Below are 1,111,248 nucleotides of genomic sequence, written 5' to 3' on the forward strand. Positions count from 1 at the left end.
GGGCAGAAACTCAAGGCAGGAGGCAGATGGAGGAATGCTGCTTACTGGCTTGCTCCCTATGACTTATTCAATCTGCTTCCTTATACACCCCAGGACCAACTGCCCAGGGTTAGTACCACTCACTATAGTCTAGGCCCTCCTACATCAATAGCTAATTAAGAAAATGCCCTACTTCCAATCTTATGGAGTTATTTTTTTCAGTTATGGTTCCCTATTCTCAGATAAATCTATCTTGTATCTAATTGACAAAAAACCATAAACAGACAAACAAGCAAGCAAGCAAACAAACAAAAAACATCCAAAACAAAACCCAAATATAACCAGGGCACCATCTCATAGTTGAGTGAACTTACTGGCAAACTGTAGATTCTAAGTGACTCTCCCTTGTCATTTGACCATCAAGTGGCTAAGCCAAACCCTACCCCAACTCCTTTTACTCCTTGGTCTGTGGTTTTTCACTCTGGATTTCTTGATCATGTTTTCTCAGCAGATCTGGAGTGGAAAGCCATGAGAACTTTGCAGGCCTCTTCTCTCATCTGCTGGGTATCAGTTCTCACTACGACACAAAGGAACAGTGTCTGAACACATCTGTCATTGTTACCTGGCCTTTGGACACCAGTTGATTTGATATTCACCTCAGAGTCCCTTCTTCAGGGCTGTGCACATGTGCTTTTGTAGACTTCCAGACTCTCCCAACAGGCTGTCCAGCTGTTGGGTATCCTGAGTGTTACTGGGTAGTGCCTTCCTTGGTCTTCCAGGGAAGTGAATGGAAGCAGGCTATTGCACAGGGCAAATAAAAGCAGCTACCACCAGGGGGCATTCTAACCCTTACATGGTTTGCACCTGGAGGACAAATGACCCCCATCTCCTTCTCTATAGAGGAAGGTGATTTTGCTGAGATTTATGGTTCTCCTTTGGCTCAGACACTGCTTTTCGAGGATAAATCTCTGTGGTTTCTACATGCTATGGAATCCTTATGCGCTCTGCTGGCATATTGCAGTTGAAAAAAAAATGAGCCTCTTGAAGGCATTCCCCCCTTGTATCTTACAGTGATGGATGACTATGGCGGAAGCTGTCTTTTCCCAGAGCACAAATGTATTCAGTTGTTCTCTTTCGAACCCACCATTCAATTGATTCCGACACTAAAATATAATAAGTGGTGTCAGGGAAAGGTTGGTGGGTGGCTTGGAATTGCAAGTCAAATCCTTTGCCTTCTGGCCTTAGTTGAGTTTAGTTAACTGCAGTGTTAAGGTGCCAATCAGTAGCTCATTCAAGTGGAAGGGGAACCAGGGTTTGGGAGTGGGGAGTGAAAGATCATATTATGTAATGGAAATTACTCTTATCTCTAGCTGCCCAAATGGAACAGGCTTGAAATTCCTCTGATCAAGATTGTGATGTTGGATAATACAAGGTGATTTGCGCCTCACAGAAGGGAAAGCCCAGTTTGGGCCCAGTGTGCTTGTAGTTTGTCCAATGGTTTTCATATGCTGCTTGGGCAATGTCCTTTGTAATAAATCCTAGTGTAGAGGCAGGGTATGGATGGTGACAACTGGCCAGTGGTATATCTTAGTTCTATCCAAGACAGAAGGCCAGGCTACCAGGCAGTGCTCCATCACTGATGTGGGTTGACATATGTGTTTGGTGTTCTAGTAACGAGACAGAAACTGGTTCTAACAGGGCATCTTCACCATGTAGATTCTACCATCTTCTTTCTGGGCTGTAGCATTCTTGTCTGAAAGGCAGGATCTAGGCTGATGGAGTCAGCTTGCAGACAGCTGTTTTAGGTCCCAGGACAATTCTTAGCACATTGGTTAATAAACACTCCATCCTGGGCTCATTTGGGTATAGGTTCCTGGACACAGTGGGAAATGATCTGTGCTACAGCAGTCTGGATTTCTGAAGAGTAAGGTATTTACAAATTACATCTTAGCCCATACTAATAAAAAAAAACAAAATCATCCTTTATAGCTACCTCTCTTCCTGCCAACACCATCCTCGGGAGTGATCCTTCTGCATCCTTGCATGACATTATCTAGCACAGAAACTGATGTATTCTAACACATACTAATATACGCTTGCTTTTTGAACAAAACGGTCCATATACTATTGATCATGATCTTGTGTTTTTTGGTTGTCAGCCTAGCTTTTAATGGCTGAAGCTATCCCTCCAGCCTGGATGATGGTGTTTTATTAATTGAACAACACTGTAGCATGGGTGTCTGCTGACAGACCAGACTGTTCTCTGTCTCATTTTGATGGTTTGCATAGAGTTTCACAGCATAACAGTGTTTGGCTTATCAGTGAGTTTTGGGGAGACCTCTAGTGTTTCACCATTACTTAAAAACCTGGTCTTCTGGTGGAGGCCTTCTGATGGATCCCTGAACCATATCAAGTTGCTGAAGAGAATGGTATGTGCTTTTAATTATTTGTGGGCTTATAAAAATATCCCCAGTTAATTCAGTAGGTAGACTTTGAAGAGGAATATGTGTTAATGCTGGGAAAAGTGACCATGAATGCTGGGATTGGCCATGGAAGACTGGTACTGGTCACCAGGGGAGACAGTGCAGCTGTCCTTGAAGATATACATTACAGAGAAATGTTTCACATCTGGAGACTCTTCATCTTGGTCCTCTAATGAGAAACATTGCTATAGCATCTTTGGTTCATCTCCTGTGCTGACAGAACTTATTTTCTAGGCAAGTAAGCAGCCCTTACCCTGCATTAGAGAAGTCATTTTCTCTAGGGGAAGAGTGTCTTTTTCACCTTCTTCCTTGATGCTGTTTCTTAGGGGAACACTCTCTTTCTCTCTCTCTTTCCCTCCCTCCCCTCTCTCTCACACAGTACACTCACCATCATACTTGTTGTCTACATTTTATTTTCATAAATTTTTTGCTCCCACTTTCTGCAATCAGTGACCTGTATTGTTTCTTCTCCCAGTAAACAGTCACCATCAATTGACCCATCTCCTACTACTAAAAGTAAGCCCAAGATATCCCACTTCTGTGTACTCGTGAGTGTAATAGCTACTGGTGCCAGACCACATTTCAAAAGACCAAAAACTAAAATCCAACTGCACTGTTTTGTTTGGTTTGGTTTTTGTCAACTTTACTCAAGCTGGAGTCATCTGGGAAGAGGGAAACTCAACTGAGAAAAATCTCTCCACCAGACTGGCCTACAGGAAAGTCTGGAGGTACATTTTCCTGATTGATAATTAATGTGGGAGGGCTCAATCCCTGCAGAAAGTGTCACTCTTGGGACGGCAGTCCTAGAAGGAATAAGAAAATCAGAGAAGTGTGAGCCTGAGGAGCAAGCAGTAAAGCAACAATCCTTCATGGCCTCTGCTTCAGTTCCTGTTTCTAGGTTCCTGACCTGTCTGAGCTTCTGCCTTGACTTCCCTCAGTGATGGATCATGGTCAGTATGTATAAGCCAAATAAACCCTTTGTTTCCCAAGTTACTTTTGGTCTTGATCCTTATCACAGCAATGGAAAGTAAACAAGGATACGGGTCAGCATACTGAACAATTGCATGGCATAACCATCAGCTGTGGAGACAAGGTGTCCAAAGCTGAGGGTGATATCCATAGCACCTTTTACTTAGGTCCCTTTTAATACTCCAGAGCATCTTATTTCTAAATCATGTTGTCTATAAGAAGTCCCAAGTAGTGGATTGTGTAAATGGATTAACCTTGATTAGTAGAATCTTACTTTGAGATGCTCAACCCATAGACAAATGCATTCAAGCCAGATATTCTTAATGGGACCTGTTTCCATGGATAAGATGGCATAAAGTCCCTCTGTTCTAATTCCAGAGCTTTCCTTAAAACAAATCAGGCAGACTGGTGGAAACAATATCATCCAGGCAGAGTACTGTTAGTAAGAATTATAAAAAGTATGTTTTAAATCCCCAGAAGCTCACACTGACTTTAGTGATGTCCTGCACAGATCTGTGATCTTTTGGTGTGTTTTTAAAGAAATGATTGTTGTTCCTTTAAGGGACTTCACAGAGCCCTAGATCAAGGTGGTCCTGCATTCATAAAGACCAATCGGGGTTCCTTGTTGAAGAAGGAGTGCATTGAGCATAAAAGAGCAGCTATGGGGAAGCTAGTTCCATGCCTGTGAGTCTTCATTTCAAGATGTTAACCACTGTGCTAATTTCTTTGCTGTTCTGATCTGTTGTCAAGAACACTGGGAACACTTCAGACATGGGCATTTTTGATGAACTTTTCATACCTATATGCCCTTCCTTTAATATGACATTATAACCAACCATCCCATGTAGACGTACTTTTCATTTGGGAAAGTGTTAATAACAGGAGCCACAGTGGGAAAGAAATCTAAAGGCTGGTGATTGGGAACCTAAAGCCTTGGGCATCCCAACAGTCAGTCAGTTCAGGACAGGGAAAGATCGGCAGATAAATCCCTCTGGGTTCCTGATCAGAATGCATCCATTAATGTCATGCATTTGTGGTCATTTGCTGGCACTGTGAGCTCTGAAGAAATTCAAAGAAATTATCAGCAAAGCTCAGCTAAAAGGTTTGCTAAATTCAATATATCTTGAAGAGATTTCTCTACAATTATGACTTGCGCAGCTGGTTTAATGTCTATGGTAATGGCTGACTGGACATGCTTGAGAGGTCTTTCTGGTTCTAAGTATGAGATATTTCTACTTTTGACCTCTGACTTTATAGATACAACCTCTTCCAAAGCCCCCCAGCTCCACTGGCTTGTAATGTGTTTTAGAGTTGCCAAGTCTTGTTCTCTCTCAGACCTGTTCAAATATCCCAAGTCACTGAGAGGATGGTGGATTCAAAGAGAAAGCAGATTGAAGCCTTTCAAATCACTAAACTCAGTCCAGTTCTGTCCAGAAGCACTGACAGAGGTCATGTGTGTAGATGAAACTAATAGATGGCTATGACACTAGCATGTCAAGGCCTGTATGCAGCCAAGGAGATGCTACAGACAAATGGAGTGCAGGAAGGACTGGTGCCATGGAATTCCTCTTCCTCTTAGGTTATTTTGCTTTATAAACTGATCATAAGTGTGGAATGTTCCTGAGTCATGGATGGCTTCAAAGGCTGCACCCCATTATTCAAAAGTTGGTGGCATTCCCCATGGGTCCCTTCTAACAGGTGTGGGGCTTGTTCAGTATGTAGCCTTGGGTGTTTCCTGGCTGCCCCGGACCTAAGGATGCTGCTCTGTGGAGAAGCAGCTCAGGAAGTATGTATTTGAAGCTTATGCATATTAAAGTTTGGTGTGTGTGTGTGTGCTAATGGAGGTTGCCTATGTATGTCTGGATGCTCATGCATGTGTGTGCCCATGCATAAGGGTGTCAGAAGACAGCCTTCAGTGTGGTCCCTCAGATACCATTCAGATAGACAGTTTTGAGACAGGATCTTTTACTGAACCTGAAACTCACAGTTTCTTTAGCTAACATGGCTGGCCAGTGAGTTTCAGAGACCCCCCTGCCTCCACCTCCCCAGCACTGGGGTTACAGGTGTGCATTGCCAGCATACTCTGCTTTTTACATGGTTACTTACTGGGCCTTAGAGTCACACCCTCAAGTTTACAGAGCAAGCACTTTACTTACTGAGCTGTCTTGGCCCAGTGGACACTCCAGCTTCTCAAGTCCTGTAATCCTGTGTATGGTGCGAATGATAAAGGAAGCAGGAGGAGTTCATGGCATTGGGAACTTCCAGTCTGTTTGAGACCCTGTGCCACTGACTGCTAAATGACTTGAGTCTCAAATCCTTTAAACGGTTTAACACGTGTCTTCCCTTCTAGCAAATGTCTCCTTTTGGCTTCACCTCCAGCAAGATTAAATGAGTTATTTAATCTACTTCAAATTCAATTTTGTTCTTCTCATTAAAGAAAGTAATGGTATAAAGAGTTGAATCTTAATTCTTACCTTCATTTAGCACAAAGACAAGGACAAGAGGGTCACTTGGTAAAGCTGAGCCTTTTGCTACAGTGCAGATCATCTAAATGCCCCCCCCATGTTTCCCAAGCTTTCAGTGACACTGAGACCTATGTGGGAAGAGAGATAAAATCTGAAGCTAAGTGAGATGACAGTTATCTTAGCTACTTTTCCACTGCTTTGATGAAACACTATAATCAAGAGCAAATTGGGGAAGAAAGGGTTTATTTGGCTTACACTTCTTCCTCACTGTTCATGGTTGAAGGGAGTCAGGACAAGAACTCAAACCAGAAAGGATCCTGAAGGTAGGAGCTGATGCAGAGTCCATGGAGGGATGCAGCTTAGCCTGCTTTCTTGTAGAACATAGGACCACCAGCCCAGGGGTGGCACCACCCACCCACAGTAGGCTGTGTCAATAACTAATTAGGAAAATGTCCTACAGGCCTGCCTACAGCCAGATATTACAGAAGCATTTTATCACCTGAGGTTCTATTCTTTCAGGTGACTATAGTTTGTATCAAGTTGACATAAAACCAACCAGCACAATCGTCTAAATGGAAGCATAAGATTCTTCAGAACTGTGTCTTAAGCCAGCATGTTTGCCTCTCTATGCTTGAAGTTATTGGGCTATTGGAGGATGAAATCTGTGGAGTTAGTGGCTGGAGAGCTGGCTCAGACTTGAATAGCACTTATGCTTGTGCAAGGACCTGGATTCCATTACCAGCACACACAAGAAAGGCTTACAACCATCAGTAACTTGTTACCTCTTTGGGATCCACTGCCCTCTTCTGACCTCTTCAGGCAGTAGGCATGTGCTCAGTGCACATATATGCAAGCAAGACACTCATACACATAAATGAAAATAATCTTTAGAAAACATCAGTAAGGGTAGAAGAGAGATGCGAGAAGAGAAAGCAAGAGAGGAATAACCCCCCCCAGGTGTGCCCAGAGGCTTGTCTCCTAGGTGATCCCAGCTCCTGTCAAGTTGACAGCCATCATTGTGGTCTTGTACCATAAATTGGGATTCAACATGACAGTCACTTTGTCAGTGCTAAGTGTAAGCAGGGAGCTTGGTGGGAGCCCACTGGTGGGAGGGCACCTCAGCCACACACAGGCTCTGTACTGGGTGCTGGTTGCCTTCTGGGTATAGCAAGGCCTATTCAGAAGCACTGCTGTCCTCAAAGGGAGTGCTTGCTTTCGTCTGAAGCCCATTCTACCTCCTACTTCCATCTTACCATACAGTTGCTAGAATTACAGATGTGCACTCCCTTATCTGATTCTGCATGGCTTCTGGGCATTTGTAGAGTGCACTGGTGCTCATAATTATTAGTCTTTGAGAACTGATGACAAGCTCCTTCTGCAGGGTCTTCACTCTGTTTGTCACTGGTTTCTTCAACATTGAGCTGCTTGGACAAATGGGAACCCCTTGCCCAGGGTGAAAATGAATGAACTTTCATGGAATCCCACCCTATCATCCAGCTTTTACACATTCACTCAACCACCAAATAACCTGTAGAGATTTTAGGGTCATAAACAGACTCCTATGCTTTCACTTGATAGACTCTCTTATGTGTTCTTTACCCCCAAAGAATATAAAACACCTGAATTTTGGCCATGTATATGGTAAATCCTCCAGTCAGGTAGGGAATATTCCCACAACAGATGTGGGAACTTGCAAGCCAAATATCAGAAGCAGAGGAGATAATGGTTGGGTGAGTTCACTTGGAAACATAAATATGATTCACTTGTTAGTAAAAGGTTGTTCAATGGGAGTTGTGTGAAAACGCACATAATTGGTAATTACAACAAGCTTAAAAGACACAATTATTTTAATAACATATCCATACCCCAGACTCTTATTTAACAAATAAACAGAAGTCATAATTGCTCTTACCAGAATTTGTCATAACAGTTTCATAATGTACACAATTAACCTTTGTGACAGCCTATGAGGAGAGGATTATATTATTTTACAGGGGAGAAAACCTGTAGTAGAGAGGGCATGTGCCTTGTTTTAAGTCATTTGGCTGGTTGAGTGGGGGAAGCAACCTTACTGCATGAGTCCTAAGACCTTTCTTATAGTGTCCATAATTGTTTTCTAGAAAGATCATTGAACATCATAGAGAAGAATTTTTTTAAGTATGTGTGACAGTGGTGGAAATGTGTGCTTACTCCTTGTACACATGAGTGTCACAGAACATTCTGAAATGCTGATTCTTGTCTGTCTGAGTATGGCAGGCTATAATCTGTCAGCTTATGGGGATTTTTGTCTCTGATTCCCCTCTCGCTGAAGGAGTGCTGGCATTCATGGAGACATGCTATCATGCCTGGCTTTACATGAGTTCTGGGGTCTGAATTTAAGGCTTCCCATTTCCATAACAAGTGTTTGTCCACTGAACCATCTCCCTAGACCTAAATTCTTTATTTTTTACAAGTGACTGTGGCTCAAACAATTGTCTTTGGTAAGTTTTAAGATATGGTAACATATATCATTTTATCTCATGTTGCATCCTTGGTTTTTATACCAGTATCTATTGTTCAAAGATTGAGAAAACCCAATGAGAATCCAGGTCAGATGAAAGGCCTATATACTTTTTTGTTTTTAAAGTTTATCTGCCAACATCACTATCTAATTGGGAAAAAGCCCATCATGAAGTGTGCCTAGTCTTACTTTTTTCTTTCTTATAATGAGTTGTCACGATTCCTTAAAATAGAAGATAAATGTTCCCTAATTGAATGTGTGGATAATGGAGTGTGTAATAAGGGACCATCAGGGACTCAGGACATGAATAAGCAGTTTGATTCCCCAAGAAGAGAAGCATCACTGTCTACAGCTCCCTTTGTCCACAGCACATACTACAGACTTACTTAGCTGCTAAGAGAGGTGTTTTTGAGTTAACCACTTCTTTATCAGTGGCTATCATAAAAACACCTGACACAAGCAACTTCAGGGTGCATCATGATAGGAAGTCATGGCAACAGAAGCTTGAACCAGTTGCTCACATCATGTCAACATGTCAAGAAGCAAAGAGTGAGGAATGCATGCTGCCACCCAGCTTCCTTCCTATAGAGTCCAGGATCCCGGCCTAGGGAATGGTGCTGTCCACTTTCAGGAATGCTCTTTAGACCTCATTAACATGGTGAAGACAATCCCTACAGAAATACCCAGGGTCTAAGTAACCTTTCCAGGTGTGCCTGCAGGCTTGTCTCCTAGACCATTCCAGACCCTGTCAAGTTGACAGTCAACACTAACCACCCCAATGGTATTGTACTCTAAATTGAGATTCAGTATGATGGCCACTTTGTTGGTACTAAGTGCACGAAAGGAGTCTGGTGAGAGAGAGCACACTGGTGGAAGGGTAGCAGAGCCACACACACAGGCTTTTCATTGAGTACTGGTTTACTTCTAGGCACAGCAGGGTTTACTCTCTAAACATTGCTCTCCTCGAAGGCAGTGCCTTGCTTCCCTTTCCAAGCCTGTATCTCTTCATTGGTGCTTTGAGTGATTTCTGCTTTGGGAGACAGAGGGGCCTAGTGAGTCTGGTCCATTTCAGGGACTTCCTGAAACTAGTATGAATTGTTTACTTATTGACTTCTTCTTCCCTGTAGGATGGAATGTTACACAGACTCATGCATACACACACACACACACACATACACACACACACACACACAGGCACACACACACACGGGCACACACACGGGCACGTGCATGCACAAACACCCTGTTGTTTCTCTTTCCTTTTACCAATATGGAAGGCTTTAACCTCAGGGAAAATTGCTACATAACAGTCCCACATGGCAGTACTCGCTTGTTCTTTCTGACCTCAGGCTTGATCTAGCTGACACTTGAATTCAACCGCTCCATGGCATCTCCAAAGTCCTAGGATTTAGGAGGAAGTTTCTAGACACCAACGTCTGTCCAGGTGACTATAGCTGTCTCTCATCATGGAGCTCTCAAGCTTGTGTGTTTTCAGTTTTAGCTTTTGCATATTGGAAATATAAGAAGCCTAAAGGGTTGCACGTTGGCACTGAGGAAGATTAGGAAATTAAATTGTGGAAATGCATAAGGTGGTGTGAATGAGAGATGCTCCCATAGGCTCATGTGTTTGAACACTTGGTCCCCTGTTGGTGGTTCTGTTTGGGAACCTTACAGAGCCTTTAGGACATGAAGACTTACTAGAGGAATCATGTCACGGAGGGCAGGACTTGAGAGTTTAAAGTGTGGTCCCACTTCCAGTTCACCCTCTCTGTTTCCTAGTATGCAGAAAATGTCAACAGCTTTGGCCAGCTGCTGCCACTGAGACTCCCCTGCCATCATGGATTCAGGTACTGTAAGACAAAACGGGCTTTCTTCTTTTAATTGTGTCTAGTCATGGCATTTCATCACAGCAACAGAAAGGGGACTAATGCCACATTCTATACTCTGTGCAATATATATTATATACATTATTTTATGATGTTTAAGTTTCCTGTTTAAGGCTTAGCTTTTTTTGTGTGTAGTTACAAATACAGACCTATCTATTTAGCTCTTTCTTTTATGTGATACATTTCACTGTATTAAATAATCACTGGAAAATCTATATAAGGCATAGAATGACATATTATATGTATATATGAACTTGTTCAACAAACACATATTGAATATCTTAAACAGGCCAGGTACTGTTCCTAATGCAGGAGAAGAAGTACACTCAACAAAGTTTTTGTTTTCATGGAGTTGGCATTCTGGAAAGGAAACACAAATTGTAAATAGAGAGATGCTAAGTATATAGTTTGTCAGGCAGACGGCAGTGATGGAAAGTGGAAGAGAGCATGTAGGGATTGCTACTATATACAGTATGAGCCAGATGGATGTCTCTAGTGAGGCTGTGTTTCAGACATCAGGAATCAAAGAGGTAAGAGGAAAACTCAGGACCACTGATCCCAGGAAGAGGAGTGGTATGCCAGCAGATGACAACAACAGGCTCTCTAGAGTTTATTTGCAAAACTCTTTGATTCCTATGATGTAAACGTGACTACCATGGCTCATTTCTAGCTGCCTCTCCCCATTATCAAATGCATAGCAGGGGAGAGAGATGCTTGCTATTTCTGTGGGACAGATGGATTTGGAGCATACCATTGATAGACTCAGAAATGTATTTGTTTATTTATTTATTTTTTTGAGACAGCATTTCTTTGTGTAGCCCTTGCTGTCCCTGAACTAGTTCTGTATTTCAGGCTGGCCTGGAACTCACAGAGATCTGCCTATCTTTGTCTCCTGAGTGCTGAGATTAAAGGCGTGCGCCACCACCACCCAGTCAGAAGGTGTATTCTATGTGTGGCCCAGGGACAGGCAGAAGGACCACATGGCTGGGGTAGGCTGAGCAAGGAGGAAAATAGCAACTGAATTTTTAACAGGCAGCCTGGGGCTAAGTGAAATAAGGCAGCTTCAAAAGGCCAAAGATGGTGTGGTTCTCCTTGTGTAGGCAGTGAGATTCCTAGAGAGGTGAGACGGTGTTCGCTTGATGCTGAGGAGGTGGGGGAAGGGAGAGACGTGTCATGAGTACAGAGTTTACAGTTTCTTTTCCACTATACTTCTGAGAATAAGATTTTTTTTTGTGTGTGTACACTTTCCAGTGTGTGTGTGTGTGTGTGTGTGTGTGTGTGTGTGTGTGTGTGTGTGTATCTGTCTGTCTCTATGTAGATCAGAGGATACCTTCTGTGGGTTTGTTCTCCTCTTTCATGTATGTTCCAGGGATTGAACTCAAGTCATGCCAGGCTTGGCAGCAAATGTCCCCTAAGCCATCTTTCCAGCCCAAGTTTCAGGAATAAAAGATGAAAAACCACTCTTGAGATCTGTTTTTCAGCAATGTGACTATCCTTGATACTACTGAACTGTGCACTTAAAATTAAGACAGTAGATTTTGTATAATGCATTAAAAATATAATAGTTCAAGTTCAAAGCAAGAGCAGCCCAGGGCCAGAACAAGTAGGTCTTAGGGGCCAGTGTAAGAATCTGATTTTTTCCTTTGTGTTTGAGATAGGAAGGGCCTTGCTATAATTTACATTTTGAATTGATAAGAAGAGACTATAACATATCAATTTATTTTCCCTTCCCATAATGCGATGCCAAAGGCTGGAAACTTTATAAAGTAAAAGCTTATTTAACTTACAGTTCTGGGGCTCCATGAGCATGACGCTAGCTAGCATCACCTCTATGTGGATGACTTAGGGCAGGAGTGTGTGATCACACAGCAGATAGGAAGCTGGATTGAGACAGTGTGTGTATAGGAGGAATCAGTGGGGTTCCATGGGAACTGCATTAATCCTTCTAAAGTGACATCCCTAATGACAGTAGGGCCACTCACTAAGCCCTTCTTAAAACTCACTACCTCTCAACATAGTCAAATGAGGACCAGGCTCATGATACATGAGCCCTCAATGAGTCACTCAAACCATATCAAGAGGGCAGGAGGAGGGGCAGGGGATGGCTACTATAATAACCCAGGAGAGAAATATGGGTAGCTTGACCCCAAGTTTCCATAATTGAGATGCTGACTTGTGTGTGGGTTGTGCATGAAGGTACGGCAGGAAATCTAAAGAGACTCAACTGACTGGGCATGGGGTAAGAAAGAAAGGGAGGAGACTGATGATTCCATAGTTTTTGGCCCAGTAACGGAAATGATAACGTTGCCATTTAACAGGGCTATGAACGTATGGGAGGAACAAATTCCGGGAGAACAGCTATTCAGGTTTGGGGGTGGCATGTCTCAGATGTCTCTCAGGCATGCAGGTAGAGCAGGGGAATAAAGTTTTTGGCAGGTGTCTCATCCAGAGCTCTAAAGGCGGTGTCATCAGCTTGGACTGGGTATTACATATTTATATACAGGGCCCAGCGTTCTTATGCTGCTAACACTTAACGAAACTTTGAAACCAAATTGAATGCTTTACTAAATACAAATAGAATTACAATAGCAATACAGTTCAAATCACAACGGTATTGTGAAGGATGATGGTGTTTTGTGAAACGAAACACTGATGTTAGGTTTCCCAGGAGAAAGGTGTGTTTTCACATTTTTCATTTGCCTTTTATTTTTCTAGTTCATCTTTCAGAGTTGTTTTCCTTTGAGCCCAGTGGACCTTCTTTTCCCTTGCCCCACCCCATCTCTACTCCTTCCAGACTGGAAATCACAGCACATTTGAAGGTTGCTATACACAGAAACAATAGACCATTGTAGACTGTTCATGAGTGTCTACCTGACCATCTGCTTCTGGACTTTGCTTCTTAGCTATTCTCCATACTGTTACCATGTTATTCTTCTTAGAGCACAGCTGGGATTACATCATTGCTATACTTCAGTTTAAAGGCATCCAGCTGGCTCAATTTCAACTACACAATGTCAAATGTCTTAGCTGTCATCCACAGAGTCACCATCTGTCATTCTGTGAGCTGTGAATATGACATGTCCCATATAGGGCCTGTTCATGTTTCAGAACCGTGGATTCCCCACCACAGACCGCAGCCCTCACCTAAGAGTCCAGTTGTCCTGCTGTTATTTCAGCTCTGAGGAATCCCCTCAGGTGTGTGTCCTGTAGTCTCCATTCTTGTTTCTCCATTGCACATCTGTAGACGCTGAGGTCTCCCAATGGTTCCAGTTGTATACTCTGGAATTTTCTCTGAGTTCTCCATGGCTTTAATCCCAGGCCAAAGTTGTAGGAGCAATTTTACTCTTTTTATCTTAGTCCTTATGAATCTTGTGCACAAATTGCATATAGCAGTTTCTTTGTCAGTGCGGGGCATTCACGTCTCTGGTGGGAGCTGGGTTTGGTGCTCTTATACATTATGTAATTAACTGTAAACTGAGGTCTGAAGTGGATGTTTCCAAAAATTCTTTCGTTAAGTTAAGGAGATCCTAGCCCAAGGTCAAGTATTAGGCGAGAGGAGAAAGCTGGCATGGAACATGAGTGGACAGTTCCTTTCTAGAAAGCTCTGCTGAGGCAGGCAAGCATAGAAATTGCTTAGCAACCAGATACTCTACTTGGCTTGGTCTCTGTAATACTCCTTTTAAAACAGTTCATCTTGAAGCCTGGTCCTTCCATCCAGCTGCACATGTACCCTGTTCCAAACAATGTGGTTGTCACTGACAACTCTTTTGAGTCATTCATTCATTGATTCATTCATTCATTTGTGAAAGTTGAGTCGTATTAAGGACATTTGAGTTGGGAAAGAGTGATGCTTCATGGAAGCTGTAACTCACTTTAGAAATAACAAAAGGCATGTGACTTCTAACAAGAGAGTCAACTCCCTGCCACACTTTTCTGGCAGGGCAGATTGTGGTGGGATGGGGGCTCTCAAAAACAAAACAGAACAAAGTAAAACAACCCCCCCAAAACAAAAAGGACATGGAGACCAGAGAGCTGCTTCTAGGATGCTCATAGCTCATCTCACCACCTGTATCCCTGCACACTTGCATACATCACTGCTCCAACCCACACAGTCCATAGAACAGGAAGCTATTCAGAAGCAATTTCTTTGCCTCTTGATAGAGCATCTTCATTCTGAAAGAATCAATAGCCTGAAAATGAATTTTAAAAGGACTTCTTTGCAAGTCAGTGTTGTTTGGAAGAAGTGGGAGGGAATCTCGTATCTAACCCAGAGATAAATACATACAGTCTGAGGCTCTCATGGTATTTCACCCTCCTAGACTACAAGTTATCAAACACTTAAATATTTAAAGCCTCAAATTAACTTCAAGATAACAGTAAAATGCACCAATATCCTTTACCCTGATAAGAAGTGCAATGAATGGCTTTAAATTAATGCCAGTGCACATGCTCAGAATCTATTAAGGAAACACAGCAATTTGTATGCCTGGCTAAGCATAGCCCAGCTCATTTTGTAGTCATGGAGGGTTGGAACTGTTAAACAATGCCGAAGAGGAAGCAGCAGTGTGGCTTCTAAACAGCAACAGGAGCAGGCCGGCCACAGCCTGGGTCTGCCCAGCGCAGCTGCACTGGGACCAGCTGCCTTTACAATCCTCTCGAGTGACTAATCCCTAACATTGGCATTCTGTTTGTGCTTCCCCAGTGTGACCACACTAGATCTCATCTTGTTCTCATCCCCCTTGCTGGGGAGTAGGCAGGGGGTGGATGAGCATTTGTCCTATTACAAGTCAGGAAACTGAGGCATACAAAGGTTAAGCAGCTTACCCATGCTTATGAGCTATTTACCAGCCTGTCATATCAGCCCCCTGTGGATTTTTGGAGATCTACTTGACATCGCCTTTTAAAAGTAAAATATGCATAACTGTGACTATGCGGCTGCAGTTCTTGGTATCCACCTATACACTGTGGCATGGAGTTCTTCCAGGAAGTAGGAGGAAAGAGTGTAAGTGTCAAGCTGCAGACTAATAGTTACAGTGTTTATATAATAACAGACAAAACGCATATTTCCATATGCAGAGACAGGTTCTGGTCAGTGGCTCAGCAAGATGATACAGCAGCAGTCAGCAACAATAGCTTCTCAGAAGGAAAACGAGGAGTTTATTGCTTAGCACAGTCGTGTGCTGGGCATTCTTGGTTCTTGGCTGATTGAGATCTGAAGCATCAGATAGGAAAGGCTCAGAGCAGCTGTGTTTTCTACACTTTTCCCCCATGTTTCAAAAGTGACCTTGAAAGAAGTCCATATCTGGGTTTGGGCATCTCCAGAGCATTTTATGAAACATGTGAAATCACTCCCAGCAGGACCCCAGACAGTGCTGAAGGCATCCGGAATTCCACCTCCAGCACTGTCAGGGAGAAATGCTCTACACTGGCTTCATCACCTACCACATGTGCAGGGCATATTTCTGCACCCCTGAGGCTTACAGATTAAAAGTGGCCAGGTGATGTCATTCTTGATTGTCCAGAAGGCTTGTCAAAGTGTATAAAAGACTTCATGAAGAGTCTGATACCGTGCCAAGAACCTAGCTTTCCCTCTCCCTTTCTTGAGCTCCCGGGAAGGCTCTGGCTGCACTGCGCAGTGGGAAGAGGCCTTTGACTCTGCATGAGAAATAAGAGTGCAGATGTGTCCCAGATGTAAGCTGGCTCATGGGATACAGGACATCTGAAAGCTTTGTGAACTGGCTGGACCACATTCTCTCAGCTTCACAGTCTGTCTAGAACACAGGCTACTTTTGCACAGTTCCCTGGAAAAATGGCTGTACTCCATCAGACTGAAGAATTGTCTTGGCAATGATAAAAACAGAGATCATTTGCCAAATGGTCACGTGAGTGACTGGTCTGGAAGTGCCCAGCATCTAACAACCCTGTGTTTGGTACTGGTCTTGCTGGATTTGAAGGTCAGCTTTCCTACTTAATAGAAGCCACAATCTTCTGTAGAGGTTTTAGATCTGAAACTCACAGGTTTAGAATCTCAGTTTTTAAGGTTAATGGAACATCTAAAACTTTTTATTTTTTAGACAGCATTTAATGTCTCTCAGGATGTTCTTAAAATTCCCCGTGTAGTCAAGAATGACCTTGCTTCTACTTCCCGAGTGCTGCGATTACAGGTGTGTGCTATACTGTTTATGTGATACTGAAAAAGGAACACAGAGTTGTGTATCCCAGGCAAACATTCTACTAACTGAGTTATAACCTCAGATTAGATTATATGTATATATATAATAAGATAATCATAATAGTATATATACATATGTATATATATAATAAGATAATATTTAAGATAGTATCTTGCTACGTAATCCAGGCTGGTCTCAAACTCATTGTGCTCTAGGCTCAGCCTCCTGAACTCTGTGATCACTGACTTGCACTATCATGCCCAGCTCACTTGGAGCACTTCTGACAGAGTTCTTTTGTGTGTGTCTGGAGGGAATTTGTGGTCCCACCCTGCTCACTCACACTGAGCACCTGCTCTGAGTGCAGAAGGCTGGTCTACACATCCTTGCTAATAATTTTTAATCTCTCCATTTTTATCCCCTCTTCATGATCTTTCTAGTTTAGATAAATCCTGGAATCCACACAAAGTTTTTTTCTCTATCACACAAAGCAGTGCTGCCAGTGATGGAGTTGGATGTCTCTTCTTCATGCCCTGGTGAACATTCTTTTCCTGATGGGAATTCTATTGAATCACTCAGCACCTTAAAAGCATAGCCATATTTATGTCTGTATTGTTCCTTAGAGTTTCCTGGGAGGATTTTCAGTGTCAACGGGAATGTCCAGGGTCCCCAGCCTCTGAGACTGGAGATGGGTTTTCTTTCATTTCTGAACTAGCCACCTTGCTAGCGTGCAGTTGACTGCAGAGTACTCCTGAGGCAAGGGCAGAGGTGACTAAGGTCTCTGCAGACGTGGAGGCCTTCACATATAGGAAAGCCTGGGCTTTGGATCATGATGTTTAGAGACCTGACAACACAGGAGGAGTGGTGACAGGTGTCTCAGAGAACAGGGGGCGTCCTTCAAACCTCCTCCCTCATGGCCCACCTTCCTTCTGCTGAGTGACAAGGGAAGGAAGCTTTGTTGGGTGGGGAAAATGGATTTTTCCATGCAGTTGGGACTGAGGTCCACCCCTGAACCTGTTGGGAATGTTTCAGATGCAAATTGGAACATGCACTTAGCTGGTTGTAAGGTTTCTTCCATGTCTGTCTCTCTGGTTTTTAGCAGTGTTACTGTGGTTGCTTTTGCTTTGCTTTTTCTCCCTATGTGAGCCTTCCATCAGTCATGGAAACACCACACCATCTTTTCTTAAATTTTTGCTCTGTCCCATTCCTTTTCTCCTCTCCTTATAGACTATGGATTTTTTCAACAGGTATTAGACACCTTGACTATGTCCCACATATTTAATCCCTTCTTCCTTTTGGAGATTTAATTTAGGAACCTGAGCCTGATGCTTTTATGTCCTGTAAGCAATTCTTAGTCCCTATTGTACATGCTCCTGTTTTGAAAGTATTTTTCCTTTTGTCTTTTATTTCTATGCCTCAGTTTGAATGTTTCCTATTGAATATAATCAGTACATATTGGAGTCATATTCCATGTGTTAAACTTGCTGGTAACTCCAGGTAATGGGCTCCTAATTCAAACATTATCTTTTCTATTGGTGAACATCCATTTAGTTAATATTTTTATAGATTATGAGCTATGTTAAAATCATCTTTATTATCATATCTATTATCTATCTTTTCCTAGCACCATAAACTTGTTGAAAATAGCTTTTTAGATGTAAAGTCTGTCAGATAACATGTGGATCCTGTGGGCACATTGGTTTTGTGGTCTCTCTTTCTTGGATTTGGGTCACATGGTTCCTTCTTTCCTCTGGTGAAAACAGAGGAGTGGCAGATGTTCTGTCACAGCTCAGGTCAGTGTTGAGGTGTTAGCTGGTTAGTAAATGGCTTTAGTAAAGAGTGATTAACCTTGGACCCTCCAGGATGCTTTGATGCTTTGTTCTCTTGCTGCCTCCAAAAATATTTTATTTTTATTTTTTTAATTGCACATATGTGTCTGTGTATGGGTTTGGATATGTGAATGCAGTACCTATGGAGGCCAGAAGAGGGTATTAGATTCCATAGAGCTAGAGTTAAAAGGTGGTTGTGAGTCACCCAATGTAGGTGCCGGGAACCGAACCTAGCTTCTCTGTAAGAGCAAGAAGCTCTCTTAAACGCTGAGCTGTCCCTCCAGCTCCTCATTTTGTATTACATAGAGATAAAGGGTTGTTTCTGCCATATACTTAATTGAAATTGCAAATTTTAAATTCTTATATCATGAGTCCATGCTTTCCAGAAGTTTCCATTGATATTTACATTAGCATTCTATGTAGTCCTAGAACTCAATTAATATCAAGAAACAATAGGTCTGTGTTTTTGAGGACTCCCAAGTGTCTGAACTCTACTGCTTTTGTTGGGTTGCAGTGGCCCCTACACAGCCTCCTGCTGCGCCTTACATGGGCCCTTCACTCCCCTTTCCAAACCCAGATTCATACAGGTGCTGTCAGAGGCTTGAGAATAGGCCATGTGGATCTCCAAGTACCCGAAGCTATAACTGATGGAGATCCATAGTTGCCAGCCTCTGAAACCTGTCATGCCCTTGTTCTGAGGTCACTTCCTACAGGGACTGCCCAGTGAGGGAGGATCTCAAGACTGTAAGACATACATACCCAGGACTCCCCTCCCTGCTAACTGCAGCTAAGGGCTCCCTGATGGCTTAGGCTGAACTTTCTTCTACACGAAGGTGAGCTTCTGCCAGGCATCTTGGTGTGATGAGTGTCCCCTCCCTAGCTCCTTCCTTCACAGGCATCTTGGTGTGATGAGTGTCCCCTCCCTCGCTCCTTCCTTCACAGGCATCGAGATGTGATGAGTGTCCACTTCTCAGCTCCTTCCTTATGTTCCTTTACATGAGGTCACTGCAAGAAGGATGCCATCTTTTCTGCTTATTGGTTGTTTCTACATTTGAATCATCTGGGTATCTATCCCAGGTAAAACAGCTGGTTGACCACCAGTGACCTCAGCCTATTTGGAAGCATGTGTCTCAATATTTTGAATGGCTAATCTGTTTGCCTCCCCAATATTTCTCTCAAGTTTTCTAACCTTGTTTTCAAGCTAGGATTAATAATGCTAGTTTACCCAAAAGACCAAGAAATGAGAGTCAAATTTCCCCTTTGATTTCAAACTTGAGGTAAGATAAATAAGTCAATTTTCTTCTTCCCTTCTTGAAAAAAAAAAGCAAAAACCCCACTCAGGGCATTCCTCTGTGCAGTTCAGAGGAAGAATCCCAGAGACAGATACTCAGTTAGGTTGGGAAACTAACTTGTTTTGAGACAGGGTCTCATTGTATAGCCCAGGGCGGCTTTGAATGCATGATCTTCCTGCCTCCTAAGTACTGGCATATAGATGCATATACTATGACCTATTGAAGGTTGAGTCAGTTTCTCTCTCAAAGGGGCTTCCTCTCACAAGGTGCCAGTGAGTGATTGTTCACAAGACAGTCCCTACATTGTAACTAAGTGTGTTTGTGGTCTTAAGGGAAGCCACAAGTCTTCAAAGAGACCTGCCAACCCTGCTGGAGAGCATCGCAGGTTGCAAGAGCCTTTGAGTTAGGCCTCCTAGCTGAGACCTCTCTCATCTATATATAGGACTGGGCAGAGCAGAGATTAAGGCTACATTGATGTGCTTCGCTGCAGGAGTGGGGAGCAACTCAGATGGCTTTTGCCTTGAGGTTGGGCCTCAGTTACTTAATGTTCCGAGGTGTTAGATAAAGAATCTTATCTCTCAATTCTTCCCCTAATTAATTATGGCACTGAGGCTGTTTCATTATTCTCAGTTTAAGTCTTCAGAGCCACAGCAACCTTGTCTTTTACAAGAATAATGTTGTTGCCCTTTGCAGAGAACACCTCTGGGTGTGTGCAGGGAGGCGGGGGTAGGGGGGAACACAAAAGTGGGACCCGACTTGCCAGAAAGGCCGAAGTTGCATGTGCCCTGGAAGTTCTATTAATGCCTCAAGGCCATTGGAGCTGAATGCCTAGAAGCCGCTGATGGTAACACTTGCCTTGAGCAGCAAGGGCTCCCAAAGCTGGGTGGTGCTACAGCTTGAAGGAGCTGGGTGTGACCCAGGAAGCATGAGACATTGGGGCCCTGGGAACTCCCCACCCTATTTTAGCATCAATGTCCTTTATTTTACTTGGACCCTCTAGAATTCCATCTTGATTGGGGACAGACATCCCAGGATGCACAGGGCCTGAGGCCTGTGCAGAAGAGGAACATTTTCTGGAGAAATGACAGCCCAGGACTAGGCACTGAGGACTGCTGAAAGTAGGCTGTGAGTTTGTTGTGTCAATTTTCCTGGGGAGATCTGGAAGAATGTCAACTCACCCTAGATAGAGCACTGACAGCCGACCAAAGGAACGATTCCACTTAAGTCCAGTTTAGTGAACCAGTGAGTTAATAAAGGTAACATCTGGGGGTCTGTGGGGTTTCTTATAGAAGCATGGGTGACTCAACTACAGCTTTAACTTCCCAAAGCCCATCTAGCATGGATGAGGACCCCAAAAAGCTGCATCCTGGAGCTGTCTGCACAACTTTCAGGTAGCTGACCAGCCTCCTCTCCCCAGCAATTGCTACTGCTTAGATAATGTTGGGGGTGGGGGTCTAGTGGATCTTGTCTCTTTCTGAGTTGCCTGGGAAGCTGAGCGAGCTTCTCTCCTCCTGCCAGCAGGCATGTTTTAGTTCAGAGAAAAACAGCAATGGGGGACTGGAGATGATAGAAGCAAAGATGTCAAGGCACTTAGGGTTTACTTACTCTCTGATGCTGAGGGTCACCTTTTGGACAGTGGAGTCAAAGGGCTAGGTCTTTGTCACCTTTCCCTCTCACGCCCACTTCCCCACTTAAGCCTATACATGGAGCACATAGGACCTGGCTCACTCTCTGTGTTCCACTGCTCAAGACCCACAGACTTCTAAGAAGTCTTAACATGTTTGAATCCCAGTGTCCGCACTGACAAAGCAGCATGGCCCCAGGATCTGAGTCCCTGTGTCATCATTCCTTCAGAGGGCTCCCGAGCCCATTTCTGCTCAATTTCCTCAGACGCAAAGGGCTGGGGTAGGAGGAGGAGATGGTGGCCCAACTGAGGGTCAGACATGATTGGAATGTTCTGGCTTCTGCCATGCTTCCTGGACATTTTTGTCTGAAGCTTTCACAGCACTTGCTCTGATGTCCTTTGAGCCAAGGTTGGCAGACACAGGACAACGGTGAGTTAGAACCTGTAGACATAAACGGAGTAAGCACCATTTGGAGCTGACTCCTCAACTTGCTTGGCGTCACACTGCATCGCCAGATCTCCTGGAAGACATGGGAGCTGGAGCAGCCCTGGCCTCTCTCTGTACCTGGAGAGAGAGGACCTGAGCTCCTGATGACAGGGTGCAAGCCTTGCATAGCTGGAGGTGAAGGCTGTGCAGCATCAGAACACAGCTTCTCTTCCCACACCCTTCTCCACACCTCATCCCTGCATCTCAGTCCCCGCCTGGTCAACTCCACCCTCTTCTTCCTTCCTTTCCAGATGGATGCCACTTACTGTCTTGACATCTTCCTTGCTGACACCCTTGTTGTGTTCAAATTATAAGCCTAGTTTCTAGCGGCCCGAAGGAGTCTGACCTTCCCTTCCGATGTCTTTAATCACATGAGTTTCATGGCCAATCTGCCTTGTTTCTCTCTTTAATTCTAACCTCTGGCTGGCAATATTCTGTCTATTTATTTATTTATTTATTTATTTATTTATTACTTACTTATTTTATGTGCATGATGTTTATATGTGTGGGCATGCACCTGCCACAGTATACATATGGAAGCCAGAGAACAACCTCGTGCAGTTACTTCTCTCTCTCCACCTGTTCATGGATTCCAGAATTGAATTCAGGTTGACAGGCCTGCACAGGCTTTAGCCACTGACAACTCTTGTCAGCCCTGGATTCAGTTTTTAATTTATTAGGTGTTGCTTAAATTCCTTCCCTGGGAGAGATGTAAACCATTTCTACCCCTTCTTCTTAGGTCCCAATAGCAAACCAGATATGAGTCCACCAAAGTTCACTCTGAGCAGCAGTGTGTTTATTAGGCTTAATTACAGAGCATGGGAGAGGGGCTATGGCAGGCCCATAGGTGATCATCAGGCAGCCGCACTGGATAGTTGGCACCTAGCAGGGTTGATGGCTGCCATATGGCTGTATAAATCCAGCTCCTTCCCTCATCCTTCCCCACCTATATCCTCTGGCCCCTCCAACAAGACCATAAGAAATTACAGTAGGACTATATGCTACTGGTTGGAAGGAGTGGCTAGCTACTCAGGCGAAGGTCCCATGAACCTCCTGTCCCCTCTTTCTGTGAGGGAAGGTATAGTCAACAGACCGAGCTGTGATGATCTTTTGCAGGCCCAGAAGAATGCCTAAAGATGGTGACAGGTTGGCCTGAAGGATAATCCTGTACAATGTGTGGTAAAATGCATGTAACATAAAACCTGCCACTTTAAATGTGGTTAACAATTCTGTGAGATTTACTATGTTCTGATGCTGCACAGCCTTCACCTCTAGCTGTGCAAGGCTTGCACCCTGTCATCAGGAGCTCAGGTCCTCTCTCTCCAGTCCCAAGCACCCACTGCTGTACATTGTATCTCTATGCACTTGTCTTGGGAATCTCAGATATGGGGAATCATTGGCATCTTGTTTCTTATACGTCACATATTATCAAGGTCTGTCATGTTGTAGTCAGTCTTGGCACTACCTTCATTAAAAGGCCAGATACAATACTATCACGGGACAAATCATGTCTCATGCCTGTATATGTTGACAAACTTCCGGAAGTTTCCACCATTAGGCTTTTGTGAATAGGGCTGCTATGAGCATTCATGGTTGGGTTTTTGTTCGGGTGCTGTTTTCAATTCTTTTAGGTAGAAGCCTAGCAGTGGATTTGCTGGGTTAGAGAGTTTGGTTTATTGGGGAGCTGCCATGCTGCTTTCCCCAGCAGCTGTATGTAGCAGGTTTTCTCTGGGCTGCCAACCGGCTCCCAAATCATGACATGGAGATTTATTAGTTATGAAAGCCTGGCCTTATCTTATGCGTGTCCCACTAGTTCTTATAGCTTAATTTAACCGTTTCTCTTCATCAACATTTTGCCTCGGGACTTTCTGCCTTTCTTTCATTCTGTGTGTCCTACTCCATGTCCATCTGTCTGGCCCTAGGCATCTCCCTTTCTTCCTCCCCCATTCTCTCCCCTCTCTCCAGTCTAGATTTCTCCTACTTATTCTCTCTGCCCACCAGCCTTGCCTATCCCTCTACTGCCTACCTATTGGCTGTTCAGCTTTTAATTAGACCAATCAGGGGCCTTAGGCAAGCAGGTGGAACAACAACACGTCTTAACATAATTAAACAAATGCAGCATAAACGAATGTAGTACATTGTTACCTAGTTAAAGTAATATCCCACAGCATAAACAAATGCAACACATCTTTACATTGTTAAAGTAATATTCCACAACAGCTGCATCTTGTCACATCCACAAGCAGTGTTGGAAGATCCCAATCTGTCCATCCTCACCAACACTTTGTTGCTTCTTTTCTTTCTTTCTTTTTTTTAAACATCATTGCCATTGCAGTGATACCCATGGGCAGATGGGATGCAGTTCACAGCTTAGTCTCAGGAAGTGTCTGGCAAGGGGTAGAGCCCAGAAAGGAAACTACGGTTTCAGTCACTTGCCACAGGAAAAGTAACCTCTTGCCCCGTCAGGCTTGCTGAGCTTCCATGGGTAATTCTAAGAAGGGTCAATGTGTTACCCCTGTTGTGACAAAACACATGACAGCTGGCGATATGGCTCACAGGTAGAGGTACTTGTCTCCAAGTCTGTTGACCTGAATCAAATCTCTGGAACATACACAGCAAACGGAGAGAATTGAGTCCCACAGCTTTTCCGCTGACATGCAAACTCACACCGTAGCACGCCCCTAAAAACTAACAAGTGCAGAAAACAGGAATATTTAAAATATTTGGCAGGAAACTGTAGGGAAGGAAGGATTTATTTTGCTCCTATTTTCAATCCACATGGCTGACTCTGCCTCCATCATGGCTGACTCTGTTGTTTCTGGACCCATGGTAATGCGGAACATCACAGTGGTAGTACCATATGTCAGTCTATTATCCTCATGGTGGGCAGGAAATAAAGAAATGGAAGATAAACCAGGGTCGGGGCAAGATGTAGCTCAAGGACATAGCCCAGTGACCTACTTCCTCCAACTAGTTCTTACATACTATTTTTTACTGCATCCCAATAACATGACTGTATGATGAATCCATCAAGAGATCAATTCAGTCATTATGTCAGAGCCCCCAGGATCTGATCTTTCCCAGAGCTTACTAGATGACAAACATTCTCCCAATACATCAGTAGGCATGAGATATTGCACATTGGAAACACAGTAGTCACCCTCTCCATCTTCTGTCATGGGGCTGCTGGAGCATACTGTCATGCCAGTGAGTGGCGTTGGTCTTACAGGGGTCTAGATCCTTAGTATCTCTTACATCTTGTGGCCACCTGTTCCACGTGGAATCTTTTAGAGTTGTGCTTGTTTGCTTTTTAAATAGAGGTTCACATAGCTAAGTGCTGGGATTGCAGACACACACCACTACACCTGGCTCCACATAGAATCTAGACCTCGGGGCAATCCTTCTGGCCTCAACTGTGCCCACACACTAGGGCACAGTCACATCCAGGCCACAGATTCCTGCTTTTTATTTCCGTTCTCCTTTCCTGCTGTGACTTCCCACTCACCGTAGCTCCTGTATCCTGGGTTTCTTTTATTCCTTCAAATGCTGTGTTCAAGAGGCAGCTCACTCCCTTCAAGGGCTGCTTTCATGTTAGATCATCTGAAAGTAGTTTAGATATTGTAGTTGTTACAGAAGCCTAGGGCACAGTGTAGCACTTTGGGTGTTTTCCTTATCCTTCTTTGGGAGGCAGCCCTTATTGGAAAACCTCTTGGTAAATATTGTCATGTTCCTGTACCTGTAGCTAGGCTGAAGTCACGAGTCCCATGTCACATTGGTTCAGGTGGTTGTTTGGAAGCAATGCAAGCCAACATCAGTTAATATAAAACAGGAATTCAAATTCACCTGGAAGGTGCAGAGTAGGTCACAGATGGATGGAAAGCTGAAGGGTGAGACTTTATATGAGTTATATATCAAAGTGGTAGCCTATAATATAGTGGTTCTCAACCTGTGGGTAATGATCCCTTCGGGGGTTGGACAACTCTTTCACAGGAGTCACCTAAGATCATCAGAAAACACAGATATTTACATGACGATTCATAGCAGTAGCAAAATTGCAGTTACGAAAATAATTTTATGGTTGGGGGTCACCACAAAACGAGGAACTATATTAAAGGGTCACAGCATTAAAAAGGTTAAGAACTACTTCTGTAATAGATACCACTTTGAGGTAGACCATGGCAGGTGGCTAGGCAGAAGAATTCAGTTTATAATCACACCATCACTGTGTCCATTGTCTGAGGGCAAAGTCCTCAAGGCTGAAGGTAGTTTGAATAGGAGAGCAGACAAATGTGCTGCCTACACACTCTAGGCAGATTGGGAATTCCTTAGCAGGGTGTTTTCTGCAGAAGTGCTAGACAGAACCCACAAGGAGGAGGGTCTTTGTGATGGAAGTTTCTTCCTTCAAGTAGAGTTCTCAGAGAAAGATGTGCCTGTGTTAAAGACTCAAGAGAAACTGACTTATTAGAAGTTTGTGGTTGTATAGAGTTGGAATGGCACAGATCCAGAGTCAAAGTTATCTTGGGCTTTCTGTGGTCCCCTTGACAGACATTCATTGCTAACCTCTGTGCCAGAACTGACATCCTTGTGACTATCAGGTAAGGCCCTATGGAGTGTATTAATTTAGCAGATCAGGAGCTTCCAACCCACCCCAGAGCTAAGAATGTTATCAGACAGCCTCTGTCTGTAACCTGCCTACATGCTGTTCCCACCAATGTGCTGGAAAAGCACCTTGAGTGTTGGTTTTCTTTTGTTCTGTATCTGTAAAAGCAACATGAAACTATTCCATATAGAACATGGTATTTGGCTTGGCTTGAATCTGTGTTCCTGGGCCATGCTTATTCCAGTTTGATTCAAGAGTAAACCGTAACTTATTCCCTTTGATATGAGCACTGTTTGGGGTGACACCTTGCACCTTGCACCAACATCTCATGGAGAAGTTCAAGTGCAAGTGTCTCACCTACTCCATGGACTAAAAAATCTCTAGGGTGGAAGAAGGGCTGGAGAGATGGCTCAGTAGTTAAGAGCACTTGCTGCTCTTGCAGAGGACCTGAGTTTGTGCAGGCATACATCTATGCACATATATTTATGTAAACAAATAATATTAAAAAAACCTTTGAGGCTGGAGAAATGCCTCAGGGATTAAGATGTTGGTGTCGAGACATAGGTTTGGTTCCCAGGACCCACACAACCATCTGTAACTTCAGTTCCAGGAATCTGATGGGTTTTTCTAGCCTCCATTGATACCAGGTATGTATGTGGTACACAGACATTATAGGCAGGCAAAACAGGCTCTGAGTCTGGATTTCAGCACATTGTTCTCTGTGATTGTGAGCATGGGCCTGGCCCTGGTGTGTGCTTTGAGCATCTCAGGTTTAAGATCAATGCTCTCCCAACCCTCTTGCACCCTGAGTATGGCAATTGAGAAGCAAACTCTACCAGAAGCCAGTGTGTGTGTGTGTGTGTGTGTGTGTGTGTGTGTGTGTGTGTGTGTGTGTGTGTGTGTGTATAACAGAGAAGATACTATGGCCCTGAAAACATTTTCTCCATTAGGCAAAGCTGAAACTCATGTTATTTGGAGAACTTAAAGTGGGAACTTTTCTCACCAAATGATAATATAGTGTGTTTGCTGTGTGAGTATCCTTTGCATTGTACCTAAGCGTTCAGAAATGGTGACACTCTCTCTACACTTCTCTGGATGTTATAAGTCAGGAAAGAGAGGCACAGAGACAGACTGGAACTTGCCCTTGGGCACACAGCTGGTGGTTACTGAGCTGTTAGGAAGTCCAGTTCACATGGCTGCACAAGTAGCCTCTTGATCTCATGCTGCCTCTGATTTGTTGATGTGTGATTTTTACAGCTGGTAGAAGACCTGCCAGCAGGGATCATGTGACAGTGTCCTGGTAATCTGGCTCCTTCTGTTCTATCAGGTCAGTGTGGCTCAGGCATTTACTGAAAGCCAGATGCTGGTAGTGAGGACACTGCCACTGCCTCCATGTGCTGGTTCTGGGGAGGGCTACAGAAGAGATAAGCTACAATGCTGGTACTCCTCAGCTTGGTGTGGTCATCTCCTTGTATTCAGGCCTTGTGACTCACACTGGACCCTGGGAATTGATGGCAACCAATGTGCATTGGCCTGGTGTGCACCTTCTCATAGGGATTTCTCTTTTGTACCATGCCCAGAGCACTTGCCCCACTCACTTATTTGGGTTTTATATACAGCCTTGCTTTAGTCTTTCCAGGAGTCCTTCACAAAACACATACCATGTGGCTTAAGCAATGGAAATTGGTGCCTTGTAGCTTCAAGGTTCCAATAGCAAGGGTAAAAACCCCAGCTCTGGGAGCTGCAGTAGGTTCTGGCTTGGCCACCTGACTCAACCCACTAATTAGAGACAAGTTATGGCTGAAGGAAAAGAGATCTAAGTAATAGTTTGGGAAGATGATCAAATGAATGGTTCTAACAATCCCCAAGTCTGTCTTTTGGATGCTGACATGAGCTCTAGACTCTAGGTTTAAGAGAAGAATGGGGTCAAGAACCAGGAAATTCATAGACTCAAGCAGCCCTGTCCAGGTGTACATTGCTTTACTGATGTCCCCATTTTGGTTCTGCTATCATCGCATGAGGGGAGGGGGTCAGTCTGGTTTCTTTGACAAGACAGTGTAGCCTCAGCATGGTAGAGAATCATTGTCAGTTGAGGAGTAGAGTGTCCTGAATCTATGAGACTTGATACCTTCTAGACTCCAAGGTAACTGCAGGTTTGAAACAATAGCTCTGAGCCTTCAGCCTTTTGGAGGGTTGAGATGGGTTAGGTCAGTGCTACCCTTTGTAGATGGACACTGTTGTATTATTATCACACCTACGCAGAATCTAGCAGAAGTCTGACCAAATTAAAGGAAACAGACTCAGTGTAAAGAAAGAAGCCAGGTCCTCTGTTTGCTCTGGTCTTGTGGGCCCAGCTGAGGAGCAATGCTTCTAGCAAAGGTAGCTTCTACTGCCTGTTACAGTGGGTTTTATGCAGCAGTTTCTATTTGTTTGGAGGTGGCTGCCATATTGCCAAATGCCCGTAGGGATGGCTCTCTGGTGTCTGTTCTTTTTCTCTCTGTTTCTCTGTCTCTCTGTGTCTCTGTCTCTGTCTCTGTCTCTGTCTCTCTCTCTCTCTCCTCTATCTCCCTGTCTCTTTTAAGACAGGGTTTCTATCTGTAACAGTCCTGACTGTCCTGGAACTAATTTTGTACACCAAGCTGGCCTTGAATTCACTGAGATCCTCCCGCCGCTGCCTGCCAAATGTTGGGACTAATGGTGTACGTCACCACCACCTAACCTGGTGTCTGTTCTTATAAGAGCACTAATGCCATCATGGGGGCTGCCCTGGTGACTTCATCCTACCCAATTATGACCTCCCAAAGGTTCTGTCTCTAAATACCATCATATTGGAGATTAGGATTTAACATAGGCACTTGGGTATGGGACAGACCACAGGAATGGTCCTTTGCAGCTAAATCTGATGCTGGCTCCTCTGCCATGGCCAGATTTGGAAGACTGTAGTTTTTATTTGATGCTCTAAGATTAGCTCTCTAAACTACAGTGCTGTGTGTTTTGACTGTGGGTCAAGTCCACAGCCTGGCTAATGTGCTGGTGGAATGAACTCAAAATTGTATGCAATTTGGGAGTTCCTAGCAAGAGGGAATCCAGATCCATTTTTGGAGAAAACCGAAAGGCAAATTTCTCTTAGCATCTTGTTTAGCCCTTGGGCATTCATATTACACATTTTATCTTATTGAGACATCACTCAGAAAACAGTCCATTAGCAATCCCAGGCCATCGCTGGCCCCCTGTGTGTGATTTGTTTTCTGTTTGTATTGAACATGAAAGTTTTAGTAATTTTGGATGTATGTTGTAAGTTTTTAGTTTTTCCCCTGATCTCTAAAATCAAAACTAGTACATAGCACTATTTACAAATGTTCTACCACTGAGCTATACCCTCTTGTCTTAGCCTCTGATGTGTAACTGGGCATTCTAGCTTTGTTTCTGTTGCTGAGATAAAACCATCCTGACAAAAGCAAATTAAAAGAGAAAAGGTGTATTTGGCTCATAATTCCAGGTTACATTTCATTGTTGCAGGGAAACTGAGGCATCAGAAGCTCAAAGTATTTGACCATAGTTAAGCAGAAAGCAATGGATCAATGAATGCACACTAATGCTCAGTTCACTTTCTCCACTCCAACCCCTAAGCTGGCAGGTCTTCCCACTTCAGCTAACATAACCAATAGAATCCCCCACAGAACTAGTCTAGACAGTCCCTCACTGAGACTTCCTTCCTCCAGACTGTGTCAAGTTGATAACTAAAACTAACCATCACACTGGGTACACTGGGGTTAGCCATGACTACTTTAGTCAGGAGCACATAGCTCTCTGCACTGTATCTTGATTCAGAAACTTCCATTTCCTAATGTCATTGTGATATTAATGTTGGCAAATAATAGTCATCATTTTTCAAACAAACAAAAAAAAGCCATTTGTCGACTCTACTTCTAGTCTGATTGCACCTGGTGTTACTTTTCTCCTATCCAGAAAAGGAAAGAGTAATGACTGTGTGAGGGGTGTTCTCAGTCACCAGAGCTCTCCATATTGTGGAATGAGTTGAGGAAATGCTTATTGCCTCAGGATTCTCGTGGTTCAACTTGAAGTTTAAAATAATGGCAGCTGTGCAGGTGAGTGTGATACCGGTAGATTTCCTGATGCCCTGGCCCACTCTCTGCCTGTATGAGCACCTTATCTAATGGCGGTACTCAAAACTAGGAATCTGGTGTTGGCCTAGGGTTGTTAATGAAGCTATAAACTTTGCTGGATATCCATAGATTTTCCATTAATGTCCCTTTTGGTTGTAGGATTGAATCCAGGACCCCCATAACATATAGCTCCCAAGGTATTGCTCAGCAGTTTAAGGAATGCCCTCAGTTTCCCTTGTGTTCCTTAACATTGTTGCTTAGAGAATATGGCCAATGGTATTGTTGGATGTTTACTCATGAGTAGACTGGAGATAGGGATTTAATGGAAGAATATTATAGTGACTCTGTACCCTTCTTCATGTCATATGATGGTCATGTGATAACACCCTGACTCATTACAGTTGATGTCAGCCTTGGTGCTCAGGGACAGGGGATTTTTCTTAATACTGTGAATATTTTTTCCTCTCTATACACACAGCTTCTTGAGAAATCTCATTTAGAGAGGTGCATTGATTGTTTATAAAACTGAGGCACAGGGGCTGGGGAAATGGCTCAACTGGGAAATTGCTTGTCATCAAGCACAAAGACCTGAGTTTGATCCCTGGAAACCCACATAAAAAAGATAGAAAGTGGGGAGAGATGGCCCATGCTTGCAATAACAACATTAGGGAGATAGAAACAGACAGATTCCTGAGACTTGCTGGGCAGATGACCTAGCCTACTTGCTGAATTTCAGACCAATGAGAGAGAATGACAAATTACACCCAGGTTGTTTTCTGGCTTCCACAAAAATGTACACACACACACACACACACACACACACACACACTCACACCACACCACACCACACCACACCACACCACACCACACCACACCACACCACACCACACCAGAGAGACTCACTTCACTCTGTCAGTTCTTCTTGCCAATCAGGGAGAAACCAGCCCCATAGATTGTCAGTAGTTAGCTGCATTGGAAGCCTGGGTCTGCCTCACGGTCATGGTCATGGATCTTGAGTATGGACTCAGCAACACTGTGAAACTCTCAGAAATGCAAATTGACAGGTTCTACCCCACTATAGCTTAGACCATGAACAGCTGGGAAAGGCAGTCTCAATTATTACCAGCCTTCCAAAACCTCCAGGGGTTTCTGAGGAAGCTCTTGGGAACCACTCATTGTCCTGGTGGTGCTTTGTGCAATTAGTGGGAGTGTGGCCCAGCACTGAGAGTTCTCCGCCTCTTCAGTGATTTTCTGTGTAGTTACTGAGAATTTGTGCTCCTTAGCCACAGGCAGCTTGGTGAACTTGCAGTTGAAGCAGAACGGCCTTCTGCAGGCCATCTTCATCTGAATAATGGTGTCTTCTATTGTTTATGGCAGATTTTTCTTCATCTCTCTAATCTGTATCATAAGAGAGTGGAAATGTAATTTCCCAGTTAACTTGTATTTAACATGAAAAATGCCTAGCTCCAGTCAGAACAAAGGGAAGGCATCCTTCCAGGGCTAACAGTCTCTGTTTAGTGGAGTAACAGCCTTCCCCCTCAATTTGTTTTCCCTAAATTGATTATCTTCAGGGTGTCTTTCTCCTACATAGCGTTACTTCCACAGATCTGGCCTGGTAGGTAAAGTGAGGCAGTCCTCTGGATTTAGGCCACTTTGTTCCTAATGTGAGTGTATGTATAGGTTGACCTGGTTCAGGACCCCTCTCCCTAATCCTTCTTTCTCTTCCTCCTTTTCTGAGTCAGTGTCTCTTTGTTGCCCAAGCTGATCTGAAAGCCTGGACTCCAGTACTTCTCCCTTCTCACCATACACCTCCTAAGTATACTGGCTAGATCTGGAATTCTAAAAGGTATGGTGATGTCCAGTGGGGAGCAAGTGTTACTTTGTGTTTTCAGTTTCTGGGAGCATATGCAGGCCTTGTTAGGTAGCTAGACAACTCTCAGCAGGTTTAAAGGGCACTGGGATGGCCCCTCCCTCATGTGATGAGCAGCCTGTAAGACCCGGAATTGGAACTTCTCAAGAATGGGCTCTGGGTCTCATCTTTGGCCTTGAGTGGAGACACGACATTTGCCTAAAATTCATATGAATACCATAGAGCTGGAGGCGTTCTGGATAAGAACAAAAGCATACCATCACCTGACCCATCCAAGTGGGCCTGCCAATCACCTGGGCAGGAAAATACCCCTAGGAAGGCCATTTGTTCTAGAGATTTTACCAAATAAGACAACACCTACCTAATCATGTACGCTGGCACAATAGTCCCTTTGACTATTGTTCATTCTCACTCCCTGAGTATTTCCTACACTGTGATCTCTCTGTTCACTGTCCACTCCTACCCCTTGAGTGTGTTTTCCTCTGCATTAGGCCCTTTGAGTATTGTCCACTCTCATCTCTCAAGAGTATGCCCTACACAGTGGTCACTCTGCCAACCCCTACTCCTAGGGCTTGTTTTCCTCTGCTATGAGCTCTTTGGCCGTTACTTGTTGTCACCCTTGAGGGCTGCCTGTTACTCTGTGATAAAGTCTGCCTTTCCTTCTACATTATGTTCTGTGTATCTGTCTGAAATCATTTGAGGGAACTCATAAAGCCTAGAGAAGTGAGGGCACATGAGTGAGGCCCTGGTAACACCCTCTGCCTTAGCTCTGATGTCTCTGAGGGCAGAGTCATCTTGGACATTTTTTTTTTGTAGCAAGATTTAACCTGGGCATTGTAGGATGTTAGGCTTCCTCCATGGCCTCTGTTACCAGGTGACAGTTGTGATAGTAATAGTCATTGTTAAGTGTCCCTGGATGATAGAGACAGCAAAGTCATCTCCAGGCCTATATACCACCGGCGTCAGGTGACATGCATCACAGCTTTGTCAGCGAATCCTTAGCTGTCCTGGGAGGATCAGGGTCTTCAAGAGCCAGCTACCACCCAGACCCAGAACCAGGGCTATGAGGTGGCTCACCCCAACATCCACCTCATCTGTGAACTGTTGGAGCATGTGAAGGGGACGAGCCTACAGATCCAAAACAGCAGCATCTCCATAACACAAGACAACACAATATCCAAGAGGAGCCCCAGTAAGAGCCCATTGTGAGTGTTGTAACAGACACCAATGACTTGGGGCAATGAACATTTCCAAGTAAAAATTAATGGACTAAAGGGGACACTGTGTGACTCAATGGGCTACACTACAGTTTCCACAATATTATCCTTTTTTGTTTTTTCTTTTAAATTTGGTTATGTTTGGGGGGGTTGTAATGGCACCAGGAAGCTGTGAGGGGATGGGGAGTTGTCGAATCAGAATGCATGATGTGAATTACACACACACACACACACACACACACACACACAATCAATGGAAGCTTTAAAAAAATTCTGGGTTGGCTCTGGGGCCTCCCCATTCCTCCTCAATGTGGCCTATGGGCCAGTTTCCACCTCTACACCTACAGAATATTCCCCTTGGGACTTCCTGGAGGTCCTGAGAGTAGGGGTAGTTGGTTATCTTACAGATATAGTGGTGAGAGTGAAGCATACCTTGGGTCCCAAGATGGCCTAACATCACCCCTAAAGGGACAGCAGCTCTGCTTTTCTGATTGTCTCTCTGTAACCCTCCTAACCCTGGTTCTGTCCTGTAGCAGCCCTGGGTCATGTTTTCCAAGCCTGCTCTTATTGAGCACTTGGCAATCCTGCCTGTTTGCTGTGTTATCTGGTCTCAGTGACTTCTTATTGATGGTTTCAGGGCTACCACCCCCTGCTGACTATATACTGTGCTTTACTGAGACACTAGTGCTAAAACTGTGGTGATAGTTTGTTTATGATCTAATAAAGTTTGCCTGAAGATCAGAGTGCAAAGCTATTAGCAACAGCCATAGAGGCCAGGCATTGGTGGTGCACACCTTTAATCCCAGCACTCAGGAGACAGAGGCAGATAGATCTCTGTGAGTTCCAGGCTACTCTGGCTACATGAGAGTGAATCCGTCTAAAAGAGAAACAGAGCTCACACCTTTGATCCCAGCACTTAGATTGACACACCTTTAATCCCAGCACTAGGGAGGTGGAGATAGGAGTGATCTAGCTGGGTAGATAGAGGACTATAAGGCAGGAGGAGACAGGAATTTAGGAATCTGAGGCAGTCTAGGCAGTCTGGGGTTTGGTGGATACAGATTGCAGTCTGAGGATTCCTGGAGACAGGATTGGCCATTTTTGTTTGAGTTAGAGGTAAGAGCAATTACTAGCTGCTTTTTTTCCCTGGTCTTCAGCTTTAACCCCAATATCTGTCTCTGGGTTTTTCTTATCCATGCTACATAGTGCACCTCTGGAGAGAGTGGCTGCCAGCTGGTAGACAAGGCCCAGGAGTGATCTTGGACCCTCTTGTTTGAACGTTTCTCCTTAAGGCAGTACTGGGGCTTTGATCTCCAAATGTGGGAAGGGGATAATAACATACTAGGAGCAGGAGCCTACGGGAGTCACTTTGTGATCAGTGTGGTACCTAGAAAGCTGTTCTTCCTAAAGAGCATGGACTCCTCACTTGAGACCCCAAGATCACCAAATACAGGATGGAAGATACCCTTACCTTAGTTTCGTGTTCTCCCTTTCTTGTGTCACCCACTCACCTCCTCATAGGCACATTAATCTCAAGGAATGTCCTTCTACCCCGCCCGGCTCACCACCCTCCCTTCAAATCTGAACACACAGAGCTAAGCCATTGACCTAAGCCAGCAGGCATCTTGGATTCTAACAACAGCAGAACCTAGTAGGACAGACTTCCTACCCCACCAACCCTAAGATGGCAGCTATCCATCAAGTCAAGGTTGTATCCTGAAACATCTCCCGGGAGCCAGGCTTGCCCCCTGAAACAAAGACAGCAAGAAGGACTTCCTTGGATCACCTTGGGATATGATGGGCAGAGCTAGACTGCTTACTTACAAACACCTCTTGTCCTGTCTACCCCGACCTCATCTTCATTTAAGTCTGAAGCTCATGACAGCACCTTGAGTATGGACTTGGGGGTCACTGAACCTCTTTATCGGTTCTTCCCAGCATGGCCACATCAGCTAAGCCTCTTCTGTCTGCCTTTCTGAACCACCAAGCCCCTTCCTTTCATTGGTATGTTGGTGACAGGTAGTTTAGAGGCTTCTGGAGTCCAGGCTTTGATTTTTCTTTCTAAACTCTCCAATAACATGCGCACATATCCTCATTTCTGTAGTATTAAAGTCATGGAAACGGGCTGCGAGCAAGCAGTTTTTCATGCCTGCTTATCTTATTCTGACATGTGTTTCCCACACGCATCCTGAGGCCTACATTTTGCCCCCTTTATATAAATATCCGCATGGCTTCTTTGAAGAGGGTTTCCTTTTACTCGGCTTAGCAGGTTAATAGAATCAAATCTTCAAGGCTCGCACTACCCTGCAGGCCTATCCTGCTTCCATTTAAGTCTTTACCTTGCAGGCTACTTTGATTCTATTAGTCAACCTGCTGCCGGCCTCTACCAGTGAATTCAGTGTAGAGAGCAGGTGTCCATCTTTGGCCTGCTGATAGGATTTCATTGAAGCCTTTGAGAGACGATCACAGTTTTTCTTCTGGAGATTTCACACCTGGAAAGAAAAAAGAACCTTGTCAGTGGGCATTCCTAGTCATGACACAGGCCAGGATGTTTCTAGCCCTTCATCCTCAGAGGTGCAATGCACACTGATGGCAGGTTCTGCTTTCTCAACAGGATTTTCTCCTAGAAGACAAATGAACCCATTATAGCCCCTTTATAGTCCAGGCTTTCTGTCTGAAGCCCAGAGCCTGGCAGCCCCATGAGACCAAGTATTTTTGAAGATATTCAGGCAGGTGTCTCTAAGAAACTGACCATGGAGACTTTTAGGGTAACTGGCTGAGGCTACACTGAAGAGCAGCCCTAGCCTGGTAAATAGAGAGTGATACAAAGGAGAGGACTCTTCCACTATCCATCTACATTCTCCCTCTCAAGAAGATTGTGATTATGAGTCTGGATTTCCAAAATACCCTGGCTTTTGGGTTTAGGTTTGGCTTCTTGTTTTATCTAAATGTAGTTGAGAACCTAGGCTGAAGGCAAGTGAACAACAGGGTTTGTAGAGCTTACTTCTACTCCAGGGGGAAACCAAGGTAAGGGAGAGTGTAAAGGGAAGCCTTCCCTCCAGCCTGGTTCCAGAGCCACATCAGTCCCAAATAAACACACAGGAGGATATATTAATTATGAAGCTGTTGGCCTTGCTTGTTTCTTACTGGCTAGCTCTGACTTAAGTATTTATCCCATAATTGCTAATCTAAGTATTTCTCTTACCGGAGAGGTTTCCGGGCTTCCTACCCCATGGCGTTACATCTTGACTCTCTGTGTTTCTCCTATCCAGAGTCCTCCTGGACTCTTAGTCCCACCTATTTTGCTTTCCTATTGGCCAACAGTGCTTTATTGACATATACATAGGACTTCCCCAACAGGAGAGGCTTCCCACCTGCCCGTCACAACTCATAATGGGGACATATGGACATTTTCTGGTGGTCAATTCTGACTGGTAGATATTTTCCTCATGGGGAAATAATTAATGGTAATGAGCCTGCATCCAGGGTCAGTAGGACCCATGTTGTGACTGTCCTACAAGGGCTCTCTGGGTCCTCAAAAGGCATGTGGGGTATGTGGAGTATGGAGGTTAGCACACAGAAACATCTAGAGAATTAAACAAGCAAGATGTGTAGAGATCAGGGCTTGTAAAGTCCCAGGGCTTAAGTAGGAACGAGTTTGTGCTGAGTTTGGGGCTCCAGCAAGGCTTTGTTTAGGAAAAGAGCCTTCTTGACTTTGCAAGGGTGGCTTGTGGACAATGCTAAAGTCTCCAAATGCTATAGAGCTCTTGAATTCCCCAATTATATAAGAACAGGAAACTCTGTCTCTATCAGCTCACGTTCCTATCATGTGAGAGGAATCTACAGGCAGAAGCCATAGAGGGAAGAAAATATTGGCTTATTGGACAGATCATTTCTTTACATGATTAGCTGATTGGCACCTACCTGGTCTGTATCCTATTGTGTTAGGCTGACGACCACTGAACACACACAGAGCCTTAGTTTCTACTATAGCCAAAGCCTGCTCTTAGTTGGATTTTGTTCTCCTCTCTGGGTGCTGGGTTCTGGACCTCTAAGGTCACCTGCTATTATGCTTCTGTAAACACCATCTTCCTGATGGGGAACAGTGTGTTGGAAAGCTGCAATGAAAAGTGCCCAGGTGGCCCATGCAGCCAATTTTCTTAGAGAAGCTGTCAGGGCACAGACTTGCTTCTCACATGTAAAGGTTCCTCTATGCCCAGAATCAATTAGCACAGGTTGGATGGATGGATTAGGAGCTATCCCCACCCTTATGAAGGAATTGTCCAAGAGCCTCCTGGACACTGACCATGGCCATTATTCAGATGGTAGGACCAGCCCCCAATGGTCCACTGAGTACTTGACTATTAGATAGTATGGTGGCTACAAGCACTTAACCAGTGGCCCGTGAAGCTCTGTGTTTCTTGGAGTTTTAAGAGCCTGAAGATAATGTGTTTGGTTTGATTAGGCTTTAAATGCTAACTATATGACTGTACCAGCTATTTAACAAAGTATTGCTCAGTACCTCTCATAGGAATTCATGAACCAGATACGTTATAAAGGTCTGTGTACATAGTTCTTGGCACCTCCTTGATATGTATACATTTAGCTTGGCTAAGCTTTCATCAGGCCCCTCTGAGCCTTCTCTTTGACCTGGCTTCGTCTTGGCTGTTCTCTTGTCTATGACTTGCCCAGTCTTAGCAAGAATCTCCCTGCCCTTGATATCTGATCAAGCTCTTTATCTCTCAGCTTTGAAGTCTGAGTCCTTGGCCTTTGACAAGAATCTTGTTGGGCCCATTTAGTAAGATGTGCTGACCCTTGATGTTTGCGTTAGTAATTTTCACTACCTCCTTACCTTGCCTCTTGACCATAAATCCCCCTTGACCTTGTTTGGTTTGAAGTTGCACTCGCTTGCTCTCTCCCCTGTTAACAATGCAGTTCAATCTATTGCCACAGTCTTACAGAAGGTCCCCTTTGATGGTTTTATCATGTGCTTGAATCCCCTTTCCTTTAATAAGCTACTTTTCAAGGAGGATAAGACAATATTGCCCCCTTTTTACTTGAATGAAGCCAAGAATCCCATTGCTCAGCAGATTATAACACTGTGACTAGAACCTAGAGCCTGGTTTCTGATTGGTTGGCTCTCTGCTGACTGTACACACTGTACCTTCCACCCACATCTCTTCAAGCCAGAAGCCTTAGTGTCCTTCTTTGCTCAAGGTGACAGGAGAACCCACCACAGATGGGTGGTAGTGGAGAAAGAGCAGCGAGGATTAACCTTTGCTGTCAGCTTGACTCATCTTAGAATTACCTAGGGAATGTACTGCTCAGTCTGCTTATTGTAGGTGTTCCCTAGGAGGGAACACCCATCCCTAACCTGAGCAGCACTGTCCAGCAGATTCAGATCTTGGGACTGACTTAAAAAGAAAAAGAAGGAGCCGGGCGGTGGTGGCGCATGCCTTTAATCCCAGCACTCGGGAGGCAGAGGCAGGCGGATCTTTGTGCGTTCGAGGCCAGGCTGGACCGATAGCCTCCGAAACAATACAGAGAAACCCTGTCTCGTAAAAACCAAAAAAAAAAAAAAAGAGAGAGAAAAAGAAGGAAGCCGGATGGTCAGCAGCTTTCATCTCTCCCTGCTTTCTAACTGAAGACACAGTGTGACTAGCTGCCTCAAATTTCCAGTCACACCTTCACCATTGCAGAGGATGGACTGTATCCTTGAACCGTGAGTTAAAATAGACCCTCAAGTTGTTTCTTATCATGTATTTGGTCTTAGGGTGAGAAAATTAACTAATCCAGGGAGCAGTTGTTTGGTGGTGGGGAGGAAGGGAGAAGAGCAACTCATTGGCTTTTGGTCCCCTGGGAGCATCCTTGAGCAGCAGGGAAAGAGGTGGTTTTTCTCCCATTTCTGTAACTACTAGGGGTCTGCACCTACAACCAACCTGCACTTAGGAGAAGTAGGAAGGGCATCTCCAGAAGGTTGTGTGGCCTTGAGTATTTGTTTAGTTTCTGTATGCTTCAGTTTTCTCTTCTGTGCAGTGCAGGAGGCAGCCAGCTGTAAGGTTAATATTTAAAAGCACATTGGAAACTGGGTTGGGAGAGACAAGGGAGAGAGCCCTATCCCTGGCAGAGTGGAAATCAGAGATTTATCTGCTCTGTTCATGGTCCTTTCTTGTCTATTCATCCATATGAGCTCACAATGGGCTTTCAACAAATCTACCTCAAACTGTGGAGTGATGGCTACAACTGGCCATTCGGGACACAAGGCCAGGAACCAGGAGCTAGACCCCAGCAGGGAGCTTGGTTCTTAAAGTTGTTCCTCTGCTTAGCATCATCCATGCAGCCCGTGACACAGTGGTGGAAGAAGTTTGAATAACCATGGTGCAAACGGGGATGGCAAAAGCAGGAGGTAAATGAGGCAGGACATGCCTCTGAATTTGGTGTTCAACTGACTTTCTTGCCAGTACCTTGGCCACAGACTCTCAGGACACTCACAAGCAAATCCATTTTCATTTGCTTACTCATCACAAGCTTGGTCCCTCATTGTTGCCAGAAGTTATGAGTCCCTGTCACTCTGCCTTCTGATTGTGGGCACACATATCCCATTAGAATATAGTATATTCCTAGAGAGAGCGGCATTGCCTCTATCTTTAGACCCTTGGTGATTATTATGGGAGTTAATGAACAGCTGTTGATGAATGTGCTATTAAATTTCCTGGATAAAAACCCTGGTCAGGGAAAGCTGGAACATAGCTGAAATTCCAGCCTTTCTGGCAATGAAGGGTGTGTCATGGTGTGAGAGAAGGAGACTGTATGCTTGTTCTGCCCCTACCTGATGTGTGTGTGTGTGTGTGTGCTGGTACATGTGTACACATGTACACGTGTATGTGGAAACCAAGGGTGTCCTTTCTCTGGAACCATCTACCTTGTTTATTTGAGACAGGTTCTCTCACTGACCTGGACTCACAGAAGAGACTCTGTTGGCTGGCTCTTGAGCCCCAGGATTTGTTTGTTCTCTCTCTGCTCAGCACTGGTATTTCAAGCATGCACCACCAAGTCTAGACTTTTTACCTGTGTGCTGGTGTTAGAGCTTGGTCCTCATGCTTGTAAAGCAAACACTTTATCCACTGAGCCATCATCCTCCAGCCCAGAAGCCTAAGGTCTTTGAAACTTGTTTTCTATACATACTTTAGAATCTGCCTGAGAGCTCAAGGAACTACATTCTTAGTTTATTTATCTATCGTGTGTGTGTGTGTGTGTGTGTGTGTGTGTGTGTGTGTGTGTGTGTGTGTGCATGCTTATTGGTGTGTGGGTGTCACAGAGTACATATGAAGGTTGGAGGACAACTTGCAGGAGGTGATTCTCTCCTACAACATGGGTCCTGGACATAAAATTCAGATCATAAGGCTTGGCATCAGGTGCCTTTAATTACTAAACCATCTTGCTGGCCCAGGGATAATTTTTTGTCATTCTTTGAATGGATCTTCTTATCTATAACACATGACCTTGAATGCAGATACTTACTCCATCCTGAATTTGGAGGGATGGTTCAGGGTAGGACATGAGTCCACCTACTACTGGCTGTCCTTGAGCCTAGTTCACTCGAGTAGAATGAGGAACATCTGGGGGTTGGAGTGTGGATACCCTCTTCATGCTGCCTGGTGACCACTGTTACACACTAGTGTCACCCACCTCATTTGAACCCCAGGCTGAGCTTCCAGGTATTCTCTGAGCAATAACGGAGGGTCATCTTAAAACATTTCTTAAAATTATTTTAATGAAAAATAATGCATATTCATTATAGTAAGGAAGGGCAGTAAGAGCAGGTTGGCTTAGTGATTCCATGCCAATGGCCCATCAGGAACATGCATGAATAAATATGTTCTCATAATGAGGCTTTCCTAGTAGACGTGCAATTTTTATTAATGTAAGCATTTTAGTCCTTGCCTGTTTATATGATAATAATGTGTATGTGTGTGCATAGTGTTGCATATGGAGTCTGATGTTCTCACGTGTGCAGTGCATGTGTGTGTGTGTGTGTGTGTGTGTGTCTGTGGATGCACATATATGTGGAGGCCAAAGGTTGATGTCAGGAATCTTTCTTGATTTCTCTGTACTTCATATGTTGAGGCAGGAGATCTTTCTTTTGAACTCAGAGCTTGCTGCCTCACCTACTCTGGCCTACCCTAGGTATACTCTGTCTTTGCCACCAGAGTACTAAATGAGCTGCCAAGTCAACCCAGAAGTTACACGGGTCCTGGGAATCTGAACTCAGCTCTTCATGTCTGCAGGGCAAGCAGTTGACTTGGGGAACTATCTCCCACTGTACTTTTATCTTTTAAACAATACTGCATCAGCCTTTCTCAGCTCTGTCTTGCTCATGCTGTGGCAAATCTTTAGCTGGGGATGGCGAGGTCTGTTCTGAGTACTTTTAGATCATCTTTGTCCCCTTGAAAATCTTCTACTTGCAGCCTTCTAATCAGCATCAGTTCCAAGCCACTTGATTTCAGAATGCTCACTTATTGTTATATGCTAATTCCAGAGGACTGTTGGCATCTGAGTGATTTCAAATTCGTCTGTGGATCTTTAGACAGTCTCTGATTGCATCCATGGGCGTTATGAATGTCCCTTTTCTCTAGCCCTCTTGACATGCTCTATTCTAATATTTAGTGTATCCTTTGATGGTTGGAAACTCAGGAGGCATGATTTGCTTTTAATAACCTCCACTTTCTGATAATCTCCTGTAAGTGTTCTGGGTGGCAGAGGTTGGCTCTACCTCCCCGGCTTTATGAAGAGAGAGCACCTCTGTTGAACTGAACAAGCCTGGAAGATCCTCCACGGTCGCTCACATCGTCTTGTGTTTTTTGGTTTCCCCTCCTTCCTTGAGCCTTGTACTTTTATCTCACTGTACTTAAAGTGTCTATTAACAGCTGTGCATTCTTCACCTCTCTTGCATTTTGGTCCTCAGTGTTTCACAAGTACAGTGGGATTTGTGTAAAGGAAAGTGGGGCATTTATAGAGCTCATACCTTGCACCCTCCTCACACTTCTGGGATATTTACGTTTCAACTTTTATCTGGCTTTCTAGGATCTACACATTATTCCAACTTTACTGATAAAAGCCCCGGGGGAGGTCATCTTAACTCCTCATTGTGTCCTTGGATGCCTTAAGATAATGGGTTCCCCTCTGCCATAGTTTGGCTATAAAATTTCCTCCACAGGCTCATTTCTTTGAATTTTTTGACCCCAGCTGATGGTAATACTTTGGGACATTGTGAAAATTTAGTAGGAGGGACCTGGCTTGATAGAGTGGGTCACTGAGGGATAAGCTTTAAGATTATGTAGCCTGGCCCCACTCTTTCTACTGTCTCTCTGCTTTGTGATTCAAAAAGATTGGAAGTATCTCAGCAACACACTGCAGCCACCATGGAACAACCATCTGCCTTGCCTTGCCTGCCATCTCGGATTTATGTACATTTAGTATTTGCAACCAAGATGATCTTGAAAAATTTGGTCATATGGTCTTTCAGTATAAAGTTCTTTTCAACTTGCAAATTCTGTTAGTTTTAAAGCAAAGCGTAGAGTGTACTAAGCCTTAGAGATTCCCACCATGAGACTCAGGTGTCTTCTTAGAATATAGCTGGCTATGTGTGCCTGAGGCCTTCTCCAGAGGTCATCATGAATAGCTGGTAACTGAGGAAAGAGCAGAGGAGGCAGAGGTAAGGCTGGCAGCCTGGTAAAGGCTTCTGATGTTGAGAAAGATGGGGAAATGCCAGGCTGATGGATGCTTGTGTTGCATCATCTGAAGCATCTTCTGATGCCCCATAGCCAGGGCAACTGCCTGACTGTTTGGGGTAGGTGTCTCATTGTGCATGTCACATAGGATACATTGTTAAGAGTAAAGCATGGGTGAGTACCAGCGAGCCTGAATAAGATGTTCTGGCTGCCTTTGCTGCTTAGATGTTCCCTGTCCGCTCTGCAACCTAGCTTCTCACCATTCCAGTGTCTACAGTTCTGTGCAGTGACAGGACTCAGTTGTCATCTGTGTCTTGACTAATTGACTAATTGACTCTGGTGTCTGTCCCTCATTACAAAGCTTCTCTGAGAGAATTTAACTACACTTTAATCAAACCTCCATACTTTATCTAATTATCTGTGGTGTTCTGCCTCCAGACAACTTAAGGGCCACTCCTACGGTCAACTACCCTCAACTTGCTTAGGAAAACAGTGATAAAAAGCCAGGTATGTTGGTTCATGCCTAAATTACTATCACTTTAGAGACTGAGACAAATGGATTGCCATGAGTTTTAGGCTAGCCTGGACTATGTATGAGGGCAGCCTGTGCTACATAGCAAATTCCAGGCCAGTCTGGCCTACATAGCAAATTCTGGGATAGTCTGGACTACAGACTGAGACCATGTATGAAAAACCAAAATGAAGAAAGTAAAACATCAAACAAAAGAAAAACAATGCAAACAAAACTGGGTGCTACCTTTGTACATAAATAACATTTCCATAAGAATTCATTCTTTATCACAGAAAAAAACTTACTTTCAGTTTACTTTTTTATTTTTATTTTTTTGTTTTTTGAGACAGGGTTTCTCTGTGGCTTTGGAGGCTGTCCTGGAACTCGATCTTGTAGACCAGGCTGGTCTCAAACTCACAGAGATCTGCCTGCCTCTGCCTCCCGAGTGCTGGGACTAAAGGTGTACGCCACCAACACCTGGCTTCAGTTTATTTTTTTAAGCAATAAAAAACCTACATATTTCAAGGATGACCTGAACTACAATATCCTTGACTTAGAGGGAGATTCCTGGGAGGGTTTCTGCTGTGTTTGCTGAGGTGACCTTCAACTTCACCATTAAGCTTGTCTTGTCTACAAGCTTACAAGGCTGTCAGGCAGACCTGCCTTCTGCAAACAATAGCTGTTTCTTAGAAGTTGCTGTGTTGTTCTCATTCAGCATGTGTGGATGTTCATGTAACCCTTGAAAGAAATGAGGTGAAGGAGCAACAGTGAGATAAAGGATGCCAGGATGTACACACTGGAGAAAAAAAAAAACTGCTGCTCTTATCTGGGTTACTTGTTACTTGATTGATAGAACAACCACAGGGCAAGGCAAGAGGAAATAAAACTAGAGTGTGAGCCTATTCATTGGATTAAAGAGCACAGCCTGGGAAGCACTCCATAGACACAACGGGCTGGGATACAAGACATAAACATGTCCTTATGTCTACCAAGAGGGAGACAGGCAGGACATGAAGGTGATGTGGCAACCATGGGAAATGTAGTGAGAGTAACAGATGTTTGACCTTGTCGTGCTGGTTTCTTTCCTTTGCCCTAAGTAAATATACAGCATCGTCTTATCTTTTTCTGCTCCGTCTGTCTCTTGTTAGACCTGGGTAGATAGAAATGGTCTTGAAACTGGAAATATGGTTAACGACTGCATATAAAGTGTGTTTTATGTGAATTTCATGACAACCACAAAGTCACAGCTTAGAACTGAAGGGCCTGGGTCAGCATACTGAAATACCTGATGATCTGAATTTGATCCACACATTGGATGGAGTTGCCTCTGATCTCTGCACATGCACGATAGCATGAACATGCACACTTACACACAAACACACCCTTATACCACAAGATGAATAAAGAAAATGTTTAAAGAAAGGAATTGAGGTCCATCACTCAATCCCCCAAAGAACTTCACGAGAGAGTAAAGGAGCAAAGCATTTACAAAAATAACTAGAAAGCAACCACTGAATTAATCTTTATCAGTAGTTACATGGGATATAAGTAGACTCAGTTTTCTTATAAAAAGACAGGGGGTGAATTAATGGATTAAATAAAACCAGACCCAACTATGTGATACCTACAAGAGACTCATTTCCACTTAAGACAAATACAGACTGACTGTATCAGGTGGAAAAAGATACTCTGGAGAAAAATGGAAATTAAGAGGTCAAAGGTAGCTATGATGATTAATCTGGACTGTCAACCTATCCTGACTTAGAGTCATCTAGGAGGCGAGCATGTCTGTGAGGATGTCTGCAGAAAGGTTTAGCTGAAGAAAGGAGATCATCTCTGTTGGCGACCAACAATATGTGTTCTCCACTTAAGCAAGCAAAGGCTTCAGACTCCTTTGTGTCTCTGGGAACAGGCTGCTCACCTGACCTGGTCCTATATCCCCCAGTTCATCTCAGCGTTCCAGCACAAGGTTGTTTTCTTCACTTAAAAACAGGGCTGGCTAGCCAATTTGAATTTAACTGCAAGGTGAGGAACAGACAGACCTGTGGCTGAGGCAGCCCTGCATCAGGGAAACAGAAGCCAGGGCAGAGAAAGCACCGCTGAAAACAGAGAAAGGGATGCTTTGTGAGCCCTGGGCAGGGAGGAGAAATTGAATCCGAGGCCCACTTCCCTGTGGTCACCAGGCTGGCAGGGAACACACCACTGGAGGGACAACTGAGAGTAAGGAGCTGCAGGGCGGGGAACCTGGAAGAAGGGGTCCACATGGTGTGATGGCCTTGCCCCAAGCTCTTGTGACTGCACACAGCAAGGGGGAAAGGGACAGATTCATCCAGGTGACCTTACCTTACTGATGCTCAGCAGTCATGCAGTGCACTGTAGGTTTCCTAGTGGGTATGAGGTCACCTCGAACACAGCAGAGAAATGGAATCTCTTAGGAAGACTGGAGTGCTCTGTCACACTTTATTCCATCAGTTAATCAGAAGCCTGTTGTCTCACAAGGGAGAATCCTTGCGATGGTTTGAGTACAGACTGTTCCTGCAAATGCTCATGTATTGACAATTTGATCCCCAATTCAAGGAGTGTTGGGGAAGCGACACCCCCAAAGTGCTGGGGAAGTTCAAGGATGAACTCGACTGCTTGCCAGTGTTGAGACAGTGGCAGTACATAATGAGGAGTTGGAATTGGGCTCAGCCGAGTTCTTCAGAGCCCAGCAGCATCAGTTAACCTGAGAAGCATATTTTGGCAATGTAGGAGGTAGGGGATCAGGGGCCTAAATCCAGTGATCCAAGCAAGCAAGGAGAGCCACGGATGGTCACTCAAGCACTGCTAGCATGCCATCCACAAACTCCTCCAGCAAGGTTTTGAACTATACCTCAAACCTATGCTCTGGGAGCCATCAAACTCCATGTTCCAACAGCCCTGCACAAAGCTAATCAAGACCTGCACAGAACAGGTGGGAAACTGGCTTGAAGAGATTGACTGGTGCTATAATGGCCTTCACATACACGCCCAAGGGCTGCTGCAGAGAATAGATGCTGTAAATACCATTCATTTCCCGACATTACTGAGACTGTCTAACCCATGATTCCTTTGTTTAGGGGAACACCCCACTCCGTACCTGTAATCCTTGATACCCTATTAGAAGGCATTTTGCATCATGCTTGACAATGCAAACAATGGCTGGAAGGTATGGAAGGGTAATGTAGAGGAAGGAGGGGGAGGATCTAATTTGGAAACTGCCATCACGGAGTGATACTGTGCTCTGCTATCTTGGTGCAAGTCAGAGACTGTACAAAACTAAGCCATGAATATGTCTGCTAGGGCAAGAACTAACATTCAGAAAATCCAGGTCAGAGAAGGGAGTTGGCAGAGAAGGTCACTTTGAGAAGATGGCCTTTGGGCTGAGTCTGAGTGTGAAGGAGCCAGCCAGAGTGTGGACAGAGAAGCAAGTGTCCAGGTGGAGAGTGACAGGCAAATCCCAGTTGCAAGGGAGCCTTCATTGAATTATTTGAATAAATCCTCCCCCTTCCATCCCTTGCTATGAGGAGGGGCCTTGCCATGTTATTCTTGCTTAGTGACCAATCAGTTTGGTTTGCTTATAGTCAGCATACAAATTGGTTTGTTTTTATCGGTGTTGTTTCTGACGCAGGGTCTCTTTATGTAGCTCTGACTGTCCTACCACTCACTCTGTAGACCAGAATGGCCTTGAACTCACAGTGTTCTGCCTGCCTCTGCCTCCAGAGCTGGGATTAAAGGAGTGCCCCACTATGTCTGGCTACAAATAGATTTTATAATAGAATTTTCAAAACATCTTGTTTGCTTCTCTTCACCCCAGCTCTCCCCCCTGTTCCCTTATGTCTTCATATCACATGTTATATTCCCCCTCCCTTGATACCTTTTCACTCCTCTGTGGTCCTCTCTCCAGTTTCACAACATTATCCACACTCATACTCTTGCACACCCACAATTATATACATGTGTAAAACTTAGAAGCTAGGATCCACATGAAAGAGATGGGTGGCATTTGCTCTCATGAGTCTGAATCACTCACTTAGTATAAGGATTTTCAGATCTGTCTTCTTTCATGCAATTTTAAAAATTTCAATCAGTCTTTATTGCTGAATAAAATTCTATTGTGTATATATGCCATATTTTCATTAACCATTCATCTTCCACAGACTTTTAGGTCGATTCTGTTTCCTTATTATCCTCAATAAAACAGAAACAATCATAATATACAAGTATTTTGTGGTTGGATAGAATCTTTGGAGCATATATTCAAGAATGGTGAATACTGATCACATGATAGTCCTATTTTTAGTTTTTTTGAGAAACCTCCACAGTGACTGAACCAGCTTGCATTCCTGTCAGCAGTGAATAAGGGATCTACTTTCCACAAATATCCATCATTTGTTGTTGTTATTATTATCATTTTAATAATAGCTATCCAGACATTTAATGATAGAATCCAGATACATAGGTGGTATCCCTAGGCAGTCTTGATTGACATTTCCCTGGTAGAAAAGGATGTGGAATCCTTTTAAAGATATTGATCATTTTTGTTTCTTCTTTTAAGAAAGGTCTGTTAAGTATTTTTTGCTTCTTTTGTTTCAGCATGTAGCTATTGTTGCTGTGAGTTCATGGGAGAATTTGGAAGTCAAAATTCTGTTTGTATCAATTGTTAATGTTGGTACATGAGGATGACCCATTGAGCCATATGTGTCCCCCTCCCCATCATATTGAAAAAGAAAAAACCTTCAGGTTATCACCTTGGCATTAAAAAGTGGGTCTTTTGAGTGCTCAGGAGGTCCCTCACAACCATGATAAGACTTGCTGGTAGGGGGTGTGGGACAGCTGAGAGGTAGGGGCATACAGAAAGTCATTTTTATCCCTAACAGAAATCAGAAGACAGCACACGTGCTGGTCAAAAAACTAGGCTTTATCTATCAGGTGCCCACAGTCCCGCACTTCGGGTCAGCTGTTCCCATCTGTCACATGACATGAAGAAAGTATAGGAAGCTGGCAGCGGCTGTGAGCCAGGAAAAGTTTATTTAAGAAGATGGGGCAGCTAAGCTTAGTATTGCCCCTGGGTATTTTGCTGTTAAATATTGCGTTTCAAAAATCTGTTTATATCAACTCATTAAAAAATTAATTTGCCAGCATAAGAAAACATGTCTGAGAGAGGTGGGGGATGTATTTGTGTGGTGTTAATTGGAAAAAGTGCCATGTTCACTCTCGGGCCATAGCAATAGGTCCCTGTCCTTTGCTCTTCTCACCAGTCCTGTAACCAAAGAGCTTCCTTGTGTGAGTTGGTGGAAGAAGGCACAGCCATCCTTCGTGGGGAGGAAGGTGGCAGTCAACTAAGTTTTCTTGTTGAGTTAACTTGCTCTAGGATATAAACAGGAAATTGGGTTTAATACTTCCGGAAAATGTCAGTTGTAACACTCCTCCCTCCTGCTTGTTGAGATCTTACTCTCTAAAATCAAATGCAATTTCTAAAATCATGACTTTTCTTTTTCAAGATCCATTAGAGATGTTGGAGGGAAAATAGGAAAACACTGTGCATTGTCATCAAACAACTCGGCCCTCCCCGTGGATCTGAAGGAGAGAAATATGATTTTTCCCCTAACTGCGGGTTGCTTTGGTTTTCAGCAACATTAGAAGTGGCTTTGAATATTTAATCAGAGCAGTTGGCACAGCATTGAACACCCAGTGGGTGCTAAATAAATAATTCTCGATTGTTTGCAGAAGTGGGGGCAAATGAATGATGTAGATGAATGTGCCAATATTGTTCCTATTCTTGTTGTAATACCCCTCCCCACAACCCCTGTGTTTACCACTTCCCAAACATCAAATTATCATGATTTCCAAACACTCCAAAAGAAGTAGGGGAAAGTTTCTGTTCACAATGGGGAAAATGGTGTATAAAACCATCAACTCGTCTTGTTGCTGACTTTTCCTGGGAAGACATAAACAGATGTTTATTTACCCCACATGATGACAGAACAAAGAAATGACTCCACCCAAATCTAGCTTGGAATCAGTGAGTTTATTTGGGTTACCTACAGTAGCATATTACTTACAGGAATATGGGTCACTCAAAAGCAGCCCCAATATGAAAAGCCCACCTGGTATACTTGGTGGCTGCATGCCGGGAGCTTCCTGCACATCTTTACAGGCAGCTCCTCCGGAGAGTCTCCTTCCCTTGTCAAGAAGTTGCTTACTGGGGACCAGACTGTGAGTCTTGTGACAACTGAGCTTGTGGAGGCTTGACAAGCCCCAGGAACACCCCACGAGGGAGTGTTTGAACTAGGAGGAAATACCAATACAACATCTCTCATTTCCTACTGTTGTAATTTAAAAAGAGCAACCCTTGAGAGGAATATGTCATGCAACAGAGCTTGGGTGAAGGGGATTATTGGGAGAAAGTGAATGGGGACGGGGGGGGGGGAGGAGAAAGGGGAAACCAGTCTCTGGATACAGGAATAGCAGAAGAGAGGTGGGGGGAGAGAGGAGAGACAGAAAGACAGGCAGAGAAGCAGGCTGTGGTGGGGTGGGGGGATGGGTGGTGGGCAGGGCCCTTTTAAAAGGGAAAGCAGTGAATGTGCACAGGTGGTGCTCTTAGTGGTTGCAGATAAGGGTGTATCTTGTCAGAAGCCCAAGGACAGGCCAATATGGATGCCTGACTACGAACATCTACATCTACTGAACAAATGCCTTAGTCTCTCTTCCCATTTCTGTGATGAAATATGCTGACAAAAGGGTTTATTCTGAGTCATATCTCAAGAGTGTAATCCTTCAGGGTGGCAAGAGTCAAGTGGTAGGGTCTTGAAGTAGCTTGGTCACATCAAATTCACACCACAGAGGGAAGCCGAGATCAACACATGCTGCTGCTCAGCTCCCTTTCTCCACCTGTACCTTTTAAAATCCCAGCTAGGGAATGGTGCCACCCAGAGTGGACAAGTCTTTCCACCATCTCAAGGAACACAATCAAGATAATCCCCACAGGCATGCCCAGAGGCCAGTCTCCTAGCTGGTTCTAGTTTCTGTTAAGTGTACAATTAATACTAACCATCCCAAACTTGCACCTGATGACTACTTCTCCCCTTTTCACCACATCGGCACAATCATTTAACACAGCCTAAATATGTAGCAACTAATGGAAGTATCAAATAAACTCCAATTTCCTTCCTCTTATGTTAAAAAGCCCAGGTGGGTTTTCTTTGTTGTTGTTGTTTTGTTTGTTTTTAATGGACACAGAACTCTCAATCCTTCTCTTTTGTTGTAGCATCCATCAAGCAGGAACTAACAGAAGGGTACATGGGTTTGCCAGGGCCCTGTGTGTCTCTCACACATTTGTTTTTGTTAAAGGATGCTCCTCTGTCAGCCCTTGTACCAGGAGAAAAACTTCAGTTCCCACCTGATGAGTGAAGCACTCGTAGATAAAGTGTCACTCCCCTGCAAAAAAGAGACTTGGTTATGCATTCAGAACTCCATAGTCATCTGTTTTTATTGTTGCTTAATGCCTTTTAGATCAGCATAAGCCTTGCAAGAAATCAACACTGGAGCTGCATAATTAGAACGCCTTTCATGGACATAAACGGTAATCCCACTGGAGAGCAGATTAAGAATTCACAAGCATGAATTTCTGGCACCAGGTACCCACAGTTCCCTTTCTTTTTGAATAATTCATTATTTAAAAACTTCGATGCATGTTCTATGCAACCCCATATATCACATCCAGGGTCTTGGAGAGTAAGAGCCTCATTCCCCATCTGTCCCAACTGTAAACCTATTGGAGGCTCATTGCTGTGGCCAGGTGTCATGGAATAGCAATGACCACCAATGTCAGTTTCAGTTAGTCACTTTAGGGGCCAATTTAGGGAGTTTCAAAAGGACCTTCTACAGGATATTAGCAAAGCACAGGTCTAACTTTCATAAGGAAAAGAAGAGGAGGGGCTGGGAAGATGGTTCAGTGGGTACAGTACTTGGCATAGAAGCTTGGGGACCCGAATTCAAATTCCCAGAACCCATGTAAAGCTGTGTGGTAGTGCACATCTATAATCCCAGCATAGTTAGGAGAAGGCTCCCTTTCCTGTAGAGACCCTGCCTTTGGTAGGTGGAGCTGCTCTCTGCTGATGTCTGTCTGCAATGGTCTTAACTGGTATACTCTGAAGTCTAAGGCTGTCAGAACAGCCAGGGAGCTGCTGACAAAGGGAACTGATGTTGGAGCAGAGGAGCCTCGTCCAAATTCATGTGCCTCTTAGGACATCCCCACAAACTCATCTCCCAACATCAGTGGTTGCTCCAACCCTTGACTTCTCATCCACCTTCCCTGTTTCTGGCCTTCCATCCTGACTCCATTCACTGAGAAGTTGGAGCTGACAACCTCAAGACTCCTTCCTGTTCAGCCCTCTTGACCAAGATTCTTAAGACCTTTTATTTGGCCACGCTGTAATTGTGTCCTGTGACCTGCCACTGCTGCACTCAGTAGAGGGGGTGGAGTCACCCACAGGCCAGGTGAACTCATGAGCCCTGGTGCTGTCTGTGGGAGCAGGTTTCCACAACAACCAGGAAACTCTAGGTAAACTTCCCCTGGCTAGTTTTGGAACTTCTGGACAGTTAGTTCTGGTAGCTTCTACCAGCCCTTCAGTATGTTGTGGTACTGGAAGAGAAGTTTTGATTATTCTCAGACCTGCAGAACCTTCTGGGCAGGAACTCAAGGTACCAGAAGCAGACTTTGAGGAGACACATGGTTAGACCTTCAGAGCCCAAACCAGGGATGCAGATTCCCTCTGTTATTGAGGTCTTTGATAAATTTAAATTATGTTATTACTGATTTTTTCCCTTGGCTGTGTTTATTCCAGTGCTTCTAAAATCCAGGATAGCATTCTATGCCTCTCTGGAGAGTTTCCAGTATGAATAAAGCCTGCCACCACTTGGGTTTTATGCTTTTATTGATGTCTTTAGGAAAACCAGAGTCACAACTGAAATACAGTAGACACCATTTTTGTGACCTTGGGCTGGTATTTAGTCTGTGTGTACTGTATTCACACTCAGATGCAAACAATGGAAGAAATGATCTCATCTTTCCCATCTTCTCCCAAGCTTCAATTCTCAGCTTCAACATTTAATCTCTTGCCCCCAGTAACAGGAGTCTAAAACCCCATCCTGTGGGACTGGAGAGTTAGCTCAGCAATTAAGAGTATTGGCTGCTCTTCCAAAGGAACTGGGTTCAAATCCCAGCACACAAACACATGCAACTCAACACTATTTGCAACTCCAAGATCTGACACTCTCACAGAGACATACTTGGAGGCAAAACACAAATGCATATAAAAGTAAATAAATCAAAAAATAAAGGAAGAACTGGACTTGAAAACATGAAATAAAATCCCATCATCCAGGTCCTAGCCACTGAATATAATTTGCAGAGGCCCTGTACACAGCAGGAAGAAGCAAGATGTTAGCTGACACTGACTTCTGCTTCTGGGAAAGTTACCAAGGCCTTCCTTAAGCCTTCCCTGGTTTGCATTATGGGGTGAGTTAAAGTTTTCACAAGGTCATCCTTGTAGAAAGCCAGACAGAAGTCCCCAGCAAGAAGAGTTCTGTGTCTTGCCATCTGCTTTGTCTCGCATGTGCCCTTGACTAACGGCTCCCAAGACCAGATGAATAGAAATGGCACCAACACAGGAAATGAAAATAGCGAGGCACAATCCTTGGGTCTGTATTCTAAGCAGCCTGACATTCAGAATCTAATAACTTTTTGCATAAAGTGAACCTTCATAAGCATGCTACTATTAGGTTCTGCTGTGGAGAGAGAACTGTGCAAAATAATTTGATCAGAAACTGTAACTGTCTCCTAAGGGTCATGTGCACCATGGTTTTGGCGCATTCACCAACTCTGGCACAGGCAGCTCTTTTCTCAGCGTGTGGCTCACCTGATCCTTATAACCTGGGGAGGGGCAGGTGGGGAGGGCAGTTCTATCCCAGCGCTCTTCCTGGGGGAAACTGAGGCTCAGGATGTGAGAAGACTTCCATGGTTGACTCTGGATGGGAGCCCCTGCCTGAGTCACTGTCCTTCCAGGTACAGTGTCTCTCCACTCCCACCTCAGCTGTCACTTCTGGGAGCCTCTTTTTCCCTGAATGTGCTCTTATCTTTTGCAGGGCTGAGGCTACTCTTTGTGCCAGTAGGCAGTCTGTACTTGTTCCTTTCAGGCCTTTGGCAAGTAAAAGCAGACATTCTAAAAGAGCAGCAATTATCCCTCCTGGTTCCTTTGTTGGGAGCTCTGTAAATAATTTATTTGGATTTGAGGGTCTAGAGAGAGGGAAACACATACCGAACCTCTTGGCAACCAGGTGAATTCATTCTGGAACTTAAAGGCAAGCAGAAAACAAGTGAGACAGAAACGTGTCTCTTTGAAATCAGAGAAGACAGCTGGACCTCAGAGCCCGGGCGGGAGGCTGGAGTTGGCCAGGCTGCAGCAGAGGAAGTTTTCTCGTGGCATTTAAAGGTCACCCAAGGGGTTTCCACAACTCTATCGTGAGCCCCCATAGCAAGGATTTTTGGATCTGTGAAGTTGGAAAACACAGGCCTGCACTGGAGCTGGTCCCAAACCCCTCCTGCTGCACTCAATACCTGCATCAAACAAAGAAAATTGTGTTTGCCAGGCAGGCTCGCTGAAGTCACAAGATTCCCAGTATCACGCAGTGCTCCGGAATGCCTGTGAAACCTCCCGAGGAGGGGAAGATCGTCAACCCCACCTTTCAGATAACTGCCTTTAGTAGCAGCCTGAAAAACCATGTGATGGTCATGGACTTGGTGAAGAGAGACTGGCTTCCTTCCCAGAGACGAGCCCAAGTTTGTTTCATCCACATGTGTCCCCGCCTGAAGGTGGCTGAGCAGCAAGGCAGCAGAGACGAGGTACAGCTGGGGCTCGGCAGAGTGGGAGGGCAGGCGCATACCAAGCTCGGAGGTACCAATGGAGGTCTATGTGGGAGACCCACTGGCCATGTGTCTTCTCTGGTCTTGCAAAAACATTGATTTGTTTGTGTCTTAGAAAATACTTTTTAAAAATCTCTAAGTTTATTTCAGTTTTTGCAGTATGTTGGAGGGAATAACATACTGGACGAATGTAATTGATACACAATTGACAACAAAAACCTGCTCAAAGATTCCCGAGGTGGGTAGCTGGCATCCATCCCTGGGAACCGCAATGCGTCCTGTGGTTCCAGTGCTGCTAGTCCTGTGAGTCTGCATTTATCTGTCTCTAGGAAGAAATGCCTAGTTGTCTGCTTCTGTGTTTAGAGGGAGCGTATTCATGACTCATCTTGCTCGAGTCGAGATAGCAAGATTCCAGATTGGTCTTTTATTTTTTAAGCACGGGCTTTAGCTTTCAAGCCCAGACAACTTTTTGGAAACGGGGAGGACTTTGGTGATTGAAAATGTCAGCCTGAGATAAACACATCACCCTGAAAGATATCTGTATCCTACCCTGGGTACCAGCCATAAGCACTTATCTTTTCAGAAAGTAAGCACACATGGAATCTGATCAGCTTTTCATTGTACATGGAATAAATTATGAATGACACTGTAACTGACTCCCAGATAGCTCACTTACTCATCTCTTTGGATGACTGTAACATGCTCGTTGCTAATGCTTTATGGAAAGGTGAGTGTCTGAATATTGATTCTGTATTTGGAAAGATCATTCTGGAGTTCCGGTAAATACTCAAGACCTTTAGTTACCCACACTTGGCTGTAGGGAAGCCAGCCTTACTGGGAGGAACAGGTTTTGCAGGGTTCAAGGCTAGCCTTCTTCCAGTTCCAGCCCTGGGAGAGTGAATTTCCATGCTCACAACAAATAAGTAAAGGCCACAGGAAACAAATGGTGTTAATTAAATTCAGTAGTAGTCCTTATTCATTAATTCATTGCCCAATCAGCCAGAGCAAAAGGTGTACAATTAGAATATAATTGAAAGAAACCAGAGATGTTATTATTCACAAGTAATTAATTGGATGGGAACAGAATTTTATCATTGTATAATTTCCATTGCGGCTCTTTTCCAGTCCCTTAGAGAGGGGAAAACTTGTTGAATTATCTCATCACACATTTTACAATAGCGCTCATGGCTCTGTTTTAAACCCTTCCTAGTGAATACCCTCTCTTGCATTCCATTTTTCATAAATAAGACTTCCTCATTCCTTCCTTATTGTAGGCACACTGAAAGTAATATGGAAAAGGTGTTTTGTAGGAATTTGTGGGGAAACTTCAAATATGCCGATTGCTACAACTACATGTTTCTGTGGCTGAACTGTCTACTGTCTTTAACAGCCAACAGCTTAGCCACATGTGTTAAATGAACCCTGGCCACTCCCCAGATAACAGTCCAACCATTTGGAAGGTTTTCACTAAATATATATATCCATATGTGAGACATGGTACATACAGGGTCTGCTTTCTGGGCTCAAGGGAAGGCCTAATTGGAAAACAAGGAATAGGATCCAGGCCTCCTGACCTTCTGAACTTTAAGCTGTGTTTAAGTTTAGAGCTGATTGAAATGGTTGGAGGTGATGGAGGTGTACACAGAAGGCCCACAAGCCAGGCATCTGTCTGCTGCCTGGGATTGCAGTTTATTCTGTGTATGATCTATTTTTTTCTTATCAGAGTTCATATATTTACTTTCTGAAGAGATAGCCATTTACTGCTGGTACCATTTACCGAATACAGATATCTTTTAGGGATCCTGTGTTTATCTCAGGTTGACATTTTTCGTCTCCAAAGTTCAGTAGTAAACATTTCAGAATTTAAAATAGTCCAAAGCCATTGAGCTATTACAGTTATCCTCACTGGGGCATGTCAGTACTGTTTAGATAGAAGGAAGTAGGGAGAAACAAACCTTGGTGCTCCATATCCCAAGCTGAACATACCCAAGAGACCAATTAACAGCCCAGCCTGCCACTGGACTCAGCCTGGTGACTTCTCCCCCTACATCAGCTCAAAGGCTTCCTGTTAAGCCAGGTTTTGACTGTGAAGAGACTGATGGAGTAGAAAATGAGCAAGGTTGCTGGGATGAACTCTCAGCAATCCACAGGGGTTCTAGATTAAAGAAACAGGTTCATTTTTCAATAAAAATAAGTTTGGAGTTTTCTTGATGTCAAGCTCCTGGGAGAAACCATGAGTCTGCTGACCAAACAATGAGTCTGTAGATGCAGAGTTCTCTTCTTAGTCCTGAGCTGTATTAATGCTTAGAGAAATTGCTGTTCACTTGGGGCAACAGTAATTGGTTAACTCCAGCCCAGGCATGGTCCAAGTTTTCTAGTCCCTTCCTTAAACTGCCTTCAATTTGAACCATGAGAAGAACCTGTGTTGAGAGCTTGCCAGGTCAGGAAACAGAGGAAAGTGAGAATGTTGTAGATCCTGGTGCCTGATGTTTGCAGAGCCTGGATCCCTCTTTACCCCAAATGTACCCCAAACTAATAGGAACATTATGTGCTAAGGAGATTGCTCTCTGAGTAAGTGTTCTATAAGGTTCAGAAGTTAGCCAAGTCATATCTGGACATGGAGGTTCCTGTCTGAAAACTGCTTGCTGTTCACGTTGTGAGCATGCCTTCCTGAGAAGCCCCATGAATAAGGCTCTGATGGCTTCACCAAGCATGGGAAGGGAAGTCATAGAGTTGTATGATGGATATTCATCTCCCAGGGTGAGTGTGTTTAAACATCTCTGTTTCACAGGGTATAGAGAACGACCTTCAATAGCCATACGCTTGGTTTTGAATGAGTTGTTAAGTATACAACAAGTCCAAGTAAAAGAGTGTATAATGATTAGCAGATAGAGAAATAGATATGTAGGTGGCAAAACACCACCAAACTGGGCACTCAGAGCATCCTACTGAAACGGGGAATCCCCTTAAAGCAATCACCTGATGTTCCCTGTAGAGACTGTACTGGGTGAAGCAGAATGACCCATCCAGTGATGCTTCTGAGGAAAAGAACAAATAACAACAGAAAAGTGACATCACCAAATCAAGGTTTATAAACGCCCAGCAGAAACCGCCTAGGGAAGTCCTGATAAGGCCAGCTGCTGGAGTTCCCAGCAGAGCGGGTCCCAAGCAGATCAGGCTGACCCTCAGGTGAGGCTTCCAAGTCAAAGCAAGTGGAGCAGATTAGATAATGTTATAGAATCAAGTGCTCACAACATCCAAAAGAAACTGGCCCGGGAGGCTGAGACAGTCAGCCGGGGGGGGGGGTGGTTCTCCATTGAGCATTCTCTTCATGTTTGGGCACCCAGCTCCTTCCTACATATACTTTAACATCACAAGACAAGCACCAGTAACCCCTGTTGGATATAGTTCATCTTTTCACTCTTCTCAAGGGCACAGTTTTGCTCATGGGCTGTTTTGTACTTCCTAGCACAGATTTGGAGGTGGGTGACTCACCCCCAGACAGAGGGCCTCAGAGGAGTCTTTGAGACAAACATGCTTTGGTCTAAAATGGGCTTGGGAATGCACACTCTGAGCCAGCCCTGGTGATCTCAAACAAAACATGACAATTTGCCATTGTAATATGCATGACAACCTCACAAAAGTTTTTTGAGACCTGTCTGATAATAGGTCCATGCTCTAGCCAAGTCAAGGCTTGGCTATCTGTCTTCTGACAGGTGACAGTCTTAAGCATTCTTTTTAGGAAATGAGCTAGGGGAAGCTGTTATATGTGGAAAAGACTATTTACCCAAGCATTATTATTATTATTATTACTTTACTACTACTACTACTACTACTACTACTACTACTACTACTACTACTACTATTTAGTGGGGAGATTTTTACCAGCAACACTTGGTTCTGGCCACCTAGAAGAATCATAGTGATGTTTGAAAGTTCCTCTATATGTGTGACCACTGTGACTCAGTGGGCCCAGAGCAATATCAAAGCATCAACACCAAACAGCAAGCAAACTAAAACAATTTCTAGGTGGTTCCTTACATCTCCCATTTCTCTCTGTGAGTCATGAATCTATCTTCTCAAATACATGAGGCAAACACTAATGGGGGTTCAAGGCTATTGTTGGTGGCATTTACCGTTCTTTCTGTTACTTCCCCATCTACTTCTACTGATCGATTTGTCTCCTGGTTATGAGTTGTGTTTTCTTTCTTCACATACTAGGCAGTTTTGCAGTTGGATATTAGCTATTGTGACTTTTGCATTGTTGGATGCTTGAGTTTGTTCTATTTCTGTAAACAGTGCTGCCTGGGTCTGGTGGTAGGTTAAGCTGTTTGCCACCAGCTTGGTCCTGATAGGGTTTACCTGTGAGATCTGTGAAAATTCTAGAGGAGGTTCTGATGTAGAAAAATGGTTGTCAAATACCATGACTTTGCTCCATGGTAATGGCTGGATGTTTTGGTGATGGAAGCTTGGAGGAGGATGCCACTGATTCTATTGGATAGGGGGTCATAGATGCTGCTAGCTTCTCTATGTGTAAACATGTGTGTACATGTTTGTGTGCACCTGTGTGTGAATATGTATGGAATCCAGAAGTCAACTTTGGATGATGCCATTCACCTTGCTTTTTCTGAGACAGAGTCTTTCCATCACCTTTACCTGAAAAACCACTGTCTTGGTTAGGCAGGAAAACTCCAGGAAGTTACCTCTCTTAGCATCTTGAATTCTGAGACAATGAGAGCATATCACCACCCCAACTTTTTTAAATATATATTTTCTAGGGATCAAACTTTGGTTCTCATAGCATGCACTTTCCTGACTGAGTTATTTCCCCGAGCCCAAATGGTGTTAACTTTCTCCAATACACAGCACAGCTCCCTTCCCTCTAACAGAGAATGATCCAGCCTAAAATGCCCACAGCATTGAGGGGGAGAAGTACATATCTAGGGCATACTTAGTCCCACTGTTAAGACACAGACTTTCTGAGGAATCTCTCTGGCTTCTCTGGTGTGATGAGACCTTCCTGAAGGTGGGAATGTGAATTCTTTCCACATGTTTAAGGTCTTGCCATTCCCTGGCCTGCCCCTTTCTGGAATTTCTTTCTTCTTGCTATCAGATAGTTTTCTCTCAAAAAGTTGCAAGTCAGAAACCTTGAGGGGTCCCTTGTGATCAGTTGATGCTAGTTTTTATTATAGTTCCTACTCTTCATGAATGTCAACACCAGCCACCTGAGTCCTGCATATGTCTCCTGTGCTCAGTGAGAACTCAGACGCTGCTGCATCTCCTCTCCCAGGGTCACAGTCTGGAAGTCACCGTGTGTAGGGATAATTGTGGGGTTCTCTCTCATTTTGCCTCTACTGGGAATTACAGGCCAGCATTGATGGCTTACAATGAGAAAAAACTATTGTTTCACAGTGTTTATTGTTTTATTATACTCTTTTTGTGGACCAAAAGTAAATGCCTGCCCATGTGGTTTTGGTGTTGTGCCAAGGAAGTTTGCTGCTGCTGCTGCTGGTGGTGGTGTGTGTGTGTTCATGCCAGTATATACATGGAAATGAGTGTATACATATGTGTTCGGGTACTTGTAAAGGCCACAGGTGAGGCATCATTCCTCTGTAGCTTTTTATTTGTTTTTGGACACATCTTATTGGTTTGGAGGTTACCAAATAGGCTAAGGTGGCTGTCCAGTGAGCCCCAGGTACCCACTTGTTTCTATCTTGGGAATTATAATCACATATTATCACACCTGGCTTTTTTAAAATGTGGGTTCTGGAGATCTAACTCAGGGTCCCATGCTTGCAAGACAAATACTCCACCAACTCAACCATCTCCCCAGCCCCTCTACTATGGACTTTGATGAAGGCTTTCAAGTGACTGGCCGTATCTTGAGGTCTTGAGTACATTCAATTCTGAAGTGCTCAGGTTTCATGATGACTTGACTCATGGAAGGATGAGGTCACAAAGACCAAATAGGAGGAAAAGCAAATAATTTCTTCTCTTGGTTATCAGAAGATACCTTGCTGTATTACCCAGTATCTAGCCGAGTTGACAAATCTGAGCCAGACTAAAGTCTTCTGAATCTTGATTTTCTTCCTCGGTCCTGGTCTCAAAGCAATGTTTTTGCTGGAATAGCATGCTGGTGACTCCTGTTGTAGTGTAGGCCCAAGCACTCCATGATGAGCAGACTGAGATGAGGCAAGTAGACTCAAGACCATCATTGAATTTCCTCTTCAATCCAGAGATTTCCCCGCCTTCACTATCCATGGGCTGTTGAATTTGTATGTGTGTGCTGGGAATTCAACCTAGAACCACCGAGCTGCACATGTAGTCCCAGAAGTCTGTGCTTTGAACATGAAACCATGACCCGAAGTTCTAGACCCATCCTTTGGATCCATAGGACCCAGTGGAAAGCAACAAAGACATTGATATAAACCGCCACTGGGAGAGCTGGTGTGTGAAGGGTGAGGCAGGGGGAGGGGTACCAGAGAGGAGAATGGCCAGGCTAGAGTCACTGCCTGTGAGGAGCTCAGTGGAGGCAGAGTTGGAACAAAGGAGACTGGTGTGGCTGACCCCTGAAAAGCCTCATTCATCCTAGACACAGCTGTGTGAGACATATGAGCCCCATTTTTTTTCCAAAGAGAAAATTCTGAGAGGCTTAGAGAGATGATGCAAGCGTCACAGCTAGTGTGGCTAGGACTCTGGCCTCATGATGTTCCACTCTGAGGTTTGTGATTGTCATGTGGTGCTCAGGAGAAGAGAGGACACAAAGTTCCCTTCCTGACAGTACCTGCTGGAGAGTGGATCAAGGAACCATCACAGACACAGGGAAAACCAGTCTTGAATATTGTCAGGGTCAGATGGTAGAGGGCTAAGTCAGGGTGTTCCCTGAGCCATGGCCTCCTGCTCAAGTCATGGTTCTTTGTCACCTCCTTCTTGCCTGGAACTTCCCTCTATTTTTGCTGCCCCAATTTCTCCTCATGCTAGAGTAGAGGAAATTAAGAGGAAAAACTTAGGCTTGCTTGTAAAATATCTACCAAACAGCCAAAATCATTATATAGTTTTAATATAGGTTTTTAGAGGTTTGTTTTCCAAGCAGATGATAATATTCAAAAGCTATAATGTGTATGATGTGTGTAAAGAAAGCCAAAATCTGTCATATGCTGATTCTACTGTAAGGGTTCATCTACAATTCTAGACAGTGCTCACAGGTTTAGCATAGAGATCGGCAAACTTTTTCTTATAGTGAATGTTGTAGTTTTGTGGCAGGCTAGATTTGATTTGTGAATTAAACCCATACTTTATGTGCCATGTAAAATGATCTTTATAACTTCCGTGCTTTTTGAAAAATATATAACATTTTCTGTTAAAATATAAATACCAGGGTTGGCAAAATGGCTAGGCATAAAAAGGCCCTTGATGGCAACCTGACTGCCTGAATTTGATTCCTGGAGCCCACATGATGGAAGGAGAGAACTGACTCCTGTAAGTTGCTCTCTGACTTTCACATGTCTGCTGTGGCATGTTCATACCACACCCATACAATAAAAACATAAACAGAGATAATAAAATTGAATAACCAATACTAATAACTCATATATGCACATATCTTCTCGTAGTTGGGCAGTGAATCACAACACTATAATTACAATAATGGGAAAACTGGACAAGTTCAATATGGAGGCAGACAGCTTAAATTCCATGTGGAACACTGTAAGATTCCAAGTGCTTAATAATATTGATTTTTGGCTTCTGAGGCTTTATTCTCTACATGATAAAGATGTCTTTTGCAAACACTAATGAGGGAGGCTGGAGAGATGGCTCAGCAGTTGAGAGTGTTTGCTGCTCTTGCAGAGAATGTGGGTTCAGTTTCCAGCACCCACAAGGCAGCTCACAACCACCAGTAACTCCAATTCCAGGGGTCTGATGACCTCTTCTGGCCTGCTTGGGAACTGCACAATCTGACGCACACACATGTCATACATGTAGGCAAACATCCTGACACATCAAATAAAAGTAAAGAAACCTTATTTAAAAAGGAAAACACTAATGGGGAAGCCATACATTCTAAAGTCTGTCCCTATTAAACAAACACAAAAGTACAGAATTCTTGCAACACAAAACATGAACTTGTGTCTGCTTCTTTGGAATGAATACATTTATATATGACTTTCTTTTATGACAGAAATAAAATATGTATCCAGAACCCCCTATGAGAGAGTAACCATGCTAGGTGCTGTGAACACAGTCCTAAAATCTGGTTCCTTTGCCTGCTCATCCTCTGGTGAGGCAGCAAGTAAATGGCGACACAGAACTGTGAGCACAGAGGATCCAACAAGGCAGTTCAGAAATAGAGGCATTTGGCCATGTTCCTCTTGTAAGCCTGGGAGGATTTGGAGGCTCAGTAGGAAGCTGAGGTATAGGCTAAAGCTGAGTTAGAGGAAGATATTTCTGGCAAAAAGCCTAATAATTCTAACTAGTTATTCAGGTCAGGGGAACATAAACAGGGCCCAGCAGTCTCTCTCAGTTAAGACTGAATTATAGATAGAATTTGAGGTCACAGTTCCTGAGAGGAGACCTACAACACAGACATAACTCTTCAAAATAGTTGCTTCAGGTCTCCTTGATTCTGGCAGAAGAAAACCTATCTGTGCTTTGTTGAGATGTAAGTGGCTGGCCTGGAGAGGGCAGCTCATGAGCTCTTGTCCACTTAGGTCTCCAACCACCTGGAATGTAGAGACCTTGTTGAATTTGGAAGCAATCTAATAAGGTTACCAAAAGGTCATGACTTTGAAGTGTGTCTAAAGTAGTTTCTAGACTCAAGTCTCAGACCCATTTCACTACAATTTAAAGACATGCGGAAAGAACCAAGCTATTTCTTGAGTAGTTTAGCTGGCTAGCAAAACAAAGTTCAATGTTACTTACATGAATACAAAAACATCAACAATGGATGATGTAAAATTTATAATCTCTAGCACCCAGTTAAAAATTACTAGACAATCAAAGAATCTAAAAGACTGAATCATGAGCAAGATAAATGCCAGTTAATAGAACTGTTCATTGAAATGATAGAATCAGCAAGCATGGACTCTTACAAAGGCTATTGTCAATATTGTAAGTGTATTGTTTTATCTTTTAATTTCTTGGGCTTAAAGGGAGCCACCATCACTATGGGAGAGACAAATGGATAACATATAGAAAGAGCAATACAGAATGTTTGGGGAAGAAAAAAAAGAGGAAATCAACTAGAAACGTTACTGGATGTAATCAAGTACAGACTTGATACTACAGAAGGCAGAATCATTGAGTTTCCCAAACACAGGATGAGAGCGGAAAAGTAGAGGGACCAAGAGAAAGAATGAGAGGGAGGGTCTATACATAGGAGACAAAGTAGAGTTTCAGTGACCAGTCTGATGATTAGGAGAGTCTCAGAAGGGGTGAAGAATGACTGAAGAGAAGGATGCACAGAGGAGAAAATGGCTTCAAAATTCACAGTTAATGAAATGTATAAAGACTTGACTTTATTCCCCAAATGGCAGTGCACAGGATGACAGCCAGGGTGTCCCAATCCAGGGAAACTTGGTTATTTTCTTACAGCCTCCCTGCATTGATGACTGAAGCATCCAGCTTTCTTTGTTAAGGCCAGGATTACACCAGCACAATGTATCACTGCAGACTGCTTCAAGCCAGGATTGGCTCTTGGAGACAGGAAACACACCCTGGAAAGTGCCATCTGTATTTGTTTTGTATTGCTGTGTAGCAGATGGTCCTGTCTAAGAGTTGTGCACACTATAGTGTGGGTTAGATGGCTCCTCTGCATAGAGAAGCCCCCCACCCCCAGTCTGAATTAGTGTCAGCCTCTCACCAAATGCTTAGGGAATTTAGTTCCGTGTTGCAGGACCAAAGTCTCTATTTTCTTGAGAGTAACAGATAAATATCAACTACCAGAAGCCACCTGTATGTCCTTGCTATGTGGCTCTAGCCAGAGAGAACTCTAATTTGTTCTTTAAAAATTGTTTATATTTACTTATGTGAGGCTGAGTGTGTGCCACATGCATGCAGGAGCCCTCAGAGGCCAGAAGAGGGCATCAGATCCCTAGAACCAGATAAAGGCTGCTGGGAGCCACCATGCTGCTGCTAGGAACCGAACCTGGGTCATTGGCAAGAGAGCTATCTCTTGTCCCTTGTTTGCCTTTTCAAGGTCATCTGGAAATTTGTCTGCATTGGATCTCTCTTGACATATTTATACATTTCACTTGTTAGGTCAGGCTTACCTGACATATTCTCCATTTTGATTGATTCAATGACAACAGATTTGTAATCTTAGCCGTAGGGGTGGGAGCCTGCTCTTTCCACAGCTGCTGCTCATACTCGAGGAAGGGTGACTATGCATGGCATACACACCAAGGGTGTGTCTAAGTGACGTCTGAGATGTCTGCTTTCTGACTAATTTTCAATTATTTGTACAAGTGGAGAAAAGAAAATATAAGAGACTTTGGGAAGGGCCATATGGGTTGGAGTCTATTTGAGAGTAGCATGGGGAAAGGTGTTTATGTGTTGCTCTATGGAACCATGGACTTACTTCTGACACCGAGTCAGCCTTGAGTAGATACTTTAGGATTTTGCCATAAATAAATGATGAACAAAAGCTCATTAAATGCATCTTGGGTGCAAACTGGAAACCAGGAAAAGTGACAGTTATTGCATAAATGGTGTCTTCTCTGACTCAATGCTTACAGTTGACTGCCTTGCACACTCGGGCTTTTGAGTGATTAGCAGCCAAACAGAAGGATGATGGACAGCTGAGTACCAGCTCCCATTTGCCCAAGTGAAGCTACAAAGTAGAAGTCATCTATTTGGATAGCCTTTTTGTTAATAAGAATCTGAAATAGTGAAATTATCTCAGTTCTAATTCACATCCTCTCTCTGTCTCAAAAAGACAACTGGATATCTTCAGCAAAACCCCAATTTGGAAATGGCAGTATGTCTGAGAAGAAATAGAGCTGAAGGCAAATGGGGGAAAATTGTTTTTCCAAGTGGATAGAAAACTGCTTACCACTCTGTATGGAAGGCAAGAAGTCACTTTGTGTTAAAGCAGCCTATGGCCTAGAGCACGGGACTAGATCCACATGGGACTCACCTGCACAGAGGCCCCAAATGTCTCCAATTCAGCCATGCATTTGCAGGAAGTTTATGAGAACTGTGATTTTAGCTTATCATTCCGCTGATTCATTCTAGGTGCTGCTGGCTTCTCTGCACTCTGCTTTGCCCACTGACTTCTTTGCACTCTGCTCCGTCCACTGTCCTGCACTGCTCTCTAGTCCCTGAGTGAAGCAGCCTGTTGAGTGGCAATGGGCCAGGTCAGGCATGCAGAAGGATTGCATCTTGGCTGAAGTGTATGCAGAGGGTTCCATGAGTTTAGGTGAGAGACATGTTCCCTGGGATGAACAAGTTTTGTTGGCTTTCTTGTGCATACCACACTCTGCACTAGGAATTCTGGGATACAGATAGGAAAGCTCCCCTAAGAAGTCTCAGAACATTGGCCACTTGTATTGGGCTAAGTAATTTGTGGGCACTATTGCAAAATGAAAACATGAGTATTCTTGTTTGAAAACAGGGAGAACTGTCAAGAAAGGTCTTTAAATAGATTTCACACTTAAATTTTTTTAATGAATGGTCTCTGTAAAGACAAATTACAACTGTACATTACTGGGGTGTATTTGACTGCCTATCTTTAGAATGCCCAATGCTGTCTTTAGCAAAAATTGAGTTACAACATTAACTCTTGAGTGGAATCAGCAGCACAATGACAATTATGTCACAGTTCACCGATGGGCATGTGCGCTTCATTCTTACAAGAATAACAGGTCTGCTGCAAGAACCAACTCAGCTGATTTATTCCCATCCATGAAGGCGGTCACTTTGCACCAATATTCACTGCCTCTAGCTTGCTTGGAAGTAGACAAGGACTGCAGAGTGGCTTGGGTTTTCCAAGCATTGCTTCCTTCTCCACCATCATTTCAGTATGTGTGGTTGTCAACCCAGGGAAGTGACATAAGTGTGTTGGTCAGAATCACTGCCTAGGGTAAGCAATGGAGAAACCAGAATTGTTAAGCATGCAGGCCTGCTTCCTTCAAGGAAGGAGAAATGACACCAGACATCTGGAATGTTGGAGTGAAAGTAGCCAAAGAACATGGTGATCGTTTGCTGTTCTATTAGGAGCCAGTCTCCACCTGAATTTCCCCCAAGTCCTGAGAATTGTTTATGCCCTAACCCTGGGCTTTGTCTTTCAGTGACTAGAACTCATCCTTGTGAAAATGACCATGTACTCTGTGTCCTCCATCAATAGAATCTATCCTTATGCTTTTATGCTTATTGCCAATCTTTCCTCCCTAGGCCCTAACACAGTCAATAGAACCAATAAGGCATATCTTTTTTTTCTTTCTTTTTCCTTTTGGTTTTTGAGACAGGATTTCTCTGTGTAATAGCCTTGGATGTCCTAGAACTTACTCTGTAGACAAAGCTTATTCTTACAATAAAAGTCTCAGGTACTTGCTGTAGCTGGTATTTTGCAAGGGAATTTGACACAGCCATCCCTGAGGCTTTGTTGTGAGAATTGCCACATGGAGACTTTACCCCCAAAGTTTGACTGTGTTTCAATGTTAAGAAAATTAAATCATGGGATAAGACTCACCAGAAGTTTTGATCCAGTCTGACTGACAAACAGGTGCAGGTATCCAAACACATGAGCCTATGGGGGACATTTCTTATTCAAAGCAAACAATGCTGTTGGCTGAATGATATCATGGTGATGTTTAATCTTTAAAAACGATTGCAACATGAACTGTGGAACTGGTTTAGTTGGCAGACCACTTGTTTGACTGTAGCTAGGGGACCTGAGTTCAGATCTCCAGTACCCATACAAAACCTCAAACCCCAGTGCTGTGGTGAGACTAGCCAAATTGGTGAGCTCCAGGCTCAGGGAGAGAGCCTACCTTAAAACATACTATGGAAGATGATCAAGGAAGGCACTTAAAGTTGACCCCTGGCCTCCATAGGCATATGTACACATGTACACCCACACACATGTACATTGGTACACAAATGAAAAAGTACACACACTTGCACTGGTTGCAGTGGTGAATTTTATACTCTACCAGAAGTCATTTGAGATGGCAGCATTAAGCCAAGTGTGGCACTTCTGTGCACAGATGCTTGGGTAAACACACAGGTCCCACACTCACAGTGCTGGTCTTGCACTCACGTGTGCTTAAGGAACATGAACTCTAGGCACACATCTTAGTCCTCACTTGTAGATTTTTCCAGTGGGTGGTCCGATACCCAAGGGCAACCTACTGACCCGGTTTACTTCTTATTAAACATGCTGGTTGAATCAAACTCTAAGCTAAATCGGAGCTTATTCAGGATATGATTTTTTTTATAAAGCTCATCCTTATTAAAAATAAAATTTGCATACATCAATATTCATGGATTTTAAAAAGCGCATAGTTCATTTTGTTTAAATAGATGCAGACAGCGGTGTAACCCGTACCAAATCCTGATCTGAGACATTTCCACTGACTTGAAGGTTCCTCCTGCCCTGTGCTCTCAGAGCTCCTCCCCCACCCCACCATATGATTGGCAACCTCCCACTTGATCTCTAGAAATGACCACAGCAGAAACCCTGTAGTCTATAGCTTTGTACCATAAGTGTTACTTTTGCGTTTGTATGTGCACATACAAGTATTTCTGTATAAGCAGAGATTGTATTTTTATTACATTTACATGTACGTATGAATGTGCATACCTGCCCATATATGTCACAGCACACATGTGAAGGTAAGTGGGAAAATTTTAGGAATCAGTTCTCTCTACCATGTGAGTTCTGGAGCTTGAACTTAGGTCCGCAGGCTTGGAGACAAGCACCTTCAGCTGCTGAGCCATCTAGCCAGCCCCTCTACCTTACTTTTTGAGATACAGTCTCTCTCTGAACCTAGAACTCCTTCATTCCCCCAGACTGGCTCAATAACAACTTCCAAGATCCCCCTGTACCCACTACCTCAGCCCTGGGATTACAAAGGCCCTGCTGCTGCACTCAGCTTTTGATGTGAGTCCTGGGAATCCAAAATCAGGTCCTTGTACTTGTGTGGCAAATACTTTACCCTCTCTTTACTCTCCAGACCCAAGTATGTTCATTTTATCACCACCATGACCAAATGCCCGACAGGAACAATGCAAGAGAGGAAAGGTTTGTTTAGCTAAGGGTTCAGACTTCTCAGTTGATCATGAAGAGGGCGTGGCAGATCAGAGACTTGCATCAGGACATCCAGAAAGAAGAGTAGAGTGGTGATCAGCAGGCAAGGGCACGATACAGCCCTCAAGGACACAGCCCCTGTGACCTACTTCCTCAAATCAGCCCCCCAACCACCTGAAAATCTATTCCCAGCTTGAGTCCAACAATGGATGAAACTGTTCAGTAGGTCAGAGCCCTCATGATTTAATCATCTCTGGAAATGCTCTCATAGACACACCCACAAGTGTGCTTTACAATCTCCCAGGAGTCTCTCCATCTACTCAAGTTGACAGTCAAGATTAACCATCACTCCAAGTTTCCAGGGCAACTTCTCATCATCATAATCAAATCAGTCATTCTCTCCTGAGACAGCAGAAGGCTGGATGCTTGGACCCTGATATAGGCAAGTTTGTCTTCTAGCCTAGCAAAGTTTAATGTTGAATTTGCCCACGGACTCTTGCTTTCTCCATCATCAGTTGCTTCAAAGAGCTTACCATTTTGTTGTGGGGCTCCTTTGACAGTTGCTGCACATATAAAATATTTATCACAATGCCTTCAAGTAATGCTTCTGTGGGGTTGCAATATGGTCACATGTTGAAGGGGCTCAAGATAGAGTTTGGTGCACAGTAGGAACTCAAGAATACTTCACTGTTGACCACACTAATGCTGACAGTTTTACAAACAACAATATTAAGAATGATACTTCCTTGCTGTGAAGATGAGGTTATGGTAGACCCTTTCTTCTAGGGTTGCCATGGGAACCACATAATACCTCAGAAGCATTTAGCACTGCTCTGTTCATGGTAAGCCCTCAAGAGCACAGCTGTGATCATTTTCTTGTGATAAAGCCATTAAGGACCAAATAGTGCTCTCCTCCAACAAGTAGAAGGTGTAAGTGCCTCTCCCCTTAATTCTCAAAAAGTGTGAAAGTCAGGCATAAAAAAGGCTCTCTTTAGATTTCTTTCTATAAATTTGTTTTTTACACATACAAAACAAAAAACAAATAAACACCACCCAAGAAGCTATAAGCTTAAAATGTCAATCTCTTCCCCTTGGGTCAGAGAAGGAGTTCCATGCAAGCAGGTCAGTGAAGGGCTTGGAATTGCCCCGATCTTGTTCAGTGGTTTTGATTTTTGTCTTTGAAACAGAAAACAGCTGAGTCACCCAAGACTGCTGCAGAGGGCTATTGAAATCTCAGAACTTTTGGGGTGTTCCAAAGCCAGAACAACTTTGTGTTCTTGAATCTCAAGTAGTTCACACTGGCAGGGGGTGGGGGGGTAGTCACTGAGGAAGCAGAAGGTGTCACTAAATGATTACAGGAAGAAAAGTTTCCTCTTGGTACAAGAAACAGAGTCAGACCCTAGAGTTGTCATCTCATGGGAAATAAGGAGAAAAGGAGAAAAATAAAAGCAAACATGACAGAACATGCTGGAAGGAATGCATAAGGAATCAGGGGACATCTCCTGAAACACAGAGCAGTTTAACTAAATTTGACCTTGTAACAGGGTCATCAGTGTGCCCGCACTTTGGAATGACTCTGCCCACCATGCCTAGTGCTCACATAGGAATTTCCCATCAATGGCTCTGTTCTTGGCTGCTATCATTTCTACCTGCAGACAAAGGGGATCTGATGCTCTGGTGGAGAGATGAAGAATGGGGTACTCTCTGCAGGTCACTTCTCATTAAGCATCCTGGAAGAGATTGATATCCTTCATGTGCCTCCAAAAGGTGGAGTGATGGAGATTACACCCTGATTTGATGCAATCTCAAACCAGAACCCCACCAGCAGGAAAATCAAGGAGAGACTGAACCTCACCATCTTCCTTCAGATCCCAACAAGGGAACAATCCTCCATTTGCAATCAGATAAGGGGAATTATCTTGGTAATAAAAGTCAATTGAGAATCTAAATGAAAAAATCTAATGCTTTTCATGCTGATTTATTTTAGATTAAAAAAAGTTAAGCCAGAAGTAAACACGAAGAGACAGAGCATGGAGAGGGAGGCATGGTAGAGAGAGAAAGTGCAGATTTGAGCTATTATAGGTGCGGTTGCATTAACCAGAAAACACACTGTCTGACATTAATTACTGTTGCTGAAGAGAGTTCAGGAAACTGAAAACAAATATGTAATACTGGCGAAGATCAATCAAGCATCTGACTGGTGGAGAAGAGTGTGTGCTATTATAATAAAGCCCCCGCTAAACAGTGGTCCAAGGCGACCCAGCCACACCACCCCACGTATTGTCTGCCCCCTAGTGGAACTTTCTGTTTTCCCAGGAAAAGGTTTTTTTAGTGCTGGAAAGAGATGGTCTTTTCTTTAGACTCCCACAATATCTGTCATCATCCTAAAGATAAGACCCAGCCCTAAACCTCTTGGTCTTTGATTCCTTGGGCTACAAGTAGGCTTGGGATATTCTTTCATTTGTTCTGATGACTGATCACCACTGGCACCTTGATTGGATTCAGAATCACTGTACACATATACCATAGATGTGTCTGTAAGTGGCTGTTTCCAGACGGGCTTAAGAGAGTAGAGAAGAGTAACTCTGATTGTGGATGGCACTATCTATTGGACTAGGGATCCTGGTGAAGGAATCAAAGAAAGTGAGCAGAGGACCAGTATCTTCCCTGACTGCAGATGTAATGTGAGACCAGTCACCTCATGCTCCTGCTGCCCTGTCTTCCTTACCATGACGAACTGTGTTCCCTAGAGCTGTGAGTCAAAATAAGCCATCCCTTAAGTTGACTTTGTTGGGTATTTTGTCATAGCAATAAGAAAATAACTAAGAGACTTACTTGTGTTTGGAGAGGCAACATTGGGGAATTGGGTGTAACTAGTTGGGTTGTATCTAGGCTGGAAATTCCTAACTGTTTTTGTTTTACAACCCTTTTCTTTCCTGGGGTGTGAGTTTCAGTGACTGGTTTGCTGACTTGAGTTTCTCCAAGGGTATTGGGCAAATGCATGTGTGTGCATGTCACATACTTGTAGACACTGCATTCTAGCCACAGAAAGGGAAACTGGAGTCCTTGAGTGCAGAGGTACAGTGAAAGTGTTTGAATTAAACTTCGGCTGCTTCTAGCTTTGTGCTTAGTAGGTCCATAACCACTCACTCTCTGAGGATCTATTTGGGTGCCATCTCCACTAGGAAGCACAGAATTACCTATAGTCTGAGGAATCAAAGGAATTATATTAATTTTGTATATTTTTCCATTGTTTGGAATAATATTTTCATGAACTAGGGCTTCTACTTGAGTAGCAGACACAGTGGGCATCTCACGGGGCTTTCTGCTGCATTCATGGTGGACCATGGGGATTTCTGCATACACTCTCGCCATTCATTTGTTCATCCATTTATTCATATTTCTGTTTGTATTTTGGGGACATGCTACAGACCTGGGGCTATTGTGGATTTTGCAGCATAGTTGTGAGCAAAGAACTGATTGATTAGGGGTTACTTTTCCTGGGGAGAAAATGGAACACACACCGATGAATACATTGTATTATCTTATATAGTTAAAAAATAGAACTGAGGAATGCTGTCTGTAACAAAATCAACCATCAGGAGCAGCTCACAGGTGATCACCACAGTGAAGTTCAGATCTTACCTATATGCAGAACTAAGTTCTTGTTAAAAAAACCTGTCCTTTAAGAAGACACATTCAGATTAGCTCAGCATTTGAGATCACTGGTGACATACTGTAGTATAGATGAGCTAGATGTAGCCAGGATCATGGGCATTGTCATAATGGTAGTAGATGTCTGGGTTTCATTGTACACATGTGCTGTGACCTAAAAAGCTGTTCTCTGATGTGGGCTAATTCAGATACTTCTGACATTTTGATATTATGAACTACTCTACTCAGAGAAAGCTCATGAAAATGAATGGCCTTTACTAGATTTTTAATCTATTGGAAAAAAAAGTTCGAAGCTGGGGAGACGCAGAACTAGGATTGTTTTATGGAAATGTCACAAGTGATGGAGGAGAGGAAGTAGGCTGCTGGGATATAAGTGAGAGGCCACTGTATAGGTTTTTATCAAGGCTATGGGAGAATGGATATGGGACAGTGAGCTGCTTAGGAAGGGTAGCCAATAGAAGCAGCCGGTAGAAGCTGTCAGTAGAGTTGGCAGTATTGGCCACTGGAGAACAGAACAAAAGAAACTCTAGGATGTTTGACAGTAGCTCAATGACAAGCTGAGGAAGAAGTGGGGGACACTGGAGTATATGGCTCCCCAGGTAGGTTTGTGGAGAGTAGAAGACCAGGCAGGCAAATGTCCGAGAGGGAGGGGGGACAGTGTTCATTTTAAGAGACAGAGGCAGATGGGAATGTTGACTAAGGTATGGCTGGACATGATGATGGGACAGGTCTCTAAGGAGTCAGCTGGTAGATCCTGGAGTGCTGTGGACCATGTCCTGGGATAGGAGGCTCTATTCATATACTCATTCATTCCTTTATCTCCCCTCCCCAACAAATTCTAATTGAGGGATATAATGTGTCCACCCATATAGTTGGAGCTAGGAATCTGGTGGCAAGCTGGGTATGATGTATTTTATTCACAAAGGGACAACAGTTGAGAAATTGACAGGTGTAGCCCTGTGTTTTCCACTGTATTTACAAAGGAAGAGATATGTTCTGAAGGAAAAGAAAGGTAGGTGAGAGCATACAAATCATGACCCTGACCTGGTATTGAAGGTTATGTCAGGAGATATTCATGAGGGCAGGCCATGAGAATTCCATAGGAAAGCAGGTTAAACAAATTTGTAAGTACAGAAAAAGACCCTATGATAGGTATCAGTGTGTGCAGTCAGGGGAGAATGGAGAAACTTACAGAGTGTGACCTAGGGGTGTACTGAGATTATCAGGGGCAGACACACAAAGTCCTCTTGACATCACAGCGAAGGGGTGGTTCTTCTATATAAATGGGTGGCTGTGAAGACCTACAGAAAGTAGAGCCAAAGCTCCAACTTTCCACAACATTGTAAGTGAGTCAGGGTGACCAAAACTGTTCCAGAGTCACCTGTGACTGGGAATCCTTGGATCCTTAGTGACCAGAGCTGCTTGGGAGAAGTAGGGCATTTGTAGAGGGGCTTAGTCTCTTAGTGACTCATCTGCTGGGACGTCTGGGGTCCAACAGACAGAAGCCATCCTCAATCCAAACGGGCACACTTAAGTGTTAGTTAGTTCACAGTGGCCCTGAGCCTCATGACAGAAAGCACATCAGAGTCAATAAATAAAGACAATGCCTGTGATGTCACAACCCAGCTGCAGTGACTTGATAGGTACACTCAAAAGTGTGTATAACAGTCTCCTTAAAATAGCCACACAAGACAACGGGCCAGGAGTGAAACAGCTCTAAGTCCATACTGAGCAGGTCCCAGTTTCATCCCTCTACCTTGTGGAGGGAGCAATCCAGACCCACTTGGCTGTTTGGGTTGCAGCCATTGAACTTGGTATTCAAATTGTTTTTTAACACCACACTCAGGGCAACATTTTCCCTTTTTCTGAAAATATTTCATGTGTTATTCTGTATTTCCTCTAACATGTCTACACTGTTTGAAAATAGAACAGAGAGAAATATAGTGATATGTAAGTATTGCTAGATAGAGTCTGCTAGTCAAATACTAACATTTAGTGATGATGGTGATGATGATAGTGGTAGCTATGGTGATGATGCATGCCTCAGTGCACACATAAGCCATGTCCCAATCCCATCATGAGATCTTAGTGTGTGTGATTTTTAAATAACTTCATGCATGATTCCTGATCATGAACTTTGTAGGTGATTACACCCTGTTACATTGTCAAATGAAGTTGGACATACCTTCATACTTTTTGTGGCCTCACTCTCATTATAACCAGGTTGACAGTGTCACTCATAGTGGCTGTTTTTACAAAGACTAGCGGAATTTCAACCATTTGCCTCTGCAAGGGGAAGTCAGTGTGATAATGCCCTTACAGACAATAGAACTCCCTTGTGGACATTAATCTTATTTTCATTGGACTTTAAAAGCTAATTCTTGAAATTTAATTGCTCAGTTAATCAATTTACCAATATTTATTGAATGTTCAGGTTTAGCATCCACCCAACACTGGGAGGTGGTTCTTTGATCTACTAACAAAATCCACCCAGAATCTGTGCTGGCTGAATTCAACCCCTTCTCTCTCCTTCTCATCCTTCCTCCTTCCCTCCTTCTCTCTCCCTCTTGGACATTTTGAAGTCACCAGGAACCTATGCTTTATTTCATTGGCAGTGCTAACTGGATAGAGATATGCTCATAACATTCTCACTCACCTCCCTTTCCCCTGTCTGTATGTGATGTGTACACATGTTTGTGTGAGTACAGGCATGCATATGTCACAGCACATGTGGAGGTCAGAGGACAACCTTGGGTGTCAGTCTCACTTCCCACATTGTTTGAGACAGGGTGCATTTGTTGTGCACTACTGTGTGTGTTAAGCTAGCTTACTGGCCTAGGGATTCTCCTGTCTCTGCACCCCATCTTTCCAGAGAAGCATTGGACATGATAGATGCTCTCACAGCATGCTCAGTTGAACATGTTTTCTGAGCACCTGACTCAGGCTATCAGGCTCACATGGCAGCTGCTTACCCACTGATCCATCTCCCAAGCCCTCATGTGCTCTATTGATCGGGCAAGAAAAAAACAGAACTGGAAAAGTTTCTGTTGTTTTCCAGATGAACAGTTGACTTTTCTCATCCCCCAACAATGACTCTGCCTGAAAAAGAAATGAAACTTTCAAAAGCAGGTAAAGACTCAGTCTCTCAGGTTCCCCCCTCCCCTCTTCTCCCTTCTACTGTCTTATTAATAATGAAATGTATTTGGAGCCCATTTTCTTTCCAAGCATGAGGTGCTAGCTAAGAGGCTGACTGAATGTCTTGCCTTCAGGCTTTCAGGACAGCTATGTCTGAAAAACCAACAAAAAGGTATACTGGTCACCATAAGTGGCATCCTTGGAACAGTGTGCCACAGCTGAGTGTACAGTCAGGCAAGCATAGAATCTGGTTCTACCAGCATTGAGCAACAAGGCAAATGGGCAACATCATTTCTGAATGTGCTGGGTGCAGCTTAAATATGGGCATGATAGCCGGATGCCTATAAATCATTTTTATAAGGCGTAAACTCATAGTCACTGCATTGTAAAAACAGGAGGTGAGACGGCTACAGTTCACAATGTTTATGAAGTTTGTTAATATAAATTATGTGAGAAGAGCTTATCCCTACCGCCTTCCTGGTGGAAATCATATGGATTTAGGTCAAATGTTCTGATGGTCCTGAATAATAAGACTACTGGGTTAATAAAATATTCAATTCAGAGACTCAAGCAAAAACAAATTCTAACAGAATGTTTTAATGTTGCAAATTATTCTTTTGAACCCTCATTTTAATCTTAATTTATAAGCATGGCACATGAATAGCTATAGATACAAAGTAAGTCTATGATTGTGTAAATACGTATGAATATATATGTATATGCATTATATGTCATATCTGTCGGTCTCTCTCCATATGTCTTTTCTTTCCATTATCTGCTACTGCTTGATTATATAAAAGATATCAGGCACCTGAATTTCTTTCTTAACCAGCAGAGCCAACCCAACACAAAAATGTTATTAGAAGGAAGCCTTCATACTTAATTCTCTTTAGAAACCCCCCAGAGTATCATTTACAGCTTGTTCTTTAATAATGACAGATATTTAGTTTGGGACCATATGAAAATGTAGCCAAGAAGCTGCCTGGGGTGAGAACATGATCCTGCTGATGTATGATCCTGCTGCCTGGGCAGCACATGCCATCCCAGGAAGCATAGTTAGCTGGCCATCAACAGCTCTAGGGAGTTGAGAGGAGTGATGCGTTGTCACCAGGACAGCCCAGGTGGCTGTGAGAGCAATCACACTGGGTAACTGAAGTGTGCACATGTGGTACTATGTCAGGGCCCAAAAATCTGTCTCAACTCAACCATAAAATTCCAGGAGCTCAGTACTCCTATTGTCTTTTAGATGCCAGCTGGTTACCTCTGGATGGCCTGGCCATGGTGGGGAATGGCTCCTAGTTTGTGTAATAAAAGTCCTAGGCCCTGGGTGAACCCACACCCATCCTGAAGGCTAGTGAGATGTGCCTGAAGGCTGGTGAGATGTGCTGTTATGGAGTGTCTCTAGGATTAAAGGAAATGTTTCCTATTCAGCCCTTTATACATGATAATAGATGATGTCTTCTGTTATTACCCCTGCTTTTGAAAAACTAAGAGGATGCTTGAATAAACCATGGTCTCCAGTATTGACTGAGAGCCCTCCTGAGATGACCAGAAGTCTCTGTCTTGTCCTTGACATCGCTGGGTAGCTAGGACTTCCCTCATCCACATTCTTCCACTTAGGGGCTGTTTGACTGATTCTGATCACAGACCCAAAGACATCAGTCCAGAGTAGATGGCCCTGCAAGGCAGGAATGATATTGGCCAGACCCCAGCAAAATGGTGCCCAACGTGACCTGTTCTGAGTCTAGTGACTCTCCATTCCTCCACGACAGTACTATATCTCAGAAATGGGTCAGCTCAGAAGGAGCTAATTAGGCTTTCAGTTGAGGATGCTACTCCAGAGCAACCAAGACTGTGCTGGCTCCAGATGGGGGTTTGATGGTCCAGGATGCAGAAAATGTACCCAAGACATCCTGAGTGTGTCAGTGGAAACACAGCCTGAGGAGTTCACCTTAGAGATCTCTGCTTAGATTTATGTCACAGACAATATTTTGAGATGGGTCAGTATGTTAATTGCTTTTTAACTCTGTGATAAAATACCATGTGACCAAAAGTGACTTATGAAAGAAATAATTTGTTTTGGTTTATGGTTCCAAGGGACTGGAGTCCATAATGGTGGAAGAGGCATAGGCAACCAGAGCAGGAGACTGAGGAATCACATCTTGAACCACAGACGTGGAGCAGAGAGAGTGAACTGGAGGTTGGATGGGGCTGTGAACTCTCAGAGCCCCCCCCCATAATGTGAAGTCATCAGTAAGGCTCTACCTCTTAATGTTTCCACAGGGTCATCAAAATAGCACACCTGTTGGGAACAGGTGTTCAAATACACGAGCCTATGGAAACGTTTCTCATTCAAACCGCCACTGACAGTATGAAGCAAAATTGAGTTTAATTAAGAAAATAAGAGTAGCCACCAAGAATTGAGTGTGTATTTCTCTAGAAAGAATCACCTTTAGGTGGTTTTTCAGTAGTTATGCATCTAATTTTGAAGTCACAAAAATGTTTCAAGATATAATTTGCAATTAGGTTTAAAGTTTAAAAGTTAAGTTTAACTATGAATAAGTATAAGTGAGCTGGCTTACATGGTTATCATCTCTCAAGAATGTCCTTCAGGATGGAGGCTGTAAGCAGGGGTCATGAGGTGAGCTTGGGTGTATGGGCGAGAGAGGGGCATAGTTGAGACTAAGCTCAAAAGTCATATACATTGAATTTGTGGTTTGAATACTTGATGCCAGATTGACATCTGCTTCTGGATGGCCAGGAAAAGGGGGCAGTTTTATGTAGTGTTTGTTTAAGGCAGGGTTCCAGAAATTTAAAAAAAAATTATTTTTATCTGTGTATGTGTGGAGAGGCTTCCTTGTGATGGTGCATGTGAATCAGCCAGAGGACAACTTGTAAGAGTTGGAGCTCTCCTTCTACCCTGTGGATTCTGGGGATCAAACTCATATTGCCAGACTTGGTGGTAGGCACCTCTTCTCAGTGTTGGCTTGGGTTACTTTCTTGCATAGATTGGAGAAGGAAACACCAGAAAAGCAGCTGAGATGAGTTCCGGAAGAAACGGGAGCTGGGACCCCAGTGAGCCCACATGTGTAAGTAGGGAAGAGACCAGGCTTCTCCAGGGTGCTATTCTAGTTGAGATGTCTCTCTGCCAACAGGGGACTTAGCCATCAACTGGACTTCACCTTAAGGAAGGGCTTGCCATTTCCTTGTTTCTTGGTTTCCTGAGATAGATGAGCATAAGATTTTTTTGTCTCTGTGGTGCTGCTCTAAAGCTCAGTGATGAGGGGGTAGCCTCTGTTGTAAGAGCCTGATCAGGGTACTGGGACATACAATGGCAAGGTCTTGATGCTCAGGCAGGAAGACTCAAGTAGATATAGCTTGGACTCTTCGCTTCTACGTTCCCATTAGCACCATGTAACCACTCATTCAGTCATATGAAATTCCATCCTGTGAGGGCAGAGAGTTGAAGCTTTATGGTTAAATTGCCTTCTTGGCAAGGCCTTGAGAATCTGTTGGCTTTGGTAAAATTTCAGTTTCCTATGATTAATAGGATCTGAACACAAAGTGAGAAAGAATGTGGGACAGATGACTATTTCCGCCCAAATTCACACCTGCTTTTAAAATCAGAAGATGGTGGAAAGACCCTTTAAAAATCCAGTTCTGTGTATTCTAGAAGATTCCTTTTACCCCTCACTCATCGCCCTGTGGCCTGGCTGCAGGCAAGGCTGCAGGTGTTAGGAAGTGGGTAGTGGGGAGTCAGTTGCCTAGCGGGGGCACACCTGGGAAACAGGTTAGCAGCAACGGAAGTGAAGTGAACAGATGAAGGCTGCCTGGACTTCCCATTATGGATTCTGGTGGCTTAGGAAGGAAAGGGGGGTGATGGTGGCATGGATTTTCTACCTCCTGATCAATTAGAGCTGACTTTTACAACTGGCAGGTTTTAAAGGGTGGGTCTGTGATGAATGAGAGGGATCAAATCTTTGTAGTTTCCTTAAACAAGGGGAATAACGGTTTCTCTGTGCAGCTTCACCATCTTTCCAAGGATGGTTTTTAGTCCAGGGTATGAGTAAAACAGTAACCCACATTGCACACCAGCCCTTGGCTTTGTTTCGAGGAGCACTGTCCCATTTCTCCATAACTACACCCCCATTCCATTCCCAGCACCATCTCTCTGTGTGTAGGGCCTCTTCTGCCTCACAGCCCTTGTCCAGCTTCTCCACGACTTCCTGACTTCTGCCTCCTGGCTGCCTGGGTGATGGCTTTCTGTTTTGTCACAGTCCCCTATAATAGTACAGTGAGCAGTTCTCTACACCCTGTGAGGGTTTCTCGCTGTAGCATCATCTTGGCCGTTATCACCTAGTATGTAATCTAATTTAAGAATAATTGGTAAAATCCTGTTCTAGCAGAGCCTGCTCTGGTTTCCAGCCCTAGCTGTGTGCCAGGCAGAACTGAGTTGGAGGTTTCAGTGTTTCCTCTTGAACTCACCAAGGCTTGCTGCTGCTTTGGGAAGCCTGAAGGACGTGGCTGTGGGACCTTACCACGAGCTGGGGGGATTTGAGGTTGGGCATGAGGTAGCCAGTCCACGAGGGCATTGCCTTTCATTCTTACAAGGCTGGGCCTTTTCTCTATAATTTCTTTCTTTTCCTTTTGTAAAACAAAACAAAACTTAACTAAAACAGTTTTTTTTGTTGTTGTTGTCTTGCCCAGGATCTCATTCTGTATCCCAGGATAGTCTGTAATTACCATGTTAGCCCAAACTGACCCTGGACTTGTAATAGTCTTCCTGCCTCCATTTCCCAAGTGATGGGAGATTACAGGTTCAAGCTACATGCCTGTTTTCTGCCTGCAATTTCAATTCTGCCTGCAATTTCAATTCATGTTCTCCTTGAAGCACACAGGTCCTGCCTTGACCCAAGTGTTAGTGAGGTGCCTCTGAGTGTCAGTGTCCTGAGTGACAGGCTGCTCTCTGGGCTGTTTCTTCAGAGGAAGAATACTCCCACCCTCTAGGGAAGCATCACTGAGAAGTTCAAGGACACTACTAACTAGAAGCCCTGTACCAAACAGTATAGAGACAAAATCTCTTAAAATTGAATGGTGAGCTGCTTTCAGCTTCAGAGTAGTTCCCACCCAGGGAGGATGAACCTGAACCATAGAGTCTCACCCAGGCCTGCAGCATCTGTACCTATAGCATCCAAACCCAAAGGATCACCAACTCTCACCCCAGAGCCTACAGCATCTGAACCTACAGCATCTGCACCTATAGCATCTGAACCTAAGAGCTGCCATGAAGATCCCTGCTAAAATCCCTACTTGAAGTTTTCTAGAATATTGTGGTTAGAATGTGGAATGTTCCCCACAGGCTCATGCTATAACACTTGGTCCCCAGCTGGGGGCACTGTTTGGACAGGTGGTAGATCCTTTAGCTGGTGAAGCCTTGCCGGAAGAAGAAGGTCACTGGGCACAGGTTTAAGATTTGATAGTGCAGCCTTTACTTACTGTCATCTCTCTGCTTCCTAATTTTGGGTACAATGTGACCAGTTACCTCACACCCCTGCCATCACTGTCCCTGCCATGGTGGACTGCATCCTTCTTAAATCATGAGCCAAATTATACCCTCTTCTCTCAGATTCTGTTAGATATTTTGTCGCGGCATCTAGAAAAGCAACAAGTTTATAGGGTTGGCTGCTGCATTTTTAAGAATGAAAGGGGTAACACTTGCTCATCTAGTGACTGTCATTGTATGGTGTAGAAGAGTCATGCAGAATGGTGGCTAATAAAGGTCTGTGTTGCCCATATCCTCTTCAGGTCAGAGGTGAAAGGGAATTCCTACTCTGGTGTTGTGGGACAGCCTGACAAGACACTAATGCTGGACAGAGAAAAATAGCATAAGTAATTACTGGAAGTCACATACTCTTTCCAGAATTGTGTGTTATCAGGGTGAACCTGCACAATGAGGCATGCCTCCAAAGTCACATGGACCCTGCTGGGTGCAAACTGCTTGTCTGAGGGAAATGTTGTTAACAAGAAGTGCAGAGAATAGATGTGGTCATGCAATAAAGTAGGATTTCTTTTTCTGTATCTTTACCCAGCTGTCCCTTTAAGGAGAAAATTTTTCTCCTATGAATAAATACAATGCAAGTTTAAAGGAACACATGGGATCTAACGTTTGAAGCCTGTTGTCATGTTTAATATAACAGCCACAGTACTATCCAGCTTGCTAGAACAGAAAGAACATGTATTGGGCAGTGGAACTGTGACAGAGTCAGTGGGGGTTAAGTCACCCAGTCAAGTGAGCTTCAGACGAAAGCCAAGCCTCAGTGCTTCCATTGTACGCCAGGGAGCTCCTGGCGTGTATCCCATCTGGGTACTGACCCCAACGTGCCTCTTTGGAGGACAGTACCCTCAACCTGCAGCCCTCTCTCATGCAGGCTCAAGTCCCTCTCCCCATGCAGGTCAATTGGCAAACGGATTATGTAGGGAGCCCTAGCTTGGCCAACAGAGAGCTTGTCAAGGGAAGTGGCACAAGAGGCTGTGCTTCTTTGTAGCTGCCAAAATGATGACCCACTGACTTCAGGCATCCAGAGGCAGACCATTTCCCCTGTTTGAGCAAGAGACAGGCGTGGGGGTGGGGTGGGATGGGGTGGTGTGGTGGATCTGGCTTTCTACTCAAAGCTGCCATGGTTCTTTAAAAAAAAAGCCTTTGTCTTATATCATAGGCCTACCTTGGGCACCCATGGAAACCTATTCTTATAAAACCTTCTGGAACATTCCTCCAGCTGGTATTTAATGCCCCACCTCTGACTTCTATGTAGAGAGGAAAGCTCCCGAGTAGTATTTTGAGATTCTGCTGTGAAGTTTCTGTTTTCTGAAAACAGCCTTGACCGTTTGGGGTGAGCACAGATCACAGAGGGCTGGCTTTCCCTAAAGCAGTGTATCTTATTTTGAAATGAAGTCTTTCTGAAAGCATGCCCTCTGAGGAGCCAGTATATGAAACAGACGAAAGCCATGGACTTGGGCTTAAGGGGTCAGTGAGCCTTGCTAGGTGGGCCCTCTCCCCTGAAGAGCGTGGCCGTTCAGTGGCATGATTTCCAAACTGCACATTACAGTACTCTAAGAAAAGAATGGGCCATTTGAATAAGAATTGATGTGTTTTTTTCTTTGAATGTGGAGATGTCCCATAATTAACCTTGAGCTCCCATGGGCCATATAGGTTAGCATTATGGGCAGTCCATTTGACCAGTAATATCCCCCCTTCCTTATGGATCTGTATACCATTTCCTAGTCCAGGCTATTTTGTTGTATATTTTCCTGGTCATCTCATTTCCGCAAGCCAGAGCTTATATTATATGATATTTCCCTCTTCGTGGGTGGAGGGCTTCTCCAACAGGTGTAGAGGTGGTGGAGATGTGCTCTGAGTTTTAGCTGCAGGATGGGCAGAGCCATCACCCATGATAAGACAGTGTTTTTAAAATTCTCTTCCTTTTCCAGTCTCCCATAGCTTTGCATTAATGATATGCAGCTTTCCGTTTCCTCTAGTGCTTCCTACCCATGTTGGCATGGGTCCAGCTCCCCACTCAATTCTGAATGTGGCTTTCTGTGATGCTTCTTATATGCTTAAGTTTGATTTGTTCTTCTTATGAGATTTAGGAGGTAATCTGTAAGGGCGATTAAAGACCTAGATGTGTTTCTGGGGGTGTGTTTGGGTGTGTGTGTGGGGGAAGATTTGCAGTGTAAGGGTGGAGTGGGTTTTAGGGTGTGGACTTTGAGCACCAGTTAGAGTTTGGGTCAAGGAGTAATGTCTGTGCTTTTATAGATGCCAGGATCTTAGACTCTCACTGTGGTGTGGCTCTGATCCTGAGTCATCATAATTACTGGTTTTTAAATTAGCATTTCTTCAGGTCACCCACCAGAACAGTCCAGATGCTTATGGGTGTTATCAGTGTTGTCTTTTTGTTTCTAAAACATTTAATTTGTGCTGTCTTTTGAAGAAGAGGTTAGGAGGCAGATGGACAGGAAGGACACAGGGGAAGGACACTTTCTAGATGTACTGCGGGCTGGTGCCAGGGCAGTTGTTTAATATATGAGGATTGGGCCGGGGCAGGTAAGTCTGGAGGATGATAGCAGGTACCAGAGACAGACCAGGTTCAGTGTGACCTTGGAGATCCTATTATGTCAGCAGACCATTCAAGAGATGTGAGCCCACACTGTGTTCCTTCTCTTTCTCTTCTCCCTCACTCCACAATCTTCTCCCTACTCCTGGCTCCCACTATCTCTGGCTCCACAATCCCTCTGCTCCATATCGGAGCTTAGCTCAGGCCATCACATCAGAGGCACTCATCTCTCCTTCCTCCTTTGCTCTCACCCCCAACTCCTCAGCTCAGGCACAGTGACCATATTGTGCTGCTCTTGTCTTCTTCACCAGCATCTTTGTGATTCAGTACCTGGTAGGATCTGGGTGGTATCATTGCATTGTCTCCTACAGGAACATTGAGTGGTATACTGGTAGGTGCCATTGCATCAGAGGGTGAAAATCTCTTATACCTTCTTGTTAAAATGGAGCAATAGTAGTCTCTGCAAGCCAGGGACACTGTGAGAATAAAATGAGGTTGCCCTGGCATAGGGCCTTGTGCATAGTGCACATATAGGCAATGGATGATTTCATTATCTGTGTTTTGAAAGGAAATAAATATGCAAAGTGCCACATTCACATGTTCTAATTTAGGATAAATTTCTAAGGAATGTTTGCAAGATAGAAGTTGGGGATCCAGGTTGATGACTCAGTGGCTGTGAAGTGAGGACCTGAGTTCAGATCCTCAGAGTCCACATGAAGCCAGAGCTATCAGTGTATATCTGTGAGCCTTGTGTTCCCATGATGAGATGGGAAACAGATACAGGAGAATTCCCAGAAACACATGGGCCAGCTAACCTGTTCTCAATTGGTCTCAAATAAAGGGAAAGGTAAGGACCAAAGCCTAGGATTGTCCTCTGATCTCCACACATGTACATGCCTATACTTATGCATATGTGTGTGTTGTGATATGTTTTTATGAGACAGAGACAGACAGAGAGAGAGAGAGAGAGAGAGAGAGAGAGAGAGAGAGAGAGAGGGGAGGGAGAGAGAGAGGGAGGGGTGGGGAGAAGAAGGGAGAGAGAAAGATTAAAGGCTATAAAAGCAAGACTTGTCTATGAAGTTCATGGATGACTCTTGGGTACTGGAGACCTCTAGAATGTTTAACTTTCCCAGCAGCCAGCATTCATCAAGCCCTGCTCTGCCTGGCCCCATCCCTGGACAGTGCTTTATAGTGCTGCTGGCTCCTGTCTCTACTGAATACTAAGTGTGGTTATGGACTTCCTAATGGAGAGGGTTGTTGTATCCACATGGAATACAAAGTGTGGACCACCATAGTGCTCACAAACCTATCTCCTCACAAACCTCCCGTTAGTATCTTCCTCAGTAAGTTTAACTCAAACTTTTAAATGTGCAGAATTTAAAATGACTTTGAAAACTCCCCCTTTTCAAGTCTCTGCATAAAGAATAGATCTCTTTAGATGTCCACATCTGTCAGGCAGCTGGAAGGTCCATCCCCCTCTCTTGCTTTTCACACCTGCCATTTGTCTCTGCACAGGCGTTTCTTGAGAATTGAGATGTGTTGTGCATGAGGCCTCACTCAAGGGTGCCAAGGGCACAGTTCCTGGCCAGCTGCATTCCCTTCATTAGGACACGTCCATCGGACACTGCTCATGAGAAATCCTTGCCAGGAGGGATCTGCCTGTGTCATCCTATTAGCTGGGTTTCTTGTTCCCTCACCAAAAAGATGAAGTTAGTTCTTAAGAAGCTGCTGTCATAAGAGTTTTCAACCTTTACAATTAAAGCAGGAAGAGGTCAATGCTGGGAGATTAATGCTGCAGTAATCTCGGTCTTCGTCATTCATGAGCAGTTAGGGCCCCAAGTGCCATGCTTGAAGGCAGTTCTGCCTTCCAGCCACAAGAAGGAGAATGTAATTGTATAGAACACTGGCTGTGTTTGGAATTTTAATTGACCATAGGCAGTGTCATGAGTAGTTCATTTAAAACCCCAGATATTGTTGTGATACATGAGGAGGGAGGGAGAGAGAGTGGGGGAGGGAGGGAGGGAGGCATGCAGGGAGGGAGGGAGGCATGCAGGGAGGAAGGGAAGGAGAGAGAGAGAGAGAGAGAGAGAGAGAGAGAGAGAGAGAGAGAGAGAGAGAGAGAGAGAGAGAGAACATACATATATTTGGGGAGGCCATGTCCATGTGTTCACTTGTTTGTGGAGGCCAGAGGTCAATATTGGGTGTCATTCTCAGTAGATATCCATCTCTTTTTTTTTTGGAGACAGAGTTTCTCATTGGCCTAGAGCTTGCTACGTAGTCTAGTTTGGCTTGTCAGTGAGTCCTAGGGATCTGCTCATTTCTCCCTCACCACTGCTGAGGTTACAAGTGTGCCCCACCATCACGGGCATTTTTTTCTAGCATGATTTATGAAGACTGAATTCAGGTCCTCACGATTGCATGGCAACTACATTGCTGACTGATCTTTCTCTCTCTAGTTCAAGATCCCAGATGTTTACAGAAGGGTCATCCACAGGTGTCTTTGAAACCAAGGTGGGCCATAGGGCAGAGCAAATGGCTACCTACATAGTCGGGGTAGAGACACAAAGGAGTATATTGTTTAGAAGAAACAGAATAGAGGCAAAATCTCTTAAAATTGAATGGTGAGCTACTTCCAGCTTCAGAGTTGTTTCCACCCAGAGAGGATGAACCTGAACCTTAGCCCATCTCCAAGTCTCGCTCAGGCCTACAGCATCTGCACCTATAGCATCTGAACCCAACTTTGAGTAGGGTTTTGAGAAAACATAAGTAAACAAGACATACACTTTGACATTTTGCATATCCTACAGTAAATGGGCATCTGGAGGTCTCAGGAATATCAAAGGCAAAGTGATCTTCATGGAAACTTTCTTATCAGCTTTGACCAATAAGAAATCTCCGAGCCACAAAGTAGACGAATGTCCCCTCCAGTAAAGAAAACCAGGACTGAAAACAAGGATTTCTCACTGCCAGATGAAGTAGTTTCCACTGGTCACATGGAGTGACCCATCTTCATTGTAGGAACAGATGTATACCCTCTAGATTGGGTGTCATTCCATGAGTTTTTTCCAAGACATACATACTGTTTTTGATGAAGAGAATGAACAGGCTCTGTAGTCGGGGATGAACCAGGTATATTCACTCTGGCATGAAATGGGTGGTGGCCAGCAAGAGAAATGAAAGTGCCTGTCCTTGCCTGTTAACCTTGAGTTCTCTGCCTTGAACTGCCAAGTGGTCAGAGTGAACTAGGAGTGATTTTTTCCCTAATAGTTGATCTCTCTGGATCTAAGCATCAACTTTAAAACAATCAATCAGTTGAACAAACAAGCAAACAAATAAAATCAAATCACTCTGGAGCAAGTTCTGGGCTAAAGGCATGAATCACAGAGACAAGAAGAAGCCACCTTCTTCCAGAGCTGCCCTTTGGTCCTCATGCTCAGTAAGTCAATGTCATTGCATGGCTGTCCCATCAATGTAGACCATAGCTAGGGCCTTCCAGCCACCCCCTCAACATGCCACAGTGGGACTGTACCTTATGAATTTAAACCATTTCTTATCCCCATTATTCTTTAAAAAAAATTCTGCACTCCTATATGACCCTGTCAGGCTTTTGAGCCGTCAGTAGCTATAGTGGGATGGCCATTATCATAGCACCCAGGAAGCTGTGAGATGCAGACAGTCAGAAGAACTGAGAAGTTTTGACAGCCCCAAGGACAGCTACACTTTCACTTACAAATCAAGGTTACGTGCTCCTGGTGAAGCACTTTTAAAGTCGACCCGTTTCTTTAATTGCCAGCACCAGCCTACCCGGGAAGCCTGCAGCAATTGCACCAATATAGCTCAGTTTATTGATCTCTGTGATACAGGGCTTCTGCTCCAGGCACACTGCAGCACTTTCAACAGATCAGCACAATAGTTCAGAGATCAATCATTATTTCTCCCTACTGGTCCATTTTAATTGTGAAATCAAAGGTGCAGTAATCACTTCTTAAGTTGGGAGGATGTATGTGAAACCTAGGGAAGATGTGTCATAATGGTAATAAACCTTCCACATGCAAGGTTCAGGGACACCCCAAGTGTCCAGCTCCCTTGAGCTTAATGGAGGTTGGGAGTCAGCAGGTTTCCATCTGGATGACCAATTTCCCTCCCTCCTTGTCAGGAAAACAGGGGGTCCAGGAGACAGACGATCCCCATAAGACAATAGAAACACAAGGCCAAAAGGAATGGTCCCCTTCCAGGATTTGCTTCCTATGAGGGATGGACAGTGTTGCTGAGGGTCAAGGCTACCTCCCATGAGAAGCTAGTCTCAATGGACAGGGGTCTCTGAGCCCCTCCCCACATCTTGGGAGCTAGTTTCTCAAAGGATGTACAGCTGGATATTAGTTAAGCAGGGTGCTGAATTCTAATTATAGTTTATTAAAACATCATTGATTCTTAGCTGTTTCCTTTACTGGGTCCCCAGTGTACTGATGGGCCCATTTGCTCAAGTTCTGCAAGCCATTGTGGTGACCTTTGCATGATAAGTGTTTACACGTTGGGAAGTGCAGCTGTGACTTCATAGCTCCTGGGATATTTGCTAAATAATCCTTTTCCTAGGCCAGCCTTAGGGTGATGGAAGGAGATGAGCCAGCATCTTCTTAGGTGGATCTTCTGAGCTTCCAGGAGTGAAGCTTGAGGGGAATTCTGGGTTTCTACCAGGCATTACTGTCAGGATCCCCCCTGTTGAGATTTAGCAGTAATAAGCAGCCTGCAGTTGGAGGGTAAGATCAGAGAAGATCTTTTCCAGTTTGGCTGCTCAGAACACATCACCATTTCTCACAAGTGTGCCAGATTCTTCCTGGGAATTCCTTGACCCAAGGCTTACCGCCCTGTTGGGAACATATCTGGATGCCCATTTCCCCTCATGGAAGCTAAAGGAGACTTTAGCCAGATAATTCCACTAGATCTTTCCCCTTCCTGCTCTTTATTTGGAGTGGGTTCACAAGGTGACCCCAGGATGTCCTTTCCTGAGCCTTTGACCCGAAATAACTAGCATAAGGAGGGTCTAAACCACAGAAGGCCATTTGGCACTATCTTCTTATCCTGTCTGTCTGCTTGGCAGTGAAGCCATTCCTAACTGAGCCACGTGGTTCCCTGGAGCCCACTTAGCTCCTGCCAGGTGCCAAATCTGTTTTCAGTCTTCTTAGCAATTCTATGAGCTCTTCAAATCCCACTGGCATAGGCTAGCCAGAGGCAGGTTCTGATGAGGCCTCTTAATAGAAAACAAGACAAAAAGGAGAACAGGTTGTATTATCTTGTAATCATCCTACAGGGCTGGCACTTGCTAATATACAGTGGAAATACCTAGTGAAATTTCTGAGTATTCCTGATGAGTCGATTGATCAAGTTCCCCATCTCTTTGTATTGTAAAGATAGACCCCCCCTCCCAGGTACAATGATGGGGTGATCATTCAAAAGGTATTTAATAAACATTCGCCATGTCCTAAGTTCTGTTCTGGGAATGGGAATAGGAATATAACTTTTAATCAAAGACCCAGCCACACAAAACTGCTGTTCTATTGGGAGACAAATGTGGATATGAATTGTCAAAGGAAGTGAGGTGAAAGGGTGGGAGCCAGCACGAGAGTGAGCCAGGAACACCCCTGTGTAGTACAAATGATGGAGGCAGGGTCTAAGTGGAAACGAGGAAGGAACACTACAGTTTGCCCTTGGCAGGGCTAAGCTAGAAGGAGGTGAGCTAATCTGGAGTTAAAGGTTCTGGGGGGGGGGGGAGGTGAGCCAGTAAGAGGTGGGGATGGAGCAGCATGATAGAAAAGGTAGAGAATGCCATTCCTTCAGTATCGATGAAAGGAGGGATAAATGCTTGCCATTTATAGCAAAGTGTAATACCCGCCCACCTTGTGTGGGGTGTGTGTGTGTGTGTGTACACATATGTTGCCAACCTGACACATCGTGGAACAAGGAGTCTCAGTTGGTGAATTGCTTCTCTCAGATGGACTTTTGACCATGTCTGTGGAGGCATTTTCTTGCTTGTTAATTTATGTAGGGGGTTCTGCCCACTGTGGACCTGGGGCATATAAAAAAAGGTGACTGAACATGATTGTGGGGGCAAGTAAATCAGTGTTCCTCCATGGTTACTGCTTTAGGCATCTGTCTTGACTTCCTGCCTTGGTTTCCCTTGATAATGAACTACAGAGTGTAAGATAAAATAAACCCTCTCCTCCCCCAAGTTACTGTTTTGATCATGGTGTTCATCATAGCAACAGAAAGCAAACTAAAATAGTACCGATGAGTTAAAATCAAGCCAAGGGAATTCTATCCAAAGCTTCCATATTTATATGTAGTAATCATATAGGGATATTTGTTTTAAAACAGCCTGCTTGTTCAGCCTAGGGCATCCTGTAACTCACCATGTAGCTTAGAATGGCCTTGAAATCATGCAATCTTCCCATCCCAGCCCCTTAAGTGCTGTGACAGGCACGAGCCATCACACTTAATGGGATTTTTACTAATATCAAAAATAAGTAGGATAGCTTTAGAAAAAATCTGTAAGATTGTTGAATTAAAATGAACAAATTAGGGAGTCTTATTTATAACAGATGCCACTGAAAATAAACATATCATATGTCATAATTATCGCAGCAAGCAATCAATGTTTATCAGTTGTCCATGAACAGACACAGATGGAGAAATGTATGGAAAATACTGGGAACAGGCAGGCTGCATTCACTCCATAAATGTTAACTAAGCACATGCTGTGTACTAGGTGCATGCTACCAGTCATGACAGGAAGATAATCTGTGTAGTTCTTGACCTGGAGGGTGCAAAATTCTAATTAAAGATACATGACTATGAGTTTTGTCCAAGAGGTGCCCTGCAGTCAATAAGAAAAGCATCAAGAAGTCATTCAATCAGGCACAAATAAAGAGGAGACACAATCGGAAAAAGCATTGAGAAATCTTTAATCTCATTAAAATGTAAATTAATTCACAATTAATATATCGAAACAGAGGGGCTGGGAAGATGATTTAGTCAGTAATGCCCTTGCACTGTAAGCATGAAAACTTGAATTTGAATTCCCAGTACCCATGTAAGAAGCTTTGTATAATGGTGCATGCCTAGAATACCAGTGCTGGGAAGGTAGAGAGTGGAGGATTCTGGGAGCTCGCTGACCAGTCAGCTGAATCAGAGGTAGGAAGGTAGAGAAAGGAGGAGCCTGGGAGTTTGCTGACCAGCCAGCTCGATTAGCAAGCTTCAGCCTCAGTGAAATACCAGGCTCAAAAGAAGTAAGGTGAAGAGCTAGAGAATGACATCTGATAACTTTTGTCTACATGAACAATCACCCACCCACCTCTCTCCTTTTCCCTCCCTCTCCCCTACCTACCCCCTTCTGCTATCTCCTTCTCCTCTTCCTCCCCAGCTCACCCCATCTTTCTCTTTCTGAACTGAATATTACTACTGGTCATCTGAACTGGTAAATATCTACTGGGAAGAAAAAAGAAAACTCAGTAGAGAGGAAACAACTACAAAGAGCCTGAAGCAACCTAAAATATGAGTGTCATGAAAGGATTACATAAATTTTCACAATTTATCCCATTAGTTATTATATTTCATCTTTAATGGAAATTATGGGGTTGCCAAAGAATCATAAAGCTATGAAAAATTAGAAAACAACAACTGACTGTGCGTATGGAATAAGAACCAGGGTGAGCTACAGCTAGTTTACATTCACTGAGTTAATTAGGAAGAGAGGCTGTATCTCCCTTCCATCTACTGAAATTTAGAAGAGGGTTTTCTTTTCTTTCTTCTTGTTTTGTTTTATTTTTGCTTCTATAATTTTAAAGATAATTTCTCTCCTTTTATTACTTTTCCTTTTATTTATTCTTCTCAAATACAATATACACAGCCACCCCTGTCTCCACTCCTACTCCTCCCAGTCCTTTCCCACCTCCCCTCTCCCTCAGATTCACTCCTCCATTTCTTTGCAGAAAGAGCAGACCTCCAAGTGATACCAACTGAACATGGCATAGCAGGATGCAATAAGATTCAGCACAAACCCTCTGTCAAGGCTGGATGAGGAAAAGGGTCCTACGAGCAGACAAAAGAGTCAGAGACACTCCCTCTCCTACAAAACCTCAAGCTAAACAACCACAGCATGTATGCAGAGGATATAGCATAGATCCATGTAGGCTCTGTGATTGTCACTTCAGTCTCTTTGAGCCCCTATGAGTACTGCTTAGTTGATTCTGTGGCTATGTTCTCTGGTGTCCTCGTCCACTCTGGCTCATACAATCCTTCCTCCCCCCCTTCCACAGGGTTCCCCAAGCTCCACCTAATGCTTGGGTGTGGGTTTCTGCACCTGTTCCCAGCAGCTGTCAGAGGAAGCCTCCCTGATGACAATTGGGCTAGGCACAGATCTATGAGTATAACAAAATATCTTTTTTTTATAACAAAATATCTTTAACAATCATTTCATTGACCACCCACCCTTTGGTCAGTCATGTTTGGTTTTACCCTAGGTCTCTGACACATCCAGGGCAGTGTCAGGCATGGGCTCCCTCTTGTAGTGTGGGCCTCAAGTTAGACCACTCATTGGTTGGCCACTCTTACAAGCTTTGAGCCATTATTGTCCCAGGCAGGGCAAGTATGTCTTATGGCTGGATTGGCATACCAGTCCAACTACTGGAAGCCTAGCCTAGTTAAATAATATGGCTGGTTCAGGCTCCATATCCTCCATTACTAGGAGTACTCACTAGGGTCACCCTCATAGGTTCCAGGGAGTCTCCATTGCACCAGATTTCCACATCACCCCTTAAATGCTTCCCTATTCCAGTTATCTCTCCCTGTACTCTCACCCTTTGTTCCAAGGGTGAGTACAAAACAACAGACCTCTTTTATTTATTTATTTATTTATTCTTCAGTTTAAATTTAGATTAGAAACAAGGTTGCTTCACAAGTCAGTTCCAGGTCCCTCTCCCTTTCCCTCCCCTCCTCCTGTGCCCTCCTCCCAACCCCCCCATTATCCCCTCATTTCCCCAGGGAGGGTGAGGCCCTCCATGGGGGTGTCCACAGCCTGTCATTTCATCCAGGGCAGGGCCTAGACCCTCCTCCAAGAGTTCAGGGTGAGAGTGCATCTCACATTGTTGGATGGGAGTCCAAAGTCCTTGTGTATACTCGGGATGGGTACTGATCTACTGCCCAAGGCTCAATAGATTACCCAGGCCTCCTCACTGACACCCACATTCAGGGGGTCTTGATCAGTCCCATGCTGGATTCCTGGGCTGATGCGTGGCATTCAAGAGTTAACCTTTGTCAGGTGAGCTGTTTCTGGGGGTTAAACCAGCCCAGTCTTAATCCCTTTGGTCATCAGTCCTCCCTCTCTGTTACTGGCTTTCTTGAGTTCAGCTCAGTACTTAACCATGGGAGTCTGCCTCTTCTTCCATCAGCCACTGAATGAAGTTTCTGTTTCCCAGACTCTCTGGCCATGGGATTGTAGGCTGGCACTCCCCAGATCTATGTCTAAAATCCATATATGAGAGAGTACATGCCATGTTTCTCTTTTTGTGACTGGGTTACCTCACTCAGGATGGTTTCTTCTAGTGTCATCTATTTGCCTGCAAATCTCAGGATTCCATTGTTTTTTTTTCTGCTGAATAGTACTCCATTGTGTAAATGTACCACATTTTCTCTATCCACTCTTCGGTTGAGGGGCATCTAGGTTGCTTCCAAGTTCTGGCTATTACAAATAAAGCTGCTATGAACATAGTGGAACAGCCATCCTTGTTGTATGAATGGGCATCTTTTGGATATATGCCTAAGAGTGGAGTTGCTGGGTCTTGTGGTAGGTTTATTCCCATTTTTCCAGCAGACCTCTTATACTCCTATATATAAATGACAAATGGATTGAGAAAGAAATCAGGGAAATAATACCCTTCACATTAGCTAAAAAAATATAAAATGTTTTGGGGTAAGTCTAACCAAGCAAGTAAAAGACATCTATGACAAACCTTCAAATATTTGAAGAAAAAAATTGAAGAAGACATTAGAAGAAGGAAAAATCTCCCATGCCCATGAATTATTACAATTAATATAGTTAAAAATGGCCACCCTACCAAAAACAATCTACACATTCAATGTGATCCTCATAAAAATTTCAGCACAATTCTTTACAGGCCTTGAAAGGGCAATCCTCAATTTCATATGGAAAAGCAAAACAAACAAACAAACAAACAAAAAATAGAATAGCTAAAACAACCCAGAACAATAAAAGTACTTCCAAAGGTATCACCCTCCCTTATTTCAAGCTGTACTACAGATCTATAGTAATAAAAAAACACAGGATATTGGCATAAAAACAGACAAATTAATCAATGTAATGGAATCAAATACCTGAAAATTAAACCACACACCTATGGACACCCGATTTTTGGCAAAGCTGCCAGAAATAAACAATGGGAAAAAAAGAAAGCATCTTCAACAAATGGCACTAGTCTAACTGGATAGCTGCATGTAGAAGAATGAAAATATATTCATATTCATTACCCTGCACAAAACTCAAGTCTAAGTGGAGCAAAGCCCTCAAACAAGACACACTGAACCCTATGGAAGAGAAAATAGGGAATAGCCTTGAATGCACGGGCACAGGAGACAACTTCTTTTAACAGAACACCAATAGTGCAGGCACTAAGATCAACCTTGTGAAACTGAAATTTTTCTATAAGGCAAAGTACATCATCAATGAGACAAAATGGCAGCCTACAGAATGGGAAAAGATTTTCACTAACTCCACATCTGACAGAGAGCTAATATCTAAAATATATAAAGATCTCAAGAAACTAGACATAAAAAACAAATAATCTAATTTTAAAAATGGGATACAGATCTAAACAGAATTCTCAATAGAAGAATTTCAAAGGGCTAAGAAACACTTAAAGAAATGTTCAATATCCTTAGCCATCAGGGAAATGCAAATTGAAACTTCTTTTAGATTCCATCTTACACCTGTCAGAATGGCTAAGGTCACACAAGTAACAGCTCCTGCTGTTGAGGATGTGGACTAAGAGGAACACTGCTCCATTGCTTGTGGGAGTGCAAACTTGTACAGCTACTATGGAAATCAATATGGTAGTTCCTCAAAAATCTTGGAATCAATCTGCCTCAAGACCCAGCTATACCACTCTTGGGCTATGTGCAAAAGATGTTCCATCCTACCATAAGGGCAATTGCTCAACTATGATTATAAGTGGCTTGATTCATAATAGCCACAAACTGAAAACAACCTAGATGCACCTTAACTGGAGAATGGATAAAGAACATGTTAGAAAAAGAGACATCATGAAATTTTCAGACAGAACTATGGATGGAACTAGAAAAAATTCATCCTGAGCAAGGTAACCCAGATCCAGAAAGACAAACATTGACATGTATTCACTTGTAAGTAGATGTCGGCTGCTAAGTAAAGGATAATCATGCTTTAATCCACAGACACAGAGAATCTTTGTTCTAGAGCCTTCAGGGCTGCTCTTAATTTGCTGGTATGAGATATCTCCCCCCTTTTTTAAATGTAGACACTTAGTGATGTGAATTTCCCTTTCAGTACCACTTTTCTTGTGTCCCATAAGTTTGGGTATGTTGTACATTCATTTTCATTGAATTCTAGGAAGTATTTAATTTCTTTATTTGTGTCTTGACCTAGTAGTCATTCAGCAGAGAGTTGTTCAGTTTCCATGAGTTTGTAGGCTTTCTGATGTTTCTGTTGTTGTTGAAATCCAGCTTTAATTCATAATGGTCTGATAGGATTCAGGGTGTAATTTCAATTTTTGGTTTCTGCTGAGACTTGCTTTGTGAGTGAATATGTAGTCAGTTTTGGAGTAAGTTCTGGGAGGTGCTGAGAAGAACATCTCTCCTTTTGTGTTTTGGTGAAATGTTCTGTAAGTATCTCTTAGGTCCACTTAGTTCAAAATATCTGTTAGCTACAGTATTTCTCTGGTTTGTTTTTGTCTGGATGACCTGTCCATTTGGTGAGAGTGGGATATCGAAGTCTCTCACTGTCAATGTGTGAGGGTCAATTGGGGATAGGGTGGGTAGGCACTGAGAGAGGGGCTGGTCCATGAGCTGGTGGCTACCTGGAGATCTAGCTTCTGGTGTGGCCTCTGCTGCAGCAGGGTGCTGCCACTGGCTTTGGGGGCCCTGGAGTTCTGGTGGTCAGCATGGCCTTTGGTTGAGCAGGGGGCTATGCTTCTATAAGTTTTAATAACAAGAAAACTGCAAACAGTTAAGTTCACCTAATTTTTAAAATCATTTCACTTATTTATTTTTTAGTAGCTCTTTCTTCATCAACAGTAAACATGATCTTGGGTCTACTAACGTTTCTTCCCTGTCTTCTACTCTGCAACAAGGGTGCTCATTGGCATTGTCACCTCTTCCATCTCCTCTCTCCTTCTCTTTCTTTTCCTCCCCCTCCCCCTCCCTGCCTTCTTCTCCTTCTGGCTTCTGAGAGGGAAAATAGAAGGACAGACTTTTAAGGGACAGGGAAAAGATGCTGAAGAAATAAAATTCAAGACGTACTAATAAAGTTGTTTAATTAATTTGAAATTCCTTTTTTATTTAATGGACTATGTTCTTTTGACCAGGAGAGTGACATTTAACATAGAATTACACCCTTAACTTAAGGCAATGGAGAGGTCTGGGGCTGATACAATGACAGAGGAGCAAGCCCGGAGGTAGGCCATGGTTTGGTCACCTCAAATACCACAAGAAGGTATTATGATGGGGAAGATGGTCCTGAGCTTTTGGACATTTACCCAGGATTCTATTCTGCATGCTTTGATTCCCCTACTGAAGAACTATTGGCAGTTGGTAGCTGCCTAGTAGGGAGGCTCATTTCCCTTCGGGAGCATGGCTGCTGGTAGCTTGCCCAAGGTCAGGTGACTGGACCCCCTCAGGTGCATGCAGATAGCACTAACTGTACTCTGTGAGTTATTTTTTTAAAGATTTATTTATTATGTACACAGCATTCTCCTTGCATATATGCCTGCAGGCCAGACAGGGCACCAGATCTCATTACAGATGGTTATGAGCCACCATGTGGTTGCTGGGAATTGAACTCAGGACCTCTGGAAGAGCAGTCAGTGCTCTTAACCTCTGAGCCATCTCTCCAGCCCTACTCTGTGAGTTATAAGAAATGAGAGGAGGACATGAACATTAAGACAGTAAGGAGTATATTAGGGGGAGCATGGTAGAACGAGAGGGGGTATATAGGTTGGATATGATCCAGATATACTGTATACATAAATGAAATAGTCAAAAAAGAATAAATGTTCTAAAAAATAATTAGACTTTAGGAGATCACATAGCAAATATTTCCTATAATTGGGGAAAATGTAAAACAACCACAAATGAAAAAGATATAGAGTTGAATTACGTTAAGATTAAATTAAAATGGAGAGTTCTTGATCATCAAAATACACTATGTAAGAAAAAGAAATCAGGGCAGTGAAATGGTGCAGCTTTGGGTAAAGGCACTTGCCACCAGGCCTGATGACCTGAGTTTATTTCCCAGAGCCTACATGGTAGAAGAGAATCCAGTTGTTCTCTGATTCCTGTACATGAGCTGTGGTGCCATAAAATAAATAAATGCAACAAAGTTTTTTTAAATAGCATCAGGTAATTTATTCCACCAGTTGTTGGGTTTCATTTATATATTTTATTTCATTGTATATTTTATTTATATAATTTATGACATATATAATTGAGTGATATATCAAATATAGTTATATATAATTGAATATGTAAAATACATGCACAGACAACACAAATGACTTATAACCAATATGCATAATATATAAGGAATTTCTAAAAGTCAGCATGAAAAATCATGCAGTTTTTATTTATTATATATATATATATTTTTTTTTTTAAAAAAAGACTAGTTCTTACACTATAGCCAAATTTGTCCTGGAACATACTAAGCACCCAAGGCTGGCCTTGAACTCATGTTGAGACTCCTGTCTAAGTCCTGGGACTACAGGTGTTAGCTACCAAACCTTGCTACAGAGAAGTTTTCATAAGGCTCACACTTGAACAGGTTCTTCACTTGGGCAGACAGGAAATGAGCAAGAAGCAAATGAAAAATTCTCAATATTATCACGGGGAAAGCACAGCATGGAACATACATAGACACGCATCATTTAGTGTTGCTACTTGTATGGGGCAGATATGCCCATTCATTGCTTGAGGGAGTTAGAAAAGGCGGGACTCCTTGGGAAACTATGGAGTGGTCAGCACTGGAAGTGAACACATAAGGTTCTGTTGTCAGGTGATTGGACCCCTCCTTATAGTGCCAGCTGGAGCAGTGGCCCTCTCCTGGGAGACAGGTGTGAGGATGGCTAGGACAGTGGCACTCAAAACAGGTGTGAATGGAAAGTCCAAGAGGGAAACATGCAGGTCTGATTGGGAGCTGGGTACTTCCTGAAGGCTGCAGCATGCCAAGAGACACTCTGCACACTCCATTGATGTCTAGCCCAAAGGAGTTAAATGAGGTTGGGGTTGTAAGGGAAGTGGGAGTGGTTAGTTTGGCAGGGAGCCTAAAGCAGACAGGCATGAAGGTGGCTCAGTCTCTTTTTTAATCAGTGTAGTGACTCCCCAGATGTGTTCCCTTTATGAAGATTGCCAGGTTATATACTTGAGACCCACTCCTGTTTTAGACATATAAGTCCTATACCAATAAAAAGGAATAGGGGTTGTTTGACATATGGGAGAGAATGTGATGGATAACATTAAGCAAATATGAAATTTTATTTCAAATAGGGAAGGAGAGGTTTAGCTTACATTCAAGGACAAGGAGGCTTAGGCTAGTGCAAATTAAAATTAGACAATGTGGCTGAACAAGGAGGAAGAATTTCTTGGGATTAGGGATGATTCTAACATAACAATGTTTTCTGGAGGTGGGGGGTGCTCTCTGACCTGGACTTGTCAGTGGGAGTCAATGGCCAGTTGCCCACAGTTTTGTGTCTCTACACTGATGTCAGGAGCAAAGCCAGAGAAAAATAGCCTATCTCATTGTTATGCACTTTGTCACACTTACACACCTCTGCAACTGGGATGCATCCCATGGTGCATGGCACTTTACAATTAATGACAGTGTCTTTCTTTCTTAGATCCAGAAAAAATATAATAATGGTGCATCAATCTAAGATTGCAAAGTTGAAAGTCACCTTCAAATTGATGAACTATGGTAATAGAATTACATCTAGCTGTAAGATTCCCTTCCAAGCAGCACAGTGAGGGAGGCTTATTCCCTTGGGAAAGTACTCTCTGTCTTTATGGAAGGCTGTTCCACAAGAGGGTCAGGGGGCCCTCATCCATTATGGGCACTCAATAAATATTAAGTATCAACCCATGGCCCACAGCCAACTGTGAAGAAAAATTGCCATATGTTAACATTTATTGCTCATGGATTCAATGAGTGATGATCTCAACTCTCTCTCTCTCTCTCTCTCTCTCTCTCTCTCTCTCTCTCTCTCTCTCACACACACACACACACACACACACACACTTACCTGTGCTCAAAGTGGCAAATCCCATGGAAGATGCTTTTTGGTATAGAGATGAATTGTGTGATAGAGAAATAAGTCAATCTGCTTCATCAACTCTGAGGGAGGTGACCAGATAGCAAGAGCACAGGTTTTTATATCAGAATTTCTTGTCCTAGCAAAGACCTTGGAAGTCATCCCAGCAAATGGGGCAGAGTGTTAGAGAATGCTTTTCCTACAGCTACAGACAGTTAGCTAAGGAGTCTCTCTCTCTCTCTTTCTCTCTCTCTCTCTCTCTCTCTCTCTCTCTCTCTCCCCTCACTCTGTGTGTGTATGTATGTGTATGCACAAAGACTGAATATTCAACCATGATATAGATGCCTGCTAAGCAAGCTGGCTCTGGCTTAGGGTGGTCTAACCTCAAGTCAGTAATTTCACGAGGAGATCCATAGCATCTCTTTAGGGTGTGCTAGGTCCATGGAGATATCTTGCTATGAGATTCAAACATTTTTGTCAGTTTACAAAGCAATCACTAGTCTTATATTCTAGGCCTGGGTATCAAATTAGAGTATATATTTTCTTAGTTGGTTAGAAATTATTTGGAGAAAACCACACAGAAAACAGGAAGCTCAACATCCACAGAGAAGTGTGCAGTGTGTAATTAGGCACAGTGCTTATATTTTCTGTCCCTTTGGGTTATAAGAAAGAGGGAGTTGTTTCTTGGGGAAAAGGATCGAAGAATTTGGTTTCTGAGAGCCATTTAGTACAAGTGCAAATAGGGAGGTCAGTCTTTTATTAACATTGTTTTCAAGTCAGACTAAATGGGTCTGGGTAGAAAGGAGGGGTTTATGGCATAGAAGAGAGGTCACATAGCACTTTCCAGGTCCTATGTTGCTGGGGCACTGAAGGTCACAGGATCCAGGAAGAAAGACCTGCTATTATTTGTCTTACTGCCTGAGATTCAGTTAGGAGGAGACAGACAAAGAGCAAGGATCAAAAGGTTTTGCTCTTGAAGTGGCCTGAGTCTCCACAAGATCAGCTTTAATCCCCAGTAGCTATAAATTAAAGAGATGAATTGTTAAGATCAGAAAGATGAGGCACTCATGCCCCGTAGCTCTGCATCTCACCCCAGAGTAAAGTTGGACAAAGGGTCACTATTCCCCCCACTGAGAATGTTCCTGAAGCTGCCAGGTAGTCCTACGTGGTCCTCTTTGTGTCTTTGCCTATATGGGTGGTCAAATCATCCAGAGACTTAGCGCACAGACACCTATAGGAACAGATGCTCACTGGATGCCAGGTTTTCTAGGAGATGCAGGGGAGTAGGTGAGAGCATGCTTGAATGACTAATTGCTGTACATCTTCTCTACCTCCTGCCTACATGGTCATCAAACTCTCCAGGTGAAACCCCAAAACCATTCCCCTGGGATGGTGAGAGCCCACTTAGCCACTACTTGATGGAAAAAGTTCATGGCAGAAACAGACCATGGTTGGCAGTAAATGGAAGTTACTGGACTCAAAAGCCGTTGGTTTAACTGTGGGGCCAGCAGATTTGGATGCTTTTCTTTGCCATTCCCAGAACAGATAAAACACTTCGAAACTGGAAAACAGCCTGCTCAGGCAGGAGCAGCAGACACTGCAGACAACCTGCTTATGCAGTGCAGGCTGCAAACATATTGCTGGCTAGAAATCCAGGTGAAACAGTATTCATCTCTGTTCCAGTATTGACCAACCCAGTATCCAGCTAACCTTGGGGAATGCTCTTCTAGTCAATAGGACCAATCAGTCAGAAATCCCCTGCCATGTATGTGGAGACCTTGGAGACCAATAATGATGGTGGACTGATGGGAAGGTCCTGGTGCCTGGCCAGATTGGGCCCAAATGGAAGTTGCCTGGGGAACCTATGAGTGAAGTAGTAAGGCATCATGGGATATTGGCAGAGCCCATTCTTGAGTTATTTGTGTTTTCCTTTGTCCCTCTACTCCCACAATGCCTTTCCCCCTATTTTCTGGCAAGTATAACAACAATCTTGGCACAGATTTTTCTCTCTCCCAATGGGGTAGAGATCACAGCTCTGGCTAGGCTCTTGGTCTCTGCCCTGCTTTATATGTTCTAGGATCTAAAAAGAGACATTTGCCAAACAGCCACAAGAAAACTTGAGGGAATAAAATACAGGGATTTGATTAGAACATATAAGGAAATTAAAATATGAAATCTTAAATTGTATAGTTCTATAACCTTGCTTCAAAGGCATCATGCTGTAAAATCTTATTAGTCAGTATCACTGGGCTTGAGGCATCATTGACAGTGTTCTGAACAGCTATCTCATTTAGAGGGATATTCTTTCCGGTTTGTGGTACTTAGGACCTCACATCGGTAGCAACATCTGGAACTGTAGAACTGTCCTCCAGTGTGTTGAATTATTGTGGCTGTACTGTCGAATGTTCCTCCCATGACCCCAGACCAGGTTTGCAGCTTGCTTTAGTCAAATGGTGTTAGCAAATGACCATTAAGGGAGAATCCAGGAGATAGAGCTCCTCATTTCTAGTTTCTGGGAAGCTTTGTGTCTCCCAGGGACAGAGCTTGAGCTCATTACCCACGGGGCAAGAGGGCATGGAGAGAAACCCACTGCACTGGCTAGCGCCCCGGATCTCAGGAAGGCCATTCTGGATGGCACAGCTTCAACCAAAGCAATAACTAAACCTGGTGAGTGCACAAAGCCACGAGGACTGAAGAAGTGATCTCTGGACATGGAGTTTCACAGCATTTTGCTATACGGGTCAGGTGGACACATAGCTGAGTCTGGTCCGGTAGTCAACTGAAAGCAGAGTATTTCAGCCCTTGCCCCTCCAAGATAAATCAGATATGTCAAACATGTAGATGTGATAGGTGGGAGCTGAGAATCCGAGTCAGTGCTAGATCTCATAACATTCATTCTCAACCTGTGAGCCATGACCCCTCTGGCAAACCTCAATCTCCAAAAATTTTTACGTTGCGATAAAACGTAGCATAAAAGTAGCAAAACTGCAATTATGAAGTAGCAATTAAAATAATTTTAAGGGTGGAGGGTCACCACAATATGAGGAACTGTATTAAAGGGTCCCGGCATGAGGAAGGTTGAGAAGCACCGTCTCAGAAGGAAGAGGTCACCATGCAGTGACTCTCCTAGTCAGTGTCACTCCTCAGGTCTGGTTGATCTTTCTTGTGTTGACAGTTTGAGATTAGTGTATAAAACTATAATGGAGATTGGCCCTGGCCTGAAGACTGCACTAAGGACGGGGAGAGGTGGCTGGGGGAGGGGGGATCTCCTCAGCTAGATACCCCATGCCCTCCTCAAGTCCATAGGAAGAACAGAGGTGACCTCATCCTGCTTGGTTCCCAGCTTGAGCAAAGGAGGTACAGGTGTGTGGGCTTTCATGATTTTGTTTACTTTTTACATTTTTAAATTCATTTTTACATTCCAATCCTAGTTCCCTCTCCCTCCTCTCCACCTGCTCCCCCCACCCCACATCCCATCTGCTCTTCAGGGAAGGTAAGGCCTCCTTTATGAAGTCTACTAAGTCTGTCCTATGATCTCGTTGAGACAGGACCAAAGCAACTCCCCAAATCCCTGTGTCTAGGCTGAGTAAGTTATCTCTCCATATAGAATGGGTTACACTAAGTCAGTTTGTGCATTAGAGTTATACCTCGGACCCACTACTGGTGGCCTCCTCTATTGTCCCAGCCACACCTTTATCTTGAGTCCTCAGGACATGGTCTTGATCTTGAGGAATCCTATGGAGGTGCTAACTACATTTTAAAAGTGTTTTTGATGGTGTCAGACCACGTCCGTTTCTGTCTTATCCTTGGTTGACTTGTTTAACGTTGGTGGCTTTCTCTGTAAGGCAAGGATGAAATTCCAGGCTTACCTCCTTGGAAGTAGGCAGCGTGAGTGTAGGGGATTCATGCTCACCCCACATGCTTACTCTGGCTTTTCAGTCACTTTTGAACCTGTGTTGTAACCAGTGTCACTGATATTTCCTGACATTCTTTTGCTGCATTGGGGACCCCTCCTCCAAGGCTCTTGAGGACAACAGGAGCCTGGCATCTATTTCCCTGGTGCCTATCTCCTTTATAGTAGATGTAGTTAGTCTGCCTACATCTCTCAAGTGAGCAGTAAGGATAAGGCTGGGCTATTACATGCTCTGTTCAGGTGGGAGACATTGAAACTTTGGCTCCTGTGATCCCTGAAGTGCTCATCTAAAGGGAAAAATTCCCTTATTCCTTCTAGTAAATACTTGGTGCTCACTTGTTGTGACTATGATGTATTGTGACAGAGATGTGACTGGCTGCCACTTGAAAGCCAGATCTAGCAACAACACACTTATGCTTTAAGCAGAATTTGACTTTTTCAGTTTCTTTATACTGTTTTTGTTTTTTCTTAGATTTTGTGACACTGGATTAAAATGGTCACCCGTAGCGTTGGTCCTTGGCCGTCCTTGAATTGGTGACAAACGATGAAACTGAATTCCTGAGACAGGTCTAATGGCCACTGATATCTTATTCACAGATACTAAGAGCACTTGCTTTCATTTCAAGGTGTAATGAATGAACTCTGAATAATAATAATCAATGGTGTGTAAAATTCCAAATTTGGTATGCTGCATGACTTCCAGTGCTGGAACCCAAGGCTGACTCCACTTTTATATGTAACATGCATTCCCGCTGCAAGGGCACACTTTTCTCTCATAAATGGTTCAGTTAACATTTCTAACATGCTGGAAGTGGAAAATGTTAATTGACTGCTAATTATTAATAGCACTTTATGCAGCAGATTCTTTTTTTAGAAATGTGCAAATGTTGGAGCCCTGAATGCACAGAAGAGCCTTCAGCAAAAGATTGCTGGATGTATTTAATATTCCTCATCCCAGATAGCAAGGCTTGGCTTAAGGAATGAAGAGAATACTTAAATGTCATACTGATTAGAAAACAGCTTGGGATAACTTCTTACATTTCTACACAAAACTCATCCATCTCCCTTTTATCTGCCATCCTCAAGAATGCTGTGCTTTACTGGGTGGCCAGCAAAATAGGCCATGGTGGATAGTGGTGTGTGGGCCAGCAGGTAACTTAAGTGGGAGGGGGTCCTAGAGACAATGCCATTCACACAGGCTAGTGATGTGTGGTGCCTCGTGTCTGTCTCCTTTGATTCTGCCTAGTAGAACATTCTAATAACCGAATATGTGCCATGCCCTCATGATCCAATATGGAAAACATCAGTCACATGCAACTCTCAGCAACTGAAATGTTAATACTACAATGGAGGAAGGGCCTGAATGGCATAGTGTAAGGGCCTCCATATTGGATAGAGCAACTCAGAGCACTTGAGGGTCTTTGTGTAATTTGCCTGGATTCTATGGTACTGCTTGGTCCTTGCTGACAGAGTGGACTCTAGGAATGATCAGGTGCTGGGGAGACAACTCTAAAACAAACCCTCAATGTGTGGATGTATATGTGGGGCGGGTTTGGACAGCTGACTAATGCTTTTTTCAATGAAACCCCTTCTCTGTGTAATGTTTAAGAGCAAACGCAACAGTGTCATAGAAAATATAGGCAAAGATACGCGCTGAAAGGGTGTGAAGGAATTAGAGTCCTCACATAATACGGGTGGGGTGCTAAACTGATGCTACCACAATGGAAAATGACTTGGAAGTTCCCAAAGGGTGTGACGGCGACTACATGACCCAGAATGTCTCCTCAAGAGAAATAAAGATGGAAGTCCACATGAAACTTGGACACATGCCTATAGTAGTGTTTTTCACAGTGGCTTGAAAATCTGTGGATGGAGGGAAATGTTAGGTACTGCCAATGGGTAGGTGGTGTCTTAAACATTCAAAACCAAGAGAGAAGCTTGGAACTACTCTATGTGGGTAGTCTAGGAAGCATCAGGGCATGCAATTCCAATGGGTGAACTGTACTATGGGTTAATTATATATTCATCAATTTTTAGGTTACAATATTATTTGAGCAAGTATAAAACCGAAATGAAGAATCTGGAAGAAAGCAGAGTACAGAGTCTGCCCTGCACCTCCAATTGTAAGGATTTGGGGGTAGTGATTTCGGGCCATAGGGGACGACCCCTCATGAATCCCTTGCTGTATGTTTGCATTTCATTTGTTAATTCTGGGTGAGTGGAGATTTTATGATAAGCTATGTACTGAAATAATGGCTAGGGGAGGCAATTAATTACCATTCTAAAGAGTTCTGAAGCCTTTCATTTAGTATGTGAGAGTTCCAATGAAATCCATTCTTCATTTATGCAGTAGTTAACAAGTGACTATTAGGTGCCAGGAGTTTTCCTGGGCGCTGGAGAATGGCAGAGAGAAGCAGGACAGGGGACATGCTGTCCTCCCTGAGGGCCTCCAAGTCTGAGAGTCCTCAGTCAGAATCATGGGGGAAAACAAAGAACACATTCCAGATTTGTTATTGTGTGTTTCAGAATAGGACCATTTGTAAGCTATGGGCAGGGAAGAGACAGAATGCAGGACTCCTGCCAACTGTCTCTGATGCTGCTGACAGTGATGGGTGATGTCAGGTTATGAAGGGTGGGGCGTGGATGGTGGCAGGCTGGGGGGAGCAGAAGAGCCACCTGTAGGACCTCATCTAAGGACAGAGAAGGGCAACAAGGAATAGTCCTGGAATAATAACCTCCTGTAACCTATCTGAGATTCCCTTTGGGTGAATACAGTGGAAGCTAGAGGCAAGTGAGTCTAGGAACATGGTCCCTGTGGGTCAGCATATCTGGGCTGTGTGTGAGAAAGGAGGCTGGAGAGGGTTTGGAGAGGTGGGAGGGAAGGAGAGGCCGGTGGAGCTTAAGAAATTCAGGCCCCAGATATGAAGACAGGCTTCAGAGACGCTTGTCTCCAGGACTCACAGAGCAACCGTGAGATGGTGTATTCTATCAAGAGGTTCCTGAGATGCCACACACACACAGCCCCTGTGATGGGAAAGATTTGCAGTCAGAGCTTGGGGGTGCACATCCTGCTGTAATCTGATAGAATTTAGATGCAAATGCCAGCACACTTTCTCAGCATCTCTGGGCCTCTCATCTCACAAACCAGTCTCTGGCCTGGCCAAGCCATGTAGGATGCCCAGGTCATCCCGTGTGGCCTCCTCCTTGACACCTGCCCCTTCTGTTCAAGCACCTGCTGTCTTCTGTAGGCATACTTAGCCACTTGCTCTAAGATATTGCCTTAGTACACCCCAGCCTGCCACCCACACAGGCCTTCCACTGTCACACAAACTTACGCAGCCTCTTGTGTGGTGGAGTTGGCTCCTTCTGGCAAAATGAGAAATTGTGAGCTGGGTGTGTGTTGCTTTATTTGTATTGGCCTCCCCCAGCACATGGGACTCTGCCAGCAATGAGGTGCCCTACAAATAAGCTCTAGTAAGTAACTAGAGCTGACATCATTTTCTTTTCTTTTTTTCTTCTTCTTTTATTTTCCTTTTTTTTATTTTGGTTTTTTCGAGACAGGGTTTCTCTGTAGCTTTGGAGCCTGTCCTGACTCCAGCCTGTCTGTAGAATAGGCTGGCCTTGAACTCACGGAGATCTACATTTCTCTACCTCCCACGTTCTGGAATTAAAGGTGTGCATCACCACTGCCCAGCAAGAGCTGACATCATTGATCACTTACCATGGACCAGGTACATGTGACTGATATGTTATCCCCTTATGATCCTGTTTTAAACATTAAGAAACTAAGGCAGACAAATGTTAAATCTCTTGTCTAGGACCACACCACCTGTAAGCGGCAGAGACAGAAAATGCTAAGCCAGTAATTTTCTAGGTTTTTGGTTAGGATACCTACACTGTGTTTTGTGTGTGTGTGTGTGTGTATGTGTGTGTGTGTGTGTGTCTGTCTGTCTGTGTGTACTTTGTATGTGCACACATATGTATGTATACATGGCATATGTCTACTGCGTATGCATGTATGTATGTCTATAGGTACATTCATGTGGAGTCCAGAAGAAGACACTGGGTGTTCTGCTTTGTCACCTTCTGCCCTGGGTCTCTCACTGAACCTGGAGCTAGGCTGGGAGACAGCAAGCCCCAGAAATCCTTTTATCTTGCTTCCACCAATGCTGGGATTATTAACATATGCCTTTCTATGTGGGTCCTGGGGATTTGAACTTGGGTCCTCAATGCTTCTACAGCAGCTCTTTCCACTGAGCTGCTCCTTTACCTAGCCACCTCCTTAGAGTTTTTGTTCATGCGGACTGTATCTGTTCACTTTACTGAACCAGAAATTAAAACAAAGAGCAATTAAAAATACAAATTTCTTAATTTACTCAAAGTATACACCTCTTACTACTTCTAATAAGTAAAGATAAATCTATTGGTGATGACTCAAAAATTTTTGGTTTTTTAAAAGAACTATGTTTTTTAAGACAAAGATTGTAAGAACTCTGGTATTGTTTTGTGTTCTCATATAGTCTTTAAATGCCTGAGTTAATAGAAAACAACCAGATTCTCATATAGGTTTCTGTTTCTGTTTTCTTTGTTTATGTTGCTTTTTAGGTTTCTGTGTGTGTGGTGTATGTACAAGTTCATGGATATGTGTGCGTGCATGTGTGTAGGTGCATGTTGAGGCAGAGGTTCATGTTGTGTCATTCTCCATTGCTCTCCACCTTATCTTTTGAGACAGGGTCTCTTACTGAATCTTGACCTTCACTGGTTTGGCTAATTTGGCTGAGCTCCATCCTGTAATGCCCAGATATTTAAGACTATGTGGAGACATAAAGCAATGTCAGGCTTCTTACAATCTTTGCCTTTAGAAATGTAGTTTTTTTAAACTAAAATATTTTTGTGTCATTCCATGCAGATGCATGCCACTGCACCCAGAGATTTAGTTTTCTATGTGGGGTCTAGGGATCCAAACTCGGGTTTGCTAGCTTGTGCAGCAGGCACTTTGTTGACTCAGGCATCTCCCCAGTCCTGCATTTGTGCTTCTGCATGCATCAGCTGCAGTCTGATGTCTGGATTGAATCCGATGAAGAAAATCAGATGTGAGGTTGTAGCTGTGGGGCATAGTGTGAGAGTTTTTTTCAGATCTCAGTGGGAGTTCTCTTTTCATACAATACCCCAAACTTGGCAAAGAGGTATTCTCTTTTTGGAATTGCAAGTGTGTGTGTGTGTGTGTGTGTGTGTGTGTGTGTGTGTGTGTGTGTGTGTTAAAATAAGCCCAAGATAAACTCATCAACTTGAGAAGATCTAAGTGCACAGTAGACCATACGTGGTGTTGGGGAATTATCAAGACCACCCATTTCTGGACATCTTTTCACCTTGTAAAACTAATATCTTCTCCATTAAACACCCTACTGTCACCACTGCAGCTCTTGACCACCATTCCTCTATGTCTCTATGCTGCCTCCAAGAGGAACCCCCAGGCTTTATCATTTGCAACTGTCTTATCTGAAGTCCCATGATGTAATAGATGACATTTGATAACTATGGATCTATGATGATGAATCTTTCTCACCTTAAAACCCACTGGTAGATTGCATACTTTGAATGTATCTTTTATGTGTTGGTCTGAGTCTTTTACTAATGTTGTCCTGCATTGGTGAATCAGAACACATATGGTTACATGGATATTTAACATAGTGGCACATTTTATTTTATAAAACAAACTGAATTCATTAATATCAGTAAACTCATCCAAAAGGCTTCTAATTATTGAGAATCTGTCAAGCTTGATGCAGTATAATGAAGCTTTCAAAATTCAAAGTTGACTTGAAAGTTCAAATTTGAGTGTTGACAACTAGGATTTTCAGCTGTTTTGTTTAAAATGACATGCTCACTTTGTTTTTGAAAAAAAAATAACGTCTGAGAAATCATGGTTTGTCAGCCGTTCTTTCAAGTGAAAACGATGTTTTAACTATGTTTCATGGAAACAGTGGCAAGTCAGGTTTGCATTCACAACCACCAACAGCTGTGCTGCAGCTAGCAAAGCATCCCAGATTGTCACACGGGGTGGTGACGTGATAGACACTCCAGGGCACCTGTGTAATCAAATTAGGAATGTTCCTCACGACATCAGGAATGTTGGTGAGTCAAGTTGGCATTTACATTTTGTTTTGTCTTGTACGTACATAGTGGTGAAGAATATAAAGGCCACTATGCAATTTGGTGCCTTGCCTTGGCTTTACCCATTGTTACTATACACTCCTCAGTGCAAAGAACATCTTGATAATATTAAGCAATTAACATCGTGTGGAATTCAAGGATTATGGATACTAGAGATCCGGTGTATCCCATGAAAGCAATGGGTCAGAAGCTTATTGTTCAGTACCACAAGGTTGAGAAATGGGGTCTTCATGAATGACTTAGCATTACTATGAGGGAATGAGTTGGTTATTGTCAGAATCCATGGGGACAGTGAGGTTACCCCCTCTTCTCTTGTGCCCCTGAGATTTACTGTTCTTCCTTCCTCCTCCATGGGCAGATGCAGTGTGGGAGCTACATAAAGCTGCTTGCACTTCCCAGTCTCCACTAGCATGAGAGATACATTTTTGTGATCATGTGTGCACATGTGTGTAGGTACATGCATGTGTATATGTATATGCATGCGTGTATGTGTATGAATGTGACATGTGCATGCATGGGTGTATGTGTATGCACACGTGGCAGCCACAGGTCAGTGTCAGGTACCTTCCTCAGTTTCTTATGTTTTTGAGACAGGGTCTTTCATGGAACTTGAACTTACACTGAGTCAGCTAGATTGGCTGGCCAGAGAGCCCTGGAGACCCATCTCTCAATATATCCTCACTGTGGAGATTATAGGAATACACCATCATGCCACACTTTTAAAATGTGGGTTCCAGGAATCAAACCAAGGTCCTCATGCTTGTGTGGTAAGCATTTCACTGACTGAACCAACTTCCCAGGCCAAATTTCTTCTTTCCTTTTTTTCTCTTTTATTTTCTCTTCCTTCCTTCCTTCCTTCTTTCTTTCTATAAAAATAACAATTTTGAGCTAGAGGAAGACAAATTCGCGACAGAGAAGTGGAGTTGTTGCTGTAACTGACACCTGGTAGTGTGGACATGGCTTTGCATCTGCATTATAGAGAGAGCCGGGAGAATCTGGAGGAACAGTCTGGAAAAGCCTAAGCTGTGTGAATAGTGAATTGCGGGAGGTTCTGATGAGGGCGCCAAAGAAGAGGAGAAAGGCTGGGAATGTGTGCTGAAAGTGTTGTGAACATGATTTTGGAAATGTGGATGGAAAGAAAATTCAGAGGTCTAGGATGGAAGTAAGATTCAAGGAATTGGAAAGGGAAGAAAGGGCATTTTTGTTTCAGGGTTTCAAAGCACCTGGCAGAACTGGGTCTCTTTCTGGGACTTTGGGGGAGGAAGGCTTTAAGAGTGATGAGCTGGGATACCTGGTAGAAGGAGTCCCAGGACATTTAAGAGCATCAGAGCACTATGTATACAGTATGAGGCATGCGGGAAAGCAACTTAAAGGTGGGACTTACAGCAGAAGTTGGAGCAAAACAGAAAGATGTTTGCAAAAAGTAAAGCTTGATCACAGGAGTGTAAAAGGAGGGCCAGGATGAGGCTCAGAGGACAGAGTGCTTGCTTGACATGCTCAAAACCCTGGGTCCAGTTCCCAGCATTGCATAAATGAGCATGGCGGCGCACACCTGTAATCCCAATACTGTGGAGGTAGAGGCAGGAAGACCAGAAGCTCAAAGCCATCCTTGACTACATAGAAAGTTTCAGGTTAGCCTGGGATACCATCAACAGACTGTCCAGGGTTGCCTCTCACAGGTCTCTTCTGCTCCCTGAATCCCAGTGCAGTCCTCTGTCAACTGTCCCAACCATGCTAAAGCAGACCCAGGAGTTGCTCAACACATCGTTCCAGGAAGTACAAACTTGTAAGTCTTGGTGGTGTCCATGTTAGGTTTACTCTGAATGTTTGTCAGATACAGGAACATTTTAAGCAATCAGTCCATCACAATGTGTCATTACCAATGTGTAACACACCCAGAAGCAGAGGGAGCCAGGGTAAGGGGCTGCAATTGTTTTCTCCCATGAGCATTTAAAAGCAGAACCATTTATCCTACTGGTAATAGTCTACGAGGGTGACATTAATTTTATTAATATCATCTTGTGTTCTGGATGACATACTCATTTTCTTTCTTTAGAATCTCAAACTAGTCACACACCAGCATTCTGCTTTCCTGGCCACTGTGTCATGTCCTGTGGGTGAATGCCTGAGTCCCTGGGATGCGGTGGGACAGGGCTCACATGCTAGTCTCTCTTGTGATTATAAGGTCACTAATTTTGGTCTCAGTGATGATCATACTCTTGGTTCACAGGTGCACTTTCTAAATTTACTGATCATTCTTTATTTTTATTTTTTGTTTTTTTTTGAGACAGGGTTTCTTTGTATTGTTTTGGAGGCTATCCTGGAACTCTCTCTGGAGACCAGGCTGGCCTCGAACTCACAGAGATCCTCCTGCCTCTGCCTCCCAAGTGCTGGGATTAAAGGTGTGTACCACCAATGCCCAGCTACCGATATTCTTTAGCTTGAGAATTTTTTTTCTTCCTTGAGTTGCATTTGAGTGAATGAATGAATGAATGAATCCATCCTTTTAGTTGGTTGGTTATTTTGTTTTGTTTTTTTTTTCTAGTTATTTTGAGGTTTTTTAATCTATATTCTTTTGGAGTTCTGCTTCATGGGAAACCACCTTTAGAGGTTACCAGATGCTCCTCTACTCTTGGGCTTAAGTGCTTTGTTATTTTATGCTCTGGTGATTTCCCCAGTCTGGGTGAGTAGGAGAGGAAGAAATGTCACTCCTGGTGTAGCCCCAGCAGATTTCCTCTCTTAGTGCATACGTCCTTAGGGACCTCATGGAGACCTCAGAAGCCGCCTATGGTAATTTTAATGAGAATGACCCATATCTTTGAATACTTGGTTCCCAGCTGGTAGAACTGTTTGGGAAGGATTAGGAGGTGTCATCTTGTTGGAGGAGCTGCATCACTGGTTTCAAAATCCTACACCATTCCTAGTAGCTTTCTATCTATCTGCCTTGCACTTATGGACAAGATGTGAACTTTCAGCTACTGCTCCATCCTGCCTGTCTGCTGCCATGATGGTCATGAACCATAACCTCCTAGAACTGTGGACTCCCTAGAAACTCTTTCTTCTATAAGTTACCTTGGCCATGGTTTCTCTTCACAGCAATAAAAAAAGTAACTAAAGCACCATCCTTCTCCTGAGTGCAGAAGCTTCAACCATCTCTTAACATCTCCTTTATGTCCTCACTAGACCACTATATAGATTCTTCCTACACAGGGCCTGTCATATAAGCAAGGGATATCTATTTTCTAGTGTTCTCTATAGCTGGCCCTGGAGGTAACAGCATCTCATTTAGTGGCCTACAGGGTTTGTGTCTTTCAAAGGAGAGCCCTGGGCTTGCACAGTGTTTGGGAGAAGAGAATATCAGAGTCTAAGAACCCTGTTCTGGCTTCCTCCAACCTTGGGCTTGTTATACTGATGTGTATGCCCCTGGAGGAGTGTTGAATCCAATTGTCAACTTGATTGGACCAGGGCATGCTTAGGAGATTAGCCATTCACACCATCGAGTGTTTCTAGAGAGTTAACTAAGAGTAGAACCTTGCCCTGAGTGTGCATGGTTCTATCATAAGGTCAACAGATGGTATAAAAGGGGAGAAAGAGGAAACAGCATTGGCACTCTGTTTCCTGGCAACCATGATGAGCTGCTCTCCTCCACCCTTCCCACCACTATGAACTGAAACCCCTGGAGCCAGGAGCCAAATGAATCTTTTCTGTTCCTAAATTTATACCAGGCATCCTGTAACATCAATGTGAAAGCCAGCCAAGAGGGTGTGTACAGTTGTTCACATACATGACTTTTGACCCAGATTCAGGTTGTCTTTAAAGTAGTATGAAACTATTTTCACCATGAAGTATTTTTTCTGTCCTCATGATGAGGTTAAAAATGGCCACCAAAGGGCTGGGGGACCAGCTGAGTTGGTAGAGTGCTTGTCTAGCAGGCACAGGGTACTGGGTTCCATCTCGTACCACATAAACCAGCTATGGTGTCAAATGCCTGCTGTCTCAGCACGGGAAGGTGGGACAGGAGGACCAGAAGTTCAAAGGCACCTTAAGCTTGCACCTTTAGCAGCTTTGAGTCTGACCTAGGACAAAGAAGATTCTTAACAAACAAACAAACAGTATGTCTTAAGTTAGCAAAGACATAAAGCCACCTTTAGTTGAAAATCAAATTTTAGCAATGGGTGCAAAGTAGAGTATCTTCTTTCAGTAGCATTGGCTGTTTTCTAAGCTCTCAGAAATGTGAGCTGTGTGCCACTAGTTCAAGAGGGTGTGCTTGAGTGAAATGCCCACCTCTTATGCAGAAATTCCATGACCAAATTCAAAGATCCATTAATAGAAAACTATGCATGCCACTCCTGACCCATTATGGAAATGTGCCTGATTTCCCTAAGTATGCTGTCAGCTCTCCTTAATGAAGATTTGCTCGGGTGTAGAGATCCCTGGTTGGTGGAGCTTGTGGGAGAGTGTGGGAAACCTGCTGCCTCTTCAAGAACCCTGGGCCCTTGGGATGTTGAGAGATGCTTAAATGGAGAAGCAAGCCCTGCCCCCATGATCATTGCTGGCTGTGGAGGGGAAGATCATCTCCCATCATGCATTCTGGGTTTTGTGCAGAATCTCCCATCTGCAGTGGCAGGCTGAGGAGCAGCCTGAAGGAGGAACCCCTGCTGTGGCAATTTGCATTCTTCTTTGAGAAAGCAAACATACAGGGGTTCATATCTTTCTCTTTCACTTAAAGATTAAGACAGAGAAAGGAAATGGAGCCATCCAAACAATGCGAGCAAATGAATCAGCTAACTTACTGGTAGCCCTTTCCTTTCTGGTTTCTGCACTGTGGGAACATGGCTGAGGAGTGAACAGCTCTTAGCTGAGGTGCAGGGGTGTGGAGGCCTGATGCTTTTCCTTGGCCCAGTTTCACAGAGGGGTTGAAGGTCAGGTGAGTGGATGGACAGGCTCGGGTAACTAACAGGGGACTGATGAAGATGGCCACATGGCTTCTTCAAACCTGTATTCCTTGATGGAGCCAAGCCTTGACCTGGGAGGGGCGGGTCCCACCATGGGCTGTGGACATGTAGTCCTAGTGAAGGTTCGAGTATGAGAGCACTGGGTCTCTTTCTTCTCCAGCCAACAGCTATCAGAAGGGCCACTCTGTGCCAACTTCTGCTGGCCATTGTAGGTGTATATATTCAGCCTTCTGTAATCTCCAACATCAAGTTCCTTCGCTTCTGAACTTACCAGTGCTGAACACAGCCCTTCGTGCCACACAGCAAATGTTTCTCTCATCTCCCAAGGTTTGTGTTGACTGCACCACACCCAGTTGGTGATCTTGAGGGTATTTCCCCCTTGATGATGTCTGTGAACCCACACCACCTTACATAGACAAGAGTGCTATGTGACCCTCAGAAGGCTTAGTGAAGTCGGGGCCACTGCACCCTGGATATCAGCCTTATGACTACTGCCACACTCTTAGCAGCCGTGTGTCAAGATGGATGCTCATAGTTAAGGGGGGAAATGTATAGGCAGAGCACCAAGCACCCTGTTGTACTCAGGGCACAGGAGAAGTTGGAAAGGACCTCAGCCCACTCCTCTGATATGACAGGGCTCCTCAAAACAGTTGGCACTGATAGAGGCCTCTTCCAGGATTGATGTCCCACATCTCCTTGGAAGGCCATCTGCACTCCTGAGAGTGGAAAGTTGTTTGAGAGAGGATGCTCACAGAGCCACACAGATGGCAGTTTGAGTCTCCTGGCTTTGCATCTTGAAAGGCACTTGCTAGTGTTTCATTGCAGGGAACATGCACATTGGGGCAGTTACAGAAAAGCAGGAGGCCAGGCTGCAGAACATCACATAGTCCTCTCCTGTCCCGCTCCCAGGGATGAGCATGAAGCATAGCATGTCATGACACACTGTACATGCCAAGGTATATTCCAGCTGCAGCAGCTGCCCTCTGAGCTTCGTGTCCTAATCCTTCCCAGGAGGTGGTTTGCTCGTTCTTGTGAATCCAGGTAGGAGGCAGAATGTGGGGAGCCTCCTACCTACATGGAATTTAACTCACCAGTTCCCATATTTAAAATGGAACCATAAGAATTCTTTTATTAAAACTAAAAGGGCCAAAGAGAGCAGCTGCAATGTTGGTGGGCAAATGTGCCAAGATAACATGAAACTGGAAAACTGGCCATTTGAGATCAAGTGTCACCTAGATGGGGTATTAAATTAAGGGAAACACAGCCTATTTTTGTTCTTAGTGTCTCTTAATTAAGGCAAGAAACTCCATTTAAACATATGGCAAAGAACATACACACACACAAGTGTACCAAGATGCTGGTGTATATATGCTTGAACACATAACCCCAAAAACATATGCATATATCTGTATGAACACATATGCCTATGTAAATATGCACACCCATGCATACACATATGCAATTGTACATGTATTCAGTGTCATACATGTACACATATGCCCCTATATAAAACACATATATTTGTATATATGTGCATACATTTAGCAGAGTAGGAAACATGTGGATGCAAATGTGCATACCTGTTGAAGACATACACATGTACATCTATACACACACGATGTGCAAATTTACATGACTGTAAATGTACATGTGTATGCACAAATACCACATATACATGTGCATATTTGTATAAACACATATACCTGAGCAAACAGACATGTACACTTATGCATAACACATGTGCAAGTGAATACACATGTAGCTGTATGCACATATACACATATCTCCTTCACACATATGTGCACATTTGTATAGATGTACCTGTACATACCTGAGGAAACACCCATATTCACAAAACTGCATACAAATGCTAGCAGGCGCCCATACCTAGAGCACACATATGCACGTGCATGTACATGCTATAGAGACATGCATATACATACTCATACAGATGCACATGACATACACATACCTGAAGAAACACATATGTATACACTAACACTAGCATATCCACACATACATAAACATACTCTGGCTGATGAGACAAGCACACACACACATAGTGCATACACACACACTGAGTCTTGTAAGGCATTTGAGCTCACATTGTCTTGTAAATTCATTAGTCTGAGCAGAAAGGAAGCCTGGTGTAGCTTTTCCCCAGAGACTGATGGATTTAAGGTATAGGGGTAGCTCATCTCTTCTGTTTCCTGAATCTGGCACACAGCTGGGTTCATACACGTTCCTTGGGTATTGCCACAAGTGCAACAAATGTTCCTTGCTGCTTGCTTATGAGTAGGGTTGCTTCTGCACACAGAAGTCTGTGGCAGGGTTCTGTCTGCCTGGCCCTCAAAGGAGAGAAGGCTCTTGGCATGTTACTAGCATCTCCCAGGGCACAGTAACTCTCACAGCTTGGGAACCTGTGCTCCCCATGAACCTGTTAGCTGGATGTATTAGACCATCTTGGCCATGAGGAAAGCCACTCTCTGCACCCACATGCTTACATGTGTGCATACTGACAGGCTCCTCACAGGAGACTGCTCATACCACCGAACCCTGTCAGTTTTAATCCAGGTAATTTGCCCACAGTGGCCAGAGTAGAATTCTTGTGGGGGAAAGACAAGCATCTGTGTTTCAGAATTTAAAAAGTCTGATGGATTACATTCTCCCTTTCTCTTAGCAGTGTCTCTCAGGGACCACAAAGTTTGTGTTCCAAGAATGACAACAAACACACAGAGCCTCCTACAGAAAAAAATAAACCAGGTACTTCCCGGCCATGTGACATTTTCTCTTCTTCCCTATAATGCAATAGTATTTGTTACATACATAAGGAGAGGGAAGAGCACTTTAATTAATATTAACAACCGGGAGGGGATTAGTGTCCAAATCCCCCATTACCAGTTAGTCTAATCCAACTAATTGTCTGTGCAGCTACTTGGGAAGCACTTGGAAGCCAGCCGGCAAAGCTTAGGGACCAGCAGATGGAGGCATGCCATGCTTTCATCTCAGAGGAGTGCCTGCAGCACCCAAGCCCCTTGTCTGTCCCCACGATGGTCTACTCTTCTATCTATTCAACAGCTCCACAAACATTCCAGCTTTGTCTAGCATGACTGTCTCTGTGGAGTATGATGAGATCTGCTCCCTGCACTGGTGACCCCTCCCCTCCCAAAAAGATCCCAGATTGGGGGAAATTGCAGGCAGGACTAAGTTGAAGCTAAGGGTCTACAATGGAAGAAAGGTCTTCAAGTTACTGGAATGGGGAGATGGCACTGTTGGTAAAGTGACTGCTGCACAAGTCGAAGGACCTGAGTTCAATCCCCAGAGCCTACATGAAAACACTAGGTGTGGTAGCCCACACTCATAATCCAAACATTGGGTAAGTGGAGGCAACTGGGTCCTTGGGGCTCCAGGCTACCAAACAGTGTTGTCCAGATTCAGTAGGAGACCTTGTCTAAAGGGAGGCAGACAGAATTCCTGAAGATAATCCCTGAGACTGTCTGACCACACCCATACTCACACATGTGCATGCATACCACACATGCTTACAGCCTTTCCCCACCTACACAGAAGAATTTCTTTAAAATGCAAGTCTCAAGTTTCTAAGTCATTGCCAGCAAAATGCATATAGAAGTTAGCCAGCATGGATGTATGACAGTTAGCTTGGGAGCCAAGATGACTGACAGATACCAAGAACCAGCAGATCAATGGGAAAGAGAGAGGAAATAAAAAAGGGAAGAATGGAGGAGAAGGGGACGTGAATGATGAAAAGAAGGGAAGGCGGGAGGGAGGGAGGGAGGTTTGATGGTGCCAGTGCTTACTTCCTCTTCTCCATCCTAATGCCAAGGACAGGGCCACATCCCAGTATACTTGATAAATTCACTTCATTTTGACATCCTGTTTAAACCCACTTAGACACGCCAGTGCCAAGTAAGTGCCCCTACAAGTTGATTCAAACTTCCCTCAGAAGCCCAGCTCCCATGGCAAGCACAAGTGGAACAGTGTGAGCATAGTGACTTCCTTATAGGGCCAGGGGGAAGAGAATTTGTGAGACACAGGAAAAGAGTGGGAAGAGTGTGTAATGCCAGACCTGTGCGGTGGATACTTAAACAACAACTTGTTTGGTGGCATGGAGCAAGACAAGATGGATTTTGTTCTAAATACCTATGTGGCCAGACTGTTCACACACACACACACACACACACACACACACACGGAGGTGGGGAGGGAGAAGGGGGTCTTGTTGGGGGATATTTGTCCTTTCTGTCCCTCTTCCAGGCACACTGCGTGGTCTCTCACCTCCAGGTTCAGTAACACACTATTACACTATTCCTCCTGTCTCCACACACCGCATGGCTATTCATTTTCATTTATACATACATATATTTTTTTCATTTCGTTACATGGGTGTACCACTATTGTGATTAACAGAATTACATACTTTCTCATATAATTCCCTATGTGTACTATATTTTGGGGAAAGTGATAGGTGGATGTGTAGGGGTGGGTCCTTAGAAGTGGAATTACTGGATTGTGTGATAATATATGTTTGACCTTATAACAAACTCCCAAACTGCTTCTCAGAACAATCCATACCTCACTTTGTACCTCCACCAGCAATGTATGAAAGTTTGACTGTCTTTACCCTCATCTGCACTTGATATTGTAGTACTATATCTATTAGTAGGTACTATTAGTTTGGGTCCTTCCAGATAGTGACTCATGATATTTCCCTGTGAGAATCTTGCAATCCTCTCATAAGTTGCCTATTATTATTTAACATCATCTCATTTCTTAATATCTAATTGTTTATCATCTCATTAAGTTACAAGAAATCTATATAATGTGAACACATCTTTTACCTAATTGGTGTAAGGCAGACATCTCCTTCTGGTTTAGGACATGCTCTTTATTTTCTTACTGGTCATTTGAGGTACAGAAACAGTGATATAATTCAATGAAATTTTCCTTTTGTGGTCAGTGGTTTTGGTATTTTGATGAACAGCATCTCTGCCTTCCCTGAGGTATGAAGATTTCCCCTAGATTGCATTCTGTAAACTTTGTAGTTGACAGTTGTTCCATTCAAGTCTACAATCTATTTCAAGTTAATTTTTGTATGTGGTGTAAGGTAAGGGTTAGGTACATCATCCACTGTGTATGAAGAGTAAGAGGTACCATGTTTAGGGATCATGATGAGACATGTACATTTGGAGCTGGAGTGGGAACTGTGTTAGCCTGAGGCCTCTTAGATGCTCCCTAACCTCCAACCCTGCCTTTTCACTTTTACGTGTAGTTGGGGGAGTCACCTGTATAGTTTCGTTTGAACAGTGGGCCTCACATTCATTAATACAGACAACTATGCAATCCCTAAGGTATGAGATGAGCCATAGGGCCCCAAGAAAACTGAAACTTGCTCAGTTGCACCCACATCAGACCCAGAGGCAAGGGCCAGGCCTCCTCTTGCCCCAAACTGATCCTGCTGGGGCACCCTACTCCACTCTGCTTGAGAGCCTCTGAAGGTACCCCCAACACACACCCCCTCCGCACTGTGCAGCACATTCTCTCAGAAGTTTAAACACTGAAACCAGGGAGCTTATGAGCTAAATAATTTAGATCTTCTTTTCTGATGCTGTCAATTGCAGGGGAGATAAGGGATGGGACTGTCAGGAGTGGTGGCAGCCATCCAATGGCACAAGCACATTCCGGATCTCTGAGGAAGAACCCAATCTATCAAGCCCCGTAGAGCAGAGGTCAGCTTTGTGGGTATCAATTAAAGATTTCCCCCACACACCCTTTCTGCAATGGAGTGTTACAGTCTAAGGATCTGCTTGTGTTTCCAAAGTCTCCATATTCCTGCTACTAAGCTAATATTTGTGAGAGCAGGTGGGCTCACAAAGAAGGCTAAATTCCATCATTCCACTGTTAAGAACAAGGTTAGAGAGTCTGGACACCTTAATGAGGCTTTCAGGTGGCCACTTCAATTTCCTGCATCATTTGGGGTCTCTGAAAAATTTAGCTTTGGGTGAAAGAACATGTACTCACTAATCTTGCATAGCTGTGATCACAAGGAGATTTATTTCAGCTCATGATTGCAAAGAGTTTGGTTCAGAATATTGTTCTCAGGAAACTGGTTACACCTCTCCTCCTCCACCTTCATCCCTGTTTCATCAAGGAAATGGTCCAGTCACCCATTCTTCCTGTAAGATCCTCACATACCTCTTGGAACCCTGCTTTCCCCGTCCCCTCTGTCAAGGACCCTCTGGCCACATGGATCTTGAACAGAGAAAACTTTTCTTGGAGCCTTCACACGGGTGGCTTTGTTATCTGGGGTGCTCTTGCTCTGAGGCTCCCAGGACTCTATCTTCAGCGTCATCCAGGTGCCTGGAAGCACTAGTGAGAAATGTTTGATGAACTCTGGAGAGATGGCTTAGTTGGTAAAGCGCTTGCTGCCTAAGCATTAAGGGCAAGAATTTGATCCTCCAGAAATGATGTCAAAAAGTGGATGTGTGCTTGTCATCCCAGTACCAGTGAGGCAGAGGCAAGTAGATTCCTGGTGTCCGCTGCCAGCCAGCCTTGCCAATTCGGAAATCTCCAGGTCAATGAGAGGGTCTGTCTCAACAAAACAAAACAAAACACGGTAAATGAAATGATACCCGAGAAGAGACACCTGAGGTTGTCCTTTGGCCTCTACACACACATACATATGTGTGACCCCCATAGATGCAGCTGCATGTATGTGAGCACAAAAAAGAAAGGAAATGTTTGCCTCTAAATGTAGACAAGCCTCTCAGTCCAGGAGGACACCTGGGCTTGCCCGGTGTCTTTCCAAGCCAGACTTCTTCACCTTAGCGGACTGCTGCTGACGCATTTCTGCATTTCCTTCCAGTACTTCTTATGTGAGTGAGTGTGCATGAGTGTGTGTGCGCATGTGCATGCATGTGTGTAAATGAGAAGCATACACAACTTACTTTCTGCTTCTTTTTGGTTCCTCAGCAGGTGATCTCTCACCACCCTATCTTGGAGCTGCTCCTATCACTTGGAAATGGGCCACTAACCTCTTGCCCTCAGCCCAAGGATACATGCACACTGTGTTTCAATCTTTGAACTTGGCCTAGGCTTTTGTAGATGGATGACTGATTGGCCATGGATGATTGGGTACTTTTTGCTCAGTATCTCTATGTCACAACCAGTGATCTTGTTGTGGGTTACCTCTGCATCCTGGTGCTAGTTAGAATTCTCCTGGACATGTCTTTCCTAGAATACTATCCCTGGGCATATAGAGGAGAGCTTTCCTACCACTTCCAGTAGAGCATTTGAAAATATGTAATACCAACCAAGGACTCTAAGATTACAAACTTGAAATAACACCCTGGTGGCACAGGTCGGAAACCCTAGGTACTTTGGAGGCTGACTCAGAAAGTTCACATTACAAAACCAGCCTGAGCTGTGGAGTGACTACAAGACTAGCTTGGACAATTGCACAAGATCTTATCTCAAAATAAGGAAGAGGGATGGGAATCTATCTCAGCAGTTGAGTACTTGCCTAGTGTGTGTAGGGCCCTGGGCCCTAGTAAAATGAATGATTGAATGAATAAATGAATGAGTGACTGAATGAATGATGAATGAATTAATCAGTGGATGAATGAATGGATGAATGAATGAATCATACTTCTGAAAAAAGTCTTAGTCTTGGCAGATCTGTGCCGTCCTTCCCTGGGGTCCCTTGATGTCCTCTGTGGGCTGTGAGTGCAAGAGTCTCTGTGGACACACCACTTCTCACCTTGCCTCCTCTTGGTCCCCTGTAAGCACTCTAGGTTTCCTCCCGACACCTCATTTACTCCATGGCTTTGGAGTGTCTGTGTGACACTTGGAACTGAAGTTCTTGAGGGCTTTTCGATTGTAACCCGTGGGTGCGGTGTTTTGGCTTCCTCCTTCTCATGGATTTCATGAATTGGCTAAGGCCCACAGAGTCGTCTCACCAACTCCATCACGTGGGATAGCAAGCACAAAATGAGTATTACAAATGATTGGTTAATTGTCTACACAATACCTGTTAAATTATTGTGATGGCTGATTGATGGAGTCAGCTTGACTGAGGAAAGACCTAGGACTTGATGGCATATATACACCTTTGGGTTATTTCCAGAAAGATGAGCTCCACTGTCTGTCTGTCTGTCTGTCTGTCTGTCTGTCTGTCTGTCTGTCTGTCTGCCTGCCTGCCTCCACATTGGAACAGAGAAAATGTGGGCAGTCCTTTTCAGTGCAGTCCTCTCAGAATCTGCCTGGCTTGGCCCTTGGTTCCCTAGGTCAGATCCTGAGGTCCACTGAGAAGCAGTCCTTGAAATGGGTTGAGCAAGCACATGTTTCACAATTGAACCATTTCCTCATTAAGGCCCTGCCTGGTTCTTCTTCAGCTATCACCCTGCGTCTTTCATGCAGGGGATTTAAGAGCCCCTGGAGTCCCTGACCTTCCATACCTGACACATCTCTCTGAACTTCCGGGGAGTAAGGGACCCAATTAAGAACGTATTCTATAGGTATGTTCTAAGAAGTAGCCTGAAGTTTGATACTTTCAGGAAAGAGAAGAATGCAAATGGCCATTTTGAAGGTGCTGGGCAGCAATTACAGATGTGGCCTCTCATCTGTTACGGCGTGAATGGCATGAGGCAAAGAGAGGTGCCACGCGAGGCTGCACCAAACCTCCACGTGCCTCACAAAATGGCATCATGTTGCCTCAGAATGAGGATACATCTCTTTCACATCATAGACTTGGACCTCCACAGATCCATCTCTAGCCCCACACTCTGTTACTTAATGAGGCCAAGGTGTTATGGGCGGCAGCTTCGGGGGCATCAGTGTGTAGAATCTTCATGACTTAAGCCTTAAGATAGCTTCCATGCATTTCTTTCTGCCCAGACAGTCTTGCTGTTTCTCTCTCTCTCTCTCTCTCTCTCTCTCTCTCTCTCTCTCTCTCTCTCTCTCTCTCTCTCTCTCTCTCTCTCTCTCTCTCTGTGTGTGTGTGTGCGTGTGCGCACGCGCTTGTGCCTGCTTGCCTGTCTGTTTGCCCGCCCGCCTGCCTGCCTGCCTGTCTCTGTGTGTGTGTCTGTGTGCAGTCACCCATTCTTGTGTGTGCAGAGGCCAGATGCAGATGTTGGATGTCTTTCACTACTTTTGAGACACAGTCTCCCATTGAACTCGGCCTAGCCATTTTAGCTAGACTTGATGGCAGGCAAGCATCTCAGGACACTCCTGTCTCTGCCCCTCACTGTGGTGATAGACATGAAGCTACACCTGGCTTTTTGTGGGTGCTGGGGAATCTGAACTAAGGTCCTCATGCTTGCACAGCAAGCACTCTACCCACTGAGTCATCTTCCTGCCCCGTAGCTATGGCTTTCGCCATCACTTACTCTGTGATAGATGTTTCTATGATGTAAACATCTTGGCACAGCCACTCCTAGAATAATGAAGACAGCATACCTTAAAAAAATCAGTGGAGACCTTTAAAGTTGTGGAACTAGGACACGGCATGAAACTCCTGAAACTGAATTAGCCATTCATATTTTGTGTAGCTGAAAAAAATAGTTGCACAGATGACAATGTGCTTCACTGCTTGGTGATCAATGGCTCCGTTGGGGGCAGATGTGTCTTAAACTTCAGCAAACATCAGAATCACTATGTTCTGGACCCTCTCAGTCTGATGTGTAGATCTGGGCAAGGAAGGGGTCACTAGGGAAGTTACATGTCTGTCTAACTCCTGGGTTATGCTGCTGCAGCAGAGGCTGTGATCAGCTGACCTTCAAGGAACAGACAACAGCTAATGGCACAAGTGTCCCTGGCACTGCGAGCATGCTGTTCTGTCAATGGATTGCCTTCCTGTCTGGTCTGCCTTTCATCAATTCATTGCTTTATTAGTTCTTTGCGGTTGACTTGTACATGTTACACCTGGCATTTCTCCTTTCCCCTCCTCTCTTTTTGCTGCATTCTCCTTTCTGCCCATCCATCCCCTTTGTTTCAAGGCCAAATTATACCTTCAAGGATTCAAAAAGTATCCGCACCTCTGCCCTCGTCATTCTTGCCCGGATAGCTGGGATTTCTGTCACTTGTGCTGTAAATTCCCAAGAGGGACGAGATGTGTCAGCACCCATGATGGATGTCTGCCTTGGATGTGGTCATCCAGACTAGCATTTTATGGTATTTTCTGTGTGCTGTTAGGTGCTCAGCTTTGCCATCTGGCTCCCAGTCCAGGTAGAGATGCTCACTGTGCAGGCGGGGCAACTCGTAAGATCAGCACACTGACCTTTGCTTGTTTTTCTCCTGGAAAACAGTACTGACTGATATGTAACTCTGATTATCATTTCTGTGAGACTTTTTGGATGAAGAAATTGGGCATCCATGACTGCTTGTCCTGAGAAAGTGTCTCTCATGGTCCTTCAGCACTGGAAGGACTGACAAAGCTGAACAGAGGAATTGCAGTCAGTCTCAGTGAGCTGAGAGGTATAGCTAGCTTTTGAGGGCAGCCCCCACCATCCCAGGCTCTGTCAGGTCATGACTCCATCCAGACGATAAGAGAAGCTGCCTACCTCACTGAGCAGAGCATGCTGGGATGATTATTTGAACAGAGATGATAACAATTGCCCTCATAAATATGAAACAGAATGCAATTTAAGCATATAAATCCAGAACTTTTAAACCTGAAATATTACATTGGATAAGGATCTTTTAGACAACTGAGAATCTGTTTCCAATATAAAATCCTAGGTAGAAAGTGATGATGTTTGAGGACAGGAGGCTTTTGAGCCCTGCGTTAGAATTCATAATCATTTTTTCTAGAATGTTTTAGAGATAAAAGAAAATTACCTTGAGATTGAGTGGACCACTTGTGAGTTTTTCTTGGGCTACAGGCTTTGGATATATCTGCACAGATACATAGACACAAGTGCTCTGAGCTTTGCCTTAGCAGACTGGTCTAGTATTCCTACCTGTAAGTAACAGTTATTATCTGGAAGTAGTTTTGTCCCTTGGGGAGGGTTCAACTTGCACCCAGTGACGGGGGCATTACCAAACAAAAGTCAAGACAGACTTCATAGTTGAGACTTAGCCAGCCCATAGTGTCAATCATGTCAACCAAGGCTGAGGCTGTCTTGTAGAGTGATGTTGAACCATTGTGGGAAGTTGTACTTGTTTTGAGATTTTTGTGACACCACCTATTCCTACCCTTGATGAGTGGTGTACACTGTCTTTTTGTTCCTGGGATTCTGGCTGAATCCTTAAGGTGACTGGAATCAGCATGGGAGGTCGCTCACATTTCTAGATTCCATCATCTTTTATGGTATTTCCAAAACAGGAAAGAAGTCTCCTCTTGAGGAGAAAAATGAAGACATGCAAATAGGAAGATGGGCATTTTCTCACTGTTTCCATAGTTACATCATTACTTAAAAACTCCACTTCTCAACCTCAGCATTTAAAATGGGACCCGGAAGCTCCAGCTCCTGCTTGCTGTCCCCAAGAGCATAGCAGATGCTCCCAGCAGATGTAGTTGTGTGTATCCACATGCCTTGTTTTATATACCTTTGTGCAGGTTTCATGAGGCGCCTTAAGTTTCATGTGGACTGTGGGGAAACCTAAACGAAACTAAAAGAGTTGGGCCAGGGGAGTGGAGTAAAGGCCATTGAACACTTCAAGTCAAGCATTCAGATACTGTTGAGAGGCCCAGGAGAGCGGGAGAAACAGCAATGTTCTCTCTAGATGCCCTTAGCACAGGTCACACTGGAGTGTGGCATTGGTCACAGTTCTTAGTTTCAGAACAAAGTGTCCGATGCTGTTGGTTCAGGGGTTTTATTAGAAGCTGTCACTGGAGGCCACTGGAGCAGTCTATAGGCTCATTCTAGGACCTGCCCCTGGCTATGGTGCCACTGTAGAACACCCAGGTAAAGGAGCTGCCTCAGATACTACATGCTGTCTCCTCTTGCCCCCTCCGTGCTGCAAACAGTTGGTGGCTACACAGTTGCCACTTTCAGAAATGCATCACCCTTCTATGACTTCACAGTGAAGCTGCCACTGTGAAGCTGTGAGGTAGCCTTTATGTCTCCTACTACAGCTTGCTCTGAGTCAGCCCTCAGGGTATATTTAAAAAATTGTTTTTGTTCTCATACCCTAAGTGTAGGGAACTTCTTCAAAGCCTGAAGAATTGTCTGAAGTATTTTACATACCATTCACGATACCCGTGCACTAAATTAACCCATATTTCTTACCTACCCTCTGCCACATGGCTGTACCTTCTTTCAACATGGCATGTTCACCATGTTTTAATGCAAGCTAAAGAGACAGTGGTCAGCTTGTGTCTGTAGAGGAGATGAGCAGCCTGTGAGAAGGCAGAGGCAGAACTTGGCACTCCGAAGAGAGAAGTCTGGCATCCGGGATCACCCCGTGGTTGAGTGCAGCAGGTAGCTTAGGGCCTGAGAACAGAGGTTTTCTCAACCTGTGGGTCACGACCCCCTCACATGTCATATCAGATATCCTACACATCAGATTTTCACATTATGATCTATAATAGTAGTAAAATTACAGTTATGAAGTAGCAGCACAATAGTTTTATGGTTGGGGTCACTATAATATGAGGAACTGTATTAAAAGGTTTCAGCATTAGGAAGGTGGAGAACCACTGGCCTAGGGGCCATCAGGGATCCTCAGTGTGTCCAGGAGCGAGGGCATGGTCAGATGGTAGATAAGCCACACTTCTGGGAATCTGCCTAACAGCTGCTGCCTGACTTTCCCAACTAGAGAATATATGTAAAGATGACCAAAGGGTTCAGCTGCCTGACCCTCTCTTCACAACACACACATGCTGGCCAAGCAAACTCTCCAGCTGGGATTTCTACTCTCTCATCGATTCTCCTTCCAGGTCCCTTGAATTCTTCAGAAGAAAGACCCTGCACAAGCGTTGCCGCTTGTCCCTCGCTGTAAAGAGAATCGCTGTGAGAAGTATGTCTAGCCCAGGCTTTGGCTAAGCAAGCAATAGGAAACACAGTGTGTTTCCCCAGTTTTTGACTCTGCACAGCAGTTGAGTCTAAATGGGTTGTGGTTGAGACAAGCTACACCTGCTCTCTCTGGTTAGACACCTGTAGTTTTGCCTTGTGAAGGTAAATTAGTACCTCCTGTTACAAATGTAAATGTCAATTGTAATGCTGGAAAAGCAGGACCAAGAACGGGGAAGAACACCAACAATGTGTCTAGCAGCTAGTCAGAGAGCAGAGAGGGACGTGCTTAGAGGGCAGAGGGAGGATGGGAATCTGTCCAGGAAAACACAGGCACATGCAGAGACACAGACTCACAAAATCATCCTATACTTGCCTATACACATATGTATGCATGCACACTTGAACACGTGTGTGCATGAGAATTCACACTCATTGAGCATACATTCTCTGGCACACAGTGCACATACAGAGTGCACACACGTTTCTTGTTTATGTTACTGAGGAGCATATAATATACTCTTGTCTTAGTGGAATTTCCCCAGCCTCCCACTGTTGTTATTGTTAGGTGTGTGTGTGTGTGTGTGTGTGTGTGTGTTCTTTGGGGACCTGTCACACAGCTACAAAATAAATACACAGAGACTTATTTTTACTTTTTAATGCCCAGCCTTGGTTTGTTTCTAGCCAGATTTTGTAACTTAAATTATCCCATTTCTCTTTAACTACATTTTGTCTCTAGGCTTTTTACCTTTTTATTCTATATATCTTTCTTTCTTTCTTAGACCGTGACTGGCTGGGGCCAGGTAACTGGCCCTGACGTCTTCCTCTCCTTCTCCTTTGCTAGCTCCTCCTCTTCTTTTTGAGCCTACGTTTCTTTTCTTATTTATTCTCTTTTCCAGGCAACCCTGCCTATCTCTCTCCTGTCTTGCTATTGGCTGTTCATCTCTTTGTTGGATCAATCAGGTGTTTTAGGAAAGCAAAGTAACACAGCTTCACAGAGTTAAGCAAATGCAACATAAAAGAATGCAACACATGTTTGCATCATTAAACAAATATTCCACAGCATAAATGCATGTAACATATCTTTAACACCCTACCATGGTCAGATAAACCAATTCAAATTAACTTTTAGAAAAGTGGATTTAATGAATAAGATACAAAGCTCACATGTGTTGAATAGCTAAGTCAGAAGAGAGAAGGTCAGGGCATCTTAAGATTATGACAAGGGGGAGCCTGAGTCTTCTTTCCCTTTGGGGTTTATCTCTCATGTGGTAGCTTTCACACTAACCATGAAATAATAGACTCATTCAAATTGATCAGGTGTCAGCACCCACAGCCCAGGAAGAAAGCTGATAGAGTAGCAGGGCCACAGCTTTCACTGTGAGCCAAGGTCATTCCCCAGTAGCATGATGAAAGCGTGAGCCAGGAATTCTGGGCTTATGTCCCATCCATTTTGTAGAAGAGATTGGTAATCTCAAATGCACTCTTTAATCACCTGGTTTCCCCACCTATACAATGTAGATGATAATCTCTGTATTATGGGGTCACTCGAAGAATAAGGAGTCCTGACAACAATGCTTTCATCAACTTCAACATTTATTTATAGGTGAGATAATTTGCAGTATTATGTAAAAGCATAGTGGCACCCATTTCAGAGATTGCTCCTGGGAAATCTTGTTAGCTTTTTCTTTTCCTTTTTGTCCTATCTGTAGCTGGAAATAATATGCACGCTAAACTCTTGAAGGTTTCAAAGGATCTTTGATATGAACAGAGTTCAATGAAATTTGCTCAGTATAAAATTGCATCAAGAAATACAGATTTGCAAAGCCCTTTCAAAATGAAATCTCACAGAAACATCTGTCTGCAAGCAGTTGATAAGTCCGACCTAGTGGCTGCTGTGTTCACTGAGAAAGGGTATGGAGTGTGCTGTTTCAGCTGGCTCAGGTGCTTCTAACTGCCTCTACATAGAACTAAGCTGGCACATCTTAACTGAAGTGTGTTATTTATATGGAGCAATACACTTATCCTATGAGTACAGCTTCATGAATCTTCAGTGACAACACCTCTGTGACTATGACCCAGACATCCTTGAAGATTCTCCTCTCCTCTTGCCTCTCCTCCTCTCTCTTCCCCTCCCTTCTGTCTTCTACCCCCTCCCCTCCCCTTCCCACCTCTCTCCTCCTTAGGCACTCAAATATAGCCTTTTCTGTTGAACAGTTTTGTGTCCTGTGTCACTGGGATTAAGGAATTGGGTTCTCTTTATTTGGTGCCATAACTTAAGAGATGCTTATATTATTGTAGCTCATTGTACTGGCCACCTATCTTGTTGCTGTGACAAAATACCAGACAAAAATCAGCTGTGAAAAGAAAGGTCTACTCTGGCTCACAGTTTGAGGTCACAGTCCACCACAGTGATGAAATGGCAGTAGGACCAACTGGTCACATTGTATCCATAGCCACAAAGCAGAGAGAATGTTGCTGCTTAGTGGACTCTGACTTTTATGCAGCCCAGGACCCCACCTGTGGGACAGTGTTAGGCATAGGTAGTGTAAGTCTTCCCCGCTCACTTAACTGATCTAGAAACTCCCTCGCTGATGTGTTTAGAGGCTTGTCTTGCAGGCAATTCTAGGTCTTGTCGGGTTGACAATATTAACCATCACATGCATCGTGCACCTTGCTAAGTGTTATTTACTTGTGTGGGGCATATGGTTTATTGACATGTTTTGTTGTTGCTTAGCAGCTGAATGCTTTCCAGGTCGTTCATACTCAGTGGAGCCACTGTGGGCATTCTGCAGAGGAGACAACCAGGAGTGAATTGCTGGGACAGAAGAAACCACACAGTTTGATAAACTGACTTGGCTAGCACACTAGCTCACCAGCACATCATTGGATATCTGCATCTCTGTCAGCACTTGGCATTTTTCCGATATTTTCATATTAGCCATTCTGATGGTTCGTAGTGGCTTCTCCTGGGGTTTTAATTAGCCAGATCAGCCCATTCACTTTTATTAGCCATTAGGATATTCTCTTTTGAGAGAACAGTGTTCGGCTTCATGTAAAAAAAAAAGATTGTTTGAGGCAGATATGTGCTGTATGATTATAATCTCAGTGCCCAGGAGGTAGAAATAGGAGGATCAAAAGTTCAGAACCAACCTCAGCTACATAACAACTTTGAGGTCTGCCTGGGGCATATGCACTTTCTAAAAATAAAAAAATAGGTATTAATTTTTTTCTTACTAACACATAGATGCTACCATATATTCAGGTTACAAATTCTTTGTTGAATGTGTGCATTATAAACACCTTTCAAATAGTATGGATTGTATTTTCATCTTCTCAATGATATCTTTTTATTGGCAGTTCCTAACTTGTAAAAGTACAATTTATTAATATTTTGCTGATAAAATATGAAGGAAAAGTAAACTAAATGAAAGGAAGGGTGGAATAAATAGTTCTCACTACTTAACAATAAGATGCCAATATTGCAGAAGGCATCTTACTCTCATTCTTGTCTTGAACTTGGAAAGAAGTTTTTCATTGTCTCACCATCCAGAATGAAGTGTTTTATGGAGCCAGTTATATTCCCTGTCATAATCCCACTTCACATATCATTTTTTAAAATATATCATTCCATTGGACTTACTAATCTGTTTAACTTGTTTCCATGTTTTTGTTTTGTTTTTTGAGACAGGATTTCTCTGTGGCTTTGGAGGCTGTCCTGGAGATAGCTCTTGTAGACCAGGCTGGCCTCGAACTCACAGAGATCTGCCTGCCTCTGCCTCCCTGCCACCACCACCTGGCTTGTTTTCAATTTTTAAAGATGTATTTTGTTCTTAGGGGTGTGTGTGTGTGTGTGTGTGTGTGTGTTTGTATGTGCACATGAATGCAGTGCCCATAGAGGCCAGAAGAGGGCACTGGATCCCCTGGAGTTGGAGTACAGGTGATTGTGAGCATAATGTGGTTTCCAGGAACTAAGCTTACATCCTCTGTGAGAGCCACAAACACTTGTAACCCCAGGCCACCTTCCCAGCCTCTACTTGTTTCTATTTTAAGGACACTTCAAGCATTAATGAAATTTGCCTTTTATTGAATACATGAGTTGATTGTGTATGCCTTTAATCATAAGATTCAGGAGGCAGAGGCAGGCAGAGATCTCTGAGTTCTAGACCAACATGTCTACAGAGTGAGTTCTAGGACAGCCAGGGCTGTTAAACATAGACACAGTCTTGAAACACACACAAACACACACACACACACACACACACACACACACACACACACACATACAAAACAAAACAAACAACCTTTCTGAATTTGAATTGTTGCTCTGAATTATTTTCTTACTGCGATTATAAAAACCTACCTGTTTCTTCTATTGTGTTTCTTGATCTTTAAGTCTTTGGTTATTACAGTTTAGTTTGGAGCAAGGAAAAGAATGCAGTTTTGCTATCCCAGAGTGACTTTCAATAAATCACAATACAACTGAAGGGCTGGTCCTTCCAGTAGAGCTGGGCTGGGTTCATTTTCTTCTCCTCACCCATTCTGTCTACATGAGAAGGAATTTGAATGAATATTTAAAATGCAACCATTTATTAGGGTTAAAAACATGAGTTTAGAGACTTTGGAACCCCCAGCTGATGTCAAGCATGGGAATGTCTGATTTCATGCCTTGGGGCAGGTGGAGAACCAGGGAACTTCTGGTCTGTACTATAGGTTCAGCGCAAGTTGCTCTCTGTCTCCTCCTACAGGCAGGATGGTTGCACAGCAGCTGAGAAAGGCTCAGCAAAATGCTCCTTTGGTTTGGGGAGGGGTGTGGTACAGGGGTGTGGTAGGGAGAAGATGTTGTGTTAGGACATTCCCCAGAAGATAGTTTTGTGGCTTACCAGTTTGCTTTCCTTTGCAAGTACTTGGGCCCTGACTGCCTGTACCATTACCACTGTGTGGTTTGTGTTTGGTGGCCAGAGGTGGCTGATTTGCTTTGGTTAAGTCCTAGGTTCCCCGGACATGCTATGCTTCTCTCATGGTGAATTGCTCAGAAGTTACACAGGGTCAGCCCAAGTGGGGTCCTCCTAGGTCTCTCTTCCCAGCTCACTCTGGCTGTCTCCAGAGGGAACACTTCTCTCTTTAAGCTGGGAAGAGACATGAATGCCTTAGTTAAGTAATTTGAATGGAATGCTAATGAAGAGAGGTGAGAACCTTCTAGCTCATTCATTATTCATATACTGCTTCTGCCCCAACCTCCTCCCAGGCATGGGACGACATCCCAGCAGCTTCCTGGAGGCAGTACAACAGGTGACTGTGGGTCCCTAGCACCTGCTGTTTCTGCTGCAGGACCGGCCTGGCTGCCTAGGTTCCAAACTACATTTTCCTAGGTAAGTGGAACCACTGGCTCAGAGCCGGCTTTCCCTGGCCCTTGTGAGTCTCACCTATGGCCTGGTTTGTAAGTAGATCATGGAGCCCTTGGTGGGTAAGCAGGCAGAATTCTTATTGTTGAAAAGCAACCACCTGCAGTCTTCAGGAGGAACTCTGCAGCACAGTGGCTGATGCTTCCCGTTCTGGCTGTTGCTTTCTAATGGCCCCTTATTTCTGTTTGCGACTTCTCCCGGAAGAACGGGTGTCAAGCCCAACATTTATTTCCTTGGCAATCCTCTGCTGGTGAGTGCATGTGTTTTAGTAGAAATGGATAAAGCTGTGGGCCAAGGCTGGGGCAAGCAGAAGGGAGCAATCGGAATGTACTGGAGGCCACCTCATTGTGGAGGGCGGCACTGAGAAAATGTGTTCTAGAAAAGATTCTGCGACAACTCAAATAGTCTCACCTATTTTTTTCTCTTTTTAAACGAGATCGCATTGATTTGAAAGACTCACAGAAAGCCTGGAAGTATGACAAGGAGGTTAATGTAGCACCGGGGGTGGGCAGGGGGGTACTGACAGTGCTCTGCTGAGGACCCAGACAAGGGGCTGCATTGCTGGATTTGCTTCTCCTAAGACCCTGGCATCTTCCTTGTCTTTCTTATTTTCAGCAAAATAGCTTTGGTGAGTCTGGAAGACATAGTACCCTTGAGAGTGATTTGCAAGAGCTCAAAAACCCTTCCTGGGATTTCCCTGAGATAAATCTCATGAATATTAGTGCACCATTCCCGTTTTGTGAAATTTGCTAAGAATCTTAGATAGTCTCTAAATTTTCCTAATTAAGTTTTAAAGTCACTCCTTTTATTGCTTAAAAATCATTGAGTGCTACATCATGGTACCATGAAATAAAACTGCACTAACTGGGTAATAATATATTAACTTCTTGGGGTCCATTTAAATGCATTCATGTCCTGAAACTTAAAGAAGCTGGCTCAGGAACTTAAAGGAAAGCAAGACAGTACCCCAGGTTCAGTGTGTGCTGTGCTGTGGAGAGTCAGGAATCTCTCTGTTGATTGGCAGCAAACATAATGAAGTACCTGCCCTAAGGAGTTCCAGGGACTGCAGGCATAAAGTGTGCAGGGCAGGAGAATTAAAAAGAGGAATGATAACATAGCATCAACTGCATCTACTATAAAGTGGGAGAACGTGATTAGTGTGGAGTGAGGCCAGGAGGGTACCACCAGCCCTCCTGGTGAGTTCTTGGCTTTATTTAATTTTTAAAGAGATATTTCTTTTAGATGCACACTGCTGCCTCTGGTTCTAAAGAGTATAATAAATCATTGACTATAGCCACCAGTGCAGTGTGTTGGGGCCCTAGCTAAAAAGAACCATCATGTTCTTTTCTCCCTGCTCTTCTATTTTATTTTTTTCTTTAAAGAAATCTTGGAGGTGATACATACTTATTTTTCCCTCTCCCTGCATTGTTGAGAACAGAACACAGAGCCTTGCAGAGGCTTATTGGTGGTGTTCCCAGCCCCATACTTACCCTGTCTCTGGCTCAAAGAGGTTTCAGGAGTGGTAAGGTTTGTTCTAAATTGATTTCCTCCTGCTAAGGGTTGGTTTTAATGAGGATAAGCACAAGAACCACTTTCAGTGTGGTTTTGGTTGGCAGAGTTCTTACAGCACTCATTACCATCTGTCTATGTAGCTGCCCAGCAGGTTCTTCTGTGAGATCAGGTGGCACACCTCTGTGAACCTCTCTTTCTTGTCATTTTCTCAAGGCACGCCCTTCTGTTTGTTCATGCTGTCCTGTGCTTCTTGGGTTTTACTTTCACACATCTTTAAAACTGTTTTGACCAGGTGGGTCCGTGGTTTGTGGCCCCATTGTTCTGGGACCTTCGCTTAGCTCTGATCAGGTGAAGGTATCCTCCTCTAAGACTTGGGTACCAGCTTGGTACACACAGGCTCAGTATTTAGTACAAAGCCTGGCACAGACTTGGGATGAGCTTTGCCTGGCATGTCATGAGGAACAATCTCTCTTGGCTGCTTTCCGCAGGGACGGCTGATTGGGAGGTTTGAGTTGTAATGGAGGAAGCTAGCATCATGTGGGATCCCAGCAGGAGATGCCACTTTGGCCTCCTTGACTTTAAGTCCCAGGGAACCACAAACCTGTGCCTGCTCAATACAACTGTCTTTTGGCTACCTCTTTTCCCAGGAATAGTGAATGGAATTACACGAGTGTCCCCAATCCCTTCTGGCCCCACTACTGTTGCCAGGCTTGTGTGTGTGTGTGTGTGTGTGTGTGTGTGTGATGTGTGTGTGTGTGTGGTGTTGTGTTGTGTGTATAGTGTGTGCATGTGTGCATATGTATGTGTGTATGGTGTGTGTATGCATGTGTGCATATGTATGTGTTTATGGTGTGTGTGCATGTGTGCATATATATGTGTGTATGGTGTATGTGTGTACATATTTATGTGTGTATGGTGTGTGTGTGCTTGTGTACATATGTATGTGTGTATGGTGTGTGTGCATGTGTACATATGTATGTGTGTATGGTGTGTATGTGGTGGGTATATGGTGTGTGTGATGTGTGTGTGGTCTGTGTGTATATGATGTGTGTGTGCAGTGTGCGGAATGTATGTGGTGTGTGTATGTATGATGTGGCATATGTGTATGTGGTATGTGGTATGTTTATGTATATGATGTATGTGTGGTGTGTGTGTATATGTGGTATGTATGCGTATATGATATGTATGTATGTGGTGTGTTTATGTATGTGATGTGTGTGTGATATATGTGTGTTATGTGTATGTATATTGGTGTGTTTGTATGTGTGTATGTTTGTGGTGTATGTGTATGTGATGTGTTTGTGTATATGGGGTGTGTGTGTGTGAGATGTGGTGCAGGTGAGCTCTCAAGTTCTTCAGAAGCCATCTACCTTGGTTTTCTGGACAGCATCTCTCATTAGTACCTGGGACTCAACAATACGGTTAGATTGGTTGGTTGATGGATCCAAAGATCCACCTGTCTCCATTTCCCCAGTTCTCAGATTGTAAGCAAGAACTACCATTCCTGACTTTGTACATATGTCCTGAGGCTCAAACCCAGATTTTCTTTCTTATACACCACGAACTTTATTTTCTTAGCCACCTCTCCTGCTGCCAGGTCTTCTTCACCCCCTTCTTGCAAAGCCCTGTTTGATCCCTCACCCTACCATGCATCCATCATACTCACAGCACTCACGCCCTGGACAGTCCCCACCCATCCACCCGTCATGGCTCTGTTCCCTCGTTTTCCTCTCTGCCCAGCCCCTCACTTGTTCAACTTCCTTGTCTTAACTTTTCATCCCTGTGCTTTCTCATCTCTTGCCTGGGCAGATGGACTCATCTCCCATTGTGAAATAAGCCACTAAGAACAGCTGTGTCCCTTGTCTCCCCAACTCTCAGTTTCTAAACACTGCTGTCCCCTTGTTTCTGTTCCTTACTTCCTCTAACAATCTGATAACCTGGTGTCCCGACCCTTTAATTGGGGACCAAGCCTGTGAGCACAGTGGAATGCTTTCCCTTGTGATAGTAAGATGGCTGTTGGTCAGAATGCACTTTATCAGAGAAGGTGCCTTATCTTGTGGGCCTGGCCTAGTCAGGTGAACCCTGGGAGGGACCAGAGACCTTTGCATGTGCTGTCAGTGAAGATGGAGGAGCCCCATGATGGACTTGAGAGGGGCCACCTGGCGCAGGCAGCAACACTGACCCACAGTGAGAAAAAGGGACCTTCAATTATATTCAGAAGGAATTAAATGCTTCCTATTAACTCCCCGAATGAGCCACTAAGCCTTGGAGTCTAAGGGGACCTCAAGCTGCAGAAGAAAAGGCGTCTCCAGCTCACAGCTTTCCAAGCTTTGCAAAACCTTGAGGTTGAGTCTTTTCTTCTGCCCTTAAGAACAGAGCAATCATCGGCTATTATGAGCTTAGGTTAAGGTGGTGGTTGGCTGTGGCAGAATAGCAGAGAACGGTGCAGGCTACAAAGTATGCCTTCTCTTGCTAGAGAGATTGGCAGCAAATGGATTGATATGTGAATTTTAATGCATATAAATTCAACCTTGGTCTAGAGTCTTACTCCTAAACTTATCACTGAGCCAACACAAGGGGGTCTTGATTTTAATATTTAAGTGGGTGCCTCAGGCAAGGTGAGGTGAGCAAAGGGCACTGAGCAGACATGATGCTCAGAAGCAAGGAGGAGGTTGCTATGGTTTCAATCAGCCACCATCTCCAGACTGCTGAAGGCAACCTCTTTCCTTTCTGTCAAAGGCAAGCACTAGGAGAGCATGTGGTCCCAGGAACAGGGAAGTCCACTAAAGTAGAGTTAAAGGTAAGAGTTGGTGGTGTGTGGGACCTGTGTGCTCTGCCCACCTATCACCTCTTTTCTTGGGGGGGGGAAGCCATGTTGTTTTAGGGAGACATCTGGAACATGGGCTCTGATTTCCAACTCTGTCACTTGACACTCCTGTGGTATGATGACACTTGTCAAGCTTGGTGAGGGTAGATATCATATATCATGATTTTTCTCACTCCTTATTTTGATTTACTACTGACATGTTTTGTGACCTTAAAAATGTCATTTGAGTGACCCCAGTTTTTTGTAAGCAAGGAAGGATGCATTCATCTGATATGGGCAGGGTTGCAACAGAGAGCCTGGGACACAAAAGCAAATGACACCTCTTTCCTCTCTCCCCAGACAAGATTGTGGCTTCTGAAGGTTAGGTTACCAGCTCCTTGAAGACCCTTGAGATTGACAGTTGCCATGACCATGGGCTGGCGTCCTGGAGAGCTCTGTTCCTATGGCTGCCTCATAGTGGGTCAACCTTGCTGACTTTCCAGGGTAACCTTAAGGACCCAAGTCAAGGTGGCTTGCTGGGCTTACCCAAGTGTGGTGAGCAGCTGCCTGTAAGGGTCACCAAGCTTACTGAAGCCAAATGCTTAGCCAGGAAAGAACAGTGCCGGTGACACTTTGCCTTACACTTTCCCAAATGTCTTTAGAGCCTACTGCCCACTGAGGCCATGGTTCAGATACTCTGCTATGTCTCCACAGTCCATTGAGCAAGCAGCTGTATCGAAGATGGTTCTTAAGCAAAGAAAGTTGGAGACTTTTATGATATCTGTAGACATTTGGGGTTATCACCACTGGACGCCTGGGGAGATGTGGAGACTACTGAGATCTAGTAGGTGGAGCCTAGGGATAGTGTTAAAATCCTCATCTCGGCTGTGCAGAGAATGCACTGGGACAAAATGTCCACAGGACTGAGTTTGGAAGACCTGTCACCTGGTTGGTCCTTGGGAAGTGTCAATTAAAGAATAAACAGTGTTTTCCTTCGACCTCAGCAGCCGACCTTCCCGGTCTAAGGACCAAATTAGCAAAGCCTGGATGCAGGATGCCCTGAGCTATGCTCCATCTGTGTGGAGCTCACAGATTGCTCAGCAGCATCCCAGCAGGGTGTTCACTCATCACAGTCACTGATGCAGACTGGGCTCCATGCCATGTGCTGGCCAACATGTTTCCACGAGGATAATCTCATGTAATCCCCATGGCAGCATCTAAGGAGGCAACTGCAATTGGGTTGGGGAGAGGAAAATGGCTTCCTTCTGCACTCCTGCATTCATTGACTGGGCTACAAATTGAATAGGCAAGAGAAAAAACAGGTTTTAATTACATGCATACACATGGGAGTCAGATGACCTAAGTGTCTCTGAGCCTCATGAGAGCTCTGAGCTTCTTCTGGGGGTGGAGCTTCTGGGGAGTGATGGAGACAAGCTGTGAGGAGGGAGAAGGAAGGTATGCAGCAAAGGAAACCAATTTTGTTAGGCTGATAAAGTCTCCCAACATCTACCAATCACATTTACCCCCAAACATCTCCTCTCTGCTGTCTAGCCTTTCTCTACTGCAGAAAGTCCTCAGGTTTTCTTTATAGATGAAAATTTCTTTCACTGCGAGTCAGCCTTTCACAGCCATGTCTAATCTAGTGCTTTCTCAGCATAACTAGCTTGAGATTCCCTGAAGGTTCTTTTGGGGTGGTACTTTCTGGTTCTCCCAAAGCTGTGCTTTGAGAGGAATGTGTTCTGAACTCCAATACCCATCTCTCTGTTACAGATAGGAAAACAGTTTCACGTGGTCAGACTCTTACTCCAGTGTACATCTGGCCTTACACTGGGCCATTCACGTCCCCAGGTGAGGCTTAGTAAGTAAGGCCACAGCAGGACTCCCCTCATAGAGCCAGGTTCAGTTTCACTGTGGCCTCGTGGCAGAAGCTGGAGCCTTGGCCCTCTCTGCCACATGTCAGCAAGCAGTCTGGGGTGCTTGCCTTGGCTTGTGATGTTTGAATTTCCTGGGTTATGAACTTTGCGTCATGGTCAGTGTCCAAATGCCAACCAGATGCCCCTGAATGCAGAGGCGGGAAGCTTCTAAAAGCTGGGCTGCTGGACTCTAGCAGGCTTCCCTGTGTGATGGTGGCACCCCTCAGCTGGGCCATGTGCACTCGGTGGTGGCTGCAGCAATATCATCTCTATCACTACAGACAATGTCCATGGAAACTATCTGTGGTTTCATAATTTACTGGTTCTTTCCCAGAAAAAGGATGGAACCACTCAGTTCTTTTTTTTTATGAGACAGGGTTTCTCTGTATTGTTTTCGAGGCTGTCGATCCAGCCCAGCCTCGAACTCACAGAGATCCACCTGCCTCTGCCTCCCGAGTGCTGGGATTAAAGGCGTGTGCCACCATCGCCCGGCTCACTCAGTTCTTTATATATATACTTGGTTTTTTGCCCATATGGTTTGCAATCTGCACACCAGAAGGGATACTTAGTGCCACCGTGGAGAGTGCAGTGGCCTTGAGCAGAACTAGACACTTGTCTCTGGTGTGTCTGAGACTATCTTATCTCAGGCTCCATGCTGACAGCAGCTTTCTGTCATTGCCTCAGTAGCTAGGAGGTTCAATTCCTCACAGATCCTGGGGTCTTGGTAGAGGAAAACTATACATGGCATCAGGTATGAATGAGATGTTGACCCCTGAGCAGTTCCAGCCTGTGGGCTGTACTCACACACTGGCTACTAGTGGAGGGACAGATCTGGCCAGGCAATCCCACGTGGATCTAGGAAGTTGCCAGATGTTGGTGTGAGCAAGCAGACAGAGGAGGGATGCCTGGCTATCCCATCAGGTTCCTCTAGGTAGTGCACACAAAACCCGCTGGGTCAATGCTGGCCATCAGCTGCTGAGCCGTTAGCTTCCCCCTGGGCATCCTGGTCTGCTGGGGCAGAGGCAGCAGAATCAGAGGTGGCACCTCTCCTAGAGCGTGGTCTGGCCATCTCTTTAGCTGCCAAGCATGAGTATTGGAGGAGAGGCCCTGTCACATGGTAAGACTGCCTGTTTGTTGATCAGTTGAACTTAGGTTGACATAGCTCTTCCGCCCTGCTCAGCAACCAGTGGTGGGGATTCTTTCTCACTCAACTTCCAAATTTGCACCTCTGCTTTGGGCATGGAGCACGTCTATCAGCAGGTGTTGATGGGTGCTTAGCAGGCCACCTGGGGTTGGGGAGGGCGGGCCGAGCTGGCTGCCTCCAGCACCCACACAGCTGTGACTACTGCTCCTCGGGCCTCCCTCCTGCCTTTGGCTCTATATGGGCCATGGATGCTGTTTCTCTGAGAGCCCCTTGTTTAAACTGCAGCTGTGGTTCCACGAGGTGACATCCTTGGTCACATCCAAGCTTCACTGAGCTGCTGACATATTGTGGCTCCCCTGGCACAGAGAGCAAAATATCCCTTCCTCATTGTCAGCGAGGCTACCAAAACTCCACATTTCCACAAGCCGATTCTGGGAGCGAATTTTAATGAATTCGCCAGAAACTTGTGCAGCAGTGATAAAATGTAATTGAGTGCAATTTCACTCCCACACCCGCCTCTGAGCTGCAGAACCCCGGCCAGCTCTCTGGTAGGCAATTTCATCACTGTGGAGTTACTGTATCCTAAGGTATGTGAGCCTTGTGCAGGCTTGAATGAAATGTGCGGTGAATTTTCATCAGGACACTACAAGAGGAGGCAGACAACACTGCCATTAAGATTAATTAGAGGGTGAGGGCCCTCACTTGAGAGCTGGTACAGTCCTGGAACACTTTTCACAGATGTGTTCTCCCAGACAATCTACAGATTATTGTTACAGTGCACGTCAGACTCTTCCTGTGTTTTTTTTTTTAAATCCATTCTGCTCTTTACTTTATCAGAAAGGTTGAGAAGTGATTTTTGGTCCACAGTGAACACATCTTTGCTCAAGGCCAAGATAAAAAGTCCATGACAGGAAGTGGGGACTCTAGATTGCTTTTGTCTGGTATTTCCCATGTGAGCTGAGTTTATCCCAGGTGGCTTGAGGGATGTCTGAGACCTGTGTATACAGCTCTAGGAAATGAAACTGTCTGATATCTGAGAGCACTAGGGTAGGAATATTTTCTACATGGTTGAATGATTTGGAGAAGAAAGAGAAACCTAAACTTATGTGGCGTATGAAAATTATATCAAATTTACATCTCAATGTAGAGTAGTAAAGTTGAGAATAATTCAGTCATGGCCACTCAATTATGTGTCCCCCAGGTTCACATCGACTCATATGTTGCTAATGAGCCACACCCACCTACTTACATACTAACCACTTATGTGTATACTACCCATCAGTTATATTCACAAATTACATGCCACCCTAAAGTCACACTCATTATTTACATGCTACCCCAACCATGTCCTCCTGCTTACATATTGCTCACAGGCCACACCCACTTATTTGAATATTGTCCTAGCCCCTTTCTTGCCACTTTGGAAAAGTTGAATCCTTGCTATAGAGACTGGCCTACAATGCCAGTGGTGTTTATTCTCTGACCCTTTGAGACAGTATGTACTTCCAACCCCCAATTGAGAAGTATGGCTATCTCTATGGGGGTGGCTTTGGTTCCTCAGTGAGTTCAGAAAGGCCTCCTCCTCAGCGCAATGGTATGTTTTTTAGTGATGATTGTAAATTAGATCCCTGTGGTTTGGGAGCTGTAGCCTCCAGGGGCATTGATGGCCACCAGGAGTCAGGTGGAATCCGGGAGCAAGGTTTGCTGTCAGGGAGAGTCTCATGGTTGTGGGCCTCCAGCCATGCATTGCGTGAGGTGGCAGATTATTATTTGCTGTTTGTTCCTGTGCTTTGAATGTTCAGCAGAATGAAAAATAGTTTGCCAATGAGGTAACGGGGAAAATTAATTTCAGTTTCCACTATTCCAAGTAAAATGCTAAAAGTAAACAATGAAGGCTCTAGTCACTAGTATGTCTTCACCTTTAGTGGAATCTTCCCTGGGTAAAAATCAGGGAAGGCACACTTATTTTATTTTAAAAATAATATTCTCTTGGCAGTGGGAATCATATAGAAAAAAGGGAAATATTCTCTTTGCTATGTGGCTTTGCTCTAAGAACAAACTGAAGATGCCCAGGGAAACCACGAGTGACTATACAGGCATAGAGTACCGACTTTGAGGAGCAAATAGTATACATTGAAAATCTGAATCTTCACACAACTCTACAACTGGCAGGCATGGGGGGAAGTAAGAAAAGGACTCAGACTTAATTAAAACATTTTTTTCAGTGCTGGCAATTGAATCCAGGGTTTTGCATATGCTAGGGAAGTGCTCTCTACCACTGAGCCATCCCCAGGCAGGACCAGGACTCTAAAAGGCCAAATACTGTACAGTTCTCTAAGGTGCCTAACTTTACATTACCTATTATAAATAATGAGATGTAGCTTGGTCCTGAGGGTCTGATTCTAGTAGAATTCCCACCAAGCATCATGAGTTTGACTAATGTTAGCAAGTGCTTAGAAATAGATCCCTGACTCTCTTACTGAGAAGAGTAGCTCCTGGTAAAGTCATATAAAACATACTGAGTTGGCCTACTGAAGTAGATCTCCCCAAAATTTCCTCCCTCAGTGTAGTGATATTGGTCTACAGCGCCTACAGGGATGTGTTAGGTGTGAGGAGAAACCTCAAGGATGGATCTTGGCCAACCTCACTGATGAGTCCTCATTCATAAGTGGCTATACTTGTTACCAGGAGCAGGCTCCTGAGAGGCAAGGCAATCCCCCATGATTTCTCTCGCAAGTATGAGTTTGCTCCCTTCATCCTCTGTCGAGAGTTGAGCATCACAATGCCCTTGCCTGCACCATGCCCTGGATGCCCCAACTTCAGATCATGAGCACAAATCAGCTTCTTTTCTTTATGAATTTCTTAGATTTGGATAGTCTGTGCAAACAATAGAAAGCAGATCAAAATAGTATCCCTAAGGACAAGAAAAGTCTATTGGTTGTTGGTTGGTTTATATTTTTATGTGTAGTTTTTGTTTGCTATTAGTGGTGTTTTTATGTAGAGTATATGCATGTATGCACATGTGTGTGTGTGAATATACTTATACATGAGTGGATCCCAGAGGTTAACATTAGATGTCTTCCTCAATCCCTTCTACACCCATTAAAAAAAAAGGCAGGATCTCTCACTGAACCTGGATCTTGCTGCTTTGGTTAGACTTGTTGGCAAGTGAGCCACCAGATTCACTTCTCTCTATCCCCTACTGGTAGGGTTACAGATACATGTCACCGTCCCTGGGTTTTACATGAGTGATGGGGACCTGAACTCAGGCATCCATAAAAAGTACTTTCCCTGCTGAGGCATCTCCCCAGCCCATGGTCTGGTTTTTAAGCCACCAATAGCTGCTTAGGCACAGAAGATGCTCCAGTGTCCTTGCTTCTGCCTAGGATCATTTTATCCACACAAATCATTTTATTCACTCTCAGAAATTGTGAGAGGCTCTGACTGTCCCTGGGGCAGCAGACAGGAGAGGAAGAAGGTTGGAGAGGGTAAGCCCAGCACTGCAACCATGTTGAAGTAGTGGCTTTTCCAGCTGCTTTCAGACCTGTGCTCAGTGCAGCTGGAGCAGCACAGTAAGAGGCATGGTGTGAGCACTTGACCTTTGCTCCACTGAGAAGTGATGGATGGGGAAGAGTGAATGCCATCTACAGAAAGGAAACCAAGTGTCTGTAAAAGTGAGACACCCTCTCTGCTGAAATACCGGGTGTTGAATGATCCTCTAACAGAGAACATCATTGTCCTCAGGCACCCATTGGTAAGCTCCTGATGCTCCAATGGGTAGTCCCAAACCCACGGTCACACAGATGGCTTTGGTAGGTTACAAAATAAAACATGAAGATGTGATCATGGGAAAGGGACTTGTGGGGAGGGAGGTTGGCTGGATGGGAGTGGAGAGAAATTCATACCTGTCTAAAAATGTTCAGGAAGAAGTTTAACAAACAAGAGGAAGCTTGCTAGGCCCTGATGGGACAAAACTCCTGGGGATCCTGGGGGTGGGGGGAGGCCGATTCTAAGGAGGACTTGGGAGATAGGGGAAATGTCATCAATGCCTATCTTAAACATTCCAGAGAGCAAATAGTCAGGAATGACCCTGCCCATGTGAGCCATGAGAAGGTGGGTCACTGACCTGCGGGGACACGGTAGCTATAAACAGCTCTTGTAAAGTGGTATCCTCTGAGCCAAACTGTGCCATGATCATCTGTGTCTACTATTTTTTTTTTTGGTTTTTACGAGACAGGGTTTCTCTGTATTGTTTCGGAGACTGTCGGTCCAGCCCGGCTTCGAACTCACAGAGATCTGCCTGCCTCTGCCTCCCGAGTGCTGGGATTAAAGGCGTGCGCCACTATCGCCCAGCCTGTGTCTACTTTTGAGAGTCTATCATGATGGGGCTTGTGGATGGTTGACATCCCTACTAGGAGGGGTGGTGGGGAGGGTCATTGAGCCGTTTCCAGCATCCCACCACTCCTCTCAGCCCTGCGCATGCAATTCTACCCTAATTTTATGTGGCCTCATGGTCTCTGTGATGGGTTAGAGAACAGAGTGTGGAAGACTCTGGAGGAGCTCCAGAGCTCCAGAGCTCCAGAGGAAGACTCTGTAGCCGTGGGGAAACCATCAGCCACAGCGGGTACAGACTTTCCAGGATAGCTGCTTTGGGGTCCCACACACTCCACTCAGTAATTCCTCGCTCATGCTCTGTAAGGAAGGCCAATAAACTCACTGACACCCAGGGAGAATTGTGATGCAACTGAGCTTTGGTTTGTCCTTAGGATCTTAGTGTGTGTGTGTGTGTGTGTGTGTGTGTGTGTGTGTGTGTGTGTGTGTTGTGGGGGGACAGTCACATCTTCCCCAAGGAAGGACTTTTTTGCTAAAATAGCCATCCAGTATGCCAGAGAATGCTGGACAATTCAGTCTGTGGACTATATAAATTACTAAGTATGGGTATTCTGGCTTAAAGGGGTAAACTTCAGTGATGTGGAAAAGCCATGTATTCCAAGTTCCATTTTCTTGATAATTCACATAATGAGATCAAGGCCCTTCAGAATCTCTAGCGACACGTTGTCCTTATATTCCTCCATCACTGCCAGGGGTAAAATGAGCTGGGTCCTGGGGACATGGGGTACATGAGCAGAGCTGGGTCCTGGGAACATGGGGTGTATGAGCAGCCTTTCCCATTGGCTATCTATCTTGTGGGAAGAAGATGTCAGGTTAATAACAGTCCATGGGCTTGTGGCATGCAAGAGACACATGTGATGCTGAGAGCCATGGAGCAGGCCCCTTGCTCCAGGTTCACATAGGGTATTGCTTTTATCAGTGCTATCAAATACCAAAGTAATTTAAGGATTCGTACTGATTTAAAGTTGAAGGGGATTGCCAATTGTTATAAGGGAAAGGCATGGTGGCAGGCAGGTCTGTGTGGCAGGATGTGTGACTGGAACCCCTCACATCTTGGTGGAACGGGAAGCAGAGAAAAGGAGAATGACAGCACTCATGTAGCTTTCTCCTTTCCCCTTTTAATTCAGTCCAGGACCACAGTCAATGGAATGTGCCACCTACATTCAGGATGGCTCTTCCTTCCTTTATCTTCTCTAAAAACACCCTTAAAGATATATCCATTGGTGTGCCTCCTAGGTGATTCCAGTCCATTGGGCTTCACAATGAAGACTGGCTATTGTCTTAGTTAGGGTTTTATTGCTGCGAAAAGATACCATGTCCATGACAACTCTTATAAAGGAAAACATTTCACTGGAGTAGCTTACACTTTAGAAGTTTAGTCCATTATCATCATGGCAGGAAGCGAGGCAGCATGCAGGAAGACATGGTACTAGAGAAGGAACTGAGAGTTCTTACATCTTGACTCACAAGCAACAGGAAGTGGTCTGAGACACTGGGCATGGCTTGAGCATATATGAGACTTCAAAGCCTGCCTCCACAGTGACATACTTCCTCCACCAAGGTCATACCTTTTCTAACAAAGTCACACATCCTAATATTGTCACTCCCTTTGGGAAACATTTCTTTCAAACTACCACAGCTATCTTGTATGGAAAAGGCTCAGGAAATGTCTGCTGAGGATACTTGGAGGGTCTCAAGGGATCAGTAACCATCACTGGCTGAGCTGGGGAAGGAGGGAGTGAGAATATATAGAAGAATTGTGTGTGACCAGGGCATGTGCCCAGGCTTCAAGGTTTCATAGCTCTTTGAGGAAGAAGTCTTAACGGGATGTACCTGTCCAGGTAAGCAGAGACAGGATCACAAAGTGTCTTATATGACATGTTTTGGGGGTTGGATTTCATCTTGAAGACAGTGAGAGACACAGGAGGATGGCAGGAGGCTGATAAGGTTCGCGTTTCTGACTTAGAAAGATGCTCTCTCATTGTGGCTGGCAGCTGGTTTCATCTTTCTAATATGAAGTTGGTAAGGTAATATAAGTGTGAGGCAATGGTAGCCTGCCCTGGGATATTTGTACTTGAGACGGATGGACTAGAACCATAAGAAGGCAAGAAGACAGCTGGTGAAGTGCAGTGAAGAGGGGTGGACTTCTCATGTCAGCAAGAGGATGAGGAGGGACGCCAGATGCCCACGGACAGCTGAGAGGGGCTTACAATGTAATATGTTAGTCTTGGGCTGACACACTATGGGGAGATGAAACATTCTAGGTTTGTGTCTTGACACAGGGACTTGCTGTATACCTCAGGCTGGCCTCAGACCCATGACTCTTTTGCCTCAGCCTCTTGAGTGCTGGGATTACAAGCATGAGCCACATTACCAGGTCATGTTTTTGTTTTGTTTTGCTTTCTTCTTTTTTTCTTTTTTTATTCATTTTAAAGTTTAAATTTAGATTAGAAACCAGGTTGCTTCACAAGTCAGTTCCAGGTCCCTTGTTTTGCTTTCTTCTGGTGTTGGGGATTGAACCTAGGATCTGTGTGTACTAGGCAAGATGCTACCACTGAGCTACAGCCCAGGCCCTCCTAAGTTTCTTAGAAAAACAAAAAACCCTATATATGTATGTGTGTGTATATGTTGGGGGAGATCATAGGGTAACTCTCAGGAGTGGGTTCTCTCCTCCAACCATATGGGTCTTGGGAACTGAATTCGGGTCATCAGGAGTGGCAGCACTTATCTTTCTCCACAGAGCCATGTCACCAGCCCCCTCCCAAGTTTCTGCCTCAACACTAGGAGGGGTGGAGGGTGGAGTGGCAGCTTGTATGCCTGCTGGCCCTCCTCCCCAAGCACCTGTCTCATATAGCCAAATTAGAAACTGGAAAAAAGAAGAGAGAGAAAAGAGAAACAGAAAGAGGTTTCCTGAGTAGTGAAAAGGAATTCACTGCAGCTCCAAGTGTTAGCCTGAATGAATCTCAGAACACTGAACATCAAAAGGGAGTACCAACAGAATGCGAGAGAATAACACTATGGCTAGTCATTAACAACAGGCTAGGCCATGCCTGGTATTGCTAGGATCTGTACATGGTAGGATCGTGGAAAACATAAGCATGATTTCAGCATGGGCTTGCTGGGGGAGGGTATAACTGGGGAAAGGATTGGGTGTTAATACTTCGGTTGCATCTTTTTCTCAGTCTGGGTGGGATACCTGTATTCTTCCCTATGGATTATACTCCTACATATCTTAAGTATTGCATGGTTTTACTTCATTTTATACTGGAGATCCCACCCAGGGCCTACTGCATGTCAGACAAGCCTTCCACCAGTAGCACTCCATTTTGCTTTCTATTATTAGACAGAATCTTAAGTTGCCGAGGGTAGCCTTGAATTTACTCCGTAGCCCAGACAGGTTTTGAACTCTCTATCTCCTCCCTGCCTCAGCCTCTTCAGTTGCTGGAATTATAGGCCTCCACAACCAAGCCCAGCTGATTTTCAAAAATGTCATAATAGTTTCATCACCTGAGATGGTCATTTGAACATAGACCTATCCTCTGTGTAGAGCCCCCATAGAGGCCTCTAGGTATAATAGTATTGCCTGATACTTGGGTTCAGAATTGTAGGTCTCCCTTGGGTTATTTGGGAGTCACATTGGGGTGCATAGAGATGCTCGTGGACTCTCACTTCATTGATGCCCTTTGTGACCGAGACTCCTGATTTCAACCCTCTGGCAATGAACATCCCTCCCCTAAAGGGTTATTTTTCTCTTTCCCAGAAGCCTGCTCCTCCAGCTCGCAATCGGCTGCTGGCACGTTGTGGCTATACTCTGCTGGAGTTCCACAGACTGGCTCATAAATTGAATTCCATTTTCAGAACTGGGATGAAATGAGGAAATAATTTCACATTCTATACATTTATTGAAATTATATCAAAATAAGCAATGAAGGAAAATTTCTCTTGGTAATATAATTTCAAGGATCATTTCTTGAGTTTGCAGCTAGGAAAGCATCCACAAATGTCCAGGTTTGATAAGCATGGGGGGGAACCATCTGGGCTTCTATTTTGAACTCCAAGGGGATAGGCAGCATCACACAATGGTTCCCTTTTTGGAATCTCAGCTCAGTACTGCCCCTGCTCCCATCCCCCTTTTAAGTTGGTGTGTGTGTGTGTGTGTGTGTGTGTGTGTGTGTGTGTGTGTGTGTGTGTGTGTGTGTACATTTTGAGGTCAGAGGACAACCTGTAGGAAGGAGTTGCTTTTCTCCTTCTATCATGTAAATCCTGGGGTTCTGGGGCTCTAGAGCTTCAACTCAGGTCCTCAGGCTTGACAGAAGTGCCTTTACCCACTGATCTGGGTACCCTACTGCTCCCCATCAGCTTAATTATTGGTAAATCAACTCTCCCTGTTCCCTACTTCTTTCTCTTCTCTCTTCCTTCCTTTTATTTGAGACAGCCTCATTCTGCAGCCCAGGTTGGCCTTGAACTCATGGCATTCATCTACCCTCAGTGTCTGAATGCTAGAATTACAGTGTGTATCACTGCGCCTGGTTTCTTAGTTCATTTTCTGCTCTCAGTCTGCTGCTCCAATGCCACTATATTTGGTATTTTCTTTACAGTCCCTGCTCTCTCTATCCCCACCCCCAGCCCAAAGCTCCATCCATTCATTTTGCAAACAGGCAAAGTTAACCTAAAGTCAAATTGTGATTTAGTGAGTGGTGAAGCCCTGAGGGGTCAGGTGGAACCAACTCCCTTGCTGTCCCAGCCTTCCCTATTTAATTGGCTCTAAAGGGAAACCCTTCAGGTAACACACATGTGGCACATATCAACAGAAGCTGCCCCCTTTGTGTGCATCACATTCAGATTGCCCTGTCTAGACTCATGGGATGTTCCGAGAGGCTTTCAAACATTTTAAGCATTCTCAAGAGAGGCGAGTGCCTAGGTTGTCCAAGACTCTCAATTATCTGCTGTTTTCATGCCTTATTTCTAGTTTGATGCTGACTTGACTGCACCACACATTCCGGGGAATATCTAACGCAGGTATCATCAGTGGGAGAAGTTGTTTGAAATAAAAGTGTCTCTGGCTTTCATACACGTTTTCTGAGACAAAAGGGAAAACAGAAGTTATTTTTAGCTCAGAAAGTATTGTGTTGTCTCTGCAGTGTTACTGGGGAACATTGGTAGTGGGGAAGAAGAATCCATCAATGTGATGATACAATTAGCAGAGATGATAGATCACTAACTTTCTCTGTGATCATTGCATGTCTTGCATAGCACTTAATGGATTTCTGTTATGTTTAATGAGATATTGCAATGTGTGTGATGTGTATGCAAATGGCTATACACACACATTAACACACTCCATAGAAACCACCAAGATCAAGAGGAAATAAGCACAGGGATTTCAGCCCCTTAATGTCCTTTCCTGGCCTATATTTCTCACCAAGGTTGCCCTGTTCTTTTTTTTTATGACACTATACTATTTTTGTACCATGAACTTGCTGGAACCAAAATAATGTAACATGTGCTATGGCATCTGAATTTGTTTGCTTTACAGAATGTCCAAGGTTTAACCTTGTTGTAGTATGGTTCCAGGTTCTAGTGTTCTTCTTCTTTTCTTTCTTTCTTCCTTTTTTTCCCTTTTTTTTGTTGTTTTTCGAGACAGGGTTTTTCTGTATTGTTTTGGAGGCTGTCCTGGAACTCACTCTGTAGACCAGGCTGGCCTTGAACTCACAGAGATCTGCCTGCCTCTTCCTCCCAAGTGCTGGGATTAAAGGCATGCACCACCAACGCCCAGCTCGAGTGTCCTTTTCATGAGGCATAATATTCTACTGCATGAGTCTATATCTGTATGTAATTCTTCTCCATCCATGTATTCTATCTAACATCTATCTATCTATCTATCTATCTATCTATCTACCTACCTACCTGTCATCCATTCATCCATCCATCCATCCATCTGTCCGTCTGTCCGTCCATCTGTCTATCATCCCTTGCTATTTCTCTGTCCTACAGTTGGTCAGTATTTGGCTTATTTCAACAATTTGGATGTAATGAACAAAACTGCCACAAGCATTCCTGAGCACATCTTCTGTAGACATGTTAATCCACTTCTTTTGGATATGTGCCTGGAAGTAGGATGGCTGAGGCTAGGTAGGCACAGGGGCTTGCTATGTGGACAAGGTCTGGCTGTTTCCCAATGCGGCTGTCTTACCTTCTCAGCAGCAGCATTGGAGAGCTGGAGTTGTCCTTATCCTCTCTAAAACTGGACACTGTCCAATACTTTAATCTGAGCTCTTCTGCTCTGTTTCTCTGCTCTAGTTACACAGGTGACCGGCAGTGCTCAGCATCTGTTCCTCTGCTTGCTAGACGTCTCTCCGAAACCTTTAGCCAGGCTTTAAAACTGTGTCCTTTGCTTATTTATTCTCAGGCATTCTTAAGATATTCATAGCTGAATGTACATGCATTATGGATACCCTTTCTCCATCCATGGCTTGAATTTTCTTTTCTTAATGGTCTCTTTTGATGAATATGGTTTTGATTTTTTCTGAAGTCCAATTTATCTTTTAAAGTCCAAGCTTTCTTTTGCATTCTGTGAAAGAAATCTATACCAGCCCCAAAGTGATGACAATATTCTCCTTTGTTTTCTTCTGGAAGTATTAGTGTCTGACCTTTCTTCTGTAAGTCTATCACATATCTGGAATTGATTTGTGTTGATGAGGTGAGGCAGGGTCAAGGTTTTGTTCCACCTCCCAGGCAGATGTCCATTTGACCCACAACAATAGATTGAAAATATCTCTTATTCTATCCACTGCTCTTCAGTGGTATGCTAAAAGTCTTAAGTGTTTTGTTATTTAATTCTCATGGCAACTTTAAAATACAGGTATTATTTCTGGCAAGATTGTTCAGTGAATAAAGGCACTTGCTGCCAAGTCTGATGATTTGAGTTCAATCTCTGAGACACACAGATTGAAGGAGAAAACCGACTCCTGAAAGTTGTTCTCTGACTTCCACATATGCACCATGTGGTGTGTGTGTGTGTGCCCTGCAAAAGAATGAATGATTGAATAGATAATTTAATTAAAACATAGATACTATATTTATCCTCATTGTGTACACAAGGAAGGAGACAGAGGTTTTATAGAGACTAAGTCACATATCTTGATGCTGTAGTAGGAGCTTCATGTCTTCCTTCTTAATTCCTTGTCTCTGTTTAGAGACACTGCTGCCATGCTTCTTGTCAAGCTATGAGTGGTGTGACCAGCAGATAGGGAAAGGGTAATGGTAATCTTCAGACTTCAGGCCAATGGGATGGTTTTGCATTTCCAAGGAATGTCTTATCAGCCAGGGTTTCCCACTTTGGTCACTCTGGCCTCAGGTCAAACCAGACCCAGTCTCAGTCTCTCTCTTCTCCACCCTCTTTTCTTTTCTCTCTCCCCCTATCTTTCTTTCCTAGTTGAGAGAGAGAGAGAGAGAGAGAGAGAGAGAGAGAGAGAGAGAGAGAGAGAGAGAGAACTGCTGAGTGTGTGCCCTGAGGAAGAGCTATCACTGGGTTTAACAACTTAGCAGGTATATCTGGGTTCTCCTTCTGCAGAGAGATGCTAGGATGACTCCCTAGAGCCCCTCTGCTGCCAGGAAGATGTTCCTGACTGGTCATGCTCGTTTCTGCCTTGGTGTTTGCTCAGATGTGGTGGTTATAAAATAGAAGGCCATTGTGTTGGAAAGACAAACTCTCTACAAACCTATATCAGCTGTGTGGTTCTAGGCACGGGGAAAAATATGAGTGTGTTAAAGAAATGGAGAGCATTACAGTCAAGGATCTCCCAGACAAAGGAACATTCCTAAGAGTTCTTCCAAGTGGGTAGACCCGAAGCTATACACACAAGTAACATCCTAAGAACTGAACATGTTATAGTTATGAGTATATGTATATGACTATAGTGTGGAATGACAGTGACAAAAAGAGGTCATGGGTCAGAAGGAGACCAGGGAAGGGCATATGGGAGAGTTTGCAGGAAGGGAAGGGAGAAATGTAATTGTGTTATAATCTCAAAAATCAACCAATTTTAAAAACCCACTTCCCTTGCCCCAAATGTCCCCACTACCAAGGACAGGGACAACTTAGTTCATCTCAACTCTAGCCACAGGTAGTCTTCCAGACCTTTAACTACTTCCAGTAAAGTAATTCTGCTCTAACTCCAAACTGGAAAGCAAAAGGGGCAGCTGGGGTACCTTGGAAAGGCACTGTGCTTTTCCTGCTCTAGCAAATGAATTCAGATATCAGCATTGCTCTCTGGTTGTAGCAACACAGAGACACATAGCTGTCTTCCTCTCTATTCTGCAAACCTTTTCAAGTTCATTCGCGGCAAGACGATGTGGTAAGAAGGGAGCCAGGTTGGGACTTATTCCTGTGTAGTGATTAATTTTAAGCCTTAACTTTACACAACCGAGAATCATTTGGGAAGAGTCTCAATGAAGCATTGCCTAGGTCAGTTTGTCCTGATTGAGATGTCTTTGGGGATAGTCTTGATTGACTTCACTTATGTGGGCAGACCCAGACCAAAAGTGAGAGCACCATGCCCTGATTCAGGAGGTCTGGGCTGCATAAAAGCAGAGAAACTAAATGACTATTGAGCTTGCATGCATTTGTGTTCTCTCTCTCTCTCTCTCTCTCTCTCTCTCTCTCTCTCTCTCTCTCTCTCTCTCTCTCTCTCTCTCTCTCTCTCTGTGTGTGTGTGTGTGTGTATTTGTGTGTGCACACGCATGTGTGTGCATCTGTCTGTCTGTCTTTCTCTGCTCTTGGCTGTGTGTATAACTAGCTGCCTTGACTTCCCTGCAATACTGAACTCTAGTCTGGAACTGGAAGACAAATCAAGCCTTTTCTCCCCTAAGCTACTTTTCCTCAGGTTATTTTATTATAACCACAGAAAGGAAATTAGACTATCCTGTAAACTGCTCCCTATTGTGCCTCTCTTTTTGAGACATTATGTAAATGACATCAAGTGCAATTGGGAGCTTTGGACATGAACTTGGAGTAATTATGCTGAGTGGCTGAGTGTCAGAATCTTATGCTTTCTTTGGCTTACTGAGATGCAGTAGATTTCATTTAATGGAGTCATTTTCATTCTATTTACTAATTCTTAGGTGTTTTGTTTTGAGACAGGGTTTCTCTGTATTGCTTTGGAGGTTGTCCTGGAACTCGCTCTGTAGACCAGGCTGGCCTGGAACTCAGAGATCCGCCTGCCTCTGCCTCCCGAGTGCTGGGATTAGATGCAGCCATCAATGCCCAGCAGTTCTTAGTTTTTCAGCCTGAAAATTTGTTTTTGCTGTTATATTCCCCATACAATATTTTATACCACGAACTCAGTCCAGCACACATTTCTGAGACAGCTAGCATGTAAAAGACAGTCCTAGAGGAAAATCAGGTGAATAGAGCCTAGTACATTGCTTAAGAAATTTCCAGTCCTGTATAAAGGAACTTAAATACTGTCATCCGTGGTACCAAGTGAGGTGGACAGAGTCCATATGGAGATGGAGGTAGCAGTTACTTCTTGCTGAGCATTTGTTATTCTTTAGACCCCCTATGCACAATTTGTAAGCATTCTCTCTAACCTTGGGATGTCTTTTTTTGAAGTAGATTTATTTATTCCTTTTTTGCAAGAGATAATAGCATACTATACATTTTACATTTGATATAAAAAGAGTGAAGACTTAAGCCCCAAAACACCCAGTTCTAAGGCTGACTCATATTCTATTTTCCAATATCAAATTGATGCCTTGAGGAGAAAGCACAGGGGAAAGGCACATTGATTATGGTTGGAGGATGGTAGCGGCATTGGAACTGGTTTTAATTAAACTGTTTAAACATTGAAGACCAGTGCAGGCTCACATGCAATTTTAAGAAATGATACACAAAGACCCCATGTACAGTTTGTCCTGCTTCCCACCACCCCCCTGCCACAATCATGACATCTTACAAGAAAACAGTCCAGTTTCACAACTTGCATATAGCCATGGGTATAGTCAGGGCAGATTATCTGAGCTACTGAATGTTTACTGACCAGAATAAAGGGTGTCTTCTTTCTACCATCCTTGTCAAGATAATATGGAAATTTCAGTCTTTGATTACATATAATGTGACTTGGATTGTTTTAAGTATTTTGTAAATTTTTCTGATAATAGTAGTTTACAAGGAGGCTTTCAATGTGTGAATTAGATGAATTTGGAAAGTGAGATTATTTTTTTAACCTCAACTATAGTAGGTTACACAGTTTTTTAATATTGACCAATAAATAGCCTATATTTCTGTTACACCCAGTTTGGTCACAGATGTCCTTTAACATATTATGAATTCCATTTGTTAACAATTTCTGGAGACTTTTCGCTGTATTCACCAGAGGCTGTATTGTAGCATTCTGTCTTCTTTATCTTTCTGGGTTGGATGTTTCAGGGTAATGATAGTAGATTAACAAAATGGGAGAGATGTGTTCTGCTGTTTTTAAGGAATTGTGTAGAATTGATGTTAAGATCTGTGTTTAAATGTTTGATAGAAGTCTTCAATGAGATCATCTAGGCATGAAGATATTTGTTAAAAAGGGGTTTTAAATTATGAGTTTTAAAGTTTCTTGGATATCTGTCAGGCTAGTCGATTATGTATTTGACATCCAATGAGTTGTAGTAATTTGTTTCTCAATAGAGTTGGTGGTTATGTGTTGGTTTGGCAAGGCTTTGTGTGTAGAGTTTGTAATATTCTGTAGTTGTCTCTTTGGCATCTGTTGGGTCTGTAGGTATGCTACATACTTGTAGAGTTGAATACAACATTCTCTAATTATCTTTCTAGCATCCGTTGAGTTTGTGAGTGTATATTCACACTCATTATATTCTTGTTCCTGATTTTGACACTCCATTTCTTTTTCTTCTCTACTTGTTAGAACCTTGTCAATTTTACTGATATATTCAAAATGCCAGTGGCTAAGCATTCTTAATCACTGTACTATCTTGCAACCCTATTTTTAAATTTTCATTCAAGTCAGTCAGTTCCTTTAACATAAGAAATACCAGCTGTTTTTAAAAGCAAAATGGGTTTCCTATAGGCAGCAAATAGTTAGATTTTGTAATACATTCTGCCAAATTCTGACTTCTCATTTGTGCATTTAGACCATTTATATTAACTCTAGAATCCCCCTCAACAACCCTAGCATGAGCATCTTGGATGGAGAATGTGTGCTGTGTTCTGTTTCTGATGTGTTTTCAAGTGGGAAGGTAGACTCTGACCACTTTGAGGTAGGGAGGACAGGCAGCATGGACTGGGCATGACTCAAAGTCACAACTGATAGATTCCCCAAGACACACACAGACAAATCTGCAAATAGATGCCAAATAAGTCGCCACTGGGTCCCTTCCTTGACCTTGAAGTTTTCTTGACATTTTTTATGGATTTGTTGAAGATATTTTTAAAACTAAAGATTTCTCAAAATATTCAGCCTGAGAATTTCTTTTAACTTCCTGTTTTAGATTTATTTATTTTATATGTATGAGTGTTTTACCTACATGTATGTATGTTTATGTATGTATATGTATGCATGTATGTATTACATATGGTGATATGTATGCGTGTACTACATATGATGTCTGGTGCCTCTGGAGGTCAGAATTGGGTACTGGATCCCCTGGAACTGGAATTAAAGATGGTAGTGAGTCATAATGTCAGTGCTGGAAACAGAACCCAGGTCCTCTGTGAGAGCAACACATGCTCTCAACCACTGTGTAATCTCCCCAACACCAAGAGTATTTCTCTTTAAAAGTCAGAAAATTTGAAAAACCTCAGACTTATGCAGAATAGAGCTGAGTCAGCTGAACTGAGAAGTGTCATTCATAGACAAGGGCCTGTCCAGTTAGCCGTAGCCTAACTTGCTGGTGACTTGTCTTCTTGTGACCCTGGCACTGGTCTCTGAAAAATGACAGCTAGGAAGCTCCTGTCTGCAGCATACTGAGTCCTTCAAGGAAGGTCAAGCTGGTATCAACTTTCAGGGTGTCTTTTCTAATCTTACTTGAGAAAGGACTTTCCTGAAAGTAATGGCAGTGCTAATGAAAATTGATTTTTCTTTCTAACAGTTTATTTTCCAGGGAACAAACTTGGGGAGCTGGTAAGCATATGTGTTAATGGAGGTAGCAGGAATGTGGAGGAGATGGATCTGATCACTGTGGCGGGGGATGGGAGCATATTAGCTTTCAGTCTCAGTGGTGAGCCCCTCCTTGACTTGGTCTCAAGGGATGAGTTAATTTCTAGCTTCTGTAAGGTCAGGATGATGGTGAGAAGATGTGCCCAACAACACCTTGCTTTTTACCCCACAGTGCCCATGCCCACATTTGCAGGTGCTTAAGACGCATCAACTCTGATGTTAAGTACTTTATCTGAAAGGGCTCGCTGCATCCCCTCAACAACCCTTTGAGTCAGGTAGGTCAATCATCCCATTTTTCAGATGAGAGAACAGAGCTGGAGATGCTTGGCTCTCTCTCAACAGCCAGAGCTGGCAAGTTTGAAGAGTTCCAGACCAGACCTGCTGAGGTCGGAGCGGTGTAGCCTGGGGGTGCTTTGTCTTTATCTGCTTTGTGCAGCCACGCACTATACATCACAGTGTAAATTAACATATGTGTACATTTTTTATTGCTCGTGCAGTTGTTGGCACAAATCATGTTCTGTGGAATTTATGGGTGGTGTAAAAAGTGTTCAAGGGCAATTAGAGACCAATTGGTTATTTAGTTTCTTCTCTGGGGCTCTCAACATAACCAGCAACACACTGCTAGATTTTTTAAAAAATTTGTGGACATATATATAGCTAAGGACCTTAAGTCTTGTGTGGAATTATGTCTTGTAAGTGAAACTGATGGTCACAAGGAACGTGCATTTTGAAGATTTAATTTTCTTTCTGTGTGTTTTGTCTACTTGTGAATATGTGTACCACATGGGTGCTTAACGCCTATGGAGGTCAGAGAGGGGATCAGATCCCTTGGAACTGGAGTAATTTGGGAGCTGCCATGTGAGAGCTGGGAATCATACCTAGGTGTCTGTAAGAGCAGCAAGTATTAACTGCTGAGCCATCTCTCCTGCCCCTAGGAGAATTCATTGCAGATTTCAATAATTGTTGTGCAATTTCCTTCCCTACAATGCTCTGCTGTTCACATCTGAGCCAACAGCCCACATCTCAATCTGGGATTCCATAGTTGTGTGTGTGTGTGTGTGTGTAGTGGGTGTATGCACATATTTGTGCTTACATGGTGAAGGCACACATATGCGGTGTAATTGTGTATACTGTGCTTGGGGGGCATTTGACTTTATATACATACTTGTTCTGTGTGTGCATGTGAGTTGTATGAGTATGCACACTGAGTGTATGCACACTTGTGTGTAGTATGTGTTTGCTATATGTACTTCTGCTTGTGTGTGTAAACTTGTGTATTTAGCATATTGTGGTCATGGAAGGGGTGAGGCTCTGTGTTTGCTAATTAAAGTAAAGACAACATCTTGTCATTACTATGTACAATGAGGTAAGGTTCACACAGCATCATCTTAAGCAGTATGTTGTACAGTGTTGTGCATCTGCTATTTCTGTCTAGATTCAGAAATTTCTCATTACCTCCGAAGAAAGCCTTGCATTCTGCACAGTTATTCCCTATCAGGCCTTGAAAATGTTGAACCCACTCTTCTCCAGGTATTCACCTATTCTGGGTGTCCCATATAAGGGGGAGGCTGTCATCTGACCCACCAAGTTTGGCAGCATTCTCTAGCATCCTGTTTTTTAGGTTTGTCCACAGTGTAGCATGCACTACTTCATTCCTTCTCGTGATTAAATAGTATTCCTTTGCATGTAGCCACAGCAGTCTGTTTACCATCATTGCTCACAGACTGAGGTTTGGTTCCAGTTTTAAACTGTTGTGCACAGTGCTGCTAAGATGCTTTTGTGGGTGTTGCTAAGGACCTGGCAGTCCTGTGTTTAACTCTTTAGGGAGCTGCCAGACTGCTACAGCTTTTGTACCACCTCACATTCCATCTGGAGTACACAGGGTTAACATTTCCCCACATCCTACCAACACTCTCTACATTCTGTCTTAGTAAACAACCCAACAGGAGTAAAGTGGTGTCTCATTGTGTTTGTTTGTTTTAATGCTCTAGTATCCCAGGCTGGCCCATGAACTCATGGTGGTGATCCCTCTGCCTGCATCTCCCAGTACTCAGAGTATGCCACCACACACAGTGGTTTTTATTTATGTTGTAGATCTGTTAGTGAATGTCTACTGAATCCCCCCCCCTGTATCTAAGTTGGCTTCTAATCCATATTATTGTTGAGTTGGGAGAGATCTTTACAATTCTGGATATGAAGCCCTATCAGATATAGGACTTGTGGTGCCCCCAACCTGTGGGTTGTCCTTTTCTCTCTTGATGTCCTCTGATACGGAAGCTTCACTCTGTCACATTCCTCAACTGTTTTGTGGACCTCTCGTTGTTAAGCAGCTCTGGGCATCTTCTCAGCATCCAGTATCTTATTGCAGGTCATTACTCATTGTTCTAAGGTGTTTATTCTAATAGACTCGTGAGAGTTACTTTTATGCTTCAGATTTTAGCATTTTATTCCAGCCTCTTTCTCAGTTTATAATTTCACATGTAATATCATTTGTTATATAAAAATGACTCATTACTTCCTTGTCTAATTATTAATCTTTTATAGCCTCTTGTAGCTCCATTATCATCCAGTATTATTTAGGTGTTCTCCTTGGAGGGATACTTTGCTCAGCCTAGATTTGGGGGGGGGGGGCTTGGTCCTTGTTAATATTTACACTTTTGTACTGGACTGCCCTTGGGGTTCTGACAGGATATGCCCTCAGTACAGCCACTAAGAGCACCTCCTGTGCACATTCACTATGTTCCCTTATAAAGGGGCCCTGTCTGCCTCCTATCTTTCTCTCTCTCTTTCTTTTTCTCCTTCTCTCTGTCTCTCTCTCTTTCCTCTCTCCTATTACTACTGTCTCCCTCTTTCCCTTTCCCCCCTTTCACAATCCTTTCCACCTAATAAAAAACCTCTCTGCTTGAACTCTGCTGAATGGCATCTTCCACTCCCACCCCTGCTGCTTTTTTTTAAATTACATCAGTCCTGCCTCAAAGTGATGCTCTAGACTTCATTGACTCCCCATGGAAATCCTTACCCTCTGTGAAGAGTGGATGAGGGGTGGGGTGGGGAGAAGGTGGGGAAAGCAGGAGGAGGGGAGAAAGTAGGAACTGAGATTAGTATATAAAATGAGAAAAGATTGTTTTAAAATAAAAAATATTTTAAAAACCTGCTTTCTGGTTAGTTTCCCTGATCTGTCCACCTCTTCCTAGGCTGAGACCACACCATTTTACTTAATACCACTCTGAAGTAAGCTTTGGTATGTGGTGTAGCCATCACCCACTCTCTGAACATCTTTAAAGTAATCCTGACTCTTCCAGTGTGTTCTCTTTCCCATATACATTCACAAACTAGATTGTTAATTTATGAGCTAAATATAGAATCACATAAATTAATCTGGGCAGAATGGACTTGCGGCAGTCCCCTTTGCATCTGGGAACATGTCATTCCTCCCATGTTTAGTTTTTCTTTCATTTTCTCTGGTATGAATTTTACCATTTTACTGCACTTTAAATACAGGTGGTGTACGTTTCATTTTAGATGTGTCTCCAGATATGCTGACATTTTGGTGCTAATGTTGTTTTGTTTTCTCCTGGTGTTTTCCTTTTGAATACTGTTTTTCTTCACAGTTAACTGTCCTTTGTAGATTGCTTTGACTCTGGCTCAGTGGCTTCCACTCTTTTTAATTAATTAATTTATCTTTTAATTTATGCATATGTGTATATATTCCCAGGATATGTAGGGCCTGTTGAGGCTAGAACACAGCATCAGATCTTCTGGATTTGGAGTTATAGACACGTGAGAGCTGCCCGAGTTGGGAACTGAACTTGGGTCCTGTGAAAGAGCTGCAAGGTCCCTCAGCTGCTGAGCATCTCTCCAGCCCACCTTTCATTCTCTAGTCTCATTGGGCTCACAGGTCCTGTGGTCTTGCTTCCCAGCTTCTAGTGTCTTGTTTGGCTTTTCATAACTCACCCCATTGAGTCTCATTGTTTGTAATGAGTCCCCTCCCCTAGTCCAAAATTCATAGAACACATTTAATAAGTACCTGCTGGAGATTCATCCACAGAATTTCAGAATATACTGCTTTTATAAATTTTGCCTGTTTCATAGAAATTACCAAAACCATATTTGTTTTGCTTTATTGTCAAATTTTTCCCAGATTTTAATATTTGGCCATTTTGTTGGTATTATAGTTGTGGGATAGATTTACTTCTACACTCTTTAGCCTGTATGAATAGAAGAGGAGAAAATGCAAAATAAATGCATTTGTTCACATCACCTTGAATTTTAAATAAGAGCAGTATCTGGAGGCGACTGCTTTGAGTGAACCTTTGTCCTGTCATAAAGTCTGACTGAAGAGGCTCTCAGGAGCAATTAAGAATCCTTACCTGGTTCACACAGACACACACAGATGCACAGACACACAGAGGCACACACACACATATACAGACACACACATACACACAGATACACACGAACACATACACATATACTCACATAGACTCACACACAAACATACACACAGACACACAGAAACATATACAGACACACACATAGACACACACACAAGCATACACACACATGCAGACACACAGACACATGGAAACCCAGATACACATACACACAGAGACACAGAGACACACACTCACACCCAGACACATATAGAGACACACATTCACACACCCAGACACACACACACACACACACACACACACACACACACACACACACACACACAGAGCTATTTCAGCCTCTCTGCTACAGAACAAGACCCCAACAGGGATGTGTTACTCCATTCATGATGGCAGGCCTGTTTTCCCTGCTAAATACACTAGTCCTAACTACAATAGAATTTCTGAGCATTCTGATGTGAAAAGCATTTCCAAGTGCCCCCCACAAGCCATCATGGTGCAAAGGTCGACAAGAGCTGTTCTGTTCAGTGTCCAGACTGCAGAGGCCTCCCCCAGCCTCATACTCCCTAGAGCCCTGGAGGTTTAATCAGCTTCAGAGCTAATTTAGCTCCAGGCTCAGCTTTCTGTAGCAAGAGACTCTTGCCATCAGCAAGGACCAGTTCCTGGCGGCAGCTCAGCTGGCAAGGTGCCTCCCACCATCGCATTAAATATTTCATAATGTTTTGGCTTTGGGGTTTCCCTGCCTAGTTAGCAGATGGCTCTGCTTTCAGTTACTTTTGGGGAAACCCCTTCAGGTCTAGAATAAGAAGAGGCCAAAGGCAAGGGACTTCCAGATGTAGCTCCTTTTGTTTAAATCTCCACCCCTTCACTTGGGGGCTGGAGGAGCTGCAGCCATTTATTTGCTTCTTTGAGCCACAGCTTCCTGAAATGTCAAATGGTTAAATGAGAAAAGTTGACGAGGACATATGACCACAGGTGCCAAGTGCACACTTCTCGGAAATGCCATGACAAAATGCTACAACAGCGAGGGGGCTGAGACAGACAGAGACAAACTCATGCCTGTAACTTTCCAGATAGCCAGGATCAAGGTGATGGCAAGGTTGGTTGATTCCTTCCAACATCTATCTAGGACTCTGCCTCAGGCCTCTTTCAGGCTTCTGGTGGCTTCTAAGTGATCTTTGGGGGTCTCTTGTCTTGTAGAAACATCTCATCTCTACTCATATCACTTTGCTTTTGAGGCAGTCTTATGTAGCCCAGGCTAGCCTCAAGCTCATTAGATAGGCATGAATGACTTTTTAATAAGCCAAAATTTTCTGATCATCCTACCTCTGTTTTCTGAGCGCTGGGATTGTGGTTGTGCCCCACCATTCCTGGATTATGCAGTGCTGGAGATGAAACTAAGGGCTTCGTGCTAGGCAACCACCCCAGGGACCGAACTGCATCTCTGACCTCTTCTTCCTGCATCTCCACTTGACATTTCCCTTGTATATGTTTCTGTCTCCAGTTTTCCACTTACACAGCAGTCATATTGGATTAGGAACCACCCTGGCCCAAGACCTCATTTTAACTTGATTTTGTCTTTAGGGCCCCATGCCCACACAGGGATACAATCTGAGGTGCTGGGACTGGTGTTTGAACACAAGGGTTTTCAGGGAACACAGTTCGACCCACGACAACATTCAATAAACATGATCAATGTCATTTTTTTTTTTACAAGACAGGGTGTCTCTGTATTGTTTTGGAGGCTGTCGGTCCAGCCCGGCCTTGAACTCACAGAGATCCACCTGCCTCTGCCTCCCGAGTGCTGGGATTTAAGGCGTGTGCCACCACCGCCCGGCTTTCAATGTCATTTTTTTAAATAAGACGCTACAGCCTGGGGAGTCAAGTCCGTATGAAAGAGTGCAGTCTGTGATGGGGGAAAAAAACATACACAGGAAGGAGCATGCATGTGTTGAGCCAAGCTGTAGGGAAACCTGAACGCAATGGGAGCCTGCAAGAATCTTGCAGGAGAATGACCTGTGAAGTTGGGATCAGAGGCATCTGGGGTCCTTGTGCCCCATAGGGCTGACACCTAAGGGTGTCACTCTGGTTGCTCCATCTGTGGGAGATGTTCTGCTTTTGTGGGCCAGGTAACCCATGAGTTGAGGCTGAGATTTCCAGGTTGCTAAGCAACAGCATTCACCTTCCCTGGGAAGTGCCCCCCCATCCAAACATCTCTCTTTAGGTAAAGGCTTCCTTGGGACCACTGATGACAGTTTACAACTTCTTTTCCACATGTGCTTTCAGCTATAGGGAGCCCTCCTGTAGGATCAGACAGGCTGACACTTCTTTGTCAGACCTAGGCTGTTTTTCTCATTAAATCGTGTTAGGTCATCTGGGAGACTTGGGGTCCTCAGAAGAAGTGGCCCTCGAGGATCTATCTGTGTGCTTCACCGAGGATGTGTGATATCAAGCCACCCTCCTCCTTCACTTTCAGATTCCATGCACAAGTGATAAAAAAGCAATTACCTGCTATCTGAGTTGGGATTCAGATAAGTGCTGACCTCACTCTCAGGCCTCTGGATCTTCACTTTCCCGTGTTTGCTTAATCTCAGGTGTGCCTGTGGTTCTAGGCAAGGCCATGGGAATGGTAGAATTGCCTAATCCAGTCCTCGGTGGCCTTATGTTTTGGGAGAGACACAAAGCTCTTGTGAGCAATGACCCCTGAGTCTCCAAGCCTGACTGGGCCTCTCGCTGTGTGATTTTCAGGGGACCTTTGAGTGGGGGGCTTTTTCTTTTAAGTCAGAGTCAGACAGGGTTGTGAGTGACTCAGGAGCACTCTGGTTGGTGAACACACAGCTGCAGTTTCACTCCCTGGTCTGCAGTGTTGGGTCTTAGGCTGAGAGGACAGGATGGAGGTCCCTTGTTTTTGTAAAGCCAGCATAGCTGGGGGAGGGGGGCTGTGCAAGCATTTGGAGACATTAGGTCTGGCTTGAATCCCTCTTCTCCAGCTGCTCTGAGTCTCAGCTTCCTTTTTTACATTTAATTGAGTTTAATTCACACTTTGTTTTACTTTCTTTTCAAGTCAGGATTACAGGATGTGGCATGAGCTCAATTGGAACTCAATACATAGACCAGGCTGTCTTCACCCAGCCTCTACCTTCCAGTGCTGGGATTGAAGGTTTGTGCCATTAGCTGATCTTTTTTGGTTAATGTGCTTTTAGTTTGTTTGTTTTGAGATAGTTTCACATAGTGCACACTGACTTCTATGGCTGTGATCTAGCCAAGTATAACCTTGAACTCCTGCTCCTTCTGGCCTGAGCTCTAAGGACTGTAATTTGTCTGCCACCACCCACGGCTCCTTTTCTTTAAAATGGGGTCCCACAGAAGTAAGGGCTAATGAGATGATAGTGCAGGCCAGTGCCTCACACACTCAGGGAAGCAGAGCACCATGATGCTTCCCTGAGTTCTTAGAGGCACCAAGGTCAGGGCTGAGACTGAGTGTGGCTAGCCAATGGGGTACTCTTCTGTGCTGTGTAGGTATGAGGAAAACTCCTTCCAGATCCACCGGCGTCCACATCTGGAGAAAGGATGTTTGCATCCAAGAATAGAAGAGACTGTTTCCAGAATGAGAAGGGCCCCCTGCACAGCCCTCTGGGAAATGGGTAGCATGCACAGCTTAGGCACTGTTATTGGCTGTGGTGCTCCTGCAACCCCATGGTCCCGCACAGAGCTGGAGCAAACCATGGGTACAAGCCAAGGGGCACAAGCCAAGGTTCTGCTCCACCGTTACTTCCTCATGGACCCACAGTGCCTGTTTCAGCTTGTTTCTGGATAAAAGCAGCTGCTTTCAATGACCTGAGCACTAGTGCCTCTTGTAACAGGTGTTCCAGGACAGCCCTGGTTTATAAGGGCTTTATGATTCACTGATACTCAGCCTGTGTTCCCTAATTAGAAGGTTCAGGAGGTAAAGGCCTGCTGGATAAGACTGATGAAAATGTGCCACTGTTCCCTAGTTAAGAAATGGCTATGATTTCTCCAAGTTAACTTCCAACTAGAAAATCCAAGAGAAAAAAATTTCTTTTAGAGTTTGTGGCTTTTCCATATATGTGCTATATGCACCAACCACATTTTCACTCCTACCACCATGGATTTTAAACTTCTGGAACCATAAGCCCAAATAAACTCTTTCTTCCATAAGTTGCCTTGGTCATTGTGTTTTATCACAGCAACAGAAAAGTAATTAATAACTATATCACATATGTTAGGATGCAATTTCTGAAGCAGGGGTTGCTTTTGGGCCATCCACACTTCTATAAGTGAACCCTCACCCATTCCCTATCCTTACCCAATAAACTAGCTAGACTTGAGTGCATGGTTTCTTTAGCTCAGTTGTTCTCAACTTTCCTAATGCTGTGACCCTTTAATATAATTCCTCATGTTGTAGTGGCCCCCAACTATAAGATTATTTTTATTGCTACTTCATAACTGGATTCTGCTACTGTTATGACTTATAATGTAAATATCTATGAGGATGTTCATAGGCAATCCCTGTGAAAGGGGCATTTAACCCCCATAGGGGTTGTGACCCACAGCTTGAGAATTTCTGCTTTGGATGTCATTGGTGCACTATCTGTGTTCACATCTCCCCAGGAAAACAAGACAAAACAAAGCAAAAGGCCCCCGTTAGCCTCAAGCTGGCAAGCACTAGCTGTTGCACAGGATGGTATAGGAAGGAGAAACAGCAGGTTTGAGCCTCTGACAGTGGGTTCCTGCATGCCTTCTCCATCTCCTTTATGCAGCTTCTGCTTCAAGCCTGTTCCAGTGCCTACAGGGTCTGGGTCTCATAGGGAAGATGCCATCTGAACACTCTGGATTGAGTCCCTCACTGGAGACCCAGAGCTTGTCATTCAGCCCAGCTCAGCAAACATTTAATTAGCTCTTATCCCTGTTGGCAGCTGCTGCTTCTTAGCTTCTGCTATGTGGCAGGCACTTGTACTAAGAACTTTCCAGGCAGTAATCAACTCCAGAAAGGGAATGGGAGTCATTTTCTCATTTGCAGAAGAAGAGTCACTGACAGGGTCAGGCAGCTAACGTCATAGCTAGTGGCAGGCCTTTCTATGCTGAGCTCATTCCTGGTAGCCTTACTTCCACAAGCCTGGGACTCCTGCCGAAGGCGGGCTGCAGTGCAGTCAGAAAGACAACTATGTAGCCACTGCAGTGTGACATGGGAACAGAAACATAGAATGACTGAAATATTTGATGTTGGGGTTAAAGGAAGAGTCTGAACCGATCCTTAAATGGTAGGTTGCATTTCTCTGAAATGACTTCCGTCTATGGACTTAGAGAAGTTGGCCTTCAGTGTTCAGGGCTAAAGTGTGTATTCTGTCTAGGAGGAGATTAAGTACATTATCTATGAAGCTAAGTGTGAACCCCAGGCTTCCACAGTTGGGAGTTAGTGAGGTTAACATGACAGAAGCGCTTGATTCCTGCTCACTCACAGGAAGCAGAGTCCAGACTTCACTTACTGAAAGTTGAACTGGGGAGACTCTTCTTTGAGCAGGCCCAGGAGAGTACCCATGCTAAATCCTAGAGAGGGGGGATAAGGTTGCTTTCTGAGAGGTTTCTAGAGCCAAGAGCAGTGACTGGGATAAAGATGCAATTGGAATTGCTACCACTGGGGGCAGCCTCAGATCCTAGCCTCTATGCCCTTGGGGAAAATCATGTTTACAGTGAAAATGCAAAGACTGAGCATTGAAGGTTGTCTTAGTTTGGCTTCTATTTCAGTGCTATATGGGTAGGAAATGATTTATTTGACTTACAGATTATATAGCCCATTATCAAGGGACACCAAGAAAATACTGAAGGCAGGAACTGGGAGGCAGGAACTGAAGCAGAGATCATGGAGGGATCCTGCTTAATGTCTCTATTCCATATCTTGCTCGGTTTGCTTTCTTATATGTTCCATGACAACCTGCCCAGGGATGGCACTCCTCACAGTGGACTAGGTCTTTCTGCATCAATTGCCAACCAAGAAAATGCATCACCTGCTTGCTTACAGGCCAATAAGATGGGGGCATCTTCTCAATTGAGATTCCCACTACTCAGATGATTCTAGCTTGTGTCAAGTTGACAAAAAGACTAAGACAAAAGTCACCATAAAGTAATTAATCATGTGGATATGGAAATTAATCCATGGGTCAAGGTAGGGAATAGGAGGCTGGACTAAAAAGAAATGGAAGGAGCCAGGCATAGTCCAGAATCCTGCAAGCACATTTGGGAAGTACTGGCAGCCCATTCTTCCTCCATAATTAAGTTGTAGAGGACCCAGTAGTTTGATGCCCTGGGTTGGGTGAACCAAGTTTGTATGTCACTTCTAGCTGCCTATCAACAGCCAGAGAAAGGGAACTTGCTGCCAACCCAGTGAAAACAAGCAGAGGTTTGGTAACTCCATTTTACCTTGGGCTCTTTGTGTTTTTGTTAACACTTTGAATGACCTTGTCAACTAGATATCCTTCCTTTGTAGACTGCAACATTTCATCCCTGTCTGTGGCAGCCTTTTCATTTTTCTTATTTCTCCTTGTGAACAGAAGATGTAGCTTTACTGAACTTCAATTTACCCCCCCCATTTTATGGCTGTTGTTTTCTGAGCCTTGTATAAGACAGTCTCACTGACTCCTAATTCACAAAGAAGTTCTGCCATGTTGTATTATAACAGATGTTGGTCTGTGATTCATCCCAGATTAATATCTGTGAAGTGTGAGAGAAAACAAGGGTTCAGGTGACCCTTTTGCCAGTGAACTCTATGCCTGTAAGGAAGTACACTTGGTCAGGAAAATCAGTACCATGCAAGTATTCTTAAATTATCTTTGCAAATCTCATAAGATTTTTGTGTCTGTGTCAGGGTTCATACCTTGAGAACTATGACATTCTGGGTCAACTAATCCCGTGTGATAGCTGTCTGCCTTGCATATCATAAGACAGGGGCATCCTTGACCTCAGGCAATAGCATCTCACACCCCCAGTGGTAACAACTGAAAATGATAATGATTACAAAAAACAGAAACCAAAATGTTTTTGACAAGAGAATTTATAAATAGATTATGAGATATTTAGCTACCAAACAGTGAAAATGAATAAACTTGAGATACAAGTGTGGGCATGGGTAACAAAAGCAAATCAAAATAATGACAGAAATCAATGACATATTTAAAAAATGACAAGAGACTAGTTCTTCAAAAGAAATCAACAGAACTCTATCAGAAAATATGCTTTAAAACACACCAAGAGCCACTGGAGGGGGATGAGAAGGGAGACATCGCTACAGAGCCTACAGATGCTGCCTAACTTTTGAGTTTCTTAATGACCATGTTTCCTTGAGAAAGGCCTATTTTTATTTCATCACATTTCCCCTTGATCTTCCCTGGATTAATTTCCAGGAGGTTTAAAAATTAATCTTGATTCTAAACTTTCATATGTTACATGAGTTTCAATTGCTTTTCTAATCTATGACTTAGACTATCTCTACATGGGATTGCTTAGGGATGAGAAACTATTCAAAATAGTTGAACTTATTCAACTTTTATTTAATAGCATTTTCTTTGAGAATGTTCTAAAGACATCCTTTTCTCTCCAGGGTGGCAAAGTTTTAATTATTCTATATTTTTAAAATATGTTTTTTAAAAATTTGAACTAGGCTTTACGTAGGTAAGGATGGCCTAAAACTTTTGCAACACAGTCAAGAATGACCTTGAACCTTCTATCTTCCTACTCTACATCCCTAGTATTGAGGTGTCAGGCATCTGCCACCATTCCTAGCTTTGAAAAAAAAGTTTACTTCCACATATTTTAGTTTATTTGTAAGTTATTGGTAGGTTTGGTAGGCAATAGGGATGCTATTTTGACTTTCAAAGCAATAATGGATTGTTATGACATTATTTACTGCCATTCATTTTGTTTTTGTTGTTAATATCCACTAAAATGCTGTGCCTGGTCATTTTTTTCTACATTCCCGTATGTCTCATGTCTTTTGTGGGGTTTTTTTTTGTTCTGTTCTGCCAGTTCAGTTTTGTTCTTTCTCTAGTAATATACTGCCTTTCCCCTCACTTTTATGGGATTTACCATTTGATAGGGCAAATCCTTGGCTGTTTCTCATCCATCTTTCTACAGATGTAGGCTTATTGGTTCCTTGACTAGCCAGGTGTGACATGCCCTATGTCACACTCCCACCCTTCCACACATATGAAGATTGCAGTCATTAGACTGCAGAGAATCCCACAGGAACCCTGGAAATCAGCTGCAGCTCACATTGGAAGGCTCTCCCAATGGAATGTTCTAGAAGGACCTAGCATCGAAGCACCTGGTTATATCAGAATTGTTGGGCATGGCAGGGAAACTGGAGAAGGTCCTGAGGCTCATTAAGTTCTTAGAAGTGGCCTTAAATGGAACTGGCAGTGAGTGTTGGTCCATGGCACGTGTTTCCATCAAGACTTTGCCAACCTTTGAACAAAGCAATCCGACCTTGGGATCTCATTTGCTACCTGTCCTAGAGGCATTCTTTGGGTTACCAGCTTTTCTTCTTCCTTTTGTAGCTTCACCTAGCCCTGCTCTGCATGTCCTAAGGCCCCACCCTACCATCCTCTACATCCCAAGCAGCTTGCATTGCTTTCCTTGCCCTTGCTCCCATGCACTGTCTTTATTTGATTTTGAACCCGTGATTTTATTCCTTTAAATCACTCCTTGCTTGGTGTCTCAGGACTCCTTTGTATAGATATCTAGAGGTGCTAACCCCGGCCCCGACCCTGTGAGTATGTGATGTATGCACTTTTCACCCCTTAGGGGATTTCCAGCCAGTGCCTTCTAGGGCCTCTGTCCTTTCAGTCTCAGAGAGGATGGAAAGGCCACACCTGAAACTGTCAGAACTGCAATTACTCAAGCTAATTCTTGGTCTCTCACTAAAGTTCAAGTTCATTAGTGAAACTCCCTTTGTCTTGTCCTTCTGCTTTCTGATGAACTGGTACTTACTTTGCAATCAAGAGTAAAAATGTTGAATTATAATAATAACTAGCCTCATTAACTCTTTTGAGAATGTTAGACTGCACATAAGCTCCAGGAGGGAAGAGATTGTCTGTCTGCTGTGCCCATCACTGTGACCTCAGTACCCAGGCCAGTGCCCATCATGGTGGAAGCTGCAGGAATGATTACTGTGAACGTAAAGAAATGAAATTCATCTGATGCTTTTACAAGCAGGTAGTGTTCTGAGGGACTTCTCTCCTCCTCTCTCTCAGTACTCATAATAATCCAGTAAAATAGAAAGCACACTGTAGATAGGGAAACTGAGGCACAGTGAAGTAAGGTGACTTGTTGAGGTAGAAAACTTCAGAAGCCATGCAGGATGCAAGCCCACATTTGTGGTATTTATTTCCTCAACATCACTTACGATACCAGCCCCATCTTTGACTGGCCCAGGTCTGGGAACCACTGCTGTCATTTCTCTTCCCAAGAATACATGGTGGGGAAGCCACTAAGGCATGAAAAGATGCTCAATGTTGTTAACTATCAGAGAAATGCAAGCACAGTGGAATATCAGTTCACATGCATTTGGGTAGCTATAAGGAAAAATATGACAATAGCAAGTGTTGGCAAGGATGGAAAAACAACAGCAGAAACAAAAACAGAACATTCCTAATCTGTCACTCATGACATATTATCTAGTCACTTTGGGAAATAATTGGTTTGGCAGTTCTTCAAAATATAAAAATGGAGTTACAATATACCTTGGCATTTCAGTGTACGTGGGCACACAGCCACAAGAAAACCTGTATGCAAATGTTCATGATAGACTAGGTCAGCCTAAATGCCCATCAGCTGATGAATGGATATGAGCTCACATGCAGTCTCCATTTAACAGAGTATTACTCAGCTATGAAAGTGAAAAAAGTCCCAGTGTGTGGTACAACATGAGGCAACTGTGCAGATGATGCCAAGTGACAGAAGCCAAACAAGAGAGCCACATATCCCATCATCCCATTAAATGGAGCATTTATGATAGGCTAACCAGAAAGCAAAAGTAGAGATTAGTGTGTAACAGGAACTGGGGTGATGGGTCACAGGGAGTAACTGCTAATGTATCTGGGGCTTCTTTGGGAGGTGATGGAGTCACTGAACTGTTCCTGCCTGTTCAAGATGGAAGCTTCATGGAGCACAAGTTATACTCAGTAAAACTGTTGTTTTGAACACACAGTTAATCATCTGGAGAGGGAAGGAGAAAGCATAGCTCAGCTCAGCAGGAAGAGGCCTGGTTAGAGAAAATCAGGATGATGAAGATCCAGGCCTTCTGCTCCAGTTTCATTTTCATTGCTGTGATACCCTGAGCATAAGCAACTTAGGGGAGGGAAGTATTTGTTTGGCTTAATACCAGGTTACAGTCAATCACTTCGCAAAAGTCAGGGTAGGAACTCAAAGCAGCAGCTTGTCATGCCATATCTTCAGTCAGGAGCATTGAGAATGAAGCCACCAGGCTGTCTACTTGCAGCTGTTTCCATCTAGCTTTCTATTGTCCTTTAGTGTTCAGGACCCCCTGCCTAGAGAATGATGCCACCCACACTGGGCTAGTCTACAACAACTAGCACTCAAGACCAAGACCTTCCTCCACAGATGTGCCCACGGGCCAACTTGATCTAGATAATTTCTCATTAAGACTTCTGGGTTAAGGTGATTCTGGGTTGTGTCAAGTTGACCCTTAAAGCTAACAGGCACTTGGGCTTGACTGAGTGATGTCATCAGATGTGACTGAGTGATGACATCAGACTTTACTGAGTGAGACTGACTCTGCTTCTTCCTGCCTGAGGCTTTCGGGGGAAACCCTACCCATCTCAGGGCCACCATTTTCTTTCTTTGCCTTGAGGGTATGAGTGGCTATGAGGGCATCTCTGGAAGGTTTATGTGCCTGTGCCTCTCATCTCGAGTGACAGTTTCTCTGATTCTTGACCTAGCATGAGGTTTACCCTAAGCATGAGGGGAGAGTAGAGAAGGCAGGCAATGCTGATAGCTTGTGGCTGCATTCAGCTGAGACAAAGAACTCAAGGGGAAAGCCCCCCAGGTGAGAGCAGCCTCATCCTAATTTTTCAGCATGACTGATAAGCTGTTAGAGAGTCCTGTAGAGGCTCCTTCGCCTTCTAAGCAGGGATCCAGCTAATGGCAGGAGTGTGGGCAGGACTCTCCAAGTCTGGGCTTCTCCTCTGGTGTTGAGCTCTCAGATCCAGCCTAGCGATGGTGCTGTCCCCACTCCCTACCTCAGCCACTTGATGTGCTGTGTGCAGCTAATGGCTCTTCTAATGAGAGATTTACCACGTGGGGCTTTCAGACGCTGCGCTAGCCTCATTTGTCCAGCTCTTGGCGGAGCCTGTAATCATCTCGGTGGGCTCCGGGAACCAGGCTTGCTGCTCTGGCCAATTCAGCCAAACAGACTGACAACAAGATGCCACTAGTCCCATACCCAAGTGTCACATTGCCCCACCCTGACATCTTATGAGAATATTTTTGCATCTTGTTTCTCTAATGAACCAGAATTGGCAGGTTCCTCTGATGTCCCTGGAGTACATACTGGCAACTGGGCTTAGGCCACCTCTGCTCCTCTTTCTAAGAGGTTTCAAAGCTATCCCTTTTTCTGTCCCTGTGTTTGGTCATCCTCTAGCCTTGAACTAGAATCTAATCACCCTTGCTTATCCTCTAGAAAGCTGTCTATGCCTAATGATCTGGGCAACTGGGATCCTATTACAGGCTGGGATGTCACTCAGGCTGAAGCTGGGGAGGAGGCTACCTCTACTTGTTCACCATTGTCCCCAGCTTTTTGGAAATACCCACCTGGATAATGGTTTACTGTGAAATCAAATGACTGAATGACTTCAATATGGTATAATAATAATTTGTGTTCAGCAAGCTTGATAAAGAAGAAAACATGGTATTAGAAGCCCAATGCAAATTAGGCCAGTTTCTTATTAATGAAAGGACAAAGTTCAAGTGGAGACTGCCACACTCTTCCATATACCTTGGCTCATATGTCCTCAACACTTCATGTCCCTGCTGTGGTAGGACAGGACTTCATGGGAGAACAGGGCATTCATTGCTCTGCAGTCCAAACAGAGAGGGGGAATTAAGCCCTTGAGAGATGCTGACCTGCTTAGGCTACAGCTGAGTAGTGTCTGGAACCTAGTGTCCTTGCTGCCTGCCTGGACTCTTCCCAGATGACCATGGAGCCAGAGGAACAAAGACAAGGGTCTCTTCTTCCATTTTCTTCCGTCAAGTCTTCCTACCACAGGAGTCACGGTTCTTCACATAGGTTCCAGAGGAATGACAGGATTAGTACCCACACCTGGGCCCTGGTTTCTCTGCGTGGGGATGCCCACTAACTCTGTAGACTACTCATGAAAAGAGATGTCTCCCCTTCCCTTTCATCTCCAAACCCATTTTGAAGGAGTGTGGACCACACAACACTGATTGCCTATGTTCAGTTGCAGCCATCTGACACCGCCGATCAGGGTCTTAACCATGATCCCAATTCCCATTTCCCTCTCACTCGGTGAAGGCAGTAACCTAGGAGAAAAGGATAACTTTCTAAAAATGGTCGCTTTCTTGTGGCTGCTAATACGGTCTATGCATCTGCCTCTCTCCCCTAGAGACTTTTCAAGAAGATACTGCTGGGCCGGGGTGATTGCAAGACCTGAGTTCAACCACCCAATAACCAACATTAAAAAGCTGGGTACAATTGTATGTGATGTAATCCCAATGCTGGGGAAGCAAAGGCAGGTGATTCCGTTGGGCTACCTTACTAGTGAGTTACAGGCCAATGACACTGTCAGAAACTAAAGTCTGAGGAATGGTGCTCAGGGTTGTTCTCTGGTCTCCGTGTAAGAACAAACTGCAGTCTACCTATGGCAGTATTGTATAAGATCAAGACAGAGCCACAGAGTAAAAGGATAGGGAGAATGAGAAGCCAGGATTCAGATATTTGTGCATCCGCTGTATTCAGCATTACTCAAGAAGCCAAAATGCAGAGGCATCCTAAGTGCCAGCCAGTAGGCAAATAGATAGCAGATTGGTGTCTATCTGTACAACAGGATGCTATTCAGCTTTCAAAGGGATAGGGAATCTCAGCACATGAATAATCCTGAGCATGTTATATTATGTGAATCGCAAATGATGCTTTTATGTTCAACTTAGAAGCCATTCCCAGTGCTGGGGACTCATAAAGGCAGGAAGCTAGGTGCCAGGGGCTGAGAGGAGTGTCAACAGAGAGTTGATATTGTGTCAGGATGGCTTCAGTTCTGCAAGATGTGAAGTTCTAGGAGCTGTATGGTGGTGGCTGTTGTGTAGCAATGTGACTGCTCTTAGTGCCACCAAACCTCACGCTTGAAAATGAAAGAGATGGGAAATGTTACATTATTTATGTTCACAACAACTTTTTAAAGTCTCCCTTAAGAGGGAAAGATCTCCATGTCACATCCCCCTCCTCATGAGGCTACAGACTCTTCAGGAGCAGGGACTTCTGAGTACTGTGTCTGTGTTCTTCTGGTATTGTACTTCACCAAGGCTGGGGAGAGGGGCGGATGCTGTGCATGTGAGAAAGCCTCACCATGAATGTGGGATTTCTCATACCTATCATGTTGGATGGCCTTCACAGTTGAGGATAGGTACCTTATGCTGTCCCTCCAGAGAAGACTCACATTCCTGCCACTTAGCGGCAGAGCCACTACATCAGATTTCCAAGGGACTGTGCCTTACGCTCTGTGGGTCTCACTCAGTTATATTCCCTGGGACTGAAAAATCCACAGACTTTAAAAATGCATTTATTTTACTCCATAATTGACAAATTATGTGGATGGTGCCTAGCCAACATCTGCCTTGAGGTCAGCCCTCCATCCAATTCAGCCATTGTGACCCAATGGTGATACCTCAGGTTCAGCCAGTGACATTCACGTGGCCTGACGGCTTACAAAGGCACTGCTCATCAAGATAATAACCATGCTGTGGATGCCTCATCCCGGAGCACAAAGCTGTCACCATCCCAAATGATCCGTTTCATTGAAGGTTCTGAATTATGCAGCTGGCCAGATCTCCCCTTTGGCCTTGGCCATTGCATCTCATGCTTGAGGAGTGATTCATGTGTGCCAGGGCCATCGCAGCCCAGCAGTTTCAGTTCACTAACTTCTGTAGTGCGTTACCAACTTCTGTCACAGCTTAAACAGCACACCTCCGTGTTGTGGACCACAACTGTCTCCCTTTACCTGTGGCTCCACTGAGTATGGTTTGTTTCCTATAACCAACCCTAGTCTGAGAGTATCAAGTGACAAAGTACAAAAGTAAGCAACCATGGTTTAGAAGTTATTTTACATGTGCTAAGGAGATGGTTCAGGGGGTGAAGAGGGTGCCACACAAGCATGAAGACCTGATTTCGATTCCCCCGAACCTACATTTGAAAAAAGGAATCCAGAGGTAGGGCTGGAGAGCTGACTCAGTGGATAGAGCTCTTACTGAGCAGGGTGAGGACTGCAGTTCAGATCCTAGCACGCATGTCACAAGCCGGGCATCGTCCCATGTGTGCCTATAGCCCCCACACTGTGGGGGGCGGTTAGGGGTGGGATGGGCATTGTCCTGTGCATGCCTGTAATCCCAGCACTGAGTGGGTTGGAGGGAGGAGGATAACTGAGGTTTGCTGACTGTCAGTCCAGCTGGCAAATGAAAAGATCCAGGTTCAGCTAGAAACCCTACCTCAAAAGAATAAGGTAGGCAGGTGGTGGCACACACCCTTAATCCCAGCACTTGGGAGGCAGAGGCAGGCAGATCTCTGTGGGTTCAAGGCCAGCCTGGTCTACAGAGTGAGTTCCAGGACAGTCAGGGCTGTTATACAGAGAAACCCTGTCTCAAAAAATAAAAACAAAACAAAAAAGAAAATAAAAGAAAGAATAAAGTAGAGAGTGATAGAGAACCTTCTTTTGACCTCTGGCAACAATACATAGGTATGTATACCAATACACACATGAACATATACAAAAGATACACACATACACACACACACACACACACGCACACACACACACACACACACACGCACACCAAGCATGATAGTGCATACTTGTAATAACAACACTGAGAAAGCAGAAATAGACAGACCCATGGGAATTGTTGGCTGGTCAGCCTAGTCTACTTGGTGAGTGCTAGGCCAACAAAAGGTGCCTGTCTCAAAAAAAACAGCATAAATGGTACCTAAGCATCAATAAAGGAGACTATCTTCTGATCTCCACCAGCATGCACACCCCCATACAACCCCCACAGAGAAAGAGTTTTACTATAGCATATTATTGTGATTGTTCATACTTTATCATTGCTTACTGTTGACAATTTAGTATTGTGTCTGATTTTTAAATTGCACATAGTCATAGGTCTCCCAGTACAGGAAAGGCATAGTATGCAGATAGCTGATAGCATCTGTAATTCTAAGACTCTAGTTGTGTCGTGGACTACTTCCCTTGCTAGATAAGGGGGAATAACTATAGAAGCCACTTCAAACTGAGTCACATATAAATCATGAGATAATGTTATTCATATCTTAGGATCAAAGATAGTTTATTTGATTATATAAACTCCAACTATAATAGCTATTACAGTACATGGAATGCCACATTGCTGAACTTGAACTAGACCAGCTTATAAAAACTGCAATAAGTAGATTAAATTGTTTAGCATTGTGATGATACCTGAGTATATTCATTCCTAAGGAACTTTAAAATGATTTATTTATTTTTTTAAATTATGTATATCTGTGTAAGTATTTGTACATGTGAGTTCAGGTCTCTGCAGAATCCAGAAGGGGGAATTAGATGTTCCAGAGCTGAAGTTAACACTGGTTGTGATCCCCCTGGTATGGGTGCTAAGAACCCAGCTCAGGTCATCTGCAACGTTGGTCCATGCTCTTAACCTCTGAGACTTCTCTGTAGCCCTCCTGAGGAATTTTTTCCCCTGAGGAGCTTTTATACAGACTCACTCACTGCTTAGTAAGTAGCCTACATTGTCACAGCAAATAAACACAAGAAAGAAGGGGCAGGTTGGGAAGTAATCTTCCGATTCCAGGTGCTACTTAAAGGTGTTTTTTTTTTCCTTGGGTCTAGCTGTTCCCTTTCAGGAAGCTTTTAAACAGTTCTCATGAAACTTGTTGTACTTGTCAAATGAGTCTCAGATGTTAACCCCAAATTAGTGGTGACAAAAGCAGCCATGAAATGGCTATACACTGCCTGGTTGCTAGGTAAACATTCCGATGATTGCATCAGTCAGGCTAGGGTGGAAGGTTGGAAGCCTGACTCATTCTGAGAGTAGCAACAGATATGAACTGTGGCCATGTTCCTTGATTTGGCAAAGCACGTCTAGGTTGTTAGATGGTCTTTGAAATGAAGTAAAACGGCTTTGAAACATCAGTGGGGTATGATTGAACTGTACAGGGAAGGTATGTTCTGGTTTTCCCCTCACAAATATCAGAGTATAAATGTTATGCTTATCTGGTATATTCTTGATATCTTCAACTGACCAGACATCATCAGTACCAAGTTCCAGGAAAATAGATGAGATGTTAGTAAGAATCAGATTAGCAGGCACAGAAGCACGTGTCATAACACTTGTCTGGGACAGGGATCGCAAATTGACTTGTTTCTCCCTAAAAGATGTTTCAGGCCTAACCCTTGATGGTTTGAGTGTCACCTCATTGGAAAGCAGGGTCTTTGAAGATATAGCTGTGTTAAAGGGAGCTCACACTGGATTAGGGTAGTCCCTAGACCTAGTATCTTTACAAAGACAAAAGATTTAGAGACATAAGCCCATGAGAAAGATGGCTGTGGGAAGATCGAGGCAGAGGTCTGAGCCATGTGGCTGTACATCAAGGAAATGAAGGGATTCCAGCAACAACACCCAGAGTCTGGCAGTCACATGAAGGAAACACAGCTTTCCCCTACAGACACTTCAGTTTCCAGCCCTTGGGGCTATAAGAGAATAAATTATTGTTGCTGTGAGCCTTATGGTTTATGGCGATCCATTGTGCCATCTATGGACAACCTGTATGGACTCTAACACAGCCTTGGATGTGCAGATAGGAGTGTCTCAGAGAGTCCTTCTGAAAGGAGATAACTGCACTGTGTCAGGTTCGAGGGACAAGGAGTTAGCCTAAGGAAATACTGAGCAGTGTGGATAATCAAGCTGTGAGATGGTTCAGGCTGTGAAGAAGTTCAAGGTACCCACTTCCAGGATGTGAAGTAGCCTTGTTTCAAGGGTTTCTGTCCTGTTTTACTTGAGCCTCTGGGTGTCCATACGTGTGTACTCCAATGTTGTATTTTCTAAGCCATGGAGCTTCTGTTTGAGGTTACTGCTGGTGGTGTTAAAGGGATTTAGCCAAACTTGCCAGTGGTTGGTGGTCACTGGACCAGGAGTGAGCTTGCCAAGAGCAGGGAGCACAGGTAAAGTATACTGATGCAATGGAGTGGAACCCTTCAACCAGACCAGTATTGCCTTCTGGAAGGATCCTGTAGGTGAGAGAAGGCAGGGATGCAAAGGGCAATACTTTAGTTTGTACTGAAGGTAGAGGTGGGTATAGCCATTCACCAAAGATGTAGGCAAGAGCGATGGAGTGGTGGACTCTATGGAAGTTCATAGATTCCCCTTTGGGAAAGTCTAGGCCAGGTGTGACTTGGAGTAGCTGAACTTAAGGGTGGTCATCAAGGGGACCTGGATCCCTGGCTAGATTGTTCCACATGGGCATGTTAAGAGGAAGCAGGGGTGAACAGAAGGCATCAAGGAGAAAACCCAGAAAAACTAACAAAAGACCACATTGTTCTAGAAGTCCCAAATGGAAAGAAATCTCTAGAGGCTTACTGAGGTTAAATCCCATTGAGTGATATTTCTCTATGCAATGTGTTCCAAAATGGTGAAAAGAGTTGTTAAGGCAATCAAGAGTAAGCATAGACTCCAGTAAGATTAGAAATGCTTTTCTACAAAACCCACCAGTACAGGGAAGGGGTTAGAGTGCACCTTGCCTCTGACACAGTAGCTTAGATGTGAAAGCAAGTGCACTCAGGCACACACCCAGGATCCATAGACTCCCCTGTTGGCTTGTGGCATTGATGGATTGATTCATTAGGCTATACACAATGGCTCTTGTCGGATCTTTGTAGGGACAACTCAAGTCGTGTTGGACAAAGTGTGGAAATTTAATGCTCTGTATGCATGTCCTACAAGTCATCAAAGTGTGGCTAGCTCTTGTCTTTATTCTTCATCCCGCTCCACTTCCCCCTTGCTTTTGTCGCCTGCTTGGTTGTCCAATTTTCTCCTCACCCCTTTCCATTTTTCTTTAAATTCTCCTATGATAATCTTCATAGTTGTCTTGACCTGATACCATACACCAGCAAGATGACTGTGGATTATTAGATCACTGGATGATTTTAACTAGCTGCATCATAAATATCAGCTGGCTGACATTGCAATAGGTTTACACTAATTGAAGCCTCCTTTGATCACCTTGCTTGGAGGTGGGGCACAGATCCTTGCAAGTCGCAGGGTAATTTTCAAATAAAAACTTCATGGTCCCCTTCTAGGTCATAAAACTTATCTATAAAGGATGTTACTAGTCTTAAGGCCATACTGGACTTGAGCTACTTCAAGTGTGCTGAGAAACTGGCTGAAGCATGGGTGGATGTCTAAGCTCCCCAATAGGATCATTTGTTACATAGTTATGGTCCAATGCAAAGAATTATGCTCAGGGAAGAAAGGGGCTCTGTATTATTGACAGCAAGTTCCTAACAGCAAAGGGATGGAGCAGCAATCCAACAAAGGGGATTATGAGGGCTCAGCAGCATCAGCCCCATATTCTGACTTTGCAGATGAAGTAAACAGAAGCAGCGAGGCAAAGAAAGTTGTATACAGACATGTGACTACAACTAGTACCTCAGGTAGGAGTCTTCAGACACAAAGCCTAACTGGGCATGAACCCTTCAGCTGATCAGGCCACAAAATCTAGGCCAATTCTTTTCACCCAAGGCCACTTCTCCATGAGTCACTTTATGGCTCTTGTAGCTTGTCTCATACTGAATTATTGTCACAGTCACATGTTCCACAGACTTTTGGTTCCTTTCCATAGTGTGTCATCATGTTTTCTATGCTGTTACATAGACTTACTAAGCATAGTTGAAGGTTCTTTAGTCTCTCTACCTGAATCTCCCCAATTATTGTGGTACAAGAAATATGATACCCCCAAAAATATCTATGTTCTGATCTATCCTTGAGATGGAGACATTATCTTGGATTGTCCAGATGGACTTACTCTAGTCCAGGAACCCTTGTTAAAGGAAAACAATAGGGGAGAAGGGACAGTAGCAAGAACAGAGGCTGGAGTGATGCAGGCATAGGTTAAGGAATATGGACAGTGTCAAAAGGAATAATCCCCCCCCAGCACTCTCGGAAAGCAATGCAGGACTGCTCATTTGATTTTAGCCCAGTATTGGACTTGACTTTCACAACTGTAGAGGATGCATTTGTCTTGTGGCCATTTGTTATAGCAGGCATAGGATGCTCATACTTAATCACTCATGCTTCCCAATCCCAGCAGCCTTCTCTTTTCCCCACTAGAAATGAGGCTATTCCCAATAGTGAGTGCTTATTATGATGTGATATTACACTGAAATTGTGTCACTTAAAATTTTCCAGTAACCCTGTGAAGTAGCCACCTCCATATTCTCCATCACACAGGGAGAAACCATGGTATGCCAAGCTCAAAACTATCTATGTTCCCAGAGCTTGAACTCAAGCCCTGGGACTATGTGTCCAGTTTTAGTGACTGCCTGACCACTGGTGCTACTACATTAGTGATGCTAGACTTTGGCAAGAACCACCTTGACCTGTGCTATAACAGTAGAACCCTCTGCTATTTGTGGCAGATTTACTTGATACTCCAATCTCACCCAAATGCTTTGATAAGGATTTTCCAGGACAGTGAGGGCAGGGCCTGTATTTCTATGGGAGGTACCATTGTCTGCATTTATGGAGGCAGGGTCACAGCTGATTCACTGAGGGTCAACTAGGGCCAAACTAGAGCAGACAATAACCCATTTGGTCCCCAAGAATGTGCCAATTCTAAAGTCCTTATTCCCATGCCATGCTACACAAGCAGGTGACTTCTGTCTTCAACCTCATTGTCAGATCATCATGAAGTGTCAGCATTGCACAGAAACCCAGCAAGCCCTTCAGGTCTGAGATTAGTGCTACACATAAAGTAATCAGTGTGTGTCACCTTGAATGACCCTCTGTCATTCATTGACAGCCATGATGGAAGTTCATTGTCACTCAAAGACAGGATATAATGAAAGTAGGCTTTGGGTGGGTTAGAGGTGACCCTTGAAAACACTGAGAGTCAAATCCTGACCCCTTCCCAATTCTTTCAAACTTGACAGTACTGTGGTATATGATTTTTTTCAAAAAGATCTTTAAGCTCTATCTAAACAAGTAGGGCATCTTCTTATGGTATTGGAGATGGAGTCCTCACCACCACCGTGATTCAACCATATTCTAGAATTCTGACATAGATGTTAAATTTAGAGAGCCTATTTTTTAATCTCTAGGACCAGCATCGTCCCTTGTAGTGTTTTCGAGAGCCCCATTCTATAGAATAGGGTATTGAGGAGACAAAGTTTTTCCCCTGGTTTGGAGAGAGTAGATCTCTGGCTATGTTTGCACAGACTCCTCAATCCGGGTCTTCCTGTGCCTGACTCACATTTCTGTAAGAACATCCTGGCAAATATTACCATGAGAGATCTCAGTGTTGCTATTACTGTGGACTAGCAGCTACACTTGTCTCAGTTCTGCCTAAGGACCCTGATTAGCTTTAAGATGTTCCTTGCTTTCATCCAAAGATGCTTTTCCCAAAAATACCTCTGCTTGGAGTCCAGGAATCAGGCAGGAAAGGTTCCATCCACTGGGAAGCTTAACCCAAGAGAAGTCTTGTCCCTTTATCCTTACCTACGTTCAGGCCTGAACACAACCTTAGTTGTCTTTACAGCAAAAGCCTCTTATGTCACCCTCCCCAAATATCTTCAGACTCTCTAAAGTGACTTGGCATCCAGTGCCTGGTCACCCACTGTCCCTCTAGTTATGGTTGCATTGAGAAACTAGCCAAAGATAGTCTTTTATTTATGCCTTGGTGCTAGAGGTGCTGGGAAATGTAGAAATATGCGCTCTCTCTCTCTCTCTCTCTCTCTCTCTCTCTCTCTCTGAGCGTAAGCTTGAGACAATAGAAACACCAATAGAGTCACATCTGGTCAACCACTTACTAAATCTAAAGAATAGAAACAACTGTATGGGGAAGGACTCTTGTAGCCAAATCAATAATAATGAGCTCCAAGAGCAGAAGTAGCTGGAACAGTGAAGGAAGGGCACAGGGCTTGTCTTGGCTTCTAATATACTAGAGCTGTTATTGGCTGGTATATTATGTGAGTGAGGACATTAAATTTTGTAGGAAAATTGAAGTTGCACATTCTATTTTATCCTTTGGTGTACTAAAAGTAGCCGTGTCCTCTCCTTTTGTCTAGGATTACTGGACACGCGCTATAGTACAAATGATCAATTCGCCCTTAAAAATCTCCAGTCTGATGTTACAGAGAGGAAGTCGGACTTCGCCAAGGTAACATATGTTTGTGACTTCTAGACTGATCAGCAAAAGATGCTGGACTATAAAACACAGTTGCTGGCCTGCTTGAGATAGGGTTCTGATTTGCTTTCTTTAATTGAATGTTGAATTAATGAATCAGGAAAAATCCAACCGCAAGTGATTAAGAACTTTACAGGAAAGTATAGAACATATATGTACTTTAAAAGTGACTCTTCTGTAATCTTCAGCAATTTGTAAGATGCAGTGCCAGAGGAGAGTATGATGAGTCTACCTCAATTTTAAAGTAGGAAAGGTGAACGAGAATATCAAGCCATGTAGCATCCTGAAGGTCAGGAGGAAGCATTTTGAAATATAACAAGCTAGTACAGGTTCTTTTAACTGAAAAAGTGTCAGCAGTGTAAAAAAAGAGATAAAATTATAAGTTGTGTGTGTATAATGAAGCGATTCAAACCAGAAGGTGATGAACTCTGCACATAGTAGTTAATGGTTCTGTGTAACTAGTTGACTCATTTGAAGCTTCTATTGACCTGGAGTGGGGGCCCTGATGTTGAACCCTTTGTGCAGAAGCCAAAGCAAAGCTTCGATGTAGAGCCAAGCATCACACACATGCAAATCTTGAAGCACCTAAACAGCTGGGCCCCAGATCTCTCCATTCCTCCTTTGCTCTGGAGGTCTGCCCAGAGTCAAGCTTGCCTGCTGTGTCTTATAAATATTTCCTTATAGCAGATTTAAATAGGAAACATGTCTATTTTGGGGTCTTTCTCAAAAATTGTGTTTTTTATTTAACTGTATACTTAGTACAGATCTATAGCTCATCTGAGACTCACTGGCCCCAATCTCCCAAAATAAAGGATGCTATTCTAGTTTGGTTTCTGTTGCTGTGACAAAACCAGCTTGGGAAGGAAAGAGTTTATTTGGCTTACATGTTACAGTCCATCATCAAGGGAAGTCAGAGCAGGAACTCAAGGCAGGAACCTGGAGGTAGGAACTGATTCAGAGACATAGAGGAATGCTGCTTACTGGCTTGCTCCCCTAGTTTGCTCAGCATGCTTTCTTATATAGCCCAGGCCCACCTACCCTGGGATGCACATCAACATTGATCAAGAAAATGCCTCACAGATATACACAGAGGCCAATATAATGGGGGCATTTTCTCAATTGGAATTCCCACTTTTCATGTAACTCTAGCTTGTGCCATTAACAAACCGAACCAGCATGGATACTATTCTGGCCACTAAGATGTGAGATTCAAAGCCCATTCTAGGAGAGCCCACAGTGTTCACTGTGACAAGACTCCAGCATACCTTGATCTGCTTGACTTGTTCCCTGGGAGAAGAGTAAGCACCCAGAGTAGAGGGGGAGCTGATGGGAGGGAAGCAGGAAGAGCTGTGGTCACTGGGAATAAAGGCTGGAGGAGGGGTTAGAAAAGGAAGAGTTGAATCTGGGAAGAATGGGGGCACTGGTTAGGTAGGTCTCTACTTTTACAAAAAAAGAATTTAGGGCCATAGATAATTCTAGAACTTCTGCATAGGGCATACACGGCCCTTGTTCTGTTCTCAGCACCACAGAAAGGAAGAAAATATTCATGTTTGAGCTGACCATAATTCCATTCTGTTCTCCACACTGAGATGGAAAATTCCAGTCCTGTTTTATTGATGTCAACACTAACACTAGTCAGTGTTTGGCAGTTAATTATGACACAGATCTTTGTGGCCGTATGGCCAAATCTCTGCATTCATTCATTCATTCATTCATTCTCTCTCACACACACACAACCCACACCCCCCCACACACACACCCCAGACACACACACACACACACACACACACACACACACACACACACACACACGAGAGGGAGGAGAGAGACAGAGTGCACAGTTGCTCTCTGGCTGAATCACCTCCTGGAAATCACACCTTTTCAACATCTGCTTTAGAATTGCCTGGATCATCTAACAGTGTGACTTTCTAATTTTCCTTCTAGCCAAGAGCTTTGAAAGCTTTTCCTGTGTGTGTTATAAGGCCACTGCCAAGTGATGAAACACTCTAGCAGATTCCCCACCTGGGTTAATGCCCTAACTTTCAGCCTCTCTTGAGAGTCTCTACAAGAGAGATGACTTCCCTTCCAAAACACATCAAGGCTGGAGCAATGTTGGGAAGCAATGCCTCTGCTGCCAAGTGTTTAAGATCAAAACGTGGAACACAATCACTATATATATATGAATTCAGCTTTCCCTTACACTAAAAATAAAGACAATATATATCACATAGAAAGTTAGAACAACAGAAACTGGGAGACGACTCTGTCATTAAAGTATATGCCTCACAAACATGGGGACTTGAGTTTGGATCCCCAACATCTACACAAAAGTCAGGCATGGTGGTGTGCACCTGTAACCCCAGCACAGAGGTGAAGCAGAAGAGGCTAGAATTTACTGTCCACACAGTTTCACCAAACTGCGACCTCCAGGATCAGTAGGAGACCCCATCCCAGAGAGCACAGAGAAAGACAACCTGGTACAATCTCTACACACACACACACACACACACACACGTGCTGGTGCATCTGCACACATGCAAATGCACAAACACGAGGAAGAAACTTACAAAAGTACAGAAATATATGCAAAAGAAAATATTGATTATATATCCTTTCCTTATTTTCCCTGTGTTTAAAAAGAGCTACATTAAAAATGCACATCAATTTTCATGACTTCCTTCTGTCGTGCACTGTCCTAGCATCCCTGTGTCACGTAAGGGGTTTATAATTTTTAGTTTTAATTTCTTCAGACTATACAAAGCAATTGCACATTCTATGATTTACTAACTGCCTTCTCCCATTTAAAGCATTGATTCTTGTTGGTTTTTAGTGGCTGAGGAGGAGGAAGGAGTGGGGGCATTTTATTTAATGGAAACAGAATCTTAGTTTTATGAGATGACTTCTGGAGACGGATGGTGAGGGCCACATTGCATTATAAAATGCATTTGACAGCAGGGAAACATACACTTAGAATGCTTAAGATGGTGACTCTTGTATCTATTAGCCATAATAAAAACATGGCAGAAAGGTTGATTCTAGCCAGCTTTTTACTGCTTTGTTACCCTCCTGGATCCTTTGGTCTTTACTGACTACACAGAAAGACGATGAGGAGCCAGCAAAGCTCCCATTTCCTGTTTGTTTTGAAGCCCCCGAGTCCCCATTGCTTCTCAGCAGAGTAAATACAAGTCTGAATTGCCCTTGCATGCAGGATGTAGTAGCAATGAGCTGATAGATTACTCGGCAATGATGCTTCTGAGTCTGTCCTGTGAGGGAAGCAGATATGCAGCGGGTGAAGGCAACAGTGGCAGCAGTTATCTGTGAGAAGATAGATTCTAATCTGGAAAATGCAGTCATAGGTTGCAGAGCTAAACTGGCAAAGGAAAGAACTGTGTCACCCAGGGAAGAAAATACATATTTTAAAGGTCCAGACCAGACTGCATGCTTCTCCTTCGGAGATTAAAATTTGCTGCAAGAAGAAAGTCATTTTCACCTCAGTGGCTCCGGGTAGGATTGCTCTGAGTACCTGCCACTTATCTCCCTCTTATTTCAATTTAGGAAATGATGCCCTTCTTAGTCATATGCCTTAAGGCATAAATAAAAAGCAAACACAGTTGATAAAGAAGCATGAAAGCAGTTACCAGCTCTACAAAATCACACTGGAAACGTTTAAAATAAATCGATATCTTAAAACATTTAAAAGAAATCAATATCAGCACCTATGAGCAAGAGATTGCAAAAATTATATTGGAACATGATGATCATGAGACAGTCTGTTGCCAAAGCCAGATTCAAACCCAGCCTGGCTGTCACTCACCTTGAACACACATCATCCCTTTCAATACCACATGGTTTTCTCCATCCTTTCAAGTCTAGTCTTACATCTTTTAACTTTATTTTATACATCTCTTCAAAGTCACCTTTAGTTAACCTAGTTAAAAGGCAGAGGGAGTGTCACCTCAAATAGCTAGATTTGAGACAATCTGAGCTTTTGTAAGGTCAGTTATTCTTGGTGTGTATGTGTGTGTATGTGTGTACTAACCTCTGTGTGTAGAGGCCAGAGGTTGAGATCAGTGTCTTCCTTGATTGGTTTCTAACTCAGTTTTTGATATAGGGTCTCCCTCATTCTGCCTGGACTAGATGGTCAACAAGCCCCAGGGATCCTCTTGGCTCTGCTTCCCTGGCACTGTGGTTATAGGCACATGCCATCATGTCCTGCTTTTTATGTGGATTCTAGAGATCCAAACTCAAGTTCCCATGCCTGTGCGGAAGCACTTCATCAACCAAGCCATCTCCCCAGAGCTAGGTTGCATATTCTGTTTGGTTATCTATTGGTTTCAGTGAGGAAATGAGATTTGATAAATAGAACTTGCCTTACAGAAGTATTATATATGCTAAAGGTTGAAAAGTCCTTCGTTTCCTTTTTAATGTTTCTAATCTGTTTTTGGATATCTGTGGTTAATAATCAGTCTAATGATTATCCTGATCATTTGGATATTGCCTCCAGGCTGTTAATTCCAGGGGACCACAAAGGTTTCTGTTACTCAATATGTACCTGGCATGTCGTATCAATAGGTGTTCAATAAATATTTGTCACCTGAATCACTGAGCATATGGCTTGCCTGTAACTGTAATGCTGCAAGCAACACTGAAAGGCTGTTATGGGCAAGCATAAGTTGGATGACATGTCTCTGTTGCTTTGATTACATCAGTTATCTACCAAACTCTGCTGAGTCATGGGGAAAGTAATTTATACAAACGCTTGTAATAATTAGTGTTAATTGTCAACTTGACAAAACCTGGTATCATGCAGCAGTCACCCAGGACTCTAAGCAAACCTTTGGGGAAATTCTCTTAAGTCAATTGATGTGGGAAGATGCATCTTAATTGTGGGTGGCACCACTTCAGAGGGCTGCATCTTGGACTTTTACTGCAGACAGGGTGTGACAAGCTACTTCTAGACGCTGCTGCAGCTGCTGCTGCTGGACTGTATCGTGAACTTTGAACTAAATATACACAGCCCTCCCTCCCTCCATCCCTCCCTCCCTTCCTCCCTCCCTGCCTTCCTTCCATTACTTTTGCCCTGGTATTACAGCAACAGAAAAGAAAGCAAAGCAAGGCTTATGATTTGAGAGACACTGTCACACTCTCATCTCCTTTGTTCTCCACACCTTCTCTGTGAAGGAGAGAAGGCAGACAATTTTTCCTGGGCATGGTGCTGGCCAGAGTGTATTCACCCAGGAAGAATGTCACCCCAAACAACACAAGAACTTGAGAAACAAGTTCAGATTCACACTTCTCATTATCGCTCTTTCCTCTTTCTTTTGATGGAGGCAAAAAAAAATCAGTCAGTTTTTTTTCCAGGCCTCTGGTAGTAAAATGGCACCTGGTTCTCTATCCAGGCTTTCCTGGGCCTCTAGGTCCTTTTGAAATAGTGCCCAAGGCCTATGGCCCCAAGGGAGCCTTCCGCAAGCATGTCCTTGAGCTCTGCCTGAAAGAACCAGACTGGCATTGCCAGTATCAGGGTCTTTTCTGTGGGACTCGGAGCTGAACTGGCAACTCTTTGTTCCTAGCAATACAGTCATGCTAATTCCAAGGTCCAGGAGCCTGAGTCCAAGATGGGGGCCCTTGACATTGGTAATTCCAGTGCAAAACAGGGTAATCTTAGCAGACTCTACATCAGTCTTCTTGCAATACAGCCATGCAAATCAAGGCTTCTCTGAGGTCTGGGGCCTCTGAGAACCATGGCTCAGGATGGGCCCCAGGTCACCTAAGTCAGCTCAGCCTCTTTCTTCCATATCCTTGCACCCCCAAGGTTCCACCCAGGTTACAAAGATAGATTCTGGGCCTCACCTTTATGGGTCTTGCTTGATTCAACTTAGCCTGGAGACGACGGTGTTCAGGGATCTCTATCCCCACTCCAGGAGATTTTTGAGGGCAGGTTGTCACTGGTCGAAACTTGAGGAAACGGCTGCCTCACGGAGTAAGAACAACACTGCAGGTTCCAAGCTGAGTTTTGTTTTGTTTTTTCCTCCAAAGATCAATGTCAAAGGAATTCCCACTGGGTATGATTACACCCATCGTGGGGTGCACAGGAACAATTATTATCAGAACTAAATTTAACCAGGATGGGAGGAATTGTGTACTGTCAAATGGGCTCCAGGTGCACTGTCATTTTCTTGTATGCAAATCGCAGCGTGAGTGCTGCAGGGAGAAGGGTAGAGTAGGGGAAGTACCACAGAAGCACAGGAACCTGCTGGAGACACCAAAAGCACTGACTCCTGCCTCCAGTCCAGCTCCAGCCCCCGAGAGCCTACTGCTTTGTCTAAGGTGTAGGCATGGGTTTTGGGGCTTTGCAAGCTACAGGCAATTGCTTTATCTCATAGTGTCAGAGGTGCTAGGGAGGCATCTCCACTCGGTTGACCTTGAACTGTGGAATGACCTTGAATTGGAAGGTAGCAGTAAGACTGAATGGGAAGCTTGAAGTGCTATCCTTGTCCAGGAAGCAAAAAGACTTTGTTTTTAAACACTGGAGGTTTAAAATGGTCTCACCATTCCTTCCCCCCATCTCTGGTTATCTTTTGAAATTTGCACCTTCTCACATACCTTTAAAAGTATAAAAGGCCATAGAAACTGAGGGAGCCAGGTATGGTAGCACATGCTGTTAATCCCAGCATGTGGATGGCAGGAACAGGCAGAACTCTGAGTTCAAGACCAGCCTGGTCTACATAAAGTGCTGCTTACTGGCTTGCTCCCCATGGCTTACTCAGTCTGTTTTCTTATTGCAGCCAGGGACACCAGCCCAGGGGTTGCACCTCCCATAGTAGGCAAGGCTCTCCCATTTCAATCATCAATCAAGAAAATGGGTACTACAGACTTGCCTGTAGACCCATTTTTTTAAATTTAAGTAACTTTTTAGATTTATTTTACATATTGACTGTAGTTTCCCCTTTCTCCTCTCCTCCTCTCCCATCCCCTCACCTATTCCCCCTCCCCATCCACTCCTCCCATCTCCATTCAGAAAGGGACAGGCCTCCCATGGACTTGCACAAAGCATGGCACGTCAAGTTGAGGCAGGACCCAGCTCCTTCCCTTGCATCAAGGCTGGGCAAGGTAACCCAGCATGGTGAACAGTTTCCACCTATAGGCCCATCTTATGGAGTCATTTGTTTCAACTGAGAGTCCCCTTTCCCAAATGACTCTAGCTTGTGTCATCACTGTGTTATGTGCAGTGTCCCATGTCCAGATAGAGGAGAATGGTCAGTTATTTAAATAAATGAATACTAAACCTGAAATAAAGAAAACACAAACCTACCCTTGTTCTCCTATGTCTTGGGAAAGGCAAAGCCCAGGCTTTCATGGTACCTAGGCCTACCCCCTGTGAATGCAATTCCTTGAGATGACAGCAGGCCAGCTGTGGCTCTGTTCAGGTTTCCTACATCAGGATCACTGGGTGTGTGGGTTAAATCCCCTGTACTCTACCATCAGAATCTCAGACCTGGGGAACCTGTGTTCACAATGTTCTAGATAATTCTCAGATGTGCTGGGATTTCAGATCTGCTGCCTTGAATGCTGAGTACCCTAGTGATGCTTTTTGGCTTCCATGGCTGTAGTCTATGCAATTCTGTGCAGAAGTTCATTTTAGAAACATTTAAAAATGGGGCATGGGTCTGCGCACATTGAATGCTGGGCTGTGGTCAGCCTTCTGTGGCACTCAACACACTAATAAAAACATAACAAGAGCAGAGGGATTCCCCTTCTTGCTCTAAAGCTGGTTAGACATGGTGTGAAAAAGCACAGTGCATTATTCTGCACACTGCAGTGATTTACATAAGATCTTAGGAACTGCTAATTAGGAAGCACGGAATTCCTTAATCATTTAAAATGTGGACAAAAGCTCCTCACAGAGTAGCATTGAGCGACAGCTATATTCTGTATACTGGTATACATCCATCGTGGTACACCCCATCCTGGTAAGAGAAGTCAACTGATTGAACGCGGGCATCTGATTTCCCTTGGCTTATTCTGTGAGCCTGGGCTTCTGTGAGGCCAAGCAAGCAGAAAGTTAACCGTGTTAGCCTTAACCAGCAAAGATGGAAGACTGTGAGAGAAACTAAGGAGGTGGCTCCTTGCTATCACATTCGCTGACACCATCACCAGAGTGCTGGCCTATCACTTCCCCATCTCCAGTTCCCAGCCACCTTGATAATTCTGCCTCCCTTCCTTATTGAGGCTATGAGATTTCGTTTTGAGGTCTTGGGGTCTGGCAGAAGCTACTATCACAGTCCTGGGGGGGCGGTTCTCCACTGAGGGATCCCAAGGCTAGTAGACTGATACCCCGCTGAGTGAGTCTGTCCTTCCCCTAATTCGGCTAATGTATCATAACAGTGCTTCCTCACAGACGTGCCTAGGTTTCTGTCTCTTCAGAATGCTCAGATTGGGTATCAAGAGTGCCTTGAAGTCTTTCTCAGGAAATCTAAGTGATCCTTCCTCAGCATTCCCATGACCCTTGGGAGTTCACTGACCCATGAGAATTCACTGACTGTATTCCTGTGAACGCCTGGAGTAATTGCAATTTTTCCTCCCTATTTTCTAGGAGACATTGGCATCACAAAACACAAAAATGATATCACCTATCATCCTTTCCCAGCTGATTGATGAGAAGAAATCAACAGAAAATGGAGCCCTGTTGCCTCTGCCACAAGCAATCACTCAGCCTCAGCTGTGTCACACAAAGCCAACTTTGGCCAGGCACACTGGAGTGAACATGCACAGGCCATTTGCTCCAGACAGATTGGGAATTCTGACTCCATCAGAGGAGCAAGAAATGGAGAGAGAACCACTGTCTACAGGGGACAACCTAGGCAGAGGCTCCCACAGAGGTTTCTCATCTATCACCATTACTGCCCGACGGGTGGGCCTTCCATCTAACTCCTTGGTATGGGACACTGTTAGGGAACCACTGTGTCCCAACTGTAGGGTCAAGGATGCCCTTCTCCAAGGCCCCCCAGCTCTGGCGGGGGGTGACCATCTATGTCAGCACAATGAATCCTTCATCTGTACAGAGTTCCCTAGCAATGGCTCCATAGAGGGGCTGAAGGTTCCCCAGGCTCACACAAGGCTGTGTGCAAGGCAGGAGTACTGGGTCACCCACATGGATGACAAAGGGGACAGTTGTTCTTCAGACAGATCACCATCAAGAAAAGTCCCACTGGTGTTCAGTTCCTGTGTCCACTTCCGGGTGTCTCAGCAGTGTCCCAATGCCATTTATTATTTGGATAAGTCTCTTTCTGTCCCCCTCGAGCAACCTCAAATTGCTAGCCCCAAAATGCACAGGTCTGTCCTGTCTCTCAGCCTCCGCTGTAGTTCCCACAGGTTAACAGCAGATGGCGTAGACAGCACAGCTAATGGCGAGCCAATCAGCAGAGCCCTGCCACAGGAGCACTTGGAGAGAAAGCAGGACCTAAGTCCACAATGGGGCCAGCTACAGGAAGGTCACTGGAAGGAGAGACCAGCATTGGTGCCAGTGCATTTGGGGAGTGGTGCATGCCCTCGAACTGGCTCCCCTCCCCAGGAAAATGTCAAATTTGCAGATGTGGGAAGGAACCAAGTCCCTGTAAGAAAGGAGGACGAAGACTGTGCAACGTGTCCCACTAGCAGCCATGCCAACCAACTCTCCATCCATATTCCTGGATGGAGTTACAGGGCAGGTGAGTAGACGGCCACTTGCTGGAGAGTGCCCAATATCAGTGTTCGGCTAAGGGAGCGCTGTTGAATTTCTCCTGTACAACTCATCCCAGGAATTCTTTCACATTGAGCATTTGGTCATCTCTGCTTCAAGTCAACAACTCATAAGTTGGTGCTGATGTCTGATTAGGAAGATGCTCTCAGATGAGACATGTGTAGATAATGAGGGACCTATCCCAACAATTATAGTGGCAGGCCACACATGCAATCCATAGCAGACTGTGGCTCATATCACATTCCAGAGCAGGGTGAGTGGAATAAAATGCCACCCACACCCAGATTTTTTTAAAAAAAGTACTAAAGGGTTCAACATCTGAATATTGAGGAATTGGAGGAATTGGCTAGGATTCTGAGGTTTTCACTTTTCAATCACATCATTGATAAATGGGTTAGCATCAACATTTAAAAACTACACTTGAGTTCTATAGTGGAATGAAGTGTGTGTGTGTGTGTGTGTATATGTGTGTGTATGTGTGTGTGTGTGTATACGCATGCGTGTGCTATTTACAGCATGTCTTCTAATGAGAAAGTTGGAATGTTCCTTCCCCAACAGCAGCAAAAGGAATCATGTGTCCTGGGTTGTGTCTGGAGGATCCTGGCTAGAATTTGTTACTATTTCTGCTCTTTTAGGGCCAGACAGAATCTCCCAGGTGGGCTTCCCCAAGACCCTTTGGCTTTCAGGAGAGGAAGTGAGTCTGTCCTGGAGGGAGGGAAGCAGCAGCACAGATTTCTTTGTCTCTGAATAAACTTCTATTTTCAGTTGTACTTTCTGTGAGTGACTGCTTTATGAGTCATGGACTTTCCACTTGGGGAAAATATTTCAAAGAAATAATAGTAAAACTGAAAATGCAGCATATGCATAATAATTTTATAGTATGAATTTTTCCCATTAAGGGTTTATTAATTAATAAAAAGTGACCCTGAAACACTTAAAACTATAATGCATGTGGAAATGTTAAATGGTGTAATTAATTTTAACAAGTGTAGATATATTGGCTGCCGAGAGATCTCTAAAGTAAGTTCGATACGGCTTTTGGATTGATTAAGCGATTGAAATGCCTGAATCAACACTCACTGCATGCAGGAAAACGCAAGCAGTCGTTCTGGGTTACAAAGATAAACTCCACTTTAGTATTTAAGGCAACTGCTCAAGCTGAGCAGTTCATCTTCCTTATTGATGATGATTCCAGAAACAGAGAAATGGCACTCTCTGTGGTGAGCACAACTTGACGCTCTGACTCACAGTGTAATCACTTGGATTTTTAGAAAACTTCACCAAAGGCTCTTTACAAATAACCAGAGTAAGATCACAAACACCCAGCTCAGAGCAGAGCAACTTCCCTATGGCTTTGTAAGGAGTCTGGCTGTTCCTGTGAAGGGTTTTCTTAAGTGGGTTAGGGGAGGTTAGCTCTGCCTCCTGTGGGGCTGACACTGTCAGAATAGTAATGCATTGTAGAGACTCACATTTAGAGCCTGACTCTCAATCCCAGGGCCTCATCCTGTCATTTGAAGAATGCCACAGAAGCTCAGGGAACCCTGAACACATCTCTTATTTTCTAGTTCAATGAATGTGGACAGTGACACCATTGCTCTGAGCTTATATCATTCACTCAGTAATTAGTATTCTCGAATGTCTTCATGCTTAACTTTATTTCCCATTCTCTATCAGCCCCAGAAGGAATTTTTGAAGGCAAGAAGTACCATGTGAGTCTCAGCAGTTTCTACTTTAATATCCAACACCATAGAAAGCATCAAGGATTGAGGAGATGCACAAAGAAATAATTCTTAACCCTCGGGCCCAAAGGAAAGCAGAGTCTCATGTGTCTTTTAGAATGCTGTGCTCCATTAAAATAAGGGCTAGTTTGGGACATGGTCCTCTGGTGTGTATGAATATATGGACTTGTGTACACACCCATGCATATACCTACCTGGTTTGCACATACTCTCACTCATATATATCTATACTAATTTTCAGTGGGCTGTATTTTTTGTTGATTAATGAGAAAGCATGCCGCAGAACTCCTGCCTGAAGTTTACAAGCACTAGTTACAGTCCACTAGTTCTAATGATCCAAGTCTATCCTGGTAGAAGGTAGGCCATCATCCCAGGGTGCACTTGCAAGCACAGCTGCTACCCTCACAGAGCCTTTTAGCCTTAATGCGAGTACTCTCAGACTGTGGCAATGCTCATTAAGACTCACAGGACCTGTGAGTCTTCCTGTCTGTAACTGGAACTGTATCTGAGGCATTCTTGATGGCTTCCTGTGGCTATACACACTATTAATGGGCATCATCCTTCGTAGTGTCCAATGCCAACTCCTTTCATCTAAACTCCTTTCAAGCAGGATCCCCTCTGCGCTCACTTTTCTGACATCCAGCCACCTTTGTAGATGCTGTGGGGGAGAGTCTATAGAGTCAAGATAGTTTGGGCTGTAGTCATTAGATCATTGAATAGAAAGTTCTACAGATGGTACTCTTGAATAAGCCTGGAAGATATGCATGCACTCAGGAAGCTCCTAAAATGGAGGGAGATGAGTGTACATGCAGCTACTTCATGAATAACAGACAGTCCTGTTCCCTGGGACAAAACGTCCCAGTAGACACATGGGCACCTGCCTTTCCTTGGGACTAAAGTTAAGAATGGGTTCTCTTTTTGCATACCTCCTTGGTCCTTGATGTTTTGTCTTCACTGTCTGTGAGCATCCTACTGGCGCTGTAGAGGTCAATGTCACACAAATCTCTGCCTCTGTAGTGAGGTGAACTTTCATCACTCTTACCCTCCCCCCTTCTCATTACCTGCATCATGAATGTGTGTGGTAAAAATCCCCGGTACTAGAACTTGGTATCCCCTATTTCAAATCATCTGAACAATTTTGTAGAGAAAATATTAGTTAAGCCTATTTTGTAGATAAGACAAATAAGCCTGGCAGATTAAATTACTTACCTAATTCCATGTGTCCATTAAGTGCCAGAGCTGTGTTCATGGCTCCTGTTGCATCCTTGCCAGAAACAGTTCTTGGCAGAGTAGTCAGGGCATTGGTGGTGCCCAGGAGTGGACCGGTATCCACTGTCACCATAGAAGGAGGTGTTTAAATACTGCTTAGGAGCATGCCCTGGGGTGGCAGTCAGTGAGCTACAAATGGGTTTTTGATAATATATAAGTTATGTTATTGATTTGGCTAAAACTCAACAGCTCAGAGATCTTTCCCTATCTGAAACCTGGGTCCCTGTGCCACTTTGTGGGATTTTTCATATTGATCCAAATGGTTCTGACATCACTGTGTGTGTGTGTGATTGATCCACTATCAGTTATGATACACTAAGTATGACCTGGTTTTGTACTGTGGTCCAGCTCTGAAGCTTCCTGAGACATCCAAGTAGATAGAGAACAAGATATGATGTTAGATGATATTTGAGAAAAGACTAAGGAATGCCCTGCCTACACCTGCTTGCCTGGGTTCCTGCTTTGTGGTGGACCTTCTAGACTGGTAGGCCCTCAGGGAGTGCACATGCTCTAAAGCAGTGGTTCTCAAATGGTGGGTGCCAACGCTACAGGGTTGCATATCTGACATTTACATTACGATTCATAACAGCAGCAACACTACAGTTATGAAGTAGCAATGAAATATCTTTATGGTTGGGGTCACCACAACTTGAAGAACTGTTTTAAAGGATCACAGTGTTAGGAAAGGTAAGAGCCACTGCTCTCAAGGCATCTGTCTGCATAGTTGGAAGGAAGAAGCCTCTGCCAGGCCATGGATACCAAATCTGTTTGTGTTCTGAGGTGTGAGGAGTATATAGTGAGCTAGCTTCATTCCATTTACACATAAGGCTTACCTGAGAGGAAGATGGCCTCTTGGACTCAGCTCTCTCATCCTAGCAGACTTAGTTCTAGAGGGCTCAGAAGGCTTGGGAAGAAACTTTATTTTGCAAATGCGGTTCCTCCCTCTGATGATCTGAAATTACTGAAGCAGCCTTTAGTTCTTTCTTTCCTTCTCCCCTCCCCTTTCCTCTTCTTTCTTTCCCTTCCCTTCCCTCTTCTTTTCTCTTCTCTCCCCTCTTCCTCTTCTTCTTTCTTTCTCTCCCTCTCTTGTCTCCTTCCATTTCCTTCTCTTCCCTCCTCTCCCCTAGCTTCCCTTTCCCTCTCTTCTCCTCCTCCTCTTCTCACTATTCCTCTCACCTCTCCTCCTTATAAAGGAAAGTGTGTTTATCCTCACAGACCGTCTGATTTGTATGGCATTTACTCATTCCTGCTTTTCTGGTGGGAAAGTACTGCAATGCAGAAACTGATTTGACTGTTACCAATAAAGTTTTACTTACAAAGGCAAATGATATGCTGGGTTAGCCTGCCTGTAATTAAATGATTCTTGACTTAGAAACACTTGCTGATATTGCCGGTATTGGGACTCAGACTCTGAGGGGTGATTAGTGGACTGTCTATATCCTAGAGAATGCTTGTGGGAATGCCCTGAATTGCAGGAAGAGAGAGAAGGCATGAATAGATAGGAAAGGCATTTGGTGGACAGACAAAACAAAGGCCATAGCAACCTCAAGAGTGGGAATGGCCTTCAGTGTTTCTCTGAGCATGAGGGCTGGGCCGTTTTATCCCAGGGAGTAAATGTAACCTCAGATGAGGCGCTTTCTCTTGCTGGCTAGTTCCCTAAGGTGGACTGATGAGGGATGTCTTCCCAGAGTGTGCCATGCAACGCACATCAGAGCCGGCCACTCCGCCATTTTCCATTATGTCTCCACCATTCTCTGAAACAAGTCAGGAGTATTCTTAGGTTCCATCTAGGACAGTACTGTAGGTGGGCTACTGGCTATCATATTTTCACCATAAGAAGATAGCAGTGAGACAGTCTCTCTCAGTTAACCTCTGTTCTTCACTCACAAATGAATACTTGGCAACTGTGAGAATGGACCCAGAGCCATGGTTTCTTTTGGGCTACATTTTAAATTAAAATATAATTACTTCACTTCTCCCCTTCCTTTTCCTCTAGCTCTCCCAAAGTCCCCTGCTATCCTGCAGAGGATATCCCTTTTGGTTGTCCAGCATAATGTGGTCAGCCCTGAAACCGTGTATGCACAAACAACTAAATGGGACTCAGCTGAGGCATGTTTTGAGGGTGATCCAGCAGGGCTTGCCAATGGGACAGATGGATTATTAGATATAGGGACTGGGATATCCAGCATCATGTATATATATCCCTCTGGACTTCCTGAGGCTTCTCTTGCCTGCTGCACTGCCAGTAAGATTGCAACTAACAATATAGCCACAACTGGTCCACCTGCATGATCATGACCAGGTAAACAGTCTTACCTTTTCAGGAGCTAGAATTGCTAAAAGTGTATTTTTGTTTGTTTTATCAACTACATCATGAATCAGGGGCTGTTTTAGTGTGCATATGAATGCACAAAGAAACTGAAACCTCCTCTCAACAGTCTGAAGAGCAGGTTTCAACAGTGACTCAGCCCAACCCCACAACCTTTGGTGTTCATCTATACTTTTATACATATAGTGACAGAGCTGGGAGTGGGAAAAGAAATATTCATCCCACAGAGCCAAAATATCTATCACCTGGGCCTTTTGACAAAGGCCAACCCTGCTCAAGGATGACCTTTTTAGAAACTTAGATCATTTGACTTCAAGGTCCTCGTCACTTTAGTGGGAGAGGTCAACCAGATGGTGGCTTGAATTCTTCTTTCCTAGTCCATTAATTTGGGGAAGGAATAATGCTGGGGTTGTCTGTCATGGTAGCTGTCAGAGAAGCTGTATTTTCAGGGTAATTCTCAGAAGCTGATGCAGTGATGTCCAAGCAAAGGCCATGTGCTTTTGTCTTCCACCACCTCCTATCAAGAGTTCTAGGGCTCCCTCATATCTTTTGGTCAAAGCGTATCCAAATCTCTCTTGCCCTTTCCTGTTTCCTAAATAATTCATCACGTTGGCTAGCCCAGATGCCCATTTTATTGAAAGTAACAAAGTCTGTCACTGTGTGCCAGTCACCATTGTCACTAATGATTGGGGTATCTGTTCAGCTCCAGCACCTTCTGGTACCTCCATACCCAGAGTTCTACCCCTGACTTACTGAATAAGCACTGGTTTTAGGCACTGGGCTGCTCTCTGATTCCACGGTGCCGAAACAAAACTCAGGTGTGTAGGTTACAGTCTTTTAATGTGGTCTCTTTATTCACTGGAGGTCCTTTTCCTTCTAAGCTGTGCACTGAAAAGGCAGAAACTATCTGAGTCATTGTTTCCACCCTGCAGACCACCATGGGCTTCAGAGTAAGATACTCAGGGTCTAGGTGCTAGTTAGGGGTCAAGATACTCTGATGAGTCAACAAAGCAACTGATGTGACATCAGGGCCACTTAAGGGCCCTGTGTCTCCTTCCTTGTATAACCTCTCCTCACACCTGAACCTAACAACCAGGGAAGGGAGGGAGTCATGTAAGATTCACTACCAAGAGGTAGGTTGTGAAAACTACAAAATCCCCAGTTGGTTTGAAAACTGGGAAGTGAGGATCTCCAAACTGTGATTCCCCTGAGAAGTCAGTCAGAATAGTCAAATGTTATCATGGGACAAGTTTGCCATCTTTCAGATGGTTAAATGAATGTTTAGAAAGAGGAAATGTTGAGCAGTGTTGTACAAAGATGTAGAAGGTTTTAAATTTTGTTTATTTCATTAATGGTAAGTCTAAATGAGGTGGGATCATCTCTTCCAGGAGATGATAAATGCACTTCTCAGTTTATTGCATCATCTACAAGGACTCAAATTTGCCCATTTTCATCACCCTACTCTAGAAGATAAGAGGCATTTCTCCCCCACTTTCTTTGTCTTATGAGTAACACCCTCCATTATATGAATGGGCCATGTCTCTACAATGTCAGGGAGAAAGTCATCACTAATGCTCCATTTGTTCAGGTTTGCCAGGGATTCATAAAGAGAAACAGATTCAAAGATTGAAGATTGACCGGATAATGGTCCGAATTTTTAAATTAGGAAACAGTAGAACAGCTGTCTAGACAAGAATGAGTCACAGCGATAGTGAAGGCCACCAGCAGAGGTACCATGGGCTTTGGATACAGGGCCCACTGCATTTCAGTCCATTCAGTTAGTTATTCACCACCTCCTGTAGGCAATTGACATGTATCAAGCTATTCATGTGAGTGAATTCATAGAGGGACTCAATACTGTTTTATAGTTATCATTAGACTTCAGCGTGGTCTGAGCTGTTTTCTATGAATTAGTTTAAACACAGTTCTGGGAGGACAAAGTGGTACAGTGATGAGTTATATAAGAAAAAGATAACCTGGAAAATGAAAAATCAGATATGTGGGAAATAAATGATATATTTTAGTCTTTTGGTGAAGTTGTTCTTCTTTTCCAGTAACCTTAGACCTTTGGATGGGATGTGATCTTCTCTGGTGTTGATAGCCAACTTTGGCAAGCAGGAGTCAAGTGAAGATGATAGAACAGACTCAAAAATTCTTTTTACACTCTGTTTTCGGAAGTATTTGTTGTTAGATGTGGAAATGCTTTTCATATTGCTACCAACACTCCATTTATTACTCATTAGACCACAGCAACACAGATGCATCTGTGTTGGTAAAGGCCCTGGTCCACATCTGGAGCACTTTAGTACACAGCTTGAGGCTGTCTTCGGAGAATATAGAAAATTATTCTTACCCCGAAAGGGCATCACATATTGGATCATGCCACCCAACACTGATCCTATGAAGAATGTTCTCCTGTTTGAGCCATTTGGGGAAATGTGTTTGTCTCTTCTATATATCTTGATTGTTAGGGCTATCACGGACTCTTCAAAGTTGAGGTGTCCTAGAGGGCAGGCATGTGTAGTAGTGGTATTCTTTTTGAAATGGACACAATCTGTGTCACCGCAATTGGAACTAGACTTTGCCCCCTGAAGTGTCTACCTGCTCTTGCCGACTCTGATTTTTGTGAAACATGATCTGTGGTAATGTCCCCATTCATAACCAGTGGAGGAACTTTTATTTATCTTCTAGGAGGTTGTCCATGGAATCAGAAATTGAACACAAAAGCTATCAAAATGAGTTTTCCTGTAACCACTTTATGAGTTGTAATATTTGCATATATGAACTGTATCTTTGGATCACCTGTTGATTTGGCTTCATCATTTGGTTGGTTGGTTAACTGACTTTCTGGTTTTGGTTTTCTTGAGACAGAACCTCATTATGTAGCCCTGGCTATCCTGGATTGTACTTACTGTGAACCTTTGGTCTCTTCTTCTCCAAATGCTATGATCACAGACGTGTGCTACCAAACCCAGCTTCCCAGTGCTCCTGTGTGTGCCCAGAAGCCTTCATTAAGTGTGTGACCATCATTTGTTATATGACACTATTCATGTAGGCCCCACAAGGAAAGGAGGCCCTTAGCACTCTCTCTGTCTCAGAGCTGTGCATCTTCTGAACAACTTGGGTTTTCTCAGATAGAGACATAGTGTCACAACTAAAGTTTCCCAAATTTCCAAAGTTGCTGAAAATTGATATCCAACTTTGAAATCCAACTCTTGCAAATATCTAGAAACTCATGATGATGGCTTTTGCACAAAACGTGCTCCTCCTGGCTCTGCTCTATCTTTTGTGTGTATGAACGCATGGGTTGAATGTGATAGAAATTGTTTAGTTTTATTTAAAATATGTCCACCCCTTACTACAAGCATCAAACTGGCAAATAAAGTGGAATGGTGTTTTCATTGGTTCTGAATTTGAGGAAGATAGAGGCTTAGGTATGTTTGCCTGGACAGACCATGCTTAGATGTTTTTGTTCATATGGCCCATAAAAACGGCAAGCATGTGATTTTCCCTGGCACTCATGGGCCAGCATGAATGCTCTTGTGCATATAAGACCAAGTGAGACAGACACTTCAGTGCAGAATTATAACCCTTGGAGTTGTCGATGGTAGCGCAGCAGATACCAGTCATGAGATTTGGAGAGTTGGCCCACCAAATGCATGGAATGTCACAGAGTAGTACATTTGGAGGTAACTGGGTATGAGAAGGGCATTATCCTGACCTGATTTTCTGAGTCCAAGTCCACTTTTAGCATCTTTAAAACTTACCTGGGTTGTGGTTCTATCGAATGTCCTGACCAACAGGACACTCGACGTGGGTTTGGTAGACACCTAGGAGAAAGATGGAGGCCAGGGGATACAAGAATGAACACCAAGACAGGAGTCTGATCAAGGCGACAACTTTATTTCACCCCAAAGGGATTTATATAGGGGAAGGGAGGAGGTGAGGGAATGGGGGTGTGCTGCAGCTGCAATGAGCCTGGTGAAGCAAAGGTCAGTGGGAGGGGTAACCCTCTGTGCTGCCTAATTCACAGGGCAAAAGGTCAGCGTAGAACCTCCTGTGTTGCTAAGTAACACTGACCATAGGTTCTACCAAACCCACATTTTTTTATTACTTTAATTTTAAATAGCTTGCTTCACATGTCAATCCCAGTTCCCTCTCCCTCTCCTCCTCCCGCACCCCCCCACCGTTGCCCCCAGCCTCCCACCCTATCGCCACTTCCCTCCACATAGGGGATACCTAGAGTCTGTCGTTCCACACAGAGTAGGGTCCAGGAACTCCCCTAAGAGTCCAGGCTGAGAGAGCATCCCTCTTTGTGTTATGGATACACGAAGTCCATTTGTATGCCAGGGATAAACACTGATCTACTGTCCAGGGCCACATAGGTTGCCCAGGCTTCCTCACTGACTCTCACACTCAGGGGTCTGGATCAGTCCCATGCTGGCCTCCCAGCTGTCAGTCTGGGGTCCAAGTGCTCCCCTTTGTTCAGATCAGCTGTCTCTGTTGGTTTTGCCAGCCCATTCTTTGCCAATTTGCTCATCTCTCCTCTCTCTTTGTCATTGGTTCCATGGGTTCAGTTTAGTGTTTAACTGTGGGTGCTTACCTCTGCTTCCATCAGTCACTGGATGAAGGCTCTAGGATGGCTATAGACATCAAGTTCATTATCAGGAATGGGCATTTAAGGTGGTCTCTCCACTATTGTTTAGCTTGCCAGTTGGTGTCATCCTTTTAGATCATTAGAGGTCTCACTGGTGCCAGATCTGTCTTCTAACCTATGACTCCCTCTTCCCCCTATTCTACCCCCTCACTCAACCTTCCCATGCTTTCCACACAGCCATCAATCTAGGGTCCAAGAGCTGCCCCTTGTTCAGGTCAACTGTTTCTGTGGGTTAAACCAGCCCAATCTTAACTCCTTTGCCCATCAGTTCTCTCTTTCTCACACTGGATTCCAGGAGTCTGTGGGTATCTGCCTCTGCTTTCATCAGTCGCTGGATGAAGGTTCTGTTTCTCAGACTCTCTGCAATATCCACTTATGTTTTACATGATTCCCTGTTAAATACCTAATTATTACAAAGCCTTGTAATATATGAATTTACTCAACCTTGAAAACCAACAATCATAATTGTTAAATAGATTATATTTATTTAAAAATTTTAGAGCAGCTTTAAATTTTAGAGCCATTTCAGATAAATGTCACTAGAAAGAAATATGGACATTTCATGTGGTTTTCTTAGCAAGACTTCTAGGACTTTAGTGAGAAAACAGGCATAATCATAAGGTTATTGAGCACAATCCCCAAAGGACAGAACTGCACTGTCTCCACATTCACTCCAACTTCACTAAGCATCCTCAAGCACCACACATTGCCCTCACAGCATTTTCCACACATTCATGATGATGAAAGTTTGTAGCTATTAAAACTCCCAATTTTTAAATAACTTCAGATGGGCAAAGAGTCACAAGATAACAAGAGAGGTTTTCAAGAAACCTTGACAAGCTTCTAATTCCTTTGAGCTCATCTTTATTACTCAACCACAGAACATCTGAGTAGTAGCATCTCAACCTAAACACTGGGACATTCATAGCTGTCATGTGTTAGAGATTTCTTGGTCTCCACTCACAGATGCTAGCAGTGTTTCTCCCTGACCCACTAAGGGATGCAATCCTAAGATGTCTCCAGACATTGCCCAGGGAATGAAACTGCCCCTGTGGAGAATCACAGATCTAAATTTGAGACTTCAAGGCTGGTCCTGTCAATAGTATTAGCTAAGTGGCGAGCAATGCTTGGGTTCCTGGAGTCCTCACTAACATCACTTTTCTGTTCCAGGATTTCTCCCAGGATGCCATCTTGCCTTTAGTCATCATGCCTGCTTCTGGTAATTCTCCACATTCAGATTCTTTGTTGCTTTAACCACCTGCCTTTTATCTTTTCCCCAACAGGCTTAGAAAGGTTTCCCTGGCCCACATCCTTCTCTTTATTTAAATCTGTACTCCTTCTACATGAATTTCCTGTGTGGTATGAGACAGGAATCTATTTTTCCTAGAGACTGTATGCCACTTATCTGCAGGGACCATTGATGAGAAACTTGTTATTTCAGAACTGGTTGGCAGTACCACCCTTGCATGGAATTCTTGTTTATGTAAGGATTTCCCTAGCTTACACAGGTGTTTCCTTGCAGGAATTTCATGCAGCACAAATAGTGTGTGAGTCACAAACACTCCCGTCCATGTATGGGAAAGATGGGGGAATCCTTTTGGCTATTCTTAGTGTGCCCCAGTGGTGTGGACAGATCTAGTCACTGTAGAAGTTAGCCAACGTGCCATCAGACCTTGTCAAACATTAATTTTATACTTTAAGGAAACCCTCCCAATCTAATTCTGTACTCTTATATACTGTTTAGAGACATTGTTTACTTACAGATATCTTATGTATATGCCTATGTAGGTAGACTGATAAAAAAGATGAAAGATTATAAGATAAACAGTGCGTTTAAATGCATATAAAATGGATAAATAAAATTATGAGCTAGGAACAAGAGAATATAAAAATATCCAGACTGACTTCAGAAGCTAAAACATCCTTCTAGAAATGGAAAACACAGAACTTTTTTAAAAAGTCACAGAACTTTGGATACAGTTAAAAGCAATAACAGAGATACTAAATATTTGTCACCTCAAAGACACCCAATCTTTGATAGTGTTTTACCACCCTCAGGCCTGTGGGTCAATATTCATATCCATATTAATGGAAGCAAATCTTCGGTTTTCCATTATAATAGGGTCTGCTTTCCTTGCAGTTTTCCTTAATGTCTCTCACCAGTGTTTTTATAATTTTCAGTGTAGATAAAATAGATCCTTTCTTCCTTCATATTCTGAATGCTACTAGTTGTTAATTATATTAATTTTGAAACCATTTCTCAATACATACACTATTGATTACTATAGAATGATCTTTAATGCTAAGTTTCTTTTAAAAGCTCTTACAACATAAGAATTTCATACATTCTCCTATTAAATATACTTGCTCTTTGACAGTTTCATACATAATAGCCTAGATCCAAACAAGACATTTATTTGTTCTACTCCTCTAAAGCTCAGGCAATGTTGCAAAATGGGAAGTGAAAAGAATATAGGAGATGGGGGATGGGGAAAGGCTATAGAATGCCATCTTCTATACATGACTTTGTTTTTCTTGCCTTATTGCACTAGACACCATTGCCAGTAACATGTAAAGAGCGGTACTAAGAGACAACATCTTTGTCTTATTCCTTGTTAAATGTAATGACTTTTAAATGTAGATTCCATCTGTATAAAAGACCATTTATAGTTCCCCCTTTATTGTCATAAATTTTACTATCTTTTAAGTGAGTAGTTCCATGACATTAAGCAAATTAATGATATTTGGCAACTGACAGCACACCAGTCTCAATAATTTTGTTCATCTTATAAATAAAAATTCTGTCTCCAATAAAACTGACACTCCATCCCCTGGTAACCAGAATCTACCTTCTATCTCTAAATTAATTGCTCTGGGGACCTCAGATGAGTGGAATCATATATCATCTGTCCTTTTGCAAATGGTTCATTTTACCTTTGAACAATATCTTTGAGTTTTATCCATAGTGTAACACCTGTAAGTCTCCTTCTTTATTGAGACAGAATAGCATCCCCTTACAGGACTATGCCCTATTGTATCCACTCATATTATAATAGATACTTGGATTATGTTTACCTTTAGTGTGTTTTGATTAATGCCCCCATGAACATGAGCATACAAATACTACTTGGATGCCTTGCTTTCACTGTTCGGAGGTATGTGCCAATAAGGGAAATTGCTGAATTGTATGTCAATTCTATTCATAAGTTTTGAAGAACTGTCATACTGTTTCCATGGCAACTGCACTACTTGACATTACTGCTGGCAAAACACAAAGGTCCTCATTTCTGTACACCCTCACCATACTTATTCTGTGTTTGCTCTAAACATCCATCCTAATTAGTACGAAGTGCTGGCTCATTGTGGTTTTGGTTTACAGTTCCCTAATGGTTCTCTAGTGATTGCATATTTTGTGTGTGTGTGCTGTTGACCATTTGTAGATCTTTGGAGAAATGCCTATTCAAGTCCCTTGCCCAGTTTTTATTCAGTCTATTTTTTTCATCCCTATTACTAATTTGATGAGAACTCTTGTTTTGCCTGGATATTTGAGTATTCACAAGTTTTTATGCCCTTATTTGCATAACAATAGGACTTTTCTTCCTTATTTTATAAACCTGAGGAACTACATTGATTTTCATGATAACTTGGGGTTGCTATTTGGTCATGATATATTACATCATAAAATTAATATTGCTACATTGCATTTACTAATATTTGGGGTTGCATTTTGTGAGACACTAGTGTGTTTGCTTATGAGGTATTTCTGGCTCAGGTATCATGGAAACACCAGCTTTTAGAAAATGAATTGGAAGCTATTCTCTCCTTCTCTGGCTCTGAGTGTTGGATTGAACTCACCAGAAAAGCTCCCTTGGCCTGAACTTCAGTTTGAGGGAAGGTTTTAATTACAAATTCAGTTTTTTCACTTGCATTGTGTCTTATGTTTCTATTGATGTGATAAAACATCATGACCCAAAGCAACTTGGAGATAAAAGATTTATTTTATCTTACAGCTTAAGCCCGTCATGCAAGGAAGTCAGGGCAAGCATTCAAGGCAGGAACTAGAACAGAATCCGTAGAGGAACACTGTTTATTGGCTTGCTCCTCATGGCTTGCTTAGTCTGTCTTATTTATAGCATCCAAGACCATCAGCCCAGGGATAGAACCACCACAATGAACTGGGCCCTGCCATTTTCAATCATCAATCATCAATCAAGAAAACACACTACAGTCTTGCCTTGCAAATCAGGTGGTGGCATTTTCTCAGTTGAGATATTTTCTTCATTAGCCAGGGGTTCTACTTTGTAAGCCTGTTTTGGGAATTTGTGTCTTGAGAGAACCTGCCATTTCATCCAAGTCATTTTTGCAAATCACATAAAGCTCTTCATTGTATTGGTCTCCGGTGATGTCCTTGGTTCATCTCACATAATATTGGTTTATCTTTCCTTTCTATCAGTCTACCGAGACATTTTCCACTCTATTATTTTTATTTCCCCCTAGATCCATGTTTTTATTCTATTGATATTTTCTATTTGCCAGTTTTCTACTTGGTTGAGCGTCTCTAATCCAAAATCTAAAATGTGCCACAGCCTGAATATACTTGAACGTTGAAACAACACAAGAGGAAAATCTTTCACTGTGGAAACTTTATGTGAGAAAAATATTTAAAATGCTGTTTAAAATTACCTTTGGGCTATGTATATAGACTATATGTGAAACACAGGTGAATCTCCTGTTTAGTCTTGGGTCTTACCTCCCCAAATGTCTGAATATGCATTTGCAAATACTTCACAATCCCAGCTTCTCAAAATGATATCTATCTCTTTGATGCTTGATGTTCAAAATATTGTTGCATAGGCCTACTTGAGTATCACTTTATTTTAATTGTGTCTTTATGATAAGATGCAGAGAGAGCAAGACTGTGTCCAGTACCTTTTTCTGAAAGCATTATAAGCCATTGCCAAATATTTAAACAGAAAGACGAGAACGCTCACGGTTTTCTTAGTTATTGACTTGTGTCCATTTATCTGTCACATGATTGAAGTTTTCTAGGTTTCTCACCTCTGTCTTTTTATCTCTTTCATGGTCATACATTAAACCATTTTGTTTTCTCATTCTGCTTTTTATCTCTGCTTGTTGAAGAGACTGCTCTTTTTACTTTCTACTATTTTAGTGACCACATGGAAATTGTATCATATGAATGTAAGGAAGTCAAAGATTAATGGGTATTTTCATTCATCTTCCCAACAATACGGCATCCAAGGATTGTCTACTTTCATCCAGAAGATGCAGCATAGCTCTTGCCCAACAGGTCCATCTGCTTCTGTTTCTGATGCTAGCAGGCGACCATGACTTTTATGCAGTGTCTGCCTGCGCCCTGTTTACCATCATCTTTGCTTCCTTTCTGTTGTGCATGTCAGATCCATTTTTACCTTCCTAGAGCATGCATGGGGAAACTTTGATGTTAAACTGTTTCAGACCGTCATGAGGCTGGGGGAAGATGTGTTTAATCCATAATATTGAAAGACTCCATGAAGACTACAACCCTGTACAGATGGTGATTTATACTCCGTGCTTGGAGATTTTATTCTTTGTGTGTTTGGCTTCACCCATTTCCATGGAAAAGGTAGCTGTAATGTGGCTATCATAAATTTTATGCTTTCCTCTGGGCTACATTGAAGAAGTCTCTGTGCTATATTATACTTCATGGTGGATTTAAATGTAGGTGTCTTCTTTTTTATTTAATTTTTTAATTGAAAAAAAGAAGATTCTTCTCGCATACAATACAACTCCATCACAGTTTCCTCTCCCCCACTCCTCCCAGCTCTTCCCTCACCTCCCTTCTCCCCTTCCATTTCCTCTTCAGAAAAAAAGCAGGCCTCCAAGAGATGACAGTACCAAACAAAATACAATACGACAAGGCAAAAGCTTTCACATTGGGTCTGGATAAGGCAACCCAATAGGAGGAGAAGAGTCTCAAGAGCTGACAAAGGAGTCAGAAACACATCTATTCCCGTTGTTAGGAGTCTCACAGAAACACCAAGCTAACAGCCACAACACATACCCAGAGGACCTAGTGCGGGCCCATGCAGGCTGTGAGCCCATGTGGGCCCTGCCTACTTGACTTAGTGGGCCATGTTCTTCTGGTATTCTCTATCTGCTCTGACTCCTACAGTCTTTTCTCCCCATATTTGTTGATGCCCCTGATTTGTTTCATGGACCTGATGGTTGTTGTATTTGTTGTGAAAATTTCTCAGATGTTTATTTCCTCCTTCATTTCTTCTGTTGCCTCTTTTCAGGTTCTAATTAGATGTGTTTTCTGTGGACCCTTATGCTGTTTTCTTCTAACCCATCTTTTACATTGTCTATTTCTGACACTCTGTGTTCAGTAAAATTAGTCTAACATTTTACTCAACTATTTTACTCTCAGCAGTTTCCAAAATTGTATGAATTTTTAAATTCCACTTAATGTACTTTTCATTCCTAAGTCTTTTAGCTCTTTTGAAACCAGCCTGGCTGTTTTTGTAGAGTCTTGTTTCTCACTTATAACTTTAATGATCTCTTTTATATGCCATTAAACATATTAATTTTTATCCTGAATGTTATTATTACTATCAGATACATGTGAATCCGAGTCAGTAGTTATTATACACACACGTGCACACACACATACACACTGTGATTATAAGTTCAGGTTCATTGCAAATCCCTGGGGTGAGGATGATTTCCTCCAGAGTAGACTCCCATGTTCTCTTCATGATGTGCATCTTTAGTGAATGCTTCAGCTGTTCATACTAAGCAGGATGTATGGGTTCTGGCCCCTGCCTGGCAGGAACCAGCCTGTGCTTATGAATGGCAATGGCATTTTATGCAGAGCTTGCTCAAGTTTCCAAGTTCTGGGTTTTTATTCCTTCCACTGTTTGGCATTAAATTCCAGGTTATAGATAAAGTCAGAAGTAGCCTTCATAGCACCTAGGTTTAGTCACTAGGATTTTTCTTTTCAAACTTTGCAGTGTTTTCTTAAAAACTAAGCACTGTATTTAAAATATGTATTTCTGCATATTTCCAAGGTCCTAGTTTCTTCATAGCATTTGAGTCTTGGGGTACCCATTCTACCACATTGCAAGAAATAATGTTTTACTAATATACTTTTTTCACTAGAAATTTGTAACAATGGCCATCTGTTTCTTTAAAAGTTATAACAAAAAATTAAATCTGGAGCTGGGGAGATGGCTCAGTGGTAAGGTGCTTAGTTCAGAAACATAAAGACCTGCATTCAGATCCCCAGCACCCACAAAAAATCTGGATTTGATGGTATGCTCCTGTAACCCAGAGCTGGGAGGTTGACTCAAGTGGACATGGAGGCTCACTGTCCAGTCAGCCTAGCCAAAATGATGGGCTCCAAGATTGGTGACAGGCCCAGCCACAGGCACCTACATGAGTGAATGCAGCCACACCTATGCATACCCCCACACAAGCACTGAACCCACACACCTCCCCACACAATCAACATGAACATGGTATGCCTCTTCATTTATATACATTGACTTGAGTGGTATATTTTAATCTGTTCATGCTGTTGCAGTTGAGTAAGAAACACAACAGGCACTTACCACCTACAGTTCAGGCAGCTGGCCCTGCAAGATCAAAGGGGCTACAAGGTTGGGTTCTGGTGCCCTTTTCTGGTTATCGACTTTTATTTCTTACTGTAGCCTCACATCACTGGGATCTCTTTTAAGGGTGCTAATACCATTCATGAAGCTTCTATTCTCATGACGTAATTGATTTTTTAATTTTAATTTTTGAGATTGTCCTTTAATTATAACAGTTCCTCCTTCCCTTTCCTCCCTCCAAACCTCCCCATATAACCCTTCATAGCCTCCTTTTTCATCAATTGTTATTGTATTCATGATTGTACTTGTATATACATATATATTCCTAAATATGACTCATTCTGTCTATATAATGTTACTTGTATGTATGTTTTGGGGACCGACTGTTTTTGAGACAGAACAACCACCATGTGCTCTTCCCTAAGGAGGACCATCTCTCCACTCCCAGCTTTCCTCAGTTACCTACAGTTCTTTGTATATTGTTGAGATCGTGTGGAATTTTCCCTATCCAGTTTGTCCTGCTTTGTTAGGCTCACATTTGGCCAAACATTGCCTTTTAATATCACCAGACTGGGATTAGAGTTTCAATGTGTGGGTTTGGGAGAACAGACTACTACCCAGGGCTATCCCCTGTCTATACCCAGGGCTGTCCTCTGTCTCAGAGCTATTTTGCTAAAGTTGTTAGGGCTTTTCTAATGTTTGAGTTTTTATGAAGCTGGAAATCAGGGTAATGTACTTCCATTGCTATTCAAAGTTCTCTTTAACCATGTGAAATAGCTAGTGTATTAGCTACTTTTCTGTTGTTATGACAAAATACCATGACCAAAGCAACTTATAGAAGTAATAGTTAATTTTGGTTTACAGTCTCAGAGGGATAGAATCCGTCATGGCAGGGGAAGTATGGCATTCGTAACAGGTAGCTGAGAGCTGAGCATCCTCAACTGCAAGCAGGCAGCACAGATGAACAGGAAGTAGAATGAGACTATAAAGTCTCAAAGCCTACCCCCAATCACATACTTTGTGAGGCTCCATTTCCCAAGGGTTTCACCACCTCCAAAGAGCACCACCTACTGGGAAAGTGTTCAAACACAAGGGCCTATGGGAGGCATTTCTCAAACCTCCACAGCTATCTAATTTTCACCTGATATGCCCACATATACTCCATAACTGTATCTGTGATCTTGGGAATTCAGCTTGACTCCTGTTTTCTCAGCATATAAAATAATATTCAAATAATATCTGTCCGTGAAACGTTGGCCACAGTTCCTCATGTTCTTAAGTCGCATTCCTGGTTGGAGAATTTGGGGGTGAATTGTTTGAGCATTGCTAAGACTTTTGATTTTATCCGTTGCTTTTGTTGAGGGTTAGAAATGTACTTCAAAGTGTGGTGCCTGAACAAATTTAATCAAGGAGCAACCTCAAGGTTATTTTTGGTTCAGTTACAAACACTCAGAAGGCCAGTTCAAACTTCCCAACACTTGGTAAGACACTGAAGCTATGTACTGACCTTGGACTTGTCTCCCTATAACTTCTATGGAATTGAATATATATACATGTTATATATATATTCATATATGATTGAATATATGTACATGCATATGTTTATGTTTTGCTAATTTGATTGGCAAAAATAGCATCTTTTATGTAATTTCAAATCATAAATAGGGTTGAATTTTCTGTCTATTGGCTATGTATATTTCCTACTTTGGAAATTGCCTCATGTCCCACATACCTTTCAACCATCTTACTGGTATAGTTTTCTCCCCTAGAAAATGAGTCTTTAGTGTGTCAATTCTTTGATGACCCCAGAGACCATGGTGGTTAGCCTGTACCAACTGAGTCTACAGAGACCCCTGAAGAACCTTGAACTTGTATTTTACACTTCCCTTAATCTGGTGTAGTTTCTTTGACTTGAAGAATTGAGGTGGTTTTGATCTTTCAAAATAAAGATGTTTGCAGAGGAAATTGACACAAGCTCGAGGAAACCTGGGTCACAAAACTAACACATTTTACAGTTTTCTTGAATACAGACTACAAATGAGCTACCATGCTTGGTGATGCAGTTGAAAATGGTTGGTTTCTCCATTCCACCCTGCACACAGGGAGAGGACAAACACCCCTAACTACCAGCAACCAGTTACAACAAGAATCAGGGAGGGGAGAAGAAGGCATGGGGGAGCAGGAAGGTTGAGTCGAGGTAAGAATAGAGGAGAGCAGGATGAGACACCATAATAGAGGGAGTCATTATAGGCTTGAGGAGAGAACTGACACTAGTGAGATCTCCAGAGATAACACCAACTGGCAGACTAAACAGTAGTGGAGAAACTACATTAATAGCCCCTCCTTGATGATAGAGTTGATGACTACCCTATATGCCATCCTAGAACCTTCATCCAGGGACTGATGGAAGCAGAGACAGATACCCACAGCTAAACACTGAACTGAACTCCTGGAACCTAGTGACAGAGATGGAAGAGTGATGACCAAAGGGGTCAAGACCATGATGGTGAAATCCACAAAGACAGCTGACCAGACAACTGGGAGCCTTTGAATCCCAGACTGATGGCTGAGAGGCCAACAAGGGACTGATCCAGACTCCATGAATGTAGTGTCAGTGAGGAGGCCACAGAAATCACTGGGGTCTTGGGTAGTAGATCAGTGTTTACCATGGTGTATGAATGATCTTTGGGAGCCCATTCCAAATAGAAGGGTGCTCTCTCAGCCTGGACACATGGGGAAGGGCCTAGGTCCTGCCCTGGATGAAATGACAGACTTTGGAGATCCCCCCAAGGAGGGCCTCACCCTCCCTGGGGAATGATGTGGAGATTAGGTGGGGAGCTGGGAAGAAGGGTGGAGGGACAAGGGAGGAGGGGTGGGAGAGGGAGCTGGGATTGACATGTGAAGCATTCATGTTTCTAATTTAAATAAAAATATATATTGAGAAGAAAAAAGAATCACACACAGACACCTTAGGAGGTGGAAGTCCCAGACATAGTTGATGAAAATGCTGCAAACAGAACAAGTCCTTGGGTCCCATGGGACTTGATGGCTTTGAAACAGGAACAAGTAGTTTAGGATTGAGCCAGGACAGGAGGTGGGAGGGGATGTATTACACCAAGTGATAATTTCAGGCCTCACTCTGAGACCCCTGCAGGGCCAAGGAGAGATTAAGGTACCTGCATCCTCCTGGCTTGAAGCTTGTGTTTACAGGGTGAATGTTAATAATAAATCCCCTTGTATTCCTCCATTTTTAGTCTTCCCTTACAAAAATATATCCCATGATGTCAAATCCCAAATCATGCATGTGTTTTCCAACTGGTGCTTGGAGACAAGCTTTCTGCTTCCCTCCTGAGCATTGATCCAGTCTGCACAGGAGCCCCTGGGTCCTGGATCAGCAGAGGAAAGACTGAGAAAGGATTTTAACATGATGTAATTGAATGTGAATCGTTAATTACATTATGAAACGGCAAAGCTCACGACCTGGCATCTCTGCAGCTGACTTGAATTAGTTCTTCAACCAAAGAAATTAGCGTACAAGTCAGAAAAGTAAAGGCCTAGAATGCCAAGTGCATGCAGTATAGTTCCCCAAGTCCCACCTGCTGAGCAGGAGATGCTTTTAGCTTTCTACTGCATGGATCCCAGCTGTGTGCCTGGTTCAGAACCTGCTAAACATGCGCCTATTTGTGTAGTTTTTAAAACAGGCTTATTTAGCCTGGGGAGGTAGCTCAGCCAGGGACATACCTGCCTCATGGTCAAGAGAAACTGTATTTGCTCTCTAGTGCACATGGGAAAAAATAAACCAAGCATGGTGGCATGTGCTTGTCATCCCAGGATAGGGAGGTAGAGACAGGCAGATCTCCCAGCTTACTGGCTAGCCAGCCTGGCTGCATCTGCAAGCTGCAGTCCTGGGACCCAGTAAGGGGCATTGTGTTGAAAAAAAGAAAAAAAAAGCAAGGTGGGAGCTGGAGAGATGACTCAGAGGTTAAAGAGTACTTGCTGCTCTTGTAGAAGGCTAGAGTTCAGTTCCCAGCAACCACACTGGGCAGTTCAAAACTGCCTGGAACAGCTCTCTAGGAACTAGATATCCTCTTTGGGTGGATGTAAGCACCCAAACACATATGTGCACATTAAAAAAATAAGATGATCTCTGGTTGGCCTCTGGCCTCTACACGAATACACACACATGTGCAGACGACACTACACAAATAATGAATAAGGTATTTAGTTATCATAGCTTCATTCAGATATTATTCCCAGTCTGACCCAGTTACTCTCTTGGGCTGCATGACATCTGCCAGCAATGTTTTTTAGAAAGTATTCTTTCAGAAATGTGTGAATTCCTAAAATGTTGCATGCTGTTACATACAGTTCAGAAAGAGTATCTGATGTCACAGATACAGGGAACTTAAAATTAAGCACCCCCCCAAGTCTGTTGAAGTTCCCAACCCCTTTTTCCTTTTTATTGAAAATAGGATTTTTCCTCACTTATTACATACTGATTACAGCTTCCCCTCCCTCTCCTACTCGCACTTCCTCCCTGTCTCCCCTCCCATCCAGATCCATTCCCTTTCTGTCTCTCTTTAGAAAACAAGCATACTTCTGAGGGTTAATAAGAAAAATACAACAAAATAAAAGATAAAACACAAACTATCACATCAGAGTTGGATGAGACAAACAGAAGGAAAAGAACCCAAGAGAAGACACAAGAATCAGACACCCACTTGTTTGCACAGCCATAAAAACAATACTTTGGAAGCTATAATATATGCACAGAGGACCTGGTGCAGACCCATGCAGGCCTTGTATATGCTGTGAGCTCACATGAGCTTTGCTTATGTCGACTTAGAGGGCTTTGTTCTCCTGGTGCCCTCCATCTCCTTTGGCTCTTACACTGTTTCTGCTTCCTCTTTTTTGGAGTTCCCGAGGGGAGGAATTTGATAGACATTCCATTTAGGGCTGAGTGTTCCAAGATGTCTCACTCTTTGTGTAATGTTTGGCTGTGGGTCTCTGTATTTGTTCCCATCTGCTTCTATGGTGACAGCTGAGAAGGGGCACTGATCTATGAGTATAGCAGAATGTCATTAGGAGTCTCTTTTTCTTTTTCTTTTAACAATAGTACTTGGTTTTACTGTAGGTCCCTGAACTATCTAGCCTCTAGGTCTTGTTCACCCACGCGGCGTTGGATGTGAGTTTTATCTCATGGAGTGGGCCTTAAGTCAAATAAGATTTGGCTTGGTTACTCCCATAGTTTTGGGCCACCATTTGCTCTGGCATATCTTGCAGGCAGGACACCATTGTAGATCAAAGCCTTTGTGGCGATGTGGTGCTTACCTTTCTCTTTCAGTAGGGTATCAAGTACCTTCTTGTACCAAAGACATGAGAACATAGGCTTTAAGCTTCTGTGTAGGCACTTGCTCGACATCTACATGTTCAGTAAGTTGTATAGATGTCTTTAGCACTGGGGCCTTGCCGTCAACTTGTGGAGAGCAACCAGTAGCCTTAGCAACAGCCTGGGTTGTTTGGGGATTTCCATGGGACCCCTTTGGCTAACAACTCAATCAGATATAAGCCAATCCTGGAATTGGAAGCTTCATTTAGTGACAAGAGATGTCCTGTTGGAGCTCTGTCTCCCCCATAATTTGATGATTTCATTTAGATTGCCTTCATATCTGTATATATTTTAGAAAGCTTCTACTATATTAGGTTTCCACACTACCCTCAAATAGCCCTTATTTTTTAGCTGTCTCTCCCCATATTCCCTCTCTTATCCCCTTCTCCGCTCCCCTTCCCAACTTGATCCTCCTAATCCATGCCCCTCTCCTTCCATCCATCACTATGTATTTACTTCCCTTTCCTAATAAGATCTATCTGTACCCCCCTGGTCCCTTGCTCCATACCTAACCTCAGTGGTTCCACAACTTAACATTGACTTAACAGCTAATATCTACTTATAAGTGAATACATACTATATTTGTCTTTCTGGGTCTTGGTTACCTCACTCGGGATTACTTTTTTCTAGTCCCATCCATTTACCTGCAAATTTCATGATGTACTTTTTTAATGGCTGAGTAATAGTCCACTGTGTAAATATACCACATTTTCTTTATCCATCCATCTGTTGTGGGACATCTGAGTTATTTCCAGTTTTTTGACTATTATGATAAAACAGCAATAAGCATAGATGAGCAATGTCTTTGGGGCAGGATGAAGTATCCTTTGCGTATGTACCTGGGAGTGATAGAACTGGATCTTGAGGTAGATCCAGGAAGAGAGTAGAAAACCTTGTTATGGAATTGCTTTGGTTTCTCTCCATTTAAGTTGATGTTGGCTATGGGCTTGCTATAAAATGCCTTTATCATGTTGAAGTATATCCCTTGTGTCCCTAGTTTCTCCAGGACTTTTATCTTGGAGGGGTGTTGGGTTTTGTCAAAGACCTTTTCCGCATCTAATGAGATGATCATGTGGTTTTTGTCTTTCAGTCTGTTTGTATTATGGATTGCATTTATGGATTTACATATGTTGAACCATCCCTGCATCTCTGGGATAAATCCTGCTTGATGATGGTGGGTGTTCTTTTTGATGCCTTCACTATTTTCAAGCAGATGAGATGTGGAACACACCACTCTGTGTTCTCTAGTCCCTGGGGACAACTTCCATAGGCAAGCAGAAATAAGGTATCCCTGAGGTTTCCCAAGCACTGAATCAAATAGTGCTTGGGAAATTCAAATTGCTTGCAAATGCAAACAATAGGAAAAGGACCTCCAAAGAGTGACATAAGAGATGAGAGGGTCAAAAGCAATAGAACACAGACAAGCTTGCCACATACAAAGTTTATCATGCTGTAGGAAACAGGGCTGACCAGAAGTTTATTTCAATTTATTCATGTTATTTTTAATGGACCAGTAATATTTGGGGAGATTAGTCTAACTAGTTGACATTATAATTACAGGGTAATGTAGTTTTTAGGGCCAAATATTTTTACACATGCAATTATCTTTCAATACAAGAGGTTATCACAAAGGAGTAAACTGGGGGTTAGCAAGTTCACATACTCCTTTAAGTAGAACATTCTAGTTTCTAAGCAGGAAAATGTATCATTTTGGAATGAATCTAGGAAAAATATAATTTATTCACATACTTAAAAAGGTTACAATTTCTGTGAATATTCTTGATATAATGATTTCTAACCCCTGTTATATATTTTTATTCCTTTATTATATTTTTTATTATTTAAATTTTTTAAATTGAAATCTATCTTGTCATATTCTTCCCCTCCCCCAAGTCCTTCCATATCTTCTCCCTCTCCCTACCCATTCAACTTTAAGTTCTTTCTCAAAAAAACTAACAAAAACCCAATATGGCAAAACCTCCCCAAACCAAGAAAACAAGACACCCAAACAGAACAAATCACACCCAAACAGAAAGAAACAAAACAAAGTGTAATGAAATAAAAATGTGTGTGAGCCCCCCCCACACACACCTGTGAAGTTCATTATTTATTGGTCAAATACTCCTGAATGTAAAGTCTGTCCTGGAGTAGTTGATATTCCTCATGTCACTCCATTCGAGAATATTGATTTCCCTCTCTTAGCATGTATAAATGCCAGTTCCATCATTTGTCTCTACCCTAGTGGCTTGGTTTTCATTCATTCATTCATTCATTCATACATTCATTTACTTTAAGAAATATATAATAAAATATAATAAGATGAAACAAAAACTATCACATCAAAGTTAGACAGGGCAAACCAACAGAAGGAAAAGAGCCCAAGAAAAGGCACAAGAATCAGAGAGCCAGTGGTCCACACACTCAGGAATCCTACAAAAGCACTAAACTGGAAGCCATAATATAAGAGTAGAGGCCCTGGTGCAGACCAGCAGGTACTGTGCATACTGCCTCAGTCTCTGTGAGTTCATACAAGCTTTGTGAAGATCGATTTAGAGGGTTTTGCTTTCTTGCTGTCTTCCATCTCTTCTAGTTCTTACTATCCTTCCCCCTCCTTTTCCGAAGGGTTCCCTGAGCTCCAAAGACATTCTATTTAGGGCTGAGTGCAGAAGTTCATTTTAAGCCTTGATTTTTAGTGACTTTTTGGGTGTGGTGAAGGGGGACATTAGTATTTGATTAGCACTTAATTAGCCTTAGCATTTTCTCACAGCCTTTCCCTTCGATGTGTGTCTTGAGAAGCATCTTTGTATTTATTTCCCTTTTGTTCTTGCTGTCACAAGTGAGTAACAGAGTCATTAAGAAAATACAATTCCCTTTTTTAGAAATTATCTCCTCTGTATACTTTTCTGGAACACAGATCATCATCTAAGCCAACATGCAAGAATCATTCCTTGTCAACATACCAGGCAGAGCATTCCAGCACGCCCCCCCCAGTCATCCAAGAAAAATGGGGTGTGCTTGTCAGGTGGCTTAGGTTAGGGTGTGTGAGAACACTTGGTCCCCAGATGGTGGTACTGTTTGGGGATGTAATGGTTAGGAGCTGAAGGGAGTGGGTCCTCTTGGGGATGGGTCTTGAGGTTCACAGTCTGCCTCCCTATCCTGTCCCTGCTTTCTGATGTGCTCAGATGAGCAAACAGTCACACCCACCTCTCTGCCTTCTCATCATGTTGGACTCTACCCTCAAACTGTGAGCCAAGTCCTTCCTCCTCTAAGTTGCATCTGATCAGGAATTCAGACATAGCAATGAGAAAGGCAATCTTTAATACACTGGCACCTGGGCACACCTTACACGCTGTCCCACCTATAAACCTGCACAACCTGTAACCACTCTGCTGTCACTACCAGGAAGGGACTAGATCTCCCGAGCTCCTTTCTGTTTGTGATTTTCCAATCCCAAATAAAAACAGTACATATGTTCCTTCTCTGCAATGTATTTTTAGAATATCTGGGAGATGAAATGGCTTCAGTTCAGCCATCTGACTGCCATTAGCACTAATGGGAGAAAGGCATCTTCAGGGACAAAAAGGCTAATCCCCAAGTGTATAAATAGCATCAGGCTGTGGCCAGAGGGCAGCCTTGACATGGTAAGCATCACGTTCTGTGTTCTTGAGTGGGTAGCCCTGTTCAAGTCAGCCTTCCACATGAGGTGGCTTGGATCAAAGCTTGGGATTTCAGAGGTCCTTTCTCTGACCTTGCCTTTGACCCCTACATCTGGACAGGAAGGCTCGACAGCACCTGTCAGGAGTCTTGTGCCCTTTGGAACTTTGCCTCTAAGTGTGTTCTTCCCCAATTCTAGAATAAACTGTGGGATCCTACACTTAACCCGAATGACTGGACTCTACTGAATCTGTGATTCAGTCCTGAGCATGTGTCTGAGCCTAGCTCTGTAGGTGGCACATCAGGAAGGCCAGTCACACACACGGGTGCTGCACTTCCCTCAGTGTCTGCAGCCCTGTGATCCAAAGGTCAAAATGTCTTATGCAACTAGACTTTGAATTGCTGAATTGCTCTATCACTCCTGCCAGGGTGTAGAGGGAAAGTTGGGCCCTAATCTCACTATACGCTCTATAGCTGCTCTTCCCAGCTCAGTGTGAGTCTCTGAACTAAAGAATCTAGGGCATTTTAGAGGTAAGGGAGATTAAAGCATGTTCACCAAAAGGAAGCTGTCTCCACAAAAGGGAAGAGCCAGAGGCTCTTGCCCTCACTTCAGATCTGATTTTGCATTTCAAGTACACTTCAGGGTCTCAGCTCTCCTTTGGCTCCTCTAGGTAGCTTCACGTCCCCTCACCTGTTTCTAGTGATACGGATGTGGTGGTGCAGCTGCCATGTCCAGACAACAAGACCGAAGCTACAGGGTCTACACAGCTGGACCCCCTCCCACAGAGCTGCTTGCAGGCTCTGGAAGATGATTGGGTTTGCCCAACTGTCATTCAGGCGCTATTCCAGAAACAAAGACAGACATATTAGTGTCATTCTGCAATGTCAGAATTCATTGACCAATGAATCCAATGATTTCCTTTAACAGCTGGCTATTGGCAACTAAAGGTTCTTATATTCCAGTCTTAATTATTAATATTAATCTTAACAAATAGGATCTTTCAGATTAGAAAAATCACACTTCCACAGTAAGGGGTGTGTGTGTGTGTGTGTGTGTGTGTGTGTGTGTGTGTGTGTCTGTTCGTAGGTTATAGAATTGTTACATGATTGAAGAACTTGAGGCTGGATGGGTGGGTGGTTTGTTCATAGATAAATAGTTGATGGGTGGCAGAACCAGGGTGAGAATGACTACTAGCTCTCTGGCACTATATTCTAAGTTCTTTCTATCACTTTCCATGTTTCTGAAATGAAGTATGTTGCAAACTTAGCCATCCTGAGAGATTTAGGGTCACAGTATTGAGGGTGTGCAGGTAGGTGTGTGAGCAGGCTGAATAAAATACTAGACTCCATGGGACTTCCTGGGTGTTTTAGTAACTACTGCTTCATCTGTATGTTTATGCTATATCTGTCAGCTAACAAGCATAGAGGGAGTCATTTTGTAGTTTCTGAGGAGAGACTATGAGACAAACTTCTCTGTTCCGGACTTTTCTGAATCTTTTACCAATGAGTATTAAAATAATAACAACAACAACAATCACAACAAAACAAACCACTGTTTTAACCAGCAGAAATGGGACAAGAAAGTCCAAAGACATCCTTCATGTCCCAACTCCATTGCCCAAATATTCACATGTGTATTAATAATGGCCATTTAAATGAGGTTTTCATAAATCAACAAGCACCAGTGTGCCCTGAGGACCTACTGCCTAAAACCTCACCTTTAAGTGGGCCTGTGCTCATCCCACATTGAGACCTCAGATTCCCTTGGAGGGGAGGAGCCTCCCTATGTCAGGAGGAGCCATAAGGATGGCACTCAGTGTTGCAGCAACAGGGCAGAGCCAGGTGTAGAATAAAAACAAATGGTATCCTCAGAGAAGCTCTGGGCTAAATGATGTTCTGGGGTTTAAAGGCCCAAGGAAAACCAATGAGCCATCTTCCTTCCTCAAAGGACCTGATCTTGCCCTCATGTACAAGTGTAACAAGGCCAGGTATAGGAGCACAGCAGAAGTCCTATGGAGCACAGCAGCATGTTACAAGGAGGATGGGGGGATGGGGGGCAGCTCTCCGGACCTTGTGTGGCTCACTGCTGGTAGAGCAAGCTGATCTGAGACAGCAGGAGTGGTGTGTTAGGAACTGAGCATTTAAAACTGCCGGCAGCCGGCAACCTCATCTCTCACCGACCATTAGCCAGCATCTAGGAGGAAAGTTTTGGTGATCTTTTGGCTTGTATATTAAACATTAGCTGGTGGGTGGGGGATGCACTTTTCAATGATTTTTTCCATGATTATATGTATATGTATAATTTTCACAAAGAAATCCCCCCCTTTCTAGGGCATACAGGAAATGCTTCCACAAGGCACTAGCTGTTAAGAACAAGTTAAACACATTTCTAGTTTTCCCAGCCTAAGTGGTCTCCTGAGTGAAGTCCACAGACTGTTCCGTTTCCTGCAGAACCTTCTTTCGTGGAGGGAAATAAATAACACCCAGGCATTCTTCACAATATGGGAGGGATCAGGAAGCAGAGCTTTGGTGAGACACCACCTGTTCATGTCATTGGACACGATGATCCTTTGGGGAAGAGATGGAAATGTCAGGATGTTAAGTGTCCAAGTCGCAGGGAAGGAAGGGCCAAGGGATCCAGCCAGCCTTGCTGACTCAGCTTCCTCCGGGGCTTACCTTTTCCTAGTGACTATTTTCACATGTGCTTTTCCATGGAGGCTGTTGGGAACTTCTTCAATTCAGATAGTCAAAATTTGACTTCAGAAGGCAGGACATTCTTAGAAGAGGCTGTGTGCAGAGAGCATGCTTCCAGCTTGGCTGGGGAGACATGACTGAAGCACATGACAGAGCTAGAAGCTGGGAAAACCCTGGTCAGAAGCTCTCTGGCTGCTCTGGAAGCAATTCTATTTGCCCCCAAACAGGGCTAAGAAGCCCAGAGTCTTTTGCGTGGGAATCCTCCAACCTCAGAATCTGTTTCCTTTTCTGACGTGGGGTCCTCAGAAGTATTTTTACCCTAAATGGGTGGACATGGGGTCCTGCTGGTTGGAAGGAATAATGGGGGATGGAGTAGGAGTGGAGTAGAGGGTTGGCACGAGAACCAGGTGCTTCTGTCTCTTTCCCAGCCCCAGATCTCCAGGTTGTCACGAATAACAAGTTCTTAATGGGAAACTGTCGTAGGTGGGTGGGGTCTGTCATCAGATCCATCAAAACATTGTAAAAATCCTTTGTTTTATATCTCACAGGTCTAGGCCCCGTCTTGGTTATGTGTATTTAGCATTTCAAATCAAGCTTTTAGTCCTTTTTATCCTCATTTTCACTCGGCACAAAGCTGGGCACTTTCTGGCTAAGCACCATGATCTTGAGGTAAGACTGAAGGTTCTCTTTCTCCGAGCTCTCTTCATCACCCTCACTATTGTTAAGTCTGTGCCATACACATTCATTTGCCCATTTGCTTCTTGTTTCCACAAAAGTAGGAAATGGAGGATCTGTTCAAATTATTGCCAAAAACCAGCTTCTACAAAAGAGCCATGGTTGTGCTAATGCAGGAGGCAGCATTGTGTGACAGGAGCTTGTATTTGTCCATGACATGTTTCCTTTCAGAAGCAACATGCAGATATTGCTGTGAGTATTGTTCTAAACACGAGGAGACTGATGGTAGCAACACCCAGATTTTGTTGTGTGGGAACCATCAAGACCTTAAGCCTAAGCATGGTTTAACTCTACAGTATACCCAGCATGACAGTGAAATAAATGAAGGTAAGGCCACATACAATGCCCAGGAAATAGGTCCTACCCGTCCTAGACAGCCACTGTAGGCATTTCGTCAGAGAGGCTCAGAATGTCAGCTTTTATAACTTTAAAAAAATCATTTATTATATATACAGCATTCTGCCTTCAGGCCAGAATAGGGCACCAGATCTCATTACAGATGGTTGTGAGCCACCATGCGGTTGCTGGGAATTGAACTCAGGATCTCTAAAAGAGCAGTCAGTGCTCTTAACCTCTGAGCCACCTCTCTAGCCCTAAGAAAAAAATACTTCTAGAGGTAGAATCCAGGGTTTTGGATACTCTAAGCAAGAGTTCTACTTCTGAGTCACACTCTCAGGCCAGTATTTTAATTTTTCAATGCTTTTCTAAATTTCAGGTTTTTGACAGTCAGCATTTGTGACATTATCATCATCATCATTATTGTAGTTTAGGAAAAGCTAGTTTGATGAAAGAGATTTTAGTGAGAAACAAAAGTAACTCATCAGATGTGACCAGTGCTGAAATGTTTGTTTCCTACATGCTTCTGGAACAGAGTGTCATGCTTTGGGATGAGGGATAAGGACTGTGGAAAGACAAGACACTATAGAGATAGCAGCTGAGGGGACCACAGAGTCTGATCTAATAGCTGACAAACTCATGTGTCTTGATGGTGCTTGCAGTGTAGTAAAATGCTCCCATTGTCGAGAGTGGGTGCACATACAGATGTGTGAGTGTGAATTGCAACTTCCGCCTTCTGTGTACATTTTATTTGTTTAGACTTTTTTTATTAATTTCACAAACCTCTAGGAGAAGCAGCATCCTTTCTGATCACTCTCTGAGGGAAATATCCATTATTGATTCGCCTCCATTATGTGTACAAGTCTTACAGTTAAGTGTGACTTGCAGGCACTGTTCTCCACATGGCATGAAACTTAACCTTTAAATAACACCAATGAACAAATCAGGTTTTCCTCCCTCTTTTCACTGTAGAATACTTCTTATTCCTGGACTTTCCATTTGAGTCCAAATACCACAGTGAAATCTTCACAGCCTCTCTTCCGGCCCTGCCACCCATCCTGGATTCCACAGGGAGCAGGCTCTTTCTGCAGGCACCAGTGACCACAAATACTGTCCACAAGTCTGCCTTTTCTGGTCTTTGGTCCTTCCTCCCTTCATCTACTCCTTCAGAAAGAAATGCTGCTGATGTCTGTATGGGTAGAAGAAAGCTGCTCTCTGTCTAGAGCAGAGCTGGCATCTCCAGGAAGCCTAGTTCCTGCAGGGGAAGTGTTCTTCAATGTGCTTCACCTCTGCATACTGCCCAACCTTTGCAGCACCCATTTCATGTGTGTGGTGTGTGTATGCACATGTGTGTGCATGTTTACACATACAGCGCACTTGTTATGTGTATAGAGCAGAGCTGGCATCTCCAGGAAGCCTGGTTCCTGCAGAGGAAGTGTTCTTCAATGTGCTTCACCTCTGCATACTCCCCACCCTTTGCAGCACCCATTTCATGTGTGTGGTGTGTGTATACACATGTGTGTGCATGTTTACACCTACAGTACACTTGTTATGTGTATAGGGTCTAGTAGTTGACGCAGACACCTTCTTCAGCCCCTCTCCACATTGCTTTCTGAAGAGGGTCTCTAATCGAACCCAGATATTCTCAGTTCAGTCCACCTAGCTATCCAGCTTGCTGGAGGGATTCCTCCATCTTTGTCACCCAAACGTTAGAATTTCAGGCTGACTACAACACCCAGCCAGCATTCACAAGGGTTTTCGAGATCCTAACTCTTGTCCTCACAGTTGCATGGCAAATGCTTTATCCACTGAATCACCCCAGCTCTCTTCCAGTTTCTTTTTTGTTGATTCTCTCCCCAGCGGTAGCAACTCTGCTTCTGCTGCTTGGATCACCTTGGAGGTCTTGTAAGTAACATACCTTAGGACTCCCCTGCCTCTCAGGCATGGGGGAGCTGTTTATTCCATTTCCTCTCTGCCTCCTTGCCCCTTTCCTTCCCTCCTTCTTCACTGGGATGTCATGTAATCTCTGTAGAGACTGAGCAGAAATATGCTGAAGCAATTATTGTCTGATTTTAAACAGAGGTCTGCTCTGGGTGAGATGCAGCAATACCACAGCAAGACCCATTTCCACACAAGGAGACCCTTCAACCTGCAGCCAAAGGATGAAGCCTGGGCCACAACAAAGGAGAGGGACTCCCCATCAGCCCTGCCCATAGAAAAAGCTCATTCTGTGCTTTATTTCCCCCTTGTTTCTCAGTGGCCACAGGCTAGCTCTACTTTGCTTTACTTCAGTCCCCTTGCATTGCAACTGAAGACGTAAAGGAAAAGAATAAAGCAAACATATCTGCTGGGGAAGTTAGGCACTTAGTAAGCCACCATCCTTCCTGTGTTTTCCTTCCTCCTTGGAGGCATTCTCATGCCTTATGAAAACCCCTGCCTCTCTTTCTCCTCTATAGCAGCCTCCTCTCATATTCAGGTACCTAGAGAGGGGACTGCAAAGCCCCACTTAGCAAGCTTGAGTCTTCTCTGCAGGACCTGCATCTGCATTTCTAGTGGGTGTCTACCTGGCTGAGCACCTGGTTCTTGGTTAGATGCTGTGGTTATATGGCTACTGATCCAGACCACTCCAGTGAAAGCACACATAGAGGTGTAAAGACAGCAGGGAATTGAGAGTCCAGGGTAACTTAGAGTAAGTCAGGGGTCACTTAGAGTAACAGCAGATAGCATTAGTACCTTTAGGATGTCCTGAGACACATCCCCTGCAGTTGAGTTTAGAAACTGATGTTTGTGCTCATGGTTCAGAGACATCAGCACAAGCTTCTGCTTCTGTATCTCTAGCATGAAGGCAGTTGAACAAATGGTCTGGTTTTTGAGGAAGTTCATGACCATTGGATGAAAATATGGAGGAAACTCAAGGCTTAGACTTAAACAGGCCTGCTTCACTCACAGGAGTTTCTTTGGAAGATTAAGAATCTATACAGTCTGTTTTAAGGAAGTGGGAAGCTGTGCTTTGATCCCAAATATGATGTCTACCAGGATGAATATTCTAGAAAACTGAAACCTCTTCTCCAGTGTCTCACCCTCCTAACATAATCTGGTTCATGTATCATTGATCAAACATGAGTTCTTCATGCAATATCTGACCTGCACTATGGACTATTCTTGCAGCTGCCTCTTAAGGGCTCGTGTCCACTTTTCCTGGATTTCATGTTCTGCCTTTGACATCTGGCTGACAGAGTTCTAGTGTTGTGTGGGTCTTTGTAAGCAGTTTCTAAGCACTTTATTGCTGTCTGCTGTGACCCAAAACCCCTCAGTCACTACAGCTCCAAGATCTCCTGAATACTGGGAAAGAAATGGGAAAGTGACTTTTTCTATTAAGCCAATGTGCATAGTGGTATATTATGACCACTGGAGGTAAAATATCCATGGAAATGCCCACCTTGTTCTCCTGCTTACTAAGAACCTATGTAAGTTGTAGTACCCTATCCTGGCCCACATATGCCCCTTCTCAGCAGACCGGCGATGCTGTATTGCTGAGGTTCTTCCGGTCATATTTACACTAGGCTCCTCCTGTTGAAGGCCCTGGTTTACCTCAGGGTTCCCTACTCTACCTGCTAAACATGGGTAGGTCAGGAGCTAGAAGGATAGAGTAGCACACTCGGCCACACCCACAACCACTAGCTGGCATGCCTGACCACACAGCAGCCCTGCCGGGTCTCATTGGCGTTAGCCTTGCCTGTTTAGGACATGATTTGCTTCTAACTTGCCCACTCTGCTGAACTCTTTCTGGAAGCTTTTGACATGACAGTGATTTTGTGTGTGGTGTGCAGAATTTTGGTATTAAGAACATACAAGTACAGTGAGATTGATAAAGGTATTGATAAAGGTAGCAGCACAATGGCCCAACATCCTTCCCAATCAAAGATATAACATCAATAGAAGCAGTTTTTAAAAAATAATTATTATTGGTTTTTATTTAGGCTAGAAACAATCTTGTTTCACATGTCAATCCCAGCGCCCTCTCCCTCCCCTCCTCCCCTGCCCTCCCCTCCAGGTCACCCAGTCCCCCACCCAATCTCCACTCTGATCCCCAGGGAGGGTGAGGCCCTCCATGGTGGATCTCCAGTGACTGTTATTTCATCCAGGGCAGGGCCTAGGCCCTCCCCCAAGAGTTCCAGCTGAGAGAGCCTCCCATATTGTGGCATGGACACTCAAAGTCTATTTGTATGCCAGGGATAAATACTACCCAAGACCCCATAGATTACCTAGGCCTCCTCACTTATACTCACATTCAGGGGTTCTGAGTCAGTCCCATGTAGAAGCAGTTTTTTTTAACTGCTGGTCAAAAATCTTCTGTTGGTGTCTGTTTGCTTTCTGGTACTCAGCTCAATTCTAGGGCAGGCAAGTGTGCTGGAGAGTGAAGCCCTGTTGAATCAAGCAAGACCATGAAAGGAACCTGTTGGTGTTTCTGTTTGAAGGAAATGTGTAGTGTCAAAGCCTTTCCACACACAGACTCAGTAAAAAGACAAAAAAAAAATCACAAGATCGGGCATAAATGCTGCTTTTTCAGGTTTTTCATACAATAGCAGAGCCTGTAGTAGTAAAGTACCAATTTGAGAGCATCATGGTGTGGGTATGTTAGAATAGTTGGTCCCCAGGTGGGGATGCTATTTGGGAAGACTGTAGAAGCTTTAGGATATAAGGCCTCACTGGACAAGAATGTTAAAGGTTGCTTGGCTTTTGGCTGGAGTTATATTTACTCCTGGTCAGGGGAAGTATTAGGAAGTTGCTTCACAAGCTCTTATGGTCTAACATCAAACCAGCCCCAACATGATGCCTCCACACTTTGAGGGGATCTAGCCCCTCAAACTGCAAAACAAAACACCTCCTCGTTTCCAAAAGTTGTTTCCGTTAGGTATTTAGTTGCATCTATGAGAAAATGAGTTCAGGGTATGACTAAAGGACCTGAAGTCCATCCTCCCCAGGATATGGGACAAAAAGGCCATGCATACTGCTTGCCTGTGCAGGCCTATGTCGTGGGTTTATTCTTTCTTGCATAGCAGACGCTTGAGAAAACAGTGCGAATGCCTGACTTTCATTATTCCAGTGGTGCCCATTCTTTTTTCCCCTGCCCCAATACATAAATATTTAGGGAACTTTCTTACTGGCATAGCTTTCAAGGCCATGTTTCAGAGTTCACAAAAGAGACACTATCAGCAGGGTACCCACAGAATCCACAGGAGATATAGGATCAATAAATTACCCAACATAGAAGTTGTAGCCTATTCTCTGGAATTGTTGCAACCCCTTCAAGTCACAAATGAAGCATTTAACTGACACTGATTATGTTAGAACATCTAGACAGACAGAGGGACTAGGAAAAGACAGATACCAGATGGGTAGAAATATTGACTTATTACTCTCCATAAATCTATAAGTAAATACATTTATTCAAACGTGGATGGCCTTTGTGAGCAGGCAGACAGAGATTGTATCCCTGATAATTAGTTGGTTTTTGTACATTTTTCTGAGTGTTTCTAATGAAAGGAAGCCATGTAGGAAGGTTGACTGTTATAGGCCATTTTCTGCCTACAGTATTTTATAATTAAACATAATTGGTGATCTTTGGAGTAAAGGTTTATAAACATGTTTCCATACAATTTAGCAAAATACAGCTTTATTGTATGTGGGGATGTCTGCACTCCTAAAACAAGGTCTAGCAGCTGCCACACATTCAGCACTTTGGCCTGGGACCAGTAAAAATGTTTTCTGAAATTTGCTTAAGAAGCATACGGAACACAGATTGGCCCCCATTATGAACAGAAATCAAAAACTGTCAACTAGACTCCTCTGGGCTGGACCCCAAATTCATAAAGGTGATTTGGGGAACTCCTATGCCCTAATATTGCTGCTTTTCACACTGGGCTGCACGGCTAGCTTTACCTACAGTCAGCTGTTCTCAGATACATAGGGGAAAAGCAAGCTATAGAAAGTGGGACATTGTTGGCAGGTCACCTGTGACATCTTCAGAGAAGCAGTGTCATGGGTCCATTCTTTCTTGTGTAGGACACTCTTGAGAAAACAGAGTTGTGACTTTCCTAGCTTTTATTACTCTAGTGGTACTCACTATTTTTCCCTGCCTTAACACACAAACATTTGAGGGCCTGTTTCATTTACAGTGGGTGCTCCCACCTCCAATGGAGCTGCTTCCTTTAGGGACATCAGCATGGGGTGATGGCAACTCAAGCAGAGTCATGACTTTATCTAAAGCAGACATCTCTTTAAACCTTACAGGAAATTGTGAAGCTTTAGCATATATATACATATATATATATATATATATATATATATATCCCCCAGCCTATTAAACAGACATCATAGAGACAGTATCTCTTCCATTCCCACTTCTAGCCTGCATTGTCCCTTCCCTCATCATCATATCTCTCCAGAGATATCCTATGCTAAGAAGCATTTGCTATGAATGTGCCTTATTTTGCTTTGTTTGATGGACAATACAGTTGCAATGTGAGTACACATTTACTGAACAACACCTGTCTCTTTAAGCTGCTGCAAAGCACAGATGCATATAGCTTCCTTCACTGGTCCCTGATTGGTGGACACAGGTGCCTGGGGAACTGGAGGTCATGCTGTAGAAACAGCATATGTCACACATCTATAGATCCACCTTTTCCTCAGAGCTTGATGGAGGCATGAGGCTCTGCTTGCTGCCTCTGCACTTGCTATGACACGTCTTGACATTAGTATCTGTAATAATAGGAATAAGCCAATGCTTCGTGTGTATCAGATGCTCTATGCATTATTATTTTCTTGTTACCTGTTTTAATATTTGATATTTACATAAATAATGTTCTTGGGTATACTAAATATAATCGAATACATTCTATAGCATGTATTCTAGTTCTTTATTTGTTAGGTAAGACCAAATGATAGAGCAAACGAAGAGGGTCTAGTATTCACTGATTCTATTATCACCTACCTAGATTTTATAGATGAAGCTGTGAGTTTAAGTGGTAGAACTGGGATTTGAACTCAGGCACTATGGGTCAAGCCCAAGTTCAAGATGCTCCATTCCCTATTCTGCTGAGCATGATAGGAAAAATAATGGGACTTCCCAAGGACACCACTGGGCACCATCCCTTCACAACTAACTACATGGTAACAGTACATACAAATGATGGTAACAGTGGATACAAAGAGAGATCCTAACCTACAGTTCAGAGTAAAGGATGCTGACCAAATGTTAAGGTTGCTAGCATGCAGTATACCAACTACCCACTGTTCCCTGAAGCCCTGCTGTAGCCCACTAACCAGAAGAGCAATGGAACGATCATCAGGCACCTGAGAGGCAGCCTCATCAGATGTTTTGAGTCAACTCTTATTTTATTTTTATTAGAAACAAAAGTACTTTCTGGAAACAGCAAGGAGCAGCAAGGAGAAGCACAAGTGACTCTTCCTTCTTCCCCAGCGGGACAGAAGCCCATTAAACACTTCCCTCCTGTCAGGGACAGTCCACCAAGCCACGATGGTCAGTGTAGCATCTTTCCTGAGCCCCAAGAGAGACGGCACCTGCACCCATACTTCCTGACACACAGAGTCCTCTTGCCTGGCTTTCTTTGCCCTTTACAAGCTGCATGTGCCTCTCTGCAGGAAGATGATACTGTTCATATAGAAAAGGAGTCCCCGAAAGGTAAGGAGTGAGGGCGGTGGTCCCTGGGCTTTCTTGATGCACATAAAGAAAATGGCTCAGGGCCTTTCTTGGATGATTCACACAAGCTGGCCTTGTGGAGATATCTGGGGGCAGGGCAGAAGGAGCAGGACTAACAAGTAGACGTGGTGGGTAAGTCGCACCTTACAAGCAGATAGAAAATAATTTTATCCAGATCACAGGGGCCCCCAGATCTACAACACTCAGTGCCAATGACAGTGCCAGTTGCAGTTAAGAGACACAACTGACTCTGTGGCTGAGACTTGCAAGGTCTGGGGAGCTGGTACAGTTACCCTGAAGATAGCATACCCTCCCTGCTTCCCAGGCTCCCAGTCCTGACTGACAGGGATAATAGCTAAAGAGTACAGTCCCTGACTGATAGCCAGCACTTAAAGTGAGCAACTTGGACCCCACAGTGTATACAGGCAAGCGCTGCATCTCCATTTCCCACAGAGGAAATAACCAGGTTAGACACAGGCATCATGTCCCTGTACGTCAAGCTACTGACCACTCCTAAATCCTGTAGTGAACAGTTCTATGTGAAAAGACAGAAGATCATGACAGAGAATGGGCTCTGGACTTCCTATCACCCTGAAGATATTTTTAAAGAACTTGGAACAAGACAGAAGGGCACATAGGAGATCATATTGTTTGGGATGATAAAAGTTAAACTGATTATAGTAATTGGCAAAATTAACATTACTGGGAGTTGATTCTTATGTTTTGTAACTATCAACTGATTGCAGAAGCAATTATTAAACACCTGTTGTAAGCTGGGTGTTGGGGCCAATACTCTCCGCAGCGCAGAAGGCACAGCGTAACTGTTAGGTGTGGATGTGTGGAGCCTGAGGATGGAGGATGGCCCACACTCAGAGAGCTCTGTCCAAAGCGATTCTAAGCTGGAATTTGGGGCGTCACTGTCATTAGAGGTTTAAAATGAGACTGGAGAGAAAGACAGGCTGAGAGTAGATGGAAAGGCACGCAAAGCAAGAACTCCGGGAGGCCAGGGCTGGTTTGGAGATTGAGAGTAGCCCAGGAGACCAACACCAGAACCAGGGTTGGGTTCTCTCTGATTCTGAGGTCCCGGTGGTTTAAGTTGGAAGAGCATCTCCACCCACTGCAGGAATCTGGACTGCAGGCAGGGCTGAGAATTTGAAAGAAAAGAATCTCAGTGGGATTTGCATTCCAGGTGACTGTCCCATGAGCAGTATGTGAACCGATGGGAGAGGGACCAGGCTGGGACCAAGGCCCAGCTAGGGAGGAAGAGGAGGTCTCAGTAGTGGGAGAAGCCACAGGGGTAGAGGAATTCTGGATCTGGGAACAGATGCCACGAGCAGTGAGGAGCCAGCATGCGAGGACTAGCCCCCAAGTTATTGTTTCTACGTGAGGACGGAGGAGGAAAAAGATGCGAAGATCCTGGTTTCTCTGTGAGCTGGGGAAGAGGTGTTCACAAGGAGAATGGCAGCAGTGTGGTAGAGAAGGGGATTACTTTTGGAAAAGAGGGTGCTGGCTAATGGCTGAACCTGAGCTAACCTGAGCTACTGGCTAGGCCTAAGGAGAAAGTGGGACAGTAAGGGAATCCTCTAGAAGGAACAAGAGAATGTGCTTGAAGGCTGGAAGAATGGCCTGAGCTAAGTAGTGTGGTATTGGTAGAGAATCCTATGACACAGGGTGGCATAAGAGCCGAGGGAGATTGGGTCATCTGGGGACTGGAGAGGGGAGGGCAGCTAAGTAGAGAAAGGATCCAACAGCTATAAACAATGTAATCATAGCAGGGCTTGGATGGAATGTCTCCAGTGGCCAGGAAAGCCTTCTCATAACCACCTTGCCTCTCCCAAGAGAACCATCCCTTTCTAGGCACTATACCTGGTGCTGTAGATACATGTGAAGGAAGCATGTAGATGATACAGTGGGGTTAAGACATGATCCTAAAACCTTCCTTATGACTATGCTGCAGAATGGAGGCAGCAGGGATGAAGGGAAGGAAGGGCCCTGATAGTCAGGACTCAGCTTGGAGGTGGGGATTTTCCAGGAAGTAGAACCAAAGGCACTTAGTGGAAATCATGAGGCCATCTGGGGCATAAAGATGCTGGGTTAGGACAAAGGGGGAATTAGGTGAGGCTGGGACTGAGAAGGTACAGAGGGGAGTAAGGAGATCAGAGGGAAGGGGTGGGCTAAGGTGATGGAAGGACCTATCCTTGCATTTGAGACCAATCAGGAAGTAGCCCAGAGATGGCCTCACCTAGGATGCTAAGGGGTCACTCATAGTCTGACCCTTTTCACAAAGGAAACTAAAATGACCCCAGGAAAGGGCCCCACCACTTTGAGAGAAAAACCCTCTGATTACTTATGTGAAGCCAGTGGTCGACTCTGGAAAATTAAGGGGAGGGATACATAATTGAACACCATCCCTGGTCATTATATCGTTAGTGTGGCAAACACAAGACAGATTAATATGCTGTCTTGAAGCAAGCGAACTGTAATAATTACACGAGACACACTTAATATGAAATCCAGACTAGAAAAGTCTTTCATTTTGAGCAAAGGCACTCTGAGCACTGCAGTGTAAGGAGCGCCTCTGTGGCCTAACTAGCCAGTCGTGGACTCGGGCTGACGCCTGCTGCAATGACTAGGGCAGCTGTGGAGCTCTGTGGTGAGGCTCATCTCATGGGCCTAACGAGGCCCATTAACAACTCACTGGCATTTCTATTCTCTAAATTGCCTTGTGTGTCTTCCTGTGTCTGGGAGCTGGGCAGGGGAGCTGCTGGGTGCCCTCTAAATGGATTGTAAATCTGCCTTCCTAGATTACACATGCTGCGACTTGGTTGTAAAACTAAAGGAGTGGGAGAAGCGCAAGGACCTGATCGCCACACCTGTGCCCTCATCAGCAATGCCCTCTCCAGCAACCGCAGAGGGACCACAGAGCCCTGACCCATCGGAAGGTAGCTCTGAGCCTCCGCATCTGCTGGCAAGCTCTATGACCTTGCAGGTAAAGCCTTCAACTCCTCCCCATCCTGCTTGACTCTATCCCAGGGGAGGTTTCTCCTGGGGAGTGTGGCACACACCCCGACCTCACTTCTGCCTGAGACTGGAAGTCCCCTGTCTTTGTCACTGGCCCCTCCTTAACCTTTTCTAACCTCTCTTCTGCTGTTTGCCTCCTGGAGACAATGACATACCACTCTGCCCGTTAAGAATGAGAACTGTTGGTGCTGTCAACCACAACCATAGCAATGAAAGGATGTCCAGAGGTCACAAGGGTCAGTTCACATTTGAGTATCAAAAGATCCCTCTCAGATGAGAGCCTCTATATACCCCATAGACAGATGAGGGTACACAGTCCTTGAAAGATTCAAGGGAATTCCCAAGTCATGTAGCCATGGGTTGAAGGACTTGAACTTTTTTTTCTTTTAACTTCTTCTCTGATTATATTAGTAACATACATATATCAATTAAAGCTGTAATATTTAAGAGGGCGTTTACCTCAGGAGAAAATTGCCACTACTAGCATTCTGCAGTCAGATGCACTTTGGGGATAAGGCACTTGCTACGGGGTGCACCTCTCCCTGAATGTGAAGAAAGCTCCATTGGTTCACGGCTGTAGCCCTGGACCTTAAGGAGCTTGTAAAAAGCACCCATCGTGTCCCCCAAATCCAGAATCTCTAAGATGTGCTCAGATGTGTGAACAGTAAAGTAGCAGCCACACTTGGGCGAGCAGGGCCTTCTTAGAGGTGTTGTCTCCAGCCTTGATCCTTCCCTGAAGCTTCTGCACATTTAGTGACTGGTGAGTCACTTACTCAGTAGCTGATGGCCTGCATTGCCAGAGGGACTCCTTTATCAGTGCAGCTACCAGGAGCACATGTATGACACAGATGGAGCTCATGGTATGTCCCTCTCTGAGCCCCCAGTGGGCATGGAGGGGAACAGGACTAAGGAGCACATCTAGCCTGGCAGCATACCCAGCAAACTTGTACTGAGTACTGATTTCTACCCAGTAAACCACAGACAGGACTTCTGAAAGGCACTGTTTTCCATGCCAGGACAATACCTGTGCTTCCTAAGACTCCAACCCCAGCAGAAAGGAGTATGCAGAATTCTAGCCCCACCCCTGTTGCGCAGAACCCTCAGATTTGGGCTCCCTGGTAGTGAGTGTCTTGGCAGCATGAATCCACAAATGGACAGATGCTGGCCATTGGTACTCAGTGGTTTCAACACTAGTTATTGCTTGGTCCTGCTGCAGGGGGTTCTGTGCTGCTGCCTGGAACTAACCACCTCCATCAGATTTTCATCAGTGTGCCCATTCTATCTTTACACATAGTCACAGGAGGAAATGATGACATGGATTTACACTGTGACTTTTGCTTGCTGAGTGTGGTGCTCTTGATGGGTTCCCATTGAGTAAATAAGATGAGTGTGTGGATGTGGTTTTTCCTGGTCTCCTTTCTCTTAAAAAGTAAAATCTGTTCTCTGTCCCAATTAGGAAGCACTGGAAGTCCGTAGACCGCAGTTCATTTCTCGCTCACAAGAACGTCTGCAAAAGCTTAAGCACATGGTACAGCAAAGGAAAGCCCAGCAAAAGGAAAATCTGGGGCAGAAGCAGAGCCTACTTCCTGTCCGCGCCCACAAGAAGCAGTTCACCATTCCCCACCCTCTTAGTGGTAAGCTACAGGTGGTTCAGGAGGCCTTTAGCCTTCACCAAAGGCTCAAATGATGATCTCAGTGATCTCAGATGATGCCCCCGGCATACGCAGACCTCAGTATCCTGAAGCCTTCTCTGGGAGCCAGCTCATTTTGAGAGGTTACATATGGGCATGCAACTCAGCAAAAATAACTCGGGACACAAATTCACCATTCTAGCTGGGAAAGGAGCCACATCACTGTAGGAGCCAGGATAGTAAGTTCAAATTCTTGGCTCCTAATGGATACTTGCAAGCGATCTCCTTTGCCCTTTATAGATTGCAAAACAGACCTCGGGGCGAGAAGTTGACTCCAGCTTGTCTGCATCAACATTTGTCATCTTGAGACCTCTTCCTGCTATGAGCTCAGAGGAAGGATGGCCAGCTTGCCCAGAACTGCGAGGCCAGGGTCAAGTCAACCCTGGGAGGCAGGGTACACTCATAGGAGAAGGAGTTAGCAGGAACCTTTTCTGGGCCCAGCACTGGGAGGGGGGGGCGGCTGAGAACATCACTGTGAGCAAGACTGATCTCAGTCTTCTTTGTGGACCTCATAAGCAGGCCCTTGAGCTAGCAAGAATAACAAGAGATGAAGGCAAGACTGGAACATCATATCACTTATGTAGGGCCTGCCAACCCAAATCTTAAAATCAGGAGGCTTGGAGAAGCCTCTGGTTTATTGCTGTGAACACAAGAATGAGGTTTCTCTTCCTAGGAAAATGTTTTGGCTCCCAGGAGGTGAAATCAGGAGTATGATTTTGAGTTAAAGTCCTCTGGGGGAAAATAACCATATTCAATAAAGCGCAGCTTAGCAAGCTTACCAAGATCTCAGGAGGAGGTGGCTGAAGGAGACAGAGAAGAGGAGAGCCTTTGTAATAAGTTCCTATCAGACCCTGTTCTGTGGGTTGACTGGCTCCTTCCTGCCAGCCAGAGCACTTCAGGAAAGCTGTCTAGAGACCCCATTATGGGCACACTTGAACACATTGTTGTTATGCAAGGGATCTGACAAATTACCTGCTGCTTCCATCCCATGACACATTCCAGGCTGATAAGAAACAAAGACAACCATCGAGATGTACAAAGGGCTGCCCAATGCACATGGTGTGCCTATCTAGTGTTTCAAGCTGGGTACAGACACAGGCTTGGTGTAGGTGTGTTCTCTAGAGAACTGTCAGGTCTCTAGCTGTCTCAAGGTGCTGTGAAGACCAAATGGCAGCCACAGTGGGAATATCTCCTCGGCACCTTCACTCATGCAAGGTACTAAAGATTTTGCTTGGTCCAAGTGTTAGGCTACCAACCCCGATGTCAATAGGTAAGCACAGTGAGCACACACATACAGGGTGGCATTGGACAATCTCCATTTTTCAGCCTTTAGCTTGTGCAGGAAGCAGCAGAGACCTGTGGACTGTAGGGAGCTTAATCAGTATGGTGATAGATTCGTTTGCTTTGCATCACTATAACAAACATGTGAGACCAATCAACTTACAAGGAGAAAGGGGTTGATTTGGGCTCAGTGTTTGAAGTTTCAGTATGATCAGTTAGCACCACTGTAGGTGGGATTTGCTTTTTGGCTTATGGCAAGGCAGCACATCATGGTGAGATGTGCAAAGTGGAGCAAAGATGCTCATCTCACAGCCAGGCAGCAAAAGAAAGAAGGGGCCAGGATCCTACAGTCTCCTTCAAGGGCATACCTCCAGTGACCTGAAAATGCCCACTTTACCCCGTCTCTAAAGTCTTCAAGATCACACACAGTCTTCTTCAAGGGCATACCTCCAGTGACCTGAAAATGCCCACTTTACCCCATCTCTTAAAGTCTCCAAGCTCACACACAGGAGGAAGGTACTACAGATTCAGGCTATAGCAGGTACCATGCTGGGCTCCTCCCCTTCTGTCTATGCAATGCCAATGGCCACAGTATCAGAGGGATCATGGCCTTGATATACCCGCATTACTTTCTTGCCATGCTGTAAGAAATTGTCACACACATCCTGGCTTAAAATCATGAACATACATTCTTTCAGAATTCTGGAGACCAGAGGTCAAACTCAAGGCCCCTACAGGACCAGTCCTGTCTGGAGGCTTGGAGCAAAGCATGTCACATCCTCTCTCCCTCCTTTGGTGCCTTCTGGCCATCCCTGGTGCTCCTTGACTCATGAATGCCCCCCTGCAGTCTCTGCCTTTGTCTTCACATGACCTTCTTCCTATGTCTGTGTGCTTTTGAATCCAATTTCCTCTTCTCATACTGAGCTGAGGTTCGTCTATCCAATGTGACCACATATTAACTTGATTATATCTGCAAGGACCAGATCTCCAATGACAAGGTCAAAAGAAGGTCACAGTCACAGTTTTAGGAATTTGGACTTGACTGTATGTTTTTGTGGATGGGGGGGTTACAATTCTGCTAGCAACATCAACCAACTTTGATGTTTTTCCCAAAACAAATATCCTTATAAGTTCATGTGCCTCTAGATGAGCATTTTAAAACTGTATATAATAAAAGGGACCCAGTCTGGATGCATAGTATTAAATGACCAAGTCACCTTTTTATTTCCCAAATTCCAAGACAGTCCTGGCCACTAGAATGCTCTTGGGGAGACTTGACCAGAATGGATTTTATGGCCATTCCAACTGTCCCTGTGGTACGGACATGTTTAGGAGAGTTTTATTTCTGTGTTTGTTTGTGTTATGTCAGTTAGATCAGACAAGTCCTGAAACCAGAGCCTTGTGCAAGCTCAGGCTGGTGAGAGGGAATGTTTAAGGCCCCATTAAACAAGTCTACAGTACGCATCTTGTCTTCAGCCTGTCTGCTGGCAAGATGATAAAAGCAAAATGCAGATGTTTCCTTACATGCTAAATTAGTTCATAAATCATGTGTGCGAATGAGCCCTGGCTGCAGCACTGAGACATCTGATGGAAGGAAGGGGCTCAGGCTTGCTTTTCCTTGCTGGGGTAGCTGCCTCTGATCAGAAGCAATCTTGGCTCAGGGACAGACCTGAGTGCTTCAGGTGGGAGTTCCGGCACCTAACAAGACTGAGAGGCAAGTGCCGGGATTTACAGGAGCGATGACAAAAGGGACCAGGGGCCAGCTGTTTTGTGTTGCCTGATAAGTTCTAAGCGGCCTCGGAGGCTCAGGGACAGATTGCAGCATGTGCGTGCGTGCACATGTGCATGCATATGTGGGCGTGAGTGCTAATTAGGGCTAAGGGTCTCTGTTTGAAGAGAAGGGAAAGTTTTATGAGCAGTTGGGGGTGATGGAGGGCTCATGAAGTAGTTCTTATAAATCGCTGACTGCAGTCCCCAGCTCCTGATGGAGAACTTCCCATCTCACAGAGGTGAATGGAAGTGAAGCAGGTGGGTTATGGTGCAGGCTGGATGGGAGGAAAGCACAAGAGTGAGAAATGGCTGAAGATCTCTGTGTAACTGGAGACGGGTGGGGGCCGGTGGCTAAGAATCAGCTCCAGGAAAAGTGACTATACAGGACCACTCTGTCAAGTCACCTGGAACTATAAGCAAGGCCTCGCCATCAACTCTGCAGAACCATAGGCAGAAGGAGCCTTGTACAAAAGCTAACCATAACCTGAGAGTTGAGTGTTTCCGAATTAGCTGTCGCTTCTTCCTTTCAAACAGAGCAGAATAGTCTGATTGTATATGGGAACAGAACCCAAAGCAGAATAGTCTGATTGTATATGGGAAGCACATGCACCTAGCAGGGTTTACACCAGAGAAGGTGGGTGGCGGCCCTTGCCATTCTCTGTTGACGCATTCAGAACTTCATCCTGTTCTCACTGTAGCTCCCCACACTTGGCTTTGACCATCTTCCACCGGCTGTCAGATGCTCCCTGGGTCTTGTCCCCATCATGTCCAGATCCCACCCACCCTATCTCTGCTATCTTCACCTAGCTAATCTCATTTTCTCTCTTTTCTGAAAAATGACAAAACACTTGATGGAAGCATGTCTGTCCCTTCTGTCTATAGCATGGCACCCTGCCTGAGTTCTTATCCAGCCTCTTTAAACTCCTACCCCTAAAACCTCTGCTTGACACACAACCTGGTGTGTGGAGGCTTTTGCTTCTTAACTGTGCTGTTTTTAAAAGAAGAGCCATTGTTACCTCAATGCTACAGACTCAACCTGGCAGGGCCCCCCAAAAACGAGCCTGCATGGCCTTGGCTACTACTTCAATTCCTTTCCCATCCTGTTGTGATGGCTCTTCCTAATTTGGTTATTATCTGACCTTTAGGAATACAGGGAATCCACCAGCAGCATCTGCTTCCATAAAACCCTCTTTCCTCTATGCCCCCATTGCTGTTTGGGTCTTGTACACTTAAAAATCTCCTACCTCCATGCCTTCTTCACTTTGGATTATCCTCTGTGGGTGTCCTGGGGGGAACGTCCCCCCTCACCACCAGAAAGAAGCATGGGTGGCCACATGGCATACCAGACTCCCCGCTGTATATCATGAATCAGACAGACTTAATCTGAATTTCATTATCCACACTCCCCAAGGTGAGCCAAGCCTTTCAAATCAGGGGCCAGCCGAGGGACAGAATTCTCTAGAAGGCATTTGCAAATTTCCTTTCCCAGAGGATTGCTGGCAGCTCTTGGCTGTTTGGCATTCTCAGAGATGTGACTCAGTAGATAAGCCAGAGCAGCAGTTGTGATCACCAGGGCTCCTTCAGCCAGCCTAGCAGGGCCAAGGCATCCTAGCTTCTGACCCCATCTGATCCCGTGGGTGCTTTCCCATAGAACATTGGAAGAAATATTTGTGGTCAGCTCTCTCAATATTAACCTCAGCAGAATTTTAAAATGTGCTTATCAGAGAAAAGTAAATTTTCCTTTATCAGCTCACAGAAAATAACAAAACAAAACAAAAAAAAAAAAAAACAGGAAGTGTGAGCTACTTGAAGGCTCCTGGTTTAGAACCCTTCCAAGGCAGCCTCCAGAGGCATTGTGAGGGTGCCTTAGTGCATTGCTTTGGGTCTTTAAGGAGTTTGTGGTTTGTTTTTTGGTTTTTTTTTTTTTTTTGCTTTATTTCATTGTTTTGTTTGTTTGTGGTTTTTGAGACAGGGTTTCTGTGTATAGCTTTGGAGGCTGTCCTGGTACTGACTTCATAGACCAGGCAGGTTTCGAACTCAGAGAGATCTGCCTGCCTCTGCCTCCCTAGTGCTGGGATTAAAGGCGTGCACCACCAACGCCCGGTTAAGAAGTTTGTGCTTTTTGAGAAGGGTAGGAAGATAAGACCAATTTCATCTATTGATTGGCATTAGATATGCAGGATGAGGTTGTTTCCAAACACATTAATAAAAAGTAGGATATTTGGTTTGCACATAGTGGGGAAGATGGCTCTGTAAGTGGTTTGCCCAATGGCCTGGGTTTTGTTTTCCAAATGATTTCCTTTGTGCTCCACAAGACAGTTAAGTAATAAACTGTGTGGAAACTCTAAGGAAATAGTTTACGAAGTTTCTCAATATTCCATAAATCTCCATTTATTATGATTCTAAAAAAAAACAAAACTGGGGAACCGTAGAATTTGAGCACACACTTTGATAAAGTTACTCTTTGACTTGCAGTGCATGCAGTGGCTTGACAGCAAGGTGTGTGACTGCGTTTAAACTTGTCACTTAAGAACACATGTATTTTGTTTTAGCTTTATTCCAGCTTTGTTGACAAAAATGATCCAAACTTGTGTTGTGCACTGCCCCTTCATAAAAGAGTGTACTGTGAAATAATACGATGGCTATAATGGACACAGCCAGCAACAACTAATTTTTTTTTTTTTTTTTGTGGTGAGAACCATCCAGTTGTCAACGATCTTGAGGTCAAATACTTTCTGATAATCTTTGGTCATCTCGGTGTAAAGCAGGCTTTCAGAACATGTTTCCTTTTATTTTATTTATTTATTAATTATTATTCTTATTTTGGCTTTTCAAGGCAGGGTTTCTCTGTGTAGCCCTGGCTTTCCTAGAACTTACTCTGTAGACCAGGCTGACCTGGAACTCACAGAGATCTTGCTTCTGCATCCCAATTGCTGGGATTAAAGAAATGCACCACCACTGTCTGGCCATTTTTCCTTTTAAACAGCCCAAACTTTATCCCTTTGATCAGCCTCTCACAGACCACCTTCCCCAGCCCCTGCAACCTCCATTCTAGTCTGCACTAATGTGAGTGTCAGAAATCCTACAGTGTTTATATTTCTCCAGCCTATTTATTTACCATAAGAGTCATCCATTTTATGATGACTATTTCTCTTTTAAAAAAACAAAAATCTGAGACATTGTCTCCCCAAAAAATAAAAAATAAAAATAAAACTCAAGTCATATCCCCTCCTACCCCATTCTCATTTTCACTGGAGTCCTCTGCCCATTATATGTTGTTGTTAAAACAGCATTATACATATAAAACAATATTTACATATATACATATATACTGTTGTTACTAACAAATGTAGCAATGGACACAGATGTCTTTTCAACATCCTGGTTTTGTTTCCTTTGAAATGCAAGGAAATAGACACCCTGCAGTTTGAGTACCACATCTTTATACAGTTCTTTTTAATTTCTAAGGAGTCAGTTCCTGCCAATAGTGACTAAGGGTCCGTCTTCTTCACCCCTCTACCTGTAGTTTTTGTTGTTTGTTTGTTTGTTGTTTTCCATCACAATTATCCTAACAGAGATTCAGTGGTATCTTCTTATGGGCTCAGTTTGTACTTCCATGTAGTTGTATATTATGAGCATTTTTTTTCATACACCTAACGACTGCTTGAGAAATGGCTAGTGGGGTCTTTCATACATTTTCATAGTCAAATTCTTCTCTTGATGTTATTGGAATATTTTCCTCATATATTTTAGAAATTAACTTTTTATCAAATGTATGGTTAACAAACATCTTTTCCTGTCCTGTCTTACAGGTTATCTCTTCCTGTAGTTGATTTTTCTCTTGGATGCACAGAATGTTCTAATTAGAATTCTGGACCTAAACTTCTGTTTCTTGTGCTTTGAGAGTCATAATTTAAAACTGCAGTGTCTGTGACAGTGCTGTGCCTCCTTTTCCACAACGTTAAAGTGGTTTAATTCTTCAAGGTTCTATCTTTAAGTCTTTAGTTCATTTTGAATTGATGGTGGGAGATAAGGGTCCAGTTTTAATCTTCTGCATATCCCAGCACCATTGATTGAGCAGATTGTTCTTTGCCCATGGTGCATTTTCAATGATTTTTGTCAAAGAGCAGTTGAACATAATATGTGGCATCATTTCTGGGTTCTCTACTCTATTCTGCAATCTGTATGTCTTTTCTATGCCAGAATTATTCTTTTTTAATTACTATTGCTTTATGGTAGATATTAAAGTCAGGTAGCATGGTGCCTCTAGTGTGTTCCTTTGCTTGAGATGCCTTTGTCTAGTCAAGTCAACATGCTATAATGGACTTTTTGTGAATTTTAGCATTTTTCCTCTTCTTGTGAAAAAATGTCATTTTAGGAATTGTATATGCATTGCATTGGATGTGTAGATCATTTTGAGTAGTTTGGGTATTTTAACAATATTCTTCAAATTCTTGACAGAGGGTATATTTCACCTTGTTAATGTCCTTTCCAATTCTTTCTTCAGCATTTTATACTGTAAACCTTTCCTAGTCTACTTGAATGTATTCCTATTTTCATTTTTGGTGAAGCTATTAGTATGGGAAGCTCCTTGATTGCTTTTCCATCTACTTCATTGATAGCATATGGAAACAATAATGATTATGTATGTGCTGAATCCAGTTCTTACTCCAGAAGTTTTAGCTGCTATCTGTAGGAATTCTTCCATGATAAGATCATGTCTTCTTCATACAAAGATCATCTCACTTCTGGATGTCCATTGTCTAATTCTACAGACAAATAGAAGTGGTGGGTTTTCATTGTCCTGTTACTAGTCTTAGTGGGAAAACTACCAAGTTTTCAGTGTTGGGTGTGGTGTTAACTTCATTTGTCATCTCTGCCCTTCATTGTGCTGAAGTATATTCTCTCTTTACTTAATATCTTAATATTTTGAGTTTTTATTATTGCAGAATGTTGAGATTTATCAAATAATGGTCTTTCTCTTTGGTTTTATTAATAGTTTACAACACACACACCAGGGAAAAATCATACTTTCAGGTGAGTGATAACTGAGTTCAGCTTACTCATCATTTATCAAAGGTTTTTGCAACTAAGTCTACCATAGCATGTTGACCTATACTAAATTTGTCTAGATTGGGTACCAAGGTAACACAGCAACTTAAAATTAATTTGAAAGTATTTTCTCTTCAGCTGTCTACAAGTGCCCAGGAAGGCCTCTATTGGATCTCACTAAGCTCTTTGATAGAAGTCAACAATGAAGCCTTCAGGCTTCTCCTTGGTGGGTTTTTTTTCTCTTTTTAAGTTTCTTCTTTAATGTCTTCACTTGCTAGTAGCCTATCATGACTCTCCTTTTCCTCTAGATGCATTCATGGTAGATTTTATCTTCTCAGGGATTGATGCCCTCCTTCAAGATTATCCAATATGTAAATATAATTGTACACAGCTGTCTCTCATGGCTCTTTGTATTTCTGTGGTATCAGTTATGTCTCCCCTAATTTCTGATTTCATCCCATTGTTTTCTTTCTTACCCTAAAGTTTTGTCAATTTTCTTTATCTTTCCAAACCCAGCTTATATTTTAAAAATTAATATTCTGTGTGTGTCTCTTTTTGTGTGTACCCTAGCCTTTGCATGCATGTAGGGATAAGATGACATCCTTCAGGAATCCATTCTCTTTCCTACCTTTACGTGGGTTCGAACAATGGAAATCAGGTCATCAGGCTTTCTGGAAAGCACCCTTACCTGCTGAGCGATATCATCGGCCTTCAAACCCAACTCCTCACTTCTTTAATCCTTTGTGTTTTCCAGTCTTTGTTTCACCCATTTCTGCTTTGATTATTGTCAGTTTCCCTCCTTTTTTATATCATTTTTTATTTTAATTTTAAATAGCTTGTTTTACATGTCAATCCCAGTTCCCTCTCCCTCCCCTCTTCCCGCACTCCCCTTCCCCCCCTCCCTCCCACCCTATTGCCAAATCCTTCCACATAGGGGATATCTAGAGTCTGTCATTTTACTCTTGGTAGGGTCAAGGCACTCCCCTAAGAGTCCAGGCTGAGAGAGCATCTCTCTTTGTGCTATAGGCACATGAAGACAGTTTGTATACCAGGGATAGACACTGATCCACAGCTTAGGGCCCCATAGGTTGCCCAGGCCTTCTCACTGACACTCACATTTGGGGGGGTCCAGATCAGTCCCATGCTGGCCTCCCCACTGTCGTTCTGGGGTCCAAGAGCACTCCCCTGTTCAGATCAGCTGTCTCTGCTGGTTTTGCTAGCCCATTCTTTGCCAATTTGCTCATCACTCCTCTCTCTCTGTCACTGGGTTCCTTGGGTTCAGTTCAGTGATTAGTTGTGTGTTTGCCTCTGCTTCCATCAGTCACTGGATGAAGGCTCCCGGATGGTTATAGACATCAAGTTCATTATCAGGAATGGGCATTTGAGGTGGTCCCTCCACTATTGCTTAGCTTGCCAATTGATGTTATACCTTTAGATCACTCGAGGTCACTCTGGTGCCTGATCTGTATTCAATCCTATGATTCCCTCTTCCCCCTATTCTACCCCCACCCCCTCAACTTCCTGTTCCCCCATGACCAACTCCCTTCCTCTTTACCCCCTCTATTCTTCCCAGGTCCCACTCCCCCCCACCCCTCGCCGTGTTCCCCATCCATTCAGAGGATCTTGTCTCCATCCTCTTCTCTTGGGTACTATGCATATATGCATATCTTTTAGGTTCTTTCCTGTTTCCCAGACTCTCTATCTGTGGAAGTGCAGACTGGCACTATCCTGATCCATATCTAGAATCCATATATGAGTGAGTACATACCATGTTTGTCTTTTTGCGACTGGGTTACCTCACTCAGGATGGTTTCTTCCAGTGCTATCCATTTCCCTGCGAATTTCAAGATTCCATTGTTTTTTTTTCTGCTGAGTAATACTCCATTGTGTAAATGTACCACATTTTCTCTATCCACTCTTCAGTTGAGGGGCATCTAGGTTGCTTCCAGGTTCTGGCTATTACAAACAATGCTGCTATGAACATAGTGGAGCAGATGCCCTTGTTGTATGAACCTGCCTCATTTGGATAAATGCCTAAAAGAGTGGAATTGCTGGGTCTAGTGGTAGATTAATTCCCATTTTCCTGAGGAATCTCCATACTGATTTCCAAAGAGGCTGTATGAGTCGGCATTCCCACCAGCAGTGGAGGAGTGTTCCTCTGTCTCCACATCCTCTCCAGCATAAATTGTCTTCGGTGTTTTTGATTCTAGCCATTCTGACAGGAGTAAGATGGTATCTCAGAGTTGTTTTGATTTGCATTTCCCTGATGGCTAAGGATGTTGAGCACTTTCTTAAGTGTCTCTTGGCCATTTTAGCCTCCTCTACTGAGAATTCTCTATTTAGCTCTGTACCCCACCTTTCAAGTGGATCCTTTGGTGTTTTGGAGACTTGTTTCTTGAGTTCTTTGTAAATTTTGGAGATTAGCCCTCTGTCAGATGTAGGGTTAGTGAATATCTTTTCCCATTCTGTGGCCTGCCTTTTTGTCTTTTTGACTGTGTCCTTTGCCTTACAGAAGCTTTTTAGTTTCAGAAGGTCCCATTTGTTAATTGTCGATCTCAGTGCCTGTGCCACTGGTGTTATGTTTAGGAAGTGGTCTCCTGTACCAACTCGTTGAAGAGTATCTCCCACTTTCTCTTCTAAAAATTTCAGTGTGGCTGGATGTATGTTGAGATCTTTGATCCATTTGGACTTAAGTTTTGTACAAGGCGATAAACATGGATCTATCTGCAGTCTTCTGCATACCAGTACCCAGTTATGCCAGCACCATTTGTTGAAGATGCTTTCTTTTTTTCACTGTACAGTTTTAGCTTCTTTGTCAAAAATCAGGTGTTCATAGGTGTGTGGGTTAAAATTAGGGCTTTCGATTCGGTTCCACTGGTCTACCTGCCTATTTTTGTGCCAATACCAAGCTGTTTTCAGGACTATAGCTCTATAATAGAGCTTGAAGTCAGTTTCCCTCCTTCTAACTTTGGCCTTAGTCTGTTGTTCTTTATCTCGTTCCTTGAGTATAATGTTACATATTTGAAATCTTCATGAGGGTAGGCATATGAACTTTCCTCTCAGGGTTGCTTTTGCCAAACCCTGTGTGTATTGGCCTTCTCTTCCACTTTTGTGATACTTATTTCTCCTTTGCTTTCGCCTTCAGCTCATTGGTTGCGCTAATGCATCTTATTTAATGTCCAAATATTTGTGAACTCTTTTTTTAACCAAGGCAGGGTTTCTCTGTGGCCTTGGAGGCTGTCCTGGAACTTGCTCTGTAGACCAGGCTGGTCTCGAACTCACAGAGATCTGCCTGCCTCTGTCTCCCAAGTGCTGGGATTAAGGGCGTGCACCATCACAGCCTGGCACTTGTGAACTTTCTTACAGCTGATTTTCACTTTATACTGCTATGGCTGTAGAAGTTCAGTCTTGGGCTTGCTGATCACACCTGTGGCTGAACAGATGATCTGTCCAGAAACATGTATTGCCTGCTCTTAGAGAAGAATGTGTATTTTGATGTTTGGGGATGGAATGTTCTATGTATGTCTGTTAGGTCCATTTTTAAAGGATAGCTAAAGTTGAATGGTTAAATGTTTCTGCATCGATTTTCTGCCCTTTGACAGAATTCATTATTGAAAATGAGACCTCGTATAGTGCCCCAGTATTGTATAACTCTCTTCAGGCCTGTTACTTACTTGGTACATTTAGTTGTCTCTATGTTGAGTGCATATGAATGCTTGTGTGTGTGTGCACACATGAGTGTGCATGCATATGTGTTTTATACTCATGAGGAATTGCCTCCTGATCTTTCATAGTAGTTGCCTATATCACATCATTAACCTACATCATTACATAAACCATCTTGTTCTCTCCCCATGTATGGCTTGGTCCTCTTGCCCTGATCTAAGCACAGCCTCTCATGGTCCCGTTGGGTTCCCCTTTACATGGAGCATATTTATTATTGATATCTTTCTAGTCTATGTACCATTAGAGCTAGATCAAGTTCTCATAAGCCGTATGCATGTCTGTTTTGTTTTGTTTCTTTATTTAATTTACATGTTTTTATTTTTGTTCTCCTGAAAGAGGGTCTTGATATAGCACAGGTTGACACTGAACTAGAAGTGTTCCAGATTCTACTACCCGAGTGCTAGGATCACAGACCTGTGTACTATAAGGGTGTTTTGCCTGTATGTATACATGTTATCACACACATGCAGTGCCTGCAAAGGCCAGAAAAGGAAGTCAGGTCCCCTGTGACTAGAGTTATAGACCACTATAAGCTGCATTTGACTGCTAGAAATTGAACCCTGGTCCTCCGGAAACATAGTCAGATCTCTTAACCACTGAGCCATCTCTCCAGCCCCAACTCTAACATTTGGTAGAGATTTCAATTCACTTATACTCCAGGTAATTGTTGAAAAATAAAAACTTCCTTTGGACATTATTTTTAAATTTTTATAGCTTCTTGGTGTTTTTCCTCCCTTGATGTCTTCTATGTTGATGGTTTTGTGGCGGTGGATTTGATCCTTCTTCTTCTGTCTACTTCCAGGACTCTGTGGATGGGTGTAGCAGAACTAAGTGGGTGGCTGTGCCACTTTTGGTTCCAGTGACAGCACAGTGAAGTAACCGTGCAGTTGTTAGTTGAGGTTGCTCATCCCTGAGATTACTGGTGTCCTCCTGGTCTGTATTTCTCCTACTGAGGAAGCCATAGGCATGAGCCTCTCTTGACACTTGGTCTGTCTTTCAGTAGTGATGGCAATAATATTATTCATGATGCTGTGCAGTTACCATGGATTCAGGGTCTGAAATGCAAGCTCTTTTGGAGAGACCAAGGACCAGAACCTGCATATTTTCCAGAAAATGTGACGTATGCCAAATTGTATAAAAAGAACAATTATTATTATATAACAATTGATAATAATAGTTATTATTACTATCATCAGCAACAAAGCTGCATTTTTCTGTGTTGACCTGGTACTCAGTATGTAGCTTAGGCTAGCCTTGAATTCGCAGCAATCCTCCTGCCTCAGCTTCCTGCTGGGATTATAGGTGTGTACCACCATGCCTAACCAGATTTTATCTTTGAAGATAAAATTCCATCCAATGTGTACTGATAATTTTGAAGAATATAAATTAGTTAAATTTAAAGATTCATGTCCTGTAGCTGGCTTTTCCTTTTCCTCAATGTCCTTTAGTCTTATGCTACCTACAGTTTCAGAGGAGGACCTATGTCGTTTATAATTATTTTGAAAAATGTTTGTACTTTTTATGCTGTTTTCATTTCCTGCACTTACTCATTCTGCACTGAAGATAAGCATTTAAATCCATTTCATCTTATTAACCTTGGACTGTGTCAAAAGTCTACTTTGGAAATACTGTGCTTGGATTTTGTTTGTCTGTTTGTTTATACCCATTACACTTACTAAAGAAGTCTCTACTGCAGCTGTGATGTTCCAATTTTTCCTTGGGCATTTAGGACTGTGAGGAAGTGGTCTCACTATCTGTCTGTGGTGCTTTGATCAAGCATTGCCTAGAAGTGATTTCTGGATGCCTGCGGACTGTCAGGGCAGCAGACAGTACAGGGTCTATTTCTATCTGTGACTGACTTTGCCTCACTGGAATGTTGCCTAGCTATGGTCCCTTCCCAGAACTGTGGTCATGCTGGCTCCCATGCTATCTGTGATGGGACCCAGCATGAAGTCTTCTGGAAGAAGAGGAGCCTGTCACAGACCCTTGGAAAGTGCTCCACAGACACTAGGATATAAAATAAGCACAGAAAAGAGAGACGCCTGCCAGGCAGAGCAGAACTTGAGCTGACCAAATGACCAGAAGATGGAATGGATGGTAGAGACCTGACAAGGCTGCTTTGCCATTCACATGGGACCCTGGGAATGAGGCCTGATGCTGTGTGATTATGGCATGGAGAGGTTCCGTGAATACGCAACGCACAGCTTCTATTTCCAGCAAATGGAAATGTCTAATGGCTGTTATATCAGTTAGCTTTCTCATTTTGGTGTTCAAATACCTGAGAAAAGAAGATCCTGGAAGGTCAGATTCCTCAGTTTGAGGGCGCAGCCCTCGTGGTAGGGAATGCACGGTGGTAGAGCTGAAGGCAACTGCTCACATTGCGTTTGTGGCCAGCGTCAGTTTTAACTCTCACACCAAGTCAGGTGTCATTTCAGATCAACCATGGCTAACTTCTTGTATAACTAGTTTCCATGTAACATCTAAGATGTTGTATGTAATTTAAAGGGTTTGTTATTGTAAGTACAAATCTGAGTGGGCATCCTGTGTCTGGCATTTCTGTCTCAAGACTGTGAAGCCCACAGGGGCTTGGCTTCCTTCTTACCCTTCCACCACCTTTTGTCACAGTGACATGGATCCTCAATGGATCCTTCATTTTTTGTCAACTTGACACAGTTAGACTTATATGATTCAAGAAAGGAAAAGAATCACCCTGTGTCCATCATAAAAGCATAATTAATTTATGGAAGCTTTTATTATCTTTGCATAGGATTTCCTGTCTTGTTGGGGTAGATTATAATGGATTAGGGGGTCATTAAATGTCAAGGTCCAATGAAGCTGCCCATCTACCAGGTGGGGTTCCATCTATTTCCTAGACACTGTGGAAGCTCCTGGGATGCAGCAGACATATATGACTTTCTTTGGAAGGGGCCCTTTGGGGCTCACTTTGGGGTTTCTGGTCTCAGGAAAGGATCTGGTTTAGTTTGGTGCTACTGTTGCTGTCACACTAATGAATGGAATTTTTGTAGGTATGGCTTATGGGCCCATGTGTCCTTTGCAATCTTTAGGAAGTGTTAACAGGCTAGCCTCTTTGGCAGTCCCCCTGGTTTTCATAGGGAACTAATGAAGATTGTTTCATCCCTTAATCCTTTGATCCCTTGCTGGGTCAGGCACTAAGTATCAGTGTGTGATATCTATGTCTTTTTGTTGGAGGGAAGGAGTGTGGATGGGGAGGAGAAGGGGTACTGAACTGGGTGATGGGACGGGGCTTTAGAGAGGTGTGGTTAATCTCTGAAGTTCTTTTAGACCAAAATAGACCATCCCACTATTGCCTACTTCAGATGAATTAACAGTTTCATAGTGGTGAGGCAGACAGACACCATGGATATGCTAGAACTGAACTGAAATTCAGAAACCATGGTGTGATGCTCCAGCCAGCTGCTTATGGGAGATCACTCAATGAGGAACCTTGTAGTCTTAGAATATGTGCAAATAGAGATGCCCTAGAACACACAGAATATCCACTCTCCCTGGAAGACCAGTCTTTAATGCTTTTACAGAAGACTTCAGGAGGTGCATAGCAGCATCTACTCTGCAGGGCAGCATATTTGCTCTGCTCTGTTCCAACAGGTGGGACTTGGTTTGAGTGTTTTTCAGAAGTGAATGTCTAAAGCATTCTTTCAAGAGTCCAGGGTGACCGAGGAAAGGCTCCTGGGAGTTCATTCTTGTTGGCTTGATTATCACATAAATGACTGGAGAGAGAAGGCAAAGCTTTACCATCCTGTAGGAGCTGTAAAGTTTTGCAGAAGGGCAAGAGTCCTGGCCCATAAGCAACCAGCTGTGCTGGCATCAGGGTGGTCCTGGATGCTTCTTGGTGACACAACACTGTCAAGAGGCTGCATGTTGAGGCCACCTGTCCCCATATGTGCTGTCATACATAATTGGTGTAGAGGTTGTAATGAAGACCTGCCTATGTTTATACAAATTAATGGGATTTGGGGACTTAGCTTTTACAAAAACTCCTCAGAAGGAGATTTGGTACCTAGTTGCCTGTTGAATTTGAAACACAGGGCTTAGAGAAGCCTGGCCTTATCAAATGAAGTCAGAAAGAGGGCCTCTGTGTGTGTGTCTGTGTGTGTGTGTGTGTGTGTGCGTGTGTGTGTGCGTGTGTGTGTAGTGTGTGTGTGGTGTGTGTGGCATGTATGTGTGGTGTATGTGGTGTGTGTATATGTGATATATATATATATGTGTGTGTGTATATATATAATTTTTCCCAGAATGTATCTTACCTTAGTAATTTTATTGAAGAAAAGTCCCTTCTACTTGAGTGATAATAGAGTAAATATAATTGTGGTCCCTTTCATCCAAAGCAGTCAGAAAATATGCAACTCTAAGAAAATCCATAAAAGATCCAGAAGGAGGTTGAAAATGGTTCTCACCAGTGCCTTAGTTTTATAAAAGCAGAATTTCTGTAAGCAGGAATGAGCAGATGGGATTTCACCTTATCTCTGAGCAAAGCACATACATACAGGATGGGCTTCTAATCCCTGGTACTGAACAGCTAACAAGTCAACATGAGGGAGGAAGGCTTTATTCTGACTCTCAGTTGGAGGATGCAGGCCATCATGTCAGCAGAAGCAGCTCACAGCTGTGACAGCAAGAGCATGAGGTAGTTTGCTTTTACCTGGGTGGATCAGGAAGTAGAGATCCAACAGGAAGTGAAGGCAAGCTACAGAAACCTCAAGGCCAGCTCCCTAGCATCCCATTTCCACCACCAAGGCCCCACCTCCAAAAGTTGCACCAGGCACTCAAACTCATGAGTCCACGGGGTACATGTACCATAATAATCCCTTGAAATGAATCTCCCATGAGTCATACTGTCTGTATCCCTTGCAGAGCTATAAAAGGAAGAGTGTGTGTGGGAAAATGAATTTGGGATTGATCTCATGAGAAATGGAAGAACCTTTGTTTGCAATTCTCAGAAAATAGATTGTGTAGCTACTAGTGGGTGGCCATGCATTGCAGTCAAGAGTGCATGTGTATGGCATTAGGCTAATAGGGGCTGAAACCCAGTCTTGCTTCACTCATTAATAGTGGACCTGACAGGTAAAACCCACCCTTTGGAAACTAATGGACAGCAGCCCTAAATGCAAAACATCGGAAAAATCACAAATGTGTCACAGGGTTGAAAGGAAGAGTGAGATCATGGAAGGAAGCTTCTGCAAGTGCAGGCAGAATCATTGTGACCATTCAGATGTCCACTTCTCCTCACAAACTGCCAAAGGCCATCTGAGACACTTAGTCAGCTTACTGCAACCAAGACTCACCAGCAAAGAGAGTCTCAGTGAGGGATTTATCTAGATTGGGTTGGTGTGTATGTGGTGTATGTTCTGTGTGATGTGTACATGTGGTGCGTGGGTGGTATGTGTGGGGTGTGAGTGTGTGTGTGTATGCATGCGCAGTGGTTGTGTGTGTGTGTTGTGTATATATGGTCCATGTGTGGTGTGTGTGTGTGTGTGTGTGTGTAGGATTGTCCTGATCATCTTGATTGGTGTGAACAAACCCAGCCTGAAAGTGGGTTATACCATGCCTGAGCTGAGGGCACTGGAGTATGTAAGAGTAGAGAAATCTAGAGGAACAGTAAGTGACCTGGCCTCCTTCCTCTGCTTTTGACTATTTCCTCTGGTTCTTGCCTTGACTTCCATGAAATGATGGGCTATAACCTGGAATTGAAAGCCAAATAAATCCCTTCTCCTGTAAGGTTTTTTGTTCATTTGTTTTGTTTTGTTTTGTCAGGATATTTTATGACAGCAACAGAAACGAAATTAAACACTGTTGCAGACAGGTGGAGTCTTCTCCTCTAGTGAAGTTGGAGCCACTCAGAACACATTTCAGTCCATCTAGGGAGGCGTACCCTCTCTGTCTATTGCCTCTTCCTTGTCTTCTGGCTAGGAAGCCCCCATCACTTTTCAGAACAGCTTGGTGATACTCATCAAACTCAAAATCCATCGTAACTATCTCCCACAGGGTGGGCATGAGCCCCCTGGCCTTGACCCTTCTTGGATACAGGTCTGCTTCTTTTTACCCATCAAGGACTGCTGGGTCCAGGATTCCACCTCCTGCTCTCACACAGGCTGAAAACTCAGAAAACAGAGTAATGGAAGTGTCAGGTGGCTCCTGTTTCCTTCTGGAACTAGAACCAAAGCTTGTGGTATAAGGTGCCCTGGGGAAGCAGACTAGGGAGAACAGCAACATCTGATTTCCAGAATAGAACGCATACAGTTGATTGGAGACTGTGAAAAATCTTACGAGGGTATCCCTCAAGGATACAATGCATCTGTCTACACTGGCTCCATCCTGGCCTCCAGTAGCTCCTAAAGAATGCTGATCCAAAATTGGGTCCGAGACATTAAGTCTTCCTTTCCCTCTCTGTGGGAAGTCTTCAAATATGTGCACATTTGCTTGCCCAAGATCCAGACAAACTTAACAAGTACTCCTTTAATACTGGAAAATTCCAGGAGCCCTTTCTGGGGTGGATGCTCAGGGTGGCTGGGTGATTTCCCTGTCCCTGGAGCCCCAGGGACCTAGTGTAGGGATTTCCCTTTGAGCAGATGGCCTGGCACTTGTAGCTTCCCCTACCAAAACATGGCATCTTTATTGCTAAAAGAAGTGTTCCATGGGGTGACTGTCTGTGTAATAGTTCATGTGCTATTATAAAAAAAAGTCCTGTCCAAAAAGCAAAGTAAGGGAGGAAAGGGTTTGTTAGTCTTACAATTCCAAGTTTCAGTCTATTATTGTGGGGAAGTTAAACTCAAGAGCAGAGATCCTTGCCTGCTTGTGTAAGTTGTACTTAGCTAGTTTTTTCTATTTTTTAAAGATTTATTTTACACACACACACACATACACACACACACACACACACACACGAGTACTTGTCTAGATGTGTACATTGCATGCATGCCTTGTACCTATGGAGGCCAGAGGAAAGTGTCAGATCCCTTGAAACCGGAATAACAAACTGTTGTGAGCCACCATGGGACTCCGGGAGCTGAATCTGAGTCCTTTGCCAGAACAACCAGTGCTCTTAACATGTTCAGGACCCAGCCATGGTACCGGTCACCCTCAGTGTGGGCTTTCCTACTTCAATTAACAATCAAGACAGCCCAACAGACATGTCCACGTGCCAGCCTGACTTAGATATTTCCTCAAGAAGACTTCCTTCCCCAGTGATTTTAGGTTGTGTCAAGCTGACAACTAAAACACACTGATGTTTTGTTTCTGCCCTGTTTAACTCTCACTGAGACCAGCTGTTGTCTGGTTAATTGGAAACCCATAGTATTTGTCACAGGCCATGATTTGGAAGAGGGAACAATCAGGAGACTATTCTGGATCTACCTCAGGACTGCTGCATACATTGTACTATTCTGTATCTCCTGAAATCAATCCTCTTTCTATTTCTTCCAGATAACTTGTTCAAACCCAAAGAAAGGTGCATTTCAGAGAAGGAGATGCATATGAGATCTAAAAGGTACTTGGCTCTTGTGGAAGGTATGGAAAGAGTCGGGGAGGGAGGCTTGAAGGGCCTGGATGCTGTCCCTTAGGCCATGGTTTCCAGGCCCACATTTAAGGGCTGAGGTCTTCTTGGCTGCCGATCTGAAAACCTGACTGAGGTGAGCAAAGTTGCCGAACTGTGCATCGGAATGTTTGTGCTGCTCTTGGACCAACCTTAGGAAAGTGGTGGGTCTTGGATTCGGGAGCGGGCCTGTAATTGGTCCCTGAGTGATCAGCGAATTGTGAACTGGAACTCTTTAGATGCATTTGCCTCGTGGCTCTGGGCAGCAGCCATGTGCGGCTGCACCTTTGAAAGTAATTTTATGAGGAGGAGAGAACCCGTTTCTCTGGAGGGCCTTCACTGAGGCAGTCTTGAGGAAAAGCTTCCAAACTGGAAGCCAGCAGAGCATGGGAGCCAGAGGGGCCCCGGAGGGGCCACAAACCAGCTTTTCTGGCATGTCTGTCTCTGACAGTCTTGGCAGGGGCCACCAACATTTTCCCTGCTCAGCCTGACTAGTCACTATCCAAGACTCCCACTAACTCCGAAGATTACCATCCTTCCTGGGTCCTGGCCCCTTAACCAGGACACAGAAGCTCAGCAGAGTTGGCCATGTTCACACACATAAAATGTCATTAAGCTGTAATAGAGTGCCTAGCCCTGGGAGAGATTATAGTAATTAAATCAAATTGATAGTGCACTCAGAGACACCACCGAAATAGGAAGAATAATTTTGCCCCCACTCCAGACCCTAAATCTCTGCTTTTATCGTGATTATGTTGTTTCCATGATAATTAAGTAACTTTGGTTACCTACAGGGAACCTCTTTGAAAGTAAGAAAATAAGAATTGGGGGCATACCATTAATGATATGGCTCCCAGCATTCTAACTGGGGTTTACAAAGGGTCCCTCTATTTGAAGACTTGCTGTCTCACAAATGAAAAGTTGTATATTCCTTGCAACAAAAGCATTCTCTTCAATTTAGTGAAAAAGAAAATAAAAAAGAAAAACCTTTCTTTATTGGTCCCCAAACCTAAAACTGCTATTATAAGGCCTTGCCCACCAAGCAATTTAAATAATGGGTTTCAAGGCAGCATTGATAAACAGAGTTCTGTTTGGCATATCTCTGAAGAGGAGGACTAGTAAGCTGGATGATGTTGTATTTACAGCCTTTGGTGGCCCTTTTCTGGTCTCCTCAGATGAACCAAGCAATTGGACCTCTTTACTCGGCAGAATGTGCCTGGCTGGGCTCTGACCCTGGCTTCCACAGTCACCTGAAGCTACATTTTCCTTCATGTTCTGTGCCATGGATTATATTGGTTATATTTTCATTTAAATCAAGCAGTAGAGCAGAGCTGAGGTCCCCTCGAGATCAATTAGCCAGCTGTCCTTTGCTCAGTCCCAGACCTATCTGCTAGGATGCCCACAGTCTGTCTCCTTTCTCTTTCCCTTCAAAGCCTCCCGTTTGTACCTTTAAGCAGACACTGTGGTCTTTAACGGTATGTGGCATTGTATTGTCCTTGCCTTTCTTTCTATAGCTTACCATTTCCTGGTGTTATATGTGAGCTTTCCCAAGATGCAGATTTTCTGTCCTTCTTGGACTGCATATACTATTAAATATCGGGATCTCACCTGAGGAAACAGCGAAGGGCCAGAGGTGGGGCATGTAAGGTTTTGTTTCTAATTCCCAGTTGAATTGGATGAGCAGCTCAAGGAGAGGCAGTCTCTGATCTGAGGAACTGTCCTCTCAATGGCTTTGGGACCAGCTACCCTGTGGTCTTCTCTCCTGGTCCTTGTTCCAATCCCTCCTTAGTGCAGTAAAGGTGTATTCCTTTATTCACACATTTACTCAACCCTCACTAATACCCATGACTGACGAGGCACTGCCAAAGCACAGGCCCCTGTGTTACTTTGTGAGTAACTGTATGCCTTGTAGTCGGGCCACAGTGCTTCCCAGTGAGTAAGAGGCATTCAGCTTAAGGTCCCAATGCTGGCCCACCATTAGCCAGCAGAGGGGCTGTGCCCAAATCTCTTGATCTTGGTAGGACTCGTGTTCTTGTTGTATGGCAGCGGGACCCTATGTACCTCTTCCAGCTGTGGTGAGGACTGGATGTGTTTATTCACATCTGATGACTAGCCTGATGTCAGTAACCGGATGTCACCTGCTGATACTGTCATTGTCCTTTTATACTTTGCCCTCATGCTTCTAAGTGCAGAACATCTTAGCTGTGTTTCATCTGGCTTTCATAATAAGAGAAGCTGAGGGGGAGATGTTTGAACTGGGGGCCTTGTACAGCATAGCAGCCTATAGGCTCAGGATGCAGTGAGTCCATTGTGTTGGAGAAAGTCAGGTAGTATCAGTTCCTGAACAGTTTGTGTTGGGGAGGAAGCAAGCTTCCAGTGAGGGTCCTGTAGGCCCTGCTGGTAACTCAGAAGTTTATGTGGGGACAAAGACCAAATATTTGAATCTGTAATGTGTTTAGAATCAGCTTAATCAGACATGTTGTAGGCTAAAAGAAAACAAGCATGGTTTTAATGTTTATTTCCAGTCCATGACTCATGCTACTGCCACCCATCTGTTGTTCCTCGTCAAATCACAGGAAGTCAAAAATTTGATGGCCAAAAAGGGAATATGTAGGGAATGTTGACCCTCCAAATGGCAAATCAGTAGGCTGAGCATCCCTCCTTTTACAAGTGAATCATTGTCACTGCAAATACAGGATGAGTAGTGACTTCCACATAAACACATGGCCTCCCCAACCTGCCTGCTGCACTGCTCAGAGGCATCATTGAGACACTGTCCCCAGAGTGTCTATGTCCTGGGACCTCAGAGAAGTTCTTTTATTATTTTTTCGGGGACACTATGGGTTTAGTAAGGTTTATAAATATACCTGTATCTTTTTATTTTTAATCTTTTTAACAAAATAAAATATAATAAAAAAACCCAAAAGTCATCACATTGAAATCAACAGAAGTGAAAGAGTCCCAAGAGAAGGCACTAGAATCAGAGACTCACCTGTTCATACAGTCAGGGATCCCATAAAAATACTAAACTGAAAGCTAGTATATGTATCCTGAGGACATGTGCTTCAGTCTCTGAGAGTTCATATGAGCTTTGCTCGGTTGATTTAGAGCGCCTTGTTCTCCTGGTGTCCTCCATCTCCTCTGGCTCTCACATTCTTTCTGGGGGAGAAGTTCTTCATATGGTCCTTTACCATGTGAAGGCCCTACCTGTGGGCTCCTTCTGACTGATGAGCCAGGCTGCCCCCAACCCCGACCCTAGCACCTACCATCTGGTTCCTCATCATGCCCTCTGTCTGTTTTAGAATCTACAATAACTTGCCAGAAGTTAAAAAGAAAAAAGAAGAGCAAAGGAAAAGAGTCATCTTACAGAGTAACAGACTCCGAGCAGAAGTCTTTAAAAAGGTAGCTGCCTGGCATGCGTAGATGTGACTTGGGTGGTGCACAGTGGAGAAGGGGAACTTGACATCTTTGTTTCCCTCACTCCTCCAGCAATTACTGGACCAGCTCCTTCAGAGGAATGCAGTATGATCCCAGGTGGCCCTGCTAACCCCAGCCTGGATCTGGGAAGACTTCCGACGATGGATGGACCATTAAACTTAACACTATCCTCACACATGAAAAATAATTTACTTTACTTTTGATTTTTTTTCTCACTTTCTGAATGACCCAAACAAACAAAAGCAACAGTCCTGGAGTCAATAGGTCAGCAGTCCATTGCTGGGACTTCTATCCCTCCGAACCTATTAGGCTTAGCCCCTTTTATTATGTTGTTTTGTTTTGGTTTTGGCTTGCGAATTTTACCCATTGCATCTGAAGTTTTATTTCTACCCAAGAAGGAAAGCTTTATATATTCAAGTATGCTTAGATTGTTTTTGGAGGGGGGGAGAATTTTTGGTAAAAATTTTGAGAAGCAAAGATCTATCATAGCCTATTTTAATTCCCAATTCCAATGGCTGCCAGTTCTGAAATCCAGAGTATGGATCAAAGTCTGTTTAGCACACCCATCTGAAGTGCCAGAGGCTGACTTTAAAAGGGACAGGTGAAGAGGCTGAGTGCAGGCAAGCCAGAAAGCCCTCTGCCTCTCTTCTTCCACCCCACCCCACAGTCCCCTCCAAGGGAGCCTGAGATGACTGGGTGAGGACATCATTGTTTTTATAGCACACACGCGCATACACATGCGCAAACACACACACACACCAGATGTTATCTTGATCAAATGGCCTCTAGATCTCCATTCTTATTTTTTTCAAGTATTCTTCATAAATATATATTTGTGGAGTTATGATCAAATTAGTTTTTACAACAAAAATGGAAATAAATACAGTTATTTGAAATTCAAGCATTTCTGTGTAATGTATTCTGCTTAGTGTGACAATACCTGCTACAACCCTAGGGTGACACTGTGTCTCCTTTTACTCTACCACTGGCCATCATAAAAGTCCTTGCGATTCTGAGTGCATGGCAGGGAGTTTTGGCTCTCAGAGCTGGTGCAAGAGACACAGGGAGGCTGCTCAGGCAGCATATAGGAGCCTGCCAAAAGGGTTTGGAGCCCTGGTGACACCTCTGTCCCCATTGTAAGGTTGCTCCCTTCCTCTCTCTCTCACCGCTGCACGTGTCCTCTCTTTCTGGAGCACGGGTTCTGTTTGTTTTTTGTATATGTTGGCAAACTTACAAATTCTACCTGTGGGCTCCTTCCTGTCACTGCGCTCACTTGGCTATGCTCTTCAGCAGAGTCAGCACCTTCACGTTTTCCTTCCTTCTGATCCCTTCCTTCCTTCTGATCCCTTCCTTCCTTTCTTCTTCTGATCCCTTCCTTTCTTCCCTCCTTCCTTCCTTCCTTATTTCTTTATGTATATCTGTCTCTGTGTGTATATACAAACATGTGTGCTCACATGTTCAGGTATAGGTGTGTGGTTACATGTGTGTTTACTTGAGGACAATCTTAGATATCAGAGTTCAGGCACTATCCATTTAAAAAGAAACAAAACAAAACAAAAAACTCACTGACCTGGAGTTTGCCAAATAGGCTTAGCTGACTATCCACTGAACCCCAAGGATCTACCTGCCCCAGTCTCTCCAGACTAGATTACAGAATGACACTTAAAAAAACAAACAAATAAGCCGGCCAGTGGTGCTGCACTTCTTTAAATCAGCACTGGGAAGGCTGAGGCAGGCAGATCTCTTGGTTCGAGGTCAGCTTGGTCTACAGTACAAGTTCCAGGACAGGCAGGGCTACACAGAGAAACCCTGCCTTTAAAAAAACAACTAAAAAAAAAAAAGCCGGGTGGTGGTGGCACACGCCTTTAATCCTAGCACTCAGGAGGCAGAGGCAGGTGGATCTCTGTGAGACCAAGCCTGGTCTACTGAGCAAGTTCCAGGACAGGCTCCAAAACAATACAAAGAAACCCTGTCTCGAAAAAAACAAAAACAAAAACAACAACAACAAAAAACTAACCATCCAACCAGTCAAGCAAAAAACAAAAACAAAAACAAAAACAAAAACAAAAAAGCATAGACTCTGGGGAGCCAACTCAATTTGGTGTGCTGTCCCATGCCATGAGCAAGCCTTTTCCATTGACTAGAGTCTTCACTTGTGTGTCATCATGCCTGCGGGAAGCACGTGACAGAGTCATGAGGATCAGAGGCTCTGCGGTGCCACGGCTGTTCCTGGTCTGTGACCTTGAGCAGACATGCCTGCCAGTCAGCATCCAAGCAGGAAAAAGAAAACCCACAGTTATCTGGAATGTTAAATGGACTGAATTATTCACCCTATAGATGATTGTCTAGCAAGAAGTGGAGGTAGCTCTGAAGGACTCAAGTAGCCACAGAAATAAAGGAGATGCTCTGGAAGGATTCGGGTGTGGCTGCATAGACAACAGAAAAATGTTTGTTCTGCCATACCTGTAGGGCCCGGCCCAGGAGCCTGCTGAGCTGTATCTCTCCAGCGCCCCCTACTGACGAAGTTTAGCATTTTCCAGCCGCCTAAGGGAGACTATACAAAGGGCTGGAATCCATTTTAACTAAGCACACGCCAAAAAAAGGTTGCTTTGGAGGTGGAAAGGGAGAATACAATGAAGACCTAGCACAGTTGGTTGTTTAGCATTGCCTCAGTTTCCTTAATTGCCAGATGCAAGTAGGCATAGTGCCTTCTTCATGCTGTTGCTATGGAAATAAAGTGGATGTGAGTGAAGTGTGTGGAAGGATGCCTGACCCAAAGCAAATACACCATGAGTGTTTCCTGGCATGCGCAGAGGTGGGAGGAGGCTCACATGGGCCACGAATCGGTCGAGAGGGCTTGGCAGTGAGATGCTCCTAAAGGCCATTGAATGTGGCTTTTCTGCATCTGGTCAGTCCTGTAAGCAGGAAATTTCATCATAAAGTTTGGTTGGGGTTGGGGAGGTGACTCTCTGGGTAGAGGATTTCTCTAGACCTGAGAACCTGATTTCAGTCCCTAGGACCCACAGAGTAGGAGGGAGAGTTAACTCCCACAGCTTGTGTTTTGGATCGCCTCATGTGCACCATGGCATGCGCATGCCCACACACAAAAATAGTGAATAAGTAAAGCAATGCAAAATGTTCTTGAAAAAAGTAAAGTTCAGCTAGTTGGTTTTAGACTTTTTGAGATACAGTTTCATGTAGCCCAGGCTAATTCTGAACTCTGTGTAGCAGAGGCTGGCCTTCAACCCCAGATGTTCTGCATCCCTTCCCAAGTTTCTGGTTTCTTGTAAACTTACACATGCTCTCCATGTCCTGTCACCTTGGGGACCATTTCAAAGCAGTTCAGCAAAGTGGTGCTTTCTGTTTTTGTTTTTTTGTTTTTTGTTTTTTGTTTTTGATACTGTTAGGGCCTCTTTGGGTGCTCCTGTGAATTCTGTATATAGCTTAATTGCTTTTTGAAATACATACATTTTAAGTCAAACCTATGATAGTTAAGGACAGTCTTTCTTGGATGAAGATGCTGAGACATCTGTCCTTATTTTTCTTTAGTATCTCAAGCATTTCCAAAGCTCTTCCCATGCATTCCAATTCAGGCCCAGCTGTTCCCAGACTGGTGATACTTAAGGAGGTGGGTTTGTGTCAACTAACATTTTAAAGAAAGAATGCTAGACTAGACGAAACCAAATTTTGCAAGAGTTCATAAAGCACTCACCTTTCTGGCAAACCTGCTGTGGAGGCTTCAAAAATGCAAAGAAGGAAGAGTCAGTCATAGATTAAATGGCACTGAAGATTGTTTGTAAGGACAGTTCTTCACTAAGGTCCCAGGAAGGGGAACCAGGTAGGAATATGAGGTAGGAATTTGGTTTCCTGTTATATTTATTTTCTTATTAAAGAAATTCTTTTAATACTGATGAATGAATTTGACACAGTCTGAGCTTCTCTTCTGTCACAAAGTAATAACAGAACTATATAATGTTACGATCAATATGAAAATCAAGGCCTGTAGAATTAAAGCAGCCACCCTTTCCCATCTCACAGGAACTGGTCCCCATTTGCTGAGTCATTTTATTAGACTCAAACCTTAAGAAAGACTCTGGAGGATTTGAAAATTCCAAGTAGACTTTGCCATAGCAACTTCAATGAGCAAATTTTTCTCTGACAGTGATTCATTTGCATCTGAGGATGGTTTAGATCCAGAGCATGGAGACAACCTTTCAGAGTTGCAGCAGGCAGAGGGCTGAGCCGGTTTCTAAGAAGATTCCTGAGCCTGGACCAGATGGCATTTGAAATCCTTAGAGAGTCCAGGTGGTAAGAGAACTGGGCTGTCTCCTGGTGGCCCCCATGACTTCCTGTGGAAGGAGCAATTTCTATTGGGGCTATGCAGCCTGTCTGCCAGCTGGTAATGGAATAATGGGGAAACAATTGTCTTGGCTCTTCAGCCAGTGGCCTGTTGCCAACCCAACTTCCTGGAAGTTGTGAGCTCCCTGGGTGAGTCAGCAAATGCTTGCTCAGGAACTAGACTCTTTGAAAGAAGCACTTGTGAAGCAGCCAATCATGACAGAGTTGTGGTGATTTCTCTGTCTCATGAAGTCCCCACTTTTCAACACTTACTGGCAAAAAAAAAAAAAATCAGGCAATGGAGCTGGCCTCGAAGTGTATCCGATGACCCACAGTCTGAGTATGAGGCACAGTGGTTGCAGGGTGACAAGAAAGGGGAGGAGGCAGGATGTGCCTGCTCAGGGAGGGTGATCTAATCATCATTACATGAAGGTTCTGGGTCAAGCAACTTAAGAATGTGGTAGAAAAATGACTGCTACGGGCTGATGGGAATGTACTCATGTTCACTCAACACAAAGGAAGTGATCTGTTAAGTGATTAAAATGTGTCCATCAGCAGATCGCTCCACATGATAGGGTTCCTTGAATTTGTACTTTCATCAAAATTGCCCACAAATGTGTAGCTCTGTGGAAACCTTTGAAATCTGCTATCATGGATAGAGGTAGCTTATTCCAGGACTGGATCGCTTTGGATATTCTCTCTCTTGTCTTGTCCCATGCTGTTGGGACATTACCAGCTTGTTCTGGTACAGGAGACCATACAAACAGTTCTTTGAGATTCTATGGAGTACCCTCCCCGGACACCCTGTGGCTTGTTTTAGAGGGCATCAAGGTAGAGTCTTAGTCACATGAACTATAACAATGACAACTTTGCAAGGGTCTCTTCAAAAGTCCAGGACTATTCTTGAAGTTGCAATCATTGTCTCAATTGAAGATTTAATCTGAGGTCCTCATCTGGAGTGTGCACAGAGGAAGGAGGAGACGTGGAAATTCTCCTCTTTTGTTCTCCTGCTTTGCTGAGAAGATTCCTGGACATATCCTGAATAGCACTTGCCTGACCATGGTGCTGCCAGAAAGGTGACATCAAGTAGTAGTCTTCCTCCCAGATCTAAGTACCTCAGGGCCTGGGAGGGGACTTGAGAGGGGACCTGGAAGGGCACTGGGAGGGGACCTGGGAAGAGGAGACTTGACTTACTCAGAGCATCTCAAAAGAATGCGGCATTATTAAAACAAGCAAACAAAAACCTTTTAAAATTCTTAAAAGAGGGGGTAAGAAGGTGACTCAGCAAACTGCTTGACAGGTAAGTGTGGGGACCTGAGTGCTACCCCTAGAACCCACATAAAAAAGTCCAATCCAGCAGCATAACCTGCAATCTCAGTGCTGAGGAGGAAGAAACTGGAGGATGTCTGGGGTCAGTGGCTAGCCAATCTAGCCAAAACATTGAGTTATAGGCTCGGTGAGAGACCCTGCCTCAAAAACTAAGGTGAGGAACAATTAAAGAAGACATCCATTGTTAGCCCCTGGCTTCACATGTATTGCACACATGTACACAGAAACATACACAGACACATGTACACACACACACACACACACACACAGAGCTGAAAATAAGGGAAAATGTGCTGGCTATTCATAGTTGTAAACTTGACTACATCTGGAATTAACTAAAACCCAAAAGACTGGGCACACCTGTGAGGGATTTTTTTTAATTAAATCTTTTGCATTGAAGTGGGAAAACCCATTTTAACCTAGATCTTTGAGGTGTAAAAATCCACTTTACTCCAGATCTTTTGAGGTGGGGAGATCCACCTTTAATCTGGTGATACCTTCTGTCAGCTTATGTAGAGAACATGGAAGAAGGAAACTTGCTTTCTCTTTATTGCTTTGCAGTCACTCTTACTAGCAAGTTGATTCCTTCACTAGCATTGAGCCTACTTCTTTGGGAATCTGAAGACCAGTTGAGACATCCAGCATCATGGAGGACTGACCAACTGCTAATTCTTGGCCATTCCATTGGTAGACAATCATTGTTGGACCACAAGCCATAAATATATACTTTGTGTGTGTGTGTGTGTGTGTACTATATGATATATAGTATATGTGTTATGTATGATATATACATGTGTTAAATATTATATGTGTTGTATTACATATAATATATATTCATTCTATAAGTTCTGTTCCTCTCAAGAACCCTGACTAATACAAAAAAGACCTATCTGAATAAGGAAGAGGGATGAATTCCTAAAAATCACTTTACTAAACAGCTCAAGAGGTACCTTATATAAAGATAAGTTTACTCCAAAGACACCTAGAGCATTCTCCCGCTGTCTGAGCATTGTACTTCCCTGGCATGGCTGAAGTGTCAGGGCAGCTGCAAATGACATCAAGGAAACCATGCACCTGTCACCATGCTGACTGTGCAGGACAGGTGGTGGCTGCCTATGGGTTTACCTGCCCAGTGGGGACAGGGTGAACACTTCCACTGCTGTAGATTCATTCAGAAATCAACCTCCACCTTTGTGCCATAGCCATGGTAGCTTCTTTGGACATGACATGATTACACAGACACCAAAGGGATTAGTGATGATAGGATTCACATGGTCTAGCCTGTGCTTCTCATTACAAATCTCTCAATATACATGAGAGTTTAGTTTCTGTTTCAAAATCTACCTGAAGGCTACTTGGGCCCAATTTAATTATTGTATGCTGACACAATCACAGCTGTAATACCAGCCTTGCTTTCTGCTAACATGTTTGTTAAAATGACAAAGTAGCTTAGAATGTTTTTGAAGGGACTGTTTATTCGTGGGGAGGGGAGAAAGGGATTAAAGACTGTGACACTCGTTAGCAAGGTTGAACCTGACTGTGATGAATAAATACTTTTATGTGCTTTAAACTGGGGTGTGTAGCTGTCAGTATGTCTGAAGATGGTGGGGTGGATATAGTGGGGGTGACAAGATTTGGGTGACGCATTTGCTTTGGATCTGGGCACTCTAAGCCTACCTTTTGATTAACTCTTGAGAGGAATTTCCTCTCCTGCCACCACTGCTATGTATGAAGTGGCTTTCCACTGGTTGTCAGTGAGACTTGCTAAACCAAACATAGAACCTAAACAGATATCCATTATCCCTAGAGCACCTGCCACATGCCGGCTCCCCGCCTCCTCCACCAGGAACAACTTGAGAAAGCATTTTGTTGAAGGCTAACCACACACCACTCACCAGCCATGTGCTTTCCATGTTCCTGTTTGGTCACAGCTACCATTAAGACATGCAGATAAATGATAGCTATTCTTGACTATTTTAGAAGCTTCCATAGCACTGGAGTTCAGCATCTCATTCCTTTGGAATCAAGGGACTCTGGGTCATTCAAAGACTCCATCTGTTTGAGGTGAGCAGACTGCCAAGGCTTAACACTTGTTTTGTTTTTATATTCTACTTCTGCCCCCTTTCCTTGCCAAGATGGTACCTACTTGCAGAATGGGTCCACTGGAAAGGGATGAATAAGTAGAGCTCTGGGTCTGCTTACAGGGTCCCTAGATAGCTGTGGACCTACTATGAGCTGAAAGTTCACGTTCATGTTTGTGCTGTGAAGCCCAGTCCTCTGGGTGGCGATGGGATTCCTAGGAAATACTCAAGGTTAGAGGAGATCCTAAGGGTGGCCCTTGTCTAACAAGATTGGTGACCTATAGAAAGAGACGTGAGAGCATGCACGCTCTCTTTGAGAGTGCACAGAGACTGCATTGGCACACATAAATGATGGCAGTCTGCAAGTCAGGAGAGAAGATCTCAGATTAGAACCTGACTGCTTGGCACCTTGATTTTGGATTTGGCTTTCAGGACTGGGAGACATTTTTGTTGTTCTAGGTTTGCAGTGGATGATATTTTATTGTGGCAGCCTGGTCAAACTAGTAAAGGACCCTCACGTGTCCTCTGCAGTCACAAAGCACCTCATCCATTCTGATGACGTATGCTACCTGGTCTACAACAGGCAAAGCCCCAGAGCTGGAGGCTGCTGGTTCTTCTTGTTGGTGATGCCCTACATAGATATTTGCAGGGCCCCTATGCATGTCCCTTTGAGGTATGGGCTGTGTCCATGAGACATCCTGAGCTTTGGAGGTCTGTATTGTAGCCCTGGGCTACAGAAAGCCCTTTGTTCACGTTGACACCTGCTAGAGCATTCAATCGAAGTCCCTTCCTGTCCAATCCATGGAAGAGGGATTTTACCTCAGCTTACATCCTGGATTTCATCTCTTCTTGGCATTAAGCCCCATAGCCCAGATCTTTAAACACTGTTCTTCTCTTAGTAATAGTTACTATTGCTATGATGAAATACCATGACCAAAACAACATAGGGAGGAAAGGGTTTATATGACTTATACTTTCACATCATTGTTCAACATCATAGGGAATCAGGACAGGAGCTGATGCAGAGGCTATGGAAGGATACTTCTTACTGGCTTGCCCGCCACGCCTTGCCCGACCTGCTTTCTTATAAAACCAGGACCACCAACCCAAGGATGGCACCACCCACAATAGGCTGGGCCATCCTCCATAAATCACTAATTAAGAACACCTTTTGGGCTTTCATGCAGCTGGATCTCATGGAGACATTTTCTCAATTGAGGCTCCCTCCTCTCTGATGACTACTTTGGGTCAAATTGGCATAAAAATATCCAGTATGACTCTTGAAGAGTCATAGATTCAAGAAACCTTTTTGCCTCTTCTCTAGCAAGTTTGGCTTTCCAGACAGTTATTGCAAAGCTGTCGAGGGAGTGATCTCAGACCTCAGCTGTTCAGTGATTCCATTTTTGTCTTCTGGGATTTTCCTAGTCCTTTGCTTTTGGTGGCAAAACATGTCTTTGTGGGTAGTGAACCCATAGTCCCTGCATATTTAAAGACTTGCCCATTTCTTGTTACCTCGGAAGAGTCCCAGGAGGTAAGGGGAGGCAGTCTGTGAAGTTACTGCCTGTTAGAACAGGGGCTAGGAGATGGTGGTAATGGTGATGGTATCTAAAGTCAGATATGGATAGAATGCTAGAATATGTATGTATGTATGTATGTATGTATGTATGTATATATCACTCTTTACACAATCTTCAGCACCATCTTGCAATCAGATTGCCATTCTCAGGACAGGTTGACATATTCAGCAGAACTTTCACCAACTCTGAGACTGGGCATCAGATGAAGAAGTTGGGATGTTTAATGGACATGATGCACAAAACCTTCCCTTTAAATACCAGAATCCCACTTAGTCCTGTAATTTCAGCTTCCAGAGAGACTGAAGCAGGATGACCAAATTCAAAGCTAGTCTGAGGAAACTGGTGTGAGACCCTGTTGCAAGAACTCTTGCCTAGCAGGCTTGAGGCTCCTGGATTTGACCACCACCACTGAGGAAATACTTATATTAGCCTCTTTTAGTGTGATGGTCCTGCTTTGAACACCAAGAGATACATACATAGGGTACCTTCTCCCATCTAGACCTCCTCCAGGACAGAAGCTGGCTGGAACCATGGATGTCACCAGATGCCTGGAATATGCTTCTCCATCTTTCTCCCATGAGCTCATCTTTGGATCATGCAGAGAGAGAGAGAGAGAGAGAGAGAGAGAGAGAGAGAGAGAGAGAGAGAGAGAGAGAGAGAGAGAGAGAGAGAGAGAGAGAGTGTGTGTGTGTAATATTCACTGAACTCTCACCATCATACCTGAGGAGATAGAGTTGTACAGAGGACAAAAATGACTGGCCCAGGTGCTCTCATGTTGGAAAGCTGGGACAGAGATTGAATCCCTGACTCTCCTTCCAGAACCGTGAGCTCTCTGCAATATGGTCTCTACTCTGACAGATGGTAGGTGCACATAGAAACAGAAGATACTGGTGTGTGACGGAACCCATAAATGGGAGTCCATTCTATCTTGCTATGAGTTCAGAGAGCTCAAATTACTCCTGTTGTCCTTAAGACAGGCTTAATGGCTGCAGGATGTCCTGGCCTTGGTGGTGAATGTCTCCTATTTAAATAGCAACAGACTTCGGCCCAGGCAAGTTTACTCTCACCCGGAAGGCTGGGTTGTATGTACAACTAAGGAGTACCCGAAGGGTTAAGGGAAGTAATGACTCTTTGATCCTTATACACGATAATAGAAGTCTTCTGTGTTTTGTCCTCACTGTTGGTTGACTAAATAAAGTAAAGGCACATTCAGTACGGACTGAATCTGCCCTCCTGACAGACATTCTGTATCTCTGATTCTTAACTCTTTTAGCTAGCCTTTCCCTCATCCACGCTCTTCCACTCAGGAATGGACCCAGCACACAACAGGTATATTTGGGGATTTCTCTAAAATCTTAAATAATTTTACTGATAATCCCTTGAATATTTAAATTATGGGGCAATATACCTTATATCCTCAAGTAAATGGACTTTGAAAACATCTGCCATCATAACTTCCACTCTTACAGTGATGTGTAAGGTACCTCAGGATATGGAAGAATGAAGTACACTCATCATGACATGGAAATTATGCAATAATACAATGGTTCAACCAGACTAAAGAAGCTAGGTGAAGGGTTACACTATGCTTCTCTCCAGACACTAGAACTTATAGATGCTGAAGCATCCCTACTTTGATGTCACCAGTCTTGTGTCTCATTCTATCTGAGAAGGCCAACATTGCTCAAGTTCTCTACCCGAAATCAAAGGTAGGAGAACAAACAACATACTTCTCAAATTCTGAACAGAAATTACCTGGTTTGAATCCCACTTGGAGGTGAGGGAGGCATTCAGATGCCCTGGGTTAGCCCTCCATGGAAGATGACTTAGTATTGACTGTATGCAAAGTCATGAATGGAATGGACAGTGGGAAAAAAGAGGAGAGGAACCATGAGCAATAACTGAGTCCAGAGAGCAGAAGAAAATTTCCAAACTCTGAGCCATCTAGGCTATATCAGTGAGTTTTCAACAGAAGGTTTTATCAACTGCGGGTTATGAGGGCACACTATATTGTGAAGACTCAATGTTCATAGCTTCTCTTTCTTCCACTGAATACATGCTTTCCCCTAAATACATATATTATTAACAGACCATCAAATATTCACTTCACTTAAGATGAATTATTCATGCCATAATCTATGCAACATACACATTGGTTTTCTCCAGGCTTTTATTGAAAATCCCATACTGCCTTTTCTTTGTTGTCCATGGGAAGAGACACTTCCACAGATGTTGATCAGTAATGGTCAGGAAAGCTCACAACCACACAGTCAAGAGTGGATGATGATTCTGCTCAGAAAGTCAGGTTCTAATCAAAGATTGCTCCTGAAAGTTGAGAAAGCACAGAGGCAAGGTGCATGTTTTGAAGAATATATGAGCTGCTTTGTCTTTCTCTCCACCATGACCTCAAGGCTGGGGCCTGCAGTGAGGCCCGTCATAAAGAGTGTGCTTGTGACCAACGTTCATGCCGGAGCACATAAGATGATCGGTTTGATACCAGTTTCCTGCTAGAGCAACTCTTTGCACACAAGCATTGTATTATCAGTGGCAGGGATTTTAGAAGCTGTCAACATTCGGAGGGTGCAACATAGTTTAAATATCAGAATCTGTTCCAGGAAGATGCTGATGCAGTCTTGATCTGGTCTTGTCATAAGACTCCCAGGCTCTGGAGAGAAAACATCTCCATTCACAGTCTGGCGGTGGGAGGGATGGACATGACATTGTTCTAGGAGGGACAGTTCCCACATGGAGTTGAATTCAATTAGCCAGCTCCCCCAAGAGGCACTAAAGTATTCTCATTGTCAGCTTTGCAAATGATTTTCAAATCATTGAGACCACAAAGCACTTCCATTACCCTTCATATGAGTCAATAGCAAGCTGAATGCTTACTCAATGCCCTGTGCTAGGTACACTTAGACACATCTGAGCAGGGAATGCAGGAAGTGATTCATAGACAACACCTAACCCATAAAAATATAGAAGGAACTGTCCTCATCTCCATCGCAGGTTCAGGGAACACCAAAGAACAGATGGTGGAAAGAATGGGAAAGCCAGAAGACAGGGAGGGGAGGAACTGTCTCTTCTGGACATAACGTAGCCATTGTATTCATAAACTCACTGTATCTATGGTTACCTGTACAAGACCTGTACAAGACCAAGTCAATGAGGTTGGTCAGCATTCCAGCAGGCAGTATTAATTTGACTCAGTGGGTTAAAAGGGGGGGGTGGGAGAGAAGAGATGTAGGACTTGAACACAGGAAGAAAATATTTTGTAGTTTGGGGGAGAAGGAGAGGACTGGAGGGTCATTGTATACATGTACAAAATTGTCAAAGGTTAAATAAACAAAATATATTCAACAACAATGAATAATCTGGAAGGCAAAAACAATTCTTAGAAAAGCAGTGTTTCAGGAATGGTGATGCCTCTGGACGTTCCTTTATCGCACAAGATTGTTTTGACTATCCTGGACTTTTTGTTTTTCCATATAGATATTGTTCTTTCAAGGTCTATGAAGAATTGTGCTGGGATTTTGATGGGGATTTAAACAGAATTAAAAAGGCAAGTGGGAAAATGGAACAAATATTTGAAACTATATATGATACAGGATCTATTTAGTGGTCAGAATTCTTTAGAGGAACAGAACTGATAGGCTGAGTACACACACACATATAATATACATACATACATACATACATGACTTACTAGAGTCAGTTACAGGCTGTGGTCCAGCTAATCTAACAATGTTCTCCCAACAGTAAGTCCAAGAATCCAGTAGGTGTTTAGTCCATGAGGATGATGTCTCAGCTGGTCCTCAGTATACATTGGAATCCAGAAGAAGCAGGCTCTGATACTCCTGAAGCAATGGGCTTGCCAGTGAGACCAAGCAGGCAAAAGAGATGCTTTCTTCTTCCATGTCCTTTGTACAGGCTGCCAGCAGACAGTGTGGCCCACATCTCCCTACTTCAAAAGATCTAGATTTATGATTTAACTAAGAAAAAAAACCCTCACAGGGGCACCCAGCTGCTTGGGTTTTAGTTAATTCCAGATGTGGTGAAGTTGACAACCAAGGATAACCATCATATAGGTTTAATTCTTTTTTAAAGGCTTCAAAAAAAATCCCCAAAGAAAAATGACCAAAGGACCTTGCAGAAGAAGCAAAAATGATGACAAACACACAAAAATACTAGATACCACCAATTTTGGAAATTAAAATAAGGAAAACTATAAACCTACCAAGATGTGCCCTCTCTACTTTGTGTAGTGTGTGTGTGTGTGTGTGTGTGTGTGTGTGTGTGTGTACCTGCGGAGGTCAGAGTCCAAACTCAGATGTCATTCCTCTGGCGCCATCAACCTCATTTTTGAGCCAGTCTTTGATCATCCTGGAGTGCATTAATTCAGCTAGACTGGCTGTCCATTGAGCCCCAGGGACCTGTCCCGTGCCTCAGGGCTGGTATTATACACAGGGTGACTCAAGCACCATCATGCCTAGCTTTTCCTATGGGCTCTGGGGATCAAACTCCAGTCCTCACTCTGCAAAGCATGCTGTTTCACAGGATCTGTCTTCTCCTGGCTGTCTCTCCCTCATTTCTCTGGCCCACACTCACCCTGGAGGGAAATGGGCCTGGAGTGTTAGACAAGGGCTACACTGCAGTGAATCCCAGGCTGCCAGAAGCTGCATAAAGAATCAGAACTCACAGCAGGACAGAGAAGGTGATGGTGAAGGGAAGTAGAGGGAATGGTTGCTTACAGATCCAGAGGAGACATGCAGATGGTAGTCCGGAGGCCCTCCAGGTCAGCTGTGTGTCCTGTAGCTGCAGGCCCTGAGGTCCCTCAAGCCTGCAGTGGACCCACAGCCCCACCAGAGCAGCTATGAGCCAGGCTCTGTCTCTGGCAACAGTGAAGAGTACCATGGGAAGCTCTGTGTTTTGCACTGGGCTGAATGGCAACTCACAACTCCCAGGAAGGGAATCCATCAAGACTGAAGATGTGTGTTAAGGGACATGCAAGCAAATGTTATTTTTATCTGTGAAAAATTAGAAACAACTTTAAAGTTCCTCAGGAAGGAAATTGTTTATATTCATGGGACTGTGGACAAAGGTCACAGTAATGTATTTATATTAGGCTGATGTTGCAAAACCATCTGCTGAGAATACTAAATAGACCCTGGGTTGGTAGGAAATGGTGTTTTTATGCAAAACCTTGGAAATAAGGGCTGTAGAGATGGCTCAATGGTTTAAGGGCATGGATTACTCTTCCAGAGAACTCATGTTTGATTTCCAAGAACTCACAACCATGTTTAACTCAAGTTCCAGGGGATCTGATGCCCTCTTCTGGTTTCCGTGTGCACCAGGCACAGATGAAGTGCAGACAAAATACTCACACACATAGACTTTAAAACGCTGGATATATTATTTTTTATTTTAATCAAATACCCCATTTGTGAGCTTATAAGAATAACTTCAGTTGATAATGTCTGTTAGGTACAGTATTTCTCTGTTTAGTTTTTGTCTGGATGATCTATTCATTGGTAAAACTGGGGTATTGAAGTCTCCCACAATCAGTGCATGGGGGTCAATGTGGTTTAAGCTATAGTAGTGTTTCTTTTACAAATGGGTGCCCTTGTGTTTGGGGCATATATATGTTAAGAAATGAAATGTCATCTTGGTGGATTTTTCTTTTGATGAGCATGTAGTGTCCTTCCTTATCTCTTTTGAAGTCTATTTTGTTAGATATTAACACAATGGCTATACCAGCTTGCTTTTTAGATCCGTTTTCTTGGAATATCTTTTTCCAGCTCTTTACCCTGAGGTGATATCTGTCCTTGATGCTGAGGTGTATTTCTTGGATGTAGCAGAAGGATAGATTCTGTTTTCCTATCCATTGTTAGTCTGTGTCTTTTTATTAGGGAATTGAGACCATACCATAGGTATTGAGAGATATTGATGACCAATGATTGTTGATTTCCTGTTATTTTGTTGTTGTTGCTGGTGTTACTGGTGGTGGTGGTAGTGGTGGTGATGGTGTATGTGTGTGTGTGTGTGTGTGTGTGTGTGTGTGTGCTTCCTTTCTTTTGATTTTGCTGGTCTGGGATTATTTACTCTGTGTTTTCATGGGTGTAGTTGACCTCTTTTGGCTAGCGTTTTCCTTCTAGTACCTTCTGTATGGCTGGATTTGTAGATAGATATTGTGTAAATTTGGCATTATCATTGAATATTTTATTTTCTCCATCTATGGTGATTGAACATTTTCTTGGAATAGTGTTCTGGGTTGGTATCCGTGGTCTGTCTCAAGTCTTCAGGACATCTGTCCAGGCTCTTCTGACTTTTAGAATCTCCATTGAGAAGCCAGATGCAATTCTAATAGGTCTGCTTATATGGTTATTTGACCGTTTCCTCTCGCATCTTTTAGTATTCTTTCTTTGTTCTATATATTTTAGTGTTTTTTTGATTATTATGTGCTGAGGGGTGTCAGGAGCGATCATTGTTATTTAGAACCCTTGTAAATATTTTTTAAGAATAATCCATCCCCTCCCCAGCTCTCTATGAATAAAACCTGGCCTCACAGGATTAGCTAATAGCAATCTACAGTTAGGTTACTTAACTCTCCTCCCTGAAATTAAGTTATTTAGCACCTACCTACTGTCACCTCTTATCTTCATTCCTGCTGCTCAGCCTCAGTGGTGGTCATGACCACCACTATCAATACTCCTTGGTACATGACCAAGAACACTCCTCCCTTATTGTCCTGCATTCCTTTGCCCCATCCCCCTACCTCATTTCCCCTATTAAATGCAGATTGATCAGCCATGTTTTCTTGCTGTCCACCTTCTCTTGTCTCTTGTTCCATCATTCCAGGTACCCGTGGGCTTGACCTCTGTTGCGCCCTGATGGCCAGGGCAGAGGGGACTTTCTTTTCTGGTATAATCTGTTTGGTGTTCTGTATGCTTCTTGTACCTTTATAAGTATGTCCTTCTTTAGTTTAGGAAATTTTTCTTCTATGATTTTTATTCATTTCCCCTTTTTAAGACCTGAATCCTCTTCATTTAGTTGGTTTTGAGGGTTTTTTTTTCTTGTGCTTCATCTATGTTGGAATTTTTAGGGCCTGCTGTAGTAGAACAGCTGGGGATAGAGTAACCAAGAGAACAAAGTCCTCTGAATCAACTAAGCAAGGTGCATATTAACTCACAAACACTAAACAGGAAGTACAGGCCCTTCACAGGTCTGCACCATGTCTATTTTAGCTGGTAGCTCAATATTTTTACAGGACTCCTGACTATGAGAACAAGTGGGTCTCTGACTCTTGTGCCTACTCTTGGGACTCTGGTTGCCATGTCCAATTTTCATATGATAATTTTTGCCTCACCTTATTATATTTCATTTTGTCATGGTTGGTTGCTATTTCTTAGAAGCCTGGTCTTTCCTAATAAGACAGAAAGAGAGTGGATCCAGGTGGGAGGGATGTTAGGAAGAGTAGAGGGAGAGGAAACTATAATCAGGGTATGATAAAAGAGTCTACTTTCAAGAAAAGGAAAGAAAAGAGTAGAATAATCTCACCAATTGTTAATATTTTACTACATGTATTTTATCATTCATTGCCTACATACAGATAGTTCATCTTATATGACTATATAAAAACAATTATGTATAAAATGTATGTATGATTATATGTATGCATGAAATAATCATAGCATATTTAATTCTATGTAATATATAGTGCATATTTACATATATTTGAATCTTTTTTATATTTATTATTTTTAATTATGTGTTTGTGTGGCACTTTGTGAATGTGAATGGAAGTGCCCAGGAAGGCCAGAAGAGGCCCTCAAATCTCCTGGAGCTGGAGTTACCAATACCTGTGAGCTGCCAGATGAATGGAACTTCTGGAAGAGTAGTACATGATCTCAACAAATGAGCCATCTCTCTAGCCCCCACATTGACATATGAACAAAATAATATTTATCCAATATCCTGTGTATTGTGTAAATTATACACATTATATTTAACTATTTGGGTGTAATTTGCAGAAATTACATCCTCCAACCTTCAAGACCTTCATGAGTTATTTTTATTTTCTCCCCACCTTTGTATTTTTGCATACTGTCTACCTTCATAATTAGATACAAATAATGATTTATGTTAGTTGAAGGAGTAAACCCCACTGCTAAATCTCTCTACATTTTACAGTAACATTGAAATTACCAGCTAGATAATGAGATGATACAACCCTTTCGAAACCAATTTAAGAGTACATATGTAACATTTAAATTTTCACACCTGTTTTATGCTCATGACCATGTCTCCAGACCTGTAGTCTGAGAAACTATTCTAAACTTTTAAAAGGGCGTTATGTGCAAATGTGCCTTCAGGCTTGTTTTAGACAGAGGAGTGTGAGTAAGCCAAATGTCCTAAGGAATAGCTAAAAGGTTATGACCATGACATTCCCCTGTAGAGAAACTTCATCTGCTTGTACCCCTGAATCAGGTCAGGGGTGGGCTGAGGAAGTGTGGAGGGAACCATTCTAACGTGCTTTAGTGGAGCCCTTGAGTTAGAATCTGAGTATGGAACTACCTTTTTTCTTTTTTTTACGAGGTCCACCTCTCCTTTTGGTAAGTTCTGGGGCCACCAAAAACCCTTGAGCTCTGAGCATTGTAGCCCAGAAGTCCCACTAACAGGGACAGTGAGCGTAGAGGAAGGTGGCCTCAGGAAGGAAGCTAGGAGTTGAGTAGAGACACTTTCCTAGCCACTGTGGTCAGTGACTGACTTTCCCAGTCCTGAAGGAACCCTGGATTCACATTCCTGGAAGTTATCACAAAGACCCATTTGCACTGAGACAAACCTATTGCCACCCAAGCTAAGCCTGGGGTTAGGAGTGCCAGGGGATGCTCGAGGGTCATTACACCTGGAGCATGAAAGTCACAGTGGAGGCCAGGTGACAGAGGGCTGGAGTCACCAGCACTCTGATCATGAGAGCCATCCAGAGAGGTTACTTTTCAGCATGAGTGGCCTCTGTCCTTAAAAATCAGGTTCATTTTCAGCCATGGAACACTCATGGCTTCACTGTCCATCTGCTCAAAGACCATGTCATCTTCAATGTTTGCCTTCAAACTTCTTTTCAAGGTTGTCTTAATGGCATGCAAGATTAGTCTCCTTTGGGGAAGAGGTGTGGGGAACAATGGTCACCCTGAGCCAAGAGCATAGGGGCACAGGTGGGTGTTGGATGGGTTCATAAGTTGTGTATACAAGAGGGTTTCCAATTATAGCAATGAATGACCTCAAAAGGGTGATATGCCAGTCAGATTTCTTCCCTGGGACACATGGGGGACAGGCTGTCATTCCTGAGCAGATGGAGCCTCTGGGCATAAGGTAAAGTCACATAGTTCTGGGGTGGTGGAAGGGGCAGTCCAAAATATGAAGTTGGTTGCTTTTAATCTTAGGGGGTAAAAGTTTTATCTAACCATAGCTGCTGCATGAAAAGAAAATCATTAAAAATAGGGTTTTTTCTCAATGCCAAGTGAAGAATCAATCGTAGCAGTAGGAAGGTCCCAGGGATGTCTCCCTCCGGTAAATTCAGATGGGAAAGACTTAGAAAATGCAAACCTTGCCAGGATTTGCAAGTCATCCCTGTGCATCCAGTCATGGTATCAGCCTGCAGAGGTGAGCCCACAGAAGGCAAAGAGACAAGCTCCCCAGGAATGAACCTCCAAATGAACTTATTAACTTTCAAATCCGTTTCACTTGTACCAAATGAGATCTGCCAGGAAGTGACATTTTAGAGATTCCAGTCGTGCGGGAATAACAAAGACAACCATTATGCTGCAAAGAGCAGCTGTGCTTTGATGTCTTAAAGGGCAGCAGACAGAGTGCCCAGGTGGAATTAGTGTCGGATTAGAAGGTGCAGATCAGGCTAGAGGCTGAGAGAAAGAACTCTCCAGTTTCCGGCTAGGGTCTGGAGACACTGTGGCCCCAGAGAAAGCCAGGCACACAATCGGCCTCCCAGCTGCTCAACAAGGCTCATCCCCCAGTCTGGAGTCTAACGTAGGAACTATCTAATTATTTCTGGATGGCAGTCCTGGAACAAATGTGAGCAGAGAGAGCTCGTGCTGTCCCTATCTGCTTTGTTGGAAAGAACTAAAAAGAACAGGCTCCAGGGACAAACTGTGGTCATCCAGAAGAGATGGCCTCAGTGGGACTGCCCAGAGAGCTGGCAGAGGGGCAGTTTTGTTAGCTGTGTCCTAGGGGAGGAAAACAAAATCCCTGTCCAACTGTCTGCTGCCCATTGAAGCAGCTGCTGAGAATTTAAGTTTTTAAAGAAAAGTCAGAGCACAAAGCCCCCCTGTGGCTTGGAGTCCATTGTGTGCAGTTGGCATGTGGACATCTTGGGCCTGTCTGGGAAGGCAGCAGGTGGTTGTAGAGGGTTAGAGTGGTCTCCATATTCCGGTGGAGACAACAAGGTACCAACTACAAGAACCATTGTCCTTACGCTGCACTTTTCTAATGCTGGAAGCTGCTCACTCTTGTCTGGTGTGATGGTTGGCCACATTTTCCTTAGTTCTTAGTCATTTATCAAGATAGAATCCACTGAAGGAAACTGTCAGAGCCAGATAAGAGGACATCTCTTTGAAAGCTACTGTCCCATTCCTTGTGGAAGGATGAGCCTGTCTAGCCTCCTGCTCTGGTTAGGGAATGGCCACTAAAGGTAGAAGTGCTCCAAAGAGTGCTCCTTAGCTCATGCCTCCTCCTGCAAGAATAGCCAAGATAGCGTCTCGAGGCCAAACACCCATTCATCTCTCTTAGCACTTGCTCCCTGGCCCTTGCTACTAAGTTCACACACCCCATGTGACTTTCATGTAAGTATTTCTATCACCTGATTAAAATTCTCTCCTTTCAGGGACAGGAAAAAAATCTATTGGCCTGGGAAGCTGTCCAGGTCTGTTCTATAAAAACCAGAAAAAAAAATCAGTGATTAAAAAAAATAATGAAACCCAAGACTAGACATGGTGGCTTATGCCTATGATCCCAGCACTTGGGAGGTAGAGGAAGGTTACCTCAAGTTCAAGGCCAGCCTGGTTCACAGGGTGAGACAACCCTGTCTCTAAACAACAATAACAATAGTAAACAAATAATTTTAAAATCCCAGTTCCTCTAAGGTATCTAAATAAAGTTTGTTTTTCAAATATGAACTACAATGTGATAACAGGTATATAGGTGGGGTTTTCTTTATGTCTTCAGGACATTTTTTTAAAGTTTTATTCTAAACCTTGATCTCATTGCCTATTATTGCAGCTTACAGATTGTTACAGCGTCCTCAAACCACACAGACCGAAAACGGTGTAGTGTTGTGGATCAGAAGCCTGGCCTGGCTTCGCGGGGTGAGAATTCTAGTGTCAGGAGAAGCAGCGCTCCATTTCCTTCTGCAGTGTAGGATTGGGCCCACACTGGCCACATTTAGGCTGTGGTCCCCTTGCTCTCTATCTCCTTACCGGTGTCAACTGAAGGATATTTTTACCTTCTGTTAGACATTTTCAGCCATTGGCCCACGGCTTCCTTCTCTCTATGGAAGGTCAACAATGTGGCACCAGGTCCTTCTGACACTGACACTCTCTACCCTGCCTCGGTTTCCCAAATTTGCCTGACTCCTCTGTCTTCCTTTTCTATTTTAAGGTTGGTTTTACCTGTCAATTTCATGGGACTTGGGATCAGTATGGAAACAAACCTCTGGGCTTGTCTCTGGCACATCTATGGGGAGTTTACGGATTAGGTTAGATGAGTAAGGAAGACTCAGCCTAACTGTGGGTGGCACCATCCAGTGTACTGGGGTCTCAGACAAAATAAAAAGAAGAAAGCTAACCACCAGAGTTCCTCTCTCTCTCTCTCTCTCTTTCCCTCTCTCTTTCCCTCTCTCTCTCTCTCTCTCTCTCTCTCTCTCTCTCTCTCTCTCTCTCTCTCTCTCTCTCTCTCTCTCTCTCTCTCTCTCTCTCTCTCTCTCTCTCTCTCTCTCTCTCTCTCTCTCTCTCTCTCTCTCTCTCTCTCTCTCCCCTGCTTCCTGACTGTGGATGCAGTGTGCCCAGCTGTGTCACATGTATGCTGCCAAACCTGTCCTCATCATTATGGACTGCACCCTCAAACTGTACAAAAGTAAACCTCTCTGTGGCATTTTGAATATAATTGACCCCCACAATCTCAAAGGGAGTGGCACTATTAGGAGGTGAGGCTTTGCTGGAGTGGGTTTGGCCTTGTTGGAGGAAGTATGCTACTGTGAGGGCTGCTTTGAGGTTTCCTATGTCCAGGGTAACACCCAGTGCCTCAGTCGACTTCCTGATGCCTGCAAGATACTGGAGGACACTCAGCTACTACTTCAGTACCATGCCTGACTGCATGCTGCCCTGCTCTCTGCCATGATGATAACGACTGAACCTCTGAAACTGTCAGCAAGCCCCCCCATCCCCAACGAAATGGCTTACTTTATAAGAGTTGCCATGGTCATTATGTCTCTTCACAGCAAGAGAAACCCTTACTAAGATACCTCCTTAAGGTGATTTTGTCATGTACCACAACAAAATGAGTTTCTAACACAGACCCAACTCCCTCCTGTAGAAAGCATTCAAGTCTTAACACATTTTAAAATGCCATTGAAGCACGAACCAACTTTAGAAAGGGCAAAAAGTCTCTGCTGCCTAAGTGTTAATTATTCAGCCAGTCTTGGCTCATCACATCTCATTTGGTTAGAAACTCTGGCTTCTTGCAGCTCTTTACCACGATTCCAAATCTTGCAGGAAAAAAAGATTCTAGTTTTGTTCTTCAAAATGAACTTCCCTTTTCTGATTTTACATGCCATGCATGCTACTCTGCATAACTACAGTTTCCCACTTTTTCCAGTGCTCTGTGGTAAGTGGTGTCAACTCCCACAAAGAGGCCGTGTTTCCCTCTCTACCCATCCACCCTGGTTTGCCATGGAATTATCTCTGGGTAGTGGGTGTAAGAAAATGTGATGCAGTCACCTCAGGGCTTACTCTCTTTTCCTGCTTATTTGGATTCCAGAGGCCACCAGAAAGAATATGATAAATATAGATACTCAGCCCACACTGAGTCCTTAGGCCAGTTGACCTGCCACTTACCAGAAAGGTGAGTGTGAACTCACTGCTGACCCAGCCTGGATGCCAGCTAACCACAAGACCCATCAAGCCCCCATAGACCCCAAGTGCAGCCCTGAAGACCCACTCAACCCTAAAAATAATGTCCCTTGTTTTGTTGGTTTGGTTGTTTTTTATAGTTTCGTTTTCATTTGCTTGCTTGGCTTTTTGTTTTGTTTTATTTTTAGAGAGAGCATTTCTCTGTATTACAGCCCTGGCTGTCCTAGAATTTGCTTTGTAAACCAGGCTGGCCTTGAACTCACAGAGCTCCACCTGCTTCTGCCTCAAGTTGTGGGATTAAAGGCATGTGCCACCCACCATGCTCGACTGATGTCTCTCATTTTAGTCATTCAATTTCTGAGTTGCTTAGTACACAGCAAAAGCTAGCCAAATATATTTTAAGAAAACTTTGTCACTGTAGAAAATTTTAATATGAATCAAAGTTGCTCAAAATTCTGTCAACCCAAAATAACCAGTGTGAATGTTTTGCTGTATTTTCTATGGCTTTTTTTATAGTTAGTTATTTATACAGATGGAGGGAGAAAAGGAAGAAGGGAGCAGATGAGAGAGGGGGGGAGGAAGAGAGAGAGAGAGAGAGAGGAAGAGAGAGAGAGAAAGAGAGAGAGGAAGAGAGAGGGGGGGAGGAAGAGAGGGAGAAAGAGAGAGAGAGAAGGGGGGGAGAGAGGGAGAGAGAGAGAGAGAGAATGTCAATTCACACAAACTTTTGTCCTATTTTATCTAAATCTTGCTTCCTTTCCTTCTCTGATTAGCATGGCTTCATGTCACTATTTCAGGAGACTGTGACTTTACTTGACTTGGTTACATCTTCCAAACATTTCCCTGATAGTTACTTTATTAAATAATGTCACCTGTACAAACTTCTTTATCCACATCTGTGCTTATGAATTCAGGCCCTGTTTGTTGGCTTACAAGGATTTAAAACAAACAAATGAACCTTTATTGGCAATTTTATGTTGCCCGAAATTTGCTGAGTAATTGGCATGGGCTTCAACTTTGGGCGGTCCAGTTTGGCCTTGAAAACGGGAAGCTGCCTTTGCTAGCCCAGGTTTCCTGTGAATGCAAGCTTTCCTTTGCTTCAGGACAGGAAGTGGCTGAGCAGACAGGAAGAACTGCTCAGCAACATTGCCACTGAATGGAGCCCAGCCTAGGCCTGTGTTTCCTTCTGGTGAATCCAAGCTGTTCACTTCACACTGTGCTCATGGTAGGTTGTGGGTGTGCCTGGGCAGGTGTGAGGCAGCCTCCTGCATCCATCTTCTCCTAGGCTGAGGGTCTGCTTGGAGGGCTTGAGCCTCTGAAGAGACAAATAAATCATACATAGTCCGATGCTCCCTCTTAGTTTTCCAAACTACTGCACTCAGGAATTTATATCCAGCTCTTCCAAGCCCTCAACTTTCAATCTCCCTCACCCCAACTGTGCTTTAGACCCAAGTCAGACACCTGTTGCTCCACTCGCCTCTATTCCAGCTGTCTCTCCACTCTGTTTTATGTAGACACTTCCTGATGTCAAGGATTCGGTAGGAGTTAAGGGTAAAACTTCCCAGCCCACCTCCTCCTTTTCTCAGCCTGTATCTCCTCTGCAGAAGATGCCCAGGAATCTGCCCAGATGCCATGAACTCTCTCCAGCAGCTGGAAGGTACAAAGGCCCGTCCACACAGGAGTTTCTTTCATTGGCGGTGTCAGGGAATAGAGTGAACATGAGCATTCAGATTCCCACAGTAATCAGCCATTCCAGCCCCAACCATAAGGACTATCTTCACTGAAATTCCAGAGAGCCATCTGGTAACACGGCAGGCTGCCTGGGGTCATGAGTCAGTGCAAGCTCACAATCAGAGCCCTAGTCATTAGGGGACACACACACACACACACACACACACACACACACACACACACACACACAGAGAGAGAGAGAGAGAGAGAGAGAGAGAGAGAGAGAGAGAGAGAGAGAGAGAGAGAGAGAGAGAGAGAGATTTTTAAAGAGCCTGGTAATATTGAAATTATATTAATCTTACTTCCCTAAGTATATTCCTCCAGGACCACTCTTTCGGCACTAGATGTCTTTTTTTATACTTATTTATCTATCTATCTTTTTATCTATTTATCTATTTATTTTTTGCATTCTGTAGCAGCCTCTGCATCAAGAAACACTTACAAATTGCTCACAATCTAGGCTGCAGATGTCTGTCCACCAGCATAATCATTTTACAGAAGTTCAATGAAAGCCAAATATTTGCCTGAAAGATTGGGCTTTTCAGCTTAATTGCTGGCGGTTACAATTATCTATATAGATACCCTGGTTAGTTTAACCTAGCAGTGTATTTTCAATCCCCCATTACACAGATGTCAATCTTTCTGTACACATGTCTGTTAGAGAAATCCAAAATAGCTTCTCTGGGATGATCTTCCTCTTGGCATGAGCACTTGGACCAGGAGGTCGCTGCTGGGAGATCCTAAGGCAGAGGAAAAGCTGGGCAGGCCCAGCATGGGCATCCATCAAGCCTTCTCTAGGGGATGCTGTTGGTCTTGGCAAATGTTGAGAAGCAAACTAAGTACAATTTGCTGTGAACATGGCAAAATGGTGGCCAGAGGGGAAGAGATGGATGCTTCAAAACAGACCAGCATTGGCTCTTGTCTGAGCTTAGGTGCCAGGCATAGTGCTCCTCCCCGAAGCAAGCTAGGGGAGTTTCCTAGCCTCTGGGAGGGTCTCAGAATTTGAGGTATTTCTCCTATGTGTTACAGCTATGGAAATGGATTTATGTGAGCCCAAGAATTTTGTCACTGATAAAAAGGGGAAAAGTCCTACCAGGCAAGTTGGTTTTAAGCTCTTAAAAACATTGATTATTGAATGATCATTCATTCATTCATTCATCTATCTTATCAAACGCCACTTGAGTCAGGCTCTGTTGCAAACACAGGGATTGGAGGATGAATGACACTGCCCCTGTCTTGGAGAGATTTAGACTGTAAGAGAACAAACAGGAAAAAATACTTCTGCTAGGGATGATAAGAACTGTAGCTGAGCTAGAGATTAAAGGCCAGGGGAACTGGAGGAGGGAAGATGAATTTAGTAGAACTCAGGGCATCTTCAAGTTTCCATGGCAGGAATATCAGGAGAGCTAAAACAATGCCGGCCATAATTGCCCCCATGAGTAGGAAGCTCCTGGGACTTTGCACTGGTGGGGTGACAGCTAGTACAACCAAACTGGAGACGCTTTGGTGGAGAAATGATAAAGACAAACAAAGGCCGGTCCTCACAACCAGTAGGTCTACTCACAGGTTTACACTCAAGCTGAGCATGGACACAGGTGCTTAGGAGACAGTGGATTGTTTATTGCAGATGTCTTTATATGGGTCAAGAATAGAAGCAACCCAAGTGTCCATACATCATTGGATTGACCAGTACATTGAGGGTAGATTCACATGATGGAGCACTATATCAATAAAAAAGAATAAACTCATATTGTATACAAGAGCATGCCACACTCACACAGAGTTATAAGAGGCCACCCAGTATGATGCCATTTAGAGCTACATGACAGAAGTTAGCGTAGTGGCTACTGATTGGGAGGTGTATTACTTTTCTGTTGCCATGATAAATGCCATGACCAAGGATACTTTATCGAAGGAAGAGTTTATTCTGGCTTCTGATTTCGGTGGGCTAAGAGTCCATCGTGGCAGGAAGGCATGGCAGCAAGTGGAAATATGGTGACGGAGGCAGGAAAGTGAGAGCTCATATTCTCATCTTGAAGGATGAGGTAGAAAGTGAAAGCTAGAAGTGGCACTTGGGTTTTAATCTCAAAACCCACCCCTAGCATTGCACTTTCTCCATCAAGACTGTACCAGCTAAGCCTCCCCAAACTCCACCACCTACGAGGGACCAATGTTCAAAAGCCTGAGACTATGAAGGATATTTCTCATTCAAACCACTGCAGAAGGTTTGCAGTTAGATTGAGGGATGGGGCTGCTGGAAGGGTTTTTATCTTGTGATCTTGGTAATTATTTGGGTAGTTGTACTTGGATCACATGTAATCCCTGTGGACCTGTGTAGTTAACATGAATGCGCCTACTCTTTGGATACTATAGATCACTAAATATGTTTTAAAGTAAAAAAGCCAACCAGAAGCTTAACTGAGTGTTATTATTCATTCTTTAAAACACTCAAAAGAGCTTCAAGCTTGAAGAAATTACAAACAACATGCTAGATTCAATTGTGTTTTTTTTTTTTCTGGTGCAGGGGCTGGAACCTAAGGCCTCACACACACTAAGTTAGTTTTCTGCCACTGATTAATGCCCCAGCCTACTTTAAAAATGTTTTATTCTTGTTTCAGAAAGATTTATTTTCACTTTTGTGCATATGTGTGGGTGTGTGCACACACACACATGAGTGTAGGTACCCTTAGAAGCCAGAAGAGGATCCAGATCCTCTGGATCTGGAGTTACTAGTGGTTGTTAGCCTCTTCATTTGAGTTCTGGGAAGCCAACTTCAGTCTTCTGAAAGAGCACTGTATGCTCTTAATCACTGAACCATCTCTCCAGCCCCTATAGTTTATCCTTAAATCCCTAGCAAAGCTAGGGTAGGGAAAACACAGAACTAGATAAAGACCCTCTCGGCACCATGACCCTGAGACCTGCCTCCTTAGACCTCACTGTCTGCATCTTCACATCCGTATAATGGCACTAATAACAATCAAAGTCATCTTGTTTACCCTCCTTGTAGAGAAATTTAGCAACAGCCAAAACAAACACTCTGTGTTTTCCACAGTAATACAATCTAAACATGAGAATTCATTTCACTTTTTATGGAAGTTATTTTTTTGTCATTTGTAATTATAGCATATTTTCCAAGCATACAGAAAAGTAAAGAGAACATGATATCTGCTCCAATCAACCCAATCTAGCACTTAACTGTTTGCTATATTATCCTCAGTTAGGATTTTTTCACCATGTTATAAAAACCCTGAAATGTTAAGAAAAGAGAGAGGTGTAATGAACTCCCCTCACACCTACCACCTGCCTCTATAATTACGAAGTCACACCCACTCTTATTACAGTTGTAGCCCACCCCTATGCCCTGGGTTCCATAGAAACAAGTCTTGACTTTGATACCATTTTCACACACAAGTGTTTATGCTGCTAAAAGGCCTCTTAAAACCTACCAGGGGTCCAAGAACATGCCTTTAAAAATTAACAATTTCTTAATATCAAAAAGTGTGTCAGCATTCAGCCTTCTCCACTTCCCTCATGAAAGAGTTTTACAAGTCATGCACGCCAGGAGCCCAGCAAGGTCTGTGCTCTGCAAATTTGTTAGTTTAGAAAATTCTTTCAGCTTCTTTAGGTCCTACTTCTTGTGTACATCACATTTCCCTCTCTCTCTCTCTCTCTCTCTCTCTCTCAATCTCTCTCTCTCTCTCTCTTTCTCTCTCAGTATTTCAAGATTCTCATAAGATGGTAAAATAATTCAGAAAAATAATATAGCAAATAAAATAAAAAATTTAACAACTATCACATTGGATTGATAAAAGTAAGTACCCAATTTTCACTCTACTTTTTGACACGCTTGGAAATGATACTATAATGAAAAGTGAAAAAAGAATGTCTTTGGAAAAAGTGAAATAGGAATAGGTTTTTATGCTTTAAAATATAAGGATCCCTTGTAACTCATCCATTTAGACATAACAGGTTTCTGAGCATGCGAGTTGGTACTGTACTCAGTTTTATGTGCAATAGTATAACATTGGGCCGGGGCTCTGGCTTTGAGGTGGAGCCCTTGTCTAGCATGCCAGAGACCCAGAGACACCCTCAGTATTAGGTGGGAAAGGAAAAGGACTGGAATGTCCTTGAGCTCATTTATTACCTCAGACCCTTTAAAAACACCTGGCAAGATTCCTTAAACAGCACCCTGGGGCCTGGGGTCTGGGGCCTGGGGCCTGGGGTCTGGCCCCAGACTCTGAGTCAGTGGGACTAGGATGGCCCAAGAATTTGCATTTCTAACAAGGTCCCAAATAATACTGGCCTGCAGCCCCACTGTGGGAAACACTGCCCTTGTTTCACCATAATCCACACTTGACCAGCATGTCTCTCAAAGTATCTTTGAACACGGTTCTTTGTTGGGTTTGTGTTCAGTGCTATGTGCTGTCATCAGGAGATATAGCCTCTGGTCATCTGTGTGAGGCTACATCATCCTCTCTGTACCATACGCAGGGAAACTAAGGCAAAGAGTTAACAACCTCTTCTAGGTCACACTGGGCAAGATAGGTTTGAACCTGGGATGGGTTTTCTTGGGTGTGTGGCTTCGTATGAGCTTGCAAATGTGCAATCCCTTCCTTCTGCTGTCCTCTGTTGTCTGGCCTACTTCTAGGAAAAAGTCTATTTTAGCAGCAACCATTTGCATACCCTGAGGTAGGGCTCACACAGGAGGGCCAGGATAAATGTTTCCTTTGTTGTTTTAACCCAATGTTTCCTCTATTGCTTAAACCCATTTCAAAATAATGATTTGGTTCCCTGGTGTCCTGACCATCCAAAGGGATGCTTGTTCAGGGTCTCACTGTCCTAATGGGTTCATGAATGTGTATTATTCACTCAGTGTGTTTCCAAACCCAAGTCACCATTGCTCTAATTGTTTTACTCTTTCCTAATGGAAACTTAGTCATGTCAGCTCCTGGATCTTTCTGAGCCAATTTTCATGACCTTTGATGGCCCCTTTTTCCTTCTTGTATGACAGAATAGTGTAGGGTTTCTGTGTCAGTTGGTAGTTGCTAAAAGAACAGAAATAATAGAATGTACACACACGCACAGACACACATACACACACATACACAAACACACAGACACACACACATACACACACAGACACACACACATACATGAACAGACACACATACACACAGACACACACACAAATACACGCACAGACACACATACACACACATACACACACACACACACAGAGACACAAGAGGGGAATTATTAAGACTGACTTACAGGTTGTGGTTTGAGCAGTCCAACAATAGCTGTCTCACATTGGAGAAGCCTAGAATCCTATAATCTTTCAGTACACAAACCTGAATGTTTCTGCAGTCCCAGTCCGGCACTATTGTCCTGGATGATTTTTTTTGGACAGCTGTTGATCTTCAGTCTATGTTGAAATATGGAAGAAGTTGATTCTGCTGTGACTGAGGGAGTGCCACAGCAACAGGAAAGATGAACTTGCCTGCAAGAGTGAGGAAAAGCAGGCAAAAAGCAATGCTTTCCTTCTCTGTATCCCCTTATCTGGACTGCACCCACGTTGAGAGTGGGGCTTCTTGCTTCAGATGATCTAATCAGGAAAATCCCCCACAGGAGTGACCTCAGTGCCTTGGGTTTTAGATGATTCCAGACATAGTCAATTTGACAACCAAGATCAGCCATTTTTCTATATGTTCTTGGGCCAGCTCTGGAATGAGCAGGCTCTTCAAGGAACTGTGACTGCATATAAGGAGAAATGGTGTGTAGAGATTACAGTGCAGGTTCTAGAAGCATTTACTATTGAGGGGTTGTCTGGTGCCTCTAGAACTTTCAGTGTACAAAGCTGAAAACGTGCTTAATTTTTCTACACTGAGATGTGTTGAGTCTCTATATGAATGCTCACAGCTGAAATGGGTGTTTTTCTAGATTTTTAACTATAAACTTATAGTAAGCAACATGCCAGTTAAAATGCCCTCACATATTTTTTGTTTCTTAATTCTTTTTTTTTTGTTCTTTGGAGACCTTCCTAAAGAGGCACAATCAAACTCATGTCTCAAAGTCTTAGGAGCCAGATGGGATAGTTATTCTCTCTTTAAACTTATACAGCAAATCAATCAATAGCCAAGTTTATTTAATTTTGCTTTTGACTTCTGAGAACTGATTTTTAATGTTTATGTTTACTTTACAATTACATAAAAATACTTTTGAATTGAGGCAGAAGTGATGGCTCAGCTGTTTAGAATCCTGACTCTTCTTTTCTGAGGACCTAAGTTTGATTCCCAACACCCACATGGTGGCTGGCAACTGTCTGTATCTCCAACTCCAGTGTTCCAATGCCCCTTTCTGGTTTCTGTGGCATTCCACATACATGATGCACATAGACACACACTCATACACATATAATAAAAATAAGTAAGTCTTAAAAGACAAGAACAGTTTTGGATGCCGGGTGGTGGTAGCTCACGCCTTTAATCCCAGTACTTGGGAGGCAGAAGCAGGTGGATCTCTGTGAGTTCAAAGGTAGCCTGGTCTACAAAGCTACACAGAGAATTCCTGTCTCAAAAACGCCGAGGGGGGAGAATAGTTTTGGGGTCAAACACTAGACCTACATATCAAATGTATTGAGAGAAGCCTGACTCCCTCCTCTTCCTCTCAGTCCCTGAATTATAAAAAAATAAGTCTAGCAAATTTTTCATTTGAAAAGCAACACTATAATAGTGTAATTCTATGTTCATGCCCATGTACTCAAAACATGATTTATTGGATAAACAGTAGCACATACCATATACCACACACTTCACTCTTCCTGGATTTTGAGACTATTTAATCTTAAGGTTTTTTATTTTTTGTTTGTTTCATTTTATTTTTTTCTGAATTGCAATTCCTTTCTTGGCTTCTCTTGTTTTAAAAAACACAAAGGGAGAAAACCCTACCCTATATTTAGTAGTACACACTGTGTGTGTGTGTGTGTGTGTGTGTGTGTGTGTGTGTGTGTGTGTGTGTTTGTATGCACATGTGTGTATAAGCCAGAGTACAACCTCTGGTGTCATTTCTCAGAAACTGTCATTTTGCTGTTTCTTGTTATTTTGAGACAGAATCTCTCACTAGCCTGGAATCTGCCAAGTAGTTTAGTCTGGCTGGTCAGTGAACCTTATGGACCCCTTTGTCTCTGCATCCCTTGTTTTGGGATTATCCGCAGATCTCACAGGATGATCCAGAACTCCAGAACAAGTTTCAGCAGAACATGTGGGTTCTGGGGATGGAATTCGGGTCCTCATTCTTACAAACCCAGCACTTTATAGATTGAGCCAAGTCCACAGTCCCTAGCACTTTGTAGTAAGTATGTTTGCCCTAAAGTACTTGTGGGTAGCTGGGAAACATTGGTTCACTATCTGTCCAGCCTGCAATAAGTAATACAGGATGTGAGTCTTGATTTCAGTTGTCTAGACACTCAGGACTCAGAGGAGAACTACTGTTTTTCCTTTTCTTCTCTCATCTATCCTTTAGGATAACTTCAGAATTAAGAAAAGTCATGTAAAGAATAGGGTGGCTCGTGCCTATAATCCTGGCATTTAGGAAACTGAGACAGGAGGATTGCTGTATGTTCACAGACAATCTGGACGACAGAGTGACAGCCCATTTCAAAAACAAAACAAAGCAACCAAAGCCACAATGATGCACAGGAAGTTCCTTCACCCAGGTTTTCCTGTTGTCTACACCTGAAATAACATGGCACCATTGTTAAAAAGCAAGACATCAGCATTAATATATTATTATTAAATAGACTTTCAGATTTTATTTGTTTCATATTTTCCTCCAATGTTCTGTTCTGGGATCTAATCAGGAATATGAAGCTGCCTCCTGTGTTTTTATATTCTAAGTTGATCAGTGTTAAGAAGAATTTTTGTTTTCTAAGAGGTAAGAGGAAGAAAAGGAGAATAGGTAGTGACTTCTCATAGGGTGATCCAGGGTTCAAGTGTAATTCTCAGCATACCATCATTTTATTGGAGGTGGTCTGACTAGGACCCAAGTTATTGTTACAGAATTCCTCAGCACCCAAGTCAAAAGCTGCATATGGTGGCATGTGCCTATAGTCTCAGCACTGGGGGGCTGGCAGAGACAGGAGGATCTTAGAACTCATAGAGTCCAAGGTCCCAGTGGGAGACCCTATTTCAACAAACCAAACAAGGTAGATGGTGCCTGGGGAAGAACCCTCCACAGGCATGTACACACACACACACACACACACACACACACACACACACACACACACTCAGGTCTACACACACACACACACACACACACACACACTCATTCACTCACTCAGGTCTCCACACATGTACACATATATACACATACTCAGGTCTCCATACATATACAATCAGGTCTCCATACACATGTACAGAGAGAAGGGGGTAGGAGAGAGAATGAGGTATATCTGGGTTTGAGACCCACCTTCAGCACTGGTTGTGGGTCTGGAATACCTTGGTACTACCAAGATGTAGTTTTTCGTCTGTAACATTGCAACTACATCTCTGCCTCACAGGGCAATAGAGATGTTTATAAATAACATATGTGAAGTGTTTTGGACTGTGATAAATACTCATTAAATGTATCATGGCATTATTGTTGGGTAGGCCTTTAACTAGCACTTGGGAACTGGATATCTGGCCATTGCTGTCCAGAACATAAATCTCTCTTGTAAAACAGATATGTAATTTTCAGTCCACCAGCTGAGTATGGGATAACAGTTCAGACAGGCAGCCTCTGGCTAAAGTGTCCCTAAGCAGAGTGCCATTTGCAACTGAGTCTAGGAAACACACAGGAGCAGCCTGGCTTCCGTCTGTAAAGGAGGCTCTCTACCAATAGGCATTGACATTATCTTGCAGGAACATTATAGAAAATAAACACTTAATAAATCTCTCTCCCTCTCTTTCCCCACCCTCCTACACACTCGTATGTGTGTGTGTGTGTGTGTGCATGTATGTGTATGTGCTCACATGTATGGTGTACAATTTTGAAAGGGCCATTAGTATTATTTATATTTTCTGTGACAAAAACCAAATGCCACTTTGTGTAACATTAGTGCAGCCTTTTATTTTTTCCTGGTGTGTTTATGCAGGGATGCTGTTTGTAAGTTTCCTCCTCCTCTTATTCCATTCCCTCCCCCCTCTCTGCTAAGACACAAGAGAGTTTTATGTCACTCTCAAAACAGTACTTAAAAGTAGGTCAGGAAAAAGGCCATGAAAATAGGTAGACTTCCATTAAGTGGAGAAGATGGGAGCAGGGTCCTGCTTAGACTTCAGGGGCCTGTTCTGAGAGGGGCCAAAGGGCCAGCTACCTGGTGGGGCAGGTGACACCAGGTGCTCATTGTACCAATTGTAGTCACATTTACTTTCTTTCCCAGGAATGGGGATCCACCGGGTAGGAGGACTAAATGGCTGACGTAAGGCTGATGACAAAGAGGAAGCCTTGCACTGGTCTCTGCTGGGGATGAGTAAGCATACCCTTCCCTGACCCAGACAGGTGAGTAAGTGAGTGGTTTCAAATAGCAAAACCACACTATTGGATCATGCTGTCGGTATTTCAGTGCAGTGGAACTGGTCTCCAACTCTCACCCCGGCCCCCACCTAGAGTGATACCACAGACTCATTCCAGGTGATGGAAAAGCACCCAAATGGCTTCAGATGCAAGGACAGATGCAGGGATGGCGGTTACCTTACTTTAATAGATGCTTCTTTAATGACACCATGGCTTCCTGCCCACTGCAGATCATTTTTCCATAAGGCACACAAGACTGTCTACATTGCATCCCTAACAGACACAAGATTTTCCTGATGCGGAAGGGTTCTGATTTCGCAACACTAGGTTTTGTAAGGTTTCTTGGCACCCTACCAGGTGGAATGGCCCTTCTATTATATGAGGCTATGACAAAAAAAATCAAAACAAAACAAAAAAACATCAAATTTGATTTTGTCTCTGAGGCTCTGCCATGTGACTTTCCAAGTTATTACCAACACACATTTCTGGTTTCAAATTATTCTGACTCAGGCTCTCATATAATTTTTCCATTGTTGGCAATATCCTCAAGTAACCACAAGCTTATCCATTGTCTGATTACTAGAACAAAACACAGTTTGAGGTTGTTTGGAGCCTTAGGAGAGTTTCATTTTGTTTTAAAAAATATGGTACCAGAAGTAATAGAGTTAGTTAAAAATCAGGGGGTTTAGAATATAAAACATGCACAGATTGCCACAATGTGGAAATCAGGTCTGACTTGATTTGCGATGGTAATGGACCTTAACTAGAATAATTAGGAAGGCTATTGGGACAGTGACTTGGGAGATATGAAATATTGTCTACTTATCTTCTTGGACCTCAGCAATAGACACACTTCCAGAGAACCACCCCTGTTGAATTTGGATCAGAAAACTATAGATAAGAACATCTGTAAAGAGACAAAAGAAAACATGGCAGCCCATGGGCTCACATATACACTCAACCCAAAACTGCTGTCCTCCTCTGTGTCATCTCTGAGCAAGGCACGGTCCTATCAGATAGTGATCTAGACAGATGCTGACACACATTTCCTTGTCTCGTATGGCAGACAGGTATGCACCGTCATGATGGCTATGATTAGTGGTCAACCTCAGATGAGCAGTACTACATAGGAGACAGGAAAAGGAAGTCTTCATTTGCCCAGAGTGTAGAAAGACATTACAAAAGAACTGGTACTGCCCAGGGCCTATAAAGGTGGCCTTGGAAGGAAACATGGGAAATCATAGATAGCATGGTAGAACTTTTTGAAGATGTGAGTGAGATTAAAGTCTGTGATAGGGTGGGGAAGAAACCAGCCTGGCTGTGTGTTAATCCCAGAGAACCTGTGTGCTGCATGAAGGAGATTGGAGTTAATTCTGAAGTCAGTGAGGACCCTGAAAACCTGTCAGCTCTTCATTGGCACTGGAAATGGCAGGGCTGTGGTAAGGATCCTGTAACGTGTATTCTTCCCACCAGCCTGGTCCCAGAGTCGCATCAGTCCCAAATGAACACACAGGACGCTATACTAATCATGAAGCTGTTGGACGGTTGCTATGGTTTCTTAATGGCTAGCTCTGACTTAATTATCAACCCATAATTACTAATATATATTTTTATAAGGACTTATCTTTCTGAGGATACCATCCTCTCCTCCTGGGATCACATGATGACTTTCCACTCTTGTCTACATTTCCCAAAATCCTCCTAGTCTCATCTATCTTGCTTCCCTATTGGGCAACAGTGCTTTATTTATCAACCAATCAGACAAACACATACACAGAAGGACTTCTCCCATCAGGATCCTGTTGCATCTGGAGTCAGTGGAGATGATCATTTCAAGATCCTAGATGGGAGGGTCAGAGAGAGAACAGCTGGCCCAGCCCTAGATCTCTGGCTGTATTGTTTGTTTGAGGCAAGGTCTCCCTCTATAGCCCATACTGGCCTCAAACCCATAGCAATCCCCCATCTCAGCCTCCTGAATTCTAGAATTATGGGTACCCACCCCATGTTGGGTGTCTGGTGTTTTTTTCTGCTTGAGTTTATGGAAGGGCTGTTGGGAGGAAGGGGCCCCAGATACACATGTCCAGCAGGATGCAGAATGGAGAGAAGTGAAACTCAGATCTAGAATCCAGGAAATGGGCTGAAATACCTTTTATAAAGTCCAGAGAGTAGGTGTGTATGAGTCACAAGCAAGGCCAGGCAGGGGATAGTCTGAGGGCCATCCAGAGATATAGTGTTCCCAGAACTGCCTGTAGTTGCTTCCCCCTTCCAAAGTAGAAACTAGGCCAGAACTTCACAGAGGAGTTGTGGTCTTTGCTTCAGAGATCCCAGCACACAATAAGGCAGCCCTATGTCTCCACTGGCCTTACATAGACCCTTCTCGGAGCTCTGGAACCACATTTGGTCTTCTAATTGAGATAAATCAGGACTCTGCAGACCCAGAGGACAGCAACAAACCTGACTGCTATATGAGAACGGGACTTGAGAGGAACGTTAAAGAAATTGGGACTGATTTGCCTAAAACAGTAAGGATGGGGTAGGAACTGAATTGAGGCATGAAATAAGAGGCCTGTGTCCAGTTATTGTCTAGTTTTGAGAGCAGGAAACCATTATTGCAGGAAGCAATCATCTAGTTTGCTACTAGATAGATCAGGTAAGGAAGGAATTTCATCACACCTATGAGACTTGGCCTTCCCTGCAGTTACTGTAAAGGAGACCCTGCCTCTTCCCTGAGAGGAAACCTGTTGGAGACCAGACATGGAGAACCTGACTTATTCCAAAATATATTTAAGCTTTCTTTAGTCCCAGTAAACTCCAGCTCTGCTGGCCTTTGGGAGACCGCCTTGTCTTTTGAGCAACATACGAACACATATTCAGAGCCCCAGAACAAGTGAGATGCACTTAGAGGACTCAGAGTCAGCATTCCTGGAAACTAGAGACAAATGCAGGCATGGATATTTGCCTGGAAATGTGTGCTTTTTATTGTGCTCTAACAGGTTACTTACCTAACCTCCAAAGAATTTGATGGTTCGAAACAAAGCTCATTATTTCATGGGCACTCTGTGTGTCAGAAATTTGAAGGCAGTTTAGCTGAGGCTCTACCGTGGGTCTTTCCTAAGGTTGTAGTCAAATACTATCCCAAGTCACTGTACCCTGCAAGTTTAATAGAGACTGAAAGAGCCATTTAGGGAATGGCTTATTCACACCACACCCAGATCCTGGTTCCTGACCATAGTCTTCCTCTATGGTGCTACTTGAACGTTCTCAAGATGGGTCCAGATTTCCTTAGACTGATTGGCTTGAGTCAAGAAAGACTCAAGACTCACCCATTTCAATGGAGCATGTCACCAAGGTCAAAGGGGCAGCTCTGCTCACCCTGAATTAAGGAATGAGTATCACTGAACATTTAGATTATTCTTGTGACTCCATCTCCTTTTGTGGATATCCCGTTTGCCTTTCTACTCAGAGTGGGGCAGTCTCACGGCTTTCAGAAATTGATATCCCTTCCACCAGTGAGGAAGTCCAAATGGCAGGTGGCATATAAATGCAGGTGGGGTGCCCTTTCCTTCTGTCTGCTTTGACACGGAGCCTCTATAAGTGTCCTTCCACCCTTGTCCTACTTAAGTATTGAATCTGTGTGGTAATGGATTCTGGGGGTCGCAGAGATTGGAGGTTGCATCTGCCTGGAGGAGAATCCCTTGGGGCAGGATTCTATGGAGGTGAATGGAGGGGAAAACCTGGGTTCTAGGAAGGAGAAAATCTAAAACAAGAAGCATAGGAAAATGGATGGCATTTGCTACAGGCTAAGAGGTGCAGGAATTTTAGTCTAAGAGATGGAATTAACAAGGTTTCCAAGAATCTCAATCGTGGGGCCATTGTGTTTGTTTACTTTTGCAACAAGCCTTGGGAGCTGTGCTTGGAGAGAGAAAAGCTGTTTTGTGAGCTGTCTCAAGTTCCATCAATAGGTCAAACTGCCCACACTGGAGAGGCTGCCTGTAAAATCGCAGCTGACCAAAATTTGCCTCCGTGTTTCCTCTCCTTGTACTCAATGGGAATTGAGCTAAATGCAAGCTTGGGTAAGAAATAAGTGCCCCCTGTTCATTGTGAATGCCCAGGCTGTTAGACAAAAATAGCACACAGGAAACAGTATTGCAAAGGTCAATTCTTCTAGAAAGGAAGGGACAACACGCCATCTATCTGAAATTTTAATGAGCAGATCCTGGCCTCTGACCCCACACCATTACCTAACAATCCAGTATTGAATGCCATGTCGGTTTCCATTTCCTGTGAATGAGGAGGGAGAATTCCCATTCGAAGGCAGACCATCTGCCGGACGCCAGCTTTGCTCTCTGCCTAGCTGGCTGCGGTTGATGTACGTGTAGTTTTTATGGATGGAGTGGCAGCCAGGCCCATGCTTCACAGCCATGATGAATCAGAAGGCTGGGAAGGCAGGACTTGTGGCTAGAATTTTCTATTTCTCTTTCTACAATGGCTGGTTTCATTCAGTCAAACACCAAAGATAGTCTTGGGGCACATTTGGCCTTCTGGAGACAGCTTTGCAACTTCTACACTTAAAAAAATAAGGTTATTATTTCTTATAGTAAAGAGCAACAGTAGAGTACTAAAGAGCTAAAAGAAACGGATATTGAATGTATAAAGCCCCCAGCACACATGAAGAAACCATTCCTGTGATCAGTGGTTTGGGCTAACAGCTGCTTCCATCCTAAAGCCATTGTGTCCTGGTGACCTCAAAGGAAATAATTTCCAAGTCTTTTGCTTGGTGTTTCCGATCTTCTGCAGAACAGCAGTAGTGGATTACATAAACCTGTCCTTCTGGGTCTTCTCAGCAGAACCCCCATGTAAAAGGTCAAGCGACAGGTGTCTTTATGGAGCACCCTGGGGGGGTGGGTGGCGAGTCTTTGTATTGGGTCCTCAGTGCTCAATACCTCCCAAGAGACGTGACTTAGCCTACACTGAGAGGGAAGGTTGGAACTCGGGGTCATAAAAGACTTAGGCTGCACCTAAGACGAGTCTGAGCTACTGTGTGGCTGTGGGAAAACCACTTGGTGCTTCAGTGTGCTGTGGCTTCTTCGTCTATCCATTAAAGTGGTGTGACACAGGTGACACCCTCTACCACAGACCATGTGAAGACCGTGTGCCATACATAATGACGTAGTAATCTAACCTAGTTATCGTTCGGGGTTATTGTGTGCACACTGCCCAGTTTACTGGATTATACTCCAAGACTGAATAATCCTGCCAGGTGTGGTGGTGCACAACGTTAGCCCCAGCACGTGGAAGGTAGAGGTAGCAGATCCTGGTGAGTTCAAGGCCAATGTGCTCTATATAGTGAGTTCCAGGACAGCCATGGGGCCATATAGAGAGACACAGCCTCAACAGAATAAAAAGATAGAAAAGTCTTTGAAGGCAAGAGGCACTTCTCTACAGTTTATTTTCACAAGTCCCTAATGTAACATTGTTAATTCTGATTAACTGAGGGAATGAACACAAGGACAAACATACAAGGCTGACTAGTAACAAGACTGGCTTCAAATGGTGCCTCTTTCCAGGCCTTGTTTCCAAGGTGAGTATGAAGCCTCTCACCTGAGGTCCTGTGCTGCATGGGAAGTGAGAGATGCTGCATACCGCTGCCTGTGAGAGGCAGTTGGTGAGTAAAGCAGATTTTCCAGGGAGACAGAAAGGAACCCAGGCTTCTCCTACCCCATTCCTCTCATACTGGGGACCTGTCCCACAAAAGGGGACGTTGTAGGATCAGAACACAATCTCTATGGTTGACCTGAATCTCAGCTGTCGTATAATCTTTCTGGAGCCTTTAAAACGGCCAGATTCTGAGGTCGTTGGCCTGGATCGGGACAGCATCCCCTGGAGGCCTTACAGTTCTAGAAAGTCGCCGTGTTAGGAACCACAGTGGCCATCATACCCCAGATGCCTTGCTGCTTCTGTCTTCCTGGCCCCTGTTGCTTCTCACATGGTTCTTAGGAGGACAAGCTCTGTTAGGAAAACTGTCAAGCAGAAGAGGGGAGCACAGCTACAGCCCTGAGGTGAGGGGAGCCCCTTAACCACTTTGTTGGCACTTGCCTAGCTGTGCTCTGGAGGAGCTGCTCATTCTGAAGACATAGGGGATGTCTGACAATTGACATTTTCTCTCAACCACCAGTCTTGCTCACCATCTTTGGGGGCGTGGAGGGCACTATCTTACTTTGTAGCCCAGGGTGACCCTTGCTAGCTTCAAACTTGCTAACCCTCCTGCCTCAGGCCCCCAAATTTTAGGATTAAAGGCACAAATCACTGAGCACGCTTGGAGTCTGCATCTATGACAAGCCAAACCAGGCACCCCTTAGGATCAGTGAAGTTGGAAAGTATCTGGACCTTTTCCTGGGTCTAGACGACGGAAAGGAAACTTTAGCCAATCAGAGTAAAAAACAGCATTACACCGAAAGCGCTGTGCCTAAGTATCTGGTGCTGTAAAGTGAATCATGTTCCTCAGGTGTGAGGTGCTGGTTTGCGGCCCTGGGACCCAGCAGCCAGAGCCTGACTGCCTGTGCACCATAACCCCAGACCCGTTCCTCGCGCCCTGCGTATTCCCGGCTAGCCAGCAGCTAGCAGCCCAGTCATCCTTTCCAGCCTCAGTCTGGAAAGCTGGACCCCGCCGCCGCGTGTGCTCTTGGCTGCCGGCGCCCAGGGCCCCAAGGCCACATCATCTTGAGGCTGGGAAGTGTATGCTCCCGAGCCGTCGCCGCCGCGGAGCAGAGTCTACGCGAGCGGCCCGCACTCGGTGTCCCGGTGCATCCTGCATCCAGCCGTCCCCGGGAGTGGGCGGAACCGAGGCGGGCGGGGAACCCAGAGCGGTCTCTAGGACCCGCGGGATGCCTCAGGCGGGCGGGGTGCGGGGGAGACGCTAATTTGTTCCGTAGTAATGAGACCGGCGACTGCTGGCCGCGGATCCATTGCACAGGCCCGCCCTCAGATCGCTGGTCCCCGGCGCCAACTCGGACAGGCTGCTCATTTATTGCAACGGTCAAGGGCGGCTCGTGCCAGAGTAGCGCGCGCGCGCACGCACACACACGGGGAGGGGAGAAAGTTTTTTTTTGAAAAATGAAAGGCTAGACTCTCTGCTCCGCGGTCGGGGCGTTGCACGAGGGGGTCGCGGCAGACTCAGGGCAGTAGGACGTCCCCCGGCTCTGCGCCCGCGTGGGATGCTGCGGCGCTGGCTGCTGGGCCCCCGAAGCAGCTGCACGCCAGGCCGGCGACAATGGCAGAGCGCCCGCCGCGGCGCGCGCCCCCCGCCCGCGCCCTCCTGCTGGCCCTGGCCGGGGCCCTGCTGGCGCCCCATGCGGCCCGAGGTAAGTCACCCGTACAGGCGGCTGCCCGCGCGTCCCCTCCCTGCCACCTCGAGCCAACCTGGGTTCTCAGCGTGCCACAGCCACAGGGAGAGGAGACGCACTGGGGCGCATCTGCGGAACCCCCGGCTCGCGCTTGCAGCGCCTTGACACCCGTCCCCTGCCAGGTGCCCACCTGGGAGGTTGGGGATGTGTGCGTGGAGAGGACATTTGGCTCCGGACCTTGAAGCAGCTAGCCTCCCCTGTTGGAGTGACATTTACTCCTAAGGCTCTCTCAGTGTCTTGACAGTTACACGTGTCGCCTGAGAGGGTGTGCGTGGGGTCATTTTACTGATTCCGTGGGTTAACGACTCCACCCGGGTTCAGAGTCAACCCCCACCCCACCCCGACGAGGTTTCCTTCCCACCACCGCCTTGACACGGCTGGGGGACGCACGGTGGCCGCGCAGATGACCCCCACCCCCTGCCACGCACACACACACACACACACACACACACACACACACACACACACACACACACACACACACACAGGTGTACCTGCAACGCTCTTTACTCTTTTTGCTGTTGTTTTGTTTTAATTGACTTCCTTGCCTATGTCAGCACTTATCGATCTCCCGCTTCACTTCCTAATTGTCAGTAGCGATCAAACTTTAACAGAACATTTTCTTCCCTCTTGCTCATCCTTGGTGATAAATAATTGCTTACATCAAGACCTCGTGTAGATCGAGACCCCTCTTCGGAGTTAGACGAAAGTGCATCCATTAAAGGCTTTTTTTTTTCTTTTTACAAAACTTTTTTCCCCCTGAGTTGAATCTCCTTAAAGCCTGGGCACCTGTGGATCCTGTTTGCATAATGAGAACTCACAGCAGGTGCCTTCTTAAAATTCGGGAGCTTTCCTCGTCCCCATTGCTGCTGGCTCCTTCTGCCGCTAGGGGCGCTGTTCACCAATGAATAATTCGCCTTGGCCTCAGACTCTTAGATTTCTGTGATTCTATGTAACAGGCATTTAGTTTTCAGCACTGTTTCCAACATGAAACGTTTTATTTCTCAGCTGTCACTGTTACCCTCCACTCTAGCACTTCTGCCATAATGTGACTAAATCCCAGCTCCCATAAATATCTACACAGCAATATAGACCAACCTGGCAAACTGGTGATTAAATTAAAAGATTGCACACATCAACGTAATATCAGTGAGAAAGGCAACAACACTGAAGACTATTCAGGAACTCTGGGACCTAAAGGTGAAAACCTCAGTCAAAGGTGGTTTTGAAAGAGTTTTGGACAAACTGATTCCTTTGAAGGTTTTACAGCATGTAAACATGTAACTAAGTTTCAAAGTAAGCCTGAGGTGGTCCTGAACTTGGCACATACTTCACACACATTAAACATAAGTCTGAGCACAGCTGATATTTTTTAAAGGCAAATGTTTATTAAATAAAGCTAATAGTGGGAAATTATTTGGGGGAGCATTTATTACTTCATGGCTGCAGCTTTGGTAGACAGAACCCTCCCTGTTTTGGGAGAGAGAGAGCTTTGGCAAAGCAGTAAGGCCAACACAATTTAGTGGCTTAAGTATTGTGGTTTGATATTCCAAGTTCATGGTGTGTTTATACTTGGAGTCTCAGGATCAAATCTCAGTCCATGACCCAAATCATGTCACTGAAGACATTTAAAATGCAAACACATGAAACATTTATTCATGTTGGCAGAAGGGAGGAATCATTACTTGTTGAGGATTGAGCATATCCTGAGTTTGCCTGTAGTCTCGTTCATTACCCTGAGTTCGAGCACAGCTCAGCCTAAACATGTCCAAAACATGTCCTAGACCCCAAACCCTTCACTCCCAGCAATCTTCTTCACTGCAATAATGATATCTGTTGCATTGTCCTGGTGCCTCATGCTGACATGTCACCCCAGAGACTCCCTTTCACAACATAAGCCACCAACTATGAGGGTGTATTCTCATCTCCCCAGCTCCTTCCATTTTAGTATACCTTTCCATCCATGCTGTTGTCATCCTCTGTAGAAGCTTACTTTCATTATAGCAGTTCTTGAGTTGTAGGCTTGCTGTTCCTCTTGTCCTCACATGGGGTATGCTCCCCAACACTGTTGCCAGTGTTAGTACAGTCTAATGTGGAATAATCTTTTTGTACACTGTGAAGATGTGTCTTTGCCAAGGTGCCTCTGATTGGTTTCATAAAGAGTTGAATGGTCAATAGCTAGGCAGGAAGAGGTTAGGTGGGACTTCTAGGCAAAGAGAAAAGGAGAGGAGGAATAGAAGCAAGGAGAGAGATGCCAGGAGACACAGAAAGGAAATAGGAGGTAGATGATGGAAGAGAGATAATGCCACATGATAGAACATAGATTAAAGCAAGCTATATATAAGTTATAAGAGCTAGTTAGGAACAAGCCTAAGTTATAGGTCAAGCTTTCATAACTAATAAAGAAGTCTTTGTGTCAATATTTGGGAGCTGGCTGATGCGACAGAGAAAGACTCATTACAACAGTCCATCCTGAATCAGATCATGTGAGTTGCCTTTCCTTGGATTCTGTTTTAGGCATGTTTGTGCTGAGCTGTGCTGGAACTCAGGGTAATGAATGAGGTTACGGTCAAATTCAGGATATGCTTAGCCCTCAACAGGTAATGATTCCTCTCTTCTGCCAACATGAGTAAGTGCTTCATGTGTTTGCATTAAACACATTCAATCCCTCCTATTATTTTCATGTTCATGTATGTGTATGAGAGTTTATGTCTGTGGGTACATGTAGAGGACAGAACACAGCCTCCAGTGTCAGTCCTCAGGTATCACTCACCTTTTTTTTTGAACACTGTCTCTCACTAGCTAAACTGCATCAAGTAGTGTGGCTGGTTGACCAGTAAGCCCTAGAATCTATCCATCACTGCCTCTTAGGGGATTACAAGTGTGCACCATCAAACCAGACTTTCATGTGGATTTTAGTAGTTAAGCTCAAGTCCTCATGGTAGCACAGCAAACAATTTTCAAATTGAGCTATCTCCTCAGCCCCATGAACTTGTTATGTTTTAGGAACATGATCCAGCAATTGCTCCAGGCCTCTCATTAACCAAGAACCTGGGAAGTTCTCATACATCCTTCCCATATTGCTTCACTTATTTTCCGAGCACATAATTTTTTCTTCCTTTTTTTTTTTAAAATTACACCTTCCAGGAAGAGTATTTGGGTGGTATACACTTTGAAAAATATTTTGTATGTATAGGTATGTTGCTTTCATGTATATCTGCACTATGTGCTTGCTTCATGTGGTGTCTGTAGAATCCAGAAGAGGGCACCAGATCCCTTGGAACTGTAGTCTACAGATGTTTGTGAGCTGCTGGGTAGGTGCTGGTAATTGAACCTGAGTCCTCTGGAAGAACAGCCAGTGCTCTTAACTGTTGAGCCATCTCTCCAGCCCAAGATAGTTCTTTAGTAGCTTGTGAATGTGTGATGGCTGCTTTTAGTTGCAAATAATGAAAATCATGATTGCAGCAGTTTTTTGTTCTTTTTTCTTATATAGAAAGCCACCATGAAGTGAACAGTATAGGAGTGATTTTACAGGTGTCACAGGCCAGTGATACAACCAGAGGCATTGCATGTTCCTTGTATCTGCTATTCTAAGATGCTGACTTCTGTACTTACACTTACTGCCTTTTGGTCTCCTGCTGGCTGCTGTACTTCTTGTTCTCCTTCCCCAATTCTAGGCAGCAATAGAGCAAAAGAGGCAAAAGGTGAAGACCTACCATTCCCTCTCTTTCTCTTTCAGGAAAATAATATTTTTATAAACCTTTTAGTAGATCCACAACTTTCACTGTCAGTTTATAACCAAGGACATTGTGCATTGCACAGGACTCGAAGAGATGGTATGTGTGGCTGTGCCCACAGGCATTTCTAAAAAATGTGTGTTTACATGTATAAAATTATTGCCACATTTGACATACTAGCATTTTCTTCCTTCTACTGATATTTGGCTTCTGTTCCTTCCTTGTGGAAACAAATTTTATTTTTAAAAAAGAAATGAGGTGAAATAATTTAAAGAAGTTGAGCACATTTCTTCCCCATACAGATGTGTGCTCTCTCTCTTTTTCTCTGTCTCTATCTCTCTCTCTGTCTCTCTCTCTCACACACACATACATATTCATTTGTGTATATGAATATGATACATTACATATTATGTATATGCATATGTCTATATATACATGCAAGGTATGACCAACATTCCAGTCTTTTCTTTGTGTGTGTTCTTCATTCATCCTTGATTACTAGTTTGGTAGAAGTCATATGTCCTTGGTAGTCAATAAGAAATTTCTTTTTTGTCTCTATGCCCACTACCACTTGAGAACATGAGAAATTAATAGCATGTTTATTGTTCATCTTTTAAACATGTTTCCTTTTACTATCTTTACTTTCTAACTGTAATTTTTACGTTCTGTGTGGTGTGCTTAATTGGTGTTCTTTTCTATAACCACACTGGGAACTCAGCATGACTGTCAGATTGAAATTTTGTGTTAGGAAGTTCTACTTTGCTTTCTCACGTTATTTCTTTGGCTGTTTCATTTTCTTCCTTATCATTTTCTATCTCTTCACTTGATTCTATTTGGGAGCAAGTAGTTCTTTAACTGTATTTTCTAGTGTCCCCTATGTCCCATTCAATTAAAAGATGTTTACTGCCATCTGATCTCCAAGAGTAGTTCTTGTTGCATAAATTGCCTTCATTTTATGATAATGACCACATCTTCTTGTCATTTGTACGAGGTTTCTGTTAGCTCTGAATGCATTACTGGTTGGTAGACACTCTTTGTTAACCCCAGGGTCACTGTGAATTTTGAGATTCTTCTCTTCTCCCTTTGGAAGAATCTCTGACTTTCTTCAAACATTTGAGTTTAGGTTCACTGTTCCCATTTAATAATGGGCTTCTGCTGACTGGAAGTTCTATGTGCTTTCTCAGATGATAACTTTTTATTTTTTGCATTTTTTATTTTCAATAAATAAATAAATAACCCCCTATCTCCTGATGGAGGCTTTAGTCTGGCTACAAGACCTTGGAATGTAGCAGTACAGTGTTAAAGAAGATGCCATGCTCTCATGTCTCTTTTGTTTCTACTTGATGTTTCTGTTTTTAATTCAGTACTCTGTGACCTTTCCTCTCTAGGATCTCATCCTCTAGGTGAAGCTGAGAATGCTCTCAGGCTCAGAAGTTCTGTGTTGCTGTGTCTCCTTTATGCATCCCTGTGCCCTGGGATTGGGGAGGCATGCTGCCTTCACAAGAGACTTGGAGCTTCCAATTCTCATTTTCCAGGTCCATTCTTCCCTGAGAGGTGCGCAGGGCCCCTTCCAGGGCTTTAAATATCCTTCTTGCTTCTAATGGCTTTCATATTCTCCAGGGAGGTTGGGCTTGCTCCCTCTCCCTCTCTCCCTCCCCTCTCCTCTGCCCCCTCTTCCTTTCCCTCTGGAGTGGTGCTCCTGATGTGCATTGCTTACTTTCCGATTGCTATGACAGAACACCATGGCCAAAGCAACTTATAGAAAAAATGATTTATTGGGGCTTATAGTCCCAGGGGATTAGAGCCTGTGATGGTGGAACAAAGGCACAAGGCATGGTGGCGTGATCAGGAATCTGGAGGCTCACATCTTGAACTGCAAAAGTAAGGCAGAGGCAGCAAATTAGAAATGGTGACAGTCTTTGAACTCTCAAATCTCACCCCCAGTAACATACACCCACCAGCAAGGCCACACTTCCTAAGCCTACAGAATAGCTCCACCAACTGGGGGCCAAATGCCTAAGACTATGGGGATGCTTTTCATTCAAACCACCACCGGACAGGACCCACACAGCACACCTTTATCCCCGAGCTCTGCCCAGAGCTGCACATCTCCTAGAGCGTCACTGCCCCCTCTGGCTCTTGTTATTCCTCATTCCTTCTGGTTATTGTTGTTGGTAGGATAACCATTGTTTCGCTGTAGTTTCAAGAGGGAGCTTGGGGAAGCACCTGTGACTGTGCCGCACCCAGCTAGGAGCCAGCCATGCCTTTATTGCCACAGTCGATATTCCCCCCCACCCCCACTGTCATTTGGCTCCTTTTCTTCCTTCCTTGTGGAAACAAACACTAAATCCATTTTAAAATGTTTTAAAACTTTCTTTTCAAAAATCTATGAAAACTCAAAGTCAGCATATACCTAATTAGACAAATGTTGCAGCTGTGGAAATTGCACCCAAAATATTTTCAAGGATGAAGCTCCATCATTTAAAGAAGCTAAGTAGATTTCTTCCTGCCCTACATGGTGCTGTAATGAGCTTGTGACAGTTGGAAAAAAACTTTTTTATATCAGAGTGTATTCTAGGAGCCTTTTAAAAGCTCTGTTGTTCCCCTCCTATGTCTCTGATTTCCAACGAGAGATGTGATAAGTGTTTCTGCATATGTGTTTTGAGACACATAGGTACCCCACACCCTCAGTCTGCATCTCACTTGGCCTCACAACCTTCAGCATACCCCACACAGACCCACAACCCTCAGCCTGCACCTCATACAGTCCCACAACTTAGCCTGTACCCCACACAGCAGGGTTAAAATATCTCTGGATATCAGAACTGAGAGGTGAGGTGGACACAATCTTGATAGAATGTTTTGTACTCTGTGTATCTGTGTCATTCTGTATATACAGTTAGTATTTGACCAAACCTAGAGTTTTTATACCGGGGCATTGGAGGGAGGCACCATGCCAAGACCTCACACAGCGCCGGTGAGAGAATCCTGCAGCTTGTCCCTCTTTCCACAGCAGAGGACACAGAGGCTTCAGATGGTGCCTGAAGGGGACAGAGGCAAGGCCATCTCCATGCTATCTCATCAGGAAAAATAGGCCATACCCCAGCCATGATAAACATTCTGTAATCTGTGCACTCTATCTTTGGCATAATACAATGCTCATGGCAGTGAGATTGGAAATCCTTCTGATTTTAAAAGACTTGGTAATGCGGGTCAGATACGCTACTTTCCAATTCAAATGTGTGCTTCAGTCTCGTGCTTTTGGACAGACCACTGCTTCAACCGTCCTACTTCCTGCAAGTCATTTTTCATCCTGTTTCCTTAGAATTTATTTAATGCCCAATATACCTTGTCTTCAATTGACAGATGAGGAGGAGAAGCTGAATAATTCAGCCTCATATTGATATTTTTTTATATCCTTTAAGCTTTTACGTCATTCCAAGGCCATATACCTTAAGAGCCCAGGTTCCTGCAACTGTTTTAAAAATTGGGCAGCCTCCTTCAGTACCTTGACCTTCTGCCTGCTTCTTACTGATGTTTTGGTCTCCATAGCCTTTTAGATGGCCCCTACATATGCTAGTGTCCCTGTGAATGCCTCCCTGAGTAGAGTATGCTAAGTGCCATTCAGCATTCAAACCCAAAACTTTCTTATGTCGCTTGGCATTCAAGTCAGGAGAAGATTTAAGTTCTCTCTCTCTCTCTCTCTCTCTCTCTCTCTCTCTCTCTCTCTCTCTCTCTCTCTCTCTCTCTCTCTTTTCTCTCTCTCTCTCTTTCTCTCTCGAATTTTTAATTGTTTTATAATATGTTCTTTTGTAAATAAATGCCTTAGTACTTGAATCTGTGTGTTTGTGTGAGAGCTTGCAGGTTATGTACATATGAATGCAGATGCCTTCAGAGGCCAGAAATGGGGATCAGATCCCATGGATCTGTAGTTACAGGTGATGTGAGCTGCCCAATATGGGTGCTGGGAACTGAACTCTGGTCCTCTGCTTTTAACAACTGAGCCTTCTCTCCAGCCAGTCTGTGGTTTAAAGGCTGTTCTCTGGTTAATAGAGCAAGTACACTCCCTGAAATGAGATATACCAAGTATGCTAGTTACTTTTCTTGACATTGTGACAAAAATGCTTCACAGAAGCAACTTGAAGGGGGAGGGGTTTTCAGCTCATGGCTCAAAGGGAACTTCATGTAAGAAGGTGTGGTAGAATGAAGTTAGGGTATAGAAAACCAGATCCAAAGTGGAAGGGAAGAAGTCAAACTTTGGCTATTTGCAGATGATATGATAGGATACATAAGTGACCCCAAAAATTGTACCAAGGAACTGCATCAGCTGATAAACACCTCAGGAATGTGGCAAGATATAGGATTAACTAAAAAATAGTTTTCATATATACAAATGATAAATGACTGAGAAAGAAATAAGAGAAACATCACTCTTTATAATAGCCACAAATAATATAAAAATATCTTGGGAGTAATTCTAACTAAACAAGTGAAATACCTGTTAGACAAGAACTTTAAGTCTTTGAAGAAAGAAATTGAAGAAGATATCAGAAAACGGACAGATCTCCCATGCTCTTGGATAGATAGGATCAACATAGTAAAAATGGCAACCTTACCAAAAGAATATCAGATCTTAAGCCAGGTGGTGGTGGCGCATGCCTTTAATACCAATACTTGGGAGGCAGAGGCAAGCAAACCTCGGAGTTCAAGACTGTCTTGGTCTACATAATAATATCCAGGACAACCAGGCTATGTAGAGAAACCTGTCTCAAAAATATGAAATATAAATATAAAATATTGTTTATACCATCATATATATACATACAATTTATGTATATAAGAAAATCAGATATTCATGAATGAGGAACAAAGAGATAGGTTGATCTTTGACCCTTGAGGCTTGTCCCTCCAACCCTGTGTCTACCAGATAGGACCCATATCAAAGACTGGAGCCTAAGTGTTCCAACACATGAACTTCATCGCTGCCTACAGGGATGAGAGTGTTACATATCAAAGACTGGAGCCTAAGTGTTCCAACACATGAACTTCATCGCTGCCTACAGGGATGAGAGTGTTACATATTCAAACCATATCACCAAGTCAACATTTGAAGCTAAAATAAGTCTTCAGTCAATTTCAATATAATCTAGTATAGTAAGAAGATGATGACTGAGAAAGAATTCGAAGTTAAACAAAGGACCAAGACTAAGTCACACATCTGTATTCTTCCTAGATTTTATCATACATGATTCAGAATGTCTAAGCCTTAAAGGTCTAAAATGTGAAAGATATGTGTGTGGCCATACATCGGTGCCCCACCCAGCCAACCCTCTTCCTTTCTGAGTAGCTGGTGGGTCTTAAGGATACATTTCTCCAATCGGTCTAGTGTTTTTTGTTTGTTTGTTTGTTTGTTTTTGGGTTTTTGCATTTAAATGCTAGATTAATGGCTCCTTACTGCAGATGGCATTTGCAACCTTTGGGACTTTGTTTTGTTGTGATTTTGAGCATCAATGTGTTTTTATGCTTTATTCTTGATGGCATTTGTACTTGGCTTACTCTTTTTAGTTGAATGGCTAGGCTGTGAATTCTGCTCGCCTCTGTTGACAAATACCTGCTTTCTTCAGTGTTTTACACCAAGGTAGTGGATCCTCGTCCTGTCTCTTTATGTGTAAGCCTGAGCACTAGGGGACCTATTATGAGTGAATTGCTGAGTTGTACAGTATGTTCATTTTCCACTTTAACATACTTTGTTAAATTGCTTTTCAAATTGGCTCCACAAAGGGAAAAAAATTCCTACTTGGAGAGATTTGATTACACAAAATTAGGCATATTTGCTATTTTCTAGCTTTTACATTTTGACAAGCTAGATGTGACATATTTTCATCTTTGAACTGACATTTTCATGACTATAAGGTATTCTCAGACTAGTTTTGTTTAGACATTTTCTCCGACTAGCTTATTGTTATATATCTTTTTTCAGTTTTCCATATTGTTTATTTTTCTTCATTCATATTACACAGCAAGTAAGATTACAGAAAATCTAAGAAATGAACTGAAAAAATAAAGCAAAAAATTATGCACAATTCTTTTACTCCTTTCCAAACAATCACTGTTCCAACATTTTATGTTTTTATGACAGAACAGGAGAATTGGAGTCATATTGTAGATATTATTTTATAGCTTCCTCGCTTCCTTCACGTTTTTGGAGGGGGTGACTAATGAGTTATTATTGAGGTTACTAACAGGAGTATGGGGGCTACTTATGAGATCAGGGATGAGTCAAACCAGCAGCCGCATCCCTGAAAAGTCCACTCACCCCACCAGTGAGAGCTATAGCCTCAGTCCTGCAGGTTAAGCATCCCCAGTCTCTTCTCAGAGCTAAGTCTCCTTTCTGGGGTTCAGTTTTCTTGGCCACAGGCAACCTCTTCCAGTTGTCTACTCCTGCTCCAAAGCTAAGGAGGGGCCTCTGAGAATCTTCTAAGTTTCTACTTTCTCAAACTTGTGACCTTCTCTTCACTTCTTAAGTCTCAGGAGCCCAGCCCCTCTTGGAGCAAACGTTTCAACTGGGAAGATGCTGCTGTGCAACACTCAGCCTCTTCTCCAGCACTGAGCTCCCTTTGCTTTCTTTTTCTTTTAAAAATAGTATTGTCATTAATGATTTGAGAATGTCATATAATATGTCTGATCATATTCATCCACCTCCCCCAATTCCTCCTAGATCCTCCCTTACCTACCCAACTTTGAGCACCCCTCCTCCTCAACTCAGGAAGCCCAATTTGTGTTACCTAACTGCTCTTGGCTATAGGGCACACCCTGGTCAACCTATCAGGAATCTTGACATTGTTTTTATGATGCACTCTCCACAGTGTTCCCTGAGCCTTGAAGGGGGTGATGTAGATGTCTGTCTATGGCTAAGCATTGGGTCACTATGCTGCAGCAATTGTCTCTTGGTCTCAGGAACTCCAATGGTGGTTCTGAGTACACTATCCGTTGCAAAAGGAAGTTTCTTTGTACTGCAACAGTAATCTGTCTGTGATGGGAGCTGGGAAAACTAACTACTCATTCATCTGTGAGATGTGTGTGTGTGTGTGCGCGTGTGTGCGCACTCATGTGTTCATATGTGTAGATGTGCATGGATATGTGATGGCCAGAGGTTGATATTAGATATCTCCAGTTGTTTTCCACCAAATTTAAATGTATATGTGTGTGTGTGTCAGAGAGTGAGGAGAAGAGAGAGAGAGAGAGAGAGAGAGAGAGAGAGAGAGAGAGAGAGAGAGAGAGAGACTTGCCTACATATGTGTCTGTGAACTATTTGCATGCCTGAAGACCAGAAGAGAGCATCAGATGCCCTGGATCTCAAGCTATAGATGGTTGTGAGTCACCCTATCAGTGCTGGACATGTAACCAGGTCCACTAGAAGAGCAGCCATTACTTTTAACCTCTGAGCCATCTCTCTAGCACTCATTTATCTATTTTTAAACATGATTTTTAAAATTACTGTGTGTGTGTGTGAGAAAGAGGGGGACTATTAAAGGCTCATGTGTGCTGGGACACACAAACGGAGGTCAAGGGGCATCTTTTGAAGTCAGTTCTGTCCTACTGTGGGGTGGGGTCAGAGGAGCAAACTCAGGGGAGTGCCTTTACCTGTTGAGCAATTTTTTAAAAAAGTTTGGTTTATGAATGTTTCCTTCTTTTCTGACCTGAAAAAGAGAATTTTAAAGATAATTTCTCCTAAATGTTAACCTTTGCTATTGACTTATAACTGAAAGGTATTTTCTGTTTACTAGATGAGATCAGCAATGAAGTAGCAACAAAATCATTTTATGTTTGGGGCTCACCACAATGTGAAGAACTGTATTAAAGTGTTGCAGCATTAGGAAGGCTGAGAACCACCATCCTAGGGAAACCACCTATGAGTGAGGGTGTTTCCAGACAGGTTTAAGTACGGAGAAAGGACTAACTGAAATGGATGATATCCTCCCACAGGCTGGAAACTGTGGTTGAATAGAAGGGAGAAAAAGAAAAAGCCTGCTGAGTGCCAGGATTTACCTCTCTATGCTTCCTGAGATGTGAGTTGCATCAGCTGTGCACCCTCATAACCTTCAAATGTACCTACCACCACACCTTCTCTGATGTGACAAACTGAACCTTCAAGCTATGAGCCAAAATAGTCACCCCTCTCCTAAGTCACCTTTGTCAGGAGTTTTGTCACAGCAACACGAGTAACTAATGCATCCACCAAACATTGCTGGAGCTGTAGAGATGCTGCAGCCCTTAAGAGTACTTGAGCAGATAGAGACCCCCTGGTGTAGCCCAGATGCTCCCGAGATGGCTCAGGTCTCTTTTGGGTGATAGTTATCTGTTGCACCCAAATCTGTCTTTTTCTCTAGATAAATTAGTTCTTCGTTGTTGTCCATGTGTTTCTATGTGTGTGTACACTACAGTTCCATTGTCATTCACTACGAGTTTATTTTTGTGTATGTCTGAAATGGAATAGCTTTTATTTATCGGGTCTGGCCTTGTGTCAGTACCACCTCCAACCCACCTTCATCTCTTCCTCCTCATCTTCCTCTTCCCCTTTCTCTCCCTCTCTTTTCCTCTGCCTACGTCTCCTCCTCCTTTGTCTTTTGGTGGAACAGGGGATTGAACCTAGGGTCTTAAGCATATTCACAAATGCAGTTGCTTAACTATATCCCAAGCCATCTTTGTTTTACTACCAAAATCTGAGACCAAGTCCTATTAGGTTGTTCAACCTGGCCTTGAACGTATTCCATAACCCTGGCAGGTACTGAACTTGTGACACACACTCCCCACTTCAACTGTCCAGGTAGATGAGGTTAAGACCTGTACAATGAGGCCTGACTTTCCTGCTCTTCTTGAATACAGTCAGTTATGAAGATGATTAACCATTGCCCCTTTCCTTTATGACCTCCTTTGAGACTCTTAATTGCCATTGGACCTTTTTAGTCAGTAACCCTGTTCACAGTTTCTTCCTATGCCTTGAAATTTCATTGCCTCCTTTTCCAAGGAATGTCTCCAAGACTACACATCATCTTACCAATTCTCCTTTTAGCTGTGCCTAAGCTACTGTTTAAACTATCTATTGACTCACTTTACATTTCCCACTTATCTTTAAATCTTCATTTGTGAAAGCTTTGTTTTGTTCCTCAAACTTGCTAGATACTTTTCAAAGTTATATTCTTTAGTTTGCCATTCATTGTAGTTGCCTTTTATTTTTTTCATGTCTTTGGTTATATTGTTGTCCCTTCCAGATTGTTCCATCATCTCAAGAGTGTAGAGTAAACATTTTGTTTTTCTTTATTATCATGGATCACCTCTTCCAGAACCTTCTACTTTTATTTTCTCAGTTGCCTCTTCCATAGGATCTCTGTGCACTTGGGGCCATAGTATCAATTCAGGAACTTTCCTGTAGAGCAGAGTGTGCTCATGCATGACAAGTGCTTGGGAGTTCTCTTGTCTGTACCCCTCCTTGTAGACCGTTCTCCAACTTGGAACATTTATACCACACATTTATCGTAAGCTTGCTCTCTGCACCTACATGGTAAAGGATTGAAGTTCTGCGTCCCTAGTATAAGCAAGGGTGCAGTGAAACCACAGAACCTGACCACTCTGGGGGTAGAAAAAAAAGTTTACTGTTTGGGGGAAATCAAACGGCCATTGCTGTCTCCCCAGGGGCAGAGAGGACAGCAAAGACTAGAAAAGCCTTGCCAGTTTTAAGGGAGGCTTGTGAGCTAGAACAGCTTGGGAGTTAGAGAAGGGGAGGCGGGATACAGGCCAGAACAGCCTGGGAACTAGTGTAGGGACTTTGATCTGTCACACACTTGTTTGTGTTGGTGAGAAACTAGACACTCATTGCTGGGGGCAGCTGGCTACAGGGTGTGGATAATAGTAGAAATCCTGATCCAAATAAGCAGAACCCTGCTTCATAAGGTCTCTGAGCAATGCTGGCTTCAGGTGGCAATCCTTCTATTTACCAGCTCAGAGTGCAGCCTGGGCTGAGCCACACCTGTCATTCAGGGCATTGTCAGCAGCAGTGACAGTTTTGGAGCCTGCTTTGGACCTAAGACCTAATACCGGACTTGGGGGTGAAAATAAGTGACTTCAAAGAGATTAGGTTTCTTGAGAAATTCAGTGTTTTTATAGTCCTGGTATCTTGGCAAGGGTGGTCCTGCAAGAATCTGTTTAGATTTTTTTTTATGGGGAGATTGTGGTGCCAGAAATGGGAACCAGGGCCTGATATGCTAGGCAAACATGTACCCTGTGATAGACCCCTGGCTCAGGCCCTGGTTTTATTCAAGGGACTTAGATATCATTCTACACATTCAATGCATATTTCCTGTCAGTAAACCCCTGGAGTTAGGCCAGTATCCACTGGACCTCCTGGCTTCCGAGGTGTTAGAGTGTCAAAATGTCTTTGTTGAGAATTCCTTTGATTCCCTCTAATTACCACCCCTTCCTTTTAAGTTCAGTTATATGGGTCCTCCAATGTGGGTGTCACATTTAGCACTTGTATGTGTTTCAGTGGCAAGCTCTCTGTGGAGGCATCATGTTTTCAGACCCAGAAGGCCCCTTGTGAATCAACACATTTCCTTCCTGCATACTGTGATCCAAGAGTTGGGCTAGGAGTTAGGGGGTACAGTGCTCTGAAAACCAGACACAGGCTCCCACCTCATGGCATGCAGAGCTCGTGAATCCTAGGGATGTGCTGAAAAGAAACTGAACGCTCTCCAGGGCCACTGGGTCTCAGCTTCCAGTATGCAGAATGCTTGTCGGAGAATCAGGCAGCTGCTCTCCTGTTGGCAGGCCAGTCTTGGCCTTGGCAGCTGCAGGGGTGGATGTGCTAATGACAGGGCCAAGCTAAGCTTTGGGTGAGGCCATCAGCTGTCCCATCTTCCTCTGGCAGAGGCAAAATGAGAACAGCTGGGGAACCAGGAAGACACGGACTCCGGAAGTTGCCTCTCTGCCAGCGGAGGTGTCAACAGAATTCCTCTTGCCTGCACCTTCTGGGAGCATGCACCAGCTTTTTCCATGCTTACTGGTTTTGATAAGGGGGCAGGGGTTGTATGATGGAGTAAGTTGATCGCAGACACCTGAATCTCTTTGTAACTTTTGGAATGGCTTCTGTGATTCTACAAAAACACATTTCTCTACTCATTCATCTAGGGGGCGGGAGGAAATTGCCTAAATGGCATCAAAATGTGATGACTCATTAATGTGACTCCATTAGCTTTATGCCATGCCTTCATAGGGAACTCACATTCCTCGAGCACCATTAATTCATGGGAACTTCATGTCCTCTCACATTTCCCTCTGCGGATTTGTCCTGACAAATTTCACAGTTCCCTTGTCTATTTCTCAACTCTGCTCGCCTTTAGAATATGCTTTTCATTTCACTTTCTTCTCGGCATAGCTGATAGAAAACGCAGCTGCCACTGTGCTCATGAATCCCTGTCCTAAGAGAAAAGGACAGAGTAGGACTTGGGCTGATCACAGCAATTGTGGTGCCACTGGCAGTGTCCCTAACATTCAGCAGGCACTAGGGTAAACCCTTGAAGGGTTTGTTAAAATGTGACCACAGTCCAAGGAAATGCGTGACCATTATGGCATCCATCATGCGGATGGAAGAGCTAAGGCATAGAGGACTTGGGATCTGACTTAGCTACTGCAGCTGCTAACAGGCAGAGTCGAGTGCAGTTTGATGGTTGATTTCAGAGCCCACTGAGCTGACAGGGGAGGAGCCATGTTCTTCATGCACTCCTTTAGACTTCAGCTTTTTTTCCAACTCTCCTTTCTGATGCTCTTGGGTGCCCATGAAGGAGACAGCTGCTCTGCTTTCCAGAAGGACACAGAGCTCCTACAACACTCAAGTTTTCACCATGAGGGTCCTAGGGCTTGTCCCGTGGGTCCTGAATTCAAGGGTCCATTTTTAGGACCCAAAGCATTTAACCCGTTGCTTCAATATCAAAACATCACATAAGTTTATCAGCTCAACTGTGTTTTTACTACAGAGAAATGTATTGTGCGACAGGTTCAGTTATTGACTCTCTTATCCTTTCTCTCAAATAAAATGCAAGACTTGGCCTTGTATCTTCTAGCCATGACAGATGGAGAGAATGGTGATAAAAATTATAATGTACATAGGTGGGAATGCCTCTTATTTCACATCAGCACCTGCTTAGGATCCCACAGTGCTCATGGGACAGAGATCTAGCCATGACTTGCTTATTCTGATGTGGCTTCTCTTGCAGGCATCAGTTAATATATTTCCAGGGCTAGGTCTCATCGGAAGTCTTAACTAGAAAGGATTTTTTTCCAAACTTTATACCACCATGTGGAATTCAGTTTTTTTTAAATGCTTGTCCAGGAGGTGACACTTTCAGAAGTCCCTCTCATTTCCCAAACAGAGGTTGTATGCAGCTGCTGGGAAGCAACAGAGGATAGAGAGTAGAGGTGTACTGCTCACAAGAAACCAGAAGTGACTGTAATCTAATAATGATGTGATAGCCATAATCTGTGAGTTAGAAGGGAATGATAAGACCAGTCTAGTCCATCCCTAAGGCTATAGTTACTGCTATACAAAGCAGCAACAGAAGCCAGACCTTTAAGGTCTTAGGCTATCTAGCACAATGAGTCAGCTAGACAATGAGAGTTACTAATGAGCCAATCTTTGACAGACAGAGGCTTCTGTCCTCAGAGGTATCAGGATGGGGAATAGCACTTTGTCTCTAGGGCAGTTTTCTTCCTGCATTTCAGTTCCCCAACTGTCCCTAGTCCTGTGTTACTGCTGTGTCTCCCTTGCCTCCGTCACCAGTCCAAATTCTCCCTCCTCCAATACTGTCTTAACCCACACTCCATCTCAAATGTATTAGGCAGGATTCTCTATAGAACAGAACTGACAGAACGCATACATCTTATAAAAGGGTTTACTAGACTAACCTGCAAATGATAGGGCTGGATAGTCCAATAGTGGCCATTGTGCACTGGAGAATCTGAGAGTCTGGCGGCTTCCCAGTTCACAAAGCAATCTCAATCTGGTGCTGGAAGATTCCTGAAGGATTGCGGGTCTCCAGTCTACGTTAAAATCTGAAGACACTAGAGTCTGGTGTCAGCAAAGAGCAGCAGTGGTAGCAGAAATGGATGCTCTTACCAGCAAGAAGTGAGGGTGCTTTTCCCGGGAACCTCGTTCCCTCTGGGTCTCTGGTGCCCGACAAAGCACAGCTGCTAGATAGACAGCAGTGGTGTAGTGACTAACCTCACTTACTGTGCTTTTTTGTTTCTTTTCAACAAATGTGTATCAACTAAAGAGCTACTCTTTCCTAAAATTTTGCCTTTACCTGACCATTCCTGTAAACATTTGACAATTCTTTGTTTTAAAAAAAATCCATTTGTCCTAATGTTTGGTATTTCTAATATCAGTGATCCAAAAGAAACACCCCTAGGAAATACTATGCAGCTCCAACTATTGGGTAAACACCAAAATGACAGTAAGTCAGACAACGTCTCTACTAGCTCAGCCTGGGCCTCTCATTGCACTGGGAAGCAAACAGATGAAGAAGCATTGTGAGGAATTCTACTCTCTAACTTGCGTTTACATTCTCTGTGGTTGTTATTTAGTGACCCAGTGATGGTAAACTTAACTGTGTGCTCCGCTCCTTTTTTCCTTTTTATCCCCTCTCCAGAAGGTTCAGCTTTTGGAGTAACTTTGGTTCAAATGAGTAAAAAATTCAATCGAGAGGCAAAGTACTCTTTCTAAGCAAAATGCAACTTAAGCAACCACAAACTTCAACGAAGAACTCCACCAGGCTAATTTAAAGATCTCAAATTTTACCTTGCCTCCCTTGTTCCTTGGCCATCCTTTTCTTTATAACCATGTTGGATGACTTCAGTGGCTTTGGGAAACTTGTTTGTATATAAATTTGGAAACTTAGTATGAAACATGGTTGTTAAACTATCAGTGATTTTTAAAAGAGCATGTCCTAAGGTGGTATGCCATTTATTTGTATAAATCTCTCAGTGTTTACCATCTGTCCTTTGTAGAAATATGAAAATAAGCAGAGATTATGGAATATGGAAGTGGGTTATCAAAGAAACAGTGAGCTTCGTGTCTTTGGAGAGTTTTAATGTACACAACAATTGGGTGGCCTAATTAGTTTTAGGCCTGAGAATGTGATCTTCAACACCTATTTAGTTTCTGCAAATTAGCACATTCATCTGTTTCCTGTTATTTATATATATGCACACCAGGACATACACACGCACATGCATGCACACATATCCACATTTATGCACATCCAGAGAGATCTACATTTGAATTCCTCATATTTTATTAAGGATTTTATATCTATGTTCATAAGACTTTCATTGCTATATTCTTGCCTGGCTTGGGTTGTAGGGCTATAATGGCCTCTTAACAAGAGTTGTGAAGACTTTACCTCCTCTTGTATTTTGTGAAAGAGTTACAGTAAGATATTATTATTTCTCTCTTAAACATCTGCTAGGATTCATCACTGTAATAACCTGGGGCTGGTGTGTTTGTGAATGTGTGTAAGTGTATGTGAATGACTGTGTGTAAATGAGTGTGTATATAACTGTGTGAGTGTGTATGTGTGTGTGTATAAATGAGGAAGTATGTGTGAGTGCGTGAGTGGATAAGTGTGTGTGTGTGTATGGTAATTTTCTAGAAAATATAGAGTTGGCTTTGTCCTTTAATCTGTTTCGAGTGTTTTTGACTTTGTTTTTTTTTTCTTTTTTAAAATTTAAATTAGAAACAAGTTTCTTTTACATGTCAATCGCAGTTCCCTCTCCCTCCCCTCTTCCCCTGTCCCCGCCAACTCCCATCCCATTCCCTTTATGGTCCCCATGGAGGGTGAGGCCTTCCATGGGGGATTTTCAAAGTCAGTTATATCATTTGGAACAGTGCCTAGACCCTCTCCTGTGTATCTAAGCTGAGAGAGTATCCCTCTATGTGGAGTGGGCTCCCAAAGTCCATTTGTGTACTAGGGATGAATACTGATCCACTACTTTTAAATGGAAGATTAATTAAATTATATTTAATCAGATTATCCATAGTGGAGTAGGGTTTTTTTGTTTTTGTTGTGTGTGTGTGTGTGTGTGTTTTTTTTCTTTTTAAACAAAGTCTCATGTCCAAGGCTTGCCTCAAACTTGCTATGTAGCTAAGGAGGACCTTGAACTTCCAATCTTTTTTGCTTCTACCCTCTTAGTGCCAAGATTACAGGTGTGCACCACCATAACCACACCTATTTATATTGTGCTATGAATTGAACCCAGGGCTTGTTCATGTCCAGCAAGCACCCTACCAACTGAGCTGTGTTCCAGACTCATGGGGGCGTTAAACTCATTACTCCATTGTTTCTCTTTTATTTGCTGATTTGTTTTTCTTCTGTTTTGTTTATTTTCCTGATTTATTTTAAATAAATGGGGTTGTTCCACTGTATTCTCTGGTTTCATTGTTGTATTTTAGTGGCTTCCATTGGTATTAAAACAGGCACCTTTGACAGCAAGGCCTAAGAAGAAGAATGCCTCTGCCATGGTTTCCAGAAGGGCCCCATGGAGCTGTCTGTACCTTAGTGACTCCATAATTTTTATTTCTCTTACATTTGAAGTATGCATTCATCTAGCATTTGTTTTGATATGTAAAAAATAAGGATAAGCATCTAATCTCTGCCAAGTTGTACCTATTCATCTTAGTGATTGAAACTAATATCTTGACCATGTGCTAAATTTTCACGCATATTTGGGGAATTTTAATGCTTTCGTTTGCTTCTATTGATCTGTTCACATTGCTGTTCAACAATTTTAATATCTAAAAGATTTCAGACTCTTGGTTTGTTCTTTCAGAACCACTCTGTATTCTCTTAAGTATGTTCCATAGAAATTTTAGCATCGAAAATAAATTATAGTGGATGTGAACAGGATTGGTTAGAATTCCACATGAGTTTATAGAGAACTAAGAAACGTCATGAAATGTGGCCATGTGTTACAAACCGCCCCACAGGCTATGTCTCCCACCCTGTCATGCTGCAAACGCTTCATTGCTCATTTTATTGTTTGTAGTTATCATATTTTTTTTGCCAGTTCCCTAGATTGCAATATTTTCATTTCAAATCTCAAAAGAGTTAAAAAAAAGTGGTTCTCAGCCTTCCTAATGCTGCAACCCTTTGATACAGTTTCTCATGTTGTGGAGATCCCCAACCATAATTATTTCATTGCTACTTCATAACTGTAGCTTTGTTACTGTTATGAATTGTAATGTTAATATCTGATATGCAAGATTTTTGATATATAACCCTCCCCAAGGGGTTGCGACCCACAGATTGAGGAGAACTGCTTAGCTGTTCTCAAGAGTGACGGTCCTTGTTCCATAGGCACCTGTGTTCAATTCCCAGCATCAGTATAAACAGCGGGCATGCTGGCACCTAGCACTAAAGGTGGGCTTGGTGGTGTGTGCCTTTAGTCTCAGTGCTGGGAGGGCCAAGACAGGAGAATCTCAAGGCCTTGCTAATCAGTCAGTCTAGCCAGTTGTTAAGCTCCTGGGAGACCCTGTCACAAAAAAATAAAATAAAATAAAATAAAATAATAAGATGGAGGGCCAGAGAGACAGCTCAGTGGCAGAGGTGCTTGTGTACAACCCTGATGACCCAGGTCATGGTTGGATCCCACAAAGTGGCAGGAGAGGACAGATTCCTGAGAGCTGTCTCTGACCTTCACACGTGGTATAAACTTGCAGTAGATAGATCCCTTATGGATTCTCTACATTACCCAGAGCTTTCCCCCAAAAGTTTTACTTGATATATACACCATTGTTTCTTCTTCGTAGGGTTGAGGGATGAGGGGTAAAGTATTTGACTAAGGGTGTTTGTACACATAAAAACACGAAGTCAGCAGGTAGAGAAGTTGAGGAGATTTTTCTTTATGTGCTAATGTAGTTCAACTGTTCTATATTTTAAAAAATCAATTTGAGATCCTTGAGTTCTGAATTGCTGCTTCTTGTTTCTCGGTCACTTTGTTACTGAGAGATTTATCTTCCTGCAATTGATTTATTAAGGGCTATTTACATACTGTGGCACTACCCTTCTATAAGCCATAATTTTATATGAATAGCATTATCATCCATCTCCCACTATGCATTTTAGGAGGCTTTTCACCCTTGGTTGTTTTTCTTTCCTTGCCATTGTTAAATAGAATCCAATTTTAAATTTTATTTTAGTAATGACATTTTCTTGTATTGATTTACACGCACACACATTTGGAGACTGGTATGTCTATTAAAATCTCGAGTTTCTTTTTAGAAGATATTCGGCTGACTTGCCTGCGTTTCCTAGGTAACTAATCATACCATCTATAAATAATTCTTTTTTTCTAACATTTATTTCTCAAAGTTTTATTGCTTTATCACAGTGATTCAAAGACAAACCAGAGGTTTACAAATGCATGCAAATAGCAGGCATCCTTCTGCTTCACCAGTCTCTGATGTGAAGATTCCCAGAGCCTTACTAGCTTCCCATGCGAAGGCTCCCCCTCACCACAGACAGGAGAACTGACTGCTGACTCGAGTATCAAGTTCATTCTTTTAATGAGTCATTTATTTCTAGTTCTCAGGCTGGACTTTTAGAAATAATCAATATGTATTATTGAATTATATGAACTGAGTTTTGGACACCAAGACTAACTCTTTCTTACCCCTCTCCTTTTGGCTTGTCATTGATAGATAAATATTATTATATCATAGAATTTTTACCTTTGGGAGGAAGATACCCACCCCTGTCCAGATATATTTGAATTTATTGCACACTTGAGTTAAAAGTAAAGGGGTTTTACATCAGAGCATGTGTTTGTCTGTCTCTCAACTCCTTTCACACACATCTGCTTTCTCATATCCCTGGCCTCTTTATCTTTACACACACACACACACACACACACACACACACACACACACACGTAAAGATAACCTGCTGAATTGTATGTGTGTTTAGGGCTGACCACTTGGAACTGTGTGATGTAGCAGGGGTTTTGTCCTTGGGGAAGACTGATCCTCCCCCTTTCAATAGCTGTTAGTTTTCTGTAGCTCTTCATCAGGGATGAGGTCTTGTGAGCTTTCTCCCATCTATGTTGGTGTGTTCAAGTTTTGAGATTTCATAGGTGTAGCTCACCCCCACACACAGGTAAAAGACATTATCTTGCAGCAGACTTTCTGGACCTCTGGTTCTTAGAATCTTTCTGTCTACTCTTTGGTGATACTCCATGAGCCTTTTGTGTATGGGTTATGGTTTTGGACACATCAACTGGGGCTGAGAGCCCTATAACCAGTTGATCTCTATATTTTAACCCCTTGTGGCTTTCTATCATCATCTCTGCTGCAAAAGGAAAATCGTTTGATGGAGAGTGAGCTCTGCATTTATCTATGGATGTAAGGGTAAGTATTTCGAATGCAGTTAGCAATTATCCTGCTTTTACTCAAAGCATTTTGGGTCCATTTTTAATATATTCTGATGTGAAAATTATCTTTTTCATTTTTATTTATATATTCTGTGTATAAAGTGCTCTGTCTGAGTATGTATCTGCACTCCAGAAGAGGGCATTGGATCCTATTAGAGATGGCAGTGAGCTACCATGTGGTTGCTGGGAATTCAACTCAGAACCTCTGGAAGAGCAGCCAGTGCTCTTTACTGCCCAGCCTTCTCTACAGCCCTCTTTCAGTTTTAAGCCAAGGTTTCACTGCTTAGTCCTGGTGGGCCCCAAACTTGCAGAGATCCATCTGCCTCTGCCTCCCAAGGGCTAGGGTGAAGTTGTGTGCCAGCACACATGACCATGATATATGAATTCCTTAAACATACCTTTTAGAAAATATTCTGTCTTTAAATTTTTTCTTTGTGCTGTGAGGAATTGTATTTAAAGGTTGACATAGGAGCTCTTGTGATATAGACTGTGTACTTCTCTAAACCTTCTGACCACATGTACTAAATATGTGAGAAACTTCCACCAGCCTTTGTGACGCTCCTCAAAAATGACATGAGCATTGACTCAGAACTTTATTGATTGAAATCTGAGTATTTGTTTAAAAATCATCAGTGTTTTCACCACGTCTTGTCCTGGTCAAGCTTGTGACATTCTCTAGAAGATCTCCATTTTCATTTATACTTTTCCCTTCTAAAACTTGCTCCTACAGAACTCTAGTTTTGAATAGCCAATTTGTTTTTCAGATATGTTCCAAGACTGACATAGGGTAGAAAGAGGGAGGTTATGGGGGATATGCTCATAGAGAGCATATGGTTTATGAAATTGTTCTTATGTAACACAGTATCATGTGCCATGAACATTCTTTAAATTAATTCAAGCTTCAGTTATCATTCCAAAGTCATTTGAATTATAACTACCTGTAATATGCATGGAATACAAGGAGAGATTAAATTTTAGAAATCTAGCAGGAGCTGGAAACCCACCCAGTTCTGTGATCACCAGTGTTCATTTTGTGTTTAATGAGTGCCAGATCCCATGTGTTTTCCTGCTGAATCCTGCCTTGTTCTTTCTCTAGACATAGCATCATTAATGCTTAGGAAGTTGATGTTTATGAAAGGCAGACACAACTAATACTAAACTGGCATACTCAAAGGATATTAGTCTTAAAGCTTTTTTATAATACAAATTACTCATCCCTGAATCCCCAAGAATCCCAGTGACAATCCACAAATCTATGTTGTTTTTTATGTGAGGAACGATAGGCTAGGAAGGTGTGATGGCCAGTGTCAATTGTCAACTTGGCATGGTGTGGATTCACCCAGGAGACATGTCTCCAGGGACTAGAAAAGGATTATCTAGATGAGGTTAGTTGGGGTGGAAAGACTCACCATAAAGAAGAATAGCACCTTAGCACCTTTCCATGGGCTTGGGGACTACACTGAAGAAAAGTGGGGAGGCATTAGCTGAGCCAAGAGCATCATTCAGTTGCTCTCTGCTTCCTGCATGCTGATACCATGTGACCAGCTTCAAGTTTCTACTGCCTTAACTTCCCTGCCATGATGGAAGTCAGGGCAGAGACAAAACAGGACCTCAAAACAAGAAACCATGAAGGGATAGTTTTTCGGCTTACTCCAAGACCCATGCTTAGTTAGCTTTCTTATACAGCCCAGGCTTGCCAGCCCAGGGAATGATACTACCCATGGTGGGCTGACACCTCCCACATTAACTAACAATCAAGACAATTCCCATAGACAGCCCACAGACCAATATGATCTAGGTCATTCTTCAATAGAGAATCCCTTCTCAGGAGACTCTAGATTATGTCAACTTGACAGTTAAAGCGAATCAGGGCATAGACTTAAACACAATCTTGCATATTTGTGGTACAGACTTCATTCTTGGAATATGACACACTTGTTTACAGTATAGCACTTTATTGGTTACAGAAAAGAATACTCTTTTCTTTTTAGGGACTCAGGAAGGTTCATTATGAAGCCTTCCAAAAGGTACAGGTACCAGAAGAGGTACTATACCTAGATTGGTCTTATCTTTGCTTGTTTACAGAGAATGGTTAGTATCACTGGAGTTGTAAATGTTTCCTTGTCCTTGCAATTCTTATCCCTGGGGAAACCTCCCTGATCTCTGCCTTCTGAACACCTTCCCTTGGTCCCTTTCTCAAGGCTATGGGACTATGATAGACATAGTTCCTAAGTATTCTGCCATCTTTGTCTAACACTTGAATGCTGAACTCTTTCATAACTGATTTTGAGAACTTTGATTGTCTGTCATTGAGCAGGACCAAATGCTCAATGCAAGCTGTCAGGTTTCAACATGATTTCATGGGCACCAAGTTAGTGTCCTGCTCATCACCACACACAAATGGTCATTGTTCTTGAATCTCTGGGCTGTTTGATAGAAGATACTTCAGTGCTCCATGCATGGAAGACAATGTGCTCTGGCATGGTAGACAGAAGCTGCTCCAATCACAGTGAGAAACACCCACAGCAAGAGCATCCTCTGTACTTAAAGTTTAGGATAGTGGCCAAAGATCATTGGCTCAGTGGACAGGTTGTCTGGTGTACAATATGACTTGCACCCAAACCATCTACTAGAAACTCATTATAAACATGAGCCGCTGAAACCCAACCTGAATTAGCATCATGTGTTTGCCATGGTGGTGAGAGCTTCTTATCTAGCTCATTAAGTAATTAAACATACATCAGCAGCTGCTAGCCATGGACTGAACAATCCATGCAGTACTCAGAATCCCAGTGTGACCTGAGAACCAGTTTCATGAATTTTTGGTAGGCAAGCATCCTGTGCTAGTATTAGATACTTTTCTTCCATTGATCTTAAATTTTCCCTTTTGCATAAATTTATTTAAGAAGGAAATGGTTCTTGTGTGTTGGAAATAGAGGGCCAGGATCTTGTGACATAAATGCTAGAAAAATAAATCAGAGGAAAGCTAAACAGTGTCACCAAATGCTGGCCAGATTATCATGTATACTGCTGTCCCGATCCAGAGCCCTTTGTGAAAATGAGTAGGTGGCCAGTGTCTGGGGAGGTCCTCAGCATGGTATGCTAAATGGACCCTATCCTAATTATAAGACTGTCAGGGAACGGAAAGGGAAATAACTTGTTCCCCTCCTTGACCTTAGGGTTTTGGCTTTGTACTGCTTAAGAGCATCTTTCAGCCAGCTAGCCAGGTGGGTCTGGCTCTCTAAGGCAAGCTGACAAGATGAGTCCTAGGCTCTTTCATATACATTCCAAGGCTGACTCACTGAGATAGAAAATATAGGAACAGAGTCTGCCACTCACTGAGAACATCATCATGGCCCACTACTTGGGTTGAGCCCAAAGGTTGAAGGGACCTCAGTGCTAAACTCTGGAATAAGTGGACATACAGGAAGCTGGCTTAAACGTGTGGAGGCTTGGTATCCTTGTAAGAGGTGAGGATACTGGGAAAATAATACCAACACAAATACATCACCCTGCTAAGGAGCACTGGCATTTTGTTCCTGGATGCTGGACTGCTTGCCAATGTAGAGATAATTTTCAGACATGTCACCTAACAGGCTGAGAACACCTTCTCTCTCTTTCACATCCCTTTGACACTTTTATTCAGCATGTGGTAGGTCCAAGGTTCTGTGTTCAAGAGCTCAGAGGGCAGAAAGCCACTGTTTCCCTTTGCACCCTACGGCCAGGTCTCACCAGTGTGCCAATGCATTGACCACATGATGGGCAAGAGAATGTAGGTGCCTAAAGACCTAGAACAAGGCCCTTGTGTGAGTCTCACAATTAGGGCTGATTTCCTGTGGCTCACTGTTCTGCTCTGCGTAGAACAGGTAAACAGATCCTGCCTACCTACACAATATCTTTTCCTACCTATGTGAAATGATGTATGTGGGTGCATCAATACAACATTGCTTTTTACAACACACCCAAACTGCCAGAGGAGACTAGTTGAGTTGGACACTCCAGCAATAACATCTCCAATCAGTGATGACAATGTCAGATGAACTGAGCCTCCCTGTGAGGGAAATCAGGTGTTGCCCTTTGGGCTAAACTCCTCTCTGTTGACTTTAAGGAGGGCCTTCTAGGCTTGGCTGACTGTAGGAGATGTGTGGGATTCAAGAAGAGTGTTCTCTCCATGTGGCTCTGATTTATGCTGATATAGTTAAGTTGAAGAATATAAATCGCATGATTTCTGCAGAAAATCAATGTGATGATTTCTCCCCCCCCCCCCGCCATGGTTCTCATGAACAGTAATCTCGAGGACGCACTGTAAAAGTGGAATTACAGTTTGTGCCAGTGCTTAGACCCTGTTTGCTTTTAGCTGTTTCAGTTTTTCCATTTTCTTCTTGGGAACAGGGAGGGGATTGAAATATTTACAAGAACATCGTTGGCCAGCCAGTGGCAAATAATCTAATGCTGTCTAATGAACTGGGCCTGTGTCTACACGCTATCCTGTAGTAGGAGATAAAATGAGAAAGAAACAGAAAGTCTGCAAATACGTGACTTTTTGATGCTGAAGAAGAAATACTTACATTCGGGTACTTTGGATGTTCACCCAGAAATGCCCTTTAGGAACAACTTATAGCAGGCAGCCTCACAGAGTATGTCAGTCACAGACAAACTCAGTTTGTACAACCTTTGGATTTGACATACGTTTTTCTAGGTGGTGGAGACACTCAATGTGGGGGTAGAAGGCACTTCTGAAGTTTGCTTACATGTGAGTGCCACCCTTGATAAGAGTGATCTAAATTCATGTTTTTCCAGGAGTGCTTCCCCTTTGAGTAAGAAGTTATGCAAATATTTGGCTTATGGTGGATGCATTTGGATTCTTGTTCCGAACTTTATAACAACTGCATACTGAAACAGGCGACTCTGGAAGGAGCCCCCTCATAAACTGAGCCTTCTTTAACGTATTTTAAAAGCAAATAATTTCGGGATTGTGGTCGGCTGTAGACTTCACTCGTGCTCTAGCCAGGATATTATTTGAGAACTGCAAAACTTGCTAGGTATGACATCCGTATATAAACCATGTGTTAGAAAGATATAAATTCAGTTTTGAAATATTTGTTAGACGGCTCTTGGCTTTCAGTCTGTGCCAAGCATGTGTTCTGGTGACAGATGGAGTCGTGTGAGCCCTGAATGAAACACTTGGGTGTGTGTAGCCTGTGTTTTCCAGCAGGCGGGTAGGAAAGCCTCTAAAATTGCAAAGAGTAGCGTTCTTCCCTGAGCATAATACTACTGCCCCTCCCCACAATATGTCACCAGGTCATTTGCTCTTAGATTCCATGTCATAGAAAAGATGTCTATCTGCCCTGTGAATTTTGATGGAAACTGACTCTGTTAACTTCACATTTTTAAAAGTTAAAACATTTTCCTGACTGGAGCTTTCTGCCTTGTGGGCCTGTGAAGTATTCAAGGAAGCCTGGATCAAGGGTTGTTGGGCAAAATGTAGGTAGTCATGGAAATAACAAATGTGTGCACACATGTATCCATATACATGTTATGTTCCAGTGTTAACTTTTTAAACACTGATTGTACTTTGTGGGTGTGTGCAGGTATGTTTATGTGCACATATTGGGTCGGGGGTCAGTGTGGATGTGTGCATGTATGTGTGGAGGCCAGAGGTCAACTTTGGACATTCATTCTTCAGAACCCATTCACCTAACTTTTTGAGACAAGGTCTCTGACTAATATCTGGGGCACAAAGATTAGGTCAGATCCAGCAAAGGCAGCACCTCTAGTTACATACACATGATCCTTCCAGCTCCAGTCCCAGAACTAGTGAAGGACAGCCATGGAAGATTTTACTTCCTTTTGTGGTTCCAATGATGTACCCTAGTAATAATCAATAAGCACTCATTGTTTCTATATTTTTTCTTATGGAAATATATGATGTGGTCAGAGGCTGAGAAGAAAAGAGAGGGTGAGCTTATGGCATTGATAGCTACCCTGTCTCAGACTGGCATATCAGTGCCCATGTCTGGAGAATGGAGGATGCGTTTGGAGCAACTAATGCATTATTACTGTGGACTTTAAACCTAGGCATTAATTCCAAGTTTTTTGGCCTTTGTATTCTGACCACATATGCGGCCAGCCTAGCATAGGGCTGGCACTGTCTTCTTTGGAAACAGACCAGAATAAGACAGTGTTAAGACAGGGGGAAAAATCTTCAAAATCTTAAAAATTTGGAAGTTTCTAAATTGAGAAATTTGCATTTTAGAAACTAAATCAAAGAAAGGATTTGGAGACACCAAAGCATGCTGTTTAGTTTTTAAACTGAGAACATGGCAATGCTAGTCAACACTATAAAAAAATGTTCCTAGGTCAATCCATATGCTTAACAGACACTCACTAAGTTGAATGCATTAGGAGTTCTCTGAACTCAGGACTTGAATTCTGTTGTAATAGTTTGAGTGGTTCTATTTGACAAAAATTTGGATTTCAAAGTTAATAGTCAGAACCAACAGCCAGAAAACTAAAATCATTTTACACCCATGTCCAGACTGTTTCATCTTTATCCTTGGTCATTAGGATGTAGGCATGTGTGCCCTATGCCAGTCACCCCTAGTCTTTCAAGGCCTCCTCTCCCCACAATGGTTTCCCTGCTCATTCCCAGGTCATTCCAAGCAAGCCACAGGAGTCTTCCTTTAGAAGTAACTGTTTCACAGGTGGGAAGTGGGTGGAGAGGGAAGTGTCTCTTCCACTACCCTTTCCAACTCAAAGCTATTTACCCACAGGAATGCATAGGATGTGGCTCTAAGACTATTATTTATGTTGAAACTCAAAGTCCATTTTTCTCATGAAGAAAAAAGTATTCTAAACAGTGTCAAAAGACTGAACTACATCATGAGCTAATAAGCATGTAAGGGGGGCCTTCAGGAACTCAAGGAGTCTGTAGAAAATGAACTTGAAATGCCTGTGATGGACCTATGGTCTCTGACTTTTGGTGTACTCGCTGGGGCTTAGCGCTCCCTTGGCTGGCATAGCAGGTGGACCTCCTTGAACAGAGAAAGCAAGACCTGGCTCCTGTGACGATGGTTTCTATTATGGCCTCTCACTTGCCTGTTTGATTTTAATTCAGCTCCTCAAGGAAGCCTTCCTGCTGGGTAGATAATGAGCCAAATGCTTTAGATGAGGACTGGGCTTGACACAGCACTTCTTTCTCATTAAAAATAAGTAAATTGGAATTTTTGGCTCATAAATAAGGCTCATGTGGATTGTACTCTATGCATCATCCGGCAAGGGAGTGAACACTGCAGGAGAGTCAAGCTCTGGACTCCCCCACCCCTGACCCCCACACCTACATCATCACCATCAACAACCCAGCCATGAGCAGTTTTAATTTGTTCCTTGTTTCTCTGTACAAATACTTGTCTGTACCTGGGAATTAAGCAGGGAACTTGACAGTCAAAGCCTATACCCTTGGCTTTGAAATGTGAGGCAATAGAGACCAACCAAAGGCTAAATAGGTCAAATAAATTCGTATCGTGATGACTGAATGAAGGAATCAAGCAAGATGAAGGGTTAAAGAGAAGCAGATTGAGAGGAAGGATGCCTAAGTATGGTAGCTGCTCTGTGGAGCAACTTTTGAGCTGAGACTTGAAAAAGGTTTGGGGAGGGGGTCACATGAAGGTTTGAGAATAGCGACTTCTCCACAAAGGGAAGGGGAAATGCAGAGTCCCCATGGAAGACTGGGTGTAGGCATCAAAAGGATCTGAGACAGTGGTGACAGCAGAATAAGCAAGGTGGCACTTGCTGGAGGTGAATGTTACAACTGGCTGTACACAGTGGGAAATTTCATTTTTCTTCAGTGTTTTCTAGGCAGCGTGGTCAGCATAACCATTGCTCTACTGACTGTCATCTGTGTGCTTTTACTGTTTTTATAATCTGTGCTCAATGCTGCATTTGTATCCCAGGAGGAGTTGGCATCTATTTTTCTCCAAGCTTCAGACACTTTGCTGCTAGGTGGAAAATGTTTCTAGTATGAGTCAGCTTTACACTGCTTATGTCTCCATACTCAAAATTCAAACTCTGCCTTGGAAGGCCTGCCATGACCTGGACTTTATCTCCTTTCTGTGCCACAGCTTACTCCATTTTAACCACACTGATTGCCTTTCTGTTCCAAGAACACAATTATCTCCTACTGCCTATTTTTTCTGCAGAAAGACCCTTCCAGGCATTCTTTTCTCTTCTCCAATGTCTTCCTCTTTTAAGATTAGAGGGAGAACCTGTATGCGCCTTAGGCATTGCTGGCTACTATAACAGTCTTTGGTGCTGGGTTGTCATATATCAGGGCTAGCATCACAGAGAACTAAAGTCCATTTAGACCAATGAATGCATCACTCAGTGAATTTTAAACCAGACAAGGGCAGTGTGCAGTTAAGAAATACTAGAGGTTTTAGAAATCAAAAAGAGAACAAGAGCCAAATACTCGCTGGTGTGTTGACACAGTAAAACAAAGAGTGTATCAAAGAGGTCACCCACTCATATAGCTTAGGATGGTGGTGGTATTTACATGAGTAAAGGTTAGAGATGAAACCTTTTTATTTTTAAGTGTGTTGGACAAGAGATGGTGATGCTGAGAAGACTGAAGTCAGCATGCTCAAGAGATAGTTCAGGTGAGAAGGATGGATGGGAACATTTGGGATTCATCAGCTTCAGAAATATGAGTTCTCCATGGAACAGTAGGATGGTCAGGAGAAGGCAGGCTAGGGGAGACTCAGTTAAAGTAGCATGATTGTCATGTGTGGTGGTTTGAATGAGAATGTCCCTCATTGTTTGAACACTTGGTTCCCAGTTGCTGGTGCTGTTTGTGAAACATTTAGGAGATAGATCCTTGCTGGAAGAGCTACATCAATTGGGGCACTTATAGTCTCTCTCTGCTTTCTGCTCCCTCTCTCTGCTTCCTGTGTGCAGATGAAATATGCTCAGTCAGCTTGCCACTCTTGTAGCCATGAACTGTTTCTTCTGTAATTTTCCTTGGCCATAGTGTTCTATCACAGCAACTACTACATCACACAAACATGAGGACCTGATTTCAATACCTAGCACCTATATAAAAAAGCCATGGTGACAGCACACTTGTAATCAGATCCCTGTGGCTCTTGAACAGTCAGTCTCATTGATTGACTGAGCCCCAGGCCAATAAGAGACCCTACCTCAAAAAACAAGATGACCCCCGAAGAACAGCATCCACAGTCAACCTAAGGTCTTCATAGACATGTGCACATATGTACATGCATCTTCCTGCACAAGCATGTATACACACACACACACACACACACACACTATTTTTAATGAGTAGAGGGTAAGATTTAGTCAGAGAAGAAGGAAATACAGCAGCATCAAGTTTTACTGAATCAGGTATAGGTTTGGCAAAGGTGGTATAAGATGCCAGATAATGGAGCCAAGGATATTAAGGTGTACCTTTAGATGGATCAGGGATGTTGGGGAACACTCTTAGTTAGAGGGATGATGTTCTCCAAGGGACACTATCTAAGAGGGATCATTCTTAGTTGGAGCAAGGATATTAGAATGTATTCTTAGTTGGAAGGAGTATGTTATGGACCACTCTTAGTTGAAGCAAGGATGTTAGGGGTACTCTTAGTTGGAGGAAGGATGTTAGGGAGCATCTTCAGATAGAGTGAAGATGTTAAAGAACACTCTAAGATGGACATAGAGCTTTTTTTTTTTAGCTGCACGGCATCTTTCTCATTGCTACTTAATCTATTTAATGCAGTGTTTCCTCAACCTGTGGGTCTTGACCCCTTTGAGTATTGAACAACCTTTTCATAGGAGTTTCCTAAGACTATTGGAAAACACATATATTTCCATTATGGTTCATAACAGTAGCAAAATTACAGTTAGAAAGTAGCAAAGAAAGTAATTTTATGGTTGGGGGTCACCACAACACAAGAAACTAAAAGGGTCACAGTGTCAGGAAGTTTGAAAACTTCTAGTTTAGTGCTTTACACTGGAGTACACTAGATTCCATACATGTCTACTCATGCTATTAATGTCTAAAAATTATTTCTGGGCTATAAATGTTGATGCTTAGTTCCATTTTTCTTTCTATGTTGTTTCTTACAAACTAAGTTTGGAAGAGTTCTGACATCCCTTGTTTCATCCCCCCACCCGAACCTCCCCCAAAATTGTTGCAAGTGAACAGCTTCTCCCAAGGGACAAAATGATAACAATATTTGAAATGCAAACAGCTCTGATTTTGTAGTTAACTCTGATATTCATTACTGGGCAACTATGAGAAAAATCTGTGCAACCCTCTAGTCCCACAATTTATCAAATGGGGCTGTTATGAGCCACCACTGCTCAGTCAAAGCTGGAAAGTTAGAAGTTAATGATGTAAATTGTCCTTCTCCTCACACATGGGGGACCTACGAGGCATGGCAAGTTAAAATTACCAGTGGGGGCAATGTGTGTTTGGGGTATGAATCTATCTGAAATCTTTATATGATTCCATAGCTAGTTTTCTCTGAATTTCTACTTGACATCCAAAGCATCTCTGCAGAAGTGTAATTGTTCCACAGAACTTGATTGCTCTTGTATCTAAATGGGCTCTGTCTTCTTCATGCTCAAGGCTGTGCCTGATGGTGCCAGGAGAATTGTGGGGCTTGTTATCAGAAGCCCAAATGATAGATGTTTTTCCATTTATTTTTTTCTCCAAAGTAAAGATAATATGTGCTGATTATAGAAAAATCAGGTCTCTAGAAACATAAAGAAGAGAAACATAATGAATTCGTAGTTCTAATGGCTCAAAGAAAACCGGCATGAGCATTTGGGTTGGCTTGCATCCAAACACTGATATGAAAAAGTAATCTGCCAAACTGAAGGGCATCCAGGTCCCCGTCCATCATGACCTCATTCTATCTTCTTGCCAGTCTTCTGTGGTGGATGATGGTCTTCAGGCTCAAGTGACTCAGAAAGGATTTGAGCCTCAAGCATTTCAGACGACTTCCCCAAGATCATATATGTGTGGCTGGCATCTCTTCCAGTTTGGTCAGTACTGGGGTTTGAACAGGGGGCCCTTTACATCCTTAGACAAGCACTCAGTCATGAGCTACATCTCCAGGACAAGGATGCATCATTTACCTCCAAATGGTACAGATGTTTCTTATTCGCCTATGCCTGGGTTCTATTTTAGCATCATTTTGCTAACATATTATGTGACAGTCCATCTTGCAGGTCTTAAAACCAAGCAGCAATTCTCCCTTTACCTCTTTACCATATTGCAGGTTAAAATAAAAGCTAATGAGAATTTGCCTTCTGTTTAGCCTCTTGTTTTTCTGTTCTCCAGAGTGCCCTGGAGTGCCTGGAAGGGCCAACCAGTTGCCATGTCTGTGCTTAATTGTCGCCCCAGCATCTCTTCCTCCTTCTGAATACCTATCAGTGTAATAGGAGAAATGGCCAGCAAACATTGCAACTGGCTGGGATCTGGAGCCTGGGTCCAAGCCTTCTTACACTGAGTACCTCCAGAATGATAACTATTATTCCTGCAAGATTCAGTTTAAATTATAAAAAATTGAATGGACTACGTTTTATAATAGTTTTTAGATTCATAAAAACAAATGCTTCCCAGTTACCCATATCCCATTTCCCCACTTACATCTTACATTAGTGATATGTGCATATTTGTTACCAGTCACATACAAGGATAGCGACACCATCATAATGTTAAAGTAGGCTCAACTTTATTCATGTTTCCTTGGCTTTTACCCAGTGTGCCTTTTCTTGTCCCTCAGTCCCATATCAGGAACCCCATTGCATTTAGCAGGCATTCATTTACCTGGGGCTTTTTTCTGGCTGAGGTAGTATCTCACATTGTCCTGGTGTTTTACGATGCTTGACAATTTAAGAGTTCTGGTCATAATATGGGAGGATGCCTCTTTTGGGGGGTGTATCTTATGATGGCACTGAGTTATGTAGGGTTCATGTGAGTGGAGGCCAGAAGTCAACCTCCAGTATCTTTTCCCGAGATCCATCCACTTTGGTTTTTGATTTTACTTTTTATGTTCATTGTTTGTGTATGAGTGTTTTACCTGCATGTATATGTGTCATATGTGTGCAGTGCCTGTAGATATCAGAAGAGGGTGCCATAAACCCTGGAGCTGGAGTTATGACTGAGCTGCTATGTGGGTGCTGGGAATAGAACTCAGGCATATACAAGAGAAATAAGGGCTCCCAATGACTGTACCATCTCTCCAGCAGCCATCTTGTGTTTTGAAGACAGGACCTCCCACTGGCCTGGTTAAGATAGGCAGCCTGGCCAGTGCACCCCAGAAATTGTCTTCTTTTTTTAACCACCATCCCAATGCTGAGATTACAAACAGGTAACACCACTTACAGTTCTTTTACTCGAGTTCTGGGGATTGAACTCACATCTTTATGCTTGCATGGCAAGTACTTTACCTACTGAGCCATCACCCCACTACAAAGTACAGATTTTTGAGGCGGGAGATGACTCATGCAACATGCTGTTCCTATCATGTCCTGTCAAGGGCATCTTCTACCTTCATGGCACACCCAGCTGATGTTGGCCTTGCTCACTGCGCAGAGGCAGAGCTGTCCGTTTTCTCTACTATTAAGCTACTCTTTCCTGCTTCATCTGCTGTTGACTCTTTTGAGGATGTCCAAGCTGTGTTGTTTTTAAATTGAACTGCTAATTTTCATGTAGAGAAGGTATAGATGGGATGAAAGGATGCTGCTGCTTTCTGGTTGCGTTTGAAGATGTAAGTCTGAACAAAGAGCATCCATGTGTTAATGGGCACATCAGCACCCCACGACCCTGAAACAGGGAACCCCTAAATGGCTTGTGCCTGATTTGATGTAGGCCTTTGGTATTCAGGGCTCATATAATGCTAAATGAGTTTCCGTGGCCTTGATGTTGGCTTCTTTTCAACTCAAGGTGGCTTCTTCAACTTTTTTCTCATTAGACTTTTCTAAAGCTGTCGCATTTCTATTTTGGCACCCCCACCTGTGTCTCCTTCCTTAAGTCCCTGTAAGCATTGGTGGGAATTTCCTTTTGAAGAACACTGGGGGTGATACTTAGCTTTCACTCGTCTTAACATTCTCATCAGTTTGTCATCTCCGTGTCCCACTAGGTGACCTGGTCAGATGGGTACCCACTGGCAGTTGAACCTTGACATTTTCAATTTATTAATGTGAGTTTCTGCTGTTCACAGTAGTTGTTACACAAACACACCTCAGAGGCTGAGATGCTCAGTTTCTTATATCCTGGACCAAATCCACACATTATGGCTTGTGAAGACCCTCTCATGCATGACCTCATTTGTGCTTGCTTAATTCTGAGAGATTCTGAAAGGAAAGAGAATGATGCCATGAGCATTCCATCCCTTAGAGGTAGCAATGAGGAAAGGAGGCACATAAAAGAAGATTTGGGACCTGGGCCTGCTCAGTGGCTCTGTGATAATGTGACCTCCAACCGTGGTATCAGTCCCTATCTCTGGGGAACTAAAATCTTAGACAGCCACCAGGATGCATTGGTCTTGGTTTGGCATTCCAAAATGTTCCCCTTTGTAAGCTAGGCAAAGGAGGGATTAGGCCAAGCCAGAACAGGCATGGTTCAAGCAGAAGCCATGTTCTTGGTGATTTTGGTTGGTGGCAGCTGGGTCACGTTAGGGGATGTCTGCTTTGTCATCCTTTCTGTAACATTCAAAACCATAATTAAATGGATTCTTTTCTGAGGAAATGGGTGTGTAACATCTTTCTTGACTATCCTTAGTCAGGTCTAAAAATGGCAGATGCTGATTAAGGGACAAGCTAATAATACACACACACACGCGCGTGCACGTGCACACACACACACACACGAGTTCATTCTCGAAGAAGATAATTTGTATTAGAAATCAAAGTATCTACTGTGCTTTTTTTCCACAATGAGGCTGGCATATAGACCCCTTATCCACAAAGCAAATGGTATGTCGGGTTTACCCAGGAGCAAAGAAGCCGGAAATTTCTCTCCAGTATGAGTTGCCCACATTTCTTCTTTAGATAACAGTAAGTTTTGTCGATGCCCAAATTCAGATTATGAAAAACAAACTGTATACAAACTGTGCATTTTATAAGGTTGTATTTTCTGAACGTATGCATCATTCAAGGCCTCCTCTTATGGTTTGTCAACAAGATAGCTGCATAAAATACATCCTGATATCTCACAGCTGTGTGTAATTCATTTTGTCTACCCATGCTGCACAAATAAAAATGTTATTTGTACCATCTAAAAGAAATACTAGTGCATAAATACATAAGCAAAGCTCATAAGAAACAGCCTCCTGACCACAGATCCCATGGAGGGGATATTGTGCAACCAATTAAAAAGCCCAGAGATGGCTCCATTATTCCTGTACACAGATAATAAACACTGTGCTCAGCAAATAGTGCAGTTATGCAACTTCTCCAGAGCCTTGCAAAATGTCTCACAAGCGTTGTCCCAGTCTGCCTTCAGATTCTCCTAGGAATATCTAGAAATAAAGTCTCTTTGTGGAGAACTTTGCAGCCAAAAGAGAGCCTTACTTTGAACTTGGAGTCTGGAAAAATGTAGGTGAAAGGGGAGAGTGTTTAATGTTTGGCACATTTGACCCACAGGAAATCAAGTAGCTGTCATTCTCTGTCACCTAGAAGGCAGAGGAACTGGTCCTGAAGACTGAGAAGGTTCTTTACATTGGATTTTTTTTGGGCCTCAGCCTGATTAAATCAAGTTCCCCACTCACAGGCTTTCCGTATGCTCCTGAAGTCAAGGTATCTCTCCTGGGAGAGCAGATGGTAATGGCTTGATTAGGGGACCATTTGCTATCTCCTTTTGTCTAAGACAGCAACTCTTGTGGATGTAGAACTTGCAAAACCGTTGCCTCAAGCATCAGAAGCCTGTGGGCAAGTCTTCTAGGCTTTTCTCTGCTGTAGCTGGAATGTATGCAGAAACATTCATTCCTCCTCTCACTGGGGTTAGGTGGTAGGGAATAGATGATACTGATGTTAGACTTCTTCTTCTGCCCAGTACCAGGCCCTAGGATAGCTGACTTTACTCTCAGCTGGTTTAACAAATGGACTTGTACCGCTAATTTAATTCAAAGCTGGCAGGGATAATCTATAATTCAGCTGATATGTTTATTGGCAAAGATGCTAAGATGTCTGTGCCCACATTCATGACAGTAGTTACCTGAATTCAAAGAACACCATAGTGGCCATAGTCACTCTTGGCATGGTTTTCAATGGTGCTGGTAGTTTACAACTGCTGGTATATTCAAATAACCTTTACCCAATTCAAGTAGCCTACAAGCTCTCTCATAAGCACTTTGTGCACTGTGGTATGAATTTGCAGGAGCTACCTCACTGGATCAGAACCCACTATGATGTGTGAGTCTCTTAAGTTCCAGGCAAATCACCTGTCAGTGAAGTACCGAGAGCAATGCCTTGGGGGTGAGCTATGACTGAGCTGCACTAGGTATGATCATCCTCTAGGATGACCACACTCCACCTGTCTCAGAGAGAAGATAACTCTTCCTGGCCAATTGGATCTTCCTTCCTGGGGCTCCACTGGGTCTGGAGAGTTTTCATCTACAGGTCTCAACTCATGTACTCCACAAAGCCAACGATACTCCGAAAGTTTTCTCCTGGCTTCTCCCTCAAGGGTCTCGTCTCCAGCCACTCTCCTCTTCCTAGCTGCTGTCTGTGTCTTGAGGCAACACTGAATTTGCCGGAGAGATTCAAGAATGGTACAGAGGATGTAGGATACAGAGCTTCCCCCACCAGTCTCTTTTCATGTGATGCTTTCTGGACCAGTCTTATGGGCTGTTTGCTTGGGATTGGAAGTTATTTCAGAAACTTCTGTCCAGATTCTAGGAAATTATATGCATATGAGTTGCTAGATATTTTGGAGATGGAACTCATGTAAAAATGCAAAAAATCTCTTATATTTCTATAAAACAATTTTCTACTGTTTATGTGTTTATACATGCATGTGTAAATGGAGGGTCTCTTCCTCAGTTTCTTTACATTTTATTAATATTATTGTTGTTGATATTGAGACATTACTCTGTTGCTGAACCAAAAACTCTCGAATTGGCTAAACTGGCTGGCCAGTGAGCTCCAGGGATCCATCTGTATCTGCCCTGCCTCACATACCTAATTCTGGGGTTCTAGATGCATACTGCCACACCTCGCTTCCCTATGGATACTGTCAATCTGAATTTAGATCACCATTCTGGCACAGCAAGCACTTTATGGACTGAACCATCTCCCAGTGCCCATTTGTGTTTCACATGTTATTTAAATATACTTCTGCATATACTTTACCACATTCAGCATTAGAATACCTGCATTGTGACTGTGACCATCATGAGGAGTCAGGCACAGAATTTGACTGTGACAGTAGCATTTCAAGTTCAAGAGTGTTTGTATTGGGGGAGGTTGCAGAGTTTGGGTTTTCAGATTAAAGATTCTCATCTCATGTTCATTCTGTTGTCTCTGGGCCAAGTATGTGCATTGTTAGAATCCAGGCCTTATACTGGCTCACCCCCTGTCAGCTGGCAGGATGTAACCATCGGCATTCAGGCAAACACTTAGTCAGTCCAGGGACCCTGCAGCCTTGCACCACTACCTCATAGTCTTACACAGGTTGTGTAAGGCTCTGCATGCGTGCACAAGCGTTCACGTTCTCTTTTAAGCAAGCTCCACCTTTCTCTCTCTCCCCTCTTCCTCCCTCTTCTCTCCTTTATCCTCTCTCTTTTCCTCTATCCCCTCTCTTCTCTCTCTCTCTCCTCTCTTTTCTCTCTCCCCTTTCCCCTCTCCTGTTTATGCTCTCCTCTCTTTCTTTCTAGATCACAAGCTCTCCCTAACTCCCCTCCTCCTAATAAACTACCACTTGGGTTTGTTGTACTGTGTGAGTCATTCCTTACTGCGGCCACAGCCAAACAACAACATCCATCATAGGGCAGTTCCCTCTGTGCCCGCATGTTAGACACAGGATTGACACTGCTGAGTCTTCTGGGGTGGATATATTTAAGAGAATGAGGTTTCCATAGTGCAGTTAGAAAACACTAGCCTCAGAGGACAGTAGGAGATGGTGACAGAATGGGCTTTCTGAATGGAAGCATCAAGTCTAGAGTACCCACAAGCAAGCCCAAAGCAGAACTTACTGGTTGAGTGAGGAAAAAAAAAAGAAGTAGAGTAACTAGGGACCAGGGATCCATGGTGGCAAGCTCTTGATGCATGACCTATGAGGCTACCAGATGGAGACATGGGGCTTCAGGTTGTCAGCATGACCCCACTGCAGCAAGGTGAACTTCTGATATCTTCCATCTAGACAGTCCCCTGAAGTGTACAGATGTCATCTCTTACCCATAGATTTGTGTCATCTGAACACTATATTAGTTACTTATCTTGCTGTGACAAAATAATTAAGCAAATGCAACTTAAGGCAAGAGTGCTTATTTGAGCTCACGGTGAAGGGAACAGTCCATCATGGCATGGGAGGCATAGTGGCAGGAGTCCAAGGCTGCTGGTCACATTGCATCCACAGTGAGGGAGCAGAATTTGAATGTTGCTGCTCATCTCACTTCCTCCTTTTTACTGAATCTGAAACTCCAGCCATAGGAAGGTACCACTAACTTTAAGGTCATCACATGTCAGCTAATCCAATTATAAACTCTCTCTAGGACATGCCCAGAAGCTTCTCTCATGGGTGATTATACTATCTCTGGCTAGAAGTAATGAATATTAATCATCACAAGTGCTTTTGCCTTCCTCCTCCCCTTACTTGACCTGTACCCATGATCCTTTTCTCCCTTTCCCAACATAGTTGAAGGACCAGTTCATTCCTCTGCCTCTGGCCATGTTCATGACTTTTCACTCCTTGTTGCTCAATAACCAGGAGTTTAGAATGCTTGAGACCAGCTTTGAGAATGTTCTGGAAAGGCACATGAGACAGTTAACGTTCCAGTAGTAATCCTTTTGTGTCCTGACTATTACTGCAGACTTCCACATCGAGAATGATAAAACGGTGTGGATTTAGAAGTATTAAGGGAATTGTAAAATGTCTAGGATTAAAATTTCAATACCGTTTGTGCCCCATAAATATGAAGTCTTTAGTAACTTGAAACTGTGCTATTATGACTCAGGTCTGAAAATCATGGATTCTGGCTGAAGAAATGGGAATAACATGTGGGGGAATCTGGTCCCATCCCTCACCTCCAGGCCCATGCTGTGGGCCCACCGAATAGCAAGGGTGTGACCTCATAGGCGAACAAGTCCAGAGAAATCACCATGCTGGTTATGAAAACGATACACCTTCTAGAAGAGAAAAATGTTATTCTTTCCATTGGGTTTGCTTATGGAAATGGGGCTGAATTGAACCTGTGGCCTGTCAGGCTCCACAGGCAAGACCCCAAGAAACAAGTGTGTAGAATAGCTTTTTGAATGACTTTATTAAAAAAATAATAAAGCAGTCTAGTCAGTCTGAACTGGCAAATTAATTTTATCTATAGAATCACTTACCAAAGCATATAAAATTAGACTTCCTAAGTGCCCAGAGGAGACTTGGCATTGTGTCTAACAGATTCACTGAGACTTAAGTAAATGGATTTAGTCTTAATACAGCTAAGGCCTTGGGACTTTTAATACAGAGTTGTTCTTAAGTATAGTACCAATTTATCATTTTTAAAAGTCACTGCGTGTGCACTTTAGCTGCTAATTGAAAGGCTGAATTATATACTTTGCTTGAACTAATAATCCAACATGGATTACAGGACTGGAAAGAAAAAAATTGTTTGTTGTCTTTGAGGTACAGTATTTTAATGTTTAGATTGACAGTATTCTTATATTTGTAATGCTTACTATGATTTAATGGATTCTAGCATTTCCCTGGACTCACTAAACTTCCAAGTATTTTCACTGTGTCATTTTTGTAATAAGCTTCTGATGCCAAATTCTTCCACTAGAATGAAAACCCAGCTGCTTTTCTTTTGATTCAGGGGTGAATTTATGGGACCAGAGAGGAGCTTATGAAGTGGCCAGAGCCTCCCTTCTGAGCAAAGACCCTGGGATCCCAGGACAGAAGTTCCCGGCAAAGGTCAGCTGTTTGTGTTCCTTTCTTTTTTTCATTCTTTCTTTCTTGCTTACTTTCTCTTCTTCCTCCCTTCCTCCATTCCTCCCTCCCTTCCCTCCTTCCTTCCTACCTTTTACTCATTCATTCATTGTTATTTTCACCCTCAGCTTTGAAATGGCAGAAGTTTCAAAATTGTATTGACTAAACTAGTACTCTGCTCATGTTTTGTCTTTACCCATTTCGGTGTAAACTTGCGGGAGATAAAATGAGTCCAATTCTGGTGGTACAGCTCTAATGAGAGACTCAACAATGTTAGCATCTACAGAGTTTAATTTGCAGATGCAGTGGAGAGATAGCACATTAGTTAAGTCCCTCTGCTGCTCTTGCAGAGTACCTGGGTTCAGTTCCTCGCACTCATGTTGGGCGACTCACAACCATCTGTGACCCCAGTTGTGTGGATCTGGCATTTTCTTCCAGCCTCCATGGACACCAGTTATGCAAATGGTGTCCATACATACATGCAAAAAAAACAATGCATATGCTTAAAACAGTACATTCATACAATAGCACTGAATCTTTTAAAAGCTATCTGAAGGGAGCTGAGGATATAGCTTAGTAGTGGATTATTTATCCAGCCTGTGTGAAGCCCTGGGTTCAATTTCCAAACCCTAAAAATAATTTTCCAATCAAACACCCAAGATTATATTACCAGACACATAATTTCTGCATTGAGTTTACTTTAATGACAACTATTTTTATTCATGTTGATTTAATAAACACTTTGTTTTCCCCCAGCTGATTATTAATAGAAATGCTTTAATATGACTTAAAATTTCACCATTTATATACTCTAAACCTTGTTTACTTTTGACATATTTGATTTGTACCTTCTGTGATGTTTCATAGATAATTGGAATTTTGCCAATTAATACTTCAGTGCATTTTGTCTGCCAAGGAGACATGACTCTTTAAAATCTCAGGATACATAGTGACAGAAGATGATGAAATCCATGGAAACCTGAGTCCTCTGGAGAGATCACGCTGATGGCTTTGTCCTGGTGTTCTGTGCAAGCATTTTTAGATCATTTTTTCATGATAGGAAACAGATTTTTTTAAAAAAAAAGACCAGTCAAAACTATAGAAATCCCATGTAGCTTTCCAGAATGGTCACCAGGCCCCTCTGTGTGGGGACAGATGGAATGATTTATATCCTCCATTTATCTCCTGGAGAGCTTGCAGTTGAAAATGTTTTAGGAGAGGTTAGTGGTTTGGCTAAAGGAACCAAATGCCCAATCTGACTCAGGGAAAAATATATTTTATAGAGGAGGTCCCAGATTGTGTAATTGAAGGACAAGAAAACATAGTGGTACTGATGCTGTTTCCTAGGAGGAAAAAAAACTCAAGATAGTGAAGAAACTCCCATCATACTACTGGTCTGTTATACTAGAACATGATGGATGCAGAAAAAGAGAAATATACTATTTAACAAAGAATATATGTATACTAAAAGAGTTATAGGCTCTGAGTTGGCAAAATGCCATGCTTGGTGACCTGAGCTCAAACTACAGGACCCACATGGTAGAAAGAGAAAAGCAATTCTTTCAAGTTGCCATTTTACCTCTACACATGAGCACACACAACAGAGGCACGCACATAGGTACACATGCACAGGTGAACATACACGCACACACAGAGGCACGTACATAAGCACACATGGACACACACAGAGAAGCACACAAATGCATACTCACATAGGCACGCACACATGCACGTGCAGACACACACAGGCACACACACATGTGTAGGCACATACAGTAGGTTTCTGGATGGTGGAAAACATGATAGGGGGTTTTCCTGGGGGTAAATTTGCCAGAATCAGATCATAAAACTGCAGAATGTCTGTTTAGATTTGAATATATGTATATGATCAATAGTGAAGGTCATTTTATTTTCTTTTAGTATACATAAATGTTATATAATATTTGGGACATGTTTGTCCTAAAAGATCTTCTTGTGTCCTAAAAGATCTTCATGTCCCGATACAGTTCAACAGAAGTGCAGGTCTGACTGGGTATCCTGTGTTTTAAGTGTCATCATTCCATGAGGGGACTAGTACAATAAGCTGCCAAGTTGGTGACTCACCTCTAGTGTCAGACAGTTCTGCTTTGTTCTGGCTTCTGACCTTGGATCCATCTATCATGTCCATTGGCCACCTGGGAGATGCTGTGAGGCATATATGAAGAGAAAGTGGTCCATCACTGTTGACCAAGCTTCTGTAGTATGAGATGGTCTGTACCACCAGAAAACTAGGACAGACATATCGTTGCTAGTTGGTACAATTCCCACTCATGTGGGATTCCACTCCAGAAGTGGAACCATAAGGGAGAAGGGCTAAAGCAAATTGCATTCAAGTGACTCCCTACTATTGGCAGTATTTCAGAGAATAGGGACAAAGGTGATCTGGTGACTGTCAGCTTTCTTAGTGTTTGATGCCATAGGGCACATCTCAACACACAGCAGTGGCATTAGCATTATAACTGCAACACATGTCCACATGTGGGTAACTGACAAAACCCTCCATGAATGTGGCACATGTAGATTGTCCATTAACATGGTACACACAGAATTCTCCATGTAACAGACACTTCTATTTGATCTGGTTAGTGTCTGAAATGGTGTATTTACCCCTTTTAACAGCAGTAGTCAAGATCTGACTTTGAAACTACATCAACACAGTGATTCCATACACAAAGTTTTCTCTTAGGAAAGTATTTGTAAAGCCCAGATGTGCCCATTGTATTTCATAAATGGATTTCCATTTCCCTTCCCCCTGATTTCCTTGGCTGTTTTTTTTAAAAGTACATCTTATGCCCCAGTCACTGGGCATATGGTCAACAAAGGAGACAAGCAAGCCTTTGCCCCCTGCACCTTACATTCCAATGAGGGACATGTAAATAAAATAAATTTCAGTCACTCAGAAGGAAACTGCACTCTATTCTAGGAACCCACGGTGGGGGGCATTGTTGTAGAAATGACAGGAAAGAACTTTCTAGGATACAGAAGATTTCTACCTGTTCCAATGAGTTCCACAAAGCTAGGGTGTAAACAATTGATATTCAAGGAAAAGGAAGAAGCTGATTTATAACCAGCACCACTGTGTATGATGGGTGTACATCATTTCATACTTGGGTCACCAGAAGTGAGAAGGTTGGAGCACCATCAAGAAAGAGAGAGAGGAAGTGTGAGAACTGGTCAGACTGGGGAGTATTGTCAGATTGTCAGCTGTGCCAACCAGTAGACTAGTTAAGGATACTCCCTGTGTCTAAACTCTAGCTACATAGGGGGAGGAGCTGCCACTAGGGACATCCTCATAGAGGAAGGGTCTCTGTTTAATATGGTTTCCCTACACCATTAATTTGCCATGTTCGCTGGGTCTCAGTTTGCATGTGTATTAGAATTGTCTGGAAATCTATTATCAGTGATCTTTCCCTTTTGCCTTAGGTTCCAGGGATCTTCCTTTTGAAAATTGCCCTCGTAGCTCTCAGTGGTGTAGCCACTGGTACATTGCTCCAACTTAAGCAAACAGTGCCCTCATACGTGCTCATGCAGGCATCTCTAATTAAATGTAGTGGATCACACACAAAAGGGTGTGTTAAAGTAGGAAGACTTGTAAGGAAGAAGAGATTAGGTGCAAGAGAAAAGGAGAAAGAACAATGGTTCTCAACTTGTAGGGTGGGACCCCTTTGAGGGTCAACCTACCTTTTCACAGGGGTCACATACCAGATAGATTGCACATCAGATATTTACATTATAATTTATAACAATAGCAAAATTATAGTTATAAAGTAGCAGCGAAATAATTTTATGGTTGGAGGCCACCACAAAATGAGGAACTGTATTAAAGTGTCACAGCATTAGGAAGGTTGAGGACCACTATGAGAGAAGATAATGAGGGATCTTCAACCAAAGAACCAAACATGTATAAAAATACAGAAGAATATATTTTAGGGGCCGGAGAGATGACTCAGAAATTAAGAGCACTTGCTTTTCTTCTAGAGGATCTGAGTTCAATTTCCATCTGTAATGAGATCTGGTGCCCTCTTAGGGCATGCAGGCATACATGGAGACAGAACAATGTATAAATGATAAATAAATAAATCTTTAAATAATGAATAGACTTTAAATGCCTTTGAAGGATTTCAATGAGAAGACAAGGATTAGAAGTTTAGAGGGAGCATTGAGATTATATGTAGTGCTGCAGTGCTGTTCAATGAGAACAGTGACTTAGACAGGGGTGCAGTTGGGGACTCCCTTTTTGTCCCAATCTTTCTCTCTTATCATGAGCTGTTACTGCTGTTGATGTTTTGAAAGGGTGGAGGGGAGAAGAGAACGTGGCCTCACTGGAGTTAGGGAGCTTCCAGCCCTCTGTTGGTGGGCTGGTTGGCATTGCCTATGACATGGCATTATCTCATTCTCCCTCCTCTTGGGGGCATTGTAAGAATGAGATAGAACAGTGACTTTCAAAATACTCTGGGGCTGGGCCATTACTGTGCAAATGTAAGGTGATACTGGGAGTTTAAAGTGTCTTTGGGGACCCATCTCCAATTTCATGTCTTGGAAACATCAAGCCGGGAACCAGGGAAGACATGTCACATTGATTGAGCATGAGATGGTCTCCGTGGGACTCAACCTTTGAATGCGCCAGGAAATGTTCAATGTCCAGCCTTCTCACATCACAAGGACATTATGGAAATTGTACATGAAATGAAAAATAAGAGGAGGCCAAAGGATTAGAAGAAAGGGAGCCCAGAGCTTCCCTCAGCAGATGGCAGGTCTCAAATATCAAGCAGTGACTCATTACAATGGCCAAAGCTGATTCTGCTCAAACAGATGTGCTTACACTTTTTAAGCCCAGAAAACTGAGCCCAGCTCTTATGTCAAGTGGCCACTCCCAACTGTCCCTTCATAACCAGTCTTCTCAGAAGGGTAGCTCATGTTCTCTGGCCCCTCCCTCTCCCAATCCCTCCTCCTCTTGTGGGTACATTTCTAACACTTCATCAGAACCCTTAACCAAGGTCTTAGGTGACTTCTACATCCAGTGTGTGCCCCCCTTCTCTCTGCTTATCTCAACCCTGACTCACTTTTCTGTGAAAGCCTTCTTCTGGATCTCAAAAGCCCATTCTTTCTTGGCAGTTTTCAGGCTTGTGATTTATTATTACTACCATTATTGTCAGTGTGGGGGGCATGAGTGTGAAGGTCCGATGCCAGCTTTGGAAAGTTGGTTCTCTCCTTTCACCGTGGGATCTGAGATACAAGGACAAGTGTAGCCTCTCCTGCTCTGGGGAAGCAGAACTTACCATGGACTGTGTTAAGTTGGGACATATACTTAGCGACGTGTGATTTTCAAGATTAACCAATTTTAGAATAGGCTGAGAACTACTGAAAAATTGCAGAGGTTGCACTAAGCGTTCCTGTTAAGTCCATGCTCAGTTTCCCCCTGCCACTCATATTTATGTTGATAGGTTCGTAACAACGAGAGTGTGTGTCTACATCCTTTCTCAGCCATTCACAGTTATGTTGATAGGTTTGTAACAATTAATAAGAGTGTGTGTGTCCACATCCTTTCTCAGCCATTCATATTTATGTTGATAGGTTTGTAACAATTAATAAGAGCGTGTGTGTCCAAATCCTTTCTCAGCCATTCACAGCTATGTTGATAGGTTTGTAAAAATTAATGAGTGTGTGTGTCCACATCCTTTCTCAGCCTGGAAGCTTCTATTGGGAGAGAGATTGGGGTCACTTAAAAGAACATGTGAATTCTGAAAAGGACTTTGAGTCTAAAACTCTACTTTCTGCTGAAGACCTTATTTCCCCAAAAGCAATTTGAGGCACATTAGTGTCAATTTGTCTGTCACCTTTGTTCTCTAAAGTCACAACACACAACCAGTGAGGTTGGTTCTTCACAGTTACTTGGTCAACAGTTGTGAAAGCAACAACATAGGTATTTTGTGCAACCAAAATTTCAAGTTCTCTCTTTGGAAAATGTTCTTAGTCTTCCTTTTTAAAGATGAGACACATTTTCAAATCTGCTACAAGCGTGTCCACAAGAAAGTCTGTCAGAGCATGTTAAAAGTAATGACTAGACTGGGGTAAGGGCTGGCCTAAAATGTCTGAGGCCCTGGGATTTGGTCCCCAGTACCAAAGCATAGGACCATTGAGTGTCAGGGTAGAAGACTAGTGTATTCACTACTCTTTGTCACTATGATAAAACACCATGACCAAAAGTGACTGATGGAAGAAAGAGTTTATTTTGGCTTTGATTCCAGTGAGAATATTCATAATGGACGGGACATAACAGTAGGAGCTGGATGCTGACAGATCACATCTTCAGCCACACAGCGAAAACAGAGAGAACTGAAACAGTAGTGAAGCTGTAAACCCTCAAAACATGCCCTAAGGAAGTTCTCCCTCCAGCAAGACTGCACCTCCTAAAGGTTCCAGAACATCCTCAAACAGCACCACCATCTGGAGACCAAGGGTTCAAATACCTGAGCTTGTGGGGGACATTATTTGTTCAGACCACATGGCTCATGTGCAAAGAATTTCTTTTGCACTGATTTTATGTGCTGCCAATGCCCTATGTTTTATGTCCCTATGAGCATCTATCATGAGTTCTTGAAGGTATAGCTCCATGCTTTCTACTGGGTTGTCATGATAACCTGAATAAAGAGAAAAAATATTTAAAGTTAAAAATGTATCCCTCTCTAACAAGAGAAAATAAACACAAAGAAATTAGAATTTTCTGGGTTATACTGAGATTATTATTTTAGGACCACATGTATTGAAATACCCAAGAGCTTTTTTTCACTACCTTGAGTTTTGCCCTTTTAGAGGCAGACTTCAGGCCCATTGAGTATACACCATGGACTCCACATGTTAAAAAGAAATGCATCTTTCCCAAGATAGTATGTATCTGCAGAAATCTATTCATTGGAGATTTGGAGCAGTAAGAAGAAAAGTTGATTATGGCACAGTACATGCAAAGATCCCTTTTGATAGATTTTGTAATGTAAATGTTCATATCAGAATAGTTTTAGATTTACCAAAGATGCTGATAAATTACATAATTTCTGTATGTCTCATGCTCAGTGCTCCATTGCTAACATCTAATATTACTGCACTTAGAACAGCTGTTAAACCACATCAATAGGTCTTTGTTGACTGAATCCATCCTTATTTAGATTTCCTTAGTTCCACCTAACATTCTGATTTCTTTTCAGAAGCCTATTCTGGAGTCCTTCCATTAGCCTCATTTTCCCCAAGACTTCCCTTGCCTATGGCCATTTCTGAACTTTTGCTTGTTTTGGATGATCATGATACATTCTCTAGGATAGGTCAGAGGACTTATATTCTAGACTGTACCTCAACTGGGATTGTCTGATGCTTTTCTCTGGGTAGGACCAGGCTTTTCAGAGAAGAACATGGAGGGAAAGTCTCACTCTCCCTACATCTTATCATGGCCACACTTCATGATGACATAATGCTAGTGGTGTTGACCATTGCCTCTTCAGCTTTCCCCATTGTCAAGTCCTTTCTTTTCCCTGTTACCCAGTACTATGAAATCACTACACCTGCTTCTAATGAGGGGAAGGGACACTTCCTGTCCTTGTAGGATAAGTAGGTACTTAGATGGCATTAACATCTTATACTTGTTACATTTTTTGATTTTCCCTATTTTTCTGTGTATTTGACAATGGATTTCATAGTTATTTGTCTTATACTACAGATTGTATATTGTGCTCTAGCTTATTTTGTTATTCAAATTGATCCTGCTTTGACCATTGAACCACTGAAATTCTTTTAATTGGTTGCTGTGTCCTAGTGACATATAGTCGTGTGTGTGCGCTCCTGCTCTTGTATGTTCTTTGTAGATTTTAAAATAGCAAATCTCAAATGCTAGCTCATGGCTGAGGCATACCACTATAGACACAGTATGGAGACATTTGGTTTTGTTTTCCTGTACCTGTGGAGGTCTGTTTCTAGTCATCAGTTCTTGAGACCCAAACACATGGAGTTTTTCTCCTGAATGAGCTGTTTGTCAAAGTTAACTTCTGGTTCTCAGCATTTGACCTGTTTTTGGCACTTGGCATTCCTCGTGCTGACCTGGGCCTCAGCACTGCCCTCCTGCTAATTACTTGAGATTAATTTGACCTTTTTCTCAAAGAGGCACACAGGAAGACTTTATTGAGCTGGCATAATCAATTTCTCATCATTTTTCCTCAGCAGAGCTACACAGGGTCTTCCTTTTGCTTGACCTACTAATTTCCCCAGCACATAATTTAAAGGCTTGGTCATGATCTCAAAACAGAACCAGTGAGAACCAGAGCTAAGGAGGCCAGGGCTGTGGGTCATGGTGTGAGGATTACTGGTCTCCATGGGAACAACTCCTGGCTCAATTCCTTGACCTTACCTAACAGGTTTTCTCCCTGGGACAACTACTCAGCATCTACTCCCTGCCATATGGTCCCAATGACAACCCAAAATTCTAGTTTTCTCCCTGGAGGACTATTCAACATCTATGCCCCACCCCCGAAGCACAATGATAAACCAAACCAATGATAACCCATTTGATTCTATCAAAGCTTCCGGGGAGTCTGCGTTTATTGGATTGACTTTCCCAGCATGGGGCGGGGGGGCAGTACTGGCAGGAGCAAGGGTGAGGCTAAAGCTGTCACACTGGAAAATCTAGCATGGCTGATGGTTTCCATAAAACCACACAGAAAGAGACCCTTGCTTTAGTTTCCCCAAACCTCAGCTAGATGACCATTATCACAGAAGCAGCTGCATAGCAGAGTCTGTGCAGACTTAACATTCCAACTGATTTTCCGTAAGCACACAAATGATAATAATGAAGCTTGCTGCGTATCTCTTAAAATGCCTTTGTCTGTCATCAGACGAATGTGTCTGGAAGATGAGACCTGTCAGAGTTGCTTTGTATTTTCCACCCAATAGATGTTAATAACACCTCCTCAGGCATGTCCATGGACAACCATGTGAATTGAATGCCGTACAATAGCAGAGGGAGGGAAGCATTTGAGCTCCAGTGTCAGATGGTACAAAGCCAGTTCAGCCTCTGGGGGAGTCGCCCCTGCTAGAAAGCAGGTTCCAGTCAGTGGAATTCCATTATAAAAACTTTTTAAGGGAAAGGTGCCAACTGAAGATGATCCAGTTGTTTTTTTTTACCGAGTTTTTTCAGTATGTTCATTTAATTGGCATTTCAGAACTTCTGTGCTGCTTGCTCAGACAGTATCTTTGAGACTGCCAGGTCCTCCCACAGAGCAAAATATATATATATATGACAGAACTAAACCCCAGGAATATTATTCTATCACAACTCCTTTAAAATCCAGCACCTACCTTTGTATTTCAAAACAAGACTACTGGGGCACATCATTTTTGGTCCTACAGACTCAGCTGATAGTGTGTGTTTGCTTGCCAGGTCAATGGCTGGGTTTAGTGTTCTTTGATACTGTCAGAACTGTAAGTAGACTATGTATGGATGTGTCAGCTCTCTGGGAACTGCAGTCCACCAGGACCTGCCTGCCACTATGTATGTCATCATGCACAGGGGCACTGATGGTGCCTGTCCATCCTGTTGTCTTCATATCTTAGCTGCTTGAGAAGTTAGGAATCTTGGTTCTTGAGACCCCTAGCCTTATTCAGAGTCTTAAAGGAGGAGAGAAGGGTAGTGTTTGAAGTCCACCTACATGGAGTCCTAGGGGCTGACTTTTCAGTCTACTGTTTTGTTGGCAGGTGCTGAGCCTAGTCTGGTTCAGTCTGGAAGCTTCTATGGGAAACACCCAGATTGGGAACAAATTCTGGATACCCGGAGTTTCCAGGACCAAATGCGTAGCATATTCTGATTTTCAGGGCACATTGGTCAGTTGCCCAGATAGGATTAAGAGCAGCTGCCAGTTGGGGTGGACAGGAAGGAATCCTGTAGATACAGGAGAAACATCAGATGCTGGTGATAGACGGGAACCAGAGGCAAGCCTTTGGCCCCTGCAGGCATGATGAGGAAAGGGCTGGCAGACAACCTGGCAGGACAGGAAATGAGTTGGAGAAACTTTAAAGATGTCTTCCTATAAAATAAATGTCCAGAAGTGGTAAAAATGCATGCCTTTAGTTAAGTCCACACGCCTTAAGACAACACGTATACATTTTTTTTCAGTGAAACCTTACCCATTTCAAAGGCCCGTGTTTTTGAATCCCCCAAATGTCAACTCACATGGAATCAGCCTATTATGCTCATTAACTCCTTGCAAGAAATTCCTAGAGCTATGACAACAAATTAATTTATCTGTTTTATTTGAAGCAGCTAAGACTGGAGCAGGGCCTTAGCATTTCCCTGCTCTCTGTTTCTGGCTCAAATGAGAAGGACATTCAATTATACATCCCAGTTACTGTGCAGCCAGAGGCAGCCACAGAGTGCTGCTCTCCCCTCCTCAGCCAGTGAGGTAACAGCAGGCTCTGTGGGAACTGTGCTTTGAGTTACAAGCTAAAGCCCCCTGTTTGCCATTTTAATTTTTGTGTTGCCTATGTGTGTGTTCAAATGTATAGAGTATCTCTATGAGTGTATAGGTGAGTGTGCAAGTGTGTGTGTGTGTGTGTTCATGTAAAGGGCAGAGCATAAGCTTAGGTGTCATTTCTCAATCACAAGCAACATTTTTTGTTATTATTATAGAGACAAGGTCTCTCACTGGCTTGGAGCTTGCCAGCAGGGGTAGGTTGGCTGGCCAGTGAGCCCCAGGGATTGTCCTGTCGCTGTTTCCCAGCACTCTGTCTGTAAATGTTTGCCACCATACTTGACTGTTTTTCCACATGGGTTCTGGAGATCAAACAGTTCCTAATGCTTCCAAGGTAGCACTCTACCCACTGGGATATCTTTCCAGCTCTCTGCTTATTTTTATAAGTGATTATTATTCCTACTATAGATAAGGTAAACTCAGTACTTGAGTTCCAAGTGAGTGAGGCATTTTCAAATGAAGCTTGGTCTTGGGTACCATGCTGTGGAGTTGAAATTCTGTTTAGAAGGCAACTGAGGGCTACTGAAAGTTAAGTGACATTTGGGAACTATATTTTTGAGGAAGTTTGGAAAGAGCATCATTGGAAATAGAATGGGCTCTTAGATAAATCTTTGTCCTTGAAAATGCCCATAATGTCTCTCTCAGTTGCTTCAGTCATGTCTCATTTATGAATGGATTGTGGTCCACAAATTTGTTCCCAATGAGAAACAGAGTTCTTTAAAGCAGGGCCTCATGAGGTGATGTTTCAACTAGCACCTGGCTTTGTCCTGTAGCTCTAGGCTACTTCTCTCCCCCAGCCAAGCATACACACATAACATAAGATAAAGGACAAATCTTTTAAAATAAAGAGGGGAAATAAAGATATTTAGTGATCAAATGAGGGGATTAAGTTTCCCCTCCCATAGATTCAACTATGGAAAGAATGTTTCAGGTTGAACAAAAGCGATTCCAGATGGATGCACAGGACAACAGGAAGAGCATGAGGAAGCCAGGCTGCTGGCAAACGCAACTCTATTGATGCCTTGAAACAGCAATAACAAGATGCTTAGGGATTTGCTTTAAAACAACAATAACAAGATGTTTAGAGGTTTGCAACATATGGAAATGAGATATATGAGCCCTGGGAAGGCAGGAAAAAGGCGGTTAAACTGTTGTAATTGTGTTGCTTGTTGAAGGCAGTAAAGATGCAAGCAGAAGATGCACTGTAATGTCTCCCATGCTTATTTTAAGCTCTCATATAAGCACCAAGTGGATAATGTAACTATATATTTCATGAAGCTATTGCAAAAGTATGATGAATAATACCTTTTTTTAAAAGGAAAGATCTTGCTTGGCTTTAATCCCAGCACTTAAGAAAGAAGCAGGCAGATCTTTGAGTTTTTGACCAGACTGAGATCCTGTCTTTAAAGAAACAAACGAACAAATGAATGAAAAAAGAATAAAGTCCTAATAGATAAGAAATAAGCAAAAATGTAGACAGAGTCCTAAATCTGCCAATAACTTCAGTGAAATTTCGTGAACTAATTTGAAACAAATTTGAGGATGAAAATAAGACACCAAATTACTATGTGTGTTTTAGAAGACATGTACTATATATATTTCAAAAATATAGTTGAAATACATATGAAATATGTTAATAGCTAAAGAAACTTCTATAGAAAACAGTGAAAGGATGGTTAGATGTACACATATACATATACACATATACATACACATATGTACACCTGGATAGATAGGTAGGTAGGCAGATAGATAGATAGATAGATGCTAACTTTGATTGAGATCTAACCACTTCTGTCTTAATCAGTGTTATATTGTTATGAAAAGACAGCCATGACCACAGCAATTCTTAAAATTGAGATCACTTAATTAGGACTTGCTTATAGTTTTAGAGGTTTAGTCCATTGTCCTTTTGGTGGGGAGTTTGACAGCATACAGGCAAACATGATAGCTGACATCTGGAGAGTTTTACATCTGAAAGCAATAGGAACACAGAATGACTGGACATGGTTGGGGCTTTTGAAACCTCAAAGTCCAACCCCCGTGATACACTTCCTCCAAGAAGGCCAAACCTACCCCAACAAAGTCATGTCTCCTAATCCCTCTCAAGTAGTGCCACTTTCTAATGACCAAGAATGCAAATACATGAGCCTATAGGGGAAATTCCTATCACAAGCTGTCTAATACTATTAGTTGTAACAGATACAATATGACAACTTTGATTGAAAAAAAAGATAATCCATAATTAAAACAGTCCAGTTAACCTGGCCATAACTCTATTCACAATGATTTTCAATCTCAAATGAAATTTGTAATCATTAAATTTTGGAACTAAAAGGAGAGATAAACTAGACAGGCTCTCAGTGGAGATTTCTGTTAGGTAATGACTTAACAAATGACAATAATAATATTTAGATTTGGTATACTGTGTTAATGAGGGTAAATGTGGCTATTATTCTTATATGCTCCAAGTGGGAATACCACTTTGGAAAATAGTTTGGAAATTTCTTATAAAACTCAGCACATACTTGCTATGTGCAACAGAAGTTCACTCTTATGTATTTTCCTAAGAAAAATAAACATGTCTAATGCATCATGAAAAATGGGTATCCTGACAGCTTCATCATTGGAGGAAGTATGACTGAGGAAGCTTCTGAACTTCCAAGATAGCCCTTTCACTTACAGATTGCTATCAGTTCTAATCACTATGGTGTGAGAATTTTAGAGAACTTTCAGCCTGGAATCCTTGCCCATTTACACAATGGTCAGTGTGGACAGGTCACCATGGTAATGGTCTCACAGTCAGGAAATGCAAAATTTATTATGAAACAAGAAATGAAGCCAGTATGATTGTTCTTAAAGCTGATTTGCAGTGGCACCAGCATTCAAATACATCTTTCCTTCCTTATTCCCTGGCCTTGCAAATCAAGGTTGTACCTTCTAATGTAAGACTTTTGGTGGCCCAGAACAGCCTTCCTTGGGAAATGGCCTCTTGCCCACTGTTAGATCTCTCTTCCTGTCTTCTTTCTCATTGGATCTCAGCTACTATTTAGCTATTCCCACTGGTTAAGGTAAGACCATTTTAGCAGGAGGAAAATGGTGGCTAAGCCTGGAAGAGCCATGCAGGTCTGTCTGTGCTTTTCCTATGAGATGACAGCAGCAAGGACACAGCTGTTGCTATGTTAATAACACACATAGCTCAACAGAAGCAAACAATGAAAGGATGGTAACCTCTAACGACAAATGGGATGTCCCAGCCTACTCGTGAAAAGGAATTTCTGCTTATTGAAACAGATGGGGTCACAGTGCATGCAAAGAAACACTAACTTCAGGGGAAGGGGATATAGTTCAATTGGGAAGAAGATTTACATAATATCCTGAAGCCCTGGGTTCAATCCCTAACACCACATAAAACAGACATCATGGTGTGTGCCTGTAATCCCAGCACTCAGAAAGTGGAGTCAGGAGGACCAAAAGTTCAAGACCATCCTCAGCTACATGATAAGTTCAAGGCCAGCCTGGGGTACATAAGACTGTCTGGAAAATAGCAACCTAAACATTAATCTCTCATTTGTTAAAATGTTTAACACATCAGGCATCAGAAGGATTTTGTTATCCTTCTGTGTCTCATTTTTCTAGGACAGGAGAGCTTGTAGGCATCTAGACTCCTGCTTTGTCCCATTCTTAGCTTATAGTCATCTCTCCTTCATGTCCAGACTGATTCTCACCCATGCTCCTTTGTTCCCTTCTGGAAGCCACCTCTTTTCCAGCATCATTATCCCTGTGCCCAAGTAGTAGGGATTAGATGTAAGATGGAATTTACAGTGTTAAGTGCACACATGCATAAGGTTCAGCTTCACTGTGTGAGGATGTCGTCTGTGACAGTCTAGGAGCCCAGCCCTTTTCTTTCTAAATGTTATTTCCCAGCAGTGAGCTGTGATCCAGGGTGATAAAGTGTCGTTTTTGAGAACAACCGAGTATAAATCATCTTGTCTGATGTTTATGGAGATCACTTCAGGTTCTTAGTCCCCTCCTTCCCTTCCACCCTTCTGTACCTCAGACCCCCTCCTACTCATTATCTAAGCATGCTCACCCCAAGCAAGGGGTGAATTCTTTCCATCTCTCCACGTTCTTTCTTCTTATGATCATTTGTTTTGCTGAAACCCGTTTATCATATTCAAAATATCATAAAAGACCAATTACTTTCTTTTAAAAAAATGCTGATTTTCTACTTTCGGTCCAAACTCCCTGAGCTCACTCACAAAAAGAAGAGAGTAAGACTGCATCTGTGACTGCCACAGGGATGAGCTAGTGAGAGAAGGAAGGTCTAAAGGCTGAGAGGTTTACTTGCAGAGTCTGGCACCAAAACATACTCATTTGCTCCGAATGGACAGCATGGAATGGTCAAAGCATAGAGTCTAAGGAACAATAAGATAATTAAGCCAAATGATTATTTGACTTAAGCATGGAAGTTGGACAGACCCAGGAATCCCTGTGGAGACCGCACTACAGATTGTTGCTTCTCTAGAGAATGTTGAAACTTTAGATAAGGTCAGGATGTTTTTGTGCGCACTTGGAACTGAGAATTTCTCTTAACTGGCTCAAGCTGTCCCATGGTCATGCAACATGCTACCCATACATGTTCATTTTGTTTGAAAAGGTTTAAGCAATTACATCCCCATCAAAGAGAACAAACTCTGATTCTAGGAGGCAAGAGTGTTAATTGTGTCTTCAAGTTAGGGGGAACACAGGGGAGAACTTTCAAGTCATGAAGTCTGCATTTTGGTGTGAGGATAGTGGGCAATATGGTGTTCGTCTTCTGTGTATTTCTCAGGGGACTCATGTGTTTCCTTGGCTCAGAATTAAATACAACCTTGATGACTGTCCTCAAGGCTCTCGCCAACTAGTCACACCCTATAAGTTGTGACCTCATATAAACATACCCCTCTCTCTAAGAAATCTACCAGCCAAGTACACTAACCATCATTCTGTCATTTCTGTTCCTCACTCTAACCCCTAGTGTTTTTATTTTTAACTTAGAGACACAAAGATTTTCATTCCTTCCCACTGACATACCTCACTGTCCCTTTCCATGAGACCTGAGAAGAGGAATCTTTTTCAGATCAAGTGTATATCATGCTATTAATGTAAGTACATTCACCCTGACATGTGTTGAATGTTCTTACAGTTTGGCATGTGCCTCCCCCACTCAAAGGTGGTCTTCAAAAGTACATAACACATCTGTTTGCAGATGTAAATAAAATAACAAGAATAGAAGCTATGAAAGCTGGAGTACTCTTAGCACTCACCGAGTTATAGACCATCTGTTTGAATGCAGCTATTTAAGAAGGAAACTGAAGCTGGAGTTCACCCAATATGGCACTGTTAACATTTGGGCTAGATCATTATTTGCTGATGGCAGGTAGGGCCTGTACTGGCTTTGTAGGATATCCAGCAGTATGGTGGTTAGCATCCAAACTTGATGCAACCTAGAATCACTTGGGAAGAAAGTCTTAGTGAAGAATTATTTACACCGGGTTGACCTGTAGTCATGGCTGTGGGGTATTGTCTTCATTACATTAATTGATATTGGAAGATCCAGTTCTCTGTAGGCAACACCATTCCATAGGCAGGGAGTTCAGAACTGTGTAAAAGTGGAGAGTGCAGTTCCTGTTAGAGGGCACAAGATTTTAAGAACACAGCCCAGCCTGAGGCATGTGTGTGTGTGAGAGGTGGGATGGACATCATCAGCACCATTTCTTAGCTGCTCACCTGTCTGGTTTCTGGTACCACCTCTAGGTTGTACAGATGCCTTTAGCAGAACAGTCATCCTCGCATGATTAGCTTTCCTTCTCAAGCTTGATCATAGTCCTATAGGCCTTTATTAACATATAAATTCTCCATTCTTTCAAACATCATTTAAAATGCCCCTCCCATCATCTCCAACTATTTTCAAGGGGAGAATGAGGGGGGTTCAAATAGCTAATGGTCATGGTCATCCTTTGACCATCCATTTAAAGCAATGAGCATCATACCATAGTTTCCTATTTGTTTTTATAACCATCTCCTGGATAGGAAGGCACATACAGGTGTGTTCCAACTGTTCACTATGAAGTAGGCCAAGCATCTTGCAGCTTCTATCTCTGCCTGCTCTGGGTTATATCCCTAGATGAATTCTGAAGCGTGGAATTGTTGACTCAAAGCCGTGTGCATTTCTAAGGAATATGATAACAATTTCCAGATTGACTCATGGAAGGCTGGGCAAGCTCACACTTCTACCAGCTGTGCATGGAAATTCCTGTTTCTTGGCTTCCCACCAACACCGGCATTTCATACTTTAATAAATCTGGCATGGCCCTGGGCAGCTACCAGGTTGGCTAGAGGAACTACAGTGGTAAAAGCTCTCAATAGTTTGAACCTGTGGACCACAACTTGAAGGATAAATCTGTAGATAAAATGAAAAGGTCTGTGGTCCACTGAAAAGTCTGTGAGAAGGTCTAGTGTGGGGAGATCTGAAACAAGAGCAGGTCCTGTGAAACAATAGTAGGTCCTACGAAGCAATAGCAGGTCTTAGTAAACAATAGCAGGTCCTATGGAGCAATAGCAGGTCCTAGTAAACAAGAGCAGGTCCTATGGAGCAATAGCAGGTCCTATGGAACAAGAGCAGGTCCTAGTAAACAAGAGCAGGTCCTATGGAGCAATAGCAGGTCCTATGGAACAATAGCAGGTCCTAGTAAACAATAGCAGGTCCTATGGAACAGTAGCAGGTCCTAGTAAACAATAGCAGGTCCTATGGAGCAATAGCAGGTCCTCGTAAACAATAGCAGGTCCTATGGAGCAATAGCAGGTCCTATGGAACAGTAGCAGGTCCTATGAAGCAGTGAGTCACAGAAACCGAGCCAGTGCTCTCTAGGGCATAATTTATGGACCCAGAGGTTACAGGTCAAAGAGGAAAAGGGGTTTCCTGGCCTCTAAATTAGGTGGCTCATATCATAACTAGTCTAAGTGTTGCTACATTGTTAAGTAGAACCTGTATACCTGACTGGCTTCCTGAGCCATTGTAGACTGACGGTCAGATAGTCACAGCCCTCAATGAAAGCAGTTGAAGGAATGGAAGAGTGTGGCCCTACAGATGGGTTTGGGGACTTAGGATCACTTTTGTGTTAACTACATAGTAAAAGAAGTTAAAATAAGAAACAGGACATTGTACACCAAACATAAAAATATTTTCAGCCTGTTTGGTTCCCACACAGGGGTGACAGGGTAGGGACGTAGGGCAATCAGTCTGCTCTTCTCCAGGTTCAGCCCTTCAAGACCTCGACTGCTGGCAATTGATGGGTCAAAGAAGAAAAAGTGTGTCTGTGTGTGTGTGTTTGTGTATGTATGGCTGTTTACATGTACATGTGTGAATTCATTTGTGTGTTTGTCTGTATACATGAGTATACATGTGAATATATGTGTTCATACATGGTGCATGTAAGCAAATGCACATATATGTGTGTATACATTCATCTATTCACATGCATATGTGCATGAATGTCTATGTGTATATATATGTATATGTATACATATGTATGTATATGAATCTTTTCATGTGAATGCACATGTATACATATATGTGCATATGTATGTATATGCATGTGTATGTGTGTCCATGTATACATTTGTGTATGTATGTGAGTATGTGCATACATGTGTATTATATGAGCATATGTGTATGTGTGCATACATGCATGTGAATGTATGTATACACATGTGTGCAAGTGCATGCACATGTATGTTTATTCACATATATGTATGTGTGTACACGTGTGTACATGTGTTTTTGTATATTTAGATATATGTGTGCATTCGAGCATGTGTGTGCATGCAAGAATTTGTGTGTGTCTCTGTTGTTCAGTATTTAATCACTACACATCTTTACTCATCTCCTGCCTACTCTATGTCCATTATTTGTTCTCTTTGTTTTGATTTGGTTTTCTTTATTAGCATTATCTTTCTAGGGTAGAAGAAGAATTTAAAACCTGTGCAGGTGGAATGGCAGCAGGGAAGTGTGGGCTCTTTCTGGGAAGACAGGAAGTCCTGTACACCTTTCACAGTGTTTTCAGATCCCTTTTCTTATTCAGGTAACTTCAGTCAACAGTTCAGGTGTGGTTCTTCAGGAGTGATTCCCCTCAGTCCTGCCAGGAGAAAAAAAAGTTAAGTACATGATTTTGTGTATTTCGTGATAAGGAACTATGGCTTGCTGCAAACAGGAAACTGGACTCTGTGTAAGTATAGGAGTTTTATGAGACAAAAAGGATGGGGGCAAGGCCAGATTAGATGTTCGCTGTGAGTCCCAGAGAGTTCTGCTGTGTGCCAGTTTTGACCTAATAGTGACAGGAACACTGTCCTTTAACCCCCCAGATAGGGAGCCATGTTCACAGTGAGGAAGCAGGGCTAAGACCAGCTGACAGTGATGGTACCTCTGGCAGTTAGTGATGGAGCTTGAGTATGGCCCTAGTTTAGCATGACCCTGATTGATTTTGGGAGAGGAAGAGTTTATTGTGAAAAGATGAGATCTGATTTCCTTGTCAAGTGACTGGTGTGTTTTCTGCACCACTTTACCCTCAAGGAATTGGCAGGAGAATCTTTGATTTGAACTAGATGGCCGAGTAGAAGGTTTTATGCATCCTGTCCCAGCACAGACTGTAGGTGAGGGAGGCCCTGCCCCCATCAGCAGGGAAGCATACACACACACACACACACACACACACACACACACACTTTTGCTTATACAGAATATGTCTGAGCAAGTCATCTGGAAACATTGATTCTTACAAAGAAATTTTTTTTCAACAGACATTCTATATCTCTAGGAAATAAGGGATTTTGGTTTTCATTAGTTACAAACCTTATTGGTTCATTATAAATTATGCAGTCACACACTCAGCCCATCTGTCAGCTGACTCCCCTTGTCCTCTCTTTTTTTCTGTTGTCAACTCAACATTGCTTAGTTTTATCATCCAGCTAAATTGACTGTCTACCTAACATTGGTTTTGTAAGGTCATTCATAGGCATGGAGTCACTTTTCCCTTCTCTCCGGGGCATAGGGAGTGAACCCTGAACACCCTGGCCTTCTTCCCAAAGCAAAGACATGTGCAGCCATGACAGTGATCTCTGTCTCCCACCCACCTCCACCCAGCTTGTATCATGTTGGTCCATGTCCTAGAGTCCTCACAGTGACCTCACCACTGACTACTGCTTTACTTCCACACTTCCACAATTTCAAATTGGTCATTCCAGGAAGGCTGCAAACACACTAAGGTCTCAGCAAGCACCAAGTGTAATCAAGCCTCAGCCTCACCTGGGCTTTGTCTTTCTAGTTTGTTCTGGGAACTATCTATGTTAATGGTGAGTTTAAATATCTAATTTGTCAATGCAGTATCAGCAACCATGTAACTAACAGAGCCATATTTCCTATATATTTATTTTTTTTCGAGACAGAGTTTGTCTGTGTAGCTTTGGAGCCTGTCCTGAAACTAGTTCTTGTAGATCACACTGGTCTCGAACTTACAGAGATCCATCTGCCTCTGCCCCCTGAGTGCTGGGATTAAAGGTGTGTGCCACCACCACTGGATCCAGTCTAAAATATTTTAATGATCCAGAACTTTGTAGCAAAGGTCAAGATTGGTATCAGGGTAGATGCACTTAGCATGGTGTGGAGAGCTATCATGGGAACATCTGATGAAGAAATAAAGGGATATTTCATAATGGACTGATGGTATAAATCCCCAAAGCCTTGGATCTGCACTGTTTTACTTTTCATGGCTGGAGGTGGAACTCTCTCACCTCAATGACTTTCCTCTAGCTTCTTCCTTCCTTTTCCCCCTCCTTTTTTCCTTCCTTTTCCCTGTCCCCTCCTCCCTGCCCTACTGTTTTCCAGGGTCTGAGACATAGCCCCAGATCCGTGTACACTGGTCCCTGAGTTCCAGCCATAGCCCTGATTTCACATTTTCCATACAAGAGAGCATGGCCGGAGTCTTGTGGGGGGATTTTCAAAGTTGGCTGAACTGTCAAAGGGCCCCTTGGCTAGTGAGGGTAGAGCCATGACCTCAAGTAGCCCTATGCCAGGCAGAGAGACATGCTGCACAGCTGAGAGGCAGAGCAGGTGAGAAGCAGGGACCTATGTGCCCTGTCCATAAAGGGTGCAGGGGATCAGAAGACATATTCTTAAAAATGACTTACTTATCATGTCATGTGTGTATGTGATATGTGTGTGTATATGAGCATATATGTTACAGTAGATGTATGGAGGTCAGACAAGTTCTCTCCTCCCACCTGTATGTGGCTTATGTAGTTGTCAGGCTTGTGTGAGAAGGGCCTCTACTCACTGAGCAACCTCACTGGCACCTAAACTTTACTTTTAGTTTACTAATCTTTGTATATTTTTACTGAGCATGGTATAATATTTCAGTACAGGAACAGCATTTTTTTCAGTATATTTCCATACAGCCCACTGTGTGATGACCAGCCCAAGATACTAGGGTAAATGTTTCATCACCCCCAATCCTTGATCATTTCTTTACTGGAACCATTCAAAGCCGTCTCTTGCAGCCATTTTGATTATATGGTGCAATAATGCTTGCAAAGACAAAGGCACTCATAGGCCCAGCTAGTGTTACAGGGATGGTGAAGGGACCAGGCCTGGGGTTATAGACAGCTCCATTCCCTGGACTAGGATCTGGAATACTATAAAAGGAGTGAGTGGGTGGAACGAGCACTTATTGCTCTCTACATCTTCTGTGTGTGCAGTGGGACCAGCTGCCTCTAGTGCCTGCTACTGTGACTTTCTCTCCACGATACAACCTCCAAAATATGTGAGCTAAATAAGTGAGCCAAAAAAAGCCCTTGATTCTTTATGTTGTTTTGTCAGAATATTTAATCACAATAACAAGGAAAGACAGCAGTTCAGGTAGACTGAATGCATCTTCATTTTACAATATTCTCAACTGTAAGTTTATCAGGATATAACCCAGTCACGGGCTGAGGGACAACCATATAGGGCTGGCTGGGAGAGGGTAGCCTAGGGGTGGGATGTGATGAGGACCATGAAAGAGCAGAGAATTTCAGACAGACCACAGAAAGAATCACACAACTCAAACCGATATAGATCTAAGAGGAGGAAGGTGTGTCACAGCGTCAGTGTGGCCCCAAAGCAGGGTGATTATAAGAGCAAGCAGAGGCCACAAGATGAGGAGTGTCCTTGGAGATGTTTGAGGGAGGTGTGAGTTTTAAATACTGAAGCACCGTGGTTGTTGATGAAGCATGCCATAGGACAGGGTTTTCTGGGCATGAAGACCCGAGGTAGAGGGCCTTCATAGCGAACCAAGTTCCCATGTGCAGCGCTGGCCTTTGAGGGTCCATCAGTGTTTTAAGAGGAAGAGTTGAATCCTACTTTTCACTTAATGACAGTTGTTATGGGTGGGTCTCTCTGTCCCGGGACTTAGCTGGGTTGGAGCTGGAACTTTTTGCCCATAAAGAAGACTGGAAGGTTGTCCAACCTAGGGAAAGGAGAGGCCACATGGAGATCTCATACCTAAAGGGGCTGAACCCTGTATTCTTCCCGAATCTTAAGTGCTCAGGGCTGAGCCTGGGACAGCATCTACAGCCATGCTTATTCAGTCTCCCAGTTCCAGATGTTCTCCTCTGCCAGCATCAGCCTGCAGCCTCTCTCCTCATCTTCCTTTTGTCTTCATATTCAGAAGTTCAAATGCTCAAGACACAACTGACAGGCAAGCCAAGGGCAAAGCTGGTGACACTCATACTGCGTGTCTGAGTACCATGACACATGTATTCTCTTCACAAGGTCTGTGTAAAGCTTGGAGGGTGAGTTTTCATGGCAGAGTTAGAATGGATTTACAAAAACTTAGCAATTAGCCATAATCCTGTTTGTAATAGAAGTTGTTTGCACTTGGCTTTGCTGAGTCCACAGCAACTTGGCAGTGCCACAGTGATCGATAGCAGTTCCCTTTAAAGGGCTTCTTTTATTCTGCTAATGTTTATTTGAAAGCGATTGCAGTGATGCTTGGTAAATGACTCTTGGTCAACACGAGAGAGGTGCATTCTCTCTAGAAGACAGCTTGCGTGCAAACAAACTAGCAGCTTAAGCTATTAACTTCCTTTGAATGGCAGGTTTGAAATGGTGTTGCTGAGGGGGGAAACAAAGCAGAGTGTGAATGTTTGCAGACATCAAATTAGTTAGATAAATGAACTTTGAATAGAAATCCAAGCTTTCTGGTTAATACACACAGCGCACGCTGTGCTTTTGGAAGGCAGTTCCAGAAGGCAATTCTGTGCTAGACTAATATTTTTAATGCCACGACTGTCTCCCCACACCATAGGAAGTAGTACCTTTAGGTTATTTCAAACCAAGGTGAAATGTAGTGATGTATGCTGCACTGTATCCACACAAGGTTTTATTCGCTTCTGTGTGCTTCCGTGAAGGCCTTCACATACAGATTACTTAAAATCACCTTCCCATGTGGAAGAAAGGAGAAAGCTAATTTGTTTCCAGCCATCAATCCAGGATTGGCCTGAAGCCTGACTCATAAATAGACCCTCAATTAATAAACATATAATGTCGATTTATGAAAATTTAAAGAAAAACAATTTACAATAGCCATTTAGATCTAAATACAAAAAGCTTGTAAAAAGAGCTTCATCTGGATAAACTGCAATAAATAATAAGTGAAATGGTGTCTCCCTGCTGTCACGCTGGGAAGTTCCATTTTCTATGAGGAAGACACATTCCCATTTCATCAAGCAGGATGGTTTATAAATAGACATTTTACCTCTCAGATCCTACTGCAATCTTCTTAATGATGTCAGTTTTGAATGTTTCTGTAAAAAAAATGGCCTTGACTTAGGTGGCTTAAAACAGTGTCTGTTTCTTATCTCCCAGTTCACTGACCTGAAGTCCAGTGAGTGGGGTGAGGTTTGACTCCAAATCCCAACAAGATTAAGAAGGCAGCTCAGCCAGCCTTCGTTTTGGAGACACCAAGGCAGGATCCATTTCTGCTCCTCAGATGTGTGGCAGAATCTGTTCTTTGTGGCTTGGTGCCAAAGTCTGTAATTTTCTTCTCCATGCTCAAAGTGAGCAAGGCAAACCTGGGGAGACACCTCAGTCTATAAATTACCTGTTCTACAAGCATGAGTTTGCTTCTTAGGTCCTCTGGGTGGTCACAGAAGAGAATCTGGGGGCAGCTGGATATCTTGCATCCACATTCCAGAGCCAGAGATCAATGAATGCCTGTGCTCATCTCTCTTGCTCCTTTTGTTACAGGGTCCTAGGTCCTAGTCCAGGGAAGAGTGCTACCCACAGTGGGCACTTACCACCACAATTAACCTTATCAGTAGCCCATACAGACATGTGTAGTGGTACATACTTGTAATTTCAGTGCTGGAGAAGCAAAAGAAGTAAGTCCTTGGGCTTGCTGACCACTAAGCCTAGTCTAATCAGTGAACTCCAGGTCAACAAAGAGACACTGTCTCAAAAATAAATCCAAGGTGGATGGCACCTTGGGAACTACACCAAGGTTTACTTCTGGCCCCCACATGCATGTGTATACATTTTCATAAATATCTGCATATGTGTCACTCCTACATATACTCCCCAGAAGCAGAAGTGACTTGAAAAGCTGTAGTGTGTCTCAGGCCACAAAATGAAGTGAGAGAGACTTCCCAATAAAATTAACGAACCCAGTATCAGAAAGTAAAAATAAAAACCTCATTTCGTGTGTGTGTGTGTGTGTGTGTGTGTGTGTGTGTGCACGCATGCATGAGTACACATATTGTATTGGCAGTGCTAGGTATGCAACTCTGGGCCTTACACAAGTTCGATAGCTACTCTACCCTCATGAGACAATCCCAAACCCTTATGTGTCCACCAAGAGCAACTTTTACTGTGGAGAGTTTGTGCTCTGCTAACAGCTGGACACATGCTTGCTAATACCAATTTTCCACTGCAAAAATAAAGATCACTAACTCATGGATAAAAATCACTTTCACTTATGTAATAACTAATAGGTCCCAAGACAGGGACCTCCAGTGATGGTGCTGCAGTGCCTTAATTCCTCACTGTGCTATCCTGCATTTATTCAGTTTTATCTTCTCTACATTCCACGGTATGCAGATCTTGCAGTCTGTAAGAGCTAACATGCTAATATTAAAGTGGTAATCAAGATGCCTCTAAATATTCATAGCAATAAATGCCTCCCTTGTGCCCCATGAATGCCAGGGCTGCAGTCTGAAGCATTTATTTAGTGCTGGAGAGGGACTTGGTTATTCCTGAGTTCCCTTGAACACAGTATTTTAATATTGTTGTTTTGCCTGAAAAATGATATCCCCCTGACCTTCCAGCATGGATGGCTCAGACAGATGGCTTTGACTCTTGGAAAAGGATGGCCTCAAGGCTGTGATGGGAATGGACATGACTATTGAGGGTGATTCTCTGCTCCTGCAAAGCCTGATGCCAAACCACTGCTACATGGCCTCGGCTTCAAGGTCAGGGTCAGATTTTTCTAAGCCATTAAAAATCGTGTGTGTGTGTGTGTGGTTGTGTATGTATGGTGTATGCATAGTGTATGCACACTGTGGGAGGGAGGAAAGAAAGAATGGTAATTTTTATCTGTGAATTACTGATCTTTTGTTTCCAGTAGAAGATTGATATTAGCAAGCATCCCTCTGGGCAACAAAGCACACACTCCATGGTAAAATTTGCCACTGACACTTGTGTAAAGGGCTGGGGATGTGGCTCAGGGATAGGAAGCAAGAGCTGGAATTTCATGGAGAGCAGTATCACATGTTTCAATAGCCAAACATTCTCTGCCTGTCACTAATGGTAGAAACAGAAACTAGAGCCACAGGCTGTGAATGGATCATCCGATAATGGCACTTTCCTCAAAGTCAGAGGACCTGAGTTCAAGACCTAGTATCCATGTGATGGAAGGTGAAAACCAATTCTGGCAAGCTGTCCTCTGACCTCCACGTGTGTGTCGTGGCACATACTCCCAACAAACAAATAAATATAAAAATTTAAACAAATAAAGCCTAACGAGATTCACTCTTATACTTAACAATTTTTCTTGCCTGACCTTTTATTTCATTATTTTTGTCACATATCCATAAAGCCATGGAGTATCAGAAAAATGTATCCTGGAACTGAGGGAATGTGGCCCATTAATAGATTAGAAACAGTGTATAAATCCCAAGTGAAGGCAGATAGACAAATCCCACCACCCATAGAACCTATTCAGTTTCAGGCATGACACAGATGTGCAAAGTCATTTACAAAGAGGTGATCAGAAAAAAAAATCAGTGAGCACCGATTTACATGACTATGGATATAGAAATTGTTCACACAATAGAATATTGTAAACCTATGAGAGTGAACAACACATGGAGCAAACAACCTTTAGGTATAAGATTAAGCAAACCTGAGTCATAGAAGAACAGGCTGGGTATGAGGCTAATGGTCAAAACTGAACAAAACCAGAGTTTTATTTAGAAATAGATATAGTGGGGATAAATTGTAAAGAAAATCAATATATTAATATTAGTAGTGATTAATATTTTCAGGATAGATGTTTACCTCTGGTAAGGAATGAGTGGGATGTAAGCATGGAGAAAGGATGTTGTAGACTGATTTACATCCCTGGTTCTGCCAGATCTATGTGCTGAAGCCCTGACCCTAACCTTGGTGTGTGGAACATCTGGAGGCCTTTAAGAGGCTGCCTGAATAAGCTGAGGTCATAGGCTACAGTAATGACCTCTCCATCACTGTAGCCAAAATATCTCACAGGCTATATTAAGAAAGAAAAGATCAATTTTGGCTCCTGTTTTCCATCTTCATAGCAGGGAATGAATGCTGTGGTGGCCCAGCTTATAGAAATAGAAACACATTGGCAGAGCTACTCACCTCAAAAAGGACCAGGAAGCAGAAAGTGAAGCCAGAACCAGGGGCTAGGGATGACCTTCAAGAGTCTCCACCTCCACCAGCAGGACCCCACTTCTTAAAGGTTACACAACATCCCCAATGGTGCCACCAGTTGGGAATCATGCATCCAAAACATGAGCCTGTGATGGACATTTCAGATTCAATCTGTAATATACAGGTAGGTCCTAACATAACAAGGCAGGTTTCTCATAAGAAAAGATTGGGCACAAACATGCAAAAGACAGCATGGGCCTACTATGGACAGTACCATCCCTATGCAGGTAGACCTGGACTTTAAATAATGAAGGTAGCTGAGAAAGCCAGGAGAAATAAGCAAATAAGTAGTGTTCCTCCATGGTCTCTGCTTCAGTTCCTGCCTTGACTTCCCTCAGTGATGGACTATAATCTGTAAGACAAATAAGTTCTCTCCTCCTCAAGTGTCTTTTAGAAACAGTGTTTACCACAGCATCAAAAGAGCTAACTAGAAAATGGGTTTTCTACAATTCTGAGTATAGTCTATATTTTCATTTGTGTAGTCTGATCATTTTATTGTTTTTTTTAAAAAACGTAAATGATGTACTTCACATATTTGCTTAGAGGTTTTTTCCTCGGTTTAAAAGATAAAATTATAGTTACTGTCTAAATATCTTTGGCATATTGATTAGCATTTGCTTGATTGGTTCAACGAATATAGCTCTTTGCACATCCAACAAAGGATGTAGTTCTATTAGATAATCCATCAATATGTCATCTTAAGAAAAAGAATGCTGGGCTTTATGGTCTTCAGTCAATAACAATTAGGAAAATGGATGTAAGCAGGCTTTTAAACCAAAATGGCTAGTCAGTGAGGATTGGAATGGAAGTATCTCTCCCTTTTCTTCCTCTACTGGATTTTTTTTTTGTATCACCCAGACCTCTCCTAATATACTAATGTATTTTGAACAGGTTGTCAATTTGGTAAGATCTAGACTCTCCTTGGAGACAAGCGTCTGGACATATACATGAGAGATTGTCTAGATTAGGTTCACTGGAATAGAAAGCCCCACCCTAAGTGTGGGCAGAACTATCCCCTGGACTGGCTGCACCCACTGATATGTGGGCATATGGGTTAGCAGAGGGAAGCTGAGGAGGGAAGCCATTGGAGCAAAGGGAAGAGAGGTCTGCAGAGCCTTTTCTCTAGTATGGATGGATGCTTCCTTCACTCCCCACCTGCTACTTCCCCAGAACTCCTGCAGACATTGTAAAAAAAAAAACCAACACACTGATCACAAGCAGTATAAGGCCCCTTCCTTTTAATGGGGAAAGGACAGAGTAGCAGGAGATGTGTGGTGAGGTCATGCTTCTTCTAATAGATGACTTTTCAGCTCATTCCAGTAGACAAAAACCGCAGTCCAGGTAGAGGAGCCAGCACATGCAAATTCTCAGAGCAGCAAGACAGCTCTGGTGTTCCAAGGGCAGGCACAGCCAGGAACTAGAGTCAGGTAAGGAGGGAGGAGGGCAGTGTAGGCCTTTCAGGGAGAGGACATGGGGAGCCATAGGCTGAGTTCAGATCCTGGTGTCTTATCAGTGCCATAGGAAACGATCACAGGTTCATGTAAGACTGAAGATGTAAGTGTCCTTCCACTGCTGGAGAATGGATGGGAAGAAAGGGAAGGTAGACCCAGGAGAACCTGGGCTCAAAGAGTTTACAGGAGGAAGGCACATGCTGAGGAGTGTTGCCTGCGGGTTGAACAGGAACGGGGTGGAGAGAAGGGTGGGAGGGAGTCGTGGCAGCAGGAGAGGGACTTTAGAGAACAGCTCTTCAGGACTGCTCATGCATTCAGTAGAGGGGACGGGTGAGGGCCAAGGAGCCTGGGGGAGGACTTCAGGGTCTTCTGCCACAAGCAGGTAGAGAATAGAGATGCCCTTTGTGCAGTTGGGGGAAGATCAAGGAAAGTGTGGAAGGGATGGGCAGGATCTATGATCAGAGTTAAGGGTCCAGAGGTCACATCAGGGCCACGAGTTCCGTTTTTCAATTCTGTCACTCTGGTCCTCAGTACTTAGAGTCAAAGAGTACTTAGAGTCAAAGAAAGCCCCCAGGAAGAACATCAACTTTTCTCTTCCCCTACTCTCATCTTCCCCTCCCCCCTCTCTCCCTCAAAATAAATCTCAACATCCCCCTCCTTCCTCTCCACTGACTACGCTGATGTAGAGCATCAGGGTATGGGCAAGGCAAAGCCAAGTGCTCTCCAGCTAACCCTTCCTGCTTGTCTTTCAGGATCATCCAGATGTGCTGACTGTGCAGCTGCAGCTGGAGAGCCGAGCACTGATCCTAAGTCTGGAAAGGAATGAGTAAGTCAAGTTCATTATTGTTTACAAAATGACCAGAGAAAGTTAGGACACTGTTATAATGTATGTTACCATCAGAATATATTTGATCTCACGAGCTTGCCCAAGTGTTACACTCTTCACCTTATGCTTTTATTTAAAATTTGGACCTTTAATGGAAGAAATAATACATTTCCAGCTAACAGTGCACTGTGTTTTGTTTTGTTTGCTTTTCTGAGAGCATGGGTATTGGCGCGTTTTGTGTATAGCTTCTCAGGAGAGAAATAGTGTGTCCTGAGAACTCCTGTTCCAGTCCCCTTTACCTCCACCCCACCCCACCCTACCCCACCCCACGCACACACAGGCCCTCCTACAAGTACCACACCTACAAAGGGCCTTTCTTATCTATTTAATTCTTTCTTTAGCTAATGAGGTCTTCCAGAGAGCAATCTGTGTTTAAAAGAATAGCTTTGTTTGCCAGGTACCACCTGGCTTAAAGCAGGAGAATTTTAAGCTCCTCTCTTCCTCACTCTTCGGTAAGATGGCGTGGGGATTGGGGAGCTGACAGAGATAGGAGAGAGGACATCACCCAGCGACATACATTCTCAGAGGCCAAAGCCAGTCTTCATGGCAACAAATCAGGCTGTTCATCATATCAGAGGTTGAGTTTGTGGCTAAGAAAGTCCCGTGGAAGAGACTGTCCTGATATTCAGCATCTAAGAACGCAAAAACACTTTAAATTGCTATATGTAAAATGGCACAGCCTGCTCCCGAGCATCTACAACCTGCCACTTTGTGTTTCATCTTACGTGTCTATCCTTCACCACTGAGTGGACCAAAGACTTGGAAAACAGTGAATACATGATATGTTTTAGCTTGTATCCTGATGACTTGAAAATAGAGGTTTGGGCACATGGATTGAATATGAGGGATTCTGAATAGAAAAATTATATTGCTTTTATGTATCTGACTTCAGAAAGTAAATATTTTAAGGATCTTTTTAGACATTGTAATTAGAGTGTTTGTGTGCACTTGTGTGTGCAAATGCATGCATGTGCACCTGTGCCTATCAATGTGTAAGCCAGAGGCCGACTTCCTCAATTGCTCTCTCCACTGTGCCTTTTGAGACAATAGTCTCTTACTGAGGCTGAAGCTAAACAACCAAGTTTTCCCTGGGAAAGCCTCCAGGATCCTCTTGTCTTTGTTTCCAAGTGCAAGAATTGTAGATGTTGGCTTTTATGTGGGTGCTGGGGAATCCTAATTTAAGTCATCTCATTTATATATCAAGAACTATAACCACTGAGAAATCTCAGCCCCTCTATTTTTGTTCATGGAAGAATATTGTGGTGAATGTGCTTTTTTTTTTCATTGCTGCATGTACATGGCTTTGAAAATATCTAGGTGATGTAGTTACAATGTAAAATATCCTCGTGTTTGAATACTTGGTTTTCAAGTGGTAACCCTGGTTTGGCAAGTTATGAAACCTTTTGAGGTAGGGCCACTCTGGGGAAGGCAGCTCACTGGGGGCAGACTGTGAGAGAGACTGTATAACCTCTCTCGCTTGTCCACTGTCCGCTTCCTGACGGTGGGTATAGGGCAACCAGCGGCCTCACACGCCTGCCGCCATGCCTTCTCCACCAAGACGGACTGTGCTCTCCAACTGTCAATCAGAGTAAACCTTCCCTGAAGATGCTTCTTGTCAAATATTTGGTCACAGTAATGAGAAAAAAAAGCTAGTATTCCAGATGTTCTCTGAAAGACGCAGGAAAACAAACAAAAATCTCATGAGGACACCCGTGGAGTCACGTGTTCTCTATGGGCTGTTATTTCCAACAGGGGCTTAGAAATGTCTGCATTGTGCATGCTCTGGGAATTTAGCTGTTGGAGGAACGTGCTGCCCAGCACAGGGGAGGCTGCAACCCTGAGTTTGCACATGGTCTTAGGGTTGCAGGTAGGAGAGTGGGAAAACCTTATGAAATCCTTTCTGTTTTTACTGCAAAGAGTCTATTCCAGAACAGGAAAGAGAACACTGCAGAGCGGGGGGGGGGGGGGGTGGTGAAACCAAGTGTGACAACAAAATAAGCCAACATGCAAACCCTGGGTGGCAGGGTGAGTGCAAAGATGGATTTTTGCCTTATAAGCATGGCTTTGCTCTAGTCTTTGAACAATCCCATGTACTACCATTTCACTGGACATCATTAATAACATGCCCTTCCTTATAAAATGCTGTCTTGGCCCCATCTGGTTCTCTGGGTTTGGAAAGTGGCTTAATTGTTCTGCTCATGTTCCCTCTGGAAGTAATTCACCCTCTGCTATTGGAGATAGCATAATGCAGGCTGACAACAGACAAAGGATAATTTGTGTGGAAAATCATCTCAAAGGTGCCCTAATTTATTCCTGTCCAACCCTTTAGACCTTTCCCAAGATAACCTCATAATCAGTAAAGTTAGAAACATGAAACTCTGTCTTTTCAATTACTTTCTTCCTAATCTATTTGTCAGCCCAAATGTTTAAAGTGTGCAGATTATGGGGCTGGAAAGATGGCTTAGAGGTTAAGAGCACTTGTGGCAGGACCTGGGTTCTGTTCCCAGCACCCATATGGCAGCTCCCTACTGTCTGTAACTGCAATCCCAGGGCATTCAGTGCTCTCTTCTATCCTCTGTGGGCTCTGCAATCCCAAGGCACACAGACATGCATGCAGTCAAAGCACCTATATACATAAAATGAAAATAAATCAATCTTTTTGAAAAGTATATGGATTGTTTGGGCATGGTGGTGCATATTGTAATCTCTGTACTCAGGAGTCTGAGACAGGAGATTCTCTATAAGTTTAAGGCCAGTATGGTCTGTATAGGGAATTTTTAGGCCAGTCCTGGCTAAAAAGAAAAAAACTTAATTAAAAACCTATAATAATAAAGTTAAAATTTAAATACATGATGATCAATGTCACTATAGATTTTTTTAGTCTATCCCTCTAGACATTGTAGTTTGATTGACTGATTACTAGTTGTAACAGGTTTTTTGTTTGTTTGTTTGCAGTGCTGGTAATCAAGTCCAGGGCCTTGTGTGCGCTAAGAAAACATTCCTCATTCAGGTCCATCCTCAGTCGCCACCTTTGCCAACTTTAAAGATCATGCTCTGTTAAAAGTAATGTTTTCATAATTAGAATGATCTGGTATTAATCTTTTAATGATGTTTTTGTCCAAATATTCGGGGTGACCTTTTTAGAAGAAGGTTACATGTCTATTAAAAATGAAGCAATGAATACCCCCAAAATGTACAATTTTGTGAGTAGAATAAAGATGTTATGATTCTCTTCATCCTGTCAGACACAAAGGTAATTAATCACGTACCTGATAATTAAATTTTAATTTCCATAGCCTTTGGCCCAGGAAATCCAATTTAGAAAGTTTAGTCAAATGAAGCTATTAGAAATAAGAACAGGTTATTTAAATATTTAACACCCAAAACAGTAGAGGGCCTGACCAATCAGATGGCTAGCCAGTTACAGCCTAGGAATTAGCCCTAGGTTCAAAGCCATTCACTGCTGAGTCTCTTCCTCAAAATTATATTGGAGGGAGATGATTAAAATGATAAAGAACTTTACTGTTGAAAAAGAAATTCTGCAATGTACCCCATGTAAATATCTTGCTAGGAAATAATATACATGGTGTTCTGGTTTTATTTTTAAATAACTGCATGCCATATAGTTCTGTATACAGGAATAAAAGAAGAATTTGTTGCTTTACAATAAGAAAATACTGCATTATAAATTAGGAAAGAACTCCACTTAAAAAGTTTCAAAACATAGGAATGTCTAAAATGAGGAAGGACAACACGTGTGCCAGTCATGGAAGGACATATAGTGCAGCACCAATTCTTTGAAGACCTTTGAATGCCCTCTAGCAACTTCCAGAAAGCAAAAATGGCCTGCCTATTGAGCATCAAACCCCTGGATATCCTGAAATCTGTTATAACTTTAAAAAAAGTGCTCAGCAATAAAAACTGAACTAAGAGTGGCCTTGGCCCCCTCAGTCACAAGAGCTGTCATCTAAAGCTGATGTTGGCAGCATCCCCTCATCCTCCTCAAACTCCTCCATGGTGAGGCAGTTCTTCATATAGCAGAGCCAGATTCTTACTAAAATACCCATTTCAGGGAATCTGTTTGAATTGCCTTCTTGCATCCCTAATTTGTGCAGAGATCTGCTGGTGGCTTAAAACACATGTTTGTGTAGCCATAATTGAATGTTTAAAAAAACTTTAAGATTCCCCCGAGCAGCATCTATCAGGACTTTGCTGTCTGCCTATGGGACAGCAGGGACTAGGTTTTAGCTGCTCTAACTCCCCTGCATCCCTATGGGTTCCCCAGCCATTCCTTAGTGTTTCAGAACTGCATCTTTGATCAAAATGCTTGATGGGACATGCTGGCCAGCTCAGACATCCATTTTGTTTTCCAATTTTGTGTTTTTTAAATTAAGAGCACTAGACCCCATTCAACACATCTCTCAGCCCCAGGGAGCCTTCAGTTTGCAAGCCCTGTTCCACCACTGATCAAAGGTGGTTGCTGTGGGAAATCCACAGAAAACTAAATTTATACTTGGGGACTCTCTGAGCGCAAAGAATGTCACTATTGATTTTTTATTCTGTCTGGAACAATTCCAGACATCTCCATGGAGCAATTTTAATTAGTACTTTGCTCCAGAGCCATAGCAGGAAGGGTGTTTAAACATTGTTCCATGGTGGGCATAAATATCTAGGAGGATGTTTGTTTTAATTTGTGGGATTATAATATAGTAACATTTCCCCCTTCCCTTTCTTCCTTCCCATACACTTCTCCCCACTCTTTTTTTATTTTAATTTTAAATAGCTTTTTTTACATGTCAATCCCAGTTCCCTCTCCCTCCCCTCCTCCCGCACCCCCCCACCATCCCCCCATCCTCCCACCCTATTGCCAATTCCTTCTGCATAGGGGATATCTAGAGTCTATCATTTCACTCAGGGTAAGGTCCAGGCACTTCCCTAAGAGTTCAGGCAGAGAGAGCAACCCTCTTTGTGTTATGGACACATGATGTCTGTTAGTATTCGAGGGATAAACACTGATCCACTGCTCAGGACCCCATAGGTAGCCCAGGCCTCCTCACTGACTCTCACATTCAGGGGGTGTAAAGAGAAGCTTTTTCTTTGAGAGAAGCCTTCCTGCCATCCTGGTTCTAAAGCCGCATCAGTCCCAAATAAACACACAGGAGGCTATATTAATTATGAAGCTGTTGGCCTTGCTTGTTTCTTACTGGCTAGCTCTGACTTAAGTAATTACCCCATAATTGTTAATCTAAGTAAGTCTCTTACCGGAGAAGTTTCTGGGCTTCCTACCCCATAGCGTTACATCTCGACTCTCCATATGTTTCTCCTTCCCAGAGTTCTCCTGGACTCCTAGTCCCACCTATCTTGATTCCCTATTGGTCAGACAGTGCTTTATTGACAAATGCACAGGACTTCCCCCAACAAGGGGGTCTGGATCGGTCCCATGCTGGCCTCCCAGCTGTCGGTCTGGGGTCCAAGAGCTCTCCCCTGTTCGGATCAGATGTCTCTGCTGGTTTTGCCAGCCCATTCTTTGCCAGTTTGCTCATCGCTCCTCTCTCTCTGTCGCTGGGTTCCTTGGGTTCTGTTCAGTATTTAACTGTGGTGTTTGCCTCTGCTTCCATCAGTCACTGGATGAAGGCTCCAGGATGGTTACAGACATAAAGTTCACTATCAGGAATGGTCATTCGAGGTGGTCTCTACACTATTGCTTAGCTTGCCAATTGGTGTCATCTGTTTCGATCACTAGAGGTCACAATGGTGCCTAACCTGTCTTCTAACTTATGATTCCCTCTTCCTCCTATCCTACCCCCCAGTTGACCCTCCTGTTCCTCCACGTCCTACTCTCTCTTCCACTTCTCCCCCTCTCTATTTCCCAGGTCCCCCTCCCCCCCCACCCCTTGCCGTGTTCCCCATCTGTTCAGAGGATCTTGCCTCATTTCTCTTCTCTTGGGTACCATGCATATCTTTTAGGTTCTTTCCTGTTTCCCAGACTCTCTGTCATTGAAAGTGCAGACTGGCACTCTCCTAATCCATGTCTAAAATCCATATATGAGTGAGTGCATACCATGTTTGTCTTTTTTTGACTGGGTTACCTCACTCAGGATGGTTTCTTCTAGTGCTATCCATTTACCTGTGAATTTCAAGATTCCATTGTTTTTTTCTGCTGAGTAATATTCCATTGTGTAAATGTACCACATTTTCTCTATCCACTGTTCAGTTGAGGAGCATCTAGGTTGCTTCCAGGTTCTGGCTATTACAAATAATTCTGCTATGAACATAGTGGGGCAGATGCCCTTGTTGTATGAATTTGCCTCCTTTGGATATTTGCCTAAGAGTGGAATTGCTGGGTCTTGTAGTAGATTGATTCCCATTTTCCTGAGGAATCTCCATACTGATTTCCAAAGTGGCTGTACGAGTTGGCACTCCCACCAGCAGTGGAAGAGTGTTCCCCTCTCTCCACATCCTCTCCAGCATAAATTGTCTTCGGTGTTTTTGATTTTAGCCATTCTGACAGGAGTAAGATGGTATCTCAAAGTTGTTTTGAGTTGCATTTCCCTGATGGCTAAGGATGTTGAGCACTTTCTCAAGTGTCTCTTGGTCATTTTAGCCTCCTCTATTGAGAATTCTCTGTTTAGTTCTGTACCCCACCTTTTAATGGGATCCTTTGGTGTTTTGGAGACTTGCTTCTTGAGTTCTTTGTAAATTTTGGAGATTAGCCCTCTGTCAGATGTAGGGTTAGTGAATATCTTTTCCCATTCTGTGGACTGCCTTTCTGTCTTGTTGACTATGTCTTTTACCTTACAGAAGCTTTTTAGTTTCATGAGGTCTCATTTGTTAATTGTCGATCTCATTGTCTGTGCCACTGGTGTTATGTTCAGGAAGTGGTCTCCTGTACCGACTCGTTGAAGAGTATCTCTAACTTTCTCTTCTAAAAGTTTCAGTGTGGCTGGATGTATGTTGAGATATTTGATCCATTTGGACTTAAGTTTTGTACAAGGCGATAAACATGGATCTATCTGCAGTCTTCTGTATACCAGTACCCAGTTATGCCAGCACCATTTGTTGAAGATGCTTTCTTTTTTCCATTGTATAGTTTTAGCTTCTTTGTCAAAAATCAAGTGTTCATAGGTGTGTGGGTTATAATCAGGGTTTTCAATTCGGTTCCATTGGTCTACCTGCCTATTTTTGTGCCAATATCAAGCTGTTTTCAGGACTATCTTTAAATCACAGCCGCCTTTTCACTGATTGCTTTTGTGCATGTGTGCGTGTCCCTAAACATAGCTCACTCAATCCAGATACTATTGCTTGTATGCATGTTTTCAGGGCTGACTGGCACTGGGCAGTCATTTGGTGTACTCTTCCCTGGGGAAGAGCACCTCTCTCACTCCTGGCTTTCCTCCATTGTTTTACGTGTAGGGTTGAGGCATTGTGGGTCGCATTCATTTTCACATGTTCACTGGTGTTGTTCTTGTTCAGCTTACACTCATCAGCTATGCTGCTGAGATTTTATGTGTAGGGTGTTACTAGAAGACTCACTCTCTCAGCAATCTCCCTAATCATTTGATTCTCACACTCTTTCTACTACTTCTGCAATGTTCTCTGAGCCTTAGGTGTGGGAGTTGTTCTGAAGATGTATCCATTGGGACTGGCCTCCACAACTCTGCATTTTGATTGGTTGTAGTTTGCTATAGTGGTCTCCTTCTATTGCAAAAAGTTGACTAGGTTTCCCATACCAAGCACGGTTTCCCTCTTGTTCAGTTCAATTGGATCTTAAGTCCAATTAGAGAGCTATTGGTTACCACCAAGGTATGTGTGCCACTACTGCACCCCTAGGGTTATCACAACAGGCTGATTATGTATAGGTGTTGTTATAGGCTACTTCATAGGTATCATAGATGGTAGGATTCTTGGTTGCCTGACCCCTTTGGAAGCTTGCATGGTGCCTCCTGTTATCATGAAAACTAATCCTCTCTCACTCCCAGCTTTCCTCCGTTGTTTTATGTGTAGGGTTGAGACATTGTGGTCTGCATTCATTTTCACTAGATAGATCATGGCCAACACTAGATAGATCATGGCAAAAAGCAGTAGAAACATATCAGTGGTACTGCTAGCCAAGGAAGGAAGGTATGGGACACCAGCCTGTCCTTGAGAAGAAAGATGTATAGAAGAAGGGAATTCAGGTCAGTTCCAGCTCAGGGGTCTCTAGGTCCTGTTTCTGAAGTACATGGTATCTTTACCTTCCACCTCTGAGGGACTACAGCAGTAGTAGGTTGTATGTTTTGGAAGTCTCTTGGAAATCCATATGCAATAACTCAAAAGAGGGCTTCTCATGTCTGTTATTGAAGTTTTTGTTAGCTTTGGCTTCTTGGAAGAAGTACTACCAGCCCAGATGAGAAAGGTTCATTAAAACAATGTATGCATATTTTAGGTAGTTAATAGTATGATTCCTTGTAGCTTTTTCAGATATCTTTATAAGGGTATTTTAGATAATTCCTCAAGCTATGCCGTACAAAGGAGAGAAGTGTGACTGGTATGGATATAGCATTTGATGGATTAAGACTTGGTAAAGTGACCATGTTATTAGATCATCATTCATGCTGACCTGGATTATGCTAGACAGCTGGAGAAGCTGCTGTTCATTGCCTTAGGGCAACATGTGCATTCAGCTTCACCCTAGCCCATAGTTTTGCAGTAGTTTCTGTGATGACATAATGGAGTGCCCAGATCACATCTCCTGGAAGCACAAAACTGAGGGGATACATGTTCCTGACATGGCAGGATCTGAATTGCAGAGATTTCTACACTTTGGATCAATGGGACAAAACTAACAAGATGAGATTAAGTGGGGATAAATGTAAAGTCCTGTGCTTGAGTTAACAGTAAAACAAAAACAAAAACAAACCCTTGTAAGTTTGGGAAAATTGGCCAGTAATCTTGTGAATGAGACTTCTGACTCAACAGGAACCTTCAAGGCTGCTGATAAGCGTGCCTTCCATGGATCATTCCCTACCAAGAAGGAATGACCTAAGATCAGAGGGAGGGTCATGATGGACTGCTACCATTTTCCGCAGTTTGTTGATCTCAGGCACTAAGTAAACCCTAGTGAATGATGGACTCTGTAGTAATCAGACATGAGTCACTAGCAAATTGAGCACATGTCCTTCAGGGTATAGGGGACAATTCCAAGAGAGGAACTTTGAAATCCAACTGTTAGTCTACAGAATGGGGTCAAGGTCTGTGCACAATCAGTTGAAATAGTAGTGCTCATGTTTTCTCCAATGCTCAATTGTAAATTGTTTCAGAATGGTTTCCCTGTCACACCTATGGTACTCATTATTTTATAATACTACACTGCTGGCTTCATCGCTCTCCACTTTACTCTTTGTAGATGAATGAAAAATGGGTTTTATCTGTTCTCTTCCTTAAGACTGGGTAATGGCCACACATATCAGTTCTGACCAGACCTGGATTAGCAGAAGTCATCCTTTGGGTGCTTGCTGCAGGAAGGATTTTAATTTCATTGATATTCTCAACAACTTCCGTTGTAAAATATCAGTGTGTGGATTCTTTGATCCTTCTCAGAGAGATCCAACCTACCTGTAGAGCCATGAGCTCTGCTTCCTTGTGCTGGCTAAATGAAGAAGAACACAACTCTTAGAAACTCGACTGCCTGGATTCATGGCTCCACCTCCCTGCTTCCCTTATCCTGTTCACAAATCCTCATCAGCATTTTGTTAATTCATTGTTGATATGAATTCAGTCACCTACTTCCATCATCATTTACTCACAAATATCTGGTTAACATATGGCATGACGGTAAGATCTGAAGATGTTAGAATGGTCTGACATGGCGGTGGGAACTGGAGATAGAACAATGAATAAGGCAGAAGCCTGGCCTCTTACAGACAAGCCAAGGAGCCCAACACTAGATAGATCATGGCAAAAAACAGTAGAAACATATCAGTGGTACTGCTAGCCAAGCAAGGAAGGTATGGGACACCAGCCTGTCCTTGAGAAGAAAGATGTATAGATGGCTGATATTCAAGATGTGTGTATATTATTCAAATTGTATGGGAATAGTCATGAAACAGAGGAAGTGGGAATATGGTAGAGGATTCAAGAGAGAAGGAAAGCTATGCAAAGGTCAGAGTAATGAGGAAGGGATATGCCAGCAACAAGTATTTCCTTGTGCTGGTGAGAAAGATGGAACAGAAAGAGGCAGCAAGCCAATGTGGGAAGTGTCTTCTGCTCAGATGAGGACCTAGAATTTTCTCATGATGGTGGGACAGCATGAAAGACAAGCCTGTGAGTAGGGCGGTGGTATGATATGGCTCGGCTAATTCTGGCTGTGTGAGAAGATGGTATTGGAGGATATAGAGAGTGAACATGGCTGTCATTGTTATCCAGGGGAAGGGGATGAACCAAATGAGTGTCCTCAGAGAGAAGAAGGTTCTTAGAAAACATTGTTGATACAGAATGGACTGAATTTGAAGAACATTTGAACAGCTGAGGGAATGGGACAGAAGATTCCAGGGATGGGTGACTGACACATGAAGTGCCAGGAGTGCTGTTTTGATCAGGTTAAAGAGCCCTAAAAACATACTGATGAGTTACCCTTGGAGCAGTAGTCAGAGGCATAAAGATGTGGATTATGACTGCCACAGTCTTGTAAGATAAGTGGGCTACATGGAACCTGGTGCTAAGGTGACCCATGGAGGGTGATGGAGATCTGAACAAGGCTTTTTCCTTTGTAATTCATAGATTTATGCAGCTGACCTCAGTGCAGAGTAGCATAAACCTAAAGTGTAGCTATCATAACCAAAGACAATGCCCACTCCATTCAGCTTCTAAGCCAGCTCTTACAACAGGTGGAACTTCTTGGTGTGTAGGATTCCTCCAACACCTCTTCGGCATTCCTCCTAGTGTGCATCCATGCCGTGAGCACCTCTCTTCTAGAAGCTGGGATGGTTTCTCCTCCCCAAACCTGGGAGATTGATTCTAGGCCACCAGTATTGGCATCACTGGGGCGCTTTCTAGGAAGGAAGATACCTGCCTCCACCTCTCTGTAGGGTATGGAGATCTGCGATTTAAATGCATTTCCTAAGGTCATATATTCATATGTCAGGCAGAGAGCACTAGCCATAGGTGGCTATTTAGTGGATATTAACCTAAATAAAATTAAAATATGAGAGTTTTTTGGTCATTTTAGCCCTAGGTTAAGTGTTTGGTGACCAGTTGTTCAGAGCTTGGACTAGCAAGGAAATACCCACCCATAAGGTGCTTCTAGTCTGAGGCTCCTCATGTTGTAGCTGATACATATCCTCGTTGCCCCAGTGAGTGCTGTCTTCTATGAGGTGTGACCACATCTGTTCAGCTCACCATACTCTGTGCCTCAGAGAACCAAGAGGCTCTAGTGGACCACTAAAATACACTGGAATGGATAGATGGAAGCTCTGTGAGTGTTAGGAGTCAGCTGTGAATTGGAACAAGCTACACCAGTTTCAGCCATCTTCTAACTAGACGAAACTCATAAGGTTTTGGTAACAGTCTCTCAGCCTTAACATTTAAGAGCATTTTAATTAAGCTAAATTTTGCTTCCTAATACGAGCTGAATTCCTTTGAGTATCTCTTCTCATTTGAAGTTGTACAGACACTGCAAAAGGTCAGAACTACCTTTTAGAATGTTTTGTTCACCCACCTGACTTAACATGTAAGTGTCTACGTAAGTTAAGATCAGCAGCATCTCTTCTTGTTGCAACCTGGGAGTGTAGCATACTTAATCAGATTGCATGAGAGATGAGGACCTGAAAATGATGCTTGAAGATGAAGTAGGGAAGCAGATTTCCATATTCATTTCCCTCACTTCAGCTGCTCAGCTCTTGGACCATATGCAGGATGAAGATTTGCCAATGAGAATCCTGTAGTGAAGATTTCTATCTCTGAAACTGCATCCCAAACAAATGGTAGTAGAAGTTTTACCTTTTCTAGTTGATCTCTGGCCACTGGTACCCAGTGCTACCTGTGGATGTTATTGTACTGTCCCTGCCACCTAAGCGTGGCTGGGTGGTGCTGTACCAGCTGGTTTGCTTATGAAAAGCATCTTTTTGACCTTTTCCTGGCTGTCATTTCCTCTATATAACAACCATGACATTTTTGTTCGTGTGTCACTAAGATTCATAAGTCACTTAAGACAGCAAAATTAATGTGCAGATAAGCTTGAAGTTTAGTGCAATTTTCTTGTTTGTGGACACTGATTCAGCAGGTTCTCAGGCTGCCACAGGAGAGCTCAAGTGTAGGTGGCTCTGGTTCAGAAATGTTGACTTCAAAGTCACTATCCTGAATGGACAATCCAGAGTGTGAGTTCACTTATATGAACGCCCTGGTTTCTTCTCTGTTGATGTGATAAAATACCCTGACCAAAAGCAACTTAAGGAAGAAAGGATTTATTTTAGTTTACAATTACAGACCACAGTGAATAATAGCCAGGAAGCCATGGCAGGAACTTGAGGCAGGTCTCATTACACCCACAACTACATCAGCTTCAGCCTCCTCCTCTTCCTTCCTCTTCCTCTTCCTCTTCTTCTTCCTCCTCCTCCTCTTCTTCTTCTTCCTATTCTTCTTCTCCTCCTCCTCCTCCTTCTCCTCTTTTTCTCTTTTCTTTCTTTTTTGTTTTTTTTCAAGACAGCGTTTCTCCGTGTAGCCCTGGCTATCCTGTAATGAGCTCTGAAGACCCTGCTGGCCTCAGACTCAGAGATCTGCCTTCCTCTGCCTCCTGAGTGCTGGGATTAAAGGAATGCACAGCCACACCCAGCTTCAACCATCTTCCTACTAGGCCAGTTCCTTCAGAGTTTACTAGCATTCTCTCAGCTTTTACATTTAAGCTCATTTTAATTTGGTTAAATTTTGTTTAAGAGAAAGGGATATCCATATTCTGGCTGGTTGCTATTCTACACAGCTTTGTCTCTGAACAAGGAACTCACTTCACAGCCAAAGAAGTGCAGTAGGATCCATGGAAGGTGCCTCTTGCTGGCTAATGCCTCTCGTTGGCCAATGCTCTTATACAATTCAGGATCACCTGCATAAGGAATGGTGCCACCCACATCAACTGACAATCAAGACAACCCCCATAGACAAACTCAGAACCCAATTGTATCAAGGAAGTTCCTCAATAAGGCTCTCTTCCCAGAGAATCCTAAAATTAACCAGAATGATGAAGTATGTAAGATATGCAAAATCATGGAGTTGAAAGTGGAACGGGACTGACAGGGGTTGTGAGGAAAGGCTGCAGGAGTTTAGTGGGAACTGAGCTTGGGATGAGAGCAATTGAGAATGTCCTGGAAATGGAGGGTAGAGATGATTCCAACATTGTGGATATGTCTCTTGTCACCAGGTTACATGCTCCCAAATGGTTAAAACTGTACACACACACACACACACACACACACACACACACACACACCATAAAATTATAAAATATAAAATTATAATATATATGATATTTCACAGATATTTAAACACCAAGAATCTGAACTTCTTGTATGTTTTTATCATCAAACAGAAGGTCTACTTCCAATGCTACTTAATGAACATATGTAATATAGAATTTATGGAGCCCTTCTCTTTTTAATTCTAGAAAGATCATTCATCTTGGTGAAGCCACTGTTCCAACTGGCAAATAAATATGTAGTTAAGCTGTAACTCATACGAGCTGATCTGATATCCAGATCACCCTCTTTGGTTTCTGAGAGACTCCTATATAACCCAAGCTGGCCTCTAACTCAGTACCTTGTCAGCTCCCTCTAGAGGTACTTGTAACTCACAATGCAAGAAAGGACTGTGATGCTAGTGTTTGGATTTGGCTACACAAGCATCTCGAGGGAGAAAGGATTTATTTTTGCTCCCAGTTAGAGATACAACCCATCATGGTGCAGAAGTCAAGGCAGCAGGAGCCTGAAGCAGCTGCTCATCAGAAGCAGAGAACAAGGAATGCAGGCTAGTGCTTGGCTTAGTTTCCCAGCTTTATATAGTCCCGCATCCCCTACCTAGGAAATTGGTCCTACCCACAATTGAGACAGCCATATCAGTCTAATGTAACCAAGATGATCTTTCACAGGAATGGCCATGGGTCATTTTTCTAGATTCACACCTCTGGGTATATGCATGAGGATGAATGAGTCCAGAAAAGTTGAATTGAGCAGGGTGGACCCACCCTGAGTGTGAGTACCTTCATCCCCTAGGCTAGAGTCCTAGAATTAAAAGAGAAAGCAATGTGAGAAAGCCATCTTCTTTCTCTTCTTCTGAAACCAGATACAACGGCATGACCGATTGCCCTCCATTCCATCCACCCTGCCTTCACTGCCATGATGGAGCAGCCCCTTTAAACTGTGAGCCAAATTAAACCCTCCCTCCCATATGTTACTTTTGTCAATTATTTTGTCACTGCAAACAACAAAAGTAACTAATGCCAGATTGTGTATGCATATCAGTAGACTTGGTAGAATGTTAAGAGCATGGTTAAAAATATATTTAAAAGTAATAAAATTTTCCTATAGGGGTTATAGAAATGTACTAAAGCTCTCTTTAAATTTTGTATCCAGTTTATTGCCTTGCTAAACATGGTAATGATCGTAACTTGATCCCATCACCCCTTCTGTACTAGTTACTTTTCTATTACTGTGAAGAGACACCATGCCGAAGTCAACTTCTAAGAGAAAACATTTAATTGGGAGCTTGCTTACACTTTCAGAGAGTGAGTCCATGACTGAAAATCAGCAGGCAGCACAGTCACAGGCAGCCAGGCAGGTAGGCCAGCCTGGTGCTGAGGCAAAGCACTTTCACCCAGCTCTGCAAGCAGGAGACAAATAGAGAAAAGGCCCGGCATGGACTTTTATAGTCTCAGAGCCCACCCCCAGTGACACACCTCCTCCAACAAGGCTGCATCTCCTAGTCCTTTCTGAACAGTTTTACCAACTGGGACCTGCACATTCACATATGGGAGCTGCTCTCATTCAAACTGCCACACTTTCCATTCTATGGGCACTTCATTCAAAAGCTTTGTGCTTTAGCACCAGACTCTACAGTGCATCTTTTTGTTTAAAAAGTTAGTCCTTTCTTCAGATGGCTGTACCAGAACCCATTCTCACCTGTCTGGGAGGAACATGTGACTTGGCAACATAAACAGACACATGCTGATAACCCAGAGAGAATCAAGGAAAAGATGTCATGCTTAAGCATGTAAACTCATTAACTTAGTCCTTGTGAGCCCATCTTCTCCTCCAGTTGTATTTTAGTAAACCAGGGAATCCTGGGCCTCAAGCTTGTTCCAGGAGGATTGTGGGAAGTAGACTAGTCTATTTCCTCAGGAGAGTTAAACAAATGAAAAATTTCAGCCTAGGAAAGAACTTGCCTAGGAACGATCCTGACTAGCATCTATATAAGTGGAATGTGTGGAGAATGCAGGGTAGGAAGCACCCCAAGCAAGACAGGATCCCTCAACCTGAGGCACAGGTGGCATTGGGCAAATACATGGTCCACTCAGTGATGAAACATTGGCCTCTTTGGAGGCTGTTGAATAAAACAAGGTGATGATGGATGGGCTTAGGTACCTCCAAGATGCTGGTTCTATTCTTAAAACTGGTGACTAAGGTGTGGTGTTGACTTCAGGGTTTGTTTTTCACATTCACCCATGTATAGCCTATGAGTTATAAGAATAAAACTCCAGTTTGCAGTAGCAAATCCTAAAACAATAAGTTGCTCACAAAGGCCTATTCTGTTGACTTTGAGCATGTCCATCTTTTCCTCCCCACTGACCTTCACAGATAGGAACCCAGATGGACACACAGAGGACATTGCTGCTGGGTGGAGTTTAAGTAAAATGAATGCTTTTTGCTGCCAAAGACAAGAGTCAGCTGAATATTTTTGATGAGTTGACATCTCTTCTTCAATAGTCTTTGGCAAGAGAAGTTTATAAAAGGAAATTGTGAAAATAAACACAAATACTATATAAAGAGTGGGAATTCAGAGAATGTATTTATAACTTCAATACTTACATGGACATACACAAAATATACTCATACTCTATCTGTACCATGTATTATATAACATGGTGTTATATGCAGTATACTATGTAATATATAAATGTGTTTTACTGTCATATAAGGTAATGGTTCATTTCCTTAAGGTGATCCAGTAACCAATAATTTATATCTAGAAATATCAAGTTCATGCTACATCTCTAATGACTCTGGTGGGGGTTGAGATAAGGTCTTACTGTGTAGTCTAGGTTGACTTTGAACTAATGGTGATCTTGTTTTAGCCTCCTAGGCACTGGGGTAACAGATACGGGCCAGTACTCCTGGTGTTCCATGACTATTGCTGTTCTAGTTGGTACATGAACCTGGGAGAACAGAGCCTAAAGATGAGGTGGACTAAAGTCTCTTGTAATAGCCAACTTTATTCAGCAGATCAGGCAACTTATACTGTGAGATTAAGTAGAATAATGTAAGGTGTTCAATCACAAAGACAAGTCACACATGGCAAAAACATGTTTTCTTATAGAGGCACATGGCTAACAAGAGCTGAAGTAAACTCACTCATACCAGTACACCTGGGAGGAGCACAAAACCACATTCTGAGAGCAATTCTGCGATTTGAAGAAACTGGGATCACAAGACTCTTGTTTTCTTGGAGTGTTCTTACAAGCACTTGGAATCCCCTCACATGACTCCATTCTTGGACTGTATTCCAATACATGACTTTTCAAAAAGTTCTTTATGTGTTGGGAAAATAGCAAGTTAGCACAGTGCTTGCTGCACAAGTTGGAGGATCTGAGTTTGATCCCCAGAATCCAGAGAAAAAAGGAGGTACAGGGATACACGCATGCAAACCCTACTCTGGAGGTAGAGACAGACTAATCTCTGAGGCTCATTGGCTGGCCAGTCTTCCACTTGGTGAGTTCCAGGCAAGTAAGAAACACTGCCTCAGAAACAAACAAATATTCATGGATAGTGCCTGGGAAGTGACACTGATGGTTGTCCAATGAACTACACACACACACACCAAAATAGAGTGATGCAAACTTTACTTACACTAAAAAAAGCCCAATGTTTTACTTAGAAACATATTAAAACTTCTTTGGACCTGAGACAACCTGCACATCCATACTTGACAGCATTGAGAGGCTGAGTAGTAAAACATCGGTCCTTGTTTCTTACTAAAAAGAAGGTCTCCAATCCCTGGCATCTACAAACAGCCACTGGCATGGGGCTGGAAATGTGGCTCAGAAGTGAAGAGCATCTGTGTCTCTTGCACCCACAGGGAAATTCACAACTGGGTGTTACTCCAGTTCCAGCATTGATGGTCTGACTTCTCTTCATGATGGACTGTAAGCCAGAATAAGCCCTTTCCTCCCGAAATTGCTTTCGGTCATGGTGTTAATCACAGTAATAGAAACCTAACTAAGACATGTGTGGAACCAGAATATTAATAAATGATGCAATGGAATTTCCATAATATGTGTGTATCTCTATAAATTTAATATAAGTATAGTGACATAAATAGGAGAGACATTTTTTGGCATCTTCTTACCATGAACTCAGGAGACCACCATGGGGCTGTGCCCTTAGGTTTGGAGGACACTGTAGACACTGTTCTTCTAGTCTGTGGATGAGGAATGTGGGGCCATGGATTTTGCAGGGTGAAGCTGTGGACAATGGCTCCTGGGTACAAGTGCAGTGGCAGCTGTAAAAGCAGAATCTTGGAAAACCACTGAAGTCTCTCTTCATGCTCAGTATTAGTGCAGTTTTTCCCAGCCCAGTGACATGCCAGAAGGCCTTTGCAATGTCATAATTAACCATCTTTCCATCCCATGTAATATTTACTGTCTTTCTTCCCCCACCTCATCTCCATCCTTTTGAGGCCCTCCAGGGTCATTTAGGGAGATTTTTCCCCATTCACTCTACTTTTTCACTGGCATAATCTCTGCCCTCTGACCTGGGCTATTGCAGATCAAAGACAAGGGTTCCCGGAATTGCAGGGCTCACTTAGTGGAGGTCATTAACAGGGAGAGGTCTCCTGCAATGTGAGCCCACAGAGGACAGGTGTTGTTCTGGCTTCTGGCTATGTGTCCAGTGTTGAGTACGCAATTGAGCACACTGTGGAGCTTGGTTAAATGCATAAATGCAGGAACCTCAACCATCATTGTATCTTGGTGTCCCTTGTACAGATGGGGACTTGAAGAGCAGGGGGAACCTGCCAAAGTTCACCGAATTAGGTGAAGGTAAAAAATGGAGCCAGAGCCTCCTGATCTGAAACCCAGAGCTGTTATTTGCTAATACCCTGAAACTGGGATTCTGCTGCACAGTTTGAGGTCTTTGCACTAATGTTTCTCCTTTCTTTCATAAGCTCTTGGTCGTGAGTTATGGTAGCTCTCAGTTAGCCCAGTCAGCCTACACATTTGTCAGCTAGAGTGCTTAGAAAAGATGCCCAGGAAGATAAGTCAGTTCTACTTTTTGGACTTCAATTGTTTCGTTTGTTTGGTTTTTCTGGGAATGCCCAGCTGATTTGAAGAGGCAGCAGGGTGAGATCCTCTGTGAAGGATCCGGTGATAATAAGAAGCACAGCCTCCTAGTGGAGGAGACGGGAGAATGGAGCCCTCCTGGCAGGGTAGTAGATGCTCTGTCAGGTGCCCTCTTCCTGTCTGCACCAATTCTCACTTCCACATCCACCCTGCCCACACTGACTGGACAGGGTTCCTGGTAAAGGGATGCCAGCTACCTTGGTTCAGAGGCCCCATAGACCAGTGTCAGCCTGGCTGATTATCTTTGTCATCGTGTTGCCGGACTGTTCCCCAGGTGGGACAGGTGCTTTGTGGGGGACCCCCTGATGATGAGAGATCTTCCATGTCCTGGAGGCAGAGGTGTTTGGATATTTGTGAATGCAAAGTCAGGTGACAGACAGTCCACTTTCTGTTGGGGTTTAAATGTAAGTGTTCCTGCAACCTGTACCCTGTTCTGTCTGGCATAAAGAGGCTGGATTTTGAAGGTAACTTTGTGTTGTAGGGGTAGGAGTGAGATGGGACCAAATTCAGAGCACACTGTAAGGCTGTCACCAACCTACTTCAACTCCTTAGGATAGAAAGTACCTACATCTCACATCCCAAGCAAGCCCAAGCCTGCTTGTAGATACTGATAAGACAGGAGGAGAAACTTGCCCCAGCCACTACCTAGTTCTAGCTCATCAGCCAGTGAGGTTACTTTAAGGGTCCTATGGAATGAGGCACAAGCTGGTACAGGACCTTAGAATATTGATGTCCCAGGCTGGCCAAGGTACTCAATGTGTGCCTCCTTTCAATGCCACCAGGGGCTCTTAATGAGAACATGTGACACCAGAGCCCATGAATCTGCATCTTGGGGAGCCCTAGTCAAGTGGAAAATGTGTGTCTAATTACAGTTTTTGCTTGTTGGCACATTTTTGAGGCTTATGTTAGAAGTTCCTGACCATGTCAAGAAATCCTTCCAGAAAGGAGGGAGTACTCCCCAGAGATGGCAGTGTGTCAAGTAGCTTGAAGGGGGCCTGGGAACAGATTGTAGAACAGCTGAGGACCTTTACCCCTGGAGAGTGGCTGCTGCAGATGCATCATGGGAATCTCAGGGCAGTGTGGACCACAATCCTGCAGGAAGCTGGGAAAGCCTGAGACCAGTGCCGCACAGCAGCAGAAGCATGCAGGACGGATTCTGCTACCTTGTTCACAGAGAGGGCAGGAGGAGAGAGAAGCATCCCCGGGGCAGGGCTGCATGCCCCTTTTGAGAAGGTGCCTGAGTTGAAACTGATGCTAAGGAACATAGCCACCCAGCATGGAGCCCAGGGTGTGCTCAGCAGCACTTCTGTCTGCTCTTCCTGCTCATCAACTCTGTGCAATGCATATGACAACTGTCCTTGTTCTTCAGAGGACACAGGACTCTCAGATGACTTAAGGCCAGCTCAGGCAGTTGATAGGTGATAGCGCTGGCTCCAAACCCTAACCAAGTCCAGCTGTTGACCCATTCTGGGGGTGGAATCCTGTGAAAAGAAGGCGGGAGGAGGGCCTGGGGGTAGGGGAGCACTGTCTAGGAGGGACCTGGGCAAGGACCAAGAGCTGGGCTGAATAGCCCTGCTAAAGCACAGCGTGGACCAGATGAGCTGGTGATGACTCAGGACCCCCCAAACTCCCCTCCCAGCTCCAAGGGCAGTATGGGAGCTCTCCAGAGAAGAGAAGTGAGGAATGCTGAGACGCTACCTCAGTTCTTCCAGAGTCTTCTCTCCTAGAGCCTGTACAAGCTCAGGCCAGACAGGAACCCTGTCTTATCGCTGTTTATCCTAGGCCCTCCACTCAACTTCACAGTGCCCTGCCCTGAGGGAGCCCCCACAGCAGGAGTGGGATGGTATGTGAAGAGAAGACCTTGTCATCCCCACCCCCAAGGGATGTTATCAGCCCAAGTGAATCCAGAGGTATCAGAGGACCTGTCTAGGGGCAGGCATTTCTCTATCCTGCCCCACTCTGCAGTACAGGAAGCAGATGCCTCATTGTAATCTCCAAGCAAGGCTCACCCATTGACAGAGCCATTAGCTGTTTTGCTTAACACAAAGAGAAATCTGGTGATTTTTTTTTCGTGGCTGAGTTCATTCAGTTCCAGCAGCCACCCCCCAACCCCCACCCCCAGGGTACAAGAGAAATGATGAGCTACTATAGATTAAGCTGAAAGGACCGAGTCCCCACCATGAGTCATGAGGACAGAAGACACATTGGCAAGCAGATGGAAACCCCTTGATAAAGACCAGTTGTACAAGCAGGGCCTAATGCTGAGGAAAACATGGTGACACAAATCATTATGCATGCACCACCCCCACACCTTCCTTTTCTCTTCTGTGACTTTAAAAATAAAGTTGACATAGCAACATTTCCTGTGATGGGCTTCCCAGGGAAAGGTTGAGGGTAGGGGGAGCTTGAAGCAGACTTGTGTTCAGGCAGCGTGCGTGTGTGCCTACGTGCACAGTTGTTCTGTGAAGTACTTCCACAAGGGCATGGGAATTGTGAGCTGACATGTCCTGTTTCATGAAAGTTGTTGTGAGACCTGCTGCCTCATGTCTTAGCATGGATAAAATTATTCCCCAGAGATGTCTCAGAGAAGGGGTGTGGGGTGGCAGGAGGCAGACTGCTCCACATTGAGGCATCAGGTGGCACACAGGCACCCTGCTCAGAGTCTTTATTGTTCTGCCGCTTCACGGCCCAGGGCCTGTAATGGATAATTTTAGATGGCATCTTGACTGGGCTAAGGAATACCCATGAACCTGCAGAGTATTGTGCCTGGGTGTCTCTGTGAGGGGTTTGAATCTGCTAAAGGTGGTTGGATACCACCCAGTCACCTTTAGTCAGAGAGAGGCCACTCCTGGAGGACCAGGAAGAGAGAATGGTGGAGAACCGATTGACACTCTGTTTAAAGTTCTATTGACATTCTCTGTTTAGAGTTCTTAGCACTACAGTTTAGCATATCATACAGGCTAAGAACCGGCCGTTGTGCATTAGCAACTATAAACTGGAGTGGTTGAGGGCTGATCAATAATGTAAACTAAATAAAAAGTCACAGAAATAATCATGGCTCAAATGGGAATCCTAAATAAGATCACAGGATTGGGTTGTATTAGGGTGACCAGCTATGCTTTGTGTCTTGGAGGGTTAGGAAATTTTTCTAATGGTGAAAACTGGACCACAAAATAAGGGGTTCTCTGAGATATTTCTTTTTAAATTACGTTATTTATGTGTGTGTGCATGTATTCATGCATGTGTATGCCTGTGTGTGGGCCCATGTATGACATAACATGTGTGCATGCATGTGTGTGGAGATTAGAGAACGACTCTAAGGAATTTTCTCTGTCCTTCAACCATGTAAGAGCCTCAGGGGTCAAACCAGCTGTTAAATTTGGTGACAAGCACCTTTACCTTACTGAGCCATCTCACCTCTCCCCAGCCAGAGTTATCTTTGGACAACCGTGTTAATCCACAATTCTGTCAGTAAAATTTCAGTCATCTCAGCAAGGTGTTTGTCCCCTAGGTGCCAATCATTTTAATCTTGCATTCTAAATTTTAAAAAAGGGAGGAGGAAAGAAAGTTAGAAAAATGCTAAGTGTAAAAGCTTTGAAGAACTGAAAATTCTTTTTAAACATTTTCGAGAAAACTTTGATGTAACAAAAAAAAGAACAAAGTTAGCTTGAACTGCCTCCATAAAGATGCTTATTACTGGACATTTGATTAGTTTGAACATGTGCATGCGTGTACGCACGTGCATGCGTGCATACACACACACACACACACACACACACACACACACACACACACCTTGCCCTTGCTGACCTCCAGTAAACACTTACGCAGAAGGTCAGTCTGCTTCATCCCCAGGGGTTTATTCTAGGGGGAGCTGTTTGTTCTCACTCTTATCTCTTGGTTTACTTAAGTGAAGGTGGGCCTCAGTGAGCAGCAGCTCCCAAGGGACATCCAGTAGGCCTCTGGAGTCCAGTCCAAGAGCCCCTATTTATACAATCTGGGATTATTCTGCAGGAAACTACAGCATCAAATGGCTATAAAGAGCCTGGTGGAAGGCAGACTCAGGCCGCACACTGGGTTTTGTTCATTCACTGACTCTTTTTTCTTAAGCTTGGTATGTAAGGGTAGCCAGTCAACATAAATTTTAAGATACAGTTCCGCCCTAGTCAGACTCCTGGCCTGAGAGTGAACTGTGAGTTCTGTTCCAACAATGACAAGTCCAGAGAGGGGGTCTAGGGAAGGGCTGTGTACCCAAAAGTGTGCAAGCGAAGACCTGTGTATTCCAAAGTGCCTGAGCAAATAAAACTATGACTTTGAAGTTGCACTTTTAGCCCTGGGGTTTACCTTGTGACAAAGGGGAATTAACAGCATGGTTTTCTAAGGCTCTTCAACAAGTGGGGGAGTCCTCTGTTGGCCCTTACAGACCCAAGTGCTGTCTCTATCCATCCTCTGATTCCCACTTGGACAATCCTGATTCCAGTCTAGAGCAGGCAGGAACTGTTTGCATTTGAGCCTCTTGGCTGGTGAGTGTGGATTGATTTTAGGAGGTGAATTAATTATAGTGTAAAATGATATCATCCAGAATTAAGTGGCACCGAGAGGGTAAGAACATTTTAACCTGACGAGACAAGACTAAGGAGAAAGTCAAGCCGCGTGGCCTTGGGAAGATTATGAGCTTTCTTACGCCTCAATTATCCAACTGTAACAGGCATAGTTGGGTGTCCCATGAAGGTTCTAGAATCAAAATAGGTGAATATTTGCAGAGCACTCACAGTGAAGTTATGATATTAATGAGTAGTATTAAAAGTACGGTCTCTGCATGAGGAACACTAAATGGGGCTAGAGAGATGGCTCAATTAAATGTTGGCTTTGCAAGTGTGAGGATCCCCAAACCCCATGTTTAAAAAAAACAGCAAGGTGGTATTAATCACTTGTAACCCCAAGGCTGGGAAAGAAGAAGCAAGTTGATTCCTGGGGGTTTCTGGCCAGCCAGTCTATCTGCTTTACAAGTTCAAGGATCTTGAGAGTAATTGTCTAAAGAAAACAGTAGGCAGTAACTGGGAAATGACAACTATGGTTGCACTATGGATTCTATATGCAGATGTACTCATACAAAAACATGCATGTGTATGTGCAAATGAGAGAGAAATTGACTCGCTGTCTTTGAATGGTACTGAGCCTATCAGAGGGCAGAAAAACCTTCTGATTGGCCAGACTTGTGAATGGAAGCAACAGCTGGGGAAACCAAGGGAGGGATCAGCCATCACAGTACTCATGCAAGAGTTGAGCTCTCTCAGGAAGGGTATGGCATGCATTGGAGAGGACCCATAAGAGGGGACCCTGTGCCCCTATAGCATATGGGTGTTACAGCAGACTGAGAACACCAAGGAAGGATGGTGTATTAACTTTGTTCCTCACTATTATGATAAATAGCAGACAAAAGCCACTTGAAGAAGGAAGGGTTGATTTTGGCACCCAGTTGAGGAAACAGTTTGTCATGGCAGCAGGCACATGAGCATCTGGTAGCATGTCATCCTCAGTGAGGAGGCTGAGGGAGGTGACTGCTGGGACTCAGCTTCATTTCTCCTTTCGTTTAGTCAGAGACTCCAGCCAGTGGTACAAGCTGCATTTAGGGTGGCTCTTTCAAACTCAACCCAATGTAGAAAATCCCTCAAAGCATGCCAGGAGATGGTCTTGAAGGTGATTCTAGATCCTGTCACACTGACAATCGGCATAAACCATGGCAGACAGAGATGGCCATTTACTTTGCACTAGATCCTATGCTAAATGCTCTCAGGTTGGTGGTGGTTGCAGGTTCTCTGTGGGGTTTTGTTCACCCCCTAGCTCAGTTGTTCAAGCCCTTTTTGTAGATTTACAAGATCAATCCTGGAATGTACATATGAATGATGTCTTCATCCATTAGACTTTTCATCTGTGTCAAATACCTGACAGGAACTGTTTAACACAGGAATAATTTGTGTTGGATCTTGATTTCAGAGGCATTAGTCAGTGGTAGGCTGACTCCATTTCTATGAGTGGAGGTGGTAAGGCAGAGGCATCATTACGATGGGGCATGATAGAGGAAAACTGCTCACCTCATCGTGGCCAAGAAGCGGAGACAAAGAGTGGCCAGTTTAACAACTGCTCAATTACCTGCTTCCAACTAGGCGTTAACTTTCAAAACTGTGACCAAATTATAACTCCCTCAATAGATAAATCCATTCCCAGAGTCAGAGCCCTCATGATCCAGCCACTTTCAAGTCTTTATCACACAATCCTTTGGGTCCATCTTAATGTCCAAACTGTAACAATGACCTTTGTTTGTTCTGGTAAGTCAGTGCTACAGTGTGAAGGTGACATATCCCCACAGGTGCATATATTTGAACACTTAGTCCCCAGCTGGCATGCTGTTGGGAAGCTTGTGGAACGTCTAGGAGGTAGACTCACTGAAGAAGTGGGCCCTGGAGATTTCATATCCCAGCCCCATTTCTGCTCACTCTTTGCTCTTGACTGTGCATACAAAGTGACCAGAGTCCCCCTCCCAGCTCCTGCCACCATGCCCTCCCTTCCCACTGCCAAGTCTTCCCTTCCCTGATGGAGTAATCTCCTCAACGGTCATCCAGAATAAGCTCTTCCCCCCTTGGGCTTCTTGGCATTTATTTGATGACAACAAGGGGGAAAGTAGCCAAGGAGTGTGAAGGCTGTGCCGGAACTTTGCCCTCCTCGTCATATTCAAGTGAAGATATGGAAGCCTAGAGGGTGAAGCACACTGCTCAAGTGCCTTAGGCCACAAACACTGCCACCTACAAGTGTAGAGTAGAGGACTCAAAACTCCCTCTGATGCCCTCTCCTGAATTTCTCCACCAGACCTGCTACCAGCTGTCAGCTTGTAGACACCCTGCCAAGCCAATCCTCCAGCCCCAGAGCTCAAAAAGCATGCCTCAGAGTCATCACTCCCAACTTACAAGACTCCAAGAAACGTAACATTGTTCTCCTGGTATCTTAGCCCCCGCCAACACTGCCACCCTGCACTGGGTGCATTATCCACTCGTGTCCACCATGCTGAGTCAAGAGGTGTTTTTAGAGTCACATGGTCATTACTCATGACTGGCATTTTTACTGGTACTGAAAACTAGACAACAGCAAGGATTTCCTAATTGGTGACTTGCTCTTGAGATTGGCACTCAGCCCTGTCTTAAGTGATCTGCTTTATTCTCTGGCTGCCATGGAATGCCAACAATTCCTCCTCGTGACATGGGGTCAAAAAAGCACAAGGTTCTCAGGACCAAGTCAGGCATCGGGAATACCCACATTCTACCAATGGCAGGCTCTCTCCTAAACATCTAGCAGTAGTTGTGGAGTGGTAAGGGTTTCCACATAATCACCACATCTTGGATACAAATATGAGTGAATTTGGCCAGTGGTTCCTGTTACAGGGAAATGTCTTTTCCTTCACTTGATTTGCTGGCATTGCACTTGAGTGGACTCAGCACTGTTTTGTCTAGGAAAGGGGAACAGAAGAGTTAATATTAAACACCAGCATTTTATACAGTAATACAGCCAAGCTAGCTCCAGAAGCAGCAATGTTTAAGTAAAGCACGCACTTGATTCTCTTTAAGCTTCCTCGCCCACTGACTTAGTGTGTTACTCAAGCTGATTTGAGGTAGAAGCTTTAAGACTGTCATTGCAAAAGCCTTTCTTATGAAACACTTTCAGATCTTTTAAAGAAGGATAATTGGAGTTATTTTCCAACAAGAAGTGGTTTTATGCAATTTCAAAACCATTTTCATTTACATGTCAAGTATCATCTCCTCTTTGCTATAGAGGACTAGAAGTGTAAGTATGGAACTGAGTGGGAGCCTCGGTATTGACAGTTTCCCCTCATGGCCCATGCCATTATTTTTGAGACTAGAACTATGTCACCCATGGCAGACTGTCTCCTAAATATCTAACATAGTTGCAGAGTGCAGAGTCAGAGGTATTTTACAACAGCTTTGAAATAAAGTGGGGAAGTAAGCAATTACCCAGAATGCCACACCAGCAGATGAGTGCCTCTGAAGATGTCCTGGTGCTTACAGATTCTGACAAAAATGATCTCCTTAGAGCCATGTCTTCACTCTCCTTTAGACACGCCCTTTCTGTTGCCCTTTTCTTTCAGAACACCAGGTTTTGTGTCCCCTGTTACCTTCTTTGTCTATACTGTTTTCCCTCATCCTTTACTATGTATTAGTTCTTTTACACTGCTAAATATATTTTTATTTCTCTAGTCTTTAAAAAATAACTATATTTGCTTTTGTATTCATCCCTTCAAGTTTAGTTCGAATTTTCTCCTTCATCTTATAGCCAAGGTATATACACATATAAGCTCTGGTGTTCTGTGTCCCCAAGCCATTCCTTTGCCCATCCTGAACCTCCTCTTCACAGCCTTTTCTTTCAGTGGTCTCACAAGGAAAGGACCTGACTGGGGAAGCCCAGTGCACTACCTTCTTGTCCTCTGACTCCAGGTCCATCTTTGTCTTGAACAGATCCGACTCTGACTTCCAAGATGACCTCTTTCCCAATGTCCTTAACCTATACAGAGACAAAATCTCTGCACAGGCTTCTCTCTCACCTTCTTCTAGAGTGTGAGCAAACAGCTGGGGATCTAGTACTCAGCCTTTCTCTCTGGGTTCTTTAGGTGTCTTCTGAGATCTATCTCCCACTGCTGTAGACTCCCTGTCCTGCTACCCATTGCCCAGTCTCCAGAGATGATCTATCATCTTCCAAAGCCAGCCTTGCTAGCCTGAGATCCAGGCCTCTGTGAGTGGTTGTTATTCCCAACCGTTTACTTTTACTTCTTGGGCCAACAGAAACATCTTTCACATTTGATTTGATTTGATTTCCCACATTTCTTCTTTCAGGGTCTCTTCAGTATGCCCTTATTCCTTCCAGTCCTCCTCCAAGTTCACATAGATATGCACTTGTTTTGTTTCAACAATCAACTCTATAGTTTTCCAGAACTGTCTGGCCACCAATTTATCTTACAAAGATGCTAGAACAATCTCTAGACTCATCTGTTCCTCTATCTTCTTTGCCTCTACCAATTTGATGTTCTTTCCAAAATACACCATAGGGAACAACAGTGTTATGTCCACTCACCCTTGGTGGCTCCCCACTGCTGGGAACTGTATTAGGTGCTTTTCCCATTCTATGATAAAATCTCCAGCCAAAGGTTTCTAAGGGAGAAAAGGTTTTATTCCAGGTCATGCAAGATCACAAACATACAGCCCATCATGACAAGAAAGTCATGACAGTGGGAGCTTGAGGTGTCTGAGTACATTTTGCCCACATTCAGGAATCAGAGAGCAGTGGATGCCCATGCTCTGCCCCCTCTGTCTTTTTTAGGCACTCCAGGTCCCAAGCCTAGGAAATCCTTTGGGGTAGGTCTCCCTACCTCAATTAACCTAATCAAGATTTGCCCAGAGGCTAATTTAATCTAAATAACCCCTCATAGGTGTGCCTGAAGTCATGTCTCCTAGGTAACTCCTAGTCCTGTCAAGTAGACAGTCAATACTAACCATCACCAGAGGGGATGACCTAGTGTTTCAGGGTGTCTTCTTCATCTTTCTCTTTGTGTTCATTCCTGCTTAGCAACCCCTCGTCACTTCCCATCCTATGTTGCAGGCTTTTCCACTCACCATCACCTATTGCTAACTCCTTCAACAAACCATTCTTCATCTTAAGATAGCCCTGGATGCTGATACCTCCATGTCCCTACTCTTGCTGCTCTCTTGTCTAGTTACTATCTGTGTTGGTGATGGAATTTTTATCACCATAACCAAAGTCTTCAGGAAAAGATTAAAGGAGAGATTTATTTCTGATCTATGGTTTCAGAAACTTTTGTTCATAATCTGCTGGTTCTGTTGCTTCAGGGCCTATGGTGAGGCAGCTCAACATGGCAGAGGAGTGTGGACAACTTACTTACCTCATGGCAACCAGCAATAAAAGAGATGTGGCAGGAAGGATCCTGGGTCAAAATATATTCTTCAATGGCACATTGCCAGTTAATGCTATGTGACCTTGTTTTCTGTAGTTCCAATATTTCTAAGTCAGTAATTCTCAAGCTGTGGTTGTCACATGTTAGATGTCCTGTATATCAGATATTTATGATTCATAACAGTAGCAAAATCACAACTACGAAGTAACAATATGATAATTTTATGGTTAGGGTTCACCACAGCATTTTGGAAAGTTGAGAACTATTGCTCCAAGTAGTATGTTCAGATCTTGAATTGAAGCATTAATTAGGCATTAATTAGGACAGAGTTCTCCTGATCTAAAAACCTCTGGAAACAGACATGCTCAGAGGCTGGTCTGTCAATCTAAGTATCTCTCAATCCAGTCAAGTGCACAATCAAGACTAAACATCACCCATTCAGTCAAGTGCACAATCAAGACTAAACCTCCCTCCTTGCCTTCACTTGCCGAATCTACTCACTTTCCAATGTACAACCTGAGATAATCTTCTCCAGAGATTTCCTGTTGATTCTAAAGTTTCTGTCCCATCCCAGTTCAAGCGGAGTTTCCCCTTCTCTCAGCCCACGCCGCTTCATCGCACTGTATGTCTTTCATTGTCTTTATTACTAGGATTGTGTGCACTAATGGTGCATGCTACTTGTTATATCTTTATGGGGTTCCTGTAGGGAAAAAGGGGCCAGCCAAAGAAACATACCCTGAACCAAAGAAACATACCCTGAGCAGAGCCAACGAAACACACTTTGGCTCTGCAACCAGAACTAAGCAAATGCCCCCTGACCCTGAAACCAGTGCCAAAGAAACACACTTTGTCCTTGGAATCAGAGTCAGTGAAAGAAATATACCCTAACCTAGAGCCAAAGGCTAAAAGTAACCAGTAAACACACACACACACACACACACACACACACACACACACACACACACACACACACACACTTTGGCCCTGAAACCAGAGCCAAATCTGACCCTAAACCTGTGCAGAAATCTAACCAATCCCTGAGCAGATCTAGACATCCTAAACTCAGGGATTGAAATCTGACCAATCCCCACCCTGGAAAAACTCCACCCTCTAAGAATCCCTATATAAACCCTGTGTCTGTTCAGGTTGTGGCTGTTCAGGGTGGCAGAGGACAGTCACTCTCCTGGATTCTTCCCTCCGAATAAATCTCTTGAATGAGGTTTGGGTGAGACCTTCTTTCACTGGAGTAGAGACAACCATGGGTGGAGCAGAGCAGAGCAGAGCAGAGCAGAGCAGAGCAGGGTTGTAACACTTTTTGCTGGGGAAACCTGGGAACTGGAGCTGAACTATAACAACTTTGCCTGGGAAGCCCTCTCCTGCAGGAGCAAAGCTGATACACAGGGGAAGCCTTTCCCTGAAGCAAGGCTGTAAGCTGTTATGCTTACTGTGACCTGTGGTATTCCTTGGCTCTTGAGTGCAAGAATCCCTTTCTATCCAAGCTGTAACACCCAGTATTCTGTGACTCCCGAGTGCCAAAATGCCTTTCCATCCGAACTGTAACACTCAGTATTCTTTGGCTCCCAAGTGCCATAACCCATCCCTGTCCATCACATCTGATCCGTCAAAATGCTTATAGTCCCCAACACCAGACATACACAATAACAGACATCAGTAAAAGCTGCTTGGATTGGATTGATTTTAAGTCACACTTACCTGCTAAATGAGCAGGATTAGGTGTCTGTTGGTTGGCTAAGATGGTACAACCTTCTTATTGCATTTACCATGATTCCTCAACACACCCATAGTCAAAGATTTCTAGAAACTCCCCAGGCCTGTTCCTTCATTTCTCGGAGTCTCCCCGCCATTTCTTCTCAGCAGTCTGTGTTTGTTACCACCGATATAGGCAGTATAATGAAGAGTCAAGGCCTCACGTATGCTTCCCAGCTGTCTTTTACTAGTGATCTTATCTCCAAGTATGTTTCTCAAGCCAGATGAAGGTACAGGCTGTGCTATGGCCTTCTCATCACTACTGCCAATGCTGGACTGGAGTCATGCACAGTGCTGTGAATCAAAGACTTGATGAATTGTTTAGATATCTTCCCCTTCTCAAGACATTTTCCCCCACTGTTTTATGGCTAAACCTTTGTGCTTGAATCACAAAATGGTCAAAGCATGAGTAGGCAGTCTGAAAATGACTAGAATTTAAGCAACAGGAACTTTCTGTCACCAGCCCTCCACCATTTCTGAATAGCACTATGAATCTTCGCTCAAGTGCTTGATGTGGTTTTAAGAAACTTGTTGAAGTCAGTTGCTAGAGTCAAACTTGTTTTCCCGCAGCAATGTCTTTACCACCTAGAGCAATCAAATGCCTTTTTACTTCCAAACAACAGCAAGCTAGACTTAAGGCAGAAGAAGTCAACAGCATCTGCCATCTCCAAAATTTATCTTGAAAAAAGAAGACTGTGCATGTTTTATATGAGTATTTTCATTTTCAAGTAGGCAGCATTAATGATCAAGGATTTAGCTCCGTTGGTAAGAGTGCTTGCCTAGCATGCACAAAGCCCCGGCTCCAATGTCTGGCACGTCATAAAGCCAGATGTGGTGGTACCTGCCTGTAATCCCAGGACTGAGGAGGTAGAGGCAGGAGGATTTGAAGTCCAAGGTCATCATTGGCTACGTAGCAAGATCAAGGACACCTTAGACTACATGAGACCATGTCTCAAAGCCAAAAGAAAAAGAAGAAAATGGAAAAACAAAACACAGAATTTTAAGAATGCACTGTTTATTCCCCAAATGAAGTCAATCTGAATTCCTCAGTCTGCCCCCCACCACACACACACACACACACACACACACACACACACACACACACACTAGAAGTTGTTCTCGTTGACTCCACACTGAGGTTAACATTAGTTCTTACCTCCCAGGGTGCTAAGAGAAGTATGTAAGATGTGTGAGCAGAGTTAGCACAAAGTAAAAATCAGTCCATGCCCAGTCTGGTTTTAACTACATGCTTACTATTAGTCATTTCACTCGCCTGCTGCAGAATCATCAAGAAATTAATCAGAAGACACCTAGCATCTGATGACTGCTTGACAGGAGCCACTCAAGGTGGGATTCTCAAGACCCCCTCAGGGATAGCCTGAGAACTGCCAACTGACACCATACTGCTGGCCTGCTCCGTGCGGTGTCCTATAGCCACCACAGCTGCTCTGGGCATATGCATACGATGAGCTTGTCTAGAAGGGAAAGGGATGAAGTCATGTGAGTATAAATGGGTGGAGGGGGAATCTTCTCCATGGGTTGCCTAGCGTTTCTCTACATAGCCTTGGTTGGGTTCCATCCCTAACATCAGGAGCTTTCACATGGAGGAAAGAGGAGTGTTTCATGAGATCTTGAGAGCCTACTGTGTTTTGTGATAGTAAGAACAGGCAATCACGTGGCACCATTGGGTCCTATTCCTTACCGTGTCAAAGTCCACAGTTAAAGACATTATATGTCCACCTATTTCTACCCAGTGTAGAGATTTTTGACATCCCGAGGAGCCTGAAGTTCCAGCCATCGCTTTGTTTGTTATTTGTGTATAAATTCCATACTCAGTCCAACTCAAATAAGAAACTCACTCTTCATTAAGCAGGTTCACACAGCTTGGGTCAGAGGCTTTGCTGGAACCCACCATGGACAAGCAGGGAGGCTGGCCTCCCAAACTGCTGTGTTTGCAGGATCTCATGGAGGGAAAGCAAGCCCCCACTCCCCTGCTCTGCCAGAACTGCTTACATTGTGCTTAATTTTGCCTCATTTTGACTTGATTTTGAAAGTCTATAGGGAATTTCAATGGAAAGCAAACAAGAACATTTAGTATTTGCTGCTGACCCAGAAATACAACTTGGTCTCCTGCTTTGTAAGAAAACCTTAGGAGTCAAAGCCAGAGTTTACAAAATAGGTAAGGAGGGGTTTCTTAAAAAACATCAAGGGCATTTTAGAATATGTTTTTGCAACTTGACAAAGTCTGTGAAGAAAACAAGGTTTAAAACTGAAGTGTTACAAACAGCTGCCAATTGAAAATAAATCAGAAGTGAAGATAAATCGCCTCTGAGCATATCATGTGGAACAATGGGGAAATATTATCAGAATTGTAAGAATCTGATTTGCATGCATCTTTTTCCCCAAACATAGCTTTGCGAGCCTAAATTGAAACAAGCAGAGACCAACTTGTGTAATGGAGTAAATTCAGCCTGAGATTCCAAACGTGTGTGTCAGGAGACACTGATTGGATTGGAAAAACAGAAACAAATAAACTTTGATTTCCCTCACTAACTCTTTCTTTACCATGGAGAATTCCAAAGGGTATTTATAAATCAATTAACTGCTAACACTCCAGAGAGTGTAACAATAAGATAGTTAGTAATGTTCTCCCTACTAATATCTCCTGCTTCTCTTGCTTCTACACACACACACACATCTTCTCCAATATCCTAGCAATGGCATGCAAGCATTCTCCATGCAAGTGTTCTGCCCCATTTTATTAGCAGAGCACTCACTAAACTTGGCCCAGGCCACACAGCTCTTTTGTCACAAAGATGCTATTCAGACTGCATTCACACTGGAGTTAAGATGATGCCTACTTTTGTGTGACCTCTTGACACCTCTCCTCAGTCTAGCCAGTGTTGAGCATGGGTAATACCCTGACAAAGTATCAGCACACCTTTGAAATAACTCCCCTGAATGTTGATGTCATGCAGGTGAGGGAAAAGAGCTTGAGCCTAAGACAGAGAGATTCCAAAGAAAACCATTTGCTGAATGGTGTTTTGTTTTTTTTAAAGAGCTCAGTCTGGTAAGGATTTTTCTGATTGAGGTATAATTTCTATCACATAAAAAGAGCCATTTTAAAGTGTATAACTTCAGTGTGTTTTGGTATATTTACAGTGTATTACTGCTGCCCCTGCAATCCAATTCACTAATATTGCTTTTTACCTCCTCCCTTGCAAAACCCAAAAAGAAACTCAGCCTGTAAACATCACGTTCAAGCCCCTATTTCCATCCCTCCAAAGCTCTGTTAAGACCTCATCAGTCTGTCACCAAGGATTTGCCTATTTTATTTTTGTTTTAGTGTGTGATGTATGCATGTATGTACCAGACATGGGTATGTGAAGGTCACAGGTCAATGTTAGTTATCTCCTTCAACTACTCCCTACCTTAGTTTTTTTTCTTTAAGGTTTTTATGTTTCATGTATGATGTTTTACCTGCATGTTTGTCTGTGCCTGGTACTCTCAGGGTCTAGAAGAGGGCATTGGATGACCTGGAACTAGAGTTACAGATGGTTGTGAGCCTTTGTATGGGTGCTTGTCACGTCTGCTGCGCGGCCTGTGTCCGAGAACGTGTGGAGGGTGTCGGGGATTGACAACACAGAGACTTGTTCAATGATGTAAAGAAAACTTTAAACAGGCTCCAAAAAAGGTTCAAGAAAACCTCCTCAGAAAAGCTCCCACCAGAGAAGCTTCTGCTCTCTCCTCTACCCTGGCTGGTTCTGCTCTGACACCAGAGGTGGATGTGTGTGGGTTTGAAGGTGCGGTTAGACTTTGGACAAGGTCGAGGTCAGGGCGGTTTCCATGGGAAGGCCTTTTCCAGGAACTTAATGTATCGTTTTTAGTAAACATGTTTTTACTAAACATTGTCTTACAGCTGCCTACTCCCAGGCAGAAGGGGAAGTGGGTCTCTGCTCAAGGTCTGGTGTTCCCACAGGTGCTTGGGATTGTACCACAGTCCTCTGGAAGAACAGTCAGTGCTCTTCACCACTGAGCCATTTCTCCAGGCATGCTACCTTTTGTATTTGAGACAGGGTTTCTCACCAAACTTGAAGCTCACTGATTGGCTAGACCGGTTATCCAGTGAGTACCTGTGATCCTCCAGTCTTCATCCTCCAGGTGCTGGAATTACAGGCACACACTGTCGTGTCTGGCTTTTTAGTTGATTGCTAGTGATCTGAGCTCAAGCTTTATACTTGTTCTTTACATGTCAAGTCGTCCCCTCCAAACCTGGATTTGTCTGTTTTTGATGATTCCTATAAATGGAATCACAGTGTGAGTCCTTTGTATTTGGCTTCCCTCACTAAGCTTATCTGTTCAAGGCCATCCTTATTGTAGCACATGTCAGAATTTAATAACTAGCATCATGTTTTTTTCTTATCACTGAATAATATGCATCCTGTTTTGTTTGTGCACTTATTAGTTTCTGAAAGTATTCTGAGGCCACTCTCAGTTTTATAATTGAGAGTTTGGTGAGCCTGAGTAAGCAAAATCTGTAAAGTATAGTACCTCACCTGGTACCCAATGGTCACACAATGCCAATGACAGCAGTGAGTGATGCTCTCTAGGGCCTCTATGTAACTTTCAGAATACCACAGAAGTTCCTGGCAGGACCCTCATGTGAGGTGCTGTCAGCCTGCATCTTCATCCTCCACCAAAGCTTTCACTCATGGACCTCTGGCTACTGTTCTTTCAGCTCTTAAATATGTAGGTTTGGCTGCAGGCACTCATGTCATGTGTTCTAGTCTCTGCCTGGGAAATTCTACTTCCCCACAGCTGTGTGGTCTTTCTCATCCTCTAGGTCTCAGCCTACATGCTGAGAGACCACAGCTGACCGCCTGTCTAAACCAGGTGCAGTCAATCCCTTGCCCTCTCCCTGGACTCCCTTTGGTTCCCATTAGACACATTTCATGATGTACAATTGCATCCTAAGTGTGCTTGTGAATTATTCATGGTTCTCCCAATAGCTATAACAGGCATCTAGTCTGTTGTGGCTGTCCCACTACTCACACACAGTTTACCAGCACATTTAGAGCCTATCACTACCCACAGAACTACCTTTGTACTCAAGGCCAGGCCAGACTTCTTGAGAAGAAGGACAATGTGCCACCAAGTGCTGCTTCAGATCAATAGTGTTGATGGCACCCAACTTCTTTGATGTGCTCAAGCTTGGGCCTCGTCCAAGAATTCTGGGGCCACATGTCAACAGTATGACATTACCAAGCAGTCCATGGGATTCTGGAACTGGCTAAAAGTAGAAGAAGAGTCTTGTAGGAAATATCCCTACCTCACTCTTACATCTGGTACTAGACCCTCCCGACCAGATTGAGTCCTTAGATCTAAAACATGATCCAGAGAGGCTCCTGAGTCAAAGAATGATAATAGATACTAAAGTATCACCTAGACTTAGAATAGATACTGAGTTTCATCAATTGACAAACCAGAATGACTGTTGATCCAGAAACCCCATATCTGGGTGTACAGCCAAAGGAAATGAAATTAGAATCTCAGAAGACATCTGTAATCCATACTCTTTGTTGTATTAAGGGTGGGAGTGATACCAACCCAAGTATCCACCAACCGTGATTGATAGAAAAAAAGATCTCTGTATGTGTATGTATATTATTGCTACATTATTCAGCTCCTAACAAAGTAAATCTTGTTACATGGAACAATATGAATGAAACTGGAGGACATGTTGTTAGTATAACAAGTCAGTCAGAGAAAGGAAAATGCTGAATGGTCTTGATGTTGTGTGGAACCTAAAGAGTTAGAGCATCAGACTAGGCATCAGAGAGAACTGGCCTAGACTAAGTGACCCTGGGAAAAGTAACGTTTATGTACATGATGCACACACACTCTGACCTCCTTCAGTGACCCTTTGTATTCTCTCCTTCTCCTCTTTGCTGAGTCCCCTCTACTCCCACATCTGTTGGGTCTGAGTTACAGAATACCGTGCCTCTTTTTCCCACCCAGGCTGTGATGTCTGATTAGCATGCCATTGTCATTGTATGCCCACATGCTTCTTCCGTTAAGAACTGGGAGCCTAAGCCACCCACCATTATCTACTTGGCTTGTGCCTGCCACATCCAAAAGTTCTGTCAACACATTCTCCCCTTGGAGTTAGTCTGTTTTCCAGGGTTACTAACAGATACTCTTCTTACATTTCCCTTGGCATTCTCTACATAATTGGAGGGATGCAGAAATCTGTAGCATGGAGTTTGAGCATCCAGATGGGCCAACAACATCAGAAACACTTGTGTCTGCTTCTCCCCAGGCCTAGGCAAGTCATGAATCTGTGTTCTCCATATTGGTCTTTATTTTCTCCACTGCATCCAAGTTGCCATTTGGCATGGAGGAGGCACTCAATAAGTAAAAAAGGAGGGATATTGCTCAACTACAAATGCAGTAATCAATTCGTCACAATAGTCTGTGCTTGGATGCCAGATCATGTGACCCCCAGGCAAATGTCTATAAAGATGACAGGCATTACTAGGTATTGTCTGAGTTTGTATGTTTAAGCATGAATTTCTAAGTGGAAAAAAATCAGTGTACTCTTTAGACTGCATAAAAAATAGTCTTCAGTTTTTATTGGTATTCAGTGCTTATCATAAGTGTTATTACTGTGTAATACTGTAAATGCAACTGTGTTATTCATACAAGATATGGAAGACACAGAGAAGCATGAAAGAAATTATTCAGAGCCTCATCCCGTTTGGCATACTTCCTTCCTGTCATTTTTCTATGACATAGAAATCTTTCCTCACTGCAGGGTCTGGCCACACCAGCCAGCTCCTGTGCTCTGCATATTTGTTACTGTCCCCAGGAAGGAAAACTATAGCTCCTACTTAAATGAAAAAAAGAGATTTATTTTGTTGTTATTTGTAAGCCTCTGTCTGAATCTCTGTCTCTGTCTCTGTCTGTCTGTCTGTCTGTCTGTCTCCCTCCCTCCCTCCCTCCCTGTTGTGGGGGTTGTGTGGATCCCCTGGAGCTGGAGTTACAGGCAGTTGTGGTCACTTGATTCAGGTGCTGGGAACTGAGCTTGTGTCCTTTGCAAGAGCAATGTTGCTCTTAACCACCAAATCATCTCTCCAGCATACCTACAAGTTCTCTATAGTGACATCGGTATTACCTATTTCCCTGGCATACATGTGTGAATGGTGACATACTGGCCCTTCCTTTATTGCTTCTTGTTTTGTTTCCCAGTATAGAATCTTTGGTGATATAGAGGTGTGTGTGAGAAGGGTTGTAAAATGCCAAGTAAGATGTGTAGGTGCAGTTGTCACTTATCTTGCCATCTGTTACTATAAGTCAAAGGCATCTTGCTGTGATGCAAGAAGCCCTCTAACACGTGGGGGACTTCTTAAGGTATCACTAGCAGGGCGCTCCTCATGTAGTTCATAAGCATTCAATAGCCAATAAGTACTCCTCCCTACTCCTTGAACGTCGAGGCATCTGGAAGAGAGGGAGACACAGGCTCCAGGATTCCATTTCTTCTATTATATGTCGGTCTATGTCTCTAGGTCCTTCTTCCTTCACTGTTGGCATAAAGCCCATAGAAAGTTCATTAAAGCTAGCCTGAAAACACCATCCTCTTTTTCAACAAGTACTCATTGTCTTGAAGCCTGCAGCACCCCCAGACCTGCACCCTTTCCCTTGTCCACACCTGCTCTCACCCTATGACAGTTGAGTGGAGCACAGCCCTGTGCTCCCCCTCTCCTTCATATCTGATCCCATGAGCGACTCTTCCAGTCCTCCCTCTTACAAGGCCAACAGTCATGTTAATACAGAGAAAAGAGGAAGCATGGGCATGATGAGAAATGTGGCTTGGCTCAGTCAGCTTTTTGTAGATAGTGATTTACAGGCAGAAGGTTGAATACAAAGTCCTCCTGAGAATCATGAGAAAGGACCCCTATGGGCAAGCATTTCATTTAGTAAACTGCACTCTCAGAGTATAAAAATATCCAAGTAGAAACAGGACTCCCAGTGGTCTGGTTTTACTCTAGTAGGTCATAGATGTACGACAGGATGTTTTCTATTTAAGTATTTCAAAAGCATATGCTTAAAATGGCTAAATATCTTAGGGTTTCATTAAAATGAAATCCTTCTATCCGAGATATGTTCGAAGTTCCTGCTCCACAATCTGTTTTGCTTCTGTTTCTTTAGCTGCTGGTGTTTAGTTTTGTGCAGAATGATTTCTTGGAATCAAGCATTTAATAGTTGAATAGAAAAAATCATCTTTGGGTATGCTTTAATGAGGCAAAACTCTCTCATGTTGCAAGTGTTAAGCTTTGGTTAATACCAGCTATTGGCTGTCATGAAGCAGGCATTCCTGAGACTTCGTGAACCTTCAAACAATATTGGTTTGCTTTTGTCGGCATTTGTTTTTCATTTGAGAACCTGGGCAGTTCTAAGGGTGCAGGGACTTCCACCTACTCAGATGTCATATGACCTTCTTTCTGCTTTCCAAGTCAGAGCCCAGAGTACCTGTGACAGTCCTCATCTTCCCTTGAAGTCCTTGCCTCAAGTCACAGACTTGGGATCCCATGCGCGTATACTCAGTCAGTCCTTCCCCGGGGACCCACAACTTTGGAGTAGTGTGAAGGGAACTGTTTGGAAACACGTAGGGACTGCCAACACCTGTCTTTTTCTTACCCCTCCCTGCTTCTAGCTCTACCAGCCCCCTGGAGGTACTATGACACTTGGTTTCTGTCCCTTTGTTTTCCTGCCCTTGTGGTGGTGTCAGGATTGTTCAGCAGGTCCCTGGGAAGAAAGAAAAGGATTAGCAAAGGTGATGGGCACTCATTCTACACCAGCCATGTTTTCCTTGGAGTCAGTACCTTCCTGAGCCCTCTCTTATTATGCAAGCTAGTGCTTATCAAGCTCAGATCTAAGATCACTGGGGATGTGACTGACATTCACACTGTAAACCAGTTTTCCAAAAGGAACTGGAGAATCCTTGCTTCTGAAGGGCCTCTGTGTAAGAAAGATGCTGCCGGCCTATGCTCTGAATAGTAAAGGCCACTCTGTGTGGAGAGTATGTCACCTAAAAGTCAGAGGGGCAATCCATGAGGGAGCTGAGCAAAGTGCTTAGTAAAGTTCTTGAAGATGTTGAAGACAATTGTGATGGTTATGATCGAGGCAATGGTGGTAATGATGGCGATGACAGAAACAAGGAAGATAGTGATGGAGGCAGTGCTGGAGTTGATGAAGATGATAGTGCTGATGGTGGAGGAAATAGTGATGATAGAGATTATGGTAATGATGATGATGGTACTTCAGTGGTAGTGGTTATAATGGTGATGGTAGTAATGGTGATAACAATGATGGTGACGATAAGAGTTATAGTGGTGATGATGATAAAGACAATGATAATGGTAATGAAGATAATGATGGAAATTATGGAGATAATGTTGGTAGGTAGTGATGATGATGATGGAGGCAGTGATGGTGATATTGGTTATAATGATGGTGGTGATGGTGGCAGTGGTGATAATGGTTTTGGTGACAGCAATTATGATTGTAGAGGGTAGTGATAGTTGCGGTCATGGCTATAGTAATTGATTGTTGTGGCAATGGTGATGGTGATGGATTGGTGTAATGACGACCATTATGATGGCAGTGGCAATGGTGAGTATCTTTTGTGATAGGGAGGACTATTTATCTTCACAGAAAAGTCATTGTTGACACAGCTGTAAAGCAGTGATTTTTCAGAGAATAAGCAGAAGAGCAGAGCAGACAGAGATCTGTTTCTGGACAGTGTAGTCACTCCCACAGGAACTTCACACAGTTCTCCTGTTAGCCCTCTTCCCTTAGAAAGCAATTGAATTAATCTTTATTGTCTGTCTGTCTGTCTGTTCTGGCACCTGGCAAAAAGCCTAGACCTTGGCAATCTCTCAGCAAGTGTGGGCTTCCTTCCTCCTTTCCTGCGAAGTTACAGCACACCAAGCTACTCAGCAGTCTTCCCATTGAACCTTCACAAAGCCTTGGACAGGGGTGCTGTTATTAGTCTCTGTTTAGAGAAATAGAAAGTCATCTTGCCCAAGGTCATTTGGTTGGCTAGGGCACAGCCAGAAACTCAGCCACTGTATTCCGCATCCCTAAGTCTTCACACCATGCCACCCCAGTCCAAAACTGATGATATAAAGGTCTGTGGTGGTGTAATTACCTAACAGGTAAGAGGCCCTTACCCTAGGCTGAGTGGTCTGTAGAGAGGACACCCTACCACATAAGCTCTGTGTTCATTATGTCATTCATGCCCACATGCCCTCTTGTTCCTGTTGCTGCCCCTCAGCTCTGCATCTTTTCCCCCACAGTCCTGCTTGCACCCAGGAGAGTTTCCCCTTGCAGACATTGGGGGTGAAATAGCGGCACTGGTCTAAGAATGGTGCACTGCCTTGTTTCCTTGTGGAGCTGTCATCTTTAAACCATCTGTGACATGTGCAGAAAGCATGGGCTCCACTTTTCTGGGATGTCTGTGCCAGCATTTTTAGCTCTACAGCTGTCTCTAGCAAGATGTCTCTCTCTGATGTCTTCCAGGAGTGCCTGGGCTGAACCCAGGTGCCCATTTCATGTTACTGGATAAACTCTGCTCCATATCCATTGACATTCTGAAAGGTTATATCTTGTTCCTCTGGCTGGTGGGCAGAGATTCCTGTGCAGCTGGCTCCCACGCCCTGTTGGGGCAATGATGAAATGGTGGCTGTACCATCGTGCCAGGGAGATCAGAAAGCAGTGATATTCCCATCCATATGCTTGAAGTTTTTGGTTCATTCGGCGATAATATGTGCTGAAAGAATAGGTGGCATCCGGCTGACAGCCAGGACCAGGCAACTCTGGATGCTCTTGTCTCCCTCCTTATCCAGCCTCATGCATGCTTGCTAACATTCCATGTGTTACATGCGACCATGCTACCTCCTGCTATGCAAGGAGGTCTGACTCCCCAAGGAGGCTTGAAAGCAAACCAATACTCCAAAGGATTAGGCAAAGTTATACAAGGTCACAGATAGTCTTGTCCTGATCTCACACTAGTTTGCTGTGTGACATCATGAAACTCTCTTTACCTCTCTCAGTTCATTTATTTAACTGTAAAATGAAGACTTAACTAGAAAACTCTAACATTCATTCAGGTTTGAAACTAGGACTCCCAAATCATTGTCCCTAAGCAGCCAACAGTTTTAAATAATTCCCTTTTCACTATTTCTCCTTCACCACCATGCTCTGTGATTTTTCAGGAAGGCACATGTAACACACACAGGATGCTTTAACACACAAGATCCAATTTTGTCCACCTTTTCCAGGGTGGGAATGGGCAAGTGGGAGTAGGACATAATAGCCTAGCTAGTGGTGACCATTGCCTCAGGGAAGTGTTCACAGAACAGCCACTAGGAGACCTCTCCAAGAAGCCGTGGATGGTGAACCCTGGCACCTGTACCCTCTTCTGGAGCCATTGGCATTTTAAACAGTAACTGCTCACCTGATCTCTTCTTCTCAATGTGGAGGAGGCAGCTGACAGTATCACGCAAGATTGGTGTTTCTGGGTGTGGTGCACTCCTATAAATGCCCACTCCTATCCTGCTATGGTGCCAGCCTGTGGTCCTCCAAGGCAGGGTGGAGGTCTTAGGAGGTGTGCATCTTATGCTATGTAGGTACTTACCAAAGAAATCCTCTCTCGATGGGCTTCACTCAGTGTTCTTTCACCAATCTGAGCAGTGATTTTTAAGAGTTGTGTGTGATGGAGTTGGAGAGAGAGCTCAGTGGTTTAAAGTACTTGCTGTACTTTTCAATTTCCAGTGTCCCCATTGGGTGACTCACAACCACTTGTAACTCTAGCTCAAGGAGATCTGATGTTTTCCTCTGGCATCCATGGACATGCAAACACATGGTATATGCACACATGCATATACTCATAAATAAAAAGTAAAATTTGGTGTGTTGTGTGTACATATGTATGTGTGTGCACATATATGTATGAGCAGGTACTCTTACAGATGTGTGTACTTGCATGTAAAGGCCAGTTTGTCATTGTGTTTTCTTAACTACTCTTCACTTTACCTTCTGAGATGTGTCCCTCACTTAACCCAGAGATCTTGAAAGATTAGCCAAGATTAGAATGGCTGGGCCACGAGCTCCAGGGATCCTCCTGTCACCATCTCCATAAAGGTGTCATAAATGTGTGCCATCATGCCCAGGTTTTTACACAATTACTACTGGTGATCTACACTCAGGTTCTCATGCTTACAGAACAAGCATTTGACTGACAGAACCATCTCCTATGTGCCCCAGATTTGACATAGATATCTCATAGGCTTTCAGCGCACCCAACCAAGGTCATTCCAAGTGGAAAGCTGTTCACCATTTCACTGCCTGTAATGTGTATAGCAAAGGCTGATACCAAGAAGCCCCAACTAGTTCTGGTTCTCAGTCTTTCCCTTGGCAGATGTGAGTGAGCAGGAGAATGTGACAGGCAGTAGCTGAAAAGTAAAACAAAATGCCGTTTTGAAATAAAATTTGAACGTTTGTCAGTGTGCTGTTCTTTAGCCTTGTTAAGAAAGCAAGAATTGTGAGATTAAACAGCACCCAGTTATTTAGAGCTCTGCTTATTATAAACACAATGCCCCCATTACATCCTATCTGGGAACATTTGTGAAAACTTACAAACCATAAATTGATAGGGAAATGATGGGAGCAAATGCAGGGTGTTTTCCATTTGAATAAAGCAAAGCATTTGTGGCAGTGGAGTTAGCAGAAAGCTGCACTTTATAAAGCTCCAAAGAACCCAGGGACAATTAGTCAGGATGATGAACTGACCAACAAAGGCGCTTTCCCTTAGCCCATGTGAAAGGAAGGAAAGTCTCTTATGCTAAGCCCCATTTCTAAAGGATTAGGGTAAGTATTGAATGATGACTAAGGTCTCTATGGATATACAGGAAGGAACAGGTTAGGTCTGATGTCAGGAGAGTATGAAATTGCAGGTGCACAGCCCCACCCTCCATCACCAAACTTTCCCGAACACCAGTGTTCCTGTCTTCCTTACACTTAGAAGAATCTTTGGGGAATGCCATGAGTTGGCGCAGCCATCAAGTTCACTTAAGAATACTTGACGAGTGTTTTCTGCTACCCAGTGTGTCTGGTTGCACAGCTTCTGGAAAGCCAGACAAGTTGTTCTTGCTGGGCAGGAAGAGACAGTCCTGTGGTTGCCTCTCACTGGAATCAGTCTCTACTCTGTCTTCTCCCAGCACTGTCCCTGGGGTGGACACCGGTCTTGTCACTCCTTCTCTGATGAAAACCATCCCCACAGAAAAGATAAAAGTCCCAAGCAGAGAAACAGCTAGGGATGGAGTCATGCCCTATATACCTGCCAGCTCATTCCATGTAAGATTCCAAAAGCCAATTGCACCAAGCAAAATCCATTATTCTGAGGGAGAGTTTTGTGCTGCAGAGACACTGGGACATGGCCTCTTTCTAAACATCAGTTCTCTGTAAAAGCCTGAAGCGTGTTCATGAGCCCCTGTGAATCAGATCTCTTCCTGTCTCAAGAGAGTACCAACACTCATGTTTCACAAGACATTGTTCCTGGAATGTGTGAGCTGTAACCCTACTCAAAGGGGCTACACTGCACTGCCAAGGAACTCAGAAGACAGCCATCTGGGGTAGGGACTTCTGGTGGACAGTGGATGGCCCTGGATGAGATGGTTTCTTGGGATATCTGGTTCAAAGAGTTTATGACAGTCAGGGACTCACGTGAATGTCACCTCAAGAAGTTGGAAGATGCCATTGTTGACCAGACAGCTTTGGAGGGAAGGTGGCCCCTTATAGCATCATCTGCCAAGCTTCTTGCTCTGTGGCAAGATTGAAGGTGGCCTGATCTCCTAGGAGAAACAGGATTCCATCTCCCTTGAATTCTAGACATGCCTCTCCCTCCTGCTATTTCTATTTTGGATACAAAAAGTAGATAGCAGCCACTGGCCAAGTTCCCTTTTCTTCACTGAGGCATAGTTAGTCAATTTCAAACATGTTAATTTTGTCCACATATAAGGACATTACAAAATGAGTAGGTAACTGGTGCATGTGAAAACCATCCCTGATGCCCCACTTTTGAACAGCCTTCTCATCTATACATCTCCCCATCTCTTAGAAATGTGGATGTTCCCCCCACGATGTCATTGTGACTCTGTGTCCTTCTCTTTATAAATGTTATCATCCTCGGTTTCAAATGTTTCTGCATGGTGCTCTAAGTCCTACTTCTTCAATGCCTGAGAAAGATTCCATCAGGTAATGCTGTCTGCTGGAGCCCTTCCTCCACTGCTTGGGCATCTGAATAGGCCATGTGTTTAGAAGAAAAACTATGCAGAGATGAGTATTTTGGTACCCAGGCCCTATAGGGCTACTCCATGTTTCCCCAAAGGAGAATCGCAGGAAGCTTGGCAGGACTTGGAAATTTTATGCTCTATACATGTTTTGACAAACTGTTTTCCAAGGGGTTGTATGAGCACCCAAGTGTCCCAGTGGCATAGAGAAGTTTTATCTCATTTCCTCAAGGAGAGGGTTTGAAGTATGGTTTGCAAGTGTCTAAGTCTATCTGGCCTGATGGAGATGCACAATCTTCTTCCTCATGGCACTGACCACAGTCAGAAAGTGAAAACTTTTCTGAGAAACAGCAGGTGCCTGAGACATGTTTGGGCATGCATGCTGCCTCTCTGAGGTCTGGGTGGAACACTATTTCTCTGGCACAAGGCAGCTGTGGATGAGACTTCAGAGCTACCTCACAAGCAAGGCATTGGTGACTTTGGAATATATAATCAGCATCCCAGAAGGGAAGCTGCTCAGGGTGGCCAAGCATAACAGATATTCACATGAGCTACTCATGTGAACTTAAATTTCAAATAGGGACAAATTTTATAAGCTGCCCCAAATAGTCCAAGAAATATACTAGAGACCATTATGTATTATTTATCTGAAATTCAAGTTTAGCCAAGTACCCTTTACCCAGCAACTCCTCACAAGCATAGAAAGCATGTCATAGTGTCTCCCAATTAGGATGAGGGCTGAGAAGCCATCAACTAGATCCCTCACTCCTGAACATCTCTCCTCAGCTAGTACAAAGTCTTATGACATAACTGTCCAAGTATTCCCATCACATTGATCCCAGGAACATCAAGGATACAACACCTATCAATATTCACATCCTTGATACTGAATGACTTAGGTGTGCCTGTAACTTAGCGATGTAAATCACCTGTAGGTTCTATACACCTAATACAACACACATGCTTTGCCAATAGTTCCAGGGTATATAGTTTAAGGGTTTTATTATTGTTGTTATTAATTATACACTATATAATACATAATTATAATTATGTAGATTATATTTTATATAATACGAATTATAAATATATAGATATGCTTTATGTTTATAATGTATATGATATGTTTATATGTACTCATATATGTGTAATTTTATGTATGTGTGTATATGGGGTATGTGCACATGGGTGAAGTTGCCTGCAGAGACCAGAGGAGGTTAATGGATCCCCTGGAATTGGAGTTAGGTGTTTGTGAGCAGGGTGCTAAGAGAGGTATTCAGTCTTCTGAAAGAGCATTATGTATTGCTCTGCATAGCTGTGCTATCTCTCCAATCCTTAGACTGCGTTGTTTATGGAATAAAACTAAGGAGAAAAAAGTTGGGCCATTGAGATGGGTCTGTGAGTAAAGGCACATGCTGCCAAGCCTGCCCGCATGAGCTTGATCCCAGTGCGAAAGAAAAACCTGACTCCCACGAGCTGTCCTCTGATCTCCATGTGCATGTAATTAGGTAAACATATTTTAAATCTGTACATTTTACTGCAAGTGCAGTGTGTCTGACTGACCCCATGGATGTGAAGCTTGCAGGCACAGAGGGCTATGTCTGTATTTACCTGGGAGAGGGATGCACAATGCTTGGCTCCCAACAACCACTCAGTAAAGATTTAGTGACACTTCTGCCCTCATGAAGGAGAGCTGGGATCTCGAGACAGTAAACAAAGCTCTAGCCATGTTTTTATTAGTCTTTTAAGAAGATCAATCATATTCACCCTCCTCCTGTCACTCCTCCCAGACCTCAACCCCCTTCCCTGCCCACTCAACTTCTTGTCCTACTTTTTTAATGTCCCAAGTCAAATTGGTGCTGCCCATATACTCTTAGATAATGTGGCTTTCTGCTGGACCATGGTCAATCTACTAGAGGACACACCCTTAAAAAACTGATTGTTCTCTCCCAGGAGCTATCAGTTTTCAATAGTTGCTCAGCTAAGGGTAGGACTTCATGCTCACCCCTTCCTTCCATGCTGGGATGCTGTCTAGTTTGAATTTGTGCAGGTATTGTGCATTCTGTCACAAGCACTTTGAGTTCATATATGCACCTGCCCTTCTGTGTCCAGAAGACACTATTTCCTTGTAGAAATCCACAGCCTCTGGCTTTTACACTCCTTCTGCCCATCTACAGCAATGGTCCCTGAGCCTCGGGAGCAGGGGGTGTGATATAGATGTTCTGTTTAGGGATGAGAATTCTGAAGTCTCTTATTTTCAACACCTTGGCTGGTCATGGGTCTCTGTGTAAATCAACATTTACTTCAAATAGAGGTTTCAACTCTCATCTATGGGGCTGAATCTGACTCCATCCAAAGAATGGGAATGCCCTAGCCAATGGACAGGCATGTGCCATCCATATTCCAAGGTGATCCATGTGTCCTCTTAGATGGGCTTAGTCTCTGAAGAAGTTTGGGGGTCATCCTCATCGGTTTAGTGAGGAGCTAGTTGTTACCCTGGAAAAATCCCAGAATTGTTTAGCTACTATTCATCTTGCTCCTCCTGCTTTCTGATTGCTAGGACCTAATTCTGATGAATAATTTCCAGGTCAGTTCCTATAAGTGATCCAATTCCTATCTTCCTTATAAGCATAATTCTTTTTAATTTGCTCAGAGTTACCTGGTAATAACAACAGGAAAGAGAATCTGTTTAAAAAATTATCTAGGCGAAATGAATGGAGGAGTCATGTTGACGGGTTTATCGGTACCCCAGGAGAATAGCTGATTTGTGAGTGACTGCGACACATCTATTTTCATGCTTTTCATGCTGCACTGTTGTCTAGGGCTAAGGCTGTTAAGCTACAGGCTTTCCACCAGCTTCTCCCAAGTTGTTACAATGTCATAGTAGCACACTTGGATTTATGGACTTTCTTTTTCCTCCATGAAATGTGCCCGTTTTACAGCACCGCCCATCTTTAAATTGAAGATGAGGTTAAAGGTCACTGGAAGAGATGAATGCGTGTCCAGATTAGTAAATGCATCCTGCTCGGCTGTGAAGAGGAAGGAGCTGAGGGCTGGAGTAATGTGAGTGCTATAGGACAGGTCATTCAGAGCTAAGCATCCCAGACCGGGTCACCAGGACATTCCTGCAAGACACTCAAGCTCTGATCCCAAAGGTCACACACAGTCTGGTATAATATCCGGGGTAATCAATCTCTCAGAGGCTTATAGCAACAAGTTAATGTATGTTTTTATTCTTTCTCACTCAAGAGCACCCTCCAAAGTGCTGGAGCCACGTAGACTGTGTGACTAGCATTCTCAGTCCCGGCTGAATACCTGCTGTCTCCACATCTCATCTTCCTTACCTGTAAAAACCCTGCAAGAAATGGCATAGTGGTGCACTTGTCTCCGAAGGGCTCATTTCTAGGTTTACTTTATGTCAATCACACTGGCTAAGGAGCCAGCCTTTGAACAGGAATGATAAGCAGGCACAAAGCCCTTGCTTTGGGGATAGACCATGAGTGAGGCAGCGTCTGGTGCCCAATGGTCTTCCTGAAACCCTCCACACAGACCCATTCCTTGGCTCTTTTATAATGGGAACAGGTTCCCCCCTAATCTTCCCATCTCACCGGCCGAGAGGGCATAAGACTCCAAGGTACCCACAGCATATCTCTAATTAACTCAGAGTCTACCTTGAAAAATGAATGCTTTTCAACCCATTCTAAGCCCTACTCATTCTCCTGGCTCTGTGACCTTGATCCAAGTTTCTACTTCCCCACTCATAAAATTGGGACAAAAATACCTACCCTGGTGGATGACACAGAGGCAAGTAAATGATAGGGTGACTCTCCTTTCTGTTCAGGCTTGTCTGAGATGGTCCAGTTTATAGTATTGCCAGGATCAGCATTATAAGTGTTCCTGTTCACTCTCAAAAGTGCCCCATTGTCCATGATGTCACCTTAACTATATAGACCACAGAAACCAAATCATGATATTAATATTAGCTTTAAATGATGATTATTAATGATAATATTGCAATCTCATTGCTATTCCCAGTCCAGATTAATGATATTGAACACCAAAAAGCACCACAAGTTTTCATTTTTCCTGTTATAAGACATTGTAATTTGCATGATTTTTAAAAAGTGTGAACTCTAGTGGCTGCAGAGAGCATAGTGCTCTTACAGAGAAATCTTAAGTTTGGTTCCCACACACGCATCAGGCAGCTCACAACTGAGGGTAACTCCAGCTCCAGCAGTTCTGGTGCCCTCTTCTAGATTCCATGAACACACTTCTGATGTGCAAAGACACAGCATCCCTAATTAAAAATAAAATGTGTCTTTTCTTTTTAAAAGTGTGAACTTTAGAAGCTGCTTCCATTCTCAAGCGATAGACTTATGGATTTAAGGTATTTAAGATTGCCCATATTTTCTATCACAAATTTATCATTTTTTCTAGTGTAAAATGTGATCTATACAGATGAGAGCACATGACACATCCAAGAGTCATTTCCTGTGTCAGCTTCATAGACTTAGGTTATTTGTGTTTGTTCTTAAGAGGAGCCCATGGGACTGGTGAATATTTTTCTTGCTTCTGAGGGTAAAGTTTGGTTCCTGTTTTTTAGAACTCACATATAATGAAGCTACTCATGTGGGAATCAAAGCATAACCCTCTCTAGTTGTTATCAAATGAGTCCCTCTTTACCGGTGTTGTCAGCTGTAAAATGTACTGACCCATGGTCTTCCTTTGGAGAAAGCTTGCCTGGAGCCAGATTTGTTTTTCTAGCAGCCTTGACTCTTGGAAATAATACCGAGTTATCAGTTCGAGGAGAAACAGAAACTCACTTCTGTCATGTGGAGCTTTTAAGAGAGTCCCAGGGAAGAGGTACCAAGAGCTGAAGACTGGGCGTGTATATGGGGAGAGGCACCTAAAGCCCCTTGAGTATCTCCAGGCTCATCTTTCCAAATCTGGAATTTTCTATTTAGCTCTGAGACAGCATCATTTGGCCCTCTTCTGGGGTCGTCCTAGCAGCCTGGCTGAGTTCCACCCAAGGAGGCTATCTCCCTGACCCACTGAGCCCTCTGGCTTGTGATATACATTCAGCATTCCCAGTGGCCAAAAGCAAAGGTGTCATTAATAAAGCCCAGGTCTAAAGTACTGCTGGAGGCAGCATGACACATTTCAGAGGGGTGGGAACAGTTTTATAGCTCCAAAGTATCCCCCTTTTCCTGGAGTTACTCAGGCCCAATAGCTCCATGAGACTGGGACAAAAGGTCTGTCCTGAGGGTGATTTATGGAGAAGGCACTGATGGAATACATCTTGCTAGAGGTGAAACTGTGAGCTTTTGAGCATAAAGCTTCTTAACAGTCAGGGAACAAATGGAAGTCTCCCACCCCCACACTGCCCTCCAAGTTAACCTATGCCTGCCTAGGACTTGCTTCTTCCTGAATCTTTGTGGGAGTTCTTTAAGTTCAGAGCGGTGTCCGTGATACAGGAGAGGTTGGAGCTTGTCCTCATAGAGGAAGCTTCCAAGTCCAAGGACTGAGCCCCTTAAGAGGAGCAAGGCAAGCAGGGAATGTGCCAGTCTGGGAATGTTAGCATCCTGTGTCTAGAGGCAGATAGAGTCTTGGGCACAAAGGGTTGCATCAGAGAAACCTCAAACACAGCAGACAGAATCAGCTGCTGAAGAAAGGTGTTTGCTGAGATGAGGAGACACACAGAGTAAAAGACCTTCCTTCCTTAAAGAAGGGGTGGGGGGCACTTGGGAAGCCAGAAAATGCAGTCTCTTCTCAATGGCTGGGTTTTTGTTTTTGTTTTTGTCTCTGAAGAGTCTTCCTCCCCAAAGTTCAGGTTGGTGATTTTGGAGAAAGACGGGATAACTGATTGACCAACAACTGTTGTATAGCATGTTATGATTCTGTTTGGGACTTTGTGAGCCAGTCCCTCAGCAGGGGGTCTCATGGCTGGAGAAAAATACGTACATGGCTTTTGTTTAAGGTGCCTCCTCTCAGGTCAGGAGGTTGAGGAAGAAGCTGGCCATCTTGGAAGTCATCTAGCTGTATTACCTAGCTGATGACCCTTCTCCCTGTCTGTCCACCACAGAGTCTGTCTAATTCCTAGTCCCTCCACTTGTAATCACTCAAACAATTTTTATTTTATTTTATTTTGATGCATGCATGTATGTATGGAGGTATACATGTGTGCAAGTACGTGTGTGTGTGTGTGCACGCACACGTGCAGATATGCTCATGTGTGTATAGAGACCAGAGAATAACCTAGGGTGTTGTCCTCAGTAATTCCATCTACCTCTATTGAGACAAGGACTCTGACTGACCTGGAGCTCACCAATCAGAGTGGACTGACTGGCCAACAACCTAGGGATGCTCCTGTCTCTGCTTCCAGCACTGGGATCACAAGCTTGCACCACCACAGCCACTTGTTTGTTTTGTTTTGTTTTCCATGTGGGCTCTTTTGATCCATCTCTGATCCTCACTGCTTGCAAAGCAAGCACCTTGCCAACTGAGTAGTCCTCCTAACCCACTCAAGCTATTTTAAAAGCGGCAAACTGTAAGCGAATCATTTTAAGCCTGCATGCAAAAGCAAACACATGGAGCAACTAGCAAAGTTCCAAGGCAGCTGATTCGCTGATGCGGCTATGGCTGTCTCCTTTGGGTGGGACCACATCTAAGACAGTAGCGCAGATGTCCCCAGAATACATAAACTTAAGGTCTTTGCCTGAAGGTGAGGCCAGCTTAGGAGCTCTCACATGCCACAGTGTTAATATATTCACGGACACCGTGACACTTGACGAACATGCCTGACTTTTTATACTGCTCATATCTGTAGGTTGTGTCAGAGTGACTCATGAGCAGTATGCACCCACTGGTGCTTTCTGTTTGAAATATTGCCTCATCTTCATCACAGATTCAAAGCTCTCTTTGAAGCCGAATCCTCCCTTTGCTCAACTTCCGCCTCTAGCATTCTGACGGATGTACCTTCTCTTCTACAAAACCCTTCAAGTATGTTCCTTTCCTCCATTCACCTAGAATGCATTGTTTCTCCAAACTGTCAGACACTTGGTGGCCCCATCATGTTCTATGATTCCAAGGACCCTGAGATGAGCAGCAGGCTTCTCCAGGCAGGATCCTGAACAGTATCCCTGATACCTAAACCCCAAGTTGATGAAAAGAGAAGAGGAAGAATGAATGGAGCCAGGAAGAGTGACACGCCTCCTTTCCCCTCCTGCATATGTCATCACCCCTGTGTGTGCCCCAAGGAGGACCAGAAAAGGATGCCACTTTAGGTTCTACAGTTACAAACCACCAGTAGCAGAAGTGAATTAGTGCCAAGTGGTCTAACCATGCAGCTCAATGCCACACATCACTAAGAAAGCCATGGGTGTGAGCAGAAAGTCCAGGGTGCAGTTTAAACTGATCTGATCAGACAGGTGTGCCCTGAAACAAGGCCCAAGAGTAAGGAACATGTGCCAAGGAGTTTGGGGGTTCAGAGAAGTCAAAGAAAAACCTTTCTGACAGAGGCAGGTGACAGTCCTCAAGACACAGAGAGAAGATAAGGGAGCCTGGGAGACCAGCAGGAGAACCGAAAGCTCTGGGCCTGGCAGCCATCAGGCTAAAGAGCTAATGGCTGTTGGTGGAGCCCAGGGTCACAGAGTTGGCTATTCTAGTACCAGAAATGATCTTTCATGAGACCATCTGCCCCAAGCATGGAGGAGGAGTTCAGAATTCAACCCCAAGTTCAGGTAAGTCATCACGGAGTCCCACAGATGTTCAATTTCAAAGCATTTGCTTTTGCCAGGGACCCTATGTCTTCATTTTGGAAAACTGTGGGTTTGGGGGTTTTCTTGTTCTTGTTGTTGTTTTACATTATCAAAGGCACAGAGAATCCCAGAGACTTCCAAAACAAGCCTGGCAACCTAAGAACCTGAGCTTAATACCTGAGATCTACATGGTAGGAGGAGAGAACTCTCAGATGCCTTTTCCTCCATGTGTGCCTGTGTACACACACACACACACACACACACACACACACACACACACACACCATGCAAAAAACCAAAACAAACAAAAAACAGTAACTTTTAAAACAATTTTAAAAGATGTAGTGAATGAGTGAATTACTTGTCTGACCCCAAAACCTTCTCTCAGAAACAACCAGTTCCCAGGCCCCCCTGTCCTTTCTGGGAACATATGAACATGTTTGTGTTGTGTTTGCTTACATAGGAAACCATTCTAAATATCTGTACCTCATGGCAACCTACAAGCAGAAGTTTTTACGTGCCCTCTTTCTCCACATAGAAAAGCAGGAGTGGGTGATGGAGGCACAGAGCTCAATGGGCAGAACTGGGAGGCAACAGCCATACACGACAGGGAACAGTCACTCATCAGCTATACACTTGCACCTGACTGTTACAGTGACCATGTAGAGAGCCATGTGCAGAATGGACCCTAATCACGTAGCCAAATTCTTAGTGGTCTTGTTTCCAGTCTTTGCAAAGGGATCATTAGATCACGTGAAAAAAAATGGGCCTTTCTTTCCACTGTGTTACTGTCTTAAGAATAGTGATGAAGCCTTGTTAAGTCCAAGATGCACATTGGTCCAGAAACTTTGAGCTTTGGAAAAGGAGCTTTCTCCCACCTGCCTGTAGTATATCCATACAGAGTCAAGGCAGCAGGTGGCCCCTGCTTTAAGGGGTACCCAAGGTGAGAGATCATTCTGGTGTGTCAGCCGGGGGCTTTCAGGAGGGCAGCTGAGAAACCTGGCTTGTGCTCTGCTTCAGTTAGAATGCTTCGTGCTTGGCTGGAATCTCTTCAAAATATGGATTATTAATCACAACAACAATTAGCTTTAGTCACATGGAGATGTAAGGATAAGAATAAATATCTAGTTTTAAACTCGTGGGTAATTTAAGCCTGTTCATATTTTTACACCCAGCAATTATTCTGAAAACGCCCTAGAGAAAATGTTGGCATGTTTCAGTGGGTGGCTTATTCGTTTCAATGAGTTGGAAAATTCTAGCATATCATGCTACAAAATCGTGTATGGCACAAATGCTGAATTGATTATTAGCTTTCCTTTTTATTCTGTCAATGTAGACACTTGCGTTAGAATCAGTAATCTTTGGGGTTTGGGTTTTGAGACAGCCTCATTCTATAGCTCAGGATGGACCAAGGACACATAGCAATCCTTCAGCCTTAACATCCCACATAAAATTAGTAATGCCAATTCAACACATTTCCAGGAACATTACCTGGGAATGACCTCTAAAATATGAAGTATGAAACTAGGTAAAATGAACTGTGTTCTTTTCAAAGAACAAAGCATGTTCACACAACACTCTCCAAGATTGTAAGGTCAGGTGAAGACATATCATCTCTAGTGTTTCATTATTTACAAAAATATTGCCAGACACAATTGGATTTTTTACACATGATCTAACCTTGAACTCACTATGTAGCTGGGAATGACCTTGAACTTCTGATCCTCCTGCCTCCACCTCCCAAGTGCTGGGACTATAGGCATGTGCTATTATACCTGGCTAATAGGAGGATGGGAATCAAATCGAGGGCTTCATGCATGTTAGGCAAGTACCCTAATAACCAAGCAGCACCCTCAATACTATTCTATATTGAACAGGTCTCTGAGCTTAGTTTCTCCACAAAATAATGGACATTTTTCTCGGTGTTTATTGAGACTTTGTACCTGCTCCACACTGCTTGATACTGAGTAGGGGAAATTGCTGAGCCAAATGTGAATCCTGCAAAGCTTCATGGGCATTGAAGAACGAGGGTGAGGCTGACGGTGATGCTGAAAAAGGATAAGGGCTGGAGAGATGACTCAGAGGATGAGAGCATTGGCTGATCTTCCAGAAAACTACAGTTCAAATCTCAGCACCCACACAGCAGCACACAACTGTCTGCAACTCCAGTTTCAGGGATCCCATGCCCTCTTTGACCTCCAAGGGCACCTAACACACACATTATATACAAGTGTATATACAGGCAAAATATATGTGCATATAAAATAATTGAAGGGTTTTTTATAACTTAAAATCTCTCCCACAACTCTGTGACTACAGTAAAATGCACTGACTTGTATAGCATAGAAAGGGGGATTTTATGGTGTATATGTATGAATTATATCTCAATAATAATATAAGCATATAAGCGTGCTCTCTCTCTCTCACTGTGTATGTGGAATCTATCAAGAGGATAATGGGGGAACTGAACTCAAAACCAAACACCCTTGCTGACTGCTTAGTGATAATAAGAAGGAAGAATCCTCCTGTACCTGTGTCTACAGCAAAATTGAGAAAAATCAATGTCTCTGTCATCAAAGCTGCTCTCAATTAAGCTCTGAAGGACTTGAGTGCCTGTGTTGAGTAGGTGCTTCAGTCAGCTACAGAAAATGATGAAATTAGATTAGCAGTGCCAGGCTGACATGGCAGACTGCATGAAGCCACAGGAACCCAGCCTTCCTCCTATACACAGGAAGAGAGTGGATTGGTCCAAAACTATTTCAAAAAAGTGAGGGACTGGGGAGATGGCTCAGTCAGTCAAGCATGATGGTCTGAGTCCGGATCCCCAGCTTTTACTTGACCCCCTGTGGGTTTGGGGAACAGAAGTCTCCCTGGGTCTTACTGGATACTCAACCCAGCCAATTAGTCAGCTCTAGGTTCATTGAGAAACCTTACTAGGGTAGCTCTCAACAGCCACTTATTCTTAGCATTTTGACCAGTTATAAGTCTCTACAAACAAGCTTCTCCAAGCGAGGCTGAGAGAAGCACTAAATCTTAATATAAACCAACTAAATCTAGTAGACTAAATCTTAGTAGCTAACTGAACCATAGCACCTATGATGTCCCTACCCAAGAGCTTTTGACCAGATTATCAGTACCAGGCATGGATTCTTTCTGTGGAACAGACTTCAAATCCAATCAGAAAACAGTTGCTTATGCCAATAACATTCTTGCCCCTGTTTCACCAGTGGGTACATCTTACCTAGAAGGTTGACACTGTAATTCACAGAGTTCATCACCGGGTAAGATTGTTGGTGCCTATATATAGCACCTTCCAGCACTAGGAAAGCTAGTCAGCAGGGAGAAAGCTCCAAGCTTATTGATTTTCTCAATGTCCTGCAACCAAAGTGTGTACTTTCTTCAGCAGCAGAGGCTTATCATCTAGACCTAGCAGGAAAGCAACCTATGTTATTGGGGTGTGGGGGGAGGACTCCAAGCCAACAACTCAGAAGGAGGTGTGCTGGTTAGTCTTATTTCAACTTGATGCAAACTAGAGTTGTCTAAAGGGAGAAAACCTTAACTGAGAAAATGCATCCATAACATCTAGCTGTAAAGCATTTTAGTTATTAACAGTGGAAGGACAAGTCCATTGTGGATGGCTCTATGCCTGGACTCATGGTCCTAAGTTCTATAAGAAAGCAAACTAAGCAAGCAAGCCACGGGGAGCAAGCCAGCAAGCAGCATTCCTCCATGGCCTCTGCATCGGCTCCTGCCTCCAGGATTCTCCACTGTTAAAGTTCCGTCTTGACTTCACTGCTATGGAAGTATAAACTGGATGAAACTTTCCGTCCCAACTTGCTTTTTGGTCATGGTGTTTTATCATAGCAATAGAAACCCTGACTAAGACAGCAGGTATCCCACACCTAGCACTGGTATTCTTGTTTAATAACCCATGACATCTGGGAACAACATTATCCACCTTTCAAACTCTTTTTAAACTGCATTTCAACATTGTCTTATAAAACAGTAGGTTTATGTATGACGTTTTCACACATCTTTATTTTGGTTAATCCTCTCCTCTAGTCTCATTCCTACCCTTCCATGCCCACCTGAACCTTTTTATACCCTAAGTATCTCCCCCTCTACTTTCCTATCACATGAGCTCTATTATCATCCTTCCCTGAAGCAGTAACATCATGAAAGAGGAGGGGAGAAAGAATGTTAAGAGCCAGAGAATGGGAAAGACTATTAAGAAATGCTATCTTCTGGACATGATATGAATGAACATACACATGGATTCCCAGCAGCAGTGGCTCCCTGCACAAGACTTCCTCCATCAACATCCCACCATGGATGAGGGAGGGGCTCAAAAGGTCCATCCCTCCATGAAAAGGCTATGAGCAGTTAAAGGTTGCTGGGGAGGGGGGCAGTCATAGTCCTCAGTGATATGGCCACTGGTATGTTATCCTTGCTCAAGTAAACAACCCCATACCCTTGCTCATGCAGGCAGCCCCAGTTAAGTGCAATGGGGGCACAGACACACACAAAAAAGCAAGACATGAAAATAAGGAGGTGACTTATTGGAAAGATGGAGTTTGGTGGTGGAGGGATATGGTGAAAGCATCATGTGTGTCTCACAACCTGCATGCAGGATCACCAGATGTTTCTTCTGCCAACCCCACCCCCCAAAGACCTTCTGAGGAGCTGTTGGCAGAACACAGCTGGTGTAGGCAGGTGATTGTGATGTGCTCTCAACACTTCATGCTCTGCAGCTTCTCCAGTCTGACTGTTGTTTCACAGTTAAGGTGTGACACCACCTCTTGTTACAGCTATTTGAGTGGTTTATGACACAGTCTTCTGTGACAACAGAACCAGGATTTATTTCTCACAGTCATGTGTTTATAAAGTCTAAAGAACAATCCTTAAGGTCAGAAAGGCGTGACATTGTATAGGTCAATTTTTATACATTTTCATCTATTTGACACAATTTACATGTCCAGCTGTTTTTATAGAGGTGTCATGAAAATGTATATCCAAGGTACCCTTACAATAAAGATTTCAAAAGCTGTATTTGTCACATGTCTTTATCAAGGTTGACACATCTACGCTTTATGTAAGTTCTTGAGAAGCAATTAAAGGATGAATAATGTACCTCTAGGTTGATGAGATATTGGTTCTTTGCCCAAATTCCCCACAGTGACTTGAGAGCCTTCTTCCTGCCCCTAGAATTCTGGTTTGTATTGTTCTCTCCCCAGTTGCAATTTTGACAGCAGCAGAAGTAATAGAAAAGTTTCATTAATTCTTGAAAAGAAATGTTCTGTCACTGGATGATTCTCAGAAAATATTCCTGAGGCAAGAAGTAGGTGCATAACTGGGAGAGAGCTCCAGTTGTAGAGGAGAGGGATACGATCGCTAAGAAAGATCAAGGTGAGAGGAGAAGGAAAAAATAACTTCTCTTTTTTCACTCCCTTCCAACCTACAGACTAAGAGGTTCTGTAGGAGACGAATCAAGGAAGGGTATGTGTGCTGTTGAGCACTTTGTAGCCTTTTCTTGCAATAAGCTGACCTTTTAATCAACTGTCTTTGCTGATTCTGGTTTTGCTGTCTCCCCATGTTGAGTGTCACTATTCCTTACTGCCCATTATTATGTTGTGTCTGTTTAGTTCCCAAAAAGAATATCCACTTGCCCAAATGGTTAATCATCTAACATCGAATAGCCAAGAGAAAACCTAATCCCATTTATTTCTCTTTACTAACTCTGTGAAGAACTTCTGATACCCGTCTGTCCTGTACTTCAGCATTTGTTCTCGAGTGTCATTATATCTGAGTTTCAAGAACACCCATCCAACTAAGACCACATGCTTCTGATGCTCACACAGTGCCTCAGCCTCAGCATCAGAAGTGTACAACTGGATAGCCTATCCCATTGGCTACCTTGCCCACCACAGGATGGTAGCAACATCACTGGCCTCTACCCATAGTCTATCATCAACTTTGTGAAAACCAAAAAAGTCTCTCCAGAGTCTGCCAATGTGCACCAGGAGACAGAAATCAACTGCAGTTTAAAACCACTGATTAAAACAAGGAATGTTGAGGGCAGGATCTCCAAATTCCCCCAGGACCTCCTTCTCTTTTCTCAGTCAACTGATGGAAGTATAAAGTTCTTCAGAACAGCACAACTCTCTTATCAAGTAAAACTATATATAAAATGCAACTCTATGAGTAATAACCAATTACCATACATTACCAGGAAAAAAGTTGAATCCATTAAAATCTGTTCTTTTGGAACACTAGCTGTCTGCTATTTTCCATTTCTTGGTATTCACATGAAAGCATGTAAGAGTTTTGTGTATTTTCATTATCTTATCAACAATTAATTATGGAATTTAATCTCTGATTCCTAAGGGATGGTGATAAGGGGATGAGTGAAACAAGAATCTGGGAGAATACCACTGTCTGAGTAACAGTTAAAATAAACAGCAGCAGCTATTATCCTTCTTAGTATCAGCAAGTAATCTACAGTAATGTAAACTCCCAACATTTTCTGAAATGTCAGCCATGAGAGTGACTGTGCTTCAAGAAGCAGCTGTTGAATTGAGTTTGGATAGATGGAGTGGACAAGAAACCAACATTCCATCAAAATGCAGAAAAGAACATTAAGGCACACAGACACACTGAGTACTTTTGAGAATTTTCTCTTAAATGAATGATTATTTTAATGCAGTTTCACATGAAATATCAGTCCTTAAAGTAAAGGCTGATCTTGCAGAACATCCAAGCTCATTCTCAACATTCAAGCCAACTAGCTCAGGACCACCTTTAACTTAAGCTGGGGGGGATCCTATTCTGACTTCCACAGACACTGCACATAAAACTGTGCTCTGTGTGTGTGCACATGTACCTGTGTACATGAGTGCACGTGTGTGTGTGTGTGTGTGTGTTCCTAAATATATAAATAGAGTCTACTCTCACTGTATAGGTATTGTATATGTGATTGGATCTCACCTTTGGTATTGGATTACCAATTGGTGTGCTCTTTCCTAGGGAAGACTATGTCTCCTCCTGCCAGCATTCCTTAGTTGTCTGTAGTTCTTTGTGTAGGATTAAGACTTCCTTAACGTTTACCCCTCTGCTTTACCATGTCTATTGGTGTCTTCTTTGTTCAGGTCATGCTTAAGCAGCCATGTCTGTGAGGCTTCACAGGTGCAACTTCTTTGGCAATTCTAGACGCCATAATATCACATCAAATTCTGTTGCTCTGGCTCTTAGACTCATTTCACCCCCTCTTCTGCAATAATCCCTGAGCCTCAGGTGGATGTGTTGTGGATTTATCAGTTGCATCTTTATTTTGATTGGCAGTGGTTTTCTGCAATGGTACCCTTCTGTTGCAGAGAACTTCCATTGATGAAGGGCCAGCACAGCTCTGATCCATGGGTGTGAGGACAGATACTTAGAATATAGTTAGGGATTATACTGACTTAGTACATTGGTGGTGGTTGCAGATTCTCCTACAAGACCCATGACTTTGCTAGCCCTGGGTAGCTGGCTAGATTTTCTGGTGTCAGGCATGATTTCCCTCTTATTAAGTGGAACTACGTCCAATTAGAGAGCCAAGTTATGTGTGGCATTATTGCACTTTCAGGTTTTATTGTTTCTTAAGAAGTCAAAAGGACGTCAACTCTGCTAACATGTTTGGAAACAGGGAGCAATGCCAGTGAAGAGGCATAATGCCCTTTGCCTTTCTTATGTTCTTCCCCCCATTTACAGACCACAGGATGCCCATCTAAAGGATTTCCAGGCTGTGTTCTTCACCCTTTATTTCCTGTCTGCAGAGAGTCGCAAAGTCAGGAAAAGCCAAATCCCTGTTGAAGCACGTTCAGACATCAGGGCATGGCTCTCACGTGTTTTCTTCTTTGAATGCTGCTATCCAGCTGATGACCTGATAATTATCTGGTGTTTAGTCTTAGCAGGCACACATAAATGTCCCATGATGGACAAGGACCCCTTCTGACAGCAGGCAGACAGGCAGCGAGGTGAAGCACACTTGAACGCACGTGTCTCAGAAAGAGGAGACTGTGCATCTCCTTACGCATGCAATGTTATGATTTACACAATTCCACAGCTGAGTGTGAAGGAGTCAACTTTTCCTTTAGCGCTTATGTTTGAAAATGTTTTCAAAAGTGGATTAATGTGTCTCTAGGCTAGGCAGGGGAGTGTCTCTGAACATAATTTAATGGGGTGCTGCTTTGGGGGATTTTAGGATCTTGAGTCTCTGGGGGGGTCACATTTCTGGTGTATTAGCCAACACTTTTTAAAATGATAGGAAAGAAGTTTGTGTCCTTGTATAAGTTTTATGGGCAAGTGGTTTTCCTTTGCAGAATGAAGGTGCTGTCTTATAGTGTATTTCCTCCCAGTAAGGAAAGCTTAACAGCTGCGGGCAGCAGAGATGTCAGCAGTTGGCTTTATTTGAGCTCAGTTCAAACTCCATTTGTTTAGATGCTGCTGGGGAAAGATATACATTTCCCCAGACACATGAGATGTTTGTGGGAGAACTGCAATGCTATTTTCTTACCAAGATTTTTAGACTATGATGTGCATATGTTTTTATGTGGGTGAGTATATGTACCAGCATGCATTAGCAGAATTGACTCAAATACCAGTGATGTTTTGTCTAAAACTCCAATCATCTGGTAACCAGAACACCTCAAGTTTAAAAGAAAATACTAACTCAAAAACAATACAAAGGAATTCTGCCACCAATGTTGATCAACTGTTCTCAAACAAATAAGGCCCGACCCAGCACTGCTGAATGGAGCTGTGAAGGGAGAAGAGCCACAAGAAGTTTCTACCTCTGGGGTGAGCTGTCTCAGCCTGGGCCTTGGCTATCCTTCCACAAAACACAGCAGGGAGTGCCACACCTGTGCAGGGGAAGCCAGTTTGCCACTGAAGAATGTTCTCTGAAAAAAGTGAATCATATGTGATGTCTGCTGATCTCTGAGCTTTAAACAGTGACAGGCCCATGGGTTTGCTGGCTGGCTTTCACTCTGGATGAAGTCTTTTGCCATCCTACTGAAGCAGTTGTTGTGATCAAACAAGTTAAACTTCAGGCAAATGAAATTAGCTAACACCCAGAGCTTTTTCTTTTTCTATACAATATGAGTTCTCATAGTCAGGAGTTCCATAATGATACTAAACTAATAGCTATAATATTCTCAGAGGACACGCCTGGTGTAGACCCATGTAGACTCTGTTTCTGCTGATGTAGTCTCTGTGACCTCATATGCATCTTGTTTAGTTGATTCAGAGCACCTTGTTCTCCTGGTGTCCCCATCCCCTCTGGTTCTTACACTCTTTCTCCCTCCTCCTCCATGGGATTCCATGAGCTCTGAGGGAGGGATTTGATGGAGACCTCCAATTTAAACTCTCTCTCTCTCTCTCTCTCTCTCTTTCTCTCTCTTTCTATCTCTATCTCTCTCTCTGCAAAATGTCTGACTGTGGGTCTCTGCATCTGTTCCCATCTACTCCCAGAGGAAACCTCTCTGATGGTGACTGAATAAGGTGCTTATCCATGATTATAGCAGAATACCATTGGGAATCATTTAATTGATTTTTTAGACCAGTAATGTTCAGTTTTGCCCTAGGTCTGTGGGCTATCTATTTTCTGGTTCTTGGTTACCAAAGCAGTGTCAGGTGTAGGTTTCTTCTCATAAAGAAGGTGTTAGGACAAATTAGACATTGTTTGGCTACTCCCACATTTGCCACCATTGCTGTAGCATATATGGGACTCCTGAGTGTGAGAATGAGTGGGTCTCTGACTCTTGGGCCTGCTCTTGGGACTCTTTTCCTCATGTTTGGTTGCTGTGTCCAACTTTGATATGATAGTTTTTGTTTCATCTTATTATATTTTACTCTGTCATTTTTGGTTGTTATCTCTTAAAAGCCTGTTCTTTTCTAATGAGATACAGAAAGGGAGTAAATCCAGAGGGGAGGTGGGGAGAAACTAGGAACAGTAGAGGGAAAGGAAACTAAAATCAGGATATATAGTATGAGGAAACTATCTATTTTCAGTAAAAAATTTAAATGCAGTATATAACATGTTTTAAATTGTGAATTCTTTTTGGTGCTGAGTGACAGGGAATTAATGCAAGCCACTAGAAGAAAAGGTGAAGAAGCTTTGCTTGTAACCAAGAAGCAAGAAAGCCTTGCTTCAGGTATGGCCAGACCAGGGTTTTGGGGCACCAACAGAACCCCTTCTCTCTGGTTGCCTATGGTGATCCAGAAGACCTTAAACATCTCAGACGTAGCCACCATCACATAGAAGCCTGACTAAATGCTGACATATTTGCCACAGGTGGCAAGGACAGGAAGAAACTGCCTCCAAATGGCTTGCCACTGAGTCACCTCTGTGACTAGGGAACCAGCATCTCTTAGGCCGAATTTGGCCCTCAGGCCTCATTCCCATGGTGGAAGATATGATCAGACATATCTAATCCACAAGAAGATTGTTTCACTAAGAGGCTGTGTCACCAGCAAAGGGGAAAAAAGAAAAGAGGGGCAGGTATAATCGTGGTGTAGTTATAAAAACAGAATCTTGTTAATGGGCTGTCTTCAAGGACAGCCAACAAGCATGTGTTTTTTTTTTTTTTTTTTTTTTTTAATCATTTTTTATTTTAATTTTAAATAGCTTGTTTCACATGTCAATCCCAGTTCCCTCTCCCTCCCCTCCTCCCGCACTCCCCTTCCACCCTCCCTCCCACCCTATTGCCAAATCCCTCCACATAGGGGATGTCTAGAGTCTATCATTTCACTCTTGGTAGGGTCAAGGCACTCCCCTAAGAGTCCAGGCTGAGAGAGCATCTCTCTTTGTGCCATAGGCACATGAAGACAGATTGTATACCAGGGATAGACACTGATCCACAGCTCAGAGCCCCATAGGTTGCCCAGGCCTTCTCACTGACACTCACATTTGGGGGGTCCAGATCAGTCCCATTCTGGCCTCCCCACTGTCGGTCTGGGGTCCAAGAGCACTCCCCTGTTCAGATCAGCCGTCTCTGCTGGTTTTGCCAGCCCATTCCTTGCCAATTTGCTCATCACTCCTCTCTCTCTGTCACTGGGTTCCTTGGGTTCAGTTCAGTGCTTAGTTGTGTGTTTGCCTCTGCTTCCATCAGTCCCAGGATGAAGGCTCCCGGATAGTTATAGACATCAAGTTCATTATCAGGAATGGGCATTCGAGGTGGTCCTTCCACTATTGCTTAGCTTGCCAATTGATGTTATACCTTTAGATCACTCGAGGTCACTCTGGTGCCTGATCTGTCTTCGATCCTATGATTCCCTCTTCCCCCTATTTTACCCCCACCCCCTCAAATACAAAGGCACCTACATTCGTGAAAGCATGTGTTTAAAGTCTGCACAACAGGAGGTATTTTTCCTGAAAGATTCTATGTCAGAAGCATAAGAAATCACTTCCATCCTTGGGGGTTTGTGTCCCCAGGAATCATTTAGCAAATGTTTATTGAGCCTCTGTGATTGATGACATTTCTGGATGTGTGCTTAAGTGTACTAAGCACTGTCGTGGATGCTAGGTTACAGTAGTCAGCAAAACAGATCCAGGTCCTGTCCCTTCTTGAGTCTTGACTCCTTGAGGGACAGGGTTTAGCACTTGTCACAGATCCTGTGAGCCAGGCCTTCAGCTCTGTCTAGAACTTTTTAGACGCAAAAGTGTGCTCCCAAAGTGCAGTCCATGCCCAACAGCACCTGTATCACCTGGGGACTTGTTACCACCAAAGATCAGGGCAAAACAGCCCTCTGCTGCTGACAGAAGTCCTGAATTTTCACAGAGGCCTCAGGAGGTTCATGGGCATGTCCAGACTTAGGAGACTTCACTCTAGCCCAATGCTCAGCAAGTAAATTCCTCTGAGCCATGGCCACCTGTTGCTATGAATAAAGTTTTATTGAAACAAAGTCATGCCCATGTGTTCACACATTATCTATAGCTGCCTTGACTCTACAGTGGCAATTTAGAAATTATGACAAAGACTGTGAACCTAAAAAGGCACAAAATATTTGCTGTGTGTCCCTTAAATAAAAAATAATAATGATTTCCAACAATCTGATTTCCTAAAAGTAGTATGATTTCATTTTTCTTCACATCTGAATAAAATTTCATGATGTATATATACCACATATCCATTATATACTTACTTGTTGGTCAGCATCTAGGGTGGCTTGTTTATTTGCTGTTGTAACTAGTAAAGCAATGAATGTTCAGACACCTCTGTGGTAGAACTCACGGTCCTGTGAGAATATGCTCAGAAGTGGCAGATCTGGGTAGTTCAATTTTCAGTTTTTCAAGAATCCTCCATACTGGTTTCCCTAGGGGCTGCACCCATTTAGCCAGCCACAGGTGGCAGATGAGGGCATTGTCTTTGCCCTCACCTCTCCAGCATTTGTTATTCGATTTTTGTTGTTGTTGTTTGTTTTTTGATGGTGGCCATTATAACCCAGGTGAGACAAAAATCTAAAAGCAGTTTTAATTTATATCCATTTTCCTGGTGGCTTAGGCTGCTAAACACTTTTTTCCTGTATGTTTTCTTTTGAGAACTGTCTCTTACATTCATTAGCCTATTCACTGTTTCGAAGATTTGTTTGGAGGGTAAGTATGGCAATTCTCTATGTATTATAAATATTATCCCTACTAAGTTATCATTAAGTCTAGTGACAAAGCTTGCTTCCATAGGATAGTAATGGTAGGGGCAGGGGGCTACTATCTCCTTTTCTAGACGATAAGCAATACAGACTTCATGAGAATGCCAAGCGTCCACACAAGTCCCAGTTGGAAGGGCCCTGAAGCCGCTTTAATGCCCTGCCCTCATCTCAAATCCCTAATTGTTTATTAGCATCTGTACTGTGAGTTCTGTGGCTAAAACTATTAATGAGGAAACCATTGCCTGAGTGTGGTGAGTGCTAAGTTGCATGATGCACAGGCACCACAGGGGCTAGCCACCCCGGAGGGGCCCAGGAGAGGTTCCCCCAAGCTGACTGTTGACTAAGATTTATGGGATGAGCATCTCCAGAGGATCTCTACCTCCAAAGACAAGACAGGAAGCCTGTCTGTCTGTTCCAAATGAATAACAGAGTACCCAGCACAAGTAGTTTGCCAACACAAAGTCACCCCACTGAGACAGTCAGACACAACAACATTGCTAACCTAGGCTAACTTAGGAGCTGATATCACCTGGGCACTGGAGCAGATCCTCAGGGAATCTCTTTGGCTTTCTTCTCTCAGTCACAGCCACGGGTTGCACTTTCAAACAACATCCTGATGTGCAATATCTGACTACTCAGTATCTTCATTTTTTAAAGAAACAACTTATGTTTCCTCTCTTGTCTTGCTCAATCATTTAGGAAAGAAAATCTTTTTTCCAGAAAGGTCCCTGGCATATCCATTCACCAGGGTTGGACTGTAAGGATGGAGTTTGCCATGTTCTACCTCCATGGTGGAAGGTGACTCTTCCATGTAGAATAACAGAGGGAAAGGTGACTGGAGTTTGGTGGCCACACTATCCTTATTGGCAACCTTGTGTTCATTGTATTGACTGCTGCTGCAGTGGAGAACTTGTTACAGAAGTTCTTTAGCTATTGGGTAGACTTCTGAGGGGACTAAAGATATACGAGAGGACTAGAAATGAAATACGCACTCACACACACAATCTGAGTTCCTCCAATTTTCTAAGAATGGACCTATGCTACTATAGACAGTAAGGTCCCTCCACAATGGTGAGACTCCTAAAGAAAGCTGGGGCAATAGTGTGGTCTTTATGGGTCACACCCTCTTACTGCCCACAGTTATGAAACATCTTTTAAAAAGAATAGTGCTGCCCAGAAGTTTCTGAGGAATTTGTGGGAATGGGAAGGAAAGTTTTACCTCAAAAGATATTTAGTCAGATCCTGTCAAATAAGTAAAGGATGCTCGGGGTGTGCTTGTAAGACAAGACTTATCTGAAGAGGGATGGTTCCTGAGTGAAGTGGTATTAGGTGCTTTGACAGAGTTTACTCCTAAATTATTTTTTCTCACTGACTTCTGTGTTTCCTGCTGTTTACGTTTCTATATTTGTTCAAAAAGGACGTCTGAAATCTGTAAAACATAATTTTTCTTGGCTAAAGCACCTACATTCCATAGGAATTCCACCCTACTCCCTTTTATGAAATAAAGTTAAAACGTCTGTTGCAGTATTTACCTTAAGTATTATTTTTGTTACAATTGAACTAAGGTATTTTTCTTCCTCAAACTATTATCCTTTTGAATATTAGATTTTGGTAGGGAGGTATGTGGCGTATTAATATGCTTATCAAGTAAAGAGTGCTTTCTAGTTTCTTTTTAGAAATCACCAATATGATGTCCATAGGTTAAAGTAAAATCCATACTCTTGTTCAGTTTTGAAATATTTTGAATTTTGGAATAGAAGTTCTACATGGATTTTGCTTTAGTAACTCCCATTCCTATTACTATGCACCAGTTCCTCTTCATTTGATCAACGTGGTCATTTTTTGGACACCTTAGCTTTTGTGAAAAAGAACTTCTTAAGAGGAAGCCCATAAGAGTTTATACCAGATTTCTTCTGTAACCTCCCTTCTCACCAATGGCAAATGAAGGGAAATGTCTCAAAATGAGACACGGTTTTCTTTGTAGTAGTTTGAGTGTCAGCTCTCAACTTGACCCTTAATAGAAGTTCAAGGCAGAATTCTGCAAACCCAGGGTAATTTGGGGACCTTGTACCACCTGAAGCTACTTGAGTTCTGTGACAGCAATGGTGAGACTTGCATTGTAGCAAAGTGCATTTCCTGCCTCTTGGCCCCAAGAAAATTGCATGTTGTGAGTGGCTTGTGTTTTTCCTTGTCCGGTTTTGCTTTAGGCTTGAAACTGCAATTTCACTTTCATCATTATCTCAGATCTATAATTTGGAGAGAAAGTTTTTTAAAAATATCTTTTCTCCACTGTGGCAATTATTCTGACTGGAAAGTGGACTTTATTTTTCTTCTGGTTGAACGGGGAGGAGGAGGGAAGCATGAGGAAGACCTGGAGCACTCTGGGGTTTCCAGGCCCTCAGATTATGGGGTGGGACATCTCAAAATGAAAAAGGAACATTTTCAGACTCTATAATGTCATTGGGTAGTCATTAAGCGTATGCAAAATTATAGCTCCGTGAACTTCAGGGTGCACTAAAAGAGGTAAAAGTGGCAATAATGGGAAAAGCCCAAATCTGGAATCAATTCGCTGGAAACAAATTAACCAACAATTATGGTGTGCCGTGTTTATATTTCTAGAGATCTTGAGTCGAAGGAAAAGCTTCCCGCAGGTATTGACAGCTCTAACCCACGCAGAGAGAGGGCTTGGAGCACATTCCCTCTATGGGGTTGGGTCTCCAGCCACTGAAAGAATGTTCCAGCCAAAATGTTTGCAAAGTTTTGATTTTCCAATCTTGTGTGTCTGCAGAATGTGCAGAAGATGAAGTCTGGGGTTCCTGGCCTCTGGTGCTTGTACTGAAGCTCTGCTCTCCCACTGAGTGAATTCTACCATTACAGACATAGATAGCCACCAATAGCCATCCGTTCTTTGCCAAAATGCCAACTTCTTGTTCAAAGTAGCAGGGTCTCTGAGTGTAGCTGTTCTTCCCGTCAAAAGACACCCTTCAGATACCATTTGACCTGGCTCTCTCCCGTCTTCCTTTGCTTTCCTTTTCGTCTTGCTGCTTTGCTCAGAAGTCAGGTTCTCAACTCTGTCCACTGTCACTGACATTGTCTCTGGTGTGCTGGTTAGTTTTAACTGTCACCTTGGCACACCCTGAAATCACCTAGGGAAAGGGGTCTCAATGTAGGAATTATTTAGTCCAGGTTGGACTGTGGGTGCGCCTGTGGGGGTTACCTTGGTTGTTAAACGAGATGGGAAGACCCACTCTGAACATGACTGCACTGTATTATGGGCTGGACCTTGTGTATACCCACAAAGGACAACCAACCAACTAGGCAGCATGTACACATTCTTTTCTCTCTGCTGATGGCTGTGGATACTATGTGACTGGCTGCTTTGACTTCGTGCCCCCAACTTCCCCTCAGTGGAGGACTACAACCTAGAATTGTTCCTGCCCTATGTTACTTTGTGTCACGGTACTTGGTTATAGCAACAGAAATATAAAAAGAACACCTGTTTAGGACTTCCAAGTCCTCACACTGCTCTTCACTGGGTCTGTGTCATACTTAACCATTTCCTGGATCTGACGTATCAGCAGACTGAACACTGGAGAGGCTTCAGACTACTAGGTGTGGGGCTGTAGAGGTGACCCACCAGATAAAATGATTGCTAGGCCACGGGTAAAAGACAGGCATATGTTCATACTGCCAGCACTGGCTGTTGTCAGGGAGGCAGGGGAATAGAGTGTGGCAGAGACAGCCGAATCACTGAGGCTCACTCTCCAGCCTGGCTAGCCTAACCAACCAGTTCCAGATAAAAAGAGAGACTTCCTCAAAACCAAAGTAGAGAGTGACTGAAGAAGATACCCAAGGTTTACCTCTGGCCTCTGCATATATGCTATTACACATATATACACAGAAATGTGTGCATACACACAGAGTGAGAGACACAGACAGAGAAATCCCAAGAGCTTGGGATTTTTAGCGGGGCCAGGTCCCCACTAAGGCTGAACCGCTCTGTCATATTTCAGCGGCTGATGACTTCTGGCATTCTAGGTATTTCTTGACTTATACATGCACTCCAATATCTCCTTCCATTGTCGCCCTGTCCCTTCTGTGACTTCACATGGCTCCCTTTTCTGGGTGTTTATGTCAAAGGAAGGTTGAACCCCCCCCCAGTATGAGTGCATCTTAGTTCAGCTGTGTCTATAAAGACAACGTCTGCAAAGAAAGCCACAGTCACAGATGCAAGGAGTTAGAAGTTGAATTTTTTTCTTTTTGAAAATCGTAACTCCTCTCCTAAAACCCACCACTGTGGACATCTCTCAGATACAGATTCCCCACACACACATTTAAATACTCAAAAGCCTTGCCCATTAAAGCAATGCTAACTGCCTGAGGTTGGTGGCTATGGTCTTTCCAATATGGTCTCCTTTCATTCCTTACATGAAAGTCCCTTGCTGTACAGGCTAATCTCCATATTATGTTAAATCCCATGAACATTTAAACATCTGCATCTATGCTCTAGGCATCTCTGTTACCTTGAGTTAATAATCTTCTACCATCTAAGAACTAACAACTCTCCAAGAACCCCCTCAAAAGGAGCTCTTTCTCTGGGACCTAGAAGGTTCCAGCCAACTGATATTCTTTTCTCTCTGACCTCTAAACATCTAAAGCATCATTGTACATAGATTCACCCTTGCTATAAGACTTGGCATGGTGGAAGGCATATTTGGCTTCTCTACTCTGGCCTTTCTAGGCATTATCTTTTGATAGTTTGCTATTTTAAACATTTTATTTCTTTATTATTTTATATATATATATATGGGTGTTTTTCAGGCATTTATGTCTATTCATTACTTGTATGCAGTCCCCAAGAAAGGCATTGAATCCCCTGGGACTGGAGTTATAGACAATTATGTGCTGCCTTGTGGGTGCTGGGAATCTAACCCTGTTCCTCTGGGAAAACATCCAGGTACATTAACTGCTGAGCTACCTCTCTAGTCCCTGTGGACATTGTCTCATTACAACCTTTAGCAGTCCTGCCATGTATGATGTTATATGCAGGCCTTGTGAATTCAGGTGCTATGATTATGAGAAGTGGATACCTCATCTAAGACTTCACAAGCTAGAGTGATAGAAAAGGAGGTCACACATTCTTAGGACTCTAGAATTCAGGTTCTTTGTTGCTGTTTGGTTTGTTTGCTTTTTTAAGATTTTATTTTATCATTATCTTATGTGTATAGGTGTTTTATTTGCACATATGCCTGTACTCATGCATTTCTGGTGCCCTCAAAGCAAGAAGAGGATGTTGGATTCCCTCTTACTAGAGTTACAGATTGTTGTGAGGTGCTGAGAATTGAACCCAGATCCTCTGAAAGAATAGCCAGTGCTCTTAACCATGAAGCCATCACTCCAGTCTCCTTTTAAAGAATCTTTTGGAAACTATGTGTGTGAGAGTGAGAGAGGGTGGGGAGAGGGAGAAGGAGGGCACATGCATGCTACAGAGCATGGGTAGAAATCAGAGGTCAGCTTAACTTGAGAGGGTCAGTTCTTGTCCTCTACCATGTGGGCTTCAGCCCTCCTTCTCTGGAGATGAATCTGGGCTTCAGCCCTCCTTCTCTCGGTGGTATTAGGTTATTATGTGGAGAATCACCAACCCTGAGCATGCTCATTCTTGTTATCTCTGTCCGAACACTTTTCCTTATGCTCAGTCTCCCAGATAACAGTCCATACCAAACCTTCATCTCGTTAGTCTGAGATGCCTTGACCTGCTAAGGAAGTGACTTTATAAGCAAGCGTGAACGCTCAACTCCATCACTCCCCTTATTCCTGTGGCCAGTGGGCACCAAAGCTCACCATACAAAGGTTAGCCTCTTCCACTTCTGAAACAATTTATATCTCCAGATCTCCTCCTTCAGTCTTCCTTCCTCACACTTTGATATCAGATATGTGGCCATAAAATGGGACATATTTTGATATATTGGGAAAATCATTCCTTTCCCTCTTGAAAAATGTACTCTTCTCTCACCACAGCTGGGAGTTTTGAATATGAATAAATTGCCAGGAATTTGGCAGTAACCATATATTCATAAATACACATGAAATTTGGTGAGGTTTAAAGAAAAATAGAATTGAAAGAGCATATTGTCAGGTTGTAGCCCAGACATACCTTGAGACAGGACGAGGTTTGTTTCCAATGGGTTGCTCATTTGCTTTGTGAGGATGGATGCCAGGTAGCAGACCCCACAATGAAAGCCAGGCAGACACACAGTACCCACAGCCTGCGGTAGGATGTGAAGAGATCTCTGTCTTCAGACCCAGAAATAGAAATAACAGGATTCGCATTCAGCCAGTGCCTGTGCTTGCCCTGGCCCCACCATCAGCCTCCACAGAGAAGATGCCAGATCTTTTTTGCCTCAAGAGACAGTGACACCCCCCAGGACATCAGGCCTCTTCTGATGGCTCCTTTCGGGGTCTAGGAACATCTCTGGCATGTGGGAGAGAGAGGGAACTGACTGGGCACCTCTGCCCTTCCCCTGGCATATAAATTCTGTCATCTTGACACTTCATTAGTCTGCTCTCCAGATAGCACTACTTCTCCTTTGCCATAGTTGAAATTAAATCTTTGAAAGGTGTCTGTGGAGGTCCCACGGTACCTGGGAGAAGTGCCTAGCCTCTCCACCCTGTGCTTGCAGATTCATGAGTGGAACCTACCAGGAGGGGACTTTCCTGAGTCAGGATGATGGCCATGACAAGTAGACCACCTCAGATGGCCCTTTGCCCCTCCTGGCAGGGAGCACAAAATGAGTATTCACCACATCATGAGAAAGAGATGCAAGCAGGCCTCCTTACTTGATTTAGGATTAGAGAGGTTCTTAGGATTACACAGTCACACATGGGAATGCAGGTGCACACACCTAGGCTCATGCAGAGGCCCAGGGCTCACCATTTACCCACAGCGGGGCATGGTTCCAATGTCCTCTTCTCACACCCTTGCTCTCTGGCAGCCTCAGGTTCAGGCTCTATCCTGGGCCACTCTCAGAAGCACAGTGTTGCTCTAAAGTCCCTGGGTGTCACAAGTGAGCCTCCCTGCCCTTCATATGCACCCAACCATCACTCCAATTCTGAGCCACTCCCCAGTTAGTCTCCAGCCCCTTCCTTCTCACGCTCTTCCAGAACAGCTCTTAGTTGTGCACTCATGACATGGAAGTTGCTAACCCCAAATGTCTAAGCTGGGTCCTGACCTTCCTTGACTGCACCTCAGAAACATTCATCCTGTGGGTACTCCATGGTGACCACAATCCCATTTGTTCACTACCATATGTCTACACCTAGAATCATGCATAGGTGGGTGATGAAAATATACTTACTTTAAAAACCAAATGCATGTGTTTAGAGGTGGGGAGTATGTGTGGGTGTCAGGTACCCTCCTCTATCACCCTCTGCCCTCTCTCTCTCAGATGAGGCGTCCCACTGAACTTGGAGCTGACGACTTCAGCTAGGCTGGCAGGCAGAGATCCCCAGTGATCCTATCTCTACCCGGCTCTGTATGGCAGGGGGAAGGTTAGGGACATGGAGGGAGTGGATTACAGGTGTGCAAGACCATGCCTGGCAGCCAGAGATCCCCAGTGATCCTATCTCTACCCGGCTCTGTATGGCAGGGGGAAGGTTAGGGACATGGAGGGAGTGGATTACAGGTGTGCAAGACCATGCCTGGCAGGCAGAGATCCCCAGTAATCCTCCTGTCTCCACCCTGTTCTGTGTGGCAGGGAGAGGCTAGGGGCATGGAGGGAGTGGATTGTAGGTGTGCAAATACCATGCCCACCTTTTGTCAGGGATGGGATCCAAACTCTTTTCTTCATGCTTACACAGCCAGTGCCCTTATCCATCCAGCTATCTCTCCATACTAAACATATACTTTTTAGGTGAATGAACGAGTGCCCCAACTCCTTAACTATTTGTTGAGCACTAATGAACTAATGATGTGTAGGTCCCCCATATAATGAGGTAGGCTCCTTGTGTCATGCCCCAAACCCTTTCCTGGGCTTACCTCTGCTCCTGAAATGGTCTATCAACCCATCTCCTAAATGTCCCATCTCTGAGAATGTGGCTGGTTCCCCTCTGGCCTCTTACCTTCTGCTTTTAGCTCCTGGCTCCAATGTGCTTCCTCCTCCTCCATCAGGGGTAAATCACAACTGCCCCTCAAGGACCCCCCCACTCCCATGTCCTCTGCACGTCCTCATGTTGCATAGACTCCTAACTGAAGGACAAAACCCTCTGCTTCTGTCCCCCTGATCAGTCTTGGTACCCATTTCTTCATGCATGTTGTGCTTGTCCAGTGTATTTCAGCTGTCTGAGTTGGGTTGCTTTCCATACCACACTGCCAGTCTGAGTTCTTACTCTGAGTCTTCCCACCCCCACCCATCCGCACATGGTGCTTCCAGTGAAATGGCTCCGGGGGCCATGTTGTTCAGTCCATATGCATTCACTCATTGACCAAATGGAAGTAACTTATAACAAAGCAGAGTGTCCAGAGAGGTAAAGATATGACTCTCACATGAATGTGCAGTGTGAGTGTCTATCAAAGGTTTATACACCATATCAATTGGGAGCTCAGCCAGGCCGAGATTAACTGGAAAAAATAAAAATGATAAAATAACAGTGCTGACTTATACAAAACTGGTTAATGTCCTTCAAGCCAATGAAACTAAAGCTTTAGGGTTTATCATCTCTAGCCAACATAATTGCTTGCAGTTCATCAGTCTTCTACAAGTTAACCTTTAATTGTACTGAATGGGGTCAGTAATTAAAAATAGTAAATTGAACCAAATAGCACCCCTAAGATGAGAGTCTACAAAAGAGCAGGCACTGTGTATCTTAGCCTGCCTGCCTGTGTCTCAGTGACTCCATTCTGCCAGCATAGCACAAAAGCCAAGCCAGACAACACATGAATGGCTGTGTTCTATTAGCCTCTATTTATACCAATCAGGCCTCCACTGACCCTGCTCCACTCAGCCCAGTGAGCCCTAGGCAAGCTTGTTAGAAGGCACATTGACTGGCTTTAAAAGAATGCAGGAATCATGACAAGCTTCTCACCCTAGTCTCACGTTTTATTTAATTGGTGCTTAGAAGTTTGGTGACTCTTTGAAATATCAGTTCCCAAGAACTGAAAACATAAGCAGAGTAGTAAAAGAAGAGAAAGAATTTCCTGGCAGTTTGATACTATTTACAATTGATGTATAATTAGTGAAGATCCTTAAAATGTATTTCCATTGACAAAGATTATAGACATATTTATCTTATGCACATTGTTTTCTATCGTGTATGCATTGTGGAATTGCTAAATGAGCCCCTTAATGCCTATATTCCTTCAAACTCTGTGTGTGTGTGTGTGTGTGTGTGTGTGTGTGTGTGTGTGTGTGTGTGTGTGTGTTGAAAACCTTGGGATCTCTCAGTATTTTTCATAAATACCATACTTTGTTGTTAACCATTATCATGTCTACGTTGAATATCTTGACCTATTTCTAATTGAACTTTTGTGTTATTTGGTCAGGACCTTCCCAACCCTTCTCCTCCGACCTTTGATAACCACTTGTAGATTGCTCTTGACTAAGAGTTTGACTGTCTTAGGTCCCACTTACAGGTGAGAACAATCCTTAAGACTGACACACAATTGGTGCCGATTTTTAATGTGGCATCCACACCACAAGCAAGTCTGAGGTATTGGGAAATGAAAGACAAGACGTCCAACTGTTTGTGCTAAGAGAATGTGTCTGCCGCCTTTATTGCCAGAGAATGCATGTGTGTCTGCCTCTGTGCGCTGTATGTCTGCCTGTGTGTGTGCCTGTGTGTTTGCCATAAGGAGTGAGCAGTCTTATATACACAGACTTACAGTACAGTGGAGAAACCCCAGGGGTAAGAGCTCGTGTTTTCCTCATGCTAGATATTGATTTCAGGCAGGTAAGGCCAGGGCTAGAGAGCAGAAGCACATAATAGTAAGTCCTATGGCTACAAGGCCCAGAGAAAGGGACCCAGTCCATTCTTTGGTTAAACAGCCTGCCATCTATAATCCCCTAAGGAGGATCTAAGGAGCTCTGAGTGCTGAGAGCCTCTGTTACTTCCCTTACTGGTTTATCCACTGTGCTGGCTGTAGTTACAGACTGTGAGATGGCAATCCCAGATACAATGGCTGCTGTAACAGCGACATAAACACAATACTTAAACAAGAGGAGAAATATCACACCTTAAATTTGTATCAATAAACAATATTTGGGAATGTGGGCATCATTCTTTCCAAACTGCTTTCTGCTGTTAAGGGATGCTGAAATACCATGGGGATCATGACAAAAACCCAGAGCCCTGGAGATTTAATCCAATCTACCCCTCAACTGAGGGTTATCTCTCCGGGTCCCCTTTCTTTTCCAACCTTGTTGTCGGGCAAAGGCCTGGAAATTTAATTTACCTGTTTTTAATTCCTTTCTTTCCCAAGTCTCCTTTCTCGTTTCTTTCCCAGTCTTGTTTTTTTTCCCAATCTCGATTCTTTTCTTTCCTGATTTCTAACTGGTACCTATTTTCAATTCCTGTTGACCAGTCATGGCGAGGCACTGGGTGTCCAGAGCTCAAGGCTACTCTGGCAGTGGCAGCAGCTGCAGCAGCTCGAGCCCTGCCACGCCAATGGTTCAGGTCTCTCTTTCTTTCCTGATCTCAGTGGAACCTCCAATTGTGGCGCCCATGCCACAAGCTAGTCCAAGGTATCGGGAAATGAAAGACAAGACGTCCAACCATTTGTGCTAAGAGAATTGCGCACATGTGTGTGTGTGTGTGTGTGTGTGTGTCTTTATTGAAAGTGCTAAGAGATCTCTCTCCCTCTCTCCGTAAAGAGGGAGCATGCTTATATATAGGCTTACAGCACAGTGGAAAAACCCCAGGTGTAAGAGCTCATGTTCTCCTTGTACTAGATATTGTTTCCAGGCAGGCAAGGTAGGGGCTGTAAGCCAGGACCAGAGAGCAGGATGCACCTGTGGCTATCAGCTGACAAGCAATGCACAGAAATTCCAGGGGGCTGGGATCCGACATTTTAATCCTGCCTCAGCCTCAAATCCACATTTGTCAAATCCCTCCTTATTTCCATAGACATTCAGAGACTGCTTCCTGGCATAACTGAAGTGAAGGGGTGCATAGGATTCTACTTCCTCTGTTCAGACATGTGATACCTTGGATATATATGCTCAAACCTTAAACAAGTAAGCAAGAGCATCCTCAGTGTCAAATTCAGATGCATGACATAGAGAGTCCAAACCAGGTTGTCACATTTCTACTCTGAAATTTGAGGTGAACCATCTTGTTTTAACGTCGGCTACAAGGTTGAATTAATATTGCTTGTGACATCCAGGGACTTAGGCCTCATTTTATATTTCATTTGTAAATGTGGTTGGAAGAAGTAATAGGAACTGATGTGAGAGTTTGTTTTATGTTTGCATGAAACACTTCAGTGTACCTATTTAAACTAGGGTAGAGACATAGTAATGGTCTGCCTTCTAAGTGTTTGTGATTATACCCAGCAATAAAAGCTACTTCTAGCCTTAGTCTTGGCTTTTCTTTGCAAGCTGTGAATGCAGAGATGCATTGCTGATTGAGGTGCTGAGAATAAGGCCTGAGTATTCAGTCCTAAACAGGGCATTTTTACCCCCTTCAACTCTAAGCTCGGGAGTCACTGTGAATAGGGGAGCAGAAAGAATGCAAGAGCTGGAGGGCAGGGAGAAGAGCTGTGAAATGCTGTCCTGTGAGAGAATGGCACAGTCAATGCAGTCATGACCCCATGGCTACCATGGCTGCTTCCATTGGGCCTGCCCAAGACTGGGTCTGCCCACAGCCACTCATGCATGGGTTTGGAAGTGACTTGTGGTTCCCTACCCCTCCCTGCAGAACTATTGGTAACTAGTGGATTCTGGAAGAGCAGTCTTTGTCTTCAGGTGTGTACCCATGGGTAAACACACCATGCTCCAATGAACAACTGGAGACAAGTGTTCACATTCATGTAGCAGATTCTGTTAAACTCAATCTTTCTGAAAAGATTTAAAAGATGTGAATGTGGGAAAGAGGTGTGTGTGGAGGAGAAGGGTGGTAGTGATGGAGAGGATAGAGGAGAGGATGGTAGTGATGGAGAGGATAAAGGAGAGGGCAGTAGTGATGGAGAGGATGGAGGAGAGGACGGTAATGATGGAGAGGATAGAGGAGAGGGCGGTTGTGATGGAGAGGATGGGGTGATGGAGAGGATGGAGGAGAAGGGTGGTAGTGATGGAGAGGATGGAGGAGAGGATGGTAGTTATGGAGAGGATAGAGTGATGGAGAGGATGGGGTGATGGAGAGGATAGAGGAGAGAGTGGTAGTGATGGAGAGGATGGAGGAGAGGACGGCAATGATGGAGAGGATAGAGGAAAGGGCGGTTGTGATGGAGAGGATGGAGGAGAGGACGGCAATGATGGAGAGGATAGAGGAAAGGGCGGTTGTGATGGAGAGGATGGAGGAGAAAGGCAGTAGTGATGGAGAGGATGGAGGAGAAGGGTGGTAGTGATGGAGAGGATGGAGGAGAGGGCGGTAGTGATGGAGAGGATGGAGGAGAGGATGGCAATGATGGAGAGGATAGAGAAGAGGGCAGTTGTGATGGAGAGGATGGGGTGGTGGAGAGGATGGAGAAGAAGGGTGATAGTGATGGAGAGGATGGAGGAGAAGGGCAGTAGTGATGGAGATGATAGGGTTATAGCATGCAGAATGCACTTCATACACTTATGAAACCGTCAAAGCACAACTCTAATAAAAAAGTTGCAAAAGAAAATTTAAATCATAATAAAATGAAAGTAATGCAAGTTGATACAGGGACATGGAGTGCCTCTGAGAATTGAAGAATTTTCCTCCATGTGTGAGACTTTCATCGTTAGGCAGGTGTTGGCCAGTGCCTGGCTCAGCTTCCTTGACAGCAAGGCAGACCCTCCCTTTCCATCCTTGTCTTTGACTTATCTCCCAACGCTGCAAGTGTCCCTCTCCAGTCCCCACAGAGACAGCTGCCAAGAAGCTTTTTGTTTTCATCTCCCCTAAGCTTTCGAGCTTCTTATTAGGTGTCCATGACTTCTGGCAAAGTCCTAGAGTACCAAGGACATTAGATCATTTAAAACTGGGTCACTCCAAGGCTAGCTGTAACATTGCCTCACTTGGCATATGCATCCAGAGTCACTTTGCTTTTATTAGCTTCTCTTGATAAGCACCTGGGGTGCTCATGGACCAATGTTCCTTGCTTCATGAATATAGGTTTCCGAGGAAGAGATATGCTGATCCCTAAGTATTTAGGGACACTGAACTGCAGCATGCCTAGCTCTGTTTCCAAATAAACCCTTTTAACATGATTGGGATCCCGCACCCATGTAAAAGATGTGTCTTGTCCTTGCTTTGTCTGTTGGAAGAATCTTCATGATTCCTGGCATTATCACCAAACTTTTTTCAGGCATCCAGTTTTATTTTAAGTGCATAAGAAATGAATCCAAAGGTGCACTTCTCAGATGAACCTCACCAGTTCCGAGACTCAAATAGGTTACCTCCTTTGTTACTACTAGATCTTAGGCTCTGCATATGAAACAAACACAGTTATACCCGGTTACCTCTGCTGTGTTTCCTGTGATTCCATGCTTAGTTATATTCATGCCATATGTTGAGTATTTATTCATTTACATTTGAGTGTTTTATTTATATTTTAGTTTTGAGGTAGCATCTGGGTATATATCCCAGGCTAACCTGGAACTTCAGTTTCTCTCACTGCAGCCTCTCAAATGCTGAGATTACAGGTGTGTGTCATCATGTATGCCCGGCTATTTCCTTGTTTAAAAAAATAACCCTTTACATTATTTCATTAACCAGCATGCTACTCTCTCACCTCCAAAGTTGGATGAATGGTTCTGCCTTTGTGCAAAATTGCCTGGTTGGGCACACAGCTCTAGACCCATCATGATCCAGCTTCTCCCGAGGGAGTATCAGTCACATGTTGAACTGAGGCTCTGTTGTATTTCATGGAATTCCACAGATTTCTGTGCTTAAATGGGATCTTTCTATGAGCTTCATGTCTTAGTTAGGGTTTCTATTGCCGTGATGAAACATCAATGACAAAAAAGCAAGTTGGGGAGGTTTATTTGGCTTACACTTCTACATCATAGTTCAGCATCAAAGGGAGTCAAGACAGGAACTCAAACAGGGCTGGAACCTGGAAGCAGGAACTGATACAGAAGCTGTGGAGGGATGCTGCTTACTGACTTGCTCATCATGACTTGCTTGGCCTGATTTCTTATAGAAGCCAGGTTCAACAGCCCAGGGATGTCACCATCCACAATGGACTGGGCCCTCCCCATCAATCACTAAGTAAGAAATGCCTTATCTCTGAATCTTATGGAGGCATCTTCCCATTGAGGTTCCTTCCTTTTTTGATAACTCCAGTTTGTGAGTTAAGTAGACATAAGACTGGCCAGCACACCCCATAACTGCTTCTGAAGCTTTGTGATCAAGTGATGGCAGAGGGCATGCTCTCAAAGATGATTCCATGTACTGAAATACAAAGTAGAGAATTGGAGATTAACAAGTAAATGGCATGGATGCAGATAGATAATTGGGTAGCACATTCTGAAAGCCTGTTTTTCCCAGAATCCTCATCCTTTTGCATGTAGTAATATGGTCACAGGCTGGAACACAGTACCTGAAGTACATCTTTTAACAACAATGCATTTAATTTTCCAATACTTTAAAGTCATTGAAGCAGAAAAATACATGTCAACACTGTGAAATCTCTGGCATCCACGGTCTTGTTGGTATTTGACTGGGTTTTGCTATGTGAATGAATTAGGTGAGATGTAGATGAAGACATAAGTCTCTGCCCCAACCAGGGAAAGAGCAAAGTGCTCCTGTCTCAGCAGTGGGGAAGGCAGGCCTCCATCCTTGGTGCCTGTCTTGTGTGGTGCCTGTCATTTAGAGGAGTAAGGACACAGCTACATTTGGGGTACGGTGCTATTAGTGGACTCTTTGTGAACAGTGCCAAAGACCAGAAAGACTCTGAGAGCAGTGACAAGAGCTGCCTCAGAAGTGTTGGGTTTGCAACACCATCTCCAGAAAGGCTCTGCAGGAAATTAGAGTTAACAGAACAGAGCAAGACTAGATACTTTTGAGATCAGACATAGAGAAAGGCATTACCAAGCATAGGAAATGCATGTAGGGCTTGAAAGCATGTGCCTACACACCCAGAGACCCAGTGCTAGCAGATATAAGCTATATTCTGGGACAGGGGACCTTTATCAGCTTCAAAGTGGGGGCTAAATCACACTTATTTATATATCACGTGTGGTATGAACGAAGCAAGGCACACTTAGCAAGCACATGCCTGATGCACTTCAACACAAAAACAACTGTTATGACTGTCTACAGTAGAGCTACTGTTGCCATGAGGGTGACAGAGTGGGTTGCAAGAAAAGGCCAGGCTTTGGTGGTTGACATCAGCCTTGGAGGTTTTTGTGCTCTTGCTCCAACTAGTCCTTCTTGCCTCAGTTGCCACCCTACTGGGTGACATGTGCCTCGTGCTGAGGGGATGCCCCAGTCCTAGAACAGCAAGTCCTCTTTCCTTCTTTGCTTCTTTCCATGTGCTGTTCCCATCATCAGCACCCCATTGCTTGCTTTTCTAGACATGTTGAGCCCCTCTCCTTCACTGTAATCCTTGTATGTGCCATCTGGTTAGGGGTGGCTGTTAATTCCTTGAGTAGGTCCAAAGCTTTTCCTTAGTCATCATCACATATGTGTATGTGTGTGTATGCATGATGTATGTGCTATATATGTGCATTTATGTATGTGTGTTTATGTGTATGGCATGAATGTATTTGTGCACATGTATTCATGTGTTCGTATGGACATATGCTTGTCACAACACACATGTGGCAGTCAGAAGATAACCTTAAGTGTTGGTCCTTTACTTCCACCTTATTTGAAACGGAATCTATTTGTTGTTCACTCCTGCATAATTCAAGCGGGTTGACCTGCAAGCTTCCAGAGAATCCCCTTTCTCTGCCTTCTATCTCACCACAAGAACATTGTATTACAGATGTGTAGCACCCAAACTAGCTTTATATGGCTCTGGGGATCAAACTCAGGTTAGTGTTTTCACAGGGAGCACTTTACCCAGAGCCTTCTCTCCAGGATTCTCATCACATTTGCATGTGTCTCCCTGTTCTAGACTGAAGGCATCTTAAAGGCATACCTAGGAAATAGAGCTCACAGTACTCACAGTGGCATATGGAGATAAAAAGACAATGGATGGATGATAGAGAGATGCATCCATGGGTGGTGAATGAATGATGAATGGATTGAGGAGTGACTGCTTGATAGATGGCTGCATGGTTAGATAGATGATGGATGTATACATGCATGCATGAACAACAGAAGAATAGGTAATGAATGGACAATGGATGTATGCTAGATGGATGAATGATGGATGGATGATAGAAGAATAATTTAACTCAAAGATCAGGGGACTGGTTTAACCCCCCAGAAACATCTGACCTGACAAGGGTTAACTCTTGAATCTCAGACTGATGCCTGGGAATCCAGCATGGGACTGATCAAGACCCCCTGAATGTGGGTGTCAGTGAGTCCTAGGTAATCTATTGAGCCTTGAGTAGTAGATCAGTATTTATCCCGGGTATACAAATGGACTTTGGGCTCCCATCCAACAATGAGAGATGCACTCTCACCCTGGACTCTTGGGGGAGGATCTAGGCCCTGCCCTGGATGAAATGACAGACTATGGACACCCCCATGGAGGGCCTCACCCTCCCTGGGGAAATGAGGGGATAATGGGGGGATTGGGGGGAGGGCACAGGAGGAGGGGAGGGGAAGGGAGAGGGACCTGGAATTGACATGTAAAACAACCTTGTTTCTAATTTAAATTTAAAAATAAAATATAAAAAAAGGAAAAAAGATCAGGGGGAAATTGGTCAAACTGAAGAAAATACCATACACAGAATATTCCTTCACCAGTGAAGATCCCTGAGACATAAGCTAGAAAATCGTGTTTTTAACAGTGGATGGTAAAGCTAGGTGTGGGTTCCTTTCATACACCTAACTGAATACCTAATATGCAATAGTAACCCTGGGTGACAGGCAGAGACAGTAACCTACAGAGACCTCACTCAGTGAATTTGGATGGAAAGTGTCCACACACATTGTGTCTGAGCAATAATAAGACTATACTGGGTCCTGAAGGCCTCTTCAATTGTGACATGGGCAAGAACTGTAGGATGTGCTGGTACCTGCTGACTATCATGGAGGTCCATGGGAATGTGGTCCATGGGTATGCTGGTTGTTTTTAATCAACTTGACACAAACCTAAGAAGAGGAAACTCTTTTTGTAATAATTTATTTTTTCCAACCTGATCACAGTTTCTCTTCCCAGGCCCTACCCCAACCTCTGCTACATGCGCCCATCTACTCCTCCTCCTTTCCATTCAAAAAAGAGCAGGACTCCCATGAATATCAGCCAAGAACTTTCTCTCCTATTGAGGATTGACTAGGCAACCCAGTAGGAGGAAAGGGTTCCAAAAGCAGGCAAAAGAGTCAGAGATGGCCCCTGCTCCCACTGTTAGGACTCCCACAAGAAGGCCAACCTACACAACATATGTGCAGAGGGCCTGGGTCAGTCCCACGCAGGCTTCCTGGTTGTTGGTTCAGTTTCTGTGAGCCTCTATGAGTCCAGATTAGTTGATTCTGGGGAGAGGTGGTTGGTGTGGCGGGGGGGTGGGGTGGGGTGGGGGGTCCTTGACCCCTCTGGCTCCCACAATCCTTCCTACCCCTCTTCCACGGGATTCCCCAAGCTGTGCCTAATGTTTGGCTGTGGGTCTCTACATCTGTTTCCATCAGTTACTGGGTGAAGCCTTTCTGAGCTAGGCAAAAATCTATAAGTCTAACAGAATATCATTAGGAATCATTTCATTAACTTTTTGCCAGTCATGTTTGGTTATATCCTAGGTATCTGGGCTGTCCTGGCCCTCCAGGCAGTATCAGGGATAGACTCCCTCTTATGGTGTGGATCTCAAGCTGGTTAGCTACTCCCATAATTTCTGTGCCACCTTTGCCCCAACACATCTGGTAGGCAGGACAAATTATAGGTCAAAGATTATGTGGCTGCGTTGGGGTCCCAATCTTTCCAACAGAAATCTTGCCTGGTTACAGGAGATGGCCTGTTCAGGCTCTGTATCCTCTATTACTAGGAGTCTTAGCTAGGGTCATCCTCATAGATTCCTGGGCGTTTCCATTGCACTAGGTTTCCAGCTAATCCCAGAGATGCCTCCTGATTCCAGTTGATCTTAATTAAGAAAATGCCTCCGTGAGACTAGTTTGTAAGAAACTCTCCAGGGTGTTGTCTTGACTAATGATTAATGTGGGAGGACCCAGCCTACTGTACTAGTGCCATTCCTTGGAAGATGGTACTAAGTTGTGTAAGAAACTGACTGAGCAAGCCATGAGGAACAAGTCAGTAAACAGAGCTCCTCCATGGCCTCTGCTTTAGTTCCTGCCCCCGGGCTCCTACCTTGAGTCCCTTCCCTGCCTGCATTTCTGATGAGCTGTAAGCTGTATGATGAAATAAACCCTGTCCTCCCCAGATTGTTTTACTTATAATGCTTATCACAGGGACAAAAGCAAACTAAGATAGAAATAAAGTTATAAAAGCCAGGTGAAGACCATCCTCCCCAAATGAATGATTTCTCAGAAGCTATTTGTAGTATCTGCATTTTAAGAGGTACTAAGATTACATAAAATTATACAAAGAATCTAAAAATCTGTGCATTCATATGCAAAGATTTCTCCACATAGATGTCACCTAAACATTAAAATAAAGGAAGAGAGAAATTCCTATGTTACCCATTGAAGGAGCCCAGGCAGGGAAAAACCAGTGGTACCCAAGGAAGACTGTGCAGTCTGAAATCCAAGATCAGGGATTGATTTACCCATCCCAGCTCACTGCATGGCTAGGAAAGTTTGTTTATTCACTGTACCTCAGTCTCCCCACCTCTAGAATAAAAAACATGTTTCCCAGGACTTGTCTGAAGGTCAATGAAAAACAACAAGGACAAGTACACTGTGTGCTCTCAACAATGTGAGCCACTTGGCTTACTCAATGAGAAAGTCATCTTTTGTCTATGCCCTGGGCATTCCTCTCATTTGACCCTCCATCTCTATCATTGGCCTTCTCTGCTGTCTACCATTTGACACCGGACCCTATCTCTACAGCCCTTGTCCTTTGCAACGTCTTCTTTTCCTAGTCTTGGCAATTCCTGCATATTCTGCAGCCACCCGGCCCAACATACAACAAATGGTCTTTCTTAATTCCCCACACATCCACCCTCCTAGAACCACAAACCTGAACAAAAGAATAAATGGAGTTTGTTGCTGTACACATAAGACTTGGACTTATTCCTCAGTATAGAGTCACAGGGATGCATTCAATCTGGTATAAGCTCGGCTCTGAGGACACTGCTAGCCTGGTGTGGAGCTGGAGCTGGAGGCCTTCAAACGGGAAAGCTCCACACAGCTGTTCTGCAGTCAGATTCTAGATGCCCCTTCCATACTGTGACTGATACCCTCTGAGGTGACACTTGCTAAGTATGTTAATAGGATCTTGCTGTCTGTTGGGGGTGGCAGTGTGAAGGACCTTGGCAGCTGAGTAGTGTGCAGTGTCCAGTTGGAAAAGAGCTGCTCCTTTGAGCAGACATGCCTGGCGCCTGCTCACTATCACTCTTGTGGGATCCTAGGCACAGAGGAGAGCAGCACATCGCTCAGCACTTCAGCTCAAGTCAGCCAGTGTAGGAAGTAGCCTCCCAGGTAGAGGACAGTGACTCACAGTGACAAAGCAAGTCTAGTTGACCCTTTATCTAAATGGCCATTGAACTTCCAAATGGCATGGGGTATTGACAGGCACCTAGTTTGTCCTCTGGTTAGTTGTTGAATACCTTTGACACCATTCCCACAGGAGTTCCTTCATAATTGGGCTATGAGCCTTGCTCTCCATGGAGACAGTTGTTTCAAGAGGCAGTGAAGAAGCAAATAAAGTTATCTCTTACACTGAGTGACCTGCCAGCACAGTCCCTACCCACTGTGTCTGGTCTGCTCTTTCTCACTCAGATCCCTGTGTTTCTCTAACTGTCCCCATGGATAACATTCCTGGCCCTTTTACAATCCTTGATGCTATCCCCCAAAGGGACTCCTGATTGCCTTGTCCTGTATAAAGGGTCTTCTTGCTATCAATTCCCCATAAGGAGCCCACATGAAGTGCATGACAGCCACAGTGGACTCAATCTGATTGTTTTTATTTTAAAATATTTATTTTTCATTCTACATACCAACCCCAGTTCCCCCCCCTTTCTCCGGCCCCCCACCTCCTCCCTTCCCATTCCCCATCCATTCCTCAGTAGGGGTAAGGCCTTCCTTGAGGAGTCAACAAAGTCTGGCATACCAAGTTAGGCAGGACCAGGCCCTCCTCCCTGTATCAAGGTTGAGCAAGGTACCCCACCATAGGGAATGGGCTCCAAAAAGCCAATTCATATACCAAGGATAGATCCAGGTCCCACTGCCATACCCCTCCCCCCCAACAGATCAAGCCACATAACTGTCACTCACATTTGGAGAGTCTAGTTTGGACCTGTGTAGGGTCCCCAGCTGTCAGCTCATAGTCTATGAGCTCCCACTAGCTTGGGTCAGCTGTCTCTGTGGTTTTACTCACCATGATCTTGACCCTCCTTGTTCATATGATCCCGTCTCCCTCTCTGCAACTGAACTCCAGGAGCTCAGCCCAGTAATTGGTTGTGGGTCACTGCACCTGCCCAGTCTGATTTTAAGGTTAGGGAAACTTGACCTAGAGTGATGCCTTTCTTTGTAGAATTGCTGTCCATCTACAAAAAGAAAAAAACAGATGCTAACAAAAACTTAGAGTCTCAGTGTGCTGCCCAATGTCAACAATACAGGGTAGAGTCATTTTGGAAGACTGAGCCTCAACGGAGAAAATACCTCCACCAGATTGACTGTGGGCAAGCCTACCATACATTTTTTGACTGATAATTGATGAAAGGCTCAGCACACTGTGGATGGTACCACCCCTGGGCAGGTGGTCCTAAGTACTATAAGAAGGCAGGCTGGGCAAGCTATGTTGAACAAGCCAGTAAGCAGAACTCCTCCACTGTCTCCTGCCTCCAGGTTCCTGTCCTGACTTCCCTCAGTGATGGATTATAACTATAGGACCAAATAGACCCTTTCCTCCCCAAATTGTTTTTACTCATGTGTATTATCACAATAGAACCTTAACTAAGACACCTAGTAGCCTTGTCTAATGCAAGTGGGAGTGTTGTTACGGTGAAAGAGGAAGCTATCACCTGCCTCTGTAAGGCCACCAAGGGTCATTTCACTGGGATTTGGGGGGCACAATATGGACTTTAACTGAAATTCAGTAAAGGCAAATCTGATAATAATTTCATACCCTTTCATTGTATGATATCATTCAAAACCAAAAAACATCTTCAAAACATCAAAAATATGCAGGTGCAGAAGTGACATAAGTTTATAACTTTTTATCTTATAGCTTGCACATGCTATGCAGTTACTTGAAAGTGAGACCCAAGTCTATACATGAAACCCATTTATGTTTCATATATACCTCGTGAGCTAGCATAAAGCAACTTTATACAGTGCATTTAGAGCATTTGATCTTAAGATTAGGGATGCTTGATCTATAGTGATGTCTGTCTTTATTGAACCAAAGACTGTTTATGGCCTAGAGGAAAAAAGAACAACATCCCTACAGCAGTTCTTACCCACAAAGGTGAGCAAGGACTGTGTTTTGACTTAAAAAATTGTGACCCTGGAGTGAGACAATCCAGGAAAAGGATAAGGCCCAGAAAGAAAAAATATATGAGAATCCAGGTCTGGAAGAGAGCTTTGTCAGCAAGGCTTGCTTTGTAAACCTAACAACATGAGTTTGATCCCCAGAACTCATATTTAAAAATCCAAAGCATTTGGTGGCTGGACATATGGCTCAGTGGTTAAAAACACTGGCTCTTCTTCCAGAAGACCCAAGTTCAAATGCCACCACTCACGTGGCAACTCACAACCATCTGTAATTCCAGTCCCAGGGAATCTGACACCCTCTTCCTGCCTCCACAGGCACTACACACATGGTTCGAAAACATACATGCAGACAAAACACCCATGCACATAAAAGTTTAAAAAAATCAGAGTGTGGTGGAGCATACTTGTAATCCCAGTGCTGCAAGGAAGAAACAGGAGGATCTCTGGGGCCACTTGCCAGTCAGTCCAGTCTGCTTGGTAAATTCTAAGCCAATGAGGACTGAGTCTTCAGAAAAATAAGGTGGGAGGTACTTGGGTAATGACACTGGAAATGAGCCTCTAGCATTGTACACACACACACACACACACACACACACACACACACACACATGAGGCTGGCGGGGATCCAGCCCATATTTTCATTATGAGTGCATTTAACCCAATAGGAAATCAGGGTATCCCTGACTGTGGCATTTGTCTCAGTCCTACAGAAGGCTCCCTTGTGGGTTGATGCCCAAACTCTCTTCAAATAGGAGGATGCTGTTTGTTGAAATTCAGCCTTTTTTATCCTCATGTGACTGTCAGATGCAAAGGGAAAAGAGACAGCCTTGAGCTGTGGTCTCTCCAGGTGACATTACCTTCCACTGTCGTGGTCTTGTTTTCCCTGCAGCACAGATGTCAGCTGACAAGGCTGGGGAAACAAGAGACAGCCCTGTGAAGTGGAGGTCCACAGGTGGGCCTGGAGCTTTGCAGTGACCGAAGCACAAAACCTTCAATAAAACCGTGTGCTAGGACGCTGATCTCTCACGCTGAACCCACTGCCTCCCATCTAGAAAGTGTCATTTGTGATTTGTGAAATGGGATCCAGAACTTTCCCAGTGAACCACTGGGATGCTTAAATCTAAATACATAAAAGTTAGAATAACAACCTAATAACAAGTGTTCGAGTATGAAACCTGAGCCAGCTTAGCAAGCTTTGCACCATTTTAAAGATATCAGGCAACTTCTGTGTAGTATTCAAGAGAATCAAGCCTGTGGCAGATCAGTGTGTTCCTCTGGGAGTTGCCAGTCTGAGAACATCAAAGTGGGTTGGGGGTTGTGTATGTGCAGGTATGGGCATGTATGGAAACCAGGCATCAGCCTCTAGTGTCATCACTTAGGCACTTTCTAGTTTGTGGTTTGAGCCAGTCACTAGCCTGGGACTTACTTATTAGGTTGGACTCGTTGGTCAGCCAGACCTAAAGATCCATTCATCCTCACACTGGGATTACATGCCTGGCTTATCACATGGGTAAGTTCTGGGTGGTCAAGCTCAGATCTTCATGCTTGTACAGCCAGAACATAAGCATATCAACCACCTCTCCACCTCCAGAAGACCAAGTCTAAGGCCATTACAGTGCAGCTTTGTCATTTCATTTTTGTCTGGTTATCCAATCCCAGTGTGCTTTGGGATAAAACTGGGAAGACCCAAGATTGGATAGAAGGGATACAGGGATGGATCTTGCAAGGATCTGAGGTGTGCACCTTCCATACAGGCCGTTTCTGGTACAGAGCTTCTAGGAATAGGTCCAGATTCCTTGGCTCACGCGTCTTAATACTAATAGAAATTTCATGCTCTTTTTGAAGAAAACCAAGAAAAATATAAGGACAGTAATGAAGTAAAGAAAGAATATCAAATATACAATCATTTATTAAGTGTGGATTTAGGAAACCTTGTGGTGCCAAGTTTTTGAGTGTTAGTCAGAGAACTCAGTAATAGATTCTTCTACAGTTACATGGAAATTGCCATAACATCCCTGTGTTTGGATTTCAAAACATTCTCTCATGTGTTCATTTTTCCAGCAGTCCATCCATTCATGACTTATACGGAGGGCTTGTTGTATGGCTCTGGGAAAAAGCGCAGTCGTGGGATGCCTGCCACTAGGCTGGAGGAGGGAAGGAGATGAACCCCACCTTTTTCTGTCCCCATCAGGCTCTCAGCACTTAGGATAATGTGTGGGAACACGGGAGACATCCAAGAAACGTTTGAGTGAGCCGAGAGAAACAGACATTTGAAAGCAGAAGCATGGGACCTATTTAACTGGAAGGGATAAGCCTGACTTGCTACAGCTGTTTTAAGAAGACTTGTGCTTAGCTGCTTGTCCCACGCATCTCCGTTTCACCTCTGCTTCCCTTTTGTGGGGTGAATGTGCAGAAGGCAAGGCAGAAGGTGAAGTGTGTCCATCTAGACTAAGTCATGTCAAGGCTGAGGTGTTTGAAGGTACAAGGCTTGATTAGACATCATAGGTGACAAGACTTGGGTTGTGGAAGCATTTCCTGGTAGACTGGCCCTTCCTAAGATCTTGCCCATCTACAATACCCTGAGATAGCAAATTTGTTTTAGTTAGGGTTTCTATTGCTGTTAAGAGACACCATGACCACACCAACTGCTGTAAGGAAAATATTTAATTGAGGGGGCTCACCGTTTCAGAGGTACAGCCCATTATCATCATGATGGGGAGCATGGCAGAGTGCAGGCAGATGTGGTGCTGCAATAGTAGCTGAGAGTCCTACATTTTGTAGGCAACAAGAAGTCAACTGAGACATTGGGCAGTAAGCATACAATACCTCAAAGCCCGCCCTCATAGTGACACACTTCCTTAAAAAGGCCAAACCCACTCCAACAAAGCCACACCTCCTAATAGTGACACTAGATCATGGGGCCAAATACAGTCAAACTACCACAGCCATACAGAGGGACTATCTCCATTGCGCTCACCTCCAGTAATCTTAGAGGCATTTGTCTCTGCCCTGCCATCGTTAGCATTGACCTTGCACGGTCTTGCTTAGTGTCCCTTTTGTGTGTTAAGTCTCACAATTCCAGTGACATTTCAAACTTCCCCAAAGCAGAATCTGCTCTTTTTACCCATTTTATGTCCTTTCTACCTGTGCAAAGGCACTTTGAAAGACAGAGAATTCAGTAAACTGTCATTAAGTAAGTGAGTGCATTTGGGATGTTCATAGGGAATACTGTTGAACTGATCGAGGTCCTATGTGAAGAAAATCCTTCCTATACCAGAACATGGTTTTTCATCCTGTGGCCATTTTTTATAACTTGTCTATTATCATCGCTGAGGATAGATGGGTGTTCTTTGCTATCACAGACTCTCAGTATCAGACTTATACCCCAAACTTGCACTTTCTACCCATGCCGTTGGATTTGAAATAGAACCATTCCTGACAATAAGGAACGTGCACATCCCCAGACCACCACTTCCTGTATTTGCCATCCACCCAGCTGCCAATACATAAACTGGGTTGTATTTCCAGCACCTTGTGACATTTTATTTCCGTTTAGTAACTCTCCTAATCATGTGCTTTAAATAACTTCATTTCAAGTTGCGCTTTATTTTGAATTATGTGTATATGCATGTCTGTGTGGGGGGAGGTGCACGTGAGTTCAGGTGACCACCAAGGCCAGAGGCCTTAGATCTCGCTGGAGTTTGAGTTTCTGCCAGCTAACCTCCAGTCCCCTGCAAGAGCAGCAAGTGTTCTTAACTGTTGAGCCATCTTTTTTCCCACTCCCTAAGTGACTTCTAAAGGACCACATATACTCTGCCACCATCTGAGAGGGAAAGGTGTAGAGCAGACGGATGGCCACTGACCATGCCATGCAATTAAAAGTAGCAGTGATGGCTGAATCCCCATTCCATGGAAGCTTCAGCTGCTTCTAAGTCAGGAGAGGCTCCTGCACCCACTCATTAGTGCAGAGGAACTGCAGTCGGGGGCCTGCTCTGACTGCCGAACACTGGCTCACGGTCTGTGCAGCAATGTAATGCCAATTAGGCAAGGCCAGTTTCAGCCAAATGGAAATGGAGATGAAAAGCCTACCATCTGTCTGCTTCATGGCTCTTCCCTTTAAGTCTGTTTTTCTTTGCTTTGCTCTTCTCATTTGTTTCCGTTGTTGTGAAAAATTTACATTATTCCTAAAGCTTTTTATGACTGGTGTATATGCTCAGGCATTTGATGTGGGGGAGGAAAACACAGTCCACAAATGTGGAGGTCAGAGGACAGCTTGCTGGAGTCGATTCTCCCCTCCCATCTTTACCTGGGTGTCAGGGCTTGAACTTGGCTTTGCACACCAAGTGCCTTCACTTACTGTGCCACTCCACTGGCCCCATTTGCCTTTTACCTCCTGAGTACGTGATATTTAGCACACAAACAGCTGATGCTTCTTGAAGGAACAGCTGGATGGATATGCAGATGGCTGCCTGGAGAACTAGGGGAAAGGCATGGGTCAGTGGATGGGGGGGGGATAGATGCATGGATATTTGGATAGACAGGTGAGTGGGTAGATGTGTGATTGGATGGCTAGAAACATGAATAAGTAGATTGTAGAACAGGCAAGATTGGGTGCGTGCTGAGAGGAGTGGACAAGTAGATAAATTTCCAAACACTACTACATGTACCTATGATATATCAGTAACTACAGCGAACCGAGTGGAATGTGGGTGCCATGTCATATGTCAGTGTCTCTGATGAAATTATTTGGAGGAATTAAGAATGATGGTCAACATTCCTATGTAGCATAGTCTGTATTTTGTAGCTACTTTTTTATCATTTTTTATTTTAATTTTAAATAGCTTGTTTTACATGTCAATCCCAGTTCCCTCTCCCTCCCCTCTTCCCGCACTCCCCTTCCCCCCTCCCTCCCACCCTATTGCCAAATCCTTCCACATAGGGGATATCTAGAGTCTGTCATTTTACTCTTGGTAGGGTCAAGGCACTCCCCTAAGAGTCCAGGCTGAGAGAGCATCTCTCTTTGTGCTATAGGCACATGAAGACAGTTTGTATACCAGGGATAGACACTGATCCACAGCTCAGGGCCCCATAGGTTGCCCAGGCCTTCTCACTGACACTCACATTTGGGGGGTCCAGATCAGTCCCATGCTGGCCTCCCCACTGTCGGTCTGGGGTCCAAGAGCACTCCCCTGTTCAGATCAGCTGTCTCTGCTGGTTTTGCCAGCCCATTCTTTGCCATTGTAGCTACTTTTAATCATCCTTATCTTGCTAAGCTCACATACTTCCTCCTATTCCGGAGTGGGTTTCGGTGTGTTGAATTGTTGAATAATTCAAGAGTGTTTAGTATAATTGCAACAATGATGACCCACACTGCAGAAATACAAAGCCACAAGGGGAACTGAAACACAGAAAAGTAATAAACTCACTCTTCATTAGCTTGCTTTTAAAGAAACTTCTTTGTGCATGATATGGCTATATAATTGACTAGGGAGATGAATCAATAACATCACATGCAAATTGCATAAGTATCTATACGAAGAAAATAAGGTAGCTCAGATTTTTAGTCTTAAATCCTTTTGGAGTGAGTACTACACAGACCCTGGAATTCATCTTTTTTGGAGGGGGATTGATACATGATATATTATCAAGCTTATGTTTGTGCATTTGGATTTCCCATGTTTTTCTCTTTAATACTTCAGTGTTTCACGTTTACTCTCTCATAAGGGTGGGGGTTGTTGTTAAATGCCACTCATACATGTAAACACACACAGCATATGCAATAGACAAATGCACATTCATGTGCACATACATACGAGCATGTGCATACATGCATGCACATGCACACACATGTATACAGAGACACCTGTACACACATATGTACATGCATATATACATACCTATACCTATCATTACTAAACCATCCTAGCAATTATCTTATGCTAAAGCTGTGACTCTTAGGGATTATACAATCACATTTGGGCCACTCTACAAGACTATCTTTTTTTTCACTTATATAAGAAATATCCTTAGAGGCATGCAGAAATGGACCTGGAAGGAAAGGTTCTGCCAGGTCCAATGGATGGCATCTTAACATCCACAAAACTCATAAGACACTTTGTTCTTTCAAAAATGGGGCATCTTTAAGACCTCATTTCCTAGATTTGAATAAAATATTGTCTCCTTAGCAGAGACCAGAGAGAGGGCAGAGGCAAACTGGCCCAGATCCTCTTCCACCTAGAAAAAGAGCCTTCTGTTAATTTATAGCTAAATTCCCCTCTTCTAGTTTTTGACATTATATTAATTGCAGTGTACACACACACTGCTAATTCCCAAGTTCTTTGGAATGTAGGGAGACTAACGCAGTGGGTTTATGAACCTAAGAGCCTAGTGACACAGAAACTGGTTCCTAAGGTCAGCTGCAGATCGCAGATCTGGGTCCTTCCTGAATTGCAGGGCCTGGCTCTTGGATATAGGACAAGATAAAAACATTTGGAAAGATTTTTCTAGCTATAGTCCTTATACAACATAGACCATTCACCCTGCAGCCACAGGAGTCAGGTTTAAACTTCACCCCAGCCACTTACCAGAAGGATGACCTTAAAACATTTTTCATCTTTCTAAATGTCAGTCTTCATGTGTCAGTTATGGCAATGACAGTGCCTGGGGATTGTGGAAGGGATTTAAAAATTGTTTAATGGAGTGCCAAAGTCAAGGCAACATTCCAGATCATATGTTATTTCTGATCATATCATCTGTATTGTATCAGTATGATTTAGATGCATATCGTATGGACCTTGAGACCCAATGAACTCTTTTCTTTGAAGAATAACTTTTGTACGCATTTCAAAAAAAGCAAAGCAGGACTTTTCTTTGAGAAATGTATTTGCATTATTTCCAATTATATGTATGCATGTATGTCTCTGTACATGAGTACAGATACCCATGAAGGCCAGAAAAGGGCATCAGTTCCCTGGAGCTGGAGTTCTAGGTAGTTTTGAGCCTCTCAATGTGGGTGTAGGGAATCAAATCCAGTCCTCTGGAAGAGCAGTACACACTCTTAATCATTAAGGCATTTCTCCAGCTCTCAGCTGAACTTCCTTCCTCAGTCAGGAAGGCAAACAGGAAAGCTTAGGAGAAATACTGCACTGGTTATCTGTCTGTCCCCATGATAAGACAAAATGTCACATCCAAAAGAAAGAGTCTATTTGATTTAAAGTTCCCGAAGGAGAAGAGTCTGTCATGGTGGGATGACATGGCATTGAGCAACAGACATGGTGGCAGGAGCAGGAAGCTGAGAGGTCACATCAGGAAGCAGAGAGAGTGAGCAGGAGGTTGGCAAGACTGTATGCCCTCAAAGCCCACCCCAATGACATATTTACTCCAGCAGGGTCACACCCTCTACCCTTCCTCAAACAATGCCATCAACTGGTAACCAAATGTTCAAATGCCTGAAACTATGGAGGACATCCCTTGGTCAAATCACCACAGATGCTCACACACCATCATCACATTTAGGAAGTCTTGCTTAAGTACTCACACATCTCCAGCTCTCCTGTCTGGTGGCACTCCATGCTTCCTCTAGCAGGCCTGGCATGCCATGCATCAACCACTGTCCACAATCTGGGATAGTTTACTTACATTTGCTTTCTTGTTGGTTGCCCTGCAATATTGGAGGACTTTGGTGACCTGGACCATGCTCTAATTCATCTCTTTCCTCAGTATCCAGTGTGGTGTGTAGAAGCTCTCAGTGTTTACTGTTATAATGAACAAACTGACTCATTCCCTGCATGATGCTGAATATAGCCAACATTCAGAAGAAATGCCTAGGACTTCATAGCATCTTTCTACACTCATGTCTCTACACAAAGTCAAAAGATTTTAATTCACTCCAACTCTTTCTTTAGAGTTGCCATTTTTGGTCGTCCCACCCTTGGTAGGAATTAGAAATTCATTTTTACTCTAAACAACTAGGCCAACTCATTAAGAGTCCAATGTGTAAAGAAAGTGCTACAAATGAGCTGTGTGTGGAGTGACTTGTCCACAAAAATGAGAAAGGAGCCAGAATGGAAGACGGGCACTAAGTACATGGGAGCCAAATTAGAGAGTCATCAAGGAAAAAGGGGACTTCAGGACTCACTGCATTCTTAGCCATATTTAAAACAGTTTTGGCAGAAATGTTGAGAGAGTCCCCTACAGCCACTCATGCTAAGGAAATAAGTGGTACAATTGTATGGATCAGGACTGCTCAGGCAGACCTTGACAGCTTCCTGTCACATTTTGCAATTTGCATGCAATGGAAATGGGTCCTCTTGTGTGCCATGGGGCCACCTTTGAAGCATCCTCCTATTTAAAGCCTTTTGCCATTTTCTACTCCTTTCAATATCACAGAAGACGTGGTTGTTTCCATAAGCACACTGAGAAATGCATTGTTTTTATAGATCTGTCTTTATAGGAAAGAGACTCTGACAAACTGTATGTCTTCAGTTGCTGGTTACAAAGCTTCTCAGTGGTGATCATTATATTCTAACCTCTCATGAGGCCTGAGAGGAACCAAAGGGAAATACAGATAGTTTGTTAGGTTTTCCCAGCATGTGTGATTGATTTGAATTTGGATGTAAAATTATTTCATTTTATAAAAATGTGGAATAAGGGCTGGAGAGATGGCTCAGAAATTCAGAGCACTTGCTATTCTTGCAGAGGACCCAGGTTTGGTTTCCAGCACCCACAAGGCAGTTCACAGTCACCCACAATTCCAATTTATTGGATCCAATTCCAGGAGATCAAAAGCCCTCTTGTGGCTTTCATGGGCATTGCACACAAAGGTGCACAGACACATAAGTAGACAAAACAAAAAGCTCAAAGCCTCACAAAAATAATGTACACACATAAATATGGATGAGTAAACCAAGTTCCTCTGATAAATATATTTTCCCTTGATACTTTGAGAGCCTATTTATTCTCTGTACCATAAAACATTGCTGTAGAAAAAAATCTGGGTGGAGCTTTTGAAGCAGGATCTCACTATGAAGACCAGACTGGTCTTGAATTTGCCACGATTCCTCCACTCCTGCCTGCCTCCCTCGTGCTGGGATCACAAGTGTGAACCACCACACCTGGCCTTAATATTATTTTTGAGATGACTTCATCTGATGTAACCAGCAAGATAGTAACACTGCCATTTTCATGTCAGTAACAGCCATAAATAAAGCACAAATCCTTGGTCATTTCTGAACTAGATTTTTTTTCCTATCCATTAAGAGTCTGAACTGTTGTTCAGAGGGAGGTTAATGCATTAAGTCCAACAAACACACGAAGAAGAGCTTCCTATGTTGTGAAACTGAATTAAGACTCCACAGACCTGAGTGGCACATCACTTCACTCCAGATAGCCCCACCCACGCACAAACTTGGCTTCCTTTTTCCTGCTAAAGCCAGGGCCGTGCAGGACATTGGTAGCTGCTGATTCTCCCTCTTTTGTTACAGTACAATCAAATGTGAATCACTCCTGACTTTATTATCCTGTTTGCTTATTTGCTGAGTGGTACCTCAGCTCTGCCCTGGGCTCCCTTACCACATTCTCAAACGCCACCCCCACAAAAAAGAAAAAGTTGCTTACTCTTGTGTTGTAAATTACTAATTCTTCAGTAGGCTCTGGAGGGCACTTGGTTAGTCCCAGTGCACACCTGTGTTTTTTAGTTTTTAGCTGTCTGATCTGAAAAAGAGCCAGATAACATGCATGCCTCAGTCACGCCTCAGTCACGCCTTCATCTGCCCTCTCTAGAATGGTCACAATCATGGCCTTTAGAAACTTTTAAGTGTCAAAAGAGACCATGCTTCTAAAAGACAAGCACCCTTCATTATATGAAACAAGGACTCAGCAAACGATGGCCGCAGTCATTATCCCTTAATTATTATTCTTCTTGTTGTACATATCACCAGTAAGCGTTCTCCCGTGCTCTGGCCCCTGTACTTACTTCCTGTTTGTATTTACAACCTGATGCTGCCACCTATTAACCTCCTAGGTAAAGGAAGTCTTTGCGCCCCCTAGTATATCCTCACAGCCCAGCCTCTCTCCTTTCATAAATGCTCTCATGAACATTTCCCACAATGTACTTCAGCAAAATACAGCCATGAGTGAATGTTAAGTAGCTCAGCAGAGACACCCTCACCCTCATTCTGCATGTTAACTCCGTCTCCCAAACAAGGCATAAATAAAGCGGTACTCGGGAAATGGTGTGGGCAAAAGTGCTTGCTGTGTTCACATGAAAAGCTGGACATGGCTTTTCCTGTGAACCTTTAGCCCCATCACTATGGAGGATGGAAAATGGCTGTAATTTGACTTCCAGCCTAACTCCAGGTTCAGTGAAAGACACTTTCGGTATAGCAGGACATTTCATCTACATAGAAACACTGTGTGTGTGTGTGTGTGTGTGTGTGTGTGTGTGTGTGTGTGTGTGTGTGTGTGTGTGTACATTTTTAAACAACTCTACTGTGACTCTCTACAAGTGGGATGTCACATTCTTTAATGAGGGGACCCCTTTCTGCAAGAAGAGGAACACCTTGAGGATTTCTTTCTCTCAATCTCCTTCCAGGGCTCAGCAGTAAACCTTGACAGTAGGAAGTCCCTGTTGAATCCTGCTGAAGTGACACCCAACCCCTTAACACTGAGAGTCTCTATCCTGTTGGTAACAGTAAGAGATTTTCTTCAAAGCCCTTCTGAATTGAGTTTTTAATCCCCATTTACTGTTCTAAGGTCATTATTTTCAGGCCAGGAGATTGTCATATTTTAACTCATGCTTCCTTTAGAACTAAAACAAAAGACTCACATTACTCTGTGGGACACGTAACACAAAATGTCCTTAACTCAGCTAGCTGCACGTTCTGATGGCAGAACTCACTGGATGACTCAGAACCCTCTGGAATCGCAGCATCCTGCCGTTTCTGGTTTGGTATTCTCTCTACTCTTCATATGTCTTAAATTTCATCTGGTGTCTTTATTTAAAATGACAGTAAACTCTATTTTATATCATTTAAATGAATTCCCTAAGAGGGTTGGTGATAATTAATCCCACCCTGAAGTGTAACAGAGCCAGAAGTTTGACTCATAGCTTTGGGCAGAGAGCATCACTTACCTCTCTCACTGGAGGCAAAGGCCAACGGGGCTAGGGAGGACCTAACGTTCATGGGAATCTATGATGCTTCAGTAAGAGTTTTTCCTTTTCCTTTTTGTTCCTTTTTCCTTGCTGAGCTGGGGGCTGAACCTGGGGCTCCATGTGTGCTTGGCAACCACTGAGATACATCCTTAAACTCTAATGTTTTGTTTTTAAGTTTTAGACAGGCTCTTCCAAGATTGCCCAGGCTGGTCTTGAGTTTACTCGATAATCAAGGGTGACTGACCATAAACTCTTGATACGCCTGTCTCAGATTCCCAAGTAGTCACACTGCTATACCCAGCTGCTTTTCTTTATTTTCCTGGGGGAAGGAGTATATTTGAGTGTGTATATGTATAGGGAGGTATTTGTACCCATGGAGGCCAGGGTTCAACCTCTGCTACACTCTACCTTATTTTTAGAGACAGCATCTGTTACAGGACCTCTTCCCTGTTTTAGTTGGCTGACTTCAAAACTCTAGGATCCACCCCCATACCCTCACATTGAGATTACAGGCACACCCCACCATGCTGGGTACTGGACTCAGGTCTCCGTGAATGTGTGGCAAGTACACCGCACATCTCCTCTGGCCCCTGGCTAGTGTTCTTTTCTTTGGAACAATCAGCAGCTGTGTGTGCTTGAGGTCTTAGCTGAACTAAATCATTATATGGTTGTTTTTTATGAGCCTCTCTGACCCTGGACCTGGGACCATGGTGACCTAACCCATTGTGGAAGCCATCTGTGGTTACCAGGGATAGGACAGACATCTGATAATGCCAAGTTGCTGAGAGCTTACACAGCAAGTGCCAGTTTTCATGTCACAGTTTTGTCTACCAACCTTGCAGACACAGGAAGTGACTCTCTTGTCCACCTATTGGGTTCCATACCAGTCAGGCTCCATCGTATGAGACATGGCCCCATGGAATTCCAGAAGGAAAGTGTAGAGGGACTCCTTCCCACCCCACCAGCAGCTGGTAGAGTAGGGTGACTGGTTTTGCAAAACACCATGGAGTGTGGTGCTCTTCTGTCTGATTAGATGGCATGAGTGACCCCTCTGTCCAACCCCCACAACCCTATGATCTCATCACATGAAAATCCCATCTCTTCATTCACACTCCATGTCAATGAGATAACTAGGCTAAGATCAGAACTCCACCTCCCACCCTCAAGTATTTGGATGGGAGGAACTTGGGGGGCACTCATAGACCGTTTCCAAAGCAAGCCCTGTACACAGAAAGAGGAGAACGCACTCGGTGCTGCACTTCTGGCAGCCCTCCCTGCTCTCTTAGAAAACACATGTTTAAAATAAAACCCCTTAGAAATCTCTTGGTGTTCCAATAGTTGGCCTGCTTTGGGTTTTGTTTTGTGAGTCATTATTGTTGTTGCGACTAAATAATAATAATATTTTGTGGAGTTGCCCCGGGAGAAGACAGGCCCCCAGATTAGGGGAACTGAAGCTCTCTGCACCTGGCTGTGTGGCCCTTGGGCTTCTGAGTGCTGTCAGCATCTCTAAGAAAGCTCTCCTCTCCATTGGAAGCCCACCTCCTCCTGTGTGTGCTCTTCTGTTTGCCTTGGCTGTGGATCACTGCAAGGGTATTGTGTTGTTCCATTCTTGCAGGACTATGCCCCTGAGGTGGTCTTGCCTCTCCCTGGTTGGGCCTCCTTCCTCCTTGGTGTCCTTACTTCTGAGCAAGATTGCTTTAAGCCGTCAACCTCAGTTCTCCTGCTCAGAGGCAGGGAGTGGTGAGACCCAGGTCTGCTTTAGCCTAAAGAAAAAGATTCCTCTGGACTCCTGTCATTCTCAGCAGCTGCCTTCCCTGCCACCTGTTTCCCTCTATGGCATCTGCATTTTGCTGTGGAGATTTTAGAGAAGACATCAAAGGCCCAAGGCAGAGGAGATAGCTATGTAGAGAGCTCGGCTGCCCTAGGACGTCCCTGCCCAGCCACTTGAATGGAGGGACCAGGTACTCCCCCACAGGTACGAAACGCCCTGGGGCCATTTAGGATGGTCTTTTCCTTCTACAAAGCTTGGTCCTTTTTCCTTCTTGGGTCCCAGAGACAATTCACAATGTGAATAAGCCATCTTACTTTCTGAGACGGGGACTCTTTCTGGCTTGGAGCCAAACTGACAAGCCAATGACCCTGAAATCTGCCTGTTTCTGCCTCTCTGGTGCTGAGATTACACGCACAAGCCACCACACTCTGGTGTTTTTCTTTTTAAATGAGCTCTAGGGACAGATCTCAGGTCCCCTTGCTTGCAAGGTAAAGACTTTATCTGCGGAACCATCTCCAGAGCCTAACATGCTCCTACATAGCCACAGCACCACTGTCACACCCAACAAAATGAGCACAAATTCCACAGGCTCATCCAATAACTGGTCCAGATTTGGATGTTCAGGGTAAAACATTGCTCCATCCTGCAGGGGGTTGAAATGTGATTCTTTAGTTTTGGAAACACCCAGGCTTCTGGGAAAAAGACAGTGCTTTGGTGGTATTTTATTCATTTTCTGTGTTGATTCAACTCCCCAATCCCTGACTGCGGAGAAGTGCACTTGGTCATAGTTGTTTTCTGGCCTTGGGAAGTGTTGATTAATTCAATGAGCTTTCAGGTGACTGGAGTATTCCTTTCAGGGAACTATGGAGAGTTACTGAGGCAGAGCATTATAAATGACATTTTTTAGTCATTAAACTATGCCTCCCTCCCTGCTCAGCATATTTAGCTCATTTTTCCCCCAGACACATGGAAAGCGTTCAGCTTTTAATGAGGAACGTCTTTCTGGAGCGTGTGTTTAGTGGTACACATGATGTCATCCCAACTCCCAACTTCGCATGCAAGATGATTGTGTGAAAATGAAACCACAAATCTCCTCTGAATATGAGTTCCTGGATTCTTCAGAGGAAGTTTTCTTCCATTTTCCTTTATTGAAGAAAAAAAGTAAAGGAAAGAAACCACTGATCTTCCAGGGCTGGGAAGCCAAAATCATTGGAAGCATGTTTTTGTTTGTTTGTTTTCTGGCCAACATCCATCCAAATCCTTGTCCTAGGGTGTGCACACTGAGTAAGCATATTGCCCTCTATACCCAGGACATCTTGGGGATGCTGTATTGGGAAGAGTCATTGCTGAAAGAAAATTCAGAGCTATGGAGGTTGCTTAGTGAGCCAAGTGCTTGCAGCATAACCATAAGGACCCGAGTTTAGATCTCCATGTCTCATGTAAAAATGTGGTAGTCATGGCTACATGTGTCTATAATGCTAGCACTGGTGAGCTAGACTTAGGGCATCATGGTCTACCTGGCTAAGCTGGCTGAAACTCTGAGCTCCAGGCTCAGTGAGAGACCCTGTCTCAAAACAGTAAATTAGTGAAGAGATTAAGGAAGGCATCTGGATATTAGCCTCTGATCTCCACACACCTGCCCAGGGACACGCATGTGCGCATACATACATACATAGAAAATTCTAGCTCTGGACCTGTTACCACATGCTTGTCGTTGCCTCCGTTGCCAGCTTTTTATAAAAAGGGCTCCAGGCATTAGATTACCAGTACAGCACAAGACTCCAGAGACTTCACGAATGTAACAGAGTACAGTTTCAATCAAATATGGACCAACTCAGTCATCCTTCCATGGCTTTTGACTAATTTTACAGTTTGAGGCCATGTCGCTTATTACAGATTTCAATTTCTCATGACCCAAGAACGCATTCTGTCATGTATTGAGTTGCTTAACTGACTCCACACAGTCATTCATATTACCCTCACCTATGAATAATGAGAGGAACATAAAACTTTCCATCACTGTTCTGACTACACTACTTCAGTTCTTGTAGAAAATTAGCCATTTTGGATTAGCTGAACTCTCCTGTAACCTACAGGGCTGGTAGTGAGTGAGGAATGGAGGCCCTGGGGAATGTGTCCCTCTTCTCTAAAGAGCCCATCTAGAGGAGGGAGGTAATTCAAAGACCCCTTTGTGGGCGTATTGGTTGTGGAGGCCTTTGTCGTGGAGAGAGAGCCAAGCGAGGCCTATTGTCACTGGCCAGGCTTTTGAAGGCTCTTCCCTGGACTCTGCACAGCAGGAGACCTAAATGCAAAGCCATGTTCAAGACTTCAAGATAGAAAAGAGTAGCAGAAGCCCCTGGGAGATCAACCCAGTCCTGGGAGGTCAGTTACTTTGGCCCTGAAGATTAAAAGTACTCCCTATAGTTTCCTTAATGATTTACTTATTTTTATTTTACGTGCATTGGTGTTTAACCTGCAAATATGTCTGTGTGAGCATGTTGGACCCTCTGGAACTGGAGTTACAGACACTTGTGAGCTGCTGTATGGGTGCTGGGAATTGAACCCAGGTCCTCTGGAAGAGCAACTAGTATCCCTATAGCTTCTTTAAAACATGGAAGACAGAATACCCCCCCCATGATGAGAGAATCCAACAACTAGAACTCAGGTGGGTTTTATTTTGTTCTTCAATTGTATGTTTTACAACCACCCTTAGTCTCAGTGACACATTCTTCCCTTTTGCAAGTTCTCTTGCAGGCAACAGTGCATGTGACTGCTGCCAGACACCCTGACTTTCCTAGGATGTCCCAACTCAGCCCCAGGGTCTGAGCATGGAAGTATGTGTGCCCCACTAATAAAGGCTCCATACACTCAGGTTCATAGTCCAGAGCCCCCTTTTAAGAAGAGAAGAAACTATCTTCAGAATGCAGAGGCATTTCTTGGTGACCTCTACCAGAGCTCCTGAGCAGTTCTGTGGGCTGGTTTAGAAATCTCCAGGACATAGGGGTCTTTTTCTGTCTTGTATCAGTCTCTGGCAGCGATAGCATGGAAATTTGCAGAGCAGAACTCTCTCTGAGCAAGCAGAAAGGAACAAATTTGATCTAACACACATTCTGTGAGCTTGGTTCAATGTAGGTCAGTGTCTAAGAGAGCCCAGCTGGCCAGCCTGCACGTCTGCCTGGGAGCTGGCTGGCTGACTGGCTTCCGCCCAGGCCAAGAAACTCCCCCTCAGCCCCAAGCACCAATTAATAAAAGCTCCTCTTCATGCAGTGCGGGTGAGGAGAGCAGGGGCTGAACTGCATCCAGATTGCTGGGATAATGCTTACCCCATCGACAGACCTGAGTTCTCTCCAAGGGTAGCTGGTATGTGGAAGGAACACGTATAGCAGACACACTCATTCTGAACTGCAAGGCTGTGTGTCCAAGGATTAAAACGTGTTTGAGCTCCATGCCAGTCAGAGTTACACAACAAGACTCTATCTGCAAGCAAACCAACCAACCAACAAACAAACAAACAATAGAAGTGCTTTGGCTTGATGGTTCCTGACAGTTTACTAAATGCTTTGTTAATGCTAGCACTTTAGAAACAGTTTACTGAAGATGTATTTTAATATATATATATATGTGTGTGTGCATATATACACACATATATAACAAATATATGTATTTGTTCTACTGTGTGAACTGAATACAAAATAGGTTCTAGATGGTAGAATTTGGAAGGGTCAGAGTATCTTGTGTCCTCACAATTTTTGTTGATATTGGGGGTTAATTAACTTCAGAATCTGGCTAACTTCTACTCCATCCTCAATTGGGAAAGTAAAATACTATTTCTATTGACATTAACTGTGACCATCTTTGATGATTTTTCTCATTCTTAATTGTGTGACTTGTGGTATATGTACATGCTTATGTATATGCACAGGTACTTGTGTGTGTGTGTGTGTGTGCGTGTGTGTGTGTGTGTGTGTGTGTGTATGTGTGTGTGTGTACATGCTGTGTATCTGCACATGTAAGCAGGTGCTCCTGTGTGTGTATACACATGCATGTGGAGGCCAGATGTCAGTGTCTTCATCTACCAATCACCACCTCATTTTCTAGGACAGTGTCTCTCACTGAACCTAGAGCTCACTGACTGGCTAGGCCAACTGGCCAATGAGCTTCAGGAATCCACCTGCCTCCACCCCCCACCCCGCAGTGTGGGGTTAGATGCCTGCTGTGATATTCAGCTTTTGCCTGCCTGGATGCTGGGAGGCCAGGACCTCATGCTTGTGTATCAGGCTCTTTCCCCACTGAGCCCTCTTCCCATCCATTAGGCTTTTCACATGTGTGTGTTTGAGAGATTTTAGAGGCTTGAGGAGATAAGGCCTCCTTGGAGGAAGTAGATAGATTTATCACCCATTTTGATAATAGATTTGTCTTCACATCTAAGCTGTTACCCCTTGGAACTGCCTCTTCACAAACCCACTTCAGATACTCACAGAAACTCTTTAGGAACTGAAAGCTGGCCTCATAAGTGACCAGAGATGATCAGAGATGTCAGAGTGACCCCACTCATCTCTGACAGCACCAGGCAGGCCAAGCAGGCACATCCTCTGCTCTAACCCTCCTGCATGTTAGATGCAATTATTCAGCTGGATAAAATGTTCCTTGAAATGACCATCCAAGCCCTGTGTTGGATGGAAGGGGAGGGAAACATTTTTCTCCACTTACAAGTAGATTTGCCCAAGGGCTGGGTGTAAGATGTCTTAGCATCTAAACCCTCAGTGGTTGTGTGACTTTGATCAAATGTCCTAACATCTAAGACTATTTCTGTGTCTGTAAAACTTGTCAAATACTGCCCTTGCTGAATTCCTGTAAAGAATTAAAGAACCTCAGGTTATAGCATGTCCTGTGCCATCAACTATGTGGGTGCTCAGGGAGCAGAGACTCCTAAATGTCACTCACAGAGCAGGGTACCACACACAGTTACACATGAAATAAAAGTTGGAATTGCTGTGCTGGAGAGATGTCTCGGTGCTCAAGAGTTCACGCCATTCTTTCACAACACTGGAGTTTGGTTCCCAGCACTCATCTCGGAGAGCTAACAATGTTTGCAACACCAGCTCCTCTCCTGGGAATTTAAGGCCCTATTCTGGCCTCCATGGGCACTTGTACTGATGTGGACATATCTCCACCCCCCTACACACACACACACTCAAATACAAATAGTTTTTAAAAATCAAAACTTACAGCAGCCTGTTCTATATAGACTACTGTTAGCTCTTTCTGACCCAACACAAACAACCGCACCTGAACAAGTATCCTTCAGACACATACTGCTCCTCCTATATCTTTCAGCTTCAACTCATAGCAATGAGTAAACACTAACTAGAAATCCTTCATCATTGCTTCCAAAGGCAGTCTTACCACATTAAGCATAAATTGTTCATTTACAGCGACATGCATGAGCAGAAAGGCCATTGTAAGACTAAAGGAAATTGGAAGTATAATTTGCATAGCAATAAAAAATTGGGCTTTGAAATCAAACTGCCTGCACAGTAACAGCTGTGTGACCCTGGGCAAGTTGGTAGCCATTCTGTGCCTCTGGCTTCTCATCTCACAAAAAGTGCCTATAAAGTGTGTTGTAAACATGAACATGTGATGGGGGCCACAGCTCAGAGGGTAGAGCGTTTGCCTAGAATATCTAAGGCCTTGGGTTCGATCCCTCAGCACTGTTTAAACCAAGCAGGTGGCATATGCCTGTAGTCTCTCTGTATTTTGAAGGTAGAAAGATGTGGATCATAAGTTCAAGACCAACCTCAACTACATAGCTAGCTTGAGGCAAGTCTGGGATACACAAGATCCTATTTTGAAAAATATGTAAACTCGAAGGTGCATAAAGAGCCCAAGCCAATGCTCCCTGCTGCTGGTAGTGGTGGTAGCGATGGTGGTTATTCTTCCTTTAAAGGAAAATTCTGAAGTTTGAGAAAAGCCACAGTTTGCCTGTGTCAACAGAGCACTGGAATCAGGCAGTCTAGCTCTGACCTTATGACCTATTCCCATGGGGCTTTACTTATCTGTGAAAACAATTCATTGCGTTTTCGATTTTTCTCTTATATCTGTAGCCCACCCCACTGCATCTCATACAACAAAGACAGCCCACATTCCAGACTTTCAAATAGCATGTGATCATTTCAAACAACTGACAGTTGTCCAAGCATTGAAGGCTTTCAGTGGGAGAGCACATTTGTGACTTACAAATGGAGGCAGTATATTAAGAAATTATTTGGCAGAAAACTTAATTGTCCCCTACAGTTTCCAAAATGCCCTATCAACAGTTTTATTTATAATAGTCTCTAGAAACTAAATGAGGAAGATGTGGGCAAAGAAAAATTATTGTTATTATTAATAATATTATTATTATTTTAGCAAAAAGCACATGTTTGGATATTTTGAGCATTTAGTAAATGAAAAATAACAAAAGGAATAAAGTACCATATTGTTCTTATAAATGTACAGTACTAAATATTTAGAGCCCCAAAAATGCTGAAATTGTAACCAAAAGTAACCTGAATTTGTGACTAAATCAAACTGAGTGCAGAAAGGCATCCTAAGCCTCCATGATCATATGTTCATATGTTCACCCCAGCATACTAGATACACTTCTGGGACATGACTGACAGAGGCTTTTTCTCAGGCCTTCAGAACCATAGGGTGACATTGCTTCCTAGGAAGGCTGTGAATCGCTGGCTAGGAGGGGATGGTCTTCAGAACCCAACAGTAGTCCAGTCCCATTTCCCTGAACTCTGCTGTGTAGCTTTGTACATGTTACTTAAATTTCTGACTGTTTCTTGCTTCTTATAGGCAGGAATAAATAGTCCTTATCCCCCAAGTTTCCATCAAGAAAATAGGTGTAACAGGAGACAGAAGGACAGTGACAACACCTATGACTGCAATAAGTCATAAGGAGGGTGCCAATGGACAATGGTAATGCTTTACCTTCCCTCCCTCAAACTAAGAACCCAGAGCTCCTGTTTACCAGGTGACACTGACCTCCAAGGACAACAAGGAACAGCAGAATTTACAAAGAGCAAGTTCCAGAAACGCCAGCAAACTCAAGTTGAGGGAAGGATGGGGTGTCTCAGATTCTCCCCCTTGCTTTCATTTTCCAACTTTTGTTTCTCTCTGTCTGTCTGTCTGTCTGTCTGTCTGTCTACCTGCCTCCTCCTCTCTCCCACTCCTTCTGTGTGTGTGTGTGTGTGTGTGTGTGTGAGAGAGAGAGAGAGAGAGATTACATGTATGTGTAGTATATGTTGCTGTACCTATGCACCATGTATTACTTGTGCATATTGGTGCATCTACACTTATGTGCACATCTATATAAAGGCAAGGGGTGGGCAGCGGATGTCTTTCACCTCCTTAGAAACAGGGACTCTCACTGAACCTAGAGCTCACTGATTGGCTAGACTGACAGCCAGTGATCTGGGGGTGGGGATGATCTGTCTATCCCCACCTACCCTCCACCCCCAATGCTGGGGTTACAGATAGGCACAACTGTACCCATCTATTCCATGAGAACTGAGAATCGCAGATCAGGCCCTTATGCTTGCCTGGCAGGCACTTTACCAACCAAGGACTCTCCCCAGTTCCTCTCTCTTACTCTGCACCCCCATGTATTGGTTTTCCAGTACACTGTCCCCTCCATGGACATCACATTAACAAGTCTGCCATTCTAGGAAGTCTGTGGTTTTTGTTACAAACCAGAAAACATCCTCAAAAGTTCATGGCATCCAGGATGGTGTGTGCTGGTCTGCTTCTTCATATTTACTCTAAATTTACTTAGCTCTAATTTAGGACTAGATAATAATAGATAAAAAATGGCCATCCTAGTAGTCAAGCACGGATTTAATTTTGATTTTTATTGTGTGCTGTGTTGCTACAGCTTTAGGTGTTTTGTTGTTCATTTTAGGGACCTTAGCTGTATGTTTACATTGTAGCAGGAGAACACCATGGCCCACATCTCTATATGAATGACTGTAACTTGGGAGATAATAATCTGTGATGAATAAATCTGCAGCAGAAAATGGGTTCAGGTCAGAGGCTCCACCTCAATGTGAAATGGGTCTCCAGGAGGACAAAGTCACTGATGTCTCCACACATATGATCCAATTGCAGAGAGCCTCCACAGTGCCCGCTAGTGCTGATTGGCAGGCAAGAGCTGTCTTGTGACGCTTCTGTATCACTATGCCGTACAGGGTAATTAAACCCACAAGCCCTATACACACACTCTTCAAAGAAATACCAGAGGGGAAAGTTGACACGTCAACTATGAATTCTTATACCCCAAGCAAGTGAGACCTCTCTGCCATTTCTCTGCTTTCCTCATTTAAACAGTTTTGAGTTGATCTAAATGACTTGCAAGCTTTGGGAATCATCATCATTATCATCATCATCTGTTGTTGTTTATTCCGATTACATGTGAGTCTGCTTGCAGGTATATTCACATGAGCTCAGGTGCCCTTGGAGAGCAGAGGTGTCAGATTCCCTGGGGCCGGAGTTACAGGTGGTTATAAAATGCCTGACATAGGGGCTGGTAACTGAACTCAGGTCCTCTGGAAGAGAAGTTGGTACCCTTAACTACTACTGGGGCATCTCTCCAGCCCCATGCTTTTAGAATTCTTAAAACAATGAGGTCCTGCATATGGCTGTCCCCATGCCATATCCCCATCTAGGATTGGTGAAAACCATTTAAGCCCCAATCCGTTTATTGGTCTAATCAGTTTGGATCGAGTAGCTTCTCCATAACAATGTTTGTCATCTGTGTTCCATCCTCAGCATGTGCCAGGCACTGGGTTAGTCCAGGAGGGGCATCAGTTTGGCTCTGCCCCAGCTCAGTATGGGAGAAACAAGCAAACAAAAAATAACATAGACAAGGTAAAGTCCTAGAGCCAAATCCTGGCAGAACACAGGAGAAAAGTTCACTCAAAGGTGGGGGTAAGAGGGGGCTCTCAGGGACCAAAATGAGTAGGCACAGCACAGGTTCTTTAATGGAATTCATCTCACTCAAACTATATAACTAAATTACATAATGGTAAATGCAGGGATGTATAATTTCAATATTGATCCAAAAAATCCATTTGGAGGTCACTTGTGTTTCAGTTCAATATCGAAACATTTTCAGAAATGCATATTTTATAAGAACTTTACTTACATCATAACATTTTACTGGAAAATCTAAATGGCTACTTTCGGCCATGTGTGTCCAAAGGTCTTGAAATCAGGAAATACAGTGTTCAGACAGAAAGGGTGGGGTTCTGCTTGTCCCCCACCACACTGCATGACGTCTCCACTCCAAGCCACATACATAGTCAGTTGCTAAAGGGACACAGTAAAGAAAAGGTCCCTCAGCATCCCATACTCAGTGTTTATGAACTGAACTCACAAGCTCCTGTCCCATCCCAGGTGGCCTCCTGACGCCCCTACCCCAGCCATTGTCAGCCCTGCTGTTGTACTGGCTCCTCCTGAGTGTGACTCCTGGATATTGTGGTGCTTGCCCAGTCCTTTGTACACACACAATGGCCTCCTCTGTAGCCTTCCTGTTTCCTTCCTTCCCCTTAAAATCTTTTCCATATCACTGTCAGAGTAGAGGAGTGTCCCAAAGCTGCCATCAGCTCAGGTCACCAACGTGTGTCGTGGCTTGTTTGTAGGGAACAAAAACAATAACATGTAGCAGTCTGTAAGATCCACTCCCAGCTGCCTATCTCATCACACGCGCGCGCGCACGCGCACACACACACACACGTCTGAATAGTAGCTGCTTGTTCCGCCACATTCACTAAGCCCAGACTTCCAGTCTGCAGTCCCTTCATTCTGTGCCTTTCAGTATGTGGCCACTCCCAGCTGGAATGTCCTTGGTATCTTCTTTTCTCCACATTTGTTCAAAGGTAACCAGCTCTTTCCCATCACCTTTCCCAGTCCTCCTGGGTACCACTTCTGGGGATAACTGCGGGCTTGGAAGCAGTTCCCTGACCCCAGGCAGAACTCTAGGTGTGTCTCATACAGCTATATCCAATCCAAATCTAGTTTCCCCAGATGGAGAAGCTCATGCTCTTGCCTAACCTCCAGGCTCCAGCACAATAATTAGCAGCTAAATGAGAGTGTTATGTAGGTATCACTAATAACAGCAAAGCAAATGGGAACCAGCAACATCAGCTCCTGGCACAGTTAAGATGCTTTTCATTGTCTGGTGTTGAGGGGAAGAGAATGCCTTGTTAGGTCAACTAATCTAATAAGCAGAGGAAAGGAATGTTCTCATGAAATTATGCATCCACCTTCTGCTCCCATTTGCTGATGGAGAGCCATCTAATTTGATTTTCTCTTTGGGTAAAAATACAAGATTGTTGCTGTCATATTACCAATACATCCATTGTCCATCTGCCCCTCTCTGTTTTCTCCAGGGGCCTTTGACTTCCAGCCACTTCTAAATTAGATATGCATCTTAGAACACTCTAAGATCTAGCACCTGCTCAGTTTCATCAAATGCACTGAGCAGGGAGATGGGATGTGAGACATCCAGGAGGGAGGGGAGAATCCTGGCCATGAGGGAGGGAGCTGCTGTGCATTTCTCAGATTGGCTCTTGCATCTGTGCATTTATTTATCCCTATTACACCCCGCACACATTTCTCCACTGTTTCACGTGATACCTGTCACATGTGCTCAGCAGATAAAACCTGACCAGCTTGGAAGCACTGGCGACACCACAAGACACAAAAGCACTAACTGTGCGGGGATCAGTTAAGACCATTTGTTATTCTTGCAGAAGAATTCAGTTCCTAGCACCCACATGCTGTCTTACAACCTTCCATTGCCCCACCGCCAGGGAATTTGATGGTATCTTCTAACATCTGCAGGCATGTAACATGATAGATAAAAGACCCAGAGACAGATATTGGGGTTCAAACTTCAAACTGAAGATCAGAAAAAGCAAAGCAGCGAGCCATGACTTCACTGCTCCTCAGATTCACTCAGACTGTTACGCTCTCCTCAATGTGGATAGAGACTAACTCTTAGAATGCTGCCCTGTCCTCAATGTGCCTGGAGAATGAATGCCAGCTCCGAGACCCTATTCCTGTCTTAACTGCCTTTTATGAGCCCTAGGATTAAAGGACTTTGATCCCAAGTGTTGAGATAATCTTAGTGTGAGCTGTTTCTCTTTAGGACTGGATCGATTTCATGTAGCTCAGTATGGCCTTGAACTAACAGAGATCTGTCTACCTCTTAACCCTGAGTCCTGGGATTAAAGGTGTATCCCTGGCTTCTAGGACTTGTGGCTGACTGCTTTCTGAATCCTCAGGCAAGCTTTAGTAAATCATAGATAATATATCACCACACAGGCATCCATGTGATACACAGACATACATTCAACAAAACTACTCATACACATAAAATAAAAATAAATAACCTTTTCTTAAAGTTCAGTCTTGGGTGTGACTTTACACAGGTCACCTGAACTCCCTTGTAGCTCCAGTTTTGGGTTTTCTTGGTTTGTTTGTTTGCTTGCTTGCTTACTTGTTTTGTTTTATTTTTAAATTGCTATTAAAAACAGTGTCCAGAGCTAAAGACAAGTTTGGTGACACATGTCTGTTCTCTCAGAGACTGAACCAGGATCTGGAGTTCAAAGCCAGACTGGGCCTCTCTCAAGAGACAGAAAACAAAGAAACAAACAAAAGTAATAGCAGACATCCCCCCCCCGCTAGCTATTACCGAGATTTAAATGAGATGGCACAGGCAAAGTGGATGCCTGTCTCAAAGGAAGGGCTCAACAGACCGAGACTGCTGCAGAAAACCACAACCAATCAAAAGGCAGAGTTGTGGAGCCCAGTCCAATCCAATGGATGCATCTACAAAAGACTCCCAGACCTAACTAAGGCTTAGGCAACTTTGTGGAAGAGGCGGCGGACAGTCTGTAAGATCCAGAAAGGATCAGGGAGTTTGCTATGAGATTGTGTCTCCTTGCAATGTCAGAAGCTACACCCATGAAGTCTCACCAACATGACTACTCAACACGAGCAGGACGACACCAGCGAACATGCCAAAGTGAAGGCGGGAAGAGAAAAATGTGGCCTCAACGCTACATAAAGAATTGTGACTGAGGAAAGCCGGGAGCAGGAGAGGTAGTCCTCCCCAGGGAAGAGCACAACGAGTGACTGTCCAATGCCAAACAGCCAGCCCTGAGAACATACACACAAGTAACACTATATGGAACGTATATGTATATACATATGTGCATGCAGTAACAATTAGTGAAAAACAGAGACCATGAATTTGAAGGAGTGTGGGGTGGGCCTATAAGAGGGTTTGGGGGAAGAAAAGGGAAATGCTATAATTAAATTATAATCTCAAAAAATTAAAAAAAGGAAGTGCTTGGCAGAATTTTACTAGCTTGGGAAGGAGAAGGCTGTGTGCTGTGTGGGCGGTCTGCACCATTGGAAACACAATGGTGAATGAGTATCCCCTATGGCTTACATTCTTGAGAGCAAAGAGAGGCAAAGTGTAAACAGATAAAATAAACCAAAGAGGAATGCTGTACAGGAAACCAAAAGGCTCTGCCGTGGGTAACCGTGAAGGGGCTACTTCAGATTCTACATCAGAGGAGGGGCCCCCTGGGAAGACAGCATTTACACTAAGAAGGGTGAAAAGAAGTCAGCCACATGACATACCATGCAAAGAACACTCCAGACACAGGATATGGTAAATGCAAAAGCCCTTGGTGGAATGTTCTAGAACCATCCAGGGACTAGTGGTGGCAGAGGAAGTGTGAACCCGAGGAGAGATTACTCCTGGTAGAAAGCAGAGAGGAGACAGGAGTGCCATAGCTACCCAGACCACCCACACCAGGGTCTGCTCAGAGACACATGACAGGAAGAAGCAGGCCATCTCCTCCAATGCACCTCTGGTGACTGGAGATTTGAAACCACTCTGGACTCCACTGCCCCAACAGATGAAATCATATTCTGTTCATGGCCTTTCTTGCCCTATACAACCTAGCTTCCTGATTCCACATCTTCAGGTAGTCTGTAGTGAACATCTTCAGCCTGAGAGTTCCCCCGCCTCTACCCACTCTGATGTGCATCAGGCTTTTCCTGTCTCTGTTACGGCACAGTGGTGTCTGTCTTCTTGATCCTCTACCTACTGCACATTGGTTCACAGGAATACAGCTCTCCTACTCTGAAACAGTCCCCTCTGTCACCCTACCAGGCTGTAGCATCCTCAAGAGCAGAAACTGGTCTAATTATCTTTGTGACCAGCAGCTAAAAACAGCACAGAGTGGGTATATGGGAAAACTTTCCTGCATTGCATTGAGCAGAATGAAATAGGCCACATCATCTCAGGCTACAAAATCATTTAAAACCACCTAGCCTAAGCTCTGGCGACTGTCATAGTTTTAGTTGGGTCACAAAGAGCTTTCCTGAATTTAGCTTATCTTAGAAATTCAGGTTTTCAGTATGTCCAAATCATTTTTTTTGTTGTTCATACCTATATCACTTTCACCATTTCATCATTGTTTTGACCTCTCCTGTGACATTTCTATATTGATAGCTAGGTTCTCTCACCTATAAGGAAAATAACTATGGATCCAAAACTGTTTTCCCAGTAGGGGCTTTGCCACTGATTCTACTTTGTAGAGCATTGTGACATCTGGGGGTGGATTTTCCCAACTTGGAAATTATCTGTATAACTGTATTTAAGTGTGGGATGCAGTAGGGGAGGGTAGTGGGTAATGGTACGTGGAGGGTATGGTATGTGCGGGTGTATGGTGTGTGTGTGGGGGGGTGTGCATCCAGGTACATGGTGAATGCTAAACTGTGCACCTGAGAGGAGTGAGATTAGAGGAGAGAAGGGGATCCTGCCAGTACCATGTGAACAACTCTTCAAAACTTGTGTTGCAGACTGTCCCCTAGTTCGATTCCCTCCAAAATCTCCCTGGAAACCTAAGGAGGTGAAGCCCATTGGGAGCATCACTGGGTTGTCTCTCGCCCACCCCTGGGATGCTCATAGCAGAGTGTGTTCGTGCAGCGTCACACTCATCTTTTTACGTCATTTCTGTTTCCACAGGGGGCTCATTGCCAATGACTTCATGGAGACCCATTATTTGCAAGATGGTACTGATGTCTCCTTCACGCGAAATTACACGGTAATTCCTGCATGCTGGGGCCAACCGGTAATTCCTGCATGCTGGGGCCAACCGATCTGTGTACACAGAATCTGTGCTGATACTTTGTAGCTGGTTTTCTTAGCTTTTTTTCTGAGCTAATTACATCTCCAGATTCTTAATTCAGGCAGCAAGAATCCCTGGAGACGCCAGGCTCACACCTCAAATTCCAGTTCTTAGAAAGCTGAGGAAGGAGGATCATTGAGGTTAGAGTCTAGTGTAGGCTATATAGTGAATTCCAGGACAGCCTGGGCTACCAAAGGAGACCTTCTCCCAAACAAAAACAAAAACGAATTTCTTAGAAAGCTTTTCAGCCAGATGTGGTGATGGTGACTTTTAATCCCAGCACTTTGGTAGACAGATGCACATGAGTCTGAGTTCGAGATCAGCCTGGTCCATATATCCAGGGCTGCATAGTTGAGTCTCTGCCTAAATGAGAAAAGAAGGAGGAAGAAAGGGAAGAAGAGGGGAAGGGGAGAAGGAGGAGAGGGAGAAGAGGAAGAAGAAGGGGAAAAGAGGAAGATGAACGATGAAAAGGTTGTTTTTGTTTACCAGAAAGCCTGACCAAGCTTAGAGGTGGGTTAGAAAGCCGTCCTGTCCTGCATCTCTGGGTTTTGCTGTGTTACACTTTGCAACATTGTAAAGAAACATAAAGGAAAAGTGACTGCCCTGGACCCACATCATAACATTGTATAATTTGTTCCTCTATTGAGCTACCACAATGTGACATTTGTCCACTCCTAGTCAGCTTTTCTAAAATTGAACTTTTAAATATTTAGGTGTGTATGTAGGAGAGGGGTCATGTGGTGGTCAGAGGAAAATTTATGGTAATCGGCTCTATTTTATCATTTGGATCCTGGGATTTGAACTCCTGTCATCAGACTTGGCAGAAAGCACTTTTGCCCACTGATCCATCTCAGGAGACTGATGTTTGAGCTTTTCTATGTAGTTTTGACCCATGTTCATTTGTGCTTCCCTTTGGCACACATTGTGCATCTGTGTGCACACAGCCATGTGTGTGGATTCCAAGAGCAGAGGACAAAGTCGATGCCCTATGGGGGAAGAATAGGTTCCCTGGTATAATGAACTATGTGCAAGTGAGTTTGTTTTTAAAAAGCAAGCCAGTAGAGTAGCCCTTTCCCCCCAAGACCCCTTCATTCTCTGTGTTAGGCCTCCAGCATTGTCCTCATACCATTTAGGAGTCGACACTTCATGATATGGGAACAACATTCTACCACAGCTCTCCCAATCCTGAGAAAACACAGAAATCCAAAACAAAATATAAGCACCTCCAAGTATTTTTGTGAAAATTTCAAGGTTAAAAATGATTCACAAAAATCAGTTCAAGGGTCATTAGCTGGGTATAGTGGCTCACACCTGTAATCCAAGCACTTGGAATACAAGAGAATGACAGCAAGTATAAGGTGAGCCTGGGCTATATAGTGAATTCCAGACTAGCCCAGGCTATAGTGAGACCCTCTCTAAAATTAACAAAATGGTATGTGGGGCTAGGGATAGCTAGAGCTTTGGTTATTAAGTTTGGATCATGTGACCCCCAAAGACTACCCAGGACACAGAGTGGGGAGCCAGAGAGAGAGGATGAGTGAATACAAATGAGAATGGGAATAAATATAAAAGCCAGGTGCTAGAGGCAGAGAAGAGACATTTGGATGTCTATGATTAGAAACTCCTAAGAGTTGGCATCCTTAAAAAACAGAAAAGAATTGTCTGCCATGTGTCATGAATTAAAAGATCTCTATCACACACGCCACACACACACACACACACACACACACGTGTCAGAGGCAACGGCAAGAAAACAATTGCACCAAGTAAATCTACTTAAAATAACAGCTGTAACAGGAGTGACCATGTTTGGATGTTCTCAAACAAAACAGAGAAATAGACTTGAAACAGTTTAAGTGTTTGTCTTGCACTGAAACTAATAGACGTGCTGATTAACTATGATAAGTAAAATAGGAGGCACCTGACCATTTTCAGAATAAATATCTAAAGACCAGAAAAACAGAGCTCATGCTTCCAAGTAAGAGGCTGTGTTTGGGGATCTTGTTTCAACCCAGTACAGGGCAGGATAAAGGGAAAGGATTGAAAAAGAAAGAGGGTGACAATAAAACAGAAAGGAATAAGATCAACATAAGATAACACACAAATCTCACTGTACATAAATAAGTCAAATAAACTTGTCAAGACCCGTACCCCCATATATAAAAAAGGAAAGAATAAAGCAAAAGTGGGCAGATAAAACTGAATCAATTACTCAGTCAATAAGTAAAGCTGCTGTAGTTGTACTGACATCAGACCAGCTAGTGAAATAGAGAGAGAGGAAGGAGGAAGAGAGAGAGGTATTAGTGACAAGGCAGTCATTATATAATGATAAAAGGAATGTGTCAAATGAATGGTGCAAGCCTGTGGGATAGCTCCACTGAGTAAGGGGCTCTGTGGCCAAGATGAATGACGTCATTTTGATCCATAAAGCCATAGGCTAGGAGAACTGCTTCCCTCAACAGACCTCTCCTCTACATACATGTGGTACATGTTCCTGTGTACATCACACACATGCATACACGCACACACACCACAGATGTACCACACACACACACACACACATACACACACACACACCAGTTTACCTGAAATCTGTCTACTTGAAGAAAATAAAACATTAACAAAATGAGAGAGAGAAAATATTGAAGATACAATTTTTCAATCACAGTAAAGCTATGAACAGTCCCAACCATTATCTTAAAAATGCATATTCTTGGGAACTAGAGAGGTGCTCAGTGGCCAAGAGTGGATGTTGCTCTTGCAGAGGAACCAGGTTCTATCCCCATTACCCATACAATGACTAACAAACATCTGTAACTCCAGTGTGGGGGCTCTGACGCCCCCTTCTCACCCTACAGGCATCACATGCATCATATGCACAGACGTACGTACAAGCAAAACACACATAAAAGAACTAAAAATGAAAATACAAATTATTAGCATTAGTTAAGGTAAAAGAAAAATTAAAATGTATGCAGAAATCAAATCAAGAATGGTACTTTTTAGCTGGGCATAGTGGTACATGTCAGTAATCCCAGAATTGTGGTGAAATTTCTAGGCTAGACTAGGCCACATAGAATTCAGCCTGGGGTACATGAGACCCTGTCTCAAAGCAACCAAGACAAAATTATAATGCTTTTAAAAATCTACCCATAAAAGTGGCATCAGGCCCAAATGGTTTTGACAAGTGAGTTCTGCCATACCTATAAGGGATAAACAGTCTTGAGAATATTAGACAATTTGGACAAGAAGTGTTACCTAACTATGAAAAAGGCACTTTGTGCAGTGTGTCTCATGGGCTAGTGTTTATTAGGAACACCAGTGTAAATATCCTAGTTAAGCTACCTCTAAATCCTACCTAGCACACAGTTTTCAACCCCCTTTTGAGGAATGCAAGGATAGCTTGTAGCTTATTACATCAGTAGATTCAGATTAAGAGTACTATGTTTCTTTCCTCCTGGAGTCTCTATTCTCTCTATTAATAATGTTGTAACAGCTCGAATGGGTGGGAATGTTTCTGATAGTCCTTCCTGCTCCCATAGAACCTTAGGTGCCCTCTTGTTCTCAGCAGTTATGACTGACCTGATCAATACAGTGTCTCCATCCACAAGCCACTCAGCCTCCCATTCATTGGCTTAGGGTTGAATAAAATACGTTCAATAGCACACAAGCACTACCCGTTGCTATATTAGTTTAACTGGCAGATTTAGACTAAAACATGCTAGCAAGTTTTATTTACCAGATTTACCTCCACAAATTAGACTAAAAAGCTGGGGAATTTAAAAATAAAAATACATTCAAATGAGACTTTGGATGTATTTGTTACAATAAAGGATATGTACAAACACTATCTAATATTAGCTTTTGAAGGCTGGTTCAGTAAGGGGAGAGATTTGATGTCTCCACAGAAGTGTTCAGGCCAGCAGGGGTGTGTGAATGCTTTAGTAATGAAGAGTTGTGGACTTGGGCATTGAAAGCTTGGGAGTCACAGAAGGTGTGCATGGTCCAGGCCCGTGCCTTCCAAAGGGACTTGGAGATACAATAAGAAATACTGGTGGATGGAAAACAAGACCTGCTCAGGGTAGGGGATTGCCACTGATGGAGGTTTTGCTGATAGAAACTGGCATGCAATGGAGAAAGGGACAGATAATGGGGGAGCCAAAGGATATTTGGTGAGGGGGATTCTGTCGAATGGGGCTTTCCTTCTCACATGGTCACTGGCAGACAGTGGAGTCCTCCAGTAACTGGTTAGAAGGAAGAGGCAGAAAGAACAAGCCCCAAGTTTGTCTACATTGTATCTGAATGGGGGCAGCAGGCAAAGGAGTCTGTGAACACCTGAACATAGGTGCATACAACAGGAAAAAGATCAGAGATAGGGCCTGTGGGTTAGCCTGGTTAGCCTCATATAGAAGCTTGGTGCTTGTGTTTGCAGTGAGCTAGCTAAGTCTACCACTTATATGTCAGTCTGTCTGTCTATCTTATTTAAAATATGTTTTCAGACATACCCCTGAGCTGTTTCCACAATGTAAATTCTTATCACAAAAGAGAAACAGCAAAAGAGGGCCCTAGAGAGGCTGGTCCTCCAGCTTCACAATGATGAAGGATGCTCTTCCACATTTATTGATCTAAGATATGTAGGGTGCATGTCCAGTTATGACTTTATGCTCTATTTCCATCTCTCTTACCAGTCCCCCCTCAGACATGCACACTAGGAAGGAAGAATAGGTAAGAGTAAGAAAAATGTACAAATTTGAGACCATGTACTAGAGGGTCCAACAGCTACCAGTTCTGGCATGGACTTGGACCACAAAGCTAATGGCTACAAACCCAGACCTCCTAGAAAATAGCTGGGGTGGAAGGTCCTAGACCTTTAAGAGCCATCACCTCCATGGGCCTCTGCTTCTCTGCATTTCTATTGGTGTGTTTGCTCCTTTCCTTCTCACTGTCCCAGGAGGAGATAGGGTGGAAAGGTCCTACCCCAGCATGAGTCCAAAGGCTGGAAAGGGTTGAAGGTGTAGAAATTACTAGATGCTTCACTTCTGCCCAGTGTCCCTCTGTAACAGTCCAAAGGCCTTTTTCAAACATTGATGCTGCAGTTCAATCTTCCGCTGACTGGGTGAATCTATCTTTAGTAGGCAAAGCAACTAAAACTGGGTTACCCACCTCTCTCAGGCCCCCAGAAACTAATTAGAAAAGAGGTCTATCTCACTTTCCAACCATCGGTCGCCTTCCCAGGTCCCTTTATGTACCCATTACATTTCTCAATACCATGATCAAATATCTGACAAGGAATAAGGAAAGATGGGTTCGTTTGACTCCATGGTTTGCAGTCCACCATGGCCCAAAGACAACAGCACCAGGAATGTGATGGGAACTTGTGACTAAAACTCCTCACCTGCCTACATCTTCACAGAACAGAAAGCAGGAGAGATCCTGCAGAACTGGGGCCTGGTCACTAGCCTCTTAAGACCCACCCCCTAGTGACCCACTTCCTCCATCTAGACCCCGCCTCCTAAAGGTTCCACAACCTTCCTGAAAAAGCATCACCAGCTGAAGCACTAGGTGTTCAAGCATGTGTGGGGAGGGTTCCACTCAAATGCTAGCACTCTGATCATGCTAGCCAAAGCCCTGGCCATGCTATGGCATAGATATGGAGCCAAAGAGCTTCCCTAGCAGCTGGGCATTTTATGGTTATTGGTGAGGAGTCAGATGCAGCTTTGGGAGTTTGATTCTTGTTGAGTTAGACAGGAAAACAAAGGGAAGTTCACTGACTTGCCTCCTTGCACCTTATAATCAACCCTTAATTGGGTCAGCCTGAATTTAAGCTTCCATGTGGAGTGAGAACCACTTGGTTGGGGTGCTTTTGTTGTTTTTAATATAGCAACAATTAGGGTAAACTGACTGACTCAGAGCAATGGCTGAGTTTAACTCTGGAATCAATCTCCTATGTCTCCTCTCCATGATGAAGTATTTGACTTTGCTCTTTGCTGGCTACATCTAAGGAAGAATTATCTTTTATACTGTCACTTCTAATAAGGCCTGTGGGTGACCATAGGCATGCGGTGTGGGCTATTCACATTCCCTTGGAAGCCCTGGGGAGACTGGAGTAGCCGGCCAGTGCTCTCAGTGCTTTCCATGTTTGGTAGAAATGCATGTCTGTTGCGCACATGTTGACTGGACAACTACTAGAGCCATGCACTGTGCCCACCACTGAGAATACAGCAGGGATTAAATACAGGTGAGGATACCCACCAGAAGGAAAGGAGGAGACTGGCATGGGTCCAACAACCATATCTGTGCTAAGTGGACTGGAGGAAAGGCCAAGAGGGCCTGATCTAGTCTGAGAAATCACAGGAGGTTGCATGGAGGACAGAACATGAGGACCAAAATTAGAAGCTGGAGGAGGCATATACCCAGGACTAGGAGGAGAACATTCCAGGGTACTGCCACACAGTTTTCCCAGGGATGGGATGTGTGTAAAAGGTGACAAAGGTCAGAGTGATTTGGAGACCTGCGTTGTGATAGAACAATGTTGGAAGCCATTGAAATGTCCCTTTAAGGTGTGTCATGGGCATATTGAGGCTCTGAGGACATGGGAAAGGCTATGGCTGGACAAGGCAAGTGGTTCCCCTGGACAAGCTGGAAGTCAGGTAGACAGTTTCTGCTATAAAGGCCAGGTATATAGAGATAGGGAGAGGGCAAGGAGTTTCAACATTCATATAAGGACTACTCAAAAAGATTCTAAGTGTCAAATGTGTTCTCAATGGGGGAAAACTATAGAAGTCCTTGATGAGAAACATCAGGTGGGGCCAGTCAATGTTAGCTTAGGCTGGACCATCAAGGAAGTGATAGAATGCAATATCTTGATCAAAAGCAGTATTTGGGAGACATTCTATCCATTTCCATGGCAACTGTTTGCTGTGAAACCAAAGTGGAGTCTTCAGCATTTGGTTTGGATTAATATATTATGCTGATGGGACATAGGGAATCATCCACAATCCACTGTAGCTAGAGGACATCTGAGAAGAAAGGATGATGCTTCAGGAGAGAGGAAGGTCAGAGTTTCCATAGGTCATACATGTACCAGAGTGAACAAACACATCATCGTCACACTATAGAGACATGTAGGTATATGTCATCTTCCACATCCTGCACTCCATACATGGCTATCTTCCAGCAGTTGGATTGCCCTTATCTCTGGCAGCTATTCTGTTTTCTCCCCAATGGAAGTCTTTAGCACTAACCTATCCCTTAGTCTCATCAACAAAGTACAACCCCAGAAATGAAGAGTACAGAGTGAGAAGGCAGAAGTATCTGTAGAAGGCTCCCAAGTGTGTGGCTGTGAGGCCCATCCTAGCCTAGCTTAGTGAGGTCTCAGCATGTTGGTGATGTTTCAGAATAGAAGGGAACCCAGCCCCTTTCCAAGGAAATATACAGGCTGACCACAAGTGACAAAATATACCTAGGACAAGGACATTGTATGCTAACCAATGGAATTACCAAGGCTATGTACAAGTCGCAGTGACCTTCCTACTCTGGAGGCATCAGCATTTGTGGAAACTCTTGGAGATGGACCTTAAGATTCAGTAGCTGTGGCCTTAGGAGAGCCATGGTGTCACTCTGACTGGGTCCAATTTCAGCTTGGCTGGAGAGCTTCACCAGACATGCAGTTTGGGAGTGAAGCAGCAGGCATCAAGCCTACATACAGTCAAGCCTTTGGAAATGTCATTTATCCCCCATGGTGACAGACACAACAGCCCTTTGCCATGCTGTGCCCTGGGTCCCTTCTGAAATCTTTCTTAGATCTTGTGACAGTTTGAAGGAAAATGCCCCCCAAAGGCTGTGGCACTATTAGGAGGTGTGGTGATGGGGGAATGTCCTTCTGTGCACCGTGAATATATGTCTCTCTTATTGGTTGATGAATAAAGTTATTTTGGCCAATAGACAGGCAGGATGTAGCCAGGCAGGAAGTGTAGGTGGGGTTACCAGACTAGGAGAATTCTGGGAACAGGAACACAGAGAGTAAGTCGTCATGGGAGAGACACCATGAAGCTGCAGAGGAAGAAAGAGGTCTGGGCATCATTGGTAAGCCAAAACCACATGGAGATACACAGATTGATAGAAATCGGTTAATAATTAAGAGAGAGCTAGCCAATAAGAAGCCTGGGTCATTGGCCAAACATTTAATATAAGCCTCTGTGTATTTATTTGGGACTAAATGACTGTAGGGCCTGGTGGGACAGAAACTTCCATCTACAGTGTGGCCTTTTTGGAGTAGGTATGGTCTTGTTGGAGATAGTTTCCCACTATGAAGGTAGGCTTTGAGGTCTCATAGATGCTCAAGTCATGCCCAGTGAGTCAGACCACTTCCTGTTGCCTGCCAATCAAGATGTAGGACTCTCAGCTCTAGCATTATGTCTGCCTGCACTCTGCCATAGTTCCCATCATGATGATAATAGACTAAACTTCTGAAACTGTAAGCCAGCCCATTAAATGTTTTTCCTTTATAAGACTTGCTGTGGTCATGGTGTCTCTTCACAGCAATAGAAAACCCTAACTAAGACAGATCTTGTAGGTAGATGAGAGGATGGGCTACAGTTGGAATTGGTATATGAGTGTTTTGGTAATTGGACTCTTGAGGCTCTTGAGTGTCCATCCAAAGCACCTGGCCCAGAAGGTCTTCTAACTCTGCCTACCCCCAAACCCCATTCCCACCTGGTATCTACACAAAACCCCTCACCACTTCTAAGGAGATATGGAGCAGGACCTTAGAAAGGGATGAGTGTGTAAGTCAAGGGTGCTCCCTTCTAGCAGGTTAGTTTTTCTCACCCTCCTCCATTCATTTATTCCATAATAAAACACTCTGAGCATGGGAAAACCATTGGCAGGAAAGAGCGTAAAGCATTTTGACTTAAGTATGTGCTGCTTTTGGGACTCATGAAAATGACTTACATCTTACAGAATAATTCCCAGTGCTATGTTTCTTGGATCTCTAAAATCCTAAGCAATTACTTCCCAACCAATTTACAGATGAAACACTGAGGCTACATCCTTCCTGTCTCAACCCAAGAATAGCATCCCAGGTTGATCTTGGTAGCATCACAGGCACAGACACACAGTTTCTGGGCTTGACTTGTCAGGTCTCAAAGAACATGATTGTGATTCCCTCATTCTCTGGCATAGATTATAGCACAGCTGAGTAGTGACAGTGGCCCCTGAGATTAGGCCTGTGTAGTCGGTCACCAGACATGGTTCTTGTCAGAGTTGGGGCGCAGAGCTATCCCTGGGAGGATGGGTGTGTCCACTGTATTCTCAACAATGCCATCCTATGTAAACACACTGTGAGCTAAGCATGGGGCAGACAGCACTGCCAATACACAGGCCTGAAAAATCACCATTCCCTTTGCTTAAGTATGTGCTCTTGTTAAGCCTGACCTGATGAAATGTGACTGGCATGAATGCATGTAGACACACCACACTCATACACATATTCGTGTATGTTTCTCTCTCTCTCTCTCTCTCTCTCTCGTCTCTCCATCCCTTCCTCCCTCCCTCCTCCCCACTTTCATCTGCAGATTTCTGTCTACCTTTGGAAGTGACTCCTTCCTCCTATCATCCCATGGGTGATGTCATGGTGAGGTCCTGCAGCAAAGTGTGGAGAGCAAGCTTTCATTATGAAGGGAAGCTGGCTTGTGAGGAGGCAGGGCATTTGTCTCCAGCAGTGAGACATAGTGGGAAGCCTGCTTCCACTTCCTAGAAAAGTAAGGTTGGCCTTAGATGGCCCCAAGTATCCTTCCAGCTAAAAATGTCCCGCCTTCAAGCTTTGAGTCAAAGGGGTTCACCATGTTGCCTATGACAGGGGTGACCCAGGCCCTCAGGAGCATGTTGGAAGCACTGTTCTCTCAGCATGCCTTCCTAGACTCTGTCTGCTAGAAGTCCTTTTAAATTGCAAGGTTGGACCACTTTTGTTACCACTTCAGCATGTAAAACCCCTTTCTTTCTAGTCCTCAGAGAGAGGGGCAGCAGGGGTTTGATTTGACTTCCTGCAGGGCATAGAGTTGAGGGCTACCAATTTTCAGGTTCAAGAGTTGTTACTCCAGCTTCCTGTTACCCACCATTAGGTTTGATTGATAGTATTAAACAGAAGGAAAACGGTATTTTACTGGAGTGGAGAAATGCATTCGATTAAATAATAAGTATATAAAATGCCCAGTTAGAGCTTTTGCGAAGGGAGAGATGTAATTTTGTGGTTGTGCATGTTCAGGACTCTCTTCCACATGAGGTTTCATTGGGAGAAATAGAATGCATTGGATCAGCAGAACGAAGCAAAGACGATGGACCTAGGAGGGCATGGTCTTATTCAGAAACATCTTTAGAGTTGGGAGGATGTGCTGTTCGATACTTTGGGGAAAATCAGAGAGCAGAGAAGGATGAGGTCTGAGAAAGGCTGTACAGAGACCAGCATCCACAGATACCCAGCAAGGGCCACTGCGGTAATGCAGATCCAGGGTTCCCTGGGGTAGACACAGATCTTCTCTGAACACTGGCTGCTTGTCATGTTCCCTGCTGTGTGGCACATCTGGAACTTCTGGGCCAAGTGTTTATGAACCCAGAAGATCTGATTGGCTCCTGCATCTGAGCATCATTACATAGGGACTACCCGACCTCAGACATAGGCACACACTGGCCTATGTGGACCACAGTGGGTTTTGCTGGTCTCTGATCATGGTACTACCTATAAAGACCCCTTTGCCTCTGACCCTGCCTTAGGAGTCAACTTCCCTATGGTCAGAAAATGATCTTTGCCGCTTCCATAATACAATTTTCCAACCAGTAACGTGGTACATGGAGGGGCCAGCTATGTCTTTCTGAGTCATGAAATTATCCAGACGGTGAGTCACAGCACCATCAAAATGAAATCATGTTCATTTGCATGTGGTGAGTCATGCTGAAAAAACTAGGTTTCAGGAAATTGGAGTTGTCTGGGAGAATCTGGTAACTGTGCCTTGCAGTCGAAGAGATTAACCCATGTCAGGAGTGAGCCAGGGACTTGGGAGCTGTCTAACTCAGGTAAATTGAGAAATAAGATGTGAAATCTCATGACAACTAAGATGAGTAGGGTTGTTGACTTCAAGGAATGGTTTATGAACACTAAACTCCACTTCCCCTGCTTCATAAAAGCAATATTTCAAGTTATTGAACTGAAAATTAATTTGATACTAATTTGTTCTCAGCTCATGGCTTAATGAGCTTGTATTCCGGTATATTTAATTAGAAAGTATACTTGATAAATAATCCATTAACAACAGAGCCCGAGAACAAATGAGTTCCAAATTTCAGGAGTCGGTAATTATTGCCACCGCCTTGCTTTCCATCTCCTCTCCCCAAATAAGGGAAACTCTATGATGGATCTCAAAGGTCAGTGATCCTGGTCACCCAGGCATCCTAGACTCCAACAGCAGCCACTGTCCTTTCCTATTGAGAGTCACCTTCTTCTTTGACATGCCTGCAGGTCATAGAATCCCCCACCCCACCCTGTATACAATCAGATCCCCTGATGCCCTGAGATATTTCAATCCAGTTACATGCATTCCCCATGGTGAGAAACTTTTATATGATTTCCCCTGAGAGAGAGAGAGAGAGACAGACAGACAGACAGACAGACAGACAGACAGAGACAGAGACAGAGACAGACAGAGAGAGACAGAGAGCATCAGAGCCATTCAAAATCTACACAGATGACAAGGAGGCACACTTGAAGCTATGTCTTTTCTCCTTGATATTCTAATAGATATCCTATGTCACTGGCTGGGCAGCCCCAGTCCCATTCAGTCCCCTCACATGTCTTGGACTAACCCACTGCCTATTGAAGAGGACAGCCTCATGGATGAGAGACAGATCACCAGGCACTCCACACACCTGTGTCTGAATCTCCTACCCTCCTCCCTGCACTGCGTGCTCCCTCTATTACCCGATGCCTTTGCAGGTTTCCATCTGCAGGTAATTCCTTCTCCAGTCCTGGCCTCTGGACACCAGCTGTCCATACTGCAATGTGTGCAGTGAAATACTCTTAGGCAAGAAAACACAGAGTTCATGATGGGACCTGGAAAACATTATGCTGGATGAAAGCAGCCAGGCATGAGGCCATGTATTGCAGGCTTCTATTTGCATGAAATGAACAGAGCAAGCAAATCCATAGAGACAGAGAGGAGACTTGTGGTTGTCAGGGGTGCTGAGGAGGGACTGTTGGGCTCCAGGTGTCTCTGTGGGGTCATTAAAATGCTCTGGAATTAGATAGTGGTCATCACTGTGCATCCTTGTGGATTTCAGTGATGGAGGACTTCAGGTACTCCCTGTACTCTAAACAGAACACCATAAAAATGCTGACACGGTGTGCTTTAAAATAGTGAGATGTGTGGTATGGGAATTAAGTCTTCATTTTAAAAGAGAATTAGCTCTGCGGGATATCCAATTGTCATGCAAAACAATTGTGATTAAAAGAGTGATGTTGGCGTAGGAGTGAACAGTCGAGTATTCCTCGGTGGACTGTAAAACCGAGAAGAGCCATGGACATACCCTGAGTATTTCCCTATGCTCTGGTTCAGATGGCTCATGTGCTTGAACTCTCAGTCCCCAACTGATGGCACTGTCTGGGGAGGTTGCAGAACCTTTAGACATGAGGCCTAGATGGAAGAGTTGGGTCTCTGGGGTTGGGCCCCTCTTGGCTTGCTTGCTGTCACACGTGAACAAACATCCTCCCACTGCCAAGAACTCCACATGCCTTCTTTGCCATAAAAGACTATAAGCCAAAGGAGATTCTTGCTCCTTGAAGTCATTTCTATCAGGTCACAGAAACAGGTCACAGACACAGCGCGTGACAGCGTGTCGGTGAGAAACCTGATGAGGTGTGGTGAATAAATAACTCCTGCCCTTGGTACAGGGGAAGTTGTACATGCCCTGTACTTCCAGGATGGAAATAAATCCTGGGTAGAGTAAAGAGCGCATCTCAAGACCATGTAAACAGGAGAAAATGAAAGACATAAACCCAGAATCTCAAAGAAATACAGAAAACTGTGGGGGCCGGGTGCATGGAAGACACTTGGATTTATAAAGCCAGAAACACTGGACAATGATGTTCAGGTTAAAAGACTTTTCTTACACAATTATGGGGTTAAATATTAATATCCTGAATATATATACATATTTATGAGACTCTAAAATCAGTAAGAAAGGTTCAAACGGAACTACCTGTCTCCCTGTAGCCTCCCCATCTCCCTCCATCCTTTGCCTTTCGACGACCCAAGAAATTTATCCTCTTACATTATTGAAATGATCTTAGTCGATTTATCATGATGCTGTGGCTTTGTCACTCAAACTCATCTGGTCTTTTTTGTTTGTCTTTTCATGTTTTAATTGTGTGTGTGTGTGTGTGAGTTTATGTGTACCATATGCATTCAGGGACCTATGGGGGCTGGAAAAGGACATCAGATTAGATCCCCAGAACTGAATTGCAGATGGTTGTGAGGAACCAAGCCAGTGCTGGGAACCAAACCTGGGGCCTTGGCAAGAACAGCAAATGCTCTTAGCCACTGAGCCATCATCTTTCTGACCCTGGTCCTTTTCCTTAGCAAAACAGATAGTCTTTTTGAATGACTGTCACCACCAGGTACCTATGAGCTGACATGGGTAGGGTACAGGCAGGATGAAACCTGACTATCACTTAGAAGAGATGGTTGCTTTCCTGCAAAGAGCCAGCGGCTGGTATTATGGATATCTGGGAGAGTAGTGCTCAGTGTGAGCACCCATTCCTGGCCAATCAGCTGCTGAATTAGAGCTCTGACCCAGTCTTCTTTTCAACAGCTCTGTCTTCCCAGGAGGCATCTGTGCTGTGGTCACTTTGGGGATTTTTTTTTCTTCTGAGACCTCCCTCAGTGACCTTCCTACTGAGCTGAATGTGGGTGATTCTGAGAATTCTCTTCATTCACACCCCCCCCAGCTCCCATCTGCTTGTCTGTTTTCCTAAGCCATTGATTCAGGCCTGGTTTTATTGCATTTCACAGTGTGCTTAAATACCCTATCCATTCCCTCATCTCATTACCAGAAACAATTTACATGAGGGTAAACCAAGGATGTCAGTGTCATTTGTTCTGCTGCTGCATCTTGTACAATCATGGGCATCAGGGCTTTCCTGGGGGAGGGGGGGTGGTAGATGAGAATGGAGGCCAGTCAGACATGTCACAACCCTACTGATAATCTCTAAGTAGGTCTGACACTTTAACCATAGACCCTGGCAAGTCACATTGGGCTTAGCAATAAACACTAAGACCACCTGTATAATATGCTATAACATGTCCTATAGCTAAAGCCAGGAGAGCGGACTCGAGGAATCTGGATTATTCTAAGTGGGCAGAAGGTGTGTTGACTGATTTCCCCTCTCTCTCTTTCAGGACCACTGTTACTACCACGGACATGTGCAAGGAGATGCTGCTTCCGTGGTCAGCGTCAGCACTTGCTCTGGTCTCAGGTAAATGGACATGACCACAGAAGTTCTGATTTAACCAACCCTAGACTACCCCATCTCTCTGCACTCGCTCAAAGGCCCTGAGGCAGACACAGTAGCCTCATGGCACAGGTGGGCGAGCTGGGCGAGAAGGAGGAGGCCTGTGTAGTTACTCGCAACAGCACAGCTGACCTGGGATCTTAGTGTCTCCTTCATCTCCCCCCACCTTCCCCCCTCACCTTTAAATTCTGTTCTCAGGGTGGCGTTTTGGGGATGGGGGTCTGAGAACCACAGAACTAGCTGGGTTTAGGAACTCAGGCATGGCCTGGGGCTGGGCTATGTCTCAGTGGTAAGATGCCTAGCTATACAAAACCACAGATCCAGTCTCCAAGACTGCCAGAAAATGAAAGAACACAGGCATTGCATGAATGATCTTTTGTGTTCATGGCCCTGATGCTTAAAACTTCCAGGTGCTAAAAGGTGGGAAATTGTTTATTAACACCATAGCTGCTGGCTTAATCAAAAAAGATTTAAGGCCCCCTTCTCCCTGGGAAAGAATAGAAATAATTTAACAATGACCAAGCCGAGTTGACTTCAGGCCTGCCTGGGCAGGGTTTCACTGATGATCTATGAATAAGAGTAGGAAATGCTGACCTTTTGTCACCCCCTACTCTCAGCCCTGTCCTTCCAAGTCCAAGCCAGTGACACCAGAGGACTCTTACTTGCTCCTGGAGAAGCTACTTGTCTACATCTGTGTATTGAGTTATGAACTATCAGCTTGTATCCTCAAAGTCCTAAGTGGGCTGGGTGAGGGCACTAGAGTGGGCCTCCAGGGGAGGCAGGAGAGAGAAGGACCTAGAAAATGTTCCGGCTTAAAGTGACAGGGTGGGACTGCTTTGTGTGTCCGAAGTAGCTGCCACCTCTGTAAGTTCTGTGAAAGTTTGGGGAGAATGAGACACCAGCACACCACAGCATGCAGACACAGAACAATCCAACACGACTTCACACACACAAATGACATGATACATACAATACACACGCAGTCAACAGCCTACCGCATACACACATATACACACCACAAGTGGTGTAATAAACACACAGAGGCAATAAACAGAAACCAGCCTCATTGGAGAGACAGACAGACAGACAGACAGACAGACAGACAGACAGAGAGAGAGAGAGAGAGAGAGAGAGAGAGAGAGAGAGAACACCCACTCTCTTTCTGCAGTCTTACGTCATGCAGTGCCCTGTTTGGTTCATGTAGAGTTCGTCTGTTCCTTTGCCTGCTACATAGAGTTCTGTTATACATGCATATCTTGTTTCAGGCAACACCGTTCTCAGCACCAACTGGTTGTCATGTGAGGGCTAAAGAGGGTATGGAGTATGGCATCGGGGTTACGAACTCTTTTCCTGGGACTAGTCACACACCTGACCCTTCATTTTTTTTCAAAGAGCTTCCTTGATTGTCATGGTGATCCACAGAGAATGGGGGCTCATTTCTTCACAGCCTCCCCAATGTTTAGCACATCTCATTTTTTCTGAGTGTTTGGCACTGGACTCTAGGGCTGTGTCCACAGCTGTGCCCCTCCTTTACCCCTGCTCAGACCTGTGAACATGTGGTCAGGATGTCACCCCTGTTTTTGTCATCTAATCCTGTCTGTTTCTGGAATCATTGTATCTAGAGCACACACACACACATGCACACACGCGCACACACACACACACACAACTCAGATGCTGTGCCTATGTGTGTGAATGCACATGTGTGTGTGGGTGCACACGCACTGCATGTGTGCATTGTTTTACACGTCTTTGACAAGGCGTTGATGGAACACCGTTGTGCTTCAGTGCATTTGTTGGTCTGAGAAAGGAAGGCAGTGTCTTATTTGCATTCAGTTCTCTGGCTATTCCCTTATTCATGGGACTCTCCCCTGTCCCCGGCGCTAGTCTAAGTCTTAGGGATATAGCAGTCAATAAAGTATGTTCCTCGGAGAGCACCACCTAGGAAGGAACAAGGGACAGAGAGTGAATGACAGGAGTGGAGAAGGACGAAGCTGAGCGAAGGACAGAAGGGGGAGAAGTCGCCCAGGATGTGAGATGAAGGTGAGGCACAGGCTTTGGGGGGAAGCAGGGAATAGCAAGCACACTCTCTGGCCAGAGCCACAGGCTTTGGGGGGAAGCAGGGAGTAGCAAGCACTCTCTGGCCAGAGCAGCAGTGCAGCCAGTATGGCTGGGGAAGGAAGAAAGGGGCAGCAAAGGAAGATGACATCAGAGGGGACAGTAGAAAGAACATGGTGATGAGGTCTGATCCAAGAGAGAGACAGGGGCCAGGGTTCATAAAAATCAGGATCATAGGAGAGACGCGGGTGGGCCGAGCTCAGTAGCAAACTGAGGGTTCATGTTGTCTACTCAAAGACCTTAGTTTGGATATGACACATCTCCCAAAGGCTCGTATGTTGGCACATTTGGTCCCCAGCTGTTGGTGCTCATTTGGGAGGTTGCGGGGCCATTTGGGAGGTTGTGGGGCCATTGAAGGTGCAGCCCAGCTGTAAGAAGTGAGTCACTGATGGGGGAGAGGCTTGATTTTATAAGCTTCCCTGCTTCCAGCTGACCTCCCATTCTGCTCCGTGACTCGCCCAGATCTAAGCCACTCCCACCACCTGCCATGAGATTGTACCCTAAACCATGAGCCAGAATACACACTTCCTGTTGCAGGGTGCTTCTTGTGGGGTATCTGATCACAGCAACCAGAAAAGTAGTATACGGGGTATATAGACTGAGACCAACTGCTGAAGCACAGTAATCGGGCAGCAAGCCAACTGTGGGACAGTGCATGTCTCATCCACTCTGAGCTCCATTCTCCTGAGTTTCCCTGTGGTGAGAGCCTCTGGCCCTGGCCCTGGCCCTGCCTCCCAAGTGCTGGGGTTAAAAGAGTGTGACAGCACCACCTGATTTCTTTGACAAGATCTCACACAGCCCAGGCTGGCCTAGAACTTGCTATGTAGCCAAAGTTTGCTTGAACTTGTGATCTTCCTACCATAGCCTCTTCAGTGCTAGGATTACAAGCACATGCTGCACCTGGCTTCTGTTGTCTATCTTCAGGCCTTGTGAGTCCCATGAGCCTTCTCTTTTCTCCATGAGGGAGGACTGATGGCAGTCAGCATATGCAACCCAGAGGAAACATCTGTACAGGATATCCTAAGGAGGCAAGCCACCCCAGGTGCCCCTTGCCACTCAGTCACCATATACTCCATTCTTCCTGAGCTGCCCATTAACTGTCTATTCCCACACTCCTACAAAAACACAGGTGATCCCCATAGAGCAAAATCACCCAGACACAGCAGTGTCTGCATCAGCACCCACCTCCCATGCCCAGCTCCTGGAAAACATTCCTTTCCCTAGCCACAGACTCCGGAACTGGCTGCTACAGAATGTTGTGCTGTCACCAACTGTGCTCCTAAGCCCCACCCCACACCCAGATCTTTTTGCCACTCCAACACAGGTCACTCATTAACGGAGAAATCACAGACCCATGCTGTCAACTTTATCAAGCCAAGAAGCAGACCATTGTAGCCAATCTACAGCTGTCTGACAGAAGAATCAATCAGGGCTGGAAATAAAGAAAAACTGTATTTATCCAGAGTCACACCAGTGTGATAGACATTAAGAAAGAAAATAGAGATAAATTTTCTGCTAGGTATGTTGTATTTTGGAAACATAGAGACCCAAGGGCATGGAAGTGCCTAGGGGTGTGTCATCAGTTCATGGAGAGAAGCGCTGTGAAAGTGTGTCTCACAGTCTGTCCATAATGACAGGGCACAGTGCACCCTTACACCCAACTCTGGTCAATCCATAGATTCATAGTTGGTTGTTCCTTTATACAATTTAGACCTATAATCGTGTGTGTGTGTGTGTGTGTGTGTGTGTGTGTGTGTGTGTGTGTGTTGTGCACTGTGCACTCATGCACACCCATGAGCTGTGGTGTATACATGGGTGTGGGAGGACATATAAATGTCAGAGGTAGACACTGGGTGTCTTCCATTGCTCTCTACCATATTTTTTGAAGCAAGGTCTCTCACTGAACCTGGAACTCTCCAGTTCAGCTAGACTAGCTGATCAATGAGGCCTCAGGATCTGTCTGTCTCCACCTCCCCAGTGCTGGGATATAGATGTGCACTGCCACACCCAGCTTCTCCTCCATGCTGAACATTGGGACTCGGGTCTTCATATTTGCAGGACTCCCCAGCCCTGGACCAGCATTCTTTTTTTAAGCTCCCTGTCCTCTCCCATGCACATGTCTTGCTGACATCATCTCTGCTTCCTCCTCCCTGGGCTTAGTTGGCCTTTACAAAGGTCACTGTCCCATCCAATGTCAAATCAAAGGGATACCTCTCCATCCAGTCTAGCTCTACCTAGAACCATGAGAAGAGCGTAGCTTACTTATCTCATTTCCTGCAGCACCGTTGGACCTCTGTAAATACCTGTCCACACCCTGTGTGTCTATTCTTTTCTCTGGCTCTTCCTGCCCTGAGGTAAAAGCCTTCAGTGTGGGCAACATTTATGACACATCCTATGTGCACCTTGGCCACAGTCTGGAGCTTTTAGCAGAAGGCTTCAAATGTGAGAGGCAGCACAAGATGATTTGTGAAATTCAGCTAAGCAAAGTGTCAAGGGCTGGAGGGGATCTCCATGCTAGATCTCTTGCCTAGCTTCCATGAGGTCCTGGGTGTAATTCCCAACACCACAGAAAAAAAAACTAATGAAATTAAAAATATCAGGATAGGAGGTTTATTTGTACCTATTGAATAAGCATATGCATTATTCTTCTCCTGAAAGTTTTGTCTTGATTTTATTTCTATAATATAACATATATAACACCACATTTTATATATTAAATGCACAAGAGATTTCTTTCCCATGAAAAATAGTTTTCAATGTGTTTTCCACAAAAAAAAGAGATAATCAGTGTTGTTCCTGGAATGTAGGGTGACAACTGTCATAGTCACTTTTCTCACTGCTGTGACAAAAATACCTGACAAAAGCAACTTGATGGAGGAAGGGCCAGTCTGGGTTCACAGTCTGGGACTGAAGTCCATCATGGTAGGAAAGGCTAAAGGACAGCCCTAGCAATGACAGCAGGGACATGAGCAGCTGCTGTCACACTGCATCCATAATCAGGAAGCAGAGAGAGATGAATGCTTACAGTCGTCTAGCTTTCTCTGTGTGTTCTTTAGATTCAGCCTGGTCCCCAGCCTGTGGAATGGTACTGTTCACACTTAGGGTTAGTTTTCCTTAGTGAAACCTCTCTGGAAACACCTTCGGGAGTGACTTCTTGCCCATTTAAAATCCAGTCAAGTTGACTCACCAGCTGTCATAACTACCATAGTCATAATAACAATTTGCAATTGGAAATCAAGACAAACACAGTCCTTGTGGGGTGAATGCTGTGTGGATGCAATATTACTGTTTATAATTTGACAAACCGAATTGAAGAGATCTGACTGCGTTTCTCAGCTGAGCCTCTCCTCTTGCTGTCAGTGGCCTCTGCTGATCTCTGACACCCGTTTTCTTGTGCACATTGTCATTCCAGAGTTTTTGCCACCATTCCCACTTCTTCCCTGTGGGTTACCTTCTGTCTCTTTTAAGGGCGTGTCCCCTGAGTTAGGCCCCACTCTCAGAACAAGGTCATTTTAAAAGATAGGTTTTAATTACATCTTCAAGGACTCTTTATAAACAAAATCCATTCAGATACTAGAAGTTAACCCTGAAAACATCTGTTCAACCCCCACCCCAGAGTGTCCTTGGGCTTTCATTATTTCACTAGTGACATAGGCTTATGCCATCTGCTTTACAGGATTTCTATAAATGCTAGAGAGGACAATGTATTCAAGAGCCTGGAGATCCAAAATCCATGATCATCAGGAGCTGGAGAGATGACTCAGTAGCTAGGAACACTTATTGCTCTTGCAGATGACTTAGATTTGGCTCCCAGCACCTACGAGGTGGTTAACAAAAGTCTGTAACTCCAGTTCCAGGGAATCTGGCTCCCTCTTCTGGTATTGTGGGCACTGTATGCACACATATGTATAGGCAAAATATCCATACACATAAAACAAAAATAAATAAATACATTTATAAATACCTGGTACCAGCAGTGCTTGTGATCTGCCCACTTTAGGATTCGGGGCTTTCCAACTAAGGATACTCAACCTGTAAATAACTATTTTTCAATGCTTTGTAATAGTTTCATCTTCGATATTTTGGTCATTCATCTCACACTGGTGGCACAGGACATTTGAAATAGGAACCACAAGCTGGCTGTCTTTGTACCTAACTCAGCATCTGGCACACGGCTGTGGCAGTCGTGGTAATGAGTGCTTGCTTTGCTTGTGCAAGAGATATCCACATGGGAGCTGGTTCTGAAAATAACCCTATGCTAATTTTGCTAATATTAGCTAATATTGCTGCCATTGCAGCTTATCAAACATACATGAGAAAGGATATTACTTTTACCCATGAGCTCTTCCAGAAAAAGGGATTGAAATGAAATTTCATGCCAGCTGCATTTCTGTTCTTATGATTGACAGCATGATTCAGAAACCAAAAGCCCTTCCTCAGGAAGTGCTATTGGCAACATGGCACTGAACTTGCAGGGATAGTCTGTATTTCCTCATTGTTGTTTTATGACAGGGAATTGAGCCACTTTCTTGCTTGCCTGGGACTAATAAGCAAATGATAAAAATAACGACATTATTGCCTGATGTACCCTTGCTTCAGGAACTAAAGTCTGAATTTTCAGCATAAAACCTTAACCTCGGGGAAATATATGTCTGATGTGTTTTCCCATTGAAACCTAACAAAGCCAGCTTAGCAGTTTGATAAATTTCTCTTCATGTCCATGCAAGGGGAAAATAACAATACTTTAAGTATTTCCTTTGTTGGTTTGTTTTGTTTTGTTATGTTTCTCACAGGGTCTCATGTAGCCAAATGCTGGCTTTAAATTGTCTGTGTAACCACGGATTGCCTTAAGCCCAGCTTCACCTTCCGTCTCCCAAGTGCAGGGATTGTGCAGGCTGACATGGTGCTAATCAGGGAATGAGCCCAGGGCCTCATGCATGTGACACAAGCATGTCACCAGTCAGGCAACATCTCCAGCCCGACTTGGAACCTTAGGGAAAGGACATTGATTTTCACGGCAGCCACTCATCTCTTTGCTCTCTTTTTCTTCTGCTGCTTCATTCCCGGTCCCTGTTCTGAGAGCCTGATTCTTCTCTAAACAGTGCTGATAGTGATGGGAAAGGGTGTACCAAAAAACACAAGCCTCAGATACACAGGTAGGTTGGGGTTGGATCCCCAGATCTTCCTTGAGCTACCTGGGACCTTAGACCCTGGGAATGATGACTGGAACTTCAGCTTCATGAAGATCACCACTGTAATATGTATAATCAGGCTAGATTCCAAAAAGATACCCACAGTCTCTATCTTTCTCCAACATTGGCATGTCGTCTTGATTTGGGCCTTTCCTCCCTGAGTGTCAGACGTGGTAGAACCCCACTTTCAAAATCTGCTACACTCAAATTCTCTACTCTGAGACTCTTCCAACTTGAAATTTGTAATCAAACATTTATGACATCCAACTTAAAACAAATTGCCTCCCTTATCTAACTTGGGGCCAGAGAGGGCTGTGAGAACATCACATTTCTACATCTCAGAAACCTTGAGTGCTTGAATTTTGGACTGTTCTTTCCAGAGATCTTTACAGCTAAATGATTAATTATGCCCAAGATGGTCCAAAGCAATTATTTAATTATGCTGTGTTATAGACTGCCAACTGTGTGGAGCAAAGGGGAGGCCTTCACCCCTGTTTCTCAACATCTGGCCTTTGGATGACTTAAAAGATAAAAGGAGATATGAGAACATTTTTATGACCAAGTAACAATTTCTAGAACTTTCCACTAAGTAGAAAAAAAAACTTTTAGCAATTGGCTTCTTTCTCATGACCAGAGCACAGTGCCATGTTTCATTATCTGTCCCCAGCTGACTGGATGGCTAAGAATTGAAGAAACAGCGGATAGCATGTGGTATAGTACAAAGTAGCTGTATTTCCCTTCCATAGTATTCCCTTCTACTTTATCTTTCTTGTTTGTTTTGTTTTTTAAGTTTTTTTCTTAATTTGGGTGTCCTAAAGTCAACACTAATGAACAAAAATTCCAGTCACCCATTGCAAACTTAGAAATGTCAGTTGTATTTCATGAAGTGGTTCGGCATAGGAGATGCATGCTGCCCCTCATAGCTGTAGCCAAGAGGCGTGCCTGGGTCTTGGATCTGGGCATGCTCACAGATACTGTCTTGGGTGGGGGAGGTAAGAAGCGATCTGCAGCATCTTTTCATCTGTCATGGCATATGAATGTGGCCCAGACTTCTTCAGTTACTTCCAAACTCTGTTGGCTCCCTCACTCTAACAGTTAGTCATGCTGATTTTTGCCAGTGCCCTCCACAGCTCTCACTGGTTTCTAACTGCCCTATGCCTGGGCGCTGTCCTCTCACTTGGGGGTGAATATCCTAGCAGTGATCTGTGCCTACCACTGCTTGTGACACCTCAACAAAGAGTTGGTAAAAGAAGCAGTTGATGCATCTTGCTTGAGTTAGTTACTGTGTATTTAAAGCTAAGCCCAAAGAGATACATAATCACTCATCCCTATTCCCTCCCTAGCATTTAAGTATGAAAGTATGGCCAGAAGGAATAGTTATGATCTGAAGAGACATCTCAGTTCATAAAGTACTTGCCTTGCAAGCATGAGGACCAGAGTTTGTTCTCAGAACCCATGTAAAAGGCCATATGTAGTTTTGTAAGTCTGTAATCCCAGTGCTGGGAAGGTTGTGACAGAAGAATCCCTGGGGCTTGCTACATAGCTAGTCTAACCAAAACATCAAACTCCAGGGTCATTGAGAAACCTTGTCACAAAAAAAAAAAAAAAGAAATACGGTAGACTTGAAGAAAACAATTGATGTCATTTAATCCCAGTGATTATTCATTAACATTTGCCCAGCTGGTATGTCTACTGATGACAGTGAGATACTGAAGTCCCCTACTACTATTGTGGTGGAGTTTATCTGTGACTTTAGATCTAGAAGTATTTGTTTTATGAAATTGGATAAGCCTGCCTTCAGGACCTATATATTTAGAATTGTGTTTTCTTTTGATGGATGGTTCTCTTGGTCAGTATGAAGTGACATTCTTTATTTTCTCTGAGGCAAAGTGTTCTCAGTCTATCCTGTCTGATATTAGGGTAACAATGTCTGCTTTTCCTTGGTTCCATTTGCTTAGGATACTTTCTTCCACCCATTCACCAGGAGGTGATGCTTCTTTTGAGCCATAAAGTGCATTTCTTGGAGGCAGCAAAATAAGAACTCTGTTTTCTAATCTGGTCTTCTAGTCTATAGCTCTGGACGGGACAATTGAGATTATCCATAGGCAGGGCTGTTACTGACAGGTGTGTGTATAGCCCTGTCATTCTTGTTGATTATACAGTGTTTGGGGATTTCTCAGTACTCTTTTGTTTAATTTCTTTTTAGTATCATTTATTTTTTTTCCTCCTCTAGCCTCTTGAGTGTGTTTATCTTTCTCTTCAATCCCAAGGATTCCCCGCAGTACAGTGTTCTCTGTAGGAGTGGTTTGATGGCCTTGAATTCCTTTGGCCTGCCTTTATCGTGGAAAGTTTTCTTTCACCTTCAGTTATGGTAGATAGTTCTGCAGGTGATACTAAGATGTCTTTGAGATTTCAAAATACCTTACCTCAAACCCTTGATGCTTTTAAAGTTTTGATTGAAAAGTCAACAATTGTTCCAAAGGCCTTGTCTTTCCTTGTAGCCTGGCCCTTCTCTCTGGAAGCTTTCGGTGGACTTCCCTTGTTCTGTACACTCTGTTTTGAAAGTGTAATATGACACAGGAATCCTCCTCTCCAGTCTTGTCTGTTTGGTGTTCTGTGTCTCTCTAGGATCTGGGTCAGCTTCTCGCTCCCTAGATTTGGAGGTTTTCTTCTGTGGTTATTTTCTTCTGTGAAATAGTTCCTTTTGCTTGAAATTCTTCTCCTCATTCTGTGTCCATTATTTGCAATTTTTATCATTTTGTGGTGATCTCCAAGTTCTTGCATGATCTACCCATACATTTAAAATAATATGTCATTGATGCTGCTGAACTGATTCACTCTGCTCTGTTTTGTCTTCACACCCGGCATTCCATCATGATATACTCTGTTGATGAGGCTTTACACTGAACTTTTCACTTTAGCTATTGTGGTTTTCATTTTCATCTTCATCTCAGTTGGCTTTTGTTCAGAATCTCTTACTCGCTATTTCTGTATCATGAATTGACTTCCTTATTAGTAAATTGTTTGTTTGTGCTCTCTTGGAAAATACTTTTGTCCTCCACAGGTTGTTTGGACATATTTGTAATCATTCCTTTGAATTTTGAGTCCTTTTCATCAGGGGCCACAATTATAGACTGGTTGGTTTGGGAGAAGGCACACAGTCCTGATATGTCATGTTACTTCTATCTTTGTACTTGGATTTGCCCATGTGAGGTTAGATGGTTGGTTAGTAGTTTTTGTTCTTCTTTGTAGGTCACCTCTCTTCTTTTAGTAGAAGGGTTTATACTTCAAAAGAGTCTTGGTGGGCAAGCTTTGCCTCCATCAGATGGTGTTAGACACCAGGATCTATCTCAAGTCCATCCCTGTGGCTTGATACTGACTGTAGGAATAGTCACTATCCAGCAGTTGATCTACTCTAACAGTAGAGTAGAAGGAGGCTACAAAACAGATACTTCTTAACTACTAATTGTTTTAGGGAGTAAAGGAACCCAGACAGTACTATCTCTATACTAATATGTCAGTTATTGTGGGTATGAGTGGAAGTAAAAGAAAGAGAAGTGAGAAATCATGGTGAGTGGCTGTGATTATGTTGCTAGATGAGAACTAGAGAAAAGGAACATGTAGAAGAGTAGGAACATATAAAGAATAAGTACATAGAGAATGAGTAGGAATAATAGAGGCAAGTGGGGGGAAGGGAGGGGTAGTTAATGGTAGGCTGCATAATGGCATAAAGATATAAACCCTTATATCACAATCCAGGTCAGCCTCTCAGCTTTAGGAGACATACCAATAGGAGGAAAAGGAATAGGGAAAGAGAAAAGGAGGTGAGTAGTAATTGATATAAGCAGTGGGGGATGGTGCTGGTGTACCACCCAGACTAGGGTATTATATAGATGAGGAATGGTGGCGGTGGGCTGAGAGCTCAGTGGAGATATGAGAGAATGCAGTCAATGACCTGGATGTTGGTTTTTGTCTTGCATGGCAGATCCACTGCATTGTCTTCCTTGTTCCGCTCTGAGCTGTCCTGTTCTCCTGTGAGTTCCTAACTCCACCTCTGCATGGAGTTTTCTTAATGAGCTACCTGATTCTGCTCTTTGAGCTGGGAACAACTGAGGCACTCTCCACCCAGCTGCCTTGCTTGCTGATTCACAGGACCTCGGCAGGGGTGGCTGACTATGCAGTACCCAAAGCATTGTGGAGAACTTGTACTGGGCTCCCACTGTTTCACTGTTCCCACTGGGACATTAATGGGGTCCTTGCAGCAATCTCTGGACAAGGCTTTTCAGCCCAGTTAGCTGGAATCTGCATCTGTGGCAGCAGTGAGTTCAAATTCAATGGCATAGGAAGTTGGTTGTAGCTTTGACCTAGTGGGCCCTGGGTCTGATGAAGGAGTGATGAGATACCTCCATTCTCTTTGTTTTCCCAACCATAATCCATCATTTGCTCTGGCCTCTAAATAGTATCTGACCCAGAGGTCCTTCGTCCGTGTATTTTAAAATTCTATACCTTTATTTCCAAGCCTAACAGTTGGCTCACAAAGTTCTGTTTGGTCATTGTCATTCCCAGAAGGGTGTTTATCTTACTGATGCTGCATTTAATATCAGGGCACAACAGATGGCCAGCATTCCTGTGGGTAGGATACATTCACAAAGTATAAGATTTGCCTAGAATTGTCAGTCTTTGGAATAACCTGTGAACAGCAGACTGATGTGTAGATCTGTCTTTATCCAAGAAAGAGAGATGACACCATGTAAGCAGTAACTTAGCCATCTATGGAGTAGAAAGTTCTCACCGAATGGGGTAGCAGTTGTGACAGGCAGTCAATGTTATCCACATTGTGCTGATGAAGAAACCAAGTCTAGGACACTTAGGAGCCTAAACAAGCTTACATAGCTAGAAAGTATCAGAGCTGTGACTTGTACCTGGAGCTGCTGGACACCAGATGCCCCTTGCCCAGCCACAGGACAGGGTGGCTCTCACAGTGTTCTTCAGTTCTATAAGGGGCTCCCAATTTGGTATGCAAACAAGAAGACTGGAGTTCAGATCCCCAGAACCCAAGTAAACGCCTCATGGACATAGAAGCTGTGGTCCCAGCCTTGGAAGATGTACAGATGTGATGCTGGGAGCAAGTTGTTTAGTAAGACTGATCATAGGTGATCCCATGATTGACTGAGAAACCCTGTCTCAAAGAATAATGTGTAAAGTGATCAAAGATGATTCCTAAAATCCATCTTTGGCTTCCATATGAATGCGCACACACGCACACACACACATACACATGCACACGCACATACTGAGATGCACATACACACAAAAAGTTAAAAAGAGCTCCCCAATGGACTTAATGCTACACACACACACACACACACGTACACACTCACACACACACAAGAATTAACTCAAATGTTTTAGATACCATATTAGTTACTTTTCTTGTTACAAGAAAATACCTAACAAGAAGCAATTTAAGGTAGGCAAGGTTTACTTTGACTTATAATTCAAAGGGATACAGTCAGCATGATGGAGAGCATGGAAGCTAGGGTCTGGCCACATTGCACCATAGTCAGGAAGTAGAGAATGGGCAGGAAGTAGGGCTAGGCTACAAACCCTCAAGACCCAGCCACCTGACCCACTGCTTCCTGCAAGGCTGTAGCCCCTAAGGGTCCCACAACCTTCCCAAACAGTGCCACCAGCTGGGGACCAAGTGTTATAATTTTAGCCTGTGGGGGACATGGCACACTCAGTCCACAGCAGACTCTAAGATGGGTGCTTTGATGTGTTCAGTTCCCACAGATTAAATAAAAAATCCAAAAACATTATAAATCTTCCCCTGTATTTATATCTGAATCCCTTCAAAGATTTAGAAAATAGGCTTGGCCTGGAAAAATTATTTCAAAGCAGAAATTGCCTTTTTGAGGAGAAGGGAAGGTTTCCTTTCTGGGTTGTGTCTGCCAATACAAACGTTCTTATTGTCACATTGGATCTTTTTGCCAGACTCTTTCACATTATTGTATCTTTAAGATTGGGGGGCAGACAAAAACAAAAACAGACACAATGCTGTTTGTTCTTCACCACAAAATATTTGAAATGAGTGAAATCCCCAAACTTGGGTTTCAAACAGTTTTCAAAATGAATGGCACAAACACAAAATACATAAACGTCTTTTCCTCCTAAAGCTTGCAAATATAAATAAATCAGGATTTCCCCCTTTTATTCTTGTTTTGACTAAGAACTGTATCTTAGGCACTGGAGAGATGGTTCAGAGGCTAATAGCACTCAAGGAGACCAGAACTTGGTCCCCAGAACTCATCTGTAAAACAAATACCTGTAAATCCAGCTCCAGGCACCAACACTCTCTTCTGCCTCCTCAGGCCCCCACATACATGTGGCATGCACATACATACACATGCACATACACATAAGCACACACCCCCCAACATACACACACGAGAGAGAGAGAGAGAGAGAGAGAGAGAGAGAGAGAAGTAAAAGTAAAAACAAATCCTTTTAAAAAATCTATCTTCAACATAAATGAGAAACTGTCCTTTAAAAATTAATATTTGTATTGCCTTTTCAACAGGGGACTTGTTGTGTTTGAGAATAAAACCTACATCATAGAACCGATGAAAAATGCCACCGACAGATACAAATTGGTCCCCGCTGAGAACATGAAGAATGCCCAGGGATTGTGTGGGTCACACCATAACCAGTCCAGCCTCACCATGGATGTCTCCCCTGAACCCTCTCAAATGTGGTCAAGAAGGGTAAGAGGGAAGCCCAAGTTCATGCTTTTGAGCTGAGGGCTGAAAGAAGGGACCTGCAGGCCTAGGAGGTCTAGAGCCACCTTGCTGCTGGATGCAGTGTGGATAGAATGATCCCCATTCCTCAGGAAACAGGGGACGTCCTGGGAAGAGTACGGTCACAAATCCACACCCCTGCCTCTTCCCTGCAAATGTGATCATCAGATTCGTTAATGTGTGATGAGTCAAGTCTCAGCATCAGGGTCAGGGAGTGGCAACGTCACCATGGGCACAGACAGCGGGGTGAAACCAGCAAAGCAAGTATGGGTTCCCTACTCCTTCTTGTTCCCCATATTGCATGGTCTATTCCACAGTTTGGGATCTCAGAGCTGGGTATAGAAAATAAACCACCTTTACCCACCTGCATGTGCAGAGAGCCACTGAGCCTTCTCTGGCGTTTTATTAAAGTCCCGTTTATCCGTAGGCCGTACTTTGTGTTTGTCCTTGCCCTCCAGGACTGCAGCAGCCTGCCTCTTCCCACCTCCTGCCTTCACTCTTTTTGCTGCAGCAGGGGAGTTGTCAGCAGAGTCTGTGCTATAAGCTGACTCCCCTCACCAACGTTTCCCATAACACCCTGGAACAGCTCTGCCCAATGGTACCTGCTCATGGCCGTTCACATGGGCTATACAGGCCCCAGTGGAGCAAAGGGTCTTTTCCACCACTAAGCTATAAAGAGATGGAAGTTATTACCTATTTCTGGCTGTTTCGTTTTGTTTTGTTTGGGGGTGAAAGGGTATGTATGTGTGTGTTTCCTATTCTTCACTTGAGAGGAAAAATCTAAAAAGTCAAACGTATGATGCCCCTATGTTAACATTTTATTGGCAAGGATGGCAAGAGTGACATGTACTTTACATCCAACACACTTTGCCTTTCCCAGCTTTAGCTAACAGTCACCTAACTCTGAGCTAACAGCTCACCATTAACATCCCATGAAGGTTATTCTTGGTGCAACTTAGACCATCCTTTCTTTCCTTCTTTCTTCTTTCTTTCCTTCCTTCCTTCTTTCCTTCCCACCTTCTTTGTTTCTTGCTCTCCTTCTTTTTGCTTTCCAACAGTACTTGATATTGAACCCAGGCCTAATGCATGCTAGGTCAAGTGTACTACCACTGAACTACCTTCCCCCCTCTAAATCCTCTAAGTTTAAACAAGAGTTATTTATGTTATTTCCCTGCGTACTCTTTATGCCCGTGCAGTGTCTATTCCCCCTAGACTGCTCTAAACCACCCCATTCTGGACTTTCCCCATCCATCCAGATACTCTGTCATGAGATCCAAATGCTTTTCTCCTATGATGGTTCCCAAGACTGTCCATGTACAGTGCTCAAAACATTTGTTTTTCTGCCTCTTCAGAGAAAGAAGAGCTCCCCCCTTACACGCTGTTACTTACCTTGGCATTGATACTTAAGGAATAGGGATGGGAGTCTATCTGAATTCCAGATCTTAAAACCACCCAGAAATGCCAGGGTGCACCCCTATAATCCTAGCACTTTGGAGGGTAGAGATAGAGATGAAGAGTTAAGGGCATTCTCATTACCAGTTCATGGAATCCTATTTCATTGAATGAGGCTAGAGAAATAGCCCAGTCAAAAAAAGGGAATGTATGTTCACCTGAGTTCAATCTCCAGAACCTATATTAATAAGTTTCTTTAAAAGCCAGATGTGCTGATGCTATTTTGTAATTCCAGTTCTGGGAAGATTGAGACAGGATGATCTCTGGGGCTCCCTGGCCAGCCAGTCTAGACTACTTGGCAAGTTCAGTGAAAATATCTGTCTCAAACAAAGCAAAACAAATAAAAATAAACTAACCAACCACCACCAACAAACCTGTGAATGATATCCTGAGGAGGAACACTTGAAGCTGCCCTCTGGCCTCCACACAACTGCACACATGAGCACCTGTACCTGCACCTGCACGCGCGCGTGCACACACACACACACACACACACACACACACACACACACACAGGTGCTTATGCTCACTGGGTGGGGAGAGTCAGAAAGAAATAGACAGAGAGACAGGGAGGGGGGAGGGAGGGAGGGACAGGGGAGGAGGGAATGAGGGAATGAGGGAAAGAGAAAGAAAGAGAGAGAGAGAGAGAGTCTCAGCAGCAGCATCTCAGCTCTAGAAAGGCCCCTCTTACAACTCCTACCCTGCTCCACCTCTCTTGAGTGACAGACTTAAGAGCTGGCATCAGAGACAGCCTCTCTAGTCCCTCTCATGTTTATTTCACTCTTCAAACATGCCAGCTTTCCCAAGTCCAGACCCCAGCTAGGATGTGACTAAGCCAAGCTTCACCCATCATAAACAAGTCAAACATTTGCATTTTGTTTTCCAGGCTCTTGGCTTTGAGTACCTGGTTGAATGCCTGTTACCCACATTGCATGATTTATAACTTGACAGTTTAAATGATGCTCAAATGTGCTCCCATCTCATTTAGAAGTACAAACTTGGTCTGTACTTGCTGCTGACCATATTTTAATTCCCTGAGCATACACAGCTCTCTAGACCCATGATTGGCACCATCATTTCCAGTCACACTGACATGGATAGAAATGAGAAAGCCTGCCTAATGATGCTATTTTGCTAATATGGGAACGTAAATGAACCTTTAAATGGAAAAGGGAAGGCACGGATGCCAGTGCCGTTTACCTCGGCATCCACTGTTGCTCTGAAATTTCTTGTGATGGTCTTAAACCAGGGAAAGAACTGAGCCTAAACTGTGAGCAGATAACAGAGACAGTACAAAAAATAATTTTCAAATATGCAGAATACTTGGGAGTTCCAGGCACCTACATCATTTTGGAGAGCTCCATGGTGAACAGGCAGAGCCCTGATTCAAGTCACATGCCCATCACTTGCCTACACCTTTTTTATATAAAAAAAATCAATGTAACAGCAGCTAATTGATCTTTTTTATGCAGTGTGCCATGCACAATTGCTCTTCTCCAGCATTTTCCTGCTCCACCCCCAATGTTAACTATCTCGACTTCTCTGTAGATGTTTGCATTTTTCTTCACGGAGCACTAGAAATCCATCTGATCTAGGCAGTCACACTGGCTATCATATAAAGCTGAGCTGTTTGTCACTTTTACAAGGCTCTATGTAGATTGTACCGAGTGCCCCATTTGCTTCTGGAAGGCAGGAGTGTCATAGTTTTCTCTCTGGGGAGTTTTAAGTCCAGCCTAACCTATCTTGGTACTTGGCTCACCTGCCTGAACTCCATCCCTCTCCATGGTCGTGCCTGCAAGAATGGAAAGGGAGAACTTGAGATGTAGCTCAGTTTGTAAGGCTCTCGCCTTACACACATGTGGCTTCAAGTGCTATCCCTGGCACTGCATAAACTGGATATGGTAGTGCATGCCTGTGATCCCAGCACTCTAGAGGTAGAGGCAGGAAGATCATGAGTTCAAGGTCAGCTTCAGCTCCATAATAAATTAGAGGCCAGCCTGGGCTACATGAGACCACATCTCAAAACAAACAAACAAAAAGAATAGCAGCCTTAGTAAGCTTTATGAGAGACAAAGACTAAATCTGCTAATAAGAAAATCAAACCAATAGCAGAGAAAGGAATTGCTTCGTGAGGGCAGCGAGTGGCCTTGGTCTTATCTATCCCTATATTTCTTCTACCTAACCCAGCGTGTGGCACACAGCAAGCTCCCAGAAGACACTGTGGAATGAGCAAATGTCTGCCAATGATCTGACCATAAGAAGACAGGATTGCTATGGAAATCAGTTGGTACCCTGGTTTCCCCTTGCTTTCCTTGATTGTGTTAAGCTCTTTGTGCCAGACATCACAGCAAGATCTTCAGAGGGTACTCAGCCTCTGGGCACTTGGCTGGGTTGACTTTCAGAGTCTAGGAACAAGCTCCCCACCTTGGAGCTGAAACTGTTAGTCCCTTCTCAGAGACTCAGGTTCCTGTCTGGGAATGAGCTTTTGTTCACAATCCTGCAGAATGAAAATTCAGTCAAACAAGCACTTTCCAATGTTGCTGCTCATATCACAAATTTAAAGTATATGTTTTTAAAACTGGACAGCCTAGATAGGTAGAGATCACATGGAGGTAATTTAAGCCTCTCCTTCAGGGGCTGGCTACTCCCCTGTGGCTTTTCACTATGATGTGGTTAAACTTCTCTCTGAGCTTGCAATTCTCTGAATTCATGAGAAAATGTGGATTTCTCTGAAAACTGCAGAGACAGGAAAATTGTGTTCATGTGTTTGTTTTCATTATCTAAGATTGTGTGTTTCCTAAATGATGGTCCAAGGCCAGTTGGAGATGTCCTCTGGTCATAGATTTCACCCTCTGAAAAGTGTAAATGCCTAAGCAGCTAGCCCTTCTGCGATGAGTTTTTCAGGAGAGATTAATTTATTTCTCCATTTCCACAACCATGTTTCTGTCTGTATAATTAGCTGAATTTGTTCATGGTTGAACAGGGTTTTGTAGGAGGGAAGGGAAGGGAGAATGAACTTGATTCCTGAGAGCTAGAGAGACGGCTCAACCAGTAAAGTTCATTCTGTTCTGGGTTTAGTTCCCTCAGCACCCATGTACAGAGCCAGGTACACCAAGTATGCACCTGCCACCCATCTCTGGCAGAGGACTGGGGACTGCTGGGTCCCGGGGAATCGCTGGCAGACCAGCCTAATGATCAACTCCCAGGTCACTGAGAAACCATGTCTCAAAAAAACAAGGTAGAGAGGGTTAAAGGAAGACACTTGCCAACAACATCTGGCATCCACACACATGCATATACATGTGTGCGCATGCACATATACTCCTACAGAAGCACACATACAAACACATACACATGCATACATGCATATGCCATGGAGTTGGGGAGAGGAAAGGCGAGGAGATTTCTACTTCTTTGGCCCTCGGTAAGGAAAAAGCACAAGACCCTTTCATTTCTAGAAGTGTCTCATTTTGAGCACACACGGGGGCTGACTTTCTGCCTCTCTGAGTTCCCAGTTATCACCATGAAGCCTGCCAGCACACACAGTCACCACGCCTGACGGTTTCTCCTTGCAGCGCTGTAAAAGCGTGAGAAATTATACCTTTCATGGTACTTTATTTTCCTTCCTCCATGAGGTTTCCAGATTTCTTTAGGGACACCTAAATTCATGAATCAGCACAGCTGGGCAGCAAGCAGGAACACCACTATAATACAAACATTTTTCTTGTAAAAATCTGTTTGGAAGATTCTGGCCTGGTGGAGATTTGTTTTATGAAAGATGTTTCCCTGCGGATTATGTGACTGGAAACCTGATTCAAAGCATGCCTTCATCCCTTTTGCTTTTGTCTGGACAAGTGGTTGTAACACTGAGTGTTCTGCTCAAGCCCTGTATGAGACTTAAGTTATAAACCAGCAATTTCAGTTGGGGAGGACCAGAGGCAGATCAACCCCCACTTCCTCCAACCGTGTGTTATTGCAGAAGCAGAAGGCTTTGCTTTTTTTGTTTTCAGTGTTTGATTTTGGAGACCACCCTCCATGAATTGGTTTATTTCCCCTAAAAAAAGTGCCTTTGGGATCCTCCCAGTAATTTACAGAAGATTGTAAACTGTTTCTGAGGAAGCCTGATTACAATGTAACCTGCCCCTGAGGCCTTCTTGTATCTCTACTGCTGAGAGTCCCTATTTCTGCACCCTGATACAGTTTCCATATTCTTCTCAGCCTCTCCACTCTTGCCAATCCTCCAGTGTCATATTTTTAAAAACACTCTTGCTTCCTGGTCTCTCTGCTGCTCCCTTATATTTTGTCTCGATGCACCTCCCTGTTGCCTCTCTGCTCTTCACCCCAATCTTCCACTGCTTCAAACTAGATGTTTAAATGACTGGCCACAAACATCTGTTCCCCCAGAAAGAACTCAGCATTTTCCCAGAGGGATTGCACATTTCTCTACAAAGTGCATTTGCCCTCCCTCTCCTCCAGTCATGGAGCAGATGTACACGGGCCATAAAAGTCCAAGAAACACAGTGACAGGCTGGACTCCAGTGTGCCTTTGGTGATCCTCATGTCCTCGTGCAGTCCGTAACAACAAGCCTATGTCTGGCTCTGGTTCCAGAATGTTCTTTGGGGTTGTTTAGGTGCTCGTTTTTGTTTTAAAATGACCTTGACTTCTTTCAAACCCACCATCAATGATTCAGCGAGAATGTTAAACTCCTTTTTAGGAATTCCCACATGAAAGCAGACACGAGATCACCCCTGTCGAAGCTCCCCAAAAAGATCACTGGGGCTAGGAATCAGTTTCTTGGTGGCACACAGCCACAAAGCCCGCAGGAGGAAGAGTCTGCCCTGCAAATGTTATCATTGTCTTGTTTGTTTTTATTTTTTGAGAGACATGAACAATGTCCTGGAAGCCCCAGGGAAGTATTAAGGCCAACGAAACTCTCTCTTTTTCTTTTGGCAGCATAAAAGAGAGACCCTTAAGATGACCAAGTACGTGGAGCTGGTTATTGTGGCAGACAACCGAGAGGTAAGTGCCTCTAAAACGTCTCAGGACAGTTGGTTTCAAAAGAAATAAGAGGAGGTTAGATCTAGCTTTGCTTCCTTTGTTGGTGTGTTCTTGAAAACCTTGGAGTCAAGCATTAAAATTGTGCTTTTCCGATCTGAAGAAGCACAGACTCTTTAATGTGTATCTAGTATAATAAAATAATCACAAAGTGTAAGCCCCCCCCCAAAAAAACACAGTGTTTCTCTGTAGCTAAGCTCTCTAAGTAAGGGAAATTATCTAGAGGCAGTGATGGATGGCTTCAAATTACATTCTGACAATTTGGGGAAAGTTAGGTGTGTCTTAACCTGAATGAATGAACGAATGAACAAATGAATGAAGGAATGCTATACAGGCATGGTAGAGAAATCCTCCCCTCTTGTGATATGGCTCTGTACTGTTGGTTTTTTTTCTTTCATTTCATTGTGAATCAATTTTCTTTAGATTGTCTTCCCTATGGTTTCTTATCATCCCATTAACATGTTATAAATTGGTGACATTTTTCTCCTAACCTCATTCAACATACATGAGTGAAACCAGCTTGACAATTTCTCAGAAAACTCTTCCCATTCTGGAAGGTCAACTTAGAGGAGAGAATGGGGAATTTGTTAATTTTTTTTCCATCCTCTTTCTTGGACATGTTGCCATGAGCTTTTCTTGCCTTTCATATTTAATGTTTAAAAACAAATCTAAAGGAAATTTCTCAGGAAGTTAAAAATCAAGCTGATGATATGAAAAGTGGCCTTGGACAGCCTTCCCATTGTCCATTTTCTCTTTGCCAAAACATGTCCCTTCCTCCATCATTTATGAGGCTGAAAGAGCTGCAGAAGTTACCATATGGGTCTTTGGCGTGAGGACACGGCGCGTTGTAGGGAATTGCAGGGACTCCCCAGCTGGGGAAACTATCTGGCCTGATGTAAGCTCCTCCATTGTAAATGTGAAGCCTCCCCCCCCACACACACACACCAAATACAGGGAGGGTATCTCCAAAGCCCAAGACCTCACATCTCAGGATCTGGGAAGAGGAATCCTGGTTGATATTCTTATTGTTATTAATGCTGGCCTTTCAAATGGTTAAGTTTCAGAGGCAAGGAAAAGATCTGGAGAAAGTTAAGCAGCGGTTAATAGAGATCGCTAATCACGTTGACAAGGTAAGTTCCCTCAAATCATGTCAATGATTGGAAACGAGGTTGGGAGATTTAAGTGCTTTTCCTGCAACTGAGCAGAGAGACCAAGATCTGCCTCTGGGTCCTGTGCTGGTCCTGAGTGTCCAGTCCTCTGAGCCAGTATTCAGGTCCTGGGCAACTTAGGGGACTCCAGCCCTAGCTGGTCTAGACTATGGAGGCCTCAGGGACTCAGCTTTCTCTGGGAACACTTGCTGGGAAGTATTCTAGCCTAAGAGAATTCTGGACAATGCATTAGATGGAATCCCAGAAGGATGCATTGAACATTTGAGAATTTGGTAGCCAGGCCTCTTCTCTGCTCTTCAGTGTGAAGTTCACAATGTGGATTAGAGGGTAGACTCTACAAGCTCCATTATCAGAACCCAAAAACAGACTTCTGGATTAATCACCGTGTTAGATTGTTTGTTTTTTTTAACTACTGTGACAGATAACTGTAAGAAAAACTATGGAGGATGAAATGTTTATTTCACCTTGTGGCTTTAGGAATTTTAGGCTGAAGTCTGCTGACTCCAAGGCTCTGGACCATGATCACAGAGAAGGCGTGGGGGAATAGGGTTGCTCAACTCGTGGTGGTCAGGGAGCAGAGAGAGACAAGGAGTGGCCCCCAAGTGTATCTTTTCAGGACACACCCTTGTAATCCTTAAACTAGGTCCCACCTCCCAGTAAAAGCACTGTATTATTCCAGTCAAACAGCAATCATTTGATTAGGTCCAAGTCTTCAGGATCCAATCACGCCTTAATTATCAAAGCCACTTTTGAAAGCATTTTGGAGAGCACTTCCTCTGTGAACAATTGCTATCTGAAGTCCCTCACTAAGAACAGGGGGGGACCCCACCACTACTTTCACAAGACAATTTCTGGGAGAAGAGCCTCTGGGAATCTGATTCCTTCTACAACCTGCTGGCAAGGAAGTGGGGACTCCTTCTGTCTAAAGCACCCTGCTCCAGTGGCATCCTGCAGGACAGAATCCCGACTGTGTGGGGTTGATGGCTCTCATGGGAAGCAGGGCTTCTCTCAATGGCTTACATATCAGTGCTGGGGGTGGGGGCTCCCAAAGACTTTTCTGACTTCTTGTTTGCTGGCAAAGCTGAGTGTTTTCAGATGTCCCCTAGAGTCTCACATTCTGTGTGTCTGGCAGCTCCAGGGCCCAAGGCCAGGAACTGACCTGGTATAGGACTGCACTGTAGATACCACCAGTGGAGAGAAGGCTGAAGCTGAGACAGAGCTGGGCTTCTCAGTAGTCACACATCTCCTGCCTATGACAACTAGATGAAAAGGAGGGCCTGGATGTAGCTGAGCCTTTCACATCCAGGCTTTTCCAACATAGCCACCCTTTGCACAGAGCAGTTTGGAAGGGGCCCCTCCAGATGTCTTTCGTTTTGAGCAATCCTGTTCTGTTCAATTTGAATTGTCAACCGTTTCAGAAAGAGAAAGGCAAAAGTCTCTGCATAAATTCATCTTCATCCTACAAGTTCTTATATAACATGGGATCCTGATTTCTGTGCATCAGTCAGATGTAATCACTGTGTTTGCAGTCACAGCAGACCCATAGCAGATAGACATATAAACCCTTCATCCTGCACCCAAGTGACAGCCCTGCAATGATGCTGTAAACAGAGGTCTCTGGAGTTACAGATGAGAGCTACTAACTTTCTCAGGGGATACGGACAAGGGTCATTGCAGTCAGGACAGTGATCTTGCAAGGTGGAGAGTGAGGGAGAGAGTGCCTTCAGAGTAGGGAAGGGCTTGGTCTGCTCCCAACACTTATAGATACAGTGAGTAGCTCCTTGTGGTTGCAGAGCATGGGCATATGTAGACATGTGCATGTGTTTGTGCATACACACATGCATGTTCATGTAGGCTCATGTGCATGCATGATTGTGTTTGTGTGTGAACAGCTGATGAATTGGGATTTGGACTGCCCAATGTCCTAGTTCTTTCTTCTGACCCCTTTTCATCAGACCCTTGAGGCAGGCTGAACTCTGGAGCAACACATGGCTTTAAAATGTTTCAGCGGTAACTCCTCACATATTACTGTGTACCCTAAAGTCAAGGGATGAAGGAGAAACCTGGTTAGAGGACCAGTCCTTTGAGGAAGGAAATTAAAGCATGGATCCTGAGAAATATGTCAAGCATAGCACAAGAATTAACGCTGGGTCTCAGAGACTGGGGATGTAGCCCAGTCGGTGGAGTGCTCACCTTCTGTGTACAAAGCAAAGTTCCATCTCCAGCACCATATGAACTGGGCATGGTGGAGCTTTCCTGTATTAGAGTTCTTGGAAGGTAAAGACAGAAAATCAGAGGTCCAAGGTCACCCTCACCTACATAGCAAGTTGGAGGCTAGTACCAGCTACCTGAGACCTGTCCAAGAAAGAAAAGCAGAACCACAATCAGGCTGGGGCTTTAGAATTCCCTGGGTCATTTTTGTTCATGGGACTACTCTTTTAAATACTACTTCCTAAATCAGAGCCTTCTTAATCTGATCTGATTGACTTAGGTAGGACTTGGCACAGATCCATGCAGAGTTCTCCTTAAAACAGTGACATAGAGTGAAAGGCTTGGATAGTTCAGAGGCCAAGCCAGCACCCTAACCTCATCAAGGCAGATTCATCTAGAAGCTCTCCATTGTCCCTAAGGAGTGAAAGAGCTCATCCCAGACCTGAGAAGTAAAAGGAAGTAATGGAATACATTAACATCTAACTAGAAATGCCTGAGATCCCCGTTTTAGTAAGTGGTATATCTGGTCCTCTGCCTTTATCTGTCTTCACGTATTATTCCAGGTTCTATCTTGCTTTGTTTCACAAAGCTGGAAATGAGAAATTGGGGGTTTGTTAATGGCTTGTGCTAGTCATTAAAGAACAGTATGCCTCTAGAAGCCCTGGTAGGCTTGGTCAAGTGTGCCAGCCTGGATAAAAGGAGAGCAGAGCCAATTCACTAAGCATGTAGCCATGTTTAGCCCTGGTATTCCTGCCCACCCTTCAACAGCTCCTAGAGACTCTGAGAGAAAACTCTGGCTCCTTGGGCAACTCTATGCACAGCTGTTGGCTGATGGATCCAGGCAACATCAGACTTACCAGTTTCAGTTTTGCAACTATACTCATGGGAGAGTCTCAGCCCAAAACTCACTGACTGTATCAGTGGCCACTTCCTCACTTGATGACATCTTGGCTTGGTTGGTTATTCTAAATTAATAACCATTTAGCTGTACTGACTTGGAAAAAGAGAAAACCCCAGACTGGGAGAAAGAGAAGTGACTCAGAGACAAAGGTCAAAAAGGGGTCAGAAAAATCACAGATGACAGAAACAGAATGTGTCTAATGGTCCTGCTTCTAGAAAAAGTTGAAGTTATTGTTCCTGGGTCCTGATTACACTGCAGCAGGAGCAGCAGAGTGAGCATCTAGGGACTGAAGGCTTGCATCTTGAAGCCATCACTCCAATCCAACCTTCTTAAGCTGTGACTTCAGCTCCAAGCCTCAGTGGCCATCCTCTGAGGGACTCTGAATTACTTCCGCTTTCTTCACTCATGTGACCACTCTCTTTTCCTCCTCCTAAGCCAGTTGCCTGAAGAATACAAGCTTTCCTGAGTCCCCAGGGAATTCTACCTCCCTCATTTCTTATCCATTCCTTCCACAAAGCTTTGGCCCCTCCAGCACAGCATTCCTTGTACTTCATGTTGATGCTACTGCTCAGTGAGATACCATATCAGTTAACTGGATTCATGGTAGCACCGCCTGTACCTAAAGTCTTGTGCTGACCTCTGAGCAGCTGAGCCAGGCCTAAGCCATCCTAATCTTTGTTTTCTCTGCTTGTGCCATGTTCCTGCCCACAGGAAGAACTGATAGCAAACATTTGTAGCTGTTGTTTAATAGGAGAATCACTCATCTGTGTCTCTAACTGCGTCTACATGCATTCTGGGATCCCTGAGCCGGGCAGGCAGCTGCCAAGATCCATTTGCCCTACGTAGGTCCATGAGCTTTTCTCAAAGTCTGCAGTCATTGTATTCACATGTTGGTGGCAGTTTTAATGGTTCAAATCATGACATCAGAGTCAGCCTGTCTGTGAGTCAGTCCAGCCATGCAATCATGATCTTGAATAATTTACCTGGTATCTCCAAGCCTGGGTGTCTTGACTCTAAATTGGGAGCAATAACAGTTCCTAACATAGAATCCATTTGAGGATTAAGCCTGGGCTTAGGAAGCACCTTGAAATCAAGCCATGGCTGTACCTATGCTCATTACTTCACTGACAAGACCAAGATGACCTGTGGGCAAACTCAAGGCACAGTGCATAATGGCTTGCTGTAGGCATAGCACACATGGAAGTCAACCAACAGTACCAACTTTAGAGAGGAGGTGAGATTCCACTAAGTCTGAAATCTGGGCTAGGATGTGGTTTGAGAGGGCTCACAGAGAAATGCAACCTCTCTGTTGGTAGGAAAACCTCTCTTTTCAGTATGTTGCTGGGTTCGTGCTGAGAAAGATGATAGCTTAGGCCTGGGCAGACATTAGTTCCTTCTTCTACTCAATACTTCTGGGAGGCAAACAGTGTCCATTTCTCAGAAGACAATCACTCAGGATATTTGGATCTAAGTGAATCTCTTAGAAGGCTGGCATAAACATCAGCATTGAATTTGTTTTCTGATTACTGTGACCTTTGCATATGACACAGTATGGAATGTCATCTCGAGGGGTGCCCCTGGCATGAGCAGGCATCATTCAGAGTGGTCCAGGAACTGTCTTTCCTGGGGAACCTGGGCTGGAAGTTTGCAACTAGGCACAAGTCATGTGCTGCTTGATTAAAAACATACCACTGGACAACATTTTGCTTAGGTAATTGTCTCATTAATGCATTAATTTCGTATGGACTTTGTTATCAGTTTAACCTCAACTTGGACGACTGAAATCAGTGTAGCCTATGACATAATTTGTGCCCCAGCTGAGTTCTTCAGTTCTGCTGCTGACCCAGTGTTCACCATGTGACTCTGGGGATCAGATAGGGAGAGGATGAGCTGCCTCACGTGCAGCTGAGAATCTGGGGTCAGGGGCTCAGGCTTGGGGAACTCCTTGTGCTTCAGCTCACCACGTTGGAATGATGCTTAACTCTCCAATGCAGAGCTGCTGGGATTCCTGCTCCTTGCTGGCCAGATGTTACTAGAAACTCCAAGTATCTGCTTCCCTCTGGAGTCACTTGTAATGCCTTTCTCCTTGTGTAGCCAGGATCTGAGAAGGTGGGGACTTTCTTGTTGCATGTGGACTTGTATGGCACTGGCATCCAAAGGTTAATGGGTGACTCCTGTCCTTACCCCCTTAGCTGTGACCACAGTGTAATCTCCCTGTTGGTGTGCTGTTACGTATAGAGCAAGGGTGATTTTTACAGGGCCCCACTCAGCCTCATTGTCTTTTCCATAAATGGGAACAATAATAGTTAAGAACTATTATTTGCTCTGTGGGCTGAACTGTGGGCTTCAAAGAACCTCAGCATTAACTGTGGGATGGACTGGTGTGCACTCCATGTTGGCTAGCCACTCACAACTGCCCCTGACGCAGATGAGACAAGCCATCCTTTGGCAACTAGAAGCATTGTCTCCCCCGATTTCCTACCGACTAGGGGCTTTGGTTGAAGTCATTACTGTCTATAATGAGAAGACACGCTGTGGGCCTGCCCAAAGCTTTCTCGAGCTCCTGTGAGAAGAACTCCACATGAAAGATCTTCCCAGCTCACCAGGGCTAAGATAACTTCTTGGTATGGTGATAAAAATGTGGTCCTAAGTTACTGAAGAAGGCTTTGTCTATGTTTCTATCATTCTGAAAGGCACTAAACTTCCTAACTTGATAGGTGACTTGATATGATGGTGTCAGCCAAAGCTGAGTCTTTGCTGAGAAATTCAGACACATCTTCAGTATCTCTTAGGCAGAACACTGTACTTAAAATGAAAAAAATAATTCTTATTCCTGGCAGAAGTGACTGAATGATCTTCATCCAATCTTTTTTTTTTTTTACTTGCAGTAAATAGTAACTGACAGCATATTAAATGGTAAAACACACCAAGTCACTTGAAAGGCATCCTCCCATATGGCCAGACAGGAAATAAATGGCTAATAACTTTAGCATCAAATTGGTCAACATTATGGAATACAGTTAACATTTCACGTTGCATCAGGCACTAAGACTATTTTTTAAATCCTGTTGCCATGGTAACAAAGGTGCACAGAGAGGGGTTTTCCTGACTTACACAATGAACTTCAGCAGTGAAATCAGTTCCAATTTTCTTTTTAAGTTTCTGATAATGTGATCCTCCAACGATGCCCATTTTCCTAGTTTTACAGACCACTGAACATCCGGATCGTGCTGGTAGGGGTGGAAGTGTGGAATGACATTGACAAATGCTCTATAAGCCAGGACCCATTCACCAGTCTCCATGAATTTCTGGACTGGAGGAAGATAAAGCTTCTACCTCGAAAATCCCACGACAATGCTCAACTTATCAGGTGAGAGATTCTGCAATACCTCCCTCCAGTGTGCTGAGCCCAAGGGTACCCAGAGCCACATCTGTCTACACAGCATACTGGCTCCTCAAAGGGCCTTCCTAGCCTGCATCAGGGGTCAACCACCTGGCATCACAGACCCATTGGGGCAGTCTTCTGTCCCTCTGCAGGACTCTGATTCTGGTTTGGTTTGGTTTTCCACATCTGAGCATTTTCCTCTGTGCTAATTTTTCTGGTCTTTTTCTTTAATAAGATTGCCTCAAACAGCAGTGTATCATTAGTAGAAAACAATCTATGTTTTTACACGATCTGAGAGCAAGGCACATGAAGATTGTTGGGTACCTGGAGAAACACGAGGGCCTTCTTCCTATGGTGGAGAAGTTCTCTTTGGCTTTCCAGGTCAGGGAGTGTCGTCCAGGCCTTGTGCTCTTCCTCCAATCAGTATCCATGGGGTACCTGCTAGGACCCAGCTAGGTGATCTGAATGTAACAGTGCCCAGTAAATGTTCTTGCTCTGACGAGTTTCTGTCTGCTGAGAGGAAACAGAAGAGTGGAAAGCATTGGAGTGGCAGCTGATGTGGAGGTGTGAAATAAAGTAGCGGGGGGGGTTGGCTGTCCAGCAGCACATGGTGAGTGACTCCAGACAGCTTTACATTTAAAAGAGGAGAATGCCCCTATATTCACCTGAATCCATAGGAAGCAGATGTTTTCAGAGATGGCTTACTCTTTTGTTCTTGTGTCACTTAAGTGAAGCCTTCAGACGCAGTGGTTTCTGTTCTTTGGTCAGATCTAGCTTATTGGACATTTATGAGAAGGGACAAGATGGTTCTTCCCTGTGTTCATGTAGGAAATGCCTCCATCCACTCCCAGTTGGTCAGTGGTCCCTAATCATTCACTCTGGCCATTTCAACAGGGTCCCTGTGGATGTTTGGTTGCTTCACATTTTATGCACTGACCAACCCTGTACTTCGAGTTGGGAATGTTTTGTTTTTGATTTTTTTCCACTAAAGGAATCTGCCCAACCTAAACATCTAGAAATAAATTAACATCTTCTTTAACCTTCTTATTTACTTGTATGTATAGTTGTAGCTGTTCATATGGTCTATATATGAGCAGCTGTAAATAGAGTGGAAGTGAATATGAGGAAAGAAAAAGAAAACTAAAGAAGAAAAAAGAAACAGAGGTGTGTGTCTATGCATCATATGTGCCTGATGCCCACAGAGGTCAAAAGAGGAAGCTGTATCCCCTAGGACTGGCGTTACTGACAGTAGTGAGCTGTTATCTGGGTGCTGGGAATGGAATCCAGGTCCTCTGGGAGAGCAGTCAGCTCTTAACTGTTGAGCCATCTCTCCTGCCTCATATTTGACTTTTCAAACTCTCACGACTGCATTGTCTGTGTTGGTACACAGCCAACAAAATATAACTAAGTCATTTGATTACTTTATAGGAGTCCAACAAATACAGTGTTAAAGTTTTATGCACGAGCCTATTAAAGTTTTATGCATAACACACTTGCCTGAAGCAGTCCTTTGGTATGATTAGATTCATGATCAGGTTGAGATTCCGGATAGGAGGACGCCTACATGGAAGCCACGAAGTTCCCTTCCAGAAACTTCCTGGTGCCAAGGCGGTGTGGGTGCTTACTTGCTATACACTGGCTCTAGAGGGGCGATTGCTTTACTGCCGATTTCAGTCTCAAAAGCCATACTGGCAGAACACTTTGAAGGATTTCATGTCTGGAGATGATGAGTTACACAGGAAAGCAAACCCCAGCTACAACAGAAAATCTCCCAAGCTGTCTCCTGTTTCCTTCAGCAAACAGTGATTCCCAGTGACTTCTCAGCCTTTCTATCAGCAGGCTTTGTTTCAAAGGAACAACTCCCTACAGTCCATCAGGAAGCAGGTAGGCAGCAACTTAGAAATGCAAAGTAATGCCTGGCGGCTATCTGAACAGCAAAACTCTACAGGAAGGATGGGACCATCTTGCAACTGGAAAAGTAAAGTGTGAAAGTCACAAGTAAATACCCCCTCCTGGGGCTGTTTGCATCATTGAGCATTCTGCTGCAGGCCTGCCTAAACAAGATTTGAACTGTTGGGAAATGCATCCCTAATGCATGAGACTAAAGACAGTCCTTCCTTTTGTTTTTTAGTGGGGTTTATTTCCAAGGAACCACCATCGGCATGGCACCCATCATGAGCATGTGCACCGCAGAGCAGTCTGGAGGAGTTGTCATGGTAAACCAAATATGCCCTGGAAATGTCTTCCCCTTTAATCCCCCCCCCAGGAGATCCCTATTCTTGTCAGACCTCATGAAAACAGCTCCTTTCCAGAGATGCTCCTACATTTACCTCTGCACCCATATTTATGATTTGTTTTCCTACACATGGGGGACACAGACGGTACACAGGGAGGGTAGACATGCCCCTTCTGTGGAGAAATAGCTCAAGTAGGACTACTGGTCAAAGTATCTCAATCCAGGAATGTCTTCTGGTGTTGAGATTAGTCCGGGCACGGGGGTTACCCTCCATGCTCAGTTTTCTGGGATAGACTGTGATCTCACCAAATGTTGCCACTCTAGTGACTTTTTTGATGGTTCTGCCTCTGCGCCCAACAGTCAGAAATTTGAGGTTTTTCACTACGTACCATTGCAAATGCTTTCCATGCCTTCTGGCCGGAGTACAATTTGTCTTTATCATAACCTTATTCTTGGAAGGCAGAGGCCTAGGTTTATTGCTTTACAGGGGTAACTTTGTCATGTATGGGGCTATATATGTTTGTAAAAGGAAATACAGCCAGAAGCATGTTTGAGATGTCTTAGGAGTTTGATGAAAGTAACTTAGCCTGTGTGCCCAATGGGAGGCTCCCTCCCACTCTAGCCCTCCTGAAAGTTCTAGAAGGGATTCTCATACCTGATTGCCCCCTTGAGAATCCAGTGCCCACCATGGTACCGTCTCTCAGACAGGGAGTATCCTCAGAGCCTTCCATCTTCATTAAACAAAAACACTACTGCCCTCCAGTGAAGCCATGATTCCTACCCCACCCTTCAAATAGAGCCTCTGTGAGTGTTCAGTTGTAGCAAAGGGTGGAAACAGTTACATTCTGCTGAGTGTTATTTTCTCTGCATACTGCCTAATCTAATCTTCCTAGTGACGGTACATAAACATTTTCCTCCCGTCTGGGAGCAGTGGTAGGTAATTTATGCAAGCATGCACTGCGTGGGTAGCCTATGTGGAGGGCCTGCACCCACTCACTGCATTGCTGGCTTGAACCAGCTCCTCTCAGGTTTCCTTTGAACATGGAAGCCCTGCCGGTGATCTCCACCATGGAAGTCACTGGAAAGTTTGGGTTTTGCTGGTGCCAGGTTAATTTCAAGTCAGATCTCAGCTATGTTTTCATAGAACAGATTGTAAAGTTTTAAGAGGGAGTAATTTTCAGTTTCATGGTTCAGGGTTAGTTGCTACTGACTTTGCCACTTAAAACTGGCACAAATACGTTTAAGAGCCAAAATGGAGCTCTTCATAAGCAAAGTGGGTCCTGCCGCTCTATGAGGCTGAAGCATCCCATGTTCCCCATGACAGGGTAAAGGACTCATCAGCTCTCTCTTGCTCTATTTTCGAAGAAGCAAGTACCAAGATTCCCTCTTTAAAATCATACAGAAAAAACTGTTTGTTTTAAATATGTGAAAGAGAGATAAGAATAGATGCAACTTAGATGTCATGTCATTAGAATAAAGTCAGGTCCAGAGCTAATTGTCCAGGGGGCTGAAGAAATGATTCAGCAATAAAGAGTTGACAGTGCAGCTCCTCCAGAGGACCTGGCTCTGGTTTCCAGGACCCAAGTCAGGCAGCTCCTAACCACCTGTAACTCCAGCTCCAAGGGACCCAGTACCCTTTCCTGGACTCCATGGTCACTACACTCACATGGACAAACCCACACACAGACACAGTCATGTACACACATAATTAAAAATGAATAAAAATTTTAAGGAAGTTTGTTCTACCAATTAGATGGCAGATAATACCATCTTTTGTTGTTGTTGTTATTTTGGTTTTTTTTCTTTTTTATTTAGAAGCAATCATTTTACATATCAATTCCCCTATTCCCTTCCATGCCACCCCTACCAATCCCCCCAACCTACCCTCCACTCACTCCCCAAGGACGGTGAGGCCTTCCATGGGGGATCATCAAAGTCTGCCACATCATTTGGGGGAGGGCCTAGGTCTTCCTCCCTGTGTCTGAGCTGAAATAGTATCCCTCCATAGAGAATGGGCTCCTGAAGTCCATTTGCGTACTAGGGATACATACTGGTTCCCCTGTTAGAAGTTCCATAGCCTGCCCAGGCCTCCTAACTGGAACCCACATTCAAAAGGTTTGGTTCAGTCCAATGCTGGTTTCCCAGCTTTTCACCTGGGGTCTGTGTGCTCTCACTAGGTCAGGTCAGCTGGTTCTGTAGGGTTCTCTAGCATGGTCTTGACTCTTTACACACACCCTTCTTATCCCACAGGGAAATATCAAATAGGGTGGAAATACCATCATGCAGTAGCTTTAACTTCTATAGGATTCATGAGGCAACCCAGACCCAAAATGTCTACACTAGCTTTCCCCTGAAGTTGGAGTCATATGTATTAGGTGTGACCATCACCATACCCAGTGACCCTCAAATACAAAGAAAGGAAATGGTTCACAAATAGCCAAAAATATGACTTCTAAGACTACCTCCCCATTTATTCAAGATAAAGTCAGCTGCTACTCTTAGTAATTTAAAGCCATGTCTTTGTGTCTAACTAACCTAAACAACAAAAATCCCTCTTGATTTGGACATGCTATCAGACACACAAAAAGATGTGTTCTTCCTCATTGTAAGCAAATATAAAGAGATTACCAGTAACCCTTAAGATAGTTCTGTATAATCACTTAAGTGTGATGTAAAATAACTTAAATAATTAGAAAGAAAACTGTGATGTTCCACAGAATAGAAAAACCAGCAGTTGAGTACTCTTGAGGAGCAAGTTCTTGAATTTTGTGCCCAAGTGTGCTAAGGAAATTCGGCCATCCGCATGTTGCAGCAGAAACCTTCCCTCCACCAGTGCTCCTGACTAAGAACTCCTTCCTGGAACATGGCTACAGTACTTCCTAGACAGGAAACTTGAGGTGTAAATGAAGTAATTTATCAGGAATTTCATCTATTCTAAGAACAACGTGCTTCCTAGGCACGTTACTGTGTCCCAGACAATGGACTAGTGAGAAAGTCCCGCCCTTGATGGTGCCACCACTAAATCCATAAGGCCTCACAGAAACACACTTTTACCCAGCATCCTCATGAAGACTGGAAACAAGAGTTTTTCTAGAATACATTGTTATACTCTCTTCTGGATACATTGTGGAAAACCTGCTATCTCTTTTTGGTAACCCAAAACAAAATTCAAGCAAGATATTTATTTGCCCCAGGGTCTGAACACCTTTTCTAAAACTCCATTCACTGGCAGAATTTATACAAATCACACCTGCCAATTAGCAATTCTTAAGTTAACTATATTCCTAGTTGTTTTTAAGTGTCTACTTAAGTCAAGCTGTCTAGGGATTCCAGTATGCTTGAGGTGGCCAGCAATACTTGCTGGTAGCCAAAGGTTAATGTGAACCCATCAGCTCTATCAGAGAATGGGAACTTCTCTATGTCCAGGGTCCATGTAAAGGCCCAGAAAGAGTGAGACATAACTCTTAATCTTAATTCAGATCAGTTGTTATTGTGGGTTGTCGAGAACTTTCCCAGAGTCCTCCGCTACCAGGCAGAAAGGAAGGAAAAGGGTTAAGTCTAGCTGTTCAGGGATGATTTAAAAGCATCTTCCATTCAACACCCTCTTGATCAGGTAGCCTTATGCTTTCTATCATTGGGAATAACTTTGTTGCCTCTCTCAATGGTGTTTTGCAGAGGGGAGATCAGCAAAGAATCCTCACATATACATGAGACAGCCTTCACCAGAAGAACCCCCAAATGGGCTTAATGAAATAGGCCAAATTACTTCCCATGTTCAGAGTTAATAGCAAGGCTCTGTACTGGGCCTTATGGGGAATTCAGTTAAACCAAGTATTAACGATGGGAAAATGCCAAGGGGCGAGAAGATGAGTGAGAAAAGGCCAAGCAGGTGTGAACTGTAAATCTGTGCTCTTGTATTCCCTTTGAGGACCATTCAGATAGCCCCCTTGGTGCTGCCGTGACCTTGGCACATGAGCTGGGCCACAATTTCGGAATGAACCATGACACACTGGAGAGGGGCTGCAGCTGCAGGATGGCTGCAGAGAAAGGAGGATGCATCATGAACCCTTCCACAGGGTAAGTACCAGGCTCCAGTGGCCCAAGAGTGAGTTGTGCATAGCTTGAATTGTGTGCTGAGAAACATCTTAGAAAAAGAGGAAATGCTTCCCTCCCCCAGTTTTCTGATTGAAGAATACACAGAAGTCTCATGAAAGAAATTCGTGCACAAGGAGCAAGGGAGGACTGTGTGTTCTGGCGAGTCATGGACAGCCAGCTTCGATGCCACATAACACAAGGGCTGGCCTCTTCCCTGGGATGCAGTGGGAAAGGATGCTATTATCTAGAAATTGCAAATTATCCTACAATCGCAGCACATGTTTCTGATTTGAGCATTCTGTTTCTGCTGACATCGGCTGGAGGAGTCAGGCTTCTGGGGGCCTTGAGAATTTACCCTACAAATTGAAATGGGCCATGTGTCCTACAGGGTCACATCCTGGCTAGAAGGTACCTTTTGTCTCCAGTTGGATGGGGGTAGGGGCTGGTTACAGTATCCATGTTGATAGACCACCCTACCAAACCTCAGGGGTTTGAATGAAATGACTTTCCTGCTCCCAATGATTAGGTGATTCAATTTCATTCGATGACTTTCTGAAACCCGACTCGGTTCCAACAGAATAAAATAGAAGCTAGTCCCACCATTGAAGCCCTTGGGTGAGGGTGACACAGATGCTACCTGAGAGGATTCAAGATGCAGATATCTTGTGACAACTCTAAGAGACAAACTGGAGTGGTGGGCTGACTTAGGCAAGCTTAGAAAGGGAAGCACACACTGGGTACAGTGCTCTGTCCTTACAGTAAAATCCAAGACCATGCAGATACTTCTATCATGGAGCTTCCCCAGCCAAGCCTGCTGCCTAAGTTTGTTGAATTGTGACATTAGGAGCAAAAGATGCTGACCAAATGACCCAACAGCTGGACTCTGGGAAGCCTTGCTGGCAAGGAGAAATCATGGTGTGAGACAGAAGAGTTGCCTGTGAGCTTAAAAGTCCCAGAAGAGGGGAGGATTGTTGAAGAATGCACTCCTGCCTTTGCAAGAAGAGGGAAGGATTGAAGAATGTGGCCTTGCCTTTGTTAACAGCACCCAGATGGGCTCCTACCAAGTGGTTTATAGGACACCAATAAAGGCTCGGCCCATATCAAAGCATTGCCACCTCATGTGAGCCACTGCTCAGGTGCCCGTCACAGCAAATTACTGCTGCCTCAGGTCACCCTCATTGGCACTCAAAACGTGCAGGGCAAGCGTTCATTCATGGTTGTGCCTTAAACATAATTCCATAGAGTCACCTTGGCCTTGTTTAGTGATAGCAGGATCTGATCTAAAGCAACACTGCCAGGGAGCTCTAGGCATGGCCCACCCTTGGCCCACAAGCTACATGCTAAAACAGAGGCGAATTTGGCACAACATAGAATTGTACACCTACTTAAAACGTGATGAAATATTTCTTCTGCGATTTTATTTTTACAGCTCAGTTGTGCAGTTCTCAAATGTGAACTTTATAAATGACATCATGTAACAATATCAGAGATTGGATATGCCTGTGAGAGACTAACAAGTGGTATTCCCCCGTAAGGAAGGCTGGTCACACTAAAATGTAATGTTCTCTTTATACAAATCCTAACAGAAGGGAAGAGCCAACTGGACATTTAGGGCAAGGAGCCGCTGCTCAGGGTGTGCGGTTGGCCTGAGACCTTTGTGCGCCTTCTGTCTCACTACCCTGGGAGCCTAGATAGGGCCACCCTCCCTGGTTAGCATGCCGAGTGGCTCAAAGTTGCACTGGTAGGAATTGACCTGCAGCAGGGTGTTCTTTTTGTCTTTCTCATTCTTGATGAACTCATTCAGAGGACAGATCAAATGCTGTCTATGCTTCATTCCCCTGATTATCCCGTGGACACTAATACATCAACCCACACACCTCCAGAAAAGGTCCCTACTGACCGACTATGTTGCCAGCTAACATAGCTCGTGCTTTTTAATTTTCCATAAAAGAAAATGCAGAGGAAAGTCTAGGTACAGAATACTGGGTTGGATTGAAGAAATCATGTCATCCCAGTTCTGACCTGATTGTTCTTATGGCTCTGGTACCCACAGGCAGAGAAGCAAAGTCCTGGTTCAGCCTTTGGTAGCGGTGTTAGCAAAATGGGTGGGTCCATCAGTGTGTGTTCCCTGCCTCCCAGCCAGCCATCCACTCATCCTCTTGAATAGGAAACACTGTTTCAGGAGTGCTTGGCTGAGGAAGACCCTACTGCCCTAAAGATCATAGACATCTGCAGGCGCCCTCTCTAGCACTCTTGGGGTTTTGCGTGAGGTCTTTCTCGCTGGCAGGTGTCCACGGCAGTGCTGGACAGTGCGGGCCAAATTACCCTAGAGATATCTGAACACCTCAGGTAGAAATGACATTGTTTAGAGCTCAGCAAAACATTTCAAAGGCTTCCCCCACACACCAGGGGCTTGCTAATAGCCTTTATTTGATTTATTCCTTGTTAGCAATGTCAGAGTTTTCTCTTTTGCTGAGCTTGTGTTTTTGTGTAAATCTTTTTCTATTTGGTTCTCAATTATGATCCCACATCCCTGTCCAGAGAGTGGTGTTTTTAATTTTCTCAGATGGAAAGCAACTTCCTAAGCAAGTGGGAGAATTAATCACAAAAGCCTATAGTGAGGGGAAAGCCGAGGGGCCCAGACAATCCCCCATCATCCATCACCTATGGTGGAATTTCCCAGGCTGCTCCAGCATTATCTCATAGTGGTGGTTCCCTTGCCTCATGGGGTCCCTGGGAGAGGAGGGGGAGTGGATTAAATGAGATCATTTGCCTCTGTAAATTATAAATCACTCCCAAAGACAAAGGAACATTAGTGTCATATAGTTCGCAGGAACAGCAAGCACAGAATTGGATGTTTTTCAGAATTTTCGCTGTGCTGTAGGAGAGACTTCTGGTTACTGTGTTACTGTGCTTAACTTTAAACTGATCCAAGCACCAACCTTCCCCTGACTTCTTCCTCCCTGCTGATTGACCCACGGACAACTAGTGTCAAAAATGTTGGTTAACTGAAGTCTGAAGGAGACTCAGAGAGAGATAGGTTAATAACAGATTTGATAATAAGAGTTCAGAATCCAAAAGAAATAAATACCAGAAATGAACTAAAAAGTGTGTCCTGCAGAGTACCTGGTTTTCTCTTAACACAGTATTCCTGTATCCTAACTCTAAAACTGTGACCCAACCCTCAACCCTGATAAATGGGACTGGAAGGCCTGCAAATATAAACATGGAGCAGAGTCCTGTGAAAACCAGGGTACCGGATTTTTTTTGCACATGGCAGTACCAGCTAGGGGGAGTTTCCCTATGACTTGTCTCATTAATTCCATATGGCTTGTGAGTGCCTTGTGTTTTATGTCTTTGGAGACCAAGCACACAAAACCTGCCTTCTTTGGTGTGTGTGGTGTCTGGAGGATTGTGTAGGAGTTAAACTTAGCAGCATCCATCCATTAAGGAGCTCCTTGCAGCTCTTGGTCTTCCCGGATTGTGTATGCTACATTCATAAGAATAAGGATAGAGGAGTGGTGAGAACACGTGTAGAGTTAGCATGATAGTAAATATAGCTTGCTACAGTGGGGGAAAGTTGAGATTTATGTTCAAAAATAAAGTCACTGGTTCCTCTAATTTTTACAAAAGGAATTATTATTGAGAGCTGGGCACTTAGGCTGTCTGGGAGGAATGCATTGGAAGCGGCCACGCATTGTGTTCTTTGATGAATATTGGGTATACACCATAGCAGGATAGACTCATATCTGTGTGGTTCCCATTATGGTCCCACATCCCTGTCCTGGGAGTGATGTTTTTAATTTTCTCAGGTGGAAAGCAACTTCCTAAGCAAGTGGGTGAATTAATCGCCAAAGCCCATAGTGAGGGGGGGATGCTGAGGGGGATTTTAGTATCACAGTGGTAGAAAGAGATGAGGAAAAACAGCCAACAAAACCCCTGCAGGTTGGAGCCTCACAGCTGGTCAAGTTCTGAGAATCAGTTGTAAATGAGACATCGCCATCAGGCCCTCAGAGGCTCGGGAAACGCTGCTGAGGAAGAAGCAGAAGGACTGAAAGGGCAGGAGGAGGCTGGGGAGTGGTAAAGAATGCTGCGTTCTGAGCATGATGTGGCTGTTTGACTCTTGAAGCCACTGCAGCTGTGAGCACCTGCACAAAATCTATACAAGGTAGGGCCCAACCACACTCCTGTACATGGAGTGAGGAGAGGTTCATAGGCCCTGGCCCTTCCTGAGGATCTATATAAGTAGTTGATGAAGTCGATGAAGGAAGAAAAGGCATTTTCCTTAAAGGTCTATCTACTGATAAGATGTCCTTGATATAAAGGAACCTTCCCCTATGCTCCCATAAGCCACTGGGTCCCTAAACCAACAGCAAAAAGAAAACATGAAAGTATGAGAGGGGCTAGCTGGGAGGAGAAGGGGACAGTGGAAGTGCCAGGCGTAAAAGATGAAGGGGGTAAATATGATTAAAATAAGTATTCATATGAAGATGTCATAATGAAACCTATTGTTTCTAATTAATATATGCTGATAATAAACAACTTAATAAGATGCTGGAGAGATAGGTCAGTCAGTATTCCATCCACAAGCATTAGGGACATGAGTTCAGATCCCCAGCACCCACTTACAAAGCTGAGCACTGTAATCCTAGTGCTGGGTGGTGAGTTCAGGTCCCCAGCACCCACATACAGAACTGAGCACAGTGTTTTAGGCACATGTAGTCCCAGTTGCCAGTGAGACTCCTGGGGCTTTCTAACTTGCTAGTCTAGCCAATCAGCAAGCTCAGGTTCAGTGAAAGATATTGTAAAGGAAGTTGGAAAATGTTTGAGGAAAACACCAGTGTTGACCTCTGGCCTCCCCCCCACACACACACTCATACACACTCATATATGCATACACTCACATACTTGCTTGCACATAGATGGCAGGATCCTTGACTTTAGAGAACTGGCATTCATTGTAGTGGAGACACAGGAAAAGGCTAGAGGTAGCTAGTTGAAAGGAAGAGTTCTGATGGAAGATTCTGTAGGTATGGAAGGGTCTCATCACTGATCATCTTAATTACTCTGTCTAAACTGGCCTGGGTACCATAGCATCCACCTATAGGCACTTGTATGTCCCTCTAAAGCAGTAGCTCTCAACCTTCATAACGCTGCAGCCCTTTAATACAGTTCATCGTTTTGTGGTGACCCCAACCATAAAATTAACTTCATTGCTACTTCATAACTATAATTTTGTTACTGTTATGAACTGTAATGTAAATATCTGATATGCAGATATCTGATAGGCAACGTCTGTGGGTTTCAAGACCACCAGGCTGAGAACCACTGCTCTAAGAGATAAAGAGAAATCTTCAAGCTCAATCATGGTACTACATTTCAGATCTTCATAAGAGTGACCACTAATTTCATTCCCTCTGAACAGGGAGCCAAAGTTGGAAGGGGGTGAGCTGAGAATGTGTCTGTGAGCAAGGCCAGGCTGAGCCTTCGAGGGATTGGGCAGAAGTGAGCCTGTCCTCTCCCTGAGCATCTCCAGCTCATCTCGTGCTAAAATGGAATTTCTCTTTGAAAGGATTTGTCTGAAATGCATGTCAAGGGGGCGGAATGAATAGTGGTTTCCTGTGAAAGCTCCCAGAGGCTGATAAGACGTACCAGAGCCCAAGAGTCATCAACACAGAATACACACACCATTCAAATCTATCCCCTTCTGAACTCTGAGCAGCTGTGTAAGATCTTGGAACACTCTGGACATGGAGGGATTTGCAAAGATGGGATAGAAGGCACTTATTTCTCTGAATTGTCTCATTTGAGGATGGCAGGTTTACAGTGGGTGGGGGCGTTACTTGTTTTTGGTTTTTTTCTTGGTGAAAAGTTTAATAAAGTCTTCATTGTTTTTCTCAAAGTCCAGGATAAATGATGGAAATCTTTATCCAAGGAAAAGGAAAAAGAAAGAAGCTTAATGACAGAAGAATGGGGGAGGGGTGTCCAGGGGAGGGGTGTCCAGGAAGATGATATATGACTGGTCAAAATCAATTTAATTATCTAGCCAGCATCCTTGGGTCAGTTATGTACTGACTATAATTTAGGGGATAATGGCCTGGCAGGAGAATAAACAGGTCAAGACTTCATTAGCATACAGGGAGCTAGCTCTTTCTTACTGCCTGAGTAAGTAGATGCAGCTTCCTGGAAAACAAAGGGGTTTGTGTACAGTTAATTCAGACTTCGAATACTATATGATCTGGTCCTCTTCTCTTGGGCTAGATACTTTATAAGCATTGCTCCTTGAGTATCCAGTCCAGGGGAAATGACACAGGAAGTGTGACACCTATCTCAACGGAGGGCACTTATGTTGTCCTGGGTCAGTGAAGAAGACTCAAGTGTGTCCCTTTTAAAAATAAGGGAATCAGCTCTCAGGAGGCCAACAACCCGCAAAGCTCTGAATCTTCCAAGCAGAAGGCCTGGGATCGAAAGCTGAGTCACCTCCTAATATGTTTGCCACATGAAAGTAGCCATGGCCATATTTGGTCTCCATGTAAAGACAAAGGCCTTCCCAGGACAAAGTAGTATTCCTGTGCAAATTCCAGGAGGCAGAAGACAGCCCCATTTTAAAACTGGTTAGGTCTGCAAAACTCCTTCCAATGGCATCACTACAGCACAGAATTATTTCCTGTCATGGCCTCTTTAATCCAGAATTTTATCTGTAAAGACATTGCAGCTGAAGTTCTCTCTGACCCTATTCCCTCTCATGCCTTCCACCTCGTCCTAGAAAGTGGTAAAAAAGCTTTTACATGAAGGTGTGGGTAACTTCTGGGCCTCTCTGTAACTATGCTATCCAGAAGGAACCATGTTATACCATATAAGGTCAGACATTTCTTTTATCCATTGCTGAATCCCCAGCATCTAGAACAGCATCCAGTGTGTGCTAAAGCCAATAAATATTTCCTGGCTGAAAGGTCTGTTGGTGGGTGCACTGATAAATGGATGGTAGGCATCTGGACAGATTGGGGGTAGGTGCATGGATATAGATAGATTGGTAGATAATGGGGGTAGGTGCGTGGATATAGATAGATGGACAGATTGGGGGTAGGTGCATGGATATAGATATATGGGTAGATAGTGGGGGTAGGTGCGTGGATATAGATAGATGGACAGATTGGGGGTAGGTGCGTGGATATAGATAGATTGGTAGATAATGGGGGTAGGTGCGTGGATATAGATAGATTGGTAGATAAATGGATGGGTGAGTAGGAAGGCAGTGGATGGATAGGTGGGGGTGACTGGATAAGCAGATAGATGAATGTAAGAGTGTACAGGTGGGTGGATGAATGGATGATACATGGGTAGATTGATGAGGAAAAGAGGGGTGGGTTGGCAGTTGGTGGGTGTTTGGGTGGATAGGGGAATGAATAGATCATTGGACTGGTGGGTAGGTTGGTAGATGGGCAGATGGGTGATAAATGAGTTGATAGATAATGATCAGATGAGTAGATTAATGGATAAGTGACAATTAAAACACAGTCATTTGTTTCATATTTCAATGACTAAATCTCTAGAGGAAAAACTGTATGATCATCATCAACTTATCAAACCTAGCATTTGTGCAAACTCCATTTTCCTTTTTTTTTTGTATGCACCATATCTTTATACAGTGGGATTACAATAGCTTACAAGAATATACCCAATAGAATCAATAGAAAAACTTAAAAACAAACTAACAGTAAGAGCTGAGTAAACAGAGGATGAGAAGGCCAAGCCTGTTCCTATTCTGCACTCACTCCATGGAGATCAAGGAGAGGAGAGCAATTTGCTTTACAAAATGCAGGGGCTTCCCAGTGGGGCTTTTCCTAGAGGCACATCCAAATAAACATGTACATGGTCTAGAATGTATGAAGAAACACCCCCTAGACCTCATCTACTCTACAAAGAACTCTGGTGTCGTTCTCATGTGGTCACAGCTCTGAGAACGCCGGCACACTCAGCTCCATTTTACAGATGAGGAAGGACACAGGCCCTGCCTGGTCAGGCTCTGTTTCTGGCCGTCAGCCAAAGCTCCAGGCCCAGCCCTTGACCCCTCACCAGGTGCCAGTGAGCACTGGAGCTGCCAGCTCCAGGGACTTGGGAATGAAAGAGATCCTCCCACCAGCTCTGTATTCCCTGGTGGTAACCCAAGCAGAACCTGCCCAGTGGGGTCAGGACAGAATGTGTGCTGATTTCTGTCCGAGCCTGGGTTCAGAGTTCCCCGTTGTGCCTGCTTTACCCAGAGGGTCTGATGAGAGGCACCGTCCTCACTGTAAGCGTGGGCTGTGCAGGTGTGTCAGGTACAGCAGCAGAAAGGGGCCTGTTACTGAGGCATATAAATTGTCCCTCATTAAGCACAGCACCTGTTTATATGTGTCAGCACCCAGTCTTGGAAAGCCCCACAAGCCACGGCCTTTCCATTTAACCAAACACTGAGGAAGCGGCTCATCTGACACAAGGCCTCTACCAACCGAGAGTAGAGGTCCCTTCAGTGTGAACACCACACCCCTGCCTGTGGGTCCTCGGCTTTGAGCAATCGCTTCCGGAGGAAACATCTACTCAGTGCGGAAGTGAGAAACCCACAGTGGTAGCATCCAGAAGTCTCCCGTGTCTCCAGGTGCCTCGACTCACCACAGCACAGTCAGTGTCTCTTTATTCAAATTTCTGGGGAACTGGATTCGCACTTTAATTAGGTTCCAGTGAGGAGGAACAGGGGTCAAAGTTCACACGTTTAGCCCATGAACAATAATGCTCTGCAGATGGATCCATTCTGTGTCTCAGATGCTTTCTGTTAGCCACAGCCATGTCCTACTGAGGTGAGGACATCCTGGAGCCTTCACCCAGCCTGTGTCTTCCTTAGCCTTCTGTAGCCGTCTGGCAGGTCCACTGTGTCAGCATCCAGTCAGATGCCATCACTGCTGTCTCTGCAGGAGTATATAGACGCAGTTCCTGTTGTCCTCACCGAGGTCCAGTCCATCCTCTGAGCCAGGCTTCTTCTCCAGCCCGCACCCCATCAATCCATATCGCCCCCTGCCCTGGAGTAAGGCTGTCCTTCCAGAAGCTACTGAGCAACTGAATGGCTCACAACCTGCTTCAGGTGTACTGACCCCGGATGGCTGTCACTCCAAAGACCCTCAGGCATTTTGGAATTGAAAAGGACCTCAGGTCTCACTTTAATTTCTCTCTGGCTCCTGGGAGCCCCCAAGGCACTCAGAGTACTACTGCCACTTTCTATAAATATCACCTGCACATCACCCCCCACTCCCTTGTGCCAGGGCCTGTCTGAGGTTGCCTCATGGCCTGTGCCTGGGGTTGAGGAAGGAAGACCCTGACAGTCCTCCCAGGCCTAGAGATGAATATGGCAGACTTCTGTTTAGAAACCCTGAATTCAGTCCCAGCTCTGCATCTCTGTGGTCCTGGTAAGGCACCTCACCTCTCTGAACTTTAGTTTCCTCAGATGAAAAGTCAGTGATAAAATTTGACACATGGGGTGTCAGCATTTCTAAGCCCCTTAAGAATGAGGAGGCAGGAAGGCAGGCCCTGAACTGTGGTGGCCCCCTTAAGCTGCAGGGTAATCCTGTCAGACTGAGGAATAAAGGCAAGGCCAATCACCCAGGGATCCAACACTGCCAGACAGACAGACTCAGAGCCCACTTGGTTGCACACATGTTCTGTGCATGGAGATGAAGGGTTTTATACAGAAGTGCAGCTGTAAAAGACCTGAAAGCTTTTCTGATGATGGCCCTGGAATCTGGGGTTTAAAAGTTGGCTAAGTCTACCCCTGCTGTGGGCCCTTGTACTTTCTCACTGTGGGAGGACCTGACCTTAACCTGGGAAGAGAAGTTGGAGTAAAGGCAAAGCTGGTACTCCTGTGAGGACAATACAGGACAGGCTCCACGCTGCAAAGGACTGTGTTGTTTACTAAGTCTGTCACACAACATGTCATGTGAGTATAGTCCATGGTGAGCTCATGCCTAAAAAAGACAGAAGGACATGGGACCATGCTCCTGGAAGATGAGCCTTAGAGGAAATGTGGGGAATGCTTCAGGGACTTGAAAACAAGGTGTTGCAGGTAGCTGCCTTCTGAACAGCATGTTAATGTGGCTAGCCTATGGGTGGATGATGTGGTACTTTGAATGTAATTGGCACTATTAGGAGGTGTGGCTTTATTGAAGTAGATGTGGCTTGTTGGGGGAAGTGTGTCACTGTGGAGGTGGGCTTTGAGGTCTCATATATACTCAAGCCACACCCAGTGTCTCAGTTCACTTCCTGTTGCCTGCTGATCAAGATGTAGTACTCTTAGCTCCAGTACCATGTCTGCCTGTATGCTGCTATGTCCCACCATGATGATAATGGACTAAACCTCTGAAACTGTAAACCACCCCATTAAATGTTTTCCTTTGTAAGAGTTGCAATAGAAACTCTAACAAGACAGATGGATGGATGCATGGATGGTTGGTTGGTTGGTTGGTTGGTTGGTTGGTTGGTTGGTTGGTTGGATGGTAGTTGGATGGATGATTATGCTACTGAGTCCTGTTCCTGTTTGCCCTTCAGAACCCAGCAATCTTTTTGCCTCCTGATAGGGAATAAATTGAAGGATGGTATGTAATCCGTCCTCATTTGTCTTTGCAGTTTTACAACATTGCTGCATTCTGGCCACAATTATGATTGATTGCACACCATCTCTGAAATGTTTCTAAGCCCCAGGAATAAGCAAAGCAGTCACAGACATCTATCCCCAAGATGACTTAGCATCTCAGGATGCTGAGGTTACCCCAAAACTTTGGGGGGCTTGGTTGAAGCTCCATTGTTCTCATCCTTAGAGTGGGAAATGATGATGCCCACTCTATAGATGAACAATGGAGGCTCAAGATAGCACTGACAGGCAGGTATCTAGACAACCTCATCCTTGTTTGCTTCCTCCCCACCTCCTCCATGCCACACCCCCAGAGGAAGAATACACCAGATCTACTCTGCTGCAGCTTTCATCTCAGTCTGCAAATGAAAAACCAATGGGAAGCCCTCAGCAACCTCTTTCCCAAGAGCTGTTGTGTAGCCCTGTATGGTGATGTCATTCTCTGTGGACATGTGACTTTGGAGTTTGGTTGTAATTGTTGGATTTTTTTCGCGTTGATGTTTGTGTTTTAAACACACACACATACACACACACACACACACACACACACACAAAATCTTCCCTGGAGAAGACTATTTTTGCTATTCTCAGCATTCTCTGCCTGTAGTTCTTTTATCTAGAGGTGGATCCCCTTGCGATTTCCCACTTTCATGTTAGTATGTTGTTTGGTATCATCCTTGTTCAGATTTTATTTAGGCAGCCATATTATTGAAATATCATGGGTGTAGCTTCCCTGTCATTTCTAAGAGACATAAACACAACAGGTGATTTTCTGGTCTTCTTGACTCTTAAAATCTTTCTGCCTCCTCTTTTGAAATGTTCTCTGATCTTCGGGTGTAGGAATTGCATTTTAGACATATCAAATGTGTCTGAGAATCCCATGGTCACTTATTCTCAATTATGACTAGTTGTAGTTTCTGTAATGGTCCCCATGTGTTGCAAAAAGAAATGTCTTTGATGAGGGGTGAGATCTACACTTATCTGTGGGTATAAGGACAAATATTTAGAATACAGTTAGGAATTACATGCTGGTTTAGTAAAGTGGCACTTATGGGTTCTCCTCCAGGATCCGTGACCTCACTAGCCCCAGATAGATGGCTAAATTTCCAGTACCAGTACTAAGTACTGTTCTTGTTGAACAGTCCTTAAGTCCAATGAGAGAGCTGTTACCAGCAAGATGTGAGCACCACCATCGCAGCCTTGGGGTTATCATGCCGCTCATCACCGTAGTTCTTAAGCATCATCACTGAGTAGACCATTGGTTGCCTCTCTGCCTTGCAAGGTGCATAGCTCCTTCTGCTGCTATGAAAACTTGTCTTTAGGAAGGAGGCTTTCAAGTCAGATCCAGTTTGGGTTCTCTGGGTCCTGTGTCCAAAGTGGAATTTAGGGTCTGAAGCGAATGGTGTCTTTAACAATAGGGACTTATCCCCAACCTCTGGGAGGCAATTAAGGGCACAGCAAAAACCCATATTGTTTGGGGAGTCTCTTGAACTCCCCTGACAAACAGCTCAAAAGCAAGGTTCTTATCCCTGGTATTGGGGATTTTTTTTAATTTTATGGCTATTGGGGGACTCTTTGTCAGCCCAGGTGGGATAACTTCATTACATTATATATGTACATGTATGTATGTGGATTCATATATATATATAATCTTAGGGAAGTAATAATATGATTCTTTTATGGAGTTCTCAGACCTCCTCAGTGTTATTTTACTCTCCTCCCTCCATCTACTTTTGTATTGGCATCCTTCCTCCCTCAAAATAAAAATACTGCCTGCTTTATCCATTTCCCTTTTCAAATTTCTTATAATCTGATAGTCCCCTCTCTATCACCCCACAATCCTCTTTTACTCTCCCGGTTTTGCAGTCGCTCCATGTTGCATACTCACATCTGAAGACTTGAGGTTAGGAACCCCAGATGAGAGAAATCATGTGACATTTTTCTTTTTGGGTCCGGGTTGCTTTACCCACTATGATCTTTCGCAGTTCCATCTATTTACCTGCATTTTTTTCTTACTACAGAATAGTATCCCATAGTGTATATACATGCATGTGTACCATTCTCTGACTGCCAGCTGAAGGACCTTTTGTTTCCATGTCCTAGCTATTGTGACTAGAGCAGCAATGAACATGGCTAAGCAGGTATCCGTGAAGTAGGATGTCAAGTCCTTTGAATACCCCAAGAAGTGATATAACTGGGTCATGTAGTAGATTTATTTTTAGCCTTTTGGGAATTGTCCACACTGATTTCCAGAGTCCCTAAACAAGTTTGAAATCCCACCAACAGTAAATGGGGGTCCTCCCTCCCCCCATATTCTCTTCAGAATTTATTGTTGGTTGTTTATGGTTGATCTTTGCCATTCTGACTTGGGTGAGATGAAATATTAAAGTGGTTTTGATTTGTATTCCCCTAATTCCTAAGGGTGATAAACAGTTTTGAGATATTTCTTTTGAGAACTCTTTGTTCGGATCTGCAGCCCATTTTATGAATGGGTTGGGGTCAGGGTGGGGCCGCTGAGTCTTTGTTTTCTGAGGAGTTTAGATATTAATCCTCCACCAGATGTATTTCTGACAAAGATGGTCTCCCATTCAGTACACTTGCTCTTTATTCAGTTCATTGTTTCTTTACTTTTGCAAAAGTTTTTTAGTTTTTTTGAGGTCCCACTTGGTAATTGCCGACCATAATTCTTGGGCAAATGGAGTGCTATTCAGAAAGTCCTTTCTTGCATCTGTATCATGTAAGGTACTACTATGTTTTCTTCCCTTTTTTTCCTGTCAATTTAAAGAGTAAATGTGGATGGCTTCCCACTCCATTTCCCCAAAGCTGGCTTTCTCCATCACACAATTGTATAGTGTCTAATCTGTGCTTATCCTGGGTCTGTGATGGTCCCTTCCTCTTCCTTGCTCACTTCTGCAGCTCTGAAATGAAGTAATGAACTGAAAGACTGGACCAAATTATCAGGGAGACAGCAGAGCCACAGGCAACTATAAGACCTACAGCCCTGGAATCCAGCCTCCTCCCAGCGGCTTGGCCTGGAGGCCTAATTTTTACTAGAAAAGTGGTTGTTGCCTAACGGTTCCCAGAGAGCTTTCATGAGGCAGATAACTTCTGACTTCTGTCAGGGTTGATATATTGGCTTAGTGTGAGTCACCCCAAGAATATAGCCACGAAATTCACAATAGGCTCGAACAAGAAAAGGCTTTCCTGGCTGTGGATTGCTCAAAGTAAAACTTGCTCCTAATCATGTTTTACTTGGCAGTTTGGAGACAGCTGGATATTAAGCTGTGACTGTCTGTATGGTGGGAAGCCCTGAGTGGCTTCCTCTTTTTTAAAAGTCGTGGGATTTTTATCTTCCTACAAATCACCCACCTTTCCCCTTCATTCTCCTTTTATGTCTAACCTTGCATTCAGTGTGGTTAGCTTGCCCCAAATGTCCCTCGTAGTTAAATATTAGAGGAAAAGGCGAATGTGTCTAACAAAAGAGGTCATATCTGAGCAGGAGCCACAACAGGGTGACTGCGGTGTCTGAGATAAACTCTCAGCACTGATCTGATAGCAGCTCTCCTTTCTGGGTCTCATGTACAATTATTTTAAAGTGTTCTTGTGCCCGGGGACAGAAGCGTGTGAAATGGCTTCTTTTCTGAGTAATTCTCCACTTTTATTGCTTTACCCAAGTCTGTTATTACTATATGTCAGTTCAATTAGCTGCTGACCGGGCGTAGTGGGGATAATTTATTAAATGTATTAAATGGTGTTCTGTGGTGAGCTTGCCAAGGGCTATGGAAGAAACAAACTTGTGTGTTTAAATACATACTGGGGGGTGAACAAGATCTTTGATATCACAAAAACCTACAGAGCCCAGTTTGGTAAGGTCTTCATTGGAGCTCCAGGAAATAAAGCTACTGAGTAAAAAAGCAAAAATACAAGTGAGAGGAAGACAGAATTAGCATGCTGGCTGTAGGAACAGGTGGAAGGGAGAATCTCTCTGTTTACCGACACCACCTTGCACCTCATTTGTATGTAGAGCAAGGACCCATGTATTACTGCAGTCTGTTTCGTTTCATTTTTGGTCTTTCTATGTAGTCTTGGCTGGCCTGGAACTTATTATGTAGACAAGGCTGGTCTTGAACTCACAAAGATCCACCTGCCTCTGTCTCCCAAGTACTAGAATGTTTAACTACACCAATGTTGATGCAGTTCTTAATATTTACAAACATATTCCTGATGTGGGTTTGTCTTAAAGGAGACAGGCAGATGCTTAGGGTAGTTTGAGTCCATGCCCAAAACCAAGTAAGGTTTTCCAAATGCCTAGTATTTCTCAGAAAATAGCACCATGATGTCTACAGGAATGGTACTGAAGCAGAGATCATGAAAAGGTGCACTCTGAGGAGCCTACACCATGTTCCTGTGATGACAAAAGTAGGCATGGGTTATTCCATTCAGTATCCTTAAGACATGAATCTCAAACTTAGGCGAGGAGTTTCCAAGCTTAAACTGGCATCTCTTGGACCATCTAGTGATAACCAACTATGGTACTGTCTACCATGGAACAATCTTTGAACCATAGAAAGGGATGTTGGACTAATGCATGCTACTGTGTGGATGAGCCTTGAAGCACTGTGCTAAGGGAAAGAACCAGGTGCACAAGGGGTTGTAGTCCACGCTTCTTCCTCCATGCAATGAACAGAAGTAACTGCATAATACCCATGGGTTTGAGGAGTGGTTCTAGTTTGTTTTTCTGTTGCTGAGTTTAAACACTCTTGACCCAAACAATTCAAGAAAGAAAAGGATTTGTCTTATCTCACACTTCAGATAAAATTCAACATTTGAGAGAAGTCAAGGCAGGGACCACAAAGGAGCACTGATTACTGTCTCATGATCTGCTCCCTTTCTCACAAAACTCAGTCCCACCTGCCTAGGGATGGTGCCACCCACAGTGGGCTGAGCCCTCCCACATGAATCATAATCAAGATAATCTCTCACAAGCATGGTCACAGGCCAGTGTGATCTGGGCAAACTCCCTCAGATGACTCTATAGGTCATGTCAAGTTGGCAGCTGAAGGTGACTAGGACGTAATAAAGAGAATGTTCCAGAAGTACAAGGTGACTGTGGTCCTGCAATGTTGTCTGTGAACTAATAATCACTGAATAGTAAATTTTAAATGACTTAAAAGGTGAATTTCATGTGTTGTGAATTTTGTATCAAGTAAGCTGTTCTGGAAGGACACAGGTGTTGGGACCCTCCTTCGTCACTCCAACTCTGTGGGTCTGGATGGGGTCTGGGAATTGCATCCCTAATATGATATTGACACTGCTGCTCCTAGACCACACTTTGAGAACCACTGACCTAGGCACATGTTGGGGTGTAGGTAGGCTGGTCCTCAGCCTCTAAGTCTGTGCATCAAATGCATGCTGATCACCTGCTATATCTCAGCTGTTTAGCACAGGTAATTCAATGCTGACTTAGGTAACAAAGGAAATAGGGTGGTTTTTAGTCACTGAACTTGGAATCAAAAGATGTGTTCAAACCCAGAGTCTGTCAGCCCCTATCTAGAAACTCATCTCTTTGCAAATGGGAATAATATTCTCCTTGGGTTGTTTTGAATGGATGGTTAGACCAAAATCTAACTCAGTTAACTAGTCTTGGGAATCTATAATCTTGTGGTGTGAAGACTATGACAGAATTAACCTGTGGTACCCACATATGTGACACAAATAACCATGTACCTGAGGGCTTGACAATTCTAGGACCATTTCCTGGGAATCCTACAGAATTTAGAGAAATGGTTGGAAAGACAGAGACAGCATTGGGCAGTCAGAAAGTAAAGGGACTTGGCATGACTTAATCCTGAAAACACTGGGCAATACTATAGTAGGCTGTATCTGAATTATCATGTTTTTAGCTTCCAGTATAATGGACACTTGCAAACTACTTCTCAAATGGTTGTACAAGTAACTGAGAGTCGTGAAGACAGCATCCAGATCAGCTGTCTGCCATCATAGAAAGCTCCAGGGCAGCAGAATAGGAAGCAGTGATGCATGTGGTCTTGCTGGGCATTCTCAGCATCACTTCCCTAAACTGGCTAAACTGGAGTGATAGCACCCATCAGTGGTCAGAGAGTTGATTTTAAGCCTAACTCGGGGCTCACTAGCACATTGCTCATGCTAATAATCAAGCAACCTATGACGCCATGAACCAGCAATCCTTGGCTATGTTCGCTGGCCACTAAGCACCCAATGGCCCTTTGGGGTATAAAATTATTCTGATATGTGTAGATCAGAATAGTATTGTAATGAGAACAATCTAATATTTTGGTTCTGTTCAATTTTCCTTCCCTTTTGAGACCTGAAATAACTTTCAGATTATTAAACTTTGTGCATGGAGTGGTGGTCAGGACCCATTAGCTTTACATTTTGATGCTTTCTTAGCACTGAACAGTAGTCCAACGAGCACCTTAATGGCTTAGGTCAAATGGAGTTTGCTGAAAACTGGGAATAGAAAAGTGCCTCCATTGAGACTGTGTCAATTATAATGTCACCCGCTAAATGTCTCTGTGGGAGGTACTCCTGGCCTTGCTAGACAGTAGGCCTCCCTCCTCATGAAGTCACAAAACCTTCTGGGTTTCTGGCAGGCTGGTCCATATCACCCTTGCTGCCTGAAGAGATGAACAAATGTATTTGTACAACAGATGGCAAAGCGTCATGGGTAAGGACACTCTGGTATCTTCTCACCATAGCAGTACTTTGTCCTTGGCTGTGAATGACAAGGGCTGGCTGGGGGCTCTTTCCTGGAGAAGGGGCTGCTTGTTTACTGATGAATATTCCACCAGGAGTAACTGCCGCCTGTGCCTATGGTGAGCCCTTCCCAGATGTGTCCATACTCTTACCATCTTGCCCTTTGGAGAGGCTCACTGGCTCCCTTCACAGTGAGTTCTTCTTGGGGGTCTACCCTCTCTATCAGCTCAGCATGCCTCCCTGTGGCTTGTTTTCCTCAATGTCTTCCTTCCTAATGGACTCACTTTGCTCCCTTACATCCCCACCTCTCTGCCCACCCACCCACCTGCCCGTCAGAACAAACTTCCAGGAGCCTTGGCATCTGCTGTGTGTTTTGTGCACTTCCCTACCTAAAGTCTGCAACAAGCCTGATACCTCCTCAGTGTGGAATGTTTTTGGAATCACTGCATGCTAGAGTAACATTGCTTTTCTTCCTCTAAATGCCCAGAGAAAGCTCAAGAATAAGCTATCAGAAGCAAATAGTCAGTGGTCCCTTCCATTAAGAATCATAAAAAGATGGATCAGGAGAAAATTGTCTACAGGCAGAAAATGTCCTTCAGCCCCATCACTGTTTGCCATCCAAAGAGCTATAATAGGCGAGGGTGTTATCAGGGCTATCTACCAAGTGGCTCAGGGTTATAACACTTGCCCGGCATGCCTGGTTACCAACCAGTACCAAAGAAAGGGAAAAATGGCTTGAGGAAGGTCTTTAGGCACTGGAGAAGGCCCCAAAGACCCCAGGTCGGAGGAGAAAGTTGTGCAGGCCATTGCCTGCAGTCCCTGGAAGTTTTATCAAGCACAACTGGGAAGGCCAGCATACTTAGGCTTTGGGGTGAGGATAACCTCTGTGATATGTGTGAGTGACCCTCATGGTCAGCAACCTTATTAAAACCTTACTTGGTTTCTCAGGACAGTGATGTTTTGTGGTTCCAGCAGAGGCTCCCTAAGGAATTGATGCCTGCAAGTCAGAGGACAGCCTTATGTTTTGGTCCTCACCTGCCACCTTGTGTGATACAGGACCACTTGGCTTTCTACTGAGTACATCAGGCTCCTGGGGATTCTCTTGTCTCTGCCTCCTCTCCTATCATGGGTGTACTGGGACCATAGACACACACTACTGTTTAACATCGGTTCTGGGGATGTGACCTGAGGCCCCCACACTTGCATTGTGAGCTCTCTACCCACTGAGCCAACTCTGCAGCACCCTGTCTCTTCTTCATGGCCAAACCTTCCCCTCAACTTATCCTGGAGTCTTTTCTAATTAACTGGGACACTCTCCAGAGACTGGTATCTTCTGGAGGGAGCTGGTCACGGTCTGTTCCCACAGCACCTAGCTGTGTATGTCTGAGAATGAGCTTCAGGCCCCAGGGTCCTCATCGAGGGGCACTCTCAAATGGCAGAGAAGGCCTGCACTTGGCCTTGGCCAAGCAGAGGAGAGCTGCCCTTGGTGCCTTGTATAATGCACTGGTCTCTTCCACACCAAGTCTTTCTAAATTGAAAGTATAACACTCCATCATTCAGTGGAGCTTTTCTGCATTATTTTGATGCCAGCATTAATCTATCTGCCAAGGAAACTTACAAAGAGTCCAAAGGGAACTCTGTCACAGTCCTTCCCATCTGTCTCAACTTACCTGCCCATCTGCCAGAGCAGGACGCAACTTCGTTTGTTTTTTGGTGGTTTGACTTCTACTCCAGTTAACCTGAGAGTGGTGGGGGAGCAGAGGAATGGTGTCATCAGCTTGGCTGCATGAAACGTCAGGACCCAGAAGTATTGCCAAACTAAGTCATGATGTGGCAGTTTCTCTGCCATATTTAGGGAGATGTAGCTGCTTATGTTGGCCTGGCAAGCTGATTGAGTTCCAATAAGAATGTCACCCTGTAACTATCTCCATAAGGAAGTATGCCTGGTCATGCTGGAGAGTAGGCTTGCTTCCTCACTAAGTCATAAAACCTTCGGGGTTTCTGGCAGGCCTGTTCTTGTCATCTTCAATACCTCAAGAGTTGGGCAACTATATTAGTCTGTTGCTATCACAAAATGTTTGGTGGTATATAATATATAAAAAATAGGTTTATTCAGCATATAATTTAGAGTTTGTTCAAAGGTGTGGTGCCATCATCTGTGCTACCCTAGTGGGGGCCTTGTGGCAAAAGATATCACCATGACAAAAGGCATGCAAGAGGAAGCAGTCATGTGGCAAGACAGGAGGCAAGAATGATTCCGTAGCCAACCTTGTCCTTTTAATGTCTCATTCTAGTGGGAACTAGTCAGGGTCTCTCAGGAGCTACATACCCCACCTCCAGGAGGCCCCACCTGTGCATGGCCCCTCGTCTCCCAGCAACAGCTCATTGGAGGCACTCTGAGAATCTGACCCCTGGGGGGCTCACTAAACCATACCCATAACACTGGCTGCTCTAGGAAGAAGTCCCCAGTTCTCTGAAGCTCACGGATGTGTGTTTACAGCCCAGAGGACACACGGGGGCTCTAGGGTTCTCTCTCTCTCTGGGAGTCAGGCAGGACCAGATACCACCTGCAGCTCCTCTAGCTTCTGGTAATTTGAGAGAAAGGGAAAGGAAGTCTTAAGGGAGGAAGAGGTCAGTTTAACACCACAAAGCCAATATCACTTCTACTCACAGTCCACTAAGTGCCAAGTGCCTGACAGCTCCTCTAGACCCCAGAAAGGGACCAGCACTCTGTGACTGACCACACCCCACCCTTTGGAGCCCTGGCATTTATAGGCAAAGCAAGAGCAAGGCCAGTGTTTCTGGACCACTTCCATTTGCTAAGAGCTTTGCCATGCAAAGACTGGCTTGTTCTCATAGGTGTGAATGCCAATATCAACCTGATCTACAGTAGGTCAGACCACATATCCCCTGGACCCATGCCATGAATCCCATAAGCACCACCATATGCTCATTTTCCTCTTTGCACACACCAGTAGACATTGATATATTTCTTTGTTATAAGTTCTAGGCCCTGAGACTTCATTTCCTACAGCATCACCTCTGTGGTGGTTTAAATGAGAATGGCCTCAGTAGGCTCATAAGCTTGCATACTTGGTCCCCCATTGGTGGAACTGTTTAGGAAGGATTTAAAGGTGTAGTAGCCGTATTGAAAGAGCAGTGCCACTGGGGAGTGGGCTTTGAAGTTTCAAAACATGGTTGCCCTTTCCAGTCTGTCTCTCTGTCTCTCTCTGTCTCTGTTTCCCTATCTATCTCTCTGTATCTCTTTCAGTGGCTCTGTCTCTCTCTTTCTGTGCCCCCCCCCCATCTTTCCCTCTCTCACTCTCTCTGCTTCCTGCTTGTGGATCCAGAAATGAACTCTCAGCTATACCTGCCATCTTACCTTTGGTCCACCATCATAGACTCTAACCCTCTGAAACCATAAGCCCAATTAAATGACTTCTTTTAAAGGTTGCCTTGGTCCTAGTGTTTTTGTCACAGCAATAGAAAAGCAACTAATACAACTTCATTGAAGAACTATTCAGAGCACCATGTTGTGACTCTGTCTAAAGCTATTGCTGTGAAACTGTAAAAGATCACTTCTTTTTTGACAAAGCCCGTCTTCCTCGCCATATGGGAATGAAAGCCGGGACCATCTGACAGTGCCTCATCTGACTGTGTTTAAGCAAACTCTGTTCATTGAAATAGCTGTGAGCAGCTGCACATTGCTTCCAGAAGGCATCCTGGGCCATAGCTCCTGAAGACAGAAGGCCACTGGGGCCTGTGACTCACTGGGGCCTCTCCTCCTCAGGTTCCCATTCCCCATGGTGTTCAGCAGCTGTAGCAGGAAGGACCTGGAGGCTAGCCTAGAGAAGGGAATGGGCGTGTGCCTCTTCAATCTCCCAGAGGTCAAGCAGGCCTTTGGGGGCCGGAAGTGTGGAAATGGCTATGTGGAAGAAGGAGAAGAATGTGACTGCGGGGAACCAGAGGTAAGGGGGCCTTCTTCATGGTGCCTACTGTTGCGTCTGACTGGGAGGAGGGGGAGCTTGGGTGAACTCAGGCAGCAAAATGAACATGCTAAAACCTGGTGATAGGCTAGAAAGATAGCTCACTTGGTAAAGGACTTTCCATCCTAAAAGCCTGCATGGAAAAGCTGGGTGTGGTGGTGCATGTCTGTGGTCCCAGCACTGGAGATGCAGAGATAGGCAGATCCCAGAAACATACTAGCCACTCAGCCCTAGAAGTCCCAGTGAGAGACCTTAGCCCAAAACCAAAGTGGACAGAACCTGAGGAATGATGCTTGATGCTGACTTCTGACCTACATATACATGAGGGAGGAGGGGAAGATAATGAATTGGTAGTGAGGATGCTGGTGTAATAGAAATTCTCTGGAAAAGTCCTATATGGCTACCTTGAACAAGCTCCCCATAGGGGTTGGCTTTCTGCAGTGTTAACCATGTATAGAGTTAGCTGTATCACTAGGTTTTAACAAGGGAGTGCCTTCTCCTCTATTGAAGGGTGCCCCATTCTTAGGGTGATGAGGATGAGAACAATAAAAAAAAGCATTTAGCTCAGAGTTTCTTGTAAAGCAAGGCTCTGGTAGTCCAGCTTCTAAGGGCTCCATAGTCCCATGCCTTTCTCTCTGCAAAGCCTACTGTGACATGGGGTGTGGATAAGCAGCATTGAGCTGAGTTCTTTCTGTCCAGTTGAGATTCTTCTGCAGCCTCCCCTGTGTACACAGCCGAGGTCCCAGACGATCCAGCCTTTTAGCTTGTTGGTTCTCAGGAACAAGAAAAAGCAGCCAGCATTGGCATCTAGCACTACCCTTACCGAACCCTGCTTCCCAGCTGATCTCTGGGAAGTTTCTTGTTTGTATAGGCCCAAGATGAAGCTGGTCAATGTAAAACATGTAAGTCACTTTTCACTCCCAAAATCGTCTTGAGAAAGAACAACTAAGAGAGAGCACTGTCACCTCCCAGCATCACAGGTGCCTCATACACAACTTGGAGAAGATGGCATTCAGAGTAAATCAAAGCTGAGTGTTGTACAAAGGTGGGCTGGTGCTCCTGCCATGAGAACATATGCAAGCCAGCATGGGAGACAGGTCTGAGGTAGGCTTAGTCAGGTCCATAGGTGGGCTCCACAATGGCTCTAGAAGCTGGCATCTTAGAGGGCTCCTTTGGAAGGAGGCACCTGGGAAACAAGGAAAGCTGGGGCAGGAAGCCAAGGCAGCTCATGTATCCCTGTTCTCATCACAGGAATAATAGAATCTTTATCCTAGCCTGTCTCCAAGTCCCCGAGGAGGCTCCATGCCAGCAGGAATGCTCTTGTTCTCACAGGTTCTGAGAGAAAATGCACAGCACTGGGGTGTAGGGATAATCAGATGGAGTGAGGAGAGACAGAAGTAGTTTTGTGTCCTTGACAAACTCAGAACTTACCCATGATAATGGCCTTGTCCACAGCGGTGGTTAATTTTGCTCACAGTGAGCGGGGAGCAGTTGCTGGCTAGGAACAAGTCCTAATTATAGTGCTACAGAACGTCTTCAGGATTAACAGAGGGAAAAGTGAAGCCATCAAGGGATAGTATGTGCAAAGGAGAAAAGTCCCTTGGAGGCCTTGTTAATTGCTTAAAGAAACAACCCAATTAGTTTAAATTACCCACATGTCTCAGGAGAGGCCATGTTAACTTAAGATGGTTTGCCTTTGATCTGAATGCCTTATAATTATTTATTAATGCAAGTAAATCTGATGATTCTTCATGGGATCATGAATGCTGAGATTTGGAATGACTTCACTGGCAGTCATTCACCCCATCTGCCTCCATTACCATCTACTGCCACAGCCGCCATCACTGCCATGTCCATTACCACAATCACCATCCTCTCCACACCGCCATCCTCACACTGCCATCCTCACCATTAATTGCCATCTCCACATCTGCCGTCACGAATGTACCTGCATCACCACCCCACTCACCACGGCTGCCACACCAGTGTCCCCACCACCACTGTCTCTGTTGCTATCACTACATCCTGACCATCATCATCACCACAGCACCGTATCAGCACCATCACTGCTAGCACTCCCATCACCATCAGCACCAACAAATCAACAGATCCTCGAGTTCCTATTGCCAGCTACTCGTGTCCTACCCCTTCATCTCCACAAAACAATCCTACAGCCATGGGTAGGTGCTTGATCTCTCTCCAGGGACCTCACTACACTGTGGGGCAGTGTTGATGGTGATAAACTCCTCATTAGATAGAACCAATTCTGCTTGCACGTAGTTCCCAACTTGATATTTCTGTGGTTAGGGTCCTTTTTTTCATAAAGAGGTTTCTTGATAGAAAAAAAATCTCCCTTTTCCTCATTGAAAGCTCTTCCTCCTAAGAAATCTTCTTTTTTTTTAATTATGAAGCTGTTGGCTTCTTCTTTGCCTGAGACTTTCATTCAAACCCACTACCTAGGCTCTTTTTCCTGGTCCCCAGTGCCCAGGTCCTGCAGACACCCCTCCTGCCGTTAATCGCACCAAACCATGCATCCCCTGGTTCAAATGGGACTTGGTATATCACACCAGGGAAGCAGGGAATGACAGGGAATGACAAGCCTGTGTGTGCTCCCTCACTTCCAGAAGTAAGCCCCAATGTTTCTAGGAAAGTGCACTATTGCTTTACCCCAGCTCATGGTGACTAAGAATCAGCATCTGCTCCCTACAGCCCAAGAAAGACTGTTTGGTCCTTACACAGGTTCCTTAATGGCTTTATTATTCTTATTTGAAGATCTGACATTCATTGGCTCTATTGTTTCCCTGCTGGCTACTAAAATAGTAAATGCATCAATAGACAAGGAATTTGTCTCTTCTGAGAAATACAGTAGTACAGAAATAGATTTGGGGTAGTGAATTGTTTTTACCTTGTGGTAGAAGGCATTAAGGATTCCCTGATAACCCACCCACCCTTCCATCTAACCAGGCTGGTAACACTGCCCCATCTCATTTAAAGTCAAGAAGATACCAGTCCCTCACACATCTTTTAAATGTCATTATCTTTCTTGTGTGATTGATCCCCTTTGAAGTCATTCCACTTGGCTACATTCCCATTGGAGCTGCTGCTTACATTTCTAGTGATTTGAGGGGAGGCAGGAGGAATCCGTACAAGTATTTTAGACCCAGATATCAGATGGCTGCTTTAACTCAGCATTGCAAGGAAGTCTCTGGCTCAGCTGCTATAACACTAGGGAAGTCACTGAGACCATAGCAAGCAGAACAGCGCTGCTGCACATTCGATGGCACTGATCCAGGATGCAATTAATGGGATCTTTAAGGGGGAGAAAGTTTCTAAACTTGTATAGAGTTGTAAGCCCATAAGCTAAAAACCCTTACTGTCATGAAAGCTGCCGCAGTGACTTCTGGTTGGCAGCTTTATCTTACTGTATACATTACATGTCCCGGATGTTTATAAAGTCCTCAAACAGATTTCAAATTTAACAGCTTTGGAAGTATGCATGGTAGGAGCAAACGTAAACACTACATGAGAGATCAGTTCATGGAGCCCCATAGTGGATGCTGGGCAGGTGTGTAGGGATGTCCTAAATCTTCCCAAACACTGGCAGATTTATTAATTGCATCTATGAGAGTGATAAAAAATTCATTCATGAGAGATATCTTTTCCAAGATGTTTTACTCTTAGACATGGATTCGATTAGCTTCATGACAGCTGGCCAGGTGTAAGTTCTTCAGCATGCATCAAAAATAAAAGAACGTTGAGACACAGGCAGCATTAAGCATTCTGTGACATTTTCTTCTAAATCACACAAATTCCAAGCTAACAGGATGCTCTAAAGCTCATGGACTTCAAAGGTTTGCAACACAAATGGATGCAGGCCTTCTGCTAACCCAGGCAAAGGGTGTTGGTCCCCTTCTCTCTCTGCCAGAAAGCCATGTGCTCAGGTGATACACTGTCTACTAAAGGAGTTGAATTTCTTCTTCACTTTTGTTTCAGAGAGGGCGAGACATCTCAGTTTTTAAGTATTTAGATCCCTTGAAAATGAGCATGCTCAGACCAGATATGATAGTGCGAGCCTACAATCCCCCCACTAAGGAGGTAGAGGCAAGAGGATCACCCACCAAGGGTTGGGGGCCAGCCTGTCTACAAAGGGAGTACCATGTAAGCCAGGCCCACATAGAGAGACCTTGTCTCCCAAAACAAGGAAGGAGGCTGGGGATATAGCCCAGCTGGTAGCATACGAGCCTTGCATCCATGAGTCCTTGGGTTTGATGAATTGTATAAGAGAAACGGAAGAAGGAAAGGAGAAGAAAAGGGGAGAGAAGGAAGTAAGAGGGAAAGAGAGGGGCCAAAAAGGAAAAGGAGGGAGGAAGGGAGGAAGAAAAAAGAAAGGAAGGGAGGGAGGGAGGGAGGGAGAGAGGGAGGGAGGGAGGGAGGGAGGGGAAAATGAAAATAAAATGAGAACCAGACCCTTTGGCCTTATTCTGATGTGCAATCCACTTCCCAGAATGTCCTAGGCCAAGAACCTCCCTTTACTAAACAAGGGTTTCTTCCTCACCCACCTGGCTTATACCACAGTGAACTAACCTGAGGGTTTTTTTCCTTTTAGTGCATCTGTATACTCCAAATTAGAAGTAGACACCCCTCCCCTTTATTTTAACAAATACACCAAACAAGTGCTGTACCATTGAGTTGTTCTCCTATCCATCAGAAAAATTCATTCTCAAAGAGTAAGGGTCACAACTATGTATAGTTGTTTTGTTTTGTTTTGTTTTATTTTGAGACAGCATTTCTCCCTGTAGCTCTAGCTGTCCTAGAACTCGCTCTGTAGACCAGGCTAGACTGGCCTCTAACTCACAGAGAATCATCTGCCTCTGCCTCCCAAGTACTGGTGTTAAAGACGTGTGCTGCCACCACCAGGCATGTATTTTCAAATGTGCAACTTCCAAGTCCTTCAATGATTCCAACACAGCTCACTACGTGACCTGAAGGGAGAGTTCTCTGGAAGCACCAATGTGCCACTGACCTGAGGAGCTCCCAGCACCCCCACTCCTCCCATGAAGGGCACTTGCATGCTCCTGACCTCTCTTAGCAACACCAGACTCCACGGTTCACAAACACTTAACAGACACTTTGCTCTTGTGCCAAGGAAAACAGTCTGGGGCAGGTTTTCAGCTCAGGATCTGGGCCACCTTATCCTTCGCCATCATTTAGGGTGTGACATTTGTATTCTGAGAGTCACTGCTCCATATGACCCTTGAAACATATCCCATTGTCCTCCACAGGAATGTACCAATCGCTGCTGTAACGCCACCACCTGTACTCTGAAGCCGGATGCTGTGTGTGCACACGGGCAGTGCTGTGAAGACTGCCAGGTGAGTTCAGCTTGGCCTGAGGATGCTGACTGGTCTGCGTGGCTCCAGTCCGATGCAAGCAGAGCAGTCTGGTCGGCTGATTGCCCCAAGCTCATTCCGGGAAGCTGCCCTTTCAACCAGTCAGTACCATCTAGCTGTTCTTAGAATTTTCGGATCTGGTAAAATGAACATTCCAATTGCTAATTCTTGTGATAAATTGTCTGTGGGCTAGAAACCCAAGCTCAACCTTAATATTCCATTTCATCTTCTGGGGTCCTAACTCTATGAAAAAAAAAAAACAAAGGGAGGAGAATCCAGCCCTACCCGTCACTCGGCTTCCTGCCAGGTCCACATGCCTGATACCAGTGTCTGGTCGGCAGCCGAGAACCCATGCTGGTGGTTCCTGGAATGTCTGCACCAACAGAAAGTGTGGGCCACCCTGAGCTGCCGGAGTGGCAGTTGCCTGACTTGCTGTTTGTGCTGATGTGACTGCGCCTGCTTTGGCATTTCCACCATTCATCCTGTTTATTCAGAATGCATGTCTTTTGGGGCAGGCCTGAGCATTAGAGGTTCCCAGGACAGACTTTATGCCTTGGTACTTAAGCAGTTGATCTTGGCACAAAGACTGCTGGAAACTCTCTTATTCACCCCACCCAAGCACATCTTTTAGAAGTGGGTTATAGTGCGTGCATGCATGTTTGTGTGCGTGCGTGCATGCATGCAAGAGAGAGAGAGACAGAGACAGAGACAGAGACAGAGACAGAGACAGAGACAGAGACAGAGACAGGGCATATATGTACTCCTTCACTAAGTCACTAAGTCTGGAGAATGTTGTAAGAAGTACCTGGTACCCACGCACCCCTGTACTGGTGCTGGAGAGTGCTGGGAAGGAGATGAGGGAAGATGAGAGCAGGTGAGCCTACAATGAGAAAGACTCAAGACAGTCCCAAGGAGGGAGGGATATGTGAGGACACCGACTGCCACCCACTTTGTAGCTTTCAAGTAATCCCTTCTAAACTTCAGACCTTCCAGGAGTTGGTAGTTGATTCACCTTGTGGCCTTTGGGAGTATGCAGGCCAGCCAAGCCCAGCACTTAGTGGCCTTGACTATGGAGCTCAGACAACTTCCCCTGATCCTTAATTTCATCAGCCTAAATGATAAGCTGCTGGTCAGGGATCTAACAGCTGTCACTGCTGCTTCTGCTGCCACCTCCTGGTCCTTCTCCCCAGCCCCGCCCTCCTCCTACCCTTCCTGCTGCCATTACCCTGTCCCCAGCCTTCCCCATAAAGTGATCAAAAGGGGCCCTGGTTCTTTAATGACAGCATCGCACTGCTATTGAGAGTCAGATCTTGCTGATTTTGCTACCTTGCCCAAAAATGCCTAAGGAGAAGGACAAGCGTCAACTTAGAGCAGGTGATGGTGTCAACAGCCTGAAAAAAGTTCACCTCTTCAGCAAGAGACTGGACAAGAGCTAGCTTGTTTGCTCCTTGGAGAACTCTAATGTTACCTGCTGTTCCCACATGAGCTATTCTTGGCTGCCCACCCAGCCTTCTAGCACAAATGTGAACCTCACAAAACCATTTAAGGGATTGGCGTCAAAATCCCCACCTGTTTACATGACTGTAGTAGGTGGCCCGTTGTGCTCTGCCCCAGGAGAGCTCCTAGGGGCTGTTTCCTCCTACTTGGTACATGTGCCATAAGCCACCTTGTCATTTCAGCTGAAGCCTCCGGGAACTGCATGTAGGCCCTCCAGCAACTCCTGTGACCTCCCAGAATTCTGCACAGGGACTGCCCCTCACTGCCCAGCCAATGTGTACCTACATGATGGGCACCCGTGTCAGGGAGTGGACGGTTACTGCTACAACGGCATCTGCCAGACCCATGAGCAGCAGTGTGTCACGCTCTGGGGACCAGGTATGTGGCCTCTCCCAGTTCTATGAGGGACACTGGAGAAGTATGCTCTGTGTGCCTAAGTCTGTCCTGGCTCCTCGGGGGATTCCTCCACACATTCCCACTCTGCTCTGCAACGAAGCATAGACTCTGAGATGGGAAGTCTGCTTCTGCTCGAGGCATGGCTAGGATTTAAACCCAGTCACGGTGACCCAGCCTCCGGGTGTAATTCCCACGGTGTTAGTCACCCCAATGAGCAGATGAGGCCTTAATCTAAAATTCCATTGAGGTTCTAAAATGCAAACTAATGCCCAAGGCCCTGCGTGTATAGCTCCTCCAGGACACTACTCTGAATTCAGATCCAGGGTATCATAGGATCTGATACTGGAGTCTTAGTGCATAAAAGCCTCACTATCCCAGACCTCACTACCAGGGCAGGGGGGAAATCTCACTACCCAGGGCCCTCACCCTGCTCTGGAGGCCTCACTGCCCCAGGGGTTTACCACCCTGAGCCTTATTACTAGAACCTCTTGCCACTCCAGGGGAGGCCTTATTACCTAGAAACCATTCTGGATCTGCTCCATTTACAGCTCCCAGGATCCTGGCTAGGAATCCCACTGGGATTGTTTTCTAAGTGTGTTGCAATTCTTTCTTTCCATTATGCTTGGCTGAGTCCTTACTTAAGGCTAAGAGATGACCTCAGACCTGGCCAGAAGCCCCAGCGCCAGCAAGGCCACTATGGTCAGCCAGACTCAGACCTCGAGCTGAGCCGGCTCCAGGAGAAACCAGAGACTTTCTTCGGGGCTCTGGTTTCCAGAGGGATAAGGGGCGTCATCCAGGGCAGAAAAATGATGAGCAAACACAGAAGCCTGGTTTTAACTGCTATGTGGGTACAACACTGAAGCCTGGAGCATCCTCAATGCCCAACGAAGACACCCCTTACTTGGAGCTTTCTGGGGAAGAAGAAAGGCTCCCACAAGTGGATGTACCCTGGACAAGTAGAGTAAAAGGTCCCGAGACTTCCGGTCCCTCACACTTCCTCTTTAGAGCCTCAGTGCTGACCTTCTCACCTGATGCCCATGAGATCCTTAAGACAAAGGTAGGATACCACCATGACAACGGCACACACTAGGAAGACACTCATTATACACATGTCAAATGGTCCTGAGACTCTGAATGGATTAGAGAGTCCGGACACCTTTTAGGCAAGCAAGGTCACGTTAGGACAGGGGCTAGTGCAGCAGGCCTCAGGCATCCCTAGTGGCCCTTCCACTCTCCCAGCGCTTCTACAGGCAGGAAGCTCCCATCTAAAGTTACAGTGGCTAGTCTGCTGCTCCCTTTATGGGAGCTGTCCTTGGCCAGCACGCCCAGCCTTTGGAGCCTTTTAGTGCCCAGCTGTGTTAGGAGACCTGGCCCCAGCTCCAGAATGAGCTCAGATGGAACAGCACAGTATGCCCAAAGCCACTGTGCTGTGTAACTCTGCTGGATGTCATGGTGACCAAAGCAGGTATTCATCAAGAGGAAATAAAAAGTGAGGGGAGACAGACAGACAGACAGAGATCAGTGGGGCTGGGAGATGGCTCAGTTAGTGAAGTACTGACCAGCCAAGCATGAGAAGCTGGACCCTGATCCATTTTTACATACATCTATATAAAAAACTGAGCATGGCAGCCAAGCTTGTAATCCCAGCACTGGGGACATAGAGATGGGATCCCTGGAGCTTGCTCTAGCCAGTCTACCCAGCCACCGAGCCCCTGTAGGAGAGAGAAGTGACAGAGGAAGACAGCCAACATTGACCTCTGGCCTCACACTCTTATGCAAGCAGCAGGGCCAGGGAATGGGGACAGAGGTGCATGCAGACAGAGATGTGTGCAAACTAGACTTGCAGAAGCCAGTCTGACTGACAGACGGGCTTCTCAGAAGCAAGAACGTTAGCCTTTTTTTATGATTTATTTATTTATTATGAATGTAACATTCTGCCTCCATGTATGCCTATAGGCCAGAAGAGGGCACCACATCTCACTGTAGGTGGTTGTGAGCCACCATGTGGTTGCTGGGAATTGAACTCAGGACCTCTGGGGGAATAGTTAGTGCTCTTAACCTCTGAGCCATCTCTCCAGCCCCATGTCAGTTATTTTTTTAATGCTCCCATCATGGTAGCTGAAGCTGAAGCCTGGCAACTTTATAATCTGCATGTCTTCCTGAAGAGGGGGCATCCCCTGGTACCCCCCCACACACACTTAGTTCTTCTCTCTACCAGCTACCTTCTTGCTGGTGGCTGAGAAGACTCTGGCACAGGTGCAGTGGGGTTGTCTGGAGTGGTTCTTTGCACAGGGCGCTGAGGAAATCAGAGTGGCCAGGTCTAAGGAACCACCTCACACAGTGGCTCCCAGGGTTTCCATGTGCCCCCACCAGACCTGTCTCAACACAGGTCATAAAAGAACATCCTCAGATGAGAGGGGACACGGAAAGCCTCCATTTGGCTGAGGCCATGGCTTCTTAGCCACCCCTTGAAGTACATCATGGCCCTTTCCTTCCATCTCGGTGGGACTGCCTGGCTTTCCAATTGATGACACTATGTGAGTTCCCTGTGGCCAGGGCTTTAGCGACTCATGACAGGAAAAGTTATAGCTTACAATTCTGGAGATCCGAATCCTCAGATCCAAGTGCTGGCAGGGCATAGCACATGCAGAAATTTGGGGGCAGAATGCTGTCTTACTGATTTTTCCAGTTTTCAGAGGTTGCCTGTGTTCTTGACTCTCAGCCCTTCCTCCTTCAAGGCCAGGAGGCTCAGACAGTTGTCTGTCTGAGCATCTTCTCTGACCTCTGCTTCTGTCGTCTCCTGCCCCTGCCCCTCCTGTTTCTCTTGCAAATACTCATAGGATTCTATTAGGCCCACCCAGGTCCCCATGTCTCCATCTCCCCATCTCAAGATCTCTAAGTTAATCATGTCTGCAATGTCCCCTTTGTCACGTAAGGTAACACACCGGCAGGGCCCAGACTGGAGAGGGTGGGCTGGTGTTGAACACTGGTGTTGAACCACTCGATATTCCTCCAGAAAACCCCTGAACTTTCTTGTAGCTTAGCTGTGAAGTGGAATTTGTGCCTTACCTACCCCATGCATGTAACATCCTCTAATATAGCCCCTATTCTATTCTATGTAGCAGAATGCATGAAGGAACAGCCCTGGTGCTCGGCACCTGGTAAATCTAAACTCAGTCCATGCAAGTAAGTGTGTTCTCAAGAGAGGAGGGTTTGTAGAGAGGGCTCTGAGTGGACAGGACAGTAGACAAGATGTTGTGGAAACAGGAGAGAGTGCTTGGATTGGGGGTAGAGAGTAGCCAGATTGAAGGAGTCTAAGAGAAAGTGTCCTGTGGCAATTGTCTGGAAGAGGTAGTGTTTTCAGCATCCGGGAAACAGCAGTGGCAGGGCCAAGGCAGGAAGTGCAGATAGTTCTGTTTGTGTAGAGCTGTAATTTGGACAGCAGCAGAGATCCTCATCTGTCATTCATTCTCTCATTTGTTAAGTATTTGCTGACATCCTGCTGGGTAGGAGATGCTGACTCAAGAGCCTGCTTGTGCCAGAGGAATGCACTGCCTAGGGTGCCTGCATGCTTTGCTCAGGATGTGATTCCCTCTGTTCCACCCCCCCACACACACACCCCACTACCACTAATCCCTTATCCTGCCCTGGGGGAATGTAGCCCCAGGGGCAGAGGTGACTTCCTGCACTGGGGCCCTGGCCAGCCAGATGTGTTAGACTGAGAGCATTATAGTGCTGTAGCGGTTGGTTCAAATGAGCTTTCCATGATTCAGGAAGGAAGTCTCTGTCCAGGATGCATTTGCAGTGTCTCATCTTCCCACTCAACAACAAGAGCCTAGATTTAGACCATGCTGTTTAAGGGCCATTGGAGACCTCCAGGGATGGGGGGGGGTCACTCAGAACTCTAGAATTTCTTGAGTCGTTGCTTGGATGACTATGCCATTCATACCCAGTGACCTGGCCAAGTTGTTGAGTCACATCAAATTCTCCAGTTACATCCAGGATGTCCATTACTCATGCCTCAGAGCTGGCTACCCAAAGCTGACCGGATGAAACCCTTCCTTCCAGCTAACTATTCCTTTTTGCGATGGGCTTTTCTCAGGCCAGCATTAGATTTCAATAAAATACTCCTGCTTCCAAGACTCCCTAGAAATAAAGTCATAGAAAATTCAAAACATGTGCCTGCAACTCCTAAGTGGCAGTGTGACAAACTTTCAGAATACCTTCTTTGGGGTTTATTAATTTGCTTTGTTTGTTTGTTTGTTTGTTTCAAGACAGGATTTCTCTATGACTTTGGAGGCTATTCTGGAACTAGCTCTTGTAGACCAGGCTGGTTTCAAACGCACAGAGATCCGCCTGCCTCTGCCTCCCGAGTGCTGGGATTAAAGGCGTATGCTGCCACCACCCGAACCATTTGTTGATTCTTTTTAATCTAATTGTTATATTAATATTGTTGAAGGTCTTCCTGTTAGTTGGGGCAGTTTTCTTTGCCTACCTGGTTTTCTACCACATCTCACAGTTGTGTGAGTAAGTTGAGGCCAGAAGTTGATGTCACATGTCATCATCACTCCCCATCTGCACACTGATTTGGCTAGACTGGCAGCCAGTGAGTTCCAGGGATGCTCCTGTCTCTACTTTCCATTGTTGGGATCACAGGCATGTTTTGCCAGGCTCAGATTTCCACATGGGTAGTGTAGATCTGAACTCAGGTCCTCAAGCTTGCACAGCAAACACTTTGCCCACTGAGCTGTCTGTCTCCTTAGCTTGATGTCTCAAGAGTTCAGATGTTGGTATCCCAGACACGAATGTTATCTATGGTTCAATGGGATTGAGGTTTTTATCCCAGTTCAGTCTTAATATTCAACAAGATTTCTGTTGGCGTGGTATGACCTTTATTCCTGCTAGAATAAAGCTGGGATTTTTTTCCTCAGGCTGCAGATTTACTTTTAGCAGTGTTGTTTGCCAGAACCACTAGCCTAGTAATGGAGAACATTATTTGACTATTAATATCATAGTTATGTTACATGATCACAACAGGCTAAAAGTCACAGGTGTCTCTTGGAGGAATCCCCAAACATGCTGTTATTACCCATCTTATCACTCACCCAGATTCTACTGTCATTTGATTTATACCACGCCAGCTGAACAGATAAGCTTTATGGGATAGTAAATATCCAGTGTTTATCACAAAGCTGGTTTAAATGAGCTCAGTTTTCTTGAAATCCACTTGGGGCTGTGTATGTACTGATCGCCTACTGAAACTGATGGTTACAGAAGGGGAAGAAAAGATATTTTGCCATGAGGCATACTGTTAGGGTAACAAGAAAACCGGGTTCCATCATGTAAGAAGTTAATGATAAGATTTGGTCATTTGAACTTCATTCCCTGATAAAGGCAAAGGTCAACCTGGAGAGAAGGGCAGGGCAGATGCCACCTGCTTGTGTCAATGCCTTTGTCTGTGAGCTTAAGTGACAAGGAGTTGACAAGGAGAAAGGGGCTGACTGTCCTGAACTGGCGCTGTGTGTTTATAAAGATCATCTGAAGGACAGGTTCACAATGAGTAAACCTGGGGCTTCTTCAAGTCCCTGTCGTCTTCGTTTCCTTTTCAAGGGACATCACGACATTGAGAACTTCCAGACTCAGTTACAAGTGTGAGATGCAGCACTGGAAGCCAAAGCTGGTGATTAAAATGCAGAGCAGTGGAGACTCCCTCCAAAAGGCTCGGCTTTATCTCCTGCTGGTGGCCAAGCACTGAGCGTTCCCTTATTAAGAACTCAAAGGCTTTAATTGATGTAGCACTGGAGCGATAAGGAAACCCTTGCCATTCTGTCCTCAAGATAGACGTATGGTCTCTCACCTTCAAGAAGACAAACAGCCCAGAATTTTTAAGTGTGACAACTTTGAGCCTGCATCTTGCCTTTGCTGTGTCTTGCAAGTGGGCAGCCATGACTTAGACTTTTTAAATTCTTCACCAAAGACAAGCACCAGCTGGCAGCTGACATACAAAAGCCACGTCGAACACTAGCCTGTTGCTGTCCTTACTGACTCAGTGAGAGGCAGAGAGTGTCAGCTCAGAAGGCCATCTGTGATTTGGTCTCCCTTTTCTCCTTTCTCTTAATGATAGGACCTTTGAGTGTCAAGATATATCCCATTTAGAATCCCCTACACACCCTGCTTCTGAGTTTTCAGACTTGGACTTCATCTCTGAGAACAGCAATTTATCTTTTCCAAAAGCAAAGCCTCTGCCTTCATGCATCTTACACAGGGGCAGCGCGGCAGCATTTCATTTGATGCCAGGGAACAAGTGAAAATCCACAGCTGCAGAACAGAACCCTGGGGAGAAGTGTCCACCCCCCCCCCCCGCCCCATGCTTCATTTACAGAGCACAAATGGCTACCTCTGGGAGTGTTGGAGATGGGAGGCTGGCCCAATGGCCTTCTGCTCGTGTCTCCATGAATACCCTGCTATTTGCAGTCAGCAGGCAATATATATGGTAAATACAAGGAAGATTCATGAGAAGAGGAGGAAAAGGAGCAAGGATCATGCCCAGCCAGCTCCATGGAAAGGGAGAAACAGAAGGCCCCGAGGGACCCAGCAGCCCTAGACCCATAAAACAAGCTAGTTGGTTTAGACCAGCATTGACCCTATCATGTGGCCTGTGAGATAGATTACGATGGCCAGAAAGAGTCTCAAAGTCCATCCCTCTGATGTTGCATGCAAAAGTCAGCTATCCCTGAGCACTATTTCTGGAAGCAGGAGTATAGTAGACATACTAGACACAACCATCAGACAATCTCACATCTTCTACATGCAACTCATTATTAGTAAAGCAGATTTTGTGTCAAACCTTCAGGGAAAACCTCTCTACATTCACTCTTCTATAGAAGGGTGTGGCTAGTGAGCTACACTGGAGGGGACAGTGCTAAGAAGTGCCCATGAGCTCTAGCTGGGAGCATATTGCCCTCAGAAAGCAGCCTAGAGCCCAGCATGGCATCATCCTCCAGCCTACAGTTGGAGGTAGTCAGATGAGGCCTGAGAATTGAAGTTTCAACTGTCTGCATCATTGTAAGTTTGATTCAACTTAATATTTAGTCTTGAAATGTCTGTTTCTTACGAGGGGGTATCTGCTCACACCCCAAAGACTCTACAGTAGGAAACATTAGGCAATTGGATGAGGACAGCATTTCACACAGAGCCAGCTCTCTTCATTCCCTCCTGCCTTCTCGCCCCACCCCCATCATCCAGTTAAAAGAGCAGCTTCTGGGCATTGATGGCAACTGCCAGTCTGTGACTACTGCTGGATGGAGAAGGGAAAACACCATTCCATGCTCTCCAAAGACAAGAATACAGAAAGAATACAGGATGTGCTAGAGACCTCGCCTGTGCCACAATCAGATGGCTCTATCCTGTCTCCAAGTTTACAATAGTAGAGGAAGGCATGGCCTTGTTCCCTGCCACATGTCCGTTTCCTTTGCTTTATCACAAGTCATTGCTAAGGTCACTGACAGAGGCACGTCCTGGCTATGCATGTGTCAGCAGCAAACTGTGACAGAGAATATCCTGCTCCTTCAGCTTCCGGGTAGAGACACAAAGTTTACCTCAGAACCCTGTATTATTCAAGCTGCTGTGGAGAAAACTGTATTGGACAAACTCCATGAAACTTGTTATCTTAGAAACTGGCCTCTCTTTATAAGGCACTTTGTGGGAGTGGCATGTTTGTGTGTTTACATACAATCTTTATTTTCTGAGACGAACTCTCGCTACACCTGAATGCAGCAGCTCAGCTAGACTGACTGGCCAGCAGGCTCTATGAATCCTCCTGCCTCTGCCTCTTCAGCACTGAGATCATAGACGCGTGCCTGGTGTACAGGGATGTTGGAGATCTGAACTCAGGACCTGGAAAGCACTTTATCAACCCAACAATCTCTCTAGACCTTCTCTAAAAGTCATCTTTGGGAGACATTTTTTTCTTTCCTGGGATGAGAAGAGTCAACAAAAAGGCTTAAAACTATCTAGTGCCTCTCTGCAGTATCTCCTAGATGGAGGGAAATTCCCTCAGCATTCAGACTCTATGGGGGTGTTGCCCAGATGGTCAGTATCTAAGAGAGAAGCAGGGAGCAGCCAGCAGCATAATCCAGCAAGCTCTTCTTCAGAAAAGGGTTTGTGGACAGACTCAGTGAAGGAGATGAGAGGTCTGCGGGAGAAAATGAAGGTGTTGCTGCAGAGACCAAGTGGTCTTTTTCTGCAACAAAGCATTAGTTCTGGTTTGGGCTGGTGCACCTTAGCCAGGAGCTCCAGGAGGCCTGTCTGAAATGCTTTCTAGGAATAAAGAAGCAGGACGTGCCAGGTGTGGTAGCTCATGCATTTAATCCTAGCATGTGGGAGGCAGAGGCAGGCAGGTGGATCTCTGTGAATTCAAAGGTAGCTTGGTCTACAGAGTGAGTTCCAGGACATCTAGACCAACATAGTGACACCCTGTCTCAAAACAAACAGACAAAGAGGAAGCAGAAGGTCTAGAATGGGGTGACTAGTAGAGAGTTTAAGGGCAGGCACAGGCCCATTTCACATGAGAAGAAGGCAGCAGTGGCGAGCTGTGTGCTTTTGCTTTGAATGAGGTGGCCATTTCTGCTAGTAGCTGATAAGGGACCAGCACAGGTTAAAGAACAATGAGTGTCACTGCAGAGGAGGAAGGGAGTCCCGGCCATGGACTGAGTCTGATTGGAAAATCTAGATTGCATTGTCACCTTAGAATGCCAACAGAGACTCCCTGGAGTTGGGAGCAGAGAATGACATAGGGCAGGCAGGTCTGGACTTTGGGAAGTCACCTCCTAGTCATTGAAAGTGCTGTGAAAGGAAATGTCCACACCAGGTGCAGGAAGGGAAGGCAGGCCAAGACCACATGGGCAGGCATGGTTTGGCCTGCCCTATTCTCCTGACTTCCTCACTGTTACCAACAGATACCTTTATGGCTGATGTATAAGAGCCCTCCAAAGCTTTGGCCTTGAAGTCCTCAATATTTGTTCTCTTTCCCTGGCAAGAAGAGGTGGTTTTAAACGTGGCTACTTCCTGGGTTCTCTAGCTCCTGTGCCTCCCCTCACCTCCCACCAAGGCATAGCCTACTGTGCACAGTGACTATTGGGGCTGAGAAGGCCATGTCCTGTGAGAATAATCTCTGCAGAAATGACCATTCACTGGGGACAGTGCTTACTCTTGGAGCTTTCTAGGATCAAAAACAAAATATTGCTGCATCTCTCTCAGTCTCCCTCCTCTGGCTCTACTCCCACTCCATCCCCAACACACACACACACACACGCACACACACACACACACACACACACACACACGCACACACACACACACACTTGGCGCCTGCCTAGCTTGTCTTTTCTCACCGGAACTGTGTGGGATGTAACTACAGAGAGTAGCTTCCCCTTGTCTGCAGCCAGCCAGCCAACTCCTTCCTGCTCCTGACCAGATCCAATTGCACGGCTCGCCCTAATCTCTAGAGAGTCTTACATGCCTTGGTTCCTGAATTTAAGCCTACAACGCAGCACAGGAAAAATGAGTGGGCTTTCCCCGAGCTGGACCAGGCGAGGACACCAGCTGTAGATCCCCCAGGTTTGCACCAGCCCACTCTTGAGCCGGCTCGGTACCGTGTGCCTCTTCTCTATACATGGAATACCCCTCTCCTTGACCCCCAAAGTCCCGTGCTGTTCAGAAGAAATCATAAGCCGTGATGAGGAAGGCACCACTGTTCTTCTCTTCCAGGTGCGAAACCAGCCCCTGGCATCTGCTTTGAGAGAGTCAACTCTGCAGGAGACCCTTATGGCAACTGTGGCAAAGACTCCAAGAGCGCCTTCGTCAAATGTGAGATGAGGTATGCGGCCACACACCCTGCCGCAGTGGCACTGAGCCCCAACACATGGCAGAGGCCGCTCCACACTGTCCCTCTTCTGAGCTTGTGTGTTCTTACCCTTCCAGAGATGCCAAGTGCGGAAAAATCCAGTGTCAAGGTGGTGCCAGCCGGCCAGTCATTGGTACCAATGCAGTTTCCATAGAAACAAACATCCCACAGCAGGAAGGAGGTCGGATTCTGTGCCGGGGGACCCATGTGTATTTGGGCGATGACATGCCAGACCCAGGGCTTGTGCTTTCGGGAACAAAGTGTGCTGAAGGAAAAGTAAGAACCCAGTTCTCACTTGCATCCTAATGTAAGTCTGGAACACATCCCACTGGAAGAGCCTGCTTAGGAGCTGGGGAATGAGGCCAGCTGATTTTCCTAAAGCTCCTCAGAATATGACTGTCTCTGGAACCCAACTCTTTGCACCTAGAAGAAAAAGTCATTCAAGCCGAGGTTCTCAGTCTGACCATTGAGACACTGATCGGGGGACCTGGGGTTCTTTTCTCCCTTTAGCATAAGCTATTTCTTCATCCTGGGCTTCAGGGAGGCTTCCTGCCAGGCAATGACCTCAGAAAGAAGAACAGCAGGGGATCATCTTGCTTTGGGGAAGTGCCAAAGCTCTTGGGGTCTGTTGTCACCTGGGCAAAATGGGAAGTCAGCTGGTCTTCAGAGACTGTAGAGAAACAAGGAGCACAGGAGAGGGGCTCAGCTGAGAGACGGAGGGAGGCACTTGGGGAGAACTGGGAGGAGGAAGGCTGAGATGCTTTCAGAGTTTAAAATGAAGCAAAATTTTAGAGGAAAAACTAGGATTTTGTACCACACTGGTTTATAAACAGGCATGTGTGCAGATATGAGTGTGGGTGGGTGTACATGTGTATGCTCGTATATAGTATGTGTGAACATGAATGAGCATGTGTGTGTGTGCAGCATGTGTGTCTTTATGTGTACAAGGTGTGTGCATGTGCATGTGTGTGTACCAAGGACAATCTTAACTACATTCCTCAGGTATCTTTTTCTTTCTGTCTCTTCTTTTCTTTTTCCTTCTTTTTTGTTTTTTGTTTTTTTTTGGATACAGGGTCACATGCTTACACAGCACACACTTTACAGACTGAGCTCTCTCTTCAGTCTCTGTTTTGCTTTTGTTTGTCTTTTAATCAGATTTTCCATCAGACTAAATGATAACAAATTAAAATTTTCAAGAAAACATGATAAATCATCTCATATTTTTAGAACCCATTTTTCCATGATCATGAAGTCACTCTCAAAGGTCATGGTAAAGAAAGGACAGAATCTAGGGTTAGGGTTTCCCTCACAAAATCCTGGATAGAGCTGAGGTGTCACACCCTACCACTGGCGAGAACTCTTCAACCCCCAACTAAAAGTGAGCAGAGAACCCTCACAAACTCACCCAAGATGGCAAAGATGGTAAATAACCCTATGAAAATGCTTTGTTTCACAGATCAACAGGGAAACACCATTAAAACCACAGTGAGAAATATCCCATATCTATGTGAATCACAAAATACAGAAAATCCAGGATCCCAGCTTTTCTCTTAAGGGAACCCACCTCTGGAATTGTGGCGGGAGTCCCTGCCCACAGGAAGTTCTACTTGGTGAATCCACTCAGTGTTCTAACCTTGAACTCTTCCTTTCTCTCCACTAATCTGTAAAGTTGCAGGACAGAAAGGTGCGGAGCACTGCTCAAACTGGCAGCCACTTCCAACTAGCCAAGGCCATTCAGCAAATGGTAGTTTCTAGATAAACAGGACTCTGGGGAGCATTCCTGTGGATGCTGTGTGTCACCAGCGACCCCAAAGCTCTAAACAAAACTCATGAGGAAATCAGTTATAACTTCTCATTTCCACTAAAACCATTTTACATGCCATTAAACATAAAAGAATTCAATACTGTTCACATTGGACAAAGTGTCGAATCAGACCCCGATAGCTCTGTCTGAGGCAAACAATACAAGTTATTATGATCCATCCATGCTCACTAAAATGAGAACCTTCTCCAAGTTTTCCTGGCTTTCTCTTTCATGGTATGTATGGAGGGTATGCAAGCATGTTTGACCTGTGGAAGCCAGGGATCAACCTCTGGCCTCATTTGTCTGGTGACATCCACCATGGTTTTTGAGACAGGGTCTCTCACTGGAGGCCAGGGCTACTAGGTTAGGATGGCTGACCAGCTAGCTCCAGAGATCCACCTTTCTCCACCAGCACACACTACCATGCCTTGCTTGTTTGTTTGTTTGTTTTACATGGGTTCTGGGGATTGAACTCAGATCCTTAGATTTGCACAGTATATACTTTACCAACAGAGCCATCTCTCAAGTCCTCTGTTTTCTTTTTCATATGCCTGTGTAAGGGAGGGAGCAGAGGTATTGAAGCATGTGATATGTGTCTCCCACAGATCTGCCTCAATCGTCAATGTCAGAATATCAGTGTTTTCGGGGTTCACAAGTGTGTGATGCAGTGCCATGGCCGAGGGGTAAGTAGAATTAGTCACCTCCTCTCAGCCAGTCTGCAGCCAGCTAATACCTTTCAACTTTTCTGATGGATTTATTTTATGTGCACGAATGTTTTGCCTGCATGTATGAGTATGTGTGTGCTGCTGCCCACAGAGGCTAAAGAGAGGGTCAGATTCCCAGGAACTAGAGTTACAGGTGATTATGAGCCACCATGTAGAGGCTAGGAACCAAACCCAGGTCTTCTGCAAGAGCATCAAGTGCTCTTAACCACTGAGCCACCTCTCCAGCCCCTACTATCCAAAGCTTTTTAAAAACTATAGCAGGCAGTGAGCGCCTCCTCGACATTTTCTTCCAGAGGCGTTAACTGTCTCTGACCTTTACATAGCAGGAGAAATGTCACTTTCATTTAACAAAGAAAATCAGATTGAGAGGTAATTATCTTTTGAATTAACATTCTGTGTTATAAAGAAAGAATTTTGTCATCTTCAAAGTAATTTCTAAGCTAACCTTGCTTCATGAAGGGCTCGCATTAGCATTTCAAGCAGGCTGTCCCTCTTGCTCCCAACAGCCCAAATATGTCTCAACCAAGATACTTGCAAAAGGGATTAAAATGAGGACATCAGATCTACCAAACACGTGTTCTTGAATGCCCTTGTCATGGGTTTTGACTACCACATGCTGCTGAGTTCTGAGAAGCTTTAGGGAAGAAAGAACTCTAATTGTTTAAAACGTAATTTATTTTTCCTGGTGCAGTTAATTTTTTTCCAATGGGATTATATTAATCTTGATTAGTTGCGCCAGTGGCTCATTTGTTCTCCTGAAGCTTTTCCTACAGAAACCATGCTCTAAATTGTATTTTTAGACTATCTAGACACTTGGGATTATGGAGGTCTTTGCAAAATCACCACTATGCTGTAACCATGACAGATTGCCAGGCCGCCTCAGACAAGCATGTTGATGTTGTGTTCAGCTGACTCAGTATCAAATGGAATCTCTTTATGTCTTCATTGGATTATAGATTTATTTCTAATGGCAATTGATGAGCAAGCCTGGCCCTTTTGTTTTAGAGGTGAGACCAAGGCCAATGTGGTAGTGAGGGTGTGTCTTAGTAACCTAGCCAGCTCAGAGAAAGTAGGGCAGAAGCCCCTCTTTCTGGTATCTCTGGGTACATGTTGGCAAACCAACGCCCATATTTTATGAAATAGCCAGCTATGACTTTTGTGATAGTTAATCTCCATTGTGAACTTTGTGAGATCTAGAGTCACCTGGAAGCTGGGCCTCTGGGCATGCCTGTGGAAGATCACCTTGACTACATTAACTGAGGTAGAAAGACCTGCTCACTATGGGTAGCATCATTCCCTGGGCTGGGATCCTGCACTATATAAAAAGGAGAAAGTGAGCTGAGCACAGAATTCATGGCTCTCAAATTCATGACTGAATGTGATGTGACCACCTGTTTCAAGCTCCCATCACCATGACTTCCATACCATGGTGGACTTGGAAACATAAGTCAAAATAAACCCTATTTCTTTAAATGTATTTTTTCAGGGTATTAAACAACATCAGACATTTATTGGGTAACAAGTAGCTTGGTCCCAATCTCTCTATGATGAGACCAGGCTCACCACCAATACCTCCTAGTAGGGAATCTGCCTCAAGTTAGAGACCACCCACACCAAGGCAGGGTGTGAGTCTCATGGTGGTTTGCCAGCAGCAGCACCTTTGCCATGCATGCAGGGTGTACCTTACACACTAGAGTGTAGTCTGTCTCACTTGCTCTTGACCACCCAGGGTTATTGTGGATACACCAACCCTGCCATGGAAGCCTTGGCCTCATCACTAAAACAAAAGGACTGGGTTAGTCCATCCCTTACGACCCTTAGAAATCTGTAACCCAGTAGTCATGGATGCTCTGCAAAAACATAGAGCCCTAATGAACAGGAGTGTTCTAGAAAGCGCATCCCTGCTTCCCACAGCTTTGTTGATTGTTAGCTTCCACAGATGAAGCAACTGGACAAGTGATTGGATCCTTCACAGAAGCCAGTTAGAGCAGGGAGCCATCAAAAGCAAGACACAGACTGCAAATCTTTCATTTGCCTTCAAATATTCAAGCATGTTTTTATGCAGGGCCCTAGAGTTGGCTTCTAGTTCCACCGATTTCCATACAACAAGCTACTCAGAAATTCACCATCTGTGATTTACAGTGTTTAAGTGGAAGGGAAGTATAGATACCAGATAGCTATCTGGGATCATAGTCCTTGATCTGAGCAGCAATCCCCAGCCATCCTACCACTGTCCTACCCCTCCCTAATTTGTCAAGTAGACCTTTATCCAATGCTCCCAAAGCTTTGCCCTCTTTTCATAAAACAAGATATGCAGACTCCTGCCACTGGGGATGTAGCTCAGTTGATGGAGTGTTTACCTAGCATGTACAAAGCTCTGAGAGTGATCTCAAGTACCTCCTAAAGTGAGCATGGTGGGACACACGTGTAATCTCTCAGCACTCAGAAGCTGGAGGCAGGAGAATCAGAAATCCAAAGCCATTCTTGGCCACGTAGCTAGTGCAAGGCTAGCCTGGGATGCATGAGATCTCCTCTCAAAAATTTTTAAAATGAGAAAAATCTTCTGCTCTTCACACTCGAAATCAACTGGTTCATACTCGATTTGGTGAGTTCTGTAAACATCAACAGTGAATTCAAGCAGAAGAACCACAATGGGTAACCCTTGGCAAGTAGATGAAGACTCCTAGGTCCTCCTCCTGGAACTCTGCTCTCCCATTAGAGAGCATTAACCAGGGAGAGCAAGGACAAAAGCACCCTCTCCTACCATCTTCTTCACAAAGAAGAGGTCTACTGTCTTCGCCTACCATATATTGTGACAGGGAGCCAGGTAATGGCCACAAGAGGCTGAAAAAAAGAGCAGGCATTTGGGCATAAGAGTAGGGTCACAGGAATATTGGTAGACCCTGGCATACTTTCATGGACATCAGAAAATAAGAGGCCCAGCCTAGGCCTACTTCCCTACCCCGCCAGTCATCTGATTCTAGGTCCCTAAGTGGCCTCCTTACCACAGAGAAGGGCAGCTCCATAGCTCTCCTGAGTTAAAAGAGACCAGGAAAGGGGAGCTGGTTCTCAACAGCAGCCCCTGAACACAAGCAGTTTGTCCTACTCTTGCCTTCTCTCCTTGGGCTCCAGTTCAGTGACGAGTTCTGTCTGCGGCGGATTCTCCTGCTCTTCCATTTACTGAGTCTACATTTGTTGCTGAGGGGATCTGGCCGAGTACCCTTGTCTTTTGTGTCCTAACTCTGCCCCCTCTGGATGTTTTGTCCACTTTTGCCCCAAAGGTGTGTAACAATAGGAAGAATTGCCACTGTGAAGCCCACTGGGCACCTCCCTTCTGTGACAAGTTTGGCTTTGGAGGAAGCACAGATAGTGGCCCCATCCGGCAAGCAGGTGAGTGGGACCCCAGCAATCCTGGGAGGGATGCTGAACTGCTGGAGGCTGTGGATACTGACCAGGCTTCCCCACAGTGGGGACTCTGAGTGCCTCTGTCCCAGCCTGAAGCCTTCAGGTTCTAAACACTCTTGCTCTCCCTGGACCTTCCCTTTGCCTGGATCCCCCTCGATGCAGGCGAGCCATTATGTTGGCCATTTTCTCTCCCTGTGACACTTTTCTCAGCTGAAGCAATGTCCACAGTGAACTGCCAAATGTGTATGGATGTCACTGTCATATCAAAGGACTTTGTAAAGGGTAGCTTCGTGTGCTGTCACCTCAGCACATCCTAAAACTCTGAGTAGAGGAATGATAGCATGGGCACGCTCTACACTCGGGGGGGGGGGGGCACAGACACTGAGATGGAGAGTGAAGAGCAAGAAAGAACAAAAGTATGACACCTACCTCTTAATAATAAGGAGGATAGTTACCACCAGTGATGGCTCAGTGGTAAAGTGCTTGCCACTTGAGTGTGGAGCCACAGAACCTACATAAGAAGTTGAGCATGGTGGTGTATGCTCTGAGCATGGTTACTGGTGGTGGTGGGGGGGGGGGATAATAAGAAGATCCCTGGGAGGGCTAAGGTTGGAGCTTAGTCAACAGCGTGCTCACCTAGGATGTATGAGGTCTTAGCTCAATGCTTCTCAAGCTGTGGGCTTCAACACTTTGGGTTTGAATGACCTTTTACAGGGGTTACCTAAGAACATCTGCAGATCAGACATTTACATTATGATTCATAACAGAAGCAAAATTAGTTATGAAATGGCAATGGAATAATTTTATGGTTGTGGACCACCACAACATGAGAAACTGTATCAAAGGGGTGCAGCATTAGGACAGTTGAGAACCACTGCTCTAAATTTAATTTCCAGTATGGCACACCTAGCAGTAGGGAGGTGGAGGCCAAGAGTTCAAGGCTGTCCTAGGCTACATAGCAAATTCCAGGCCATCCTGGGCTCTATGAGACCCTGTCTCAGAAAAGAGATCTACAGAATAGAGAGACTTCAAATACAGAGAACTGGCCAAGGTCTAGGAGCAGGACAGGATGACAGTCACCAAGGGCAGCTCCCAGGATACAGATTGGACAATGGAGTCATGATGTTGCCTGAGACACGGGCTTGAATAGCTCAGGAGATGGCACTGCTATTCATGGCAATAGGCAATCCTGAGATGCCTAGGTGCCACTTAGGGCCTGGCAGAACTTTGATTGGATCACTTTAAGACATAAGGTTGATGTCAAGAACTGAAAATTACCATTTGAGGTTCTTGCTGGTCATTTTTTATGTCGATTTGTTATAAGACAATGGAGCCTAGTAGAAGCCCAGGGCTGCCACTATGTCTGAGAGGAATGCCATTTGACCAAGAGACCAGAAACAATGTTCTTCTAGTCATGCATGTGACTACAGGCAGACTGCCATAGTAGCCCCTATAGGACACATCAGTTGAGCACAAAGTACAGAAACAGAGGGCAGGTGGGCCCAGAGCTGGGACAGCTGCTACTTGGATCAGCAGCAATTGAGTGCTGAAGGGAGGCGGGAAAAGGGTGAGTCTGGTTCCCAGAAACCTTTAGGGACTGTTGGACACCTAGTATATGCAGCCCAACATTCCTGGTAGTTGAGGGATCCCCGTTATCCAGGATGTCACAGTTCTGATGAATTCCCAAGTGATTCTTGGCATCTCCCAGATTACCTCTGGCTATCACAATGCAGCCTGATAGGTTACTTGTCCTCCTCTCCACATGTGCTAAATAAGAAGGCATCATACTACAAAAGGAAAAAGAATAGATAGTTTAAAAAATAGATCTCAGACTAGCTTCAAATTTTCTATGTAGATAAGGATAGCCTGGCGTTTCTAATCCTCCTGCGTCTACCTCCCAAGCATGTGTAACACCACATCTGGTTTGAGGGGTTCTGAGGATCAAACCCAGAGCTTCCTGCATACACTGTACCAACTTAGCTACAGGCCTAATGGTAAATGGTCTATTTAATAAAAACCCAGAGTCAGATATAGAGGAAAATGCTGAGAGATCAGAGAGAAGGAGAAAGCCACTGCCACACCTTACCTCCTTAGTGTCTCAGCAGACAAGAGAGCAAGTTCTTGTTTCTCCCTGCTTATATCCTGTTTCTGCCTAGTTACCTCATTTCCTATATGTCTATACAGACCTCCAGACTTCTATGGTTAGCTAGTGGCAAGCTCCATTCTCTGACCTTCAGACAGGCTTTATTTGTACAAGTAAGATATCACCACACCCAGCCTCAGCCCCATAGGTAAAATTTCATAAAGAATTTGCACACCATCTCCCAACAATAAGGAGCTTGCCACCAAAGGCAGTATTAAATCCCTAGTAGACTGAAACCAAATCCATGGGTGTGGTGATATATTATTTATGATTTATTAAAACTTGCCTGAGGATTCAGAAAGCAAAGCCAGCCTCAAACTATAGAGATCAGGCAGTGTTGGTACACACCTTTAATCCCAGGACTCAGAAGAAAGGCAGATGGATCTCTGAGTCCAAGACCACCCTGGGCTACCAGAGAGTGAATCAGAGCTCACGCCTTTAATTCCAGGATTTGAGAGGTATAACAGGCAGTGGCATTCAGTCTGAGAATTAGTCTCTAGCCACATTAAGAAGAGCATAGCAGTCTGAGTGAATCTGAGGAGCAGTTAAGTCAGAGCAGTTTGAGGCTCGCCCCTTTGGTCTGAACTGAGGTAGAGGTAAGAGCTAGTGAATCACTGGTTTGCTTTTCTGATCTTCAGCTTGACGCTTGAACCCCAATATCTGCCTTTGGGTCTTTTATTTATCCTGTTACACAGGAGTAACTTCATTTAGGCCAATCTTTTCTTTTTTTCCTTCTTTAACTTAAGATGTTCTAAGATGAAGTCTCATTCAAGAATAAATAAATGAATGAAAGGTAAAAGAAAATTCAAGCTGAAGTATGAAAGGAGCCTACACTCAAAGATATGTGGGGAGGGGTAAATGGTGACCTTTTGGGAGCCCCCAATCCTGATAAGATGGTCCCCTGGTACTTCGTATAGCTCTTTGATCCACTCTGCTGTGGTTGTGCCTAGGGGAATCTGTGTGGTCCAGTCAGAGTCCCACCTACCAGAACATGTCCCTGCATTAGCAAGTTCCATAGTTGTCACAGATGAATAATGGTGGCATAGACCAGAGCTCAAACACAACCTTTGAAGAGAGACTAATTTATTAGGATGTCATTCAGGGATTTACGTGCTCTGGTTCTGTTTGTTCCTTTCAAGCTTGCTTTGCCATAAATGTCACAGTGCGTTGTCTTCTGTGTTTTATTGGAACGGCCTCCTCCCCTGAGCCAAATGTATTTTGTTTCAGATAACCAGGGCTTGACTGTAGGAATCCTGGTGAGCATCCTGTGTCTGCTGGCTGCTGGATTTGTGATATATCTCAAAAGGAAGACCTTGATGCGGCTGCTGTTCACACATAAGAAAACCACCATAGAAAAGCTGAGGTATGTCATCTCCTCAAGAAATGATGGCTGAAGAATGTTGGGCTTCTCGCTGCATCACCTTCAGCAAGGGAGGAAGGCAGTTTTCTGGATAATAACACTGGGTCTTTGGGTTTCTTTTGTTTGTTTTTGCTTTCGTTAAGTGTCTGCCAGGCCAGCTGTCTCTTTGACTCTCCCTTCAAACTATGTGCCGCCTATTATATAAACAAGCAGGGTGTTGGTGAATCCCACGGATGGGTCTCCTCTCATCTTTGCATTAGTATGTTTTACAAGGCATGTGGACACTGGAATGTGTTCCTCAGATGGCAGAACTTCAGACCCAAATTTGCCTGGAGACACTATTGCTGAAATGCCAGCTTCGTGCAAAACATCCCCTGTGCACCCAAAGCTAAGTTTCTATGGTTGTCAGTTAACTAATTTGACAGAACAGTGGCTGGAGAGCGGAAGGTCAGTATGCATTTTTTTGCCTCATGGGCATGTTAGATCTTTCTCTTTTCCCTGCATGATTGCCCATGGAGTTGTTTTTTTTTTTTTAAGTGACAGTCTAAGTATCACCAGGAACAGAATATGAGCAGTTATAGCAAGAAGGGGTTAAAGCCCTTGCTTAGCAAATGTTGGGTTGCCTTACAGGTGTGTGCACCCTTCCCGGATACCTAGTGGCTCTCACCTTGGCCAGGCTCACCCCACCCTCGGAAAAGGCCTACTAATGAGCCGGTCACCACATTCCAACACCCCTAAGGTAGGTTACACAAGGACTTAGTGTGCTGTAAAGGCAGGAGTTTTACAAAACAAGATTGCATGGGAAAACAGGGCTCCATCATTCCTATTTAGTCAGCATATTTGGTTCACCCATACCCCACTGCCCCTGTAATGGTCAGAACTCAGAGTTGGATCCAGAGGTAAGCTCCAGAGGTAAGCCTGAGGTCCCTAAAAGATTCTGATAAGGCAATCAGTGTCCCTACATAGTTCGGGATGTGGCTATTACAAACCACAATCAATCTCTACAGTGACCTAGACCTGTCATGTTCTCAGCAGCCACGCTGGGGATGCAACCAGAGTAGGCTCCTGTTCCAGGGGCCGCCAACTGTGTCTAGCTGAGCTTTCTGGCCTGTGTCTAAGTTCTACTGAGCCTCAGTTTTGCCCATAACTGTGGAATCCATGCTTACTCTATTCTTTTAAAAAGTTATATCCTTATCCTTAGGTATCCAGTGGTTCTTGCATGTCTCAGTGTTTGGTTTGTCCACAAGAACCCTTAAATATTGAACTCCATTATGGTTTGGATGTGAGTTCAACATTGGCTCATGTGTTGCACACTTGGCCTCCGGGTGGTGATACCAGGTGGGGGAAACTTCAGGACACACTGAACCTCCTGAAGGGAAGTCAATCCCAAGGCAAGAAGAGGGAGATTTGAAGGCTGTACTGATCTCTGTTACACCCTCCTTCCTTCCCCCCTCCCTGATTCCTGTCCATCAGATGGTTCTGCACACACTTCAATTATGCTATTCTACTACCTAAGGGCACAGGGCTAGGCAACCACAGGCTGAACCTCTGGAGCCAGTAATTGGCCTTAGTAAACCTTCTTTCCAAGCTGCTCACACCAGGCACTCTGTCATAGCAGCACAGTATCTGACTGATGCAAACAAATTAAAACAGGGAATAAGATAGGTGCCAAGAAATGAGAAATTACTGAAAAGGATATTATCACCAATTCAGCAGGCAATACGCTGTTTTGCTTCTCTTGGTCTAAAAAATAGAAGTTGGGCTTCTAAAAGGGAAGCCACCACTCCCAGTAAAGGTGCCTCCCTTCATTCCCAAACCTGGAACCACCAGCTAGAAAGGTATGTTTTGTGGAGGCCAAAAGCAAGAGCTAGAAACTGGAAATGATTCAAAGGTCTAACAACAGGTGAAAGGTTAGCAGTGGCATATTACACCGTGGTTGCTACTCAAGAAGACAGAGTCAGCCACCGACTCGTGTAACACTGAGGGCAAAGCTCCAAGTAGCCTTTCCAAGCCAGAGGACCTGTCAGAGAAGGAGCGCATGTTCTAGGGTGTCATTTATGTACAACTTTAAAGCATGAAAACTTATTTAGGATGACACCAAGAGGATGCGAAGGTCTAGGGGAGATGTAAGGGAGGCACAAGTGACAAGGAGGCTCTTCTGGGTGACAGACACATTGTCATGGTGGCTACAATAGCTCCATGAGTATGAACATCAGTCAAGCCAGGCATGGTGGCACGTGCCTGTACATGAAAAGCATCTTTGGCTCAAATCACAAAAACAGAGGCAAAACAAAAAGTTGGGTCAAGAAAATAACTACTTAATTATGTGCATTAAATACATTCAATTAACTGGGTATCAATCATGCCTCAAGAAGAGTTGTTTATAAAAAGAAAGTGCAAAGTATCAGGTCATGCTGCACCTGCTCTGGTCCTCCTTCAGAACACAAGGAAAGCTTGTCCAGAGATGAACACCTCACTTCTGGAGCAGATAGTTCTCATGTTACCCTTAGCCGTGTGTTAAGTGTTAAGCTTGTGCCTTCTTTATAATGTCTTTGTGATCCAGTCTGTATCTTAAGACTTGGTGCTTCAAGTTTCTCTCATCTATTTGCAACTTAAACCAGCTTGAAGATTGAGTGACTGAGGTGGAATCTTCTATATGGCAAACAGTAGCTTCAAACTCCAGTTCTCCTGACTCAGCCTTCTGAGTGCTACTGTCACCAGTTTGGGTTTTAATGCTCATTTTTTAAAATCTATATAAAAGCACATCTCTCCATTCCAGATGTAGGAGTTGCTTCCTTTAGAATTTTGAGATGTACATAAGTAAATACAGTCCTTCACATGGACACCCTGAACTTCTCCTTTTCAGGTAGACTGTGGTTACAGACTGACTAACACTGTTCTTTCCTTAGAAAGTGAACCCCATAGGAGCTGACTCTCTGCTTTGACCATGCAGGATAGGCGGTCGCTGCAAAGCCAGACCATCGACATCAGCAGGCCCCTCAACACTCGAGTCATCCCTCGTCCCCAGTCACCTCAAAGAGTGCTCCCACCTCTTCACCAGGCCCCACGTGCACCCAGTGGCCCTGCCAGGCCCCTGCCTGTCAATCCTGCACTCAGGCAAGCCCAGGTATGCCTCCTGTGCTGACTGGGTGGGATGCAGTTCAAATCCAAGTTCTACTAGTTGCTAACATGTAAACTTGGGCAAATTGTTTAACATAGTGACTACGTGAAGTGGAATTCAGTTAATCAGATGGTTAACAGAGATAACTCATGTGCAATGCCTATAAGTAATTTTTAAAATATTCAGATTTGTTTCCATGCCCATGTGATTTATCATTTAAGCCAGGACTTAAAACTTTTTCTACTGTGGGTGCTTTATACCTGAAGAATTTTTATAGGACTCCGAGTATATAGATAAGAAATGATAGGAAAATATTAAAAGTCTGTATTTTCTGTAATTAAGCCTCTGTTTCTGGAGGAGTAGACAGCCTTCTATGTACAGCAGAAGCTTGGCAGTGTTTGTCAAGTGGTCCATGATGTGATTGTTTGCGTTGCGTGTTCAGAACCAAGGTTGCAGTGAAGTCATAGGATGTGACATGGGCAAGCACATCCAGACCACCACAGATTTAGGACACATTTGGCTTTGAATTCACTTCCGGCTACTGTGTGTTGAGTTAATGACCCACACCTGAAGAAGCTGGGATTCCGACTATAATATTTAGAGAATGGTTATGGATACTGTTGGCAACATGAATAATGAAACAATCATTTTTAAATGCTATCATTATATTTTCCTATGGTGTTATTTTTATATGTTTATGATTACATCTTTAACATAAGCGATGTGATTCTCTATGCACACAGCTTTCCAGCCCATGTTTCTGCTTTAAAGTTGTTTCTATATACCTTACCAACACAGGACCTGTACAGTGTTCTTTTAACAGCAGCATGTGGCTTTGATGTGGAATAGTTTCTGAAGTACCTGTAAGTTAGTGGGTATGCTTTATAACTGTGGGTTTTTGCTTTATGAACAGTTCTTATTTGGAGGATCTGGACAGATACATTTTTGGATTCCTTTAGGGAAGATTCAAGTGAAATATCAAATTGAAAACACAGATCTTTAAGTGGTTGGACAAAGTTAAATGGTTAGAGTATTCTCATATTGATGCCAGCAAGGTCATGATGAGAAAGACAGAAATTGGTATTTCAAAGCTTTGCTTATTTGGTAGATAAAATGTAGCATCTCCATTTTCTTTCTGTCTAGTAGTTTAATCAGTTCTTGAGAGGGGTTGCTGGAGAGGCCAAGGATAAATGTGCCTGCGCCCGTTAGTTTTCGTTTCAATTTAAACATTTCTTAGTATCTGAGGTTCATTTATCTATAGTATTGTCTCCTCTGCATTTTGAAATTTTGGGCTGGGTAATTGTTATGTGGGATTTCTATGGGCTTTTGTGGGAGACTCAGCAGCACTTGCCTCTTTCTCTCAATTGACAATAACACTTGTAATCATGTGTTTATTCTTGCTGTCTCCTGAGGATCAAATTTTGCCTTGATGGGAAAAAAACACCTCTCTGAAAATCAATCCAACTTTGTACCAGTATTTTATTGCTTCAGAAAGAATGTAGAATTCCCAGCTTTTGGGTCTAATTGACCTCCTTTAAATAACAGATGACTTAAAATCATGGCCTTTGAAGCTAGAACAATGCCTCAGAGGTTAAGAACACTCCATGCTTTTGCAGAGGACCTGGGTTCAATTTCCAGAACCCACATGAGTTCTACAGGCTTGCATGTGGTGCACATACACTTGGACACATGTATGCATGTAAAATATTTTAAGTGGTCTTTATGGGCATCAAGAGTCACTTCAGATGGAATTTTTGCTTTCAGCCAAACAGACTTTTTAAAACCAATGAGGAGTTGATTATATGTACTAAATGTATGAGTACATATAATCAACTTTTCCCCCCTTCCTGATGTTCTGTATCTCACCATTTCCTTTCTGCCTGAAAAACTTCAGTTCACTATTCTTTTAAGAAAGCCTTTTGTTGGCACTTATTAGCATCTCTTTGTCTAAGGATGTATTTTTCATTCGTGAAGGGTATTTTTGCTGGGTATAGAATTTTAGGTTGACTTTGGAAAGGGGTTCCTCCCATTTCATCTGGACTCTGAGGTGATAAGAAATCCACTAAGAGTTCTTTCCATGGTCTCTGCTTCAGGAAAGAAATGACTAATCATTTGGTGGGGGGTGGGGGTGTCTCGGGGGGCTGAACTGGAATAAAATCACATATGGTCAAAATATTTGTTTTTCTGGACATCCCTTGTCCCAGGCTTACCACTACAGAAGGGAGGCTTTCTTCAGTTTGTTTCTATTTCTTTGGTGCCATTTAGTTTTTTCCTGATTATAAGTACTTACATATTTTATTCTCTTGTTTCTTTTATACATCCTGGCTAGGGCTCTAGCATGCACCTATGTGCACACAAAAGGACCCACCACTGGGTAGTTCCTTGAGTCTAGAGTTCACTGGGTAGTCTTTTTCTCTAATTTTTAATTGCTTGATGAGCTTTTTATTGCAAGTACCAAAAAGGAGTAAGGTAAACTATGATTCTTCCATCTTGTCACAACCTCATTTCCTTTTTCTGTTATTGTTGATAACACTCAAACTACTTTATATCTAGCAGCTCAGCTAATTTCTCTGTCCTAAAAACTTGTATCCTGACCAGTTTCAAGCTATGAACATGTTACTGCACAAGAGTCCAGAACTGAGCATGGTGAGCTCATAGCAGCAATCTCCATGGTACTGCGTTAGCAGTGTATTCTGTGAATCACCTGGTGCTAGCCATTGCTTTTTTTTTAACTTCAGTGTTGAGAGTCTTCTTTGCTGACATAAATAGAAGTTTCTTTTTTGAAGAAATTTCTGTTCTTTATTATAATTCTATCTTGACTTCTGACATATCAGAAACTCTGGTACTGAATCAATGTATCTTTCCTTTTGTGAATCTCTCATTGCTTGCATGCTCACAATGCCCTCTCATACTCACTGCCAGTTAGATCCTTGTATGGTATCTTCAGTTGGTTTTGTGGAATGCTGACATTTGTCCCTTCCATTTGTTTTTCTGGCCTGTCTTGATTTGTCTTGCTGTAGGGCAACAGGTACATCCCAAACATGGCTGGGCTGTGTACTTACTTGGGAATCTGGCAGGAGCTGTGAACTCTAAGCTGTGCACCAATGCTCAGTGCCTGGCACACATACCTCAGGTATCCCCAGAGGCTGGGATTCCCTCATATTGAGGCTTCTTAGTCCAATTTCATCATTGCCACCTCTGTACAATGCCAAACAGGAACTAACAGGCCACGTGTTCCAAGATTAACTGTGCACAGTGGCTTCCTCCTACAGCCGTCAGTGCTCACAGATGTGGCTCCTTCAGAACAGCCAGCCCAAAAGCCTTCTTTTTTGTGAACCTAAGCAAATCTTCCCCTTTAGCCACCGGTCACTAAAAACTCTACATTCTCACTCTGAGCTGTGTCTGTCTGAAGCCTTTCAGAGACATGTGTCACAAATAACCGCCTCACTTCCCTCATATCACACACAGGGACCTGGAATCCACTCCATGCAGGTGTAGGCAGTATCTAGAGGTGACTTTTGCTTGGCGATTGAATCCACTGACACTTTACAGTTCCCTGGGTACCATCCCACATGACATGACACAGATGTGCCTGTATGACTCACACTGCTATGTTTGCCCAAATTTAGCACAGAAACACTCCAGGGATAGGGTAACATCAGTAGAGTTACACTTGTTAACCTTACATTTGATGGCTAAGTGTCGTCCTTCTAGAAAACATTTCAGCCTGCATAAACTTACTTCATTCTCTTGTCCTCTGGAATGTGGGCTTCTCATCCCATGCTCAATCCATGCATTGTACCTTCTTGTACATGCTGTGTGCACACGTGTGGCAATCAGAGAGCAACCTTCAGGGATTGGTTCCCTTTCCGCCTTGCTGAGGCATTTGGTTTTGACAGTAGGATGAGCCTCTCTTTCTCATCTTTTCACAGGCGTGCTGTGATCACAGGTGGGCACCAACTCATTAGGATTTTTTTATGTGACTCCTAGGAATTCAAACTCAGGTCCTTACATTCAAGTGGCAAGCACTTTCCCCACTGAGTCACCTCTCTAGCCTTGCACTGTGGCCAGTGTTACTCCTGGAGGAAGGAGAACAGAGACAAGGCCCGTGGAGGGACTCAATCTCTGGTCTCCTAAGACACCCAGCTCAGTCAAGTCTCATTTATTACATTAATTGTATCACTTACAGTTTAAACAAAAAACATACTTGATGTCCTGGAAAAGAAATACATTTCTCAGCTCAGAGAAAATTGTGTCTTGAGGAGAAAGGGCTAAGTCATGGCAAAGCTACAGTTTTCTACTGTTAGACTTGATAGGATCGGGTCCTAAAAGGGTCTGAGTGTTGTCTTCAGTCCATCAGGGGCCACTCTCCTAATAAGCAGAGCCTCACCTGTGTGGCACTGGCCCAGCACTAACCTAAATTTGTTTTGCTAAACATCTCTCCCATTGAATGGCATTTGAATGATGCCTGCTGATGTGTGAGCACACTTGATCTAAGGATCCATTTTTTCATTACTTCCTGGCATTTTCCAGGAAACTAGGGTATTTAAAGTCTTCTCAGTGAATTATAGAAGTGAACTAAGGGCTGAGATTATGCTCCCAGGTTGGTTAGAGAAACGGACTTTTAAAAGCTGAACCCATCATTTGGGGAAGATTGATTTTTACTGTGTCATGCTCCTTTCTTGAAAATGCTGTCAGGTCCAAGAGAATTATCAGTTGTGATTTGTGCACCATGTACCTACACTGCAGAAATTTCAACCAAACAGCAATGGCAGGACACACTTCCATTGTTATATTTACCACCGAATTGTGTGTGTGTGTGTGTGTGTGTGTGTGTGTACTCAAGTGTGGATGTTGTTTTGATACTGTGGTTGTGCCTTTAATGGTTATAAAACCATTCAAATACACTTGCTGAGCACTGAGTACATGGCAGGTGCCCCAGAGATGAATGCCTAGCAGGTGTTTCTGCCCCCTGGGAGCTGAGAGAAGTTGCTAACATAAGCTCCGGTTTATAAGGTAACAGAGCACAATAAGGCTGCATATTCCATGAGCAATGGGGTAAAGATAGTGTCTTAGGGTTCCTAGTGCTGTGACTAGACACCATGACTTTTTCTTTTTTTTTCAATTTTTTTATTTAAAATGTTTTTTTCATTTTACATACTAACCCCAATTCCCCTCCCTCCCCTATCTATTCCTCAGAGGGGGTAAGGACTTCTTTGGGAAGTCAACAAAGTCTGGCATACCAAGTTGAGGCAGAACCAAGCCCCTTCCCCTCTATCAAGGCTGAGCAAGGTACCCTACCATAGGAAATAGGCTCCAAATAGACAGTTCATGCCCCTAGGATAGGTTCTGGTCTGATTGCCACATGCCCCCCTAAGAGATCAAGTCATATTAACTGTCGCCTATATTCAGAGAGCCTACTTTGGTCCCATGCAGGTTCCCCAGCTATCAGTGACCATGAAAACTTTTTTCCTTTTTTTGTTCATTTTTTAATTAATTTTTAAAATTTCATCCCTGTTCCCCCTCCCTCCTTTCCTCACCCTCCACTCCCCTTCCCCCATCTGCTCCTTGGAGAGAGTAAGGCCTCCCCTAGGAAGTCTACTAAGTCTGTCCCAGCATCTCGTTGAGGCAGGGCTAAGGCACTTCTCCATCCCCACAACCCTGTGACTAGGCTGAGCAAGGTATCTCTCCATATAGAACGGGCTCCACTAAGTCAGTTTGTGCATTAGTGTTAGATCTTGGACCCACTGCCAGTGGCCTCATATATTGTCCCAGTCACACCATTGTCACCTATATTAAGGGAGTCTAGTTTGGCTTATGTATGTTGCCCATTTGTCAGACCTGAGTCAGTGATCTCTCACTAGCTTGGGCCAGCTGATTCCCCATCATGGTCTTGATGCCTTTGTTCATATTATTGCTCCTCCCTCACTTCAACTGTACTCCAGGAGTGTGGCCCAATGGTTAGTTGTGGATTTCTGCATTTGCTTCTGTTTCTGGGGGAGGGCTCAAGCTTCTCTGAGGCTGTGGAATGTAGGCTGGGTATCTTTTGCTTTATGTCTGGTATCCACTTATGAGTACATACTATATTTGTCTTTCTGGTTTTGGGTTACGCCACTTAGGATGTTTTTTTTTCTAGTTATGTCCATTTGCCTGCAAATTTTAGGATGTCATTTTTTCTGACTGCTGAGTAGTACCCCATTGTGTAATATATGACATTTTCTTTATCCATTCTTCAGTTGAAGGACATCTAGGCTGTTTCCAAGATCTGGCTATTATATATAATATTGCTATGAACGTAATTGAACAAATATCCTTGTGGTGTGAATGTGCCTCCTTTAGATATATGCCCAACAGTGGTGTTGCAGGGTCTTGAGGTAGGTTGATGCCTAACTTTCTGAGAAATTGCCATACTGATTTCCACAGTGGCTGTGGAAACTTTGCACTCCTACCAGTAATGGAAGAGTATTCCCCTTTCTCCACATCCTTTCCAGCAAGAGCTGTCATTGGTGTTTTTTAATCTTAGCCATTCTGATCAGTGTAAGATGGACTCTCAGAGTGATTTTGATTTGCATTTCCACGATGACTAAGGATGTTGAGCATTTCCTTAAGTGTATTTGAGATTGTTCCATTGAGAATTCTCTCTTTTGATCTGTACCCCATTTTTAATTGGATTATTTGGTTGTTTTCTAGTTTCTTGAGTCCTTTGTATATTTTGGAGATCAGCCCTCTGTCAGATGAAGATCTTTTCCCAATCTTTATGGAGCTGTTTTGTCTTGTTGACCATGTTCTTTGCTTTACAGAAGCTTCTCAGTTTCAGGAGGTCCCATTTATTGTTGCTCTCAGAGTCTGTGCTACTGATGTTCTATTTAGGAATTGATCTTCTGTGCCTATGCATTCAAATGTATTTCCTACTTTCTCTTCTATGAGCTTCAGTGTGGATGGATTTATACTGAGGTCTCTGATTCATTTGAACTTGACTTTTGTACATGTAGATAGATAGGGATCTATTTGCATTCTTCTACATGTTGACAGCCAATTATATCAGCACTATTTTTTGAATATATTTTTTCCATTTTATATTTTTATCTTCTTTGTCAAAAATTAGGTGTTCATAGGTGTGTGGGTTGATATTGAGGTCTTCAATTCTATTCCATTGGTCTACCTGTTTTTATGGCAATACCACGCTGCTTTTATTACTATAGCTCTATAGTATAGCTTTACGTCAGGAATGGTGGTGCCCCCAGATGATCCTCTACTGTACAGGATTGTTTTGACTATGCTGGGGTTTTTTTTCCATAGGAAGTTGAGTATTGCTCTTTCAAGGTCTAGGAATTTGATGAGAATTGCATTGAATCTGTAGATTACTTTTGGTAGGATTTCCATTTTTACTATGTTGATCCTACCTATCCAAGAGCATGGAAGAATTTTTCATTTCCTGATATCTTCAATTTCTTTCAAGACTTCAAGTTCTTGTCATACAGGTGTTTCGTTTGTTTGGTTGGAGTTACCCCAAGATATTTTGTTATTTGTGACTATTGTGAAGGGTGAGGTTTATCTGATTTCCTTCTCAGCACATTTGTCAGCTGTATATAGGAGGGCTACTGATTTTTTTTAGTTAATCTTGTATCTGGCTATATTACTAAAGGTGTTTATCAGTTGCAGGAGTTCTCTGGTAGAATTTTCAAGGTCACTTATGTATACTATCAGCAAATAGTGACAGTTTGACTTGTTTTCCAATTTGTATTCCTTTCATCTTCTTTTGTTGTCTTATTGCTATAGCTAGAACTTCAAGTACTATGTTGAATAGATACGAAGAAAGTAGACAACCTTGTCTTGTTCCTGCTTTCTGTGGGAATGCTTTGAGTTTCTCTCCATTTAGTTTGATGATGTCTATTGGGTTACTGTATACTGCCTTTGTTATGTTTAGGTATGTTCCTTGTATCCCTATTATCTCCAAGACCTTTATCATAAAAGGGTGTTGAATTTTGTCAAAGGCATTTTCAGCATCTAGTAAGATGATCATGTGTTTTTTTTTCTTTCAGTTTGTTTATATGGTGGATTACATTGACAGATTTTCATATGTTGAACCATCCCTGCATTTCTGGGATGAATCCTACTTGGTTTTGGTGGATGATTTTTCTGATGTGTTCTTGAATTCAGTTTGCCAGTATTTTATTATTTTTGTATCTATGTTCATGAGGGAAACTGGTCTCTTTCTTAGTTGTGCCTTTGTATGATTTGGGTATCAGAATAATTGTAGCCTTGTAGAAACAGTTAGGCAGTATTCCTTCTGTTTCTGCTGTGTGGATTAATTTGAGGAGTTTTGGTATTAGCTCTTTGAATTTCTGGTAGAATTCTGGACTGAATCCATCTGGGCCTGGGGTTTTGGGGGGTTGGGAAACTATTGATAATTGTTTCTATTTCTTTGGAGGTTATAGGTGTATTTAAGTTGTTTATCTGTTCTTAATTTTGGTATGTGGTACTTATCTAGAAAATTGTCCATCTCCGTAAGGTTTTCCAGTACAGGTTTTTGAAGTATGACTTGATGATTCTCTAGATTTCCTCAGTGTCTGTTATGTCCCCCTTTTTGTTTCTGATTTTGTTAATTTGGATAGTCACTGGGGGTTTTTTTGGTTAGTTTGGATAAAGGTTTGTCTATTTTGTTGAATTTCTCAAGGAACCAACTCTTGGTCTCATTCTTTGCATTGTTTTCTTTGCTTCCATTTTATTGCTTTCAGCCCTCAATTTGACTATGTCTTGCTGTCTACTCCTTCTGGGTGAGTTTGCTTTTTTTGTTCTAGTGCTTTCAGTTCAGTTAATTCATTGGTGTGCAGTTTTCCCAGCTTTTTTATGTAGGCATTTAGTGCTATGAACTTTCCTCTCAGCACTGCTTTCATTGTGTCCCATAAGTTTTGGTATGTTGTGTGGTCATTTTCATTACATTTTAGGAAGTCTTTTATTTTTTTCTTATTTCTTCCTTGACCCAGTGGGGGTTCAGTTGATCATTGTTCAATTTCCAAGTATTTGTGGGCTTTCTGAAATTAATGTTGCTATTGAATTCTAACTTAAGCTATGGTGATCTGATAGGGTTTATTCCAATTTTTTTATCTGTTGAGGTTTTCTTTGTTACCGAATATGTGATCAATTTTTGAGAAGGTTCCTTGAGGTGCTGAAAAGAAAGTATATTCTTTTGTGTTTGGGTGAAATGTTCTATAGATGTCTGTTAAGTCCATTAGGTCATAACCTCTGATAGTTCCCTTATTTCTCTGTTAAGCTTCTGTCTGGAAGATCTGTCCAGTGGTGAGAGTGGGGTGTTGAAGTCTCCCACTATTAGTGTGTCAGGCTTGATTTATGTTTTATGCTTTAGTAATGTTTCCTTTAAAATGCAGGAGCCCTTGTATTTGGGGCACAGATTTTCAGAGATTTCCTCTTGATGGATTTTTCCTGTGATGACTATGAAATGCCCTTCTTTGTCTTTTTTTATTTTAGTTTGGAGTCCATTTTGTTAGTTATTAGGATAGCTACACCAGCTTGTTTCTTAGGACCATTTGATTGGAAAAGTGTTTCCCAACCATTTGAGGTAATGTCTGTCTGTGAGTTTGAGGTATGTTTCGTGTAGCAGCAGAAGGATGGATTCTGTTTTCAAATCCAATCTGTTAGTCTATGTCTTTTTATAGGTGAATTGAGACCATTTATATTAATGACCAGTGATTGCTAGTTCCTGTTATTTTTATTGTTGGCAATGGTATTATGTGTTCAATTCCCTTCTTTGGGGTTTGCTGCTGTAAGCTCATCTATTTCCTGTGTTCTTGTGGATGTTGGTGATTTCCTTGGGTTGGTATTTTCCTTCTAGTACTTGCTGTAGGGCTGGATTTGTGGTTTGGTATTGTTTAAATTTGGCTTTATCATGGAATGTCTTGCTTTCTCCATCTATGGTTATTGAAAGCTTTGCTGGGTAAAGTAGTCTGGGTTGGCATCTGTGGTCCCTTAGTGTCTGCATAACCTCTGGCCAGGACCTTCTGGCTTTCATTGTTTCCTTTAAGTCAGGTGTAATTCTGATAGGTCTGCCTTTGTATATTACCTGAACCTTTCTCCTTTGTGGCTCTTAATATTCTTTATTCTGTATGTTTATTGTTTTATTATGTGATGAGGGGACTTTTTTGTTTAGTCTATTTGGTGTTCTGTAAGCCTCTTGTATTTTCATAACATGTCTTTAGGTTAGGAAAGTTTTCCTCTATGATTTTGTGAATATATTTTCTGTGCCTTTGAGTTGGACTTCTTCTATCCCTATTATTCTTAGGCTAGATCTTATCATGGTGTCCCAGATTTACTGAATGTTTTGTGGTAAGGATTTGTTGGATTTAAATTTTTCTTTGACCAATTAATCTATTTCCTCCAAGTTATCTTCAATGCCTGAAGTTTTCTCTTCCATCTCTTGTATTCTGATGTTTATGCATTTGTGGTTCCTGATCGTTTACCCAGATTTTCCATTTCCAGAAGTTCCTTGGTTCTGTTTTCTTTATTGCCTCTATTTCAGATTTCCTCTGTAAGGGCCTCAATTGTCCTCACAGTTATTTTTTAAGTCATTTTCTTCTACTTCATCTGTGTTGGGATGTTCAGGTCTCTCAGCTCCTTTGCTAGCACCATGTCTGCCTGAACACCATCATGTTGCATCATAATGATAATGGACTAAACCTCTGAAAATATAAACCATCCTACTTAAATGTTTTTCCTTTACAAGAGTTGCCATGGAGGCCCAGAGCCTTATTGCTCTTTATGTTAAGTGTGTTCTTACCTTGTTGTCTATACATCTCTTCCTCTAGTAGGTACAGGTGGAGTTTGTTCTTCAGGGGTTCTCGCTTTTTCCAATCAGTATAGTTGGGGGTTGTGGTTCCCTTGACCGCTCCTTCAGGCACAAGTAGAGAAGAACTTGTGGTGAATGCTCCTCTTCTGATGCTGCTCCAAGGTCTGAGGCTTGTGGTTTCCTTGACACTGTTCCAGGCTGGGATTTGAGCCTCTCACTGAAGCTGTTCAGGGCCTGTAGCTTGAACCTACCTCTGATGCTACTCCTAGGTCTAAGGCTCATGGCTCCCTTGATACTGCTGTGGGCCTTCATGGCAACTCTTTATAGGAAAAACATTTAACTAGGATGGCTTACATTTTCAGAGGTTTAGTCCATTATCATTATGATGCAACATGATGGCATTCAGGCAGACATGGTGCTAGAGAAGGAACTGAGAGTCCTGTATCTTGACCCACAAGCAATAGGAAGTGGTCTGAGTATCACACTGAGCAAAGCTTGAGCAAAGGAGACCTCAAAGCCCACACCCACAGTGACACACTTCCTACAACAAGACCACACCTACTCCAACAAAGCCATAACCTCCTAATAATGCCACTCCCTATGAGCTTATTGGGGCCAACTACATTCAAACTACCACAGATTGGAAAGTCAAGGGCTCAAACCCACTTCACCTCCAGCATTAAGATGCAATCTACTGTCAGTAGATATTAGTGTGCATTTTTGTCTAGACAGTTGTAAACCTGATGCCTCTTTTTGCAGAGCACTAGAGCTTTGCTGTAGAGACGTTGGGAGAGAGTATCATCCCATTAAACCATGGTCACCCCAATTAAGCCAGGTCATCTGGTGTCCACCCAAAGGTCCTGACTTGATTTAAGGGTTATTCACTGTAGACAGGAATCAAAGCAGGACTTGTGTTTCCATAACAAGACTCTGTTTTCTTAAGGGGCCAGATCAGCTTCAGGCTCCTCCTTCCTTCTCCTTGTGCTGTGTTTTTATTCAACAATATCTTACTCTTACAGTTATCTGGATCATTTTAGGGGAAATTGGAAGTATTCATTTTATCTAATCATTGAAGAGAGGGAGGTCAGAGTGGCTCTGCCTGCTATGTTTCTGGTTTTGGAAGACCCACTGGTAGGTATGTCAGCTTTAGTCAGTTCCTTGATGTCTTCATCTTATTTACAGTCCTATCTATGGTCATAATTTCCACAATATTTTTAAGTCAGAAACAAACTCACTCATTACAGTGAGATGTGTTAGTGTCACACTAGGACCTTGGCGGCAGCTCTGGCTTTCTGTATTGACAGGTCTCAGTCTTCTTGTACAGAACCCTCAGATAGCAGGACATAGGTGATACTGTACACTATGTATAAGCTGATAGCAGGGTGATGGTCAAGGCAAAAGGGTTACATTTTGATTTTGGCATGTTTGCTTTCAAAGCTGAGAGGGAGGGAGGGAAGGAGGGAGGGAAGGAACAATGTGCTATTGCTGGAACACAGGTGAGAAGCAGAGGTCCAGGACCCCATGGGACAGGCAGAGTGGGACTTTTCTCCAGGACCTCGGGGGAAAGAAATAATATTTGAATTTTGTTGAAAATACAAACTAAAGAAAAATGTACCAGTATTAGACCCCTGGAGTTCTTTCTTAGCTCCTACAGGGGAGGTTACATTTTACATAAGGCCACACTTCATACACAACCATCTAGACTAGACCATGTCTAGCCGTTTGGAGTTTTATCACAGGAATGAACATACCATTTGTCCTCAAAACAGTCATCTGAGAACATAATGAATAAAAAGACTATGAACATAAATTGAGAATATCTCAGGCAAGCCATAATTATCTTCTAAGTTTCCATGATAAATCCAAATGCATTGAGACAGACTGTAACATACACCTTGCCTTTTCTTTCATACCAATAAAACCCTAGTGTTATTTTTATTGCAGAGACTAGTTAGTCATATTTAGCAGCAAAATTAGTATTGCTTTGTAAGGAATGATTTCATGACCTGAGTTTCTTCAGGTTGAGTGTATGCTTTTGTTTTTTCATTACACATGGATATTGTGCTCATGGTTTTCTGTTCTGTGATGAGAAATGGAGCTTGGTTTGTGTGTGGCCTTCGTTACCCAAGGCTTGATGCTCAGGTGAAATCGCTGTCAGTCATAGCTGTTAAAAGGCAGTTCTTATTCATGTGTCAGTCTTTGTACCAACCCTGAGGGAGGGCTGTTCTCTCCGCACATGCCCAAAAGCTCAATGCCTGAGTGTGCACAGCCAGTATGGTCCTTACACCTATCTAGGCTTAGGTTTGTCTATATTCTAGAGCTTTCTCATGTTTCCTTTGATGAAATATGATATAGACATGTCACCTGTATGTCTGGCCCCTGTTCAGTGGCTCTCTCCAAGCCCATCTGTCTATTGTTCATTCTTGGCACATCTCCCACAGAGCTGTGGTTTGATGGCTTCTGTAGGGGCTCCATCATTTTGCAGGGAGCTGTTGGATGGCGAATGTGGTGCTGTATCCTCTGAGCTGTGGTCTGTGGCTCAGGAGATGTGATTTTAGTACAAGCACTGTGGAAACATCACAAGTATTTGAAGTCATGTTTGGGTCCTGCTGGACACATGGTCTACTAAGTCCTGAGACAGGGCAGGTTTTGTGTGACTTTTAAAATGTATTTTGCTGTGTAGCCTCAATGGCTGGGACTAGAGGCATGCCCCATCATGCCTAGTCATGGAAATGCATCAGCTCAGTTAATTACCAGGACATCCTATCCTATTGGGAATGACTCTATCCCACTCCTCAGGGTCCTTTCCCTGCAATGATAAGGCCAAGAGTGGAAAGTCTCATGCTGACCAAACCTATCCTGGGCCCCAGGAGAGTGTGTACAGCATTTGTTGACTGGCCCTTTCCAGGAGGTGGCCCAAGGGGTCTTCTATTTCCAGACAGCATTTAAAGCTGCTACATGTTTTTTATTGATGCCTCATAACAGGGATATGAGACAGGTTACTCCATTTTCCAGAGAGGTAGATGTGAGTTCCAGATCAGTGGTCTTGGGGTGTAACTCAATGTAGAATAACCCTGAAGGTCTTGCCCTTACCCCTTGGCCAACAGTATATCACCCTGTAGTGTCCTCACAGATCTGTATCTGTCTCAAAAGTCACTGCATGGCTCCTTTCCACAAATAGTGCAACATGTTGTAGAGATTACAAAGCAGCCTGACTATCTTTTTCAGAAGACAGCTGTTTTCTGAATCCTGTATAACCTCAGTTTATCCAATTCTTTATAAACTGGAGATTGTCTTAAGGCATGGGTAGATTTATATCCATCCCTTAGGGGGACTGGTAGAGAACTCTACCATCCTCTGTACCCCTAAGACCTATAAGACCAGATGACCCACATATGAGTGTACCTAAATGATTCTTTTAAGTGTACAGAAAATTCCATTTAAAGTCTAAAGACAGGCCCTACTGTATTGTAGAAGGGTAATGCATTGGAGATGAAGCCAGGACTGTGCAGTAATGCCTTCCTGAAGATTTCTGGGTCCCAGGGTCCAGTTCTGTCCACAGAGTCGCAGAGTCGCATGCCATCTGTTGTCTGTTGCAGGGTACCCATAAGCCCAACCCTCCTCAGAAACCTCTGCCTGCTGATCCACTGAGCAGGACATCTCGGCTCACTAGTGCCTTGGTGAGGACCCCAGGGCAGCAGGAGTCTGGCCTCCATCCAGTCCCCAGCAGGTGAGTGTCCTCTAATGGTGTGGGGTAACTGAAATAACCACACTGGAAAGCAGGTACCAGGTGTTAAACCATGTTTCCTACTTTCCCCCAGTATGAGAAACATGGAAGATATATTAAAGTAACCAGGAAGCAGTCGATGCAAACTATACCTATGCATGCCTAAACATCACCCAGGGCTCTCAGCAATGGCTCACTTATTTGAGAGATCATAGCAGAATGAAGACGACCCAGAAAAGATGAGCTGCTGACAAGGGCCCAGCCGGGTCTCCTACAGGCACCAAAGAAAATGGTGTATCTGTATAAAGGCAAGACCTCCACCACCTCACCAAAACCTGTTCTGCCTACTCCAGGGGCTAAGATCCTAGTTCAGGTTGGAAGATAATGGAGAGATGAGGCCTAAGCAGTTGCTCAGTAGGGTCGCCCTGGGGACTTCTCTAAAGCTGAGTGGCCTGTGCAGGCTATCTCTGGCTGGGGTCATCCACACCCTCTCCCACAACTCTACTTAGATGGGCAGAGGTAACCCACATCTGTACGGAAGCTGGCTCGTGCCTTTGTGACCTAGCCAATATTAAATACTAAATTATCTCAGGAGTTGCATTTAAAACAAGGGCAACAAATACTCAACACACTGCTCCCAGATACTTGCTGCAGGGGTTGCTCATACCAGGTATCTCTATGGTAGGATCCATGGCATGCTGGGTGCTCTCCCATCTTCCATGTTTGCTGATGCCGTGGTGTCACTGGGAGCACTGACAGCAAGGAAATCAGCAAATGCTGCAGCTGAACCTCAGTGAAATTATTCCCTTGTGGTTCTTTTGCTGTTTGGTTTGTCCTCAGTTCTTGGGCTAGAACATGCTAGGCAAGTGCTTGGTCTTGGTCTCCCTGGTAGCCCAGGCTGACCTGAACCTTCCGATTCTTCATCCTCCTTTGTGATGGGATTATAGGAAGGAGCCACCATGCCTGGCCAGCAGATTGCCAAACTCACAACCCACTCTTCTGCCTCACGTGCCCTCTAGCAGGCCATGAGTGCTGTGAGCACCAGAGAATCAAAGGTACTGACTGTTGGCCAGGATGCATGCTTAGTAACTCCTATCTCTGCAGGGGAAGACACACGTCAGTGAAACATTACAGCTCTTGGGAAGAATGTTGGCCTAGGAAAGAAATGCCTGCCTCATAAATCTCAGAGATAATGCTGGTCAAAGGGTCGGGACAACAGTCTAGTTCACCACCGTGGAAATGCAGAAAAAGTTGTGTAGCATTTGAGTTCTTTTTATATTCTACTAGATAAAACTACTACAGAGACATGACCTGATAGGTCTGACAGGGGAGCACTCCATTTCAGAATGTCCCCCCACCCCCAAGCATCCTGTCTATCCTCTACTTACAGCAGCATGGCTCCCCATATCTGGAGCTGTGCAATGTTAGATAAAGTAGCCACTAGGCATATATATCGGAGCTGGTTAAAAATAAAATTGAAGTAAGCCAAAGTATAAACACATGTGCCACCAGATTTTGAACACTTAACCCTGCCCCTGTCAATTCCCCCGGCAGTTAACGCTGATTGCATACCGAGATGATGATACAGCAATAGGATGGAGGGAGTTCACCTATGCCACTCGGGTGTTAGAAACACAGAATTTGAGACTGGTGAGAACAGCTCTGTGGCTAAGAGCACTTGCTGTTCCTCCAGAGGACCAGAGTTCAGAGTCCAGCACTCACATTGGGTAACTCCCCCTGGAGCTGTTATAGATAGTACTGAATCAGAGGCACCCACTGCTGGCCTCCACAGGCACATGCAGAGACATACAGATAAATAAATCTAAAAAGAAAACTAGGAAATACCTGAGCAGCTCATATCCGTTTTTCTGCAAATGGTGCTATTCATAGGTGGCACAGCTCCAGAGAGGTGAGGTGGGCTGTCACATATCACTAGGAGTTCTGTAGTTAGGTCCTTGATGTAATCTACTTTCTCTCCCAAAAGATAGCCTGGCTTCCAGTATCAGGTGTGGGGGAGGTCAGTGGCTTCTAACATGGGAGACCCACCTGTGTATAGGAGCAGGCTCCTTCTGAGCTTTTGTATCTATAGAATGGCTTCTGAGAGTCTGACTGCTGTTTTGTTTTCTCCTCTCTGGCTTGCTCTTAATTCAGACCTGCTCCCAAGCATCAAGTGCCCAGATCTTCCCACAATGCCTACATCAAGTGACAAGCAAGCCCAGACTGGTCCTCAGCAGTGAAGACAGAAGTTTGCACTATTGTCAACTCCAGCGGAGTGATTTTTTTTTTGTACCAACTTTCAGAATTTTTAAAGTGTTTAAAACGCCATTGTTTCCAGAACTTTGAGCTACTGCCGTCGGTGCTGTGCTGTGGTGCTTTGTGTCCTTGCTCAGGTACTTGTAAGTTATTAATTTATGCAAAGTGTCTATTACCGCGCAGGGCGCCGTAGCAGGCATTTGTACCATCACCGGGTGTTTTCGGAAGGCTCCTTGTGCTTTTCTTCTTCTGGCGGACTTGAAATATCCTGCTTGATGGGATCAAAGACAAGATGTTTACTTTCTGTTTGAGGCCTTATTGCAAAACAGTTCCCCAGCTTCCCAGGGCTGTGTTATGGCACCAGACACACAGCTCAGGAGACCCCAAGTGGAACTGGAATGGGTTTTTTGTTTTTATTCCTTTGGAATCCCTATCTTGGGCTGTAGCCAGGGCCTTCAGGAAGGTTTTGGGCCTTGCATACTGACAGGGCTTCAGGCCCTGCAACCTGAGGTTCTCAGACCACTGGTAAGATCTAGCTCTGGCCAGCAGTTTTGGAGAAAACCTGGGGTGCAAGCAAGAAGGTTGAGGTGTGGCTACACCAGGAGAGAGACTGGAACCCTAGTTCAGGCATACAGTTGACCTTGAGCTGGTTAGCATGAACACCTTTGGAAGGCAAAGAAGTCTGTGGTGCTGCACAAGGCTTTGCTCCCAAAGCCAGCAGGAGCTTCTCTCTGGCTGCCCTTTTGCAGAGTGCTGGCATGGGCATGTTGTTTACATTGGGAACAGTGGTGTTTCTACAAGAAAGCTACTGCCTGGGCACTGCAGACCTCTGTCTCCTACCCTGTTTAGAACTAAGCAAATTACCACATTGTCTTCTTGACTGAAATACAATGACCCTGTGTTCTGACAGATAGAGGAGGCTTTCTATGGGACCATAAACATTTTCAGATGTGAACTAGTAACCAGATCTAGTCGATCAACCATGGAGATAAAAATCTCTTTTTTACTACAAGGCCTGACTTACTAAAAATTAGGCAGAATCCATATGCTTGCAAAAGTCCTAACCTCGTGGAATGCTATTCTCATTGTATAGCCTGTCTTCTGTCCTTATTAGTAGTCATTGAACACAGAGCCCAAAGTCACCGATCTGTTCTCTTTGGGGCATCCTATTCAAAACAGAGTCCCAGTCTTTCCCACACTAGGAACATACCTGTTGATTGTCATACGATGACAAAGCAATAAGTTCCCCAATGCTGAAGGCTCATGAAAGGCAGGCCCATCTGGGCAACCCTTCCATCTCTTACTCTTTCAATGTCTGACTGGAAAGCCACCTTTAGGAGCAGATCTTGATGATGTCTCACCCTAATGTTATGATAGACATAAAAAAAATCATGTAAGGCAAAATGCCAGAGGCCTTCGCTGTGTCCTGGTAGGGTGTGGGATAACAAACTCTCTCATTGGAAGGTAACTGACAGCAGTTCTGTAACATCTGAGTGTATTAGAATCAGGCTTCTTTGGAAGGGTCACGTCAATGGCCGGCCTATGCCTCGAAGCAGAAGGGAAAATACAGACTTAGAATTTGGTTTGCTTTCCATAATTCAAAACTGTATTCAGCTTTGGGAAACACAGCCTTCGCGATGGGGGATAAAGAAATCCACATCACGGATGCATAAAAGGACTCTCATAGCCTGCCTCTTTTCAAGGCACAGTGACAAGATAGCTGCCACTGGGACACGTACAGAATTTTTGTACCTGATGTGACACTGGCTTGTTGTATTAAGGTCAAACTCACACAACTGGAAAAGGTACAGAACTGTGTGAGCCGTCTTTGGAGTACTCAGAGCTTTAGCTGGAGCACGTGAACCTTTTTCAGGTGGGAGTGAGATGAGAGGAGAGCTACGAACCCATATTTCTTCTGTCTTTTCTGTACTTTGGTTTTAGAGGACCAGGGAGAGTATGGTTTAAAGGAAGTTGAAACTGTGATCTTCTGCCATCTCTCCAGTAGCTACCAAGGGTGCTGAGGGTGCCTTCCCAGCTGAGCAATGCTGGCTGCTTGCCTTTCCAGAGCCATGCATCCATTTCTGAATAAGAATATATTTAATCCTGATATTCCCTTACAGGACAGACAGACAGTATCATTAAAGGAATAACTCTAAGATATAGTAGTTATCAAATAAAGCATATTTAGCAATCCTCAATTTTAAAAAAACTTGGGAACAATAACCAGCATTGGGGTTTATTGAGAGTGGGTTTTTCACTCCTTTTCTACATCCTTTAAATGACAGAGACCAAAATTAATACTCAGAGTTCGATTGCAGTCTACCTTAAAAACACACTATAGACATGCTTAGAGTTTGTTGAGTTTTGTGAGAGCATCCCTGAGAAAGTCCAGTAGAGCGGTCCAGTGCCTAGACATGAGGCATGGCTGGAAGGTCTCATTTCCTTCCTATATCAGGGAATAGTTATAGGTGATATGACTCCACTTCATAGGCAAGTGGGAGGTGAACCTTGCACGCATTCCACTTAAAAACTGGTCTCCTACAGTATTCCCAAATCTGTTTTCCCAGCACGTGGGATCAGATAGAGAGCAACAATGCAGCTTTCCATTTCAAAATATGCATGCCGAGTTTGCACTCTCTGAGTGTTTCCAGCTTACACATGTGGGATGACATCACAGAAACCACACAAGCAACAAATTAAACTCTACGGGAAGAAATACTCCTGACTGGTCTCCAAGGAGACGTTTTTATGCCTTCTTAACTTTATTAGGAATTCTCAGGCTGAAGCTATGGGTCATTGTTCTCCAACAAATCAATACAACCCATCAATGCATTCCCTAAGAACTTCCAAACCCTGAGCTGTGTTTGAATGTTCTTAGGGGCCTGTAATCCCCATGGTGCTACAAAGAGGCTGGAGATGGGCCAATGAGAAGGCCTGAGCATCCTCCTGCCTCTCAGCAGATGTTTACTGAGCACTCTGAGCCTGCGCCACCCTGACAACTGGGAGGACAATGGCTGGGCAGTAGGGCGCCTGCCCTTTCCTCTGAGACTCTTCATGTTCTAATTCTCTCAGATCAGGCCAGCCTAGGGACACTTTGTCTACAGATCCTCCCCCACTGTTCTCAGATGGCCTCAGTCAGACACAAATAACCCAGATGAAGAGATACCAACAGTCCCAGAAGCCCCCAGAAGCAAGAGCTGGGTGTTTTGAACAGTATGCAAAGTGCGTGATGATACTGCAGAGGCCATTTTTTCTCTCTTCCACTCATATTAAGAAGCTAGCCCTCCACTCCTAGTTCTGCCACACAACTTGGCAGTGGCTCCATCACACAAGTACACAGGAAAACATAGGCACCAATTTACCTTCCGCTCTTGCCAATCACAAGTGCCTTATACTGGCCAGATCCCATGCCAAATCCTCTCTCACCCAAGAAAGCCAAATCTCTACTTTTGTCACTACTTCAAGCCAAAGTGGTAACTGCTATAGGGTGTGGCTACCCTTCAAGGTTCACCTATTAGACAGCACAGTCCAACCTTCTCCAGGGCCATAGCATAGAGCAACCCTCCAGCATACAGCAGCCTTGAATCTATCCCACAGCATATCAACCACAGCGACCTCCCTCTTAATGCCTTGCTCTAATTAGAAGGTGAAGTCGGCCACAGAAAATCTAGTTAGCACTGACTGCAAAATGCTGTTGCTGCAACCTGAATTTCCTACTGGCATCTCTTGCTTTTAAACTCTGATGAAGTAAATGATCCTCCCAGATGTGTGAGCCCCATGCTCAGAACCACTGGGCATTGGGGACCCTTGCAGGAGACATTTGTATAGACATGAATGTACCATTTCTGTGCCTTTTGTGGAGAACAACATACAAGCATATATACATACTTACACATACATACACACATTAGGAAAAGTAATAGTAGTTTATTATCAAAACCACTGCAAGTGTTTCTCATGAGAGAAACTAGGAAGAGAAACGCTGCATACGAAATTGTTGGGATGCTCAATAATGCATAGAGACTGCCAAGAGACCTAACACTCAAGAATCCTTTTTAGCCCCTGCAAGTTGAGAGCCCTACAACCTGCCTGCCTTTCTATACCTTCAAAGAGTATGTTCTGTGATATCTGTAATTCTCCAAAAAAAGTAACATTTCAGTCATTAATTTAGCACATTTAAATTGAGACAGTATCAAGTCAAATGCTAGTTCATCTTTCTTGGCCTGAATATTGTTACTTCACACAAATCTCATGAGGCTCCAAGGAAGGACACTTAGAACTAACAGTCCTCCTATCTGGGCAACTTGGTAGTGGTTGGGAAGCCAACCATGCGAATGTGGCAACAACCAACATAACTCTAACTGGCCATAGGCTGCTTAGCTCCTTTCTGATTAATGTTACATCTCAGTTAACCTGCACAGTCATTCTGCAGGGCTTCATCCTTTGATAGTGCTTTGATAAACTCATGTTTTCACATTTGTATGTTACATGCTGTTATTTTTGTATGCATTTCTCATATGGGGGATCTACAAGTAAATACAGCCTACTAGTTCAGTAGAAAATGTCATTGTTAAGAATATTATATCCAATAAACAGTAAACAGATAAACATTAGGTGTCTCATTTGTTATCCAGAATGTTTTTGGTACAAAAATAAGGGAATGGTCTTGTGTAGAAAAATATACCTTCACTCATTAGTAAGAGCATCTTGGACCATTGTCCAAGCAACTGAGGAGAAGTGCTGAAGGAACAAGGTATGTGCACTGCCAATCCTGTGAACAAAGACAAAAGAAAATGCCTGTCAAAACACAACACTGTCAAGACAGTGGGGGGAAATCTGATACCATTTTTGAATAATGTGAATTCATAATCAGAATAATTTTTAAATCCATTTTACTTATAGAAAAGGTCAAAAAGTAAGCAATCACAGAAGTATCAGATTGTCAGCAAAGAAAATCTAAATGTGATGGGTATTTACTTAAACATTTTTAAAACAGCATCCAACTTCATAAAGAAACATGCAGAAAATAAAAATATGTATCCTCTATGTATATATATATATATATATATTCAAAATTATAGCAAAATAAAGGACTCTTTGTTCTTACCACTTAACCCAAGACAAAGCAAGTAGGCTTCGTGATGTCAGCAAGTAACTGACAAATCAAATTCACATGCAGCAAACAAGCATTCCAAATGCACAAATGTACAGAATGTAACCTCTGCCCTAGTGCCTCTCAGGATAAAAGAATAAATCAACAAACAAAACAAGTGTGTGCCCTAGAAATGAGAGACTTCTTCGGCCACCTAGCGAACAACAAATATAACACCAGAAACAATGCATACTATGGGATGTTTTTCAAACTCCCAGAATTAGAAGCATTTACCTGTTGTCCTCGTTAAACTCTACTCCTCTGCCCTGTCTCTGATAATTCAATTCAGAGGGTCTGAAAGGAACCCACAAAGGCAATTAACAGGTGACCCCATTGTGTCTTAGGATCAGGAAGGTTCAGTGAAAGAAACCCTTATGATACTAGAACAAAAGCAGTCCCCCAGGGGAAAACTCAGAGGCCTAAATACATAAATTACTAAACAAAAGAGTTGAGAATAAGTGAGCTTGGTGTCTATAAAAGGAGCAACAAAAGCCTTGCATAAAGATAAGTAATAAATCTATAAAAATAAAGCATGTAATTTAATGAGTTAGAAAAACAGAACCATTGGCGGCTGTAAACCACCTTCTAATCATCAAGCAAAATGAATGGCAAATAATGTAGCCTTTGAGCATGGAGACCCAGCTGTCCACCAGAACCCAGTGCGTTTGTCTCAGGAATGTAAGCATGGTTCAGTAGTAAGGTCAGACAGTTGACAATGTCTTCAAGCTTGATGCTGGCAAGGAAGGATGTGAGGTGTACTCCTTCCTCATAGAGGAGCTGGTAAGTGCCATCTGCATCAGACCCAGAGAGGACAGTAAGTCCATGCTGATCACAAAGCAGAAGATAAGCTCTTATATGAAAGGTAAAATGCCAATTCAACATCTACAGACAGGATTATACACAGCCCACAAACCAGTCCTCAGCTGAATGCTCTACGACCTCTGCAGAAAACCACTTATTAGGAATGAGGCCTAACAGATTGGGACCGCATGTGACAGGTCCCCAATCCCGAAGTGCAGTGGGTGATGGACGGTGGGCAGATGGGGAACAGACACCTGTAGACGGAACTCATATTGGAAGTTTTATTGAGGGGGAGGTAAGAAAATAAGGGAAAGAAAGAAAAGAGAGGTATAGAGACGCAGAGACAGGACAGAAGAGAGGGGGGAACATTCTGCCCCTGCAGGGGAACAGCTGGGATGGGGGAACGGAAGTGGGTGGAGCCTTACTTTTAAAGAGCCAGGGTACATACACCTGCCATGCGCAGGTGGGCGAGAGGTGGGGCCAGGTTTGCCTGCATTACAACAGCGCTGATACCTGCTCACATCTTTATTGGATGGGTATTCTTGCTGTGGTTTCCCTAGGATTGAGTCTTGGCTATCTTTTCATGGGCCTTCTCTATCTTAAAAAAGAAAAGAAAAAGTCCACTCCTGTGAGGGCCTTTATAGCTAGCTGCTTTACTCAACAGCTAAGTAAGCCAGTTTGTCCCCAGAGACACAAAAACATGCGATGCTGCTAACTTTGCTGGTGTTTAAGTTTGGCCCAGCTAAAGCTTCCCACATTTCTCTCCTTGGGCTCCTAACCAACAGTCTTGGTGGTGGTTAACTCCTCTTTGTCTACAAACTATATGATTTGCCTCAAAAATCTTGTCTGCTTTCCTAAATAAATGTAATACACTACACTACTCATTGGTGAGGCTGCACAGCCGCCTGTGGGCTGGGTCCTTTGACCAAAGAGGTGAGTGTGTGCAAACGCATGAACTGATGGGCCTGTCCTCGTGGCACTGTCCTTCAACTACACACGGCTGACAGAACAGCACCAATCTTCAGATATGGATTTTTGAGCTTTGATGTGAGGCCAAGAGCCTGAGAGAAACCGCCTGGGTGCTTAGGAGGCACCCCACTGCGGGAGGCGACAGCAGCCTGGACTGCAGTGGGGCGGGAGAGACAATGAGAAACACATGAGAAGAAGGCCAGTAGGCCTGGAGCATCTCGAGGACAGCTGGAGGGGGGAGACACCCGCGTGCACGGTTGTGTAGGGCCAGCACATAAATATTTGGTTTCACATCTAACTGCAAAGGCACAGGGCAAGAAAACATTCCTGTTCTATGGACGCCCAGTGACGAGACCACATGTGCATGTGCTTAGGTAAAAAGATGTATTTCAATGTGAGAAGAGTTGCCTGTTACATAAAAGTCACTGTGAATCTTCAACTAAATAAATAAACGTCTTGGCCTCAGAGACCCCGCATGTCACATGTCCAGCCCAGCAGTCAGGGTTTGCTATTTCGCTCCAGTTGGTCTCTCAGATGGGTGGTGCTCCAGTCAGTGGACAGAGGACTTCCTTGGCAGCTTTTTTTTCCTTTCTTCTAGTAGGGAGAGTACATTCTAGAAAAACCACAACAAACAGGTGGATGTCCTTCGAGGTTTTTGGCAGGTTCTGTGAGTCTGAAAGTACTACAAAAGTTGACTTTGATAGACAGAAGGGAGATCCTCACCTGTCTGTCAAAAACTCTGGCCATTTCTAAGACACCTTTGCCAAACTGGAAGGAAGCAGAACTTACTTAATATGATTACAGATCAGAATGTGCGATTCTCATAGATTTCTTTCTTCTCCAAGGAAAAAAATCTCCCAATAAACATTACCTCATTTTTCACACTTGCATCTGCCCCTTTGTCAAGAAGTAACTGAACTAGCTGCTCGTGATTATTTAAGACAGCAACCTGAAAACAAAGTATGGTGTGAGGAGTGCTCCCCTCCAGCAGTGCCCCCCTCCAGCAGTGCTCCCCCAGCAATGCTCCCCCCAGCAATGTTCCCCCCAAGCAGTGCTCCCCTCCAGCAGTGCTCCCCTCCAGCAGTGTCCCCCTCCAGCAGTGCTCCCCTCCAGCAGTGTCCCCCTCCAGCAGAAGTGCAGGTAGCAGAGGCAGATGATGGAGGGTGGCTGGTCCACCATATGAGGCAACCCTGCCCACTGCAGCTCTGTTCTGTCCTGAATCTGCTGACTGCTCAGCAGCAACGGGGAAATGTTTCTTCCTTCTGTTCACACTATAGGAAAGGACTAGACAGGACAGCCCAGGGCAGAAAAGCAGTCAAGTTCATTGTTTAAACAGGTCTACTTTGATCCCACAGTGGCCCTGGGAATTGGGGTTGATAGTCCTTACAGATATTGGGGGGGACACAAAACATTATAGTGCGGGGCACAGAAACAGTGCCTACTCAGAGGCTCAAGTGGACTCCAGGATCCAGGAGTAACATAGAAGTCCCATTTCAAATATATAGAGACAATAGTGACCTTCCCCTGACCATTAACAGATAGGTAATTCTATGCAACCAAATCTGGGGCTCTGTTATAAGTCACTCAACTCTCAAGCCATGTCTAGTGATAACAAAAACTGAGATCCCAGGGAGAAGCATACCATGAGAGGTGTCTTTCCATCTTTGTCCCTCACATTCACATCAGCCCCAGCCTCGATGAGGAGAGAAGCTACCTTCTGGCTTCCCGTCATAGCAGAGACTCTCATGAGTGGTGTCCATCCAGAACCAGTGTCCACAACATCCACCTATATCACCAAAGGGACAACTGCCTCAGTCCAACCACTTCCCTGTGGCATCACTGGGCAGACATACAGAGTGGAGTGTGTGTGAACTTCTCCAGGGTCCCTGACTTTCTACACGTGGGGTGAGCTGCTAAATTCACATCTGTGTTCAGGAAGTGGATATGCTGAGTCTCATAGGGAGTTCCCCCCTCTGCTGAGACAGCTCAAGGACTCCCTACTGGCATACTCATCTTTACTGTAAAAATGGAAACATGAGAGTCTAGGAAGGGACCCAACTACACCTCTCCCTGGGCCCCTGTTCTTTCTTTAGCTGTAGTTTTTAATTATTTTTAAATTTTAGTTTTATTTTCTATGTTTGGGTGATTTGCTTGCATGTTATATCTGTGCACCATGTTCATGCAGTGGCCATGGAGGCCAGAAGAGGGCATCAGAACCCCTGGAGCTGAGTTACAATTGTGCGCCACCATGTGGGTGCTGGGAATCAAACTCAGGTCCTCTGGAAGAGCAGCTAACTGCTCTTAACCACTGAGCCATCTCTCCAGCCACCAGCTGCAATTTTACTAATGTTTATTTTCCTTTTTACTTTCTTTTTAAAGTTATTTATCTATTATGCATACAGCTTCATGCCTGCATCTATGCAAGCCAGATGAAGGTACCGATCTCATTACAGATGGTCATGAGTCACCATGTGGTTGCTGGGAATTAACTCAGGACCTCTGAAAAAGCAGTCAATGTTTATAAGCTCAGAGCCATCTCTCCAGCCCCTCTTCTTTTCATTCTTAAATTGAGACAGGGTCTCACTATGTATTTATGTATGTGTGTATATGTGTATGTGTATGTGTATATATGTACATGTACATGTATGTGTATATGTATATGTATATCAGGCAGTCTCAAGCTCACAGAAATCCATCTGCCTTCTGCCTCTCCACTACTGGGATTAAAGGTGTGTGGCACCATACCTGGCTGGGTAGTATTTTGTCATTTGCTATATCTTTCATAGTGCTTTAAATCTTGCCTATAACAAGGCAGTGATGACAAGATTGTATGCTTTTGTACTTCACAAGGCTTAAAACTCAAGCAGAGAGACCAGATCCATCATACAAACTAACTGGATGCATTCATGCCCAGTGCTATCTCCAAAACATGGTGTGCCCATTAGTAAGATGATCAACATCCATAACCTATTTTATAACCAACTCTTTCAATTCAGTCTTCCAAAATAGTCATGAGGAATAAAAAGACAGAGGTGTCACCTCTCCAACTTATAGGATTATGCCCAACCAAACCATGGAGAGTAAGGATGGAAATGAGAGAGCATGGGGTATGTACATGCACAGTGGACACACATGCATACAGACAGAGAGGGAGAGAGAGGGAGGGAGGAGGGACAGAGAGAGGGAGGAAAGAAAAGAGAGGAAACTACAGAACAGTTCCTCAAACATGCAAAGATGATCCACCAGACCTGAATAACCAACAGGTGGCCAGTAGGAGGCCCAGGGACATCCAATTGTTCAGATACATAAACCTAATGGATATTCTCTAGCCCATCTCCGCTCTTCCTCATCTAAATAAATAGTCAACTTAGAAGCAACAAGCTCTGCTGTGTTTGAATAACAATAAAGCAAGTCCTGCCTTGACAAGAGGCTTTAGAGTCTCTAAAGCACCTGCACATACAGCCTGTCTGGTCCTGAGGGTGGGGAATGACTATGTATTATTATTCCTAGTTTAGAAGTTATCAAACCTGCCTCAGGAATCCAGTATTTTCCCCCAGGTCACACAGCACTTTAAATGCACAAATGTTTGCCCATTAAGGGAATGTCACCCTCAGCATAAAATCTACACCTGAGAAGGTGGTGGTAACCCTGCCTGACTCTCAGCCTTGCTCATGGTCTTCAGAAACACCAGGTGAGCCATCTATCAACAATATGGAGGCTGGGCTGCCTTCACCATCCCTACTGGCCAGCTGTAGACATAGATGTCTCTGGGGGACCCATTTGTGCTGGCCTGTCCTCTGTAAAATGGTCCCTGAGCTACAGAAAATGGAATTAGACCCAAACGGCTGGGTTGTATACCTGAAGCCCAGAACACCCACACTTCAAACGTCCAGAATTTAAGTGTTTACATCAGGGAACATGACTGCCTGAGAACCCTTTTCCTTTCTCAGGAGACATCACCTTTTCTTCATTACAGACTCATAGTAAACTACACAGGGGCCTTGTAGCCACCACCGCCACATAGACCTCTCTCACTGAGACCAGGCTGCTAAGACTTCTGACCTCTTGCAAATGTCCCTCAGGCATAAAGAAACAGGATATATGATAAGATGGAATTATCTTAATGACTGGGATTTTTTCCTTTGAGGTAAATTGGTTTTTTGAAAGCAGTGGCAGGTAACCAGTGAGAAGCCCTGCTTTGCCTCATCACACCTCAGAGATGAATTAGACACATCTACCAACATCCCTGGGAATGAGACATTCCCAAACTTGAGGCTCCAAGTCATCAATTCAACTTCACAGGATTACCACCTGCCAATCACACCCAACACCAAGCTCTGACCTCCACATGTACACATATGTACATATCTATACAAACATGCATATTCATCACACATCACATATATGCATAGAGAGAGATAGCCCAAGAATAAAAACAACCTAACTTTGAAAGCTAGTAGAAGCAGCTAGACCTTACACATCTCTGCATCTTCAGCATGTAGCAGGTACTCAATAAGGCTTCAGTGACCAACTAAACAGACACCAGCAATGAATGAAGGGACAAAGCCGCAGCATAGATGCATTGGGCCAGCTCTGAGCTTCACCCACCTCCTTTGGCTTCCATGGTGAGATGAAGCCTGGCTGTCACCTCAGATCCCCAAGCATCCTCCAAGGCCATCCAAGATCATGAGCCAGAGACTCCTCTCAGACTTTCCTCTGAGCAAGTGACCAAGGCCTGCTTGCCTCTTCAAGACCCCAGAGGATGCTTTCAAGTTCTTACCAATGTGGGGTCATTTGAAAGTAATTGGACCCCATAATTTTATAGGGAATAGCACTATTAGGAGGTGTGGCCTTGTTGGAGAGGATATGACCTTGTTAGAGGAAGTATGTCACTGTGGGGGCAGGCTTTGAGGTTTCCTATGCTCAGGATACTGCCTAGTAGGTCAGTCAACTTCCTGTTCCCTGCAAGACGTAGAACCTTTCAGCTACTCCAGCACTACATCTGCCTGCATGCCACAATGCTCTCTACTATGATAATGGATTGATCCTTTGAAACTGTTAAGTGAGTCACCCCAATTAAATGTTTTCCTTATAAGAGTTACTGTGGATGGGTGGTGGTGGCGCACGCCTTTAATCCCAGCACTCAGGAGGCAGAGGCAGGCGGGTCTCTGTGAGTATGAGACCAACCTGGTGTACAAGAGCTAGTTCCACGACAGTCTCCAAAGCCACAGAGAAACCCTGTCTCGAAAAAACAAGCAAACAAAAAAAGAGTTTCTGTGGTTACAGTGTCTCTTCATAGCAATAAAAACCCTAACTGAGACAGTGTGGCTAACAAGGAAGAAAGGAAGGCCGTACCTCACAGCCATCCTTTATCATCCAGTCAATCACAGGGCAGTGGCCTCCATCTGCAGCCCAGTGCAGAGCTGTGCAGCCTCCAAGGTCTCTAGCATCCCAAGAAGCTCCGTGTCTTCGGAGGTATTTCACAACATCCAGGTGCCCCGCATAGCAAGCAAGCATGAGACTGTAACAAACAGAAAATGGAAAATCTGCCATTGGTGCCACCTCTGACCTTGGGTCCACATTTAGTCTACCTAGATTAAATAAAAAAGTCATCGAGTTTAAAAATATAAAAAAAATAAACTGTGCTTGAGTGACACAAAATGTACACATGTTTTGATAGATAAAACCTAGTAAATCAATACAAAGAAGTGTTGGGTCAGTCACAAAAGGAAAATTAAGTCTAGAGTAGGAAAAATCTTAAAACAATATGAAGAATAAAAGATGCCAGGCATCAAAAGTCATAGCATATGATCCATTTACATGGAACATCCTGGAGAGCTGAATGAGGAAGACAACAGTAGACTAGGAGCTGCCTTGGCTAAGAAGGGAAATGCACTTGCTGTATTTCTAGAGTCATGAGACTGGCCCACACAGTGGTGGTGTGGTGACGGGTGAACAACCATGTGAATGTATTCTAAAGCACTGCATTGTATGGAATTTGGATTACATCTAAACAAACAAACAAACAAAAAACTGGAGCAAGATGGCCCAGCAGGTAAAGGCTAATGACCCAAGTTCAATCCCAGAGGCCACACCGTGAAAAGAGAGAACAGACTCCTGAAAGCTGTCTTCCACATGAGTACCATAGCACATGAGCACTAATACATGCATACATGCACATACACATATATGAACACATACAAACCAAAATATAAAAGTGTTTGAAAATGAATATTGGCTATGATTAAGTATAGCTTATTGGACTTTAAAATATCCATAAAACCCAGATTATATTCAAGACAGATTAGTGAAGGACCATGGGTCATACTGTTAGCAATCATTATTAAACCAGTTCCTCACTCTAAAACAGGAAGTTCACTCACTGTCATTTTCCTTTATAGAGAGCAAAAGATCGTCCATTCCAGCTGTTGGGGGTTCCTCCATGTAAGAGGCTGTCAACTCCTATGGAATTCTTTTGTGTACCTCCTAATCAGATAACTGTATGGCCAGAGAGCACTCATAGATGCTGGATGTTAGTGGGGACTGATGTAGTCACATCATACACATGTATTACCCTATAGATTATTTTCTAGTTGCCATGAGGAAAATGTAACTTTACAGAAATCCAGCTATCACTACTGTTACCAGAATCAAGTCTGGAATTGCCACCTGTAAGGCATCGCACAGTATAGGCTTCCACAGCTGTTTCAGAAACAACACAAGCTCTCAAGGCTCCTGCTGAAGATAGCACCCTGTGTTCAGCCAAACCTTTATAAACTTGACATGAAAATACCTTTGCTGCTCTCTTGGGTCCCTTGGCCTGGGGACCACCCACACTCAGGGCACAGGGCACAGGTGAGCTACAGGTCCCCATCTTAGACCCAAATTCCTCCTGCTTGCCCTCACTCAGATCCCCTGCCTGGGGACAGCAGCCAGGTCAACTCACCCCTGGACAGTGACCAGGAGCCTACAAAGACAGCCAGTCTACTGCTGCCCGCACTCAGGGCAGAGGACAGAGGACAGAGAGCAGAGGCCATAAAGTATGGGATTTGCTTGCACCCACCGAAAGGGAACCAAGGTGGAAGAGGCTCTTTCTACACCCACTGGAAGAAGTGATGGGAAAGAGGCAATGTAAGAACACACTCAGCAACAGAAAAACAAATATGACACCACCAGAGTCTAGAGATTCTATACCAGCAAGACCTGAACACCCCAATGAGCATGAAGAAGGGAATGACCTTAAAAACACCTTCATGAAAATGATAGAGGCCTTCAAAGAGGATATAAGAACTTTCCTTAAAGAAATATAAGAAAAAACAAACCAAAAAATCCAACAAATGCAAGAAAGAGAGGAAAACACGAAGCAAAAATTACAAGAAACAATTCAAACAGTGCAAGGGTTAAAAGCTAACATGGAGACAATAAAAAAACACAGTCTGAAGGAATGCTGGGAATAGAAAAACTGGGGAAATGGTCAGGTACTACAGATGCCAGCATACCCAACAGAATACAAGAGATGGAAGAGAGAATCTCAGGTGCTGAAGATATACTAGGGGAAATAGATTCATTGACCAAAGAAAATCTTAAGTCCAACAAATCCCTAATGCAAAATATCCAGGAAATATGGGACACCATAAAAAGACCAAACCTAAGAATAATAGGTATAGAAGAAGGTGAAGAAAACAACCTCAAATACATTCAACAAAATCATAGAAGAAAACTTTCCCAACCTAAAGAAAGAGATGCCAATGAAGGTACAAGAAGCTTACAGAACACCAAATAGAGTGGACCACAAAAAAGTCCCCTTACCACATAATAGTCAAGACCCCCCCAAGCATACAGAATAAAGAAAGAATACTTAGAGCAGCTAAGGAAAAAGGTCAAATAACATATAAAGACAAACCTATCAGAATTACATGTAACTTGTCCATGAAAACGCTGAAAGCCAGGAGGTCCTTGGATATATTCTATCAAAACTAAGAGACCACAGATGCCAGCCCACATTACTATACCCAGCAAAGCTTTCAATCAGTATAGATGGAGAAAACAAGATATTCCATGACAAAACCAGATTTAAACAATACATATCCACTAACCCAGTCCTACAGAAAGTTCTGGAAGTAAAACTCCAATCCAAGGAAGTTAACTACAACCAGAAAAACACAGGCAATAGATAATCCCACTTTACCAACAGCCAAAAGAGAAAAGGGGTGGAAATCCACATACAACTCCAACAATAACAACCATTCCAAAACAAACAAGGATGAGCAATCAAAAGTCTTAACTATCCCATAAAAAGGCACAGACTAACAGAATGGATTTGAAGACAGGATCCATCCTTCTACTGCATTCAAGAAACACACCTCAGCTTCAAAGACAGATGTTACCTCAGAGTTAAGGGTTAGGAAAAGATTTTCCAATTAAATGGGCCCAAGAAACAAGCAGGGGGTAGCAATCCTAATATCTAATAAACTAGACTTTAAACTGAAATCAATCAAAAGAGATGAAGGAGGTCATTTCATATTCATCACAGGAGAAATCCACCAAGATGAAGCCTCGATTCTGAACATCTATGCCCCAAACACAAAGGCATCCACATTCGTAAAAGAAACATTACTAAAACTCAAACCACACATAAAACCTCACACACAGTTTGGTATTGGCACAAAAATAGACAGGTAGACCAATGGAATTGAATTGAACACCCTGAGATTAATCCACAAACCTATAAGCAGCTGATTTTCAACAAAGAAGCTAAAATTATACAATAGAAAAAAAGATAGCATTTTCAACAAATGGTGCTGGCATAACTGGATGTTGGCATGTAGAAGACTGAAGCTAGATCCATGTCTATCACCATGCACAAAATTTAAGTCCAAATGGATCAAAGACCTCAACATAAATCCAGCCACACTGAACCTGTTAGAAGAGAAAGTGGGAGGTACCCTTGAATGAACTGGTACAGGAGACAGCTTCCTGAACATAACACCAGTAGCACAAACACTAAGATCGACAATTAATAAATGGGACCTCCTGAAACTAAGAAGCTTCTGTAAGGCAAAGGACACAGTCAGCAAGACAAAAAGGCAACCCACAGATTGGGAAAAGATATTCATGAACCCCACATCTGACAGAGGGCTGATCTCCAAAATTTACAAAGAACTCAAAAAGCAAGTCTCCAAAACCCAATTAAAAAGTGAGGGACTAACTTAAATAGAGAATTCTCAATAGAGGAGTCTAAAATGGCTGAGAGACACTTAAGAAAGTGCTCAACATCCTTAGCCATTAGGAAAATACAAATCAAAACAACCCTGAGATATCATCTTACTCCTGTCAGAATGGCTAAAATCAAAAACACCAATGACAGTCTATGCTGGAGAGGATGTAGAGAAAGGGGAACACGAAAGGGGAACACTCTTCCACTGCTGGTGGGAGTGCCAACTCATACAGCCACTTTGGAAATCAGTATGGAGATTCCTCAGGAAAATGGGAATCACTCTACCACAAGACCCAGCAATTCCACTCTTAGGCATATATCCAAAAGATGTCCATTCATACAGCAAGGATGTCTGTTCCACTATGTTCATAGCAGCATTATTTGTAATAGCTAGATCCTGGAAGCAACCTAGATGTCCCACAACTGAAGTGTGGATAGAGAACATGTGGTACATTTACACAATGGAGTATTACTCAGCAGAAAAAAAAACAATGGAATCTTGAAATTTGCAGACAAATGCATGGCACTAAAAGAAACCATCCTGAGTGAGGTAACCCAGTCACAAAAAGACAAACATGGTATGTAGTCACTCATATATGGATTTTAGACATGGATCAGGGGAGTGTCAGCCTACAATCCCAGTACCGGTGAGTCTGGGAAACAGGAAGGTTCCCAAAAGATATGAAGTGGAATGAGGCAAGCTCTCCTGAGCAGATTGGGAACATTGGGGGAGGGGAGATGGAACCAGGAAAAAGAGGAGGATAAGAGGAGGGGGAGCAGGAAGGCATGGGGGAGCAGGAAGGTTGAGTCGAGGTAAGAATAGAGGAGAGCAGGATGAGAGATACCATAACAGATAGAGTCATTATAGCTTTGAGGAGAGAGCTGACACTAGTGAGATTTCCAGAGATCTACAAGGATAACACCAACTGGCAGGCTAAGCAATAGCGGAGAGACTACATTAATAGCCCCTTCCTGATAAGGTTGATGACTACTTTATATGCCACCCTAGAATCTTCATCCAGTGACTGATGGAAGCAGAGACAGATACCCACAGCTAAACACTGAACTGAACTTCTGGAACCCAGTGACAGAGATGGAGGAGTGACGAGCAAAGGGGTCAAGACCATGCTGGTGAAACCCACAAAGACAGCTGACTGGGCAAGGGGGAGCTCTTGAACCCCAGACTGATGAGGGGACAACTGCTGAGAGGTCAACAGGGGACTGATCCAGACTCCATGAATGTAGTGTCAGTGAGGAGGCCTCAGAAATCTCTGGGGCCTTGGGTAGTAGATTGGTGTTCACCATGGCATACAAATGAACTTTGGGAGCCCATTCCACATGGAGGGATGCTCTCTCAGCCTGGACACATGGGGAAGGATCTAGATCCTGCCCTGAATGAAATGACAGACACTGGAGCTCCCCCATGGAGGGCCTTACCCTCCCTGGGGAATGATGTGGGGATTGGGTTGGGGGCTGGGGGGGGACTGGTGGAGAGACAAGGGAGGAGGGGTGGGAGAGGGAGCTGGGATTGGCATGTGAAGCATACATGTTTCTAATTTAAATAAAAACATATATTGAAAAAAAAAGAAAATGCCTTTGCTGGAAATGCAGGGTTAGATGAGCAAGCTAGATGCTATCCTTCTACTGGAAGGTGACAGAGGGAAGACCAGAACACAGCATGTGGTAAGGTAGTCAGCCTCAGATGCCAACTATGAGAAGGGACACAGGAAGGAAGGAGAATGGAAGAGAGAGTGAAGGGGAGAGAATACAGGGAGGGATAAGGTGGAGGGAGGGAGAATAGAGAGGGGAGGGAAAATGACAAGGGGCATCAAGAATGGAAGGGGGGAGAAGATGGAGGGAGGGGAATTGATAGAGAACAAGCCCTCAATAAGGAAAATGAAACCACAGAGGCAGAACCAGCAGGCACAACGTGGGAACATAGGTTAAATCGTGATCTTGCCCCAGCACCCACCACAAACAGTGACATCTGAAGGACAAGTCAGTGATACCAGGGAACTGATGACAAGTACCCCAAGTGTGTTATGATGGCAGGTGTGCAGTAATGACCTTGCTTCCAGGAGTATACAAGTGAAGGCAACTGTGAACAAATGTCAGCACCTACCAAGCTGCTGTGGAACAATCTTTGTACACTGTAAATATGTACCACTCTCATTGGTTAATAAAGAGCTAACTGGCCTATAGCTGGACAGAGTGAGATTGGGTGGGAGATCCAAAGTAGGATGACACTGGGAAGAAGAAAGGTAGAGTCAGAGGAGATGCCATGAGACTCAGAGTGAGTAGGATGGGAAGTACGAACATGAGGTAAACGAGCCTTGGGAAACAAGCAGATGAATAGAAATTGGTTAATTTAAGTTTTAAGAGCTAGCCAAAAAAAAAACAGAAAAGAAAAGAAAAAACAAACCTAAGCTATTTACCAAGCATTTATAATTAATATTAAGTCTCTGTATGGTTATTTGGGGAGTGACTGGTGGGACAGAGTTGATTGCTGGACTAGACAGAAAAGTCCACCTATGCCAAGCTTCAGTGGAGTATGGACAGATGTTTTCTGTGTTATTCTTTCCATATTTTCTAAATGTTTGAAAATAAATAGTTGGAAAATAAAATGGAAGATATCTCAGTAGGAAAAGGTAGTCCCTAGATGACCACACGACGACACTGGGACTATTCGAATCCTTGATCATCTTAAAAAAGATGTCCTGACTGTAAAATCTTAATTGCATTTCTGGCCATTTCCTGGGTGTAGAAGTTGTAGAATGGAACCAGTGTGTGAATGGCCATAGCCTTGTTGTATTGTACATATTCATTGTCTCCTCCTTCCCCTCCCACCTCCTGCCAGCCCCCTCCTCTCTAGTCTTTCTGCTTTTACATTGTGTGTGTGAACATGTGTGTGCAAGTGTGAATCATTTGTGTGTGTACATATATGCATATATATGTGTGTGTGTATACATATGGATCTCAGACTGTGTGTGTGTCTGTGAATCATTAAGGAGAGACAGACAGACAGACAGACAGACAGAGATCCATCTCAGACTCTGTGTGTGTCTAAATCATTTGTGTATATGTAAATCTCAGATTGTGAGTATGTGTGCTTTCTCACATACAATAGGAGGAAATGAATGCTCAAATTTTCAGCTATACACAGCAAACATTCTACCACTGAGCTAGACCCCAGCCCTCATGGCTTAGCCCACTTATATTCCCAAACTGTGTGCATCATGACGTGCTTCTAGCAAATCCATCTGGAAATGTCCATTTTACTCCACCTTTGTTTGGTAATTTCTCCTCTTGTTTAGGTATTATGTTTATACAGCTCATTTAAAATGTAATGAATAATTAAATACAGATTATAGATAGTCACCTATAATAGTCAAAACTTAAAGTCAGGTTAGTTTTTCTAGATATATAGAGATACATTTCAAATGGATAGGCATTCTTCAAAACCTTCCAAAGACCTACAGAATATGGTATTTAAAATAGTTTATTAGGGTTTTTCATGACAATGAAACACCACTGCTCCTGGCAACAATTACATCAGAGAGGAAGATGAACACCAAGGAAACTCAATTATGGAGTTTGCTTTCAACATGGCGAGACTGGTCATTTGGGCAAGAAATTGTTCTTGCCTGGACTGTTTGACTGTATGCTGTACAAACAGGACATGCAGGATCCACAGAAAAGTGACTGCTGAACTTGTCAAAACAAGATGGGACATCCCTGCAGGGTTCCTGCTTCATTGAAGAGTCTGCCAGACATTCTGCAGGACACAGAGAAAAATGACTGACAAACTGCCAATACAGGCAGACAGTTTAAAATTTCCTACTTCACTGAGAAGTCTGCCAGACACACTATGGCCTATGGACTAAAGATGGATGTTCCAACATTACAGAGGAACTTTGGGTGACTGTCCAGGCAGCAAGACATCTTTGTCAATTCTAGAGTTTATATAGTCTCCTTCTGAGGTTTTTGATGGAGTTGAAGGCAGGGAGTTATGGTTATGGTTTTCCTTAGTTATGATAAAAGATAAATTATACATAAAACTTTAGAATATTTTCTGTAAATTTTGCCAAATGTTAATAAACTAAATATTGTTAACTATAGTTCTAACTTGATAGCTGTTTTGTTATATATAATTTTACTATGTTAAAGTTTAAGCCCTTCTTTTTATTTAGACAGAAAAGAGGAGATGGGGGATGTCCTTCTATATATATATGTTTCTCTTATTGGTTGATGCATAAAACACTGATTGTCCAGTGGCCAGGCAGGAAACATAGACGAGGCTATCAGATCAGGAGAAGTCTGGGGAGAGGAAGGCAGAGAGGAGCCTTCAGGGAGAGATGCCATGTAGCCAGGACATTACTGGGTAAACCAAGAGCATGTGGAAATACTTAGATTAATAGAAATGGATTAATAATTAAAAGCTAGCCAGTAAGAAGCACTAGCCATCAATCAAATAGTTTATAAATTAATATAAGTCTTTGTGTATATTTGGGGCTAATCGATGGCAGGACCATGTGGAACAGAAACTTTCATCTATATACCTTTACCATTATTAATCATCAAATACATAGGAGGTACTCTATGCAGTGAGACTAACTGCAGTTCGTGTGATTATTTAACACCATGTGCAGCCTATTGCACACCATCTCTGTGTGTAACCCTCTCTTTGTCTTAGCAGGCAGAGTGACTTGTTCCTGGCTGTGGATGTGCATTTGGCATGCTCTGTTCCCTGCACATCCCTCAGTGTTTGCTCAGATAGCCCTTAACTCTACCGTCTTCTCCTTGGTTAGTTCCTTCCCATTTTTGTGCTTGCACGTTATAAAGTCAGGTAACTGCATCCCTACTTCCTAGTGGTGGTTTATGACATTTTACATTTAATTCTTTATTCATTTGACATGTATTTGAGTACTTGCCGAAAGGTCAAGATCTTATTTTTTAATAGCCTATTTCTAGTACCTCTCCATTGTTCTGTAGCAACTCTACCACCATATATTAAGTTCTATCTATCCTGTTTATCTTCTTCCAATCTTTTACACAATGCCCACCTCTCTAATTAGTTTAGCTCTTAAGGCATTTTAATAACAGTCCCCATAGCCTCTGACAAAGGTTTAGTGTCTATTACCATCTATTTGTTCTCTCAGATAAATTACAATCATTTTGACAGGTTCCTAAGAATAATTCCATTTGAAGCTATATTCAATCTATATGCTAATTTGAGAAAAATAGAAAATGGTGCCATCCTGAAGTGTAACATATATCTCGGTTTTTCAAATCTTTGGATCTCTCAGTATGGTTCTGTAGCTGTATATTTTCGTCAGGATTCTTGCTTTTGAGGATCTATTCTACTATACTGTGTTTAGATATAAATAAGTTAGTAGCTTTTTTCTTTAAACAGAGTCTCATTATATAGCCCTGAATACCTGAAACTCACAGAGGACCTACTACCTCTGTTCCCCAAGTGCTGAGATAAAAGGTATATGCCACAACACCTGGCATTCAGATTTTTTTAAGTTATCTTATAAATGCCATGCCAGAAAAACCTCGTTATTAAGTTTCAAGTGTTTGACAGTTGTCTCTCCTGAATTCTGCAGTCCAGGAGGAATTAAATATCTTACCCCTGTATTTCCCAAAGTACCGTCCAATCATCAAATAAAATATAAGGTGCATTCACCGAGAGCCAAACCCTGTTTCACACATGTCTTTATATTAACCCATTCATTGCCCCATAGCTTATATAAGGAAGCTGACTGAGGTTGCTGTCCAGGACATGCTGTGTCCTTGAAATACTGGGGTTTGACACCATGCTGTCTGCTGTCTGTGTTCCTCACCTCACCCCCACCACAGCTCTCTGCAAATTTAGGAGTATTTACCAGTGCTAAGAAATGACAATGGAGAACTGAAGTGTTTTTATAAAAATAAAAACTAAAGAAACCATTTTGTATGGTAATAGGCAGGGCTGTGCACACCTGCTATCTCAGCTCCTCCAGAGGCAGAGGCAGGAGGAAAGTGAATTCCATACCAGTGTGGGCAACACAGTGGGACAGTGGCAGTTTGAAAAAATGACCCCCAAAAGGAGTGGCACTATTAGGAGGCATAGCCTTATTGGAGAAAGTGTGTCAATGTGGGGACTGACTTTAAAGTCTCTTTTGCTCAAGTTTCCCTCAGTGTGACAAGTCTACTACTCCCTGTAGCCTGAGTCAAGATAAGGCACTCTCAGCTCCAGCACCATGTCTACCTGCACACTGCCACGCCCCCCATCATGATGACAATAGACTGAGCCTCTGAAACTGTAAGCGAGCTACCCCAATTAAATGCTTTCTTTATAAGAGTTTCTGTGATCTAAGCAATAGTGGAGAGGCTACCTTAAATTCCATCCCCCTGATAATGAAATTGATGACTACCTTATATGACATCCTAGAGCCTTTATCCAGTGACTGATGGAAGCAGAGGCAGACACCCACAGCTAAACACTAAACTCCTGGAACCCAGTTGCAGAGAGGGAGGAGTAATGGGCAAGGGGGTAAGACTGGGCTGGTGAAACCCACAGAAGCAGCTGACCTAAAAAAGGGGGAGCTCATGGAACCCAGACTTATGGCTGACAGGCCAGCATGGGACTGATCCAGACCCCCCAGAATGTGGATGTCAGTGAGGAGGCCTCAACAATCTATGGGGCCTCTGGTACTGGCTCAGTATTTATCCTGGCATATGAATGGAATTTGGGAGCCCATTCCACACGGAGGGATGTGCTCTTGGCCTGGACACATAGGGGAGGGCCTGGGCCCTGCCCTGGATGATATGACAGACTTTGGGGATCCCCCATAGAGTGTCTCACCCTCCCTGGGGAGTGAATGGGATGGGGGGCTGGTGGGGGGCAAGGGAGGAGAGAAGGGAGAGGGAGCTAGGATTGACATATGAAGCAGGCTTGTTTCTAATTTAAATTTAAAAAATTTTAAAAAGATTCTGTAAAAAAAGGGTGATATACACACATGATAATACATAAATTAATTTATATATATATCAATGACACTGAGAAACAGCTGGTTAACAAAACTGGTAAATACAGAAAGATTTATTAATGGAGAAAATAAATACTATTTTCTTTCATTTGAAAATGGAATTTACTTTGTAAAGAATAAATAAAAAGCACTTTTATTTCACTTCTTTTTTTGTTTTGTTTGTTTGTTTGTTTGTTTTTTATGAGACAGGGTTTCTCTGTATTGTTTTGGAGGCTGTCGGTCCAGCCCGGCCTCGAACTCACAGAGATCCGCCTGCCTCTGCCTCCCGAGTGCTGGGATTAAAGGCATGCGCCACCACCACCCGGCAAAGCACTTCTATTTTAAAAAAGAAAAAAAAAAGAGTTGCTATGGTCATCGCGTGTCTTCGCAGCAACAGAAACCCAAACTAAGAGACCGACTCATTCACCATCTCAAAAAATAACAAATAATAAATGTTGACACTTCCTACTACTTCTGTGCCAGGCACTCTCCAAAGGCTTGAGTGTCTGTTTATGATATATGTATGCACAGGATTTCTGCACTAGCACTCTCTGCCTTACTTTCTTGAGACGGGATCTTTCATTGACCCTGGAGCCAGGCTAAGCAGTCGATAATCCCCAGCAATCTTCCAGCCTCCACATGCCCCAGCCACAGTCCTGAGATTATAGATGCACTCACCCATGCTGACATTTTACATGGATGCTAGGAATTAAGGTCTTTATTCACTGAACCATCTGTCTGGCCATAAAATACCTTTTTAAATGATGCAGTGTCTTAGGGTTTCTACTGCTTCAACAAAACACCGTGACCAAAAGGCAAGTAGGGAAAGAAAGTTTACTTGGCTTACAATTCTGCATTGTAGTCCATCACTGAAGGAAGCCACAACAGGAACTCAAACAGGGCAGCAACCAGGAGGCGGGAGCTGATGCAGAGGCCATGCTGCTTACTGGCTAGTTCCATATGGCCTATCCAGCTTATAGGACCTAAGACCACCAGCTCATGGATGGCACCACACACAAAGGGCCCAGCCCGCCCACATCAACTCATCAACTACTAGTTAAGAAAATGTCCTATATTCTTGCCTGCAGCCCTGTCTTGTGGAGGTATTTTCTTAACTGAGGGTTCCTCTTCTCAGATGATTTTAGCATGTGTCAAGTTGACATGGAGCTATCTAATACATGGATATTCATTGTACCTAGTGTTGGGTTTCATAAGGACAATGTCTCTCAAGTGGACCACATACTCCAACACATACCCTCCACTCTCCTTCAGGCAAGTCTCCCATTTGATTCTCCTGGTCCTGCTTCTGCTTCTGCTTCTATGTAAGTTATACATTAGTGACTGTATGTATCTATATAAACCCTAGAATCCACAAATACGAGAAAACATGCAACATTTGTGAAACCCTGGATTATCTCACTTAATTTGATGATGCCTGCTGCATCAATTTTGAAGAAGGCATCACTTTGTTGTGCTTTATGGCTGAATAAAACTCCACTATGAGTGTACACATTTCTCCATACATCCTTCTGCTGAAAGACTTCAGCTGATTCTAACAAGGTGCCAATTGGCAACCAAGGTCTTCCTTCACCTTGACTCTACTAAGGAAGGATGTTATCTTAGAAACCTTCCAATAGGAATTTCCTTACCTTCCTAAATACCTTTATGACTGGGAGGAAGCGGGTTATAAATATAAACACCTACAAACACACAAAGGCCCTGCAGCCATTTTTCCAGTAGTGGGTTGAACCCCAGGGATTTGCATATCTAGACAAACCCTGAGCTGCACCCCAGCCCTTCTCATAGTTACCAATAATTCTGGGGCTCTCTGCAGCTTCTAGCTGTGGGAAGTCCAAGCTTAGTTCTGAGGCATGCAAATCTGAAGCAAGAATCTCTACAGACAGAACACTTGAACACATATTCTCATGTTTTAAATGGATACTGTTCATTTTCAATTTTCTGCTTCTTGGGTTGATTTGGGTGGCTTTGAGTTTCTCTGAAAAGTATATATTTCAACATAATTACCAAATCTACTAGGACACAAAGCATCATCTTATTTTCATTTTCAAACATCCCCACATCCATTATTTCTCTTCCAAGTGTCCAATTTTATTTTTTTTCTTTGATATATAAGACATTGGTTTATCATGAAGATTTTTGTTAAGAGGTGTCCCATACATTTTTGCAACATGAAAATATTCCCATTAATCCATTTCTAGTTCTGTTTTCTACTTCATTAAAATGTTTCCTTTGTAAACTGGCATTATTCTTTTCAAAATCTTCAGTCAATTGATGGCTTAGTTCCACATTGGTTTGAGAGTCACTCAGAAAATAATTTTTAAATTGGTGTCTACATGTTATCTGCCACTGAACTGTAGTGGAAAAATGGACTTTCTGGCTTTAGAAACCACATTTGGGGTTGTGGAGATTGCTGGGTGGATAAAGTGTTTGCACTCAGGTAAACAGCCTGGCATGACAGCATGCACCTGGAACTCACCACTGATGGTGGAAGTGGAGACAGAAGCTCCCTGGGACTTGCAAACCAGTCAGCCAGCCAGCCCAGCTGAACCAACAAGCTAGCAACAATGAGAGATCTTCCTCAAAAAGCAAAGTGGATGTCTCAACTATAGCACCTCAAGTTACCTCAGGCCTCCACATACTTTTACTTTCACATCCAAACAAATGTGCACCCAAACACGTGTGCACGGACACATGCACATAAGTATGCACACACACACACACACACACACAACACAAATACACATACACATGTACACACAAAATATGGCACATGATCAGAGCATATGCATGCAGTGCCCAAGACTTCGGCCTGTGTTCACCATGTACCCTGTGAGCATCCTGAGGAAAAGTGTTGTGATTGTCTCCCTGTCTGATCCACACACTGAAGCATGGTGCCTGGCATGTAGTCGTCAAGTAAATGCTGGGTGCACTGAAAAAGGTGCTACAACACCTGGGTGAACTGCTACAACTGCTGGTATCGAAGTATTTCAAAATGTTCCTTCATCTGTTGGTGAATAACAAGCTTTCCCTGGAAGACAAGTAGCTCTCAACCTGGGGGTCGGGACCCCTTTGGGGATTGAATGACCATTTCACAGGGGTCACATATCAGATATTTACTTTATGATTCATAACAGTAGTAAAATTACAGTTATGAAGTAGCAATGGAATAATTTTATGGTTGGAGGTCACCATAACATGAGGAACTGTATTAAAGGGTCACTGCATCAGGAAAGTTGAGAATCACTGCTGTAACCCTCCCTCCCCCCACCACAGCAATGCTTTGCACTGGTGTCTCTGGTACTGATTTGACTGCTTCTTTACAAACACCTGGGTTTCTTGGGCAGCAGAGAAAGGCTGCACTGTAACAAGAGCATCCAAGAAAGGATCCATGTGCCTGGCCAGAGCTGGTGGTACCATTTCTTTAGCTATGGATTGCTGAGCTGGAGAAGGTCGAATGGGTCGTACCTGAAGAATGAAACTATAGATGAACAAGCCAGCTTTTGTCTCCTCTTCTCCCCAGTAGGGCCCACTCACCTCTCAGGACTTTAACAATAACCTGGACAAACTGTGTAAGGCAAAAAACAAAAACAAAACCCCAAGTATAGTCTAGTAACACAGCAGCACTCAGCATTCCCCCCACCCTCCTACCTGTCCTTGCCACTTCCATTCTTCAGATTCACATCTGTGCCATTGGAAATCAGGATCTTCACAAGCCTAAAGGGACAAAGTTGACAGTAGTGAGAAAAATGACTTTGGTGACTTGGAATCTGATATTCAAGGCATCCTTACCACACCCCTTCTTCTCTACCATTCTGAAGACAGGAAGTTCTGTTAAACTGGAAAACCACTGATCCCCACTAAAAACAGGGCCCCAGCCTTCCATGAATCCTGCCCACAAGGCACCAACAGTTCTTGTCATTTTAATGAGCATTTTTAATATGGGATCCAACAGAAACACTTAATGAGAATGCATTTCAAGTGTTGCTCAAAATGGCATTGTTGCAATTAAAAGACAAATAAGATTGAAAGATAAGATGTTAGCACTTACAGTCAGCCCTGTGGGACAGATAATGGCAACCTCAAAGAGAAGTAAGTCCGTTCCCAAAATGACCTCACTCACTTTTGTTTAAAGAAATTCAAATTCCAATCTTGAATGTTCCCAAGACATATACCATATATGGTGTAAAACTAAATACAAATTAGTCTGTGTGTTACCTAACCCAACACGAGCACCCGAATGGAGGCCATTTCAGAAGACAATTTGGGGAAGGGAAAAGAAGCTGCCCTCCTGAGCTGGCTACAACCTACAGGTACAGGGAGAAGCCGTACCTGGTATAGCCTTTCTGAGCAGCAACCATGAGGGCCGTAAAGCCAAACTTGTTGGGGACATCCACCTTTACATGGCTTAAGGAAAAGAGAGAAGAACTTGTCATTTCACAGCAGAAAGAGATCCCTTAAGTTAACAGCACTTTGCAGGGTCCATGGGGGGGGGGTTGATAAAATGGTTTATTTTATCAGAACTTCTGTTTCTCTTGGGCCATTGCATTTTTGTTGTCTTACAATACCCTAATAGTTTTTTGTTTGTTTGTTAGGTTGGTTGGTTTTTTGAGACAGCATTTCTCTGTATTATTTTGGAGGCTGTCCTGGAACTCACTAGGTAGACCAGACTGACCTCAAACTCACAGAGTCTGCCTGCCTCTGCCTCCTGAGTGCTGGGATTAAAGGCGTGCACCACCAATGCCCAACTACAATGCCCTAATAGTTTTAAAGGCTCAAGTTTTCATATTGTCATTTTACTTGGAACACGAGCTTCCGTGCCTCGCCATCAAATAGTCTATGACCAGCAAAGCCCCTTGGAATGAGCTGGGGACAGCAAGGCACCGATGCTCAGTTTTACCACAGGTGGAGGTATGGCAAGGACCTCAGCTTCTCCCTTGGATATGTATTGCTGCTGCCAGGGAAGAACATGAGTCTCACGTTGTCGGTCAAGGAGCTCAGCATTCTGTGGAACCTTCTCTTCAATTTACCAAATCCCAGACACCACTACCTTCTGAGCTGCACAAAACCATGCTACAGAAGACTGTAAATTACATCTATGTGGAAAGCAGCCTCAGGCATCACTCCTCCAACAGCCATGTCCTACCAACCTTCTAGTCTTGCTGATTCCCAGCATTGCCTGGTATTACATGCGGGCATTTCAGACTGGCCTGTACCAAATGCTGGGCTGGATAATCAAAGCATAATCACTGCTTCTGGGGCCAAAGAATGATGCCCAGACCTGTAATTTCCTTTTATAGTTTTCATTTTTAAAAAAACACTCTTTATTAAGTAGACTTCCCTACCTCCTACCTGTCACCTGAGGTAAATGTAGGAGGTGCTTTTGCAGGCACTGGAGAATTTCTCTAGGGAAACAAAGCTGTGATGCGTATGCTGGTGTACCTAAGGGACATTGGAAGAGAGACCAGAAAAGCTGGCTGCGCTCTCACCCTCCTTCCAGTATTCGAAGCAGGAGATCTTCGTCATTCACGTTGACAGCACGGTGGAAGTGCTCACTACTTACGGGCTCCCCTAAAGAAAGCAGATGGAGAGCAGTCATCCGAAATGCGGGGTGGGCAGTTCCATCTCCTTCTGGGGCCTCTGGTGGATGTTCACCTTCACTTCCAAGAAGGCATGGAGCTGTCCCTGTCAGTCGGGCTCACATTTCCTACTCAATGGTTTCTTTAACCGGGAAAGACCTGTTTTTCACGTGGTAAGAGAAACTTCGCAGACTGGCCCAAAGAAGTGGCAAATTTTTCAAGTCATAAGATCCTGCTTTGTGAGTGCTACCATCGGAATAATCCTTCCTAATGTCTCCTGTGGTCAAGGAAACCCCAGCAATTATCACAACATCCTGCTTTCTTTTACCAAAGTGGCTAAAATATTTCAACAACAGGAACAGTTGCTTTAGCTCCCTGCATTTAGAGAGCAGATGGGGTTCATACTCACAGGGAAGTGGGGGGCTTGTCTGCCAAGTGGGGAATGGTGGGGGATGGCCTAAGAAGACAAAAAGATCAGTGGGGAACTGAGAGGGCCAGTGACTGGCACAGGGACATGGACGTCAACTCTGAGGGGGTAAGGCGGAGGCAAATCAACAGGCTCAGCCTCAATATGGCTGGCCATGGGAAGACATTCTCTTCCAACTACAGTCTAGGGTTTCACTCCTTCCACATCCCATGCCTTTCAAATCAACGTGGCCGAGCTCAATTGTGAATGCCCAACACCCCCACTGCCGGCTAGCACAGCTCTGCCTCACCCTCTCACAGCGCCCCTCCCACATCTGTGATGACCACCTGGCTTCAGTTTTTGGCTCCTGATCTAAGTCATACCACTGATGGTCAATCAATAGCACCACAGGGATCTCTAAGCAAAGTAGATAAACGGGGTCTCCCCCTCCCCACCGACATATTTCTGATTAACATTACCACAAATTTCAAAGTGTTACTATTCAAAGTTGAAAAGGAAAATAGCTGGTCCTTCCCCATCACACAGCTCTGAACCCAGACTCCCTCCTAGGTGCCCCCAACCCTGCCACTCCCTCTCACAGCCCACCTGCAGAACCAGATGGCAGTCCTTTTCCTGTTCCAGTCTCTCTGGGACATCAACTCCCAGGCAATGGAGTCCTCACTCCATGACAGACACTCAAAGGGATCAAGTGACCAGAGTGTGGGGAGGACAGTTAAAGCTGGGAGCAGGTGGGTCAGATTGGCCACAGCTGATTCCCTCTCTTTTTAGGTAAAAATCAATTGATGCCAACTTAAATTGCTTTGAAACTGCTGTCTTCTAAAGTTTACCAATCTCTGAAAGATCTCTTCAGTCATGTTATACATCTTTTTCATCATTTCACACATCCTTAGACCAAAGGCTTCATTCGAATCAAGGTATTGTGCTAAGTTTTCAAAGCCAAGGCCCTGGGCCAGCCTTGTTCTTCTAAGGAAGATCTTGCCCAGCCCAGGGACTTCATTAAAGGGACTCAGAGGAGGGCTTTATACTCTCAAGGACATGTGACGCCTGTCTAAAGACCTCTGTTGTCAGTCACAAGTTGGGAGATGCTACTGATATCTAGCAAAGCAGGGTCAAGGATGCTGCTTAGCATCCTGTAACCCACAGGACATCTCGTCACCACTCATGGCCTAGCCAGATCCAGAATGTCAACAGTGTCCTGAATGAGGACCCCAGCAACATTGAAGTGGACTCATCCATAGATCATTGTGTGACCTCTACACTCCAGGGGATTTTCCTCCCTCTGCTCTTTCCTTCCTTCCTATATAAAAGGAGAGGCTGTGTGCCTGTAAGAAGCCTATTATCTACAAAAGAGCCATTTTTGTATCTCTCAGGATTCAGCTGCCACAAAAGCAAGTTACAGAGTCATGCATGGGCGTGTCGGAAGTTCATCTGGTCTCTTCTGAATTTTTCAATGTGTTGAGTATTCTAAATCTACACTTATTAATAAGGACTCCATATTCTTCTTAAATTCTCCTCCAAGCTACAAAATCGGATCTGAGCCATGCTAAGCTGTCCAAGGTCATCAGTTAGGAGTAGGCAACATCAGAGGTCATGGCCAAATCTCACCTGGGGCCATAACTTAATTAATAGGCATTGGGGTATCTGATTGATTCGTAGTTATGTTTCTGTTCTTACTATGTTTTAAAATACAAAATCAAAATAAATCTAATTTCCCCTTCCCTCCCCAACAAGTGCCAAATAAAAGTAAATGCCTAAAGGTATCCAGGAGTATGGACTGAGATATTCAGAGCAAGGTCTGGCAGAACCTGTAGCAGCCTCCCATCACTGCACTGGCTACCTGTGCTCCATGTCCCTGTGCTCCGGCCTTCCTGAACCCCTGCCTCCCTGTGCCCCCGCCTCCCTGCGCCCCCGCCTCCCTGTGCCCCCACCTCACCACACAGTGAGGTCTCCTGATGAAGGTGCTTCCTACCACATCCAGAAGTGCTGCTGGTGTACAAAAATATTAGAAAACAAAACAAGCTCATTTCAGGCTCATGAGCTTGAGGGGCTGTGTGCAACTAAGATATCTATGTGTCATGACACAGCTAAAATAAATGTGCTATCTATTCCCACTTCTACTAGGGATCCTCAGTGCTTCACATGGGATTCTGGGAACAAAGGGACCCCCTCACGGAGACAGAGGAAAGCAGTATATACTTAACTTACTGAGTCTTGCCCCCCCCAAAAAAGTCAGTTATGAGAATACTTCTCAGCGACAGCTCAGTCAGTACTCCCCAGCTACCAAAATGCTGTCCCAGGAAGACAAAGGAAGAGCTGAGAATCCTACTGCAACCATGTATATCAGTCCAGGAAAACCTATTAACATAGGCTAGTGGCAGGCCTAGGAGGATAAAGACACTTGCTATGAAAGCCTGGGAATCTGAATGTCATGCCAGATCCCATGTGAAGGTTGACAGAGAGCATCAACTTCATAAAGTTGTCCTCTGACCTACACACACAACACACACACACACACACACACACACACACTATTTAAAAATGTTTTTCAAAGAAAATCTGTGAGCAAGAATTTCACAAGACCACTTTCACCTGCACTGTAGGCAGGAGTCACTGAGAACAGAGAGGAAATTCCAGGGTGAACAACATGCTCCACCCTTCCAAACATGAACTCTTCAAGACTCTACAGGCCTGGCCCAGGAGAATGGGCTCAATGTGTGCAACTGAATAGGAAACAGGCTGGCCTTGGCGGGTCTGACCACACAGTGCTTACTCTGAGAGTCATGACTGCAGGCATCGTGTCAAGGGTCCTCTGGGCTGGATGTAATACACTCAATGGGCACCCCTGGGAGGGATGGACAGGATGGACCTTGAGAAGCCATCTCACTCTAAATGGGGGTCATCTAGTGCAGAAGTGCCCACAAGGAAGGTGACAACACCTTCCTTGGTGGAACCTAGTTCTTTATTAAAAGCAGTGAATAAATCATGAACTCATTGGAGAAGATATTTGCCAATTAACAAGTGGCAGCTGTTTTTCTTTCTTTTTAAGGGTCTGACTGATTAAAATTGCATGCTTCATTTAAGCAAGAGCCTCATGTACTTTACCTGGGAAGGAAAAAAAAGGCTGAGCATCCTTTATTCAAACAAAGTGCAGGCTTTTGTGATTCATTAAAATGCTCTCAAACTGAATGCAAATTATAAGCCCACAGAAGCATTTTTTGCTTGCTCTGTATAATGTGAACATTCTCGATTCTCTGTTTAGCATCTTCTGCCTCCTTAAGAGAGCCCACACTGAATATTAGAATAGAATAAGGGAGCAGCCATCAGTCAGCAGAGCCAGGGGCCTGCCTCCACCAAAGACACCAGTCCCTCCATTAAGCATAGCCCCATTAGGCTCACAGAGAAATAGTCTAGTGCAGTGTCTGGGAGTGCACGCCCTCATCAGCTGATCTGCAGAGTCAAGCCAGTCTCTCTGCCTTCTGTAAAAGGGCTCTATGTGAACTTTGACTAAAAAGTCAGAAGCCCCTCTCCCTTTGGCTTGGATGTGTTATTCAAGGGATAGCAGGTCACTTGAAGCCCACCATAATTAGTTGCAGAGTCAGCTATGTGTACCTCTCTGGGTGAAAAATGAATCTGTCCCCAAGATGAGAGTAAGCCAAAAAAAAAAAACTAATTGTGCATCTTTGTGCTCCTACTTCTGCCACTGAATCTTAATTCATCATCCACCCACCCAGCCCCACATATGAGAGATGGTTGACCCACCCTACCACCCCTCCATCCAGGAGCCTACAATATAAATGAGAGTATAATGGCAGGCAAATATATAAATCGGGATGGAAGAAATACTAACCCTGCCTCAGAAAGTAGGGAGGAGTTGAAGTGTGTGTGTGGAAGGAGCCTGCACAAGAAATCAGCCCTGAGTCACCTCTGCCCATGGAGCATGTACAGTGGGCAGAACAGGGGACTAGGTACTCCAGTGAGGGCAGAGGGGGAGTGGTAACTCTGGGAGGTTGGAATCACAGGAGGAAATCAGGAGAAGTGCAGAGGCTGCCTGAGAGAACATCCTGCCTCTGTCCCAAGGAAAGTTCTTTCAAAGGCAGGATCTATGCCTGTATTTGCACCCTCAACACTGCTCCCTGCCCTGTCCTCCTGTGTCCATGTGTTCTCTATTCTCTCTCTCTCTCTCTCTCTCTCTCTCTCTCTCTCTCTCTCTCTCTCTCTCTCTCTCTCTCTCTCTCTGTCTCTCTCTGTCTCTCTCTGTCTCTCTGTCTCTCTCTGTCTCTCTCTCTCTCTCACACACACACACACACACACACACACACACACACACACACACACATCCCTCCCTCCTTTCCTTCCCCCTGGACTCCAGGATCAAATATCTATCTCCTTTAGCATCACCAGATTAAGGTGCAGGCTCTCATGCCTGACCTGTATAATTGACTACTGCCTGTCTCCTATGAAATTACCCTGTTTCATGGTTAAGAAAGCATCACTCAGAACCACAGGTGAATTCCCCCCTCTCAGCTTTAACTGTGTTTGAAGACTGCTCCATCCAGATTCAGGCCCCTCTCGCCATTCTTGCAACCAAAAGCACATTAGAGTAGCTCAAAATCTGAATCACCTTCAGTCAGGAGGACATAATGGCAAACCACAGAGCACATACAGGCAAGGCAAACGCTACTCTACACACAACTGAAAACTAATGCTATCTGTGAAAATATTTTCTTTGTGTAACCTTCCCCCCACTCCTGCAAAACAAAATCTTACCTGCACTGTCAGTGAAAGGGTGTGACTGTATATAAAACATTCCACCCTCAAAAATGATACCAGATACACACATCTTTATATATTTCAAAATAGCAGTCTCAGGAGATGACATAAAACCAGGACAAGACCAAGGTGGTCAGAGGGTGTGTGGTTAGCCTCTCTGCCCACCTCTGTGAAGCATTACCTCCCTGAGGTTTGGGAAACATTGATCATGATTTTCTTCAGTTCCGGTACCCAGGGAAACAGAAGTCTGTGACCAAACAGGACATACACACATGCACAGAAGCAGACAGCAGACACTTGTGGACGGAGCAGTGCTCAGCCCATCCCTGCTGGTCCACTTCCTCAGAAACGTAACTGCCACCCTGTGCCAGATGCCCATAAGAGGACAGTCTTGGCACCAATTCAGCTCTCCCCATTTTGGAAAGCATAGCTGGCCTTCCTGATGGCATTCTGTTGAGGCCCAGGCAGTAAACAAAATTATTGTGGATCTGTCAAATGGAATCCTCTTTGCTTCCAGGGAGGCCCTGAAGAACACAGTGTATTTTTATCTCCAACCTGCAAGCATAGAGCATGAGTATGAGTTGTACTCACTGGTCGTAGCCACCGAGACGACTGGGCTGTACTCATATTCTCCAGAGGGGCTGGTGACCTTCAGTCGAAATTTGTACAGTGTCCTTGGTTCTAGACCTTCAATCACATGCTTTGTAGAATAACCCCTGGACAGAAGGAGACAAACATGGATGCCTCTGAACACCTCATCTTTGTTCTGGTTTTATGTCAGTTCCTGAGACTGATATTTTGAAACATTTAAAGATATTTGTATCTGATGTTGTGTTTGAAGGTAGAATGTTATATAGTCACACCCTTTCACTGACAATGCAGGTGAGATTTTGTTGGGGGGGTTGCACAAAGAAAACCTTTTCACATTCAAAAGGCCAAAGGAGGGATCCTTCCACCAGTCTGCATATAAGAGAGACCCACAACCTGAGCTGCCTGAGTAGAGACTCTCTGACCATAGAGCTGCCTGAAAGTTTTTCAGAACTTCAGGATTGCAGCCTTTATCAGTCAGCACCTTTGACACAGCTACCTTGGAGTTATCCATGCTCCTGTAACTAACTTCTCACCCATCCTCCCAGAAAAAAAAAAACCAACAATCTTCTTGGTTCACGAAGTTGAACTTTGATAAAATTGTTTTTTAGTTTATCACTGGTTTGCTATCTAGAGTAAATAAATATTTGTTTATATTTCCCCCACTAAAGAATGCTTCACATAACACAGTGCTTGGGCTCAGCTGGCATGCACATATGTTCTTCATAGAAATAATCATGATATCCCATAAAATTCATATTCAAATGACAAAGTTTCATATTTGAAAGGTGATTGCATGCATGTGAATTTCGAACAGAGTCTTAAAGCAAGTAGATAGGGCTGAAGAATTGATAGTTACTACAATTACTGCAAACAAGATACTGAAGGAACAGGCCTAAAGATGTCAAGCCAATGAAGGCCTGCGGAGATGCCTGCTCTCTCCCGAGAGGGAGGTTAGGGGGATAGCCTTGCCTCAGTGCAGAGCTAAGATATCACCCCTTCAAAAGGAACAGGATTACACGTAGTACCTTCTATGGCTCAATTCTCAGTTTCTTTCTACTACCAGATGCTTTTATTGGGTTTTGAGTGGATCCCAAGTATTCCTCTTTCAATTCTGTATCTAAGTTTTTCTTTCTTTGTAATTCAAAGGTTTGACCTTTGGTGGGGGTGCACACTATTTCCAACCCTTTTCCTTCCACCTGGTTCTTGCTCTCTTCCCTACAGTGTACTTCCCCAGAGCCCCAAGCCCCATGCATGCCAAGCTCACCATTATTTTCTCTCATTTCTCTCTCATCCTCAGCAGAGCAGCCCTGGATGATCTCAAGACTGAGATGAATCAGCCAGTAAGCTACAGACCCTATTTTCTAGAGTCAACATCATGGCAGACAGAAGTTCTCCTGAAAACATGGCTTCAGAGAAGTGAAGGTAGCATGATGGGATGCACCTGTCACTCACAGGGTCTCACTTGTTCATCCCCAGAACCCATTGGACATACCAGTCTCTTCTCCAAGGTGTAGCATGAAAGAGGTAGCTACAGAACAGAGCCATTCCTGGCCCTGGATGGGGTGGTATAGTAACTGCCACCCTTCCGTCTCCTTCCCTCTCAGAGTCTAAAGCCTTCTGAGTTCCTCCTGAACTTATTCCCCTGTATGAGGAATGATGGGTGAAAGAAGAGAGAAGTTGCATGGTGTCCTGCAAGAAAGATCTCTCTGACTTCCACAACAGACAAGATGTGTCAGAATGAAATGTAGGGACCAAAGGACATCAGCCCCGGGATGAAGGGCTTGTGTGCCTCCAGCAGAGTCAGCCTAGGATGTGTCATATCTAGGCCATGTGGGGAAAGGTGTCTCAGTGAGATCTAGTGACATTACCCTACTCCAAGTTTACCAAGACCCTTTCTCCTTGGTGTTTATACAAAATTGAGATTCCAGGAGAAATCAGTTACTTGCACAAAGTAACTTCAGGTAACCAAATCCAACAGAGCAAGAAAACAATCTGCACATTATACCCATCTGACATCAGACCCTGTTCCCAAATCTGGCAAATTCAGCCCTGTTCTGGTATCTTTTACTTGTGAAGCCACCCCTCTTTACTCAAAACAAAAGTGCATGTTCAGGAAGGGCAACTCATCCATCAATGCAGAAACATAGGCAAGGTCTAATCCTATGCCCTGGATTGGGAGGCAAGGTGGCAGGAGGGAAGCTGGGTAGTATTGGGTTTGGGTGAAGTGAAGCCTGGAGCTTCTGCACTGGTGCCACTGGGAGCTGGCCACATGAAAAGTTCTAATTCCCTGCTGCAGAGGGACCACGTGGTAAGATGGAGCCGCTGGTTGGTGGTAGGCAGTGATAGAGAAAAAAAAAGTCTAGGCAGCATCCTATATGCCAGCCTCCAACCAGCGAAAGCACTACTTCCGCACAGGCCAAAATTCATGGTGCAGAAGCCAGTGCTGTCATAGGCTAGCAGGAAGACAGACAGGCAGGCAGGCAGGCAGGCAGGCAGGCAGGCAGGCAGGCAGGCAGGCAGACAGACCTATGGTTGGTTAGACAGCAATATAAGATGAAAAACAAATGGTTTTGATGACATTCAGAAAAACATTTGAGTAAGAAAGGAGACATGTGTAAGACATATAAATATACTTACCACAATGTGAACTCTCTAAAGCAAGCAGAGTAAGTGCTCTGAAATACCACATGGGCTGAAAATTATAATATAGAAAATAAAAACTATCAGACTAGAACACATTATTCTTATGAGTAGGTGAACTACATTGCTAAGTGAACATCCTCACTACAGTTTGGGTAAGGTTGGTTCCCTAAGGTACGGGTGTGTGTGTGTGTGTGAGAGAGAGAGAGAGAGAGAGAGAGAGAGAGAGAGAGAGAGAGAGAGAGAGAGAGACAGAGAGAGAGAGAGAGAGACAGACAGAGAGAGACAGAGAGAGACAGAGAGAGAGAGAGAGAGAAACATACCTGCACACATGCAAGTCTGCTTTCACTCTCACTGCATAGATGGTAGGTCTAGTGCTCTGACAATGTTTAAGGTGTTCTGTTTTGTTTTTTGAGATGAAACCTTACAATTCTCTCTACGCTCAAGTGATCCTTAGGTCTCAGCCTCCCAAGCAATTGGGACCATCAGTGTGTGCCTGACTCTTCTAGCAAATGGTTTAAATCCACTGCTAAGAGTATCTTATATCCAGCCAGTTCTCACACTGTTCTGCTATCTCCCGCCTCAATTATTGCACGAGCTTCCTAATTAGCCCTGTCTGCTGCCACAGCCTCATCTCAGGCAGCCCCAGCAGCCCTCACAAACTGTACAGGTCCTGCCTGTCCTGGCTTAACCACCTCCTTTGCTTCCCCCAACATCTTTCCAGTAAAAACTGGTGTTCTCTGGAAAGCCACAGCTGCACTGTTACCACTTACTACCTTGTCAACCTCACCAATAGTCCCCCCACATGTCCTCTGCCTTCCTCCCTGTGCTTTCCCATGTGACACTGCTCTGGCCTGCAAAGGCCTTCAGTATCCCACACTTGCTTTAGGTCTTACATGAGCCCTCTCCACTGTGAAGAGTCTTTACTCCTGACACAGACCATCAGCTTATCCTGTCTTCCTCCTTGGGACTTACTACCCCCTGACACATTGTACATTTTTACATGCATGTCTCATTTATCATGTGGTTTTTGCAACATGGAGAATTTCTATCTGATGCCAGCACCACACCGCTGGCCTGCAGAACAATGTTCAGTATGTCATGGGCACTCATGAACATATGATGATGGGTTGGATAAAAAGCACCATAGGGTACCAATTATCACAGTAAGGTAAAGCAACAGTAAGACAGCGAGGGAGATTTTCAGTTGATTTAGAACACTGCATTGGCAGGATGAGGGAAGAGAGTGAGGAGGACACAAACACAGGGAGGACAAGAAACATTCACAGAGAAAGCCAAGGCACAGTCACAACATCAGAGAAAGTTTGTGCTCAGAAATGAGAGATAATAAGGCAGATGTGGACAGACTGCATACACACATTCTGGCTGTGTGTGTGTGTGTGTGTGTGTGTGTGTGTGTGTGTGTGTGCGCGCGCGCGCGTGTCTTTGTGTGTCTCAGGGTCTCTCTCAGTCTTGGGGTCTCTCTCTCTGGGTCTCTCTCTTTGTCTCTGTATGTGTTTCTGTCTGTCTGTCTGTCTCTCTCTCTCTCTCTCTCTCTCTCACACACACACACACACACACACACACACAGTTTCAAAAGGAAACTACCTTCACAGTGGAACATGTGTCAGCCCAGTGTGCACTAGATAACCATTCCAAGGAAGGCATTTGCTAGGCTTAATGATAACTGGAGACAGGCAATGAGTTGGCAAATGAGGTTGGGAATACTGCAGTCCAAGCCTGCCACCTAGTGTCCAGACACACGTGCATGATTTTTCCAAGGGATAAAACTTTACCAAGGCCCTCAGAGCCAGGGTCTGCTGGAGATGCCACCTGCTCAAGATGGCAGGCCATCATCTAAGACTGTTCTCCGACCTGACAGCGGCCAGATTTCCAGGGCCAAGGTGAATTACACAGACAGTGTGCCAGGCTGGAGGCTGGTGTTTGTAGCTGCTGTCTCTAAATGAAGCCTGGGTACTAAGAAAGAGGGTGCCACGGATGGAGGGGAGGGAGGAGGAAGGGACAGAGGGACGGAGGGATGGAGGCCAAGAGGAAGCAGAGGAGTATAGCCAGAGCAGCTCTGGCCAAGCACAAGCTGAATAGAGAGTTCTATCTTTCTCTCCCTCCATAAAAATACTTAAAATATAATTTAAAGCTGAGGAAGATGGCTCAATGGTTTTTTTTAAAAAAGCAATTGTCATAAAAGCATCAGGATCTGAGTTCTGATCCCAAGTATCTATATTAAAAAGCTTGCCTGTAACCCCAGCACTGGGATGAGGGGAGACAGGAGGATCATTGAAGCTTGCTGGCTGGCCAGCCAGCCTAGTAGGCAGCCATAGGGGGAGGGCAAGGCAGGTTCAGTGAAAGAGCTTGTCTCAATGGAATAGAGGGCAGAGAAAGAATGAAAGAGCAGGACATGCAACATACTCCTCTGGACTCCATGGGTGCCTGTACCTGTACATAGATGCATACACCGCACGTGCACGCGCGCGCACGCACACACACACACTGCATTTTATATTATATGTGTATGCTTTTAGAAGGAAATCACCTTCATAGTAGAATTTATGACATGATTAAAGAATATCTTGGGGATTGTGATATATTTTCTTGTCAATTTGATATAAACTAAAGTCATTTGGGAAGAAAGTACCTAGGTTGAGAAACTGTCCTGACCAGTTGGCTGATATGAACTAGAAGGGCTTCACCTGCATTCATTAACAAAACAGCCCAAAAGGAACCACAGCTCACATCATCTAGTATGTTTTTTCCTTGTCTCTACACTTTAGACATAGGTGATATACACTAGCTTACTTCAGGAGTCAAAGAAGCTCTGAGTTCATTCCCAAGTTCCCCCCTAATGCTCATTTACCACAAGTTCATGGACTCACTCCTTAACTTTAAGGAGCCTGTGGCTTCTTAGCTACCTGGGTAACCACTCTACAGTGAGGAAAGCAAGATGCACCGGAGCAGTTGTGTCTGCACCTACGTGTAAATGACACCGTAACTGTGCATCCTGGGGTCTTCCTCTTCAATGGAGAACCTAAGCCACTGCTCCTGTGGTCCTTGCCGTTTCTCTTTCTTTTCCAGATCCCAGTACAGTTCAATGCTGTGATGAGTCACTTTGCCCACAACAGGAGGATGAGGCTTTAAGGATGACACGATTTCTGAAAAGAAAAATAGGCGATTTCAGGGTCCCAGTTCCAGAGGGAAAAGAGTGTCGGTGAGTCATAGATGCCTGGTGGCCCAACAGTTTCCCGCACATTGAACACTCAAATAAAGGTGACACCTGAGAAGCCAAAGGGCTACAAAACTCAGCAGCCACATGAGTGCCCTGACACTCCTGAAGGTGACGACACCGGTCCACTGATACTGTAATTCACTGTGACCCTCCCAGAAAGCGGGTTACTGTGGCACAGCAATTAGCTGACCCTTGAAAAATAATGAGTAAAACTCAACAAAAGAATTAATGAAACTCAAAAACAAAAAAAGAATGAAAGAAACTCAATATGGTACTATCATCTTTCATTGAACTAGCTCACAGATAAAGCCAAGAGATGAACACTATATTTTGTCCAAACATTTATTTATAATAGATGACAAAGGCTTGACATCTATTCTGTATAATTAGCTCTATTTAAAACCAGAAGAGGCTAGTCATAACTCAGGGAAAAGATGAGCTGTGTGCCAAACAGAGAAAGCAAATAGTCAATGAGGCATGGAACAAACGTCCCACCAACCCAGTGTCCACAGAGGTCAGCAGGAACGAGCTCTCACTTTGTGTCAGACCAGACACTGAAGAGACTCCGTTACTGTTACAAGTGACACTACGGGAGAAGACACTCTCTATCATTACCTGTGGTAAAATAGATACAAAAGCCTTGCCAGAAAGCACTATGGAAGAGTATGGTAAAACTCAAAACTGGCCAGTAGAGATATAGCATGGAGGGTCGAGTACCTACCTGGCATTCACAAAGCCCGTGTCCCATCCCCAGCACTCACAAACTGAGTGTGGTAGCTCACACATGTAATCACAGCACTTAGGAAGCACAGGCAGGAGGGTCAGTTTAAGCTCATCCTTAGCCATCTATATAGTGAGTTCAAGGACAGCCTGAAGCACAGGAGACCCTGTAAAAAAATGTGTACACCATTCAGTCAGGTCACCCATCTATGATCAGCTCTGCCATGGCCACAGGGACATGCATAAAGACATGAACTGCTTCAGATAACAGTTTTTACAAGGAAAGGAAAGGCATTGGTAAGGGAATGGATGAACAAGTTGTCATGACTGTACCATTGCATTCAGGTTTTAAAATGGATGACTTTTGGTGGGTGTGGTAATGCTTTTAATTCCAGCATTGGGAGGCAGATGCATGTGGATCTCTATTGCTTGAGACCAGTCTGCTCTACACAGTGAGTTCTAGAACACCCAGGGCTGTATAGAAAGAGCCTGTCTCAAATATAAATAAATTAGTAAAAGTAAAAGATTTCCATGCTAGATATTTTAAGAGAGTTTCCATATAATTCTACCAGGTAAGATATAAACAAATGTTGAGATTTAAAAAGACAAAGAGTTGGCCGGGCGTTGGTGGCACATGCCTTTAATCCTAGCACTCAGCACTTGGGAGGCAAAGGCAGGCAAATCTCTGAGTTCAAGACCAGCCTGGTCTACCGAGCATGTTCCAGGACAGGCTCCAAAACAATACAGAGAAACCCTGTCTCAAAAAACAAAACAAACAAAAAAAAGACAGAGTCCTCTAGGCCATATACCAAGTTGTCAGCACAGTTGTTATTTTGGTTGTTCTGTTGCATCCTGTTGTTTATTGCTGGCTTTGTCTGTCTACTATACTTTGAGTCTCTTCAGTTTTCACATTTCTGGGTCCATGTCTTAACCACCTTTGTGCCTTGTAAATATTGAACATATCCCTGATTTTGTATTTTCCTTAATCAATATTCTACACAGTGGGCCAGCTGCTCCCTCAACACCCCAGACCTCCCACAGTATGGCCCCACCAAAGAAGACAGACGTTATGTGGTCTTGCCAACCCTAGGATAGCAGGTGACATGGCCAACAATGTCATCTGCACTGGTACAATTATGAGGAAGTGTCATCACTGAAAGATGGGGACAAGGACAGCCTACAGGATCCTACTTCCTAACTTTATTTTCCAAATATTTATAGAAGGCATTATAAACTGGCTCGAGGTGGACTAAGTATGTGTTCTGAAACAGTCAAAAATATTTACCTCAACACGTTTTGTGACAATTAAGTAACAAGTAAAAGGTATAAATTATGATGTCCCTCAGGCAATGGTACGGTTTACAGCAGTGAAACTAAACTAGTTCTACACATTGACACAGATGAATCTCAGAGTGGATGGTGAGGAAACTGATTACAAGGGGGAAAGCATGTTATTAGAAACTTGCAACATGCAGCAACAACAGTGGAGAGATCATTGGTGCTCATGGTGTATAGTCCAAGTTAGACCAACCAAGAGAGGGGCTGGAGAGTTGGCTCAGCCATTGAGAGCACTGGTTGCTATAACACGGAGAAAAAAAGACCCAGAGACAGATATTGGGGTTCAAGATGAAGATCAGGGAAGCAAAGCACCAGGTCACTAGCTCTCACCTCAAGCTCAGGCTGAAAGGGCTGATCCACACATGAGCTCTTCACCAAATCTCAAACTGCTGCTTCTCCTCAGTGTGGCTGGAGAATCCTGATACTGACTACTGAAGACCCTGCTTCTGTCTTTTATAACCCTCTATGCTGAGATTAAAGGCATGCAATCTGTTACTCTTTTAGACCGATTCAATTTCATGTATCCCTGGGTAGCCTTGAACTCAGAGAGATCCATCTACCTCTTAATCCTGAGTCCTAGTTTAAAGGTGTGTAACACCCACCCTCCTAGCTTCTGGATGCTGGAATTAGGAGTGTGTGCCTGGCTTCTATGGCTTGTGGTTGACTTTGCTTTCTGAATCTTCAGGCAAGCTTTAATAATCATAATATATCACCACAGGCTACTCTTCCAGAGAACCTGGGTTTGATTCCTAGCACCCACGTGGTGACTCACAACCTTCTGTAACTCCAGTTCCTGGAGGATCTGATGTGTCTTCTGGCCTCTTTGGGAACTGCACAAACATGATTTAGAGATACATGCAGGCAAAATGCCCCATCCACAAAAATAATAATAATATATTTTAATTACAAGAAGTAGGTCCACCACCTCAGATATACTAGAAGGAACAGAGGCAAGACAGAAGACGGAAGTGGTCTCCCTGCAGTACTTATGAAATTTGTTTATGAAAAGAACTTAGGATGTATGGAGCAAGATAGTCACATATCAAATCAATTATATGGTGTATTGGGGGAGCATTAGTGTCTGTAATACTTTGGATGGGCTTAAAATACTACTTTTAGGAGGAAAACAAGCTATAAGCATATGGTTTTTGCTGCCCTTGTGGGCCTCTTGCACTCTATAAAGAACACAGATCCAAACCATAAATACAGACAAGTATACCTAGGAGGAGCTAAGGGGCCGCACTGGTCTGCCAGTTGAGGTCACTGCCCCCAGTCCTGGTCCTGTGTGTGTGACTGGTGAAGCACAGTGACTCCTGTGCTCACAGTATGATGCCCTGGATGAGCACGTCACTTGCCTTTCAAAGGCTGTGAAGCCAGAGTGCAGCAGTGGACGACAATACCAGAATCCCGGCAGCATAACTAAAGTCAACTCCGATATCCAACCCAAAGACATCTGACCTAGAGCCCACTAGAATTACAACAGATCAACAAGTCTAATTTGATCTTCCATCTCAAAAGGGACGACACAGATGGTGGGTGGGGCATGGTGAATCCACAGGAGGCAAGTTGCTGTTTCATATTCACTTCTGATTCTCCAACCCCATGCCCACTGGGCAATGGCAGACACAAATGAGGGGAGACCTCCCTCTCCCTCCCACTCCCCAGCAAAGCTGAGCAAGCACCCACTGAGAAGAGAGAGGTGTGCTTCATAGACACTGCAAAGTCCAGGCAGGAGATGGGTGGTTGGGGCATAAATAGAAGCCCTCAGTGGGGAGACTAAGGTGCCTACAAGAGAAACACTGGGTGATATAAAACCATTGTTTTGCTTTGTTTCTCAGGGAATCTAGAAGGATATGCCAGGTTGTTTAGTCTTCACAATATTATGCCAAGGCAGGGTGTGTATTCTCCATGGTGGCACATACCTGTGACCTCAGCACTGAAGTGGAGGATCATGAGTTTCGACTTGGCCTGAAGTATAAAGCCAGAACCTGCTCCCCAATCCTCCATGGGGAAAAACTAGGGCTGGAAGGTGACTCCATGGTTAAGATAGCTTACTGCTCTTCCAGAGGAGCCCAGTTCTGTTCTCAGCACTCATGTCAGGTAACCCACAAAGGCCTGTAACAGCAGCTCAGGGGATCTGACACCCTCTTCCGGTCCCTGAGGGTACCTGCCTTTATGTACACGAACATACATACAAATGTACATACATATACACAGTTAAAATACACACATGTCAGTCAGGATTTTCTATCATAATATACTGATACACATTTATACTCTCTCTCTCTCTCTATCTCTCTCTCATACACACACATGTGCATCTTAAATTCTTGTATTAGGATTGTAAAACATTACGTTGGCCAAAGTGCAGTATCTCTGTGACAGAGAGCCAGGCCTCCAGCCTTGGTAAGCACTGACAGAGACAGCAAGCCACAGGCCGAGCAACAGCAACAATGATGCTTTGCACCAGGAACTATCACAAGCAGCTCACGCCTACAATTCACTTACACTTTGCCAAATTTATTTACGTGGGTTAAAGATTTTTTATTATCTCCACCATAAGCAATCTGGCCTCTATGGCACCACACACAAGTGACACACACACACATAATTAAATATCATAAAAATAATAAAATATTTACCAACTGAACTACATCCTTAGGCCATTATGCTCTATTTTTATAGAGAAGACTTGGTGTGAGTACCAGATCTTTGCAAAGCTGCTTTTGTTTGTTTCACATTTGATAACCAGACTTTGTCACAAAATCTTATCTCACAAATTTAGGCTAAAGTTTAACTCTTCTAAAGTTTCCAAACAAAGATAAAAAGAGACACACCAATTCTTCATGGTTCCTTTATATAATTGGTAGGATTATCCAACTTTTCTTAAAAGTCTCCAAAGAATGAAAAGATGGCAAAAACAAACTACAAGTACCTCCAAAGGACACTCGTAGCTGATGTATGCCATGCACTATAAAAGCTTTCTGTAATAAAATCCTCCTGAAAACAGAACAAATAAAACAAGTTTATGCCTCTGGTGCCATTTGCCAAGTGATAATAGTGAATATGAAATTGTGACGGTTCTATTCACTGTCACCATTGAATCCCTGTGATCACTCAGAAAAGCCCACAAGGCATCACTCTGAGGCTGCGAGGAGCCGGTGATAAAAGCCGTTACTTACAAACCACAGGCCCCAGTGCAGAAAAAGAATGGCTTCAGCAAACTGCTTGCTCTACAGCATTAGGCCTTTATTTCCTGGGGTTTTAAAGGGATTGTTAGAGTGTTGTGAACAGAAACGTGCCAATTCCAGGAGAGAAGATAAAGAAATGAGTGACTACCAGGCCACAAAGCATTCTTATGACAATCTGCTGGCCTCAGTTCAAAGCCACAGTGAAAGCTGTGTGCTTGAACTCTGAAATTAGTCTTTATGATTAGGACCACCAAAAATAGCATATTATAAAGATTTTAAAAAGTGAGCCTATTTGTCACATGGATATATATACCATAAAGCAGATATGTCACTTAACTTTTCCCCAGAAAACACACCTGACTATATAGTAGAATCAGATTTCATCAGCAGGGGACATCTGTGAGCTGACCTCCAGAAGCAGATGGTCTATCGGGGTGACAGTACACTGAGGGAAGGCTATATGAACAGGCTTTGGCATGTATCTATAGCAACTGTCAATCAGAAACATTCAAGTTCAGCATGCCCACAGGTTGGATATTTTTAGCTTTTTATTAGATTTATTCATTTTATGTGTGAGTATTTTGTCTGTATGCATACATATATGTATCACATGTGTGCTTGATAACTGTGGAAGTCAGAAAAGAGCGTAAGATCCCTTAAGACTGGAGTTACAGATGATTATCAACCACCCAGGTCCACTGCAAGTACAACAAATGCTCAACCACTGAGCCATCTCTCCAGCCCCAAGATTAGATCTCAAAAATATCACACCTGGCAGGATAGTAGTGGTGATGCCTTTAATCCCTGCACTGGGAGGGTGGGGTATATGTATGTGTGGTGTGTGTGTGTGTGTGTGTGTGTGTGTGTGTGTGTGTGTGTGCCAAAAATGTTTGCAAGAGTACTTATTGAAGGATGAAAATGTAACTCAGGTATCAAAGTAAATTTGACTCCACCGAGCCTACACTGGACTTTACAGTGGGTTCTATGAGATATGAATACACGAAAGAAACAATATGCAAGTAGATAGCGGGAAGCCTTTCTGCTAATATAGTGGAATCACAGGCAGGCAGGCAGAGTGCACACATCATCAACCTGATGCTTTTCAGTGTGTCAGCTATGTCAGCTTTTTTGTTTGTTTTGTTTGTTTTGTTTTGTTTGTTTTTACACAAGGTCTTTCTACATACCCCCTAGCGGTCCTGGAACTTACTATGTAGACCAGGATAGCCTTGAGTTCACAGAGATCCATCTGCCTCTACCTCCCAAGTGCTGGAATTAAAGGTGTGCACCACTACTCCAGAAGCCCTTGGCTTATAACATTGAGAAACATTGCTTCCTCTGCAGACCCTGCACTGGTTTTCCTCACCAGGAACATGAACATGAATAAGGACACCAACTCTGTCTTAGTAACTTTTCTGTTGCTGTGATAAAACACCATGACCAGGCCACTAATAGAAAACTTCATTTATTTGAGCTTATGGCTCCCAAGGGGTAAGAGTCCATCATGGAACAGAAGCTTGGCAGTGGGCCACAAGCATGGCAGCTCGAACAAGAGGCTGAGAGCTCATGTCCTCAACCACAAGCATGAAGCAGAGAGAGAAAATGCAAAATGGTGTGAGGCTTTCATCTCATAGCTTTCCTCAGTGACACACTTCCTCCAGCAAGGCTGACCTCCTAAATTTCCCCTAACAGTGCCACCAAATATGGATCAAGTGTTCAAGTGCCTGAGATAATGAGGGACATTTTCTTCCCTTTCAGACTTAATGTAAAGAAACAGTAAGTAATGAAAATACTGAAAAATAACTGTTTACATAGAAAAAATAGTAACAAAAACATTGAAAAGTTAACTAAGGTTTACAAAGGGCTTCACAGAACTACCTGGCTAACGGTTTTGCTACACAGAAACTCTAATTGGAATTCCATATGAGTAACAGGTCATAGGCAAAGTCAGAAATTGATCTCCCAGAGCAGCTGTTTTCCTTATTGATGCTCAGGCTGACCATAATCATGGAGCGACACAGGACACTCCATCAGTGTCTGACCTGCTGGGGATTTGGCAATCTTGATTCACCTGAAGCTGGATTACCAGGATCAAAGAGGGAATGCAACTCATTCAAGGCCACACACCTGATGTGTGGAGAGCAGAGCTTTCAAGTCAGGTCCCTAAATCCAAAATCTGTATTTCTTCCCAGGGGACATTCTTGCCACTTTCCTATGAGATGAACAATGAATGACAGTAAAGTCATCTCTGAAATCAGTTGTGAAGAATCTAAGTGTCATATGCATTCCTTTGACACAGTGTGTCACTGAAGCTTAGTTCAGACTGAGAAGAGGTTTTGCTAGTAGCAACAGGAAAATGTCTCCATGTGTATACTGGCTTGCATATATATATATATATATGTGTGTGTGTGTGTGTGTGTGTGTGTGTGTGTGTGTGTGTGTATAAGGATATATATATATATATATATATATATATATATATATATATCCTTAGGGAAAGTGCAACTGAGGACCTTGCCAAAAGCTCCATGCAAGATGGATGACAGCAAAATGTGACTGGCCTTCCTGATGGTCAGTACAATCGGCACAGCACAATCCAAACAGTGTGTTTCACACTAGGTAGATTTACTGAAATTGCAACTGCCCAACAACAAGGCCAGGGTTAGACCATGCTCAGCAGTATGAACTGGGAAATCTCTTGGAAAGCAACTTGAGGCTGCTCAGGATTCCTGTTCTTGTCACTCCTGGTGAGAGCCCCGACATGTACAAAGGGGGCCACAGCACCTTTGCTTGGAGGTAGGGGACTAAAAACTATCTAAGTGGCCAGCATGAGTTAGGAAAGATCTGTACACTCAAATACTATGTAGCCATTAAGATAAAGTTACAATTCATTCATTCGAAAAATAACTGGGAGGTTGAGTTGCTAAGAGTTATAAGACAATATTTACAGATTGATACAATGTACATAAAGTTAGATTTTAACATCTCTAAGGGGTGTGGCAATGGCTCAGTAGGTAAAGCTGCTTACTGCCTAGCCTGAATACAGAGTTTGATTCCCAAGACCCAAGTGCTGGGAGGAGGGAGGCTCTGACTCTCAAAAGTTGTCCTCTGATCTCCACACGTGACATGACAAGTGTGTATGCACACACATGCATGCACATACACACGCACACAAATGTAACTTAAAAAATTAAAATAAAGCAGGGCATTGGTGGTGCATGCCTTTAATCCCAGCACTCGAGAGGCAGAGGCAGGCAGATCTCTGTGAGTTTGAGGCCAGCCTGGTCTACAGATCAAGTTCCAGGACAGCCTCCAAAACAATACAAAGAAACCCTGCCTCAAAAAAAATTTAAAATAGAATATCAGGGAAAGGAAACAAAGGGAATAGAATACCAGAAAAAATGATTTAACTGGCAACACTCATTTTTTAAATCACATGTCACTCCTGAGAGTGTGTGAACACTTTATGTCCTTGGTATGATTTACTTATAGAAAAACAGCACTGAGTGCTCTGAGGAGTTGATACATATGCCCTTATGCATATGCCCTAGATGGGTACACAAGCAAACTATACTCCCAAGTGTCTTCAAGTGTTCTGGTCAAGATCAGATGCAAAACCTCAGGAGGACTGCCTCTCTTGGGTTTCCCTGTATTTCAGCAACACTTCCATCCAGGTGGAGGCCAGGCCATGGAGGATAAATACACAGGGATCCTTTACTATCCTGCACTGTTCAGTACCTGCTTGATTTCGGCTCATCTGATATGAGGTTCTGTTTTACATGTGTTTGCAGTTAATCTAACCATGACAGATGAGCAGAGTTTGAAAAGGCAACGAGAAACATCACATTTTATCCTACGGCTGTCAGACCTCATCACATGCAGATCGTGTGTTTATAATTCATCAATAATTAGTAAAGATATACAGGAGCTAACTTCCAATATGCACAGAGATCCAAACATGATGGCACGGGCCTACAATTCCAGCATTCATGAGACAGGAGCATTGCTTTGAGTATAATGCTAGCCTTAACTACATGCTGAATGCCAGGGCAGCCACGTACCCCTTTTTTAAAAAAGCACAGACACTCTCAATTCCTCTATCATGAGAGTTCAAAGCATCAGGTGAGCCTATCAAAAGCAGTTCATGTGAGTCATTCCCCAAGACATGACAATGGTCTCCTTGACTCTAGAGTTAGTCAACAGTCGTCAAAGGAACTTGTTACAAACTCTTAATCCATTGTCACACAATAGGAACCTCTGTAATCCACACAAATAAAGTGGAGTTATGTATACTGACCCAAAAATCTTCTAAACTCTCCAGCTTTGCAGTACAGTAACTGTGCTTGCATCAGCAGCCACTGTCTGGAGTTGCCTTCACTGCCATTTTCCTTCTGTGCCCTCCATCCAAAATTCTGTCTTTTTTTTTTTTTGCTTTCTTTTAAAAAAAAGTTAAGCTGGGAAGTGCATCCCAGCATTTAGGAAGCAGAAGTAGATGGATCTCCAAGAATACGGCCAGCCTGGTCTATAGAGCGAGTTCCAGGACAGCTAGGGCTACACAGAGAAACTCTGTCTTGAAAACCAAAATTAGTGGGGAGAACATCCATGTGCTGTAGTGTCAGGGGCCTCCACCATAATACAGCCACAGCATTATCACGTCCTCCTCATAGGGAAGACTCCAGGCCACACTGCAGAAATACCACCTCTTAAGATAGAAAGCAAGTTATCCGCCTAGTGAAAATTACCAAGTCACTGGGGCATAGGCTTGAGCAATAGAGGGTAGATTGTGAAAGATAAAGTTAGAACCTGCAGTTAGGGGGCTGGTAACTGCTGGAGAGATGGCTCAGCGGTTAAGAGCACTGACTGTTCTTCCAGAGGTCCTGAGTTCAATTCCCAGCAACCACATGGTGGCTCACAACCACCTTGAATGAGATCTGGTGCCCTCTACTGGCATGATGAAGATTGTATACATAATAAATAAATAAAATATTTTAAAAAAAAGAACCTGCAGTTAGGTTACCAGGGGACACAAGATGACATAACCCTCCCACTGACCTCTGCTCCACCAGGTTCATTGCAGCTGCAGTTAACACCCCCATTCCCTCCCCTCCTGCATATGGTCTTACAAAAATCCCTTTGGGATAAATAAAGGTTGTCGGCTTGATCAGAATCTTGTCTTGCTGTCCGTTTCCGTACCCCCTTGTCCTTCATTTTCTCCTAGATGTCCCCGGCCTATGTTGACTGCCCCCACCAGCACAGTCACTGTAGTACATGTATAGAGGCCAGGACAACTGCCAGGAGTGAGTCCCTGCCTTCCGTCTTATTGAAGCAGTAGTTTGTGTTTCTGTGGCCCCAGTACAGGCCAGCTGACCTGAGAGCTTCGGGCCAAGGCTCCTGTCTAGGCCTCCCATCTTGACATGGGTGTACTTGGATTACAGCCACTGCTTCTGGCTTTTTACATGTGTTCTGGGGACTGAACTCGGGTTATGACAAGCACTTTTGCCAGATGAGCCATCTCTCTGGTCCTCGGTTTCTTTTTCAATGTCACTATGTGGTGGGTCTCTGCTAAGTGTGGTCAACTCCACATTCATGGAGTCTGTGATCCTCAGGAGACACAAACCTTAAGCAGACTCCTGTCAAAAGTTATCACACTGTGGTCATTGGAGTAAGAGGGACAAGACTAGGGTGACAACGGACATGTAAGCTCAGCCTCAAGAACAAAATCCAGAGAGACCAGTGAAGAACACCATAACATGAATGGGGGCCTTTCTTCCATTTCTGCTGGCAGGTATGTGCTCTGAAAACTTGACCAATGAAGATTAAACCTAAAAACAAATCCCATCGTTGTACCAGCAGCAGAATGGTCCAGATAACAGAAATGTCTGGAGAAAAGTCTAGCTGCTATCATCATCATCATCATCAGGCTGAATTACCATCAACCTCCAAAGTCACTAGAGACTATCTCAGTAGTTCTCAGTGTTTCTAACTCTGTGACCCTTTAATATAGTTCCTTATGTTGTGGTGACCCCCAACCATAAGATTTTTGTTGCTTCTTCATAACTATATTTTTGGGGGGTTTTGTGAAACAGGGTTTCTCTGTGTAACAGCCTTGGCTGTCCTGGAACTCACTCTGTAGACCAAGCAGGCTAGCCTCCATAACTGTAATTTTGCTCCTGGTGTGACTCATAATGTAAATATCTAATATGCAGGATATCTGAGATGTGACCTCCAAAGGAATCAAGACCATAGGATGAGAACCACTACTCTAGAAGAATGAGAAATGCTTTTGTGTCAGCCTGTATTGTTTCCCTGCCTCTTCCAAATGAGCAAATTCCAACCATCCCTGCTTCCTACAGCTTGCTACACCATTTGCAATAAAAACAAAAGGACAAACAGAATGATTGGATGACGTTACCACATAAGAACAAATTCTATACCTATATGATGCTCTCCCCCAAGCATTCTAAGCAGGTTACAGGGTATAGGCAGAAAAATAAACAACCATTCACAGCCAGTATAGAAAGAACCAAGGTCATAAATTAGGCATTAATTATCAACAGTGGCCATTGTTCTTCGCATCTATCAGAACAATGTCCTGTTTAAGAAATCCCCTGCTCCTACTGGGGCAATGTTGTCATATTTATCTGCTCCTTGGCTCCAGGCATGTCTTCCACAGCCAAGATTCATGTCCACGCCCTTTGTGGCAGGCAGTAACTAAACCTGCTCTGCAAAGGGAACTCAAAGGCAGCCACTAGATCATTCCAGAAAACCTCCCTGCCTATGTAGAAAGCCGTTGGAAAACAGATTTACTTCCCTTCTCTGCACAGGTTACAAGTGTACAGCTTTGATCTCAGCTTGGGTACAGATAAATCTTTTTTAATCTTCCCACCAGGTATTGCTTCCCTCTCCCACCCATTCCAACCTCCATCCCCAACCCTTCCTCCTCCTTCTCTCGTGTAACATCTTCTCTTCTCCATCTAAATGTTCTTAAAATGTGCAGGACACTTCTACTTGGAATCTGTCATTGTGTTTGCACTGCACTCTCGGCAGCATGTAATCCCCATGGCCCTTCAAAGCTCAAATGGCAAAGTAAGCTGGCATGTGGGGTAGTGAGGCACAACCTCGCTCAACTAGGACTGTCACTGCTGTCAGGCAGTGAGAATAGTCCTAGAAAGCATGTGTTGTTGTCTTTCTTTTTAAAAACAAAAACAGATGTTCAGAATTAGAAATTTTTAAAAAGGGGCTAGAGAGAGAGAGCTCAATGGTTAGGAGCACAGGCTGCTCTGAGTTCCATCCCAGCAACCACATGGTGGCTCATGACCATCTGTAGTGACATCTGGTGCCCTCTTCTGGCCTGCAGGCATACTTGCAGACAGAACACTGTATATATAATAAACAAATAAATCTTTAAAAAATAGTTCCTTCTTATTTAGCACTTTTCCCCAAAAATGGTAATACTTTTATATTCTTTTCTGATATAAAAACAATACCTACTCATTGTTAAAAACAAAAGAAAAACCAAGAAATTTTAGTTTGCTTCATCCTGTCTTTGAAGCAGGGTCTTGCTATGTAGCACAGGTTGGTCTTGAACCTGCAATCCCCCTGCCTCTGCCTCCAGAGTGTTAGGATTACAGGCATAAAATTATGAGAAGAGTTTGATCACACCTGTTCACACGACCACCCGGGGATGACCACCAGCAGTAAGTTTGGGGAAATCCATTCAAAGAGTTATTAGTATGGACAGTATTTCACAAAGAGGTACTACTTTGCAACATGTCTTTTTAAATTAATTGACTATGAATGTATTATACTTTATCTAATGGGGTCATATGACTTCAACTCAATCTTTAAAAATAAACTCTCCATATATTAATTTATTATAGGCAAAACTTCAGCCAAAGTTGTGCATTTCACTTTGCATAGTCATACAACTAGGGTGCCGAATATTTTACAGCAAAGTCATGTAAGCACAGATAAGCTTTGGTGTAGATTTTGCATTTGGGTACATATTGCTACCTGTATGCAAAAGATCTCTATGATCTCTATGTATGTAAGCAAATAGGAACAGGTCGTCTGCTACCAGGTACAAGAACTAGAGACGTATCCCCGTAAGAACATAAGGTAACCAAGAGTGACCAATGTGTTCTCAGTGGTGTCACCAATGGTAAGGTGATGATCCTCCTGTAAATAATCACTCATCCATGCTGCTGGTAAGCAACCCCAATGGACCTCACTGGGTGTTGCAAGTGACCATCCTCTGAGCCAAGCACCTGCTATCTTGGGGCATTTGGCTGTGCCCCTTACAAATGGATCATTAGATCATTGCAGCTGGGTTTGTTGACTGCTTATACCCCATATTGGAAGGACAGAGAGGGTCATGAGACACTCACCTGAGTAAGCAGCTGCCCCCTACCTCCTGCAGTATTCGATTCTATCTTAATTGCACATGGCAATTGTGCAATTGAATACTTAATTGCACATGTGAATACTTAATTGCACATGGCAATTAAGGAGTTAGAGTAAATAAAAAGGGGGGGAGAGAATCTGAAAGGGAGGCTCTATCTAGACAGCTACAGGAAAGCCCTCATCCCTGCTGGGTAAAGGCTTTCTAAGGTTTGGTCTTTTGAGGTAAGGAACACCCACACCTCTGTAAGTAACCTTTTACCCATGTTCTTCTGTAAGGAAGCTTAATAAACTTTTGTTTATCAATTAGTTAATTTTTTAATGTTAATTAAATTAACTTGTTTAACTGATTAATTAGTTTAACTAAGCTTATTATTCTTCCAGAGTGACCTTTGGAGAAAATGTTCTTCTGTTGGTTGTTTGGACCTTAAAAGAAGGGCGCAGATATCACTTACATCTTTCCCTTGGAAGCAATTTCAACAACACTGGGTCACAAAAGAAAGAAAGAAAGAAAGAAAGAAAGAAAGAAAGAAAGAAAGAAAGAAAGAAAGAAAGGAAGGAAGGAAGGAAGGAAGGAAGGAAGGAAGGAAGGAAGGGAAGGAAGGGAAGGAAGAAAGAAAAGGAAGGAAGAAAGAAAGAAAAGAAAGAAGGAAGGAAGGAAGACATGGAAGTAGACTGGAGGCAGGTTTAGATGAGGATCAGTAAATTTATGAAAGGAACAAGAGAGGATAATGAAAGATCAAAATATATCATCCACATGTATGTACTGTCATATTGAAACCTGTTATTATATATAATAAATACATACTAATAGAAACAAAAAACTATGCTGTGGAATAATCCTTTGGTACACTGTAAAGAATTGTCACTCCGTTGGTTTAATAAAATGCTGATTGGCCAGTATCCAGGCAGGAAGTATAGGTAGGTAACCAAACTAAGGATGATGGGAAGGAGAAGGGTGGAGTCTGAGAGTCACTGGTCAGATGCAGAGAGAGCAAAATGGACACACCATACTGAGAAACGGTACCACCACATGGCAGAGCATAAATAAGGAATACAGGTTAACTTAAAATGTAAGAGCTAGTTAATAATTAGCCTGAGCTATTGGTCAAGCATTTATAAGTAGTATTAAGTCTCTATGTAGTAATTTGGGAAGCAGCTGCCAGGTATTTGGGACTGAGCAGCTCTGGGACAGGAAACTTCTGCCTTCGGAACTGATTAATCATTGTTAGGAATAGAGTAGAAATACTTTCAAGAGGAGAACAATAAAGTTCTGTGTACTCATGTCATAGTGTACTACACATCCTGCCACAGCATCATGCTTGAAATGGAACACTTCCTTTGAGGCATTGCTGCTCTCACAAAATGTACAAGAACCACTCAGAAACAGTCAACCCTTTCCCCTTACATCCTCCTCTGCCAAATATAAGTAAACTTGAGTGGAGCTCAAATCTGGGACTGGAAAGCAAAGGAACTGATGCTTCCACATATAGAGGCCATCTCAGGAACACTAACAAGATAGGAATCACAGAACATATGGAGCCAGAGATGGCTCAGTCTGTGAGAGGCAGGTGGGGTACCATTTCCGTGGGACCAGACAGAGATGATAGCCATGCTATGAGAATGCCAGGCTTGGCAAGCAGCAAGGACTAGCTTGTCCTCAGTAAAAGTGTCTGAGAGATGTAAAGTGGCCCTGGTCATGGGTCCTCCTATCCATAGAGGAGGAAGCACATGCTGACTGAAGGAGACACAGTGTCAGCTACAGAGATCGTGAGCAAAGATTAACACAGCAAACGAGGCGACCACTCATGCGGCCAGGATACAGACCAAGAAAGAGGGAAATAAAGACTGTCAGACAGACTCAAGAGATCTAAGAACTATGTACAGAAGCCTAAAGAAATAGGAATTCTAACTACAAATTGAATATTCAATGAAAAGGGCAAGAATTGCCAGAAATAATTGAAAGGAAATAGAAATGGAAATTATATGTATATTAGTTGGAACAAGAAACTATGTTGTTAAGTTAAACAGAAAATGGGAGCAGGTGAAAAGATAATTGTGGGGCTGGGACTGCAGTTGGCGGAGTGCTTTCCTAGTGTGTGCAAAGCCCTGGCACCGCAGAACGCAGTACTGACACACACTTGTAATCCCAGCACTTGGGAAGTGGAGACAGGAGGAACAGGAGCTCAAGGTCATCTACTGCTATACAAAGAACTAGAGACCAGCATAAAGCTAGATATGAGGGGGGAAGGGAGAGGTGGGAGACAAGGAGAGGGGAGGGAGAGAGGGGGGAGGGAAAGATAATTATATCTCTGAAGAATTTACCTAGGATACAAAATAACACCTAAAAATATAAAATACAGACTTTGGAAGCAGCATGAGAAGAGTGAACCAGACACAGGGCCAGACAGGAAAAGATCATCAAGAGAATGGAAGACAGACAAGACTTTAAAGAAAAGTATATCATAGCTAATTAAGATATGAATATTGTCTTGTTCTTCCATGCTTCCAGGGATGGACCTGACTTGGGGTATCAAGAGAATGGAGAAGAGACACACAGAGAAGAAAGAAAAAAAATCCCACTCAGACTGGCTTCTCTGATAGAGAAGGCTCAGCATCCTAGAAGTCGGCATGTTTACTATTGTAGAGTTAACAGAAAGGTGGGGTTATTGATACAATTGGACAAGAAGGGGAGTTATTACATACAGATCAACAAAGAGGTGGGGTTATTACATACAGATCAACAGAGGTGGGGTTATTACATACAGATCAACAAAGAGGTGGGGTTATTACATACAGATCAACAAGGAGGTGGGGTCATTACATACAGATCAACAAGGAGGTGGGGTTCTGGGATACATCTGGATCAAGGAGACAGGTTTGCCTACTCTCAATAGGAGCAGTCTCTCTGGGAGCAGTAGATTCTGTTCAAATACCTGAGGAGAGAAAGCTATGGTGGACATTCTCTGTACACACCATCAACATCCACACAGAGACCAGAAAGGAAGGTTTTGACACGCCTCTGAGATTTGGGGTGAGAGCGGGCTTTACCATTTTCCCATTGGTTTTAAACTATGAGGTCCCTGACATGGCCATGGCCATACCCAGTCAACCACACACATTCACTCGGGGATTCCTCTGCTCCCCACAGTATATTAATACATAACCCTAGGAAGTAAAACATACCCAGACATGTCAAAATGGGCCAGAAGAGCATCAGAAGCAATGATAGGACCCCTAAGCAACTAGAGAGGAAACAGGTAACATTGACAGAACAATGTACGGATGACACCATGATTCCCAGTGATACAAATGGAAACCTGAGCACAATGCAATAACACCTTCAGAGAAAAGGAAAGTAGCTGTCAGCATACAAGTGTAAACTCTGCAAAAGTTCCCTTCAGAAACAAGAATGAAATGAGCACATCACCAACTAGAAAGTACAAAACATATCTGCTCAGACCATGATGGTGAAACCCACAATGACAGCTGATTGGATAAGGGGGAGCTCTTGAATCCTAGACTGATGCCTGAGGCCAACAGGGGACTGATCCAGACTCCATGAATGTAGTCTCAGTGAGGAGGCCACAGAAATCACTGGGGCCTTGGGTAGTAGATCAGTGTTTACCATGGTGTATGAATGATCTTTGGGAGCCCATTCCAAATAGAGGGATGCTCTCTCAGCCTGGACACATGGGGAAGGGCCTAGGTCCTGCCCTGGATGAAATGACAGACTTTGGAGATCCCCCCAAGGAGGGCCTCACCCTCCCTGGGGAATGATGTGGGGATTGGGTGGGGGGTTGGGGGGGCTGGTGGAGGGACAAGGGAGAAGGGGTGGGAGAGGGAGCTGGGATTGTCATGTGAAGCATTCATGCTGCTAATTTAAATTTTTAAAAATTTTTAAAAAACATATCTGCTTGAAGACATACCCCAAATCTACAAGTTCGTTAGAATTCAGCAATAACACAATGGCCTAACTAAGAAGATCTCAACAGACACTACAACAAAGAGAGACAAGGATGGCAAATTAATATATGAGCACCATATCACATCATCCGGAGACTGCAAATGACATGGATATGATACCACAATGCAGTTTTGATGGCTAAAGGGAATAAAATTCAAAGGCCTGACCACCAAATACCAAGTAACACACTCAGCAGCAGCAACCCTCACCCACTGCTGAAGGGAATGTAAAGGTCGTTAGAGGACAGCCTGGTGACTCTCACAAACACTGTCTCACCACAGAATCCAGCAACCATGGTCTAGGGAACTGCCTGACTGGTGTAAGAATAAATATTCTCACCAGTCATGAGTAGTATAAGAGTACCAGGTATGAATTACCTCCAACTACAAAAGGCTTCTTGACTGAATTCAGTTTTTCATTCCTAAATTTGAGAGACATGACAGGTAAAATGCCAAGACCAGCAGCTTCCTGACACTACCAGCTGACATGCCAGTGAGGACAGAGGACTGCATGGTCCCATCTCTAGAGGACCAGCTACAGATGCCCAGTGGTTGCTGAGAGAGGAAGTAGTTTTCTCCAGGGGAAGAATTCCTACACAGGCTGTCTGATCTCAAGTGATCATCCCAGGAGACATGTACATCCAAGCAATGTCAGACATTTAATAAGTTATATAAATTGTGTGTGTGTGTGTGTGTGTAACAATAATAAAAAAGAAATCCAACCACACTGAACCTCTTAGAAGAGAAAGTGGGTGGTACCCTTGAACAAATTGGTATAGGAGTCTGCTTCCTGAACATATCTCCAGTAGCACAGACACTGAGGTCAACAATTAATACATGGGACCTCCTGAAACTGAGAAGCTTCTGTAAGGCAAAGGACACAGTCAGCAAGACAAAAAGGCAGCCCACAGAATGGGAAAAGATATTCACTAACCCCACATCTGACAGAGGGCTGATCTCCAAAATCTACAAAGAACTCAAGAAGCAAGTCTCCAAAACACCAAAGGGCCCAATTAAAAAGTGGGGGGTGAACTAAATAGAGAATTCTCAATAGAGGAGTCTAAAATGGCTGATGAGAGACACTTGAAAAAGTGCTCAACATTCCTAGCCATCAGGGAAATGCAAATCAAAACAACTCTGAGATACCATCTTACTCCAGTCAGTAATCTAAAATCAAAAACACCAACAACAGTTTATGCTGGAGAGGATGTGGAGAAAGGGGAACACTCCTCCACTGCTGTTGGGAGTGCCAACTCATACAGCCACTTTGGAAATCAGTATGGAGATTCCTCAGAAAAATGGGAATCAGCCTACCACAAGACCCAGAAATTCCACTCTTAGGCATATATCCAAAAGATGCACATTCAAACAACAAGGACATCTGTTCCACTATGTTCATAGCAGCATTATCTATAATAGCCAGAACTTGGAAGCAACTTAGATGCCCCTCAACTGAAGAGTGGATAGAGAAAATGTGGTATATTTACACAATGGAGTACTATTCTGCAGAAAAAAAACAATGGAATCCTGAAATTTGCAGGCAAATGGATGGCACTAGAAGAAACCAGTCACAAAAAGACAAACATGGTATGTACTCTCTCATATATGGATTTTAGACATAGATCCAGCTTACAATCCCATGGCCAGAGAGTCTGGGAAACAGAGCCTTCATCCAATGACTGATGGAAGCAGAGGCAGATTCCCACAGCTAAACGCTGAGCTGAACTCAAGTAGCCCAGTGACAGAGAGGGAGGACTGATGAGCAAAGGGATTAAGACTAGGCTGGTTTAACCCCCAGAAACAGTTGACCTGAACAAGGGGTAGCTCTTGAATCCCAGACTGATGGCTGGGAATCCAGCATGGTACCAATCAAGACACCCTGAATGTGAGTGTCAGTGAGGAGGCCTAAGCAATCTATGGGGCCTTGGGTAATAGATCATTATTCATCCCTGGCATACAAATGGACTTTGGGTGCCCATCCCACAATGAGAGATGTTCTCTCACCCTGGACTCTTGGGGGAAGGTCTAGGTCCTGCCCTGGATGAAATGACAGACTATGAACACCCCCATGGAGGGCCTCACCCTCCCTGGGGAAAGGAGGGAGTATGGGGGTATTGGTGGGAGGGTGTGGGAGGAGGGGTGGGAAAGGGAGAGGAACCTGGGATTGACATGTGAAGCAACCTTGTTTCTAATTTAAATTTAAATCAAAAAATTAAAATTAAAAAACCACATCGCTCACTCCTGAGCCAAAATAATAGCAACATGTTGTGATGTTAATAGGATAAGAAGAAACAAAACATAAGACAATCACACAGGACAGGGCAGAGGGAATCTAACTGCTGTAAAGTCCTTTTGCAGGATCCATGGCCTCAGCGAGTCCACACGTTCCCTTAATTAAAACCACCTTCCCTCTAGTTCTTCAGGCAATTTCCTAAAGAGCCCCAGCAAGTTCACTGGCAAACAACGTTTAGATTACCAATTATTTCACGCTTATCATTATGAAGCCTTGACTTTAAACCTGTGTAAAACCGCCTGGCTCTAACTTTATGATTAGTTCCTTTATACCACTGTAAATGCATTGCCCTTTGCGCATCTGCACCATATTTTCTGCACACCCAACTAAACCTTTGGTCTGAAGTTAAAAAAATAATAATAATAATCCAACTTGATCTGAGTGGGGAAGAGTGCTAAAAGTCAGAATTATTCATGCTCACAGAGGACAGTAAATCTGCCTCCCTGGCCCACCTTCTGGAATAGTGAAACCTGCATTATATATGGACCCTGGCAGGCAAGGGATATCACCAATAAATCATATTTTCTGTACAATCTTTAGGAAAATCTCCGGTTCTTGGCTTTCCTAAAGTGAAATGCTCGATAAACTTCACTTTGAATTCACTTTCAAATACATTCAGGCCTCATCTCGGCTGTTCCCCACTTTGCTCCCAAAAGAAGCAGAGTAAAGCTACTGGGTTGAGCTTGGAGAACTGATAGCTTATGTCTGCCCTGGCTCCATAAAACACACACCTCTGAGGAACTAGACAGCAAAAATTATTTTAAACTGTTTACTTTCTTACTCTCCTTTTCAACTATAATTGGGGCTCCTGTTGCTTCCCCCTCAGGGTCCCAGGCCTTTGTTCCCCAAGGAGGAAGCTTGCAGCCCCTCAGTCCATCTTCCAGCTCATCCCTGGACCTGACACCACCTCCTATCCTGGCTTAGAGCACGCAGACATTTTTTTACATAGCTGTGCAGAACTTGATTTGTTTTTTGAGATAAATACCACCAGACATGAAGACAACTGAGTTTATGCTAAAACATCATTAAAAGCCAAGATGCAAATCTGAATATTTCAAGTATTTTCACAATAATAGACATAAAGAAAATGAAGTAATTTGTGGGAATGCTGTGGGCTTTGAGGCTCTGACTAAATGCTTTTGTTTTAGTTTTAGGTTTTTGTTAGAGGGGGTTTTCTGTTTGTGGGGTTGCTTTTTTGTTTATTTATTTTATATACTGACTGGTTTCCCCTCCCTCTTCTCCTTCCATTCCCTACCCCACCCACAAATCCACCTCTCTGTTTCTGTTCAGCAGGGGCAGGCCTACCATAGGTATCAACTAAACATGGCTTATCGACTAAGCACCTCCCCTTTTATTAAGACTGAGCAAGGCAATCAGTATGAGGAATAGGTTCCCAAGAGCCTGCCAAAGCATTACAGACAGCCCTGCTCTCCCTGTTAGGAGTCCCACAATAGATCAAGCCACACAACTGTTACATATATGTAGGAGGCTTAGATCAGTCCCATGCAGGCTCCCTGTTTGTTGGTTCATACTCTGTGAGTTCCTATGAGCCAGATTCACTGTTTCTGTGCATTTTCTTGTAATGTCCTTTACCCCTCTGGCTCCTACAATCCTTCCTCCCTCTCTTCAGCAGGTTCCCCTGAGCTCAGCCTAATATTTGGCTGTGGGCCTCTGCATCTTTTTCCATCAGTTATCAGATGAAGGCTCTCTGATGACAATTGGGGTAGTCACCAATCTGATCACAAGAGATGGCCAGCTTAGGCTATGTATCCACTATTGTTAGGAGTCTTAGCTAGTGTCATCCTTGTAGATTCATGGGAGTTTCCCTTGTATGAGGTTTCTACCTAACCCAGATAAACACACCCACCCCCATTTCTAGTCACCTCTTTCAGTACTCTCCCCCCCTCCACCCACCCCCAAGCTGATACCTCAAGTTTCCATCCCCACCTGCGCCCCCCACCCCCGTCTGCCCAGGAGATCTCTTCTATTTTTCCTTCCCAGGGGGATACATCCCCCCCCTTGGGCCCTTCTTGTTACCTAGCCTCTCAGGGTCTGTGGATTGTAGCATGGTTATCCTTTACTTTACAAGTAATATCCACTTATGAGTACATACCATGTTTGTCTTTCTGGATCTGAGTTATCTCACTCAGGATAATTTTTTTCTAGTTCCATTCATTTGCCTTCAAATTTCCTGATCTCGTTGTTTTTAACAGCTGAGTGATACCACATTGTGTAAATGTTCCACACTTTATCTACTCTTAAGTTGAAGGGCTTCTAGGTTGGTTCCAGGTTCTGGCTATTACAAATAAAGTTGCTATGAACACAGTTGAACAAGTGTCCTTTATGGTGTGATTGAACATCCTTTAGGTATATTTCCAAGAGTGGTATAGCTGGATCCTGAATTCTTTACAACTGAATTGCATATATGCACCATATTATCACTATACAGCCATTGGTTGATGGACATCTAGACTGTTTCCATTTTCTGGCTATTGTGAATAGAGCAGCAATGAAAATGGGTGAGTGGGTATCTCTGTAATAGGATAAATTGGGAATATGTCCAGGAGTTGTGCGGCTGGTTCATACGGTAGATCTGTTATCACAAAGGGGATAGAACACAGATGATATAAAGGGGGAGGGGGACTGATGAAATAGGAAGAGTTAACTGGGTAGGGGTAGAGGGGCAGGATAGAGGAGAGAGTAGCAGGAGGGATAACTAACACTAAAGACCTTTTTTAAATGTCATATAAAAAACTACTACTGTAGAAACTTCTTAAATACACCCATATACATGTGTATATGTATGTATACATATAAAATAAGTTTAAATGTAGTTAACCTGTAATGGGGGAGGGGTGCAATGCCTATCTCAGACACCATAGGATATCAAATACAAAGCCAAGTGCCACTTATTGGTGACCTCTTTTGAGGTTATTGATCACTAGGGCCCCATACTCTCCTCTCCAACATTAGACACTATGGCCATTGCTCTTGATTACCCTCCAGAACTTGAAATTAAGACCCAATTGCTGAAGATACCCATACACTTGACTCATAGGACATAGATAAAAACAAGCTGGTATTGACCATGAAGCTTTCTCCCTGACGGCTAGCTTTCAAAGTGCTGGAAGGTACTATGCATGCTACTAAAGGAGAAAATTAACCAAACATCTTACCCAGCTATGAACCCTGTAAGCTACAATAACTGGCCTGACAAGATATATATACTGGTGCAATAGTTACACAGATGTCATTGGCATAAACAGCTACTTTCTTATTGGAGTTAAAGGAACTCATGCCTTCTACTGTTACTTGGGACAAAACACCCCATGACTCACTAGATCATGGGTCCCGGGAGAGAAGCTAACATTGCTATTCTGTTAAAATGTCAAAGTAATAAACTGACCCTTAAGTTCTTATCTTTATACCCATATATCAGTGCATCTCTCAACCCTCATCAGAAAAGCTTCTTTTGCAGTAGATGGTGATTAATGCTGGTCAATATACAGAGAATAAAAGACTGGAGTACTTATCCCTAAATGGGACATCTATATCATTCATACCTTCTCCCTCCAAGGTGCAGGGATCACAGAGAAAGAGGAAGCAGAAAGATCATAAGCAGCAGAAGCAGTGGGTTTCTGCCCAGAAACAGTATTTTCTGGACATGATAGGGCCACTGCAAACATGAATTCACAGCGACTGTGACTGCATGCTTAAGACCCACACAAGGTCAAACCAGCCAAAATCCTGGACAAGGGAGGGGCTCACAAAGTCCCAACCCCTAGCTGAGAAGCTATTGGCAACTGGTGACCACTGAGAAAGGAGAGTAAGTTTTCTTCAGGGATGTGAACACTGAAAGGTTCGCTGTACACACATGGGCAGCACTAAGTATACTCAGAGGGTTTTAAAAAGAGAAACAGAGCATATGCAGTTGGGCAGAAAGTGGGGGAGGGAATTGGGACGGAGTTGGAGGGCAACAAATAGTGATAGGCCGGGCGGTGGTGGCGCACACCTTTAATCCCAGCACTCGGGAGGCAGAGGCAGGCGGAACTCTGTGAGTTCGAGGCCGGGCTGGACCGATAGCCTCCAAAACAATACAGAGAAACCCTGTCTCATAAAAACCAAAAAAAAGTGATAGATTTTATCAAAATACATTATTTGCATGCATGAAATTTTCAATTAAACAAAAGACTATGGCTGGGGAGGTCACAGGCCTTAGGGAAATGGTACTACTGAAGCTTTGCTAAATAGACATGTCAAAACATCTCAACATTTACATCTATATGCTACTGCTGTTCTCAACCTAGGTCAGAGAAGCTTCTCCTTACAAAAGGTGACAATTAAAGCAGAGACTCTAAACAAAGTACTGAGAATAGGTTAGTGTTGAGTGCCCACCCCCAAATGAGGCATTGATATCACCCATCCAAGACCCAGGGAACATCACAGAAGAGAGATCAAAAAGACTGTAAAAGCCAGCAGGTAGAGAGACAAAACACACACACACACACACACACACACACACACACACACACACACACACACACACGCGCGCACACACACGGGGGGGGGCGAAGGGGGAGGAATTCTGCACAGATCTATATAAAAACAAACAAACCATCAGGAGGATAGTAAGTAGACTAACCTACTGGGAAGAGGAGAGTCGGCAGAGTAGGTGAGGGATAAGGGAAGGTAATGGAATACAGATGATCATAGGATATTCTGCATGTGTGAACTCATCACTCTCATTTTTTAAAGAAAAAACATCCCAGAAAAGACACCATGACCAAGGCAACTTATAGGAAAAAGAGTTTACTGTGAGTTTACAGTTTCAGAGGATGAGTCCATGACCATCATGGTAGGGAACATGGCAGCAGGCAGGCAGGCATGGTCAATAAAGCAGTAGCTGAGAAATAACTGGGAAAGTCCATGTCCAGTAACATGCCTCCTTCAACAAGGCTACGCCTCCTAATCCTTCCCAAAAAGCTCCACCAACTGGGGACCAAACATCCATGAGACTACATGGATCATTCTCATTCAAATCATCACAAACCAGACCAAAAACCCAGGGTGCATGAAGCCTGAATTGGCTGCTGGAAGGGGAGCCTCCCATCTTCTGCTAACATCTCTTGAAGAGAGCCTGCACCTATAGCCTTTAAAGAATCTACCAGAGCTGGAACTTCCTCAAGGAGAGTCACTCTTTATCACCTGTGAGAACCACACAGCATGGAGTTATTGAGGAAGGGAGAGCCATTTGCAAAAGGGGAACTGACAGGCCTTCCACTAGGCTGGATGTTCAGCTCTACCTCAGATACCAAGGGCCTCTCTACCAGGATTGGTAGTACTCCATAGGACAAAGGGAATGCCATGATGTCACAACATCTCTCCAAGTGCCTGCTACAAACATGGATGATACTGGTTTGGGTCAGAGCTCTGAACTTTTCAAAACCAGTTTTGAAATATCATCTGCACACTACAAACTAGTTCATTGAGAGCACAGTATGATGGTTCAGAGTCTTCACGACAACATGCAACCATTTCAAAACTCCTTAGGACTGGAGACACAGCTCAGCACTGGTTGCTCTTCTGGAGGACTGAGGATCAATTCCCAGCACCCACTTGGCAGCTAACAACTGCCTGTACTCTAATCTCAGGGGATCTGACACCCTCTTCTGGCCTCCATATGTCTATGCATACATACATGCAGACAAAACACTCATATACAAAAAATAAAAAATAAAATCTCAAAAACATGTAAAAACATTCTTACAGACATGGGAATTGCCATTGGGTCCTTAAGCAATCCAGGGTACCTCCCAAACAGTTACTGGCCAAGGGAGGTCATTTACCTCGACAGGTAAACAAGAATTTAAAATATATATATATATATTTCCAGCTATGAAAGAACCTAAAATTCATAATTATCAGCATTTTAGAGCCAAGGACAGAAGTATGTCTAGTCTGAATGTCTGATACTCCTGCTGTGCACCTTTGTCCTCATTTTGATGGAGCTGGAGGTGGGGCACAGCTACACCGGATACAGGAATCTCATCTGGCTCTCAAAGGTGCTTTGCCTATTACGGAAAATAAAACAAAACAAACCACAGTTTTGTGTGTCCTTCACATAGACCCAAGGTACCATGCCCTTCTGTCTACAATGAGTGGTCAGACCTGAGCACAGTTGTTCCGTTAGGTGATGTGATGGCTATTCTTGGTTGTCAACTTGACAATATCTGGAATTAAGCAAAACTCAAAAATGGAGGGCACACCAGTGAGGGACTTTTTGCTTAAATTGAAGTAAGAAGATTCACTTCTAATTCAGATCTTGAGGAGAGAAAACACATGCCTTTAATCCAGATTTTTAGATGGGAAGACTCACACCCCTACTTTAATCAGGGTCACACCTTCTGTTGGAAGCCTACCTAAGAACATAGAAGGATGAAGCTTTTGCTGGCTTGCTAGCAAGTCCATTCTTTCACTAGTATTAGAGTATACTTCTTCAGGATTCCAACATCTACTGAAGACCAGCTAAAACATCCAATCTCATGGATTGAGCAACTTCTGGATTCTTGAACTTTCTGTTAGCCCAGTCATTGTTGGATTAGTTAGATCATAGCCTGTTTAAGTCATTCTAATAAATTTTCTTTCTCTCTCTCTCTCTCTCTCTCTCTCTCTCTCTCTCTCTCTCTCTCTCTCTCTCTCTCTCGCATGTGCGCGTGCACACACACACACACACACTATTTATGGATATGCATATATATATAATGTCACAGAGAAGGAGCACACAAGATGCCCACATTTTACAAACAGTGTAGATCAGGTAAACAAATACTGTTGATCCAAATCCATGTTTATTAATTCATAGGTTAAAAACTGTCATGCTAATGAAGTCTCAGTTTATCTGATATCTCATCAGCCTGGACCCCTTTCTCCAAGGCCATGAGGGTTCGCAGCAATGTACTCATGTGCTCAAATATTTTTGCAAATTTCCCAAAAAATATTCAAGCTCCTGGCATTAGGAAAGTTCTCTACTCTCATGCCAAATCCCTGTCCATCCTGTGTCCCCTAACAGTAAAGGTATGGGATTCCTGGGAACTAACTAAAGGAACACTGAATGGAGAAGACATGTGGTTACTATGCATTTTGCAGTTGCTTCTCTATATGAGCAAGCACTGACCACCTTCTGGAAATGTCATTTCCAGAGACACTTCTTCACCAATGACATTCAGTTCCCACCACAGATGACAGACAGGCCACACACACTGCCCAGTGGGTCCTTCAGTGAAGAGACAAAGTGTTCAAGAAATGTTGGAAACTAGTCTGGGATGTCTTTTTAACCTCTGGGAGTTTTCAATTGTAAGCAGAGGACTTTGGTGCCCATTGATGCCCATTAAAACAACCTTTCATGTGTCAGAAAAACACTCAAACAGTATTGCAGTTCTAAAAATGTCAGTTTTTTTTACAGGAAATTGCACATGATGAAATTTGTCAAAATCCCTGGATTTGTAGGACACAGACACAGAAAGCAACTACAAACAGATCAGTCTGAGGTGGTGGTTTGATGATCTGTGCACACAGTATCTGAGGCATCTTGTCCTCACAAAGGCTGACAGTTCCAGATAAAAGAGCATGCAAAATTGCCACCGGCACAGCAGATCAGCCTGGGAAAAGGACTGCTGTGAGAGACTCCACACAGACCCCATTGATGGTGCAGCACTCGGGCTGGAAGGAGGCTTGGACTGCAGAACTACAGGACTCTGCTGAAACAGGGCATTTCTATGGGCATTAGCATTGCTCTCAAGTAGACCTTCATTTCAGATGCATGGTCTATGTTTTTCTACAGCTACTGATCACTACAAAATTCAAGCTCAATGGAAAAAAAGTATCACTGAAATCATGAAAGGCAATTGAAGGAATAAAGATGGGCAGGCATGTCAAAATATCAAAAATTCTGTGAAATGACGGAACCCACAGCTGGTAGTTGAATGACAGGCAGAACTGTTTCAGAAAAAAAAAATAGGGACAGCCAAGAGGACATATGATATGGATATGACAGCAGAGGAGATGAGCAAGACAGATTCTGAATGTTCCCCCAACAGGAAACATAGCTGTCCAATGGAAAATGCAATTTTTATGGGGATGACCTTATTTTAATGACTAGGTTGACTTATTGTCCCCCTGGCTGGTCACCATGAAGAATTCACAGAGACACCACAAATACAAATATTTCATCCCCCAAATATCAGGATCCCAGTTTACAAATGTGTCAAACAGAATACACAAAGGATTTGTTTAAAATGCTTCAAAAAACAGACATTATAAGACAGACTTAAATATGAATAAATTATGGAAAGATCTTGGCCTGTCTGTAAAAAATGAACACAGCATTTTTGTCGTAATTTATAACAGGATATGCATAGTTTATCATACTAGATTATATTATAGAGAGCAGGGACACGGCTCAGCAGTTAAGATAGCCTGCTGCCCACACATATAAGGACTGGAGTTCAGACCCCAGCACCCACAAAACAAGTTAAGTGTGATCCCACACATGCCTCTGATCCTAGCACTGAGGAGATAAAGACAACAGGATTACTGAGGTTTGCTTGCCGCCATGCTAGCAGAAAAAAAAAATGTTAGCTCCAGGTTCAGCAAGGGACCCTACCTCAAAGGGCTAAGGTAGTGCTCATATACACACACAGAGCCTACATGTGCACATGCGCACACACGTACACATGCATATTAAGAGCTCTCAAAAGTCAAAGGACAGGGTTGGAGTGGTGTTCGGTGGGTAAGAACATTTGCTGTTCTTCCAGAGAACCTGGGTTCATTTCCCAGCACTCACATGACAGCTCACAACCATTTGTAATCCTAGTTCTAGGGGATCTGTTGCTCTCTTCTGGCCTCTGCAGGCACTAGGCATATACATAGTGCACAGATATACAATGCAGGCAAAACACTCAAACATAAAATAAGTTTAAAACTTGTCTTCCTTGATTTTTTTCATGTGTATGAGTGTTTTGCCTCATGTATGTCTGTGTACCACATACATGCAGTATCTCTAGAAGCCATAAAAGGACATAAGATCCCCTGGAACTGAAGTTACAGAGGGCTGTGAGCCACCATATAGGTGCTAGAAATCAAACCCAGGTTCTTTGGAGGAGCACCCAATGCTCTTAACTCTTGAGCCATTTCTCCAGCCCCAAATACATTTTTAAAAATCATAGGACATCACATAACATGTTATGTTCACTTGGATTGCTCATAAGTGAATTAAAATTTACCTTAACATTGACTTGAGTGACAAACAAGAATGAAGAAAGAATATTGTTCTTTGGGTAGTATGAAGAGTAACAGGAAAGGGTTTACCCCTCAGAGGTCACAGTGAGGAAGTGTTACTACATCTGGCATATACAGGGCTTGGATTCCATTCCCACCATCATGAAAGTAATAATAGACAGATAATGTGGTGGTGTTTCAGACAACAGAACCCTTAGGGATTCAGGCTAATTGCTTGTTGGGTCAGTTTGTACATGATGCCTAGAAGACTGTCAAGACAAAAAGACAAATGTGGGGGCTGGAGAGATGGTCCAGCAATTACAACCACATACTACTCTTGCAGAAAATCCAGGTTCAGTTCCCAATTCCCACATCAGAGACCTCACAACTGCCTGTGACTCCAGATTCGGGGGAATCTGATGCCCTCTTCTGGTCTCCACAGGCACTGCACTCACTTGTACAAACAGGCATACTTGTGTATTTTCTTAAATCTTTTATTTTTCAGACAAATGTGACTTACTTATACAAATCAGATAAATTAAAGTAAAAAACTGTACAAAATTAACTGAGAAATCAAGTAAGTCAATGAACTAAAAACCAGATCATACTATTGCTGAAAATTCTACACAAGCAAATTGCTTCAAAGATGTTATCTGCTCCCCTGAGGTAGAAAGTCCATTTGCTCCACAGAGAACAAAGCTTGAATTTTCATCAGAGTTCATCTGAAGTTAAAGTACACAGGACAACAATTCAAACGTGACCTGGTGGTGTTCAAAGGAGTAACTTCCAGATAACCATGATCTGTCTTGCATGTTCCCCATAGCTTGGACACAGCATAAAACATTAGTCCCAACACATGCTGTGATACAGCTTAGCTAACCATGGGGCCATCTCATGGAGAGCTACCTTCCTGGGCCCCAATGCTGTCAACTATTTCAGGTTCCGAGAGAGCTACACACTTTTCTTGGCTCTCTATCACATTAGCTATGCAATTGGGCTTCTGTTTAAGAGTCTAAGGACAGTGAGACAATCTCCACTAGAAAAGGAGACAGTTGAAAGACTCTACATTACACTTTTGACTCTGAGCAGTCATTGTCACTATACGATTTCAGTGTGTTTTCACCCCCTAAGTTATTTCCATGTCTGTTAGCTACTATCCTCATTACTTCACCTACCAACCCCTCGTAGTCATAAATACATTTTTTGTCTCTTATCAATTAGCCTGTTTGGACCATTTCCTGTAAGCAGTATCATATAGCATGCTCTGTTCAAAAATTATTATCTGTGTGCCGGGTGGTGGTGGCGCACGCCTTTAATCCCAGCACTCGGGAGGCAGAGGCAGGTGGATCTCTGTGAGTTCGAGGCTGGGCTAGACCGACAGCCTCCAAAACAATACAGAGAAACCCTGTCTCATAAAAACAAAAAAAAATTTATTATCTCTGTGTGTGTGAGTGTGAGTGTGTATGTGTCCAGGTGGTATGTGCACATGAGTGAAGTTGCCTACAGAGGCCAGGAAAGGGTTTCATATCCCCTGGAGCTGGATTTACAGATGTGAGTCACCTGCCCTGCCCTGGTTGCTGGGAACCAAATCCAGTCCTCTGGAAGAGCAGCGAATGCTTTGAACTCCTGAGCAATCTCTGCAATCTCACAATATGTGATCTTTAGTACAAGCTTTATCCTTTGAGAAAACTTTGTGAATCTGGTTTCTGCTGCAGTTTCAAGTCATAGAATGGTTGGGGGGAGGGCTGGAGAGATGGCTCAGAGGCTATGAGCACTGATGGTTTATTCAGAGGTCTTGAGTTCAAATCCCAGCAACCAATGGTAGCTCACAACTATCTATAATGAGATTTGATGCCCTCTTCTGACATGCAGGCAGACCACTGTATACATAATAAATAAATAAATCTTTTTGTAAAAAAAATGTGTGGGGTGTGTGTGTGTGTGTGTGTGTGTGTGTGTGTGTGTGTGTGTGTGTGTGTGTGCAGTGCCCTCAGAGGTCGGAAGAGGGCACTGGATGTGCTGGAGCTGCAGTAAAGGTGGTTGTAAACTACCCAATGTGGTTGCTGGGAACTGAACTCAGGTCCTGTCAAAGAGCAGTACATGCTCTTAACTGCTGAGTCTTCTCTCAAACCCGATATTTGAAATTTTTTAAATCCAAAAGGTTAAATATGTCATTTTAATTGCAACTTAATTTCACACTCATTTAATTTCAGATTCCTGCATTAGATAGACATGAAAGATTTCTATTTACTCATTTAATAAAACATAGAAAGTGGCTGGACTATTAAATGAAAGTGACTCAAATGAACAATGAAACTAACAGAAATTATTCTAACACCATAGGGCAAACCATAAGATAATTTCCAGAGCTAAAAACGGTAATTACAGAGATAAGGAACAGGTTCTTAGATTATTTGGTAATTTAATTAATGAAAAATGTGCATCATATGACCACATGGGGAAGATGTTAAACTTGGTTGAATTTCCATAAAACATTGACTTAAAGGCAAAAATGAAGTTCCTAACTGTCACTGTTATGGAGACATCCATAACTAATGAGGGAATAAGTGTCCTTGGTGTAGTGAGAGCCGTGCTTTGACCAGAAAAAAACACCAAGAAGACCTGGAGTCTCGCCATTGATGAAGAAGGGAGCAATGGAAATTCCAGACAATGTGAGAGCACTCCTGAAAATGTACATGACATCACCAACAAGAGCTACAAAGTTGAATAGGGGCCAGAGAGATGGTCAGTGGATTAGGACATTTGCTGTGCAGGTAGGCGAACCTGGGTTCAGGTTCCAATTCTATGTAATAAGCCAGGCATGGCCACATGTGTGCCTGTACCCAAGCACTGTAGGGGACAGTGATGGGAGGCTTGTAGAGCACTTGCTGGTGGCTAGCCTCACTCTCCATTCATAAGAGACGCCTGTCTTGAGAAATATGACGACCCTGACTCCTCCTCTGCCCTGTACCCACATGCAAACAGGAGCACATGCCTGTGCACCCCACTTTCAGTCTGCTCTCTGCTTTGTGCTTTATGGTTGAAGATGTAATCTCTCAACTTCCTGCTCTAGCTTCCTGCTACCATGACTCCCTGGCCTTTCGGGAATTCATTGCTGGATCCATAAGCTAAAATAAACTCTTCCTTTTATAAGTTGATTTTAGGCAAAGGTAGTTGTTTTATTTTATCACAGTATGAAAAGTAACTAATGTGGGGGGAAGGGCTACTTCCTACTGTCAATAGAAACCAGACTGTGAGGTACAACAAAGGCAGATCTAAGAAGAAAGTTTGCGGTTATGAGTGCCTGCACTTAAAAGTCAGAAAGCCCCCAAAACGATCTAACAATGCATACAGAAGGGCTGGGGGGAAATGACATAGAAAACAGAATATGAAAGATCAATAAAACAAATGATTCTTTGAACAGGTAAACAAGATCAGCAAACCTTTAGACTAGCAAAAAAATAGAAAATTCGGATTAACAAAATTTTAGATGAGAGGGTATTATTGAAATAAGTAGCACTGAAATTCAGAAGATCATTAGGGATATTTTCTGAGATTATATTTCAATAAATAGCAATAAGCATATCTGTAATAATGAGATTTAAGCAGAAATAAACTCTCCCAACAATTTTTGAAGCCCAGCATTAAAAGAATTCAGTGTCAAATTCTTATCAGATCTTTAAAAAAGAATTCTAATGCTCCTCAAATTATTCTATGTAATAGAAAGGAAAGAGATGCTACCAAACTCCTTTATAGATCCAGTACTAACCCTAATACCAAAACTCAATAAGAACACAACAAAAAAGAAAACTATAAACCAACTTCCTGATGAACATGGATATTAAAAATCCATCATAGGCTCCTATTATGATAAGGCTAGTTTCACACTAGGAATGCCAAGGATGGCTTGCACATGCAAATCAAAGAAGGCTACATACCACACAAACAGCCAAAGACAAAAGTCACACGATCATCTCCTCAGGGTTTATAAAGCCTTTGACAAAATCCAGCATCTCTGCAGGATAAGAGCATTGGAGAAACTGGGAACAGGAGCTCACCCTCAGCATAATAAAGGCCATATGTGGCAAACTAACACCCAGTACCAGCTGAATAGGGAACATATGTAATCATTTCCTGTCAAATCAGGAAAAGTACAAGAGTGTCCAGGCTCACAGCTCTTATTCAGTGTAGTATGTGAAATCTTAGGTAGATCAGTAAGGCAAGAGAAAGCAATAACAGGAATAAAAATGAGGCCGGGAGAAATGGAGTCACTCCTCCTCTCTGCAGATGCTGTTACACCATGCTAAGACCCATGAGACTCTTGGATCTAATTAACAGTTTAGGTAAAGAAACAGAGTATAAAAGGCACATAAAAATCAGTAGAATTTCTACAAAACAACCTGTTCAAAAAAAGAGGCAAGGAAAAATAGTCCTGTTTACAATAACCTCAAAGAGCCAGGCCGTGGTGGTGTACACCTTTAGTCCCAGCACTCGGCAGGCTGACGCAGGTGTATCTTGTATTTTGAGATCAGCCTAGTCTACAGAACGAGTTCCAGGACAGCCCAGCCAGGGTTACAGAGAAACCCTGTCTCAGAAAACAAAAACAAAACAAAAATGCCACCACCATCAATAACAACAACAAGAAAATCCCACAATAACCTCAAAGAAAAAAATACCGAGGCAAAAACTTAAGCAAAGATTCTAAAGACCTCCACAGTGAAAACCACAGAGCACTGAAGAAAACGTAAGACACCAGAAGTAGGAAAGACTTCCCATATTCGTGGGTATTATAAATACTACTGTTCAAACAGCCATGTTACCCACCAGAAGTGGCTTTCAAACTCAGTGTAAGCCCTTCAAAATGCCAGTGACAGTCTCTACAAAAAAATCAAGACAATCCTGAATTTCACATGAAAACACAAAAGACCTCAAAGAGCCAGAGAAATCTTGCACTTTAGTAAGGAGGAAACTCTGAAGTGTTGTGTAGCCATTTTCCCTGTACTGGAACATTCTCTCCTGGAGGAAGGAGGGAAACTCACAAAGCTAATAAACTAACAGGACCCACAAGGACCTGTCCTGAGACGACAGAAGCAACAAACAGTGGGTGGGGTGGGGGTGGAGACAAGGTTCCTCTGGTGGTGGTGCTGCTGCCTACAAGCTGCACAAAGACCCAGCATGCAGCACCATGTGTGGGCTGAGCCCTTTAGTGATGACCTTGCCTGAGTCACCCATCCTCTTGAAGGTGAACATCCTCACCCATTCCCGTGTGAGTGACCCCAGTGACCTCGATGGCTCACTAATTTGGATTTAGATAGAAAGATGTCTTTGTTGCCCTCTATTCACATAACACAGCAGACTCACAAATTACTCAAACAACACTACAGGATTAAACAACATACAGAGATACACACATAGAAAAATGCCAAGACCTTACTTAATTCGTAAGCTAACCAAAATAAACACAAAGCTATAATAATGAAAGGTCATGGTCCTGCCATGAGAACAGACAAGCAGACTATCACAGTTTGACTCTGAAATGTCCTCCACAGGATTGTGTTTTCTTGGTGGCAGTTTGTGGAGCTCTAGGACCTTTAAGATGAGGCCTGGCTGACAGAGATAACTTAATGGAAGGCCTTTGAAGATTGTGGCCCAGCCCCTGGTTCTGACTTCACTCTTTGCTTCCTGGTCCCCTGTGATGTGAAAAGCCTCCACCATAGGCTTCTGCAGCTGTGAATGCCACACCACATCTTTCTGCCATGATGGATGGGACTCTGAAACCATGAAGCAAGATAAATTGTTTCTCCCTAGGATACCTAGCCACTGCAAGCAGAAAAGCATCTACTGTGCGGGTCATATAGGTCAGAAGATCCAGAAATAGGCCCACATAGCTATCTGTCTAGTTCCTTGGCAAAGGTGCCAAAAACATACATGGGGGGAAAGGCCGTCTTCAACAGGTGGTGCTGAGGAAATCGCATCTTTGTGTGCAGAAGAACAAAACCTCTCTCTTACCCATCCAAAAGAATCAACTCAAAATAAATGAAAGACCTTCAAATAAAACCCGAAACCATGAAACCACTAGAGGAAGAAAAAAAGGGGGGGGGGGACTTTCAGGAGGGGAGGGGGAGAAGCAGCCTGCAGAAGGAGAGGGGAGAAGAGGGGCAGCCTGCAGAAGAGGAGGGCACATTTACCAGCTATTTATCTTATAGGAACTTAATATGTAAAATCAAGAATCAAGAACTTAAACACTAAAAGGATATAAAATCTTATCAATAATTGGACAAATGAACTGAATAAATATGTTGAAGTACAAATGCTTAATTAATAACAAAAAAAGATTTCTACATCCTCAGCCATCGGGAAAATGAAAATCAAAACTGCTTTGAGATCCATCTCACCTCAGTCAGAATGGCTATCATACAAAACAATACTGATGGGAAGGATGGGCCAGAGCACAGAAAGAACCTACGTTGCTCCAGTATGGTGACTTAATCATTAATCACAGTGAAGACCAGTATGAATGTCCCTCAAAACCTTAAAAATAGAATTCTCTATGATCCAGCTATCCAAATCTTGGTTAGACACAGAGAGCAACCAGAGTCAGCACACTACATTTTCCCACAAATGGAGCCCTTATCCTTCTTGGTGGCTATTAAAATTCCATTTTCTATGCATACTGCATTTTCTTTACCAAAATGCAGAGTCAAAACCCCTTTGAGGGTCAAATGACCCTTTCACAGGGATCACATATCAGATATTTACATTACGATTCATGACAGTAGCAAAATTACAGTTATGAAGTAGCAAGGAAAATAATTTTATGGTTGTGGGTCACCACAACATGAGGGACTGTATTAAAGTATCGCAGCATCAGGAAGATTGAGAACCACTGGTCTGGAGAGACAGCACATCCGCATTTACGACAGCACTCCCCATATCAGCTACGCTACAGAGTCAGCCTGGGTGTCCATCAAGTGATAAAATGGTAAAGAAAATGTGGTATGCATACAGAATGGAGCTTTCATCAGCTACCAAGAAGGATGAAGGTCTCCACTTGTGGGAAAATGTAGCAGAGATTATTGTGCTAAATAAATAAGCAAGATTCAGAAAGGCAAACCTGTGTTCTTCATATGTGGACTCAGCAGGAAGAAACATAAAAATGAAGTGGGAACTACTAGGGATGCGGAAGGGGAGGTGAGAAAGTGTAACAGAGGGAATGCCTACCAGGTATAGTGTGACTGTCACAATGAACCACAGCCCCCTTAGTATAACGTGCACTGAAAGATCACCCGAAGATTAAGCTTTACTTAGTATAACATGCACTGAAAAATCACCCGAAGACTAAGCTTTACTTAGTATAACGTGCACTGAAAGATCACCCGAAGACTAAGCTTTACTTAGTATAACATGCACTGAAAGATCACCCGAACACTAAGCTTTACATAGTATAACATGCACTGAAAAATCACCCGAAGACTAAGCTTTACATAGTATAACATGCACTGAAAAATCACCCGAAGACTAAGCTTTACTTTACGTCTACATCCAGTTCCACCATACGTTATATTCTTCTCCTTAAGGAATGTTTCCCTCTCCAAGCTCAGACAGGTTGAAAATGATCTTAGAGTTTTGATTGAATGTTTATAATTCAGGGAGAGCTGACCATGCCTTTTCATTGTTCACATCTCCTTTCATGACTGCCAGTAGCTTTCAAAGTTGGTTTCATTCTCATCTTGCACATTTCCCCTAAGATTTCTCTCTAGTACTCTGTTTAGGGGGTCCTTTCTGACTTTGCCTTTGTGAAATTACACAAAGGTTACTTTTTATTAGCAATTATTGTTTCTTCACCATTATCATGAAGTTTTGTTATCACAAACACTTGCAGCATAAATACATGATAAAGCTACTGCCAGGCACCCATGCACTATAAATTGGCTTCCAGGACACTTCCAATAGATCAATGGGTAGGGCTGTTTCCCTTCACCTAAAGCTAACACTGACATGTTTGGTTTTTGCTTTTTTTTTTTTTTTTTTGGTTTTCAAGACAAGTTATTCTGTGGCTTTGAAGGCTGTCCTGGAACTAGCTCTTGTAGACCAGGCTGGTCTCGATCTCACAGAGATCTGCCTGCCTCTGCCTCCCGAGTGCTGGGATTAAAGGCGTGCGCCACCAATGCCCGGCTATCATGTTATTTCTTTTGTGTCTGTGTACACACACGTGTCTGCATGTGGAGGTTGAGAAGGACAAAGTATCTTCTGGTCTATCCTTCTCTACCTCATCCTTTTGAGACAGAACCTCTTACTAAACCTGGGGCTTGTCATTTTAAGCTAGGCTGCCAGGGCGAGGTGGGGGGGCGGCTATCTACAACAATCCCCTCATCTCTGAGCCTCCCACGGTCCTCAAGGCTGGGGTTACAGGTGCATGACCACATACATTTCATGTGGACACTGAGGATCCGAACTCAGTGCCCAGCAAACATGTGACCCACTGAGTATCTCTGCAGTCCCTGTTCATTTCTTATGGATGAGATTGTATGTAAAACCTACATGTTTAGTTTTGCTGGAAAATACTAACTATTTCACTAGACTATATTTCTTAGACTTTTTATTTCATTTCATTAAGCATCATGCTACTGAAGTATGTCAAGTTGTAAATAAGCAGCTGTGGTTGTTTTTCAATGTGTGAAAGAGTCTGACCTGTGATTTTCCAACTTAAAGTATGGCAAATACCAAATACTCTCTTTGGAAACCATACCTTAGATTTTACATCTTGATATTTTAGGTTAAACATATGCTACATGATATGCCCACTGTGCAGGGCAGCAGAGACACACAGCTGCCAGTCAATCATTCAGTCACCAGGGAAATAACTTAAACTCAGCTCTATGCCATGATACTAAGCCCTGTGGTCAACAAGTTAGGAGCACTAAACATTGAATGACCTGGACTGATACTAAGCCCAAGAGTGTCTATAATACATTCCACATGTGAGTATATCATAATTTACACGTCATTCTCCTGATAATCTACAGACAGCTGTTCCTAGGTCTCCAGTGCTATAGAAAGGGCAGCTATGAACATCCTTGACCTTCTAATATCTAGACACACAACAGTTTTACTCTGATCTAGATTTATGGTCTAAAAGGACACAAATGTTCAACTTTCTGTGCTAATACTGAATTGCTTCTCAAAGTAATTACACTAATTTACACTTTCCCTAGAAGAGTAACCCCTAGTCATGAATAAATAAAAAGCTATTTAATTGTGTATTCAATATTTAGTTCCCTGTTTACTAAAGACCTTCCTGTGACTTCTTACTTGGCAACAAGTTGTCCTCCAAAAAGTATCCATTGTCACATATTATAATTTTTCCAGCTGAGTTTGAGTTTTGTTATTTATGTGATTGTTTTATCTTCATAAATGTACACCATGTACATGCATTGCCTGTGGAAACCATAAGAGGGCATTGGGTCCTCTGGAACTGAAGTTATAGATGGTGATGAGCTACCATGTGAGTGCCAGGAACCAAACAGAGGTCCTCTGCCAAGAGTGGCCAGTGCTCTTCACCGCTGACCACATGTCCAGTGCTCTTCCCTGCTGACCACATGTCCAGTGCTCTTCCCCGCTGACCACGTGTCCAGTGCTCTTCCCCGCTGACCACGTGTCCAGTGCTCTTCACCGCTGACCACGTGTCCAGTGCTCTTCACCGCTGACCACGTGTCCAGTGCTCTTCACCGCTGACCACGTGTCCAGTGCTCTTCACCGCTGACCACGTGTCCAGTGCTCTTCACCGCTGACCACGTGTCCAACCCCAAGTTTGTTTTGAAAATTGGGTTCTAGGACTTGAATAAATGTTCTGAATCCAACTTTTTGTCAGTTATGTAACAAAGGTGAAACTTCTGCAAGATTGATAGTTACTTCCTTATCTGCTGTTTACCTCTGTGAAAAAAGTGCCCTCCTATTCCAACGTTAGAGATAAATTTCCCTATATCCTTCTGAAAAAAGTTAACTTTTGCTGTTCATATCCATAATGCACTTGGAAATGACTGTTTAGAGTAAGATAGAGATCCAGTTTCCTAAGTTGTGCGGCACCATTTAGACTGGGATTGCTTTACACATGGATGGATCTTAGCTGGGGAGAACCAGAACCTGTGACCTTTTGAGGCTTTTGCAGTGTCTTTAGTGAATTTATTTGTTCCTGATATGGGATTTATACATATTTTGTTAGAAGTTTTCCTATGTTCCTTATGGTTTTATATAAACTTTTAAAATTAAAAATGGTTAGATAAAAATATTGTTCCCGTAACAGCATGTTGTTGAGTATAAGATGCATTATTTAATGTTTGCCTGCTAACTTCTGGCAGGACTATGACACTATCTTCCTAGTCATCCACCCTCAGTTTCTGTAGGGCATGGTCATCTTGCACATTTTCTGTAAATAGTTGGTAAGAACTGAGAAAAAGACAATAGGGTCATCCTTTCCAGCCTTCAGTCTTTGTTTATCTAACCCTATGATGCTCCAACTCTATAATCACTGAAGGAACTTTATTTTTTAACTGGGGCACAGTATTTTATATCAAGTCAAAGGTCCTATGTGGTAATATATTGTTTATGATTTAATAAAGTTTGCCTGAGGATCAGAATGCAAAGCTAGCCACAGTAGCTAGTCATAGAGAAGTGGCACACACCTTTAATCCCAGGAGACAGAGGCAGATGGATCTTTGTTGAGTCTAAGACAACCCTGGGCTACATAAAAATAAATAAGTCTAAAAGAGAAACAGAGCTCACGCCTTTAATCCCAGCACTAGAGAGGTGTATAAGGAAGAAGCAAAGGGTCTCATGTGAGATTCAGTTTCCAGTCAGAGGAAGAATAGGATCTCCATGTTCAGCCTTGATAGAGGTAAGAGCTACTTGCTGGCTACTTTACTGATCTTCAGCTTGAACCCCAATATCTGTCTTTAGGTTTTTATTATTTGTGCTACAGTCCTACTTGCAGTTGTCCAAGTTTTTAATCACATGTCAGTGTTAATTCTCAGCACATCATTTCTACTTCTCTTGAAATCATCAAAAATGATGTTTCTCTCTTTATTCTTTGCATGCAAGTATGTGTGGGCATATGTAAAAGACAGAAGCTGACATCAGACATCTTTTTCTATTGCTCTCCACTATTTAGTCTTTGAGACAGGGTCTCTCCCTGAACCAAGAGCTTACCAACTGGCAAGCCTGAGTAGACAGCAAGGCCCTGCACTCCTCATATCTTTGCCTCATAGTACTGGGATTACAGGCACACCCCGTCATGACCAACTTTTTCTGAGGGTGCTAGGGGTCCAAATTCAGGTCCTCATGCACAGCATGCATTTTTCCCCCAAGGGAGGAAAAGATTAGGTAAGTTCATTTTACAAACTGGCTGAAAAATAACTTCAAGAAAGTCAATAGAATTTAGTACGATCTCATCCGTCCTGAAGGAGACGCTCGATTTAAGGAGAGATGGCTATGTCCAGATAATCACCTATTTGGAACTTCTGTGGGTCATAGAGTTATCAGTGCCCTTCCTGCCAAACATGGTGCTGCCAATCTCCTTAACTCGATATCTAGGTCGTTTAAGATCCATAAAAACAATCTCAAAATTGAAGTGTGTGCCCTTCTTTCTGGCTTCTGGGTAGACGTCCTTTACTAAACTAGTCAATTCTTTCAAGGTTGCATTCATCCAGGTGTAGGTCTGCAAGCTCACTCGAGGGCACGTTCCCGCGGGAGAACTCGTTCTTTCTGTGGTTGCGGCTTCTTGCAGTCAATCGGCTTCTGAGTCTCCTTCTTAATCTCCTCCTTCCTCCTTTGGCCCGGGAGACCTACAGCAAGCATTTTACCCAGTGAGCTACCCCCCAAGCCTATTTCCATTCTTTTTGTTGTTGTTTTTAAGATGATCTTATTATGCACCTCTGTCTTTACTGGAACTCACTCTGTAGACCAGACTCACAGAGATTCACCTGCCTCTGCCTCCCAAGTGCTGAGATTAAAGATGTAAGTCACCACACCCTGTTCCCTATTTTCATTTTTTTTCTTTTTTTTTTCTTTTTTGGTTTTTCAAGACAGGGTTTCTCTGTATTGTTTTGGAGCCTGTCCTGGAACTCGCTCTGTAGACCAGGCTAGCCTCCAACTCACAGAGATCTGCTTGCCTCTGCTTCCCGAGTGCTAGGATTAAAGGCGTGTGCCACCAATGCCAGGCTCCTATTTTCATTTTTAATGTAGTAACACTTACACATTTTTCCAATATTTGTCTCTTCATGTCTCTTGAGTACTAAAAGTTTAAAGTGTTAAAAAAAATTTAAGTCTATCTGCAGGCTTCAAATCTTTGAGATAATGACACAGGGAAACTTTCCGGGCACTTCAGGTATCTAGTAGGGCATCTAATCCCCATATTAGTTTATGCTAAGTCTACTAACTTACATTAGTGCTTTTAAAACGGTCTCATTAGGTAGCTCTGTCAGTTCTGAAATTCCCCGTGAAGTTCCAAAAGGAAGTATTATGTCAAATACCTTAGTTTCAGGATCAGAGGGCTGTTCATTTTTACTGAAAGTAGAATTTCATAGTAATAATAGTCTATCAGTTGGTTATCATGGCTTTTCCAGCTAAATACTTCCATCACCACCAAACAATGAAAAACACAACTTCTACTGTTAAATTTCAACTTTTCCCACCTATTTTTTTTCCAGCTAAATACTTCCATCACCACCAAACAATGAAAAACACAACTTCTACTGTTAAATTTCAACTTTTCCCACCTATTTTGGCTAACACCATTCAAATATTTAAAATAAGGGGCAACAGGAATAATTTTCTTGAGTCTGTCTTTAATGAAAATACTTTGAGACGTGTCTCTGCTAATTGTGATGCTAGCATTTGGAACTCAATTTGCAATTGCCATGTGTAAGAAGCAGCTGTGCACTCCTACTCATTTAAAAGTGTGTTAGAACTGGAAAGGATTTTGACTTTTATCAAATGCCATCTCGATATTCTTGTTTTGATTTGATTCTGTGAATTATATCTCCAGATTTTCTCTTAAGGAACCATCAATGACACAATAGTAAACTAGAATCCCAGCATAAACTAATATGGGGATTAGAGGCCACACGAGACACTTGAAATGCCCTGGAAGCTTCCTCATGGCAGTATCTCAAAAGATTTCAAGCCCACAGATGAATTTCTAACACTTTAAATTTAGTGAGATGGCACATTTGCTTTACTTTCTCAAACTGTGTGTGTGAGTGTGTACAGTTTGCTTATCGTCAAATCACTCTGATGAAAATGCAAGGTCAGAGCTTCTCTACATTCATCAGCATCATCTCCAGAGGATGGCCTCCCTACAAGCCAATCCCCATCACGGCAGAAAAACTGACCTGACTTGATGTGACTTCGTGTTCATAGTTCCCCCAGCTGCCCTATTTATATTTGGGTTGGCTAGGGCTTTTGTTTGTTTGTTTTTTCTTTCAATTCATCACAGATTCAATGAAGAATCCCAAATCACTTATTAGCTGCCTTGTCACTTCAGGCCTGAACAGGTCCCATTTTTCTTGTCTTTGGTGACATTCACAGTCTAGGAGTCCAGGCAAGCTGTTTCAGACTGGGTCACAATTTAAGCTTATCTCACTGCATATTCATAGTTTGTTCACAATAGCCATATTTTAGCAAGGAGGAAATGTAGATATTTGCTACAAATTGTCTCACATCAGGTGGCACAAATACCAACATGATCATTAGTAATGTTGACTTTAATTGCTTGGTTATAGCAGAATTTGCTAGATTTCTCTATTGTGGTGCTCAGGATGTTCTAGTTGCAGGCACTGGGATCCTGCATGGTGGGCTCCTATGTCTTCTTGGAGCCCAGAGATTTTAAGCATGTTCTTACTTTTCTTCTGGGCTTTGATAATTCTAGACTCTATGTTTTCTCTTGGCCCAATAGTGGAGTCATGCAACTCACCAAGCCCACTTTCTTCTACTTTTGGAAACTACAATTAGACACAAGATCTCTCAATGGGTTTTTTCATTCCTGCTGAGGCATCCTTATATCATCCAGACTTTCAGTCATCCTTCTCTGTTCAGACCGATCATTGTAATCTGAATCCAACACGAAGACGTTATTTTCCGTATCCATTTCTTTTTTTTTTTAATTTATTTTTCAGTTTAAATTTAGATAAGAAACAAGGTTGCTTCACAAGTCAGTTCCAGGGCCCTCTCCCTTTCCCTTCCCTCCTCCCGTGCCCTCCCCCCAACTCCTCCCCCATTATCCCCTCATTTCCCCAGGGAGGGTGAGGCCCTCCATGGGGGTGTCCATAGTCTGTCATTTCATATAGGGCAGGGCCTAGACCCTTCTCCAAGAGTTCAGGGTGAGAGTGCACCTCACATTGTTGGATGGGAGTCCAAAGTCCGTGTGTATACTCGGGATGGGTACTGATCTGCTGCCCAAGGCTCAATAGATTACCTAGGCCTCCTCACTGACACTCACATGGGTCTTGATCAGTCCCATGCTGGATCCCCAGGCTGATGCCTGGGATCCAAGAGTTAACCTTTGTCAGGTCAGCTGTTTCTGGGGGTCAAGGTCACCCTCTAGTACACAGTAAGTCTGAAGCCATGGACATGAGACTGCCTCAAAAAACAAATATAAATGGATCAAAATATCAAGTATCCACTATGATGTAGAGAGACACATGATAGGGAAGTCCTGTGTATATGTCAATAAAGCACTGTTGACCAATAGGGAAGCAGGATAGGTGGAACTAAGAGTTGAGGAGGATTCTGGGAAAGAGAGACACAGGCAGACATCATGTAGCCACCATAGAAGTAAGAGGTCCGGACCCTTTCTCCAGTAAGAGAAATACTTAGATTAACAATTATGGGTTAAATACTTAAGTCAGAGCTAGCCAGTAAGAAACAAGCAAACATCCAACAGCTTTCTAATTAATATAGTGTCCTGTGAATTATTTGGGAACTGCAACTGTGGCAGTGCCTAAGCAGCTGGCAAGAAAGGCTACACTTTACAGACACAGAATTCACACACGCTTCTGATGAAGGCATAAAGTGCAATTTTAAGCAGCTCCCTTAAACTATATCACCAAAGATGGTTCATGAAAACTGCATACATCAATAATTGCACTTTTAGGAACTTATTCAGTGGGAATGCACATATATGGCCACCAAGAGACATTTTACTGGAAGGTTCATAAAAGCAGTATCCATCAGAAGCCTGTGGTGTTATTTTGCTTCCTTGGCAGCTACATGGCATCTCCTTGATTCTGTCTACTACCTTTAACCCTGTTTGGATTTCCTGCCTGCCTAAATCCTGCTGTCCATTGGTCAAAACAGATTTACTCACCAACCAATAAGAGAATCTTCAACTGTGTACAACAGTAGAAACGGATTGTACTGACACAATGCTGGGGGAAAGCCACATCTGTACAAGAACATGACACGTGGATCTGCTGACACAACAGTCAGAGGTGGAAGACTAATGCACAATATTGAAGATGAGCTCTGGCTATTCCTGCCAGGTGGTGGACTCTGGGATGACATGATGAAGCTTCAGAGGTTGATCTGGACAAGCAGGGTTGCTTTGTACAACTCCAGCAAGCCAAACACATGTACATTTTTCTGTGTGTATAGTTTACTTCTATAAAAAGCATGCTCTAAATTTCAGTTGGGAAAAAAAAAGTTCAGAATAACTCAGTTCAACTAAATATCTAAAGACAAATGGAAGAACAATCATGGAAACCAAAATGACTGGCTTAGATTTTAAATGTTGAGCTACTAGCTCAAAATTACAGCCTTCTGGAGCCTGGTGCTTGGGCTTTGCAATGAGTGAGTGCATCCTATTCTAACCTTTCTACTTCTCTCAACACAGCAGTATTTCTATGCATGTTATGAAAGGTAAAAGTGTTGAGCCAGGGAAATGGTGCATCCCCAGGGTGTGAAAGCCTCTCAAGGATGCTCCCAACAGAATGATGCAGTCAGATGTGGAGATATGCAAACCTCCTGCCTGCTGCTGGCCCTCGTTAACTGTAAGAGGCAGACCTTACATAACACCATGAGGAAACTATATAAAAAGTCAAACAACTTCAGACTGGAAAAAAAAGTTTACTAACTAGACTACTGGAAAAACAAAATTACCTTCCTTTCCTAATCCTAAAGGGTTATTACAAAAGTGTTATGCAAAATATCATGACAGGCAGCCAAAACATGTGTTCAAAAAAAGTTAAAATGTATTAGGCAAAAAGAAAATGTTATTTTATTTTGTGACATTTGTGGTATCTGTTGGTTTTATATTCTTAATTGGTTGTACTTTTTAACATTCTAAATAAGCATTCACCCTCATAATCAATTCTGTGTTTGCAGTTTACACTCTCTCTAAAAAAGAATTGCTTCATAATCACATACTTCATTCTACTCCTGAAAGAGATTTAAGTTCATTTAAGTCTTTGATTTTTTTTTCTTTTTTAGTTTTACAAGACAGGGTTTCCCCGTGGCTTTAGAGGCTGTCCTGGAACACACTACGGAGACCAGGCTGGCCTCGAACTCGTGGAGATTCGCCTGCCTCTGCCTCCCGGGAGCTGGGATTAAAGGCGTGCGCCACCAACGCCTGGTGTCTTTGATTTTTTAGCATGTTAAATATACAATATGACAGGTTGCATTCCATGCATGGTAGTGTATGATCCCTATACCACCTGGCAACTTGGAAGGAGCTAAGAGGAAAAGTTAATTTAAGAAGGTTGGTTGGCTATTATTCCTTCTTCTGGTGGACATCAAGAGATGCAGAGCTCAGTGCTAAGCAGTAAGATGCCATGGTGACCACAGACATGGCCCCCAGCCTTTCCTGAAGCTCCAGCTTCATGAGATAGAGTTAGGGATCCAATAAGCACCCAGTTACAAACTACAGTCAACACAGGAAGATTACAGTACTACTGAGGAAAGCAGCAAATGAATGGTCCTGGAAGAGAAACGCCCCTGGGCTGGGTTTCTGCCAGCATAGGAGGAATCCCCAACCAAACAAGGAGAGAAGCTCTGCCACATCCCCTGGCAGACAGAACCAGGGATGCAGACAGCCATGTCTGGACCCAGCCAGGCTCCAACTGTTGAACAGACATGGAGGGCAAGCCAACTCAACCAGGTCTAAGCAGTGCATCTACAGATGAGGAGTCAAGCAACCCTTCCAAGCTGCAACAACAAGCAATTCCAAAAACAACTGTTGTCATTGATTACTGAGTGGGTGAAATGTGAAGATAAACTGAGATGGAGCCCCGGCTGAGTCACATTCCGGCTACCTTTGCGGCATCTCTTCTGTATTTAAAGGAAGGTGAAGGGTACCTAGAAGAGGAAGGAGGCCGATGACAGAACAATGAACTGTGAAGTGCCCTGCTCAGAGCTGAGGACCCAGGTCTACATAAATAAGCAAATAAAATTACTTAATTAGTTAATTAATTAATTAAATGAATAAATAAATAAATCCATTCTCCTTGCCCTCTTCCATCTCCCCCAGTCTGTTCTGTTCCTTCCTCATGGTCCTGACACCATTCTTTACTCATCCTGCACAAGGATTCTGCCCTGATTCAGTCCCTAGGAATAGCCAGACGTCATCATAAGCCTTTGCTTGCTTGACCAATACTGCCACCTACTGGCCAAGGCTGGATTCCCTTAGAGCCCTGCTCATTCTAGCTGCTAGATGCTCCCCAAAACAGATAGAATTTTAACTATATATGTCTAGGAATAGATTTAAGTATGTTAAACTGCAAGGAAAAGTCACATAAGCAAAGTACTTTTCAATTATGAAAACCATTTTCCTACTGCAGAAAAGAGGCCCTTTAGTGAAGAGATTAATAGACTAAAACCTTAAACCAAGGCAGGACTTTAATTTTCAACCATACCTCATCCCATTAATATTAACTATCTAACTCCTCCCTCAGATTATAATCATGAACTGTTTTATTGTGCTTCTTTCTAGAATCAAAATCCAGAAAAAAATCAACCAGTGGATCAGGGTGGAGAACTAGAACCACACCCCTATATATATGATGTGTGCTTTGCAATAAAAAGAACAGTGAACTACAGTAAAGGCAGTCACTTTAATAAATGGCAAATCAACTCAATGGTGCTATTTTTACATTTTACTTTATATCTTAGACAAATTCCAGATAAACAGTAAAATATCTTAGAGTAGACAAAAATACAAACAAAACTTTACTTATAAAACAAAGCATTGATAAACTGTACTGTGTAAAATTAAAACTCTTTAAGACATGCTTTTCTGCTGTAGCCCTAGCTAACCTAGAACTAGCCTAGTAGACCAGGCTGGCCTTGAACTCACAGAGACCCAACTCCCTCTCTCTCCCAAGTGCTGGGATTAAAGTCATGTGACACCAAAAGAAACCTTAAGAATGAAAACAAACTGGAGAGGGGCTGGAGAGATGGCTCAGAGGTTAAGAGCACTGACTGTTCTTCCAGAGGTCCTGAGTTCAATTCCCGGCAACCACATGGTGGCTCACAACCACCTTGAATGAGATCTGGTGCCCTCCACTGGCATGCAGGCAGAAGGCTGTATACACAATAAATAAATAAAAATATTAAAAAAAAACTGGAGAGAGGTTAAGAACACTGGCTGCTTTTCTAAAAGGCCTGGGTTCAGTTTCCAGCACCTCCATGGTGGCTCACAACCAACTGTAACTACAGTTCCGTGGGATCTGATGCCCACTGTTGACTTCCATGGGCACTGTACCCACATGCTGCACAGACATACATGCAGGTAAAGCATCCATACACATAAAAGCAAATGTTTATTTATTTTGATTTTTGATTTTTGAGGCAGGGTTTCTCTGTGTAACAGCCCTAGCTGTCTTAGACCGTGCTTTGTAGACCAGGCTGGCCTTGAACTCACAGAGATCCCAGTACTTGGGAGGCAGAGGCTGGTGGATTAAAGGCATGTACCACCACATCTGGCTTAAGTGTTAAATTAAAAAAAAACAATAAAAACACATGCCACCAAATAGAAAACATAATGATCAAAGAACTTTGACCCAGAATATGTTTAAGAATGCTTAGAAACCAATGATGCTCTATGACAGGCAACACAATAAAAAGGCAAGCAACATGAGCAATCCCTTCCCCAAGAAATACAATCAAGTGGCTTAATTAGGCTTTAGGAAATTACAAACATTAGGAGACACTACCACACACCCAGAAGAATGACTAAAGCTTTGAGATGCTAGTGTAATAGGGAGGAAACAACTGGAATGTCACTCACAGCTGCTGCAGACCCTGCAAGAACTGACTGTCCTAAGAGCAAACAGCAATGTTTTATAATATGCATTGCTCACGTGAGTCAATGGAAGCACACATTTGTAGAAGCATTGCTCATAGCAGATCTAAACAGATGTATGTCAAAAGCAGGACACACCACACTGTGGAACATCAGTGAAACGGAACCCCCAGAAACTGAACATGAAGTAGACCCAGGTGCAAAGCTATGGCCACAGAGCACATGCCCACTGTTGAGAAAAGAGGCCAGTCACACAGAGGGAGAGTGGCAGAAGAGGAATCCATCTATAGCTTAAAAAGTTGGGGTAGGAGCCGGTATGGTGATGCATGCCTTTAATCCCAGCACTCAGGAAGGAGAGGCAGGTCAATCTATGTGAGTTTGAGGCTAGTCTTGTCTACACACTGAGTAGCAGAATAGCCAGAGCTACATAGTGAGACCCTCTGTCGTCACTCTTGATTTTCTGTCAGCTACCTGGCCCCTATTCGTCATGTTTCACTATCATACAGCCCTGTTTCTTTTAAAACATTAAATGAAGTCACCTACAAAGAACTTTTTCCTGTTTTACTTTAAGTCACTCTGCTTGTGTGTCAACTCCCTTTGTTCCTACCTCCATTGGAACACCTGCTGTCATTCCTAAAACTCTAAAATTATTTTATTGTTTCATAGCTTGAATTGGGCCATGGAATTCAGCACTAAACAAAGCATGGGACACTTTCATAAAGAAAATTCTATCCTTTGGAGAAACAATAACAAAGACATAAATGGGGCAACAAATGATGTTAATTTAAAATTGATCTTTAATCATTGTCTTGGTTAGGGTTACTATTGCTGTGAAGAGCCACCATGACCACAGCAACTCTTACAAGGAAGACATTTAATTGGGAAGACTCACAGTTTCAGAGCTTCAGTTCATTATCATCACGATGGGAAGCATGATGGTGTACAGGTGGACATGGTGTTGGATACATCTTGACATGCAGGCCACAGGAAGTCAACTGAAACACTGGGCAGTATCCTGAGCATAGGAAACCAATCTCAAAGCCCAACCCCATACTTCCTCCAACAAAGCCACACCTCCTAATAGTGCCACTCCCTATGAGATTATAGGGGCCAATAACATTCAAACTACCACATTCCACTTCCTGGCCCCCATAAACTTATAACAGTATCATAATGCAAAATGGATTTAGTCCAATTTCAAAAGTCTCCATTGTCTATCACAGTCTCAACAACATTTTAAAGTCCAAAGTTCAAAGTCTCTACTGAGATTCATGCACTCTCTTAACTGTAATCATGTGTAAAAATCAAAATCAAAAAGCAGATCGCAAACTTCCAACATATAATGGCACAGGGTATATATCACCATTCCAAAAAAGGGAGGGGAGCATAGTGAGGAAACACTGAACCAAAACAAGACTGGAAACCAGCTGGGCAAACTCCAAACTCTACATCTCCATGTCTGATGCCAAAAAGCTCTTCAGATCTCCAACTCCTTTCAGCATTGCTGACTACAATAAACTTCTTTGTCTTGAGCTAATTCCACTCCCTTCTAGCAACTTTCCTCAGAGGGTACCCCATGACTCTGGCATCTCTAACATCTTAGGGTCTCCAAGGCAATCCAGGCTTCAATATCACTACTTCATATAATGGCCTCTCTACTAGGGTCACCCTTGACAAATACCTGGCCTCACTGGCTTTCTGATGGGAGATGTCATTTTGTAAATCTGTCTCTTATTGGTTGTTGAATAAAGCACTGTTAGCTAATAGGGAAGCAAGATAGGTGGGACTAGGAGTCAAGGAGGATTCTGGGAAAGAGAGGCAGAGTTAGACACGATGTAGCTGCCAGAGGAGTAAGAGGTCTGGACCCTTTCTCTGGAAGAGAAATACTTAGATTAACAATTATGGGTTAAATACTTAAGTAAGAGCTATCCAATAGTAAACAAGCAAATGGCCAACAGCTTTATAATTAATATAGTGTCCTGTGAGTTATTTGGGGACCGCAACTGTGGCAGGCCTTAGGTGGCTGGTGGGGGAAAAACCAAAGCAGCTGGCAAGGAAGACCACACTCTACAAATGTTTGTCAGGAGTGAGATATGAATTTCCACATAGAATGACAAAAGCTTAAAAGGAATTTTAGAAACAAAAGAACAGAGAGAAGCATAGCTTCTCGGTAGCAGCTTTTTTCATAGGTGGGCTCTGTTTTGCTAGAGACAAGCAGAGACTCACGCAGCTCACTTAAGGGAGTCTTCCTGACTCAGCATAAGCAAAAAACAAACAAACAAACCACCAGCAAGGTTCTTTTAAGAGGTTCTGCTAACAATTGAATGGTGTGCACGAGCATCTGGCAGTGGCAGTGACCACATCTACAAGCCAGCACCATGCTGCTGGATGTCAACATAGATTGAGGTAGTGAGCTAGAGTTAAACTTATGCCTGCCATGTTGGAAAGCCAGTGGCTGTTTCCACTTTAATTTTAGCAAAGTTCTTTAGCCTATGTAATACACGTGGCCAGAAAAACAAAGTTTTACAGTAAAGTCAGATTCAGATGAAGAAAAATACAGGTAGACTTTGGAGAGTAAAAGAAACAAGATATTGGAAAAAATACAAATAAATAAAGTAACTGGGTGTACTGGCACATGCCTTTAATCCCAGCACTCTAGAGGCAGAGGCAAGTAGATTTCTAAAGAGAAACCCTGTCTCAGAGAAAAATAAATAAAAGTAAAAGAAATAAAGTAATATAAGCCACATAAACATGGAAAAATACACAGAAAGTCTGGATACTGTATACTATTGTGTTTTTCAGTTGTTCAGTGGCTAAGGAAGGAACAACTGCTGAAATATACTTGATTATAAATGCTGCTTATATATTTCAAAAATGCTTTGACTTCTAACTTTAAATATAAGGACTGGTTACTTGGGATAAGAATTTTTGTTGATGTTTCCACAGAAAATGGAAAGCTGTGGATTCCTTCCAGGCTTCTGTGGTTTGATGAAGCAAGACCTCCTAAAGCAATGTCCCGGGTGTCCAACATCTAAAACTGCCGAGATGATGCAGCCTTATGAACTACAAACACAAGGACTTTGGCCAGGTTTCTGAGTTTTGTCATGATCCCCATGGTATGGACAGCGCCCCCTATCAGCAGGAAGCAGTTTGGAATGAGCAACATCCAAAATTCCCATATTGTTTATAGATCTTTGTTTTCATTTGAATGGGGTTGCTTATAACTAGTTAATGATCACAACAAGTCTCTTTTTAAAGGTAAAAGGGGATTGATACAAATTCAAGGTCAATTTTGTGATGTGTATTATTTCTCCTCTTGATTAAATATTGTGATTATACTGATCTTTTAAAATGTAATGCATAATTAAATACAGACTATAGATAGTACTTATAATAGTCAGAACTTATAGTTAGGTAAGTTAGGTTTTCTAGATATACAGAAATATATTTGAGATAGTCTTCAAACCTTTCAAAGACCTTCAGAAAATGGTTTTTAAAATGGTTTAGGTTTTTTCTTGACAATGAGAAATGTCTGCTCCTGGCAGCACCAATTACATCTGAGAGGAAGATGGGCATCGAAGAAACTTGTTATGGAGTTTGCTTTCAACATGGCAAGATGAGTCATTTGGGCAAGAAACCGCTCTTGCCTGGACTGCTTGACTGTTGCTGTATAAACTGGACATGCAGGACCCACAGGAAAGTGACTGCTGAACTCAAACAGTCCTGCAGGGTTCCAGACTTTCTGCAGGACACAAAAAAATGACTGACAGACTGCCAATGCAGATGGACAGCTTGAAATTTCCTGCTTTGCTGAGAAGTCTTCCAGACACACTGTGGCCTATAGGCTGAAGATGGATGCCCCAATGTTACATAGGAAATTTGGATGACTATCCAGGTAGCGAGATGTCTGTCAATTCTAGTATTTATGTATTATCCTTCTGTGATCTTTGATGGAGTTAAAGACAGATAGTTATATAGTTTTCCTTAGTTATGATAAAAGATAAGGTACATATAAGACTTTAGACTCACAAAGATAGGATAGATGATATTTTCTTTAAATCTCACTAAATGTTAATGGACTAAATATTGTAACTATAGTTCTTGATAACTGTTCTGTTATATATAATTTGACTATCTTTTTTTTGTTTTTTGAGACAGGGTTTCTCTGTAGCTTTGGAGGCTGTCCTGGAACTCACTTTGTAGACCAGGCTGGCCTGGAACTCACAGAGATCCACCTGCCTCTGCCTCCAGGGTGCTGGGATTATAATTTGACTATCTTAAAGTTAAAACCTTTCTTTTTATTTAGACAGAAAAGAGGAGATGATGGGAGATGTCATTTTGTAAATCTGTCTCTTATTGGTTGTTGAATAAAGCACTGTTGGCAAATAGGGAAGCAAGATAGATGGGACTAGGAGTCAAGGAGGATTCTGAGTAAGAGAGGCAGAGTTAGACACGATGTAGCCGCCAGAGGAGTAAGAGGTAAGAGGTCCGGACCCTTTCTCCAGTAAGAGAAATACTTAGATTAACAATTATGGGTTAAATACTTAAGTCAGAGCTAGACAGTAGGAAACAAGCAAATGGCCAACAGCTTTATAATTAATATAGTATCCTGTGAGTTATTTGGGGGTTCAGACAACGTGGCAGGGCCCAGGTGACTGGCAAGGAAAAAACTACATTCTACATATGGTGTCACACTCTACAGCTTTCCTTAGGCATGGAGGCAAATTCCATAACCTGTTTCTTCTATCTTTAAATCTAAAGCCAGAACCATGTGGCCAAAGCTGCCAAGTTCTAATGATTGTTTGGGGCTGGAACATGGGCCCTCATTCAATTACATTTTCACCAGCTTTTTGTCCTTCACTGCCTAAGCTTGGCTGTCCTGAAACTGGATTTCTAGATCAGGCTGGCCTCAAACTCAGAGATGTGCAAGCCTCTGCCTTCCAGTGCTGGTATTAAAGGTGTGCTTCATCATACAAGCTCTAAGCTTTTCTTTAGTTTCTTTTCACAAATTTGAAAATTTAGCTGGGTAGGATCTTGCCCTGAGGTCACCACTCCCTTTACTCCATTTCTTAATCCATTTATATCCTTGAAGACAGGATTTAGTTCCATTCCACTTTCTTTCTCTCCTCAAAATTTATATTTTATAATTTACCTTGCTCAGCTTGCTCCTTTTCATTATAAATCTTCATTAGAGCTACCACTAATATCTACAAGACGGAGTCTATACTAGGCTGTTTTGAGATTTCTTCTGCCAACAGAGTTAATCCAAACCTCTCCACTTTAGCCTCAGGCAGACTTTTTGGACAAGGACCAAAAGCAGCTACTTTCTTCACCAAAATACCACAAGACCAGTCTCTAGGCCACATACTAATACTCTTCTCTGAAACCTCTTGATCACAACAGTTCATCAAATCACCCTTAGCACTATTATCTTCCATGTTCCTATTAGTATGGCCCATATTAAGCAGCCCTTAAAGCATTCCACTGCTTTCTTAACCCAACGTACCAAAGTTCAAAGTCCTCCAAACAAAAACATGGTCAGGCCTATCACAGCAATACTCCAGTCCCTGGTATCAACTTCTGTCTTAGTTAGGGGGTTTATTGCTGTGAAGAGACACTATAACCACTGCAACTCTTTTTGTGTATGTGACAAGGTTTCTCTGTAGCATTGGAGGCTGTTCTGGAACTCACTCAGTAGACCAGGCTGGCCTCGAACTCACAGAGATCTGCCTGTCCCTGCCTCCCTAGTGCTGGAATTAAAGGCATGTGCCCCACCCCCCATTCACTGCAACTCTTATTTTAAAAAATCAGTTGGGGTGGTTCCCTTATAGTTTCAGAAGTTCAATCCATTATCACCATGAGGGGAAGCATCATGGTGCGTAGGCAGACATGGTGCTGCCTACATCTTGACTTGCAGGGAACAGGAAGTCAACTAACACTGGGCAGTATCCCGAGCATAGGAAACCTCAATGCCCGCCCCCAATAGGGGCACACTTCCTCCAACAAGGCCATACCCTCTCCAAAAAAGCAACACCTTCTATAGTGCCATTTCCTGTGAGATTATGGGGGCCAGTTACATTCAAACTACTACAAGGATCTTCATAATGCTAAGGGAAATTCCTCAATTGGTGAACACTGATAAATCAACTCTAAAATCCTGCAAAAGACCAAGAAAGGCCAAGATTAAGGGAGAGGCAGCAAGGAAATCTGATAGAAATTTTTAACTAGTGAATGAAATAAAAGGCCAACCGAATTAATATATACTACTCAAAAATCCTGAAGTACCACAAAGAATAGCTGCATGCATATGTAAGCATTCCCCACAGGTATTTTATAGAAATGCACAATTTTTAGTGTACTAGAAGTTGAGATACACCTGCTTCTGCCTTCTGAGTGCTGGGATTAAAGGTGTGCACCACCTCTAACCAGCTACAAAGCATATTTTATATTAAAATTCATCCTCTCCCTTTATTGCCTGTGAACTTTCTGGGTAGGAAATTGTTTGTTTATATCTGTTCTTTGCATTACTCTCAGAAAGTGTTAGATAAAATGCTTATAGAGGGGCTGGAGAGATGGCTCTGCAGTTAAGAGCACTGACTGTTCTTCCAGAGGTCCTGAGTTCAATTCCCAGCAACCACATGGTGGCTCACAACCACCTTGAATGAGATCTGGTGCCCTCTGCTGGCATGCAGACAGAATACTGTATACACAACACATAAATATATAAAATATAAAAAAAAATCTTTCTTTAAAACAAATGCTTATAGATTGGTGTTTATCAGTAACTAGAGAGTGATAGGGAATGGTCTTCTGTGTATATGTTTGTCTGATTTGTATAAATAAAGCACTGTTGGCCAATAGGGAAGCAAGATAGGTGGGACTAAGAGTCAAGGAGGATTCTGGGAAAGTGAGACATAGTCACAATGTAGGACACCAGAGGAGTAAGAGGTCTGGACCCTTTCTCCAATAAGAGAAGGTCACATGGAAATACTCAGATTAGCAGTTATGGGTTAATAATTAAGTCAGAGCTAGCCGATAAGAAACCAAGCAAATGGCCAACAGCTTCATAATTAATATTGCCTCCTGTGTGTTCATTTGGGACTGATGTGGCTCTGGGACCAGGCTGGCAGGAAGACTGCACATTACAGACTTTTAAATAGAATAAACTCATATAAAGGAAGGGGTGAGAAAGGGAGGGAAGGAAGGGAGAGAAGGGAGGGAGGGAGGGAGGAAGGGAGGAAGGAAGAGAGAGAAGGGGAAGGAGAGAGGGAGGGAGAAGTCTGTCCCTCTAAGCACAAGCCTCGCCTACTTCCACTAACAGATTGGGGTTCTGGGCTCCTGGCAACCCTGTCTGCATATGGTGTACCTGCCTAGGGAACAGAGCTCAGGGCCCTTTCCAACTGTAGTCAGTGACTAAGCCCAGGCCTGACACATTTTCTATTTATGGTCGTTGTTTCTAACAATGTGTCAACTCTACCTATATATCACAGAGAGGCAGGGATGTTTACGTGGCCTCTGCCAAACGCAGTCACTCCATGCAGCTTGCACACTGCTAGATGACTCCTGGAGAGGGCATTACAAGGCTTTATTTTGTTTTGGGTATTTGAGGAGACTTGCTATGCCACCCAGGCTGGCCTTGAATTTATACACTACTGCCTCCACCTCCTGAATACTGGGATTCTAGGTGTGAGATTTTGAGATTTTGAAACAAGAAAAAACACTTCCAGCAAAAAAAGAAAAAAAAAACTCTCCACCTAATAAAGTCAGTGAAGTGTGCCAAGCTGCATAAATTTACCTGGACACCTTGTGAAAATGGCTGGAAGGGAACATTTAGTCCAACATCACATCAAACATGTCAGATGGAACTAACATGTTCTCACAGTTCTGGACTCAAAGGCCAGTAACCACCAGGTTTGCTCGATATCAAAAGTTCAGGAAAAAGGCAAAGCTGAAAATGGTGTCCCCTGCACACCCCCATCACCCTCTTCACTAGAGCTTGAGACTATGTGTTTTGTTTGACAGTGTCCCTAAGCAAAGGGACAAAACCAACATGAGTTAAAACTGCTAACCAAAGGCATGATCAGAGTTGGGCAAGAGGTAGGGATTCTTTCCTGAGCCAAATACCTTTATTACACAGATCTCAACACTTTGTACCAGTATTGATTATAGCATTAGGAAATTGTACTCTTATCATAATCTTATGGCAATGCAATAATAAGTATGTTGTTGCACACACACTTGAAGTCTCAGCACTCGGGACTAGAGGCCGAAGGATCAGAAGTTCAAGGTCATCCATGGCTACATAAGTGAGTTTCAAGGCCAGCCTGAGCTACATGAAATCCTATCTTAATAAATAAATTTTAAGAATACTAGGTTTAGTCAATCTTTCAAATTCCAGAATTTCTGATTATTACTATCACAAATAAGGATTCTGGAATGAGCACTCTCAAAAGAACTGATACTGCTTCAGAAGTAAAACCACCTAGCTTTGGGGTTGGTTAAAAAAAAGTAGCTCAGGGGCTGGAGAGATGGCTCAGAGATTAGAGCACTGACTGCTTTTGCAGGGGCCTCGAGTTGGGCTCCCAGTACCCACACATGTGGATTATAACCACCTATAACTCCAGTTCCGGGGATCTAATGCTGCCTTCTGGCCTCTGCAGGCACCAGGCGCACACATGGTACACAGATATACACACCACAAAACACATAAAATATTTTTTTAAATTGTTCATTATCTCAGAAACAAGTATGAAAGAGAAAATTATCAAGCCCCGTGAAAATGGCTCTCCAGAAGCCATCGTGGTTTGGCACAACTGACACTTGTGACTCACCTCTGCCGAAGTACAGACTTTCCTGTTTACAGTAGTGGCAGAGCGACCCCTTCCCTCCAGGGCCAGCTAATCTCCAGTGCTCCCTTTGACTCAACCACATGTGATTCCTTCCCTTCTCCCTCAGCCCTTCTCCCTATCCCCAGCTGGGTCAAAGGGGAGTGAGTTACAGGAACCTCTCATGTCCTGGAGCATGTGTGTACTTTAAATACTTCCTGGGCTGAGGACAGCCAGCTCTTGTGACGATGTCCTGTAGCAGCTTGTAGGCTTCTTCCACAGACTGGGAGTTAACATTTTAATTCTCAGGGTCTCTGCTTCGCCCCCCAAGCCTGGAAACTCCTTCCCCGTCTCACCATTTCACCTCTCTCTTAACTATTCCAGGCATCTTCAACTGTCTCCAACTGGAGGAGCGTCCCTGGAAGCTCAAGGAACAGGCTCACCTGGTATTTCAGTGGCAAACAAGAGAGCCTGCCTCCAACAAGGGGACACTAGCACCAGGGTAGTCCTCTGATGGCCACACACACTGTGGTACCTGCTACCCATGCTCATACACACAAGCACACCACACACATATTATACATGAATACACAAAGCCTTTCTTTAAATTTTACCATGGGGGTACACTTAAGATTAACTGTGCAGCCATTAAGAACAAGCATGGCCAGCCTGGTCTACAAGAGCTAGTTCCAGGACAGCCTCCAAAGCCATAGAGAAACCCTGTCTCGAAAAACCAAAAAAAAAAAAAAAAAAAAAAAAAAAAGAACAAGCATGGGCCAGGCGTTGGTGGCGCACGCCTTTAATCCCAGCACTTGGGAGGCAGAGGCAGGCAGATCTCTGTGAGTTCGAGGCCAGCCTGGTCTACAGAGCTAGTTCCAGGACAGTCTCCAAAACAATACATAGGCACCCTGTCTCAAAAAACCAAAAAAAAAAAAAAGAACAAGCATGGCCACCACCTCTGTCTACAACTTCTTCACGTCACCCCCCCCCCCAACTAAAACTCTATGCAGTCAAAATGCGAGCAATGGGTAAGAGCACTTGTTGCACTCTCTTAAGGGCCTGAGTCCACATCTGCAACACCTCTGTAAGAAGCCATGCATGGTAGACGCATGTGTGCTTTGGGCAGGGAGGAGACAGGAGGATGGCTGGGGTTTTCCAATTGCCAACCTAAGCTCCGGGTTCACTGAGAAGGCCTAGATCAAGGAAATAAGGTCAAACATGAGACAGGACACTGGATGGCCTCCTCTGACCCCCCTACATGTACACACAAGCACACTTTAAAAGTCAAATTGGCTACAGAATGTCCAACAATGGGACTAAGAATCCTTTTCTGTGCCTGAGACTGTGGGAACACCAGACCTTGCGCAGAGACCCACTTCTCCATCAGCCTGAGAGTAGGCAGCTGTAAGACAATGTTTACTAAAAACAATACAATGCCCGGGGCAATAAGTTCCTGAAAAGGGCTGGCCCATGGGAACTGCCCTGATCTCGACCTTTTCCAAAGACTAACCACCTCTTCTGACACACCCAAGTCAGTTACTGGTGTCAGAGCAGAACCAGCCAGGGGTAAGGAGGGAGCTGAAGCTTTTCTGGAGAGAGGCCTTTCTTGGGAAGTTTTTCTTGAGCCTTTTTGGGGCCTGCTTAAAGTTTTCTTTACATCGTTGACTGGTCTCTGTGTCATCAATCCCGACACCCTCCGCACATTCTAGGATACAGGCTGCACAGAGGGCATGGCATGAGACATTCAATGACAAGTGGAAGTTCACTACACATATGCCATGTAGGAAAGTGTTACCGGAGGAAGATTTTCCGGAATCTACCCTGCAAGATTTGACAAACACCAGACAAGCCAGTTTTTCTTCTTGGCCTGGACACGCTGATGGGTTGAGCACTCACCTTTGATTCACACCCATTTCTAACTCCACACTTGCTGCCATCTTGGTCATTTCCCCTCAAGCAGCAGCAAGCTGCCTGCTGTCAGGTGTCTCACAAGCCCCCACAGAAACACAGGTTCACTCTTCCAGAGCCTGCATTTCCTGGTTTGTAGTTCTCCTCTATAACCAAATCAAACTCTGTTGCTTTTATATGAGCTCACTGATATTTTCTGGACACCAAGATCTACTATTCACTTTAGTATGAGTAAGTGAGACTACACAGAAAGATGGGGAAAAATAAGGGGCACAGAAAGGGAAAAGAAGCCCTTTGGGGTTTCTGGCCAAAATCTAGAAATTTTAACACAACAGATAAACTCAAATTGCCTATGGAACTAATGCTTTCTTTTCCTAAAGACTTCTTGACTAAGATGTGAAAGCAGACTATGTCTGCAGCCAGCATCTGACCTTGAGCTTAACCCCTTTAGCCTCTTTCTTATTCACAAGCCCATACCATGCACCTGAGAAAACCACCTTAGTTTCATTCTATTTTTATATGCATGGGTGTTTTGTCTGCATGAATATCTATGCACAACACACATGCCTGGTGCCCTTGGAGGCCAGAAGAGGATATCAGATCCCCTGGAGCTGGAGTTACAGCCACTTTTGGGTCAGTGTGTGAGTGGAGGGAATCAAACATAGATCCACTGAACCAACTCTCTAGTGCCTAGCTTTTTTTGTTTGTTTTTAGGTTTTGAGACAGGGTTTCTCTGTGTAGTGCTGGCTGCCCTGAAACTCATTCTGTAGACCAGGCTAATCTCCAACTCACAGAGATCCAACCCATCTCTGCTTCCTTAGTGCTGTGGATAAAGGTGTGTGCCACCCCTGCACATTCCCTAGCTTCATTTTTTAAAAGGAAATCCTTTAAGAATAAGTAAAGGACCCAGTGTTGTGGCCACACCTTTAATTCTCTATGACTTTGAGGTCAGCCTGGTCTACCTAGTGAGTTCTACGCCACACAGAACCCTGTCTCAAAATAAAATGACAAAAACCCCAAACTAAGTAAACCAGTTTATATTTAATTATACTTGGTGAACTTTAATTTTTAAAATCTACTTAATCTTCATTGTAGACAATGTTGTAAAAAATAAAACTAAACTCTGCTTATCTTTAAACCTCACTGTAAACCACCCCCTTTGGACAGCATGACCTTAAAAACCACCAGGTCAAGTATGCTGCCATTGCAAAGACACCCAGGTGCAAATCTCTTGAGAAGCCCATACCTATGTCTTTGGTATGTGCTGTTTCCTAATGATCTCCACATGCCTCCACTTCCATTTAAGTGCATCCTAACCCTTGTGTCTATGCAATAAAGCAACCTTTGCCTTATTCGGTCTTGTTCTGAAATTCTTATCAGTGTAAGTCAAAGTAATTGGTGTCATAATTGGGTGCAGGTCCATAAGGAGGAAGGAAGCATCTCCCACAGCTGGTGGCTGTTCTGGGCTGGAGCTCCTCACACCAGCCTTGGTACCTCATTTCCTATGCAGAATCATACACATGGTAAGAAAAGTGTCTTCTTCCTCTACCCTTCCTAAAGCCCCAGACTCCTTAAAGTGCAGAAAAACAAGGTTGCCATGCAAATGCATTTGATGCAAGTTTCACACATCAGTCATCCCAACATAATGAAGGCCTGTGTCAATAAAGCTAGGTTTCTCTTGTTGAAACAGGGGCTTACCTAGCTCAGAATGGCCTTAAACTCACTATATAAATGAGGCTGGATTTGGATCCTGATGTCCCTGCCTCAGTTTCCTGAGTTCTAGGGTTGTGGAAGCAGAGTGCTTTCATATTAGGCTTGATAAAGAGTGGGGAGCTATAGAAATCATGATAGGACAAAGGGGTTCATGCAGTGTAATGCACACAGTGTGGTTCTCACAACATGATAAGCTAGGGCGGCAGGACCTGCTCCATGTCCTTGTAGGAGGGTCCTCTCACAGGAAAGCTAAAATTGTCTCCAACATTTAAGTTTCTTCCATGGAAGATACATCATATACTGGGGCGGGGCACATTGGGAGGGGGAAATCTGGAGGTGGCACATTTGGAGGGGGAACTTTTGGAAGGGGAATATTTGGAGGTAGCACATATCAGCACCCATTATCACAGAGTGTTTGCACTTTCATGATTGACTTACTTCACTTTGCATCTTTGAAGGTTCATCCATCCTAGCACTTGAGAGGGAGAGGCAGGCAGGTCTGACTTTGAGGTCAGTCTGGTCTACAGAGTGAGTTCTAGGCTTCCATTCACTATGGACCACTCTGCGTCTTTTGGCTCACACTGTCTGACTTCCAACCACCCCTCTCATGTGCTCCACAAGCTAGCGTTTAGGGCCACTGGCAATACATGTGTGTGCTTCTAAGCATAGACATTGGCCAGCTCCACTCAGGGCCCTCGCCTGCATTATTCTCAAGTTTATCTCCACATTCTGATTCACAGATGTGCCTGGTCTCTGGATTTCCTGTTGGAGGAAACAGCTTCCTGGTTGGTTCATTAAAAAGTTGAATATCATTTTACATTTGCATGACAGCCATCTTCTTACCAGTGTTTGAAGAACTATCCTTTAACAAAGGCTAAGTCACACCGGTACAGGAGTTAATTCCTTGTTTCTCAGGAGGTCTGTGGAACAGCAGCCTGAATGGCCAGACCTGGAACACTCATCAGAAAACAAGACTGCTGGCCAGACGTCAGAGTTAAAGCCACGCCAGGTTGGTACACATCCTGCTCACCTCTGGTGTGGGGGAACTAGATCTGCCCGTCTACCCAGCCTTCCCTGGGCTTTACTGTTGTCCTTCTACTTGGTGTAGTCACACAGCTCACTGCCAGCAGTCCCATCTCTGAGAGCCAGCCCCAAACTCACGGACCTCACTTTAGGGAGGAAAAAGACATGCTCCTCTGGCTCACTGCTTCTCCACTGGGACCATAGCAGGGAGAATAACTGCTTCCCAAGGCTGGGAAGGACAGAGAGTGGCAGAAACCAAATCCTTCGAGGCTCTTTGAAGTTCAGATAAAAATATTTTTCATACTTAATTTTTCTTACCAGGGAGAATTTAGTTTTTAACTTTAAAATGATAAACATAGTTGAGAAACACCAGTTTGAGTGCTGGGACATAGCTCAGTGGTATAGGTCCTTGTCTAGCATGAACCGGACCCTAAGAGAAGAAAGAGAAAAACAAAGGACTCAAAGGACCCACCCATGCTTCAATCAGTCTCGCCTTTCCAGTGTCACGTGGTGCTCTCTATCCAGATTTCTGTGCTGCCTCTTGTTCCTTAAATCAACTGGTAATGAGTGTCTGTGACTCATGATTGTGAGCATGGTGGCACACCTGACTTCTGGCCTGGTGAGGTTCACAATCCAGTGGGGGTCAGGTATAGCGATAACAACTCAAGAGGTCTGAGACCAAAAAGAACAAAAGAGAAGCACAAAAGGATGCTGACAGGGAACTTGGCAAATGAAGGAAAAAGTAACATAAATCTATAAAGTAAATGTGGCTGCTCAGAATGACACTAGAAACCACGCCCTCCACACCGTGGGTGGGGAAGGAGAAAGAGTGGACATGCATGTTCTACGATGTCATGGGTATTAGGGAATTGAGAAGCACCCGTTCTAAGGCTACAGACGGTGATATAGTGATGTCCGGCTAATACTGGTTCACACTGAAGTCAGCAGCATGTAAATAGATGAAACACGTCACCCGAGAGCACAAGTAGTAATCAGGTTTGCCTCATTAGAGTCTCCACATCAATTCAAATTTGCAGCAGCCAGACTACAAAAGGCAAGAGTTCAAGTTTGCCAATAATCTCAGGTAAACAATTTGCCCCACCCAGCACTCCCTGCTGTTGCCATCTGGAGCCCCACCAGGACCCAAAGCAGTGGATCTACTCCATCCTAAATGGGGTTTCCAGAACTCCAGAACAGAAACAGAGTAACTCTCTTCTTCGGCAGAGTTAACCCCTGGCCCTCCCATTCCCACCCCTAATCCCCCCCCAACCTCTGAGTCTGGTGGCTTACAGGACCAAATGCTGATTTAAGAAGAATGATTTGGGGGCTGAAGAGATGGCTCAGTGATTTAGAGAACCTGGTGAGGACCCAGGTTGAATTCCCAGCACCCACATGGTGACTCACAACCATCTCTAACTGCAGTTCCAGGGGATCCGGTACATTCTTCTGATGTGTGCACCAACCACATATAGGGTGCACAGAAAGATATACATGCAGGCAAAGGTTTTATACACAAATCTAAAAAACGAGCTTCTACAAAAGAACAATTTCACAATTACAAAACTAGCTTTGCCCTCCCATATTTAGACTCTTTCCCTTAGATACAGCTGCTGCACAAACACAGAATGCCAGACTCTAAGTAAAATGGCCACACAGGTCTCCCACTGCCACTGTAACCACAAGCAGTTGCTCGCAACAACAGAGATCTTGCCTGACAGTTCTGAGGGTCACAAATCCAAAATGCATCTTAGAGGGCTCAAGCCGAAGGTTGGTTCCTCCTGCAGGCCCTTTTCTGTACCTCTTTGGTGTGCCCCAGATGCCCTGACTCAGGTCCTTACGTCATGCCAATCTGCTCTCGTTCTCGATGACTGCTCTGGCTAGGCCTGGCCTTCTGCTCCCCTCCAATAAAAACACGTGCTTGATGTCATGAGGCCCACCTGGACAGCACAGCACAAAGCTCTCCATCTGCCCATCCTTAACCACAAAGCTGCAGGCTGGTGTACATACAGATTTGGGGCCTTAGGCTGTGGATATCTTTGGCTCGGTAGCAAATAACTAGATGTGTGTCTCCATCAGTAGTGGACTGGTTAAATAAATTAAGATAAATTGCTATAACAGAATGGAAGGCCGGGCGTTGGTGGCGCACGCCTTTAATCCCAGCACTTGGGAGGCAGAGGCAGGCGGATCTCTGTGGGTTCGAGGCCCGCCTGGTCTACAAAGTGAGTTCCAGGACAGCCTCCAAAGCTACAGAGAAACCCTGTCTCGAAAAACCAAAAAAAAAAAAAAAAAAAAAAAACAGAATGGAATACCATCAGTCTTCCAACAATGAGAAAACTCATTATGAACTAAAAAGAAAGCTGTTCAGAATGCAATGTTCACAGGAAAGAGTCAAACACAGGTCAGAGAAAGAAATGCCAACACAAATAATCTGCTTCTATTCCTAATATTGTTAAAAGTATATCAGGCTAGAAAGCAATGGATAGAAATGGGGTGTGAACGTTACCAAATGATTTTTCACTAAATGCTCCATAATTTTTTGTTTCTGAAACTTGTAATTACAGCACTTATCCAGAAAGTGAGACAATATCCAAAAAGAGGAAAAAGAAATCAAAGAGGAAAGACAGTGATAGATGGAGATTCCAGGGCAGGTGGAACCAAGCTAGCGGGCTGGGTCTCTCAAGGCAAGTGACACAGGTAGTGGCTAAGGCTATAGCACAATGGTGGCACACTCACCAAGACGCAAGACACTGCACCACAAACAAACAAAAACACTAGATCATACAGGATTCCAGCGCTACATAACCAATTACAGCAGTTCACTCTGCAAACAGCCACCATCAAATGAGTTCTGTGGGACGGATACCCAAAAGGAAATATGGGTGAAAGACTTGCATGGACACTTCATATAAATACATTTAAGTAGCCTATAAAAATACATTTAAAAACTTAATAGCATTAGTTAATGTAGAAAGTATAATGAGACACATCTGCTTTGAGGAGAAGGGGCAGGGCAAACATCAGCAAGCACAGAGAACAGCTGGGCTCCGAGGCACTGCTGGTACAGTACCATGCTGCACACATGGTAGCTATTAGAGGCGCATGTACCTGGGCAAACCTTGCCACTTGGTAGGACATTCTACTCTTGAGCATGTTCCAACTGAAATGCACATGTACAGGGAAAAGGGAGCTTTCATTCACCGTTAGTAGGATTGCAAGCTGGTCCAGGTGCTCCAGAAATCAGTGTGGAGAATTCTCAAAAAGCTAAAAATAAATCTGCCAAGTGACCCAGCTATACGGCTCTTTGGCATATGCTCAAAGGACTCCACATCCTACTCCACAGATACTTGCTCAGCCATGTTCACAATAGCTAGGAAATGAAAACAAACAAAATGTCCCTCCACCGATGAATGGATAATGAAAATGCGGTACATATACACTATGGAATACTATTCAGCTGTAAAGAAAAAATCAAATCAGGAAATTTGCAGGTAAATGGGTGGAATTAGAAAAGATCATATTGTGAGATGTATCCCAAACCCAGAAAGACAAATGTGGCAGCGCCTACCTCCAAATCGTCAGATGTGAGTATGTAGCTTGTAGTAACTACAGACATCAGGAAGGTAAAAGAGGACCATTGCTGGGGTGGGGGTCGGGGAACAATAAAGGGGGAAATAACAGGGCAGAAATGATCTAATCAGGGAATGGGAAAAGGGGGCTCTTTATGGTGGAAGGAGAGTAAGATAACAGTAAGGAGGTCTGAAAACGTCATAAGAAACCATGCTGTTAACTATCTATCTAAAAAACTATAATACACATAAGTCTATGTATAAATAGTTTAAAAGTAATTTTCCCATCTGGGCCAACAAAGCTCCCTCCAAGAGCCAAAGATCACCTGGCACAAATCCCAATACCAGACATGAGAAGCCCTCATTTGAGTTGTTGGTCTTGGTTGTCCAGAAGACTCCTGTAACAGGACAAGTTACTGCTATTGCTCTTGGCTGGTGATCACCCCCACCCCCAGGTGGAAGGTACAGTCCCTATTGCTGAAGACAGCAAGCACTTGAGACACAGCCCAGAGACCCGAGCTGGAAGTGACTTGAAAGCCTCCTCCCTGAGGACTAGCTCTCATGGTACCAGAAAGCACCACGTAAGCTTCCAAAAGAGGGAAGTAATCAGACAGTCCTAACAAATTATGGCACCGACGAACCACAATGACAAGCATGGGATAATAATCCCAAGGGTGCAGTTGTGCTAACATTTGTGCTGTGAGTGATCACATGGGGTATTAGTTAGCTTTCTGTTGCTGTCATAAACACATGAGCAAAAGCAACTTGGGGAGAGAGACGTTCATTTTGTTTACACTTCCACACCACATTCCATCACACAGAAGGGAGTCAGGGCAGGAACCTGGAGGCAGGAGCTGACACAGAGGCCATGGAGGGGTGCTGCCTACTGACTTGCTCCTCATGGCTTGCATGGCCTGCTTTCTTATGCCATCCAGGATCACCTACCCCAGGTGACATTACCCACAGTGGTCTGGATCAATAATAACACAACCACAGACTTGCCCACAGGCCTGTCTAATACAGAAAAATTCCTCAAGTAATGTTCCCTCTTCCCACATGGTTTTAACTTGAGCTGACAAAACAAACAAAAAACACTAACCAACACACATGGATGTAATAAGTTTTCAATTTATCACTAAACAGTGTAGGATTTTTTTTTTGGTTTTTCAAGACAGGGTTTCTCTGTATTGTTTTGGAGGCTGTACTGGAACTCCATCCTTAGACCAGGCTGGCCTCGAACTCACAGAGATCCGCCTGCCTCTGCCTCCTAAGCGCTGGGATTAAAGGCATGTGCCACCAATGCCTGGCATCACTTAAAAATAAATGTTTAGCAGGGCAGTGGTGGTGCACACCTTTAATCCCAGCCCTTGAGAGGCAGAAGCAGGTGAACCTCTGAGTTCAAGGCCAGCCTGGTCTACAGAGTGAGTTCCAGGATAGCCAGGGCTACACAGAGAAACCCTGTCTCAAGAAAAAAAAAAAAAAAGCAAACAAATGAATAGACCCTGCCTCCTAGAGAGGAGCAATACACTCAGAGACCAAGACTTTTTCCAACAGTGCTGATTTTGTTCACCAGAGAACCCATGTAATCCCAAATAAGTGACACCCAGATTGTCTCACACTGACCGCGTCTGTAAGGTTGTTTTGTTGTTTTCTCCACGTCCGTGGTCCTGGGCATAGAATCAAGTGTTCTACCCTTGAGCTTCATCACCAGTCTATATGAGCATTTCAAAAAGTTTTCACATTTATATTATTTGTGGGGGGAAGGGTGCTGCATACATGTCACAGCATACACACGAGGTAAGAGGACAGTTTTGGAGAGTAGGTTCTCTCTACACATGGTTCCAGAGACTGAACTCGGGTTTCAGGATTGGCAGCAATCACTTTTACCTGCTAAGCCATCTTGCCAGCCCCTATAAGGTCACTGCTTTTTATTGTCAACATAGTTAGTTCAAGGGATGAAATATGGAATCCTCTATGTAAAGCAAGTACTATACCTCTGGGCAACATTGGCCGGTCTACACAGTCATTTTCAAGACTGATTCTGGGATTGATTTTTCCTCCCATACGTTTGTTTATTCACATTAAATGTGACTAGGAGGATTCAAGAGTCAAGGTCTTGGGCTGGGGGTGTAGTGCTGGTATAGACCCATAAAGTAGACATGGATGCACAGACCTGTAATCCTAGCACTGGAAAAGTGGAGAAAGGAGGATCAAGGGTTCAAGGTCATCCTCAGCTACATATAGAGTTCAAGGTCAGCCAGACATCCATGAGGCCCTGTCTCAAGGAAGTTTTCTCATGGAAGAAATAGACTGATCATAGCTTGTTAGAGAAAAAAAAAAACAAAACAAAACATGCAGACTCAGTACCAAGGAGATAGATCAACTCTGGGTCAGGGGTTAACGGAGGATAAGCCATTGCACCAAGTTTCTAAGAAATGGTGGCACACAGGATCAGGGTTTTGGGTTGTTTTTGTTTTGTTTTTTTAACATTTCTTTTTATTTTGTATGATGAGAGCAATGTGCGTGCAAGAACCTGTAGAGGGCGCTGTTGGATCCCCTGGAATTAGAGTTAACAGAAAGTTGTGAGCCACCATGTGCTTGGTACGGAACTAGGTCCTCTGCCAGGGTCATCTCTGCAGTCCCCGGAAGAGGATGTAAAGGATGAACAGATGGATGGATGGAGAGGAGGCAGGAAGATGAGAACAGTGAAGATTCTGGACGACCTGTAAGGGGGCAGGAACACAGATAAAAGAATGGGCTACTGAATCACGAGAATGGTTTGCCAAGTCTTAGCTTCCCCCAAGATGGCCAGCAGGGTCCCAGAGCTCCTGACTTCTCAGGCACACGTACACCCTACCTCGGCCTTGTTTACTGAGTGAGTTCTAGCACCTGAATTTACTGAGTCATACAGGCCTTCCTTGGAAGCAACTGGAAAGCACGGCCCCTCCTTGAATCTGGTTGGCTGCTTCGGAAAAGACAAGTTGTAACAGTGTTTCCCTGACCCAGTAGGGCCAAGGACAAGCAAATTAGCAGGAAGCAGACGCTGTCTGGGGACAAGCTGGGTACACCCAAGTTCCTGGGGACACAGCTTCAACCATGGAGCCTTCCTGTGGCTGACTGGGCATCACAGGTCAGAACTGCCTTGATTTTCAGTATTCTGGTGGGGATTTTTAAATAGAACTATTTAAACATGTTACTTTAAAATTGCTTTTTTAAAACTTTTTTAATTTGGTTTATATAAGCATTTACTTCTTAATAAGGTTTGAAGTGTAACCTAATTGAAATAATTGCTATTCTTTAGGGACTAAGATTACTTAAGAAAAAAATCACCACACAGAGTTGTTAACTGATTCCTGTACTCAAGTAAGAAATGACTAATTAAATTCCCCTGGGCCTCCCGGAAGATGAAGGATTGCAAGTACTCCTTGCTAATTCAAGGGTTTTTGTTAGTCTTCTGACCCGGAGGTCCCTTGATCCAGAGAAGATGACTTATTTCCTTGATCATACCAGATAAAATGAGACTCTCAAAACATCCATGTAGGTTAGGAAGGAAAGTGGAATTCTCGAGGCATTTGTAACCAACCTGATATTATAAGCAGCTGACTTAAATGAACTTTGCCCAAGAGGGAGTTGAAGTTTACCAGGAGCACAGCCCCTCCTGCTGGAGAATAAAACAGCTCTCTTTTGTAAATGCATTATCCTCAGAGAAATAAAAGTAGGCAATACCATCCATTCCACCAATGCTTGTTTAAGGCCCCTGGGACAGAGTGATAGAGAAGGCAGACAGGATCCAGCCTATTCAACATGGTAGGAGAAGAAGGTATTTTAATTAACAAAACAATTAAATTGCGATTATTGTTATGAAAAGTACACAGACAGGAATGACATTAGGGAGGTGGCACCTCTACATCAGGCAGTCAGAGAAGCAGTGGGTGAGGGGGATATTTAAGCAAAGACTGGAAGGGTAGGAGGGCTCCTTTCCACTGGAGTAGTGCTCTTGACGGTTCAAAGGACGTCTACTGTGTTGGGAAAAACTGAACAAACCTAATAGATCTAAGATTCAAAATGTGACGTGTGAGGGGCACCTAGACCATAATAAGAACTTTAGTAGGCTTTGGGGGCGAAAAGAGGCACTGCAGAAATCAGTAGCCCGTACAATTGTGGTTATTCCAGGTACAATGGCAGCAGGAGGCAGGGGGCACAGCCTAGATACACCTTGAAAGTGGAATGAGCTTACATGGTGGTGACAAGGGCATGTGTGAAGGCTGGTGCAGGACCAAGAATCTAAGATGACTCCAACTTCATGCTGGAGTGAGTAGGAAGATGGCGGAGACAAGTAGACAAACAGGTTTGGAGAGAGGAGGCACTCCCCTAGTGTATGATGCTCTGGCCCCTTAGTAAGTGTGGCCATTTACATCTCAGTTTGGAGTTTGTGTTTTGTAGTTTTGAGACAGGGTCTCCTCTATCCTGGGCTGGCCTTGAACTCATCATCACCCAGATGACCCTGAGCATCTGATTCTCCTGCCTCCACCACCCAAGTGTTGGGATTACAGGCCTATGTCACATTCCTGGCTTTTGTAGCCTGGCCTACTTCAAGATGTGTTATATATGTGTATATGTGTATATGTGTATGTATATGTATAGGAAAGAGAATTATATATGTAGACATAAATATATATGTAGATTTAATTATGTAAACTTTCTTTTTTTTTCCCTGAGGCAGGGTTTCTCAGTGGCTTTGGAGGCTGTCCTGGAACTAACTCTTGTATACCAGGCTGGTCTCAAACTCACAGAGATCTGCCTGCCTCTGCCTCCTGAGTCCTGGGATTAAAGGCGTGCGCCACCACTGCCTGGTGTAAACTTTCTTTTCATGTAATATATACATGTATATATAAGAAAAGAAAATGAAACAGTCTGTGTGTCATCCATCTTACACATAATCAGAGCACAGTATTTGTAATTGACCTAGGGTATGTAGGGAGTGGAAGCAGGAGGCTTATCTTGATTTCATTTGATAAACAAATTCAGTTTTTGCATTTGATAATTATGCACAGATTATATTCAGATTGTGGATTTCTTCAGGTTTGTCTGTTTATTCTAAATGTGCCAAAGATACCCAAATCCACTCCTGGTATTAGCTATTAGGGAAGGGATGGTACTTTCTGCTAGAGTTAAATGGGTTTTGTTGTCCTTTGTTTTGGGACAGGGTTTCACTATCTAGCCATGCCTGGCCTGGAACTCACAGACGTCCACCTGCCTCTGCGTCGCCCCACCTCCCCCCACCCAGTGCTGGGATCAAAAACTTGTACCACATACTCAGTTTAAATGATTTTTTAAAGAAAATAAAAGAAAGAAGACATACATTTCCCATGTAATTTTATATGCAGGTTATCTGCCTAATAGTGAAGTTAGTTTGCAAAGAAAATAATTAGAGGTGAATGTACAAGCCAAGACTCGAAGTCACCCTGAGCAGCCCAAGGTCATGAGCTGATTTCATTTGCCCTTTCCCTGGGGAATCATTGCTTGGCCCATTGCCTTGCTATTATTCTGTAGCACAGCAGAAGCCCCCACCATCCCTTGCTTAGTGCCAGAGTTTAAACCAGCTGTGGGGTCTGAGAGGTTTGCGTTTATTGGATTTTAATGACTCGACTAACGGGGATCATTACTAAAAGTAACAAGAAACCAAGACTGTGGAAAAGTAGCGATCGAACTGACAGGTTATTTCTAGCAGTTCCTTGGTATTGCCCTTAGATATACAACTAATTCTTTAAAGTGATTAATAAGGATCCTTCCTCTTAATCAATTTACTAATGCTACATAAAACCACTCAGTAGCGGGAGCAGTAGTGTATACACCAGGCTTCAAATGAGCTCCATAATCCCGGCCTAACAACTGGATGTTGTTATTACTCCATTAATGGTTTGATGAAATTATTTATAGTTAGCACTGGCTAGTATCATACCCATCATGCTTCTGTGACCTCTGAAAGAATCAACTATTTCCTGTCTTCAGTGAGATCTGGTTGGATACAAATATCGACAGTAAAAGGGACCATAGAGATTAGACCAGTCCTTTTAAACATTAACTGACCATGGTTCACACTTATCCAAAATGGTGTTTATTAGATTGTGAAAGATTTCCTAAGGTGGTAATTTTTGAATTATTTAAAATTAATACAAATACATTTTAGTATGTTTGAAAGGCATGGTTATATTTTGTAAGCAACTTGGTGTGTATTTTCTACTTTGTATCTAATGGGATAGAGAGCAAACATTAAGTCGTGGGTATAATAACTATATTAGTCTGTGGTCCCAGGACTTGGAGGCAGAAGTAGGTAGATCTTTGTGAGTTTAAGGCCAACCTGGTCTACTTATTGACTTCCCAACAAGCCAGGACTACACAGCGAGACCCTGTCTCAGATTGTAAAAGTACTCTTTCAAAGTGTCTATGTATGGTGTGTGAGTGTGTGTATTTGTATGTGTGGATGCATGTATGTGCCCATGGATGCCCAAGGTTGATGCTGGAAATTTTCGATTATTTTTCTCCCTTACCCATTGAGGCAGGGGTTCCCAATCAAATCTAGAGCTTGCTGAAATAGCTAGTCATCTTACTGTGGGGACTCATGTCACTGCCTTCTCAGGCTGGGATTACAGGCCAACTGCCATTCCACCTAGCATTTATGTGGGTTCTGAGGATTGGAATTCAGGTCCTCAGGCTTGCAAGGCAAGCATTTTAACTGCCAAGATACCTCCCCAGCCCTGGATGTAATAAAATGTCTATTTAGCTTTCAAAGCCTTCCTGAGCTTGTTCCTGTTGAGTTCTTCATGTTCATCTGTTTTCTCCCAGCCCAGACAACTTTTTCTCTTCTTGTTGACTATATCTTTTTAAAATTATTTTTTATTTAAATTAAAAACAATCTTATTTTAGATATCAATCCCAGTTCTTTCTCCCTCCCGTCCCTCCATTCCCCCCCCCCCCGAATCAATCCCCTATCCCACCCCCCATCCATTCCTCAGGGAGGGTGAGGCCTCCCATGGGGGATCTTCAAAGTCTGTCCCATCTTTTGGGGCAGGACGTAGGCACTCCTCCATGTATCTAGGCTGAGAGAGTATCCCTCCATAGGGAATGGGCTCCCAAAGCCTATTCTTGCACTAGGGATAAATACTCGTTCCACTGCTGCCCAGGTCCCCCAACTGACACCCACATTCAGGGGACCTGATTTAGTCCTATGCTGGTTTACCAGCTATTGTTAACTATATCTTAATTAATCTTTTTGCTCTGCTCCTGAGCCTTTCTTCCCCAAGTTTAGGGCCTATGTACTAGGAAAATCTCCATGGGAACCACCTCTCCTTATTAACCAGATTATTGTGCAAGCCAGCTACTTCATACTTTCTCTTGGAAACTTCTGTGTATCTTTCCTTCCCCAGTTTCAGACCCTGGAAGGTTTCAGTAGTTCCCGAGTGGGTTCCCAGGATGATGCAACTCTTAGATGACCCAAACAGATACTGTACTGTGTATGTAAGCCCCAGTTCCCACACAGGGCTGTGACACAGTAAGAATCGGGAAAGAGAACAGATAAAAGCACAGAGTACTGAAGATTTTGAAGTCTGCAGTGTACACCTTTAACCAGTAACACAAACTTACAGAAATAAAGATGCTGTATTTAGAAGATATTTCACAGCTAAGGGTGTAGCTAAGTTGGCAGAGGGCTTGTCTATAAACCACCAAATCAATACTCCATCATAGCACCACATGGGGGTGGCTAAGACCTATAACCACTGCATTCTGAGGGATCAGAAGATCAAGGTTATCTTTGGTTACCTAGTGAATCTAAGACCAGCCTGGGATACATGAGACCCACACACATGCATACACACACACACACACACACAGACATACTGACAGACACACATGGATACATAGATACTCAGACACACACACATACACACACACCACAGAGAGGGGGGGAGGGAGGGAGGGAGGGAGGGAGGGAGAGAGAGAGAGAGAGAGAGAGAGAGAGAGAGAGAGAGAGAGAGAGAGAGAGAGAGAGAGAGAGAGAGAGAGAGAGAGAGAGAAAAGCACATCATTTAGATCATTTCTCTCTGGAAAGACCACACACAGCCTGACATCAATTTAATATGAGACTAATACTTCTAGCATTGCTGTATGTTCATTATTTTTCCAACAGGCTTGATAAACTGTACAATCCACTGAGTTTTAAACACAAATGATAGCTACTGTATAAAAATCTTTCCAATCCAAGCAACTATAACTCCCAACTTGTAGGCTTTCTGTTCAGCAAGTAAGTTAAAAGAAAGGAGAGATGGCCTTGTTATTAAGAAATGATCTTTTCTTTCTTTCTTTTTTTTCAGACAGGGTTTCTCTGTATTGTTTTGGAGGCTGTCCTGGAACTTGCTCTGTAGACAAGGCTGGCCTCGAACTCATAGAGATCAGCCTCTGCCTCCCGAGTGCTGGGACTAAAGGCATGCGGCACCAACACCCAGCTAGAAATGATCTTTTTCAAATGCCAGAATCAACCCCAGGAACATGGATTTGGTCTAAATATTTTATTTTTGAAATTATGCAAAAAAGACAACTTGATTTATTTTTAGTATCAAGCAGAATCCTATAAAGATTTAAGTTCTTTCAAGTGTCCGGGTCAAACAGTGTGTTTGTTTTAAGAACAAAGGAGGCAATAAAACAGTTTGGGTGGGGAGGAGGAAAGGAGCACCTAGGACAAAGTCCCTGGAAAGGTTGGAAAAAAACAACCAACAGGCAGGTGAGTTCCAGCACCTCTCAGTTCTAGCAACTGTAAACCACACACCCTTGGCCATATATCAAATACAACATTGTAGTCCATCATGATAGCCCACACCTTTGACTTCATAAACAGAGGCAGGTGGACCTGTGAATTTGAGGCAAGACTGGTCTACATAGTAAGTTTCAAGCTAGCCAAAGAGATATGGCAAGACCCTGTTTCAAACAAAACAAAATGGAAAAAAATTGTAACTCCAGCACTTTAAGAATGCTGAGGCAGAAGCTAGGCATTGGTGGTGTATGCCTTTAATCCCAGCACTCAGGAGGCAGAGGTAGGGGAATCTCAGTGAGTTCGAGATCAGACTGGTCTACAGGAGCAGAGCGAGTTCCAGGATAGCCTCCAAAACAATACAGAGAAACCCTGTCTGGAAAAAACCAAAACCAAAAAACAAACAAATTAAAAAACAGAATTCTGAGGCATGAAGATTGCCACCAGTTCAGGAGGTTGGTTCAAGAAGCCTGCCATGCCAGGCATTGGTGGCGCACGCCTTTAGTCCCAGCACTCGGGAGGCAGAGGCAGATGGATCTCTGTGACTTCCAGGCCAGCCTGGTCTACAGAGCGAGTTCCAGGATAGCCTCAAAAACAATACAGAGAAACCCTGTCTCGAAAAACCAAAACCAAAAAAAAAAAAAAAAAAAGCCTGCCATGAATTCAAGGTCAGCCTGGCTGCATGAGACAAACAAGACTTGGAATATTAAAAAAAAAAAAAAGCAAGCAAACAGGGCTGGGGAGATAACTCCATGCATACAATGCTTGCATAAAGTGTGAGGACTGAGTTTAGTGCCTAGAACCTGTATAAAAAGTCAAGTGTGGTGGTGTGATTTGTAATTCCAGCCCTAAGGAGCTGGAGACAGAAACACCTCTGGGTTTGTCTAGCATAGTTGATTAGAGCTCTAGACCAGTGAGACACCCTGTCTCAGAAACCAAGGTAGGAGCCTAAAGAGATAGTTTAGCTATCATGAACACTGACTGCTCTTCCCAGGTACCCCCATTTAATTCCCAGCATCCACATGGCTGCTCACAACCAGCTGTAACTCAGTTCTAGGAGATCTGGTTCCCTCTTCTGGCCTCTATAGGCAAAAGACACGTAAGTAATGCACAGACAGACATACGCGTAGGCAAAACACCTGTACACATTTGAATAAAATTTAAAACCCAAGGTGTATGTCACTTAAGAAATGACACCTGAGCTTGCCCTCTGGCCTCCACACCTACTTGCACGTGCAGCTAGCTATATGGCACCTGCACACATGCGCACAAAAGCATACATGCACAAGCACACAGACAAGCAACAAAGTACAGGGAAATTTAAAAAACAGAAATGATGAACGTTTGTTATGTATCTTATGCTGGGCGGACGCACATGAGTTATATAGAACCCAAACTTTTGGAGTAAGGGCAAGGAGAGGCAAGACCGCATAAATACAAGGTCCGGGCTCCTAGCAGATTCATTAAGATTCAGAAAGCACTATTCACCATTAGTGAGCCCTCTACTCGTGAGGGCGTCAGCAGTGCGCTGTGGTATCTGCCGATCGACAAGCCCTGGTTCGAGACCCGGCCCGGCGGGCTTGGCCTCTGACCGCATCCCAGGCCCCAGCCCGCCGCTTACTGTGGGGCTCCATGGTCAGCTGCTCCCGGGGCCCCTGGGGCCGAGCCCTGGTGGCGCCGCCCTCCTAACGCCTGTCCTCCGTGGCGGGCGTCGCTGGGGTTGCCCTGACAACCGCGGACGGGCCGGGCGGGGCCCGGCGGACGGCGAGAGGGAGGGACCAAAAAGTGACGTGGAACGCGGAGCTGCGCACGGGCGGGAGTGGCGTAGGGGATCGGGGCTGGGGACCTCGGCTGCTCCGACGGAGCCGCGCCCCGAGCTCGGGAAGCCTCTGTCGGCTTCTGTCGGGACCACGCGAGCGTCGGCCGAGCTCGGGAAGCTACCGCCCTGGCTCCGTTCGGCCTCGGTGGCCGCTGCTGCAGGTAACGGCAGGGCAGGCGGCGGGGGATCTGGGAGGCCGCGCACCTGTTGCAGCCCCGCCCGACCCGGCACAGCTGAGGTCTGTGGGCGCCCCTGCTCGGGAAGGAGGACCGCAGCTCTGGGCTGAGCTCTTCTGGACCCAAGAGGGTCTGGGACCGGATGCCCCCGAGACGCCCGAGTGAGAGTCAGAATAGAACCTGCTCCAGCTGGAGGACCAGTCATTGCACCGCAGTAACCCCAACTAGAGTTGGGGCTTCCCCTGCACCTGGCGTCGGCCCAGGTCGGGGTCCAGATGACCCCAAGTCGCCCGGGTGAGAGTCAGGAGAGACCCTGCTCCTGCTGGAGGACACGGCCATTGCTGGGCTGTATCCTCTCTCCAGGCTGAGGGTCCATTGCGCCAGGATGTTACCCCAGGTCATGGCCCAGAGATACACCCGGTGAGGACGTCCGCCTGTTTGGGGTGGGGAGTGGGTGGCAGAGAACCAGGCCTTTGCGTGGCGGTTCCCTTCCAGGATGGGTTTCCCTGCACCAGGATGTCGCCCCAGGTGAAGGCCAAGATGCCCCTAAGACTCGTGGGTTTGGGTGGGTTTCCTCGACCTGGAGGACTACTCTCCCTTTGCACCGCATGTTCTAGAGGGGGTGTCCGACCGCACTGGCCTAGGTGAGAGTGGGCCTGTTTGAATGTAAAAGCAGCTCCTGCCTCGGTAGTAGGCCAAGCCTGTCTCCTGAAACCCCGGGCAGTTCCTAGTCCTGCTCTGTCATCCCTACTGTCGTCTGTCACATTTCAGGCCATGGATCTTGGGTGGAATCTTGCTGACTCTGTGTGTGTGTGTGTAAATACTCCTGGTTGTTTGGTTTTTTTAATGGGGGGGGGTCACTGAATCAGCCAAACTGTTCAGGACACTGGTTTCAAAGAGTCTGATCCAAGTTTTGCTTTAAGAAAGGTGTTAAAATCACCACGGAGTTTTATCCCGTATGCTGTAAAATTTTCAAACCATCCCAAAGAGTGTCACTGGTTTAAGAGGGGGAAAAAAAAAGCTGGAAGGAAGAAAAATGGAGAAGAGATAAGGAAGGGAATGAGAAAGTACAGAGGGACAGGGGGAGATTGTAGGATTGATTTAGCATTCAGGTCTGGAGATTAAAGCCCCTCCATCAATTCCTACCACTCCCATAGACAGTGCTAGAGGAAAATGGAAGGCCCAGCCCTGTTGGGGTCATGTAAATAATTACTCATCTTCACCAGAGGAGAAATTCCTACTCTGGGTGTCAAGGACACAGGGGAGAATTACTTTCCCCTAAGGGAATCATTCAAAGCTTCATTGGACCCTAGAAGTATCTACTCTGTAATGGAGTTGGGCATTTATTATAGTCTGCCCATTTAGACTCCTCCCTCTGGCTCTGTGCGGGTGATGGTCAAAGTAAGGAGGCTTCTGTGTGGGTGTTGACAAGCACTGTGATTTTTGCAGAACTCGTACTTCCTAAGCTAAAGTACCAAGCTGAGAAATTCAGGTTGGAAGTAAATGTATCATGAGATATTTCCCATAATGTTCCTACAACTTAGAGAAGGGGAAGACAGGGTAAGATAATGGGTGCTTCTGTACACAGTGTTTCCCAAACTCCGGTTCTCATAAACAAAATCAGGATGAGGCTTTCTCTTCCAAGACACCGTTATGTCAGCAGTGCAACAGCAAATGTTCCAAACAAACCTGGCAGTACTGACACACAAAAGAGGTAAAGTTAAACTGTCCAAAACAGTAGGCTGGATATTGAGGGAGGAGGACACTTTTTTTAAAAGAAGAGTGACAGACCTCCATGCTAAGGTAATGAAGACTATGTGTAGTGATTGCATGTGGATTTTAAAAATGGAAATAGGGGCCGGGCGTTGGTGGCGCACGCCATTAATCCCAGCACTTGGGAGGCAGAGGCAGGCGGATCTCTGTGAGTTCGAGACCAGCCTGGTCTACAGGGTGAGTTCCAGGACAGCCTCCAAAACAATACAGAGAAACCCTGTCTCGAAAAACCAAAAAAAAAAAAAATGTAAATAGGAATTGATGGCATACCTTGTAGTAGTTTACTAGAGACCTGCTCCTTGAAGTGGGCATTGAGGAAGTCTCACTCAGTACATGAAGTCTCACTCAGTACATAAAGGCAGCTAGCTGTGAAAGCAAGATTTTAGGGGGTGTCATGCCTATGAAAGAAACAACTGGCTGGGAGATGAAAGTGGGGAGGGACAGTATTCATCATTTCCTCTCTAGTGTCTAGCACAGTGCACTTGCTCAGTGGATGAGAAGAACTTCTATGTAGGGATGTGTTTTACCATCAGAGAAGATGATCATGGCCATAAATTGTTAATGGGTAAGGGCTTGGAAATGAATGATACAATTTTTTTTTGTCACTTTGGGTTTTTTCTACTATTATGTCTATTTCCTTTGACTGCTATGCTCAGTGTGATATTGGTGGTCAAAGGAAAAACAAAAAAGCATGCTGTAGCCGGGCGTTGGTGGCGCACGCCTTTAATACCAGCACTTGGGAGGCAGAGGCAGGCGGATCTCTGTGAGTTTGAGGCCAGCCTGGTCTACAGAGTGAGTTCCAGGACAGCCTCCAAAGCCACAGAGAAACCCTGTCTTGAAAAAACCAAAAAAAAAAAAAAAAAAAAAAGCATGCTGTAGGAGGTTTTACTTTGTTTTCAAGTTTCTTTGTGCACAGAACAGTGACATCACTGCTTAGCTGATATGTAACTCAAGATAGCAAATCAAAGCTGCCTTAGCATGGGGTAACCAGGTAGCCAGGAAGACAATAAAAAGTGCAGTCGTTTCTTTTTCTTAGATCTCTTGGCCACTCTCAGAATGAAAAGTAAAGACATCTCAGGTAGAGGTTAACTTGATTTAGCAAAATAGGGCAGCCAAAATTATTACACTTGAGCATGTGGGGTCTGTCTCCTTTCCCCCACTATCATAACTGGGAGAACAGTTTTATTTTTGCTTTTTTGTTAGCATGGTTTGGGGCTTTCTTTCTCTCTGCTACTTTGTGAATTCATTAAGGAGCTCAGTCAAAGGTAAAATACAACCTGATTTCCATATCTGCTTTTGTATTGTCCCCAAACCTGCTACAAACTACACTCAAACTATCTGACTCTACTGCCTGCCTGCCACTCTGCTCCTTTCCTGACTGTGCTTCATGATCTGGTTGTTTTCTCCATTTCCAGCACATCTTCTGGGAGGAGGCTCAAGCCCACAAATGAACTTCTCACCCACTGGAGGGACTCTACAGTAGAGCACTTAGCTCCAAAACTGCACTTCCTTCTAATAGTTATCTCTTTTTGTTTTTGGATCGTGAACCTCTGATTGGGGTTTTCTGTTATATAAATCCATAGCACGCTGTTTCTGTAGTTCTTTAGTACAGAGCGGGCTCTGGTTGTATCTGATGTCTTGAATGGGATGATAGCAGAAAACAGCTTCTAGTCTTTTTATTGGTCCTTATTTCTAGGTGTACTACCTCCCTGAGAAAGCTGGGAGCTGCTGTTTGCTCATTATTAGATAGCAGTTTGTCTAATAGTTTAATGAGAATCAGAATAAATTATGTTTAATTGTAGGGACAGGGGTTATAAACCAGTTGGTAGAATACTTGGTGTGAACTAAGCCTTGTCTTCAGTTCCCACCCAGTATAAACTAAATGTGATGTCCCACAACTATAATCTCAGCGCTGGTAAGGCAGAGGAAGAGGATCAGAAGTTCAAAGCCATTCTTGGTGACATGGTGAGTTCAAGGCCAGCCTAGGCTACATGCGACCTGTTTCAAATAATAATAGTGAAGTGTTTTTTTTGTTTTTGTTTTGTTTTGTTTTTTTTTTTTTTTTTTGGTTTTTCGAGACAGGGTTTCCCTGTGGCTTTGGAGGCTGTCCTGGAACTAGCTCTATAGACCAGGCTGGTCTCGAACTCACAGTGATCCGCCTGCCTCTGCCTCCCGAGTGCTGGGATTAAAGGCGTGCGCCACCAACACCCGGCAGTGAAGTGTTAATAGATATGGATACTTATATCTTCCATGTTGCCCCCCCCAAAAAAAACAGGGTTTCTCTTGGCTTCCTGGAACTCGCTTTGTAGGTCAGGCTGGCCTTAAACTCACAGAGATCTGTTGTGGAATATAAGTTTAAGTTGTGTTACATTTGTTTATGCTATGGGCTATCTGTTTAATGAGGCAAAGATATGTTGCATTTGTTTAACTGTAAAGCTGTGCTATTTTGCCTGCCCAAAACACCTGATTGGTCTAATAGAGAGCTGAACAGCCAATAATTAGGTAGGAGAGAGAAATAGGTGGGGCTGGCATGCAGGGAGAATAAATAGGAGAAATCTAGAGAAGATCGAGGAGTGAGAGCAGGAGGAGAGGAGGATGCCAGGGGCCAGCCATCCAACCACACAGCCAGCTGTGGAGTAAGAAGGAAAGAAAGAGTTATAGAAGAAAGAAAGTAAAAAGAATCCAGAGGCAAAACATAGTTAAAGAGAAATGGGATAATTTAAGCTAGAAAAATTGGCTAGAAACAAGACAAGCTGAGGCCAGGCATTCATAATAAGAATAAATCTCTGTGTATGTATTTTCAAACTGGGTGGTGGGCCTCCAAAGAGTAAAAAACAAAACAAAACAAAAACAAGCAGACAAACAAAAAACCAGCCTACAGAGATCTGCCTCTCAAGTGCTGGGATTAAAGCCATGTGCCAGCATGCCAGGTGTAAAAGAGTTTTTAAACGTGGAGTTTCTAAATGCAAAGGGCAATGTTGGCATAGGGCAAACATTTTTTGAACAGTCACAGTGTGCCCCCATCATAGTTTTTGGTAAATGGAGAAAAGGGAATGTCCAGGTGTGTGTGTGTGTGAGGGCAAGAGGGCTTCCCATCAAAGGATAACTTGGGAAGTAGACAAAAGGCAACAGAAAGCAAGTGTGGGCAGTAGTTGTTGCTGGCTGAATATGTACAGCCACGCACATAGAAGAGAGGGAAGTGAAGCCAGCAAGGTGCTAGAGGAGGTTACAAAGAAGCCTGAAGGACTGGATTCTCTCTAAAGGGAATAAAAATGTGCGTGGCCATTTTGCATGTGGAAAGGATCAAAGATTAGTGAGACAAAATTGGAGACAGAAAAGCAATAGGAGAGCCGTTTGTTTTGCTTAAGGTACGGAAAGGAGAACACTAAGAGTAAGTGTTGGTGACTGTGGTACCAGTCGTGGGGAGGAGGGTGTCACTGGTGTCATAGGGAGGGGGGAGCCACTGGAAGGAGCAGACTCAGAATGGTGAGTCTTGGTGACACAGGGTGAAGAAGAAAAGGCAGGGCTGCCTCCATGTCTGACATCAGGGGTGAGGTGGGCTCTTCGACTACTTGTTGAAGTCTAGACCACAAAAGAAGGAAGCAAGCTTTGTAAAGAATATGATGAATGGGCCAACTGGTGGTGGCACATGCCCTTAATCCCAGCACTTGGGAGGTAGAGGCCGGCGGATCTCTGAATTCAAGGCCAGCCTGGTCTACAGAGCCAGTTCCAGGACAGCCAGGACCTTTTTGGGGTGGGGGGAGAATATGACTAATGGACTGTGTGCCGAGTTCAGGTTGAAACATGGGCACATGCCTGTTGTGTTGCCCCATCAGCAACCACAAAAGCCCGCAAGGAAGCCAGGAAAGTGCACCAAGCGTTCAGAACCATTTTCCCATAGTGTCTTTAATAAGACTTATTAAAGAGAAAGGGATCCAGGACTCTGGGGCACATACATTTTACTATGGAGGAGGGTGGGAGGCCCTCACAGACTAAAGGCAGGTCAAAACAGGTGAGCTCACCTGTAAGAAGAGTTGCTCCTGAGGAGTGCGGATCTGGCCATTCTCTGGAATCATTGTGCCTTCCACCTCCACCCCAGTCCTGGTCCTTACTAAAGTGAATTCAGGGTGGGTACAGTTTGTCAACAAGACAAGAAAGCTACTTGGTACTTGTAGGGCTCAAGGTCTCTGTTTAGAACAGTAATTCATGAAAAATGTCACTTCAGAAGTTTATACTAATGATGCCTCAGGGAATCAAATCACAGCACTCATGTGCTTGAGGCAGGAGCTAGAGGTTAGCCTGGGCTACATGTGAACCCCTGTCTTCTTTTTTTTTTTTTTTTTTTTTTTTTTGGTTTTTCTGAGACAGGGTTTCTCTGTGACTTTGGAGGCTGTCCTGGAACTCACTCTGTAGACCAGGCTGGCCTCGAACTCACAGAGATCCGCCTGCCTCTGCCTCCCGAGTGCTGGGATTAAAGGCGTGCGCCACCAACGCCCGGCTTGAACCCCTGTCTTCTAAACAAGTAAATGAATGAATTTAAAAAGTTTAATAAGATGGCTAAAAGTTCATCTGAGGTAAAGTAGATGTCATATTTCTTGGAGAGACTGACAATGGTATGTTCCTTAGATCTTAGCTATACTGGGTCCTACCCATTTATTCAGAAGTAAGCCAAATTAGTTTTTTGGGTTGTTTTTTTCTTTTCTTTTCCCCCCACCAGGACAGGGTTTCTCTGTAGCTTTGGAGCCTGTCCTGGAACTCACTCTGTAGACCAGGTGGGCCTTGATCTCACAGAGTTTTATCTGCCTGTCCCATCCTCCATAGTGCTGGAATTAAAGGCATGCGCCACCAGCACCTGGCCAAATTAGTATTTTTTAGTGTGCTACATTGACTCTGCTTTAAGAAGCCTTAAACTATTATACAATCAAAAATGATAAAATTAAAATTGGAAAGCACCTACTAGTCTGGTGGTGAGGATTTCTAACAAAACACTTCACTGTGGAGAGTTTGATGTATGAACATTAAGAAGTCTTCCCACCTATGCACCATGTCGCACACTTTTAATCCCAGTACAGGGGAAGCAGAGGAAGGGATCTCTGTGAGTTTGAGGCCAACCTAGTCTATGTAGTGAGTTCCAGGGCAGCAAGGGCTATGTAGAGAGACTCTATCTCAAGAATCAAGCATAACAATGAAAAAGTCTAAATCTAAAAACATTTAAATTACAATGTGTAGTTCTTTAAAATTCACTGCAGAGCAGTGAGATGGCTTAGTGGGTAGAGGTGACTGCCACTAAGCCTATGAAACTGAGTCCAGTCCCCAGAGCCCACATAGTAGAAAAAGAGCCAACTCCTGCAAGTTATCTTCTGACCTCCATATAAGTGCCCTCATGGCCCCCCAAACAAAATAAGTAAATATGTAAATTTTTTAAATTAATTGTTCAATTGATTATTCAAGCTACATTTGATATGGAGTAATGTTGAATAAATACTAAATGGTTTTCTGGGTGCTTTTCCAAAAGCTGATTTGGAATTTTAAAATTTTATGTCTATGGGTGATTTGCCTACCTATTATGTCTGGGCCCTTCATGTCCCTAATGCCATAAGATGGCATTGCTCCCCTAGAACAGATGTTTAAGATGGTTGTGAGCATCTCTGTAGGTGCTGGGAATTGAACCTAGGTCCTCTGGAAGAGCAGCCAGTGCTCTTAGCCTCTGAGCCATCTCTCCAGGCTCAAAGATGATTCATTTCATTTGTTTACTTAAACTCAAAGATGTCAATGTTTTTGAAGTCAAGAAGTAAGATTTTAAAAATAAATTTTGAATTTTGACCTTATCTTTTTCAGGGAGATTTTTAAGTGACTTCTGGAAACCAAATATATATTTTGGAGAAGGCTAACCCTATGAAATCTGGGCAGAGAAAGACAGCCTTGCTGTGCAGTCCAGGCCAGCCTGAGTGTCTAGTTTTGCCTCAGCTTTGGGTACTCTGGGGTTACAGGCCTGCGTCACCACTCTCAGCCTTCTGAAAACCTTAGGAACATGACTCCATTGTGTAGCTGAGAAAGAACTCGTGTTAAGTATTTGACTTACAGTCCCATGAGGGCAGTTAGGATCATGCAAACAGTCTCTACCTGTTTTACTTCAAAAACATCATTCTGTTTGCATATTATGTGTGTATATTTGTGGTATGTATGTATGTGTATGTAGTGATGCATCATACCACAGCATACACATTGGAAATCAGATTGGGCTTGGAAAAGAGTATCTTTCCCTCACCCCTTTAAAAAAAATCTGACATCTCCTGTGGAGTAAAGTATTTCTTCTGCCTGCACTGATACAATACAAATCCTTTTCTTTTCTTTTTTGAGATAGTTTCACTGTATAGTTCTGGCTCTCCTGGAACTTGCTATGTAGACCAGGTTGATCTCAGACTCACAAAGATCTGCCTGCTTCTGCCACCTAAGTGCTGGAAGTAAAGAGATGGGCCACGTCAGCCAGCCACACCCAGTTCTTTAAGGAAATTGGGAAGTAGCATGGTTGCCTAGTTCAGCAGGCACCATGCACTAATCCAGGATCTCCTGAGGCCAGACTGCCTGACTTCAGACACCTGCTGTATCACAGCCAAGATGCTAAAAGCTGGATAAATTAATCAAACCTCTGAAGGCTTAAACTTCCTCATTTGAACAAAATGGAACTGATAAAGTAAACCTCATGAGGTTCGTAAGGGTTTAAGTGAAATTATCCAGATAAAGAGCTTAAGTGCCCAGCAGCATCTCACATTAAATAAGCATGCTGTGAGTGCTAATCAGTAGACTTACCATCGTCATCATCATTAGTTCAACTGCACGTGTGTATGGCGCCATGCTCTCCAATTGTGGTTTGCGGATAGGTACTGTCACATGAGGAGAGGAGTAGTACCTGGACTTTTTCAGGAGCAAGGCAGTAAGTTCATTTACACTCTGATACCAGCTTCTTAGCTTGCCAGAGGTCAGCACTTTATATTAAAGTGCCATGGAATATTAGAGCCATGATCACAAGCTCAAAAAAAAATGGCTTTTTATGCCTAGCCCTTGCTTGGAGTCCTCATTTCTTCTCTTTTCTAAACATTAGCATTGTGGGCTGTAAATAGTTGTTTGTTGCTTCAGCAAATCCTTATTGATCATACTGTTCATGCACAGGCCTGGGTCTATTTTCTGGGAGTTGCAAAGATAATTCTGAAGCCACCTCTAAGCTAGAGCAAGAGGGAGATGCGTAAATGTGGGAGTTGGTGTGTTATGCACACAGTCAGTGTTTGCAGTGGTTTTATAGCCTGTCATGTAGGCTCCTGCATCCCCAAGAGGACAACATGATACCTATTATTCCTTTAGCACATCATGCGGCATCACAGAGGTCAGCGTTCCAGTTTTCAAAAACAGGGTCTGACTCTCTAGAAATATGCCACATTAGCAACCATCTGAATGAGAAAATAACTTTAAAGGGCTATTATTGAGAACCCATCTTCTTACACTGTGACTTGTAACTGAAAGTGGGAGTCATAAAAAAATGTGGCAAAAGGAAAAGGTTTCTGAGCACACAGCAACCCCAGATTAGTTCAGAATCTAACTGGAAATGAATCTAGGTGTTCCTGGCAGTCTTTCCCATGTTGTACCGTGCAACTTCACAGCAGCCTTGGTCCTGAGCATACAATATACACACTTGGCACTGTTTGTGCCAGCAAGCCCTGCCTGACACACTGGGGCTCAGATTCTAAACCATTGTGTGTTAGTACAGCAGTACTTTGTTTTGGGGTGTGTGTGTGTGTGTGGTGTATGTGTGCAGGTGTCTGTGCACATGGGCCTGTGAGTATAGAGGCCAAAGGTCACTGTCAGGTGTCTTCCTCAGTGACTTTTTCACCTTATTTTTTTTGGGGGGGGCAGGGTCTCTCGTTGCACTTGGAGTCACCAAGTTGGTCCAAACTGGCCATCAAGCTTGCAGGATCCACCTGTCTCTGCCCCTCTCCCCCCAATGAGGAGATTACAGATGCACCCCCACACTCAACCTTTACATGGATGCTGGGAATCGAACCCACTGAGCCAGCTTCACAGCCCCTGACTTAGAGTGTTCTTACTGTGCACCCAGAGACTTCTGTCCTTATAAGAGCAGTGGTTTAATTCCAGAGAACAAAGACTGAATACTTTGGGCCATCTTTCCTCAGCCTGCTTTAGATTACTGTGTCTTTGCATTCTGTTGTGTTAGGGTCCTTGATTTTAAAAACTGTTGTTTGAGTTGCTGACTTGAATTTCATGGGAGAAAAATTAAAACAAATTTTGGCTTATAAGGACAAAATTTCCTAATTTTGAAGTCCCCCTAAGTATACTTCTGCCACTTATATTATGTATTTGTGCAAAGTGACATTCTCAGCATTTAATTATTCTAAAATCAAAATGTCAGTTAACCTTAAGAAGTACTGAGGAAGCTTCATGTCCTGCAGGATATCCAGCCGAGATTCATTCTTTGTGCAAACATAGACAAACATGCCGGTCTCATTAGTATGCAGATTTGTCATTGACTTTAATAAATGGTGATGCTATGTGTATGCCAAAGAATTGTTTTAAAAGTGAATTTCTTTATGTCAGTAAATGTATGATTTGTATATATTGATTTTACGCACCCGTATAACTAGGGTCATGTCAGAGTTTCTGAGGTTACAAAGGGACCATGAGCAGAATCACCCAAGAAGCCTAATAGAACACCCGTCTACTCATTTGCTTTCATGTGCAAACACATGAATCATGAGTGATTTGCTGCTATATCGATATTGCATGAACATCAGAGATATTAAAAGCCTGGAGAGCTTTTTCATTGGCTCCATACAAGACTGGCATATATAAAAGAGTAACTTAAAAGAGGCAAGATGTTTCCCACCTCAGTCTTGTAAACCTAATCTTGGGACCAACTGATCTTTCAGACCTACTAGAAAATAATATTAAAGGTTTTTGCCAAGAAATTTTCTTATCAGAGGCCTGGATAGGTGACTCAGCAGTTATGAGCACTTGCTCTTCCAGAGGAATCAGGGTCAGTTCCCAGCATCCACATGTCTCCTCACAGCCATCCATAATTCCAGTTGCATGGGATCCAACTCCCTCCAAAGCACAAGGCACATGCATGATGGATAAACATGCATTAAGCAAAACACCCATTCATAGAAAATAAATATAAAAACACAAGAAAAATGTTTCCTTGGTTTGTACTAATTCTTAGGGTTTTGTTATTGCATGAATTATGTTTACTGTTTCTCCTGCTGGGTGTCCCACTGTGCCATGTGCCTTAACTTAACCTCTTACTGGCTCCCCCAAAGCTGGATCTCACGGGCAACTTTAACAAAACCAAAGACAGGTGATGGAAAGATAGACAGGGTTAAAGAGGATAGTGTACTATGAAAGTGAAAATTGCAAGGAAGAGCAGAGAACTGTCAGAAAGTTGGTCAAGGAGCATCTAAGTTATCCCGCATGTGAACAGCCTTTGTCCCGGGTGTCAGACCACGTGTGTTATGGCCCCTCTCATTGTTGAAACCATCCACCCAGATTTGCCTGTTTCTCCTGCATGGGTCAGCCTTGCTTTCCCTCTTTCAGTTACTTGGCAATAAGATGAAGGGTGTTCATATGTCATGAACAAAGAATTTCTATTAACACCCCCTCAGCCTTGGCTGGACTGGAGCCCCGGGAGAGAAGCCAAGCCTGTATGTTCACACCATCCCAGCATGGCCACCACGCAGGCGTGCATCAGGCCAAGTGTTGGCTGAATGAGTGAGGAAACCTGAAAATGTAGACGCTGAGAATGAGACTAATTATGAGAGGTGCCCTGTGACACAATGCATCAAATGTTTTAAAGGCATAAAATTCCTAAAGACCACAGTGTTATTTATTCAGTTACAGTTTGTGATCGAGGTTCCGAATGGGGAAGCAAAACTGCAATAAATAGTTCGAGAATCCTTGGGTGGGTGGTCACTCCTCGGTATGTGAGGCTGTTGCCTGTTCACCGTCAGCCTCAGAGGCCAGTGATGTGCTGGATGGAGCAAGTGTAATGCCTGCTGCCTTCTGAATCTCAGGGCAGCCTTCTCATCTTCCACAGTCACTCCTAAAGAGATCCAGGAAAACCCATTCAGTGGATGCCTGATTGACTAAATCTAAGCACAAGTACACACTACTGAGTTTATGAATTTGCCCATTCCTCCCTTCTAAGGGTAGCAAGGGTGTATAGCATGTCATTGAGGAAGAGGACAAAAGTGTCACCATAGTGACTTCCTAATGAGGTAATTAGACATTATTCAGCAATGCCAAGGGATCTTGAACTCTGGACAGTGATGTGGCAAAAAGCAGCTGTGCAGGATGTAGGATAGCCTGCAGGGAGGCAGGGGTTGAGGTTCAGGGGAACAGCAGTCACAGATTGTGGGCTGGATGGCCTAAGGAAAAGAAAGGAATAGAGTTCTCAGAAATTGTTACAGACTTGTTGACTGACTTTGTATGGGGAAACTTGATAAAAATATCTCTGAAGTGTTAGCATCGTTCATCCAGTTAACAGGTATTTATTGAACATCTCATATGCACCGTGAGCAAAGTAGACCCAGAGCTCTGCCTCATGGAGCTCGCCTTCTGGTGAAGGGCTCCAACCCCAGAGGCACATGTGGTGAAAGGCTGTAATGTTATGGAGAAGAGGTGGCCAGGGAATCCTCTACTGAGCTGGCACTTGGCAAACCTTTGTAAAATAAGGGAGTGAGGCACTGGTTATCTAAGGAATATTTCAGACACAGAAGAACAAGTACAGGGCCTGAGACAATGGAGGGAGATGGGGCAGAGTGGCACCCAAGTCTTTGTCAAACACAGTTTCTGGAGGTCAGCAATGTTGTTCCTGGGTTTAGGAGGCACTTCCTCCATCCTCTGTCTTTGGTCTTTGAAGTCTTATCTTCCTCTGACAACAGCCCACCCAGACAGCCCAGGATAAGCTGAGCTCAAGGTCCACGGTTAAAGCTGCAGGGTCCCTTTTGCCATTGCCGTGCAAAGTACATGCTCAAGAATTTCAGAGATTAGGCACCTGATGCTGGCCTTTTGAGACCTGGAGAGTTGTCTTTCAGGCTGCTCTACTCCCCAGATCTGCTGGTGTCTGCTGTCCCTTTATGAGTTAAGGGGCTGTCGAGCTCATTGGGAAAAAGCATGATTGATCACTGCCCACATCTGTTGAAGGATCAAGTAGAGGATCTGAGATTAAAAAACAAACAAACAAACAAAACCCCACCAGGTGGAGTTGGCACCCACCTTTAATTCCAGGGCTGTTACACAGAGACACTGTCTCAAAAAACAAACACAAAACAATCAAACAAAAAACCCAAGGGGTCCTGGCAGTATGGCTCAGTGGTCTAGTGCTTGTCTGGCATGTATAAAGCCCTGGCCTTCATTCCTAGCCCTAGGAGACAGATTCAAGGATAACTTCAAATACCTTGGTCTGAGCAACAGGAGTTAGCCGAGATGCAGCCAGGTGTACGGCTTTGAAGCTGTGTTGGGAGCTCAGTTTCAGACATGCAGAGTTTGAAGTGCTTATTCAGTGTCCGAGTGGGAGATGATGAGAAGATGTTTGAATACTTGAGACTGGAGTCCAGGGAGGCACGGCATGAGGACATCAAAATGTTGGCCAAAGGAGAACACTGCCCTGTTATCAAGGGAAAAGGGAGGAGGGCCAGGGACTGTGCTGGAAAAGACTGAGACACAAAAGAACACGGAATGCTCAAATTAACCCAAGGAAAGCAAACCTGTGTGCTCCCATCCACCATTCTTGGTCTTCTGTATTTCTAGAATTATCTGACCAGACCTCATACATGTAAATGAATAAAGCATGGCCTTTTCTCATCTCTACTTCTGATTCTTGCTTACTAAGGCTATTACATACATCCGTATTTTTTACGGATACCAATTACAAGTTGTTATAGACCCACTTCAAAGGGCAGCCCTGAGAAACTGCAGTCTACAGTGTATATGTAGGATCACTCTGAAAAGGATGTTTTCACAATCAAATTTCAATATTTGCCTGCCTGTTCTCATTCCTTCCCTCCCTCCCTTTCTTCCTTCCAAGTGTCATATATCCCAGGCTGGTCTAAAAGTCACCATGTAGCTGAGGATGACCTTGAACTTGGGATTCCCCTGCCCCAACCTCTCCAGTGCTAGGATTACAGATGCCCACTTTATACAGTGCAGGGGCATGAACTCAGGACTTTTCATGCTAGGTAAGCACTTTGCCAACTGAGCTATGACCCAGGCCTCTGTGTTCTTCTTTCCCCATGTTAATTTGCTCATGCAGGGCATGAATCGCATATATTTTTAGTTACTGCTAATTTGCATACTTTAGTATAGATGCAGGCTGAATGAAGTCAGGTATCTGAACATCACTGGGCCTTAGATTCAGCCTCTAGTTGAGTTTCAGCTACTCCTTTTTCCAACACACCCACATAGTCACAAGAAGTCACTCTGAGTGCTCCAGGATCTGAGAGTTTAATAACGTGGCTTCTCAAACTTGTCAGTTTTCACTGAAGCTCTTTGTGGACCCAGGATCTACAAATGTTTTTCAAACAAGCAAGCCTGTCTGGTTTCTGAGGGCCAGGGAAGATGGTATCCCTGGGTGAGTATGCAAATGGGGAGTAGCATGGGTACTGAATCATAGAGACAAGCAGGGCTCTGGGGCAGCAGACTGGTTTTGAATTTTCTCTACTCAAAGGAATATGAGGACAACATTCTGCTATGGTAGCTTACAGTAATAAAGATGCTGAGTTTGGGGGGGTGGGGAGTTAAACTGTGGATATAAGTTATCTCAAGGCTTCAAGGCACACCGCCCAGGAGCATGCTAGCGTTGCCTCCTAAGATTCCTCAGGTTGGCCTGGCGGTGGTGGCACACACATTTAGTCCCAGCACTCGGGAGGCAGAGGCAAGAGGATCTCTGTGAGTTTGAGGTCAGTCTGGTCTCCAGATCTCCAGAGTTCCAGGACAGCCAAGGCCACACAGAGGAATGTATCTCGAAATACAAAATAAACAAAAATTAATTAATAAACTAATTAATTAATTAAAATAAAATTCCTTAGGTTGAGCAGGATACTGGGGGGATTGCTCAGGGCTCAGGCATGCTTGGTAGCCCTGGGGCATCTTCCCCAACTCTCTCAGATTGGAGGGTTCCCTGATTGTCTGCTGCTGTGGCCTGAGTATCCGAGAATGATAGTTAGCTTCAGCGTGGAATGTTTCTAGTATGGGAACCCTGGGAGTGACTGGGCATCACTTTGCTGCATCCCTTTGTCATAGCTTAGCCTCCTTTCCATTGGCGCAGTGGCCATCTGGTTCCACCATAACTGTGAAGTGATATGAACATCTATTGTATAGCAGAGTGGCCAAGTGAGCCTTAGGTCTCTAGGAAGAACATGCTCAGAAGATGTGTCTATTCCCCGAGAGTCATAGTAGTCACTCTTTTGGTCATGTTCAAACACTAGTGTTCAAGGGAATAAGAGTTTATCCAAAGCCAAGTGTGAGTGACAAACCAGGAACAACAGATTTAGGTTGCCCTGAATGAGGTGTTCCTCAGAGAAAAAGAAAGTCAGATAAGTGCATTTACCAAACACACAGGTGAGGACATCAGGTGGACCTGAGCAGAGCCAGGGAATCTCTGCTACAGGCTCCATCTCTCCACAGCCATGAAGTTCTAGTCATTGGCCTTCAGAATTTTCAACACACATGTGATTCACACTTTGTGAGACTGATTACACTGAAGGATGTGCCATAAATTAACAGAAATTTATTCAGTAAAAGATGATAGCTGTGTTATGCTTTGTCTCCATGTGTGTTTGGCAGCACATGAATGCAGAATCCAAGAAGGCCAGAAGAGGGCATCAGAACCCCTGGAACTGGGGTTACAGATGGTTGTTAACTACCATGGGGGTGGTGGAAATCAATCGCAGGTCCTCTAGAAGATAGCCAGTGCTCTTAACTGCTGAGCTATCTCTCTAGCCTCGTATGTTTTTTTAAAAAGTAAAATTGGTAAGAAATAGTCCCTAAAGTAACCAGGGATGTGGTGTAATAGCAACTTAAAAGATTACAAGGGTGAATGAGAACCCTGAGATGTGATTCTGATTGGAACAGAAGAAAACGTGAGCCCAAGACTGAACCTTAGCTTCTTCAGCAGGGGTCTGTGTCTTATACCTGCTGACCAGGCTACTCAAGCTACCCTGTTTCCTGCAGCTGTCTGGGGTATCCGCTCACACTGTAGGCACTGTGAAGAGCCCTGAAGAGAGTCCACGCTGTTCTTTGTGTTTGTATTATGCAATATTGTGATTCCATTTTAGTTCAGAGAAGGATGCATTTTTCAGAACCCTACTCAGAGGCAGAAAGTGTCCAGTTCTCCCTACCTCCCCCACCCCATACCCTCTGCCCTATGTGTATGTCGAGTGACTGGCTCCCAGTCACCTACTGGGCCAGTGTGCAGAGCTTTTCTTCTTCCTTATAAATGAGGGGAAAGTCCTGGAAGCAGCAGAAGGCTAGCTGGTGGAACAGTAGTTCAGGTAGCTCAAAGCTGTAAAAAAATAAGTGCAAGGTTACCGTGGGTCCTGCTTTATGACTTGTTCTCATGCGTACGTGTGTGTCGTGTGTGTGTGTGTGTGTGTGTGTGTGTGTGTGTGTGTGTGTGTGTGTTATAAATTTCCACGTGGCTGATGTGAAAAGGGACCTTCCCTAACATCACCAATTGGCTTATTTCCCCGTTAACCTCTAGTAATTGGAGAAGGAAGAGAAAGGGTCTCTCAATTGACATGTAAAGAATATGTTCTTGGTGTAAATCTTACCTTTCCAGATTAAAAGTTATCTTTTATTATTTTGGCTCTGGCTTGTTAGGCTTCACACGCAGGATTCTCAAGAAATATTCTGGAGACTTCTAATTTAATTAAACAAAGGCCTTATTAGCAAAAGGTGGAAAAGAAAGAATAAATTCACTTTCCCGCGCTGGCATTTCTAAAGTGGCATGAGCAGTCTTTTACTCCCAAGGCATGCTGGGTAGTAGACTTTCTGGTAGTCAGTGTTTGGGGACCACTCTCCAGGTTTTCAGAACTCTCCCCCTTTATAAAGTCCATTCCTCTTTGTCAGGGGATTAGGTGACCACGTGACTGATTAGCCTCACAATTCAGAACAGCCTCCCTGTGGCTTTCCATTCACGGCTACCGCAATGCAGAGGCCTGAACAGAGGTCAGGGAGAGAGCACCAGGCACAGTGAGGATCGTTTTCCAAAGCTGCTCTGCCTGTGCACTGCTGTAAGAGGCTGCCTGAATTCTTCCCGCTGGGAAACAGGCAGCAGCAGGGACAGGCAGTAACCACTTCACAGAAAAGGCTGACTGTTTGCTTTGAGTGTGTCCCTGTCTTCTGTTCTTAACTTCTTAGTATGTTACCAGATTCTACACTCATCTTCCATGTGTTTATTTTTAGCGTGGTTTATTGAAAGCCATGTAACAGACCAAGAGCGTTGAAGTGAGCCGGCACAGAGGGTAACCCAGCAACGAGGGACACGGGTTTGAGGAATTAACTTGCTGAAATCCCGATCTGGGCCTGGGAGCCTGGCTGAGTGTGCGAGTGAACCTCACATCCTGTCTGCAATGGGCTGCTGACAGAACTGGACTGTGGAATGTGAACGAACAGCCTGAGCTCACTGCAGGAAGACATGGAAGAAGAGGAACTGGAGCCTCCAAACTCCTCCCTAGAAAAACGCTATTTTCCCGAATCCCTAGATTCCAGTGATGGGGACGAGGAAGGGGTCCTGGCCTGCGAGGATCTGGAGCTGAACCCTTTTGACGGCTTGCCCTATTCATCGCGGTATTACAAACTTTTGAAAGAGAGAGAAGAGCTTCCAATATGGAAAGAGAAGTACTCCTTCATGGAGAATCTGCTGCAGAATCAGGTTGTGGTTGTGTCAGGAGACACCAAGTGTGGCCAGAGCTCTCAGGTGAGGAGCCCTAGACAGGCTTGTGGCCTTGAGGTTTTGCATGTGTACAATATTGCAACCAAACAAAAAGAACATTAGCAGCTTGGGTGCTGTAAACCAACCTTGGTTATTACACAAAGGAAACCCTGTAGAGTGTGCCTAGATTATCCCAGAATAATAATTCAGATGATCTCATTTGTAGGTGAGGTTTTAGAAGATGAGGTAGGTGTTAAAACCCTCCAGGTTTTAGAGATTAGCCTTGATGTTTGTTTTCATGCCACTGGGGATAATCAGAAGCCTGACTTCTTCTGCTTGTTTCCTTTTTAAAAGGTTTTTTGATTATTTTAATTTTATGTTTATGTAAGTCTGTGCACCATGTGTGTGCCTGGTACCCAACAACACCAGGAGAGGGTGCCAGATCCCCTACAGTGGAATTAAAGACAATTGTAAACTGTCATGTGAGTGCTTCAGACTAAACACAGGCCCTCTGAGGAACAGCCAGCACTCTTAGCTGCTGAGCCATCTCTCAGTCACTCTGTGCGGCTGTTCGTATGTGTGAAGCTGGCTGAGCTCAGAAACCATCTTCCTTGTATATTTATTTATTTATTTATTTTGGAGAAAAGGTCTCGTGTAGCCCAGGCTGACCTTGAATGCCTGATCCTCCTGCTTCTACCTGCCAGTGCTGGGATCTTGAGTATGTGCCGCCATGCCCAACAGAAATCCTTGTTTGCCTTGAAGTAAGAAATACCAGACTGGTCAAATAGTATCCAGTATAGAGAGGAAAGAATTAGGGCTGTTAAAGGATGGATACAGTAGCTAGGACTATGGCTTAACCACTTGCCAAAAGTGTCTGAGCCCTAGGTTTGATGTCTAGCATGCTAAAATGATAAATTTAGGAATACAGATGTTTCCAGTGTTGATGTGAGCCAATGAGGATTTTTGAATTTGGCAGAAGGTAGTGCTTTTTTGTGAATTTAATTGTATTGGGGGGTGAGTCCCAAGCTCCAAAGATAGACAGTTACTCAATACTTCCTGTCCAATTTGTTGTATTTGAACTTCAACTTTTGACTCAGGTGAGGTCTGTGTTTTACATTGTGAAGTCTTTTTTTTTTTTTTTTTTTTTGAGACAGGGTTTCTCTGTGGCTTTGGAGGCTGTCCTGAAACTCGCTTGGTAGTCCAGGCTGGTCTCGAACTCACAGAGATCCGCCTGCCTCTGCCTCCCGAGTGCTGGGATTAAAGGCGTGCGCCACCAACGCCCGGCCCACATTGTGGAGTCTTCTAACAGAATGATTAGAATAGACCACAGAGATTATCAGGTGGAAGGCATAGAGGTTTTTCAGACGACAGAACTGTGGCCTGGACACCTTTGACAGTGTACTGGCTCAAGTTGCAGTCTCCTGAGTTGGTCAAAAAGAACACTCACTGTGTCTGCCTCCTCTAAGTTGACTTGAATGTACTTTGGAGAGAGGAGGGCTGGGTAGTGATGGTTTATATCTGGTTTATAGCTGCCAGTGTCAAGAGTTTATTATGACTTGTTTGTTTTTTGAAACAGGATTTCTCTGTGTAGCTTTGAAGTCTGTCCTGGAACTCACTTTGTAGACCAGGCTGGCCTTGAACTCACAGAGATCCACCTGTATCTGCCTCCTGAGTGCTGGAATTAAAGGTGTGCACCCCCACACACACTTATTATGACTTTTTATTCAGTCTGATGAGTTATTTTTATATCAATTTACTTTAATTCATTATAAGACTAAACAAATTATTTAAAAAATTTTAAATCTAGTTTTTATGTTTATTGTGTTTATTTCAGATTGTTAAAGAAGTTTCAGTAGTAGTACAGATATTTTCCACAGCTATCCCCAGAATCTCCAAAGATATTGTCTTACCTCATTTGATTCACTTCCACACATAAACAGTATCCCCCACTTCCACTGCCTGAGACAGGGCGGCTGCAGGTGGCTCCTGCACTGGTGCTGCATGGGTGCTCTCTCAGCATGCTATCAGGAGGACCAGCAATCCTTCTTGCAGGCTGCTGGTGTCAAATGTGATCTCTTGGAGAGCTGGCACCTGCCAGTTCTCAGCTGTAAAGCTGATGCTTTCACAGACTATGTGGAGTATGTGTCTTGCCACACATTAGCCCACTGTGTCAGCCTGCTTCAGTTTGGGATGGTCTCCTTGCCCTGATGGCGGCCTAGTGGTCCCCCCATAATTCTGACATGCCTGGTGACAGCTAGCAGTAGTCCCAGTTCTGCCTTCGTATTGACTTCTTGAAGAGTCAGCTCTTGATTTCTTACGTTAGCGTTTTGGTTTTTTGTTTTTTTTTTGTTTTTTGTTTTTTTTGAGACAGAGCCTTTCTATATAGTCCTAGCCAGGAACTAGTTAACATAGAGCAGACTGGCTTCATACTCACAGATATCCTCCAGCTTCCCAGCTGCTGAAATTAAAGGTGTGTGCCATCATGTCCAGCCTTACTATTTAAAAATGTTTAAATTATTTTTGTTTTTTTTTTTTTAGACTGGGTCTTATTCTGTAGCCCATGCTAACCTTAAGCTCTTCTAACAATCCTCCTGCCTCAGCTTACTAAGTTGGGGTTGTAGGTGTAAGCCACCACACCTGGTTTAGCTTTCTATTATTCGTTTGTTTATTATTTATTCCGTTCTTTATGAAATGACAACCTACTCTGTGGGTTGTCACTCACTAATAAACCTATTGTGTTCCTCAGTTTGTCCCACGTGGCCAGTTGGAACACCTCAGAATGACTCCTATCCTTGTCATTCACCTGCATTGTTCTTGCATACTTTGTTGCTCACACAGTAAGATGTCCCTGTGCCAGCCTAGGAAGCAGCCATTCTTCTCAAGGAGCCCTGGTTCCTTTAACAGATGACTGCTTTAGCAACTGAGACCTGGGCAGCAGATGTGCCTGTTGCTGTTGGCATCTTGTGTTTCTGGCGCTTCCTCCTGGGAAGTAATATGGTACCTGTTCCCATCAGTTCATCTGCCTGCACAGCTCCTTCGTCCTACCGCCATCTTCCTCTGTTTGTTTCTTTCTCGTTGTACTTCTGTTTGTTCATCTTTTATATTTATCTCCCTATGTCAGGATGTATTCATACCATTTGGCTCCAAAACCAGCTCAGCTCTGGTCTCCTTGAGGCCGTCCCACTTTCCATAGCATCCTTCTCTCAGCAACATACCCCTTGTTATTTATGTCTCCATTTCCTGGTTTAGTCTCACTGTCATTGTCATTTCAGGATTGCTGGCCCACATGTTTCTTTAGAATTTGTGATTTGTTAAGAGCAAGAATCGCTATATATTCTGTAAATGTAACAGTTGTTATAACTGGGTATGGTGTGCTTTCTTTTGTCGCTTTAAAGATTAGTTTGAGATAGCTTCTCAAAGTATCTCAGTCTGTTTTCAGTTTACTAGGTAGCAAGCCAAGAATGACCTTGAGCTTCTGATCCTCCAGCCTGCACTTCCTGAGTGCTGGGATAACACCATTTTTAACTTCTTAATCCTTTCAGTAAGCTGTGTTTTTGTTCTGTTGAGTAGGAAGGCAATGCCTTTCTGGTTTAGAGAAGTCAAATTGTATTCAAATAGAAAATGAGTCTGTTCATTTGTTTCTAAATTCTGAAAGTAATTTGTTTTGTTTCAAAGACTCTTTTCTTTTTCCCCACAGTTTTAAGTCTCTCAAAGAAAAACCTATCCTTAGAGCCAAAGTCCTTCTAACTCCTCTTTCCGGTGCAGATGTCATTGGGGCTGTTTAGCACCTGCCCTGGGGAAAAGACAGAAAATTTCTTGTCCATTGGAGGAGTGCTTTCCTGTTACTGTTTTGGGACAGACTTATGGAAGCCAGCAGGAAAGAGAAGCATTTCTAGAACTGCCCACTGTGTCTCCTCCTCCAGCTTTTGCCCTAATCTCTCATGAGTCAGATGAGTCAGTGACACTAAGCTCAAAAGAGCTAAGACACTGGTGGCATTGGGTAACTCCTGTCTTGGCTGGGTATCTTTGTCCACAATTCTCTGTGGATAGATTTGACCTGTGCTCACCCAAAACCAAACATGCAGGGGTGCATGACTGGAAATGCACAAGCATCCTCCATGGTGAAGTATTCTGACTTACTGGTTGACATTGCGCAGAGTGACCTGCTTTGGGAGTCAGCTCCATGGCCCCTCTGCAGGGATCATGGAGAGATTCCAGTCTTCAGGTGGATTGCTAATCCTTAGGATGCCTTTCTCCTTGGCTTTATCAAGCGGTTATCTTTTTTTTTTTTTTTTTTTTTTTTTTTTGGTTTTTCGAGACAGGGTTTCTTTGTGGCTTTGGAGGCTGTCCTGGAACTCGCTCGGTAGACCAGGCTGGTCTCAAACTCACAGTGATCCACCTGCCTCTGCCTCCCGAGTGCTGGGATTAAAGGCATGTGCTACCAACGCCCGGCTTGAACCGGTTATCTTGATACTTAAGGGACTCTGATGCTCTGCTTAATTGGTGTCCTTGGGTCAGGAGAAGTGGAAGAGGAGTCTTCCTACCTACACAGGATAGAGATATCAGCAAGGGCTTGGAGACCTGGAGGCCAGGAAGTATTCCGTGGAACAGCAACTGTTTCTGTCCCACAGGGGCCTCTTCCTCCTTTTCCCAGTGTTGATGAGCTGGAGCTGCTCCTGTAGATGTCATCTTGCCCAATTGGCAGTGATGAGGCTGTACCAGTGCTGCTGCCGCTCTGGGCTCTGACCTGTACCAGCTGATGGGTTCTTGTAGGAAATCTGTGCCGCTACCTGAGGGAATGAATCCCATAGCCTGAACTCCTATAGGTGCTGTGCTGTCAAGCATGGGGACTGGAACGTTTTTGTTTCACCTCTTGAATTTGTACCAGTCAGTAACAGAAGCCTACAGAGCTGATGGGAATTAGGCTTAGCCCTCCCCTCATTGCCCTTGTGGCAGGAGATACACATACTGCTGCCTGCCCTGGCACTTGCTTCTGCCCAGGAGTCCCTGAAGCAGGTGAAGCTATGGGCAGAGTAGAAGCACATCTCACTGTAAGGACTTTTACACAGTTGGCATGTCTGACAGTTCTTAAAACCACTTTCAGAAAATGGCTTGAGAACACATGGTAATTTGATAGATGGGCTCTGAGTGACTGATTTCCAGCTGGTGAGACTTTGTAGAGCAAGTACATGACATGAACGTGGGTGCTGTCTGCTTGAAACTCCAGACGCCTGCTTTGTTCGTAGGGGTTTGTCTTTCATGTGGTAAAGGAGCAGTTTCCAATTTTGTTTTCACTGTACTGCGCAGCTTTGCCAAGTGTTTAGTGTCATTGTTGTCACACAGTGTCTCAGAATTCACTTTTCCCAAAGAGAACAAGCCCAGCGGGCTGTGAAAACATGTAGCTTCTCCTCAGGTCTGTGGCTCCCACAGATCCAACTTGGCTCCTAGCCTACCCACAGCAGGACATTCTGATGGGGAAAGATCTTGCAAGGAGAAACTATAGCTAGGGCTGAGCCCTAGCAGGTGATTGTGGGATGACTAGAGTAAGGGTCCTCTCAGGACAACAAAAGCCCCGGGTAAGCATTGTCCACAAGAATGACGGAGTCAAGCAAGGAACCTCAACCACAGAAGTAGGCAGTGCTCCCCACAGTGCAGAGACAGCCGCGACACAAAGCTTTCTTGGCAAGTGGTGCTTCTGCCCCTTGAAGTTATTGAGTGCCCAGACTTGTAGCTCTCCTACTCTTTTCAGCAGTATTTGACATTTGCCCAGGACAAATGCCCCTGGTTTGCCTAGACAGTGGTCCTCAACCTTTAATATAGTTCATCATGTTGTTGTGGCCCTCTACCTTAAAATTATTTTCATTGCTATTTCATAACTATAATTTTGCTACTGTTATGAATCATAATATAAAGATCTGTTTCCCGACCATCTTAGGAGACCCCTATAAAAGGGTCATTTCACCCCCAAAGATGTCACAACCCACTGGTTGAGAACCACTGGCCTAGAGCAATGAGAAGATGGTAGGAATTCTAACACCAGGATCCCTCCCATTTCTGTTCTGAAGCCTGCAGTTGCAAGTCTTACTGTCATTACGTGCATACATATAATGAACTGGTCTTCCAGGCTCTGTAATTAGTTGTGGTTTCTGCTCAGCTGTGAAACTTACTAAGTAAACACCTCTACTCTGAGCCCAGCAAGTATGTTTGTTCTGTCCTCCACTGGGTGTTTTATCTGACCTATGGAAGGACCCTCCCCAGTTTCAAGGCTATGGCTTCCTGAGGTTCCTTTTAGCTCTGAAACTCTAGGACCACCTTCCCTGCCTTGGGATCCTGGCTTGTTTTCAGTAGCTACCAGGGGAGCCATACCCATGTCTTCTGGAGATCAGTCACCATGACATTGACCATCTTCCTGACTTTCTCCCTCCCTGCTTCATGGCTGACTCACCTTACCTTATTGCTCAGGTTCTGTTCGTGTTAATTACACATTACTCCAGTGTTTTAATGAGAAATCGTGGATTATCTGTTTATTAGAGGTTCTGCTGTTATCTTTTGTGATAAGTGGCCCTCTGTGTATTTCTTTGGTGCCTAGTGTCCAGCCTGGGCTCTTTCCCCTTCTCCATTATTATGATGTCCTTTTACATCCCAGCGCCACCTGCCGGTCCCCACACCCTCACCAGCCTGTGAGAGCGCGGGGACCCATTTTCCTGGTCACCAGAGTCTTACAGTGTTCAAATCTGTGTTAGCCCCACTGTGTGTCAGGTCCTTTCTTGAATATTAAGCCACAAGTATGGATTTTCCAGTGTGTTGGGAGACAAAAGATTCCAAATGTTATTTTATTCAGCTTGCATAAAAATCCTGTTTGAGGTCTTAGCTAAGGACCCTAGGTAGAAGACCCTATCAAGAGAAATAGCGTTTAAAGGGAAGGATTTGGAAAGGAAAAACATGACCTGTTAGGTGTATTAGACTTTCCTGCTGCTGTGACAAACATCTGATAAAAGCAGTTTAAGGAGGGCATCCTCAGCCCAGAGGTGGTGGTGAAAGCCTTTAATCCCAGCAGGTAGGCAGATCTCTGAGCTCCAGGCCAGCCTAGTCTACAAAGTGAGTTCCAGGATAGCCAGGACTGTTATACAGAGAAACCCTGTCTTTAAAAAAAAAAGCAAGACAAAAAACAAGCTCACAGTTTAAGGATACAGTCCATCATGGCTGGGAAGGTGTGGAGCAGCTGGAGGCACCTGGACATATTGTATCCCTAGTCAGGGAGTAGACGGTTATGGATGTTGATGTCAGTTCATTTCTTTTTTCCTTTTTTTAAATGTACGTGTGCAGGTGTGCAAACATTGTGGAGGCTGGAGGTCAGTATCAGATAACTCCCTTAGTTACAATATACCTTATTTTTTAAAGGGTCTCCCAATGAACCTAGAGCTTGCTGGTTGAGCTAGACCAGCCAGGGAGTCTCAGGGATCAACCTGTCTCTGCCTACATGGAATAAAGTGCACCATGCCCTGCCCCCCTTTCCTTTCTATTCAGTCTAAGACTCCAGTTTATTGGGTAATATTCTACACACATTTGGGTCTTCCCTCCTTTGCTAAACCTATCAAGTTGATCATGAAGGTTTTAACCTTTACACTAAGCAATGAAAGAAACAGAATCTTATGTGAATTTCTATTTAGGCCAATGCTTTTGAAACAACTCAAGATAGACTATCTAGGATCTTAGAAGTTTTAAATATTTCTGGAAAATACAAGAAATTGGTCTGCTTGGTTAATAAATATTAACGGATAACTGGGATAACTTGCTGGGGGCAGGGGGAGGCACAGAGGTAATGAGGGGCCTGGGACTCAGTGATGACAAGCATCCCCCATCCCCACCCTATTCCCACCCTCCCCAACCTGATCAGCACAGGGGGTCTAATTTCCTCAGGCAGGGACAGCAGTGAGCCCTGGAGAAAATGGGTGGGGGTGGGGGCTCAGTCTCCTCTATTCAACTCATTGTTTCACAGATAAGGAAACTAATGTATAGGAAGCTGCCTCCTGTGAAACAAGGCTCTAACCAGCCAACCTGGGACTCCCTGGCTGTTTCCTGAACCCTTCTTTCATAGAATAAAAGTAGGCAGTGACTAAATAATGGCTGATAGCTTTCAGCCTATTGACAAGGCTGCCCCTTAATGTAGAAGGATTGCCTTTGTACATCAGTCATGGCAAATGCGTGCTCATTTTGGAATTACTAACATTTTCAAATTATAGTGAGAATTAAAATTTAGGAATTCCATGATGGATCTCTGTAGCAACCTCTAGATAATTTTAAATGTTAATAGACTTTTACTACCCAACTCAGTTTTAAAACCACCCCTTGGACTGGTTTTTTAAGGCATGTACCAAAAACATAATTTATCAACAGCACCTTAAGATTATAGTGTACAAAATGAATTTGATACCTTCTCCTATACTATAGTTCTTGCACAAATGAACTTGATTAAAATTCAGTGAATCCATAACACATTTTAATTTTAAAATTTTATTTTTTATGTTATGTGTGTATGTTGCCTGCATGTATGCCTAGTGTCCATGGAGATCAGAAGAGGGTACCAGATCCCCTGGAACTGAAACTACAGACAGTTGTGAGCCACTATAGAGGTGCTGGGAATCGAACCAGGTCCTCCAGAAGGGCAGCCAGTACTTTTAACTATTGAACCATTTCTCCAGTCATGCAATACATTTTAGATAAAGAGATTTTGAAAATAAAATGGCTGAAGAGCAGCTTTGCTTGAAATTGACTCTTAACAGTCTGGGTTGATTTTTAATTACATTCAGATAATAAATTGGCAGAGTGTTTTAGTTTTCATTAGTAGAACCATGTCAAGCAGGCTCATTTGGATATTGTTATGATTGCTTGAATTTAAATGCAAATGCTTTAATTTAGGGTTGCTATTTTTCATTTAAATGCTGTTTAATTTTACAATCTTTAAAACATAACATAATAGCTCACACCAGAAATTATAGTTTTGATGGGGCCTTCTTATTACCAGAAAAAATTAATTTGTATCTATATGAGTCTTTCAAAATTGGCATAAGCTGGGACTGGAGAGACTGTTCATTGGATAAGAGCTCTTGCTGCACTTGCAGAGGACCTGGGTTCTGTTCCCAGCACCATCTGTAACTCCACTTCTTAGCAATCCAGCACCTTCCTCTGGCCTCTGTGGTACACATACATGAGCAAAATACTCAGACACAAAACCAATCTGTAAAAAAAATTTTAAGAGGCATAGGTTTAAACCAATTTTTCCATGTCCTTAACTGACTTTCTAAAATCAGGGAGTCAGAACGTCATGGTTTCCGATTTCCTGATAACACCTGCATGTTTCTAGTGCTTAGAGTGCACAGGATCAATCGCTCAAAGCTCCACCATGTGACGCTTAATACAGTCCGCTGGTAATTAACCGCTGAACACGAAGCCAGCTGTGAGAAAGAGCTGCTCCTCCATGTTTTGAGTTTGCCTTTCCTAGCAGGGGCTGATCCTGTGTCATTTTTCTCTGTCAAAGGTTCCTCAGTGGTGTGCTGAATATTGCCTTTCCATCCACTACCAGCACGGGGGTGTGATATGCACACAGGTCCACAAGCAGACGGCGGTCCAGCTGGCCCTGCGGGTAGCTGACGAAATGGATGTCAACATTGGTCATGAAGTTGGCTATGTGATTCCTTTTGAGAATTGCTGCACCAATGAAACAATCCTGAGGTTTGTATGTGTACGCTTCATGGCACTTCATCTCTGCCTAGGCGCCTCTTGGGGTCTGCAGTCCTCAAAGAGTATTGTCCTTGCCATTTACATGTCAAGCACTCCTGGTGTTACAATCGCCCTCTCCAGCCTGGCACACACCCGCTGTTTTCCCTCCCTGCGATCTTCAGTTGTTCCTTGTCTAAACTCCCGTGATTACAATCCTCAGGGGGAAAATTACAACTTGTCAGTTTCACCCCTTCCATCTTGTACTTAGAGAGTTGTGCCTCCTGGTGAGTCCATCACCATTTGCTGTCCATGTGCTGGCCACGTGGGCCCCTGTGGCTCTGGGTCATGCCCATGTTTCCACACCTCTGTGCCTTATACCTGGCTACCCATCGCTGTACTTGGCCGGTCTGTGCCTCTTCTGGGATTGGCCAGTTTTTTCTAGTCGCTCAGGACTCCATGAAAGGGTCACTTGCACCAGGATGGCTTCCCTGACCTTGTACAGGTAGGCAGTAGAGGCTCTTGGTGGGCTTCTGTGTCCTCCTCATGGCCTTTGGGATCTGTTTTTCTAGCTATACTTTGAAGCCTTAGGGGTTCCAAGGAGCCTTCTTTGAAGCTGCACTTATGTTTTCAGATATTTGTGCTTAGCTTTCTTTAACAGAGGTTTCCAAGGGTTTGATACAAAGCAGAAAAGAGAAATGCCAAAGGGAGAAAACAGAGTGGGAGAATTGGAAAGTAACTGCTTGGGGCCAAGGCTTTTCTAGTAGTTTTATAGCAGCCTCATAGACAGTGACTGTCAGTGCCTGTGTCTGTCCCAAACTGCAAGGAGTGGCCAAAGCTGCTTGCATCCAGAGGTGACCACCCAATGGGTTTCAGGTGCCCTGGGTACTGTCTTCCCCTCTAGGAGCTCAAGAGATCAGAATATACTGGTCTAAGGGCCAGCATATCTCCATATCCATAACACATTCATTGGCATGCCCTGACAAGTTGTTGACCTAGGAGGGGTGTTGAGAAAGTCTCACGATGTAGCCTAGGCTGGCCTAAAGCTCTTAGTCCCCCAAAGCCTTTGCATCCAAATCTAGGAACTAGATGTGTGTACCACCATACTGATTTTGGTTTTCACTCTTTTTTAATTATCTATTTTTATTCTATGCATTGGTGTTTTGCCATGAGTGTCGGGTTCCCAGGAACTGGAGTTACAGACAGTTGTGAGTTGTCATGTGGGTACTGGGAACTGAACCAGGGTCCCCTGGAAGAACAGTCAGTGCTCTCAACCACTGAGCCATCACTCCTGCCCCTTATTTTTCACTCTTTAAAGTGGCCTTGTGAATTGTACGTTTTAATTGAATAAGGCTCCAACTAAATTCTGCAGTCATTGTTTGTGTTTTTATATTTTTAATGTCATCTAGACTTAGAAAACCTTTAGAAAGAATTCTTGGATGTAACAGTTTCTATGTTAATGAATGTGGAATTGTATTTTTAAATTATTATTGAGAAAGTCACAAAGGTACATATCTATTAACGATGTAAGAGTACAGCAGAACATCTTTTAAATATCTGCTATTTGGGACTTGGTTTTCATGGGATTATTTTAAGCACTGGATTCTGCCAGGCAGAGGAAGGAGTGAGTTTCTGTGTTCACCTGTTAACTTTCTGAGTCAGAGCCCTGGGACTTACAGTAAGCCATGGCTCATGTGGATGGAATGTTCTGGCTACTGCAGGCTCTGTTCTCTGCCACTGGACTGTCTGCCCTCTCATTTCTGCATCTTCTTTCGAAGGCAGTGTTAATGGGACAGGACACAGGGCTTCCTTTCCAAGGTTTTCCTCCTAACCCAGCAGGGTCTGAGCCTCAGGGGAGCCCAGAGGTTGAAAGCCCCTGCAGCCTAGGAGGCCTCATGGCTTTACAGCCAGCGTCTCCCCCTTTCTAGCCAGAACTCTGCATAAGTTGTCTGTGTTCAGGTCTCTATAAAGCCGACAGTTGTTCAGAGGGTGTTGTAAGGCTAAATGGCAGAATAGATTGGACTAAAGCATATTGTGGGTGGCAACTATTTTATGTTTATAATTAAATGTGTAGTTATATCTTTAGACTCGTCACCAGGACCAGTTTGTTTTCCTGGAGAGTTATACTAGCTATGATATTGAGTGCCCTCAGATTGAATGGCAATATAAAGCACCAGTGTTTCATAGTGATGTTGGGCTAGGGCCTTACACATGGTGGGCAATTGCTCTACCTGAAAGTGCTTTCTTTGTTGCATGTGGGTCCCCTGGGCAGTGGGTCCCCTGGGCAGTGGGTCCCCTGGGCAGTGGGTCCCCTGGGCAGTGGGTCCCCTGGGCAGCAGGTGCCCTGGGCAGCAGGTCTCTTGTGCAACAGCTGTGGATCCTAAGCCTCTGCAGTTTTCAAAACTGAAAAGTTCCCAATACTCATTAGTGTCAAACTCAGTATAAAACATTCCAGAATATGAATACAACTTCTTAATATGTTATTCTTGGCTCTTACAAGTCTTGCAAATTTAAGGTACAGACTGCGTTGCATTACCTAGAACACTGGCAGCATATGTACTTGTATGACAACATCTTTTAAAGCATTGTTCATGTGGAATCTTACTAATGAGAAATGAATCTAACCAAGCTTGGTGGTGCACACCTTTAATCCCAGAACTCAAGAGGCAGAGGCAGGTGGATCTCAGGCCAGGATAGTCCACATAGTGGGGGGCAGGGGGGACACGGGGGACTGAAGCTTTGTGATTGCTAAAGTCCTGAGCCATTGTGCTGAGTCTAGCAGAGTTTTAAATAGGTCACCATCTTTTCCCTTTTTAATCAAGCCTGGATTTATTTCTTATTACTCATATGCCTCCTCCCTACGCTGGTGCAGCTACTCCTGTCAGTTTTGGGCAGGGTGGAAGCTCTCCCCACACCTGAGCTTCTAAATGCCAGACTCACCAGCAGAGCCCCCATTGACCTCAGTCTTAAGTCTGGTATAGGTGGAGAATTCTTCAAGCAGAAATCTGTGTGCATATATAAATTGTGTCAGAATGAAATCTTTATGGTAGTGGATCACTACCAGGTGGCTTTTAAATTTCTTTTTTAATTTTAAAAACATCTTACAAACTCTTGGGGGGTTAAAAAAACATTAAATAGCTAATAAAGGAGGCTGAGGCTATAAGATTTTGAGTTTGAAGCCAGTATCTCAAACAAATAAACAAAATCATTAATACCACCAGTTATAATTTAAGAAAAGCAGCACAGGAGAGAAAGATGCCATGAGACAGGGTTCAAGCAGAGGGTTTTTTTATTAGGGAAAGGGATCACAAAAAGGGGAAACGGAAGGGGGAAGACCAGCCTCCAGAGACAAGAGCAGCAGGAGAGAGGAGAGAGGAAAGAGGGGGAGAGAGAGGATAGGGAAGAGAGAGGGAGAGAAAAGAGAGAGTGGGATGGGAATTGGGCAGGGCCCTTTTAAAAGGGAACATAGTGAATTTGCAAAGATGGTGCTCTTGGTGGCTGCAGTTAAGGGCATATCCTCTCAGAACCCCAAAGAAAAGCCAGTTCAGATACCTGAATACTAACACCACCCCCACCCCAATCAGGCCTGCTGGCCAATTGCACAGGTGCCCCAAACTGATGATTTCTGTCTAGATACTTCTATTTGCTGTTATTTGAATAACATTTCAAACTTTTTGATATTAGCACCCTGTTGACATAACCTCCCAGCAGCAAACCCCCAGTGATAATCTTTATGTCAGTGGCTGGATCATGAGCCTGAGTTTTCTTCTTGGAAAGTGTATGCCAGCACCCAGATTTCCACTAATGACAGGAAGGGAAGTAGCTGTCCAATAATGACGCTTAATGATAATACCATATGCTTTTCAAAGATGAAGGCAAATATTAAATGTCTATGTTATCATTTGTACTAGAGAGCTTACCTAAGTTTATGATAACAGCAGGACACTCATTTCTGATGAACATGGGTCACACAGACCTCTATGTAAGTAGTGGCCTCTGACCAGGAGTGCTGTGATGATCCTTGAGGAGTCATCAAGCAAGCATGTACAAAGAACACTTAAAATGTGTTTGCATGGCTTTTTGTGCTGTGGCCCTGCTGATTCTGTCACCTCAAAGGGATCTTGGCTCCGAGAAAAGACTTAACCAGTGCCACAAAGAAAGTCAGGGTGGGGTGGGGCAGGGCTGGCTTGTGTATCCTAGGGAGTCCTTTACATGGTGTTCATGAGAATTCTCTGATATCTTCCTTGTAGGTACTGTACTGATGATATGCTGCAGCGAGAAATGATGTCCAATCCTTTTCTGGGTAGCTATGGGGTCATCATCTTGGACGATGTCCAAGAGAGAAGCATGGCGACTGACGTGTTGCTTGGACTTCTTAAGGATGTTTTACTAGCAAGGCCCGAACTGAAGCTCATAATTAACTGCTCACCTCTCCTTATCAGCAAACTCAGTTCCTACTATGGAAATGTGCCTCTCATAGAAGTGAAAAATAAGCACCCCGTGGAGGTTGTGTACCTCAGTGGGGTTCAGAAGGATTCCTTCGAGTCTATTTTACGCCTTATCTTTGAAATCCACCGTTCGGGGGAGAAGGGTGACGTTGTAGTCTTCCTGGCCTGTGAACAAGTAAGTTAAGTGGTATTCTGACCTAGCCAAGTGCTGCCTTATGGTATTTTCTTTGGGAAGGTTTTAGCCACCAACTCCTGGCTCCCGTTGCACAGCTGCTGTGTAAATATTCCCTGGACCACACCTCATTCTATACATGAGCTGTAGCATAGACAAGATGAGCACAACTTGTGCTGAAAGCCTTGCCAAATCTCTCTCAGTTCTGAGGAGTGGCATGGCATGTAGTTGAGTCTTACTCTGCCCTGCCATCCAGCTCCCAAGTAACCACACAGAGATTTATTATTAATTATAAAAACTTGGCCGATAGCTTAGTTTTTAAGCAGAGTTAACTAGCTCTTTGAACTTAAGTTAACCGACTTCTATTAACCTACGTGCTACCACAAGGCTCATGGTTTGTTACCTCATCTGCGATATATCATGCTTCCTCTGTGTCTGGCTGGTGAGTGTGCCCCTCTCCTTCAGCATCCTCTCTGCCCCCCAAATCCTGCCTAGCTACTGGCAGTTCAGCATTTTATTAAACCAATCTGAGTGGCACATCTTCACAGTATACAAAAAGATTATTCCAAAACAGTGGCATTCTGAGGAGTTCTGAGAAACCAGACCCCTCCTCCAGGGCCCGGCTTGAGAGCCCCTCACTATCTCCTGTGGAGACAGGAGGGCTTCACACTCTGCTGCCTCCTCAGCATCACCTGAAGTAGACCATTCTTCTTAAAGACTAGCATCCTGATCTACCCCAGCCCCTCCAGGGCTTCCATCCTCTCAGTATGGGGTAGGCAGGCAGTGTTTCTTTTTTTTTTTTTTTTTTTTTTTTTTTGGTTTTTCGAGACAGGGTTTCTCTGTGGCTTTGGAGGCTGTCCTGGAACTAGCTCTTGTAGACCAGGCTGGCCTGGAACTCACAGAGATCCGCCTGCCTCTGCCTCCCAAGTGCTGGGATTAAAGGCGTGCGCCAGCAACGCCCAGCTAGCAGGCAGTGTTTCTAATGAGTAGCATGGACCAGAATACAGGTTGAATACTGAGAGATAAGCCCCTACCTTGGTGTGGCTCTTCTGTGTCCTCAACTCAGGCTCAGAACTAAAGGAGCCTGGGGCAGGTTTTTGTTTTTTGTTTTTTAGTTCTCTTTTGTTTGAAACTGACGTCTTACTCGTTTTCTTCCACATTTTTTTATTTAAAATCTTTTTTCATTTTACATACCCCAGTTCCCCTTCCCTTCCCTTCTCCCTCATACTCCCTTCCCTACCCACTTCCGGAATCCACTCCTCAGAGAGGGGATTGCCTTCTTTGGAGAGTCAACAAAGTTTACATACCAAGTTAAGGTAGGGCCAAGTCCCTCCCACTTTATCAAGACTGAGCTAGTCATCCTACCATAGGGAATGGGCTCCAAAAAGCCAGTTCATGTACCCTGGATAGGTCCTGGTCCCACTACCAGCCCCCTCCCAACAGATCAAGCCCCATAACTGTCACCCACATTCAGAGACCCTAGTTTGGTTCCATGCAGTTCTTGAGACTTGAACTTTATCTGTTTCCTTAGGGAAAGCAGTTGGAGTCTCATCTGCATAAGGACATTTATCAGATGTTTGTGTAGATGCTACACATTCTCCTGAATACTAATCTTCTATGAAGTGATTTATTCTCTCCTCATGCCCCAATTGCATGATTTAGAATGTTTAAGAAGGCTCTTGGGGAAGCAATAAAATGATTAAGGGGCAGGGAGAGAGCCCCGGAAGGGAACAACAGTAAAAGCCAGGAACCTGAAACATTTGAGAGTTGAAACTGCCAGATGGAGGAGAAAAAACGGGGGCATGGATATCAACAGGATAAGCAGCCGTGTTTGAGGTTAAAATCAGAAATTTTAAAACAGAGCCAGGTACTGGCCTGTAGTTACAGTACTCACCAGGCTGAAGCTTGGAAGCCAGCTTTGGCTTGAAACCGTGTCTCAAAAAAGAAAAAAAAAAAGTTAATTAAAAAAAATTTCAAATGAATGTGTTAGAAGCTAAAGGTCATAACAGATTTGGGGTAGAGGTTGTCTTAGAGTATTTGAATCTTGTAAATATAGTGGAACCTGTCTGTCAGTGACATGGTGACCTTTAAACTGGTGAGCTGTAGCAGTCCCATATAACTTAGAGTGTCCTTCCTGTTAAGAAAAAAAAGCCGGCTGTGCTTCCTCAGCACCATATGTAACCAAGAGATGTCTTTTAAGAAGCTAAATTCACACTGCAGACATTTCACTAACAGTTTGATTTTAGGAGTCAGTGTGCATTCTTGTGTTCCATATTCTCCAGCTGCTGACTCAGCTCCATGCCTGCTGTGACCCAATCCCCATAAAGTACAACATACAAATTGAGTTCATAGTGTGTAGTCCAACCAGATCACTGTAAAGACCAGCAGGAAGGCGTGTGAGGGTTGACGCTCCCTGGGAAATGGTCTGTGTGCCTACAGAGCTTCTTTGGTCTCAGAGCCTAGGTAGATGTTTGATACTTCCTTTCAGTGGATGTTATGGTCTCCACAGCTCTGTATGCTAGTCACACCAAAGTCCTGCAAACTATTGAGTAAGCAGGGTGTGGTGGAGCACTCCTTTAATCCCAGCACTTGAGAGGCAGGGGCAAGGTCTCCATGCCTTGTTCACAAGGTGAGTTCCAGGATAGCCAGGGCTATATGGAAACACCCTGTCTGAAAAGAAAAAGGCTTGAAGCACCAGATGCATAGTTCAGTGTTGCCTTTTGTAAGTTTTGAGGATTATGGCCTCAAACCCACGTTAGCTGTGCTTGAGGAGTAGGAATTATACATAGCATCCATTTCCATCACCTATGCCTTTTCCTGCTGAACATTTCCTTCATTTCTCTTTCTACAAAAAAGTGTGTGTGCGTGCCTGTATGTGTGTGCACACTCACACATGTGTGTTCAAAATTCAACATAAAAAGTTGTGACAGCTGGAAACAGGCAGATTTCTGTGTGTTCCAGGTCAGTTACGAGTAACGAAATGAGACCTGACTCAAAAAGCAAAACAAAAACAAAAACCAACTTAGTTACCAAAGGTTTTTCAACAGTATTCTAAGAGGAAGTAATCGTTCACTGCTGTTTGAAGGTGTATACCAGGAAGAAATTGCTCTTAAGTGGGCTTCCATAGCTGAATCTCCTTTTCTAGATTCTCTGTTGAGAGTTAGTGACACCAGCCTGAAGCTGCGGTGAATGTGGGCACCCCAACGATGCTGTCCTAAGAAAATGTATGTGGTAAATGAAGCCAGTGATCTAGATCCTTCATTTCTTCTTTTAGACAGGATGCCAACAACTTCTCAGTCATCCTGACCCCAACTCCTAAGCATCAGCAAGAAATAGTCTGCTCTTACTGTTCTAGTTAACAGTTTTTTCATTACTCAGGATATAAACAGTTGTGCTGTTTGCTTTGTTTAAAAATAAAAGACCATGTCCAGGTAAGCCATGTGTATGTGCTGGAGAGGGCAGTGTGGGAACCCCCGCTCCCAGAGGCCTCTGACCCATCTTTAAGGCAGATCTATCCGCCAAAACCCTTGAGGTGACTAGAGCCACTCTACGAATGGTGTAGAAAGGAAGGCATCGTGAGCTAGAGACATGGAGAAGGAAATGGAGCCTTAAAAACTGCAGAGGCCACAGGAAACTGACTTTGAACTCTGATAACTTGGATAAACTAGGTGAGCTTTCCATTTGGTGGCTTGCTTTGCACTTTAAAAGACAAATTTGATCAGCATGGTGGTACACACCTTTAATCCCAGCACTAGGGAGGCAGAGGCAGGAGGATCTCTCTGAGTTCAAGGCCAGCCTGGTTTACAGAGTTAGTTCCAGGATAGCAGAGGCTACACACAGAAACCCTGACTTAAAAAAAAGCAAACAAATACACACAACAAAAGAAAGAAGACAGAAATTCCAAAACTATAAAAGGATTCAGATTAAGTAGCATCTGTTCTCAAAAACTAGCTGGGATTTGAAAAATGTGCAAACTAAAATGCTTTCCCTTCAGGCACTCCCATTTACTTATAAGTAATTTCATGGCAGGTGGTTTATATTCTTTCCAAATATGTTTGATATGCATTTGAACAGACTATCCTAAACACCTGTAAATGCAAGGTGTCAGTGACTGCTTCCTGCCCATCTTACAGGTTTTCTATCATCACTTTGAAGTACACATGGGCAAAATGATTTCTAAGGTGACCTAGGTGAGGATCCCAGTCATGCTTTTGAATGTACCTTTATGTTTAATTTTAGTTTTTTGAGATAAAGTTTCACATTGTAGTCCACGATGGCCTTGACCTCACAGCAATCCTCCTGTTTCATCCCACTGAGCCCTGGGAATATAGGCATGAGCCAGCATACCTGGCTGGGACACTGCCCTTTACTGAAAATCTAGATAATGTTGGGTAATGCTTAGTTCTGCTGGCTCAGAGAACAATGAGCCACCACCACTGATGTGAGGATGAACTTGATTTTTCTGCTCATGTTAATGTGTCTGAGAAATGACATCAAGCTGGAAGGCTTTCCTGAGAGGAAAACCATTCTGGACTAAAAGCAGTGAAATTGTGTACAAATCACATTTAACTTTCCCAAAGAAAGATTATGTCCTCCTTCTTCATTTAAGGTAATAGCACAAATGTTTCTTTCCCTGTGTGCATTATTACCTAAAAAAATTACTGAATTCTGGGATATTTCTGTACTGAAATATTGTTTTTTATTCTCATGGATGTTTATTTTTTTTTAACTTTAGGATATTGAAAAAACCTATGAAATTGTGTGTCAGGAAGGATCCAACTTAAACCCAGACCTGGGCGAGCTGGTGGTCATTCCTTTGTATCCCAAAGAGAAATGCAACCTATTCAGACCAGCGGATGAAACCGAGAAGAGATGCCAAGTATACCAGAGAAGGGTGGTGCTGACCACTAGCAGCGGGGAATCTCTGATCTGGAGCCACACAGTCAAATTTGTTATCGATGTTGGCATGGAAAGAAGACAGGTAATTACCGTCCCAGGGGCTAGAGCTGGCAGCCATCACCAGTACCCACTGGCTGGCTTCCTGCTACACCAGTGGCCAGAAAATGAGGGTACATGGTGACCCAGGGCTTTCTTTATTTGGTCACATGTGCACAGAGTGGTTGTAGCTATCCACTAAAGTCTTGGCTATATCTCATTAGCACATTAGTAGTCTGGAAGGAAATTAATTGAGGTACGGAGGTTTGAGGAAAGACCAAATGTTTGCATAAAGGTGTTGGTTCCTGTCTACCTGTCTGCCCATCTCCTTTCTTTCCTTCTTCCTTTTAACCTGGGATTAAACCCAGAGCCTCCCACATGCTAGCCCAGTGCCCAATCCCTGTGTCTTTAGGTAAACTACTAGCATAGTACAATATTCAGCTTCTGAAGCTTCTCTGGTACATCATGTCTGGTTATCTGTTTATCAGCATAATTAGCATATTACTTCAGGGAAATTAGTTTGAAGTCAGTTGACTTGCAAATACTGGCACATGCCTTTAGTCCCAGCACTTGGGAAGCAGAGACATGCAAATATCTTGTGAGTTCCAGGACAGCCAAGGCTGCTATACAGAGAAACCCTGCCTCAAAAATAGGTAGGTAGGTAGGTAGGTAGGTAGGTAGGTAGGTAGGTAGGTAAATTATTAAAGCTGAATGGTGGTGTCGCATGCCTTTAGTCCCAGCACTCTGGAGGCAGAGTCTGGTGGATCTCTGTGAGTTTGAGACCAGCATGTTCTCTAGAGTGAGTTCCAGGACAGCCAGGGCTACACAGAGAACTCCTGTCTTAAAAAACAAACAAACAGGGGCTGGAGAGATGGCTCAGCGGTTAAGAGCACTGACTGTTCTTCTAGAGGTCCTGAGTTCAATTCCCGGTAACCACATGGTGGCTCACAACCACCTTGAATGAGATCTGGTGCCCTGTCCTCTGGCATGCAGAAGATTGTATACATAATTAATAAATAAATTTAAAAAAAAGAAAAAAAAGAAGCAGACAAATAAATAAATAATTTAAAGATAAATAAATTATAAATGAAATAACTTCATTTCAAATAATTACAAAATATTTTTATTATTCCCTTTAAATAAAAAAAATGAAGGTATGGTTTCTTAAACTCTAAAGACACTAGAACAACAACAACAACCAAAAAGCTTTTGAAACAGAGGAAACTGCCAGATTTTATCCCTTGAGGAAACTCTGCACTTCCTGAATGCCCTTGTTTTGCTATGACACCATTGTGTCCCCGTGGTTATGAAGGTTCCCCTGAAACAAGTCGGAGGTGGTCTTTTTTGAGACAGGGTCTTGCCATGTAGCCTGGCTGGCATTGGACTTAAGATTCTCTTTCTCAGCCTCCGAGTGCTGGTATCTTAGTCACACACCACATTGGAGTCAGGCTTCAGTTACTGCATCATTCATAGAACACAGGTGTCACTTGCCCTTTTAAGCCACACCCAAGAGTAGCTATTAGTTCTGTATGGCATTTGTAGTAGGTGCACTACCCAGAAAATTCCAGTATGTGTCATAAGTGGGCCGGCCCACTGCGGTAACACTGAGTCTGAACAAAACGTCTAAGCATTACAACCCTGTTGACTGGAAACTCTTTCTCTCATGTGGCATTGTGGGGTGGGTCTCCCCACACCAGCATGAGGCTCTAGAAGTGGCAGGTCAGTACTGTGGCAGGTGGCACTGCAGTCCTGTAGTTCCAGAAGTACAGTGGAAGCAGGCAGCTTGTAGACCCATTTGTCAAGGCCCTTGCAGTTTCCACCTCATGGTGTGCAGTCGACACCAAGCAAAGGAAAGAGCCTGACAGCGTTTCTGTGGTGGCGTGCTGGGGGCAGTCACCTTGGAGAGAGGCAGGTGACTGTACCTGAGTTTCCAGGAGGTAACAAGCTGTGTTTCTGTTAAAGGTATACAACCCCCGAATCAGAGCCAACTCCCTCGTCCTGCAGCCCATCAGCCAAAGCCAAGCGGAGACCCGCAAGCAGCTTCTCGGGTCTTCTCCCTCAGGTAGAGTGGTAGGCACAGTAGCAAGCAGTGGGAAGTCCTTCAGGGATGTATGTCACAGCAACACTGAAACCATCTTCCTTAACTTCTTTTAGGAAAACTTTTCTGTCTGTACACTGAAGAATTTGCCTCCAAAGACATGAGGCCCCTTAAGCCAGCAGAAATGCAGGAAGCCAACCTGACCAGCATGGTGCTCTTCATGAAGAGAGTGGACATCGCTGGCTTGGGCCGCTGCGACTTCATGAACAGACCAGGTAGCTTTACACTCGGGTTTTCTTATTCCTGCCACTCTTCCTTCTGTGGCTCTAGAGGGCACACAGCACCTGTCAGTGTAAGCCAGCATGGGGTTTGTTCTCACCATCACAGGCAGAAGTACTCTAAAGAAAACTTCAAAGCACAAAAACCTAGGTGGTGTGTGTGTGTGTGTGTGTGTGTGTTTATGATTTGGCTAGGGGTGTCCTGGTTAGGGTTATTTTTGCTGTGCTGAAACACCATGACCAAAAGCAAGATGGGAAGAAAAGGGTTTATTTGGCTTATACTTCCAGATTGCTGTTCATCATTGGAGGAAATCAGGATAGGAACTCAAACAGGGCTGGATTCTGGAGGCAGGAGCTAATGCAGAGGCCATAGCGGGGTGCTGCTTACTGGCTTACCCTTCCTTCCTTCCTTCCTTCCTTCCTTCCTTTTTTAAAAAGATTTATTTATTTACTATGTATACAGTGTTCTGCCTGTATACCAAGAGAGGGCACCAGATCTCATTATAGATGGTTGTAAGCCACCATGTTATTGCTAGGAATTGAACTCAGGATCTCAGGAAATGCAGCCTGTGCTCTTAGCCTCTGAGACATCTCTCCAACCCTCAGCCCTCTTTCTTATAGAACCCAGGACCACCAGCCCAGGGATGGCACCACAATGGGCTAGGCCCTCCTACATCAATCACTAATTAAGAAAATGCCTTCCAGACCAATCTGCCTAAAATCTGATTTTATACAGGCATTTCCTTCCTTCCTTCCTTCCTTCCTTCCTTCCTTCCTTCCTTCCTTCCTTCCTTCCTTCCTTCCTTCCTTCCTTCCTGTTTGCTTTTCAAGACAGTGTTTCTCTGTGTAACAGCCCTGACTGTCCTGGAACTTGCTCTATAGACCAGACTGACCTTGAACTCACCGAGATCCGCCTGCCTCTGCCTCCCAAGTGCTGCCTCCCTAGTTCTGGGATTAAAGGCTTGTGCCACCACCACCCACCTGTAGGCATTTTCTTAATTCAGGTTCCCTCCGCTCAGGTATATCTAGCTTGTGTCAAGTTGACTAAGACTTGCCAGCACAAGGGCCAAATCTCAACATCTGGTATTTTTACTCTTTACTTTCATTTTTGAGACAGAGTCTGTCCTGAACCTAAGACTCTCTGAGTGGCTAGACTAGCTGGCTAGCAAGCAAGTCCCTGGGATTCCCCTAGCTCTGCCCCTCCCACCAGGTCCTGAGATTATAAATGTGTACCAGGAGCCTGGCTGTTAATATGGGTTAGGAATCTGAACTCAGGACCTCATTCTTGTGCAGCAAACACTTTACCCACTGAGCCTTTTCCCCAGCCTAGAGAATATTTTATCTTTGGGCAGTAGAGTCAGAAGGGCTGGCAAGAGCAGCAGATATAGGGAGGGACGGCATAGCACTGGGATGTAAGGTCAAGATGAACAGAAGGTAATAGACACATTTCCTGAAGTGGCATGATGTCCTCCTCATGACTAGCGCCTGGGGAAAATCCACTCAGATTTCACTCCTTTGCAACTTTGGTCAAACGTCCAAGAGAAGTAAGGTTCCTGAAGTGAGACCGACCCTAATCTGAGCAGTTTCCTCCAGGGAGTCTACTGAGCCTACTGGCCCTGGCTTGTTTCTTGTCCCCAGAGCTACTGAAATGCTAAGGGAAAGGCCAGTGAAGTTCAGGCCAAACAGCTGCTACCTGAGTGACAGGACCACTGTGCCCAATGCAGAGCGGTGTTACATGCTCAACAGGAAGCCAGCTTGTGGCTTTCTCTGCACCCTCAGTTGACTTAGCCTCTGTGTGTTAGGGTGAGGTTAGATCCCTCTAGTGTCTGGGAGGTGGCAGCAGCTGTACATGTCTTAACCTTTCTTTTTGTTTTTCAAGACAGTGTTTCTCTGAATAACCCTAGCTGCTCTGGAAACTAGCTCTGTAGACCAGGTTGGCCTCAAGCTCAGAGAATAGCCTGCTTCTGCCTCCATAATGCTGAGATTAAGGGCGAGCACCAGCACCCTCTGGCTAAACCCAGCTAAACTGTGCATGTCAGCAAGCAGCTGGTGAGGAAGGTCTGCCAGGAGCCATTGTTTGTACATCATAACTGTTTAGACCCTGCCTGTTCTCTGAAGGCTCAGTCATTTGTATGTGTTTACTGGTGTGTTAACTCACTTATGACAATAGCCTAGTGACTGGATGCTATTATTTGCTCCACTTTACAGAAGAGAAACCAAGTCACTAGACACAAGGCAATTCACAGAATAGCAGGTGGCATCTGCCCTGACAGTGGCGCCTTTTCCTACCAGAGTTTTCCCTCTTTTCCTGGTCCTCTATGTCCAGTACTACTAGCTGAGCATGGGCAGCAGGTGCCTATAAATAATGAATCAAGGAACACAGCCAGGAGGATTCCCCGTCTCCCCACCCATCACGCTCCTGAAACTGATGGGGACCTAGCCCATGGTCAGGGAGACACCAGACTGTCAGAGCAGGGTCTTCCTTTAACCTGCTTTGTTCTGTGATTGAAGCTTAGCTTTTGCAAAGCAGGCGAATGCCTGGATCATCATTTAAGGGGCTCTTACTTTAAAAGTATTGACTGCTCTTAGTTTTTGCTTGTATCTTTGTGAAAATTACTTATTTTTTCCACACTTTTGGCCAGTTGTTAAAATTTCCCATCATGCTTACCCTAGAAGTAAGGCCGTCTGCCTGTGATGTCTGTGTCCTTTGTCACGTTTTGTAAAACAGGGAAGTCAACAAGAGGCCATCACAGTAGGAGAGTCTAAAGTGGGAGCTGTAATCCAGGCTTGTCTGAATGCTTTCCTTCGAGGTGTCCTGGCCCTGAGGATGACCTCCAGGGGTGAGAGTGTCATCTCAGCCTCCCTTCTTTCTACCTGATGGCTTCTGAACTTGAGATTGGGTTGGCTTTTGCCACAGATGGATCTTTCCGGAAGTGTTCCTCCACAGAACGTTTTTCAGCCTTTCATTGTTCTTACATTTTGGTGTTGTTGAGATTGAGCATGCTCTGAGAGTGTTGTACTGCTGAGCCACATCCCAGATCAGACCTTCTTTTCATGATGGTAGGGATGGGCCTAGAGACTGCATGATAGGCAAGTACCCTACCACTAACTACTCCTCCAGCCCCACGTGCATTTCACCTTAAACGTTGCCCATCCAGCTCTACTCCTTATGTCTTGGCATCCTCAGCATCTTCCTGCATAGGAGAGGGGATATTTAGTGAACTAGATATGAGGGGAGAAGAATAAGCAGGCTTGCTAAAGGGTTCTGAAGAAATCAGACGTCAGAGATACCTGAAGGGAAACAGGGACTGAACTGTGAACTTCTGTCTGTCTTGCGCACGCTCTCTCTCTCTCTCTCTCTCTCTCTCTCTCTCTCTCTCTCTCTCTCTCTCTCTCTCTCTCTCTCTCTCTCTCTCTCTCTCTCTCTCTGTGTGTGTGTGTGTGTGTGTATGTGTGTGCGTGCGCGCGCACGCGCGCGTGCGTGCTAAGTTCTCTGCTGTTTGTGTGGCTTACTTCATGAGGCTTCAAGCTGATAACTGGGAACAAAAGGGTCAGAGTCACCATTTATTTTTGGCTTCTGACAATACACACACAACTGTTTTCTGCTGAGCTTGGGGAAATAAAGCTGTGGATGAACTCTGACTCATCATTTTGGAAAAAAATATAGAAGATGCTTGCAGCCAATGCATTTAATTCAACTTATAATTGAAATGTACAAGCACAGCAAACTCTATCCTTTTCAGGATCTGTGAACCGTGTGGAAATGGACTTGGCATGACTAGGTTAACAGTAGTTAAGTCAGTTCCCTTGACGTGGACTTCTCCTTTGAAAAATCTAAATCAAGGCTTTTTCCCCCCTCTCCCTTGGTTGTCTGAAGATAGACCTCCATGAAAGTGTCACAGCCATTGTTGATCTGGGTGAGGAAGCTTGGGACCAGCTGAGTGCCTCAGCAGAAACAGATGGCTGAGACTGTTATTGTCCTTGGAAGGCAACGGTTACCTAGATGGGGTTTTGGAGAGAAACCAGGAACAGTGTCTCAGACTATGCCAAATGTCATCTCTGTGCTCGTATTCAAAACTTGTTTTACTGGTAACACATAAAACTGGCTTGGGGATGGCCAGGATTTCTGGGATTGTGGAAAGAAAAAGGAAAGCCAAGCATGGTAGTATGTGCCTATAATCACAGCATTTATGAAGTGGAAGTAGGGGTAGGAGAATTGTGTGTTCAAGGTCATCCTGTGTGGGGATTTCCAGGCCAGCCTGGGCTACATGAAACCCTGTCTCAAAAAAAACAGGAAGGAAGGAAGGAAAGAAGGGAGGGAGGGAGGGAGGAAAGAAGGAAGGAAGGAAGGAAACAAGCAAATATGCATATCCAACTTGGACTTCTAGCTTGGCATGAAGGACAAGATAAGGGCCTGAAGAAAACACAAAGTGCAGACAGGGGCTGGACTCCTGGCTTCAGAGGCCAGTTGGTAAAAGGGATCCAGCTCTGCAGTGGCCCCATCAGGGCTCAGGTGCACATTTTTCACTAGAAGATTCCCAAGTTAGTGAACTTGGATCTTCTGACATCACTGTCACACACCCAGAGATGTTTGTGAGGATACTTGCAAGTCTCTAAAGCACTGTAAACTGGAGATTCTCCTTTGAAACTCAGACTGGTCTTAAAGTGTCACGTCTGTGCTTAGGAGAGTGAGGGAAAGCCACATGCTAGCTTGGCTCAGTGATCACCCGACTGCACCCAGAGCTCTGGATAGGAAAGGGCTCCTTTCTGTACGCAGCATGTTGCCTCCAGAACAGTCCAGAGCTAAGAAATTGTTCAACCACTGTACCTGCAAAGACCACAGCTAGGACATTGTTGTTGTTTTTCATTTGTATTACATTTATTTGTGGAGGTCAGAGGACAACTTACAGGATTCAGTTCTCTCCTTCCACCATGTGGGTTCCAAGGGTGGAGCTCAGGCTGTCAGGCTTGTATGGGAAGCATTTTCCCCACTGAGCCGTCCTCCCGCCTGATTGCTAGGTGCCGCACAGACACTACTGTCGGTGCAAAGGCCACACAGAATTTATCACCATCTTCAGAGGTGTGTGTGTGTGTGTGTACACAGAGGAATAGGTCAAGAACAGTTCCCAAGACTAAACCCGTTGGAACACTTTGGAAACATGAAGGTCATTTTACAGATAGTGAAAACATAATGGGGAGGGATGTTAAAGGCACAGAATGAAAATAGTTTTAATAGCTGCTTCAGCACGCCTTTTATCCCAGCACTTGGGAGGCAGAGGCAGGCAGATCTCTGTGAGTTCGAGGCCAGCCTGGTCTACAAGAGCTAGTTCCAGGACAGCCTCCAAAGCCACAGAAAAACCCTGTCTCAAAAAACCAAAAAAAAAAAAAAAAAAAAAAGAAAAGAAAAGTGACTGGGGTTCAGTAAACACTTGGTGTTGCAGGTCTGAGGGACACCTACCTGAGCTGGAAAACCCAAGGCTACCTTCCCTGACCTATAGAAAGCAACTTCCATGGGTGTGCAAACAGATGATGAGTCACAGTGATTAGGAGATGTCACTACTGTGCCCCTGATCTGGGCTCCTAGATACCAACAAGACCACTGGCCCTTCATGTACATAGAACTCACTCATCGGGCAGCCATTTTTAAATTATTGTTTTTTATGTGTATGGGGTTTTGCCTGCATGTAGGTGTGTACACCACATGTGCAGTGCCCTTGGAGACCAGAAGAGGACATCAGATCCCTTGTAACTGTAGTTATAGATGGTTGTGAGCTGCCAAGTGGGTGCTGGGAATCAAACCAGGGTCCTTTGAAAGAGCAGCCAGTGCTCTTAAGCACTGAGTTATTTTCCTGGCCTCCATGCATTTTTTTCAGGTGTTTTTGGTATAGCCAATGCTATGCCAACTCTCTACAGTGATAAGCCTTGTTTGTCTGAAGGTCGGTCCCAGATGCTACATGTCAGGTGGGAAGACTTCTAGTTATACTGCAAAAAAGCTGCAGTCCTCAGGACACCTGCCAGGTCTGTGGTTGGAAAGAGGTAACTCAATGCCTTACCCTGAGGAACAGTGACTGACAGGTGTGTCTTGAAGAAGGTCAGCAGTCTTCCCTAGCATAGTGTGAGCAGGCACAGCCTTGTGTGGAGATGAGCACAGTTCTTTCTCATGTGCTGACTTGTCTCTGAGACCTGACTGGGTTAAGTGCTGTTGTGGCTTGCTGGGAAAGAAGGCCTGAGGGGCCATGGCTGTCTGTGGTCCACTTATTCTTTCTTTTGTGTCACAGGCAGGAGCAGAGTTGGCATGTGTGAGGTCTCAGGGTCCAGCAAAAGCTCAATTGAGCTGTTACCCTTAGCCTTGAGCTTCTGAAAGTCTGGAGACAGCCATCATCTGAAAACCAGACTCAGCATGACTTTATCAATGTCCTGCTAGTGGTTGGAGAGTTTGCCTCTTTCAAACCCTTTCCACCTCAAGTGACAGATGGAGCCCTAATTTTCGCCCTTGCTAGTAAGACAGGCTGAGGTGTGTGGCTGAAGGAGAAGGCCTGACTGGCTTTGAGACTTGTTTACCAAGAGACTTGCTTTCTTGTTGTATACCTGGAAGTACTTACCCATCCCAGACAAGAAGAGGCAAGGGGTTCTGCTAACATTCCCAGGGTTAACTGCATTTGACAACTTTTACCTGTGGGAGAATATAACTACAATGAAGTGGACTTGTATAATATCAGCTAGCTTGACAGGAACTTGTTTCTGAGTTACCTCAGCAAGTGAGACCAAAAGTAAGCAGAAATTGTTGTAGCAAAGAATTCCTGACTGGAAGAGACACCTGCACTCCCACCCCCAGCCCGATATATACCCCAAGCACTTGAGTGGACAGATAGCCCACAAGAGAAAGGCCAGGCTAGGATTCCTCCCATCTCACATGTGAGTGAAGAGCAGAAAATGCCTGCCTACTGTGTGAGCCTGTCATAGCCTGGGCTCCTCATATAACTGGTGCTGTTGCTCAGTCAGCCCCTCCCACAGAGGACTTGAGCCTTTTTATCAATCATCAGCTGCCTGTTCCAGACCTGCCCTACTGATTGGTGGAAGGGAAAGGCAGATACATGTGGGAGTTTGTTTAGGTTCCTTCTGGATAGATGAATGCAAGGAACAGTGAGGAAGTGTTGTGATTATAGCCTCTCATAACTTTAGTGACCACGGGAAGGGAAGCTTGTGAGCTTGCAGTGACGACCTACAGGAAGCAGAGCTGTCATTGACAAGAATGCCTAATAAGAAGGTTGTTTTGCTCCTCTTGAAGTGGCCTTCAAAATAAAACAGTCTTGTTTTGCACAGCAATGAGGAAGCCTTGCTGTGGTACCATTCGGTTATTGTCTACCGTGATTTGCATTCAGAGACACTGCTGTGAAAAACCCTCATCTAAGCCATTCTACTCTTAAGTTTAAACTGGAGAGAAATCTTAGAATGTAGAATTAGCAGGTACTGTTGGGTTAGGTGTTAGAGCCCCATCCTTGTGCCATCCGTGATCATTAGCCCGTTTCTCCTTTATGATAAACACGAGAAAAGCTTTGCATGAGGCCAGGAGCACAGTCCTGAAGTCATTTCTGGCTCTCTGTTGACTGTGTACAGCCAAGTCTACTTCAGGACATAAAAATGAGTAGTCAGTACTCTTGGGGAACAAAACCTGTCTGTCAAGCCATATGCTTCTGGGGAGTTGTTATGGGGCCTGTAGTTCATCACACAGCAGCTTTGCTGTCTCTGAGGTGCTCCCTGATGAAGCCAGTGTTCCCAGCTCCTGCAGCTGCTGCCTGCACCTTCTGTGGCACATCAGCTGTCCCCTTTTAGGACCCACAGCTCTCAGATAGAACTCTCAGACTGTTCCTCTACATAGCCATCAGTTTCCTTCCTGGCACTGCAACCTCTCAAGGATCTTGTGTTCACTGGCATGGTCAGGCCTAAAGTCCCCAGGGACAAAGGCAAGGACGTTCTGCTTAGTATTAAATTTTGACCGGGGTCAGGTGGGCAGAAACAATCGGTGACTCCACTGTCTCCCTGTGGGGGTGTCACTCTCAACAGAGCTCCCTGTGATGGCTCCTCACCACCCACTGTTCCTGGTCCCTTGCCTCAGTTCTGCTCTCTCCCATCCAGGCTACAGGGCAGCACTGGAGTGTTCCAGACCATACTAGTGGTTTCTAAAAGCTCTCCTGGCTTCCTGACCATAATGGGAATCTGATCAAATCAGCTTGTGAGTAGGCTGTAGAGTTTCTCAGTGTGCCTAAAATTCTGACAGTGGTTACTTTCAGTGGTCAAAGTATAAAGAGCAAATAAGTAATATTTTTCCTGTTAGTCACTTAAAAACTCCCAGGCACAGGCAGGTTCAGTTGCTTCTTGGGTTAGGCCTATGGGTGCCATCTCCTACACACCACATGCATGCCAGGACTGAGACAGATGAAAGCCAGCCAGTGGCTCTCTGAATTCCTTTGGTTTTAGGTAACACAGCAGGAGTTGGCTTCCCCGTGTAGCCTTTATGGGGATACCAGAGAGCAGACAGGTGAGGATGCATATTAATAGTACCTGGTTCCACAAGGTCAGAGACTAAATGGACTTCTTTGTAGAAACTGAGCAGATATAACACACACAGTAGTTAGTGATGCCCATGTTATCTTAAGTCTAAAAGAAATGAGGGATGGGAAAGTGAGCGTCTTTGCGGTAACCTCATGTGTCTGTGTGGTGTTTCTGTTTTCTCTGACTCTAGGCCACTCTGTTCTTTGTTCTGCCTGTTCTCCTTGTCATATCTCAGTTTACTGGATTCTAGACCATATGTGTTTTGCCTTATTGAGCAAAGAATATTTTTTGCCTTCCCTTAAGTATACTAGCTTTCTAGGCTTGTGCAGGGGCTGCTTACATGGTCAGGATTCTGAGCCTGCAACAGGTTGGCTGACTGGCTGGCTGGCTGGCTGGTGAGAGTGGGCTCTGTTCTAGATGCTGTGTGAGCACCAGATATTGTCCCTCCAGTCACACTGATTGGAGCATTCCTGCCTGGTCCAAAGGGGTTTCAGATTCCTGGGGTCATCTTTGACCCCTCAGGACTGCATCAAAATGCAAGGAGTCCCTGGCTGTCCTCTGCACAGCAGCCTGCCACTCTGTCAGGGCCCTTACCTAGACAACTAAGGCTTACCCTGTCAGCCCTTCAGAATCTACTGGCTTAGCATCTGGCCGATTCTTGCTTCACAGGTTTTGTTCATTGGTTGCCTGTTTTATACAAGAATGAAAAATCATTACCTGCTGCTACATCTCAGTTGTGTGTTGGGGAAGTCCTGTGCATTTGTCAGTAAAGCACTGTCTGGCCAATAGGGAATCTAGATAGGAGGGACTAGGATTCCAGAAGGACTCTGGGTAGGAGAAACACAAGGAGAGTTCGAGATGTAACGCCATGGGGTAGGAGGCCCGGAAATTTCTCTGGTAAGAGACATACTTAGATTAACAATTATGGGGTAATTACTTAAGTCAGAGCTAGCCAGTAAGAAACAAGCAAGGCCAACAGCTTCATAATTAATATAGCCTCCTGTGTGTTTATTTGGGACTGATGCGGCTCTAGAACCAGGCTGGTGGGAAGGCTCCTCTCAAAGAAAAAGCTTCTCTTTACAGAGTTGTGCAAACATATTTTCTCTCTCTCTCTCTCCCTCCCTCACCTACTTTCTCCCTCCCTCCTTCTTTCTTTCTTTCCTAGCCCCAGAAAGCCTGATGCAAGCACTAGAAGATTTAGATTACCTGGCAGCCCTGGATAATGATGGGAATCTCTCCGAGTTTGGAATCATCATGTCTGAATTTCCTCTGGATCCACAGCTCTCAAAGTCTATCTTAGCATCCTGTGAATTTGACTGTGTAGATGAAATGCTAACCATCGCTGCCATGGTAACAGGTATTCCTTAATGACCCTTCTTTTGTATCACGAATCCACACCAGGTATAGATTTAAATGGAATATGCAGCAGGGACAGTGCTTGGTCTATCTAACTTTGCAGATGATAGTAAAGTGGGTTTTGTTTGTTTTATTTTTGAAACAGGGTTTCTTTATGTGTCCTGGAACTCACTTTGTAGAGCAGGCTGGCCTTGAACTCAGAGATCCACCTGCCTCTGTCTCCCAAGTGCTGGGATTAAAGGCGTGTGCCACCACAGTCCTGCAGTAAAGTGTTTTAACAGACTGAAAAGGGGAGGTTTTTTTTTTTAAGTACCTTAATGCAAAAATTCAAAAGGTCGTTCCTGGCTTATTGACTAAAGGACGAATGTAGTGCAAACATAACAACAAAATAGTCATGAGACAGTGCTTCCCAGATAACTGTGTTTGTGTGTCCTGCCATTACTGGCTCCTTTATTGTCATATATTTTTGACAGCAGCATGGACTAAGTGCTGTGCCACATTGGAATGCAGTCCTAATCTTGTGTCTGACCCCCTGGGCCCCTTAACATCCTGCTTCCAGTGGGATATGAACAGGGCACTAACTGCTATTGGCACAGTAACATGCACAAAAAGGAAAAGAATTAAGACAACTCACTCTCAATTTCTTTGGTTCCTAGTAAACGAGAATATTGAGAACATCATATTGATTCAGAGAACCAAGACAGGAGTGGGTTCATAGACAGGGGTCCTGCCTCTGGGCACACTGGGCCAGGATGAAGTGTCCTCTGCATTGCTGACTGTGACCTCTTGCATCTTAAAGCTCCCAGTTGCTTTTTGCACGTGCCTCATGGTGCTGAGGAGGCTGCTGAGACTTGCTGGAAAACGTTCTTGCACCCTGAAGGTGATCACTTTACACTCATCAACGTCTACAGGGCCTACCAAGACACAGCTCTGAACTCTACCAGTGAGCGTATGTGAACATGATCCCCAGAAACCACTTTCCCACTCCTTCTCCCATCCCCAAACGAGGCTCAGATATTGAATCGGTGTCTGCTAGCCTTCCTTCTGACACTCCACCAGCCACTGGGAGCCTAGCATGCTGCAGCACAGGTCTGGATTTGGGGAGCTTTGGTGCTTTGGACAGCCAGCTTCCAAAAGCAGCGTGCCTGAAGCACGCTAACACGGAGAGTTGGGGGTGAGTGGGAGCAGGCATTCCCCAGTGCCTTCTGTGTCCCAGGAGAGGGCCCACTGCTGGGAAAGTGGCGGCACCTCTTCCAGGGCCTGCAGGGCACAGAGAGGGCAGGGGTTGGAAATGGATCAGCTCCCTTCCCCACACGAGGCTCTTCTGCTTTCCACAGACCAGCCTCTACTTCATTTGCCCAGAAGATGGTGTGAAAAATATTTAAATGATGTGGAAAAATCCTGAGATCAGTTTGCAAGGCAGAAGTAGGATCATATCAGGGGCAGGGGAATCAGTGTTCTAACTGGACTGGAGGGACTGTGGTCAGTTTTTGAGAACTGACTGGTATCTGAGTCTGAGTGACGGTATCTGACCAAGTATGTACTCTTGCTACTCCGAGTGGGACAAATGGACAGGGTAGATGAGGGTCTGATGTCCATTGGACCAAAGCCATCTGCATTCTTCTTCAGTCAAGATGCAATGGCAGGTGCCAGGAAAGTACCTTGAAATGGAATCAGACTAGTAAATTTGGATTAAAAGAAAGTTGCACCCAGGGTAGGTAAGAAGCTAAAGTGTGACATAATGAACTCCCAGGTCAGCCTGGCAGGGCCTTCCCAAATGAAGTATGGGATGATTGAAGGGTAGATGCTAACAGCTTCCCTCTAGCTTTTGGTCTCCAGCTGTATACATCTTTGTTGTACAGAGAGGCCAAAACTACCCACAGCCACAGGCTGGGAAACTGCTGACACTAACAGTCTCCAGTATGCTAGGCTCAGAGTATGCAGCTGCTACAGGTGTGGCTGATCCCACAGCCACTTGAGAGTCCTATCCCAGCTAGCTTCCTACCATCCCCCACGTGACCTTCCACAGAGCTTAAAGAAGACTAACAGATCATTTCTGAGTGGCCTTTTGTTCTCCCTCTAGACTGTGTGGAGAAGTGGTGTCATGATTACTTCCTCAACTGTTCTGCTCTCAGGATGGCAGACGTTATCCGAGCAGAACTCTTAGAAATTATCAAGCGGATCGAGCTTCCCTATGCAGAGCCTGCCTTTGGCTCCAATGAAAATAGTCTGAACATCAAGAAAGCGCTGCTCTCTGGGTACTTTATGCAGGTAAGCAGGAGCAGAGTTGCCAGCAATCTCACTTATGGTGATGGTTTTATTGACCTTAACTTTTTAAATAAGATTTGGTATTCCAGCATGCTTATCAATCCAGAACACTATATGTTAATTTTACCCAAGGAGACAGATCTTTCTCCCTATAGAGGGAAGTAGATACCTCAGCTCCTCTCCCTTTTATAGTGATCTGAATGCCCAGCAAGTTAAAGTGTTGCCTCCATTGTTTCACAGAAGTAGGTATGTTCTTCACATCAGTGGCAACACTGCACCCCAATGAGCATTCTTAAGGGAGAGAGATGACATTTCAGAATAGATCTCTCCATCTGTGAGAAAAAGTAGGTTATCTGTGTAAGAGCGTATGGTGAGGGTGAACTGAGCTAAACACCAGGCATAAAGCCTTGGTAGCATGGACAGTTCCTGGCAGAACTGATGGCTCGATACGTTTTATCTCCTCACCCAAACATTTATTTTACAGTCGAACAGTTTCAGCACCTGCCCTAAAGTGTTGAAGCTAACATCATCACTATCTCAAGTTTTAAGACAAGTCATTGTGACTTATTTTCTATAAACAGGAAACATGAGTGACAAATTTAGTTTTAGCTATTCTGTATAACATTTTTCAACTAACATGTTTGTGTACCAATTCCCTTTTCCTTTGACCCTGCCTTTTAGATTGCTCGAGATGTTGATGGGTCAGGTAACTACTTAATGCTCACACACAAGCAGGTTGCTCAGCTGCATCCACTGTCAAGCTACTCCATCACCAAGAAGATGCCCGAGTGGGTCCTCTTCCACCAGTTCAGCATATCTGAGAACAACTACATCAGGGTCACCTCAGCAGTCTCTCCTGAACTGTAAGTCTAATTGAGAAGGAAGGGCTTTGTTTTAATTCACCCTTGTAGAAATGAGCCACATTGCATTATTTCATCCTCACTTATATGAGACATATCCTATGCCTGTCTTTGCATGGATGACACCTAAGAAGCATGCCTGCCTAAGATCACAACTTAGGGGGAAATATAAAACAAGCATGGTTTGTCATAAAGAACCATGCTAGAGAGGACTGGAGAGATAGCTCAGCAGTTAAGAGCACTGACTGCTCTTCCAGAGGACCTGAGTTCATTTCCAGTGCAAGATCTGACACCCACACACAGATTTATGTAAATAATTAAAAAAAGAACCATGCTAGAGGGCTAGAGAGATGACTCAGTGGATAAGATCACTAGCTGCTCTTCCAGAGAACCTGAGTTTGGTTCCCAGCAACCACATGGTGGCTCACAATCATCCATAATGAGATCTGGTGCCCTCTTCTGGCCTGCAGGCATACATACAGGCAGAACACTGTATACATAATAAATTAAATAAATAAATCTAGAGAGAAGGCGCCAATGCACTGACTGTGTAGAAGAATGGACTTACTTAGCCAGCTTTTAGGGACAGATAAGCCACTGGCTGGAGCTGGGGTGAGGTGACTTAGAGGAGGAGGGAAGGTGAGGTTGAAGAGACTGGCAGTTCCTAGAGGGTGTAGGGCTTTATAGGCCACAGAAGGGTTTGGATGTTATCTCTAGTGCAATGCGCTACAATTGAAGTTTGAAGCAAGAGAGGCCTCTATATGCGAGAAAGACCTGTATAGCTGTTAATTGGAGAAAGGATAGGAAGGGCAACACCGAGTACAAACTCTCAGAGATGACATCAGAGACTTAGTCTAAAGGCACCTCATGGTGTTCAAGATCACAGCTTACACAGGTGGAGTCAGTAGAACTAAGTGAGGTTAAGAGGCAAAGCTCTCTCCAGGCATATGCTCTGATGCCTCCCATCAGGCCTCATACTAGAGAAGGAACATTCTGAAGTGCAGTGAAACTGAAACCACAGTGCTTATTACCTAGAGGCAGAACAAGGTACCAGATCTTCAAATGAAATAGCAGGTCTACATGGATTCTCTGGGGCTGGGGCAGACTCACACACACCTGACATCTGTCTGCCAGTCCCCAGCTCTCATATTATTGTTTGTTTTAAATGCAGATTTATGCAGCTGGTACCACAGTACTATTTCAGTAACCTGCCTCCTAGTGAAAGCAAGGACATCCTACAGCAAGCCTCAGGCCACCTACCCACCCCAGCTGTGGAAAAGGACCAGGATGTGTGTGAGAAGTGCCCGGATGCTACTGAGCAGAGATGCACAATCCAGTGAACTCTCCAAATCAGAGTGCAATAAGGACACAGGGGAAGCTGGCGGTGGGGCTGCTGGAGCCAGGACAGTCCTGGACATTAGCATTTCAAATGTGATTTTAAAATAAAAAAATAGTTTTTATTAAGTTCTTAAAATTACTATTCCATCTTTTTCTTATTGGAAGTTTTTAACCAATCATTCATAATTTGACCAAATTAAAAAAAAATGTAAATGTGTCATAGACACATGGAACAGAACCCTACTTTTTGTAGAGGACTTGAATCTGAATAAAATAATGAGATTTTCAGTTTCTCTCCAAGGGCTTCTTGGTAATTACACATAAACAAACCCATCACTGTCCAGGGGAAATGGACTAGACAGATAGATGGTCTTTCAGTTTTTCCATGATTTCACTCATCTTGTTATCTGGAATTAACATCACAGTTCGCAGGGGCTTCATTGGCACATCATCAAAGGACCATCTGCCTCCCAGACAAGTGTCGCTCTCCTCCTGTACAGAGTAGCTGAACTTCAGGACTGCCTTCTGTAGCAAAAGAGGAGACAAGGAAAATGCAGACAACTCAAAGGCAGAGCTCATTTTACCCAAAATACCATCTGGTATATGTACAATAAGAAAAACAGTAGAAAGGGGGGAGGTGGCGGCACATGACTTTAATCCCAGCACTCGGGAGGCAAAGGCAGGCAGATCCCTGAGTTTGAGGCCAGCCTGCTTCTATAAAGTGAGTCCAGGACATGCTCCAAAGCTACAGAGAAACCCTGTCTTGAAAAACAAAAATACCAACAAAAAACAAAAACAGTGAAAGGGAGTAACACTTTGAATACAGTAATATTCAGGGAGAATTTACGAAACACCAAATAATTTCCACTCACAGGAGGACCATGGATTAAAGTGTGCCATTTCCAAAGCAGAAGCAGGCAGCCAAGTGATAGAGGTGACATTGTTTCTAATTCCAAAGTCACTTTCATGATCACTTGATTGTTAATATTGTGACAGGTAAGAGAAATTGAGAATTGTCCACAAATGCTGTCCTTCATATACCTGGAAGCTTCCTTACCTTGGGGACATTGTGTCAGCATAGTGTTTGTATAGCCAGAACATGTTGAAACCCCACAGACCTTGAAATTGTCTCCATTTGTAAAAATAAGTACATTTTTGCTGTTTTTCCTGTATGTGGTACAGGCAATGTAAGCATGTGGACATGTGTCTGAGTAGAGGCCAAATGACATCAGGTGTCCTTATGAACCACACTGCCTTGACAGAGTGCACCATGGAATGGGAGGCTGCCAGTTAGCTCTCAGGCTTCTGTCTCTGTGCATGTCCCGGATTCTGACCCAGGTTCTCACACTTGCATACCACTGACTCTCCCTAGCCCCATTTTTGCTATTTACTTCTTATAAAAAAAGGCAGAGATAAGTTTCTACTATTTCTGTCAGTGAAGATGGCTCAAAAGGTGAGTATCCTAGCTTTCCAAGCCTGATCCCTAGAATCCACCTGCACAACTGGATACAGAGGTGCATCTGTAACCCCAACACCCTGGGAGGCAGACAATGTCACGGCACACATGCATCCTCCCTCCCTCCCTCCCTCCCTCCCTCCCTCCCTCCCTCCCTCCCTCTGACACACACATACATTTTTAAAATTGTGTTTGTCATCCAATTAAGGAAAATATGACCCCTAAGATATTAAAGTCCAAGATTTCTGAAGAGGGCCGTGTAAGAAGACTATAGGAAGCCGGGCGTTGGTGGCGCATGCCTTTAATCCCAGCACTTGGGAGGCAGAGGCAGGCGGATCTCAGTGAGTTCGAGGCCAGCCTGGTCTACAGAGCGAGTTCCAGGACAGCCTCCAAAGCCACAGAGAAACCCTGTCTCGAAACAACCAAAAAAAAAAAAAAAAAAAAAAAAAAAAGACTATAGGAATATTGTCTGGGATTTGGTTGCCTATCAAGTATGAGATACCAATATAGAAAGAGCTAAAGATACCCCAGTGGGACAATATCCAGATCTAAGGGCACAGAGCAGCTGTGGTCACCTTCACCCATCCACATCTGCAAATGGGTAACTTCTTGGAACTGAAACATGCAAATGTGACTTGACCATCATCACACTGTAAACATGCCCTAAGTGCCAAATTGGTCCAGCAGTAATCATCACCCCCACCACCTACACACAGTGTAATAATGAATGGGAAGCCTTTGTGTGTGCAAGATGTACCAGAGAGTGGGTTAGCTGAGAGACAGAGGCTATAGAGAAAAGTGGGGTGGACTGAAGGGCTTTGGCATAAATCTTATGGGTAAGTCTTATTTTCAAGGAAATTCTACTGACAGTTAACAGATGAAGCAGGCAGGCCATCCTTACCTCATAGAAAAACTCTTCCTCTGCATTTGCGAACATCAGTGCTTCCTGCTGAAGGCTGTCTCGCCTCTTTTTGGAACCAGATTTTCCTGCTTCCACAAATGTCTTACTAATCAGCAGATAGAAGCAGCACTTCCCACATGGCTTATTGGCTTTTTGTGCCTCAGCTAGTTCTTTCCTACAAAACACACACACACACACACACACACACACACACACACACACACACACACACACACACACACACACACACACTGGTTAATGCTGGGTTAAATCTGTTGAGAGCCCAGAGAAAATCAACACAGCACTTTGAGCTCTGCTGAAGATGGGATGGGCATTCTCACTTATGCTACTGGTTACACTTAAGAGTGTGATGACACTGGTTTTCCACAGTAAACATTGAAGAATCTGAGTTCAGGAAGACACACCCACTAGCATGATCTCAGATTCACCCCATGTCATTGTTTTGTGCAAATTTAAGAATAAATAAGAACCTGCATTCTTCAAACAACATTTAACTGCAAAATTCAAACACACACAGGCACAGCGGATGGCACTAGAGCATGTGACTACACAAGCTCTATCACTAGTCTGGGACTGATTTTTGATACACTTCAGAAACTGTAGATATGGACACCCTAAATACTAGGATAATCAATGCAATTTTTTCCCCTCCAAAATTGACTAGATGCCTCTAAACAAATCTCAAAACAGTCCACTTAGCTCTAATACAAAGTCAGCAGACAGCAGATCAAGCCCCTATGAGACCAAATAAGCAGGAACCCCAGCTGTTTCTAGACACCAAAGATACATAAAAACTATCTAGGGCATAGGAGCAGCTTGTCTGAGCCGCAGCTGAGAGTGCAGATGTGAGAACAGGGCACAGGGACAAAGGGAGAAGGTGCTATGGAGGGAGACCATATCCGAGCTAGGATGCTATGTCTATGCTTTAACCCTGTGAGTCAAAGCACAGGTGATGATCCTTAGTTCATTCAGTTGTCTGAGTTTGGTAGTTCTGTTTAAATGTTTTCAAACTTAGAACTCCTGCATTAAGCAACAACAGAAGACAAAGAAACAGTAGTAAGGATATAGTTTCATTAGTCAAGACAGAATTTATGAATTTGACTCTGGTTTTGTTAGTATTCATTCAATGTTTTTTTCAAATGGCAAAAATCTGAATGTGGAAACTTAAAAAGGTCTTGAAAAATTCATCAACTTTTCTACCATCTGAACTTTTGGAAATACTAAGACTACCACCATCAATCATCAAAACTGATCAAGGGGGTGCATGCTAGATAGAAATGAGTGTCCCTTGTGCGCACTCAGAACCTGCACAACCCCGCTGGGACATTTTGTACCAACCTACACAAGTCCCACATAGGTTACACCTTTGAATTCTACTTGGGTAAACTGACTGGGGCACTGTCCGGTCTCTTACTGGAGCTGTTGGTGCATCGGCAGTGCAATCTGTGGAGGGACGTTAATGAATCTTTCACTAAGCAGAAAGCCCACAGGCTTGCTGGTGTCATTCAAAAGCTTGTCCAGATGTTCAACTGTGCTCTTCTCACAGTTCTTCTCACAGAGGCTTAGGACCAACTCTTTAATTTGTTCAGCACACTGAGTACCCTAGAAAGTAAAGAGAAAGCGTGTTGTTCACCTCACAAGTAGAGGGCTTCCTCCCATTGCCTCTAAACCCTGATGTTTCTTCAGTATTGACTGCTAAAGAATTCCCGGAAAGTAACTACACCTAATTACCATCCCACGATTGGTGGCAAATCAAATTATGATTAACACTCACACACTGGAAGAGCAATTCTGCTCCATCTCATAAAAACAGATGGAAATACTAGGAACGTTCCTTTGAAAAATGAAGATTTGACTGTGGGCTGCGCCTTATTCTCAGAGAACAATAGCTGGCATAGTTTATATTAGAACTCATTATTGAGTCAATAAACAGATGATGGAACACAAGGGCATGTAAGGGCCCACCCTCAACTTTGGAAGCTACTGAACAAAGCCTCCGAACCTACCCTATACTAGGAGCAAAGAGACCAGCTACAGAGACCCTGCAAACGTCCTGTATCAGCATCAACATCTCAACACCAGTCACTAAAATGCTTGGTGTCTGTGCCAGCAGGAGTAATCAGCTTTAAGTAAACACACAAAACAATGCCATGCTAAAAAAGAAGCACATACCCTGACAGTTCATATATTCTGACATAGAAGACTCCATCTTGACCATAGATTCAAGACTTCAAATGCCACCCAGTGAAACTAACCTTTCTTTCAGTTAAATTTAAAAGGCTTATGAAGCCGAAGATCTCATCTTCATCCATTTCATCACCGCTGTCTTCTGAAATATCCGTTTGCTGTGTTAGAAGGAGAGTACTTGAATTTTACATTATTTGGTTGGGAAGAAGTATAACACTAAGTTTCCACTTTTCAAAACCAAGGCTTGTTTTTCTGGGTATCAGCTCCCAAGGCATTGTGTCCTGAATGCTATGTGTGACTTTCATAGTGCTTTACCTTTAGACCCTCCTGTTCGTCCCTTCCATTCTGGGTGACCTCATCCTGCTCTGCACTTTTCTTTCCTTCCTTCCTTCCTTCCTTCCTTCCTTCCTTCCTTCCTTCCTTCCTTCCTTCCTTTCTTTCTTTCTTGTGTTTTGAGACAGGGTTTCTCTGTAGCTTTGGAGGCTGTCCTGGAACTTGCTCTTGTAGATCAGACTGGTCTCGAACTCACAGAGATCCACCTGCCTCTGCCTCTCAAGTGCTGGGATTAAAAGCATGAGCCACCACCACCAGCTGGCAAGATGTCTCAAGTTCAAGAAAACTGGATGACACAAGAGAAGGTGACTCATAAGTCAGCCCTAGCCCTCCACGATCTGTATCTAACAATACTTCAGAAGACCCCAGCAGCTGTGCCAAGACCCATGCAATAACGCCCACTCCAGATCCTCCTTAGTGCACACAACACAAAGCAGGAAGGAACTGAGATGAATCTGACCTCTATCCAAATGGCGGGTCCACAGTCCCTGTTGCAGTCCTAAACTGTGGGATTATTTTAACACAGCAACAGGAAACCAGAACCCCAGCTGACAAGGAGCAGAGCCAGGTCCAGACTGGCTCCTCATTTTCTTGGGCTCTACTACTCGGACTTGACAATTCCTTCCTTAATTACGCCTTCCTCACTTCTATGAAATGCTTTCCCCCTTCCTGCTGCAGCCATTTCTTTGTTCAGACAAACTCGCCTGGCATTACCAGGTGTCTGTCCTCTGCCTTCCCTCAGCAATCCCAATCACATCTGATTTCAATGACTGGCATCTCCCAAAAACCCAAGACTAGCTGCTGCTCAGTATCTCACAAACACATCCAGGCACCCCAAACTGAAAGTATACAAACCCCATGATGTGTTCATCCTCTCAACCTATCTTCTGTTTGCTAACCTCCTTGCTCTATTTTCTGTCACTCAGAACCAAGTACACTAAACGGTATCGTATTTGACCTCCCAAGTATCTTCTAAGGCAGCCCTCCTCTCCCCTCCCTACCATTGACACCTGAATTCCTGCACGTAATATCGCTGGACCACTGCAGTGGCCTCTGGGCAGTCCCCCCAGTACTTCTTTCAGTTGGAGCTAAAGAAGACAAAGAACACACAGTGTCAATCACCCCGCTTACCTTAATCACACTCCCAATGTGGTTCTGTTGAATCAAGAGATCTGCTAGTTCTCCAGTGTTCACAGGAGCTTTTAGGAAAAGCTTACAGGAGAAAAAGAAATATTTCAAATTAAGATCAAGGCACAATTTCTAGTAACACTTTGATTCTGTTATCTAAGTAAAAAACAATAAAATGGCTGAGAAAAGTAACCCCAGGAGGAAAACAAAAACCCAGAGTCGGAAGAAATTTCAGAAAAGATACAGCCAACAGGATTTAGCAAACAGGTATGGAAGCAGATCAACACAGGCCATGTTATCTGAGGTAAAGGCAGAGTACAGGCAGCAATGTGAACTTTGCAGCACAAGCAGGTGCAGTCATGTAGCTGATGCTATGTGAGGGTGGCCTTGGGCCCTTATTACCCTGCCTTCCCTGCCACAGTGGACAGCATCCCCTCTGAACTGAATCCAAACTCTCCTCCCTTAAAAAATGTTTTTTAGCCCACAACGTGTGGATGCGAGTTATAAGAAAGACTAGTATCTCAGGCAGTGAGCACATGAAATGGAAAGCATTCCAGGACATGGCAAACTTAAACACAGTAACCAATGGCAGGGCAGAGACAAGAGGCACAAAGAGCCACCCTGGAAGAGGAGAGATTCCTTCAGCAAGAGCAGAAGACAGGCCTGGGTTCTGGAAAAACCGTACCTGTTGCAGTAACTTCTTAATTCCGCCATAATCATTATCTGAGATGGAATAAGCTTCAAATTCAACATTCACTTCCTGTAAATAGTATGTGAAACAGAGTGTCATAGAATTACAAATGATGCAGGTAGTGTTTCCATTTAGCAAATGTTCCCCCCTTAGTTTCCATTCTTTTAGGTCTGCTCTCTATCTGCAGAAAATGTCTCGGAGTTGGGGTTAAGAAAAACGGGCAATGTTAGTCTAATGCTGTGGTGCAAACCAGCAACCTGGAGACAGAAGATGGAAGATAGGTAATTAGAGACCAGCTAGGCTGCATAGCACAGTGTTTCGTAACAGGGTAAGGAGGGAGGGAAATGCTATCTAAACACTAGCAATGTCAGGCTTCAAAGCAGGCAAATCTATAATCAGGATGGTGCTACGGGCCTGCAATGCCAACCCGCAGGTTAGGGGGAGGGGTGCAAGAACCTCAATTTTGAGGTCATCCTGTTCTTCACAAGGAGACTCTTTCTCAAAGAAAAAGAATAAAGACAAAAAAAATTTTAAAAAGGTAAATACTTCCAAGATTGCCACCTGTACAGATTACAAAATTACAAAGACCATTCATACCATTTCCTCATGTGATACAAAAGCCTGAAGGTACAAACGCAGTGACCTGGTTTAAATGTGAACACAGCCTCATCCAAATAAAACTGTCAGGCAGCCACAAGAAGGAAAAAATGATTATTCACCTGGCTTCAAAAAGCAATTGAGGGCCGGGCGTTGGTGGCGCATGCCTTTAATCCCAGCACTCGGGAGGCAGAGGCAGGCGGATCTCTGTGAGTTCGAGACCAGCCTGGACTACCAAGCGAGTTCCAGGACAGCCTCCAAAGCCACAGAGAAACCCTGTCTCGAAAAACCAAAAAAACCCCCCAAAAAACAAAAAAAACAAAAAGCAATTGAAAAGACAAGATTACTTCAAGTCCCCAGAAACTGCCTAGAGTTTAATTTACCCAGAGATGTGAGGCTGTCACTTAGCAAATATTTACTAAGTAACAGCAAGTACCAAGCCTTGAGAGGAAATGGTGAAGCCACGCCTGGTGGCACAGGTCTGCGATCCCAGTACTCCAGAGTGAGGCAGGGTTATAGGGCGTTGAAGGTAGATATGGTTACAATGTGAGTTCAAGGCCAAACAAGCGACATAGCAAGATCACACAAACAAACAAATAAATAAATGGGGAAGGAATGGTAAGCAAAGCAGATGGGAATGACTGCTCTTGTGGGGCAGACAGAGAAGACAGAGAACAAGTCTAAAGTTTCAACTATATATGCCATTCAAAACGGGGAGGGCAGGGCAGAGAGAGTGCAGTAGGTAAAGGCACTTACTGCCAAGACTGACTACATGAGTTCAATTCCTGGACTGAGATGGTAGAAAGAGAGCTGGCTGCTGCAAATTGTCTTCTAATTTCCACGTTTGCTATGGTATGTGAGCATGTGCACACTCCCATGCACACAATCGAGTACAAACTCACGGGGAGGGAGGCTGTAAACGAATTTGTAAAAAAAAAGAATATGGGGAGCAGGGCAGTGGTGGCGCACCCCTTTAATCCCAGGACTTGGGAGGCAAAGGCAGGCATACCTCTGTGAGTTCGAGACCAGCCTGATCTACAAGAGCTATGTTCCAGGACATGTCCCCCAACCCCCTAACCTCTTTGGTAAGCAGCTAGCAACAGAATCCAAGAGAAAACGCCAGCTACCTCACTTTGTCCTTTAAGTCAGGTTCTGCAGGGCCTGAGCTTGAACATTCCTTTATTGCTGATGCATCATTACTTTTAAAGACTTGAGATTGATTCTGATCTTCCAGGGTAATTTTCATGGACTTCTACATCAGAGAAATTAATTGTGGGTGAATAAATGTATCAGAAAATGAAAGCCTTCTTCAAGTAAATAAAGAAATACCCACTAAGGATTTCCTCTTCTCTTAAAGCTACTGTCCAATAGCAAACACACAAGCTGATGGATCCCCCCCCACCTTTGTTTCTTTTTTCCCCCCCACATAACTATATATACACATTTTGTCTTAACTTGCTGTGTGGTCTCACTTGTAAAATAGCGATAATTCCCAAGTTCATGGTGCTGATATGAGAATTAAATGAGCTAATACAAAATGCACAGAGCCTGGGGATATATATATATGTATATATAGTTATTGTTATTATCACTGTCAATTTGAAGAGGGTAAATTCCAATAAGTTATTGAGTCAGGAATTATATGTACTTTAAATCTTGATAAATTCTGTCAAATTACCCTCCAAAGAGGTTGCACAGATTTATACTCCCAGCAATAGAACTTGTAAGTGCTTATATTGCTACACTATTATGATGGCATTCTTTCTGTTGCTGTGATAAACAGCATGACTAAAAGCAACTTGGGAGGGAAAGGGTTTCTTTTATCTTCCACTTCCAGGTAATTCTTCCTTGTGGAGGGAAGTCAGGAGCTCAAGGCCAGAACTGACTGAAGCAGACCAGACACCACTGCTTAGTGGCTTGTTTATAGTACCCAGGACCAGGGGTGGCAGCATTCACAGTGCGCTGAACTCTCCCACATCAACTAGTTAGGCAGATGCCCAAGACAAGCACACTGGCCAACGTGATGGAGGAAATCTCTCACCTGCAGTCCCTCTTCCCACAGTTTATTAATTACAGTACACGCACTGTTAGTCATTGGCAATCTGTTAGATTTTCCATGTTAATGAAAGACGTGCCGACGTCTAAAACCATGAGGTAGCAAAACAGCTGGTAAACACTTCTCTAAGTGAAAATGTTGGGATGGTGTTCGAAGCAAGATAGACAGAGCAAAGCAATGACTTGGAAGGGTGGACACGCCACATATCCACCATAGCCTCACTCCCAAAGCTGCACTACAGCCCAGCGCCTCCTCCCTTGCACACTCACGCCAATGACCATTTCCACTCATTCTCTCTTGCCTGCTAACACTGAGCCAACCATCCTGGCTGAACCATATTCCACCCCAGCCCCGTCTTTCAAAAACAGGATTTAGGATTTTTCTATAGAGGAAATAGGAAGGCATTAGAGCATTCAATGAGGGAGAGTAGAATAGGCCAGCCAGATCTTTCTGGCAATAAACGGAGTACAGATGGTGGAAGGACAAAAATAGAAAAGCATTAACAGTGAAAAGCTATTATACGTAGCTGGGAGTGTGGCTCAATGGTTAAAGTGCTTGCCTACCATGCACAGTATCCTGGGTTTGATTCCCAGCACTTCAAAAACAATAAAATAAAGGTACATGTAATTTCACCGTGGCTATCCCAGTCTTAATTTCATCTTTTAAAAAAAGGGGAAAACATTTATAGTAACCAAGAGATGATGGCGGTGTGGACTAGAATAGTTGCAGGATCAATATGTGCCTGGATACTGAAGGAAAAGCTAACAGACTTTACTAATGGACTGGGTGAGGGGTGAGATAGGAGGCGTAAGTAAAGTTAACACCCATGTTTAGGGTTTGAACTGGTAAACTGGGGAGCTATTACAAAAATGATGAAGAGAGGGAGATGAATTACAAACCCTGCTTTGGACAGTCAAGTCTGAAGTACCTGGACAGCAATTGTCTTGAACACTCTTTCAACCCTAATCATTCACCTAAAAAGAAGAGCTTCAACCAGCGGGAAGTAGGTACTAAGAAGTGTGAAGAAAGGACATCAGTTCTGTGAGACCACAAAACCAAACAATCTGACCAGGTTGGCTGCCCCAGGGAGACAGGAAATCCGGTCTAGCTGAGATATATATATAGGGGAAACTATGCAGGATGAAGGGCGTCTGAAGAGTGTAGGACAGTGCAGGTAGCCTTTAAGAAACTGCAGAGGGACAGAGTGAACATGCCAGTGTAGCAGGTGGGGAGCTGCTGCAGGAGGGGAGAGAAGAAACTCCGCAGGAATGCTGGCACAGTAAAGACTTGGGCCACTGAAGGTAAGTGTGTGTGTGTGTGGGGGGGGGGGGGATTGGCCGGCTTCTGGGGGGGTGTAACTCAACCGGGAAGAGCTTCGGGGAGTAACGTGTAGAAAAGCCTGAGGGGAGAACCTGGGTAAGAATGTGCCACGTCCGGTTCGGCTCCTGAACCTTGGAGACGTACCACTTTACCACAGAATCGGTTGCCTGAATTCTTTTTTCTCTCAAAAATATGGTCACATGTGACTCACCTCGTCCACGATCTCGTCTTCATCCTCTTCCTCGTCACTGTCTTCATCGTCTTCTTCCTCATCCTCCACCTCATCCTCTTCTTCCTCTTCGCGCTGGTCCTGCTGTCCCAGGGGCCGCTGGACCCCATTTCCCAACGCTCGCTTCTTAGCTTTGGATGCCATGCTGCCAGCCACACTGCGCCTGCGCAAGTCCCGCCCCTGCCCTTCCGGTCTGTCGGTGGACTAGGGGTAAACAGGATCAAAAAGTTCGCCGCGGAGTCGGCGCAACCCAGACTGCGGCCCGGATGAGTCCCACAGAACTAATCTGACAGCTTTTATCTTCACCTCGGGGTCATAGTGTGACCCTCCGTTCTTCCCTCCATCCTCCAGCCCTCCTCATTTTCTCCGGGTCTCCCCCTGTGTGCGCAGTGGTTTCGCCCATCCTTCTGCGTCCCTTCCGCCAGCGCCTAGAAGCCTGTGCGCGTGCACAGCCAGATGTGCACGGGCCGCCCACGCGCCTGAGGTACGAGCACGGGGACCGCTGGCTGCCGGGTGAGGGGCGGCTCCTCCCGGTTGTGTGTGCTCAGCAACCCCGGCAGGGACCGCGAGATTCTTGCCCCGCGGCGTGCAGGTCGGTCCTGCCTCTTAGCCCGCGAGGTAGGTGTCGGGCTCAGGACCCGACTAGGGCACAGGTCTGTGGACTTGCACGCAGACCCTAGCGATCCGTGACACCGCGGGGCCAAAGAGGGGCTGGCCGGCGCTCCTGGAGTCCGCGCCGCAAGGTCCGCTGATCCTGGCAGGGACCGGTCCTGTGCCACCTCCCTATCAAAGTTCTAAGTAGACAAGACGACTTTTACTGTCATGGGACCACAGTGCCAGACTTACTTGAAAAGAATAGAACAGAAAGAAAAGGATTGTGGCAAGTTAGCGAGTGTACCCCTCCTTTGCCACCACTCGTGGATAAATGAAGTACTGGCCCAAAGTTTCAGATTTCAAGAGAAGCCAGATTTTTGCGAGGAACATCCTGAAGGTTGGAACCTTCTCCCAGTCAAGTTTATCCCACAGTCTACTGACTTGAAGCTCCTTGTAAAGGTGAAAGATCATTAGGGAAAACATTAACTTCCTGACAAGAAGCTCTGTGATTCTCCTTTTTTCCTGTAAAATAACAGCAACATATGAGGTGTGTTTGATTCCGAAACCAGAGTGAGCTGCCCCTAGAAGTAAGGAAGCCTTTGCCAGAGAAATTTAGGGAATGTGAATAGCCCCAGTGATCCTTCATCAGGAGGAGATAGGACACCAAGGCCCCCATTAACCCAGAGTCCCCATGATGATATTCTGTGAGATCCAGGTGTCCCCGGGAGCTTCTTGTGTCGTGGACAGTAATGACACCAGGATTCTACCTCCGAGAGAGTGACTTAAAATGGCTACTTCCTAAATCCAGACCTCTACTTGGGTTTTGTAATTGTTGAAAAAACATGTTCTTGTAATGCATACTTATGACAATGCTAGTAATAGAAAAAAAAAGATTTAAAACATGTCAATAGAATTGCACTGAGACTCATGAAAAATTTCTCCTGAGCCTTTATAGTTTTTGTTGTTTTGGTAAAATATGCATAACAAAATGTAACACTTAAGTGCATGGTTCTTGGCTTATGCTTATATATACTGTTTCACAGCCATCACCACTATTAAACAGTTCCCCTGTATCAGGCTGCAAGATGGCTTAGTGGGTAAAATGCTTGCTATACCAGCATTTCCAGCACCCACATGCTGCACTGGGGTGATTGATAGGATGAAGACAGGTGGATCCAGGACTTGCTGAGCTTCAGGCTCAAGAGAGACCTGTTCTCAAAACATGAGCTTAAGAGTGATAGAGGCAGTGCTAACCATCAACAGGTACACACACACGCACACACGGGAAAGAAAACAGTTCCCAGTATCCTTTCTACAGCTCCATGGCAGTCACCTCCTACTTTAATCACAGTATTCATGCATCCTGATTTCTTACCTAAGGCTGAACAGTTCCATTGCACACATGGTCTTCATTTTCAAGTTATGTCTGTGGACACTATTTGCTCATAGGTTTACCTGTTAGACAGTGCTGCCATGAACATGAGTGTATAAAGACCTCACTCAAGTCTCTGCTTTTGTTCTTTTGGGATCTGTGCCTAGAAATGCAATAGCATAATCATTCAATTAATTCTATTTTTAATTTTTAATAACTGTTTAATTTGCAAATTTTCCTCCAGGAGCCTGTATTGCTTCACAAGGTGGAAAAGGAGAAAGGTCTCTTCTTGTGCCATCAGTTTAGTCCCTAATATGGTCAGAGTATGCATTAGAGTAGCACCTGTGACTAGATGGCCTCCCTGTGCTTTTCTGACTGCAGGGAATGTAGAAATGGATTGACAAGTTCTGAATCATTCATTCCTCTTTAGCCCAGGATTTGTCTTAAAGGTCAGCTGGTAGCCAGTGGTTAGGCGGATGAGCCCTAGGCTTCAGATCTGGATTCTGGTTCTATCTCTATCATTTATTCTGCTGACCTTGGGAAAAGGAAGGGCCATGGTTTCCCTTCCTGTAAAATGAGGATAGTAGCTACTTTGAAGACTTCAGTGAGGATTGCAAAATGCTTAGTCCACTGTGAAAATTTGATCGTGAGAAACACATTGCTGCTCTTCTGCGTGTCTAGAGCTCAGCAAGTTTTGTGAACAAGCATTCTCGAAAATAAAGGTTTTGCTGAGTCATGTGTGCTAGCCAGAAAAGGACCAGGTCCTAGGACATGTTCTGTGGTTACCAGCAGGAAGCCAAGAGCACTTTTATAATGAAAATGTGAGAAAGGAAAGCAAGTCGTTTACATAGAACTAGCATTTGGGCACAGAGGGCAATCTGTAATAAGTGCTTGCTGCTTCTGGAGTCCAGGTTGGGCTTAGTCCAGAAAGCCGATGGATAAACTGAAGCTTGAGGCCTTTCAAACATTGGCTTTTTTGAAGGTTTCCTTCCTAGCAGTATTTGTTCACACTGTAGAAAAACACTTCATATTTACCCAGCATCTTTGGAACTGGGGAAATTATTGCATTTCCTTAAAGAGATAGGAAACTAACTCCTAGTAATAAGGCCATTCACTGGTTTGAAAGAAACCCAAAGCTCTCCTTGACCTTTATTCTTGAGCCAAATCTGTTCTTTCATGGAGACACTCTGGATTCCCTCCTGACTCTTGAACATTTCTCCTTTGAACATTCAGGTAGTAGTCAGGGGTCAATCCAGATTCCCAGTGCTTGCCAGGCTGTTCCTCTGGCCTCTGCTACTGTCATTCAGATATCAATTGAGGTGTCGCCTCCCCAGAACAGTCTCCCTGGTCCCTGGAGAGGTCAGCAATAGCTGTCAGAACCCTAGTCACCATCTCATCACCTCACAGCACTTGTTAGTACCTGAAATTATCACTCAACTTCAAGTAAACCCAGTAGACCTGACTCATGAAGCTTCCTGGCCCAGGGCATTTGGCTGCACTGCTTGACAACCAACTAGAAAGACAAGTGACAGGCTGGCTTTGCTTTTTAAAGAATCACTAAAATGTCCTCTGTGGACCTGTGTTCCAGAGCCCGGAACATAAGCAGGTTGAAGAGCACCGCAAGGCCACAGGATTGCCTGTTTGGCGCAGCATCATGTTTTGGCTTTCTAATCACCATTTCCTGTTGCTTGCATTGTGGACCCAGAAGAATTCATTCTTCAGCAGAAAAATGCTAGATTTTACTTGTCACTAAATTTCATACCAGATTCCTGGGGCTTCCATTGGAAGGTACATTAGGACCTAAGCCAAGAAACAGAGCCAAGCAGAGATATATATTAGGAAATATATTAGAAGAAATTGCCTTGCATAACTGAGGCTGGCAAGGCAAGTTGAAATTCACTGTACAACCCAACAAGAAGGGCAGACCAGTGGGACATGCTGGCTGGGGCTCTGTTCAAGTCAAAGCTGGTCTAGAGCTAGAAACTTCCTGCTTTAGGGATCCCCCATGCTGCTCTTTCTAATGCCTTTGGATTGATTGAGTCAAGCTCCCCAAAGTTATCTGGAGTGATCTTCCTTGCTAAAAGTCCATCAGAAAAAAGGAAAAAAAATGTTAAGCTTGGTGGTGGTAGTGCATATCTTTAATCACAGCACTCAGGAGGCAGAGGCAGGCGATCTCTGAGTTCGAGGCCACCCTGGAGAGCAGAGTGAGTTCCAGAACAGCCAGGACTACACAGAGAAACTCTGTCTCTAAAAACAAAAACAACAAATAATGTCCATCAGTATCATCAGTAGTGTACTTGATCGATCTCTAAGTACCTTCTTAGCAGCATGTGGGCCACCATTTGTAAATACGTGGAAACTAGCTGTTGATTGGTTTTCCATAGCTGTGGCTTGAAGATGAAATATAACAACTTAGAGGAAGTGGCCATTCATTTTGGCTCATGGTTTCAAAGGATAGACCAGGAAGTGTGGGAGTTCTCCTTTGCCTCTTACTCCTCTTAGTCTGCTTTATAGTATGGTGCCACCTGCATCCAGAGGTGGGTCTCCCCCTCTAATCCTCCCTGGAAACACCTCACAGACACCTGGGGGTGTGCTTTAGAAACCTTTTGAGCTCTTTTCAATAGTACCAAGATTTAATTTGTTGAGGCATAGTAGTACATGCCTGTAACCCTAGCACTCGAGGCTTAAATTCAACCTGGGCCACATAGTTCCAGACAGCCTGGCTATACTACAGTGTGGCATCTTATCTCCAAAAACAAACAAACCAAGACACATAGTAGAGTAAAAGTAAGATTTACTATCATAAGCTTGGAAAGCTGAAATAACAAAAAGACATGACTACCATAGAGGGGAAGGGTCCTAATTTCTAGCTGAGACACTTTGAGAACCCCAGGGAGTAATAGAAACCATATCATCTGTTTTCTCAAGCCCCCTGCCCCCATTTCTCTGATGCCTGGACAGCAACAATAACTAGAACATTCTTTCATAATTCTTATCCATGTAGCTGGATTTGGTTATTTAGATGTAGAGGAACTCATTTTGAGCCATATTTCCTAGTGTTCCCTGGGTGGAATATTCCAGCCATCAGTGTAATCAGTAGTAACTTGTGACTCATGGCTCCCAAAGCTCACTCATTTCCCATTCCAAGTGTATTCTCTTGGTGAGTCTAATGCTGTCTATGGTATGATGGTCTTTCAATCAGATTTACTCTACAGGTCTTCTTGCCTGCCATTTATTGTGAGAACACTGGGTGATTTTTATAAAATGTCTCCCATGTAACCAGGAAGATAATGTTCATAACACTTTTGGATAATAAGGAAAACGAAAAGAAGGAAAATCATACTAATGCCTATTCAGAAATAAGTACTAATAATATTTGAGTGTGTAGTCTCTCATGTATTTGTACTAAAATCAAACTACTTATGTAACTGTTCTTACATATTTTTCTTAACATGTTTGATTAGGTAACCCATGCAATTAGGTTATTTGCCAATATTTAATGATTTTCTAAAACCTGTATCAGTTTACTTAACCAGCCTCTCATTGGATGCTTATATTGTTTCCAGTTATTGGATATTATAGAGATGACCAAGAAGTGGGTTTTTTGGTTTTGTTTGTTTGTTTGTTTGTTTGTTTTGGAGATAGGGTCTCACTGTAGAGCCCTTGCTGGTCTTGCTGTGTAGACCCAGGTAGCCTCAGCTCACCTCTCTGTGCCTCCCAAGTGCTGGGATTAAACGTGTATGCCACTACATCCAGGCTGGAATGAAATTTTGTATGCTGGTCTTCATGTACAGTTTTGATTCTTGTATTTATTCTCAGAAGTGGAATAACAAGTAGAAAAGGTATGAATTAGCCGGGCGTTGGTGGCGCACACCTATAATCCCAGCACTCGGGAGGCAGAGACAGGCAGATCTCTGTGAGTTCGAGGCCAGCCTGGTCTACAAATCGAGTTCCAGGACAGCCACCAAACAATACAGAGAAACCCTGTCTTGAAAAACCAAAAGAAAAAAAAAAGAAAAGGTATGAATTATGTAAGATGATATATTATTATGTACATGTTGAGAGATTGTTTCTAGGTTGGTATATTACATTTAATAAAAATGACTTGAGAGCTGGAAAAGTCAATATAACTGAAGGGCTTATTAACTATTTAGTTTATTTATTTTGTAAGGGAAATCATTTATTTGCTTCCTTACTCATTTGCCTCCTCAAAATTAAGGTACTCATTTCTCTGTTTGCTACTGATGTGACACAGAACTCACCATCTCTCTCTGGTTAGCCACGGTCTGGCTTAGTCACTTGATTTAACTAATGGCTCTCCCTTGCCTTTCCAGGCAGTATCAACTTCTAACATGTTCTCCTTTGGGCTTATCAGTGACAGGGGTCTTGAGAAAGTCCACACCCATTTAGCTCCACAGGGCGATTGATGATTCTTGTCCTCTCCCCTTCCAACAATTGCCTAGGAACAGTCTTTGAGATCTAATTAAGATCATTTCCTTGCTCTGTCCCAGTGTCTTTCCTAAGGGCTGCCAGGCACAATGAAGGTTCTCTTATTGAAAGATGCCAAGGATGATGACAGTGGCCAGGACCCATATATCCAGGTAAGTGACTGAGCCTTATTCCTTGACCTCTGAAGTAGAACTTCCTTGCCAATGGAAGAAAGGGTGGGGATGCTAAAACTCAGTAAACTTGGTATATAGCTAATGTGTTATGCTTCCCTGTTTTCAGATAGCAGTTAATGTGATTTCATGACCATTCCTTATTTTCAAGACAGCCCTGGCTAACCAAGAATGACATTCATTCATTTGCAGGAGCTGGGATTATATGGACTGGAAGCTACACTAATTCCTGTTCTGTCATTTGAGTTTTTGTCTCTTCCCAGTTTGTCAGAAAAGGTAAGAGCCCCATGCTAGGACTTGCCCTCTGTAGAATTCTTGCCAGCCCAAGCCACAAGAGTGTTAGGCTCATTTTACCACTAGACATGAACACAGGGCAGCACCCACTCACCTGGATGCCAGAGACTCCCCTTAGGCTTCTCCCCCTAAGCCTCAGTCTGCTTCGTCAGGAAGCCCTGGAGATAGAGCCCCACCAGCATGGCTCTCAGAGTTAGGGCTCTTTTAGCCCTTCCCTGGCCTGTGAACAGATGACTAGGCAGGTGTTTCTGGTTTTAGAATGAGCTCTGGTGTTGAAACTAAGCCAGGCACCTAGGCAGTTAGGAGGGCCAAATGCAAGCCCGGGGCTTCTGCCCACCACTTTGCTCTACTCAGCCCTCGACAGATCCTGCAGGAGTCCGGCAGTAAAGCCTCCAAATGTTTCAGATTAATGGTGGCCTGAGGGTGTTCTGTGTGCACAATGCATATTGGGTACCAGCACTGCAAAAACCAAAGATTTGATGTGGACACCTTGAGTAAAGTCAGGTGTACACAGCAGCTCAGTGCCTAACTCAGAAGTATTCAGCCAAGTATTGTGTTTGAAGCCCAGGCTTCAGCTGAGTTTTACCTCCTTGATAGTCTAGTTGTGTTATGGATCCAGATCAAGTCTGCCCTCCTGCCTGCAGCTTACTCCACTGACCCATCCCAGTTTGCCCCTCTGAGTCAGGTTGTTCATCCCCTGGGTTGCAGTTGTGTGTCTCTGCCCGAGAAGGAGCTTCTTGAGGGAAGGTCCAGAATGGCTCCAGGCCCATAGTCAGCCCCAGAAAGTGTCAGGTGGGTGGAGGGGTGGCAGGGAGAAGGGCTAGTTTCCCACTTCTTAGTGGACGCACTTGGACTCAGGCCCGTAGTTCTTCAAGAGGCTGAGACTAAGCCAGCATCTGTTGGTTTTGGTGCAGCTGTCTCATCCCGAAGGCTTTGGAGGACTCATTTTCACCAGTCCCAGGGCAGTGGAAGCAGTGAAGCTGTGTTTGGAGCAGGACAATAAAACTGAAGGTGAGGGCAGGTCGGCTTTGGATTCCACCAGACTCTTACTTACTCTCCTTTTCTTTTCTGAGACACTGCAGTCCAGGGGTAGCTACATGCCCAACAGAACCAAGTGCCTGGGCATGCGGGCTTACAAGTGCCCCCTGAGTCCCCACACAGACATGGCTGAGAGAGTGCTCTCACTTGCCATTTATGTATTTGTTTTATTTTATCATTTTATTATTATTTACTTACTTCTTTGTTGGGTACATGCCATGATATGTGTGTAGAGATCAGAGTACAGTCCATAAGAGTACATTCTCTCCTTCCACCCCAGGGGTTCCAGGGGTCAAACTCAGATCGTCAGGCTTGGTGGCTAACACCTTTACCTGCTGAACTAGCTCACCAGCCTTCAATTGCCTTTTAGATGTTGTGTGTTGTGCCAGTTTCTTCTTCTGAAAGTAGGCTAAGTGACGCTTTATGCAAGTGGGGAAATGCTTCATGGCCTTACCACACCCTTTTCGACATGGCTGTTTTCCATTACAGCAGTATATAGTGACCCAACCCATTTCCTGACACCTAAGCTCCAGATTGAATGCTGAATATAGCCTGGAGGCATGTACAGTACTGTGACCTCACTTATAGTCAAAACACAGGCTTAACAGGCTTAGGGAGTTCTTCCAGTGAAGGGAAGCAATTGGGAGATGGTTAGTGTTGGAGTTTTGGAGTCCTGTAGCCCTGAATTCATGCAGCCATTCTGGCTGCTGTGAGCTCCTTGACCTTTCTTCCCCTTAGTGACCTGGCCTTGGAGTAAGCTCCATAACACCCAAACTAGGAGGTTACTCTACTCACTAGTTGGAAAATGTCATATGTCTGCTCTGTGCCAAGTGTCTTGAGCCACAGGTTTTTGATGCTCACTGCATAATCTGAGTCCCATAGAAGAGCATCCAGAGTGTTGCCAGGGGCAGAGTGGTCAGTGAGGAAATGGGGTGGTGCTGTCACTGTTGTCTCCTTGCCCAGGTAGCCAGCTTGCTTTAGAGACTGAGAGCTCAGTCTCCTGCTAAAGTGAAGGCTGGGGCCTTAAAAATGAAGAAGCGAGCCACCTTAACATACAGATAGCCACTTTGTGTGCATAGCTGATATATAATTCCATGTTTTGCAGACTGGGAAAAGTCTCTGAAAAACAGATGGAATGCCAAGTCTGTGTATGTGGTTGGAAATGCCACTGCTTCTCTAGGTAAGGAGTCGAGGGAAGATGAAGGAAGGTTTGAATCCTAGGCAGGATGGATAAGAGTTCACACTCAGACCATATACAGCCTAGAACCTGTTAACTGCTTATTCCTGGAATTTTCCATTTAGTATTTTCAGGCCATTGTTGGCCAAGAGTAGTTGAAATGGAGGGAAATGGAATGCCAAAGCAGGGACAAGGGATCACACACGCCTACTGTATTAAGGGCCAGCCTCAGTTCAGTTCCTGGGGACTTCAGGCTTCTTGGCTCACTTGTCCCTGGTAGCCTGGGTCAGCAGTGCAGTGCAGAGACAGTTTTGGTGTGGGGACACCAGACCTTGAGCAGAGACCCACTTCCCCATGGCCTGGGAATAGGCAGCTGTAAGACAATGTTTACTAAAAACATGTTTACTAAAAACAATACAATGCCCAGGGCAATAAGTTCCTGAAAACCGCCCTGTCCTCTACCTTTTCCAAAGACTAACCGCATCCTCAGACCCACCCATCCCCACCTCTGGTGTGAGGGTATATAATAACCAGCCAGAGTAGGAATAAAGGAGAGCCTTCTTGAGGAGCCTTCTGGGTCTGTGTCGTCAATCCCCGACACCCTCGCCACATTCTCGGACTCAGGCTGCGCAGCAAGCGCGGCACTTTGGTGCTGAACAGTTTACAACTGCAGGAGGCTTTCTCCTCAGGCACAGTACATTTCTAATGACCCATGAATGAAAAGCTGATGGTGCCCATTGAAACAGTCATTGGTGACAACATAGGTAGCAACTGTTTGGCTCCTAAATGCAGTACCCACCATACATTTCCTCTGGAAGTCGTGTGTTCCTCTGTGCAGGTAGCCGTGCTAAGCAGGCCCTGCCTTCATCCACATTCTCTGTGGAGTAGCCACATGTACACTGCCTGGAGAAGGCAAGGAGTCTTCTTGTTTTCTTCAAGAAGAGCTTGGTCAGGTGGGGGTGGCACATACCTTTAATTCCACCCAGCACCTGGCAGGCAGAGGCAGGAGGATCTCTGTGAGTTGGAGGCTGGCCTAGTTTATATAGAGAGCTCCAGGGTTACATTGAGAGGGGGACTGGGACAGCGCCCTCCCCAACTACCAGTGTACATAGTGCGATGGGTCTTTGTGTTGTGAAACCTTTTCTCTGCCCCCTTCATTCCAGTCTGGCCATGTGAACCCACTACCCCTTTCTTGATGGGAGCTGATCACCTTTCCCCAATGAAACAAGGGCTCTCTAAAAAGATGCTGGCAAGACTTGGTGGTTTCCAAACGCTCACCATCTCCTGACTGATAAGCAGATGCCAGCAGTTGGCTTCATTATCACATAAGCCTAAGACAGTCCTACAGGGCCCGTGCTTCTGGCTCATGTAGATAAGTGGGGTTCAGAGAAGCTAGTTAACACTAAGACCCCTGTCTAGGGAAGGTGTGCCCAGGGCACCCTCATCTGGGAAAGGATAGCTGTGGTCTTTCTCCTTGGCTTCCAGAGGACACATCTCTGTGAGTAGGCAAACAGTGCCGGCACATTTGTGATTTAAAAGTAATGCAGGAACTAAAGGGTTTCAGTAACTGTCACAGAAATTCACCTCTTTGTCATTTTCCAGTGAATAAAATTGGCCTGGATGCAGAAGGAGCACACAGTGGAAATGCAGAAAAGCTTGCTGAATATATTTGCTCCAGTAAGTGAAGACCCACCCTCCCCCACAAAACACACTCCCAACAAAGAACTGATTCCCCACAAGGTTGTCTTCAGTCAGCGCATAGGCCAGTCCTAGGGCTTTTTGGATTTAGGTGGTGATTTGTCTTAAGCTAATTATAGGGTTTTAGGCATCTGAAGAATACAGATGAGAGTTTTAGAATGGAGAATTTGGAGTGAGGACAGGAAAATTGAGAATGCCCTCCTCGATGCTGTGTCTGTCCTCTTTCCTGAATGTCGAATCCAGCTGTAGACACAGGGACTTGCAGCTGTGTCACTCCGCCACACGGACTGAAGGAGAACCCTCTTGCTCTGTGAGCGGAAGAAATCTGAACCTGCTCTTGAGGTCAGCCAGCCAGGTGTTTACGGTTTTGCAGGCAGGTCTCTATCAGTGCTACCAGACTCTGTAGTTGGAACAGGAAAACATCTAGGGGAAATGTAAACCCTGGGTCTTGGCTCTGACTGTGTAATGTGCTGACCCCTCTGAGGAATTGCTTTGGGGTCTGCTGGGCTGGGAGAAGGTCAGGATGGAGTGCTGACATAGCTTTGGCTTTCTTCAAAGGTTGTAGGATCTGGACATCTTCTTTTCCCCTAGCATATTATCAGGGTGAAGAGAGAAGGACCTTTATGGCTTTTTATGGCTTCTCAAACAATGATGGATAAAACAAACTATGTTATAACCATGGCTTCTTGAAGTGGTATTGGCTTTTGTGATCGCAAAGTTGTATGTTAAAGTCTTCTCTGGTTCTCATGCCATAAGCTACTCCCATTGCCAAAAGGTTCTTTAGCTTTTACATCTTAGTGTACCTCTGGAAGCTGCTCCTAATAAGCCTTGAATCATGAACTTTGAACTGGGGCTCCCTAGATCCAGACAGGCCCTGGGCAGAGCCACCTGCGGGTTTCAGCAGCAGGCAGGGAATGCCAGCTGTCCTCTCCAAGCTGATAATTCTCTACTTTTTTCAATATGAAAACAGACATCTGTCTTGGTTAGCTTTGACTGTCAACTTGATGTAGCCTAGAGTGACCTGAGGAATCTCAATTGAGGAATTGCCCAGATCATACTGGACTGTGGATATGTCTTTTCAGTATTTTCTTCATTGATAATTGATACAGTCCACTGTGGGCCACACCATTCCCTAGGCAGGTGGTGCTGGGTTCCACAAGAAAGCTAGCTAAGCCTAACTAAGCCTGTGAGCAGTCAGCAAGGAGATTTCCTCTACCGTCAGTTTCTTGCTTCAAGTTCCTGCTCTTCCTTCCCTCAGTGATGGACTATAACCTGTCAAGGGAAATAAACCCCCTTCCTCCCTAAGTTGTTTTGGTCAGTGTTCGTCATAGCCATGGGAATGAATCTAGTGTATCTTTCTATTTAAATTGTTTAACTGATAGCAAAAAATTGTACATATTGGTGGCATATCAGCTTCTTTTAAAAACAATTTCAAAGCTGGAGTATAGTCGAATGTCAGAGTACTTCTCTAGTATGTATGACGTCCTGGGTTTATTCCCCAGCACACAAAAAAATACTATTTAACTACCTTTCTGCTAATTAAATGCTTGGCATTAACACTGAGAACTAGCATTAATGAGTGCTCAGTGTTCCCCAGGAGACAGTCTTCACAGCCAGCTAGGGCAAGAGCCATGTCTGGTGACAAATGTGCCATCCAGGATGGTAGCGAAAATAATCCAGACTAAATAGAATTTCACACTTTATAGTTCTGGCATCACTAATGGCCAGTGACCCTGCATTGGACAATGAAGTATTCCTGTCATCACTGAAGTTCTTTTTTAGTGTGCTGTTATTGAGGCACTGGGGGACCAAGGCCTCAGGCTCTGAGGTAACAGGGCTAGAAGTCAGACTTAGACCTGCAGAACCATTGATATGTGTGGTCCATCACCTTCAGCAAACCTAACTGAACTCTGCTTTGTGTCCGCTTGACTTCAAGGAGCTGCTGGCCAGGCACCACCTAGATTCAGAGTGAGGGGACTCCACTAAGGTGAGAGTTCTAGGGTGCCTGACTCTGGTGTGGCAGAGCTTTGGGGGGCCTACAGCTTGCAAATACCTGACAGGTCTTCTTTAAAGAGGATGCTCTAGCCACCACGGTGGTTTGCTAAGTCTACATTCTCCTGAACTCCATGTTCACTGGCATGCGGAGGCCTGCTGGGCACCTGATGCCTGGACTGAACCTCTCTTTCCTACATCTGTACTCTCTGCCACTTCATAGAAGACCAAGTCAGTTCAGTCTGCCTTAGCAGACCTTTAGTTAGAGTATAGGGCTCAGACCCTCCAGCCTCCTGCCTCCTGGGAGCTCCCAGCATAAGCTAGACTTGGGAAGGCAGGTGACGTAAGCAGTGAAAAGAGCAGCAAACATTTGGTGCGGTAAGGGCACGGCTACTTCACCAAACAGGTTTTTCTTCACAGCAACAGCCAAATGTCCAACTCCACAGATACCATGTGGGCATTCATAATGTAATTCAGTTGTGAACCAACCCAGAGTAAGTGCAGACCCACAGGAAAAGGCTGTCTCACAAGACTGCCCAACTTTAGATGTAAATATTGGTGTCCAAGGGACTCGCACTCTGTCCAACTGGGTTACAGATCTAGGTCCCACAGCCCCCTCCTGAGGGTCAATAACTCAGAAGAATGGCTTCTAGAACTCAGGACCCATGTTCACTGGTCTGTTATAAAGGGCATGATAAGCATACAGGCACCCAGTCAGATTTAGAGGCATAGCAGAATCTGAAGCATAGCTATACATAGCATCAAAGCCTGTCTTTTAAAAATGTAGTCCTAAATGTAAAGGATAGATCATGGTGTCCTCTTAGAATCAAACACCAGCATTTATGAGGGATAATTGCCCATTCCATAATGGCACTTTGCTTCCACCTGTCTCCAGAGCAGGTCTTGAGCGCTACTCAAGTTCCATGCATTTGTTCTAGAAGGAGACAGAAGTGCCTGAGTCATTGCTCATTATTAGGCCTAGGGCCACCAGGTTGGTTTCCTTGCTTTGTAAGCACAAGGCAGAGGGTCAGTGCCAATGTGAGCTCCCACACTGTGCTTCAGCTAACTGGCCCAGGCTTGGCAGGGTGGATAGTAACATGCTATGCCCTGTCTCTGGGGATTGGTTCTTTCCTCCCTGTGAGTCCGAGGGTTCAAACTCAGATCAACAGACTTGGATACAAATACCCTTCCTTACCCAGGCGTGATGCCAGTCCTGGGATGCAATCTTTGCAAAGCCATTGTAACTTCTAGCTTATTACTAGCATGTCTGTAGGCCTAATAAATCTTCCATTTGTGCCGGGCATTGTGATGCACGCCTTTAATCCCAGTACTCGGGAGGCAGAGGCAGGCGAATCTCTGTGAGTTCGAGGCCAGCCTGGTCTACAAAGTGAGTTTCAGGACAGCCTCCAAAGCAATACAGAGAAACCCTGTCTCGAAAAAACAAAAATAAAAACAAAAAAACTTTCCATTTGTAATTAGAATATGCAAATAAAGTCATAGTTAACTGCTGCTGAGGACTTTTACCTAAGTTTGTATCAAGACATTAATGAGTTTCTCTTTATGTAAACTTTTCAGCTCAGTTTGTTTCATTGTTTTTGGATTGGTTTGGTTTTTCAAGGCAGGGTTTCTTTTTGTGTCCCAGACTGTCCTGGAACTTGCTCTGTAGACAAGGCTGGCCTCTAACTTAGAGATCCACCTGCCTCTGCCCCACAAGTGCTGGGATTAAGGATGTGTGCCACGATCACCTGAAACAGCCCAATTTTAAAAGTTAGAAAAATACTTCCAGTGTGGGTGGGAACAAAGTCAACTCATTATTTTTTTATTTTATTTTATTTTATTTTTTTAGTTTTGCAAGACAGGGTTTCCCCGTGGCTTTGGAGGCTGTCCTGGAACTCACTACGGAGACCAGGCTGGCCTTGAACTTGCAGAGATCCGCCTGCCTCTGCCTCCTGGGAGCTGGGATTAAACGCCCGGCTCAACTCATTATTTTACTTAAACATTTACTATAAGACAGACATTATTGTGGGCACTTAAAGCTGTTAACCCATTTAACCTGATCACTCCTTATAAACAATTGTGCTCCTCTCTCCAATCTCTCTTTGAATGAGAGAGTAATCACAAGGTAAGTGGTATAGAATTGAAGATAGTCACATTTAAAGAGATAGAGAAGCCAAAACAGACTGTAATGCCTTTCTTTGAAATGATCTCCTGGATGTACAGAGTCCCTGCTCCCATGCTCCAATTAGCTTCAGTGTCTGATGATCTGCATTTGAGGCCTGAGCACACAACTCATCTCTTACCTACATCAGGGGCTGCTCCTGTTGTGCATTTCTCACTGTCTTGAGAGTCTGTTCCTCCGGTCCCTCCTTAGCAGCAAGCAGCATTGTATTAATTGAACTTTAGCATTGTCACTTGTCATCTCTGGCAGCCCACAGCAATGGAGAGCAGAGCCCTTGGGCTCCACAAGTCACTGTGTGTGTGTGTGTGTGTGTGTGTGTGTGTGTGTGTGTGTGTGTGTGTGTGTGTGTGGTGGTGTTGCCGTTGTTGTTGGCTCCATCCATTGCTTTGGCCTAAGTATGTTGAAATCAGCAAGCTTTGCTAGTGCACTGACTTGATCAAGTTAAAAATAAATCCACAGAAATTAAGCTTTTTAAAAAGGGAGTAGGGGGGGCTGGAGAGGTGGCTCAGAGGTTAAGAGCACTGACTGCTTTTCCAGAGGACCTGAGTTCAGTTCCCAGCAACTACATGGTGGCTCACAGCCATCTGCAATTCAATCTGGTGCCCTCTTCTGACAGAACACTGTATATGTAATAAATAAATAAATCTTTTTAAAAAAAGGGAGTAGGGAGATGGTTGTGGTAGTATAGTTCTAGTTTGTTCAAAATTCTGCAACCCAGGCTCCCTGTATAGACCAGACTTGTTTCAAACTTGTAGTGATCCTTCTGCCTCACTCTCCTGCATGCCAGGATCATAGGCATGTGCCACCACACCCAGCTTTTTTTTTTTTTTTACTTTGGGCAGAGAGCACTCAGAAAATGCAGTTCATTGGACTCTCAACAGCAGCGTTCCATGTGAACATACTCAACCTTTCCTTCTTTTATGCCCCCGGGGTATTCCCTTCCTGAGAAGGCAGCTGAGCTGGCTGACTTCATATGTGAGCCCCACATGCTTAGGTGGCAGATCTTGGCCAGACAAGCCTAGGTCCACAGAATACCCTGCACCACTACAGCCCAGCCTTCGGGATAAAAGATGGAACTCGAATCCTATGCTTCTCACCGATCTAGGAATAACAGTATGACAAGATAAAGAGGAGGGGAGATTCTTGAATCATCAAGAGGCTCTTTTCATGCCTTTGGGGCAAGGCTTGCTGGAAAGTTGAATTATTTGCCTTCCCATAAGGGCCCTAGAAAGAGCTTTAGCCCCTAGCTTCCTGCACCTTCCGGCCACAACACTCACATAAAAAGACACAGAGAGCCGCCTAGGCTAGGGTGGACAGCACAGCACCTGAACATGTCTTTAAAACTGTGTGTCTAGGAGGTACCTGCAGCACTTCAGTGGAAAGAACTCAGCAGGCAGCTGTGATCTATAGTTAATCATTTCCCGAGCCATGTGCTCTCCTGTGTTGGTACCAGTGTTTACAGAGCAGTTTAAATAAAACATCCACCAGCATGCCACTGTTGCTTGTACTTCAAACACAGTGGCCTACAGCTAAGACTGTCACTTAGCTACTGCTTCTCAAAGCCAGTGCTAGCTGGGGAGAGTTTGTTTCATTCTTCCTCTGATCTCAGTTACCAGTGGTGTGTTCAGAAGGATAATTGTGCCATGGGAAATATGTGATGTTTATGCATGAGCAATACCCATTACATTTCTTGGTCTGATACAGAAGAAATGGTTGGTGAGGAAAGTTCTTGCATTTGACAGTCCCTCAGTTTGGTTGGGTGGTTTTGTTGCAACTTGCTGTTCTGTCAGTTGCAAAGTGCTCAGGACTGAACATTGCCTCAGGCCTTCTCAGGTAGAGATGGGTGTTGGGGCACAGTGAGATTCAGGGCCCTTGGAGCAGCCTCCTGCCTTTTATGCCCTTTATGCCCTTGCTTAAAATCTATTCGTGTGGCTGGGCAAATAGCAGGCAGGGAATTTGCCTTTGTTGGAGGTAGCTACAGAGCCACCAAAGAGTCACTTCCTTATTGTCTCCTGTGCATGTGCCTGGTTCATCCAGAACCCCCTCCAGAGCTAGGAAATATTCCCAATGCTAATACCAGCGGAGTCCTTACTTATATTCTTACATAGTTAAGTACAAGGCCTGCATTCCAGATAGGGACCATGAACCAGGGAGCCACCTCCCGACAGACAGTTCGGGCAGCAAGTAGGACAGCAGTGCCTTGTTTCTGTGGCTGAGTTTTCTAGGCTCTTGGCTCACATTCCCTCTTTGGTTCTTTATGGAACCCTTCAAGGCCAGCACAATGCAGCAGTTTCCCTTCCTGGTGACAGGTGCTGGAACTGAGATCTGAGAGCAGAGCTGAGCATGGGGTCCTGAGCCTCACCCTCCTGGGAGTTGTCTTCCATGTGCTTCTGTACAGTGTCACCCTTCGTGATTTTACAAAGGTTTTGTTTTTTTCCCAAGCTCTTACAGTGTGTGCTTGTGTGTTCACAGGGCCATCTTCAACACTGCCTCTTCTCTTTCCCTGTGGAACTATCAAAGGAGATACTCTTCCAAAAATGCTCAAGGACAAAGGTGACTTGAAAGAGCTAATGGCATCCCTAAAGATGAATGTCCTGAGGCCCAGGAGGCACACATGACCCTGTACACAGAGCTGGGATGCATTTGGGTCTTCTGATACTAAACCTCACTTCCTGGCAGCATGACTGTGGGATTCATGGAGCAGCCAGGATCAGAGCTGTGGGGACAAACTCACACAAACATGACAACCAAAGGCATCTGTGGGTTCCGATGAAGGCTGTGGTTTCTTGGCCTTTCCCTGCTAACTCAGCCTTCCAGACTTCGGATTGATTTCCACAGTGCTCTGCAGGTCACAGAGGGCTGGGCAGGGTCTTTTGCCCCCTTGTCTTGCTTTGCATTTCTGAGGAGTTGGTTCTCAGAGGTGTGTTGACAGTCCCCATCAGCTACACACTAGGGTGCAGAGGCCCCATTCACAGTGCGATGAAGCCTGGTTTTGATTGTGCACAGGGATTCCCATGGAAAGCATGCATGTCTATCAGACAGTTCCACACCCTGGAATCCAAGGAAACCTGGAGAGCTTCTATGAAAAACAGGTATGTAGGGTTTCTAGGGAGAGCAAGGCCTGGCAGGGCATGCCCCAGGGAAGGGGCATAAGTTGAGGGTATGAGATTGTGGATGTTGGTTCTCATTGGGGTTCTGTCATTCCCAGAGTCATGTGACTGAGCAAGTGGCTTTTCTGTAGCTCCATTTGTGTGTCTTGTGATGTAGAAATAGACCCATCCAGTGACAGTTGTATAGGATTAAAGAAGATAAGTCATACAAAGCTGTTTGTGTAACATATACAAAGGCCTGAAATACATAGTGGCCTTGTTATTGCTTTTGCTCTCCATTCCGTGGGGCAGAGGCTGAGCCCACACTGGGAAGAGCCCACCATAGAGTTAAGTTGGGATTGGGAGACCTGGGGCAGGAGAGTGGAGAGTGCTTCTTAATTTAGTGACTACCTCCACCATTTCCATTCAGAAGTCACAGCCTTTGTCCTCCTAGAGCAGCTTCTGCATACCACGCCTGTTCTGAGGTTCTGTTGGACAGCCCAAGTGTAGAGAAACCATGCAGGCTGGGTGATCGTTGTCTGCTCTGTCCCTAGCAAGTAGAAGTTGACAGAAGCCAACAAGAAGACTGTTAATTCCATGAGGGCTGTTTAACCCCAGGGGCTGGAGGTGTCTCCATTGCTGAGACTGGGCTCCACAGAGTCAGCACCTTCTGACCAAACAGACCGAGGACCAGCAGAGCCCTCACTCAGTGGGAATTGCTGCTTTATAAACATGTCCTTCGAACTATGCCTTGGTGGGCTGAGAATGGTACAGAGCCAGGTATCACACTGATGTAGAGCCCCTGGTCCTTCTAGGACTGGAAGGGTTGATGTTGATGAACTGAGAAATGCTGTCTAGGGGCAAAAGCTACATCTCATCTTCTCCTTTCCCATAGGGTATCCCAGCCAGCATCACATTTTTCAGTCCCTCTGGTCTTAAATACAGCCTGGAGTATATTCAGGCGTTATCTGGCAGCAGCTTTGATCAGATTAAGGTATGGTATTCTGTGGACTTGCCTTTTTGCTCTTGACTATATCCTGGAATTTGCATGTTGAGTCAGACGCCCGTGATGTGACTGGGGCCTGTTACTTTTTTGTTGGTTCTCTGCATATGTTGCTGATCTCCTTTGGGATGGTCTCAGTTTAACTTGGGGATATTAGCCCCAAGTTTTTCATCCTGTATAGCCAACTGTCTGGCCTTCCCTGCATGACATTGTCCTCAGTTAGTTGAAGACTTGAGTGAGGCCCTCCCTGCAGGGTTTGGCGTGGGTGTTGGTGCCTTTTCCTCCTTTATTCCATGTTGAAATGGTTTTCTAGTCTAGAAACATCTGTCTTTGTTTTTGTTTAAAGGGTTTACATTTACACTTTCAGGAACTGTAAGTGACACAACTCTTGTGGCACCTGCAACAGAAGTGCCCTTGACCAGACTTCACAGGGACTGAGGAGCATGTAAAAAGTGTGGCCTAGAACCCAGGGACAGTAGGCCCCATCCCCACCCCCCAGAGCTCACTTCAGTCAGGTGACTTCAACACATTGGCTTATCACAGATGCATCTCAAAGGTGTGTCCCACGTGGACACCAGACTGTTTTCCCAGTTTCAAGGTGGGATGTTAGGTGCAGAGACGCTATGCCCTGCCCTAGGTCACACCTGAAAAGGAAGGGTTCATGGCTGGAACCAGAAGGGTGCATGGCAGCGTGTGGGCTGCAGTGATACATAGCCATGGGCTAGCACTTGCCAGACAGTGGTTGAAGTTCTTGCAGCTTATGCTAGTCTGGTTATGGGGATCCAGCAGGATGGAGGTGACTGCCCTTCTTACCGGGGAAACTGAGTAGAGAGACTCAGCACCTTGCTAGCATCCTACAGCGCATCACTGGAGGCCAACTTTTATGAGGGTTACTATGGGAGGAAGCTAGCACCTGAGTCCTGCAGCAGGATGGAAGAGGAAGGTCCATGGTGCTCAGCATGGTCACTGGCTGAATGAGCACTTGAGCATGGGGGAAGGGTCAGCAGCAGTGCCAGTGCTGCTCATGTGTGTCTCTGTGGACCTGGTGGATGAGACACCAGGTAACTGTGAAGTGCCTGGGCAGCTATGATGGGAACATGCCTAGGACTCACCTGGGCTGACCATGCTGGTCTACCCCAATAAGAACCTGTACCACTATAACTCTACTCTGTATTACCCTAAGCAAACTCTAGTCAGAACAAAATGGACACTTGGAATTTTAACTCAGGGTTTTGCTGCCAGTATTGTCTAGACTCATGGAGCAGCTGGGGCATAGCGAAGGTACCCATCCTAAGTCTGTCCCATTCCTTTCTGTAACCCATGGATTCTTGGCATCCCCCCAGTCATCATACTGCCACTGTTCAGTGCACCACACGCCGGTAGTTAAAGATGCCACTGGGGCCTTGAGCTCTGCAGCTGCCAGGAAAGGAAGGGTTTTAGGACGAACATTGAAGACAGTGTCCTGAGATCCATGTATCAGGTGGCTTGGCATCCTTGTTTCATCTCTGCCTTCCTCTGTAGCAGTGTTTCTGAGACACAGTGTCCATACAGTGCTATTTAAAATGCAGGGGTTCACACAAGGTTAAGCACCTTGAATACCACAAAGGAGCCATGCCAGAGCAGTGAGAACTTTATGGCACCTGCCACCTAGTAAATGGAAGTCATTGCATTTTCTTTTTCTTTCCTGCCTTCTTACAGTGACCACATGGCTTGGGGTGTGACCATCTGTGCACCTAGTGGTCACCCATCTGTCAGTGAGCATACACTCGTGCCCAGCACTGAACTTGTGGTTCACCCTGACCACTCTGTAACCCCCAGCAGCCCGGTGGACAGCCTGGTTAGAGATAAGAAGGTGGAGGCAGAGGGAGTGGATGCTGAGCCCTGAACCCTGGTTTTCCAGCTTATGCGTTCTGTTTTCCTGGAGATTCAGACCCACCTTGGCACCCCATGCTCCCCACCTGCTCCCACCCAGAGCCCCTGAAATTGGAAAACTGGAGCCCCTGAGGTGTCTACCCCAGGCTTTGTCCCCATACACCCAGTCCTAAGGCTGTGTGCACTTGTGACAGGAGATGATAGTGAGATCCTGCCTGAAGGTATCGTGCAGACTCTGAAGTCAGCTTCAAATTAGGTTGTACGGTTGTTTATATGAAACATCACGCAGGGATGACTCCTAACGGAAAGTCTGTCCAGATGACGCCTGCACGCGGCGCTTGCTGTGGTGCTGAGGCTGTGTCTCTTGTGTCTTGCCTCCTTGCAGTTCATAGCCATTGGCCCCAGTACAACTCGTGCTATGGCCGCCAAGGGCCTGCCTGTGAGCTGCACAGCAGAGAGTCCCACACCTCAAGCCCTGGCTGCAGGTATCAGGAAGGTGCTACAACCAAACAGCTGTTGCTGAGGCTGCGCTGGGCCAGCTCCTTCACTGTGCATGGGACAGCTTGCTGCTACCTTTAGGATGGAGCCCAGAACCAGAGAGGGGCTCTGGAGAAGCTGTTGTGAGCATGTCACTGTCCTCCATGGAGTCCAGCTTGTAGCCTAGGCTGGGTGCACACTGGCCATTGGGCCCTGGGAGAGCTTCCTGTGCCTAAAAAGAAGGAAATGAAATCAACCTCATGGTGACTTGTGCTTGCTGCCCAGTTTCTTTAAAATTGCATTTATGTGTATGGACATCTTGTCTGCATGCATGTGTTCCATATGCATGTGTGGTGCCTGCAGAGGCAGGAGATGGTGTCAGATCCCCTAGAAACTGAGTTAGAGACAGCTGTGTGCTACCATGTGGGTACTGGGATTTGAACCTGGATCCTCTTAAAGAACTCTCAGTCACTGAGCCATCACTCCAGCCCACTATTATCATGTGGGCAAAGCTGTGTTCAGGAGCAACATACAGAGTCTCTCTGATGCTGACCCAGTGACCTGGTAAGAATGATAAATTGCTATGTGTGAAGTAGATTTATTCATTACACAAAAAACAAAGCAAGACTGAGCCAAGCATGGTGGCACACTCACCATCCCAGCATTCAGAGAATGGAGACAAGACAGTGGTAAATTTCAAAAACCCAAATAAAAATAAACAAGACCTCAAATTCTAACTTTTGCTGTGGATAATTCTGTTTCAAATAACCAAGATTTTATCTCATTCTGAAACATAACTGCAGCATATCCATCACGCTAGTTGCTCTTGGAGACGGAGAAGAAAGAAGAGGGGGAGGAGACGAGAAGGAGAGAGAAAGAGATGTAGTGCCTTGCAGAAAGGCTCTGAGAAATCTGTCCCCAAACTCTTTTTTCTAGGCCAGTGACGCTCAACATGTGGGTCACAGGCTCAACATGTGGGTCACAGGGGTCACACGTCAGACATCCTGCATATCAGATATTTACTTTATGATTCACAATAGTAGCAAGATTACAGTTATAAAGTAGCAGTGAGAATAATTTTATGGCGGGGTTGACAACACTGCACTAGACAGTCCTGGTAGATTTGTGCTGCCGCGAGAAAGCCATCCTGGGGGATGGTGGGAGGGAAGTGGGTGTGCACTGGCAGAGCTGTCTTCACGGAAGGCCAGGTGGGAAGGCGGTTTCTCAGGGTGCACACCTTGCCCAGCCTGGTGCCATTGGTTGACACACGTGATCTGATCCTCAGAGAACCTCTGAAAACCCTGAGCCCTCAAGTCACTGGGGTGTGCCTGGGAAGGGAATTGGGGAGCTGTAGTCTCTGGCTTCCTACTTCAATATGACCCTTATTCCTAAATACGCTCCAGTCACTGCTGCTGGCCTTGAGGTGACACAGCTAGTGGGGAGGGGGAAAGCTTCCAAGGATGTGGGTGTTTGGATTTTCAGGCCACACTGAGCTAAGGAGTAACTGAGAAGAGCTTCGTACCTGAACAGAGGCGCAGCAGCAAAGGTACTGTGGTGAGCGCTGTTTTGCATGGGATCTTAGAACCTAGCTCAGCCTTTCTGACCTGAGAGTCACATTTCACTGTTAACTTTCCAATCCCCCATCCGCAAGGAACCCTTTTCTGTGGAGGATGTCTGTTCTTGCAGGGAAGAACAGGTATCACAGCCAGTGCTGAGAACACTGGCAGCATCTTCATGGGCAGCTCTGGGTGTCCTGTGAGCATTGTATCAGATGTGCAGGAGCCTCCGGCCAGGAACTGGGCTGACTGCCCCTCTCTGGCAAACTCATGCAGATTAAAGTGTCCTCCCACCATACAAGGAACAGGGAGCTTATGCCACAGCGGACTGGCCCTGTGGAGCTGAGGTGCAGCAGGAGAGGAGCCCTGGGCACAGGCTGCCATGTCAGCAGTGCCAGATGACCTTGATAGTTGGTTTTTAGACTCTTGCCATGCAAGCCTGGCTACCTAAGTTCAGTTCTTGAAACATACAATGGTGACAGAAGTGACCCCACAGAGTCATCCTCTGACCTTCACGTGGACACCCACACAACAAGCACATTATGCACATTTGAACACACATACACACATACTAGAAAAGTTTGCTCTATTTTTGTACTTTTGGCTAAGGCAAAGCTATGAGTAACAGAACTTTAAAATTATGCACAATTAAAATTTCCATAGGAAAACCTTGTTTGGTGGAATACTGTACTACGAGAGCATGTTTCCTCTCAGTATGTTCAGGGAGCAGATTTCTATCCATCTTTTAAAATGATTTATGTGCATGGGTGTTTTGCCTGCATGTATATCTGTGTGGGGATGTCAGATCCCCTGAAACTGGAGTTACAGACAGCCGTGCGCTTCCATGTGGGCCGGAATTGAACCCAGGTTCTCTGGAAGAGCAGCCAGTGCTCTTAACCACTGAGCCATTTCTCCAGCCCTCTATTCTGTTTCCTTCCATTGTTTTCAAGGCTGGAGACTGTTGACATGGGTCTCCAAATCACCTAGTGATCACAGATGCACACAGTGCTGGAGTCACCTGTGAACCTTCTCTGATGGCAGCTGCCTTAAAGCAGAATGTAGTGAAAGGACAGATACATCCTCTCCAAAGAAGCCAGGCTAGAGGACAGCAGGATCTTCAGAAGTGACCATTTCAGGGCTCTGGAATAGGCCGAACACCTGACAACGAGACACATTTACTGGGGGATGCTGAACTCACCATGGCAGGTGCAGAGTTGATGGATGATATAGAGAAACCAGCTGAGACAGAGTTTAAAAAGGAAGTAGAACAGATGGGGTGAAAAGTGGGGTTCCACTGCTCCTAGGAAAGCTGAAGGAGACAAACACTGACAGGCAGCAGAGGAGGGTCCTCACCATTTTGGGTTTTGGGGGGGCATTTACTCAATGTTGTCTCCAAACTCTAAGTGCCTCCTTTATGATCTTTCATCCCTGGTGCCAAATGGCCCTGGTCACAGCAAGGCTTCAAGAGGGGCAAGGCAGGACTTGGGTGCAGATGAGGACCTATGCATGACCTTTGACATGAGATTCCAGCCTCAGCTCTAGACTCCAGGAGCTGAAGGGCACTCAGGAGACAGAGGCAAAGAAATCTCTGTGAGTTCGAAACCAGCCTGGTCTACAGCATGAGTTCCAGGACAGTTAGGGCTATTACACAGAAAAACCCTGTCTCAAAAATGATTAAAAAAAAAGTTTAGAAACAACATGCCCTAAACCTCAGATCACCCAGAAAAGAGACCTTCATAGGAACAAACTAAAGGCTACAGTTTTAAAGCTGCAGGTCCAGTCCTAAAAGGCATGTTGTCAGGGTTGGGCTGGCCTTCAGAGCAGCACAGCGGGATGCACCCGGCACTTCTCCCTCAGTTCATTTAGGAGCAAACTCAACCAGGAAAGTCAACACAGGAGAGCAGTCCACAGGTTCATCACTCAGAAATACCATACCCCAAGACTGAAGGAAGAGGAGTTCTCATACCGATGAGAAAAGTGGCCCTGGGGTCTTCAAAGGCAGTACACCAGGGCCTCAGATACAGTTTCCTAGCAGGCACACTTCAGGGCTGGGTGAAGAATACTTGCTTACTTATAAAAGGGTCCTACCATGTCCTGCCCCTTAGGAGGGGAGACGGGGACGCAGCAAGGTAGGACCAGAGTCCCAGTGGGGCCATGTTTGCTGCCTCTGTCTTGCGTCTGACACTGCTGTTCTTCTGGCTGGTTGCACCCCAGCCGACCCAGCCTGAGAGGCTCTTCCACAGCCGGGACCGTTCGGACCTGGACCCATCGCCTCTGAGCCAGGCCAAGCCCATTGCTGACCTCCGTGCTGCTCAGGTAAGGAGACCCACAGAACAGCAGCATCTGTGTGTACAATTACACACACACACGCACACACACACAAAGAGGCCAGAGCATGACATGGAAAGATGGCTGTGCAGAGGCAGAGCGCCTGCTTAACCTGGTGTCTCATCTTTGTCAAGCTGGGAATGACACCTGGAACCTTGCAAAGCCTGTCTACCACTGAGCTACACCTGACCCCATCTGACACGAACCCTAGCTGCAACAGTGTCTAGGTGAGATGGGTCCTGTGCAGAGAGGAGCTTTAAATGTCAGAGGACATTTGAATGTGAGCATTGGTGCTGTCAGTCTAAGGCATGATGCTGATGGCATCCTTTGGTTGACCTCCTGCCAGTCTGGACATACAGAGAAAGGACAGCTCCAGCTAAGATTCCCTGCACTGTGCTATTGAGTGGCATTCACTGACGCAAGATCAGGGCTCCTTTCTCCAGTCATGGGTTGGAGTAAGAGTGGATCTGAGCAGACCTCCCGCCACTCCACAGCCCCTGCAGTCTGGTGGTTATCAAGCACCAGAAGCAGACAGATCAAGATTTCCCCCTAAACTCCTGGCTCCTTGCCCCAGACGCCTGCTGCGCCTGCCTTCCTTGCCCTTGCATGCTAGAAACTTGGACTTGCAGAATGAATCTTGTCCAGTCCTTGGGAGTTGTGGAGTTCCAGCCTTCCAGACAGGCCTCCCTCTCAGCCCCTCAGGCCAGTGTGCAGTACCACAGCCTCGACCTCTTACCTTTGGCATGGCCCCTTCCCTCCCAGTCCCACTACCTGGCCTGCTTCAACTCTGCTCCTCCACAGGCCATGTGGCATCCATGACTTCACTCTGGTAGGCTCTCTATATCCCCATGCCCCTCCTTAACCCCTACAGCACAGGGAAAATCCTGGCATGAGGCAACCCTCTGAATTTAGGGTTTCTCTTTCCCACAGAGATTCCTATTGAAATATGGCTGGTCAGAGATGCCTAGCCCAAAGGAGTCATCAGGGGTCCCCGTGGCCTCCACCTTGTCTCAAGCTGTGCGTAGATTCCAGAAGGCGAACAGACTACCAGCCAGCGGGGAACTAGACTCACCTACACTGGCAGCTATGAACAGGCCACGTTGTGGCATCCCTGACACAAGGCTGCCACCTCAGGCTGCCCTGCCAACCCCACCAGCCCTGCCAACCTCTTTAGGTCTCCAGCCCAGGGTCCGACAAAAGCGCTTTCTTCAAATGCTGCTGCCCAAGCCAGGTGGGCAACATGAGGGCACCACAGACACTGGGCCCAGCAGGGCCTTCTCCAAGAAGACGCTGAGCTGGAGGCTGGTGGGGGATGCCTACAGCAGCCAACTCTCTGTGGAAGAGCAGAGATACATCTTTAGACTGGCCTTCAGGATGTGGAGCGAGGTAACACCACTGGACTTTCGGGAGGACCTCACGGCCCCTAGCGCCACGGTGGACATAAAGCTGGGTTTCGGGAGAGGTAAGAGGGGAACAGACCATAGGGTCCCTTCCTGCCTAGTCTACAGGCAGTCTCTGATTCTTCCACCAAGGCCCCATGCCCAGTAGCATGCCTAGGGCAACCTGGGCCAATCACAACTTGATGGCCTTGTCCCCCAGAGTGGTGTGGTTCCAACTCCTACCTGCTGGGCTTCTTCAGAGATGACACCTAAAGGGGTAGGATCTACTCTCGGTAGATTCTAAGGTCTTAGCTGTTGGGGTTCACTTGCCTGGAGTACATCCCAGCTCATCCCCCACCCATCCTCCTGGACACATGGAACAGCAGTGGGTAGAGCCTACTTGACCTGTGTGAAGACACATAAAGGCAACCACTACCGATTTCCCCAGCCCATCTGTGAACTAGAGGTGTTCCCATCCACCTTGCTGCTCTTTCTGGGTTAATTTCCTAATTCTAGAGTCCATGAGTCATGGTTTGTTATAAGTGTGGATGTGAGATGGTGACCTTTTTGAGGTCTTCCCCATCATAGGGTTCCAGCTCCAGTAACTGTCTCCTCCCTCAGCACTCACACAGACACACACTCACAGCAGTTAGTATTGAGATGTTTATAGTCTTCGTTGCTGTTGTTTGGTTTTTTTGTTTGAGACAGTTTCTCTGTGTAACCTTGGATGTCCTGGAACTCCCTCTATAGACTAGTGTGGCCTCAGAAATCCACCTATCTCTGCCTCCTGAGTGCTGGGATTCAAGGTGTGCATCACCACAGCTGGTTTGTCTCTGGTCTTTATCGACACACTGTTCAGACACCCAGCATTTTGGTCTGCTTCCATGGACCTTATGTATAGCCCATTGCTGCACTAGCTCCTGGAGAGTGTAGTGCTGTTAAAGTCTGTGCTATCAAAAAAGGGACCTAAGATGGGCACCTTCATTCACTACTACCCACCCTCTCCCCACACCAGGCCGGCACCTGGGCTGCCCAAGGGTGTTTGACGGGAGTGGACAGGAGTTTGCACATGCCTGGCGTCTGGGTGAGATCCACTTTGATGATGACGAGCACTTCACCCCTCTCTCCAGTGAAACGGGCATCAGCCTTCTCAAAGTAAGAGGCTCCAGCAGCTGTGTTGGGAAGGCAAAGCACCTAGCACAAGTTCAGAAACCAAGCTTTTCCTTGGTGTGTGCATAACCTTCTAGAAAGTTTAGCAAGTCTCTGATGGTGGTTCCCCAATACTCATCCTGTTTCTCTAAGCAAGCGCAGCTCTGCACAGGGCATAGGCCAGGCTTCTATAATTTAGTGATAGGTCCCTGCATCATCAAAGACTCAGGTTTGGTCCAACATCTGTGGTTTGTGTTCCCCTCTTAGGTAGCTGTCCATGAAATTGGCCACGTCCTTGGATTGCCTCATACCTACAGGGCAGGATCCATAATGCAACCAAACTACATTCCCCAGGAGCCTGCGTTTGAGTTGGATTGGTCAGATAGGAAAGCAATTCAAAGACTATATGGTAAGATGGGTCTAGGGCTGAGGGTCCAGCTAAGAGTATTAAGGAGGCTAAAGCCAGCAGGCTCTATTCACTTGGAGACTGGTCCCCAAACAGCACAGGTTGCATGGCTGAAGAGCTGCCCTCAAATTCCATCTGCAGGCTTTTAAAATGATTTCACTAGACCACAGACAGCCACACGTGAAGAGCAAGTCCCTCTTGTGCCTTCTCTCCCAACTCCTTCTACACTGGTGAGGAAGAGGATATCATGGCTTTTAGATACACAGAGCTCCCATGCCTCATCACAGAGCTGAGTACACAGGAAGCCAATGGAAGAAGCTGTAATTCCAGACATGAACTTCACCACAAACTTTCAGTTGTTATGCTGGGCACCTGTGGCTATTTAAAACAAATTGTGGGGCAGAGTGGTGGCTCAGCATTTAAGAGTGCCTTCCAGAGATGTAGGTGCCTTAATCCTACATCTGGTGGCTCACAACTACCTGCCATTTCAGCTCCAGGAATCCAACACCTCTGGCCCCCATGGGCACCCACACAGACACATAGACAATTAAGACACTTGTTGATTACAGCACAGATGCCCAAGACAGGGAAAGCATTTCCATTCCTAGGCCCTCACAGAGTCCATCCCAGTTTTGTTCTCATGTGCTCCCATTCTTGACACCCAAAGAATGTTGCAGCCTCATGAGCATCCTCCAGTGGAAACATGGCTGTTTTATGTGTCTAGAACCAAATGTCTTTCCTCTCACGAAATCAGATGGACTAAGAGGCATGAGCCAGCAGCACTAGGATGACCCAGAACTGCATCCAGACTGGGTCTGGAAACCCTGTGAATAGCTTCCTAAAATTCAGTCTACCTACTGCTCAGTCTCTACAGTGCTTCTTTAAGACATTCCAACAGGAAGTGCTAGCCATGTAACCACCTCCATCCCAAACAATTATGAATGCTGGTGTTTGCAGTGACAAATGGCTGGAACTTTTTTCTCTCTCCAGGTTCATGTGAGGGATCATTTGATACAGTGTTCGACTGGATTCGAAAGGAGAGGAACCAATATGGTGAAGTGAGAGTGAGGTTCAACACCTACTTCTTCCGCAATAGCTGGTACTGGCTCTATGAAAACCGCAACAACAGGACTCGATATGGGGACCCCCTCCAAATCCTTACTGGCTGGCGTGGAATCCCCATGCAACGTATAGATGCCTTCGTCCATGTCTGGTCATGGGGAAGAGACGAACGATTTTTTTTTAAAGGTAACAATGCTTCAAGTGTGACTATTTCTCTTACTGAACTTGTGCTCACAAGGTTTCCAGCACTTACCAAGGTTTCACTGTAACGTTCTGGTGACCAGTGGCATTCCTATTTGATTAGATTGCAGGCTCAGGGTGGGCTGTATCCTCTGATCTTAGGAAGGCCCCTAAGTCACCAAATGAGTAAACTTAGACTAGAAGCTTCTAACATGGCAAAGAATAGTGTCTTAGGGTTTCTATTGCTGTGAAGAGACCTCGTGACCATGGCTATTTTTTTTTTTTTTACAAGACAGGGTTGCTCTGTATTGTTTTGGAGGCTCTTGGACCAACCCGGCCTCGAACTCACAGAGATCCACCTGCCTCTGCCTCCCGAGTGGTGGGATTAAAGGCGTGTGCCACCACCACCCCGCCCCATGGCAAGTTTTATAAAAGAAAATGTCTAATTGGGTGGCTTATAGTTTCAGAGGTTTAGTCTCTTATCATTGTGATGGGACATGGCAGCATGCAGGCAGACATGGTGCTGGAGAAGAAACCGGGAGTTCTACATCTTGATCCAGGCAACATAAAGTGAACTCTTTACCACACTGAGTGTAGCTTGAGCAAAGACGACCTCAAAGCCCATCCCCACAGTAACACACTTTCTCCAAGTCTATATCCACTCCAACAAAGCAACATCACTTAATAGTGCTACTCCTGTGGGACCCATTTTCTTTCAAACCACTATAAATGGGTCTACAGACTAAGACTCAAGCTATCCCATGTTTGAGCCAACTAGCTTTTTTTGTTTTTTGAGACAGGGTTTCTCTGTAGCTTTGGAGCCTGTCCTGGAACTCATTCTGTAGACCAGGTTGGCCTCGAACTCACAGAGATCCGCTTACCTCTGCATCCCAAATGCTGGGATCAAAGGTGTGTCACCATCACCCAGCTGCAACTAGCATTCTAACACAGCAGTGATGGGAAAGACAAAAGTTACTGGGGTCAAATGAAGTCATGGGAGGCCTAAAGAGATGGCTGAATGAGAAAGCCTCCTTTCTCTGGAATCATGGCAGAACATCATACAGGGCTGACTTAGAACCTATTGGCAGCTGCCCCTTGGAATGACATGAAGTGGCATGCCAGTTTGTCATAGGATAGTGGGTGAATTGTCACTTGGGTGGAATCCAGGAGTTCTGGGTTGTATCTGTGGCCCATGTCATGTTTCTTGTGGTCTGGTACTAATAAACTACATTGACAGTTTTGGGTTGGCTCTCAGGAAACCAATATTGGAGATATGACAGCGAGAATGACCAGGCACACACAGAAGATGAACAAGGAAAGAGCTACCCCAAATTGATTTCAGAAGGCTTCCCTGGCATCCCCAGCCCCCTGGACACTGCCTTTTATGAACGGAGGCAGCAGTTAATTTACTTCTTCAAGGGGTCTCTAGTAAGTATCACTGCATCTCTGAGTCCTTAGTTAAAAGATGTTCTCATCACTTCAGATGTACGTTAACTATTGTGAACCAGAGGGGAAAATACTCAGCAATTCATGTCTACAGAATCCAGTAGAGTCAGACTGAGTCAAGATGCTGTTGAAAGTTCAGAGTCAACATCCTCAGAAAAGTGTCTGCTTTACTTTGCAGGTATTCGCATTTGATGTCAACCAAAACCAAGTACTTAATTCTTACCCAAAGAAGATGAGCCAAGTGTTTCCAGCAGTAATGCCACAAAACCATCCATTCAGAAGCATCGATTCAGCTTACTACTCCTATGCACACAGCTCCGTCTTCTTTTTCAAAGGCAACTCATACTGGAAAGTAGTTAGTGACAAGGACAAACAACAGAACTCTCGGCTTCCTCTGAATGGATTATTTCCAAAAAAGTCTATTTCAGAGAAGTGGTTTGATGTTTGTGATGTTCATACCTCTACACTGAACATGTGATGAGGACAGGAAGTGCTAGGACTTACAAAAACTCTGAGAAAAGTCAGACTTCTCTGCAAAGAAAACAAACCAGACTTAGTAGCTAAAGCAGGTATCGTTTCCTAGGCTAAAATTGAACAAGAAAGCATTCCTCGAACTATAAAAATAGATTTAAGGATCAGTTAACTTGGGGGAAAAGTATCTTTTAGAAACATCAAATGATTTACCTTAGGGAATTCCCATCTTTTCTTTCAACTTCACATGACCTCTGCCATCCCAATAGTGCCACCAGTGGTCACAACATTGTGTGGTACAGAAATGGCTTTTACAGCACTTAAACTGAGAACTGGTCTAGGGCAGGGCACAGAACTGAAATTAGCTATATTGCAAAAAACACTTCATAATGATGTGCTTAATATTTGACCTGAACCAAAGGTCCCAATGAGTCCGTCCTTGTCTGTCTGGCATAACAGAAAGACCTCCATCTCTGCACCCTGCAGTGTGGTCCTGCTGCCAAATGCACCTTGTTTGTGCACATGGCCTTACCCACAACTGGCTGAGGCTCTGCAGAGCATGACCTTTCTGGCTCACCCTAATTGGCTTAGTGGTCTTCTCTCCCTACAAAGTAGTGAAAACTTTTTCTGGGGGGGGAGGGTGGTTTACGAGACAGGGTTTCTCTCTGTATTGTTTTGGAGGCTGTCGGTCCAGCCCAGCCTCAAACTCACAGAGATCTGCCTGTCTCTGCCTCCCGAGTGCTGGGATTAAAGGCATGCGCCACCACCGCCTGGCCCAAAGTAGTGAAAACTTACCTGTTTATGTTCTGCAGGCCAGGCCAGGCCACAACAGGGCTCTGGAAGCTGGCTGGGTAACTAATTTTCCTAGTCTAAGATAGGCATTACCCTTTAACTTCCATACAACAGGGATTATGAATTCTTTTTGTTTTGTTTTGCTCTGTGTAGCCCTGGCTGTCCTGGAACTCAAGTTAGAGACCAGCCTCAAACTCAGAATCTCCTGCCTCTGCTTCCCGATTGTGAGTGCTGGGATTAAAGGTGTGCATCACTGCCTGGCTGGCTTATGACTTCTTAATAAACAAAGTCACTGTCATATAATGATATCTGGACGATGAAATCAACTGAACAAGATTCAGAAACCTGAGTGGTCAGGCAACAGAGTCTTCTAAAGGAACAGCTAAAACACATGTACTTCAGGAAACTTTAATTTAAACCAACATAAGTAATTACAACACATTTAAGAAGGATCTTTTATTTCTCCTGCAGAAATTTTCATGTTATTGCTATAAGGCAAAGAGCCGAAATGTCTACTTCCTTGATTAAAGACCATTTTCCTTCTATCTGAAGGCTTCTTGAGCTAAGGAGAGGGGCAAAGAGACAAGCTGTTCTAACACCCCAACTCATCTCTAGGGAAACACGGAGAAATCTTGAATTCATCTGCTCCAGAGGTGCTACGCTCAGTGGAAGCAGCCAGTTTCTTCAGTGGAGGAAAGGCTGTTACTGTGTGTACACTCATTGTAGGAGCAAAAGCACACAGTAGTCCTGAAATGGGACTGATGAGGTGGTACAAAAGCTTTACAATTTCACCAAAACTTTAGAAGTTTCAGTGATTCTTATAGACAAAAATTTGCTTCAAGGACAATGCAAACCATCAAGGACTAGACAAATGGCTAGAGAATCTAATCTGCCTTGCTGCAATGGAGGTCAGCTCCAGTGAGACAACCACAGCTGCAGGTGAGGCTGGACACCAGAGTGTCACCCAAGCAGAAGAGACTGCTTCATCTGCATGCTGTACACTATCAGTCACAGCCCCATATGCAGTCAGCTTTGGTAACAGGAGAGTGTGAAGGCATGCAAGTGGGCAAGATCCCCAGAGCAGCAGGGCCCAAGCAGAATGTTCCCAGGAGCATGAATTCGGGCAGACATTTACCTTGAACATTATTATCTATGATGTACTTCCTAAGGTTTTGCTAATCACAATAAAATCAAATCACAGCAGCGTGAAGAATGGAAGAGGGAAATACCAAGGTATGTTAAATAAATAGCTTATTTATTCAAAATAGTTCTCTTACCTTATTCACAGTTTCAAGTTTCAAATGAAAAAGTGATAGTACCTATTCTTTATCAATGTCACAGAAAGTCAAAGAAAAGTGAGTCCTTTGAGAACATGCACTGAATAGAGACCTGCACAATATCAGTCTTCAAAAAATCCTACACCACAGCTTGGAAAGGGTATACTTCTTGTGCAACAGAAGGAAATGCTGATGCGCAGAGAGTTTCTACTAGCCATTTGAACCCGTAAAGTCATTTGGATAAAAGTTTTCTTGGTCAAAGTTAACATTTTATCCAAAATAATCCCATCTTCCACCCAGTGGTTTAACACACTTCAAGAATATCTGTAAGTGTAATCACGTCATAAGAAGTCTGCTATTGCTGAGGAACCATGCACTTCTCTAGGAAATATACCAGAAAGTGTTTGATTCCATTCTGGTTTTTCACCTTCAAAGGAAGAAGCCAAAGCACCCCACATCCTCTGCCTGCTGTGGGAAACCAGTCTCCACTGTGAGCCTATTTAAATGGCATTTCCTCATATTTAATAAGACTCAGCACCGAGTGGACAGAACAGCTCCAGGTTGGGAAGGCACTGACATAGAGTCCTCAGGTACAACTTTGGGTCAGGGGACAGCACTGCCACTTGAGCTGCTGCTCCCAGAGGCAAGCTGCTCCAGCAAACAGATGATGACTTCAATTCGTTCCAGCAGAGTTGAATTTCTGTTGGCAGTTGCTCTCAAAAGCTGGGAGTAAATCTGCTTGTTGGTTTGGAGGACTGTATCTTCTTCAGTGGTACTGCTAGAGTTAAAAACAGACAGGTAAAGAGGCTAGAGGAAGGGGCCAGAAACAAAAGGCACTTCCTAGAGCAACTGCACTTACCTATGTTTGCTCAGTGAATCAAACAGACCTCACTGGTGAGAAGCCTCACTCAGCACCTCAGCTCACTGAGAAGGCACAGTGAGCAAAGCCACGGTCAGATACATGCCATCAAGAGAGTAGAGTGGGAGCTGGGGTTGCTAAGGGCATGGAGAGGCTAGGTGGCCATTCCTCTACAAACCAACCCACATCCCAAATGGCAGCTGTGCTCTGGCCTCAGACTCCAGATTAAACTTCTTCCAATTTGTACAGACCATGCTTTTCATTAACTTCCTGTCACCCACTGAACTAAATTGACTATTCACAGGCTCCACCATGCCAAACAAATCTTTTTCCTCGTAAGATAATTAGCTGATTTACCTTACCTACCATTTTACTCAATTAGTTACTGTATGTATTTGTCTAAGGACAGTCTATGACTTATTCATTTGTTCTCTGTACTCCAAGAGAGGGTTCCAGGTCCCTCAGAGACTACTTTTTACAGCTTTTCATCTCAAACCCTAAAGCCTCTAAAATGTCAAGAGACCCTATTGTACTACAGCAATGAATACTAAGATGCATGATAAGAACAGCTCAATTCTTAACCCAAAGTAGAATAAATTCTCTGCAACTGAATAAACAAAATTTGTATTTTATCCAACAGCATATACACAGCTTTCATACCATGAAGCTCATTCAACAGCCTGAAAGTGAAAATCTTAATTTTAATTTTTGTTTTTTGAGACAGGGTTTCTCTGTGGTTTTGGAGGCTGTCCTGGAACTAGCTCTTGTAGACCAGGCTGGTCTCAACTCACAGAGATCCACCTGCTTCTGCCTCCTGAGTGCTGGGATTAGAGAGGTGTGCGCCACCACCACCCAGCTAATCTTAATTTTCTTAGATCTCATTATAATCACTGGGAACCTAAGTTAAGCTTTGCAATTAGGCCCACTTGTCTATTTTTGCCTCAGGCTAACGGGGAGAAATAACAGTCAAAATAAAACTAACACCATTCTGTCATGGTCACATTCTGACTACCTTTACTCTCAAAGGAGATAACTAGGTCTACTTTTTTCCAATTTCAGTAAAATTATTAGCTGTTTTCAACTGAGTGAAACACAACCAAATCATTGACTTAGTAACCATAGAGTATTCTTCAAACCTACCATAGTACCATGTTTCTTTTGCTTAGTAGAACTGAAAACACAAGTTGGCTCAAAGAACATGCAGCCTGCATGAAAACTTTAGATTAAAAAGGCCAGGTATTGGTGGTATTTGATCCCAGCACTTGGGAGGCAGAGGCAGGTGGATCTCTATGAGATTGAGGCCAGCCTGGTCTACATCTACACAGTGAGTTCCAGGATAGGCTCCAAAACAATACAGTGAAACCCTGTCTTGAAAAACAAAACAAAACAAAATCTAAACTAGCTAGGTGTAATGGTGTATGCCTTTAATCCCAGCACTTATGAGGCAGAAGCAGGTAGATCTCTGAGTTTGAGATCAACCTGGTCTGCAGAGTGAGTTGGGGACAGCCAAGGCTACACAGAGAAACTGTCTTGAAAAACCAAAAAGATAAATATTTTTTAAACATTAATAACCTGATCAGAAATAAGATTTAGTTAGGTCACATTAAACACTATTGTGATATAAAACATAACAAAAGACTCAAATTATTACCTGTTAGCCAATTACTCAAACCACTCATTTGTGAAAAATCATTGAATTAGCTCACACGACTCTGTGTGTGTGTGTATGTGTGTGTGTGTGTATTGCCACCTTGTGAACACAACAGTAAATCTTAAAAACCTACCTGGAGTTAGTTTTTAGGCATTAAAAGCCAAGAGTCCCTTCTTCACATGTGCTATTTACTCTGCTTTCTTGTTCTTTGAAAAGATGGATACATGTGCTAAACTGAAGTGAACATATCAACACACCTTGCTGAATACCTGAGACTTCCTCCAGTCTTGGCTGCCCTAGTCCTCCCTTCCCAAACAGAATAAGAGCATGGGAGGGGGATCAGTGAGTGTGGATGTGGTTGGCAGTACCCAATGTGTGTAAAGTCAATCTCTCTGAGGTGTGATGTGAAAGACAGGATAAAACTAAAGGTACAGCACGTAAGGAACCACTTTCCACAAATCTTCCTCACCCTAAATACATGCTTGTATCTAGTCAGGGAGGGACCTTTTAACACATCCTGAAACTAGGTATCCTGAACCCCATATATTAGATTTTCCTTCCACACACATTATAAACTGAGCTTATAGTAGACACAATCACTTATCTGTTTTCTTTCTTTCTCTTTCTCCCTGCCCCCAAGAAAAACCAAAAAAGGGTTTCTCTGTTCCTCAGTGCTGGGATTAAAGGCATGTACCACTACTACCAGGCTGCTATCTTTCTCTACTGAGAACTTCTAGCCCATTTCTCTCTCTCTTTTTTTTAAATATTTTATTTATTTATTTATTTATTATGTATACAATCTTCTGCCTGCATGCCAGCAGAGGGTACCAGATCTCATTCAAGGTGGTTGTGAGTCACCATGTGGTTGCCGGGAATTGAACTCAGGACCTCTGGAAGAACAGTCAATGTTCTTAACCGCTGAGCCATCTCTCCAGCCCTAGCCCATTTCTCTTAAAGCTGGCATATTCAAACTGTCAGCATCATTACCCTCTCATGATCTGGGGCTATTATGACAGATGTTACACGAACACAGGCCATCAAGCAGGTTACTAAATAGCTAAAAGGTAGACCAATCATGTGTATGGTATGGATATGCTAGACAAAGAAATGATTTACATCCCAGACAGCATACACTTCATCAGGCTATGCAGAATGGCACACAACACTTTTGAGTTTTTACTTCTGGAATTTTCCACTTAATAGTTTGAACTAGGGTTGACTGCAGCCAATTAAAACCTCAGAGGTGGAACTTCAGCTATGGGCATCTACTATTGTTAGAACTTGGATCCTGTGGTATATAGAAGGTTGGTGTGGCAAAAAGAAATTCTCAACTGTAGCTCTGTTCAAGTTATAAAAATGAACTCAACTGAACACCTGTCAGGTGAAACTTCTCAGACAGACTCTGCTGTCCTAACAGATGAGCAGTTTTCAACACTTCTGTGAAAATAACAGCACATGGCAAGAAATGGAGAACAGAAAGCAGGGCAGAGATGATAGTGAGGGGCTATCTCATGGGGGCTTGAAGTGACCACTGTGAATGAGAGAGGCACTAAAGAAAACTCAGACACAGCACAAGATCTGCTTGCGTACTGTCAGCAAGAAGAATTTATGGAGTGATAGATTGTGGTGTGTCATAGTTGTGAAACTTCTGGAATGCTGAATGCTGTCAAAGCTTACAAACTGAGTCACACTGTGTATAAATTAAAACATGAGACAAAAAGTACCCATATCCCAAGATAAAATGGTAAGACAGACTTAACTAGTAACAATCATGTATGTGAGTGCATTTTCTTTTACTTTTTAATCTATTTTTCATGTTTTCTAATATGAGCAAGACTACACTTGTGTTTTTATATTATGCTCCTGATGTAGTACTTGTACTCAATTTCAAGTTAATGATCAGTTTGGGTGGAACAACACACTGCACATCAGCAGAGGAACTTGGGAAACTCTTGGCTGTGTACCTCTTCACTCTTCTTCTCTCCTCCCTAATATCCCAGGCTTCGAGGCTAACTTCCTACCTCATACCTTGAAGGGTGCAACTGGCCTCAGTATCATCATCGCCCTGAATTCACATCAAAGACATGTTTATAAGTGTCACTAAACAATTTAGGTCCTTCATTCCAGAGCTATTTGTCTCTCCAATACTGTATTTACCTTATGAATATGCAGTAGGGACATGACACACAATTCTTACAAGGCATAGTACTTAAAATTTTGCATTTTCCACACACAACATAAAAATAAATACAACCTACCCGTTCTTTACATAAGTAGAGACAACTCATGTTCTTTCCATAGGTGAAGTGTTAGCAAAGAAGGTTCAATAAATAACCATATAATGATTTACCTCATTTTCCTTTTAGATGATGACAGCAGTTTGATGGATTGAAGGAGAAGGAATGACAGACGAGACTCAAATATAGTAAGGAGTTTGATCACTTCTTCTTGATTAAGATTAGGTGAAGAATCAGTAGCTGGCATAGCTTCATCATTCTTAGGCTAAAGACAGCAAAGTTACTTCACCTAAGTTGCCCTTTTCCAGTTTCATAAGCAATGATGGCAAAGCTGCCCCTTCAATCCAGCAGATTATAGATCACAAACAGGAAGCAGACCCAAGAGAACTCTGACAAATATACAGTAAAGTCCCCACACCTAAGAAGTACTAACAAGGCTGGGCGTTGGTAGCGCACGCCTTTAATCCCAGCACTTGGGAGGCAGATGCAGGCGGATTTCTGTGAGTTCGAGGCCAGCCTGGTCTACAAGAGCTAGTTCGCGCCAAAGCCACAGAGAAACCCTGTCTCGAAAAACCAAAAAAAAAAAAAAAAGTACTAACAAAAGAAATGAATCCTGCATGGAAATTTTATGACTTCTCAACACTGACTGGTTGATAGAGAACCAATACGGAAATGGATACCACCTAACCAGAACCCACCAGAGCTGGCAAAGTAAGGAGTGGGAGGAGCACAGGAGAGCACTCTGCAGAAATGCTGGACTATGCTGTGGGGCTTGGGAAGCAAACACTCCTTGGCAGTCCACTAGGACTGAGAGTGCATGCTTCCCTGCTCTTGGAAAGCAAAGGCAAAAACACCTCTAAAGCAGAAAAACAACCTTAATAGGCTCTGTAACTTGCTAACAGGTCGTTTGGTAAATATGGCTCATAAATGATCATTCTAAAAAAACTTTCAAAATATAAAAAATACACATGCATTAAAGTAGGTCAGTAATACTATCATGCAAATGTAACTGCTGTGCTTTGAGGCTCCTATGCAGTTCGTGGACTTAAGACCTGGGCAAAGGAGAAAGTAATTGGATCATTGGGCCCTACCTGTGTCAGTGCTGCTTCTGGAGAGTGCATCAGGTAACTGGTGTAAACTAAAGTTTCAAGGGGGTGAGTGAGTGGGGGAGCTACATGTGTGTTAAACATTCTACAAGGCTAGCTGACTGATTAGAATTTCCACAACTGCGAAGAGCTAGAAGGCTGCAGGTCAAATCATCTTGGGTTATTTTTAGTGCTCTTAAAAGCCTAACATCCATCCTTGTGACAATTAGGTAAATGCTTTTGGAATATACCAGTAGACCGTCAGCTTCTGACAACCCAAAGGCTAAGGATGCCATCAGATAGCCTCTAAAACCTATCTGTAGTAGAGGTCCCTGTTTTCCTGTAACTCGCCTGTATGATAGTCCCACCAATGTATTTATAAAACATGACTTTCTTAGTTCTATTACTATATAATTTCAAGTAACTGTGACCATACTGGATGGTAGGAACTGGGTGACATTCGTCTGCATTCCCAAGCCATGTTCAGTCACATGGCTACAGAATAAACTATCTCATTCTCTCTCAGTGGTGAGAGCTGTGTTTCTGCTTCAACACTGGGCTAGGTCTCCCAAGCATAAGTTGTTACAAAGAGGCAACTTCATATCCTGCCCATTCTGCATGTGGCCTGTTCCCTTCCCATTTCACCATGCTGAACATGGTTTGAGAACCTTTACCAGGACAATGATGCCATGCTACTTGGATCCAGTAATGTGGATCACAGTCATGGGTCAATGAACTTTATAACAACTCACTCAGCCTTTGGTATTTTGTTATAGCACACAGACCAAGACTTTTAACCAATTAGTAATGTACTTTTTTTTTTTTTGGTTTTTCGAGACAGGGTTTCTCTATTGTTTTGGAGGCTGTCCTGGAACTTGCTCTGTAGACCAGGCTGGCCTCGAACTCACAGAGATCCGCTTGCCTCTGCCTCCTGAGTGCTGGGATTAAAGGCGTGCGCCTCCAACACCTGGCTAGTAATGTACTTTTATGCAGTAACATGTGAATATATACACCTATTCATAAGTATGTGCCATATGCCTATTACATATGTTTATTATAAAACATAAAAATTTCCTCCAGTTACCTGGTCACATTCCTCCACAAGCTCCTTCCGGATGAGCTGGAATGCATGGTCAGTTTTCACCATGATATCAAGTGCCCCAGATAATGTTTTTAACTTTCCAACATTGCTATTCTGACCTAAAACAAACACAAATAACATTCCTAAGTTACAAACCTATGAAGCCATCCAGTGTTACTGTTACTGACATTCAAGCTCTATAGAGGCAGCTTGTGACAATCCTAACAAACTAAAAATCAACTTATTTACTAATTTTCTCTTGGAAAAAAAATACTAAGCCTAGCCAAAGTACTATGCTACAATAATACCTTTAGCTTTTGAATGTAGTTGTAGTAATGTTACCTTGCCTCAGCGTTTATATAGTAAGCATACCAACCTCTTTGGAATAGAGGCCAGTATCTAAAGGATTAGGTTACAGGGGACCAATAGACAAGAGCCTGTGGTTCAGAGTTCATCCCACTATTTGGTTGTGTAAAGTTGGCTGAGTCAATTTAATATTGGCTGTTCTATTGTAAAGTATTACACTTTCTGTTCAAAGGTAGATCAGGTGAGTATTATACTCTTCTACATCTCTCAGACACTGCAAGGTACGTCTTCTTCTGTTCACATTCAGCGTGTGTATAGTACAATGCTGTGAGTAAAGGGTTAACCTCCACAGAAAGGTCTGGCCATTCTCTGTAGTTCCCAAGGCCTTCCTCAGAATGGTGTCTAAGACAAAAGTGTTTTCTATGTACCAGACGGCTTGTGCCATATTGGGCGGTCTAATAGTGTGGTTTCTGGAGCCTTTGGGCTATAGGATGACAGCCTATCTTCCAGAGAGGCTGGAGGCTTAGTTTAACCATGCACCCAAATCCAAATACGTACTCTGGACTCCATGGTGTGGCAGAGCTTCCTAGGTGGTGGTTACTGGGCAAAGTTATACATCATTGCTGGGATGAGGTGGGGGTCAGCACTACCTATAACTGCACTGAGAGGACAACATGGAGCTTTACTTCTGGGGTACTCCTGAACTCTTCCTTGGTTGATTTGATAGCTTTTCAGTGAGTTTTTGGGTCCTTCTGAAAACTGCCAAATCTATAGATGGTACACAGTCCTCAAGTGTGCCACTAGCATCAGAAGTGAAAACTGACATAGGAATTCCCACCTGCTAATGGCCACCTTCTTCCATTCAGTATAATTTAAAACTGTTAAAATAGCCTGCTACCCTGAAAGTCAATGGACACATAAGCTGTCAGTGTAGATGTGGTGCCTAGAGAACAGGGACATAAGGTGTAATAAGAGCCCCATACACTAGGGCTAAGCTAAGATGAAGCGTCATTAATGACAGCACTTACTAATGTGCCTTATAAAACCCAAAAATCTGGCTAACCACCTCCACTATTTTTTTTTAAAGATAGTCATAGTACTAGAATGGCTTGAAACTTTTTTTTTCAGCAAGCATTAATCTGTTAATGCAATATACACTTATTACTTAACTGGTTAATTTGTAGACTCAAGCAGGAAACTCACCACTTGGCCCACATCATGCAGTGGGTCACTGAGTTAGGAGCTTTGTTGTTCCCTAGACCTGCCTGCTTTTTCAATTTCTGCTTTCCTGGACTCTGTTCACATTAGATGCTGCAGTGATGCTGCTATCAGGTTTCAAACTTTTTATTGCATTATTTATTATGTGTGTGTGTGTTGGGGGAACGCACTCATCATGACACCTTTTGGTGGTGGGTGGGGAGTTTGTTTTTCGAGGCAGGGTTTCTCTGTAGCTTTGAAGATTGTCTTGGAACTTTCTCAGTAGACCAGGCTGACCTCAAACTCACAGTTTGTTTCTGCCTCCCAAGTGTTGGGATTAAAGGTGTGTGCCACCACTGCCCGGCACGTCATGACATTTTTGGAGGTCAGATGACAACTTATGGGTCCTAGGGATGGAACTCAGGTCACCAGGCTTGGTAGCAAGTACCTTTACCTGCTGAGCTATCTCACTTGCCCTAAACGTTTTCTAAAGGCAATTAACAACAATCATCTTAGATTGTGTGTCCAGTATCTATTCTTTTATAAAAATACATGGGAATCCTGAAGAACATGAACATGTCATAATATTGCAAGATGCAAGTGAAAAGTTACCCAGAGGCTACCCTGCCTTGGAGTGGACCACTCAGCCCAGAACCCATCCCATACACACATACATACATACTGGCCATGCATACACACTGGCAAAAAATAAAAATTGAATACAGTATTTTTAGAAATGGTAATGAATTCATTTCTAAATAGGTCCACAGGGAAATGGTCCTCCTATCATGCAAGGGTCCTATCCACAGGCAATAAACCTGTAGTTTCTTCTGTCCCTCTCAGGGGCTCTATGTCACACAAACTAAGTCACACATATTTAAAAAACACATTGACATCTCTAACCAGACTGCCTTGGGCCAGAACAGTTCAGATCTTGGCTCCCTATTTTAGAGTATGTATATATATTTTATAGGCTGAGCTTCCTTAATTCCAAAATCAGATACCTGGAACGCACCAAAATCCAAAATTAAATTTTATAAAGTTTAAATTTATAACATTAGAAAAAAAACAAGATGAGGGTTGGGAAGTGGTGGCACATGCCTTTAATCCCAGCACTTGGGAGTCAGAGGAGGTGGATCTCTGTAAGTTTGAGGTCAGCCTGGTCTACAAAATGAATTCCAGGACAGCCAAAGCTGTTACACAGAGAAACTCTGTCTTACTCTCCCCACCCCCAAATCAAGATGAAGCAAGATGAGTTGCTGTACTTCAAATAACAGTTTCCTTACTACATAAGAAGCATTTCTCAAATGCTACACTATGGGCAAGGCAAGAACTCCAAGCAGGGAACGTTGGAAGCATTAAGTAGTCAAAATGTTCACTTAATCTCTGCTGTGAAGATGACACAATGAAGCTCTCACCTTTCACCATTTTCTATATAGCAGCATCCTTCCATACACAATCAAAGCTACCCAGTGTCAGTTCAATGTTTAAAATGAGTGAGGACTATGGATCCCATACTGCTGCTTCTCCACTCAAGATTTTCATACTGTCTCAATCTTAAAAGTCTCTAGTCACTTCTCCAAGTTTTAAAAAGCACTTCAAGAAGTGTAGGGACTTCTCTCAGTGGCTACTAAGGCTCCAACTATGGGCAAATTAACAGGAAAATTGTGCTGCTTATATCCAAGAGCCACACACAGCATGGCCTCCCTCTAAGACAACTGAGAAAACAGCCATCACACAAATATCTGAGAAGTCAGACTTACTGGTCATCTGAAATTCTGCAAATGCCACCCTTTCTAACTGCACTCTAAGTAGCTCACAGGGAGCATCTTTGAGAAGCTGAAAGAGCTTTGCAGCTTTGCTGTAGTGGAGATCTGCCAGCACTCGGTGCTGCTTCCTCAGGTGCTCATCACCAACCTACAAATAAAAACAATACATATCAAAAAATAAATAAAAATCCCATGCTGGGGCTTCAGGGTTATTACTCAAGTCTTCTGCCTGCATCACTACATGCTTTCATTTTTTATTTCTTACAGTTTTATAAATTTTAAGTTTATTAAATTGAATAACCATTTAGTATCTGCTATGCAAATAATGGGGCAGGAGACTTAAGAGGAGAACCACAAGTTCTTACTAAACTAGCCTCACAGTGAGTTCTAGGACAGTCTGAATGACATAGCACAGTGAGTTTTTGCCTCAAAAAAACCCATGGGAAACACTGAGTAAAACACAGCCAAAAAACAAGGGGTTCCATACATCAGTGTGGATGAAGTCTCAGAGGCAAGAAGTTCAGTGACAAGCAGTTCCATGGGAGAGAAAAGGCAGTACAACATCTTCCACCAAGCTTGACACACAGCGAAAACAGAAACAGGGCTCAGAGCATTCTTCCATTCCCTGACCACCAGACCAGATACATTGGGGCTTCCTTCTTATTCTTTAAATTGTGTCTATGCTCCACTGATATTTTCTGGATGCTTTCATATGCACACTCAATTTCACAAAGTTGGGAGGACTGTATCTGAAGATTTATTTTTAAACTTTTAATTACGTGTATGCGTGGAAGAGGAGTATGTGCACACAAGTACAGGTGCCCGCACAGTCAAGAGGCATTGGATCTTCCTGGATATGGAGTTACAAGTGGTTGGTTATAAGCTGCCTGATGTGGCTAAGAATCAAACCTAGGTTCTCTGAAAGGGCAGCAAGCACTCTTAACTGCTGACTCTCTCTCTCTCCAGCCCTGAGAATAGTATTTTAAAATGAACACAGAACTATTACTATACATAGCCTAACTACATTCAAATAGCAATACTCAGGAAAATATATTTCTACACTAATAATTATAGTAAAGTACACGGTTCAGAGGCAAAGGGAAAAGCATTGACACTCTAAGTTTTTTTAAAGTAGCTAAATTAGCTGACAGGAAGAGGCAGCATTTAAAATATTCACAAAAACATGAAAAGGGAAAGGAGATATTTTTAAATAGATGAAGCATGGGATTTAATTTGGGATAACCATACCTGGTTTCTCAGACAGCTGTGGTACATGGAAGCCAGCCTGTGATGGATGGTCGCAGCTCGGTACTGACAGAGGGGCTGCCGAGCAGTTGCAGAGTCAACATCGCAGTGTTTCAGGGACTTCATCATAGCTTCGCTTACTTCTTTCTCAATCTGTTCATATATTTTAATAAGTCAGGGGAGAGATAAGCTTATAATCTTATAAGAACTTTCACATTGCCGGGCGGTGGTGGCGCACGCCTTTAATCCCAGCACTCGGGAGGCAGAGGCAGGCGGATCTCTGTGAGTTCGAGGCCAGGCTGGACCGACAGCCTCCAAAACAATACAGAGAAAGCCTGTCTCGTAAAAACCAAAAAAAAAAAAAAAAAAGAACTTTCACATTAAATACTGTTTGCTGCTGGCATTGGTGGTGGTGCATGCCTTTAGTCCCAACACTTGGGAGGCAGTGGCAGGAGGCTCTATAAGTTCCAGGCCAAGCTGGTATACAAAGCAAGTTCCAGGACAGCCAGAACTGTTACACAGAGAAATCCTTTCTTGAAAAACCAATAAATAAGAAATAAATACTACCTGCTAAAGAAAAGATGACTGATGTGCAATATTAAATGAAGGAATAAGTAAAGCTGACATAAGTTTAAAACCCAGGAAGTCTTATCACCTGCTCCTGAGCTTTTCTGGACAACGGAGCATAATCTTGCTGTAAAGTTGCCATGGTAAAGTATGTAGTGGACAATTCCCAGTTCACAGAATCCCAAACAACTGGATGCATGTCTCTCGTACCCAATGACCTCAGAGCTTTCAAATAGTAATCGACAGCCTGTGACGAGGGGAAGTGTGAATTAGGACTCTGTTAAACATGTACAAAGAACACAATGAAATGAAATATGCTTCAGACCACTTGGACATCAATTTAATCTGGGAGAATTAACAAAAGGATGGTACCACCAAGAAGGGAGAAAAGGGAATCAATGCAAGTATTTTAGCAAAGAGCTGCTTTGAAACAGGTATTCAGAATGCCACTACAGGGACTGTCCTTGGTGATGCTTTCTAACACAGGCTGATGCAGAAGGATGTACTCTGTCATTTTTTTTCCACTCTGAAGGGAAATTAACTTTGTAACTAGTAAACTACAAAAAATATTGTATTACTGTAAAAATTAATTCATCCTCATCTTCATATACCTGGCTAAAGTATTCTCACAACAGTCACACTAAGCTCCAATCACCCAGTAATACTTGCTACAGTTCAGGTCAGTATTTTTAACTGTTGCATATGCACGGACTTTTTTTTAAAGCCACCTCCATTATTTAAAATATACTATGTCAGAACACTTTTCATGAGTGCATAAATTTTCAAAACAGCTAGTAACTTAAGAGGTCATGTCTTTTATAACATTTGTTTTCATTTACTTACTGTGTGTATACATGCATGTATTAACCTCAAAGATAACCTGTGGGAGTCAGTTCTCTCCTTTGACCATGTGAGTTCTGGGGACTGAACTCAGGTCATCAGGCTAGTAGATGTCAAGTGCCCCTATCTCCAGAGCCACACAGACCCCTTTCTTGTACTCTTTCCAACACTGGAGACAATGTAGCAAAATTTGGCAAATAAACTCAACTGCTCCCCCTGCTAGGTAGCCTACAATCCTCATGCCTCAGTCAACTAGGTGCTGGGGTTTCATGAATGCAGCCACGAGTTACTCTTTAGACTGATTTTTACTTGTATGTCTGTGTCTGCACATGTGTGTGGGTACATGCAAGGTCAGGAGAGAGCACTGATCCTCTGAAGCTGGAGCTAGACAGCTCACCTACTGCCCAACATGGGACCTGAACTCTGATCCTCTAGAAGAATATCAAACATTTTCAAAAGTTGAGCCATCTCTTCAGTGCCAGGTTCAATAAATTAAAATTTTTAGATTTTAAAGAACATATTTAATACATTTTAAAAAACCATTTAATTTAAAAGGTTATTTGGCCCTTTTCATACTCAAGTTTCTTAACCTTTCTTCACAACTTAAAGGTGCATTCATTGATGACCTGTGATGTGTGTCTGATCATTTCTGTGAGACTTGCTTCCACGTTCACTCTATCTCCTACACTGGGTAGGACATACAGTCTTCCACCTGTATCTTCTGGTACTTTACCAGTTTCACTCTCTCCACACCAATCTTTAGTACACTGAACATTTACCCTAGTTGCACCAACCATTTACTGAAGCATCTTACCCAATAATTCCATGTGCCATCCTCAGCACTAACACCTTATTGTTCCTAAGATCTGCCCATTCCTTTGCCATCACAATGTTGTACTCATATTTAGTTTTATTTAGTGAAGCAAAAGCATGACAGTAAATAGATGAGGCCAATGTAAAGGCAACCACCTTACCTTGCTGTAATACAAGCCTTCTTCTGGAGAGAACTCCCGTTTGAACTCATCCTCTGCACCACAGTGTGCCTGTGCACAGACCCGCATAAGTCTTCCTGTGTTGCACAGCAGAAGGGCAGCATTTGTAGCATCATCAATCGACTCAAAGTTGTGAATCCCCTTTTCAAAACAAGAAAAGCTTTTTTTCCACAATTGTTGCTCTGCAGCAGACACAGATTTGCTCACTTCACAAAGAAAGAAAGAAAACAATTGCATAAGCAGACATCAGTGTGACCAATGGGGTCAACTGCAGCACTCTCTTTGATGCCTGTTACGTGAGGAAACACCCTTCATGAGTCATTCAGGTGAAGCACTAACTCCCACTAGCTTACAATGTGACTATACTTAGAATCAGGTTTTTGAAGGGGTGATTAAGGTTAAATGAAGTCATTAAGAGTGAGGTCTTGATCCAATATGCCTCTGACCCCTGTAAGAATGGAAAGAGACAGCAAAGGTATACACAGAAAAAGGACCTTGTTAGAACACAGAAGACTAACACATTTAACAACAGTCATTCTCAATACTGGCTGAGATTAAAACCAACCAAAAGATCCAAGCAAAGCACTATATTAGAAAGCGTCAAACATATATCATGGTTCCATGGAATTTTAAGAGGCTATAGTCTATGTTTTATCTATTTCTCCTGGATTCTGACTATATCCATGCTTTCCCACTGACAGATTCCAGATGTCCTGTAAGCAGTAAGTGTCTTTGTACTGTCTGGTTTTATGTATCAACTTGACACAAGCTAGAGTCATCAGAAAGAAAAAGGGGCCTCAGCTGAGAAAATGCCCCCTTGAGATGCAGCAGTAAGACATTTTCTCAATTAGTGATCAAGGTGGGAGGGGCCATCCCATGGTGGGTGGGGCTATCCCTGGGTGGGTAGTCCTGGGTTCTGTAAGAAAGCAGGCTGAACAAACCAAGGAAGCCAGCCAGTAAACAGCTCCCCTCCATGGCCTCTGCATAAGCTCCTGCCTCCAAGCTCTAGACTGGTTTTTGAGTTCCTGTCCTGATTTCCTTCAGTGATTAACAGCAATGTTGAAGTATAAGTCAAGTAAAATAAACCCTTTCCTACCAACCTGCTTTTTGGTAATGGTATTAAGTCTTAGCAATAGAAACCCTAACTAAGGCAGTCTCCCACTAACAATGCACTCTTTGGAGCACTGTTTGTATTCCCTGGGTCAAGCATAGTTCACAGCTTAGCAGGCAAAGAGGTACGTTCAATGTTCAGTTTGTATGTGGCCCTCAGTTCCAGCTTGGCCCCTTCCCTTTTTCTCATAGAACCTAGCCTTTCCACTAGCAGCCCCTCTAGTGGCTATAATTAACACTTTTTTGGGGGGGGTTTAAGACAGGGTTTCTCTGTATTGTTTTGGAGGCTGTCCTGGAACTCGCTCTGTAGACCAGGCTAGCCTCGAACTCACAGAGATCCGCCTGCCTCTGCCTCCTGAGTGCTGGGATTAAAGGCATGCGCCAACACTCAGCTATAATTAACACTCTTATGAGGATGCTTCTCAATCAGGGTAGCATCAGCCCTTAATAGCTCTCAGCACATTTATAATCAACTACTAAACTAGACCTTTCCATATTTACTTAGGTCACAAACCAATCCAGTGCAGCCTGAACCTCTACCCAATTGCTTACTGAACTCACCTGTGGCCTCCTGCTGCTACACTGGACTTTTCATGGCAGGCTCCGGTCCCCTGTATCCTCAGCCTCTAGAGTCATCCCTTCCTCATATTTGTATCAGAGGTTCCTTCTAAGGGACTGCCTACCCAACTGCATCTTTCCCAAAGCCTTCAAATACCCTACAACTGGGACAGACACTTACCCCTTCCACTGCACTGCATATAACCTTTAACACATTTCCCAGAGATCTGCATTTATAGGTTTCCAAGTGAAAGAGGTACCAGATGTACACCCAATACAGAACCTGGCACATGGCTGGCTATCCAAGTTGTTTCTGAGTATAGAAGTCAGAATGGAAGATACGGGGAAGAATGAATCCCAAGGGGGAAATAATGTTTTCTCTAATTTTATTTAAGAGTCTCAGAAGAGAACCTTGTTGTCACACACCCTCAAGTGCCAGTTTTTTGCTCCACCCACAAACAGTGTGAATGATTCTCCAGTACAAGAGAGATCGAAGAGGACACAGACACTCACCTTCTCGCTCACCCTGCAGTGCAGCAGCCTGATTCATGTAAAACACACCAATTTCATTTCTAATATTTCCCATTCTCTTCAACACTTGTACATAGTGTTCAGGATTCTGACTTTTTAAGTCACTAAATTGCAAGATTTCATTAGCAGCCTCATAACATTTACAACTAACTGAAAGTTGACTTTCTAAGTCTGTAGACAGATCTGTTGCCCATGCAAATCCTTAGAAAAGAAAAAAGGAAATATTACAAGTCATGTTATGCGCCCTTCCTCCTTAATACCTATAGTACCTGACATTTTAAGTCAAAAAATGTAACATAGTATAAATACAGATTCTACCAATACAACAAAAAAACTTAAATGTCATAGCCAAAATGTCTATTAACAAAATGAAATTTTCCCAGAATATTTGTGTTTGATTTATTTTTCTGTCTATAAATACCAAATATTCTACCACTCAGACAGATTTTCCCAAGCTACACATACAGGCTCCTAAGAAATGATACATCTGGTTTCTAGTATCCTATGCTGTAATTATCCAAGGCTGACACAACTGCGGTGTGTTCACATGCATGCTCTGAGCTGAGCTGCTCTTGTGGTTAAATCCATCTCCCTTTAGAATAGGTGATATAAGCATATGGCTATGAGCTAATTTTCTCTTAGCTCCTGGGCTCATCCAGAGGGTACTTAATCCACTTTCATCTGTTTTTTCTTTCCCTCCAAAACCCTGACTTGACAAGTAGCCTAAGTAGCCTAGATGTGTACCCATAAAAACCTTTCCAAGAGTGTGTGAAGGAAACACAACTGTACTCAGACCTTAATTGGCTTTAATTAATGATTGTAAATATTTGAAAATTATTTAATACACACAGGCCCATGCTCACTCTAGCGCTCTCCTCTCTCTCTCTCTCTCTCTCTCTCTCTCTCTCTCTCTCTCTCTCTCTCTCTCTCTCTCTCTCTCTCTCTCTCTCTCTCTCTCTCTGTATTTATGCATATTTATGTATTTATATACATACATACACATATATATTTTTTAAACATGGTCTCACTATGTATTCCTGGCTGGCCTGGAACTCACTATGTAAACCAGTTTGGTCTCAACTCAAAGAACTCTACCTGCTTATCTCCCCATGCTGGGATTAAAGATGTATACTACCATGTCCAGCCACGCTCAATTTTAAAACTGGAAAAGGAAAACTTTCTTGAAAATGACATAAAACAGTTAACAAAAAAGCATAGATAGTCCCACTGTGAACAAGGGACATGTCTGCATACCCTGGCAGCTGGATTCTCTGTGGAGACTATGGAGAATCTCCTGGTCTTCTTTTGTTTGGTAATTAAATTCCTCAAGGTGTGCTGCTCTGTTATTTGCGTTCTGGGCCAGCATGAGTTGGATGTCACCGCAGAGTGTCAGATATTGAGAAAGAAACAGCAGCACTTCAGAAAGCATGTTGGTACACAGGCAGCAGTAAGTATCTGTAAAACAGTGAGAGGGAGAGCCCACAAGGACGTTAGAATTAACACGTATGGCAAACAAGAAGAGGCTGTCACCAGCTAAAGCTCTGTGCCTGATTGTCAGTGTCCACATCAGGTGACACAGGGCTTTGCACACTTCACACCAGAGAGATGTTACAACACTGTACAATAAATAAAGTAAGACATGCTATAAGGCACTGCTTTAAAATTAAATTTTTAAGAAGTGTAGTGAAGGTTCTCTGTAGATCATATGTCTGTCTCCCTCCCTCCCTCCCTCCCTCCCTCCCTCCCTCCCTCCCTCCCTCCCTCCCTCCCTCCCTCCCTCCCTCCAAGGCCTTCTGGACATATTTAGTTATAGTGGCTTACCGTGGCTCTGTAGAGCTAGCTTAATGTATCGCAATGCTCTTCCGTACTTCTGAAGACTCATGGCAGCATCTGACAAAATGTAGTAGGCCTTCGACGACTTGAGAATCAGCTGAAGTTTCATTTTATGTTGCCAAGAACCAGGGGTCATTCCAGACTGCCCAGAACAATTGCCCTTCTGAAGGGAGCCCACTGCAACAAGGAGAAATACCATGTTCTGTCTGAATCTAAGTCTCAATGAAAAAATAACCTGCCAGTTGAAACTATCCTGACTACTACTGGCAGGTTGAGACTGGTAAACACTAGGCTTTCCTACTTATAGCAGTAGAAGAAAGCAGCACTGCTATGGCACGCTTGTGTGGGTGGTGTGGGTGTTCTAAGGTCTTCAGCTTCCCTGCTGTCAGTCACCCCAAATGACACGCTAGCTGTCTCCAATTTCTGCATCAAACTACCATACAGTATACACTGTAAAGCAGTCTTAACCTTAGCCAGAGCCTGTCCTCAGACATCAGACCAGCTTCTCTACACATCACATGCTAAACTGTTTTCCAGTACTCTTTTCCCAGCCAGCATACATCAGCCAAAGCCATTTCCTACTTGTTTCCTGCAAAGATGTTTGCTCTTCCCTATTCCCCACTGCACCTTACCATTTCCTCTATCAAGACCACTGAAGGTGCTAGATACAGTGACTCATATCTAACTCTAGCACTCAAGAGCCCAAGTTTGAGGCCAGCTTGGGATATAGAATGGTGACCTGGACTCTAACAAAACTGTAACACAAGACAAATTCCACAAGACAAAGTCCAGCCTTATTACCTTCTACACATGATCATTTTTATCAAACATTTGTCATATTTTATATACACACGATCACTTATACACTTTTACCAACCATGGTACCAGACACAGAAATAGTGACATAAAGTGAAAGGACTACTTGCTAACATACACTCACCAGAGTAACTATACTGACAAGATCAAACTATTGTGGAACAAAGAACGTCCCCAGCCCGTGGCTTAACTTCTTTCGTTTTTTTGAAGATCTTTTTTTTTTAATTAATACTACACATACTTTTTCATGGTATTTTGTTGCTATGACCTATGACGCCTGGGTTGTACCTGCATCCTTTTCCTCTGCTGCCATAAGCATTCTCTGTATGTGAGGGAGGCACTATGAGGAGATCAGAAAACAATGAAGGTCTTGCTCACAGCTGTGTGTGTCTGGAGCTGTCTAACACAGAAGAGGATACAAGCCTGAGTTTAGCGCACACTCATAAGAGACACTGGTGACAAGTGACAGCAGACTAGAGAATGTGAATGTGAGCAAGACTGATACCTTTTCTTCCTTATCCCCCTTTTTTTGGGAGTCTCACTCTATTGCCCAAGCTGTCCTTGAACTTGAAGCAATCCTGCCTCAGCCTCCCAAGTGACAGGACTACAACAGGACTGTCAAACCCACACTGGAGTAGGGCTTTTCTACAGGGGAGAGGGACAAGAAAAGGCACTTTAGATAGCAACAGCGAAGTCTCAGTGCATGCAGGATGTGCCTGGCACTCAAGAAGCATCACACAAGTACTAGAGAAAGAAATCTGTTCCCTCTACCTGTCATTTCTACATCTGCATTACCTCAAATAAATAATCTCAAATCATTAAAAAAACAAAAACAGGAACTGAGAAATGGAGAGATGATATTTCTACAGTTAAGAGTACTGGCTGTGAGCTGGAGAGATGGCTCAGCAGTTAAGAGGACTGGCTGCTCTTTCAGATGTTCTGAGTTCAATCCCCAGCAACCACATGATGGCTCACAACCATCTGTAATGAGATCTGGTGCCCTCTTCTGGTGTGCAGGAATACATGCAGGCAGAACACTACTCACAATAAATAAACAACTCCTAAAAAAAAGTTCTAGCTGCTTTTCCAAAAGACCTGGATTCTGTTCCCAGCACCCACATAGTTGCCTTACAACATCTGTAACTCCAATTACAGAGGATCTACTGCCTTCTTCTGGCCACTGCGGGCACTACATGCATGTGATACTCTGACATACATGTATATAAAACAGCCATACACATAAAGCAAATAAAATCTCAAGATACTAAACAAAAAGGCCAAATGAACTAATTGACACAATGTTAAGCCAAAAGGGAAATACAACTTATATTAAGAAACGAGATTTTTATTTCCAAGTCCATATGGTCTTTGTGAGGGTGACCTCAGAGAGATCTTATAGACATTTTAAAAGCTATTTCTAGCTCACTCAACAATGGCAATGGCACAATAACAGTCATCTCTTGTAGATGCTCATTATGTACATAGCTCTAAGGACATTATTATTATTTGTTTTTTTCAGACAGGGCTTCTCTGTGTAACAGCCCTAGCTATCTCAGAACTCATAGAGATCCTCCTGCTTCTGCCTCCCCTGGGTTAAAAGTGTGCACTGCCGCCATGCCTGGCTAATACATTATTAGTTGTTTGCATCTTCTAAGAGCCTCTAAAAGCTGCTACCAACTGAGTAGATAAGGTGTCCTTCAGAGTCAAAGTTTTAAGTGATTGATGTGGTTTTCAATTCTTTGCTCTTAAAATGCTCCACACATTTACCAAGGCAGCAACTCCCTAAGACTGTTGGGCAGAAGGCTTCCCAAGGCTGAAAACAGGAAGAGGCAGGTTCCTTAGGAAATTAGAAAAGTCTACAGAATCTCGAAATTATTCTTCAAGTACAGGTTACCCCGACTTTCCATTTACATGGTTTCCCTTTTCTCAAGCCCTTCCAACAAGTGCCTTGCTACAAGCCTTCCTGGCTGTATGTTACTCTACTGAAGATATTATCTGCCTATCAATCAACTTACTTTTGTCCAGGAACAAGGCCATCTGCTTTTCCAGTCCCTCGGGACCACTCCTTGTGGAATCATCTTCATATTTTAAGGGGATAGGAGTGCTGGGGTCAGCTGCTGGAAGGTCACTTTCTTTTTTGATGCTGCTATCCACAGATTTTAAACCCTTTAAAAAACAGAAACATACAAACACACACCTTTATTCGTTTTTTTTGTTTGTTTTTTTGTTTTTTTTTTATTTTTTGAGACAGGTTTTCTCGGTGTGGCTTTTGAGTCTGTCCTAGAATTCATTCTACAGACCAGGCTGGCCTCGAACTCAGAGATTCACCTGCTGCTGCCTACCTGCTGGGATTAAAGGTGTGCGCTACCACCACCCAACCCTTTATTCCCTTCTTAAAAAGAAATCATTTGCTATATTCCATTTACCAGTAGTCAAACAAAACCCAAATACACAGAATTTCTATCTGAGGGACTCAGAACTACATGCAATGTGAAAGATCTGGGGGAAACTGATGTAATTTTCACTTTAAGTGAAGATAATAAAACCAGAGAAGGGCATCATTCAGAACATTTAAACAGCAACAAACATGTGCTACTTGCAAATAAGCACAGACTGCTGATCAATGAAAAGCAAACCCAGACTTACCTCCAGCACATAGCTAAGTACAAGCCGACAGCGCTCTTCCGTGTCATGGCAAACAGGAAATGCACAACTAGGCTTCAGAGACAGACATTGACAAGTTACCAGCAAGTAACCATTACAGCAAACCAGCTGACTCTCATTTCCCAAAAATCATTAAAACTCTGCCAAGCAGTGATTTAGAGATATGCTTTGTATTCAGGTTGGTGAGTTGGTATTTGTTGTGAATGTTCTCAGTACTGTTTCAAATCTTGCTTAACAAGACCTTCCAGCATCTGTGTGACCCAACACTTAAAAACAAGAATTCTATTTGATAAGAGAGTGCAAGAGTAGTAATGCTTTAGATAAACACACACCAGAGCACGTCAGCTTACTCCTATCAGCAATGAGAGCGGCACACTGTTAGTAATGCCATCATCTGGCAGTAGCTAACAAGTACCACCCAAAAGCCAAGCCCTTCCTTTAATTGAATTGCTTGATTAAGGGCAGAACCAGTTAACGGTCTCCAACTATTAAGTAACATTAAATGCAAAGGCATTTCATCTGGCTGACTCATGGGAGACTGCAATCACTAGCATTCACAGGAAAACCCACTCAGAAGACTGAGAAATTGTCAGAGGACAGAGTGAGTACATGGAGAATTGGGGACCCAGGAGCCCACACACTACCTACCAGGTCATTCATCACAGGCCAGGCAAAGCTAAGACATGTTCCTATGAAGATGACTATACTCTTTGTGTGCCTCAGACTTTGGTAAAGAGTGTTCTCTGTAAAATCAGAGGATGTTATCATCCCATACCACCTTAAATCATCCAACCATCCTGAAATTCAGGCTCTGTGATAGCACAATATCCCAATACACGGAAGTGCAGTAACCACTGATTTAACTAGAAAGATGTGGGGCTCTAGCTGAATGTGAACTAAGATTCAGACAGACAGGTAATGACTTATTTGTAAGCACACATTACATGTCCTAGATTGGAAGCTTAAACTCGGTGTAGAGAGTAAACATAACACAAGGCTGTCAGGTACAGACAGGTTATAAGAGAGAAAACAGCATGATTTGGCCAGAGCAGCCAGGGACGGTCTCCTGAAGGAGGTGACACTATTCAGCCAAGACATGAGCTTAGAAAAAAAACAGTCATGAGAAATACACCAGGAAAAACATGTTGTAAGCAGAAGCAACAACACAGGACCTTGGGTGACTCTGATGCTTTTCTTTATAGGGGAGTGAAGAAAGCAGGTCAGAAAAATCAGGCAATGATTTAGAATAAAAGAAAGATTTCAAAATCTACTTAGATCTACAGTTCCCATCTCAAAGCTAAACTCCAAGCTTAAATGAAAAGATTATCTATAAATGTGAATGTATTTCAGTTCAGGGAGCAACCACTAGTTTTATGCGCTGACCTGTACCTAAACATAGGGAGGTGGTAGATAGGAAAGTCTACTGTTGCCACCAGATGAATGGCAGGACAGTCAGCGTTACTCATGCCAACAGACAGGCCTAAAGAGGGTCAATTGTTAAGGTCCACCTGGCCCCAACTATGGCAGATTAAGGACCACAGGTACAAGCACTGTCTTCTGTAGCACATGGCTAATTCACCAGTTTTATCTACATAGGGAACACAGTGCCATCCCCTTCTCAACTATTCTATGCTCACCTAACAAGCAACTCAAATGCTAGACAGAAATGCCCTGGTAAAGAGAGGACAATGCTATACATTGGTCACAGGAAAGGAAAAAATCCCCCTACCTAAAAAGCAAAATACGGCTGCCTGGTTAGCCCATTCGCTCACCATGGCCTTACATAATGTGGGTCAGTTACCCCAGGTAATTTTATTCTGTTGTGAGAGTCCTAAAGTCATGTTCTAGATAGATAGAACTCACAAAATGAGTTATAATGCCATGTTTTGCAAGGCTAACAACATAAATAGAAATAAAGCATGCTTACTCTGATTTGATGAATCGACTTGTATTTTTCTGGTACTGATAGTTCTCCAACAGACTTAATTATAGCCACTGCTTTGTTATCATCCGCTGGGTCAGAGCTGGTGCCATAGGAGCCATTTTCATCACTGTCAGGCATCTCCTCTTCCTCTTCACTGTAGCTTTCATCAGAATTCTCATTTAAAGGGGAATCCGAACTTTCTTCCTTTTTAGGCTCATCTAACTGGAAAAGCTCTGAAAGCATGTAGTTGGCTGAAGCAATAATCTTACAAAAAAACAAAAGAAAGAAAGAAAGAAAGAAAGAAAGAAATATAAAAGATCAAATCTGCCTTACCACACTGAAAGTCTTAAGTTTAAAGATAAGTTATTTTCACCATGGGTACCATACAAAGGATAGCTCCCAATTCAAAGCTACAAATTCCCTAGGTGTGCTCGGTGAAACCCAGACTGAACTGTTTCCTTCCTTCTAGAAATTCATGTACTCTGAGCCCTCCTACTCAACTGGAGACAAGATTTCATGTGAAAAGGTTCTTAAGCAGAACATTATCAAAGCCCGTCTCATCCCAAGTGAGGAATCAGAGTGTCTCTTTATAAACTGTGACTGTTAATCTTCGACAGGCAACTAACAATTACTATATAATGTATGGCTATAAGGGGAGAAACTCAAGATATGCAAGAAGGAAAACCTAAGTATGGAATGTGAACCTCCCTTACTCTAACAAATGACATCTCGATTCTGTAAATAAATCCTTTAAAAGACATTCTAATTGTGGTAAAGCAAAAGAAAAATGCACTCTTCTAGGATTATGAGTGGTCATCACTGAACAGAGCTGACCAAAAGGAAAGTTAACAGGAGACACATGAGGAATTTTAAATCTTTCAGTAGTCATGTAGAAAATGTGAAGTCTAGTAAACAATTTAACACATTTAATTACATATCTACCAAATGTTCAACACACAACTTTCTCCCTTAAAATTCAGTATTTTACACTGGCAGATGCCTCAATTCAGATTAAGCACATCCATATTGCTCAGTTACATGTAGTTAGAAGTACACAGTATAGAGAAGAATCTGACTAGGTTCCACCCCAACAATGCTCTATCAGAATGCCAAGACTGGCTTACTCATCAGGCATGACAATCTTACTTGAGGATGTCTGCTTTTGTCCAGTAACTTAACACAATTGAGAAGCAATGTTCTAATAGTTCCATAGTGTTTCTTGTTTTGATTTTTCTTCATCATCATGTTGCAAGCAACCCTGAAACAAAAGCATGTCAGCTTCACTGTCCATTTAGTTTCTAGTGCAGGACTGAATGGAGGCTCCCTGTATCCTTCAAACAGAGTAACTGACACAAAGAGGCACCCAATGCTGCATCTTGACCACCTGCCACCACTGAGCTGTCACAGAAAAGCTGAACATTTGGTATAATGTGCCTGTGTGTATTTCTTTGCCCCATACACTCCAACCCCCAAACCAGCCCCATAGAAAGATGTATTTTTTCACTATGTAAACCTTTAGAAGTATTTAAAAGTTTCTGTTTGAATAGTGGGACTTTCTTTATCTTAACCTTTTGTTTTCAGATAACGTCTTGCTACATAGCCCAGGTGGGCCTTGAAGTGGTGACGCGTCTCCCTCAGCTTCCCAAGTGCCATGTTGTGCTGATGCCTCATTTCTTCAAGCACTCACTTGTATAAGAGGATGGCCACTGGCATTGTGAATGGGTTCTGGTACTTGTCTTCAGTTTCTTCACAGAGAGTCGTGAGATCATAGAGCTTCACAATATCACTGCCACTAGCTGAAAAGGGAAACAATCCACCTCACCTTACAGCCCTCACCTGAATAGCTACAGTCCAGTCAAGCACTAACTTACCTTTAAAGAGCCAGTAGGTATGCCCTTCTTTGGTACAGTTAGATTTTAGAAATGACAAAATATTTTGTGCAATGTCTTTTATGACTTTAGTAGAAAAATTAGAGTTTTCCAAATTGGGGATTTCTTCTGTTTTTATCATTTCATATTTCTGTAAAGCACAAATCAAAGGCAGTTTAGGAAAGCCTTGGGGAGTAGCTACTTACTATTAAAAACAAATATGTAAGTCCTGAGTAGAAACCTATGTAGCATATAAGTCAGTGTTTTTCGATCTTTTCCTGTTTCAAATGGCAGAGAGAGCTGAGGGCCTTCCCTTACCCACAAGGGGGATTACTAGTGTCATTCTCTAAGAGTGACCCTGATGTATAGACCCAGCAAAGAAACATCTCATTTCTCTTCCACCACAGCGCACAGAACACTTCTCCACCCGAAGTTTGCAAGGACAAAGATAAACGAATGTGGACTTTATATAGCAAATTAAAAAAAAAAAGTAAACATGTATTTCTGGTCCCTTTCTTCAGATACAAGTGTCACTGGGTCAAGAGTAGATCATTACTCCAGATGTTTTCCCTGGACCTGCAAAATTTTCCTTTGCAGGGACAGAGCACAGTTGAGTAGGAGTGACAAGAACAGGAAAGGCTGTATGGATACTACTACTGCTATATATAATATGGGTGTGGCTATTTGCACTGCTGTGGATAAAGCTAAGAGCCTCTCACCTTAGGCAAGTACTCTGCTATTCTGAACTAAAACCCAGCCAATTACTACTACTACCTTTAAAGTACCTCCATATTTTCCCAGTGTGCCTTGTGCAGAGTACCCTAAACATCTCTTAGCATATTTTCTGATGTATATGTGAGACTACATATTCCTCATATCAAAGAGGGTTGCATCTCATCCTTACACTCAGCACCTAACCAGAAAAAGTGACAACTTTTTCTCCAGCCCCAACATCCCTACAACTGTATCTTGAACATACTCATTACTCTCATTCTGAAACAAATTAATGTCCCATGTCAGTGACCTTCACTGTTGTCCTAGATCTGAGAGTCCCTCTACTCTTTCTCCATCCCCATTATTAGTACTTTCCCTCCTTCTCTCCTATGCCTGCTATAAATACCTCACTACAGTTGTCAATTTAAGTTCATAGCCTAAAAGTGGTTCTTAGTTAAGGGTGCAAGTTAGAATTGTGTACAAGGCTTCTTACATATAGCCTTGGGTTGGACTATGATGATGGAAAGCACAGTATCCACTAGATGCAATTATTACTGGACATTTCCTAAAGCTTTGTATAAACCAAGCAGATGTTTGCATAACAAACTTTGAGTTAATCACCATGAGTGCTTGACATTAACATTATAAGTTTCAGCGGTATTTATGACCTTCCCAAAAATTACTTGTAATAATACTCCTGGAAACATCTAAATTTCTGCTCTTACAAACTTAACTATGAAAACACTGAAATTTGAGTTTACTCATACCTATCTTCCTTGTCAAAGACATACTTTAGCATTTTGAGCCTTTAAAGCTGTGGTGAAGCTCTCTGTGCACCAATCTACATTTAAGGTTAGAATGGTCACTGTGTCTTACCTGTACAATCCCATTTACATGGAAACACATCACAAGCTCTGGTACATTGCAAATCAAGTTGTCCAACCAATAGTCAATTCCAGTCAATACATTAATTGGTTTGTTGTTATCCCTGAAAACATACATTTCTAATGTTATCTGGCTTAATTAAAATGACCCATAACGAATCATCTTAGACATGTTTCCCATTTAATATCTTACTCTATTCTCCCTAGATAGAAACTGCCATACATATTCTTTCTGATCTGAAGATCCAGACACACTTAGCTCAATAGCTACATTAGGTCTAAAATCCTTCCAAAAACTTAGAATTTGTAACACACATTGCTGAGTTCTCAGTAAGAATAGGAAGCAGCATGATGATTATGACTGTGAGCTCCCTGCATTCTCCTCACACATCCCAAGGAAACACCGACTACACACATAATAATGCTCCAGTCAGAACTGACACTAGCTGATGTGCATGGAGCATTAAGAAAATGTCCACAATTACTTAAGAGGAAACTGGTTAACCACTTCAAACAATTAAATAAACTTGTATTTAAATACAAGTTTGTAATTAAATACAAGCTTATTCTAAATAAACTTGTAGACGCAAACACAAGACTAGGTCAGTTCCACAGACTTTCTGTCAGCATCAGATTGAACAGTTGTTTATGGGACTAGCAGCATCTGCTGACAGTGTTTCCTTTCTTACTGTGGCAGTTTCCACTCGCAAGGGGTGGGGGGAATGGGAAAGAGGAGGCCATCCCAACAGTTAGAGGAGAGCAAATGAGACATTCACTTTAAAGGAAGCTTGTTTAAAGAAAAGCACAAGGGGCATAAGGTGGTTTACCTGAGGCGTAGGCTAACTGCTGGATATCTGCCACCACCAAATATAGGCATGTTAGAACCAACCAGCATATGGATATCTTCAAAAGTCCACAGAATATTCCGGACAAAATCATTTTTAAGACCCTTTAATTTAAAACAGGAAAGATTATAATAACAAGAGATTCACAGTTTTCCCCCCATGATCCAAAGAAACAGGATAGAAGAGGCAAAGGAGACAAAGTCAATTCCCAAGAGCTGTAAAAAAACAGAGAGACGTTTATAATTCTGAGGACCAAGTGGAGTTATTCCCTACCTGTTCCAACTGAGACAAGTTTTTAAGTGATGAAGTGGACTGAGGACTAGTTGTCTCAGGTGGGCACATGGAAAGCATACCTGACTGTTCTCCCCGTCATTGAACAAAGTAGTAAGGTTTTGCTCTTTAGGTGCTGAGGCCACATGCCCCACTATACATGAGGGCTCAAGAGGCTCCCTGCCCTGTGGAAAGTGCAAGATAAAGAGTGACTGTGCTGCTAGTACTTCTTATAATTGACCTATACTCACAGAGTATCACCCACACACTAGAATACATCCCAATCTACCTGTGTGAATCAGCCAGTACAATGAATTCACGGTGCTCATCACTCAGGGAGTGTGGCTTGCTTTAGCTCTGATTTCCTGCAGTTGCTGCAAGCTAATCATATTCATATCTTAAACAAGACAGACAAAGGTCTTTCAAGAATTCAGTTTCTGTTTTTGGTAAATCTGATTACCACCTCTGGCAGCCAAACACCTCTCTACTGAACTGAAACACCTAGCACCCCGGCCATAGTTTAAAACACTCTTCACACCCACAGTCTCCATCCAGTTGAGCATGTCTTATGTGAGCTTCACAGAATCCCAAACCCCGAAGACCCAAAAAACTCTCTCTTTAGTATAATCCAATGTTCTCCCATCTATTTAATATTAACTTTTTCTTTTTTTCTTTCTTTCTTTTTTTTTTTTTTTTGAGATAGTCTCTCTTTGTAGCCCTGTCTGTTCTAAATGCTGGGATTAAAGGTTTGTTCTTCAGAGTCTAGAATACATTTAGGAAAATATCTAGATGTGGAGTAAACAGAGCATATTATCCAGTTTTGCAGCCACTAGGCAGCTGTCACTAGGAAACACTTTAAATTTTTAATAGTGATGTTGTCTTTGCTGATTTCACAAAACCGTCAAATTTTATTGAATTATTTGTACATCTATGGGGTTATGTACATGTGAGTGCAAGTAACCCTACAGGCCAGAGAAAGACAATGGCTTCCCTGGAGCTGGAGTTAAGAGTTGTGAGCTGCCCAATGTGGGTGTTGGGAACAGAATTCAGATCCTCCATGAGAACAGTATGTGTACTAACCAATCAAGCCCTTGTTCTAGCCACTGCAAAAAAACAAACAAACAAACCCAAATTCTTTGGTTACATATAACCACATGTAATAAAAACATGGAAAGTAATGAATACAGACTATGTCCCTACTTCCTGATGTAACTAAGTATGCCTTCCTTTTACGTTTTCTCTTTGGAAAACAACAACAAAAACCCTCAAATTTGTTTATGTACTATTATGGAATGTCCTCTCTACTTTAAAACCCCTACAACTAAAATCAAGTTAGTTTATTTTTTATAAAATCAAGTGTGTTATAAAAACTCTATAATGTGTAAAGACTGAACCAATCTGGGTGAATCATGTTCAGTGCATGAAAATATACAGCAAGACGAAAAAACGAAATTTACCAAGTTAAAAGCTCTACTTTTATTTATTTGGGCTTATTGGTGTTTTTTCCTAAAAATAGAAATGCCACTATTTAACATCTATACAGTTATTTCATCCTACGGTACACTAAACTAAAAATAAATAACTAGGGGCTAGAGAGAACACTGGCTGCTCTTTCAGAGGACCCTGGCTCAGTTCCCAGGATGAACATGGCAGTTCACAACTGTCAGTACCTCCAGTGAGGATTCAACACCCTCTTGTGGCCTTTTTGGATACCAGGTACACACATGGTTCTCATATGTGCAGGTAGGCAAACACTCATATGCATAATATAAAAATCTCAAAAATAAGTAAGTAAATATGAAACCAAGGACATGAGACAAAGGAGACAACATCTATTCTTTCTTCCTTTCTAAAATCTTCACATAACATTAACGTGGGCCAACGTCAGGAGCTTCATTTTAGACCGAACAATCTAAATCATAGGCACACCTATTATCTAAACACGACAGGTACTTATTACACATCAAGGGTTAAAAATATAGGTAGGGCAGTGTTGGCACATGCCCTTAGTTCAAGCACTTGGGAGGCAGAGGCAGGCGGATCTCCGAGCTTGAGGCCAGTCTGGTCTAAAGAGCGAGTTCCAGAACAAGCTCCAAAGCTACACAGAGAAACCCTATCTTGAAAAACAAAGCAAAACAAAAAAACCCTTTACTGTTATATTCAAAAGTTTTTTTGTTTGTTTTGTTTTGTTTTTAGAGACAGGGTTTTCTGTGTAGACCTAGCTGTTCTGGAACTCGCTTTGTAGACCAGGCTGGCTTCAAACTCACAGATCCGTTTGTTTCTGCTTCCCGAGTGCTGGGATTAAAGGCATGTACCACCATACCCTACAATAGTACTCAATTTTAAGAGACAAAAAAAAAAAAAAAAAAAAAAAAACCAGCTGGCTACTTTAAAATATTTTTTGGGTTATTTAAAAAAAAATTTATCTAACCATTCATGTTAACTCCTGTAAATTCTATTGTGGGAAACTAAAAGCACTTTTTTCCTAGCTGCAAGATGAGTTGATAAAATACTCCTCACCCTTATTCACCACCTGTTACTTCGGTAAAATTGTGTTTCCTAAGTGAGTTCACAGTATCATCGTCCAAGGACTAACAAACCTGACTGGAAGCACTGGGATCTTCAGACACTGGAGAAGGCATTTCAAAGGGAGCAGGCCAGGAAGCCCCTTCAGAATCATGTGTCTGATCAGAACTAGATGATTCTTGCTGTTCTGCAGGAGATGGGACAGGCTGGGCGGCTCCATCACCATTGATGCTGGTCAAATCAGAAATGGAGGAAAAAAGTCATCACATTTATGTTAGTCTACCTATTTGTATGAACTAGATTCTATAACCAAGCATACACCCTGCTTATAAAAAAATACACTAAGCTAAACGTTAACAAAAACTACAGAAGCAAACTTGAATTGCTAATTTTACCCTCTTCAAACTGAGTAAATTTTAGGGCAGAATCTCATTTTTCTTAAGACAAAAACAAACAGTGGTCAAGTACCTGTAGTACAAGAACTTGGACAGAATAGCCTTCTGATACCAGTGCTCTTTGCTTTTCTTCTTCCTCTGCCACTTCTGATCAATCAGTCTTTGATAAAACTCTTTCAACCACGTCCAATCACCAGTCTGAAAACATGAGACATTACTGAACAAATATGCACACAGGTAATAGATGTGGAACCATGTTAAAGGCTCAGCACACAGCCAGTGGTGGTTCTAGGACTTTTAAGAGGGAGAGCTTAGCAGAAGGAAGTTAGTTTTCTGGAGGTACGGCCTTGAAGGGGATACTGGGACCCTGGCCCCTTCTTTCTCTCTTTGCTTCTTGGACATCATGAGTGAAGGAGACTCTCACCCCAGGCTCAAAGCAATGGTGCTGTGGTAGTGTGGAACTTCTGAACCCACAGGCAGGATAAACCTCATCTCTTTTCATGTTGATTCTCTGGAGTATTTCATCACCGTGACAAAACACTGACTAATACTCATCCAATACTCTTGGTTACAAGGAGATATTCTTTAATTTCTGAATACTGTTTCATCAAAGCATGCACTTATAAAACAGTTTCATTTTCCTGTACCCAATAACTGCCTGAAGTAGTACTCAACAACTAAACAAGTAAGGAATAAGATCTCTCTCTCTCTCTCTCTCTCTCTCTCTCTCTCTCTCTCTCTCTCTCTCTCTCTCTCTCTCTCTCTCTCTCCCTCTCCCTCCCTCCCTCCCACATACACCCATCCAACACTGTGTTCTTTTTCTAAGGGAAAACTACCTTTAGTATCAATTTTATCACCTATAACTCATTTTTCCTTATCAAAGCATTGGAAAAGCTAGGACTGGAGGGAGATCTATTATCCCAGCTACTTGGGAGGCTGAAGCAGATGAACTGCAATTTTAAGACCTGAATGAACTACAGAGTGAATTGGAGCCAGCCTGGGCAATTAGCAAGACCCTGTCTGAGAAGGTGGGCACTTGTGGCAAACACTTGTCTAGGATGCATGAAGTCCTAGGTTCAAACAAAACAATGTTGTGTAGGAATACTTTAAAAAGTAGTATAAACTGGCAGGACCATTAACTACTTGTCACCAGTTCATGAAAGTGTAAAAATGGAAGTAGGCCTTGAGAAACAGAAACTTTCTTTAACACATTTTTGACATCCATGTTTCCATAGTATGCCTGTAATAGACTTTAAAAGATTTTTCAAAAATTCAATTAGTTTCTTTAATTTCACAAATTTGACAACTTTTTTTTTTTAATGTCATCCTTTTCCTTTTTTTTTTTCTGGTTTTAAAAAATGAATGAAAGAAGCCGGGCGGTGGTGGCGCACGCCTTTAATCCCAGCACTCGGGAGGCAGAGGCAGGCGGATCTATGTGAGTTCAAGGCCGGGCTGGACCGCCAGCCTCCAAAACAATACAGAGAAACCCTGTCTTGTAAAACAAAACAAAACAAAAAAAGAATGAAAGAGGGGGCTGGAGGGGTGGCTCAATGGTTAAGAGCACAGAGTGATCTTCAAGAGGACCTACATTGGGTTTCCAGCACCCACATAGTGGTTCCCAAACATCTTTAGTTATAGCGAATCGGATACCTTCTCCTGGTTTTCTTGGGTACCACGCCTGTGGTTCACAGATATGTACAGACACCTAAAAGAGTAACTTTCTTTAAAACAATTTTCTCCTCTGTTCTGTTTTTTCCCTCCCTCCCTTCCTTTTTAAAGACAGGGTCTCCAGGCTGGCAAACCCACAGAGGCAGTTGACCTAAACAAGGGGGAACGCATGGACCCCAGACTGATGACTGAGAGCCCAGCATGGGACTGATTCAGACACTCCCCCAATCTGGGTGTCAGAGAAGAGGTCTAGGCCATCTATAGGACCTTGAAGAGTAGATCAGAATTTATTCCTGGCATACAAGTAGATTCTTGGAGCCCATTCTACATCGAGGGATGCTCTCTCAGCCTGAACACATGGGGGAGGACCTAGGCCCTGCCTGGGATAATATGACAGACTCTGAAAATCCCTTATGGAAGCCCTTACCCTCCCTGGGGAGCAGAAGGGAGATGGAGTGGGGTGGGGGCTTGGGAGGATTGGGGAACTGGGGAAGGAAGGGAGAGTGAACTGAGAGTAACATGTGTAATAAGTTAAATAAAAAAATTATTATAAAAAAAGAAGAAGAAAAAAAAAAAAAAAGACAGGGTCTCTCTAACTAGCCCCAGTTGTCCTGGAACGCTCTACATAGAACCAGCAGGCTGGCCCTAAACTCAGAGATCTCCACCTGCCTCTGTATCCTCAGCTCTGGCATTAAAGGTGTGGGCCATCACATCCAGCTGTTTTTCTTTTTTTTAAATTAATTTTATTTTATATGTATTGGTGCTTTGCCATGGGTGTCAGGTCCTCTGGAAATGGAATTACAGACAGTTGTGAGCTGCCATGTGGGTGCTGGGAATTAAATCCAGGTCCTCTGAAAGAGCAGGCAGTGCTCTTAACCACTGAGCCATCTCTCCAGGCCCCCTGATGTTTTTTCTTTATTAAAACTTTTTGCTGTTTTTAATTCCCCTCACTCCCACAAGACAGGGATTTCTTATATATCCCTGGCTGGCCTGGAACTTGCTCTGTAGACCAGGCTGGCCTCAAACTCACAGAGACCTGCCTGCCTCTGTGCAGAGATTAAAGGTATATATGCCACCACCTCTCAGCGCTGTTTTTAAATCTTTAATGAAAATTTTATTTCTCTATTGCTGAAGTACTCAGGTACAATTCCAATTTAGTATTTTAAAAATGATTGTGTAATGTATGTCTATGTAAGTATGTATGTGAGTGTGTTTGAAGTGCATGCATGCAGGTCTAATACAGAGGTCAAATGAGGTTGTCAGTTGTCTTGGTTTATAATTATCTGCCTTACCCGTCACTGTACCCCAAGATCGATTTTTGTCATTCTCCACCTCCCAGCTAGCAAGCCCCCAGCAATCCTGTCTCCAATTTCCCACAGTAACAGGATTACAAAACTGTATAACTATGTTCAACTTTTTATACAAATTCTGAGAATTTGACTCAGCAAGTGCTCTTAAGTCTTACTTTGGCACATCTTTAAAACAAAGTCATACTTTCGGTGCTCCTGAGCTATAAAGAGAAATGTTTTTCTAAATGATTTTTGTATAAATTAATTACCTGAGATGACCTCATAAAGAGTTCTTGAATATCCAGCTCATCTAGTAAGAGAGTCCTTCCTATGCGGTGAACAGCCATGCTTACGTGGGACTTGCTGTAGGGAATCTTCAGGAGCTTTTTTATGTTCTTTAAGAAAAAGTTTAGAGAGGCCCTTTTAGGATGACCCAGAATCTTCTGGATTTTAACTTCATTCAATTTGAAGCTTAGTAAGCCTTATTTCCTCAAGGTTACATAAACTAGACTATGCAAGAATTACAATCATATGGAAGACAGATCTTTATAAATTCTTGAGTTATGCTGTCAGTGTAAGTGACAACCCAGCACTTTTACAACAGTATTCCTTTTATAGGAATGAGTGGAGGCATGCAGTCACATTGTACTGACCAACAGAAAAAGAGCTGCGAGTCAAGAATCAATAGCTACTAGAATATAATTTTTAATTCTCAATTGGTAGTATATGAAGAATAACCGAAACATAGTATGTTTCAATTGTTACTATTAAAATACAACCAACAATATACACATTTTTATCACTGCCACTGTTTTTTATAATTCTGTCCTCCTCTTAAAAGGAGATAAAAAGTTAGTATTAAAAAAAATCATAGGCATTAATAACTAGTTAACTGTGCCTTATTGAACTGTTGATAGCAAGACTATAAAACAAAAACTGGTATTACACCTCCAGCCCGTGCCACCTAGCACTCCATACCCCAGAAGTCACATTGAATGACAACACTCACTTCTGAGTCAGAGACCACATCCACATCATTTCCCACTGAGTCAATGAAGTCATATGCCATGCCGAAACTATGAAAGGAAGAAGCCACAGGTGGAAAGCAGAATAGAGTATCAAGTTGCATTGCTTCTAGGACATGCATAGCTACATTTCACACATGGAAATAAAGGTGCATGTTGTCATCCAGCTGCTTATTACTTCCTTCTTAGATGTACTAAAATAAGGCGCACCTTAAAAATACATCTCTGAATTCATAAAACTGTAAGAACTGTGAAAAACAATTAGTATTATCATAAGCCCAAAACTTTTCCAATGTAAAATAGTTCAAGACTTTATTCTTTTAACATGTGGAGAAGAAAAACAAAATATGAAATATATATTATGATTTTGTGAGTTATATAATACCAATAAAAGAAAAAAACATACCTGAAATCAATTCAGTCATAAAGAGAAAATGAAAAACTAGTGAGTACCCAACTCATTCCGAGTCACCACATGAGGCTCATCTATGTGAGCTACAAGCTTGAAAAGCAGCTTATGTCACCATTTTCCCATTAGTAAGTGGATGAGTCGGGACATTTACCTAGGACTGCATGTGTTTATATGATTCTCCATCTGCTCTGGGTAAACAGGCTAACCTTGATTCCTCATTTGCAAATAGTTAATAGTGTCTATCTTAAAAGATGGTTGTAAAAAATACAGGAGAAAAGCAATCTAGCACAGTATTTATATAGTCACCATAACTATTTAAATCAAATCACCACATTTAATACAATTAAGCCATTTTAAAAATAATAAAAATATATGGTTATTTTCAGACTTTTCATAATATCAAACATGCTACAAATAAACAACTTGTGAACATGGCATTTACCCTTTGAGGCACCAGGATAATTTCTAAACTACTAGCTTATAGGGTATCAATGTTTGTGGTTGTTGCTATATAAGTTATATGAAAATATTTTAAGTCCAATCATTCAGGAGAAGAAAAAGAACACATAGTAAATGATCTACAAGAATAATACACTAGCTAAGACCAAAGGACACTCTCAACTTTATTTTATTTTATTTTATTTTTTTTGGTTTTTTGAGACAGGGTTTCTCTGTGGCTTTGGATGCTGTCCTGGAACTCACTTTGTAGACCAGGCTGGCCTCGAACTCACAGAGATCCGCCTGCCTCTGCCTCCCGAGTGCTGGGATTAAAGGCGTGCGCCACCACCGCCCGGCTGACACTCTCAACTTTAAATACTACCAGTAGAAATTTCCACTGTGGGTCAAAGGTGTAGGTTACCCAGCATGTGGAGGTTTTAACCTTAGGCCTTTTCAACTACTATATCACCATTTAATAACAACTCCAAACAGCAGGCTAAGTAGTGGCTCAGGTCTTGCTCCTCACACACTACCCTATTTGAACATATTCAGAGCATATACAAATTGCTAAAACAGCGTATTAGCAGCCAACATCCATGCTTGTTAAAACAAGCTGCAGACTTAAAGAAGGCACATAACTCCAATGCTGTCTTACTGTAACATGAATTTGAATGACAGCTATAAATTTTCATTAAAAATACCCAAACCAATTACTGTGTATCTCAAACTGAACTGGAAAGCAGCTTTAAATGGGAGGGGGGGGGGGGGGATGCCCAGGACTAAAATTTACCTCGAAAATGGCTTGCTTTTCTTACTGTTGCCAAGAATGGTAGTTCCTGCTGGCCCTAGTTTGGCACTCTCTCGTAACCAGTTGGCAGGTGGGAGTTTCAAGTCTGTTTTTTTCTTCGAGACGTGCAAAGGCTGTTCGAGGAGGGGCAGAAGAATATTTCACCACGGCTCGGCTTTTCACTTCACTGCCTCCAAGAAATAAAGCCGATCCCTAATTAACACATGGAACGAAGCTTTAATGAATGCTGCTAGGAGTCACAATCTCACCTTCCTACACATGAAGCAAGAACTCACCAAATCAGGCTTCACAAGGAGCCATGCTGCCTGTCAGCGGTATTAAATTATACTTACCTAGCTATTTTTCATTAGGCGTAAAAAGAAAAGGTTCAATTAAGAAGTGGATAAGGGCCAACCAAGCTGCTTTTTAAAATACTGGGCATAGTATTTGCACACGTGTGCTTCCCAGACACACAAGAATCACCGCATGGTCTAAAAAGCCAGCCTCACTGGGCTACACATCCAGTTCCACGCCAGTCATGACTACCCAGTTTGTTGAATCATATAAAAGGGAGCATCAGAAACCAAGTGCGCTCAACTGTGTCATGTTAACGGCATGCAAAGTGAGCCAGACCGGTGTACGGGTTTCATAGAATATTTTAGTTTAGCATATATCAAAGTCATCTGTAGGAAGATACTGGGTCGTGTCTATTTTATCAAACCTACAGCGACTGATTCGTAAACTCATCCTAACATACATTCTGAAACAACCCCATGAGTCTTCACTGCACACTCCCGAGCAAGCTCAGAGTCTGGACTCACATTCTAGAGCTCCTAAAGGCTTGAAAAACACTTTGCGCCTTTGAAGACATCAGCTCAGTTAAGATTTCGGTGAGACCCTCCCTGGCACCGTCCCTCTTCCCTCCGCCTTCGGAAGGCTGTGGCACATTCGGTAGCCAGTCCTCCTACCCATCAATTACCCGCGCGTGGGAAACCAGGTGTGTTTTGCATCAATGCCTTGCAAGCAAACACAACGACAATCACACCCGGTGACTCCTTCTGTACCAGAGGTGTCAAGGGGCGTGGAAGTAAGCTCCAGAAGCCCCGCGATTTCCCTTCCAGGTTCGGCGGGCACGCAAACCCCGGAGTCCCCGCAGGTCGTGCCCCGCCGAAGACTCACCTGGGCAGAAGGTTCCTCGGACTCCACCTGCGACAGGAGGCTGAGCCCTCCTCCGGCGGCCGCCCCGGGAGGCGAAGCCTCGGCTCCTGCTTCCTTGGGGTCCCCCATTATTTCCGCCCCGGGGGAGACGACCAGACGCGCGAGCCCAGGAGTCTACGACAGGAACGCGGGCCCAGAGTCGCAAGAGAACCGCAGTGCGAGAGACTCGGACGCTCAGCAGCTCGCACTTCCGGCGGCTGACAGGAAGGGCTCGAGGTGACGCGATCAAATCTCGCGAGATTTACTCCAAAGGTCCAGCCCGTCCTCCGGCTATAGCTCCTCCCTCGGGGCGGGTCAGGAGCAGCCACACGCCGGCGCCTATCACATCACTCGGGCGACCGCTTCTCGCGATATCCGACGCCCGGGCTCCTCCCCCTCGCTCGCGTCTGGCCTTTGTTGGCAAACAGTTACTAGGACTTGAGTCAAAGTCCGGGTGCTAAGGGAGGGGACGTGCTGCTTCCGGGGTTCGCGTAATCAAAGCCAATGGTGCCGTGGTGCCAGGCCTCACAGGCGGTCCGCGCTCTCGGGGCGTCTCGAGTTCTACACGTGCAGGGACCTCCAGATCGGTGGAGGGCCGAGACCCTGCGTTTCTCCCTAAAGCCGCTCCAGAGCTCTGAACCGCAAGGAGAGAAAAGTAATCAGCCTGTTAACGTGGTTTTCTAGGCAGCGTCCCATGCAGCCCTGGCTGGTCTTGAGCTCGCAGAGTAGCGGAGGGTGACCTTGAACTTCGTGTTCTCCTGCCACCAGCTCCCAAATGCTTGCGTTAATTCCAGCCTGGGCATGGAACCCAGAACTCCCAGCTACCTTTTCAACTCTGCACCTAATATCAGACAGACTTTGCCACATTTCCCATAAAAATATTTTTTTGAGGTAAAAGGTTTTGTTTGTAAAACATATTAGGTTTTTTGAAAATTTTTTTGTTGTGTATATGAGGTTTTTTGTCTGTACATAATTAATGTGCATGTGTGCATGCAGTGCTATCAGAAACCAGAAGAGGGCATCAGATCTCTAGGAATTGAATTACAGGCAGTTGGGCATTGTCTACGTACGGAACTGGTGGTCCTCTGTGAGAGCAGAAAGTGCTCCTAATTACTGAGCCATCTCTCCAGCTATGAGGTATTATGTTTTTATTTTAAATGTTTTGGCCTTTGCAGTTATTTGATTATACCAGGTTATACTTTTTCATTAGGCTCTGAGAACTCAGTAATTGCATCTTTAGGAGTCCTTGTTTTAGCAAGCAGGTGCAGTCTGCAAGTTGTTTTCAAATTAAACAAGACATTTTTATGAATTAGCATTTTGATACACGTTTTGCAGACATTTACTTTAAAGCATGTCTTACGGGTCTTAAAAACTGCTTTGTGTGTTTTACAGCCAGTTACTGTTGTTGTTGCAATTATTTCTTGTTTAATACATTACAAGGGCTGGAAACGCAGCAGGTGAAAGCCCCTGCCTGCCAACGAAGCATGATAACCCGAGTTCCCTCACAGCCCTGGAACACATGGTAGGAAAAAGTTGACTCTGGAAAGCTCTCTCTGCCCATCACATGTGCTGTGGCACGAACACAGGAACATACATAATAATTATACAAGGTTTGAGTAAAACTTAATAAACCTACTTTGGGTACATGATAAACCTTATACATCCATGAATTCATTTCTCAAGAATATGTAAAAAATCTGAATTGCACACCATAATATGTTAAATGATAATCAAATATTTTAAAAGTAATATGATTCCAATTTTAAAAAATACATCTGTTTCTATGTCTCTAAGTGAACAGATCTATGTAAGAAGAAACAATGCCACATTTATTCTTTGAAGTTTTCCTTATTTTCCTATGTTTTCTTTCTGGCTGTTTTATAACTATTTTATTAACCCTTTTTGCAAATATGTTTAGCTTCTGGTAATCTTACAGTTTTGTTATTTATTGTATAATGTTGTATCTGTAAGAAAGGATTTACTGAGTTGGTGGCAATTTTTTCCTCAGGACGTAAATACTGCACATTTTCTCTAGAGAAGTAAACATTTGGACCCTTTTTTATGCATAGTAGGAAAATGTGCTAGTAATATCCTACAAAAAGGCAGAAATGAATGAAGCAGAACTGAGAACTTGATATACAGAAAAAGAAGCTGACAATAATAAGGAGATCATGGGAGCTCAGGGCTCAGCCAAGGCAGTTAGGCCTCCCAGGCCTTATGGAGGGAGGCCCGGCCCGGGGCTGGGTCTCTGGAAGCCACACACAGGCAGGGACTAATTTAGTTCGGAGAGGAGAGTGATTCCCTGAGGCCTGGAGAAACTAGGCACATCTGGGTTACATAAAGTTTATACATTCCTCGAGCTCCAAGAGCTTTTTTCTCCCTTAATCAAACACATGCTGTAGGCTTTTAAAAGTTATTATCATTGCCTCTAATGTAACTGATTGAAATCCAATGTTATGAGAAAACAGATGACTCCTCCCATAATTCAAATGTTAAGACATGAGTTTATGCTCTTGTTTGTACTGTGCCAGACTTAGCCTGGCTTATGTCCCCTCAGGATGGTCTCTATCACCCATACCTCCCTGGACAGTTGTGTCAGTTTAGGACTCTCATGTTTCCTGTCTCAGTGCCTGTCGCCCTCTCTGCTTAGGACACACATGTTGAATGGATGACTAACTTGCAATGTGCCACCCCAACCGCTTGCTCCAAATCTCCAAGCTACTGGTGCTCTTCTTCTGCTTAGAGTACCTTTCCTATTCCTGGTCATCTTCTAGATTAGTTTCAAGTATTCCCTAACATTTCCCACTCGTTCTACACACACACACACACACACAGAGTTTTTGGTCTTCTAGATTAATTTCAGGTATCAATATAAGTATTCCCTAACATTTCCCACTCGTTCCACACACACACACACACACACGGTTTTGGTCCCTTATGTTGGTACAACTTTTCTTGTACTTGTCACATTATAGGAAAGTGATGTTTCTATCTGTCCCCCTTGCTGCGGGTGCCCTGTCTGATCATCTCTTTCACCAACAGCAGGCTCTGCACCTGCTGACAGAGCTGTTTCAGCCCTTAGGCAATGTAGGGAAAACTAACGAGCGCTGTCAGTCTTTTACAATGCTTTTCAAAAAGGCGGAAACATAAAAACAATGATGTTCACTCAAAGATCTTTTTTTTTTTTTTGCCAAGAGAACAAGACTTTATTGACGTTCAATACAAAAACCAGCTGAGCATTAGGATAAAGAAATGACTTTAAACAGAATTAAAAGCTAACCCTATTGGCTAGTGGGGAAATCCAGTGGGAGAGGACCCTGGTTCAATTCCTGCCCCCCCCCCATGTACGATTTTAGATAATTTAACACTCATCTGGCTGAGACAGCCCAGGAATAGATCTCAGGTGTTGTCACTCACACTAAGGCAGAGTTTCCACTGTAGCTGGAACTGGCATTAACTAATGTCTGGAGGGTTAGTGAACACTCTAGAAAAGGACAGGGGGGTGTCTGGGAGTGGTGCTCCCAGGGATCAAAGATCTTTTAATATTCAAAATCCAGGCTAAAAATTTACTAGGTAACTCCTACAGAGTGTGGTGCCAATGTCATCCACAACTGAAGTTAGTACCGGTGTACAGTTTGTAGTACCATTCTGAAACAGTTTGTAAGTCAGACCTTCTTAGACTGCAAAATTTTCCTCAGCATTCACCTCTCAGGGAAATCCTAGTCAGTCATGAATTGATTTAGTTGACAGTTGTGGTGGATATGCTTTTAACCTCAGCACTCTAGAAGCAGAAGCAGGCAGACATCTGAGTTCAAGGTCATCCCTCGGATACGTAGTGATTTCTGGGTTGACCAGAAATACATTGTGATACCTAGCCTCAAAAAAATTTTGTATTTGGTTATTTGCAGCACTCTATTTTTTTTGAGACAGGGTTTCTCTGTATTGTTTTGGAGGCTGTCCTGGAACTCGCTCTGTAGACCAGGCTGGCCTCGAACTCACAGAGATCCACCTGCCTCTGCCTCCTGAGTGCTAGGAGCACTCTATTTTTTTTTATTTGTTTTGAAAACACAAAATTCACATTCCCCCAAATGTATCCCATTTAACACTAGTTTTCCTTTTTTTAAGATTTATTTATTTTTATATGTATGAATGTTTTACCTGTATGTATGTGTGTGCATCATGTACATGCCTGATGCCCTCAGAGGACAGAAGTGCGTGTTGGATCCCCTGAAATTGGAGGTACAGATAGATGGCTGTGAGCAGCCATGAGAGTGCTGAGAACTGAACATGAGTCCTGTGTAAGAGCAACAAGTGCTCTTAACCATCGAGCCATCTCTCCAGACCCCATTGAACATGAGACTATTCAAATGTTATAATACATTTAGTACTGCATACTGGAACCCTCTTTTTGATAGCCACAGCATTCATTCACTACTAAAGGCCCAGAGAAGTCCTGTAGCAAAGATAATACTAAATTATTTTAGAAGTGAGCATTTTGGGTTTTTAAAATTCTTTTTGAAGACTGAAGGCATGGGTTTAAATGAGTTCACTAGACCCAAGGTAAATGATACATAGGTGTTTATTAGGAAAGGACTTACACAGATAAGAGCAAATAACCGCCATGGTCTTCCTGCTCCAGAAGATGCAGTCTTTGCTCTCCCCATGCTCTGCAACCCAAGAGAGTACAAGCCTGCAGCTCCTCTCCCTTAATCGATCAGGTTGCTCTTGAAACCACTCTCAAAGGGTGTGGTCACTACTACAAGTTCACTGGCAAGGCAAGACACTACTACAATTCCCCTTTTAGTCTAAAGAAGAAGGTTTTAAACCTGATAAAAAACTATATACAGCTGGGCCTTGGTGGCACACGCCTTTAATCCCAGCACTTGGGAGGCAGAGGCAGGTGGATCTCTGTGAGTTCGAGGCCAGCATGGTCTACAGAGAGAGTTCCAGGACAGCCTCCAAAACCAGAGAAACCCTGTCTCGAAAAAAAATATACACAATGATAACAAATATCAAGTATATTCCAGGAGAAGGAAAGGTAAAAATATACAAAAATTAAGACCTACAACCAGCAAGAGCAGCATTGAACAATGGACACATTCTCCATGTCCAGTCCCAGGTTAATGGCATACAACAGATTACTCTGATAGCTGTCCTAATCTGGAAAGTCTAAGTCTTGTACCTAGTATTTTCTGTCTAAGATAAGAGAGGATATTAGCTGTGACTATCTAGTCTAGACTGATGGTTTATCTATCTATCTATCTATCTATCTATCTATCTATCTATCTATCTATCTTGGGAGTTAACCTTTTATCCTGATATCTGCTACTATTTTAAAACTCATATCTCAGGATGATGACCTTCAGTCCTCATTGTTGTTATGCCCCAACCACAGGCTGGCCTAGGGTGGCTTCTCAAGACTGCTCTCCCTTTGCCCTTCTTCCTTCAGTCTGAGACTCTGGGCTCTTGAGTTTCTCTGTGGCTCAGTGTACTCCATCATCAAAGTAGGCCTTGCTCTGTATTAACCATATGGTCCCTAGATTCTTTCAAATCAAAGCCCATTGCCTTTGTGCCAGCAGTGCCTGCAGGATGCTCTCATAGGCAGAAGTGCCACCTTCACGAACCCACTCATGCTTATGCAGTATTTTTTTAAACAAAATTAGAAGTCCTTTACAAAACGTTTATAGTAAGAACTGTATGAAAGGTGGGTATGATTGGGGATGCTGCTGAGTTTAAAGGAGAAGAATTCAGTGCACTCTGTTGCTCTGCAGTGGTTCTAGTGGAGGATGCTGACCTCTGAGAACTTCTACACCTGGGTAGTGTTTCAGAATGTGGTCCTCAGTTTACTACCCCACCCCTCACTGACCAAGGGTCTTACATATACCCAACCTCACTCATTTGCTTGGAGAACATTGGAAAGCCATGAGATTTCTGACTCCTGATTGTGCTCAGAGCTAGAAGTGGGATTTGAGATGGTCTGAAGCCGTCTCTTCCTTTTTAAAGACCGTGGCATGGTCCAGAGAGGCAAACAATCGATTCAGTGAAAGGTGTACAATACTCACTGAAAGCAAAGCTGGGCAAGAGCTCAGGTCTACTACTCAGCATTGTAAAAAGCCATACTGCCAATGTGGGGCAGTAGAATTTCGTCTTTTATGTTTCTTGTGCTCTCCTTATACAGCCTAAGCTGGTCTGGAACTCAGGATCCTCCTGCCTCAGTCTTCCCAGTGCTGGACCACTGTGCCCAGCTAGAACTTCAACTTGTTCCACAGCCACTGGCTGAAAAGCAGACTGTCAAACCACCATCAGTTTTTAAATCAGTATCTCCAGGTTAGTCCAAGAACTCTACATTTTTTGATGGGATGGCTAGTTCCAGAACACATTGGCCCATAGACCACACCTTAGGATAGCGGCCTCCAGAGTCAGTTCCTGGTGCAGGAAGAATCAGTACATCTTTTCAAAAAATTTGCTAGATGTGTGCCCTTCCTTGGGCCAGAATTAGCTGGGGAGCAAGGGAGAGACTCTGTATGCAATTAAAGCAAATGACTCCCAAGTATCAGTGTTTATGAGAGCCATTTGCTAGGCAAAATCTAGGACACTAAGGTAAAACTGAAATTCAGATGAACACTGAAGAAACTTGTGAAGTCAGATAATTCCAGATGTTTATTGCAAGTATACCTCATACAGTATTTGAGCTCTACTAGTCCAAGCCATCTTTATCCAGGACCCAAATTGTTGACTCCTTAAAACCTTTGGTCAGTGACAAACATATCTGCAATTCACTTTGTTTTAACAACAACATAAAACCTCACATGACCAGCTGTGATATTAGTGACGTAGGGAAAAATGAAGTTTCTCCAAGGAAGGACATTGGTTATCAGTGACCACTACACAGTATACCACAAGTAAAGGTTTTCTGATGCCACTAACAAGGTTAAACTTGTTGACAAAACCAGACCTTTCAGAGATCTTTTTTGCAGCTGTATAATGGGGTAAGGAATGACTTTGAGGTGGCTCATATTACATACAGCGGTCACAGGTCCTCGGTGACAAAACACTAATGAGAGTTGTCATGCTATAAAGTGAGTTACTCTTTTTTTTTTCAGATTGTTCCACATTTTCTCATCTACCCTGTGATGACAAGTAGCTGTCATTAGGATACTACTTGGAGAAAGTTTCACAAAAACAAAAATACCTTATCTGTCCCTTTAAGATGAAGGTGATGCTTGAGCTATGAGTGAGAGCCCATTTTATTTTCAAAAGATTTCAGCCCACTGAGGGAGCATTTCTGAAGATAGACATTTGTAAATCTTTGCAACATTCTATGGCTACCTTGCTCAAACTGGTGCCCATGGCTTATTAGAGCTCATATCTGGCTGGGGAGGTTCCTGAGTGAGTAAAGTGCTCACTGTGCATGTTTGAGGACTTAAATTTAGAGACCCAAACCCACATAAAAGCCAGGATGTGGGGCACACCTTCAGTAACAGAACTTGGGAGGAGAGGCAGGCGGATCTCTGGGACCCTGCCTGTAATCCTACTGCATAAAATGAAGAGATGGAATCCTTGATGCAAGCTGGCTAGAGAGACTAGGCAAGACACCCAACACCAGGTGCAGCCAGAAGCCCTGCCCCAATGTGTAAGGTAAAGAGCAGTCAAGGAATGTACATGATGCCAACCTTGGTCATCCACATGTATGCACACCCATGTGCACATGTACATGCGCACATGCATAAGCAAAAAAAAAAAAGGAAAAGGTGAAGAAAATCAAGAATTCAAACTGCGTACTTAGTAACGGGGTGTGTTCTCAGCACAGAGCAGCTCTAGTTTAGGTAGGCCAGATGCTAAGGTAAAAGGGTCCACAAGGTCACAGAGGCAGCCAGCCTGTGTACCCCTCCCTCTGTCACACTGGTGGCATTTCAGAAAAAAAAAATCTACCCATACTTTATTGTGTTCTTTGATACCACTAGTTGGCCAACTCAGATCACCTAGCCTAGTCTCCTTGTCAGCTGTCAGCCCACCTGTTTACCCCATACATGTTTGCAAGATCCTTCCTTCACAGCCAGCCAACCAGCCAGCGGGTCTTTCCCCCATCCTGCTACACATCCTGGTTTTAAGTTTAATCCAAGACAACAGTCTGACAGCCTTTCTTCTTGATGTATGACAAAACACATTGCATGTGAAATAACCAAGTACGCTAGTCCTTGCTCCTGCGTACCTGCTCCTGAAGAAGGACAGCTGGCTTCCAAAGAAGCAAACTTCATTTAAAAATGTCATGTGATTTGTGGCTACAACAGAAGGGCAGACTGATACGGTAATGTCCGAGGTCATCTGCTTCTTTCATGTAGGTCTAATTATCTTTTAAAATAGATTACATGGGTCAGCCATCTAAAATCAAGTTTAAAATAGCCACTGGGCCTGAAGAGATGGCTCAGTGGGTAAGAGCACTTGGAATGCAAACATGAGGACCTGGGTTTGGGTCTCAGTACCTATGTAGAGTCAAGCCCGCATGTGCTCCACTGGAACCACAGTGTTGTAGAAGGCAAAGATGGGAGGATCATGGTTTTGCTGGCCACCAGGCTAGCTCAGGAATTGGTGAAAGGTCTTGTCTCAAAGAAGTAAGGGGGAGAGTGACAGAACAGGACACCCAATGCTCTCTAACCTATGAATGTGTGCACAGACTCACACATTTATGTATATATAGATGTATATACTACATTCAACACACACACACACACACACCACACACACAGAGTTAGAAGGAGACCTCAGCATACTTTGAAAACCTGTACTCCACAAAATTCGAAAATTTAAAGGAAATGGATGACTTCCTGGACAGCTATCAATTGCCAAAACTAAATCAAGAACAGATAAGCAATTTAAATAGACCTATAACCCCTATGGAAATAGAAGCTGTCATCAAAAGTCTCCCAACCAAAAAAAGCCCAGGTCCAGATGGCCTCACTGCAGAATTCTACCAGAAATTCAAAGAACAGCTTATACCAATTCTTCTCAAAGTGTTCCACACAATAGAAGCAGAAGGGTCTTTGCCAAACTCTTTCTATGAGGCTTCAATAACCTTGATCCCCAAGCCACACAAAGATACAACTAAGAAAGAGAACTTCAGACCAATATCCCTCATGAACATTGATGCAAAAATACTCAATAAAATACTGGCAAATCGGATCCAAGAACACATCAAAACAATCATTCACCACGATCAAGTAGGTTTCATCCCAGGAATGCAGGGATGGTTCAACATACGAAAATCCATCAACGTAATCCACCATATAAACAAGCTGAAAAACAAAAATCACATGATCATCTCACTAGATGCTGAAAAAGCCTTTGACAAAATCCAACACCCCTTCATGATAAAGGTCTTGGAGAGATCTGGGATAACAGGGACATACTTAAACATAATAAAAGCTATATACAGTAAACCAACAGCCAACATCAAACTAAATGGACAGAAACTCAACGCAATTCCTCTAAAATCAGGAACAAAACAAGGCTGTCCACTCTCTCCATACCTTTTCAACATGGTACTTGAAGTTCTAGCTATTGCCATACGACAACAAAGGGGGATCAAGGGGATACAAATTGGGAAGGAAGAGGTCAAACTTTCACTGTTTGCAGACGATATGATAGTTTACATCAATGACCCAAAGAACTCTACCAGGGAACTCTTACAGTTGATTAACACCTTCAGCAAAGTGGCAGGCTACAAGATCAACTCAAGAAAATCAGTAGCCCTACTATATACAGATGATAAAAGGGCTGAAAGAGAAATCAGAGAAACATCACCCTTTACAATTGCCACAAACAACATAAAATACCTTGGGGTAACGCTAACCAAACAAGTGAAAGACCTGTATCGTAAGAACTTTGAATCTTTAAAGAAAGAAATTAAAGAAGCCCTCAGAAAATGGAAAGAGCTCCCATGCTCTTGGATAGGTAGGATCAATGTAGTAAAAATGGCAATCCTGCCAAAAGCAATCTACAGATTCAATGCAATCCCCATTAAAATCCCAGCACAGTTCTTCACAGACCTTGAAAGAACAATAATCAATTTTGTATGGAAAAACAAAAGACCCAGGATAGCCAAAACAACCCTGTTCAACAAGGCAACGTCCGGAGGCATCACCATCCCTGACCTCAAGCTCTATTATAGAGCTATAGTCCTGAAAACAGCTTGGTATTGGCACAAAAATAGACAGGTAGACCAATGGAATCGAATTGAAAACCCGGGTATTAACCCACACACGTACGAACATCTGATCTTTGACAAAGAAGCTAAAAATATACAATGGAATAAAGAAAGCATCTTCAACAAATGGTGCTGGCATAATTGGAGACTGGCATGTAGAAGAATGCAGATCGATCCATGTCTATCGCCATGCACAAAACTTAAGTCCAAATGGATCAAAGACCTCAACATAAATCCAGCCACACTGAACCTCTTAGAAGAGAAAGTGGGTGGTACCCTTGAACGAATTGGTACAGGAGACAGCTTCCTGAACATAACACCAGTAGCACAGACAGTGAGATCAACAATTAATAAATGGGACCTACTGAAACTGAGAAGCTTCTGTAAGGCAAAGGACACAGTCAGCAAGACAAAAAGGCAGCCCACAGAATGGGAAAAAAATTCACTAATCTCACATCTGACAGAGGGTTGATCTCCAAAATTTACAAAGAACTCAAGAAGCAAGTCTCCAAAACACCAAAGGACCCTATTAAAAAGTGGGCTGCAGAACTAAATAGAGAGTTTTCAATAGAGGAGTCTAAAATGGCTGAGAGGCACTTGAGAAAGTGCTCAACATCCTTAGCCATCCGGGAAATGCAAATCAAAACAACTCTCAGATACCATCTCACCCCTGTCAGAATGGCTAAAATCAAAAACACCAATGACAATTTATGCTGGAGAGGATGTGGTGAAAGGGGGACACTCCTCCATTGCTGGTGGGAGTGCCAACTGGTTCAGCCACTTTGGAAATCAGTGTGGAGATTCCTCAGAAAAATGGGAATAAACCTACCACAAGACCCAGCAACTCCACTCTTAGGCATATATCCAAAAGATGCCCATTCATACAACAAAGATGTCTGTTCCACTATGTTCATAGCAGCTTTATTTGTAATTGCCAGAACGTGGAAGCAACCTAGATGTCCCTCACCTGAAGAGTGGATAGAGAAAATGTGGTACATCTACACAATGGAGTACTATTCAGCAGAAAAAAATAATGGAATCATGAGATTCGCAGGCAAATGGATGACACTAGAAGAAACCATCCTGAGTGAGGTAACCCAGTCACAAAAAGAGAAACATGGCATGTACTCTCTCATATATGGATTTTAGACATAGATCTGGGGAGTGCCAGCCTACAATCCTATGGCCAGAGAGTCTGGGAAACAAACTTTATTTAGTGGCTGATCGAAGAAGAGGCAGACTCCCTTGGTTAAGTACGGAGCTGAACTCAAGAAAGCCAGTAACAGAGAGGGAGGACTGATGATCAAAGGGATTAAGACTGGGCTGGTTTAACCCCCAGAAACAGCTGACCAGACAAAGGTTAACTCTTGAATCCCAGGCATTAGCCTGGGAAGCCAGCATGAGACTGATCAAGACCCCCTGAATCTGGGTGTCAGTGAAGAGGCCTAGGGAATCTATTGAGCCTTGGGCAGCAGATCAGTACCCATCCCAAGTATACACACGGACTTTGGACTCCAATAGAACAATGTGAGGTGCACTCTCACCCTGAACTCTTGGGAAAGGGTCTAGGCCCTGCCCTATATGAAATGACACACTATGGACACCCCCATGGAGGGCCTCACCCTCCCTGGAGAAATGAGGGGATAACGGGGGGGGGAGGGCACGGGAGGAAGGGAGGGAATGGGAGAGGGACCTGGAACTGACTTGTGAAGCAACCTTGATTCTTATCTAAATTTAAACTGGAAAATAAAATTAAAAAAAAAAAGAAGGAGACCTCAGACTGATGTAAGTTTCCAACCAAGATTCTGAGAAAGGAAAGGGGCCCATTCAAGCACTTTGCTATCTCTAAAAAAATAATAATAATAAAATAAACTGAATTAAGTCTCTTAAAAAGTATATCAGTAAGAACAGAACTAGTTTGCAGTTAATAAATAAGATTGCTTCAGATACTGCTTTATATGTTTTTTACTATTGTGAGTTTTTTTGGTTATTATGTGTTAGCATCAGTACATAATTTACAAATAAATAAATATGCATATGTCAAGGTTCCATGCTCTAAAGTATTTCTAAAGAGCTAGTTCAGTTGGTAGAGTGCATACCTTGCAAACATGAAGACAAACTTTAGATCCCCAGTACCCATATCAAATGTCTGGTATGGTGCCATGTGCCTTCAACCCCAGCATTTGGGGGCAGAGACAGGAAGATTTTTTTGGTCTTGCTGGCCAGCCAATATAGCCAAATCAGTGAGTTCCAGATTAAGTAAGACACCCTTTTCAAAAAATAAAGTGGAGAGTGACTGAAGAAGACGACACTCAACACAGCCCTTTGGCTTCTACACACACACACACACACACACACACACACACACACACACACACACAAATACTGATGTGTGATTTTAAAAGTTTATAAGCTACTGCTTTTATAAAGGTTATCTTGATTTATTTGGATTATTCAGTTATTTGACTGATTTGGGATTTCTAAGACATGATCTCATGTAGCCCAGACTGGACTCAAACTCTCTAGATAGCCAAGGATTACCTTGAATTCCGGATCCTGCTGCATCTGCCTGCCACATACTGGGGCTACAGGCATGCACCATTATGCCTGCATCTAGAAAGACTATTTTAGATGCAATCAAATACTATCTTTAAGTCAAGAACAATTAGCAAGTTAATGAGGTATCTTTGCTTTACACTTTAATTTGACAAGAGTAGACAATTTTGAAGCATAAGACAATATACTCCCTGGATGCAAAACATCAAGATAGCTTTGGTCACAACTGCCTCACACCTTATTCATGAGCTGATAATTATTTAATTTCTGTTATGAAATTAATAACATCTAAGCAGAGCATTTGGAAACCTTTTTTTCTGCATTGGAAGGAGTTTGTTTCCTAGACACCCATGAACTTGGATTCTTTTGCAAGCTCTCAGCATTGGCTTTCAGAACACAGACAAGTGTTTCTAAGTGCAAGCTGTCTCTACTAGCACTCTTTCTATCTCTGTCTCTCTGTCTCTATCTCTCTACTGTTTGTCTCTGTCTGTCTCTGTTTCTGTATCTGTCTGTCTCTCTGTTTTCATCTGTGTGTATCTCTGTCTCTCTCTTGGGGGTTGTTGGGGGAATGACTGTGTATACATAGGACATTGGGTGTCTTGTTCTATAATTCTCTGCTTTTTCTCTTGAAACAGGGTCTCTCACTTAATCTGGAGCTAGGCTGTCATCCAGCAAGCCCAGTGATCCTCCTTCCTCTGCTCCCCACATCACTAGGGTTACAGATGCAGGTGCAGCCACACCCAGCTAGCTCTGCATGCTTGAGGTTTGAACTCTGGTCCTCATGCTTGCACAGCAAGTGCTCCTACCCATTTAGTTACCCTCTGACCCCAGATATTGCTTCTTATAGGAGGAGTGTTCTTAGAGTATTGAGTTTTATTCCCAAGCCTGATCAATACCTGAAACGAATCCTGGGAATAGTTTCAAAGGCACTAACATCTGCTCTCTACGCATATCAGTGGCTGGAGTCCAAATTCGATCATTTACACAACACATGGATGGATGAGAAAAAAATTGCCCACTGAACTATTCAATGAGTGTACCAGTCAATGATGCTGTGACCTCCTCACTCCCTCCCTAACACCCCTGCTCCAGTTAAGGGTGTGGCCTCTGTAGACCCAAACGAATCCTTTAGCTATTAGACATTTATAAGGAGGCATCCAATGGGGGCAACAAAATGACCACTGCCTGAACCTCATCTCTAACCATCTCATAACATCATCTGATTGTCTTCCCCCAGGCACTGAAGAAATGTGGTTTCTATTCTCAGAGTCACATAGTCAAGAGGACCCCGGTGACAAAACCCATTGCTTATGAACGCCATGCAGGATGGCAGCCACTGCCTGAACTGTGGGTGTTATCCACATATGACAGTTTTTTACATATTTATTTACATTTTTTTTTCTCTCCAGGAAATGGAGCCAGAATCCACAGATGTCATCATCCATCTGCACACGTTTGTTTACTACCCAGAAGGCAAGATTGCATGTTAAAAGGCTTGGATGCTTATTCTTTCTCATCACAAGTGACTTTAGAAGCTTTGACCATTCACATTGACCCTAGCTGAAAGTGTCTGTCAAAGCCTTGCTTCCTAGAGTGCTTTGAGACTCTCCTACAAAAGGCATTTTTCCACAGAGTGGAAAAACATCATTTATATTCATCCTTCACAGAGGCATTTCTCCCTGGAATCTTCCTCTTGTCTGTCAACATTGGGAGAGAGGCACTGACCTCATCTACATTACAAATGGCCTCATTTTAACCAGAGGTAGGAAAGATACATGTTACACACACACACACACACACACACACACACACACATATACACTGAGGGGTGGGGGAGGGAGGAAGGGAGGGAGAAAAGACTTGTTCTTCCTTAGGGGAGTCTCAGAGTTGGCTATCCATTAACTGGTTGAGCCAAATAGGTGTGGTGTTACAGCTGTTCTGGGAAGACCTGAGTATTTGAGTATTCAACCAATGCAATGTTTTGTGGATTTTGTGTGATGTTCGGTCCTGGGGAGGAGGGGCACATCTGTGCAGAAGATTGCACAAGGTTGGTTAGTTAGAGCCTCCTTGATTATGAATAGTTGGAATATTGTAGATCCAGAACCAAATTATCTTAAACTACTTTAATCCCCTCAATGTTTATCCATCATTCAGCTCTGTGTCTTACCCAGCATCCTTTTGACAGACATCCTTTTGGAATTCATTAACAGACCATTAACTTTTACTAACTAAAAAATTAAGTATACCATGCAATAACACCAAAATCCTACAGCAGAGTTTTCTCTTTTTTGCTATAACCTGCTCATTTGATTTTACAGATGTCTTGATTTACGAATGTCTTTTTCTCTATGATGATAAATTCAGGTAACAGTTTCCACACTGGACACATGTTGTTAGGGCAGCCTGAATTGCTGTTGTTATGACATGGTTAATCATATTGGATACAGAATAAACTATCTATTTTTCCCTTTTGGGTGAGAACTGTTATGTGTTGACAGCTGGATTCACAAAGTATATATTACTTTATATCGCTCACTGTGACTTATAGGAGTGTCACCAGAAAGAGGGAAGGACTCCCTAAGGGGTCATTTAGAATGTGACTATCATGGGTAGCTATTAGTCTAAACTGATCTACACTATCCCAGGACTGTGTCTAGAGTAGAGAAATTTATTTCTTTCTTTCTTTCTTTCTTTCTTTCTTTCTTTCTTTCTTTCTTTCTTTCTTTCTTTCTTTCTTTCTTTCCCTTCCTTCCTTTCCTTCTTAAGATTTATTTATTATGTATACAGTGTTCTGCCTGAATATATGTCTGTACATCAGAAGAGGGCACCAGATCTCATTATAGATGGTTGTGAGCCACCATGTGGTTGCTGGGAACTGAACTTAGGTCCTCTGGAAGAGTAGCCAGTGCTCTTAACCTCTGAGCCATCTCTCCAGCCCCTAGAGTAGAGAGATTTCTGCCAAGCTATCTCCATGACCTGAAAGTAGACTCTCTCACACAAAAAGGGTGAGGCTTTATTCCATGTGACTTCAGGGACATTAAAGAGATTTTCTTGGCCTTGTTGTAGGGAGTGGCTAACAGCTGGATTCACTGAGGGAGTCTCCATCCCGTGGGCTCTGGTTCTGAGTTGGTAATACTCTAGGATATGAGGCAGCCAGAGGCAGAGCCCTGAGGTGGCAATACCAAATGTGGGAGCCTGAATCTACCAATGGTATCAGAATGCATGGAGGGCAGGAGTACTGCCCCAGGGAGGTAAGGGACCAAGGAAGGAGGGACCCATCCTTAAGTTCTTCTCCCACACCTTTGCCTGATAGCCTCTTGGTCTGCAAATTAGCTTCTGCTTGCTTTTCTTTCATCTTAAAATCTTTGCATCACAAAAGCATTTCAAATGTAAACTTCAGTAGAAATGACAGAAAAGCAATCCCAATACTTGCACCAGTCACCATCATCTGCTTCTTCAGTTATCCACACACAGGCCACCCAGGCCCACGTTCTCACCATCCTCCCTCCTCCAGAAGACTACTGAAATTGGTTCTCCTTAATTGTGTTTGATTCAGTCCTCCCAGATGCACTTCTGGCCAGGCTTTTCTGTTCTGTCAATCACTGTCATCAGTCAGTCTTGGTTGTCTAAGAAAAAAACCGTATCTCCCGAGAGCCCTGAGCAGCTTGGAGAGAAGTATTAGGATTAACCAACACCATGAGGTATGATGAATTTAGTTCATTTCAATGATCTCTTGAGTCCCGAATGCAGCTCTGGGTGGAAGATTATTATTCAGACATGATTTCTGACTTCTGAGGTCAAGATCATGGGCAGTAGCAAGTATCGAGGCATGAAAGGAGAAGGTGCTCCCTGGCAAAGGGAAGGTACAAGGCATGACGAGCACAGAAGTTTGGTTATGAAGGCTGACAGGGGAAGGAGGGTAAGAAGTGCTGCAGAGTCTAGGTTCCTGGAGATGTGAGAGGCTGAGGCAGGGTTTGAATGTGAAATATGGAGGTGGGAATGGCCAGGACACACTGTGCAAGGAGCCTGCCAGGACAGGCCATTCAGTTCTCAACCTCAGAGTTCTTTTTAGCTTGGTAATGAGACAATTCTTACTCTCTTACAAGTCTCTTCCTTTTTAAAGATTTGTTTATTTTTTATGTTTATGAGTGTTTTTGTCTGCATGTATGATTGTGTACCACAAGTCTCATACATGGAGACTGAACAGGGTATGGATCCAGGAGATTAGAGTTAGAGACAGTTGTGAGCTGCCATGCGGGCACTGGGAATCGAACCTACATCTTCTGGAGGAGCAGCCAGTGTTCTTAACCCCTGAGCCACCTATTCAGCTTTCTCTGTGTAAATTGTGATGTTTGAGCAGAACAATGTCTCTTTGTAAACGAAACAGAACACTGACAGGTTTTCAGAGGAACAAGGTTTCATTAGAGATGTGGGCCCACTTAACTGAAGAGCTCTCAACAGCAGCAGCAGAATGTGAGGGGGTAGGAAAATCCATTGTCCTAAGAACATGCTCCTTAGTCTTCAGAGACTGGTCTGATGATTCTGGACCACTTTTTTAGTGAGGGATGACCCTGGTGCTTCATTCCTCTACTGACCCCCATTCATCAAGCTTATCAATGATCTTGGTCAACACAGTTAGTTTTAAAAGATTTTGTTTGTTTGCTTTCTTGCTGTATGTCTGATAGGCCCATAGTGGCCACAAAAAGATCCCTTGGAGCTGGAGTTCTAAGTGGTTGTGAGCCAATCATTGTGAATTCTGGGAACCAGTAGCAAGCTCTCTTAACTGATGAGCCTTGAGCCTTTGCCTTAGCCCCAGAACGATCATAGTTTTGTCTCTGTTGATGTTAATTGTCAATTCTCCTTTGAACTTTGATTTCAGAAAGACCCAGGGGACCCTTTTGGAAGGCAGTTATGTGCCCCGCTCTATCTTACCTCACCCCAGGGAGATCGTCATGTGATAAAAAAGAAAGCATAAAGCTTATTTTCAGATACATGTGAAACAAACACAAAGCTTGAGGATGCTTACAAACAGAGGCTCACACGGCATATGGCTACTATTAAAGCTTCCTTAGAGTGTGTTAATTGTTAAAAAAAAATAGAACCTAGCTTCCTTCCTTGATAAATACACTTTCGTAACAGCCACCCTTTAGAAACTGCTAACTAAAATATCTCACTTAGTCTTCTGCCTCCATAGCAGTTGTATCCTGACCACTCCCTTGGTAGGGGGCTGTATTAGTCAGGGTTCTCTAGAGGAGCAGAACTGAGAGAATGAACCTACATATACTACAAGGGGACTTACTAGAGTGGCATACAGGCTGTGGTGGTTCAGCTAGTCTTGCAATGACTGCCTCCTAACAGAGAGGCCAACAGTCCCTTGATTGTTCAGTTCACAAGGCTAGGTGTCTCAGGAATCTGCAGTCTACATAGAACCCTGGAGAAGTGAGCTCTAATACCCATGAAGGAATGCCTCAGCATCAGGATAGGTGACTGTGTCAGTAAGACTGAGGGCAAGCTGGCCACAGCCAAAGCTACCTTCTTCATGCCCTTTCATGTGACCTGCCGTCAGAAGGTGTGGCCCAGATTTAGGGTGGGTCTTCTCACCTCAGGTCATCCAGTCAAGAAAATCCTCCACAGGTAGCTCAAGCTGCTTGGGTTTCAGTTGATTCCAGATTCAGTCAAGTTGACAACCATGATTAGCCATTACAGATATATATGCCAAGCCCTTTGAGAAACAAGGCATGGAAGCAGATTTGAACTATTAGTTAAGCTTCAAGTGGGGTAATCCATTTTTACCCCTAGGCCACAAATGAGCCAAAGTAGGGCCGAAGGCAGGTGTCCTTGTGGGCTCTGGTCTGATGTAACCATTCTGTATTTCCTATATTAAAATAGACTGGATGCTGAGACAATGTCTTTTGAAAACTGAAGTGCAGTTAGAATATCTAGAAACTTTAAGTAAGGACCCCCCCTTAAGACCCAGTCCGAAGAAGGATGTTATTCAACCAGGGGTGGGAGAGAGGACACAGATTGTGGGCAGAGAGAAGCTTCAGCGAAGTCCTAGCAGTTGAACAGAGCATTCTTGGATGAAGCCCACAAGTGAGGCTGGAATGCAGGCACCAGTGCAGGTGAGAGGGACCGGACAGGCATGGGGTGGGGTGGGGAATGGCCTCAACGGCAGTGCTAAGAAATCTGTGCCTCCCAAGTGCTGGGACTAACGGTGTGCACCAGCATCCCTGCCTGACGTATTTACAAGGACCTGAAATTGATCCCCAGGTGGGAAAAACAAAACAAAACGAAAAACAGGAATGGTGGTGATCTTACTGAGGAGGCAGGTGAATCCTTGGGGCTCACTGGCTAACATTTTAGAATATTTGGGGAGTTAAAGACCAGTGAGAATGCATGCCACAAAAACAAAACAGTAATTGGAATAGTACTACACATACGCACACCACATAACATAAACACACACCACAAAAACACATGTACATACATACCAGATACATAACACACTGTACATACACATAGTACACACACCACACAATATACATACAACACAATACAACACTCACACATATACACACACACTACACATACACATTCACAACATATACACACTGCCTACACCACACCCCCCACACCAAACATATACCATGTACATATACGTATACAATACACACATACACACACACCACCCCCTACACCACACACACACATATCACAGAACATATACACACTACACACACACCACATACACCATACACACACAACCCCACACCAGACACCACACACATATACATATACACCACACACATATATACACCACCCCTACACCACACACACTATACACATATCACATAACATATATACACACTACACACACTACACACACATTATATACACACACACCATATACACCCCACCCCCACACCAGACACCATGCACATATACATATATACCACACACACATACACACACCACATCACCCCCACACCATACATACACACACATACACACACACACACACCATACATACATACACACACATATACCCTGCACATGAACACATGTATGCACACATAGTGATAATGGAAGATCTTGGAGTCATCTTGCGCCATTGTAATCATGCTCTTCAAACCCATCATCTGCAACGAGAGAGAGGTTGGTGGATGGATTTGGTCACCCTTGCCTGAGCTTTCATGCCTGTGAGTTGAAGTCACAGTCTCACTATTTGAGCACCATTTTGCTGTGTGTGTTTGTAAATATATCTCCCTAGCATATTTTATGCTCCAGTTAATTTAGTTGACATCTAATTTAGTTGACATATAAAAATAAAATCAATTTTCAGACAAAATACCCATAAAATAAGTGAAATGGTATAATAGGTTTCAAGAAATTAAAATGTAATATATTTAGGCTTCTATTCTAAAGCAATTTCATCTAGAATAGTAGATACTGTAGCTGTAATTTAAAATAAAATCCCTGTCAGTTGTACAATAACAAATGTTGCTGCATATTCAAAAATTTATTGCTTGGAGTACTTTGTTGTAAAAAATGAAAAATTTTGTTCAAGTGTCCTTTAAAACGTCAAAAAGCCTAAACAGGAATGCTTGGTGCCTTGATGTTCAGGCTGTAATTAAGCTGTGACAATGATTATTACTTTGGATATAAACACTATCACATTTCACTGGGTGAGTTCTTTAATTAATGTCGGGTTCTGTTCTGTTTATTGCCCCGTGTGCTTATGCTTCCTGTCATTTTCCAGTTGTCTGCTTGAATCCCGTTTTTAAATAGTGATTTAGCAACTGATAATGTGTATTGATTTCCGTGTTCCCTCTCATTTACATTTTTATCACTTTGCTTGGCATATTCGGGTTTAATCATTTGATTTTCATAAACAGTTGTACAGTGTGTTAATTTAGCTGCATGATTAAGTTTAGTCTCTAAAGAGAGTTTGTTTTAGAAAGAGGTCCCTGAAGTAACTCAGAGTTGGGCATTTTCCACGAGTGAAAGGGCCTGCTCTCCAGCCGATAACTGGAAACATAATTCTCGATTTTTCAAAGTGCTCTTGTCGACAGGGGTTTACAGCACAGTGTGTTCCAGCAGGGGGCGCAATGTGATTTAAAGCCAGGATCTGCACTACAGGGACACGATTTCAACGGTGTCTGTCTCTAAAGCTGGTCCGAAGATCCCTTTCTGCTGATGTCTGCACAGGGGAAGTGAAAGGAGAAACCAGGGAGGGCTAGAAAAGCCAGAGGACCTGCTAAAACCTATGTGTATGTAGAAAAAACATTTGCTCATGTGCTTCAAGTCCATGATGTGGTAGAGTATTAGTTTTCATGCTTGCACGATGAAGTGAATGTCAGGCTTTGTCTTTACTTGAGGTGATGGCCTCACCCAAGCAGATATAGCATGCATGCCAGAATGCTCAGTACAGCATATTTTAAAGAGTCAATTGTTCACATTCTTCCTTTTGTTTTTGTTTGTTTGTTTTTATGAGACAGGGTGTCTCTATGTAGCCCTGGCTGTCCTGAACTCGCTCTGTAAACCAGGTTAACCTAGAACTCAGAGATCACCTGCCTCTTAGAGCCAGCCCTCCCCCCACCACTGCCGGCATTCAGTTGTTTACTTCTTCTTCTTCTTCTTCTTTTTTTGTTTTTTTTTTTTGGTTTTTTTTTTCAAGACAGGGTTTCTCTGTATTGTTTTGGAGGCTGTCCTGGAACTAGCTCTTGTAGACCAGGCTGGTCTCGAACTCACAGAGATCTGCCTGCCTCTGCCTCCCGAGTGCTGGGATTAAAGGTGTGCGCCACCAACGCCCGACTCAGTTGTTTACTTTCATTGCAGTCATTATTTGTGTGATCTGTAGCAACACAGGATGACTATGTGCAGGGACAGCTCTAGATAGGGGTTTCCTTTTCAGTATCCAAATCTCCCTCATAGTGTTGATGCATAAATGAGCATATAGGCAATGTATTTAGAGCATGGAGGGCACGTAGCCAGTGCTGTATAAATGTTAGTGTTACTATGTTATTCCCGTGTGTGTGTGCATGTGTGTGCATACCCGTCCGTATGCATGTGTCTACCTGTGGCAGAGGCCAGAAGAGGATATCAGGAGTTCCATTCTGTCATGCTCCACTATATTCCTTTGAGGCAATGTCTCTGATTGAACTCAGAGCTAGGCAGGCAGCTGGTAAGTCCCAGCCTTTCTTTTGACTTTGCTTCCAAGAGCTCTGGTGCTGCAGGCATGCACCACTATTCCTGACTTTATGTATGTGTTGGGACCTGAACTCAGTTCCTCATGCTTGTGTAGGAAGCACTCTTACCCACTGAGCCATCTCTCCAGCCCCAGCACAGTATTTTAAATAGTAAAATAGCCAGATGTAGAGGAGGCACATGGCTTTAATCCCAGCACCCAGGAAACAGAAGCAGGTAGATCTCTATGAGTTCCAGGACAGGCCTGGTCTACACAGTGAATTCCAGGACAGTCAGGGCTATGTAGAGAGGCCCTGTCTAAAAATATCAATAAATAAGATAAGAATGTTAAATAGGGCTGGAAATGGCTCAGTGAGTAAAGTGCTTGCCCTGCAAGTATAAGGACCAGAGTTTGAAATTCCAGCACCCACAGAAATGCCATGCAGCCTGGCAATTCACCTGTAAGCCCAGATCTTTGGAGCAAGCTGACTAGCTAGACTAGCCAAAAAGGGGAGCTTTGAATTGAATTGAGAGACTTTGTCAATATATAAGGTGAAATGCTATATAAACTTAGATCCTGTGTTTCTCCTGCCAGTTGCTATCACAGCTTTTAAATGTCATTCTGTTTTTTATAGCCATTCAAGCCACTTTAGTCACTTTTAGCGGGTAATTTAGTAGCATTAAGTAATCCACAGTGCCATGAAATTATCTGCTGTAGCACGAATAATAAAAATCCAGAGACAGATATTGGGGTTCAAGCTGAAGATCAGAAAAGCAAAGTAGTCAGCCAGTAGCTCTTAACCTCTACCACGGTTGAAAATGGAGATCCTGTCTTCCCTGAGACTGGAAACTGAATCTCACATGAGACCCTTTGCTTCTGCTTTATATACCCCTTTAGTGCTGGGATTAAAGGCGTGAGCTCTGTTACTCAAACTGATTCATTCTTGTGTAGCCTAGGGTGGTCTACACGAGATCCATTTGCCTCTGCCTCCTGAGTCCTGGGATTAAGGGTGTGTACCTCCACTGCCCAGCTTTTATGGCTAACTAGTGTGACTAGCTTTGCATTCTGATTCCCAGGTAAACTTTATTAAATCACCACAATCTGCTGTTATCCCATTTCCAGAACTTTCTCATCTTCCCAAAGTGAAATTCTTCCCATGAAACAAGATTTCCCTGGTTCCCTTATCCTACCCCTAATTCTACTTTCTGTCTGTATGAATTTGGCTATATCAATGACCTCAGGAAAGTTGAACTAGACAACATCTGTTTTCCTTGTGACTGGTTTATTTAGGGCATTTCCGAGAGCCAGCCACTTTGTAGCGTGTGTGTCAAAATTTTATTCATTGTGTGTGTGTGTGTGTGTGTGTGTGTGCATGTGCATGTACCAGAGGCCAACAGTATTTTTTACCTTAATTTTTTCGATAGGGGGTCTCACTGAACCGGAAATGTGCTGTTCCAGATAGCCTGATGAGTTCCCAGGGTCCACCTGTCTCCTAGCAATGGGGTTGTAGTGTGTGCTGCTGTGCGCAGCTTTTTATGTGTGTGCTTCTGCTTGCACAGCGTGCACCTCACTGACTGGGCTATCTCTCCCCACCCCTCACTCCTTTATAAGGCTGAATAATAGTCCATCATGTGGACATACCATACTTTGTTTACCCATTTCCTTGCCAAATTGACATTCGGTTATCTTCTGTCTGTGGCTATTGAAAGATGTTTATATAAACATAGGTGCTCCTGCTTTCAAGTCTTTCAGGCATGTATTTCTTGATTTATCTGTTTTTTTTTTAAATATTATCTCTTGACTTCCACACATGGCATATTAGTCAGGAAAGAATGTGACCTGTAGTCAACCCCTTTCCTTTTACCCACAGAGCACCAATTCCCACCCATCACTGGTACCAAACCCATTTTATTATGATAATAAAAATATGGGTTCCAGTTGAGGCGTGTGTTCTGGACTTGTCTTTTATTGACCGTTCCTGCTTTTTGTTGGAGTTTTCCAGTGTCAGTTCTCATGTGCTGGCTCTGTGTGTTCTCATGTGCTGGCTCTGTGTGTTCTCATGTGCTGGCTCTGTGTGTTCTCATGTGCTGGCTCTGTGTGTTCTCATGTGCTGGCAATGTGTGTTCTCATGTGCTGGCAATGTGTGTTCTCATATGCTGGCTCTGTGTGTCTTCATTATTTTTTCCTCAACACTCAGCTCTGTGTTTAAGAATAACAGGTTCATTGCTATGTAAAATGAGAAAAAATTGTTTTTAAAATAAAGAAATGATTTAAAAGCTAAAAAAACAGATTCAGGTCAATCAGACAAGGTGTTTTTTTTTTTTCTTTTTCTTCTTCTCCACTCCGCCACACCCAGAATTCTTTTTTTTTTTTTTTTTTTTTTTTTTTGGTTTTTCGAGACAGGGTTTCTCTGTGGCTTTGGAGGCTGTTCTGGAACTCGCTTGGTAGTCCAGGCTGGTCTCGAACTCACAGAGATTCGCCTGCCTCTGCCTCCCGAGTGCTGGGACACACCCAGAATTCTGTCATGCACCCTAACCACTTCAGTGTGTGCTCCTTTGTATGTCTGAAATCCTGTTCTCTTCTCTATTGTCCCAAGATGTCCTCTTTTAATTTTTGATTTATTATATTTTATGTATATGAGTGCTTTGCGTGTATATATGTACGTATACACATACGTATACCTGGTGTCTGTGGAGGTCAGAAGAGGGCATTAGAACTGGAGTTACAGATAGTTGGCAACCACTGTGTAGGTGCTGGGAACTGACCTGAGTCCTCTACAAGAGAAACAGGTTCTCTTAACCACTGAGCCATTTCTGAAGCCCAAGACATCCCTTCTTTTTGATGTTGTTCACCACATCACATCTGTGTTGCTTAAACTACAGCCTTCAATGACTTTCTAAGAAATATATACTGGAGATCAATATTTTGATGTTTCAATTATGTTAAGTGTATTTAGTCACTATTTTGGAAGATTTTGCAACTGAGAATAGAACTCTGAATGAACATATCACTTTATTAGGATACGGTGAGGAAATATTTCTCCTGATTTTATCTTCCCCCTTGGGCAGTATGGAGATAGAATTTGGGAGCTACACATTCTGTCCCCAAACACATCCCCAGCCTCACTTACTCTCATCTTCATTCTCAATGTTGCTGCTGAGAAATCTCACAGTGCTCTTGCTTTCCGTTTTATTTTGTGATATTATAAACCTATAAGAAAAATCAAAGGAAAGAACAGTGGGCACCTGGAAACCACACCTGACTCGTTACTGTTAGCGTGTTGGTAGGCATACTCCCTCTGTTTTCTTCTCCTTTTTCCTGTCTGTTTCCACCTGCTATGTAATTACTGTCTGTCCTAGAGTGCTTTCTGTTGCTATGATAAAACACTGACCCAAAACAGCTAAGGAGAAGAAAGGGTTTGCTTCATCTTACAGCTTATGGTCTATCAGCAAGGGAAATCAAGCAGGGACTGAAGAAGAGACCATAGGGGAATGATGCTTACTGACTTCTTCCTCGTGACTTGCTTCATCTTCTTCTTTATATGCCCCAGGGCCACCTGCCCAAGAGTCAAACTGCTCACAGTGGACTAGGCCCTCCCACATTGACCATTAATTAAAAAAATGCCTAACAGGCACGGGCCAGTCTGTTGGAGGCATTTTCTCAATTGAGGTTCCCTCTTCCCAGATTACCCGAGCTTATGTCAAGTTGACAAGAAACTAACTAGCACACTGTCCATGAATAAACTTTTGCATATCTATCATAAAGCAAACTCCTCTGTTAAGAATTTGAAAGCAGCATCCATCATCATACTTCCATCCTGGAGACTTCTGCATGGCTTTGTAAAGGACAATGACACTCTCTTAGGTTTACACAATGTAATACACTGAAACAATGTAAGACATAGTAGAACCCAACATAGAGTTTGTAATTCAAATTTCTCCTGATGATCTCAAATCGCCTTCATTCTGTGTCTTGATTCTTTTTCTGATCCTGGGTTGAGTGTAGCTCTCAAGGCACATATGCTAGCTAAAAGGGATGCTGGGTCCTGCCCAGAGCGTGACTCTTCCAAGTGTGCATGCCAATATGCAGTAGTCAGCATTGACAGGCTGGTGGTCCAGGCCTCATTTCCCCCAGTACAGAATCAGTTTCCCTGTCCACAGCTACCTTTGGGAACTCCCATCTCCAATGTGTTTGGCTCTGCTGCAGGGGAGTAGAAGCTGTGCCTTAGCCACCCTGTGGCAGATGTCATGCAGCCCTCTACTTCACCCTGCTGGTCCCCACCCACCTCCCATGGTTTTTGTGTCTTCAGGTCTCAGTTCATGTCACCTGGTTGATGTCCTTGCAACATCTGGGATGTAGCTGCTGCTCTTTGCCATACAGCTGCTGTTTTTCCTGGTTCTCTTAGTTCTTGTGGGTCTACATCAGCAGTTCTCACCCTGTCAGTTTCGACCTCTTTGTGGGTCTAGCACCCTTCAAAGGGATCACATATTAAATATTTACATTGCAGCTCATAACAGTAGCACAAAAGTTTTTCAGGAGCATCTAGAAGAAACACAGCCAGCTTGCCAAGAATGTTCTCTGTGACATTACTTTTTACTCATGCTGGGGATTGAACCCAGGGCCTTACACAAGCTAGGCAAGCGCTCCACCACTGAGTCATAGCCTTGGCCCCACATTTTCCTTTCTAACCCTGATAGAAGGTCTTGCTAAGTTACTCAAGATGAACCTGTGGCTCTGGGTGAACTCATGGTCCTTTTTTAAAATTTTTCCTCCAGAGTAGTTGAATAGCAGGCCTGCACCACCAGTCCCCACATCTGTGGCTCATTTTCAATGGATAATGCATTACTCATTCAGGACTACTGAGAAGCTGCTATACACCAGGCCGCTGAGATGTGATGGTGGAAACTAATCCAAGGATGGTCTTTACTTTATGGATATCACTGTCTGGTGTGTGTGTGTGTGTGTGTGTGTGTGTGTGTGTGTGTGTGTGTGTGTGTGTGTGGTTACAGACACTGTGGTAGATACTCTGCAGGAAGGTTCTAGCTAACCTAGTCCAGAGCAGTAGAACTGATTATTGGTATCTGAAAGATGACCGGGAGTGGGCAGGTAAAAGAGTGCCGTGGGCTTTGGGAGTCAGCAGAGAACTATGCGGAGGCTTCGTGGTGGCAGAGAGTGTGGTGCATGGAAAAAGCACTGAGGAGGAAGGTGGATGGTGTGAGGAGACATGGGCCATCCTCCACATTAAGGACTGTGTCTCAGTGTTCAGGCCACTGAAGAGATGTGAAGGTGTCTGCAGAATCTTCTTCATGTACTTCAATGACTATGGGGCAAAGAGTGACTTGAATGGGAGAGCAGTGTGGACCCAGGAGCCCAGGGGCCAGGGAGGAGGTAGTCATTGATATGATAAGTAGGGGTGACTTCCAAGATATGGCAGGACTTGGGGAGTGGGAGATAATGGTGACTAAAAGGAATAGAAAATTCTGGACAATAACTAGGTTTAAGAACTACCAGAAATGACAGATTCACCCAGTTGGCACATGCCTGTAAATCCCAGCATTTAGGAGGTGGGAGCAGGAGAAGCAGAAATTCAAGGCCATCCTCAGCAACTTAGTAAGTTTAAGGCCAGCTTGGGATTTATGAGACCCTGTATCAAAACAAAAAAACATTTTAAAAAGACCAGATTTGTCCATCAACAGAAGAAATAATGTCAGAAAGACCGTAACGGAAGCAAAGTCATGCAGATCAGGAAGAACTTGAATCATGATTCTGGAAAATAGGTTAAGAGTCAAAGCCACAGAGCTGATGGTCAACCGAAGGTGCAGTTGATTTAAAACCCAATTCCAGTCTTGAGAGAGCAGCACAGAGAAGGCAGATCTCCTTTGCAAACTGGAAACGGCTGTCTGCAGACCTGCGTCATCCAGAGTGACCACACGGGGGCACTGAGTTGGTGTCCAATACTGACTTGAGAACTAGGTGTATGCACTTCTCCTGTATGGATACGCAAGCCAGGCTGGCAGCTAAACAAAGGTAAACCATAGGCTTTCATAAGATCCAGTTAGTGAGGGACTGTGCTGTAAGCAGGGCCCCTAGATGCCTGTCAATCACTCCCACATCACCAGCCCATATTGCAGTCCCACTCCCTGTCTGTGGAGTTGCAGATGGGAAATAGAGAGCTTGACCAGATGGCTTCATGAAAACGTTTTCATGGAGCAATGATTCAGAGAGATATGAGCAGGTTATGAGGCAATGCGAATGTTGAGGCTCTGTCACTATTGCTGGGACTAAAGGACCGAGGGAATAGTGGCCCTGGAGCTTAGTGAAAACCAGAACCAGAGACATCTAGAGAGATGGTACCGTACCAAAGAGGAAGCAGAGAAAAAATATCCTAGCCTTTCTCTCAGTTTGCTTCATCTCTCATAGGTTTCAAGTCTACTTAGGAGCCAGAAGGCAAAGGAGCCTGGGTCACAGTATCTGCAGGGTATGATTTTATATCCAGAAGCAAGGAGGATGAGATAGAGTAGGAAAGGGGCAGTGGAGAACTACTCATGTATTGGTTGCTTTTCCAGTTGCTGCAACAAAAGAGCCAACAGAAGGGAGGGATTGCTTTGAGTCACAATTAGAGGACACTTTCCATCACATCGGGGGAAGGAATGGCAGAAGGGGCTTAAGGCAGCTGGTCATACTGTGCCCACAGTCAGGAAGCAGAGAGATGAACACGGGTGCCTGGTTCACTTTCTTCCTTTTAGTCAGCCTATGGAATGGTACCACCCACATTTGGGGTGTTTCTTTCCACCTCAATTAACCCAGTCTAGATCCCGTTGCACTGCCAATCAGTGTTAACCATTACAGCTTTTAAACTGCCCTCTTCATCGCTGCCCTTGCTGCTGGCTGGGAAAGTTCTTCCCTGAGTCCAACCTGTGTCTGGGGCTCTCTGCTCAGCCCTCTCCCAGCATATGTGCACTGATCTCCCAGGGAGGCTCACAGATACCCACCCATGCTCAGAACAAGCACAGAAAGTTCTCCTAAGACCAAATACAAATGACTTTTGCCTTCCCCACCATTTTCCTGTGTTATCTGCACCACTGCTTACGTCCATCACTGAGGAGAGCCAGGAGGTGTCTGGACTGTCCTTGGCTTTCCATGATGATTTTGTATAGAGCTGATTACAGTATGTGTATGCTCACAAAGATGTGTGACTGTCACTTCTTTCTTCACTATGATTCAGCAAAGCTTAATCTTTGGCTTATGACTGGAACCCTGAACTGAAGAGCCTGCCATTGCTCCTGGGCTTTCATACTCCTAAGGGAGTAACTGGGCCCTGGCAGTAAAAGAATGAGCATCTGCTATGAATGCCAGCAAGATCTCTCTCTGGACAAGGAGAGGGGAGAATCTGAGGCTTTCCATACCAGCTGGAGGAAAAGCCCAAAATAATGGGATGGAGGGGGGTGTCATGGAGGCCCCAGGTGTTTTGACTCAAGCTCAAGTCAGAGTAGGCAGGCTAGGGTTAGAGTCAGATATGGAGAGGGTCCCAGCAGGGCCAGGGAGCCGGAATCCTAAGCCTCTTGCTAATTCCCACAGAGGCTCATGTTTCCACAAGCATCATCCCTGTGGAGAGTCACAACTGAGATCCACTACTCAGCCCTGGAGAGGCAACAGCAAGGGTGGTCAAAGACAGATCTGTGCTCAGCAATGGTGGACAGACAGGCCTGGAAAAGCCACACTGGAGGGGAGACAATTGTCCCTGGCTTTGAAGGCTTCAATCAATCAGGCCTCTATTAGAACTTTCTGATGCTGGAGGGATGCACTACTCCAGGACTCTCTACTCGTCTTCAGTGAGGCCTCTTCTTTCTTTCCCAGCTTCCCATTTGGATCCTCATTCTTTCTCCTCCTCCTCCTTTTTCTCCTCCTCCTCCTCCTTCCCCTCCCCCTCCTCCTCCTTCCCCTCCCCCTTCTCCTCCTCCTCCTTCCCCTCCCCCTTCTCCTCCTCCTCCTTCCCCTCCCCCTTCTCCTCCTCCTCTTCTTCTCCTCCTCCTCCTCCTCCTTCTTTTGACAAGGAACCACCATTGGCTCACAGGGGGGAAGGTAGCAGAGACACCTGCCTGTATGGGTTTAGATTCAAATCTGTGAGTGAGGACTGAGTTTCTCACTCTGATCAAGTAAGAATTCCAGAACTGCGGCTGGAGAGATGGCTCAGAGGTTAAGAGCACTGGTTGCTCTTCCAGAGAACCTAGGTTTAATTCCCAGCACCCACATGGCAGCTCAAAACTGTCTGTAATTCCAGCTCTAGAGGTCCTGATATCTTCATAGAGACATTCATGCAGGCAAAACACTAATGCACATAAAAATAAATAAACTTAAAAAAAGAATTCCAGAACTGGATTTGATGCATGTGCTCATTCTAGACTCCATCATCTTTCCCAAAAGAATGCAATGTTCTGATGGGCTGGTGTTGGAGCGAGGAGCACAACTGCCTCCACCCGGACAATACAGAATGACAGTGAAGGTTACTGCTGGAAGGATAAGGAAGGTGATCTCAGAACTACAAGTCCTAGGTGTCCCTCTCTACAGCCTCAGATCCGTCTATCTCTAACCCCCACAATTACCTCATTATATTAAGATCTGGTCTCTGGCACCTCCCCTCTAAGGAGGAATCATTCAGGTGGTCTATTCACATAAAAAGTAATCCTGGACACTCAAAGAGTAGGCTAATAAGGTTTTCAGAGCTCAAGAAGGAAGATAATACATACATATCTTTAGTTGGCACCATCTACTTTTGGGGGTTCTGATTCTTGAGAATGAAATTTTGTAAAGTTTCACAGTCATGTTCAGAGAAACACACAGAGACAACCTAGAAGGTCTGGGCTTCCTGCTTACAGATCTTATCGGGGATTTCCCCGGAACTTAGCTCCGTTATTCTCCTCTGTTGAACTCCAAGGCTTCCCTATTCCAAGTCTGGTGCAGGGCCAAGTATCAAACTTCAGCAGACCTGACACTGTGCAATTTCACTTTCCATAATGCAAGACTTAATTAAAGTGGCCTCCAAGGACCTGATGGGAGAGATCTGCTTTGCCTGCCACAAGGTGGATGACAATGGTTCCCTGAGAACCCATCCCTCAGGCTGTGAGCCCTTGGGAATAGGGGCTCTTGAGCACCTAATGCAATTTGGTGTATCATCCGTAGGCAGCGCTACTGCTGATCTGGCACCCACTGTAGCTTTGCCCCATTCTTGTCTGGTTCCTGAGTGACTGCAAGACATTAATCATACCTTATAGGATTTGCTATGCTTTCTTTTTAAAGATCCTTAGATTTTGCTTCTGACCACAAGCAGCAGTATATGTTCACTATAGAAATCTGGATAAACCCAATGCAGATAAAAAGAAACAGTTAAAAATACTTATGTAATTTCCATTAACCTGTGCATGTAACTTTTTAAAAAGAGACTATTTTGTTAAAATATCTACCTTTCTCTTTTATATTTTTCTGTACCTTCCTTTCATATTTTGCAGGACTGATTGCCCTGCTTTCAGTTGCATTTAAATTATGTCTCGTTTTCCCCCCATAATGAATACTATAATGAGTATACTAAGGGAGAAATCTGTGGGAGTGCATGTCTGTTTTCTTGGGATACATGCTCAGAGGTAGAACTGCTGGACCATGAAATATGGGTATTCTTATGGCCTTGGAGGGCTGTTGCTATCACTTACTCTTTGATGACAACAGTAGTTTCTTAATTCTTGGTTCTGGTACCAGGGCTGGTAGCACCACTGAACACTGAGGGGCTCTGGGGAATGTGCATACCAGCACCGACCTTGACAGAGGAGACTCCCAGTCATAGTGCTCTTTATTCCTTATAAATAAGCCTGGCTTCTAGGGCTCAGTTCCTCCCACCACTTGCCCACAATATCTTGTGTGTCCTGTGTGTGTGTGTGTGTGTGTGTGTGTGTGTGTGTGTGTGTGTGTATACACCTGTGTGCACAGGTATTCACTTGTGAAGGCCAGAGGAAGACATCTTGTGTCTACCTATACCTTTCTCTTCCTTATTCTTTTGAAACAGGGTCTCTCACTGAACTAGAAGTTCATGGTTTCAGCTAGGCCTGCCCTATAAACCCCATCCAATGCTGGGGCATATATGACCAGAATTTTTTTTATTTCAGAAACACTCTTATTTACATATCTGTCCCCCATTACCTCACACTCCTATCCTTCCATGCTTCCCACCGACCCCTCAATCCACCTCCCACTCACTCCCCAGGGATAGTGTGGCCCTCCACGGGGGATCATCAAAGTCCATCACATCATTTGGGGGAGGGCCCAGGCCCTCCTTCCCCTATCTGGGTTGCAATAGTATCCCTCCACAGGGAATGGGCTCCCAAAGTTCATTTGTGACCTAAGAATAAACACTGACTCCACTGTCAGAGATTCCATAGACTACCTTGGCCTCCTAGCTGGCATCCACATTCAGAGGGCTTGGTTCGGTCCAATGCTGGTTCCCCCACTTTATGACTAGGGTCTGCGTGCTCTCATTAGGTCAGGTATGACCAGCATTTTTATGTGGGTGCTGGGGATTCAAACTCAGGTCCTCATACATGCACCCCAAGCAAGCACTCTTATTCATTGAACCATTTCTTCAGTGCCTAAACATATATTAACATTGAGGTGAATTTGGTCTCCACCTTTTTTGTATGTGTGTGTGTGTGTGTGTGTGTGTGTGTGTGTGTGTGTGTGTGTGTGTGTGTAGTCAACCTTTAGTACCTTTCTTTCCTTAAGCACCATTCACCATTTTTTTCTTTTGGAGACAAGGTCTCTCATTGGCCTGGAACTCTCTGAGTAGGCTAGGCTGACTGGCCAGTGAACCCCATTTTGGGATTCTAAACATGTACCATTATGCCTGGAATTTTTTACATGTGTTCTGGAGACTGAAGTCAGGTTCTAGTTTTCCTGACTGAACCGTGTCTGCAGCCCCCTGGTCCTCCACCTTGAGACCTTGATGTCTGAAACTTTGTTTCATGGCTCAGCTTTCATTTTGAGTCTATTAGGGAGGGGCTGCAGGTCAGAACACCCCTTCCTAAGAGCAAGTCCATCTCTCTAGGCTTCTCCATTTGGATCTACTCCAACCTGAAGAGTTATTTCCCCTTGATAGCAGCCTGGTCTCTGGAATGGCCATAGGGATTTTCCTTGGGAAGTGAGCTGAGGTCCTTGAGCAAGACTTAAAAAAAAAAAAACAGAGAGCTGACCATTCTTTGTGGCCTTTTCAGATGCCAGCAATAACTGGCCAAAGAAGGAGATACTTGCTGTAACATTCCCTAGGCTAGCCAGGCGAAAGTCACAGCTGCACTGGCCAATGGGAAAAAGAGCTAATTTGCTCCAAAGCCCTAATTGGCTGATGGTGTAATTACGTGCCTACTATTTTAAGGCTGTGTTTCTAGCCCCAGCTTGGCAGGCTTTCCTGAGGCATCTGGCGGCAATGATCAGCGCCTCTTTTTTTCAAGGAAGCTCACAATCGATTCATGTACAGACCCGCAAGGACAGACTCATTTAGGAGGGCCAACATGTTTCAAAGAAAAGTATATTTTCATTAACTAGCCTCAAAGCAGTAATTATATGTTCAGAGAACACAGTAAAATTTTATTTCTAAATATTTGGCAGTAAAAGGTTGAAGGCGGTGTGCGTGTGTGTGTCCAACATGCTGCATGTGTTTTAAATAAGCCCAGCGTCTTCCCCTCCAAAAGGAAGCAAGATATACAATCATGTAGACGCTTGAAATTAAATTTTTAGCAACAGGATGTGTTTCTAAATACCACTAACATACCAAAAAGAGAAAGTGTAAAGGCTTTAAAATTGTTATCAAAGCAATTGCAAAGCAAATGAGGCGCCTTTAATTTTTTTCCTCTCCTGTCTTTTTTTTTTTCTTTTCTCCTAAGCATAGTGGTGTCTGAACACAAAACTAATCTCCACTGAGAATCAAAAGCTACGTTGGTGTCTTTGCCGGAGATCCTGCTGAACTTGGACGCTCCCCCTGATCGGATTCACAGTTTATAATCACAGTTATCACAGAACCATTAAAAGCCTATTAACTTGAATTCCCACAATTCCTTGAGGGCAAGGGCAAAGAGAGAGACAGACAGAGAAAGAGAGAGAGGGAGTCAAGAGAGCGAGCGAGCAAAATAACTTGAATGTAAAAGTAACACAACACTCGAAAGGAGAGAATCTCTTAATTATGCCAGCCAAGGAAGAAGTCTCATGGATGTCTCTACACAAGCAGATGGCTGAATGAAAAAAAAATGCCACATAAAGGCTTAGGCACAGGGGTTGCCACAAAAATGATTTTTCTGGGAAGAGACTAGTGTAGTGTTGTGGCGGGGGCAAGGCATGCAGTGTCCAGACTTCTTGGGAGGAGGACAAGTAGGGATTTGTTAGAATCCGTAGCTACTGGTTAGCTTGGCTGAACAAACACATTTTGGTGGCTAACGGGATCAGCCTGGAAAGAATGTTCACCATATTTGGTGGGAGCAAATGCCCAGAAGAGATTCAAGCTATTGTAATGTAAGAGATTTGATTTCTTGTTTCTCCACCCTCCAGTGCCTTTGCTGACATTCCCCCTAACATCGCTATTATGGGCCACCCTGTAAGACAGTGCAGTCAATGAGGTGTCTTGTGACTAGAGATAAAACAGAGTTCTTATCTCACCAAGAACAATTAGACACATCAAATTACTTTCTAAAAATCATACTGCAGTGAGCCTTGTACATACTAATGACAAAGCCTGATCCTCAATATCCCAGTTGCTCATGGGAGGCAAGGATGCTCACCCTGGTGGTCCCCTCACCCCGCACTCCCAGTGCATTTGGCTTCAGCCCTCATCATGCATTTGGAAAGGAATATTGGAGTCATCTGAGGAAGGACTGCACATTCTCACTGCTGTCTGGAATACTGAATGCCAATCAATCCACCCTCACCTTAAACGAGTTCTTCCTGCATGGATTACCCACACTCACTGCCCAGCTTGATCTCATTTCTGCAGTGGATGAAGCAAATGACTCATCCCAGAGGGAGTGGGTTATTGACTAAGTGCTTAATTAGGCGCACAACCCTGATGTGGTCATTCTTGTACACTCAGAACGACTGGACCGTAGTGTGGCAAAACCATGAATCTGGCTAACTCTCATTTGCTTGTGCCACAGTGGAATCAATGGGGCAGCAATCTAAATTAAACATTAACACAGCAACACTGCTGCATGTTTATGTAACTGTGCAATGAAGCAGCATGCACCCTAGGACCCTCTGGGGAAGTGTGGGAAAGGCTTTCTGATGTCCCCATTAGGCACCCTGGAAGATGCTATGGTGCAATCCAGAAATGGTTTTTTGTTTTGTTTTGTTTTTGCTTTTTTTTTTTTGAGTTCAGGAACCTTTCTTGACACAGGTTCTGATGAAGGTCTAGAGTGTGCCCAAGAACCTGCACTTCTGATGAACCCTGGGTAATTTCAATGTTGTTGGGCCAATCTCCATATTAGGTACAGGAGACCCAAGTGGAGAGCTCCCTCCCGCTGCCCACTCAAAAAACATCAGAAGGGAGGAGGGCAACACCCACTCCTGACAATTTGGTGACAGGACATATTGGGAACCAGCATGGGATGTCACATCTAGGTCTTCTGCATTGTTTCCTGAACTGAATTGCAGATGACCGGAGTGTAGAAGCCTGTACCATATGACTTAGTGCCCCATCCACTTCCTGTCTGTCCTTTAAGGCTCACTCACTGGGCAAAAAATATTTTGGAATGTGAAGAAAGAGCAAAGACAAGAAAGGACAAATTCGTAGTCATCCACACGATTAACTCAATTGATGAACTCTGTGTCCCCGTGGAGCTGCAGAGCAAGGCTGAGAGCCAGGACGCAGCCCAAGTCTGTCTTTTATGACTTTGTCTTATTGTCTTTGTAACAAAGCACTTTTATTAGCTCACGATTTCCTGCCAACTTGATGAAATCTCCATTATGTTTTATAGTTCAAAATAAGAGGATAAGGTGTTTTTTTTTTTTAAAGTCTTCTGTTTAGAGACCCTGCCTCCCTGGCTTTTTTCCTCTATGTCTCTGTGGGGGTTGGAGTGAACTTCTTGCCATGTTCCAAGCCACTGTTTATTTTCTCTTTAGCTGAAAATAGATATTTATTTTGCTGGTTTGTTTCAAAATTCTAGGGCTGCTGTTTTCTATCTTAGAGCTTCGTTTTGAGTCACACGTGTAATTACCGCTGTCATTTATTCTGGGTTTTTGGAGAGCTATCCCATTCCATCTATGAAGACAAAAACAGCTGTCATAGCAGCCTACGCCTGATCCCAGCACTTAGAAAGAAGAGACAGGAGGATTAGAAGTTCAAAGTCATCCTCAGCTGTGTGTGAGGCCAGCCTGGGACACAAGAAACTGTGTCAAAACAAAATAAACAAAACAACAACAAAAAATTAGCCAATCAACCCAATAGACAAATGGCAAGACTTCTTTCTCTCCCTGTTGGAGGGTGTTTTTCGTCTTGGGGCTGGTTCAATGGGTAAAGTGCATTGTGCAAGCATGAGGACCTGAGTTCAGATCCCCAGCATTCACATAAAAGTCAGGAGTGGTGGCCCACATATATAACCCCAGTGCTGGAGGAAGGGTGGAAACAGAACTCCTGGCCATCCAGTCTAGCTGAAATGGTAAGCTCCAGGTTCAGTGAGAGACTGAAAATAAGGTGGGGAGTGACAGAAGATACCAGAAGTAGACCCCTATCTCTCCATTCCCCACACATGTGTACACACATGCACACACCAACATGTTCATATACATGCAGACACACTTCCCCACACATATGCACAACACACATGTGTACACCGACACACACATGCACACCCCCACATGCACATACACATCTGCATGAAGATATAGACACAAAAATATTCCCTCAAAAAATTAAAGCTTGTTTTGTTGTTGTTACCTATTCTTTTTTGTCTGTGTGCATACATGCTCATGGGAGGGTACACACATATGTGTGGATATACAAGTATATATGTGTGCTCACACATGTGGAGGCTGTAGTACAACCTTGGGTGCCACTCTTTAGTCATTATTTACCTTATTTTGAATCAGGGTCTCTCTCTGGCCTGAAGCTTATTCACTGGGTATAGCTGTCTGGCCATAATAAGCACCAGGGATCTGTTTTTTCTGCCTCCTAGGTACTGTGATCATAAGCCTGCCAACACTCACATATTTTGAAAATGTGGGTACTGGAGATTGATTTCTGATTTTCCTGCTTGTAAGGCAACCACTTTACAGACTGAATCAACTCTCCAGTCCAACTCTTTTATTCTCTTGCCTCTGCCTCCCATTGACCTTGGTCAGCTGGTCAAGGTCATAGAGGTCTAGGTGTCTGTTTGTAGCTTTCAGGACTGCTTAGATGACCTGCCTCTTTGCTCTCCCAACTGGCCTCTGCTCCAATCCATGCATGTCCTTCTCCAAAGTGTCCAGGCTATCCTGTCCTTTTAAAGAACAGCTCTTTGCTTTTTAGTGCGAGAACTCTGTTGGACATCAGGCCTCCAGCAGGCTGTCCATCTGCCTGGGCTATTTTCTCCCTCTTCCCTGAGCTCACTAAAGTTATTCTTTATTTCTTTATCACTTTCCAGATTCAGGCTTGTCTGCCAAATAGTCTCTAGGAACCTGTACCTCTCATGGTTATAACCAGGTACCTATGTAGTAAAGCCTGTCTCTCCATCAGTCAGCCAGCTTCATGATAATGGAGACAGCATCTACAGTATCTATCACAGCATCTAGTACAACAGTGCCCCGCAAAACCTTTTCTGAAAAGCTCTTAAAAAGTGTAGAGTGATGGGCATGGTGGCACGTGTTTGTAATTCCAAAATTGAGAGGTGGAGAGGATCAAATCATCCTCTAAAACAAGGAGCAGTCTCTGGCACTAGAAACATGGCAGAGATGGGCATGCACGCCTTCTACAGGCTCATGGATGCTTTGGACAGAAAACTATCTGAACTTCAAAGCCATCTAAGAAAAAGCATAGGTGAAACTGTTAGCCATTTAATGTTGAAGACAGTTCAATGAAAATAATGCAGATTACTCAGAGGTTAGGGGACACTGCTCTTCGGATGTGCTGCCGAAGCTATGTTTGCTGTTTAATGAGAGCTGATGTTGTTGACTGCAATAGTCCTGGCCCATAGTGGGTCTGCAGTAATATTTGTGGAAGGATCACTTTTGTTTTAAGTGAAGGCATGCTCTGTGGAGTCACCGTCTTTCTGTCTGTCTAGCAAGTAGGGGAGTGCAGCTTAACGATCCTGCTTGATGCTTCCATGAAAAGTGGCTTTAGCACATCTGAGTCCAGTGTGATTCTATTACATACCGGCTGTGTGGCCATGTTGAGTCACCTCACTCCTCTGAGGTACCACTTCCCTCCCTTGCCAATGGAGATAATTACTAGTACCTGCTTCGGTTTCTAGTAATGCCCCACTAAGGAGACTGATGGTACACTCCAACACAGACAAGGCAGGGGTGTGGAGATGGCTCAGGGAGTAGTACTCACTGAGCAAGCACGAGGACCTGAGTTCAGATGCAGAGCACCCATGTAAAAGAAGTCCAGAACTTTGCTGTGCATCTCTAACTCTAGCCCTGGGGAAGCAGAGACAGGCAAATCCTAGAGACTTTCTGGCCAGCTGGTCCAGCCAAACACAGGGAGCTTCAGGTTCAGTGGGAGACCTTGTCTCAAAAAACAAAACAGGATAGCAAATGCTAGAGGAAGACATCCAACATTGACCTCCAGTCTCCATGAGGGAGGGTGCAACTTAAAGTCTCTTCTAAGGTATGATGGCATCGCAAGGACTGACAAGGAGGATACCCAGCTTCCAGGAGCAGCAATTTGCAGGAGGCTTGGTGCATCCTGAAGCCAAAGGAAGCCCTTAACAGGGAGAGCTGTGGTTATGGGGATAGACACTGATGCAGGTAGAGATCCTTAGTGGCTTCCAAATGATGGTTTTTAAGGGAAGGAGCCTGGAAGCTCAGCAGTTTGACTTAGTAGTATATTAGAGATTATCAATAGTTCTTCCCTATCCTATGCTCAATGATATTAGTGGGTTGAAACCCACCAGTAGAAGCCCTCACAACACAGAAATGAGCAAATCCCACCATAAGTCAGGCTGATATCCTCCCAGGGAGCAGTGCCAGCTATCACAGGAACACACCTCTCCTACACCTAATGCCTCCTGCCTTCCCAGTCCCCATCAGTGCTTTTCTTCCAGATGAATTAATCTTGAGACAAACACTAAGGGAATAGATTATGCAGTTTTTACACATCAAACCCCTGGGTGCACAGCAGGGTGGGGTGGGAAATGAATCAGTAGTGGGCTAGCACACATAAGTGGAAAATAACCAGCACAGCTCTTAGGGATGGTGTGGAAGTCATTTAAGTAACAGCAAACATGGAAGCGCTTAGCAAACACTGAAGTATGTTCATTGTGTCCTTTCTTCATTTTCCAGTGTACTTTTGAGTTACAATATTTCCTGGGCTCCTGTGACCACAATGACCACAGGAAGAGAATGGCAAACTTCTTCCTTTTCTGCCATACCAGTACTATAAAGAGTGAGTCTGTCAGGCTGTGGTGGTGCACGCCTTTAAGCCCTACACCCAGAGGTAAAGACAGGCAGATCTCTGTGAGTTCGAGACCAGCCTGGTCTATAGAGCTGGTTCCAAGACAGCCAAGGCTACACACAGAGAAACCCTGTCTCAGAAACAAAATAATGAATGAATGAATAAGTAAATAAATAAATACAAACAAACAAACAATGATAGTATCCTTCTCTCCATTAGAATCCAGGGAACCTGGAAATTCAAGATCAAGGTGGCATAGTTCAGTGACCTTGGGTCTTGGTTCTGTCTCCTCCATTCTGATAGAACTTTGAGCTAAACAATGTCACCACATCACCACACCCGACAGTCTCCTGTGCAAACAAGTATGGTCACATATTTCAGCTCTGGGCCATGACCCAAAGTGTTGTAATGGTGACTGCCAGGGATGTTTCTTAGAACACCGAGACCATAACATGTGTGGGCTAGGGTCGGTCCAGTGTAACACATGGTGACTCCAGTTCCTTATTCTCACCTTGCACTGTGATGCTAGAGTCAGATGCCACATCCAGGGACCAGGAGATGACAGCTGTCTCCTGAGTCTGGTCATTTGGTGACAGGCAAGAGGAATCCCTAGTATCCCAGGACTCAACTTCAGCACAGTTGCCACACCAAGCCAGAACTCAGCTTTGAATGTGAAAATCAATGTGTCCTATGTTTAGAACCTGTTTTTTTTTGGGGGGGGTCTCATGTCCCAGAATTTATCCAACCCCACATACCAAGTCTTGACCAGGCTGCTGAGCACAGGTGGAGTGGACATCACGCTGAGCTCTGCAGTGTGGGCAGCGCTGGGGACATTGAGAAACATTGTCATCTACCCTGGGCTGGTTGGTGGGCAGCAGTATCCATGGAAGGAGTTGTGACGCCATAGCAGTACCAGTCCACCTGGGGCTGACATGGTGCACAGCTCAGTTGTTTCTCAATCTCCTCCTTAACCTGGGGCTTTTGTGTCTCCACCACAGCAGGGCTGTGGTACCTTGGGCATCACTCACACCCAGGAACTCATGTTGATAAACCTTGAGCACTGGCAGAGAGTAAGGCCTCTTGTCACTGCCATAGCAACTCTTGTTAGAACCAGAGATGAGATGATTTGGGAAGGTGGGAGATGAAGACACAATTTCTTAACACAAAGGATAGCTGGTCATCCTCCTGTGGATGTCATCAGCATGCGGAACAGCCAAGAGAATTGGCTGGGTGCCATCCAACAAAGAAGCAGCACATCACCAAGAGGGAGAAAGGCAGGTCAATGTCCTGGGCCAGGGACAGAGGCCAGATTTAAGGAGCAGCCTTTGCAGCCCAAGGGTGGCAGACAGCCCTAGGCAGTGCTCATGATTTCTAAAGGGGACCTGTGACCTTGCTTTGCCTTCTGGTGCCCAATCATTGATGATGTGACCCTCATAGAAAATGAAGTAAAAGGGGGCTGGAGAGATGGCCCAGAGGTTAAGAGCACTGACTGCTCTTCCAGAGGTCCTGAGTTCAATTCCCAGCAACCACATGGTGGCTCACAACCATTTATAATGAGATCTGGTGCCCTCTTCTAGCATGCAGACATACGGAGGCAGGATGTTGTATTCATAATAAACAAATCTTAAAAAAAGAAAATGAAGTAAAAACACAGAAAAGAGTTTATTTTAGAATAGCATCTGATACATAGTAATGCACAAATGTTATCTCCTTGCGGCTTCTATGTGTTCCAGGTAGGTGAGTGAGCCTAGGAATGTGTGTGTGTGTCATGACTAGGCCTGAGCTGGGAAACAGAACTCCATGGAAGGATATAGTAGCTGTTTTCGTCCTGGTACAGCAGCCTTACTGATGTGAACAAGGTCAACTCCAGCCCAGGACTCAGCTTTCTGAAAACTAAGTGATTGAAACAGATGGTTTCTCCGAGGACATTAAAGCAAATATTGGTTCCAGTAAGGTGCAAAATGTTTGCCATGTTCCTAGCAGCCTCTTGTCCTCACCTCTCTGGCTGTTCTGGGAATTCTTCAGCTAGGGTCTGCTGGTTGGAACTCTGTACATACTTAGGGAACCTGATGCAGGGAACAAATGGCAAGAACCCTCAGGGCTTAGAAGGCTCTGCCCATTGTGACATGAGCTCCCATTCCATACAGCAGTGGGCATTCTCCACTTCCCTGACTGGGCAGTAACTGAAAAGATTAGAGACAGTGGGTGGGAAGCTTTTCAGACGTATCATGATTGTGAGGTCATGGAGAGGTGAGGAAGCCAATCTCAGTACATCCAGCTTTTCAGAGAAGATGGCCAAAGGGAGGCAGTTCAACCCACCTTTGGACAAGGTTGGAAGATGGGTAAGGAAGATGGCATCCCTGGAAGCTTCCTCATGAATGTGGCTGTAATTGAGGGCACAGAACTGAGTTGGATTCCCTTCTGCTACCTATGGTAGCAGGACCTTTGAAGAGTCCCTTCCCTTGGCCTTGGTTTCTTTCCTGTCCAATGGGAAACTGGGCATTCTTTTGAGGACTGAGTGAATGTACATGAATCTGAGGGAGGCAGCCCAAACCTGTAACCCTAGTACTTGGGAGGCTGAATCAGGAGGATTGAGAGCTTCTAAAGATACCCTAGGCTACTTAGTAAGACACCATCTAAGAAAAAAACTAAAAAAGAAGGAGGAAGGACACACACAGAGAAGGGAGGCATGGGCATACAGAAGGGGGAAAGTGGGAATGAAGAAAGAAGGAAGGAAAAAGAAGTATGGAAAAGAGGAAAGAAAGGGAGGGAAGAGGAGAAGGAAGGAGAAGAAGCAAGAAGATGGGAAGAAGAAGGCGAATGGAAGAGGAAGAAGGGGAAAGAAGGGAAATGCTTGGTGCAGGGTGGACCCTTGAGGATGTTCACTGGGCAGCAACAGTCACCTGCTCAGCTGCTCCGGTTTCTAAATACCAGCCATCTAGCAGGACATCCCTCACTATATTGTGAGCTGTCTCATCTTCCTAGAGTATAAGCTCCATGGGGCCTTTGTCATTTTTCCTCAAATGCCACCTCAGTGGTGCTCCAGTAGTACTGAGACTAGGACCCAGTGCAGAAGGCACACTCAGGGTTTGCTGAACCAAGCATTCTTAAACTCCCAAGTCCTGTCCAATTCCCATCACCAGATGATGAAATGGACAGAGCCTAGGAGTGTGTCCTTGATCATAACTCAAACCCACAGGCTCAAGCTCTCCTGGCAAGACTTCTGTCTGTCGATATCACAAACAGCCCATCTGGGCATGCTGTTGTCCTAGTGTCTTCTAGAAACATTAGCATCTGTCCCCAATGTGAGGTCTTATCCTCTCAGCCTAAGGACTTCTCTAAGGACTTCTCATTTGCTCTTCAGTATGCACATTCCATGAGCTATCAGTTTTCCATGTCCAATTTCTTCAACTTGTTCACAAAAGGGGAATCCCTGTGTCTCTTCCACTTCCACATCCAAGAGGCAGAGTCTGAGAAAAGACTCGTGTTCGAAGCATAACATGGTGTGTGTGTGCGTGCGAGAGAGAGAGAGAGAGAGAGAGAGAGAGAGAGAGAGAGAGAGAGAGAGAGGGAGAGAGGGAGAGAGAGAAAGAGAGGGGGGGACGGAGGGAGGGAGAGAGAGAGGCAGAGATAGAGACAGAGAGAGGGGGAGGGAGAGAGAGAGGGGGAGAGAGACAGAGACAGAGAGAGGGGGGAGAGAGAGAGAGGGAGAGAGAGATTTGTGGAGTTTTTAAACATGTGTATGTGAGTAGTGTATGATCATGTTCATGTGTGTGGGCCAGTGCTGTGCACATGTGTTTGTGGGAGGCCCAAGATTGATGTCACATGAATCCTCCTTAATAACTGTTCCCCTTCCCTTATACATTGAGGTGGATGGAGTCTGTCATTTGAATCAGCAGCTGGCTGATTGGGTTAGTTAAACAGTCATCTTGCTCTGCTATGTCTGCCCCTTGAGTGCTGGGATGACAGGTGAGCTGGCACTCCAGCTCTGGTTCTAAAGCTTGCATAGCAAGAGGCAAGATCTCTAGTTAATCAGTCATGTCTCTAGCTCCCAAATGGAAATTTTTGTTTGTTTAAAAGAAAGAGGGAAAAGGAACAGATGTCAGCAAGTTTGGGTCTTTAGGGTTTATGATACTGCTTGAACTCTCTTTGGCATCATCTTAGACTAAGGCAAACAAGTTTCGCCTAATCTTAACTTTTAAAAATGTAAAATGAAATATACCAAAATTAGAGGGCTGCTGTGAGACTAACAAGATAATTCATTCAAAAGGACAAAGATAGGCAAAAATAGCCAATCAATACTTCCTAACTATAGTGTATCTCATATTAGTGTACACACACACACACACACACACACACACACACACACACAGAGAGAGAGAGAGAGAGAGAGAGAGAGAGAGAGAGAGACTGTAAACTTTGTTTTATTCCATTAAGATCAAAAGAGTAATCTGTGGAGTATATAAAATAAAACAGAAAAGTCTAAGTAAAATAAAATTTAATACCAGTATAAATATATGTTAGAATAAGAGGCAGAGACTGGGAAAACATTTTAATCAAATGGGAAATAGTGTCAGCCACATTTTAATTTTATTCTATTTTATTTTAGTTTGTTGATTTTTGAGATAGAGTTTTGCTACATAGCCCTGACTGGTCTGGTCTGGAACTCACTATATAGACCAGGCTGCTCCTAACTCACAGAGACCTGCCTGCCTCCAGCTGTGTCAGCCACATTGTCATAATGGCCCATGGTGAGAAAAATATGTTTCTTGGATTAGATAGCTTCGTTTCTGTCATCTAAATATCAGTTAGGATTGTGTTTGACTGACTAAAATGCTAACTACAGGAATAGACATGTAGCTCATCACTATAATGTACAGCCTGTGCTATATATTAGCATGTGCAAGCCCTGGGTTTGGGCTTTGATCATCAGCATAGTGGGGAGAGGGACTGATAGTGTCTTAATCAGACACAGATTTGTGCTTCTTCTTAAATAGCTACAAAGTGTAGAAGCAGATGAATTAGAGGTGGGACTATTTCAGGGAACTTTTCAGAGCTCTGTGTTTTTTCCAGCTTTCTGTTCAGCCATCTTCATTGCCAAGCTGGTCCTCTCCATGCAGTGGTGAGTCTACACTCCAGGCAGGAAAACAAGAAGATCAAGGGACAATAGATCAAGGGACAACAAAAGGAATCTGTCTTCTCAGGTTACTCCCTTTATCAGAAAAACAATACTTTCCCCAGGAGCCTTGCAGGCTCATGGGTTCGCATAGCCAAGATAGCTGCAAGGGAGTACAGGAAGTTTGTTTATTTAGCTCAACTACATTGACATTCCAAGTGAAGTCAAGCTCTATTTTGGGAGATAAAGTGAGAATCCACACCTCATGGATCAACATTTCTAAGCCCATCAAGGCAGCTTGGTACCCAGGAGACAGGAGAGGCACTGTCTATCCACATCCTTAGCCTGTCCACACCCTTAGCCTAATGAGCCTCTGGCAAAGTCCTCCCTGCTGTCAGCACTTAAGAGCATGAGAAGAATAGTGCTGATCATGAAGCTTCCAGAAGGAACTTTAGATGAGTTGGGAAAATTAAAGAAACCGTTGGCTGTGAGTCAGCTGCGGCCCATCTGCGAGGACAGTAATTGTCCCATTAGAGGTGACAGTCATTTTATAGTTGACCTTGCTGGTTGTAATCTGGGGCTGTTGCTGGGCAGGAAAGGCTTTCTTTTCCTACTACTTACTTTCCTTTTCCTATTTAATATTTCAGTCATTGAGTGATCGAAGGCAGTGAAAATTTCACCACCAACTAGTTAAAAAGCTGTATTTCATGGTTGCACTATCTAACAGAAGGGTTTATTCCACAGCTATCGTCCTATAGCCATTAAATATATATTTTAAAAGAGCGAAATTAAAATGCCAGAGCCATATTTTTTTAAACAGTGATTCAGTACACAGACCAGCAGAATACAAATGAACTCAAGTCAGTTGTCAGCTGATGTGAGCCATTGTACCTGCTGTCTGAGCAGCCTCCCACCAGCCTGGTCTCATGGCTTTTCCAAGGAGGTTTCGACTTAGTGGGAAGGAGGGAAAACAGAGAGGATCCACTTGGAGCCTGCTTGCACTATTTATGTTTATCTTTAAAAGTGACTGAGGGGGATAGAGAGGAGGGAGTGGGGAATAGGAACATGAGGGATTGAGATGGTCGAGATGGGGGAAGGACAGAGAGGGAAAGCAGCAAAAGAGATATCTTTATAGAGGGGCCATTATGGGGTTAGGGAGAAACCTGGTGCCAGGGAAACTCCCAGGAATCCACAAGGTTGATCCCAACTAAGACTCATAGCAATACCGGAGAGGATGCCTGAATTGGCCTTCTCCTATAATCTGATTGGTGACTACCCTAATTGTCATCATAGAACCTTCAGTAACTCATGGAAGCAGATGCAGAGATACACAGCCAAGCACTGGGCCGAGCTCTGAGAGTCCAGTTGAAGAGAGAGAGGAGGGATTATATAAGCAAGGCAGGGGTTAAGATCATGACAGGAAACCCAGAGTCAGCTGACCTGGGTTAATGGGAGTTCATGGACTCTGGACCAACAGCTAGGGAACCTGATGGGACCTAGGACCTCTGCATGTGAATGGCAGTTGTGTAGCTTGGTCTGTTTGCAGGCTCCCTAGCAGTGGAACCAGGATCTGTCTCTGACACGTGAGCTGGCTTTTTGGAACCTATACCCTATAGTGGGATCCTCACTCAGCCTTGATGCAAGGGGAAGGAGCTTGGTCCTGTCTCAACTTGATATGATAGGCCTTTGATTTCCATGAGAGAACTTTTCTTTTCTGAGGAGTGGATGGAGGGGTAGAAAGGAGGTTGGGGGAGGGAATGGGAGAAGAGGAGGGAGGAAGAACTGTGGTTGGTACGTGAAATAAATTATTTAATTAAAAAAGTGACTAGAGATCAGCAGGTAAGGGCACTTACCATGCAAGCCTACAACCTAGGTTCAATTTCTGGAATCCTGTCAAGGTAGAAGAAGAGAATCAACTTCACAGAGTTGTTCTTGGACATTCACATACATACACACATCATGCATGTGCATACACACGGTAATAAAAGTAAACAATTAACATTGTTTAGGGCCTTAGGAAATAGCTCAATCAGCAAGGTGTTTGCCTTGCAAGCATGAGGGCCCAAGTTTATTTCCCTGATCCCGTATAAACAAATGGTTATGGTAGCACCAGTTCGTCGCCAAGTGCTGGGGAGGTGGAGACAGGCAGATCCTGGAGGCTTACTGGTCAACTAGCCTATTCTTTCTTTGCAGGCCCTGAGTCCCAGTGACAGATTCAGGCTCAAAACATGCACACACATGAACAATAATAACTTGAAAACTCTTTTAAACTTTAATACAGAACTAATTCGAAACATACGTAAGTTGGTTGAGAACTTTCTAGTGTATGTGATTAAGTGAGGAAAGCAAGGCACACACCATGGGCAGCAGTATCAGTCCTGTCACATATAACATACAAGAGCTCAGTCAGTGTAGCTATCTGGAGTGGTGGTGAAGGCAACAAGGGGGGGAAGGGAAGGCAACAAAAGGTTTGTGATAAATAAAAAGGCATTCAAAAGCCAGTGGTGGTGGCACACACTTTTAATTCCAGCACTCGGGAGGCAGAGGCAGAGGCAGGTGGATCTCTGTGAGTTCAGGACAGCCTGGTCTACAGAGCAAGTTGCAGGACAGTCAGAGCTACACAGAGTAACCCTGTCTCAAAAGACTACCAAAAAATTCATTGTTTAGGGATGACATCAGTCATACCACACAGCCACATGTGATTTCTAAAATTATGAAACATTTTAATTTTTTTTTTGGTTTTTCAAGACAGGGTTTCTCTGTATTGTTTTGGAACCTGTCCTGGAACTCACTGGGTAGACCAGGCTTGGTCTGGAACTCACAGAGATCCACCTGCCTCTGCCTCCAGAGTGCTGGGATTAAAGGCCTGAGCCACCAATGCAGGGCTCGAAACATTTTAATTCTTATATTGCGCATATGATACAATGTGTCCAAACAACCCATATGTAGAATTGTATATCCATATCAGGATTCTATACTCCATTCTATACTCGCCTTCAAAGCACTAAGGGGACAGGGTGGTGGTGAAGAATTTAGGATAATGTCATCCCCTCTACTTCCTTGCTTTCTTTTTACTTCTTATTTTGATACAGGCTCTCACTGAGTTGCCCAGGCAGGCCTTGAACTTGTAATCTTCCTGTCTCAATCTCTTATGTAGTGGCTCACAGTCTTGTACTGCCAGACCTGCCTGTTTCCCTATGTTTTTCCTCAATCGAGTTTTTAACACCAAACGTATACATTACAAGTCTCACCAGGAACAGATTGATGGGGCCCCATAGGCCGTTTCTTATGTCACAGGAAGGTCTGCATGCATAAAGCCAATGGTTTTGCCTGGTGGTCTTGGTGTCACTGCTCTCCTTCTTCTCAGCCCACAGGCAGCCACTGAGAGTATTTGGTGGTGGTTCTTTTTTCTACCGTGTTCTTCTGTTATTTTATGTGCACAGGTTACTCATTCACATCAGTGGTGCCGGGTTATACATCTGTGAGTGTCATACTCCAGTGCCAGGAAAGGAGAAGGTCACGGAACCTGGGAGGTTGAAGAGAATTGGAAAACTGAAGATTCATAAAGACATATTCCATATACTAGACAGGGAGCTACTGGAAGGCACCCAGGCACACACTGATACCACTAGCCACATACAGGCAGGTGACACATGATCCTGAAGACAAAAATAAACAGCCTGGAAAAGGTAGACTCAAGCCTTTGACATCAAGGCCACAGAATCTCCACAAAAAGTACTCTGCTAGGCATAGTTACACGACATATCACGTAACTGCTCACTTTTGGGGTTCCCAGGACATCTATTATCACTCAGTTTTGTGCTGACTCACAGTCCTCCAATGTCCTGTGTCAATCATATTTTAGCTGACTCATACTAGATAGCCATATCAGCACCATGTTGTCTAAACACAAAACTGACCTTTATGGCCCTCTGTTCTCAATAATACCTCCTTCTGTTTCTTTCTTCTGTCCACTCTGCTAAGTCCTATGTGTCTTCTAGCTTCTTTACAGCTGGAGAAAATACCTACAATATTGATTAAATTCGTAACACAATCTCCCAGCCTACTTACTTAGCACAATCTTTCACAGATGTCAATCAAAAGCCACCCGAACACACAGTTGTATCATAACTTGGAGGAATGGAGACATAATTACAGTTAGCCAATGTCTTTATACTTCAAAATGGAAGAGAGTGGTTGGAGAGATGGCTTTGTTGGTAAAACACCTTGAAAGTGCAAGGACATGAGTTTGATCCCCAGAACCCACATACGAAGCTGGGAATGGTGGCACATGGTTGCAATCCCAGATAGAAGCAGACAGGAGATCTTCATGTTGACCAGCTAGTCTACCATGCTTGACAACTTCTAGGGTTCTAGGGTTGAGAGTTGATCCAGTTTTGAGGACATAGGCTGGGCACTAGGCTCCACGTACCAGGAATCCCAGGCCAGGGGAGGACCTCAAACTACACAGTTCTGCCGTCTCCCAGTACCTCCACTTCCACTCTTTCCCAGAATGGAAACATTTCCAAGTTCCCCGAGACCTTGAATAAGAAGAGCCCCCTGGGGCTTGAAATGTTTGTTTGGAAGGAATACTTCAAAGTTACATGGGTTTTTACCATTCCCCCAGCACTCCAGAAGTGCCCAAACTGTGTTTTAGTCACTTTGCAGAGGAAGTCCACACTTGGCACACAGATTCAGCTGTGTCTGGTTCTAATCAAGCCATATGTTGTGTTTCCAGTTCCCTCATGTTGGACTGGTGCAGAAGACGCCGGAATCCGTCACAAGCACTACCCTGAAAGAAATCCGCTGTCCGTACTTGTCTCAGCAGTTGGAGAGGAAGCTGCCACCGATATACAAAGTCCGAGAAAAAGTAAGATGAGCTTGGGTCTAGCATTTTGGTCAGACCATCAACTCCTTTGCCCATTTGCCATGGTTCCCTGTGATGTATCCAAATGCTCTGCAGCTAGAGCTGCCTCCTGGTCCAGACAATGAGCTGGCATTCTCCACAGGAACCTTTAGTCATTAACAGTCATGGTCTGCCTCCCTGGTCTGTTCATGAGCTCGGGCCTTGGTGGTGAGAAGGAGGAAGAAGAATGGTTTTAATATCAACTGCACTCACTGTGAGCCTCAACTCAGGCACCAGGCTTCTGGGAACCCAGTCTCAGGTTGGTTCCCAAGCTGTCAAAAGTCCTTGCCAACATTTGGTTCTTTGCATCTATGCACTTTGGCCTTCTTACCTCCAAAGATATTTTGAAAGAGAAATTTTCCAATTTCAGAGATTTGGTAACAGGGGTGAATTTGGAAGAAGCCCCAGGCCTGCCTACTTCCCTTCTCCTGTGCTCCATGCTGGTGATGGACTTCATTAGCTTTACCAAGAAGTTCCTTTGTCCCATCCCTCTTCCTTTCCCATCACTGTGCCCCAGTCTGAGGGCATCTTATAGTTCTGACATGTACTTTTTCATCTCTCTTCTGTTCCTCTCCAGCTAGCAGCAAACAAATGCTTCCCCTTCTCTGTGCATGACAATCGCTACAGCTTTGAGAACTCTGGATACTATTTTGACTCTGTGAGTACTTCCTTGCAAACTAGTAGGGCCTCAGGGACAGCACAGTGATAGAACTCTCGCCTGGCGTGCAGGAGGCCTAGGGGCCCGTCGCTAGCACAGTAAGCAGGCAACTGGTAGAATGGGGAGCAGTGATGGGTCTCTTGATTTCCAAGGTGCACAAGTTACAGAGAGACACGTGTTCCTTAAAAGAGGAACAAAGCCAAAACGGCTCAGGGTCTTCAACAAGACACCTGAAAGGTCACAAAACAAAAGCCCCCTCTTGAAGCTCTCACAGTTGGCTGGAGGGTTTGAGCCTGAAGAAGCCTTCTGCCTCCATTCAAGCATAGACAGGCCATGCTTACAAAGTGTCCTCCTTTGGAATTGTCTCTTTTGAGATTCTTCGAGTTATTCCAGGGGTGGGAAGTCCCCTGCCACTGTAGAGTTTAAGGTCTTGTTAACAGTTTAACATAGCATTGGGTAGAGAAATATTACACAAGCTGTGAGTATAATTTTCAAAGTTCTGGTAGCAACAGGAAAATCTAAAAACCAGGTAAAATAGATGGTCTACTTAAAAAGTTTCAACCTTATGATACTGTGAAAATAACAGATTTGGTAAAACTTCAGACTTAGAATTTTGCCTTTTTCTTGGGCTAATGCCAGGTATAAAGTATTTGGTATCTGTGTTTCTTGTGAGGCTGTGTCATTGGCATTAGGTCACACCTCCCAGCTAGCTACGCAAGACACCACAAGACAAATTTAATGTTCTACAGTGTAATATGTTATCAAGTTAGGTCAGGTGGGCCAGATGCATCTTGTTTCTATAAAAAATAATTTTTTATTGTTTGGGAATTGCATACATGTACATAATATGTTTTGATCTAACCTACCTCTACCCTTCCCCTCCAATTCCTCTCCTATCTCTGTGGCCACTTTTTTTTTTCTTTCAACTACATGTGCTCTGTTTGAAACCTACGAAGGCCACACCAGATGAACTTTCAGCTTAGAATATTTTCAGCTTCCATTGGGTTTATTGGATCATAAGTCCACGGGCATTTGCATATTTTATTTAACCCAGTATTTCCCCTGGATTATCAGTTCAACATGTAATAGAGCAATTCACATGAAATTATACAAATTGTTAAGCTTTAAAGCAATTGAAATCTTTTTACATTTACTGTGTGTGGCTGTGGGTGTCAGCATGCGTGGGTGTGGATGGAAGTCTGAAGACAACTTGCAGGAGTTGGTTCTCTCCTTCCACCATGTGACTCTGGGGATGGAGTTTAGGTCTTCAGGCATAATGTAAAAACCCTTTCCTGCTGAGGCATCTCATCAGCTCCATAAAAATTATAACCAGCTATTTTACATTCTCCTTTTCAAACTAAGTCCTTAAAATCTGATTTACATGTTACTAATCTCAAGTTAAACTGCTCACATTCAAGCACTCAATCACTAGTGGCCAGTGGCTGCTGCACTGGACACCACAGGTTAGCGTATCTTAGGCAGACGCATGTGTTGGGCAAGCTTCAGGAACACTTACCAAACTTGACAAGCCACATGACAAAGGTGCTGTTAGCAACACCCTTTGTTTATTAAGGCTTTAAGACACACCAGTGTTTTGTATTATCTTGTTTAAGCCTGGTAGCACTCTGGTGGGCTAATTACTCTTATCCTTGATTTAGAAATGAGCAAACTGAAATACACTGAGATGAAACACCATGCCCAGAGAAACCTTTCCCTCCACATGACTGTCTTCCAAGTAAACATGAGTAGCTTAACCTAAAAACCTGCTTTCCTTTGGCAGCGTATTGAATACAGAGTCATAATTTTTACCCTTCCCTCTTTAAGTGAAGTGTTTAACGTTTTCTTTATAATAAAATGTTTGTTTTATTTTACTCTATGTGTATAAGTGTTTTGTCTGCATGAATGTCTGGGCATCATACCAGCACATGCATACCTGGTGCCCATGGAGGTCCGAGGAAGGAGTCAGATCCTCTGGAACTGGAGTTATAAATAGTTGTGAGCCACCACGTGGATGCTGGGAATCAAACCTAGGTCTTCTGCAAGAGCAACAAGTGCTCTTCACTACTGAGTCATCTCTCCAGCCCCACTTAATGTGCTTTCTAAGTTGCCACAATGACGTATGCTCATCAAACAAGTCAAGTAAGTGATGGTGAGATGACTCAGTGGGTGCTTGTTGCCAACCTGAAGAGACAGTGAAAAAAAGAACAAACTTGCACAAGCTGTCCTCTGACCTACACACACACACACACACACACACACACACACACACACACACACACACACACACACATTTTTAAAAAGTCAACCCAGATTTACATAAAATTCCAAATAAAATTTGCATCCTCATTTCCCTTTCAACACCTTAGCCTGTGATTAACTGCTGGTCAGGGGCTAGTGGACAGATCCACAGAAGCCTGTATCTTGTTAATGACACAAGCAGGCTTAGACCCGCACATCTTCCCAGGGTGATGAGAGCCTCCGGGAAGGTTCCAGATGTTTCCCAGCTTTCTGTGTTCTAGAATAGCTTACATATCCTTAACATTTGGATTTGTAGTTTATGGTAGTTTGATAGAACTTGCCCACAGGACCCAGGACAGACCTGGTAGATCAATGGAGTTATCTACTGCACAGGCAGCAATGGCTAAATAATATGGTTCATGAATCTGCTTAGGTTTGATACACTTTTTAGAACAAGGGTTTTGAATTTTACCTTGACTACTAGTCTATTCAAACTTCCTACTTTTTATTGCATAGAGTTTTGATGGGGGAAGTCCTGTGTATATGTCAATAAAGCACTGTTGGCCAATAGGGAAGCAAGACAGGTGGGGCTAGGTATCGAGGAGGACTCTGGGTAGGAGAAACACAGGAAGTCAAGATATAGCTGCCATAGGGATAAGAAGCCTGGAAACTTTGCTCCGGTAAGAGAAATACTTAGATTAACAATTATGGGGTAAATACTTAAGTCAGAGCTAGCCAGTAAGAAAAAGCAAGGCCAACAGCTTCATAATTAATATAGCCTCCTGTGTGTTTATTTGGGACTGATGCGGCTCTGGAACCAGGCTGGCCGGAAGGCTTCTCTTTACAGTTTAACGATGTGTTTGCCTAAAAATTTATCTAGTCCATTTCAAACTTAATGGTATAATGTCAATCAAAGCACCTGTACTTCTCTATTTAAAATATTCTTCATTTGACAGTTGAATTCAAATGTTTGTCATTTCTGTTAATGAGATTATTAAAACTATGAATATTCTCTAGTTCTGGCTATACCAGGAGGATACTATTATTCAAATCTAACTAATAATTCTAATATTGTTCCATTATCTGAACAGAGCTAAAGCTTTCTGAAGCAGTTGCTTTTTTCTTGGAGAAATGTGCAATCATTTTTATATCCAGAGGGTAGTACCTTTTAATACACTTCTTAAACATTTACACTTGAAGGTAACTATTAGGAAAACATTGGAAGTCAGAACGAGCAAATAAATGAAAAAAAACATTTAGGCAAACACATCATTAAAATCTGTGTTAATCAGACCTAATTTGTCTGATTAACATTTGCCTCCAAATAATCTTTATTCAATTTTTAAATTCTCTTTTAACAGAGTTATTTGAAAGATTCTGATGTGGTTAGAATTAGTTAGGTTACTTATTTGTTGCTGATATCTGATTTTGGCATTACATTAAGTTTCATGGAGGACACTCTGATTGTGCCTGTTTGAATAGTAGAGATTGTTTTTGCATGTGATTAATTTTAAAGTGTCACACTAGTAATTAAAAAGATTATATAGTTCCTCATTTAATTACAAAATTATTGAATGAGGATTGTTAATTATGTTATAAAATATTTCTTACTCTTTGTCTTGGTCTGTCAATTTCTGCTTCTAAGAATTACTGTTAAATTTCAACACCTTTTGGGTTTTCTTTAAATAGTTTGGTATCATGCCTTGTTGTATAAAAATTCATGATTGCTTTATTTTTATCTTGATGGCTTTGCCATTTATCACTGTGAGTATCTGTTATATTTGTTCACTGTGTAAAGATGTATTGATGTGATTGGTGTAATAAAAACTGAACAGCCAATAGCTAGGCAGGAGGTATAGGCAGGATTTCTGAGGAGAGAAAAGAAGAGAAGGAAGAATATAGGCATGCAGGAAATGCCAGGAAACAGAGAGGAAATAGGAGGTGCAAGATGGAAGAGAAGTAATGTCACATGATAGAACATAGATTAATAAAAAATGGGTTAATTTAAGTAATGAGAGCTAGTTAGGAACAAGCCTAATCTATAGGTCAAGTTTTCATAACTAATAACAAGTCTCTGTGCCACCATTTGGGAACTGGCTGGAAGGACAGAAAAAGGCTTGTTAAAAGTATCTTCAGCCTATGTGTTTCTTTAGCCATGGATCCTTTCTTGCATGTGTTGCACTACAAAGTGCAGTCCCTTCATTTTTATGAATTACAGAATTCTTTTGCTAATTCTTTGAGAATTTTGCAATACATATGGTGTATTGATCATATTCACCCCACTCTTTCCCTAAGTCCTCTGAGATCCACCTCGCAGCTCCCTACCCATTCCAACTTCATGCCCTTTCCACCTACCATGGCCATACTTTTAAAGAAAATAGAACCTCTGTCTTCCAGAAGCCATCAACTCTTTGTAACTCCTCAGCTTGGGGTGGGAGCCACTGAGTCCCTGCCTACTCCATGCTGGACTGTTGACTGGCTTGATCTTGTCTTATGCAGGCAACCACAACAGCTGTGAGTTCATCAGTCCTGTCAGGTTCAGGGCACAATGTTTCACCTTGGTCCTCCCTGATCTCTGGCTCTTATAGTCTTTCTGCTCTCTCTTCTACAACAGTCCCAGAGTCTTGGTGGGAGCGGGAATGATATAGATATCCCAATTGCATCTTCATGAACTTTAGCCATCCTGCTTGGGTTTGTCTTTCAATATAAATGAAGTGCAGCCCAATTAAAAAGAAAAACAATACCCAAGAGTCACTGTTTCCCCGTATAAGAATTTAAGCCATTCACATTACTATGACAGTTACATGTTTTACACCTGTCACTCACTTTCTATCTCTTATCTATAATATCTCTTTTTGTTCTCTCTTCCCACAATGCTCTATCAGTTGAATTTATTTGCTTATTCTGATTTCTGCTGATTTTTTACTAATAGTTATGTTTAAAATGTATACTAATAAGGTACTATTCTCTGGATGCAAAATGAACACCTGCAGACTTCCCCTAGGATAAAGAGGGCCTGGGCCTTATTTCTATTCTTTCCTCTCTGGGGCTGGTAGGGTGGTGGCCTTGGCTGGCTTCTCGCAGTCTCCAGATGAGCCCTGAAGGGGCTTCCATCTGCAGCTCAGCCACTGGTCCTGATTACTCCAGTTTGACTAAAACCCTACAACTTTCCTCCAGTCTACCCTCTCACCTCTCTTCCTCCCTTCCCTCCTCCTCCCTTTCCCTTTCATGCCCAGGCACTTCCCGCTCTCTCCCTCTTGTTCCTTCCTCTTAATTCTCCAATGTATTTCATGGCCACACGTTCAGAAAGTACTTTGAGGTATATTGCTGGCTGCTTTCCTTGCAGCTCTTCCCTATGTTGTGTTTTTTCTTTTCATTTTGCTGGCGTATCCTCAGATAACTTCTCCAAAAGATGTAATGTGCCCAACATCTTCTCTTTGTCTCCCAAGAGCATCTCGCCTCCTCTCTTCCCTGCCCTAACCTCTGGTCTGTACAGACTGTATCAGGAGCCATTGCACTGCTCCTGGATATTTCCCCACACTCTAGCTTCGGTATGTAAATGTAGTCATCTTGGGTATCTGTGAGGATTGGTTCTGGAGCCCTCTGTTGGTACCAAAATCAGCAGATGCTTGTCTCTTATAGACAGTGGCAAAGCATTTGCACATTGTCCAACATGCATATCCTCTAGACTAGTTACTATGTATTGTAAATGCTGTGAAAATAGTTTTAATATTGTTTAGGGAATTATGATAAAGGAAAAGCCTATGCATGTTCAGTTCAGATGTAATTAAAGTATTTTTGGTACACACACACACACACACACACTTTCCATTTGACTTACGTAGATTTGAGGTTGAAGTAGGGAGGCAGATGCCAGCTGTGGTACTTTGTAGACTTCTCTTACATTCTGATTCAAGCATCCTGTCAGGCCCTGTTGCCATCTGGCTGATGGGCTGTTATGAGTAGTCAGCCTCATTGTATTGGTGCAGAGTCTGTGTAACCTGGTGTCTATCTCTTTTCAGTTCTTTGTGCCAACATCCATTTTCTTTTTTCTTTTTCACCCCATTGTGATGAATCAACTGTTTAAGTTTGAATACATGATTCTCAGGTTCACATGTAAGGTGCCAACTGCTAACAAGCAAGCCTGTGAGCAGAGGCCAGAGATCTTGCTCCCTCTGGGAGATGTCATAGGGTAGGAAAAGAAGCCAATCTGCCAGCTCCTCGGAGGCAGCCAGGAGTGGTGCTTCCCTGGGAAGTGATGGTGCTTAACAGGATATATATGGCTGAGGTCCCTCTGGTTTTACCTTCCTTGTGTTTAAAAGCCCAGTCCCCTCCATTGCAAAGGAACACTGAGAACAACAAAAGGATACTGCCAGGATGTTGTTTACTTTTGATATTCAACGGGTTGGCTTTTAGAATGGTTGTCTCATGTATACATTTAAACATATGTATGCCATTTTCTGGTTTCATTGACATCCTCAGAACTATGTGACCTTGTGCATCTATCTCTCCCTTAATTTTGTCCTTCCTCCCTAGGGCTTGGGACGAAAGAAGATCTCCCCTGATAAAAGGCAACACCTTTCTAGAAATTTCAATCTCTGGGCCTGTGACTATATCCCATCCCAGTGTGATGGTCTTTCAAATAACCAAACATCATATGTGCATAAGGAAGCCGCGGTAATCTCAACTTTCCGACGTTTTCCTAGATGTTACGAGGAAAGATGGAGTGCCTTCAAGTTTGTTCCCAACCAAAGTTCTACAGAGTCTTTGAAAAACAAGTCAAATAAGGAGTTTTCTGTTGACACAAAGGCTGCCTCTCCACAGGAGCCCTAATCCTTCCAGAAGATTCTTGATGAGGTTTGTGATGTCATCTCATCAGGCACTCACAAAGTATATGTCTCTGAACCAACACTTTTGTGATTTTAGTAAGGTTGAAGATATTCAAATTCTTACCAAGCTGTGTGTGGCTATATGTACCTGTAAATAAACTGCTAAGATTGTCACGTTTACCTTTGGAGGAGTTAAAATATTATGTAACTCATATATGATTAAATTTTCATTCTGAAATTCCAAACAATGCAGAGGAGGCAAAAAACAAAACAAAACAAAACAAAAAACCCTTGATTCTGTTTCAAATCCAGCCCTTGTCCGGCCACTAAAAGTCATTCAACTACTTGTTTGAATTCTATGTATGTGCAGTCAGATATGTGCATATAGATCCATGAAAGCTTGAGCAGACGCTGTCTCACCATTTGTAATGTCTCATAGCTCAATTCTGCTATCCAGCTATATACCTTGGCTTTCTTTCAACATCATATACAGCTTAATTTTTTAAAAAAAAGTACTAGCTGATGGGCTATAAAGATAGATGGCTTAGAGGTTAAGAGTGTGTACTATTCTTGCAAAGGAAACTTGTTAGTTTCCCAGCACTTACACTGAGCATCTCAGACTCCATGTAACTCTAACTCCAGGGGAATCTCATGAACTCTGGCCTCCACAGGCACCTTCACACTGCCCCCTACACACATAAAAATATCAAAGTGAATCTTTTTAAAAGTTATTCTTAGAAAGAACTAGCTGTGCTTCATCTCCAAGTGTGGATGTACACTATGGTTTTAGAAATGATTTTATTTTTAGTAGGCAACTGGGCTGTTAATAACTTTTGGAGTCCTTTGCAGCAACTGTAGTCTCACAGTGGGCATGCTCTGTGGATATGTTAGGTCAGCCTCTTTGGGTGCATGCCAATTGTATCTGTGAGTTTGCGTATTTGTAGATGAAAAAAATAATGATTTTGTTTCTATTTTCCCTTTCCTCGTTTGCACATGTATGTGTGTGTTCATGTTTATTCAAATGTGTGTGAACAGTTTCGTGTGTGTGTGTGTGTGTGTGTGTGTGTGTGTGTGCGCGTGCGCAGACCAATGGTTGACCCTTTCATTTTGCTCACTGAGGCAGGATCTCTAAATTAAACCCAGTGCTCACCAATATAGTCAGTCTCTCTGGCCAGTTTTCCCTGCCTCTACCTTTGGAGTCTGGAATTATAGATGAGCTGCAATACACTCCCCCCAACCCTGGCATTTATACAGAGATCCTCACACTGACATGGCAAGAGCCTTAACCAACAAGAGTCTCTCCAACCTTAGTTTCTTAATTTATACCATAATATTATGGCTTATGATGGAATATTTTTCATATTTGTAACTTCAGAACAAGATTGTCACATGAAATCTATTGCCACAGCCGCTGGGAATTCATATGTGCAATTGCCCTGCCATATTCTGAAAATATTGTTGGACTGTACTCATCCACTACCTTTGGCTCTTACAATCTTTCCACCTCTTTTTCTGTGATGATCTCTGAGGCGTGTGTGTGTGTGTGTGTGTGTGTGTGTGTGTGTGTGTGTGTACATGAGTGATACAGAGATCAGTACTCGATAGTATGTTGGGTCTCTGTATTAACTATCACCTACTGCAAAAAAGAAGTTTCCCCAATGAGGGTTGAGAGATGCACTAATCTATGTAGATAAGAACTTAGGGGAGAGTTTATTATTATGTCCATTTAGTAAAATAGTAATAGCAGTTTCTTCTATAGGGCCTGTGACCTAGTGAGTCATGGGTTTTTGTCCCAGTTAACAGTACCAGGAATGAATTCCATCTTATGGAGTGGACTTTGAATCCAGTCAGTATGTGACTGGTTGCTTCCATAACATTGGTGCCACTATGGCACTATCAAACCTATTTTTCCAGACCACTCATGATTGTGGCTTGAAGAGCTCACAGCTGGGTAAAACTGATGAGTACTTTCCTCTTTCAGTAGTGTCCACAGCACCTTAAGCTATTATAAAAGTTAGGCAACAGGAATACAGCTTCCAGGTGGGCACCAGCTTGATTTTTCTGTCTTATGAATATATTAAGAGGCAGCCTTAGCAATAAAGTCTGACTTTCAAGTTCTGGAGGATGACTAAGAGCAATAATATCCTGTAATGTTTGGGGGTCTATGGTACCACACTGAGCAACATCTCAAAAAGCCCACCTTATATTGGGCTTTATACTTGATAACCTGCAGTGTCTAGGAAAAGGATTGCTCCTTGTTATAGGGTAACTCCATTTAAACTCCACGTGTGTGTGTGTGTGTGTGGCTCAATCTATTGTAGTTTTATTAGTTACATTTTATATTTATCTAATTGAGCTTAATCTCTGAGAGTCTTAATTGGGGTTTTTCCTTCTAAAGCATTTTCTGAGCCCATGAAGGTTGAAACTTTTTTCTAAGAAAATAAGAATAAACAGTGACAACAATAATGCTGTTCCTCAGGTTCTGACTACAGCCCTTATTTTTCTCCCGTGGCTGGCTCTGTACTGGCTTTGTGTGTTTCCTTCCCCAGATAGTATATGTACAGATTCTCTCACACATTGTTTCTCTATCAGCACCTCTCTGTCTCAACAATACCATAATAGACACCATCCACTCTTTTTCTATCCTATAAAATACAATTAGAACTCAAAGTCATTTATTAGTATTTACCGTCTACTCTTTATTTGTGTATATGTGTGTGTGAACAGCACTAGAAGTTGATGCCAGGGGTCTTCCTTGATCACTCTCCTCTTTCTTTACCAAAACAGTTTCTCTCTCTGGTATTTATTTATGGATGGATGCTGCTGCATACTAACTTTAATGTTTTGTCATTATGATTCCTGTTTTGTATTCATGGCTTTTGAGGGTCATTGTGAACTATGTGCATGTTCTTACACTGACCACTGACTATATGGGGAGGGGACTATGGTAAGAGACAGGACAAGTGGCTCTAAGTATGGCTACAAACTAAGTGGAGAAAGAGCTGCTAGCCATCTACTTATACCTTCTTGAGACACTGCTTTGACCCCCACTCCAAGTACCTACTTCTCAGTTCATCCACCTCAACAATGACCTTTGTAGAGAGAGTTCTTTCCAGTCTGGTCCCGCAGCCTCTTCATTCCCAAATAAACACACAGAGGCTTATATTAATTATAAACTGCTTGACCAATGACTTAGGTGTCTTACTGGCTAGCTCTCTCTTAATTATTAACCCATAACTATTAATTTATGTGTTTCACCATGACCTTATCTTACCAGAGAATGCTCGGTATCCTATCTTCCTAGTAGCTACATGGTGTCTCTTTTCTGGCTTCTCTTGCCTTTCTCTTCCCAGAATTCTCCTAGTCTGGTATCCCTGCCTATACTTCCTGCCTGCCTACTGGCCAATCAGCATTTATTCCTCAACCAATAAGAGAAACATATTCACAGCATACAGGACATCCCCCATCAGACCTTGATTCATTTTAGTGTTCAGCAGAGAGAATGGTAGGGATCAGACATAGCAGAGGACTGCTATAAGTAACCTCACCAAATGCCCCTATCCCAACCTCTCCCCAAATTTAATACATCCATGCCAGCACCAGAGAAGTAGACACATTTGCAGCAGACTTGACCTGGAATCTGTCTGTCTTCTTTGCCTCAGAAAACCAGACACTCTTGTCATAGAAGTAATTTAAATGTAAATATGATGGGAAACAAACACAAACACAAACAGCGAGATCAAATTCCAGCTGTGTGTTGCCTCCCAGAGGCTTCTTGTCTGTTGGAACTGGAGACCAGCATGTGTCAAAGGGGTGTTAGATATGTCATCATCAGATCCCAGAGACATTCTCTTTGAAGTCAACAGGCTTGAAAAGAAGACAAAAATAAGGAACTTTGCTAATGTGTGGGTCAGTGTAATTGAATGCTGCACTGGGCAGCCATCTGCAAGCTGTCTCCCACTCTGTAGGAATGTAGGCTAAGGATATTTCATGTTTACAAGACACAATCTTACAAATAGGCTCAAAGAAACAAAAGGACTAGCATTATAATCCAGTACAGTGGTAGTATTCTCGCATTTCTTTGCTGAGGGTTCCATGCAGGCACATACTCTTGTTCCCAGTTTCAAGAGGGCTGTCTGGTTTTGTTGCAGCTCATTAAATAGGACATGGTGGTGACACCAGAGCCTCTTTTGAATTGATGCTTGAAAATCTTGGGCTTGAATTATACTTAGCTCCCAAGTTCATGTTCAGCACCCATACCCATACATGTGCATATGTACACACACACACACACTAAAAAGAACCAAATCTGCAATTACATCATGGTTAATGAATGGTGGATATGCTTATCATTATGGAAACACTCCTGAAAACTAGTTTTTTTTTCACTGAATTGTCTCCGTGTAAAACAAATAACATCATCTAATTACCCACAATTCTTAATGCAATGAACCAAGAACAAGGGGATACTTGACTTTAATGGAAGGTGGAACTGAGAACTCCAAACACAGTCCACTTGATGCAAATGAAAATCTTCCATAAATTGACATCATGCTACTGAGTTGCTATAGCTGGCTCTTGGTTTTAGTGAGAGCAGTGAACAAGTCAGTTACAGGAACCCCAACTTACTAATCAATTACATGCAGGTGTTTATAGATTTCTTCCATCTTAATGAATTAGCCTTGGACTTGTGCCATGCTAGAAATCACTTAGGCACTAAGAGAGCAACTGATGGCTCAGCAATCCCATTCTGGAGAGATGCTGCCTGATTCTTTTTCTAGAACAATACCAGGAAGCCCCCATTACTTCCTGTGCATGCAGAAAGCATATGCATAACTAACAAGTCTCATATCTGCAAATAATCGGGTCTGGAGATTCTTGGGCAGCACAGATAAAGGAACAGAGTGACAAGTTTTTGCATGGAATGCTCTCTTAATTTTTGAACAGACACAGATAATCCTATGTGGTTCATTTGGACATTTATGATTATGTTATAAAGATTATTTTTGAGACTTCTTTCTTAGTATTCATGTGTCTGTGTACAGTGTATGCACATGTTCAGATAGGTATGTGTGTGTGTGCATATGGCTGCATTGCACACATGTGAACATGCATGTGTCTATATATGGTGCATGTACATGTTTAAATAGGTATGAGTACATGCATGAGCATGCACGTGGAGGCCAGAATCAGGAGGCCAGGGTTTCACTTTAGGTGTCTTTCTCTGTGGCTCTCTACCTTATTTTTTAAGACAGAGTTCTGCAAGGAAGAAGCAGCTGTTTACTGTTTTGGCTAGGCTGCTTGGCCAATGAGCTCTAGGGATCCATTGTCTTTGCCCAACCCCCCACAATACTGGTGTTTCAGATAAGCCCTGCCACACCCAGTTTTTTTAAAATGTAGGTTTTGGGGATTTAAACTCAGGTTCTCATGTTTTTTCTCAAGGTTGCTCCAGCTCCTCCTTAGTGATTTCTTTAAAATATCTTGGAACTGCCTTTGGCCAAAAGCATTCTCCTGTGTGGCCTTGTTGTATCTCCTACTAAGGCTGATATGACAGTGTGCTAGGGGCAAACTTCACCCATAGGTTAATCCTAATCACAATTTCAGACACGTCACCACTGCCTCAAGGGTCGGCAGGAATAGACGTTCACCCAATTCAACTTTTTTTCTCCCACCTACATAATGGGTCCATATTGAGGACTCCCAGGGAGAAAAATGGGTGTGGGGGAGGAATGGTAAGCTAAAAGTAGGCTTCCCATATGTTCTGCTGAGTTCAGGGAAGGATCTGTGCTGTTATGGTAACACCCTAAGAACATCATATAACAGGCGAGAATAATCAATTTATCCGTTTGGGCTCTTAGTGGCTGCACATCGTCTTTGTTTGGAGCATGGGAGTCACAGGCTTGGGAAGACCCTCTTTAGCTCTACTCTGAGGTTTGGAGGTCCTTCCCAGCTCTGCCTTTCTCTGGTTCAAACAGACCCACACTTTGCAAACACACAGGGTAGTTGCTGCGCTCATACTGGTGCTGGTTGCGGATGGAAAGTGCTGGGTAAGTGTGAAATGCGGAGTAGTGCCTTCACAAGAACCCATCAAAACAAACGAAAAACATCTTGTTCAACACCCAGTATTTCAGCAAACATGTTCCCAACACACCAAAAGAATCCCCCCAAAATATTAAACAACAAATCAGCCCCCTGCCAGAGCCTGACTCACCAAATAAACGTAATGGAGAGAACTAGCTCGAATGCTTCACCATGCCTGTCTGACAGTGGTGAGTTAACTGTGGTGTGTGGTTTCTGTAGAGGAACAGGAATTCATGTTTTGTCTCCTAACCAAAGTTGAACAGATCTGCAAGTTCTTGAGTTGGGTAGTACAGGTACAAAAGTGCAGATCCTGTCCTTGTCCCCTCTCCTCTTCAAGCTCAAATAGGTGCCAGGGAAAGAAAGGGCCATCACCTTTGCTTCTCATCGGCACCTGTCGTGAGACAACCCTACTTCCCGAGGGGAAGAGCAACTCTGTCCATCGCTCACATTGATGATGACTGTGACACAAACAGCCTTCTCTGAGGGAGAATACAGAGGCCAGCACTGTGTGATGCTATAGAGCCTTCTGTGGCTAGACCCTTTGTCTGAGAATCCATGACTGGAGTCAGCTGGAAGTGGAGTATCCAATTCTTCTGCCAACAAATATTTAAGAGGTTCCAAAATGGCAGCAGAAAGTCCCCAACGTAATCCCATAGGAGACACATTCTTGTTCCTCTAAGCACTAGCCGCCCATGGTGGTACAGGCCTGTGATCATAGCACTTGACGGTTAGGAATTCAATGTCATAGCAAGTTCAAGGCTAGCCTGGGGTACAAGAGACCCAAAGCAGGATAGTTTGCGACACTAAATATCTGCCACTTGTATAAATGTTCACATTTAACTATTTGGTGACAACTTAAAATTATTTAAAAATTTTTTCATACAATATGTCTTGAATATATTTTGATCATATTTCCCTTCCTCAACTCCTCCAGGTCTGTCCCACCTCCCTATGTAACTTCATGTTCTCTCTCCAAATAAAACAGGAAAAACATTAAAAAAATAAAAACAGACAAATTTAAAAATGAATTAATAAGACAAAAAAGCCTAAACAAAACAAAAGGCAAGTTTCTATGCAAGCTTGTACACACACACACACACACACACACACACACACACACACACACACACACAAAGAGAAACATGGAGTCCTTTTCTGTTGTCCTGGGCATGGGCCCTGCCCTGGAGTGTGTTTATATACCCAGGGATGTGTCATTGGAGAAAATGAATTTTCCTCTTCCCAGCAAGTGTCAGTTGCAAATAGCTTCTCGGTTAGCAATGGGACTGGTCACTGCTTCTAGAGCCCTTACTAGGATTTAGCACTGCTCTGACCTCTGCACAACAAAGGTGAGCAGCAACAGACCCCATGCTGGCTTTGCGTTCAGACCAGATGACCCATCAAGCAGATTTATCTGCCCCTAGAAAGAGTCAAGATTTGATGCGAAGGATGCCTCGTCAGAGTGGATCGGGCGAGGATGCTTTGAAAGGTCATAATTATAATTTTATTAAGCTGTGATCAGGGGGAGAAGATAAATGTCATAGCAATGCGTTTAATATCAGATACATATTATATTACAGGATGATTATGAATTTGTGTTTCTTGTGTACATTCAAATTTGGATATGTATGAGGGAGAAAGCTGAGCTTAATTTTTTATCTGTTGGATAAGGAATTGATTTTATTTCTTTCTCTGCTAATTAAAGGAAAATTAGAAAAACAAGCTACTCACTAAAGCACTAAATACATTTTGATTACTTATGGATATAAGCAGTTGTGTTGGCTTCATTTATTTATTTACTGAAAGCCTAATGATAGGTAAAATGAAGAATTAATAGTGTAATAGAGAGGGATAATGGAATTATTCAGCAGACAGAATGAGGTCTACTGTTTTCCCACCTTACAGCCAGGAACACAAAGCATCTGGTCTTGGCCCATCCTAGGTAGCACACAGCCCCTGTTTGAATGGAACCAAATTCAGGGAAACTGTGGAGGGGCGTGGCGGGAGGGGGCAGCAGGTGAGGGTTTACGTGAGTTCAGTTAAATGCACCTTTAAGGAGGCTGAGGGAGTGTCTGGTGTTCAGCTGCGTGTGGTGGTTGATCTTCATTGTCTACTTGATGGTTTAGAATCACCATGGAGACACGTTTCTGGGCGTGTCTTTGAGGGGGTTTCCAGCCCACCCTGAATGTGGGTGGTGCCATCTCAAGACCTCTGGGGCCTCCGGACTGAAGAGAAAGGTGAAAGAGAGCTGACCCTCATCTCTTTTCTTCGTACTGAGGATGCTGTGTGACCAGCTGCTCACATTCCATCCACGGCAGCACGGGAGGCTGGGATAAGACGGCAAAGACGTGAGGAGAGGAGAGGGAGATGATGTTTTGCTGTAGGGGCGTGGAAGGTGCATCAGGTAGACCCAGGATGAGGCCCGAGGAGGACCCGCAGCAGCAGGTCTGGATCTGTAGAGGGTTTGAGGTGTTCTGGGATCTTAACTGGGCTGGAGGAGGACCCACAGCAGCAGGTCTGGATCTGTAGAGGGTTTGAGGTGTTCTGGGATCTTAACTGGGCTGGAGGAGGACCCGCAGCAGCAGGTCTGGATCTGTAGAGGGTTTGAGGTGTTCTGGGATCTTAACTGGGCTCGGCAAACCAATGAAGGGGCAGGAGGAAATGACAAAAGGGAGCAAAGACTACTCCCAGGAGGAAAATGGAGATGTGTGCGAGATGAGGCTGGAGGCAAGGTTATTTTCTTTAGCATTTATTTTTACTTATATGCATGGCTTAGTCTGTAGTATTTGGGTGCCCAAGGAGGCCTGGGGACGACATCAGAACCCTTGGAGACTGGACTATAAGCAATTGTGAGCTGCCTGATGTGAATGTTGGGAAAAGAGCCTAAGTCCTCTGGAAAAAGCAGTAAGTACTCTTAACCATTGAGCAATCGCTCCAGTTCCAAGCATGTGTGCACGGTAGAGGGGCTAAGACCTATGAGGCCAGCTGTTCTTCAAGTTTTCTGAGGATCCCAGCTAGTATCCATTAGTGCCTGGGTCCCCCTAGACCAGCCTAGGTAAGATTGTGAAGGAGGAGATGCCTGAGCTTTACATAAAGCTCCCTGGGTGACCCCAAGACCAGCCAGGACTGCTAGGAAAACAAGATCCCAAAGAATTGAAATCAGGATCTCAAAAATCTTCTGCAGCATTAGAAGCTGGGGATACAAAACATAATAACAATAAAAAGAAGTCAGGATACGGAGGCCACCTGAACAATGGCTGAATAGGTAGATGTGACAACACATACCACACTGGGCAGCCTCAGAGAGGAAGGAACGGTGGTGACACACAGCAGTCTGGGAGACTCTGAGGACATGTGCTAAGTGAAATAATGCATACACAAGAGAAATAAGTGCTTCCACGTGCTTAAAATAGTCAAATTCAACCGGACGGTAGTGGTACACACCTTTAATCTCAGCACTCAAGAGGCAGAGACAGGTGGCTCTCGGTGAGTTCAAGGCCAGCCTGGTCTACAGAGCAAGTTCCAGGACAGGCTTCAATGCTACAGAGAAACCCTGTCTCAAAACAACAACAACTAAAACATTCAAATTCATAACGCCAAATGCTAGACTAGTGGTTACCATGGACTTAGTCATCAACAGGCTAGAAATTTGGGTTAAGTGAGAAAATAAGCTCCAGAGATGTTCTGTGTAGCATGGTGCCTGGAGCCAATGATGCTGAACATTGTACATTTAAACATTTTTTATTCTTTTTTTCCATTTTTAAAATTTAAATTAGAAACACGCTTCTTTTACATGTCAATCCCAGTTCTCTCTCCCTCCCTTCCTCCCCTTCCTCCCACTAATGCTCTATCCCACCCCCTTTCTGCTCTCCAGGGAGGGTAAGGTCTTCCATGGGGGATCTTCAAAGTCTGTCATATCTTTTGGAGCAGGGCCTAGATCCTCCCCCATGTGTCTAGGCTGAGAGAGCATCCCTCTATGTTGACTGGGCTCCCAAAATCCATTCATGAACCAGGGATAAATCCTAATTCATTACTAGATCCCCAGTCATTAACCCACCATCTTTGTGATGGTGAGCAAGTTCCTTCCAAGTCTGAGTTATTTATAGGACTTACCTGGTAGCATTAAGAGCTACATGAGAAAATGCATGTGGAATGTTTTTCAAAGCACTAGATGCAGCCTTTAAGTTCTACACATAGGAATGAATTAGAGATGTAGCTCATTGACAGAGGCTAGTTGCAGCAATAGTTTGACTCCTGTCTTCTCCCTGCATCATTTGCCCTCTGCTTTCTACACATATGATGATGATACAACATGAGGGACCTTGTCAGATGTTGGCTGCATGCTCTTAGACTTCCCAGATTCCAGAACTGTGGGAAAACCAGCTCTTTCCGGTAAACTTCAACATAGCTGTATCATTCTCCACATAGTGAAGGCTCACATTGACAGTGTAATGCTCTTCTCACGAAGTGCATAGAAACGCCTAGTCAAAGGAATAGCAAGGAATCATGGCATGCATGAGGTTTAATCCCTTCCAGTACAAGATAAAACCTGACAGTCATCAAGAGGTCTGAGCTGGGGAGATGGCTAAGTTGGTATTTGCTGTGTAAACCACAGGACCTACTTGGATGCCTAGAACCTTCATAACAAAAGCCGGGTAAGGTGTACACTTGGAATCTTAGTTCTGGGGAGGTGAAGGCAGGTGAGTCCAGGGGAATTGCTGCCTATATAGCCAAGTCTAACCAGAAGGTTCCAGGCCAATGAGCGACTCTCCTCTAAGGAAGGTGGACAACATCTGAGTAACAGCACTTGAGGTTGTTCCTCTGGCCTACATACTAGCGCATGTGTATCACCCCTAACATGAACATGCATGTGCATGCACACACATACATATGCATCAGTGAGGCCTCAGGCTGATCTCTCAAGGACTCTTGACAACCAGATGGCGCACACCTGTCAAGACTCTTCGCTGTTAAATTTTCCACAATCAGGTCCTGATATTCCCTTGTGCCAACATTATTTTCTGCTAGTTTGTAGAGAACCAAAGAGTGTTGATTAGGTGGGTGATAGGTCTGGGTCTGCTGTGACTGTGGCCCCTCCTACCATGCTTAGAGAAAACTAGGTCATTGCATTCACAGATAGTGTGAACTCTTCCTCAAAACCCTTCACAGCCCTGAGCATGGCACTTGTGGCATTAGGTGTGTAGATAGGGTTTGTTTTCCTCAAAGACTGCAAGGGTATGGTAGGTAGGTTCCTTCCAGAATTTCATATTTAGCGCACCATGGAGCTTAGTGCTCTGTCTCTCTCCTGCCCAAGTAACAACTCATTGCACTAATGAATGGGTATTTTCAGAACAGCTGACCTCTAAACCAAAACCTGAGCATTTTTAACCTTCTGGTTTTGTTGTTGCTGTTGTTTGGCTTTTAACAAAATGAGTGTTATCCAGCTCAGCAAGCAACAACTATTACTTTGCTAGCCAAAGCCACAGCAGTAAGTAAAGACACATCTGCAAAGATGACAGCTTTTCATTCGGGCTGTGTTTCTCTGACGATAGAGTCCTGTCATTGTTTATTTAATAGCTGTGATCACAGGTAGAGAATACAACACATTAGCATTAAACTAAGCATACAAATAAACACATTTCACAAGGCATGGTGTCCAGAGCTCACATACCACCACCTCAGGACGATGGGTAGGACTAATGACCTCAGCGGGCTTGCTGCAGAAATTGCCATAACACACCCTGTCTGGGATGTCACAGAATGTGCAGAAGCCAGGTCAGAGTCCCTGCTATGACTTGTGCTGAAGAGAGACCCTGCAAGGTTGGAAATGGGTTTTTCCTGGCAGTCTAACAACTCTTACTTTACACTAGAAGCCGCAAGCACATGAGTACTACACGAGATAATCCAACCCAGAGAGCCATGGTTTTTAAGAATCACTTAGTGGCAAACTTCCTTTATCCTTTCCCTTAAGTGACTGTGAAAAGATCAGTTGCTTGTTTTTAAACATCTGGACAAAATCAAATGAAAAACAGGCAGGACAATTTATATACCCCGGGAGCAAACATGAACCTGGAAGGTGAACACACACACACACACACACACACACACACACACACACACACACACACACACACACACACGGAATGACTGGCCAACTACCACCATCCCCTCATAAACTTCTGCCCTGCCCCCACCTAGTTCCTAGTTACTCCATGGCATGTCTTTGTTCCCTGACCTGTGTCTGCTTTTATAGTGCACTCAAGGTAGGACTGTGCACATTTATGAGAAAGTCAAAGACCAGTAAATAAAAAGTTTAATTTCCCGATTCCCCAAAGACCTCGGGGTTTAGATAGGACTCACCAAGTTTCCTGACTATGGTCTTCTCTCAAAAAAGCAAAGACCAGCCTCTCATATCAAATTTCACTGCTCATTAAAAAAAGAAAGAATCAGATAATGTTAAGTGGAAAGCAGGCATACTGTGTTTACTTGTCATCTGCCCAAGGAGAAGAGAGCAAGTGTATCACCATTTCCAAATCTGAGGTTCCAGAAGGACTAGTAGAGATCTACTCTCCTGTTTTCCACATGTTTGACTTTTATACTGATTTCACAACACACACACACACACACACACACACACACACACACACACACACACACATTCCTCATCAAGTCTCTCCATCTATTGACTTCTTTCAGACAACAACGTTTGAGAAATTGTCCACCTGCAGAGATCAAGTAGGAAAAGAGACAATCAACTCGGCATGTAATTTTCTCTAGAAAGAAAATGACTTGAGCGAGAGATGGAACAGTCATATTTTGCATCCTCTGTGGAAGTCAACCAAACCTATTCTGACCCAGTGCATGTACACCAAGATATTCAACCACCAGTGGCTGAGTGAAGAAGCCTTTAGATGTATCAAAACCCTGGCTCTGAGTCTTTGAAGCCTTCTGAGACCCCATGCAATCCATTTCCTGTTTTCCTTATCGTTCAGAGAATGGTTGTTTGGTAGCATTAGGTTTTGAGGTAACTTGTCACAAGTCCTAGTACATAGGGGAAAGTGAATGATGACACACCAATGAAGGAATTCTGCTAAACATGAGCACCTCGAGGGACTTCACACTCATCAGAGGAGATATATAGTAAATGTTGAATGTTTGGGGACAACAAGAGTCTCTGGTTAGAAGTATGGAGATCCACTTGGCCTATTGCTTAGGATAACCCATGTTTTGGTCTTAAAAACAGTGAATGTACAGATGCATGCCACAAGAGGGCAGGTGTACATGCTGAATGGTTCTAGAAACTTTGTTTCACTGAAAAAAAATTTGCCAGTGGATTTTATGTCCTATCTGTCACTGCCCACAGACAAGCTTTGGTTTCGAAGAAGCAAAACTACATTGCAAAAAATTCAAGCATGGAGGAAAGCTTTCACAAGAACATTCCCTAGCATTGAATTTAACTCTGCTGTATTTGTGTGTATTATAAAATACATTTTTACAGTGAAAACACCTACAATTTCATTACCACAAAAGATGGAGCTGCTATTTTTAAATGTCAGCGGGATAAACATTTCCTGACTCTGTGGCACCACGTGAATGCAGATGTACCATTTCCTCAATCTCATCTCATTTACAGAATAATGGGATCAAATAATGCTTCGTTATTTCATAATGAACAAAGCAATATGTGAGTCTGAAAAAAAAGAAGCAATTACACTTATTTTTCTTTCACCCTAGACCCTCTCTCCCAATTGCATTCTGATATTAAAATGAAGTTAATATGTTGGGTAATTCCAAGTCTTTGCTTCCAGTTTTCTGAAGATGAGGGTTCAGGCTTTTCAGAACTTGAGGTTTTCTGGTTACAGATTGTTTTCTCTAAATGTTTCTTGGAGACCTTGGACAGCTTTGCCTGGGGACAGAGAGCACCTAGGGCATACCATGTGTTCTGTACTGACTCTGGGGCAGGTAGTATTAGCAACTGAGCAGGGTTAGCCCAGCTATGACACAAATGAAGCTCAAAGTCTGGCTCCCTTGCAATTTGTTCTGAACCAGTTTGGAGCTACAGAACCAAGATCCCAGTATAGTCGCTAACAGTGACGTAGAAATACCTCAGAGACAAGTCTTGGGGCATGTCTAGGAGGGGGTTTCTAATCTAGGGGAACTGAGGCAGGAAGGCCTCCGTAAATGTGGACAGCACCATTTCTTGGGGTGGGGTCCCAGACTCAATGAAAAGGAGGAAAGGAGCTGAGCAATAGCGTTCATCTCTCCATGCTTTCTGACTATGGATACACCATGTGACCAATTGCCTAAGCTCCTGCCGCCATGCCTTCCCCACCATGATGGATGGCTCCCTCAATTGTGAGACAAAATAAATTCTGTCTTCCAATGCTGCGTTTGTCTGGTATTTTGTCACAACTCTGCAAAAAGTAGCTAATGGGTTGGGAATGCATCACGTGCATTATGTGCTCTTCACTATTTTTCCCTTAAGCATGGCTTTTCCATCTATAGAGTGGACATCACATTTTAGTTTCCCAAGAGGGTGGAATGAAATGAAGGTGAAGCCCCAACCCCCATGCCTGGTGTAAAACTACCCTCTGAAATAGGTCCATCATTTCCCAAAGCATTTACTCTCCCTAAGCTCATGCATCTTTTGTGGAAGGTCCACCAGACCTGGACACAGCAGGCACAGTAAGCCGTTATATACTGCTCCTTTTTATTGCCCCACTTTCTGTTCTGTAAAAATCATTTTGAAGACAACAGCAGCCAATAAATGATGTCTCCTTTAGCAGCTGCCTACAAATGCGCAACCTCTCTGACATTTCCTGGAAGATTCCTCATAATATGCTTCTCACACACAGTTCCTCATTGCACCTAGTAGACACAATCTATTTTGTCTGGTACATCATCACTAGGAAAAACCACAAAGCGAAGGAAGCCTTCTCACCCCACTCTCTGGGTCGACGCTGAGGTCCACACACTGAGGGACTCCAGAAGGAAGCAACTTGCAAAGCAGTCGCTGTTTGCTCTGAAGCAGGTGCCCACCAGCCCACACCAGTACCGCAATAGCAAGGAGGATGTAGTGGAACATTAACTGTGCTTCCATGTCTGAGGCACCAGGCTGGCAATCATTTCTGACAAGACATGCATGGCTGTGCTGCTTGCATGGAGCAGACCCCTTACGCAGTGGCTTTAAATGGAACTCTCACAAGCCTTGCTTCCTCCCAAGACCAGCACACAACATTAGATGTTTTTCATAAGGGCAGTTCCTCCACTCTTGCTCATAAAACAGAGCGCTTGCAGTTTTGTTCCCTTTCAACACGACAAATGTTTCTTATCGTTGCATGGTTTCAGGCACATTTTATTGTTACCCCCTCCTCCTGCCTTTATTTAATGTACTAATAACTTGAATAACATTTAACCCCGGAGTGTACACAACACAACATTTGTACGGGTAGTAAATCATGACAAGAAATTCATTTGGATTGCCTGGACAGTCTCTTCTGTGTGTGTGCGATGGGGTGGATGCCAGAGTCAGCTTGGTGATTGCTCCTCGGAAGCCATCCGTTTGTTCCTTTTTCTTTTGTATTATTATTTATGTGTGATGTGTACACATCCAAGTACATCCACGCATGCCGCAGCGTGAATGTAGAGGTCAGAGACAATCAACAGTTGTCAGTTCTCTCTCTTCACCATGTGGGTCTTGGGGACCAAACTCAGGCTGTTAGGCATGGAGGCAGGAATATTTAATCTCTGAGGCATCTCACCAGCCCAAAATATGACAGGATGTATTTTTTTTGTGGCAGCAGTACTTTATCATTGAGCTCCAGACCCACCTTGGTTTTTTTGAGACAGGATCTCTCATAGGTTAGGAATCACCAAGGAGGTTGGGCTGGCTGGTCATGGAGCCCTAGGGATTCACCTGACTCTTTCTCCAGCATCAGGATTAAAAGCATGTGGCATCATGTGTGACATTCTTTTAAAATGTAGGTTTTGGGGATCACACATTCAGATGATTGCAAAGCAAGCTCTCTACTAACTGAGCCATCTTCCTAGCCATGGACATGACTCCTAATTTTTCATTTGAATAAGCTTTAAAGAGTCTCTTGTGGCTTTAGTATTTGAGAGCAATACTTCTCTCGACCCCTCTGGGGGTCAAACAACCTTTTCACAGTGGCCACCTAAGACCACGAGAAAACACCAACACTTACATTACAATTCATAACAGTAGCAAAATTACAGCCATAGAGCAGCAATGAAAATAATTTTGTGATGGGGTCGCAGCACGAGGAACTGTATTAGGAAGGGTGAGAACCACTGCTCTACAGGGAGGCTGGTTGCCTTCTCTGAGCACTCGGGGGGCCCTGAGTTCACTCCCATAGCTGCAAGAGCTCTGTTTCACCCCATCTCTAGATCTTCACCCAAACCTGGACCACTTCTTGAGAATACAGCGTGTATGGTGTCTTCTGTCTTTCTACAGTGTGGTGGTATATAACATAGGCACTCAAATATTTGATAAACAAAAGACAATGAATTATGTCATTTCAGACACAAAATATTCATTTTAATCTTTCTTAATAAAATTAGGATCAGGGTTGTTTTAGCGTGAGGCAGAATGCAGTGCTTAAATAGAAAATGACATGTTAAATTAAAGGCATGCTTTCAAAGAACTTAATAGTTTTTTTTTCCCTGAATGACTTCAAGCATGACTTAAATATTCTAACAGGCCAATGGTTTATTGATCAGAAAAACTTGGGTATTAAATTACCAGCTGAATATTGCCCTAGGAATCCCATTTGTCTTGAGATTATAGGGTGATTAATTTGATAAATAGCCAAGATATATTTTCATCTTTGTGGCATCTTGAAACACATCCTATGTCCATTGTTCTTTTATCCAGACATGTTCTCAAAAACTGCATCTGACTACACCCTTCTGCCCCTCCTCCTGTCCCCTGCCCCCAGCATCAGTATATACCCAATACAGTCAAGGGCTAACATCTCACTTATGTGTGTTTTGTTTTAATCTGTTTTTCTAAGTTCTTCTACCAAGGACACAAACTTTAGAAAATCGTGTTGACTTTGAAAAGTAGCAAAGAAGGATTTAAGTTAGTTCAGTGCATGAAGTGGGACCTGGGACAGTTTGCCGATATCAAACGGTCATTAGCTGGAATTCTGCCACCTATCACTTGGGATTTCTTTCCTTCCCTTCCACTCCTCTGTCTGTCTGACCAGCTCAGTTTTCTGGACCCCAGCCAATTATGACAGAGGGAGGAAGGAGGTCCTAGAGGGAAGCAGAACCCACTGGGCTCCTCCCACCCTTGTTACCTGGCTCAGTTCGATAGACCCTCCTGTGTGCAGAGTGATGCATTGTTGCGTGGGACAGTATGGATCAGGCCCAGTGCTGTGCTGATTGCTCTCCGCTTGCTAGTTCCATGTTCTACACAGCCACCTCCTTCCCCAGAAACGTTCCTTGATTGCCATATGCTTTGCTCCACTTCATGGCTTCTGTGACTGCCACATGGTGGCCCTTAGTGCCTGGAAGACCCAAGTGGGTGGGCATCAGCCTGATATGCTGGGCTGCAAGTTCTCCAAGGAAGGGAAAGGTGTTCTCTTCCTTATCTCTTCACTCCTGCATAGAGCTGGCACTCTACCATGTCATTAGGGTAAAGACACATGTAAGCAGATGAGACTTTACACACAGAAGAGCTTTGTAAGTACAGTACCTGGGAACCAGTGGACAGGAATGGCTGCACTTGGGATCACCTGGTGCCTCTCTAGGAAGTAGAGGACTCAGAGCCACCTATCTAGAGGAAATGAAGATGACAGAGCTGAAGAGAGTCATCCCAACCATGGGTCACATCCCAGGGATAGCCTGAGCTGGAGGTCCTGGTTGCAGGATATTTACCAGGGAGGCAATGGGACCAGCCTGTGGTAAGAATGGGGAGAGGAGGATAATGAAGAGGTAGAAGTTGGTCTTGATGTTGGTCATGTACAGCCTGGCTGACCCATAGCAGCTCTTGGTTTCAATGACCCTTCAGAGTTGCTCTGAGTTGAATCAAAATAACCTCACCTTTATATCTGACACTGACCATCCTTGGCTGTGAAGCTCTCTGGAAAGGGCAATGACCTAGGTGAGGTGTCTCTGCAGGTGCAGTCCTTGGAGATGTGTCTGATATTTCCATGGCTAGTGCTTCCTTCCAGAAGAGGATCTGGGAAGCACATAGCATGTCTAGCACAGCAGGACCACAGGGAGCTGAGACAGCTGGGCCCTGTACACCACACACTGGAGACGAATGCAGCCGGGAAAACAAGTTTGGGATGTACATAGAGTGTCTCTATGGACAAAAGGCTTCTGCATCTATGTGGAGTGCTGGAATCTAAGCCCAGGACCTCTGGGATGCTGCAATGTTCTGAGTCTTGCTCTGAGTGTGGGGTTAAAGTTGTATGCATACATTATGTTTATATTGCATATATGTGTACATTGGGAAAATTATATCTCAATAAAGCTGTTCAAATTAGTTTCATGTTTTAAAGTTTCTATTTCATTTATTTTTACACGTATGGGTGTTTTGCCTGCATGTAGTCTGTGTGCCACTTGCTTGCCTGTTTACTTGCAGAGGGCATCAGCTCCTCTGAAACTAGAGTTACAGACAATGTGAGCTGCCATGTAGGTGCTGGCAATGGAACCCAAGTCCTCTGGAAGAGCAGCCAGTGTTCTTAATCATTGAGCAGTCTCTCCAGCCCCTGGTTTAACATTTTGAAATAGCTATGCTTGTATTAAACCTTCCAGTTGGTGCTGCCCCACTCTGTCTTATATGCCCCAAGCTGATCTCAAATTTGTTCTATAGCTGAGATTCACCTCCAGATCCTCCTCATCCCGACCTCCTAAAAGCTGGGATTACAGTTGTGAGCCACAACACCCAGTTTATGTGACACTGGGAACAAACCCAGAGCCCTGTGCAAACAGTGGGCCGGTTGATCCAAACTCCCAGCCTCCATCTGTCTTTTTAAGAGAGAAAATACCACAGGAGTTTGACTGTACAGTTCTCCAAACCCCAAGTGGAAACAGGTATCTCAGAGCTAAATCGAGCTGAGCAGGGACATCACAATAATCTGAACTTGAATCTTACTGTGAACTTAGACAACTGGCTATCCTCCACCCAAAACCCTTCAGCACCTCTCCGATCTCACTGAATGTAAAGAGCTAAACAGTTAGGGAGCAGTGAAACTATTTTCCATTTCTTTTGCTTTTACCTGAGCTTAGCTGAGCATGTATTTGGGTGTGAGCACTATGGCAGCTCTGAAAGAGGACTGAACAGGGTACATCTGACCACAGAAGGCCCCGTCTAGGAGACTTGGATGCTCACAGACGGCCCACATCTGAAGGCTCAGTGGGTGCTGAGCTGGCATCCTACAAGAGAGGCCAAAGAGCAACACGGCCTCTCTGGAAGAGGTGGGTCCCTTACCACATTGTAAGATAGTCCCATCTAAAATGTTTGGCACATTTCCTGGAAGCTGCTTTTTGCTTGTGTGTTCTCTAAACATCAAGGTAGGTTACTGTGGCCTCCGTGGTGGTTGGGCTCCTAGAGTTTCTGCTCCTGACTTTGAACCTATTTCTTATCTCTCTATACACAAAGGTAGCTTGCTCTTAGATTCCAGAGTTTGCTTGCTGGAGGGGATCCCTTTGGCCTCTTTCCCCAAATGTTCTGTGCCATACACTTCCTCGAATCTGGTAGACAATGCTCTCACAAAAATCCACAATTTCTTCTATGTTTTCATATCTTTAAAAAACAATTGCAGACCTCTATGCTTTATGAATATTCAGGGAGCGGTCATTTCTCATGCTCAACCCACAGGAACAAGGTACAAGGAAAACAGAGGAGACCCTAGGACCAGATGGACTCCCTAACTGGCTGCTTCCCAGCTTGACTAGTAGTGGCCCACCCCATATCCCCTGGCATCACTGATTTCTCACAGGACAGTAGTGAGAACCAAATCCTTCCACTTTTCAAACCCTAAACAGCTTGCCTAGAAGTTTGCCCAGTGAGGAATCATGCTTGCCCTGGCTCACAGGTGGGAGTATCCTGATGGTGTTCACAGAGACACCCTTGACATTTGCTTCCGCTGACCCTTGCAGGGAGGCCTTCGGAGAAGATCGGGATAGTCAACCCCTTGGGTGTGTTTTGCTTCCAAAAATACTGAGATGAGCTTGCCTCTTTGAGCCTGTAACAAAGTACAGAAAAGGGAAGGAAGTTGGGCATGTAATGTTTGCTGAGAATCTAAAAGCAGGGGAGCAAATTCTGAAAGTAGTGTTGTAAGAATTGTCAGCCAGAAGGAAAAGAAATCAGTGATACAAGAATCGTCAGCAAGAAGGAAAAGAAAGAGATGTCTGAGAAAGTCTTCCACAGAGCCAGACATGTTGTCATACACCTCTAACCCCAACACTTCAGAGGCTGAGACAGGAGGATCAGGAGTTCAAGGTTAGCCTTAGCTACATAGTGAGTTCAAGAACAGACAGCCTAGTCTATATGAGACCCTGACCCAAAACACAAAACAAAGCAAAACAAACAAAAAAAATGACTCATACATGCACCTACTCTGGGGTGAGAATAAGCTGGTGCCAGTAAATAAATCCCCAGACTTCCATACCCAAAGCACAGAGGTAATTGCAGATTCACACTGCCTAGACAGTCATTCCAAACAATTTACACCCAATCCTTTCTTAATGCGTTGTTAAATCTCTGGGTACATATTTGCTGATACAACATTCACAGCAAGGCTTCCAGAGTGGGAAGGGACAGAAAATGCTTTTCTTTCCAGACTCACTTCACCCTTTCTTCAGGGTCCCACACCTTAGTATCTCAGCATGGGTACAGGACAGGGTGGATCAGGGACTCCCACAGCCTTCTCACCCATTGTGAAGTTAGCCAATCCCACTGATGGGTTCATATCACAGACATTTATTTCATTAATTGACTGATTTAGTGTGTGAGTCTGTACGTGTGTGTTCATTTGTTGTGCATGTATACCTGTGTGTGAGGGTGAAGGTTTGTGTGTGTGTGTGTGTGTGTGTGTGTGTGTATACATGCCCACATGCCTTCACACTCACAATCATGCACACAGTGCATGTCTGGAGGTCAGAGGACAACTTCTTAGAGTCAGCTTTCTTCTTCCACCAAGTAGGTCTTGGAGATTGAACTCCAGATCTCAGGCTTGGCAGCAAGCACTTTTACCTCCTAAACCGTCTTGCTGACCTCCTTGTGCACAATTTGTGTGAATGGAAATTGGTGAAACTGCCAGAGAAAACAGCATGATGCTTCTCCCAAAAGTTAAAAATAAAACTGTCATATGATTCCATAAGTTTGCCCATCCCAAGACAGCCTTTTGGATACCTATCCAGAAGACGCTCGTGAACCCATTGGCATGGCAGTTTCATCTACAACTAGAAGGTAAGAAAAAGTCACAAAGTTTTGACAGGTGAACAGGGGAGCAAACCATGGTCTGTAATACAGAGGACTATTGCTCAGCCTTAACAAAGTAGGGCATTCTGATACCTCTTCTATATGAAAGAATTTTGAGGGCACCATGTTAAGTAAAGTAAAATACACAGAGAGATCTCTGTGTGATTTCCCATGTAGCAGGTCCCAGAGCAGCCAAATCCACAGGGTTGGGCAGCAAAAGGCTGGTCAGCAGCATCTGAGGAATGTGACACAGAAAGCTTTGTTGCCATGGGGACAAAAGTTCAGTTTTACAAGAGGAAACAGTTCTGGGCACAGGTTCCACAGCAGCGTGGATATGCTGCTGAAGTAGACCTTGAGAAATTGTTAAGATGGGCCTGTAACTCAGCAGTAGCACTTGCCTGGCATGCACAAGGCCATGGCGTCCATCTCAAGCAGCACACATATACAAAATGGTTGAGACTTTTTAAAAATCACATTGAAAAGAAATAGTGTATGCTTGCAGCAGCGGGCACTGGCTGCCAGGTAATGCTTGGGTTCCAGGTGTGTTGTGAGTTCCCCTCTATCTCTTCCTGATCCATATTCCCCACAGTCAGGGTCAAGGTCAGACAAATGGAGGCTCAGAACATCTTCACTGGATGTCTGAGGAAAACAGGGAGAGGTCAATGGAGAAAGGGAACAAAGACTGAGATAAGAGATAAATTACAAATGTGCAGTAACCCAGTGAAGAGGCATTTAACTTCACTGACGCTCCAGGGAGAGCATACTGAAGCAGTGAGGTCCACTGCTCACTATAAATTGAGTGAAGAGTTTAGCATCACAATTTAAATACCTAATGTTGGGGGAGAATTTCAGACAGAAAAACTTCAGACAGGAGGATTTCAGACAGGATAACTTCAGACAGAAGCGGTATATTTCTTTCTGTATGTCTGTGGTCATGTATGTTATGTTCAAGTATATGTAGGTTCACATGAGTATACAGGTGCATGTGCAAGTGTATGTTCATGCATGGTGAGGTCAGAGGATACCCTTGTATGTAATTTCTCAGATGGCACACACCTTTTTTTCTTACCTTTTTAAAATAATATTTTTCTTAATCCTTTGAAAATGTCACACAATGGATTTTTGTCATACCCATCCCCAACTCCTCCCATATCTACCCTCACTTCCATACCCACCCAACTTTGAGTTTTCTTCTTTCTTTTTCCCAGAGAGTCCAGTTTGTGTTGCTGGGTTACACTCAAGCATGGAGCCTCCCCTGGCATGTGGTTGTCCAGCATTTTGAGTCAGGATCTCTCATTGGCCTAGAACTAGCCAACAAAGCAAGGTTTGTTGCTCAGTGATTCCCCAGGAATCTGCCTGTCTCTACCTTCCTTTTAAATATTGTGCTTGGTAGCTGATAAACCCAGGCAAATTGCCTAGAAACCTACTGAAGTTCTGAGAACAAGATGGTCAGTGACCATAGCAGAGCCCTGCCTGGATGTAAACTCACGAAGGAGTATCTAGACTGCCACTGTACAAAAGTATATACACAAGTATGTGCATGAACACTTATATGCTTACTGCTGTATGCCTGCAGTGTGTTGACTCAAGCATATGCCTGCATATGTTTGTGTCTATAAGCACACTGTATGTTAACTCTCACATGTGTGAGTATATACACTTACATCTGTGTGTGTCCTAGCTGAGTTAAACAGCTGCAGCAAGGGCTGTGGAAACAGAAGTCCTCAGGTGTCTGAGTGGGAGTGCAGGTGCAGAGCCAGGTGCCTCAGATAAATGCTGGAATACAGCCGTAGGACGCGACAGAGCACTTACCTCCACGGGGCCTCACGGTGTAACAGGATGGAGCTCTTAATGAATGACGTGCATAGCTGTGCCAAGTACTAAGTAGAGAGGTAAATGGTGCTCTGTGAGAATCACAGGGGGGTCCAGCCAGGGAAGGTGGGGGAAAGGCACAATGCACCAAGTGAGAGCCGACTGAAACTAAGAAATAAAGTTTAAAAAAAATCTAAAGAAATAGAAAGAAAACATAGAGGGATAGTTGTGTGTGGGAAGAGGGCTTACTTACTTTTCTTTTTCTATCATGATATTAAAGTCAGCATTCCTGGGAGTGGTGAGATGGCTCAGCAGGTGAAGGTAGACACTTGTCGCCAGGCCTGATAACTGAGCTCTATACCAAGGACCCACATGGTGGAGGAGAAAACCAGCTCCCACGGTTGTCCTCTGACTTTCACACACATGCTGTGGTGTACACAGCATGGGCACACAGAGACAATAAATAAAATTTAAAATGTAATAAAAGTTTTTAAAAGAAATTTGAACCTATTACCACTAAAGCTTCTGCATTGAGAAAATGCTACCAGCAAAAGCAAAAGGCAGAGTGCAAACTGCAAAAAGAAAAACAAAACCACAAAAAACCCCTTGCAACAAATATAAGCAAGAGTTACAAATCTCATATACAAAAAGCTTTGTCCATCAATAAGTAGCTCCTCCCTCTAAAACAAATGGATTGAAGACAGGAAGTCTCACAGGTATGCGCAAATAAGTCAATATAAAAGACCGATAAGCAGAAAGAAAAGACTTGCCTTCGGGGGCAATCAAAGACACATGAACTAAAGCAGTCATGTGCCTTCATTTCTTTATTTATTTTTGCTGATGAAATCAGCATGGGTTTAGTGCTGAGACATTAAGATGCTGAGGAAAGTGGCCAGAAGCAGGTGGGAATATAAACAGTATAACTTTCCTGGGAGGCAATTTGGCAGTGTCCATCAAACACTTTAGAAGTATGCTTACTTGGCCATTTTACTTAAAGATTAGATGAGGGATATTAACTTCAGCATCACTCATAATAGAGTAAAACTGAGACCATTGTAACTGTCTAACAGAATCAAATGGGACAGAGTGATAGGCAGCCATTAAAATTTACATCATTGAGGGCATCTAATGATGTAGGAGAATGGTCACAATTGTATGGTAAACGGGAGGGAAAACAATTTACACACTGGAAAATTCAAATTGAGAGGCCAGAGGTGTAAATCAGTCAAGTGTGGATACTTGATAGACTGCTTGGGATTGGGCTCACATTACATATCAAATGGGCAGCTCAGGATCATTGATTATCCATACGACAAAATAAAATGACAGCATCATAGTCCACTACTGACAATTACAGATTCTAGGTGCAAAGGCAACAGGTGAAGAGAAAAATTAAATGGTTTAGAAGGAAATATGGCATGATAGCCACATGACCTCAGACAGAACAATGTCTTGAGTGACAAAGAAGATATACTAAGCCTGGAGTTTTAAAAAACAGTAAATCTTGTGAATGCAGTCTCAGCTGTTATGAGTTTATGTCTGACAAATACTGTTTAGGAATTGGAGGGGAGAGAATGAGGTGAGTTGGATTCAAATACATTATATCTATACCCATATATGAATATTAAATAAGAATTTTTGTTTTTCTCCTTTTTTTGAGACAGGGTTTCTCTGTGTAACAGCTCTGGCTGTCCTGGAACTAGCTCTGTAGACCAGGCTGGCCTTGAACTTACAGAGATGCCTGCCTCTGCCTCCTGAGTGCTAGGATCAAAGGCATGTGCCACCACCGCCTGGCTTAAATAAGTGTTTTTAAAACCGGAAAATAGCACAATTAACGAATTCAAGGCATTTAGGAAAAAGGAAGATTCATCACAGAACATTTGAAGGGGATGTATCCTCTACTTCAGTGTGTCTGGGAATCACAGGTAGATGTGTGGATTGGCACTGCTGGTCCATAGAGCACATTTTCAGTGACAAGGATATGAAGGGGTCTTACAGGTAAATAAAAGAAGAATCAACACCTAAGACTAAGCCTGGTGAAGGGCCTGAGTGGGCAAACCTTAGAGAAGAGAAACTGAGTGGCCAATAGACATGTTCCATTGCTTAGGACAATGGGATGGTTAATCTATATGGCTGACTAGATGGATTTAGAATCACCTAGGAGACACACTTCTGGATGGGCATTTCCAGAGAGGTTTAATTAATTTCCAGAGAGGGAAAGACAGAAGACCCTGAAGGGGAGGTGGGAGCACTCAATGAGTCAAGATTCCAGACAGAACGAAAAGGGAGAAGTTCAGAAGAATGACATGTGTCTTCTTGCTTTGCTTAGCAGCCAGTGCCAGGACCAAGCCACTCCTGTCGCCACCTCTCCCCACCATGATGGACTGCATTCCTTCAAACCATGAGTGACAATCAATCCTTCTTGCCTTAAGTTGCTTTTTTTTTTTTTTTTTTTTTTTTTTTTTTTTTGGTTTTACGAGACAGGGTTTCTCTGTTTTGGAGGCTGTCGGTCCAGCCTGGCCTCAAACTCCGCCTGCCTCTGCCTCCCGAGTGCTGGGATTAAAGGCGTGTGCCACCAACGCCCGGCTCTTAAGTTGCTTTTTATTAGTGATTTTGTCACAGCATCAAGAAAAGGAACAGAGAGAAGCAGGTTTTATTGCTATGTAGTTTGTTGGACTTCAGTGTATAGGAGGAATGCAGAAGGAGGAATGCAGAAGCATTGGAAGCTGCCTGTGAGACAGCTCTAGCCTTCTGTAAGCAGAACTTCACAGGTACTTCTGATGGGAATTTGGAAGACCAGAATGCAGGTGGAAATGAAGTCAGGGATCTGCAAGCTTCAGAGGCGAACAAAGAGGCTACTGGGAATTGGACCAGAGGGCATTGGTCTTGTATTATGGGAAAAGAAAAAATAAAACAAAAAAATCCTTACACTTGGATGGCATATCTCTTATCTAACATCCTTAAACTGCTTTTTGTCAGGACCTTGGCCACAACAATAGCACAGATAAGGTTGCAGCTGCAATTTAAAGACCTAATAACAAGTTCATTGCTTAAATGAATAGGGCAGGTGTTGTAGACTGTTGAGGGGAGTGTGCAGTTCTGCACTTCACAGTCTTCGGGGTCCCTAGCCTCAGAGACAGATTTCTAAGCTGCATTAGGAAATTTGGTAGTTGAAATGGGAAAAAAGGTCTGTCCTGGGAAGGTTTTTACAGGTTAGACCAAGAAACTGTGGAGAGCTTCTGCTAATATCCATTGGTTGGAACTCCAAAGCCACAGCTAACTGCTGGAGAGGCTGGGAGATGGAGTCAAATCGTGCTTGAGAAAGCAGAGAGCAGTTGGGAACCAGATAGCAAGCAATCTTGGCCACACATCTTAAGAGACACTCAGCTCCCGCTAGCAATCAGGGAAACGTAATTAAAGCCATTTCCATCACCAGACTGGCAAAACAGATTATCAAGACCATCCACAGCCAGCAAACAGCTTCACAGAGAATATCCCCCAACCCCCCTCATCCTGCTTAACATTTCTATTCTATGCATGTACTGCCTCTAACATACCATTCATTTACTTGTTAGTAGTGTTTACTGTTTACATGCTGTCTTCCCGTTTTGCAATGCTAACAGAGCAGAGCTGTGTGAGCATTACCTTAAGGCATGCCCAGCATCCACAGTAGAGATGGCACTGTTTGGCACAGAAAAGGATCTGCAGAACAGAGGGGCATCATAGGAGGTGGTCCAGGTAAGCCTTTCCTTACTGGTCTCCAGCACCCAAGAATAAGAATCGACTCCTCAATCATATGGTCACTTCTAGTCCATTGGCTCAACCCAGCTCAAGCTCCAGATTACTCCTCCTCCGTACTTCTTGTTTAAGTCAGAAGCTCCACTTCCGCTCCCTCCCCCATTCCAAACCCCACCCCCTTCTTAGAACTCCTGCCAGGCTCAAGACCAGTCCTACAGGGTATTTAAACTGCCTCCTAGAGCTGGGTTTCTTCTCCCCTCTCTAATCTCTTGGGGCCAGGAAAATCACCCCGGAGCGTTTTGCCAATAAATCTAATCTTTTATTTTAATTCCACTTGATTTGGATTACTGCGTTGGCAGAGATACTTAATATCGGGCTACGGAAACCTTTCGCATCTATGAGCACAAACAGCTCTTCAACCTCTGTGTCTGGTTATTGGTATGTCTTTTTTTGAAACATAATAATATGCCATTTGATGTACAATTTGATGAGTTTTAACAAATATACAGCCTCAATGAAGGCACTGGGTATTGGTCGCTCTGCATTGTTGTGACAGAATACCTAGTACAAGCAGTTTGGAAGAAGGAAGAAAAGGGTTTGGCTCCAGGTTTGGAAATTTCAGTCCATGGTCACTTGGCTTCATTGTTCCTGGGCTGTGTGGTAAGTCAGAGAATCATGAATGGAGTGTGCTAGAGTGGAGTAGGGGTAGAGGAAGGGGATGATACACACACACACACACACACACACACACACACGCACACGCACACGCACACGCACACACACACACACACACAGAGAGAGAGAGAGAGAGAGAGAGAGAGAGAGAGAGAGAGAGAGAGAGAGAGAGAGTGCAACTGACTGAAGAAGAAAAGGTATGTCCTTCAGTTCAGTGCCCTGCCTATGAAGTGACCTGATTCTTCCACCTAGGGCTCACTTCCTAGTTTCCACACTTCAAAATGTCATCAAATTATGAATGCACCCACAGATAAATCTTGTGCTGATGAGCTCAGAGTCCTTATGATCTTCCTAAAAACCCATCAGAAGGCATCTAAGTCTTGGAGGAGGGCTTTGTATCCTAAATCATAACTCATCACCATGAGGAGACATAGACAGTTGAACCCCACAGAATGCCCCTTGAGGGAGCAAGCGTTGGATAGTTGGTTATGCAGCAACAGAAGCAGGAGGCACACACACACCCCTCTCCCTTCATTGTGAACATGTTTCTAGTCTGTTTCTTCTGTCCTCAGATCTCTTCAGTGATCTCCTAAGGGTTTGCAGTAAAAGGCTCTTCCCTTTCCCCATCAGACTATGAGCTCTTCAAGGCTCCCAATCTGTATGACTTGTTCTTCATGGCTGCTCCTGTGTCTGGCACAGCTCCCTGCACCTGGTAGATACTGAATAGGACATAATTTCAAGGATAAAGGAGTGTGATGATACCTGATGGGTCCAGAGATTTGGTTTCTCCTTCTGTCTTCAATCTTACATGAGGATTACATATGACTTAGCTTTAGATGTGTCAGATATGAGCTGATATTATGGGTGAGAGGCAGACCTGGCTCAGAGGGCTCCCTCAGTCACATTTTATTGTTCAGTTTCTTTTCCTGTTGTTGTGATAAAATGCCCTGACAAAAGCAACTTGAAGGAGAAAGGGTTTATTTGGTTCACAATTCCCGGTTATAGTCTATCACTGTGGGGAAGCCAAGGCGGCAGGAACATGAAGCAGCTACTGATGTTACACCCAGTCAATGGCAGAGAGCAATGAGCGCATGCATGCATGCTTGTGATCAGCTTACTCTCTCCATCTTTGTACAGGACTGTATCTTGGTCAGGGACTGACCCCAAACACAGTGGGTGAGTCTTCCTACCTTGGCACAGGTGTGCCCAGAGTCCCATCTCCTTGATAATTCCAGATTGGCAAGCTGACCAGTAACACTGTCCATCACATTTATTCAGTAATACCTGAGAGCACCTGCTCTGCGCCAGGCACTGCACTGGGTGTCCAGGAGAAGAAGGTGCACATGAGCAGACACCGTCCACATCCTCAAGACACTTGCTATTGGAGTGAGAACTATATGAGAGTCCAGTGACCTACGCAATAAAGAGATCCGGCAAAGCGCTGTCAGCGCACTATAAACCTCCAGATGAGAATTCTGCTGTGTTCTTTTTCACACAGTCCTGTTATCTTAGAAGAATTGCTCATGAAAGAGAATCCTTTCTATTTGCTATCAAGGTTAGAGTTGTTCTGAGAACCGCTGTGTATATAATAATAGCGAGCTCTTCTGAAGTAAACATGGAAAGGCAGAAATGAGCAAAGTCACCAGGCTACTCCCTTTCATAATCTCGGACTTCAAAACCACAAAATAACCTTTCAGATAAACCAGCCAGCCTTGGAATTACCCAGAACTCAACCCAGGACACTTGCATGAGAACACTGGAAACGACAAGCTCTGCCTCCCACTCCTCCTTCCACGACTTTATCGCGCGGAAGGAAGCCTCCTGCCTTATAAATATTTCCCATTATGGAACTTTTTGGTAAGCTTCTCGAGTAATTTCAGATCTCAGCTAGGTTTGTTCTCCCTGCTGCCCAATACAATATCTTCCAGGGCGGAGGCATTGAAGTGATGGGGAGAAAAGAGAAATTAAGATGACTTCCCAGCATTCCATAAGCATTTGCATGTGAAGCAGGCTGTCCTGCTGTTTCATAAATTTGATGTGGAAGGGAACTGTGAGTACCAAAGTTCACATCCAGTCAGGCACTTTAACCATACGTCATGAAAGCTGCTACAAAAGAAATGCAATAATATCCTTGCAAGTATAGGGCTAATGAGAATACACATAGCACATCTGAGAGTGCTCAGATGTGTAATTATTGTGAGGATTTCACAGACACATAAATATAATGATCTTCAGCTAAGTAAATTGCTAGCTACCAATGAAATAAATAGGGTCCCTTCAGATTTTGAAATAATTTGGGATAGGAGGGGGTGGGAAATGATTCACCTTAGCTGTTATCTTAGGAACAGTAATAGAGGAATCTAGCTGCCAACTCCGGTGCATTTACATTGTTCTTCGTACGTACCCTGTAGAGTGTGTCAGAAGCGCTGGGTCCCCGCTGACTTTCAACCCCCTATTTTGATAAGCCACAGCACAGCGAGGCTGTGCACTGGGTAGGAGCAGCTAACACTGTTTACTGCAGTAGGCATCCCAGCCATAATATTTTTCCCAGAAACACTGATGTGTTTAAAGGTCAGGTTGATACTGATTTGACAGAATAACATAAATTCATCTTTCTAGAAGGAAAATGGTATACATGACTTGGTTTAAAGGTTAAACTGCCTCTTCCACCACTGGATAGGTCAAAGATACAGGACTTTAATACAACAGAGTATAATTACCTGTTTGAACAGACAGGTGGAAGGAAGTAGTCCAGGCTTCAGGTTTTCATGGGGGATGTCTGAAAATTTAAGAATCTATTGATATGTCATTTCTGAATATAGTTCATTGTAGGGGGAAAAGTCCTAACATGTTGCTCAGTTAAGATATCCTGTCTCTGCCTTTCCTAACTGTGGGATTCTATGAATTGATTTCAGAGTGCTGATGCAGTCTGAGGCTGTTCCCAGTTAGTCGTGTTCACAAGGCTAGTAAACTTCTCAATGGTGAGGGCTCTGTAGATGAATAAATGGAAAACACTGATTTTTTTTAAAGCTACATTTGTTTGGGTGTGTGTGTGTGTGTGTGTGTGTGTGTGTGTGTGTGTGTGTGTGCGCGTGTGTATCTCATGGTGTGTGCGTGTGTATCCCATGGTGTATGTGTGTGGAGCTCAGAGGCCAACTTACAGGAGTCAATTCTCTCTTTCCACCATGCAGCGCCTGGGGACCAAACTTGGGTCATCAGGCTTGGTGGCAGGCGCGTTTACCACTGAGACATCTTGTTGACCTAGAATTCACTTTTTAAGTATATCTACAAAGGTTGCTGGGGTTTTGTTTGTTTTTGTAAATTGGGAGAAAGGTAAACAGAAACTCTGCCACTAGAAAATAAAAACAAACAAATCAGACCCAGAGAATTTCCTTCATGCATTCCTTCATTTAGCCATACAATTTATTTTAATTCATATATTTAAAAAAGTATTGAAGCTGATACTATTTGCTGGATTGAGAGTAACTGGGAAGGCCTGGCCTTACTTAACCTTATAGATTTCATAGCCAATCTGGGAAGAAAACTTCAGTGATCTCAGGCTTAAGAAGGGCAGTTGAGGTAGGGAGTGGGCACCACTGCCTGCCTAGAGGAGAGAGACTTGGCGGTGCTTCCGTGCGGGAGAGGCAAAGGCATTCCCCCCTCCCTTTGACCCCAACCATGGCAGCAGCCTCAGGTTCACGCCAGGACACAAGTAGAGCAAGCAAGCAGTCCAGGTTTATTTTAGCAGATGCAAAAGCAAAAATGGAAAATGATAATTGTCTTGGGGGGGCAGGCAGAGCCCAGAGGTCATTTCCTGTCTCCTGGCCCACCCCCAGGGCAGCCTGCTGGCCTCTTTTCCTAGAATAATTGAAAGCTTTCCTAGCACTCGTTCTTATTCACTTCAGTCTGTAATAACTACATTCACAAATAAGTATATGTGTCGGCTAGTTTTATGTCAGCTTGACACAAGCTGGAATCATTTGAGAAGAAGAACCTCAACTGAGAAAATGCCCCCACTGGGTTAGACTGTGGGAAAGCCTGCAGGACATTTTCTTGAATGATGATTGATGCGGGAGAGCTCACTGTGGATGGTGCCATCCTTGGTTCTGGGTGCTATAAAGAAGCAGGCTGAGCAAGCCGTGAGGAACAAACCAGCAAGCAGTGTTCCTCCATGGTATCTGCATCAGCTCCTGCTGCTGGGTTCCCCTTGCGCTCCTGCCCTGACTTCCCTCAGAGATAGGATGTGGCCTGAGATTTGAAAGCTGAGATAAAAGCTTTCCTCCCCAACTTGCTTTTGGTCAAGTTGTTTTTGTCCTAACAGTTGAAACCCTAAAGCAGAATAAAAGCAAACTCCTCAGAGTTGAAAAGTTTACTAGGGGAAAGGGAAACAGTGCCTTCTGGATGATCTTGGACAATTAGGCTGGTGTCATGAGAGCCATCAGAACCTGCCCGGACAGGTTTTGTGGCTTTTTTCCCCTAGAGCCCTGTCCTTGCTTTTGCCTGTTCAGCTTAGCTGTCCCCATACCCAGGTGTAACCATACCTTCTTCAACATTTCCTACCTTGCTGCTTTGCTTTATCCCCGATACTCATTTATCAACCCTAACATCCATTTTCACTGTAACACTGTCTCCTTGCCCCCATCACATCATGCTGAGTTTTACAGAACACAGTTTTTATGACACTAGCCTTCCTTCTCCACTTACTAATTCCCACACACAGACCTTGGTCTTATAGACATCACAGGTACTTTTTATGGAGAGGCCTGGCCTGAAGAAAAGCTGGGTCAAGGGTAGGCCCATTCTCTAGTGCCCAATGAATCATTAATCATGTAAAAATTCATGTACATAGTAAGGAAAATCTGATCTGCATCTCCCCCGAGGCATCTTGAGGTGAGACAGTAACTTAACTGTACCCATCTAAGAAACAGGACAGTGGATAGGGTTGGGTGGAGACATAACCTTACCTGGTGGTTAAGAGTCCTGGCAGCCCTACTATCCTCTCCTGCCTGGTTTAAGACAAGCTAGCTACATTCTTTGACAAAATAGTGTAACAACGGTCTCTAGCCCAGTTACTAATGTTCCTCTGAAACCTCTTGAGTTGGGCCTCAATAGTCCATTGCTCTCAGCCATACTGTCTTCCAGGCTCCTACTAGGGTGGACCAGTAAGCCCTGCCTGCAGTATTCAACCACTTTCTTAATCCAAAGTCCCAAAGTCATCCACATTCCTCCAACCCCCAGCATGCAGGCTTGTGACAGTGATCATCCCACTCCTTAAACCAACTTCTGTCTTAGTTACATTTCATTTGCAGTGATAAAACACTATGACCAAGGCATCTTATAAGTGTTTAATTGGGGCTCAACCTTCTAGAGGGTTAGAGTCTACACAGTCAAAAAGAGTCTATGGAGCAATTCTAACTCAAACCACCACAGGAAAAAAGTATTAATCTTATTTTTCAAAGGGAAATAGAACTCTTTATAGCAAGATGATATAACCAAGCATTTCAGAACCTGAGTGAAAGGTTGAGACTCCTCTTTTCTTCCTTTCCTCTCTTCCCTGTCTAGTGACTTCTGCAGGACAGAGCTGGCACTCACAGGTGTCTGCTGAATAAATGATTCAAACATCAAGCACAAGTCAGTCACATGATGCCCTGCTGTAGGGTGTACCGAGAGGTCGTGAGTCCTGGGAAGAAGGACCAGGTGTGGTTTTCCCGCACGAAAATTGGGAATGAAAGTGGGGAGGAAAGGGGCGTTAGGAAGTGGTGGTGATCCTCCCGGGAGCCAGGTATAGTGACCCTGGCACCTGTAGTCCTAGATATGTCAAGATCTGAACTAGGGGGACTCACTAGAGATCATAGTTTGAGGTCAGCCTGTAACACAGGGAGACTTCATCTTTAAACAAAAGCAAGCCTACCTTCTCCAGACTGGACATAGAGGTGGGGAGGAAGAGTATGTTCCTTCCTAGGGCAAGGCCCTGACCCCAGGTGGAAACTGCTCTTGAAAAATGGCCTTAGTTTCCTTTTGTCCTTTTGCTGCCTCTCTGGAGTCATTCCTACCCTTCTGGGGCACTGCCAAGAGAGGATGATTTGTACTTGAAATAGCATGGTACAAGAATAGGCCCTTTCTAGACATACCAGGTAAGGGACATTTGCTGCACTAGCCCCCATGTCTCCAGAGTAAGATAGTCACCAGTCTCAGTGGGACCTCTTCACTCAGAACCCTTTTGCCTTCTCCTTGGCGAGTAAGGAGGCTGAGCCACAGAGAGGGGCCACAGTGAAGGGCCACAGTGAGAAGCAGTCTCTGTAAAGACCTTCCTGCCTCCAGCACTACTCTGGTCATGCTGAAATCTGGCCACCTCCCACTGGTGGCATGGGCATGACTCCAGATTGTGCACCCCAAATCTCTTGCTGAAGGACAAGGGCAGGAACAAGGACACATCACAGAGTACCAGAGTTCAGCTGCTGCCCTTGGACACTGTACAGAGGAGACCGTAAGAAAACATCACACCCAGGCTTGCTCAGCCTCTGTGAGCACCGTGTGCACTGTCCTCCCATGCATCAGCTGTTTGGAGTCCTCAGACACCATCTGAGGGCCTTATGGCTGTGCCACACCCACATGCTCCAAATGCCCTAGGGCTATGGTTCACCTTCCAGTGATCACCATTTTCTTCCAGAATTTTCCAAACCAAACTGGCAAACTGGTGAGCACCATTGTACACAGGTAATAATCCAACTGTAAGTATGGTGATTCTCATTACAACTAATATCTAGACAATGTCCTCTGAGAAACACCAAGTCCTCTGTGTCTTCTGTTTCTGCACCTCAGACAAAGAAGCAGCCATCTTTCTTAGTTAACCCTCACATTGGGTCCATATGGCTTAAAGTTTGGGAGAGAGTGGGTGATGAGACAGTTATAGTTTTCCTTAGTTATGATAAAAGATAAATTAGATATAAAACTTTAGACTCACAAAGACAGGATAGATGACAGAGTATTTTCATTTTGCCAAATGCAAATGGACTAAATAGTGTAAATATAATTCTTGCTTGATAACTGTTTTGTTATATATGATTTTTACCATGTTAAAGTTAAAACTTTCCTTTTAATTAGACAGAAAAGGGGAGATGATGTGGGATGTCCTTTTTTATGCTGTGAATAGGTGTTGTGTTTATTTGTTGATGAATAAAGCTGTTTTGGCCAATGGCCAGGCAGAATACAACGAGGTGGGAAATTCAAACAGAGTTATGGAGAGAAAGAAGGCAGAGTCAGGGGAGATTCCATGTAGCCATGGAAGGAGTTAGATGCCAGAACATTACTGGTAAGTCATGGACACATGGTGATACAGATTAGTAAATATGGGTTAATTGTGAGAGCTAGTCAGTAATATGCCTGAGCCATTGGTCAATTACAATTAATATCAAGCCTTAGAGTGGTTATTTGATAACTGGTGGGAGGGACAAGAAACCTCCAGCTACAAGTGGGTCTTTGATATGAGCATCTGGTGTTACCACTTCTGAGCATGCATCTCTAGCAAGCCACAGGAAGTCCTTCCTGTCATCATTATTGCAGTTTCTGTGTTAATAAACTTCTCTAAATCTACTAGTTTGAAGTTCCTTACACACAGAAGTTATATAATTGCTTTAGCTGTTAGTATTGACAGCAAGATAAAATCTAAAACATTAGGATTTGGGATTAGCAGATACCAACATGCTCAGACACCACAGGAGGTTCAGCCTCTCCTAGTCTTCTGCTTCATCCACAGGGTTCAAGAATCAACACTAGTTTAGGCAGCCATTTATTTCTGTGTTGGTGTTCCAGAGAAAAACAACTTGAGGGAACATTTGCTGTGGTTCCTCTGTTTTAAAGGCTTTCATGGTCCCCTGACTCTGTTGCTCCTGGGCTGTGGTGGCATCATGGCAGGAACAAGTGGGATGCAGGGATGACAGAGAGAGATAAAGTGAATGTAGGACTTCATAGACATGTCTCCAGTGATCGGTCCCCTACTCCCCAATAACAACCAACTGAATCCATAAATGGCTTAGTTTATTTATCAGGTTAGAATCCTGATGACTGAGTCACTTGCCACCACTAGATGAAGGCCAAGGCTTCAGCACACAAGGCTTTTCAGGGTAACTCGCATCCAAACCATAGAAAACACATATGCCAGCTCATCTGGCCTAAAAGGAAAGCTGAACATAATTGCTTTTGGACTCCATGAATATATAGTGTTCCTAAGCAACTGCTCTTGCTTGCAGAAGACACCAAGCCAGGCTTCTGCTGGTGTAGTTCTAGGGAAGCCCTGGTTAGAAATAGTCTATGAATCCAGAAGCTCACATTTACATAACCAAGTCTTTGTCCTTCTCATATACAGGGATTCATGTACACTTAATAAACCAATGAAAAACCACAAAGTTTTCATATTGTATTAGAAAGAATGGTTTGTGGTTATCTTAAACATGGGAGTGTTGCCATGCTAAGCTCTGTAACTCAAAGGCCATGATGGAAAGAACTGGTACTGGGACCCCAGTGAACTTCCCAAGACCCTGGGAAGGGATTTGGCTGCTTTTAAAATTCTACTACAAGTATGGATTATGGGCTTAGAATGGAACTCTTTCCTTTCCCTCATTATTTTTTGTTTCTATTGAGGCAGGGTATCATGTAGTCCAGGCTGGCCTCAAACTTGCTCGGTTGCCAAGAATATCCTTGAACTCCTAATCCTCCTGCCTCCTACCTCTCAAATGCTGGAATTGCTTGTGTATGCTGCCCTGTCTGGCTCCTGTTCCTTAGTTCTAAGTAATTCAAATAGGTGAAGTAAAAGAATGTCTACAAGAGGGAGTCACATGTCTAGAGCTTCTGACTAATGCTCATGCCAAAATGTGGGGCTACCAAATGGCATTTGTACAAACACAATACTAAGTGCTATTTCACATCAGAGATCAATTTTTTTAATCAAGTTGTTGGACACAGTGGAATATCCAACAGAGAGAACACAAAGAGATGGAAACAGACCAAGGACTCACACCAAACCAGTGCTGCCACTCCAGGGAGGTATGATAGCTTGTCATTCACATCACCTGTCCTCAGCTTGTCCTGAAGGACAGGGTCATGAATCTCCATGGTTACCCATGGACACAAACTTCAAGATAGGTTATTCAAGGGCCATAATATGGATGTCACCCACTCACTGTTTCTGTTTGCTGGACTGTGGGCTGCATTTTTCTTCTTCCATTCACCAAATCCTTAATGTGGCTATATTTTATAACACAACAACACTTTCCTTATTTTCACAGGAAAAGTTAAAAAAAATGACCCCCTTCTAACTTTTAGTGAATGATTCTTCAGGAAGGAGAAGAAGAAGGGAGTGGAGGAGGCATGGATAAGAAAGGTCCACAGGGGATTTCTCCATTCAGAAAAAATACAGAATGTGGTAAATTTCACGTTTAACTTTTGTTAATTGTTTATAAACAGGACCCAAAATAGAATTGTTACACTCTAACAAGACAGAATTTTCAAGACAGCTTGGTGTTGGATTATTTCCTAGCAAAGATTCAATTTAATTCAAGTTAAAGTGAGTTTTTATTGAAACAATTTCTGAGCATGCCTGATCATGAAACAATGCCCAGATACTCTTTCTGGGTGGATTTAATTTCCTATAATGAATTGATTGGGTTTGCTAAAAACCTCCAAGCAAAAATTGGCAAAATCTACCTATCAGCAAGACTCAGAGTGGAAAGAAATGCCAAGGAGCATAGATGTGCACTTTTTGGATTTATTTTCTCAGCACAAAAGTTAGGTCAGTTCAGTGACAGGTGATCACTTCTGAACTCTGTTAGTTTGAGGATAGATGGGCTTGTCATGGTTCCTAAGGACATATTTTTCCAAGACCTTCACTTTCTTAGAGAGAACTGTGAATTGACTGCTGAGCTATGTCCAAACCCAAAGTGGGCAGGCATAAAAACAGAAAGAACACTGGTCTTACTGTCATCCATATAGGGTGATGTCCTTCTCTAAGTGGTCAGCCAGCCTGTGTCACCTCGGTGCCTCTAGTGTTGCTGTCAAGTATGGGATTGCATGAACTTGCAAGTCACAGAAAGTCAGGTCCCAACCTAGGATGTGTCCTCAGCAAATGTGCATTATTATCATATTATTGTCCCTGTCAGCTTCCTATTGCTCGTCTAACTAATCACTATTGACTTAGGAACTCTTTTGTGGTGGTGTTGGGGTGGGGAAGGTTGAGACATCATTTCTCTGTGTAGCCCTGGAAATCACTCTGTAGACCAGGCTGGCCTTGAACTCAGAGATCTGTCTGCCTCTGCCTCCTGAGTGCTGGGATTAAAGGTGTGTACCACCACCCAGCTAGTTTAAGGACTCTTTATTTCCCAGGATTTCTGGAGGTGAGAAGTTTTAAAAATCGAGAGTCAGCCCTATCACAGCGCTCTTGGCTGTGGGAAATTCAGTCTCCATGTCTTCTCCAGCTTCCGCATTTGCCAGTCCTTACTCCTTGCCTTGTGGTCTCTTTCTCCATCATCAAAGCTCAGTCTTTCTCTCCTCTCCTCTCCTCCCCTTCCTCTCCCTGCTCACCCCTGCATATGTCTCGTGTCTCCTTCTCTGGTATGAACCTTATTTTAAAAGGATCTTCGTGAAGAACTAGGACCCACGTGCTTGGGCCACTATCACGCTTACATGTCAACATCTTGAATCACAGCTGCCAAGTCCACGTTGTGCACAAGGTTCTGAATCGGGAGACTGTTATTTGATCAGTAACCTTTACAATCCCACTAGTATGTTTTGTGAGTGTTGCACCTGCCTTGAATTCCAGGAATAAATGTTACCCATTCACAATGTTGCTGTTATTAATATTTTTAAGTAATTTCTGGATTTGGGTCATTAATATTTTAATCAGGACCTTGGTATCTAATTTCATGAATGTGATCTCCTTCTTTATGTTACAAATATTTTGAGGCAACAATAATGTGTCAGGCATTGTTCTCAGACCTTAGAGCTCATCAGGAGACAAGACAGACAAAGTCATTGACTTGTGGAGGAGGAGACAATAATAAACGCACAATAAATATTTATGATCAAAGACAATTCTGTTTCCTATGCAGAAGGAAATGGACAGGGGCTGGCACCCGATGGAGATCTGAAATTACAGGAAAGCAGGGGTAAGCCTTGAGACAGCCAGGCAAATGACCAGTGCAAAGGCCCTGAGGTAGGATCATTCTGTACTGGGGCGCAGCAAGCAGGCCGTACAGGAAGCAGCAAAAGCGCCATTGAAAAAGCACACAGGGACTTGGGCAGCAGATGCTCAGCAGGGCAGTGATGTAATCTTACACCCTAGGCAGGACTCTGTGGATGGAGGAAGAAAGACACAAAAGGGGATGCATCAGCAGGGAGATTGATCAATCAGGTCTCCAAGATTGGTGCAGAGGGCCGGCTAGCAACCTTCATTTTTCTAGAACATTCCTGTTTGGTTTTGATAGCAGCATCTTTGTTAAACGAGCAGTGGAATTTTCCCTCTATTTATTTCTTTTGGAGGAAGAAGGGTTTACTTAAGAGAAGTGTGATCTGTTTGTGATTCAAAGGTCTGGTTAAAACTCACCTGTCAAGGTGGCTGAGCCAAATCCTTTCCTGGTAATATTCCATCTGATTCCACGGATTTACTGGGTCTATTCTGATTTTCCAATTTCATTGTTTGTGATTTATATTTCTGCGCAATTATCCATTTAACTTGCTTCCACACATTGTGCTATGATGAACAGTTTTTACATCAACGTATTCTTTTGATTTGAAAATCCCCGTTGTTTCTCGGATTTTATACCCAGTTTAGCTGCAACCCCTTGCATTGTGCCAGCTTTTCTTTTCCTCTGTTTATCTCTCCTCCAGCCAGTCTTGGCCAGTGTTTATGTCTCTTTACTTTTTTTTAAGGTGTTAGTTTGTGGCATTTCATTCTGCCTATTTCTTACTCATTTTGTAATTTCCTTTCTTCTGTTTCCTTTGCTGCTATTTGCCAGTTGTAATCTCCTCCGCCCCAGTTATTCTAGCTTTCCCTCTGTGGCAGTATTGTCAACTAGACAGAATCTAGAATTGCCTGGTAGATGGTCCTCTGGGAATGCTGTGGGGCATTAGCCTGACTGTGGTGAGGTGGCAGGACCCACCCACTGTAGGCAGCATCATTCCCTAGGCTGGAGTTCTGGCCTGCATAAGTGGAGAAAGGGAGATGAGTGGCAGTAGGCATTCATTGCTCTCTGCTTCTTGGTATACGGATGGGATGTGACCAGGTGCTTCCAGCCTCAGCCACCTTGGCTTTCCATCGTGATGGACTGAACCCTTAGCTATGAGCAATTGGAGGAGAAGCTAAGAGCTGGTGCTTTCAGCCTCATTCTTGAGCCTGGAGAGACAGGAGTTGAGGTTGAGTGGATCAGTCAGTGAGGTTACCCCTCAGGTAGACCTAAAAGAGCACCCTGAGAAGGACATGTTTCAGAGATCCTGGACTGCTGGGATGTCTTTGAAGGAAAGTGTGCTTAAAAGGCAGGGGAGCTCCACAGCCCCTGACCCAGCCTTGCTTCTCTTCCATATAGCTGCATATCTACACCCTCAGGAACAGCCTTTGTCATGAATGGTAAAACTAAGTTAAGGGTTCCCCCAAATCCTACTATAACAACTTCTTCAAACCCAAAAGAGTAGGATGTGCAACCCCCAAATTCTACCTACAGTAGAATGCAGTTCAGGGGGACTGAGTATCAGCTTGTGTGGTTAGATGGCATCTCCAGGTAGGTGGTATGATGTGGGATAATTCTCTTGTTCACTGTAAAGATGTGTCACTTGTATTGGTTTAATAAAATGCTGATTAGCCAGTAGTAGCCAGGCAGGAAGTATAGGCAGAGCTTCCAGACTAGCAGAATTCTGGGAAGAGGAAAGGCAGAGAAACAACGAAGAGGAAAGGCAGAGAAACAACCAGACACAAAGGAAGCAAGATGAGAATGCCTTACTGAGAAAAGGTACCAAGACACGTGGCTAAACATAGGTAAGATTTATGCGTTAATTTAAGTTGTAAGAGCTAGATAGTAATAAACCTGAGCAATAGGCCAAACATTTTGTAAGTAATATGAGCCTCTGTGTGTTTATTTGGAACTAAAGGACTGAGGGACCAGGCAGGACAGAAACTTCTGTCTACAGTGGTATCAGAGGGAATTGTGTTAGAGGACAGGTGGTGTTGGATTGAGGATTGCAGTGTGAGGGGGAGGTCTGTGTATATGTGACTTGCACTAGTGGGAAACCACTGCTTAATCTTTTTCCCTGCATTCCCACAGGAGAAACACTGAACCATACAATTTAAATAGTTATGTTTTTCTGTGCAGGGAAGGAAACACGGTGCTCGTGAGTCTACAGTTAGGGGAAATCATTATCAAGACATCAGCCCCTTCAGAGGTAGTGGATGCCCATCTGGCTTCACAGCGACAGTCTCTACCTGCCACCTCCATCATTGCTTCCTCTCTGCTGCTCTCTACTACAGATTTTTCTCCCCATGAGGGACTAGGATGCTCAAGATAGGAGCTTCTAGAGCCAGAAACACCAACCAGTGTTCAGGCAGGCTGGAGGACCACTGTTTTCTGAGCTCTGAGATCATCCACTCTTCACAGCGTACATGTTTGTAAACAAGAAGAAACAATAACGCATTCAATGTGGAGTGCTTGTTCGCAGCTCTATTGTGTGGGACAGTCCTTCGTTAGGACTTAATTAGAACTGCCAGTTTATGAGCACGTTGGTGAGCCCTGGCCCTGCTCGGGAATGGAGTCTTGGAAATCTTGCTGACTTGTGAATGCAAAAACCTGTCTTCTCTGCTCGGCATTAATGACTCTCGTGGAGGCAAGTGAGTGCCAGTTTGAGCCAAGATAAGTTGACATGGACTGAGTAAACAAGATCTCCGGGAATGCACTTGCTAGTTGATGCTCTGAATATGAGAGGTAACCCCATGTGCACACATGTGTATCACAGGTACATGGTCAAGTTTAAGGCTGGGATTTGCTTGCTACAAGAGACATGAATTTCCTATTGACTTAAGTAAATTAGGCCATCTGGAGAACAGTGTAGACATCTCAGTGGGGCTCTGCAGTTCATGTACTCAGATAGCAAAGGCATCCAGCCCACCCCTGATTCCTTTAACCAGGACAGACACGAGGGTTTTCTCGGTGGGCGGTATTTCCCAGCATGCACTTACAGAGTGTGAGGGGTCCAGGTAATTGCTTACCACCCTTGATGGGAGAAATCTTTAAGACAAATCTGTGTAACTTGGGGCCCTTTCCCTTCTGGGAATTGCTGTCTTCCTGCTATGAAAGGTAGAACTAAGTGGCAAAGATTTAGAGTGGTCGGGGAACTGGGGTGTCTGATGCTAAGTCTGGTTCTGGTAGCATAAGTCTAAGTAATCCCAGTTACTTGGGAGGCTGAGGTAGGTTAGTGGTAAGTTCAAGGCCTACCTTGCTTACAAAGTGAGTTTAAGCCAGTCTAGGCAATGTAAGGAGACCCTAGCTCAAAATTAAAGATTAAAAAGAATGTGGAGGATGTAGCTCCTGCCCTAGCATGTACAAGGTCTGAGTGAGTTCAATACCTACTGAAGGAAGGGAGGGAGTGAGGGGGAGGGAGGGAAAAACGGAGGGAGGGAGTCAACTAGTTATATGCAGTATTTCAAACCACAATCCTCCCTCTTTCTCTAATCAGGAGTAGAGGGCAGCAATGCTCTTAGGAATGTGTGGCTGCATTCACACTTACTGAGGGCTTCAGGCAGTGCTGCTGCGCATGTTTTAGCTTTGCTAACTTAGTTTTGACCCTCACAGACAGTCAAGAATGAAGTGAATTTCCACCAACACCATTCAGGGATGCAGAGAAGGTAGTCTGTGTGTAGCCTCAGTGTCAGGCCGAGCAGAAGGAGCACAGACGCAGCCCCCCTCCCATAACTACTGTCTCTCCCTCCATGGCACATTCTCTCTCAGTGCAGCAGCACAGCACAGGCCAGCTCTACTGTGGGGACCTTTTCCCTCCAAGCCACGGGAGGGGTGAACTCTAGCCCCTTAAAGTGACTCATGTGAACAGAACCAGAGAGAAACACCTAATCTGTGAATTAGAGCAACTTTCGGAGAGGCTCTATAACCCATAATTTGAGTGTGTGTGTGTGTGTGTGTGTGTGGTGTGCAAACATTAGGAGTGAACTATCAGCAGATTAATGCTAGCTAACTGTGGAGACGTGATTGCAGGTGACAGTTTTTGTTTTTGTTTTCTGGTTATACTTTTATTTTGGAATTGTTCCCATTTCAGAAAAACTTATTTGTATCCATTTCTTACACAAATCATACCAAAGCCAAGAGAACTGAAAATACCTGTTTTCTTTATTGACAGTTCTCTGGTCAGCAACCTAGGCTGGCTCAGTCAGAAACCCTTCTGCTGGTCAAACTGCTGTCCATGGGTCCTTCTGGAGCAGCTCTATGCCTGGCCTGGTGCTCTACCAGGGCTGGCAGGCAGTGCCGAGCACCTTCTGGCTCCCCTCTCACGGTTTTTATGTCCTGGGTCTTGGTTGGGCTTTGTTATATGGTACACCATTCCCAAGAGGTCTGGAATAGAAGCTACGTGGCCTCTTGAGGCCCGAGCACTCAGCTCACATCCAGTCATCTCTACCATATCTACCACTCACAGTGATTACAGGACAGGGCAGATCCCAGACTCCACTGGGATTTGCAGCACAGGCCCATGCAGTGGGGAAGAGGCCAGCATAAGGGGCTTTGAAGAATGACGGACTCTGCGAACATCGTCTAAAGCATCTCTTCTGTGAGTCTATGGACCTGTGTTGAAGTGATAGCAATGGCTCACATGTTTGTTGGTCACCAGGCACCAGATTCTAATATATTTGGACTTGAATGGGAAAAAAATTACAGCTGATTAAAAAAAAGGCATTGATGTTTTCCCATGGGTACAGGATCCCTTGAAACTGGAGTTACAGACAGTTGTGAGCTGCTAATGTGGGTGCTGGAAATTGAACCCAGGTCCTTTGGAAGAGCAGCCAATGCTCTTACACTGAGCCATCTCTCCAACCCCTACAGCTGAGTATTTTTAATGCAAAAATAAACTAGCATCTCTGGAGGGTCTGAAGATTTCTCCTAAAATTTTGTTGAAATTCAACAGGAAGTGAGGTACTGCCAGGAGGGAGCCGATATGCGTCTGAGCTTCCACTTGGATAGACAAAGCAGGGTGACATACTTACTTCTTGGGTGCAAGTGGGGAGTGTCCCAGATCTGGGCCTCTGGGACAGGGTGGTACCCTGGAAGCAGCCAGGAGAGGCAAGTTTGAGTGCCCGTAGACAACAGGGCTTCTGAAAGAGAAGCGGAGATGCTGCTGCAAGGGGTGGGATGCAGTAGTACCCTGTGGGGCATCACCAACCCTGCAGTTCAGTCAGGTTTTAACTGCTGTGTCATCCCTAAGAACTGGATCTTTCACCTCAGTGCATTTAAATACCTTTCTTTTTCTTGAAAAGTCAAGTACATTGGAGACTCACTTTCTTTTTAAAATTCCCTGTATTTTTATTTATTGTTATCTGGAGGCTGTGGAAGTCAAGGGCAACCCTGAGGAGCTGGTTCTCTCCTCCCACCATGTAGTTCCTTGGGATAAAGCACAGGTTGTCAGACATAGTCAGAAGCACCCCTCATACACATGTGTTCTTCCCAGCATGGGATTCCAAAGGCCTGGCTTTGCCTACATTGTCTATTGTTGGGGATTAAGATTCTGGGAGCTGTGATTCCTGCCAGTCCTTCAGGCTGAGATCCTGGGAAGAGAGGGTGACTTCCCCCACACAACAGGGGGTGAGCATGTATTTCAAAAAGACACAGAGAACTTCAAGTTTGACTCTTCCGTCCCACCATGGACACGCTTGCATGTCCAAATTAGCGGTCAAAGGCACCAGCTTTCTCTCTTGTGCTGAGTGAATTTGACAATTTCATGGACTCCTTAAAAGGTCAGTTTAGGGCTGAGAAAATGGTTCCAAAGAAAAAGCAATAGCTACACAAATGTGAAGATGGGTATTCAAACCCTGGGAGCAGCAGGCAGATGTGGGGCACCTGTAATCTCAGCACAAGTGCCAAGTCAGGGGATACACAGGGCAAGCTGGCCAGCTAGATTAGCTGAAGTCAGTAAACTGGAGTTCAGCTAGAGACCACAGCCCAATAAATAAAGTGGAGCATGATAGGAGAAGATACCTGACATCAACTCTGGGCCTCTATGAGCATCCGCACATACATGTGAATCCAGTGCACACACACATATTAAAAGCAAATTCAGTTTAGCGAGTGAGACACTACACCTATAGGCACAGATCCATTTGTCCATTCCGACAATCAACAAACGAGCCCTAGGAATTAGTAGGATTAAGAATCTGAAGTTTTCTTACAATGTCATTTTTCAATGTTTATTTCACTTTGGGTTGCTAGGAGATAAATTATTTTTTAAAGGGCAATTTGCATAAAGACCAGGACAGCATTTTAATAATGTCAATATATAGCCAAATGGACTGAAAGTGCCAAAGTGACAATTTCTCAGTGGATAATTAAGATTCCAAATTTAAATGTTATAAAAAGAGATGGGCTTGTATTCCACAGAGTTCCAGTCCACTTTGGGAGCTAATTATTTCTCAAGAACAACGCTGGGTCATGTTAGCCATCATCTTGCTAATCTAATAATATCAAGCCACTGGGAGGTGGTGCCCATCCTACCACACAATCAGGAATGATGTTTTAATCATAGAATCCCAGGAAACTCATTCTTCTTATCACCAGTGCAAATGCGATGATTTGTCCAGCAGCCAGGACTCAATCTACTCTCTGTTGCTGCACGAGAGTCTCTTCATCACCTGTCTCCCCTCAGCTTGGACTGTCACCTGGGAACCTAAGCTCTCTACTGGGGTTGGTAGAAAAGCCTGAAGAAGTCTGGGGAAAGGCCTCAGACAGGGAAAAAGAAAGATGTGGAGCATGGGAGCCTGACCTGGAGCAGATGCAGCACAGCCGGGGCAGCTCTGAGCAACAGATGTCTGGACACAGATGTCCTTGTGACATTACCTCATTTGTCTATCCCTGCTGGGTTGTTCTTCACCTCTCTGGACAGTGACTTTTGTCTTGAGCTCTCAATTAAGGGTTACGATAGGTCCTGGATGTTGATGCCTGGTGGGGCAGTTGATTACCGGAGGTGGAAGTGACATCCTTCCTGGACCCCACCCAGCCACTGGCCAGGTAGGCTTTGGGGATGCTGACCCTTGCAGTTGAAGCTGTGGAATCTTGGTTGCATAGCCTTCAGAAACCCTCTAGTTTCTGGAATTAAAATGCCCCCTTTCCCTTCTAGCAGTCTTAAAGCTCTGTACATCCCATGAAGTCCCTCTTCCTCTTCCCACCCAGCAGGCTGGGGACCATTAGGAAGGTACTTAGACCCATCAGCCTCATAGAGCTTGGTGAGTTTTATGGTATTCTTGGAAAGAAAACCCACCTCCCTTTATCAAACATGAATAAAACTTGGAGAAAAGGTTTTGACCAGAGAATCGCCTTCAAAAGAGCAAATGGGGAAGCTGTAGGTCTTTTCACACCTTAGGACAACAGCTAGATTCATGCCTCTGCTTCCAATACTTTCCTCTCAACTTTTCCTAATGGATGTCAGAGGGGTCCTTCAGTAGCTCAAAGGTCAACTCCATATTCAGGAGGTGAGCTATAAAGCTCAGGGATCATTGACTCTAGTGAAGCTGATCTCAACTGCTGGCCTCCAGGGCTCAGAAGGCAGAACACATCTGTTCACAACTGGATGCTCACCCACTCATGTGTGCCTCATAAATCATGTTGACTGAGAGCAGTAGCATTCTTGCTTTAAGGAGCTCACTTTGAGTTGGGGCCATAGAGGATATGCATGCACTAATGAAGGGGGAAAAAGGGTAAGGCTTCTGCCGCTGCTGCTGCTGCTGCTGCCGCTGCTGCCGCTGCTGCCGCTGCCGCTGCCGCTACTGGTGGTGGTGGTGCTGATGCTGCTCCTGATGTTGCTGTTGGAGAAATGGCCCAGCATTGAGAGTGCACTGCTCTTGCAGTTTGGTTCCCAGCTCCCACTTATGGCAGTTCACAACTGCCTGTAACTCTAGATTCAGGGGGAATCTAATGTCCTCTTCTGGACTCCAGGAGCACTGTACTCACATGTGTACACAAACAATAGGTACAGATACACATAATTAAAAATAAAGTAAAATCTTATTCCTCTCCATACTTGTGTGTGATGATTAGGGAGAGGCTCAGACAGAAGCATGAGCAGGTGGCTAAGACCCTAAAGTGGGGATCTGTATGGGGTGTTCAGTAAGCAGGGAGGAGGCATAAGTAGGTAGGCACAATATATGGGGAATTATAAGTGCCAGGGAAGTCAGAAATGGGTTCTCTCAAGGAATGGTGGTTCATGCCTGTTCATGCCTAGCACTCAGAAATTTTTTTTTGGTTTTTCGAGACAGGTTTTCTCTGTATTGTTTTGGAGGCTGCCCTGAAACTCTCTCTGTAGACCAGGCTGGCCTCGAACTCACAGAGATCTGCCTGCCTCTGCCTCCCAAGTGCTGGGATTAAAGGTGTATGCCACCAATGCCCAGCAGCACTCAGAAATTTAAGGCAGGAAGTTTGATGTGAACTTGAGGCTACCCTGGGCTACCTAGCAAGTTTGAAGTCATCTTAGGCTACAGAGTGAGACACTGTCCAAAAAAACTTAAAAGGATGAGTATTCCATTGCAGGTTGGGTGGGCCATGGTAGAACACGAATGGCAGGAAGATGTTGAAGGTCTAGATGAGAGGGCCCGCACATGATACTCTGGTTTTCAAAAGTTGCTCTAATCCAGTGAACTGGGGGTACAGAGGTCCAGGTGAGAGATGAGTACGATTTGTAGAAGTTGATGACCAAAGAACTTCTAGAGGAAGTGCTGACGGTGCCTGTGGCCTGGTGGGACAGGGTGAGGAGTCAGGAGTGGGTAGCAGAGCCGTGCCCGCCTTCCTTTGGCTCCATTCTTAGGGGAAGTAGGTCCACTGGAAGCTGAGGAAGCACAGAGTCAAAATTAGCTTCAGGTGGGAATGGCTTCCTGTGCCACTGAGAATGTTCCAGTCCTGTCCTGCTCTCTTGGCAGAAAGGTAAACCCAAGCCTAAGAACAGCAGAGAATTTAGCTCTGTTAGCCAAGACAATTTAAATCCAGCAGATATGCCATTTCTATGTCCAGCGAACAAACTCTACTGACTCATCTTCCCTGTGTGGCCAGGGACTTGTCTTTATCACCTGTAGTAGTCACATTGAGCTAAACCAGAATTCCAATTGGATGTCAACTTCAATTAAGGAGCTCTGAACCAGTGGGTTTTGCTGTGTGCATTAACCCCCACCCCCTGTGTAACATTCTCTCTGCATTTGAGGCTGGGGTGTTTTTGGACAGACCTGGTTCTACCACAGCTCACAGTAAAACCATGGGTACAGTTAGCCAGCAGGGCATCTAAGGCTGAGCTTGGGGTGTGACTTGTTCACATCTGGGTCAGTGTGAAAGCAGAGACCTCAGGCGGGAATGGGAAGTGCAAGTCACCTTTAAGACCCTCTCCAGTGTCCCCTGTCTGTCAGCCAGACCTCATGCCCCAAAAGCGTCACACAGCTTGCCAGAGGACCAAATGAGCCTATAGGAGTCATTCATTTTTCACCCCAAAACCATAACACTGAGATAGGAGGACTGTGAGCTTGAAACCAGCTGAATTATACAGCAATACCCTACCTCAAAACAAGGAATTTTGAAATATCAAGGTAAGCACATGCAATGAGGAAGGGCTATAATTTTGAAAAATATTCTCAAGACCTCCCAGAGAACACCCTTCCTCATCTCCCTTTCCCCCCCCCCCCCATGAAGGTCATGGACACCTTGACTCTAATTCTTTTCTCTCCCTAAATTCCCCAAACCAAAAAGAGCCAGTATTTCTCCTAGTTATTTGTGAAGTATGCAACACTTTTTGCCAAGGAACTAAGTAGGGAGGGAAGTAGCGTGTGTGAGAAACAGAGTTCATGGAAATGGCATGAGAGAGGTCTTTCTGCTTTAGCTTTTTGTAAACAGAGCAGGGTGAAAAATCTGTCTACCAGGATACTGATGACATTAAACACAGGTGTATGCCCAGGAAAAATAACTGGGGGCAGTGCTCTTTAGTACTAATGATGTTGTTTGGTTTGAGATGAATGGGTTACAAGTGGTGAGTTTTCTGTCATTTTAAATATTTTTTCATGATTTAAAATATTCAACATTTTCAGAAGATATTTATTGTCCTGAAAACATTTTTAAAATTAAAATTTGGTTATAAATAATCGTCTTAGGTAGGGTTTTATTGCTGTGAAGAGACACCATGACCATGGCAACTCTTATAAAGGAAAACATTTAACTGGGTCTGGCTTACCATTCAGAGGTTTAGTCCATCATAATCATGGTGGGTGGCATGCAGGAAGACACGTGCTGGAGAGTAGCTGAGAGTTCTACATCTGAATTGTCAGACAGAAGGAAGAGATAAGGAGCCAATAGGCCTGGCTTGAGCTTCTGAAACCTCAAAGCCACCCTCCAGTGCCACACTTCCTCCAACAAGGCCACACCTACTCCAACAAAACCAAAGCTCCTAACAGTGCCACTCCCTATGGGCCTACTGGAGGCTATTTTCATTCAAACCACCACAAGAATTTGTAAATAAAAATGATTACGCAGCAAAATTAATCAGACCCAATGTCTCAAGAAGCTTTTAGAAGTTGAACTAGTCAGCCTTCCATGGTGGAGACTAAATATTTGAGAGAAATAAAGTAAATGGGAGAAAGGTTTATTTGGGCTCATTGTTGCATGTTTGCCCAGTTGCTTTGGGGACTCTGATGAGACAGAACATCATGGTGTCAGGGACCATAAAGAGGGGTCCATTTCATCTTGCCTCAAGTTCAGAGAGTTCAAAACTGTCTTTACACCTATAAGATTCAGCTTGGCTGCTGCAGGATGTTTCTGGCTTGGTAGTGGATGGCTTTATCTAAATAACAACAGACTCTGGATGGCAGGTGTGGCTATCAAATACCTGGAGGATTAATTGAAGTAAGTCTCTTTGGCCCTTATAGATGATAATAGAAGTCTTCTGCCATTGTCCCCACTTTTGGTTGGGAGCTTAAGAATGTTAAAGAATAAACTAAGGACATTCAGTGGTCAGTATGGACTGAATGGCCCTCCTGACATCTATCCTGTATCTCCATCTTTTCCTAGCCTTTCTTTATCCACACTCCCCACCTCAGGTATGAACCATGGGTCAGTTGGCTGGCTCCTACTGCAGCCCTGCAAAGACAGCTTCCCACATATGGTACAAATGAAGCTATTCATCACATTGCAGCCAGAAATGGAGGGACAAGAGAGAGGGCAAGCCAGGAGAACTGAACCTAGAACAAAATATTTCCTTCAAGGGAACCCACTTTCCTTAACTATGTCCTTCTTTCAGGTTTGTTTCAGCTCCCAACAGTCAATAAACTTTGAGCCATCTATGGTTTAATTCACTGATGTGGTCAGAGCTTTTGGGATCCAATCACTTCACCAAAAAACCAACCCTGAACACTGGTGACCAGGCCTTGCACACACTGGCCTTTGAGACACAGCCCTTCTCTGATCATAAAAGGAGCCTCCTGCCATACTTTGGCCCTGGCTTCTACTGCTGGCTGCTTCTTACTGTTTTCCTCCTTCTGACATGGATGAATATCTGTATGACCAAAATGAGGACACGATGGTATCACGGTCACTGGCCCCACGTTGGAGATGAACGCAGGACACAGTCCAGTCACCAAACCTTTCCTTTGTATTTGAGGTTTTTGGCTTAGTCAGGGAGAGCAGGTCTCCTGGCTCCTGTGACTGTTAAGGTGTAAAGGTCTGAATTCAAAACTATGCATGGGGATGTGTGTGTCTCTTCTTCCTTAATGGAAACAGACCCACAAGGAGAATCAGACATGAGACATGGGCTGCTGAGGACCTTTGGGTACCTTGGGCATCCCTTTCAGTCTAGAGAACTGTCTTCTAGAGCTCCTCAGGGCAGCTTCCTGTTTCAAAGCCCTCCTGAACAGGATATATGTTGACTAAGAAAAAGCATGGCATTTAGTGTCAGCCAATGTTCACCTGGAACTATGGGTAATATGAAGGCCATTTTAGTTGCTTTTCTCACTGCTGTGACACATGCGACTTGAGGAAGGAAGGGTTCATTTTTGACTCATAGGTTTAGGGATGCAGTCACCATGGTAGAGAAGACAAAGTGGCAGGAGTTTGAAGCAGCTGGTCACATTGCGTCCGTGGTCAGGAAGCAGAGAGGCGAAGCTGGGGCTTGGCTTGCTGTGTTCTTTCTCCCGGCCCACGCACCAGGGCCACCCATCCCCAGATGGGTCTTCTACTCCAGCCAAACTTCTGTGGAAATGTCATCACAGATGGTTCTTAGGCAAGTCCAAGTATTGCCAAGTGGCAGTCAGGATTAACCATTACTGAACCTATTATATATCTTATAGACTGTGGTTGACCCTGTGCATAGGACCATGATAAATCGTAATAAAATAAATTAGACACAGGGCACTCATACAGCACACAACAAGGACACTGGCATGATTGTTAGTTCTTTCTCTTTCCTATTGAATGTATTTTTAAGATATTTATTTAATTTTTTATGTGTAAGAGTATTTTGCCTGCCTGTAAGTACCCATGCAGTGGCCACAGAGGCCAAAAAAGAAGAAGGAGCAGCTTCCCCCTAGGAACTGGATTTACAAATGGTTTTTAGGCATCTGATCATCTGATATGGTTGCTGGGAACCAAACTTGGGTCCTCTGTAAGAACAGCAAGGATTCCTAACCACTGAGATACCTCTCTGACCCCTTGCTAAATATTGCACTTGGACCATTTTACTTACAGGAAGTGCCTCATAGCCTCTCTCTGTGGCAGGTCTGAAATGCCACTCTCACTGTTCTTGGGGGTGCTGAATAGAACAAGGGTTACTTCATCACAGGCACAGTGATGCTGTGACAGTCAGTCTCATAGCCAATACAGTCAGCAAGTGACTCATAGGCAGGTAACATCCGCAGAGTGGATTTTCTGGATAATGGATAAATCACATCCCAGACAGTACAAGAATCCATCACATCACTCAGAATCCTGAGCAATTTAAAACTCATGGTCTCTAGAGAGTTCCATTTAATATATTTTTTACTATTGGGAACTGAAACCTATAACACAAGTTCTAGTAGGTCTTAAGAACAAAAGCCTGGAGTCGGATATACAGGAAAATGCTGAGTGTCAGATAAGGAAAGCAGTCAACCACTAGCTCAGACCGAAAGGGTGATCCAGCTAGCTCCATGAATCCCCAGAGTGCAATGCTCTCCTCAAATCCTCAGAGACAAATGATCTTCCTGTCTGGAAACTAAATCTCCACATGAGACCCTTTGCTTCTCCCTAGTGCTGGGATTAAAGACATGGGATCCCAAGTGCTGAGATCACCCTTGTGTGAATTATTTCTCTTTAGGACGGAATAAAATTTGTGTAGTTCAATATGGCCTTGAACTAACAGAGATACATCTGCCTGTATCCTGAGTCCTGGGATTAAAGGTGTGTGCCACTACCACCTAGCTCTAGGACTAGCTAGTATGGCTGGTGGGATTGAAGGTATGTATCACCACTGCCTGACCTCTATAGCTTGTGGCTGGCTTTACATTCTGAACCCCCAGGCAAGCTTTAATAAATCATAAATAATATATTATATTTCTCGGCAAGAAAATAAAAGGGACTTTTGTATTCATAGTTTCTCTTTCAAACTCAGTTTAAGCTGTCTGGGTGAAATGTTTTTATTCCATCTGTCTTCAAAGGGGCAGGTGTTGTGGGATAGTCTCTTGGGCAGGGAGACTGGTCTATCTAGCAGTCTGTCCTTTTTGTTTATCTCTCAAAGAGGAAGGATGTGTTTGACTTGTTTCATTCTCTGAGTGGATATCTAAATCCCAGGAGTCAGGTAGGAACACTCTATGCTGCAGAAACATCTTCTGTTGTAATTTGACCACCTAAATGGGTGTCACTTGATCAGAAATCCCAAAGGCCACAACACCCAATAGGCATGAAGTTCACTCAGCAACATGAAAGCGGAAAAGACCATATGAAGCCACACAGAATAATATGTGGCAACCACGCCTGTGCTTCCCCAGTGCATGCAGCTAGAATGCCTCCTAACTTTGCACTTTTTGAATCTACTGTGGGAAGGACCCAGGTGTTGAAGAAGCAGAAATAATCTTGAGGGTATTAGGAACTAAGGGAATTGGCCCAGGATGGGAAAAGGCCAAAGGCATGGGGAATCCAGCTGTACTGAGTGTGATGTATAACCTACTGGGTTATCTGAGACATAGGATCTATTTCTTGACTTGTGGCTTGAGAGATTGGTTCAGGCTGAAGCTGGGATGAAGGGTGGGTTTGGATCCCACAAGAATTAATGAATTAAGGCATGAAAACGGAGGCATCAATCTGTCCATCTGTGATGGTTTGAATGAAAATGACCACATAAGCTCATATGTTTGCATACTTGGTGCCTGTGGTGATATATTATTTATGATTTAATAAAGATTGCCTGAAGTATCAGATTGCAAAACCAGCCACACTAGTTAGTTATAGATGCTGGGCAGTGGTGGCAATGTCTTTAATCCCAGGACTCAGGAGACAAAAACAGATGGAGTTCAAGGTCACTCTGGTCTACACAAGAGTGAATCAGTCTAAAAAAGAATTAGAGCTCACACTTTTAATCCCAGCCCTAGAGAGGTATATAAAAGACAGGATCCTAGTGTCTCAAGTGACATTCTGAGATTTAGTCTCCAGCCATGCTGAGGAGACACAGCAGTCTGAGACTTGGTGGAGAGCTCGTGGAGACAGGATCAACCCTTTCAGCCTGAGGTAGAGGTAAGAGTAGTGGCTTGGCTGCTTTGATTTTCTGTTCTTCAGCTTGAAGCTTGAACCCCAATGTCTGTCTCTGGGCCTTTTAGTATTTGTATTACAGGTGCCCAGTTGGTAGAACTGTGTGGAAAGGATTTGAAAGCGTGGCCTTGTTAGAGGAGGTGTGTCACTGGGGGAAACCTTTTAGACTGATTTCCCTCCCTTCCTGATATCTACCTTCTGCTTGCATTTTGATATGCAAGTTCTCAGCTGTTCCTGCCACCATACTTTTACTCCATCATCATGAACCCTACCTCTCTGGAATGATAAACCCAATTAAATGTTTTCTTTAGTAAGTTTGCCTTGCTCATGGTGTCTTATCACAGCAATAGAAAAGTAAGATGCCATCCATCGATCAAAGCGTTCATCCATCCACCATCCATGCATCCATCCATGCATCCACAAACATATTCCAAGCATGTGGCACAAACTGGTCCATGCCTAGCACACTAGCAATGTAGCACTGAACATGCTGCTTCTACCTCCAGGGACATCGATGGAACTGGGAACAAAGACCAGGAGCTGCAAGTAAGCAGGAAAAGGGATCCAATGGTGAGTTGGAAGTCCTCTGGGAAGACCAAGAGAAGATGAGGTCTGACCTGCATTGTGAAGGAGAAATGGAAGAGAGGAAGGAAGGAAGTGATGTGCAGGAGTAACAGGAATGGCGGTCTTGGTAGGAGACATAATGCATTCAAAGCACTGGACACAGGACACAGGGAGGGCAACCTCTAGAGAGGTGCGGAAAAGTAGAAGTCATGAGAGGCTGCAGAGGAGTCAGGATCCCAAATCCACAGGCCTGTAACCGGGGTGGCAGTATGGTCTTTACCGTGGAGAAATGGGGCCAAGTAGAAGGTTCTTGAGAAGAAATGAGCCATGGTTAGGTCTAGTTTAGGAATAGTCCTGTTTGCTACACATAACACAGAATGGAAGAGCAGAATGACTGTTTATTCATCATTGCTCCATTCTGTTTCCTATTCCCTATCGTTCTCAATCCCATCCACTTCTGCAAGCAGGGGAATCCTCCCTACAGAGAATGGCTTATCATGCTGTGTCCCCAGCTAGACACTATGATTGGCACAACACACCTTCTGCTGGGAAGACCTAAACTAGGTGTCCTCTACTCTTCCCATTTACCTCCTAGCAGTTGAGCTGAAACCAATGGACGTGAGAAGAAACTACTTGGAATCTCAGCTGCAACATCATCTGATAATTATGATACAAGAACACAAAACACACACTCCATCCCAAATTGCAGTCATTGATCAAGATCCATCCATGCAGCCCTTAAAAACTACAATGTGTCTCTGATGATTCATTATCAATAGCCCCTTCATAGGGAAGAATTAAAAAAGATCCTACTTTGCAAGTGGGACATATAGAACTTCCAGTTAGTCCTTGGAACTCCCATATTTTTGTAATTCATAAAAGGGCAAAGAATAAATTTCAGCCTTTACATTATCTCAGGGGTACAAATGCTACTATGAGAACAATGGGATACTTCTGGCCAGGGATCCCCACTCCTACTATGATTCCTCAACTATATTGCACTATTATACTTGACCTGAAAGTCTGCTTTTTCTCTATTCCTTTACATCCTGATGATGAGGAACATTTTACATTCTGCACTCCTACTTTAAACAACCAACCCTCAATGACCTGATATCAATGGAAAATTTTACCACAACAGATGAAAAATATCACTATATTGGGCACCAGTTGCAGGGGCCTTTGTGATCACCATGACCAACACAGTAACAATCGGCAGGAAATAAGAAGGCAGTTTGGTTAAACATGGCCAAGGAGCCAGTATTGGTTCAAACTTTGGTGGTCTGACCTTCAGTAGTCTATTTTAGGCATATTTAAGCACAGTACAATATAGTGAAAACTTTCCTGGTGATAATGAACTCAATCGCATGTGCACAATAAAGCACACATAAATCTCCTTGAGGAATAAAGGTTGGACTCTGACTACAGCACAACTTTTTGTAAAGTTCACGTGACACCTTTCATAAAGATGGGTTCCATAGACTAACTGAGGGAAATAAGCCTATGATAAGAGTCTGGGGATCTGGTGTGGTCTCCAGCCACACACAGATATTGCAAAGGATACCAAGTTATTAAGCACATCTGCTCCCAGCCTTCTGGGTGGAAAACAAGTTATGCATTCCTTCTGTTGAAGGAACACCAATGTTTGTTTAACATTCCAGGTTTCCCTAGTGCTTATCTATGAACACAAGGACCTCCATGCCTCCTACAATATGCAACGATTCCATGTCTGTTGGTGGGCCCAAGAATGGCTACTCCTAAGGTTTAGAGGATCCTGGATAAATGAAGGTGGGGGCCTTTGTATTTTGTATATCCAACTTTTCAATATTAACCATACAAAAAAGTTATTATATAAAATATCCAATCCTTCTATCCCAAGAACTATTTCTTCATAGGAACAGTTTTTAAATGTTTAAACTACATATTAGGAAATCCAACATAATTCAGGTGTGGTGGCACTTGGGAAATGGAGGCAGGAGGTTCCAGGTCAGCTTGCCTAGTCAAGATCCTGTCTCAGGAAAGAGATCAGCTCCCCAAGACCCCAACCCAGCGAGTCCAGCTTCAGGTGAGATTGGGTCTCTGGCTGGGACCACCCGCCCATCACCCATCCCCCTCCATCTTCGGGGCCGCTCCTGGCTTCCAGAAGAGCCGCCCACACAGGAAAGAGATCAGCTCCTCCAAGACCCCAACCCAGCGAGCCCAGCTTCAGGTGAGATTGGGTCCCCAGCTGGGACCACCCGCCCATCACCCATCCCCCTCCATCTTCGGGGCCGCTCCTGGCTTCCAGAAGAGCCGCCCACACAGGAAAGAGATCAGCTCCCCAAGACCCCAACCCAGCGAGTCCAGCTTCAGGTGAGATTGGGTCTCTGGCTGGGACCACCCGCCCATCACCCATCCCCCTCCATCTTCGGGGCCGCTCCTGGCTTCCAGAAGAGCCGCCCACACAGGAAAGAGATCAGCTCCTCCAAGACCCCAACCCAGCGAGCCCAGCTTCAGGTGAGATTGGGTCCCCGGCTGGGACCACCCGCCCATCACCCATCCCCCTCCATCTTCGGGGCCGCTCCCGGCTTCCAGAAGAGCCGCCCACACAGGAAAGAGATCAGCTCCCCAAGACCCCAACCCAGCGAGTCCAGCTTCAGGTGAGATTGGGTCTCTGGCTGGGACCACCCGCCCACCACCCATCCCCCTCCATCTTCGGGGCCGCTCCCGGCTTCCAGAAGAGCCGCCCACACAGGAAAGAGATCAGCTCCTCCAAGACCCCAACCCAGCGAGCCCAGCTTCAGGAAAGAGATCAGCCCCTCCAAGACCCCAACCCAGCGAGCCCAGCTTCAGAAGAGCCGCCCACACAGGAAAGAGATCAGCCCCTCCAAGACCCCAACCCCAGCGAGGCCAGCTTCAGCTTCAGCTGCAGTAAAGAAGGAGACCAGTGGAGACAGAAAGCCCCCACCAGCACCCACTGGAAGAAGAGATGGGAAGAAGACAGAATAAGAGACCACTCAGCAATAGAAACACCAACACGACCCCACCAGAATCCAGGGATCCAACACCAGCAAGACCTGAAAAGCACTACATAGATGAAGAAGAGGAGACAGACCTTAAAAATTATTTCATGAAGATGATGGAGAGCCTCAAGGAAGAAACGAGGAAATCCCTTAAAGAAATAGAAGAAAAAACAAACAAAAAAATCCATGAAATGGGGGGAAAAATTCAAGAAATAAACAAATCTCTCAAAGAATCTAAAGAGCACCAAGAAAAAACAACCAAGAAAATTAAGGAAACAGCTCAAACAGTTGAAGGATTGAAAGCTGAAATAGAAACGATAAAGAAAACACAGAATGAAGGGATGCTGGAAATAGAAAAGCTCGGTAAACGGTCTGGAATCACAGATGCAAGCATCACCAATAGAATACAAGAGATAGAAGAGAGAATCTCAGGTGTTGAAGACTCATTAGAGGACATAGCATCGTCAACCAAAGAAAATCTCAAAACCAACAAATCCTTAACACAAAATATCCAGGAAATATGGGACACCGTGAAGAAGCCAAACCTGAGAATAATAGGTATAGAAGAAGGTGAAGAACTTCAACTTAAAGGTACAGAAAACATATTCAACAAAATCATAGAAGAAAACTTCCCTAACCTAAAGAAAGATATGCCTATGAAAGTACAAGAATCTTACAGAACACCAAATAGGCTTGACCAGAAGAAGAAGTCACCTCGCCATATAATAATCAAAACATCAAACCTACAGAGCAAAGAGAAAATATTAAGAGCAGCTAAAGAAAAAGGCCAAGTAACATACAAAGGCAGACCTATCCGAATTACACCTGACTTCTCAATGGAAACGATGAAAGCCAGAAGATCCTGGTCAGATGTCCTACAAACGCTAAGGGAACAAGGATGCCAGCCCAGACTACTATATCCAGCAAAGCTCTCAATTACCATAGATGGAGAAAACAAAATATTCCATGACAAAGCCAGATTTAAACAATACGTATCCATGAATCCAGCTCTACAGAAAATGCTAGAAGGAAAACCTAGAGCCAAGGAAGATAACTACATTCACAAAGACACAGGCAATATAGAATCATACTTTACAAAACACTAAAAGAAAAAGGGAGGAGAAACTACACAAAATAACTTCACTAACAATAAATCAAGCGCAAACAAGGATCACCAATCAATGGTCATTAATATCCCTCAATGTCAATGGCCTCAACTTACCTATAAAAAGACACAGACTAGCAGAATGGATACGAAGACAGAACCCTTCCTTCTGCTGCATACAAGAAACACATCTCAACACCAAAGACAGACGTTATCTCAGAGTAAAGGGCTGGGAAAAGATCTTCCAATCAAACGGCCCCAAGAAACAAGCGGGCGTAGCAATCCTAATATCTAACAAATTAGACTTCAAATTAAAATCAATCAAAAGAGATGAAGAAGGGCACTTCATATTCATCAAAGGAAAAATACATCAAGACGAAGTCTCGATTTTAAATATCTACGCCCCAAATACAAAGGCACCTACATTCGTGAAAGAAACATTACTAAAGCTCAAAATGCACATAAAATCTCACACACTAATAGTAGGAGACTTCAACACTCCGCTCTCACCGCTAGATAGGACCTCCAGACAGAAACTTAACAAAGAAACAAAAGAATTAATAGAAGTTATGACCCAACTGGGTTTAACAGACATCTATAGAACATTCCACCCAAATACAAAGGGATATACCTTCTTCTCGGCACCACATGGAACCTTCTCTAAAATTGACCACATAATAGGAAACATAGCAAATCTCCACAGATACAAAAAAATTGGAATAACCCCTGCATCTTATCAGACCACCATGCATTAACATTAGAATTCAACAATAACACAAATCGCAGAAACCCTACAAACTCATGGAGATTGAACAATGCACAATTGCACCATCCCTGGGTAAAGGAACAAATAAAAAAAGAAATTAAAGACTTCCTCGATTTCAATGAGAATGAAGACACAACATACACAAACTTATGGGACACTTTGAAAGCAGTGCTGAGAGGAAAGTTTATAGCACTAAGTGCCCACATGAAAAAACTGGAGAACAGTCATACTAGAGAATTAATAGCACAGCTGAATGCTCTAGAACAAAAAGAAGCAAACTCCCCCAGGAGGAGCAGACGCCAGGAAATAATCAAATTGAGGGCTGAAATCAATCAAGTAGAAACCAGGAAAACATTGAGAAGAATCAATGAAACAAAGAGTTGGTTCTTTGAGAAAATCAACAAAATAGACAAACCTCTGTCCAAACTAACCAAAAGACAGAGAGAGAACATGCTAATTAACAAAATCAGGGATGAGAAAGGGGACATAACAACGGACTCTGAGGAAATCAAGAGAATCATCAGGGCATACTTTGAAAATCTGTACTCCACAAAATTTGAAAATTTAAAGGAAATGGACAATTTCCTGGATAGATATCACTTGCCAAAACTAAATCAAGAACAGATAAATAATCTAAACAGACCTATAACCCCTAATGAAATAGAAGCAGTCATCAAAAGTCTCCCAAACAAAAAAAGCCCAGGCCCAGATGGCTTCAGTGCAGAATTCTACCAGAAATTCAAAGAAGAGCTCATTCCAATACTCGTCAAAGTATTCCACACTATAGAAGCAGGAGGCTCACTGCCAAACTCTTTCTACGAGGCTACAATTACCTTGATACCCAAGCCACACAAAGACACAACTAAGAAAGAGAACTATAGACCAATTTCCCTCATGAACATTGATGCAAAAATACTCAATAAAATACTTGCAAACCGGATTCAAGAACACATCAGAAAAATCATCCACCATGATCAAGTAGGCTTCATTCCAGGAATGCAGGGATGGTTCAACATTAGAAAATCTATCAATGTAATCCACCATATTAACAATCTGCGAAAGAAAAACCACATGATCATCTCACTAGATGCTGAAAAAGCCTTTGACAAAATCCAGCACCCCTTCATGATAAAGGTCCTAGAGAGATCAGGGATAACAGGAACGTACCTGAACATAATAAAAGCAATATACAGTAAACCAACAGCTAACATCAAACTAAATGGAGAGAAACTCAAAGCAATTCCTCTAAAATCAGGAACAAGACAAGGCTGTCCACTCTCTCCATATCTCTTCAATATTGTACTTGAAGTTCTAGCTACAGCAATAAGACAACAAAAGGAGATAAAGGGGATACAAATAGGAAAAGAAGAAGTCAAACTTTCATTATTTGCAGATGATATGATAGTTTACATAAGTGACCCAAAAAACTCCGCAAGGTTACTCCTAGAGCTGATAAACAGCTTCAGCAAAGTGGCAGGATACAAGGTAAACTCAAAAAAATCAGTGGCCCTATTATATACAGATGATGAAGTGACTGAGAAAGAAATCAGAGAAACATCACCTTTTACAATAGCCAAAAACAGCATCAAATATCTGGGGATAATGTTAACCAAGGAAGTGAAAGACCTGTATATCAAAAACTTTGTGTCTTTGAAGAAAGAAATCAAAGAAGATACCAGAAAATGGAAAGATCTCCCATGCTCTTGGATTGGTAGGATCAACATAATAAAAATGGCAATCTTGCCAAAAGCAGTCTATAGATTCAATGCAATCCCTATCAAAATTCCATCACAATTCTTCAAGGACCTGGAAAGATCATTAATCAACTTTATATGGAAAAACAAAAGGCCCAGGATAGCCAAAACATCCCTATACAATAAAGGAACTTCAGGAGGCATCACCATACCTGATTTCAAGCTCTATTATAGAGCTATAGTCCTGAAAACAGCTTGGTATTGGCACAAAAATAGGCAGGTAGACCAATGGAACCGAATCGAAAGCCCTAATTTTAACCCACACACCTATGAACACCTGATTTTTGACAAAGAAGCTAAAACTGTACAGTGGAAAAAGAAAGCATCTTCAACAAATGGTGCTGGCATAACTGGGTAATGGTATGCAGAAGACTGCAGATAGATCCATGTTTATCGCCTTGTACAAAACTTAAGTCCAAATGGATCAAAGATCTCAACATACATCCAGCCACACTGAAACTTTTAGAAGAGAAAGTGGGAGATACTCTTCAACGAGTTGGTACAGGAGACCACTTCCTAAACATAACACCAGTGGCACAGGCACTGAGATCAACAATTAACAAATGGGACCTTCTGAAACTAAAAAGCTTTTGTAAGGCAAAGGACACAATCAAAAAGACAAAAAGGCAGGCCACAGAATGGGAAAAGATATTCACTAACCCTACATCTGACAGAGGGCTAATCTCCAAAATTTACAAAGAACTCAAGAAACAAGTCTCCAAAACACCAAAGGATCCACTTGAAAGGTGGGGTACAGAGCTAAATAGAGAATTCTCAGTAGAGGAGGCTAAAATGGCCAAGAGACACTTAAGAAAGTGCTCAACATCCTTAGCCATCAGGGAAATGCAAATCAAAACAACTCTGAGATACCATCTTACTCCTGTCAGAATGGCTAGAATCAAAAACACCGAAGACAATTTATGCTGGAGAGGATGTGGAGAGAGAGGATCACTCCTCCATTGCTGGTGGGAATGCCGACTCATACAGCCTCTTTGGAAATCAGTATGGAGATTCCTCAGGAAAATGGGAATTAATCTACCACTAGACCCAGCAATTCCACTCTTAGGCATTTATCCAAATGAGGCAGGTTCATACAACAAGGGCATCTGCTCCACTATGTTCATAGCAGCATTGTTTGTAATAGCCAGAACCTGGAAGCAACCTAGATGCCCCTCAACTGAAGAGTGGATAGAGAAAATGTGGTACATTTACACAATGGAGTATTACTCAGCAGAAAAAAACAATGGAATCTTGAAATTCGCAGGGAAATGGATAGCACTGGAAGAAACCATCCTGAGTGAGGTAACCCAGTCGCAAAAAGACAAACATGGTATGTACTCACTCATATATGGATTTTAAATATGGATCAGGATAGTGCCAGTCTACACTTCCACAGATAGAGAGTCTGGGAAACAGGAAAGAACCTAAAAGATATGCATATATGCATAGTACCCAAGAGAAGAGGATGGAGACAAGATCCTCTGAATGGATGGGGAACAGGGCGAGGGGGGTAGTGGGACCTGGGAAGAGTAGAGGGGGTAAAGAGGAAGGGAGTTGGTCATGGGGGAACAGGAAGTTGAGGGGGTGGGGGTAAAATAGGGGAAGAGGGAATCATAGGATCGAAGACAGATCAGGCACCAGAGTGACCTCGAGTGATCTAAAGGTATAACATCAATTGGCAAGCTAAGCAATAGTGGAAGGACCACCTCGAATGCCCATTCCTGATAATGAACTTGATGTCTATAACTATCCGGGAGCCTTCATCCTGGGACTGATGGAAGCAGAGGCAAACACACAACTAAGCACTGAACTGAACCCAAGGAACCCAGTGACAGAGAGAGAGGAGTGATGAGCAAATTGGCAAGGAATGGGCTGGCAAAACCAGCAGAGACGGCTGATCTGAACAGGGAGTGCTCTTGGACCCCAGACCGACAGTGGGGAGGCCAGAATGGGACTGATCTGGACCCCCAAATGTGAGTGTCAGTGAGAAGGCCTGGGCAACCTATGGGGCTCTGAGCTGTGGATCAGTGTCTATCCCTGGTATACAATCTGTCTTCATGTGCCTATGGCACAAAGAGAGATGCTCTCTCAGCCTGGACTCTTAGGGGAGTGCCTTGACCCTACCAAGAGTGAAATGATAGACTTTAGACATCCCCTATGTGGAGGGATTTGGCAATAGGGTGGGAGGGAGGGTGGAAGGGGAGTGCGGGAGGAGGGGAGGGAGAGGGAACTGGGATTGACATGTGAAACAAGCTATTTAAAATTAAAATAAAAAATGATTAAAAAAAAAAAAGGAAAAAAAAAAAGATCCTGTCTCAAGAAATAACTATTAAAACTTTCATGAATGTATTTTCTGAGTATGATGATATATGCTTTTGATCCAAGCACTGGGAAGGCAGGGAGGCAAGTAGATCTGTATGACTCTGTTTAAAAATAAATAAATAAAGGAAGAAAGAAAGAAAGAAAAGAAAGAAAGAAAAAAATTAGAATATGTTAAAATATATTTGATGACAGCTTTTATAGGAGAGGAAGGTGGAAAAGTCAAAGATGACCAAATTTAATTATTATTGAACATTTCACTAATGGCTCCATGATAGATTGGTTAATAATAAGCAGACATATGATGAACTTATGCTATAAAATCTAGTTTTTGACTTCAAAAATTTCAAGCCTGGGACATTATAAAGGAAAATGAAAATATCAGTCAATTGCTCAATTTTTTCATGTCTCTACTCAACTAAATCTCTGGCCCATTGGCCAGAAAATATTCCCTATTGAGACTAACTTGGGAGTCATGTTTTTATGATAATCTTTTCATTCTTACTAATTCCTTTTGTTTCCTTGTCTGATTTATTTACCATTCCTGGAATGCTACACATTCTATGCCCATTTCCCTTTAGACTTGTTTTCTTAACATTTCAAAACATGCTTTTGAATGTTTAAAAAAGTAGAGGACAGTGATTAGAGAGATGTCCCAGTGGTTAAAAGTAATTCCTGCTCTTTCAGAGGACACAAGCTATGCCAGACAGCTTAAAACTACCTGTAATATTGGCTCTAGGGAATGGAATGCCCTCTTCTGGCCCCTTTGACACCTGCACTCACACACACACACACACACACACACACACACACACACTTAAATGTTACAAGTGTTCTTTTAAAAAATTAAGTATCCACACTTACATTATTTTTTCCTTTTGGAAGCGTTTGGTAATATTTCTGCATGGCTAAGAATAGAAACCAATGAGGTGCGAATAGGATAGTCCAAATTCAAAATTAATTGCACGTTTTACCCATTTATCTTTTCATGGAGTCTAACCACTATTGAATCTTAATCATTCTAATCTTTTGAACTTAGTTGTCATTATCATTGTATGCCAAGAGGGGTTGTCAGGTGCAATCTGTTATATGTTTCATTAAGATGTTCCCTCTTTGTTTTGATCCAGAAGATATCCTTTATACTTGCGTGCCTCAGCCTGTGTCAAGTTGGTACCATGTGTTCTAGAAGTCAAACTATGAACTACGCCTGAATTGTACTGAGTTTGAAAACCTGAGTCTATAGCTTTTTTCTCTATCAGGAGACTTGACAGTATAAAGTGAAATAGTAAGTTTACTGATTGGTATCTGATGAGAATTTGCCTTTGTTAATTTGAATCAGATTGTGTGTGACAGAACAGGCCACTGTCTCGGTGCTGTGCCTAGAACCATTTGGGGAGGGGTAATCCAAGTTGAGTGGAGTTCCTGGGATCTCACATTTCCCATTGGAATTGCTGAATTCGTCAAGGCATTCTTCTCATCTTCTAAAGCACAGGCCTGAGTCCCACTTGCTGCTGAAATGCAGACTTGTTAGGACACTCATCTTTTTCAACCTCTTTGCTTTGATCATTAATTGAATCTTCGCATAGTGAGCACTGTGGGAGCTTCAGCTAACCTCTTCACGTTGCAGATTTTGTGAGAATAATGGTCTTCATTTTTATTGCTTTGATCAGTAATTAAAACCTTGGTAAATGGAGAGTCTGTACTGCCTTGCTTGCATGTTCCATGTGATTCTTGCCTTCTGTAAGACTGCCTTGTTTCTAGCTTTAAAACCTCCACACAAACCATATATTTAAGGAGCTCTTCTTCTCTTTCCATCCACTTTCTTTACTGTGCCTCACTTAAAAAGAACTTCCACCATAATTTTGATGTATATTTACTCTGGTATGGATGGTTTGAACATTAAAAACGGGATGTAGTTGTATTCAAAGTAAACAAGTTTTTAAAACGACAAAGTGAAAGCAAATATGACATAAAAATCGTATCCCGGAACCAATGTTACTTTAAATGTTTTAAAAGTTGCTTTCTGTGTGCTTTAATATAATGGGTATTGAACCCAGGACCTCAAGCAAGCTAGGAAACTGCTCTTTCACTAAGCTGTGTGTCCAGCTCCCAAATTAACTTTAAAACACTAAGTAGAACACTAAATCAAAATCAAACTAAAATTAGAAAAATGAAACACTTTTTAAAAGAAGAAACCTTTATTACATTTTAAATACAGCGTATTAAATAGTTGGGGAAGAGGGACCCTTCAGTTCTCCCATTTGATGACCATACAGCTCTGCTTTGGCTTGAGTGAGAAATACCCCCATAGACTCCTGTGTCTGAACACTTGGTCCGCAGGAGTTGCAACTTTTAAGACATGCATGCAACCTTATCGGAGGAGGGGTGGGTCACTAGGGTGTGCCTTGAGGTTTTAAATGACACTTATTTATTACTTTTGTGTGCGAAGGTGAAAGGACAACTTGTGTGAGTCAGTTCTCTCCTTCCACAATATGAGCCTGGGAGGGAACTCAAGTTGTCAGGCCTGGTGACAAGCGCTTTACCTGCTGTGCTGTCCCACGGGCATGACTGGAGATTTCACGGTTCAGTCCCACTTTCTGTTCACTCTCTGTGAATTGAGTGTGATTGGCACCACAATGGACTGTATCCCTCAAACTATAAGCCAAAAGAAATCCTTCCTTAAGTGGCTTCTTGTCAGATTTTTTTTTGTCACAACAATGAGAAGCATCACTAATACAGTGACAGACACAGGCATCAGCAAAAGCTTCATTCACCTCATATCTAGATCCATGTATGCACAGATTAAGAATAATGTGAACTATTTGACTGTTGCAGAGTGCTCACATACAAGATACAGCCATGACAAATGATGCAGTAATTCTTCAGTTTCTCTAAGTCTAGACAGTGGACACAATGAAGAAAGTTGAATTTTAGAGCTACAAAGAAGGAACGCTTTGCGATGAAAGAATACACCATGTTTGTCTTATGTAGAAGGACAGATTTACATGTGATTAGTTAGCCATTAGCCACTTCTCTGTGTAACCTGCCAGGCTGCGTCCAACATGCGTAGGCACAGAGCACTGGTCTTCCTTGCCTCAGTTCCTTTTTATTTGGAGGGACAGAGCAAGAGATACTGAGACGAGTTCCCTTGGGTTTGAGCTGCGTTTTCCACCTGAGGGCACATTTAGAGTCGCAGGTGGCATGATGTCATACTACCTGTCAGGTTCCCAGTGACAGAGGCAGGCACCCTGTGTTTTTAGGAATAGTCTCCTTGTGTATTGATGCCATGCAGGGTGCTGGGAAATTCAGGACCCAGGACAGAGCTCCTCTTGCCTGGGGCCACTGTCAATACCAGCCCCAAAGAACTTTTAAATCTGGTGGTTAAGACTTGGGAAACCAGGTTTTGAACTTACCAGCTCATTATTCAGACAAAATATTTGAAGCACAGTGCTGGAGCTATTGGCTGGGAGCACTGAAGCACTTTCAGGAGCAAAGAAGGTCAGCCACCATACCGGGCAACCTTGGAGTTGGGCTTGAAGGATCGGATATCCTCAGAGAAAGGCCTGCTACTAAGATTTGTGAAGAGGCTTCAAGCAGGACTATGGAGCAAGGTTTCGGGGTTAGGGGGACACAGTAAATCTGTTCTGGGTGACAGCAGGGGTTTCAGACTATGTCCCACCGGCATCAGTGGGCTGTGGTCATGTGCATAGTACCTGGAAGGAAAACCTTTCCACTGTGCTTTTGGGTTCAGCATTTGAGGCTTGCAAATTACTCAGAGGAATGACAATTTAGGGTGAGAAACACAGATTTAATCACATATGGAAGTCAAAGAGGTGGCTAGTACTGGGGTTTATACGCTGCCACCTTAATATGAGGTGGAGAATTAGTGGGTGAATCACAACAAATAACCTCAGAGGGATCAATGACACATGTGAAAGACTAGTGCTTCTTGTTTTCTTTTTATGTACAGCAGTGTTTTGCCTGCACGTGTGTCCATGTATCATGTGCATGCCTGGTGCCCCCAGACACCAGAAGAGGGTGTAGAATCCCTTGTTACTAGAATTAGAGATGTTTGGGAGCTGCCATGTGGGTCCTAAGAGCAGAATCCAGATACTTTGGAAAAACAATCAGTGCTCTTAACCGCTGAGCCATCTCTCTAGCCCCCCATACTTTGTTTCCTAAAAAAAAATGTCTCTAGGATGAGAGGCTAATAGTTTTGCCACAATGTCTGCTTAGATGTGGCACTGACTTGACCCCCGAGATAGAAGAATATTCTAGTTCCTTATGGGGAGGGGATTTATGACAGCGGAATTCCTTTGGAGCTCTTGGCCTTAATGAAGACACAGGGTTTTAGGAACTCAGATGTCTTCATCTGGAATAGTTCTAATGCTTCAGTGGCTCATACCAGACTGCTTTGATATAGATATTGTCCCGGCATTGGAGAAAGTAGAGAAGAGGAATCTCCTGGCAGATTAGCTGAGTCCCTCCAGGAGGTGTTGACAGCAGTGCTTCTCATTGCTTAAGGAGTTGCTTTGACCATGGCAATGGGTGGAGAGGTGGAGGATCCCTGAGAAGGTTCTAGATCCATGGGATAGCAGCAGCACCAGGCAGGTTTCCAGAGCAGTGACATTAAAAACCCTAGAGGGAGGAGGCAGACATCAGTGGTTTGTCAAGCTCCCAGGAGATTAAAACACAGCAATATTGAGTGTCAGGGCCGCAGAGCAAGGATCTCAGAATGTACCCCTCCAGGAAGCACCCTGCTGTCACCCCAGCATCACCCCTCTGGCTCTTCAAAATCATAGGAGGTTTCCAGCAGAGCACACTCTGTGGCTTCCAGGAAGCCCAGTGCTGAGAAAGACAAATGTCTGTCAAGCAAGCATGAACACAGAGGAGAGCTGTTTGCCTTCCATCATCTGCTGTCTTCGATTTCGCTTAGTTGGAAGCAGGTCTTCCATTTCCTAAAGTCAGAAAGTGAGAGCAAGAATCTGCTAATGTTTACTACAATCGGATAAACATCCTTGAACCCCCAGATCCTGCCGCTCGCCAGAGAAGTCGGTGCTCAGCAAAAGGCAAGAATGAAAACACAAACTGTTTTCTTTTGTTTTCAAAAGAAGTGTCAGTTGCTTTTCCTAATTACAAAAATTATACAGGCTTATTGAAAAATAAATCAGACATGATGGACAGATAAAAGCTAGAAAGGACCGGTCTCTGAGTATATAGTTGTTTTGTTTGAATTTCCATTTAGGAAAAAAAAAATGAACTCAACTCAAAAGCAACGGAGCTGGCAAACAATTGGAACTCACAACAGCATTCCTGTCACGCTTCCTTTTGCACCAGTTTATTAGCTTTCTTGACTTCCAAACTTTCAGGAATGTTCTCATCTCACCTGGTGTGATCACTGCTTAATGGTAGTGATTAACCCTCCAGCTTGGAAGGCAACTAGCTATTAAATAACAGCCCCCTGCTACGCTACCCTTCTCCCAAACAATGCACTCAAAAGTCCCAGTGTTCTCCCCTCTCAGGCAGGTGGTGGCACAAATGAATTCATCTCCAAACCTGCACCAAAACTCCAGCAGTCTCTCTCTCCTTAAAGTTTCAAGAGTCATGTTGCACCAGAGACTTTCCGGCGGCGACTCAGCTTACTTTCTCTCTGGCTGAGTCCCTTGCAAGGTTTGCTCTTGAGGAAACGTTCAGTCGTAAATCTGTTTTATGGGATTAGGAAATGAAACAGGGTGGTTTTCAAATACTGAGTTGGCACAATTGTGGGACATCTGGGGAAGATATTAAAATTCTGTGGATTCTTGAGGCTGCCAGGGGGAAGGATGGTAGAAATACACAGAAGGACAGAAAAAGGTAGCAGACTCCATCCATTGTGGATGGAAGTGATACAATCTAGGGGTCTTGGTTGAGCCAGTTAAAGAACTGAAAGGCAGGAAAATCTGGAGTACAATGGGTGTTGTCTTAAGAAAAGAAAACAGGTGCTGAATCTGACGCAGTTGGTGAAGCGTTTCCCACACAAGCACAAGGAACTGAGTTCAGATCCCCAGCTCCCACATAAAAACAGCAGTCTGCATTAGTGAAATCCTAGTGCTGTGGAGGTGGAGGCAACAGGATCCCTGGGGCTTGAAGGCCAGTCCATCTAGGTGAGTTCTACTAGCTGGGTGGTTTCATGAGAGAACCCTCCTCCAAAATTAAAATAGAGAATGGTGGAGGAAAGCATACAGCATTGACTTCTGGTCCACATGTATGCTCATCTGTACATACACATACTCACACACCAACACAGAACAAAGTCCGTCTACCTTTACCATGTATCCCGAGCACTGCTCAGGTGACAATGGTGCTCTGCTTATGAATGGCTAAGCTACGGGTGTCAAGGGAATTTTTCGAGTTCAGCTGTGTTTCCTGGGCCATCTGTCTCCCTCTAAAAGGTAGTTCTTTGACTTTTGATTAATGATGCCATTTTGCATGGAGAAGCTAATCTACTGACTCTGGATTGTTACCACCTTGCATTTGTGAGTGGGTTCCATGTTTCAGATACCCTTTATTTACTCATCAGAATGTTCTAGCATGTTCTAGAATACAAAATGGCCCCCTTTGAGCCCTTTCCCATTTCCCACCCCCCTCCGTCACTGCCTTGCATTTGAAATGTGGATGAATCAATTGGAGTCATGACACAGCTATGTGGATTTTTAAAATAAGTTGGGATCAGAGTGTGTCCCTGATGGAAAATAGGAAAGGGCCAGGTATTTTTAGATCCACTCCAATTAAGTGCAATTGCCTGGATAATTCAGGTCGAAACAGGGTCTCTTCCCACCTAAATGATCCCAGTGATTCAGGCTGTGAACCGTGGTACACTCTGCAGAGTCTGATTGTAAATGACTCATACACCAGTCATCAAGCAATAGCTAAATGCTCTGTGAAAACTACTTCCATCAGGGCTTTGATTTCTTATTATTTGTGGTGATCAAAACCCCATCACGGAGCTCTCCTGATATATTGTTAAGTGAAAAATATAAGACACAGAACAATGCATAATGATGTGCTACCATTTTGATCAAAGCAGCAGGAGGGGAACAGACGTCCCTATTGAGTCATGAGTGCTTTGTCATGTCTTTGAGGAAAAAGAGGTGAACAGCAGACTGGAGAGACAGATGAACTGTTAAGAGCACTTGTGTCCTTGCAGAGGGTCAGCATTTGGTTCTCAGCACCAATGTCAGGCGACTCAAAATCTCTCATAACTCTATCTTAGGTTGGGGGGTCTAGCACCCTCTTCTGGTCTCTAAGAATACTGCATATGCACACACACACACACACACACAAATAAAAATAAAGTAAGTCTTTAAAAAGAAGATATCATTTAAAGAAATAACAACAAAAAAGAAGTTACTAACCTTGGTTTCCAGCTGAGAATGATGGGCAGCTCTCAGATGGAGTAGGAAAGGAGAGAATGTTTTCTATTGATGTTTGAACCACAAGAATGAATCAATTAACCCTACCAAAACACTTACTTAATTGAAAATCTGTAATGCCACCTACCTGGCGATTAGCTTTTGAAGAAGGGACACATTTGGAGACCCCATTAGGTTCTTAAAAGTAACTCCAGCAGGGCACCTGAACATCCACCTGGGCCTGGCAGGAGCACCCCAACCACCATGAAGGCAGCTGGCAGGTCTGTAAGAGCAAGTTGCTCAGTTGCTCCCTCTAGCTATAATGGTGTATATGGCAGCTCCAGAGTGCAAGGCCCTGACATTGTTAGTTTATCATTCAACCAGCAGAAAAGGCTGTCTTCAGAAGACTGTACAATGCTGTAGGCTGACAGGCATCCTAAATGATCCTTGATTTTAAAAATCAAGCAGGCAGCACTTTAATGCAGATTAAGAGGTAAATTTAATATTACTACATTCCATCACACTTTGAGAAATCAAGAATGTAATATCCTGGACTTATTTAAATGGGTGAATTATATGGCATGTGAAGTCTATAAACTGTTTTTAAAAATCAGACCCTAGAAACCTTCTTTACTTATAAAGTATTGGAAGCTCCTCAGATCTGGGCTGGGTTTGTTGCTGTGACAGATACTTGAGAGAAACAATGTATATGCAGCAAAAATTGTCCTGGCTCCTGCTCACAGAGGTGTCAGCCCATGGCTGGCTGGTTCCATTGCTGTGGGCCTGTGGTGAAGTAAGACATCACAGAGGCAGAAAGGCATCAAGGACCAAAGCCACTTGTCTCACAACAGGCAGGAAGCAGAGAAAGAGACAGGGAGGGACTGGGGACAAGGTATGTCCTTCAAAGGGTCAACCCACTGATGGTGTCTGTGCCCTCATAGCCCAAGCACTTCTTGGTGTAGGGCTCTAGTAAAGTCCTGAGTGAACCAGCGTGTTGGTGAAATGTATGGCATGTCAAGTGCTCTAATGCCTCAGCCATAGTCGTGGGAACGCCTCTTCCTGCTGGGGTCCACAGGAATTTGTCTTCCTTGAGTCTAAGTGGGAATGTTGGCAGTGTGTGCAGGAAATGTCCACTGTAGCTTTCTTCCCCACCCCCAAGATGTTTACACCCTGAAAACTACTTCCCTATAGAGCCTACTCCTACCAAGATAAGTTAAACCTGTCTCCTTGTTCAATTGTGTATAATACCCTTGCCTCCTTTGTATCGGTAGATGATAATGCTGCCTCCTTGTTTATCCTTGTATAATACTACCTCTACCTCCTTGTTCAGATAAGCACAACAGCCCCACCTCCCTGTTTATATAATAAATATGTTGAATTTCCAAGTGCTTCAGCTTTTTCATCACAGAGACCAGACCACCTGATCCCAGCTTTTCTGTGTACACATGGTGTCTGCAATTTCTTCATTCCCTCACTGCCCAAGTCAAGACTCTGGGGTACAGGACATGCAAAGCACAGCAGCAGCTAAGTGTCCACCACCTGTAGAGCAAGCCTTAAACGCATGAGTCTTTGGGAGGACACTTGATATCCAAACCACACAGAGGTCTCAACATATCAAATAGCAGTTCCTTTGGGTGACTGGCTAAGAAAGGTGTCTAAATACCCCTGACTGAATGATGTTCCCATAGGGATAGTGAATTCACCTACTGAGTATAGCTGGCTCACACTGGAAGCCACATCTGTGAGAGTGTCTGGCTTCCATCTCAGCAGATAAGTCATTTGTTCATGGTTTTTTTCCTTCTTTTAACCATTGTGGTTAAAAACAAACCCAAACAAGAAACCTTCTGTCTTAGGGTTTCTATTGCTATGAAGAGACACCAGGACTATGGCAACTCTTATAAAGAAAACATTTAATTGGGGTGGCCCGCTTACAGTTTCAGAGCTTCAGTCCATTGTCATTATGATAGAGATCATGGCAGCATGTAGGTAGACATGGCACTGCCGGAGTAGCTGAGAGACCTATATCTTGCAGTAGAAGGAAGTCAACTGGCACATTGGGCAGTATCCTGATCAAAGGAAACCTCAAAGCCCACCCCCACAGTGACATTTCCTCCAGGAAGGCCATACCAACAAAGCCACATCTTTTAGTAGTGCCACTCCCTTTAAGGTTATAGGGACCAATTACATTCAAACTATCACACCTTCCTTATGTTTCTAACGAAGAACTCACAATTCAACCACATGATAATCAAACGACCTACTGCAAAAGCAGGCAAATTCTTGGATAGTTAATTCTCTTTTTAAGAATATCTTTTATTTAGTTATTCTTTGATAAATTTATACATGTGTATAATGTACCTGATCATATCCACAAATCTTCCCTCCCACACCTCCAAGGCTCTCCCTCAACACCCCCCTACACACACATACACACATTCTCATGTCTCTTTTTTGACCCATTGGGTCCTATTAGTGTTGCTTGCTGGAACGTTGGGAATGTTGACTTATCTTTTCGGCTTGATCTGATGCAGGTGACAATACTTGCTATGAGGTCAGGAGTTGGATAGCCATGCCATGTCCAGAAGACAGCATTCCACTGACCTTCTTTTATACTCTTTTTGTTCCCTCTTCTGAGATAGTCACAGGTGTTAGGGACAGGGTTGACATAGATGTCCTGTTTAAGTCTGATCACTCAACAGTCCCTTATTCTTTAAGTCCTTAATTTCCTAAAGATGTTATATAACTGATAAGCAGGTTAAGATGTCCCACTGCTAAGCATCAGAAAAAAAGGCAAGCGCAAGCCTTACACCCACTGAGTGAAATAGCAAGTGTTGGCAAAACCACAAAGAGACTAGAATTGAGCGTGCACCATTGATGGAGTTGTAAACCGAGGCAGCTGGTGCAGTAGTGGTGGCCCTCCTAAGAGTGAGGTTGATGAGATGGCCCAGGAGGTAAGAATACTTGCTGCAAAGCCCTGATGACCCCAGGACCCACAGAGTAGAAGGAGAGAACCAATCCCAGTAAGTTGTCTTCTAACATACACACACATACACCCTGTCACACATATACCTGCCCATGCCACGTGCTTACACAAAAAAATGTCTTAGTCACTTTTCTATTGCTATGAAATGACACCATGACCAAGGCAGCTTATGAAAGAAAGCATGTAGTTTGGGGGTTTAAAGATCCAGAGAGAGAGAGAGAGAGAGAGAGAGAGAGAGAGAGAGAGAGAGAGAGAGAGAGAGAGAGAGAGAGAGTCTATGACCATCATTGTGGGAAACATAGCAGCAGGTAGTCAGGCATGACACTGGAGAAATAGCTCACATCCTTATCTGTAAGTAATAGGCAGAGAGAGGTAACTGGGAATAGCATGGGCTTTTGAAAACTCAAAGCTCACCCCCAATGACACACCTCCAACAAAGCCACACCTTCAAATCCTTCCCAAACAGTTAACAGTTCTGTCAACTGGGAACCTAGCATTCAAACATGTGAGCCTATGGGGGCCATTTTCTCATTCAAGCCACCACACCATTCTCCATGTCAGTGTCTCACAACCACATGTGCATACCCACATACAGACATACACACATATGCACAATTAAAAATAAAATCAGTCTTTAAATTATGCAAATAATTAAAAGTACAATCACCATAGAATCTAACAACATCCCTTCTGAGCATCTATGTTCAAAAGAGTTGAAAGCAGGGTCTCAAAGAGGTGTATGTGTGTGCCTACATCTATAGCGTTTCTGATCCCAACAACTGAGCAGTGCAAAGCAGCTGCCAATCTAGAGATGAATGGAAACACAATACATGTTACTTTACAATGGAATATTCTTCAGATTTAAGAAGGGAAGAAACTCTGTCTTACTCTACAGTGTGGGTGAGCCTTGGGGACACTGGGCTAAGAGAAACAAGCCAGTTGGGGAAAGACAAATGAAACTGACTCCATACGTGTGAGATTAACGAAGCCAAATTGAGTGAGAAAGGACAGTGGTGGTTGCAGGAAGGGAGCAGGTATGGACAGCTGTAGAGTTTCTGACTTTCAGATGAGGTTCTACATGTCTGTTTTGGAATATATGACTACCCAGTGCTACTGAAGTGTGCACTTTAAGATGGCCATCATGATAAATGTTACGTCATGCATTTTTTCAGTATAATGAAAACAGAAAAAGGAATCTTCTTTAAAACTTGCCAAGTGCCAATAACTGTTGAAGCTGAGTGATGGCTCCATGGAAGTTCATCATGCTGCCTGCTCTAGCAAAAAAAAATCATTTAGAGTAAGTGTAGGAAAAGGGAAAGCATGTAGAATTGGGTAAAATGTAGTAGAATGTTTATAATAAAGAACAGAAGCCCCACAGAGGAACTTAGGGAGGGTGAACTTAGAGGGAATCATAGCTTGCCCATGCCACTTCCAGGCTTGGGGAGCCAGTGACCTCCCAAGACTCTAGATCACACCCAGCAGGAGCACAGCTGGCAACAGTAAGCGGCACACTTTTGTTTGCTGGACACCTTACAAGAGATCGTGCATCATTCTCTGTTGTAGCTGTGGACTGCTGGGAAATAAATATCCTGGTTACAGGAACTCTATTTCTGATCTATTTCATTTCATTTCCAGCCACTTGATATCTGATTAAACTTCTCTATTTGCCTTTCTGGAATAAACAATACAAACAATTTCAGTGTTTATTAAGCTTTTCAAACATACCATCAATTCCCCAGCCAGAATACCTTGCTTCGTTACCATGGATTTGATCCCAGTGCAGCTTCCCACGGATATCTGCCAAAACATTCTTGGATTCATTCGTAATCCATTTACTAACTTCCATTTGAAAGATAATTGTTTGTGTAAAACATTAACTATATTATTATGCCTCTTGATGGTTACCTAGATGAATTGGTAAATTATACAAAATAACAATAAATAATATAACGATAACCAAATGTGAGAAATGGAAAAATAGCTTAGTTTTCATGAATGATGTCACTCACTACATTATGCCAAATTCCAGAAAGATACTGAAGATGCCCTTGTAGATATCTTATTTATCTATGACCATCAAATGTCAATACATTTGGGTAGATCAAGACAGGTATCTAGTTCTCAGTACATAGCTGGTATGTATACAGTTGTTTTATATGGTCTGGAGAATGACGCATGACAGCTACACCATTGAACAATTTTATTAAGTTTGTTTAAGGCAAAAAGCAAAGAATAAATAGCAAGTTGCTGATGGAGAGAAGCAGCAGATAAGACTGCTACAAATCACCAAAAATATGGGTCTGTAACATCCAGTAGGGCTGACTGCAGTAGCCCAAGTAAAAGAGCAAATGAAGGTTGCAGCATCAAACTGAGGGCTGAGAACACACAGCAGAAACCAACCAGAGAAGCTGACACAGTCATCTGGAGTTCCCAGGAGAGCTTTCTCTCCGAGGATGAGCTTCCAGCTTTCCATTTTTCAGCCCTTTCTATATCGTAGGATAAACAATAGTAATGTATTTTAGGAATACGTTACCTTTCTGGCTCTACTCAGGGACAAACTGTCTCCACTACTCTTTATCTGTTTATTCTTTCCCCTCTCCCTGTTGCAGAGCTAGAGTGCCAGCCTGACTCAAGACAGAGGTGTTTGGAGGATGCTTTAAGACAAACATACCTGAGTTTGAAACAGGAGCATCTACCCTGCTTCTGGAGCTGCAAAAAGCTTAAACAAAATGCGCAACAATTTGCCAATACAATGTACACTGCAATAATTTACACACACACACACACACACACACACACACAGAGAGAGAGAGAGAGAGAGAGAGAGAGAGAGAGAGAGAGAGATGTATAACTCAAAGAGAGGGTGTTCCTGGAAAAGTATTGGGCTAATAATGGACCACACTACTGCATAATATCACACCTGTGTAAGAAGCGCTGCTTCTGCCACTGGAGAATGTGAGGTGCTACGTAACCAGAGAAACCAGACTGTGGGACCCAAGCCTGAATGCCTTGGCATCTAGTCAGCTGACCGACCTCCCTCGATACTCCTTGTATCAACCTCCAAACTTGATACATGGGCCGATATTCAAATTGCCCCTTCTGAAATAATGTTGAAAACAAAGAACATGCCATTCCGGCTGGCATTTTGTTGCCAAAGCTAGGCTTTGATCTCTACAACATCTTGGGGCAGTCTGCAGGCATATGGAGAAGTCAAATTACCCGCTGTGTTTCTCTTTCCTTTCTTCCTTTTCTTTTCTTTTTCCCCCCCACTTCAGCCATTTGTTAGAAAATGCTATAAAAACCCAAGTTGTCTCTCTTGATCTTTATCAGAGACTGCAGTTGCCTTTGATCTCCTCTGCATGTGACATTTGTGCATGGCTTCCCCATTTAATTGTCCGACTTTCACTTGTTGTTATAGTTGAAAAGTTAACCATAGTCTTGCTCCTTCAGGAATTCCTATTATCTTCCAGCCAGTCTTTCATATTAAATATGTCATTTCCTCACCACACCTAGTCACTCAGGTCACCACATCAGCCTCAGATAACTTCTGCAGTGTGTGTATTAACTATGAAATGACCAGGAAAAAAATAATCTGGTAAAAATTTCATAAAGTTGACATAAGCTTCCCAGAGTCTCATTGGAAGATACCAAAGCAGAAACCTAGCTACTCACGACACTCTCTCTAGTTCAGCCTGACTTCCTCAGTTTCCCCTCAAGCATTCCTTTTACCATGACAACTGACCGGTAGAAGTAGGGAAATTCTACTACATTTTACCCAATTATCTTGGCCTGTCTGGAGTTGAGAATCTCTCCATTAATGCAGAGACTTTCAGCACTGTTTCCTGTAGATTGGTGGGAGTTGTCACATTCTCAAGGAGGAATTTCAAACCATCAAGATCTGTGAAAAAACGACTGACATTTAAAATCTTTATTTAAATTAGAAACAATCTTATTTTATGTATCAATCCCAGTCCCCTCTCCCTCCCATGCCCCTTCAACCCCCTCCCAACTCACCCTCTCATCCACTCCCCAGGGAGAGTGAAGCCTTCCATGGGCGATCATCAAAGTCTGTCAAATCATTTCGGGGCAGGGCCTAGGCCCTCCCCCGTGTATTTAGGCTGAGAGAGTATCTCTCCATGGGAGAATGGGCTCCAAAAGTCCATTACTGCACTAGAGATAAATACTGGTTCCATTACCAGAGACCCCACAGACTGCCCAGGCCTCCTAACTGTCACACAAGTTCAGGGGTCCCGTTTCAGTCCTGTGTTGGTTCCCCAGTTATCAGTCTGGGGTTTGTGAGTTCGCACTTGCACAGATCAGCTGATTCTGTGGGTTTTCCCAGCATGGCCTTCACTTCTCCCTCTCTACAATTGGATTCCAGGAGTTCAGCTCAGTGCTTAGCTGTGGGTCTCTGCTTCTGCTTCCATCAGCTACTGAATGAAGGCTCTAGGATAGCATTTAAGGTAGTCATCAAGCTCATTATAAGGGAAGGGCATTTAAGGTAGCCTCTCTGCTATTGCTTAGTTTCTTAGTTGGGGTCATCCTTGTGGATCTCTGGACATTTCCCTAGTGCCAGATTTCTCTTTAAACCTATAATGGCTGCCTTTATTAAGGTATGTATTTTCTTGCTCTCCTCTATTCTTCCCCTGACTCAATCTTCCTGATCCCTCATGTTCTCCTTTCCCCTCCTGTTCTCCTCTTCTCTTTCTCCTACCCCCACCCCCCTGCTTCTGATTTTTTCATGAGCTCCTGTCCCTTTCCCCTTCTCTGGAGGACCATGCATGTCTCTCTTAGGTTCCTCTTAGAGTCCTCCTTGTTTTCTAGCTTTTCTGGCGGTGTGGACTGTAGGCTGGTAATCCTTTACTCTATGTCTAATGTCCATATATGAGTGATTTTGCATACCATATTTGTCTTTCTGTGACTGACGGCTGACATTTGTATGCACAAAGCTTCAGATGGTATTTTCTGTACATTGCTCCCCTTTTATGCATGAGAAACTTTGCTTGCCAAACTGCTAAACTGAGTCTGGTGGAGCTGATAAAGGCTACTACATCTGTGGTTTGACTTCCGTTACTTCGATCCGGTCCTGAGCAGGTTCCTCTGGGCTTGGTGCTCAAATCTGTATTTTAAAATTGACTATCACAGACTTAGTAGACTTCCTAGGGGAGGCCTTACCCTCTCTGAGAAGCAGATGGGAGGTGGGGGAGGAGTCGGGGGAGCAGGAGGAAAGAGAAGGGGGAACTGGGCTTGGAATACAAAATATAAATTGATTAAAAAGAGAGAGAAGAGAGAGAGAGAGAGAGAGAGAGAGAGAGAGAGAGAGAGAGAGAGATTACTGTCACAGCTGATGAACAAGCGCTGGAGGGCAGGAGTGACTTTCCTGGAAGGGAGACTAGAAATGCACTCACACCTCACTCAGAGACAAACACTTGAGAACACACTTGAGACTGAACAAAACACTTCAGATGAGGCTGCAAACAGACCTGGACTCTCCGGTCCATGGAGTACCACACCACACAGTGAGTGGTCTGCACCACTTCCCTGCAACCTAGCATATCTAAAGAGAAGTCTGCAGACCCTGGGGCAGAGGGACCTGTCCCCAAGTGGGAAGGGTCTGAAAACCAGAGCCTGCATCTCCAGGAGTGGCTTTAATGACCATGGGTCTTGGGAGGTGGTCCTTGAGAAGTGAGGCACACAAAGGTGTGTGCTGACCACCACAGTCCCTTCCTCTGTGACACACATCACAACCAGGGGTAAATAAGCGTTGCCAGGTATTTGCTGTCCTTTTCCCCTTGAACTTCTCGCCTGTTGCTAGCAGATATGTGACTGTCTCATTAACAGGGCCTCTCCAGAGCCTGGACCACGGGAGTACCTGTGGATGGTGATCAAATAAACAGGATTTGTACACAGGGTGAAACTTTTATGGGGTGAACAAGGGAAAATGCTTAGGGGTGATAGTGAAGGAAGCAAAGGTGCCCGGTGGAGAGGGGATGCTCTTATCAGGGACAGAGACGTGAATCTCTCCAAGGCAAACAGCTGTGCTAGGATGGGAGCAGGAGTGGGCTGTGCCGGGGTGCAGACCGGCAGCTGAGTAAGACTGTGTACAAAGGGGCCTCCAGCAGGTAGCTGGCCACAGAAAGGGACTGGGCAGGAATGGTCACCTCTAAATCCTCATGGGAAGATATCAGGGAAAGGAAAGGAATGAAGGAGGGATGAAAGAAAGAGAGGGAGAGGAGAAAGAAAAGAGGAGGAGAATGCGAGTGAAGGAGGGAAGGGAGAGAGACGTGATAGAAAGAAGATGGGAATGAAGAAAGGAAAGAAGGGAAGAAGGAAGGGGGAGAGGTGGGGTGCAAGGAAGGGAAGGAAGAAAGGAGGGAGGGAGGGAAGGAGGGAAACAGAGGGAAAGAAAACAAAAGAAAGGGGTTTCTTTCATTAGTAGAAAAAGCCCCGAGGCCGGAGGACATGGTTATTTCATAAAACATCACTTAAGGTAAGTAGTGGGAGTGGCTAATCCCAGATCTAACCCCAGCAGAGCCTTCCTATACACATAAGAAGAAGGGAAGATTGACAGGTGAAAGATGGGCCAGGCAGGAATCATAAATAGTAGCTCTGGGTTATTTGTAACCTTCATTTTAAGGTAAGGATGATTGACACATGGATGGCTTGGATTAAGAGAGCCCCTGATCTTTAACTTGCAGGTCGCATGGAGAAAACTTTGAGAAAATGCTCCGACATGGAGATGTCAACTTGAGTGACAGCCCTGCGCGAGGAGCCACGCGCTGGCTGCTTCCTTTGCATGCATCACTTCACAGAAGTGATGACTGCCATTTGAACAGAGAGACATCCTTCCCGCCTGGGGTCAAGAAACTGACAGAGCCCACCCATTAATAGAAATAACTGTCATTTAAAATAAAATGCTTGGTGGAAAACTTCAGCCATCTATTAGAGAACATGGGGCCTGTGAAGGGGCACCCATGAATCACGGTGTGCGACACTGGCACCCAGATATGGCACAACTGAGTGGGAGACAAAGACATCTTGAGCAGTGCCTTTGGTTGGCTACATGGCTCCCTCCTGTGTAATGTGATGGCTTCTCTCTTAATTCACAGCCCTCCTTGGTGCTAATTAGGAGCTTTTCCTAAGTGACAACACAGGAGGGGATTGGAGGGAGAGAATGAACGATGAGATAGCATCTGATTTGAAAGCCTCTTATGGCAAAGTCTTTTGGTGGTAAAGGGACTATGGAGAAGTTTCCTTTCTGAACAATAACAGCTTGGGGCCTCTGCTGAGATCCCAACTGCTCCAACAAAGAAGAGGGTGCATGGAGACACTTGCTTACTTGGAAGCTTAACATGGTGATAGGTAATTTTCCATGAAAGTTTGACATACACCTTAAGGAGAGGGCTTTAACACACACACAGATGACAGCTCTTGATCTGCTTGTGGGAAATGGCCCTTGGTGACTGTTCTTGGAGGTATGACAACTGTGGCTTGTGCAAGGCAGGTAGTATTTTTAAAAAGCAATGGTTTGTGCCCTATTTCAATCTCGTTTGATACGTTATTAAAATAGCTATAAACTGAGTTTGGTGGCTATAGTGCCAGTACTCTGGAGGTGAATTCAAAGGTCAGCCTACATGAGTCTCTGCCTCAAAAAAAAAAGAGTTAAAAATCAGTGATAAGGGCTGGGAAGATGTTCAGTGACTGTCTCAAAAAATAAGATGAGAGTGATTGAGTAAGAAACCTGGCATCACAAATGGGCATATGTGTGTGTGTGTGTGTGTGTGTGTGTGTGTGTTACACTCATGTAGTAAAATGGATAGAAGCATGGTATGATCTACTTCATAGAGTGATGAGGTGCAGACTAGTTAGGCACCTCCTCCAAGGGCATCTATCTGGTGAAGAACGGAATCTTCAAATCTAAGTCCTCAGTCTCCAGTAACTGGATTTATAACCAAGGTAGGTATTTATAACCAGTTCCTCGATGGTGACTAAACACTTACCCAAAGGGTGTGCAGTGAACAGGAAGTATAATTAGAGTCAACCCTTGTGTGTTCCATGCTGCATAGAGTGTTCAAAGATTATATCCGTCTACTGCTGGGCAACAGATTTCCTCAAACTTAGTGACTTCAAACAACACTCAGTTCTCATCTGACAGCACCTTAGGACACAAGGCCCCTTGATTTAGCTGGGTAATGTCTTTAGACTCTTCGGCATTCTAAGGACTTTAAGGGAATGAAGGTGTCAGCTGGCTGGGCTCTTGTCCACAGATCCTAAGGAAGGTGCCAGCTCACTCAGGTCTCTAGAGTTAACTTGGTCCCTTGCAGTTGTGGGTTCACATATCTTTGAGGACACTGTCCTTGGTCTCTTTCCAGAGTTTGCATTCAGCTCTCCCCTCTTCTAAACCAACAATAACACACCGAATCCTGTTCACACATCAGGACTTCCATTTCTCTTTCTACAACCAGCTGGAGAAAAGCTCTCTGATGGTCACAGTCACCTAGATAATATCTTGCCTTAAGGGTAACTAATAAGTAACTGTAGTCACAGCTGTAAATCCATGGGGACAAGTCAAGATAGCTGGTATCCACAAGGAAGGGATTGTGGTACAGGGAGGAGTCTCTTAGAGCTCTGTGCATGGGTTGGCCATTGCTGGCTATTGCTGTTCAGCAACTTTGGCTCATGGAAACCCACTCTATATGTTCCAGGAGGTGACTATAAGCTCTGCTGAGGGGCCTATAGCTCCTTAGCAGCAAAGGGTAGCCAGATGGGAGGAGCCTGGCCATGGAGTTTGGAGATCTGAACCCTCTGCCATTCACTCCGGAACACAGGAAGATCTCTCACTGTCTCTCCCTCCCTCCTTCCCTCCCTCTCTCCCCCTCCCCCTCTCTCTAAGGCATCTCCATGCTCAGGTTTCATGATGTGAAGACATTTTCCCAAACAATGTGGATGCCAGTCAAGCAATGAGTTAAGGGCCCTGTGTTTAGAAGCTCACTGACTCCATAGTAAATTAGGCCTGGAACAGAGCCAACAGACACCAGTTCTCTGAGAGACCCTTCCTTGAATGTAGTGTTGGCATCTGACCTCAGGGTCAGGACCATGCCCCACATCACTCTGGTGCTTAGACTGCTGGATCTCTCTCATCATACATCCTAACTGTGGAGTCAGCACCCATCCCTTAATTCTACAAAGATTAGGAGAGACTAGGCTATAACCATAGCCACACAGCATGGAGGAGACATCAGGGACACAGTATAGATGAGGGAACTGTATAGATTACATTTGAAACCCCCCATGTAGAGTCTGTTGGTCATGAAATTCATGGGAGTCCTTCTGACATTCTCCTCAGGTGTCTACTAAGGGTTACCACTCTGAAAGGGCCAACTACCTCATCATGGGAATGACTGAACAGCTTTCATCATATTCCTCTAACCCAGACAGGTTCTGCTCATAGAAGTCCCTCACTCAAGCATAATCCCTCCCAAATGGACATGAGCCATCACTGCAGTGACTTTGTGGCACCAGGAATTTGCAGCTATAATTCAGATACTTGGTTTCCGACAGCATCCTTGCAGCCTTGTCTGAGATGGACCTCCTTACCCAGTGTAGTCAGGGTTCTCAAGAGTAACAGAGGAACTCTCTCTCTACACACACACACACACACACACACACACACACACACACACACACACACACACAGAATTTATTAGAATGACTTACAGGCTATGGATGGAAAGTTCAAGAATCCATTAGTTGCTCAGTATTTTCAGCTGGTCAATAATATACACTAGAATCCTGAAGAAGTAGGCTCTAATGCCAGTGAAGGAATGAACTTGCTAGCAAGTCAAGAGTAAGCAAGCAAAAGGCCAAAGCTTCCTTCTTCCATGTCCTTACATAGGCCTCCAGCAAGAGGTGTGGCCTGGATTAAAGGAGACGAGTGATATTTAGATGAAAACAAAACTTTCTGGGGAGTCCTCGTGGAAGGCGGAGCCTTGCAGAAGTAAGGATTTAGCAGAGGCATACAGAGGATGTATCTGATTCCCTCAGGGACCTTCTTGCTGTGGATGCATTGAGGGAGGTGGCATGAGCTTGGCCTTCCAGTATCAGCCAGCTGCCCCTGGAGGTAGGGGGAGGAACACAAAGCCTTGGGAGAGTCTATTCTCTGTGGCTGGTGCCAGTCACCAATAAGCATGGAAGCTGTGAGGATCTAGCTATCAACGATGATGGCTTTGGTTCTGAGGGGAGAGAGAGGTAATGGGCAGATGGCTCAGTGGGTAATAGCACCTGCCACCAAGCCTGGTGACCTGAGTTTGATCCCTGGGATTCACATGGCATAAGAACAGAACTGACATCCATAAGTTGTCCTCTAACCAACACATAGAGAGACACAGACATACACACACACACACACACACACACACACACACACACATACACACGCAAACTTAATTAGAAAATGTTTCAAGTGGAGATCTGGGTAGAATATCTTAGATCTACTGGAGCTGCTTGAAAGGCTACACATTAATATATATAGAGAAATCCATCCAGGAAGGCTTCCTGGAAGAGGATATGAGCAGCTTTGAAAGATAGTAGAGCATGAAGGAGAGACCATCTCAGTAAGCAATGGGACCCTAAAACACGTGAACTCCCTCCCCCTCCTCTGCATAATACACTGTGCACATGCTTGAGTGTGCACATGCTTGGGTGTCCAGCATCCTCTTGGCTCTAGAAAACAGAAGGCTCATGCTCTGTGAATGCAGAGATGCTTACAGCTCTAACAGGGCTTGACTTTGTGATCTTCTGTCTGTCAGGAAAATGCAGGAGGAAATGAAAATAATGGAGAGGTTAATTAATGGAGCCCACAGGTTTCTTTGTAACATCCTCCACTTTACTGTGTCAGTAACTGGAGAGCAGACTTTCCCCAGGATATTCTGGAGCATAACTAATTGCAGTAACAAAGACCACATTTCCCCCATTCCCCACCCTCTCTGACTTGGAAAATGTATTTTTATCCTTTTCCAGGTGTATGATGCAAGATGGGTGAGCTTATCCTAACATGTAGACACGACAAAATCTCATTTGCTGAGACCTGGGCACCCCAAGGGGTTCCTTGGTGCTTTGGGGGAAGCCAAACCAAGCAGCACCCTGCAAATGGTTACATCCCTGTCCCAGGACAGGGGTCTACCAAGTGTGACTTCACCATACACAAATGCTGGCATACGATCATTCAGGAACCACACACGAGTGGATAGTTTTTGTAAGTCAAATTGGTTTCTAAGACATTTACATTGTTTCCTCAAAGGTTGTACAAATACATTGACACATTTATTTCTATCTAGCTGCTGAGACTGGAGGCTCCTGGGACCAGAGGAACTCAAGTCTGATGAGAACCAGGCGGTTTCCAAGGCCATGCAAGGAGGGATCTGCGTGTCTGGAACACATTAGGGACATGTAAGGCAGTGCTTGCCACAGGCCTGTCAGCCCCAAGGACTGTAGAGGGTCTGCCATGCATTGATTGTGTGCCTTGAGCAAGGTGCTTGTTGTGGCAGAGTACAACAACAACCATAATTGATTTGACCTCCTCTATCTACCCCCTCTGATAGTTCCCTGTCATGCTGACCTCAGGCCTCCTTTTCAGTTCTGGGACATTAGCAAGCCCACAAGCAAGGGCTTGAGAAGTACTTACACATGGTAGCTGCCTATCTCGCTGTCCCTGCAACTAAGCCACCCACATGTAAAAGAACCCATGCCAGCCTACTGGGAGAGCAGGAACACATGGCCAGCTATCCTGGTCACTCAGCCAGCGCTCAGCCAACTACCAGACAGGTATGTGACTCTCAGGAAGCCTGCCAGGTGACCTTGAACACAGTGTCTTAGCTAAGATCAACAGAAGAGAGTTCATCTGAGACCAGCCCACATCCCTACCATGCAGCACTGGGAGCTGAGGAGAGGGTAGCATGAAGGCTCTGAGTTGGGGAGCTCCTAAAGCTTATTGACGCTGTACTCAGTACCCTGACTCAGTACTCACCCTCAGTCTCCCCACCTATGGGAAAAACAGAAGGATTCCTGGGGTGTCTGAGTATTCCCGAGGTGGGTGCTTCATTATCGATAGGAGCACCTTTTTTTTTTTCCTGCAAAAAAAAAAAAAAAGATTAAGTAGAGTGTTGTGGCAACTGAATTGTGGCTGCCACACCCTTATCAGATCTTCTGAGGCATTGTTTTCACCCTTGGGCTTGTAATTTACCCTGTCCAGCCCTTAGCCTACTGCAGCAGCCATTTCAATGCTGCCTCAAGGCATGGCACTTTGTCTTAGGGTTTTTATTGCTGTGAAGGGACACCATGACCATGGCAACTTTTTTAATTTTTTGGTTTTTCAAGACAGAGTTTCTCTGTGTAACAGCTCTGACTGTCCTGGAACTCACTCTGTAGACCAGGCAGGTCTTGAACTCACAGAGATCCTCCTGCCTCTACCTCCCTGAATGCTGGGGTTTAAAGGTATCCACCATCACTTCCCAGGAACCACAGCAAATCTTACAAAGTTAACTGGGGTGGCTCCCTTACAGTTCAGAGGTTTAGTCTGCTACAGTCATGGTGGGAAGCAAGCCAGCATGCAGGCAGACATGGTGCTGGAGCTGAAAGTCCTTGATCCAAGGGCAACAGGAAGTGAGCTGAGACACTGGGGGATGGGGTATCTTGAACATATATGAGATCTCAATGCCAACCCCCACAGTGACACACTTCCTCCAACAAGACTATACCTACTCCAACAAGGCCACACCTCCTAATAGTGCCATTCCCTTTGGGGGCTATTTTCTTTCAACCAGCACACACTTCCTTCCTGGGTCTGTGGGGGACATGGAATCTCCTCATATGCCTGGGATCTGCATTCACAACAGAGCACCACAAGCTGCTTTTTTTCTTCCTCTCTGAGAAAGCACATGGTGACTATGATGCAATACTCACTCCTGTTTCACAAAGTTAGCTGCAACCTTGGAGAGAGCTAGCAATGTGAGCCAGAGAAACTTCCAGGCACAGTTAACAAAAGATGGAAGTTCACTTCACCTAAACAAGGCATCCATCAGGACTGCTGTGGCCTACTCAAACCTTTGTCTTCTGCAGGCCAGGAGGCTGCATAACTTATTGACCAGGCTGGGGCACCTGCAGGAATGAAGAGGGACTAGGAGAGTGGTTGCACCTGGCTTTAGGTTGGGCAAAGTAAGGAGTGTGCCCATCCCATCTTTGTTCTGGAACCTGACTGAAGAAAATGGCAATCAACCTTTTAAAGGACTTGAGTAGGTATGCAGATGTTACCAAGTGGAGCAGATCACATCTGAGAAGAGAAGACAGAGACCCACAAATTGGTGTTTTAGTGGCACATGGGGAAAAAAAAGTGTTCTTATTCAAGTTGGAGACTCCTATCTAGGGAATCCTGATTCCCAGTCTTAGATTCTTATGTTGGATCATGAGGTCTCTGATCTATCAACAAATGTGTTCATAATATGGTAATGGAATAGGGGCTTGGTTGGAAGAAATAGGGATATACCCTCGAAGGTTGTAGGAAGTAGGTACGTAAAAGGAAGAGGAAGCTTGTCCCAGCTTTCTCTCCTCCTCTTCCTTCTCCCTTCCTCTCCCTTTACAGTGTGAACAGATTTCCCTACCACGCTCTTCTACTATGATATTTCTGCTTGACCACAGGCCTGAGTGCAATGGAACCAGCAGACTATGGGACTAAAACCATGGGCCCCATACCTTTTCTCCTCTTTTGTAACCTCAGGTATTTTGCTACAGCCATGAAAAATAAACACACAGATTCTTCCTTCTTCAAGAACCATAAGACCGCTTTGCCTGACCTGCATCTGGAGGTGACTTGAAAAATACTTAGTAAATGAATGAGTGAATGTAGCAAAGAGATGTGCAACATTGTGTTTCTGTCTTCCAACTCCAAACAGGACTCAGAGGCATGTTAATGGAAGAGGAAGGCTCTGTGCTGGGGAAACTTCTCTGAAATCCCCTAATAACTTAATTGCTCTTTAGTATGAAGAGGTTCTGCCAACATCTCCTTTTCATGTTCTTCAATGGCTATAAAACGAAGCTTTGTTCTTCCCCGTGTGGGAGGGCTGGCTTGAGTACTGCGATGTGCAATTGTGGGAATAATATCTTTTTATGTCTCTCTTCCCCCTCCCCAGCTATCCTTTCTTCCTTTCTGAGGTTTAGGGTTCTTTTATGCCCACCACAATCCATGCTCCATGTCAGAGGCCCCCTCTGCCCTCCAAAGTTCCACTGAGGCTGCGCTTGCTGTGAACACTCACGAAATCAGTTAGTGATCTCATTTGTCAAGTGCCTCCTTTTTTACCATTAGCCTTCTCCCCTGCCCCGGAGAAAAATGTTTTCATTTCTACACATTGGAGACAGTAGGGAATGAGGTGGTAACAGCATGTCCTTCTTAGGTATTTGATCACAGTGTCTGTGAGTATAGTGCTAAATGCTTTTCTAAAATGTAATCATTCCTGGAAATCAGCACATTGGAAAGGAGGGAGTCATACTCTGGTCCCTGTGAGTCGGCTGCCTTCTACTCCACTAATTTCCTAGCTGTCTGAGGTTTGCTTCTTAGGAAGATCTCTGTTCATCTTCTGAAGGAGGTGAAAAGGTAACTGAATGTCCCTTCCTTGTTCAGTGTGGTGATGGTTACTTGAGCAAGGGCTGATGGGTACCACAAGCAGAGGTTTTCTCAGCACAGGGCAGTGGGGGGCGCTCTGTCTCAGGGATGCTGTGGCCACTGTGCTGACTTTACACTCTCTAAGATACAGGGGAAAGCAGGAGCCAGGAGCTTGCTGAACGCAGCAGCCAGCATTTGCTACTGAGAGACATAGTGGAGCAATCACAGCACTCAGGAGGCTGAGACAGAAGACAGGCAGACAGACAGGCAGACAGACAGGCAGACAGACAGACAGACAGACAGGACAGGGGCAGAGAAAGGAAGAGGAGGGGATGATGCAGAGTCTGAAGTAACAATGCAAACCAATTCTGACTCGCAGAGCTCCTTATTCCATAGGCAGCAGAGGAGTGCCTCCTGGATAGCCTGCTTCTTGGTCCCGTGACTCCTGCCCACTCCTGCACCTGGGGTCCTGTAGAGCCATGTCTGAGGGCTCCATATCCTGGGGCCCAAAGAGCTTAGAGACCACGGTTTTCTGAGTCGGAGCTGTGATGGGGCTAAGGAGAATACCACGCTGAAGAGGTAGATATTCGTGTTCCAGATACAGCCTCACCACGACCACTGGGGAAGAAACTGAAGATGGGATTTTACTCTGCTTTGGCTTCCTCCCCTTTGCTGTCCCTACTCCCACTCAAGTCCCCTCTATAAATCACTCATAAGTTACTTGTGCCAGAATTACTTGATTTGGAAGGATCTGACTTAAGACTCAGGTTTGTGAGACCATTGTGTCAATAGGAAGCAGGTGTTTTATAAGGAATCTATTGAAGACGGAGGCTCCTTCTTCCTGACTCTGAGAGCAACACATGCAAAATGCCAGACTTGGTACTTCTGCATGATTTAGGAATAGTTTGCAAGACCATTCACAACAGCAGATGTCTTGTGTAGGTAGCTCTGGCCATGGGGGGAGGGGGGCTTAGAGACTCACAGAGGAGTTGTGCCAGCCCAGGACACATATCCACTCACACATGCTACAGTCCTGCAAACCTGGGACTGCAGCTGTTAGAACCCAGGCTCTAGAACCCAATGATGGTTAAGCCCTCACCACAGACTCCAGGAGTGCAGTGGCTAGATGAGGGGTTGGGCACTGTTCAGGGGGAACACTATGTCCTGGGGACTCAGAGAACTGTGGTCTCTAAACTCTAGGTCCAGTTCACAAGGCATGCAAGTAGTATGCTTCCGCATTGGTGCCCACGAAAAAAAGAACTCCTCATGTCGGGCTCATGTACCATCAAGTAAAATGAAGGGCCTTCCTAAGCCCATTCTTACTTAACTATTCTCAGTGACATGAAGTACATGGATGACGGCGGCATAAACCAGCCAAAGACAGCAGCTTGGAAAGGCCTTGATTATACCCCGCACCTGGTACCAATCCATGTGCACCTGCAAGTCACCTGGGTTGTGCACCTGTCTTTGCGGCAGTCTGAATGGTAAAAAGTCTCCATCCATCTTCATTCTTAGTTGTGGCTTAAAACCTTAGGAGAAATTTACAGAATTAATTCCTACTTACTAGCGCCCTTTAAAAAAATCCCTATTACTTCAATGCAAAAACATGGAATAAAAACCTAGGGGGCTGGGGAGATGACTTGCTTATGAAAGTATGAGGACCAGATTGGACCCTCCCAAAGCCCACATAAAGATGGAATGTGGGCGCATATGCCTGTAACACCAGGGCTTGGATTGGGGAGAAATGCTGGGGTCGGGGCAGACACAGGAAAATTGCTGACTCTCACTGGCTTCTAACCTATCAAAAATCTAACAAGCTTCAGGTTCAGTGAGAGACCTTGTCTCAAAAAGACAAGGTGGGTAGTGATGGAAGAGAAAACTCCGTGTCCTCTCTTGTCTCTCTGTATGTACCTCACACATGCAAACCACAGACAGACAGACAGACATGCAGGTACACACACAACTTAGGTCTGTCTGCACCACACTGAGTACCTCCCAGATGCTCTACATACACAGGACCCTTACATCTCATTTAACATGAAGAATGTTAAAGATATCTCCAGGCTTCTGCAGCAAGAAGACATTACTCATGTGGTCTCAGACTCTCATATTCCCCTGAGGTAAACAATGCATGCATTTTATCACCAGTGGCAGGTGTAGAAATGAATACTTTCAAAACTCAGGTTACATTGTTTGGGGGTGTTGAAGGGGCCATGGCCTCCGAGTTCTTGTCATCTGTTCTCTGCCTTCCTGTCACGTCCAACCCATCACCTGCCGGGAACTTGTTGGGGACTGTCCAGGACTCAAGAGGCTACAGCTTTGTCCTCCTATAATTCAAGGTGTAAGCTACTGATCTGGGTAAACCTCTAGGCTTTGAGAGGCTGGAATCAGGAAGGGAACATGTGGCTGGACATAATCCTTCTCTGCTCAAAGGGAGAAAGAGTCACTCATGCTGATGGTGACAGGATAGAGTGTCACCTTTAGACAAGGGAGGAAGCTGGCTCTCAGCACCTGAGCTTACTCTTCCAGTCTCCACAAACAGCTCCCATTTCAAGGAGTAACATTTACTTCTGTATGAGGAAAGAGCCATAAATCAATGTCAGCACCTTCTCTTTCTCTGTATTTGGGGTGGTGATGGTGGACTGTGCCTTTAAAAAAACTGAAGGTCAGAAAAGTAATGTTTCTCAAGGATGAATGAATGACTGTGGGCCTCCTGTTACCACAAGCTTGTAAAAGCAGGACTGACAGCTGTTTCCATGCTGGGAACGGTTTGTTTAACAAACGCGGCAGGACACACACAAGCCCCCGGCTGCCTGTTCTCATTCCCACGTATAGCGGCGTCTGCCCACTCACATGCAGCATCCTTTTGCCCTAGAGCAGAGGTGCAGGGACGCATGGCTTTAAAATGGCATTGACTAGTGCACAGAAGATGCCTGGCTTTGTGCTTGGTTGAAGTTGCCTTTTGACCCCAGCAACCTAGGGTCCAGCCTCTCCATAGTATTGCTTCCTTGGCTTACAGAAGATGAGGAAAAGTGTGTGCTGAGAGTTGCAGCTCAGGCCTGGTGCTAAATAAGCACTTTAGATTCCGCCCTCGCTGGAATATCTGAGAAGCCCTCATAGGCTTGCAGAATGGCCATGACTCCAAAGAGGAAGAGGGGCTCCATTTGAGTAGCCTATGCAGCATCTCAGTGGTAAGGGAAGACCTGATGACTACCAAAGATCAGGACTCAGAGTCAGGGTGGGGAGGTGTTCCAGTGATTAAAAGATTGTGAGAAAGGGTAGGTCTGGAATTAGTACACTGACTTGCCATATCTCAGCTTCAAATTAGGGAATACATATCTTTACAATATTCAATAACAACATGGTAACTAAGAGGTGGCTACAAACTGTTTGACATGCCTTACATCAAGAAATAGTCTAAAGCCAGGCAGTGGTGGCACACACCTTTAATCCCAGCACTTGGGAGGCAGAGGTAGGTGGATCTCAGTGAGTTCAAGGTCAGCCTTGTCTACAAAGTGAGTTCCAGGACAGCCAGGACTGTTACACAGAAAAACCCTGTCTCAAAAAACCAAAAAGAAAGAATTAAAGAAGCAGGAAGGGAGGGAGGGAGGGAGGGAGGGAAGAAGGAAGGAAGGAAGAAAGGAAGGAAGGAAGAAGGAAGGGTCTCAGATCTTCCCCCTTGAACTTGGGTGGGCTATGTGTCTGCACAGGGTGTGGGGGAGGGTATACTTGCCTTCATGAGACTGGAAGTTTCCACCCTGCCTTTGCAGCCCATGGCTCACTTGTGGTAGCATGAACTTCTCTGTGAGAAGTCTGACCATCCTGAGACAAAGACCCAGGGAAGAACTCCAGAAAGCACATGGGAAAACCTGAGTGGGTTTAGCCTTCCAGGTGACTCTGTGATGAGTATATGGGACATAAATTTGGGCTCTCTTATCAGCTGCTGTCTTAACACTACCACAAAACCTTACTCAGTACCTTTTCAGGGCAGAAGAACCGGCCAGTTAAGCCCTGACTCATAAAACTGTCAGGGACAGCAAGATGGCTACCACTTCCAATCCTTAGTTTGAGGAGAGTGTCCTGCAGTGGATGTAACTAGAAGACCGGGCTGCAGTGTGTCCAACCTGGAGAGGACAACCTAGAAAGCAACTAATTCATACAAATCTAGGACTTTTGATGCCATTTTCACTGATCACATGGTTCCCTTGTGAGGAATCTACCATAACACAGGCCAACACATGGTCAACATTTTCCAGTCCTGCTTTCAACTTTAATTAGGTTTACCTAAGATTTGAACAATCCAAATGTCAAACATGACAGAAATTTGAGCTATAGCACAATCCAAGAGTACCATTTTAAACTATTTTTTTCTTTTGTTCTTGCTTTGTTTTATTTTCTCTTTTTCAATACTGGGGGTAGAACACAGGGCCTCTTGCATACTAAGCAAGTACTCCATCATGGAGTCAAACAAACAAACAAACAACAACCCTTTTTATTTCTTTTTTGAATGTTTTAATAACAGTAGAAAAGAACTCCAAACTGTGTGCTAATATTTGTTTGTTGGTGCTAAAAATACACAGATGTGCAAAGTCTATAAGAAAATGTACCCAACTAGTCATGGCTATCAGCAGATAATGGTGTTATGGTTAATTTTCTTCTATGTTTTCTACCTTTCACATTTTATTTATCTATTTAAAATCTCTGTTGTATTTATTACGTGTGTGTGTGTGTGTGTGTGTGTGTGCAATTATGTACCTGCCGTGGCATGTGTAGAGGCCAGAGAACAACTTTTGTGAGTTGGTCCTCTCTGTCCATTCTGGGTTCCAGGAATAACGCTCAGTTTGTTAGGCTTGCCTGGCAAGTGCTTTCTCCCACTAAGTCATCTCATCAGCCTCCAAATAATTTATAATGAGACTGTATTGCTTTATTGTAATCAAATGTGTAAGCATTTTATCACTGTAATCCAATATCTTTGACAATTGCCTTACAAAAACCCCACTATTTAGCTCCCAGTTTTAAAGTTCTAGCCAGACTGAGTCAGTCCATGGCATAGGGACTCTGATGAGGTGCCACCTATTGAGTCAACAAATGGAAGTGAGAAAGATGATGTGCTAGATACTACAGTCACCTCCAGTGTCCCTCTGTGACCTAAAGACATCCAGTAGGCATTGCCTCTCAAATGTTCTACCATCTCTCTGTATTGCTATCCTGAGGAACACGTCTTCAACAGACGGGGACAATCAGCACCCAAACTATACTAAAAAACAGACCAAGTAAAAGTAAACAAGGAGACGCAGCCTTGAAGTTAATATGGAATGAGACTGAACCTTTGAGGTAGAAAGCCTTTTGTCAAGTGTAATCTGTTTAGACTGATGTTCTCATGACGTCACTGAAATCTCCAAGGAAGCCAAGAATTTACACTTGACTCATCCAGCATTTCAAAGAAGTCATAGGAAGTCTCACTGGCAAATGAGATCTGGTCCAAGTGTGTCCACCCTCAAGGGACCCTGGTATTCTGGAATAATCTAGATATGACCTTTGAATCCCTAACTCTGCTCTCAATTTCTAATGCACTGTCTGACATTGGTGTTTAATGTCTTGTGACCCAGGAATCCTGTCAGTCCTTCTGCTTGGCACACAGGCTATAAATGATGAGTGTGGTTCTTGGCTTCAAGGACTTTGTAAGCTCATGTCACATCACTTGGTGCTTTGTAGCTTGTACTGTGGGTTTATCTCTTCCAGAAGCCCAGGAGGGACCCCAGAGTGGCAGTATCCTTGCCAAACTCTCTTCTGTGTTCCCATGGCACCCAGCCTGGCACTGGGCTCCCAGGAGGTACCAGTGGAAGGAGTGATGCATTGAACATCCTGCCCACTTCTGTCATGTTGTTCAAGTCAAATGTGCTAAAGAACATGCAGGGCTGTGTAAATGCCACGCTGGCACATAAACAGAAAGTACTGGAGTTATTAATTACCCGGAATGTGAAACACTGAGCATTTTCACAGAAGGGGGGAAGCATGCCCTCATCCACGTTTCTCGGAGAAGCAGCTCTGCCTGCTAAATAAGGTTTCCTTGTTCCAAAAAGTAGGAGTGGAGGAAGCAGATCATCGCTCTCCGAGATGTCAGCAGAAGCTCATCAGAGCACGCATCTGTGGCTTCCGCCTCCGTGGCTCCTGCTATTGTTCTGTTTGGCGACTTTAACAACAGCCTGGATGAAAAGGGGAATTATCGCACAGCCAGCAAAGACAGGTGAAGGCCTAAGCACCATGGCATGCCAAAGAGAACACTTACTTTTCCTTTGTGTGTGTGGATGTTTTCAAAGGCACACACCCTAGGTGTAATTTCTAAGAAGATTGCTTATCTGGTATACATGGGGCAGTGGTCCCCAACTATGATGTGCCAGAGTGTCACCAGACATTAGGAAACAACTAGTTTGGAGTTGAGGCGTGAGATCCCAACATCGGTCTCAGGACCTTGACAGAGCAGGATGTGACCATGTGAGGTCTTGCAGGCTCTCTGAGAGAGGCAAGCAGTACAGGGGGTGGGAAAGGAAGATTTCCCCTGTGAGATTGTGTATACTTGCTTATTTGTGTATCTCTTTGTTTCTTTTGCCCAAGCATCTATTTAAGGTCAATGCTATGCAAAGATAAAGCCTGAAACTGCCTGTGGAGATCATGCTGTGGGGTGAGGAGGGAAAAGGGGGACTGCTGTGGTCTGAGTGGGTGTGAGGAGAAGAGATAGGGACTCAGTGACAGTGACAGCAGGGAGAAGAAACAAGAGGAGAAAAGGGTGGAAAGAGGAAAGAGGGGGGGAGCCAGGATTTTCTGATCATAAACTAAGCTGTGGCCTTAGCTGATGGAAGGAGATGTGAGGCTGTTGGTGGAGGAGAGACAAGCATCCTTGAAATGAGACCCAGAAGTTGGAAATGGGAACTGGGACTAGGTCCAGAGCAGGATGGGAGGGGGCAAGCCTGAGCTAAAGCCACAGGACTGTATCTTAGCTTAGTGCCTAAGCTGGTTTCATCCTGTCCCTGCTGCAGACTACACTCGTGGCCCTGAGCCAGTGTCATGGCCTTTGGTACCTTGGTTTCTCTCTCTGTGAATGGGGATGGTACTAGACCCCATGTCCTAGGCTTGTCACAGAATAAGGGAAAGTGGCACCTGGAGATGGCTCTCAGTACTCCATAGACATGTTTATGGCAGATTTCCTAGGCGCTGAGGAAACGAGGAGGAGGAGAGACATCTCCAAGCTGTTTGTGGGACTAGTTAAACTTCGTTCTGCCTGGGGTCTTCAGTTTTCTCAGTTTTTTTTTTTGCCTGGGGTGGGGGTTCTCCTTTGCTTTCTGTTGCTGTAATTGCCACTATGATCAAAGCAGCTTGAGATGGGAAGGGTTTAATTGGCTTACACTTCCAGAACATAGTTCATCACTGAAGGAAGTCAGGACAGGAATTCAAGCATTGGCCATGGAGGAGTGCTGCCTACCAGTCTATTCTATGTGGCTAACTCAGATACCTTTCTTATACATTCCAGGGCCGCTGCCTAGGGATGGTCTTGCCCACAGCAGGCTGAGCTCTTCTGCATCAATTAGCAAATAAGAAAGTGCCCCCACTCATAGGCCACAGGCCAATCTGATGGAGGCAATTCCTCAACCGAAGTTCCCCTTTCCCAGGTGACTCTATTTTGCACCAAGTTCACAAAAACTAACTAGCACAGGGCAGGCGGTCAGGTCAAGGTCACCTGCTGAGAGACAAGGGCCCAAGGAAGCACTGGGGGGGGGGCAGACATGTAAGAAGGAAGCCAAGATTCAAACTCAGTGCTACTGAGAGACAGAAAAGGGACCCTCAGGACAGGCCACAGGCTTCTCAGGGACCATCAGTCAACAGGCTCCCATTTCAGTGTGTGATGTCCCGAGGATGCTGCCCAGGGACAGTCAGGGGATAGCACAAAGCCAGAACAGGTTTTGCTTGGGTTCTACAGACTTGCGGCACAGCAAGGCAGTATGGGATTGTGGTGAAGGAATAGCCGAGACTGTATTACTAAGATCTCTGGTGGGTGGTGAGCAGGAGAGACAGGCACTAAGTTGAAGGTGGTCTAGTTAACAGAGGGGTCTACAGCTGACCTTCAGGAGGATGGATAAGCACATGGGAAGCCACACAGAGGAGAATTCCTTAGGAGTGGGACTGTGCCCGTCGTGGACTCCACTCCCTGATCCAGAATATTTTCCTGAGCGAATCTGGGGAAGTCCGCTTACTTTGTGAATGAAATGATGGAGAGAATGAGTGAGGCAAATGGACCGAGGGACATCTGCACGGAGTTGGGAGCCAGGGCTTTCAACGGAGGTTTGCCTACATCAGTGGGTGGTGGGCGAGGATGGTATTCACCTGGAAGACCTGGCCTCTGTTTGCACCCTCAAAGCCATCTCTCTGCCTCCACGAGCCTCTTCAGTCTGCGCTTAGCCCTCTAGCAGGCAGCTAAGGGACTTCAGGGACGTGGCACATGTACAGCAGAGGGACCTAGCTTGGTGGTTGGTGGTTGTAATCCCAGTACTTGAGAGGCTAAGGCAGGAGTTCTTGAGTTCAAGGCCAACCCGGGTGATGTAAAGACATACCCATCCTCCCCCACAGAAATAAATGGAATAAAAACTCTCTCTCTCTCTCTCTCTCTCTCTCTCTCTCTCTCTCTCTCTCTCTCTCTCTCTCTCTTCTTTCTTTTAAGAAAAAGGTCTGGATTGGCAGGATGAACAGCTCTCTGACCAGAACAGTGAATTCTGGGATGACACGTAGACAGATGGGTGTGTGACCCAGCGGACAAGTGGCAGATAAGGGTTACTTCAAAGCGTTTGTTTGTTCAGGTGCTTTGCAGCCCCAGTCACCACCCTCTGGTGACCAAGGTTATTTGTCAGTCTCAGTCTCTGAAGTGTGCCCCTCCCGGAGAATTTTTATGGCTTTCTGTACAGGAAAATGAAGGTAGAGTTCCTGAGTGACTTCAGTTTGACCCCGGTGTGGCTATGGGGCATGCTCAGGGATGACATGTCTTTCATTACCAACCCCCCTCCTTACTTATGCTTCAGTGTATACCCTGGAATGACCACTGCACCCCAGGCCCCATGCCACACACTTTGGTTTGGAGAGCCCAACCAGGAAAAAACTCCAAAGGCAAAAAAGACTTGTCTCTGAGCCTGAGAGTGACACACAGCTTGACCTGAGGCTGGGCAGCTCCCATTGCAGCAGGGAGGGAGTGGGTGGGTGGGGGAAGTGTTATCCAGAGAGTGCCCCTGAGGAATCTAACCATTTTGGGAGGGGAGGTCTTCAGCCCTCAAGGGTGTGAGGATTCTTGGTGACAGACAGACTGGGTGGTGACTGGATTAGTCCCAGTCACATACTCCAATAGCTCTGTAGTCTGAGGTAGGGCACTTGCCTAGTACACATGAGGTCCTGGGTTTCATCCCTAAGAGAGAAATGTGAGTATGATGGCTCATAATTGTAACCCTGCCACCTGGGAGTCTGAGACAGGAGCATTGCCATGACTTCAAAGCTAGAGTGGGCTATAAATTGAAAAACTGTCTCCAAACCAAACAAGCACAAAAATCCTCAAAGGAACAAACAAAAATCCCATGGATGCCAGGATCCCCTGTCTTGATGACTAAGAGAACCACAGGCTGCTTTATAAAGTGACATTGTTATTTACAAACTGAGTCACAATATGTTCATTTACATATTGTCTGCTGTTGCTTCCTCCTGGCAAGCAGGCAGAATTGGGAGGATGGGACAGAGACTACAGGACTCCAAGCCTAAAAAAAAAAGCACCACTGAAATGTATATGGCAGAGGGCCTTGCCAGCCCCAAGCTGGAACAGACCAGCACTTGGGTCCAACGGGGTGGCTGGGTCTCTAACCTAAGGATTGTGTCCTGAGCAGAGGGACTCACCAGCTGAGCACACTCAGTGCTCACAGCCACACTCTCACATCAGACTGTCCGTCTTCATCTGTCAAGTTCTCCCCAAACTTGGAAGACAGGACATCATTATCATGGCGACACAGCAGAGTTTGAGCCATTTGCCCATTGCTCTCAGTTTCTGATGGCTAGGGTGGCCTTTGTTCCTTCCTGATTGCCTTTGTTGTCTGCCCTGCAACCAAAGGCTCTGCAGGCAGAGTTCTGGGGGTTTTCAGGAATCTCTACCAGCAGAAAGGAGGAGACTGTGTAGCAAGGTCTGAGCATCCATTCCAGGGAAGCCCCACCCACTCCTGAGATTCATCTTCAACCTAGATTTATGAATCATCATCATGAGAAAACCAGGGCCCAAAGGCCAGCTGGACTCGGAGTCCCTTCTAGAAATAAGAGTCTCAGTCACACATGCTTCCTCTTCCCTGTCCCCAAACCCAGTAATCAACAACTTCTGACTACTTTACAGTCTTGTTACCTCTTTCCCTTTGACAAGTCCTCTGAATCCAGTGTCTGCCCTCTGACTCTGCCCTGAAGCCTCAAATGCTCACACCACCCCAAACAGCAAAGCTGGCACTGTGGTCCATTAAGACAAGGCTACAGACAACTCACTTTAAATTATGGACCCTTCCTGACAGACAGGATGCTCAAATCACATGGGCATAGAAAGCTGTTCTATGCTATGAACACTACCTGAGACTAGAGGCAGTATGTTCACAGAGTGAATAAACTTCCACACGGGTACAGCTCGTGTTCTCTTACAGGAGCCAGGTCTAACGACAGCTCTGTTTCTTTAAGTATTTTCATTTAATTTCTTATTATGCCCTGACATTGGCTGTCCATGCCTGTTACATGTGTTTGTGTCAGTAGTGCTCTTCACAAAATGCCCGCTGTAACTCCAGCCTTCAGCCTCCTGCTGGTGTTTACAGTGCAGGACACAGGCACTAACTTGACCCCGCCTGACAGCCGCAGAGCCTAGTAACAAGCATCACTTTGTGCACACTGTTCCTGAGGGCCGGGATGAAAGCTCCATCTCTTCAAACATGGAAACTGTAGCATCTGATTGACAAGAGCCCCTGATTGGATGGTTCCTGTGTACAAAGCCGAGTACATCCAATGTGTCCTCTGCATATTTCAAAACGATCTTTCTACCCATCATGTAAGGTCTGAAAATGTTCAGCATGCCTACTGTTTTGTCGTGTTTTCAAACTGCATCCAATGTTTAATTAAGCGGTAAATATCTATCTTTAAAAAGAGAGAGAGAGAGAGAGAGAGCTTAAAATAAAGTCCATCAGAATATGACTCTAATTTGACCACCCGCCTTTTGAAGTCAAACCTCTTCCACTCCAGCTAAGTGTCGAGGTAAGGCAATTATCTGAATTGTTCAGAAAGCAGACTTTTTTTTGGCCTAAATCATCACATTCTTGGAGAACAAAGAGTATGTGTCAGTTCAACCGAAAAGCAGAATTGAATGCTTTGCTCTTTTTCTACATGAAATAGCATACATGTGGCCTTATTTCCTCCAAGCTAATTGGCTAAAGCATGCTCCCTGACCCTGCGCACAGACAGTGAAGATCCAGGGCTACAGATTCATTCTAATGAATGGGAGGTTCTTTATTTGTTTTTGTTGTTGTTGTTTTGTTTTGTTTTGTTGTTTGTTTTGGTTTTGCTAATCTGGGTGTTTTTAAATTGTTTGTATGTGTGCTATGTGTATATAGTGGCGTTTGTGTGTATGTCTGTGTGCATGTGCCACACCCTATGTATAGAGGTCAGAGGACAAGCTTCGGTGTGTTTTTCCATCTTCCACCTTGTTTGAGGCAGATTTCTCTTGTTTACAGGAGGCTAGGGGGCTCTTGGGCTTCCAGGGATTCCTTTGTTTCTGTTTCTAGTTTCTCTGTAGGAGTGGTTACACATGCATGTAACCACATCTGGATTCTGGAGATTTGAACTCAGATTGTCATGCTTGCACAACAAATGTTTTATCCACTGAGCCATCTCCCAGCTTCAGACTGGAATTCTCGCAGACGTGTATCTGTGCCTCCATTCTCCAGTAAGATTTCAGTTTAGTTCCCTTATTAGTCCACCCTTACCATATCACTTGAAAGCAATTCCATGAACATAGAATGATCTGGGGAGAACTTTAATTTTTTGTTGTTGTTGTTTTGTTTTGTTTTTATTTTTTCAGACAGAGTTTCTCTGTGTAGTCCTGGTGTCCTGGAACTCACTCTGTAAACACAGGCTGGCCTCCAACTCACAGAGATCCACCTGCTTCAGCCTCCCAAATGCTGGAATTAAAAGCATGTGTCACCACCACCTAGTGAGAGCTTTAGTTTTATATTAAAGCTTTCTTTATTCTTTCCAAGAGATGTGAACCTGAGACCTCACTAGAAGCACTAGCTAGACTAATATTTACAAATTGTGTTTCATCACGTAGATAGCATAATTTAGGAGAAAAGCCAGCTCTGTATAAAAAGCCCTTGACACTATAAAAGGCAGATTTTTCCAGAAGCACTGGGTCCTCTATTCTCCATGTTAAATTTTTCCTCTTGAAAAGTCTGAGTAAAATCAAATACACCCAGGAGTATGGTCTAAAGGTGAAATGGCTCCCACAGGCTCAAGTGTCTGAGTAATTGGACCCCAGCAGGAGGCACTATGAATGGGTGTTGTGGAGCCATTAGGAGGGAGGACTGGCCATGGGCAGTGGATATTGGGGTTATAGCCCCTTCTGGTTCCAGCTTGTGTTCTGTGCTTCCTGTTTGCCTTCATGAGAACAAGCGGCTGCCCCTTGCTCCTCCTGTCTCAGGCAGAGATGCTCCCATGAGCTAACCTTTCCTGCAGTGATGGATTGAAATGTCTTTCAAACTAGGAGACAGAATAAAAACTTCCACCCTCAAATCCTCCTGTGAGATATTTTGTTGCAACTTGAAGAAGAGTAACTAATTCCCCAGATTGGAGGGAGGTGGCTCAGGATTGATGGTATATTGTTTCTTTCTTTTTATACAAAACAACAGATCGCCAACTAATTGGGATCTGAAAGAACAGAAGCGCCTCAAACTTCTAATTTTGAAATCCTCAAATGTAAATCCTCTAGGCTGACAAAGTTTATATGGCAACACAATATGTTCAGAATAAATTCTGGAAAGTGCTAGATCTGTTCGTGAGGAACGGCGAATATCCAGTACTGCAGCCGCCAGGGCGTGGTCCCACGCCTCCCCAGATGAGGAGCCATCAGCTGATTCCTCTTGATTTTGATGCTGCTGACACCTGCTCTGAGCACCTCTGTTTCCATGGTAACCAAGGGACAGCATCCTCATCCCCATGCTTTCAGAACCTCATTAAATCAGGCAGCAGGACAGCAGCTGTGTTCTCCATGCGCTACTCTGACAGCCATGGACTAATTTTATGATGCTCAGGTGATTTTGGGAGAGCTTTCTGGGCCAGCCTGTTGAGAATGTGTAGCTAGTGCGACAGATGGCAGAATAAATAAATATTGCCAAAGTGTTTAACTCACACAAATTTTCTGAAAGGTGAGAACCAACAATGGTAATTTTATTGACTGCAGTAATTTGAAACCAAATAATAAATACAACAGGGATAGAATAGAAGGTCTTGGAGAATGTGGGTGTGGGCTTCCATTCTAGGGCTAGAAACTTCTTAGGGTAACAGTGCTTCATCGGCACTATTGGGTTCTAGGGTGGCTGTGGCCCCAGCTGCCAGATGTGTCACAGAGCTTGCTTCTTTTCTTTCAGCTGATGTCACTGTTTTTATTTTTTGAGACAGGGTACCATGTAGCCTAGGCTGGCCTCAAACTCACTATATAGCCAAGGGTGACCTTGAACCTGATCCAGTGAGGCCTGGCACAGTGCCTAACAGAACTTGCTAATTTTCATCCCTGGATCATTGGATTCAGGATGAATGGCAGGAAATAACGTCCATCCTCCATGATAGAGATGTTTGGTTAAACCAAAAGTAATGTTTAAAGCCCAAGGGGATGGAAAAACCAAACAAAAGTCGATAGCCAGATTTTTGCCATTGTTTTCACCAAATGATACTTGAAGATACATTCAGCGGCAAGGCATGGAACACACAGATAATTCCAAGTCCTCTTCGCACAGCAGAGAGCACTGGACTAAAGGAGATGATGAGCAGACAAAAGGAGGCCATGACTGACTGCCACTGCTCTCAAGAGGGTAGAGCTAGATGCTGCGAGTTCCAAGCCCTGACCTGCTGCAGATGAGGTTGAAGTAGTTTTATGCTGCAGCCCGGTGGAGGTCATAAGAGTTCCCACTTTTAACCTTTATGTAATGTCCTGATCTTTAGTAAGAGGACAGAAAAATTCTGCCTGTATCAAGTCCAGCTTTGGAATTAGCCAATGGGAAGTTGTCCTTTCATTGTCATTCTGACTGAATACTGTGTATTTCATACACTAATTTCAAGGTTTCCCATGTAGTTGGTACAAATGGTTGTACTTCGGAGGAAGTTGGTTCTGCCCCAAATTCCTAGTCTTCCATAGACTTACTACTTACTGCTTGTATGTTCTGTATGTGGAGATAACCTTCCAGAATCCCACTTGCTCATCTATTTCAACAGATATCATCACCTGGGTTGGGAGCAGAGCTACAAGAATGATGTATGGTTACACACACATAGCCCAGAGCTAATGCCTGATGTGCCGTGAAAGTTTAGCCCATGACAACAGTTATGATCACCTTGTTCTCAGTATCAAGTTATTACTTACCAAAACTGATATCTTAGGACAACTCTGCTTTGTCTTGTTTGACAGAGAAAATAAAAGCAATCCAGTATGATGTAGTGACTAAGTGAATTCTGGATTACTCCATGGATACTAAAGGCAGGAGAAGGCCCCCACACAACACCATTTTGGTGTATATTCAATCCTTGTAGTGATATTTAGACCCTTCAGTCTTTAGGAATTGGATCACAAAGTGTTCTTTATATTAGACGATATCAAGAATTCTATAATCCTTTATGTAATTGCATTGACAAATATGCCAAGAGTTGAAGCTGTCACTTGCCATTGCACTAATGGTCTCTCAAGGCTTATTCTTCCTGGAGGTGTCAGATGCAGCTACGTACTCTGTACCTGATATTGAGTGGGAAAGGATGCTTTAGATAGACACCTAAAAAGCGTGCCACTACTTCAGCCATTTTAGAATATGGCATGGGTCATAGGGACATAGAAGCTCGTGAGAATCTGCCATCATCTTTGTAGGAGCCTATGATCAGATGAGAGCGAGGACAAAGATGAGTTAGGGCTGAAAGGGAGGAGACAGTGGGTGTGCCCCATAGCAGCCTGCTGTGCAAAGTTGGAAACTATTGTTGGGCTGTGCTGGAAGCTGCTCATACTCAAAGCAACACTAGGGGCATCACCAGCCCAGACAGGAGGCAAAAAGAATTTAAACAGAGGCTGATGCTTCCACATCCCCCCTGCCAGATCTCCATCGGTCGAACTCCCACCTTCATGCTCCCTTTGGGTGAAAGCAGGTTTCCATTATTTTGACATTGCCATTTTTCTCAAAATACAAAAAATAATATGTGCTTATAAAATGGAAAATGGAGAAATAAATTTTAAAGCACTATCAAAGATAATTGTTTGATATCTTGGTAAATTGTTCCCTGGTTTTTGTTTTCTGGTTCCTATTGCTGATTTAGTTTTAATGTAGCTGTGCTCAAGTGGTATATTTTTTATCTTGACTTTCCAGGTAATATTAATGTATTTCATGGAATTAAGAAAATCTTTGCTCACATCACACTGACTATGGAAAGTTCTGTTCCATTATAATTTACAGAGACATGTCCTATTGTTTCTTAATCTTTGCCACTAAAAATAATTTATAGGAGGTGTTTCTGTGATCAAAACAGCATTTCCAATGCTCATATTTCTTTAAAGACGCTCCTCAGGGGTGCTTATATAGTTTATTGTCTCTCTTCCTTCTTGAGACTGTGGCTGGTCTAAGAAAGACTGAGTAGAAGTGGTGGGTTCAACCCTGCAGGAGTTTTCAGAGCCTTTATACATGGGATACTGTGACTCTCCAACAGAGCGCTGTGCTCCTCAGACCTGCTGGACCACAAAGCATTTCTTCTCCAGTCAGATTTATTAGCTTATCTGACACTTTTCAATGCAACCAAGATGAATTTCATATTTGTTTTTACAAACACACCACATTCAGGGTGCCTTTTGCACATATTTGAAATGATGAACATATCCCTTGTCTCAAAACCACACAGATGCAGTTCAAGTTAGGGAAACCATAGGTCATTCACGTCAGGAGATGGCAAGGTGTCCTAATGAAAGAAAACAACTGTCAGGGGGAAAAGCTACAAAATAAAACTTTGTCAAAATCATATGGAATATATACAAATGCAACAGGTTATTAGCTAATAGATTGTACTAAAGATGCTTTACCTGAAGTTAGGAATAAGACAAGAATCCTCCAAGCACAATTATTCTGTACCGTGTTGCAAGTGTAATCATCGTAATGGGACAAGAAATAGAAAACTACAGATATAATGTTGGTTATCATCATGGCTAACATAGTATATGGTTGTCTGTCTAGAATTCTCAAGAGTCAGTGGAGAGTCATTATAACCAAAGTTATGATTTATATGATGCGTGATGATTATGTAACACTTGTTTTTTGGTTTTTTTTTCGGATTTTCGAGACAGGGTTTCTCTGTGACTTTGGAGGTCCTGGAACTCACTCTTATAAACCAGGCTCACAGAGACCCGCCTGCCTCTGCCTCCTGAGTGCTGGGATTAAAGGCGTGTGCCACCAACGCCCGGCTGTTGTTTTCCTTTATAACTATAGTAATCAAGCATCATGAAGCAGAGGCCCCACTTAAAACAGCAACCATGAGCGTGAAGATGAGGAATAGAACTGGTAAGTGTATAACTTTAACACTGAAAAGCTTTACTGAGGATGTTACATCACACCTGAGCAAATGGAGATGGACAATGTTTCAGACCAGGAAAACAATGCTGTAAATCTGGTCTCTCCAGAAGAGCTATTCAAGGAAGTTTTCATCACCTTTCCAACCCAATTTCCCTTTTCATTTTGTGTTGTTTATACTTAATGAATAAAGTCTAAACCCTACCAAAATAAAAATTAGGAAGTAACCAAAAGCATCCTGGAATTGGTTTCGCCTTACTAGATGAGAGCAGAAACAGTTCATTTCAGTGAGAGAAATGTCTTGGTATTTTCATTCCAAGCAGTAGTTTATAAATACATCCTCAATTAAGACTTGTTCTGGGGGAAAGCCAATAACCATTATTTGGACAGAAATACTTAGTTGAAGTTCTGTGATAGCTATGGGAAAATGACACCCATCATAATTTGACTAAAAAAGAAAGAAGCGCAAGAGCGGCATCTCAGAGGTTAAGAACATTTGCTGTTCTTGCAGAGGACCCAGGTTGGGTTCCTAGTACCCACACGGCAGTTCACAATCACTTGTTACTACAGTTCCAATAGACCCAGAGTCCTTTTCTGGCCTCCACAGGCACTGCAAGCATGTGGTGCACATATAGACCACCAGGGACACACACACACACACACACACACACACACACACACACACACACACACACACACAAAGACATAGGTAATATTTAAAAATAAGTACAAACATGGAAGGATCAGTGTTGGGGAAGTCCTGTGTATATGTTAATAAATTACTGCTGGCCAATAGGAATCTAGATAGGTGGGGCTAGGAGTCCAGGAGGATTCTGGGAAGGAGAAACACAAGAGAGTCAACATGTAACGCCATGCGGGTAGGAAGCCCGGAACTATTCTCCGGTAAGAAACATACTTAGATTAACAATTATGGGGTAATTACTTAAGTCAGAGCTAGCTAGTAAGAAACAAGCAATTTATTAATTAATTGTCATAATTAATACAGTGTCTTGTGTGTTTATTTGGGGACTACAAAGCGGCAGAGCCCAGGCGGCTGGCAGGGGATAAACCAAAGCGGCTAGCAAAGGAAAAGCTTCTCTTAACAAAATGGTTGTCAGAAGTGGGATTGAATTTCCACGCAAAACAACAAAAGCTTTAAAGGAATTTTAGAAACAGAAGAACGGAGAGAAGCACAGATTTTGGTAGCAGCATTTTCTCAGGTGTGCTCTGTTTTGCTAGCAACAAGCCGAGATTCACGTGGCGCGCTTACCGGAGTCTTTCTGACTGGGCATAAAAAGGAAAAAAAAACCAACAAGGTTGTTTTAAGAGACTCTGCTAACGATTTAAAGGGGGTGTACGTACAGCTGGAAGTGGCAGCTTTTGCTGGATGTCAGCATGGACTGAGGCGGTAAGCTGGAATCACGCTTACGCCCGCCACCTTGAAACAACAGTTTAAAACAGCCGCGGTTTTAACAGATAAGACACGTGGCCAGAAAAACATAAAGATTTACAGTAAAGTCAGACTTGGATGAAGAAAATCTCTAAAGGTTTACAGTGTGTTTAAAAATATATGTGAGATTAAGAGAGAAAAAAAAACAGCAAAGTGGTATATAAATATAAAAGCCGGCGTTGTGGTGGCGCACGCTGGTAGGATTTACTCCAGAGGCAGAGGCAGGCAGATTTCCAAAGAGAAACCCTGTCTCAGAGAAAAATAAATGAAAGTGAAAGAAATAAAGTAATAATATATAAATAAATAAGCCACGTAAAGATGGAAAATACACAGAGAGTCTGGATACTGTACGCTATTATGTTTTTCAGTTTTTTCATTGCTAAGGAAGGAACAAATGCTAAAGTACACTTGATTATAAATGCTGCTGAATTAATTCAACTTTTATCTTTTAAAAATGCCTTGACCTCAAAATTTAAGTATAAGGATATGTTACTTGGAAAAGGAGTTTTAATTTATGTTTCCACAGAACATAAAAAGCTGAGGATTTCTTCCAGGCTTCTGTGGTTTGACGAGCCAAGACCCCCGGAAGCAGTGGACCAGATGTTCCAACAATTGAGACAGCTAAGATGATGGAGCTTTATAGACCCCGAAAATACGGACTTATACAGGTTTCTGAGTTTTGTCATGATCCCCATGGTATGAACAGCGCCCCCTTCCAGCATGAAGCAGTTTGGAATGAGCGATGTCCTAATTCCCATCTTGTTTATAAATCTTTGTTTTCATTTAAATGGGATTGTTTATAATTGGTTAATGATCACAGCCAATCTCCTTTTAATGGTAAAAAGGGGAATTATGGTATGGGTATTGTTTTTCATTTATTGATACAAATTCAAGGTCAATTTTGTGATGTGTATATTTCTCCTCTTGATTAAGTATTATGCTTATACTGATCTTTTACAACGTAATGCATAATTGAATACAGATTATAGATAGTTACTTATAATAGTCAGAACTTATAGTTAGGTAAGTTAGGTTTTCTGGATATATAGAGATGTATTTGAGACAGATAGATAGTCTTCAAACCTTTCAAAGACCTTCAGAAAATGGCATTTAAAATGGTTTAGGGTTTTTCTTGACAATGAGAAATGTCTGCTCCTGGCAGCACCAATTATGAGAGGAAAATGGGCATCGAAGAAACTCGTTATGGAGTTTGCTTTCAACATGGCAAGATTAGCCATTTGGGCAAGAAACTGCTCTTGCCTGTACTGCTTGACTGTTGTTGTATAATCTGGACATGCAGGACCCACAGGAAAGTGACTGCTGAACTCAGGCTTACAGGGTTCCTGCTTCATGGAAGAGTCTACGAGACTTTCTGCAGGACACAGAAAAATGACTGACAGACTGCTGATGCAGATGGACAGTTTGAAATTTCCTGCTTTGCTGAGAAATCTTCTGGACACATTGTGGCCTACGGGCTGAAGATGGATGCCCCAACGTTACAGAGGAACTTCGGGTGACTGTCCAGGCAGTAAGATGTCTCTGTCAATCCTAGTGTTTATATATTATCCTTCTGTGGTCTTTGATGGAGTTGAAGACAGATAGTTATAATTATAGTTTTCCTTAGTTATGATAAAAGATAAGCTACGTATAGGACTTTGGACTCACAAGGATGGGATGGATGATATTTTCTTTAGATCATGCTAAATGTTAATAGACAAAATGTTGTAACTGTGTTCTTACTTGATAACTGTTCTGTCATATACAATTTGACTATGTTAAAGTTAAGACCTTTCTTTTTGTTTAAACAGAAAAGAGGAGATGTTGGGGAAGTCCTGTGTATATGTTAATAAATTACTGCTGGCCAATAGGAATCTAGATAGGTGGGGCTAGGAGTCCAGGAGGATTCTGGGAAGGAGAAACACAAGAGAGTCAACATGTAACGCTATGCGGGTAGGAAGCCCGGAACTATTCTCCTGTAAGAAACATACTTAGATTAACAATTATGGGGTAATTACTTAAGTCAGAGCTAGCTAGTAAGAAACAAGCAAGGCCAACAGCTTCATAATTAATACAGTGTCTTGTGTGTTTATTTGGGGACTACAAAGCGGCAGAGCCCAGGCAACTGGCGGGGATAAACCAAAGCGGCTAGCAAAGAAAAAGCTTCTCTTAACAGATCAGAATCAAGAACACCAGGTATGGTATGACTGGAAATATCATGAAACCATAAGAAGAGACCAAGAATCAGTTTGAACATCAAATCTCAGGTCAATGCTGCCTGCAAGAAAAAGCAAGAAGCAAAATAAAGTAGACACACTGAAAATATTAATGGCCAACAAGCCAATATAGAGCATACTTCAAAATGTTGGCATGACAGTATTAATAGCACAAGCTGAATTTCTAGTTAGAAAACTCCAAATAGTACAATGAGATGTTTGTGATGACTGGGTTAGAGCTCAGAAAGAAGAGGCAGCAGTCACAATGGTATGTCCCAGCAATGGAACAGTTAAATATCTAAACTGCGAGGGTTAGTAATGACAGGGAAAGTTGGTTCTTAAAATGCCACTCCTGTGGGATAGACAGCCACTGTAGGTAGACCAAGTATGTGAAGGGATTCAACCAGGTAATCAGTAAACTTGACACAGAGAGCTTACTCCCCCCCCCAATACATGAGTCACTTATAGAAAAAAGCTATACTGTATCTTACTTAGTCACATTTTAAAAAATCTTAAAATCAAAAAAATGTATATCAAGCCTGGAGAGATGGCTCCGTGGTAAACACTGGTGGCTTTTCTAGAGGACCCAGGTTTGATTCCCAGCTCTTACCTTGCACCTCCCAACTGTCTATAACTCCAGTTCAGGGACTCCAATACCCTCTTCTGATGCCACTGCATGTGTGTGGTGCACGTTCATACATGCAGGCAAACACATATAAAAATAAACAAATCTTTTTAAAAGCATTATCCACAGACATTATTATACTCAATTATAACAGTTAAATATTAATTTGAAATCTTATCAATGAGTAATCGCAATCTCAGCTAATCATTAGGTCAAATAGAAAATTAAAGGGAACTGAAGATCCTTTCATTGGCAGAAGTTTCTGTCCTGCCCACCAGTTCCCAAATAACTGACACAGAGGCTTATATTAATTACAAATGCTCCGTCAATAGCTCAGGCTTGTTACTAGCTAACTCTTACATTTATTTTATTTCATTTATTTATTTATTTATTTTTTTGGTTTTACGAGACAGGGTTTCTCTGTATTGTTTTGGAGGCTATCGGTCCAGCCTGGCCTCAAACTCACAGAGATCCGCCTGCCTCTGCCTCCCGAGTGCTGGGATTTAAGGTGTGCGCCACCACCGCCCGGCCCTAACTCTTACATTTAAATCAACCCACATTTCTTATCTGCCATGTGGCTCATGACTTGTTACCTCATTTTCTGTATGCCCTGCTTCCTCTACATCTGCTGGCGTCTCCCTTGACTGCCCTTCTTCCCATCATTCTCAGTTGGCTATCCAACCTAGCTTTATCCTGTTCAGCTATTGGCCAGTCAGCTTCTTTATTAAACCAATCACATCGACAAATCTTCACAGTGTACAAAGGGATTATTCCACAGCATAAATACCATACCATAAACGTCTATGGTACAGAATAGAAGGCCAGAAATAATCCTGTACATATGTGTCCAGTTAGGTGACTTCAGCAGACTGAATATGCTGGGGGGGGGGGGAGAAAGCTATAGTGGACAGTTTCTGCAAACACTGTCATCTTTGCACTTGGACCCAAGGAAAGTTTACCATCCCTGTGAGCCTCACCCACTCACATGGGCTGAGGCAGTGGAGTCCTCTACATGGCCATGCCCAGGGCAGCAATACACACTCACGCAGGACTTCACTCTTTCTCTACAAAGCTCTCTGCAGTACATGGTGTTAGTGGAAGTGGGTATCAAAGAACTAAGCTGCACTGTTCTACCACACACAAAAATAAACAAAGTGGATTAAAGATTTATGTGCAACCCAGAAAGCATAGAATTACTAGTAGAAATACAGGTAAAACACTCTTTGACATGGGGCTCGGCAATTATTGTCGTTGCTATGACACCAAAAGCAAACACACAGGTGACAAAAATAAACAAGTAAGGTCAGCAAGATTGCTCAGTGGGTAAAGGTGCTTGCTGCCAAGCCTGTTGACCTGAAGAAAGGAGGAAAGAGTAAGGAGGGAAGGAGAAAACGGAGTCCTTCAAAGTTGCCCTCTGACCCCCACATGCATGCATATTTTAAATAAAAATTAAACAAACAAACAAGTGACAGTGTGCCAGACTGGAAAAGCTTCCGTACAGTGAATAAACAATGAACGAAACTAAAGGCAGGCTTTTTCAGTCTGACATTGTTCCTCATTAGGGGGATACTCTCAGAACCACAGTGAGATGTTGCCTCCTCCCTGCCTAGAGGCCAATTCATGAGAGGCACAGGTACCGGTTAGCAAGGGTGTGGAGAAAGGGGAACACTGTACACAGCTGGCGGGAACACAAACTGAGGAGGTCATTGTAGATAACAGTATGGAGGTTCCTTAAAAATTTCAACAGAGGCCTAGTGGGATGGTTTAGTTGGTAAAACGAGCTTCCCGGGCGAGCCTGACAAGGTGGGTTTGATCCCCAGACCCAGCCGAGAGCAGAACGATGACTCCTGAATGTTGTTCTCTAACCTCTACTCATGGGCTGTGGCTCGCACACTTGTGTACACACACAGGAGAGAGAGGAGGAGGGGGAGGGGAGGAGAGGGGAGGAGGAGGGAGAGAACCTTGTGACTAAGAAGGTTGGAGTGCTGCTTCTACAAGCCAAGAAACACCAAAGACTGTTGGCGAAACCCCAAAGTAGGGGAGGCATTGGAACAGATGCCTCGTAACCTCAGAAGATGACAAACAGGACCTTCTGCAGTGAGCCTATTTCCATATAAGGTGACATTCACAGGTACTTGGGGTTAAGACCTGCCCTTTATTACTGGTGGATGTATTTATCTAATCTTTAAGAGCTGGTTAAGACACAGCTGTGAACAGCTGAAGCCCTGGTCTTGGATTTCGAACCTAAGAATTGTAGGCTGATAACTTCCTGCTGTTTCAGCCTCTTCATTTGGATCCTTTGTTACAGCAACTATAAAGTGACATTCGGGGAAAATGAAGTCACCGTTGTAAACAAGGAAAGAGACAGAATCACCTGCATCTACAAATGGCACAGCTGGATGCCTGGAAACCCCAAGGGATCTGGTGTTTTTTAAAGTTACTGGAATAGATATTAATAACATCTAAGGTGGCCTAACACAAAGCTTCCAGCTGGCAGGAGAGTGGAGGGCAAGATGGGGAGGATAGTCTTTCTGCAGCATCACGACTGTGTGGGGCCCTCTCCATGCAGGCTCAGTCTTCGCTGTGGTCCTCTCCTGCAGCCAGAGCCTCAGCCTCAGCCTTCCCCAAGATCTAAAAACCAGTTCCTCAGCTTGTTAACAAGTCAGGCTGGTCCTAGGATGTCAACCCCTGCTTATTCACACCACATTTTTGTAAATGCCTGTTTCTTAAGCACTGTATGATATCTAAGCCCAACATGATATTTTTATTAATTATTTTATTGATTTTTTATTAATTCTTTGGGAATTTCATACAATGCACCCTGATGATAATGGCCTCCCACTCCTCCCAGGTCCACCCTTCCACTCTTGCCTCTCCACCCCCCCCACCCCCCCAACCCCCGCAATCCACCAAGTCCAATCCGTGCTGCCCATATACTCACTGGAGCACAGTCAAACTCTCAGTGGCCAGTCCCCTCCCTCTCCCCTCCCACCAGAAGTCATAACTGTGAAGAGCTACACTGCAGCATCTTTATCACAATGTATAAGGACTCTCTTCAACGGCTTCCCGTCTGGACTGTTTCCTTCTTTTGGGGCCTGGAGGTGTCTCAGTTATCGATGAGTCTGCAATCATCAATAGAAGCTTCCATTCCCTGGAATAAAAGAGCCGAGAATGGATGAATGGATGCATTTAACAATGGAACGGGGGATAAAAAGATGAAAAATAAACACTGTGAGTATTGAGTGAAAAAGACAAGATCTGAGCAGATATTCTTCTTGGAGTAGAACTTAATATCACAAAATGTCAGTTCTCCCAAACTGAAATAAGAAGTAATGGGGTAGAGAGAGGGCTCGGTGATCAAGAGTGATTGAGAGTCTTCTTGCAGAGGACCTGAGTTTAGTCCCCCACACCCACATTAGGCAGGTCACAAGGATAGCAGATGCCTCTGCTATCCACCGGCACCTGCACTCATATGCACAGACCCACACACTGACACACAAACACACACAGCGTAAAAAAATCTTCAGAATATTTTAAAAGGTATAAAATAAATCCAGGTTCTTTTTTTTAACATTCATTTAGTGTGTGTGTTTGGGCACACGAGTGTACATGTGTGGATGATGTATGTGAAGGTACAGCTAGAGAACAAAGGGAAACTTACAGAAATCATTTCTCTCCTCCTACCCCATGTGACCCAGAGATGCAACTCAGGTCATCAGGCTTGGCAGCAAGAATCTTGACCTGCTGAGTCATCTTGCCTGTCTATAAATCTAATTTTGATAAAAACCCCAATGAGGTTTTTTTTTAAGTTTAATGGAATGATATCCAAGTCTTTATGGAAGAGTAGATATTTCCAGAATAGTTAAGAAAGCTATGGAAAATAACAGCGCACATACTTGTTTCACAAAACACCAGGTTGTGTCACAAAGCCCAGCAATCCAGTCTTGGGCATCAGTTAGGAATAGATAAATGGGCCAGCAGGATCGAACAGAGAACCAAAAACAGATGCCAGCAAATGAAAACATGCAACACACAGCAAAGACTCATTTGTTAGCATAGAGGCCATCTGAAAGAAAATACAATTGGATCCCCATCTTACAATGCACTGAAAATAGATAGACCAAAGGCTTGAATGCAAAAGTAAGACCCAAACTATCCCCAAAGCCTGTGTGTGTACTCACAGTCCAAGGTCTAGGAAAGCCTTCCCAGCCTTGGCTAGATGCCTGGAAGTGATAGATCAAAAAAAAAATAATGATGGAATTGAGACAAGATAGGTCTTTTAAAACTTTGAGAAGACAAATTTGGCCTCAACAGACAAAAGGTAAATTTGGAAACCAGTATTTTTAATGCATAAAAGATGTAGGGTTGGGTGCCAGTTCTTTGTTCAAAGGCACCAGAGGGAGGCAGGAGCAGAAAGGGACTTTCCTTTCTGCTCCATGTGTCCTCAGCCAGCTGCTGCCATGGACAGTGTCCTGAGTACTGAGCAGGCCCAGCCCAGGGAATTACAGGACTAGTGTCTTTGTGGGTGGCTTGCCAGGGTTACTGTGGTGCACAGCGGTGGAAACCCTCTGTTATCACAACTGTCCTCCCCAACCCTCCCCACACCAGATGTGTTCCATCTCCTCGAGCCAACCCCACACTTGCTTGTCTCTGATAGGATGTTGTCTTTGAGGTGTCTCTCCAGAACACCCTACCTCTAGTAGCAGGTTCCCTACCCATATCTGTTCCTGCTGCCTTCTTGTCAGATCCCCTCTGACTTTCCACGTAAACCTGTGTTTACTGTCTGTCTGTCTCTGTTAGCATAGGGCTCTGTGAACAAAGGAACATGACCAACTTGGTTACTGTGTGCCTCCCCAGTGCCAACCACAGTACCCGGTCTGTAGGAGTCCACTGGGTACTTGTTGACCAAATAAGTGAACGCTTTTATAGTCAGAACTCTAGAAAAAAAGCTTAAGATAGACAACATTGCCGGGCAATGGTGGCACACGCCTTTAATCCCAGCACTCGGGAGACAGAGGCAGGTGGATCTCTGTGAGTTCGAGACCAGCCTTGTCTACAAGAGCTAGTTCCAGGACAGTCTCCAAAGCCACAGAGAAACCCTGTCTTGAAAAAAACAAAAACAAAGGATATACAACATCTTGAGTATCATTAAGGATGAGCCTAAAAGACTTATGTGTACATAATAAATTGCTATAGCCTTACATGCTACTGGGATGTCAAACTTTTGAATGTATGTGCCTCCTCAATTATTTGCAGAAATTGGCTTCAGGATGCTCAGCACATACCAAATTCTTCAGATGATCAAGATATAGGTTCTCTTCTATAAGAGGACCTAGTATTTGCCAATGACTGTAGGCACCCTTCTATATATTTCAAACCATGTCTAGAACTTATACATAATACAACATAAAATATGTGTAAATATTTTTATTTCATATTATTTAGGGAATAACAACAAATAAAAGTGTACGTGTCCAGGACTGACACACTATTTTATTTCAATACTTTCAAACTGAAAACATAATCTAGTCTGCTGAAATAGTTATAATTGAGTCTATGTATGTGGAATTATATGATAGTTGCTCCCAGAAACCCAATATAAAAAAACAGATGCGGAGGATGGAGAAGTGGCTTGTGATCAACAGCACTGGCTGCTCTTCCAAAGGACTGGAGTTTGATTCCCAGCACCACATGGTAGCTCACAACCATCACAGACTCCTGTTCCAGGGGATTTAGATGCCCTCTTCTGGCCTCCCAGGGCACTGCATGTATGTGGTACACAGATGTACATGCAAACAAAGCACCCATACACATAAAGTAAAAACAAATAAATCATTAAAAAATAAACAAAAGCAAATTATGAGTATATACATGAGAGAAGTTTAGACATGTATGATTTAACAAAATATATAAATAAGGAAATTAAATATTCCCTGGGATGGGTATGACACATACACATTAGATAATATTATGCCTCACTTTAAAAGTTGAGTAAAGATGACTCAGCTCCTTTGGAGAAATATCTACAAGGTTTTGCTGAGTTTTAAAATCAAGATGCAGAAATATGTAAATTGTATGATCCTTTCACATACAGCCCTGAAATATTTAAAACACTGAAATAATTGACATGAAGAACTATTGAGTTGGCTGACATAAAAGAGATGAACACAATATCCTGAGAAGCAACACAAATTCAGCAAAGAAATAAAAGGGGTGGTACCAATTTCCAAAGTCCATACCCCACTGATGACCCGGATACAAGCATCTTTCTTTTTTGTAGAATAGCAAGGTGATGCTGCAACAGATTAGAAATGTGGAGCGGTTCCCAGAGGGGGTGACTCAAAGCTTTCCCAGGAGAGATGCTGTAGCACAGATTTGAGAGAAATGACGATTTTCTTTCTTTATACGATTTATTTAGTTTTCTTTAATGTGAGTATTTGCAAGCTCATACTTATAATCACCACATGTGTGCTATGCCTGCAGAGGCCAGAAGAGGGCATTAAATCCTCTGGAACTGTAGTTTTAGAGTGCTGTGAGTGGCCAAGTGGGTGCTGGGAGCCTGACCCAGGTCTTCCACCAATGAAGCAAGTGCTCTAAACTGCTGATCCATCTCTGCAGCACCCAGAAATGGTGGTTTTCATGCAAACAAAAGAAGTGAGGGACCAATCAGTTAAATTTTTGTTTACTCAGTGTATAAAGCTTGAAGGCGTCTACACATTTCAGGAAGACTTATAGCAGAAGTTCACTACATCGAGGCAGTGTCTCATTCAAAATGCTTCAGTGAAATAATCTGTTTCATTGGTGTACTTTTCAAAATAAAAGTCACATTGCCACATCCATTGAAGAACTGTCTTCCGTGTGATGAGATGCATCCATTTGGACTTCATAGCTAGCTGGAAAGTTTTGTAATGCACAAACCCTGGAAAACAAAGAGAAAATACAATTAGCAAAGAAAACTGAGTATGTGTAGTAATGAACATGGTCAGAAGTTGTTGTTTGAATGGTGAATTATTATTAGTGTCTCCAAAGTCCATCTTGTCTTCCATGTATAGAGTTCAGAATTGATCACAGTTGATTTCATCATGAAAAACAATGTACAGAAAATAAAGAAGCAATTAACTAACTATATAAATACACACTCCAGAGAGGGGGAGGAGAGGGAGAAAAGGAGGAAGGAAGGGAGGAAGGGAAGGAAGGAGGTAGGGAGGGAGTACAAAATCTTTCAAATTTACAGAAAATTTCAAAGGCTTGACATAAAGATGTCTTCAGAAAATGCTGTCCACATGAGGATTTAGAGGTGATGGCACATTCCTGGCCATGCAGACGGGAAATTAACATTGATATACCACCATTGACCAGCAGACTACATTCACATTTTTTAATCATCTCGCTACTGTCCTTCATAGCAAAAAGCTCAGTTCAGAGGCACAGGTGGTAGCTCTCACTTCTCTCTAATCTGGAAGTCTTTTCTCCAACTACCATGACCTCAGCACAGTAAGGATCACAGGCTAGTTATTTGGGTTAATATTCCCTGGTGAGAAGATTTACAATACATTGTCACATCTTTGAACTGCAAAGTCGCCACTGTGCCCTTCTACTCTTCAGGGGGTCCACAGTCTCAATCTGACAGCTCTACAACTGTAGCTCCGTTTGATTTGTAACTCACAAGTGTTTTAAGATGATGTGAGACTACATAACCCATTTCATTTTGTGTCCCCTTGCTTGTGTTGTTTGGACTCTTAGATTCCTGTCTTTCTCTATGAATTATAATCCATTACTAAGATTATTTAATTTGGTCTGCAGTGCTACTGGATTTAGCCAATAAGATATGGCTTCTAGCTTTTAGGCCTGTTGTCATCATTCCTTAGACATTTTCTTTTTTTAAAATTAGATTTATTTAAAGTGTGTGTGTGTGTGTGTGTGTGTGTGTGTGTGTGTGCCCGTGCACATGTGCACATCTGTCTGTCTGTCTGTCTGTTAGGGAGGTGGCATGTGTACATTAATGCAAGTGCCTCCAAGGGCTGGAGGCCTGGGATCCCTTAGAGATGGAATTACAGGTGATTGTGAGCCATGTGGTGTGGACAGCAAGAACTGAACTTGTCATCCTCTGGAAGAGCAGCAAGAGCTCTTATGCTCTGAACCATCTGCCCAACCCCTTTAGACATTTTCTTACTTTGTAACACAAATAGTATTTCCAAATACAACCAGTTTTCCCTGTGTGCAGGTATTGAATTAACTATGGATGCTTTTAGCAAAGAAGAATATTCAATAAAAAAACAAACAAACTGAGTGTTCATGAGGTTCCCCTGCTTTTAGGCATTCCTTCTGGACAGAACAGGGAAATACATGTACTCAAATACACATGCAAAACAATAGTAAGATTTATTTATCAATATATGTAACATATTGATAAATGTCTTGGCTTGGGTTTTTTTTCTATGGCTATGATGAAATACCGTTACCATAAAGCAAGTTGGAGAAGAAAGCATTTATTCAGCTTACTCTTCCACATCATAGTTCATCACCAAAGGAAATCAGGACAGGAACTCAAACAGGGCAGGAACCTGTAGGCAGGAACTGATGCAGAAGCCATGGAGGGGTGCTGCTTACCAGCTTGCTTCCCATGGCTTGCTCAGTTTGCGTTCTTATAGAACCCAGGACCACCAGTCCAGGGATGGCACCACCCACAATGAGTTGGGCCCTCCGCCATCAATTACTAATTAAGAACATGCCTTCAGCAGATCTTATAGAGACATTTTCTTAATTGAGGCTCCATCTTTTTAGATAACTCTAATTTGTGTCAAGTTGACATAAAACTAGCCAGCACACAGGGTAACCAGTTCCTCTTGAAGAGCAGACTTATAAAATGTTTGTACAGCACACACACACACACACACACACACACACACACACACGCACGCACGTACGCACGCGCAAAGAGAGACAAAGACAGAGAAAGAGAGGGGCCAAGTGATGGTTTCATATACATAAGCACGTTACATTTTATGTATACAACCATGGTCTTCCACTACCACAACACAAAGTGTCTATTTAGTCATAGCCCCATGTGAATGCTCTATCACTCACGTAGGCTCAAGCTTGCTTCCTTAGTCACCCCCACCCACCCTTATCCACCCATAGAGATGCCTTTCTCACTATTGTAGCATCCTGCACAGGGCAGCTACTTTCCTCAGGGTAGTCATCTCCCTTAGCCAAGCTCCAGTCCCCTATTTCCAGCCACTGCAGAATCACCTTCCTCCATCCCCTGCACCTTGCTTAATTACCATCTGGCACCGATTCCCGCCAACCTCTTTACAGTCTATACTGTTTAGTAAGATGCAGCATAGGTGTCCTTTCTTGTCTCAGAATGTGTAAGAGAACAGTAGTGACGCTTCCTGCCACGGCTTGGGGAAGACGGTCAGCGCTCCTGCTCTGAGTGGCTGGCCTAGGTGAAACCTTCCAAGTCATAGACAGAACTGTGAAGACCCAGCTGCTCCTATCTGCCAGGAAGACCAGAAGAAGGCCTCTGCAACAGGCTGACTTCGTTATGCTCCCAAGATCTCGTATGGCAAACTCTGCCTCTCCCCCGTGAGCCGCCCTGTCTCGAGCCCAGCTCACAAGAGAACTTTCTGGCATAGCTCCCAAATGGGGTGGAGTGCCTCCCACCATCTCTGTGTACCACAGAGAGATGAGGGGACAAGAGAAGAGAAGTCTCTCCGGGAGCATTCCCCTGACTGCAGACCTAGAGTTTCCAGTGTGACAGAGGTGCCATTGACTCTTACCATAGAATGCCTGATGGTGGAAACTGAGGGAAGAGAATGATGTATAAGGAAAAACAATCGGGAGATCATTTGGGTGGCTGGATCGCTCCATCTATTGGAAATTGTTAAAAGCATTGTCTGTTCTTATAAACATTTAATATCTTATACTAATTGTTATTTTATGTGGATAGTAAAGATGATTTATATGCTTTGCCTTGTACCCAAAATACTGGGCTGTTGGGGGTTTTGGAAGGTTGTCATTTCTCAGCTCTCTCACTTCCTGTTTCACCCCAGCAGCAATGATGTGGTGAACTTCGAGCACACTCTGGTCACAGGCTCAGATTTGCTCAGATGGGACCCAAGGTGCGAGCTTGTCCACAAGTTGTCAGGTTCTCACAGATCATCTCTTATTTTGATAATCCTCACGCTAACACTTCTCCAGGGAATAGCAGGGCTGGTTGGTGCTGAGACACCCCCATAGGACCAGAACATTCTAGTAACTCCAAGATGAGTACCCCCAGATCATTTAGATACCAGAAAAATCCTCACTGATAATAGGGAGCACACCCCCTCTTTAAGTACTTTTTAAAATCCACATTCCCTACAGCTTGTTTTTATTTATTCCTGACAGCCTCAAAAGCTTATTTAACCTGTATGCCAGTGGGGAAACAATGCCTGAGGCACAGCCACCAGCATCAACAAGGCATTCTCCCTTTTCCTCAGAGACCCACCTGACTAAAAGGAAGTAGAAACAGATTCTACATGTTTGGGCAATTCAAACTGGAACACGCATGCCCAGCTTCTACAGATCTTAACCTAAGTCCATGCCTCCTGCTGATGTGTTTGTTCACCACCGTGGAGACCCTGCTCCCCTCCCCAGAGGACACTCTCTTTCTGGAGCCTTCCAAGGCGCCCTCATGGTTTCAGACAAAGAATAGCACTGTTCCTGGCTGTGTGCCCCAGTCTTAGATCTATCTGAGCAATTCCCAGTTCTTTGAAGCTGGTACTGAACTGAATGCCATCTGAGTAGGAGTTAAATAGAGGGAGGGGAGAGTCACACAGAATGCCAGAGCTTAAGGAGCGCAGGGCAAGGTGAGTGGTTGCAAGAATATCCTTCATCAGCTTCAGGCTGGCATCGGAGTTACTGGGCTAGTGGGAAGAAGACTTCCAGCCAAATATGATGGGTGTCACTCTCAAATATTCATGTGTCTCTTGGCTTAAATATTTTTAGATTCTTCTAAAATCTCTGTAGCTTGGAGATTCCTAGGAAGAATTGGAAACATGTTTCAGATACAAAACTGGCCTGGGTGATGAGATGTAAGAACATTAAGATTATATCTCAGGTCTCTTTTGTTTGTTTGTATTTGCGACATGGTTTCACAAAGCCCCGACTCAAACTCGCTATGTAGTCAAGGATAGCCTTAAACTACTTGATCCTCCTGCCTCCACCTCCTGAATGCTGAGATCAGAGGCATGTGTCATCATGCCCAGTTTATGTGGTGCTAAGGATCCAACCCAGGGCTTCATACATTTTAGGCAAGCATTCTACTAACTGAGCTACATCCTCAGCCCCAGAGCTGGGATCTTTTTTTTTTTTTTTCTTTTTTTTGGTTTTTACGAGACAGGGTTTCTCTGTATTGTTTTGGAGGCTGTCGGTCCAGCCTGGCCTCGAACTCACAGAGATCCGCCTGCCTCTGCCTCCCAAGTGCTGGGATTAAAGGTGTGGGCCACCACCGCCCGGCCAGAGCTCGGATCTTTAAGAGATAAAAGGTCATGTTTGTTGATTGAGGACGGAAGCAGGTGAGAACCAGCAGAAGAGAGACAGAAAGCCTTGGGCACTCTTTCAGCCCTGTGTATTGAGCTCTGAGATGTTTGTAACACATGCATATGGCTGTCCATCAGTTGACACAGTTTAAGTGTCCGCCACCCGAGGCCCGCTCAGTCTGATCCATTGTGATGGTGGGGCTCCTTCTCCTCTCCTCTCTCAATTGTGAAGCTTCATTTCATAGAACTTGCCTTGGAGGCTCTCCAGTCCTTCCCCTCCCAGCTTTCAAAAGAACTGGGCTGAGAGGGCAAATCGGGACCAGCAAAATCTTTCTGGAACTTCTTTGGCGACAAGCCTAAAAGGCCATTAAAGCTAAAAGCCGTGTAATTTTTTTCTGCTGGGTAAAGAATGGAGTAGGGCCTGGTTCCACTTAGGAAGTAAGGTTTCTGTTCTTGTGGGAAGTTTGTGGTTGAAACAAGTCATTTTGTGTTTTTGCTTTAAAACAATTTCCTCAGCAGGACTAGGTGAATAAATAATGGTACTTCATTATGACAGAACAGGCATTTTTGTCCACACAAGAAAGCCTCAGGCAGCTTGGAAACAACAGACAAGAAACATCCATGGCAGGCAGGTATTGTGAGCACCAACTTTTCCTCTAACGAATGCTAGAGAATAAAAATATCTGGCAAAGGTCACGTACGTGTCCTTAGTGGAGGACAGTGTTCATCTGGCTTTTCGGCTGAGGAAGGACAGTTTTTCAGCTACTTGGACAGGAAGCAAAAGTTGTTTCACGTCAGCTGCATACTCTGCTCTTCAACAATAGCGCTGATAGGATTCCTCCTCTGTTCTGAGCCACTAGGGACAGAGGGGATGCTCATCTGTGCCAGATGAAGGAAGACAGATACAAAGGGACACAAGATGCCACCCTGGGCCGGACAAACAGGCAAACTTCTAAATTACAACAGGGTTTTGCTTTTGTTTGTTTTTGACAGATGTCTCATTCATCTTTAACACACACAACCTGAAAAAATGGCTTCTGGAGGAAAAAGAAAAGAAAATATTGACAACATTACTACAGATCTCAAATTGTGCACAAACTTGAGAGGAATGGAATGCTTGAAAAGACACTCCAGTGAGTTTGGAGAGGTGGGTTTCGTTGAGACTGACAGAGCAGGTAGGAGTCACACAGGAGAGTGAACTCTTTAGTTTATGAGCACTTTCAGTCAGGCGCCCACGAGTCCTGCCCCTTACCCTCTGCCTTAGTTAGACATGCCAGCATGCCCAGAGCCTGGCTGACTGTACTGCCACCCAGCAGCTGCTCACATAGCCCACCAGTGTTCCCTGGCCTCTGGGCACATACCAGAGTTACTTTAAGCCCCCCCCCCACCTCGCAGACATAATCTAGTCCTCCAGTGCCCACTTCACTTCATAGTCCTCCTAGCTTCTAGAAAGCCAGCTTCTCCCGATTTGTCTTCTTCCTGCAGAAGCATTTCCTCTTCTGGGTGCCGTAGGGGCTATCACTACTCTAGCCAAGTCTGCCTGCCCATTGTCACCAGCTGCTGCTGGTGTGTGGATACAAACAAACAAACAAAGGAATCCCTGTCTGTCTGGCCTTGATCTGACATAGTCTTTACAGCTGAGATCTCCTGTTACACTCTGAGCCCTCACTATAGACCTCCAGTGCTCATTGGTTATACACAACTACACTTTCCAATTGCCAGGATCATTTTTTTCAATAAGGTTCCTGACATCTCATTCTTTAAAAAAATACTCTAAAAACTTTATTTTAATTTGTATGACAGGAAGGCCAGCCCATGGCTTACTAGCTGGAGAAGAGTCCTGCTGGAGAGGTGACTCAATGGATCAAGCTCTCACCATGTAAGGCTGACTGACAACCTGGGTTTGATCCCCAAAGGTCCCTTAAAGATGAAAGAGTGTTGATGCCACAGAGTTGTCCTCTGACCTCTAACATGCCTGCCATGGCACATGGGTACCCTCCCCATGCACAATAATAATGAATAAATTAATTGAAAAGCCAAAATTTGTGAAGAGGTTCCTAGGAAATAATTACAGTAAGGTGACGGCATTGAGTGTGTTTGTTTCTAATTAAGTTGTATCAGGACTCTATGTGAGTAGGCCATGTGCACACTGTGTGCGGGTGTGTAAGGTGTGGGGGAGGGGTTGGAAGACAAGACAGTGTCAGAATGAGAGACTTGATCTTAGAGGGAGAACAGGGAATGGAAATAGCTTACCCTGGCTTGTGGAAAAGGAGAGCAAGTTCTTCCAGGACTAGAATAAAAGGGTCCCTGTGTTCCTTGTTCCTGTGGAAAATGTTCTTCCTTACTCTATAGTTCCAGGCTCTCACACAAGGAAACTTTGTCAAAGGTTCACCATGGTGTATTTTATTAAGATTTGGGAAAACTGGGCATTTTGTTGAATCCCAGATACTCTTTTTTTCCTAATTATCAGCTGCTTGAAAGCTTGGATCCAACCAAATGCACAGTATGGGTATTTTGAAATGGTCAGTGCAGATGTGATGCTATCATTGGGCAAGACCAATATGGACTATATCAGTCTTCTTAATTTGGTGAATATTTATTGAGCACATAGCATGTGTGCACACTGTGGAGGGCACTGGAAGTCCACAGCAAACAATTCCAACTCAATGATTCCCTCCATAGAGCTTAAGGCATGATGGAGAATAAACAAGCAATAACATCCTGTGAAGGCTAGATGAATGAACCAGATATAAAAGGAAATGGAAGTGAAGGGGAAAAGTTACGGCCAAAGGTGACAACGTGTGCCAAAAGTACGGGGACAACAGCAAGCATCAGAAGCATCAAATAAAAGTACTTCAGGCTGATTGAAACAAAAGAAACAGCAGAAGGATGATGGGAAACCCATTCCTGTTTTCAATATCAGAGTCGTGTGCTGGAGACATGCGGTTGTTCTATGAGCTGGCTACTTCACAGGGGCAGACTTAGCATAAAGATACTGACTGAGGCTAAATGATGATGTCAGCCTCCTGTGACTTTGTCTTAGGTCATACCCGATACAATGTCTGAAGTTCTGCCATTGCTATCCCTTTGGATCTTCCAAACAGCCCTGTAAAGCATATGTTCAGAGAAAGCCTGTGAAGACCAGTTAAACCAGTGAGCTCCAGACCATCACTCCAAAAGCACCACGTTTTTAGCCCAACCTCAACTGGCCCCTTTGTGGGAATTGTGTCATGCAGCACACATGGGGCCATCACTGAAGGCATTTAACCATTTTCCTGGGACATTGTAGAAGCAGTGGTTCTCAACCATCCTGATGCTGGGACCCTTTGATATAGTTTCTCATGTTGTGGTGACCCCAACCATAAGATTATTGTCATTGCTATTTTAGAACTTTAATTTTGCTACTTTATGAATAAATAATGTAAATACCAAGTTTTCCAATGGTCTTAGGCGACCCCCATGAAAGGGCCATTTGACACCCTCAAGGGGTCACTACCCACAAGTTGAGAACAGTTGTTGTAGAAGATCCACATATTGTCAGGAAACTGTAGCCCCTGAAGGTTTTCAATTAGAAGATTTGGGCATTCAATAACCTTCCAACAGTAGAATTTGTAAAACCACCCTCAAAGGAAATCACCCCGTCCATCTCAGACAACTGTATTGCTTCGTGCACAAGGAACAGGTAGTGTCCCTTTAAGAAAGCCATCGTTGGTGTCTATCATTGTAGAACCATGGGGTGGGCTGAGTGTACAGACAGAGAGGGGCCTGGAGGAATGGACAGAATTAGGGCAGTGTAACGTCCCATAAAAACATGCGTCTTTCACCAACATCTGCTTTAGCTAATGCTGCCTTGGGCAGTATTAAATTATGTATTCAGCTCTTAAACTATCACAGATTCGTGTTTTGAGAACATAACCATGAGAAAATCTTGCACCATTAACAGAAACAAATGGTTCTGTTCATTTTTCACGTTAAATTTTTTTGGTGGCCCTCCTTCAATAATTCCTCATCTTCTTTCAAATGAAGGGACACTGTGGGGACCACATAGGTTAGGGTGCATAGGCACATATCCTTCCTAGTATTGACTTATTGAAAAAGAGAATTAAAAAGTACCTCATTTGCTCACCACTCAGCAAAGGGAACCCAAACAAATAACAATAAATTACACGATGAATCAGAGGCAGCGAAGCCTAGGAGGACTTTTCCCTACAGCCTGAAAATTGCCTTTCATTTATAATGAAGTGTTCCTCCCAAGATCTCAAATCATTATCTTGTTGATACATCCACTGAGCAGGAGTGCTCCCAGCCCCATTACAGCATTTTCTAAAAACAGGAAGACTCACACACTTTTTAGAGTGATGTCACCTGTGAGTGAATTTTAAAAAGAGACATTGATTGGAGAAATGTGGGATTGTCTCTGGCCTCATCAATGCTGACCTATGGCCCAGTACTCACTGCCCCTTCTCCAAAATGCTACTGCTTTTCCTGTCAGGAAGAAAAGGGTATGTGGAAAGCCTTGGACAAAGGCATAAGATAATAACAATAGCAATAAGAACAAGAATAATTCTGTAACTTTGGGAACTAGGTCCACCAGTAGTGCATCCCTGAAGACAAAGTCATTATTTTCACATTTAGTCCCCAGGGTCCAACCCAGCACCTGGTACATTTGCTACACAATAGAACCCCAAATATGGCTGTGGACATGTACATCCTTCTTTTGATTTGCAGTCTCCCAACAAAACCAGAAAGTCCAAAGAGCTTGTTTTTTTGTGAACCGTCTTTGCAGAGGGAGACATGGATGGCTAGAGAGGCCTATTTCATGATGTCAAATAGAATCCTAGATCTTCAAGGTCCTGCGAAGGGCCTGGTCTGCACTTTTCCCTGTGTGGATGGAAGACTGCCCTGAGTCACCTGTTAAGCCCAAGTCTAAGCCAGCCTACCCTAGGCCTTTTCTCCTGTGAAGGGAGTAAGGATGGCATACATATGGGACCTCTTCAGAGTGCAGTGGGACACAGGAGGGTAGACTGCATATGGCATAAGATGGATGACAGTTCCACCCATGTTCCGCTTAGCTAAAGCCCTGCACTGGCTTCCATAGTACACTGGCTTCTAAGAAAGTACAGCTTGTGACTGTCATCCCCCTACCCCACCACTTTGCTGCTGAGCATGCCTGTTGTAGTGGTTTAAAAGAAAGTGGCCCCCCTAGGCCCATAGGGAGTGACACTATTAGGAGGTATGGTCTTGTTGGAGGAAGTGTTTCACTGGTGGTGGTCTTTGAGGTTTCAGATGCTCAAGTCAGGCCCAGTGTGGCATTCTCTTCCTGCTGCCTGCTGATCGGATGTAGAACTCTCAGCTCCTTCTCTATCACCATGTCTGCCTTCCCACCACTATGATGATCATGGACTAAATCTCTGAACTGTAAGGCAGCCCCAATTAAATGTTTTCCTTTATAAGAGTTGCCTTGGTCATGGTGTCTCTTCACAGCTATAGAACCCTAACCAAGTCACCTGCTAACATTAGCTGTGCCCTCCTGGTAGTCAGCAGCAGCTGTCATCAAGGAACTCCTGGGAAATAACCTGAAACAGGACCTTGTTGTTTCAGGGACACCTGTCCGTTTCTGTCCTGCGGAACCCTTCTTATACAGCCTGCCCTGTACTCAGACATGGACTTTCCTTCTTCTTCTGCAGAGATGAGTCTGGAACTTGTCTGAACACTGTCTGGAAATACTCACTACCTGTCACCCAGATTAGAGAGGCAACTGTCTTCGTTTTGCTCTCCCACCCCTGGTCATTGTCTTGAAGGTATTATATCCAAGCTAATGACAACCATGGCTTGAGCCCATAGCTGGGCTTCTATGTGGCTTAGATATGATTGAAAAAAAGCAGCCTTGAAACTGATCCCAAGGTTTTTGCTGGTGGTGTAAAGAGACGGCCGCCAAGTAGGGAGGCTGGGTGGGGAGACAGGCTCAGCTACCAAGAAGCCTGCAGAAGGTATGATGACCCCAGAAGGCAGTTGCAAACAGGCAGAAGACCACTGTTTACCCATTCATGGGCCAGCTGGCCCCGAACATGGCAAAGTGGATAGGTGGGAAGGAAAGCCAGCATTGTTGAAGGTCAAGGACTCCAAGATGAGTCCTGAACTCACAATAGACATCCCATGTATGTCCATCTCAGGAAGATTAAATCTGCCTGGTAGAGGAGGTGGTATCTATCTCTGAGACAGTGAAGGCAGGAGCATAGGGTTTTGGGAGTGCCTGGGGTGGTCAACAGTACTGTAGTGCTGTGCCCCTCTGGACACCACAGTGGTTCCATGAGCCTTGTTGTTTTGCATGAACCTTCACCAACTGGCTCTGTGATCTTTTTTTTTTTTTTGGTTTTTCGAGACAGGGTTTCTCTGTGGCTTTGGAGGCTGTCCTGGAACTAGCTCTTGTAGACCAGGCTGGCCTTGAACTCACAGAGATCCGCCTGCCTCTGCCTCCCGAGTGCTGGGATTAAAGGCGTGCGCCACCAACGCCCGGCCTGGCTCTGTGATCTTATCTGAGCATTCAACACAAATTTACAGTTTCACCTTTACTTCCCAAGTTGGACCACAATTGAGAACAGATTAGATTTTTAGTCATTTGTCAAGATCACATGTCATTGTCATGAGACTCTGTGTAAAATCTATTGGTCATTGAACTATAACAAATGCAAGAGCATTGAAGGGTGGACTGACAGACAGCATGCTGTAGCTCAATTATGCAAAATTAAAAATAAACAACAGCTTATTGGGGACCTGAATATGATACCCAGTCACACACACACACACACACACACACACACACACACACACACACACACACACACACACACACCACACCACTATTTACAAGCAGGAATAACTGTTTAAAGTTTGTTTATGATTTTAAACTTGAGCCCAGGGCCTTACACAGGCCACACAGACTCTCTACTGTAGAGCTATACCCCAGCCCCATGTCAGTAGTTTAACCCAGAGATTCTGTGTGGCTTGAGTAGTTCTCCCTTCATCTTAAGCCCCATATCCAGGCCTTTGTTGGTTTGTGGGTGAGACCATAAGCTAACACGAACCAACCGCAGGAATATTATCTTGGCCTAAACTAAACAAAGAAAGCTCCTGACTCAACTGAGTTTCAGAAAAATAAGCTTTATTGTTTACAAAGTGCCTAGCTATTAGATGCCTCCATTAGACTGGAATAGTTTGAAGGGCATAGCAAGAGGTCTGCACACATAGAAACAGCCATCTCCCGAGAGCAGCCAGTATTACAGAGCTTAGCGTGGCAGCCGCCTCATTCTCCCAGCTTCTCTCTCTGGGAAAGCATTCCACATTATGACTGTTTGTGACTGCAATGCATTTCCAATGCACAGTGTTATCATCAGAGCTGGCTTCCTCTGTGTCCGGGCCGCGGAATTACATCCGCAATATGCCTTCGGGCACATTACGTACAATTAGGAAGTCTTCTTGAGTGGCTCATTTTTTTCCAAATATGTAATTTTGGCCAAATGATATTAAGGGATTTAAAAAAAGATATCATTCCATTAGGTGAAATTATTAGTATTTTAATTTGCCTGCAAAGCCTTTATTTCAAGTATCATTTCTTCTAACTTGCAACTCAGTGGGTGTCATAATCCTGATAGAATCTGAGCTACTTGATAGCCTGTGACATTTCAGAGGCTTCATTCCCAACAGAAAGTCAGTTTAATGAGCACTTCTGGTGTTAACTGTGAACAGCTATTTTCCACACTCTTAAAGTACATGACTAAGCCAGGGACTTGTGCCACCTTTGTTAATGTAACACCTGGTGTTCTGTTCCTCCCAGTGCCTGACCCCAACAATCATCCTCCCGTCATGCCTCGCCAATTTATGGAATAGATGGACTACAGAAAAAGCCTAGGAGCTGAGCCAGCCTCCTGAAATAGCAAGATTCAAGATGAGTTTCTGGAAAATTCCCCTCCAGTTGCAAGACAATGAAACTTTCTCGAGGACATTCCAGTCAGCTGAGTCTCTCTCAGAAGGGTATTATTTGTTGGAGAAAGTGGAGAGGACAGATAGGACACTTGCCAGGAAGCCTATGAGCTTATAGTCCATAGAGTCCATAGAGTGCCAGACACCTTGCCTCAAAACAAAGGTGGGAGGAGAGAATCCACTAACAAATATGTCCTCTGACCTCCACACCGGTGGCATGGCTTATGCACCTACACACACACAAACACACTCATGCACCTAAACACACACACACACACACACACACACACACACACACACACACACACAAATAAAAAGGCTTAAGAGGAGGTAGGATAATGAGTTTGGCTCTCTAGCACCCATGTAAAAATTCAGGCATGGCAACATGTGTGTGTGATCCTAGCTCTGGGGAGGCAGAGAAAGGAGGATCCCTGAGCTTTCTGGCCAGCAAGCCTGGCTCAAATGGATGACCTCCAAGTTAGGTGAGGGACTGTGTCTCAAAATCTAAGGTGAAGAGCACCTGAGGAGCATGTAGTTAACCACTGCCCTCCACACATGCATGACAATATACAGACACTTGAACAAACATGTCCATGCATATACACCAAACACACACACACACACAAACACGCACACACATTTTTAAAGCAAAATAAAACTCATTTTATATCTCAAATTAGGGTAAATGCTCCTATGACATAAATATACACTAGAGCAAGTCCTGCTGGAAAGAGGGTTAGAGGGTAAGTATGGGCAAGCATAAAAATTCAAAACATAGGCAAGCGCCTAATTGGTCTAGTACCTTCTATCCCCTCAACACTTGAGTCATCCTGTCTACTTGCACAGCGTTGTTAAAGTAAAATAAATCATTTGATATGACTAGGTTTTAGGAAAATATGTGCGAACCGTTCAGGCAAAAAATCAGTTTGAAATGGATGAAATTTTCCATCTGAGTGCTTCAACCGGGAGAGAGTGCTTCTGGGAGTGCAATGTTTTTAATCTTGTTTTAAAATAAATACCTTAATGTATAAATCACTCAGTTGTAAAGGCACTTCAATTTTATTTTCCTTTAGTTTTGAGGCTTTGCTCTCTGCAATCCCAAGTAAAAGCTCTCAGATAAAACCTGCTGAAAGCCACCGTCACAAATGCGAAAGCACAACTATAAATTTATACAACACTCAAGCTGTTTGGACTTTGCAAAATTCTCTAATAATATGCAGAAGTGAGGTTTCCACTGAGCATACTCCCTGGCATGAGCCTCTCTGATGCAGGCGGAGGATGGAAAACTCCATGCATGTATGGGGCTGTCTCGTGGATGTGACAGTTTGCTAATATCTTAATGAGGGAATTATGGTAATTATGAAAAATCTTAGCTTTACATTATTTGCTCTGTGTGTGTATGTGTGTGTGCCTTCCTAAGCCAGTGCAGCATTCTGATTCAGCAGCATTCAAGGGAGGAAAATTTCTCAGCTAATAATACAAAATGGATCTTAAGCTGCTGCATATTAATCAAATTCATTTAAGTACATTCATTAATTTGTGTGTATAACAGCCAGACTGGGAATGTGGAGGGTGCTGATTTTGCACAAAATACATATATTAACAAAGGCTAGAACTTCAACATGACTAATAGCTTTAAAAATATTTTCATAAAGCAAATTCTAAGAGGGTAATGCTGAATAATTGTTTTCTTTTTAGTAGTTCTCCTTTGATTTTATTTTGTCTTATTTGACTTTAAGCAGGAAAAAATTTTAAAATACATAGAAAAGATTACTAAGAAATGGTGAGCCTAAAGAACAGTAGAAAAAAAGAGGCTGTAACACTGGGCAGCAATGATTTTTAAATTCCAACCTTGCCTATAAATTACTTTACCTAAAAATTGGTTCATGGTCACATGTCTGTGTAGAAAGACATATGAGTCAGAAGCTAATTGGGAAAGAGTCCTTCATTTCCTGTGGGGGATTGCAAGGGGTGTGACAAAGAAAAGTGAGCAGAAGAGGGCGTGGCTGTCTATGTGTCTAAAACCAATGGGGGTTCTTCCATCTCAAGTTGGAGGGTTTCCCAACTTGTGAGGATAGTCAAGCAAATGCCTTTGCAAGGTGTTTCTTTGGCCCTAGATGTTATTTCAAAGACCATAATCCCACCCAGCTTCACCCCAGCACTCAGCACAGGGCCAGGCAGATTCTGGCCTCAATAAGCATTTAGAATAGATACCTACCATACAAAACAAATGCAGTGAGAATTAGCAGAGAAGACTGGTAACTTGAGGATGCAACTTCAGGAAAGAAGGAAGTGACCTGCTGGGTACTGGATGGTACTGGATGTCCTTCTGACCTTCTTCTTCTTCTTCTTCTTCTTCTTCTTCTTCTTCTTCTTCTTCTTCTTCTTCTTCTTCTTCTTCTTCTTCTTCTTCTTCCTCCTCCTCCTCCTCCTCCTCCTCCTCCTCCTCCTCCTCCTCCTCCTCCTTCTTCTTCTTCTTCTTCTTCTTCTTCCTTGCTTTTCTCTGTGCTGAGTGTGTCTAGCAGGGTCAGGTGGGACTATGTAACTGAGAACCAACCAGAGGAAGGGAGGTGACAAAGGCCAGGTAGTATGTAAGGTATGCAATCCAATTGCAATAAGGCAACATGTCCCCAGGGACTGTGTCCCATAGGACCCTCATCCTGTGTAAATCAGTGATGGGCAGAGAAGGCCTCTGGTAAAGCTACTATGGTGCCAGCCATAGTTTTATTGCTCAGGACACTCCCACCATTTCTAACTTTGCTTAGAACCTCTGTATCAGCACTTCCTAGCCTATGGTTCATGAGGAAGAAATAATTAGAGTTTGTTTTCTTTCCTTCCTTCCTTCCTTCCCTTTCTTTAGAAAAGATCTTATTGTGGATCTTAGGATGGTCTTGAGCTCACATCTCCCTGACTCAGTCTTCCATGTGCTAGGATTTCAGGTGTGCACCACCACCCATCTATAATGCTAGGGTTGTAGGTATGCACCACTACCCCATCTATAGGAACTTTTTTGACCAGGTGTATAGGGCATTGCTGGTTCTTTGCCCTCTGGGACACAGAGAAGTCTGGCTTCATGACACCCACCGTGACTTTGGTTGGTTGGTTGTTGGCTGGTTTTGTTGAGGGTTTCATGTGGACTGCCCTTGAACTCCTGATCTTCCTGTCTCCACCTCCCAAGTGCTAGGGTGACATGGGCATGCCACCGGTGCTACTCTTTTTTTTTTGAGACAGAGGCTCTACATAGCCTTGGCTGTCCTGCCTGGAACTTTCTTTGCTAGCCTGGAACTCACAGAGATCCATCTGCCCCTGCCTCCTGAGTGCTGGAACAAAAGCCTTCTACTTCTCAGAAGGATTCAAGCACAGAGCAAGGTTTTCAGCATTTATTTACATTTCAACAGATGCAGGTCAACAGTTTCTTTGCTAAAAAAATTGTTGAATCTGTGGACCCCAGGAGTCATAGAATTTTGAATGAGAGATGCAAAGGGCATCAGGGATCACTGGCTCTGCCCTTACCAGTGAGAATTTCTTTCCTTCAGCTTTGTATCCCAGTCTGCATGCACTACTGTTGCCAGAAAGATCTCTTATGCCTCTCATAAATGCCTGGTTCTGCCTTCCAGAGAGAGAGAGACAAGATGGCTTTGCACTTATTTTTGTGGGTTCTGTCTCCCAAAGTTCAGAATCCCCTGCAGCTTCTTCTCCATGGGGCATGCCTTCTCTGTTATCTTCCTACTCTACTCTGGAGACTAGAAGCAGGAGAACCGATGTGGGGAGCATTTGGTCAGTACTGAACACATTCACCACCTACCTATAATTTAAGTGCCACACCACACGTAGAACGTTGATGCCTACAGTTGCATCAAACATCTCCCATCTTACATGTAGTTTCCTTCTTACTGGGTATTGAGCCCAGGACTTCATGGACACTTTAGGAGTGCTCTACCACTAAGCTGCATCCCCAGCCCTCGTTTTACTTTTGCTCTGAGACTCTCACTATCTTAGTTAGAGTTTTATTGCTGTGAAAGACACCATGACTACAGCAACTCTTATAAAAGAAAGTATTTAGTTGAGGCTGGCTTACAGTTCACAGGTTTAGTCCCTTATTGTCATGGTGGGAAGCATGGAGGCATGCAGGCAGACATGATGCTAGAGAAGGAGCTGAGAGTTCTACATCTGGATCAGCAGGGAGCAGGAAGAGAGACTGAGCAACTAGGCCTGACTGGAGCTTTTGGAACCTCAAAGCCCACCACCTAGTGACACTCTTCCTCCAACAAGGCCACATCAACTCCAAGGCCACACCTCCTAACAGTGCCACTTCCTATGAACCTATGGCACCATTTTCATTCAGACCACCACACTCATTTAAGTTGTTCAAGATAGCCTTCAATTTCCTCTGATGCCCAGGCAGGCCTTCAGTTTGTGATCCTCCTGCCTTGAATAGATGAGATGGCAGGCCTGTGCCTCTCGGTTTTGTTTATGTCTTTCTTCATCTTTTTCCATTGGCTCCTACTTTTCCCCCTCACCAAGGTAACTTTTGAGTCTCATATTATTTCTTTATTAGATATTCATTTTTAAATATTTTCATTACATATATCTGTGGGAGAGGGTATGTGCTTATGAGTCCAGGTACTCACTGAGACCAGAGATGTCCAGTGCTCCTAGAGTTTAAGTCACAGGCAACTGTGAGCCAGTCTGACTTAGGTGCTAGCGATCAAACTCAGGCTCTCCACAAGCTCATTACACAATCTTAACCACCAAGGCATCTTTCCCACCTCTAATATTATTTATTAAGATGCTAAACACCAATTATGCTCACACACAGGTATGGATATATATATGTACATATGTATACATACATATATATATATCACATATATCTTGAAATGTAAAATATTCTCATGACAATGATGAAAACCAATAATGACTAAAGAATTAAATTCGTGAATTGTCTTGCTCAACAATACAAATAGATTCAGGTAATCACATCACCTCCTTGAGGGTCCAGGTGCCCAGCTGGCAGGCCAGGGGGTCTGGACAGCTCACAGATCTCTGCCATAATCTGGGTCAACTGCAGAAGCATGAACCACATGACCCTCATCAGACATGCTTGCTAAAGGGAGAAACAGGAAGAAGCACTCAGGGTCCAGAGAGAGGACTTGGTGGATAAAAGCTACTTTCTATATACCCAAATGACCTGAGTTTGATTCCCTGAACCCAAGTAAAAGGCTGGATACGGTTACTCGTATCTGTAATGTCACCATCCCTAGAATAAGTTGGCTGATGGGAACAGGCAAATGTGAGGGACCAGAAGCTTTGAGTGCCAGCTAGCCTGGAGTAAACAGAGTGGGACAAAAATAAGAGAAACCCTTCCTCAGTGAGGTGGAAGGAGAGAACTGACTCCTGCAGGCTGTCCTCTGACCTCCACATGTGCACCATGGCATGCATGGACTATTGTGCGTGGCTCAGAAAGGCTGCCTCCAAGTACTCCACCTCTATCCCCTCCACACACACCCCCATGACAGCCCCTATACTTTGATCAGTGAGGAACTACCTGGCCTGATTTCAAATTGGCTTCCAAGGAAGATTTTCTAACAGCAACATTTTGTTTTAAAGGAGAACGGGGCTCAACTGGCCAAGTGCCTGCTGCACAAGCATGAAGACATGAATTCCTTGACCCAGCACCCAAGTTAAAGACAGGCATGGATGTCTAAAGTCCCAGTGCTGGAGTGTGGGGTCGGGGTAGAAACTGGCAGATGTGAGGGACCTGTAATCTGCAGATTTGTATAACACCAAAAGTGACTGCATATAACTAAAAGTCACATTCCCTGTAATCTGCAGATTTGTATAACACCAAAAGTGACTGCATATAACTAAAAGTCACATTCCCTGTCTTTAACTGTTCAAAACATTCCATGGAAACCTGTGTTTTGACTGTGGAAAGATGATGGCTATGGGCTCCCTCCTTCTTCAGAAATAAACATATCAAGGGATGCTACTCATTAAATTGTATGGTATGAAACAGTATTGTACATGACACATACACATGACCAACACAACCAAACATTAAGCTACACAACATGGGCTCTCTTAATTATTAGCTGTCATATTGAGATTAAATTGGGCATTAAATTAAGTTTAAAGAGGGATTAAATTGTGACAAGAGGTGCAGTAAAGACACAATAGGCATTGAAAATAAAAGGCAATTACTCAGAATAAAATCACAGTATCAAAGATCTGAACACTTGCCTGCTTTTAAATTTAAACTCAAATTTATTTTGGTTGAACAATAGGGATGAAAAGGTGACTTTTGTTATCTTAGTCCCTGCATTTTGATATCTTGGGCAGTCCAGACCTTTATTCATCACCTGTGCTTGAAGCCTCTTGATGCAATGTTGGTGGCTTTTCAATGTGGGTTTTGGGACAAGTTCCCATATTAACATTTCCTTTTGACCAGCTTACACCATTCCCCTTAAGTTCATTTTTATATCCCCTACTAGTCAAGGAGAATTTGCCAGGCTTTAACATCTATAATTTTTAAAGATTTATTTTTTTATTCATGTGCATATGTGTGAGTATGCTCACATGGATGCTGGTACCCCAGGAGGCCAGGAGAGGGCATCTGATCCACGAGAGCTATTGTCAGAAGCAGTTGTGAACTGCCCAACTTGGATGCTGGGACAAATACTCAGGACCTCTGCAAGAGCAGCAAGTGCCCTTAACCACTGAGGCATCTCTCTCAAGTCCCTCTTTTATAATTCATATTGTGAAAAATATTGAGCTCTACAGATGGCTTCATTGATACAGCACCTGTAGAGAAGGGGCACCTGACTTCACACCCCTAGGTGCCTATAGATGCTGGCCATGGCAGCACACATCTGCAAGCACAACACTTGCAGCCTTGGGTAGCGGAAATTGGGAGATCCCTGGAGCTTGTTGACCAGCCTATCTAGACACATCAGTGAGCTCCAGGTTCAGTTAGAGATCCTGTCTCAAAAAATATGTGATTGAGGAAGACACTGATCACCAACCTCTAGCCTATAGATACACACAGTTAACGATTTAACTAAATAATCTTTGGACATCTTCATCATATTGCAATAAAAGGTCCTAGACATCCCAGCACAAACAACCATGTTCTCTTCTTCACTTGTCCACTTTGAAGATGCTCAATAACAAGTCATAACATTTGTAAGTAGACTGAAATAACATCGGCAGGGTATCATTTGTCAGCTGCAGCCCACAGATGAGGATTCATGAAGTTTATCTTTATCAGGAATGTCATTTATAAATGTAGAATGAGAAAAAAAATTGATCTTACCATAAGCAAATTGGTGGTACAAAAAGCATTTCCCTTTAGAAGTGATACAGTAACCCATCACTTTATTTTCATAGTCAGCCAATGTTCAGAGTATTGGAGTAATTATATCTTTAATGCTTCTGAGATGAATTCTATATCCAGAATGATGGTGCCATTGTTCTCTCAAATATTTCCTCCTTCATACTTTCTAGACCATCATTCAAATCTGAGATCTGTATATAGTCAGGGACAGGTTTCACAAACTCACTAGAAGGAAAAACCCAGTTTCTGTTATTTTCTTTTCTAGGTAACTTTCTACCCCTCTGATGATACCTGGTAACATCATTAACACAAGCACTCTGGCCAGAGCAAAACTCAACAAGCCAGGGATGAATTATGTGAAAGGAGAGACCCACTGAGTTTGGGAACATATGTGTATTGCCTCCCATTGGATTGGTCTGGGTTTGAAAGCCCAGGTCCCTCATTGTATGCAGGAAGCTGAACATGAGACCCCATGCTGACACCTTCACATACATGGCTGTTTACAGAATGACTTCCCCTAGCTGCAGCCTCTGCTAGTACTTGCCTGTCAAGCATCTAGCCTTTGAAACACCACTGCAGCATCAGTTACCCATATTTCCCTGGCCACACAATCTGGTGAGAAAATATCCAGAAACACAGGCACACAACAGACTTCTCAAATTTGACTCCACTCAGTCTAAATGACCCCTCCATCAGCTATGGAGAAGGATTCTGATTGCCTTGGAGTTCCGACTCATTCGACACCTCATGGTGGACAACTCTAACATTAACCACAACCAAGCATGGGTCATGTCCTACCCACTCCAAAATAGCCATGCTCTGACCTGGAGTAAATGTGAGTGACGCATGCCTGCTGATATCTTAGTCCTCCTCTTCCACTGCAGAGCATAGTCTTGCAGATATCCTGTCTTACATTTGTTTGGAGAGACAGAACACTGGGTGGCGAGAGATGAGAGTGGTGGAGGGAGGAAGGAGGGGGAGGAGAGGAGAGGAAAGAAGAGGGGAGGAGAGGGGAGGGGAGAGAAAGGGAAGGGAGAGGAGGGAAGAGGAAGGGAAGGGAGGGGAGAGAAGGGGAAGGGAGGGGAAGGAAGAGGAGGGGAAGGGAGGGGAGAGGATATGGAGAGATAAAAAAGAGAGGGGAGGAAATGGGGGCTGGGGAAGAGGAGGGGGAGGAGAGCACTACAGATTTAGCAGTTTAGGGAAAGCAGTTTATTCCCACCTTCTCAAGCCTACCATGGTACCCAAGCAGCATCTCAAAGCAGTTAAGTGGAAGCAAAGAGATTCTGAATCCTGCTATAATGCTGACATCCTTAAAACCAGGTCAGGTGGTCTGTCTGAATCAGCCCCATCCTTCAACCTCCCAGAGAACACTTCTACCCCTCCAAAGAGACCTTCATTCCAAAAGTCTTCCTTGAACAAACACACTGGCTGTCTCCAGAGAGCCTGCCTTAGGCCCTTGGTGTCCACAACTATTTGCCTCCCAAATTAGAAAGGGAGCACCTGTTCAGAAAGCTGTCTCATGTGCCAATGAGTTCAGGATTATTCCCCACTTTATCTTCTCTCAGGTTCAGTGTGTCTGGATTTATGTTGAGATCTTTGATCCACTTGGACTTGAGTTTTGTGCAGGGTGACAGATACAGATTTATTTGCATTCTTCTACATGTCAGCATCCAGTTAGACCAGCACCATTTGTTGAAGGTATTTTCTTTTTTACACTGTATAATTTCGGCTTCTTTGTCAAAAATCAGGTGTCCATATGTATGTGGATTTATGTCAGGGTCTTCGATTCAATTCCATCCATCCACCTGACTGTTTTTATTGCAATGTCATATGGTTTTTATTACTATACCTCTGTAGTAGAGCTTGAAATCAGGGATGGTGATAATTCCAGAAGTTCTTTTATTGTACAGGATTGTTTTAGCTATCCTAGATTTTTTTTCTTTTTCCATATGAAGTTGAATGTTGTTCTTTGAAGGTCTGTAAAGAATTGTGTTGGGATTTTAATGGTGAGTACATTGTATCTGTAGATTGCTTTTGGTAGGATGGCCATTTTTACTATGTTGATCCTATTGATCCATGAGCATGGGAGATTTTGCCATCTTCTGATATCTTCTTCACTTCCTTTCTTTAGAGATTTGAAGTTCTTGTCCTACAGGTCATCCAGCAACTAATGAAAACAGACACAGACTCACAGCCAAACATGAGGTGGAATTTGGGAAAAGATTGTAGGAGCCAGAGGGGTCAAGGACAACACGTGAAAACTCACAGAATCAACTAACCTGGGCTCTCAGCACTCACAGAGACTGAACTGACAACCAGGGAACCTTCATGGGACTGAACTAGGCCCTCTGCATATATGTTACAGTTGTGTAGCTATCTCCCCAGATTCTTTTCTGTGTTGTTTTAAAGAAAGAACAATACCATCTCTCCTTTTATTTTATTTTTTGATGTTTTAGAAAATTATTGTTAAAAATTATTTCTAGGGTAAAGTAAACACATACAATTTAAAAATAGCTGTCCAGAGTTTAAACTCTCTGTGAGGGTAATACCCAGGTATCTTAGGGGGAAATGCCCAGGTATCTTGGGGGTATGTGTGTGATACCCAGGCACCTTGAGGGAATGCCAGGATGTCTCATCCTGTCCAGCAGCCTCCTCCTGTCATGCCAGTTGTATGCAATTTCTGAAGTCTCAGCTGTTCTAAAGAAAAAAAAAAAAGACCAACCCAACTTTTTTTTTTTTTTTTTTTTTTTGGTTTTTCGAGACAGGGTTTCTCTGTATTGTTTTGGAGGCTGTCGGTCCAGCCTGGCCTCAAACTCAGAGATCCGCCTGCCTCTGCCTCCCGAGTGCTGGGATTAAAGGCCTGCGCCACCAACGCCCGGCTCCAACCCAACTTTCTGAGGAAGCTAAAATGCTGTGTCTTGATTAAGGTGGATAACTAGATCAGAACCGGCGACCCTATGCAAGCCAAGTCTGCCATTCCCCCCTTGTCCCAGGCTGGGAACAACTGCAACTGTGGGTGCCTTCCACACCCTAACTCTTTTGATGTCTTTATTCAGATCTCCTGGTTACAGCATAACGACAGTTCCCTGAGTTCGTCTGCCTGAGTTCCTCAGGGTTTCCCACACTTCTTTGTGACGCGCTCAGGGTTCTGCCTGTGGCCTTGTCCATGAGTCCTCTGACAGGCACAATGTTTCCCGGTGTTCTTAAAGAGTTGTGCTCCAGAGATTCCCGCTGCTGGGCAGGTGACCACAGTTTCCAGATCACACGTCTCCTTCTGGATGCAAAGTCTAATTTATCTGTTATTCCTGCTACGATTCTTGTTACTAAAAAAAAAGCAAAGAAGATCTCTTTGGCAATGTGCAGGAAAACTGAGTGTTCTGTTTTATAACGAAGGAGTCAGGGCACTTGGATTGAGGATGGCCCTGTCTGTCTTGTTCTGTTTCTCTCAGGAACAGGGAGCCTGGCTTCCTTCCTCCCCCTCCCTAAGCTGTTACTTGTCGGTGGGAGCTGGAAAGTGGTGCTGTTTAGCATGTAAATAAACCAACACTTTTTCCAGTAAATGGCTCTGCCTAGCATTATATGCCAGGAACTCTTTTCTGCACAATGAGGAATTCAATTCCTGTACTTTTTTTTTTTCCTCCCCCTGTCCTTTCACGGAGGAAAAGGTGATCATGCAATTATGGAAGTCCTTTTTGCTTTATATTTTTTCCCAATTGAGCCCTAATTTTGCTAGTCTCCTTACAGACAGCATTTCTATTGTTAAATCACGGTCGTATGGCATTTTATGAATTAATCCACTTCCTGGAGTCCAGTGTTTAATAAACGATGTAAATGAAGGCTGTGGCTCCAAGATCTATTTAAAGAGCTGTGCTTACACTCCACGATTCTGGCTGGATGAGGGGGCACATGCTTCTGCATTTTTATTTGAGCCCCACTGAAGCCGGTCATTATATTGTGAATGGCACAGCGCAGCTATACCCTGCTTTAAAGGTCCTTGTGCATCCGCCCATGTGATGATTGACATTGGCGAGAACTCGATGCAATGTTACACTATTTTAATTCTTTCCCAGGCAGTGTTATCTTTGATCACTTCCTATTCACTGGGAGAAACTCCACACAATTGCCATCCCACATCATGTTGTGGGGATGGTGCCAAAGCTCCCTGGAATTTAGCTGTTCAAGGCAATTTCCCCACCCTTGGGCTGCTCATTAGAGGGATGTGGCTTCGAACTTTAATGAATAAGGTAGACTGAAAATTCCGCTTTTCTTTCAAAGAGACTCAGTTTTCTTTCTTTCTGAAAGTGTTTTTCTGCTGCTGATTTCTTTGTTTAACTGGAACTGATCCTCTTGCCAGCGTAGCTGAGGCTGCAGTGCAGCATGGGAAGTGGTTCCTTGTCACATTCCCTTTGTAATTCAAGTGCATAATTTTATCAAAGAATGCCATAAAAATATTTGGATTTTCACTCAAAGTACAGCATTGCTGACGGGTGCTATAGCTACCATCTTGTCTGAGGTGGAGCAATTCTTCTTCAGATGTTTGTCCTGTTTTAGCAAACACTGAATTAATGTTCTTTTTATCCATGGGGATAGTGAGCGAACCCCCAAAACTCACTAAAAAGTTGAGCAAGAAAGAGTCAAGTGGGAAAAATGACAGGGAGAGACCAGTGTTCTGGAAGAGCCTCCTTTTTAAAGCACAGCAGGGAAAAGCTCAGCCAAATATGAGTTCATTTCCCTCTTGAAAGGCGGGCATTAGCTGAACGATGGCTCAGTTGGTCAAGCTCTAGCTGGATAGGCAGGGTCTGAGTTCAGCTCAGCACCATGTAAAGAGCCAGGCCCTTCTATACATCTATAGCCCCAGCATGCCAAGGGAACGGAGACAGGCTTTCTGCACAGTTAGTCTAACCATGAATGGCTCCAGGGTCAGCCAGTGAGCTGGTTAGGTTTGGGGGTGTTTTGTTTGTTTTGTTTTGTTTTGATCAACTTGACACAAACTGGAATGGTCTGGGAAGAGAAAACCTCATTTGAAAAAAGTGTTTCCATTAGATTGACAGGTAGGCAAGTTTGTCAGGGTATTTTCTTGATGTGGAAGGGCCCAGCCCTCTGGGGGCAGTGCCACCCTGGGCAGGTGATCCTTCCGTGAATCAGGAGCAGAAAACAGCACTCAGAGGATGGGGGGGGGGTTGCTAAGTGGTATTCTGGAAGTCTGAGTCACACCTAGCATTAGTATGTCACCAGCATGGGAAGAAAGAATATGCCTTCATGTTGAGCCTTGGAAATCTTTGCTAATTCACACACAAAGGCCAGTGGCCAGGCCCTGAGCTCTGGGGGCTTCACAGTCTCCTAACAACCAGAGAAGAGTCGGGTCTGGGATAGTAGAGAGGCATCAATTTATTTGAAACAATGAGCAAACAATAGGAAAATAATGAAAAAAAAAACCAGCTCTAACTTGTGTTCACTCTGCACAGGGCGAGCTTCTAGTAAAATCAATTATTCACAGCCGGGCGGTGGTGGCGCACGCCTTTAATCCCAGCACTCGGGAGGCAGAGGCAGGCAGATCTCTGTGAGTTCGAGGCTGGGCTGGACCGATAGCTTCCAAAACAATACAGAGAAACCCTGTCTCGTAAAAACCAAAAATAAATAAATAAATAAATAAATAAAAATCCTCAATTATGCACTGTTATTTGAAACTCAGACCTAACTGGGCAGCCTGCATTTTATCTGACAAACACGGGTCTGGGGTCTTTTTGTCTTCAGGGACAGAGTTACAGTCCCATGACAAGCATGTTCTGTTAGCCCACACACTCCACAAGAGGCAGAAGGAAGATGCATTCATGCGCACATCTATGTCTGAGCTATTTCTTATGCGTATTTAAACTTAGCCTTTGTCACATTCCCAGGGAGATCAGCAGCATCTATCTCACTTCCAAAGGAAAATGAGATTCAAAGCCGTTATCTGATTTTTCATCTCAAGTACCAGAGAGATAAGCAACCCCAAACTTCCCGTCCCGAGTCCTGTGATTTTCACCCCACCACAGTGACCCACCTCGTCCCATGGCCTCCAGGCTCTCTCCTACACAAAGCTCCTATTCCTACACTTTCTCTGCCATGCTTCCTACATGAGTGGCCACTTCCTGCCCAAATCTATTTATTCACTATTCCTTGTCCCTGGCTAATGCCACCATCAGCCCTGGGACATAGTACAAAGGGAACCAATTGTGACGGTTTTCCCTCCCTCCGGCCTTTCTCCTAACCCTCTGTTTGAAAGTTCCCTCTGAATGAATTGACACTCAACTGAAAACTGAGTGTTCCTGTGACCCTGACCTTGCTTGGCTTTGAATTCAGTTAGTGATTTTTTTTCTTTTCTGTTCTTGGTGTAGAAATTTTGATTTTGCCAGTCATATAGAATTTGGAATTGAGGAAAGAATTTAAAATTTATTTCTGAATTGTAATTGTTATTTTCCTTGATGGTTTAAGACAAGCCATAAAATATCCCTACGTAGAAATGTAAGAATTAGAACAGAGGGCGGGGAAATAAGTCAGATGTCAGAACTGATTGCCTCACAAGCAAGCATGAAGGCATGAATGAAGAGCAGGCCTGTTGGTGCACTCTTCTAATTCCAGGGTGGGCAGATGGAGACCGGCAGATTTCTGAGGTTCACAGGTCAGCTTGCCTAACCTATGGAAAATTCCAGGCCAATGAAAGACCTTGTGTTAAAAATAAAGTGAGTGGCACCTGAGGAATGAGAGCTGACGTTGTCCTCTGGGCTTCCTGCACATACATGTGTACCATACATGTGTACCAGCACACACACGGGGAGGGGTGTATGCACATGCATACCTGCACACACAGGGGGCCAAGGGGACCCACACACATACCTGCACACACAGGAGGGCAGGGGACACACACACGCATACCTGCATACACATGAGGGGAGGTAGGGGGACACACATGCATACCTGCACACACACACATGAGGGGGTAGGTTTTGTTTTCTTTTAACAGATCGATGTATATTCTTTCAAGATCCTTTCATGTATCTTTATCAATATATATAATTTAACTGTTTTACAAAACCATGAACACATTCTTTACCTAATTATTGCACCACTTCCTTATCAGTATCCATAGACTTACCTTTTTAATTTTTGATGGTCACATACTATTGAATTGCATGTATGGATGTACCACAATGTATTGAATTAATAGCCTATAAGTGTATATTGGACTTAGCCCTGAGTTTTCTTATTTTATCCAATACTCCAGCTTCTGTATTTCTAGAGAGTAGATTCTGAGAAATGTAACATTTAGGTCAGAATTGTACCCATTGTGTATGTGAGGGTGAATTGCTGAATGCCCCCCCAATAATGATTTAGCTTTTTTTCTTCTCACCATTTCTTTTTAACTTTATCTTAGGGATTTCCACTTTTTCTTATGTCTTATAGAAGACATGAATATTTTGCTCCTTGTGTGCAGCAAGGATTCTCCACTCAACTTACCCTTTATCTTTTTCACTTTAATTGTGATATTTTTGTTGTGAGAAATTGTTAAATTGTTAGGGAACCTGATAAACCAGTAATGTATAATGCTTAGTATAATCCAGTAATGTGTATTGCCAAGATTATGCCATTTCACACCCTTTTCTAGTGCGCTCCTGGTTTTAGACTTTTATATCCCAATCTTTGAAATGTCTATCACCCATTTCAATGCAAACAGTTCAGCAGAGAGCTAACTTTATATTTTCCAAATGGCTAGCCATCTGAGTTCTCCACCATTTCTCTGTTGACTGGAAATGACACTTCATCACATGTTCAAAGTCGATGCATACTTGGGTCTATTTCTAGACAGTGTGCTTTGGTTGCTTTGCATTTCTTCCTGGTCCTGAGTCAGGAAGATATTTTTTAAACACTGAGTTTATTGATCCCTTCTACCAGGATAGGAATCATGGGTGGAAGAAGAGAAGCTCTTCTGCTGTTGGCGATCCTGAGCTTTTAGCGGTTAAAGCCTTAGAGGCTGGACCCAGAGCTCCAAACCATGTGTTTTAGCTTCATGTCTGTTTCTGTGATAAACTACCCCGACAGAAAGAAAGCTGGGGAGAGAGGGGTTATCTTAGCTCTGTTTCAGGTTCTCCCTGACATTGCAGGAAACTCACTGTGACAGGAGCTTAAGGCAGGTAGTCCCATCATATCCAAGGCCAAGAGCAGAGAGAAATCAATGTGTACATGCTCTTGCTTGCCTGTTGGTACCCAGCTGGATTTCTGCTTAGAAAAACGTGCTGCCCACCCTGGTCTGGGTCTTCCCACATCAATTAACTTAATTAAGACAGGTCTACCTGTGGTGATAATTTTATGATTTATTAAAGCTTGTCTGAGGATTCAGAAAGCAAGGTCAGCCTCAAGCTATAGAGATCAGACTGTGGTGGCACATGCCTTTAATCCCAGGACTCAGGAGACAAAGGCAGATGGATCTGTCTGAGTTCAAGGCCACCCAAGACTGCATAAGATTGAATCAGTCTAAAAGAGTAAGAGAACTCAAGCCTATAATCCCGAGACTCATGAGAGGTATTTAAGACAGGAACAGAGTCTCAGAGCTGGAATTCACTCTCCAGCCACATTGAGGTTATGAAGACATTGAATTCAGGATTCTCCAGCTATGTAGAGGAGAGCATAGCAGTCTGGGATTGCAGTCTGAGGTTTGGTAGAGACCGAATTGCCTTTCAGTCTGAGGTAGTGGTGAACGCTAGTGGCCAGCTACTTTGCTTCTCTGGTCTTCAACTTGAAGCTTGAACCCCAGTATCCGTCTCTGGGTCTTTTAATTTTTATGTGTATGTTACATTCCCTCCTCCCTTTCCAGGCCAACCCAATATGAGATTTTTCTTCCCAGGTAATTCCAAAATTGCATCAAGTTGACAAGTAAAGCTAACGACCACACACTGAGACCTTAGAACCTATATTTTCAGACTTTAAAAGCTAACGACTTACACTGTGGGCAATCAAAATGGAGGGTTATTGCTCTGGGCTTTAACCACCAAGGGCCCCAGCACTTGGGAGCCTTTGTAATCCTTGGCTTCTGGCAACAGTAAATAGCGGCAGCAGATTGCAGCAAGCAGCAGCAGGCCGTGCCTCTAGCGTTATGATTCTTGTTCAGAACTCAGGTGTCAGGACACCGAGCCACCGACAGGGACCAGTGCCTAGGGTGCCTGAGGCCCTTGGGCCTTTGTCAGTGTCTCAGAACTGTTCCAGTGACCACAGTTTCTTGTCTTCAGCTCTTCTCAGCCCTCACTGTCTATGCTGTCGTCTCTACCCCAGCCGCTCTCTGGAACTCCGCAGCTCCTCTCTCATTGTGATCCCCACCGTTCCTGCTGGAGCCTCTCCACTGTCTCTTATCCTTCCTTTGTGCTGCCAGCGTGGCCTACTTTACTACTGGTAAATATCAAAAGTAGGCAAGGAAAGGCCACTTCAAACAAGCCTTTTCGTGGGCTTAGTGTTGCAACATTGCAGCACAGAGGGTGGGGAGTCTCCTGGTAGGTTTACAAAGTGTGTCAAACAGCCTGCTTACATTGATAGAAAAAGGGTATGCCAAGGGTGTCTGCAACAGTCATGTCAGTCTCTCATGCAAATCGCCGTTTTTGCAACCATCTCTGCTCAGTCCGGTGTGCAAATGAAGGAGCTTATTTACACCAATCCTCATATTCCCACATGCAAATGAAGGGTTGTGTGTGAATCACCCTAATCTTTGAACAACCAAGAGAAACTCTCCCCGTTCTAATCTGCTTCTCTGTCAGAGCGATAAACACCATGACCAAAAGCAACTTGGGGAGGAAAGGATGTATCACACCTTACAGTTTCAAGTTCGTCATCAAAGGGAGTCAAGCAGAGACCACAGAGGGGTGCTGCTTATGGGATCACTCCCAGGTTCCTGTCAGCTATTTTTCTTATACAACACAGGCTCACCTGCTCAGGGATGGCACCACCCACAGTGAGCTGGGCCTCCCTCCATCAATTAGCAGTCAAGAAAAATGCCACACCCATACCCAGTTTCATGGGGGCAGTTTTTCAACTAACATTCCCTCTTCCCAGGCGACTCTCATTTGTATCAACCGAGGAAAACAAATCATCATACTCCCCTTCTGACCTGGGTGAGAATAGCTATAGGGTCTTCTAGAATTCACCATGGTAAAAAGGCCAGCACAGGCTATTGAAACTGGTGTTGTTGAGGCAGAGTTGTGCTTCGGCAGCAAGCAGCTGCAGGTGCCGTGTAGCTTCCTCAAGGTATCTGTGGCTTCAGTATAAACTTCCCTTACAGTGTCTGTGGAGTATTCTGAACAGTTGGTCCTGGCATGGGGGAGTTCAGTTGATTGTTGATTCATAATTCCTCACTCAAAGAAGCTGGGCTATCAGGGGAGGATTTAGTAGTTATGAATTAAGGAACCAAGTTACTGCAGCCCCTAACAACTTGTTTATAAGGAAGTAAATACTTAAAGAGGGTGCTTAAAAAAAAAAAAGGCTTACTGTTAACTTACTGGTATTTAGTGGGGCTTTAGCAATGCTTGGCTCCTGACTCAGTGCTCACACAGAAGTGGGTCTTTCTGGTCCCCCTCATTAATGCAAGCTTTTGTCCCACTGCTCTTGATTCTCCCCTAGCGCACGCTGTTGTCACTTCATGACATCCTCTTAGCGGCACATCAAACACTTTGCCTTTCTTTTCTTTAGTGATGGTAAGTGTACCGCAATTGGACTTAGGTTCTTGCCTGTGCATGTTAGGCAAACACTTTTTCATTGTTTTTTTTATTGGGCTTTAATGAATATGCATATAATATTCTGACTATAAAATTAAATGACAGAAGATAATTGAGTAAAAATCACAAGTTCTATTTACTATTCATGATCATACTTCTTGCTATGTAATTTAAAGTGTTCCCTTCCATTCCTCAGTGGATATGCTTATAAACTGAAAACAAGGCAATATACAAATACGCAAAATAAAGGAGCTTATTCCAGTGTTGGGCTTATAGTCAACTAGAGCGTACTAGGAAAGCTGCTAAACGGTAAACCAGTTCCATACATGGGAAGTAACTGCTGATCCCAGCTGTCCCTGCTGTCACCTTAGGGCTGCTCTGGTGCCTCTGGCAAAGCATTGCCCCTTCAATCAGGTTTTCCATGGACATCCACAAATGACATTTGTATGTGTGCCTTTTTCTGTCAAGATTATACTAGCTCCATAGAAAGGTTTGAAAACACTTCAATTTTCCTTTTGTTTTATTCCCTGGAAAAACCTAAATGTCCCAAGAGTCCTAAGTTCTTTTGGTAAGACTTACTCATCTAGCCAACCGTCTTTCTTTTATCTTTTTTTATTACTTTAATTTTAAATAGCTTGCTTCACATGTAATCCCAGTTCTCTCTTCCTCCCCTCCTCCCACACCCGCCCACAATTCCTCCCAGCTTCCCACCCTATCCCCACTTCCTTCCACATAGGGAATATCAAGAGCCTGTCATTTTGCTCAGGGCAGGGTCCAGACCCTCCCTTAAGAGTCCAGGCTGAGAGAGCATCCCTCTTTGTGTTATGGACACACCAAGTCCATAAGGGAACAAGGATGCCAGCAAAGCTTTCAATTACCATAGATGGAGAAAACAAAATATTCCATGACAAAGCCAGATTTAAACAATGCATATCCATGAATCCAGCACTACAGAAAGTGCTGGAAGGAAAACCTAGACCCAACGAAGATAACTACACTCACAAAGACATAGGCAATAGATAACCCACTTTATCAAACACCAAAAGAAAAAGGGAGGAGAACCTATACACAATAACACCACTACCAAGAAATCAAAAACAAACAAGAATCATCAATCAATGGTCATTAATATCCCTCAATGTCAACAGTCTCAACTTGCCTATAAAAAGACACAGACTAGCAGAATGTATATGAAGACAGAACCCATCCTTCTGTTGCATACAAGAAACACATCTCAATGTCAAAGACAGACATTACCTCAGAGTAAAGGATTGGGAAAAGATTTTCCAATCAAACGGACCCAAGAAACAAGCTGGTGTAGCAATCCTAATATCTAACAAATTAGACTTCAAATTAAAATCAATCAAAAGAGATGAAGAAGGACATTTCATATTCATCAAAGGAAAAGTCCATAAAGATGAAGTCTCAGTTCTGAACATCTATGCCCCAAATACAAAGGCACCCACATTCGCAAAAGAAACATTACTAAAGCTCAAATCGCACATAAAATCTCACACACTAATAGTAGGAGACTTCAACACTCTGTTATTACCACTAGACAGGACCTCCAGACAGAAACTTAACAAAGAAACAAAACAGATAATAGAAGTTATGACCCAACTGGGTTTAGCAGACATCTATAGAACATTCCACCCAAACACAAAGGGATATACCTTCTTCTTGGCGCCACATGGAACCTTCTCTAAAATCAACCACATAATCGGAAACATAGCAAACCTCCACAGATACAAAAAATTGAAATAACCCCTGTATCTTTTCAGACCACCATGAATTAAAATTAGAATTCAACAATAATACAAATCACAGAAACCCTACAAATTCATGGAAATTGAACAATGCACAATTGCACCATCCCTGGATAAAGGAAGAAATAAAAAAAGAAATTAAAGACTGCCTGGAATTCAATGAGAATGAAGACACAACATACCCAAACTTATGGGACACTCTACAAGCAGTGCTGAGAGGAAAGTTTATAGCACTAAGTGCCCACATAAAGAAACTGGGGAATAGTCACACTAGAGAATTAATAGCACAACTTAATGCTCTAGAACAAAAAGAAGCAAACTCGCCCAGGAGGAGTAGACGCCAGGAGATAATCAAATTGAGGGCTGAAATCAATCAAGTAGAAACCAGGAAAACATTGCAAAGAATCAATGAAACAAAGAGTTGGTTCTTTGAGAAAATCAACAAGATAGACAAACCTTTGTCCAAACTAACCAAAAGTCAGAGAGAGAGCACTCTAATTAACAAAATCAGAAATGAAAAGGGGGCCATAACAGCAGACACTGAGGAAATCCAGAGAATCATCAGGGCATACTTTGAAAACCTGTACTCCACAAAATTCGAAAATTTAAAGGAAATGGACAATTTCCTGGATAGATATCACTTGCCAAAACTAAATCAAGAACAGATAAACAATCTAAACAGACCTATAACCCTTAGTGAAATAGAAGCAGTTATCAAAAGTGTCCCAACCAAAAAAAGCCCAGGCCCAGATGGCTTCAGTGCAGAATTCTACCAGAAATTCAAAGAAGAGCTAATTCCAATACTCCTCAAAGTGTTCCACACAATAGAAGTGGGAAGCTGACGCCAAACTCTTTTTACAAGGCTACAATTACCTTGGTACCCAAGTCACACAAAGACACAACTAAGAAAGAGAGCTATAGACCAGTTTCCCTCATGAACATTGATGCAAAAATACTCAATAAAATACTAGCAAATCTGATTCAAGAGCACATCATAAAAATCATCCACCATGGTCTAGCCAGCCACCTTTTAGTTGAGAGAACTATGGCAATGCCCACTTTCTTGGGAGCTTATTCATCTGTTTGCAGCATGGGCCCAAGAGTCAGGTTTCTTTTGACTAAATCTACTGCCATTTAGCATCTTTTTCTTTCATAGACTAATTTTTGTTTTTATATTTGGAAAATTCAGGAGTCCGCATATACCCTGCATCCACTGCTCACCAGGATGAACATTTTATGTGTGATTCAAAGTAATGTTGAAGTGTTATCATTAGCTAAAGACCACAACTTAGATTCCTCTCATTTCTACCAAACATCCCATTTTCTGTCCCAGTTTCCCACCAAGAATCCCACATTGCATTTAGTGATCATGTCTCTTTAACTGCCCCCCCCTTTTTTTTCTTCAAGACAGGGTTTCCAGCCCTGACTGTCCTGGAACTCACTTTTGTAGACCAGGCTGGCCTAAACTCACTAAGATCCACCTGCCTCTGCCTCCCAAGTGCTGGGATTAAAGGTGTGCGCCACAACTGCTGGCTCCTTAAATGCTCTTAACTGTGACAATTTCCCAGGTTTTCCTATTTGACAGTTTTTATTTTAATCTGGTTGATTGGTTAGGTTTTATGAAACACTATTTCAATCTCCAGCCTTGAATTTATGATGTAACCCCAAATGACCTTGAACTCATAATCCCCCTGCCTCTACCTCCTAAGTGCTGGAATTACAGAGGTGAGTCACTGAACTAGGGCTGGTTTGCTTTATGGTACTGGGGACGAAGCCCACCTCTGCCTCTGTGTCAGTCAAGTGCTCTATGGTCCAGCTTCATCTCTAGCCCCTGGCTTTGGCAGTTTTGAGAAGCACTTTTCAAGACACTTCTGGATGGTCCCCATAGCAAAGGTTATTGCTCTTCTTCATCCCAAAGACTGAGTTGTTGCTGGATGGAGGACCACACGGGGAACATTTACCTCATCTCAACTTTTCAAGGCCATGTGCCACACACCTGGTGAGGTCTCTGCTGTGAAGTTACCTCCCCCACTCCTCCTGGACCTCAGAAGGAGGTCCCCAAATGCACCAATACCCAGAAGCCCTAAATTTCACTTCCCCCTCTTGAACACAGAGAATCCACCTAGATTATCCAATTCTCTGGCAGAGAGCCCTACCTAGTCACCACTAGCTGAACTGTGCATGCAAGCACACTCACATCAGCGTAGGTTTGTGGACATCCATTGCATTGTTTGGATTACAATACGATACTACATTATTTTGATACTCAAGTTTCTCTTCAACCTTGGGAGTTGGTTTCTGTGTCTCTCACTGAGAGGCTCCTGGGCTTGGGTTTGAGCACAGCCTTGTCTTGTGGGCCTGACAGATGCTTCAGGTTCATCTGTGCTATTTCCTGTCTCTGTTCAGGGTCACTGTGAGTCCAAGGAGCCTTGGCTACTTTTAGTGTAGAGTGACATTAGAAAACAAGGTCTGGGGTTTCAGTGTGCTCAGTGCTTCTGGATTCTTCTTTTCCTGTTCTATTTAATATAATTATCTGTCCCTTGTCATGTGGACCATATTGTTTTTTATAACTGGAGTTTTCTAAAGATTCTTGAAGAAAAAGGCAAAGCCAGGCAGATCCTTGTTCCTTGCAGTGTAAGTAGCCAGGTAGAGGCCTTGAAACTCTCCCTACATTTTATTGGAGTTTAACATAAGCAATTCCATTTTTATTCCACTAATATTAATACTACCTAGGTAACAAATGGAAAGAAAGTAGAATGTCTAAGCCAAGTGTGGTGCCTGCCTGTGATCCAGCACTCATGGAGGCTTGGTGGGAGGACTGATGAATGTTCATGGCCAGCCTGGGCTCTGTAGTGGGACCCTGATTCAGAACAACAAGAATCGTGAGAGAAGGGAGAAATCTTAAGGGAGGGGAAAAGAGAGAGTAATGGAATATATGTGATAAATCAGAAACGGGAACTGTAGTGGTTTGAGTAGGAATGCCCCCCATTTGCTCACAGGTTTGAGTGCATTAGGGAGTAGCGAGTAGCTCAACTTGACAGGGATTTGGAGGTGTGATCTTGTTGGAGTAGGTGTGGCCTCGTTGGAGGAAGTGTGCCACTGGGTGTGGGCTTTGAGGTTTCCAAAGCTCAAACCAGGCCCACTGTCTCTCTTCCTTCTGCTCATAGATTTGGATATAGAACTCTCAGCTTATTCAACAACCTGCATGCTGCCATGCTCCCCACTACGACAACAATGATGTAAACCTCTGAAACTGTAAGCCAGCCCCAATTAAATGCTTTCCTTTATAAGAATCACATAGTCATGGTGTCTCTGCACAGTGATAGAACACTAAGACAGGGGTTATTGGGGACCAACCAGATGTGGCAGGAGGGAGGAAAATGGGAGAGGGAAACAATTGAGAACAAAGTATAACAACACATATGTATGGGAACACTGTAACAAAACCAACTGCTTTGTGCGCTAACTCAAAAAAGTTACTTAAAGAAACAAAAATAATGGAGGAAAGGAAGGAGGAATGGAAAATGAAGAAAACAAGGAAGGAAGAAGGAAGGATTTTCAGTCAGTATTAGACAGAGACTCCTGAACTATACCTATCAGTATTAGACGAAAAGACTTCTGAACTATACCTATCAGTATTAGATGAAGAGACTCCTGAACTATACCTATCTGTATTAGACAGAGACTCCTGAACTATACCTATCAGTATTAGACAGAGACTCCTGAACTATACCCATCAGTATTAGACAGAGACTCCTGGACTATACCTATCAGTATTAGACAGAGACTTCTGAACTATACCTATCAGTATTAGACAGAGACTCCTGAACTATACCTATACATGCCTGACTTCCTCCCATGTTTTGTTGCGGCAGGGTTGGTTTTGAAGGCATTAAATGTCTTTCATGTGATTCCAAGGGATCTAAATTTGTTAAAAAACTGACTGACTTCTTCATCACCAATGCACTTAACTTCACTGAGGTGACAGTGGAGGGGAGCTGGAGCTTCTAAGCAAAGCCACATTCACATGTGAGGAGGCTGGACAACTGTCCCAATACAAACTCTTTTGTTTGGCAGTTATGACATTTCCTTTAATATAATTTGTAAGATTTATTAAAGTTTCTCAGAAAAGGTGAAGAATGTGGCTATCCTTTTGAGTTTTTTCATGATTTTCTATTTGTACTTCTTTTCAGTATTTTAAGTTTTCTTTTTCCCCCCTTGGTTAGACCTAGATAGAGACGGGTTCGTTAGAACAACAATTTTAAAGACAAAACAACTCATTATATGTATCGTTTGTCTTCACACCTCCCACTCCAGTAATTTCCAACTTTGTACTTGAGCTGAGAGTAAATTAGCTCTTATTTTGTTATCCCTTCTCTTTCTGATTTCTTGAATTGAATGCTTAGCCTTCGATTTCGTTACTTTTCTATTACTGTGATAAAACCCCATGAATAAGGCATTACAGGAAGAAGGGTTCCAGAGGGACAAGAGTCCATCACCATCACAGCGGAGAAGCATTGCGATGGGCAAGCTTGGTGGCTGGAGCTGGAAACAGAGCTCACATTTTGATTCATATGTGGGAAGTAGAAAGAGCAAACTTGAAATGCGGAGAGTCTTTTGAAGCATGAAAGCCATCCCCAGTGACATACTTCCTTCAGCAAGGCCACACCTCCTAAGCTTCTCCAAACAACCAAGCATTCAAATGCCCAGGCTATTCAAACCACCACAACCATTTAATTTTAGTATTCGTTGATTCGTTATAGATGTGCTTCAGATAAAAGTGTTCTCTCTCAATATTATTTTGCTTCCATCACAAGAACTTTGATGGATTGTGCTTTGGCTTGTGTCAATTCCTAAAGGTTCTATAATTTACTTTGTATTTTCTTTTTAAGCTTCATTATCTGGAACAAAGTTTTTAAATATCCAAGTATTAATTTCCAGTTTAACTGAAGTAAGACAGAGAAGGTAACAGCCATGACTTCTATCTATAATCTATCTTCTGAGATTTCTTTGTGACACAGTATATGAGCATATATTTTGAAATATTACATAGTTTCGAGAACTACTATTTTCTGTTTTTGGACATATACCTCCTCCATCTTGATATGTATCATAATTATACATTATGTTATTTAAATATCTATGTCTTCATTTATCAGTCACTATTTTTAAAAATATTGCTTTTATTTTTTCTAGCATTTTTGCACTGCAGTCTATAATTATAAACATTTATAACTATCTTATATACTTAGTGAATCATTTCTCTGGACAGCTCAAATACCCTCAATCCATCTAACGTTTTTCCTCCTGATCTAATTGTTGCTTAGCTCCATGTTTCCACTGCTTTTATGATTTGATTTGTAGCAAGAACTTGCATTATGCTATTTCTCATCACTCTTGAAGACCAGGGAAAATGCTGTAGGTTTAAGTCTCATTTTCACAAATGTGTTCTTAGTTATTTTCAATTTGTGGCTATTGTTAGTGGAATATTTTTGTCTATTGTATTTTCTAATTAGTTATTCTGTTTATAGCAAATTCATTTTGGGTACTGTTTTGTGTGTGTTGGACACACCTTTGTAGCCAGCCACATTATCACAGTATACTTTTAGTAACATTTTTCAGGTCACTCATTTGCTGTGGTAGTTACTCTGTGTTAACTTGGCGCAAAACCTAGACACATCTGGAGGACAGAACCTCAAATAAGGAACTTCCTCAGTTCCTGGCTTTAAGCTTCTGCCTTGAGTTCTTGCCTTGAATTCCCTTGATGACTGCTGTAAGCTGCAAAATGAAACCCACCCTTTCCTCCCTAAGTTGCTTTTGATTATGGTGTTCTTCACTGCAACTAAAAGCCAACTAGGACACATACTATGTCAGTTGTGATAATTTGACTTCTCCTCTTTACCTCTAATTTTCACATTTGCTTTTCTTGCCATGTTGCATTGGCTAGCACTTTAATAAGCAGTTGAAACTACCTATAGAGGTAGCATGATAAATAGAAGACCCAGAGACTAATATTGGGGTTCAAGCTTCAAGCTAAAGATCAGAAAAGCAAAGCAGCCAGCCACTAGCTCTCATTCCACCCCAGTTCGGACCACAGGGGTGATCCTCAAACTACTCCCAACTTCACTGCTCCTCAGATTCACTTAGACTGCTATGCTTCCTCAGCGTGACTAATGTCTTCCTATCATCAATGTGGCTGGAGAACGAATACCATCTCTAAGACCCTGTTCTTGTTTTAAATACCTCTCATGAGTCCTGAGATTAAAGGAGTGTGATCCCAAGTGCTGAGACCATTTTTGTGTGAGCTGTTTCTCATTAGGACTGGATGTTTTTTGTGTAACTCAGGGTGGCCTTGAACTGACAGAGATCTGTTACCTCTACCTCCCAAGTGGTGGGATTAAAGGTGTGTACCACCACTGCCTAGCTTTTATTGTAGCTGTCGAGTGACTTTGCTTTTTGAATCCTCAGGCAAGCTTTAATACATCACAAATAATATATCAACACAGGGCGTCCTTGCTTCAACTTGCTGTTTTTAAAATGAGTGCAATGCACTGATTTGTCGTGGAAATAAAGTTCTCCAGTGAGAAATGTGTTTTATTGACAATAACCTAGAACAAAGATAGCAGAGATTCACACAAAAAGTTCACTTTTCCCAGTGTCAAGAAAGCTAACGTGTTCATGCCACGCATAGCTTAACAACCCCTCATGTCCGTGAGGCTCCTGTCTTTCCCTCATGGTTATGAGAAAATTGTCATACATCTGTGCCTATCCTTTTATCAAGGATGCCAACAAACACAAACCCCACACAGTTGTCCCCTTGGAAAAGGAGATTGGGAATGGGGACCGTTGCTTTTCATCTATGTTTTAGCTTGAGTTGCACAAAAAGTTTTTGAATTCTCTTAACTCCTTTCAGTTATTTTTCTATTTCTATTTCTGATTTTGTACTTTTGTGCTTCCTCACATTTCCTGCTCAGTCTAACAAGAACTGGCTGTGGATTTCTTTATTTCCTCTTTAAAAGACCAGCCCTTGATTTGATTCTGCCATGTTTTGTTTGCTACTCCATCCATTGCTGTGTCTACTGTTATTGATTCGTTTACTTTTTTGTTGTTTGTGGCTATTTGTGTTAGTTATTTTCTGCCGACTTGAATTCTTTAATGATTAATAGTGAGAGACTTAGAGACTTCAGTTTTCTCAGAGAACTTTAGGGTAGGATACGGTTTGGGTTGCTTCTGTTATTTATTTTTAGTTACTGCGCATTTGCAGGTTTGATACTCCCCCACCCCCATCCCCCCACCATAGAAGTATGTGATCACATGCCATGGATGAAGCAGTGTTACCTTCCTTTGCTGTTACTTTTAGTTTCATTGCATTGTGGTGGTTAAAAAACAAAACTAACCTTTAATTTTTTCTTAGAATTTACTGAGGTTTTGTTTGTTACTCAATTTTTATAAATAATGGACACTTGAAGAGAAATAGACAACTCCAGTCAGCTGTTTGTTTTGTTACCTCCTTCCTTATTTATGCTAAGTTTATGGAAGTTGTTAGTGTCTAAGAAAAGTGTGTTGTCTCCCTTTTCTTGCAATTTTCATGTTATATTATTTGATATATGAAATACATGAAATGTACCATTTCTCTGTGGCTTTTCTAGCTCAGTGGTCTCCTGGAATTTGTTTGTCTGATACTGATACTGCAAATACGGCTTTCTTTCTATCTGCTACCTGATGTGATGAGAAAGTGTCTAACCCTAAAGTCAAATAGATTCAGGAGGCATGGGGGGCAGCACAATGGCAGGAATGATAACAAGGACTCTCTGAAGACCACAGCATTATGCAAAAGTCACCTTATGCAAGAAATCTGTCTATGAAGACATTTGCCCAGAGACCACCCTTGTGATGAATACTTAGAGCTAAGGATTGCTGTTTCAAAGCAGTGTAAAGAACCTTCCAAGTGTGTTCTGAGAGAACTTTGTATCTTTTTTTCATCTATCCAGATTCACTTAGGATCCATGAGAACATCCATTTCTCAGATTTTCAATCTCCCTGCTCATTCATCAATAAGACAGCTCTCTCTGGAGTCTCTGCTACACAGATTGACAGTATGTTTGGCTGTCCTAAGTTCTAAGTCTGTGCCTCAAGGCATGTAGCTGGATTCATAGAAGTTCTTCTTATTTTTTAAAATAGAGTTTAACTTTCATGACCTTTGCATTTATGTTTACAATACCCATGTTTCATTTCAATTTTGTTGTATGATTTCATATTTTCTGTGTTAGTTTTTTCTTCTTAGGATTTTTCTTGTTATTTTTCCTTTCAGCATATCTTTTGGGTGTTCAGCTTCCTGATTTTCCTTAGGGGCAGATGGAAAATATTTACTCTGTCTTAGTTCTAACTAATGGCCTTCTTTGCAGCCTTAAATAGAGGACTAAAGTCTCTACTTGCCAGTCAGGAGAATCACCTGAGGACACTAAATACCTTTACGTTGCTTTTGTTTATATTTAGGTTATATTTATTTTTCCTAATTTTAATTTATATATTATAGTCTATTTGACTAGAATATATTTTCTATCCCAGACCATTATTACTTTTTAAAATTTTTTTATATTTTTGATATTATAATATAATTATATCATTTCCCCCTTTTTTCTCCCTTTGTCTTTCAAATTCTTGACCTCTTCTTTCATTAAATATATATACTTCATTACATAATACAAAAATACACCCTGCTCAATCTGTGGAATGTTACTTGTATATATCCTTTCACGGTTGACTGTTAGTTTTGATGTGCTCTTCCTTGGGGAAGGCTGTCTCTCCCACTCTCAGCATTCCTTAGTTGCTTGTAGTCATTTGTGCAGGACTGAGGCTTGTGAGCAGCTTTCTTTTGTTCACCTAGCATGCTCATTGGGGTCATCCTTGTTCAACACATGTGTAGCTTCTAACATTTCTAGAAGACACAGTTTTACAACAAGCCCCCCATTCCTCTAGCCTTTACAGTACTCTGTCCTCTCTCTGCAATGGTCCCAGAGCCTTAGGTAGAGGAACTACATTAATACATTTTTATTTTTATATCAGGCATTCACATTCTTTTTGTTATAACAAGTTTGTTTTACTTCCTTTGTAATTAACTTTAAAAAGGAAATTCATTCATCAATTCTCTGATTTTGCTTGAAGAATTTATATTTAAGACAGTTATTGGTATGTATGGTGGTTTGAAAGAAAATGGCCCCAAAGGGAATGGCACTATTAGAAGTTGTGAGTTTGTTGGAATAGGTATGACATTGTTGGAGGAAGTATATTACTGTGGAGGTGGACTTTAAGATCTCATATATGCTCAAGCCACACCCAGTGTCTCAGACTACTCCTGTTGCCTGTCCAACGGAGAGCTGTACTGGAGAATTCTATTACCTCTCCAGTACCATGTCTGCCTACACACCACAATGATTCACCGTGATGACAATGGACTGACCCTCTGAAACTGTAAACCACTCCTTTATAAGAGTTGCCATGGTGTCTCTTCATATCAACAGAACCCCTAGCTAAGACAGAAGTTGGATCTTGGGACTGTGGTTTAGAAAAGTGGTTAAATGTTTTAAGTGCTGCTTAATGAGCCATACTAGTAGGAGCATGGAAGACAGTGGTGCTGAGTGTGATTTGAACTGTGGGCGCCTGGCTCAAGAGGTTTCAGCAGAGTAGAATATTAATATGTGGCCTTGAGATCTTTCTTGTGATATTTTGGTGAAGAAAGTGGATGCTTTTACCTTTGTTCAAAGAGTCTGCCTGAAGCTAAAGTGAAGAGGTTCAGAATAATTCTTTTGGCAGAATAAATCTCAAAATAGCTTAGTATAGACTCTGTTGTGTGGTTACTAGTGTTCCTGCTTATAAAGATTTATAAGCTAAATTTCCAATTTGTGAAAAGGAATTAAAGAAAAGCTTAGAGATGGTTGTGGTGGCACACACCTTTAATCCCAGTACTTGGGAAGGCAGAGGCTAGTAGATCTCTGAGTTTGAGGCCAGTCTGGTCTACAGCACAAATTCCAGAACAGCCAAGGTTAGGCAGTGAATGTAACTATCAAAAACAGAAAGCTGGTTGTTGTAATCCAGGCAAGCCTGTCCCCACCCCTTGGGAACTTGACACAGTGCACCACCTCTGCACATGACAAGCAGTACCCTGGCTCTGTACACAGGTGCAAAGGTCCCTTTAAGAGGCAAACTCCACCCACTTTCACTCTCTTTCTCAGCCATTTCTCTGAGGAGGCAGGTCACTGTCTCTCTGTCTCTGTCTTTCTTTCTGTCCCCTCCAACCCCACCCCACCCCGCCTCTCTCTCCTCCTTTCACCCAATAAACTTTCCACATGAGTTATGTCTGTAGGTCTCTGTCCCTTCACCCACCATGGGTTCCGCCAAAGGTCCCACCTCCTGCCATATTCATAACACTGCTTGGAGCAGAACTTGGCAGCTTTGACCTCATGGTTCTGGCTTTAGAGTTAAGGATAGAAGAAAGGGGTTATAGAATTTGCCTCCCTGGCTAAGGAAAGCCACTCAGATCAGGCTAATGTCAGGAGTATCTGTGGCTGCCCTTTGTGGTTGCCCCACATTGTTGCGCCAAATGTGGGGGGCTGTGTTTGCGGGGCTATAGTCGGAACCACCCAAGTTGTCCACCGTTTGTACCTGCGAAGGGGAGTATGGATTGGGAAAGGCTAGCTAAAGATGTTAAAAGAAAGAGACACAGGAATAAAATCAGGATGGCAGATTCAGTCAATACTGAATGCCCCAAGTTTATTTTTCACCATTCTTAAATACCTTAACCAAAAAGGGGAACATGGTATCATGTATACAGAGCAAACAGATATTTCTTCCTCAATTCTCCAAGGATTCGGTAACCACACCTTATATTTAATTTCTTGTTATCTGGCCTTGACAGTCAAGAGTAACCACACCTTAAACCAAGTTATTATTTAGGTAAGATACCCAAGACCAGGAACAAACATCCTATTGTAGCCATGCCCTAGACCTTTAGGTCTTATGATTTACTAAGGACAGTTTTGAACTCTCTGATCTTTAGTCAAGATGGAGTGGCTCCATCTTTATGGGCCCTGACAGGTATCCCTGAATGGAGGCCTAGGTAAACCATTGCATGAAGCTATGAAGGAGAAGCTTAGATAGCCATGGAGACCCCAAGATATTGGAGATGCCAGAGGCCTGGAATACCTGCCTAGGAAAGCTGCTAACAGGGAGTGGAACCAGCCCAAAATGAAAAAGTATGCTGTAGTCAACAAAACTGAAAGGACTTGGAGACCTGAAGACATTTTGACATCAGACATAGAGATGAAGCCTTTGGAGTTTGCCTAGCTGGTCTTTCTTCTTGGTTTTTCTTTGGTCCAGTATTTCCTCATTCCCTACATTTTGGAATGATAAGTATATCCTGTGTCATTATATGTTGGAAGTATGTGATCTGATTTTTTTTTATTTTATAAGGGATTACAGTTAAGAGATTACTCGTCTCTCAGAAGAGACTTTGAACTTTGGACTTCTAAACATTGTTGAGATTGTGATAGACTGTGGGGACTTTTGAAGTTGGACTAAATACATTTCACATTATGATATTGCTACAAGCTTATGGGGCCAGTGGAATGTGGTAGCTTGAATGTTATTGGCTCCCCATAAGCTCTTAGAGAGTAATACTATTAGAAGGTATAGCTTTGTTAGAGAAGGTATAACCTTGTTGGAGGAAGTGTGTCACCATGGTGGCAAGCTTTGAGGTCTCATATCAAACCCAGTGTCTCAGTTCACCTCCTGTTGCCTGCAAGATGTAGAACTCTCAGCTCCTTCTTCAGCATCATGTCTGCCTGCATGCCACCGTGTCCCACCATGATGATAATGGACTAAACCTCTGAAACTGTAAGCCACCCAATTAAATGTTTTCATTCATAAGAATTGCCATGGTCCTAGTGTCTCTTCACAGCAATACAAACCCCCTAACTAAGGCAGTAGGAAAAGACTTTTTGCTCTTTTAAACATTTATTTTATTTTAATTATGTATATCTGGTGGGGGGAGCATATGGGTAATTCAATGTAGGTACCCAAAGAGGCCAGAGGAGCCAAATCCCCCAAAATTGGAGTCATAGTTGGCTGTGACCCACTTGATATGGGTGCTGGAAACTAAATTTAGGTCCTCTACAAGAGCAGCAAATGCTCTTAACAGCTGGGCTATCTGTCCAGCCTGCAAGTTCTATTTTTTTAATGTCTTAACTTTTTCGTGAAAAATTTCTAGTTTTTATACATACATTCATACTCAGTCTTTAATAACAAAACTACCAGTAGTGTAGCTTTACTTGTATAAACTTTACCTCTACTTCTTTCAGTGGTTTTGCTGCTTAAGCAAACTTTTCCATTCCACAACCAAGGGTAGCGCGTCTCTTTAGTCCTTGCACATTTGTGGCTGTCTTTGTGCTGTCATTATTATATATGTGACCATTTGGCTACAAGTGAGAAGCATTGTATCAAACATGTCCCCTCCTAGTTTGTGAAGGTTTGTTGACATCAAGTGTCTCTCAGCTGGATTCTGAGGCCAGCTTAATTTTTCTCAGAGACTTATTCTGTCTTCCAAGCATTACGTATTCATTCTTTCATTTTTTAAGATGATGCAAGTGTGTATGAGTAAGTGTGTGTGTGTGTGTGTATGTGTGTGTGTGTGTGTGTCCCCACAGAGGCCAGAAGATGGCATCGAGCTCCCTGAAGTTGGAGTTGTGGACAGTTGTGGGCTGTGGACAGCTGTGGTTGCTAAGAACCAAACCGGTTATTTGAAAGAACAGCCAATGCTTTTAACCACTGAACCATCTCTCCAGTCTCTTCTGTATTTCTTAAGTTAGGTAGATTTCCCCAAGATGAAGAAGAAGAGTTATATGAACAAAGGTAGACAAAGAAAATAAAAGTGGTCTTTCAGAGATAGTGGCTTCATGTCCCAGGGAGACAAACAGACCAATATTGGAAAGGGAAGGACTTAAGGGCCCTAAAATACTCAAATCATTTTAGCAGATTCCTTGTCTACAGGCTAGTCACATGCCAAAGGGATGAAGCTGTTACTTCCTTTTTCTTTATGGATTGGTCTTCTGTCTTTCCAGGTTATTCTTTGTCCATCCTTCTGAGGGAATGAGCTTTGACATCCCAAAAAGGAACACTAACATCTTCCGTTACAACATGACTTCCTGATGCCAATCTTCACTAGTTACTTTTTATTACTGTAATAAAACACCATGGCCAAGGCAACTTATGAAAGAAAGCATTTAGTTGGGCTACTGGTTCCAGAGTGTTAGAGTCCATGATGGCACGGCAAAGGCGTGGAGGCAGGCATAGTTGAGATCTCATTTCTCTAACTGCAAGCAGGAAGCAGAGAGTGTAGTGGGGATTGTGCTCCACCCCCTACATTCTTTCTCTAGTAAGGCCAGGCACCCTATTCCTTCCTAAACATTTCCACCAACTGGGAATCAAGTATTTAAACAGAATAGCCTATGGGTCCATTGTCATTCAAAGCACCATATGACCTTAGTTTCACTGAATCAGATAAAGGAGATTCAATGATTTCACAGTGGCAAGGATATTCCTGGGGATTGTACTTTTCTTCTCCAATTGTCAGTAAGCTCTCCGTTCAGGACCTTGGTGATCTGTGTATCCGTTGCTGTCATCTGCATGCTTCATGCATTGTCATGCTTCTCATCTTACCTCTATTTCTTTCTGCATTCTGTTTACGTCTCCCTAATTTTCCCTTGTGTCTCTTGACTCAAGTTTTCTGCAAAGCCAATGCTTCTTGTTTGTAATGGACTAATGCATTCTGCCATGGGGTTTATTTTGCCTTCCATTTCTTTCCTTAATTCTGCACGTCCCTGCTCACATTATTTGCATTTTGTTGCTCCTAAGCTTTGTGGGAATTTTAATTGGTTAATTTCCTGGAGAATGTGCCTATTCATAATGGTGCTGTCACTAAGTGGATACCTAAAGGACCAGAAAGTATCTTCTGGGTGGGGCTTGGGGACAGAGATGCTCCATCAAATGCTTTTATCCCACAGGAGCCTTCTGCATTCTCTGGGATATCTTTTTTCCTAGTCCTTCCTACTTAGCAGCAAAAGGAAAGTTAACCTCAATTTTAGTCCTTCACTAAAGAAAAATAGATTTTAGGTTTAATCTACCCAACATATACACATGATATTGGATGAATGGCCAGCCCTATACTCAATTCCTCAGAATCAATTTTCATGCCATCAAAGTCTGCTCAGCTAAGAAGTTCATTTCATTAATCTCCATTGTTGCGCTAAGTTCAAGCCTCAGGATGAACCAAGTGGGGGACAATCATTAAATCATGATGACATCCACAAAAATGAATTGTGGAGTCTAGCCCTAGCTTTGTTCAGAGCAAAAAACTTTCCACTAGTTAGAGTGAGTGGCAGACTGGAATTCAAATCCAAGTCTGTGTTCTCAGTCAAAGGACAAAAGAAGCCAGAAGCAATTTGTCTTTTCTCACTAACATGCTGAGTATGTGTCCTGTCCCTTCTGGGGAGTTCACAGGGAAGGGGCAGTGAAACAGTTGGGTATGGACATTTCTGTCCTGTATGGGCGCTGTGTAGCAATATCCTCCAAACAGAAACATTTCCATCCTGGAGGGAGGTTCTTCGAGACTCTGGAAATAAGTAACTTATAAGTCTCAGGAAGTCACTGAAAACTACCAGATTCACACTCTCCTCCAAGGTTATAAAGGCAATGGGGGCTGCTAAAGAGATTCTCTGACCTGCCAGGGTACCTGAAAGTCATGCACAGAGCTCTAATCCTGCATCTTTCATGAGTCATCACTCATGTTGTGTGGACTTTTGGGGGATACAAAAAGTTGTCACTAGTCCTGTAACTCCATACCCACAATCCTGTAAGTATCCCAAACACACTCATTTGTTCAAGTTGGGCTTTCATAGACCTCTTTCTTTGATCTGTAATTGGTGCTCTATCTGAAAAAGTAGGCATCTCTCCAGGAAAAGTCACACAGCAATGAAAGACTGGAAAATACTTGGAAAGCATCAGAAACACCGTGATTTTCAAGACATTCAATCACAGCCTGGGAGTGACACAGAGGACACAAATCCTATAGTAGCAAGGCAGAATGCAGAATGATTTAGAAGGTGGCCCTCATACTCCATCAAGGACAGCAAACAGTAAGTTCTATTTTGGTTAGATACAAACTTGTCTAATCATGTCCCTTTATTGTGACATAACCATCTTAATCAGACTAGCTATGATTACCCACAAGAGATCTTTAACAAGTATGGGCTGTTGACATTCCCTCATAGAAGAGGGTAGGAAGCTCATCGGACTCTCACCTGAGACCCTGCACTTCTTCCCTTGTGTGAAATTCTACCTCAGCTACATGTGGTGCTGGAGGGACTAGACTACAAACAGGAGGGAGAAGGTTAACTAAGGAGAAACTCCATGTCTAGAGCTGTGGAAATGTCATCATATTCATGCTGGTGTGGGACTATTCAATGATGTAATTGTTTGAGGATTGTCCCATGCTCCTGAAAGACACCTCTCCATTGTTTTTTTAAGTTACCCCAATAAACTCATGAGCACCTCAAACTGGACTTGGGTACAATCATTCTTTTGTCATTGTGGGTGCCTTATCTGAGGTGAGTGGGGTTTTGCTCACATCTTCAGCACCCTCCTCCAGGAGCTTTCTATAACCCAAAGAATCTTCCTGATAAAAACTCTGAAAACCCTTTTTTATGTCTCAGTGTCTTTGCAACAAAAACAGAAACTTAACCTTCCTATTTTCTAGCAAATTCTGAATTTGGAAAACCATGTGCTTCCCTTGTTGGATGGGGGCCTCAGGGATCATCTCATCTTACCCCCAAACAAATGTTCCTGTAGCCTCTCCACAAAATCATTAACTTAGTTTCAAAAAGACTCTGTCTTACTTAGGGTTCTATTGCTGTGAAGAGACACCATGACCTCTGCAACTCTTACAAAGGAAAACATTTAATTGAAGCTGGCTTACAGTTTCAGAGGTTTAGTCCATTATTGCCACGGTGGGAAGCATGACAGCATGCAGACAGACATGACTCTGGAGAAGCTGAGAGTTCTACATCTGGATCAGCATGAGACAAGAAGAAAATGACACAATGGGCGTGGCATCTGTGATCTCAAAGGCCACACCTCCTAGTAGTGTCACTACCTATGGGCCTATGGGGGCCATTTCTACTCAAACTACCACAGACTCCCATGTCTGTTTTCAGTGTCAGGAAAGTAGATTAAAGGTTTCATTCTGAGAAAAATGGGGATAAATATTGGGCATAAATTATGGTCGTACTAATAATTGCATATTTGTGCTAAGTAACTAGAAGATGGCTTGAGCATTAATTCCGTTTACATATGTTGGTTCAGATCTGTCTCCCCGAAGCATGCAAGTCTTTAGGCTTTGAAACATTTAATCACTTAGTAAGCAGCTCTCGATGGGATTGCCTCTCATTTATTGTCTTTATTGATTTTCCACACAGGAGAATACCCGTGGTATAGAAGCTGACTGCCGGAGTGAAAGAACTCTATCTTACTGGTACAGAACAAAAGCTCCTGTTTTTTCCCTCTTTTTATTTATTTTTTCTTTAAAGGGCAACCTATTTTCTTCAGATCATCAGCAGGACCAGAAAACCCGTGTTCCATTTATCAGTGGGCTGCTCTTGCTATGTGGGATAAAGTGTCTCATTCAAGTAAATATACAAAGGAGCTCTTGGCTTTCGAGTTTAGTTCTCCTCTAGAGCAGGGCAGACATCCATGGCTAGTTACTATGTCAACTTGACAGTATCTAGAGTCACCTAGGAGACAAATCTCTCTGGGCAGGTCTATATGGGTTTCTCTGAGTAGCTCTAGCTGTCCTGGAACTCACTCTATAGGCCAGGCTAGCCTTGAACTCAGAGAACCACCTGCCTCTGCCTCCTGAGTGCTGAGATTAAAGGCATGCACCACCACTGCCCAGCATGGAAGACCTATCTTGAATGTGTTGGGGTCAGGGATTTGATAAAAAGGAGAAAGCAAGCTGAATACCAGCATTCACTGAGCTCTTCTTCCTGACTGTAGATGAAGTGAGACCAACCGTCTCAAGCTCCTGCCACCAGGCCTTTGCCACCACGATGAAGTGCCCCTTCAAACTGAACGCCACAATAAACCCTCCCTTCCTTAAGCTGCTTTTGTTACAACAACAAGAAAGATAACTAACACACTCCAGAGACATACATGGGTCCGTCTTGACACTTGGACCCCTGATCCAATAGGTTCTTGATACAGAAGACAGTGCCTGGAAAATCCTAGAATTTGGTTTATTATAGCAGCCATGTCGTCTTCCTGAGTCTGTTCTTAAGAAAATATCCAAGTGACCTCACAATAAAGCTGTCATATACACTTCAGACCCTTGGCTGCACCTTCCTAACAGCTGATTCACCAGACAGGGACTTTGGGCCAATGCAGGAAACTACTGTCCTTGTCACTTGATGCCCAAAGAGGGATTTTTATGTGCTTTATCTCCCATCATCCCCATTCTCCAGAAAAAGATGCAGATACTGGGAAGGTTAGGTGACCTCACAGTCATGTGGTCATGGTCATCACTGACGGAGCCAAGACACAAAGCCTTTCTCAGGAAGTTTCCAAACACACGTACCACTGTGAAGCCACCTGCATTCCAACCACTTCAACCACTGTCCATCTGGCATGGAAACAATGCCTGCTACCTCTGTCCCAGTGTGCTGGCTAGATTTATGCCAACTTGACACAAACTGTAGTCATCAAGAGGAGGAAACATAGTTTGCGAAAATGCCTCCATAAGATTGGACCATGTTGTTTTGGGTAGGATTGTGGAAGGACTTGGGAATTTTGTTCAATAAAAGCCATTGAGTGTTCGATGCTTGGTGAGCTGTTTTTTAGGAGCATGGAAGATAATAATGTAGATGGCTATGCAGAAGGTGGAGGCCTGGCTTGTGAAGTTTCAGAAGGAATTTTGAAGACTCCATCAGAGCCATTTGTTATTTTGAATTAAGTTCTGTGGTTCTGGTTGCCTGGGGCTGAAGAATCAGCTGTGACTGGCAAGATACCAGAACTACTAAAGTGAAACCTTTGCTTTGCTGGGAGACTCAATGTTGAGAAATTAGCAGTAATTAAGAAGAGAACAAGCTGGGCGGTGGTGGCGCACGCCTTTAATCCCAGCACTTGGGAGGCAGAGGTAGGTGGATCTCTGTGAGTTCGAGGCCAGCCTGGACCGATAGCCTCCAAAACAATACAGAGAAACCCTGTCTCATAAAAACCAAAAAAAAAAAAAAAAAAGAGAACAGCATCACTGAGGTGAAATCTTCTGGGAAGTGTTTCTGACAGTCAGCTCATAGAAGCTGTGTTTCAGAGGCTGCCAAGGTTGAACGTCACACTGGCAGCTGAACTTGGTAGTGTAAGAGTTACCCAAGTGCTAGTTTTGAAGACATGAAGAGGTCATGCACAGAAGCTGGCACTTGGGACCATGAAGAGAGCCTATGAGAGGCTATTGGTGAAGGTGTGGCCCAGTTGCAGCTCTAGACCCTATCATTGTGGAGATGCCAGTACCATGAGATGACCACCAAGAACAGCAGGAACAGTGGAGTGGAGCCAGCTGGAACCTGGGGGAAAGCCGTGTGTGCTACAGAGGGCTGAACTGGAGAAGAGACCCAAGCCCCTTGGAGTAGCTCTAAAGATTGTGAGTGAACCCCAGACACTGGACATTGAGTTGGCTACACTTTTAGAGTTTGGTTTTGCTCTGATAGCATTGTGACTGTGTCTTGGTCTCCCTCCCTCCACCCCCCTTTTTTTTTTCGAGACAGGGTTTCTCTGTATTGCTTTAGAGCCTGTCCTGGAACTCACTCTGTAGACCAGGCTGGCTTTGAACTCACAGAGATCCGCCTGCTTCTGCCTCCTGAGTGCTGCAATTAACGGTTTGTACCACCAACGCCCGGCAGGGTTCTCCCCTCTTGAAGTAAGAAAGTACTTAATTTATTATTATTATTATTATTATTATTATTATTATTTTACACGAACTCACAGTTGAGAGACTTTGAACTTTAAAAAAAGAGATTTTGGAGTTTTACAGAGAATTTGGATTTTAAAAGAGACTGTATTTTTTTAAGATTTATTTATTACATATACAGTGTTCTGTCTGCATGTATGCCTGCATGCCAGAGGAGGGCACCAGATCTCATTACAGATGGTTGTGAGCCACCATGTGATTCCTGGGAATAGAACTCAGGACCTTGGAAGAACAGCCAGTGCTCTCAACCTCTGAGCCAAAAGTTGTTTAAGGAGACAATTTTTAAAGTGTTTGAAAGGCTGTGGGGCTTTTTACATTTGTAAAATGTTTTGTAATGTGATATCTTAATATGTGATCTGGGGATGAACTAGAAAGGAAAGGTTATGACTTAACAGTAATGGGTTTGTGTTTCAAGTTGACAAGGGTCAGTTGTGCTGGCTAAATTTATGTCACCTTGGCACAAACTATAGTCATTTGAGAGGAAGACACCTCAACTGAGAAAATGCCTCCATGAGACTGGGCTGTGGGCCAATCTGCAGAACAGTGGTCACTCTTCCTAATGCTGAGACCCTTTAATACAGTTCCTCATGCTGCTGTGACCCCTAGCCATAAAATCATTTCGTTACTACTTCATAACTGTAATTTTGCTATTGTTATGAATCTTAATGTAAATATCTGATATACAGAATATCTGATATTCTACCCTTGTGAAAGGGTCATTCAACACCCAAAGGTGATGTGACCCACAGGTTGTAAATCACTGCTGTGGAGCATTTCCTTAATTAGTGATTGATGGGGGAGGGCCCAGCCCATTTTGGGTGGTGCTGCTTCTTCTGAGCTCGTGGTCCTGAGTTTTATAAGACATCACACTGAGTAAGCCATGTGGAGCAAGTCAGTAAGCAGCACTCCTCTGTGCCCCCTGCATCAGCTCCTGCCTCCAGGTTCCTGTCCTGTTTGACTTCCTGTCCTGGTTTCCCTCAGTGATGAACAGCAATCTGGACATGTAAGCCAAATAAACCCTTTCCTCCCCAACTTGCTCTTTGGTCATAGTGTTTCATGGCAGTAATAACAACACTGACTAAGACACCTAGGGTAGCCTTCTGAATCTCTTCTTGTGTGCTGAGGCTCAAGAGGAAGAGGAGAAATAACAGTGGGATTATGGCCCAATGAAGCAGGAGGACAAGATGGGGACCCAGCACTGGCTGAGAAGATAACTATTTTGTGGGGTTTTGAATTCAGTTCCCCTTTTATGAAAGCCAGTGAGAGAAAAGACCTCCCAGAGTCCCACTGAGGGAGGATAGAAAGACAGAAACTATAGGGTCATGGAAAAGGAAGAGAGTCCCATCCCCAATACACGCATACACAAAGTACTGCCCCAGGACTTTGGTTAAAGGCCCTGCTGGCAAAGCATCAAGAATTCCAGCACAAGTAACAAGTGTTGAAGGCCTTTAGCACTTCCTAACCGGAAACCTGTGATTTTCCAGGAATCTTGGAGACCAGAAACCTCATTTACAGGGAAAGGGAGAGTCCTGGCCCCTGTGCAGCCCTGTGGCTCCTGGTTCAAAACAGATTTAATCCTATCCAAGGCACCTCTAGAGCCTATAATCTCACTTGTCAAGAAGAAAGAAAAAGTCTTAGGAACCCTTAGAGAAATTACCAGAGCGTAACCCAAAAATACTATGTGTTCCTCAAAAATGCTTGTTGTACTGTTCTCTAAGACACACACACACACACACACACACACACACACACACACACACGTACGCATGCTCTTGAGTGCACCTTTTTGCTTATCTGTTTTAATAAACTTTAACTCTGGTTTGCACTGGCTCATTCTGAAATTCTTTTTCATGCTTGCTGCTGGAGCAAGTAACAAAGAGAGGAGGCCAGATAGCTAGAGGTGGGGGGGGGCTCCCCAAGGACACTGTGAAAAGTTCAGGCATTACTCTGGTCTACCCTGTTACCTGGCAGAATGCACTCAGGAAGTTCTCTGGTCAGCCCAGAGTTCCATGAGAGCCAGTCTGCACGTAGGTGCAAAGGACCCCTTAAAGACAGACTCCTGCCCACTTACACTCTCTTATCTCTTATCATTTACTCTCTCTCATGTCACTCTTCTCTTATTTTCCTGTAGGGAAAAGGGGGCAGTCAAAGAAACACACCCTGAGCAGAGCCAAAGAAACACACTTTGGCCCTGCAACCAGAACCAAAGAAATGCACCCTGACCCTGAAACCAGTGCCAAAGGAACACACTTTGTCCCTGGAATCTGAGTCAGTGAAAGAAATGCACTCTGGCCCTAAAATTGGAGCCAAAAGGCTAAAAAGGACCAGAGAAAGAAACACACTTTGGCCCTGAAACCAGAGCCAAATCTGACCTTAATCCTGTGAAGAAAAGTAACCAATCCTCGAGCAGAGCTCTAGCCAATCCGAGCTGAGCACTGAAATCGGACCAATCCCTACCCTGGAAAAACTTCCCCACCCCCAAGAATCACATCACATTCTAGACCTGTTTGGGGCTTTTCCAAGCCTGACTCACAACGAAACTACCTGAGAGATAGTCAGAGCAAGTGCCACAAGGAAGTGCAATGCAGCTTGCTAGGCCATGCCAGCTGCCTTTATGTATGGCCGCTTCACAGAGCAGCATGAAGGCCTTCCCAGTGGTGTGGATGCTCCGGGTAATTGAGAGAGGAGGCATCCTGACATTCTGAGGCTGGAGACTGTCCTGGCTCTAATACCCACCCCAGCTTGTTCTCTAAATAGGCAAAGACAGTTTTACAGCAAGTCAAACTCAACGCTGTTCTGAAATTGGGACAAAATGAGACTAAGCACTTCCTAAATTTGTTAGGCTCATGGCCCACCCTCTGGTAAATCTAACAAGCCAGACATCTGTCCTTGACAAGACATTAAAGCAACAAGGAAAAGTGAAAGGCAGAAAAAGATTTATTCAGTGTGACCGAGTCTGGAAGAATAAAGACAGCCAGTGACAATGTCCACTCCCAGTCCATGCCTGGGGTTCTGGTAAGAGGCTGAGGTTTAAGTAGGGATTAAGAAGTTTATATGACTGAGGAATCCTGGTCAAGCTGTGGTCCTGCCCATTACTGACCCATCATTATCCTGGCTCCAGCTCTTCCTCCGAAGTAGTCTTAACAAGTTTTCAGAACCCAGTGACATCTCTTCTGGAGACAAGTTCTGCCTCCGACTGATGCAGGCTTCAACCATTTTCCTCTCCCAGGGTAAGATTGCTGGGAAAACTCCAATTCCTTGAGGCTATTGTTTTAATAGTCTGATAGCAAAAGAGGTGTGGGGGGGCAAGTATCTTTAGATCTTCATTCCTGCCAGGATGGCTACAGTTAGAGACAAAACAAAGTCACTATGCCACTTACACCAAGCTCCCCTCTCACCAGTCACAATAAGTGACTGTTGCCTCTTCATCAATGACAGCTTTTTCCCTCCCTGTGGGTGAAGTTCTGAGAACTATAGGCATCTATCTATAAGTTGGTAGGCTGGTAGGGATAAGGATTGGCATGCCTTTGTCTAGACATTTACTATATTTATTCTTAGGGAAGAAACACACACACACACACACAAAGAAAATGTCTAGTTCAAAATGTAAGTTCTTATTGTGTAGAAGTGAAATATCCAGGTTGCTGCAAGATTTTCTTGTATTCCAGACAGTTGTTCTCCATTTAGGTTGTTGAGCTGGGTTCTGACAGCAAACAGGAAGGACAATCAGACTAAAGAAGTGTGTGTGTGTGTGTGTGTGAGTGTGTGTGTGTATGTGTGTTCACTTATAAGACAGCAATACTAACCAACCACCCTACCACACCCTGACTCTGGGCTGTGTTGCAGAATGACTGAATGGTTCAGAAACCTAACATCCTTACATAACCCTAACAGGATATGTAAGGATAATTTTGTAAGGTATGTGGCTGGTGTGGTTAGGATAGGACTTGAGCATGTCCCCTAATAGCTCCTGTGTTGAAGGCGTGGTTCCCAGTATGGTGATTTTGGAAGATGGTTGAGACCTTTAAAAAGCATAGTTTGGGGGGGGGATGATTGAGCCATTGGTGAAACCACTAATAAAGAGATCAAGTTCTTTTGGAATGTCAGTTATGTAACAGAAACTTGTTAAAAGGGACAGCCCAGCCCCTTCCCTATCCATGGCTTCCTGTCACCCCAAGTGATTGTTCCCTTTCATACTCTCTCTCCTCACACATCCATCATAGCTAACAGTCAGTGAGCACTCACCAGAGCTGCACTGTGTTCTTCAAAGGTTGAGCTGAGCAAACCCCTTATCTTCACAAAGTACCTCACGGAGCTCTGGCAGTTTGCTGTTGTCATGGGAAATGGATCACTCTTAGTAGTGATCTATTTCCCATTTGGGTGCTCGTTTTTCCGTAACACTTTTATTTTTAGTGAGATTTGTACTAGTCTCTCAACCCTACAGATGAGATTTACTGAGACAGCCAATCATAGAGTTGTCCTGATTTCTAACAACATTATGTTGCCATAGAAACCTCTGTTTCTCCAGACCTACTCCAAATAGCCCCACAAAAGCCTGCCCCATCTTGGATTCTTTGTGGCACCCTCCTGCCAAGCTATCTCACAGTTCTCCAAGGTGTGTGCCCTCCTTCCTGAAAGCACCCAAAATCCAACATGCATACTAATCAGCATGTCCCTGGAGGTCTTGGATGGGAGGACATTGGGTGACAATGGTTGACTGTGTACCTTCCATACAAAGTGAGATAAGAAGGTCACTGCCTAGTACCCAGGCTTCCTCCCACAGACCTATAGTTCCTATCCAGTTGTGAGAAGAGAATTCCTCAGGGCAAAATTGTAGAATGTTCTACAAAGTACCTGACCAGAACTCCTCAGAACTGTCCAAATCAACACAAAAAGGGAACATACGAGAAACTGCCACTGTCTGGGAAGTCATAGTGGATTATCTTAGATAGGATCATGAAACAAGACAGGGACGTTGGAAAAACTTACAGAACTGGAATAATGCCGAGACTTTAGCTGATAAAAACAAAGGCTTTTTGGATTCCAAGATGGCTCTAGGGGTAGTTAAGATGCTCTGTGAGGCAGTGTCTCCCTCCAGCTCTCCCATCATCCCTTCATTCCTTTCTCAGCCAAGTTCGCCATCCGCTAAGTAACACAATCCCTCCTCCTGGTTCTTGAGAACCCTGGAATAGAGACTTTTGGTTTAACAGCATCACTCTGTACGTAAGAAACTAGCCTGAGCCAGGTGTTCCTTTCTAGACCCTGAAGTGGGCTCCACTAGAACCCCAGGGTTCAGCAAGTATCTTAGGAATGGGTGAGGAGATGTTTGAAATGGTTGACCCACATCCTCTCAGCCAACCCAGCTGCTGATTCACCCAGGGCACATTGACACGTGTCTCATTTACATAAAATCCTCCCTTGTTGTTGATGAAATAAAGAGCAATTCCCCTCCCCTTGAAGAAGCCACACCCCTACCAGTGTAGAACAAGAAGTTGTATCACTGTACAGGACCGGCAGGAAAATAGAGTGACAGTCATATTGTGGAGCTCAGTGAAAGTCTGAGCCTTTCCTGCTCACAGCCGAAGAACTAGCACATGTAATTCCACCTCTTCACAAGGAGTTAAGCAATTATTAAGAGAAGGCCATGCTAGTTTATTTATAGAACTCGGCTGTAACTGTATGGAATCTTTAATGCAATTAACCTTTGTGAATTTTAGACATTTTGTTTTAAAGTAACTTCCATAGGTCATTTAGGGTACCTCTGACTAACTGCAGCCTTAGCTATCAAATTATCGTTGTTGCCTAATTTATCATCAAAGACCTGAGAATGCCATTAAAAGTAATTACTGCCTATATGAGTCAGGAATCTTCCACAACTGAAAACATTGAATGCAATTAATTCAAGAGGTCTGTCACATATGTTGTAGAACCAAGCTTAACGAAATTGCACAATGTATGTTGTGTTTTATGAGGGCATCTTGGAATTCTCAAAAGGGACCTAGGTTCTCCCACTAAGACCACTTGGCATAGTGGGATGGAAACAGAGAGGTCTTGTGTCAGGTTTTCTCCTAGTAAACGTTTCATTCATTTCCCCCTTAATTTGGGGCTGGAACCCCTGAACCATCTCTGCAATGCATTTGAACCACTGAGCGATATAAACACACCTTGCTTCTATTTGATTTTGATTGCTTTCTTGGCCTCATTTCCCTGCAGCATTTGGTATGATTGAATAATTTTCAGTTGGGTTTTCTCGCCCTGCCTGTGCTAATCTGCTAGTGGTTGGTTTTTACAGCAGTGCTACAATCTACTGCCTTGATCTTTTGCTGGAGTTTTAAAGGGGTATTTTATTGCCTGTCATTACCATTCGCAGTAGCTTCTGGGCACTGTCATTTCACCAGTCTAATGGGTAATAGTGCATGCCACTTGCTGGGCCCTCATCTTTGAGAGAGTTTCTGTTTCTTCCCAGGAGCCATACTCTCTTGATTCTTCTAGCCACTCTGCCTTTTGGCTCAAACTTGATTTTTTTTTCATTAGAGATGAGATGTTAAAAGTCTCAAATGACAGATAATGCCATTTAAGACTAGGACAAACTCTTCAATGGCTCATATGATTACATTTGCACAGTCTTTGCCCAAACTACAGCATGACGGTAAAGTCACATTCTGCGCATGGGCGGCTATTTTAGAAATTTCCTGTAAATGGGACTTGGATGATGAAGACCTAAACCTGGATGTACCATCATCCATTGAGCACTGAGTGGTGTTATCCTTCCATAAAGCATGCGTGGAAGTCTTCCCACACACTGTCTTCATCTGGGTCATGGTGGAGGAGTGTGGTCCTTCTGATGCACTTATGAGCAGGCAAATAGGATCATCACATCATGCTCCATCACACCATGCTCTACAGCCTGGACAAAGGACTCAGGCAGTATGCTTGCCTGAGCAGGAACTAGATGGTTTTTGTTGCCTGAGAAACACAGGCAGAGTCCTCACACGCAAGGTTCAGCATTCATTGACCATGTCTATGGGCCAACCATGGAGCTGCTTGCAGCATAGAGATAAGAGGAGGACTTGTTAAGAAGTTAACACCATAACCTGCGGGCTTGAAAGTGAGCATCTCTGTCCTCATTAATTCATTCATTCATTCATTTATTCATTCACAGAACATTAGCTGACTGATTGCTACAGAGCAGACACCAGGCTGGGTGATACAGATACAAAGATGAACATCACTGAGCTATCATTGCTGCCCTCATGGAATTAATATTCTAGTCCTATTTCTATTTAGGAAAAGAGGGCCCAAATCACAGCAATGGTCATGCAGCCAGCTTGCAGTCCTAAAGAGCAGCTGACCAGGCAAGAATCTCCTTAGGTATGTGATGTCCTAATGACCATGGCACTGACCCTGGGGTATTTGCCCTGTCCACCCACCTCTCGCTTGGCTCTTTTCTTCCCTTTCATTGTGAAGTAAACTTTCACTTTTCTTTTTACATGTCACCAAGTGAAGCAAGCAATTAAATTAGTATTGCCACTGTGTTCTAGGAGAGTGCCAGCATGTGGTTTTAGTCTGTGACAAAACGTTGCTTGTTACATGAATGGACAGAGGATAAAACACTTTCCCAGTTGTTTTAAGATAAGCTGGTTACAGAAATCAGCAAAGAGATTTTTCTAGAATGCATATGTATTTTGATTAAAGTATGGCTAGTTTACCTTCTAGATTAATTTGTATTTTAACCAAAGTTAGCATGACATTGATTAGTCCTCCTTAAATGATAAAATGAGGGTTGTAGAAGTAGCTCAATGGTTAAGAGCACTTGCTGCTCCTGCAGAGGACCTGCATTCACTTCCCAACACACACTTATCATCTCAGAGACACTTATAACTCCAGTTCCAGAGGATTTGACACCATCCTCTGGCTTCCACAGGCACTCTCACCTACATGACACACTCACACAAACAAACACACACGCACACCAAGCAGATTTTAAAAATAAATCTTTAAAAGGGAGTATGCATACGATTACAAGGTAAAATAGCTCCCTGGAGTTGGTTAGGCATCGCTTCCTTTTAAGCAAAGGGGACAGTGTTGCCTTCCATGGGGGTAACTGGTAACTTTTAGCTTGGTAGAATCAGAGGCATTTTCAGTTGTTATGATTGTGGATGTGGGTGCTATTGATGTTCAGGAGGTTCAGGCCTGGGGTGCTGTTAAACATCCCATGGTGCACCAACAACCCCCACCACCACCACTAGCAGCAAAGAACAATCTGGCCCCAAATGTCAGGCTGGCAAAGGTTGCCAAGCCTTGCTTTTAGACTAGCCCACCTCGAGACCAGCTGAAACATGCAGCATGCAGGTGAGGTTGCCAAGACCAGATGAATCTGTGAGAGCAAGTCCAGCATTCTCCTCCTGCTCTCTGATTTCCTTCTTTGTCTGTTTACCCATCATTTAGTTCCCCAGTGCTTCACGGCTTTTTGTGGCTTTTATGGATTCAATCCTTAACTATATGAGCTTTTCATTACCCATTCTGAAATCGTGACTGGTTATAATGTAAATGACATAACATGTCTTTATGCAGCTTCGGATTCTTCAAGTTAACCCTCCCAGGCTGCTTATCTGTCTTCCACCACCTACCTACGTTTTATGCACTGTGCTTGGCATTCTGGGCTGTTCCTTTCATGTTAATTTCAATGGTGCCTGGAGGGTCCCTCTCACCATATAATAGGTTGCTTTGTGAACAATTCCAGTAAGAGAACAATTCCTCCCAAACAGTGAGATACTCTGGAATGTCAAAAAGATACCCTCCACGTATCATTCACAATTGTACCATGCCTCTCTGTTTGTAACTGTGGTGAAATTAAAATGGAAGATAAATGATTTGTTCCCTCTTTCTCTCTGAAAGTATCCCCACTGTTCCAGGTAATGCTCTCAACCATTTAAAACAACCAGAACTAGAAAGTTACCTGTTGGCTGTAAATGAATATTTATTTTGTACCTACATTTGCAAGCCATTAGGTATCCCTTGTCCTGAGATCATTATTTTCATCATAATGGACCTCTGATGATTTCAGGTTGTTCCAGTTTGTGATTGAGCATTTGAAATACACAGTTGTTTGCTGCATCTGTTGAGCTGCCATTTCCCTTAGTTCCTCTGCAGTTGTCCCTCCTCCAGCCTAGCTTGCTCTCTCCATGCCGCCTGGAGAAGCTGGCCTTCCCCTTTTCACAGATCCTTGTCCTGCTGGGAAAATTAAAGTGACTTTTGGAATATGATGGTTTTTAGAACACGATGCCTATTTGACAGGATACATGGAGTGTTGCAGACCTTTCAAAGATGCTGTGTTTGGGATGTTGGCTTGGAAATCAAGCCTGTTGTTCCTTGAGAACTGGCTGGTATCATTGTCCTATGTCAGAGAATTGTGAAAAGACACAGCAAGAAAGAGTTTTGAACCAATAGTCTGATGTTTTAAAGCTGGATCTTCCTTTGTGAGAAGGCTCGATTTCCATCTTAGCCTGCAGTTTCTGAGTTTCAGTATACGACTAACTTGTACCATGGTGACCCAATTAAATTATTAGATTATGATTATAAGATTAGGGTGGTGCTTCGACACCCTTCCATGCATCTCCATGCTAGTGCTACATCCTCTGATTGGTGCTCTGTTGTGCCCAAATTCGGAACCCCAAAATCACCAAGAGGCCCATTTTGATGTAAAAGCAAAGAGTCTTTTATTATAGTTGTTTAATGAGTTAACCCCATTAGCTCGGGCCCTTCACCCATCCATTGCAGCAGATGGCTGGAAAAAAGACCCTGAGAAACCACGAGTATATCTGGTAGCATAAAGGGAGTGTTTAGGGGTACACAACAGTCTCAGGATTGGTGTGCTTTGGGGATTGGACAACCTGTCTTGGGTTGACTGGTCAACTGGTTGTTATGGCCCATAGGCCCTCCCAGGGCGGTTGTTATATTCTGCACGTCTCTGTTGTGTGCTTGTCCATAAAGCACACCCAGAGCCGTAAATCACAGCCCCACCAGCTAACTTCTGACTGGTTCCTTGTCACGAGGAGGGGGCATCTGACCTCCTAGTGAGTAGGACAAGAGGGTCATGCGAGCACATGTTAGCCTGTCATGGCTGCTAAAGCAGGGGGCTGGTCCATTCGGCTCCTGAAAACATCCTCGCAGGGATGAGGACAGTTTGAAGACACTTGTGCTGCTCCTTTCAGACTATTGAAACAGTGGCCCCCAAAAATTAGAATTTCCCCAGAACTCTCATGCTCAGGGAAGGAGAAAGCTGGGTCCCTGATGCTGGCCAAGGAAGGGTTTTCACACAGTTCTGGCAACTTATCAAACTTCCTTACAGGAGAGAGTAGGAGCCAACGCAATGATGAGGGTAATGGTAGATGGGATCACACCTTGACCAGAACCAATAGAAAATGCAAATGTCTTGCCTTCAGTTTACACTTAAAAATCTTATCAAAGCATGAAGATGGAGATGGAGGAGGTGTCATTGAACCTCATCTCAGTGTAGATACATTGAATAAATTTTTCTCAGCTTCCCACCATTACCTGTTCCTTTTATTGGGCTGTAGAGGACAGTTAGCCAAACCTAACTTGTTGGAGATATCAGGACCCAGGCTCCGATGCTAAGGGTTCTAGAAACACTGCCACCTTCCTGATATGACCACTCGCATGGCTGCTGCTGGACAACTTCATCCATCTTTCTAATCCATCCTCTATTCATAGAGACTTGCAGAGTCATCTCAAAACTCTGATTTCCTGCAAATATGCAGAGAGGCAGAGTTTCCATTTCTTAGCCTGTCCACTGGGGTCTTCTGTAGTTTCACCCTAAGTTTTCCTCCTCATTCACCTGTCTGACTCACCAGAATACCCAATTCCAGGCTGATCTTAGCTTCCTAAACAGAATGCCTTTCCCTTCATTATCACTGTTCTTCCCCTAATAGACTTAAACTTCAAATGGAAATTCCAAGGTCATCTTCCTTGTAACCTTTTTTAAAGATATATTTTTGTTTGTTTAATATATATATTAAATAATAAATTAAAAAATATATATGGTTCTGCCTTCATGTATGGCTGAATGCCAGAAGAAGATACCAGATCTCATTATAGATAGTTGTGAGTCACCATGTGGTTGCTAGGAATTGAACTCAGGACCTCTGGAAGAGCAGCTAATGCTTTTAACCACTGAACCATCTCACTAGCACCCCCCCCAACCCCATTGTAACCTCCTTTTTAGCCTCTTCTACTGGAATTCTCAGGTCGTCTGTTCTCACTATTCTTCATGAGACTTAGGTCTACCTCCCCTGGAGCTCACTGGCCAGCAGAGTTCCAGGCCTGTGAGAAATTTTTTTAATCAGGAAATAAGATGAAAGATTCCTGAGGAGTGATTCCTGAGCTCACCAAGACTTCCTTTTTAAAAAATAGTACCGAGGAAATAGAAGTTGGAAGTCCAAGGTTATCCCTCTGTGTATTTTGAATCTGAGGCCAGCCTGGACTACACGAGACCCTATCTCCAAAATATGTCAAGCAAATATGGTTTCTTTTATTTGTGATTTTCGGGTTTTATACAGCTGCTAAAGATAAGGTGTGAGTCTATGACATGAAAATAAAAGTTAACTGTGGGGATTGAGGAAATAAAGGAGGGAAGACAAAAAATAGAACTGCGAGGAAGAATATGCTCATCATACAACGTCTACAGCTTCTTGTTGCTGTGTTAGAATTCTCTGGCAAATGCAACTTAAGGGGCAAATGGTTTACTCCATCCCACAGTCCATGCTGGATAAATGCAGCTTAAGGGGGAAATGGTTTACTCCATCCTACAGTCCATGCTGGACAAATGCAGCTTAAGGGGGAAATGGTTTACTCCATCCCACAGTCCATGCTGGCAGGACTCAGAGCAGGGAGCCTGAGACAGACATCACACTGCCTCCATGGTCAAGAAGCAGAACAGCATAAGCTCAGCTCACTTTTCCTTTTTTATACACTCCAAATTCCTGACCTGGAAAGTGGAGTGGGTATTCACTCCACCCATGTCCTTGGGCTATCGGGCCTGATAGAGGCAGTGCTTCTTGCCTGTTCCAGGCTCCAGTAAGGGAGGCAGCCACCCACCCAGAGCCCGTCCTGCCCAGTCTCCTTCAGCAAATCCTACTGGCATGTGCCACCATAACCGGCTGTCGTGCACTCAGCAGAAGAGTGCCACCCACAGTAGACAAGTCTTCCCACCTCAGTTAACTTAGTCATGATAATCCCTCATAAACACAACCAGATGCCCATGTCCCAGGGAACTTGAGACTATGTAAAGTTGGTAAAAACCATCCCAATACATGTATGTGTAGAAACCTCAAAAAAAAAAAAAAAAAAAAAAAGAGCGAGTTCCAGGACAGCCTCGAAAACAATACAGAGAAACCCTGTCTTGAAAAACCAAAAAAAAAAAAAAAACCAAAAAACAAAAAACAAAAAAACAAAAAAAAACACAGCAATCATAAAGAGAAAAAATGGAGAATATAACAAACAAAACAAAAAAAACAGTAAGATGGTACTTAAGAGTCCTCAGCAAATCCTCTCTCTAAAACAATAACACAGAACTAGACAAACAGTCAAAAAACAACCCATTTATAACACTGGAAAATGAGTAAGCACAACACAGTAAGAAGCGGCTGGTAGCTTTTGTTTGTTTTATCTATTAGAGTCTAGATTGTTCAGTGGGATCCTGAGTAGTTGAACCTAAGACTACCACCGCTCTGTTCCCAGACTCCACATCAGTTTGCACATCTACCAATGTCGTGATATATTATCTATGATTTATTAAAGCATGACTGAGGATTCAGAAAAAGCAAAGTCCGCCTCAAGCTATAGATATCAGGCAGTGGTGGCATACCTTTAATCCCAGCAGTCACAAACTAGGAGGTGGTGGTACACACCTTTAATCCCAGGACTCAGGATTAAGAGATAGACTGATGTCTCTGAGTTCAGATCTACACAAGAGTGAATCAGTCTAAAAGAGAATTATAGTGCATACCTTTAATGCAGGACTCATGAGAGGTACATAAATCAGTATCAGGAGTCAGGATGAAGCATTCATTCTCCAGCCACACTGAAGATAGGGGCATTCATTCTCCAGTTACACTGAAGAGAGGCAGCATTTTGAAGCCTGATGAAGAGCCCGTGCATAGATTAGCCCGTTCAGCCTAAGGTAGCAGTAAGGGCTAGTGACTGGCTGCTTTGCTTTTCTGATATTCATCTTGAAGTTTGAACCCCAATATCAGTCTCTGCATTATTTACTTTTCATGTTACATATCAGGGTTTAGCAGAAGCACTGTCTTTACTTGGGGCAAAGTGCAGATGTATCTGCATCCAAGAAATGCTAAAAGAAATTCTTCAGGTTGCAAGTAAATAGGCTGTACCCCAAGTTCATATGAAGAAATATAAAGTACCAGTAAAGGTAATTAGATAAGTAATTATGAAAGACAGTATAAATTACAAGAGAATGTAAATAGATCTGTTCTTGTTGTCTTCTGTTAATTGATTTAAAAGGCAATTGCATAAACAACAATTATAAAGCTATGTTATTGAGTTTCCAATGTGATGAGTGACAAAATGATAAATGTACACAGGCTTGAAAGATGCCTGAGCAGAAATAAAGAGTCCATATGTGATTATAAAGCTGTGCGGTAGTATCTATAACACATACAAATGAAATGTATATGATAATGGCACAAGGAAAGGAGGAAGGCAGAGTGCCAGGAAATATCTATGTAGTACAAAAGAAGGTAATAGGGCTGGCTGGAAGCTGACTCAGTGGGAAATGAGGAGATGGGAAGATGGAACGCAGCAGCCCATCAGTAGTCGCAGCACAAAATACAACTGATCTATAATGATAAGAAAAGCCTGGATCTCAGGAGGTGAAGAGGGGCAGCAGAGGAGGATGGTGAAAAAGCAGGAGGAAGCCTGGTGATAGGAACATTCAGTATATTAATGGTGAATTCATAGATGTGTACATATAATCATGATAATATATGTACTATCTTTGTCCAACTTTGTGTGTGTGTGTGTGTATGTATGTATGTACATGAGTATTCATGCCTGCACTTGTGGGTGGGCATAGGTGTATGTACATTCATGAATACACCTATGTGTGTGGAGGTTGGGACTGGGAATCTTCCTCAATTGCTTTCTAGTGTATTTATTGACGAAGAGTTTCTTGCTGAATCGAGAACTCTCTGATTGGGCTAGTTTAGCAATCTAGCTTCTTCTGGGAGGTGGGAAGATCCCTAGTTTGCCAAATTGCTGTCTGTCCAGTGATCCCCAGAGATATTCTTGTCTCTGTCTCCCCAGTGATGGGGCTCCAAGTTCACACCATCATAGATGACTTTTTACATGGGTGCTAGGAATAAAAGTCAGGTCTTCATGCCTGCATGGCATGGTAGACACTTTACTGAATAAGTTCTCTCCCCAGTCCTAAGTAAGGCTTTTAAGCAATGTCCATGAATAAGTTTTGCTGTGTCCTATTGCCTACATTTCACCTTCTGCCTCAAGCAGTCGCCGAAAGGCACCTAGCAGTTACTGTCTATATTCCTTGAAATTGTAAATGAATGAAGGAAATGACTAAATGAGCTAGGTACCCATCCTACTATATATCCAACACAAACTCTCAGTATTTTATTTCTCTCTGAAAACTGGGGGTGTGGAATTTATATTTTCAGGACTATGGTCCTGTGTGGGTGGGCACTGATCCTAATTTCAGTAAACTCAAAATACAAAGAGCTGCATAGCCTTTTATTTATAGCTGTAAAATCTGTAACAAAAGCAGAAGTAGGTACCAGGGTCAAATATTGAAAACATTCAATTGGCTGTATGAAGGTACCTATGGACTGCTTCTGTTGCCAAACCTATTTGTTAAGTCAATAAATTGATATCCTGCAGACTAAGGTCCAGTGCAAGTTAATCTAAGTGATTCATGCTTTCATAGCATGATTGTGGCTAGCTGTTAGAATTTAAGACTCTCTCTCCTACCTAGATTTTCTCTAAAAACTAACTGATTGTGGTGTTTATAAAAAAAAAATAGAACCATGTAGCTAATACCTACTGAGCCCATGATGTATTTCCTAGGTGTCTGTACTGTGGGTCTCTCCTGCTGCCTTCTATTGTATCCTGTCATTAGTTGTTTGGCTTCTGTTCTTTAAAGCCACGAACGATCTATGTCCCAGGGTGATTTACACAGCAGCTACTAAGCAATCAATAGCATTTTTCTTTCTTAAATAGTTCCCTAGCTTAGTTAATTTCATAAATATCACTTTAAAACTACAAAGGCAGAGTTCTTCTCCAGGACACCCCCAGAGGCCAGCATAGTAGAGTGACATTTCTACCTGCCTGTGTGACTCTGAAGGTTAAGTTGAAACTTAGAGGTTAGGTGAGAGGCAGTGGAAAAGAGCATGAGCCGTGACCTCTGACCTGGGTTCAGATGCTAGTACCACTACTTGTTGGCCACGTGACTTAGAGCAAATTACCTGATGGCTTCCTTTTTGGTTCAGAAAGATTTATGGGGATTGTAAATACCATTGGGATGTTCCCATGGGGATCTAATAAGGTCACAGTTATAAAATATAAAGCCACCTGGTCAGTGGCTATCTCAATAGATGTGGGCTTGTTCATTTCTTTTCATAGACCCTCCAGTGTCCTTTAGAACATTGGAAAGCAAACCTTACTCAGCTGTGATCTTGGCTAAATCAGATTTTGGTTTCAATACTTAAAAATTAGAAATAATAGCCGGGCGGTGGTGGCGCATGCCTTTAATCCCAGCACTCAGGAGGCAGAGGCAGGCGGATCTCTGTGAGTTCGAGGCCGGGCTAGACCTACAGCCTCCAAAACAATACAGAGAAACCCTGTCTCATAAAAAAAAACAAAAAAAATAGAAATAATAATCACGGTTGAAGGATCAAAACGAAACAGTCAGCATCAGCTTCAGAGTATAGGTGAGTGGAAGGTGGCTGTTCATCTCTTGAAGCTGGGCCAGGCAAGGGTGGATGGAGATAGGATTGTAGGTAAGGGTCAATGGCCTCAATGGGTAGGGTCAAGCACCATCTGGACTTCCCACCACAAATCACTTGGCTTTGAGGTGGGTCTTTGAGAGGTCCTAGGAAACTTGTTAGGGAAAACAAAGTCAGACACTAGGCAAGAAGGACCTCGGTTTCAGTCTATCAGTTCCACCCCATCTTTGCTTGTGTTTCTAAACATGGTGCTTCTTGCTCATTTCTAATGCAATAAGAGATAGACTAGACTCAATAAAAGCAATACATTCTTATCTTAGCCTGCTCTGTGTTGCTGTATGAGAATACCACAGTCTGGGTAATTTATAAAGAAAAAAATGCATTTCTTATGGCTCCAGGGGTCACTAAGGACAAGGTCAAAGGCCATGGTAGAGACTTCACTATGCATCATCCTGCCTCAGGAAGTCAGAACCAGCCAGAGAAGCATGCTTGTTTCCATAACAATTAGACTCTTGGAGATGACACATCCCCTCCTGAAATAGCAACAATGGGCTTGTTTGTGGGGGAGTTGCTTTCATGAGGCAGATACCCCCTCACAGGCCCAACCTCCCAGGATTGCTGTCCTGCATTGAGTTTTCAGCACACAAACTCTGGGAGACATCTTCAAACCATAGCCACCCATTTCCAAAGACACACACACACACCCAAATGTCTCCCTTATCCACCAAGACAGGCTGACATCAAACTTACTATGTATTCAAGGATAACTGAACTCCTGATTCTTTCTGCTTCACCTCCCAAGGGCTGGGGTCTCCAATCAGGCAGCACCATGTATGCCCAGTTTCTGCAGTACTATGGATTGAACTCAGGGCTTCATGCATGTCATCCTGCACCTGGCCCACTGAGCCATGGCCCCAGCCATGTCCTCTGTGTTAGTGTCTATTTTCAATGCTTCACAGGTGTTAAAGGTGACCCCTAACTTCATGCTTTCCCCTTGAAATTTCTTGGCTTGGCTTGAGTCCTGTCCTGTTCTTGAGGTTGTTTTGTGGATGTTTGAAGAGTGTTCATTCTCTGTTTTGGTTTAAAATGTTTATGTTAAACATTAGATCAGGCTAATGAAACTATGCCATTCCAGAACCTCATGGCCTCTTCATGTTGAGGTCAAGTAGACCAATAGGAGTCTCAGCAGTGTTTGCCACTCCCAGGAATCCCTCCAAAACTGTTGCTTCATTAACCCCATCATGCCTGCTTTCTCTTATCCAGGAACCATGTTAATTTTCTTCTCAATACTATGGAGTTGATTTTACTTAATGTTTTCTTCCTACATCAAGAGTTTGGGGTCAGAGTGAAGAAAGGCTCTATAACTACCTTACATGTTCAATGTGGAAGGAAAGTGCTGTGTGTGTTATGCCTAGACATGGAGTCCCCCTAAAACCAACAAGGAGACCAAATCCCGTATGCAAAAGCAAAAGGCCTGTATTCAAGTTTTGAAGGGACCAGCCCCCTGCTTAACAGTCATGACAGGCTAATATGTGCTCGCCTGACCTTGCCCCTCTTGTCCTACTCACTAGGAGGTCAGATACCCTCCTCATGGCAAGGAACCAATCAGAAGTTATCTGGCGGGCCTGTGCCTTATGGCTCTGGGTGTGCTTTACGTATAAGAGCACAACAGTGACTTGCAGAGCATAACATCCCCCCTGGGAGGGCCTATGGGCTATAACAATTAGGTGACCAGTCAATACAGGACAGGTCGTCCAAGCCCTGAAGCACACCAATCCTGAGACTGTTGCATACCCCTAGACACTCCCCTTACACTACCAGCAGATATATTCCCCCCCCCCCATGCTTTCTCGGGGTCTTTTTCCAGACATCTGCCGTGGTGGATGGATGAAAGGCCTGAGCTCATTAAACAACTACAATAGAAGACTCTTTGCTTCTGCATCTAAATGAGTCTCTTGGTGAATTGGGGGTTTCAGAATTTGGGCACAACAGTTTGAACTTGGACTCTCTGTGTGTCCAACATAATGGCACAATCAGGCTTTAGCTCAGTTGGAGTGGAGTTTCTATCATAGCAAAGGTTGGGGACGAGAGGATTCTAAGGTTCAGGACCCCAGATTGGCTGACATTTGTCTAGGGGTGTCTTGATGAAAGGGGATGGGTGTGTACTGGGCTAAGGACATCTGGTGATCCTATCTACAATAGTTGGCATGTTAGGCATTTTCTTTGGAATGGTAGGTATTTTCCCCTTGGATGATGATTGGTGCATTTATGGATGGTCCCAGTTTGTGATCTTTCCTGGAGTTGAGTGTTGCCTTAGGGTAAACTGGAACTCAGGCCTACTTTCTGGTTGGTATCTATTGAGCTTGTCATGACATCAGTGTAGTCAAGCAGCAGGTGGGTACCAAGCTGTCCTGGGCTCTATATGTGTAGGAGAGGTGACACCACAAGGATTCTGGGTATGCTGCAACCATAGAGATCTGTACATACAGTGCAGTCTTCAGCAGGCACTGTGGAGCATGGAACATTTTTTATATATGTGCATATATATATATACACGTATACATATACATGCATGTGTAGTTTTATAATTCGTTATATGACGAGTTCATTCATGTTTATAATACATTCTGATTACTCTCTACTCCTCCCCCCTTCCCCGTTGATTCCTCCTCCTTTCCACAAGTCAGTTTCCAACTGTATGAGCACGGTTTTGTTTTTACTATAAAACACCATGAACAAAAATAACTTAAGAAAGCGTTTATCTTGGCATACAGTTCCAGGAATAAGAGTCCTTAACTGTGGAAGAGACATGGCGGTAGGTGGCCAGACAGGAAGCTGAGAGGTCACCATGAGCCACTCCCTGGCCTGTGATAGGGTCACCTCCCTGGCCCAAGATTAACTCTCTGTAGCCCAGTTCAGGCATCCTGGGGCCTGCAGAGCCCAGGGTCTCACACCCCAAGGTCGCATGTTGTACCTGAGTCACCATGGCAAAGCCCTTAACTCTCTGTCTCTCTGTCTCTCTGCTCCTCCGTTTCCCATGTGCAAAGAGGACATAAAGATTAAAATGGCCTCACAGGGCTTCTGTGGGATTCTGTGAAATAATAGGAAGCACTTCACACAGTCCTGAGGTGTGACAGACAGCGCTGGAGATGGCACTCTCAGGGAGCAAGCTCTGAGACATCAAGGAGAGACGCAACGGAGTTTTGGAAGCTCATTCCTTTCCTCTGGCTCAGCATTGGATATATGATTAGTTGCTTAAGAGATTGTTTGATTATTAGGCTGAGCAGAAATAGGTTCTTACACTTGAGAAATTATACTCTGGTGGAGAAAAGAGAACAAACAAAAACCCCAATTCCCAAGGACACAAGTTGGAGCTGCATAAACAGACACAACACGAACGCAGCTCAGCAATCCCAGGCTGGGAATTGCTGAGATAATGGCGATGGTGGAAGGGACCAGAAGGAGGCTCTATTAGCGCACGTCCACCTAGGCTTGGCTTTAGAACAGAAACATGAAAAGAAAAGAATGATTGATACTCGTATTATTCCATAGCCCCCTAATTTCAGTAGGATTGCAGCTAGAATTATGGATCCTGCAATAGGGGTCTCTACATGAGCTTTAGGGAGTCACAGATGGACCCCATATAGAGGTATTTTAAGCTCACACCTGGAATACAGTTTAACATGTGTATTTCCTAACACTTTTCTTTCACAAGTGTGAGCAGAAGCTGGTGTTTGCTGTGGCTCCTACCGGCGTGTATCCTCTTCCCACTGCCTGATGAGACAGCTCAGCCTGTGAACCCCTTCTGAAAATCCTGTTTCTTTTATCATTTACAGAAACCATTCTGGGACTGGGCATGTGGCTCAGTGGGTAAGTCCCCGCCCAGCCTACATTAAGCATTGGCTTTGATCCCCAGTACTCTATAAACTGGGTGTGCATGCTTATAATTCCAGCACTCAGGAATAGGAGGACCACCTCAGCTGTGCAGTAAGCTTGAGGCCAACCCGGACTACTGGAGACCTGGTCAAGAAAGTAATACAGAAAGGATAAAAGAACAAAAGGACAAGGGAAGGAGGGAGGGAGGGCAATGAGCCTGTCAAATGTACTCAGCTTGTCGCACTTTAAAAATATATTTGATTTTTGGGCTGGAGAGATGGCTCAGAGGTTAAGAGCACCAACTGCTCTTCCAGAGGTCCTGAGTTCAATTCCCAGCAACCACATGGTGGCTCACAACCATCCATAATGAGATCTGGTGCCCTCTTCTGGTGTGCAAGCATACATGGAGGCAGGATATTGTATTCATAATAAATAAATCTTTATATATTTGATTTTTTAAAAATAGATCTTTCAAAACTGGAGAGATGGTTCAGTGGTCAAGAGCATTTGCTGCTCTTGCAGAGGACCCCCCAGTTCTGTTCTTAGTCCCCACAATGGGTATCTCATAACCACTTATAGCTCAAACATCAGAGAATCTGACACTCTCTTCTGGCCACTGAGGGCACTCATATATCTTCACACACATACACACACACACACACACACACACACACACACACACACACACACACACACGGCTTTCAAGTTCATGATGACAAATAATGAGCAATTGGAATGGGTAACTCATTCTGTGTTGGAGTCAGAATGAAGCATGATCATAATTTCTTACTAGAGAAACCATTTGGGAGTGGTTGGCCCCTGCCAATGTGTGTTACTATGTCATCCATGCGTCATCTCTCTGACTGTTAACCCAATCCTTTAAAAAAAACACATAAATTAAGTGGCTGCCGAATTGGGGTTGAGACAGAACAGTGTAAATAGACCAGGGAACCATCTGCAAGCAATCCAACCGGGTTCCCATGTGACTTTGATGGTGCTGGGATTCCCAGCACTGTGAACCAAAGAATAGATGTACCAGATGGTTGTCTCAGATAGACTGGTGGACACCAGATACGAAGATTTAGATTGACAACTTCTCCACAACTGAATTCCAACATTGTTGGGTTCCTTTCTCTTTTCTATGGTAGTTTCCTTTGGAAAAATCGTTCAGCCTCTCTCCCCGTTTCCTCTTACACACAAAGTAAGAGGCAACCAGCTTCTGCCCGCTCTCTGTTTGGGCCTGAAAAGCTATGCTGAGAAGCAATGCTCATTAATTATACATCACCCTTTATTGCATACTTTATGCTTCTCTGGAGACTCTGTCCCTGACTTATTTTACTGACGTTGTCGTAACAAACACAGTGGAATTAGTTCTCTTTGATCATTGCCTGTAGTGATCAGATAAAGTTCTTTCCTGACATACCTCTCTAGGGACACTCTTCTGAGATGGGGGTAGCATACCAGAGTGGCTAGTGGCTGTCTCGATTCCTGGGATGATCTACGAGACAAGTCAAAGGAATTCAGTCATCACTGGTGGCAGTGAGGGGCCACTTAAACCAACAGCTCTCAGCAAAGATTCTGGGGATTTGGGGGGTCAAGTTAGGAAGGTAGGACAGGAAACAGACAAATCAGAAAGCATTCCAGCATTGACCATCCCAAAGGATCTGCCTACGGCTACCAGAGGAAGATTCCAGCAAAATGCAGGTGCTGTGGGTGCAGCTGAAAAGGAGCTGTGGGGACAAATGGGTGGACTGTCACATTTCCATGAAAAGATAGAATCCAGGGCTACACAGGTTACTGTAGTGAAGCAGGGAAATGAAGACACAAGGCCCAAGCTCTAGAGTGGCCAAGGAGGGAGTACTGTGCCAGAGAAGTTTCACGAGTGCAGACTTCAACTCAAACACAAAGGGCTCTAGGGCAGGATCCTACAAATGTCCCTTGTAGGGGCCAATAGGGGCAAAAACTAAAAGCCAGAACGAGAGGACAGCGAGACAGAGTTGGAGACTTCCCTGCCTCTGAGAGGCTTAGTTTAGACAGTAGAGTACATCGCCACATTTCACAACCCAGGTCCTGTCTCACACTGAAGTCTGTGTGTGGCGTCCACCCTCCACACCTGCCCCCACCATCCAATAGAGCTCTGCCTGTGAGGCCTTCTACAGCATTGTCAGGGCTTTGCTCTTGCCATTGGAAAGCCATGCACAGACATGACTGCCATGGCCTGGGGGCCTGAGTGAGGAGCCAGGATGGTGCCCTCATCCGCAAATGCTGCATAGGTCCAGTTCACCAGATGTCACGTTCCTAATACTTCACTTTGTCTGGCCATGCTGTAACGAAGAACAAAGACTATTGGGGACATGGAAAGGCAGTACAAGCGGGCATCATGTCCTAGAGACAGTGAGTTCCTCTGTAGAGTGAACCAGCAGGTTGAGATGCCTGCTTCCTGTTGACAGCCTGGCACCTTAATCGGGCTACTCCTGACCTCGATGCCCATTGTCTTGTGCAGCCGTAACACAAGGACAGAGATATAACAGATATTTGTTATCATAGTTACATTTCTTCTGTGGTTTGGATTCCATTTTATTTTAAAATAAGTCCCTGAACAGGGATGGTCATGAAAAAAATGTGCTATTTGATAATTGCATGTAATCCCCCAAACTTCATCCAAAAACAATTGGTGAGTCTCAGAACTGTCATATTCTATTGTGTTTCTTTGTAGCAACAAGCACTGGGGGGGAGAAAAGCAATTTCACTGGCTTCATTTTCATGCAGACGAGAATCACTATTGTGATTTTGTAATTAAGTCTTTTCACATCAAGAAAAGAGTGTATCTGTGAAATGTGCACAGACCCAAATGGAAAAGTTAATTCAATAAAACGCCATGATTATCTTGTGCTTATTAATGAGATAAATATTTAATAAAAAAAGATCCTTGTTTTTCATCTCTCTATTAGAAACACAGCAACTTTAAAAATGTTCTTTGGACATGATGGCACATTGGTGTTCTATGGACATGATAGGCGCCAAGAGCTGAAGTTGCTAATTGGAGGAAGTCCTCCCAACTTCTTGTCAGATGCCTCTCTTGGCTGTATGCCATGGGAGCCCCTTTCTGGCCAGCTCAGGGTCAGGCCTGGTGAAAAGATAAAGGTCCATAGGTTGTGCTTCCAAGGGCTGGCCTAAGAAGTCTCAGGGCACCTTTGTGTTAGAGCCATCAGCCTGGGATTTGAAATTTTAAAATATCCAAGACTTGGCTAGGATTTTTGTTTTAACCCACTTGAAATCCTGCCATAGGTCATACCTCTCTGGTGACAATCAATCCTATTTCCACTCTGAGCTTGAATACAGATTTTGCAAGAAACAGAACAGAAAGACAGACAGACAAGAGTTCTGCAAATCTGAACATCTGATGAATGAGTTACAATAGCATATAAGTTTCTGTATTATATATGTGACATTTTGAATTTTGGATTCTGATCTTGTCCTGCTCAGAAATGTTCCAGAATATTCTTTCTCTACACTGGATAGCAGGGCAGCAATAATGTAATTAACAGTCTAACTCAATTGAGAATTAGATGCCCTGGAGGTACTGTGTTGTAGGACTAGGATGCTTGGGGAGTGTGATGGTTGGAACAAGAATGACCCTATGGGCTCATATGTCTGATGATTGGTCCCCAGTTAATAGAACTATTTGAGAAGGATTAGGAGGTGTGACCTTGTTGAAGGAGGTGTGTCACTGGGAGTGAGTGAGCTTTGAAGATTCAAAAAGCCCCCCCCCTCTCTCTCTGTGTGTGTGTGTGTGTGTGTGTGTGTGTGTCCTCTCTCTCTGTCTGCTACCTGCTCCAACTCCATGCTTGCCTGCTTCCCAACATGATGATCATGGACTAACCCTCTGAAACTGTAAGCTAACCCAATTAAATGCTTTCCTTCATAAGAGTTGGCTTGGAGCCACAGAACAGTGACTAAGACAGGCAGGTTAGGCTATTAGATGTACTTTTGACTTGTGGATTAGTCAGGACATAATCTCAGCTAGTCCAAAGCTTTAACTCAAAGATAAACTGACTTTTCTGAGTACCATTTCTTTCTTTTATATTGGACTTAAAACATGTGTTTTCCCTAGATATGGTTGTACATATTTAGGCTCCTGTTGAACCGACTTGTTATAAAGGAACTAGATTTACATATTGGACACTATTCTGAGCTGGAGACATGGTTATGGAGAAAACAAGCCCTATCCCACATGCTGAGGTACTAGCCAGTCATTAAAGACTGCCATTATTGGTTTCATGCTTGTGTCTCATGGTAAATGTCAATGCCCCATGAAGAAAAAATGCTCTAGCCTGTGCATCTCTGTGCCCTGGAAGATGGAGATTTGGCACAAGCTCCTTTGAGCTGGGAGTACACCTACATCTCAGGAGACGCCAGCCTGCTTGTTATAAAGGAGCAGTCTTCCCTGCCAGCTGCCTGTGCCTCTTTCCCAAGGCTGTACCTCTGAGATGAAGGACTGTGTGTTTTCATCTTCACATCTGGACATGAGCGCTACTCCCTAAATATTTCCTGTAAAATGACTGAATGCATTGGTATCTTCACCTTCGGTCACATAGCAAGTCATGTTAAATCACAAAAGGAGAAGAAAGGAATCTCGTGTTCTTTGGCTGAACAGAAAAGATTTAATCGCCTTAGAATGGACCGGTTTTCACGTCTCAGCAGGGGAAAGGAATCCGGGCACTATCCACTTTGTTTCCGCTGCAGTTCATGTCCCTCTGCTCTGTGCTGAAGAGAGACTGTCCTTGGTCAGCATGTGGCCTCGGACTCTCTGAAGCAAAACAGCAGTTCTTAGTAAATGTCCTTTAACTCCACATCTGAGGGAAACTGCTGCTCTCCTCTCTGAAGGAAATCTTTGAAGAGAGGCATTGAGATTATTGACCTGGCAAATAAACCAAGCTATCTGAGACTTACCTTGCTTCCAGCACACACCAAGCGTGTGCACCCCATTGTCTAGGGAGCCTCCGGCCATAGCTGCTCCCCCAGCTGCAAGTATTCTGGACCTTCAGCTTCTCCAGCTGCAAAGCAATGTTTTCTGCCTGGTCTCTCACATCAAATCCATCCACCAAGACAGCACAAACATAAACCACAGGCCCTCCAGCGTGTTCCTTAACTGCCACTTGCTTAAGAGCAGCTGGTCAGTTCAAAGTGGTGCAATTCCAAGTGATGGTGTGAGCTACCAGGCATATCAGAAGCTGGGAATCTGGGCATCCCTGAGCCTGTACAGGACACAGAAACACACCAAAGCAGTCAGCCACACAGGTGACTTGGAGCTCACTTGCACCCAAAGGTAGACCCACAGGAAGAGAAAATTACTCTTCTGCAGGGTTTTCTGTAATGCTGTAGAAACCCGGCTTCCTGTGATCTGTGTACGTGTCCTCTGCGGTCAGAAGTGGTGACAGGTGTGTTAGTTACCTGTCATGTTGCTGTGACAAAAAGTCTGTAAAAAGCAACTTAAGAAATAGAGAATTTATTTTGGCTCGTGATTCCAGGGGATATATCACTCCAAGGAGGTTGTGGTGGTAGGAGCAGGAGATGGCCAGACATGTTGTATCTGCCTATGACACCAGTGCTGGAGTGGGGCTGGGAGTGGGGACAAAAGGATCCTGTGGGCTCACTGCACTGGCCATCCAGTTTAGACCGAAAGATAAGCTTTAAGTCCAGTAAGAAACCCTGTCTCAAAAACTCAGGTCAAGAAGTATCTAAGGAAGACACAGTAATGTCAGCCTCTGGCTTCCTTCCACAAGTAAGTGCACACGCACACGTGTGCACACGTAACACAAACAACTAAATGCGGGGCCATAGAGATGACTCTGGTTGTTCCTGTAGAAGACATAGTTTTAGTTTCAAGCACTCACATGGTGGCTCACAACCGTCCATGACTCCAGTTCCAAGGAATCTGATGTCCTCTTTTTGACCTCCATAGGCACCAGGCATACATATGGTACACATTCACACATGCAGACAACACATACACACACACACACACACACACACACACACACACACACACACTAAGTAATCTTTAAAAAAATGAAACAAGGGTGGAGAATAGCAATATATGGTGGCCTACCATAAGACTACTTAAACATATTGCTTAGCAGCACAAGGGTCAGAAAACCGTCTCACTTCTTATATTGGTTAGGTTTCTATTGCTGTGATAGCACACCACGACCAAAGCAATTCTAGAAGAAAGAGTTTACTTAGGGTTACAGTTGCCAGGGGAATCCACCATGACAGGGAGAGAACATGGCAGCCAGAGCCACAGCCAGGAGTTCACCTCTTGAGCCACAAGCAGGAAGCCAGGAGACCAAATTCAAAATGGTCCAAGCGTTTAAACCTCAAAACCAACCCCTAGTGACATACTTCCTCCAACAAGGTCACACCTCCTAAGCCTCCCAAACAGGGACCTAGTATTCAAATGTCCAAGACTATGGGGGACATTTCTCATTCAAACTGCCACTCTTCTGAAGTTCTTAGCTTTAGAATCCAGCAATTCTTTTCTCTTAACCTATTTCTGGCTTTGGCTTCCTATCTTTACCCAAGCAGTTCTGACTTATTCAACTGATCAAACAAGCCTCGAAAGATAATTATCCATGCATGGATGCTTTGGAGTAAAAGACATCTTAGGAGTAGTTCAACTTTCTAATTTTTCAAAAAACAAAAGGTGCCAAAGAGAGGGGGAAAGGAGCAGCCGTGCTTACTACACGGCTAATGAGATGCTAATGTGCACAAATGAATTTTGAAAGAACACAAATATTGCCTGGAAATTAATTATACCTCTCCCATTGTCTTCAAAAAATGGAAGATTGAAACCTGCATCTCGATGTTTACTCTGTTTAATTCTCAATTGTTTCTTTGATGTTTCAGATAGAAAGGTTTTGCACCTGCAAAGAAAAAGGGCTCTGAACAGATTGTGAGCCCTCTGCAAACACTTCATCAGGAATGTTCCCTGTCAGCCTACCCCTCGCACAAAGGAGCCTTGATGATATCTTTGTGTGTCTTTGACTCCTTTTGATTAATAAATGCAAACAATTTTTCTCAGTAACCTTGCTGCAAACTATGCATGACAATTAGGGACAACCTCCAGTGAAGGAATGCACCAAAGCCTGTTCCGTGCTTCCTCTGCTGCAAAATAAATGGTTGATGTTTAATGCTTCTTGACAATTAGAGAATGAAATCTCCACAGCTATGCAATTTCAGTAACTGTTTATTATTCCTGTCCCCTACAATGAAGGATCAATGTTTATGACAATTTTAACTCCACTCTGGATAGACAATTTGATTATCTCTTTCCCTGAGTTTTATGTCCCATTATTGAATTCTTGGGTGCAAATATCACTGGCTTTGCACAAAATGGATTTGTGATGTTGCCATCCAAAAAATCTGTTGAACAGGCATTCTAAGGAAGCCAAGTGTGACACTTGGTGGACATTCCATGGACGCTTCCCAGGGCAGAGACAATTGTGAAGAGTCAAATTTGGTCCTGGTCAAAGCTTGGTGCTTATCTACTGGGGACTGGCTAGCTATGCCCTAGAAGGATGTACCTACCCTTAGTGGTGGCACCAGGGCAGAGAAACAAAGCCAGTCAGTACCCTCATAGAAAAAGCCCAGGTGATCAGAGGAGAGCAACACTGGGTATCTACACATCTTCAGGAGGCACCATCTGCATGGAATTCAGGTTGGAGAGCAGCTAAGGCTATGTAGCACATTCAGAGCCCAGCAATTTTTGTACACAACCCGCCAAGGAAAAAAGAGGTCACACTTCAGCAATGTCTGCCTCTTAGAGATGTGTGGCTTTGGGTGTCTAGCCTGCCCCTAGCTTCTACCAGTTATCCATCAATTATCCTGTTAATGTGATGTGTTCCTGGGTGATGCTGATTATCATTCACTCATTCAACACTCAATACTCAGTGTGTCATTGCAATGAACATCTCACTCTTGGGAGCAGTTGGAGAGAGCTGGTGGCCTTGAGAAAAGAGGAACGGTTGGCAGCTGATAGACCAAGGCCCACTTGGAGTCATAAAGGTCAACAGGTAAATGGTCATGTGCTACTCAGAGATGTCCTGTCACCAAAGGAGGCAAGCCATATTTCTTGGGCCAGCTAGGCCAGGGAGAGTGACAGGAAGGAAGATGACCAGGCCAGAGGGATGGGAAGAAGACAAGCAAAGGGCCCAGCAGGGTAGATGAACCTCAGGGAATAGGAAGAGAGAGGGAGCAAGTGGACCAGAAGCCAGGTCTGGAAGAAGCTTCCTGAGGTGGGGTGCTGTGCAGTGGAGTTTTGTGTAGCTCTGTGACCCGATCCTGAGGCCAGTGTTTCTCAGAACCTGCAGCGGCTGAGGCATCCGGCAAATTCTCACAGACAAATTCTCTTGGTAATCATTATCCCATCTTGAACCCATGTATCGACAGCAGTGAGGCTTTGATGAAACAGTTCACATGTTCCTTAGTAATTGGGGAGATGTTCCGATGGGCATATTGTCAGAAGATCTCACTGTGGTGTGAACACCGATTGAGCATAATTCCACAGGCCAAGGTGGTACAGTCCACTACACACCTCGTCGCATGGCATAACCTGTTGCTTCTAGGCAGCAAACCTATATAGAGTGCTATGTGCTGAACATGGTATCCACCCTAACCCAGACATACCTGTGTCTTCAAACATCCAAATACCTCATTGGTTACTTTTCTCATCTCTGCAATTATCCCTGAAAGAATAACTGTAGGGAAGGAATGGTTTGTTCTGGATTATGGCTATCATAATTAGTTCTGCAAGTTAGCACAAACCTATACACACCTGAGAAGAGGGAATCTCAATTGAGGAGTTGCCCACACCAGATTGGTCTGTGGTCATGTCTGCAGGAGCAGTTTTTTAAATTGCAAATTGATGTAGGAGGGCCTGGCCCACTGTAGGTATTTTTATCCCCAAGCAGGTGGGCATCTACATATTTGTTGCTGTGAGTCACCTCAACTAACATTTAGAAACGGATGGGTATATTGTAAATGTGTAGTCATCTGGGATAATAGATTTCAAGTCCTATGGATGAGTTGTCTGTTCATCACCATCTCAAGGCCCTTTCTATTCAAAGGGGAATAAGGTGTCTTAAAGAAAAATACAGCAGAAGAGTGAAGGACCTCAACTTTATTACTTTTAATTGAATAAACGCAGATAAAACGATTCCCAAATTTTATGCAAAATGTGATTGATGTGCTATGGAAGGACCACTGTTGTTAGAGAGCTGGTGACCAGCATGGCAGGAGTTCAGGGAGAAGATGGTTCCAGAAGACAAATTCTTCATCCTTCTTCCACAGAGTTGATACTCTGCTTCCTTCCATTGGCATATCCTGACTCTGACTAAGGTACCAGGGTTCCAGGTAGCTGTGGGAAGTGGGGGCCAGGGGGTCTAAGTCCGCAGAAAACAAGAGGAGACCAGAGAGGCAATTTGTGTGCAGAGGATCGTACTGGGAGAAGATTTATGACAGCAGGAGGTGGCAACTTGTGACTGCAGACCAGCCACCACTTAATTTGTAGCTGCCTGGCCTTTAAAGACTTTTAGCCTCTCTGAACCTCGGTTTCTTTATCTGTAAAATGTGTGAAAACATCATCCATGCGCAGCGATATATTTGCCTGTGAACCTGTAACAGTGGCCACGCCTTCTGGGTGTGGTTACAGGTGACCCGTTAAATGGGGAGGATCCGAGATGGGGGTGGGGCCTGAGGTCCTGGAGAGCATGGGGAGGCAGGGTCTGCATCCTTGGAGCAGGAATGCTGCTAGAGTCACTGTCTTCTGTGTAAGTGCTTCCTTCAATAAAACACCACTTGTCATTTATACTGGATCTGGTGCATCCATAATTTCTACGCCTTCACCCATGGCTCAGGATTTAGTGTTGAGAATGCTTGTTGAGTACCTCTGGCTTTGCCTGGTGTACAGTTTATAATTTAAATGTGTTTTATAAAGGGGATAAAAGCTATAATATTATTCTTGACTCTGTCCTGGTGCATTGCAAAATCTGACTAGTGGTTATGGAAGACATGTGTATGTTTTTGGAAAGTAAACTTAAAAGCAAAATCAGGACTGGGTAGATGTTCAGACCTGAGTTTGCATCCTCAGAACTGGTTAAAAAAAAAAGCCATATAAGAGTACACACCTATCATTATTGTGAGGGCAAGATTAGAGATAGTTCCCAGAGGCTTATGGGCTAGCTAAGCTAGCCTATGCAGCTTCTAGGCCAATAAGAGACCTGTCTCAAACAAAAAGGTGAAAGGCCCAAGAGCCGACACCCAAGGTTGTCCTCTAACCTCCACACTACATGAGCACCTGTATTCACATGTACACACAAACACACACACACACACACACACACACACACACACGCGCACACACACGCGCGCACACACACACACACCGGTGCTCACATGGCCTTCTCATACCATCCTCAGGAGATCCCCAAGGAAGGAGGAAGAAGCTGTCACTAGTCCATATCACAAATAAAATGGAAAACTAAGGACCAGAGAGGTCAAGGTTACAGCTTGTGACTCACAGACAGTTTGATCCCATGGGCTGTATTGTAATCCAACATCACTCCCCACCTGGGTACCAAGCCTGGGAGGAGTGCCCTGAAGACACAACAGAATGTGACATGTTAATGATGGCATTCCATAGAGACCAACTTTGTTTCATATTTATGAGAGTTAATGTAGACAGAAATAATATGAAATTTATAGCAATGGATTAAAACACCTTTAGAGAAAAGAGGTAATTAAGAAGCAAGAGTGGAAAAGGCTTGGTTATTTAAAAGAAAAAGTGTGAGCATGGAAGGAACTAGTCTCTAAGCAGTGAACTAGAAGAGCAAGAGGAGCACTTCACAGAAAGGACCAGAGCGTGTCACAGTTCTGAGAGCTTTGGTTGGGGGACACGCTGCTTACAGAAGAGTCTGTGCTCATTACTGATTGAGCTCGTCACCGACTCTCAGTGTGAACTTGTTATCAGAGTATTTTACAGTCCACCTGGCCGCCAAGAACAACTGGACTGTGGAATGATAGAGCAAATAAAAAAAGCGGTAAAGAGCCCGAGTGATGGTAATGGGGGGATTCTAAGTCCCTGAGCTCCGAGCTGAGTGCAGTGAGAACATGAAATAAAGCCTGAAGTGTGAGCACAGGAGGCTTGGGATGGGAGGAGGGGTGAGGAGGAAGGAGCACATGCAGAGGGCGCCAACTCTAGTATCCAACGAATCAGTACACTACGACTTCTCCCAGGGGCATGGTCCACCTGGCCCCTCTCAACTTCTGTGTCCAAGGACTACCCCAGCTCCAGTTCACTGGAGCCTTGGAAGGTTCCCACATTGTCTCTGATGGGCCTGACGAACCACCCAGGGTCTCTGGAAATGCCATGGCATCAACATCAACTCCTAAGTTGTATTTGAATTAGTTTGTGGTAGCAAGGATTGAACTCAGGGCCTCACTGTTGCTGGGCAAGAATACTATCATCGAAGTCCTCCACTCTCAAATGTAACCATTACAGTGTTCAACGTGTACAAAAAAACTAGTGGATTATTATTTCTTGTGTGTGTTGAGGAAGTATGCACGGACACATGTATGTACAAGCGCATGCGTGGAAGACAGAGGAGGGTGTTAGTTGTCATTCTCTGGCTATTCCCTTGAGGCAGGGGCTCTGAGTGAGCCTTGTGCTAAATTAGCAGCTGGAAGTCCAGTGGGCCTCTTGTCTCTCCCCATCCTGCCTCAATGCTGGGTAGTTACAGTACATTAGCAGCCATCCCTAGCTGGGATTTGAACTCAGGTCATTATAGTTGTACAACAAGCACTCTTATCTGCTTAGCCATCATTTAAATTGCATTTCTATCTTATGACTTTAATGCATGTTTTGGAATAAGAATCAAAGCTAGAGCCTCCTGTGCCAATAAATTATTACTCATATTTTATAAACCACTTTCTTATGATGACTTATGAAGAGGAACTGCACGGTATTAAAATGGCATGTTGTAATTGATCACTCAAAGACAGTTGCCCAGCTAGGATTAAGTCAGGTCAGTGACATGACAAGTGTCCTTGAAGTGCTCTGAGTCACCGTGGCTACAGGAAAACTCACCAAGCACTCAATCTGAGGGTGACACATGGGCACAGGAAGCCCCAGCACAAATTTACCCACCAGGGCCATAGTTTACAATGCATTGACCTGATGCAGACAGCACAGGAACTGAGGAAAGGGGACAGCTGCTGTTCCCTTTCCACTTCCCAGGAGATGTGAACTAGGCTGACCTGGGCTCTGGGATAAAATAGACAGAAAGGCTGAGAAAACAGGTCTAGAACCATTCCGTGACAAGAAGCTTCAGCAAGTGGAATGGTGTGATACAATGCCCATCTTGGCTTTGACTAAGGGTGTAGCATCTTGGGAGAGCTCGTGGTTTGGCAGAGTCACTAAGGTAAGTCACTAAGCCTGAGCGCACATGTGCAGTTGATGCAGACCACCCAAGCACACGGGATTGGTGGGCAGGATTCCTCCGTCAAGGGCATGGTCACTGAACTTCAAGGCTGTGGTTTGTCTCCTTTATTCCTGTAGCATTTTAGTTGAACATACCAGACCTAAAAGGAATAAAGAGAGACAGACAACGACTGCTTAGTTTCCTCCTTCTTGATGCAAAATAAATAAATAAATAAATAAATAAATAAATAAATAAATAAAACCCTGGCAAAGTATTACTTTAGCTATTTGTTCTGAGATTACGCTTTCCATTTTCAGGATGTTAATAATGGGCTCTAGAGGGATCTTTTTTCTGGGCCCAGTAGCAATGTTATAAAATTAAACATCCATGTGAATGAGGGGAATTGAAGTAATTA

The 1,111,248-nt window shown here is 43.8% G+C and overlaps 9 protein-coding genes and 1 long non-coding RNA gene across 26 annotated transcripts; 7 read left to right on the forward strand and 3 right to left on the reverse strand.

Annotated features, from left to right (window-relative positions):
• Positions 1-53,758: 53,758 nt before the first annotated feature.
• Positions 53,759-259,202, forward strand: CUNH10orf90 (chromosome unknown C10orf90 homolog). Of its 5 annotated transcripts, none has more exons than XM_013118289.3 (9): positions 54,543-54,664; positions 182,757-182,848; positions 191,469-192,582; positions 230,441-230,734; positions 233,557-233,741; positions 235,230-235,407; positions 254,755-254,818; positions 258,166-258,265; positions 258,353-259,202. In XM_013118289.3, the coding sequence occupies exons 3-9, from the start codon at positions 191,496-191,498 to the stop codon at positions 258,389-258,391; spliced, it is 1,947 nt and encodes a 648-aa protein (XP_012973743.1). In that variant the 5' UTR covers positions 54,543-54,664; positions 182,757-182,848; positions 191,469-191,495; the 3' UTR covers positions 258,392-259,202. The 5 variants fall into 5 exon arrangements, 4 of the variants coding, with proteins under 4 accessions (XP_021083885.1, XP_021083884.1, XP_012973743.1 ...); XM_040752609.1 differs by lacking the exon at positions 54,543-54,664 and adding an exon at positions 177,507-177,637; XR_005879511.1 differs by lacking the exons at positions 182,757-182,848; positions 258,353-259,202 and adding an exon at positions 235,705-235,858 and having other exon boundaries at positions 53,759-54,664; positions 258,166-258,195.
• On the forward strand, positions 198,011-217,362 carry LOC121142465. The gene is made up of 3 exons (XR_005879516.1): positions 198,011-199,084; positions 203,779-203,827; positions 216,698-217,362. It is a non-coding gene; the product is annotated as an uncharacterized LOC121142465 (long non-coding RNA).
• Positions 259,203-299,024: 39,822 nt separating the features above from the next.
• Positions 299,025-605,594, forward strand: Adam12 (ADAM metallopeptidase domain 12). Of its 2 annotated transcripts, XM_005063360.4 has the most exons (23): positions 299,025-299,403; positions 340,697-340,794; positions 369,590-369,663; positions 483,748-483,826; positions 498,358-498,434; positions 512,361-512,544; positions 518,984-519,049; positions 520,144-520,215; positions 526,567-526,736; positions 528,883-528,967; positions 532,916-533,064; positions 554,262-554,439; positions 559,740-559,829; positions 561,527-561,722; positions 571,509-571,617; positions 571,722-571,920; positions 574,054-574,131; positions 577,455-577,563; positions 580,949-581,084; positions 581,712-581,820; positions 584,035-584,208; positions 598,606-598,736; positions 600,885-605,594. In XM_005063360.4, exons 1-23 carry the CDS (start codon positions 299,313-299,315, stop codon positions 600,937-600,939), a joined length of 2,709 nt encoding a protein of 902 aa, XP_005063417.1. In that variant the 5' UTR covers positions 299,025-299,312; the 3' UTR covers positions 600,940-605,594. The 2 variants fall into 2 exon arrangements, with proteins under 2 accessions (XP_005063417.1, XP_040608573.1); XM_040752639.1 differs by lacking the exons at positions 299,025-299,403; positions 340,697-340,794; positions 369,590-369,663; positions 483,748-483,826 and adding an exon at positions 491,933-491,995.
• Positions 605,595-608,278: 2,684 nt separating this feature from the next.
• On the reverse strand, positions 608,279-717,459 carry Fank1 (fibronectin type III and ankyrin repeat domains 1). 3 transcript variants are annotated; one of them, XM_005064276.4, is made up of 11 exons: positions 717,339-717,459; positions 641,153-641,330; positions 635,524-635,648; positions 629,646-629,727; positions 628,489-628,563; positions 627,808-627,873; positions 613,264-613,429; positions 609,551-609,694; positions 608,780-608,857; positions 608,632-608,676; positions 608,279-608,521 (listed from the first exon to the last, which is right to left on the reverse strand). In XM_005064276.4, exons 1-11 carry the CDS (start codon positions 717,349-717,351, stop codon positions 608,459-608,461), a joined length of 1,035 nt encoding a protein of 344 aa, XP_005064333.1. In that variant the 5' UTR covers positions 717,352-717,459; the 3' UTR covers positions 608,279-608,458. The 3 variants fall into 3 exon arrangements, with proteins under 3 accessions (XP_005064333.1, XP_040608592.1, XP_040608594.1); XM_040752658.1 differs by lacking the exon at positions 717,339-717,459 and adding an exon at positions 717,206-717,332; XM_040752660.1 differs by lacking the exon at positions 717,339-717,459 and adding an exon at positions 642,126-642,147.
• Dhx32 (DEAH-box helicase 32 (putative)) lies at positions 709,904-771,676 on the forward strand. Of its 3 annotated transcripts, none has more exons than XM_040752649.1 (12): positions 709,904-710,041; positions 734,957-735,470; positions 744,964-745,157; positions 749,393-749,765; positions 754,498-754,743; positions 756,660-756,759; positions 756,852-757,010; positions 766,732-766,923; positions 767,722-767,871; positions 769,006-769,193; positions 769,872-770,053; positions 771,222-771,676. In XM_040752649.1, exons 2-12 carry the CDS (start codon positions 735,189-735,191, stop codon positions 771,388-771,390), a joined length of 2,235 nt encoding a protein of 744 aa, XP_040608583.1. In that variant the 5' UTR covers positions 709,904-710,041; positions 734,957-735,188; the 3' UTR covers positions 771,391-771,676. The 3 variants fall into 3 exon arrangements, with proteins under 3 accessions (XP_040608583.1, XP_040608581.1, XP_040608585.1); XM_040752647.1 differs by lacking the exon at positions 709,904-710,041 and adding an exon at positions 717,519-717,697; XM_040752651.1 differs by lacking the exon at positions 709,904-710,041 and adding an exon at positions 717,775-718,132.
• Positions 771,483-782,484, reverse strand: LOC101833800 (BRCA2 and CDKN1A interacting protein). The gene is made up of 7 exons (XM_040752662.1): positions 782,290-782,484; positions 778,100-778,174; positions 777,418-777,498; positions 776,022-776,111; positions 775,181-775,368; positions 773,746-773,920; positions 771,483-771,913 (listed from the first exon to the last, which is right to left on the reverse strand). Exons 1-7 carry the CDS (start codon positions 782,449-782,451, stop codon positions 771,743-771,745), a joined length of 942 nt encoding a protein of 313 aa, XP_040608596.1. The 5' UTR covers positions 782,452-782,484; the 3' UTR covers positions 771,483-771,742.
• Positions 781,913-804,448, forward strand: Uros (uroporphyrinogen III synthase). Of its 7 annotated transcripts, none has more exons than XM_021228253.2 (10): positions 781,913-782,059; positions 788,785-788,874; positions 789,085-789,168; positions 790,101-790,197; positions 791,330-791,404; positions 793,004-793,078; positions 799,743-799,823; positions 800,277-800,362; positions 801,255-801,353; positions 803,620-804,448. In XM_021228253.2, the coding sequence occupies exons 2-10, from the start codon at positions 788,812-788,814 to the stop codon at positions 803,755-803,757; spliced, it is 798 nt and encodes a 265-aa protein (XP_021083912.1). In that variant the 5' UTR covers positions 781,913-782,059; positions 788,785-788,811; the 3' UTR covers positions 803,758-804,448. The 7 variants fall into 7 exon arrangements, with proteins under 7 accessions (XP_021083912.1, XP_040608598.1, XP_012973080.1 ...); XM_005064277.4 differs by lacking the exon at positions 781,913-782,059 and adding an exon at positions 782,538-782,925; XM_013117534.3 differs by lacking the exon at positions 781,913-782,059 and adding an exon at positions 782,538-782,899.
• A 2,479-nt stretch (positions 804,449-806,927) lies between these two features.
• Positions 806,928-815,023, forward strand: Mmp21 (matrix metallopeptidase 21). The gene is made up of 7 exons (XM_005064278.4): positions 806,928-807,583; positions 808,526-809,057; positions 809,990-810,129; positions 810,391-810,532; positions 811,520-811,777; positions 813,027-813,199; positions 813,396-815,023. The coding sequence occupies exons 1-7, from the start codon at positions 807,422-807,424 to the stop codon at positions 813,693-813,695; spliced, it is 1,707 nt and encodes a 568-aa protein (XP_005064335.1). The 5' UTR covers positions 806,928-807,421; the 3' UTR covers positions 813,696-815,023.
• A 691-nt stretch (positions 815,024-815,714) lies between these two features.
• Edrf1 (erythroid differentiation regulatory factor 1) lies at positions 815,715-853,568 on the reverse strand. The gene is given in 26 exon segments (XM_005064280.4): positions 815,715-816,535; positions 820,618-820,769; positions 822,674-822,789; positions 825,937-826,090; positions 827,191-827,340; positions 827,843-828,001; positions 829,569-829,792; positions 831,768-831,986; positions 833,040-833,240; positions 833,607-833,795; positions 836,450-836,600; positions 837,081-837,152; positions 839,026-839,286; positions 840,169-840,280; positions 840,710-840,818; positions 840,894-841,041; positions 842,481-842,592; positions 843,316-843,437; positions 843,687-843,788; positions 846,204-846,360; positions 846,598-846,722; positions 849,751-849,876; positions 850,491-850,557; positions 852,147-852,256; positions 852,258-852,356; positions 853,323-853,568. Coding segments are annotated over 26 exon segments (3,720 nt in total). The 5' UTR covers positions 853,431-853,568; the 3' UTR covers positions 815,715-816,360.
• A 41,470-nt stretch (positions 853,569-895,038) lies between these two features.
• On the forward strand, positions 895,039-910,826 carry Tex36 (testis expressed 36). 2 transcript variants are annotated; one of them, XM_005063363.3, is made up of 4 exons: positions 895,041-895,243; positions 902,756-902,887; positions 903,501-903,581; positions 910,356-910,826. In XM_005063363.3, the coding sequence occupies exons 1-4, from the start codon at positions 895,130-895,132 to the stop codon at positions 910,650-910,652; spliced, it is 624 nt and encodes a 207-aa protein (XP_005063420.3). In that variant the 5' UTR covers positions 895,041-895,129; the 3' UTR covers positions 910,653-910,826. The 2 variants fall into 2 exon arrangements, with proteins under 2 accessions (XP_040589003.1, XP_005063420.3); XM_040733069.1 differs by lacking the exon at positions 903,501-903,581 and having other exon boundaries at positions 895,039-895,243.
• The last annotated feature ends 200,422 nt before the right edge of the window (positions 910,827-1,111,248 follow it).

The sequence above is a fragment of the Mesocricetus auratus genome, unplaced genomic scaffold (genome assembly GCF_017639785.1).
Source record: "Mesocricetus auratus isolate SY011 unplaced genomic scaffold, BCM_Maur_2.0 Super-Scaffold_4256, whole genome shotgun sequence".
NCBI classification, from domain to species: Eukaryota; Metazoa; Chordata; class Mammalia; order Rodentia; family Cricetidae; genus Mesocricetus; species Mesocricetus auratus.

Excerpts from the sequence above, each read along its gene's own strand:
- CUNH10orf90 (XM_021228225.2), top strand. The coding sequence starts at position 54,461 with ATGCCTGTGAAACCTCCCGAGGAGGGGAAGATCGTCAACCCCACCTTT. Across the intron at positions 54,665-191,468 it reads AGCAAGGCAGCAGAGACGAG|GAGACATTGGCATCACAAAA; the intron begins GTACAGCTGGGG and ends CCTATTTTCTAG. Across the intron at positions 258,266-258,352 it reads GAGCAGAAGTCTTTAAAAAG|CAATTACTGGACCAGCTCCT; the intron begins GTAGCTGCCTGG and ends TCACTCCTCCAG.
- Adam12 (XM_005063360.4), top strand. The coding sequence starts at position 299,313 with ATGGCAGAGCGCCCGCCGCGGCGCGCGCCCCCCGCCCGCGCCCTCCTG. Across the intron at positions 519,050-520,143 it reads TTGTGGCAGACAACCGAGAG|TTTCAGAGGCAAGGAAAAGA; the intron begins GTAAGTGCCTCT and ends CAAATGGTTAAG. Across the intron at positions 528,968-532,915 it reads AGTCTGGAGGAGTTGTCATG|GACCATTCAGATAGCCCCCT; the intron begins GTAAACCAAATA and ends ATTCCCTTTGAG.
- Fank1 (XM_040752658.1), bottom strand. The coding sequence starts at position 717,314 with ATGCGGTCAGAGGCCAAGCCCGCCGGGCCGGGTCTCGAACCAGGGCTT. Across the intron at positions 613,430-627,807 it reads AATGGAAGTGGCAAGGACAG|TCTCATGCTTGCTTGCTATG; the intron begins GTAGGAGGGTGG and ends TGTTTGTTACAG. Across the intron at positions 609,695-613,263 it reads TGATAAAGGATGGCTGTGAG|GTGGATGTTGTGGACACTGG; the intron begins GTACGGCCTTCC and ends TTGGTGATATAG.
- Dhx32 (XM_040752649.1), top strand. The coding sequence starts at position 735,189 with ATGGAAGAAGAGGAACTGGAGCCTCCAAACTCCTCCCTAGAAAAACGC. Across the intron at positions 749,766-754,497 it reads TCTTCCTGGCCTGTGAACAA|GATATTGAAAAAACCTATGA; the intron begins GTAAGTTAAGTG and ends TTTTAACTTTAG. Across the intron at positions 770,054-771,221 it reads TCAGCAGTCTCTCCTGAACT|ATTTATGCAGCTGGTACCAC; the intron begins GTAAGTCTAATT and ends TTTTAAATGCAG.
- LOC101833800 (XM_040752662.1), bottom strand. The coding sequence starts at position 782,451 with ATGGCATCCAAAGCTAAGAAGCGAGCGTTGGGAAATGGGGTCCAGCGG. Across the intron at positions 778,175-782,289 it reads AAGACGAGATCGTGGACGAG|GAAGTGAATGTTGAATTTGA; the intron begins GTGAGTCACATG and ends TACTATTTACAG. Across the intron at positions 775,369-776,021 it reads TAAATTTAACTGAAAGAAAG|GGTACTCAGTGTGCTGAACA; the intron begins GTTAGTTTCACT and ends TTTACTTTCTAG.
- Uros (XM_021228253.2), top strand. The coding sequence starts at position 788,812 with ATGAAGGTTCTCTTATTGAAAGATGCCAAGGATGATGACAGTGGCCAG. Across the intron at positions 789,169-790,100 it reads TTCCCAGTTTGTCAGAAAAG|CTGTCTCATCCCGAAGGCTT; the intron begins GTAAGAGCCCCA and ends GTTTTGGTGCAG. Across the intron at positions 800,363-801,254 it reads AGAGCTTCTATGAAAAACAG|GGTATCCCAGCCAGCATCAC; the intron begins GTATGTAGGGTT and ends CCTTTCCCATAG.
- Mmp21 (XM_005064278.4), top strand. The coding sequence starts at position 807,422 with ATGTTTGCTGCCTCTGTCTTGCGTCTGACACTGCTGTTCTTCTGGCTG. Across the intron at positions 807,584-808,525 it reads CTGACCTCCGTGCTGCTCAG|AGATTCCTATTGAAATATGG; the intron begins GTAAGGAGACCC and ends TCTTTCCCACAG. Across the intron at positions 810,130-810,390 it reads CGGGCATCAGCCTTCTCAAA|GTAGCTGTCCATGAAATTGG; the intron begins GTAAGAGGCTCC and ends TTCCCCTCTTAG.
- Tex36 (XM_005063363.3), top strand. The coding sequence starts at position 895,130 with ATGATTGTGAGGTCATGGAGAGGTGAGGAAGCCAATCTCAGTACATCC. Across the intron at positions 895,244-902,755 it reads TGGACAAGGTTGGAAGATGG|TTCCCTCATGTTGGACTGGT; the intron begins GTAAGGAAGATG and ends TTGTGTTTCCAG. Across the intron at positions 902,888-903,500 it reads TATACAAAGTCCGAGAAAAA|CTAGCAGCAAACAAATGCTT; the intron begins GTAAGATGAGCT and ends GTTCCTCTCCAG.